Raw genomic sequence first — 1,153,433 nt, 5'->3', positions numbered from 1 at the left:
ATGGCTCCTCCACCAGGCAAAACCCCCTTCCCAAATCCCATACCCTAAAAAGAAAGCAAATGGTCCACCAAGGTCAGCCTTGTATTTTTTCAGAAAGAAAACTTTTCTTAATTAATTATCAGATCCAAATGTGACTGCCAAAAATTTCCACAGGTGAAAATGTTGTATAATCTTCATGATAAAAAAATGACTTGCCAGAAATTACCTTCTGTGTTTATGACTGGACAAGAGACATTAGACATCATTCCTGTCCTGATCATAGTCAGATAAGTTAAGCACTTGCAGATGGGAGAATAAAGCATTTAAGAGATATTTAGATTATGCAAAATCAACATTAAAATCATGTGTAAGACATGAGAAATTTACCAAAGATAACAGGAGAGGACACTGGTGGGACATATTGGGATTGGGTAGAAAAAGGTGCTAATAGTTTTAAATACCTCCTATGCATCACACACTGTGTTAGGTTATTTAACTCCTTTTAACAAATACCTCCTATGCATCACACACTGTGTTAGGTTATTTAACTCCTTTTAACAAATACCTACTATGCATCACACACTGTGTTAGGTTATTTAACTCCATTAACTCCTTTTAACAAATGAGGAAGCTGATGCTTAGTGATTAAACAACTTGTCCTAATATCTATCTCATATGGATGTTGTAAAGATTAAATGAAATGATGCAAGTAAGTCTTTGGAACTCTTGTTATAATTCCCAACATATATTTCACCATTGCTTAGGTTTTCTCCCCCTTGAAAAGACTGCAACCGTTCCTGTTAGCTCAGTGGATATTCGTCATTGAGAGAGACCTCATGGGACAGTCAAGATGGCAGCCTACCGATGGGAACTAGACTCCATAGCCCATTACTCCCTCAAGCATGGTTTTATTTGTTTATATCTGTCCTCGTTCTTTGCAATATTATTAGATGGGTCACAGGGAACAAATGTACATTTAAAACTCAAGATGAAGAAAAATAAGAGTATGTCAAGACAAGGCCAAGATCAAATATTTGGAGACCATAAGAGTCTGGGAAGCTGCTCTAGCTGAATCTCAATGTCCTGGGAACAGATTTTTCTGGGCACCAACACAGAAGGCGGCTGAATAGGTTACCCAGCTTTCCTTACTCAAGAGGAAGAAAATGTGCCCCTTCCTTAAAGGGAAGCAAAGTCTGTCCTTAAATTTATGCATCAAATAAATTTTTCACATGAAACTTCATGTTAGAAGCACTACATAGATAATGTCTTCAATAACAGAAAATGCAATCATAGTTTCAATAGGGCTCCTTCTTATAATATCTCTCAGTGAAAGCCAGCAGGATAACAAAACACAGTTCAGTGAACACAGCCTGCTGGAGGCCAACCTAGATGGCCCAAATGCATTTTTCCTACAATCTGCTTTGATCAAAGACTGAAGAACAGAATGTCTGAGGAAATGAAAAGAGTTTTCAACAATCCTCCATAGTGAGTACTTTTTTAATGGAAAGTGCTAGAACTGATAGTCATTGCTTGTCCTACTCTCCAACTTACCCCCTTCTAAAGAATCTACTCTACCAAGCCACCATGACCCCACTTGCACTAGACACAAGTTGCTAGAACGTGGCAGGCATTTCATCAGATGGCCAGAGACCTGTGCTGCCTGGCTTCAAAGATGAGCAGAGCTGATCAGATTCTTCCCCAGGAATTTTAATTTACAGCTCTAGTTTGAAGTAGGGGCCGCAGCTGAATGTTCTAAAGGGCAAAGGTGGGAGAGGCTATGATGGCCATGTGCTGAATTTAAGGGAGAAGGAAACAGAAGACACCAAATGTAATCAGAAAAAGCCTGCTGGCAAAGAGGGAGCCCAGAGCACATAGACACACACAGAGAGACACCGGGTAAGAGAGAGACCATGCGGTTCTTGATGGAGAGATGGTGATCATGCTCTCTCCCCATATACTGCTTCAGACCCAAAATACCTCCCATTTCCAGAACCGCCCATAATGAGAGCCTTCTTTTTGGATTCCCAGGAGAAACCTGGATCCTTAAAATAAACTCCAATTTTCTTGGGTGAAGTTGAGTGAGCATTCAGTGTAACCAAGTGATCCTAAAACATGGGCTTTTAGTAAGAGTTGGGCAACAGACAGTACAAAGTTCTAGTCTCTAGACTGCAGGCATTTGTGTTGTCAAGTGAGGGCCGATTGAATACATAAGAGATCAAAACAGATGGTATAATACACATCAACTTGGATGAATCTTAAAGGCATTATGCTGAGTGAAAGAAGCCAGTCTCAGAAAGTTACACACTGTATGATACCATTTTGACAACATTCTTGAAAAGACAAAATGATAGTGATGAAGAGATTAGCAGCTCCCCAGGGCAGGGGTAGGGGAAGAGTATGACTGTAAAAGGACAGTGGAAAGGAGTTTTGGGGAGTGGTAGTACTGCAATGTGGTCCTCCCTCCCTTCCTCTATTTGCCTCTTTCTGCTCACTTGCTACATTTTTATTACTTGCTGTGTGCTATATGGCAGACCACTGTGATCAGCACAAGGCATACAAGCACATCAAGACATCACTGTTAGAAATAAAACACTGGGGTAAAATTTTGACAGTATTATCATGCCATTTGGCTAGGAACACAGAAATGTCTATTCTCTGTGCTGCCCCAGCTAATATTGTGATTGTAGTGGTGGTTACACAAATCTATACCTATACTTACAGTTATAGAACTACAAGTAGAAAAAATAAAAATATGGAGAGAGAGAGAGAGAGAGAAAGAGAGAGAGAGAGAGAGAGAGAGAGAAAGAGAGAGAGAGAGAGAGAGAGAGAGAGAGAGAGAGAGAGAGAGAGAGAGAGACGAACTCTGGAGTTAGAAAGGTCACTGATCAGAATTTCAGCCAAACCAAGAGGGTCAACTCTAGGCAAAATTGTCTTGGCCTAAGGCACTCCTTTCTACTCTTAGCCTTATCTTTTTAGTTCTCAATACCTCCTTCTCTTCTCCTGGCTGGCATTGCCAGAGGTGAGTGATGTTGAGGGATATTTTAATAGCTGGGATCAGAAGGTCTTGCTATCCCTTCTAAAATCACACTGTAAATACAAACAATCTGTTCTACCTACAGATGGTCTTGGTATGGGAAGAAACAAGATGGCTTTGAAGTATCACTAAAATTCCTCAGAGATACAGAAAGAAAAATCTCTAAGCAGGAAACATGCTGAATACCAGAGTAGAATGAATTATGGTAAAAGTAGCTTTTACTCTAATTATAATGATTATGTCCAGGATTTGGGGTTGGATTTAGGTAGGAAGGAAAGGTCTTTGGCAGAAGGGGTCTTGGGTCTACCTGGTGAGGCGAGAAGGGGCCCCCAACATGGTGCAGGTTCCTGGTCTCAGCCAACAGTGACATCTTGCTTTGCATTACTCTGTTCTCCACGCAGGCATTTCCTTTAGGAATCCTGCAGGAAAGCATGGCTGGGGCAGCACAGAGAACAGACATTTCTGTGTTCCTAGCGAAATGGCATGATAATACTGTCAAAATTTTACCCCAGTGTTTTATTTGACAGTGATGTCTTGATGTGCTTGTATGCCTTGTGCTGATCACAGTGGTTTGCCATATAGCACACAGCAAGTAATAAAAATGTAGCGAGTGAGCAGAGAGAGGCAAATAGAGGAAGGGAGGGAGGACCACATGCAGTGTATGGCTCCCTTCCTCAGGGAATGTGATCTGACCTTGGTAGTCACTCTCTTGGCAGTTAGTCATTGACTGTTGGCTTGAGAGCCTCCTTTCACCTCTGCATATCCACTTTCCATCCTCGTCCACCCTGCTTGTACCTCAGATATCCAACTAAAGAGACTGCATGAACAGGGCACCCTTGTCCCCTGGCATCCAGTCAGGTACAGTCACCAGTAGGAGATAAAAGGAGGGAGAAGAGTTAGACTGGAGAATTTACCCCTCACCTCCAGCTCCCTCTCTAAAGGGTTGCCATGGGCAGGCTGCAGCCCTTCCATAAAGTGGCCCTCTGTGTCCCTGGGTTACAGAAACTTCAACCTTCAGACTTGGGGTGATAATGACTCTCCACAGTCACTAACTTGCGGTGCAGCACCATACCTTCTGGTCTGATACATCCTGCCTATGCCTTTGTAAACAATCATTATGGAAAACTTTGAATTACCTCTATTTGACTATACTATTTGCTTTCTGCCAGAACTCTATTGATGCAAGTGCCACTTATGTGCCAGGGACTACACTAATCTCTGGGGCTCCAAATACAGATTAGACACAGCTCCTCTAGGAGCTTACATTGTAGTAGGTGACAGGTGCGTAACAGCAAATTCTTACGCAGGCTGGTGTGTGCAGTGAGGGAGCTATGCACAGGCTAGTGCTACTGAAAGCCAGTTTCTGAAAATTAGGCTAGAATTTTCTTCTCAGCAAAGCAGTGGAGAGCTCTGTGCACTGCAGAAAATCCAGAGATAATGCCCACAGAGCTCACCTTGCTCAGTTTTTTACTGGTCCCTAGAAGAGCAAGGCTTATTTGAGACTTCCAATTTGCAGTTGCAGAAACAGAAGCAAGTTCCACATGAAATCTAGCTATTCAACTAACTACATTCTTTAGATTCTCCCACTAGCTCATGGCAGCCTTTTTAATTACAGTTTTTTGCTTCTATTCATTCTATCCCTGTTTGCTAATTTCTTAATTTTTTTGACTTAAGAAATATTCCAGTATTTTTTTTCACACAAGGAGAGATCTATTTTTCTTATGTGACCAAGAAGGTTAGAGATAGGCTATTGCTGCTGTTGTTTTAGCTGCTCATAAGTGTTATCAAGACCTAGTTTCTTTCTATATTTCTGCTCCACCAACTTCAATGTGTTAGCTTTTTGTCTTTGTGCTTGCCACCTCATGATCACAAGATGACAGCCACACCCCAGGTATCATGGGCAAGTGCAAGGAAAGAAGAAGGAGTTAGATAAGTTCTCCCCTGCTCATACCTTTTCTCAGGAGAGCAGAGATTTTCAGATACTCCTAGTGGACCTACTCTTATATACTATTGGCTAGAAGAACAGAAGCAGTTCATGTGTTTACCTCCAGCTACAAGCAATGCTGGCAAATTTATTGGGTTTTCACTTTTGTGTCTGGTTGCCCTCTTTTCCTGCTGTTATAGAGTTTCTCTTCTTTTCTCTTTTTTCACCTAGAATAATCTCGTTGTACCTGTTCAGCTCACTAAAGCGATATTTTATATTTTTCCTGAACATAGGACCTAGAGGGCTTCCTTCAGTTGTCACGCAACTTTCTCTTTATTGGGAGATACTAGTATGTGCTGGATGACAGCACAAGCTTTAGCCATAACAACTCAGTGTAAAATAAAAGGATATCTATGCTAATGTATAAAATACTAGCAATACACAGTTTGCAATAAACAGTAGCAATAGAGTTTGGAGTATCTAAACTGTAACTTGAATGGATCCTCAGATAAGTAGAAACAAAAGACTGTTAACATTTTTTTAAAACTTGGTAGAGAGTAAGTGAGGTAAGATTCAGAAATAATGAGCAAAGGAGAATGAGAAGACCATGTACACCAGAACTGGCTGCCCACTCACTGGTCTTCTGCCTTCTTACATGGTCACTGTCCTCTCAGCCACTGACATGCATAGGAGGTGGTATGGAGCTACCACCCTGAGCCACACCTTGGAGCTACCATTTTCTAGTTTCATGATCTTTGGCGAGTTCCTTGGGCAAGGTTCCTCAGCTTCCTCATCTATTTTGGAGATCATAATAGTAACTGCTTCACAGATTGTGAAGATTTAATGAAACACGCGTACAAGCACTTTAAGCTGTGTCCGACTCACAAAAAGCATTCAATAAATATTGTAAATAGCAGTTGCTATTGCTGTAGTAGTTTTTGTTGTTGTTGTTATTGTTATTATAATTTGGAGCTTAAAGCAGCTTCAACAAGAGTGGTACTGAGAGGCCACTATGGAAGAGTGAGAGTTAATGGCCAGGTTGCAGTTCCTTTTCGCCCACTGACAAACTAAGTGAATCTAAGTGAAGTCATTTTTCCTTCTCAGGGTTCAGCTATCCATGCTGGTACTAGATACGTTGGAGTTCTAAAATTCTAAAATCCTATCTTCAAAGTTTAACCCCTGATATTTCTTTTGAAGTATTCATCCAAATAAGCCACCTAGCTCGTACTACTCAGATCCTATTGACTACAGAACAGGGAAAAGTTTACCATAAATGAGGAAACTCAGAGTACAGAATCTACCCCTGGAGGTAAACTAGACAACTGCCAAGGCTCTGTTTGGTTCCCTTTAACATAAATGTACAACTTCGATGTCCACTTCACCTATTTCACTCGCAGGAAAATTACTCTCTATTAGTCCCTGACTATTCATAACAGCTCTTATTTATGAGCACCTGTAATGTGCCAAGAACTTTGTATTTATTATTGATAATATTTTCAACATCATTGCAAAAAAGCTATTATTGTCTTTATTTCACTGATTGTTACACTATAAATGAAATTTAAGACAAGATTTCTAAGATCATACAGCAAAATTCATAGGGCTGGTTTTTCAAATAAGGTTTGCTTTTTGTCTAAAAACCAAATTGTCTTACAACCTCTGTTCTTTCTAGAGTCCCTGAAATCATGATCTACACATGCCTCACTCCCATCCCTACCCTGCCAGCTGGCTTAAGTGAGCACTCATGTATAGATTCAGCATTACCCCATGCTCCAAAACCAGTCCTGTTCCCAGACTTGATGAATTCAAGAAATCTTAAAGACAAATGTGTAAAGCTCAGCATCTAAACAACTCAGTCTCTGGTCTCTTTCTGACTACATATTCTAATTTTACTTACATGTCACTTACCTTGTTACCAACACCAACACCTTCCTGGTACCTTAGCCTCAGGACTGGGTCCCTATATCTACTATTCAAGAGTCCAGGTATAATATTGCTCAGAAATCCCATTGTTTCCTCTCTCCACAAATGGCTGCCATCTTCCAGATGTCTGCCCTCAACTAACTGCAAGCTCTCCTGCTTCTTTCTCTATTCATTTACTTATTTATGGAGCCCTGGTATGAGCCAGCCCCATCCTTCTCCACAGCCTCTTCACACATCCCTGTCTGCCACCTAACCATAGCTAACCCACCTCTGAGTGTTGACTACTTAATACAAATTAACAAGGCAATTATTTACCATTAAAATATTTTTAACATCCCATATTAGGTTACATTTGCCAAATAAAACTTATTTATCCCTTCTAGCCACAGATGAAGTGTGGCTTATTAGATCCTAAACACCACGATAGACTATCCATCTTAAAGGGTGCCTGATGATTCCTTCAAGGTATATGTTTTGTGAAGGATGGAGTATCATACTGGAGAAGAGCTGAGCCAATAAACCGAAGAAGGAAATGATCAACACTAAGTAATTTTAGAGCCAAAGGATTAACTATGGATTTAGGCAGGCCTGGATTTGAATCCTGTCCTCACCTCTCACTAGCCCACTAGTATGACAATTTACAAACGTCCTCCCATCCCCCAACTTCTGAATATACATCCAAAAAACTAAACTCAGAAACCTGAAGACATATCTTCATTCCCATGTCCCTGCAGCATTAGTCCCAATAGCCAAGATATGGAAACAACCTAAATGTCCATTGACAGATTAATGGATAAAGAAAATGTGGTATATACATACAATGGAATATTATTCCATCTTTTATTTTTTAATTTAATTTAATTTTTTAAGACAGGGTTCTGCTATGCTGCCCAGGCTGGTCTCAAAACTCCTGGACTCAAACAGTTCTCTCACTTTTGTCTCCCAAAGTGCTGGGATTATGGGCATGAGCATCTATGCCCAACCTTATTCATCTATGCCCATAAATAGTAGATAAATCTACTGTTTATGACAAAATGGGTAAGCTTGGAGGATATTATGCTAAGTGAAATAGGCCAGACATAGAAGGACAAATACTACATGATTCCGCTTTTATGAAGTATTTAAGAGTCACACTCAGAAGCAGAGAGTAGAAAGTAGTTGCCAGGGAATTAGGGGAGGGAGAAATGGGAGTTGTTCAATGAGCATAAAGCTTTAGTTGTGTAAGATGAGAAAGTTCCAGAGATCCTCTGTACAACCTAGTATCTATAATTAACTAATTTTTATAATCAAGGTACACTGAGTAATTTTCTCTTGCCAAAGCAGATCTGTAACCTGCCTGAAGTACCAATTATGTTCCAATTTATACAGGAAACAATATACACTATCTATAGTTAACAATACTGTATTGTGTGCTTCAAAAATTTATTAAGAATGTTGCAGTGAGCCAAGATCATGCCACTGCATTCCAGTATAGGTGACAGAGAGTGATTCTGTCTCAAAAAAAAAAATTTATTAAGAGGGTAGATCTCTTGCTAAATGTTCTTAACACAAAAATGAGGGAACACAAGAAAACTTCTGGAGGCGATGAATATGTTTATTAACTTAAATGTAGTGATAGTGTCATGGGTTTTTTCATATTTACAAACTTATAAAATTGTATATATTAAGTATGTGCAGAATTTTGTAACAGATAAAAATGTGGCTCCAAAATTCTTTGACATTCTTCCCATCAAAAGGTGGATATACATTCGGGACTGTTTAATCAAAGGAATACAGCAAAAGTGAAGCTATGCCAATTTTCAGGCCCAGGCTTTAAGAAACTATCTTCTACTTTCTTCTCTTAAGATGCTTATATTGGAGCCCAGCCACCATGCTGTGAGGAAGCCCAAGATACCCCATAGTGAGGTCCACATAGAAACCAAGAGCTTGCATGCATCCACTTGCCAGCTGTGTGAATAATCCTTGCTGAAGTTAGATCATCCAATTCCGGTGGAGCTGTTCCAGCTTATACCCATAGAGTTGAGCTGGCCCCACCAAAGTCTATCCAAATTACAGATGTATGAACAAAATAAATGATTGTTATTGTTTCAAGCTATTAAGTTTGGGGATTTTTTAATGCAGCAATAGATAACTGGAATACTGGTGGCCAATTCCCTTGACCCTTTGAGGGTAATATTCTCATGTATAAAATGAGGGAAATAATGATATTTAACATGTAAAGTTTATCACAAAGATTGAGACAGTGGACACAAACTTAACATAGAGTTTATTATGAATATTTAATGAGATAGCGGACTTGAGTCTCAGATCACATCCCCTAGCAGCCAACCCTGACACAAAGATTCATGTACATGTGATTCATTAAGTGCTCCCAGGAAGTCCCATTAAGAGCATGGGGAAAACAGATATGAAAGGGGGCTGAAGCCAAGCAAAGGTGCAATTTTGGGTCAAGTTCATAGAAAGAGGCTTCAGCTTGATTCTACAGGGGAATTCTGGAGGGCAAGTTACATCTGTGCCAAGGGCATGCAGCCTTCATTCTACTGAACCCATCAGTTATTGGTTAAGGGCCACCCCTTGGGAGCATAAATGCCCAGGCACCTCTGCCTCTCTGTGTGGCAAAGCAGGCTCCAGCAGCCTGAAGAAAGTAGCCTGACAGTAATACCCAAAAAAAGGGCTGTAGGTTCTGGCTGTTGAAAGTGAAAGCACACCAAAGTTCAGGTTGCTATACCTTTTGTGCCCCTTATACACACATGCACACAAACACAAAGACAAACATACCACCACCACCATTACAAAGTTATTCAAGGTTATCTGGGTGAAGCACTGATACTGTCCACTACATAGTGGCACTCAAATAATGCTGGCTTTCATGAGGATGTATTTTGCCCCAGCTTCTCATGAGGAAAGTCAAAATTGAATGAATTAGTAGACATTCTCCATGAGAAGACTTATACCAGAAAGACAGGAAGCAGTAAATAAAAGCAACAGATTAGTGCAATATTACTAAATCCCATCATTTAGATTCCCACATGGCAGATTTAATAAATGAGATCTATCTCTTCCTGGTGGATGCACTAGTATAAGTACCATCTAAATCAGGCCTGCAGAGAAACAAGTGACTGGATAGATACCTATCTTTTAGCTCAATAGCAGTAATGCATGGAAGATTTGGAAGGATCAGTGCCAGAAATCAGAGGATGCAATGTTTGTCTTGAATTAAATAATTTTTATAATCAATGTATGGTGAGTGATATTCTCTTGCCAAAGTAGATTTGTGACCTGCCTGAAGTACTAATTATGTTCCAATTTATATGGTAAATCTATTTGGTAATGTGAGGCATTGCAGCAATTTTAACATATCAGTAAAGATGGAAATCAATCGATTTTCCTTAGCATTTGGCAATAAAGTCTATTAATAAAACAAGGAAATATGTTTTTTTCCAGGGTCAGATCTGCCTTTTCTTCATCCTTGTCTATTGCATGGCTGCTGGCTGAGGGCAGTATTTGTTTCCCTGGAGATTTGACTCTGACACAAGCCCAGACCAGCTCCCTCTAGGCAACTAACCCTCTTGAATTGCTGAGAAATGCTGAGGTTTTCTTCAGGGCAGTCCTGTTGCTGGGTTGATAGGCTGGAACTGAGTTTTAAAAGTGTGTCAGGCATTGCACACATTATTTCATCTGGCAAAGTAGGTTGGGCAGATATCAGCTTTCCTACTTTACAAATAAGAAAACTGAGACCCAGAAATGGCAAGTGACTTGCCAAGAATAGAGCTGAGAGTAAAATTCTAGGTCTTCTGACCGTAAGTCCTGACTTCTGGCTATGAAACCATGAAGTAACTTAATGATTTAATCTCTCTGTAAATCTTCAGATGTTCTGAGAAGCTGAGAACACCAGGTCACAGGAATTAAGGCAGGTCGGGGACTGCCAAGTTGAGGAAATGGGAGGAACAACATATGCAAAGCCAGGAAGGCTTGAGTACGTGGTGAGACTTCTGGTTTCTGCTTGAGATGGAGAAAACTGCAGTGGGGATCACTCCCACACTTACAGGAAAAATAATAGCCAGATCGGCAGCACATCTAAAACTTTTCTTGAAGCCATCAGAGAGTGCTGAGGGAACAGAAACAACTTTCTAAGGACAGACAGGTGCCTGCAAGAAGAGATGCATCATGAGCGCTTGCCAATGCTGTCAAACAAGAAGAATTCAGCCAAAATTGTTAACAAATGGGGAAAGGCCAAGTGTGAGCAAGTAAGAGAATATAGGACCCCGAAGGGAAAGCAGATCTAAATCCAAACCCACTTGCAAGCCATTCTTCATGAACCTCCCTGGGATCCCTTCAGGCACTACAGCTGAGGTAATTAAACAGACGAGTCCTCTATCTTGGGGACAGGGCAAGAATGACCCCTAGGAGAGGAAACAAAAGCACTGAGTACACCACAACCTTGAGATCCAGGACACGGTACCTGTCTAAGGCTGTCTAGTTAGAATGACATGACTGGATCCGACTTCCAAGATGGCCGCCTAAGAACAGCTCAGGACTTCAGCTCCCAGTGAAAGTGCAGAGGGTGAGTGGACGCCGCATTTCCAGACGAACTCTTATTGCCCACAGACCAGGAGATACCCAGGCAGAGGGGTCGCCAGCGTCGCAGTCCCAGCCGGTGCGGCTGTTTTGGCCCCCGCGGGGCTGATTCCGCCCGCGCGGCTGCTGTGACCACTCCCTGTTGCTGCGGTTCTCCGTACAAAAGCCACTGGTCTGGGAGCCCTCTTAGCTGGCGAGCAGAGCCTTGAGACGGCAGAATAGCCCATTCATCTGAAATAGCGAGCCAGGCCAGGAGATTCCTAGGCAAAAAATCCGCCAGGAGCCGGTGCCGCGGTCCGAGCCGACTCCGTGAGTCGCAGCACGGGAGATCCCGGCGCCTTTTCAACAAGCGACCGGAACGCGGGGTCGTTCAACTTAAAAGAAAAGACTCTGAGTCAGGGAGCCAGGTGATCAGGCTCGGTTGGTCCCACCCCTCCACCCCCAACAACAACGAAAACAAAAACAGTAATTGGAAACCCTCTGGGTTGAGCCCTTCAAACCAAGCACAGCTGAACCGGGACGGTCCGGCTCCGTGGGGGAGGGGCTTCCGCCATTACTGAGACTCTCCACCGCTACGGAGGCAGGCTGCCGTTGCCAAGGCAACCCGCCGTTGCCGAGGCAACCTGCCACAACAGAGAGAGTCCGCCATAACAGAGGCGGGGCCACCATTGCCCAGACAGTTCTAACTACGCCCATATAAAAAGGACTACAGGGAAGAGCTCAGGGCAGCTGGGCGGAGCCCACAGCAGCTCAGCAAAGCCCCTGCGGGCAGGCAGAGGCTAGGCGTGCTGCTAGCTGGGCCGGTCCGACCTGAAAAAAAAAAAAAAATCAAAAAAGGCAGTAGTGCAACGGAAACTCATAAAGCTCCAACTCCCTGGGACAGAGACAGACAACAGGTGGATAAACCCACAAAAATGGGTAGAAACCAGCGTAAAAAGGATGAAAACTCCCGAAACCAGAACACCTCTCCTCCTAAAAGTGATCACAACTCCTCACCAGCAAGGGAACCAGACCGGATGGAGAAGGAGGGTGATGAAATGACAGAATCAGACTTCAGAAGATGGGTAGTAAGAAACTACAATGAGCTAAAAGAACATGTTCTAACCCATCGCAAAGAAAATAGGAACCTTGAAAAAAGATTGGACGAACTGCTGACGAGAATGGACAGCATAGAGAGGAGAATAAGTGAATTGATGGAGCTGAAAAACGCAACACGAGAACTTCGTGAAGCATGCACAAGCTTCAACAGCCGAATTGACCAAGCAGAAGAAAGGATATCAGAGGTCGAAGACCAACTCAATGAAATAAAAAGAGAAGGCAAGAACAGAGAAAAAAGCGCAAAAAGGAATGAACAAAATCTTCAAGAAATGTGGGACTATGTGAAAAGACCTAATCTACGTCTGATAGGTGTACCTGAATGTGATGAAGAGAATGAATCCAAGCTGGAAAATACTCTTCAGGATATTATCCAGGAAAACTTCCCCAACCTAGCAAGGCAGACCAATATTCAAATCCAGGAAATACAGAGAACACCACAGAGATATTCCTCAAGAAGAGCAACTCCAAGGCACATAATCGTCAGATTCACCAGGGTTGAAATGAAAGAGAAAATGCTAAGGGCAGCCAGAGAGAAAGGTCAGGTTACCCACAAAGGGAAGCCCATTAGACTCACAGCAGATCTCTCAGCAGAAACCCTACAAGCCAGAAGAGACTGGGGGCCAATATTCAACATCCTTAAAGAAAAGAACTTTCAACCCAGAATCTCCTATCCAGCCAAACTCAGCTTCATAAGTGAAGGAAAAATAAAATCCTTTGTGAACAAGCAAGCACTCAGAGATTTCATCACCACCAAACCTGCTCTACAAGAACTCCTGAAAGAGGCTCTACACATATAAAGGAACAACCAGTACCAGCCACTCCAAAAACACACCAAATGGTAAAAGAGCATCAACACAATCAAGAATCTGCATCAACTAACCAACAAAACAGCCAGGTAGCATCAAAATGACAGCATCAAATTCACACATAACAATACTATCCCTAAATGTCAATGGACTAAATGCCCCAATCAAAAGACACAGACTGGCAAATTGGATAAAAAGCCAAAACCCATCAGTGTGCTGTATCCAGGAAACCCATCTTACATGCAAGGATACACAAAGGCTCAAAATAAAGGGATGGAGGAAGATCTACCAAGCAAATGGAGAGCAAAAAAAGGCAGGAGTTGCAATTCTCATCTCTGATAAAATAGACTTTAAAGCAACAAAGATCAAAAGAGACAAAGAAGGACATTACATAATGGTAAAAGGATCACTGCAACAAGAAGAGCTAACGATCCTAAATATATATGCACCCAATACAGGAGCACCCAGATACATAAGGCAAGTTCTTAATGACTTACAAAGAGACTTAGACTCCCACACAATAATAGTGGGAGACTTTAACACCCCATTGTCAATATTAGACAGATCAACCAGACAGAAAATCAACAAGGATATCCAGGACCTGAACACAGACCTGGAACGAGCAAACCTAATAGACATTTACAGAACTCTCCACCCCAAATCCACAGAATATACATTCTTCTCAGCACCACATCACACCTACTCTAAAATTGACCACATAATTGGCAATAAATCACTCCTCAGCAAATGCAAAAGAACAGAAATCATAACAAACAGTCTCTCAGACCACAGTGCAATCGAGTTAGAACTCAGAATGCAGAAACTAACTCAGAACCGCACAGCTTCATGGAAACTGAACAACTTGCTCTTGAATGTTGACTGGATAAACAATGAAATGAAGGCAGAAATAAAGATGTTCTTCGAAACCAATGAGAACGAAGACACAACATACCAGAATCTCTGGGACACATTTAAAGCAGTCTCTAGAGGAAAATATATAGCAATGAGTGCCCACATGAGAAGAAAGGAGAGATCTAAAATTGACACCCTATCATCAAAATTGAAAGAGCTAGAGGAGCAAGATCAAAAAAACTCAAAACCTAGCAGAAGACAGGAAATAACTAAGATCAGAGCAGAACTGAAGGAAATAGAGACACAAAAAACTCTTCAAAAAATCAATAAATCCAGGAGCTGGTTTTTTGAAAAGATCAACAAAATAGACAGACCACTAGCCAGATTAATAAAAAAGAAAAGAGAGAATAACCAAATTGATGCAATAAAAAACGATAAAGGGGATATCACCACAGATTCCACAGAAATCCAAACCATCATCAGAGATTATTACAAACAACTCTATGCACATAAACTAGTAAACCTGGAAGAAATGGATAAATTCCTGGACACCTGCAACCTCCCAAGCCTAAACCTGGAAGAAGCCGAAACCCTGAATAGACCAATAACATGGTCTGAAGTCGAGGCAGCAATAAAGAGCCTACCACCCAAAAAAAGCCCAGGTCCAGATGGGTTCACAGCTGAATTCTACCAGACATACAAGGAGGAGCTGATACCATTCCTTCTGAAACTATTCCAGACAATCCAAAAAGAGGGAATCCTTCCCAAATCATTTTACGAGACAAACATCATCCTGATACCAAAACCCGGCAGAGACTCAACAAGAAAAGAAAATTTCAGGCCAATATCCATGATGAACATAGATGCAAAAATCTTCAATAAAATACTGGCAAACCGATTGCAACAGCATATCAAAAAGCTCATCCACCATGATCAAGTAGGATTCATCCCGGGGATGCAAGGCTGGTTCAACATACGCAAGTCCATAAACGTAATTCACCACATAAACAGAACCAAAGACAAAAACCACATGATTATCTCGATTGATGCAGAAAAGGCTTTTGACAAAATTCAACAACCCTTTATGCTAAAAACCCTCAATAAACTAGGTATTGAGGGAACGTATCTCAAAACAATAAAAGCTATTTACGACAAACCAACAGCCAATATCATACTGAATGGGCAAAAACTGGAAGCATTCCCTTTGAAATCAGGCACTAGACAAGGATGCCCTCTCTCACCACTCCTATTCAATATAGTACTGGAAGTTCTAGCCAGAGCAATCAGGCAAGAAAAAGAAATAAAGGGTATCCAAATTGGAAAGGAGGAAATCAAATTGTCTCTATTTGCAGATGACATGATTGTATATCTGGAAGACCCCATCATCTCAGCCCAAAATCTCCTGAAACTGATAAACAACTTCAGCAAAGTCTCAGGATACAAAATCAACGTGCAAAAATCACAAGCATTCCTATACACCAGTAATAGACTTCAAGAGAGCCAAATCAAGAACGAACTGCCATTCACAATTGCTACAAAGAGAATAAAGTACCTAGGAATACAACTAACAAGGAACGTAAAGGACCTCTTCAAGGAGAACTACAAGCCATTGCTCAACGAAATAAGAGAGGATACAAACAGATGGAGAAACATTCCATGTTCATGGTTAGGAAGAATCAACATCGTGAAAATGGCCATACTGCCCAAAGTAATTTACAGATTCAACGCTATTCCCGTCAAGCTACCAATGACCTTCTTCACAGAACTGGAAAAAAACACCTTAAACTTCATATGGAACCAAAAGAGAGCCCGCATAGCCAAGTCAATTCTAAGCAAAAAGAACAAAGCGGGAGGCATCACACTACCGGACTTCAAACTATACTACAAGGCTACAGTAATCAAAACAGCATGGTACTGGTACCAAAACAGAGATATAGACCAATGGAACAGAACAGAGGCCTCACAGGAAATACAACATACCCACAACCATCTGATCTTCGACAAACCTGACAAAAACAAGCAATGGGGAAAGGACTCCCTGTTTAATAAATGGTGTTGGGAAAACTGGCTAGCCATGTGCAGAAAGCAGAAACAGGACCCCTTCCTGACACCTTACACCAAAATTAACTCCAGATGGATTAAAGACTTAAACATCAGACCTAATACCATAAAAACCTTAGAAGAAAATCTAGGCAAAACCATTCAGGACATAGGTGTAGGCAAGGACTTCATGACCAAAACGCCAAAAGCAATGGCAACAAAAGCCAAAATAGACAAATGGGACCTAATCAAACTCCACAGCTTCTGCACGGCAAAAGAAACAGTCAGTAGAGTGAATCGGCAACCAACAGAATGGGAAAAAATTTTTGCAGTCTACCCATCTGACAAGGGGCTGATATCCAGAATTTACAAAGAACTAAAGCAGATCTACAAGAAAAAAACAAACAAGCCCATTCAAAAATGGGCAAAGGATATGAACAGATACTTTACAAAAGAAGACATACAGGAGGCCAACAAACATATGAAAAAATGCTCATCATCACTGGTCATCAGAGAAATGCAAATTAAAACCACACTGAGATACCATCTCACACCAGTTAGAATGGCGACCATTAAAAAATCGGGAAACAACAGATGCTGGAGAGGATGTGGAGAAATAGGAACACTTTTACACTGTTGGTGGGAATGTAAATTAATTCAACCATTGTGGAAGACAGTGTGGCGATTCCTCAAGGACCTAAAAATAGAAATCCCATTTGACCCAGCAATCCCATTACTGGGTATATATCCAAAGGATTATAAATCATTCTACTACAAGGACACGTGCACACGAATGTTCATTGCAGCACTGTTTACAATAGCAAAGACCTGGAACCAACCCAAATGCCCAACGATGATAGACTGGATAGGGAAAATGTGGTACATATACACCATGGAATATTATGCAGCCATCAAAAACGATGAGTTCACGTCCTTTATAGGGACATGGATGAACCTGGAAACCATCATTCTCAGCAAACTGACACAAGAGCAGAAAATCAAACACCGTATATTCTCGCTCATAGGCGGGTGTTGAACAATGAGAACACATGGACACAGGGAGGGGAGCACTACACACTGGGGTCTGTTGGGGGGAAATGGGGGAGGGGTGGGGGGTGGGGAGGTGGGAAGAGATAGCATGGGGAGAAATGACAGATACAGGTGAGGGGACGGAAGGCAGCAAAGCACACTGCCATGTGTGTACCTATGCAACAATCTTGCATGTTCATCACATGTACCCCAAAACCTAAAATGCAATAAAAAAAAAAAGAAAAAAAAAAAAAAAAAAAAAAAAAAAAAAAAAAAAAAAAAAAAAAAAAAGAATGACATGACTGACAATGTCTCTCCACTACTCCCCCACTTCCCATCATCAGGAGGGCAAGCAGCAAGTAACAACTCACAACAGAATATTGCTGAGAGGGCACAAGAGCATGCAGAGAGACTCTCTCTGAGGCACAACTCAAAGAGAAGACCCAAAACTGAGGATGGAGAAGACATTAATAAAGCCCTTTGATAAACCAGCTCCTACCCTAAACACAAGGCAAAACTAGAGAAGTTTTAAGTCTTCCATGCACTGAGGCTTTAAATTATAACAACAAATTCAAAACCTAGTTTACTAAAATCCTAGCAGAAAGAAAAGTGTGCCCTTTCCAGGCCATAAAAGCTATTTACAGTTACTGCTATCCTATACAGGATGTCTATCTTTAAAAAAAAATTATAAGTCATATGAAAAAGCAAGAAGACAATATTGTCAAGAGACAAAAGAAAACAAAAACCTGCTAGGCATAACATATTAAAACTGCTGAATACATAAGACAAGTAAAAAAAAAAGAAACAAATAACTTTAACAGAGCAAAGAAAAAAATACATTACATATAAGGAAACAAAGATAGGAATTATACGAGGTTTCTTGTCAGAAACTAAGCAAACCAGAAGACAATAAAGTGAATATTTAAAGGGCAAAAAGAAAAAAAAAACTGGAATTCTATAACCAGGAAAAATATCTGTCAAAAATTAAGGACAAACACTTTCTCAGACAAACAAAAACTGAGAGAGTATTTCCAGAAGACCTGAACTACAAGAAGTATTAAAGATTTTTTTTAGGCAAAAGCAGTATGATACCAGACAGAAATTTGGATCCACACAAAGAAACGGCAAACATTTGAAATAGAATAAATGATGGTAAAAACAATTTATTTATTTATTTATTATTGTTATTATTATTATTTATTTTCCGAGATGGAGTGTCACTCTGTCACCCAGGCTGAGTGCAGTGGTGCGATCCTGGCTTACTGCAACCTCCGCCTCCCAGGTTCAAGTGATTCTCCTGCCTCAGTCTCATGAGTAGCTGGGATTACAGATGTGTGCTACCATGCCCAGCTAATTTTTGTATTTTTCGTAGAGCCAGGGATTCACCATGTTAGCCAGGATGGTCTCGATCTCCTGACCTCATGATCTACCCACCTCAGCCTCCTGAAGTCCTGGGATTACAGGCATAAGCCACTGGGCCTGGCCTATTTTTTATTATTTTTAATGATTCTAAAAAATAACTGATTATCTAAAGCAAAAAACATTTGCAATATAGTATGTATTTGTATTATACACAAAAGTAAAATATGTAACAACAATTACACAAAGAATTAAAGAATTGGGAATATACTAGTAAGGTTGTAAGGTCATAAAACTACACACAAAGAAGTATATGATTTGAAGATGGACTCTGATTAATTACAAATACACAAATTCATATACTATAAAACTATGGGCAAATGCTAACACATTAAAAAAGAAAAAGGTATAAAAAATATGCAAATGGTGGCAATAAAATAGATCATAGGACATACTTAGTTATTCTAACAAAGCAGAAAAACAGGAAAAAGTTAAAAAATGGATGGAAAAATAGAAAACAGCTATCGAGATGGTAGATTTTAAAGCCACCATATTAAAAACCACACTAATTATAGATGGTCTAAAGTCAGCAATTAAAATATAGAGATTGCTCAATTGTATTAAAAAAAAGACTAACTTTAAGTAAAAACTAATCAAATTAAAAGGAAGAGCAGACAAATTAACAATTAAAATTGGAGGTGTTGGTACTCCTCAATCAGTAGAACAAGAAGACAGAAAAAATCAGTATGGAGGAACACTATCAACCAATTTAAGCTAACTGACATGACAGGCTATCTCGCTGAACAAAAGTAGAAAACACATTTTTCTGTTCTTCGAAACCAATGAGAATGAAGACACAACGCAAAATCTCTGGGACACATTTAAAGCAGTGTCTAGAGGGAAATTTATAGCAATAAATGCCCACATGAGAAGTGAGGAAAGACCTAAAACCAACACCCTATCATCGAAATTGAAAGAGCTAGAGGAGCAAGATCAAAAAAACTCAAAAGCTAGCAGAAGACAAGAAATAACTGAGGTCAGAGCAGAACTGAAGGAGATAGAGACACAAAACACCCTTCAAAAAATCAGTAAATCCAGGAGTTGGTTTTTTGAAAAGATCAACAAAATAGATGGTTAGCCAGATTAATAAAAGAGAAAAGAGAGAAGAATCAAATAGATGCAATAAAACAAGATAAAGGGGATATCATCACTGATTCCACAGAAATACAAACTACTATCAGAGATTACTACAAACAACTTTATGCACATAAACCAGTAAATCTGGAAGAAATGGATAAATTATTGGTCATTTGCACCTTACCAAGACTAAACCAGGAAGAAGTTGAAACACTGAATAGACCAATAACAAGGTCTGAAGTTGAAGCAGCAATTAATAGCCTACCAACCAAAAAAGTCCACATCCAGACGGGTTCATAGCCGAATTCTACCAGATGTACAAAGAGGAGCTGGTACCATTCCTTCTGAAACTATTTCAAACAATATAAAAAGAGGGAATCCTTCCCAAATCATTTTATGAGACCAACATCATCCTGATACCAAAACCTGGCAGAGACACAACTAAAAAAGAAAACTTCAGGCCAATATCCATGATAAGCAATGATGCAAAAATCTTCAATAAAATACTGGCAAACCAAATGCAACAGATCATCAAAAACTTATCCATCACGATCAAGTAGGCTTCATTCTGGGGATGTAAGGCTGGTTCAACATACACAAATCTACCAACATAACCCATCACATAAACAGAACCAAAGACAAAAACCAGTTGATTATCTCAACAGATGCATAGGAAGCCTTTGACAAAATTCAACAGCCTTTTATGCTAAAAACCCTCAATAAACTAGGTACTGATGGAACCTAACAGAAAATAATAAAAGCTATTTATGACAAACCCACAGCCAATATCATACTGAATGGGCAAAAACTGGAAAAATTTCCTTTGAAAACTGGCACTAGACAAGGATGCCATCTTTCACCACTCCTATTCAATATAGTACTGGAAGTTCTAGCCAGAGCAATCGGGCAAGAAAAAGAAACAAAGGGTATTCAATTAGGAAAAGAGAAAGTCAAGTTGTCTCTATTTGCAGATGGCATGACTGTATATTTAGAAGACTCCATCATCTCAGCCCAAAATCTCCTTAAACTGATAAACAACTTCAGCAAAGTCTCAGGATACAAAATCAATGTGCAGAAATCACAAGCATTCCTATACACAAACAACAGACAAACAGAAAGCCACATCATGAGTGAGCTCCCATTCACAATTGCTACAAAGAGAAATACCTAGGAATACAAGTAACAAAGGATGTAAAGGACCTCTTCAAGGAGAACTACAAGCTCTAAGAAATAAGAGAGGACACAAACAGATGGAAAAACATTCCATGTCGATGGTTAGGAAGAATCAGTATCATGAAAATGGCCATACTACCCAAAGTAATTTATAGATTCAATGCTATCCCCATCGAGCTACCATTGAACTTCTTCACAGAACTGAAAAAAAAAAAACAAACCACTTTAAACTTTATATGGAACCAAAAGAGAGCCTGCATAGCCAAAACAATTCTAAGCAAAAAGAACAAAGCTGGAGGCATCATGCTACCTGACTTCAAACTACACTACAAGGCTACAGTAATCAAAACAGCATGGTTCTGGTACCAAAACAGAGATATAGACCAGTAGAACAGAACAGAGGCCACAGAAGCAATGCCACACATCTACAACCATCTGATCTTTGACAAACCTGATCAAAACAAGCAATGTGGAAAGGATTCCCTGTTTAATAAATGGTGTTGGGAAGACTGGCTAGCCATGTGCAGAAAGCTGAAACTGGACCCCTTCCTTACACCTTACACTAAAATTAACTCCAGATGGATTAAAGATTTAAATGTAAGACCCAACACCATAAAAACCCTAGAATAAAACCTAGACAATATCATTCAGGACATAGGCATAGGCAAGGACTTCATGACTAAAACACCAAAAGCAATGGCAACAAAAGCCAAAACAGACAAATGGAATCTAATTAAATTTAAGAGTTTCTGCACAGCAAAAGAAACAATCATTAGAGTGAACTGGCAACCAACAGAATGGGAAAAATTTTTTGCAATCTACCCATCTGACAAAGGGCTAATTTATCCAGAATCTACAAATAACTAAAGCAGATTTACAAGAAATAAACAAATCCATTCAAAAGTGGGCAAAAGATATGGACACTTTTCAAAAGAATTTATGAAGGCAACAAACATATGAAAAAATGCTCGTCATCAATGGTCATTAGAGAAATGCAAATCAAAACCAAACTGAGATACCATCTCACACCAGTTAGAATGGCAATCACTAAAAAATCTGGAGACAACAGATGCTAGAGAGGATGTGGAGAAATAGGAACACTTTTACACTGTTGGTGGGAGTGTAAATTAGTTTAACCATTGTGGAAGACAGTGTGGCGATTCCTCAGGGATCTAGAACTAGAAATACCATTTGATGCAGCAATTCCATTACTGGGTATATACCCAAAGGATTATAAATCGTTTTATTATAAAGACACATGCAGACATATGTTCACTGTGGCAGTGTTTACAATAGCAAAGACCTGGAACCAACCCAAATGTCCATCAATGATAGACTGGACAAAGAAAATGTGGCATGTATACACCATGGAATACTATGCAGCCATAAAAAATGATGAGTTTGTATTCTTTGTAGGGACATGGATGAATCTGGAAACCATCATTCTCAGCAGACTGACACAAGAACAGAAAACCAAATACTGCATGTTCTCACTCATAGGCAGATGTCAAACAATGAGAACACATGGGCACAGAGAGGGAAACATCATACACTGGGGTCTGTTGGGGGCGGGGGGCTAGGGGAGGGACAGTGGAGGGTGGGGAGGTTGGGGAGGGATAACACTGGGAGAAGTGCCTGATGGAGGTGATGGGGGGATGGAGACAGCAAACCACCATGGCATGTGGGTACCTATGCAACAATCCTGCAAGATCTACACTAGTACCCCAGAACTTGAAGTACAATAAATTAAAAAAAGAAGAAAAAAGAAAACACATTCTTCTGAAATGAATATAGATCATTCAGTAAGACAGACCATGTCCTGGACCATAGAAGAAAACCTTAACAAACCTAAAAGAATAGAAGTTAGGAGTCTCTCACCATAGTAGAATTTCTTAAAGAGGGATCCAAGTAGAGTTTATTAGAAACCTTAGGATGCCAGGCTGGAAAAGGAGTCTAATGGCCTTCTATGACTATGCTAGTCTCAAAGCATGTGTTGCACATACAGATAAAGGCAGGCAAAAAGTTTTATGATTCATGCTAAAGCTAAAACAGATAGTAGGAAACATATTTCCAGTTGTCACATTTCATCTCATCTAGCAGGAAATACACATGCTTTCTCTTGACTTGAGATGTATAGACAGAAAAGGCTGTGAAACATTGATGTCTGGAGATGTAAATCCATGGCCTTCTGCTCATCAGACCCTGCTCTTTCCTTTCCTCAATCAGATCGCACAGTGCAAACAATTCTGTATGATGATTCAGCCCTCAGGCCTTGAGAATCTAGAGTGCTAGGCTCAGATCCTTGCTCCACTGCTCACTAGCATATCGTATGTGCATATATTTAATCTTTCTAAACTGCATTTGATCATCTGTCTAATGAGATAGTAACTGTATCTATCTCAAATAGTTTTATGAGAATTAATGGAGATGATGGATGAGAGTACTCAATAGAAGATATATAGACTATAGTAAATACTCAATAAAGATAGTTACCACCATTATTATCCATTATTATTATTCCTGGAAGGAAAGTCTCCAGGTAAGCTCTTCATAAGGCTAAAATACTTGTGCTGTTTAAAGGCTATATATTTAAATTTGGAACCTGGCAAGAGGCCTGAAATTTATAAAGAGGAAAAAATTAAATCTGCCATTGTTTCCCCTCTCCTCCATAGGAAGGTCAGGAGAATAACACAAAGATAAAACATACAGTTTTGCTTACACAGGCTTTCTCATGGGGAAGACTCAGTCCCATTCCAAACCCCTAAGTTGTTTTCCCTACCTAATTTCCCTACCTAATGACATTGTTTGTTTCTAGTTAAAGGAATCCCAATCTTCATTGCTTGGGATTCCTTTAACTAGAATCAAACAATGTCATTCCACAACAGAAATATGGCTTAATATACATATTTTTTGTATATAGTTTTGGGATGAGTGATACAGCGTATTACATATCAAAGTAGAAAAGGAGATTTTATATAAGCCCTGGTTACATGAAGAGTAGGGAATTAGGAGGTCCTCACTGAAAGGGGAGACACTGCCTTCTAAAAGCCCCTTGAATCCAAAGACAAGAGGAAATGAATAAAACTAGAAAGAGCATGGATGGCATACAGACTAGAGGTCTACAAACACCAGACCTCAGAACAATTCATTAGAATCATCTAAAGAGTTTATTAAAAATACGGACTCCAAGGCTTTACCCTAGACCTATTGAGTCTGAACCACTTATGGTGGGATGATAGGATTTTAACAAGCAGGAGGAGCCAGATGTTGGAATTAGGCATCATTACCAACTTTTGACTTTACAGAGGAGGAAACTGAACCCATGATAATGAAGGAACTTTGCCCAGGGTAATTTCACAACTGTCTTCAATAAGCTTGGCTTAGCTGTGATTGTGGGAGGTGAGCAGGCAATTCTGGTCACTGCCTAACTTGCCTTTTTTGGTTTATTGCCTTAGTCCATTTTTTGCTGCTGTAACCGAATACCACACACTGGGGAATTTAGAAAGAAAAGAAATCTATTTCTCACAGTTCTCAAGGCTGGGAAGTCCAATATCAAGTGCCAGCAATTGACAAAGGTGGAAAGCGGAAGGGCAAGCAAGTGCAAGAAGAGGAAAAGAGGTCTGAACTCCCGCAATAACAGATCTACTCCCATGATAATGGCATTAATCACCTCTTAAAGGTTCCACTTTTAATGCTGTCACAATGGCAATTACCTTTCCACATAAATTTTGGAGGGGACATTCAAACCATAGCATCCACTGAAGTATTTAACAAGAGTGGACAATGTAGCAGTGTAGCTTTCTTTTTCTTTTTTTTTCTTTTCTTTTCTTTTCTTTTTTTTTTTTTTTTTCCTGAGACAGTCTCACTCTGTCGCCCAGGCCGGAGTACAGTGACTGAAATCTCTGCTCACTAGAAACTCCAACTCTTCGGCTCAAACGATTCTCCCACTCCAGCCTCCTGAATAACTAACTGGGACTATAGGCGCACACCACTGTGCCTGGCTAATTTTTGTATTTTTTGTACAGACAGGGTTTCGCCAAGTGGCCAGGCAGATCTTGAACTCCTGACCTCAAGTAATCCACCTGCCTGGGCCTCCCAAAGTGCTTGGATTACAGGCATGAGCCATCATGCCCACCTGACAGTGTAGCTTTCTGTGACTCTAATCCAGGTGTCCCCAAACTTTTTACACAGGGGGCCAGTTCACTGTCCCTCAGACCGTTGGAGGGCTGCCACATACTGTGCTCCTCTCACTGACCACCAATGAAAGAGGTGCCCCTTCCTGAAGTGTGGCGGGGGGCCGGATAAATGGCCTCAGGGGGCCGCATGCGGCCTGTGGGCCGTAGTTTGGGAACGCCTGCTCTAATCTCTCTATGCTACTCAAGGTGACACCTATCTCAGGATAGCTGAGCTAAGCCATCTTTTCTAAGTTCAACATCTTGAATGTACCCTCAGCTTTTCTCCAAACAATAAAACTATCACAGGTGGAAATGTCACATTTGGTCAATAGCTGGCAGTCATGACTGGAGCAGCACACACCAACAAGAGGAATTATCAAAGGGCCAAAAATGAATCTAAGGAGAACAAGGTGACCTCTAACCAACAAGAAAACACAGCCCAATCAACCAAGAAAATCAATGGGGTGAAAATGTTCTGCTCAGGAAAATCAATAGGGTACAAATCAGTTGCACACAAGCCCTGAAGCCTTGCACCTCTCTACCCGCAAAGCTGAACTACAGCATTCCTGCTTCTCAAAGACAGTACCTGACCCCAACTTTAACCTCCTACCCACAGCATCTGCCTATTTATCCAAATGCATATTCTGATCCCAAAATGCCTTAAAACATGACACCACATGAAAATGTCCTTTCCTCCATAGCCACCACTTATCATTTCACATCTAGATTATTTCCAAAAATTGTTCCCTCTAACTCTGCCTGTACTTTGTACACTTGGACGCAAAGCTCAGAATAACTTGCCTCGTTGTCTCCCATTACTCCTTTATATGAATCCTCTGTCAATCAGGCAGGTCTCTTCATTATCCCTCCCTGAAATGCAAAGTTTTTGTTCAAGCTGTTCCTTAGAATGCCTGTTCTCTTCTACTTCTGCATGTTCTGATCGTCCAACCACTCTAGGTTAAGTTAAAGTGCCCTCTTCTTTATGCTGGTGTTTCTCCTTGGAACACCAGCACCCTCCGAAGGTCTATCGGCACCTATGGAAATTCTCATCTGGAACCTCCATTCCTTGCTAGGTGTTTGTGGGTGAGGGGTGGCATCCTTAACAATATTCTAAACTCCTGAAGGAAGGCGGCATACAGTGCATTAGGATGAGAGTTCTTGATTCCTGTCCAGACCCTGTCTCTAAGTACTGTGAGTCTTTGGGCAACTGATTGAACCTCGCAGGGCTTTATTCTGTAAAATGAGATTGTAGTATGCAAGAGCTCTAAGATTCTTTGTCATTCTAACATTCTAGATTTCTAAGGTAAGGTCTGTTATCTTTTTAGTATTTCCCATAACACTTAGCAATTCCCCCTCACTTTTCTTTAGCCTCTTAAGATTCTCTTTCCTCTTCGCTCAAACCCAGGAGGTAGCAGTTGCAGTGAGCTGAGATCACGCCATTGCACTCCAGCTTGGGCAACAAGAGCGAAACTCTGTCTCAAAAAAAAAAAGAAAAGAAAAGATCCTCTTTCGTCATTCATTAAATGGGATTGATAATAGGCTGGGTATGGTGGCTCATGCCTGTAAATCCTAGCACTTTGGGAGGGTAAGGCAGGCAGATTCCTTGAAGTCAGGAGTTCAAGACTAGCCTGGGCAATATGGTGAAACACCATCTCTACTAAAAATACAAAAATTAGCCAGAAATCGCTTGAACCCAGGATACAGTGGTTGCAGTGAGCCTAAATTGTGTCACTGCACTCCAGCCCGGGTGACAGAAAAAGACTTCGCCTCAAAAAAAAATGGAATTGATAATAATTCCCTCCTCAAAGAATTTTTAAGAGGCTCAAAAAAAAAAAAAAAAAAAGGATGTCTGGTAAAATAACAGTCCAGGCACAAAGTAAGAGCTTCATAATTTTTTATTGTTAAAAAAAATAGGAGAAGCATATTAAGTATCTGCTGAATGGATTAATAAATAGAACCTTTCAAAAGTGACAATTGAAGCAAAAACAAAAAAAAAAAAAACAAAAAAAAAAAAAACCCAACCTCAAGTGATGCTGCTTTTTAAATAATAAGGCATGTTATCTTTCCTTTAAAAAATAGAAAGTATTTTCCTTTTCTTTCCCTCAGCTAGAAATTCTCACTTACAAATGCCCTTTTGCATCTGTGTTGAAAGCAGAATTTCCGAGCTGTGTCAGCAGCGGGCCATGCTGGCCAGTGAAGCTCAGGGAGCTCAGGTAAGGGTGCCCTTGCATACCCAAGATGGTGTTCCTGAAAATCAAGTCCTCAAGACCAAATATTCCTTTTAAAGAGGGTACAGTCCAGGCACGGTGGCTCACGCCTGTAATTCTAGCACTTAGGGAGGCCAAGGCGGGCGGATCACCTAAGGTCAGGAGTTCAAGTCCTGCCTGGTCAACACGGTGAAACCCCGTCTCTAGAAAAACACAAAAATTAACCAAGCATGATGGCGGGTGCCTGTAATCCCAGCTACTCGGGAGGCTGGGTGGAAGAAACGCTTGAGGCCGGGAGGTGGAGGTTGCAGAGAGCCAAGATCATGCTGTTGCATTCTGGCCAGGCGACAGAGAAAGACTCCATTAAAAAGAAGAAGAAGAAGCTACAGTCACTTTAACCTGAGACAAGAAGAGGGCATTCCTTGAGAATAAAATGAGGCGAAGGCTGCAGTTCAGAGGCCCCTGGTCCCTGGCTGATAAGGTGTCAAAACGTCAGTGTGCTCACTGAGGGAATCCATTTCCTTCTCAAAGCACACTACTTGATGTGCTTCTCTCAGAGTCAGAAGATAGAGAAATCTCACTCAGTTGGTAGTCATTTACTCAGACAGCTAAATCCAAAGCAGAGGAAGCATGCCCTGAGGCAGGCCTCTGGGGATAAGATCACACCCTTAGCTAACCAGCCAGGGTGGAAGAGAACAGCCCCAGCTCAAAGATTGGAGAGTTTCAACAGGAACCATGACAAGGCCAGCTGTCACTGTGACTAAAGGGGGAGACAGTCTTGCCATACAAAAGTACTCAAGGCAACAGAGTTCAGCTACCTGGAACAGATTAGCAAGCCAGAATACATAACATTCCAGAATTTAATCAACCAACTAGCTTTAGAGACAGTGACAACTTCCTCCTCAGAAATACATCAACTTATTAAGCCCATAGAAGAAAGTACTTTATACAATAATTTTTTTTTTTACTGCTGCTAATGATTGCAGACTTTTTAAAGTATTGCTTCAACTTACACACACACACACACACACACACACACACACCCCAAAAAAAACAAAAAGCAAAAACCCAACATGAGATGCCTCACTTCTGATGGAATTCCACTGGGGCTGAAAGGCAGATATGAGTAAAAAATGTACAGAGTAATTTAAAAAGAAACAAACACTTTGAAAAACGCATTACTCTGTAACTAGTAACAGGTGAACAAGTAGGAAAAACCAATCTATAAAGGAACTGTCACAGGATTCTATAATCTTACAAATGCTCAGTATACACCCCTCATTTCACAGGACACACACCACTTCTGATGTCTAATTCATTCCAGACCCTTTGTAGGTCCATGGCAGTCATTATGCCCTCATTCGTTTACTTAGGGCCACAGGGAAGGTGGTATAACCACCTTCTAGCAAGTCTCCTTGCTAGAAGTTAGACAATGTGCTATCTGTGTATGAGGTTAACAGCTATTCAATTGTTTTTGAATTACCTCATGTAATTACCTCATGTAACTGCTGTTCGACTGTTTTTGAATTACTTCATGTAATAATTCTGGTCAAGTTTCCATATGTGCTTGATATGTTTGATATCATACACATACCCTTTATATCAAACATATCAAGCACATATGGAAACTTGACCAAAATTATTTGGTGAAAAGGCAGAGAATGCAGAACAAGTGGGAAAGAGGCGATAATGTTATTTTTTAAAAAGTCACATAGTATAAAAAGTATTAAATCTAGGGTCAACAGAATGAAACATGTCACTGCTGTGCCTCTTACCAATAGTAGGACCTTGCAGAAGTCCTTCCTAAGGGCCGGGCGCGGTGGCTCAAGCCTGTAATCCCAGCACTTTGGGAGGCCGAGGCGGGTGGATCACGAGGTCAGGAGATCGAGACCATCCTGTTCAACATGGTGAAACCCCATCTTTACTAAAAATACAAAAAAAAAAAAAAATTAGCTGGGCATGGTGGCACGTGCCTGTAATCCCAGCTACTCAGGAGGCTGAGGCAGGAGAATTGCCTAAACCCAGGAGGCGGAGGTTGCGGTGAGCCGAGATCACGCCATTGCCCTCCAGCCTGGGTAACACGAGCGAAACTCGGTCTCAAAAAAAAAAAAAAGAAGAAGTCCTTCCTATTCTCTAAGTCTCAGCTTCATCAACTATAAAATGGAGAAAATAGTAGTAAGCTGTGCCTTGTGAAATCAAAATTATTGTTTTCTTCATTCAGGATTTCAGGGAGAAAAGTAAAGATAAATCAGTGATAGATACAGAATTCTGATATTTAACAGATTTCTTAACTATTTTGAAGATCTATTGTTTATATTAGTATTTTCTGGTCTCAGGGTGGCCTGTGTGATCTTGGGCATGAAATAGTCAACTCCCAAGTCCCTGAATCAGAAAGGTCCCACAGTGTAGTGAGAATCCAACACAGAATTTCTGCCATGGAGCTGGGACTGAACACATGGGGACTCACATCTTTTCACCTGCTCTGGCTATTAAGAGAAAGTGGCAAGAACTTATTTTCATATAGAAAGCCTTCTGGGTGTCCTGGTCTCCTGAATATTTATCACATCTCAAAGGAGGAAAATTAATTAAATAGGTTGGTCTTCATGACAGAGACACCATGACTCTGCTATATTGTGTTCCTCCAGGCTCTCTGAGTGCACACACACACAAGCACACACTGAAGGCATGTCAACTGCAGTGGAAGTGCCCTAGGTCTAGAAGACCACCCACTCTCTAAAGCAGTGAAAACCAAAGCAACAAGCTCAACCCTTGTCCCTAATTTATGCCTATGGGAATTTCCTTCCTGACCCATAGTGATGGTCTCTGAGTCTGTCTTGGAAGTGGTTTCAGCAAGCCTGGTTTCCCTCCCTTCCCTTCCCCTCAGTGTCCAGTTCCCATGTTGTGCCAAGGTTGACAGGCAAAGGACCAATTAGTGTCAACGGTGATGTCAACACTTGCCTGCCGAGTCCTGCATCCAGCCACATCTTCCTAATGAAGCTCTGAACGATTTAATTAGAAGTTGCTCTGACCATTCTGACTTTCTCACATCAGCAATAGATCGGAACCTAAGGGAGAAAATTTCCATTGAACCCATGCCACCGCATTTGCTCTGTAAATTGAGATGAGTGAAATGCATTCACTTTGCTAATGCATGGGAGTAAGAGGTAGTGTGGTTTTCATCTTATGTAGTGGGAAGATATAATAACACAGCCATGAATCAAACAAAGGACTTTTTGTTTGCTATTTGCTAACTATCTCTGCCTTTTGAGGAATACTTGTACTGTCTTTAAGGGAGATACCTTTAGAGTAAGAAGAACCTGAGTTTGGATTTTTGCTCTGACCTTTATGAATTGCTTGACTTGAGGCTAAATAATTAACTTTTCCAAGACTCGGGTTTCTCACCTGTTAAATGGATATAATCATGCCTACCTCTAAGGTTGTCATATAATTAAAACAAACAAAATGAATATGAAGCACCACATGTAAGAACTAAATACTCATTAAAGAATTGTTCTTATTACTGTTACATATCAATGTCCTATGTTCTAAACTAAAAGATAAATTCCACACTGTGGTAAGTATAACACTGTCTTCTACTGACTTCTACGTCTCCCTTATTTGTTACTCTTGCCCAGGCGTCCCCAAACTTTTTACACAGGGGGCCAAAGTTCACTGTCCCTCAGACTGTTGGAGGGCCACCACATACTGTGCTCCTCTCACTGACCACCAAGGAAAGAGGTGCCCCTTCCTGAAGTGCAGTGGGGGGCCGGATAAATGGCCTCAGGGGGCCACATGTGGCCCACGGGCCATAGTTTGGGGATGCCTGGTCTAGCCCCTTCTCTTTTCCAATGTAGTTACTTCACCAGTTCTCACATATGTAGGTTTCATCTACCTTATCCCTTTAATTGTCCTGCATAAATTTCAGTTTGTAGATTATTTCTAAAACGTGTGACCTTGAAGTCTGAATGCCAAGCTCACTATGACAAAGCACAATGGAACTTCATTTCTCTTGAACTGTATAACTTGTTTGCTAATTCAGTCTTGGATTCCATTAACTTTTCAACAGTCATTCACATGGAGATGGAAAAGGGCCCTTCTAGCTTAAGGGCCAAGAAAGGGTGATTTATTTGGAAGAAACCACCTAACTCCACCCATTTATGTTATTATTAAATGGAGAGAAAATGAGCTCTTGAATGATATAATTCATTTGTGATTATTTCATTCTTTGAAAAGGTTAAGGTGCTTATCACAAAATATAAAACAGTAATCTACATCTCTATTGTTGAAATTTTGGAAAGGGGATTTGGAAGTTTTGGAGGGTCACTATTCTGCTAGTCTTGAGAGACAAGTAAGCAAAATATTAGGATAAAGTCTGACAATCAAGGAAAATAAAGACAAAGAGTAAAACTGATCCATAATTTCACTAGTTTCACCCTTCCAGTTCAGAAGAAAACAAAAGAAAATGTAGGTCTTTTCAAAAGGTAAATTTACTTTTAAAAAAGAAGGTATTATAGGACAGTATCCCTTTCTTTTTCTAAAGATGATCTTTTTAAACACTGCCCTTTTGCCCTGTATACCACCACTTCTCCTCCCTGAAGATGCCCAACAAGGGAAGTTTCAGCAAAGAGTCTTGCAATTACTAAATGTGATAATAGCATGAGCGAAGATTGCCTGGGAGCAGGATCCCATTTGAGTTTTCTGTTTCTCATTCTATTTGCATCCCAGATAAAGAATAATACTTTTAAAAATCTGGCAACGATTTCCACACTCCATGCCATCCCAATGGGTGGGCAGCCTCTTGCAGCTGGCACATCTGCAAAGCCATTTCTTCTTTGCAGGGCCACGCAGAGAAGGAAGATGGCTTCACCGGGCAGTTTTGTGAGAGTAAGAATAACGTGGTAAAAACAGATTATGATAAGGATGGGAAGTCAAAATTCTTACGTACAAAGGAGCATTTTCATTGACAGCCAGGAAAATTTGGTTATCAGTGAACCATGTTCTGATTTTGGAAAGGCATCCAAAGCAGAAACCATCCAAAGGCAGAACCAAGACAGAAAGTAAAATCATCTGTCCCTCAACTTGACCATGGAACCAGAAATAGAGGTTCAAGTGCTCTAAGTCAGGGGCTCTCTTTGGGATATGTAATAGTCAGACAGAGAATGAATGATACAGACAGACAAAGAGCCTGAAGGAGCCCAGACAGAGAAATGAGGCAGAGAGGATATGATACAGGGAAGAAGAGGGAAGCAAGAGATGAACAGACAGAAACGCAAGAGGCCCAAAGTGAAGGGGAAAGTGGTAAAGGGAAAATAAGACGCAGAATGAAAGTTAGAGGAAAGGCATTTGATGGACAGGTCAAAGCAAGCAAAAAGGAATGAAAAAATAATAGGAATGAAAATGAAAGAGAAAGTAGAAATTAATTAAAGGATGCTGGGTGGACTACAGAGACTCTGAGAACCTGATGAAGCACCAAGGCATTGCTCTTCATGCAAGTCTTCAGAGGACATGGCAATTGCAAAGTACTGTCTAAGATTACTAACATTTACTTTTCATGGAGTTTGGGGTCAGGTGGATCCTGATTCAGATGCTCTGGGAAGGTACTTAATCTTGAGTTTTAGTTTGCACATCTGTAAAACGGGGATAATAATCTGCTTCACTGGATTGTTGTGATGACTAAATATGATAACCTATATAAAATCACACCAAAATATCTAACATATAATGTACGCTCAGTAAATATTAGTTTTCCCTCTTTCTCCAAATTAGTTATTCTACTCTGGCCTTTTCAGTCATTAATAATTCTTTTTACAGCCTCATCCACCCCATCACAAACCCTGGCTTTCAACTGTAAACTCCTTATGGGCAGAACCTGGCTTCAGAGAATCTTCAGTGCCTTACACAGTGCTTCGCACAAGGCCAACATTCAATAACTAAATGTAAAAATAAACATTTGTTGAATGAATAAATATATAAGTGAATGAATGAACAGACAAATGAACTAATTAAGAACAACAAGCTTCCTGGCCGGGCATGATGACTCACACCTGTAATCCCAGCATTCTGGGAGGCTGAGGTGGGCGAATCACAAGGTCAGGAGTTCGAGACCAGCCTGGCTAACATGGTAAAACCTCGTCTGTACTAAAAATACAAATATTAGCTGGGCATAGTGGCAGGCACTTGTAATCCCAGCTACTGGAGAAGTTGAGACAGAATTGTTTGGATCCAGAAGGCAGAGGGTGCAGTGAGCTGAGATTGTACCACTGCATTCTAGCCTGGGTAACACAGCAAGACTTTATGTAAAAAAAAACAAAAACAAAACAAAACAAAAAAAAACCTCTTTATGGGGAATTTAGATACTGTATATGTGGGTTGAATGCAGAAAACAGAACCTATTCCAGAGAGTTCAAGTATGGAGCTTAATGTTGGGTATTAGAGCTTAAGAACATACTGAGAAGACTGGAAGAGGACTGGTCAGGGAGCTGCCCTTCAACTATAGATTTCAAGGTTACTCCACTATGACTCCCTCAAGGAAAGATTATGGTTTATTATTTCATGTATTCATTTGTTCTTCATTCATTCATGTGTTTAGTCATTTAACAAATGTTTATCTGTCCATTTAGTTACCCAAAGATAAGGAAGGTGCTGCTTTGACTATGGCCACAACTTCCTTCCATATTCACAAAGCTGGTGACTAGACAGGGCTTCCATCACCTCAACTCTTCCAACATTCACATGTCATGACCCAGCTTCCCGGCAACAACAGCCATAGGAAAATGGCACCTGCCTCCTTTCTTCGAAATCTTAGCCCAAGTGCACCTAATTGGCAGAACGAAATTTGTATCCATGAACCTGAGACATGTAGTTTTTACAGCTTTTTAAATTACCTAACTAGAAAGATGGTGAAGATCAAAAAGCCAATCCATGTTGGGAAATTCTTTCTGTCTAACAAGAAAACTGGCTTCAGTCATGAGAGAGGACAAAGCAACAGAAGAAACAAAAAGGGCTAAGAAATAAATATGACTACTTTGTGGCCTTGATTTTCTAGGATTTTTCCAATTTCAAATACTTGAGCCCATCATCAGTCCTTATATATCTTTTGGGGTTTGTAAAACTTGCTCACATCAGGTACGGAAGAAAAAAATGTACTCCATTCCTGAAATATCATTTCTTCTATGACTTCATCTGTATAGAAGGCTATCAGCATTCTGGAAAGAAATTATGGTAATTGAGACTGGTATCTGTCCTACCAAATGTTTGCTCAGAATCTTGAAAACATTCCCATCTGTTACATAAAGGAGGCATGTTTTCCAAACCAACTTCTGAATGAATCACAAGCTGTGGTGGTTATGAGAACATGCCACACAGACTTCCAACTGCAGGTAGTCTAATTGACCAAGGGCCCCAAGCTGCTGCTGGGCTCTGACATTCACCGAAATCCATCACTGCTATGGCACCAAGGCTACTTGTCCCACAGGCTGCTCCTAGGCAATAACTAGGCATAGCATGGACTTTAAGGCAGGCCCTTTCTTGAGAGACAGAAGACACCACTGGTGGGTGACACTGTCTTCAGGACTCCCTAAGAGGCTTGCCAAACTTTTCTTAGGACTTTCCTTAGCTTGCTAAGTGTAAGAATCTTTATACCCAATCTTTCCTTCCTCTTTCCTTCACTCAGGGTCAGACTTGCATCACGATCTGACAGTTTCCCCTCTCTCAACTCCCTTCCCATTTTATCAGACAATTTTCCTAAGAAAATCCTGTCTTGGTATCCGCTTCCTGGAGAACTGAGGCTAACACGTGAGTCATGTTGGGGATGCCTTATGGCTGATCTTTAATGTCCCAGACCCAAGCATGTCAGTGGGATAGGGAGGGAGATGGAGAAAAATCGTTTGAGACTATCCAGAGTATGTTCCATTCCTGGACAACGGAACCATGTTTTACATATACTTGTATCTAGCAAGAGAATAGCTTTCATTTATAGGAGGAGGAAGCCAGAGAAGATTCAGGAATGGCTAAGAGATAAATGTGACTCCTTTATGACCTTGAGTTTCCAGGACTATTCCAATTTAGATATTCAGGCCCATCACCAGACCTCATTTATCTTTGGGGGTCTGTAAAACCAGTCCATATCAGATACAGAAGAATAAAATTCACCTCAATTCCTAAACATCATATATGTGTATACATATATACACATTAGTGTATGTGTGTATGTGTTCATACAAGAGCAGTAACTATTAAAGGAAGGATATTGTGTATTGTTAATCCTTGTCAAGAAAATAATCTCCATTCCTGAAGAGATAAAGGAATTAAAACATCTTAAAGTTTTCTTCTCCTACCTGTATTCAGGTAAAATTTTCTTTCTTTTTGATGAGTATTTATTGTTAAGAGCTTAGTGCTTTTACTTAAACTGTCATTGAATTGGAACTTTGCTTGATTATTTTATTTATGAGCATAATCCTTGTTAGAATAGATAGATAGATACATAGATAGATAGATAGATAGATAGATGGATAGAGCAAGCCATCCAACTATTCCAAGATTCTAGAATTCTAGTCTGTAATCTCCACGTCTAGTCCAACATCATAACCTCAGCTCCTAGCACAATACAAACAGGCTGCAGTTATAGTGTTAGACTAGACAGAAATGGAGATCAGCACATTTCAAAGGTTGTTGATTAAGCCTTGACTTTAATCCTCAAGAAAGTAGATTTGGTAAGTTAGAACTCACAGAATACACTTTTTTCATGTGTTTTCTAGTATTAGCTAATCCCTTAAATAAGAACACATCTAGAAGAAATTGAATTTATGGTACAGAACATCTGAAGTAGAGAAAAGGATGGCCATATGGCAACAGAGAACTTCAGTGTTACCAACTAACCCTAAACATAGTCTGATGTGGTTTGGACATTAGCCTTCCCCAAATCTCATATTGAAATGTAAACCCCAATGTTGGAGGTGGGGCCTGGTGGGAGGTGTTTGGGCCATGGGAGTGGATCCCCATGGCTTGATTCTGTCCTCACTAGAATGAGCTCTCATGAAAGCTGGTTGTTTAGAAATGTGTGGCACCTCCCCATCCCTTGCTCCTGCTCTCGCCATGTGACATGCTTGCTCCTGCTTCACTCTCCTCCATGAGAAAACTCCCTGAGGTCTCCCCAGAAACCAAGCAGATGCTGGTGCCATACTTGTACAGCCTGCAGAAATGTGAGCCAATTAAAACCCTTTTTCTTTGTAAATTACTCAGCCTCAGGTACTTTTTTTGTATCAATGCCAAAAGAGCCTATCACAGAATCCATCTAAATACTGTTCTTCAATCCCAAATTCAACCATCCTGGGAGATCATCATGATCTGAATGGTGAATGATATGAAATGTTGAGGGATACCCAGCACTCTATGAGCAGTCTGCGGGGTTCTGGGATTGCTTCTACACTATTGGGTCAACTCAGGAAGATAAACATGGAAATAGACATGCTTTCTGCCCAGTTGAGATTCAAATTTATTGAGCTCACATACCCAGGGCTTCCTTGGTCAAAAGGATTGAACATTATATGAAATAACAATGTGGTGTCTGGCCAAAATAGTCCTATAACCTAATTATTGATACCTTTCTAGGGTAACTTTGATTATACAGGTTTATTAGACACTGCTGATAAAAACATACCTGCGACTAGGCAATTTACAAAACAAAGAGGTTTTTGGACTTACAGTTCCACGTGGATGGGAAGGCCTCACAATCATGGTGGAAGGTGAAAGTCATGTATCACATGGCAGCAGACAAGAAAGAGAGCTTGTCCAGGGAAATTCCCTTTTATAAAACCATCAGATCTCATGAGACTCATTCACTATCACAAGAACAGCACTGGAAAGTCCCGCCTGCATAATTCAATTACCTCCCACCAGGTTACTCCCAGGACATGTGGGAATTTTGGGAGTTACAAGTCAAGGTGAGATTTGGGTGGGGACACAGACAAACCATACCAACAGATAAAGAATGCCATTTTTTTAGTAGGCTAGAATATGATCATGGAGGATAAGACTTTATAAATAACAAAGATAAAACTATTGATGTGATAAGTTTGTGCTTTTTGTTGTAATTTTTTTTATTTCCCCCTCCTACCTTTTTTCTATCATTCTGGATTCTGCCTCAACTCAACCAGACACAGTTATGGAGCAGGAAAATCCAGCCTCTCATAAGTTCAAAAATGCTTATTGAACACACACTTTATTCCAGTCCTGAAGTTATGTTCTATGGAGATCACGATGAGCAAAACTGGCACATTTTCTACCATGACTGGGACTTCAGGTTTGGGAGGGAGATTGTCAGCGATAAAATAATCTCACAAATCAGTATCTAATTATAAATTGAGAGATGTGCTATGAAGAGCAGGATGCTGTGAAGCACTCAGAGGAAATAATAAGTTGAGCTGAATTCTGAAGCATGAGTAGCAGGCAATTAGGCAAAGGGCATTGAGAAGAACAGGGGCAGGGTTGGGGGACTGGTTCTAGGCAGGTGGATCAGCATGTAGAAAAGCAGAAACAATTGCAGAGCATCTCAAGAATGGGAAGAAGGCCAGGATGGTTGATCCCCAAGCATGATGGGGAGTAGTGAGATGAGGCCACAGAAGAAGGCCACAGCCATGGCAGCTGGCCCTTGGACATGTGCTGGGGTCCTGAGGATTTTCTCTTCTTGGCTTTTCTTTATCCCCTTACCTAGTATCCTAAGAGCTCCCCAAAGCTTGCATCCAACTCAGCTTTGCACACTCTCTTCATGAATTTCAAAATCCTCACTCACTCCTCCTCCTCCCCATGAAAACATCCAGGCTCTCATCCCAGGCTAGCTTGGGGCAACACTATTTACAAGCCCCTGTCCCTTCCTACTATCAGTTCTGCCTCCTTGGCCTTGCTGCTTTTTCAGCATGGAGTGTTTTGCTACTTTTTTCTCCTTCTTGGTTCAAATTTATTCTCAGATCCTCCTTTTGATGATGTATAAATGCTTGGTTAGCGCTTCCTGTGTAATCCTTCCCAAGGACATTGGATATTGAAAGCAAGGCTTCTCTGATTTTACAAAAAGGAATCCCCATCCAAGGTTTCCAGAAAAGGTATCTTTCAGAGAGGAGAGATATTTGTACACTGACATTCCTGGTGCTTTTAAAATCTGCTGTGTAAGCATCTGCCATTTTTCCCAAAGCTAAACTTGTTTAGCTCCTAGCAGAAATAGATGAGATCATCGCAGCTGCATTCAATAAACCAGTGGTTCTCAAGTGAGGGGAGAAGATTTTTCCCCCAGGGGACTTAAGGTAATATCTGGAGACACTGTTGGTTTTCACACTGGAATAAGATGGTGATGCTATTGGCAGCTAAAGTAGAAGCCAGGGATGCTGCTAACATCCTAAACATCTTCAATGCACAAGACAGTCCCCTAAACAAAGAAAAATCTCTTTCTTATCCAGCCCAAATTGTTAATAGTGCTGAGGTTGAAAAACTCTGCAATAAGTCCTTCCAACTTGGAAGTGGCAGTTCAAGGTCTACCCTCCTCATCCCTGATTAATATTATTCAGTTGCTAACCACCCACACAATGCACTCACATAATTACTGCATGTATTTGTAAGTATTTTTGTTGATTATAGGTTTCTCCTTCTTGTCTCGCCAACTTAGACATTTAAGGTCTTCAAGGAAATAAAATATCCTTTATATATACTTAGTAGCCCAGTAAGACCTGGTTGAGCAGCTGGCATCTGGCAGTCTTACTGTGTGTTGATAGGGATTATCTAGACTGCTGAAAAGTACCAGGTCTCCCTTTGGCTTTGCACATTCTCTTTGTACAGGAGATGGGATTGCTGCAATGGACCCCAGGACTTCCCTGTGTATGAAGGGACAAGGGAATTAAATAGTAATGATAGAACTGATCATTCTGTGGTGACAACAATCCCAAAATCTCAGTGACTTTAAAACTACAAAACTTTATTGCTTACCCACATAGCTACTGAAGACTAGAAAGGAGTTCTGATCCTCCTAGTTATTCAGCGACTTAGGCTCTGTCATGTCAAGATAGGGCTTTGGGGTTTACCTCAGAAGAGAAAGAGACTTTGGAGAATCAGGCCTCACCCCAGAATTGATACAAGCCACTTCTGCTCATGGCCAACAGGCCAGAAATAGCCACACGGCTTCATCATCTAGCCTAGAAATAACAGCAAGCAGGACTAGGAGATGGGTAGGCTTGGAGCTTACACCCTCTGAAGCCACAGCCCAAGGTCTATGTTGGCCCCTTTCAGCCACAGCTAGAGTGGCTGGGATGTGGTACACCAAGTCACCATGCTGCACACAGCACTGGGACTCTGAGCCCAATCCACAAAACCATTTTCTCATAGGCCTCTGGGCCTGTGATGGGAGGGGCTGCCGTGAAGACCTCTGACATACCCTAGACACATATCCACCATTGTCTTGAGGATTAACATTTGGCTCCTCATTTCTTATGCAAATTTCTGCAACTTGCTTGAATTTCTCCTCACAAAATGAGTTTTTCTTTTCTATCATATTGTCAGGCTACAAATTTTCCAAACTTTTATTTTCTGCTTCCTTTATAAAACTGAATGCCTTTAGCAGCACCCAAGTTACCTCTTGAATGCTTTGCTGCTTAGAAATTTCTTCTGCCAGATACGCCAAATCATCTCTCTCAAGTTCAACGTTCCATAAATCTCTAGGGCAGGGGCAAAATGCTGCCAGTCTCTTTGCTAAAACATAATAAGAGTCACCTTCGCTCTAGTTCTTAACAAGTTTCTCATCTCCATCTGAAACCACCTTAGCCTGGATTTCATTGTCCATATGATTATCAGCATTTTGGTCAAAGCATTCAACAAGTCTCTAGAGAGTTCCAAACTTTTCCACATTTTCCTGTCTTCTTCTGAGCCCTCCAAACTGTTCCAACCTCTGTCTGTTACCCAGTTCCAAAGTTGCTCCACATTTTCAGGTATCTTTTCAGCTGTGTCCACTCTACTGGTACCAATTTACTGTATTAGTTCATTTTCATGCTGCTGATAAAGACATACCTGAGACTGGACAATTTACAAAAGATAGAGGTTTACTGGACTTACAGTTCCATGTGTCTGGGGATGCCTCACAATCATGAAAGAAGGCAAGGAAGAGCAAGTCACATCTTACATGGATGGCAGCAGGCAACGAGAGAGCTTGTACAAGGAAACTCCCATTTTTAAAACCATCATATTTTGTGAGACTCATTCAACATCACAAGAACAGTGCAGGAAACACCTGCCCCCATAATTCAATCACCTCCCACTGGGTTCCTCCCATGACACATGGGAATTGTGGGAATTACAATTCAAGATGAGATTTGGGTGGTAACACAGCTAAACCATATCAATGGCAAAACCCTGTCTCTACTAAAAATACAAAAAAAATTAGCTGGGATGGTAGAGTGCACCTGTAGTCCCAGCTACCCAGGAGGCTGAGATGGGAGTATCACCTGAGCTCAGGTGGTTAAGGCTGCAGTAAATTGTGACTGTATTACTGCACTACAGACTGAGTGACAGAGTGAGACCCTGTCAACAAAAACAAAACAGAACAAGAAAGAGAGAGAAAGAAAAGAAAAAAGAGAAGTATCTGAAAATGTTTAAGTTGTTAGAATTGACAAGATGTGATAACTGATTGGACAGTGGTATGACTTAGGTAACTGAGTAGGGAATAACACTATGAATTGGGTGGAGAGAAAGCAGTATATAGGGGAAAGACAAAGAGTTCATTATTTAACTGCTGATTTTTAGTTTCCTAGGGGACCTACCAGCAGAAAAATTAAGCATATAGTAGGTATACAGACTGGCTCAGGAAAGAAATCTAGGCTGGCAATACAGATTTGGGAATTGTCAGCATGGATAGAGGCTAGCTAAGAATGTGAAGGTTGATGAAGTCATCAATGGAAAGTAAGCAGAACGAAAAGGAGAAGTGGCCAAAATCTAAACCCTAGAAAATGTCATTTAAAGAGTGGGTGGAATAAGCATTACTCAGAAAGGTGCTTGAGAATAAGAACTAGGAAGGGAATTGAAAAATCAAGAGCATTTGAGGTCACTAATGCCAGGATTTCAGGAAAGGCTCTATCAGCAGAGTCAAACGACACCAAAACATTCACTATGTGTATTTAAAAATGGATTCGCATGCAGATATCATGAGTGACCTCCATCGGAACAGTTGTAGCATGGGGAAGACAGAGAAGCCACACTGGCAGTGTAACATGAGGAAGAGGAGGCATTGAGTAAATTAACCCTTTAAATTTCTTGACTGGGCAGGAAATGATAAGGGAAAAGTAGAAGCTAGAAGGAACTCATAAGCAAATCAAGAATTTGGTTTTGTTCAGGTAAAAGACTTTATGCACATTTATATGTGAAGGGGCATGTGCCAGTTAATAGGTAAGTTGAAAATAGAATATAGGAAACTTAAGGCCTAAAGTTCCCAAGGAATCAGGGGTGTGCAATCCAGGGTTCAGGAAGAAGAAATAACATCAGGCATAAGAATCTTCTGCATAAACAGATTATGTCCCTGAAGTCAAACAAAGTCAAAATGCTTAGACTCTTCCTCTGCTGTCCCTACAAGCTCTGGACTAAATTCTTCACATTATCACTTCTGCTTTACTGGGGACTTTTGCCCTGCTCAGTTATCTCCCTCTTTTTCAAGACAAACACATTTTTCCAGGTTGGGCTACTATTAACTACACATCTGGGACTTAGTACAACAGTACAACTCCTAGCACCTAGTAGGTTCATTAAATACTGACTCAGTAAATCAACCCAGGGGTAGAGCCTTAGCCTGTTCAGTCTGCACTTCCCCATAGTCACCAGAAAATGGACCATATGGATAGTCAGGTGAAAAGAACAGGCAGACGCACATGCAGGGAAACTCTCTAGGAAAGATTCATTATTCATTCCACAAACATTTACTGAGTGTATGGTGCTGCCTTCAACTATAGAACAGATGGCCCAAGGCAACTGATATACAAGGCCTCCTCCGAACTGGAGGATTCCCTGTTCCCCGCAAATGACAAATCAGTGGCTTCTGCACGTACCCATCTGCCGTGATCTGGATCCCAAATATTCTCTCTGAATCCCAGGCATGAGAAAGCAGATCACTACCAATTTTTCTTTCTGTCAACAGGAGTTGAGGAATAATTATGCCCAATTGACATAAGCAGTTCCAATTGCCTTCAGAACTTGGCCTGAAGCCCAATTATATTTTTCTAGCTTGTGCCACAGTACATGAAAAGTACAATTTGTCTCATTTCCTTTTCTTACTTTTTAGAATATTCAAAAAAATCTGGCTTAGTGAAACCGACCAAGCATGTTCTTTAAGAATAATTTTGAACAAGATCCATAAGCCAAATTAACATGATATATATTTTAAGAGAAATTCAGTTGAAAGAACCTAGATGATTATTTTTAAATTATATGCTCATGAGTAAAGTATATTGCATACAAATAATTTTAAAATGCTGTTGCTAGGTTGAATATATATCAAAGTGGTAAATATGTTCATGCACACACACACATAAGGTCCTACATTTGCCAATGTGTTATTTCATAAAAATTATTTTCTAGGCTAGTTGTTTGAAATTTAGATTGTATGTTTCCAGAAGTAATGCATAAATGGTGGGCAGCTTCCCAAGGTCATCCTTCCAAAACCAACTTCACTTATAATTCAGATGAACTTAGTAGGACTGATTTGGTTTCCAGGGGCAATAAAGTATGTATTCAGAAGGAGAGAAAAAGAGGATAGAGGAGCATAGGATTAAACAAACAAACAAACAAACAAAAACAGCTCCAAGTAAAAACTTAGTGGGTGGTGGTCTTTGCATCCTCCCCTTTCCAAGACTCCCATGCTTCTTTAAGTCTCATATTCTGGAATCATTTCCCCATCCAAGATCCCCACTTGATACCAAAGGCTCCATATACCAGCTGTGCTTATTCCTTGTCCATGACTAAAATCCACATGCCCGCAGAAATGCAAATCCCACTCCATGGCACTGCCTGTGGGTCTGCCCTAAGGAGCAGGTCCCAGGCTAGACCACATTGGTGAGGACCAGAACAAGGGAAAGTTTGTTTGGCTCATATAGTGTCAGCTTGCTCAGTTTTATTTTCTTTCTTTCCCAAACAGATTTGGTTGCTAATACTCTAAAAAGCAGAGCAGATATTATGAGTGCTCACCAACGTCCACTTAATCTCTTCTGGGCACACCTCTCAGTCCCTCATTAGTAGGTGGAGCCATATGACTGCCCTGGCCAACAAACCATGAGCAGAAATGACATGTGTCCTTGAGGCCGAGGCAGGGAAAAGCTCCTCTGTGATGACCCAGCCTATCTGTTTCTTGGTGTCCTCATTTCCTAGGGCTGCTATAACAAAGTACCACAAACTGAGTGGCTTTCATAACAGAAATTTGTTGTCTCACACTTCTAGAGGCTAGAAGCTTGAACTCAAGGTGCTGGCAGGGTCGTGTTCCCTGTAAGAGGACCAGGGAAGGCTCTGTTCCAGGTCTCTATCTGAGGTCCTGGTGGTTCCTTGGCTTGTGGCAGCATCACTCCAATCTTCATGTGACATTTTTCCCATGTACATGTCTCTCCCTGTGTCCAAAATTCCCCCTTTTTGTAAGAACAGCAGTTCTATTGGGTAGGGCCCACTTGATGATATTGTTTTAACTTGCTCACCTCCATAAAATCATGATTCTAAATAAGGTGACATTCTGAGGTACTGCGGGTTAAGCCTCAAACATATCTTTTTTGGGAGGATGCAATTCAACCCATAACATGTGGCCACTGGGAACATGGAGACCTGATATTGAGATGGTGGGGCTGGGATGGCTGAGTTGATGCAGAAAGGGAAGCTGTCCTGGAGAGTTACCCAGATTCCCTGAGTACTTCAATGAGGGAATAAATAAGCTTTTGTTAAGACACTGTCATTTGTAGAGCCCTTGGTTATCACAGCATAGCCTGGCCTAGCCACATAATGATACAAGAATATTTTACCTAAAAATCTGTATTTCTTCTTTGGATGATCTAGCTTGCTGGGCATGTGTCTCTACGTGGCAACCATCAGCAGGAAATTGAAGAGCAACAATTTCTAGACTGAATCAAATTCTGCTTCCACTTCCCCCATGCACTACAATCCCTGCTACTCCCTATCATTACCCCCAACGATTGTATCAATGACTGTCTTTCCTGTATCTCTGCTCCTCTTCTTCTTACTTTTATCTGCTTTGTTTACATTACCTGTCTGGCCTCTTTAAGTCTGTGAGAATGCCAACTCTGCTTTAAACTGGCCCTGTTATTTATAGCTGCCTCCTTATTTCCCTTTCTGAACCTTTAAATTATAACCTTTGTTTGTGCTCTCAATAGTTCCCCAGGTAGCTGCAGGTTATAATGGAGGAGTAAGTCCCTTTGAGCTTAGGGTTCATAATAATGTGTTTTTCCTGTTCACTTTAAATGTGGAGGCATAAACATATTTCGGGGGGAAATTTCAAATATATGTTGAAAAATCACCATAATATTGCAAATAAACTTTATACCTATTTTCAAAGCATTTTATACTCATAATAATTTTATTGGTTAATAGAAGTATTATTATCTCTTTATCGATGAAGAAAGAAATTAGATGATATGCCCACCACCCCAGAACTGTCAGGGTGGAGACAGATGAAGCTTGTAGCCCTCGGGACTCTAAGGGCAATGTTCTTCTCAGCCTTAAGATCTCTGTTTTCTTACAGAACAAATGAAGTTATTTCACAAGGAGTAGGTACTCTGACATCAGCAAGATGGCCGACTACAGGCCCTACCACTTGTTCCCTGCTCCCAACAAAGACAGATAAAACTAAACATAAATAGCGACATTTAAATAATAATTAAACACATTTAAATCTGCTTACTACGCTTAAATGAAAATAACTTAAAAAGAGCATCCGAGTACATTAAAGAAGTCACAGCAACCCTGGGGGGCACAGAATCTGAGGATAGCCACAGAAAGAAAGAAATGGACCATTTCATCCCCAAGCCGAGATCAGCTGGGAGTCAGGAGAAACTTCCTCCTGTAGAGGTCAGCAAGAGGATCCCAGTGCCCTTATCAACACCCTGAACACCTACAGACCTCACCACTGGGGGCCTTGGCAGTTCTCACAGGCACTAGGCCCAGCTGAGGGAGCTGCTGGTGATCCACAAAGCTGTGCCCCTCTCAGAGAAGGAGTGACACTATGCCTTGCCCCTTGTGGTCCACGCAGCTACTATGGTATGTTGACTTGGAACTAGGACTATTACTGGAGTCTATCTTGCTCTGGGGACAAGTGGCCATGGTACCCTTTCATCCCTGAGGCTAAGCTTCTATAGAACCACCCATACCTGATGGCCCAAACATCCCCAAACTGAGCTGAAACCAGCTGTTTCACCTTTTTCCATGGGGACAAGTAGTGGTGAAGCCACTACACCCACCCCTCCAAGTCAAGGTTACACCCAGCCCCCATGGGCTGGAGCTGAAGTAGAATACTCCTTCCCTGGGAAATAGCATCTTGGCAGAGCAACTCTATCTACCTCTCCTGGTAGCTGCTGCACCCTGCCCCAAGGGGCCTAAGCTGACGCTGTATACTGTCTTTCACGAAAACATTACCTTAATGGAGCCACTTCATCCACTTCTCCACATTGCTCTCAGGGCAAAGCTAAAGCTGCATACCCTCTCCAGGGAAACAGTGCTTTGGCGGAGCTGCTTCATCTACCCTTCCCACTTGCTGCTGCACCTGTCCCAAGGTACTCAAGCTGAAGCTATGTACTGCTTCCCAGGGAAATGGTGCTTTCATGGAGCTGTGCCATGTACTCCTCCCAGTTGATGCTGCACCCTGCCACCTGTGCTTCAGATATGCTGAAGCAATATCTGGCATCCTGGGATATGAAGCCTTGACTACCCAGAGCTGTCATGCTCTCTTGTGCCTGAGTTGAAGTGATACCCTGCCTCCTGGGAAAGTTGTACTTTGGCTGCCCAGATAGCCATGCCTATCTTGAAGCAGTGCCTAAGTTGAAGCAGTACCCTGCCTCCAAGGAACCTGAGTCTTCATCCCCCACAGTAGTCATGTACACAAGTACCTAAGTGGAAGCAACATCATGCATTTTAGGGAAATGGTATCTGGGCTGCCCCAAGTAGTTACCCTCACTGAGCCTGAGCTGAAGCAGTGGGAACTGGGGAACTGGGGCCTTGGAAGAGCTGAGCAGCTGAGCATTCCAGTGCTGATCTGATATAATATCCCATGTTCCAGGGAAACAGAGCAGTGGCTGAACTGAAACACTCTGCCCTATGGGCCAAACAACTCTTATGTCCTACTTCCCTGGTACTAGACTGGCCTTGTAGAGACTGAGCTTCTGAGACACTCCTCTCCTTGGGTAATGGGAGTCATTACTGTGCTGCTTCCAACCCCCAGGGTCCCAATGACAGCTACACTCTGCTCATCTTGGGTCCTTTCTGCCAATGCACCTGGCCTCACAGAGTCTAGAGTCTAGAGTCCCAGAGTCTAGAGTCACTGCTACAAAGGGCCTCATCCCCTGGGACCTGAGTTACCACCGAGCTCTGTTGACTCTGGTTATTGAATTGCAGCCATGCACTGTTACCTAAGCCCAAACCTCAACAGCACTACTTCTTTCCTGGAGCTGGGCCAAGAACTGTGCCTTGCCCACCAGGGTCAGAATAACAGTTACCACCCAGCCCCTGGGTCCCCTGTTAGGTAGTGCCTCAGAGTCACAGAAGCTGGCTCTGTGAATAGTGTATATAAAACTTTTCCACAGCGAGTGAACCTATACCCCAAGACCCAGATACCATAATAGATTCATAAGACCTGAGCTTAGAACCCTGGCTCTACAACCCCATCAATCATCTGCACTTGGAACCCAACACAACTGAAGGTGTCAATAAGGTTATGTCAGGCCCATCATCAAGAGGGACCTCCTCAACTGAGTCTCCCCATTGTGGGGAAAATGAGAATAAAATGACCCCAAAAGCCATTGCCACTGAGGACTTTAACAACCTACCTTGCTATCTTAGCTGCCACAAACTTCTACAGCCTGAGTCACTGAGGCACCCACAGTTATTGCTGACATTGATCACAGCTGAAGAAGCAGAATGAAGACAATACTACTGCATCTACTCAAAATCTGAGTCACTATACCCTGTCCAAACTACCACATTAAGACCCAATTACAGGTGAAAGTCTTTCTCTACAAAATCTACTCTAGAAAGGTCAGAAGAGGAAAATTTTCCACCAGATGCACAGACATAAATGCAGGAACATAAGAAACATGAAAAAGGAAGAAAATATGACACCATCAAAGGAACACACTAACTTTCTGGTAAAAGACACCAAGGAAAAGGAAATCTATGAATTCCAAGAACAGGAATTCAAAATCATGATATTAAAGAAACACAGTGAGATATAAGAAAAGACAGATAGACAACTCAATAAAACCAGGAAAGCAGTTTACAATATGAATGAAAAATTTTTACAAAGAGTTAGATATATTAAAAAAAAACCACAGAGATCCTGCAGCTGAAGTATGCAATGAATGAAATAAAATACACAATCAAGAACTTCAACAGCAGCCTTGATTAAGCAGAAGCAAGAATCCCTGAACTTGAGATAATTTGCCTGAAATTACTCAGTCTGAGGAAAAATAGAAAGTTGAATGAAAAAGAGTGAAGAAAGCCAATAAAACCTGAAACAGCATTAAGGAAATAAATATTTATACTGTGGCGTTCCAGAAGAAAAGAAGAAAGGGTTAAAAAAATTTTCATGGGATAATAGCTAAAAACAACCCAAGTCTTGGAATAAATATGGACATCTAGATCCAGGAAGCTCAGATATCCAAATATGTTCACCTCTAAAAGGTATTCCTCAAGGCACATTATAGACAAATTGCTAAATGTCAAAGATAAAAAGAGAATTCTAAAAATATCAGGAGAAAAACATCAAGATAGGTATAAAAGGATCCCTATTAGTCTAATATCATATTTCTCAGCAGAAACCTTATGAACTAGGAGAGAATGAAATAATATTTTCCAAAGTGATGAAAAAAAATTTTCAGCCAAAAATTTTATACCCAGCAAAGCTATTCTATCCTATAGAAATGAAGAAGAGTTTTTCTCAGATAAGTTTTTCTCAGATAAGTAAAAAGAACTAGACAGGCATCACAAGAAATGCTCAACGGAGTCCTACATCTTGAAGGAAAAGGAAAATTACGAAAATATGCACAAGTATAAAACTTATTGGTAGAGAACATAAGAACAAAGAAAAGCATCAAACCTTATCACTACCATAATTATAAACAATGAAAGAGGAAGAAAGGAACAAAGAATATGCAAAACAACCAGAAAACAATTAACAAAATGACAGGAGTAAGTCCCTATCTAGCAATGATAACCTTGAATGTAGATCAAAAGATATAAACTGGCTGAATGGGTTAAGAAAAAAAAAAAAGACTCGATACATGCTGCCTGTAAGAAATATTTTTCCTTTTAAAAACACATGAAGACTAAAAAGTAAAGGGTCAAAAAATATTTCATGCAAATAGTGGCCAAAAGAGAGCAGTAGTACTATACTTATATCAAATAAAACAGACTATAAGTGAAAAATTATAAAAAGAAACAAGGAAGGTCACCAAATAATGAAAAAGGGATAGTTCAGCATGAGAATATAACAATTGTGCATATATATGCACCCAATACCAGGGCATTCATATATATAAAATGAATAGTACTGTATCTAAAAGGAGAGATAGACCCCAATACAATAATAGTTGGGAACTTCAACTCCCTACTGTCAGCATTGGAGAGATCATCTAGACAGCAAATCAACAGGGAAGCACTGAATTTAAACTGCACTTTCAACCAACTGGATCTAACAGACATTTACAGAACACTTTATCCAACAGTTGCATAATAAACATTTTTCTCATTAGCACATAGAAAATTCTCCAAGATAGACCATATGTTAGGCCACAAAATAAATCTCAACAAATTTTTAGAAACTGAAATTCTGTTAAGCACCTTTTCTGACCAAAATGCAGTAAAACTAGAAATCAGTAACAAAAGGAACTTTTGAAACTATAAATACATAGAAATTAAACAACATGCTTCACCATAATCATTCACCATGATCAAGCATATTTATCCCAGAGATACAAGGATGGCTTAACATGCAAATCAATAAATATATATCATATCAAGTGAATGAAACTCAACAACCACATAATTATAACAATAGATGCAGAAGAAGCATTTTATAAAATTCAACAGCACTTCATGATAAAAAGTCAAAAAATTAGGTATAAAGGAACATATCTCAACACAATAAAGGCCCAATGTTACAAACCCACAGCTAACAACATACTCTGCTTTTCCTCTAAGACCTGGGAAAGACAAGGATGCCCACTCTCACCGCTCTTATTCATCATAGTAATATTTGAGGTTCTAGCCATAGCAAATAGTCAAGAAAAAGAAATAAAGGGCATCCAAATTGAAGAGGGGGAAATCAAATTGTCCTTGTTTTCAAATTACATTATCTTATGTACAGAAAACTCTAAAAGTCATATCAAAAAACTGTTAGAACTTATTAACATATTCAACAAAGTTGGAAAATATAAAATCAATATACAAAATCTATAGGGTTTCTATACAGCAACAATGAATTAGCTAAAAAAGAAATCAAGGGCTGGGCGTGGTGGCTCATGCCTGTAATACCAGCACTTTGGGAGGCTGAGACAGGTGGATCACAAGTTCAGGAGTCCAAGACCAGCCTGGCCAATATGGTGAAACCCTGTCTATAAAAGAAAAAAAAAATTTTTAAAGAAATCAAAAAAGTAATTCCATTTATAATAGCTAATAAAATATATACCTAGGAACAAATTTAACAAAGGAAGTGACAAATCTCTACAAGGAAAACTATAAAACATTGATGAAGGAAATATAAGACACACAAACACACACACATACACAAGTAAAGACATTTCATGTTCATGGATTGCCAGAATGAATGTTGTTAAAATGAACATACTACCAAAAGTGATCTACAGGTTCAATGCAATTCCCATCAAAATACCAATGATATTCTTCACAGAAATAGAAAAAAAAAATTTATGTGGAACTACAAAAGATCCCAAATGGCCAAAGCTATTCAGAATAACAATAAAAACCAAAGCTGGAAGCATCACATTATTTGTCTTCAAAATATACTACAAAGCTGTAGTAACCAGAACAGCATGGTGCTTGCACAAAAACAGATACATAGACCAACGGATCAGAATAAAGAACCCAGAAGTAAATCCATGTATAGTCAATTGATTTTTGACAAAAACACCAAAAAATCACTAGGGGAGGGAGTCTCTTCAATAAATGGTGTTGGGAGAACTCAATATACATATGGAAAAAATAAAACTAAACCCCCACCTCTCACCATATACAAAAATCAAATAAAAATGGATTTGAGACCTAAACTTAAGACCTGAACCTATTAAACTACCAGAAGAAAACATGGGGAAAACTTCAGGACATCGGACTGGGCAAAGATTTTATGGAGAAGACCTCAAAAAGCACAAAAAATAAACACATGGGATTATATTTTAAAATATAGGCAACAAAAGCAAAAATAAACAAATGAGATTATATTAAACCAGAAAGCTTCTGCACAGTAAAGGAAACAATCAACAGAGCAAAGAGACAACCTGGAGAGTGGAAGAAAATATTTGTAAATTATTCATCCACCAAGGGACTAATATCTATAATATACAAGGAACTCAACAGCAAAAAAGAAAACAGATTTTAAAATGGGCAAATGAGCTGAATAGATCTCTCAAAAGAAGACATACAAATGGCCAATGGGTATATGAAAAAATGCTCAACATCACTAATCGTCAGGGAAATGCAAATCAAAACCACAATGAGATATCATCTCAGCCTCGTCAGAATGGTTATTATCAAATAAGACAAAAGATAACAAATGCTGGCAAGCATGTGGAGAAAAGGGAACTCTCATAACACTGTTGGTGGGATTGTAAATAATACAGCCATTATATACAACAACCATTATAGAAAATGGTATAGGGGCTCCTTACAAAAAGTAAATATTGAGGTAGCATATGATCCAGTCATCCAACTACTGAGTATATATCCAAAGGAAAGGAAATAAGTATGTTGAAGCTATATCTGTACTTTCATGTTTATTGTAGCACTAGTCACAACAGCCAAGATGTGGAATCAACCTAGATGTCCATCAGCAGATAAATGGATAAAGAAAATGTGGTGCATGTACACAATGGAGTACTATACAGCCATAAAAAGAATGAAATCCTGTCATTTACAGCAACATGGATGAGCCTGGAGGACATGTTAAATGAAATAAACTAGGCACAATAAGATAAATGCTGTATGTTCTCAATCATATGTGGGAGCTAAAAAACGTTGCTCTCATAGTAGAATAGTGGTTGCTGGAGGCTGGGAAGGATGGAGGGAGGTACAAATGATGAGAGGTTGATTAGCAGGCATATAATTACAGCTAGACAAGAGGAATAAGTTCCAGAGAATGTTTCCAACACAAAGAAATGATTCATGTTTAAGGTGATAGATATGCTATTTATCCTGATGTGATCATTACACATTGTATACATATATCAAAATATTTCACTGTACTCCATAAATATGCACAATTATTATGTGTCAACTAAAAATGATAAAGCAAAAAAAGGAGTAGGATTTTCTGAATTTACATTTAGCTGTGAAAATCTTATACTAGCCCAAGCTCATGTGGAATAGCCAATAGCGCAGCTCTGGCAGAAGTAAAGGTAGGCTTCAGAGTCAGGTAAGCAACGTTTTGATACTGGCCACTGTTTTGATGAAGGAACACTTTGACCTGAGAGAAGATATAATCCATTAAACTTTTACCTTAAAAATTTACCAATTTTCAGCCAGATATGATGGCATGGCTACTCGGGAGGCTGAGTTGGGAGGATCATCTGAGCCTGGGAGACAGAGGTTGTAGTGAGCTGAGCTCACACCACTGCACTCTAACCTGGGTGACCAAGTGAGACCCTGTCTCCAAAAAGAAATAATAATGATAATAACAATTCTTTTTTAATTATCTAATGTAGTAGATTGAATAATAGCTCCTCTCCCCCACAAAAAATATTTTAACCTCTTCCTATTCCTAGAACCTCTGAATATTACCTTAGGTGGTAAATAAGTGAATGTTACCTTATTTAGAAAATGAAAATTTGCAGATAAAATGAAAGTTAAGAATTTGGAGATGAGGAGATGATCCTGAATTATCTGGGTGGGCTCTAAACCCAATGACATTGTCCTTACAGAAGACCAAAGAGAGAAGGCACAGGCTCAGGTCATGTGAAAACAGAAGAAGAGGCTGGTTTTACACAGTCACAAGCCAAGGTATCCCTTGTATACCTGGTATAAGGGAAGTCATGTACACCTGGAGCAACCAGAAGCTGAAAGAGGCAAGAAAATATCTGTCCTTAGAGCCTTCTGAGGAAGCACAGCCCTGATAGCACCTTGATTTGGACTTATGGCCCCCAGAAGTGTGAGAGAATAAATTTCTGTTGTTTAAGCTACCAAGTGTGTGCTTGTTACAGCAGCGACAAGAATCTCATACACCAAGTAACATGAAAATCCAATAAGCCCACCCTGTACCTGAGCATTACTGCACTGCCAACACCATTTCAGGATGAAAAATCAAGGAAGAGGTCAAGTTGAAGTATGCAGCAAGGGTGGGATGAGATTCAGAGATGGAGTGAGGTCCAAAAATTTTCCAAGGCTTTATTTATGCTTTGGCTGGCCCACATCTTAAATTAAATCTCATTCATCCATCAGAGTTAAAGATACTATGAATATGGATATTTAGCCTCTTGTTCTCAGCTCCAGACTGCACAGGAAATTGCAAATTACATTTCTAGTAGTTCTCTCAGAACTTTTGGTAATACACATTTTCATTTCATAATACCTTATGCAATGCTGGTTTGGGGAGATAAGCCTGATACTCCTAAGACTCTATCCCAGTTTAATCAGACTTCTAAGAAAAATCTTTAATATTATTTCCAAAAGTAATAAATACGTATAAAAATTCAAACAATAGATAAGTGAATAAAATAGAAAATGAAAATCACCGTAACAGGGGTAGAGGTTGGAGTAGACTAAGAATTAAGGGTAGCTATAGCATACATTATTGATGATAAGGACCAGTGATTTTACTAGTTTATAGGATTATTTTGTGCAGCCATGCCATGACAAAATACCTGCATTAAAATGACAGCCAAGATGAAACTTGCATCAAGATAGCCATGTCAAAGCGCTCTGCTTTGCCTGGAGAACTGTCCAATGTTCCTGACCTTACAACACCCAGGAAATCCTTTAAGAGACTCTGAGTAACTCCTAAGAAATCTTTGACCACAGTTTAAAAAGTGTTGAGTGAGACATTCTTAAAATGCCTCTCAGCTGTGACATTCAATAAATGTATGTGGATATGGATGTGTTCAACAGACAGCCATAAAAAAACACAAAGCAATATAAAGCTACTGAAATGATACCCATAAACCAGTTAATGCCTGTCAACAATCAGGAAACTAGTAGCTTCTGCCTCTATTTATACTTACAGTTGCAACTTAACGATGTTTTTACTTAACTGATGGCAGCTGTCTCCATGAAAAGCTATTAGCACATTAGGTCTTTATTGAAACTGACAAAGTAATAAATAATGTTTGTGACTTCTCTTTTGTTCACAAGGTTAATTGTTGTTTAATAATATTCTTGTGATGTGTTACAAGCTCCCAAGGAATTATACATGCAAACCATTAGACTGAAAAAGGAAGCCTCAACAATCTACTCATTTACAAACTGTTGATAGGTCTAAAACATAAAGGTAGTAAAGTACTAGGTAATACGATTTTTACCTAAGATTTTGCATTATTTCTAATTTTTAATTTAAATCAACAGATGCTTATTTATCAAAATACTAAGACAGAAACTCTGAGAGGTACAAAGATTTTTAATAAAAGGTATTACTTCTGTTCTTAGGAAATGTTCAATGTTGTTGAGAGAAGGTACACATATTAGTGAATTATTTAATGAGCCATATTCAGAGGATGCAAAAACAAAACTACCTCTACTTGGTTGTAATATGTAATCTTTTTTACATACTGCTAGATTTGGTTTGTCAAAATTTGTTGAGGATTTTTTAAAGCCTATGTTATTTGTTTAAGCCACTGTTTCTTAGTTACTTTGCTACTTGCTGCCAAACGCACCCTAACTTACCTACCCGTGGTTGTTTAGGAACCACTTCATTTAAAGTGAAACAGGACCTGAGAGATCACCAATTTCAGCCTCTCTGTCCTACCAGAGAGGAGGGTGGAGCCCAGAGAGATGAAGGAATTGGTCCAAACCACATGGCAGCAGCAAAGCCTGGACCAGGGCTCAGTTCCCCCAATTGTTCAATTCTTTGAGTCCTCACAAGTTGGTTTCAGTTGTGCCAATACTGTCTTTTATAGTTTTCCCAGTTTGCACACAATACTTAAAATCCCAACACACAGATAAAACATAGAATATAGATAGAAGGGGGAAAATGATGATGATGATGATGATGATGATGATGATGATGGTGGTTGTGGTAGTAGCAGTGGTGATGAAGAAGGAAGAGGGGTTGGCAAGAGAAGAAGAAGAAGAAGAAAGCTCAAATTAGTCCATTTAAAATGGACCAGGCACTTTGCAAATACATCTATTGTAATCTTTGCAGCATTCATGTGAGGTAGGTACTAAAATTACTGTAACTTTACAAATGAAAAAACAGTGACATTAGATGTCTGAGGTCACCTGGTAAGTGGCTGCTAGTAAACGTGAATTCCAAGACTGGTCTAACTTCAGAGCCTGGATTCTAAACAGCAAAACTACAGGCTATGCCACTCCTGGTAAACCCTACCCAGCCTGCAGGTCTGCGGGAGCTGGACAGGGGAATGGGGAAGTCCTTGCTGATGGAGTCTGAGAAAGCCCTAAGGAAGATTCAGATTTACTACAGCAGCCCCAAATAGCATTTTTAGTTTTCGCTCTCTGTGGTGCATTCAGTTACCAAGACAATCATCTCAAATAAGAATTCCAGTGAAGCTCAGAGCAAATTAATTAGCCGTGCTGCAGACACATTAAAGCTCTGCAAGCAGTTACTATAGTAGGTAACTTTGCATGTTTTACAAAGTGTGGCGTTTTCATTTCAGCTCATGTTGAATAATGAATAATTTTTCCTGCCCCCTGCTAAACAGTGAATGATGAGAAGCCCTTTGGTAATTCAGTGATGTTGAATTAATCTGTTGATAGATTATCCATATTTTCTCCAAAGCCACCATCCCCTTATTCTAGGTCTCTCCCACTTCCTGCCCCTCCCTCCCCCACAAATGCTATCATACACCTGGAAAGGAGATGGCACTCCACTCCTGAATACAGATCCAGCATCTGACAGCAATGCCAGGAGCAGGAACTTCCAGTGGGGGAATGTAGAGGGGAGTGGTGTGAGAGGCCATCTGCTATTCCAGGCAATCCAGATATGGTAGTACTGCCCGGCAGCCTCAGCACCCACCCTGAGTCCACCTGGCCATGAGGTGACACATGGCATTGCCTCCCAAGGAAAACAATCCCAACACTCCCTGTTGCTCTCAAGCCCCATGACCTCCTTTATTTGCTTTCAGAATATATATATATATATATATATATATATATATATATATATATACACATACACATATATATATAATATATTCTATATATATGAGATATATTCTTCAGTATTATTTCCCTCCACCACTAAGTGTAAATGCTATGCTAGCAGAAACTTTGTTTTGTTCATGGCTATCTCTCTAGCACCTAGAACAATGCCTGGCATGTAAAGGTACAAATAATATTTGCTGAATAGATAAACTCCAAATGCATTTGTCAGTAATGTCAACTTTACTGAGGATTTCCTTGGGAGGTGGAAGACAGAAGGAAATTATATCACGTGGCAAGATTTCAACCAGTCTCCCACCACATGTCTGTTCTCTGATCTAACTCCTCTCCTTTGTCCACCCAGCCTTCACAAATGCCCCTCAGCTGTCCCAACCATCCAGGAGATACATGCCCTACCATCAGAACAAAACCCAGCATCACTGCACCTTCTCCTCACCTCCACCTTAGAAATCATTTCAGCCAAAGACAAAACCACCCTAACATCAACAGGGAACTAAATAAATTATAATGCATTCAAAAAATGAATATTATACAGTTATCACAAAGAATTAGGTTGATAATAGACAGAGTTGATAACAATGATGAAGACATATTTTTTAATGAAAAAAGCAAGGCATTATACCACATGTATACTATGCTTATATATGATTATGTGTGTAAACATATATGCATGTGTGTGTGTATGTGTGTGTGTAGAGAGAGAAAGAAAGAAACATATATTAATATCTGCTTTGTAGATCTCTGAAAAGACATATAAGGAACTGTTAACTGTAGCTGCCTTGAGGGAACAGTATGAGGAAAATGGGTCAATTTTGGAAAGATACACTTTTTGGGGTTTAGGTTTTTTCGGTACTGTTTGAAGTTACAGTTTTTTAGAGTTTTTAATTTGATGTGTTTGTGCTTTTACTAAAAAATTCAATAAATATAATTATATACAAAATAACAAAGAGTATAGAGGAACAGGCAGTCAAATAGCCAACAAAGCCATTGATTAATTCACCATGCCTCTGAAATAACTCACCGAACCAAATAGGAATTTCGTGCCCTGGAGTGTCTGCTGATAACATAAGACTTATTCTATCCTTTTTAAAAATAGGAATTGAATCTCTATGCTTCCATTCTCTGTGAGAGTGAAACCTCAAAGTATATAATGGCACCCTCCTGTTGTATCCCAAGGCCAAAGAAACTCAGTGAGCTGGTAATCAATTTAAAAAGGCATTTGCTCCAGAGAAGCTATTTAGATTAACTTTGGAGTTGGTCTCCCTAGAATTTTTAGTTCCTCCAGCCATTATTTTCATGGGAAGTATTTTTTAATCAGAATAAATTAGCTTTTGTGATAACAATACAATGTAATGAGTATTTGTAAATATGTTACATTTATCAAGAGCTCTCCAATCATGTCAATTGGTTTTCTGGAATATATTTCTCACTGAATTATTTATTATCTGCTTATCCTGTTTCCTATATTCACCACTTGCTAATGTGTCCTATAAAGTTGTTAGGTCAATTGTTAGAATAAGAGAGAGAGCAAGAGCAAGTATTTTCTGTTTTTGTGTTAACCCCAGAGGAGGAACGCTACCTGTTCCCTGAAGGGTTCTCTGAACTATCTTGGGAGATGAGGGTGTTAGTTTTTTGCCAGGAGGTACCCTGGAAGCTGACAGCCACCTTTAGTGGCTGACTGAGCCATGTTTCAGTCAATGAGGGACAGCAAGGAGTTAAGTCAGTATCCAAAAAATGTCCCATTAAGGCCATCCTCACCTCCCACAGGTTCTGCCAGGCCCCTCACCTACACCTACACCAACACCTAACCTGTACCAAGATCTCTATACCCTGTCTCTCTGACTGAGTTAGTCAAAAAACTGAGGGAGATTGAGCATAGACAAGAGAAAGGGAAGGCTGGTGAATTTCACGTGAAAGAAGTAAGGAAGGCCGGGTGCAGGGGCTCAAGCCTGTTATCCCAGCATTTTGGGAGGCCAAGGCGGGTGGACTACCTGAGGTCAGGAGTTCAAGACCAGCCTGGCCAACATGGTGAAACCCCATCTCTACTAAAAATACAAAAAATTAGCTGGGCATGGTGGTGGGTGCCTGTACTCCCAGCTACTTAAGAGGCCAATGCAGGGAGGCGGAGGTTGCAGTGAACCAAGATCATGCCATTGCACTTCAGCCAGGGCAACAAAAGCAAAACTCTGTCTCAAAAAAAAAAAAAAAAAAAAAAGTAGGGAAAGTCCTTCCCTTAAAGTGATTCCATGATATTTGGTGCCAACAAGGAGACCATGGTGGAAAGATGAGTACCTTTCTTATTGCCAAGAATAAAATAGGTTGGATTTTATGCTTTCAAGCTAGCAGAAAAGAGAAGGGGCTGCAGTAAAGACTGGATAGCACGTCCTGTACTATCTGATTCTGGGTAAGTCAGATGGAAACTACCAGAACAGATGTAGATGAGTCAAGCACTGCAAACAAGTGTAGGCTCATATCTCCATAACTTTCTATTTGGCATCTTCTTGAAATTAAAGAAAAATTGTTAATGTAATCAGCAAATTCCTAGATCATTTACAATTACAGAGAATAAATTAATAATGTGGCATTTTAATTTAGTGTCTGATTAGCTAATAAAAGAGGTGCCATTTAGAGCTGAATGATCCCCTACTTCTAACCTTATAGCTTTGTTCCTGTAATTTAAGGCCTTGGCAATCACTTGCAAATCATTAAAGTCAGAGCCCACTTTAAACTCTTATCAGTCATTTACACCTAAGTGTGAATTAATATGTATTACATCCCACCTCTCCCCACCAAAAAATAACTTTCATGGTGAGGAAGAGGAAGAGAACATGGTCCTGAGTGTTTGAGGGAGTTGGAAAAGAAATGCCACCACAGAGTGGGGTAACTAGGAAAAAAAGATGGGAGCACAAAACAGGCATCGAAGACAAATTTCACCATTTTTCTTGGGGAGCAGGCTTAAGGGCAGCAGAGAGCTTTGGCCACCTGAGGTGTTTCTGTGCTCTTTTTAGTGGCAGAGAGCATGGCATTTTCTGATTCATATAACCACGTGATCTTTAGAGGAGCTTCATTCAAGGGTATCTACTAACTGCCCAAGCTGCAGTTGTTCATGGCCCATTCCTCTAGCAGCACAGAACCTCACTCTAAAGTTTTGCAGGACTCATTCTCTGCTTTGGAATGTTACCTCCATCTAGCCACTTCCCCTTCTCTTAACTACAGTGATATGCACCTTGAATACTATACTATAAATATCGAATTCACAATGGTTTACAAATTCATCTGCATGGCCTATTATTGGCAACTTCTTGAAAAATCACCCCTAATGCTAACTGTGACTTCATGAATGAAACTAGTATTAGACTAGATTCCAGCTGGCTTCCATAGCTAGAGTTCTGACATTTAAGCAAACTGAATCTCACTGTTATGGGCTAAATTGTGTCCCACGAAAATTCATATGTTGAGGTCCTAACCCCTAGTACCACAGAATATGACCTTATATAGACATATGCTCTTTGTAAATGATCAAATTAAGATGGTTCCTTTAGGGCAGGCCCTAATCTATGTCCTTATTAAAAGGAGGAATGTGGAGAGACACACACACACACACACACACACACGCACACGCACACACACGGAGACTGCCACATGAACATAAAAGCAGAAATCGGGGTGATGTATCTGCAAACCAAAGAATTGTCAGCAAACCATCAGAAACTGGGAAAGAGGCATGGAACTGTTAACTCTCAATAGCCCTTAGAAGAAACCAAGCCTGACAACACCTTGGGCTTAAACTTCTAGTCTCCAGACTGTGGAAATTACTATCAAACTGTTGTTGAAGCTTCTCCGTTCATAGCACTTTGTTACAGTAAACCCAGAAAACTAATACACCCACCTTCAAGGCTTTGGCTCAAAAGCTGTTGCCTTAAACCCTAATATGCAAAAATATTCCTCTCTCTACTTTGCCCAACCATTTCAGGAATCAGTCTTTAGTAAAATATCTCCAGTTATGAGTCTTGAGTTTCCACTGGAGAAAGAGAAACTTGGGTTTAAGTTCTGGTTAACTAATTGTGAGAACCTGAACAAGTGGTCTCATATCCCTGTGCCACAGTTTCCTGATTATAAAATAGGAAGGCTGAATAAAATGCATCTCTTGTGACTATTCCAACTGATTTGTAGTGGCAACCTAGAGTACTACCATTCTAGGTGGACCAGATACCTAAATCCCACTGGCTCTCCTCACTTCATCAGGTAAGAATAAGGTAATTTAATGAGTAATGTTGATTGTTCTTACACACACTTTCAACAGATGGGACTCCTCACATTCCCACGAGAGTAAGCATTCAGCTCTGGGATCACTCTTTGAACTGGCATGCAGATGTCCTGACTGAGCAGAAAGAGACAATGATTGATTAGCAATGTCTGCCTCTCACACAAGATAGAAATTGCCTCACATGACCTGTGTATTTGCCATCCTGGACTGAATGATCTCTGAGCCTTTCCAAATGTAAAAACCATACAATTTCTTCCTCCACCGATCCAGGGGCTTCTTGTTGTTGCCTTCGTTACTACTTTCAAATTTTGCTGCTTTATGCCATTCTCTCATGAACCATCTTTCTTATTTCTCTTTCTCTCTCTTTCCTCTTCTCCTACCTTTTCTTGCTCTTGTCCTATGCTTCCTGGCTCTGGTTGCTAGCAGAGTTGTCTATTATAGTTGTCATTAGCCAATGAAAATTAATTTTTCTTTCTTGATTGGTAAAATGATTAGTCATAGGGCACTGTCTGCTATTTTCCACAGAGCTTGGCTATTTTCCACAGAGCTTATACTAGTCTTTTTAAAGTTTCCTACAGGCTTGTCATAGTCCTGGGTAACTATGAGTGCTGGATGTTGTTGTGATACCACACAGAGCCTTTCCAACACTTGCTGATTGACAGGAGGTAAAGCCACAGTCACGATTTCCCAAAATGAGGTGATTATATTATAGTAAACAAAGTCCTATATTATCTAGAGCCTTCCATACATTATTATCCTGTTTGATCTTCTTAACAATCTTGTGATACAAGGCAGGACAAAAACTATGCTAGTCTCACTTTATATTTAAGGATCAGAATCAGAGAAACTAAGTGAGTCAACTACACAAAATTAATACATTTCAAAGCTGTGTCATCCTGCCAATCATCCAACCAATTATTTAATCTCACTCATGGAAGTATTATCATGTATGAATAGAGAATCTTTAATAACCATCAACACACACACACACACACACACACACACACACACACACACGCATGGAGACTGTCACATGAACATAAAGCAGAAATCGGGGTGATGTATCTGCAAACCAAAGAACTGTCAGCAATTCTTAAACTATAACCAAACAGCTTTTCTTCAAAGCATCAGAATGGTTTCTATCTAAAGAACTGTCTTTGAGGCCAGGCACGATGGCTCATACCTGTAATCCCAGCATTTTGGGAGGCCAAGGTGGGTGGATCACTTGAGGTCAGGAGTTTGAGACCAGTCTGGCCAACATGGTGAAACCCTGTCTCTACTAAAAATACAAAAATTAGCTGGATGTAGTGGTGCATGCCTGTAACTACAGCTACTCAGAAGGCTGAGGCAGAAGAATCACTTGAACCTGGGAAATGAAGCTTGCAGTGAGCCAACGTCATGCCACTGCACTCCAGCCTGGGCGACAGAGTAAGACTGTCTCAAAAAAAAAAACAAAAAAAGAAAGAAAGAAAGAAAGAAAGAAAGAAAGAAAGAAAGAAAGAAAGAAAGAAACTGTCTTTGAGTGAACCAGTTTGCTCTAATTCTTCAAATAAGTCATAGGTTCTGCTTGCCTCATCAGGCATGAATAGATAAATTTAAATAAATAAATACATTCATTTTACACACGGTTCCGAGTCAATAGGTTCAGAGAGAAGGCCTATGTTTTACCCCACATTTATTGCAGAAAGGCAGTGAGCTTTGGGATCACTATCTTCCTTGCTTTGCAGATGCCCTTTTCACTACACTCTAGATACCATCAGTGTACCCAGTAGTCAAACTCACCATAAAAATACAAATGTATTGCCAGCATCTGCACAGAGAAACAACAATTCTTTAAGGTTTTCTAGGAAAATAATGAAACCATAGTAAGATATATGCTGCATATTACTGCCACTTTTTTCAATCCCTATCACTGGACTTTTCTGAAATATTGGCAAAAATAATAATAGGTTTTTTAGTCTAAATTTTCTTCTGTACCAAGGACTTAAAAAAACACCCAGCTATACCGAGAGCTCAAAATAGTAAAAGCATGCCGTAGAAAAGCACACCTCTCTGGGATGAGAAATTAGCATTTCCTCTGCCTCATGATTCTGGTGAAGTGTCGAGCTGGAGTTCTGCGGGGGTGAGCAATGAAAGCTCACCTCAGGAGGTACAGCCATGCTCAGGTTGAGAACAGTGAAGAACTACGGGTTTTCTCCCTTAAGAGCTGGTATTAGGGAAAAGTGGGAACACCACTATCTTTCTTTGTTCATGACAGGCATTACCCAAATCATTTGCCAAAAGGACAGGGCACATGTTTCAAATAAGTCTTTCAGGTTGAGATGGCACAGAACTCATTATCAGATTAGAGATTAAAGGCCACCAGGGTGATTGCTGCTGGGCAGACCTCCCACAGCCCTGAATCACTCTTCCTGAGGCTGTCCACCCACACTACTGCACAAGCATGGTCATCTGTCAAGTGGCTATAATATGTTTGTGAGGCTCAAATACTCAGATACCTTTTAGGCCCTATTTTGTCAGACTTTTCACCACATAAATCATATTTCATCATTCCCTACCTCTTTAAGTCCTCTTTTTTATCTGCTTCTATGACACCAAAATCTCATTCTGACAACCCTTTCTCAGTGTTTCACTGATACCTTTTCCTCTAACTTCTAAAAGTTGGATTTCCTAAAAGAGCTTTCAGTTTGTATTATTTTTCTATCCAAATTTTCTCTTTAGGTAATATTCATTTTCATCATTTTAAATATTATCTATATATCACTGATAAAAAAAAATTTTCTCCACAGAGATCCCTCTTCCAATTTCTAGCTTTGTTTATCCAACTACTTTCCTATGAAGACAGCCTTAGATGTCTCAAAAGCTACTCAATTCAACAAAAGCAAAATTGAAATCTTTATCTGATTTCTTGCATACATTTGTTCAATAAAAACAGGCTGCCAACTATTTTAGGAGAATCACTTTTGGTAATGGTAGACTAGATAAGTCAGACCAACTGTTCTCCCGAGAACAACTAGAAAAGCTAGTGGGAAAGTTCTAAATCTGTTTGAGGGCACAAGAAAACTAATAGGGTGGTGAATAATTATGAGACCAAGACATTATAAAAGGAGACCTAGAGACAACTTTCAACTTATATAGAGATGGTGGAGAGGCAGAGAAACTGAGCAGAGCTTTCAATAAACTTATAAGGTAATAGGACGAAAGTTAGAATTTAGGGCCTCTTAACAAAGGGAACCCTAGTAAATTCCTAGGCTTTGCTTTGAAACCCTGTATTAGGGGGTGTGTGTGTATGCATGTGTGTGGAGAGAGAGAGAAAGAGAAAGAGAGAGAGAGAGAGAGAGAAAGAGAGAGACATTCTGAGATTTATTTTAAGGAATTGGTTCAGGTGATTGCAAAGACAGGCAAGTCTAAAATCTGCAGGACAGGTCAGCAATCTAGAAATACAGGGAAGAGTTGGTTTGTAGCTCAAAGTCCAAAGGCAGTCTGGAGGCAGAATTCCTTCTTCCTCAGGGGAACCTCAGTTTTTTTTCTTAAGGCCTTCAACTGACTGGATGAGGGCCACTCACATTATGGAAAATAATCTGCTTTACTCAAAGCCGACTCATTTAAACGTTAATTATATCTTCAAAAAATACCTTCACAGCAATATCTATACTGGTGTTTGGCCAAATATCTAGGTGCAGTGGCCAAGCCAAGTTAATGTATAAAATTAATTATCACAGACCAGAAGGGCCTACACCCTAAAAGGAAAGGTGAAGAAGAAAAAGGTTGCCCTTACAGACTCTGAAGCCAAATTAGCTCAATCCTAGAATAGTATAAGGTAATCAAGAATTACTAGTGCCTAATGTCTTTTATAAGCAAGCATGTCCCTTTCTTCAAAGGGAGACAATAATATCCCGAGCCTCAAATAATTGTTATAAATTTTTATATGTCATATTTGGAATACACTCAAAGATAAGTAGGCATATAAAGAAAGAAGACAATATGAGCAAAAACTAAGCAAAACAACAAATAATAGAAACACACTTTAATATGTTAAATATGGGTAAGGAAATAATATAAAAATTAATCTTGGCAGAAGCTGAAAACTTAAAAAAAACAAAAATTTCAGAGCTGATATTACAATATCTGAAATTAAGAACCTAATGAATAGGTTTATTAGCTGATTGCATATGGCAAAAAGAAAAATCAGTAAATTAATGGATTGATCAGTAGAATAGTAGGGTGTCTTCAAAATGAAACACATAAAACAAGTCTGTGAAAAGGCCTAATGTATATGTAAATCAGAGTCCTAAAAGGAGAAAAGTTAGACTAAGAGTGAAAAGCAATATTTGAAGAGATTCTGGACAGAAATCTTAAAAATCGTTAAATTTGCTTATATTTTATGATGTAGCTTCCAAATATATAAAGCAAAAAATACAGAAGAAGAATGTTCAGATCCACAATTATAATGGAAAACACGCCTGTCTTATAGCTAGAACAGTCAAAAAAATCAAGAAGGGTACAGAAGATCTAAACAACACAATTAATTTTCCATGATTAACATATATAAAGAACACTGCACTTAATAACTGCAGAATACATATTTTTTTCCAAAAACACACAAAATATTTACTGAAATTGCCATATTTGAAGCCATAAAGCAAATATCAACATAGTTTTTAAAAATCAAAATTATATCAGAGTATGTTCTTTGGCTTCAGTGGAATTAAGCTGAATTACAATCCCTATGTTTGTATATTAAGAAGTAAACTTCTAAAATCCTAATGGGTCAAAGAAGAAATCACAGAAGAAACTATACAACCAATGTTAACCAAATGATAATATATTTGGGTGTGTATATGTATATATGTATGTGTGTATACATGTGTGTGTTTTTATATATATGCACACACATATATATATTTGTGTGTGTGTGTGTGTGTACATCTTCAAACTGCACAGGTAGAAACTTATAGCCCTAAATGCACACAATAGAAAAAAGGAAGGCTTAAAATCAATGCACTAAATATCGACTTCAAGAAGTTAGAAAAATAACAGAAAGTTGAGCCCGAAGAAATGAGAAAGAAGGAAATAATAAAAATCTGAGCATATGTTAATGAAAAAATAGACAGACAGAAAATAGAGGGGACCAGCAAAGAAAACAGATTTATCAAAAAGACTAATATGGTGATAAACTCCTTAAACAGAAGACAAAAATAATCAATATCAGAAATGAAAAGGGGGGCATCACTATAGATCCATAAACACTGAAAGGATAATGAGAAGATATTTAAAAAAAATGCTACATGCCATAAGACATACACACAACTTACCAAAACTAAAATTAAAGATGAATTTACTGTTTAAAACCTTCCCGCAAAGAAAATTTTAAGCCCTGATGGTTTCCTTGTGAATTCTAAAAATTATTTCAAGAAAAAACAATACCATGACTGTTCTCTGTTTCATCTCTGTCTATCCTAGAGTCTGGTAAACAGTATAGCATTCAATAAATGATTGTTGAAATAATGAGTTAATGAATAAATGAATGAATATGTGAATGCTTCATATATTCCAAGTACACTAAAAGTATGCACAGCTTTTTTAGTACATTCCTTCCTATGTGCTTTTTTTTTTTTTTTTTTTTCTGAGACAGAGTTTCGCTCTTGTTACCCAGGCTGGAGTGCAATGGTGCGATCTCGGCTCACCGCAACCTCCGCCTCCTGGATTCAGGCAATTCTCCTGCCTCAGCCTCCTGAGTAGCTGGGATTACAGGCATGAGCCACCATGCCCAGCTAATTTTTTGTATTTTTAGTAGAGACGGGGTTTCACCATGTTGACCAGGATGGTCTCGATCTCTTGACCTCGTGATCCACCTGCCTTGGCCTCCCAAAGTGCTGGGATTACAGGCGTGAGTCACTGCACCCGGACCCTATATGCATATTTTAAACAACAGGTATAAAAGCAACCAAAGGCAATATATCAAGAGTTAAAAGCTTTTATTCAGCTACAAATACAGTTTCCTAGCTAAACACACTTCAAAGTCAAGTTAAAAGCCTCCCTTTTCAATGGTAAGCAAATAATGTTCCTGAAATAAAACAAAATTTGCAACTAGTGATATTTATTTACAAATGCCCTATGACCATCTTCTAAGAAATGCTAAATGATGACAGAACTTCAGAAAGCACCAGCACAACCAACACAATGTTTCTGTTTAAAATATTATCTTCGTATGATGATCCCAGCAAAACGATCTGTATTAGTCTTACAACTAATCTCTAACTTCAGAGTGATAACAAAATTAATTTGGTTATGCCCTTGTACCTTGTTTATTTTCTACCTTCAAAGATATCTACTGCTATATGAACACAATTTATAGAGATCCCATTTCCTTGATACAATTTACTGATGAGATCAACTCCCTCATTATCCCATAAAGAGTGGAAATAAATAGTTTCTGTTTCTTTAAAGCTTGAAAGACATGCCCAGACTTTGTACTAAGATTGGAATCAGATCAAAGCCAACGCTCTTTTTAGGATTAAACCAAAATCAAAGTTATCAACGGATAATCTGATACACAAAGGTTAAGTAGTCTGGTAGGTAGGAGAGAAGCAGCATCCACTGCCTGTGTCCTTACTTGAAGAAAACAAGAAAGAGTCTAAATAAATATCAGGACACTTAAGAGTTCTAGAAGCAATCAGAACTGGTAAGGGCAACAAGGATTTTATACTCTCATGGTCTTGAGTTCAAATTCCAGCTCTGCAACATTCAAGCTGTGTGACCCTAGCAAGTCTCCAGAGCTCGCTCAGCTTCAATTTCTTCATCTGTAGAAGGAAGGCACCATTCCCACCTCAAAAGTTTCCTGTGAGAAATTACAGATTATCTATAGAAATTACCTGGCACACAGTAGGAGCTCAATAAATATTAGTTATTCAGGGTAATAGAAATTGGTGGCCTTTCTTCTATTCCTCCTTCGTAAAAATGAATTTTAAAGCAGAGAATGAGAACTAGCAAAGGGCATTTCTTAGATACTAATGTTCCTCCTGGGCATGTTTAACATGACACCTAACCAGGACACCTAACACCCATCAAAAAAGAAACACGAGCTAGATAGAAACATGACTTTGTTATCTCTCATTCCCAGATTAGCATTATCTAATAAAACAAGTGATATCAGAATAATTACACAGATTAATTACTACATAGCATAATTTTTGGAACCACATGGGAAAGAAATAGGAGGAGAGAGAGAGGGAGGAGAAGAGAGAAGAAGAGAAGAAAGGGGAGAGGAAGGGAAGACATAGGAAGATAGGGAAAACCTAACCAACTGCATCTGGATTAAAATTTGCTTAAGGAAAACAATATGGGACTATTTTCTCCTTTCAGATGTATTTCTTATAAAGGCAAAGATCATGTCGGCTATGCTCACTTTTGCACGCCCAGCAGCTAGTATGGTATCTGGAACATCACAGATAGTAAATAATTGTTGAATGTGGAAATGAGTAAATGAGTGCGTGCAGCATTTATTTCTAGTCATAAACGTTCACTCTGCAACCAGTAATTCAACAACACAAGGACTAATTTTATTTAATAACTCAGTACTTGAAACTGGAATTCTGGCTGTCACTTAACCATCTCTCTGGCCCCACAAAAATGCCTTTTCAAATAAATGATTTGAGAGTACTGAAGGACCGTCTCAGTTTCAGCTCTCACTCTGCCAGTGTTCTCAGTTTCCTTATAACACAATTTCTGGTGAGAGATATTAAAATGCAAAAAATCTGTTTAGATACTCTAAGGTGCATGTAACAAAACAAAGATAGAGCTGAGCAGTTAGCAATCAGTCAATATAGTGTCTGCTCTCATTATTGAGAAATGCCTAATTCCATTATTTAGTTTCAGTTGAACATGGGAGGCATGTAGCAAAACTCAATATGGACTGTATATATATATAAAATGGAGAGAGAGAGAGAGAGAGAGAGAGAGAGAGCGCAATAACCCTACCTATCAGTCTATCTATCTAGGGTTAGGATAAGTTAGCAACAAATAGGGTAATGTTGCAATAATCAATTTCAACACAAGTTTACCTAACAATAATTATGACTAATCAAAACATTATAAGAATATCTATTTTTGGTATATGAATTATTAGCATTTTTAATCTATGAAAAACATGCCAAATGCCCTTTTAAATATAGAAAGGCTACAGAAATTTCCTCTGATTGAGTTTTGGGATGTTAACATAAACCACTAGATTTATGTGTGGGGATATTTTAAAGAATGAATTGCATAAACCCACTGCTACCAAAACATAGACTTATAGGATGAAACTTAACTATATATGTAAAAAGGTTTTGCAAACATTTGAACCTATATATAATGACATTATTTTTCCTTTCTTACCCAGTTTTTGTGTAGCATATAATAAAATCAACTTTCTATCCTTACCTGCCTTTCTAATAGAGGCAAGATTTTTTTTTCTCTTTTCTTCTTAAACTAATGAAAATGTGAAAAGCAATCTCATTGCATCAGAAGCCACCATATTTCAGAAATGAAGTGATTGATGGGTGGTAATTACATTACAAAAAGTTTATACATCATTTGGGCATCATTTTGGAAAAAAGGTATAGTATGTTACTGCTGTTATTAAACCCCAAAGACTCATTTATCAGAATATAAAGATCAACCACTTGTTTTGTTATGTAATTAACTTACTGTTCCTCATAGCTCTCTCGAAGCCTTAGAATGATCCCATTTCTCACTGGCAAAAAGACTCCCCAACAAGATATTGAAAAAGGCTACTGAAAGGTAATGTCAATTAACTCCCAAAAGTAATTGTCATTTTGTAATCACATTAATATCTAATTTGCTGCCACTAGATTGTTAAAGTGTCAATTACACACCTCTGCCTTAATGTATTCATAAAAAAGCAATCATGCATTTATTGCCTTTATAATTCCTGAGATAATTATACAACAGTGTGAAGGTATATTTCTTCTGTGATTCAGCAGACTTAGCAACCACACTGACAGCTCCAATGATTAGGAAATTAACATACCAGAACTGACTCATTAGAGCTAAAACTAAATATTCTCAGATACTTTATATGAAGTGCCACAGGGCCATTCCATGGAATGAAATTGTGAGAAAGTGAGAGTTTGCCTCTGCAAGAAAGTTTATTCCCTCTTTTTCTTTTCTTTTCCAGGTAGGAGTATAGAAAATATTATTTAGGAACAAGGTGATTTCCAGGTTATTTATAGGTCACATGTTCTTCAGTGGGCATGTGGTCCCAGAAAGGCTGCATTTCTAGGCTACCAATGAATCTGTTTCATGTTTGTTTTTTTGTTTTTAGATGGAGTTTCACTCTTGTTGCCCAGGCTTGAGTGTAATGGTGCGATCTCAGCTCACCACAACGTCCGCCTCCCAGGTTCAAGCAATTCTCCTGCCTCAGCCTCCCGTGTAGATGGATCAACAGGCATGTGCCACCACACCCAGCAAATTTTGTATTTTTTTTAGTAGAGACAAGGTTTCTCCATGTTGGTCAGAGGGGGTATCAAACTCCCAACCTCAAGTGATCCACTCGCCTTAGCCTCCCAAAGTGCTGGGATTACAGGCATGAGCCACCACCACACCCAGCCCTGTTTTATCGTAAGTAAGTTGCATCCCTGCTTGAGGAGAAGTTGAAGAAGCATGAAGAAAAAATCTAGAAGGGCTGAAGTTGCAATCTGGACATAATGTTTTTAGAGTATAGTTTCACTGTAGTGCTTGAAACTATACTCTAAAAACATTAAGAAAAGATCTTAAGTCTTTTCTTTACTATCTACTCAACAGATAAATAGAAATGATTTAAGGAATCTCTTGAATTTTTTGTCCTCTATACTTTGTATATAAATAAATGGGTTTCAACTTGGGGAAGTTTCCTTTCTTATCACTAAAGCTATGGCCTTGCATGTGTTCTTGTCCTTTTTTCTCCGTGTTTGTCCCCATTAAGACTGAAGTGGTAGTGTTAAGTGAACCTTGGTACCTCACGTATAGCAGGAGAAAGATACTCCAGTATACTGCAGTATTCATTCTCTTCTCTCATGTAGGATTCTGCACAAATTGCTTCTTTGCTATCACAGTTCCACTCATATTTCTTGATTCTTCACATTGTTCTAGTGTGGAGGTTGGCAAACTACAGCCCATTGGCCAATGCGACCCACCTCTCCTTTTTGTAAATAGTTTTATTAGAACACAGCTGTATTAGTTTGTTCTCATGATACTATGAAGAAATACTGGAGACTGGGTAATTTACAAAGGAAAGAGATTTAACTGACTCACAGTTCCACATTGCTAGGGAAACCTCAGGAAACTTACAATCATGGTGGAAGGCAAAGGAGAGGCAGGCATTCTTCACAGGGTGGCAGGATGAAGTGAGTGCAAACCGGGGAAATGCCAGATGCTTATATAACCATCAGATCTCCTGAGAACTCACTATCAAGAGAACAGCATAAGGGAAATTGCCCCGATGACCCAATTACCTCCACCTGTCCCGCCCTTGATATGTGGGGATTATGGGGATTCAGGGTGAGTTATGGATGGGGACACAGAGCCAAACCACATCAACAGCCATGCCCATTTCTTTTGTCTTCCTTCACCCTACGACAGCAGAGTTGAGTGAGTTGCAACAAAGACAATATGGACCACAAAGCCTAAAATATTTACTGTCTGGCCCCTTTCAGAAAAACTTTGCCAATTCCTGCTCTAGTGTGGTTTTCTTCATCTGAATTACTGCAAAGTATTCTTCTCTACAAATAATAGCCTTTATTTTTAACTTGCTTAATGTTTTCCTTTTCTTCCCTCTGATTGTTCTTTCTAAATTATAGCCTCTTCTTTAACTTATGAAATTTAACTCACTGCAACGTTTCATTCACACACCCACCCTGTGACTTGAGAAAAGTGCCCCCATGAAAATTTTATCACAAAGCACTTGATAATATTTTCTTTTGGTTTATAGCCTGATAAGGAATTACCTTTTGAGTGGATCTGAAAAGTTGATTGATCCCATCATGTAATAGACATTTTAAAAAGGTTTGTGCTATGTGTCAAGCCTTGCTCTAGGTACTAAGATACAGAGATTAATTTAAAAAGATGCAATATTTCCCCACCCAAAAATTTATAGTCTGGCAGGAAAGATCTCACATGCTTCAGACTACTGTTATTGTTGCAATTGTTCAACAAACATCTTTATCGTTACATGACAAAACCTGTTTTAAGAGCTTCAGGTGCATTAACTTATTTAACCTTCACAGCAACCCTATGAGTTAGATGCTCTTTTTAACCGCACTTTAGATAAAGGAGCTGAGGTGTGAATAACAGAATATCAAAGTAAGGCATGACTATAGCAGAAGTTTAGTAACTTGTCCAAAATCAAACATTTATACATTAGCAGATTTGGGACTTAAACCCAGCTCTGGAACTATCCAGTTCCGAACTCTTAACTATTTTTTCACTACTGGCTTTTAGTTTCATTTCCTGTAACCTGAGAGTAAACACTTCTCCCACATGAGTCATCCCTGAATTCCCATCACGCAGTATGTGGAGTGTCTGAGTTATGCTGTGCACACTCACACTCACTTCCCAACTGCAGCCTGCTTTGCTTTGCAGGGAGGAAGACAGGTGGGCTCTCAGTGTAAGGTCTCGTGATCTGGAGATATTCTGATTTCCCAGATAATGACTCTTTTATCAGACTAAGAGCTCTTTAAAATTAAAAAAAAAAAAAGATGTTTGTAACTCCCCTGTAGGGAGGTGCTGGGGAGTATTACATTTTAGAAAAACTGATGGCAGTTACTTCTGACTGAAAGTGAAAGGCCAGAAAAAGATATTTCATGCAACTGGTAACCAAAAGAAAGCAAGGATGGCCAGACTTATATCAGATAAAATAGACTTTAAGTTAAAAAGAGGCAAAGGACATTATACAATGATAAAAGGGTCAATTCATCTGGAATATATAGCAATTATAATTATATATGCACCAAACATCAGAACACCCAAATATATAAAGCAAACATTGACAAAACTGAAGGGAGAAATAAAATAGTGGCATCATAATATAGTAAAGGATTCAATACTTGCTCTCAAAAATGAATAGAACATTCAGACAGGAGATCAATAAGAAAACAGAGGATTTGAATACTACTGTTGGCCAAACAGATCTAACAGACATATACAAACTCTTCACCCAACAGCAGCAGAATATACATTCTTCTCAAGCCTACATGGAACACTCTCCATATATGGAACTTATAGATCATACGTTAGGTCACAAAACAAGTCAACAAATTTAATAAGATTGAAATCATAACAAGTACATTTTCTAAATGGAATGGAATGGAACTAAAATTTAATGGCTGAAGAAAATATGAAAAAATCACAAATATGTAGAAATTAAAGAACATACATTTTAATAACCAATTGGTCAAAGAAAAAATCAAATGGAAAATTTGAAAATATCTAGAGGCAAATGAAAATTAAAATACAACATACCAAAACTTATGGGATACAGCAAAAACAGCATTAAAAGAAAATTTTATAGTTATAAACACCTGTGTTAGAAAAGAAAAATGATCTCAAACAAGCAATCTAATCTTGCACCTCAAGTAAAAAGATAAAGAAAAAACTAAGCCTAAAGGTAAGTGAAGAAAGGAAATAATAAGATTAAAGTAAAAGAAATAGAGAATAGAATATCAATTTTTAAAAATCTGTAAAACTAAGAGTTGGCTTTTTGAAAAAGTCTCCAAAACTGATAAACCATTAACTAGATTAACCATAAAAAAGAGAGAAGACTTAAGTAAATAAAATTAGAAAAGAAGGAAGAGACATTATAATTTATGCCACAGAAATAAAGAACAATTATATGCCAACAAATGGACAACCTATAAATGTTAAATAATTTCCTAGAAATATAAACCTTGTACTTCCTGATTTCAGAACATATTACAAAAGCTACAGTAATCAAAATAATATGGTACTGGCATAGAGGCGGACATTTAAACCAATGGAACAGAATAGAAAGACCAGAAAGAAACCCACATATATTCAGCCAAATGATCTTTGATGGGGTACCAAGACTACACAATGAGGTAAGAATAGTCTCTTCAATAAACTGTGTTTGGAAAACTATATAACTACATGAAAAAGAATAAAATTTGACCCTTATCTTATACCATACACAAAAATCAACTTGAATGAAAGTCTTAAACATAAGAGCTGAAACTATAAAACTCCTCGAAGAAAAAGTAGAGGGAAAAGCTCCTTAACATTGGTCTTGGCAATGATTTCTTGGATATGATACCAAAAGCACAGACAACCAAATCGAAAATAGAAAAAAGGGATTATAAACAGCTTTTGCATCTCAAAGGAAACAACAGAGTAAAGAGACAATTTACGGAATGGGAAAAAATATTTGGAAACCATATATCTGATAATGGATTCATATTCAAAATATAGCTAGAGGCAGAGCAAGATGGTGGAGAAGGACTCTACAGCAAGCATTCCCTCAAAGAAACATTAATTTGAAGAATTATCCATGCACAAAAACATCTTCAAAAGAGCTAACATAAAAGTTGCATTGAAGTGGGTAGAAAGGTCAGTTTTACATTACACACATAACCCCTCTCCAACAGCACAGCATGGAAAGAATATCATCCACTTGGAGAAAAGTGAAAGAAGTAAGCACAAAACATTGCCTTGGACCTCAACACTAGGCCCATTGCAGTAAAAACCCAACACTGGGCAGACCCCCATGGCCTTATACTCTAGGCCAGTATCCATGGAGTGAACTTCTTCATCCAGCCCCTCACTAAGCAGGACCACACAGTCCCAGGCTTTAGTTTTGCAGACTAAATTTCTGACCTGCATGACTCTGGTCTCCACACAGTCCTCAGCAACAGGCAGCCCTCATAGGTCTCAGACTTCTGGCATGCCTCAACACTATGCCAGCCACACCCGCCCTGGACTTCTGGTGCACCCCCGCACCACCACACTTGCCACAGGGAATTCCCAAACAAAGCCAATCTCTAAAGACTGGAATAAGTACCTACTTCAACCACACACACATTAATGCACAACTGCAATGATTGAGAACATTCAGGGAAACATGACATCAATAAAGGGACAAAATAAGGTACCAGTGAATGACCCTAAAGAAATGCAGATGTGTGAACTGCCTGACAAAGAAACCAAAATAACTGTTTTAAGGAAGCTCAGGAAACTTCAAGAATATACAGAGAAACAACTCAACGAAATGAGAAAAACATTAGATGACAAGAATCAGAAACAACATACCAAAACTTAAGGATACAGCAAAAAGAATTCTAAGGAGGAATTTTATATCAATAAATGCCTACATCAGAAAAGAAGAAAGATCTCAAATTTAAAAATCTAATATTATACCTGAAGGAACCAGAAAAACAAGAATGAACTAAGTCCAAAGTTAGTAGAAGGAAGGAAATAATTTAGAATCAATCTAAGTGCCCATCAGTGGATGAACAGATAAATACAATGTGGCATATACACACAATGGAAGACTATTCAACCATCAAAGATGAAAATTTTGTCATTTATGACTACACTGATAAACCTGGAGGACATTATGTTAAATGAAATAAGCTAAGTACAGAAAAACAAATACTGCATGCTCTTATTCATATGTGCAATCTAAAAATTCTTGATCTCACAGAAGTAGGGAATAGAATGGCGGTTACCAAGGCTGGGGTGGTTGGGAGCAGAAGATCTGTGGAGATGTGGGTCAAAGTATACAACATTTCAGTTAGAAAAAAGAGATAAGTTTAAGAGATCTAGTATACAATATGGTAACAATGTTAAAAACATATTGTATTCTTAAAAAATGCTAAGAGAATGAATGTATTCTTACTAAAAAAATGATAATTATGTGAGATAATGTATATGTTAATTGGCTAGATGTTAGTCATTTCACAATGTATATATACTTGAAAACATCGTGTTGTACACGGTAAATAAATATAATTTAATCTGTCAATTTAAATATATACCTACATATATGTATATACACACACACACACACACATGCACACACACACAAACACACAGATGGTTCCTGACTTAGGATGGTTTGACTGATGATTTTTTGACTTTATGATGGTGCCAAAGTGATATGCATTCAGTAGAAGCTATACTTTAAGTACCTACCCATCCATTCTGTTTTTCACTCTCAGTACAATATTCAATAAATTATATGAAATAGTCAACACTTCATTATAAAATGGGCTCTGTATAAGATGATTTTGCCTAACTGTAAGCTAACATAAGTGTTCTGAGTGTGTTTAAGGTAGGGTAGGCTATGGTATGATGTTCTGTAGGTTAAGTGCATTAAATGCATTTTTTACCTATGATATTTCCAACTTACGATGGGTTTATTGGGACATAACTCCATTGTAAGTAAAGAAGTGTGTGTGTGTGTGTGTGTGTGTGTGTGTGTGTGTGTGTGTGTGTATGTGTGTGCATGTGTGCATGTAAATTCAATAGCAAGTAAATAACCCAATTTAAAAATGGGTGAAAGACTTAAATAGACATTTCTCCAAAGAATACATATGAATGGCTAAAAGGTCTAAGAAAAGATGCTTAAAATCATTTAATCATCAGGGAAAGGCAAATCAAAACCATAATTCAGTACCATCCAGTAATGGATGGCCATTATTAACAAAAAACAAACAAACAAACAAATTAACAGGTGTTGTTGAGGATGTGGAGAAATTAGAACCCTTATGACTTGCTAGTGGTAACGTAAAATAGTGCAACCACTGTGGTAAACAGTATAGAGGTTCTTTAAAGAATAAAAAATAGAACTACCATATGATTTAGCAGTTCCACTTCTGGGTATTTATCCAAAAGAACTGAAATCAGGATCTTGAAGAGACATTTGAACTCTCATGTTCACTGCAGTATTATTCACAATAGGCAAGAGGTAGAAACAGTCTAAATCTCCACCAGCGGATGAATGGAAAAGAAAAATGTGTTATATATTACGGAATAGATAACATATGTGAAATAATGTGTATGTTACATTGTATATGTTATGTTATATAGTCCATGTATGAAATATTAATATTATTCCATATTACACAGATGTAATATTCCATATTATAATGGAATATTATTCAGCCATGAGAAATAATAAAATTCTGTCACATGCTACAACATTGATGAGCCTTGAGGACATTATTGTAAGTGAAATAAGCTCGTCACAGAAGGATAAAGATTGCATGATTCCACTCACATGAAGTTTCTAAAATAGTCAAACTCACAGAATCAGAAATTCTTGAAAATTATATTTAGTTTCTAAGGCATTGATATCTGAAGTACTGCACCAATAAGCAATGTCATATACATGAGGAAGTTTCACACAGTTCTGATTGAAAAGAAAGGGAAAAAAGCTTCCAAAAAGATGCTATGGGCAGATTTTTTTCTTTTTTTGTTGTTTGCTTTTCAGAGTAGCAGGAGTTTAAAGGAGGTATATGTAGAGTTCCCTGGCTGCAGAAGAGTCTTTAATCTCATAAGACTAGGAAGGTGCTCAGAAAGAACAAGCTGAGAGTGTACCTGGGACCAGAGAACCACCCCTGGCTAGGAGTCATCTCAGGAAAGTGGACAGAAGGGCATAGCCCTGGACAGGTCATGAGGTCAGGAAGGAGGAATGACTTGGGCAGAATCTGCCCCTCCTCACCCATTTCCATTGTCTTTCTTGCAGTTGATTCATGGATACTGCAGGCCACACAATTGATGGATACTGCAGGCCACCTGCATAAGACTATTCAGAGCACCTTTCTGTGATACTGCTGGTAACTTGAGCAAATAGGGGTGATATAAGTGTCCTTTCCAGTTCTATTCCGTGACCCTCCAGTTTTGTTCTCTTTGCACTAGAATTTATTATCTAAAACATTATCTTAAGCCTGTTTACATGTTAGGGAATGCCATGTTTAACAAAATGTGTTTTCTCTGGTTTCTGTGTGGACCCTAATGTCAAGCAACCTGACCTCCCTTGCCCTCCCAATAAAGTTAGTAAGTCCCCACTGAGATGGTCTTTGCCAATGCAGGGACTGCATAAATGGCAGCTCCCTGGCAGAGAAAAGAACAAAACACCAGGCAAGTGGTTAGATTTGGCAGGCAGCAGGGCTCCCCCTGCTCAATAACATTTCCCACACACTTTCCGCCTGGCGGAAATTGACCTTTTCCAACAGCAAGCTCTTCTCTATTGAGGAAGAGCTTTGGTTATTGGCTGCCGTCACCTCTCTGACATTTGTTCTCATTTGATCACCAGCTGATTAAACAGTCTCTGGGTTTAGGCCTGAGAAGCCAGAAAGAGAAGAAAAGGAGACAACAAGAAAGAAATAAGCACCTGAACAGGTAAAAATTGCTACTAAACTTATGAGATCAGTCAGGGACTGATGGGGCTTGAGATTTCGTTCTTCTTAAATGTGTGGACATTGAAGGAAGGACAAGTTAGGGAGTCAGGATAGCAAACAGTAGTCAGCAGGGCAGAGGTAGAAAATAGGGATAACCCTTGGGAGACCTGAGAAGCATCCCTATTGGAAAAACCCAACCCTCTACTCCACTACCACCCAGAGCACAGGCTGGAGGCCTCTCTCCCTGTAAAGGAACTAAAAAAGAGGCAGCTCAACAGCAGAGCATCAGAATCCACAGTCCCAACTATAGAAAAAGGTTATCAGCTACTCCTGCCTCATCAACAGGAAAGAGCAACTCTCCCCACGGGCAGCCAGCAGCACCGGCTCTTATCTTTAGCTCAACTAGAAAAACAGTGAGATCCATTCCTCCAGCTTCTTCTTTCCTAGAGGATAACTCCTCCCACCATAAGACAGAAGAAGGAGGGATCTACCATACAGGTTCTAGCCCCATGAGTTTGGACATCTCCAAAAACTAACTCGCGTTGATGTTGCAGGCTTTTGGCTCCAGTTCTGAAATCAGATAATGCTGAGTTCAAACCTCTCCTCTTCTTCTAACATGTAAATTACCCTCTCTATTAGCCTCAAAAACTTCTAAAAGGAGTTCTCAGGTAAGCATACAGATGTATGGATTTGGAATTTAGAGGTCTAGGCAGAAAATAAAAAGTTAAAAGTAGGCTATTATTGGAGGTAATTGAAGCTATGGTTTAGGTGAAATACCGCAGAAAGAGCACAGAATGGTTGGACAGCCCAGGTCTGTCAGGAAAAAATGTCAAAATCTTGGAAATGAGCAACAGAAATTACCGAGAGTTCTGGGCTCCGTCTAGCAGAACTTACAGGAGTAAGTTTGATTCTTTTAAGCTGGGCACCACAGATTGTCTTCCTATTGGCTAGGCTATTTTACTACTCTCTAGGGGTAGAAGTTAATCTGTAGAAAACTAATGGAAATGCAGATTATTGTTGTCCATAGCACTGTGAATTAATTTTGTCCCCATAGAGATACAATTTATTTTTACATTGGGGTGAAAAAGATGACCCTGACCCCAAGCATTACATTTTATTTTTCTACGAGATACTAACAATTTTGCATCTATGAGCAAATTCGTTTCTGCATTCCTAAGTATACTTATATGTGCCTTCAAGTTTTCCTTTGACCTGATTTTTCCGTATCGGTTTCTTCACTAATTAATCAGTTACATAAAGCCTTTGATATATTCCTTTTGTATTCGTGTGAGAGTCTTGATTTTACCTTCTTGAAAATCATACTTTAGCAGGATCAAGGCCTTGAGGACGGTCAACAGAATTGTCAGAGGAAAGCATGACCTTACAAAGGAGATGAGGCAAAAGCAGACAGAAAAGCAGGGCAAGAAGCAGGAGTGTTTGGGCACAAATGTCAAGGTAGGTCAAGTGTTTTGAAAAACGAGAGTGACTAACTAAATCCAAAATGCATTTGATTAATTTTTCATCCTACCTGACCACACAACTGCAACAACAACAGCCCTCTGTGCTGCTCTGCACCACCAATTCCTCCTACAAGATAAGAGGCAACCTTTTAAACTACTCAAAGCGCAGGATGTCCTGTTACACCTTTCTCCTGGGAGCAGGCTTACTCGTCTGACATTTACATAACCAAGGTAGCCTACTCAAGCCTTCTTTGAGATACAAGGAACATTTACTAGATTCTAGGTGATTTTCTTTTCTCAACCTGATTGAAGCAAATGGTACTTAAAAAACAGAAGAAGAAAAACCCATTGAATTTAATCGAATTTAATGAAAAGTTGGTGTGCCCCTTTTAATAGAGTATACATACCCTGCTACACTAACAACCTTAGAGATTTTCTCACTGAATTAACATCCATGAAGACAATCAGTTGGCAAATTTGATCATTCCCTTCGTTTCTAGCTCACAGATGGGACAACTGAAAAGAATTGTGCAGCTGTGTCTGAAAATATGTAAATTATTCAGCTCCCTCAAACTTGTTCTTGCTATTAAAGCAAGCTTAAATCTGGATAAGCCCAACTTCCCCCTCTTTTTCCCATGTTCTGACCACCAGATAGATTGCGTATATCATAGCGATCACCTTCTCCTGTCATTTTACAACTTTTATAACCCGTAGAAAGCAGGAGCAGAATGTGGAAAAAAAAATCATTAAAATCTGGCAAAAAAATTAAAAAAAAACAAATCCTCTAGGTGTTCTCTAACTTTAAAATACATAAGCCAGAGGACTGTGCTTGAAGATGCTTTTTTTTTTTTTTCATTCCCATTTGTCCAGGCTAAAGTAAAATTCCCCAACCACTAACAGGCATCATTAATTTTAATTTGCTGAGCACCCAATGGATGAATCAGCTTCTTGAATTGGGTGCTCTACTACACCACCTGCTATAATCTCTCCAGGTGTATCCGCAAATGACACTTGAGCTAACAAGCCTGAAGTTTTTCTTCTCATCAGAAGGGCACTTTAAGAAATTACCCATTTGCCTAGAACTGTAGGTTACTGCAGTCACTGGTATCCCAGATGGTGCTACTTTTTAGCATTATAAACTCTAGAAGAACCTGGCAGTACAAGAGCTCTCACCCCAGCATCTACCTTCTCACTTGCTTCCCAAAGGCAAGATGTCAAAGATTCCCTCGTGGTCATTTGCAAGCTTTAGAGCTTTTGGTGCCTATCAGAGAATAAGTGCAGCCCAAATACAGATGCCATTTGTGAGCACATGACAAAAATACCTTTCCTAAATTCCAACAGAAGCGATTCTTAAACTTGATGAAATATTAGTGTAATTCTAAAGAATTGCCACAAGATGGCAGGCTTTAACTTCCTAAAGGAGCCCCAAAGCCGCCTTTTTTTTTGTCTTTTTTCTTTTTCCTTTTTTTTTTTTTTTTTTTTTTTTTTTTTGTCTTTGCTGCCTGCAGGGTTGGGGGACACTGAAATGACAAGCTGTGGGCAGAGGCGTCTCCTTGTTTATTAATATTACTAGTCACAGCTTGAGAAGATCTCACATCACTTTAGGGAGCTGATTTGTTTTGGCATTTGGTTGAAGAAGAATTGTTCCCTAATCATTTGTCAGGTGAGATGCTTTTAAATTTTAGCTCTTGCCCTCACAGAAAACAATGTCTGCCTGAAAGATTCATGGCAGGGAGATGTGTATATGTGCAGAATATTCACTGCCGATGTGTTAACAACACAGCAATGTTGTTTTCCAGGGGTTTCAGAGAATAAAAAATTTATCCACTGACAAAATAAATGTTAATATGCATAACTGAAACACACATATACAATCAGGGGGGAAATCCTATTAATAATAGCTCACAAATACTATTTCCAGTTCCAACTATGTTTATAATGTTCACCATCAATCCTGCTTTCTCTTTCTTACTTCTAATGACTCACCTACTAAGAAAGTTAAGAAAATAAAGAAGCAAAAGCCTGTATTTTAAGGTGTCCAGTCGTATCTTCAAAAAGCAGAAAACAAAATCTGTTCCAACTTGTTTAGAAAGAGAATTATGCACTTGTACCCATGGAGAATCTACCAGGTAGGGAGGGGACCAGCTGAGGCTGGAAACAAATGAGAACAGGGACCCACACTGGGGATGATGATTATACAAACAGAAATAATCTAGGATCTCTTGCACAAAATGAAGAAGTAATTTGGTTGCATTTGGATCAAGCAGATTTCAGAGCAATAAGAATCAGGTAAGGGCAACAGAGAGAGTTAATAGGGGGCATTTTAGACTCACAATTAACATATAATTTCCTAAGGACCTTGCAAATAACAATAGCTTTCAGAAGATCATTAGCACGAAGACTTGGAGATTACTTCAGCCCATCATGTTCATAAAGACACACTCATGGGTCCACCCGACAAGAGCCAGTAATTAGATTCTACCATTCCCTGTCCCAAGCAGTCTTGCACAGTGACCATTAACCTCGGCCCCAGAGGTGGGAGAAGTGATCCAAGAATGCTGTCTGCACAGGTCAGGGCTCATAAAGGCAGCAGCAATTAACCTCCCTCCAAGTGTGTGTCTGCCTGGGAGGGGTGGGGGAGTGCACTTGGCACATTAAAAAGCATTTATAAACAGTAAGTTAAAAGAGCTCAAATGAAGAAGAACCTTATAATGAGTGACGGTTATTAATGACCATTATTATCCTTGTCCTGACCCAAGAACTATTTCTTAGAATGTTTACTTAGTATGCAAACTCAAACATAAGAGGCTCTGAAACTCTGCTGTTAATCTGCTAGTTTTATAGAGATAGGAAATAGCTCCATGAGTGAAGTTCCCTTCCTAAAAGTTAATATATATATAAATGAAAATGTTAGAGCCCCCACATTCCACCAGAAGAGAAACAGATCGATTCTCTGTGTGGTGAGTCCCATAATGGAGGGCATTAGGGCAGGTTTAACATGAATAAGATATTGATTTCCTCTTGTTACTTGATTCAACTTTATTCCTTTTGGATTGCCAGAGGCCTCTGTGACAACATACGCTGTGGTCTGGAGGGCTATTGGGAGCTGTATTTTCTGGTCCTTTATTTATTCATTAAAGTTTTACGCTAACAATATCTCAGTGAAAAAGAGAGAATTCAGTGAAAGCCCACAAGTATGCCTGATCCTTTTTGGACCTAAAGAGAATAAACAGATTATTTTAGAGGCATTGAGAAAGGAACAGGCAGGCCATTCTTAGTATGGTTTATGTTATTTGTTGGGGGTTGGTTTATTTATTTTTTTACTTGTTAAAATTTTATCATTTATAAACACTGTCCTGATAATATCTTATATACTACAAAATGATTTTTAGGAAAAAGGGAACATCTCCTCTAATATAGCTTCCTCTCTCTCCTAATCCATGTGTCCCCTGCTGGTAGCACCAATAACTAAGATATACATCCAGGATTCTCTGTCCTTTTGCATCCATACACACAGAGTTTTTATGAAAATAGAATTATGCCATTCATGCTATTGTAGAACGCAACATGTCTTGGATCTTTCTATGTCAGGATAGAGAGTGTCCTCACACTTTTTAACAGCTGCATAGTATTCCACAATAAGGATACTCTCTCACCTATGCAATCATTCTCCCACTGATGGATTTTCAGAATGTTTTCAGTTTCCAATTGCTATAGTGATGCCTCGGGGTTCACATATCTTGGCCTCACAGAGAGTCCCTGGACATGTGGGCAGCCAGAGAAGAGGCAGAGTGGTGGTGGAATGGGTCTGGGATGGCAAAGTTATGTCCTGGAATTACTACTTCCCTGCCCTGGCAGCCTGTGGCCCCAGAGACAGGCTCAGGATAACATCTGCAAAGTTTCCCCACTCCTGCCTAATCCCACCCCATGGCCACAACACTCAAGACAAGACAGGTGCAGGTGAGGCTGAGAATCAGCTGGAAGACCTGGGGAAGCCTCATATGTAAGATGAGAGTGTTGATGCTGAGTAAATTGATTGGACCCGGTGACGTGAAGCCAGGGAAAGTGCAAGGAGTGGACACTTCAGCAATAGACACAGAGTGTTTAGAGCCAGCACAGCAAAAAGAAACAGACACATAGCAGCAGAATCCACAAAGTAAAGACAGCTCTGCCTAGGACCACAGCCAGGAAGTAAGGACAGAAGAGAAGAGGCAAGTCTGAATTGCCTGAGTATTCTAAAGAGACTGAATTCAATAGAAGACTCTCAAATGTGCTTTGAATTGGCAAGATCAAGTTTAAGACCATCAGTGAAAAAGAATTAAGTATTGCATTAGCTTTCTAGGGCCACCATAACAAAGTACCACAAACTGGGCAGCTTGAGCCACAGAAATATATCACCTCAGAGTTCTGTAAACTAGAATTTGGAGATCAAGGTGTCAACAGGGTTGGTTCTTTCTGAGTGCAGGGAAGGATAGATTCTCTTCTATGCCTGGCCTCTAACTTCCGGTGGTTCAGTGGCAGTCTTTGGCATTCCTTAGATTCTAGAAGCATCACTTTCATCCCCGCCTTCATCTCCAACTTGAAGTTCTCCCTGTGTCCATGTCTGTGTTCATTTCCTCTTCTTATAAGGATACCTTCATATTGAATTAGGACACACCGTAATGTTCTCATTTTAACTTGATTGCCTCTGTCAAGACCCTATCTCCAAGTAAGTACCTCTGGGTGCTAGAGGTTAAGATTTCCATCTATCTTTTTCGAGGGGGCACGATTCAACTCATAGTAAGTGTCAAATTTGGGGAAAAGAAATAAAATTCTACTTTTACATAACTGAATTATGTAGACTGGAATTTGTACCCCAAAAACTATTTTGCTTGCATCATAGGAAAACTAATAAAGAGCTCTGCCCTTGAAGATGCTTGAACTATAGCCTGAAAATAAATGTGTTTCCATATAACACTGTCTCTAAATTTAGCAGAATTTCCAAATAATCCCTTGAATTTCACTGCCTTAGCTCTGCAGAAATAAGACCCTTGAGGCTCCAGGAGAGACTCCACTGGCCACCAAGTCCAACATAGAAGAGGCCCTGGGGAGGCGGTAGGATAAGTTATGAGGTGGCAAGTGCTTCATTTCAAAGGTATCAGAGGAGACATCTAGGACCAGCCAAGGCGACTTCTTGGGGTGCCTGGGCAGAGCATAGATTCCTGAGGGCAGGGAGCAGGACAGGAGCCAGGAAGCTCAGCTGATCAATCTTTTTGAGAGGCGGCCTTCCCAGGACCCAACACCTATTCATGATTTACTTTCCTGTTCATCCCAGAAAGAGCTAGACAGTGACCTCAAGGCATGGTCTCCAAGTGACAACCCCAAGGGTCAATCCCGGTCTCCACAATAGCACTTTGAATGGCCATATAGAAAGCAGGCAAAGTTCATGCCACACTCAGAGAGAAAGAAACTTGTCAGAGCCAATTTGCTTTCAACTAGTTAATATCTGAAATGAGGTCAGCAACTCAGTAGCAGGAGGCATTTTGTGAAGCTTACGAAGGACTGTAGTACCTGCCATTCTCTCTTGGTAGTTTCAGTAAGACTCATCCACTGACAGAGACGGTTATGCAGCTTTGTTCAAGGCTGTTGTTGTCTTTGTATGTGTCAGAAGCCAACAGGTCCTTGGAGGGTGGGTTTCTCAGTACCACCAGTAGATCAACTGTTGGAGATTACTGCAGTACATTTCTTTTATTTTTTCTTCTTTTTAATTTTACTTTAAGTTCTGGGATACATGTGCAGAATGTGCAGGTTTGTTACATAGGTATACTTGTGCCATGGTGGTTTGCTGCACCTATCAATCTGTTATCTAGGTTTTAAGCCCCACATGCATTAGGAATTTGTCCTAATGTTCTCCTTCCTCTTGTCTCCTAACCCCCAACAGGCCCCAGTGTGTCGTTCCCCTCCCTGTGTCCATGTGTTCTCATTGTTAAACTCCCACTTATGAGTTAGAGCACGTACTGTTTGGTTTTCTGTTCCTGTGTTAGTTTACTGCAGTACATTTCTACCTGAGCAGAGCTCAAAAAACGTCTTGTGTCAAAATTAACAAAAATCAGAGAGAGATGCCACAGGGAGCTGGTGAGTATCTCACATCTAACTGTTAGATAGAGTTTTACTTCATAAAGCAAAAATTGCGTATCATGTGCATGTATCTAGCAGACTGCTTGACTGATAGAATGTGGTAAATAAACACCCTGGCTCTCTCACTCTCACTAGGATGGCTTTGGGCATCTTTTTCTATACTGACAGAGAGTTTCCCAGGGGCAGAAGCTCTGGTTGCCCAAGTGGTGACCTGCTTGATAACACCCTTTCCTTTCTTGTCTTAGTTCCCCCTTCTTCTACTGGTGTTTCCTGGCATCACTTCCCAGATGAACTACTGGCATCCAGATCCTTGTCTCAGGGAGTAGCCAACCTGGGACAACCACTTGCTGTTTCACCAAGGTAGAGACCACGGTCTGAACACGGATTTGCAAAGAAACTGACACTTTACTCAGCATTGTGCAGGCTGGAGGAGAACACAAAGTGAGCAGAAGACAACCTTGAGACAGGCAGCGAGTGAGGACTGTGGATGAAGGTGGGGAGATAAGTAGGTTTCACTGAGAAAGAGAGGGTGGGTGTAGAGGAGCTATTTTCTCCCCCTGTTCCTGCATCAGACCTTAAAATAAGAACATGTGCCCTCTTGGTATACTGGGGAGAAAGTCCTCCCACTCTCCCCCCATCGTCTCCATTCCCTCTGTGTCCCATCTGCTGGTGCAGGGAAGTGTCCTGAGCATGTGGCTAGCTCTCACTGGCTCTCTTTTGGACATGGTCTGCCTACAACCCTCAGGTGATTTCCTTCGCACTCCAGATTTTTCCACGCTGTAAAAGTCTACCTTTCAGCTCTGTGGAATCTAGCTTCCCTGCTTGTGACGAGGTTATAAGTTCAATTCAGAGGGGGAAGACTATGAAGTCCATATTGCCCTGGACTCTGAGCCACATTCCCCCGGGACTGGACTAAGATAGATACACATAGCCCTTTTGGATTCCTATGCCTAGTCCTCAACTGGTTCAGGATTCAGAGGGCAGATGGCATGATTAATCGACACTTTTAAACAACAACTGTTACCAAATATGCTACTTTCATGGTGGCACAGTGGGAAGAGGACTCTCTCCCTTGCTTTGTTGGCAGGAGTGTTTCATGGCTTTATTTTGCAGACAAAAGATCTCATGGTCGACCCAGAAACAAACTGGCAGCAGCAGGTAGCAGGAATCATGCAGCCCAACTCTAGATGCAAACATCTGGCTTCTCTCTGATTTATTTAATGAAGATTAGTTCCCGTCACGTCTCCAAACCAGCTGCTCTAGAAAGCAGACCCACCTGAGTTGCAGCATGAGCAAGGGAATTACCTGCGCATTCTTAGCCAAGTCACTTCCCTTCTCAGGGCCAGAGAAAACCTACCTCTTGTCTCTTGCCTTCTCCTTTCCCAGATCCACATTGCTATATCCCTATGAAGAAATGCCTTTTTCTCTGTCAGGCCTTTGACTTCCAATTCACTCTGTGCTGCAGCCAGACCCCAAAATATCTCATAACCCAAACTCATCTCCATTTGCATAGGTAATCCTAAGCCTCTTCCAGCTTTAGGACTCTATGATACCGTGTGTCCAGAATTCCCCATGCATAGAACATCTTAACACTTCAATTCCCCTGAGCCTGAGAGTCACTGCCCCCAACACCACCTGGAAGTTGTATCAGTGTAAATAATCCCCTGAAAATCCACTGCCCCACCTCTGCATAGGCAAGACCATCAAGGCTCTAGGAAAGACCACACTGGCCACCCAGTTCATCAAAGCAGCAGCCCTGGGTGGCAGCACGGTAATTTACCCATGTGGTGGGTTGTATACTGCAAAAGACAGAGAACATGTGCTGCATCACTCAAGACTGGACAGACAGGCAGAGGTAGACAGACAAACCAGACCTTCCCCCACCCAGGTAGACCCTGCTCCCTCTGGACTCATCAGAAACTCATTTCTATGACAAAGATTGGTGGTGGGAGAGAGATAATGTTTGTCACAGTGAGATCATGTGGAACAACTATTTCTATGCCCCAGACACTGGCCTATGTAACTCAAGTGGGACTGATCTGGATTAACACCAAGGGAGTTTACACAGTGGTGGGGAGTTCACTATAATGGGATTTGACCAGAAGGATATTTTCCTCCTCTTGGGAACTTTTATTCTCCACAACTTGACATTTCAGGAGAGTTGCCAGGCTTCCCACTGGAGTGGAGCATGAGAGACAAGCCTCAGCCCCAGTAGAAAAGTCAATACAACCTGAGCAATTCTGAGCTAGGAGAAAAGAAACAAACCAATTTTCTGTTCTCTGTGAAATGGGCACAATTCAGATTCAAAACAGATGTTTTATCTCCAGGGTAAACATCTGAAATGTCACTTAGGATCTCCAACACAAATGCCCTTTGACAGTGTAGCAGAAGGTCCCTGGCCTGGGGTCTTTGCTTGAGCCACCCTTACATCCAGGTTAGACAATGAGGACTGGTACTAGTCTAAGAATACCTCAATGTAGTTATTTGTGTTCATATCTTACCTCTGTCCTAGCAACAATGATCCTGGATTGGGAGTTAGGAACCCTAGGTTTGGTCTTGGCTCAGCACTAAAAAGCTAGAAATCATGAGGAAATCTTTCACCTATCCTTAAACCCACTTCTCTATTTCAAAAACTAAATGGATACACCAGGACATCTCTAAGGTTCCTTCCATCTCCTAAAGCTATCTCTACTTTTATTCATTTTAAAGATACACAATGGTTTCATTGCTTGCATATGCCATATTCAGGAAAAAGGGTAAAAACGGCAGATAATGAAGAATAATATCTTTTTCAAGACATCACTAAAAAATAATTTATATTTCAAGATTTCCTTTCTGTTCTTCTTGGAAAAGCTGAAAGAAATTCTTTCTTTTTTTCTGGTTGCCAGACAACCTTTCTATTGAGGCTTTTATTTCCCTTTTCAGAAAAGGAATAGAAAAATCTGGCTTTGGATACCTGGTTAGAAGCAAAAGCTGACTTTGGGTGTCCCTTCGGAAGAACATGAATTACAATTGTCCATCAGTAGTTTGACTGATACTGAAAGAATTTAAGGAGAACACTTCAAGATGGCTGAGGAAACTGAAAATGGCTAGCAGAGACTGGAGGCTAGAGGAAGCTATCAAAAGAATTGATAATTAAATTGTGCATTGTATTTAATAATTCTCTATTTTGCAAAGATGTCTTCCCAAATAGTGTTTCATCCTCATAATAGCCATTTGAGGAAAAAGGAACAGATAATCCTTTTTACCTGATGAGTAAATTACATCCAAAAGGATAAAAAACTTGTCATTTTCATGTCTGAATAATGACAGAAGTTTAAACCTTTTGCAGGGAATGAATTCAGTGACCTCTGAGGTATCTTCCAATTCAGAGATTCTCTGGAGCACAGGTTTCCAGCCTCTCTAGCTTGGTGCGTGGCTTCTGGGTAAACATCTACAGAAGACAAGGTTATTTTCATCAGTCAGCTTCCCCTAGATCAGCAGCCCCACAAGGGCCAGTACAGAAAAAGATGGGAAGATACAGAGGCAGATTAGGAAAGTGTCACTCTAAGCATAAAAGTCCAGGGTTACTTTTGTAGGGGGCCAGGAGAATTACATTTCCCTTGGCTCAAGCCCCCTGCCCTAGGAGAGTATTTTTTCCTGGGCAACCAGGGCACTTTGACTTAGTTAGGGCTCAGTGCAATGTTTTAGAAAGAAACAGAAAGAATCTCAACTGTTGGGACCCTTAAATTAGGATACAGTCAAACTCAGCAGAGTAAATTATTTGGGACCTAACACCATCCTGCTAGTTGTAGGACCAAAGACCACTTGTCATATTGTAACTTGTTTGTTTATATGTCTATCTTCGCATTACACTGTAAATCCACCAAGGGCAAAAACTGATGAAGCATTCAGGTAGACTTAAAACTAGCAGGGGGAAACCACATCCACTTAAGCTGTAATCTTCCATGTCTGCTTTATTTGGCCAAGAATGCCAGAAGCAGCAGGGAAGCCACCTGGAGCTGAATCAGAGGAGCAATTCTCAGCACAGCTTTCCTTAGTGTCCAGAACACCCTGAGAAGCTGGGCATTGTTTTCCAGGCCTAATCCTTTTATACCCATATTCACATCACTATTTAAGAATATGTACATACGATCCATGCCTTTAATAGGAAATACTTCAAGCTAGCCATCATCCTTGTGGTTTTTGAGCCAAACCCAGTATGAGCAAGGCCACATTCAGAGAGGGAAGTGGGATAAGACAGAAGGGCAGAACGTGGAAGCAAGTACCCAGCTATTCCTGGACAATATCTCTGCCTCCCTGTGCCCAGCAGGCTGAGAATTCCAATTTCCTGCCATTTCTTATTCCTGTTTTCCCAGTGTTTATACAATGTCTATTCCATGCTTTGCACTTTGCACCATGAGAAATGCACTTTATATGCATTTTCAGAAGGACTACTCCAGTAGACTCTTAGCTGAGTTCCCATCTCAACACAATGCAATACCTTTTTGCTCCCTTCCACCAACCACTGTGGACTTATCAGTAAGAGATCTGCATGTCAGAGGACAGAAAATAAATCAAACTAAAATTCATTTCTAGCTCAGTGAAGTGTCTAGGGGTCCAGTGGTGTTGGGCCTGCTGAGATATCCTTCCTGAGTGAACAGTAAGTTGTTGTATCTGGCCCCTCCTATAACCAAGAAAGAGGCACAAAGCCTACCAGACCTATTTGGATTCCAGAGGCAACAAATTCCTTCTTTGGGTGTGTTACTCTATCCCATTTATAAAGTGATTTTTTAAAAAACCTGCTAGTTTTGAGTGGAGCCTAGGACAGGAAAAGACTGCAATAGGTCCAGGCTACTATGCAAGCTGTTCTGCCACTTCGATCTTATGACCCAACAGATCCAATAGTGCTGGAGGTGTCAGTGGCAGACAGGGATCTATCTGGAGCCTTTGGTGGGCCCTCATGGGTGAATCACAATGGAAGCCTTTAGGATTTTGGAGCAAGGCCCTGCCATCATCCACAGATAAATACTCTCCTTTTGAGATAGCTCTTGGCCTGCTACTGGGCCTTGGTAGAAACAGAATGCTTGACTATGAGCCATCAAGTTACCATGTGATCTGAGCTGCCTATCATAAACTAGGTGTTAGCTGACCCACTAAGCCATAAAGTTGTGTGTGCACAGCAGCACTCTATTATCAAATGGAAATGGTATATATATGATCAGGCCGAAACAGGTCCTGAAGGAACAAGTAAGTTATATGAAGAAGTGTCTCAAATGCCCATAATTCCTACTCCTGCTTTACTGCCTTCTCTCTCTCAGCCTGCACCTAGGACCTTGTGAGGAGTACCTAATGATCAGTTCACAGAAGAAGAGAAGATCAGGCCTGGTTTACAAATGGTACCGCATGATATGCAGGCATAACCCAAAGGTGGACAGCTGCAGCACTACAGTTTCTTTCTGGGACATCCTTGAAGAATAGTGGTGAAGGGAATTCTTCCTGATGGGCAGAACTTTGGGCAGTGTGCCTGTTTGTGCACTTTGCTTGGAAGGGGACACAGAATGGCCAGATATATGATTATACATTGATTCATGGGCTGTAGCCAATGGTTTGGCTGGATGGTCAGGGACTTGGAAGGAACATGATTGGAAAGTTGGTGACAAAGAAATTTGGGGAAGAGGTATGTAGATAGACTTCTCTAAGTGGGCAAAAGATATGAAGATATTTGTGTTCCATGTGAATCCTCAACAAAGGGTAACCTCAGCAGAGGAAGATTCAAATAATCAAGTAGACAGAATAGCCCATTCTGTGGACACCAGTGAGACTCTTTCTCAGCCACCGCATCATCACGCCATGGGCTCATGAACAAAGTGGCCATGGTGACAGGGATAGAGGCTATGCGTGGAGTTAGCAACATGGACTCCCACTCACCAAGGTTGACCTTGCTACAGGCATCACTGTGTGCCTAATCTGCCAGTAGCAGAGACCAACATGGAGCCCCACATATGGCACCATTTTCCAGGGTGATCAGCAAACTAACCTGGAGGCAGGTTGATTACACTGGACTGCTTCCATCATGGAAGGGGCAAAATTTTGTTCTTAGTGATATAGACACTTTGAATATGGATTTGCCGTCCCTGCATACAATGCTTATGCCAAAACTCCCACCTGTGGACTTAAGGAATGCCTTAGCCACCACTATGGTATTACTCCCAGCATTGCTCCTCATTTCACAGCCAGAGAAGTGTGATGGATTATTTTCATGGAATTCACTGATCTTGTTGTGTTCCCCATCATCCTGAAGCAGCTGGCTTGATAGAATGGTGGAATGGATGGCCTTTTGAAGTTGCAGTTACAGCACCAACTAGGTGAAAATACTTTACATGGCTGGAGCAAGGTTCTCCAGAAGGCTGTATATGCCCTGAACCAGCACCCAATATATGGTACTGTTTCTCCCTGAGCCAGGAATCAAGGGGTGAAAATAAGAGTACCTTTATTACTCTGAGTAATCCACTAGCAAAATTTTGCTTTTTGTTCCCACAACATCACGTTCTGTTAGCCTAGAGGTCTTAGTTCTGGAGAGAAGAATGCTTCTACCAGGAGATATAACAATGATTCCATCAAACTGAACTTAAGGATGCTGCCTAGTCACTTTAGGTTCCTCATGCCTCTAGGTCAACAAGTTAAGAAGGGAGTTATGGTGTTGATTAGGACAATTAACCTGGACTACTAAGAGGAAATTGGACTACTACCTCACAGTGGAGGTGAGGAAGAATGTATTAGTCCATTTCCACACTGCTATAAAAAACTACTTGAGACTTGGTAATTTATGAAAAGAGGTTTAATTGACTCACAGTTCTGCAGGCTTAACAGGAAGAATGACTGGGAGGCCTCAGGAAACTTACAATCATGGTGGAAGGCAAAGGGGAAGCAAGCACCTTCTTCATGGTGGCAGGAGAGACAGAGAACGAGGGGGGAAGTGCCACACATTTTTAAATCATAAGATCTTTTGGAAACTCACTTACTATCATGAGAACAGCATGTGGGAAATCTGGCCCCATGATCCAATCACCTCCCACCAGGACCCTCCCTCTACACTGGGAATTATAATTCAACATGAGAGTTGGATGGGGACACAGCCAAACCATATCAAAGAGTATGTCTGAAATAAAGGAGACTGCTTAGTATTATCATACTCTGTGATTAAGTAATTGGGAATCTCCAACAACCCAATCCAGGTAGGACTCTGAATGGCCCAGACCCTTCAGGAATAAACATTTGGGTCACCCAACCAGGTTAAGAACCATGACAAGCTGAAGTGTTTGGTGAAAGCAAAGGGAATGCAGAATGGATAGCATAAGATGGCAGTTATAAATACCAGTTATCACCACCTGTCCAGTTACAGAAATGGGAACCATAATTAGCATATTTCCTCCCCACTTGTTAAGAATATATTTGTGTATATATACACATATATTAAGCAAATATCTTTGTTTTCCTTCCTCTCTTGTTCCTTTATCATGTAACTTCAGGCTTATTGACTTTATACCAGTATTTAAGTACTGCTCATTTTTTATTTAACAAAATAATTGTGTTATTGTTCTTCATGGTATCTAAGTTATAGGATACCAGAAGAAGAGTAAACATCACTCAAGGACTTTACCTTCTCTTCTGGGGATGGTATTAGTGTGTTCCTCATTGTGCAAAGGATTGTTGTATCATTTTAGGTGGAATTATGATCTTGTTATTGTCTTTGACTGGAAATTATAATTTAACAAGATGCATATAGATGCCAAGTTGGCAAGGGTGGACTATATTTAACTATCATTAATTTGAGATGTCAACCTGACTGGATTGAGGGATGCTTTCATGGCTAGTTAAACACTGTTTCTAGATGTGTCTGTGAAGGTGTTTCCAGTGAACTGAAAGAAGAATATCTGCCCTCAATATGGGCAGGCACAATCCAATTGGCTGGGGACCCAGCTAGAACAAAATAAGAAGAGAACTGGCTTTCTCTACTCTTTCTCTTCCTTAGGAAGCAGGATGCTTTTTCTCTTCCTGCCTTTGGACATCCAACTCCAGCTTCTTCAGCTATTGGACTCTGAAACTTGCAGCAGTGGCCTCTTGAGTCTGACTAGGGGCTACACTGTTGGCTTCCCTGGTTCAGGGGCTTCAGACTTGGACTGAGACATACTAACAGCTTCTCTAGTTCTCCAGTTTGCAGTTGGCCTATCTGCCTTTATGATTGTGTAAGCCAACTCCCCCTAATAAATCCTCTCCCATATATCCCATTGGTTCTGTCTTTCTGGAGAACCCTGACTAATATACATCTCAATATATTTTTTGTTCCTATCCAAACTATGCAAATCTGAGCTCTCAAGACATTAAGTAACTTGAATGCTGACCCAGCAAGATAATCCCATAACCCAGGTCTTCAAGCATTAATTCAATTGTCTTCTCTATCATACCATACAACCCTTCTCTTTCTAAAAAACCCATAGTGGTTCACTGTGGCTTAGCACATCAGATTTAGATGTTGCTGCTCAGTCTTTTCATCCTCCTGTCTCTCCATCATTTTTAGCATTGACTAAAGGTTCTCTTTGTTCTTCAAGCATACCTGATGGTCATCTCTTCATTCCTTTCTTTTTATGTCACAGCATATAAATGTTCTCCTGCCTCCTTCTACATATTCATATCTCTTCTCCTTCCTTGGAAAATCAAGTCAGACCTCACCTCCTCCAGGAAGCCCACCCAAACCAGTACCACACCACTGGTCCCACTCTGGCCATTCTCTCCTCAGTATTTCAGCAGTGTTTATATCCTCTTTGTGTAGTGCCAGGTTTACACTGACAGATGCATAGTGGGCACTGAATAAAGATTTGTTGAGTGATGTATAAATGAGTAAGTAGATTCTGTGCATTCAGTCTTTGAACCTTCTCTCAAATGTGTCCTTCCTCCCAGTACTCACTGTCATGGCCCTGGATAAGAATCTTATCATTTCTCCCATGGACCATCAACATAGTATCCTATAAGCCTCCTTTCCCTTCCATGGTCCCTCCATTCAGATTCCACAGGGCCACCTGAGTGAACTTTCTGAAAGGAATCTGATCGTGTCTTCTATTCTTCATGAGTCTTCAGTGCCTTGGAGATAAAAGTCAAAACTCTTAGCATGACATTCAAGGCTCTTCACAATTAAGTCTCAAACACTTTTCTGTCTCCATTACTTTCCACTACTGATATATTCATGTTTGAGTTAACTTTTGAAGTACAGGGTGTTTGCTTGCACTTGAGCCTTGTTAATGTTGCTGCTTTTGCCAGGGGCATCCTCCCATCTTCTCTACCTGATGAACTTTTGCTTATGTTTTGGGGCCTTCTGTAAATATTATCACCACAACCTGGATGGCTACCCTGGCCAACCTCAGAGCTAGCCCTGCCCTCCTCCGGAATTGCCTTGGCTCTAGTCAGCCCACACTGAGCAGAGTGCATTGTAACTGCTAGTTGGTCACTCTTGCTTCTCACTCTGCAAGCCTCCTGAAAGAAGGACAAAGTGTTCCTGTCTTTTACATCCACAGCCCCATTCGAGTACTTAGCTCCTAAGATGCCCTCGATGTTGCTGAATGTGTGAACAAAGCATCTTGTTCACACCATGTTAATTTGCATCCACTTGGAATCATGCTCTTTTAGAACAGAAAGAGATATTAGAAAATATCTTTCCTAGCTCACTTCTTTGGAAAATGAAAAAGCTTTAACCTACAAGAATTTAAGTGACTTGGGAGGGGCAATGACGCCTGGTTATCTGATTCATACCATCTTTTGCTTTCTCATCCACAGAAAGTCATGATTCAAAAGGATAGAGTAAGTACCTTAAGGGTTAAAAAAAGAGTCTCTTCTTTCTTTTGCATTGTCCTGTACTAGGGGCTGGATGCCCTCATTTGAATTCAACAAGTGTGGCAGACTGGATGACATTGACAGACCTGCTGCTTTGCGTTGCAATTGTGCAGTTGCCTCTTGATATGATTTTGAAGTGCATTATAGTGAGCCAATTCAGTTGGCTTGAAATTTAAAAAATTCCTGAGATCCCTTGATGTTCTCAAAACTTCTCTTAGGATTGTGTACCTGGAAAGAGTTAGGTTAAATAATTAAGGACACTGGCTTCTAACATCCAAGATCAAATTACAAAGTTCCTCACTTATGCAGTTAACCTAGACAAACATCAACATCCAGCGCTTCCATTCAGACTTTCGTCCCACAATATAATGCCAAGGATAATTTGTACTTCTTAGATAAAAGTCAAAGACAGATGATAATAGTGATCATCATAGTAATAGCAGACTGACAGAGATGCAAAGGAACTGACACCATCAGTCAATGGGAAAACAGGACACTCAGATTCTTCTATTTTTAAATCTTCCACAACAATCTGACACAAAAGAAAAAGCTCCTTTTCGGGGGGAAAAGAATGGATGAGCTCCTACTTTACTCTTGACTTTGAAGGCGACATGCCCTTTGAATTCATCACTCCTTCCTGTCTGATGCAACCATCAGTATCAATTCACATTCTTCTAAAACAGAAAGTGTACCTGGAAAAGTTCCAGAAATTTGGTTCAAGAAAATACACAACAAAGATTTTTCAATCATTTGCCAAAGAAAGGGAAATGACCACTTTAGAGAGATTTAGTGGCTTTTAACAGTACATTCATGCACTAATGTATGCACAGCCTGTAACGGAGAAGGTTATCTTTATGCCGCTGCTACTATACTCCATTTCCACTCCTTTATCCCGCTTATAGTTAAAACAGAATTCGGTAGTCACATTACTGTCATTTTGTGCTATCTGAAAGTTAAATCATAATGAGCTTTGAGATTGTTAGTTGTTTCTCTCTTGTTTCTGCAGAAATTCAGGCTTCTTTTTCGTTTTGGAGAATGTGAGCCTCCAGGTTTCTATGATTGCCTCTCACGCCTTCTCTCTTCTTTTATTCTCTTCTCTTCTTTGGCTCAAAAAGCAAACTCATTACCAAACCAAATGTATAAGCCTCCCACACAGAATCTGGGGGAAAAAGACATCCCATTTAATTCAGAAGAGCCATTTCAGAGGCTAGCAGTGGTCCACAATTTCACTGGCCTGTGGAACACATCAAGTGTAACCCAAATAAATACAGGACTCTCTTCAGGTACGGCTCTGTCATTGAACAACGTTACTGATATGGAAAAGCAGCAACTTCTAGGGGGGCCATAACGTATCCCACTCACCATTTATGATTTAAAAGTTAAAATTAAGATACTGATAATGATAATAACACTTATATAAGTAGGTCATCTGTGCCAGGCACTTGGCAAAGCACCTTACATGTATTACCTTATTTAATCCTCACAATAACCACATGAAGTTGGTGCATCATTCTCCTTATTTTACAGATGAGGAAAGTGAGGCTCAGAAAAGTTAGTAATCTGCCCAAGATCACACAGCTAACAAGTGGCAGATGCAGACTAAATTTCAAATACTCCTGGTTCCATTTTCTGTTCTTTACTACCACCATGCTATGCTGCTTCAAATTAAAGAACAAACATCTTAATATTCCTCTTGACAAAAGTATCATAGAATATATCTTGAAATGCAGAATCTTAAAACAGATGAGAGTCTACCTATTGATAAAGTCCAAACTCCCTAATATCTTAGGGAGGACCTTACTTAAGGCCCTTCACAATCTTATGTCAACCAACCTTCTTTACTAGTCTCTCAACACCATCACAACCTACCCATCACACATCACCCAACACACACACACACACACACACACACACACACACACACACTGTAAATTACACTGCTGTCATGGAGATTTTGCAAACACTGTTCTCTCTGCAGGCAATCCTCTTTTCTAAACTTTCTGTTTTGTAAACACCTATACAAAGTTTGAAGTCTTCATCTGCTTACCCAGGCAGAATTTGTTGCTGCTTCTTAGGACTCCCATGTTACTTTATAGTGTTATCATATTGTATTGCCATTTCTTGTCAGACTATAAATTCTGGCAGCAACTTTTTCTTAAATTTCTTTGTATTTCTATAGCCTAACCTCATGCCTGCTTCATACTAAAGGTTCAACAACTAAAAGTTGAATTAAATTGAACTTCTCTTACACAACCACTGACCCTATTGATCTAGTTCTTTCCTACTGAAAGTGGGAACCAATAGTGGACTCTATGTGACTACAATTTGGAAATTGCTTTAAATGAATCTCTCTCTGTTTAGTGATCATTTGCAATAACTGGGAATTTATTTTTCTTTCTCATCAAACTAATACAACTATCAATCTTCTAAAATATGGGACTTCACAGAAATGCAAAATTTTGCAATCAGGTATTTCTTTAGGCTTGCCCAACACAGAGAGAACTACATTAATGTAAATTCTCTCCTCTCAGTATAAAACAAAATTTCATGGAAAATCAGAGTCAGATTGAAGAGGATAAAGCAAAAACTAAAAGCTGTTTTTAAACAATTACAATAGAAATATAAATACTTCAAGTTAAAAGTTTAGCCTTGGAATTCCAAGTAAATTAATACATGCATAAAAAATATACAGAGCATATTTCCTTATCAGTTTCCAGACACTGAAGATGAATAGCAGAAAGAGTTGATAGTGTTCCACATTTAGAGCTGCTAAGGACCTAAAAACATTTTTTAATTAGTTTTTCTTCCCAATCTGAGTGGTAGGACCATATGGCTACCCATTTATTTTTAAAATGAAGAGAATAAGGCACAGAGGGTTAAATGATTTGCTGAAATTACCCAAACTACCACCTTCTGGTAGTAAAAATAGTAGTAATCATTTATACAGGACTTCCTGTATGTCAGACAAAATGCTATCCATTTATATGAATTATCTCAATTAGTCCACATTTGCACCACGAGGTAGATGCTATCCTGTTTTCTCAATTAAAACATGCTAATATTTTAACATTTTAACATCTCTAATATTGGTGAGTTTTACAATCAATGTCATTTAATTGGCAATATTTTTTTCTTCCTTAGTTGTACATAAAATAATGGTGGCACTCCAGATTCAAGAAATACAATATAAACCACATTTTTTTCAGATGAGGAAAGTGCAGGTTGACAATGTAAACTACCTGTCTAAGGTCATACATTTGGTGAGTGTAAGAGCCCCAGGATTTGAACTCAGTCTTGGCCAGGTACAGTGGCTCACACTTGGGAGGCAGAGGTGGGGAGATCAGGAGTTCGAGACCTGCCTGGCCAACATGGTGAAACCCCGTCTCTACTAAAAATACAAAAATTAGCCAGGCATGGTGGTGGGTACCTATAATCCCAGCTACTTGGGAGGCTGAAGCAGCAGAATTCCTTGAACCTGGGAGGCAGAGGTTGCAGTGAGCTGAGATTATGCCACTGCACTCCAGCATGGGCAACAGAGCAAGACTCCATTTCAAAAAAAAAAAAAGTCTCTTTAATTGTCAGGAAGAGTGACGAATGACGAATGAATGAAGAAAAGAGTTTCTCTTAACAGGTGGCCTTTGACATCTTTATAGATGTCAGTAATAGAAAGTGTCTGTGAGTAGGAGAGGCATATGGGCAGTGCTTGTTCCTTAGGCTTAGGTTGGGTAACAATGTCTTCCAGGAGGTGCCACAGAGTCACACCCTCAATTTCATCCCCTAATTCTGTATGTCCCTCTTGCAAAGGCAGCCAAGTAAGAATCCACCTTTGATTAGATCATCACCTTCTGTGAAAGTCCTCCATTTCCTAACATAGAGCTAGACTTATCTCTAAACTGTGAAAACCCTTCTAAGATCACAATAAAGTTCCTGTTATTGGTTGTTTTAGAAAATAAACTTGTCAAGGCTTAAAGATATGGCTATAACAAAATGGATATATATTTTTCTATTAACAGAGTCAGAATGCAGTTGTATATAGGAATTGGAATGTGTTAACCGCTAGGAAAGAGAAGCCGTTGATTCCTGCAGCACTGTGACTAATTAGGTTTTCTTTTGTGAAGGAATTAGTTTGTATTGATTCATTTATGTCTGATGTAACTCAGCAGTTCTCCCCCTGCCCGGGAAGCCTGCCCAGACTGGTAAGTGATAAGAAGCTGGCAGAAGCTCAGCCAGCTCAGTGGGGCTATACAAACCTCTTGGCGGAATAAGTGTGCAGGGTTAGGGTGCTGATATCATCCTGGCTGGTCTCCATTCCCTTATCAAACATAGGTCATCCATATGAACTATCTCTGCTGGCTGGATTTGAAAGCCTTAACATGAGAATTGCTCTGAAAAATCACTAGAAAGAGCTTAGATACGTGTATGGGAAGGTTATAGACCAACTTCCAGTGGGGAGCTTCAGCCTATGGAAGATGAGTTTGCTCTTTGGCCTTTGGCAGCCTGCAACACAAGTATCCTTAAGTACACATGGTACAGAGAGAGGCTCAGACACTGGCAGTCTTGGGCTATGAGATGGAAAGCCGATGTGTCCCTGGTTTAATAAACTAAACCAAACAGAGACTCATCCTATTCCTTACCTGGGAAAACCTCACTCTCCCTGTGCGTGTGGCCCTTTGCTGTCATATCCCCAGTGACAGAACTTGGCACTAGAATTAATGCATCAAAAAAGCCATGTAGACATATTATCCAAGGCAACTTTTAGCATGGATAGTGCTTTTCAGAGATTGCATTGGGAATTAGCAGGGCTGAATTTCAGATATGGTTTTGTAACTAATTAGCTGTATCTCTGTGGTCAAGTGACTAAACTTCTCTGTACTTCCTTATTCATGACATCTCATATGTGAAGATAACACCAGTAAATTTATAATCTGTAGACTCCAGGCAAAGTCGTTTTTCTCAGAGACTGATGGTTTTGCACTGAGTTCTCCACTCTCTTTTGCCCAGAAACATTTGTCTTCAATACACATGAATATCGACATACGGACAGCAGTCTGAAGTTCTGCAGCCATGTGGTATTTATTTTTGTATTAGACAATCTCAAGGTGATTTAGTTATTGGTCCCAAGTTATCCATAAATAGTGGAGGGGAGATGCTAGCTGAGGTCTATTCCAATCCCAGACTCACCCCTTTACCACCACTGTACTCCCTGGGGGCTATGCATCTGGGAGGGAGAAATTGCTGAAACGGTGAATCCCCTGGAAAGGATAATGGAAGCCCTATGTAAACATGCCAGAGAATTTCTAGAGGAGCCAGGAGACATCTGGAGAAACTACTAGCAACAGGAAACATTAAGTTTTTGGTGCCAAAGCAGATGGTGGACTGAAAGCAGAACAGTGGCCTAGCAATGAAATGTCCAAAGAAGGCCAACCCAAGGTCAAAGTAACCAGGAGGGCAGAGCACAGGAAAAGCTGCCAGTCCAGGTTCAAGTGACAACAAATGAACAGTTTCATTCCAACACTCAGTGGACAGTCTTAGGACTCAAAAACAGAAAGGGCTTCATCATCCCAGTGACCACGACCCTACCCTTAGGCAGTTATAATTTCATATAAGTAAGGATCCGTATTGATTAAGATTCTTTGGTTGCAAACAACAGACTCTGACTCTAGCTAATTTGAACAATAAAAATTACATTTTGGGAAGGACACAGGGCACTTCACAAATACTAAAGAAAAGTTGAACCTTAGATCTTACAGCAGTCAGAAATAAGGGCAGCTTGGGCCATCTCAACAGCAGAACTACTGGTCAGTCAGTCAGGTCACTCCTCCAAACACTCTGTATCCTAGGGTCAATCTGCTTGAAATTTAAATTCCCAAAGAGAGTATCTGATGGCCCTGGGTAGTGGGGTGTGTGTGTGTGTGTGTGTGTGTGTGTGTGTGTGTGCTTGTGTGTGCATCAAGAAAGGACATAATAATTCAATAGAAGTCTCACTAACAGTTGCTTACAATGTGGGAGGAGTAGTTGTTACTAGCAGGAGGGAAGGATTCAAGGCAGACAAAAACAGTAGGCATTCACTATAGAGTCCCCAACCAAGAGTTCTACAACAGGAGTACTAGTGCAGAGCCCATGCCTTTTCAGGAGCTACACCTGGGAAGTTCCTGGGTTCTAGAGGCTATTCTGCACTGGAAGAAAAATCCATATGAGCAAGTAAGTACTCAGGAATGGGAGAGATTCAGAAATTAGACATTCAGAGTAGAACTGGAAGACAAGACTGGAACGGTGTGACAAAATTTCACCTTAGCCAGAATCATCTTAAATATCTTTTGCTGTTGTGGCAGCCTATCTACAACCTGGTTCAGCCAGCCTTATTCCTCCAAAGAGAGAAAGTGGGATGTGAGCTGCGTAGGAGTTGGGTAATGAAAAATAATAGCAAGTCTTGCCAATGACGAGAAAGAGAAAGCTAAAACAATTAGCTCTACCTCTGGAGAACAGGTGGGCACGTGGCCAAACAGGGCAGGAAATATCCTTGGGAACCTCTGTCAGTGCACCAGTGCATGTGCACACAGCGCGCATGCACACGCGCACGCGCGCGCGCACACACACACACGCTACCCTGGGGTAAAACCAGGGTATAGGTGCTATTATCTTCAGTTTCTCCCTACCTCATTTCAAGGATTGTTTAGAGTCCCTGTCTTTCAAATTCTCCTCCCCCACAATTCTTTTACACATTCACAAACTGATTCACATGTATTATGCTTTTGCATTTTGAGACCTATTATTTTTTGTGCCAACTGTGTAATAACTTTTTTTTTGCCAAACACAGTGAAAAGAGCATTTTATTTGATGTCAGGAGACTTGGGTTTATAAATCTAGGCTGGATATTCACCTCTGGGCTGGTCCCCTTCTCACTGTTCACTACCACAGGGTGACATACGTAGTTAAGGAGCTGATGTTCATGCATCACTCCCACTCCTTGGCCATTCTTCTCCCCTAGGTCCAATGCTCTTCCCAAGATGCTCTTCTTTACAGCTGAATTGCACTCATCTTTCAGGTCCATCCCAAAAGCAGTGTGGCATAGAGGAAAGTTGTTTAAGTTCAAATCCCAGCTCTACCGCTGATGAAATGCAAAGGCTTAGACAAATTATTCAATTTCTCTGAGTCTCTGTTTCATTATCTGTAAAATGAAGATAATTATACCTCTCTTTCAAATTGATGTAGAAATGCCCACAGTAGGTACCTGATAGCTATTCTCATCTTTTCCACAAAGCCCTCTCTGATCAGCACTTTTCACAGTGATCTCTTCTTTCACTCCCTTCCTTTCGTGCAAATTCTCTGTATTATTTAAGTCAGCATCATATACTCTGGGCTACCAAAATGTTACCCTTCTTCTAATACCTATGTCAAAACATTTCATGAATGTGTATTTTAAAAGTTGATTTGACAATGTATGACCTGGGGTGCTCCTTTTCCAGAAAATGTCCTGCAAACTAAACTCCCCAATCATCACTAAGCCCTAGCAGCATGAGTAAGATGTTCAAAAAGGTCATTTTGAGTAAGAGGTTTATAACTCTACCCTAAGAACTCTGAATCTTTGCTCTTTTTCCTTTTCAAGTTGGCCCAGAAATATTCTTCATTCAGATTTTCTTTTCATTAATGAACCTTGGAATAAGCACTTATTTCCTTAACTGCATAGTGAGTTGCCTCTCTTTCCTGCTTGCACCATCCACAGCCTGGAAGTCTTGTGCTCTACTTGTACATTTCATTCTCCATGTTTCAAGTTATGCTCAGCATTAGGATTTGTTAACTGGGAAAAGCAAAGAAGTGGCTGAAAATAAAAGCCCGGTTTTATAAGAAATCCTGCCCACTTTTCCCTTTTCATACCTCCTAGGGCACCACAGCCCTCTAAGGAATTACTGAAGGAGACATTTCATCAAAGGTCCAGCAACAGCTGCTTCATTTGAGTAAAAAAGCAGAGACAGTGAGGACATTTAGAACCCTAACATCAATCCACTGAGTTCAAGCCAGAGACACAATCTGGCTTTCATGAAGGAGATGAAAGGGTATAGTTGACGGCTTCCCTGGGTGGGAGGGAAGTGAAGTCTGAAGGCTGTTTCTGCTGAGTGTGCTTATTGTCAGGTGTCTGGAAACAAATCCCTAAAAATTGAACAAGATCAAAGGACTCATCAAAGGACCATTCATCAAAGCTGGAACACCATGCAGTGTCTGCTAGAATTTATGTCCCCTATCCCCACCCAGAAGAATCTGCACAGGTGGAGATAGACTTCATCCCTGCTTATTGGTGTAAATCAAATAATAGGCAAAGGGGAGAGGGGAAAAAAAGACAAAAGTCAGAAAAATCAAGGTCTCTGATAGGTTTCAGGCCTTCTGAGACTCATAAGAAAAATGCGTACCTCCTTCTTCCTTCTTTTCCTAGGAAGGCTCTAGCTAGCACCAAAATAGGCTTGTGGTTCTTACTATTTATAGAAGATAGCACCTTGAATGTTAGCAATAATATTGTACAATGTGCAATTAGATCCAGTCTCTATTCTGTGAGTTCACATTCAGAAGCAATAAACCACTGAGATATAAATGAAAGACACAAATGCCCTCAGGACTGAAAACGTGCTAGTCATTTTGCATATGTTTTCTCATCTAACACTTTCTCCCACTGAGCTATAGAAGGGTGGTGCGCTTTGCATCCAACAGGGTACCATGAGTGGAATAGGTACTCCAAGAATTGGAAGAAGAGAAGTTTGGCTTCAGTGATTGTCAGATGAAAATAGAGGAAGCTTGCCCTGCTCACAGATGATCGGCAGATAGGCAGAAAAATGCCAGAGACTGTATCTTCCCATGATGAAGGACAAAATCATGACTGGCAGACAAACTTTCCACTGTATTTTCTCGAGAAGCAGAATGTATGCTATGAAGGTTCAGGTTGGCTACAGATTCACAGCTAACTTTGTATTGGAATTATCAATTCATAATCTTTCTCTACATGGTCTCCAAGGCCAAGTGGAAGAGGAACAATGGATGAAATGTTTCTCTCAAGAAAGCACTTGGTGAGACAAAGATGATGATTTTTATAGACTCAAGGTTATGAGTTCAGATACATTTTTCAACAAAGACAGAAAAATAGAAGGTAAAATTGGACATTGTCAAATGTTGTGATGCCTTTGCGAGACAAATATTGTCTTAATTTTAAAAGCATTTGAGAAATGTGGTAAGCACCTCTACAGTAGTTTCCTGGTATTTTTCATAAAACAAAATCAAATGTAGAATTTGAAAGAATCAAAAGCCATACAGTCTAATTAAATTTTCAAGTGAGAACTGAGTTCTCTCAATTGAAATCTTTTCATTAAGAAACTGGATCCTCATTTCTTACAATATTAGGGTCTTGGATACAATTAGTCTTACTTTTCCTAATTGGTTTCAGGCAGTTTTCCAGGAAGTAACAACTGAATGCAAAATTAGGATGAGATCTTGTTGGGAAGGCAGTCATACCAGGAAGACTGTACCAGGGAGTAATCCCTCCAGAAAATAAATCCACACACTTCAGTGACACCATCAGAAATGTTCTCAACAGACTTGCTACACAGCCACTAACAGGGGTGGGGTAGGGGATTGTCACTGCCTGTCAGACACACAGCTTTTACTTTGGTTTCTTAGGAAAATAGTACATGCCCTTTCTGCTTCCTACTGAGAGTGAATTATTCTTGCCTGAGCTCAAGCAGAGAGAGCCTGACTGGGTTGGGAGCACTCAGCTACAGCCTATTAAACTGCAGTTGCCTTTAAAGTTGGTTAACGACAAGAAAAGCCTTGTGTTTCCATCTATCTATATAGCTAAATTATGATATAGGAAAAAGTTTGTGCAGAAAAATGCTTTCATTTTACAAATTTCAATATTTTCCCAACCTGTCACCTATAGATGCTTCAAAACATGAGATAAAAGTAAAAATCTGACTTGAAAAATTAATAAATCTATATTCTATATTAGTTTAAGCACATGTACACATGTTCACATACCCACAAACAAAATGACTTTCCTGGAGGTCAAACTGTAGGCAGCACTCTTAGGCAAAGGAGGCAACATACCTTTCCCTCCACTCTACATCATTATCATTGGCTTTAGCATTTGCATAGCACTGCACTTTTGGCTGTTCTTTAGAACCATACCTATCATCTGGCCCTCAGAAATAATTTGCTTTTGGAGGTCAAACCTGAGAACGTCAGTTTGCAAATGAGACACATAGACGTTAGGTTATTTGCCAAACATCTCAAATCAAGAAACAATATATGAATACATACCTTTTAAGCAAGAACTGAGAATACATTATGTAACCATCATATTCCCAGCCCCAGTTGTTAACCAGTTAGGTCTTATCTCCTAGAAAATTTTTCTGGTCAATTCTATAGCAATTTCATTACTAATTATTTAGCTTTTTCTTTATTCACTATTATAATTAGCTCTAGGTGCTTCTAACATTAATTTTCTTATATGAAATAATATTGATATGAAAGACTACATACTTAGAATTATCCCTGTATTGGTCATATGAAGCCTAATTTTTTTGGTTTATTTGTTTTAATATTCAAAGGCCATAGCCACAGCTTAATTGTCTAAGTCAACTGACCTTATTATAATGTGTCATATTTTTAATGTTTGTTTAATTATTTTCAACAAGAGTTAATAATTCTATATGTCCTTGTCACACAGTTTTAAAACAGACAAAGGAGCAATTTCAACTTCTAATAATTTATTGTTGGCCTTTAATGGAACAGTAAAGAAAAAGAAAAGCAATCTCAATATCATGTGCCATGATTTGTCAACTGTAAAGCACATATAAATGTATGTTTTTGTTGATGATGAGGTAATGATAACAATGATGATGAAGAAGAAGAGAAGAAGAAACAGTTGTCATATCTACAGAGAAGCACCAAGCTTCACTGTGGTCTTTAATGTTTAATTACATAGACTATTAGTCTTGACTAATCTCAAATTGGTTTTGAAAATGTTAGAGGTATAACATGTCTGGCTGCCTGGGCTGGAAGTCTAAGCTCCTAACTGAATAGACACTGACCACATAGCATGTACTTTATTGCAATGACAGGAACTCAGTCATTTACCTATTCTTTGATCCTGGAACTTACCGAATGGCAGAAAGACTCAGAGTGTCATGAACTCTAACTTGAAATAACCTGGGACTACTTGTTTTTTTTTTGTTTGTTTGTTTGTTTGTTTTTGCATAGGATGGTGAAAGCCCCTGGTTCCTTTTCAAAATTAGAATAGCCAATAACCTGCAGTGATTTAACCTGGTATAAAATGTGAGCATTTTGAACTCAGATTTAATTCATCAAAGATTTCCTATCTGAAATTCTACAGCAATCAAGAAAGTAAGTACTAATTTATGTCCCTCAAACCTAGACAATCAGGTACAAACTAAACAATAAGTTACAAGTAGTTAACTCTGGTTTCTTTGTGCTATTCCCATGAATATCTGTACAGCTACCCTAAGTTGTCCCATAAGCAGCATACAAAGAGTACTTTCACCCCATTCTGATGTCTTCCTTTCTGGTGCAACACCCATCCCACCATTGCCTTCAAGTATTTGTTTCCTTAACTCAGGCTGTTGCCTCCCACTCCACCACCCGCCATGTGCTCCATCTTTTGCCTAGCTCAAGTCAGTGATTCTGAATAATTGGCTGACCAACTAATCAATCAGCCAGTCCTAGACATGAGTAAGGCTGTGCAGTGTGGTGAAAGGGTCACAGACTCTGGAGCCAGACTCTGCAGGGGTTAAAATCTCAGCTTTGCCAGTTTCCAGCTACTTGATTTCAGATGAGTTACTTAAACTCTCTTTGTCTCAGCTTCTTATTGCGTAAAACAGACATAATAAAATTGCCTTCTCATAAGACTGTTGTAAGGGTTGAATTTGTGAATATATGTAAAGTGTGTGGAGTGGAGTAGTACCTAAAATATACAGTATGCATTGTACAAGCTGAAGATCTTTTCATTAATAAGGGCAAGGGTTGAAAACCCTTACTAATGTCCCGTTTTCTGAAAAAATTCCTGCATCCATTTGGATAGGCAGGCAGCTCTCTAGATACCCTGTAACCCCTGATAACTCTCTGGCTCTCCTTACACACTACAGCTAGGACCACAGCCACCAGACCCTCTAGTCCCTGGACTCTGTCCTTTTAGCTATCACTCACATACCTACCAATGAATCCCTTTGTCCAACACCACTCACAAGTGTCCCTAGAACAGATAAAGATTTGAATACAATTTTTTGGGGCAGTGAAGAAGAATGCTAATATTGGTAGAGAACTAAAGCAAGTCCTCTTGTCCATCTCCTGTCTGAATATTCCAGAGAAGAAATATCCTCGACTCAGTCTTTGTCCAGAAATGCTTTCCCTTCCGCATCATCTGTCGTGTTATTTTGCACAGATGTTCTGCCCCTCTCCTCCTCCTTGGCAGAAATACCCATCCAACTCTTCTCTCGCCAAACTCTGTGGCTTACTTAGAGGATGGGTCCTGACTATCCCCATTAAGGCTTTTTACTTCTCTGAAAAGCCCGAAACAAGACCACTTTCCCCCTAACATTTCCCACAGGTAGAAATTTAAAGCCCTATAGAATTCGGGAGCATCAGAGGCCAGCAGAGAAATAATCCTGGGCAAGCTGGGTTCATCTTTCACCACAAAGGCATCCCTCTCTCCTTAAACTTCTGATCAGCCTGTTTCTGAAGATGTGCCAACACATTTGCTGCTTATGCTCTTTTCATAGAAGATAACAGAAAGAAGATGGTGGCCAGGAACAATAAATATGACAGGCCCAGTTTGAAAACTAACTTTAGGGTAACACTTTTAAAAAAATAGCAAAGATCAGAGAGCAGACACCAGCATGCAAAGTGTCTGTCATTTCCCAGTTTAAAAAGTTTAATAAGGCAGGGTGCAGTGGCTCACGCCTGTAATCCCAGCACTTTGGGAGGTTAAGGTGGGCGGATCACCTGAGGTCAGGAGTTCGAGACCAGCTAGGCCAACATGGTGAAATCCCACCTCTACTAAAAATACAGAAATTAGCAGGAGTGGTGGTGGGTGCCTGTAATCCCAGCTACTAGGGAGCTGATGCAGGAGAATCATTTGAATCCAGGAGGCACAGGTTGCTGTGAGCTGAGATCACGCCATTACACTCCAGTCTGGGCGACAAGAGTGAAACTCCATCTCAAAAAGAAAAAGCTTAATAACAGGTCATAAGGCCTCATATTGTACCAACTACCTATCCTAAAATATGTGTGTTTCACCATGAGGAGGAAATAGAAAATACGTATATTTGAAAAGGAGATCTTGAGACCCTTCAGGATCCACAAAGTGTCTCATTACATGTATTTTTTTTAATTTTGTGACTTTGTAGCAATTATAGCTTTAAAAATAATATAAACATATCTGGATCACTGTCTTCTAAAATCTTAAAATCCACTAAAGACTGAGAATAAAAACAGTTCCTTCTTTAACAAAAAGTATGGAAAAATATATAAAATAAACTCTAGGCTAACAGATGCAGATAAGCAAATGGAAGCCAAAATAGAAGTATCTTTGAATTTGTTCTCTCAAAATTTTTATGAAAATTCTCCATTTTTTTTTTTTTAGACAATGTAACTTTCCTAAGCCTTATTCAGAATTTTATGGGAAAGACATTGTCCCCAACTCACACCCAATTTAGGTGATTCTCATAAGAGCAATTTCTGAGGTACCATCTCTTTGTCTCATTAGACTTAACTGAGTCAGGCAACCCAGGGTTCAACAGGCACCTCTAATTGACCTTGTAATTTCTCTGAGATTCCATTTTCCACTTGTAATATGGAGATGATGATTCAAAATAAACCTTTATAAACTCTAAAGTAATACTTTCTTTCTAAGACAATTTACTGTTCCGAGGGGCATATACAGCCTGAAAAGGTTACAGAGACAAATACTCAACTAACTATTTGTATTTACTCCTTCAAACTATTTTCTTAAAATAAGCATCCCTCTCTTCTGCTTGAATTCTTAGAAATAATGGTAGGTTCTCACTGCTGTGTGTGGGGAGGGGAACAGCTACTCCCACACAAGCATTTTGTAGAGCTAAAAAGGCCAATAGAAGACGGACTTCTGGGTTATAAACGAAATTAAGATTCAGAACAAACAAGAAGATGTTCATTTCTTTCACCACAACCTCCATCATAAATGTCTTCTCCACTCATGAATTGACTCTACTGTTTGTTCAATTAACATTGATGATCTCAGGCATTGTTCTTGGCCCCAGACATTCAGAAGTGACAAAACCAATGCCCTCTCATGGAGCTTAAGTTTTAGTTGTGGGAGGGGGTGGAAAGAGACAATAAATAAACATGTCAAGAGGTGCTAAGTCTTACAAAGAAAAATAAAGCAGGCATTGGGAGTAGAGCAGGATGAAGGTGGGGGAGGCTGCTATGTTAGACAGCGTGGTTGTTAGGCCCTTTCTCATTAGGCAACGTTTCAGCTGATGCTTGAACAGAGAGAGGCAGCAAGTCAGTCAGATATGTGGGGGCAGCATATCCTAAGCAGAGGGAACAGTAATACAGTCTTGGAGGCTAGAAGGTGCTTGGTATGTTCTGGGAAAAGCCTAGAGGTCAGTGTGCCTGAAGCAGGCATAGCAAGTGGGACAGTGATGGCCATGATGCCAGGGCAGTGGCAGACAGCCAGATGGTGTGGAGTCCTGCAGGACACGGTAAGAATGTGTGGGTTTTGCATTTTACTCAGAGTGAAAAGAGAAGAGATTACAGATTTTTGTGTGAAGAAGCAACATGATCTGATTTATATTTTTAAAAAATTTCTCTGTGGAGTATATACTGAAGGAAGGGAGCAGGGACAGAAGCAGGGAGAACCTATTAGGAGGCTATTATACTAGTCCAGTGAGGGATGATGATGGCTGGAATTACCATGGCAGCAGTGAGGGTGGCAGAAGTGAGATTTCTGATTAAATTGTAAAGATGCTGTCTCTGGGGTTTGCTAGTGGACTGGGAGTACAGTAAGAGAGAAAAGAAGGGACAACGAGAACTACATCAACTAGGAGGAAGAGAATGGTGATGTCATTCCCAAGAAAGGGAAGCCTCCAAGAGGAGTGAGTTTGGCAGAAGGGAAAAGAATCAAGATTTGTTCTAGACATGGTAAGTTTGACTGGCCAGTTAGAAACCTAAGTGGAGATGTTGAGGTAATGTAATATGTAAAATTCAATTTCCCTACCTGTAAGAAGTTCAAGAGAAAGATTTGGGCTGGAGATAGAAATCTGCACATCATTAGGGAAAAGGCTGAATGTGCAAGGTTGCCGGACCTAGCAAATAAAAATAAAGGACTAAAAAATTACTGGTTGTTTATCTGAAATTCAGATTTAGCCGGGAGTCGGGAGTCCTGTAGTTTATCTGTCAGTCCCTTGGGTGGGGCTGGATGAGATCACATAGAAAGTTAGTGTGGATAGAGGCCCCAGGAATTGAACCCTGGGGCACTACGATGTTAAAAGATCAGAAGGAGGAGGACCCAGAAAAGGGAAATCAGAAACCACAGCTTTCTAGGAACCAAGAGAAGAAAGTGCTATAAGAAGGAAGGGAGTGATCAACTATGCCAGATTCAACTAACAGCTCTATAGATTTGATAAAATGGGGATGGCAGGGGAGAAGAAAAGTTTGATTGGAATAGGTTCGAGAAAAAAATGGAAAGAGAGAAACTAGCTAGAACAAGGACAAACACGGCAATTTTAGAGTTTTACTCTAATAGGCGGCACATTTATAGGGCAGTAGCTGGAGGGTGATTTGGGGTCAAAATAGGTGCCGCTTTTTGCGATAGTGGTAAGCAGCTGGAGCAGGTAACTTAAATGGTGTCCTGTCCCCACAATGGTCATGCACCAAGAGGCTGGTACTCTTCTGGTACACAAACACAGAGCTTCAGCATCCAGGTTAAGTGTGGAAGAGCCACAGTGAGTCCTGGACCAAGAGTATCCAAGATGTGCACAGTACAACATCAAGTTTGACTTTATCCCCTGGAAAGCACCACTGCCTCTGGAGTGTAAAGTGCTTCTGCATAGGTCCCTTGCCTGAGGATATCTGGTGAATCCTCTATGCCTAAGCCCAAAGGTTGCTATTTCCTGTGACTCTCAACAAATCAGAGAAATCTGAAACAATGGTTTCTTCCTTTTTAGCAATCAGAGACTTTGTTTCACAAGTGTTGTCCTTGAGTAACTGAAGCTGGGGGATGTGCAGAATCCAGTATACAAGTTGAGGCACAGGTATAGTTCACCCACTGCAACACAGTGGAGGCTGATTTGTGGATACAGATGCAGCTAGATTATGGGTTCTGGTGGTGAGAGCATGTGAAATTTCTCTTCTGATTGCTTGTAAACTCTTAGAGAAATAAGAAATTAGGTCATGAGGCAAGAGTGAAGAGTAGGGAGGGATGTTAGAGGTTGGAGGGAAGAGAAGACAATATGAGCTGTTGGTCTAGGAGGGAGGGAGGGTATGAATTGTCTGGGGAGATGCTGTAAGATTGCCTGGCCGTATGATCCATCTGAATTTGTGGCAACGAACTCAGAATAGGATGATGGGAATAGAAAGGAGCAAGGGCATTGAAAATGTATGCAAAAAAATTACCCTGATAATGGGCTATAGGGTCTAAGCTTGTGCTATGGTCTGAATGTCTGTGTCCCACGAGAATTCATGTTGATACCTGATCCCGAATGTGCTGGTATTAAGTGGGGCTTTTGGAAGGTGACTAGGTCATGAGGGTGGAGTCCCCATGTTTGGGATTAATGCCTTTATAAAAGAGGCCCAAGGGAACTTAGTTGCCCCTCACAGAGAGAGCCCTCTGAGTCTGCCAGCACCTCCAGCCTCCAGAGCTGTGAGGAATACATTTCTGTTGGCTATAAATTACCTAGACTAAGGTATTTTGTGATAGCAGCCTGAATAGAATAAGATAGCCTATTAAGGAGGGAAGTAAAGACAGGAGGGGAGGAAATGGAAAAATGGGAGATGGTGGTAGAAAATCTGGATGTTTTAAATTGATATAATATGGGGTAGGGGCATTTTCATAAACACTTTCATGACTTGCCATTATTTCTAAGGCGGAATAAAAATCATTTGGATTTTGCCTAAGAATCCTGCACAAATGCTGATGAGTGTGGTTCAAAAATCTCTGCCCCCCTCCTTCCCTTCCTTTCTCTCCCCCTTTTTCTTCCCAACCCCTATATGGCCCTCATTCCATTGAGCCTTTTCCTCTCTCTGTTTCTCTCTCCTTTCTCTCTTATAATTTTGAAAAGGAATATAACTGCTTAAATTTGAGTTTAACTGAAACAGACAGAAACCAATGCCTGATGAAAGAGCATCTCTCCATAGCACTGAAGATGTAGAAAAAAACATAAAAACAGCATGTTGCTGATAGAAGCTGAGAGAAAGAACACAAGAAATAGTTGTCTCTGACATTTAAGCAAGCCTGATGCTGGGTGTTTTTAGATTTATGTGACTAATAAATAATACAAGATTCCCTGTAGAGGACAAATCCAAGTGAAAAATAACCAATGAGAAGAGACGTATGTGGTTAGTAATCTCAACAGGAAAGCTGAGCTATCCTGAATTCAAGATATAAAATGTCTATTTTTCACCTAGAATATTATACCCCTGGCAATTAAATTGTTTTCCAATTGCCTCATCTCACTTTCTCTGAAAAGTTAATAATGGATTTAAATTTCTATCCAGGTAATCTGAGGTCCTACCTACTAGGGAAGAAAACTTTGATTCATTTTTTAGAAGGGGTTAATCCTGGAATATTCCTTCATTTAGAAAATTCTTCTGCTTTTCAAAACCTTTCTATTTTCCTTTGCATTCAAACATTTCAGCAAAATTCCTCTCCACATCTGGCATTTCCAAGCAGGGGAATATTTCTCAGAGAAGGAGTGTGGAGATTGCTGTGCTTTTCCCCCAAGAGTGATCTGATTTCAAAAGTGAAAAAGAAAACAAAAAACACCATTCATTTTTTTCTTTTCTTTTTTTTTTTAAATGAGGAAGAACACAAAGGAATCATCAGGTGAGACAATCTAGAGACTTGAAGCTGCCTGAAACATCTGGGGCACTGCAAAAAAGAAAAAATTTCTTTCCAACTTTTAGGTTCAGAGAGTACACGTGCATGTTTCTTACATGGATAAACTCAATGTTGAGGGTGTCTGGTGCACACTATTTCATTGCCATGTAATCTTTACAGGGAAATGCAAATTCAAACATGATACCATTTTCTACCCATCAGATTGACATATATATATATAGGTAACATCAAGTGCTGGTACGGATGTGGGCAAATAAACATTCATATATTCACGCATATATTGTTGCAGCATTTTTTGAAGGTATTCTTGCAGTATGTGCTAAAATTTAAAGTACATAAAATTTCTGCACCACATTTCACTTTGAGTACTCTAACCTACAAGAATAAAAGCATCAGTAGAAAAGGCTATACATGAAAGTGTAGCATTGTTTGTGGTGATGACAAAACTGGAAATAAATGTCTATTGCAGGAGCTACAGTTGAATAAATTAGGTTATATTCATATTATGGAATAGTATTCAGCTACTGTATGAATTCAGTCTGTATCTTTTGATCCAGAGAAAGTTGCAGTACTGTGTACAATACAATCTCACTTCTTTTTTTTTTTTTTTGGTGAAATTTTTTAGCCTATTTGACAGTTACCTGAGGAAGCAGGATACAACAGAAGAGACAATTACCTTCTATATATATTTATAAATTGTTTGACTTTTTATATAAGCTCATATTGCCTGTACAATTTAAACATCTAATTAAGTTAAAAATAATTATAAATGTGAACATAATAACCAGCCTAGAAAATATGTTTTAGATCTTCAGCTTCACATGGAAAATTATATGAATAATATAGCTTTTCAAATCAAGTGGGAAAGACTAGATTTATATTTATAGATACCTCTTACACACAGGCATTGCAACTTCTGGGTTTTCAGCAATTACAGAATAAACACTAATTTTCTTTAATGGGCATTTCTGGAAACAGAAAGCAAGAAGAAATAATTTGTTCATTCTCTGTCTAATAATGTAACTAGCCGATGGAGAGTAATACCACTTTTAATATCAGTGTATGCTCTATAATCTCTGTGTCTATTCCCTCCATTTCACACTCAAGTATAGAGAGAAGCCATGTTCAGGTGGAAAGTGGAGGGGCTGGTGGTGTTGAAAGGTTTAAGTAAACCCTCCTTTGATAAAAGGGGGATTACATACACATTTCTCTGGCTTTAAGTCCCTCCTTCTACGTTCTACATTTGCGTAAGGCTCCAAGGGATAAAGCTGAAACCTGAACTAGTGGCTGAAAATGTTGAGGCGTGCAGCAGGGGTTACAAACAGAAGACTGCCAGCCTCATTTGATTTCTGGTTTTGTTAACCACAGGCCCTTCCTAGTCTGGTGAAATTTAAAGTGTTGCTGCCATCTTCAGGAGTTCCCCATTGTCATATTTAAGTACAGTTACAAGTAAGCTGTTTACAGCCTTATAACCCTCTGTGGAAGTTCAGAACCTCAGCTAGAAAACAGAGACTCCAGGTGACTGCTAAAATGAGGATAGCTTAAGATCGTTACCTGTAAGGCAGCTTTTAGTGTATGTGTTTAATGTTATGAAATGGTATGTTTCCCTCTTTGAGATGTAATATAATTAAGATTTAGGGTCCAAAGAAGGACACGACGGAGAAGTGAGCCAGGACCTTAAAAAATGATGGCGAAGGAAGGTTACGTTATAACACTATAACATTTTGGATGCACCTATTGGCTTTGAAGCCCTATTGAGTCAATCTCCCTGAGGACCAAATGTTTGATTTTTATGGCCAACACTAAGCTTAGAGAACATTTGGTAAAAAGGAATCTGTGAGTGCCCATTTTTATCTTATTTACTGAGTGGTTTGTTTAATTCTGAGCCTGTCTACCTTCTCAGATTGTTTGAGTTACAGATAATTGATAGGAAAGGCCAAATTGTGTAACAGTATTCTCAGCATGAAGCTGTACTTCCTTCCCAGAAATAATTTGACTTCATCACTCAGTGAAGAAAACTTAATGAAGTCCTAAGATAAAAACAGGGCCCTCACACTATTTTTCTTCATGGTGGTTAGAGATGCTGATATCCACAAATGACTGGGGAGGTCCATGAGAATGTACATATCCCTGGTGGCACTCAGGGAGGCAGTTGTCTGATCTTCAGTGATACTACAGTGTCATCAGCAAATGCTCTTTTGAGACACTGAAGTTTTCATATAGCCCATTTCACATTATTCTTTTTTGTTTACTCACGATTTTAAGCAATCAGGTTTTCATAGCAAGTTGGAACGCACCTTATAAAGCCCATTTTTGCTGCTGGTTTACATTATTAAAGCAAAGAGTAAAATTCCTTTAAAGTCACCTTTAGAAGAAGTTCACATCATTTTAGGAGATATACAAGTTTCCTTTAATCACAAATCTAATAATTAAAAAGTGGATACGGAATGAGAGGATTATAAGATATATCATCAGCATGGAACTTGAGAAACTTTGCTGTATATAGAATACTGTTCATGTCTTCTGAAAACTTCCCTTGGAGTTATTCGTTGCTTCAACAAAGACTCTCTAAGGGTCTTTTAGTATACTAGGTATTCTGCTAGGCACTTCTTTTATGTTATGTCTGCATTCTTTATGATGATTCTATAAAGATCATACTCTCCCATCTAGCAGATAAGGAAACTGAGATACAGCTAATGTGATAGGCACATGGTCACATAGAATTGGAACTCAAGTGTGCCTTGCTCTTGTGTCTATACTGACTGCACAATAGCACCACCAAAGATAAGGAAGAGTTTTCTGCATGAGCTCTTTCCTGTTTGCTATGATTATGAAACAGTCATTCAATGAATATTTGACTCTTTGCTACAGTCAAGGCATTGTGAATTTTATTAATACAACACTTAGAGAGGAAAAAATAAGTCAAGCCTAAAATTAGACTATAAAACAAGCAGTAGTTATAAAAATGGAAAGTATGACTCAAAGCATATTGAGCTATTTGTGCTCACTGCCACTGGGGGCATTGCTGACTTATATGTGGAAGAACAGGTGAATAGATTGCACCCTGGAGAAATTCCATAATGTGAATATAATTTTGAACCCATCGACACTACCACATAGGGAAAAAAAATAGGTAAAAACCTAAGACATACAAAAATGCATTTAGCCACAATATGGCAGGGGGCAAGCTATAGATTAGGATTTTTATTTTTTATTTTTTATTTTTTTGAGACGGAGTTTCGCTCTTGTTACCCGGGCTGGAGTGCAATGGCGCGATCTCGGCTCACCGCAACCTCCGCCTCCTGGGTTCAGGCAATTCTCCTGCCTCAGCCTCCTGAGTAGCTGGGATTACAGGCACGTGCCACCATGCCCAGCTAATTTTTTGTATTTTTAGTAGAGACGGGGTTTCACCATGTTGACCAGGATGGTCTTGATCTCTCGACCTCGTGATCCACCCGCCTCGGCCTTCCAAAGTGCTGGGATTACAGGCTTGAGCCACCGCGCCCGGCCAGGATTTTTATTTTTACACTCCTTTGTATCCCTATTACATCTGACCACTCAAACTTTGAAATGGATAAACAAATGAGCCTTTGCAAAATTTACCCCATCTTGTTTTAAGTGTAATGTGATTAGTACTTCTGGCTTTCGGAGCCTACAACCTTAATTCAATGTTAGGGCAAATCTGGCCATGTTCAATTTCATTGCACTTGCTACTCTGTCTGTTCATCCTATAAAAAATGGTCCCAGAATCAGAAGTTAAACAGTGAAGCCACCATGCCTTCAGAAGTCTCTGGTGCCACTACACAGCTGCTTACAGCTTAATGAACCACTCTTGAGTATGCTGCTAAATGAGGTTGCAAAGAACGAACCATTTCTAATGGCATCAGCCTTTCACTTGAGGAAAGGAATGCTTTTCATCACTTACCAGACTTCACCTGAAGGATAAAAACACACTAAGACTTTCACATTTGGGTAAACCAGCAACTCTTCAGGGAACAGATCTATGTCTTTGCATGCTGATCTGATTTTCTGCTCTAGTGGTCATCATTAATATTAATGCCAAATTGGAAGGTGAGACATTGGGTCCTCAGGCAGAAAGCAGAAAAGACTGAATGTGAATAAGCTAGGATGGATGGGCTAGACTTAGTACTACTAATGATAAAAACTGTACATTGCTCAAACACTACCCAGACTCAAACTAAAAGCAGTGATATCAGCAATCCTATAATAACCTTACATATACAAAAATGAAAAGTGGGGGAAATCATTTGGATTTTTGCTAAGGGATAGACTCCATACTCAAAGGGTCCCTCTACCCTAGAACTGCTAAGGACATTAGTCTAGGACTCATGCTGGAAACTCTCCCAGACATTATAAATGTTCATTTTTTTTCTATTACCTCAATATTCTATCAACATGCATAGAATAAAAGATCATCTGTGGCATCCCCAGTCACATGCTCCTTAGCTCACTTGATTATATCTCAATTATTCCAATGTCTCCAGCTTCAAACAGTAGGATCTTCCTACCCGTCCCCTTGGCCTCTACATTCAGGGTCATCAGGTCTTCCTCAGTGAGGTCCATCTCATCATCCTTCCACCTGCCTTTCCCCTTGTCCAGACTCTCATAGTTGAACTTCTGATCCTACACTTACTTGACCCTTAACCTGTCTCCTGGCATACTTCACCTGTATAGCACAAGTTAACTTTCCTAATGTGCCACACTATCCCATTCAAATCCCATCTGTGGTTTCTAAGTCTTCAGAGTAAAGTTTTGACTTAGCCTGATATTTAAAGGCTGCCAGGATCATCTTAGTGCAGGACTTCAACTATAATACATCCACCTATACTGACACTGCTTAATGCAGACCAGCCTCTCCTCCTGTCCCTAGCATGGGCTACATGCACTTCTGTCTTTGCACTATGATTCAGGCTGTTCTCCCTGTCTCTTCTCTTATGTAAATTCTTCTTCTTTAAAAAAATTCAGCTTACATGAACGACCACCACCCTCCCAGTAACCCTCCCAAGTTCATCCTTTTCTGTTCTTTTCTTCTAAACACTATTTCTTTATTTTAGTATTGCCCAAAGAATTTACAGCTGACTCCTACAGAAATTAGTAAATGTGCCACTCATTTACTACTTTTCATAATAATAGTAGCTAACACATATAGTTCTTACTATGCTCTGTATACTATTTTTATATATTAACCTATTTTAAACTCACAGCAACCCTGTGAGGCAGATACTATTATTATCTCCCTTTCACAAATAAGGATTGAAAGTTTATGCAACTTGCCCAAGGTTACCCAGCTAGGGAAATGCAGACCCAGGATTTTGACCCAGTCAGTCAGCTGTAGAAACTGTGTTCTTTATAGATAATCTTGTATTACTCATTAACTTTTTATGTCTACTCCTATCTTCCCAATCAGATTCTTTAAGAGTAGTTATGACATCTCCTGTCTCATTTTATCCCTTCCTGTACCCCCTATAAAGTTTTATACATGGTTATTTATTTACTGTTTGCTGTCCATGTCTGCCTTAAAGTTGTTTAAATTCTTTCCGGGGAAAAAGGTGAAATATAAACACTCAAGGAGCTATGGAGGTTTCGTGCACATTGGTCTCCCTGAAAATCTATGACCAGATCTTACAAAGACTTTTGTCAACTTCCTTGAATCAGATGGTCTGGAAAACCTAACTTTACAAAATGAATAAATTTAAGTAATAAAGGCTAAAAAGTGAATTCCATGCTCCCGTTTCACATACACCAAGTTGCAGCATATGAAAAATTGTTTTCACAGGGGAAACATTCTGAAGAAAATAATTCTCAAATGCATTAAATACAAAATTATTGTTGCAGAAGGTTTGGGGAAGGTAATCAGACTTTGGAAATGCTAGTTTGCAATGTTATCCTAAAAGAACTTTTTGAAACATTTCAATTTGTAGAATGTATTATTCTAAATGTCAGGAACATTTAGAATGAGGTCAGGAACCTTGTCTGTTATTACATTTATATTGTTCAGAGCACCTAGCCTAGTGATAGACACATATTAGTTCTTTAAAATTTCTCTGAATTGATTTCCCCAAATTATCTTGCCATCACTGCTTTTCCCAGAATATATTAATTTCTTCCAAGCCTAGACTCCCCTCCTGAAGCCTGCCAGCTCCTGCCAGCTTTGTTCTCTTTGTTCATCTTTTTCTGGGCCATTGCACTGTCTACTCAAGTTAGCCTGTAATATCATATTTGCCAGCAGGTGCTGCCATTTGCCACAGGATTTGTCAGTTTTCAAAATTCCCTAAATTTGAGACTCCAGATTGTGTAAAATAGTACAATGTCTAATTTATCAACTTGGCAGGTGTGAAGTGCTATAAAATCAGTTACTTAAAATGAGTGATACTTGTAATGTGCTGCATAATTTTAATGAGCAGAGCTCCACTGCTCTATTAAGACAACAGGGGACCACACTGAGAAAACAAGCAGCAAGAATGTGAGGTTAAAAGAATAGCAGGAAAACCCAGTGGGGACAACATGTTCAATAAACAACTGACTTTCTCATTGACTCATCTTAGTGTTTTTCCTATCTCTCCTTCCTCTCCATTTTCACACAAAGTCAGCTCTTTATTATCTCATATGAAAATTACTCCAGACTCTGTAGGTCTTTCTCCCTGTCCCCAGGGTCATCCCACTCCCAGCCATCTTGTGCATTGCTGGAATAATCTTCCTAGCATGACACTAAAAACCTTCAATGATGTCCAAACGCCACCATCAAGGTAATCCTCTACAGCATGGCACACCAGGCCCAATAATCCAGTCTCAAGTTACCTGTCCAACCTTACTTTCAATCGGTCCCAGATTCTCCACTTTCACAAGGAAGGGGATTGTATTCTTCCCTGAAGAAAGCTCATTTCCATCTTAGTACCTTTGTGTCTTCTAATCTACCATCTGTAACACCTTCCTCCTTCTCTTAACTCCTTAGTCACTGCTATTGCTATATTAATTTCCTAGGAGTAACTAAAAGCATGGAATATTGCTTGTTCATATAATCCCTTCTCCCAGTACCCCTGGGAACATCTGGTATACAGGACAAGCACTCTACAAGAAGACAATATTAATGAAATACACCATTCTATAAAATTTATATAATGAATCAAATAAGCAGACAACATGTAGATAACACCTGGGAGACACTGGTCAGTACAAGTCCTTCTATGTGCCCACAGTCATTTTTGCATTACCAGCTGAAATGTGATTTTGAAGCAGTTTCACCTTCTTAGCACTTGTCTTGACTGCATGGTGGTATCTCAGAGGTAGCTGGCAAATCCTCTGCTCCATGTAAGGCACCATCCTTCCTCTCTGCAGCCCAACCTACAGTTTCCTAATCTCTTGCCTTCCTGAAAATCACAGGCTACACTATGTTGTCTGCTCCGCTGCTCTGGACCTAAGGCATGGAAATCATAGCATCCACTGGTATCACCAGAGGAAGGCTGCTCCTGAAATGTTCCCTCTTCTATGTTTTCATAAGCTGACCAGACTCACTTTCAATTCCAGTTAGTCCTCTAAAGGTCTTCCTGCCCTTTTAGTCAGCCAGCCCCTCTCTGTCTCTTCTATGAAACACCACTAATTTCCTATTTTTGGATGAGATATGGTCTATTTAGAATGAGAAACCAAAAGGTTTATATTCAAGTTCTAGCTCTGCCGCTTCCTAGCTGATTTGAACCTATGCTTCCTCAGAGGCAAAATGAAAATGATAATTTCTACAAATTTGAGAAGTGAGCTCAAAAAGGAGTAATGCATGAGAGGTACATTGAAAACTATAAAGTGCCATACGCAAGTAAGATGACATGTGTTTCTGCACTCAGTAGCAGACACAAATGTATAGTACACGTCCTGAGGCAGAGACATTGTAAACAAAGCTAAAACCCTGGTAGGAAGGAGGAACTACCTAGACATATTTTTCTTAACCTCAGGAGGTTACTGAACTAATACTTCATCCACCAGCTCTATCGAAATGCCATCTAGTGGACCCAAAGTTTTCGTGAGAAGTAATGTAGATACAAGTGATGATTCATAAGGCATTAGCCTCTGTCAGTATTACCAATACACAAAGTAAGCTTTCACCTTAGCGGGACACCTATGAGGTTCAATATAAAGAATTACAGGGATGGTCCTGATTTGTGATTCTCACCCCAGCCTCCATAACACCCATAACTTCATCATCTAAGGGTCATTTTTTTCCGAGCATCAGGGAGTTTTAACTCTTTCAGTGTATTTTATAAAAATTAAAAGGCCCATGGACGAACAAGCTCTTAGATCTTTCATCTTACACCTCAGCAGAGTTTAGCTGAAGGTAAAGGAAGAGCAAGATCTTACAGAAATAGAAATCAAGAAGGGCAGGGAAAAGTGGAGGACCTTGGAGAGATATGAAAGGGTCAAATAGACCAGGGAAACCAAAGACAAACTCCATACTCTTCCTTGTTTTGCTTTCACCAGGCCTTTTTAATCTAATGTTGTTTGGCTGACTTTAATTCTCTTTGCATCCTGCAGCTTACAATTAGCCTTGATGGCTGATGAAGGCCATATTCAAGCAAAAGTGGAAAGAATGAATTTTTTTTTTAAGTTTTAAATTTATCTCTGAAGCCATCTCAGCATATACAGGGGCTGTGGGCAGGGAGTAGTCAGTGGTGGTAGAGGGGACTGCTTTGTGATTTGCATCCGAAGTCAGTGGGGCTTCCCACTAGCAGCCTTAGCTTAGCAGCATGGCACTGGAGGCATGCTCCTTTGGAAATGTGTCGGAGTCCTGCTTAGCTGTGTCTGCTCCTCCTCAATGTGCTTCCTTTTCTATCTACAGTATTTAGAAAGATGAGAGACAATGCTGCAAAGAACACAAAGGCTTTTAGAAACGGTCTCTAGCTTCATATTCAAAGCTGTTGCTATCAGGGTTGGATTTAGCAACTTGGCATTCACTTGGTAGGACCACCCCTGTTGGCAGCCATCTGGAGTCTTTTGGAGAATTTTTAAAGAGGCACAGCTTGGAGAGCATTTTGTAGTGGAAAAGCATTGGTGTTCAATTCAGGAAGCCTCGGTTTGAGCCCACCACCAGTAGCTAAAGTCACCTTGAGTGATCCACTGCCTCCTCTTTGAACCTCTGGTTTGTTTTGTTTTAATAAGTCAAATGATTTGTCAATTTCCTGCAAGATCCAATAGTCTAGGGCAGAGGTTCTCCAAATGTGGTTACAGGGCCAGCAGCATCAATATCACCTGGGAACTTAATTAGAAATGTACATTCTCAGTCCCTACCTTAGTCTCCTGAACCAGACACTCTGGGGGTAGGACCCAGCAATCTGTGTGGAAGAAACTCTCCAGTAACTCATATACACAGTCACTTTTGAGAATCACTGCTATAAGGTTTTATTATTCTCCTTCTGCTATTTCTTCTTTGGGTGTACCTTGGCAACACTATTTGCAATTGGTCAAAGGTGTGTTGGAAGCCAAGGCAGGCATTCACTTGCAAAAGTCAGCTGATCAGATAACCAGAGAGATCCAAATCAGAGAGTGGATATGGATCCTGAGGGAGAACCCTCTATCACTTTCCTAGGCCCTTCCATGGCCAAAGTTCCAGAAAGCCCTGACTGCCCAAAATATAGACATCTTCTTGGCTGTGTTCTTGCAGCACATTTTACAATGTCAGAAGTAGCAAGAGCAAAAATGTTTTTTTTTGTTAATGATGCCAACCTCTCTTTTGACTATTTTTGTCTCTAATCCCCATAGGTACTTGCCATTTGGTGCTGGGCAAGGAAAATTACTTTCTTCATTTTAGCTTTTTGTTTTGTTTACCTTTTTTGACAGCTCTTCAGTTCCTCTAAGTTATCAGGGACAACCTGCAAGTGTGGTGCTGGGTTTCACAAGGGAACCATGGTTTCCTAGCAACAGCCAGAGACTGCTGGGCAATTCTCTGAGTCACTAGCTCCGGGCAGCTCTTGATAAGCAGCCTTTCTTGCAGAGAAAACCTCTGTGGACCCCACAAAGGAGGCTGCATGCACATGCCTCCTTCGAAGGGCTACAGGATCTATAGAGAATAGATCAGCAATAGGTTGTAAAGAATGATGTAAATAGGTGAGCTTTATTCTAAGCTAAATGGATTTTGCTTCTTGGTTATTCTTTGCGGTGTTGGAGAAGGAAAAGAATAATGAAGAAAAATGAAAGCAGAAGGAAAAAGAAAGGAAGGGAGGGAGGAAAGAAGAATTTTTTTCAACAAACATCCCCTAAGCATCTACCATTGTATCCTTTAGCCAGATTCTAGGATGAAAAAATCACGTAAGACATGGTTCTGGCCCTCAGGATGCTAATAGTTTAACAGGGGAAACGGTTCAGTATATTCAATTTGCATTTCATCATGACAGATGTCATATAGGAGAATTACTGGTACCATGACAGAGTATAACTGCAGGGCCTCATGAACCATAATGAAGCCTTTTTAATTTTTTTAACTTTACTATAAAATTATCTGTTTTGTTGAGATTTTCAAGTGTACTAAGTAATACATAGTATAGCCTAATAATATTTTTGATCTCAATATCTGTGATTATATTACTGTTCTTATTCTTAATGTTGTGCATCTGGATATTTTTGTCACTTTTTTTATAATAAGATTTTCCAAGAGTTTGTGTCTTTTATTGATCTTTTTGAAACAGGTCATTGGTAAATTTATCAATTCTACTATTTGTTTACATGTATTGATTTCTGTTTTTATTTTTATTCATTTCTTTCTCTTGCATTCCTAAAATTATATAGGTTTTTTTATGTTCTCTTGAATTGAGGCCGCAATTGAATCCATTTATTTTCATTTTTCTTATGTATTAATAAAAGCACTTAAAGTTGTGAATATTTCTGATTTTAGGTTTGGCTGCTGCCATATGTCTTACTATGAACCATTATTGAATATTCTTATTAACTTTTGTTGGCTTGTCTACCAAAGAGATCAAAGTCACTCTCTATGATTATGGTTTTTGTGAATTTCTCTTTGTATTTCTATACAAAAGGTATTTTTCTATTTCTATAAAAGAGGTGTTCATATACGATGCCATACTACTTAGCACCTAGAGTTTCAATGATTTATCTGTCTTTGTTATGAACTGTACCTGTTAGCAATAAAAAGAGGAAGGAAGAAAAGAAGAAAGGGAGGGAGGAAGGGAGGGAGGAAGGGAGGGAGGAAAGGAGGGAAGGAGGGAGGGAGGGAGGGAGAAAACCCTTTCTCCTCTCATTTAATGGCCTGATCCTTGAATGCTACATCATCATCTGATACTAATTTTGTCATTCCTGATTTACTTTTATTGCCCATACTTTCCTTTATTTAGATAGAAGAGTATTTTGTGTTTTGACTCAAAATGCTTGGTTCAGAACCTGTTTGCTCTCTCTATTTTTTGTCAGTCTTGCTCAGTTCTGCATCACAGTGGGGCCCCTGCAGACTGTTAGCTTGCTTTCAACTGGGTTTGGCCAATAGAAAAAACAGTAGGACAAAGGGATAAGCCAGGCTGTTTTTCTCTTCCTGCCTCTCATGTGTTGTTCCCTGCAATAGCTACAGCTTCTCCCTGGCTCCAGCTCCAGATGGACGGGTCTGTTCTGGTTCCAGATTCTGCCAGGTGACCCTAGTCATTCTGCCTTCTCTCTTCTACTTTCTGCAAATTGCAGGTAGTGGCTTCCTGAGGCTGGAAACCTTAGGCTACCTCATTGTCTCCTGTTTAGCTTCTCTACTCTTCTATCCCTCATGTAGCCAATTTCCTGCATTAAATTCCCTTTGTTTTAAATACTCAGAGTAGTTTCTGTTTTCCTGAATGAACCTTGATATACCCACTCCTTTTACTTTCGTATGAAAATTTAACCTACTCACTTTTGCAGCAAATATTGTGGGTTGGTTTACTTAGCACCCATTCCAAATTCTTTTTTTTCCCCTTTCTTCCTTTCCTCTAGTATAAAGGCTGCAAAGCCAAAAACTCTTTTGCAGCAAGCAAGGCCATGTGGTACAATGAGACCTAAGTAGAAGTCTATCAAGGATTTCTGGAAAAGTCTTTTTTTTTCTAAATATAGATACTGCCCTTTCCTTTTCCAGCCCTTGTTTCTTTCTGTTTGGACCCTGCACTTGATGGCTAGAGCTTCAACAGCCATTGTGAGCCTATGAGGGAAAAGAAAATAAAAACAGTGAACTGGGCCCTGACCTCCCTGAGACAGTGAGCTAATGCCAAATTCTTTTTTAGAGACGATCACTATCATGAATTTGCAGTATCTCCTTCTAGTTCTTGTTTCTTACTGTTATTAACTTTAGACTTCCTGTTATATAAGGAAAAGAAATTGCTTATGTGTTTAAGCCACTAGTAGGATTTCCTGTTATCCTTAACAGAATGTGATTCCTTTTTTTTTTTTTTTTTTTTTTTTTAAGACAGTTGCACCCTGTCACCCAAGCTGGACTGCAGTGGTGTGACCTCAGCTCACTGCAACCTCCAACTCCTAGGTTCAAGCAATTCTCATGCCTCAGCCTCCTGGGTAGCTGGGATTACAGGCATGCACCACTGCACCCAGCTAAATTTTTTTTGTAATTTTAGTAGAGATGGGGTTTTGTTATGTTGCCCAGACCAGTCTCAAACACCTGGCCTCAAATGATCAAATGATCCACCACCTCAGCTTCCCAAAGTGTTGGGATTACAAGTGTGAGCCACCATGCGCAGCCTCAATTTCTAAATCACTTTTTTTTTCAAAGGAATGTAACAGACATTTGGGCCTTGTCAATATTTTATTTTATGGGAGCACACTTGCAAATTGCAGGATATTTAGCATCTCTGACCTCAGATGTTAAATACCAGAAATACCATTCAACTATTGTGCAAATCAAAATCAAAATCAAAATTTGTAAACAGATATACAAATGCCTTTAAAAAGGATAGAGTTTTACCCTCTCCAAAAAGCAATGGTCATACAAAGCACACATAATTTTATTGCTGTTGTTTTTAGTATCATTTCAGCAGTTACAGGGAGTCACTCTCTTCTCTCCAGAAACCCATCAGCTAATCTTCTAAAGGACATAAGCTTAGATATTGATTATACTTCTGGGAAAGTATGAAAGTTTTTAAAAATAAAAAAGTATAATAATAATAAAATAAATACCCATATATCTACTGTTCAGAATTAATAAATACTAACATTCTGTCTCTTTGTCTGAAATTTTTTTAAATAAAGGAAGTAAAGCATTATAGATAAAACTGAAGTCCTTTGTTGCAATCCACAGTCTCAAAATTCTTTGCCCTTTTTTAGAGATGACCACTATCATACTATCATGAATTTGCAATACCTCTTTCTAGTTCTTGTTTCTTACTGTTCTTATTTAGCTAAGCAGGCGAATGCAGTTCATAGTAATGCATATATGACTTTGAGGGCTTGTTAACTCTTCATGAATATTAGCATGTTATACACACCATCCTGCAATTTGCTCTTCTCATAGTAACTTTGTTTTTAATATTCAGTTGAAATACAAACGCTATTCACTAATTTTAACTGATGTATATTATGAATTAACCACTGTTCATTTATCTACCCCTTTTACGGACACTTACATTGTTTCCATTTCTTCACTATTATAAACTATATGTAGTGAACATCCTTGGAGGAGTTCGTGTGCAGAACATTTTTAAGTTTCTTTGGAGTATACTGCTGAATCATAGAGTATGCACATCTTCAACTTTGCTTGATATTTCCAAATTCTCCAAATATTCGGTACTAATTTAAAGTCTCACCAATAGTGATCTGGCTTGGCTCTCTGTCCCCACCCAAATCTCATCTCAAATTGTGTTGATTTGAGATGAGATTTGGGAGGGATCCAGTGGATATGACTGGATCATGGGGGCAGTTTCCCCCAGGCTTTTCTAATAAAAGTGAGTTTTCATGAGAGCTGATGGTTTTTACAAGGGGTTCTTCCCCCTTTAGTCACCCTTAGACCTGCTGCCATGTAAGATGTGCCTGCTTCCCCTTCCACCATAATTTTAAGTTTTCTGATGCCTCCCCAGCCATATGGAATTGAGTCAATTAAACCTCTTTTTATTTTATAAATTACCCAGTCTTGGGCATTTCTTTATAGCAGTGTGAGAACAGACTAATACAAACAGACTGAGTTTCTATTTCCCCATATACTCACCACTTGATACTGTGAGCCATATTGATCTTTAATAATCAAATCAATAATGGAAATTAGTGTATCTCTGTTAATTTAATTTGCATTTTTCTGATTACTAATTAGGTTAAACATTTTTCCTTTTTTTTCATTTTTTTAGTCATTTGCCCTTTCTTCAAATTGCCTATAGTGTTTTTGTTCATTTTTCTATTAAATTGTCTTTTGATTATTGATTCATAGGAATCTTTCCTGTTAATTGATTACAGAAATTTAGCAGACTTTTAATTCATTCATTAAGCACTTATTATGTACTAGGCACAGTTCCAAACCTGGGGCTAAAGTAGTAAACAAATTAGACAAAATTTATGTCTAATTTTGTCTGATTTATGTCTAATATTTTCTAATAGTAAACAAATTAGACAAAATTTATGTCTTTGCAGAGCCTCTGTTCATGTCTTCCCTCTACTCTACACTCCTAAGTTTTTATCAAAATAAACTATCGTCTTAGATCCAGATGATCATTTTAATATTTTTTTGCTGAATTTCACAATGTTAACAATTATACAAGTATATGTATACTACCGAAATTTGACTGGTTCATTCCTCGCAAATAGTTTTGGGATGCTCTGGCTTCCTTCAATTTGAATTATTTATTTTGATTTCCTTCTTGAATTGCTATAGGACTTCTTCAAAAAATTTTTCTCAGAAAGAACACTTTATGGTCTTTTGGGTATTTGAGAATAGATTTTCTATTGCCCTCATCCAAAAGCTGTAGAAGATATTCTTGGATAATAATCTTTTCCCTCAAAATTCTGTGTATACTATTTCTTATGTTCCTATAATTCATGTGATAAAAAAGCAGTATGCTGAAACATCTATTTTTTCCTCTTTCTAATCTCTTTTGTTTGTTTTTGGTTTTGCTTGAATGCAGGAAGAAGACTGCATTAGGCTATAGCTTAGTGTGAGAGTCTAAACACTAAATTTTACTGGATACCTAGTAGGTAGCTGAAGACTCAAGTATTTCTTTAAGTTTAGGACCTTTTTTCTATTTGTTTATTGTTACCTTTTCTCTAGCTGCCCTCTCCTTTTGATATTTTTATTATGCCAATATTAGATCTGCTGGATTTTTCCTCTGTACATTTTTCTTTACACTCATATGGTTATGCTTGCATATTTTCCTCTGTGTTCTGGGAGAATTCTCAACCTAATCATCTAATTTACCAACTCAATTTATTGCAGTATTCAATATTCTCTCTGATGCCTTTATTTAAAACTTTTAATTTAAGGATTATACTTCTGATCTTATGGCAATATTTCCTAGCCTCAAATTATTCTGTTTTTATAAATACAGTGTCCTCTCTAACCTTGTATTAAAATAATAAAAAGAATTGGTGACTGACCTAAGTTTTTTCTTTTTCTGATTTTTTTTAATAAGTCCACTTCAAAGGGTCATTTCCTCTGATTGCCCTAACTGGCCTCCTTAATTTCAGTCATTTGAGTAATAATTTAAAAATTTCACAGGTCCAGTGGCTTGTCCCTATTCACTCATTCTTGCAGCTCCTTGACTGTACCATGTACTCTTTCTGTCTTGCCTTCTGATATTTGCATATGATGTTACCTCTGAATAAAACTCCCATCCTAATATAACAACTAGTATAACACTACTAACAAATAGTAGTGCTCAATTAAAATTTCAGTTTAAAGAGTGAATGTCTGCATTTTTCCTGTTTTGGAATTTAAAAAGTGGCTTATCCAAAACTATATGGATCTCTAGTCAAACTATTTAGTTTTAGACAAAGAATGAAAATTTTCAAATTTTTGTAGTTTCAGTCTTACAAGATTAGCAGTTGAATTTTTACCCTGAAGCTAGGAGAGAGCATATGTGAGAAAGTTTACTCCTGTGCTTAGTGGATGTTTTTGTGTGTTTGTTGCAGTCCTTTGTGCCAGCCCCTTCTCTGAGGGTCAGAGCTTTCCTCAATAGGAACCCATGGAAATGATGCCTCTGTTTCATCTGACATAGTAGATCATAGCAACGGTAGAGTGTCTGGCCAGTTGCTCTGTATGTAGTCAGGATCCAACTTCCCAAGGTCATTTGTAGGGTTCAGATTTGTTTTAAACTGGCTTGAGCTCCAGTAACTCTGAGCTTGAAGATTATCTGGGTCTCTGCTAAGGGGATCCATCCACTGTGTCCAAATGAATATTTCCTTTACGTCTTGAACTGCAGCTGGGTCAGTACTCCCTTGAATACATGTTTTAAAGTTTTTAGTAAAGCTCATATTGGTTTCCTAGGCTCCGTAAGAAATTTATAATCTGGGTGACTTAAAACAACTGAAGCTTATTCTCCTGTAGTTTTGGAGGCTAGAAGTCCAAAAGCAAGGTGTGGACAGAATCATGTTCCCTCTGAAGGCTCTAGGAAAGAATCCTTCCCTGCTTCTCTCGAGTTTCTGGTGGGGCCGAACAATCCTTGACATTCCTTGTTTTTCAGCTATGCCACTCCAATGTCTGCCTCCATTATCACATGGTTTTCTTTCCTGTGTGTTTATGTCCAGATTTGTCACTTCTTATAAAAGCACCAGTGACTGGCTTATGGCCCACTTTAGTAAGACCTCAGTTTGACTTGATTGCATCTGCAAAGGCCCTATTTCCAAAAAAGGCCACATTCATAGGTATGTAAGGACTCAAACATATCCTTCAGAGAGAGACAATTCAAAACATAACAAAGTTTTAACAAAAATTTATAAAATAAGAGTACTATGGTTTGGATGTGGCTTGTCCCTGTCAAAATTCATGTTAACATTTGATCTCCAATATTGTAATATTGGGAGATGGGGCCTAGTGCAAAGTGAATTCCTCATAGATAGATGAATGCCTTTCTCTCTCCTATGGATTAGGGCATCTCTCTCTTTTCTTTATAAATTATCCAGCCTCGGCCGGGCGCGGTGGCTCAAGCCTGTAATCCCAGCACTTTGGGAGGCCGAGGCGGGTGGATCACGAGGTCAAGAGATCGAGACTATCCTGGTCAACATGGTGAAACCCCGTCTCTACTAAAAATACAAAAAATTAGCTGGGCATGGTGGCACGTGCCTATAATCCCAGCTACTCAGGAGGCTGAGGCATGAGAATTGCCTGAACCCAGGAGGCGGAGGTTGCGGTGAGCCGAGATCATGCCATTGCACTCCAGCCTGGGTAACAAGTGCAAAACTCCGTCTCAAAAAAAAAAAAAAAAAAAAGATAAATTATCCAGCCTCAGGCATTCTGTTATGGTAACACAAAGCAGACTAAGACAAAGAATAGGTTGGAATGGATTAGTTCAGAAGAGAGCAGGTTATTAAAAAGCATCTGGCTTCCTCGGTTTCTTTCTCTTGCTTCCCCCCACCACCCCACCATGTAATCTTTCTGCACATGCCCACTCCTCTTCTACTTTTCATTATGAATGGAAACAGCATGAGGCTCTCACCAGAAGTCATGCCAGATACATGCTTCCTACACTTCCTAGCTTACAGAACTGAAAGCTAAATAAGCCTCTTTCTTCACAAATTACCCAGCCTCGGATATTCTGTCATAGCAACACAAAACAGGCTAAAAGAGTTTCTCTTACTAAACAGTAAGACTCTAAATCCAGTTTTTTGTAAACTGTACCTTACACAAATTTCTGAAAGTTTCTAGCCTGATGATAACAGTGTTTTCTATTCTCTAACTCTGCTGCAGATGTTGTTGTAATTTCTGTGGCTGTCTTTAATGGAATTTCAGTGGAAGGAAGGAGAGAGTTAAGCATGTGCATCAAAATCACCATCTTAGAGTGAAATAATGTTATATCACAGTCTTCATTAACATTTTACTTACTGAAAAATGTTAAATAGAATTGATAATGAGCACTAGAAGAGAATAATGTTGCCATGGCTGTCAGCTATTAAGGAAATACAAATAAAACGACCAATGGTGTCAAAAATCTCTGCCCTGAGTCATCTCTGCAACAGCTCAAGGCACATTCTTTCCCTCCACTGAAGAGCAATCCTGCTTGAGAGAACTTGCCTAGGTGTCTAGCTCAGAAAATATCTAAGACAATTCAAAAAGTATTTAATGTCAGTAAAAATTGAAAGATAATGTGCAGTGACATTTTCTAATTCTGCTTGTTGATGGGAGAAGGAAAGTCTTGAGGCACAGGTCGAACTTAGGGAACGTCATAGAGTCAGCAGCATGGATGAGGCAGAAGGCCTGGATGTGAGGAGAGATAAGGCATACTGTCTGTGCCCACCCATTACCAGGCACTGTACCGGCTCATTTATCTTCACACAAGCCTGCAAGGTCCGTGCCCACCCATTACCAGGCACTGTACCGGCTAATTTATCTTCACACAAGCCTGCAAGGTCCATGGCATTAATTCTGTTTTTACAAATAAGGAATCAGCTCAAAAGGGTTAATTTTAAGTGGCAGAAGTACAGGAGAGGAGATGAGTTTCTAATGTAGAAGTAAGTACTAGGCTGAGCAATGAGTTAAGACTCACACACCTTAGATTCAGCTTTGGAGTAAGACACATTTCTTCCAATCTGGCCTCTGCCAAGTGGAAAACTACAGAGCAACTTTGAGCAAATCACTTATGTTCTCTGAGTCTCAGTGAACTCATCTGCAAAATGGGTACAATGATACCAACTTTAATGGGGTTAAATGAGGTAAAATATGCAATACCTGCTTTGAAGCACATTAGTTCTACCGCTTTCCCCACACTAGAAGGAGAAATGCCCCTGACGGAATTTGGGCTTGTTTAGTTTTATTTTACTGGCAATAACTTTTCTTTCTCAAGATACTTACACATGCATTATCCCAGTCAACCTGGTTAGGAAAGTCCCAGCACCTACCCCATCACTCTGGCAGGTGAAGGAATAATCTCAGGGCTCTTAAAAATCCTCCCAAGGTCACAGGGCTCCAGCTGAAGCTGGGCTCCAGATCATCTGACTTCTGGTTACAGATGCATCTAATGGAGTAGTCCCTTGGCACCACATTTGCTGAATTACAAAGTAGTGTAGTTGTACATCAAAGCCAAAAGCTGTAACAAGCTGCTCTGACAGCAGTTTCAGGTTGAGTTTCTATTGACCTGTTAGTTGTCCACTCCTGACAGGGGCATCAACTATCCTACCCTTTCTGTATATAATGTGGAGTTTCAATAAAGAGCCAGGAAGGGACCATCCATCAGTGTCACCTGGTGTGTCTTGGGGCTCTCTTGGAGAGAGGAATAGGAGAAAAGCAACATGGCCCACAAACTATGAGCTGGGAGGCAGACTCATGTAAGATTTGAATTGCCACTCCACAAGGACTCAGCTACCTAACTTCCAATGATCAGAAATTATTACAAATAATGTGGAATAAATCAAAATTATCAAAAATTATGTGAAGGAAATAACATTTATATAAGGTTTACTATCTATTATTATTTAATCTTCCATACTCAGATCTCTACATCTATTACTTACTCTTTCTTTCTCTTCCTCTCTTTCTCTCACGCACACACATACATGCACACACACACATGTATACACACACACACAGAGTCTACATCAGGTTCAGGTTTGCTGGTATAAATTTTTCTTGGCTTTCACATAAAGCAAGGCAAATGTTAAATCCTTCTCCCCATTTGAATCCAAATCGATAATTTTCAAGAGCCTTAATACTAAGAGACAAGCTTCAGAATAATGCTCAGTTAAAAGGCTGCACAACCAGCCTCATTTCCATTGCAATATCTTAAGCCTCGGATTGTTAAACCTTCTGTAGTGGGAATCCTTTGCTTATTATTCCCCTCATGTGCAGGCTGCATGATCAGCATCTCAAATGTGAGCTATGCTTTATGCCAAGGTGATCTCAGGCTATTGCACACATTACACAGATTTTGCATATAAGAGGAATAAATCTCAATGACCCTAAAATCTTTCCCTCATAATCAGTTTCTTTACCATAACTGTATCTCTCCAAGGACTGTCTGGGGCTTTACTACAACAAATGAGTTAATGCAGAAGCGAAAACAGATGGATTTGATTGCATTTTGGGGTTTTTATAAAGCAACTCATTTTGCGAAGTATTAAATGAGGTTTTGTCTAGAAATTCCCCAACAGAATGAATGAAGAAGGGGACTTTGGGTCCCAAAATAGCATGGAAGGGCAATAATTAAGGTTCTAGCAAACAAGTAGCCTAAGAATCTAATCAGTGGCAATAAGATTCCAAATGCCAATTTTATGATGGTCACCAACTCGCTTTACGATCTGTACATTTCAGTTAACAGCTCCACGTTGGGTTGGAATTTTCATATGCCTCACAGATTTGATGTAAGAAATGTCTATTAAAAGTGAATATGTTACTTTTACTAGCCACTAGAAAGTTTTGTGCCTTGTCCTAAAGAAAAGTTCAAGGTTCCGTTCAATTTAAAAATCAGAAACTGTCATCAGCTAACCACTTTCATGATTTAAAACTATTTTAAATCTCAATATACTAGGGATGAGATCGAGTTTATACAGGAAGGGAGAAATCCAAAATACCCAGATCCCTTCTCTAAGAACTGTTACATAATGGGCCTTTGCATACATGAGTGTTTTCATGACCACTCTACTTCCATGTCCCACTGCTCACCCCCATACTGAGCTATATTGAACAGAGTATATATCTTACCCAAAGAGAATCCCAAATTGATTTTGATTGAGATGGGGAAACCAGACTCTGTCTCCCAGAAATTTGAAATTAAAATTCAATGGGCCTTCATCATACATTGCTGGTGAGAATGTAAAAACTTATAGCCATTATGAAAAACAGTATGGCAGTTCCTCAAAAAGTTAAACATAGAATTAACATATGACTCAGCAATTCCATTTCTAAATATAACTCCAAGAGACTTGGAAAGATATGTTCCACCAAAACTTGTAAATAGAGTTCATATCATATCCTGATATCAAAGCTAGAAAAGGAATACTACAAAAAAAGAAAATTACAGGCCAATATTCCTGATGAAGACAAATGATGCAAAGACTCTCAATGAAATGCCAGCAAACCTAATTCAACAGCAAATTAAAAGGATCACTCATCCTGATCAAGTGAGATTTATCCCTGGATACAAGAATATTTCAATACATGCAAATCAATATGATACACCACATTAACAGAATGAAGGACTGAAGCCATGTGATAATCTCAATAGATGCAGAAAAGGCATTTGACAAAATTCACATGCTTTTATGACTGTAAATGATTAATCCTTTCATGATTAAAACTTCTTGACAAATTAGGTATAGAAAGAATGTGCCTCAACACAATAAAGGCCATATATCACAGACCTACAGCTAACATCACACTCATCAATGAAAAGTTGAAAGGCCTTCCCTCTAAGATGAGGAACAAAACAAAGATGCCCACTGTCACCATGTTTATTCAACATAGTACTAGATGTCCTAGCCAGAGAAATTCGGCAAGAGAAAGAAATAAAAGGCATCCAAATTGGAAAGGAAGAAGATAAACAGTCTCTGTTTACAGACAAGATGATGTTCTGTATAGAAAACTCTAAAGACTTTATCAAAAAACTGTTAGAACTAATCAACAAATTCAGTAAAGTTGCAGGATACCAAATCAACACATAAAAATAAGTAAGTAGCATTTCTATACATTAACAATGAACTATTCAGAAAAGAAACCAAGAAAATAATCTCATTTATGACAGCATAGAAAAACATTTACAAATAAGTTTAATCAAGGAAATGAAAGATATGTACACTTATAAGTATAAAACATTGATTAAAGAAGTTTTAGAATATACAAATAAATGGAAAGATAGCCCATGTTCATAGGTTGGAATAATTAATATCATTAAAATGTCTATACTATCTAAAGTGATCTATAGATAGAATGCAATCCTTAACAAAATTTCAGTGTCATTTTTCATAGACAGAGAAAACACAATCCTAAAATTTATATGGGAAAACAAAAAATTCTGAATTGTCAGGCAATCTTGAGCAAAAAAAACAAAGCTGGAGGCATCATACTATCTGATCTCAAAATCTACTACAAAGCTATCATAATCCAAACAGCATGGTACTGGCACAAAAACAGACCTATAGACCAATGGAATAGAATAGAGAGGCCATAAGTAAGTCCACACATTTATGGTCAACTGACCTTTGACAAAAGTGACAAAATCATACAAATGGCAAGAAGACAGTCTCTTCAATAAGTAGTGTTAGGAAAACTGGATACGCACAAGTAGAAAATGAAATTGGACCCCATCTCACCTCATAGGCAAAAATAAACTCAAAATAATTAGACTTAAAGGTAAGACCTGAAACTATAAAACTAGAAAGAAAAAAACAGAAAAGTTTCTTGATGTTGTTCTTGGCAAAGATTTATCAGATAGGACCCAAATCACAGGCAACAACGGCAAAACTAGACAAATGGAACTGCATCAAACTAAAATGTTCCACATAGCTAAGGAAGCAATCAGTAAAATGAAGAGACAACCTATAGAATGGAAGAAAATAGTTCCAAACCACACATCTGATAAGGGGTTAATATCCAAAAATACACAAGCAACACAAACAACTCAATAGCAAGAAAATAACTTGATCAAAAAATAAACAAAGGACCCGAGTAGACATTTATCAAAAGAAGACACAAGTGGCCAACAGTTATATAAATATCACTAATCATCAGGGAAAAAATCAATGAGGTATCATCTCACACCTGTTAAAATTACTATTATCAAAAAGATGAAAGATAATAACTGTAAACAAGAATGTAGAGAAAAGGCAACTGTGTTACATTGTTGGTGGGAATGTATATTGGCACAACCATTATAGAAAACAGTATACAAGAATGTAGAAAAAAGGCAACTGTGTTACATTGTTGGTGGGAATGTAGACTGGCACACCATTATAGAAAACAGTATAGAGATTCCTCAAAAAATCAAAAGTAGATCTAGCACATGATCTAGCAATTTCACTTCAGGGTATAAATCCAAAGGGAATGAAATCAGTATGTCAAAGAGATATCTATACCCCCATGTTCCTTGCAGCATTATTCACAATAGCCAATACATAGAATCAACCTAAGTGTCCATCAGTGAATGAATGAATAGATAAAGAAAAAGAAAATGTGGTGTGTGTGTATAGATACACAGACACACAATGGAATACTAATTGGCCTCAAGAAAGAAAATCCTGTCATTTGAGACAATGTGGATGAATCTGGAGGAAGATTATGCTAAGTGAAATAAGAGAAATTTCTAATTTTCCAATTTCTCTCAGTACAGGAAGATCACTACTGCATGATCTTACTCACATGTAGAATCTTAAAATATCAAACTCATGTAGCAGAGAGTAGAATGATGGTTACCAGGAGCTGGAGGAAGAAGGGTGAGAAATAAGGAAATGTTGATTTAAGAAATACAAAGTTTCTTTTAGATAGGAGGTGTAAGTTCCAGCGATCTATTGTATAGCACAGTGACCATAAAAATAATAATGTAAATTATTATTATTGATTATAACAATATAAATTATTGTTTTGTTGTTGTAATAATTAAAATTGCTAAGTCCATAGATTTTCAATGTTTTCAACACAGAGATAAGTATGCAAGGTAATGGACATATTAATTAGCATGATTTAATCATGCCACAATGTATAACATATATCAAAATATCACATTGTACACATAAATGTCATTTTTTATTATAAATAAATAATCATTTTTTAAAAACAATGTTCATAGCAACATTATTGTTAAAAACCACAAAGTGGAAACAGGTCAAACGTTCATCAGCTGATGAATGAATACACAAAATGTGGCATATCCATTAATGGACTATTATAATATTTAGCTATAAAAAGTAATAAAGTACTGTCACATACTACAACACAGATGATCCTTGAAAACGTTATGCTAAGTGAAATCAGTGAGACACACAAGGCCATATATTGTATTACACCATTTATATGAAATGTCCAGAGGAGGCAAATTCATGGAGACAGAAATTATATAAGAGGTTGCACAGGATAAGTGGTGGGGAAGTCATTGGGATTAGCTGCTAATAGATATGGAATTTCTTTCTGGGGTGATGGAAATATTCTGGAATTAGGTAGTGGTGATAACTGGACAACATACTGAATATGCTAGAAAGCAATGAAGCATACACATTCAAATGGTGAATCTTATGTTATATAAAGTATATTTCAATTGTTTAAAGTGCTATACTTTTTAAAAAGCAAAGAGATTAAGTCAGGTAGCTATGGAGTCTAGAGAAGGAATATCTCATAATTTAGAGAATGAAGGTACCATTTGAGGCCATTCATGATGAGCCATATACAAGCTAAGCAGAGAAAGTTTTCCTTGGAAACAGAGTAGGAGCAGATACTCAAGACAGCAGCAGAGACAAGACAACTAGCAGATCCTAGGAGGATAAAGATCTCTAAGTCCTAGTATGGATCCTGTGAGATCCAGCTGAACATCCTGCCCCTGAGTACATACACCCATACCTACTTAATAGATAACTTATTTTTACTTAAACTTGTAAATTTCAACTTTGGAAATTTCTCAGAGAACTAAGATTAGAACTACCATTCAAACCACCAATCTCATTACTTTTCCTTTACATATCCTAAAGGATTTATTTCATTTATATATCCAAAGGAAAATAAATAATTCTACCAAAAAGATACCTACACTTGTATGTTCATCACAGCAGTATTTATAATAGTAAAGATATGGAATCAACTTAGGTACGCATCAACAGTGTATTGAATAAAGAAAATGTGATATGTTAACACCAAGGAATACTATGCAGTCAAAAAAAGAATAAAATCATGTCCTTTTTTGCAGCAACATGGATGTAGCTAGAGGGCATTATTCTAAGCAAATGAGTGAAGGAGAAAGAGAAAACCAAATATCATATGTTCACTTATAAGTGCAAGATAAACTTTGGGTACAAATGGACATACATTTTGGAACAATAGACCATGGAGGCTCCAAAAGAAAGCAAGAAGGGAAAGGGGCAAGGGCTGAAATACTTCCTGTTGGGTACTATGTTCACTATATGGGTGATGAGATCCTCAGCATCACAAAATATACCATTGTAACAAACCTGCACTAGTACCCCCAATCTAAAATTTCTTAAAATATAAATGAATAAAAAATACAAATGGCAAAAGATGAAAAAACAGAGTTTTTCTCTCAAAGTATAAAGTAATGTGATATATAAAAAGAGACAGGCTTGGTGAACACCCTCCTTAATAGCATCCATGAAAATTAACTTTAATTGATTTGCTATTAAAATTCTACATCCATAACTACTTTGTATAATGATTTACTTAGTAAGGCTGACTTTGCGTCATGAGCTGGCAGGTGCTTAGGTACATTTATAGAAGACAGCATAATCCTTTTAAGAATGCTAGGGGAGACCTAAACTCAGCATCACTATTCATCACAAGGTTCCTAAAGACGGTAATCTCTACATCTTTGAGAGAAATGGTTTATGGAAACTAGTACTTGCAAAATCAGAATGTTGCCTGTGAGGTCATTGGACCTTGGCCTAAATCTAATTTGAATAATTACATTTCATTCCACCCTGAGTCAGTAGAGGCTCCTGTTTTTAATAATCAGCATTTGCTACATGCCAGTGAAGTGTTTGCTGCTATAAATAGACAGAGTTAACAATCTAATTAACTATAGGAACTGGCAAGATGAGCACTCAATTCAGAGAGAAAGATGGATGACAATATTTTTAAGGTCTCTGAACACTGAGATGTCCCTGACCCTAATCCATTAGCAGTTATTGTCAAAGGTTACTCTGTTAATACTCATTTAAAAAAATCTCCTCCAAAAGCTGCTACTTTTTCTTCCTGGGGATAGACAATTTAGCAATAAATACTCTATAATGATACTACAGCACCTTGAGGCCCCTAAGGATAAAGCATTACTGGAAAAGCATGTGTCACTGTCATTCTAACACTTCCACTGACTGATAGTGTACAGCCCTCAGATGTCCCATCTTCTGTGACCAAGTGCCCTAACTCTAGAGGCCAGGCAGGAAAAATTCTGCCATTGCCTTTTTCATAACCGTGCTAGTTTCTCATGGAATTTCTTTGGTAATTTCTTCTACCCAATTGTAAAGAAATAAAACCCAGTATAGGGCAGGCCTCTGTGGGCAGAAAGTCTGTTCTATTAAATGATTTATAACCTAAAGTTCACATTCTAATTTCAATCTGAGAGTATCTGAATTTGGTCTATTACTGAACTGAAATAAACATTTTGACTACAGTAGGATTTTCATTCTTTTTTATCTTTCGTATTTCATTTACAAAATGTGTCTCCTTCCCTTGCTCTCCAGCAGAGGATACCTGAGCCCTAGAGTACCAAGCCAGCTAAGTTGTAACTTCGCTGTTTAGTCAAGTCTCTGGCCATTACAGAGCATCTTAAAGATAGGATATTTGTTGTTCACACATTACCTAAATGCATACAGTATCCCAGTGGCTGTGAGCCCAGATCCTGGGATCCACCTCTATATTTGGCCTTAGACTATACATTTTTCTCCTTTCTTACTGCCAAGCCTCTCCACTGAGTAATCCATGTATGTTGCTTGGGCCTCTGCCTTCAATGCTGTGTCAAATGCCATCAATGTTGTTCTAATGACAAAACTTTATTTCCATGGCTTTATTGAAGTATCTGCCACCACCGAACACCTTTTGTAGTCTTGAAATTCTTCCTTCTCTTGGTTCAATATCATTTTTTTTGTTGTTTTCCTTAACCTTGATTCTAGAGTTGCCAGATTTAGCAAACAAAACTGTAGGATGCCCAGTTAAATTTGATTCTGTATAAATATGTATTTTATATTAAAATTTTTTTTTTATCTGAAATTCAAATTTAACTGGGTGTCCTGTATTTCATCTGGCAACCTTACTCGATGATGATGTATCTCTACCTCTTTTCCTCCAGGCTTTGGTCTTTGTTACTATTGTTTACTTTATTCTCATTTGTCCCTCTCTGAATTTATCTTTTCTGCCAGATTCATATCACTTCTAGATCACCTTTCTTTTTCCTCTAAACTCCTTAAACACATTCATATATGTTTCCTTGTCACATATATTTTCTTCTATTGTCTTAAATTATTATTTGAATCTTTCATGTGTTTATTAGTTGTCACTGACACTTGATTTTACATTCCTCGGGGTCAGAATTCTTCTTTATATCTCAAAACCTATAGCATGGCTTCCATGTGTGGACTGTCAACAAATGTATATAATTCCCATCTTTGTTCTCTACTCATCGAAGTAATCGCTCACATTTTTATACAATGCTGCCTGGATATCCTACTACTACATTTCCTTAGTCTATTCACCCTCCCATTCTCCTGAGTGTCACACTTCTTTCCCTCCTCACTCTTAGCTGATGACCTTGCTTCCTACATTGCTGGGAAAACTGAACCAATCAGAGAAAACTTCCACGAGCTCTCACTTGTATAACAAACAACCCACCAGTGTCTGCACCCATGTATTCTACCTTCCTTACTGTGACAATGGATCACGGTGGAAGTGTGTGCCTTTCTAAGGCTGACTGACTCCTCCCTTTGTTCACTGGATATGTTCTCCCTCACTGGCTCAAGGATATTACCATAGCAGTTCTGTCTGTTTCCTTATGGAATCATTTTTCTTCTTTCTATAAGACCATCACCATTAGCATGCTTTAGTATTTCTGTTTTAATGAGCAAACAAACCAACCTCCTTCTTCCTTAACATCAAATTACCCTCCAGTTACACTATTTTTCTGCCCTTTTATAACAAAACTCCTCCAAAGGGTATGTACTTTGACTCCACTTTCTTTCTTGCCATCTTCTCTTGAACCTACTGCCATCTTTTCCCACTCACACCTGAACTGTGTGTCTCAAGGTTACTTATTAATTATATCCAAATTGCCATAGTAAACAGAAACTACTTAAACCTCACCTAACTGAATCAGTCAGCAGTATGTCAATTGAGATCATTGCTTTAGCAATCATCCCTCTCTCTCCTGTGTAATAAATTTTGAAACATTCTTGAAATGGCATCTTTCCTCAGCTTCTACATCACCACTCCCTTTTGGTTTTCCTTCTTCTTCATTAGCTGTTCCTTCTCAGTCTCTTAAGCCCATTACTTTTCATATTCTTGATCCTCAAAAGGAGAAATGCTTCAGGGTTCAAACCCTGAACCTATTTTAAAAATCTATACTCATACCCTGCTGATCTCATCCAATCTAATGGATTTAAATACTTTCTATTTGCTAATGACTCCCAAGATTTTATCCCTATCGTGGGCCTTTTCCTTGAACTCCAGACTCATATTTCCATTTGTATACACAACATCTCTACTTGGAAGTCTATGATTAATCTCAAGTTGAAATGTCCAAAACTAAACTGGTTTCCCTACCCTTATCCCAAACCTGCTTCTCCCACAGAATTCACTACCTTAATAACTCTTAAATATGTTATATTGATAGCTGCACATATCAAAAACCTCGGGACCACTCTTGACACATTTTCTCTCACACCCCACATCCAAATTAATCATAAAATCCTGTCAAGTCTACCCTCAAAATGTATTCAGAATCTGACCATCCTTACTAACTTCATCTCTTGCCTACATTAGTATAACAACCTTTGTGAACTTCCATCCTTTTCCCTCTCCCATCTATTCTCCACACTGTAACCATAATGATCCTTTTAAAACACAACAGGTCATTCCTCTGTGTAAAACCCTCCAATGGCTTCCCAACTTATAGTAAAAAACAAAAGTCCTGTTGCCATTGGTCTAAAGGGTCCATGTGGTTGGGCCTCCTTAACTTTCTGACCTCCAATCCACCTCTCTTCTCCACTGGCTTCCTTGCTGTTTTTTGAAAGTCTCAAAAAAAACTTTCACATTTTTTATTTGCTATTTCCTTCGCCTGAAATAATCTTCCCCTAGATACCCATCACTTCCTTCATAGCTCTACTCAAAAGTCACCTTTTCACAGAGGCCTTTCCTGACTACACTATAACATCCTTCTTCCCCTCCCCCACCCTATAAATCCCATCCCTACTATTCTGCTTAATTTTCTCCTTGGCAATTCCATGTCAAGATAGAAGTTTGTTTATTTACTATCTATTTCTCCCACTAGAATGTAAGCTCTGCCTGAACAGGGACTTGGTCTGTTTTGTCACTGCTGTAAGTCTACACCTAGACCCATGATTAGCCCCTGGCAAGTATTCAATAAATATTTTTGTGTACATAAATAATTGGAATTGTATACTGAATACATTAATCTTTCAGCTGAAGTGATCTAAAAGATTTACATGCTTAAGTAACAGAAAACAAAGATTCATTCATCCCTCTATTCATTCAACAAATACATACTGAACATTTACAATGGACCAAGTGTTTTCTAATTTTTTTTTTTTTTTTTTTTGAGATGGAGTTTCACTCTTGTTACCCAGGCTAGAGTGCAATGGCGCGATCTCGGCTCACCGCAACCTCCGCCTCCTGGGTGCAGGCAATTCTCCTGCCTCAGCCTCCTGAGTAGCTGGGATTACAGGCACGTGCCACCATGCCCAGCTAATTTTTTGTATTTTTTGTATTTTTAGTAGAGATGGGGTTTCACCATGTTGACCAGGATGGTCTCGATGTCTTGACCTCGTGATCCACCCACCTCGGCCTCCCAAAGTGCTGGGATTACAGGCTTGAGCCACCGCGCCCGGCCCCAAGTGTTTTCTTAAGCACTATACAGTGGAGTAAGTTAAGTGGAAAACAGAGAAGTCTTGTCTCTAATATTTACCAGCTGTGTTGTCTCTGGCAAACAAACATCTTCTCTAAATTTTGCATTGATCAGCAACATTTGATCAAGAAAACTATCCACCTTGTAGGGTTTTTGGGAAGAACAAATAAGATAGTGATTTTACCTGAATGTGATTTGTAAACATTCAAGTGCTTCATATATGTAAATTACTACCGATTCTTATAACAACCTTATGCTGCAAACAAGGCAATATTTTTTGAATCGTCTCATTTTTTTATTTAAAAAAAAAAAAACAACTCAGGAAGGATGAATGATTTGTCCCCGAGTCATAGAGCTAGGAAGCAGCAGAGGCAGAGCTGCATCTGAGGTCTTTAGGCCAGCATCCTAGCCCTATTTCCATGGTACATACCCTTTAAATAGTTCAATTTATGTCTTATGAATTAATAAAATTATGCTTATGAAGTCCTTTTAACATTGTTGGCAAAAGATCCAGAGAAGAATTTGCATTTGTTTCACAGGGCTGCCATAACTAAGTACCATAAATTGGGTGGCATAAAAACATAGCAATTTTTTCTCTCAGTCTGATATCAAGGTGTCAGCAGGACCATGCTCCCTCTGAAAGTTCTAGGGAAGAATGGTTTTTTGCTTACTTCTAGCTTCTGGTATTTGCCCACAGTCCTTCGCATTCCTTTGCTTATACATGAACCACTCTAATATCCACCTCCATCATCACATGGCGTTCTTCGTGTGTCTGCATGTTTGTGTGTAAATTACCTCTCTTTCAGGAAACGAGCTATTATATTAGGGCCCACTCTACTCCAGTATGACTTCATTATAGCTTGATTACATCTTCAAAGACCCTATTTGCAAATTAAGGTCATTTTCACAAGTACCGGGGTTTACGACTTAAATATCTCTTTTGGAGGGACACAATTCAACTCACAACCGCATCTCAAATGTCTAAAACATATACCAAAGAATAAGCCAGCAGAAGTTCACATTGTTGGAAAATATGGAGGTCCAAAGACAGTCCAGCTGTGCATGGAACAGACATAAGCCAGAGTTTCCCTTGCAACTGACAAGTAAAAAGAAAATCAGCCTAAAGGCATGGAATTATCATTTTGGTGAAAAAGAGTTTGGCAGAATGCCCTGATTTCCCTGAGAGGCAAACTGATTCATAAAGTAATCTACCTTAATCGGCATTATATAATCCCGCTAAAGGACGTGCAATGAAAGCAGTGATGCAAGCAGGGTAGAGCTCAGGGAGGAATCTTGCCCTACATTGTTATGCAGCACTACTGCGCAGCTGGCACACCTTTCCACTTGCGCTGCCTCTAGCACCTCACCCAGCAACTAACCCAGTTTAGTCAGACCTTCCAACATTAAGGGAGGTTCTATATTTAGACAATGTTCCCTGGCTGAGGATGAACTGTACTGGCTGCAGTGTCACACCTTAGCATAGCACTGTTCCTAACCCTTGTTTGTTGGGGGAAACCAGCAGCCTTCTCTGGCACATGAACTTATGATATTTTTAGAGGTAGAGAGACCCCAGAAGCTCATCTAATTCAACTCCTTTTTACAGGATCCAACTGCAGACATTGGAGCCACTGCCTGAATTTGAACCATAGTCCCAACACTTTCTAGTTCTGGGACCATGGTTCTAACCAAAGAATGCCTTTGGACTAGTTCCTTAACCTCTCTCTGCTTCATTTTTCTCATCTCTAAAATGCAGACGATAGTAGTATTTACCTCAAAGGGCATTTGAAATGATGAGTAGGTCTATGCAAAGCACTAGAACAGTGCCTGGCACATAGTAAATTCAAAAGAAACTTTAGACATTACTATTGTTATTGTTTCAGATGTACGCACTCAGAGACAAGATATGAGTGCCCAGGCTAAGCAGCAATTTAGTACACACTCAGACCTGGAATTGGTCTGCTGAAGAACTACCCTCTTATTTGGTCTATAGTTAGCACACTTAGGTAGGTAGCTCTTTTGAGATAGATAAGAAAGGTAGGAGCCATGCCTCACCGGTTCTATCACTCTAGCTTTAATTTGTTTCCCAGACTGTCTAATTGTCACTATGACATTTTGGGGATGGTCCTGGGAGGGTAAGATAATAAGAATAACGACAAGTTAGATTGGAGCGGTGTGAGATGAAAGTCAAGAAAACCACTTAGTGGCCATTACAGTATTCCAGCTGACAAATAAGATGAGAAGGGAAGAAAGATTGAGGAAATTAAGTGTATTAAAAAATCATAATAAATGAAGGTGGCTTATTACTAGCAAAAGCACAAGGCCAGCCAAAATATAAGTGCCTTTCCTGATAAGAGCATGAAGGAGGACTGTAGGCATGCATGACTGGTTTGGTGAAAGCATGTGATTACTTCAACAAGTTAGAAGTTAGAAGTAAAGTAAACTACTGAGATATCTAAGTTGAATCATGTGAGATTTCAGCAACTATTTAAATCACACGAGGAATGTGAGGTGGGGGAGGGGGGCTGTAGGAGGATTTACCCTTTCATTTTGCATCCATGCAAAAGGGTGGTAACAACTGAGGGTTGACAAGCCCAAGAAAGCACCCTGATCTACACAGCACAGAAGAGCCTTGTGTGGCACCAAATAGCAGGAATATCTTGGGGGAAAGGATGAGATGAATTTTCCTCAGGAAAAGAAAGAAAACTAATATTTTAAAAATATCTCTCTGCTCCAGGCATGTCAGTTTATCTAATCAAATTCTTGGGCCTCATGCCAGACCTCAAATTATAAAGGAGTTTATAAAGAAGAAGAAGTATTGATAGAAACTGGTAGGTGATTGAATGTGGGATAAAAGGAAATGAGTCCTTAAGGATGATGCACCAACTTCTGATGAGCAGTTTGGAGGATAGAGGCATTTCCCAGTGTTTGGAATTAGCAAAAAGCATTCCATGATCACTTCTGGTTCCTTTAAAATACCTGAATAGACTAGTAATCACAATAGCAAATATTTATGTTCATGCTCACTTTCTTATTTAGTCCTCAAAACATCTCTAGTAGGTAAATTTATTCTTATCTTTATTTTACAGATAAAAGAATCAAGATTCAGAGAGATTACAGAACTCTGGTTTCCTGACACCACATTACCAGCACTTCAGGTCTATTGGGGTCATGGCAACAAGTCTTGAGGGGAAAGAGAGGCAAATACAGCAGTAACCAAGGAAGCCACACCAAGGGGAGCTCTAGTCTAGAGTCCAAATGGGACCCTTTGCTTCAAAATGCCACATCCAACTGGTAGGATAAGGAAAAAGTTCCAGCTTCATTTTGTTCATAGTTTGTCTATGTTTGGCACCCTTAGAATGTGGACCTTTGGCAAAATATGAAGTCAACCTAATTGTCCATCAACAGATGAATAGACAAAGAAAATGTGATATATATGTGTGTGTGTGTGTGTGTGTGTGTGTGTGTATACAATGGAATAGTATATCTTTTAAAAAAGAAGGAAATTCTGTAATTTGCCACAACATGGATGAACCTGGAGGCATTATGTTCAGTGAAAGATGTGCAGAAATACTACTTGCTCTCATGTCTCTGTGAAATCCAAAAAAGTCAAATCCATAGAAGTAGAGAGTAAAATGGTGATTACCAGGTGGTATGGAGTGGGGAATGGGAGATATTGATCAAAGAGTACAAAGTTTCAGTTAGACGGTAGGGAAGGTTTTCAAAATCTATTGCTTAGCATGGTGAACATGGTTAGTAATAATAATAATGTATTGTGTATTTTTAAATTGCTAAAAGAGTAGATTTTCAATGTTCTCACCACAAAAATGTTAAGTATGTAAGGTGATAGATATGTTCATTAGTTTGATATAATCATTCCACAGTGTGTGTATATATATATATATATATATATATATATATATATATATCACATTGTACCCCATAAATACATATGATTATTATTTGTCAATTAAAAATAAAACTTTGAAAAAAATAATCTGGGCCTTTGGAATATCCTAAAGCAAATTCATTCATTCATTCCCACATATTTTTTAGTGCATTCTACTGCCAGGCTGGCCCTGTTCTAAAGGCAGGTGATACAGCCTAGGACAACACAGACAAGGTCCCAATGCTTCAGTGTTTACAGAAGGAAACAGACAATAAACAAGTAAACAAGTAAGATACTTTCAGACAGTGATATTCTACAAATAAAGTAAATATGAGGCAACTGGTACAGGGAATGTGAGAGTATTCAGCGTCACGAGGAGGATGGGTCTGAGAATACACTTTTATCTACACAGTTCAGGAGATTCTTGTGTGGGGAAAGAAGTGAGCTTTGCTAAGATCTGGGTAGAGCACTTTCCAGGGAAAGAGAAGAGCAGATACAAGACCCTGAGGGTCAGCCAAGTCAGAGCCTGTGGAAGAACAGCAGAATATAATGCTGGAGAGATAGACAGGGACCAGTTTATGTAGGTTTTAGCATGCTAAGAGGTTTAGATTTTATTCTAAATTCAAAAGAAAACCAGTGCAGGGGTTTAGGTGCAAGAGTTATTTTATTTATGTTTTTAAAAGATTCCTGTAGCTGCCACATGGAGAATGGATTGCTGGGAGCCCAAATGATAGCCAGGAGAATAGTTAGGAAGAGCAATTTATTAGACAGGGAGAGAGAAAGAAGATAGCCCCCACACTTCTGTGGGAGGGGAACCCAGAGCGGGAAATCCCAGTTAGGAGACTATTCTATAGCCTAAAATGAGGCATGTTAGTGGCTTCGATAAGGGCAAAAGTAGTGGAAATGGAAGGAAGTAGATGGAAGTAGATGAATACAACATATCCCATATTTTGGGCAGATAGCTAATTGACTAGATGTGGAGAGAAGCAGAAAAAGGGAGCTTATAAATGGAGTCATGTTCCAATATATTTGCATTTATCATCTGCTAGATCAGCATCTTCTAGAATATATATATTTTAAACATGACCTATAGTAAAAACTGCATCATGACCCAGGATACAATATGTAATAGAAACAAACCTTCATGAAACAGCACTGATTTTTATTCAGAGTGGTACACTCTGAACAGATCCTATTCCTTGCCCCACCATCACCACTATCACCTTTTTTTTTTCAATTCCAATCACAACTGATTAACCTGATTTCATGACCTATCAGTGGGTCATGAATCACAGTTTGAAAATCTATGTTGGGCCACAGAGGCCCATGCCTATAATTCCAAACTTTGGCAGGCTGAGGAGGGCAGATCTCTTGAGCTCAGGAGTTTGAGACCAGTATGAGCAACATGGTGAAATCCAGTTTCTAAAAAAATCGTAATTTAAAAAAAATAGCTGGGTGTGAGTGGCATGAACCTGTAATCCCATCCACTCAAGAAGCTTAGGTGGGAGGATCACTTGAACCCAGAATGTTGAGGCTTCAATAAGCTGAGATCACGCCACTGCACCCCAGGTGACAGAGTGAGAGCCTGTCTCAAAAAAGAAAAGAAAAAGAAAATCTATGCTGGAAGATCACCGAAGATTGTTTTATAGGTCTGAGCATATGTTTTCCTAAACCTCCTTTCTCAGAAAGTTTATGTTTCTCTAGCCTCACTTTATGTGGTTTGCTATGATTTACATGCATTTGAATTCTCCACATCTGTATAAGGCATTCATTGCTTGTAGTTTCTCAAAGGATGCTTTTAACTCAAATGTTAGTCCATCTGTTAAGACCTATTTATTGCTTTTTAAGAGAAAAAAATTAAAAGCAAATTAGGGATTCTAGGCTCACACTAACCAGGATTTTTTTTTTTTTCCTTTTGTAAAAGCCTTCCATCTGTTTGCCCTCTTTTGGACATAACTCAAATAGGAGCACACATCTCATCAAATCAAATGTGGGCGCTGTCAAAAAGTCTGCCAAAATATCATGCTGTTTGCTTTTTTAAAAAAATAAAAAAAAGGAGAAGAATAAAAATCAGATTTAACATAATGAGTTGTTTTGTTGCTTTTCTTTCCATCCATTACAGAAACATAGACCTCAGTTTACTACATGTAGGTTTATACAGTAGCCTTCTAGGGATATTCCCAAAGTACCCTAACATAAACTGGATAGCACAGTTTTGCTAGGGCAAAAATTAGCAGTAGAGAAACAAACCATTGCAGGAGGACAGAGAGAATCAAGAAAGATCTCTAGCTCTGAAATGCATAAGACAGAAACCCCAGGGTGAGGGCAATTACCCCAACTGGCTTGTTTTTCTTTCTCTTGCAGAGCTTAGCCCAGAGGAGTTTGCTTAATACCCAGAGAAGTCATTTAATCTTTGACTAGTTCTCATTCTTGACCTAACCTTGTGATATAAAACAATAGCTAACTACTCTTCCAAAAATCTTCTGGGAATAATCAGGAATTAAAGAGTCACATATAAGAAGATAAAGGAACCTAACAGCTACTGCCTAGTTATCAGACAACAAGGCCTGAAGTCTCTTGGACAGCCTACCTGGCAAAGATGGGTGATCTCATAGTCTCAGGATTATGACTCCCATACAGCCAAGGATGTTATAGCCTTAAAAACCTGCAGTAGTAGCAGGTGCTATGCAATGGTTAAGAGCAAAGATTCTGGTCAAGTAGACCCTGGTATTAAAATTCTGGCTCTACCATTTAGTTCTGTTTGACCTTGAATAAATCACATAATGTCTCTAAACCTCAGTTTTCTCATTAGGATGCTCGGAGATTAAATGAGAATAAATCATACAGAGCACTTGGCAAACCCCCTAGGAAAAAAGAAACTCACAAATGGCAGATGCTATTGTTATTGTTACTGCAGTTATTATTATGAAAGAAAATTACTCAAGTATGTTATAAGAGTAGAGCACTCAAAATGTGAAGTCTATAAAAAAGGAAAGAGGTGTGCTTAAGATAAATATAATGATAAAAACCATATGCTTATAATTGAAAAGCAATGACACAATACAAAACAAGAGACTGGTGAAGCTTAAAAAAGTGAAGCTGAAAACTACTTTAAATGGAGTATTTAGTAAGCAATACTTTCCCGAATCAGTTTAATGTCTTAATGGTTGGGTCCTGTGAAATCACATATACATATCTTGTTATCTATTACATATCTTGTTATCTAATCATGGGGCGTATTAAAGCAGAAGCTTATTTTTCCATTTTGCTTCACATCATTTTAATCTCTTCATAATATTTTCTCATTCGATGGAATCCTCTTCAGAAACCTAATTTTTGTTTACTCAAAATATGCTTGTTACGGACTCTATCACATCTTCACTAATCCCTTACTACTGTTTTGTGATGCTAAATCCATCTATGGTTCTAGTTACTGTGCCCCTTCAGTAGTACTTGGATATTCTATGTATAATATCTGAAATAGAAGTAATTAAAGGGGAAAAGGGACAAGAAATCTTCAAGTGTGACGATCCTGATAGGGATAAAAATAACTGTTACAACACTTTGAGTGGGGTTTCAGCAGCATCTCTTTATCCATGGAATTTAGCATAACCTATTTACCTGGCCTCCTCATTTCAAAAGTAACAATCTTGTCTCCAGTTTTCAGTTCAGTTCAGTGATTCTCTTAATGACATTCGACAAGGTTCCTTCTAATGCAGAACTTCTAAAATACATCTCGTAACTGCCAAGGAAGAATATCTTTCCAGCCCAAATCAATCCACTTCTAGGATACATGTATTTATGGAAGAGAAAATATATTTAGTTGTACTTTCCCAGAGATTTATTTTATTATTTGATCATTTTTTTCATCTTCATTTCTGATTGATCGGCATTTGGCAGTTGTTCCCCAGGCTCCCCACTGAGTGACTAATGACCAATAAACAAAATATGCCAAGGAAACTATAATTTAAAGAAATGATGCAAGTTAAGAAAACTGGTTTGTGAAGTAAGTATAATTTTATAATGTGAATAACAGGTTCCTAACTTATCTAGGTTTATATTTAGATTTCTGCAGAACACTTTTCTTAAAGCATAACCTCAAGGCTGCACCATAAAGGAAAAGCAAGTCCATATTAAAGCCCTACTTTCACTACTTAATTGTATTGCACTTTAATTATGCTTCACAAATAGTATTTTTCACAAACTGAAGGTTTGTGGCAGCCTTGTGTCAATTAAGTTCATATTTCCAATAGCATATGCTCATTTTGTATCTCTATGTACATATTGGCAATTCCTGTAATACTTCAAACTTTTTCAGTATTATTACATCTGTTATGGTGATCTGTGATCACTGATCTTCCATGTTACTATTAGAACTGTTTTGAGGCACCACAAATCATGCCAAAACAAGATATAAACGTAATCAGTAAATGTGTGTGTGTTCTGACTGCTCCACTGACTGGTCATTCCCTTGTCTCTGTCCATCTTTTTGGGCCTACCTATTCCCTGAGACACAACAATATTGAAATAAGGTCAATTAATAACCTTAGAGAAAGGAAGAGTCACACATCTCTCACATGAACTCAAAAGCTAGAAATGATTAAGCTTAGTGAGGAAGGCACGCCAAAAGCTGACAAACGCCAAAAGCTAATCCTCCTGTGCCAAAGTTAGTCAACTTGTAAATGCAAAGGAAAAGTTACTGAAGAAAATTAAAAGTGCTGCTCCAGTGAACATAAGAACAATATGAAAGTCAAACAGCTGTATTTCTGATATGGAGAAAGTAGGAGCCATGCTATGAGGAAGCAAAGGCATAAGAATAATATAATAGACTATGGGGGCTTAACAGGGAAGGTTGGTGGGAGAGGAGTGAGGGATAAAAGACTATATATTGGGTACAGTGTACACTACTCAGGTAATGGGTGTATCAAAATCTCAGAAATCACTATTAAAGAACTAGTCAATTTAATCAAAAACAACCTGTACTTCAAAAAGTATTGAAATAAAAAAAATTGACCAAAAAAGAGAAGGCTGACTCAGAAGTTAGGGGCTAATGCAGCTGGTGACTTTAAGTTGAAGCCAATATTTATTTCTCATTCCAAAAATACTAGGATCCAAGGGATAATGGTATATCTACTCTGCTTGTGTTCTATAAATGGAATAAAGAAGCCTGAATGACAGCCAATCTTTACAGCATGATATACTACATATTTTAAGCCTACTGTTGAGACCTACTGCCCAGAAAAAAAAAAAAGCTTATTTTCCTATTGTAACTGCTCATCAACACACTTGGTCATCTAAGAGTTCTGATGGAGATGTATAAGTAGATTAATAATGTTTTCACGCCTGTTAACACACATTCATTCTGCAGACCGTGGATCAAGAAGTAATTTTGACTCCGTATTCTTATTATTTAAGAAATGCATTTTGTAAGGCTATAGCTTCCCATAGATAGTGATTCCTCTGATAGATTTGGGCAAAGTAAACTGAAAACCTTCTGGAAAGAATTCACTATTCTTGATGCTGTTCATAACATTCATGATTCATGGAAGGATGTCAAAATATCAACATTAACAGTATTTTGAAAGAAGTTGATTCTACCCCTCATGGTTGACTTTGAGGGGTTCAAGATTTCAATGAAGGATGTACATGCAGATGTGGTAGAAAGAGCAAGGAAAGCAGAATTAAAGATGGAGCCTGAAGATGTGACTGAATTGCTGCAATCTCTTGATAAAACTTTCACAAGTTAGGAGGTGCTTCTTAGGGATGAGCAAAGAAAGTAGTTTCTTGAGATGAAATCTACTCTTGGTGAAGATGCTGTTAACATTGTTGAAATAACAAGAAAAGATTTAAACATTACATAAACAGAGTTGATAAAGCAGTAACAGGGTTTGAGAGGATTAACTACAAATTTGAAAGTTCTACTGTGGGTTAAATGCTACCAAACAGCATCAAATGCTATGGAGAAATCTTTTGTGAAAGGAAGAGTCAATCAATATGTCAAACTTCATTTTTGTCTTTCTTTATTTAATTGCCACAGCCACCACCAACTTGATCAATCAGCAGCCATCAAATTCTGAGGGAAGACACTCCACTAACAAAAACATTATGACTCACAGAAAGCTCAGATGATTATTAGCATTTTTTAAAATAAAGGATTTTTAATTATGTACATTATTTTTAGACATAATGCTATCATACATTTTTAACAGATTATACTATAGTAAGAACACAACTTTTATATGCACCAGAAAGCCAACAAATCAGTGTGAGTGACTTTATTGTGATATTCCTTTTATTGTGGTGGTCAAAACCACACCTGCAATATCTCTAAGGTATGCCTATATATGTTATTGGCATATATACCAAATGCAGTGACACTGTAACACAGTCACTTACTGCCTCAGTTTGCTTGAGAATTGGGGGTTTTCAAGAATGTGGGACTTTCTATGCTAAAACCAGAAAGTCCTAGACAAATTGGGACAAGTTGTTCACCCTCTTCTGAAGCTACCTTAGTTATGATTTCCTTCTGCTCTTTTTCTGCTTAGAAAGGCAATCATCTCACTTTTGAGCAGGTAGTTAGCTATCAGTATAAACTATAAAAAGAAGGTGATCATAAAAACTACTTTCAGGTACCATTCCTACCCAACTTTACATTTAAACATTATGCTATACAATGTAAGAAGCACATAACAATACAGGAAAAATGATTTATTGCTAACAGCCAGATTTTGTTTCTTTCTTTGAGCTTATTCCTATAGTTTAATTCTTCTGTAATTCTTAGCTATTATTTATGCTTTTAAAAAATCACCCTGTAGAGATCAGCACCAAGATGGCTGAGAGGAGGCAACACTGGAATGCAGCTCCTAGTGAATAAGACGCAGAAGGCTAGAGGACTTCACAATTCCAAGCAAAGTGCCAGGTTCATTTCAGTGGGACTGGTAGGACACTAAAAATTTAGCCCAGGGAAGGCCAGCCCAAGCAGCATGAGAGCCACCCAGAAAGGGTGAACCAAGACAGGGCAAGGTGCGTCCCCACCTAGAACGTGTAGCTTGCTCGGAGGGTTGGGGACTTCACCCCCTCAGTGCTCTGATTTGGATTCTGTGCTTTCCTCATCCCTCATGCAACCCACAGTCCAGGAGAGCCCCGCTGGACTGAGGGGCACCATGGGTTGTTGATGCAAATCTGAGTGATGGCTCCTGTCTGGTGCCGCAAGTTGTGGCATGGACCTGGGCAGAAGTTTGGACTAACTTCCCGTCCCACAGAAAGAGGCAGAGTGAAAAGCTGGGAAACAGGCCATAAAGCTTGGCATGTCTACCCCCACAAAACTCAAACTGAAGCCTGTGTGACAGAGAGCTTCACAGTGAATATACCAGTTTGACTCTAACAGGGAAGATTGAGCTCGAGGAAGGAGAGACACCACTGGGAAGGTGGGGCTAATCTCACCTGCATAAATCCAGGGGAAGACCACCCAACCAGCAGCTGGACTGAATCCAAGGCACCCAACAGCCCCTCTACAGGCCAAAAAAGATATAGCTCCAACCTCAACAGAAAGGATGTCTGTTCAGAAATTCCTTCCGAAATCACCAACTTCAAAGATCAAAGAGAGATAAATACACACAGATGGGAAGAAACCAGCACAAAACGGTTGAAATCATCAAAGACCAGAATGCCTCTTCTCTCAGGGATTACAACTCCTCACCATCAAGGGAACAAAACAAGACAGAGAATGAGTTTGATGAACTGACAGAAGCAGACTTCAGAACGTGGGTAATAACAAACTTCCCTGAGCTAAAGTAACATGTTCTAACCCAATTCAAATAAACCAAAAACCTTGAAAAAAGGATACACAAATGCTAACTAGAATAATCAGCTAAAAGAAGAACATAAATGACTTGATAAACTGAAAAACACAGCACGAGAACTTCGTGAGGCATACACAAGTTTCAACAGCCAAATTGATCAAGCAGAAGAAAGGATATCAGAGACTGAAGATCAAATCAATGAAATAAAATGAGAAAAGAAAAGAGAAAAAAAGTAAAAAGAAATGAACAAAGCCTCCAAGAAATATGGGATTATGTGAAACGATCTAATCTATGCTTGATCAGCATAACTGAAGGTGAGGGAAAGAATGTTTACAAGCTGGAAAACACTCTTCAGGATATTATCAAAGAGAACTTCCCCAACCTAACAAGGCAGGTCAACATTCAAATACAGGAAATACAGAGAACACCACAAAGATACTCCTCAAGAAGAGCAACCTCAAGGCACATAATCATCAGAATTACCAGGGTTGAAATGAAGGAAAAAATCCTAAGGGCAGGCAGAGAGAAAGGCCGAGTAAACTACAAAGGAAAGACCATCAGACTCACAGCAGATCTCTTGGCAGAAACTCTACAAGCTAGAAGGGAGGGGGACCAATATTCAACATCTTTAAAGAAAATAACTTGCAACCCAGAATTTCATATCTGGCCAAACTAAGCTTCATAAGTGAAGGAAAAATAAAATCCTTTATGGACAAGCAATTGCTGAGAGATGCCATCACTACAAGACTTGCCTTACAAGAGCTCCTGAACGAAGTACTAAACATGGAAAGGAACAACCAGTACCAGCCACTGCAAAAATGTACCAAATGGTAAAGAACAATGATGTAATGAGGAAACTGTGTCAACTAATGGGCAAAACGACCAGCCATTAGTAAAATGGCAGGATCAAATTCAAACATAACAATATTAATGTTGAATGTAAACGGCCTAAATGCCCCAATCAAAAGACACAGACTGGCAAACTGGATAAAAAGTCAAGACTCATCAGTGTGCTGTATTCAAGAGACACATCTGATATTCAAAGACTCATATAGACTCAGAATAAAGAGATGGAAGAAGATTTACCAAGCAAATGGAGAGCAAAAAAAAAAAAAAAAAAGCAGTGGTAGCAATCCTAGTCTCTGATAAAATGGACTTTATACCAACAAAGATCAAAAGAGACAAAGAAGGGCATTACATAATGGTAAAAGGATCAATGCAACAAGAAGAGCTAACTATCCTAAATATATATGCACCCAATGCAGAAGCACCCAGATACAGAAAGCAAGTTCCTAACGACCTACAAAAAGACAGACTCCTGCACAATAATAGTGGGAGAATTTAACACTCAACTGACAATATTGGACAGATCAACGAGAAAGAAAGTCAACAAGGATATCCAGGACTTGAATATAGATCTAGACCAAGTGACACAAATCCACAATATACACATTCCTCTCAGCACCACATTGCACTTACTCTAAAATCAACCACATAATTGGAAGTAAATCACTCCTCAGTAAATGCAAAAGAACAGAAATCATACAAACAGTCTATCAGACCACAGTAAAATCAAATTAGAACTCAGGATTAAGAAAAGCATTCAAAACTGTACAATCACATGGAAACCAAACAACTTGCTCCTGAATGACAAGTGGATAAAAAATGAAATGAAGACAGAAATAAAAATGTTCTTTGAAACCAACAAGAATGAAGATACAACATACCAGAATCTATGGGACACATTTAAAGCAGTCTCTAGAGGGAAATATATAGCAATACATGTCCACATGAGAAAGAAGCAAAGATCTAAAATCGACACCCTATTGTCAAAATTGAAAGAACTAGAGGAACAAGAACAAAAAAAACTCAAAAGCTAGCAGAAGACAAGAAATAAGTAAGATCAGAGTAGAACTTAAAGAGATAGAGATGCAAAACACCTTTCAAAAAATTAACAAATCCAGGAGCTGGTTTCTTGATAAGATCAACAAAATAGACAGATTGCTAGCTAGACTAATAAAAAAGAAAAGAGAGAAGGATCAAATAGATTCAGTAAAAAACGTAAAAGGGAGATCACCACCAATTGATTGGAAATACAAACTACCATCAGAGATCACTACAAACAACTCTATGCACATAAACCAGTAAACACGGAAGAAATGGATAAATTCCTGGACACTTGCACACGGCCGAGACTAAGCCAGGAAGAAGTTGAAACCTTGAATAGACCAATAATAAGGGCTGAAGTTCAGGTAGCAATTAATAGCCTACTAACCAAAAAAAAGTCCAGGTCCAGATGGGTTCACGCCAAATTCTACCAGATGTACAAAGAGGAGTTGGTACCATTTCTTCTGAAACTATTCCAAACAATATAAAAAGAGGGAATCCTTCCCAAATCATTTTATGAGACCAACATCATCCTGATACCAAAACCTGGCAGAGACAAAACTAAAAAATAAAACTACAGGCCAATATCCACGATGAACATAGATGCAAATATCTTCAATAAAATACTGGCAAACCACATTCAACAGCACATCAAAAAGCTTATCCACCATGATCAAGCAGGCTTCATCCCAGGGATGCAGGGCTTGTTCAACATATGCAAATCTATAAACATAATTCACCACATAAACAAAACCAAAGACAAAAACCATATCATTACCTTAAAAGATGCAGAAAAGGCCTTTGACAAAATTCAACAGCACTTTATGCTAATAACTGTTAATAAACTAGGTATTGATGGAACGTATCTTGAAATAATAAAAGCTATTTATGACAAACCCACAGCCAATATTATACTGAATGGGCAAAAACTGGAAGCATTCCCTTTAAAAACTGTCACTAGACAAGGATGCCCTCTCTTACCACTCCTATTCAATATATTATTGAAAGTTCTAGCCAGAGCAATCAGGCAAGAAAAAGAAATAAAGGGCATTCAATTAGGAGAAGTCAAATTGTCCCTATTAGCAGATGACATGATCATATATTTAGAAGACCCCAGCATCTCAGCCCAAAACCTCCTTAAGCTGATAAGCAACTTCAGCAAAGTCTCAGGATACCAAATTAATGTGGAGAAATCACAGGCATTCCTATACACCAACAACAAACAGAGAGTCAAATCATGAGTGAACTCCCATTTACAATTGCTACAAAGAGAATAAAATACCTAGGAATACAAGTAACAAAGATTGTAAAAGATCTCTTCACAGAGAACTACAGACCACTGTTTAAGAAAATAAGAGAGGACACAAACGGATGAAAAAACATTCCATGCTCATGGTTAGGAAGAATCAATATTGTGAAAATGGCCATACTGCCCAAAGTAATTTATAGATTCAATGCTATCCCCATCAAGATACCATTGACCTTCTTCACAGAACTGGAAAAAAAAATACTTTAAACATCATACAGAATCAAAAGAGAGCCTGCATAGCCAACACAATCCTAAGCAAAAAGAACAAAGCTGGAGGCATCACGCTACTTGACTTCAAACTACACTACAAGGCTACAGTAATGAAAACAGCATGGTACTGGTACCAAAACACTCATATAGACCAATGGAACAGAACACAGGCCTCGGAAGCAACGCCACACATCTAGAAACATCTGATCTTTGACAAACCTGACAAAAACAAGCAGTGGGGAAATGATTCCCTGTTTAATAAATGGTGTTGGGAAAATCGGCTAGCCATATGCAGGAAGCTGAAACTGGACTCCTTCCTCACACCTTATATAAAAATTAACTCCAGATGGATTAAAGATTTAAACATAAGACCTAACACCATAAAAACCCTAGAAGAAAATAGGCAACAGCATTCAGGACATAGGCACAGGCAGGGACTTCATGACTAAAACACCAAAAGCAATGGCAACAAAAGCCAAAATAGACAAATGGGATCTAATTAAACTTAAGAGTTTCTGCACAGCAAAAGAAACAATCATTAGAATGAACTGGCAACCAACAGAATGGGTAAAAAATTTTTCAATCTACTCATCTGATAAAGGGCTAATATCCAGAATCTACAAAGAAGTAAAGCATATTTACAAGAAAAAAACAAACCCATTCAAAAGTGGGCAAAGAATATGAACACACACTTTCAGAAGAAGACATTTACGCAGCCAACAAACATTGAAAATTTGCTCATTATCAGTGGTCATTAGAGAAATGCAAATCAAAACCACATTGAGATACCATCTCATGCCAGTTAGAATGGTGATCTTTAAAATATCTAGAGACAACAGATGCTGGAGAGGATGTGGAGAAATAGGAACACTTTTACATTGTTGGTGGGAGTGTAAGTTAGTTCAACCATTATGGAAGACAGTGTGGGGATTTCTCAAGGATCTAGAAATAGAAATACCATTTGACTCAGCAATCCCATGACTGGCTATATACCCAAAGGATTGTAAATCATTCTATTATACAGACACATGCACGTGTATGTTCATTGCAGCATTGCTTATGATAGCAAAGACTTGGAACCAACCCAAATGCCCATCAATGATAGACTGGACAAAAAAAATGTGGCACATATACACCATGGAATACTATGCAGCAATAAAAAATAATGAGTTTGTGTCCTTTGTAGAGACATGGATGAATCTAGAAACCACCTTTCTCAGCAAACTGACACAAGAACAGAAAACCAAACACCACATGTTTTCACTCACAGGTGGGTGATGAACAATGAGAACACTTGGGCACAGGGAAGGGAACAACAATCACTGGGCTAGGTGGGTGGGTGGAGGGAAAGGGAGGGGAGGGACAGCAGGGGGCAGGGAGGATGGGGAGGGATAACACCAGGAGAAATGCCTGATGTAGGCGATGTTGGGAGGGGGTTGGAGACAGCAAACCACCATGGCATGTATGTACCCAACAATCCGGCAGGATGTAGGATGTGCACATGTACCCCAGAGCCCAATGTACAATAAAAAAAAAATTAAAAAAAAATCAGGAGACACCAGATGCTGGAGAGGATGTGGAGAAATAGAAAAGCTTTTACACTGTTGATGGGAGGGAGTGTAAATTAGTTCAACCATTGTGGAAGACAGTGTGGCAATTCCTCAAGGATCTAGAATAGAAATACCATTTGACCCAGGAATCCCATCACTGGGTATATACTCAAACAATGATAAATCATTATTATAAAGGGAAAAAAATTCACCCTGTTACTTATGATCCAGCAATTCTACTCTTAGGTATATAACCAAAGGAACTGAAAACAGGGACTGAAACAGATACTTGTCCACCAATGTTCATTGCAGCATTATTGACAATAGTCAAAAAGTAGAAATAATTCACATGTCTCTCAACAGACGGACAGATAAGCAAGACTTATTATACACATACAATGGAATGTTATTCAGTCATAAAAGGGAATGAAATTCTAATATATGCTACAAAATGGATGGACCTTGATGACATTATGCTAAATAAGCCAAATGCAAAAGGATGAATATATGATTCCATTTATATGAAGTATCTAGAATAGGCAAATTCATAGACAAAGAAAGCAAACTGGTGTTTACTAGGGGCAAGGGAGAGGGTGAATGGGGAGTTACTGCTTAATGGTTATGGAGTTTCTATTTGGAGTAATGAAGAAGTTTTGGAAATAGTAGTAATGACTACACAACATTGTGAATGTAATTACAGTCATGTGCCATATAACCATCTTTTAGTCAATGAGGAGCCAAATATACAATGGTACTCCCATAAGATGATAATGGAGTGGAAAAATTCCTATCACCTAGTGATGTCATAGCTATGGTAACTTCATAGTGTAATACATTACCTTTTGTATGATTAGAAAGGTTTAGCTATGGAAATACCATTGTGTTACAATTGCCTACAGTATCTATTCATAGTAAATATATAGTAATACACTATATACCTATATAGTAATACACTATACAGATTTGTACCCTGAAAGCAATAAGCTATACCACATAGCCTAGGCATGTAGTAGACTATACCATCTAAATTTGTATAAGTACACTCTATGACATTTACACAATGATAAAATAGCTTAATCATGCATTTCTTAGAATGTATCCCTGTTATTGACATATACTAATATGACTGAATTGCACACTTTAAAATGTTTAATACATTTTATGTTATATATATCTTACTACAATATAAACATACCAAAAATCACATCTAAGGAATGGAAAATGTCAACAAGAAAAATGTAGGCAAAGTACTCAAGTTAATGCCTAATTCAGTAATAACCATTAAACAAGTTGGGTGTGCTAAACTCAGAATTATACCCAGTGAAATATGAAGTGGATCTCTCTTTTATGCCTTCAACATATCTCCCTTTTCTATACTTATATCTCTAGTCAAAGGTTAACCATTTTCCACATGTGTTCTCTATTAGAAATACCTTAGATATATGTAGGTGAGATTAGCTTCTTAAGTACCAGAGGAGAAGTGGCTCTTCAACTGAAACTAATGAGTAACAACACCCTGTGTACTTAATAACACCAGACTTCAGAAACATAAGTCATTTCAGACTTGAGGTACCGAAAAATGTGCTTCAGAGTTGAAATGTAACAGGAAGAGGCCTCTTCCAGGCTTCATCCTACAACGCTCCATAAACTCTAAATCTTGTTTCCAATTATCCATTCCTACATAACTCTCTCCCAAATTGTACTTGAAGGGCTCTTTTTGCATATCTTAATAGATATCCAATTTTTCTGGCATATCTGTTGAAAAGACTATATTTTCTAACTGAATCACCTTGGTACCTTTGTCAAGAATCAGTTGACTATATATAGAGAGGTCTAATTTTAGACCCTCTATTCTTTTTTTAAAATAATTTCAACTTTCATTTTAGATTCAGGGGTACATATGCAGGTTTGTTACCTGGGTATATTGTGTGATGCTGAGGTTTGGGGTACAATTGATCCCATCATCCAGGTACTGAGCATAGTAAACAGTAGTTTTTCAACTTTGGTCCCCATTCCTCTCTCCCTCCTCTAGTAGTCCCCAGTGTCTATTGTTGCCACCCTTATGTTCATGAATACCCATTGTTTAGCTTCCACTTATAAGAACATGCAAAGATCCTCTGTCTTATTGTTTATCTATATTACTATCTTTATCCCAAAATCAAAGCACCATGCATATGATTTTAAAATACTATAATTCTTCCAACTGTTCTTTATTTTCAAAATTTGTCTATGATAATTTTTTTGTTTCTATATAAATTTTAGAATGAAAATCTGTCAATTTCTACCAAGAAAATCCTGCTAAGATTTTGACATCTTAACAGTATTGAGTTATTCAATTCATGAGCATGGTATAGCTCTCCATTTGTTTAGACCTTCTTAAATATTTTGTAGTGTTAAGAGTACAAGAATAGTGCATATATTACTAAATATATTCCTAAATATTACACAGTTTTAATACTATTACTAATGTTATTGATTTAATTGAAATTTCTAATTGTTTATTTCAAGTACAGTAAATTATCATTATTCACAGTAGTTATGTTCTATAAAGTCTCTGCAAACACTGAATTAGCAAATACTAAACCACTGCACCTAAGGAAAATGTAGGATAAGGTTCGAGCAAGTCTCTGGTAATGTTATCAACAGATCAGTACATAACCTTGTTTTATGCATATTTCTGTTTAAAGACATGTTATTTCTTATATATTGTTGACTCATTAACACTGAGTCACATAGCCAACAACATTGTAACTCATGCCTGAACAAAACATATTTGACACACACGTTTTTTTTTCTAAGGCACATCATAAACTTCTTGCACTTAAGAACACTAGATAGCACTTCAGTACTATGATTGGGGGCCATTTTAAACAGCAAAACCACCCCTGAAAAAACACAATGATGCAAAAAGTAGCATTAAATAGAGCACAAAAAAGGCACTGGTTTATAGTATGAAAGATGAAATAAGAAGACAGAACATCATCTTGTTCAGCATCAGCAGGAAATATGAACATCAGGTGACTTAAATTTTTCACTGCTCTGCACACGTCCACAAGTCAGCGTGAGAGTGCCAGGTGTATACATTTGGGGTTTAAAATAAATTAACATTGCCTAAAGCTATAGATAAATTTTAAAGTACAGAATCAACTAAAATGAGGATGGTATATACAAATAGATTTCATTTTCCAGTTGTTTACACAGTTCATATTGACCGTGTATGCTGTGACTTTGCTGAACTCACAAGTTTTAGTCATTTTTTGGAGAGGCCTTAGGATTTTCCAAATAGATTATTTTGTAATCTGTAAACTCATCTATACTCTTACTGATTCTCTGTATACATCTCCCATCAATTATTGAGAAAGGAATGTTGAAGTCTCCAACTATAATTATGGATTTCTATTTGTCACTTGAGTTATATGAGCTTTTGTACATGCATTCTGAATCTCCGATATTCTGCACATCCATATTTGTAATTGTTATGTCCTTTTCATTAATTGACCAATTTATCATCTCTAATAATATTCCCTGTTCTGAAATCTACTTTATATAATATTAATATAATCACTCTAGCTTAAAGTGGTATATGCACATTATGTCTTTATTTTTAATTTGTCTGTCTTTAGCATTAAAGTTGCTTGCTTAGAAACAGTATATAGCTGGGACTTGATTTTTAATTCAATAAGTCAATCTCTACCTTTTAGCTGGATTACTTATTTAGTGTGAATATTGATATGGTTGGCTTTATATATCTAGCATCTTATTATTTATTTTCTATTCGTTCCAATTCTCCTTTGTTTCTTTTTTCCATTTTCCTGCTTTCTTCTGGAGTAACTGAATATTTTTATGATTTCACTTTATTTTCATCATGGTCTTTTAGTTATATCTCTTTATTTGACTATTGCTCTAGGATTTGTTGAGAGATAATAAGACCACCATTCAATACCTCAAATAAAAAAAATAAGAGACAGGAAGAGCCATGATGACTAGAAAGACACAGTATCTCAGAACAGAGTGGATAGCTCATTATATATTTATTTAGGGGAAGTGTGGAGCTCAGGGATTGGCAGACCTTAAGAGGAATAGTAGATTGAGATTGACATTATCTGTAGAAGTATAGTTACTGATATCCACAGAGATCATAGCATATCACCTGTAGAGATCATCTTGATCAACTGACTTGAGCAGTGAGGAGCTGAAACTGAAGTGACTTGCTGAAATTAACAGGTATACAACCAGTTCTGGTAGCTGTTGATTACCATTGTTAAACTTTTATCTAAATTTGTATAAACTTTTTAAAACTTCTCAGGTTTTAAACACATCTCTCAAATTTATAACATCTACCTTCAAATAATATTTTACCACTTTATGTATATCATAGGAATCTTAACACAGTACACTTCCATTTTTCCCATTCTTTCCTTCATACTATTATGATGTTATTTCTGTCTACGTTATTCACAAAACATATTGTTCTTATTTTTAAGTAATCATCTTTTAAAGAGTTTTTAAATGATAAAAATGTTCTTTATATTTACCTACATATCTGTTATTTTCAGTTCTTCTTATGTCTTCACATAGATTCATATTTCCATCTAGTCTAATTTTCATTCTGCTTAAAGAATTGTTTTAAATTCTTGCAGTGTAGTCTGCTGCTGATGAATTGCTCTTTTTTTTTTTTTAATGCGAATGTCTTTTCTTTTTGCCTTTATTTATTTTAATTGTACTTTCTTTAACTTCTGGGTTACATGGGAAGATCTTGCAGCACTGTTGCATAGGTACCCACATGCCATGGTGATTTGCTGTCTCCATCCCACCCCCCGTCACCTACATCAGGCATTTCTCCCAGTGTTATTCCTCCCCAACCTCCCCACCACGTGATGTCCCTCCCCTAGTCCCCCACCCCCAACAAATACCAGTGTGTGATGTTCCCCTCCCTGTGCCCATATGTTTCCCTCCCTGTGACCATGTGTTTCCCTCCCTGTGTCCATATGTTCATTGTTCAACACCTGCCTATGAGTGAGAACATGTGGTGTTCGGCTTTCTGTTCTTGTGTCAGTTTGCTGAGAAAGATGGTTTCTAGATTCATCCATGTCTCTACAAAGAACATGAACTCATCTTTTTTATGGCTGCATACTATTCCATAGTGAATATGTGCCACATTTTCTTTGTCCAGTCTATCACTGATGGGCATTTGAGTTGGTTCCAAGTCTTTGCTATTATAAACAGTGCTGCAACAAACATATGTGTGCATGGTCTTTATAACAGAATGATTTATAATCCTTTTGGTACATACCCAGTAATGGGATTGCTGGGTCAAATAGAATTTATATTTCTAGATCCTAGAGGAATTGCCACACTATCTTCCACAATGCTTCAACTAATTTACACTCCTACCAACAGTGTAAAAGTGTTCCTATTTCTCCACATCCTCTCCAGCATTTGTCTCCAGATTTTTTTAATGATTACCATTCTAACTGGCATGAGATGGTATCTCAATGTGGTTTTGATTTGCATTTCTTTAATGACCAGTGATGATGAGCACTTTTTCATGTTTTTTGGCCACATAAATGTCTTCTTCTGAAAGTGTGTGTTCATATTCTTTGCCCACTTTTGAATGGGTTTGTTTTTTTCTTGTAAATATGCTTTACTTCTTTGTAGATTCTGAGTATTAGCCCTTTGTCAGATGAGTAGATTGCAAAATTTTTACCCATTCTGTTGGTTGCCAATTCACTCTAATTATTGTTTCTTTTGCTATGCAGAAACTCTTAAGTTTAATTAGATCTAATTTGTCTATTTTGGCTTTTGCTGCTATTGCTTTTGGTGTTTTAGTCATGAAGTCCTTGCCTATGCCTATTTCCTGAATGTTTTGCTAGATTTTCATCTGGGGTTTTTATGGTGTTAGGTCTTATGTTTAAATCTTTAACCCACCTGGAGTTAATTTTAGTGTCAGGTATAAGGAAGGGGTCCAGTTTCTGCTTTCTGCACATGGTGGCACATTGCTACCTGAACTTCAGCCCTTTTGAAGGGTGTTTTGTGTCTCTATTTCTTTCAGTTCTGCTCTGCTCTTAGTTATTTCTTGTCTTCTGCTAGCTTTTGAGTGTTTTTTTGTTCTTGTTCCTCTAGCTCTTTCAATTTTGACAATAGGGTGTCGATTTTAGATCTTTCCTCACTTCTCATATGGGCATTTATTACTATAAATTTCCCTCTAGACACTGCTTTAAATGTGTCCCATAGATTCTGCTATGTTGTGTCTTCACTCTCACTGGTTTTGAAGAACATTTTTATTTCTACTTTCATTTCATTGTTTATCCAGTCATCATTCCGGAGCCCGTTCTTCAGTTGCCATGTAGTTTTGTGGTTTTGAGTGAGTTTCTTAATCCTGAGTTCTAATTTGATTGCACTGTGGTATGAAAGACTTTTTGTTATGATTTCCAATTTTTGCATTTGCTGAGGAGTGATTTACTACCAATTACGTGGTCAATTTTAGAGTAAGTGCAATTTGGTGCTGAGAAGAATGTATATTCTGTGGATTTGGAGTGGAGAGTTCTGTAGATGTCTATTAGGTCTGCTTGGTCCAGATCTGCATTCAAGTCCTAGTTATCCTTGTTGATTTTCTGTCTCATTGATCTAATGACAGTGGAGTGTTAAAGTCTCCCACTATTATTGTGTGGGAGTCCTAAGACTCTTTGTAGGTTGTTAAGAACTTGCTTTATGTATCTGGGTGCTCCTGTATTGGTTGCATATATATTTAGGATACTTAGCTTTTCTTGTTGCATTGATCCTTTTACCGTTATGTAATGCCCTTCTTTGTCTTTTTTGGTCTTTGTTGGTTTAACATCCATTTTATCAGAGACTAGGATTACAACCCCTGCTTTTTTTTCTTTTTTCTTTTTCTTTTATTGCTCTCCATTTGCTTGGTAAATCTTCTTCCATCCCTTTATTTTGAGTCTATGTGTGTCTTTGCACATGAGATGAGTCTCCTAAAGACAGCACACCAATGGGTCTTGACTTTTTATCCAGTTTGCCAGTTTGTGTCTTTTGACTGGGGCATTTAGGCCATTTACATTCAACGTTAATAACGTTATGTGTATTTGATCCTGCCATTTTGTTACTGGCGTTTTGTCCATTAGTTAATGCAGTTTCTTCATTGCATCATTGTTATTTACCATTTGGTATGCTTTTGCAGTGGCTGGTGCTGGTTGTTCCTTTCCATGTTTCGTACTTCCTTCAGGAGCTCTTGCAAGGCAGATCTTGCAGCAATGGAATCTCTCAGCAATTGCTTGTCCATAAAGGATTTTATTTCTCCTTCACTTATGAAGCTTAGTTTGTCTGCATATTTAATTTTAGGTTGAAAGTTCTTTTCTTTAAAGGTGTTAAATATTGACCCCCACTCTCATCTGGCTTGTTGGGTTTGTGCCAAGAGATCCACTGTGAGTCTGATGGGCTTCCTTTTGTGGGTGACCCAACCTTTGTCTCTGGCTGCTCTTAGGATTTTTTCCTTCATTTCAACCCTGGTGAATCTGATGATTATGCACTTTGAAGTTGCTCTTATTGAGAAGTATCTTTGCGGCATTCTATATATTTCCCGTATTTGGCCTGCCTTGCTACATTGGGGAAGTTCTCTTTGATAATATCCTGAAGAGTGTTTTCCAGCTTGGATTCATTCTCCCCATCACCTTCAGGTACACCGATCAAGTGTGGATTAGGTCTTTTCACATAATCCCATGTTTCTTGGAGGCTTTTTTCATTTGTTTTCACTTTTTTCTCTTTTCTTGCCTTCTCATTTTATTTCATTGAGTTGATCTTCAATCTCTGATATCCTTTCTTCTGCTTGTTTGATTCAGCTATTGATATTTGTGTATGCTTCATGAAGTTCTTGTGCTGTGTTTTTTGGTTTCATCAAGTCATTTATGTTCTTCTCTAAGTTGGTTATTCTAGTTAGCATTTTCGGTAACGTTTTTTCAACATTTTTAGTATCTTTGCATTGGGTTAGAACATGTTCCTTTAGCTCAGAGAAGTTTGTTTTTACCCACCTTCTGAAGCCTGCTTCTGTCAATTCATTGAACTCATTCTCTGTTTTGTTTTTTTCTCTTGCTGGTGAGTTGTGATCCCTTAAAGTAGAAGAGGCATTCTGGTCTTTGATGATTTCAACCTTTTGTGCTGGCTTCTTCCCATCTTTGTGGTTTTATCTACCTTTGATCTTTGAAGTTGGTGGTTTCGGATGGTGTCTCTGAGTGGATGTCCTTTCTGCTGATGTTGAAGCTATTTCTTTTTGTTTTTTAATTTTCCTTCCAACAGTCAGGCCCCTCTGCTGTATGGGGCTTTTTTGTTTTGTTTATACAAGGGTCAGGAAGCCACTTGAGGAGACAGTGTGTCCCTTATCTGCCTGCAGAAGTGCTGCTGGGCTGCCTTGGTCTCAGCCCAGCTGCTGTGTAGGCTTTCTTTGGCTTTTGTTAAACAAGTCAGATCAGACCCGCCTTTGCAATGGCAGATGCCCTTCCCCACACTGAGCTTGAGGGTTCCAGGTCAAGCGCACACTGATGTGCTGGCTACAAAAGTCTGAAGCAAGAGGGCTTCAGTTTGCTGGTCTTTGTGGATGTGGGATCTGCCAAGTTGTATCACCTGTCTCCCTGCTTTCAGCTCTCCCTCTCTCTGGGGGGTGGGTAGATCCATCCCGCAGGCATTCTCAGTGCTAGCCAAAACTGCTGCCCAGTTCTGTGCCAACCAACTCGCAGCACTGGGCCAGCTGGAGCTGTTGCTTAGATCTGCGCTGGCAACTTACAGCGCTTCTCAGCCCGGTGGTGTACTCCCAGACTGTGGATTGAGAAGGGCATGGGAGGGGCACAGTATGTGAACTGGAGTGCGAAGGGGGTAAAGTTCCCGATCCTCTAGTCAGCTGCACTTCCCGGGTGGGGCAGTACCCCACCCTGCCTCAGTTTGTCCTCCCTAGGCTACACCACTGTCGAACCAGTTCCATTGAAATGAACTTGGTATCTTGGTTGGAAATACAGAGATCACTTGTCTTCTGCATCTCTCTTGCTGGGAGCTGCACTCCGGAGCTGTTCCTATTCAGCCAACTTGGCAGAAGTCTCTTTGCCTTTATTTTTTGAAAGTTATTTTTGTTGGGTATAAAATCCTAGGTTGACAGATTTTTTTTCCCCTTCTTCCATACTATAAAGATACTATTCCATTAGCTTCTGATTGCATGGTTTTTAACAAGAAATATCCTATCTTTTATATATTTATCCCTCTTCATGTAATATATGTCTAGCTGCTTTAAGATTCTGTCTTCATCACTGGACTTCAGAAGTTTCTGCAGTGGTTTTCTTCTGTTTCTTATAGTTGGAATACATGAAACTTCTTGGTTATATGGACTTACAGAGCTTGTCATATTTTGACTTTTTTTTAGTGTTATTTCTGCAAGTATGTATATTTCCCTCCTTGTTTTCTCCTTCTACTACAACTATACATATAGTAATTCACCTAATAGCGTTCTGTGAATCACTGATTTTCTTGTTACAGACATTTTTTTCTCTATATATTTTATTGTGGTAAGGTCATATTGTGATGTCTTTATAAACGCTAATTTTTCCTTCTGCTAAATTCTAATTACCCATTAATATGATCTGTCATTTCTGACATTGTATTTTTTATTTCCAGAAGTTCATTTGGAGTCTTTTTTATATCTTGCCTTTCTTTCATCATTTGTATGCTTTCCTCTCCCTTCTCAAACATATGGAGAGAGATGTTTTCATGTTCTTGTCAGAAAATTCCATTATTTTTGTAGTTTCTGGATATGCTTCTACTGATTTTTCTCCTGCTTATGGATCATATTTTTCTTCTTTAGATATCTGGTAATTTTTGCTCAATGTAGACATTTTGAGGTTTTTGTTGTTGGGTAATATGTTTGTCATATTTCTTTATTGCTAATATTTTTGGGATTAAATTACTTGGAATCATTTTGATCACCTTAAGTTTTGCTCTTAAGCTTTGTTAGTGTGGATTCTAAGCAATTTTTAATCTACGGTTAATTTGGCCTCATGATTAAGGCTATACCCTCCAAGGATTCCACTTTAGGCTGTTTATATTAGGAGGTCTTACTACTCTGGCTACTGAAAATACCAACTGTTTCCTGGCCTGTACAATCTATCTATTCCTTTCCAGGGTTCTTTACATGACTTCGGGCAATTTTCTTACATACATAAGCAGATAACTTATCATCCAAAGACTCAAGGGTCCTTTTTGGGGATACCAGAAGATCTTTCTCTGTGCAGGTCTCACCTCTCTCATATTTTCCCCTGCAAATTCTAGCCACGTTGGTCTGCCTAAACTCCAAACTCTGCTTTTTAAACTTAGCCTGTTTGTCTCTGGGTGGATTACCCTTCCCTGTGCTACTTTTTGGAAACTCTTTCTAGGTAATGAACTGTTAGAATTGTAGGGTCACCTCATGTGTTTTCTTAATACCTGAAACCTACTGTTTCATCTACTTTGTTAAGTTTTATAGCTGCTTAAGAAAGGTGAATTAATATGGTTCTTGTTATCCCATCATGGCCAGAAGTTCCCCGAGGGGTTCTTTTTCATATAAGATTTCTTTTTACACAGGTGAAAAGATTAATTGAAATGTCAAACACACAAAATAAATATAGAGAGATCCAAGATGGCTGATCACTAGCAGCTCGGGATTGTAGCTCCTACTGAAAACGCAAAGAACGAGAGGACGCCACACCTTCACATGAATTCTGGTTGCTCACGTACCAGGAGATTCCCAGCGGAGGAGCCCCACAGGTCGCCAGCGCGACTCCTGTGACCGGCGAGGCGGTTTTGCCGGCGCCTCGGAGCGTCGGTTCTTGGTGCAGAGTCAGAAAGGCACCATCCATCTTAACGCCGCTGATTTGGTCGGTGCAGTGGGTTGCTCAGATTTCGGCGCTGAGAATCAATAAGTTGGACGTCCACTCAGAAACCCAATTACAAAGACGGTAATTATAAAGACCACAAATGGATAAATCTACAACGAAGGGAAGAAAACAGCCAAAAAAGGCTGAGAATACCCAAGATCAGAACGCCTCTCCCTCAGCAGGGGATCCCAGTTCCTCATCAGCAATGAAACAAGGCTTGATGGAGAACGAGTGGGTTCCAATTACAGAAGCAGGCTTCAAAACGTGGATAATAAGAAACTTCTGTGAATTAAAAGAACTTGTGCTAACACAATCTAAAGAAACTAAGAACTTTGAAAAAAGGTTTGACGAAATGTCAACAAGAATACAAAATTTAGAGAGGAAAATAAGTGAATTGATGGAACTGAAAAACACAATACGAGAACTACGTGAAGTATGCACAAGTTTTAACAGCCGAATTGATCAAGCAGAAGAAAGGATATCAGAGGTCGAAGACCAACTCAATGAAATAAAACTAGAAGACAAGATTAGAGAAAAAAGGATAAAAAGGAACGAGCAAAGTCTCCAAGAAATATGGGACTATGTGAAAAGACCTAATCTACGCTTGATAGGTGTACCCGAATGTGACGAAGAGAATGAATCCAAGCTGGAAAATATGCTTCAGGATGTTATTCAGGAAAATTTTCCCAACTTAGTAAGGCAGGATAATATTCAGCTCCAGGTAATACAGAGAACACCACAAAGATATTCCTCAAGAAGAGCAACTCCAAGGCACATAATCGTCAGATTCACCAGGGTTGAAATGAAGGAGAAAATACTAAGGGCAGCCAGAGAGAAGGTCAGGTTACCCACAAAGGGAAGCCTATCAGACTCACAGCAGATCTCTCAGCAGAAACCCTACAAGCCAGAAGAGAGTGGGGACCAATATTCAACATCCTTAAAGAAAAGAACTTTCAACCAAGAATTTCACATCCAGCCAAACTAAGCTTCCTAAGTGAAGGAAAAATAAAATTTTTTGTGAACAAGCAAGCACTCAGAGATTTCATCACCACCAGGCCTGCTTTACAAGAGCTTCTGAAAGAACCACTACACATAGAAAGGAACAAACAGTATCAGCCTTTCTAAAAAATACCAAAAAGTAAAAAATATCAATATAATGAAGAATTTACATCAACTAATGGGCAAAATAGCCAGCTAACATTAAATGACAGTATTAAACTCACACATATCATTATTAATTCTAAATTTAAATTGACTGAATTCCTCAATTCAAAGACAGGCAATTTGGACAAAAAACTAAAACTGTATGCTGCATCCAGACCCATCTCACATGCAAGGATACACAAAGACTCAAAACAAAGGATGGAGAGAGACTTACCAACCAACTAGAGAGCAAAAATAAATAAATAAAAAGCAGAAGTTACAATTTTTGCCTCTGATAAAATAGTATTTAAAGCAACAAAGATCAAAAGAAGCAAAGAAGGACATTATATAATGATAAAAGAATCAATGCAACAACAAGAAGAGTTAAAGGTCCTAAATATACACGCACCCAATACAGGAATACCCAGACATACAAGACTTATAAAGAGACTTAGACTCCCACACAATAATAGGGGGAGACTTCAACATTAATATTAGACAGATCAATGAGACAGAAAATTAATAACGATATCCAGGACTTGAACTCAGATCTGGAACAAGTAAACGTAATTAATATTTATAGAACTCTCCACTTAACACAGAATATACACTCTTATCAGTACCACATCATATCAACTTGGAAGTTTAAACGAAATGTTGGTTGGCTCCTTGTTTGTTGCTCTCTTCCCTCATTTTCTTTCATGTCTCCATTATTGGGGACAATTGTAGGCATACCCATATTTGGACTGCATTCTAGCCCGGGCAGCAAAGCAATACCCCCATTCTCTCTCCCTCTTCCTTTTTCTCTTTCTTCCTCTTCTTTGTTCTTTTTCTTATTATTCTTTTTCAAAAAAAAAAAAAAAAAAAAAAAGAAATGTCACACACACACACACGCACACACACACACACACACACACACACGAATATTATTCAACCTCAAAAAAGAAGGAAATCGTGCCATTTGCAACCACATGAATGAACCCAGAGGACATTATGCTAAGTGAAATAAGCCAGACATGGAAGACCAAATACTACATGATACCACTTGTTATGAGAAATTGAAAACAGTCAAACTCATAGAAAAAGAGTAGAATTATGGTTACCAGGGACTGGAGTGAGGAGGAAATGGTAAAGTATTAGTCAAAGGATACAAGTTTCAGTTACACAAAATGAGTTAGTCTTAGAGATCTACTATGTAGTGTAGTGTCTACATTTAAGAGTACTGTATGGAATATTTCAAAATTTGTTGAGAGGGTAGATCTTACGTTAAGTGTTCTTATCATCATCATAATAATAACAATACATAAAGAAGCCAGGAGGAAACATTTGTGATGGATATGTTTATGGCACAGATTGTGATAATGGTCTCATAGGTGTATACTTATCTTCAAACGCATTAAGTTGTATGCATTAAGTATGTGTAGCTTTTTGTATGTTAATCATACCTACATAATAATCAATCATACATAATACAGCAATTAAAAAAAATTTAACCATTTTAAAAAGACAGGTGTTTTGCTTTGTTTTTTGGTTTAATAATTAATACTTAATGTTTAATCATGCATAGTAGTTAAGTGCATGGACACTAGAATGAGGCTATCTCAATCTCGGTCCTACCATTTACGAACTATATGAGACTGGTTCATGTTCTCATTACCTCTTTGCACCTGCTTCCTCACCTGTAAAATCAAAGTGATAATAATATCGATTCTATAGGGCTATCTTGAACATTAAATGAGCTATATGTATATAAAGAACTATATCCATTATCTATTGCTCCATAACAAGCCTGTATTACAAAATAATCCAAACCTTATTTGCTTAAAACAAGAACCATTTATTTAGCTCACAATTGGGTAGGTCACAATTTGGGTTGCGCTTCTCTGGGAGTTTCTTCCCCTGGTCTCAATGCAGCTTACTCCAGTGTATATAGTCTGTCATTGGCCAGCTATTCATCCTGCTTCTGGAGTTTAACTCATTTTTGGCTCTAGTGATGGAAGTAAGTAGACCTTGTGCCCTAATCCTCCAACAGAGTGGCCTGGGCTTGTTCACAGGACTGGTCAGGCATCTAAGAGCAGCAACAGAGCAACTCCACTAGTCAAGCGCTTTTAAAATCCATCTGTGTTGCATTTGGTATTTTCTCATTTACCAATACAAGTCATATTGCCTAGCCCAGAGTTAGTATAGGAAGGCACCATCAGTGTATACATATGGAGAGGGGACAAATTTGTAGACATTTTAAAAATATACCATAGAACATAGCAAAACTGTAACTAATACATGTTAGTTATTTTTTTCTTACCTTATGGTAATATAGCATAAGCATAATAAGCATATAGTAGTTATTATTTACAAATAATAGGCAGCAATAAAAATCATGGAGCCAAGGCATTATTTATTAAATCCATCAAATCAGTGCACTGCTATGGCTAAAATAAATGTCTTTGTCTTGGTCCAACTGATCTTTTCACTCTGCCTCTATGCAATTATTAGAACTTCAGGGAACATCTCTTGACTCCAGTTCTACAGTCACGTTCTGCTGCAAAATCTTCTTTCTGCATTCTTTAGTGAGAACAGTTGTATAAATCACCCAGAATGTTGGCAAGAAAAGAGCTACTCCTGGGCTGAGTGCTTTTTGGAAAAAAAAATCATTCCTGCTACCCAGAAGTCATTTACATAGGTTAATTCCTAGGGGTTAAAATTAATGGCACCCCTTTTGCTGCTGCAGCTGTGGCAGAAACTGTCTTTCTGCAGCATCAAAGAGGGATTACTGCTTAAGCATTTTATGCACACTTACATGCAGGCACTCCTGACATCAGAAATACTGTTTATTGGCCCTGCACATTTAGGTCTGAATAGCCCTCCCTCCCTGGATTTGTTATTCTCCTGACACCAAATGTCATATTTATTGCACCAATGAAGTATTGCCTGAATCCTCCTGGATCAAGCACTCATCTGCAAATCATTGCTCAATCATTCTCTGGTCCTACATTCCCAAACTTGATTTAATCATAGATAGTGTGTTCATAGCCCACAAGTCTTCACTGAACCTTAATAACCTACAAGTCACCTACTTCTCTGTGGCAGGATGATTCATTGAGATATTAATTTTACTTTGTTCTTGCTGCAGTAGGAAAATATAAAGAATAAAAGGAAACTTCTCATCCTACCTCCCTTCCAAGAAGAATAATCATGTCACTGTGATGAGTCTCCCTTGATCTCTGGGAACAACTGTAGTAGCTTGTTTTCCAGAAGAGACCCTTGAAGGCAACACCCTTGCAACTACCCCAACCTCATTCCAGATCTTTGGGAAGAAGCTGGTACTTGGGAAACAGGAATAAACAGCCTGAATGCTGGAGAGAGGGTAAAAAAAGAGAGATTCCTACACAGTGAAAGCGTTTTTGGAAGGGAGGGGAATATTGTTTTTTTCAGGTACAGATAGAAGACTTGAATCCCTTTTCCATGCAGTGGCCCACAAGTGATAAGACTTCTGATGTGGTAACACATGGGTAGCATGTGCTAGGGCCTTTGGAACCATGGCCAACATTTTGTAAGGGAGTGTTCATATTCAAATGGGACAAGTACAATTGAGCAATGAACATCTTAGCAGCAACGGTGATAGAATAAAGACTTGAGTACCTTTTTTCAAGTTTTCTACATTGTATGCACCTAGTAAGGAAGTAGTAAGGAAATAGCTCTGTCCAGCCTACTCTGTCCCATATGCCTACAATTAGATTTCCTCCTAGCCCTAGTGTGATCATGCCAGAAAACAAGACTATGTATTACCTTTCTCACACCTTAGTCAAGGTGCAAAATTATAGTGATATGCCCAAAAATAAAATCTTCATCAAGTTTCTAGGAACCGGTTTTCTAAGCTATTTTCCATCCTCGTAGTTTTTGGTTTCAGGCTAGTCACCAGAAATCCAAGGATAAGAGAAGATACACAGTAGTAGCCAGGAGTTGGTGGAAGCCTAATATGTCAAGTGCTAAAATCTCATCTAGATCTCATACACAATAGCTAGCTTACTGGCACCAGTAGGTCTGTTAGCAGGTGTGAGATAAAGAGGATTCGGATCCTACCATGGCTCAAAAAGCAATTACACAGAAATGTTGCTTCAGGACTTAACATTAAAACCTCTCCATCAGTTCTAGTTGGCTTTCTCCACCAGTCCAAAGGCAATTTTCATCCAAACTTTAAGCATTATAGATTCCCTCTTTCCCCTCAAACCTGAAAATCCAGCTGTGTTCTCTCGTCTCTGACATCAGCATCACTGGCTTTGATACAGCCAACCATCTGGTTGATGAGGCATGAGGCAGAATGGAATCCAGCTCACTGTTCCCTGCTGTTTCCACATGAACATTACAAAATCCATTGGCATCAGCATGGATGGGGAGCTGTGATCCAGACTTACAAGGAATTAGCACATTAAATGACTCTGGGTCATAATTTCTGATGACCATCAAGAACCTTTTCAGCTTGAGATGAAGGTGACTCTTGTGATAACCTGGAACTTTGGGAAACTTTTTAGTCAGATGGTCTTTACAGGAAGTTCACCAGATGATATGACATCTTCAGTGTAAGTGGTAAAGTAGAGGAATCTAGACTACTGAGAAAAGGAGTTAAAGGTTTTTAGCTATTTCCTTGTTTCAGGTATGAAATGTATCTGTTCATTTACTGTTTGAATTCACATTTCAGCATAAACTGCTTTTAATTTTTCCTACTCTTTTTCAACATAGTCTCTGTTAAGTGGAAAATTTCTACCCATCAGTGTAAAGCACTTTTTCACCTCCCACCCCCAGCCTCACTCCTCCAGCTTTTCTGTCATTTCTGACTTTGGAAATTATAAAGGGAGAGGAGAGACAATAACAACAACAACAAAAACAGAAGGAGTATGAATAAGAAGGGTAATAAGATTTTGTAATTAGAGAACCTGGATTTAATCTGTTCTGCTACTCACAAAATGAATTAGTCTTTGTGTACCATCATTTGAACTCTGTACCTCACATTCTCAATCTGTAAAATAGGGAAAATAATAGTAAACGATGAAATGAGTGGTCTGTGTAAACTAGAAAGCCCTTAGAGATATTATTTATTTATTAAAGGAAAATTGAGAAAAGAATTTTAAACTTCATATCACACCAAAAGTAGAGGAAATAAAATTAAAGCTGATAAGGAAAACTATTTTCTTCTTTTCACTTTTCTCATGAGCCTTGAAGTAGGCTCTATACCTGTATAATTTACTGCTTTCATTATGGAGATGAATTATCTGAGTATGTTTTCCCCAGCACAAGGAGAGTTCTCTCTCTCTCTTTCTCCCCAACCCCCAGCTTTCTCCATTTTCCCTTTCTGCAGGGAATAGAAATTTGGGATTCAGGAAGCAGCATCAGTTCTCTACTCATTAACCTGCCAGTGTTGCCTGGACTGTCCAGTTGCCCTTCTCTAGTTCTCCTTTGAAACTAAAATATAAAAAGAAAAAGGCTATCCACAGCATTGTTCAATGTGACCATGCAAACCTATTTTATTGTTACTTTGTATTCAGGACACATGCACTCCTCCTCCTGTAGTATTTGCTGATATACTTTGCACTCCAGCTGCTGCAATATTTAAATCAGTGATTCAGTACACAGACCACACAAGGTGCCACTACACTCCAACAGGCAAGGTCTGTGTCTCCATGGGGACAGAGGATTTAAGCATCTGTCATTCTCCTCCCATCGCTTATAATTAACCACACACCCGTTTATACATATAAATATTTATGTGCAAAAATAAAATTCCCTTGTGCTTTAAGCCAATCGCTCTTCTCCTCAGTGAGCTTTGAAAGTTGCCAAAATGAATTTTTTACTTAATTCAAGACTGTAAGAAACTCTTTAGTGTTAAGAACTTATATAATTATTTTCTGAGAAAATAATTTCAAACCTCAGATTTCTAGAATGTAAGCTCCATGCAGGAAGAATCTTTGTCTATGTCAATGATATATCCCTTGTTTTAGAAGAGTCTCTGGGATATAGTGTGAGCTCAATAAATATCTTTTAAATGAAGGATGAAATGTACAAGAACCCCAATTACAAAACATGATACTGTTGTTTAGGATGAAGAATTTAAGGCCGGGCGCGGTGGCTCAAGCCTGTAATCCCAGCACTTTGGGAGGCCGAGGCGGGTGGATCACGAGGTCAAGAGATCGAGACCATCCTGGTCAACATGGTGAAACACTGTCTCTACTAAAAATACAAAAAATTAGCTGGGCATGGTGGCACGTGCCTGTAATCCCAGCTACTCAGGAGGCTGAGGCAGGAGAATTGCCTGAACCCAGGAGGCGGAGCTTGCGGTGAGCCGAGATCGCGCCATTGCACTCCAGCCTGGGTAACAAGAGCGAAACTCCGTCTCAAAAAAAAAAAAAAAAAGAATTTAAGACTAATATTCTAGGCAAACATTGCAGAACCTGAAAATAACAAAGTATTAAATGAGAACAAGCCAGAGTGAAATAATCATGAGACATCAAGTTTGCCTATTTATTTACTCAACAAATCATAGCCGGGCGCGGTGGCTCAAGCCTGTAATCCCAGCACTTTGGGAGGCCGAGGCGGGTGGATCACGAGGTCAAGAGATCGAGACCATCCTGGTCAACATGGTGAAACCCCGTCTCTACTAAAAATACAAAAAATTAGCTGGGCATGGTGGCACATGCCTGTAATCCCAGCTGCTCAGGAGGCAGAGGCAGGAGAATTGCCTGAACCCAGGAGGCGGAGGTTGCGGTGAGCCGAGATCGCGCCATTGCACTCCAGCCTGGGTAACAAGAGTGAAACTCCGTCTCAAAAAAAAAAAAAAAAAAAAAAAAAAACAAAAAACAAATCATTATTAACTATTGCCAAACATCATCACATAAGATCCTGAAGCAATTATAAAAAATAATTGTCCTTACCCTCAAGGAACTCTTGTGTGATTTGCAAAGGATGGTCGATGGATTGCCTATCAGCATTTGTTAAAAGTACAGATTCTCAGTTCTCATCCCAAGCTTATTGAACCAGAATCACTGAGGATGGTCCTTGGAATCTGTATTTTTAATTTGTTAGCCAGGGAAAACTTATGAACACTAACACTTGAGAAGGTGGTCTAGTGGAACTCAAGTTATTTGACTGTTTCTCAGGAATTATGTGGTCTCTGCTACCATTCACGTGAGGTTTACATTGTCAAGCCCAAACATCTCTTAGGAAATGGGTAAAACGTAACGATACTAAAATAATATGATCATTTTAGATTAACAGTTCAGTATTGGAGCATACAAAACAGTCCTCTTTTAAACTAATCCTTACTGGGACTGGTGATTTAAGATGAAGAAATAAAAAGACAAACATACAGCACATACTTGTAAACTTTCAGAAACAGACCTAAATCAAATGTCTTACATGTTCTCAAGCTTCTAGACTTCTTAAAGTAAGTGTCTGAAACTTGCCTCAGGCCTCATCAATTTCAAATATTCCAGTGTATCCATTAACCTGTCCAGCTAAGCACTAACTTCAGAATTGACTGACACCTGCATACCTTCTTGCAAAGACTAATTAGATCCTCAGTGCCCATAGTACAGTCAGAATCAACTACCATCTGGCTCAGAATGGTGCTGCCTAACAGTCTGAATGCTTAGCTTTAATTATGTGTTTGTGTAATTTAATGCAATTTTTGACATACTACTGACATAGAACATCTTTAAACAACTTTAATGACCCCCTGTGCATTGGAAAATCCATCTCCAAGTCATTCTTATATCATTTGAATTTCTCCTTGGACCTGGATTCAGCAGGAGGAGCCTTTTCCATCCTTCATTTCTCTAATGTCTTGTTCACTTCTTCTCTTCTAGTTTTACACATCCTTCAACTCTGTAAGTTCTACTGGCTCGTGAATCTTGTCCTGTATAGCTCCTGATGTCTTTAATAGCCATTTTCTTCATTTTAACATTCTTGCTAATCCTCCTCTAACTCTTCACTAATTCTTCTTGAAATGATTTGTAAACATTTAATATTAATTTATTTTCCTTGCTCTGTACCTCAGCATTTACCATGCTATTTACTCTTTCACTAAGTAAAGAATTAGTAAATTCTTTACTAATTACAGTAATTCTTTACTAAAGAATTAGTTTAATTACAACATAATATTGGTTATTATTTATATGTTATATTATGCTTTCATGCTTTGTGGGAAAAGCATATGAAATTTAATGCCAGCCAGGAAAAATGAAAATTGCACTTTTTTGGGGAATTGCAAATGTTGGTCACTGAACTAGCCACAAACACCTCCTTAATATTTTGAAAAATAACACATTAATAATAATTTGAGATAACACCATTTAATGTCTTAATGTTAAACTGTGTATATTTGCTGTTAATCAAAACAATTTTTTAAACTCAAAGTGATGGCACTTAATGTTCTTTTAATTATGCAAGGAGCTAATCAATTTGTCTCTTAAACGGATGTTCAACTGATTAAGAGAAGCTAATCATCAGTTATGAAATCCATAAGGCACAGATAAGTCAGGTTTAAAACGCCTTTTTGCTAACTTGGGACCAATAATTCTGTCTCCTTATATTACCTCTTATTTCAGTTGGGATAAGTTATTTTCTTTCCTTAAATATGTAAATATTATACCCTTACCTACAGAAATTAAAGCCTAGTTTAGCCTATAGTTAGGAATCAAATCAAGAATGGTGCTGTAAGGGTTCAGTTTCTTATTTTACTCCTAAAGGACAATAATTAAGCAAGGGAATTATGATTCAGCATTAAGAATAGGTTGCTACAAATTAAATAAGACAGTTTAGATGTCTGACTCTCTTTGATACTGTAAAGAGGATTTAGGCATGTTAATTGTTCAATACTCTAAAAAAATTATTTCATCAGATAACATTCATTTGCTCAACAGTTATTTATTAAACATCTATTATGTGCCAGGTACTGTGCCATATACCAAAAGTATAAGGGCACTTAAGGCATAGTTCCTGACCTTAAAGGTCAACTAAGAAACAAAAAGCAACATCATGAAGGATAATTAGATGCATTTTTTTACCTGTTAAGAGTCACTTAAAAAAAATTGAGCCGGGCGCGGTGGCTCAAGCCTGTAATCCCAGCACTTTGGGAGGCCGAGGCGGGTGGATCACAAGGTCAAGAGATAGAGACCATCCTGGTCAACATGGTGAAACCCCGTCTCTACTAAAAATACAAAAAATTAGCTGGGCATGGTGGCTCGTGCCTGTAATCCCAGCTACTCAGGAGGCTGAGGCAGGAGAATTGCCTGAACCCAGGAGGCAGAAGTTGCGGTGAGCCGAGATCGTGCCATTGCACTCCAGCCTGGGTAACAAGAGTGAAACTCCGTCTCAAAAAAAAAAAAAAAAAAAAAAAAAATTGAAACAAGAAAAAGAGGTAGATTCACATAACAATGTGTTATATAATAGCTTACACATTAAAGATTAACAGGTGGACAAAAGCTACCTATGTCAGAAAATAAAGTACAATTCAATGACTCTGAATTCAATGGACTGGCATCAGGATGTGCTTGCCTTCTAATTCTAGGTTGATGCTACCACTAATCTGCTTGACTTTGAGAGTATTTCAATCCTCTTTCTATTTCAACTTTCCCATCTGCAAAAGGATCAGAACTTTCCGTCATGTAGCAGAGGTCAATTTCAAATCATTTTGAAGGAAACCAGGCCATCTTCAAGGGCTTCTGCACTTGGAATCCAAATGTAAAGCGCATTAGTCAATCAATCATTCAGTCAGTAAGTAAATATTGATTATCTACTGAGTGCTTTCCAGGGTGCCAGCCCCTGATGGGGACACATAGGAGAGGAAAGAAAATGGTCACTTTCTTCATTTAGCTGCCACCCTTCTTGAGAAGAAAACAATCCATATGCAACAACAATAAAGAACAACTGAATAAATGAAAATTAATTGGGTGACACTATATGCCAGACACTGTTACGCTTCTTAGATTGTAAGGCTCTTTCAGACATTATTTAAGAATGGTCAAGTGTCTATAATTAAAAGCTAGGCTATGTAGTCTTTTCATAGCTACAGAAAGTTGGAGGAGAGAAATATCAATTAGGCTACATTCAGAGATGGCTGTGTTGAAGTTAGAGGATTTGAGCCAAGATGTTGAGCTATTGTCGAGCAGGTGAAGTTGAGCAGAAATAAGCACACTCCAGAGGAAAGAGATCGGATGCAAAGAAGTCAAGAAGCATAAAAAGCTGATCACAACGTCTTTACTGACATAGGATTTCACCGGAAGAGAGCTTATAGACGGAAGGTGGGAAACTAGAGGTAGACTTTACAAGACCAATTAAACATTTGGAGGAATGTCAGTTTAAAAGAAAATGTGTAGGAAGAAAAAAAAAAACTGGAAATAGGGAGAGGGTGAAATATCTAGAGTAGAGAACTGACGTGACAAAAAGAAATTTAGGGGATATTGATTTCATAGTGGCATTATAACGACATTTTAGGGTACAGCAGTTAGACCATCAGGATATTGGCTCTTCTGTAATTTGGGTGCTGCAGAAATTAGAACTATGGGGTCTAATATCTAACAGATATTGCTCTTATCATTCACTTAGAATTTTACATTTGCTATTTGATTTACTGAACCTACAGTGACAGATGGCTTAATGCAATATAAAGTGCTAATCCTACTTACCCAATTTGAGAACTGTCATGCAAAGATTTTCTCAAAAACAGAAGAGTTGTTTATTTGCCCAGTCTTTACTTATTCACTGTCTTCCTAACCTTTGATTCAGGGTTAATTTAAAACAGAGTCAGCAAAATGATACCATTAGTTCTTTTCCTTCCTTCAATTTCTAGGCACAGTGAGGGCCTGGTAGAGATAGAATAAGGTTAGGAGTCCTGTAGGATCCTCAAAGCCTTCCCTGGAATTAGAAGCTGGAGGTCAAAGACAAAAAGAATCAAGATGAGAGCTGCCACAGCAACTTCCCTCTCTGCACACCTGCTGAAGGGAGTTGGGAAGGAAGGGAAAAGCAGTAAGTAGAAGTAAAGTAGAAATAAAGTTGGCTCTATGGTCTGCAATCTCTGCTTAATAGAACTCAAACTATTTTCAAGTTTAGGAGAGGAACATGGGCCAAGTCAAGGCACAAACTCAGTTCTGCAACTGCTCCATACATCTAAGAAGATTCCTAGAAAACAGCCCCAGCAGAAGCATTTATCTTCTCAATTGTCTCCCTTTCTATATACTTGTATGCCAAATCCCCTCCCTTGCCGCACCCACTTCAATTTTTATCCACACCCACTTCAATTTTTCAAAGGAGAAAGAAAGGGAGTTCTTTAGACTACACACAGGAGGGGCTAACATTTGATTTTTCATGGGGAGCACATTTTATAAGTCATGCTTCATTACGTAAACCAGATTTCCTTTTATAAACAGGGTCATGGGGCATCTTGATTTCCAAGCCTATCTGGAATATTCACAAATGGGCTTTACTGCCATATTTTGTCCTTCCCTTCTTTTTCCCATCCCTTCCTCCTTGGCTTTACTCTCCTCACTACATTTCTTCTCTCATTCATGTCAGAAGAAAACGCATGAAACAAGGAAAACTACGGTCACTTCTCTGAAGAAATACTGATGAGAGAGTTACTTTCTGGAAAAGGTGAACTGCACAGGGAACCCTCAAATAAGAGACTCTTATTTCCTCATTATTTTTGTCCGTAGCTAAAGGACTTGTCTCTTTTCTACATTGGTGGATCTGAAATTGGGTCACTTTAACCAAGGCACTGTTCATCTAAGAATCATTGCTCCTTTCTTGCCTCTTACCAGAACCCCAGTGGAAATGAGGTAACTCATTTCTACCAGAGCATCTTTATCATCAGCCATGGGCCTCTGGGCACAGCACAGAAATGCTGAGATGTCCCTTTGTGTTGGATAGTTAGAGAAAATCATTTGGAGTCTGAATCAAGCTTTCTGAACACTTTCAAGATTTTATTTTTTGATTTCTGAAGTCAGGCATACTCCCCTCATTTCTAATGTTTTATTCCTCTTTCCTTCTCTCTCTGCCTCTCTCTATCTCTGCCTGCCTCTCTTTTCTCTCTCATATGTATTCTTTCCCACACATGAACACACATACACACTCCCCCTCTTTACTCAATTTTATAGCAAAGAAGTCTTATTCTACCTAGTTCCTTTTATTTTCCTCCATTTTAAATGCATGTAAAAACATTAGCAATGCTTCTAAAGCCATCAAGTTTATGTTTTGGAAATGTTGTATTTTAATTATGTAATAGCACATGGAGAATCTATATAGGGTTTCAGACCAAGTTATGATTATTGTACCTCAACAGTGCTCTAAACTCACTCTGTGGTCCTTCAATATTGTAATAGAAAATGGTAAGTTTTACTAATTATTATTCAAGTTCAGCCACTCAGAATTGGTCTTCAGATGACTTTGAGTCCCTAACTTTTCAATCAAAGGTTCTCTTGAAATAACAATTCTCATTAATCAACAATAATTCTTCATTAACCAATCAATTAACTTCCTTGTAAGAACTTTGACATATATTGGAGTATTAAAATAGATGAATTAGATAAAGAAGAGAAACAAAGACTGACTTTTATTCATATGCTATACACAATATCAGAAACTCACAAGTTTTAATCTTAACCTCATTGTGATTATTTGAAAGCAGAGTAGGACACTTATGGCCAACACTTAATGGTTTTTAAAGATATGGCTCTATTTGTTCTGCAAGTCAGATGAAGACGTATTTCCAAGATTTTTATTCTAATGCAGTAATATAGCATTTTACCTGTTTTATTAAATAATCTTATGCCTTTTAGCCTATTTAAAGTTCATTTTTAAAATTAAAATACTTTATATCTTCTTGTCTCAGAATGTTTCAGACACATGCTTGCTACATCAGACACATTTTACACCCACATTAATCAAAGCACAGAGAAATGATTACTAAAGACGTGAGATTGATAACACTGTCTCTTTAGACATCTAGAGAAAATGCTATACTGCACAGAAGATAATATTCAACCCACACCCCTACCTGCCCTCCTCCCACTTCTCAAAAGATCCCTGCTAAAACTTTTTACTTACAAGCCAAAAAAGCCATCATTCAAGATGAGAGAATCTGTTGAAATCCTCTTTATAACCAATCTATTTTTGAGTGTTTATTGAGTAAAACAAACAAAAAGAATAATCAGTGACAAATGTGGTTCCAAAACTCTGCCCAGATGAACAGAAGCCTTTTTTCCCCAGAAAGCCATTTCTTTTCAGTAGCAGAAATGGTCATTTACTTTTACAAAGTTTATTCATATTAATGCTCAATTTTCTATTGAAAGTTTATTCATTCTTAATTCAAGAAATATTTATTTGGCATCTATTATGTATCAAACAAATTCAGACTGAGGATATAAAATTCCCCTTTCTCTGGAGCTTATATTTTACAGCAGCAATGAATAGTAGGATTTACTGCAATGCACAAAAATGTTCTACATCTATGCTGCTTGTTATGGTAGTCACTAGCCACAAGCAGCTACTGAGCACTTGAAAGTGTGGCTATTACAGCTTGGAAACTATACTCTAAATTGTTATTTAATTTTAATGAATGTAAATTTCTATTTAAATCACTACATCTGGCTACTGGCTACCCTTTTGGACAGTGTAAGTACAGTCAATGCACAAGGATGTGCTGTGTGTGAATGTGTATACTGAGGGAACAGTAACAGACTCCATAAATATGTAAATGAATAAGAAATGCCAGATTGTAGTAAGTGCAAAGTAGACAATTAAAATAGAGTGATGTGTGAGAGAGTGTTTGGTAGGCTACTTTTGAATGGGTTGTTGAAAAAAGTCTCTCTTTAGGCTAGATGTGAATGACAAGAGGGATCTATGAAAAAGATCCAGGAATGGGTTTGCCAAATAGAGGGAATAGCTAGTACAAAAATCCTAAGATGAGAACAAGCTCAGTGTTCCAACACCAGGGACAGGGAAAACAGTGTAACTGAAGGGTAGAGAGAAAAGGAAAGGACAAAAGAGTTGAAGCTGGAGTGTTACAAATGCACTTTTGTTTGTTTCTTAAAGCTGTTGTAACAAAACACCATAAACTTGGTAGCTTAAAACAACGTAAGTATATTCTCTCACAGTTCTGGAGACTAGAAGTCTAAAATCAAAGTGTCAGCAAGGTCCACTGCCTCCAAAGGCTCTAGGCTCTAGAAGAGAATCTTTGTCTTTTCCTAGATTCTGGTGACTCTTGGCAGTCTTTGGTGTTCCTTATCTTATAGCTGCATCACCTAAATCATTGCCTTCCCTTTCACATGGCCTATTCTATATTTCCTCTGACTCTGTGTGTTCTCTTCTCTCATCGAAAGGAGAACTCATTTGATTAGATACATCTAATCCAATATGGCTTTATCTTAATTACATCTGTAAAATTGTATTCCCACCTTCTGGGGCATGAATTTGGGTAAGACACTCTTCAACTCACTGCAGCACCCAATTTTGTAGGACTTTGAAAGCCAGATTAAAGAGTTTGGTTTTTATTTGAATCATGATGAAATGCCATTGGGGGATTTAGAATAAGAGAATGACTAAAAAAATTAATGCTTTACAAAAATCATTCTGGCTGCAGGGATACTAGATTTTAGACAAGAGTGATAGAACAGGGACCAGTAAAGCAATCATTGCAGGAGCCCAGACATTAGATGACATGGCTTAGATAAGGCAGTGCTGGTGGGAGTGGGCAGATTTTTTTTTTTTGAGACGGAGTTTTGCTCTCGTTACCCAGGCTGGAGTGCAATGGCGCGATCTCGGCTCACCGCAACCTCCGCCTCCTGGGTTGAGGCAATTCTCCTGCCTCAGCCTCCTGAGTAGCTGGGATTACAGGCACGCGCCACCATGCTCAGCTAATTTTTTGTATTTTTAGTAGAGACGGGGTTTCACCATGTTGACCAGGATGGTCTCGATCTCTCGACCTCGTGATCCACCCGCCTCGGCCTCCCAAAGTGCTGGGATTACAAGCTTGAGCCACCGCGCCCGGCCCGGGAGTGGGCAGATTTGAGATTTGTTTTAGAGGTAAAAGAAATAAGATTCACTGATGTATTGGGTGAGGGAGTGAAAGAAAGAAGAATCAAAGACAACTCCCAAATTTTTGGTTTGAGTAAAGGGTGGGTGATGTGACCATTTATGTGACAAGAAAGAGTAGGAATGAGACAGGCTGTATTTGGCAATGTTAAGTTTGAGAGACCTATTAGGCCACCAAGTTGGGATACCAACTAGGTACAAATTTACAGGTCTGAGAAGTAGTAAGACCTACAGGTCTGAGGAGATACAAGTTTTGCAATTGGGATAAAGAAACTAAGAAACAGAGAGAGGCTAAGAAACTCTCCCCTGATCACACAGGTAGTAAATGGCAGAGCTGGGATTGGAACCTGGGTAGTCTGGCTCCAGAATCTATGCATTTAACTACTGTCCTATATTCACTGGAACTTAAAAGGAGCTGAGAATTTTGAAGAAGAAGGGAGAAAGTAGCAATGGGAAAAAGAAGGACATCGGTTCCAGTTGATTAGCGTACAAATATAATCCTCATTTATTCAAGTGTTTTTGAGTAACTCTTCAATATAAATGTATATTTATCTTCAGTCATTTTAAAGGTAGAGACAGTGTTATGGGTGTATTTTTGACAGAATATGATGACTTGGACAAGGTTAGGTATTTATTAAGGTTAAACTTTTTTTTGTACTATGTAGAAATAAAAAATCAAAACCTATGCAGTGGGATTTAACCCAGGGATGCAAGGATGGCTCAACGTATGCAAATCAAACAAGGTGATACATCATATGAACAGAGTGAAGCACAAAAACCATGATTATGTCAATTGATGCTGAAAAACACTTGAAAAAAACACCTCTCCTTTATTTAAAAAAAAACCCTAAAAAGCTGGCTATTGAAAGAACATACCTCAACATATGAAAAGCCATCTATGACAGACCGATAGCTGGTATCATACTGAAAGGGGGAAAACTGAAAGGTTTTCCTCTAAGATGTAAAACAATACAAAGATACCTACTTTCACCACTGTTATACAACATAGTACTAGAAGTCCTGGCTACAGTAATCAGGCAAGAGAAATAAAAAAAGGGCATCCAAACTGGAAAGGAAGAAGTTGAATTATCCTTGTCTGCAGATGATATAATCTTATATTTGTTTTAAAAAAAAACAACCTCTATTTGTAAAGACTCCACCAATAAACTATTAGAATTCAGAAACAAATTCAGTAAAGTTGTAGGATATAAAATCAAAATATAAAAATCAGTAACATTTTTAATTGCCAATAGTGAACAATTTGAAAAGGAATTTAAGAAAGTAATCCCATTAACAATACCTATAAATAAAATAAAATACTTGAGAATAAACCAAAGAAGTGAAAGATTACAATAAAAACTATAAAACATTGATGAAAGACATTGAAGAGGACACCAAAAAATGGAAAGATATTCCATGTTCATAAACTGGAATAATCAAAATTGTTAAAATGTCCATATACTCAAAGCAATCTATAGATTCAATGTAATCCCTATCAAAATACCAATGACATTATTTACAGAAATATAAAAAATAATCCTAAAATTTATATGAAACCACAAAGTATTCAGGATAATCAAAGCTATCTTGAGCAAAAAGAACAAAACTGGATGAATCACATCATCTGACTTCAAATTATACTACAGGTCTATCATAACCAAAACAACATGACATAAAAACAGACACAGAGACCAATGGAACAGAATGGAGAACTGAGAAACAAATCCACACATCAACAGTGAACCCATTTTCAACAAAGGTGCCAAGAATATACATTGGGGAAAGGACAGTCTCTTCAATAAATGGTGCTGGCAAAACTGGATATTCACATGCAAATGATTAAAACTAGATACCTATCTCTTGTCATATACAAAATTCAAATCAAAATGGATTAAAAACTCAAATCTAAGACTTAAAACTATAAAACTACTAAAAGAAAACATTGGGGAAACTCCTCAGGACATTGGACTGGGTAAAGATTTCTTGAGTGATGCCCCACAAGTATAGGCAACCAATGAAAACATGGACAAATTACAATCACATGAAGTTAAAAAGCTTCTTCACAGCAAAGGAAACAATCAAGAAAGTGAAAAGACAATCCAAGAAATGGGAGAAAATATCTGCAAACTATATATCTGAGAAGGGATTAATAACCAGACTATATAAACAACTCCATAGGAAAAAATATATAATAATCTGATTTTAAAATGGGCAAAAGATCTGTGTGATGGCAAATACTGAGTGACTGAAAGATGGAAAATATTAATCCTGGGCACGTCTGAGAGGGAACTGCCAAAGGAGATTAACATTTGAGTCAATTGGCTGGGGAAGGCAGACCCACCCTTAATCTGGTGGGCACAATCTAATCAGCTGCCAGTGAATATAAAGCAGGCAGAAAAATGTGAAAAGGTGAGACTGGCCTAGCCTCCCAGCCTACATCTTTCTCCCATGCTAGATGCTTCCTGCCCTCAAACATCGAACTCCAAGTTCTTCAGTTTTGAGACTTGGGCTGGCTCTTGTTGCTCCTCAAGCTAGCAAATGGCATATTGTGGGACCTTGTGATCATGTAAGTTAATACTTAATAAACTCCCATATATATGTGTGTGTATATATATGTATATGTATATATATATGTGTGTGTGTATATATATATCCTATTAGTTCATACATATATACATATTATATTAGTTCTGTCCCTCTAGGGAACCCTGAGTAATATAATTTGAATAGACATTTCTCAAAAGAACACATACAAAAGGCAAACCAATATATGAAAACATGCTTAATATAATTGATCATTAGAGAAATGCAAATCACAACTACAATGAGATATCATCTCACAGTTAAAATGGTTCTTATCCAAAAAAACAGGCAATCACACATGCTGGCAAGTGTGGAGAAAAAGAAATCCTAGTATACTGTTGGTGGGAATGTAAATTAGTACAACCACAGGAATGATCGTTTGAAGGTTTCCCTCCAAAATAAAAATAGAACTGCCATATAATCCAGCAATCATACTATAAGGTATGGGACCAATAGAAATGAAATCATGATATTGAAGAGATACCTGCACTCCCATATTTATTGTGGCACTATTCCCAATAGTCAAGATTTGAAAGCAATCCAAGTGTTCTTGAACAAACTAATAGATAAAGAAAATGTGGTACATATACACAATGGAGTACTATTCAGCCATAAAAAATAATAAGATCCTGTCATTTGCAACAACATGGATGGAACTGGAGGTGATTATTATGTTAACTGAATAAGCCAGGCACAGAAAGACTAACTTCACATGTTCTCACTTATTTGTGGGAGCTAAATAAAAAAAAACAAAAAACATTACAACAATTGAACTCATGGAGATAGTAAAATGATGGTTACAGAGGCTGCAAAGGGTAATGGGGCAGGGAGTGAGGGCAGAAATGGGTATAGTTAATGTGTACAAACATACAGTCAGATAAGATCTAGTATTTTATAGCACAACAAGGGAACTACAATTAACATTAATTTATTGCATATTTCAAAATAACTAAAAGAATATAAATGAATTATTTGTAAGACAAGGAAGGATAAATGTTTGAGATGATGCATAACCCATTTACCCTGATGTGATTATTATTTTTTTCGTTTTTCTTTATTGCATTTTAGGTTTGGGGTACCTGTGAAGGACATGCAAGATTGTTGCTTGATGTGATTATTAAGCATTATATGCCTGTATCAAAATATCTCATATATCCCACAAATAGAGACACCTACTATGTAGCCACAAAAAAATTGTTTTAAAAAAATCTATGCAGCATTACTTCCTAGAAAGGACAGTTCCACAATCTTCCCTGTGGTGTCTGATTGACTTGAAGACTAATCAAACTATAAAGAATTTAGGCCGGGCACGGTGGCTCAAGCCTGTAATCCCAGCACTTTGGGAGGCCGAGGCGGGTGGATCACGAGGTCACGAGATCGAGACCATCCTGGTCAACATGGTGAAACCCCGTCTCTACTAAAAATACAAAGAATTAGCTGGGCATGGTGGCGCATGCCTGTAATCCCAGCTACTCAGGAGGCTGAGGCAGGAGAATTGCCTGAACCCAGGAGGCAGAGGTTGCCGTGAGCTGAGATTGCGCCATTGCACTCCAGCCTGGGTAACAAGAGCGAAACTCCATCTCAAAAAAAAAAAAAAAAAAAAAAAGAATTTATCCAGTGAGAATTCAGAAATGTCCTTACAAAGTACAATCACATAAAAGTAATGATTTACTTATACCAACTATCAGAATTAATTCAACTGTAGCAACAGTTGATGTGGCACCTTATAATTAATATAGATAAATTTTTAGTGACATTCATAATTGGTGGCAAGTAGTAAAATACTTAAGGTTATATAGTCATTGTATTTACTAGCAACAGAGAATATGGCATTGGCAGAAAAATAAAACTTTTAAAAAACAGAAAAATAGAAGATTTTAGAAGGATATCATGTGCACTATAGCCTCTTATATTATAAGGCTTTCCTAGTTTTTCTGCCTACGCAGCCCAGTGTGTTGGATGGCAGGAAGCAATGTACAGGTGTTAAGAGTACAGGTGGCTCTGGGCTCTGCCATATACAGTACTAGATGTGAGACCTTGGGAAAGTTGTTTAGTTTTTCTTGCTTCCCTCCATTCCTCACCCACTTCTTTGAGTTGAGTTACGGTAAAATGAAAGTGAAATGAGACATGAAAAGTGCTTAAAGCATTGCTTGACACATGATAAATACCCCAAGAAATGTTAACCATTTTTAGATTTCCTCACTCTACCCAACTTTCTTGCCTTAGTTTAAAATAATTATTAAAGTATAAGGTTGAAAATACAAAATGTTTCCAATGTCTAATTCATATTTCTAAGCTGCATAGACTAGATTCTCTCCAGAAGCTCCCCGAGTATGAAAAAGTCTACCTTACTGCCTCTAATCTCATCCAACTCTCTGCTTTTGTGAGCTAAATGTTTTTCCAAGAAATTTTTCAAAATCCCCATTGTCAACCAAAAATTTCCACTCCTAGGCTTTTATCCTAAGAAAGAATTAAGAATTTATGCTCACACTTAGCTGCAATGGTGTTAATAGTGAGGAAATGATTTAGAAAAACTTAGTGAACAACAATAGAGGATTCATGGTTACATTGTGGAGCAATACATGTACAATATAATTGTAAGAAACTCTAAAAAGAACTTTGTATAAAAATAATAGTGAAAAGGGAAGTTCATTATATATTTTTTTAAAATTTTTGAATAGCAGACTATGATGCAGGATGTGCCATATGGTACTATTTTTTTAAGTGTATAGGTAAATGTAGGCATAGAAAATGTCTGGAAGGCTTTACAGTGACTAAAATGTAGTGTATTACCCACTCACTCCTCCCGCTAATGCTGGAATGGTCTACTAGCAAGACTAGGTAACTGGCCATTCTTTGTGTAATTTCAGTCTAAATCCTTCCTCGATAAACAGAGACTGGGAAAATAAAGAGGGCACACTGGTTAGAAGCTAGAAGGTGATAGTCTGCACCTCTCTAATTCTCTCCCTTATACTTCTCAGTTATGAAGTTTGTGTCCTTGAAGTCTCTCATGTGGCAGTGTTCACAAATAGTAAAGGTGTCATGCATGATGTCAGAAGCAAAGTATTCCATTTCCTGTGTAAAATTTTGCCCGTGGTCATTACCTCTGGGGGTCCTTCAAATGACTGTAAGCATTACTGACAATATTTTTAAAAACAAATATAAATCTACTTTATTATTACACTTCTAATTATAAAGTAAATGATATTACCATTTTTTAAACCATAATAGGGAAGGCTTATTTAAACATCAGAAGTGAAAGGGACTGCTGTGTATTAAGGCAATCAATATTTAAGACCATTAAGAGTTCTTACAATACATTCAGATGGTCATTCCACAGCCTCTGGTAGGAAATTTGTGATTAAGCATAAAATTTAGCAGTAAAGGTGTCAGGCTCACATATTTTAATGAAGGTGTTATAATATTTGTTGTGATTTCTGAGATCACTTTTCAGTTCCTGGCACTTGGAAGCAAAAAAGAATCCTTTTAATGAGCGTTAAAGTGTATTTTCTCCAAGTTGTAATGTTTCCAACATGAAAAACTGAAGGCACACACTAGCCAGTAATTTATAAACTAAGACCAAACCAAATAAAATTGCTAATTTTTGACCTACAAAAAATAGCAATTTCATCTGGTTCAATCAAATATGATAATAAAAGTACATAAATGATTTTTTAAATAAAGCTTCCTGAAAGTATTTTTACCCAGATATATTTGTTACATACAACATTTTGTTTGTCTGTTTTATTATACTTTAAGTTCTGGGGTACATGTGTAGAACGTGCAGGTTTGTTATATATGCATACACGTGCCATGGTGGTTTGTTACATCCATCACTCCGTCATCTACATTAGGTATTTCTCCTAATGCTATCCCTCCCCATCTCCCATCCCCCTTCTATTCCTCCCCTAGCTCCCCACCCCCCAAAAAGCCCCAGTGTGTGATGTTCCCCTCCCAGTGTTCATGTGCTTTCATTATTAAACACCCACTTATGAGTGAGAACAAGAACATGCCGTGTTTGGTTTTCTGTTCTTGTGTCAGTTTGCTGAGAATGATGGTGTTTTAATGTGGTATTATCAAGAGTTTTATAATCACTCTGGTTTGGCCTCACTATAGTCTAAGGGAATAAGTTATGTAACTTGCTCTTGGAAGTAAATGGGTTAAATGGGCAACTAGGGAAAGAGCTCTAGTGTAGAAATAATCTTATTATTCATTCAAAAAATATATCTTGAACACCTACTCTGTGTCAGACACTATACCAAGTACTAAGAACACATCAATGACTGGTTTCTGTTTAAAAAGTGTAGCCTAGGCCGGGAGGCTCACGCCTATAATCCAGGCACTTTGAGAGGCCAAGGTGGGCAGATCACTTGAGGTCCGGAGTTCAAGACCAGCCTGAGCAAGTTGGTGAAACCCTGTCTCTACTAAAAATATAAAAATTAGCTGGGCATCTTGGCACACACCTGTAGTCCCAACTACTCAGGAGGCTGAGGCACAAGAATCACTTGAACTCAGGAGGCAGAGGCTGCAGTGAGCTGAGATTGTGCCACTGCACTCCAGCCTGGGCAACAGAGCAAGACCCTATCTCAAAAAGAAAAAAAAAAAAAAAAAGAATTGTGGTCTATCTTTTTATTTAATTCTATGTAAATATTCTCATGAGTTTATTTCTTATTTATATCCTATGGGGCATGTAGCTTCTGGTTATGTTTTTTTCTCATACTAATAAAATGTGATGATTATTTATTGTCATATCTGATTATGACATCAAAAATATTGTTTTGCAATTTATAAATTTATATTCTTTCTTATGTACCAGTATCAGTCACTCTGCTGCATTTTTTTATTGTAACAAAATACAGGTAACATAAAATGTACTTCTTTAACCACTCTCATTAAATATTTCTTGTTATGAAGTATGTAAGAAAGTGCATCTATGTGCATTCCATCTAGTTGCTGTTAACATTGTAGATATACATACATTGGACACTACACATCCATCTAACATGTAACAAAAGTTCGAAACGTAGAAAACCAAATCAAAAAGATTAGTATCTCTTTTGAGAAACTGACAATCAAATCCTGGTATCAATTTGGCAGCAACAAGTTCTAGATCAGTATTCACAACAATGTTTGCCCTCGAAATCCATTATAAAGTAATGATGAAAGATCAATATGAATCCATGAAATATAATAGGCATTTAGATTAAAGTAAACAGTAGAAACAGTGTCAAGGAAACCACCTTAAAACAATCAAAATTTTTATCTATATCACAAATATGCATGAGAAAGTCTAAAGATCACTGAATAGTTGACATACATTAAAGTTTAGAATAAGTTGATAAAATGGTAAAACCTGACTCTGCATTGACTAACAAATTGATCACTGGTCATTTGGCCTTCAGGTAACATATGCAACTTCTTTTCCTCTTAAGATTGCCCACCATTCCTTAAATATAAACTTTTACATAATAAGAACAAAAGAAATGTGCTTAGTATTTTTCTTACATTTATATTTTTAATGCACTTTGAAGAAAATATTGCTAACACCAGGTTTTTAGTTTTGGTTTACTGAACCTATTAATATCTTAGGACAGTTTGGGAACATTGTTCCATATGCCAGGCAAAACTATAAAGTATTAATAAAAAGGGCTTTGGCCATGTGTAGTGTATCCTCTTATTTTTAAAAAAGCTTTTATGAACACTGAAAATGTCTTCTAGTTTTTGTGGTTGTGAGTGATCTCATTCACTTCTTTATCAGATTGTGGCATTAGATAGACAGCTAAGATGACCAGTTAATTAATTAAGGAATTCCTCCTTTAGGCTATAGACTCCAAGAACAAGACAACCAACAGCTCCTTGTTTATATCCCTAATCAGCTATTTATGTATACACTTAAAGCACCTAACACAGTACTTTGCCTACAGTATACGTTTAATTAACATCTGTGGAAAAGAGGCAGTGTGGCTTAGTCAGTCACATCTGGATTCAAATCCTAACTCTACCTCTTATCAGCTGAGCAGCCACAGGCAACTTGTTAATCTCAGAATTCATTCATCCTGTACTGTATCATGCTGATAACTTATTCCACAGTTGCTATGAAAATTAAGAGAGATAATAAAGATAATGCGTCCAGTACAAAGTGTGGGCATACAGTTAGATCTCTTCCCTTACTTTATATATTCTTCACACCAGAGTCAACCCTAAAGAAAAATGATGAAGTGAAGACCCCTTCCACTTTCCCTTTCTTACCCTTCTCCCCACACACAGTCCTCTCCATCTTGCACTGTTGTTCATCACCATTGGTACATAACTGAGATATGGCATGGTGGTCAGGAGACCTGAATTCTTTTTTTTTTTTGGTGAAGTCTCATGCTGTCGCCTAGGCTTAGAGTACAATAGTGGGATCTTGGCTCACTGCAACCTCCGCCTTCCAGGTTCAAACAATTCTCCTGTCTCAGCCTCTGGAGTAGCTGGGATTACAGGTACCTACCATCATGCCTGGCTAATTTTTGTATTTTTAGTAGAGATGGGGTTTTATCATGTTGGCCAGGCTGGTCTCGAACTCCTGACCTCAGGTAATCCATCTACTTTGGCCTTCCCAAGTGCTGGGATTACAGGCATGAGCCACCGTGCTAGGCCCTGAATTCTTACTCTGTCTTGGCCCTTACTAGCTAAATGTCTTGGCCAAGCCATTTGACATATCATGGGTAGGGCTTTAGACAGTTGTATTTAGAGATTGGTGAGTTGGATGTAGTAATTTAAAGTCTTTTTATAGTAAAACAAACATTGTTATATTGAATCAATACAAATTTTATGTAAAGTTTTAAGATAAACCAAGAGATTTCAAATATATCCCCATTTGTGGTGGGTTACTTTGGGCTAAGTTCCCAGATTCCTGCAGATTCAAGTTCCCTCTATTATCATGGGAGTTAATTTGTTGAAAAAGTTGGTGACCTTTGAGGTTTCTTTCAGCTCATCCTTCTCCCACTTCTCCCCACCAAATTTCAACTTAACCTGATAAACTAGGCATCAGGGAAAAGCTACTGCATATTGCCTAAGGCTTCCAGAGGCAATTTTCTGGGCACAAGCAATTAGCTGCCCTAGGCAAAACCGAACAGTAGGCAAAGACTGCCTCCCCCCGTCTCCTGCAGTCTCCACCCCCACAAACTGCAGACTTCTTCAACTGCCTTCAGCTTGCCAGAGCACTCACTTCCACCTACAATTCTGACTTTCACCCAAGCCCTAAACTCTTAAATTTCCCCCCCATCCTCCCCCATGTAATTTTCTATTCCCTCTCTGGGGTTAGTCTCAGCTAAGTTATACAAGGTGATCTGATTTGAATTTTTCTGATTGACATCCACATTTTAAAGAAGAATATGTTAGCATTAATAGCGAAATATTTATGGGAAATATTTCTGAACCTTGAGCCATAAAGAAGCCCTTTGCTCACTCTAGGTGATGAGATATTACTCTACCAGTCTTTATCTCTTCAAAAGAAGAGAGGTCATTTCTTGTACCCATACCTCTGAAGTATTGCCAATCCCTATGATAAATTATTCAAAGCCAATAGAGTTCTCTTAAGTAACATGCAAGTCATGATTACTTTTTTTTTTCATATTGCTCCTTCAGTTGGAAATAACTTACCATCTTTCCTCCATCTATTTAAATCAGGGATCTTAAGCTGGTAGCCAAGGATTTTTATATGGCTCTAGATACATTTTGTTTGGCCATTACATTGGGCCTATAGCAAGTAATGAGGTACATACTATTTTAACCCAGTTAACAAAAGAAGCTAGGCTCCTACTGCATTGTATCTAGTCTACTTCATATGTTTATGTTAATTGCACACGGTACTTAACTTTTTGACCTCTACTCATCCTTCAAGATCTCATCTAAAAGTCATCTTTTCTATAAGGTTTGAGAATCAATCAGTACTTACAGCAAGTTAGTTGCTAGTTGCATTAATCATAAGCACCTAGCTGTTATGCAGCAGCTCCTTAGTCTTATGCAGGGACTCTGAATAGAATAATTAACTGCAAATGAAATTTAATGAAGTTGGTCTGATGGTGGAGATAGCAAATTATGGCACTGAGGAAGCAGAAGCCATGTTGAGGCTGATCAGACTTTCATGTACCCTTAAATTGCTCAGTGTAGGATGCTGACTCTTATATCTCGGAGTATTTAGTACCGTCTAGTACCTACTAGTTACTCTGAAGGCAGTATATATCCTTATATGCTATATAGTGCAAAAGGAAAATATCTTGGGCCCCTAAAATCACTTAAGCTAAAGGGAAAAGTCAAGTGTTTAACTGCTTAGGGCAAACCTGCCTCCCATTCTATTCAAAGTCACCCCTCCATACAGGGGATAAATGCACATCTGATTGCCTCCTTTGGAGAGGCTAATCGGAAACTCAAAAGAATGCAATCATTTATCTCTTGTCTACCTATGACCTGGAAGTCCCCTCCCCACTTGGAGTTGTCCTGCCTTTCCAGATTGAAACAATGTTCATCTTACATATGCTGATTGATGTCTCATGTCTCCCTAAAATGTATAAAACCAAACTGTGCTCTGCTCTGCCCACCTTGGACACACGTCATCAGCTCTCATAAGGCTGTCATGGGCACACAACCTCAATTTTAGCAAAATAAACTTTCTAAATTAACAGACCTGTCTCAGATTTTGGGTGTTCACATTTTAATAATCACTGAGTGATTCTGAGTGGAGATGCTCCTGACCTTTGACAAATCTCCTGTAAGTGCTTGGTACCAGCATGAGCTAACATTATGGCTCAAACCAGTAGGAAAATTTGCTGAGATCCGGGAGCATCCTCTCCAACCAAATCCCTGATCTCCCAAAATTTGGTTGAGATCTAAAGTTTATTTTGCTGTACAACTCCCTTTTTATGGAATTTTACTTGCTTCCAACAAGGAAGACAAGTTTTCCTGCTTCCATGACAATGAAAGGCAGGTAACTCCTTTATGGAGTTTGAAGTCACTTTCAACAGGGAAGTTGAGGTTATTTTTCCTGGTTCTAGGATGGTAGAACCAGGAACCATCTTCAGCTTGAAATCCATCTCTAGGTAAGTAGCTGAACTGGGGTTTTGTCTTGGCTAAAGGTTAACAACCAGCTGGTCTTAATTTTTCCTTACTGTCAGGTCTCCATATGCAAGCCTGGAGCCTGCAAGTCTGAAGTCCTGCCTGCCCAGGCTTATGTGTCCCAACTGCTGCCTGTGTTTGCCATTGTCCCCGATCACTTCTGTGACAAGCTCCTCACCCAACCCTGCCATCTATCTTAACTGTTCTTATGATAATGTAAATACTCCTCACCCAACCCCGCCATTGTAACTCAACTTGTGCTCATGTATACTCCTTTGCCCCTACCCCTCACCATTGTAACTGATCTTACTCTGCAACACTCCTGCCCCCTAAAAAACTACCCAAACCTATAAAACCAACTCCTAGCCCACCTGCATCCAGGTGAATAAACAGCCATGTTGTTCACACAAAGCCTGTTTGGAAGGTCTCTTCATTCAAAGCGCACATTTTTTCAACACACTATTAGAGCACTCAGTAATCATGTAAGTTGTGCGATCATTTGTTTTGCTTAACTGTTTTTTGTTGTTTCCGTTTTTGTTGTTGTTTTCGTCTTTTTCCCACTGGGTTTGATCAATTCTATCTGACTTGATCAAATCCAAAGTAAGTTATAAATTATGGGCAACAAGACCTCTGAAGTGGCTAAATTTCCACATACACACACAAAAAGGTGGTGTGGTAGGGGGAGAAAAATAACCAGCAAAAGGGAAAAAAGAAGAGAAAATATTTTTTATTTTGACTACTAAGTGGCTTTATTTACAGAACAATGGCACCTTTTTGTTAGCCAGACCAAACTGAAAGAGCAATGGCTATACTTCTGAAACAGTAGCAATTTGTCCTAGCTGAAATATAGCAATGAGATTTAAAAATATATTTTTAAAGGGGCTCAATGGTTAAAAGTCAGCTTAATTAAAAGCTAAAATCCAAAATGTGTGTATGTGTGCCTATGTGTGTGTTTGTGCGCATGTGTGTATGTTTGTATTTAACACACTTTCACGGTTTTCTCCCAGGAATTTGTCTTTTATTTATTTATTTATTTATTTATTTATTTATTTATTTATTTATTTTTGAGCCAAAGTGTTATCTCAATTGACTAAATTCTGTTTTCTTCATTTACTTCTGCTGTCTCTCCTTTCTTTTGCACCCTCTGCTGCAGGCAGAGCCTATGATAGTTTATAGCCTGGGGTTCCTTAAGGAAAATGAAGAAGGCATCAGACTCTCTTTGGGTGAGAAAACTTTCTTCCTCTTGGAATCCCAAGAATGTGAACAGATAAGTTTGTCTCAGTTCTTAAACTGCTTACTTTTGTATTGTGTTACCTTTTTTAAATTTTGACTAAAATAATTATTGCAACAGAGGTTACTCTTCGGTATTTAAGGAAGAGTGTGATTTGGACAGTTAGAAATATCTTTGTTTAAAAAAATTTTTTTTAAGTGCACTGTAAAAGCATTATATGTTCCAATGTCATAATAATTCTCATCTTTTGGAGACCGAGGATTCAGTGTGGCTTCTTCCCAGAGCTCAGAGATCCAGATTAAAAAAAAAGGTAGTCCCTATCTAAATAAAATAGGTCTCCTTATACAATCGTATGATCAATTTCTACAATTTTATGTTTGATTTGGCATCCATCTTTAATCTCCCTCTAGCATCACTAAGCTTTTTTTCTATGTACCTTAAGATGTAAATTTTGCTATATGATTTACATCTGAGTTGTTTCCTTTAATATGCAAATTTAAGGCTATTTAGCTGACAACTGCCTAGAGTTGTGAAACAGGTTATCAAGAATCTGAAAGTAAATCTATAAGATGTACTTCGGTTAGGATGCCTAATATGTCTATGTATTTATGTATTGTGTACACAATATTTCACTACTGAAAATATATAAAAGAGCTATAATTAATTGGCTTTAAAAAAGTGCTTGAATCAAACATTTTATCAGGAAAAAACACGACTAGTCAAATGAGTTTTCAAGTTTATATAATTTAAGTAAAATCTTTAATAAATAAGCTAGCAGGCTGGGTGTGGTGGCTCACATCTGTAATCCCAGCACTTTGGGAGGCCGAGGTGGGTGGATCACGAGGTCAAGAGATCTGAAACCCCATCTCTACTAAAAATACAAAAAATTAGCTGGGTGTGGTGGCGCGTGCCTGTAATCCCAGCTACTTAGGAGGCTGAGGCAGGAGAACTACCTGAACTCAGGAGGTGGAGGTTGCGGTGAGCCGAGATCGCGACATCGCACTCTAGCCTGGGTAACAAGAGCGAAACTCCGTCTCAAAAATAAATAAATAAATAAATAAATAAACAAACAAATAAATAAATAAATAAGCTAGCTTTAAAATTACTGGTAAAGTAATATCAGAAATGTCTTAAGAAATGCTGGCATACAGTTTTTTTTGCAATTATTAATCAAACAATTTCATACTTATCCCTGACAAATACATAAGGTGTAAAAATTTGGCATAGTAGTTACAAAACTATAAACCCAGCCCAAGACAGAATGATCTTTGTTTGTGTAATCTTTAATAAGTAAGACATTGATATCGGTTTAATAAAAATAGCTACATCTTGAATTTAGTGAGATTACCATAACTTCTCATCTTGTGGCTCTAGGTGGTATAGTCCACGGGCAGTAAGGTTTGTTTTGGGAAAGGACTGTTATCGTTTCTGTTTCAAAGTTAAACTATAAACTAAGTTCCTCCCAAAGTTAGTTTGGCCTATGCCCAGGAATAAACAAGGACAGCTTGGAGGTTAGAAGCAAGATGGAGTCAGTTAGGTCAAATCTGTTTCACTGGGTCAGTTATAATTTTCAATGGCAGTTCCATAACTTTAAATAAAGACAATTGCAATATTTTATAAATAATCTAGATAAACTATTAAAATAAATAAAATAATTAGGTAAATGTAATAGGATAAATACTTGCAGATAAACTCATCATAATTTAGAATCTAAGGTTATATTAAATTACAGATATTTCATTGGGTATTTTCCAATAAACATATAGTTGTAGGAAAACATTAAAAAAAGGTGAACACAATAGCAAAGACTTGGAACCCCAAATGCCCATCAAGGATAGACTGGATAAAGAAATTGTGGCACATATATACCATGGAATACCATGCAGCCATAAAAAAAGATGAGTTCATGTTCCTTGCAGGACATAGATAAAACTGGAAACCATCATTCTTAGCAAACTAAAACAAGAACAGAAAACCAAACACCTCATGTTCTCACTCCTCATAAGTGGGAGTTGAACAATGAGAACATATAGACACAGAGAGGGAAACATCACACACCAGGGCCTATCAGGGATTGGAGGGCTAAGGGAGGGATGGCATTAGGAGAAATACCTAAGGTAGATGATGGGTTGATGGGTGCAGCAAACCACCACGGCACATGTATATCTATGTAACAAACCTGTACGTTCTGCACATGTATCCCAGAACTTAAAGTATAATTAAAAACTAAAAATTAAGAAAAATGGTGAAAATTTTTTGTCTAATTTAAAGCGTAAAGGTCATGTATAAAACAAGGTAAAAGGAACCAAGAAGTAAAAGAGATGTAAAGACAGTTAAAAAAAATTAAAAATTTTTTTTTGTTGTTTTGGTAAGAAAGCTTAAAAGGAAATAATTTTATATGAGAAAGAATCTTGTATGGTAAGTTTAGTCCTAGAGTAAAATGACTGGTTGTTTAAGAAAGAGGGATGTTCAGGACAAACCAGAATGTCCAAGCATGTCATGAACAGTGAGGATTTATTTAAAAAAAACCTTTTAAATCAAGTTGTCATATTATTATTTAAGTTTTTTTTTTTTTTTTACTTAGGTAAAAACTCAGATTACCTTTTTTTAAATTAAAGTTATTACATCTGTGTATCTCTCTACACACACCTTCAAAGTACTTGTGACACTGAGTTACAGGGCTTTGACTTCTGAGTCTAAAAAGAAAACCAAGTCCTTCTAAATTTGAAACACCAAAAGCAATTAAAGCCCTATCTCATGCCTTGCAGATGTTGATCAAAATAAACTGCATTCCTAAGACACAGGGCCAGAAATTAAAGGTATTTCAACTCAAGGCCCAGGGACTATTAAAGAAGAGATTGTAAGGGCCGATTTTGAAAGATAAAATAAGTTCAGTCTCTCTATAAATTAATCATTGATATTAAAGGCACACTGATGCAAGACCAGCATATAGGCCCTTGTGTCAAATTAACAAAGTTTTCTTGAAGCATTAACTGACTTCTTCATAAAGGCTATAAAGTTATAAAAGTCTTATGGAAGTTGTATGTTATGGTCAAGATTAAAATTTTATAGATTGTTTATAAAATTTTGAAAAACACATTTAATTGGCTTCATGCTGTTTTTATTAGGGCTTGTTGTTTGGAACATTAAGTCTCCTCTCTCAAAGAATAAAGATTTTTGCCTTTTTTGAAATCTTTGAGTTATCACTTTGGTCAAATGAATGATTCTGTTTTATGAGATCAAGAGTTTTAAACCTTTGATATTTGACCAACTTTCCAAAATCAAATTATAAATTGTCATTTTCTAACCTAATTTATCCTTTAAGGTATTAGGTTCCCTAAAGTCCAAAAATGATATAGTTTGGCTTATTTGGCATAAACATTACATAGGAAACATTGTCAAATATGAAATGGTGTTTAGTTTTCTTTAGGCTGTATTTGTAAAAATATGTTATTGGTATATGCTCTAAAATCATGGGAAACTCCTGTAATTCTGATGTGACTTAGTGTACGTTATCAGGAAAAATTATAATTGTTATGTTAAATTATTGTGTGCCAAAGAGATAACAAATTTCCTTGTCAATTGTGTCTTTGACTATGGCTGCTCTAAAACCTTCTGTCATCCATGGACAACTGTCGTCTTGTTTTGGTCCTCCTTAGAAGGTGGTTTTATGCTCGGCTATAAAACTCTAACAGGTGTTCTTAAATGCAGGTTTCTGAGAACTTTGGAAATTGTGACATTAGAATAGAGGAAAAAACTTCCAGGACTCTCATGGAGAGCTGAAATGCTCATGAATATCAAGCAGAACAGAAGTTAACAGTGTACACTGAACTGATAGAAGACTAAAGTAATATCTTTGACATTTTGCTTTAAACATTGCTGATCTTTTTTTTTTTTCAGTGTCAAGGAAACTTCTTTTGAGCTACTGACAGCTTTTAACAGTTTTGTATACTCCTATGAACCAAATTTGGAGCACATTTGTTTCTCTCTACCTGATTTCTCCAGAATTTGAAAACTATTTGTGAGTATTCTTCACTTACGGCAATACAGTTATTTTCAGTAAGAATCAATTTTCATTTTACAACAGGACACAAGTGGAGAACCTGGTTATTCTACCAAGTCTTTGACTGAAATGGTGTGCTTTTCTTTAAGAAATCAAACTTCATATGGAGTCAATGAAGCCCCTTGGGGAAACTGGCCTCATAACTTTCCTGTACAGGGTTCATGACCTGTGGTGAGTAAAGAATGTCACTTTCTGGCAGGCCCAAGAGCTCCAAGTTTACCTTGGCACCTCAAAAAGAAAGAATCACCTAACTCATAGGTATCTGATGGCACAAATCCATCACTGGACTTGACTTTAAAAAAGTCTTATCTGAGATTCCTTCTGTGGAACAAATTTCCATCAAAGCCAATTTAAAAGCCTATGTAAAAAATAATTATTCTTGCTTCACTATATATAAATAATTAGACCAAGTAAAATGAAGTATCAAAAATGGGAAACTGGAGAGATAAAAATAATGTTTTGAAAACATAATACACCTATTGTTAGCTTCTAGTCTTGTCTAATGTTTTTCAATTTTATTATTTTGTACAGTTTGGACCAAATTCAAATTTTTACTTGGCTACAAGTTTTCAAAATAATGTTTTCAATTTTTTTCCAATTTTTTTTCTAATTTGGAGTCACTGAAAACTAAGCTACGCTTTCATAAAGCTCTGAGAATTGAAGCTAGACAATGTAAACTTCAGAAGAAAATAACAGCAACCTATTTACATACATAAATCACTTTCATACCTGCCTACTGATATGCGGACTTCAGAGTAATGTGGCCTATATAGATCTTCAAGGATTGTTCTTTTTGGTGGTGGTGTTGTTTTTCTCTTTCTCCCCCTATTTTCTCTTTATAGGACATGAGACTTCATAACCTTCTAAAAAATAGTTTCCTAGTAACTTGGGACTTAGCTGTCTATGAACAAATCATCCTTGCCATGAGAGATCAGACAAAACCTGAGACCAGAGGCTCATTTTCTTTTAAAATGCTTTCTCCAAAAGATATTACAAAACATGGGGGACAAATTTGAAAAGAAAATATCTTGGGCCCCCAAAATCACTAAGTTAAAGGGAAAGTCAAGCTGGTACTGCTTGGAGCAAACCCACCTCCCATTCTATTCAAAGTCAACCCTCTGTTCACTGAGATAAATGCGTATCTGATTTATCCATATTGCCTGCATTGGAGAGGCTAGTCAGAAACTCCAAAGAATGCAACCATTTATCTTTCATGATCCAGAAGGCTCCTCCCTTCTTCGAGTTGTCCCACCTTTCCAGATTGAACCAATGTTCGTCTTGCATATGTTAACTGATGTCTCATGTCTCCCTAAAAGGTATAAAACCAAACTGTGCTCTGATCACCTTGGGCACATATCATCAGGACCTCCTAAGGCTATGTCATAAGCACGTGTCCTCAACCTTGGCAAAATAAACTTTCTAAATTAACTGAGACCTGATCTCAAATTTGGGGGTTTCACAATGGTGTCAATATTTATATAAATTTCATTTATATTATGCAACATCTTTGCATCTTTTGCCCCCTTTCATATATAAACTGAGCTATTTGGACCATTTAGACCTCAGTTAGGACCCTCTCTTGCATTGCCTTTTTCCTCATTGAAACAAAATAAGCAAAAACAGAACATCCTGCCCTCAATTCCGTCCATTTCCATGCCTCTCCCAAACATAATAATGACACTAATCATCATTAAAAAATAATAGCATAAATCATTAATAAAAAATAGCATAAAAAATAATAGCATAATAGGAGCTTTGTTGTGTCCTATCAAATAAGAATCAAAATACCATTCTGCTAGTATTTGGTAACTGAACATCCTTGGACTGGAGGTTGAAAGGAGCTAATATTATTCTATCTAAATGTTATACTTTTGCATACAGAGTAATGACAAAATTCCAGCATAATAATACTGGACATTTACACAATGCCTTTTATCACAGGCATTCATAGTGCTTTGCAAAATTTCCTATGCATTTTCTCAGTATTAGATAACAAGAGAAGGGAGATTTTTTTTCTTTTTCTTTATATATATATATGGCACTTTAGGTTCTGGGGTACATGTGCAGAACATCCAGGATTATTGCATAGGTACATACATGGCAACGTGGTTTACTGCCTCCATCTCCCATCACCTATATCTGGCATTTCATTTCTCCCCATGGAGAAAAGAGATTATTGATTCTAGATGGAGAAAGAGGGATAGGAAAGCCTGAATTCAAAAAAAGTAAAATGAAGCATGAGGCAGAAAGTGTAAGAGTGGACTCCTGATTCTGAACCTAATGTTCTTTCTGCTATCCTGAAGGCAAATGCTTTTTTCTTTTCTTGGGTCTGCTATTCAACAGCACTTAATGAATATTGAAAAGCAAAAGGAGAATGGCTCTTGGAATTGAACACTAGTAAGAGCCATGTTTAGAGGGGAAGATTTATTAAAAATGGCTTCCAGATAAGCCTATTTTAAAAAATTAAGACACCAAAAACAAGTAAAAATTAGGGGAAAATATGAAACATCTACAAAACAAGCTGTATCGTTGTATACCCTAATGATAGATGGCATGGATAATTGTTAGATTAAAAGAAGACAAGACTATCCTCAAATAACCTACAAGTAAATAGTAATAAGTAATAATTCATCTGATAAGTTTCTCAAAACCAAAACACATTCAGCCTGGACTCACTAAGGATTTTTCAAAATTCTAGATTTATAAAAAAAAAAATATTTGAAATTGAAAGTGGGGGTAATACATAGTAATTAAAGTTTGAATCTGATTTTTTTTTCCAGTAAAAGGAACTAGTGATGCAATAGTCCCAGGGATTTAAAAGAGTTTCTTCAAATATATCTGGGGCTAAGAAACACTGAAGAGAAAATAGGCCCATTAATAAATGACAAATGAGATGAAATGAGGTTTTGAAATAGTTGGGCTACATAACTGATTTTTTAAATAGATCTTTTAACAAGAAAAACAAAAAAGGGTTAAGATCAGAGAAGGAACAAGAGTTGCCAGCAGAATGCTGATAAATAACAAGCAAGGGAATTGAGTTCCTGCAAAAATAAGGATTTTCCAAATCAGCAAACTTGGGGGATATGCCTTCCCACTGGGAAGAAGGAACTGAGTAATTCATATACTGAAACACATTTTCTCCTACGTCTTCATTCAGACAGAATGATCAAACCATATTATAAACCTCAGGAACTGCTTTAACTTCATGCACAACACCTGGCTTGCATTCTCACTCTTAAATCCTCAGATAATCGCACATGCTTTTAACAAACACATTTAATTATCTACAAATGCCAAGCACTCTACTAGGTACTACAAATACAAAGAAGCATTAGCACCTTTCCCAAATCATTCCACTCACCTTGGAATTCCACTCACGTTGGAAATTATTACACGCATCTTGGAACATTCACGCAGTTTTGACCCAGGACCCCATCTGCCCTTCAAAGTGCATGTGTGCATGCATGTGTGTGTGCGCGTGCGTCATTTACCTACAAGCATACAAATTAATACAGTTTCCTCTAATATAACATTTACCTATCTTCATTCTCAAATTGAGGACCTAGAAACTAAATTCCCATGACCCTGAACAAGCCAATCATACTCCCAAAGCACCCCACAAGGCCACGAAGCCATTCTTCAACACACACATACACACATACACACACACACACACACACACACACATACACACACACACACACACACACACACACACACACACACACACATTATTAACAAGAGTTTTGGCCAGGCATGATGGCTTACACTTGTAATTCCAGCACTTTGGAGGCTGAGGCAGGTGGATCACTTGAAGTCAGGAATTGGAGACCAGCCTGGCCATTGCAGCAAAACCCTGTCTCTATTGAAAATACAAAAATTACCTGGTAGTGGTGTTGGGTGCCTGTAATCCCAGCTACTGGGGAGGCTGAGGCAGGAGAATCGCTTGAACCCAGGAGGTGGAGGTTGAAGTGAGCCAAGATCATGCCACTGCACTCCAGCTTGGGTGACAGAGCAGGACTCCATCTCAAAATAATAAATAAATAAGTAAATAAATAAAAGTTTTAACTGAAAAAGTGATGTGTATGGTTAACATTTCAGACTTTCAAAAGACACCTTGGTTGTTCTAGAGCCGTAGTTATACGGCTCCAGAAATCTGACCAATTTTCTCTCATGACCTGAAAAGTCCTTGTTAGAGCAATGGTTGTCAACTTTTTTTTCCCTTTTGCAAAACAGGTCAGATGACACTGTCATATTGAACACATACCCATGGTACACTGAGGGTTGAGACATCTCTAACTCCAGTTCTTTCTTTCTAAATTAAGAAAGCAAATCTAATGAGTGTAATGTTATCATAAAGAAACCCTTGACTGTACTTTGATCTATATTTGAAAACTGATTAATTCACAAACTTTGGCTGTCCTAAGCAGGCTCATTCCTTGGTCAGGGCAAATAGAGTAGCTGCCCTGGGACTCATACTTAAGGCAGGGCTGTGTAGATGTTGTACCTCATTTCTCTTTTCTGAATGTAATTAAAATCCCTTTCAAAATTTCATCTATAATGATATCCAAAGAGGCTTATAACAGTTGCTGGCAGTGCAGCCTTCTTTCAAGTGAGATTATCTGGGGCAGGCAAGATAGACTTGAGTTGCCAGGTTCCAACACTCATCTGGGGATGACCTTGCTCTTCAACTTTTTTCAGGATCAAATTACAAATAATCTCACTTGAAAGAAAGCTGCACTGTCTTTCATCTTAAATAGGCCCTTTTACCTTGAAATTAAAACTATGGGTCAAAAGAAAGAATGATGGCTAATGACATTTATTCATTCATTAGCCAATTTATTTAAACACTATGCGCAGGCACTATTCAAAGTTCTAGGGATTCACCAGTGAATGAAGACAGACAAGATTGATCTCTATTTTCATGAGGCTCATTCTAATGAGTAGAGAGAGATATTAACCAGGAAACAAAATTGGAAGCATTACGGTTCATTTGCTCCCTCATTCAGTTCACTCATTTAGCTAACATGAACTGAAAATATCTAACATGTGTTAGGCATTCTAGGTGCTTTCATATAAATTATCTCATTTAGGTTTTGCAACAAAACTTGCAAAACTGCCTCCTTTTTGGTTCATAAATAACATAGTTCATTTTAATAGTAAAAGATAGAAAGCAATCAATATGTCCAGTATAGGAGAACTTGTTAAATAAATTATAGTAATTCATACAAAATATTATGTAGCTATTACAAAGACCTTCATGTGCTGATATGGAAAGCTGCCCAAGGTAGTGTTAACTTTAAAAAAAAATGCAAAATGCAGAATAGATTATAAAATCAGCTCAATTTCTGTATACCAGCAGGCAAGCAGAGACACAAATCACAAATGAACTCCCAATCACAACTGCTACACAAAGAATTAAATACCTAGGAATACAGCAAACAAGGGAATTAAAGGACCTCTTCAAGGAGAACTACAATCAATCTACTGCTCAAAGAAATCAGAGAGGACACAAATGGAAAAACATTCCATGCTCATCAATAGGAAGAATCAATGTAGTGAAAATGGCCATACTACTGAAAGTAATTTATAGATACAATGCTATTCCCTTTAAACTACGATTGATATTTTTCACAGACTTAGAAAAAACTATATTAAAATTCATATGGAACAACCAAGGTCTTAAGTTTGGGGATCATAATATAACTGAAGTAAACTGGGTTGATCTTCACTTAACTCACTCTCAGTACACTCTTATATTCAAAGACACACATCTGAGGAGTCACAAAGTATTTATTAGTACAACCCTGTCTTCACTTTTCATATTTTGACTTAGTTTCTTGAGAACTCCAAAGAGAAGAGTACATTCTATACACAGCAAGAATCACTTGAGTCCTTTTCCTGTTACTGTCCCTATCAGTAGGTTTCATGTAGATGGTAGCTTCTCCTGAAAACATTCACTCTCATTCCTCAACTCCTTCAATACTCTATCCAACAGCCAGTCAAGGAATCTATCCCTCTTATCATCTACCTCCTTGACATCATTGTTATTCAGTCCTCTTTGTTCTTTATTCAGAGGGTGTGTGCTTTGGGAGCATGGTTTTCCTTTCTAGACTTCAGCGCTGATGGAGACAGACACCTTTTATTGTCAGAATTACCTCCATGTCACTTGAAGGATTTTTGTTCCTGTGTTTTAATTTTTATATATTTTTTGAAATATAGGTGTTTACATATGTTGTTCCTTTTTTACTGTACTTTCTACTTTTAAAATTAACATGTATTGACTTTGTAATAAGAAAATATTTTTAACTTAAAAAGATTATATATGCTCATTAGAAAAAACTTGGAAAACTCAGAAAAATCGAGGAATAATATAATCATGAAGAACTTTTCTATTTTAATGCATTTTCTTCATCTTCTAAACACACACACACACACACACACACACACACACACTATACTGTTCCATACTGTGTGACACTGTACTTTGCATATTTTCTCTTTTTATTAAGTATCCTTCCAAATATTATTTTAATAACTCTATTGCTTTCCATTATATGGATATATCACACATTTCCCTGTTGTTAGAAATTTAGATCGTTTCCAATTTTCACAGCTCTATAATGTTCACTAATCTTTTCATCTATACTATTTCCTTAAAATGAATCACAAAAAACTTAGAATTCCTGAGTCAAATATTATCAATATTTCTTTAAATTTTGTGAAAAATTTAACTGTTTTCCAAGATATAGACTAATATAATGAAATCCCTTATACAAATCATCCCACAATCAATATAACAAAATTTTGCAAAATCTTTAAGGTTCCTGATATGCAGTACACTGTCTAATTGCTTTCCAGAAATTTCCCAATTTTCATTCTCACTAGCACTGTAAAGCTCCCACAAGAACTCTTAACTAGTACTGAGTGTCTCTAATATCTGATCATTGTTGGCAAATATGGTTAGCTATTTCAAACATAAGTTGTCAGAATCTTGTCGTACATTGATGAGTCTAGTCTAGATCCTTTAAGAATTCATTCCATTTCACAATGCAGTTTCTATCTTTTTTTTTTTTTTTTTTTGAGACCGAGTTTTGCTCTTGTTACCCATGCTGGAGTGCAATGGCGTGATCTCGGCTCACTGCAACCTCTGCCTCCTGGGTTCAGGCAATTCTCCTGCCTCAGCCTCCTGAGTAGCTGGGATTACAGGCACACCCCACCATGCCCAGCTAATTTTTTGTATTTTTAATAGAGATGGGGTTTCACCATGTTGACCAGGATGGTCTCAATCTCTTGACCTCGTGATCCGCCTGTCTTGGCCTCCCAAAGTGCTGGGATTACAGGCTTGAGCCACCGCACCTGGCCTCCAGTTTCTATCTTTCAAGACTGTCTATCTTCATTTCAGTAGAGGAGCTCAGACCTTCTGCTGACAGTCCTTCAGCCTTTGGAGAATGGATGTGGGCAGCAGATCCTCCTGTGTACAAATATCTTTGGTGTACTTGGGGGACCCAAGCTTAATTCTGATCATGCAGTTACTTATTGGGACCTACTGTGAGTAATGATAATTGCAGGTTGTTGGCAGTTTGCAGTCTCATGCTAAGTTTCCATATATCAGGCTTCTTCAAGGTCTGTATCTTTGCTGAATAGACCAACCTTACGATATAAAATTAAATGTTACATGCATCATCAAAACGAGTCTAGTCTATTATACAGAAATTATTTGCTAACTTACTATTTTGATTTGAAGATAGATGTTGGCACTCAAATAATAATTATTATAAAAATAATATAATGGCTATGTGTTATACTGAAAAGATCACCCAAATGGGAATAAAGAGTCAAATTCTAGACTCAGCTCTGCTATTAATTAGTTTATATAACGTTAGGTTAGTTTTTAAATCACCCAGTATTTAATTTTGCTCTTTTTAAATTTACTAAAGTGTCCTCTAGTTTTAAAATTCCACAAATTAAAAATATCTTGATATAACTTATTATCCATTTAGCATTAAGAATGCACTTTAGGGCCAGGCGCGGTGGCTCAAGCCTGTAATCCCAGCACTTTGGGAGGCCGAGGCTGGTGGATCACGAGGTCACGAGATTGAGACCATCCTGGTCAACATGGTGAAACCCCGTCACTACTAAAAATACAAAAATTAGCTGGGCATGGTGGCCCGTGCCTGTAATCCCAGCTATTCAGGAGGCTGAGGCAGGAGAACTGCCTGAACCCAGGAGGCGGAGGTTGCGGTGAGCCGAGATCGTGCCATTGCACTCCAGCCTGGGTAACAAGAGCAAAACTCTGTCTCAAACAAAAAAAAAAAAAAAGAATGCACTTTAAAAGATGATAGCTAGCAAAGCAGTTGCTATGACATTATCTGTAGGAGTTAATGTAAGTCACCTAGTGGTGTGATGCGGATAAATGTTTAACAAGCAGTTCTCTAGTGAAAAATGCCTGGATATGTATCTTTGGCTTAGTTCCAGAGTGTAACTATTCACCACAATGATTTAAAGTCACTGAATGCGGAATTGGAAATTGGCACAATCATCTCACAAGCCAGTGTGAACTGGCTCTGGCACAACACTGGCCCTGCATTTATATGGTATTCCAGGTAAAATACATTCAGCTGCAAGTAAGAAACAATTTAGCTATCAGTGGTCTAATCAATTAAAAATGTATTTTTTTCCTGTAAAAAGTCTGGACATAGTGATTCAAAGGTTGTTTCAGCAGTTCTACCATCTCAGGGTGTTGGGTCAGTTTCTTCATAATTCTCTTGGCCTTCTACCTTATTGTTACAAAATAGCCAGAGTAGCTCCACACTTCCTGTCCTTTAGGACCATATCCAAAGTAGAAAAGAAATTGTAGAGAAAATATACTTTTTACTTGTCATTGCTTTCCTTTTTTAACTAAAGAGAAAAAAATATTGCCCAGACATCCCAGAAGGATTCCTCTCGTGTTTCACTGGCCAGAACTGAATCCCATGTCCATTCTCATACCTGTCACTGTGAAAGAGGATCTGAATTGCCACAATTGGTTCAGATCAGTTGTGATTTTAACCCAGGGACTGGACACATGGACAAAAGAGGAAGTGACATTGATGTAGGCAAATAATAGTGTCGGTTATATGTAAAAAAAGTTTCAAGCTGAAAAATGCTGATACTTAACAACTACCAACTCCAATCCAATCTGGTAATTATTGAGTCTATTCAATGGGCAAGACAAAATAATGTATCTGTCTCCCTTTTGTCATAATCACATGCCCAAGAGTGGATTTATAAAGGAAGTCCCAGCATAGTCATTAAGACACTTAACCTTTTTTAACTTCTTTATGAAATTGGGACAGTTATATTTAAAATGTTAATCTATATTTAACTTACAAAAATTTTTACTTAATTAACACCTTAAATCAAGCTTTTGACCATTTGCACACAGGAATAACTAGTCTTGAATGAATTAAAAAATTTGGAGTTACTATCCTAATTCAGGACTTTATTGTCATTATATATTACTATGTAATATCTTTCATTTTAGTTTTTAGTAAATGCTGCTTGGGTTATAGATTAGTTTATAATACATGTACTCAAGTAATAAAATTTCATTTATTTGAAGTGATTTTGTGGTTCATAAACAGTATTTCATTTGATACCTCATTTTATAACATTCAGAAAGTTTACCACAGTGCATCCAAACTGAAATTGGAAAAGGAGTCTGATTTGGTATATTAAATCTCAGAATAAAATTTTTTTACATGGAGAAAGAGCAACGTATAAAGCTAGAAGATTCTCAGAGTTGTCACCTACACAGCCTTAAAAAATATATACAATACCTGTTCAGACTCTGCTTCCTTATATTTTCCTAATTATCATTTATTTATATACCATTTTTTATTTGCAATTGCTTCCATATAGGAAAAAAAGGCCTACTATGACAAATGTCATTATTGAAGCAGTATAGGGGGCAAGGGTACATAATTTGGTTTTTATTTTGAAGCGCCTTATAGATGGTTATTGTTAAATTAAGAAAATTGTATCAGCGCATACTTTAGGTTGTCCGATCATTTCAGTAGAGGTGGTGTATGAGCCTATATGAATAGCTAACACAGAATTACAGAATTTTCGCTCAGTTTAGACTATGGAGACTACATTTATTTTGTTGTGGAATATGACCAGATTATCTAATTTGAGGGGTATCATATAACCCAGTCCTTTACAAATTTTATATTTTATCTGTTAGTACTTTCCTATATCCCCTACAATGCTTAATCAAAGGTGTCAAGAATATTTGTTGTTTTGGGTTTTCTCATTTTATTTTAAAAGTGTTACTTCCATCATTCACTCTCTAACACACTGAATCTAAATCTATCCAATTAGGTAATAAGATCAAATTGGCATTTCATATAATTTAAGCAAAACATCCTTGAATTATCTGGATTTAAATGCCTTCGTTAACAATAATTATTTCATTGCAAAAAAAAAAAAAGAAAAAAGAAAAAAGAAAAACTTAGCACGGAAAAAAACTGGTTGATTTACATTGACTTGAGTATTCAAAATGGCAGCCTGAAGGCCAGGTACAGCCTCAAAGCATGTATTTACTCTACACAATATTTAAAAGTCAAAAGTCACAAAAAATTCACATTTCCAGCTTTTCTTAAAAATCATCAAGAACTGTCAGGATTGAGTCTCTACATTTTCTGCTGGAGCTGATTCTCCATCCACACACCCCACTGCAGACAAGGTCTCTGCTCTCCTCTAACCCTTTACAGTCCCTGCTGCATTGGACTCTGTGCTTGCACTTAGCACTCCCACTTTGCCAGTTTCTCTCATTTGAGGCATCCTGTGGGCATGTGGTTCTGCAAGTGGTTCCCTGAGAAGGACACTCTCACTAAGAAGGAAGTGGGGGTTTCCTTCATCAAGGAAGGAAGATATCCCCTCCAAGTCCCCTCATGAGAAGCCTTGGGAAAATCATTTCCTAATTTTGCCTAGAGGGGATATCTTTTCCTAATTTATAAAAAAAAAAGACTAGCAGCCCTCACAGAATTCTAATCTAAGCCTGAAAAGTTCTAAAAGCAAGAATTTTGTCTTATTTGTCTCATTTGGCTTTGTAATCTTGGGGCTAGGCAGGTCAAGAACATATAATAGGATTCAAAAATGTAGGACAAGTAAATGATTCAGCTTCTACTCACTACCAAAAATTATTTTGAAAGAGTCTTAAAAGATTTAAGGTGTATTTGGAGGAATATTGGCACCTTGATGGTCACCAGCCCATAGGATCTGAACCTCCTTTAAAAGGAATTCTGTGGACTAGGAAACCCTATTTACTTAGATTGCTCCACATTAATAGATTCTATTTCCTTTTCTTATTTGCTATATACTACTGTTCTCCGATGGAACTGAAGCCTTGGCATCCAGCTATTCCCCAAGTCTGTCTAGTCTATCCCACATCCCTTTACCCAGATGTGTACCTAAAACCCCAATATGCCTTATAGCTGAGTACACTCAAAATATAGTGAATTTCAGGGCCGGGCGCGGTGGCTCAAGCCTGTAATCCCAGCACTTTGGGAGGCCGAGGCGGGTGGATCATGAGGTCGAGAGATCGAGACCATCCTGGTCAACATGGTGAAACCCCGTCTCTACTAAAAACATAAAAAATTAGCTGGGCATGGTGGCGCTTGCCTGTAATCCCAGCTACTCAGGAGGCTGAGGCAGGAGAATTGCTTGAACCCAGGAGGCGGAGGTTGCAGTGAGCTGAGATCGTGCCATTGCACTCCAGCCTGAGTAACAAGAGCGAAACTCCGTCTCAAAAAAAAAAAAAAAAATAGTGAATTTCAAAAATCTACTCTACTCCCAGAAGCAAAGCAAACTTCCTTTGCAGACACACACACACACACACACACACACACACACACACACACACACACGCTAGGTAAAGTAGAATATACTTCGTTCTAATCTATTGTATTCTATACATCCTAAAAATATATACAGAGAATTATTTTACAGTGGTCTTTTGCTCATTTGTTTATGTATTTTATACTTTTTTACAAAGGATTGGGGAGGTTTATGAAAATAAGAAAAAAAAACTGATTAAAAATCAGGTGCAAGAAAATATTAATTAGAATAGAATATCATAAACAGGGATTGGGACTCACACGTCTGGTCACGAAATTGCTCTGAGATTCTCTGCATACCAAAAGAAAATAAAAACAAAACCAGTTTACTGATTTGTTCCTAAGGAAAAATACATGCCAATATTTTCCCAAAGAAGCAACACTTTCTTTAGAATCTAATCTGAAAGAAATTTATGACAAGTGGACAGCAGTGGGAGTTGGGGAGAGCTGGTCATGGAAAGACATCTTAGATAATTTTCTTTAGAAATGCAGGAATGACTTCATAAAACTTACTCAGGGTATCCCAAATGAAAGTTGAAGGTGTAACCTAAAATGTGACTCAGAGGAGGCAGTTCTACAGATGCCCCCACTCCTACTCAAAAAAACAAAAACAATTCAAGTAAGCAGCTTTTTTTCTGATACATTGTGATCAGAGAAGAAACCTTGAGGCAATAATTCTCAGTCATAACTCCACAGATCCCACCTCAGAACCACCAGCAATTAGGGAGTGCTTGTTAAAACCTCACATTCTCCATATCTACATAGTAGAGATCTCTGGGGGATAAGTCCAAAGAGCTGCAGCTTTTCCAAGCTCCCTAGGTGATTCTTAAATCCCATCAGAAAGAGAACCTCTGTCCCACAGCAGTGGTCTTCAGACTTTTTTGGCTTGTGTGTTATAAAATAATTTTGAAAAACTAAGTATGGTGTCACATGTTTTTTAAGTAACCATCTCAATTTTTTTATTCTAATTTTAAATAACTGCAAAACATATAATTTCTGGTGTATTGGAATACTGACATTTTGAAATAAGTCTTATCTTTCACCTTAAAATTTATTCAGTGAATCTTAAATACTCATATTCAATGAAATGTATATGAAAAACTCTTCTACAATAGCCAAAAATTTTACAAAATTTTTGTAACTCTTCTACAATAGCCAAAAATTTTCTCCTTGAACTCATGTTTCCATTACACTTTCCCCATAGAAATGTATGCTAATGCAATGTATTTTATGCTTGAAAGTCTTTTTTAACAGCCCATCATACTTCTCTGCAAAATATGTATGTACGTTGAAATTTTGTTGCTTTATTTTTTGTGACCTTAAGACTGTGGTAACATTTCTTCAGAACTAAGTTAGCATTATAATTGTTATTAGTACACAACTAACATAAATATACATACCATATATATATATATAAAACTAATTTTTAAGCATAACAATTTTTTTGGAGGTAATTCTATTAATTTGATGGATAGGCTGTTTTGTCTCCTAGTTAGTTCATGTATTCTTTGGTGAATATTACTTATTACTAGAATAGGACAAGCTTAAACATCAATTTTTTTCATATTCTTTGCTTTACGTATAATACTCATGGGTGTTTCTACAAAGAAGGAGACGGGAATAGAAAGTGTTTTGTTATGGCAATGTCACTCAAATCTTTGAACTTCTTCTGAATTAGAAACCCAAAATCATAGATAATTTATCATCAAAATTTAATTTTTACTAGGTTTAATCTGACAGTTTTATTAGGTCTTCCTTCAATTTTGTTAGTAGCAAAGAATTGGAAATCACCTAACCTGCAAAATAATTTGTAATCCAGTCATTAACAGCCATTTACTCTCTTTAACCCCAGCACCAACATTTTAAAATATGACGAGTTCAATGCTCTAAATGTATAAAAGGGATGTGTAAAAACCTCTAGGACATTAAACTAAGCCCAAGTAAGATTCCAGACGGTTGAAAGGTATTCCATTCTTTTATTAAGGCGGTGAAGGGTGATTGGAAAAGGGGAGTTGGGCAAAGAGGCCAACGGACATCTTCAGGCAGATTCATTTTAGTAAAGAGTATTTGTGAAAATTGAGAATCTCAGAAAAGCTTTTCTACAAACTACTCTTGCTTCCCCATTTCTCAAAGAGTCTTGGGGAAAGTTCATGTACCTCAGTTTGAAGACCATTGTGAAATGTACCTGAACACACTGAGATAATGAATTACTTTCAAAAAGAACTCATTGATATTACAGAGAATTAAAGAGTCCCAACATTGATCTCAATCTTCTCAACTACCTGTATTCAATCTAAATGTAGGTATAGCCTGACTTGAGATAGCTATAGCAAGGGTTAAGGAGAAGGAGCCAATAAAATGTTCATAACAAACAGCAAAATGTGGGAGATCTTTAAGAGCCAACAAGCCTTGCTGTTAGGATCTTGCCAGTCCTTCTCTCCTTATTTTAGTTAATGAAATTATTATAATTCCCCCAAGGGTTAAACTGGCTCTGGATCAGACAGGACCAGAAGGTCCTCATGTTTTCTCCTTGAGGAATTCTCTAATTTTGTTGCCACAACCAAAGCTGAGGATACAAAAGCATCTCCTTTTATGTTTTGTTTTGTTTAATATAAAAATAATTGCCTCTACTCTTGGAGACCTGGCTTAATTACACTAATCTGATTTTCCACTGGCAAAACTGGCAAAAATACTAAATGGTATTGCTCCAAGTTCTCTAATTATAGAGCAATCACATGTTTTCTCAACAGATACTAAAAAGTCAAATGCTATAATGTTGGATGAGGTCATTGTGACTAGCTTATTATAAGACCTATTTTAAGAGACCACATGAATTTCAGTGAATATTATGCAGTGACTGGAAGCAACAGATAGAAAGTTTACTGCAGAAAAAAACTATGAACTGTTACTATAATTTATCTAAACAGTGATGAGTTTCCACAAGTTATTTCATAAGAACTATGTCACTTGACCATAACCTTTGTTCTTCCACCCCCACACTCCAAAATAACAGACCCCGGTCTGGTTTCCCCTCTCTTAACCATCCCCTTCCTTTTCTTTACTGCTTAGCTTGAACACTTTAATCAGTCTTTTGATGGATACTCTTACCAGCACTCTCAGTGCTCCCTTGAACTTCTGCTTATCTATTCTGCCAAGTCCCAGCTCAGAGTCAAACAACCATCTGGTTCTCTCTACTATTGCTTCTAGTTTGCCAAGTACTGCTGCAGAAAACTGTGTAACTGCTGATTCATGCCATGCCAAATCTGCAATTTCTGAATTCACCTTGACCCTTTGCACTACTTGAAAATCCTTTTACTCTTGGCTTGTTGGCTTCCTTTTCCAGTGCTCAGGTGCTGTTCCAAATCTCGTGTCATCACTCTTCTGAGGTCTCTTGCCACACCTCCTCAATCAAGAGATGACCTAACCCTCTACATCAGCAAAAATCTGTGTTCAGTTTCCCTTTCCTCCACTTTCAATGGTCATCTACACCTTAATCTGCTCTCCCCACTGTTGCATGGGACATTATCATGCATCAGTTATCCCCTCTTAATACTGTTCATTGGTTTATAAGCTCTTCGCTACAACCTCTATATACATTATTACAAAGCAATTTTTTTTGGAATTAATATTGCAAGTTAATAAATGAGCATTGGAATGTCAGGAAATAAAAGGTGCTGATTGGCTACAGAAAAGAGCACATCAAAATAGCAAGTGTTGGCCAAGCATGGTGGCTCATGCCTGTAATCCCAGCACTTTGGGAGGCCAAGGCAGGTGGGTCATGAGATCAGGAGATTGAGAAAATCCTGGCTAACAAGGTGTAACCCCATCTCTACCAAAAATTAGCCAGGTGTGGTCGCACACGGCTGTAGTCCCAGCTACTCGGGAGGCTGAGGCAAGAGAATCACTTGAGGCTGGGCGTGGTGGCTCACGCCTGTAATCCAAGCACTTTGGGGGCCAAGGTGGGCGGATCAGCTGAGGTCACTTGAAACTGGGAGGCAGAGGTTGCAATGAGCCAAGATTGCACCATGACACTCCAGCCTAGGCAACAAGAACAAAACTCCATTTCAAAAAAAATAAAATAGGGGCCCAGGCGCAGTGGCTCACGCCTGTAATCCCAGCACTTTGGGAGGCCGAGGTGGGTGGATCACAAGGTCAAGAGATCAAGACCATCCTGGTCAACATGGTGAAACCCCATCTCTACTAAAAATACAAAAAATTAGCTGGGCATGGTGGTACATGCCTGTAATCCCAGCTACTCAGGAGGCTGAGGCAGGAGAATTGCCTGAATCCAGGAGGCAGAGGTTGTGGTGAGCAGAGATCACGCCATTGCACTCCAGCCTGGGAAAAAAGAGTGAAACTCCTTCTCAAAAATAAATAAATGGCCGGGCGCGGTGGCTCACGCCTATGATCCCAGCACTTTGGGAGGCCGAGACGGGTGGATCATGAAGTCAAGAGATCGAGACCATCTTGGTCAACAAGGTGAAACCCTATCTCTACTAAAAATACAAAAATTAGCTGGGCGTGGTGGTGCACGCCTGTAGTCCCAGCTACTCAGGAGGCTGAGGCAGGAGAACTGCTTGAACCCAGGAGGCGGAGGTTGCAGTGAGCCGAGATTGTGCCATTGCACTCCAGCCTGGGCAACAACAGCGAAACCTCATCTCAAATAAATAAATAAATAAATAAATAAAATAAAAAATATATATCAAGTGTTCGTCCTCTCTGAATCATTCATAAGCAAAAACAGAAATGAAAGTGGGTTGGGATGTCACCTGCCCCTTAAATGTTTTAAAATTCTATCAGACACATAGTTCTGCCAACCAAGTGTCACAATATGAAATTTAGAGAGGCAATACTTCAGTGATCAATGCCATTTTTTCCTCTACTATTTGTTACCACCTGTCACGTATGCAGTTCCTTTTTTTTTTTTTTTAACTGTGAGGAGTTTTCTCACCCTCATTCAATCCAAACTTTTCATGGGAATTCCTAGGGCAACCAATGTGAATTACATATTATGGCTATCCTAATTTAACATCATATTACATAAGGTATCATACAAAACTTACAAATGACCTATGTATGTTGTAGAAAAAGTATTCGTAGGCCAGGCAGAGTGGCTCTTGCCTATAATTCCAGCATTTTGGGAGGCCGAGGCAGGTGGATTATTTGAGGTCAGGAGTTCAAGACTAGCCTGGCTAACATGGTGAAACCCCATTTCTATTAAAAATACAAAATTTAGCTGGGTGTCATGGTGCACACCTGTAATCCCAGCTATTTGGGAGGCTGAGACACAAGAATCGCTTGAACTGGGTTGGTGGAGGTTGCAGTGAGCCGAGATTGGACTGCTGCACTCCAGCCTGGGCAACAGAGCATTACTCTTCCTCAAAATAGAGACTTCTAAAGAAGTTTTGATGTAGATGATACTTAGGAGAGCTATGTATCCTATCTAACTAGAAGAAGATCTTTGTTTTGTGGGCCCCTAAAACATATATAATTTGGAGAGCTCTCTTTCCAAAAAAGAATACAAAATGAGGTTCAGGGCCTTTGGAAGAGGTCTGTGAAAATGAAGGTCTCTAAAGTTTAAGTTTCATCAGCCTCATATAAATCAGTCTTTTGTATCTGACCACTTAACTGAGGCGTTAAGCAATCCTAAAACCCACACCTAATAAACATGAACTTATTAAAACGAGAACACCTAACATGAACAAAGCTCTTTACATAATATTACATTTTATGCTCACAACGAACTTATCTGGTTCAATATTACCCTTCTCTTTTACAAAAGCAGAAACTGACACTCAGAAAATTTAGTAACTTGCTCACAAACAGCTCACTACGCACATTAAAGCTGAGATACAAACCAAAGTCTGACAAACTAAATCTTGTGTTATTTCCATTATAATACTCTGCCTTTAATTTTTCCCACAAGATAAAGGGTTTAAGTTACTTTGGAGAATACCCTTAGAAAATAGCTGAAAATGTTCAGTTAATACTTGACGTTTACATGACTTAACTCATTTTGAGATCTTTACTAAAAATACTGCTCTAAAACTGTATTTAAACGGCATGAAAAAACAAATGTATCACTGGGTTATCTTCCAATAAGTGACACAGATGAAGACAGGAGATCCTAAGGTCCAAAAGAAATGTGATTCTAATAAAGAAGAAAATAGAAGCAGAACCAGAAAATCTTGAAAGGAGGCTAGAATTATTATACAACCTTTCAGAAAAGAGTATGGTTATGGAAGAACATACTGACTATATGATCTTTCACAAATTAAATCCTCTTGCTACATGTCTAATATTCTTTTACCTTGCCATTATAATAATATCAAGTTTTAAAGACTGAAAAATAATGACAGTGGCTCATATATTATTCTATTATATCTATACCCTGGTATTAGCCAGTTTGACCTCTTTTTTTTTTTTTTAAAAAGTCTCTTAGAAGTAGCCTCTCTTCCACCTAAGGCCCCCAAAAGGTAGATGCTGTGTCTTCATCTGTTCTTCACTTGCAGAATAAGTTACCATGCTCTACAGATAGTGGCATTTCACAGAGGTTTGTTTCCATGAAAGATGGTGTTGATCCCATTTGTGACAGTCCAACAGTTTCTAACACAAAAGGAATTTCATAATATAGATATGATGTGATTCTATCCTATTCATTCAAAGACTTTAGAATAAAACTTTGTCCTTTGGCTAGATATAAGGCAAGACCTGATCAGATGTAGTTAGTATTTCCAGTCAACAAACTGCCATTATTGTTGAAATTACTTAAAAGACCTGTTGATTATGTGGTATTAGAGCCATTGTGACCTCACTGTAGCTAAGATCAGTCCACTGCAGCAGGGGTTTCAAGAAGAACAGCACAAAAATGATGACTTAACTGGAGGGGGAAAAAGGCACATATTTTCAGGAAGGCCTCTTTATTCTCAGAAGTTACCCTTCAAGATGACAAGTGGTGCAAACTCTTCAGGATCTTACTTGCCCTCAAAAAGAAGGTGAGTCTTTGATGGAAGATGCTAAATTGTAACTATCTAAGAGGGAAAAGAGGGTCTCTCTATCTCTTAACTCAGGCTAAAGGCAGATATTATTATGTCTCTTCCCACAGAAGTTCTCAAACAGATGACAATTACTTGAAGGAACTGAATGAGGACTTGAAGCTAAGGAAACAAGAACTGCTAGAGATGCTCAAACCTCTAGAAGATAACAACAACCTCTTATTCCAAAAATTAATGTCTAACTTGGAGGAAAAACAAAGGAGGTACGAGCTCTTACTCTGGGTTCCTAGAAGTAAAAAAGCTGGAGAACTTAATCTCCATAGGATTGTCAATGATTATTTACAATTTTTGTTAATTAATAAAAGGTTTGACATTTGGCTGTAGAAGGCCAATAATTTTTAACTACAAAGTCAAGATGACAACAAATCCTTTATTTTCTTATGACTCACCCCTCATTTCATGGGCTACAGTTATAATTCTTACTTCCCAGGCTGTCCACCCAAGAAATAGTGAAACATCTTTAATAGCATTAGTTTACCACGGTCCCACAGATGCTTTCTTGTGCATGTTTGTGGATCACTTTAGAATAAATGACTCTGTTCTTTCTATGTCAAGCAGTGGAATGGCAGTATTTTCTAAGCTTAGGAGCCCTCTGAATTAGGGGCATCTCTAAATATACCACGTAGCCTGAAGTCTTAACTCCTTATCAGAGCACTCACTGTACCTGGAACCCACAAACTCTGTTTCCTTTCTAGTCTCAGAACATCTCACCTCAGTGAGTCTACCTTTATTCTAAACCCTTATCATAAGCATCTCAAAGGACTCGTATTTTTGAAGAACAAAACCCAGGCAGAAAGTCATGGTCAAGCACCAACTGCTTACAACTCAGCAACATAGACTTCTTTCGGGCCAAGAAAACACAAAGGCTTAGAATTGTGTTCTCTGCTTAGAACTGGCGAGAAAAAAGTACAAGAACACAAACATAAAATAACATATGCCTTTAAGAAATATCCTCTCTCACAAAGACTTTTGATTCAGATTTTATTAGCACTTCTTAATGGCATGCATTCTCTGGGGCTATGAAAGGATATCAGTGACTTCCTCAATAGACTCAAATGTCCTTATATGAAGAAGCAAGTAGGTGGGAGAAAGTGGACAGAGATGTGTAGAAAATAACTCTGGGATTTATCCTAGAAGATAGCAGGTTCTTCCTCCGATTCTTATAAAGGAGACAGAACTACCCCTTCTTCTCCCAAGTCACACGTGGCAGCATTCTTCTGAGGGGGTGGAAAGAACTTTCCCTGACTGTTGGAGACCTAAGCATTAAAGAGCACAGAATTCATTCTAGAACACATAGATAGGCAAATGTCAATTAGAAATTGAAACATCCTATTATAGAGATCTTCTATGACCAGAAGGGCTTCCATAACTCCTGAGGTTTCAGTCCCCATCTAACTTTCATGGTAGAGTACTTTCTGACTGGTTGCAGAATACCAGTATTACCCTTAAGGAGGTATATATGTTTTATGATTCCTCTTTTTCTTCTAGTCTTGAGATCATGAGGCAGATCATGGCAGGGAAGAGGTGTGAGGAATCCTCAGTCATGGAGCTCCTTAAGGAGGCAGAGGAGATGAAACAGAACCTGGTAAGAAGCTGGAGGTACTCCAGGAACAGCCTCCTGAATAGGGCTCAAATCCACTGCAGTGTCAGATGTAGAGGGAAAGACAAAATACTCATTTCTAGCATCTGATGCTCCAACACTCATATCGACTTGATCTACGAAGTTGAGGGTGACCCAAAGGGAGTCAGATGGAATGTTGGGAAGAATAGGACTAGCTAGCAAAAATTATATTCTTTGACTTTTTAAAAGCTTTTTATCTAGGGAGTAAATGACTATAACCATATTAACCCTTAACGTTTCAGAAAGAATAGTAAAATATTTACTATAAAGAATAGAAAATACTTATCAAAATAAATAAAAGAAAATAGTTTGCTCTGTAGGATTCTTATAAGATTTTATTTTAATCAGCAATATAAAGGATCTTAAAAATTAAAAATTAGTGGTCTAAGCCCCTAAGAAATGGCCATATGATAAGAATATCTTCAGCGTTAGGAACTCATTTCTATACTGTCTCATAACTATTATAATTAAAGTTATTACTTAAAATAACTTGGCTTTTTTTAAACATCATCCTCATCATCAAACATCTCTTATGCTCCTGGATTTGGGGCTAGGCCCATTCATTGCCTTCCTCTGTGGTTTACTATGTTCCTGAATCCTTTTCCTACTATTACTCAGTAACTTCTTCCAAACTCGCTTCAACGGCTAGACAAATATATTCTTCTGTTTGTTTGGTTCTTCCCCCTCCAACAGGAAAGGAAAAACAAGATGCTTCGGAAGGAAATGGAGATGCTATGGAACAAGGTGTGCCTCTAAGGATCTACTGAAGCTATTGTCCTACAGATCACAGTGCAAAAAAACTCCCGTTTCTCTAGCCCCCGTCCTCATTTTTTCATGGCCTTGCTTCCACCCATGCCTTATTCCAATCCATTCTCTACACAGCAGCCAAACTGATCTTTTAAAAACAATCAAAGCATGTCACTCTTCTTATGAAAAACCTTTACAGCCACTCATTGTGGCATAATCTAGCTTTTGCCCACTCTGCAGTTTCCTCTCATAGATGTCCTTCCCTTGCTTTCTATGCAATCATGCCACTGGCCTCTTGCGGTTTCTCAGACACACCAAGCCCTTTCCTATCTCAAGCACTTTGCTCTTGCCTTCTCCACTACCTGTAATGCTGTTTTATCATGGTTGGTTCATTCTCATCCTTCAGGTCTCAGCTTAAATGTCATCTCCTTTAGAGAGGCTGTCCTTGTTTGCTCCATCTAAAGCAGGGCATCCTCTTCCTCCTTTCTGTTATATAACTATGTTCACGTGTTCGATAGCACTGTTTATAATACAAAATTATTGTATAATTATGACTTTTTGACTTGTTTCTTGTTTACTTGCCTCCTTCAGTATATTCCTAGCTCCTTCAGTATGTTGATTGCTTTGTACGAATTTATAGCTACTAGCACAATTCTTGGAACATAGTAGAGATCAATAAATGTAAGTTGAAGAAACAAATGAATACCTAATTCTAATTCACCTATAATTTTACAACAATCACTGCATTGTTTAAGATAACAATATCAGGGCCTTTTGCTGGGAATCCAGAGCCAGGAGTCAGGGGAAGGGGACAAGGAATTCCTTTGTCCCTTGTCCAAGACTAATCCCTTGGAACCCAAGTGCTTCTTCACAGACTATGCAACTAGAAGAGTAGATTGTATTTTGTGATATAAACAGTTATACAGTGTGATCTCTGTCTGCTTTTTTTTCTCATCTCACCTTTCCACAAATAATCAGAATACCTTCAAGCCCTGCATCTTGTATTAAGATCTACTCCAGGTTCTCATTGGCAGTTACAAATTAGTTCTATGAATTGTCAGAAGTTTTAGTTCCTGGGTTCTTGCGTCCTTGTAATAGGAAATGTGCCAGAACAATTCCTCTATCTAAATCCAGCTTCTACAGAGCTCTCAAAAGACTTTTTTAAAATAAAGGACATCCATACACTTAAGTTGTGATCAACTTTCCCTACTCATATTTCAGTAAGGAGAAATGGAAAAAAGCAGCATGCCTAAGGGTCAAAAACAGAGTCTTCAGAATCAGAAAGATCTGGTTCAAATTTCAACTCTGTACTTTCCTAGCTGTGTGACCCTAAACAAATAACCTCTCCAAGTCTCAATTTTCTCATCTACGGAAATAAAAATAGTCCTCAAAGAGCTGTGAGGATTAAATGAGAATGTCTGTAATATAGTACAGTAAGGAAAGTAAGTAGAATAATACAGTAAGTAGCTTAGAGTAGTGACTGGCTAAGGGTCCAGCTAATCATTTTCATTCCTTTAAGGTACACTCAAGTAACCAAATGAAAGGAAGGGGTCACAACATTCTGAATTCCCTTTGGTAGTACATGTTTCATGTCAGGTCCTGAGAACCTGCTGACTGGCAGGAACCAAAGCCTTGACCCATATTGGTTTTCCACTTCTTTCTTTAATTTCCATTAATTTAAAGCTTTGCAAAAATGTCTTTCCACAGACATTTGAGGCAGAAGAACTCAGTGATCATCAAAGAGCACCAGAGATAAAAAACAAGGCGGACTTGCAGGATGGAAATGCAAGTGGACTGCAGGTACTTAGAATTTCAAGACTGTTGATGTCACACAGCTGGAAACAGTCTGTTGACAATCAGGGCTAATCTGGGTAGACAGATAGGTAGGATCTGGGTTTTTAGAGTATTAGATTTATGGCCTGCTGAGACATTGCATTTCTTTCCTGGGACCTCCTATTCCTTTAGCTCTCTTTTCTCATCCCAGGCTCCCAAATCCCCCTCGTCACCTAGGAAGACCAAGAGTGAACTGGAGAAATCACTTGCAGAGAAAGTGAAGGAGATAAGGAAAGCAGTACAGCCATTCTGAATGGTAGTGGCTTTTAGAGCTAATAAATTAGAAATCTTTAATGTTGCAGTAATTTGCCTAAGCTTTGGTGTGTTCTTGAACCAATGCAAATTTTTATAGATTTGGTTCCCTTGTGTTACTATATTTGAGTAAGAGTAATATCACAAGTTTCTGGGAAATCATATTAGGAAAAAGTCAGAGAAGCTATACCAGCAATGATAACTCTGCAACAGCTACATGATGTCAGAACTCCTGTTAATTTGTCTTTGAAAATATATTCAGTGGTATTATGCTTATATCTCATCTTCCCATAACCAACTCACCAACATAAAATAACCCTATTCATTTAGCTTTTATAAGGTGGTTTGTACAGGTGAGGCCAATTAAGAGAATTGTGCAGTTAAAACCAATTTAATTGTAAATCTGTGCCACCATAATTTTGCTACTGGGCTTTTGCAGTATATTGAGAAAACTGATTTCTGATCTCAATTTACTTTGTCAACCAGAGGCTCTTTCTTCCACCAGGAAAAGCAACAGAGGAAAACGGAATGGGTCAAGTATCAGGAACAAAACAACATCCTTCAGGTACTCAGGTCTTCTAAGGCTCGATACAGGATGTAATTTTATTCATATAATACAAAGGCTTTTAGCTGCATATTGTGAAGCCCAATCCCCACAACCTAGATAACCAATAGTCCTGCTAAAATAAATGTAGAGAGATGGCTGAAGGGACCTATCTCTGGCTTCACCCTAGGCAACTTGGAATAAATAGTATTTCTTCCTATGCTCTTGATTTTATTCTATTCTAAATGGGGGGGGGGGGGGGGGAAGCACAAATACTTTCTACTCTACTTTTAAAGCCTGAGCACGATGAAATTACTTTTTAACTTCTGAATAAAGAGGATTCAGAAAAGCCAATACTAAATATGTAGTTTTTGAAAATGTTCCCTTTCAGAATGATTTTCGTGGCAAAGTGATTGAGCTGAGAATTGAAGCCTTGAAGAAGTACCAGAAGGCCAATGACCTGAAATTATCACTGTATTTGCAGCAGAATTTTGAGCCAATGCAAGCATTTTTAAATCTCCCTGGATCCCAAGGTAGGTAGAATATCCCAGGTACACAGTTTGAGGTTTTGTTTTGTTTTGTTTTACATTGGAGATCCTTTTACTTGAAAAGTAATACAATGACTATAATAAATAAAAGTACAGTAATACATTTTTCATTATCATTATTATTATGACTCAGAAGCTCCTGTACAAAGGCAAAGATTCTCTCTGGAAGAATAGTTTTCCTTTGTAAAGATAAAGTAACGTATTATATATTTAGCATATGTAGCTGACATATAATTAGCACAATAAAATATGTTTCCTTTCTACCCCATCCCCTTTTCTAGGAATTAGAATTATTTAATTTTATTAATCTTGCTGGAATAGACTCTGCTACTTCAAAGCAGAAGGCCAAGGAGACATCTGACAATGGTTGTGAATTTCATCAATCCAGTTGTCCCTCTAAGAGTTTCAGCGACTTCCTCCACAGAATTTATGGCAATATTAGAGAAAATGATATAGTTCATTAAAAAATAGAATACAGAGATGGCTCGGAGGACAGGGAAAATGGTTCTTAAATTTTCAAGTATCTACGGATATGAACTCCATTTTTATAAAGGGACAGGCAATGGGAAATCACGGCCAAGGAATGACAATGTTCTATCAGCATCAGTATGTATGTTTCTCATTTCTTAGTCTTACTTCATAAAGGGTTTGAACAGCTTATAAAAATCACACTCAACACATGGGTTAAATAAACATATAAGTAAATCAAAGAAAAAGGAAAATAAGCTGAAGCCAGGTAAATACACAAGAATGCATAATGGGAGTACTACACAGCTGGCAGAGGTAGGCTACAAATTTGACTCCGAATTTTCCAGTAAAAAGAAACATTGATTAGTGAAATTCATGAAGAAACAAAGTTTTTCCTGGTATTGAAATCTGAGAGAAATTTTTCATCCAGGTCCCTATGATGGGGACAGGACATTGCTTGTGTGATGATAGTAGCCAGTGTCTTCAACAATATTTCAAAATAAATTCAGAATCTAAATTTCCTAGGCTGTTTCTCCTCTGTTCTTTGGCATAATCTAATAAAAACATATTAATCTAATTCTTTTAAAGTGATGAATTGACTCAAGATGATTCAGGTACATAAAACTCTACTGGTCTGGCTTAATCCATAGGTAAATTTTAGAAAACTAGAAGACTACTGACTATCTTTCAGGCAGTATTACATGCATATTTTTCTATCAACTTATGTTCTAATAAGAATAGGACAAGGCCAGGCGCAGTGGCTCAAGCCTGTAATCCCAGCACTTTGGGAGGCCGAGGCGGGTGGATCATGAGGTCGAGAGATCGAGACCATCCTGGTCAACATGGTGAAACCCCGTGTCTACTAAAAATACAAAAAATTAGCTGGTTATGGTGGCACGTGCCTGTAATCCCAGCTACTCAGGAGGCTGAGGCAGAAGAATTGCCTGAACCCAGGAGGCGGAGGTTGCAGTGAGCCGAGATCGCACCATTGCACTCCAGCCTGGGTAACAAGAGTGAAACTCCATCTCAAAAACAAACAAACAAACAAACAAACAATAGGACAAAACTGGGAAGAAACCTGGAATGCAACCACAAGCAGTATTAAATCATTAAAATACAAATTTAAAATTGGAGAAAAAAGTTATAAGGAAGAGAGACAGGTCCCTGTTTTACTTCATCCAAAATTAGCTGAAGGTCATCTTGAGGGATCTATAGGATTAAAGAGCCAAAAGATTTTTAGTTCCAGAATCAAATTAAGTCTAAATTAGCAAATAGTGAAGGGTTCCATTCAACTTGATTGCCTCAGGGGATACTTTTTCCCCTTGCATGTAAAACATTGAATCAACTTTAAATTGGAATAGCCACAGATGCACACTTTTTCTCTTCTTTCCTCTTATGCTTCTGGAGAATTAAATGATAGTGTCCTATACTGCTCTGTTACCACAAATTAATGTAGCCACAGGCAATCGATCAGTGTGTTATACTGATTCTGCATTCATTTAACACTAATTATGGGTCAGTTTCATTTTCTAACACATGTATTCAAACTCTACAGGTTTGAGCCCAAGTGGATTGGAAATCTAATGGATTCCTAAATTTTGGTTATATGGCCTATTTTTTCACTTCTACTATTTGATTATTGAAAAGAAAACAAATATCCTCATAATGAACGATTTTAAAAGTAATTATGTAAAGAGGGTTATTATCAGCAGTAATAATTTCTTAATGGTGGATGTTGCAGTGTTTTCCAACTTTATGTATCATCTGGACTATTATCTATTCAATATTTGCTGTTAGGTTGACTTCTTTAATTTCTTAAATGTGTTCCTTGAGAATAAAATTTGTATTATTTGTATTACTATTTTAAATGAAGAATTGCTATAGTTTTCCATAATAGAAGGTAAACAATAATACACAAAAAAACAAGATTTTAATGTTCTAGAAAATTGTATAAATCTGAGATCTATTTTATCTGTATTAGGAAGTGAGATTAGAAAGACAGAGAGAATTTTAAAGAAAGTCAGCACCAAACTGCAACTTTCTTCTTGGTGTTATCAAGTTTGAAATAATTGAAAATAATTTTCTCACTGTGACTTATACTATTTAATTCTGTGTTCCAACACCCAAATTTATCCCAATTGCCAATTAAAATTATCTCACCATCAAATTTTGGAAAATTATAATTTAAGTGAAAAAGCACTGAATTTAGACTCAGATACATGATTTCTAGGCCTTCCTCTGAGGCTCACCAGTTATATGACTTGGGAAAGTCATTTAATTTCAGTTTTTAAACATACAAACAACATTAACACGGAGCATGTTGATAACATAATACCTTGTGTAACCCTTACAATGACTCTATAAAAGGTACTATAGAACAAGAAACAAGCACAGAGAAGCCAGGCTTCTGGCTCCATATTCAATCTTTATTCCCTAGACTATGCTACAAAATGAATGTGTAAAAGTATGTGACTTTTCATGCCTCTTCTAGATCTAAAGGCTGTAATTTGAATCCAAATTTATTTTCTGTTTAACATATAATCTTCCCAGTGAAAGGTTAATTTGTTCAGCAAGAGATTGGTAATTCTGCATCTAGCCCAGTAGGTGGCACCAACCACATTCAGGCTTCAAGTCCACAGAGTGGTAATTCAGGAGCTGTGAAATGCTGTGGGAGAGATGGGCCTTCCATTACTCTTAGGACAAAAGGTGCCACATTTATATATCAGATGAAAAAAGAAAAAAATGTCTTGATGTTTTATGACATCCTCTTTTGGCACCAAATTGTATTACTGGCAGCCTTGATTGGATCATGTTAAACTCAGTGTTTCTGTTGCATAATTTTTACCTAGTATTCTACTCCCTGGACCACAGTTCTCTCCATTTCAAAAAACAGTCACTGCCCACTTCCTCCACAATCCTTGTAGAATAGTGTTCCCTTCTACCACAGATAAATCAGGCGATTGGGGTTCTAAAATAAAAAATGGGTTGGGCAATTGCACAAGATGGTGCTTATTTGAAGTCTGTATATTTAATAGTGTTACAGGGACAGTGTTCCTTTTTCTCTAGTTTCAAAAGAATTGAATTTCGCAAACCTGTCTTAGACAAAGCATGTGGTATAATTTTGGACACACCTCCCAGTAAATCAAGGGTACAGGCTCTTCTGTTCCAACCATTTCCAATTAGAGGAAGGGTTTACCTCTCTACTCAGCCAAGAATTTCTCCTCCTACTGTCCTATGTGCTGGTTGGCTGAGTTGCAGTGGTATGATCTGTGTAGCTGGCAAAATACCATCTTGTGTTTGTTAATATTATTTTGTTACACTTCAACAAATCCCTACTTGTGAATTCCCTTGACACACAGGAAGTAGCATTACCATTGTCTATGTTATCTCTTTGGCATACTGCATCACTTAGTTTGTTTACACCTAGAGTGAAGTCTTTACTTTTGATCTTTCTGGAGATGAGTAACGTTTGAAAGGATTTACTTTCCCACCAGTATAAAATTATAATTTGACTCAGGGTGTATCGTAGGTCCTCCCTAACTTCTACAGAGTCCAGAGAGCAAGTTTGTGGACTTTGGCAGTCACCTATCTTAGAGAGCACAGACACTAAGCAATCTCTAAATTCAACTGAATTTCCCATCATATCTGCTGGTGTTTAAAGAAGAGATTTGTCAAATACAAAAAATCACCTGGGCATGGTGGCGCGTGCCTGTAATCCCAGCTATTCAGGAGGCTGAGGCAGGAGAATTGCCTGAACCCAGGAGGCGGAGGTTGCGGTGAGCCGAGATCGCGCCATTACACTCCAGCCTGGGTAACAAGAGCGAAACTCCATCTCAAAAAAAAAAAGAAGAAGAAGAGGTTTATCTTCAGCAATAATATAACTTTGTTAAGACATTTGATTTTGACAGTCTTGCTTTTCTCTCCTACCTCAACCCCCACCAACTCTTAGCATTTCCTTGAGCTCTTTTGAGAAAAACCTGAAGGTTGGATGTGAGTATTATGCTACATTTATAAATTCAGATGAAAGCCCAGTGAGGTGGGAAATGTATACTCTTGAGACCTTATTTACTCTCTAACTCCTTCTGTTTTGAAAGCAAGTCATTCTTCCCAGCTTTAACCTTTACATCACTTTTGTACTATTCTTCCTGATGGCTGAACTACATTTCAGCAGGTGCTGCTGAAGGGAAAATAGTAGTGTTAAGCTAAAATGCTGAAAGGCAGAGGCGGAAAACCACAGCTAGCTCAAATCTGGGTACTTGATAAGTAGTACTGTATTGCTTTCAGGTATAGGCTTTTTTAAGCTTTGAGGCAACCTGAACCTTCTGAATGTCAAAGTTAGGTTTATGGTATTAGCAGGTTATAAAGTTAATTTCTAAACTAAGTCATGCTTCTACTTCCTTAAGACCTCACAGAAGCTCAGGGGGAGAATAAATACTTTTTTTCCTAAATATAAATTTTGAAGCTTGACAAAATAACTGTATCCTTATTAATACTATTTTAATGGGTAACAACAGATTCCATAATTTGTGGGCACACACACTCAGGAGTGAAGCAGGATGTCTAGGGAAGGGTTATCATATTTAGCAAATAAAAAAAGGATACTCTATTAAATCTAAATTTCAGATAAACATCAAATAATTTTTAGTATAAGTGTATCCCAAATATTTCATGAGATATAGGAAACATTATTTGGTATTTATATTGAAATTCAAATTTAACTGGGAGTCCCATATTTTAGTCTGGCAATTTTAATTTGAACAGACTCACTACGGTCCTATTTAGCACCCTACAATTCTCCCTTTTTATCCTTTTCTTTCTTTTTTTTTTTTTAAATTTTTTTTTTGAGACAGAGTTTCGCTCTTGTTACCCAGGCTGGAGTGCAATGGCGCGATCTCGGCTCACCGCAACCTCCGCCTCCTGGGTTGAGGCAATTCTCCTGCCTCAGCCTCCTGAGTAGCTGGGATTACAGGCACGCACCACCACGCCCAGCTAATTTTTTGTATTTTTAGTAGAGACGGGGTTTCACTGTGTTGACCAGGATGGTCTCGACCTCGTGATCCACCCACCTCAGCCTCCCAAAGTGCTGGGATTACAGGCTTGAGCCACCGCACCCGGCCCCTTTTTATCCTTTTCATTGCCTCTCTTCCCCTTCTCACCCTCTGCCTGCCATTCTCTCTGCTTCCTCATTCTCTTCCCCATCTTCACCTTTATCTTTTATTCTCCACTATCTACAATTGACCATTTTTTGTGAAACATATCTATCTGGGTTATCTGAGAGTATGTATATATAAACATAACTTATTATTCCACTTCTTTAATTGCATATAATTCTCAAATTATTTTCCCCCTGTGGGATATGAGCTCTAAATAGAAAAACAGTCTGTCACTCCAACTTCTGAAATATTGTTTGACAAAGTTATTAAAAAAAAAAAAAAAAGAAAACAGAAAATTCACATCAATGCTAATACTCACAGTGATAGAAAACAAACAAAGCTAGTTTCCACACCCCTTAAAAGAAGCTCTCATTTTCCTGTTTCCCCTTAGGTACTATGGGCACTACAACTATGGACAGAGTGACTACTGGCAGAAACGAACATCATGTGGTGAGAACTACTTTCTTCAAACAAACAAAAAAAATCGTTTTAAGGGGTTGAATAGATAGTGGGTACAGATTTTTGGAATGCATTTCTTAACATATATTCTAATTTAATATTGTAGTGATTTGCAAAGTGGGTGCTAGGGTATTCAATATTTTAGCTGTCCTTTTTCCTCTGTTTTTTTTTTTTTTTTTTTCCTGCCTTAGAGAATTCTGGGATCAAAGATCTACACAGAACAACAAGGAGCTAAAGGAAGTCAGCTTGATGATGCAGGAGGGAGGCTCTTTTTTCTGAGGTCACTGACGGATGAAGCACTGAAGAATTAGGCGGCTTTCACTCCATTTGCTTTGGACAGATTTAAAGACTAGGCACAGCCATTTGTGCTAATTAAAATCTCTCAAACCTTTGTTTTAGTGCTGTTTTCCCTCTATCCCACCACCAATCTGGGTGGAAATGTTGGATGTTTGGCCTTAAACATGTATGGAATGCAGTCATTTAGGGATTGTAAACAGGCTTTGATTATTTTGATAGCTTTTGGATTTGAAATGACCACATTATATAATATGTTTTTACTAAGCCCATAAAAAGGAGCTCCTCTCCACCTCTGAAGTACATAATTGTGGACAGATCCACCACTGGAAAATGAGAAAAAGTAGGTACAAAATAAGTAAAATTATATGCCAAAGACTTCTCTTACGCTCTCACCAAAAACGTCAAACTGCCCTGTTGATTCCGCCCCCTTGTTATCTATTCCTTGAATTTCATCCACCTTCCTAGTATCACTTTTTTTTTTTTTTTCCAGGCCCTCCTTCCTGCCTGGATTACCAAAACTTCTTCACTGGTTTCCCTGCTTCTAGTCCCTCTAATTCATCTTCCATAGTACCACTGAAGCTATCTTTTATAAGAGATAAATGAGATCATGTCACTCCCCTACTGGTTTCTTGCTGAAGTCTAAGCTCCTTCACAGACCATAAATGATCTGTCTCCTGCCTAGCTTCTCAGTCTCATCTTTCACTATGTCCCCCTTCTCTCATATATCCCACATTGGACTCCACAGAGAACAGAACTATTAATATTTACAGTTCTCCCGATGTATCATGAGTTCTATTAGCCTCATGTACAAAGTGGGAAGATACTTCTCTCCTGTATCCCTGACCATTGCCTGTTTGTCTTAAGACTAAATTTGCTACCTTTCTATCCCACTGATTCTCAATCATAGTTGTGTATTGGAATCCCCTTAAGAGCTTTGAAAAACAGCATTCTACTGGGTCCACCCCAGATAACTTAAATCATGGTAACCGAGTGATAAGGCAAAAGTATCATATTTTTAAAAAGTTCTTCAGGAAATTCTTTTTTTTTTTTTATTTTTTTATTGCATTTTAGGTTTGGGGGTACATGTGATGAACATGCAAGATTGTTGCATAGGTACACACATGGCAGTGTGGTTTGCTGCCTTCTGTCCCCTCACCTGTATCTGTCATTTCTCCTCATGCTATCTCTTCCCACCTCCCCACACCCCCGCCCCTCCCCCATTTTTTTTTTTTTCTCATTAATGAGTCTTTTTATTGTCTTTTTTTTTTTTTTTAATCGAAGGTCCCTTAGTGATCCTGCTTCCATGAGTAGCAGTGACCAGGGGAAAAGGGACAGGAACCAGCCGGCACAGGGAGGGGTCATCTCCACAACATTCCATTTATACACAGAACTAAACAGACAAGCACAGAGTCACTATTTCGGTTAGAAGTTGGCAGCATGGGAAGGGGGAGGAACAAGTGGGGATTGGGGATGTTGTTAAAAAAAAAATACAGGCTCCCCCGACAACTGGGAGGCCTCAGGGGAACTTGGTCTGCTTCAACCCAAGAGGAATCAGAAGATCAAAAGCAGTTTGGGAAGGCCAGAACCGTCAGGGATGGAGGGAGGAGGAAAATCCAGGGGGTGGGGGGTCTGTTTGGCAACTGGGGTGAAGGGATTGCCCTCCCCCTGCTGGGATCCCCCCAGCCCCTCCGGTCTGGCAGGAAGGGGGCAGACTGCAACCCCCCAGGGCAGGTGTGGGGCTGCCAGATGCTCCAGGCAGGGGGCCAGAAGGGGCTATGTGTAATCAGGTTTGAGACTCACTGCGAGGCTCTCTTACTTCTGTCACAGCAGTAAGGGAACTCTATCACGATTACTGGTTTATTTAGCTACCTTTCTCACCAGATGGTGAGCTCTTTGAGGCCCAGGATTCTATCTTGTTATCTTTTTATTTTGACTGCAAACACAGTGCCTAGCTTTTTATAGAGGCTCCATAATTGATATGCGTAAGGCCACAGAAGGTTAATTTCCAGGTCTCTTGATGTCCTGCCTTGTGTACATTACCAGTGGATTAGATTGTAGTTCCTGAGATCTTCAGATATTGTCTTTTACTCTAAGTTGTCAGTAATTTCCTATCGCATGTCAGTATAGAAGAGTTGATTTGTCATAAAACACGTCATAATCCGTAGGAATCCCTTATACTTTCTGGTAATAAGCAAAGTGAAGGAACCAATTCAAAATCATCTTTCTCTCAAGGTTAATTTAAATATTTAAAGATGCATTTTAAAGATGAATTTTTAAAAATGTACTTTTGCATTTGAGAAGGTTTACAAGAAATCACAGAATTTTGGCATTAGAAGAAACTTTAAATAAGTATAAAGTTTCCCTTCACTTTACAAAACAGGAAACTGGAGTTCAGATACATAGAAAAGGTGTCTAAATTCCTACAGTTAATTGGGGCCAGAGCTGGTTACCACAGCCTAGGTATTAATACTGCCAGTTCATATTCCAATCTAACTCATATCTTTCCTCTCCTAACCACAAAAATAATGGGCTCTAAAACGCTGAGATGATTAGTTTCATATTCTACCAACTGAGTTAGTACAGTATATAATTTACATTGTTTCAAGAAAGCCACCACTGTACTTATTTAGTCCCTGAGAGATTTTGGCAGTCCTGAGAGATTTTCCGTCAATTGGATTAGACAGAGCAATGAGAACAAAAGATAGAAATATAAAATCTGAATGTACTACTGATTAACTTGAACAGTCATTTAACCTCAGGGCTTTAGATTCCCAATTTTAAAATTGGATTAAAAGAGCATCATTTGAAGGTTTTTAAAGTATGGGATTTTGTTTTTTTAAATCACTACAGTGAGTTCAGATTATTATATGACCTTTTCCCTCCTCCTTCATTTTTTTTTTTGTTAACTACAACATGGAATAAAGTAGTTTACTTGGTAGCTGAGGTTGTAACTTCTTAAAAAGTGAATTATTTGCCATTGCCAAAGTATTTACATTTTATGCTCATTATCAGTCAGGCTTAACAACTTTCCCTCAAATGTTCCAAAGTTTTCAATTTTTTCAAAATGCAAAACTGGGATAGCCTGTTATCCTACTTTGTTTTTAAGACTTCATATTGGCCGGGCGCGGTGGCTCAAGCCTGTAATCCCAGCACTTTGGGAGGCCGAGGTGGGTGGATCACAAGGTCGAGAGATCGAGACCATCCTGGTCAACAAGGTGAAACCCCAGCTCTACTAAAAATACAAAAAATTAGCTGGGCATGGTGGTGTGTGCCTGTAATCCCAGCTACTCAAGAGGCTGAGGCAGGAGAATTGCTCGAATCCAGGAGGCGGAGGTTGCGGTGAGCTGAGATCGCGCCATTGCACTCCAGCCTGGGTAACAAGAGCGAAACTCTGTCTCCAAAAAAAAAAAAAAAAGACTTCATATTGGATGGGCAGTATAAAGTTTCAGTTAGATTGGATGGCTCCTCATGAGTGTCTGCATTTTGGTGAATCCAGGAAATGGATCTCAGCTTTGTGAATACAGACAAATTTATATGGTCAACTTATTCAAAAGGTCAGAGACTTATTCAAGCTACTCAAACTCCCAAGAGATTAGCTGATAAACCCAGTACTAAACTACAAAGAGGGCTATACCTTATAGTTTGGTGGGAATATGTCTATGTTTAGGGTATTTCTACCTCCAAATTAAATTATAGGAAACTGAATTAGTAATCAAAAGGTATTTGGGATTGAAATATCATTATTATAGTTTTATTTGTGCTCATAATATTCCAATTACGTTCATCTGAGAATAAAATCTCTGATAACCTTGACCATATGCGGGCGATACTTTTCAATTTCAAGGTCAGTTGAGGAAAAACCTGTCCCATCAGCAATATATTTATAAATCATAACTTTGGGTAGCCTATTTTTGTAGCTTATCTCATTTATTTTATCTTGACTTTTCAGCTACGCAGAGGATATCTGCTAACATTTCACCCCCAAAAATTGCCTTTTTGCTTTGCCAGAAAGTGATTAGTAATGTTTGTAACACTTCTTTCCTAAATGAAATGAGGGTAACAATGGCCTGATAATTTCATCTTTAGTCTAGAATTGCAATAATCAAAGAGGGAACTGACAATGCACATTCTGCCTTACACTTGCAGATGCAGGCAGATAATCTAGTTTTAGTGTTGTTAACAATGGCCACCTTAGGCGGTATCTCCTTTTATTGGCAGAGGCTTCTGTAATCTGTTGCACGAATTGCTTGCCAAGTAAAATCTCCTTTTGGTCCCTCTGGCACCTTGGGAGGAGCCTGCATTGCTAACAACTCAAAGTCCCTATTGCTTCATATGTTTTGCATTTAGTCAACAAATATTAGGAAATGAGAAGAGCACAGGGTTCTGTGCTGGAAAGGGAGGCTTGCTTTACAACCAATCAATTTCACAGCAGGAGATACACATGCAGATATAAATGAAATGTAATTATTACATGGTAAAACTGAGAATTTTCAGGACAACTAAAAAATCCATCTTCTCTACTTCTTTCACAAATTCACTTATAATTCCTAACACGAAAAGTTACCTAAGGTTCATTTTAAGTGTAAAACATGATACAAACATTCCTAGAAACCATACTTCCTTCAATTATTAGTCAACCTGAGGAAAACGAGATTACTTAGGATAACAAAATAATTTTTGTTTTGTACATGCTTTTTTTTTTTGAGACGGAGTTTCGCTCTTGTTACCCAGGCTGGAGTGCAATGGCTCGATCTCGGCTCACCGCAACCTCCGCCTCCTGGGCTCAGGCAATTCTCCTGCCTCAGCCTCCTAAGTAGCTGGGATGACAGGCACGCGCCACCACGCCCAGCTAGTTTTTTGTATTTTTAGTAGAGACGGGGTTTCACCATGTTGACCAGGATGGTCTCGATCTCTCAACCTCGTGATCCACCCGCCTCGGCCTCCCAAAGTGCTGGGATTACAGGCTTGAGCCACCGCGCCCGGCCGTTGTACATGCTTTTTAAGGAAAAATATTTTTTCTGGGGATGCTGAGCTTTAAGACAAATTTTAGTTACATGGAAACCAGTTAACAACAGTAGAAAAGCATGATGCTTTTGATTTTTTAAAAGGTCCGCTTAAACTCAATCCATGACTGTTTTTAAGCTTGGAGTTATCTTTTCATCACATATATATTAAAGCCTACAAACTGAAGGCATTGCAAACAGAGCCGTTTTAAGAAATCAAATAGTTTCTAGGGCACTTAATATTACTTTCCCATTTAGCAAATCTCATTTTCCTTTCCCATATCTAATAATGCCCTCCTCTTCTATTCTACTATTCTATGTTCTACTTTTTTTTTTTTTTTTTTGAGGGAGAAAAATTAGTGCTTTCTTTAGAAATCAAACTTTTTTTGTTCTTGGTTTTCTTCTTTTATCAGATATACAACCACATAAATGGAGACCTCCTACATTTGTAAATTGTCAGAACACACCTGGGAAGAACTTCTCTACCTTCTGAATATTAATATGTGACTGTGTAGGTGGAATTAAAGGTTTAAACTGGAGCCCTCAGGAAAGAATAACTTCTATAGTATAATGAAGAGAGAAAGGGGTTGGTTTGTAATTAGAGTTGAACTAACTGCGAAGCTATTGAGGCCTTACCATTAGATAAGATACCCAAATCCATCCTCCCTCAATCTCAGTCCATTTGGTAAAGGTGTAGCTGATCCCCATCCTTTGGACAAGTATGTGAGTAAGGCCTAATCAAACAGAAAATGCCACCCCCTTGCCTTATAAGTGCTTTGGGGATTGGCACATGACATAAATCTATGATTCTCAGTTTTGGTTCTCCAAACCCTTTACGTTCTTAAAAATTGAGGACTTTATAGAGCTTTTGCTTATGGAGATAATATGGTTTGGCTCTGTATCCCCACCCAAATCTCATCTTGAATTGTACTCCCATAATTCCCAGGTGTTGTGGGTGGGACTCAATAAGAGCTAGTTGAATCATGGGGGTGGTTTGCTCCATACTATTCTCATGGTAGTGAATAAGTCTCATGAGATCTGATGGTTTTATTAGGAATTTCAGCTTTTACATTTTCCTCATTCTCTTTTTGCCTGCTGTCATCCACGTAAGATGTGACTTGCTCCTCCTTGCCTTCCACCATGACTGTGAGGCTTCCCCAGCCACGTGGAACTGTGAGTTCTCCATTAAACCTCCTTCTATTGTAAATTGCCCAGTCTTAAGTATGTCTTTATGAGCAGGTGTGAAAACAAACTAATACAGTAGGTTACATATATTCACATTTACCATATTAAAAAATTTTATATATGAAAAATGTTTACTATAATGGGGTACTGATCTAAATTATACCCTAGAGCCAGATGCTGTAGCTCATACCTGTAAACGCAGCTACTTGGGAGGCTGAAGCAGGAGAATATCTTGAGACAAGGAGTTTGATACCAGCTTCGGCAACACAGAGAGACTCTGTCTCTCTCTTAAAAAAAAGTATGTATATATATTTGTGTGTGTATACACACACACACACACACACACACACACAAAACCTAGAGAAGCCAATGCCATCTTTGTTGCTATGTAGGAAGAGTCAAGGCGAGAATGAAGTCAACAAAGAAGAAAGCACAGCTGAAAGTGACATCTTGATGACACAGTTTCAGACCCTGAATCTAGTCAATCCTGAAGCTATGCAAGTCCAGACTTGTTAGCTGCATAAGCCAATGAATTTCTTTTGGCTTCAACTCGAATCAGTTGCTTGCAACCAAATATGTCATCAGATTTCTGTGTTTCCAATTGTGGACTTCAGGGATAGAGTAACTGAAACCAAGAAAAGCAAAACTGCAGATAAGGGAGGACTACTGAATACTTCACGCTACTGAATTGTACACTTTTAGATGGTTAAAATGGTAAATTTTATGTATGTGTATTTTACCATTTAAAAAATGGTACACTTTAAAAGCATTAAAAGCTTTGTTGCTTTTATATATATTTTTCCCCCAAAGAAAGCTATACTATGGTCAAGATGAACTTTAAACTGGCTGAATTAGGCACTGTTTTGTTTTTTTTTTCCCTAGGATTGGTGTAACTAATTTTGGTCTGAAAATAGGTGAGTACAATACAATAGGATATTTTAAGACGGAGGGGGGTGGGGAGAGAGAGAGAAAGAGAGAGAGAGAGAGAGAGAAAGAGACCACATAACTTTTATTACATAAAGTTATAGTAACATAACTTTTATTACAGAACATTGTTATAATTGTTCTATTTTATTATCAGTTATTGCCATCATCAATCTCTTACTGTGACTATTATATAAATTAAACTTTATCATAGATACGTACATGTAGGAAAAAACATAGAGGAGAGTCTGGACCCAGAAAAGCCCAATGAGATTTTGCCTTGCTTATACTGAAATTGTTATTAACCACAGAAATAATAAGAGTTAACTGGTGGGCTAAGTGTAAATATACCGGTACTGGAAAAAAAACTAACTTCAGGCTAGGCGGTGCGGTGGCTCAAGTCTGTAATCCCAGCACTTCAGGAGGCTGAGGCTGGTGGATTACCTGAGGTCAGAAGTTCAAGACCAGCCTGGCCAACATGGTAAAACACTGCTTCTACTAAAAATACAAAAATTAGCCGGGCATGGTAGCACATGCCTATAATCCCAGCTATTCAGGAAGCTGAGGCAGGAGAATTGCTTGAGCCCAGGAGACTGAGGTTGCAGTGAGCCAAGACTATGCTACTACACCGCAGCGTGGCTGACAGAGCAAGATTCTGTCTCAAAAAACAAACACAAAACAAAAAAACTAACTTCCTTTCTACTAAAATATAAAGTTTCAACTCCATCATTATCATAATGAAAGCCAGATGCTTACCTATTTTTTATGTTGTCTCAGAGGGTTAATAGAAATTCTTGCAGTTTTCATGCTGAAAACCCTAAGAATGGAAAGAATACATTCCTGGGCACTTCTAATTATTTACAAACAAACTCCCACCCCAAATGTCATCACACCCCACATCCCATGTTTCCTAAGGCATTTATCAATACTGGAAAATGGTACTCTCTCCTACCTTTCAGAAACTTTTCTTTGGCATAACATTTGATTCCAGGATGAATTCTGAAGAAATGCCACACTGTAACAAGAGTAATGGTGTGTATATATTGTAATATTCATTCAATAACCAGCAGTAAAAGGTCACTCTAGACAGTAAAGTCACTGTGTCTTTCCTGTGTAAATTTTCTCTGTAAAAGGCTGCTGAATTTGAGAACGATAAATACACTTAAGAAAAACTGTTGAAAGACAAGCATCTATTATAATTTGGTTCTATTATTTCTTAGAAATTTTAATATTTAGCAAAATATGATGAATATTAATAAACCTCCATATACTTTAGAACAGGGGTCCCCAAACCCTGGGACGAAGACAGGTACCCGTCTATAGCCTGTTAGCAACCCTGCCACACAGCAGCGAGCAACCATTACAACCTGAGCTCTGCGTCCTGTCAGATCAGTGGCCATATTAGATTGTCATAGGAGCCTGAATCCTATCATGAACTGCAGATGCGTGGGATCAATATCTGACGATCTGGGGTGTTCTAGAAGAGTTTCATCCTGAAACCATCATCCCTCCCCATCCCCATCCATGGAAAAACTGTCTTCCACAAAACAGATCCCTGGTGCCAAAAAGGTTGGGGACTGCTTGCTGCTTTAGAAAGTTTAATTCATATCCACTCTTCCCACTTAAGTTTTCATGAATTTAACCATCACCCCTTTTGTGAATGCAAAGTTAGTCTCTTCTTCTCCATTATTGACTTGTGAAACGAAGTGCCAGTTTTCCTCCATGAATAATTATAGAATATTCTAATTAAAGGAGTGCTTACTCAAATCTACCACTGTAAAAAAGGCCCCAATTTGTTTAAGATCACAACCTGTTAGTGGACAGATTTAGACCTTATCTCTTTAAAAGCTCAAGATATTTTCTTTTTTTTTTTTCTTTTTTGAGACAGAGTCTCAGAGTCACAGTCTGTCGCTAGGCTGGAGTGCAGTGGCGCAATCTCGGCTCACTATAACCTCCGCCTCCTGGGTTCAAACAATTCTCCTGCCTCAGCCTCCCACGTAGCTGGAACTACAGGCGTGCATCACCACGCCTGGCTAATTTTCTTGTATTTTAATAGAGACGGAGTTTCACCATGTTGGCCAGGATGGTCTCGATTTTCTGACCTCGTGATTCACCGATTCACCTGCTTCGGCCTCCCAAACCGCTGGGATTACAGGTGCGAGCCACCATGCCCGGCCAAGCTCAAGATATTTTCTAATCATTTAGAGTGTATTGCAAAGAAAAGATAGGTTAGAAAGATAACAATATAACCAACTATTTGCTCTTCATGTTTAATTTGAAAAAAAGGAAATAATTCTCTTGGAAATACTTTCTCATCTTTATCTCCCATTGAAACTAGTTAACAACCTGTTGGCCACCAGGATCTAAGGTGACACTGATGGGAAATGAGTTCATGACCTGGCTTAAATTTTTAATCACTGTCAAAAATACTAGCAACACACATACTAAAAAAAACAAAAGCAAAAAAAATCCCCACCAATTTATTTTACTCACTTCGATTCCATCCATCATCTACTTTGAGTAGGCCTTATTATTTAAAATGAAATACATAAGCACATGAATCTTCAGGGGATGAGTAATTTCATGTCCCAATGGAACAATAAAAAAATCACAACTGGCTGAGTGCGGTGGCTCACGCCTGTAATCCCAGCATTTTGGGAGGCTGAGGCAGACGGATCACAAGGTCAAGAGATCGAGACCAACCAGGCCAACATGAAGAAACCCGTCTCTACTAAAAATACAAAAAATCAGCTTGGTGTGGTGGCGCGCGCCTGTAATCCCAGCTACTCCGGAGGCTGAGGCAGGAGAATCGCAGGAGAATCGCTTGAACCGGATAGGTGGAGGTTGCAGTGAGCCAAGATTGCGCCACTGTATTCCAGCCTGGCGACAAAACAAAAACAAAAAATTCATAACCAACCATCAAAGTGACTGAGATTTCTGTATAAACACTGATATCACACATTTTTTAAATACTTTGCTTTTCACTTTTATGCCTCCAGGTTTACTGCAGCTAAGAAAAAAATATACATATATATGGGTGTGCGCGCACACACACACACACACACACACGCATGTAACTTTCTAAAATTCAGAATCTGAAAGGTCCAGATAGCCACTAAGAAACCAACGTAGAATAGCCAAAGGTGATTAAAATCATGTTTTATGAAAGGCACATGGAAATAAATGGCAACAAAATCTGTTTTCATGGTAATCTCACATTCCACGAATACCGAAATGAAAATCAACGCGTGAACGGACTGTGGTTCAGGTGGAACGTATTCTCGTTTGCTAAGGAGATAGATGCTTTTCCTCTAAAAGCAGCGCTCAGGACGAGGGGGCTTAAGGCCACAAAACGGTGGGACAGCAGGAGGGAGAAAAGCCAGGAATCTCCACTCCAGCTGCCCTCCCTCAGACTCCTAAGCTTCGCTTGTGAGGATCCTTTTGCAGGCTATGACTGGAGATGGAATCCTAAAGCACAGGTGAGGCGGAAATCCTCCCTCAAGGAGAGCCGACTGAGGAAGCCAGCGGCTAAGAATTGGCGGGACTGGATACCTGCCTCTTCGCCCACGGCGGGCTCTCATAGTAGCCGCCGTTCTGCCACCCACGCAGCTTTCTAAGCCACCTCTAGGTTCCCCAGCGCCTTCAGTGGGGCGGTCGGCCGCTCCCGAGGGCTGCAAGAGGAGACTCGGGAGTGCTGAGCCAGCCTCGCTCCCGCCGCGGTCCGCTCTTGGAAGGCCTGCCCGCCGGCGAGAGCCAGCCCAAGGCGCAGACAACCAACGAGGCGCCGGGCTCGGCAGGGGATTGCTTTTGTCTGGGGCCCGGCCGAGGTTACGTCCGTGCCTCGCGCGCACCCGCTCCGCGTTCACTCAGCCAATCCGGCGCTACTCGCGCGCCCAAGAGCGGTCCGTGGTCCTACTCAGGCAGGGCCGGCTCCTTCCCGCTCCCAGTACTCAGCACCCGAGTTCTGACTCCTCCCCTCACTCTCCACGAGTTCCACGCCTCTGGGTGTAGCTCCGCCCCTGTCCCCGAGTCCGCCCCCGCAACCTCCAGAGCGTGTGCTCTCCTTTCCTCTCAGTCCTGCCATCTAGCTGCCTTGGGTCTCCCACTCCGCAGAACGGCCCGACTCTCTCCTGCTTCGTTCCGCCGCCTCCGCGCGCTCTCCCCGTGAGGCCACCGCGCCCCCCATTCCCAACTTGCCTCCTTCTCGCTGGACTGAGGGTCGCGTGTCTTGACTCCGCCCCCTCCCGCGGACCCGCGCAGTCCCGGCGCGGCCTCTCCCCCACGCAGGCCACCAAACACTCTGCGGCCTCCCCCTCCTTCCCCGCTCTCCTCGCGCTCTCCTCGGCGAGCGCGCTCCCGGCCCGCGCGCTCCGGGCTCCGGTTTCTCCCGGCTCCTGCCAGTGCGGTGACTGCGCTGGGAAACATGGCGACCGAGGGAATGATCCTCACTAACCACGACCATCAAATCCGCGTCGGAGTCCTCACAGGTAACCGGGGGAGGTGGTTCGGGACCGCCGAGGCTGTTGTCCCTGACTTGCCGTAGGCTCTTCGCCTGTGGTGGCCCTTCCCTGCGGCCTCGGGAGGAGGGAAGGCTGAAGACGGGAACCGCGGAGGTGCATTTTACAACCGCTGAGATTGTGGGTGTTCCCGCGGGTCCCCCTCCCAGCCCCCCAGGAGCCTAGGTCGACTCCGTGGGATGTCAGGCCCCAGCGCCTTCGCAGACGAAGTCCCTGGCCCCCGGAGACCGAGGGGCCGGTGCGGAGGGCGCTGCGGGGCTCCGCGCTCTCGGTGCAGGCGGCGGGATCCCGGCTCCGCAGTCTGAAGCACGCCGCTCTCGGCTGGCCGGGGCGCCTCCTCCGCTAATGCTCTTTTGGCAGAGGGGGGAATCCCATCTCCACCCCCTTCCTCCCCTTCCCCCCACCCGGGCGGCCCCACACCGCTAGCTGTGCTTGCCCGGACGCGACTCAGGTGTTAATCAGATGAAACTGCTCCTCCTCGGGTTGTCCCTCGCGGGCCGGGCATCCCCTCAGCCACCCTTGGGGCACCCTTCGCCTCCCTCTGGAGATTGGGGATCAGCTTGCGTCCGGACGTCGGAAAGTGTCTGCATTCTGTCTTTCCGAGCAAAGGGGCCCTCTGTCTGCCTCGTCGTTTCCTTAGCGAAGACTGGCTGCAGCCTGCGGCCGGGGATCCAGCTCTTTTTACTTGAGAGGGAAGGATTCCCCTACTCGGGCTTCTCTCCCCCTCTCTTCTGGGAACCCCCACCCCGTTGGAGCGTCCCGAGGCTGCTGAGGAGCGCACCTTTCCCGGGTCGCCTTTCCCTCCCTCGCGGAAGCCGTGTGTGCTCTGCATGTCTGATTCTGTTGCGCTGAATTTGGTTAATATCCGTCACTTCGGCGATCGGCAGTTGCTGCAGGGCATGACTTCCAAGATGAACAGCGAGCCGATTTGTAGGGGTTTCAGCTGTGGTTCTGTTGGTGGCAAGGTTTATGTGTAATTGAGTGGCGAGGCGGGGGTTAAAGAACTATATTTGGAATCCGAGGGCTTACTTTGGAGTGAAGGAAATCCAAGACTCAGTGATGTGATTTCGGAAAAAGAAGCAATGTGGACGGGAATCCTAGTGTTTCCCTTACTTCTTTTTTTTAATTTTTTTTAACTGTCAAATTCTGACAGGTTGAGACGGTGCTCGAGAAGGGACTAAATTCATTAAGACTTGCTTTTATTATTAGGCAGGAAAAAATGTCTGAGACTGCCGGTAGATACTGAGTGAAAAGCTTAATTTAGCTGCTGAATTTTATGAAAAGGGGATATCCAATGGCCCCTTTTCTCTTTTTTAAGTAAAGGATTGCCTTTCCCCGGTATTCTTTCGGTATGTCGATGGCGATTAATTGAATTTTCCTAATCGAAAGACCCTGAGATAGAGAAACTAGTCTAAACCAGTTGCAGAAAAGGGAACCCCCAAATCCGAAGATGCGCTGTTCTCTTCTTTTGGTCCTGAAACTGTTTGGTTATGTGAAGATTCAGTTGTATTTTAGAATTTCTGGAGCTGATAGTGCCAATTTTCGAATAATCTGATGGCGGGATGTGAAAGAGTATATCCTTTATCTACCCTCAACTTGCACTTTAAATTCTAGCCTTTTTTTTTTTTTTTTTTTTTTTTGACAATTAATAGAGTAGTGAGAAACCAAAATATGTCACCTGTCTGTGGAAATAAAAAAGGCCATAGATGTTTAAAAGTTAAACCGTAGAAATATTTTCTAAATGAACTTTTTTTACTTAAGCTTTCACATTAAATATTAGCTTCATTTAATGAATCATCTTACCTTTGTGAAGTGACATAGCAGGTAGGTGTTGTAAAGACTGCTTTGAAAGATGCAGTCCTTATCTGGTATCCTTACTGTCTAATGTGGGTAACATTGATATGCAAACAAGTGAAGAAACATTGTATGTAATTATTGTATAAAGATTTTCTAAATACGTTACCTATGAGTTTGGGGCTAACTGCAAAAGAAATTCCATATTTAGATGGATTAGGGGCAAATATGACTACCTGAAGGTAAGATTCAGTACATTTATTAGAGTCAAGAAGAAACTAGCAATTTTAAGGGGAGTTGAAAGCCAGCATCCACCTTATACATAAATATGTATTTGATGATGAGGCTCCTGAGCATAATAAAAACGCAATGTAAAGGCCTTGAAAAGCTCAGGTGGAATAGGTAGGTGGCATAGGTAAAATGTCAGAGAGAAGATAATAATTAACATTGACAGTGGAATTAAAGGCAATCAGGGGAAGCTATCTTATGAGAATGAGGTATAGTTGTCTAGGGCGAAAAATCTAGGGCCAGGAACAAGGTTGTAGCTGAAGGAATGAAAAGGCAGCTGCAGATTTGGAAAAAGTGATCATAGTGGAAAATAGGTTTTGATGATAACATGAATATTTGAAGTCAGAAATAACTCAGACTTTTTCTTGAAAAATTATTGATACAGATGTTGTTTACTATGATGGAGAGGAAATAACATTGATTTTTCTCAGTCTGTAACTAGTGAGTTTCATTATCAACAGCTTAATTTCTGTGGTCTTGCCTGATACACCATATGATTTGGGGGAAAGAACTTACAAAAATGAAGCTGTATTATACAGTTTTGTGTATTCTAGAACTTCAAGTATTATGGTTTTAATCATGTAGAATTATTCTTTACTGAACTCAAGTACTGTGATTTCATACTAAAGAAAGTTGTGTTGAATTGTAGTTTTCATAAATTATAACTTGTGACTCTCTTAAAAGGTGGAGGGCCTCTTTTTAAAAATCTCCTTGGCATGCTTCATAATACTACTCTGAAGTATTTTATCTACATCTACAGTATTTTACAAAGATAGTGGAAAGTGTGATCTACCCACACACACATTTTTACAATATGTTACTTAGTATTTTGTGAAGTCATATTGTCATTTCTAAAGTTTTTAATTGACTTCTTTGTGACATTTTTTATTACCCGTTGAAAAATACCTGTACTTTGAAACTTTTTGTCCTTTAGGTAATTTTGTTACTTTGAAACTTTTCATCCTTTAGATGTTTTTGTTATCTTCATTTCAGTTATGAATTTGCCAAATTTACCACAGTCTGTTGAGACTTCCTATCAAATGAATTAACTGTATTAGTTTTATGAAAGAATAGTGGTAGAAAGGGAAATATTTAGCAGAAGCATTTTTTTTACTTCATTATTTTGATATTTTTTTTTTTTTTCGAGAGGGCATCTCACTACAAGGCTGTAGAGCAGTGTCTCAATCTCGGCTCACTGCAATCTCTGCCTCCTGGGTTCAAGAAATTCTGCTGCCTCAGCCTCCCAGGCAGCTGGGACTACAGGCGTACACTACCACGCCCAGCTAATTCTTTTGTGGTTTTAGTAGAGACAGGGTTTCACCATGTTGGCCAGGATGGTCTCTATCTCCTGACCTGGTGATCCACCCACCTTGGCTTCCCAAACTGCTGGGATTACACAAGTGAGCCACCGTGCCTGGCTTCATTATTTTGAATTATTAAGCACTTGAAAATGAGATTATGATAATTAATGTAACATGAATATTCTACTTAAACTAATTTTTTAAATCAGGAAAATGAGAACATATATGTATATAAAATAGGCTGTATATGGAGACATTTTTATTTTGAATATTATTTTCCATCTTTAAGAATAATATCTTTGTTTGAAACTGTCTTATGTTGTCTTAACAGAAATGAAAGTTACATGGTGTTTGGTGACCTAAGGTATACTTTGAAATATTTGTGTGTCTAATGTTCTGTACTTCTATTACTATTTATAGCAGAGACTAATGGTAATGTGCTTAATGAGTAACGTGAAACAAATAAACAAGTATCTGCTACTTTAAAATTAGAAACAAGATGAGGGGGAGATGTAGAATTAATTTTTTTCTTTTGGGGGATGGAGTCTCACTCTGTTGCCCAGGCTGGAGTGCAGTGGGGCAATCTTTGCTCACTGCAACCTCCGCCTCCCAGGTTCAAGTGATTCTCCTGCCTCAGCCTACCAGGTAGCTGGGACTACAGGCGCACTGCACCACACCCAGTTTTGTGTGTGTGTGTGTGTGTGTGTGTGTGTGTGTGTGTGTGTTTTAGTAGAGATGGGGTTTTACTATATTGGCCAGGCTGGTCTTGAACTCCTGAACCCACGATCCACCCACCTAGGCTTCCCAAAGTGCTGGGATTATAGGAGTAAGCGACCGTGCCCAGCCTATACTTAAAGTCAGTATCTTGAATGTGTCACTCTTCACATAGTTTTTTCTATTTTGAAAGAAGCTGTTTATCAAAGCACCATACTAGTTTTACCACTGTAAAAGCTCTGCAGAAACATTACTAGGAAAATAATGACTACATGTATGCATGTAATGTAGAATCTATTCCATCGGCTACTTAGTATCATATTAGTTAGCTACAGCTAATGTTTGATGCCAAGTTACTTAGCTAAAGATGATAATCCATTACCTAAATTGTCATGAATAGTGGCATGAGCGAGAAAAAGATACAAATTTTTGGGAAAGGGCATTTTTAAAAATCATATTTTTGCTGTAGTTATATACATTTTAATTGCACTAACCTGTTGATTTGAAATCAGTAAGCAATACTGGAACAAATAGAAGACTAGGTACTACTGATTATGTAAAAGACTAATTGTAAATTAGAACACCAAAAATATTATAGTAACACGTAGGGAGTATTTCAGTTATTCATAAATGAAGTCATTCAAAGTATTAAAAAAACAAGTTCTAAGCCAAGCAGATGCTATTCTTATAACACTGCAATTGTTTAAGCATTTACTTTTTTACATTCTTAAAACCTATTCTTATATATTATGTGTCAATATTATTTTCTGAAAAGCCCATTTATTGATAAGGATATATACATATTATATCTGTTTTGAGAATAGATATCATTAAGTAGGCAAATTATATTACATCTTGCTAAGTGGAATTGTGTGTTCTGGCAAACTTACCTGTTGTTTTCAATATGTGTTTTTAATACTGATCTATATGACTGTTGAAAGGAAGCCTGTTTGTTGAACTAGATTGTTCCTTTGTGAATTTTTTGTTGGAAGCAATGTATTAGAGAATTAAATGTTATGTCAAAGTAGGAAAATGTTAAATTAATTTCTAATGAATATACTTAGTACTCTCATCATTGGTCAAAGACTTGAAAAAGTGTTAGTTGCTACACAGTAAGAATTTTAACTATATTAAAAACACATGGGCCGGGCGCGGTGGCTCACGCCTGTAATCCCAGCACTTTGGGAGGCTGAGGTGGCTGGATCACAAGGTCAAGAGATCGAGATCATCCTGGTCAACATGGTGAAACCCCGTCTCTACTAAAAATACAAAGAATTAGCTGGGCATGGTGGCACGTGCCTGTAATCCCAGCTGCTCAGGAGGCTGAGTCAGGAGAATTGCCTGAACCCAGAAGGCGGAGGTTGCAGTGAGCCAAGATTGCGCCATTGCACTCCATCCTGGGTAAGAAGAGCGTAACTCTGTCTCCAAAAAAAAAAAAAAAAAACCACACATGACTGACTTCAAAGTGAATATACTTAATACTGTCATCGCCATATTAGTGATATTAGTTGCTATACAGTAAGAGTTTTAAATATATTAAAAATACATGTGACTGTTTGACTTCAAACAGGCATATAGTAGAAAATCAACGGTATGTTTTTAGGGAGAAAGTGATGAATAAGAGTCTATTTTTACTCTTACTGGTGATACATTCCTGGCTAAGTTGAACACGATGTTTTTAAAAACAGTCAGTGAAATAGATAAAATTTATTACTCTGTTTTGTAAATAGAATTGAAGAACAATGAAGTGTATTTGGAATTTGAAATGTTAAAAAAAAAAAAAAGATCCTGAAAAAGAAAGTAGTGAAACCACAAAGGATTTCTTCCTTCGCATCTGGGCTGAGAAGATAAATACCAAGGAAGAAGAAAAGATTGTTTAACCTGCTTAGAAGTAATTGGGACTGTAGTCAATATGAATGGCATATTATCTTACTTTCATTAAAAAATTATTTTGAGTGACATCTCAAGAAGGAAATGTCTAGTGAAGTATTGCTAAGTAGAAGCTCTATCCAGGTTCTTTAGTGAATTTATAAACTAAATTGTAATCAATTAATTTTAACTAAGTAGAGCTGGAAAATTTTGTGTTTGAACAGCCCCAGCAACTTTAACAGTAGCTTTGTCAGTATTTATACATTTATAAAGAGTATGATTAAATTTACCATGCTTTAAAAAGAATTCTAAATTTGAGAAATAAAGGAGCAAGGAAAAATAAAGGAGCAAGTATATGGTGAAAGTGTTGTTACCATAATTTGGGGCATGCTTCTTAAACTGAGGTACATGACATTGTGTCAATGGATACCATAAGATTTAGAATCTAAGCTGTGGGAACAAACAAAATTTTTTAAGTACCAATTTTACTTGATGGTATTAATTTAAATATCTTTAATATTAAGGTAAGCATGAGTAAATTGGAAAAAAGTTTAGAAGTCATGTGAGGTTTTAAGATGAAACCATAAACTTCATAGAAATTTCAAGTGAACCCATATATTTCAAGTGAGCTCCAGATCTCATCATTCTTCTGTTACTGGCAGTTTGGCAAAAAAAAATTAAGGAGCACTGGATCATAGAAAGAACACTGAAAAAACAATGTTCTCATACTATTCTGGCTAGTAAAGTTTTATAACTTTAAGTATATTATATAACCCTTTCTCAGGTTTTCTTACCACTAAAATGAAGAAATCACTCTTTAAGATCACTTCAAGGTTCTCATGGCAATATATATTTCTATCTTTTAGCATTCTGACCAGCAGGAAAGAGAAATATAGGATATTAGACCTAGTTAACTTATTTCTATCTTTATAATGGGAATGATTATAGAGGGGGGTAGGTTATACATAAAAATGCAAGAGAATAAGAAATATAAGAATGATCAAAGAAGGAAATTTAGTGTTTTTATTCAGAAATTTTTGTGACATTAATCTTTTTATTATTAGCAGTCTTAGGTTCAGACAGCTCAGGACTTACTTTGTCAATAAAATCTTTTCTTGAAATTCTCTTCAATGATGCCTTTCTTTATTTTCCTTACAATGTTTGTAAATGTTGTCTATACCCTATAATCATCTGCATATGGGAGGCTGCATGGTGTAGCTTAAAAAGGAAAGAACTTTGGAGTCAGTTAGACTTGGATTTCAGACCCTCATTTGCCCTTTATTTTGGGAAGTCATTTAACCTCTCTGAATTTCAGTTTTCTTCTCCAAAATGAAAATGGCGATATCTACTTACAGAGTTTACAGAACTAACAGAGGTAATGCATGTGGAAATGCCTAGCATTTTCATTTGAGATACTCAGTCATTTTTGGTTCCTTCCTCTTTGTATGTCGCTTTGGAGCAATATGCTGCTGTTTCATGTATTCAAAGTCTTACTCAAAGTAGATTTTAAAGTTCTTGAGACATATGGTTGTGTTCTTTACTTCTTTTGTGCCTTTCTGTCATAGCATCTGTTAATTAAGTAATTGAATCGAAGGTGTTTAATAAAAAAATTGGGTGGTATGAAATTTATATAGTACCTTAGGAAACACTTAAGTAAACCAGAACTTTGCTATTATTACTAAAATGACATTTCAGGGTAGATGAAGTAGGGTTGAATAGTTTTTAAAAAGTATATTTAAAAGGTATATTTTTCTGGTAACAGGATAATATTTATAATGACGTGTTTTTGAGATGTTTTATAGTATTAAATTTTGTATATTGCTTTAGTTTTGTATCATTTGTATGATTATTCTAATGAAATTTGATACCTTAAAAATTTGAAATTATAGGTAAAAAAATTCTAAAAATGCTCTTATGTGTGAAAGTTGATTATGCCAATCAAGACACTAATAGGAGTCAAAAGTTATACCTCTTCTCCCATTTTTTTTTTTTTTTGAGACGGAGTTTCGCTCTTGTTACCCAGGCTGGAGTGCAATGGCGCGATCTCGGCTCACCGTAACCTCTGCCTCCTGGGCTCAGGCAATTCTCCTGCCTCAGCCTCCTAAGTAGCTGGGATTACAGGCACGCACCACCATGCCCAGCTAACTTTTTTGTATTTTTAGTAGAGACGGGGTTTCACCTTGTTGACCAGGATGGTCTCGATCTCTCGACCTCGTGATCCACCCGCCTCGGCCTCCCGAAGTGCTGGGATTACAGGCTTGAGCCACCGCGCCCGGCCCCACTTTCAAGATAATAACATTTTACTACAGTTTCCTTACCTTTAAATGGGGGTATGTTTACATTGTTGGGTTAATGTGAGAAATGAAATATATTAAATATTCAACACCTACTACGTACCAAAGCTCTATACTAAGTGAGGGATACAATAGTGATTAAGACAATTCAATCTTTCTTGTTTTGGAGCATATATTCTAGCACTACCATGAAAACATTATTCATTAAAGTTGGATATTGACGATTTAAAGGAATAAAGTGCTTTTATATTTTATTTTTTAAGTAGATAACAAGTACAAGTACCAAAACTGTTTTTATGTCAAGCCGGGTTTTTTTTTAATAGAAATTATTATTTTTTTGAGATGGAGTCTCACTCTGTTGCCCAGGCTGGGGTGCAGTGGTACAATCTCAGCTTGCTGCAACGTCCACCTCCCAGGTTCAAGTAATTCTCCTGCCTCAGTCTCCTGAGTAGCTGGGATTACAGGCGCCTACCACCATGCCTGGTTCTGCGCGTGTGTGTGTGTGTGTGTGTGTGTGTGTGTGTGTGTGTGTGTGTGTTTAATAGAGACAGGGTTTCACTATGTTCGCCAGGCTGGTTTTGAACTCCTGACCTCAAATGTTCCATCTGCCTTGACCTCCCAAAGTGCTAGGACTACAGGCATGAGCTACTGTGCCTGGCCCTTTGATATAAATTTTTAAACTACAACATATTTCCTGCTTTCTAAGATAGAAGATATTAAACATAATTTTTTTTGTTGCTGTTTAATCAGGTTTAAATAATTTTAGCTAATGTTTATTAGTCAGTTATATGTTTTATTTATGTTAAGCACTTTGGATATGTTATTTAAACTTTACAATTTTTATTAAGTACCGTCTTACTCTTATATTGACTGAGCAGTAGAGAGGTTAAGTAACTTTGTAAAGAGTACATCAATGGCAGTGGTAGTGGCAGAATTCAAGCACAAATATGACTGTGCTTTGCAATTATAGTTTTGTTTGTTTGTTTTCTGAGATGGAGTCTCATTTACTCTCATGCAGGCTGGAATGCAGTGGCGTGATCTTGTCTCACTGCAAACCTCCACCTCCCAGGTTCAAACGATTCTCCTGCCTCAGCCTCCCGAGTAGCTGGGACCACAGGCGTGTGCTACCATGCCTGGCTCATTTTTGTATTTTTAGTAGAAGCGAGGTTTTATCATGTTGGCCAGGCTGATCTTGAACTCCTGACCTCAAGTGATCCACCTGCCTCGGCCTCCCAAAGTGCTGCGATAGCCACCATGCCTGGCCAGCAATTATATTTCTTTTTTCTTTTCTTTTTTTTTTTTTAATGAGATGGAATTTCGCTCTTGTTACCCAGGCTGGAGTGCAATGGCGCGATCTCGGCTCACTGCAACCTCCACCTCTTGGGTTCAGGCAATTCTCCTGCCTCAGCCTCCTGAGTAGCTGGGATTACAGGCACATGCCACCATGCACAGCTAATTTTTTGTATTTTTTGTAGAGGCAGGGTTTTACCATGTTGACCAGGATGGTCTCATTCTCTTGACTTTGTGATCCACCTGCCTTGGCCTCCCAAAGTGCTGGGATTATAGGCTCGAGTCACTGTGCCCGGCCTATATTTCTACATTCTATTTTCAGTTTCTGTTACTGGGAAGTGATAGTATATTTCCGTAATATTTTTGCTTTTCAGGTTTTACCCATTTGCCCTTCCTCTTCTGGTTTCTAATCTATATCCTTGGGAACTACATAAACTTGCTAAGAATTGTTTGTGATATTACATCCAGTTAGACGTGAAGTGAGGGTTTAAAAGCAGATATTTTTCACTTTATTTTCAGAGTATCAGAAAATGAGTAGGTATTACTATAATAAATAGCTTTATTTCTTTGTATAGTACCTCGTGATGTTAGGATCATGGCTGAATGTGTCTGCCCGATGCCGCAAATGTTAATAAAAATGCAGAAACTTATGAGTGAAAGAGATTAAGTGCAATCTGAATGCTAAGTGAAAATGACATGTTTCCTTTATTGTTCTTTTGAAAAACACATTAAAGTGCACTCGAAATTAACAATCTTTAAAGTCTAATTAATGGTTAAGAACTGTTGGATATCTTGTACATATGAAACTGAATAGAGTAAAAATACTACTTTTGGTTGGGTGCGGTGGCTGATGTCTATAATCTCAGCATTTTGGGAGGCCAAGGTGGGTGGATCACCTGAGGTCAGGAGTTTGAGACCAGCCTGGGCAACATGGCGAAACCCTGTCTCTACTAAAAATACAAAAATTGGCTGGGTGCAGTGTTGCGTGCCTGTAATCCCAGCTACTCGGGAGGCAGAGGCAGTTGAATCACTTGAGCCCAGGAGGTAGAGGTTATAGTGAGCCAAGATTGTGCCAGGTTATAGTGAGCCAAGACTGTGCCGTTGCACACCAGCCTGGATGACAGAGCGAGACTCTGTCTCAAAAAACAAAACACTACTTTCAGATGTAAAAAGATGAAGAGACATTTACACAGTGGTGCTCCCTTCTTTACTTTCACCTAAGAGTCAGTACAGGACATTTTGATTATAGTGCAAACTTTAAAAATAATGTTTTCATAAAATTAATATCCATATTGTAGAAGTTAAGTTTGAATTAAACTGCAAGTAGGTACTACCCAAAGCAACCTACAGATTCAGTGCAGTACTATCAGTGACATTCCATACCAATGACATTCTTCACAGAAATAGAAAAAAAAAAAAAAAGTTAAAATTTGTATGGAACCATAAAAGACCTGGAATAGCCAAAGTAATCCTGAACAAAAAGAACAAAGTTGGGAGACATTGTGCTATCAGACTTTAAAATATACTACAAAGTGATAGTAACCAGAACGGCATGATACTGGTGTAAAAACAGACACATAGACCAAAAGAACAGAATAGAGAACCCAGAAATTAATCTTCATATCTACAGCCAACTGAGTTTTGACAAAGTTGCCAGGAACACTTGCTGAGGAAAGGACATTATCTTCAAGAAATGTTTCTGGGGAAAAGGATATCCATATGCAGAAGAATGAAACTAGAGCCCTACCTCTTATTCTGTACAAAAATTAACTCAAAATGAATCAAAGACCTACATGTAAGACAGGAAACTATAGAACTGCTAGAAGAAAACATAGGGAAATGTTTCAGGACATTGGTCTGGGAAAAGATTTTATAAATAGGACCTCAAAAGTAATGAAAGCAAAAATAAACAAGTAGATTATAGCAAACTAAAAAGCTTATGCACAGCAAAGGAACTAATCAACAGAATGAAAGGCAGCCTATAGAATGGGAGAAAATATTTGTAAACTGTTCATCTGACAGGGGATTAATACTTAGGATATACAAGGAACCCAAATATCTCAACAGCAAACAAACAAAACTGCAGAAAACTCAATCTGATTAAAAAAAATGGGACATTTCTCAAAAGTTACACAAATGGCAAAAAATATATCAAACAATGTTCAGCATCATTAATCATCAGGAAAATGAAAATCAAAACCACAGTAAGGTATTATCTCACCCCAGTTAGGATCACTATTATCAAAATGGCAAAGAAGAACAAGTGCTGCCAAGGATGTAGAGAAAAGGGACCTCTTATATACTGTTGGAAGGAATGTAAACAAGAACAGCCACTATGGAGAACGATATTGAGGTTCTTTAAAGGACTGCAGATAGAACTACCATATGATCCAGCAATTTCACCACTGGGCATTTACCCAAAGAAAAGGAAAGCAGTATATGGAAGAGACATCTGTACCATATTTATTATAGCAGCACTATTGATGATAGCCAAGATATAGACTCAATCTAAGTGTCCAACAGAAGATGAATGGACAAAGAAAATGTGGTATATATACATAATGGAATACTATTCAGCCATAAAGAATGAAATCCTGTTATTCATGACAACCCGGATGGAACTGGAGAGCATTATATTAAATGAAATAAGCCAGGAATGGAAAGTTAAACACTGCATGTGCTCTTATGTGGAAGCTAAAAAAAAGTTGGTTTCACAGAAGTAAAGTAGAACAGAGGATACTAGAGGCTGGGAAGATTCAGGGGAAGGGGATATCCGAAGAAATTTGTTAAAGGATACAAAATTACAGCTAGACTGTATTAATAAATTCTAGTCTTCTGTAGTACTGCAGGGTGACTATAGTTAACAGTAATATATAGTTTCAAATAGCTAGAAGCAGGATATTGAATGTTCCCAATACCAAGAAATGATAAATGTTTGAGATGATAGATATATTAATTATTCTGCTCTGATCACTATACATTATATGTATTGAAACATCACTATGTGCCTCATAAATATGTACAATTATTGTATGTCAATATAAAATATAAAAGAAAATTTAAAAAATTTGCCAGTGAGAAAGCTCCTAAATTATGTTATGCTTTTAATTAGTTAAATTTGTTAAAGTATATTTGTGTGTTATCATGTAATAACACAGAAAGGTAAAATGCAAAATTAAGCCTCATTACATTACTTCTCTAGTTTCTCTCCAGTGTTAAGCACTTAAAAAAATCTTTTTGTTTATTCTTTTGTATACAATCAGATATTTGATATATTTGAATATGTGTTTGTGGATCATACATCAGAATTTACAAATTGATGGACCACTGGCCATAATTGACTACTATGCATGTTTCATTAGTCCCTACTGTATTTTAGAAAACATATTTGTTTCTAATGCTTAAAAAAAGATATTTCATATTAAATCCCTATTTTTTTTACTCTTTTTTTTTTTTTTTTTTTGAGACAGTTTTGTTCGTGTTGCCCAGGCTGGAGTGCAATGGTGCAATCTTGGCTCACTGCAACCTCCGCTTCCTGGGTTCAAGTGATTCTCTTGCCTGTCTCTTGAATAGCTGGGATTATAGGTATGCACTACTATGCCTGGCTAATTTTTTTGTTTTTAGTAGAGACAGGATTTCACCATGTTGGTCAGGCTGGTCTTGAACTCCTGACCTTGTGATCTGCCTGCCTTGGCCTCCTCCCAAAGTGCTGGGATTATAAGTGTGAGCCACCACACCCAGCCTTTTTGCCTCAAGATTCAGCAACACACAACATGTTTCTCATATGATAATAGTTGTTTAGATTTACTGTCCAGTTTCTATTTAATATATGTTGGTTGCCTGACCTTGGTAGACATTTGTGATTGTGATTCTTGCTCATACATAGTATTTTGCACTTTTTTCATTCCCTAACTCTGTAGCATATTTTGGACATCTTTGCATATTAGTGAAAATAATGGTAGTTAACTTTATTGAGAGCCTATGAAGTATAAAATACCTTTTAGAGCCCTTTACAGAGCCTATTAATTCATTTAATCCTCATAATAATATGTTAGTATTCTCACCATTTTACAGTTGAGGAAATTATTGCAGAGAAAGATTAAGTAACTTGCTCAAGTTATTGCATTAAATGAACAGGCTATAAGTTAAATTCATGTAGTCTGTCCATAGAGTGTAAGCTCTTTACTACATTACACTCCTTCTTGGCATGTCAAAATTATTTCGTAGAAATCTTCAAAGATGTTTATATACATCTTTCACTTTAATGGATCTCTCTTATTGCATTGTAGGTTATGCTATATTTAATCAGTCCCTAATTGATGGACATCGAGATTTCTAATTTTTCACTGAGACAAATGTTGTAGGTAGTAATACTGTACATTTATCATTATATGTTTGTAAGTTTTTTATAATGTAAGATTAATTACTACATGTAGAATTTGGGGATCAAGGGTATATGAACTTAACAATTTTAATACATAATTTACTTTCCAACAAATATATACTAATTAATATTTCCAAATTCATTGGGTATTAGCTTTTTAACTTTACAATATATTTTTATATTTTAAATATAAAAATATATTTTTTATATTTACAACTTACAGTATATTTTTATGTTTTAAATATATCTTTTGAGTTACCCAGAACATTTTTATTAGGATTCTTTATTGCAAATGAGAGTTACTAAGCTCAAAATAAGCTTAAGTTAAAAGGGAAACTTACATAGCCACAGATTACAGAAGAGCTGATTTAAGGGACTTAAATAATGTGATCAGGAAGCAATGTAATCATGGACTCTTACTCTCCGTTTTAGTGCCCTGTTTTCTGAGTATGTTGCAGGCTGACTTTCTTCTTAGTCAGAATTGTGGAGTTATAATGGAGGAATAGATTGAGAAGTTATAGTAATAAAGCGTTTCATGTTTTGCCCTTCCCAACTGGTGAGCCCAGAGGAAATATTTTCTTTTTTTTAAAATTTTTTAATTTTTGTTTTAGGCTCAAGGGTACATGTGCAGGTTTGTTATATAGGTAAACTTGTGTCAAAGGGGTTTGTTGTACAGATTATTTCATCACCCAGGTACTAAGCCTGGTACACAATAGTTATTTTTCCTGCTTATCCCTCCTCCCACCCTCTACCCTCAAGTAGGCCCCAGTGTAGTGTCTATCATTCCCTTCTTTGTGCCCATGAGTTCTTTTAACTTCTACTTATAAGTGAGAACATCTGGTATTTGGTTTTCTGTTTCTGCATTAGTTTGCTGAAGATAATGGCCTCCAGCTCCATCCCATGTTCCCACAAAAGACATGATCTCATTGTTTTTTATGGCTGCATAGTATTTCAGGATGCCTACATACCACATTTTCTTTATCCAGTTTGCCATTGATGGGCATTTAGGTTGATTCCATGTCTTTGCTATTGTGAAGAGTGCTGCAGTGAACATTCATGTATATTTGTCTTTATGGTAGAATGATTTCTTTTTTTTTGAGACGGAGTTTCACTCTCGTTACCCAGGCTGGAGTGCAATGGCGCGATCTCGGCTCACCACAACCTCCGCCTCCTGGGTTCAGGCAATTCTCATGCCTCAGCCTCCTGAGTAGCTGGGATTACAGGCACGTGCCACCATGCCCAGCTAATTTTTTGTATTTTTAGTAGAGACGGGGTTTCACTGTGTTGACCAGGATGGTCTCGATCTCTCGACCTCGTGATCCACCCGCCTCGGCCTCCCAAAGTGCTGGGATTACAGGCTTGAGCCACCGCGCCCGGCCAGCAGAATGATTTCTATTCCTCAGGGTATATACCCAGGAATGGAACTGCTGGGTTAAATGGTAGAGGAATTTTTTTTTTTTCTCTCATGTCATTTGTATATAAACTTCCAAGATGCTCCTTTACCTGGCATGACTCACATGTCTATTTTGGAGCTCATCATTGTAACTAGAAGTTTGAGGACTGATTGGCCAGGTCTGTATCACAAGTCCTTGGGAGTAGGGATACTAAATAGGTAACCTCACCAGAATCACATAGAGAGGATATCTTAGTCTGGGCTGCTATAACAAAATACCTTAGACCAGGTAATCCATAAACAACAGAAATTTGTTTCTTACAGTTCTGGAGGCTGGGAAGTCAAAGATCAAGGCACTAGCAGATCTGGTCTGGTGAGGGCTTATTCCTCAGAGATAATGCCTTAGATGTGGCTTTCTTGCTTTGTCTACATATGTTGGAAGGGCAAGCGGACTCCCTGACGCCTCTTTTCTGACAGAACGAATCCCATTCATGATGGTGGAACCCTCGTGACATAATCCCCTCCAAAGGCTCTATGTCTGAAAGACCCTTACAGGGTGGAGTATGGGGTGAGGTTTCAACATGTGAGTTTGGTGGGACATACATTCAGACCACAGCAGAGGGAAGAAAAGGAAGTCGTTAAAGGAGAGGAGTTTCTGTCACTAAAAGGAGAAAAGTATGCTGAGCATACAACTTATTTTTTAGAGATTCCCTGAAGCCTTGATGCCTTTTTGCTTTATTCTTTTTTCCCTAAGAATGTAATTCATTATATCAGACACTCTTTCCTGTTTCTCCTGCTTCTGCCATGAAAATGCTCCTCTGGCAGATAGTTTTAAATTAGAATTGGAGTATGTTAGGGTGTGACAATCAGCAGCTTAAACACAGGTCCCTGTGATGTCAAGGGTGTTTAATTTATATCAGGAGAACTCACAATGATTGACTTCTACTTTTTCATACTCTCTATATAAAGAATGGTTCTCTGAGGATGTTTTAGAATAGTAATATACACATAATTGAAAGATTTTTACCCACTTTTTAAAGAGCCTTTTATGTTGCTTTATTTTGAATTTATGATCACCTATGGGTCTTTTTTCCACAAATGGTGCCTCCCAGTGTTTCCTAAATTTTGTTCTAGCAACACTTGTCTGGGAGATGTTAGAGTATTTATTATATGAAAATGCTTTTACATGATCAAATAAATGTGGAAAGTGCTACATAATGTATCCCTCCTTTTCGAGATTCACAGTATATGGAAGCATATTAAAGATGTCAGTAATAATGGTGGAACCTGACTGGGTGTGGTGGCTCATACTTGCAATCCCAGCACTCTGGGAGGCTAAGGTGGACGGTTCACCTGAGATCGGGAGTTCAAGACCAGCCTGGCCAACTTGGTGAAATCCCGTCTTTACAAAAAAAAAAAAAAAAAAAAAAAACAAGAAAAAAAAAAAACCCCACAAAAATTAGCTAGGCATGGTAGTGCATGCCTGTAATCCCAGCTACTTGGGAGTCCAAGGCAGGAGAATGGCTTGAACCCAGGAGGCAGAGGCTGCAGTGAGCCGAGATTGGGCCAGTACACTCCAGCCTGGCAACAGAGTAAGACTCTGTCTCACAATAAAAAAAGAAAAAGAGAAATTTGGAATTTCTTAACCTTTATTTAGTCTAATGCATCCAAACTTATTTGAAAATTGAACACTTTTTCAAGATAAACAAAAATTCTGTTTAACACCTCTGTAGGAAATGGTAGTATTTCCCCTGCAGATGATCTCTTGGAAATCTGTGTATGATTTATATATATATTATTTTATTTTTTTGCTGTAGAATTAATTTTTTTATAATCTCTATTGTGAAAATTATTTTATCCTGGATTTACCTTTTATATATATATATATGTGTGTATATATAATTTATATATACACACATATATATTTTCCTAATCACCAGCTCTTTTTTCTTTGTCCTTTTTTTTCATGTTTAAATGTTGACTGAATATATTCTTAATTGTATTCCAAAAATCTATGATAGCAAAGACTAGAAACTGACCAGTCTTGGTTCTGTTCCTCCTGTGTGGGAAAAGAACACTGGATGAAGTTCAGTTTTGCATTTTTCCAGTGGGAATTTAGTATCCTTATATGTAAAATGGAAAGTTGACTAGATGGTCTCTGAAATCTCCTTCAGCTCTAAAATTTTATTAATCCCAAATCTGAGGAACGTACTTCATGTTTACCATTTCATAATTGTTGAAATCTGTTAGTGACTATAAAATTTTTTATCTGAAGTGTTTTCCTTCAAACAGGAAATATTGCTAGAAAAAGACACAGACATTCATAATAAGTATAAAGGAAAATAAATGTTACTTCCACTGCACAATATGTGCAATTTTATTTCATTCAATATTACATGCTACAGAGGTTCAAATTGCTAAATACATAGACCTTTGGAAAAATTACATGAACTTAAATGTAATGACTGATTCTCAGAATCAAGGTTAGAAGAATAATAGTGATTTAAGGGTATTCGAGGTATTACCTTTTTTTTTTTTTTTTTTTTTTTGAGACAGAGTTTCGCTCTTGTTACCCAGGCTGGAGTGCAATGGCGTGATCTCGGCTCACCGCAACCTCCGCCTCCTGGGTTCAGGCAATTCTCCTGCCTCAGCCTCCTGAATAGGTAGGATTACAGGAACGCGCCACCATGCCCAGCTAATTTTTGTATTTTTAGTAGAGACGGGGTTTCACCAGGTTGACCAGGATGGTCTCAATCTCTTGACCTCGTGATCCACCCGCCTTGGCCTCCCAAAGTACTGGGATTATAGGCTTGAGCCACCGCGCCCGGCTGGTACCTTTTTTTTAAAGTTTAAAATGTTTCACTGCACTAGAGATCTAGAAAACAAATAATTAGAACTCCCTCCAAAATCGTTATTTTGCTATTGTATATTTAAAATAAAACTGTTGTAAAATAAGACATATGTCTTTGATGAACAATATTATGTTTTAGGTTCACACAGATACTCAGAATAGTAGATGGGCTCTGAATTAGACTACCTGGATTTATATCTAAGTGCAGTGAGGTTTTTAGAGTTATTTCACTTCTCTAAGCTTTAGTTTCTTCATCTGTAAAGTGGAAAATAATACTAATATGCTTGCCTTAGAGGGTTGTTGTGATAAGTGAGATAAAAAGTAAGCATTTAATGGATGTGTTCACATACTAAATAGTCATTAAATGTTTGTTGTTGTGTATTATAATAAATTTGAATATAATTACCTTTATAAACATAGCACCAGAAGCCATCCGTACAACTGTTGGATATCTGACCTCAATCTTGATGTATCCCTTAATCTTTTGCCACTATTTTATCTTATTTTAGGAACATCATTACTGTTCAGTACTGAACTGGGGTTCTGCTTGATCTAAATTCTTGTTTTCCAGCTTAAGATTTGGGCAGTTAGAGTTAGAAGATGCGAGTTGTTGTGTAGTACCTAAAAGCAAGACTTTGAGCTTTTTGAGATACAGGTTTAAAGTAAAGTATGTACAGAAAACTGTCTCTGATAGTCTCTAAGGCTTCTAAAGACCTGTGGAGAAAATTCACATACATATATGTGAGTACTATGGTTATGGAATACTGAGTACTCTAGTTAAGAAGGTGTTTTGAAAGTTTGAGGCCGGGCGCGGTGGCTCAAGCCTGTAATCCCAGCACTTTGGGAGGCCGAGGCGGGTGGATCACGAGGTCGAGAGATCGAGACCATCCTGGTCAACATAGTGAAACCCCGTCTCTACTAAAAATACAAAAAATTAGCTGGGCATGGTGGCACGTGCCTGTAATCCCAGCTACTCGGGAGGCTGAGGCATGAGAATTGCCTGAACCCAGGAGGCAGAGGTTGCGGTGAGCCGAGATCACGCCATTGCACTCCAGCCTGGGTAACAAGAGCGAAACTCTGTCTCAAAAAAAAAAAAAAAAAGTTTGAAATGTTATGCAAATGGGGCAGTATTGCAGGGTGGTAAAGTGACAGTAAAATAAAATGATATAGATGGTTGTTGATTTGTAATAGAGGAACTTTAAATTGATAGATGAGGACCTTATGTGTTTGAGGTTAAATAGACAATGATTTGGGGCATTAGGGAAATAAATACTATGTATAAAAAGGAAAACTTTTAGAACTATCAGATGCCAAAAGAGAATCTATCAAATTTAGAGCATTGCCAAAAATAATTTTTGGTAGAAAAGTTTGGGAATCATTAATTTTATTTTTATTTTTATTTTTATTTTTTGAGACAGAGTCTCTCTCTGTTGCCCAGACTGGAGGGCAGTGGCATGATCTCAGCTCACTGTGGCCTCCATCTCCTGGGTTCAAGCAATTCTTCTGCCTCAGTCTCCCGAATAGCTGGGATTACAGGCACCTGCTACCATGCCTGGCTAATTTTTGTACTTTTAGTAGAGACAGGGTTTTGTCATGTTGACCAGGCTGGTCTTGAACTCCTGACCTCAGGTAATTTGCTTGTCTTGGCCTCCCAAAGTGCTGGGATTACAGGCATGAGCCACCGTGCTCAGCCTAATTTAGGTTTATACTGGACTTGGATTTTCATATTTTCTTCTGTAGATGGGTTTGTGAAGTGTTAATTTAAAACACTTTCGGGTGGCTAACGCAGGAGAATCGCTTGAAACTGGGAGGCGGAGGTTGCGGTGAGCCGAGATTGCGCCATTGTACTCCAGGTTGGGCGACAAGAGCAAAATTCCACCTCAAAACAAACAAACAAAATTGTTCATTCATTTATTTCTGATTTTTAGTGCCATTCAGGAGTAGGTCAATAATACATGACAGACTCACAGATGAATAATGCATACTCCCCAAATAGCAGAAACTTTTAAGCAGCTAAATAATAATGGATCTGGTTTTGTTATTTTATTGTTTTTCTGTCTGTGAGTAATGTATTGGTCTGACCATAGTCTGACTTGTTAACCAACAATACACCTCAACTAAGTGTGTACAATATCATGTACTTTGCATGGTGTTAGGCTAAAACTACTAAGTATTTATAATGTTATGCTTTAAGTACGATTAGTTGATTGTAAAATTGTTTATATTTTAAGGTATTTTTATATTGACGTACTTGCCAAGTATTACATGACAGGGTTTGCAAAGCTTTTTTAGTAAAAGACTAGATAGTGAATTTTTAGGCTTTGTGAGCTGTATATGATTTCTCTCACAGCTATTCAGCTCTGCCCTTGTAGCATGAAAACAGATGTAGGCAGCATATAAATGAATGAGCATTATGGTGTCCCACTGAAACGTTTAAGAAATGGCAGGCCAGAATTGGTCTGAGGGCTGTAGTTTGCCAACCCCTTCTTGAAGATGTAGTCTGTTGTAAGGAAAATATAATTCCAAGTTGCCTGCAGGTGAATTGAACTTTTATATTAGTTAAAATTTGTATTACAAAACATCGCAAAACTTAGTTACTTGAAACTGTGATTTAGTATTTTTCACATTTCTGTGAACTAACTTGGTGGTTCTGCTTCAGGTGGCATTTGTTGGGGTTCTGATACAGCTGTGATCATCTGGAGGCTCAACTGGGACTGCTGGCCAGGGCTTTGGTTCTCCTGTATATGGGTCTTTCTATATGGCTGATTTGTTAGCCTGATGGTGTGATAGTTGGGTTCTAAGAAGTATTCTAAGAGCAAGCATTGTGAGACAGAGGAAGCAGAACATGCCAGGCTAATTAAGGGATAGGCCTCAACCTTTCACAGCTTTACTTCTGCCATTTTGCTGTTGGTCAAAATAGTCACAGGCTCAGCCCAGAGTCTTTGTGGGAAGAGGCTACCCAAGGGTGTGAATGCTGGGAAGCATGGTTAATTGAGGATATTCAAAGTATCCTCAGAATATCATGAGATTGTTTTGGTTGCAAGTTGCAATTCAGATTGCACTAGCTTTAGTAAAAGGGAACGCTTTTTGTAAGAATATTGAGGTGTCTATCTCACAAAACCCAAACACAGGATTGGGTCCGAGGAATGTTAGACCTAGGGTTTAAGATTCCCAAGGACTGTTTCTCATCTTTGCTCTACCCTATAAGTAGTCTTCATTTTCTCTCACAGATCTGCCTTTTCCACTTTGGGAAAAACAGTGTCAACAGCTCCCTAATTATTTACATATTACCATTTCAGCCATTCAGAGGACTGACTTTATTTTTGCAATGTTTCTAAAATGTTTGAGAAAGCACGCTGATTGTCCTAGATCAGTCACCTGTGATCAGTGGATAGCACTTAGGTTCTACAAACCACGTTGGCAGGAACAGGATCAGTTAACAGAAAAGGAATGCTGAATGTGTAACCCCCAAATAGTCCACTTGTCTTCTCCTTAGGCATCAATTTATTAACAAATTTGTTGATTAATTTAATAAATGATTTTTCCTCATTACAGGCCTAATTTACTTCTTTATTCAGCTGTCTGCCTATGTCTATTTCATTGTTCTACTGGTGTATAAGCTAAAATAAGGACTGAAACTACTTGAATATTCATTGTAATCTCTTCCTGCTTTGAGTAGAGGACAGGAGCTTTTAGTATGTACTATTTCACTTTGCCGCCATCAACATAGAATCATATGTAAAGATGAACTTACTGTGTTTTCACCATTGATTTCCAGCGTTGACTTAGCTCATCTGGGTGGCTGAATGGTTATATCCTTCCTTCGGAAAGGGCCCACGTGCATACATGAAAGCAAGTAGCTAAAATACAGAATGAAATAAAAGCTGTAATAGAAGTACAAGCAACATGCTGTGGGTGCACAGAGGAAGGAACAATTAATTTTGACTGAATGGCTGTAGGAGGGATGGCATTTTAAAGAGGTAGTGTTTCAGTAAGGCCTGGAAGAACACATCTTTAGAAAAGAAAGGAAAGATAATCTGGCTGTCAGGTTTCTTGTCTGCTGAAACAATGGTACCAGAGTGTCTAGGCTAAAGTAGATGAACTTAAATATAGGTATAGGACATTCAGGATAAAGAGCAGCATGCAGTTATCTGATTTTAACCACTTATTAAATTAGATTACAGGAGTGAACACAGTTTGGTTAAATTTACACCTGTTATCTGATTTTAACCACTTATTAAATTAGATTACAGGAGTGAACACAGTTTTGTTAAATTTACACCTTAGGTGACTATCTGTTAATTTGAAATTTGAGAATTCAGTTTTATAAATTAAATGGTTTATTTCAAATACTCAGATTTTTTGGAGGTAGGAAAAACTTTAAGGAGTATCTATACTAACCTACTCTAGTAGGTAAAAGAAACTAAGACCCAGTTAGATGATGTGCTTAAGGTTACATATCTAAATGACAGATTTGGGGCTGAAATACCTTTCTCCTGGTCTTGGATATTTTTGAAGAATTATCCAGTATATCCTTTATAATAAGATTTTTCCCACTATACATCCATATGAGTTGTTTGCTGTAGTAGCAGTTTTTAAATTTGAGATATAACATGCATACAGTAAAATGTACAAATGTTAATTATATAGCATGGTGTGTTTTTTATGTGTACAAACTCTTACAAGTAACACTCAAATCAAGATGTCTCCAGCATTCCAGAAGCCTCTCCTTCATGTTTTTCACAAGTTAATAATTATCCACTTCTGTCATTCCCAAGTAATTATTATTGTGATTTTTGTCATCACAGATTAGTCTTGCATGTTCTTGCACTCATATAAAAGGAATGACTTCTGGGCTGGGCGCAGTGGCTCACGCCTGTAATCCCAGCACTTTGGGAGGCCGAGGTGGGTGGATCACGAGGTCAAAAGATCGAGACCATCCTGGTCAACATGGTGAAACCCCTTTTCTACTAAAAATACAAAAAATTAGCTGGGCATGGTGGCATGTGCCTGTAATCCCAGCTACTCAGGAGGCTGAGGCAGGAGAATTGCCTGAACCCAGGAGGCGGAGGTTGCGGTGAGCCGAGATCGCGCCATTGCATTCCAGCCTGGGTAACAAGAGCGAAACTCCATCTCAAAAAAAAAAAAAAAAAGGAATGACTTCTTTCATTTATTATGGTTATGATATTCATCCATGATGTTGGTGTACCTTGGTTCTTTTATTGCTATCTAGTATTTCATTGAATGAATGGATCATTAGTCTTCTGTTAATGGACATTTGAATTGTTTCTAATTTTTGACTTAAAAAGGAAACCTGCTATGAATATTCTTGTATGTGTCTTTTGATGAAAATATTGTTTCATTTTTAAGAGTAAAACTGCTGGATGATTGTTTTCCAAAGTGGTTGTACCATTTTACATCCCCACCAGCAATGGAGAAGAGTTTGAGTAATTCTTCATTTTCGTCAATATTGGGTATTGTCAGTCTTTTTAATTGTAGTCATTCTGGTCAGTGTGCACTGGCTTCTGTTTTTCATTTCCCAGGCAAATGATGATGGCGAACACCTTTTAATAATTTTTGATGTATCTTAAAATTAGGTTGTCTTTGTTTTATGGATTTATAAGAATTCCTTATATGAATATGAGATCTCTGCATGGCAAATTGCTTCTCCCAGTCTGTGGCTAGTCTTTTCACCATAATAGTGTCTTATAGTAAAGAAAAATTTTCAATTTTAATGGACCTCAACTTATCAAGTTTGCTTTTTATGGTTTAGTTGATTTTAAATGTTTTGTTTAAGAAATCTTTGCCTATTACAGGATCATGAAAATATTCTCCAAAGTTTTCTTTTAGAAATTGTATTACTTTCTCTTTTTCTCAAAGCTCTATGATGCATTTCAAATTAACTTATATGAATAATGTGAGGTAAAAATCAAGAATTTTTTATAAAACATAGGATATTCACTTGATCCAGCCCCACTTTCTGAAAAAAATAATTGCCCTTTCCCTACTGGATTATAGAATACTTTTGATATAAATCAGGTGAATCTGTTACTAGAGTGCATATGCTTTTCCACTGGTCTATTAAGTACAAATAATACCCTGCCTTAATTGCTGTAGCTCTATACTAAATCTTGATATCTGGTAGTGTAAGTTCTCTCAATTTTTTTCTTCTTCAACGTATTTTTTGGGGGGTCCTTTGTGTTTCCATATACATTTAGAATCATGTTTCAGTTAAAACAAAACTGTTGGTATTATGATTGGGATTGCATTGAAACTGTAGGGCAGGCGTCCCCAAACTTTTTACACAGGGGGCCATGTACTGTGCTCCTCTCACTGACCACCAATGAAAGAGGTGCCCCTTCCTGAAGTGCGGCGGGGGGCTGGATAAATGGCCTCAGGGGGCCGCAGTTTGGGGACGCCTGCTGTAGGGCAATGTGGGAAGAATTTGCGACTAAACAATATAGAGTTTTCCAGTCCATGAACATGTATTATCTATTCATTTACTTGGGTCTTTAAGTTCTTTTGGCAGTATTTTATGGTTTACAATGTAGAGGTCTTGCATATCATTTGTTAGAGTTATGGCTAGGTATTTAATGTTTTGAAAGTGCTACAATAGTAAATGGTATTGGTTATTTAAATTTCATTTTTGAGTTGTTTCATACTAATATGTAGAAATAGAATTCTTGTATTTTTATCTTATAACCTGCAACCCTACTAAATTTGCTTATTTTAATATTTAATATTTTATAGCTTTTTTTGTATTTTCTATGCAAAGATGCATATCATCTGAGAATAACTACTTATTTCTTTCCAGAGTTTATAATTGTGTGTTTTCCCTTATTGCAGTAGCCAAGGCCTCTAGAACAATGTTTAATTGAAATAGTCTCACTCCTTAACTTAGGGGAAAATGTTCAATATTTACCAGTTATGATGTTGTAGGTTTTGTAGGTACCTTTTATCAGATTAAAGAAGTTCTTACCTATTCTATATTTACTTTTCTTTCCCTCCCTCCCTTCCTCCCTCCCCCTCCCCTCCTCCCCCTTCCCTTCCCTTCCCCCTCTCCCCCTCCATTCCCCTTCTCCCCCTCCCCTTTCTCCCCTCCCACTCCTCTCCCCTCCTCTCTCTTCTTTTCTCTTTTCTTTCTCTTTCTTGAGGGCCTTGCTCTGTTGCCCAGACTGGCCTTGAATTCTTGGCTCAAATTATATTTCCACCTTGGTCTCCCAAAGTGCTGGGATTCCAGGTGTGAGCCACTGCACACAGTCTGAGAGTTTTCTAAATTATGAATAGGTGGCAAACTTTGTCAAGTTTTTTGCTTTTGTTGAGATAAATCATATGGTTGTGTCCTTAATTCTGTGATGTGTTGAATTACATTGATTGATTTTTAAATGTTAAACCAACTTTATACTCCTAGGATAAACCTTATTTTTAGATTTAACTTGTTAATATTCTCTTTAGAATTTTTACATCTACTCATGAAAGATGTTGGCCTGTAATGGTCCTTTCTTATAATATTTTTGTCAGATTTTGTTATTATCAATATTTCTTAGACTCTTAAAAAGAATTAAGAAGTCTTTCTTTTTTATTCTTTGAAAACATTTGTAATAACTTGATACATTTCATGTGTCCTTGAGTTAGGAAGTCTCTTATTCTCTGAAAGCATTTGTGATAGATTGATACATTTCATGTGTACCTGGATGTTTATTCTGCAGTTGTTGGTGTTAGTGTTCTCTGTCAATAAGGTCAGATTGGTTAATCATGTTATTCAAATCTACAAATGACTGGTTTCTTTTTTCTTGTTCTTTCAGTTTTGAGAGTAGGGTCTTAAAATTATCAACTGTAACCATAGTTTTGTCGATATTTCCTCTTAGTTCTTTCAGTTTTCCCCTCCTGTAGTTTGAAGCTCTTATTAGGTGAATTAAAACTTGGCATTGTTATTTTATGGTCGAAATGACCCTTTTGTCATTATGAAATGACCTTCTTTATCGCTGGCAATATTTCTTGCCTTCAAGTCTACTTTGAACTTCTATATTGCCTTCAAGTCTACTTTGAACTTCTTTTTTTTTTTTTTTTTTTTTTTTTTTTTTTGAGACGGAGTTTCGCTCTTGTTACCCAGGCTGGAGTGCAATGGCGCGATCTCGGCTCACCACAATCTCCGCCTCCTGGGCTCAGGCAATTCTCCTGCCTCAGCCTCCTGAGTAGCTGGGATTACAGGCACGTGCCACCATGCCCAGCTAATTTTTTTTGCACTTTTAGTAGAGACGGGGTTTCACCATGTTGACCAGGATGGTCTCGATCTCTCGACCTCGTGATCCACCCGCCTCGGCCTCCCAAAGTGCTGGGATTACAGGCTTGAGCCACCGCGCCCGGCTTTGAACTTCTATTAATATAGTGACTCTTTCTTTTTGTTAATATTTCCATGGCATGATATTTTCTTCTTTTTAGTTCAGCCAATCTGTATTCTTGTATTTACAGTATATGTCTTCGAAATGTCATATAGTCAGGTCATGTTTGTGTTTCTAGTTTGACAATCTTTGTGCTAAAGGTAATATTCTATTTACATTTAATGTGGTTACGCGTATAGTTGGGTATAAATCTTTTTCACTATTTCTTTTCTATTAATCCCCTCTATTCTTTGGGTGTTTAAATTTCTCCTTTTCAGGCTATATTATTTGTTGGGTTTTGTAAACTCCATTTTGGCTCATCAACTTTTCAGTTATACATTCTTCTATGGCTTTTATTTTTATTTTTATATTTTATTATTTATTTTGTTTTTATTTTTATTTATATTTTTAATAGAGATGGGGTTTCACCATGTTGGCCAGGCCGGTCTCAAACTCCTGACCTCAAGTTATCTACCCACTTCGGTCTCCCAAAGCTCTGGGATTACAGGTGTGAGCCACCGCGCCCAGCCCTCTTCTATGGTTATTTTTTAGTTATCCTAGAGATTTTAATAAACCTCTTGATTTTTTTAGTGTATCCTAATGTTTTACCACTTCCCAAACAATGCAAACTTAGGACAGTTTAACTTTGTTTATTCCCTCCTGCCCTTTTCACTAATTTTTCATATTTTATTTCAACATATGATATAAACTACATAGTTTTTTTGTAAACAGTTAATATTCTTTTATATTTATCCACATGTGTAACCTTTTAATGGTCATTATTCATTTTTATATTTCTTTGATACTGAGAGAAATTTGCCTTTTCCTTTAATATTTCTTGTAGTGTCACTCTGTTGGAGGCAGATTTTCTCAGCTTTTGTTTGTCTGAAATGCCTTTGTTTTGACTTCTTTTTTGAAGGAAAAACTTACTAGTACAGAATTATAGGCTGGCATCTGTTGTTGTTTTGAGACAGGGTCTTGCTCTGTTACTGAGGCTAGAGCATAGTGGTGTGATTATAGCTCACTGCAGCCTCTAACTCTTAGGCTCAAGTGATCCTCCTGCCTCATCCTCCCAAGTAGGTGATAGTACAGGTGGCATCGCCATGGCCAACTAATTTTTTTGTTTTGTTTTAGGTTTTGTAGAAACAGGGTCTTACGATATTGACCAGGCTGGTCTGAAATTCCTGGCCTTATTAAGCTATCTTTCTGCCCTGGCCTCTCAAATTGTTGGGATTGCAGATGTGAGCTGCCAGGTCAAGCCTGAATCTTTTATTCTTTTAGCAGTTAAGATATGTAATTCCTTTTTTTTTGTTTATTATTGCTTCTTTAAAAGTGTGTGTTTTGACTGCTTTTAAGATTTTTATTTTTGTCTTTATTTCATAATAAGTTATGTGGTGTTGAGGCATTAATTTCTTTGTATTTATCATGTTTGGGTTTTGCTGGGTTAATTTATTTTTTATCAACTTTGGAAATAATTGTATTTTATATCTTTATATTTTGTTTCTACCCCAATTTCTCTCTCCTCTAAACCGTGTTAGATGTTTTGACTGTTCCATATGTCTCATGTAGTTGTTCTGTCTTTTCTCTCTGTGGTTCAATTATGTATTTTCTGTTGAGCTATTTTTTAAACTTAAAAGTTCTCTCCTCTTCTGTGCCAGGTTTAATAACCTGTCTAATAAGTTTTAGTATTTTATATTCTCAGCTCTAGGAAGTTTTACTATTTTAAATATGTTTCTTTTTTTGTTGATTATCTCCATCCTCTTTAATCGTTAGGCCAATTTAATTAGAGTTTTATTAGGGTCAGTCTGGATGGCAGTTTTAGTAAGATTTAGTTATCTCTGATTTGTCTCCCTTGACATACTCAGATTTTTGACTGCAGGAGATCTAATTCTGTTCTTGAGAGGTTTTGAGATAAGCCCAGCAATCTCTGGCTTTATTTACAGTGCTTTAAATTATGCAAATGTAGGAAGTCTGTCATGTGTTGTTTGTAGTTAGTCTCCCATTTCTAGGAAGACATTTTTCTGCTGAGCACTGTGATAGTGAAGGAGATTTCACTCTACCCTTCTAACATTTCTCCCATCCTCTTTCATTACTTAGAATTCAGCAAATGTTCCTATCAGCCTTGAATTTGGGGCTTTCTAGTTTTTAGACTACTGCATGAAGAAGCTCAGCTGCTTTCTACTTTCACCAGTAGAGTCTTTCTGTCTGGGCCAATCTCAGTTCTCAATCTGTGCCCAGAATTTTTAAATGCTCACAGGAAATAAAATGGCAGGTGATTATCTGCTCACCTAGGAAGGGCTCTTCTCTTTCTGGAATTTTAGTTCATCTACTTCTTGTTCTTTCATAAACAATCTGGTGCCTTAAAAATTGTATTGAAATTCATCTTTTTCTAGTTGTTGAAGCATTAAAATAACTGCTGTCCTTAAAGGTTGAAATAGCAAAATCTATTTGTTTTTCTGATTATAAAAGTAATACACAATGTATTAACTTTTGCTAAGTTATGCTGCATAACAAATGACCTAAATATTTCAGCAGCTCACAACAATTGCTTATTTTTGCTCTTGCTACATGTTGGCTGAAGGTTGGCAGTGGCTTTGCTCGTGCTCCACATATCTTCTAATTCTGAGATCCAGGCTGGAGAACAACTCCTATTTGGGCCATGCTGTTCTTGTAACAGAGGGAAAAAAGGAAACGATTTGGCAGAAATACACAGTGGCTCTTAAAACTTCTGCTTGGATGTTTGTTTATGTACCATTGGCCAAAGCAAACCAATGGCTAAAGCCAAAATGAGTGGAGCAGGGATATTACTCTTTTGGAGTACCGTCAATTACATAGTAACAGGTGTGGATGATGATCCTTTTGAAGGAAGGTGGAGTGAATAATTACAAATTGTAATAAAATCCACCACACATGCTAATTGAAAATAAATTAAACAGAGATAGATAATGTTTGTAGTAGAATTCTTCCTTCAGCCTTCCATGATAATCAGTATGGTACTTTGGTGTAAGTTCAGGATTGAAGCCTTATTGTGCTAACTTGATGGTGTCTTTAAAAATACTAGTCTTGACATAAATTATGAATAAGACTTGCTTTTTTAGCCATTTACTCATAAGAACAGTAGAGTTCTCCAGCTGGCTACACTTAGTTCTTGTTTTGTCAGATAGTCCTATGCTTACTATAATTCAATTTAGAGTTCTAAGTATAAAATATTTTTACTTGTTTATTTATTATTTGAGACAGCGTCTTGCTCTGTCACCCAGCCCGGAGTACCGTGGCATGATCCTGGCTCACTGCAGCCTCTGCGCCCTGGGTAGCTGGGATTACAGGTATGAACCATGGTGCCTGGCTATTTTGTTTGTTTGTTTGTTTTCTTCTTTTTTGAGACGGAGTCTTTCACTGTTGCCCAGGCTGGAGTGCAGTGGCACAATCTTGGCTCACTGCAAACTCTGCCTCCCAGGTTCAAGTGATTCTCGTGCCTCAGCCTCCTGAGTAGCTGGGATCACAGGTGTGAGCCATCAAGCCCAGCTAATTTTTGTATTTTTAATAAAAATGGGGTTTCTCTATGTTGGCCAGCCTGGGCTCAAATTCTTGGCTTCAAACAATACACTCGCCTTGGCCTCCCAAAGTTTTGGGATTGCAGGCATGAGCCACCACACCTGGCCTAAAATATATTTAACAAAAGTTTGGGTCTGATCCATGGCGTGTTAGTGTCATCACTTTTTCGTTCTCTGAGAGAAAGATTAAAAAAATGAGAATTCTAAGATTTTGTAAAGGATAAAAATTTTTAAGGGAGAGGGTGCCAGAAATAGTAAAAGTCAGGAACAAAAAGTTCTTCATTTAAGTCAATTATTTTGACCTAATATATTTCACAGTAGAGGTTAAAGTGGGTTAACTAGACTCCCTGAAAATACCCATGAAGAGGGTTAAGTTTATATAGTCATTAATATATATAAATATTTTTCTATTTAGAGCATTTCTTAGTGGTTCAGATTTTTATGAAGGAGATCAATTTGTAGGGAAATGTGAAAGTGATTTTGTACATATTGTGGGGTAGGGCAAGATTCAGTATCATTTGGGAGTTTGGACACTGAAAGGCTCTGAACATTGGACACTGAGGTAGAAGGAGGTACACAAGGCCTGGTAAAATAGGCTAACTTGTAATTTTGCATTAGGTTCATCCTTTTGGAGGTTAGTACGCCAATGAAAAACAAATTTGCAAGACAGCTTAGTGCTGTCAGTACCATGGACAGAATGATGTGAATGTGGCATATCTGGATTCAGCTTCTGTTCCATTTGTCATTCAAACACTGTGTGATTTAGACAACTTAATTAAGTCTTATTTATGACACAGAGGTAATAATTAGCTTGTTGATCCTAGCATCTTTTACGTATTCTTCTGTTCCTTGAATCATCACTTCTTTTATCCAACTTAAATTTTATAGTATTTAAAATGGTTCGCATTCTCAACTTACTTGCATATACCTTCAGCTTTCTTGTCTTACTCTCACTTGATCATAATCACTTGGAAAAACTACAGTCCAGCTTAAATCCAACCATTTTTCAACTCGAAGTTAGTATCTGTTAGTATTTAAGTTAGTAGCTATATATGTCTAGAGGAAAATACAGAATCATGCTTACTAGTTTTACTTAAATTCATGGTCAAAAATACAAATACCAAGTGAGTCCTTAATGCTACCTGGGGTTCGCATTATATTATACTAGATTGTTTATTCTTCAATTTTCATAGATGACTTATTTCATGTTTTCTCTCATCAGACCTTCCAACCTCTCATCCTCAATCTCTCAGCTGATGATTTTGGGGGGTTCCTACCTTACTGAGAAAATTGAAGCATTCAGAGCAGAACTTGCCCTATTTAACTGTCTACCACCATACTGTCTTTCTACATATTATTCTTTACTTTTATATAACCATTGTCTTTGTTTATGCATTAGAATCTATTTCCTTATGCCTACTCAGAAACATGCTCCAGCAGTTCTCCACTGTCAGTCCTATGTCATAAAGTTTTTTCATACTGCATCACTACCATATGAAGACAAACCTCCTTCTAGCTCTGTCTTTAAACTATATTTTACTTGACCTTACTTCCCTTACTAGATAAGTTATTTGCTTCCCAGTTACAACAAACTTCTTGAAAGGATTATCTATGCTCACTGTCTCTAATTTCTTTCTTCCTGTTTCCCCTGAAATCTAATATAATTAGGCTTCTGCCATTATCACTTGTGTTAGTCCATTGTCGAATTGCTATAAAGAAATATCTGAGACTGGGTAATTTATAAAGAAAAGAAGTTTAACTGGGCTCAGGATTCTGCAGGCCATATGGAAGCATAGTGGCTGAGGCCTCAGGAAACTTGCGATCAGGGCAGAAGGCAAAGGGGAAAAAGGCACATCCTACATGGCCAAAGCAGGAGGAAGAGAGAGAGTGGACGTAGATGGTAGACACTTAAACAACCGGATCTCTGAGAACTCTGCCACTATACAGTACCCAGGGGGGAATGGTGCTAAAATTAATTAATGAGAACTACACCACTATGATCAAATCACTTCCTACCAGGCCTCACCCCCAGCTTTGGGGAATACATTTCTTTTTTTTTTTTTTTTTTTGAGACGGAGCTTCGCTCTTGTTACCCAGGCTGGAGTGTAATGGCGTGATCTCGGCTCACCACAACCTCCGCCTCCTGGGTTCAGGCAATTCTCCTGCCTCAGCCTCCTGAGTAGCTGGGTTTACAGGCACACGCCACCATGCCCAGCTAATTTTTTTTTTTTTTTTGTATTTTAGTAGAGACGGGGTTTCACCATGTTGACCAGGATGGTGTCGATCTCTTGATCTCGTGATCCACCCGCCTTGGCCTCCCAAAGTGCTGGGATTACAGGCTTGAGCCACTGCACCCAGCCTGGGGATTACATTTCAACATGATATTTGGGTGGGGAGACAGATCCAAACCGTATCATCGAATTGAAACTACTCTTGATAAGGTCACCAGTGATCTTTATGTTGTTAAATTTCAAGTTAATTTCCCAATAGTCATCATTTCCCTTCTCTTGGCAACATTTGATGTAGATGTTCATTCCTTCTTATACATACCTTTTTCACATGACTTCTGGGATGTTATACTTAAAAAAATCTTTTGCACTCACTCTCTTGATCACGACTGTAAATACCAACTACGTGCTTACAACTCCTAAATTTATATACCTGTTTAAGAACTCATTCCTTAATTATACACATATATACACCTATATCTATACCTACTTTACATTACCATTTGGGTGTCTGATTGACTTAATTAATATATTCCAAATACTGATTCCTTGCCTAACACTTGCTCTTCCTAGAGTATTTGTCAGCTTAGTAAATGTCTACTCTATTTTTCTAGTTGGTGCTATTATTGAGACTTCTCTTGCTTTCTTCCACAACCAACTTATCATCAAAATCTTGTTAAACTCTACCTTCAAAACATGGAAGCGTATCCCAGATGTGTTAGTTCCCTACTGTCTTCACTGCCACTACCCTTTATCTATCACCTGGATTACTATAGTAACCTCCTAACTTGTCTCTCAGTTACCCTTTTACACATCCTTTTGCAGTCTTTTCCAAACACAGCCTGAGTGATCCCTTCAAAAAGTGAGTAACATGTTTTCCTACTTTGCTGAGGACTTTCCAGTGGCTCCTCATTTCACTCAATTTAAAAGCTAATGGCCTAAAAGGGCCTACAAGATCTGACCACCTGTTAGTTTTTTCTTGTGTTACCTTTCTGCTTTTATTCTTTCCCTTAGTTTTTCCACTTTAGCCACACTGGCCTCATTGCTGTTCCTGGTACATGTAGATGGGCGTTTTTCACCTTAGGATTTGTGCACTGATGATTCTCTGCCTAGAATACTCTTTCCCTAGGAGTCACATGACCAAATTCCCTGAAATGTTACCTTCTCAAAACACTGTAATTAAAATTACAACCTCTTCAGTTTTTCACATATACCCTTTCCCTGTATTTTCCTAATCCTCTTTACCAGCCCTCTTTTTTTCCTATAGCATTTATTGCTGTTTAAGATCATTCTTAATTTATGTATTGTGTTAACATTTGTCTTTCTCCTCTTGTTTGAATAAGTTCCACTTGTTAGAAAGGCAGGATCTTCATCTGTTAAGTTCGTTTACTGATATATTTCAAGTACCTAAAATAGTGCCTTGCACATTGTAAGTTCTCAATGAATATTTGTTGAATGAAAGAATAATGCCTGCCTTTCAAGACTGAATAGATATTAAATGTGACAGTGTACTTGTATGGGCCTCAAACAATGTCCGGCATTTTGTACATACTCAGTAAATTTGCTCTTTTTCTTTCTCGATTTCTTAGTTACTTGGGATATCTGGAAGTGTATGGAGTGCTGTAGATTTCCAGATACTTGTTTTATCCTATTGTCCTTGGTGGAGCCTTTGCAGCCGAATCCCATCTTTCCTTCATGCTTCTTTTTGCTCTCTTCTTCTATCCAACAGAGAAGGTGAGAAGAATTAGAATTAAAGCAGGAGGAAGGGAAAAGAAATCTCAGCTTTTGGTAGATGGGTGAAAAATTGGTTGGACTTCAGCTCTTAATGGTGTTTCAGTTTAGTAGGTTTCTTATTTTTTACCATATGTCATTTTCTTGTTCACAGTTCCTGATATATAGTTGATGCTCAACAAATTTTTGGATGATTGTTTTCCTTTTGTTTAGTGGAATCGATCTTTCCAAAAATAGAAGTTATTTTCTATTAATTAAAAGAAGTAAAGGAGTCTGAAAACTAGAGATGTAGTCCAGAATGCTGACTAAAATCTAGTATTGTCCTATGACGCATAGGCTGAGGGGAGAAAATAAAGTTACACAGTGAATCAGAAATAGACAGGTTCTGGGAAGGACAAGGTATTTAAAAAGTACAGCCCTTTAGGTTTTATAAGGCATTTTTTTGGTTGTTTTATTCTTATAAAACTATTTTGTTATACCAGTATTATAATAAATGGGGAAACTGATGCTCAGTGTGGCTTATATAACTGAGGCTTATATACATCCTATATAAGGCCAAACAGTAAATATCAGTTCCTCTTGCAAACAGATTTCATGTTAATTCTAGTAAGACAAGGAAACCAAGAATAACAACAACAACAATAATAACAACAGACAGTGTTCCGCATTTATCCTGGGTTCATGTACTGGCTGTGCATGCCATGCATTATATCCACTCTTGATCCTGATAACCTTTCACAGGGTGATGGGTATGAGACTGAAAAATGAGATAATAAATGTAAGAGAGCCATAAAATGTTGTGTTGTTGTTGTTATTATTCCATCATAGGGTAGCAAGTAATAATACAGGCATACCTGTTTCATTCTACCTCATGGATATTACATATTTCACAAACTGAAGGTTTGTGGCAATCCTTAGTCCAGCAGGCTTGTTGGTGTCATTTTTTTAAATAGCATGTGCTCATTTCATATCTCTGTCACATTTTCATAATTCTCCTAATAGTTCAACCTTTTTCATTACCATATCTGTTATGGTGATCTGTGATCAGTGATCTTTAGTTACTACTGTATTTTTTTTTTTTTTTTTTTTTTTTTTTGAGATGGAGTCTCGCTCTGTCACCCAGGCCGGAGTGCAATGGTGCAATGTCGCCTCACTGCAACCTCTACCTCCCATGTTCAAGCAGTTCTCCTGCCTCAGCCTCTGGGGTTTATGGGCGCCCACCACTGCACCTGGTTAATTTTTGTAGTTTTAGTAGTAACGGGGTTTCGCCACATTGGCCAGGCTAGGTTCGAACTCCAGACCTCAGGTGATCCACCCTCCTTGGCCTTCCAAAGTGCTGGGATTATAGGCATGAGCCACCATGTCCGGCCTACTATTGTAATTGTTTTGGGGAGCCATGAACCGTGTCCATATAATATGGTGAACATAATGTGTGAATTCTGACCACTGACAGTTCCCCCATGTCTCTCAATCTCTCCTTAGGCTTCCCTATTCCCTGAGATACAACAGTATTGACATCAGGCCAAATGATAATCCTTCAGTGGCCTCTAGGTGTTCAAGATCTAGAGATCCTGATTTAATGTGAGACACATCTCTCACATTCAGTCAAAAGCTAGAATTGGTTAAGCTTAGTGAGGAAGGAATGCCAAAAACTGAGACAAGTGGAAAGGTAGGCCTCTTGTGCCAAGCAGCCAAGTTGTGAATACAAAGGTAAAATTCTTAAAAAAAAAAAAAAAAAGTAGCAGAGAACATTTATTCTGGGAGATTTGTATATTGTACTTTTGAGGATCTAAGAGAAAATGACAAATTTTCTTTTTCTTTTTTTTTGAGACAGAATATCACTCTGTTGCCAGGCTGGAGTACAGTGGTACAATCTGAGCTCACTGCAACCTCCGCCTCCTAGGTTTAAGCAATTCTCCTGCCTCAGCCTCTCGAGTAGCTGGGACTATAGGTGCATGCCACCACACCCAGCTAATTTTTATATTTTTAGTAGAAATGAAGTTTCACCATGTTGACCAGGCTGGTCTTGAACCCCTGACCTTGTGATCTGCCTGCCTCAGCCTCCCAAAGTGCTAGGATTACAGGCGTAATCCACAGGGCCCAGCCTACAAATTTTCATATTTCATTAGATTTATGAAAATACAAATGGTAGCATCTGTATTCCTACCATTTCTGACTTTTCACATGTTCCCTACACTCATTTTATTGGTTTCCCTTTTATGCTATATCGCTAAGGATAATGTGTCTCAATATATGTATTATGTGTTAATTTATATGTAAATAAAGGTTATGTATTTCCATGGTATGATTATAGAGAAAAATCTTTATATCAGAATGTATTTAACGTTTTTTTCTTAATTTTTGTTTTAGTTTCAGGGTACACGTACAGATTTGTCATATAGATAATTTGTGTGTCACAGAGGTTTGGTGTACAGATTATTTTGTCACCTGGAAAAATACTTGAAGGAAATATGAAGTGCTACTCCAGTGAACACACAAATGATAAGAAAGCAAAACAGCCAGCCTGGTGCTGTGGCTCATGCCTGTAATCCCAGCACTTTGGGAGGCTCAGATGGGTAGATCATGAGGTCAGAAGTTCAAGACCAGCCTGACTGTCTCAAAAAAAAAAAAAAAAAAAAAAAAAGAAAACAAAACAACTGTATCACATATGAAGAAAGTTTGAGTAGCCTGGATAGACAATCAAACAAGCCACAATGTTTTGTTATGCCAAAGCTTAATCCAGAGCAAGGTTCTAACTCTCTTCAATTCTGTGAAGGCCAAGTAAGGTATCAAAATTGCAGGAGAAACACTGGAAGCTAGCAGAGGTTGTTTCATGATGTATAAGAAAAGAAGCCATTTCCATTACATGAAATGCAAAGTGAAGCAGAAAGTGTTGATGTGGTACCTGCAGAAAATTATATAGAAAATCTAGTTAAGATCATTGATTAAAGTGTCTACAAGAAACAACAGATTTTCAGTGTAGATAAAGCAGCCTTATATATTGAAAGAAGATGCTGTTTAGGGCCTTCATAGCTAGACAGGAACAAAAGCTTCAAAGGACAGGCTGAGTCTCTCTTTAGGGGTTAATGCAGCTAGTGACTTTAAGTTGAAACCAGTGCTTATTTCCTATTCTAAAATACTGTGTCCTTAAAAATGATGCTAAATCTATTCTGCCTGTGCTGTGTAAATGGAACAACAAAGCCTGAATGACAGCATGTTTGTTTACAGCATGGTTCACTAAGTATTTTAAGCCTACTATTGAGACCTACTGCTCAGAAAAAAGCTTTATTTCAAAATATTACTACTTACTGATAAAGTACCTAGTTACCCAAGAGCTCCGATAGAGATATACAATGAGATTCATGTTTTCATGCCAGCTAACACAACATCCATTTTGCAGCCCATGGATCAAGGAGTAATTTCAACTTTCAATTCATACTAAGAAATAAATTTTGAAAGGCTATATAGCTACCATAGATAGTAATTTTTTTGATGGATCTGAGCGAAGTAAGTGAAAAACCTTCTGGAAAGAATTAACCATTCTTGATAACATTCAGAACAATCATGATTCATGTGAAGACAAAATGTTAACATTGACATTAGTTTGGAATAAGTTAATTCCACCCATCAAGACTTCAGTGATGGATGTGATGGAAATAGCAAGAGAACTAGAATTAGAGATGGTGCCTGAAGATGTGACTGAATTACTGCAGTCTCATGATAAAACTGGTATGGATGAGGAGTTGCTTCTTATGGATGAGTAAAGAAAGTGGTTTCTTGAGATGGAATCTACTCCTGGTGATAATGCTACAAACATTGAAATGACAACAAAGGATTTAAATTATTACATGAACTTCATTAATAAAGCAGTAGCAGGGTTTGAGAGGATTGACAGTGGTTTTGAAAGAAGTTCTTCTGTGGGTAAAGGCTATCAAACAGCATTGTATGCTACAGATGAATATTTTGTAAAAAGAAGAGTCAACTGATGTAGCAGCTTCATTGTTGTCTTATTTTAAGAAATTGCCACAGCCACCCCAGCCTTCAGCAACCACCATCCTGACCAGTCAGCAGCTGTCTGCATTGAGGCAAGACCCTCCACCAGCAAAAAGATTATGATTCACTGATGGCTTGGATGATGGTTAGCATTTTTTAGCAGTAAGGCATTTTTAAATTAATATATGTGCATTGTGTTTTAGATTAAATGCTTTTGCACTCTTAATAGAGTACAGTATTGTGTAAAAAAACATTTATATGCACTGGGAAAGCAACCAGTTCTTTTTTAAAATTCCTTTACCCTTTCAGTAACACTACTCGTTCCTTGTTTATCACTGATTTGGTGGCCACTTATTCTCTAAAGAGTTTTTCTTCCTCTCTATGGTCTTAAATATCTGTGTTTTTTGTAGTTTATCCGTGGTTCTTAGCCCATTTTACTCTACATATCATTTTGGGGTAACCTTTCCTATACTTTTTACCACCTGCTATATATAAGTCTTGAGCTAGAAAGTTTGTTGCCCTTCAGATATTCATGTTATGTTCCTCATTCGCTTTTTGACTTGCTTATTCTTGAGACAACTGTATTAGTCCATTCTGTCACTACTATAAAGAAATACTTGGGACTGGGTGATTGATAAAGAAAAGAGGTTTAATTGGCTCACTGTTCCACAGGCTATGCAGGAAGCATGGCTGGTGAGGCTTCATAACTTTCAATCATGGCAAAGGGCAAAGGGGAAGCAGGCATGTCTTAACATGGCCAAAACAAGAGGAAGAGAGAGGAGGAGGAGGTGCTACACAATTTTAAACAACCAGATCTTGTAAGAACTCACTAAGTATCACTAGAACAGCAAGGGCAAATCTATCTCCACGATCCAATCACCTCCCACCAGACCACTCCTCCAACATTGGGGATTACAATTCTACATGAAATTTGGGAAGGAATACAAATCAAAACCATTTCAGCACCCCTTCATGCCACAAAAAAACCCAACCTTTATCTTTGAAACCTTGTCACTGAAGCACCCAGCCTGGTTAAAAGGGAGTTCTAACTCTATAATCCAAAAAACATGAAATCGTCTTAGACACCTCCCTTTTATTTTTCCTTACATCATTAATATCTGGCTCCCTTTTATGCCTAGAAATCTGTTTACTTTCCTGTTTTTTATTGTCTACAACCACTATCATGAGCAAGTTAAGAACATTTCCATCTCATCAGCAAATTATTTCACACCAACACTTTCTACTTCACTGTTTCCATCTCATTTTCTAACTCATCCTGCTTCCAGCTTCCAATTTCCGATGTAAGACCTTACAACTAAATAATTGCATTTACTCACCCCATAGTGTGATTTTTAAATCATATTCAAAACTTTTATATACATTATAAACCCCACTTTACAGTGTTATATTTTGTTTTAAACAGTTATTTGAGTTTTAAGTGAATTATGAGAAAGAAAACAGTCTTTGTATTTACCAATTTATTTACCATTTCTGAAGCTCTTTTTTCCTTTCCGTAAGTCTACGTATCCATTTGATAGCATTTCTCTTTGGTCTTAAGAACATTCTTGAGCATTTCTTACAGTGTAGATTGAATGGTAAGCATTCTCTCAGCTTTCGTTTAGCTAGAAATGTATTTCACACTCATTTCTGAAAGATATTATTGATGAATATAAAATTCTAGGTCAATAGCCTTCACCCCCCAAGTACTTTAAAGATATCATTTTACTATTTTCTGACCTCCAGTGAGAAGTTGATGATAATTCTTGTTTCTCCCATATATGATGTCTCCCCACCTCCCTTTCTTTTTGTACCTTTTCTGGATGCTTTCAAGGTTTTTTCTTACTTTTGTTTTTAGTCAATTGATTGAAATTGTATTGATTATAATGTATCTCAGTGTGGTTCTCTTTATATTTATCCTGTTTGGGATTGGCTAAACTTCTTTCTTTTGAGACATAGTTTCACTGTTGTTACCCAGGCTGGGGTGCAGTGGCATGATCTCGGCTCACTGCAACCTCCGCCTCCCGGGTTCAAGTGATTCCCTGCCTCAGCCTCTCAAGTAGCTGGGACTTCAGGTGACTGCCACCATGCCCAGCTATTTTTTTCTATTTTTAGTAGAGACAGGATTTCACCATGTTGGCCAGGCTGGTCTGGAACTTCTGACCTCAGGTGATCTTCCTGCCTCGGCCTCCGAACGTGCTAGGATTATAGGCATGACCCACTGTGCCCAGCCCTAAACTTCTTAAAAGTTGGTGTTTTTCATATTTGAGAACTTTTTGGTCGCTATTTTAAAAATATTTATTCTGCCCCAGTCTTACTCTTTTATCCTCTAGGATCACAATTACATATATTTCAGATAATCTGAAATTGTCCCACAGGCCTCTGAAGCTTCATTTATTTCTCTTCCATCTTTTATCTGTCTATAAGTTTAGAGAATTTTGATTGATTTGCCTTCAACTTCACTTTTTCTGCTATCAATATATTGTTAATCCTCTCCAATAAGGTTTTAATTTCAATTATTGTACTCTTAAGCTCTACAATTTCCATTTACTTCCTCTTTGTGGTTTCCATATTATTAATTTCTCAGTTAATCCAAATTATTGATTTTTAATGTGATAGTTTCTTTGACTCTTTATCTTCTCTTAATTTCATCATAAATCCTCTTATGAAATGATACTAGATACAATTTAATATAATTTAGCAATATTTGGCTGCTTGTCTGAAAGTTTGTATTTTGGATTTTTTTTTTTAACTTTTCTGAACCTTCTGTGGATTTTTATGCTTGAAAATAGCATGGACTTACTTATACCAGGATGTATATATGATCAAGGGAAGAGATGGGGATACAAATAAAATTAAGGTTAGGTTCTATAGAACAGCCAGTGTGACAAGTGGGACTGTGGCTTCAATAAAGTCTTAAATTGAGTATAAGTTGCAGTATATTATTAGATTTCACCTATGTTTTGCTCTTATATTGTTGTATTAGCCCATTCTCACACTGCTATAAAAGATGCTACCTGACACTGGGTAATTTATAAAGAAAAGAGGTTTAATTGACTCACAATTGCACATGGCTGGGGAGGTCTCAGGAAACATAATCATGGCAGAAGGCAAAGAGGAAGCAAGGACCTTCTTCACATGGTGGCAGGAGAGAGTGAAGTGAGAACACAGGAAAAACTATCATTTATAAAACCATCAGCTCTCATAAGAATTCATACACTGTCACACGAACAGCATGGAGGAATCACCCTCATAATCCAATCACTTCCCACCAGTTTCCTCCCTTAGCACCTGGGGATTACAATTCAAGATGAGACCTGGGTGAGGATACAAAACTAAACCATATCAGCTGTTAGTTACATAGTCAGGGAATCACAGACTTTTAATACTTGTACAAACTTTAGAAATGATTTTCTAACAACCTCATTTTCATTCTGTTAACATGTGTGTGCTAGGCTTTCATACATGCTGGGTTGAATGGATAGGTGATAGATGCTTCCGATGCAGACTGTTAGGTCAAGAATGTTACATTATGAAGGACATTTTAAATTAGAATGTGTAGCAGATGCTTGAAGTAGAAGCCTTTGTATATTCTAGCACCCAAAGATAATTTGACAGTTGCCATGAAGGAATCCTGTAAAGCTCTCAGCCAATATATGGCAGATTATATTAATGTATAGCTTTAGAATATTGGAACAAAAGTAGATTCATGATGTGCCGGATAAATAGGTCACCAGTTTAAAAACAGAAAACCCCATGAAAAACAAAAGAAGCATAAGCATTTAATGTTTCTTTATTGCGTCACAGAAAAAAAATCTGTAGCTTCTGAACATATGGTAGATTACATAGATGGTATATTATGCGTATGGTATATCAAATATATATTTAACGTACACATTTACTTATGCACACATAGTTGCCTAAATTGCATGAAGTTCTATAATAACAGAGTGATGATTTTTCTCCTTTTCTGTATTGACACAGGATCTGTAATGCTTATCAATAGGCAAATGAAGTGAATATTTTTCAAATGTCTATAGTTTATTACTCTATTTCCTGCACATCTATCATGATGTATGGCATATGGTAGGTGCTTAATAAATATTTGTTGACTGAGTTAATGAATGTGTCCTATGATAACATCCCCCACTCACCCACTCTGCCTTTTAAAAGACTCATTGTTTTGAAAGAATACGTAGAAAGATGGATTTCATTTTTATACTGATTGTGCTACCAAATATGTTATCATTGTAGAGTTTAGAGATAAGACAAAAAAAATTCCTGTGAAATAGATCTGTTATCCACCAACCTTTAGGTTTGTCTTAGTGTTCGGGATTTCTCGCAAGTCATCTTAGGTGAATGCTAACTTATCTGTTAGTAAACAAGGGATAACTAAAGCATTTTTAAGTGATGATTAACAAAAATTATAAGAATTTTTAAAATCTCCACTTTAATGGTTTTATTTTGGTAATCATTTTCTACCTTGTATTGTTTATTATTTAAGTGTATCATGTGCAGTCATTGCTTAGCAATGGGATGTGTTCTGAGAAATACATAATTTGGCAATTTCATCATTCTTTGAACATCATAGAATATACTTACTCAAACCTAGTTGATACAGCCTACTACACACCGAGGCTATATGCTGTAGCCTATTGCTCTTAGACTACAAACCTGCATAGGATGTTACTGTACTGAATACTGTAGGCAGTTGCAACACAGTAGTATTTGTGTATCTAAGGATTTCTACATACAGATAAGGTACAGTAAAAATATGGTGTTAAAATGTTATGAGACTGGGAATGCTGGGAAGATGGCCGCCTAAGAACAGCTCAGGACTTCAGCTCCCAGTGAAAGTGCAGAGGGTGAGTGGACGCCGCATTTCCAGACGAACTCTTATTGCCCACAGACCAGGAGATACCCAGGCAGAGGGGTCGCCAGCGTCGCAGTCCCAGCCTGTGCGGCTGTTTTGGCCCCCGCGGGGCTGATTCCGCCCGCGCGGCTGCTGTGACCACTCCCTGTTGCTGCGGTTCTCCATACAAAAGCCACTGGTCTGGGAGCCCTCTTAGCTGGCGAGCAGAGCCCTGAGAATGCAGAATAGCCCATTCATCTGAAATAGCGAGTCAGGCCAGGAGATTCCTAGGCAAAAAATCCGCCAGGAGCCGGCGCCGCGGTTCGAGCCGACTCCGTGAGTCGCAGCACGGGAGATCCCGGCGCCTTTTCAACAAGCGACCAGAACGCGGGGTCTTTCAACTTAAAAGACTCTGAGTCAGGGAGCCAGGTGATCAGGCTCGGTTGGTCCCACCCCTCCACCCCCAACAACAACCAAAACAAAAACAGTAATTGGAAACCCTCTGGGTTAAGCCCTTCAAACCAAGCACAGCTGAACCGGGACAGTCCGGCTCCGTGGGGGAGGGGCTTCCGCCATTACTGAGACTCTCCACCGCTACGGAGGCAGGCTGCGGTTGCCGAGGCAACCCGCCGTTGCCGATGCAACCTGCCACAACAGAGAGAGTCCACCATAACAGAGGCGGGGCCACCATTGCCGAGACAGTTCTAACTACACCCATATAAAAAGGACTACAGGGAAGAGCTCAGGGCAGCTGGGCGGAGCCCACAGCAGCTCAGCAAAGTCCCTGCGGGCAGGCAGAGGCTAGGCCTGCTGCTAGCTGGGCAGGTCCGACCTGAAAGAAAAATCAAAAAAGGCAGTAGTGCAACGGAAACTCATAAAGCTCCAACTCCCTGGGACAGAGACAGACAACAGGTGGATAAACCCACAAAAATGGGAAGAAACCAGCGTTAAAAGGATGAAAACTCCCGAAACCAGAACACCTCTCCTCCTAAAAGGGATCACAACTCCTCACCAGCAAGGGAACCAGACCGGATGGAGAAGGAGGGTGATGAAATGACAGAATCGGACTTCAGAAGGTGGGTAGTAAGAAACTACAATGAGCTAAAAGAACATGTTCTAACCCATCGCAAAGAAAATAGGAACCTTGAAAAAAGATTGGACGAACTGCTGACGAGAATGAACAGCATAGAGAGGAGTATAAGTGAATTGATGGAGCTGAAAAACGCAACACGAGAACTTCGTGAAGCATGCACAAGCTTCAACAGCCGAATTGACCAAGCAGAAGAAAGGATATCAGAGGTCGAAGATCAACTCAATGAAATAAAAAGAGAAGGCAAGAAGAGAGAAAAAAGCGCAAAAAGGAATGAACAAAATCTTCAAGAAATGTGGGACTATGTGAAAAGACCTAATCTACGTCTGATAGGTGTACCTGAATGTGATGAAGAGAATGAATCCAAGCTGGAAAATACTCTTCAGGATATTATCCAGGAAAACTTCCCTAACCTAGCAAGGCAGACCAATATTCAAATCCAGGAAATACAGAGAACACCACAAAGATATTCCTCAAGAAGAGCAACGCCAAGGCACATAATCGTCAGATTCACCAGGGTTGAAATGAAAGAGAAAATGCTAAGGGCAGGCAGAGAGAAAGGTCGGGTTACCCACAAAGGGAAGCCCATTAGACTCACAGCAGATCTCTCAGCAGAAACCCTACAAGCCAGAAGAGACTGGGGGCCAATATTCAACATCCTTAAAGAAAAGAACTTTCAACCCAGAATCTCCTATCCAGCCAAACTAAGCTTCATAAGTGAAGGAAAAATAAAATCCTTTGTGAACAAGCAAGCACTCAGAGATTTCATCACCACCAAACCTGCTCTACAAGAACTCCTGAAAGAGGCTCTACACGTATAAAGGAACAACCAGTACCAGCCACTCCAAAAACACACCAAATGGTAAAAAAGCAGCAACACAATCAAGAATCTGCATCAACTAACCAACAAAACAGCCAGGTAGCATCAAAATGACAGCATCAAATTCACACATAACAATACTATCCCTAAATGTCAATGGACTAAATGCCCCAATCAAAAGACACAGACTGGCAAATTGGATAAAAAGCCAAAACCCATCAGTGTGCTGTATCCAGGAAACCCATCTTACATGCAAGGATACACAAAGGCTCAAAATAAAGGGATGGAGGAAGATCTACCAAGCAAATGGAGAGCAAAAAAAGGCAGGAGTTGCAATTCTCATCTCTGATAAAATAGACTTTAAAGCAACAAAGATCAAAAGAGACAAAGAAGGACATTACATAATGGTAAAAGGATCACTGCAACAAGAAGAGCTAACGATCCTAAATATATATGCACCCAATACAGGAGCACCCAGATACATAAGGCAAGTTCTTAATGACCTACAAAGAGACTTAGACTCCCACACAATAATAGTGGGAGACTTTAACACCCCATTGTCAATATTAGACAGATCAACCAGACAGAAAATCAACAAGGATATCCAGGACCTGAATACAGACCTGGAACAAGCAAACCTAATAGACATTTACAGAACTCTCCACCCCAAATCCACAGAATATACATTCTTCTCAGCACCACATCACACCTACTCTAAAATTGACCACATAATTGGCAATAAATCACTCCTCAGCAAATGCAAAAGAACAGAAATCATAACAAACAGTCTCTCAGACCACAGTGCAATCGAGTTAGAACTCAGAATGCAGAAACTAACTCAGAACCGCACAGCTTCATGGAAACTGAACAACTTGCTCTTGAATGTTGACTGGATAAACAATGAAATGAAGGCAGAAATAAAGATGTTCTTCGAAACCAATGAGAACGAAGACACAACATACCAGAATCTCTGGGACACATTTAAAGCAGTCTCTAGAGGAAAATATATAGCAATGAGTGCCCACATGAGAAGAAAGGAGAGATCTAAAATTGACACCCTATCATCAAAATTGAAAGAGCTAGAGGAGCAAGATCAAAAAAACTCAAAACCTAGCAGAAGACAGGAAATAACTAAGATCAGAGCAGAACTGAAGGAAATAGAGACACAAAAAACTCTTCAAAAAATCAATAAATCCAGGAGCTGGTTCTTTGAAAAGATCAACAAAATAGACAGACCACTAGCCAGATTAATAAAAAAGAAAAGAGAGATTAACCAAATTGATGCAATAAAAAACGATAAAGGGGATATCACCACAGATTCCACAGAAATCCAAACCATCATCAGAGATTATTACAAACAACTCTATGCACATAAACTAGTAAACCTGGAAGAAATGGATAAATTCCTGGACACCTGCAACCTCCCAAGCCTAAACCTGGAAGAAGCCAAAACCCTGAATAGACCAATAACATGGTCTGAAGTCGAGGCAGCAATAAAGAGCCTACCACCCAAAAAAAGCCCAGGTCCAGATGGGTTCACAGCTGAATTCTACCAGACATACAAGGAGGAGCTGATACCATTCCTTCTGAAACTATTCCAGACAATCCAAAAAGAGGGAATCCTTCCCAAATCATTTTACGAGACAAACATCATCCTGATACCAAAACCCGGCAGAGACTCAACAAGAAAAGAAAATTTCAGGCCAATATCCATGATGAACATAGATGCAAAAATCTTCAATAAAATACTGGCAAACCGATTGCAACAGCATATCAAAAAGCTCATCCACCATGATCAAGTAGGATTCATCCCGGGGATGCAAGGCTGGTTCAACATACGCAAGTCTATAAACGTCATTCACCACATAAACAGAACCAAAGACAAAAACCACATGATTATCTCGATTGATGCAGAGAAGGCTTTTGACAAAATTCAACAACCCTTTATGCTAAAAACCCTCAATAAACTAGGTATTGACAGAACGTATCTCAAAACAATAAAAGCTATTTACGACAAACCAACAGCCAATATCATACTGAATGGGCAAAAACTGGAAGCATTCCCTTTGAAATCTGGCACTAGACAAGGATGCCCTCTCTCACCACTCCTATTCAATATAGTACTGGAAGTTCTAGCCAGAGCAATCAGGCAAGAAAAAGAAATAAAGGGTATCCAAATTGGAAAGGAGGAAATCAAATTGTCTCTATTTGCAGATGACATGATTGTATATCTGGAAGACCCCATCATCTCAGCCCAAAATCTCCTGAAACTGATAAACAACTTCAGCAAAGTCTCAGGATACAAAATCAACGTGCAAAAATCACAAGCATTCCTATACACCAGTAATAGACTTCAAGAGTGCCAAATCAAGAACGAACTGCCATTCACAATTGCTACAAAGAGAATAAAGTACCTAGGAATACAACTAACAAGGAACGTAAAGGACCTCTTCAAGGAGAACTACAAGCCATTGCTCAACGAAATAAGAGAGGATACAAACAGATGGAGAAACATTCCATGTTCATGGTTAGGAAGAATCAACATCGTGAAAATGGCCATACTGCCCAAAGTAATTTACAGATTCAACACTATTCCCATCAAGCTACCAATGACCTTCTTCACAGAACTGGAAAAAAACACCTTAAACTTCATATGGAACCAAAAGAGAGCCCGCATAGCCAAGTCAATTCTAAGCAAAAAGAACAAAGCAGGAGGCATCACACTACCGGACTTCAAACTATACTACAAGGCTACAGTAATCAAAACAGCATGGTACTGGTACCAAAACAGAGATATAGACCAATGGAACAGAACAGAGGCCTCAGAGGAAATACAACATACCCACAACCATCTGATCTTCGACAAACCTGACAAAAACAAGCAATGGGGAAAGGACTCCCTGTTTAATAAATGGTGTTGGGAAAACTGGCTAGCCATGTGCAGAAAGCAGAAACAGGACCCCTTCCTGACACCTTACACCAAAATTAACTCCAGATGGATTAAAGACTTAAACATCAGACCTAATACCATAAAAACCTTAGAAGAAAATCTAGGCAAAACCATTCAGGACATAGGTGTAGGCAAGGACTTCATGACCAAAACGCCAAAAGCAATGGCAACAAAAGCCAAAATAGACAAATGGGACCTAATCAAACTCCACAGCTTCTGCACGGCAAAAGAAACAGTCAGTAGAGTGAATCGGCAACCAACAGAATGGGAAAAAATTTTTGCAGTCTACCCATCTGACAAGGGGCTGATATCCAGAATTTACAAAGAACTAAAGCAGATCTACAAGAAAAAAACAAACAAGCCCGTTCAAAAATGGGCGAAGGATATGAACAGATACTTTACAAAAGAAGACATACAGGAGGCCAACAAACATATGAAAAAATGCTCATCATCACTGGTCATCAGAGAAATGCAAATCAAAACCACATTGAGATACCATCTCACACCAGTTAGAATGGCGATCATTAAAAAATTGGGAAACGACAGATGCTGGAAAGGATGTGGAGAAATAGGAACACTTTTACACTGTTGGTGGGAATGTAAATTAATTCAACCATTGTGGAAGACAGTGTGGCGATTCCTCAAGGACCTAAAAATAGAAATCCCATTTGACCCAGCAATCCCATTACTGGGTATATATCCAAAGGATTATAAATCATTCTACTACAAGGACACGTGCACACAAATGTTCATTGCAGCACTGTTTACAATAGCAAAGACCTGGAACCAACCCAAATGCCCAACGATGATAGTATGGATAGGGAAAATGTGGTACATATACACCATGGAATATTATGCAGCCATCAAAAACGATGAGTTCACGTCCTTTGTTAGGGACATGGATGAACCTGGAAACCATCATTCTCAGCAAACTGACACAAGAGCAGAAAATCAAACACCGTATATTCTCGCTCATAGGCGGGTGTTGAACAATGAGAACACATGGACACAGGGAGGGGAGCACTACACACGGGTCCATTGGGGGGAAATGGGGGAGGGGCGGGGGGTGGGGAGGTGGGAAGAGATAGCATGGGGAGAAATGACAGATACAGGTGAGGGGACGGAAGGCAGCAAAGCACACTGCCATGTGTGTACCTATGCAACAATCTTGCATGTTCATCACATGTACCCCAAAACCTAAAATGCAGTAAAAAAAAAATAAATAAATATAAAAAAAAAATCTTATGAGACCACCATCATATATATGTGGTCCATCATTGACCAGTATGTTGTTATGTGGTACATGACTGTATATGAATATTGTTTAACTAGATGGCATACTTTTTAAATATAAAGACCCTCTTTTACACAGTTGTTTGCCATATAGCATAGTGTTATTCATGTAGTTGATGCAATACGTATAAAGTGATTTAAAAGGTGGTTGCAGAACACAACTATTATCCTTGAAACTCTGTTCATCTTTAAGCTTTGAATCTAAAGAGATGTTGTTAATGGTTTTTCCACCCAGTTATCTTTCTAAGGGAAATAACTTCCATACTCTTGGCTCCTGCCAAAGAGGTGTGCCCAAAAAACTAGGGTAATGGAAATGAAAATGACTAGGAATATCCAAATCATCCTGCTCATCCTGCTAGGTATTTATTTTTAGATACATGTTCTGATCTATAAAATGAAATGAAACTGTTATATTCACATTAGCGAATTTTGAGAAATTATTGTAAGTAGTATAGAGCCAAAACTTTTGGTCCCATAATTATTTATGCTTATATTTAAGAACTAGTTTCAAAAATATGTTTATATAATTTTATGTTAAATATATATACCATTGAATTGAGGATTTACAGAAGTACTTTATACTGAGTTATGTTTTATTTTGTTATGATTTTAAATTGGAGTTCTTTCATAGCATCTGTTAGAGTATCTTTGAGTCCTAGAATATATAGAGGCTTCTACAAATGCTACTGTGTAGCATTTGCTACACATACTAATTTAAAAAAAAAAAAAAACGTAATAGACTGAGTGCAGTAGCCCTCCTGTAAGTCCTAAACCTTGGGAGTCAAGACTGGAGGGTAGCTGAGCCTAGGAGTTCAAAATCATCCTGGCCAAGGTGACGAGACCTTGTCTGTACAAAAATAAAAAATAAAATTTGCTGGGCATGATAGCGTGTACATGTAGTCCCAGTTACTCAGGAGGCTGAGGCTGGAGGATTCCTGAAGCCCAGGAGTTTGAGGTGGTAGTAAGCTAAGATTGGGCCACTGCACTCCAGCCTGGGCAACAAAGCACAACCCTGTCTGAAATAAATAGATACATAAAATTAACTTAATGAGTGCTAAGATATGAAAGTATGTTCCTAAACTTTGTTGAAAATATAATAATAAAATGATGGTTTAATACAGAGGAACTTATAATTTAAATCAAAGACCAGTCATACTAATTTAAGTAAAAACTCATTGAGATACTTTGTACTTAAAAGTAGAATGTTTTTTGAATAACCTTCAGAAATCATATCTTTAGGAATTTGTCTTCAGTTATATTGGAAGAATTCTAACGATTTTTAAAAATTTCCTTTTGAGGGAAAAGATGTTACTTTTTGTGTTAAATTCATAACTTAGAACATATTACGTGATCATTAAAGGTATATATAACTTTTCTTTCTCAGAGCCTTTATACTTTCTCATGAATAAGACCAAAATGTTAAGCGACAAGAAAGGTAGTTGAGAGCTATCAAATTATCTCTGTGTTCCCCTCTGAATTCTGGGTAAATGTGGTTCAACAAGGCTGCCATCAAAAATCACCTTGATTTTTAAAAGTGTGTTCAACTTCAGAATTATGCATGCAATAAATTTCTTAAAAATATTTATCACTTATGAGTTATTAACATAATCTAGTAGTTGTAGAATTGTAAATAGTGATAACCTTCTTGCTCTTGAGTCTCACTTTTGTTTGAGAATGTTTCTTTGACCTGGCTGCAATTTGTAATATGGTGCGAATTACTATTCACTTGAGACAACATTTGATATTCTTAAATCTATAATCATTATTTTAGGAGCAGTTCAGTAGCTTTTTTGAAAAGTTACAAAAACCTTCTCAATGAAAATATTTTCTCTTTAAGAATCTGAGAAAATGATTTTTTTCCTAAAACAAAACTCCCAAACCACAGTGGGATGGGTTTCCAGTTGGTTGTCTCTACCATAGTAAGCTAGTAAGAGTCAGTGTATAATACACTGCATAAGTTTATAGCTTCCTGAGAAACTACAGCATCATGATAGTATATACTCCCACTCAGAATTTATTTTCAGGAATGACATAAATACCTTGTTACAACTGATATTTTGTACAAAGAGTGCTGAAATACAGTGAGGAAAATACATAAGTAGACAGCACTCATTTCTAAAGATCAAAATACTTTTCTATGAAATTCTGTAATCTGAACAAAGAGGCAAGGTGCAGAAAGTGAAAAATAATCTGATTTTACTATCTGTATCTTATATAATGATACTCATCAGACCCATATATATATATTTTTATGTTACAGAGCTTCCACTCAATAAGTCTATAGTATGCTCTTGGTCTTGATATGTAATCCTATTTGACTTTTAATTGCTCATGCCATTTAATACAGAGTTCATTCTGTAAATGTAATTAGGTAATGCTATTCTCATTAATATTAATCTTGAATTCACAGCTTTTCTATATTCTGTCAAATTCTGAGGTTTCTTGAGTCTGAGGTAGCATTGACTATAATTGCCATTTTATTTCATAACAGTTTCCTTATAGATTTCATTTTACATATAAGGAAATTGGCATCCAAATGTTGAAGAAATAGTTTACCCAAGTTTATGCAAATATTTAGCTATCAGACTGTAATCAGAATATAGTTTATCTTATTTTATATCTAGAATTTTCATCTGTATATGTATTATTTCTAGAATTAGGCTGAGTAAATTGACATTAATAATTTATAAAACTAAAGTACTATGTTAGTTTTCTATTGTTGTTATAACAATGTTACCATAAATTTTGTGCCTTAATAAAAATTTGTTATTATATAGTTCTGAAGATCAGAGGTCCAATACAGGTCTCACTGAGCTAAAATCAAGGTGTCAACAGGGTTGCATTTCTTTCTGGAGGCTCTTAGGGAGAATCCATTTCCTTGCCATGTCCACCTTCTAGAGCAGGCGTCCCCATACTACGGCCCGGCCCGTGGGCTACATGTGGCCCCCTGAGGCCATTTATCCGGCCCCCCGCCACACTTCAGGAAGGGGCACCTCTTTCATTGGTGGTCAGTGAGAGGAGCACAGTATGTGGCGGCCCTTCAATGGTCTGAGGGACAGTAAACTGGCCCCCTGTGTAAAAAGTTTGGGGACACCTGTTCTAGAGGCTGCCTGCATGCTTTGGTTCATGGCCTCTTTCTTCCATCAGCGCCAACAATGATGGGTTGAGTCCTTCTCACACTGCCATTTGCCCTATTCTCTTTCTTTGAAAACAAAAAATGTTCTTTTAAGGACTCATGTGATGAGATTGGGCTCACACAGATAATCCAGGATAATCTTCCCATCTCAAAATCCCTAGTATTAATTGTATTTGCAAAGTCCCGTTTGTTACATGAAGGGGAGGAAAATGTCCCCCCCCCCGCGCCAATCCTCTTAAGTTCTTTCTCTGGGGTCCTGTAAATTAGACTGATAAGAGACAGATTAAGTTTCAATTAGACAGATGAATAAATTTTGTGGCTCTATATCAGCATGATGACTATTGTATTGTATACATCAAAATTGCTCAGACAGTATGTTTTAAATGTGTTTACCGTAAAAAATAAGTTTGTGAGGTGATGAATACATTAATTAGCTTGATTGAATCATTTTTACAATATTACATATATCAAAACATGACATTGTGCACTGTAAATGTATATAATTTTTACTTGTCAGTTATACCATAATAAAATTTGGGTGGAGGAGACAGATAAAATGAAACAAATTTATTAACATGTGGATTGTTTATACATAGGAGAGTACTCGATGAGTAACTCAAAAAGGTTGTTGAAATTTGGGCTTATATGTCATTTTAACCAAAGAATAATAAATTTATAGAGGAATGACAGGACAAAGGAAAGGGACTTTGAGCTACTAAGAACAGCAAATTGCAGGATAGTAAATATATGGGGAAATTAATGAAAGATAAGGGATAGTAAGGTTTGTTAAGTAGATTCCTCTAGTGCTATCTTTTGGTTGATATGGGTCTAGAATTGTCTTTCATGGTGAAGAATCAACTAAGAATCCAGTAGTCCTGCCCTTTCTAGTAGAGAGGAGGAGGGCAGAGGATTTTTTGTACACATGGGTTTGTGTGTGTGCGTGCACACCCTTGTCTTTTCTCAGTTGACTTAGCTCAAAATAATCCTTATGCCAAAGCGGCATATTCTGGGGTGGCATACTCTGAATTTCTTCATGTGTAAGATAACATTCACAAGTTCTAGAGATTAGGACATCAACATCTTTGGTGGGGAGATATTCTGCATACAGACTATGCATTTAAAATCCATTTTCTTCTTTAAGGGATTTTATTGATATCAATATATAATCTATACAGCACTTCTTATAAGTTTCAAAGCTCTAGACCTCTCAAATAATAACTTTTAATTATGAGACTAATAAACATAGTTCCTTGAATTCTAGAAATATGATTTTTAAGAGTAATATGGAGTATAACATCTCATGTCACTAAGTTTTTGCACAGTGTATTATGATGTAATTTAAGCTGCATACTACATGTGTAGTGGTTGCTACATGGTGGGTTTGCTATATATGTGCCTGATTCTTTTTTGATAGGCCTAGTGTTTCAAAGGCAGGAATGAAAAGTTTCTTCTGTATTATTTTTGAATACTAGATTTCATCTTAATGACTTCACTCCTTTTTCTTTTAGTTCTCTAAATTTTTCTTGCGGGGCCGTTTAATGCTTATTTGAGCATTCACATATTCATTCAGCCAGAGCTTAATTTAGGACCAATCCTTTCTCTAAAGGAAATGTAAGCAATCCTAAACGAGTAACTAAGCTGGTTGTAATAGTCTCATTTTATATCACAATTCTAATGTCTTTTCTTATTTCTTGTGACAAAACCTTTTTCTAGTAGTTTATTTTCAATATTCTGTCTGATTTACTACCGTATCTTTGTATGGAAAAAATTGCTCCTAAAACTTAGGCCTCATGGCTGGTTTTTGATTTTTTTTTTTTTTTTTTTTTGGCCAGCTTAATCTTGCTAATTCTGATGGCTTGCATTTCCATTCACTGGATGCTTATCATTCTCTTAAATGTTGGCAATTTCTAGTCTGGCTTTTCTTGCTTACTGACAACCCTTGGTTCTGATATTCAGTGTTTAATTCATAGAGCATAGCAAGTTTTTATCTTACTGTTTTGCATTGTTATTATGGTAAGTACATAGTAAGTGTTTGATGAATAATTTCATGTTTCATTTAAAACATTCGGAGGGCATGAACATATATGACTTCCTAATGATTTCTGAAGTTTCTATTCATCCATCTGGGGAATTTATAACTGTCTCTATGTAAATGTGATTCCTTATTATATTATAGGAAGTTAAGTTCAAAAAAAAATAGCTGTCCTTATCATCTACCTTGGTAGTTCTTAGATTTTTGAATTTTATGGACTAGAAAAATGTATTTAAAAATTTGGAGGATGGACAAAAGAAGTATAACTTTGTATTTTTCTAAATAAGATCATAGTAAAATTAAACTCTCACCATTATATCTGAGCGAAGATTTGAATATCAAAGTTGGAAAGACAAAGTTACTGAATCAAAATGTTTTATAAATTCAGTAAATTTAATTTACACAAAAACTCAATACATTATCTTTTACTTTTCTATTTTTACTTAGAATGACTAAAACTTGTTTTTAAAAAAAGGGTCTTGGGTTATGCTAATATAGTCATCCCTTTTATTTAAGTAGGGCCTGAGACTTTCCTAAATCTTAAAACTTAGCCAGTGGTTGAAAGCAAGGAGTAGAAGGTATTTAAAGTATAGTCTTTTGCTTAGGATGATTTCCTTTGACCACAAATCCAACATTTTGATATATGTAGCAAATAGTTATTTATCATTTCTGCCTCCTTTATTTTCTATTTCCTACAAAAATAACAGTGCTTCCAGCCCAGTGTGAGGTAGGTATAGTAAGATTTGGGGTGTGTGTGCATGTGCATGCCTGTGTTCATGTGTTTGGTGGTATGAATAAAAGTGGATGTGTGTGCATGCATATTTCAGTGTGTTGTACACGTTCTCCTGTCAAGTAATATTTTCATTAAACCTCAATTTTAGGCAGGCGTTATGAACCTGGGTCTTGAGAATATGTTCTTTACACGTCTTCTTGTCCTTCTTCCAGTCTTAATGCTGGGACTAGCATGTGTTCGTATTACTCCCCAAGAAGTAGAGTTATCTCTGTCCACATGTTTTTCTCTCTTAGCTTCCACCCAGCTATGATACTGATGTTCTTCCCCTTAAAAATAAAGGATTTTAGCCGGGCGCGGTGGCTCAAGCCTGTAATCCCAGCACTTTGGGAGGCCGAGGCGGGTGGATCACGAGGTCGAGAGATCGAGACCATCCTGGTCAACATGGTGAAACCCCGTCTCTACTAAAAGTGCAAAAAATTAGCTGGGCATGGTGGCACGTGCCTGTAATCCCAGCTACTCAGGAGGCTGAGGCAGGAGAATTGCCTGAACCCAGGAGGCGGAGGTTGCGGTGAGCCGAGATCGCGCCATTGCACTCCAGCCTGGGTAACAAGGGCGAAACTCCGTCTCAAAAAAAAATAAAATAAAATAAAAAAATAAAGGATTTTGTCACTTACAGGACATAGGCCAGATGGGTCTTGGCAGCATTTCTCACTTAGTTTCAATGGTACTGCACTAGTGCCCTGAAGGTTAAGGATTTTGTTTTGTAGAAGAGATAGACCAGATGGTTTTAAGTGGCTTTTCAACAGTGGCTACTATTCTCCTTTAGCCCATGGTGAGGAACTTACTCAGAATTCTCCCCTATCTTCCCTGTGTGGTTTTTTATTGTTTGTCTGTTTTTGTTTTTTTGAAGCAAGGTCTCACTCTGTCACCCAGGCTGTAGTATGTGGCTTGATCACAGCTTATTGGCAGCTTCAGCCTCCCAAGTAGCCAGGACTACAGGCATGCACCACTACATTCAGCGAATTTTGTAACGTTTTTTGTAGAGACAGGGTCTTGCTTTGTTACCCAAACTGGTCTTGAACTCTTGGGCTCAAGTGATCTTCCTGCTTTGGCCTCTTAAAGTGCTGGAATTAGAGGTGTGAGCCACCATGCCTGGCCTTTATATATACTTTGATTGCGAACTTATTGACCACATGTGATTGTTAGGACTAAAATAATCAATGTAAAAGGATGATATTATAAAGTGTTAATGATCATTACTGTTCTAATCACAGTTATTATGGTTCCAACTTTTAAAAATCAAGAAAGTAGTAGCAAAAGATACTATGTAATATATGAGTGAACTAACAGATATTGATTTACTTTTTGCAATTTTAATTTCATCTTTGTCATTTCACCACACTTAACATAAATAATCTGATATTTAAAATAGATAAGTATGTACTGGAGACAGAGTTTCAGATTTGAAAATTCTTTTAAGACTTTCAGAAAAAAGAAGCAATATAGGAGCAAAATGAAAGTAAAAGTAAAAGGAAAATTCATCTTCTTGCTTTCTATCTATTCATTTTGAGATCTTCTGTTTCTTATACTATCAGTTTATCAATCCTAAAGATTCTTCTTATCTTCATCAAGAGTGATAGTAATTTTAGTATTTACTGAACTCATCATTTCATGTCAGTTTTCAAAAAGTCTCCTTCCATCCTCCTACTGTTACCTTTTATATTACTAGGAATTTAGTTAATTGATCTTATTGCCTTGAAGAATGTTAAACTTAAAGCATCTTTGATGTTTATCTAAAGCCTACTTTAAAAAATCTAAAGAAAGAAATACCACCATTTTGCTGTAATCCATTGAGGTGTTTAACAACCCTAATTAAAGAAATGTTTCCACTTAATCAAACAGGCTTACAAGAAACATAAATTCTAGGCGTTGAGATTTTTAAAAAACTTTTGCAGCTGACATCAGAGGACAGCTGTGTTATTTTATGAAGGAATAAAAATACTAAGGAATTGTATTGACAGGGTTTTTAACACAAAGGCAGTTGGTAAGTACTTTATTGTCTACATTTTTCATAGTCTGAGTTCTGTGCTTTCCCTGCACTGTGGTAACTTACTGTGTCTTGAGGCTCCATGAGGGACAGAATTTTTTCTTCTTCTTCTGTTCTTTAATTACACCTAGCACTGAGAGGCAATTATTTAATTTTTTTGTTGTTGGTTTTTTGAACTGGTGTTATTTTGCATTTTAGTGACTTAAGAGTGTCTGTATACAACTAAATATTTTGTGGAATAGAGCAGAGAACATCAGAGTTTGGGGCAAATGACTAGATTTCTGTTGGCAACACATAGCTGTTGAGATTTAAGGAGCTTAGGACTTAGAGTTAGCTTCTTTAGAGCTCTTTGGGACTTTGGAGTATAGATTTGACTGTAGATGCTGACTGTATAAATTAAGCTGAAAATGTAAAAGAGTAACCAAAAGATGTGGCAGGTTAGGTTGTCTTTGAAACAGTGTTGTTGGCACTACGTTTCAAATGAGCTAGCACCACTAAGGTAGGCAGGGCATATCAGGAAATTAATCTTTTGGAGAAGGAATTATCATCTTGCAGCATAATTCTGCCATTTAACGTATTTCTGGGGCATGGATGGCTTCCAGACCCTAAAAAAAGGATGAGTAAGAAAACAGAGAAGCAGGTACCAGAGCCAAATCCATCCCTGGAATTTTGTGCGTATAGGGTTGGAGAAAGTGGAGACTCCAGAGCAACATTAGATCTTAGACGCGTTATCAGTCTTAGGTCTTTTTAGCAGCGTAGGGGACTTTGGATGGTGGCGTAGTTTTGGCAGTAGTGGCTATAATGCTAGACCGTACAAGTAGATAAGGTAATTTAATACTCAATTACTTTCATTTGAAGTCTTCCAGGGGTCTGATCATTCTGTCCAGATGTAGAATAAGACAGTGTTAGATCTAGGATTGTCTTGATGCTCTTTAAAATTCACTAGGGATTTGTTTGGATCTGGGATTGTAAAACCATAGAGTACATTGTGGATTCTCAGTAAATCCTTCGAATCAATGAATAAATGACCATAGGATCTTTTATGGCCAGTAATGCAACCTGATTTATTTGTGAATTATTTCCTTTGGGAATGATAATCTAATAACTTTACTCAGATATAAAATCTGCACGTTAAATTACCAGTCTGGGATATAGGTTTTATTGGTATTGTTTTTGTTGCTTTTGTTTACTGATGTATGTCCACTCAGTAAATAATTGTTTAATACATTTTGTCATAGAATATTATGTTTAGTGATTAACTTTGTTTTGTACCTTTGTTAACTAGGTGTTTTTTGAGGATATAATGGGTATACTCATGTACCAAGTGCTGCAAGATCTATAAAAAGTATAAGATGTATTCCCTGCCATTAAGGAGCTTAAGTTAGGGTAGCTAACTCATAGAAAGTTAGGTAACTATGCCAGTCAGTAAATGACGATGGTTAAGAAGAAAATATTTATAAGTGTGCATTCAAAACTGGATGATGTCAGCCTAGTATTTTGAAAACATTCTCAAATATTCTATTTTTAATAAGGTACTGTTAAAAATTAGGAAGACTGTTATTTCACATTTTAATTAGATGAGAATTACCAATTTAGTTTTCATTAGTGGTGGTATTAGATCATTAATTTTCCAAAAGAAAGTTTGTAGAATGCTAATGAAGCTTCAGTAGGAAAGAAATAAATGTTCTGTAAATATTCACCATATTTAATATTTGATTGGCTTAGAACATTAATACAAATGTTCAGAATATTGTTTTATATTTTTGGTAAGAGCACATTAGTGTTCTTGGTTAGGCCTGTGTGCCTTGTTTCCTGTTATGGCATTTTAGGCCAGATTATTAGCTCTATTTTGATTTAATGGGAGCAGTGCCATCTACTGAGTCATCAACATGATATACTATATATATTTCCAGAGAAAAAAAGAAGAGAAAATATATGGTTATTCACTTATTTTTGTTTTTTATTTTATTTTTAAATTTGATTGCTGCTTTATTCAGTCTCAAACGAAATTTTAATGAAAAAGTATGAGTAAGCAGGTGTTTTGATGCTAAAAATTTCCTTGGTCGGAAATAGCAATTGAACTTTAAATACATTCTCTTTCTAGTACATTAAACAGATTGAATTCTATCAAAAGCCTACTTGAACTACTTATAGTATATCTCACTTTATGCATCATAATCCCGTGTTTTCCTCCTTTTTATATTGTCCATTCCTCAAGCATATCTTTTCTGCTTCCTAGGTCAAAGCATTTTAAATAGATTAAATAATAAATGATATATTTGAATTTTTATATTTTCAACTCAGTGGGATAATTAAGTTAATTATGGAAATTATTTTGATAGTTCATCATTTCTTAAGTTCATAGCATGTTTATAAATGCATGAATACATTTTCTTCTGAAAAGATGTTGGAGAAAAGATACATTTCCAAGAATGAGGAAATGAGTAAAATTTATTGTGTTGTATACTGTAACTAAATTTAAATCATATTAAGCACATGAAATAGTATGTAATTTATTTTTATATTTGTGGTTCTTAATTTATTGCTACTGAGAGATGGCCTGTGTTTAAATGCCCTGTTTATAGTTACAGACCTTCACTAATGAAAAATCTGTTCTTCCTCAAGAAGTTACCAAATCTGTTTTCCATGCAACCATAAATCTGTTCGTGTTCTAAGGACTGGATTATATACAACTGAAAGGGAAAACTGTCACTATCATTGTGAAGCCGAATTAAAATATAGTTAATATTATTTTTTGTAGTCCAGCAACTTTTCCTATTTGTTAACAGATACCCTTCCTCTTTAACACACACCATTGTGCTTTCTAAAAAAATTAGGCCAGGTGTGGTGGCCCATGCCTGTAATCCCAGCACTTTGGAAGGCTTAGGCTGGTGGATCACCTGAGGTCAGGGGTTTGAGAGCAGCCTAACAAACATGGTGAGACCCGACTTCTACTAAAAATATAAATATTAGCTGAGTGTGGTGGTGGGCACCTGTAATCCCAACTACTCTGGAGGCTGAGACAGAAGAATCACTTGAACCAGGAAGGTGGGGGTTACAGTGAGCCAAGATCATGTCATTGCATGCCAGCCTGGGTGACGGAGTGAGACTCCATCTCAAAAGAAAAAAAAATTAAATTTTTTTTTGACAAATTTGTATATATTTATAGTATACAGCATGTTTTGTTTTATATATATATATATGAATGAATGTCTAAATGGAGCTAATAATGTATGCATTACCTCAGATATTTGTTATGGAAACAGTTAAAAATCTATTAGCAATTTGAAGTATATAATATATTGTTATTAATTATAGTCACCATGATATATAATAGAACTCTTGAGCTTATTCTTCCTTTCAGCAGAAAGACCAACGTCTCCTCAATCTCACCCTCCATCCCTAGGCTCTGAAAACCACTATTCTCTGCTTCTTTGAGATTCACTTTTTTAGATTCTCCATGAGTGAGAAATCATATGGTATGGACAAATAGATTGATTCCAAGTCTTGCCTATTGTGAATAATGCCAAAATAAAACATGGGAGTGCAGGTATCTTTTTGACATGCTGTTTTATATACTTTTGATATATACCCGGAAGTGGGGTTATTGGCTCAAAGGGTTGTTCTATTTTTAATTTTTTAGGAAACCCCTTACTGTTTTCATTATGACTGTACTAATTTACATTCCCACCAACAGTGTGAAAGGATTTCATTTTCTTCTCATTTACACTTATTTTCCATCTTTTTGGTACTACCCATTCCAACAGGTGTGAGGTGACATCTTATTGTGGTTGTAATTTGCATTTCCCTGGTAGTTAATGACGTTGAGAATTTTTTTCATATAACTGTTGGCCATTTATTTGTCCTTCTTTGAGAAATGTCTTTTTCAGATCTTTAGCCTGTTTTTAAATCTGGTTGTTTTCTTGCTCTTTAGTACTTTGAGTTCCGTATATGTTCTGGATATTAAGCTCTTACCAAATATATGGTGTATTAGTTTTTCACACTGCTGTAAAGAAATACTCAAGATTGGATAATTTATAAAGGAAAGAGGCTTAATTGCCTCACAGTTCCATGTGACTGGGGAGGTTTCAGGAAAATTACAATCATGGCAGAAGATGAAGGGGCAGCAAGGACCTTTTTCACATGGTGACAGGAAAGAGAAGCAGAGAGCGAAGTGGGAAAAGCCCTTTGTAAAACCATCAGAGCTTGTGAGAACTCACTCACTATTATGAGAACAGCATGGGGGGAACTGCCCTCATGATCCAGTCACCTCCTACCAGGTCCCTCCCTTGACACATGGGGGATTACAATTCGAGATGAGATTTGGGTGGGGACACAGAACCAAACCATTATCATATGATTTGAAAATATTTTCTCTCATTCTGTAGACTGTATCTTCACTCTGTTTGTTGACCATGTACTTCACTGGACAGAAGGCTTTTAGTTTGCTGTAATCTCATTTGTCTATTTTTGCTTTTGTTTCCTGTGCTTTTGGGATCATATTCAAAATGCCATTCCCTCCTTTGGGAGGCCAAGGCAGGTGAATCACTTAGATAAGGAGTTTGAGACGAGCCTGGCCAACATGGATGGTGAAACCCCGTCTCTACTAAAAATATAAAAATTAGCCAGCCGTGGTGGGGGGCATCTCTAATCCCAGCTGCTCAAGAGGCTGAGGCAAGAGAATCCTTTCAACCTGGGAAGTGGAGGTTGCAGTGAGCCAAGATTGCACCACTGCAGTCTAATCTGGCAACAGAGCGAGACTTCGTCCCAAAAACAAAAACAAAAAACAAACAAAATACCATTCCCTGGTAATGCTAGTAAGCTTTTCTCCTAGGAATTGCTCCAGTGGTTTCACAGTTTCGGGTTGTATGTTTAAGTCTTTAAGCCATTTTGAGTTAACTTGTATATGGTGTAAGATAAAAGTCCAAATTTATTCTACTACATGCGGTTATCCAGTTTTCCCACTGTCATTTGTTGAAAGGACTGTCCTTTCTTTATTGTGCATTCTTGACATCTTTTTTCAAAATTGGTTTCTTATTTCCGATTTCTATTCTGTTTTATTGGTCTACGTGCCTGTTTTTGTGCCAGTACCATGTTGATTACTGTAGCCTTGTAGTAGATTTTCAAATCAGGCATTATGATGCATCTAGCTTTGTGCTTTTTGCTCAGTATTGTTTTTCTATTTGAGGAATTTTGTGGTTCCATGTGAATTTTAGGATTTTCTATACCTATGAAAAATGGCATTGGAATTTTGACAGTGGTTACATTGAATCTGTAGATCACTTTGGGTAGTATGGACATTTTACCAAAATTAATTTTTACAATTCGTGAATATTGGGTATCTTTCAATTTTTTTGTGTCTCAAATTTCTTTTGTGAATTTTTCAGATTTTTCAATTTCTTGGTTAAATTTATTCCTCTCTCTCTCTCTTTCTCTCTCTCTCTCTCTCTCTCTCTCTGTGTGTGTGTGTGTGTGTGTGTGTAGCTATTGTAAATGGTATTGTTTTTGATTTTTTTCAGATATTTTGTTGCTAGTGTGTAGAAATGCTACTGATATTTATACATGGTTTTGTATCTTTTTTTTTTTTTTTGAGACAGAGTTTCGCTCTTGTTACCCAGGCTGGAGTGCAATGGCATGATCTCGGCTCATTGCAACCTCCGCCTCCTGGGTTCAGGCAATTCTCCTGCCTCAGCCTCCTGAGTAGCTGGGATTACAGGCACGAGCCACCATGCCCAGCTAATATTTTGTATTTTTAGTAGAGACGGGGTTTCACCATGTTGACTAGGATGGTCTCGATCTCTTGACCTCATGATCCACCCGCCTCAGCCTCCCAAAATGCTGGGATTACAGGCTTGAGCCATCGCACCTGGCTCACTGAATTCTTTGGTTAGTTTTAACAGGTTTTTTTTTTTTTTTTTCCCTGTGGATTCTAGGGTTTTCTATACATAAGATCCTGTCAGCAAACAAGCACAGTATAACTTTCTTCTTTCCAATTTTGATGGTTTATTTTTTAATTTTTTTGCCTAATTTCTCTAACAAAGACTTCTATTAACTATGTTGAATGGAAGTCATGAGAGTGGATGTTCTTGTCTAGTTCCTGATCATAGAAGAAAAGCTTTCAACTTTTCTACTGTCGAGTATGATGTTAGCTGTGGGCTTTTCTTATATGGTCTTTATTGTGTTATGGTACATCCTTTTATTTATTAGTATTTTTTTTCATTTATTCTATTTTTTTATTTTCATTTTTTCATTTTTAATTTTTATGAGTACATAGTAGATGCATATATTTATGGAGTACATGAGATATTATTTCAGTACAGGCATACAATGCCTAATAATTACATCAGGATAAATGAGGTATCCATTACCTCAAGCATTTATCATTTGTGTTACAAACATTTTGATTATACTCTTTTAGCTACTGTAAAGTATAGTAAGTTATTGTTGACTATAGTCACCCTGTTGTGCTATCAAAAACTAGAACTTATTCATTCTACCTATTATTTTGTGCCCATTAACCATTCCACTTCTCCCCCAACACCCATCACAACTACCCTTCCCAGCCTCTATCTATTCAGCTCTTTTGTCTAATTTTTAAAAAATTTATTTATTTTACTTTAGGTGCATAGTGTATCTGGCCTTTCTCCCCATGTATGCCTCCCCATCCCCCACTGTCTCTCTCCTACCCCCTACAACTGCCCTCAGTATGTGATGTTCCTCTCCCTGAGTCCATGTATTCTCGTTGTTCAACACTCGTCTATGAGTGAGAACGTAATGGTGTTTAGCTTTGTGTTCTTGTGTCAGTTTGCTCAGAATGATGGTTTCTGGATTCATCCAGGTCCCTACAAAGGAAATGAACTTACTGTATTTTATGGCTATGTAGTATTCCATGGCATCTATGTACCACATTTTCTTTGTCCAGTCTATTATTGATGGGCATTTGGGTTGGTTCCAGGTCTTTGCTGTTGTACACAGGGCTGCGATGAACATACGTGTGCATGTGTCTTTATAGTAGAACAATTTATAGTTCTTTGGGTATATACCCAGTAATGGGATTGCTGGATCAAATGAAATTTCTATTTTTAGATCCTTGAGAAATCGCCACACTGTCTTCGACAGTGGTTGAACTAATTTACACTCCCACCAACTGTGTAAGTGTTCCTATTTCTCTACATCCTCTCCAGCATCTGTTGTCTCCAGATTTTTTTAATGATCACTATTCTAACTGGCATGAGATGATATCTCAGTGTGGTTTTGATTTTCATTTCTCTAATGACCAGTGATGATGAGCATTTTTTCATATGTTTCTTGGTCTCATATATGTCTTCTTTTGAAAAGTGTCTGTTCATATCCTTCGCCCACTTTTGAATGGGTTTGTTTGTTTTTTTCTTGTAAATCTGTTTTAGTTCCTTGTAGATTCTGGATATTATGCCTTTGTCAGATAGGTAGACTGCAAAAATTTTTTTCCATTCTGTTGGTTGCCGATTCACTCTAATGATAGTTTCTTTTGCTGTACAGAAGCTCTGGAGTTTAATTAGATCCCATTTGTCTACCTTGGCTTTTATTGCCATTTCTTTTGGTTTAGTCATGAAGTCCTTGCCTATGCTTATGTCCTGGATGGTTTTGCCTACATTTTCTTCTAGTGTTTTTATGGTGTTAGGTTTTATGTTTAAATCGTTGATCCATCTGGAGTTAATATTTGTGTAAGGTGAAAGGTAGGGGTTCAGTTTCTGCTTTCTGCACATGGCTAGCCAGTTTTTTCAACACCATTCATTAAACATGGAGTCCTTTCCATATTGCTTGTTTTTGCTAGGTTTGTCAAATATCAGATGGTTGTAGATGTGTGGTGTTTCTTCTGGGGTCTCTGTTCTGTTCCATTGGTCTATATCTCTGTTTTGGTACCAGTACCATGCTGTTTTGATTACTGTAGCCTTGTAGTATAGTTTGAAGTCTGGCAGTGTGATGCCTCTGGTTTTGTTCTTTTTGCTTAGGATTGTCTTGACTATGCAGGGTCTTTTGTGATTCCATATGAAGTTTAAAGTGTTTTTTTCCACTTCTCTGAAGAAGGTCATTGGTAGCTTGATGGGGATAGCATTTAATCTGTAGATTACTTTGGGCAGTATGACCATTTTCACGATATTGATTCTTCCTAACCATGAACATGGAATGTTTCTCCATCTGTTTGTGTCCTCTCTTATTTCGTTGAGCATTGGTTTGTAGTTCTCCTTGAAGAGGTCTTTTATATCCTTTGTTAGTTGTGTTCCTAGGTATTTTATTCTCTTTGTAGCAATTGTAAATGGGAGTTCACTCTTGATTTGGCTCTCTGTTTGTCTGCTATTGGTGCATAGGAATGCTTGTGATTTCTGCACACTGATTTTGTATCCTGAGACTTTGCTGAAGTTGCTTATCAGTTTAAGGAGATTTTGGGCTGAGACAATGGGGTCTTCTACATATATAATCAGGTCATCTGCAAATAGAGACAATTTGGCTTCCTCCTTTCTTAATTGAATACCCTTTATTTCTTTTTCCTGCCTGATTGCTGTGGCTAGAACTTCCAATACGATGTCGAATAGGAGTAGTGAGAGAGGGCATCCTTATCTAGTGCCTGATTTCAAAGGGAATTCTTCCAGCTTTTGCCCGTTCAGTATGATATTGGCTGTAGGTTTGTTATATATAGCTTTTATTGTTTTATGATGTGTTCTGTCAATACCTATTTTATTGAGAGTTTTTAGCATGAAGGGCTGTTTAATTTTATTGAAGGCCTTCTCTGCATCTGTTGAGATAATCATGTGGTTTTTGTCTTTGGTTCCATTTATGTGATGGATTACATTTATGGATTTGCATATGTTGAACAAGCCTTGCATCCCCAGGATGAGGCCTCCTTGGTTGTGATGTATAAGCTTCTTGATGTGCTGTTGCAATCAGTTTGCCAGCATTTTATTGAAGATTTTTGTATCGATGTTTACCATGGATATTGACCTGAAGTTTTCTTTTTTAGTTGAGTCTCTGCCTGATTTTGGTATCAGGATGATGTTGGTCTCATAAAATGAGTTAAGGAGGATTCCCCTTTTTTGTATTGTTTGATACAGTTTCTGAAGGAATGGAACCAGCTCCTCTTTGTATGTCTGGTAGAATTCTGCTTTGAACCTGTCTGGACCTGGACTTTTTTTGGTTGGTAGGCTATTGACTGCTGCCTCTACTTCAGCCCTTGTTATTGGTCTATTCAGGGTTTCAGCTTCCTCCTGGTTTAGTTTTGGTAGAGTACAATTGTCTAGGAATTTATCCAATTCTTCCGGGTTTACTGTTTTATGTGAGTAGAGCTGTTTGTAGTAATCTCTGATGGTAGTTTGTATATCTTTGGGATCAGTAGCGATATCCCCTTTATCATTTTTTATTGCATGTATTTGATTCTTCTCCCCTTTCTTTTTTGTTAGTCTGGCTAGCGGTCTATTTTGTTGATCTTTTAAAAAAAAAAACCAGCTCCTGGATTTATTGATTTTTTTGGAGGATTTTTTTGTGTCTCTATCTCCTTTAGTTTGGCTCTGATCTTAGTTATTTCTTGTCTTCTGCTAGCTTTTGAGTATTTTTGATCTTGCTCCTCTGGCTCTTTCAATTTTGATGATAGGGTGTCTATTTTAGATCTTTCTTCTCTTTGCTGGTGGGCATTTATTGCTATAAACTCCCTCTTGACTCTACTTTAAAGGTGTCCCAGAGATTCTGGTAAGCTGTGTCTTCATTCTGGTTGGTTTCGAAGAACATCTTTATTTCTTCCTTCATTTCATTGTTTTATACTTTCATATGTTTACATGTTGCTGGTTAGCATCATTTACTTATAACCAGATTTCTCTTTAGCATTTCTTGTAAGGCAGGTATGGTGGATAATTTTAGGTGTTTTTCTCACTGGTTAAGGAATACATAGAATATTGGTAAAGCATTGTTTTAGGACATATCCATGAGGATGCTCTAGTGATTTATGTGTGAGTCTAAATGGACTAAGTGGGGAAAGTCTGCCTTCAGTGTGGGCAGGCATCATCCTATTGACCATGGGCCTGTAGAGAAAAAAAATGGAAAAGACAGCTTGGTCTCTGTCTCTCTCCTGGATTTGGGTATACTCTCCTGTTCTTGAACATTAGTACTCCAGCCTTTGTACTTCAAGAGTTACACGCCTTCTCTGCCCTAGGTTTTCAAGTTGTTGGACTTATGAGTCAGCCATGTTACCAGCACACAGAGTCTGTAGCTTGCAGATGACCTGTTGTAGCATTTTTCAGCCTCCATAATTACATCAGCCAATTCCCTTAATAAATCTTTTCTTGTATTTCTGTATTTATATCTGTCTGTATCTCCTGTTGATTCTGTCTCTGTAGAGCACCTTGACTAATACAGTGAGCCTGGTAATTATGAACTTTCAAAGCTTTTGTTTGTTTGGGAAGATCTTTATCTTTCCTTTATTTCTGAAGGACAGCCTTACTGAGTATACTATTCTTGGTTGACAAATTTATTTTTTCTCTCCCTTTCAGCATTTTGAATATTCTCACATAGCTTTAAGGTTTCTGCTGAGAAATTCACTGGTAGTCTTATAATGTTTCCACTTGTATGTGGTAATGCATTTTTTTCTTACAGCATAAAAACATTTCTTTTTGTCTTTGCCATTTGAGAATTTAATTTTAATGTATCTCAATTATTTTGAATTGTCAGGTGGTTTGTAAATACAAATTTTTAAGAGTCATTTAGTAGTACATTATTTTCCCAGTTTTTATAGACAGGCTTTGACAGAAGAAGCTCTTTATCAGCCAGCCTGTCCAGTGTTTCTGGGTAGGCTTGCTATTAGAATTTGTGGGCAGGATGACTTAGTGCTTGTGTCAGAAGCTTGTTAGGCCTGGTGACTGAGCTCATAGGAGCTTGCCTGGTGCCCAGACATAACCAGGAGTTTATGTCTGCTGGGGTAGGCCTGGATCCTGGGTGCATGGAGGCTGGCTTGGCATCAGAGTCCACTGAAATGGGCCTGCTAAATGGATTTGTAGGGGCATGAAATCTGTGTCTATGGGGGCTGGCCTGTCACTGGGATCTACTGTGGTGGGCCTGATGCCTGGGTACATAGGGGTGATCCTAGAAGGCTGGGTCCCAGGGATAGGTCTGGAGTCTGAATCCATGGGAGCTGGGGGGGACACTGGGACAGGCCTGGAACTTGAATCTGCAGGAGTGGCCCTTGGGAGACAGACTGAAGTGTTGGTCTACAGGTATGGTCTTGGAGCCTGAGCCTGTTGGAGTGGTCCCAGCACTGAGATCTACTAGGCAGGCCTAGAGGTTGGGTCTGCTGGACTCTGCCTAGTGCTGGGGTTATCCTTGAGCCTTGGGTTGCAGGCAGCAGTTTGGAGCCCGAAGCTGTGGATGCTGGCCTGGTGCCTTGGGTCATATGGGCCAGTTTGGAGTCTTATTCCATTGACATGGGCTTGGATCCTGCATCTGTGCTGGCTAGCATGGAGGCTGGGGCCACAGGGGCTGGCCTGGTACTGGTCTTGTGTTACTTTTTAAAGGAAGTGTAATTCTTTTATAACAGAAATGTTTGGCTCTTTTAGCTCTTTCAACATAAATCTGAACTTTTTTTTTTTTCAAGAGGGAAACAGTAGGGCATAATGGAAGGAGAAAGGGACTCAGAGTCAGCCTGATACGAATCATGTCTGAGCCACTTGTTAGTTTAAAGATCTTCATCAATTTACTAACCTTCTGTGTACCTGTTTTTTTTTTTCTTTTTAAATCTTGGAAAAGTGTATAACAATGCCAATCATATCTTTAATAAGAGGAGCTTCAGGATTGCAATCTGCTCAGAAGAGTAGGAGGCTAACATATTTATCTTAAAAATTTATTGCAAACATATTTTCTATGTACAGTCTAAGTTTTTTTGGGGGAGTTGGTGGGGTGGGAAATTTAGGTGGAAATACTAGGAAGAAAATATCTTCACGTCAGTCCCTTAGTGCTACCAGCAGAATAGCATGTTTATATAATTAAGACTAGTATATTTTTAATGAATGCTGGCTATGTTCTGTATTTAATTACTGAAAGAGATGAACTGTTTTAAAATCCTCTCTTTCTTTCTAGAATAAATTCCAACCATTTAAACTATTCATAATTTGAAATAAGATTATTCAGTTTGTTCTTATGTTATTCAGATATTTATGGGACATGAATTGCCATGTTTCCCTTTTCTCAAATAAATGTCTGTGTTATTTAATACACTTTTATTTTTCTTCTGATAAGCAAGTGGACATTGATGTTATAATGGGAAAGAAATAGTCTATAGCAGTGCATCTCTAATTTTCATTTCAGTTTAATTGCCTAGGAATCTTGTTGACTGATGATTCTGATTTAGAAGGTCTAAAGGTGGGACCTGAGATTCTGCATTTCTAACAAACTCCCAGATGCTGCTGTTACTAGTCTATAGACCACACTTAAAAGTGGCATGGGACTTAAAATAGGGTAGGTTACCACAGAATTTCAAAGGTCGGAGGAACAGTACAATGTTGGTAATTCTTAAAAACATACATACCGTCTGTCCTGGTTTCAGGATGAAGACACTAAAACTTAGAGAATCTGAGGGTCAGCAATAAGGTCACGATAGCTAGCAGTAGAGCCATAGGAAATTCAACTTATCCTATAGTTTCTATGTGCTTTCCACTGCACTAGTGCTTCTTAAATTTCAGTTATTTACATATATTATGTAGGTTCCTCGGATAAAGCTATACAGGGTAGGTGAAATCCCTGGAATGTGCTGTGTTACAATTAATCCCTCTTCAAGTAACTGAAGATACTAAATTATGGCAAGGTTTCTCAACCAAAGTCTCAGTGATATCTATACACTTCCATTAAAGGAAAATGAATACATAGACAATCCCATGTCAAAATTTTTCGAATTTTGATCTTTACTGTTTTGATAAGTCTCTTCCAAATGTGTTTTAGAGACTAATTTATCAATTTGATTACTAAGTAAACCAAGGAAAGAACTAAAGGAATTTCGCATGGGGAGAAGACCAATGAGATTTCACTATGAACAGAATAGTGACTAAATTTTACCATGTGGCCTACAATGTCTGTCTCAGTCAAGGTTATATACAACCCCTCTTTACTCTTCTGTCTCCCAGTATCATATCTGGAACCAAGACACTTGGACAAATAAAGAATCCTGCTTTTAGACGGGAGACTGAAAGTAGTAAATGTAAATATTGTTAAGACATTGCATAAGGAACAAAGGAAGAGTGGCTCTCTTTGACTCATTTCTACTCAAATTACTATTTTGTTGTGCTTTATGAAAATGAACAGTCTGAACAAGAGAAGGAAGTTAGTTTAATTTTGGAAGATCTTAAATTGCATATCAGTTCTCCAATGTTGGCCATTTTTAATCAACTCAATTTTTAAACAAAATCTTACAAATGTGACTGAACCGAAGATTGCTATAGAGAGCTTCAATGTAAGGCTTGACCAAGCAGAAGAAAGGATCACTAAACTCATAGACAGGTTATTAAAAATTACCCAGTTCAGAGGAACAAAAAGAGTAAAGGAATGAAAAAGAGTGAGAAAGGCTATGAGAATTATGGGGCAATGAAGCAAACTAATCTTTGCATTGTAGGGTTCCAGAAGGAACAGAGAATGAGAAAGGAGTACTGAATGTATTTAAGGAAATAATGACAGAAAACTTCTACAAACTAGGGACAGATATAAATATCTACACATAAGAAGCTTGAAGATCTCCAGTTAGGTTCAGTTGAAACAAGGCTAAAATAAGACATAGTAAAACTCTCAGAAGCATTAAGACAAAGAGAGGATCCTGAAAGCAGCAAGAGAAAAGAAGCATATCTCATAAAAGAGAACTCCAATATGGCTGTCATTAGATTTCTCAGCAGTAACCTTGCAGATCAGGGTAGAATGCAATGCTATATTAAAGAAAAACAACAACAAAACCCAAGCAAACAAAAATTTCTTGCCCCTCCTCCAAAAAAAAACTAGCAACCATAAAGTTGTCCCTCAGAAATGAAGAAGAGATAAGGGCTTTCCCAGATGAATAAGAGCTGAGGAAGTTCACTAGGCTTGCTGTATAAGAAATGCAAAAGGGAATTCTTCAAGCTAAAAGAAAAGGATGGTAATTGGTAATATGAAAACATGAAAATGTATAAAAGTCACTTGTGAAAGTAAGTACATAGTCAAATTTAAAATGCTGTGATGCTATAATGGTGGTGTGTAAAGCAGTTGTATCTTTAGTGAGGTTTAAATGTAAAGCTGTTAAAATAGGCATATTTACAATAATTTTTAAAATGATATACAATATATAAAATATGTAAATTATGATCAATAACAATTTGTTGGGGGCAATAAAATTGTAGAGTTTCTGTATGTTATTGAAATTATCAGCTTAAAAATAGCCTGTTATAACCATAATATGTTTTATATAAGCCTCATGGTAACCACAAATAAGAGAACTATAGTGGATACAGGAGATAAGTAAGAAATCAAAGCATACCATAACAGAGAATCATTAAATTGCAAAGGAAGACAGTGGAAGAAAGGAACAAAGGACTTGCAAAGATACCAAAAAACAATGAATACAATGGCAGTAGTATCTCTTTATCTATGAGATAAGTAGTTTAAGTGTCAGTGGATTAAATTCTCCCAACCAAAAGACACAGAGCCACTGAATGGATTTTTAAAAAAATCCAAACCATATGCTATTAAGAAGAGACTTGTTTCATCTTTAAGGACACAAATAGACTGAAAGTGAAGAAATGGGAAAAGATAGTCTATGAAAATTGAAACCAAAAAAGAGCAGAGCTACCTATACTTAGATGAAATAGACATTAAATAAAAAATTGTGAAAAGAGGCACAGATTATTATATAATGATAAAAAGGGTCGGTTCATCAAGAAGATACAACAGTTGTAAACAGATATGCTCTCAACATCAGAACACCTAAGTACATAAAGCAAATATTAATAGATTCTGAAGGAATAAAGAAGACTGTGAGACAATAATGGTATAGGACTCCAATATTTCACATTCATCAATAAATAGATCATCCACTTAGAAAATCAGTATGGAATTTGATTTACAATTTGATGTGTGGACTTCAGTCATACAATAGATCAACTATACCTAGCAAACATATATCAGAATAGTTTATCCAACAACAGCAGAACACACATCCTTCTTAAGCATATGCTAAACATTCTCCAGGGTAGACCATATGTTAGTCCAGAAAACAAATCATAATACACTTAAGTGGATTTAAATGATATCAAGGATATTTTTTGACCACAATTGTGTGAAATTATAAATCAATAATAGGAATAATTTCAAAAAATTACAAATATATGGAAATTAAATAACATGCTTCACAATCAGTGGGTCAAAGATGAAATTAAAACGACAATAAAAAAGTATCTTGAGACTAGTGAAAGTAGACATTCAACATATCAATTTGTATAGGATGCAGCAAAATCAGTTCTAAGAGAGAAGTTTATAGCACTAGATGCCTACACATAAAACAAGAAAAATCTGGAACAATCTGGTGTTACACTTCAAGGAACTAGAAAAATGACAGCCTAAGCCCAGAGTTAGTTGAATGTATGAAATAGTAAACATCAGAGCAGAAATAAATGAAATAGAAATTATGGAAACAATAGAAGAGATCAACAAACCTAACAGTTGCTTTTTTTAAAAGATAAAATTGACAAACCTTTAGCTAAGCTGAAAAAATAGTGAAGAGTTAAATAAAATCAGAAATGAAAGAGGATACATTACAACTTATATGTAACAGGAATATGAAGAATCATAAGAGACAACTATTAGCAGTCATATGCCAACAAGTTAGATAACCTAGAAGGAATGTATAAATTCCTAGAAACATACATCCTACCAAGACTGAATCATGAAGAAGTTGAAAATCTGTATAATAATAAGTAAGGAGGTTGAATCAGAAATCATAAACCTCTTTACCAACAACCCAGGACGTGATGCCTTTACTAGTGAATTCTACTTAATATTTAAAGAATAAACACCAGTGTTTCTCAGGATCTCTCAAAAAATTGATTTGATGAGAGAAAACTTCCAAACTCATTTTAAGAGGCCATTTTTACCATGATACCAAAGTCAAAGACACTACAAGGAAAAAAAAAAGGCAGGCCAATATTGTTTATTAAGATAGATGCAGAAATTCTCAACAAAATACTAGTTAACCAATATATTAAAAGCGGCATACACCATGCTCAAGCAGGATTTATTCTTCGGATGCATTTATGTCTATGGCTCAACATTTATGAGTGAAAAATATCATAAATAACATTAATAGAATAAAGTGATTATCTTAATAAATGCAGAAAAAGCATTAGACAAATTTAACATTTGTTATAAAAACCCTAAGCAAGTTAGGTATAGAGGGAATGTACCTGAACCTAATAAAGGTCATATATGTTAAGCACACAATTAACAATAGGAAGGTGAAGATGTAAAAAAAAAAAAAAAAAAAGTAAATTATTACATCAAATCTTAAAATATTGTTTGAGGATAGAATAACAGTGTAGAGTTACTTAATGCAATCAAACTGAAGTTGTTACCAGCTTAAAATACTCTAACTATAAGATGTTTCATGTAAATCTTTGGTCACTACAAAGGAAAAAAAATCTATGCTAGATACACTTAAGATAAAAAGTAAGGAACCAAAGCATAGTGCTAGAGAAAATCATTTGACCATAAAGGAAGACAGCAAGAGAAGAAGAAAGGAAGAAAGAATTACAAAAGAACCAGAAAAATGAGCAAAACAGCAAGAGGAAATCCTTATCTATGAATAATTACCTCGAATGTTAATAGATTAAATTCTTCAATGAAAAGATAAAGAGTGGCTAAATCAATCAGAAAACAAGACCCAAGTATATTCTACCTACCAGAAAATCACCCTCACTTTTAAGGGCACACATAGATTGAATGTGACAGGATAGAAATAGATAATCCATGCTGGTGGAAACCAAAAGAGAGTAGGAGTAGCTGTGCTTATATCAGATGTAATAGAATTTAGAATATTTTAAAAAGAGACACAGAAAAGGACTTTATGTAATGTAAACTGGCCAGTTTGTGAAGAGGATATAACAGTTGTAAATATATCTGCATCCAACATTCGAGTAGCTAAATATGTAAAGTAAATATTAATAAATCTGAAGAATGAGATAGACTGCAGTATAGTGGTAGTAAAGACTTTAATATTCCTCTTTAAATAATGAACAGATCATCCAGACAGAAAACGATATAGGACTTTAACTACATCTTACATCAAATGTAACAGACATACATAGAGCATTTCAGCATTCTATCCAACAGTAGCAGAATCCACATTTTTGTTGAGCACTCTTGGGAAACATCTCCAGGATAGATCATATGTCAGACCAGAAAATAAAACTTAACAAATTTAAGAAGATTCAAAATATACCAAGTATCATCTCCAGTCACAATGGTATGAAAATAGAATTCATAACAGAAGGAATAGTGCAGCATTTATAAATTTGTACAAATTTACATGGCCCTAAACAACCAAGAGTAAAATTGAAATGGGAAGTTAGAGGAAAATTAAAAATAGCTTGAGATGAATGAAAATACTACATAACAAAACTTACGGGATGCAACAAAAGCATTTCTAAGAAAAGTTTATAGCAATAAACATACAGTTAAAAATAAGAAGGATCCCACTAAAACAATCTAATGCTGTACCTCAAAGGACTAGAAAAAAGAACAATCTAAACCCCTGGTTTATAGTAGCAGAGAAAAAATGAAGGTCGGAACAGAAATGAAATAGAGACTGTACAACAGTAGAAAAGATGAACAACACAATTTTTTAAAAAGATAGTTGACAGACTTTTAACTGACAAAAATGAGAGATGACTGAAATAAATGAAATAAAAAATGAAAGAGTAGACAATACAGGAGATACAGAAATACAGAGGACAAGAGACTGCTGTGAACAAGTGTACACCAACAAATTAGATATGATAGGATCTTATGGATAAGATCCTAGAAATGTACAACCTACCAAGACTGAATCGTGAAGAAATAGAAAAACTTAACATAATGATAACAAGTAAGAAGATTAAATCAATAAGAAAAAATAGCTCTTATTAGAAAAAGTTCAGGCCTCGATGGTTTCACATCTGAACTTTACAAACATTTAAAGAAGAAGTAATACCAACCATTCTGAAATTCTTCCAAAAAATTGAGGAGTAGATAAAGCTTTCAAACTCATTTTAAAAGGCCTGTATTACGCTGATGCCGCAGGCAGACAAGTACATTGTAAGAAAAAAATACAGACCAATATTCCTAACGAATATAGATACAGGCATTCTCAATAAAATACTAGCAAACCAAGTTCAGTAACACATTGTAAGGATCTGTTATCACGATCAAGGTGGATTTATTTCTAGGATGCAAATTTGGCCCAACTTATGCAAATCAGTAGAGGTCATACACTGCATTAACAAAAAGAAGGACAAAAATATGGTTATCTCATGATGCAGAAGAGACATTTGACAAAATCTAAAATGTTAAGTATAAAAGATTGTATTAGTCCATTCTCACATTGATATAAAGAACTGCCTGACAGCAACCCTAGTCAGGGGCTTACAGATAAAACTGCCTTCTCCCTTGGACAGAGCACCTTGGGGAAGGGGCGGCTGCGGGCACAGCTTCTGCAGACTTAAACGTTCCTGCCTGCTGGCTCTGAAAAGAACAGTGGATCTCCCAGCACAGCACTCAAGCTCTGCTAAGGGACAGACTGCCTCCTCAAGTGGGTTCTTGACCCCCATGCCTCCTGACTGGGAGACACCTCCCAGCAGGAGTTGACAGACACTTTATACAGGAGAGCATCATCTGGCAACTGGTGGGTGCTCCTCTGGGAAAAAGCTTCCAGAGGAAGGAAAAGGCTGCAGTGTTTGCTGTTTGCAGCCTCCACTGGTGATACCCAGGCAAACAGGGTCTGGAGTGGACCTCAAGCAAACTCCAGCAGACCTGCAGCAGAGGGACCTGTTAAAAGGAAAACTACTGAAGAGAAGAATAGCATCAACATCAGCAAAAAGGACGTCTAAACAAAACCCCATCTGCAGGTTACTGGCATCAAAGGCAAAAGGTAAATAAATCCATGAAGATGAGGAAAAACCAGTGCTAAAAGGCTGAAAATTCCAAAATCCAGAACGTGACTTCTCCAAAGGATCACAACTACTACCAGCAAGGGAACAAAACTAGAAAGAGAATGAGTTTGGTAAATTGACAGAAGTAGGCTTCAAAAGGTGGGTAATGACAAACTAATCTGAGCTAAAGAAGCATATTCTAACCCAATACAAGAAAGCTAAGAATCTTGGAAAAAAGTTAGAGGAATTGCGAACTAGAATAACCAGTTTAGAGAAGAACCTAAATGAACTGATGGAGCTGAAAAACGTAGCATAAGAACTTTGTGAAGCACGTACAATTATCAATAGCCGAATCCATAACGTGGAAGAAAGGATATCAGAGATTGAAGATCAGCTTAATGAAATAAAGCTTGAAGACAAGATAGGAAAAAAAAAAAGAATGAAAAGAAACGAAACTCCATGGCACTAAGAAATATAGGACTATGTGAAAAGACCAAACCTATATTTGATCAGTGTGTCTGAAAGTGATAGGGAGAATGAAACCAAGTTGGAATACGCTTTTCAGTATATTATCTAGGAGAACTTCTCCAACCTAGCAACACAGGCCAGCATTCAAATTCAGGAAATGCAGAGAACACCACATAGATACTCCTTGAGAAGAGCAACCCCAGGACACATATTGTCAGATTCACCAAGGTTGAAATGAGAAAAAAAAGATGTTAAGGGCAGCCAGAGAGAAAGGTTGGGTTACCCACAAAATGAAGCCTATCAAACTAACAGTAGATCTCTCTGCAGAAACCCTACAAGCTAGAAGATGTGGGGGCCAATATTCAACATTCTGTAGAAAAGAATTTTCAACCCAGAATTTCGTATTTTGCCAAACTGAGCTTTATAAGTGAAGGAAAAATAAAATCCTTTCCAGATAAGCAGATGCTTCAACAGTTTGTCACTACCAGGCCTACCTTACAAGAACTCCTTAAGGAAGCAGTAAATATAGAAAGGAAAAACCAGTATCAGCCTACAAAAACATACCAAATTGTAAAGACCATTGACACTATGAAGAAACTATATCAACTAACGGGTAAAATAACCAACTAGCATTATAATGACAGGATCAGATACACACATAACAATATTAACCTTAAATATAAACGGGCTAAATGTCCCAATTAAAAGACACAGACTGGCAAATTGGATAAAAAGTCAAGATCCATAGGTGTGCTGTATTCAGGAAACTCATCTCACCTGCAGAGACACACATAGGCTCAAAATAAAGGGATGAAGGAATATTTACCAAGCAAATAGAAAGCCAAAAAGAAAAAAAGAAGGAGTTGTATTCCAAAGGGATGAAGGAATATTTACCAAGCAAATAGAAAGCCAAAAAGAAAAAAAGGAGTTGTATTCCTACTCTCTAATAAAACAGACTTTAAACCAGCAAAGATTAAAAAAAAAAAAAAAAAAAAAAAAGACAAAGGCATTACATAATGGTAAAGGGATCATTGCAACAAGAAGAGCTATCCTATACACACACACACACACACACACACACCCCAATACAGAAGCACCCACATTCATAAAACAAGTTTTTAGAGACCTACAAAGAGACTTAGACTCCCACAATAATGGTGTGAAACTTTAACACCACACTGTCAATATTAGACAGATCAACAAGAAATTTAACAAGGCTATTCAAGTCGGACTTGAACTCAGCTTTGGACCAAGTGGACCTAATAGACTTCTAGAGAACTCTCTATCCGAAATCAACAGAATATACATTCTTCTCAGCACCACATCACACTTATTCTAAAATTGACCACATAATTTGAAGTAAAACACTCCTCAGCAAATGCAAAAGAACAGAAATCATAACAATCTCTCAGACCACAGTGCAATCAAATTAGAACTCAGGATTAAGAAACTCATGCAAAACCGCACATCTACATGCAAAGTGAACAACCTGCTCTTGAATGACTACTGGATAAAAATGAAATTAAAGCAGAAATAAATAAGTTATTTGAAACCAATGAGAACAAAGACACAAGGTACCAGAATCTCTGGGACATGGCTAAAGCAGTGTTAAGAGGGAAATTTATACCACTAAATACTCACAGGAGAAAGCAGGAAAGATCTAAAATCGACAACATAATATCACAATTAAAAGAATTGGAGAAACAAGAGCAAACAAATTCAAAAGTTAGCAGAGGACAGGAAATAACTGATATCAGAGCAGAACTGAAGGAGACAGAAACACAAAAAACCCTTCAAAAACTCTGTGAATCCGGGAACTTTTTTTTTTTTAAAGATTAACAAAATAGACCCCTATCCAGACTAACAGAAAAGAATCAAAGAGCCACGATCAAAAACTAAAAAGGGATATCACCACTGATCTCACAGAAATACAAACTATCATCAGAGAATACTATAAACATCTCTATGCGAAAAAAACTAGAAAATCTAGAAGAAATGGATAAATTCCTGGACACATACACTCTTCCAAGACCAAACCAGGAAGAAGTAAAATACCTGAATAGACAAAAAACAAGTGTTGAAATTGAGGCAGTAATTAGTAACCCACCAACCAAAAAAAACCACAGGACCAGACAGATTCACAGCTGAATTCTACCAGAGGCAGAAAGAGGAGCTGGTACCATTCCTTCTGAAACTATTCCAAATAGAAAAAGTGGGACTCTTTTTGAATTCATTTTATGAGGCCAGCATTATCCTGATACCAAAACCTGGCAGAGATGCAACAAAAAAAGCAAATTTCAGACCAATATTCCTGATGAATATGGATGTAAAAACTCTCAATAAAATATGGCAAACCAAACCCAGAAGCATATCCAAAAGCTTATCCACCATGATCAAGTCAGCTTCTTCCCTGGGATGCAAGCCTAGTTCAACATATGCAAATCAATAAACATAATCCATAACATAAACAGAACCAATGGCAAAAACCACATGATTATCTCAATAGATGCAGAAAAGGCCTTTGATAAAATGTAACAGCCCTTCATTCTAAAAACTCTCAGTAAGCTAGGTATTGATGGAACATAGAATAGTAAGAGCTGTTTATGACAAACCCACAGCCAATATCATACTAAATGGGCAAAAACTGGAAGCATTCCCTCCGAAAACCAGCAGCAGACAAGGATGCCGTCTCTCACCACTCCTATTAAACATAGTATTGGAAGTAGTGACCAGGGCAATCAAGCAAGAGAAAGAAATAAAAGATATTCAAAAAGAAAGACAGGAAGTCAAATTGTCTCTGTTTGCAGATGACATAATTGTATATTTAGAAACCCTATCGTCTCAGCGCAAAATCTCTTTAAGCTGATAACCAACTTCAGCAAACTCTCAGGATACAAAATCAATGTGTAAAAATCAGAAGCATTCCTATACACCAATAACAGACAGAAAGCCAAATCATGAGTGAAATCCCATTCACAGTTGCTACAAAGAGAATAAAATACCTAGGAATACAACTTACAAGGAATTTGAAGGACCTCTTCAAGGAGAACTACAAACCACTGCTCAAGAAAATAAGAGAGGACACAAACAAATGGAAAAACATCCCATGCTTATGGATAGGAAAATGGCCATATGGATCGTGAAAATGGCCATAATGCCCAAAGTAATTTATGGATTCAGTGCTATCCCCACCAAGCTGCTACTGGCTTTCGTCACTGGCTTCAAACTTGTACTACAAGGCTACAGTAACCAAAGCAGCATGGTAGTGGTACAAAAACAGATATATACACCAATGGAACAGAAAAGAGGCCTCAGAAATAATGCCACATATCTATAACTATCTGGTCTGTGACAAACCTGACAAAAACAAACAATGGGTAAGGATTCCCTATTTAATAAATAGTGTTGGGAAAACTGATTAGCCCTATACAGAAAACTGAAACTGGACCCCTTCCTTACATTTTATACAAAAATTAACTCAAGACGGATTAAAAACTTAAACATAAGAACTAAAACCATAAAAACCCTAGAGGAAAACCTAGGCAATACCATTCAGGGCATAGGCATGGGCAAAGACTTCATGATTAAAACACCAAAAGCAATGGCAGCAAAGGCCAAAATTGACAAATGGAACCTGTAAAGAGCTTCTATACAACACAGTAAACTATTATCAGAGTCAAAAGGCAACCTACAGAATGGGAGAAAGTTTTTCAATCTGTCCATCTGACAAAGGAGTAATATCCGAATCTACAAGGAATTTATGCAAATCAATAAAATTTATAAGAAAAGAACAACCCCATCAAAAAGTAGGCAAAGGATATGAACAGACACTTCTCAAAAGAAGACATTTATGTGGCCAACAAACATGAAAAAAATCTCATCATCACTAGTCATTAGAGAGATGCAAGTCAAATCCACAGTGAGATACCATCTCATGCCAGTTAGATACCATCTCACGCCAATTAGAATGACCATCATTAAAAAGTCCAGAAACAGCAGATGCTGGAGAGGATGTGGAGAAATAGGATTGCTTTTACACTTGGTGGGAGTGTTAATCAGTTCAACTGTTGTAGAAGACAGTGTGACGATTCCTCAAGGATCTAGAACCAGAAATATCCTTTCACCCAGCAATCGCATTAGTGGATATATACCCAAAGAAGTATAAATCATTCTGCTATAAAGACACATGCACACAAATATTTACTGCAGCACTAGTCACAATAGCAAAGACTTGAATCCATTGAAATGCCCATAAATGATAGACTGGATAAAGAAATTGTGGTACATGTACACCATGGAATACTAACTATGCAGCCATAAAAAAGGATGAGTTCATGGTTTTTGCAGGGACATAGATGAAGCTGGAAATCATCATTCTCAGTAAACTAACACAGGAACAGAAAACCAAACACCACTTGTTCTCACTTGTAAGTGGGAGTTGAACAATAACACATGGACACATGGAGGGGAACATCACACACTGGGGCCTGTTGGGGATGGGGGGCTAGAGGAAGGATAGCATTAAGAGAAATACCTAATGTAGATGATGGGTTTATGAGTGCAGTAAACCACCATGGCATGTGTATACCTATGTAACAAACCTGCATGTTCTGCACATGTATCCGTGAATATAAACTATATAAAAAATAACTGCCTGAGACTGGGTAATTTATTTAAAAAATTAAAAAAGTTTAGTTGACTCACATTTCTGTGTCCCTGGGAAGGCCTCAGGAAACTTAGAATCATGGCAGAAGGGGAAGCAGGCATGTCTTAGATGGTGTCAGGCAAGAGAGCATGTAATGGAAGCAAAGGGGGAATAGCCCCTTATAAAACCCACTATCATGAGAACAGTGAGAACTCACTATCATGAGAACAGCATAGGGGAAACCACCCCTATGATCTAATCATTGCCCGTCAGATCTCTTTCTCAACATCCAGGGATTACAGGGATTACAATTTGAGATGAGATTTGGGCAGAGACACAGAGCCTAACCATATCAAAGATGGATGTACATCTAACCACAGTAAAGACAAATATACAAGCCCATAGTGAATATTATAATCAACACTGCAATGTTCAAGGCTTTTTTCCTAAGATCCAATACAAGACATGGATGGTCACTCTCACCACTTTTGTTCAACACAGTACTGAAAGTACTAACCAGAGCAATTAAGCAAGTAAAAAAATGAAAAGGATTCAAATTGGAAAGGGCTAAGTAAAATTGTCTTTCCTTGTAGTGGATGTAACCTTATATATAGAAAAGCTTAAAGGCACCACCAAAAACCTGTTAGAATTGATGAACAAATTCCATAAAGTTGTAGATTACAAATCAACATATAAAAGTTAGTAGCATTTTTATACAGTTACAACAAATTACCTCAAAAGGAAATTAAGAACACAGTTCTATTTACAGTAGCTATAAAAATAATAACTAGGTATAAATTTACCCAAAGAGAAGACTCTGTAAGCAGAAAACTATAAACCTTTTATGAAAGAATTTTAGGGAGATAAAATAAGTGGAAAGAATCCCATATTTGTGAATTGAAAGGAGTAGCATTGTTAAAGTGTCACTACTGCCCAAAGTTATCTATAGATTTTATGCAATACCCATCAAAAACTCCAATGACATTTTCCCCAGAAAAGAAAAAAAAAATTCTAAAATTCGTATGGAACCACAAATATCTCAAAATAGTGAAAATAATCTTGAGTAAAAAGGACAAGCTGGAGGCCTCACAGCACCTGATTTGAAAATCTACTATAAAGCTATGGTAATCCAAACAGCATGGTACAGGTATAAAAACAGACACACAGACTTAAGGGACAGAATGGAAAAGCTGGAAAAAATCCACACATTTGTGGTCAATTGATTGTTTATAAAAATGCCAACAGTACACAATGGGGGATGGGCAGTCTCTTCAGTAACTGGTTGTTGGGAAACTGGGTGTTCACATGCAGATAATAATATGCTCTCCTCTGACATCATATGTAAAAATAATCTCAAAATAGATTAAATACTTAAATGTAAGACCTAAAACTGTAAAAGTAGTAAAGAAGTCATAGGAGAAAAGCCCTTTGTCATTGGTATGATCACAGATCCTTTGGATATAACACCCAAAGCACAGACAACAAAAGTATAAATAAACAACTAGGATAACATCAGACTAAAAAGCTTCTGCACAGCAAAGGAGACAGAATTAAGAATAGGAGAAAAATATGTGAAACTGTATGTCTGATAAGGGTTAATATCGAGAATATATGAGGAACTTATAAGTAAGAAAACAAATAATCTGATAGAAAAATGTGCAAAGGACCTATACAAACATTTCTGAAAATAAGACATATTATTGGCAAACAGGTTTATAAAGAAAAGATGATTACTAATCATCAGGAAAATGCAAATTTTAACTCTAATGAGATATTACCTTATGGCTGTTAGAATGGCTACTTTAAAAAAGACCGAAGATAAGTATTAGCAAGGTTGTGGAGAAAAGAGAACCCTTGAAGGCTATTGGTTGGAGTGTAAATTAGTATTACAGCCATAATCGAAAATAGTGTAGAGGTTCCTAAAAAAATTAAAAGTAGAACTATCATGTCATCCAGCAATTTTACTATTTAGTATATGTCCAAAGGAAATCATATTAGTATGTCAAAAAGATACTTTCACTTCCTTCACAGTATCCTTGGAGTGTCACTTTTCCAGCTAGGAACCTCTGTGGCTGGTGGTGCTATTGCCTGAATTTTTCTTTGGTCTCCTTGGCTTGTTCTGCCCATTCTGCCTGGCAGGATACAATCTGCTTATGCTACCAGCCTGGATTCCATGCCTGCCAAGGGTGAGGGGTGTGTGAGTGAGTGAGTATGGGGTCTGGCCCCTGGCATAGCCAGGCGTGCTGGTTGTGGTAGGGTGGACAGCTCCAGGTGCCAGAACAGGCACTGGCACCCTGCAAGGCTGCAGCTCAACCAGGCATACTGCAAGCAGCTTCCACAGTTGGCACCAGGGAAGGCAGTGGTGCCTGGAAGCTTGAGGAACTGTAGAGCCCCATTGAGGGTGTCACAGCTGTGACTTGAGGAGCTCTTAAGTCTGAGAGCCCCAAAGGATTCCAGCTCTTCCCTCCTTGTCACCTGCAACATGGTAAGCAAGGGGCATTTTTCAGGTCTGTGGGTGTTATTGCTCTTTCAGTCCTGCCATCGGACAGATTGCAAGTTCTTGTCCTTTGTGCAGGAAGAATGAGTTATGTGGACAAGTGGAGGGTGAACAAGGTGAAGAGATCCTTTATTGAGTGACACAGCAGCTTAAAGGAGACCCACAGTGGGTAGCTCCTCTCTGCAGGTAAGGCATCCCAACAAGTGTTCAGTTCTCAGCAGAGAGGAGACCCATAGTGGGTAGCTCCTTGTCGCAGGCAGATTGTCCCATCATCTGCTCAGCTGTCAGCAGAAAGAAGACCCACAGTGGGTGGCTTCTTTCTGCGGGAAGGTTGTCCTGTCATCTGCCTGAGTCTGGCTGAGTCTAGGGTTTCTATGGGCTTCAGAGGGAAGCAAATGCATGCTGATTGGTCCACGAGAAGCCATGGGCAGGCCCAGAAAAAGCATCAGAAGTTCTCCCTCCAGTCCATGGTACTGGCAGTCCAGCCCCTAGGCCTCAGGCTATCACTGACCTGAAGGTGAGGTTTCACCAGCTATCTGCCCCTTTCTGTCCAGGATCCTGTCTGCCTCCTGCTGCTGTTAACCTGCTAACCACAGTGCCTATGTTGCTCAGGCTACTCATGCCTGCAGACTTGCACCAAGCCACCCTCAGCGCCCAGTCAGCCTCCCTCCTATGCTCATTGGTACCCAAAGTCTGGAAGGGGCCAAGGCAGGAGGGGGCTGGTATGTCAGAGCTGACCTGAGTGTGTGCATACCTGGCTGGTTCATGACAGTGCCCAGGCTTGGCCACAGCTATGCTTTGAAGTTGGAGCAGGTGCCAGGAGTGGGTGCTTGGAGTAGGGAGAGGCTAGGCAGTGGGAGCAGGCACTTCCAAGCCTGTGGGTGAGCGGGGCTTCCTTGGTCCCCAAGAGTGTAGAGATGCCCTGGTCTGCAGCCATGGCTGGACAACTACAACTGCATCCCTCCTTAACTTGGAATGGGCAGTGGGGTTCCGCCTGTTCTTGGTTCCTGCTGGCTCTGTGGAGTGCGCAGCCCCAGCTGTGCCCTTCTCACTGCAGCTGGCATCACTGATAATGCCAGAGATTGATCGACATTGCTCCAGAACGGCTGCTGCTGCCATTAATCCCTGCTCTAAAGAGGTACATCTACTGCTGTTAAGATAGGGACAGTGACTGCTCTTAACTGCTTCATGCTGACAGGGAACATTGTTTATGGGGAAAGTGACAATTGTATCTTATCTTAGAGGCCTATCTAAGGGTCCCCAGTAAAAGGGAGCCATCAGCCAAGGTTCCATTTGCATGACTATTTGGGGTTTAATGACCAGAAGTTGAGATGAGACAAACCTGGTTATTAGAAGACATGGATCAAAACGAAACAAAGGGATAAGGACAGCTTAAAAATCCTGACATGTTCAAAATTAGAATATTGATCCAGATTTTTACATTACCCATCCCTTTTGTTTCTTCTGAGCTGCAGTCAGAGATCACTGGCTGGTTTACAGGAGCAAGCAGGGTTAGTCTAAAATGCAGACCAAAACTTAAAAACAACTAATGAGCATTTGTCAAAGTTCTGTGAACCCAGAAAATCTGAGACAGGTCTCACTTAATTTAGAAAATTGATTTTGCCAAGGTTGAGGACATGTCTGTGACACTGCCTCAGGAAGTCCTGGCAACATGTGCCCAAGGTGGTCAGGGCACAGCTTGGTTTTATACATTTTAGGGAGACGTGAGACATCAACCAATATATATAAGAAGTACATTAGTTCCATCAGAAAAGCAGAGACAACTCAAAGCAAGCCTCCCCTCCTCCATGGGCTTCGAGGTCACAGATAGCTGAGAGACAAATGGTTGCATTCTTTTGAGTTTCTGTTAAGTCTTTCCAAAGGAGGCAATCAGAATATGCATCTATCTCTGTGAGCAGAGAGATGACTTGGAATAGAATGGGAGGCAGACTTGCCCTGAGTGTTTCCCAGCTTCAAGATACCCAAGATATTTTCCTTTCACAGTTCTAAAGCTGATTATAAATCATCCTTTGAAGAGGGTCAAATGAAGGCAACACTTGTCTGTGAGTGACAAAATGTCTTAGGGTGATCACAGTCATCATAACCGTAATTATGATTGATAGCAAATACTCAGACATTTGATTTTTAGAAGTCTCCTACAATTTTGGAACATAATATTATTCACTAAAACATAACCTGAAGTAGATTAAGCCTTCTTTTTTACTTTGACAGTCCCATGTAATTGAACATGTCAGATAATCCTGTTTACATCTATTTTGGTTGTTCTAGGAGCACTCTGTAGTATCCCAAAGTTAGGGGTCAGAAAAGACAATTTTGAAGCTGAAATTTGATTTTGTGAAGGCTATCAAATACATTAAAGGTTTAAAACGGTTGATATTATGAAATAGCAGATCAGTGCCTTAAGAAACTCTTATTGTGCTTTTGATTCCAATGTTCAGTTTACAAACAAACCAAGTAATACCCCTTGAGTTTAGTCAGTATGTTCACACACAAAATTTCTTTTACAAAATTAATTTTACAAACCTTCCACACCTTATTTAAACCTTTAGCTTCGTCTTACCTAATTTGAAACAATCCTTTAACCTTCTAGTCTAGGCAAAAATTTATACTCCCGGCCTTCTTATGTTTTACTAATGACACATTTTACTTTCCTTACATACCTTGCATGTAAATCTATTTTAGTAGTCTCAATTACATGTTATAATGGTAATTCTTAGCAGTTTTAAATTTTGGTGTAAAACCTGATAAGTTATTTTTCTTATGTACTAGGTTTAGATAAGGTCTGACTCTTTCCAGCATAGTTAGGGGTGTGGTTAACTCCATGTGTCCCTAGGCCTCAGGCTGTTCCTGGCCTGAAGGTGGGGTTTCACCTGGGGACCTGCCGGTTTCTGCCTAGGAGTCTGTCTGCCTCTTGTTGCCATTAACCTGTTGTCCATGATGCCCACAGTGCCTAGGCTATGTGTTTGAGGGGTGCCTGCAGGCCCATGCCACGTTGCCCTTCGCCCTCCTTTGGCCTCCCTCCCATGCTTATTGTTGCCCAAAGTGTGGAGCGGGCTGAGGCAGCAGGGGGCTGATGTGTCAGCACTGCCCCAAGAGAGCACACACCCAGCCATGTTGTGACAGTGCTCAGGCTGGACCACAACTTTACTCTAAAATTGGAGTGGGTGCCAGGAGTGGGGAGAGGCCAGACAGTGGGAGCAGACTTCCAAGACTGCAGGGGTTCTTCCCAGGCCCCTGAGAGTACACAGATGCCTGGGTCTGCAGCTATGTCTGGGTGGCTGCAGCTGTACCCAGGAGGGTAGGGCTTCTGTCCCTTCAGCTTGGAACAGGGCAGGGCTACCACCTGTTTCTGGCTCTTGCTGGCTTTGTGGAGTCTACAGCTCCAGCCATACCTCCCACACTGCAGCTGGCATCATGGCAGTGGCTGCTCCATACGCCCTATTGCTGCCGTCACTTCCATGCTAGTGAACATTATTTCCGATAGCCAAGATATGGAATTAATCTAAGTGTTTATTAATGGATGAATGGATGAAGAAAACATGTTATATATAAACAATGAAATACCAGCCTTAACAAAAGAAGGAAATCCTGTCATTCTCAACATCATGTATCAACCTGCACGACATGTTAAGTGAAATAAGTCAGGCAGAGAAAGACAAATACTCAATACTTCCTTATATGTGTAGTATAAAAATGTTGACCTTGTAGAAACAGAGTGAAATGTTGATTATCAGAGGCTAGGGTGTAGGAGGAATTAGGGAAATGTTGGCCAAAAGACAGAAAAATTTATTTAAAGTGAAGGAGTAAGTTGAAAGACTATTGTAAGTCATGGTGACTACGGTTAATAACAATATGTTGTATATTTGAAAATTGCTAAGACAATAGATTTTAAGTGTTCTTACCAGAAGAAATGATAAATATGTGAGGTAATGCATATGTTAAATAGCTTGACTTAGCCGTTATACAGATATCAAAGCATCATGTTGTATATTATAAATATATATAATTTTAATCTGTCAGTTTAAAGTACTGAGACTCTGAGAAAGACATTAATCAATTTTTCCATGGTTATATATTTAGTGCACCCAATGGTCTTAATTCAGATGTGTGTTCTTAACCAGAAGATTCAGTTGCTTTTTCTTCCATTTCCATCCCTAAAAACTGAAAAGCGAAAAAAAGAAATGGAAAGAAATTCAGGAGCCATTTAATTCAAACTTGCAGTTGATGCAGTCTTTAGCTAAGCACTGGGATAGTTTGGGAGGGAAGGCCGTTAGTACTATTTTTTATATATTGTACATAAGAGGCTTTTAAGTCATGGATGTTTGATAATTTCTTTATTTTCAGTAGTAACATATCCTAGGCTAATTTTACGCATTTTTTTCCATACGTGAAAAAAACTTTTTATTAATGTGGTATTAATGGAGCATAATCTGGTAGGAGTCTTCATTACTACTGTTGTATTACTGTTTTCAAGCTTTTTCTATGCATAGAGTAGGAAATACACATTTTTGGAGAGAAAAACATAAATTCCAAATGTATCCACATTCCAATTTTAAGATAAAGATTTTAATGGATTTTTATTCAGCACTTTGGTCTTACTCTTTTTATGTATCTTCTTTTTTTATTGTTCTTTTACCTCTGTATGCTGATTTTACATTTTGTTTTTTGTTTTTGTTTTTGTTTTTTGTTTTTGCTAGATGCAGGCCTAGGTATTTTATTTTATTTTATTTTTCATTACAGTCATAGAGTCTTCTCAATTCTTTTAATTAATAGGGTTTTTTTTGGGTGGTGGGAGGAGAAAACATTAAGTTGTCTGTTTCTTATTTATTTTACATATTGCTTATAATTCTCTTGTGAATTATTATAGGGTTTTTATTGGTTGTTTTTGTCTTCCTGATATAAAAATTATATTGCTTGCAAATAAAAATCGCTTTACTTCTTTTCCTTCCATTTTTGGCCTCTAATGTTTTGTCTTCTCTAATTGTGTTGTTCATTACCACCAAAATATATTAAATAGTAGAAGAGATAGTGGACATCCTTGTCTTATTCCTTATTTTAATGAGAAAGTATCTAACACTTCCAATTAAATAAGTTGCTGGCTAGTTGGGCAAGTACACCTCACATGTGTGTACATTCAGGCTAACAAAATATCTCTTAATTTCTATGTAAACTTTAAAATTTTTGTTTCGGTAATCCTGAATGATGTTGAATTATATCCCTTGGGTTTTCAGTGGGTATGAAGATGAATATGTAATCTTTCCTTTGTTAATATAATGGATTTTATTAATGCATTTTTTAATATTAAAAATCCTTGAATTTCCTAAATATACCCCACTTTTTAATTTTTTTTTAGTGTTTTGGATTATTTTGCATATTATCTTAACATTTTTACATCATAATCTTCAGTGTGTTTGATTTGTACAGTTTTCTGTGCAGTTTTGTGAAGTTTTGTTACCAATGTTACATAACTGTTTTATAAAAATAATTTGGAAATTTTCTTCCTTTTTAAAATCTCGTCCTTGTTTTTATTCTGTTCAGGCACTGTTTTAACATGTTCAAGTACCTTCCATGTGCTATTAAATACAATAAAATTGTAATGGTAGTTAATAGATCTGTAGCTCTTATGTATTTGTCAGTATTCCGAGTACAGTTGATTCTCACTACTTGAAGTAGATTTGTTCTGTCAAATTGCAGTGAACATTCTTATTGGAATTACAATGTTAGGTTCATGTAAGCCTCTGTCACAACAATTTTTGTCCAGCTATCAATATATAACTTTTAAAAAATCTGTGTTCCTGTTTAAAGATATCTTGTTTAACACATATATATAGTAGATTCATTAATATTGAACTCATGTCCCACAGTAGTATGACTCACGCCTGAAGGAAGCTTTTGTAACACATACATTTTCTCTTTAAAGCATATCACAGACCTCTTGTGCTTAGGAACACTAGATAGCACTTCAGCACGAAGTTGGGCATTCTTAATAGCCAAATCAACAACAAAAAGCACAAAAATGAGAACATTGTTCCATTTAATAGACTGTGAAAAGAATATTCCTTTACATTATGAGAACAGAAACAAAGCAGAGCATTACTTTGTTTGACTTCAGCTGATAAGGATGCACATCAGCTGACTCAAAATTTTCCCCCTCTGCACATATCCACAAATTATTGCCAAAGTGCTACAAATATTGATGTTGGGGTTACATGTAAATTTTATTGAGTAGGTAAATTGACATATATGGAATCTGTGAATGATGATTAATTGTATTTCTAAGTATTTAATATGTGTTCATTTATTGGTCACAGCAATCCGACGAGGTAGGTATTATTATAACACATACTGTACAACAAAGAGGTTAAGTTCCTTGCACAGTATTACACAATCAGTGAGTGTTTGAGGACACCATTAAAGTAGTGTAACTGATGTCAAGACATATTTTTTGCCCTTAGGAGCTATTTCCATCTAAACGGGTTAAAGGTATTTTGCTCAAATAACGAAATTTAAGGTAGTTTGAGGTAGGTAGCATAGGGTAGTGCCACCAAGATGTAATGGATATTCATAGGACAGATTATTGAGGAGATCATGGAAGGGCTTTATGTTATGGTTTCTAAATGGAGGCTTTTAGAGTCAGTAAGATCTCAATAAGTTGGCTTATGAGGATGGAAGAGATGAACTTTTTGAAAAGGTACTCCTTTTTTAAATGGAATACCTTCAATGGTTCTAGTCTTTTTGGCATAGGAAAGTGGTAGTGAAGGGGCAACCTCTTTAGTTTTCAGTTTTCAGGATTCATATACTTACTGTATGACCATTTTTTCTATTACTATTTAAAAATTTATTCTGCTTTTGTAATACTGGGAATTAAAGCAATTCCACCATTATTTGGAAGACTTAAAGATGAGCAAGACAGAGTTTCAGCGTAAATGTATGAATTTCTTATTATGGAAGAAGAAAAGCCAGCAATAAATTGACAGTTGTGTAATAGGACTGCAAATAGTGGGTGTTTTATCGGAGAGTTAAAAATCCAAGTAAATATTAAAAATTGTGAAATACAAAGATTTTCTCCTATATACAATATTTTTGTAATATACTTACATGTTTTTCAGTGCATCTCATTAACCATACCTCTTAACTGCGTTGTAAAAATGAAAAAATTAAGAGGGACTATTTAAAATCAAATTTTCTAATTTTAATATGCAAGATAGTGATTTTCATTTTATATCTGGTGCCCATGAAATTGGGCTGATTTATTGTAGGTGGTAGATGTATAAACCTACCTGTGTGTGATCTTGTTGAGGGCAAGAATTGTGGCTTTTCATTTTTTGCATTTCTAATACACAGCAAAGTTTCTCTCACATAGAAAGCTCTCAGGAAATATTATGGCCTAACTAAATGAATATGCCAAAACCCTTTGTGACTGATAATTCCTATGTAAATATTGTAGATTGTGTTGATCAATGTTCTTGCATTCTATATATTGTTTCATTTAGTTTATTTTCAGTGCAACACTATGAGAGTGATTAAAGTACAAAAAAATCTGTCCCTATGTTTAGCTTTATAATCAGAAAACACCATACTAATTCTTAATTCTTTTCTCACCGTTGCCTGTTTTTCTTTTTATTGTTCGTTTTTTTTTATTGTCAGAAAATATTAGGTAATTTTCCAGCATAACTTTCTCAAGAATATGTTTCTTCATTACCACAGTGAATACCTCAGTGATGTGAAATTAGAAGATGGACTATTCTGTTTCAGTACCAGTGCGTTGACACTTATAACTTGAAATGTAAATATGAATTTTGTTTCTTCATGGTGAAGGATTCAATTTTTCATCAGTTATTTTGATCATCATAAAATCTGAAGTTAGGAAGGAACTTTACTGGTTATTAAGTCCGATTCCATTTTAACGCCTGCAGTAGTAAATGTTTATTTGTGATAAAACTCTGATTAGGTAATAGGGAAAATTCTAGGTCAAAAGTACAAATTTCTATCAAACTGAAGAAATAATATTTTAGTATGACTTGCAAGCTTCTTGAATTCATATATATTAAGGAGGGGGGTAGAAGATGATAGTTTTAAGAATCACACAGAGTTCAATTAAAAGCCAATTAAAAAGTCATGTCTGTGCCAAGAGTTATTGAACATTTTGGAATAAAAATATTTCAATATTTGCTTTTGGTCAACTTCCCCTCTTCTCCCACCAGAAAATGTTTTTTGATCCAGTGTTCAATTTTGGTTCTCTCCGTCATACATATGAAGCTTACAAGGGTAAGATGGGGGTCACTGAGCCTGTATTTTATCAAACACAATTGAAAAATTATGTTCTTAAACGTGGTATCACATTTGGAGTTGTAGTGTCTATGAAATCCTCCTGGTATGAAATTTATATTTGGGTAAAAACTAAAACAGTAGGATTTTGAAATCTTTTAACTTTTAGATTACAAAAGAATATGGGAAATGTGGAAACACACAAGAAGAAATTTTTAAAATCCCTGTAATACCTCTATCCAGAAATAATATTTTCATATATACATTTCCAGGTTTTTTGTGTGTATGCACAGGCATCTATACTATTTTACAAACTTTGAATCGTACTGTAGGAACACTTTTGTTCCTTGCTTTTTTCAACTTTATGAACATTTTCCTATGCCACCAAAAATTTAGTTCAAAGTAATTTAAAATGATTATATAATTTTCTGCTAAATGCCTGTATGATCTCCAACAGTTGGACATTGTATAGATATATCCAGTTTTTAATAATGAACAGTGCTATGCTAAGTATTTTTATTTAGCTTTTTATACACAATTGCTATTTTTGTATGATGAAGGGAATGGGATTTTAAATCTTATATTGCAACTATGCTTCTATTTTGTCTTAAATATTATCAAATAACATATTTAAATATCTGGGTAAATAAATACTTGATAAATCATGTCACTTTTGTCAAAAATGAAATTTGTAAATTTTCTATTTCTACATAGGTTAGTTGTAGTTGTAATAAAGGAATTATGTTTCCTCAAATTAAAAATTATGAAGATGGAAACTGATATTTCTTCACATCTAACAATCTGATTATACATCTTCTGATTAATGTTAATATTTTCTGAGACAAATATTTCACTGTCCTCTATGTGTAGTTCTTTATGTACATTGTCCACTATGACAAAATGTGTTTCTTAATTTAGGCTATTGTGGCCTTGGGGAATGAGCACTTGTTTTTTAATATTAGCTTATCAGACTAAGCACTTTAATTGGATTAGCTTATTTAATTCTCACAACATTACATGAACTGTAGATAGCATTTAATCCTATTTTATACATGACGAATTCTGAGTCATAACATTCTCATGTATCAGAGTCCTTTGTAGGGCTGCAAAGTATAGGTGTTAGTACAGGTAATAGTATCATGATTGGTTTATAGAAACTCTGGTACTGTCATCTGCATTTGTAAACATATACAGCAGGAATGTATGCAATTTAATATTTGTGTTCTTTTTCTTCTATTCTCATTGAAGATTATTTTCCAAAGTTATTCTTTTGTGGATTATCTCTGTTTCTCCAAATTTGAAAAATGTGCTATGTAGAATATGTATATATATATTTGTATGCATATGCATGTGTATGCATTCAAGGGTGAATAGAAACCCACAAACCTAACTGAATATTCAAATTTTAGTACTAGAAATATTAAAATAGTTGCTTTGCAGACACTAGGTTATGGAACAATATTCATTGAGTGAAATACTTTTTCTGGCTATAGTTGGAGTATAATTAAAATATAAACTTTAAGTTCCTCTTTTTAAAAAGATATTTTGGAAAAACAGATTTTACTCTTTTCATCAGAAAAGCATTTCAATATGTAAGTGTACATATACCCAGAAATGCATATGTGTGATTGAAAATGTTTTATTCTTTAGTTTTAAGCCTATATACATTTTTTTTTTAAAAAAAATAATTTCTTATTTTAGATTCGTGGGTACATGTACAGACTTGTTGCATAGGTATATTGAATGATACTGAAGTTGAGGATATAGATGATCCTGTCACCCAGGTACTGAGCATAATGCCTGATAAGTAATTTTTCATCCCATTTCCTCTTTCCTCCTCCCTCCCTCCTTAGTCATCTGCAAGCTCTATTGTTCTCATCTTTATGTCTATATGTATTTGGTTACTTAGTTCACACTTATAAGTGAGGATATACGGTATTTGGTTTTCTGTTTCTTTGTTAATTCACTTAAGATAATGGCCTCCAGCTACATCCATGTTGCTGCAAAGGACACATTTCAGTCTTTTTATGACTGCAAAGTATCTCATGGTATATTTGTGTTACATTTGCTTTATCGAATCTACGGTAGATGGGCACCTAGGTTGATTCCATCTCTTTTCAATTGTGAATGGTGATGCAGTGAACCTATAAGTTCATATGTCTTTTTTGTAGGATAATTTATTTGCCTTTAGGTACTTACTTAGTAATGGGATGGATGGGTCAAATGGTAGTCCTCAGTTTTTTGAGAAATCTCCCAACTGCTTTCCACAGCGGATGAACTAACTTACATTCCCACCAAGAGTGTATATGTGTTCCCTTTTCTCCCCGGGCTGGTCAGCATTTATTATTTTTAAATTTTTAAATAATCACCATTCTGACTGATGTGAGATGGTATATTGTTGTAGTTTTGATTTGCCTTTCTCTGATTAGTGATGATGAACATTTTTTTATTTGTTTCTTGGCCACTTATAATGTCTTCTTTTGCTAAGTGTCTGTTTATATTCTTTATTTTTCCTTTTTTCTTTTTCTGAGATGGAATCTCTTTCTGTCACCCAGGCTGGAGTGCAGTGGCATGATCCATTTTTTAAAAGGAATTATTGGCCGGGCGCAGTGGCTCACGCCTATAATCCCAGCACTTTGGGAGGCCGAGACAGGTGGATCACGAGGTCAAGAGATTGAGACCATCCTGGTCAACATGGTGAAACCCCGTCTCTACTAAAAATACAAAAATTAGCTGAGCATGGTGGTGCATGCCTGTAGTCCCAGCTACTTGGGAGGCTGAGGCAGGAGAATTGCTTGAACCCAGGAGATGGAGGTTGTGGTGAGCCGAGATTGCGCTATTGCACCCCAGCCTGGGCAACAAGAGTGAAACTCCGTCTCAAAGAAAAAAAAAAAAAAAAAAAAAAGGAGTTATTTGTTTTTTGCTTGTTGATTTGCTTGTTGAAGTTCCTTATAGATTCTGGATATTACACCTTTGTTGGATGCACAGTTTGTGTATATTTTCTCCCCTTCTGGAGACTGTTTACTGTTGATAATTTATTTTGCTGTACAGAGCTCTTTATTTTAATTAGGTCCCACTTGTCAATTTTTTTTTGCAATTTCCTTTGGGGACCTACTCATAAATTATTTGCCAAAGCTGATGTCAAGAAGTGTATTTCTTAAGTTTTCTTTTAGGATTTTTGTAGTTTGGGGTCTTCATTTAAATCTTTGATTTGTCTTGAGTTTTTGTATGTAGCGAAAGGTAGGAGACTAGTTTCATTCTTCTTCATGTGGCTAGACAGTTATACCAGCACCATTTATTGAATGGGAGTCCTGTCCTCATTGCTTCTTTTGTCTAAAATCAGATGGTTATGGGTATACGGCTTCATTTCTGGGTTCTTTATCCTGTTTCATTGGTCTGTGTGTCTGCTTTTGTACCAGACCCATGCTGTACTTTGGTTACTATAACCTTATTGTATAGTTTGAAGTCAGGTAATGTGATGCCTCTAGCTTGTTCTTTTTGCTTAGTATTGCTTTGGTTATTTGGGTTCTGCTTTTTTTACATGTGAATATTAGAGTAGCTTTTTTTAAATTCTACAAAAAATGATATTGGTAGTTTGATAGAAATAGTATTGAATTTATAAATTGCTTTGTCCATATGGCCATTTTAACAATATTGATTCTTCCAATTCATAAGCATGGAATATATTTTCATTTATTTGTGCCATCTCTCATTTTTTTCAGCAGTGTTTTGTAGTTCTTGTAGAGGTCTTTCACCTCTTTGGTTAGATGTATGAATAGGTATTTAATTTTTGTTGTTGGATATTGGTGTGTGTTCTTGGTTTGGCTCTCAGGTAGAATGTTTTTGGTGTACAGAAGTGCTACTGATTTTTGTACATTGATTTTGTATCCTGAAACTTATCAGTTCCAGGAGACTTTTGGCAGCATCTTTAGTATTTTTTAGGTGTGGAATCACATCATAAGTGAAAAGAGGTAATTTTACTTCCTTTCCTATTGGAATGCATTTTCTTTCGCCTGATTATTCTGAGTAGCACTTTGAGTACTATGTTGAATAGGAGTGTTGAGAGTGGGCATTCTTGTCTCTTTCTAGTTCTCAAGGAGGATGATTCCAGCTTTTCCCATTTCAGTATGATGTTCACTCTGGGTTTGTCATCAGTGGCTCTTTTTATTGTGAGGTATGTTCCTTGGAAGCCTAGTATGTTGAGGGATTTTATCATAAAGAGATGTTGAATTTTGTAGAAAGCTTTTTCTGTGTCTTTGGAGATGATCATATGCTTTTTGTTTTGAGTCTATTTATGTGGTAAATCACATTTATTGATATGCATATGTTGAAGCAACCAACCTTGTATCCCATGAATGAAGCCTGCTTGATTATGGAGAATTAACTGTCTAACTTGCTGCTGGATTCATTTTGCTATTTTTTTTCTTTTTAGTGTTTTTTTTGTGTGTGTTCATTTGGGATATTGGCTTTCTTTTTTGTTGTGTCTTTGCCAGATTTTGGTATCAGGGTAATTCTGGCCTTGTAGAATGAGTTAGGGAGGAGGGGGAGCCCCTCCTACTCATTTTTTTAAAATAGTTTCGATAGGAATGGTACCAGTTCTTATTTGTATGTCTAGTAGAATTCAGCTTGAATCCTTCTAGTCCATGGCTTGTTGTTGTTGTTGTTGGTAGATTTTTCATTACTGACTCAAATTTGGAACTTGTTATTGGTCTGTTCAGGTTTTCACTTTCTTCCTGGTTCAATCCTTTGGAGGTTGTGTGTTCCCATAAATTTATTTCCTCTAGATTTCTAGTTTGTGCTCATAGAGATACTCATAATAGTCTCTGAGAATCTTTTGTATTTCTGCGAGATCTGTTGTATTGTCAGCTTTGTTGTTTCTGTTTGTACTTATTTGTATCTTCCCTTTTTCTCCTTTGTTACTCTAATAAACAGTCTGTCAATCGTTTTTATTCTTCCTATAAACCTACCCTTTTTTTCATTGATCTTTTATATGGATTTTATGTCTTATTTTAATTCACTTCTGATCTTAGTTATTTCTTTTGTTAGTTTTGTGTTGTTTTTTTTTTCCTGGTTCCTCTAGGTACAAGGTTAGATTGTTAATTTGAGATCTTTACTTTTTTGATGAATGCATTTGGCGCTGTAAACTTTCCTCTTAACATGGTTTAGCTCTTTCCCAAAGATTTGTTAATATGTGATTCTATTTTTGTGAATTTTGAAGCAGTCTTTGGTTTTTGCCCTATTTTATTGTTTACCCAAGACTTACTTAGGAGCAAGTTGCTTCATTTTTATGTGTATGTGTAGTTTTGAGAGATCTTGGTGTTGGTTTCTGTTTTTAGTGCAGGATGGCATGAGAATGTGCTCAACATGATTTTAATTTTTTAAATTTATTGAGGCTTACTTTATGAACAAAGCATTTCATTGATCTGAGAATATGTTTCTTGTGCAGATGAGAAAAATGTAGATTCTGTGATTTTGGGTGGAGTATGCTATAGATGTCTATTAGATCCCATTGGTCAACTGTCGAGATTAAGTCTGGAATTTCTTCTTTAGTTTTCTTCCTCAGTGATCTGTCTAATCCTGTCAGTGGGGAGTTGACATTTTCCATTATTATTATATGGCTGTTGAGGTCTTTTTCTAGGTCAAGAAGAATTTGTTTTATGATTCTGGGTGCTCTAATGTTGGGTGTGTATAGACTTAAGATAGTTAAGTCTTCTTGTTGAATTGAACCCTTTGTCACTATGTAATATCCTTGTTTGCCCTTCTTAATTGTTTTCAGTTTAAAGTCTGGTTTATCTGATATTAGAATTAATTAGAACTGCTGCTCTTTATTGTTTTTCATTTTTATGGCATTTCTTATCCTTTTAATTTGAGGCTGTGGGTTTTGTTGCATGTGAGATGAGTCTTCCTAAAGACAGCAGACAGTAGGATATTGTCTTTTTGTCCAGCTTGCCATCCTGTGCCTTTTAAGTGGGTCTTTATTCTATTCACATTCTGGATTGGCACTCATATATGAAGTTTTGATCCTGAAATTGTTTTAGCTGGTTGTTTTGTAGAGCTGTTTATATAGCTGCTTTATAGTGTCTATGGGCTATGTGCTTAATTGTGTTTTTGTGGTATGAGATACTGTTCTTTTGCTTCCAAGTTTAGCACTCCCTTATGGACTTTTTGTAAGGCTGGTCTAGTGGTTACAAATTCCCTTAGCATTTGAAGCTTAGTTTGGTGGGATATGAAATTCTTCATTGGAATTTATTCTTTTTAAGGCTGCTGAAAATTGGTTTCCGATCTCTTCTGGCTTGCAAGTTTTTGCTGAGCAGCCCGCTACTATCCTGATGGGGTTTCCTTTGTAAGTGACCTGACCCATCTCTCTAAGCTGCCTTTAAGAGTTTTTTCTTTAACATCGGCCTTGGTGAATCTGATATCTGTGTGTCTAAATGATGGTTATTTTGTATGGTATGTCAAGGGTTTTCTGTATTTCTTGAATTTGCATGTTGATATCTCTAGTAAGATTGGGGCATTTTTCATGGACTGTATCTTCAAATATGTTTTCAAAGTTGTTTTCTCTCTCAGAAATGCCAGGGAGTCCTAGATTTGGTCTCTGTATAATCCCATATTTTTCAGAAGTTTTTTTTTTTATTTTTTAAATATTTTTTTCTTATTTTTGTCTAAGTTGATTTGAAAAACTGGTCTTCAAGCTCTGAGCGTCTTTTCTTGACTTAGTCTATTCTGCTGAAAATTCTTCTGATTGTACTACGAAATTCTTGTAGTGAATTTTTCAATTTTAGAAGTTCAGTTTGGTTCTTTTTTTAAATGACTATTTTGTCTTTCAGCTCTTGGATAGCTTTACTGGATTCCTTTGATTTCTTGGACTGGGTTTCAACTTTCTCCTAAAGCCATTGAACTTCCTATAGAGATTCTGAATTGTCTGTCATTTCAGTCATTTCAATTGGTCAAGATCTGCTGGGGAGCTTGTGCCCTCTTGTGGAAATAAGAGGACAGTGACTTTTTGAATTGTCAGTTACTTTGTTGATTCTTTTTCATCTGAGTGGGCTGGTATTCCTTTATCGGTGGTATAAGTTGAGTATACATCAAATGGCTTCTTTTCTAAGCGTTTTCAGAGAGCTTACATTCTGTACAGAATTTTTATTTGTGAATGGATTCTTGCCCTGGGTTTCACAGGTGATGTATATGGGCAGAGTATTTTTGGTGGTGTAATTTGGTCAGCCAACCAGTAGATGGTGCTTAAGTATAATGGGCAATAGATAGACTTCGCCTGACATGTTGCTGTTTTTTATTTCAGCATGTTAAGAGCCCTTCTGTCTTCTCTAGGAGCCATTCAATGGCAGGAACTAGTCCTCACATTTGGAAATCCCACACAGGGTTGCCATTTTCCTTTCTCTTCAGCCTCAGTGTCTGTGTTGCCTTTTAACTCTTGGTGTTTCCTCTCTGAAGATCTGTTCAAACTATGTTGGTTTATTTGATATTTTGATCTCTTTTTGTAGCATAGGCACTTCCTGGCTGTGTCTAGTCAGCCATCTTGTCCTCTCTGCCCTCTCAAATCCTTTTTCAAGCCTGTATTTTTGTTATTGCCATTGAAATAGTCAATAATTGTCCTAATGTTAAGGAAAAATTTGTTCAATGATACTTGTTAAAGTACACTTAAGAAGACTTTATTTAGGGGCATTGAGACGTATGTAAGGACCACTGACATGGGGTTTTACAGTGAGGGAGAGAGACTCCCAATACACATGAGCAAGTGAGAATTTATAGCCAATGAGGGGATGGAGAGTTACTGGATAGAAAATTACTAAAAGGAAATATCAGAGTTAAAAGGTGATTCTGGCTAAACTCATCTAGAAGGATTGTTTTTGAAGACAGGCCAAGATCATCAGACTTTTGGGGATGATGGAAAATGAAGAATGCCATTAGGTATCCAGGGTGATCAGTTATCAAGGTTTTTGCTGTACTGAATTAGCAGAGTTTTTTGCTAAAACTGAATTTTACAAGAAAGTACACAGATGGGCCTAGGAGAAGGCTTAGGAACCTTGCTAACATTTGGTCAAGCAAATAATCTTTATCACTTATAAAGCCCTTCAAATAATAAAAGTGGCTTTAATAATTGTGAATTTAACCTTGGGTAGAAATTTTTCAAGTAATAAACTAATACACTTCAAGAATATGCAAGGTGATTTTTTTTTTTTTTGCTAGTAATTTAGTTGTAGGTTTCCCCTTTTTTATTTGCTAAAAGTTACGTGAGGGCAGTTGTGACTTCTGTTCACTAAGGTTAATTCCATTGAGTACAAAGCATTAATTTCATGGCCAAGGCCATTGGTAGTGGTGGTAGGGGCTGGAACAAAGAAACTTATTAGATAAGATACCCTTAACACTAATATAGGTCCATTTTGTTTTAACAGCATTTCTGTAGTCATGAAAAAGAATAGAAAATATACTCATTGCTATTTGGAGTACTTTGTGGTAAATCTAGAATCTGTGCTTTTGCTTTTATAGTATTTCCATAACAAGGTTATTTTTAAAACATCATCCAAAACCGAAATTTCAACATTAATTGGATTGACACTTCTAGTTGTAAATCAACGCTTCCAGTCATAAATCTTGAGGAAATTGGCATCAGACCTCATGATAGTCTGTTTTCAGTAGGTTGGTTTTCTCTGTATTATTTTGTGCTAAAAGGAAAAGAATCTCTGTGTTTTAAACCTTTTCAAAGCTATGTAACTGGATGTTTGCTCTTTTAAAATCTTAGCCATCAAATACCAGCTCTACTGCATGTGTCCTTGACTATCCCTTCTCCCTGTCATTGTCCTGATAGGGCATCATTGTCAGTTAGAGAGTTATTGCTTCCATACTGTGCTTCACTGCTAGACGAGAGTTTCTAAAGTTTAGCTCTTATCCTGTAATTCCAAACTTGAATATGTAGAATAATTCCCCATTGCCTAATGTGTTTTCTGTGGCCTAAGATTTCTGTCATTTTTGTGTGATCTCATCCCCCATCTGTCTACTTTTTTAGTTTTATATTCCATTGTTCTTTTTTCTTCACCTAATGCTTAAACCAAACTGTTCTCTAAAGAGCCCAACATCAATATTTGTGTTTATCATTTTCTTTACATTGTTTTATTTCTCTGAAATGGCCTTTCTTCAGTTTTGCATGCTCAAACTACACCAAATAAGCCCAGTTGTAATGACTTTTCCATGAAGACCTTCAAACCAAGTTATCACTTGTTTTTCTTTGCTTTTATTATTTTTTTAATTATTAACATTTTTTCTTCTAACTTCTTATTTTTTAATATTTATTTATTGCCCTCATTCTCCTGTCCAATTATTTTTTTTTTATAAAGCTCATCTCTCCTTCCCTCCCACATAGTTGCTCTGCATACTTGCTACTCCTCTTATTTAATATTTTGTTTTGGAAAATGTAGGTAATATACAAAATAAACACAATGAAGTTTACAGCATGATGTATCACCACGTACCCATCACTCTGTTATTATTTATGACATTATTTCATTTTTGCCTTCCTCCACTTTTTGCCGTCTACTCAGCTATTGTTAATTCTTTGAGATAAAATTTACATACATATTAAATTCACATATCTAAGCTGGACAATTTTGACAATTAAGTACACACATGAAACCCAATCCCCTTTCAAAGTATAGATAGAATGTTTCTGTCTCTCCAGAAACTTTCTATTCCCTCTTTCCAGTCAGTCTTCCCACCCTTATGAGGACTGTTTTAACTTTTCTTCACCTTGTATTTGTTTTGCCTTTCTTATTCTTTCCATGTAAATGAACTTTAATACTGTTTGTGTAAGTCTTCCTTTGCTCAATGTGTTTCTGAGGTTTACCTCTTATTATTGCTTGGAACAATAGTCCATTCCATTTTATTGCTTAGTACTATTCCATTCTGTGACTGTTTTATAATTTATGTATCCATTTGGTTTATGGACTTTTCGATTGTTTTCAGGTTTTGGCTATTGTGAGTCAAGCTGCTTTGAATATGTGCATGTAAGCCTTTTTGTGGATATTACTGATTCTCATTATTCTCTCTAGTTATGTTCTGTGAAGTCACCATGGACACTGAATTTTTGAATACTGGACCATTCCTTCTAGGGGAAATATAGGGTTAGGTTCTTGTGATCCTCTGGTCACAACATTTTTGTGAACTGATCAACATATAATTTTGTTTTATGTGTGTTTTTGTTTAAAGACACCTTATTTAATATATATTGTTGCTTCATTAATGTTGAATTCACAGTTAACAGCACTAGAACTGATACCTGAATAAAGTTTATCTAAAATGTATTTTCTCCTTAAGGCACACCACAGCCTTCTTGCACTCAGGACTCACAGCACTTCAGTACTCTTCATGGCACCATTCTACACAGCAAAATTGCCAACAAAAAGCATCACAACTTGAAAACCATGGCACAAAATAGACCATGAAAAGGACGCTAATTTACAGTATAATTGCCAAAACAAGAGAGAGTATCAGTATGTTCCACATCAGCTGAGAATGTACCTGTCTGGTGACTCAAAGTTTGCTGCTCTGTACATGTCTATAAATTACTGTGAAAGTGCTTCAAGTATTGATTTTGGGGTTACCAACAAATTTTAGTGAAGAAGTGAATTCACAAATGTGGAATCTGTGAATAATGAAGATTATATATATTCTTACTGTTCTTGGATAACTATTAATATAGTTGATGGGTTAAATAGTATCTGTACTTTATATGATACTGCCAAGGCTTTTTTCCAATGTAGTTGTATAATTTTAAATTATCATTAGCAATCCATAAGAGTTCTAGTTGTTTCATATAATCATCAGCATTTGATATTATCAGTCATTAATTTTAATCATTGTAGCACTCATTTGATTTTTTGTTGCTATAGTTATGTGTTTATATCTTATCTCTCCCAGCTGGAATATTTTTGGAGGTAGTATATCATTCATATTTGTATTTGCCAAACCAATAGTTTGAAAAGATGCTATACCCTTGTTGTTATGTGCGCAAACTTTGGAGCCAGAATGCGTATGGTCAGCTCTCAACTCTCCCACTTACAAATTTTGAGGCTATAGACAATGAAAATAATATAACAGTAAACTGACTTTTCATAACTACATTAATTTGAGTGTCTCAACAACAATTATTATTAATAGTTTGTAAATCAAGCCTTTTTGAGGTTAGATAGCTTGTCCCTGATCAATCAAGTAAGAGGTACCAAAACAAGATTTAAAATTCAGGTCTAACTTACTCCAAAGCCATTCCTCTTAACTACTGAACAAAATAGTATTGCTGCCTAAATCCCACTTTAAAAACCCACCAAATGTCATTAAATTAATGCTCACCATCCACTATTAAGATGTAAATGATATTGAATTAATTTAAAACTAATTTACTTATTATAATCATATACTTTTTGCTTTTCTACATGCAAAATGATATTTGATATTAATAGTAGTTATATTCTTTCATTCCAAAACTTTAGCTTTTATTTAACTTTTTTTTGCCTTATTGTGATGTCTAGCACCACCAGTTCAAATTTGAAAGAAATGATAATAGTGCATATTTTTGTCTCATTTCTAATTTAAAAGGGAAAGTTTTTAATATTTCATGCTTAAGCTTCAAGATTTTTTATATGTTCTTTTTTATGATTTTTTTCTTTATTTCTTCTAAAAGAAATGGTATTCATATGCAGAACCTGCAGATTTGTTTCTTAGGTATACGTGTGTCATGGTAGTTTGCTACACCCATTGACCTGTCCTCTTAAGTTCTTCCCCTAATCCCGTGTCACCCAACAGGCCCTGGTGTGTGTTGTTCTCCTCTCTGGGTCTATGTGTTCTCATTGTTCATCTTCCACTTATGAGTGAGAACATGCAGTATTTGGTTTCTGTTGATATGTTAGTTTGCTGAGGATGATGACTTCCAGCTTCATCCATGTCCCTGCAAAGGACATGATGTCATTCCCTTTTATGGCTGCATAGTATTCCATGGTGTATATGTACCACATTTTCTTTATCCAGTCTATCATTGGCATTTGGGTTGATTCCATGTCTTTGCTATTGTAAATAGTGCTACAATAAACATACACATGCATGTGTCTTTATAGTAGAATGTTTTATAATCCTTTGGGTATATACCCAGTGATGGGATTGCTGAGTCAAATGGTATTTCTGGTTCTAGATCCTTGAGAAATAGCCATACTGCCTTCTACAATGGTTGAACTAATTTACATTCCCACCAACATTGTAAAACCATTCCTATTTCTCCATAACCTCGCCAGCATCTGTTTGCCATTCTGACTAGCATGAGATGATATTTCATTGTGGTTTTGATTTGCATTTCTCTGATGGTCAGTGATGTTGAGCTTTTTTTACTCATACGTTTCTTGTCTGCCTAAATGTGTTCTTTTGAGAAGTGTCTGTTCATATCTTTTGCCCACTTTTTGTTGGCATTGTTTTTTTCTTGTAAATTTGTTTAAGTTCCTTATAGACTCTGGATATTGTGCCTTTGTCAGATGTGTAGAGTGCAGAAATTTTCTCCCATTCTATAGGGTGCATGTTCATTCTGATGATAGTTTCTTTTGCTCCGCAGACACTCTTTAGTTTAATTATATCCCATTTATCAGTTTTGTTTTTTGTTGCAATTGCTTGTGTCGTTTTCATCATGAAGTCTTTGCTCATGCCTGTGTCCTGAATGATATTGCCTAGGTTTTCTTCTAGGGTTTTTATGGTTTTGGATTTTACATTTCAGTCTTTAGTCCCTCTTTAGTTAATTTTATTTAATTTTTGTATAAGGTGTAAGGAAGGGGTCCAGTTTTAGATTTCTGCATATGGCTAGTCAGTTTTCCCAGCATCATTTATTGAATAGGGAATCCTCTCCCCATTGCTTGTTTTTGTCAGGTTTGTCGAAGATCAGATGTTTGTAGATGTGTGGTGTTATTTCTGAGGTCCCTGTTCTGTTCCATTGGCCTAAATGCCTATTTTGGTGTCAGTCCCATGCTGTTTTGGTTACTGTAGCTATGTAGTATAGTGTGAAGTCAAGTAGCATGATGCCTTCAGCTTTGTTCTTTTTGCTTAGGATTGTCTTGGCTATCCAGGGTCATCTTTGATTCTATATGAAATTTAAAGTAGTTTTTTCTAATTCTTTGAAGAATGTCAGTGGTAGTTTGATGGGAATAGCATTAAATCTGTAAATAACTTTGGGTGGTATGGGCATTTTCACGATACTGATTCTTCCTATCCATCAGGATGGAATGTTTTTCCATTTGCTTGCATCCTCTCATTTCTTTGAGTGGTTTGTAGTTCTCCTTGAAGAGGTCCTTCACATCCCTTGTTAGCTGTATTCTTAGGTATTTTATTCTCTTTGTGACAACTCTGAATAGAAGTTCATTCATGATTTGGCTCTCTGCTAGACTAATGTTGGTGTATAGGCATGCTTGTGATTTTTGCACACTGATTTTATATCCTGAGACTTCGCTGAAGTATCTTATCTGTTTAAGGGTTTTTTGGGCTAAGACACTGGGGTTTTCTAAATATAATGTTATCTACAAACAGAGACAATTTTACTTCCTCTATTCTTATTTGAATGCCCTTTATTTCTTTCTCTTGTCTGATTGTCCTGGCCAGAACTTCCAATACTGTATTGAATAAGATTGGTGAGAGAGGGCATCCTTGTCTTGTACTGGTTTACAAAACGAATGCTTCCAGCTTTTGCCCATTCAGTATGATTTTGGCTGTAGGTTTGTCATAAATAACTCTTACTATTTTGAGATATGTTCCATCAATACCTAGTTTACTGAGAGATTTTGACAGGAAGGGCTGTTGAATTTTATCAAAGACCTTTTCTGCATCTATTCAGATAATCACATGGTTTCTGTCTTTGGTTCTGTTTATGTTATGGATTATGTTTATTGATTTGCATTTGTTGAACCAGCCTTGCATCTAGGGATGAAGCCTACTTGATGATAGTGGATAAGTGTTTTGATGTGCTGCTGGATTTGGTTTGCCAGCATTTTATTGAGTATTTTCACATCAATATTCACCAAGGATATTGACCTGAAGTTTTTTTTGTTGTGTCTCTTCCCACTTTTGGTATCAGGATAATACTGGCTTCACAAAATGAGTTAGTGAGAAGCCCTTCCTTTTCAGTTGTTTGGAATAGTTTCAGGAGGAATGGTACCAGCTCCTCTTTGTACTTCTGGTAGAATACAGCTTTGAAACTGTCTGGTCCTGGGCTTTTTTGATGGTAGGCTATTAATTATGGCTTCACTTTCAGAACTTGGTGTTGGTCTATTCTTCCTGGTTTAGACTTGGAGGGTGTATGTGTCCAGGAATTTATCTTTTTTTTCCCTAGATTTTCTAGTTTATTTGCATGTAGGATTCTCTCATGGTAGTTTGTATTTCTGTGGGGTCCGTGGTGAGATCCCCTTTATCATTTTTTATTGTGGCTATTGATTCTTTTCTCTTTTCTTCTCTGTTAGTCTACCTAATAGTCTATTGTGTTAATTTTTTCAGAAAATCAGCTCCTGGATTCATTGATTTTTTTTTTTTTTTTTTTTTTTTGGAGAAGTTTTTGTGTCTTGTATCTTCTTCAGTTCTGCTCAGAACGTAGTTATTCCTTGTCTTCTGCTAGCTTTTGGATTAGTTTGCTCTTGCCTCTAGCTCTTTTAATTGTGATTTTAGGGCAGGCGTCCCCAAACTATGGCCCGCAGGCCGCATGTGGCCCGCTGAGGCCATTTATCCGGCCCCCCGCTGCACTTCAGGAAGGGGCACCTCTTTCATTGGTGGTCAGTAAGAGGAGCACAGTATGTGGCGGCCCTCCAACGATTTGAGGGACAGTGAACTGGCCCCCTGTGTAAAAAGTCTGGGGATGCCTGTTGTAGGTTGTCAATTTGAGATCTTTCTAGCTTTCTGATGTGGGCATTTAGTGCTATAAATTTTCTTTTTAACACTGCTTTAGCTGTGTCCCAGAGATTATGGTATGTTGTCTCTTTATTCTCACTGGATTCAAAGAATTTGATTTCTGCTTTAATTGCATTATTTTCCCAGGAGTCATTTGGGAACAGATTGTTCAATTTCCATATAATTGTATGGTTTTGAGTGAGTTTCTTAATCCTGAGTTCTAATTTGATTACCTTGTGGTCTGAGAGAATGTTTGTCATGATTTCTGTTCTTTTGCATTTGCTGAGGAGTGTTTTACTCCTAACTATGTGGTTGATTTTAGAGTAAGTGCCATGTGGCACCAAGATAAATGTGTATTCTGTTTATTTGGGGTGGAGAGTTCTACAGATGTCTATTAGGTCCACTTGATCCAGAGCTGAGTTCATGTCCTGAATATCCTTGTTAATTTTCTCTGTCTTTGATCTGTGCAGTGTTTACAGTGAGGTGGTAAATTCTCCCACTATTATTGTGTGGGAGGCTAAGTCTCTTTGATTTGTGCAGTGTTTACAGTGAGGAGGTAAATTCTCCCACTATTATTGTGTGGGAGGTAGGTCTCTAAGAATTTGTTTTATGAATTTGGGTTGATCTTTTCATGGAGTATCTTAGTGGTGTTCTCTGTATTTCCTGAATTTTATTGTTGGCCTGTTTTGTTATGTTGGGGAAGTTCTCCTGGATAATATCCTTAAGTGTGTTTTCTAGCTTGTTTCTATTCTCACTGTCACCTTCAGGTACTCCAGTCAGTCATAGATTTGGTCTTTCTATGAAGTCTGATACTTCTTGGAGGTTTTGTTCATTCCTTTTCACTGTTTTTTCTTTACTCTTGTCTGCATGCCTTATTTTTGCAAGGTGGTTTTCAGACTCTGATATCCTTCCCTCCACTTTGTTGATTTGGTTGTCGATACTTGTGTATGCTTTATGAAGTTCTCGTTCTGTGTTTTTCCTCTTTATCAGGTCATTTATTTTCCTCTCTAAAGTGGTTATTGTAGATAGCAGCTCCTCTAACCTTTTATCAAGGTTCTTAACTTCTTTGCATTGAGTCAAAACATGTTCCTTTAGCTCAGTGTAGTTCTTGTTATCCGTCTTCTGAGTCCTACTTCCATCAATTCATCTGTCTCATCCTCTGTCTAGTTCTGTGCCCTTGCTGGAGAGATGTTGCAGTTATTTGAAGGAGAAGTAGCACACTGTCCTTTTGGGTTTTCAGCATTTTTTTGTCAATTCTTGCTCATGTTTGTGATTTTGTCCAGTTTTGATGCTCTGAAATTTAGATGGCGGTTCTCAAACCTCAGTTCTTAACTTCTGTGTACTAGCAGGCTAGTGAAAGTTGCCTGGGCTTGTGGCTTGAACCCTCTGAAGGCATGGCCTGAGCTTATGTTGGCCTCTTTTAATCATAGCTAAAGTGGCTGGGATGTAGGACACCATGTTTCTGGACTCTACACAACACAAGGACCCTTGGCCTGGCCGACAAAACCATATTTTCCTGCTAGGCCTTTAAGCCTGTGATGGGAGGGGCTGCCATGAAGACCTGTAACGTGTCCTGGAGACATTTTCCCCATTGTCTTGGGGATTAACATTCAGCTCCTCATTACTTATGCAAATTTTTGCATCTGGCTTGAAGTTCTCCTCAGAAAGTGGGATTTTCTTTTCTATTAAATTGTCAGGCTACACATTTTCCAAACTTGTATGCTCTTGTTTCCCTCGTAAAACTGAACGCCTGTAACAGCACCCCGGTTACTTCTTGAATGCTCTGCTGCTTAGAAATTTCTTCCACCAGTACCCTAAAACAACTCTCTCAAGTTCAGAGTTCCACACATCTCTAGGGTAGGGGCAAAATTCTGCTAGTCTCTTTGCTAAAACATAACAAGAGTCACTTTTGCTCCAGTTTCCAACAAGTTCCTCATCTCCATCTGAGACCACCTCAACCTGGACATTTTTGTTCAGTCACTATCAACATTTTTGTCAAAGCCATTCAACAAGTCTCTAGGAAGTTCCAAACCTATCCAGATTTTTTTTTCTTCTTTTGAGCCCTCCAGACTGTTCCAACCTCTGCCTGTTACCTAGTTCCAAAGTCTCTTCCACATTTTCATGTGCCTTTTCAACAGCACCCCATTCTGCTGGTACCAGTTTTCTTCATTAGTCAATTTTCATGCTGCTGATAAAGACATACCCAAGACTGGGTAATTCACAAAAGAAAGAGGTTTAGTGGGCTTACAGTTCCTCATGACTGGGGAGTCCTTACAATTATGGCAGAAGGCAGAGGAACAAGTCACCTCTTACATGGATGGTAGCAGTCAAAGAGAGAACTTGTGCAGGGAAACTCCCATTTTTAAAAGCATGAGATGTCATAAGATTCATTCACTATCATGAGAACAGTGCAGGAAAGACCTGCCTACATAATTCAATCACCTCCCACTGGGTTCCTCCCAGAACACGTGGGAATTATAGGAGTTACAATTCAAGATGAGATTTGAGTTGGAACACAACTAAACCATATCAGCTAACAACCTTGGAAGTTAGTTTGCTTGATCATGTGACTGGCTGCTCAAAGCTGAAAGCAAATACAAAAATTAGCTGAGTGTGGTGGTATGCACCTACAGTCCCAGGTACTCGGGAGGCTGAGGCAAGAGAATCTCTTGAAATGGGAGATGGAAGTTGCAGTGAGCTGAGATTGTGCCACTGCACTCCAGCGTTCTTGCTGGAGTGAGACTCTGTCAAAAAAAAAAAAAAAAAAAGCAAAGCCATGCTTATTGGTGTGTGTGCTACTTTCTCAGTTTGTGTTCTCTTATTCTGCCATTCCCCCTTTATCCTGACATCAGCTGCCTGAAGGAGAGAACTAAGCCCCCTTGGTAAATTTTAAAGGAAAGGAGGGACCCAAACTTTCCTGGCTTTGTAGGATGCAAATTACCAGGTCATCATACTTGGTCCCATGTGAGAAGGGAAAGCTGAACCCAGGGCTTGTCAAAAGGGCTGAAGATGAAGGGGAAGAGCTACAGTAATATTTCACCTCCCTGAGCGAGGTTGCTTTCCAAATATCAGAAGCTACATGAGGGAGGAAACAACTCCAGGTTTGGACACCAGCCCTAAAGTGAGCAGCCAAAAGAGAAAAAACCTACATTGTTCCTCGTGTTTTTACTATCCTTTTCTGCTCTCCCAGTACTCTCTACTCCCAACAGTTTTCCTGTATGACTGGAGATATCACAGTCATTTTGTGGCCATTGTAAGCTGTCACATACTAAAACTCTGTAGATTGTCAAATTTATGAATGTACCATTTCATAATTTCTGGAAACATATGTTTTAGTACAGTTCATTAATGTGGCATAAGACGTGTTTACTGGCAGACTCAAATATCTTTGGTTCCTCTGTAATAAGAACTAAATTACTATAGCCCTTGACATGTGCCTATGAGACACCTTGGTCCATGTTTTAGTACAGGAAAATCTATATGAATTCAACTGATAAGATTTGAATAAAGTTTTACTGTGTGAAATGATGTTAAAATGACCTTGTGGGTGAAGCCCTTGGACTGATTTCATGTACAGAGGTTACTCTATTAAATAAATATTTCGGCCTGGTTCCCTGATTGCTTAAGTGAAAAGCTAATGGTGTCCACTGGGTGGCAGCCACCCTCCAGCTCCAAGGACAGTTTAAAAGATTAACTGGTAGGGGCTGATCCACCACAATGAGCTGAATAAAAGCCATTTTCTTGGACAAAGGGTTGGGAGACTTCATTCTGTGTGCCAAATTTGGATACAGTCTGTCTTTCTACTGCTCTTAGTTTGGAAGGATTTTTACATTTTTTAAAGCATGGGCAGGGGGTGGGGAAAGAATACACACTCGAGACTGTATGGCATTTACAAAGCCCAAACTATTTACTATCTGCTCTTTTCAGAAAACAGTTTGTTAACTCCTACATTAGACAATATTCCTAAATATTAAGTTATGATTTCTTTTTTCTGAGTGTTGGGCTATTGCCAGTTACTTCACTTGGGTAATAATAGTAGATTGCTTTACTTTCCTATGATTGATGATTATATCATTAGACATTTTATTTTAGAAAACTTGTATAAAATATGCAGTAGTAAGTTTATTTCAAAGAATATACTCTCCTGGACAATTAAATAATTTAGCGTATCGTATGCTCCTTGTTGTAAGTGGCTACCAAGCTTTTCACACGACTGCATACTCAGATTCTCATGTTCTCAGGTTTTTATTTTTAACTCTAGTGACAGAACAGGCTGGTCATTCCAATCTGCAATGTCCAAAGAAAAAAGAGAAGGTTGGAAGTCTTCTAAAAAGGAGAAATATAGCATATTTTTTGCAGGAAAGTTCATTAGCAATAGTAAAGTTTAGGGGAGCTGGCAAGCCCTGATTGCTGAATGAGAGAAGTGGGTAAAACTAGTCTCAGAGTTGCAAAAGGTTGCTTCAGTTGCTGCTAGATAATACTGGTTTCAAGTTACTAACAGCAGTTTCAGCAACCAGGGCTTACAGAGAATTGAAAAATGAAGAACTTTGTAATCCTACAAATTAGAAAAACAGTGCAGTTATCATTTAGATTTTAGATTTTGACTGCCAGATATTTGCTTTATTGGGAATGCCTATATTTCAATGTTAGAATTATTATAATTGACTTTATAGATCTTTTATATAAATTTTTCTCATTTGGGACACTAGAGGATAGATAGCGATATATGAATCTTATCTTAAAATTGGCTTAAATATAATGAATACCCATATAATTACCACTGAACTTAAGGAATAAAACATTACAGATAAAATGGAAGTATCTGTGAATCTCTTACCTATATCATTCACCTTTATTATTCTCTTCCCAGAAGTAACACTTATTCTGAATTTGGTGTTTTATATTTCCTTCTTGTTTCACAATTTTATCCTTTTCCTCATGTCCAGAATAAATGTAGTCTTGTTTTGCCTCTCTTAAACTATATTTGAATAGTATCATACTGCAACATGATATTTTTCCCTCAACATTGTTTCTGAGATACATTCATTGATAGATCTAGTTCTTCATTTCAACTGTTGAAGAGTATTTCATTGCACTAATATATCATAATTTATTATTCTTCTATTGCTTATTTCATAATTTTTACTATTGTGAACAGTATTTCAAAGAATCATAAATAGGTGAATATTTCCTTGAGGTATATAGCTAGGTATAGAATTGCCAGCATATAGTATATAAACTTTCAAATTTTGGGGGGTTGTTTTTTTTCTTTTTTGGGGGGGAAAAAAAGTATCACTCTGTCGCCCAGGCTGGAGTGCAGTGGCGCAGTATCAGCTCACTGCAACCTCCGCCTCCTAGGTTCAAGTGATTCTCTTGCCTCAGCCTCCCAATTAGCTGGGACTATAGGCGTGTGCCACCACGCCCAGATAATTTTTGTATTTTCTTAGTAGAGATGGGATTTCACCATATTGGCCAGGCTGGTCTCAAAGTGACCTTGTGATCCACCCGCTTTGGCCTCCCAAAGTACTGGGATTACAGTTTACTCTCTCATGAGAAATGTATGAGGTTCACAAAGACTTGATATTGTTAGACTTAAAGTACTGATAATCTGATGTGTGTAGATTGTATTACATTGAATTATTTTGCATTTTTTGGTATTAAGAAATTTTTTGAATGAAGAGCAAATTCTTTGTTCTCTCTTTGTCTGTTTTCACTAATAATGGTGTGCTTCTGATTACCTAGTCTGTTTTCCCATTAGTTCATTTTTTTATTAAATATTCTCTCTTCTACCTACTGTTAAGTGCACCACCCCATTATATAAAGTTCATTTGGTAAGTTTATTTTGTGCTGAGAAACTAAATCAAAAATGGAATGTTTTTTGTTGTCTTTTTGTGCTCTAAAGAGTCAGCTCTTTACCTACATCAGGTGTTTCTCCCAGTGTTTTTCCTTCCCAGTCCCCACCTCTATCCCTCCCCTAGCTCCCCACCCCACAACCTACCCCAATGTGTGGTGTTCCCCTCCATGTGCCCACATGTTCTCATTATTCAGCACCCACCTATGAGTGAGAACTTGAGGTGTTTGATTTTCTGTTCTTGTGTCAGTTTGCTGAGAATGATGGTTTCCAGATTCATCCATGTCCCTAAAAAGGACACAAACTCATCGTTTTTTATGGCTGCATAGTATTCCATGTTGTATATGTGCCACATTTTCTTTGTCCAGTCTATCATTGATGGGCATTTGGGTTGGTTCCAGGATGGAGACTGCAAACCACCATGGCATGTGTGTACCTATGCAACAACCCTGTGGGATGTGCACATGTACCCCATAGCTTAAAAAACAATTAAAAAAAAAAAAGAGCTCTTCGTAGAGGAAAGAATTGAGCCTGTTGTCTAGGTGATAATAGTAGAATAATACAGTGAGGGAGTGAAAATTCCGGGATCTAAGTTGTAGAAAATTCAGTTACTAACAGCAACTAATTGGATAAAGAAAATGCAAACATAAAAAACATCAACATTTTGATTATGTTATCCTTATAGAATATATTCATTCATTGCTCAATGATGGATATGTGTTCTGAGAAATGCATCGTTAGGCAGTTTTGTCATTTCACAAACATCGTGGAGTGTACTCACACAAACCTAGGTGATACAGCCTCCTATCCACCTAGGCTGTATGGTATAGGCTGTTGTTCTTAGGTTACAGACTATACAGCACGTTACTGTACTGAATGAATATTGTAGGCAGTTGTAACACAGTGGCAACTATTTATATATCTAAACATAGAAAAATGCAGTAAAAATGTGGTATAAAAGATAAAAAGTGATATAGGGGACTTAGCATGAATGGAGCTTGCAGGACTGGAGGTTGCTTCCGGTGAGTGAGTGAATGGTGAAGACCTAGGACTTGACTGTACACCAGTGCAGAGTTTTTTAAATACTGTATTCTTAACTACCCTAAATGTATTAAAAGATATTTTTCTTTCTTCAATAATAAATTTACCTTAGCTTACTTTAACTTTTTTAGTTTATAAACTTCTTGACTCTTTTGTAATAATTCTTAACTTAAAACACAAACACGTTGTACAGTTGTACAAAAATACTTTATTTCTGGCAAGCATGTGGCTCGTCACCTGTGATCCCACCACTTTGGGAAACTGAAGCAGGAGGATTGCTTAAGCCCAGGAGTTTAAAACCAGTGGACCACACCCTATCTTTACAAAAAATAATTTTAAAATTGAGCAAGCTGTGTTGGTGCACCCCTATAGTCCCAGCTACTCAGGAGGCTAAGGAGGAAAAATTGTTCGAGCCCAGGACTTTCAGGCTAAGTGAACTATGAACTCACCACTGTGCTCAATCCAGCCTGGCAGACAGAGTGAGAACTCATCTCAAAAAAACATTTTACACACAGACACACGTGCACACACACACACACACACACACACACACCCATACACACCTATCTAGGCCTACACAGGGTCAGAATGATCAGTACCACTGTCTTCCACCTCTGTATCTTTTCTCACTAGATAATACCCATGGAGCTGTCATCTTCTATGATAACGACACCTTTTTCTGAAATACCATCTGAAGGAACTGTCTGAGGCTGTTTTACAGTCAACTTTTTTTTTTAATAAGCAGGAGTACACCCTAAAATGATAAAAACCATAGTATAGTAAATGCAACATAATCATATGTAGTAACATAATCATTTATTATCACTATCAAGTATTATGTAGTGTACATAATTGTATGTGCTATACTTTTATGTGATCGCCATTGTGGTAGGTTTGTTTATATCAGCATCACCTCAATCATGTAGAAATGCCTTTTATTACTACTTTAAGATGGCTACGAAATCACTAGGTGATAGGAATTTTTCAGCTCCATTATAATTTTATGGAATCACCATCATATATGCAGTTCATTATTGATTGAAACATCATTTATGCAGTGCATGACTGTAATTATACTCTATTATTTCCCTTCTACGTCCTGATTTTTAAGGTAATTTGTAATTATTTTTTCTGCCTTTCTGTGTTACTAATTGAATTACTTCCTCAGAAGATTAAGTAAGAGTTACCTACATTGACTTTACCCTGGATATTAACTGTAACATTAGCATGTTATTAAATTGGTTTATTAAATATAATGACATACTTAAATATTGAAGGAGGAAGGGAGTAGTCTATATTACTTCCAGAGGAGGGATTGGTTCTAATGGAACTCATTGGACAGCTAGATGAGGAAGATGAAAATCTAAGGAATGGGGAAGAGAAGAAAGGGACAAGATAAGAGATGCTGAACAAAAATAAAAAGAAAAAATAAAGAGATGCTGATAGATATTCTTAATAGACTTAAGTATTTTACCTAGGTTATGCTCTTTTCTGTAATTTTAATTGGCTTATTAAAAGTAGAAAAGTTTGTAAGTAAAGAATTTAGTAGAAGAAACACAAGTAATTTTGTTGAGATGTGTGGAGTCAGCTCCACACACACAGATTCTGAAATAAAAAGAATCTGATCATATTTCCTTAGTGACTTGAAATATAAAAACACTAAGAGAGACAGAAATAAAGGTTGGAAGCAGAAACTGGAAAAAATAAAGAATGGTGAGTTTAATGTTGGTGATTGGTCATCAGAATCCTATTTTAACTTATATCTGTATATTTTCTTGTCATACTAGTTAATTACATAGTCTGTTTCTGGGTTTTTCTATGTTGACTTGATCATAGCTGTGACTAACAAATACTTTTATTTATAACCTATTTAATGTGTTAACTTTTTTCTTATATTTTATGGAGTGTTTACATGATCCCCTCTTAACTTGAGTGGACTGTCAGGATTATTGTCCTTTGCCTCTTGTGCTTGTAGTTTTTCTTTAATTGCAGTCTTTCTTTTTAACAATGTTTATTTTAGCTCAAAATATATGTGTTTATTATCCTTGAGTTTTCTTTTTTATTGCTGAATAACTTCTTGTAATTTTTGTTTTTTCCTCACTGGGTCTCTCTTTGCAAATAATTACTTTTAGATAAGTTTGTATGAGTCTTAAAAAGCTCTTGAATAATTGAAACAAGATAGCACCTTCATTTTGGGTATGTACATAGTTCTATCTCACAGATGCAAAGCTAGCTTGTGTTTGCAGAAGGCCATATTGACAGAGTGAAGTAATTTTAAAACAAAATTTGACAACAAGTAGAGTAGGTCTGTAGGAGGATATCTTACTGTATAAGGCTTATACTGTGCTAAGCATAATATTTTTTAGTTTATAATAAATTAATTATATTAGAAATTAATCTTGGTTTGTAGTTCTACTTTATGTATTTTCTATATTAGAGAAATTTCCCACTAAAGAATCATTGTTAACATTTTTCTCCCAAGTGATTTCTGCAGGTTTCTAACCCTGATCAGTTTCCTATCTCATTGACTTCTAAACGTTCATCTTTTTCTTTTTAAATCTTGCTATTGCCTCAAATTCAGGTTGTTTGAACTCTTTATTATTCTTTTCTGCTTCCTTGCTCCCAATCCGACTATGTCACCCAATTTCCTAATTATATCATTGGTATCATTATTTTTCTGATCATTAAAATAAATGTTTATTGAAATTTAGATTTTAATCCTGCTAGCTCTGAGATTTTTGGGAAATAAGTTAACCTCTTCAAGTTTCATTATCTTGTCTGTAAAGAGGGGAGAGCAATGTTTCATGATATGAGATTGGTAAAATGATTAGATTAAATGAGATAATATAAGTGATGCATTTGGTACAGTGCTTGTCTCTTAGCAAATGATAGTTGCCCTGTAGGTATGTAGGAGTGAAAGCTCATAGTTGTTTTTGATACTTTTCTTCTCTAAACCCTCTGTATTGGTTTTTTTCACCAAATTTTGATAATCTCAGCTTTATAATGTTCACATATATTTGATTTTATTGTATTCCCTTAGCTGAAATCTTGATCCAGGTGCTGATTTTCTGTATGATAATGTAAAGGTTGTCTTCCTTACAGACTTGTCTCCATACTTTCCCTCCTTATAATGCATCCTGCATATTCTAGTCAGATGACTTTTTCTAACATTCCACATTTATTATGCCACATAACTGCTAAGAAAGAACAACAACAACAAAAGGAATTGTTCCTTATTTTCTTATTTCGCTTAATAGAACCATGCGTTGCATCCAGTTTGTTTTACTTACTCAAAGGCTGTTACTATTCTTTCTGTGACCTTGCTCAGGCCAGGCCTTCTTCACAGCTTCATTCAAAATATACAATGTTTCTTGTACTTATTTCCAATTTAGTTATATACTGCCTTGTGTAGTTCTTTTATTACTGTTTTCTGTCAATATTAAATTTAATCATATACTCTCACATGATAATTTTTATTTTCTGTTGTAATTTAACTTCCTGATTAGACCATTTTCTTTTCTAAGCTATGAATTCTCTTATACTTTTTTTCTTTGAATTCATTTGATTATTCTGTTTATGTACTTTAATTTCTTATAAGAAAAATAGCACAATTTGATTTTGAAATTTATTTTTAAAATTTTAATTAATGAACATAGTACTTTATTAAGGAATCAACAGAAAATATTTTATTCAACTGGCAGGTAAACATTTTCTTTCCTATTCCCATAACTAGTTTTATGAATCTTTAACCTTACATAAATGGAATTTTGCATTATATTGTAGACACTTTGTGTTTGACTTCATTTTGGTTTTTGAGATTCATCTATGTTTTGCTGTATATAAATACTCCATTCTTTTTTATTGCTGAATACTGTTCTAGTGTATGAGGATTTTACAGTTTTATACATTTTCAGTTTAAGGGGCAGTTGAATTTTTAATGATTTTTTGCTGTTATTAATAAGGCTGCAGTGAATATTCCTGTACAAATATTTTTGGGTATCTGTGTTTTCATTTCTTTTGAGTAAATAACTAAGTGTAACTTGCTGGATTATATGTAAATTAAATATCTTTGTCCAGACTGTCACAAAGGTGATGCTGTATTCTTCCCATTGTATCCCATCAGATTGCTTATTATTTTGGGTTTCTCTCATTACTAATGATGTTCAAAGATTTAAATGTAAGACTTGAGACTGTCAAACTACTAAAAGAAAACATTGCAGGATGCTTTAAGACATTGGTCTGGGAAAAGATTTAGTTTCCGGATTTCCTTTTTTAAAAAATAAATAAATAAATAAATATCTCTGTTTAATTTCTCTTTCAGGTCATGAATTGTTTTCCTGGTTTTAAAATTATTTATATGCGTTCTTTTGTATCTTGCAGAGTTTCCTCAAGATCATTATTATAAACTTATTTTCAGGCATTTTAAATATTTTCTTTTCTTTGGGGTTTGTTACTGGAGAATTAGCATGTTCCTTTGGAGGTGTCATGTTTCCCTGCCTTTTCATATTTCTTGTTCCCTTACATTGATATTTGCACATCTAGTGTAACTGTCACTTCTTCTAATTTTATGGAGTAACTTCTGTAAGAAAGACTTTTTCCTGTAGATTTATCTATAACGTTTGTTGGGCAGGATGCTTCTATATTGGTTCTAGGTGATTGCAGTGATGTAGTTTTTGTATGATTGTGTCATCTGTAATCATAGCTGCATTGCAGTGTCTGTGATTTCCTTAGCGGCTTAGGCTGCAGTTGTTTGTGAATATTGTGTGAAAATTTGGTGGTCATCAGGCAGACTGATCCTCAGGCCTCTAGTTTTCACGTGGGGGGCACCAGCAGTGGTGGCTGTGTGCCCTGGGTGAGCCAGTCTTCAGGTCCTAGGTGGGGAGCCAGTGGTAGCAGTGTCAGGCCTTTCCTGGTTGGCCCTCACATCCCTAGGCCAGGCTGCAAAGATTCTGGTAGGGGCACTGGTGGATCAGTCTTCAGGTGCCCAGGTATCAGTGTGTGTTAGCTACTGGGCAGTCTGACTGGTCCCCAAGCTCCTGGATGAGGCACACAGGAGCCAGCTATTGGATTGCTTTTCCCCCCCCAATTAAATATTAAGATCCTTTCTTAAGCTATGTGGTGTGGCCTTCTTCACTACTTCTGCTGATTCACCACCATTGTTTATTAGATTGTGACAAGTTCACTAACTGCTATTAGATATGTATCCCGTTTTTACTATATGTTGCTGTGTAACAATGTTGGCTTAAAACAGCAATAGTTGCTTATCTCTTTCAGTTATGTAGGTGGACTGGATGTAGGCTGATAGATTTGTATCCATTTCTCATGTGGTGTCTGCTGGATAGCTGGGGCATCCAAAATGGCCTTACTCACATGGTTAGCAGTTGGTGCTTGTTGCCAACAAGAACTCAGCTGGAGCTGTTGACAATGTTCATATGTTCTCTTGCATATAGACTCTATTTGACCGTTTGGTCTGTCTCACTGCATGGGACCTAGATTCTAAACAGAAGTATTGTGGGTGACCAATTGGTAACTGCATTTTTCTTAAGACAAATCCGCTTCTTAAGACAAATCCTCAGGTTATACTGCCACATTCCATTGGTCAAAATAGGTCATAGAGCCAATTCAGATTTAACAGGTGTGGGAAAATCATGCTGAAAAAGAACATATGGGATGAGATAATATTGTGACCTTTTTAAGAAATGTAATTTCCTTAATTTGAAATATCCTGTGAAATTTTGAAACTTACTTTGAAACTTTGAAAGATTATTAGCAATTTTCCAACTAGTTTAACTTTGTTAGTAACCATATCCAAACTTCACAGAAGCCAGTACAAAGGGAAATAAAATCCAGATTTAAATGATGAGTTTATATATCATTGTTTAACTGGCTCTCTGAGTGATCCTGCATGACTGATAATCTACACCACTCTCTCTCTAGACAGAAGACAGATCAGTAAGAAAGTGTTTTAAGTGGGTATAATTCTGATATCTGCCATTACAAAACAAAACAAAACAAAACAAAAAACAGCAAATACTTCTTATCAGTGAAAGAAAGAAATGAAGCATGCTGGTATTTCTAGCACCGTGATACTCAAAATGTCAGTTTTTAAGGCTTTTGTGTTTTAGGCAGATACTCAAGATAAAATTTTTGTGAGTTTTTAGGCTGTTTACTTACATTTTTAAGAAAAAAAGTGATTTTAGATCTTTTCAAAGACTTGTTTAGTGTGTATTTGTTCATATTTTAATTTTTTTTTTTTTTTTTTTTTTTTTTTTTTTTTTTGAGGTGGAGTCTCGCTCTGTAGCTCAGGCTGGAGTGCAGTGGTGTGATCTCAGCTTACTGCAACCTCTGCCTCCTGGGTGCCAGTTCAAGCTATTCTTCTATCTTAGTCTCCAAAGTAGTTGGGATTACAGGCACAAGCCACCATGCCCAGCTAATTTTTGTACTTTTTAGTAGAGATGGGGTTTCACCACATTGGCCAGTCTGGTCTTGAACTCCTGACCTTATGACCCACCGTCCTCGGCCTTCCAAAGTGTCGTATTTTAATTTTTAAATGTACTTTCTAACTGGTAAATTTTCCTTAAAATGTAAATTGAGCCCTAGATATTTGTTCATTCTTCTGCAAAGTACAAAGCCCCATTAGAATCTCATTTAATAAATACTAAGTACAATATTGAGACCCATTATTGGCTTATATAGATCATATCAACAGGTGGCTACTTACGTAATTCCATTATTTTAGCTGCCAGAAAGAAGCCTGCCATGGCTTTTTTTAATGTCTTTGGATTCCCCATCTTACCTGCCAGCTCTAGTATCTATTATTGGTAGCCATAAAAAAAAAAACTGACAATATAGATCAGATTGAATTTTCTTTTTCTTTTTTTTTTTTTTTGAGACGGAGTTTCACTCTTGTTACCCAGGCTGGAGTGCAATGGCACGATCTCGGCTCACCGCAACCTCCGCCTCCTGGGTTCAAGCGATTCTCCTGCCTCAGCCTCCTGAGTAGCTGGGATTACAGGCACACACCACCATGCCTAGCTAATTTTTTGTATTTTTAGTAGAGACGGGGTTTCACCATGTTGACCAGGATGGTCTCTATCTCTCGACCTCGTGATCCACCCGCCTCGGCCTCCCAAAGTGCTGGGATTACAGACTTGAGCCACCGCGCCCGGCCTCAGATTGAATTTTCTTAAATTTATCACATAGCTATACCATATGACTTAAAAAGTTAATGTAATTACAAAGATAGCTAATTCATACTCAGTCAGCAGATTCCTTTGTTTGTCTGTGTCTCCAAGATAAATTAAAAATAAAATAATAAAAACTAAACTTAGTTAAGTTATAATATTTTACTGACTGAAATTTATCTTCAGCCAAGCTTTTAAAAATTACACAGTTTATATCAGTACATCTTTATTTTATGCTTTATACATGGCTCCATGATAATTGTTCAATATGGATTTCAGAGGTTCCCAAAATCATACACACACATACACAATATTGTATTTAAAAGATTGTTAAGGACCCTGTAGTAATCAGGATGCTTTCAACATGGATTTCAGCAGTTTCTGAAAAGATAATTAACAAGCAGGCTGGTTTATAGAATATGTAATACGGCTTTAAAAACACAATTGGGTTTTAACATGGCAGGTTGATTTAGCCCAACTAGTAAATAATCTGGATTTTTTTCTGTCTTGATTTTTAACTATTTTGATTCAGGTGTTTCTTTGTAATTAAGGTTTTGGCAAATAAAAATTTCAAAACAGTACACTTAGAATGGTATATAGGATTCTCCTCAATGAAACCTGGACTCCTTTGTCAGATCTAACTGTAGTTGTAAGTATTTGCCTTGCTTATGTTGATAATGCAGTCCTTGGTAAGTATGGTTTTCAAAGAATTGACCAGTAGGTTTAATAATCTTATCACTTTGTCTAGCTTGGTTCTTCAGTTCATTGGATATTGATATTAAGATTTTGGTCTTCAGAATATAGGGTGTCATTTGACTTAATAGGTTATACATGGCCATACTCAAATCTCTAATGATATGTCACTGCACTTTGGGTAAAATACAAAATCTTTGCAGTTATGTAACCCAGAATTTTAAATTGCAAGTCAGTTACCTTTACAAATGGTTATATCTTTCTACCTTATAACAAACATGAAACATTTTCTTAAGAAGATAAGATTAAAATTTTATCTCATCAGAAAATATAATTTTAGGGTACTAACCAGTAGGATATCAATAAGGAATGAGAACCTATATAGATAAGCTTTACCTGATTTATTAAGTCTAACCCGTACTAGACACTTTTTTATTCTTTGAGTTTCAGGAAGTTAAGTTAGTTCCTGTATCTCGTAAAAGAGTATCATGGTTTATGAGAAAGTTCTAATTTAACTAACACTTTAAAGGACTATCATGTTTAAGGCGTTTTCCTAAGTTCCAGAAATATAGTCTAGCTGAAAAATCAAAGTCAAAATGTATATTACATACTATCAATATGTATAATACAATGTAATGGGTGGAATAATAGAAGAATGTAAAAAATACAGTGGAGAAACTGGTAAGTATGAGGTTAATTTTGCTTATGGCTCTCTGACAAAAACCTTTGAAAGTTAGTGGCCTTTAGCCCTGAGTACAACACCAAGGTCCATTGGATTCTGTTTTAGTTGTGAGTTTCTGGTTTTGAGCAATTCTGAGAATTTATAAGGGTTGGTATTTTATGACTTTTGTTCTTTTCTAGAAGTCTTTCAAAGAGCAGAAAAAAAATTGACGATTTCTGTATATAATTTTAAAAATTATTTTAAATTATCGTTTAGATCTATTGGGCTTTTAAATAAATCTGTGATATATTTTTGTAGCATAAGGTTCTTATATTTCCTCTATCTTGAAACATTTTGCTGTTTTATTATTAGAATTATTTCATCATTACTTGGCTATTTTCAACTGTCCTTAAATGGGAGGCTGAGACAGGCAGATCACTTAAGTTCAGGAATTCAAGACCAGCCTTACCAACATAGTGAAACCCTGTCTCTACTAAAAATACAAAAATTAGCTTGGTGTGGTGGCACAAGCCTGTAATCCTAGCTACTAAGGAGGCTGAGGCAGAAGAAATGCTTGAACCAGGAGGCAGAGGTTGCAGTGAGCTGAGATCACACCATTGTAATCCAGCCTGGGGGACAAGAGCAAAACTCCATCTCAAAAATAAATAAATAAATAAATAAATAATAAAACAAAATAATAGGAAAATGGGAGAATGTTGAAATCATCTATAAGGATAATGCAGTCGTTGAATAAATGGTCACTATTGCTTCATCCTTTAGTTTTATCAAGTTGCCCAAAATATTGCGTGATCTTTCATGAATATATAAATAAAAGAAGATCAGAGACCCCAATTTTGTGGTCTGCTTTTACCTCTCATTGAACACAGTTGAGACTTCAGAATTTTTAATTTTCTTTTTTTTCAGAACTTTTTTTTGGGGGGGGGGGATCTTTAAATTTTCCCTTTAATTTTTCTTTTCCATAATGACAAAGATAAGAAAATTGACAAAAGAAGACTTTAATTATTTACTAGTCAAATCAGATAGCAGAACTCTAATGTGAGTGGTAAAACTGATCCTAGAAGCAGATTCTCATACTGAGTCATCAGATGACACCATCCAAGATGCATTTCTTCACACAGTTATCAAAGTGTGAATAAAGTATTTCCCAGAACAAAAAGCAGATAATAGTATTCACATTCAGTTAGTCAAGAACAGGAAGGGCTGGGCTCATGCCTGTAATCCCAGTACTTTGGGAGGTCTAGGTGGGTGGATCACGAGGTCGAGAGTTTGAGACCAGCCTGACCAACATGGTGAAATCCCATCTCTACTAAAAATACAAAGATTAGCTGGGCATGGTGGTGCGTGCCTGTAATCCCAGCTAGTCAGGAGGCCGAGGCAGGATAATTGCTTGAACCTGGGAGGAGGCGAGTGCAGTGAGCCAAGATTGTGCCACTGCACTCCAGCCTGGGCAACAGAGCCAGACTCCGTATTGGGTTGGGGGGAACAGGAAGGACTCGATCACAGAATATTTTGTAGCAAGAACCTGGACCATCCCATTTTGCTAAAAAGATAGGCAATACATTCTTTAATCTTTTATGATTTTGTTCTCAGGTTTATTTTATATGGTTCATAAGTGGATAGTGAAGGTAAATATATATATGCATAGTTGACTAGAAGGAAATGCATAATGTAGAAATGAAAAAAATTAATTGGTAATTTTAAGTGGTGTTATAGTGTACAAATGAAACGATTTTGCAATTATGGAACAAAGAAGATGGCCACTTTCTCTTCATCAAAACTGTGAGCTATGGTTTAAAAAAAATTAATCAATTGTGCTGCATTTTGATGATGTCAGTTCAAGAACCAGAATAATGATAAGTTAGATCCAGTGGATTTATTTCATGCATGACAATTGATGAAACTTTAGTTGCATTTAGAAGACATTGAATACATATACATTCAAAACCAACATTTTCTAATGAAATTTCACTGCCCCTTTATTTTTACTTCTGCAGTGTAAAATGATGTCAATATAAAAATAAAATTACGTGGTCCAGCTGGTGAATGGTGATGACTATGTTTTTGGCATTTGGAAAATTAAGCTAGACTTTGAAGCGTGTATTAAAGTTTGGCAAATAAAAGGCACAGGCAAGAGAATAGCTGGAAATATATATGTATGTGTGTGTGTGTATGTGTATGCACCCTTACCCTGATCTCTCAAATTCCTAATCTCTTGATCTACATTTAATATATTCTCTCACCTAACCTCCAATAAATACCCAGAGTTACTTTCTAAACACAAATATGATAAGCACTACTTACATTTATTTATAAAATTTCCCAATGGTAAGTTTTAGTTTTAGGTAAAATTTCATATGTATATATCTGTTAAAATTTGTAAATGTAAAAACTTGTAAATCGATTTAGATATGTAAACTTTATAAACTATGATCTATAATATATGTATATAGATCTATAAATGCACATATATGTGTATGTGTGTGGGAGGGGTTTCACCATGTTGGCCAGGGTGGTCTCAAATTCCTGATCTCATGATCCACCCGCCTAGGTCTCCCAAAGTGCTGGGATTACAGGGGTGAGCTTCCGCACCCAGCCCCCTTTGAGGTTTTAAAAGTGTACCACTACCTTATTGTTATACTGTGAAATGTCCAATACTTGTATTTGAGGCAAAGATTATTCAGAGACTAAGTTTGACCTTGAACATCACCTTGGATTTAATATAGGCTTTAAAGTAAATATTTAATTATAGGAAAAGCTATGTGTTGAGACTTTCCTTCCAAGTAGAATGGAGTAGCTGGTAGCAAATTAGTACTTCTGCTTAGAACAATGAGATAATCAAGGTAACATATACATATCACCATTCTGTAGCAGAGTTGACCTTGGGGACATATTTCAAGCCTCAGTTGCATCTGTAGTAAAGCTTATTCTTCCTCTGTTTTGTCCTAATTATATTTGTAATCACATTCAATATAAATGGACTAATTATTACAGTTGAATCACTAAGCTTCTCAGGCTGTGTAAAACAAGCAAAACCCAATTACATGCAACATTCAAGAGCCACATCTTAAATTAAAAGGGAGGATGCAACTAAAAGGATGAACAGATACACCATACTTATACAAAAGGCAAACTAGTGTAGCTATACTGATGTCCAATAAAGTAGACTAGAAGATAAAGACTATAGGTGGTCCACAGCATATAATGATTCAACTTACAATTGTTTGACCTTACAATGGTGCAAAAATGATACACATTCAATAGAAGCCATGCTTTGAATTTTGATCTTTCTCTAGGCTAGTGATATGTAATAGAATACAGTCTTGTAGTGTTGGGGAATGGCAGCAAGCTGCAGCTCCCACTCAGCCAAGCAATCATATGGGTCAATAACCAATACTCTCCAGTGTATGAAATGTATTTTTGACTTAAGAATATTTTTTACTTGCAGTGGGTTTCTCAGGATACAACCTCATCATAAAGTTAGTAGAATTTGTATAAAAGATGAATGTTTTATAATAATAAAAGGGTCGTTGTATCAGGAAGTTTTCACAATCCTGAATCTGCATGCACATAGTCGGAGAGTATATATAAATCAAAAATTGAAAGAAGCAAAAGAGCTGGACAAATCCCCCAAAATACTGGGAGAATTTATGATGCTATCAGTAGTACCATCCATCAGTAGCTGATAAAACAAGCAGATGACCAAAAAAAAAATGAGAAAGCACATTTTCACAGCAAGAGTAATAAGTGACTTCATTGACAACTGTAGAACATTTCACTGGATAATATGAGAGTACACATTCTTTTGAAGTTCATATGAAACATTAACCATAATTAGCCAAATAGGGGATGTAGATCAATAGCTATAAAGATTCAGTGCAATCCAAATGTCAAATAGGTTTTCGGTTCTTTTAAGCAAAAATTTATGGTCTCTTCTAAAATTTGTTTAGAAATTTAAAGGATCAGGGATAGTCAAGGCAATCTTAAGGAATAACAAAATAACTGGAAGACAAAGTACCAACTATCATCATTTTCAATAACACAATACTAGAGTTATTAAAAACAATGGTATTGGTGCAAGAATAGGCTAGTGTAACAGAAGAGAGTATCCACATGTTAGTGTGTGGTAGACAGATTAATGGCCTTCAAAGATATCCAACCCTAATTCGTGATACCTGTGAATATGTCACATTATAAGGCAAAAGGAACTTTGCAAATACAGTTAAGGTTATAGACAGTTAAGATAGAAAAATGATCTGGATTATCTGGATGGGCCCAGTCTAATCACATGAACTATTTTTTTTTTTTTTTTTTTTGAGACGGAGTTTTGCTCTTGTTACCCAGGCTGGAGTGCAATGGCGCGATCTCGGCTCACCGCAACCTCCGCCTCCTGGGTTCAGGCAATTCTCCTGCCTCAGCCTCCTGAGTAGCTCGGATTACAGGCATGTGCCATCACGCCCAGCTACTTTTTTGTATTTTTAGTAGAGACGGGGTTTCACCATGTTGACCAGGATGGTCTCGATCTCTTGACCTCGTGATTAACCTACCTTGGCCTCCCAAAGTGCTGGGATTACAGGCTTCAGCCACCACGCCCGGCCTTCACATGAACTCTTAAGAGCAGAGAAGTTTTTCCAGCCAAAAGCAGAATAGAGATGCAGCAGAAGGGAGAGTCATCAATTCAAAGCATGAGAAAGATTCTATGCACTATTATTGATGAGATTTAAGGGCCTATGTAAAAGACTAGAGAGAGGCCTCTTGTTGCAAAACATGGCCTCTAGCTTACAGTCAGCAAGGAAAGTGGGACATCAATCCTGTAACTGAAGGAACTGGACACTGTGAAGTAGAGTCTTCACTCTACTTCTGAGTAAGAGCTCAGCAGGCAGACATTTTGATTTTTGTTTTTTTGAAACTGGAAGTAGAAAAACTAGCTAAACTAAACTGGACTTTTGACTTGTAAATTGTGAATAGTAAATTTGTGTTGTTTTGAGCTGCAGAGTTTGTGCTAATTTGTTACAGAAGTAAAAGCAAACTATTACATCCAGGAACAGATCTGCACATATGCTACTCTCTGATTTATGACTGATTTTTTTTTTTTTTTTTTTTTTTGAGACAGAGTTTTGCTCTTCTTACCCAGGCTGGAGTGCAATGGCGCGATCTTGGCTCACCGCAACCTCCGCCTCCTGGGTTCAGCCACTTCTCCTGTCTCAGCCTCCTGAGTAGCTGGGATTAGAGGCACACGCCACCATGCCCAGCTAATTTTTTGTATTTTTCGTAGAGACGGGGTTTCACCATGTTGACCAGGCTGGTCTCGATCTCTTGACCTCGTGATCCACCCGCCTCGGCCTCCCAAAGTGCTGGGATTACAGGCTTGAGCCACCGCGCCCGGCTGATTTTTTCCCATATAGTGGAGAAAAGAATTTTATTTGCATTCAATATCCTTATAAAAATATGATTATTGACATACATAAAAATCTATTTTAGGGTACATCATAGATCCAATTATGAAAGATTTAGAAAATAAAGCTTTTAGATGGAAACATGGGAGAATATCTTCATGATCTTGAGTTAGGCAGGGATTTCTTAAATAATAATAGGAAAAATTGATAAATTAGATCATATTAAAAACAAGAACTTTAGAAAAAATAATCTTAAAACAGAAAGGTAAATCGTAGAATAAAAGAAGATATTTGCAATACATATATCCAAGAAAGGACTCAGATTCAATAACCCAATTTTAAAAATGAATAAAAGACTTGAAAAGGCACTTCACAAGTAGTGTATGGCCAATATGAACATGAAAAGATACTCAACATAAAAAATCATTAAGGAAATGGGAACTAAAACCATAACAAAATATTTCTACACACTAACCAGAGTGACTAAATAAAAAAGATACCATTTCCAAGTGTTCATAAGGAAGTTGTATAGTTAGATATCTGATACACAAATTGATACTCCCACTTTGGGAAGTTAGCAGTGTTTACTAAATCTGAACATACATGTTATCTGTGACCCAGGAATTTCAGTTGTAGGTATATATCAGGAAAGTTTGTTTAAGTTTACCAAAGGACATGTGCAGGAATATTGATAGTAATACTATTTGCGATGGACTAAACTGGAAACAATCCAAACGTCTACTTATAGTAGAATGAATAGCTAAATGATAGTATATTCATAGCATGGCATACTGTACAATGAGAACAAATAGTATACAATTAAACATAGGTGAATCTCATAAACTTAATGTTCTGCAAAAGTATCAGATGCAAAAGGATTGCCCATGGTATGATTCATTTTTATAAAGTTCAGAAACAGACAAAATTAATTTATAACATTAGAGTCAGCATTTCCTTCTGTTGTGGGTAGATCAATGACTGGGAGAAAGTATGAATCAAGTTTATTTTTTTTAAAAAAACAAAGATTTAGACACTGCTTTAAAGCCGTATTTGTATTTGAGGAATTGGTGTTTTCACTCTTTTTATTATTTTTCTTATGTAGATAATAACTATAGTTAATTTCCTGTTTTACTTCAATCAGTTTAATAATACTGATTACACACACATTTACTTGAGTCTTGTCCCTCTGACAACCAAGTAGGTAGTAAAAGTACATGCAAAATCAAAGGCAACCAACTGAAATTTATTTACAAGTGATGACTTAATTCTTTGGGGGCTTTATGTTACGTCTTTCAATTAATTAGTTTTTTACTTTCTTATCTATTCATTGGAGTTTACTTCTAAAGCTGTCTGTCCTTTGTTGACATTTGGATTTCTCCATTTAATTATTTAGATTCGGGATTACTTCTGTGAAATTCACCGAACACCTTGTGTTAAACTTGAGTTTGGGAACAAGTAATTACAAGTATATTTTAAGATTATAAACAGTCTGTATACTGCAGACATCCTCCTTCTCAAATTTCTCTAAGTCTGTCTAAATTACAATGTGAACTAGTGGTTTAGTATACTTTTTTAGATACTGATGATGCTTTCTAAGACTAATTTTATTCTCTACCCACATTAGTATCTCTTCTGATTGCCTTGATGAAATTAGATAAACCTTTAATTTTGCCACCCACCACCAAAGATGTTTTACTTTTGCTTTTATCCTTTTAAGGGAATTTATCACAAAGTCAAAGTAGGAATAATAGTAATAAACATAGTTTTAGAAATAATAGCAAATGGTTACAACATGTCAATCCGTATTTTAAGCACTTCATATTTATTGACTTATTTAATGTATGAAACAACTCTGAGAGAGGTGTGATTTTTAGCTTCATTTTAAACATGAGAAAGAAAGTCTCAGACCAGAGGTTAACTTACTTGCTTCAGGTCACACATCTATTAAATGTGTGTGCGAGAATTAAATCCAGATTGTCTGGTCTTTGTCCTTAACCACTGTGCCAGTAAAAGATAGATAAGGAGATTTTCAAAATTAAAATTCAGTCATTAAGTAAACAAATGTAGAATTTTTGTAAGTTTTTCAAAGTTTTGAAGAAGCTAATTATTATGTTTAAATAGTAATAATTTTTAAGTAAAATTGTTTTATAATTGTATATTTAAAATACTAATTTAAATTTTGTAGTAAGGCATGTAAATATTGTTTGCCATACTATTTCATATTTGGAAGTCTGTTTATATTTATCTTTTCTTTCCCGAAATATAGGGAAAGGTAATTCATGGGCCATTCTACGGGAATGTGGCAGATTGTTCTATAGCTTTTTGCAGTAGTATATTAGTATGTAATGAAGTGCATTTTTAAATTGCACTTGGAAATTTTTAATTGCTCCTTGGAAATTTCTGATATTTAGAAACTTCATAAAAGTATTCTGGAAGCAAGCATTACCTGGAAAACATGGTACTTAAAAACCTATCAAGCAAATGAAAAATATAAAAGAATGTTGGTAAGAATTATAAGAATGGAAATAATCTGACAGATATTTATCTAATTATATTTATCCAGATGAATTTTTCTGTTTTGCTTATAATACATCACAATAACATCTCAGCCTGTCTCCAGGTTGGTAGGTATATCTTTATTTAAAATTTTGGGCTGGGTGTGGTGGCAATGTCTGTAATCCTAGCATTTTGGGAGGCTGAGGGGAGTAGATCACCTGAGGTTGGGAGTTCAAGACTAGCCTGATCAACATGGTGAAACCCTGTCTCTACTGAAACTACAAAAAATTAACTGAACGTGGTGGCAGACGCCTGTAATCCTAGTTACTTGGGAAGCTGAGGCAGGAGAATTGCATGAACCCGGATGGCGAAGGTTGCAGTGAACCAAGATCATGCCATTGCACTGCAGCCTGGGTGACAGAGCGAGACTCTGTCTCAAAAATGGAAGAAAAAAAATTTTTTTGAAAGCTATTTAAACTGATTTTGTATGCAGCATTTATTTATAACAATTTCATTTTATAATGTTTTACAATTGTATGTCTCATTTGATACTCAGACCAATCCTCTGATAGGGGAGATATAATTGTCCCATTGTATTTACGAGGGGCCTGAAGATCAAAGAGGTTTAAATGTATGTACAGAGTCACTCTACAAATATGCCATATAATTATCATTTGAAACCACATTGTTCTCTGATATAATGCTTTTCCCATTGCTCCAGGATTACTTCTCATATGATTTAAAAACCAACCAACCAACAACTTTACCTATCTTTAAATCCCATCATTTAAAGAGTAATAACTTAGTTACAAAAGATTAAAAACAATTTAACAACAACAAAAAACTAGATTTAAATTGGACAGGAACTGGAATAGATGTTTATATTATGCAAAGAAGATTTATATTATGGCCAGGAAGTATATGAAAAGATGCTCAACGTCTCTAATCATTAGGCAAATGCAAATTAAAACCACAGTGAGATATTACCTCACACACATAAGAATGGCTGCTGTAAAAAAAAAAAAAAGAAAACAAAACAAGAAGAATCCTGAAATAACAAGCGTTGGTGAGGATATAGAGAAATTGGAACTCTTGTGTATTGTTGGTGGGGATGTAAAATCGTATGTCCACTATGGAAAACAGTATAATGATTCCTCAAAAAGTTAAAAATAGAATTAAAATATAATTCTACAGTTTCAAGAATTGAAGGTAGGGTCTCATAGGGATATTGATATGCCCGTGTTCATAGCAGCATTATTCAGAATAGCCAAAAGGTGGAAGGGATGATAAAAATACACACACACACACACACACACACACACACACACACACACACAGAGGATTATTATTCAACCTTAAAAAAGAATTCCTGACCTGTGCTACAACATGGATGTATTATAACCATAACCTGAGGGCATTATGCTAAATGAAATAAGCCAGCCAGAAGAAGACAAGTATTGTACAATTCCACTTGCATGAGATATTTATTGTTGTCAAACTTATAAAAACAAGATGTAGAATGGTGGTTGCCAGGGGTTCAGTGGAGGAAAAAATAGGAAGTTGTTGTTTAATGGGTATAGAGTATCAGTTTTACAAGATGGTATTAGATTGCACAACAAGGTAATTATATTTAACAGTATTGATCTATATTCTTAAGAGGGATTAAGGTGGTTAATTTTATTTTGTGTGTATTTTACCACAATTATTATTTTTTACATTTTATTTTTACAGAGACAAGGTCTCACTCTGCCACCCAGGCTGGAGTGCAGTGGCTCTATCATGGCTCACTGTATCCTTAACCTCCCAGGCTCAAGAAATCTTCCTTCCTCAGCCTCCCAAGCAACTGGGACCACAGGCACATGCCACCATACCTTGCTAATTTTTTTTGTAGTATTTTCTTTAAAGTTAGGGTCTCAATATATTGCCCAGGCTCGTCTTGAATTCCTGTTCTCAGGTCATCTTCCCTCCTTGCCCCCTCAGAGTTCTGGGATTATAGGCATAAGCCACCACACCAAGCCACATTTTTAAAAATTTTAAAAATAAACTAAATTGTATAGGTAGAATTAAAAATACATAAATCAGATCATGCCAGCCCTTTAAAGCCATCTAGTGTGCTTAAGATAAAATTTAAAATCCTTTTAAAAAAAGATTTTAAAATGTACAGTAAATGCCCACATGATTCTCACAGTTAGGTGTGCTGCTTTCATTGTATTAAGGACGTGTCAATTTTATAAGACTAAATATCAGTGAGTTGTTCATTATTGATTATATAGCAACTCAAAATACAATAGTCCCTTCTTTTCTGCAGGAGATTTGTTCCAAGAACCCTAGTCGATCCCTGAAATCACAGATGTTACTGAACCCTATACATACATTCTTTTTTCATTTTGATACGTACCTATGATAAAATTTAACTTATAAGTAAGGCACAGTATGTGATTAACAATAACTAATAATAAAGTAGAATAATTATTGTAATATAAAAGTTATGGGACTGTGCTCTCTTTCTCTCTCTCTCATAATATTATATTGTACTGTACTCACCTGTTTTGGGGCCTCAGTAGACCTTAAGTAACTGAAACTCTGTAAAGAGAAATCACAGATAAGGGAGACTACTGTATTTTATGAAATATTTATGTGCATATGAAGTGGAAAATAAATGAAGTGTTTTAAAAAATATTCAAATATTAAAACATATTGCTAGACTGATTTAAAGATCCACTGGCAAATGCAATGTATTACCTGTATTTTCTCAGTTATACCACAGTGGAGCTATTTATAATGTGGTATCAGAAAGCTAGGAATTACAGTTGAATGTTATGTATATAAATCAATTGATTTTTTTAATCAGATAACTAAATTGTGTTTTGAAGAGAGGTTGTATGATTGTAAGTAATTGGAAATGACTATTTTGTGGAGCAAAGGGTTTTTAACTATGTTCACTTGGAGATTTTCTGTAGTGCTTTAACTCTAGTTTATGAAATGCAAAATGAATGAGGGGAGTAGACTTTTTTTGGAGAAAATCTAGGATTTGTGTGATTCATAGTTATTTACCTTAAAGGAATCTTTACTGATGACCATTCTTCATGTTAGGAGACATAGTTTTTAGAGACAGAGTCTTGCTCTGTAGCCCTGGCTGGAGTGAAATGGCTGATCATACCTCACTGCAGCTTTGAACTCCTGGGCTCAAGCGATCCTCTCACCTCAGCCTCCTAAGTAGCTGGGATTATAGGCAAAAGCTACTGTGACCAGCGGGGTGGGTGTTTTTTTCTTAAAGACACATAATCAGGAAAAAAATTTTATAAGATGATAATATTTGCTCTTGAAAATATGAAATAATGTTAGTCAAAGAAATCCTGAATATTACTAGAAATTATTGTACATATATGAGTCCTTATGGATTTCTTTGCACTAGTAAAAATATAGTTATGCATTTTATTTATATAAAGTTTTTGTTTCTGCTGCTATAAGAAAATACTACCAATGGTAATTTACAGTCATACGCTGCATGTTTCAACCAGTGACAGACCACATGTACAAAGGTGGTTGTATAAGATTATAATACAGTATATTTACTGTATTTTTCTATATTTAGATACACAGATAATCACCACTGTGTTACAGTTGCATACAGTAACATCTTCTACAGGTTTGTAGCCTGGGATCAGTAGGCTATACCATATAGCCTAGGTGTGTAGTAGGCTATACTATTTAGATTTGTGTAAGATTTAGACTGTGATGTTCATACAAGGATCAAATTGCCTAGTGTCACATTTCTGAGAACACATCCCTGTTAAGCAATGCACTGTATAGGAAACACTCAAAAAATAAGTAATACAAGGTAGAAGGTGATTAAATACCAAAATAAATGAAATCCATTAAAGTGGGGCTTAAAAACAAAGTCTCATGATTTTAGTTACTCATCACATAAAAATGCTTTAATGTTGCCTGTTACCTAACTGATAAGTTAATGTTCACCAATAGAGACTCAGGAGAAATTCCAAATACTAAGACAAACCCAGAGATTGAGGGATAACTGTTCTGATTTAGAGGGTTTTGTTTGATCTTATCAAACAAACTTACTTTACAATATACTTACTTACTTTATAGCTACTTACTTTACTTCACAAACAAAACTTTACAATGATAATATATTTGGTAATACAGTTAATAAAAAAATCAGTGGTCCCCAACCCCCAGACCATGGACGAGTAGCAGTCTGTGGCCTGTCAAAAACTGGGCTGCACAGTAAGAGGTGAGTGGCAGATGAGCAGGTGAAGCTTCATCTGTATTTATAGCCACTCCCCATTGCTCACATTACCACCTGAGCTCTGCCTCCTGTTAGATCAGCAGCAGCAGCATTAGATTCTCATTAGATCATGAACCCTATTGTGAACTGCACACATGTGAGAGATCTAGGTTGTACATTTCTTATGAGAACGTAATGCCTGATGATCTGAAGTGGAGCTGAGGCAATGATACTAGTACTTGGGAGCAGCTGCAAATACAGATTAACATTAGCAGAGAGGTTTGACTGTACAGAGACCATAATAAATCAGTTGCTTGCAGACTGATTTCATAACCCAATCAGTGAGTGGCGGGTGACAAGCTGCATCTGATGTCAGGCTTCATAGTGGCAAGTGACAAGACGAGCTTCAATTGTACAGCTGCATATGGTGGTAGGCTTTAAGTGATAATCTGACACTTATTTTAGTTCATGTGTGACCTCTTATTTTATTTACCACTTTCATCTGCTCCTCATTCCTGCACTACACATTTGTCTCAGTCACAGTTTTGGTAAATCCACAAGCTAACCCTACCCAAAATGAGTGAAAAACAAACATCACTGGAGAGCTTCTTTGAAAAGGGAGAAAGACCCAATGATGAGACAGCAGAAGACTCTAAGACTGCCAACGAAAAAGAAAGCTGCATTTAAAAGAAAATACTGAGAGTCCCAAATAAGTTATGGGTTCATTGGCAATAGGTGATTCACATTCTCTGAGCCTGCTTTGTATAATATGTGGTGACTGGCTATCCAAAGCTATGAAACCTTCAAAACTGCTTCGGCGCATGGAGACCACACACTCTGCATTAAAAGACAAGACTTTGGAGTTTCTGTATGTATGTTTTTTGTTTTTTAAAAGAACATGAACATGAAGAACAGAAGCAATTAGTAAACACCACTACTTCATCAGATGTGTCTCCACTGAGACCATCATTCTTAGGGGCTAACTGCATTGCTAAAGCTAAGAAGCCCTTTATGTGAAGAGTTGGTCCTGCCTGCTGCTGAGGACATATTTCATGAACTTTTAGGAGAGGCTGCAATTCAAAAGGTGACATACGTTCCCCTTTCAGCTAGTACCCTAACTAGACGAATCAATGAAATAGCAGAGGACATGGAGGCAAAAGTGTTAGGATTAATGAGTCACTATGGTATGCAATTCAGGTTGATGGGTCTACCAGTGTTGACAACAGCAAGGCATTTGTTTTTGTGTGATATGTTTTTCAGGAGGATGTACATGAGGATATGTTATGTGCACTTTTGTTGCCAACCAACACCACAGCTGCAGAGCTATTCAAGTCTTTGAATGATTATATATCAGGAAAACTGAATTGGTCATTTTCTGTCAGCATATGCACAGATGGAGCAGCTACCATTACTTGACAACTTTTTGGTTTCACTACTCAAGTCAAAGAGGTCACTTCTGAATGTGAGTCTACACGCTGTGTCATCCATGGAGAAATGCTGGCAGGCTGAAAAATGTCACCTGAACTTAGCAGTATTTTACAGGATGTGCTTAAAATTATCAACCACATAAAAATACATGCCCTTAACTCACATCTGTTTGCACAGCTCTGTGAGGAGATGGATGCAGAGCACACACATCTTCTCTAATACACAGGAGTGAGATGGCTTTCTAATGGTAGATCACTGACCAGAATTTGAGGTTCACGAGCCGTTTCAGAGATTTCTTCTAGGAGAAAAATTCTTTTCTTTTAGAAAAACAATCACCACTGGCAGCACATTTCAGTGACACAGAATGGGTCCCAAAACTTGCTTACTTGTGTGACCTATTCATCTGCTCAAAGAACTTGATCTGTCACTTCAGGGGAGAACAACAACTGTGTTCAAGTTGGCAAATAAAGTAGCTGCATTCAAAACCAAAACTGGAATGATGTGGGCAATGAATGAATATTGGGATTTCTGATATGTTTCAAACATTAGCAGAGATTTTGAGAGACTGAGCCAGGACTGCCTTTCTCCCAGCTAGTTTATGATCACCTATCTCAGCTTTGAAAAGAGTATTACCTTGCAACCACAAAAGACCCCTGAACTAGAAGGAACGGATCCGTGACCGATTTCTGAATAAGCCAGATGAATTGCCTTTGTCTTTGCTAGAATAGGATCAACTGCTTGAGATTGCAAAGTGTGGTGACTTTAAAAGTATGTTTGAGACAACTTCAAATTTCCATATGCTCTAGATTAAAGTCAAGGTGGAATATCCTGAGATTGCCACAAAAGCACTAATAAGCCTGCTTCTATTTCCAACATCCTGTTTTTGTGAAGCAGGGCTTCCTGCAGTGACAGCAACCAAAATGAGATTGCGGAGCGGATTATAAGCAACACACTTTGGGTGTCACTGTCTCCCATCACCACCAGATGGGACCATCTAGTTGCAGGAAAACAAGCTTAGGGATCTCACTGATTCTACCTTATGGTGAGTTGTATAATTATTTTATAATATAATAGAAATAAAGTACACAATAAATATAATGTGCTTGAATAATTCTGAAACCACTCCCCCACCCCTGGTTCATGGAAATATTGTCTTACACGAAACTAGTTCCTAGTGCCAAAAAGGTTGGAGAATGCTGAAAAATGAAATCCATCTTTATTTGCATTCTTTCAAAAGAATGAGTCTTTCAAAATATAGAGAGGGGCCTATAATGGGATACATTTGTTAACTCTTTCAACAAATATTTATTAAATGCCTATCATATGACAGACATTGTGGTTGATACTAGGGAGATAAAGTGATGAACAGTAAAGACATTTGAAAAATATTCACTTCATTTCCCTATTGAGAAGCGTTTATGCATCTTGTGTCAACATAGAAAAGGAGGAAAATTATTATTCAGTAAAATTGTAGAACTTAATGCAATTTAAGCAAATGTGTGTACAAATATATGTGTATGTCATATATATATTTGATATGATATTCCATGTATGTAATATATCATGCTGTGTCATCTACCACATGTTCAGAATCTGCTAAAGAAATGTTTTTCTGTGACACAATAAAGAAACATTAAGTGCTAATGCTTCTTTTGTTTTTTGTGGGTTGTTTTTTCTGTTTTTAAACTAGGGATTTGGTTATCCTGCAAATTATGAATTTACTTTTGTTTTAATATTCTAAAGCTATACATTAATATTACTTGCCACATACTGACTGAGACCTATTCATTCCTGTATAGTTTAACATTCTTGGCCTAACAGTCTGCATTTCCCAGGCTTCCAGCAAAGTAATTAGGAAGGGCAGTTGTGGTCATGCAGGGGCCTTGTGAGGGGCTGGCAGACAGAGGAGCACACAGACAGATCAGACTCCTATCCTGCAAAACAGGCAGCCCTCCTTTCTCCCAGAGCCACTCAGAGCTATAGGAAGAGTCTGTGGGGATGGGTGCCTATGGTTATATTTTGCTGCAGCTGCCCCATACTCAAAACCTTCTGTATTCCATGAAGGCTTGACCTTTGCCTCTGCCTATTCTCTGGGCAGTTCTCCCTGTCAATTCAGATGTCTGTGGGGGTCATGGAGTCCCAGAGGTAGCTAGGACCCACTGTGTTTCTCTGCAGTTCCTTCACTCACACCTTTCTTAAGAACTGTTTAGGGCTGGGAGCTTGTCCTGGTGCTCGACAACATTATGCAGGGTTCCCAGCACCCCCCCTCTTCTACATCAGTGTCTGTGGTACCTTTCTACCAACTTTCAGTGTTTTCTCTAAAAGGAAAGTGTGATGGTTTACTGGATATTTCAGGTTCCAGTAAAGTAGGAGAGGCACTTTCTGGTTGCATTTAGTCAGCCATCTTGTTCCATAGTCATTGGAATTATCTTTCTAAATTTTATTTTCCGATTGTTTGTTCCTGGTATATAAAAATATAATTAATTTTTAAATTAAACCTTTTAGATAGTTGTAGAATTACATGTAGTGAAAAGATTTTCAAAAGAGAGATCCTCTATACCCTTTATCCAGTTTCCTTAAATGGTATTATTTTATAAAGCAGTACACTGTCACAGTTAGGAGTTCAATATTGACCCAGTGAAGATATAGGACATTTCCATCAACACAGGATCCCTCATTTTGTGTATTTTTAAAATACCCACTTCCCTTTCACTGTATCCCTCCTGGACTCCTTGTAAACACTGATTTGTTCTTCATTTCTATAATATTGTATCAAAAACTTAGATAAGTTGGAAATCTAACACCACATGTAATTTCTGTCAGCATAATTATCTAGAGATTCATCCATATTGTATATCAGGTATTGGCCACATTGTATGACAGAGAAGTATTCCATGCTATGGATGTGCCGCAGTCTGTCTTAACATTCACTGATTAAGGGAAATCTAGGTTGCTTCCAATTGTGGGTAAATACAAAACTACTGTAAACCTCTGTATAGGTTTTGGTTGTTAACACAGTTTTCTTTTCTCTGGGATAAATGTCCAGGGGTGCAGTAGCAGAGTTGCATGGTAATTGCCTATTTAATTTTTAAAATAATTGCTAAAATGTATGCAACATGACTATAAAAGTATGCATTCTAACCAGCAAAGTATGAATGATCCATTTGTTTCCAACTTCACCAGCATTTTTAGTCACTTTTTTAAAAAAAATTAGCTATTGTTATAGATGTGTGATGATATCTCATTACGATTTTTTTGTTTGTTTTTGTTTTTTTGAGACAGTCTTTCTCTGTCACCCAGGCTGGAGTGCAACGGTGCGTGTGAGGCAGGCTTTCAAGTAGGAGGGATTACAGGTGTGCACCACCATACCCATCTAATTTTTTTATTTTTAGTAGAGATGAGGTTTCAGTATCTCTGGTCTCAAACTCCTGGTCTAAAGTGATCTACCTGCCTCAGCCTCCCAAAGTGCTGGAATTAACAGGCATTAGCCACTGCCCCTGTTCTTATTATGCTTTTAATTTACATTTTTCTAATGCCTAAGATGTTGAATGTATTTTCCGTCTGCAAATCCCCTTGAATGAAATGTCTCTTTGTGCCTTTTGCTCATTTTCTGCTTTTTTTTTTTTTTTGGTGGTGGTGGTGGTTGCTTTTGAGGGTTTTGTATATTTTCTGCCTGCCAGTATTTTCTTGGACACATTGTTTGCAAAATGTTGTTGTTTCACAACTTCTTCTTTCACTTTCTTACCGAGGTTTTTCACACAGTGAAAGTTTTAAATTTTGATGAAGTACAGTTTTCCTTTTATGGATGGTCCTTTTTGTGTCAGATATAAAAATTCTTTGTCTAGCACTACTCCAGAAGATTTTCTCCTATTTTTCCTAAAACATTTGTAGTTTTATACTTCATATTTAAGTCCAGTGTCCATTTTGAGCTGTTTTTTATATAAGGCATGAGATAGGTCAAAGTTAATATATATATATTTTTTTGGCCTATCGATGTGCACTTGCTCCAGCACCATTTGCTGAGTTGCTTTTCTACTTATATGTAAAATCAGTTGGGCATATTTGTGTGGGGTCTATTCCTGTCTTCTCAGTTCTGTTTCACTGACTTATGTGTTTATCTTTCTGGCTAATACCACACAGTCTTAATTATTGTGTCTGTATATGTCTTGAAATTGAGAAGACTGATACTTCACACTTAATTCTTTTTCAAAATTGTTTTAGCTATTATAAGTTATTTGCCTTTCCATGTAAGTTATAGAATACTATTGTCTATGTATACTAAAAAATCTCACTGTGATTTTGATGGGTAACAAGCTAAGCTTTTGTTATTAATTTGAGGAGAATTAATATTTTTATAATGTTAAGTCTAACAATCTGTTAATTCTGTATGTTTATTTATTAGATCTTTGATACCGTTCACCAACATTTTGTAGTTTTCAGCATGCAGGCCCTACACATGTTTTGTAGATGTACACCTACCTGTTTTATTTTATTTTCAGCAATGATAAATGGCATTGTATTTTAATTTAAAGATTTATGCGTTCATGGCTAATACATTAAAATATAATTGATTTTTGTATATCAATCTTAAATCCTGTGACCTTGAAGAACACCCTTATTCTAGGAGTTTTTTCTAGGTTCCTTGGGATTTTCTATGTTGACAAATGTGCCATATGCAAATAGGGACAGTTTATCTCCTTTCCAGTCTGTATGCTTCTTATTTCCTTTTATTGTCTTACTGTACTTGCTAAATATTCTTTTACCTCATTGAATGAGAGTAGTGAGGGCATATATCTTTTTTGTTTGCTTGTTTCTGGTCTTTGGGGAAAGCATTCAGTCTTTTTTACCATTAAGAATGATATTAGTAGAAGATTTTTAAACAATGCTGTATGTTACCAAGTTGAGGAATTTCCTTTGTCTTCTCATCTTTTTGAGAATTTTTATCATAAATGGGTTGAATTTTGTGAAATGTTTTCCCACTTAGATTCTATAATCAAGTGATTATGTTTCTTCAAACTGTTAATATGGCATTTCACATTGATTGATTTTCAAATATTGAACCAGCCTTTAATATGTGAAATCAGCACCATTTAGTTATGATGTATAGTTATTTTTATATGTAATCCTGAATTCTTTTCTTAATATTTTGTTAAGGACCTTTTGGATATATATTCACATAAGAAATATTTGTCTGTGGGTTTTGTTTTATTATACTCTCTGTTTGCTTTTTGCATCTGGGTAATATTGCCTTCATAATATCCATTTGGACTTTCCCTCCTTTTATTTTCTAATAGAGATGGTTTAGAATTGGTGTAAATTTTGTAAATATTTGTTGGGAATTTTCCAGTGAAACAATTTTTGCCTAGACGTTTTTGGAAGAGTTTTTAAATTACAAATTCAATTCTCTTAATAATTGTAGTTCTATTCAAATTATCAGTTTCAGATTGGATGAGTTTGGGTAGTCTGTTGTTCTTTTGAGGAATTGCATATGTCTTTTAGGTTAACAAACTGATGTGTATAAAGTGGTTTGCAGTACTTCCTTACTATTCATTTGATTCCTACAAAGTCTGTAGTGATAGCTCTCCTGTTTCTTTCCTGATATTGGAGCCACTGTACTTTGTTTTATTGGGCTTTACATTTTTGCTCTACTCAAAGATTGTATTTTTTACATATCAAAGGTTTATGGCAATCCGGCATCAAGCAAGTCTGTCAGTGCCATTTTTTCAACAGCATGTTTTCATTTTGTCTCTGGGTCACATTTTGGTAATTCTTACAAATTTTAAACTTTTAAATAATGACTGTATCTGTTATGGTGATCTCTAATCAGTGATGTTTGAGGTTACTCATATACTTGTTTTGGCCTGCCATGAACCACATTCATGTAAGATGGTGAAGTTCATCAATAAATATTGTGTGTGTTCTGTTTGTTCCACCTAAAGACCATTTCCCCATCTCTTTTTCTCTCCATGCGTTTCCTTATTCACAATTAGGTCAAATAATTACTCTACAATGCGCTCTAAGTGTTCAAGTGAAAGGAAGAGCTACATATCTCTCACTTTAAGTGAAAAGCTAGAAATGAGGAAATTTACTGAGAAAGGCATGTCACAAGCCAAAATAGGTGAAAAGCTAGGCCTCTTGCACCAAACAGTTAGCCAAGGTATGAATGGAAGGTAAAAGTTTTTGAGAAATGATAAAAGTCCTGTTTCAGATAACACATGAATGATAAGAAAGTGAAACAGCTTAATTGCCAATAAGGAGATAATTTTAGCAGTCTGGCTAGATCGGACTAGCCACAAAATTTCCTTAAGCCAAAACCTAATCCAGAAGAAGGTCTTAATTCTCTTCAGTCCTTTGAAGGCTAAGTAAGGTGCAGAAGTTGCACAAGAAAAGTTGGAAGTTAGCAGAAGTTGCTTCATGAGATTTGAGGAAATAAGTGATCTCTATGACATAAAAGTACAAGGTAAAGCAGCAAGTGGGGATTTAAAAACTGCAGCAAGACATCCATAATCTAGCTAAAATCATTGATGAATCTTTAGTGGCTACACTAAACAACAGATTATCAGTATAGATGAAATAGCCTGTTGGAAGAAGATGCCATCTAGGACTTTCATAGCTAGAGATAAGATGTCAATGTCTGGTTTCAAAGATTTAAAGGACAGGCTGACTCATAAGTTAGGGGCTAATGCAGCTGGTAACTTTAAATTGAAGTCATTGCACATTTAGCATTTTGAAAATCATAGATCCCTTGAGAATTATGCTCAGTTTACTCTGCCTATACTCTATAAATGGAACAAAAAAGCTAAATCACAATACATCTGTTTACAGCATGATTTACTAAATTCTTTAAGTCCACTGTTGAGACCTACTACTCAGAAAAAGAGATTAAAAAAGAAATTACCGCTCGCTGACAGTGCCCCTGGTCAGCAAAGAGCTCTGATGAACATGTATAAAGAGAATAATGTTATCATGGCTGCTAACCCAACATCCATTCTATAGCCTATGGATTAAGGAGTAATTTTGAGTTTCAAGTCTTACTATTTAAGAAATATATTTTGTAAGACGATAGCTGCCATAGATAGTGATTGCTGTGATAGACCTGGGCACAGTTATTTGAAAACATTTTGGAAAGGACTCATCATTTTAGATCCCATTCAAAACATTCATGATTCATGGAGAGAATTCAAAATATCAGCATTAATAAAACTGATTTGACCCTTTATGGATCAGCTTGTGGGGTTCATGACTTCAGTGGTAGAAGGTAGCTACAGATGTTGCAAAAATAGCAAGGAAACTAGAATTAGAAGGAGAGCCTGAAGATGTGACTGAATTGCTGCAATCTCATGATAAAATCTTCACAGATGAGAAGTTTTTCCTTGTGAATAATCAAAGAAAGGAGTTTCTTGAGGTGGAATTTACTTGTGGTAAAGATGCTATGAACATTATTAGAATGACAATAAAGGATTTAAAATATGACATAAATTTACTTGATAAAACAATGGCAGGGTCTATGAGGAATGACTCTGCCAATTTTGAAAAAAAAATTATACTGTGAGTAAAATACTATTAAATAGTATTGCATGCTACTGAGAAATATTTCATGAAAGGAAGAGTCAGTCTATGCATCAACTTCATTATTGTCCTTCTGTGGCAACCACCACCATGATCAGTCAGCAGCCATCAGCATCAAAGTAGGACCCTCCACTAACAAAAACTTTATATCTGGTTTAGATGGTTATTGGCATTTTTTGCAATAAGATCTTTTTAAATTAAGGTATATACATTTTTAAAACATAATGCTATTGCACATTTAATAGACTATAGTATAATATAAACATAACTTTTATATGCACTAGAAAACCAAAAAGTTGTGTGACTGACTTTGTTGCAATATTCACTGTGTTGTGGTGGCCTGGTACTAAACCTGCAGTATCTCCAAGGTGTGCTTGTAATTTGTTTCTTTTCTATTCTTCTCTTTGTCAGTCTTGTTAGAGGCTTGTCAATCTTATTGATCTGTTTAAAGATCCAGCTCTTTGTTTCATTGTTTTATTATTTTACTGGTTTTAATGTTATTGATTTGTGCTCTTTATTATTTCCTTCTTTCTGCTTGATTTAGTTTTATTATGCTTGTCAATTTCTAGGTTTTGTGCTTATATTATTGAGTTGAGACTTTTACTATTTTGAAAAAGATGCATTAATGCTGTTTTTCTTATATCACTACTTTTCCTCTATTCCAAAATTTTTGATATGTCTCATTTTCATATTTTTTTTCGGTTCTCTCTCTGCGTGTGTGTGTGTGTGTGTGTGTGTGTGTGTGTGTGATTAATTTCTCTTGAGATGTCCTTTTTGTTTCATGGATTATTTAGAACTCTCTTGTTAGATTCCAAATCTTTGAGTTTTCTGGTATGTTTCTGTTGTTTCCATTCTGGCCAAAGAATACATTGTATATTATTTCAATTATTTTAAACTCATTGATTTTTTTTTAAGGTATAGATTATGGTCCATCTTGGAATAAGTTGTATAAGCATGTATTTCCTGGTTTTGGCTGGAGTGTTCTTTAAATGTCAGTTATGTCCTGGTGGTTGATATTGTTGAATTCTTTGTATTTTTGTTGATTATAAATCTAGTTCTTTCTATGTTTGTGAGGGTTGTTGATGTCTCTGTTTATGGCTTTTCTTTCATTTTTTCAGTTATTTAAGTTTTGCATCACTTATTTTGCAGCTTTGTTATTTGGCATATATACCTTTAGTATTGTTTTGTCTTCCTGATGGATTAATTCTTTTATCATTATGTATTGTGCATCTCTGTTTCTGGTAATTTCTTATCTTCTGAAGTCTACTTTACTTAATTTTAATACAGCCACTCCTGCTTTCCTGTGTCTACTTGGTAGATCTTTCTCCATCTTTTTATAGTCAACATTCTTGTATCTTTGTATTTTTAGTGAGTTTCAGATGGAGAGCATATATTTGGGTCTGCCTTTAAATTTACTGTAATAATCTATGCCTGTTAGTTGGTTTATTTATACCATTTACATTTATATAATTAATTAACTGTAGGAGCCTAAGTTTCCCACTGTATTTCTTGTTTTGTGTTTGTACTCACTTCTCTTTTTTCTTTTTCCTTTCCTCCTGGGGGTTATTTGAATATTTTTAGGAATTTCATTTTTATTTATAAATATTTTTAATGATATCTCTTTTTATCGTGGTTGTTTAATGGTTACTCTAGGTATTACATTTTGTGTGTGTATGTGTATAAAATTTTATTGATTCATGTGAAGTGTGGGAAACTTAGCTTCATTTATGTCTCATTACCCTCTCAATACAATTGCCTGAAATATTTCTCATACATACATATAGATTCACAGTAGACAGTGAGTTTATGAGAGTCTGTGATACAATTGCCTAAAATATTTTTATACATGCATATATACTCACATTAGACAGTGTTAGAGTTTTTGCTTCAGCATTCAAACATAAAACCCAAGATGAGAATTTTGTCTTTTGCATTTACTTATATATTTGCCTACTATTATAATTTTTTCTTCCCGATGTCCCAAGATTTCTTATTTATTTATTTTTGCTTGGTTTATGTTTAGAGAATTTTCATTAACCATTATATTAGGTTAGGTATGCTGGTAACAAGTTTTCTTAGTTTTTCCTCATCAAAGTATGCCTTAAGTTTTTTCTTCGTGTCTGAAGAGTATTTTTACTGGATATAGGATGTGGGTTCAGAGTTCTTTTATTTGAGCGCTTCAGAAAGTGCTTCAAATGGGACATCAAGATGGCCAACTAAAAGCAGCTATGGTGTGCGGCTCTCACAGAGAGGAACCAAAGGGACGAGTAAATGTGGCACCTTTAACTGAACCATCCAGGTACTTGCATTGGAACTGATCAGGGAAACAACTCAACCCACAGAGAATGGAGAGGAGCAGGCAGGGCAACAGCTTACCTGGGAGCAACATGGATACAATAGAACCTACCCTGCCCAGGGAAACAGTGAGTAAATATGAGACCCTGGGAAACCACACCCCTCCCATGCCATGAATCTTTGCAAGTCAGGTCAGAAGATCCTCTTGTGAACCCATTCCACCAGGTCCTTCAGTCTAACACACAGACCTGTGTATAGTCTCAACAGAAAAGCTGCTCAGGCATGCATGGAGACCCAAGAACTTTATATACTCTGGCTCCAGTATCCCTGACAAAGGTGATTGCAATTCAGGCAGGGCAGGAAGTTGGCCTTCCATACTTACCCCTAGGAAGGGATCTGAATCCAGGGGTCTGAGCAGCATTGGTCTGTGGGCCCTACTTCCATAGCTCCTCACAAGATAAGACCCACTGGCTTGGAATTTCAGGTAGGCCCTAGCAACAGGGTTGCACCTACCTGGGACAAAACAGAGTTCCCGAGGGGAGAGGTAGACTGCCGTCTTTGCTGCTTGGATGACTCAGCCTTTCCAACCTGTAGATTTAGGTGAATTCAAACTGATTGGGCATGGAAGGGATCCCCTAGCAGAGCACAGCTGCTCTACTAAAATGTGGCGAGACTGCTTCTTTAAAAGGAACCCTCAATTCAGTTCCTCATCTTGGGCAGGACCTCCCAACTGGGGTCTCCAACCACCACCATCCATATTCTCTGACTGACAGGGTTTTGATTTCCCCTTGGGACTTAGTGCCCCAGAGGAGGGACAGGCCACCATCTCCAAAGTTTGAGCACCTCAGCCATTTCAGCCTGTGGACTTTGGAGAGTCCAAACTGACTAGGGGAGAAGGGATACCCCAACACGGCACAGCTTCTCTAACACAACATGGCCGACTACTTCTTCCAGCAGGATCTTGATCAGTTCTTCATCTCTGGGCAGGATCTCCTGACTGGACCCTCCAGCTACCCCCACTTGTATTCTCTGGTTCAACAGTTTTGATTTCTCCCTTGGACTGAGTTCCCAGGGGGAGGGGCGGGTTGCTATCATTGCTGTTCAGACAGCTCAATGTTCTATTCCTGTGGGCTTTGGACAGCCCAAGCCTACCAGGTCAGAAGCAATACCCCAGTACGGCACAGCTGCTCTACAAAACCGTGGTCAGCCCACTTCCATAACTAGTCCATGATCTATTCCTCTTTACAGGACAGGACTTTCCAACTGGGGCCTCCAGTGACTCCCATGGATGTTCTGTGGCTAAGAGATTTGAAAACTTCCTGAGATAGAGCTCCTAGAGGGAAGGGTGGGCCACCATTTTTGCTGGCTTGGTAACTTCCCTGTTCCAGCTTACAAACTTTGGAGAGCCCAAGCTAACTGGGGCCAGAAGTGATGCACCTAGCAGAGCACAGCTGCTTTATAAAAGTGTGGCTAGACTGCTTCTTTAAGTGGATCCCTGATCCCATTCTGCTTGACTGGGTGAGACCTCTTAACCAGTGTCTCCAGCCACCACCTACAGGTGTGTTTAGACTGGCAGCAGGTCTGTACTTTCCTGGGACAGAGCTCCCAGAAGAAGGGGCAGGCTGCCATCTTTGCAATTTTGCAGCCTTCACTGGTGATAACTCCAGGTATTGGAAAACCTGAGGCAACTAGGGACTGGAACAGATACTCAGCAGGCCACAGCAGCCCTATGGAAAAGTGGCCAGACTGTAAAAAGGAAAAAAACAAAAACAAAAAACAAATCCAAAGGTTAGCCTCAAAGATTGAAGGCAGATGAGCCTACAAAGATGAGAAAGAATCAGTACAAGAATGCTGAAAATTCAAAAAGCCACAGTATCTTCTTCTGTCCAGATGACCGCATCACCTATTCAGCAAGGGTTTCGAACTAGGCAGAGGCTGAGATGGCTGAAATGATGGAAACCAACTTCAGAATGTGGGTAAAATTGATCTTCACTAAGCTATAGATGTACCTTCTAACTCAATGCAAGGAAGCTAAAAATTATGATAAAACGTTTCAGCAGCTGACAAGATAAAATAGCCAGTATGGAGAATAACATAACCAACCTGATAGAGCTGAAAAACACAATACAAGAAGTTCATAATATAATTTCAAGTATCAACAGGAGAATAGACCAAGTAGAGGAAATAATCCCAGAGCTTAAAGACTGTCTTTCTGAAATAAGACACACATACAGGAATAGAGAAGAAAGAATGAAAAAGAATGAACAAAATCTCTGAGAAATACGAGATTATGTAAAGAGAGTGAATCTATCACTGATTGGTATACCTCAAAGAGATAAGAGTAGAACCAACTTGGAAAATTTATCTCAGGATATCATCCACGAGGACTTCCTCAACCTAGCTAGACAGACCAACATTCATTTCAGAAAATGGGAGAAACTCTGTAAGATACTCCACAAGAAGATCATCCCCAAGACACATAATCAGATTCTGCAAGGTCAAAATGAAATAAAAAATGTTAAGGACAGCCAGAGAGAAAAATGTTAAGGGCATCCAGACAACTTACAAAGGGAAGCCGATCCAACTAACAGTGGATCTCTCAGTAGAAACCCTACATGCCAGAAGAGATTGGGGACCAATATTCAACATTCTGAAAAAAGAAAGAAATTCCAACCCAGAATTTCATATCTGGCCAATCTAAGCTTCATAAGCAAAGGAGAAATAAGATACTTTCCAGACATGCAAATGCTGAGGGAATTTGTTACCACCACACCTGCCTTGCAATAGCTCCTGAAAGAAGCATTAAATATGGAAAGGAAAAACCATTGCCAACCACTACAAAAGCACACTGGAGTACCCAGACCGATGACACTATAAAGCAACTGCAAATTATTTTAAACAAGTCTGCAAAATAACCAGCTAGCATCATAATGACAGGATCAAACCCGCACATAACAATATTAACCTTAAATGTAAATGGGATAAATACCCCAATTACAAGGCACAAAGAGACCAGTTGGATAAAGAAAGAAGACTCAATGGTCTACTGTCCTCAAGAGACCCATCTTACATGCAGTGGCACACATAGGTTCAAAATAAAGGGAAGGAGGAAAATTTACATAGCAAAATGGAAAACAGAAAAAAACAGGGATTGCAATCCTGGTTTGTGACAAAACAGACTAACCAGCAAAGATCAAAAAAGACAAAGAAGGGTATTACATAATGGTAAATGGTTCAATTCAACAAGAAGAACTATCAAAAATATATATGTACCCAACACTAGAGCACCCAGATTCATAAAGCAACTTATTGGAGATTTAGACTCCCACACAATAATAGTGGGAGACTTTAACATTCCACTGACCATATTAGACAGATCAAAGCAGAAAATTAACAAAGATATTCAGGATCTGAACTCAGCTCTGGATTAAATGTACCTGATAGATATCTATTGAACTTTCCATTCAAAAACAAGACTCTACATTCTTCTCATCACCACATAGCAGTTACTCTAAAAAAGATCACATAAGCAGAAGTAAAACACTGCTCAGCAAATACAAAAGAACTGAAATCATAACAAACTGTCTCTTGGACCAGAACACAATCAAATTAGAACTCAAGTCTGAAAAAATTCACTAAAAACCATACAATTACATGAATATTAAATAACCTGCCCCTGAATGACTTTGGGGTAGATAATGAAATTAAGATGGAAATCAAGTTCTTTCAAACTAATGAGAACAAAGATACAATGTACCTGATTCTCTGGGACACAGCTAAGACAGAGTTAAGATGGAAATTTATAGCAGTAAATGCCCACATCAAAAAACTAGCAAGATCTCAAGTTAACAACCTAATGTCATAACAAAAAGAACTAGAGAACCAAGAGCAAGCAAATCCCAGAGCTAGCAGAAGACAAGAAATAACCACAATCAGAGCTGAACTGCAGGAGATAGAGACAAGAGAAACCATTAAAAACATCAGTGAGGCCAGTTGCAGTAGCTCACGCCTATAATCCCAGCACTTTGGGAGGCCAAGGTGGGTGGATCATGAAGTCCAGAGATCAAAATCATCCTGGTCAACATGGTGAAACCCCGTCTCTACTAAAAATACAAAAATTAGCTGGGCTTGGTGGTGCGCACTTGTAGTCCCAGCTACCTGGGAGGCTGAGGCAGGAGAATTGCTTGAACCCAGGAGGCAGAGGTTGCGCTGAGCTGAGATCATGTCATTACACTCCAGCCTGGGTAACAAGAGTGAAACTCCGTTTCAAGAGAAAAAAAAAAAAATCAGTGAATCCAGGAGTTGGTTTTTTGAAAAGATTAATAAAATAGACCACTAGATAGACTAATAAAGAAGAAAAGAGAGATTCAAATAAACACAATCAGAAATGATAAGGGGAATGTTACCACTGACCCCACAGAAATACAACCATCAGAGAATATTATAAACTCCTCTATCCACATCAACTAGAAAATATAGAATAAATGGATAACTTCCTAGATACATACACCCTACCACAAGTGAACCAGGAAGAAATTGAATCCCTGAACAGACCAATAATAAGCTCTGAAATTGAGACAGCAATTAATAGCCTACCAACCAAAATAAAAGCCCAGGACCAGACAGCTTCACAGCTGAATTCTACCAAATGTACAAAGAAGAGCTGGTACCAGTCCTGTTGAAAGTATTCCAACAAATTGAGAAGGAGGAACTTGAACTCCTCCCTAACTCATTCTATGAGGCCAGCATCATTCAAAACTTCACAGACATAAAACAACAAAAGAAAACTTCAGGCCAATATCCTTGATGAACATTGATGCAAAAATTCTCTGCAAAATACTAGCAAACTGAATCCAGCAACACATTGAAAAGCTTACCCACTGAAATTAAATAGGTTTTATCCCTGGGATGCAAGCGTGGTTCATCACCAAAAATCAATAAATGTGATTCATCACATAAACAGAACTAAAGACCAAAACCACATGATTATCTCAATATATTCAGAAAAGATTTTTGATAAAATTCAACATCCCTTTATTTTACAAACTCTGAATAAGCTAGGTATTGAAGGCATATACCTCAAACTAATAAGAGCCATGTAAACTCACAGCCAACATCATACTGAATGGGTAAAAGCTGGAAGCATTTTCCTTGAGAACCAGCACAAGACAAGGATGCCCTCTCTCACCACTCCTGTTCAACATTGTATTGGAGTTTCTGGCCAGAACAATTAGGCAAGAGAAAGAAATAAAGGGCATTTAAATAGAAAGAGAGGAATTCAACCTATCCCTGTTTCCAGATGGCAGGATTCTATATCTAGAAAACCCCAGTCATCTCTGCCCAACAGCTTCGTAAGCTGATAAGCAACTTTAGCAAAGTCTCAGGATACAAAATCAATGTGCAAAAATCTCTGGCATTCCTATACATGAACAACACTTGAGATGAGAGCAAGATCAAAAGTACTCACCTTTTCAGTTGCTACAAAAAGAATAAGATACCTAGGAATATAACTAACAACAAAGTGAAAGACCTCTACAAGGAGAACTACAAATCACTGCTCAAAGAAATCAGAGATTACACAAACAAATGGAAAAACATTCCATGCTCATGGATAGGAAGAATCACTATCGGTAAAATGGTCATATGCCCAAAGCAATTTATAAATTCAATGCTATTCTCATTAAACTACCATTGACATCTAGTTTTGTAAACTGCCATTCACAGAACTAGAGAAAACTATTTAAAAACTTATGCTAAACCAAGAAAGAGCCCAAATAGCCAAGGCAATTCTAAGCAAAAAGAATAAAGCTTGAGGCATCACACTACCCAACTACAAACTATACTATGGGGTTACAGTGAGCAAAACAACATAGTAGTGGTATAAGAATAGACACATAACTGAAGGAACAGAATAGAGAATCCAGAAATAAGACCACACATGTAGAACTATCTGATCTTCAGGAAACATGACAAAAACAAGTAAAGGGGAAAGGATTCCCTATTTAATAAATGGTGCTGGGATAACTGGCTAGCCATAGGCTGAAAATTGAAACTGAACCCTCCTTACACCATATACAAAAATTAAAGTACATTAAAGACTTAAATGTAAAACCCCAAACTATAAAAACCCTGGAAGACAGTCTAGACAACACCATTCAGGACATAGGCATGGGCAAAGGTTTCATGACAAAGATGTCAAAAGCAATTGTAACCAAAGCAAATTTGACAAATTCGATCTAAGTAAATTGAAGAGCTTCTGCACAGCAAAAGAAACTATCATCAGAGTGAATAGACAACCTACACAATGGCAGAAAACTTTTGCAAACTATGCATCTGACAAAGGTCTAATTCTAGCATCTATAAGGAACTTAAATAATTTAGAAGAAAAAACAAACCACCCCATTAAAAAGTGTGCAGAGGGCATGGATACTTTTAAAAAGAAGACATACATGCAGCCAACAAGCATATATGAAAAAGCTCAGTGTCACTGATCATTAGAGAAATGCAAATCAAAACCACAATGAGATATCATATTCTACTGGTCCGAACGACTACTGTTATTAAAAAGCTGAAAAATAACAGATACTTGTGAGGTTGTGGATAAAAAGAAAGGCTTATACAATGTTGGTGGGAATGTAAATTAGTTCAACCATTGTGGAAGATAGTGTGGTGATTCCTCAAAGACCTAAAGTCAGAAATACCATTTGACCCAGCAATTCCATTACTGGGTATAAACCTAAAGGAACATAAATCGTTTTGTTATAAAGACACAAGCACACATATGTTTATTGCAGTACTATTGTCAATAGCAAAGATATGGAATCAACCCAAGTGTCCATTAGTGATAGACTGGATTAAAAAATGTGGTACAAATACACCATAGAATATAATGCAGCCACAAAAAACAATGAAGATATATTCTTTGCAGGGACTAGAGGGAACAGAGCTAGAGGTTATTATGCTTAACAAACTAATGCAAGAACAGAAAACCAAATACTACATGTTCTAACTTAGAAATGGGAGCTGAATGGTGAGAATACAGGACATATACGGAGAAAGAACACACCGGGGCCTACTTGAGGGTAGAAGGTGGGAGGAGGGACAGTATCAGGAAGAATAACTAATGGATACTAGGCTTAATACCTGGGTAATCAAATAATTGTTACAACAAACTGCTATGACACACATTCAACTGTGTAACCTGCACTTCCTGCACATGTACCCCTGCACTTAAAAAAAGAAAAAGTACTTCCTTTTAGCCTTCCTGGTTTGTGGCTATTGTCATTTGACTTGCCTTTTCCACTCTCCTGCTCTTTTTAACATATTTCCTTTGTCTTTAGTTTTCAAATATTTGGTCATCATAAATCTTGGTGTGGATTTTATTAACTATACCCTCTTTCAGGTCTCTTAAACTCTTGACTCTGGATGTTTTGTCCTTTGCCAAATTTGGGAAGTTTTTGAGTTATTTTTTTAATATGCATCCTGTCTTTTTATTCCTCTTCCTTGATACTCAGATTATAATAACTTTAGTTCTTTTGTTACTGTTTCACAATTCTTGGGGATTATTTTTTCAAACTATTTTCTTCTTTTCCAGATTGGATAACTTTCAGTGTTTTATCTCCTAGCTTAATGATTTTTTTCGCATGTATCCTTTATTCTAGTATTGAACACATCTGTTGAGTTTTATATTTCAGTTATTGTGTTTTTGAGGTATAAAATTTCTATTTGATTTTCCTGTGTATCTCCTACTTCTTGGCTAAGATTCCTTTTCTTTGTTTATAAAATTCGTTTCATATGTTTTGATAATTCTTTATGAATAACTTTTATCATGATAAGATTATAATATTTTTCAGGCAACTCTAGCATCTCTGCTGTCTTGGTCTTGGCACTTGTCAGTTGCCTTTTTTCATTCAGTTTGTGATCTTCCTGGTTGTTTGTATTACAACTTATTTTTAAATAAATCTTGGACATTTTGGATCTTATGATAATGTCTTCTTTATTTAAATTATCTTTTGTAGCTGTCTCATTCTGACACTTCCTCTGAGAGTAGTACCTCTACCTCTTTGCTCCAAGGTCGAGGTGGAAGTCAGGTGTTTTAATTGGCCTCCCTGGTAGGTGAGAAGGAAGGTTTTCCGTATTACTGCTGTCTAGGGATGTTAGTTTTGGCTCCCTAGCAGGTCTCCAGTGAACCCCACTTTGGCTAGGATTGGAAGGAGAATCTTTGTGGGGTTGGTTGAAGATGTTTGGAAGATTTCATAAAGAATTTGTGTTTTAATATGCTTTCACCAGAAATATAAAGCAGTAGAGGAGATCGTAAATCAATTTGCATCTTCTCTGAAAAGTCATAGGCATATGCTATATTAATGCATGTGTCAGAAATTACAATATTAACTGGTTCTCTATAATGCCTCATGGTTTTACTGGTTCCTGCCAAAAAGTGCTTAGTAAACTTCTTCTATAAAAGGCTATATGGTGGCCAGGCACACTGGCTCATACCTGTAATCCCAGCACTTTGGAAAGCCAAGGTGGGTGGATTGCTTGAGCTCTGATGTTCAAACCAGCCTGAGCAACAGTCAAACCCTATTTTAGCAAAGATACAAAAAAAATTATCTGGGCATGATGGTGAACACCTATGGTTCAGCTACTTGGGAGGCTGAGGCAGGAGGATTACTTGAGCCTGGGAGGTGGAGGTTGCAGTGAGCCAAGGTTGCACCACTAAACTCTAGCCTGGGCAACAGAACAAGACCTTGTCTCAAAAAAAAAAAAAAAGGCCGTATATTAAACATTTCAGGTTCTATGAGCCAAGACACAAAATTGAGAATTGTACCTTAGGTACTTACATGATAAAAAAGAAAACAAATTTTCTTAGATTTATTTAATTTATGAAATAAAAATTTTCTAATAGTAATGGAGTGCAATATTTATAATTCGTGTTTACTAATTTAAAGAATGAAAGATGCTGGAGATGATAACAGTTTAGAGTTTATAGTTAGTAGGGTTTGTAGTTTGTGTTCCCTCTCATCAAAATTGGTTGCACATGTTCACCTTTTAATGCCAATCTGTATGGAGTATTTTATCCTTGCAAATGTCTTTTCATGGAAATTGTTACTGGCACATACTAATCTCAATCCATTATCATGATTTAACTTGAGCATATTAATCATTTGGAATGCATTTTTAGAATTCTGTTAAGAGTTTCCTGCCTTTGAGCATGTCATTACATTGCAGATTAATCACTTGTAATGAAGACAAGAGGTGGAAAGTTGTAGAGTTAAATAGACTTTTATGGAAATTTCCTTTCAATTTGCATTAGGTCCAAACCCTTTGGCTGGAAATGTAATTTGAAACTAGAAAATTTATCTGCTGCCCGTTTGTCAGGAAAGGAGATTTTGCTTCTTTAATTTTTGTCAGAATATGTTAACTTTCGACAGCATAAAATGGCTTGAAAGTACTTAGAATTCAAACAATGTTTGTAGTTGTTAAATGACTATCATAGTATAAGTTTTGCATATTATCATTGTTTTGGCTTATAATTTTAGGTTGATTACATTAAAAACATTATGAAATCTCCTTTACATCAGTTTCTCTTTTTGAATTTTTAAATATCTATTTAAAGGCTTTGCTAATTATTGATTCAAACTGTCTATTTCTTCTTTTGTTAACTTTGGTAGATTGTGTCTTTAAGGAATTGGTTCATTTCATAAAGATTATCAAATTCTGGATCCATGTCTTGTTGATAACATTCCTTTATTATCCCTTTAATGTCTATGACATCTGTAGTGATATTTCTTCTTTGTTTCTGATATTAGTGATTTGTGTTTTCAGTGAACTTGGCGAGAAGTCTATTGGTTTTATCAAAGAATTATCTTTTGATTTCATTCAGTTTTCTCTTTAGATTTCATATTTTCAGTTGCATTGATTTCTGCTCAAATTTTTATTATTTCTTTGCTCCTGATTAATTTGTAATTTGCTCTCATATTTCTAGTTTGCTAAGGTGGAGGCTTAGATTATTGATTTTAAATCTTTCTTCTTTTCTAAAACAGGCATTCAATATTATGAATTTTCCTCTAAGTACCACTTTTACTGCCTCTCTTAAATTTGATAAATTGTGGTATCATTATTTACATAAAATATTTCTAAATATATTTTGATATTTATTTTTGATATGTTTTTTAGAAGTGTGTTGTTTAGTCTATAGGTATTTGGGGATACTTCTGTTATTCTTCTGTTACTGATTTCTAGTTTAATTCCACTATGGTCTGAGAGCCAGCACTGTATAATTTTGTGGTAAGGTGTGAACGTGGTCAATTTTGGTGAATGTTCCATATTAGTTTGAGAAAAATGTGTATTCTGGTCTTACTGGATGAAATCATCAATAGATGAGAGTATATCAAGTTGGTGATTGGTGCTGTTGAGTGCACCTATATCCTTATTGATTTTTTTCTTTGTGATTTGTTCATTTATGATAGAGGATTGTTTGTTTCCAACTATAAAAGGGGTTTCATCTATTACTTGTTGCACTTCTATCACTTTTTGCCTCATGTATTTTAATTTTCTGTTGTTATGTATATATACATGCTAAGGACTGTTACGTATTCTTGAAAAAATTATTTCTTTATCATAATATATTGCCCCTTTATTCCTGATAACTTTTATTTCTTTGATATCTGCTCTGTCTGAAATTAATACAGCTACTCTCACTTTCTTTTTTTTTTTTCTTTCTTTTTTTTTTTTTTGAGACTGAGTTTCGCTCGTTACCCAGGCTGGAGTGCAATGGCGCGATCTCGGCTCACCGCAACCTCCGCCTCCTGGGTTGAGGCAATTCTCCTGCCTCAGCCTCCTGAGTAGCTGGGATTACAGGCACTCACCACCATGCCCAGCTAATTTTTTGTATTTTTAGTAGAGACGGGGTTTCACTATGTTGACCAGGATGGTCTCGATCTCTTGACCTCATGATCCACCTACCTCAGCCTCCCAAAGTGCTGGGATTACAGGCTTGAGCCATCGAGCCCGGCACTTTCTTTTAATTAGTGTTAGCATGGCGTTTCTTTCTTTACGCTTCCACTTTTATCTGTAAGTATTTTTATATTTGAAGTGGATTTTTTAGTAGAAAACATACAGTTGGACCTTATTTTTTTAATCTGCTCTGACAATCTGTTTTTTAATTGGTGCATTCAGACCATTGACATTCAACATCATTATTGATGTAATTGAATTAACATTTACCATATTTTTAAACTTTTTAATGTGTTGCCTTTGGTCTTTGTTCTTATTTTGTCTCTCACTCTTCTACCTTTTGTGTTTCTAATTGAACAACTTATATAATTTGAGTTTCTCTTTTGTCATAATATATCAGTTATGCCTCTGTTTTTTTTTTTTTTAATTTTTACTTTTTTTTTTTTGAGATGGAGTCTTGCTCTGTTGCCCAGGCTTGAGTACAGTGGCGCGATCTTGGCTCACCACAACGTTTGCCTCCTGGGTTCAAGTGATTCTCCTGCCTCAGCCTCCCAAGTAGCTGGGACTATAGGCATGTGTCACCATGCCCAGCTAATTTTTGTATTTTTAGTAGAGATGGTGTTTCACCGTGTTATCCAGGATGGTCTCGATCTCCTGATCTCATGTTCTGTCCTCCTTAGCCTCCCAAAGTGCTGGGCTTACGGACATGAGCCACTGCACCTAGCCTGTTTTTATTTTTTAATGGTCATCTTAGAGTAGAGTTTTTAATAAACATATCAACTAAATGAAGTCCAATAACACTATATTCAAAAGTAATGTGAGAAAATAATCCTAATTCCCCTCTTGCATCCAGTGTATACTTACTGAAATTCATTTAACTTTATAAAAGCATGCAGAAGAATATATATATATATATATATATATATATATATATATATATAAAAGCCTACATAATCATATATATTGTTGCTATATTATTTTGAACAAACTATTATGTTAGATAAATTAGGAAAAACAAAAGTTTTTACTTTACCTTTTATTTCTTCTGAAACATTATTTAAGAAGATCTTAGTTTCTGACTGATAATCATTTTTTTTCTTTCTGAAAAACTTTTAACATTTCTTGTATGTCAGGGCTACTGGCAACAAATTAGACAATCTTTTTTTTCTGCCCAAGAAAGTCTTTATTTCACCTTCACATTTTTTCTTTTATTTTTAGTTGACATGTAATAACTGTACATATTTATGGGATACAGATTGATATTTTAATACATTTACACAATGTGTAATTATTGAATCAGGGTATTTAGCATATCCATAATCTCTAATACTTATCATTTCTTTTTACTGTGAACATTCAAAACCTTCTCTTCTAGTTTTTTGAAAATATACAATAAATTCTAGTCAACCATATTTATATTACAGTGCTATAAAGACTAGAACTTACTCCCGTTATCAAGCTTTAAGTTTGTGTTCATTAGCCAGCCTCTTCCCATCCTTCCCTACCCACACCTCTTCTAAGCCTCTAGCAACCACAATTCTACTCTCTACTTCTATGACATCTTTTTTTTTAATGGATACTAAGTATGCATGAGAACAGGCCATATTTGGCGTTCTTACTTATTTCACATAACATAATGTCCTCCAGGCTGATACATGTTGCTGCCTGTCACTGGATTTAATTCTCTCTCTTTTTTTATGCCTGAATAGCAATCAATTATGTATATATACCACATCATTCTCTTTATCCATTCATCTGTTTATGGATGTTTACTTTGATTCCATTTCTTGGGTGTTGTGAATCATGCTGCAGTAAACATGAGAGTAGAAATATCTCTTTCACATACTTGATTTCCTTGCTTTTTGATAAATACCCGTTAGTGTGATTGCTGGATCAGTTGGTAAATTTTTACTTTTTTCAGGAACATTCATATTGTTTTTCATAATGGCTGTGCTAATTTACATTCCCACAAACAGTACATAAGTTCCCATTTCTCTTCATCCTCACTAGCGTTTGTTGTTTTTGGTCTTTTTGATAATAGTCATTCTCACTAGGATGAAATGATATCTCATTGCAGTTTTGATATTATGTTTTCCTGATAACTAGGGATGTTGAGCATTCATTCATATGTTTGTTGGCTATTTGTGTGTCTTCTTTTGAGACGTCTATTCAGATTCTTTTCCAGTTTTTAATAAGATTTTTTGATGTCAGGTTGTGTGAGTTCCATATATATTCAGGACATTATTCCCTTGTCAGGTAAATAATTTGAATATTTTCTTTCATTCAACAGACTATATTTCTTTACTCTGTAAATCTTCCTTTTTTTGCTCTGCAGAAGCTTTTTAGTTTGGTATAGTCCCATTTGTTTTAGTTTTTGTCGCCTGTGCCTTTGAAATCTTTAAAATCTTTGCCTAGACAGATGTCCTGAAGCATTTCTAATATGTTTTCTTGTCGTTGTTTTGTAATTTCAGGTCTCAGGTTTAAATTTTTAATTCATTTTGAGTTTATTTTTGTGGTGAGATATAGGGATCTACTTTGATTCCTCTGCATGTAAATATCCAGTTTTCCAACACCTTTTAGGTATTTTATTCTTTTTGGCAGGTATTGATTGCAAATGGGATTGCTTTCCTGACTTTTTTTTTCAGCTAGTTCATTGCTCTATAAAAACATCACTGATTTTTGCATGTTGATTTTGTATCCTTGTAGCTTGTCTGAATTTGTTTAGCAGTTCTAAGATATTTTATCTTTTTATAAATTCAGGAGGTATATATGCAGATTTGTTACATTTATATATATTGCATAGTGATGGGATTTGGGTTTATAGTTTACTCATCATCTGACTAGTGAATATTGTACCCAATAGGTAATTTTTCAACCCCAACTTCCCCTCTTTTGGAATCCCCAGTTTCTATTATTTTTCTTCCTAGAGGTTTTTTGAGGAGTCTTTAGATTTTTTATATTTAAGATTATGCCATCTGCAAAGAGGGACAATTTGCCTTTCTCTTTGCTAATTTAGATACACTTTATTTCCTTTTGTGGCCTAATTATTTTGGTGAGAAATTCCAGTTCTATCTTAAAGAAAAGTGATCAAAGTATACATTATTTTCTTGTTCTAGTTCTTAATGAAAGGCTTTTAGGTTTTCTCCATTCAGTGTGATTTGGGCTGGGGCATTTTCATATATGGCCTTTATTGTATTTAGCCGTAATCTTTCTATATTTAATTTTTTTATGAGTTTTTATTATGAAGGGAGTTGAATTTTATCAGATGCTTTCTTTGGATTTGAGATGATCATGTGAGTTGCTTTTCATCTATCATTCTGTTGATATGATGTAGCACATTTATTGATTTTTCATATGTTGAACCATCCTTTCATACCTGAGATAAATTCCACTTGATCATAGTGTATTATTTTCTTGATGTACCATTGGATTCAGATTCCTAGTATTTGTTGAGGATTTTTGCATCTATGCTAATCATGGATATTGACTTCTAGTTTTGTGATTGTTGTTACATCCTTGCTAACACAATAATCAGTAGGAGTTTTTTTGTTTGTTTCAGTACCTTGCTTAAATCGTCCTTTTCTCTCTTGGCCTATAATGGTTCTGCTCAGAAATCTGCTGTAAGTCTATAGGGGATTCCCTTACATGTAACTTGATGCCTTTAGCTGTTTTACAATAGTTTCTTTGTCTTTGACTCTTGGCAGTCTTAAGTGATAGGCGTCTCAGAGATGACATTTTTGGGTTGAGTATTTTGGGGACATTTGACCTTTCTGTATCTTGATGTCTATTTCTCTTGTAAGATTTGGGAGGTTGTCAACTATTACATTATTAAGTAAGTTTTCTATGCCTTGTCTACACTGATTTCTTTTTATAATTCACAAAATGTGATTATGAATTTACTTGATGGTTTCCCATGTCATAAAGCTTTATTCATTCCTTTTTAAAAATCTTTTTTTTCCTTTTGTCTGACTAGGTTATTTAAAAACAAACAAACAAACAAACAAAAAACCTGTCTTCAAGTACTAAAATTATCTCCTGCTTGGTCTTGTCAGTTGTTGAAGGTTTCAATTTTTTAAATTTTAAACATTGAATTCTTCAGTTCTAGGATTTCTGTTGAGCTTTTTTTTATGACACTCTATTTGTTTAATTTCTCATTTAGATAACCAATTTTTTTCTTATTTATGTATATTTTCTATCTGTGTTCTTTTGTATCTACTGAGTTTTTATAAAGATTATTATCTAACTTTTTTTTAGGTATTTCATGGATTTTCTTTTGGGAGCTCTGCTATTGGAGAATTCTTGTGTTTCTACGGAGGTGTTATGTTTTCTTTTTCACATGTCTTGCATCCCTACATTGATAACTGTGTATATGGTTAGCAGTTTTTTCTTTCAATTTTCTGAATTAGCTTTTTTAGGTAAACTTTTCTGTAGACATATCTGTAGTGTCATTTGGGTAGAGTGTATTGGCTTTGGTTCAGGTGGTTGCATTAGGGTATCTCTATATGATTACTTTGGCTGTAAATAATGTTAGCAGTGTCTGCAATTTCCCAAGAGACTTCAGGTGAGGTTGTTCACGGAGTCAGTGACAGGACTTTTCTGGGGACAGGGATATTTGATGGGCTTGTCCTTCGGCTCCTGGGGCTTGTGCATAGGCACTGGCAGTGTTAGCAGTGAGCTGGTTCTTGGGCCCCTGGGTGGTGATTGAAGGCACATGGTTGCCTTACCACTGGAGTTCATGAGGTCATCATTTGTAGTGGTTCCTGGGTGGGCCAGTCCTCTGGCCCCAGACTCCCTGTTTTGTACCCCTTTCTATACCTTGTAATTTTTATTGTATACCAAATATTATTTATAATAGAGTACCAGAAATTGACCTAAACATTATTTTTCTTCAATTCTGTATTAGAAAGATAAGATCAAGTGCTAATCACCTCAAATCCACTATGAATCTTACTGCATAGAGTCTGGGTGGTAGTTTTAGATACACTTAGAATGCCTACGATAGAATGCCTTTGCTTTTAAATGTCCTAATGACAATAACTGTTACGTTGCAGACTGATGACTTTGTATTTATATACTATAAAATTGTTGGAGATTTTATTCTACCTTTCTGGTCCTGCTCCCTTTACTCATTTCCTCTTGCTCCCCACCTGCTAAGGGGATTTTTTTGGTTGAGAGCAAATGTCTTGTGGGAAGACCTACTGAAATTTTATCCTCACGGTGATAGGCTCCATCTATTCTAGTGTGACTTTGACTTCTAATCACCACAACTCTACAGGGATTCTTATTTGACCTATTCTCACGAGTCCTGCCCCAAATTCTCTTATGTAGTTTTAGCACTCAGCAAATTTTTCAGGGAGAAAAATTACAGATGAAAAAAAAGAGATAAACTACGAAAGAGATGAAAAAATTACAGATGAAAAAAAGAGATAAACTGCAAAATCTGTCATGACAAACTGGATAACAGATTGTAATTTTGGGCTTCATCAGATTCCAGCTTGTCATGCCAGCTTACAAATTATTAAGTGCTGTGCTGGTTTTTCTTTTCCTTAGCAGTGTGCTTCTTTCTTATTTAGCCTGTGTTTAAATGACAAATTCTTCCAGAAATTAAAATAATAAGCAGGATTAGCTAACTTAAGAGATATTAAGCTTCAATCATTCTGCAAATTGTTTATCTGTTTATTTCCATTGCTTGCCTATATTTTTAAAAATACGATTTTTTAGTTTATCTCTTTTTTCCTAGTTGTGACTTCCTACTGTGTACTAGTAAATTGATCTTGTAAAGATAAGAACAAAATTTAGACCCACACATTTATTGTTTTATATAATTATTTATATAGGGTTGGTGTGTTTAAATTAGTGGATTGTTACTGAAATGTTGGCTTATTTAGATTATTAACATTTGCTGCTAAATTTACCAGGTCTGTAAATAAATCAATATTAATGTTTGGGGAAAAATTATTTAAAAAGCCATTTTTCATTTCAAAATGTGTTCTGGTCAGCAATAGCTTAAATGAAATGTAAACAAATTTAATTTGATTTTCTTTTTCTCATTTCTATTTAGTGAGTGATAGTTGCTTCAGGAATCTTGCGGAAGATCGCAGTGGGATAAATCTCAAAGATCTCGTACAAGATCCTTCTTTGTGAGTATTTTGTTTTCTGTATTAAGTATAAATTAAAACTTTATTATTAGTGTTCTTTTTTTCAAAAGAGTTCGGTCTGAAAACTTATTTGAGGTACAACAATTTTTTTTCTAATATGTTTTACATATATTGAGATCTGACAGAACAGTTACTTTTTAGAAATAGAATAGATTTTAGAAGGAATGGTGTTATGATTAATGATTGATTTTCAAAGAGGAATATTAATGGCTGATGATATCTTGCCAATGTGGTAGTAAGTTTTAACCAGGGAAGATGATTAGTAGTTGATTTGCTTGAGAAACAGAGATTGAATTTGTTTGTAACAATTTGAAGTTTTTTGAATATATTATTTATATTATTTGTAATTATAATTAGATATATAAAGTAGTTATTTGTAATATATACTTCAATATATTAGATATATTTCTGATGTTTTACATATGGCACAGCAATTTTGGAGAGCTTTATAGATTTCAGGGGTTTTTTTGCTCATCATTTACATTCCTTATCAGCATATACTCTACAATAATGTCACTTTCTAGTTTATATATTTTTTATACTTTTATATTTGCTGGTATATATGTGTATTATCTTCTATATTAACATACCTTCCCAATAATATCACTATTTATTCGAAAAATAAATAATTAAAATTAGTTAAGCCTGTGCAGTAAAGAAACTTGAGTTCTGCCAGGTGCTTTCTTTAATGATGTATATAATGTATACCATAAAATATGTCATAATAGGAGATCCGTCTTCCAGATTACATGTAATCTACCTTCCCACAGGATTCACTAACAAATTGTTGAGAATTTTGTGAGGAATAAACACCAGGCTATCTTGAACTTGAAGATGACTGATTCTTTTCTTTTTTTATGATTGATTCTTTAATGATTGACTAGTCATGTTAAAAAATGTTATTGCAAGAGTGCTGAAAATGTATTGAATATTGAAGTTTATATATAATATAGTGAATTCAGAATGCATTTCCAAACCTATCTGTCCATTTTTTTCTTTTCTCAATCTTTCTTTTTCTAACTCAAAAGGTTTGCAAATATTCTTACTCTTTGATTTTTATCCCTATGAAGATTGACAGTTGTCCTTTGAGTCCTGTGAAAATTTAACCAACAATGTAATTATTCTGTTTGGATGTAAATATACCTAGTGAATAATACTTAATTGCATTAAGAGTTCTACTTTCCTTTTGGATATGAGTGGAAACTTTATAATTTCCTCAAAAGACTTTGCTTATTTGAATGAATAAAATAAATTATTATTATATTATTTGTAAGATATATTTTAGTAAAATAAGAATGTATATCTGTTTAATACAGCAATATGATGAAAATATGCATATATGAACTTCAATTATATAAAAGATTTGAAGAATTATAGTTGAATAATGGATTGTAATAATTAATTGTCATGTTTTGAGGAAATTCATTGCTTCTTCCTAGAATGTAGAATAACGTTTATCATTCAATCTACCACTACATTCTATATTTAATTTTAGTATTCTAGAAAGTTCATCTCAGACCACTTCACTGGATGGACAGAGTAATTCTCAGAGTACCTATATTAAAACAGCCGGAAAAATCTTAATATAACATCATTCTCTTAACTTGCCATTATCCTTTTGGGTTACTCTTGTATATAAGAATGTTAACATTGATGGAGAATGAGTTTGTTTTTGCTCCTGCCTACTTGGATTTCTAAGGAATTTTTTTCTTTATTAAGAACTGTCAAGATATACTACTGATGATTTGAATTCATATTTTAAAGAGATGTTTCTCATTAGGTAAAATCTTCTAGAGAAAGAAATGCCCAGTGTGGAAAAAGATATACATATACATATATTTGTTGTTATAATGGGAAATATTTTATTCTGAGTTTCTTTATGATTGCAGTATTCATTTAGTATATACATTGTAGGTGAGGATCTTTTTGATCTTTTTTTTTTTAAGCTAGGTGCCTCTTTTCTGTCTCAAACTCTTTACATAAATGTTCATACTTTTCATTGATTCAGGTATACTTGATAGTTCTATATGGAGTTCAGTTGTTTATGTTGCAACATTGAATAGGAAGTATAGCAGAAATAATTTTTTATTTTACAAGAATCTCCTCAAAAGATCACTGTCATTTGATAACTACTTCAGACTAGTCTGATGGTTATTAAAATTGTATATGTATGTCATTTTAATACATGTTCCAAATAAAAATTGTTAGAGTAAGGTGTATGTTGAGTGAACGCTTTGTATGTTAATGTGCCTGGGAGATTTGAATTATAATTCACCCACTTGAGTTGCTGATACTGAAAGGAATTCATTGTAAAGAAGAATTAAGAATTTTAGCCCCAATACTGTTAGAAAGGAAGACAAAACAATAGAGCAAGAAAAATTAGGCTAAGGAAAACCCAGGCTTATCTAGTCAATATTGATACTGAGAGTAGTGTATTCTATGTCTTAATTAGATAAATGAGCAGGTACAGAATTTCTGTTGGTAAAGTACAGAAATAAAACTTTAATGAGTTTTATTAAGAATATATAATATTTTAAAAATTTAAAGAAAGATAAAAAGAAAAAAAGAATATATAATGTAAAACAATGTTTAAACCAAGAGTAGTCAGAGCTAGATGAGGGGCTTATTGCATCAGAAATTCAAAATGTGGACCTTAAACTGACTAACACATACTTTAAATCTGTGTTAAGCTAATGGAACAATGATGGATACCCTGTAATTTACTTATTGTATAGCACATATTCCAAGGTTTTACTGCCGTTATAGTAAAACTTGTTACTGGGCTTGAATGAACTGAGTGAGCTATTATATGAAGATGACAGAGGGATGCCATGGGAGAAAAAAAAATATGAAAAAGTTATGAATCTCTAAGCAAGACTTTCTGGTCTTGCTACTAACTTTTCATCTGTTGTAGTAATAGGAGCTGAGTGTGACTTGTGGCAAGATTGAGGTTAAGGGAATATCTGACAAGCTGTTTTCTTTGGGCAGTTATAAGAAGTCTTGTTTCTATCATGGTCCTATGGGTGTTGAGTATAAACGAAAGTAGAAAACCTTGACATTCACTTTTTACTGATTGATGTGCCTAAGGGTTTGTTTGAATTAGTAATTTGCATGCATGCTAAATTTTAAAATAATCAATTAACTGTTTTAGTAGTTCATCTTCTATTTATGGTTATAAATATTTTGAGGTTAATTTCCTCTGCTGTATATGTAATTTGTCAATCTGAGTTGTGTTATAAGAACTCTTTTTATATAGTTATGCTCTCAATAGCACATTGAAAAGTGTTACCAAGTGTAACTTGATGTTATCACTGTATTAGAAACCTATCTAACGTGCTACATAATTTTCATGCTTACAAGAAATTATTCTTAGTGTGATATTTTTAAGTTGAGAAATACATACTATGTAAGTTATTAAATCATTTGTGTTTCTTCTGGAGAGATGACTATTAAGTACAAAAGAGATACTCTATATAAAGTACATTATTTTGAATTGTATTCATTTGTATCTCTATAGAGGTAATTCTTAAACATACTTTCAAATTTCCATTTACTGTGTGCTGCAGAAGAGATATATTACCATACTTATGCTTTAGATTTCTTATTGCTTATTTACAAGGTAGCATAATTATTTGAACTCAGACTCATTTATAAATATTATTAAAAGTTAAGAATCACAAAAAAGAAAAAGTTAGAAAAAAAAAGAAAGCATAAGAATGACAACTAGATAAATCTGTTTTTTCTATTTATGATGATACCGCTGATTGTGTACGTGTGGAACATGTCTCATTTAATTTGCAACGGCTCTTAAAAATTTAGGACTATTTTAGATATATGCTATGTAAGATGGCCAGAGGAAGAATTGTTTAATGAATTCTTCATAGAAGAATTGGCCATCTCTGAATGCTGGAAATATTCAGAATGCAGGGTGTTAGTAATTTTCCTTATAGTCAAATAGGACACATTTTTCATTGTAAGTATAGACCAAATTTTGTTTATCCATTCATCCATCAGTGAACACTTGGGTTACTTCCCCTTTTTGACTGCTGTGAGCAGTGATCTTATGAACATGAGTGTACAAATACCTTTTTGGATCCTGATTTCAATTCTTTTGGATATATACCCAGAAGTGGAATTACTGGATCATAGAGTAATTCTATTTTCATTTTTTTGAAGGACCACCATATTGTTTTCTGTAGCAGCTACACCATTGTACAGCTCCACTGGCAGTGTTTCAGGCTTTCAATTTCTCAACATCTTCACCAATACTTAATTTTTAAAACTGTAGTTATCCTAATGGGCATGAAGTGGTATGTTCTTGATGTTTCTAATTGAACTTTGCTTGGTTCTTCACATCTTGTCTTTAATAATGACTTCCATGGCCAGGTGTGGTGACTCACGCCTGTAACCTCTGCACTTTGGTAGGCCAAGGCGGGTGGATCACCTGAGGTCAGAAGTTCGAGACCAGCCTGGCCAACACAGTGAAAATCCATCTCTACTAAAACAATAAAAAGTTAGCTGGGTGTGATGGTAGGTGCCTGTAATCCCAGCTACTTGAGAGGCTGACACAGAAGAATCACTTGAATCTGGGAGGTGGAGGTTGCAGTGAGCCAAGATTGCACCACTGCACTCCAGCCTGGGCAACATTTGTGAAACTCTGTCTTAACAAGGAAAAAAAAAAAAAAAAAAAAAAAAAAAAAACTTTCATATAAGTAATCAAGAGAGTAAAGAAAAAAAGGTGTTTTATACATTTGACTATTATGATAATGTATGTTGTGTAGTAAACTGTATAAAACTGTGTTACTTATAGTAACTGTTTACATAAACTAGAAATTATCTTCACTGTGATTACAAAGGCTATAAAGCACAAATAAGTTTATTATAATTTTGTAACTGTAGAATTTTAATTAATTCATCTTTCCTATTTGTACTGTTTGACTTGCATTGCTACTGCTCTTGTTATTACTCATTGTAAAAGATTGCTTTGTGAAAAAAAAATTTTTTTTAATTGAAAGTCATCAGTTTGGAAATAATGTAGCTCACTGGTTAAAAAATCACCACCACCTTCTAGTTGAAATATTATTTTGTCACTATAGATCATTTATACTTAATTATGGCATTTTATGTTTAAGAACAAAGATAAAATTGGACAATGTTGTTTTATCTACTTGTAAATTTTGTAGACATGAAAATTTTATTCACCTTTATGTACGTCTTTACTTATTTTATTACCTATAGTAGAATCTTTAATTTTTTGTTGGTTCTGAAACCCAGCCTCATCTCTCTAAGTGCTGTTGTCTTCACACTACAGTCTTATTAAATGATATTTTGGTCCCTTGGATTATGCCATTAAATATGAAGAAAAGTCAGGATTGCTGTCTGGAAAGCAGTCATCTCCAAATATATCCTGTATTTATCTTCTAGTTTTAAGACAGGTTGCTATGGTGAATTGAATTTCTTTAAAATGCCAGTCAGCAAAGGATAAACAATGGTTTCTGAAGTGGTTATTTTCTGTAGCATTGTACATTTTCATATTGCATTCTCAGATAGATGAATTTAGTTATTGCTTTTTGTGGACTATTTATAAAGTTTCAATATTAAGGTATTTTTGAGAATTTTATATTTATTAAACAAAAGAGAGGAGTTTTTATACTATATGTATTTCCCTTTTAAGAAACAGGGTAATTTAGGCCTGCACTACTCAAATATATATATCTATGTCTAGTAAAGAAGAGGTCTCACTTTTTTGCCCAGGCTGGTCTTGAACTCCTGGTTGCAAATGATCCTCCCACCTCAGCCTCTCAAAGTGTTGGGATTACAGGCATGAGACACAGCATGCCTGGCTATAATATTTTAACCCTGTCAAAATTATGCTCTGAAGGTTATTCTCTATGTGAGTTGTTCAGAAAATACATTGAAAATGCTTTCAGTGTCCTGCTTGATTTAATTAGGAAAGAAATCCTGTCTTGACTGTTATCTGTTTTGGGTATTCTGACCAGCAAGTGCTAATAGATTTAAAATACCATAGAGACGAATGAGGCTATCATTTCCTTTTACTTTTGGAGTTAGGGTTCTCATTATTTCATATGCACTGACAAAGATATTATATGTAGACTGGTGAAGGGAATCAATGTTGATCAATTTTAAATGCAGCCATTAGGTACGCAGAGAATACCTTTTTGTATTGAGAACCAACAAAGTGCTAAATAGTAGAATAAAATTGCCTGAAGAATAGGGAAAAGGCAAGTTTTGCCACTATGTATTCTCTATACTTAGGGTCTGTTACTCCCTTACTCTCTCCATTACCCATTCTTTCATTTAGTCACTAAATCATTCGTTTATACATTCATTCCTCCATCTAGTTAAGGAATATTTTTGATGTTCTTAAACACTATGGTAAGTGGTAGTGATAGAACAAAAAGCATGAACACTGTTTCTGTCCTTATGGTGGTTATAATCTATTGAGAAATATAGACAGTACCTAGACAATTATAATATTCTGTGAAAAGCTATGATGTGTGCTTAGAAAACACATACGAGGAGCACACGGGAGATCTTTAGGAAAAACCCTAGCTCAATCGGCTCAACCAGCCATTTCTGAATGGATTGCCTTAAATTTACAAGTCAGGCTCCCCTCTAAACTTAATTCACATTTAATTTCTCTCAGACAGAAGAAAATATTAGTAATTACCATTTAATATACTGTCTAGATAACAACAGGGGCTGCTGCCCAATAGTGTAATATGGAAATTTTCCAGTTGAATAGAGGTAATTTACTTGTTTATAATCTCTCAAAGAACAGTATTTTTAAAATTTTAAACTCTATTGCTCTTAGGCTACAAATCTGTGTAACATGTTACTCTACTGAATATGGTAGTTGTAACACAATGGTATTTGTTTTTTTTTTTTTTTTTTTTGAGACGGAGTTTCACTCTTGTTACCCAGGCTGGAGTGCAATGGCGCGATCTCGGCTCACCGCAACCTCCGCCTCCTGGGTTCAGGCAATTCTCCTGCCTCAGCCTCCTGAGTAGCTGGGATTACAGGCACGTGCCACCATGCCCAGCTAATTTTTTGTATTTTTAGTAGAGACGGGGTTTCACCATGTTGACCAGGATGGTCTCGATCTCTCGACCTCGTGATCCACCCGCCTTAGCCTCCCAAAGTGCTGGGATTACAGGCTTGAGCCACCGCGCCCGGCTGGTATTTGTATATCTAAATATAGAAAAGATACAGTATTAAAAATAAAAAATGGTGCACCTTTATAGGGCATTTATTATGAATGGAGGTTATAGGACAGGAAGTTGCTCTGGGTGAGCAGTGAGTGACTGGTCAGTGAAGGTTCAGGACATTATCGTATACTACTGTTAAACACTGTACACTTAGCTTACACTAGGTTTATAAAAAATAATTATGCTACAGTGTTAGGACGGCTGTGGTGTCACTAGATGATAGGAATTTTGTAGCTCCATTATAATCTTATGAGACCACTGTTATATATGTGGCCTATCGTTGTCCAAAACTTTATATGGTGCATGATTGTAATTTTAAAAGTAGGTTTTGAATATGGTGTTTTTCTTTTCTTTCTCTAAAGTTTTATCTTTCCCTTTTTTATGGATTAGCTCGAGAAAATATATTGCAGAGTGTGGTATGAGCTCACCTTTGTATTATGGTGAGAGTTTCGCTTAGTCATCTGGTATGGAGTACAAATTTTTACAGTCCAATTAGACTGGAAAACATGATTAACACTTTTTGGGCACAAATGGATGAAATACAATTTTAAAATATCTAATTTAATTTTTTTCTCTTCTGTCACTAAGTCATGAATTTAGGAGCACTTTAAAAAGTCAGGGAATATTTATTGAGTACTTATTATGTGTCAATATGGTAGGGCCTGTAAAATAGTGGTGAATAATTTAGGCATTGTCCCTGGTATAATTTTAGGGCGAGGTAAGTAAAATGGAATACAGAATATTATTCTTTTTTTTTTTTTTTTTTTTTTGAGACGGAGTTTCGCTCTTGTTACCCAGGCTGGAGTGCAATGGCACGATCTCGGCTCACCGCAACCTCCGCCTCCTGGGTTCAAGCAATTCTCCTGCCTCGGCCTCCTGAGTAGCTGGGACTACAGGCACGCGCCACCATGCCCAGCTAATTTTTTGTATTTTTAGTAGAGATGGGTTTCACCATGTTGACCAGGATGGTCTCGATCTCTTAACCTCGTGATCCACCCACCTCAGCCTCCCAAAATGCTGGGATTGCAGGCGTGAGCCACCGCGCCCGGCCAGAATACTATTCTTGCTTTGTGGATAGCTCTGTGAAGACCAATAACTTGGAAAAGTGGTAGTTATTTCTAGTAAGATATGATCCAACAATCATTTGTACATTCTGGTAAAGTATATTACATCTAAAAATGGTTAATTTTTTTTTTTTGAGACAGAGTCTCACCCTGTCACCCAGACTGGAGTGCAGTGGCACAATCTTGCCTCACTGCAGCCTCCACCTCCCGGGCAATTCTCTGCCTCAGCCTCCCGAGTAGCTGGGATTACAGGCGCTTGCCACCACACCCGTCTAATTTTTGTATTTTTAGTAGAGATGGGGTTTCACAATCTTGAACAGGCTGGTCTTGAACTCCTGACCTTGTGATCCACCTGCCTCATGCTCCCAAAGTGCTGGGATTACAGGCATGAACCACCGCACCCGGCCTAAATAATTTTCATATACATTATTTATAACTTAAATTTAGTTATTTCCCTGATTTATACAGATCAATGACCCAGTCAAGATAATGGGATTCAAGAAAGCTTCTCCAAATAGACTGTAATTCATCACTTCTTCTCTTAAAATATGATAGCAAGACCTGAACATAGTGTTTTAAGTATGACCTGGCTGTCACTGAGTGGATGGAGACTTTTGCTGAAATTATGTTTGTTGTACTGCTTCTCATTTATGAATTGCCTTTTTTTCTTTTGGTATGTGGTGAGCCTAGTCAGCTGCACTACATTTCTTTCCATTTAGAGTTTACCGTTAGGTGGTTTTTAGTGTATTCAGAGTTGTGTAATCATCACCACTATAAATTTTAAAATATTTTCATCTCTATAAAAAGAAACTCTAAATAGCAGACACTTCCCATTTTTCCCCAACCTCCTTCCCATAGGCAACCATTAATTTACTTTCTGTTTCTGTATATTTACTTATTTTGGACATTTTGCATAAATAAAATAATAGAAATTTGGTACTTGGGGATCGACTTCTTTCACTAGCATAGTAATTTCAAGAGCCATCCATGTTGTAGCACATGGGAGGGCTTCATTTATTTTCATTGCTGTATAGTATTTATTCCATTGTATGGATATAACATATTTTGTTTATCACTTCATGGGAATTGTTTTAAAACTTTTTGGCTATTATGACTAATGATGCTATGAACATTTGCGTCCACATTTTTATGCAGAAATATGTTTTCTTGTCTTGTGTGTATATATCTGTATTAGGAAAAACTCTTCAGACCGTGTTTTCCCTCTGCTCTCATACCACCCCAACCATCATCAATACAGAAGACTTCTGTGGCCAAATGTGTGGTGGGATTTTCCCCCACATACCAAGCAGTGGACACCCACTGGGTATCCTCTAATTCAATTTTGACATTGTTTATTTCGAGATAGTGTCCGATCCTACAGATTGGGGGCTCAGTCCCCAAGACTGCCTTCAGACACCATTCACAGGTCTGAGTCTCTGGACTTCTGATTGATTGCCTTCAAGTTGGAGTTCCCACAAACTCCTCTTTGAGTTTGGTTAATTTTCGGGAGCAGCTCACTAAATACTTACTTACATTTACCAGTTTATTATAAAGAATGTTAGACATCAGGCGAGGTATGGCAAAAGGGTATGGAGCTTTCATGGCCTTCCTGGGTGCCACTCCCCAAGAATCTTCACCTGTTTAGCTATCTGAAAGGATGCTCCTTGAACCCAGTCCTCTTAGGTTTTTTAGGAAGCTTCTTGATGCCAGCATTCCTTCCCTCAATAGGGTAGGACCCACAATCAGAAAGGTGGGGGAAGGTTAGTAGTGTCCTGCATTGGGCAGGTGAAAGGAAGCTGGGATAGATACTCTGTTTCCTGTGGCCTAACACCCTCAACATTATAACAAAAGACAGTAACTAGGGCTATGAGAGTTATGAACCAGGAACCATAGCAAAAACCAATATATATCATATACAATATCTTTTAGTGGAATTACTTGGTTATATGGTAACTTCATGTTTAACATGTTGAGAAAGTGCTAATGTTTGCCAAAGAAGCTGATCTTTTTTTCCTAGTGTTTTTTTCCCATATCAAATATACATACCTAAGTTTTACCATCTTAGCCATTTTGAAGTGTACAGTTCAGTGGCATCAGGTACATTCATATCATTATGCAACCATCATCACCTCCTATTTCCAGAATTTTGTCATCTTTGCAAACTGGAACTCTATGCATTAAACACCATCTCTCTCCCCAGTCCCCTGGCAACCACCATTCTGCTTTCTGTCTCTATGAATTTGACTATTGTAGGAACCACATAGAAGTGAAATCATACAGTATTTCTCCTTTCTTGATTGACTTATTTCATTTAATAGCTTCAAAGATTCAACATTTATCTGTGTTGTCACATGTGTCAATATTTTTTTTTTCCTTTTAAAGGCTGAATAAGATTCCATTGTGTAGATGTACCACATTTTTGTTCATCCATTCATCCATTGATGGACACCTAGGTTGGTTTCACCTTTTGGCTACAGTTTTTAATGTTGCTGCAACGTGGGTATACAACTGTTAGTTAGAGTTTCTGCTTTCATTTGTTTTGATTATATACTGAAAAGTAGCATTGCTCGATCATAGGGTAATTCTATTCTTATTTATTTATTTATTTATTCTGAGACAGAGTCTTACTCTGTTGCCCAGGCTGGAGTGCAATGGCATGATCTTGGCTCTCTGCAACCTCTGCCTCCCAAGTTCAAGTGATTCTCATGCCTCGGTAACCTGAGTGGCTAGGATTACAGGTGTATGCCACCATTCCCAGCTAATTTTTCTATATTTAGTAGAGATGGGATCTTGCCATGTTGGTTAAGCTAGTTCCAAACTCCTGACCTCAAGTGATTTGCTTGCCTCAGCCTCTCAAAGTTCTGGGATTACCGGCCTGAGCCACCACACCAAACTCCATCTTTATTGTTAAAGAAATTATCATGCCATTTTCTACAGTAGCTATACCATTTACACTTCCACCAGGAATATATGAGGGTTTCAGTTTCTCCTCATGCTCAGCAAAACCTGTTACTTTCCTTCTTCCATCTCTCCCTCCCTCCCTCCTTGTTACTCTCCCTCCTTTCCTTCCTTCTTCCTTTCTTTCTTCTGCCATCCAAATTGGAGTGAAGTGGTATCTCATTGCTCTTTTGATTTGCATTTCCCTAGTGACTGCTTGCCCCTCTCTCTGATCAGGATGTCTGCTTTAGAGCTGGTGGCAAGTAGAGTTGCTCACTTTTTTTTTTTTTTTTTTTTTTTGGAAGTGGCATACTTGCTTTATGATGTTGAGCATCTTGTCATGTGCTTGCTGACCACTAAAGTATATCTTCTTTGGACTTCATTCAAGTCTTCTGCATATATATATATATATATATATATTTTTTTTTTTTTTTTTTTTTTTTTTTTTTTTTGAGGCAGAGTCTTGCTCTGTTGCTAGGCTGGAATGCAGTGGCACAATCTCGGCTCACTGCAACCTCTGCCTCCTGGGTTCAAGTGATTCTTCCACCTCAGCCTCCCGAGTAGCTGGGACCACAGGTACCATCCACCACACTCAGTTAATTTTTGTAGTTTTAGTAGAAACAGGGTTTCACCATGTTGGCCAGGATGGTCTTGATCTTGTGACCTCGTGATCCACCCACCTTGGCCTCCCAAAGTGCTAGGATTACAGGCATGAGCCACCGCACTCTGCCAAGTCTTTTGCCTATTTTTATTCAGGTTGTTTGTGTTTTGTTTTTGAGTTATAGGAATTCCTGATACATATTGTGCATATCAACCCCTTATGAGATATATGATTTGTAAATATTTACTCTCATTCTGTGAGTTACCTTTTACCCTGTTGATAGTGTCCTTTGATGCACCAAATATTTTTAATTTAGATGCAGTCCAATTTATTATTTTTTTCCTTTGTTGCTTGTGATTTTAGTTTCATATCCCAGAAATCATTGTCACATCCAATTCCATGAAGCTTTTCGCCTAGACTTTCTTCTAAGAGTTTTATACTTTTAGCTCTTATGTTTGGGTTTTTTTTTTTCCCATTTTGAGTTTTTGTATAAGTTGTAAGGAAAGGATCCAGATCATTCTTTTGCATGCTGATATCCAGTTTTCCCAGTAGTGTAACATTTTGATTCCTTTGACATTTTTTCTTTATATTTTTGATTGTTTTCTTATTGCTTGCACTAGGGGTTACAAAAATATCTTAGTTACCAGAATCTACTTCATATTTATTTTAATTCAGTGAGGTATAGAAATATAACTCCTATTTAGTGCTATTCCTTTTCCTCTCTTTTTGCACAATTATTATTATACATATTACTTTTATGTTTGTTGCAAATCCAACAGTACATACATTGTTATAATTATAGGTTGTATGATTTTCAAGAAGCTAAATGAAAAAAGTATATGTATACATCAGTGTATGTGTATGTATATGCTTATTTATACATACTATATATAAATATGTATTATGTGTAAATATACAACATACACACACACATTCTTAATAACCAAAAATGGCAAATAAGAAGATTTAATACAGTAAGTAATGCTTTATATATTTTAGTGTGTATATGCATTGTGCTTTCTTCATTTGTCCCTATGGATTCTAGTTACCATCTATTGTTATTTCCTAATTCATTACAGCGTTCTCCTTCCCACCTTCTTTGTGCTGTTTTAAATCCATTTCATTTTTAATGTGTTATAGGCCCAACAAGGTTATACACCCACCCACACCTCCCCCCAGACATGAGTACATTTTCTTTTTAAATCAGTTAAGAAAAGAGAGAAACAGAAAGATGCAATTATACTATCTTTAATAATTACTCAAATAATTAACTTTGTTCTTCATTGTATGTGTGTATATATTTGAATTTGAATTACTGTCTGATGTCACTTCCTCTCAGCCTTGAAAACAAGTATGTCTTGTAAGGTGTACCTGACTGACTTGTCTGTGACTATCTTTGCTTTCATGTTTGAAATACTGTTTTGCTGGATATAAGATTCTTGTTTGACAGGCTTTTTCTTCTTTCTGCATTTTGACTGTGTCATGCCACCTAATGCCTTTGTAGCCTCCATTGTTTCTGATGAAGAATCAGTTGTTAATCTTCTTAGAGTTTCATTGTATGTCATCTTATTTTTCTTTTCTTACTTTTCAGATTTTTTTATTGTCTTTGTCTTTCAACATTTTTACTTTGATGTGTCTATGTGTGGATCTCTTTATGTTTATTTAATTGGAGTTGGTTGAGATTTTGGGTATGCAGGCCAATTTTTTTTATCAGATTTTAGACAGTTTTAGCTTATTTTTTTGGCACTTTTTACTGCTCCTTTCCACCTTTCTTTCTGATGTTTCCATAATGCATATGCTGGTGTACTTAATGGTGTTTCACATTTCTTTGAAGCACTGTCCTTTTTTTTTTTATTCTCTTTCCCTTTGTTCTTTGGTTTATATAATGTCCATTATATCTTCAAATTCCTTGATTCTTTCTTCTGCCAGTTCAATTTACTGTTGCATTCTTCTAGTTGATTTTTTGTTTCAGTTTTATGTTTTCTATCTCCAAAATTTTTATTGGGTTTCTGTATTATAATTTATATTTTTATTGTTATTCTCTATTTCATGAGAAATTATCATTATATTTTCCTTAACATCTTTCTACGGTTTCAGTTGTCTTAACATATTTATAAATATTTGAAATCTGTCTGCTACATCTGACTTATGGGACTTTTCATAGGCAATTTCTATTGCTTGATTTTTTTCTTGTTTATGGTTCTCAAACTTTTCTGGTTTTTTTGCATGTCTCATAATTTTTTGCTAAAACTGGACTGTAACAATTGTTATAATTTTAGCAATTTTGGATACAGCTTCTCTGCCCTGCCTTGCAGTGGTGGTGGTATTGGTTATTGCTTTTTAAAATATTTCTTAGTGACTTGGCTTTGCTATTTCAGTGAATCTATTTCCCCAGAAATGTGTGGCCTCTAATGTTCCTTAGAGGGTATATGCACAGTCATCCTGGGATAATAGTGGTTTTATCAAGCTTACTTTGAGTGTCTCTTTCCTTAAATCTATTAACTATATACCTGGTCATTTTTTATTGGGATTGCACTCACTAGTTGTTGGTTGTTGCCTGTTGCCTGATTGCTCTATTTTTACCAACAATGCCAAAGGATGTAAATTGGTCCACAGTTTGAGACAATTAAATTCAGGTCTATTTGCGGAAATTGTTCTTAATATTGATCTGTGAGTCTTCTTTTGACTTAAGGTGGTCTATTCTTAACTATCTTTTTCCCTGATTGTTTCTGTCAAATTTCTGTGTCACCTAAGGTTCAATATGTTACTATTCTGGAGTTGCTAACCCCATCTTAATTGTGTACTATTAGAGTCTTCATTGTTTAATACAGCAGTATTAGGCTTCAACTCCCACATGCTTTCCTCCAGATCAAGTCAGTCTTGTTAGGGAGAACTACTGAGTTCTTTATTTCTCATGGCTTGCCCCTCTATCTGATCAGAATGTCTGCTTTAGAACTGGTGGCAAGTACAGTTGCTCACTTTTATTTTTTATTTTTTGGAAATGACATCCTTGCCTTATGAAAGGGCCCTGGGGGGAAGTGGTAGTCCCTTGTGTTCTCAGCTTACTTCTCCTCACTTTGAACCTGCACCCTGTGATTGAGTAGGGATAAGGGGAATAGAAACCTAGTATTCAGGTCTGTTCCACATTGAGTAGAGACTTTTCTATGAATGGAGTAGTATAAATGATAGAAGGGAACCCAGATCTCATCTGTTTTCCTTCCTGGAACAGTACTTCTCTAGTGAGCTGAGGAAAATAGAAATGATGGTGGCCTGTCCCTTCCAGGGCTATACTGTAGCCCTAGACTGGGATATATGGGGGACAGGAGAGCCCTATATTCTTATCTGTGTTCACAGGAGTAGAACTTTCATCTCTCAGTTTGAAGCAGAAGGCAATTTGGAGGAGTTGATCTTGGTTCAAGTGTCACAAACTGTCACTGTTCTTGTGGAGATTTAGGTTTTCTTCAATAATTGCTTCTCCAGTTTTTTTGTTTGTTTGTTTTTGTTTTTGTTTTTTTCTGAGTATAATTGTCAATGAATTTAAATGGTGGTTCTTTTCTTTTTTTCGGTAAGTTGCGCCATTTATGGTTAGAGAAAGAATTTGTGGAGCTTCTCATGCCACATTCCTAGTCAGTCTCTCCCTCTCCTTTCCTCTCTCCCTTCCTCTATCTCTCTTCTTCTCTCTCACTTCCTCCTCCTCTTCTGCTCTTTGTCTCCCTTTCACTTCTTCTTTTTCTCCTCTTCTCTCTTAGGAATTTTGACTTCATCTTAAAACCTTCCAGTTCTTTCACATAGTTGCTGATGGTTAATACAAGTCTTTGCCATTGTTATCTATGCAGTTTGTTTTGGTACCTATAGGCTGAATCTTGGGTTTTTGTTTGTTTGTTTTTTAATGTCATTGTGTTGTAATTAGCCCCAACAGGCTGGACCCTGTCTTTTTTGGGATTCTGCTTCTGCCATGCACTGTGTTAGCTAAGTTTGTTAGTGTAGTCAGCAAGTCAGCAATTGCTTCCTCTAAGTCATTAATAAAAATGTTGAACAGGACAAGTAGAAAGCATTATATATCTTCCAGATTATCCATCCTTCCGACAGCTCTGAACAAGCCACACCTTAACTTCAAAGGGATATTTGAGATACTTATCTTTTTCTCATGCCTTCATCTTCTAGTCTCCCAATCAAGAGCTTTCTTTCCAGCTGAGGTTCCACGTATCTCCATCATTTTCCTTTACCTTCTTGTTCTACCTAACCTGTATTTCCTTCCAAAAGGTCTTCTTCACTCCTTTATTCCTTCTCTTAGTCTTTAAACCTTGGACTTTTAACAATTTTTATACTTTTCTTCATATTAATTTACCTTTATATGTTTTTCAGTCCTTAGACAGCAAATTCTTTGAGAACAACTCATCATCTTTCCATTCTCTATTGTACAGAATTTAATTGAAATGAATTCTTGGGAAATAGTCTTAATGAATTTGTATAAGAGAATCTGAATCAGTATTAAATGATTCATCCATTTGTTCTGTCAAAGGATATTTATTGAATATCTACTATTTACCAAATGTTATGCCAGGCATTGAAAATAAAGCAAGGATCATTATGTGAGATTTTCTTACTCAGATTTCTGAAGTTACAAGGTTGTATAGATAAGCAAGTAATCCTAACAAGCTTTACTGCTACACTGACAGTTTATAAAATAATTTCCAAAACAATTCTCTCCAGTTAATTTACTGCCTATAGCATCAATTTATTTAACTGTTGTTGTTGATTTTCAAATGTCCACTCCACCTCATTATACACTGGAAAGCACTTGCAAAGTGAAATTAAGTCTTGCAATAGAAGCAAGATTTCATGAATATGTGAGGGTTACCGACCAATTTCAGTCACATACAAAGTCTTTGATAAATGGGGATTTAGCTACATTCTACTATTTGCAACTAACAAAGAAAAACATCATTAAGTTTTTCTTAGGGGCCTCAAAATATAATTATCTGTGTATAAATCAGTTAGATAGGTATTTTTAGAGAAATATCAGCAATTCTGAATATACTTTGCAAAAGAAACAAAACCCCCAATACTTTTTTCTGTACTATTCCGTCATGCTATTTAAAAAAATTTTTAGATAAATTATACAAAAACTTTTCAAGCTTATTTAATGTTGTTATAAGAATTAATTCATATTTAGAATTATAACCTGAAAATGTTTTAAAGGTAAAATACTTTCATTAATTTTCAGTTTCATTCTTTAAGCTGATGTAAATTAAACTATATGTTTGCTACAAACACGTATATAAGCTATATACTTATCAAGAATCCTTTTACGTGAACCCTGCCTTCCCTAAGCAGAAGCTGTTGTTACCTTCCAAGCTTCTCATTCGACTCTTGCTCTGCTCTTTAATTTAAGCTTTTCCAATAAGATGCATCCATGTAAGTAAGGCTTCAGTTTGGAAGACAGCAATAAAAGGAAGGAGACATGTGATAGTTAATACTGAGTGTCAACTTGATTGAATTGAAGAAAACAAAATATTGATCCTTGGTGTGTCTGTGAGGGTATTGCCAAAGGAGATTAACATTTGAGTCAGTGGACTGGGAAAGGCTGACCTGCCCTTAATCTGGGTGGACACAATCTAATCAGCTGTCATAAGCAGGCAAAAAAATGTGAAAGGAGAGATTGGCCTAGCCTACCAGCCTCCCAGCCTCCATCATTCTCCTTTGCTGGATGCTTCCTGCCGTTAAACATCAGACTCCAAATTCTTCAATTTTGGAACTTGGTCTGGCTTTCCTTTCTCTTCGTCCTGCAGATGGCCTAGTTTGGGAGTTTGTGATTCTATGAGTTAATACTTAATAAACTCTCTCTCTCTCTCTCTCTCTATATATATATATATATTTAGAGAGAGAGAGAGAGAGAGAGAGAGAGAGAGAGAGAGAGACACTAAAGTCATTGTGGGCCCCAAGAGGTGAACTCGTGAGTGTGACCCATGAGGAGGTGTGCTACACTTAAAACTGCTTGCGTTTTCTAATTTATATAAACAGAAATCTGGAAAACAAGCAGGGAATGGAGATATATAGAGATATACACACACACACACACACACACACACATCCATTTATATATATTATATATATATATCTTAATTCTTAAGTAAATTAATTAATAAGTATATATATATCTTAGTGTGTGTGTGTGTATATATATATATATATATATATATATATATATATATATATATCTTAATTCCATTAGTTTTGTCCCTCTAGAGAACCCTGGCTAATACAGATGTTGGTACCAGAAGTAGTTCCAGAGGAACAGAGTATTAGCAATGGAGTTCTTTCATTGGTTTTGGGGTTTCTTCTGGAATTGGCTGCTTAATATGAATGGATCAAAAAATGCTAAGGACTCTACTTCTAATAGTATGAAGAACACTGATAGTCCTTGCCATGAACTGTTTAAAGAGTTATGCAAAATGAATCCATTTGACATGAGCTGTTTAGAGAGTTATGCAAAGTAAATGCATTTGACAGTCCTGATTCATCATTTATGAGAAGCAAGGAGGTTAGTGACTCTATACTTAATACATTTGACCATATGTGGATAACTAAGGAACATGATGAAGCTGGTTGTTTGCTTCTACGTTCAGTGAACAAAGTGATGAAAGAAAATGATGAAGTCAGGGATTTTTTCTCCTGGCTTCAGAGCAGTTACTGAGCCTCAAATCTGCTAAGATTTCCCTGAGTGAGAATCTTATTGCCTGTAGAAAAAGAGCTGAAATTGTGGAAAAACAGACACAAACTCTTATCTTGGAAGTGGCTCACAAGGTGGTGTGTGCACAGCCTTGCTAAATGTCTACTGTTAAAGTAAGGGCATTGATTGGAAAGGAATAGGACCCTGCAACTTGGAATGGGAACGATGTGTGGGAGGACCCTGATGAAGCTGTGGACACTGAATTTGTAAAATGCGATGAATTTTTGTGCCAGAAGAAGCAGCTTTCCCATCCCCAGTAGTGGAAACATCCCTTCCTTGACCCATGCTGCCATCAGCCTTTCTATCTTTGTCTGAGGAGATAAACCCCGCACTGCCTGAGGCAACAGTGATGGCCTCCCCTGAGGCAGTTGCCAGGCAAAATAATGTTGATTCTTCTCAGGAGCCACCCCTGCCCCTGTTTGCTTCTAGAGACATATAACTAGCCTAAAGGTCCTGGTAGGCTCCTAGAGGTGAAGTTGAGATGTGACCCATGAGGAGGTGAGCTACACTCAAAAAGAACTGCTTGAGTTTTCTAATTTATATGAACAGAAATCTGGAAAACAGAGAATGGATATTAAGGGTGTGTGATAATGATGGAAGGAACATAGAGTTGGATTAGGCTGAATTTATTGATTTGAGCCCACTGAGTAGGTACTCTGCATTTAATATTGCAGCTTGGGGAGTTAAAAAAAGGTTTTAATAGTTTATTTGCTTGGTTAGCTGAAATATGGATTCACTGTGAATGAGCTGGAAGTGCCTGATCTTCCTTGGTTTAATGAAGATGGAGGGATCCAAAGGCTTCAGGAGATTGGGATGGTCGAGTGAATTAGTCACTTTAGACCTACTATACCAGCTGAGAGGGTCCAGAAGATATACCACTTGACCAATGCCTCCTAAAATAGATTTGTGAAGGCAACACCTGCATCTTTCAAGAGCACTGTAGTTGCTCTTCTCTGTATGTCAGATCTAACAGTGGAAACTGCAGTCACTCAACTACAGAATTTAAATATGTTGGGGATAACTGGATCCTGAGGTGGCAAGGGCCAAGTGGTGGCACTCAACCATCAAAGACAAGGTGGGCATAGCTACCATAATAGATAGCAAAGGCAAAGCGGCAATCAGAATAGTCTGACTCCTCTAGAGCTCTAGCATTGGCTAATTAATCATGGTTTTCCTAGAAGTGAAATTGAGAGGAAGCCTACTTTATTCCTATTTAACTTATACAAGCAGAAAACTTCTAGATTGAATAGACAAAAGACTAATTTGAATTATGAAGCAGAGAATCACAGCCCCTCAATCAATTTCCACATGAGCTAGTTTACAAACTCAGAACCCATTAAATGAAGGGGAGGCTGGGTCTCCTTGAGGAAGGACCCCACCACATTACCAACAATGTATGCAGTGAATCTTTCCCCATCCTTCTTCAAGGAGACCTCTGGCCTTTACTAGGGTAACTGTGCATTGGGAACAGAGAAATGATCAGACATTTCGGGGACTACTGGACACTGACTCTGAGCTGACATTGATTCCAGGGTACCCAAAACATCACTGTGATCCTCCAGTTAAAGTAGGGGCTTAGGAAGGTCAGGTAGTTAGTGGAGTTTGAGCTCAGGTCTGGCTTACAGTGAGTCCAGTGGGTCACCAGACTCATCTTGTGGTCCTTTCCCCAGTGCCAGAATGCATAATTGGCATAGACATACTTAGCAGCTGGCAGAACCCCCACATTGGCTCCCTGACTGGTAGAGTGAGGGCTACTATGGTAGGGAAGGCAAAATGGAAGCCATTAGAGCTGCCTCTACCTAGAAAAACAGTATCAAATAGTATCAAAATGTGCATCAAAAGCAATATCACATCCCTGGAGGGATTTCAGAGATTAGTGTCACCATTAAGGACTTGAAAGATGCAGGAGTGGTGATTTTCATCACATCCCCATTCAACTCTCCCATTTAGCCGGTGCAGTAGATGATGGATCTTGAAGAGTGACTGTAGATTATCGTAAGTTTAACCAAGTGGTGACTCCAGTTGCAACTGCTGTACCAGATGTGGTTTTATTGCTTGAGCAAACTAACACATCTCCTCATACCTGGTATGCAGCCATTGACTTGGCAAATGCCTTTTTCTCCATTCCTGTCCATAAGGCCCACCAGAAGCAATTTGCCTTCAGCTGGCAAGGCCAGCAGTATGCTTTTACTGTCCTATCTCAGGGGTATATCAACTCTCTGGCTTTGTGTCATAATCTTATTTGGAGAGATCTTAATGGCTTTTCACTTCTGCAAGATATCACACTGGTCCATTACATTGATGACATTATACTGATTGGATCTAGTGAGCCAGAAGTAGCAAACACACTGGACTTACAAGTAAGACATTTGCATGCCAGAGGATGGGAAATAAATCTGACTAAAATTCAAGAGACCTACCTCAGTAAAATTTCTAGGGGTCCAGTGGTATGGGGCCTGTTGAGCTATTCCTTCTAAGGGGAAGGATAAATTGCTGCACTTGGCCCCTCCTACAACCAAGAAAGAGGCACAATACTTAGTGGGCCTATTTGGATTTTGAAAGCAATGCATTCCTCATTTGAGTGTGTTACTCTGGCCCATTTATCAAGTGACCCAAAAGACTGCCAGTTTTGATTGGGATCCAGAAGAAGACAAGGCTGTGCAAGTTGATCTGCCACTTGATCCATATAATCCAGCAGATCCAATGGTGCTTGAGGTGTCAGTGGTAGATAGGGATGCTCTTTGGAGCCTTTGGCAGGTCCCCATCGGTGAATCACAGTGGAGGCCTCTAAGATTTTGGAGCAAGGCCCTGCTTGCTTCTGCAGATAACTACTCTCCTTTTGAGAGAGTGCTCTTGGCCTGTTACTGGGCTTTGGTGACTGAACGTTTGACTGTGGGTCAAGTCACGATGCGACCTGAACTGCCTATCATGAACTGCGTGCTTTCTGACCCATCTAGTCATAAAGTGGGTCATGGACAGCAGCATGCCATCATCAAATGGAAGTGGTATATATGTGATTGGGCTTGAGCAGGTCCTGAAGGCACAAGTAAGTTAAATGTCTCTAATGCCCATAGTCTCCACTCCTGCCACCCTGCCTTCTCTCCTGCAGCCTGCACTGATGGAGTTCCCTATGATCAGTTGACAGAGGAAGAGAAAACTAGGGCCTCATTCACAGATGGTTCTGCACAACATGTAGATACCACCCAAAAGTGGACAGCTGCAACCCCTTTCTGGGACATCCCTGATGGACAATTGTGAAGGGAAATTTTCCCAGTGGACAGAACTTTGAGCAATGCACCTGGTTGTGCACTCTGCATGGAAGGAGAAATGGCCAGATGTGCAATTTTGCATACTGATTCATGGGCTCTAGCCATGGTTCGGCTGGATGATCAAGGACTTGGGAGAAGCATGATTGGAAAATTGGTGACAAAAATATTTGGGGAAGAGTTATGTGGATGGACCTCTCTGAGTGGTCAAAATCTGTGAAGATATTTATATTCCATGTGAATACTCACCAACAGGTGACCCAGCAGAGGAGGATCTTAATAATCAAGTGGAGAGGATGACCTCTTCTGTGAACACCACTTAGCCTCTTTCCCAAGTTCCCTGTCATTGCCCAGTGGGTCCATGAAAAAAGTGGCCATGGTGGCAGGGATGGAGGCTATGCATGGGCTCAGCAACCGTGGACTTTCACTCATCAAGGCTGACCTGGCTAGGGTCATTTGCCAGCAGCAGAGACCAACATGGAGCCCTTGATATGGCTCCATTCCTTGGGGTGATCAGCCAGCTACCTGGTGGCAGGTTCATTATGTTGGACCTCTCCCATCATGGAAAGGACAGAGGTTTGTCCTTTCTGGTTAATATGGATATGGATTTCCTATCCTGCATGCAATGTTTCTGCCAAAACTACCATCTGTGGACTCAGCGGAATGCCTTATCACCATCGTGGTATTCCACACAGCATTGTCTCTGACCAAGGCACTCATTTTACAGCTAAAGAAGTGCAGCAGTGGGCTCATGCTTATAGAATTCACTGGGCTTACTATGTTTCCCATCATCCTGAAGCAGCTGGATTGAGAAATAGTGGAATGGCCTTTTGAAGTCACAGCTACAATGCCAATTAGGTGACAGTACTCTGCAGGGCTGGGGCAAAGTTCTCCAGAAGGTCATGTATGCTCTGAGTCAGTATCCAGTATATGGTACTGTTTCTCCCATAGCCAGGATTCATGGGTTCAGGAATCAAGGGGTGGAAATGAAATGATCTATTAGCAAAATTTTTGCTTCCTGTTCCTGCAAAATTACATTCTGCGGGCAAAGAGGTCTTAGTTCCAGAGGGAGGAACACTGCCATCAGGAGACAAAACACTTATTCTATTAAATTGGAAGTTAAGATTGCCACCTGGGCACTGTGGGTTCCTCCTACCTTTAAGTCAACAGGCCAAGAAGGGAGTTACAGTGTTGTCTGGGGTTATTCACCCAGACTGTTGAGATGAAATCGGTCTACTACTCCACCATCAGAGGTAAGAAAGAGTATGCATGGAATACAGGAGTTCCATTAGGCTGTCTCTTAGTATTACCATGCCCTATGATTCAGGTCAATGGGAAACTACAACAACTCAATCCAGGCAGGACTACGAATGACCTAGACCCTTCAGGAATGAAGGTTTGGGTCACTCCATCAGGAAAAAAAATGTGGTTTGCTGAGGTGCTTGCTGAAGGCAAAGGGAATGGGTAGTAGAAGAAGGTAGTCATCAGTACCAGCCATGACCACGTGATCAACTATAGAAATGAGGACTGTAATTATCATGAGTATTTTCTCCTTTTGTTAAAAATATGTTTGTGCTTGTATACACTTGTACTATGAAAATATCTTCATTTTGTTTATCATGTGACATAAGATTTATTGACTTCACATTGGCATTTAAGTATTAAACTTTATGTAATAGTATTTGGGTTGGGGATTGGTGTATTTCTGTTTGTACCAAGGACAGTTGTATTATGTTAGGCATAATTATAACCTTATTATTATCTTTATTTGAAGATTATGTCTGATCTCAGGAGATGTCTATGGGTTCAGATTGACAAGGGGTAAACTTGTGATGGTTAATACTGAGTGTCAACTTGATTGGATTGAAGCATACAAAATATCGATCCTGGATGTGTCTGTGAGGGTGTTGCTAAAGGAGATTAACATTTGAGTTGGTGAACTAGGAAAGGCTGATACACACTGAATTTGGGCAGGCACAATCTAATCAGCTGCCAGCCTGACTAAAATATAAGCAGGCAGAAAAATGTGAAAAGAGAGACTGGCCTGGCTTCCCAGGCTACATCTTTCTCCCATGCTGGTTGCTTTCTGCCTTTGAATGTTGGACTCCAACTTCTTCAGTTTTAGAACTGAGACTGGCTCTCCTTGCTCCTCAGCCTGCTGATGGCCTATTGTGGGACCTTGTGATTGCATTAGTTAATACTTAATAAACTCCCATATATATGTTATTTTTCAACAAAACAAAAATAATTTCAACAAAACAAAAATAATAGTGGAAATGAGAAAATGACCAACTAGTCCCAGATAGTTTAGACAGATTAAATAAACACTCAAAAGTGTACAATATATTAAATAACCCAAATTTATTGATAAATGTATTGAGGTGAATTACAGTGAAGTGAGGCAGAGGGATAAATTTGATAGGGAACATAGGAAGGTAAAGTGGTCCCACCTGCTACACAGTAGTTATTGCATACAAATAGTGTGTTTACTAGAACTGAGTTTTTTGAGTATATATTTTGGTCTGTGAAGTATACTGGTTTTAAAATAATTTTTAAAATATTTGGCTTAGACTTGTTATTTACTATTCTAGAAAAAATTATTTTTGTGAACTTTATGTTACCTCTTTATAAGAGTGCATAAATTCACAGATGTCATCTCTCTCGTTCGGGAAAACTTTTCCCTAATTCCATGATAAGTTAATTTTAAGCTATCTCCTTCCATTGGAATGGAGGTTCAAAGAAAATTACTTTGAAATAAAGCAGCAAAAACAAAACAACAACAACAACAACAACAACAAAAAAAAAACTACTTTATCATCTCTTCATTCCAAAACTGACATTGTGATCTTTGAAAAAGGTCTCTGGAAAGGAATAGAGGGTCTCTTAATTAAAGACCCTGTGCTTTAAAATTTTCAGTTTGGCCAGGTGCGGTGGCTCACGCCTGTAATCCCAGCACTTTGGAAGACTGAGGCGGGCGGATCATGAGGTCAAGAGATCGAGACCAACCATCCTGGCCAACATGGTGAAACCCCATCTCTACTAAAAATACAAAAAATAGGCATGGTGGCATATGCCTGTGGTCCCAGGTACTCAGGAGGCTGAGGCGAAAGAATCACTTGAACCCAGGAGGCGGAGGTTGGAGTGAGCCGAGATTGCACCACTGCACTCCAGCCTGGCATTAGAGCAAGACTCCGTCTCAGAAAAAAAAAAAAAAAAAAAAAAATTCAGTTTTGAACAAAATCTTAGTATTCAGGATTTTTTTTTTTTTTTTTTAGGCAATCCTGTTTTCCAAGTGTTATTCAAAATTATTTTCATTGTTATCCAGAAAATATATAAAATATATATTCAAGGCCCCAGAATTCTCTTTTAATAAAAGAAAAATATTATCAATATTCAAATAACTAATATTGAGATATTTTGGGGTATGTCCATCATAGCAACTGTAAATTGAAAAGCAAAGCTTTTCTAGGCCATTTTAAATAACATTTGTTTTTTACAAATGCTTTTTTATAAAACATTTGAGTTTTACCCAGAACCTCCTGTTACTCCATTTTTCTCATCAATATATAAAATTCAGATCTCTGATTTGAAGTGGGAATGCAGATTTTATAGCCTTAACAGTTTTGTGTTTATGTAGTCTATGGGTTCATTAGTTTGATAGGGCTGCCATAACAAAATACCACAGACTGTGTAATTTATACAACAGAAATTTATTTTCTCACAGTTCTGGAGACTAGAAGTCTTTAAGATCAAAGTATCAGCAGGTTTGCTTTCTTTTTAGGCCTCTGTTGTTGGCTTGCAGATGACCTCCTCCTTGCTGTGAGTTCACAAAGTCATCTTTCTGTGCATGTACATGTCTGTTGTATCTCTGTGTCCTAATCTCCTTAATAATCACCCACTTATGAGTGAGAACATGTTAGGATGAGAATAATAACTCATTGTGGTTTTGATTTGCATTTCCCTATTGATTAGTGATATTGAGGATTTTTTCATATACTTGTTTTTCGTATACTTGTTTCATATGTTTTTTTCATATACATCTTATGAGAGATGTCTTCAACTCATTTTACCATTTTTTAATTGGATTACTTGCTTTTTGCTGTTTAGTTGTTGAGTTTCTTGTATATTCTCTATATTAATCCCTTGTCAAATGAATCGTTTAGAATATTATCTCCCATTTTGTAGGTTGTCTGTTTACTCTGTTGATTATTTCCTTTGCATATACTTTTGAGGTTTTCTTCATAAAATCTTTTCCCACACCAATGTCTGAAGCATTTCCTCTGTGTTCTGTTTTACTAGTTTCATAGTTTTGGTCTTATGTGCAAGTCTTTAATCCATTTTTAGTTGATTTTTATATATGGTGATAGATAGGGGTCTAATTTCAATTTTCTGCATATGAATATCCAGCACCATTTAGTGAAGAGACTGTCCCTTCCCTAGTGAATATTCTTGGCACTTTTATCAAAAGTCAGTGGCTGTGAATAGACTGGTTTATTTATGGGTTTTCTGTTCTGTTCCGTTTGTCTGTTTTTATGTCAGTAACATGCTGCTTTATTTACTACAGCTTTGTAGTATATTTTAAAGTATGATGCTTCCAACTTTGTTCTTTTTGCTCAGGATTGGTTTGGTTATTCAGTGTCTTTTATGGTTTCATACCAATTTTAGGATTACTTTTTCTGTCATTGGTATTTTGATAGAGATTGTATTGAATCTATAGATCACTTTTGGAAACGTTCATTTTTACAATATTATTTCTTTTTTTTTTTTTTTGAGACGGAGTTTCGCTCTCGTTACCCAGGCTGGAGTGCAATGGCGCAATCTCGGCTCACCGCAACCTCCGCCTCCTGGGTTCAGGCAATTCTCCTGCCTCAGCCTCCTGAGTAGCTGGGATTACAGGCACAAGCCACCATGCCCAGCTAATTTTTTGTGTTTTTAGTAGAGACGGGGTTTCACCATGTTGACCAGGATGGTCTCGATCTCTCGACCTCGTGATCCACCCACCTCGGCCTCCCAAAGTGCTGGGATTACAGGCTTGAGCCACCGTGCCCGGCTTATTTCTTAAAATTTATGAACATAGAATGTTCATTTGTTTGTGTCCTCTTCAATTTCTTTCATCAGTTTTTTAGTTTTCTGTGTAGAGATCTTTCACCCTCTTGGTTAAATTTACTGCTAGGTACAGTTGATACTTGAACTGTATAAGTGGTGTGTTGCTCCTGCATGCAATTGAAAATTTATGTGTAACTTTTGATTTGCTGAAAACTTAATTACTAACTAATAAGCTACTGTTGACTGGAAGCCTTAGCAATGACATGAACTGTTGACTAACACATTATTTTACATATGTATTGCGTACTGTATTCTTGAAATAAAGGTGACTAAAGAAAAGAAAGTGTTATTAGGAAATTTAATAACAAAATTATTTAAGAAAAAATACTATTCACTAAGTCAGAGTAGATTAACACATAGGTCTTTATCTTTTTCATCTTCACATTGAATTGGCTGATGAGGAGGAGGAAGAAGAGTAAGAGGAGTTGGTTTTGCTGTCTCAGGAGTGGTAGAGGCAGAGAAATTTTAAGGGAGGTAGGAGAGGCAGGCACACTCAGTGTAACATTTATTGAAAAAAGTCTGCATACATCTAAGTAGACCCATGCAGTTCAAGCCTGTATTGTTCAGGGGTCCAACTGAATTTTATTTTTCTGTGTAGCTGTTATAAAAAGAATTGCTTTTTCAGTTTCTTTTTCCACTAGTTTATTGCTCATGTTTAGAAATAGTACTTATTTTTTATATTGATTTTTCTTCAAAAGTACTAAACTTGTTTATCGTTCTAAGAGTTTTTGAGCTGAGCCTTTAATGTTTCTTATATGTCATGTACAATATGGGAGATGAACAGGAACAAATTTGGATAGTCATTTCCAATTCGGATGTCCTTTAATTCTTTCTCTTGCCTAATTGCTATGACTAGTACATCTAGTACTGTGTTGAATGAAAGTGGTGAAAGGGAGCATCTTTCTTTTGTTCCAGATCTTAGAGGAAAAGCTTTTAACTTTTCCTCAGTCAGTATGATGTTAGCTGTGGGTTTGCTATACATAGCCTTTATTGTGTTGAATTACATTCCTTCTATGTGTAACTTGGTAAGAGTTTTTATCATGAAGGGATGTTGAATTTTATTACATGTTTTTTCTGTGTTTATTGAAATGATCATATGATTTTTGTCTTTCATTTTATTGATGTGATGTGTCATTTGTTAATTTGCATATCCTAAACCATCCCATTTATCTTACCCATTTATGCCTGGATTAAATCCTACTTGATGATGGTGAATTATCTTTTTAATATGCTTCTGAATTCTGTTTGCTAGTATTTTGTTGACAATTTTTGCTTCTATATTCATTAGGAATGTTGGTCTCTAGTTTTTCTTCTCTTGTTACCGAGCCCTTGGTCTAGTTTTGGTATCAGGATAATGCTGACCTCTTAGAATCAGTTTTGAAGAATTACCTCCTTCTCAATTTTCTGGAAGAGTTTTAGAAAGATTTATTTTAATTCTGCTTTAAATATTTGACAGAATTCAGCAATGAAGCCATAGAGTCTTGGGCTTTTTTAAAATTGCAAATTTAGTCACATTACTTTTCAATTGGTATATAGTGGTTTTTCATTTCTTCTTGACTTATTTGTGGTAGGGTGTTTGTGTCCAGAAGTTTATCCTTTTCTGCTAGGTTTTCTAAACTGTTGGTGTATAGTTGTTCATAGTAGTCTTAACGATTTTTATTTATGTGGTGTCACTTTTTTGTCTAATTTTTCCTTTCTGATTTTATTTTTTTGAGTCTTTTCTCTTTTTGTCTTTGTTAGTCTCACTATTAGTTGGGCAATTTTATTTATCTTTTCATAAAACCAACTTTTTGAGAGTTTTTTGATATGTTGTTTTCTTTCTCAATTTTGTTTATTTTAGCTCTGATATTTTTTTTTTTCTATCAATTGTTATGGTTTGTTCTTGATTTTCTTGTTCCTTTTGACCCATGTTCATTGGGGAGCATGTTCTTTAGTTCCCTATATTTGCAGTTTTATCAGTTTCCTTTGTTGATTTCTAGTTTTATTTCATTTTGATTAGAAAAGATATTTAATATGACTTTAGTTCTTTTAAATTCGTTGAGCCTTTTTTGTGACCTAATATGTGGTCTGTTGTGGAGAATATTCCATGTGCTGATGAAAAGTATCTGCATTCTGCAGCAATTGGGTGATACTTTCTTTAAATGTTTATTAGGTTTATTTGGTCTGAAGAGCAGTTTAAATTCAAAGTTGCTTTTTAAATTGACTAGATGATCTGTCACATGCTGAGAGTGGAGTGTTGAAGTCCCCATCTATTATTGTATCAGAATTTTTCTTTCCTTTACATCTAACAATATTTGCTTTCATATATCTTGGTACTGCAATGTTGGCTGCGTATTATATTTACAGTTGTTATCTCCTTTACTGAATTAATCTCTTTATCATTACATAATGATCTTCTTTGTTTGTTTTTAGTTGTTTTTTGTTTTTATTTTTGTTTTGAGACATAGTCTCACTCCCTGGGTTTGTGTAAGTATATTCTGTGAAGGTCACATAAGGATGAAATCACCTAAGGATGCATGTCTCAGAATGTATCCCTGTGGTTCAGTGACATTTGACTGTAATGAGTGGCAAAGCAGTAAACTTTGGTCTGTATTACTCAAACTCCTGTATGCTGACCCACTCACTTATTTCAGTGAAAACTCAAAGATTTTTATTTAGTGTTGAAGGCCTAAAGCTCATTTAAAATTAAATATAGTCTGGGTGCAGTGGCTCACACCTGTAATTCCAGCACTTTGGGAAGCTGAGCTGGGAGGATCAGTTGAGACCAGTAATTCGAGACCAGCTTAGGCAACATAGTGGAAACTGTCTCTACCAAAATTTTTTTTTTTTTTTTTTTTTTTTTTTTTTTTTTTGAGATGGAGTCTTACTCTGTCACCAGGCTGGAGTGCAGTGGCACAGTCTTGGCTCACTGCAACCTCCACGTCCCGGGTTCAAGCAATTCTCCTGCCTCAGCCTTCTGAGTAGCTGGGACTACCACTATGCCCAGCTAGTTTTTGTATTTTTAGTAGAAGCAGAGTTTCACCATGTTGGCCAGGATGGTCTTGATCTCTTGACCTTGTGATCTGCTTACCTCAGCCTCCCAAAGGGCTAGGATTACAGGCGTGAGCCAACACATCCGGCCTTTTTTTTTTTTTTTTTTAATTAGCCAGGCATGGTAATACATGTCTGTGGTCCCAGCTACACTTGAAGCCTAAGGTGGGAGGATTGCCTGAGCCCAGAGGTTGAGACCACATTGAGCCATGATTGTACCACTATGCTGCACTTACATGTCAGTGTCTATAAATAGTTTTATTAGGGAACACAAACATGCATAATATTTACCTACTATTCATGGATGCTTTTGAATTATAATAGCAGAGTTGATCAGTTGTAACAAAGATTATTTGACCCATTGAGCTGAAAAGGTTTACTAACCAGTCACTTACAGAAAAATGTTGTAGAAAATTGGATGTAGAGGATAGACTACAAAGCAACCAAATTAATTTATCAGTATTCTGTTCAAGATAGTGTACCCTGGGAAATTTTCAGAACTTTCCCTGATTGACATAGAATGGAAGCCAAAATTAAGATATAGGGTCTGCAGAAAACAAAACTAAACAAACAGCAAAACTGTCCAATACCTTGGTTAGCAGCCTGTAAGCCGAAGAAGACATAATAAAAGCTAGATAGCAGTGTTTCTTTTTCTATGTTTTACAAGAAAATGAAATTCAGAATTGTCCATAAAACTCCTGAATTTTTATGTAAAACATATTTGTGAGTAAATGCTTGTTTTTCTGGGGAGAAAGTCCATAGTTTTCCTTTGATTTTCTGTGGGGTTTACAGATGCAGATAGTTGAGTTACTAATATACAAAGTTAACTCCCAAAGAAAAAGGTTTGAATATATCTTTATTTTACCTGCTAACCTCCTTTTAGTCCTGGGTGCTTTCTGTTACTTACCTTAGGACTGTAAGACATGCAACTTTTATTTGCCGTTTTCTGGCACACTTCATGGTCATGTGCTCTGATCATTAGGTGTGAATTTACATGGAAGGAATGAAGAGTATGATGAGGTATTAATATTTATTGACTGCCTGCTAGGAACTAAACAGGTGCTTTATGCCTAGTTTTTAATCTAATGTTTCATAATTCTATTAGACATACTGAGTAATTTGAAATTTGGAGAAGTTGCATATCTGTGGATACACTGTCTATAGATTATCTAGTAGTAGGCCTGGGACTTGAACCTGCATCTCTATGATAAATACTAAATTATCCTGTCTCCTCTATACATCCTGGAGAGAGAACACAGAAAGCAAGTAGGGAACACAGATGCCTGCCTTTTTTTCTTATTTAACACTTTTCTGTAGGGTTTGCTATTTCTAATTATCATTTTTATGTGAGCATTGGTGCATATAAACTATATGACATTTTGGTCTCTGTCAGCACTAAAGGATGATAACATTGTATTAGATTGCTTAAATTGAATGGCTTGTATTGTTGCTATGAAATACAATGAAATCTTTACAATATTTGGAATGAAACTATTACCAAGGAAGTAACCCTGAATTGAAGCTAATATAGAGCACTTGTTTGAATGATAGTGTTATATTTCTTATGTTTATTCATACTAGCTAGTAAATCTCCATTATGATTTCATAGCTTCATTGCACTTTAAAAAATTATAAGCATGCCAGAGAACTTCTGTTTATGTGGGTTACATCTATTGATACTTACTATCTTAAAGAATAAAATTATTGGCCGGGCGCGGTGGCTCAAGCCTGTAATCCCAGCACTTTGGGAGGCCGAGGCGGGTGGATCACGAGGTCGAGAGATCGAGACCATCCTGGTCAACATGGTGAAACCCCGTCTCTACTGAAAATACAAAAAATTAGCTGGGCGTGGTGGCATGTGCCTGTAATCCCAGCTACTCAGGAGGCTGAGGCAGGAGAATTGCCTGAACCCAGGAGGCGGAGGTTGCAGTGAGCCGAGATCGCGCCATTGCACTCCAGCCTGGGTAACAAGAGCGAAACTCCATCTCAAAAAAAAAAAGAATAAAATTATTTAACTCACATAAAGAATAAATAAACCCATTACCTAGTAAAATAAATAATATAATGAAAAATTGCTGTATGTTTTACAACCCCTAAAATAGTCAAAATATTAACAATTTTTTTACATTTTGTAAATCTCTATAATCTCTGGCTTAATAAAAGATAGCTAAATTGTCAATTATCTGTTTCTACATTTAATCTGTTGTAATATGTTTTTGTTGAAATTTGTGAGGAAAATTACGTTTGAAGCAATTATGTAATTAAAAAAGATGGAGTATTTTAATAAACATTTCTAATAAATATAGATATTATTTGTTTTGGTATTTTGCCCAAACTAGACAATAATGATAGTTTCTTAAAGGTAAGTGTAGTAGTCAGAGTTCTCCAGGAAACAGAATGAATGGTTGATTGATTGATAGAAAAATAGATAGATAGATACATGCATACACACATATGTACATACATACATACGTACAGAGGGGATTTATTAAAAGAATTGACTCATGCAGTTACAGAGGCTGAGGACTTTCCTGACTTGCCACCTGCATGCTGGAATTCTGATGTCTTAGGGTAAGAGAAATTTATACCCCAGCTCCAAGACAGAGAGGAAATAACCTATTTGCTCCATTTGGGTCCCCTGCTAATTAGGTGGGTCTGCTCACATTGAGGGCAGATCTTATTTACTCAGCCTGTGGACTCAATTGTGAATCTCCTTTAGAAACATTCTCACAAGCATACACAGAAATAGTGGTTTACCAATTCTCTAGATAATCCTTACACCAGTCAAGATGACACCAAAAATTAATCATCATAATAAGTAACAATGTGGAATCCAAAGCCATATTAAGGACATTTTCATAATACTCTTAAGTTAAATTATATTGGTCTACCAGAATAGCCAATACAATATTGAAGAATAAGAAAAAAGTTGGAGAACCTGACACTATACAACTTCAAGATTTATTATAAAGCTATGGTGATGGAGCAGTATGCAAAGATAGTCTTTTTAACAAATAGTGCTGGCACACCTGGACATCCACATGCTAAAAATTGAATCTGGACACAGACCTTACACCCTTAAAAAATTAACTCAAAGTGGATCAAAGGACTAAATATAAAACACAAAACTATAAAAACGGCCAGACAATAATATAGGAGAAAGCCTAGGTAACCTTGGGTATGGCAGTGATTTTTAGATCCAGTTCCAAAGGTACAATCCACAAAAGAAAATAATGGTAAACTGGATTTCGTTAAAAACTCTGCTCTGCCAAATACAATGCCATGAAATGAAAAGACAAGCCACAGACTGGGAGAAAATATTTTCCAAAGACACTTCTTATAATGTACCATTATTTAAAAATACACAAGAACTCCCAAAACTCAACAGTAAGAAAATGAACAACCCTAAACTAGGCATGCATGCAGTGGTTCATGCCTATAATCCCAGCACTTTGGGAGGCTAAGGCAGGTGGATCACTTCATGTCAGGAGTTAGTGACCAGCCTGATCAACATGGTGAAACCCTGTCTCTACCAAAAATACAAAACTTAGCCAGGCAGGGTGGTGTGAGACTGTACTTGGGAGGCTGAGGCAGAAGAATCCCTTGAACCCAGGAGGCATAGGTTGCAATGAGCCAAGATCTCGCCACTGCACTCCAGCCTTGGTAACAGAGTCAGACTCTTCTTTTAAACACACACACACACACACACACACACACACACACACACACACACGGCTATTGAAAAATGGACCAAAGACCTTAGCAAACACCTCACCAAAGAAGATATACAGATGTCAAATAAGTATATGAAAAGATGTTCTACGTTTTATATCATCAGGGAAATGCAAATTAAAGCAACAGTGAAATATTACTACATATTTATTAGAATGGTCAAAATCTGGAATACTAACAACACTAAGTGCTGTTTAGGATGTGGAGCAAGGAACTCTCGTTAATTGCTGGTGGGAATACAAGACGGCATAACCACTTTGGAGACCAGTTCAGTGGTTTCTTAATTTGCATTCCAGCAATTATGCACCTTGGTATATATCCAAACAAGTTGAAAGTGTATAACCACACAAAAATCTCTGCATAGATTTTTATAGAAACTTTAATAATAGATGCCAAAACTTGGAAGCAACCAAGATAACCTTCAGTGGGTGAATGGATAAGTAAACTGTGGTACATCCAGATAATGGAATATTATTCAGTATCAAAAAGAAATGTGCTATCAAACCATGAGGAGGAAACTTAAATGCCTATTACTACATCAAAGAAGCCAATCTGCAAAGGCTGCACACTGTAATTATCCAACTATATGATATTCTGGTAGGGCAAAACTATGGAGATAGTAAAAGAATCAGTGCTTGCCAGAGGTTAGAGAGAAGGAAGGGATGAACAGGCAGAGCACAGAGGGGTTTTAGGGCAGTAAAACTACTGTGAATGATACCATAATGAAGGAATCATGTTATGATACATTGTCTAAACCCATAGAATATACAATGCTGAAAGTGAACTTTAAACTGTGGACTTTGGGTGATAATGATGTGTCAGTGGAGGTTCATCAGTGGTAACAAATGGCCCACTTGGTTGGGATATGTTGATAATGGGAGAAGCTATGCATATTGCAGGTATAAGGGATATATGGAAAATTATCTTTTCTGCCCAATTTTGCTATAAACCTAAAACAAATCTAAAAATGTAAAGTTTTTTTTTTTAATTTAGTATCCATTAGTCTGGAGTCTTCCAATTCTGGAAAGATCGAGTAAATATACTTTTCTCTATTTCTCATGCTAAGTACAACTGAAATCCTAATAAATAATGTGGTGGTGTGTTGTTCTTGTTTGTGTGTGTTTGTACCTCATATATTTCATACTTGGAGGTTAAGCAGTTGACAACCTAGAAATATCAAAAAGCACTGACCAATAAATAAATATATAGCCTCGACAAAATCGTTGTCTGTTTAGGCAACGAGTGTAGAAAGCATAGCAAGTCAGAAAACTTACACCATAACCACCCTATTCCTGCCAAACACTACAGAAAAACTGTGGTCCTACACCAACCCATGTCAACAAAGGTCGAGTGGGGAGCCTGGATTTTCACCCTTGTTAGACTGTGATGAAGTGCCCCAATCTTGTGGTCCCCTGAAGGGTCTCAGAGCCTCAGGGATTCACAGATCACAGCTTTGAGACTTTAAGCTTTCCTACTAAATGGGTTAAATTTCTTACTTTTTAAAGATGCTATGTAGTCCCTCCCCCCGCCACCTCCAGGACTACACCTGGGGTTACACGTGGCTACTTTTGAAAATTATTATTTATTGTAGAGAAAGGGTCTCTCCACATTGCCAAGGTTGGTCGTGAACTTCTGGGCTTAAGAGATCCTCCTGCCTCAGCCTTCCAAAGTGCTGGGATTATAGGAGTCAGCCACTGGTACCCAGCCTGCTGGTACCCAGCCTGCTACCAGCTTTTATAAATAATATTTTCATCTTATAAAATTTCATAACATGACCCATTCCAAATCACCTTTGAAAACTGTGAAATAAGTATTTATTAAATGAATAATTTTAAGTATCATCACTAATAGTTATTTAAATAACAATACATTATATAGAAAATATATGGATTTGGCCGGAAATTTCATTACAACTTAAAAAATACATTTTGAAAAGGGATATCATGAATTTTGCTAATGGTAGTCTTTAAACAGAATCATTCTTCTTGAGCATTTCAAAATGGTAAAAAAGGTTGAATACTTACTGAATGAGATTTGACTTCTGATTTGGTTCTGCTCTGTCACTATTTTGCAGAAAACCTGAAATCTCTGTGAAATTGCAGAATTCATAGATTAAAAAGGGGATGTAATATTTTTGGAGAAAATTGAGCTATACATTCAGTGAATGTAAACGCTTGTTACTAATGTTGTCATATTTTAAAAGTAGCAGATACATGGAACTAATTATTCAAGTTTTATTCTGAATCAGAGAAATCCAGTGTTTATGTTTACTCAATAAAACTGCTGTTTCAAAAGATTTATTTTTATCCTTGAATAGATAATGATACATGAAAATTAACGTTTTGTTAGAACACAGTCTTACTCATTCACCTATGTATTAACTATGGGTGATTTCACTGTACCACAGCAGAGTTAAGTCGTTTGATATGTTGCTTAAAGTCAGAAATACAGTCATCCCTTGGTATATATGTTGGGGGTTGTTCCAGGACCCCTGCATATACTAAAATCTACATATACTCAGTCCCTCATTCAGCTCTTGGGAACCTGCATATATACAAAACATTGGCCCTCCATATGTGCAGGTTTTACATTTTGTTAATTTGACCTATGTTTGGTTGAAAGAAATCTTCAGATAAATGGACCAAGCAGTTCAATCTTGTGTTGTTCAAGAGTCAACTGCATTTTGACTCTGACTCTTTACAGAAAAAGTTTACTGACCTTTGGTGTAGATAAGAAATCCTTATGACCTGGACTAAGAATGTAGGAATCCTTAGTCAGTCAACTAACTCCTTTAAGGTAATGAAAAGAGTATTGGGCTATGATTTAAACTTTCTACAGATAAAAATCTAGCATATTCCAATTACCAGCAGTGTAGCATGATAAATAAATTATTTGACCTTTCAGAATCTTAGTTTTCTCGATTGTTAAATGAACATACTGATACCATTCTGCTCACTTCACACTGTTTAAAGAAAATAATTTAAAAATAATGAGTGATGACACTATTTTAAATAGGAATGCTGGATTATTTAATCACAGAATGCTAAAAAGTGTGACTCAATGTTAATTTCATAAGCTTTTCAGTATGTCTTTTGAGTATATAGTTCAATATAGTTGTTATAAGAAGTTGTTGTTGAATAATTTCAGGAGTGTAGAAGAAAATTTCTGATATTTTAAAGTATTCTGTTTTAGAATAAAATCCAGCTTTTTAATAGAGCATGCAAGACCAGTAATGATCCATTTACTTCCTGGCTCTTTAACCTTACCTCTCACTATTTGCTGTTTTTATACTATTTGCATAAATGATGGAACTAAAGAGGGAAAGGCTGAGATAATAGGAGTGAAAGAAACATCTATGCTAGACAGAAGTAAACTGTGGCTGTGTTTGCCATGATTTGTTTTTACAATGTGGTTGTTTACAGAAACAAAGCAGCAAAAACTAAATATGAAATTAAATAATAAGCTATGCTGAAGGTTGTTTAAAATTGGAAAAAACAACTTCATAAGAACCTCTATGTTTTCTTACAACGGAGTAACTACTATTTTTAAAAATTAATCTTTATTTAAGAGACTCTAAAAAGAGAGCAATTACATATAAGAACTTTTCTTTCTTGAAAAAAATTAAAATTGTGTGTCTTATACAGGCTCTTCAAAATGATAAAAATGTAGAAAATCTACTTGCAGAAAAATTTCTGAGTCTACAGTGTTAAACATTTTCTATTTCCATAGAGGATATTCAAAGAAAAATTGGTATCAGTAAAATGTACAATCACACAAAACCCTATTTGTTTTTAGGGGAGGAAGTGAGAGAATGAGGTGAGATTATACATTTTCAAAGAGAGAGGCACTTAGCTACTAGAAATTTAACTAATATTTTATTTTTGCCACAAATACTGGAATTTCCAAACTTTGAGAAATTTCCAAACTTGTGAGAGAAGTAACATAATTTTACTGTTAAAATTCTATGAAAGGAATAGATTTGTGATTTAGATTTGGAGGGAATATCTAACAGTAATACATGTAGGCATGTTGGCTATTGCTATTTTGAATTTACTTCTCTAAGAGAGAGATCTGATTTAAATTTGTGTTTTTTTACTTGGTAAATTATTGGTCTGGGACAACTCATGAATTCTTGCTGGTCTGAAGGTTTTTACTTCTCTAAATGAGCACTTCTGCTGTTGCCTTTGCGTTTATTATTCATTCTAGAATAGACTGCATTTATTATTCATTCTAGAATAGAAAAAATGCCCAATTAAAGATCTTTATCATTTTTCAAATATTTCTATTTCAGTTATATCAAAAGTATTTGGAATTTGCTTATGAAGCTACCAAAGGGTACAGGCGAAAGAAGGAAACCCTATGCTTGCCCTGCCCTGCCATTCAGTTTTCCTTCCTAAAAGCAACCTCTGTTACAGAGGTTATCTGTGCATGTGCACACACACATGCGCGCGCGCGCACACGCACACACACACAAATATGAATGTACAGATACATATGTATATATGCATTTGTTACATACACATGTAAGTATAATACATATATATTACACATTTGAATAAAAATACGTCTTACACAAATGTATACTGTTGTGCATCTTTCCTTATTTACAATATCTCAAATATTTTTCTTATTTGCATAAACAGACATCACTTTTTAATAGCTGCATAGCATCTTGTTTATATATAATTGACACATAAGTGTACATTTGGGTATGGCCATGATGGCGACTAGAAACAGTGGCAATTGGAGGCTCCCACTGAAAAGAACCATAATAAGTTTGTGAAACCTTCACTAGCAACCAAGTTATCCAGGTTCTCTAATCAGAAATAACTAGGTGGCTGGCATGATCCACAGAAAGGAAGGAAAAGCAGTGTGATGTCACAGCCCACTTGAGAGCCACACGGGACAGGGGAGCCCCCACCCCCCAGCCAAGGGAAGGCAGTACGCTTGCTATCCAGCAAAGAAATCATGCTTTTTCCATGAAACGGTGCCACCCATGGATCAGAAGATGACACTCTTGAACTCACACTACCAAGGCCTAATGTGGAGCCATGCAGATTCTCAGTATCCCCTCAGCTGGAATCTGCTTAAGCTTATGGAGCTCTAGGTGGGGAAGGCAGGGGGTGGGGCAAGGGACTAGCACCATAGCTGCAGCTGCCTACTGTCTAAGCCATTTAAGCTTTTTGGGGTAGGGGTAGCAGCCAGCACTGGGACTGACAACTGTCCAGCATGCTAAGCTCCCTGGTAGCAGAAGGGTAGTATCCATCTCTGCAGTTCCAGGCCTCACTTTTCCCCTGCTGGAGCTAGGGCTGCTGAATGTCTTGGTCCGAAGACCTGTACACCACAGTCCAACACACCCCAGCTGTGGCAGACGGCAGCCAGAGTCCCTCTTCAGGCCTGATGTGACTCATCCTTCCTCACTGGGTGGGGTTTCCCAGCAAGAACTCCAAAAACTCCAGCCAGAAGCTCAGGGACAGAAACCAGATCTCCTTGGGCTTGAACCCCTAGGGGAAGGGGTGGCTGCTGTCTCTGTGGACCAGCAGACTTAGCCTTTCCTCCTGGTAGTTCTGGGGAATACAGGCAGCCCAGACAAGCTGGAAAACGCACTTCAAGATAATATCAAGGAGAACATCCCCAACCTAGCAACCCAGGCCAACGTGCAAATTCAGGAAATACAGAGAACACCACTAAGATACTTCACAAAAAGATCAACCCAAAACACAAAATTATCAAATTCTCCAAAGACAAAATGAAGAAAAAAGTGTAAGGGCAGCCAGAGAGAAAGGCCAGGCAACCTACAAAGGGAAACCCATCAGACTAATAACATAACTCTCAGAAGAAACTCTACAAGCCAGAAGAGATTGGGGGCCAATATTCAACATTCTTTTTTTTTAAGACAGAGTCTCATTCTGTCACTAGGCATCAGGCTGGAGTGCAGTGGTGGGATCTCGGCTCACTACAACCTCTGCCTCCCAGTTTCAAGCAATTCTCCTGCCTTAGCCTCCCAAGTAGCTGGGACTATAGGCACATGCCACCACGCCCAGCTAATTTTTGTGTTTTTAGTAGAGATGGGGTTTCACCATGTTGGCCAGGATGGTCTTGATCTCTTGACCTCGTGATCCGCCCACATCGGCCTCCCAAAGTGCTGGGATTACAGGCGTAAGCCACCATGCCCAGCCCCAACATTCTTAAAGAAAAGAATTTTAAACCCAGATTTCATATCCAGCCAAACTAAGCTTCATAAGCACAGGAGAAATGAAATCCTTTCCAGACAAGCAAATACTGAGGGATTTCGTTACCACCAGGCCTGCCTTGCAAGAACTCCTAAAAGAAGCACTAAATATGGAAAGGAAAAACTGTTACCAGCCACTGCAAAAACACAGCAAAATATAAAGACTAATGACACTATGAAGAAACTGCCTCAACTAGTGTGCAAAATAACCACATAGCATCATGATGACAGGATCAAATTTATGCATAATAATACTGACCTTAAATGTAAGTGGCCCGAATGCCCCAATTAAAAACACAAATTGGATAAAGAGTCAAGACCCATTGGTGTGCTGTATTCAGTAGACCCATCTCACATGCAAAGTGAGATGTGCTGTATTCAGTAGACCCATCTCACGTGCAAAGTGGTTGGTCTAGCCTTAATTAAAAGGGGAAAAATGTAACATGAAAATATTATAAACTATTTTCACAATATTCAATGAAACATCCTTTTAGACTCAGCTTTTTTTGTGTTATGTCGTATCTCTCAAAATAAAACAGAACAAAATGTTGTACATCTTACTACAAACCACCTTCTATAAAGTCAGAGGAATTGGGTCCTCTCTATTCCATTAATAAATTAGAAGCCTGACTTCAGGGACTCTTCTGACCCTTAAAGATAGAGAAAGTGCATTAATTGGCAACACAATTGTAGAGCTTTGCAGTAAGAGTTAATGATGGCTCTCTATTCATTTGCTGGTATATGAAGAAAACCGATAGACATTACTTAAGGATAGGAAACTTTATGTACATGCACCATAAACCAAACAACAGCCAGTAAATATAAATTAGGTACTCTCATCTCTCGCTGCTGTCTTTTAATAGATAAATAACTAATTAATTAAACGATAGTTATGATGGCAAATGATAAAGCAATCAGATGGCAAAACTCTAAAGAAAATGAAAAATACAATTTAATACACACAGGGTATGCTATAGTTTTCCATTGAAACACATTTTTTTCACTCTACGATCACCCCTGTTTTTATGATAATCAAAGTAAGGTTAATTTGTGTAGAAAGTTAATCTTATTAAACTTGGCCTGACTCCTTACATATGTGCAAAAAAATAGTGATTGACCATGTAGGGTGTTTTTTTGTTTGCTTTGCTGGAACTTTTCATAAGCAATCTCAGATTAGACTTTTAAAAACTTCCTGAGGCTAGGAAGCTAAACTGAGAACTCATCATCGGCTCTTATCTTCTGTACCTATAGATTCAACTGATATCTTTTCTTCTTGAGGTCTGCAAGTTATCTTGAGGTTCCTGGGCCTACTTCGTGAGTAAAGAAGTCACTTCCTGGACACTAAGCCAAGAGTCTAAGCCAAGTAACAGACCAGTTTTTCCAAGGGGGCTTTATTAGCATTCATCTGTTAAAGTTAACCTTAGTTCCTTAAAGCTGACTGTCATATCTAATTTTACACATCATTTTCATAAAAGTACTCACTAATGGTTTCCAAGTTCTGGAGGGATCAAGTAGGGAGAAAAGGTAATTATGTTGATTGTATTTATAAATGTATTATCTAGGCTAGGCATGGTGGGTCATGCCTGTAATCTCAGCATTTTGAGATTCCAAGGCAAGAGGATAGCTTGAGCCTCAGATTTCAAGTCTCCAGTGAGCTGTGCTCACACTACTGCACTCTTGACTTACTGACGGAGAGAGACGTATCTTTGCAAAAAAGGAAGAAGAGTATAACCTATTACATTGCTGTAAGCTGTAAATAGCTTGAGAGAAAATGGTTTCTTAAATATGTAAGCCAAAGCACTAAAGAGCCAGTAAAATTTCAAAGAAAAGGTTATTAAATAATTATAATTACCTTATTCAGTTTATTTAGTCTGAATTTATATTATTAATTCTTATTCTGCTGTATCTTGGCTTGGCAATTTTATGAGCTCATCAGTTGCTTCATTAGAGTTCTAGAAATTCTTACCTAGTCCAATGGTATGATCTTAAAGTTTTCAGAAACCTTTATTCTGTAGCACTTTTCAGAGCCTTTTCCCTTAAACACTTTGGCCTATTGAAATTATAAATGCTTTGAGAGAAGAATCAAAGTAAAACAATAAATTGAGCATGACAAAAGGCTTAATATCACCGTAGTTAAAGATCTGATGAGAGTTCATTTGCTAAGGAAATTTAGTTATTGCTATGGCTAGTGATATTTTAACATAATAACTGGAATTGTGACTGATAACATTATGCCAAATCTATTCTGAATAACAAACATATTGACAAATTTCTATAAACTTTATGTGACTCCTGAAATATTAATAACATATATTCATGTAAATATAACCTAAAGAAGAGTTAGCATCACTTCTTATTTGATAGTACTTCCTCTGTAATTTCACAAATCAAACGACTTAACATCTCTGTTTTACAAGATGAGAGATAAATCCTTTGATAGTTTCCAGGAAACTCTGTGTTAATTTGCAGTCAAAAATACTTTATGTAGAATTTAATTTGGGTGGCACAGCGGCTCATACCTGTAATCCCAGCGCTTTGGAAGGCTGAGTTGGGCGGATCACCTGAGGTCAGGAGTTCAAGACCAGCCTGGCCAACATGGTGAAACCTCGTTTCTACTAAAAATACAAAAATTATCTAGGTATGGTAGTGTGGGCCTGTAATCCTAGCTACTCGGGAGGCTGAGGCGTGAGAATTGCTTGAACCTGGCAGGCAAAGATTACAGTGAGCTGAGATGACATCATTGCTTCTCAGCCTGGACAATAAGTGAAACTCCATCTCAAAAAAGAGAATTTGATTTGGGAAAGTTTTTCAAAAATGTCAAAGATTTTAAACGCTTACTAGGATCACACATCATTATAAAGCAATACTTATCTATTTAAACAAATTAAGAATAGAATATTTTATAAGCAAATACAGGAGTTCCATAGTTGTAAATAAAACTGAGTACTTCTAACATTGAGAGCATTGTACTTTTTTAGTCAAAAGAACTGATCAAAGTAACATGAAATTGTTCTAACACACAAAAGTTTGATTTTCTAGGCAGATTATTTATAAAGTGGGGAAAAATCCTATCATATAGCTTATGAAGAGTAGACCAGTAGTCCAAGAAACATTTGTCATTTTTACAGAGGACACAAACTTCTAGTATGGCATGTTAATACTAAAGCTGTTAACATCTATTCATACTAAAGCTTTTTTTTTCTTTTTAAGAGACAAGGTCTCACTCTCACTTGTTGCCCAGGCTGGAGTTCAGTGGAGCTATCATAGCTCTTTTGCAGGAAATCAGGGAACCGGAGAGACGAATGAGATTACAGGAGGATTTATTTAAGATGTGTACTGGCTCAGTGGATTCACATCCAGAAATTCTGAGCACTGGACAAAGATGGCAAGTGCCTATGCATCTTAATGGCTGGAAAACATGAAACAGGAAGCAGGCTTACAAAAGCGAGAACAAAAGCAGTTAATCAAGACAGTGACAGACTTACATATAATTCTTGGGATATGGGCCAGGTGTCCCTTATCTTGAACTCATGCTGGTTCAGACAGTCTCGCATGATTTTATCTTTTGGTCTTTGCCCTGGTGTCTTGGTTTCTGCAGTTCTGGCCTGCTTAGGCATTTCTCATGGCCTCCATTATATTGCTTAGATGGAAAACAGACTACCTGAAGTTACATAGGAGACAGGTACCTCTAAATTCCTAAGCTTAGGGTATAAGGAAAATTTGTGTTTCCCTCTGTATGTTGAGGGAGTGCTGGAAAAGTCTAAAGAGTACATTTCTCAGAGCGCTGGATTCTAAGATAAGGTTATTAAGGTTTTTCCTGGACCTGGGCTTCGCATGTTAACTGCCTCCAGCCTACTACAGAGAACTTTTTTTTTTTCTCTTTTTAATTTTTCTTTCTTATTTTCCCTACTCAGCTCACTGCAGCCTCAAACACCTGAGCTCAAGTGATCCTCCCACCTCATCCTTTTGAGTGCAAGGACTGTAGGGATGTACCACCATGCCTGGCTAATTTAACTGTTTTCTGTGGAGATGGAGTCTCATTGTGTTGCCCAAGCTGGCTTGAATGCCTAGCTTCAGGCTGTCCTCCCACCTTGACTGCTAAAAGTGCTGGGATTGCAATAGTGAGCCACCATCCCTGGCCACTACAGCTCATCAAACAACAAGAACTTTTGTTTAGATCTATTCAATCGTAGCCAACTCTGTCACACAAAATAAGATTCCGTTTCCAAGATTACTTTTTCACAAACCTGTATTTTTAAAAAATGTATTCTGTTTCTGTCTTGTTCTTTTTTTCTTTCTCTTTAGATCAACCAGTTATTTTTACTTTAGGAGAAAATGACTCTGTTTTTCCCTTAACAAAACCACATTCTTTATTCTTTTCCTCATCAAAGAAACATATTCTACTTCCCTTGAATACTTTGTATATAGGGTTTTTGCCTGATTAGATTTGAGTGTATATTTGACGGGATCTCACTGTCGCCCAGGCTTGATTGCAGTGGCACAATCATAGATCACTGTAACCTTGCACTCCTAGGCTTAGGACACCTCCACAACCAACTGATTTTTTGTTTTTTTGTAAAGACGAGGTCTCTTTATGTTGCCCGGACTGGTCTTTAACTCCTTGCCTCAAGAAATACTCCAGCCTTAGCCTCCCAAGTTGCTGGGATTACAGGTGTGAGAATTGTGCCTACCCTAGCTTTAGTAGTTTACTTAAATATACTAATTAGCATTTTTAACATTTAGTAGCCTTAATTCCAGTGAAAACTAGGAAGTAAGCCATTGTAAGCTGTCACATAACCAACGCTCTGTATTGTCAGATTTATGAATGTACTCTTTCATAATTTCTGGGAACATATGTGTTCTCTTAGTACAGTTCATTAATGCAGCATATGACATGTTTACTGACAGACTCAAATATCTTTAGTTTCTCTGTAATAAATCAAATTAGGTAAGCTTAAACTTATGTTCAGCATTTAATGTTTTAGTATTTTATCTTAATTGGAAATGATCTGGATAGTCAATGAATGTTACTTAGTTCAACTTAATATAATTTCAGAGGTATGCATTATCAAAGAGATTTGGGAAACTGCTTTTAAGTAGATATATTATAAAACATAGTTATTGAAAAAGTTTATTTATTAAAAGTTTAATTATAAACTTTTAACCCGCTTTCATCTATTTAATTGACTTGCTTTTATCAACAATGCTTGGATTACTCATGAAAATTTCATGAGACACTACTCAAAGGTAGATATTCTTTTAAATTTTGTTGTTGATAAATCAGGCAAGTATCTAAAAATCACAGAGGCAAAAATCCTAACAAGAAAAAACCTAGTTTTTGCCTTTTTAAAGTATATACATCATTTATTTTTATTGTATATTTGGTTCTTAGGTTGCATTTATAGTTTTATTCTCATAAATGTCTAGTAGAGATAAAATAAGCTTGTTTGATGAGGAAACCTAAGTAGAAAACAATTATATGTCATATTATATTTAATGCTGACAACATTGCTGTTTTTATTTTACCAACAATGTTTAAACCAGTCTTATTTACCAAGGATTATTACAGATCACATGAACCTAAAATAATTAGGTTAGTTTTATATTTTTGAGAGTTTTAGGAATACTTAGTTTATACAAGCACTTATTTTCTTTACATCAGTTAAATGGAGCTCTTTTAAGGGATTTTGTATATTAATTTGGTAATTCCATCTGGAGACAGAAAAATACCACAAAGCTATGTCAGGCATATATATGTATATACACATATATATATATACACATATATATATACACATATATATATATACACATATATATATATATATATATATATATGGCAAATAAAGATCTTACAGGTTTCATTCAAAAATTTCTGCAGAGTCAATAAAACATAGTAATATGAACTCACCAATTTATATAAAATAGTTCTTGTCTTTTCTTCACCTTATACTGTTTATTCAATTTGTATTTCTGACAAATGGGACAAATTGAGGTTAGCTACTCGATATGAGGACTAATGCTTTTTACCAGTATTTTGGGAAGGTTTTTGTTTGTTTCTTTGTTTTTATTTGCCTTTCTGTTAAGTAATCTTTTTTAACTTTATTTTTATTTTTCCACAATACATTTAGATCTTTCAGTCATAAGTAATGTAATTGCAGCTGTGGATGAAATTTTAGGCACGTGACTAAGGAGACATCTAGCAGCTGTTTGGTTTTCTCCAAACTCTGTCTGAGAAAATACAATACTGAATTTATTTCCAATTAGCCTTTTTAATTTTTCAGTAGACCCCCTGAAGTCCTTGAGAACAGAGGTTCCTAAAGTTCAACTTACTGAGGGGCTAGAGTGGGAAGAGAAAATGTCTAGCAGGGGTGAATAGAGTAATGGAAAAGGTAGGGGCTTAGAGAGAATATCAAGGATTCAAGGGATGTGCCTTTCCTTCAAGTATAGGTAGGGTACCTCTCACATGAGAGTCTTCAAATCTGCTTCAGGGGAATGTTATGAAGTCTTTCCTACACTTGTCATTTCTTACATGCCTTCAGCTTAGAATATTCAGTATACCAACATGCCATATTTTGTGATAGCATGTACCAAACTCTTCATTAGTTAAAAGTTGCTAAAGTTTAAGGAAGAGAGCATTTAATTCTCACCCTATCATATTAAAAATTGTACTTTAATACCCTTTACAGAGAAAAAGCTGGGCCTAGAACTAAAATAATTTCAGGGTACCTGATATTGGTACATTGAACTGAATTGTGTTTTCCCCAAATTTATATGTTGATGCCCTGATTGCTAGTGTGACTTTATCTAGTCTTTAGTGGTAATTAAGGTTACAGAAGATCATAAAAGGTGTGGCTCTTCTTATAGGGCCTCAGTATTAATGCAATAGAACTGCGCCTTATAACAAGAATATAAACTCACCTCTGTCTCTTCCTCATGACAACACAGCAAGAAGATGGCTCTCTGTGAGCCAGGAATAAAAGCCCTCATCTAAACCTGGTCGTGGTGGCACCCTGATAATGGACTTTTCTTATTTAATCTACCTAGTATACATATTTTATTAAAGCAGCCCTACCTGTTTAACACATCTGCCAAGCTGAAATGTTGTACAGTGTCAAGTTTAAGGGGGTACGTAATTGCTTTCTCCAGTCTTGATTTAGATAGGTCTTTCTTTAATTCTAATCTTTTCATTCCTTCATATTTATTGCCTTCACTGGAAAACAGTACGCTTTATGTAGCAGTAAGAGCCATGTAAATAATGTTTTTTAAGTGAGGACAGGACAGATAGTTTTAGTTGCCACTTTCCTATGAAAATACAAAATACTGAACCCAGTTTTTATATATTCAATAAAAATTCCACTAATGCTTCAGCTTTTTTATGAAGAAAATATTTCTGTTTTTAATGTTTAACATGGAAGCACAAGATGGTTATGTATGCATGCCTGGTATTGAAGAAATCAGTGAAAAACTGACAATTTACTGATTATCCAAATTGTTACTATACTTTGATGTTTATAATGCACTGTGATGATGAATCTGGTCCCTAGCATAGTAATTGTTATTATTTTCATTATCTCTAAATCAGCTTCTTCTGAGTTCTGAGATCTAAAAAGATGAGACAAAGACTAATTGTGTGTGGAGTGAAGAAACATAAGTGACAGCTACTGCTACCACATTTTAAAATTAGAATGCATAAATTAACAAATAGTGCCACAAAGTAAACATTTTTTTGTAAGACAAATCATATGCATTATCTACTCCCTGTTAAATTAATCAAAATACTCTATTTATAAACATGTACTACTGTACTTCTCTTTTAGCTTTATTTCAGAAAACCATGGAATAATTTACACTTCCACTTCTCAAGATGCTGCTAGCAGTAGCATAATGGCAAAAGCAGAGGCATTTAGAAATTTTAAGAAGGCAGAACTTAATTAAATTTATAACAAATTAAAATTAAAATATAGTGGTATTATAAAGATATGTTCTGAAAAAATCTAGTATATTTCATACTATTTTAAGAAGCAAATTAACCCACATATGAATCCTTTTAATATTTTTCTGTATTTAATTGCATTTGCTAGAGCAGTCTTCTTCTAGGGATGTTATGGGATTCCTTTATTATTATTAGCCAGAAAATGGATAATGAGAGTGCTGATTATTGATATGATTATTTTAGACTATTGTTATTTTGTATTTACATAGCATATTGCCTCATATGAGGTCAAATATTTCATAAAAGTAGTTATCAGAATAACAGAAAGTCCATATTTGCTCAGAAGTATTACAAAAAATTTAAGGATCTACAAGTTGAGCATCCCTCATCTGAAATTCTCTAAAATCCAAAATTTTATGAGTGCTAGCCTGATACCACACGTGAAAAATTCCATACCTGACCTCATGTAATGGCTTGTAGTCAAAACTTTATTTCAAGCACAAAATTATTTCAAAATATTATATAAAATTACCTTTATGCTATGTATGTAAGGTATATATGAAACAGAAATGGATTTTGTGTTTAGACTTGGGTCTTATCTTGACATGGTCTGACTGTGTCCCCCTCAAATCTCATCTTGAATTGTAACTCCCACAATTCCCACATGTCATGGGAGGAACCTGGTGGAGGATAATTAAATCATGATGGTGGGTCTTTCATGTGCTGTTTTAGTGTTAGTGAATAAGTCTCACACGATCTGTTGGTTTTAAAAATGGGAATTTCCATGCACAAGCTCACTTTTTGACTGCTGCCATCTTTGTAAGATGTGACTTGCTCCTCCTTGCCTTCCACCATGATTGTGAGGCCTCCCCAGCCATGTGGAACTCTAAGTCCATTAAATCTCTTTCTTTGTAATAACCCAGCCTCAGGTATGTCTTTATCAACAGCATGAAAACGACCTAATGCAGTAAATTGGTACCAGTAGCATAGGGTGCTGCTGAAAAAATACCCAAAAATGTGAAAGCAACTTTGGAACTGGGTAACAGGCAGAGGTTGGAACAGTCTGGTGGGCTCAGGGGAAGACAGGAAAATATGGGAAAGTTTGGAAGTCCCTAGAGACTTGTTGAATGGCTTTGACCAATATGCTGATAGTGATAATGGACAAGGAAATCCGGACTGCGGTGGTTTGAGATGGAGATGAAATACTTGTAGGGAACTGGAGCAAAGGTGATACTTGTTATATTTTATTATTATTATTACTTTTATACTTTAAGTTCTCGGGTACATGTGCAGATCATGCAGTATTGTTACATAGGTATACACATGCCATGGTGGTTTGCTGCATCCATCCCCCCGTCAACTACATTAGGTATTTCTCTTAATGTTATCATTCCCCAATCCCCCCACCCGCGGCTATCCCTCCCCAACTCCCCTCACCCCCATCAGGCCCCGGTGTGTGATGTTCACCTCCTTATTTCCATGTATTCTCATTGTTCAGTACCCACTTATGAGTGAGAACATGCACTGTTTGGTTTTCTGTTCTTGTGTCAGTTTGCTGAGAATGATGGTTTCCAGACTCATCTATGTTTCTACAAAGGACATAAATTCATCCTTTTTTTATGGCTGCCTAGTATTCCACGGTGTATATGTGCCACATTTTCTTTATCCAGTCTATCATTGATGGGCATTTGGGTTGGTTCCAAGTCATTGCCATTGTGAACAGTGCCACAATAAACATACATGTGCATTTGTCTTTATAATCCTTTGGGTGTATACTCAGTAATGGGATTGCTGGGGCAAATGGTATTTCTATTTCTAGATCCTTGAGGAATCACCACACTGTCTTCCACAGTGGTTGAACTAATTTACACTCCCACCAACAGTGTAAAAGCGTTCCTCTTTTTCCACATCCTTTCCAGCATCTGTTGTCTCCACATTTTTTAATGATTGCCATTCTAACTGGCATGAGATGGTATCGCAATGTGGTTTTGAATTGCATTTCTCTAATGACCAGTGATGATTAGCATTTTTTCATATGTTGTTCAGCTGCATAAATGTCTTCTTTTGAGAAGTGTCTGTTCATATCCTTTGCCCACCTTTTGATGGTGTTTTTTTTTTCCTTGTAAATTTGTTTAAGTTCTTTGTAGATTCTGGATATTAGCCCGTTGTCAGTTGTGTAGATTGCAAACATGCTTTCCCATTCTGTTGGTTGCCGGTTCACTCTAATAATTGTTTCTTTTGCTGTGCAGAAGCTCTTAAGTTTAATTAGATCCCATTTGTCTATTTTGGCTTTTATTTCCATTGCTTTTGGTATTTTAGTCACGAATTCCTTGCCTATGCATATGTCCTGAATGGTTTTGCCTAGGTTTTCTTCTAGGGTTTGTATGGTGTTAGGTCTTATGTTTAAATCTTTAATCCACCTGGAGTTAATTTTAGTGTAAGGTGTCAGGAAGGGGTCCAGTTTCAGCTTTCTGCACATGGCTAGTCAGTTTTTCCAGCACCATTTATTAAACAGGGAATCCTTTTCCCATTGCTGGTTTTTGTCAGGTTTGTCAAATACCAGATGGTTGTAGATGTGTGGCATTGCCTCCAAGGCCTCTGTTCTGTTCCATTGTTAATTATTTCTGTTTTGATACCAGACCATGCTGTTTCGATTACTGTAGCCTTGTAATATAGTTTGAAGTGAGGTAGTGTGATGCCTCCAGCTTTGTTTTTGGGTTTTTTTTGCTTAGGATTGTCTTGGCCATGCAGGCTTTTTTTGGTTCCTATCAAGTTTAAGGTGTTTTTTTCCAGTTCTGTGAAGAAGGTTGATGGTATCCTGATGGGGATAGCATTGAATCTATAAATTACTTTGGGCACTATGGCCATTTTCACAGTGTTGATTCTTCCAAACCATGAGCATGGAATATTTTTCCATCTGTTTTTGTCCTCTCTTATTTCCTTGAACAGTGGTTTGTAGTCCTCCTTAAAGAGGTCCTTCACATCCCTTGTTAGTTTTATTCCTAGGTATTTTATTCTCTTTGTAGCAATTGTGAATGGAAGTTCACTTATGATTTGGCTGTTACTGGTTTATAGGAATGCTTGTGATTTTTTGCACATTGATTTTGTATCCTGAGACTTTGCTGAAGTTACTTATCAGCTTAAGGAGATTTTGGACTGAGATGATGGGTTCTTTTAAATATATAATCGTATCATCTGCAAATAGAGACTATTTGACTTGCTCTTTTCCTAACTGAATACCCTTTATTTCTTTGTCTTGCCTGATTGCTCTGGCCAGAACTTCCGATGCTATGTTAAATAGGAGTAGTGAGAAAGGGCACCCTTATCTAGTGCCAGTTTTCAAAAGGAATGTGTCCAGTTTTTGCCCATTCAGTATGATATTGACTGTGAGGGTTTGTCATAAATAGCTTTTATTATTTTGAGATACATTCCGTCAATACCTAGTTTATTGAGAGTTTTTGGCATATAGGGCTGTTGAATTTTGTTAAATGCCTTCTCCGCATCTATTCAGATAATCATGTGGTTTTTGTCTTTGGTTCTGTTTATGGGATGAATTACATTTATAGATTTATGTATATTGAACCAGCCTTGCATTCCTGGGATGAAGCCAACTTGATTGTGATTGATAAGCTTTTTGATGTGGTATTGGATTTGGTTTGCCAGTATTTTATGGAAGATTTTTGCATCAGTGTTCATCATGGATATTGGCCTGAAATTTTCTTTTTTAGTTGTGACTCTGCCAGGTTTTGGTATCAGGATGATGTTTGTCTCATAAGATGAGTTAGGGATGATTCCTTCTTTTTGTATCATTTGGAATAGTTTCAGAAGTAATGGTGCCAGCTCCTTTTTGTACGTCTGGTAGAATACAGCTGTGAACCTGCCTGGTCCTGGACTTTTTTTTGTTGATAGGATATTAATTGCTGCCTCAACTTCAGACCTTGTTATTGGTCTATTCGGAGATTCAAGTTCTTCCTGGTTTAGTCTTGGGTGGGTGTAGGGGGCCCTTGTTATGTTTTAGCAAAGAGACTGGTGGCATTTTGCCCCTGCCGTATAGATTTGTGGAACTCTGAAGTTGAGAAAGATGATTTGGGGTATCTTGCAGTAGAGATTTCTAAGCAGTAAAGCATTCAAGAGGCCGGGCGCGGTGGCTCAAGCTTGTAATCCCAGCACTTTGGGAGGCCGAGGCGGGCGGATCACGAGGTCGAGAGATCTAGACCATCCTGGTCAACATGGTGAAACGCCGTCTCTACTAAAAATACAAAAAATTAGCTGGGCATGGTGGCTCGTGCCTGTAATCCCAGCTACTCAGGAGGCTGAGGCAGGAGAATTGCCTGAACCCAGGAGGCGGAGGTTGTGGTGAGCCGAGATCGCGCCATTGCACTCCAGCCTGGGTAACAAGAGCAAAACTCCGTCTCAAAAAAAAAAAAAAAAAAGCATTCAAGAGGTGACTGTGATGCTGGTAAAGGCATTCTTTTTTAAAAGGGAAACAGCATAAATGTTTGGAAAATTTGCAGCCTGACAATGTGATAGAAAAGAAAATCCTATTTTCTGAGGAGAAATTGAAGCTGGCTGCAGATATTTGCATAAGTGACAAGGAGCCTAATGTTAATCCCCAAGACAATGGGGGAAATTTAACCAGGGCATGTCAGAGGTCTTCAAAGCAGGTCCTCCCATCACAGGCCCAGAGGCATAGGAGGAAAAACTGGTTTCGTGGTCTTGTCCAGGGTCCCTATGTTGTGTGCAGTCTAGGGACTTGGTGCCCTGCACTCCACCACTTTAGCGATGACCAAAAGGGGCCAAGGTACAGCTCAGGTTGTGGTTTCTGAGGGTGCAAGCCCCAAGCCTTGGCAGCTTCCACGTGATGTTGAGCCTGCGAGTGCACAGAAGTCAAGAACTGAGGTTTGGGAACCTCTGCCTAGGTTTCAGAGGATGGATGGAAACACCAGGCAGAAGTTTGCTGCAGGTGTGGAGCTCTCATGGAGAACCTGTGCTAGGGCAGTGCAGAAGGGAAATGCTGGGTTGGAGCCTCCACACAGAGTCCCTATTGTGACACCACCTAGTGGAGCTATAAGAAGAAGGCCACTGTCCTCCAGACTTTAGAATGCTAGATCCATTGACAGCTTGTACCATGCTCCTGGAAAAGCTGCACACGCTCAACGCCAGTCCATGACAGCAGCCAGGAGGGAGGCTGTACCCTGCAAAGCCACATAGGCAGAGCTGCCCAAGACCATAGGAACCCACCTCTTGGGTCAGCGTGACCTGGATGTGAGACCTGGAGTCAAAGGTGATCATTTTGGAGTTTTAATATTTGACTGCCCTGCTGGATTTCAGACTTACTTAGGGTTGTTAGCCCCTTTGTTTTGGCCAATTTGGAATGGCTGTATTTACCCAATACCTGTATCCCAGTTGTATCTAGGAAGTAACTACGTTGCTTTCGATTTTTCTGGCTCGTAGGTGGAAAGGACTTGTGTTGTCTCAGATGAGACTTTGTGCTGTGGACTTTTGAGTTAATGCTGAAATGAGTTAAGACTTTGCGGGGGCTGTTGGGAAGGCATTACTGGTTTTGAAATGTGAGGACATGAGATTTCAGAGGGCCATGGGTGAAATGATATGTTTTGGCTGTGTCATCAACCAAATTTCATCTTGAATTGTAACTCTCTCATTTTCCACATATCATGGGAGGAACCTGGTGGGAGGTAATTGAATCATGGGTGTGAGCCTTTCCCATGTTGTTGTTGTTCTCATGATAGTGAATAAGCCTCAGGAGATCTGTTGCTTTTAAAAACAGGAGTTATTCTGCACAAGCTCTCTGTTTGCCTGCTCCAATCTATGTATAAGATGTGGCTTGCTCCTCCTTGCCTACCACCACGATTCTGAGGCCTCCCCAGCCACATCAGTCTGTAAGCCCATTAAACCTCTTTCTTTTGTAAATTGCTCAGGCTTTTATATCTTTATCAGCAGCCTGAAAATGGACTAATAGTATCCCCAAGATATCTCATTATATATATGCATATATTCCAATATCCAAAAAAGTTGGAATTCTAAAACTTCTAGTCCAAAGTATTTCAATTAAGGGATGCTCAGCCTCTATCTCTCCAAAAGTCATGTTTGAATATCTGGTTTGTGTGTAGAAAGTTGCAGTTTCACCCTAAAATCTAAAACAAGCTGGATAAATCATAATTCAAAGATTATATAATCAAATTTTGGTGATAGAAATCTACAAGTAGTTGCCTGAGGTAGAGGGAATTTACTAGAAAGGCGAATGTTTGATGTGAGATAATAGAAATAGTCTATATGTTGCTTGGGTGGCAATTTCACAGTTATATAAAATTGTAAAAATCTATCAAACATAACATCAGAGATTATTTTTTGTATATATGTTAACTTCATATGAAAATTTGAATAGAAGTTTAATATGATTCAATTTGCATTTAATCTAAAATAGATTAATTTAGCAACAGTATCAACAGTGCAGGTGAAATACATTGAAAATAAAGATGATGACTTTTGTGGGCACTGATAATCAATGGGTTGTCAGAAAGAAGAATAGTAATTTCCATTTTTTTGTGTGGAACCATGGATCCTGGTAGAAAAATTTTTTAAATGCACTAGTTCTTACCTAATCTCCCACCAAGATTATATAAAGTAGTGAAAACTCATTCAATATTTTGCCAGGACTTTCATTTATCAAAGTCTACATGCACTTATAATCAGGTTAGCCATATACTTTGTCTACTCTTAGTTAAATTAATGGAAACAACAACAACTTTATATAATATGGTAAAAATATACTGTATTGTAGTAGTCAAAGTTAGATTTATTTAGCTTGCTGCACCAAGGAAGGCTATGCAAGGAGCTAAGGTATTTTGATAAAAGAAGTTACTAGAAATTCATCATAGGATCTAGGCTTGTGCTAAAATGTGGTTTCTGTAGATGCAGTGTCCTTTGAGTTTGCTATATGCTCCACCTGGGTTCTCCCTTTTGTGCCAGACTTCTGGAATCTCACTCAAGCCTTTGAAAATCAGGCTCACTTCTGTCTCTCCAGAATCACTATCTTTACTCTTGAGCTTTATCATTTGAATACCAAACTGTTGAGAGAGATATGTATTTTTTCTCTGACTTTTTTTTAGGTGTTTTAGAAAATAGGGAAAATTCAGTATCTTTATTCCATCTTGGTCAGGAAAAAAAGTTATGGAAATTTTTTTTTATTAATGTTGAGGTAGAGTGATATGTAGATAGACAAAAAAGTTAATATGCCAGTGCTTAATTGTAAAACATGAAGGTCCACGAAGCTCAAATTAAGAAAAGTAGTATTAAAATAGTTGTAAGTAGTTTTTAAAAAACTAATATCAAGGCATCTTGATCTGTGGGCAGATGCATTTTAGCTAAGTTTTACTAAATAGTACTGATTCAAATATATAAATAATAATACTTAGCAACTAATTGAAAGCTCCTTGAGAGGAATATTTAATGGTTTAATTTTGAGCGCACTACATATTTTCTTTTAGGTATTGAATATTCAGTAAATACATGTGGAATACATGTTTTCAGAGTCAGATACTGATATGGTTTGACTCTGCACCTCCACCCAAATCTTACCTCAAATTGTAATCCCCATGCATCAAGGGAGGGTCCTGTAATTTTCATGTGTCAAGGGAAGGAGGTGATTGGATCATGGGGGTGGTTTCCCCTATGCTGTTCTCATGATATTCATTTCTCATGAGATCTGATGGTTTGATAAGGCAGTTTTCCCTGCTCTTGCTGGCTCTCTTTAGCCTGCTGCTGTGTAAGACAAGCCTGCTTCCCCTTTTGCCATGATTTTAAGTTTCTTCAGGCCTCCCCAGCCACACAAACATGTGAGTCAGTTAAACCTGTTTTCTATATAAATTACTCATCTCAGACAGTTCTTTTTTTTTTTTTTTGAGACGGAGTCTTGCTTTGTCACCAGGCTGGAGTGCATTGGTGTGATCTTGGCTCACTGCGACCTCCGCCTCCCAGTTCAAGCGATTCCCCTGCCTCAGCCTCCCAAGTAGCTGAGACTATAAGCCCATGCCACGAAGCTTGGCTAAGTCTTTGTATTTTTAGTAGAGATGAGGTTTCACCATGTTGGCCAGGGTGGTCTCAATCTCCTGACCTTGTGATTCACCCACCTCAGCCTCCCAAAGTGCTGGGATTACAGGTGTGAGCCACCATGCCCTGCCCGTCAGACAGTTCTTTATAGCAGTGTGAGAACAGACAAATACAGTAAACTGATAACATGAAGAATGGTTGTGACTTTGGAACCGAGTACCAGGCAGAGATTGGAATCATTTGGAGGACTCAAAAAAAGACAGGAAAATGTAAGAAACTTTGGAACTTCCTGGAGACTTGTTGATTGGTTTTTACTAAAATGCAGTGAAGTAGACAGTGAAGTCCAGGCTGAGGTGATCTTAGAGGGAGATGAGGAACTTCTTGGGAACTGGGGCAAAGGCCACTCTTGCTATGCTTTAGCAGAGACTAGTGGCATTTTGTTCCTGCCCTAGAAATCTGTGGAACTTTGAACTTGAGATGGATGATCTGAAATTGGAACTCATGTTTGAAAGGGAAGCAGAGCATAAGAGTTTGGAAAATTTGTAGCCTGACAATGTGATAGAAAAGAAAAGGCTATTTTGTGAGGAGAAATTCAAGCCTGTTGCTGAAATTTTCCTGACTAATGAGGAGCTTAATGTTAGTAGCCAAGACGATGGGGAAAATGTCACCAGGACATTTAAGAGATCTTGGTGGTCACCCCTCTCATCACAGGCCCAGAGGACTAGGAAGGAAAAATGATTTTGTGGGCTGGGGCCCCTGCTCTGTGCAGCATGGGGACTAGGTTCCAGTGTTCTCGTTGCTTTAGCTTCAGCCATGGCTAAAAGGGGCCAAGGTACAGTTTGGGCCATTGCTTCAGAGTGTGTAAGCCCTCCCTGGTGGCTTCCGTGTGGTGTTGGGCCTGTGGGTGCACAGAAGTCAAGAACTGAGTTTTAGGAACCTCCGCCTAGATTTCATAGGATGTATGGAAATACCTGGATGTCCAGGTAGAAGTCTGCTATAGGGGCAGAGCCATCATGGAGAACTTCTACAAGGGCAATGCAGAAAGGAAATGTGATTTTGGAGCCTCCACACAGAGTCCCCACTGGGACTGCCTAGCAGAGCTATGGGAGATGAGGACTACCATCCTCCAGACCTCAGAATGATAGAACACTGACAACTTGTACCATGATACTGGAAAAGCACAGGTACTCAATGTCAGCCCATTTCCTGGAGCTGTCCAAGGCCATGGGAGCCCACCCCATGCATCAGCATGCCCTGGATCTGAGATTTGGAGTCAAATGAGATCATTTTGGAGCTTTCAGGTTGAATGACTGCCTTGATAGATTTGGAACTTGGATGGGCCTGTAGCTCCTTTGTTTTGGCCACTTTCTCCCATTTGAAATTGGTGTATTTACCCAATGCCTGTACCGCCATTGTAGCTTAAAAGCAACTACCTTGTTTGTTTTCAGATCGAGTCTTGCTCTGTTGCCCAGGCTGGAGTGCAGAGGCATGATCTCAGCTTACTGCCAACTCCACCTCCCTGGTTCAAGCAATTTTCCTGCTTCAGCCTCCCGAGTAGCTGGGACTACAGGCACATGCCACCATGCCCAGCTAATTTTTGTATTTTTAGTAGAGACAGGGTTTTACTACATTGGCCAGGCTGGTATTGAACTCCTGCCCTTGTGATCTGCTCACCTTAGCCTCCCAAAGGGCTGGGATTATAGGTGTGAACCACTGTGCTAGTTTTTTATTTTACCGTTTCATAGGCAGAAGGGACTTGATGACTCTTTGGACTGTAGACTTTTTAGTTAATGCTGAAATGAGTTAAGACTTTGGGGGACTGTTGGGAAGGCATGATTCATTTTGAAATGCCAAAAGACATGGGGTTTGGGAGGGGCCAGAGGCAGAATGATACAGCTTGGCTCTGTGTCTCTACCCAAATCTCATGTCGAATCGTGATCCCCATGAGTCAAGGGAGGGACCGTAATCTCCACATGTCGAGGGAGGGAGGTGATTGGATCATGGGGGCAGTTTCCCTCATGCTATTCTTATGATAGTGAGTGAATTCTCATGAGATCTGATGGTTTAAGGCAGTTTTCCCTGTTTGTGCTGGGTCTCTGTTGCCTGTCGGTATGTAAGACTTGTCTGCCACCCCTACCATGATTGTACATTTCTTGAGGCTTCCCCAGTCATGCAGAAATATGAGTCAATTAAATTTCTTTTTTTTTGGTAAATTACCTTGTCTCGAATATGTGTTTATAGCCATGTGAAAAGAGACTAATACAAATGCTTGGCATTTCTTATTAGAATTCATAATATATATTCCTTCCCTCAGCTTAAGAGCCATTTTCAGGTAAGATAAGAATCAATATCTATTTATATAAATCCAATAAAATATATTAATATTGATTCCAAATGCTAATTTTCACTCAATTTTAAACTTCCATTTCTTATGCTAGTTTCTCTTCATTATGTTGCTATTGATCTACTGATTATCCACTTTGTCTTTCTAAATATTCCTTTATTTACTGATAGACTAAAATTTTTGAACACTTATGTTATTGATCAAAGACTAACATAAGTCCTGATCGGTTGGGGTTTATAGTCTAGTGGGGAAGGGACATATCTATCAAATAAGCATTCTAATTTCTATATAATTAAGGCTGAAGTAACTATACCAGAAATAAAGGTAAAGTTTTGTGAAGACTGAAATAATCTATTAATTCTCATACACAGAACAGACATAGTTTAGAAAGTATTTTGGATGAAAATTGCCAAAGATAGTGTAGCTGAATCCCAAAACGGGGAAATATTTCTGGGTTTTTGGTCTTTTTCTTTTACCACCACCACCACCACCTACACCACCCGCCCTTCAGTCTAGTCCATTACTAAATCCCATTAACTCCTCCTCCAAAATAATATCAAATCCAACTATATTATCTGTTCCACCATCACCCTGGTTTAGACCAACATCATCTCTAACTTGAACTGTTGCAGTACTTCTAAATACCTGTTTCCACTCCTGTCATCCTCTAATCCATTCTCAATACAGCAGCCAGAGAAACCTTTTGTTAATAGTAAATCAGATCATAGCATTTCTCTTCTTAAAACCTTAGTGGCTATCTTATGAAATTCAGAATGAAATCCAGTTTATCTACTAGACCCTGATTCCTGACCTTCTCTTCAGTCTCATCTCATTATCTTTTTCCCCCCTTACTCTCTTTATACAAGCTATGTAGGAAACTATGCCTTTTTTATTGCAAGAATAAACCGAGCTCCCTACGATTTTGGTGCCTTTCAGTTATTGCTGTCCTCTACCTGCAATGTTTTTCTCTAATTTTTTACTGGTTTGGCTCATGGATGTTAAAATCCCTATCACTACCTTGTTGACCTAAAGTTATTGTATTAACTTATTTCCTCCTTTATTTAATTTGCGTCTCCCTAAGTTCTCTAAAAGCTGTGAATTCATTCTTTTTTATCTTTGTTGGCCGTTAGGTGCTTAGTTAAAGTATTTTTTATGTGGATATTTCCCTAGTATTCTGGGTAAAATCTGAACTGTAATGCAGGGTCTTAGTCATAGCAAACATTAACACATATAATTAGCCTCCATATAAATTAACAAATGATAATTGATTTCTGAAAACCATAATTCATATTGACTCAGTAAGTATTTTATATTATAGCTGAAAATAACTTAGTTTTGAAGGTATAATGTAAAGAATAAGGACTCATACACACTTATAAAGTCTGAAGTTGTTAATTCAGCTCAACAGTTATTTATGTTTAAGATTGAAATTTACTATATACTATGTTCAGTATTGTGTTAGGCAAGCTGTCTAGCTGAAGGGACACTAATGTTCAACATGAATTCTAAATGTGACAAGTGATTGGAGATCTGGTATAGAAATTGAGTGAAACACATTATTAAAATCTATGAAAACCAACAAGTCTTAGTAGCTATTTTCTACAAAAGCCTTAATTAAGACCCACACTTCCCAGACTGTGCACCAGGGTGCACCAGTATGCCATAGAAAACTCTTAGGGATACCACAGGATATTTTAAAATATTCAGAGAAACCAGCAACATCCGTCAGATACTATATAAACTACTATCTCAAGGTAGTTCAGTTTCAGCATTAGATTGTACCTTTGATGATGTCATATCTTTATGAAGCTGGGTTTTCCACAGTTAACTGTGAGAAAAAGCAAGAACTACAAGAAAATTAATGTGGGAAAGGAATTGAGGGCAGCAGTATCCAATACAATTCAAAGGTTTTATAGTATGTACAGGGCCCGATAGTTGTACCCATCCCTTTAGTAAGTAATTACAGTTACGATTAACAGTTATTTAAAATTAAAATATTTTTACTTTCAATTTTTATCTAACAGCTACTAATTTGTTAGGATATAAACTTAAGTTGTTTGGACCTAACTACTTAATAAACAGAACTATTAGATACTTCTTTTACCAGGTGCCATGAAAAAATTGAGACACTCAGAGCACCTTGAACTGAGAAAATCTGAGAACCTCTGATACAGCCAAATTTTATATTTATTCAAATGTGATTTTGTCATTATAGCCTACATCTGGTCTTCAACAGACTCTCTAGAAGAAATGTAAGTTTATGATAAATGGCAGAGAGTGTACTATGGAAGCATAGAGAAAGAGAAGTAATATTTTCTACGTACCTGCTGTGTTACAGACATTCCTTTTATGTCTTGTTTAATACTTATAGCAATCTTAAAATATATGATAATGATCTTCCCATTTTATAGACAAGGAACTAAAGGTCAACAAAATTTGATACTTTGCTAAAGGTTACACACAGCTAACTGGATGGTGCCTGAAGAAGCTAATGGCTTTTTATGGCAATGGTTAAGGTATTATTTTCAACTTAAGAAAGTTAGAGGCCGGGCGCGGTGGCTCAAGCCTGTAATCCCAGCACTTTGGGAGGCCGAGGCGGGTGGATCACGAGGTCGAGAGATCGAGACCATCCTGGTCAACATGGTGAAACCCCGTCTCTACTAAAAATACAAAAAATTAGCTGGGCATGGTGGCTCGTGCCTGTAATCCCAGCTACTCAGGAGGCTGAGGCAGGAGAATTGCCTGAACCCAGGAGGCGGAGGTTGTGGTGAGCCGAGATCGCGCCATTGCACTGCAGCCTGGGTAAAAACAGCGAGACTCCGTCTCAAAAAAAAAAAGAAAAAAAGAAAGTTAGTTGGATGGAGTATCAGTGGAACAAAGATCTACTATATGCTGGATTTTGTGACTGTAAATGAACACTAAAGATTACATTTTTGTTTTGTTAATTCTTAGTCCCTGTTGTTCATGCAAGTTTTTCATGTCATTTGTTGCATTATTAAATTTGAGTGCATTTGGCCACCTTATTTCCATAATAGAGAATCATTGAAGATTGTTTTAGTGTTTCACATAGTTAAAATTTTATTTTGGTCACCTACAATTTGTTTTCTTTCTTTTTTTTTTTTTTTGAGACGGAGTTTCGCTCTTGTTACCCAGGCTGGAGTGCAATGGCGCAATCTCGGCTCACCGCAACCTCCGCCTCCTGGGCTCAGGCAATTCTCCTGCCTCAGCCTCCTAAGTAGCTGGGATTACAGGCACGCGCCACCACGCCCAGCTAGTTTTTTGTATTTTTAGTAGAGACAGGGTTTCACTATGTTGACCAGGATGGTCTCGATCTCTCGACCTCGTGATCCACCTGCCTCGGCCTCCCAAAGTGCTGGGATTACAGGCTTGAGCCACCGCGCCCGGCCTACAATTTGTTAATCTATAGAAGTTAAGTACTACAGAGTTAGATTTTCATTGCGAATTTTTTGTTTTGACTATCTTTTTGCCTGTGTGCTTTCTAATTAGAAAGAAATTTCTGGAGCCCAAAATTTGGAGCCCCTATTTTCTGTTTGTACTTCATTTTCTGTGTTATCCTCTTCTGGAAGTTCTACAGTGTTTTGAATTATCTCAACCATTCTCCACATCGCTTAACCTCTATTTATTTTCTTTCTTTTTAACTCTCTTTGCTGAATTCTGTGTCACTTCTTTAGACTTGTCTTCCATTTATGAATTTTCCTTTCATCTGTGTCTGATCTCCTACAGTCTTCTAAGATTGTTGCCCCAGTCCTAAAATTATTATGTTTTATTCATGGGAACCACAGTTGGTTATTTTCAAATCTGCCTAGTAAGTTATCTTGTATTTTGTACTTTTCTAGGGATATTTAACATATTAATGTTTTCTAATAATTCTAATACTTAAGTATTTTTAGGTCTGGTTCTGTAGTTTCTCCATAGACTTTTGGTTGTAGTATCCCCTTTCCTTTCCCCTTCCTCTTCCCTCTCTCCCTTCCCCTTTCTTTCCTCCCCTCTCCAGGCTTTTTGAATGAATGGAGTTTATTCATTCACAGAGAAATCTGATTCTCCCATGCACATGGCATACTGTCAGTATGGAACCACTTTCAGTTTTGGGGTGATGTGGATTCAGGCCATAACCCTGCACAAGTATGGGTTTGTGGTTACTAAATCTCAGGGGATTCCCTCCGTTTTTCTTTCTTTCTTTTTTTATTTTCATGTTCTACCCAATCCAAAGTAGACAGGCATGTATCTCTTTTAGCTCCCTTTTTGGAATTTTAATTGTTTTTTCTTAGTTTATCCTTTTGGGTGTTCTCAACTATATCTGAATTTTATATGATATGACTTCACATCCAGATTGAACTCTGAATTCCTGGCTTTTAAGCACTGGGCTCTTTCACACCAAGGCTGTAGGCTGTACATCAGCAGATACCACCAGAGTCCAGCATATACTGGCCCCAGAACTCTTTTCCTTTCTGGATTTATGATTCTTTTTTACTGACAGCCTTCATAAATTCTTGTAGTTTCCAACCAGCCAACAATGTGCTAAAGCAAGTATTTTAAAATGTGTGTTATATTCAGACTTTTTAGATGTGGTATGGTAGAAATGACCTTAACTGAATATGTTGATCTACCATAGTACAAAAAAGCAAATCATTAAATTTTTTGGATGACAGCACAGTATTCTGTACTGACTCAAGTCAGAACAAGTCACAAACTTTAGAACTCTTCTCTGAATTTGCTGTTACTTTACCCCAAAGTATAATTAGAACTCTTTGGCTGCCCTCACTGGAGCCAAATGACTCATAATCCTCTAGGGAACATGTAAAATAGTGAAATTTGCCTATAAAATAGAGCTGACTCTCATAAGGCTACAGAAAATTTTGAAAGGTACATTGGTGCAGTAGTGGTGATAGGAAACCAGACATTAGGTTTTCTACATTCTTGAACATTACCCCAAAAGAGTAACCTAAAATTCAAGTTAGAAATTAAAACTGTTAATTTAAAACTGCCTTTTCTGTTTTAGTTTAAAATGTTAAACCAAAACAGACTTTCGTCCTAACCCAAAATAGTTACGTAAGAACAGTCTGTTGTCACAGAAGTCATTCTATTATAAAGTTACTTTATTATAAAGGGTATAGTCTCTATTTAAAATGTTAAGCTACACATATTTATCCTTTTGAGCCATCTGTACTGCTAAATACCCGTTAAGTATTTTAAACTAAATCGGAAAAGTGAAAATACTTAAAAACCTTTGCGTTGTTGATTCTTAATTTTTTTTTATAGCATGTGTCTTGCTTTCAGCAGAAGTAGATTGACGCAGAAAGCTTACTTGTAAAAGATTATGTTACTGTCATTTAAAAAAATATATTTTTAAACCCTCTGATGGAAAGGGCCATCTTTAGATGAAATAATTTCATTAAAGTATCCAATTCAGAATCTAAGTAAATAAAGATAAATATATAAAAATTCTTTACTCAATATATTTATTCCCATAGTAAATATGTGAGTTTCTTAATTTTAGAGTCCTATTAGGTGAATTTACTTATTATTTTCAATCATTACCTTAATTAACCAAGAAAGTTTCTATTGAGAATGTTTGCTTCCTACTTTCTCCTAATGAAATCATTTTAATACTGTCTTTATAATGGCAGGAAATTGATTAATATCATTAATTGATCGTTATTATGAATATATGTTTTATTGAATTGCTTATTTCATATTTCCTTTTTGATTGCATTCTATTGAAATATATGAGAAAGTATTAGTCACTCTTCTATTCTGCTTACCCCCATCTCCATATAAACTCCCATTTCCAGAAGACTGTAAACTGAAAAGAAGGATTCCTCAGGGCTGAATATGACAGGGGCTTAAGAAAGGTACCTCAGAAACTGTAACCAAAAACTGAACCTAGAATGAATTTGTAATTCAAATTCACATTATCTGGTCGGTATTGAAAATTTTACATTTTTTATTGTTTTTTTTTTTTTTTAACAAAACCATCAATGGAAGGAAAAACACTTTAAGTATATTAATTTAAAGTAGTCTATGATTGATAGTGCATTTGGACTCCTGACCTAAACAAATGCAAGGAAATTCTCTCATGAATTCACTTTGTCCTAAAATTCAAAGAAATACCACACATTATCTACCATTGAATATGAAAAACTACAAGGAAATGACGTACTATGAGTAAGAATCATCAGAAACACTAGACAACAGAATCAACCCTACATAGACTTTAAATATTGGAATAATTGGATATAGAGTAAAAAAAACTATGCTCATTTAATATGTTAAACAAAATAAAACTAAAAAACAAAAGCCTGAAAAAAATCAGCAGGGAACAGCACACTATAAAAATGTCCTAGCAGGCCGAGCACGTTGGCTCAAGCCTGTAATCCCAGCACTTTGGGAGGCCGAGGCAGGCGGATCACAAGGTCAAGAGATCGAGACCATCCTGGCCAACATGGTGAAACCCCCTCTCTACTAAAAATACAAAAAATTAGCTGGGCGTGGTGGCGTGCACCTGTAGTCCCAGCTACTTGGGAGGCTGAGGCAAGAGAATTGCATGAACCCAGGAGGTGGAGGTTGCAGTGAGCCGAGATTGTGCCACTGCACTCCAGCCTAGTGCCTGGTGACAGAGTGAGACTCGTGTCTCAAAAAAAAAAAAAAAAAAAAAAAGTCCTAGCAAATTTGGAAAGTAACCAATTAGAAATTCTAGAATTGAAAACAAATAATGTAAATTTAAAATCACATGAAGTATAACAGCAGAACAGATACAACTGAAGAGAGAAATAGCAAAGTGAATAAGTTAAAAGAAATTATTGAGAATTCTTCACAAAGAGAAAAAATTAAAAATGTGAAAGGTTGAGAAGTTACACACACTGGTGTATTTAAAATATATCTCAGAAAAAAGTCTAAAATATAATAAACTGTATGGTCAAACATGCCCATTCTTCTTCAGAGCTTTCTGTATGAAGAAAACAAAGAAAAAACATTGTCTAACAGTAGAGGAAGGATCAGAGAGTTATAGTTCATCCATTACAAATTATGTTACTATAAATACTTAATGTCATGAGGGAAATATTTACCTTAAGAGTATTACATTTATATATTGATCTCAAATTCAAAGAGTAGTAAGATATTCATTTAATGATACATATAAAAAGAATAAAGAGAAAGTCTTAATAGTAAAGCTTACTTCTGAATACTAGGGATACAGGTACTTTAAATTTTCTTTGTAGGGTCTTCATATTTCCCAGTTGTTTTAAATGAAGTATTTAGTACTTTAAAAAAAAAAACAAAACAAACAAAAAACAGAAAGCTGCTAATAAGAATTAACAAGTGTTACCTAATGGTACATTCTAGAACTTTTCTGTTCTATATCTGTGCTTTTCCTATGGTAGGTGCTTATCATATTTTTTAAAAGACTGATTTTTGGCTCTTACAGGTTCTTAATGTATATTTAAATGAAGTGGATGAATAATAAAAGTTAGTGGCAAATTTATAAAGAGGCCTTGAATAATTGCAGCATGCTAAACTGTTGATTACTGGGTATTTAGGCTGAGAATCTTAATTTAGTTGCAATTTAGTAAGTGTCTTAGTTCCTTTTGTGCTGCTATAACAGAATACCAGAGACTAGGTAATTTATAAAGAACAAATTTATTTCTTACAGTTATGGAAAGCTGGGAAGTCCAATATCAAGGTGCCAGCATCTGGTGAGGGCCTTCTTGTGGTGTCTCATGGCAGAAGGAAGAAGTGCAAGAGATTGTGTGTGTGAGAGGGGAAGAGATTAAACTTGCAGCTGCAAGCCCTTTTATAACTGATATTAATTCATTCATGAAGGTGTAGTCCTAATGTCCTAAACACATCCCATCAGGTCCCAGCTCTCAACATTGGGGATTCAGTTTCCAACACATGCTTGTTGGGGAATGCATTCAAACCATAGCAGTAAGCAACTTTGAAGGCATTCTTTATTAGCTTATTCAATAATGTGTGTAAGATCTTGCAATATTTACAAGACAAATATACAAATAATTTTGTTTTATTCATATGATAAATATTTACTGAATGTCTTTTGTGTGCTACACATTGTACTAGATTTTGGAGATGACTTGTGAAACCATATACAATCTTTGATCAGATGGAATTTAGAGCATGGTAGAGGATATATATATGTATGTATGTCACATACATATATGATTTATTCAGTAGTTTAAGGCAATTAAGTATTAGGAAGTCCATTAATATAAAAGGTTGGGGGAAATATGGAGAGTAACACCAGAGACAAACAGTTATAAGAGAAATGTAAGTTGTTGTCTTCGGGCGGAATCATTATAAAATGATGGTTAGATAGGTTGGATGTTACATTGTTATAAATATTTTATCACTTTCTTATTTTTTCAAGTTTGTGCATATGTTACTTTACTAAAAATAAAAGTTAATTTTCTAGCTTACATCAAATTATTTCTTACTTTCAAGTTCTCTGTAGCTCCTGTCACCAGCATAATATCCCATAGCTTCCTTCTAATATCTCCTCATCCTGGCAGCCTCTGCGACAAGGATAAAGTCCTTTGAGTTGGCTTTGGCTCAGTTACCTTCAGTATTGGCCAATTGGTTCATGGTAAAAACTGTAAGTCTTTACAATGCTAAATGACCAAAGTGTAATTTCTACCTTTACTGTCCTTTCTCCTTGCCCTGCTATCTTCATTGGTTCCAGCAAGTGTTTCTTTTTTAGTCCTTTCAAGCAAAAACAAGCTTTTCCAATGGATACATATCACTCTCAGAATGGTTTATTGAATATTCTTCCTTGACACCGTCCCCTTACTGTGGGTAGTAGAAAATGTCAAAACACTCTAACAATATTTTTCCAAAAGGAACTCTTTGCCTTGTTAAATTTCAACATTTTTATATCTGCCAAGGTGGTGTCACAAGTGTCAAAAACAATTTTGAGTCTCATTCTTTACCGTTACATCCTAGACAATCCAGGACCTCACTTTGGCCTTAACATTCTGGTACATGTTAATTGTTGCACTGTTTTTTTGTTTTTTTTTTTTTTTTAAATTGCATTTTAGGTTTTGGGGTACATGTGATGAACATGCAAGATTGTTGCATAGGTACACACATGGCAGTGTGCTTTGCTGCCTTCTGTCCCCTCACCTGTATCTGTCATTTCTCCCCATGCTATCTCTTCCCACCTCCCCACCCCCCGCCCCTCCCCCATTTCCCCCCAACGGACCCCAGTGTGTAGTGCTCCCCTCCCTGTGTCCATGTGTTCTCATTGTTCAACACCCGCCTGTGAGCGAGAATATATGGTGTTTGATTTTCTGCTCTTGTGTCAGTTTGCTGAGAATGATGGTTTCCAGGTTCATCCATGTCCCTACAAAGGACGTGAACTCATCGTTTTTGATGGCTGCATAATATTCCATGGTGTATATGTACCACATTTTCCCTATCCAGTCTATCATTGTTGGGCATTTGGGTTGGTTCCAGGTCTTTGCTATTATAAACAGTGCTGCAATGAACATTCGTGTGCACGTGTCCTTGTAGTAGAATGATTTATAATCCTTTGGATATATATCCAGTAATGGGATTGCTGGGTCAAATGGGATTTCTATTTTTAGGTCCTTGAGGAATCGCCACACTGTCTTCCACAATGGTTGAATTAATTTACATTCCCACCAACAGTGTAAAAGTGTTCCTATTTCTCCACATCCTCTCCAGCATCTGTTGTTTCCTGATTTTTTAATGATCGCCATTCTAACTAGTGTGAGATGGTATCTCAATGTGGTTTTGATTTGCATTTCTCTGATGACCAGTGATGATGAGCATTTTTTCATATGTTTGTTGGCCTCCTGTATGTCTTCTTTTGTAAAGTATCTGTTCATATCCTTCGCCCATTTTTGAATGGGCTTGTTTGTTTTTTTCTTGTAGATCTGCTTTAGTTCTTTGTAAATTCTGGATATCAGCCCCTTGTCAGATGGGTAGACTGCAAAAATTTTTTCCCATTCTGTTGGTTGCCGATTCACTCTACTGACTGTTTCTTTTGCCGTGCAGAAGCTGTGGAGTTTGATTAGGTCCCATTTGTCTATTTTGGCTTTTGTTGCCATTGCTTTTGGCGTTTTGGTCATGAAGTCCTTGCCTACACCTATGTCCTGAATGGTTTTGCCTAGATTTTCTTCTAAGGTTTTTATGGTATTAGGTCTGATGTTTAAGTCTTTAATCCATCTGGAGTTAATTTTGGTGTAAGGTGTCAGGAAGGGGTCCTGTTTCTGCTTTCTGCACATGGCTAGCCAGTTTTCCCAACACCATTTATTAAACAGGGAGTCCTTTCCCCATTGCTTGTTTTTGTCAGGTTTGTCGAAGATCAGATGGTTGTGGGTATGTTGTATTTCCTCTGAGGCCTCTGTTCTGTTCCATTGGTCTATATCTCTGTTTTGGTACCAGTACCATGCTGTTTTGATTACTGTAGCCTTGTAGTATAGTTTGAAGTCCGGTAGTGTGATGCCTCCTGCTTTGTTCTTTTTGCTTAGAATTGACTTGGCTATGCGGGCTCTCTTTTGGATCTATATGAAGTTTAAGGTGTTTTTTTCCAGTTCTGTGAAGAAGGTCATTGGTAGCTTGATGGGAATAGTGTTGAATCTGTAAATTACTTTGGGCAGTATGGCCATTTTCACGATGTTGATTCTTCCTAACCATGAACATGGAATGTTTCTCCATCTGTTTGTATCCTCTCTTATTTCGTTGAGCAATGGCTTGTAGTTCTCCTTGAAGAGGTCCTTTACGTTCCTTGTTAGTTGTATTCCTAGGTACTTTATTCTCTTTGTAGCAATTGTGAATGGCAGTTCGTTCTTCATTTGGCTCTCTTGAAGTCTAATACTGGTGTATAGGAATGCTTGTGATTTTTGCACGTTGATTTTGTATCCTGAGACTTTGCTGAAGTTGTTTATCAGTTTCAGGAGATTTGGGGCTGAGATGATGGGGTCTTCCAGATATACAATCATGTCATCTGCAAATAGAGACAATTTGATTTCCTCCTTTCCAATTTGGATACCCTTTATTTCTTTTTCTTGCCTGATTGCTCTGGCTAGAACTTCCAGTACTATATTGAATAGGAGTGGTGAGAGAGGGCATCCTTGTCTAGTGCCAGATTTCAAAGGGAATGCTTCCAGTTTTTGCCCATTCAGTATGATATTGGCTGTTGGTTTGTCGTAAATAGCTTTTATTGTTTTGAGATACGTTCCGTCAATACCTAGTTTATTAAGGGTTTTTAGCATAAAGGGTTGTTGAATTTTGTCAAAAGCCTTCTCTGCATCAATCGAGATAATCATGTGGTTTTTGTCTTTGGTTCTGTTTATGTGGTGAATTACGTTTATGGACTTGCGTATGTTGAACCAGCCTTGCATCCCCGGGATGAATCCTACTTGATCATGGTGGATGAGCTTTTTGATATGCTGTTGCAATCGGTTTGCCAGTATTTTATTGAAGATTTTTGCATCTATGTTCATCATGGATATTGGCCTGAAATTTTCTTTTCTTGTTGAGTCTCTGCCGGGTTTTGGTATCAGGATGATGTTTGTCTCGTAAAATGATTTGGGAAGGATTCCCTCTTTTTGGATTGTCTGGAATAGTTTCAGAAGGAATGGTATCAGCTCCTCCTTGTATGTCTGGTAGAATTCAGCTGTGAACCCATCTGGACCTGGGCTTTTTTTGGGTGGTAGGCTCTTTATTGCTGCCTCGACTTCAGACCATGTTATTGGTCTATTCAGGGTTTTGGCTTCTTCCAGGTTTAGGCTTGGGAGGTTGCAGGTGTCCAGGAATTTATCCATTTCTTCCAGGTTTACTAGTTTATGTGCATAGAGTTGTTTGTAATAATCTCTGATGATGGTTTGGATTTCTGTGGAATCTGTGGTGATATCCCCTTTATCGTTTTTTATTGCATCAATTTGGTTAATCTCTCTTTTCTTTTTTATTAATCTGGCTAGTGGTCTGTCTATTTTGTTGATCTTTTCAAAGAACCAGCTCCTGGATTTATTGATTTTTTGAAGAGTTTTTTGTGTCTCTATTTCCTTCAGTTCTGCTCTGATCTTAGTTATTTCCTGTCTTCTGCTAGGTTTTGAGTTTTTTTGATCTTGCTCCTCTAGCTCTTTCAATTTTGATGATAGGGTGTCAATTTTAGATCTCTCCTTTCTTCTCATGTGGGCACTCATTGCTATATATTTTCCTCTAGAGACTGCTTTAAATGTGTCCCAGAGATTCTGGTATGTTGTGTCTTCGTTCTCATTGGTTTCGAAGAACATCTTTATTTCTGCCTTCATTTCATTGTTTATCCAGTCAACATTCAAGAGCAAGTTGTTCAGTTTCCATGAAGCTGTGCGGTTCTGAGTTAGTTTCTGCATTCTGAGTTCTAACTCGATTGCACTGTGGTCTGAGAGACTGTTTGTTATGATTTCTGTTCTTTTGCATTTGCTGAGGAGTGATTTATTGCCAATTATGTGGTCAATTTTAGAGTAGGTGTGATGTGGTGCTGAGAAGAATGTATATTCTGTGGATTTGGGGTGGAGAGTTCTGTAAATGTCTATTAGGTTTGCTTGTTCCAGGTCTGTATTCAGGTCCTGGATATCCTTGTTGATTTTCTGTCTGGTTGATCTGTCTAATATTGACAATGGGGTGTTAAAGTCTCCCACTATTATTGTGTGGGAGTCTAAGTCTCTTTGTAAGTCATTGAGAACTTGCCTTATGTATCTGGGTGCTCCTGTATTGGGTGCATATATATTTAGGATCGTTAGCTCTTCTTGTTGCAGTGATCCTTTTACCATTATGTAATGTCCTTCTTTGTCTCTTTTGATCTTTGTTGCTTTAAAGTCTATTTTATCAGAGATGAGAATTGCAACTCCTGCCTTTTTTTGCTCTCCATTTGCTTGGTAGATCTTCCTCCATCCCTTTATTTTGAGCCTTTGTGTATCCTTGCATGTAAGATGGGTTTCCTGGATACAGCACACTGATGGGTTTTGGCTTTTTATCCAATTTGCCAGTCTGTGTCTTTTGATTGGGGCATTTAGTCCATTGACATTTAGGGATAGTATTGTTATGTGTGAATTTGATGCTGTCATTTTGATGCTACCTGGCTGTTTTGTTGGTTAGTTGATGCAGATTCTTGATTGTGTTGCTGCTTTTTTACCATTTGGTGTGTTTTTGGAGTGGCTGGTACTGGTTGTTCCTTTACATGTGTAGAACCTCTTTCAGGAGTTCTTGTAGAGCAGGTTTGGTGGTGATGAAATCTCTGAGTGCTTGCTTGTTCACAAAGGATTTTATTTTTCCTTCACTTATGAAGCTTAGTTTGGCTGGATAGGAGATTCTGGGTTGAAAGTTCTTTTCTTTAAGGATGTTGAATATTGGCCCCCAATCTCTTCTGGCTTGTAGGGTTTCTGCTGAGAGATCTGCTGTGAGTCTAATGGGCTTCCCTTTGTGGGTAACCCGACCTTTCTCTCTGGCTGCCCTTAGCATTTTCTCTTTCATTTCAACCCTGGTGAATCTGACGATTATGTGCCTTGGGGTTGCTCTTCTTGAGGAATATCTTTGTGGTGTTCTCTGTATTTCCTGGATTTGAATATTGGTCTGCCTTGCTAGGTTAGGGAAGTTTTCCTGGATAATATCCTGAAGAGTATTTTCCAGCTTGGATTCATTCTCTTCATCACATTCAGGTACACCTATCAGACGTAGATTAGGTCTTTTCACATAGTCCCACATTTCTTGAAGATTTTGTTCATTCCTTTTTGCGCTTTTTTCTCTCTTCTTGCCTTCTCTTTTTATTTCATTGAGTTGATCTTCGACCTCTGATATCCTTTCTTCTGCTTGGTCAATTCGGCTGTTGAAGCTTGTGCATGCTTCACGAAGTTCTCGTGTTGCGTTTTTCAGCTCCATCAATTCACTTATACTCCTCTCTATGCTGTCCATTCTCGTCAGCAGTTCGTCCAATCTTTTTTCAAGGTTCCTATTTTCTTTGCGATGGGTTAGAACATGTTCTTTTAGCTCATTGTAGTTTCTTACTACCCACCTTCTGAAGTCCGATTCTGTCATTTCATCACCCTCCTTCTCCATCCGGTCTGGTTCCCTTGCTGGTGAGGAGTTGTGATCCCTTTTAGGAGGAGAGGTGTTCTGGTTTCGGGAGTTTTCATCCTTTTTACGCTGGTTTCTTCCCATTTTTGTGGGTTTATCCACCTGTTGTCTGTCTCTGTCCCAGGGAGTTGGAGCTTTATGAGTTTCCGTTGCACTACTGCCTTTTTTGATTTTTCTTTCAGGTGGGACCCACCCAGCTAGCAGCAGGCCTAGCCTCTGCCTGCCCCCAGGGGCTTTGCTGACCTGCTGTGGGCTCCGCCCAGCTGCCCTGAGCTCTTCCCTGTAGTCCTTTTTATATGGGTGTAGTTAGAACTGTCTCCGCAATGGTGGCCCCGCCTCTGTTATGGTGGACTCTCTCTGTTGTGGCAGGTTGCCTCGGCAACGGCGGGTTGCCTCGGCAACGGCAGCCTGCCTCCGTAGTGGTGGAGAGTCTCAGTAATGGCGGAAGCCCCTCCCCCACGGAGCCGGACCGTCCCGGTTCAGCTGTGCTTGGTTTGAAGGGCTCAACCCAGAGGGTTTCCAATTACTGTTTTTGTTTTCGTTGTTGTTGGGGGTGGAGGGGTGGGACCAACTGAGCCTGATCACCTGGCCCCCTGACTCAGTCTTTTCTTTTAAGTTGAACGACCCCGCGTTCTCCCATGCTGCGACTCACGGAGTCGGCTCGAACCGCGGCGCCGGCTCCTGGCGGATTTTTTGCCTAGGAATCTCCTGGCCTGACTCGCTATTTCAGATGAATGGGCAACTCTGCCGTCTCAGGGCTCTGCTCGCCAGCTAAGAGGGCTCCCAGACCAGTGGCTTTTGTACGGAGAACCGCAGCAACAGGGAGTGGTCACAGCAGCCGCGCGGGCGGAATCAGCCCCGCGGGGGCCAAAACAGCCGCACAGGCTGGGACTGCGACGCTGGCGACCCCTCTGCCTGGGTATCTCCTGGTCTGTGGGCAATAAGAGTTCGTCTGGAAATGCGGCGTCCACTCACCCTCTGCACTTTCACTGGGAGCTGAAGTCCTGAGCTGTTCTTAGGCGGCCATCTTCCCAGCATTCCCCCTGTTGCACTGTTTTATCCATTATAAAGCATACCACAAATTAGAAACTAAAGGAAATTAGATTTTATATATATATATAAATATATATAAACATATATATGTAAAGTTTGTGATATCATTTAGTGTATAATTATGCACATTCCTGGTATGTGTGTAGTTTGATTTGGAGACCACTGTATTGAGGATTCCATCCTATTTGGGCAGGACTGGATATGCCCTTGAGTCTGTATAACTCTTGTTAAGAAATTTATTGTTTTGATTGTTTTTTTTTACTGTTCAATATACCACTCCTATATTAGAATTGATTTTTAGAAGAAATGGTGACAATATTCAGCAGCCATGATGGTGGTTTAAGATTGGAGAAACATGTCATGTATTGTTAGAGTCCAAGCCATGCTAGTCTACTAAAATACTATTTTTCTTCCTGCTTCTTTTGAAGTTGATTTTATTTTTGCTTATTTTCTAAGCCTGAATTTCTGGCTTTCATATGTTTTTTTTAAGCTCCTATTACTTTATTCTTTTTCTTGCTTAAGAAAGTTGGAGTTAGGACTTTCATTTGTTCACAACAAATTGACACCACTACCTTAATATTTTAGAGACACTGTATTGTTTCAGTTGTTTGCTCATCCAGGGTGAACTTGCCTCCCTTAGATCTGAGGGCCCTGAATAAATTTCCCTGTGTAGAGAGGAGTAGTTTTTTTTTTTTTTTTTTAAATCCAGTTTATACTTCTGGTGGATTTTTGATCTTTTTTTTTCCTCTTTAAAGTCCCAGTATGCTCCACTATAAATTTAAGCATTCATTATGCTCTAGTCTCTATCTGCAAACTTAGAGAAAATTAATTACTTTTCTCAGTTATATATTGAATTTTATTTTCCTTTTTTTTAGCTTACTCCAGTATATTCATAAACTATTACACTGCGTCCAAACTGGTCTTGTTGCTGGTTCTAATTTCCTTCAGTAGAGCATCCAGAAAAGCTTACTTGCCTTTCCATATGAAAGCTCTTTAATGACTTTAAAACATCTAACAAAGTCTTAATTCCTTCATCTTGTGGTATTTTTCTTATATTACCTTGGCAAAGTAAAAAATTAGGGGATTTGATGTTTGCCAAGTCACCATATGTATAAATTACCACTAGTAAAGAATAAACAATATTCATATTATGTTACTTTTAATGAAATGATTAATTTCATCATTACCCTCAGAATTAAACCTGTTATTTACACTACTACTTCTTATCCTTTCTTCTAATAGGTTCCAAGCTTTCTTCTTTTTCATCTTTTATCCATCCCAATAAAAACATAACTTCCCACGCCTTTAATCCCAGCACTTTGGGAGGCCAAGGCGGGCTGATCACAAGGTCAAGAGATCGAGACCATGGTGAAACCCTGTCTCTACTAAAAAATACAAAAATTAGCTGGGTGTGGTGGTGCATGCCTGTGGTCCCAGCTACTTGGGAGGCTGAGACAGGAGAATTGCTTGAACCCGGGAAGCGGAGGTTGCAGTGAGCTGAGTTCACACCACTGCACTCCAGCCTGGCGCCTGGCAACAGAGCGAGACTCTATCTAAAAAAATAAAATAAAATAACTTCTAATTTTCATTAGAACAGCTATATATAATAGATTGACCAACTGTGTATGTTCTGTAGCCTTCTACCCATAACCTGCTTTTAAAATTGCTTTAAGTAAAGTAAGGTACTGCCTATTCTGAGTTACTCTATTACACAAAATTTAATTTTATTACTCCACTTTCTTTTCCATATTCTTTTCCTTCTATCCTCTTCTAATTCGTTGCCTCATTGATCTCTCTTATTAAGCCCTTTCTCAGGGAAAGATCTGATCAGCCAATTCACTCCAAGATTTAAGTTTCTAGTAGTTCAAAATATGTTTCTCTTCTCTATTACCTGGAATTTAAACAAGGAATTAAGTTGTGTTGTTTTTGGTGAGGCACAATGTGTGTGTGTATATATGAGAATGAGTTCTTTAGAGCACCCATTCAGTGACACAAGGCTACCTACTTCTAAGTCTAATATTTAGAAGAAACAATGAATTATCTAATACATTTTGCATTTCTTACACCTTGAAAGAATCTACATAAATTTCCTTACACAAGAAGCCTGGTCTGATGTTAGACAAATAGTGAATACTCAGTTTTATTAATTAGTTGACTGCATTTTCAGGATACTAAAAGATTAGAAATTGTGATTGACAGATTTTGTTAAGATGTTATTACAGACAAATACACAAAAATTCTGGCTCTCTGGATTGGATTCTTTGTAGACTGATTTCATCTATAAAGGCCACCTCATCTTTGACAGTAGATATTTTTAGTCACTATTTCTTGTTGGAGATTCTATATAACAATGAAAAAATTTTTAATTTACTTATAAGGAATTATACCAAGTAGTAGTTGGCATTTGGATTAAATCCTGAGGGGTAGGGAAGATTCATCCCTGTGGTAGAAGTTTATGATGCCTGAAGTCTAATGACTTACACTTTAGTTAGAAGACCAATTAAGACAAAGATACCTTAAAAGATCAAGTTTTTCAATGTAAAAATTCTACATCTCAACATACGTCACGAATACTACATTAAGTTCATTTGATTATAAATTCATTATTTTCACCTTTTGTTGTTGCTGTATGTCAACTCTCATTTTTATAACTTTTTGTTTTGAAAACTTTTAAATTTTAAAAAAAGTTGGGAGAACAGTATAATGAACAGCCGCACTCTGCACACCTAGATTCTCTTGATTGTTAGTATTTTATAATACATGCTCTATCCATTCATATCTCTGTCTTGCCTTCTTTCTCTCTTTTTCTATATAATACATGCTCTATCCATTCATATCTCTGTCTTGCCTTCTTTCTCTCTTTTTCTATATAATACATGCTCTATCCATTCATATCTCTGTCTTGCCTTCTTTCTCTCTTTTTCTATATAACTTAAAAAATGTTTCAGACATACTGCAGCTTTACCCTTGAATACTTCAGCATGTTTCCATAAAAATAAGGACATCGGTCACCATACTCTTATCATATACTGGAAAATGTAACATTGAGAAAATAATATCAAAAAATATAACATCTATTTTTATATTTCTCCAATTATCTCAAAATATTATTTATAGATTTTTTGATTCAGTACTCTTTTAAGGATTGTAAGTGGTCATTTGATAATATATTATCTTTACCATTTTCTTATATATCATTAGAAATTTGATATAGAATAATTCCATATATTAGCAACTGTGAAAAGTGTTGCCAATTACAAAAAAATAAATTTAGATAATTTAGAAAAAGTCCACTTTTATAATATAGTTAATTTTATTAAAGTAATTTGAATTCCTTGAAAGTTTACTTATGAATAGAGTGTTCATAATGCCCTAATTGAATTTTTATCTTTTTAAAATTTAATTTTTAAAAATAATACAGCAAAAAAATACCCTTTGTGATCTTTCTTTATAGTCATCTTCATATCATTCTACCCTTCCAGTGACCGATGTTTTCCATCACTGTAGTTTGTATCTTTAAGAATGTCACATAAATGGAATCAGAAAGTATGACCAGCTTCTCTCAGAGTAAAGTCTCTGAGATTTATCCAAATTGTGTGTATCAATAATTTATTCATTTTTACTGGAAAATGGTATTCTATTACACATATATATCAGTTTGTTTATCTACTAACACATTGAAAGACATTAGGGTTGCTTCCAGCAACCTATACAAAACTTATACACATATATTAACAGTAGATTTATTTGGCTATCACAAATAAATCTACTGTTAATATATGTGTATAAGTTTTGGTGTGAACATAAGTTTTCATTTCTCTCTAAATACCCAGACATAAAATTGCTGGCTCATATGATAAATGTATACGTAACAGTGTAAAAATCCACCAAACTGTTTTCCAACATTTACATCATTTCAATATTAGACTCAGTCAATTGTCTTATCCCATGTGAGTTTGTATTATTTCATAAGACCGTGAGTCTTATTTAGGTCCTGTGGAAAATACTGATATTTTTGTTTTGGCCTTCTGTGGATTGTGTGATTCTAACCTAGGTCTATTTTACAAGACTTGGCTGTGCTATTTGAATCTGTCATGAATGTGTACACCCTAGTGGTCACTCTGGGACCAGCCTGTAGATCTATTCTTAGCTAAGGCCTTTAAATCTTTGATATGCTAATTATGTCAAATCCATAAATGGGTAGATCTAGGGTGAGTAAAAGTTCAAAACAACATTATGGAGTTACTTTCCTAATTATCCCTTCCCAGTTATCTTCCAAGTACTTTCTGCTTCCCTGGGGGCTGGGTTTTTTTGTTGTTGTTCTTCAAGGAAGAAATTGTTCCTTTCTGCAGTTTTACCACATCCTCCCACCACTTAGCACTGGTGGTAAAATGCCACTAAGGCTAAGTGGTGCAAAGACAGGGACACAGGGAAAAAATCCTACAGGGTTTGGTCCTGCCCTTTAGGCATTGTTGCTTCTCTGAAATGTAGGTTCACCTCCCTCAGAGTTTTGGCTCCCGCCATCTCTCATTTCTGTCCTCTTTTATCTTATCTGCCATAGAAGTGTTCAGTTTGGGGCATAGAAAAATGAGAAAGAGGAGAGGGGGAAACAAAATAACCTGGAAATTTCCCCTACTCTTTCTCTGCACTGTAAATATTCAGAAATTTTCTCCTGGACCTCACTCACACCACACAGTGCCCAGTTCTGGGTTTCTGGCTTTAGAGGTAGTGGAAGAAAAGAAATGTTAAGCTTACCACTAGTATTCTTCCCTCATCTGCCTACTAGTGTTTACTTTTCAGAGTTTTCAAGTAAGTCTCTATCCAGGTTTTATAGTTGAATTAGTGTGTGTTAAAGCGAGTATGGTCTTATTTCATCTTACTGGAATCAGGACCCCTAACTGATTTTTTAATGGTGTTGATGATATAATTGTCAGACTATTTATTTTAGTATTTCACTAAGTAACTAATAAACTTTGAAAGAAGCAAACATAAAGTAAACATCATATATTTTTGTTCTTGTTATTTGTATCTTTGAAATGAGATAAAGTTTGTGGACGATTTAATGAGAACATCATAAGAAGTTGACTATAAATGAGATGTTAATTCATTAATTTATTCATTCCACAAAAATTTAACAAATACTGATTCTTGGCCTGGAATTGCAGATATGATAATAAACAAGATAGGTAGAGCCCCTTCCCAGAACGGGGTAACAGGTTTGAGACAGTCATTTATATACGTTGTAAAAAAATACTGTGTTCCAGAGTGTAACTTTTAAAATTGTTTTATTATTTGTTCCTTATGATAAAACTTTTAAGGGGTCAGAACTTTGATAACATTGAATGTATATTAATGCATTTATGTATAGATGTAGCTGAGGATTTTGTTAAAATGCACTTAAATAAGCAATTTGTCCAGCAGGTTAAAAGGAAGATATTTCATATTTTTGTAAATGAACCCATAAAATCTTTTCCCTTAAGATTTTAAATGCCAAATTATTTACTTAGATAGTGAACTATAATGTTAACATTAAATAAAAAGATCTCCACATATCTACTCCTATTTCTATATTAATAAACTGTGATGATATATCATTCAGTAGGAGCATGTACCACTAGGACTTGAAATAATGGAATGTGGGAACTCCTACAGCTAATTTTGTCATTTAGCCAAAAATATTAATTATTTAATATCAATGTTCAAGCTGTCACCTTTGAGAAATACTGATTTAACAATAAAGTTTACACTATTTATGAGAAAAATAATTTTAAAGTCAAGCAAACCATAGGTTAGTATCCCCATTATTTGAGGATACAAAATAACAATACTTTTACTATAGTGCCTAATATAATAAACTCATTTTTTAATTTAAGTTGCAAAAGCTATCACAGGCTTTCTATGGTATATGGAATTGTAATAACATACTTTTAATTGATGTTTGTTGGAATTCACAGCATTTGAGGAATTTTTAAATAGACTATTTTTTGGCAGTTTTAGGATGACAGCAAAATTGAACAGATATATACACACACACACACACACACACACACACACACACACACACACACCTGCACCCTTACATGCATAGCCTCCCCCATTTCTTTTTATCAACATTCCTTACCAGAGTGGTGTATTTGTTGCTATGAACCTACATTGATGCATCTTTATCACCCAAAGTCCATAGTTTATAATAGGGTTCACTCTTGGTGTTGTATATTCTATGAGTGTTGACAGATGTATTATGACACCATTATACAGGTTGAATATCCCTTCTCCAAAATGTTTGAGACCAAATTGTTTCTGATTTTGGATATTGAAATATGTGCATATATGTAGTGAGAGATCTTGGGGATGGGACCCAAATCTAAACATTAATTTTAATTATGTTTCATTTACACACGGCCTCAAGGTAATTTTATACAATACTTTAAACAATTTTATGCATGAAGCAAAGTATATATAAAATAAACTATAAGAAGGCAAAAATGTCAAGTATGGAATTTTCTGCTTGTCGTGTCATAATGGTGCTTAAAGTTTTTTAGGTTTTGGAACATTTCAGATTTCATATTTTTAGCTTCAGAATGTTCTATATTGTAGTATAGAGTGGTTCCACTTTCCTAAAAATCCTCTGTATTCTTTCTACCTGTTCATCCCTTTCTCCCCACAAGCTGCCAGTAACCACTGATATTTTTACTGTCTCTATAGTTTTGCCTTTTCCAAAATGTCATATAATTAGATTCTTATGGTGTGTATCCATTTCAGATAGGCTTTTTAAACTTAGTAATAGGTGTTTAAGTTTCCTCCATGTCTTTCCATGGTTTGATAGCTCATTTCTTTTACTGCTGAGCAAAAAGAATTGAGTGATTTATCCACTCACCTACTGAAGGACATCTTGATTGTTTACAAGTTTTGGCAGTTATGAATAAAGCCTCTGTAAGTATCCACATACAGGTTTTTGTGTGGACATAAGTTTTCAACTCCTTACAGTAAATACCTTGGATTGTGATCACTGGGATCATGGGGTACAGTATGTTTAGTTTTGTAAGAAACCACCAGGCCGTCTTCCTAAGTAGCTATACCATTTTGCATTTTCACCAGCAATAAATGAGACTTCCTGTTGCTTCACATCCTTGCCAGCATTTGGTATTGTCAGTGTTCTGAATTTTGAACATTCTAATAGGATTATAGCCATATCTCCTTGTTTTATTAGTTTGCATTTTACCGATGATGTATGACATGGAGTATCTTTTCATATTATTTTTGCCATCTGTGTATCTTCTTCGGTGACATATTTGTTAAGGTCTTTGGCTCATTTTTCAATAGGGTTGTTCATTTTCTTATTGTTGAGTTTTTAAATTTCTTTGTATATTTTGGATGACAATTCTTTATCAGATTTGTTTTTTAAAAATATTTTCTTCCAGTGTATGGCTTGTCTTTTTGTTGCCTTAGTGCTAAAGTACCTTTTACAAAGCAGAGTTTTTTTAATTTTTCATTTTTGTGGGCATATAGTAGGTCTGTGTATTTATAGGATTCGTGAGATATTTTGATATAGGCATACAGTGCATAATTATCATATCAGGGTAAATGAAGTATCCATCATCTCATGCATTTATCCTTTCTTTGGCTTACAAACTATATATACTCCTGGTTATTTTTATATGTACAATAAATTATTGTTGACTGTAGTCACATAGTTATGCTGTCAACAGGGTTTTTAATTTTAATGAAATCCAACCTGTTGTTTCTTTCTTCCTAGGATGTTGTCTTTGCTGTTATATCTAAAAATTTATTATCAACCCAAGGTCATCTAAATATTCTTCTGTTATCTTCTAGGAGTTTTATATTTTTATGTTTTACATTTAGGTCTGATTGATTTTGAATTAATTTATGTAAAGGGTTTCAGGTCTGTGTTTAGAATCCTTTCTTTTTTTTTTTTTTTTTTTTGCACATCATCTCTTTAAGATTCTGAGCTCTTTCAGAAGACATTCCTTGGCTGGGATTCTAATTTTTGCTCTGCAAGGACATATCATCATGACCCTGATACTAAAATCAGACTTATAATGATAGTGCACTGTTTTCCAAGTCTGGAAATAAGGAAAGGACTAGTGTAACCAGATTTTTTCTTGGATGCCAGTGATCGATGTGGATTCTTGGCCTCCAACCTCTTAAAGAATAAGCAGTGGAGCCGTTCAGCTGCACTGTATACTTGCAAAGTGAATATCGGACCCAAAAAAGTGTTGCAGAAAGGTGATTTTATTTAGGTAGAGAAAAGAGAAGGAATGGAGAAGAGAAAGGCTTCCACAAAGAGTGTGGAAGGGGATTCCAGAGGGGAAAATCCCACAGGGAGCTCCCACTGTGTGGGAGGGGATTCCGGAAAGCTGGAAAATCCGGTGCAGGTGAGTGAGCACAGACTTTTATCCTCGGAGAAACCCCCACTTCTCCAGGACCCTATGCCAATGAAAGGAGTTCCTTAGAACTTCTGCTGTAGTGATTGACTTTTAGTTTCTTCCCACACCCGCTAAATTCAAACATAAACCATTGAATCTCCTGGATGGACAGAGATGGGAGGGGGCATGGTGCTGGGAGATTCTTGTGCTTAAAGCTACGCCCCCTCATGGACCCGGAAAGAGAACACATTCCCTCACTAGGACTCCCATAGTAGCCATGGTCTTACGGCTCCAAAAAGGAGGACTGTAGAGAGGAAAATACATTAACTTGGTGGAGGTGAGGGAGGAAGATGACCTCAGTGCCCCCTCTCCATTTTTAAGCAGAGGTAAAGTTGATTCATAATAAATGTCAACTTATACCTCTTTAATTTTTTGGTGGCAGGAAAAAGGTAAATTAAAACTTACCAATGTTCTGTAAAATTCTAAATATCACTTGGCCCTCTTGTATTTTATCAATGCCGAAATTTGATGTTTGAATCCAAAGACAAATGAAATCAAGGTTTGATTAAACCTGTTTTAAGACTTCATTACTTTGCTACTTCTGACTCATTGCCTCATATTACTGTTATTCCTAATTGTGCTAGGTTGCTTTGGTTTGGTTTCCAACAAACGAGGTAAGTTGGAACAATTGACCTAAAAATAAAGTTTTTGTACTGCTGGGATATCATTTGGCTGGTTTTCTAATTTTGTTGGGCTTGGATCGGAATTAATTATGTGTTATTTTTGTATCAACGTCAGGTCTGTATTTATAGTATTCTTTTTTTAGAAGTCACAGAATTTTTTAAAGTAGCAGAAGAACAGTAAATGATATTGAAAATTTTTAGCAGTTACATTTTGGTCATGATCTTCTAAAGCCCCCGAAAAGAAACATTGCTCTGATGAATAGTGCTGCAGTAAACATACACATTCATATGTCTTTATAATAGAATAATTTATATTTTGGGGGGATATACCCAGTAATGGGATTGCTGGGTCGAATGGTATTTCTGTCTCTACATCTTTGTGGACTCACCACACTGTCTCTAACAATGGTTTAACTAATTATACTCCCACCATATAAGCATTCCATTTTTTTCTGCAACCTCACCAGCATCTGTTGTTTTTTGACTTTTTTTTTTTTTTTTTTTTTTTTGAGACGGAGTTTCGCTCTTGTTACCCAAGCTGGAGTGCAATGGCGCGATCTCGGCTCACCGCAACCTCCGCCTCCCGGGTTCAGGCAATTCTCCTGCCTCAGCCTCCTGAGTAGCTGGGATTACAGGCACGCGCCACCATGCCCAGCTAATTTTTTGTATTTTTAGTAGAGACGGGGTTTCACCATGTTGACCAGGATGGTCTTGATCTCTTGACCTCGTGATCCACCCGCCTTGGCCTCCCAAAGTGCTGGGATTACAGGCTTGAGCCACCGCACCCGGCCGTTTTTTGACTTTTTAATAATATCCTTTCTGATGGTGGTGAGATGATATTTTATTGTGGTTTTTATTTGCATTTCTCTAATGAGCAGTGATGTTGAGCTTTTGTTTATATACTTGTTGGCTGCATGTATGTCTTCTTTTGAGAAGTGTCTCTTTATGTCCTTTGCCCACTTATTAATGAGGTTGTTTGGATTTTCCTTGTAAATTTGTTTACGTTCCTTGTAGATACTAGATACTAGACTTTTGTCAGATGCATAGTTTGGAAAATTTTTCTCCCGTTCTGTAGGTTGTCTGTTTACTCTGTTGATAGCATCTTTTGCTATGCAGAAGTTCTTTACTCTAATTAGATCCCATTTGTAAATTTTTGCTTTTGTCATAATTGCTTTTAGCATCTTTGTCAGGAAATCTTTGCCTTTGCCTATGTATTAAATGAAATTGCCTAGGTTGTCTTCCAGGGTGTTTATAGTTTTGGGTTTTACATTTAAGTTTTTAATCCATCTTGAGTCTATTTTTTTATGTGGTATAAGGAAGGGTTCCAGTTTCAGTTTTCTTCATATGGCTAGCCAGTTGTCCCAGCACCATTATTGAATAGGAAGTCCTTTCCTCATTGCTTGTTTTTTTCAGGTTTGTTGAAGATCAGATGGTTGTAGGTGTGCAATCTTATTTCCAGGTTCTCTATTCTGTTCCATTGGTCTATGTGTCTGTTCAGTACCATGCTATTTTATGCACATCAATGATAGACTGGATAAAGAAACTGTGGTAAATGTACATCATGGAATACTGTATAGCCATAAAAGGGAATGAGATCATGTCCTTGGAAGGGACATGAATGGAGCTAGAGGTCATTATCCTTTGTAAAACTGATGCAGGAGCAGAAAACCAAATACCACATGTTCTCTTATAAATGGGAGCTAAATGATGAAAACACAAGGACACAGAGAGTGGTACAACAAACACTGGGGCCTACCAGAGGGTAGAAAGGGGGAGGAGGAAGAGGATCAGGAAAAATAACTAATGGATACTAGGCTTAATACCTGGCAAATCCAATAGTATGTACAACAAACACCCTGAACACACATTTACCTATGTAACAAACCTGCACATCTGTATATATACCCCTAAACTTAAAAATTAAGAATAAAAGAAGCATTGTTCTATAATACATTGGTCTTAGGACATTTATCCTTGTTGTTTTTTTTTTTTTTTTTGTACCAGAAATAAACTCTGGTTGGAGGAGAGATTAAGATATTGCACCCCTTTTAGCAAATTGATGGGTATTTATGAATCACAAAGTGAGAACCAGAGGTTCCACAGCAGCGTTTTTCCAAGTATTGTCTGTGGAACACCTACATCAGTATCACCTAGAGTGTTTATTCATTGGTCTTGGAAGTGGGTTGCATGAATCCCAGACTTTAAATCTTTTTATGACATTTTAAGAATTCTGTGGCAGAGACTGTGATGTATCCACCAAAGTTCATCTTTCCCTTCTTTCATAGCATGGAACCAGACTGTATATCCTAATCCTTCCTTGAAATTAGGTATGACAATGTCCTGGCTTCTAACCTATGAAAATGTGAGCTTAAGTTGTATGTTTGCCACTTCTCTGGTCTGGCCCATGTAAACTTCTATGCACATTCCTTCACGTTCTTCCTTCCTCTGTCTAAGTAGAGTTGAGATGATCGTGATAAGCTTGGGTTCCAAGCTGAAAATAGGAGAGCATTTTCAGCTTGAGTAACTGCATGGAGCGGAACCATGAAGGCATACTGCACTGGATGCCCTTGACCTAAACTGTTATATGAAAAACAAGTTTTCTTTAAGCCACTGAATTTTGGGGGAGCTATCACAGCATCTTAGCCTACCAACCCTGTCAAATATGGAAATATTTGAGGGTGGTAAAACATATTTATTTTCATGTGAAACTCTAGAAAAATATAAACTTTAATCCATGTTTAATATGGAGAATGACACCGGCATGAATGTATATAGTACAGTGAAATATCCCAGGGGAAGAGGAAATTCCATGATATAAAGGGATTGACAGTGATTCCGTCACTTGGTTATTTATTTGCTTGTAATTTATAGGCACCCAGGTTAAGTGGATTTATATATTCTATTACATAGTTCAAATTATGTTAATGCTTATAAAATGAGTAAGTCACTTTAAATGATTCCTACATATGTACCATATATTATAGACAATATTAATAATAACAAAGTGGCATAGCTGACTCTTGTACTTTTGGGAGGACTTTTTTTACAGCTACATTATGAAATTTAAAAAATGATGCCTTTAAAATAAAATGTAATCAAAGATCAGCCCCCAAAATCCTGTTATAATTAAGAATACCATTATAAATATGGATTTATATTCACTTTCTTGAACAATAAACTACTTCACCCTGGAAATATTTTATATGTTGAGATATTATTTAGTAATAACAAAAGAACATAATTTATACATAAATATACATACTCTGGGGGGGGGGTGCTAAAAACTTTTTTTTTTGAGATGGAGTCTCACTGTGTCACCCAGGCTGGAGTGCAGTGGCACAATCTCTACTCACTGCAACCTCTGCCTCCCGGGTTCAAGCGATTCTCCTGCCTCACCCTCCTGAGTAGTTGGGACTACAGGCACACTCCACCACGCCCAGCTAATTTTTGTATTTTCAGTAGAGATGGGGTTTCACCATGTTGGCCAGACTGGTCTTGAACTCCTGACTTCAGGCAATCTGCCTGCCTCGGCCCTCCAAAGTGTGGGATTACAGGCATGAGCCACTATGCCCAGCCAAAAACTGTTATAAATTGGATGCTTTATCAAAAAATTTGGGGAAACATTAAACTAGATCTAACTGTTCAGTGTGGGAGTCACTTGCCACATGTTGCTGATGAGCACTTGGAAGGTGGCTAGTCCAGATTGGGATGTAAATAGAAAACACACATTAGATTTTGAAGACTTACATGAAAAAAAGGATGTAAAATACCTTGTTAATAATTTTTTACATTGATTACATGTAATTATTTTCCTCGATTACATTAATAATTATTTACATTGATTCCATGGGATATATATTTGGTTATACTTGGTTGAATAAAATATATTCAAACTAGTTTCGCCTGTTTCTTATTACCTTTGTAAAAATCTAGTTACAGCTGGGCACAGGGGCTCATGCCTGTAATTCTAGCGCTTTGCAAAGGCAAGGTAGTCAGATTGCTTGAGCCCAGGAGTTCCAGACCAGCCTGTGCAACATGGGAAAAATCCCATCTTTACAAAAAAAAAAAAAAAAAAAAAAAATTAGCTAGGCATGGTGGTGCACCCCTGTAGTCCTAGCTATGTAGGAGACTGAGGTAGGGGGATCTCTTGAGCCCCAGCCATTAAGGCTGCAGTAAGCTGTGATCACACCACTGCATTCCAGCCTGGGTGACAGAGTGAGACTTTGTCTCAAAAAAAAAAAAAAAAATTAAAAAAATTAAAAATTAAAAAGAAGTGGTTACTAGAAAAATACAATTACAGTGTAACTGGCTTAATGTAACTGGCTTTAGATTTCCATTGCACTGCACTGCTCTAGAGGTTATAAATACTGACTTGGAAATTAGAAGCTGTCAATTTCCCACACAGTTCTTCTAATTCTTTATTCCTTTATTCATCTGAATAATGAAGATGGCACATATGCTATTTATAAACAGTATTTACCTGAAGTCTGAACTGATGATTTTCAGGTCATTGGAGAATTAACATATATTAATGAGGACATAAGTGTTGATTTTTGGAGCTCGCTAAGAGAGTTTTGTGTTACTGAACTTACATATATCTATATTTTATCTGTGGGTGTAACTGCAAAATGATTATAAGCCAAGTTGATCTTAAATCTAGATTTTTGCTAAACACTTGTGATATTATCAGCAAAAAGTTTTAGGGAATTACTTAGTACCTGAGTAATTCTTACTGTAAAACATCCATAAATAATTGCTTATTTGTAAATTATGGTTAGAACAGTTTAATGAGATTTTTGAAAACAGTCTTTGTCTAAATTTAACACCATGTATCACTGTTTTGAAGTATCTGTTCATGAGATTTATGGATTTTTTGCAAAGTTAGGTTAATTTATATAAAAATAGTTACTTTTTAACTTGCATATAAACACAGCTTAATTTCTTTTTAAACGATTTAAAAAATTTACTGTCTTCATGCTTTACATCTTCAAGTCTTTTAGTGGCTACGTTTTAATTTTATGTCAAAATCATACATTTTAAAGTAATCTTGAATAAGCCTACTAAAAATAGACGTCCTATTGTCTATTCAAGGTATGGCCAGTAGCTTGGTCCAGCAGCGTTGGCGTCACCTAGAACCTTGTAATCAGTGCCAAATTTCAGGTCCCACATCAGATCTACCCCATTAGAATTCATCTTGAAGTTTTAAGTGTTTACCTGGACATACAGGTTGTCAACTCGAACTCTAGAATATTCTGCTGAGACTGCCATCTAGTGACAGGTTTATAAAATTTCTGCAGTTCCTACATTGTGCTCTATAATGTTGCTAAGAATGCTAAGAAACCCGTATTTGGTTTCTATTTTCTTATCAAAGTAGTAAAATAATTTATACAGAAGAGAAGAACTTACATTTAAAAGGAAAGTTCTACTTTTGTCACATGCAATCCAATACGAGCTCCCTAGGGACAGTCAACTTTTATTCTTCCTGATTTTAATTTTTCTAGTATTTACTTTCATAATTTAAAACGATAGTACCATTTGTTTCTAAATCTATGAAATTTTGAATATTTATGGACTTCCTGTATAAAAAGTGAGGAATTGATTCACACCATCCCTCTTTTCTTTGTTTGCCCTTCCTTTTTGGTGATTATATTGACTAGTTCTTTAATGGATTTGCCTTTTTATTTTACATACTGTTCATTGATTTCTTATAACATTAAGTCTAAATATCTTCACCTCCCTCTGTGTAAGTGGAGGAATCAGTATCTCCACTACTTAAAAAAAATATTCTGGGTAGAGGGATCCAAGATGGCTGAGCAGGAGTAGCTCTGGATTGCAGCTCCCAGTGAGAGCGTGGAGGGTGAGTGGTCGCCACATTTCCAGGTGGATTTTTATTGCCCACAGACCAGGAGATTCCCAGGCAGAGGAGCGCTACAGGTCTTTAACACAGCTGTTTCGGCTGGCACTCAGGTCTTTGCACAAAAACTCACACAGGTCCAGGCACCCTTTCAGCTGGCAACTGGAGCGCCTGGGAGACAGTCACCCATTCAACTGATAAAAAGGGGACTGAAATAGGGAGCCAGGCCAGGAGATTCCTGGGCGGAAATGCGCCACAAGTCTCCAGCACAGCTGTTTCAGCTGGCACAGTAGATCTCCACACAAAAACTCACACGAATTCGGGCATCTTTTCAACAGGGGACTGGAAGGCCTGGGAGACAGAGCCGCCCATTCAACTGATAAAAAGGGGACTGAGGCCAGGTGTGGTGGCTCACACCTGTAATACCAGCACTTTGGGAGTGCCAGGTAGGCAGATCAAGAGGTGAAACCTATCTCTAGTAAACCAACATAGTGAAACCCTATCTCTACTAAAAATACACAAATTAGCCAGGTGTGGTTGCATGTGCCTGTGGTCCCAGCTACTCGGGAGGCTGAGGTGGAAGAATCGCTTGAACCCAGGAGGTGGAGGTTGCAGTGAGCTGAGATTGTGCCACTGCACTCCAGCCTGGCAAAAGAGCAAGACTCCATCTCAAAAAAAAAAAAAAAGTTGGGATTAGGGGGCTGAAACAGGGAGCCAGGCCAGGAGATTCCTGGGTGGAAAAGCACCACAAGTCTCCAGCGCTGCTGTTTCCGCGGGTCGCCGCACAAAAACTCACACAAATCCAGGTGTCTTTTAAATTATATATCCTAATGGAAAGAAAAAAGTATACAGCATTAAAATTAGTATAGATTACCAGAAGATTACAGAGAAAATAATCTCTCTTCTAAGTTATTGAAAACATAAAATTGATTTTTAAAACTTTTGTTTTGTACCTACTTTATTCTAAACACTAAGCCAAGTTTTGAAATACAGAAATGAATAGCTGAAACTATTCTTGACTTTTCACTTTTCTGTAGTAAAAGAGATATATGAGCAGTGAGTTTGAAAGCAGGACTTTTTATAATGATAAAAGGATCAATGCATTAGGGATACGTGACAGTTACAAACATGCATGTGCCTAACAACAGAGTTCCAAAATATATTAAGCAAAAACTGGTAGAATTAGAGAGACAAACAGACAATTAAACAATAATAGTTGGGGGCTTCAGTTCCCCACTTTCACTAATGGATATAACAACTTTGCAGAACAACAAGACAGTACACTCCAGAGTTATACAGTAAAACCATATAAATAGGTATGCAGTAAAGGTAGAATGTAAGAGTTTATTTCTATTATTTCTAAGTATTCATGGGATAAAGAATGCATTGAGAGAATAGAAGATGAATGTTTGAAACAACTCCTCAAGGTAATTGACTAGTCATCTGTGCTTTAAAAGATAGATAGATAGATAGATATACTTGTCTGCTAGGATCATTAGAGAAGAGCATTTTAGACAGTGTATAGGAAGATGCGGATATGTGTAAAAGTTTGTATCTTTGGGCAGCTGTTTGTGCCTTTGAATTGTTGAAACTTTAATGTATATTGAAGTGGAATAAGGGATGATTGTAATATTGGGACATGAAGTTGAAGAGGTACAGTTCTGTTGCAAGGCAGTGACGTCTATAGATAATGCTAGAGTACCTGTAATAATTACCCATCATCTATGAAATGTACCAAATTTTAATTACTACTATTCTTTAATTTCTTAAAGTGTATGTTAGTCATGATCTTTTCTGGTATAGGTTTTAAAAATAAATTTAAATATTTGATCCTATCTAGAGTTTTAAAAAATTATGTTACTTTTTTTAACTTTTATTTTATGTTCAAGGGTACACGTGCAGACTTGTTATATAGGTAAACTCATGTCATAGGGGTTTGTTGTACAGATTGTTTTGTCATCTGGTATTAAGCCTAGTACCCTTAGTTATTTTTCCCGATCTTCTCCCTCCTCTTAACCTCCAACCTCACATAGACCCCAGTGTCTGTTGTTCCCCTCTATGTGTCCATGTGTTCTCATCATTTAGCTCCTGCTTATGAATGAGAACTTGTGGTATTTGGTTTTCTGTTCCTGCATTAGTTCACTTAGGATAATGGCCTCCAATTCCATCCATGTCCCTGCAAGGGACATTATCTTGTTCTTTATTGTGGCTGCATAGTATTCCATGCTATATATGTACATTTTCCTTATCCATTCTACCATTGATGGGCATTTAGGTTTATTCTGTGTTTTTGCTATTGTGAACGGTGCTGTGATTAATATACATATTACATGTGTCTTTATGATATAATGATTTATATTTCTTTGGGCATATACCCAGTAGTGGGATTGCTACATCAAATGAGAGTTATGTTTCAGCTCTTTGAGGAATTGCCACTCTGCTTTCCCACAATGGTTGAACTTATTTACACTCCTACCAACAGTGTTTAAGTGTTCCTTTTTTTCTACAACCTCACCAGCATGTTATTTTTTGACTTTTTGATAATAGCCATTCTGATGGGTGTGAGATGGTATCTCATTGTGGTTTTGATTTGCATCTCTCTAATAATCAGTGATGTTGAGCTTTTTTTCATGATTGTTGGCTGTATGTATGTCTTCTTTTGAAAAGTGTCTGTTTATATCCTTTGCCCACTTTTTAATCTGGTTGTTCATTTTCTTTTTGTACATTTGTTTAAGTTCCTTATAGATGCTGGATATTAGACCTTTGTCAGATACATAGCTTGCAAAAATTTTCTCCCATTCTGTAAGTTGCCTGTTTACTCTCTTTATAGTTTATTTTGCTGTGCAGAATTTTTTTAGTTTAATTAGATCCCATTGGCTTTTGTTGCAATTTCTTTTGGAATCTTTGTCATGAACTGTTTGCCCATTCCTGTGTCCAGAATGGTATAGCCTAAGTTGTCTTCCAGAGTTTCTATAGTTTTGGGTTTTACTATAATGGTACCTTTAATATTAATGAAACTTATAAATGGTGAAAATGACTATAGAAAATTGTAACAAAAATCAATTTCAACTCTTCTATTGTGTAGTATATTATATACACTTATCACAGGTTTTTACCTTTAGTAGTAACTAAAATATGCATGTTTATTGATTCTGCATTTTCCATACTATGTTCCATGAAACACTGGTATTCCAAAAATATTATTACCATAGTAGTCCCCCCTCATCCACAGTTTCCTTTTCTGTAGTTTCATTTACATGCAGTCAGCTGCCATCCAAAAATATTGATATTGAGAGAAAGAGACCACATTTATATAACTTATATTACAGTATATTGTTAGAGTTGTTCTATTTATTATTGTTGTTAATCTATTACTGTTTATAATTTAAAAGTTAAACTTTGTCATAGATATGTGGGTAGGAAAGAACAGTATGTAGAGAGTTAAGTACTATTTGCAGTTTCAGGCATCCAGTAGAGATCTTGGAACACATCCCCCACAGATAAAAAGGGACTACTGGAAAGATTCAAATAGGATGAATAAAAGGATTCTCAAGCCTCTCAGTTCTTTCACCAGCTTTCCCCTAATGATGTCCTTCATTCTTCCTAAGCCACTAGCTCCAGTGGTCACACCCCACCTCCTTTCATTACTAATAACTATCACTCCTCTATAATTTTCATTTTGGTTAGCACTCTCGTCAGTTGCCACTTCTTTCTATGTAACTCCCTTTAGTAACTCAACTGCAATAAATCTTTGTTCACCTTGGACCTCTAATTCTTTTTGATTGGCTCCTTCTTTCTTTTTTTTTTTTTTGAGATGGAGTTTCGCTCTTGTTACCCAGGCTGGAGTGCAATGGCGCGATCTTGGCTCACCGCAACCTCCACCTCCTGGGTTCAAGCAATTCTCCTGCCTCAGCCTCCTGAGTAGCTGGGATTACAGACACACGCCACCATGCCCAGCTAATTTTTTTGTATTTTTAGTAGAGACGGTGTTTCACCATGTTGACCAGGATGGTCTTGATCTCTCGACCTCGTGATCCACCCGCCTCTGCCTCCCAAAGTGCTGGGATTACAGGCTTGAGCCACCGCGCCTGGCCGGCTCCTTCTTTCATTTCCCTCCTTACCCAGTTTACATTATATAGTCAGTCTAATACTCTGTTAAACATACTTTTAACTTTCATGTCCTTCTCTTGTCATATTGTCTTTTCTTGGGTTAATAGTAGCCACACATAGATAAACACATCCTAATCCTTAGAACTTTTAATGTTACCTTGTAATGAAAACAGATATTTTACAAATGTGATTTAGTTAAAGATCTCGAGATACTATTCTGGATTATTAAGGTTGGGCTGAAATGCAATCACAAGTGTCCTTGTAAGAGAGAAGCAGAGGAAGATTTCATATAGACAGAAAACAAGAAGACACACACAGGAAAAGGTGATAGGAACAGAAAGCAGAGATTAGAGTAATGTGACCACAATGAAGGAATACTGGCAGCCAACAGAAGCTTCAGTAGGCCAGGAGAAGATTCTTCACTAGAGCCTCTGGAGGGAGTGTAGACCTGCTAACATTTTGATTTCCACAGTCAAGTATCTCGAATCCGTGATACTGATTATAGACTTCTGGCCCCAGGACAGTAAGAGAATGAGTTTTTATTGTTTTGAGCCACCAAATTTGTAGGGACTTACTACAGCAGCCACAGGAAACTAATACACTTGCTGCCTAATTCATAAAACTGGTTAAATCCCAAGTCTCTGTCTATTTTGGACCTACTTCCTTGCAGCTGAACTTAACTGGAGAAAACCATATAACCATACTGACTGATTCATCCTTAAATTTATTACCACTAACTTTTTATTAGTCCATTTAATGCAGCACTTATTTTATTTCTCTAGTCCAGGGATTGGCAGATGTTTTCTATAAAAGGCCAGTGGTAAAAATCTTAAACTGTGATGTACTCTATAAGGTCTCTGTCACAGTTCTGCTAGGGCCAGATTTTTGTCAGTCCCTGCTGTAGTCCATTTTTTCTCCCATTATATTACATGACTGTCATACCTGCCTCTGTCTTCTCAAACCTCCAACACCTTCTCCCCAATTCTTACTTCTTAGCTAGTCACCTTGCTTTCCATGTGATGGAGAAAAGTTATCAAAAGAGTGCGTCCCTTTGTTTTACTACATCTTCCTACTTTCCTTCATCCGTCCAAATGCTTTGCCCTCTGTCCTGTTTCTAATGATAAATATGCATGGAAGAACCATGGAGGCCTCTAACAAAGGTCAAGCCATCCATTTGTGCACATTATCCCACACCTTCTCATCTACCCAGAGACATAGGTCCAGCAATTGTTCTAGCTCCTGAATCTTTAATGTTCTCTTTCTACTTTATTTTTCTCATCAGCATACAAATATGATTTTATTGTTCTACCCTTTAAAAACCATATCTGACCTCCTTTCTCCTTCCAGTTACTGTCCCACCTTTTTCCCTTTATAGTAAAACTTCTCTTTATAGAGTAGTATAAAAAGTGTCTATACCTTCTGTCTACAATTCCTCTCCTCCCATTCTTTTTATCTTCTTTTAAAAACTTACCATGTAAAATTTCAAACGTATATAAAAGTAGGAAAAATAGTTTAATTAAAGTTGCTATGTGCTAGTTACATAGTTTCAACAATTCATGGCCAAACTTGTTTCATCTCTACTCTCACTCTGTAAATATACTACTGTATTATTTTCAAACAAATTCCTGTCATGTATTTTATCCACAAATATTTTCATATGAAAAGATGACACCTCTTTAATTTTAAAATATAACCACAATACCATTATCATACCTTTAAAAAATAACAGTTTCAAAATATCATTAAATACCCAACTAATGTTCTGATTTTCCTGATTTTTATCATAATCCTTTTTTATTTTGACTACTGATTTGTTATAATCAGGATCTAAACAAAATTGTTTTGACTAGATATTTTTTTTTTTTTTTAGATGGAGTCTTCCTCTGTTGCCAGGCTGGACTGCAGTGGTGCAATCTCGGCTCACTGCAACCTCCAATTCCCTGGTTCAAGCGATTCTCCTGCCTCAGCCTCCCATGTAGCTGGGATTACAGGCATGCACCACCACACCCAGCTAATTTTTGTATCTTTAGTAGAGATACGGTTTCACCATGTTGACCAGGATGGCCTTGATCTCCTAACCTCGTGATCCACCCTCCTAAAGCTCCCAAAGTGCTGGGATTACAGGTGTGAGCCACCGTGCCTCGCCGACTAGATATGTTTTTTAAGTATTTTTGGATCTACAAGTTCCATTTTTTTATGCCCATTTTTTTTTTTCAGGGAACTTATTTGTTGAAAACACTGGGGCATTTTTGTTTTTTATCTGCAGTGTCGCATTCTGGAAGCTGGTGATTGCAAGGATATGCAGTACTCTCCCTGTTTGTTTCCTGCACACTTGATCCCATTTCTCTTTATTGTTTGTTTGTTTGTAAGCAAGAATATTTCATAGGTGATGTATATAGGTCTATCTGGAGGCATATGTATTTGTCTTTCTTTTCGTGATATTAGCAGCTATTGATGATCATTTCCTGGTTTGACATTCGTTTAGGGGGTTGCCCATGTTTTCTTGCACTCTCTCTAATCAGGGTTTAATTCCTACCATTCCAACAAAACTATCTTCTTGAATTACTAGTTGACTTATAAGCAGTATTTGACATACTTGCTCACTCCTGTCCTTGGCTTTCAGGTCTTTCCTCGCTTAATGTAAAGGTCATCGTTTTCCTAGAATTCTACTATTCTTCCTATCTCACTTGCTGTTTCTTCGTCTCTTTTTCAGGTGCTTCTTAGTATTCAAGTAACTTAGGCCTCCTTTCTTAGACCACTTTTTTTTTTTTTAACCTATGTTCCCTTGGTGATTTCATACAAACTCATATTATTTAATATATGAGCACATTAGAAAAATTAATGTCATGCCCTTGAAATCACAGAATGTTTTTTCCCTTGCCTTCTTCATTCCTTTACTTCCTTCATTGCTGTTTAATCCAGACCACTTCCTGGTCAGCAATAATGCATATATTTTACCTTATTTATTAAACTTGTAGTGCTTCCCAACATATTTCGTCTTGAGGTTGGACGTTTTTATAATACTAATTTATTTAGCATTTTTGTACCTGTGCATATTTTTTTTCTCTCAAAAAGTCTTATATTCCACTTATGTTGTTTAATGAGCAGTTTAGTCAGTGTGTGATTCTCGGTTGAGAACTTTCAAAGTGATTGAACATAATTTTTCTCTAACCCAACTTTTATTCCTGTTTGATTTTATATATGATTTCCATAATTATATTATTGTTCAAATAGAGCAAACCAGAGGTTATTCCTTTGTACTGTTAACATGTGTCCACTTTTCAACTATTTTTTTCTCTGTTAAAACATTTAAAAAATATAACTACATTTGGAAATGATACAAAAGTATACTTTATTTAGAATACTGTATGAAAATTTCAAATGTTGTTGTCTTTTATTTTATTTTATTGAAATGGAGTCTCGTTGTAACCAGGGTGGAGTGCAATGGTGCAATCTCGGCACACCACAATCTCCGCCTCCTGGGTTCACATGATTTTTCTGCCTCAGCCTCCTGAGTAGCTGGGACTACAGGCGCTCGCCACCACACCCAGCTAATTTTTGTATTTTTAGTAAAGATGGGATTTCACCATGTTGGCCAGGATGGTCTTGATCTCTTGACCTTGTGATCTACCTGTGTTGGCCTCCCAAAGTGTTGGGACTACAGGCGTGAGCCACTGCTCCCAGCCGTCTTTTGTAAAATTCTAACTCCAGCTCTGCTCAGATACTATACCTTTGCTTTAAAACATGCCTTTTCTCTGAATGCTACTGAAATTGTGAGATATAAGCCTATACATTCTTTTTTTCTTTTTCCGACTTTTGTTTTAGTTCAGGGTGTATATTTGCAGGTTTGTTACATGGGCACATGTCACAAGGGTTTGGTGTACAGATTATTTTGTCACCCAGGTAATAAGCATAGTTTTTGATTCTCACTCTCTACCCTCAAATAGGCCCTGGTGTCTGTTTAAAACCTATAAATGCTTAACTTCTCCCAAGGGAATAAAATTTAGAGAACAGTTGATTTATAGACTTTTTCTCCAAGAGATCGTATTTTGAAAGATTGATGCATATATTAACATTTTATGTTATGTGTGACAGATTATGGTTTGACCTAAACATTGCTCAATAATTTCTTTTTGAAGGGAGGTTTTGTTTTTGTTTTTGTATTGTGTTATTTTGTATTAACATTACAAAAAAAATTATGTCATTTGTTTGAGATACATGTTGATTTTATAATACCCAGTAAGTCCTTTAATAAGTCAAAAGGTACTCTGAGAAATAAATAATTGTTGAATGAATCATTAAAATAATCAGTAACAGATATATCATTAAATTAGATATTCTTTGTTTCTTGATTTTATAATTTTACAATTTGTTTTCTTAATATTGCAAATTTTAAAATAAACCAGTGATAAATTACATTAGTAGGAGATGTAATTTCTTAGAACAATGTTAGATTTTTAATATTAAAAATGGAACCTACGGCTTTATCTTCTACCACAGAACCTTAAGCATAGAAAGAACTGCAAATAATCATTTACAGAATTAGTTGATTGTATGTGCATGTTAAGTAAGGCTAGAAGTTTCGACTTTGTATTTAATAGACTTTCCAATGATATTGAAAACTTTGGCATCATTCAGACAACAGGCTCTTCCTGGGAAGATAAAATAGGAATAATGCTACTTAATCTTAGTTAAAATGATTTTTGATAACTTTTATAAATGGCAGGAATAAGCGAAATACAGTGATATTTTTAGAACACTCTGTTCTAAGCAAGACTAATTCATTAAGGTTTAATGTATAAATCAATATTTTGGCTTCATTTAGAAATCACTAAACACATGCTTGCTTCTCCAGTCAAAGTGAAAGCTTTAAGACTATAACACTGCCCAAAGATATCTAGGAATTATTTTATTTTAAAAAAATCATGGTGTATCATGTTGTTTATGACAAAAATTTGGGAGAAACATTATTAAAATAAACATACCATTTTTTGTAGACAAAGGATTTGCTGAAGATCTTGATAAAAATTCTCATGTTTAGCTCCTTTGACATCATTCATTAATATACCAAAAATTTGTTAATTTGCCAAGCTTTGACTACTCATTATGTGCTAGAAATGCAAAGGTGACTAAAATATTATAGGTACCTTTGTAATCTAATGGAGGATATTGATCTCTAAATAAATATTGCAATAATGGGACAAATGCTGTAATTTAGATATTAGTAAGGCACTATTCAGTCAGCAGAGGAAGTGCTCATCTCTGCTTCCAGAGCTCAGATAAGTCTTCTGAAGTTATATTGAATCTTGAAAGATGATTAGGAGTTTCTGGGCTGGAGAAGAACATTCAGGACAAAGGTCATATGAAGACACAAGGGTACGAAATTGATGCATTTACGAAACTACTGATAATTAACCATTGCAAGAACATAGAGGGAATATGAAATAATGGGATGAGAAATGGAACCAGGAATGAGGTTTATAATGGAAATTTAACTTGTTAAGGTATTACACATTACTTAAAGGTGTGACATGATGAAAAGTTGCATTTTAGAAGGATCAGACTTAAGCATCTGTGATAAGGATATTATTAAAATGTATTTTCAGATAAGCAAAGGCAAGTAGAAATATGACTTAGTCACTAATTGCTGTAGGAAATGAGAAAGAAGAATGCATCCAAGATTTCTATATTTTTGACATGAGCTACTGAATTAATTGATATTTACCATAACAAAAATTGGGGAAAAGCAGATTTGAGTGGGGGCAGAAAATGAAAATATTTCTGAGCCACCCTGAATTACTTTTAAACATTACTATTCTTAAATGAACATGGGCCAAGTATTTTTTCCTGGAATAGTTTCTTAATTGCAATAATCACTACCTACATATTTATTAATTTTGATAATTATGATATTTCATTCAGAAAAGTAATAAAATTAAAAATATATTAAAGGAACTTATAACATTTAATACAGTAAGTTAGGAGAGCCACATGTAGTCTTGTTTTATTTTACAATTGCTGATAATACACAAAAGGCATAGAACATTGTACAGGATAAATGGTAATATTAGGCCACAGAAAATATATTTCAAAATACATTTTAAACGTTTGAAATCTTACAAAGTGTGGTCTCTGACCAGAAGAGAATAAAGCTAAAACTCAACCATATATATATATATATACACACACACACACATATATATACACACACAGACACACACATATACATATATATATACACACACACACAGATATATATGTATACACACACACATACATACAGACATACATATAGACATACATACATACATACAGGCCAGGCGTGGTTGCTTATGCCTATAAGCCCAGCACTTTGGGAGGCCAAGGCAGGCGAATCACGAGGTTAGGAGTTTGAGACCAACCTGACCAACAAGGTGAAACCCCACTCTCCATTAAAAATACAAAAATTAGTCGGGAATGGTGGTGCATGCCTGTAATCCCCACTGCTCAGGAGGCTACAGCAGGAGAATCGCTTCAACCTGGGAGGCAGAGGTTGCAGTGGACAAAGATCATGCCATTACACTTCAGTCTGGGTGACAGAGCAAGACTCCATCTCAAAAAAAACACAACAACTAGAAAATTTACAATATGGAGAAATTAAACTCTTAAATAAATCACGGTTTAAAGAAGAAATCACAAGTATAATTCAAAAATACCTTGGGGCAAATGAAAACAAAAACAGAACATATGAGAACTTACTGGGTGTGGTGAAAGCAGTGCTGAGAGGGAAATTAATACCTAGAAATGTTTACATTAAAAAGGAAGAAGCATCTCAATTACCTTAACCTGATACCTTGATGAACTGGAAAATGAAGACAAAACAAACCCAAATCTAGCAGATGGAGCTATGTAGGAGCTGGGATATTTTATGATATTGCAGTTAAGTTGGTATCAACTCAAACTAGATTGTTATAAATCTAGAATGTTAAATATATTTCTTCCCCAGGGTAATCACAAAGAAAGTATCTAAAAGTTATAGACTAAAGGAAATGAGAAGGGAGTGAAAATGATTCACTGCAAGAAAACAGAAAAGAAAATAGCTAAACACAGTAGAAGGCAATAATGAAACAAAAGAAGGCAGTAAAGATTAGAGTGGAAATAATGAAATACAGAATCAAAAAACAATAAAGAGCAACAGAAATCAAAACTTGGTTCTTTGAAAAGATCATCAGCCGGGCATGGTGGCTCATGCCTGTAGTCCCAGCACGTTGGGAGGCCAAGGTGGATGGATCACCTGAGGTCCAGAGTTCGAGGCCACTGTGGCCAACATGGTGAAACCCCATCTCTACTAAAAATGCAAAAATGAGCCAGGCATGGTGGCAGGCACCTGTAATCCCAGCTACTCAGAAGGCTGAGGCAGGAGAATTGCTTGAACCTGGGAGGCAGTGGTTGCAGTGAGCTGAGATCGCACCACTGCACTCCAGCATGGGTGACAGAAGGAGACTCTGTCTCAAAAAAAAGAAAGAGAGAGAGAGAGAGAGAGAGAGAGAGAGAGAGACTGAAAGAAAGAAAGAAAGAAAAGATCATCAGAAGTGACAAACTGTTAGCTAGATTGACTTAGGGAAAAATTGAGAAGATGCAAACACTAAAATCAGAAATGAAAGTGGGAACATTACTAACCTTACAGAAATAAAAAGGATTGTAAGAGAATACTATGTAAACAATTGTGTGCCAACAAATTAGATAATTTAGATGAAGTGGACAAATTATTAGAAACCAATGAATTATGTAAAATAATTAAACACTAGTCTATGTTAAACTCTTCTGAAACATAGAAGAAAACAATTTCTCATTCTGTGAGGCCAGCATTACTTTGCTACCAAAGCCAGAGTAAGACATCACAAGAAAGGAAAATTACATGTCAGTATCCCTTGTGAATATGGAAGTGAAAACACTAGCAACTGAATCCAATAGCATATTAGGATTATATACTATGACCAAGTAGGAATATACCAGGAATGCAAGAGTGGTTCAACATAAGAAGTTAGTTACTGTTGTATACTATGTCAATAGAATGAATGAAAACAAACAAGAAAGATCATCTTATTTGACAAACAAAAACAAAAATCCAGCAACACACTTCTATGGTAAAAACATGCAGAACACCAAGAAAAGAAGGGAATTTCCTTAACATGATAAAAGGGCATCTATGAAAAACCCACAGCTAACATCATCATACTCAGTGATGAAAAACTAAAGGTTTTCTCCTTATATCAGGAACAAGGCAGATATTCCTGTTTTCACTACTGCTGTTCACCATTGTACTGCAAGTTCTAGCCAGAACAGGCAGGCAAACAAAAAACGGCATCTACATTGAAAAGGAAGAAGTAAAGCTATGTCTGTTCACAGATAACATGTTGCTACATATAAAACTTTCCCTAATTATTAGAAAGCTATTAGAGACAATGAATGAATTCAGCAAAATTGCAGGATACAAGCTGACCACACAAAAATAATTTGTGTTTCTATATACCAGCAATAAACAATCCAAAATGGAAATAAAAACAATTTCATTTCAAATTACATCTGAAAATTCCTAGGAATAAATTTAACCAAGGAGATGAAAGACATTGAAAATTATAAAATACTGCTGAAGGAAATTAAAGAAGGCCTAAATAAGTGGAAAAGCATCCCATGTTTATGGAATGAAATATTTTTTAAAATGTCAGTACTACCCAAAGTTATCTGCAGATTCAATATAATTCCTATCAGTATTCTAGTGGTCATTTTTATTTTGCAGAAATAAAAAAGCCAGACCTAAAATTTATGACATTTCAAGGGTCCCAAGTAGTCAAGACAGTCTTAAGAAAGAACAATATTGGAAGACTCACACTTCCTAACTTCAAAATTTACTACAAAGCTTAGAGTAATCAAGACGGTGTGGTATTGACATAAAAATATACCTGTAGGCTGGGCACAGTGGCTCACACCTGTAATCCCAGCACTTTGAAAGGCCAAGGTGGGCAGATCACAAGGTCAAGAGATTGAGACTATCCTGGCTAACATGGTGAATCCCTGTCTCTACTAAAAATACAAAAAAAAAAAAAAAATAGCCAGGAGTGGTTGCATGCACTTGTAATCCCAGCTACTTAGGAGGCTGAGGCAGGAGAATCACTTAAACCCAGGAGGCTGAGGTTTCAGTGAGCCAATATCACACCACTGCATTTCAGTCTGAGTGACAAAGTGAGACTCCATCTCAAAAAACAAAACATAAAACAAAAGAATACACCTGTAGACCAATGGAATAGAACTGAAGATATAGAAATGAACCCATGCATCTATGGCCAATTGATTTTTGACAAGGGTGCCATGTTAAAGCTGCAACAGTGGCTTTGAGAAAGGAGTTTCCTCAACAACCAGTTTTTCACATGCAAAATAAATGAACCATACCTCACACCATATAGAAAAATGAAATCAAAATGGATTAATGACCTAAATACAGGAGCTAAAACCATAACGCTCTGAAGAAAACAGGGATGAATCTTCATTGCCTTGGGTTTGGCAGTGGATTTTTTATATACGACCCCAATAATATAAGCAACAGAAGAAAAAAATAGATGAATTAGACTTCATCAAAATTTAAGTTTTGTGCATCAAACAACATTATCAAGAAAGTGAAAAGACAACCTATAGAATAGGAAAATATTTTTAAGCCGTATATCTGATGAGGGTTTAAAATCCAGAATATGTTAAGAAATTGTACAACTCAACAACTACAAGAAAACAACCTAATTTTAAATGTGCAGAGGACTTGAATTTCTCCAAATATATACAAATGGCCAATAAGACATAAAAAGATCCTCAGCATCACTAATCAGTAGAGAAATGCAAATTGAAGCCACAGTGAGAGGCTACGTCATACCCACTAGGATGGCCATTAAAAAATAATGAAAATAATAACTTTGACAAAGATGTGGAGAAATTGGACCCTCATGTATTGCTCATGGGAATGTATAATACAGCCACTGTAAAAAACAGCTTGGTAGTTACTCCGAAAGCTAGGCATAGAATGACCAAGAAATTCTACCTCCTAGGTATATACCTAAAAAAATTAAAAAGAGGGACTCAAACAGACATTTAAGTGCCAGTGTTCAACATAACATTGTTCACAGTAGCCAAAAGATGGAAACAATTGGAACATCTATCAACAGATGAATTAATAAATAAAATGTGGTATGCATATGTAATGAAGTATTATTCAGCCATAAAAGGGAATAAAGTTCCACTATATGTTACAACATGAAAGAATTTTGAAAACTTAATGCTGAGTGATATAAACCAGACACAAGAAAACAAATATTGTATGATTCCACTTACATGATATCTTTTGAACAGACATATTCACAGAAGCAGAAAGTAGATTACAGGTTACCAGGAGCTGAGGTGAGAGGTAAATGGAGAATTACTGCTTAATGTTTACAATTTCTGTTTCGATTGATGCAAATGTTTTGGAAATAGTAATGATACACAATATCGTGAATATATTTAATGCCACTGAATTGCATACTTTAAAATGGTCGAAAGGCAAGTTTGTTAAATATAGTTTGCAATAATAAGATTAAAAAGAAAGCCAAAGTAGTTATCTATGAATGTGAAATTTATTTCTGGTCTTTGTTGTATTCTATTTTATATGTCTACCCTATGCGAGTACTACATTGTCTTGATTGCTATAAGCTTTGTAGTAACATTAAATCAGGAAGTGAGAATGATTCAACTTTATTTTCTGAAGTTTGTCTAACTATTCTGTGTCCCTTGAATTTCCATATTAATTTTAGAATCCTCTTGTCAATTTGTAGAACTGCATTCTTAAGCCCAGCTCTACCACTCGTAATTGTGGGATTTTTGAAAACCTACTTGTCTGATTTTTTTCATAATCATTTGTATAGGTTATAAGAATTAAATGAGAAAATACATGTAAAGTATAACATAATGCCTGGCACATAGTAAGTGCTAAATATACTACTTGTAGAAGTATTTCAACTATTACTGCCACTATCACTGCCAATGTAATACTATTTTTATATATTGACTATAGTAAAATAGAACTATATTTTACCCCAGAGTGAATTCTTTCTTCAACAATGAGAAGGACAGTGCAATGTAATAGAACATGAAATTTGGAGTGAGTTATTATCTAGGCCTGAATGCAGTAGCTGAAATAGTGATAGCATATTGAACTATCTGTGTTTAATGAAGTCATGAAAACAGAAATGTCATTTTCAGAAATCAGTTCAAAGGTCAAAACTACTAGTTGGTGAAGTTATTATTTTGGTTATAGTCATTTAATAGGAAGAAATGATGGGCTGAAGTAGGTTTATTAGTGAACAGGTGTTTTTAGTAATGTAGATGACTCTTGTTTCTAATAGTTTTTTTCTAGATTATTTCTGGTTTCTGGGATTTTTTTTCTGGTGTTTATATCAACTTTTATCTCCTTTCTCATTTCTATGTTTAGCATAATATGGAAGCCCTCCAAGTTTATTCTATTTTTTAGCCACTTGATTATATAGCTATCTTAGAATGATCTTGTTTACTACATCACTGATATACCTTATGTAAAGTCAATTAAGTTAAAATTTATTTGTTTCCACTATTCAATCATGGTATTTTAAGTCTAAGAAATAGTTCTTGGGGAGCAGGGGAAAAAATAAAATAAATAAGAAATAATTCTCAAATCAATATTTGAACACTAGTTTTGTAGTAAGAATAAATGGTAATAAATATTAAAGCATCTTAATGCATATTTAATAAAAATCATTTGGTTGGATTTTTTTAAAAAGTAGAAACAAGAATGGTATTTATTATTTTACATTTGGGAGAGGAGATATCCTAAAGGATCTAGAATACATAAGTCTCTTACATATGATACTCTTTTTTCTGTTACTGAGGTGTACTTATAAGCTCAAATAAGTATTCAGAAGGTTCCTTTGTAAGCATTGAATTGGAACAAAAGCAGTTAAGTAATTTGGAGTTTAATAACCTAGAGCACCTGATAGAGATGTGATGGGACCCACAAATACCCTGTATGTAATTTTAAAGTTTCTAAGTAGCCACATTTTAAAAAGTAAAAATAAACAGATGAAATTAACTTTAATAATATATTTAACCCAACATATCTAAAATATTATTATAACATGTGTTCAATACATTAAAATTATTCTTTAATACTAAGTATTCAAAATCTAGTGTGTATTTTACATTTGCATACATCTCAATTCATTCATTTCTTCAGTTGCTTATGAATTGCTGAATGTCTCTATGTCTCAATTTCCCAATTTTTATAATAGAGATAATTACAAGGATTAAATCAGATAATATACATGATACACACCTGAACCATGATTTTATATAAAGCTTAGTTGCTTTCTAATAAATATTTCAAACAGGTAAATATGACATATAATGGCATCACAGTCTCAAAGCAAAGAACGTTTTAAGGATTAAATTATCTGTAACTCCCAAATTCTCATCTCTTTCCCTTGGACAGTGCTGGGCACACACATCTCTCTGACTCCCTGTTCAAATTACTTTAAAAAAGAAGCAAAATCAATGTTGTTTCCACAGTTGTTGCAAATGTACCACACTAATGCAAGATGTTAGTATCAGGAAAACAGGGTTGTGGGGAAGGAAGGGAGGGAATATGTGAATGCTCTAATTTCTGCTCAATTTTTTTGAAATCTAAAACTACTATAAGAAGTAAAAGCTATGATTTCTTTTTTTAAAAAAAGCAAGCATCATGTTTGCCATCAGTTCCTCATGCATGTTAGCTGTGACAGAAGACAGCGGTAAAAGTGACAGTTTCAGCTTATTAATGACATCAGTAAGAGGAGTGTAGTTATGGTTAAAAATCTAACTTAACATTTTCAGTAGTCATTCATTACCTACCTCTTTTAAACTAATAAATGGAAAACGTGTGCACAAAATGGTTGTTTTTCCTCCATGGTCGTTGGGGTGAATACTGGGAATTATTGTTAGCATTCTCATGGTAATGGCAGAAATCTTCCATATTTTTTAAGCACTATTACTGGTTTTGAGAATATTTTCTTCTCCTAATTTCAGGTTGGGTGGGACTATATCAGCATACAAGATAGTACCAGACGAAATAGAAGAAATCAAGGTATAGTATGACATTTTTCACCTTCACAAAGACTTAGCATCTTGGTAAGGATTGGGGAAGAATTGATTTTTCTTTCTTTTTCTTTTTTCTTCTTTTTTTTTAAATTATACTTTAAGTTCTGGGGTACATGTGCAGATCTTGCAGGATTGTTACATAGGTATACACATGCCATGGTGGTTTACTGCCTCTATCACCCATTCACCTACGTTAGATATTTCTCCTAATGTTATCCTTCCCCAACCTCTCCACCCACTGCTAACACTCTCCTAGTCCCCTACCCCTCAACAAACCCCAGTGTGTGATATTCCCCTCCCTGTGGTTGATGTGTTCTAATTGTTCAACACCCACTTACGAATGAGAACATGTAGTGTTTGGTGTTCTGTCCTTGTGTCAGTTTGCTGAGAATGATGGTTTCCAGATTCATCCATGTCCCTGCAAAGGACATGAACTCATCCTTTTTTATGGCTGCATAGTATTCCATGCTGTATATGTGCCACATTTTCTTTATCTAGTCTATCCTTGATGGGCATTTGGGTTGGTTCCAACCATTTGCTATTGTAAACAGTGCTGCAGTGAACATAGCTGCACATGTGTCTTCATAACAGAACGATTTGTAATCCTTTAGGTATATTCCCAGTAATGGGATTGCTGGGTCAAATGGTATTTCTATTTCTAGATCCTTGAGGAACCATGACACTGTCTTCAACAATGGTTGCACTAAGTTACACTCCCACCAACAGTGTAAAAGCATTCCTATTTCTCCATATCCTTTCCAGCATCTGTTGTCTACCAATTTTTTAATGATTGCCATTCTAACTGGCATGTGATGGTATCTCAATGTGATTTTGATTTACATTTCTCTAATGACCAGTGATGATAAAGCTGGAGGCATCACGCTATCTGACTTAAAACTATACTATAAGGCAGCAGTAATCAAAACAGCATGGTGCTGGTACCAAAACAGACCATTGGAGATACAGACCATTGGAACAGAACAGAGGCCTTGGAAGTAATGCCACACATCTACAACCATCTGATCTTTGACAAATCTGACAAAAACAAACAATGGGGAAAGGGTTCCCTGTTTAATAAATGGTGTTGGGAAAACTGCCTAGCCATGTGTAGAAAGCTGAAACCGGACCCCTTCCTTACACCTTATATAAAAATTAACTCCAGATGGATTAAAGATGTAAACATAAGACCTAACACCATAAAAACGCTAAAAGAAAAGTTAGGCAATACCATTCAAGACATAGGCATAGGCAAGCACGAAAACACCAAAAGCAATGGCAACAAAAGCCAAAATAGACAAATGGGATCTAATTAAACTCCAGAGCTTCTGCACAGGAAAAGAAACAATCATTAGAGTGAACTGGCAACCAACAGGATGGGAAAAAATTTTGCAAGCTGTCCATCTGACAAAGGGCTAAATATCCAGAATCTACAGAGAACTTAAACAAATTTATAAGAAAAAAAAACCCATCAGAAAGTAGGCAAAGGATATTAACAGGCACTTTTCAAAAGAAGACGTTTATGCAGCCAACAAATATAATAATTACTTTTTCAAATGCCATTGAATCTTTGGGTATGTTAGAATATTATTTAATTCTTGGTTATCGTAGTTGAATTAAAAATTTATATGTATCAGATAATCAGCATCAGATTTATCTGCCATTTGCAATGCATTTCTGAGAAAAATATTAGAAGAATCAAAAAGGAACTGTTTCCTGTGCTGTTCATTAAAAATCTACGTAAGAAAACACTGTATATAAGCATTGGTATACATAATGGATTATCTTTTTATCTTGTTGCAATTTCTTTTCGCTATAAGCCTTCCCCAATTTTAAATATCAGTCTTTTAGTAGATATTTTTCTGGGTTCCTTTGAAAATACAATATACCAATTTTAATTAAAAATATATATCAAAATAATGAAAAATTGACTTACTCTTTAAAAATCAGAGCATTACTGCATTCTAACGTTTTACTAAGTCTTATGGAATATTAATCTTCTAACATAATATATTGTTCTTTTTCAAAAGCAATTTATCATCTATTGATAACTGAATATTCATGAGTAAGATTTAATAATTGGGTAGTAATAGTGAAGGATAGACAATACTGGTTAAGTTGTTAACAATGACATGTAAAGATCACAACAAATCATTAAGCTTGATGTGATTAAACTTTTCAATATCAAGTTCAATAAATTTCAAATCTTTCAATAAATTCAAATTCAAGATAATGATTTAATTCTATGACTCAATGGGCTTTTTTTTTTTCTTTGGAGACAGAGTATCTCTCTGTTGCCTAAGCTGGAGTACAGTGCAGTGGCATGATTTAAGCTCACAGCAATCTCCAGCTCCCTGGTTCAAGTTATTTTCCTGCCTTAGCAGTATACAGTGTTCCATTTTCTTCACATCCTGACTACTACCTGTCCTTTGGATAAAAGCCATTTTACATGGGATGAGATGAGATTGTAGTTTTGATTTTCATTTATCTGATGGTTAATTATGTTGAGCAGCCACACATAAAAATAAATATCTAGGAATTAATTCAACTAAAGAGCAAAAGATCTTAATGAAAGATTAATTAAAACTACAATACACTAATAAAAGTAACTAAAGAGATAAAAAAATGATTCTATGTTCATGGATTAGAAGAACAAATACTGTTAAAATGTTCATAGTACCCAAAGCAATTTATAGATTCAATACAATCCCTATCAAAATACTAATGGCACTCTACACAGAAATGGAAAAAATTATCCTAAAATTTATATGGAACCATAAAAGACCTAGAATAGCCAAAGCTATCCTAGGAAAAAAAAGCAAAACTGGAAGAAATCATATTACCTGACTTCAAATTATATTACAAAGCTATAATAACCAAAACATCATGGTACTGGCATAAAAACAATCACATAGACTAATGGAACAGAATAGAGATCCCAGAAACAAATCCACATACCTACAGTGAACTCTTTTTCAACAATGATGTCAAGAACTTACACTGGGAAAAAGTCTCTCTTCAATGTATGGTGCTGAGAAAACTAAATATCCATATGCTAAAAAATGAAACTAGATCTCTATCTCTCACCATATAAAAACAAATAAAAATGCATTAAAAAATTAAATGTAAGACCTCAAAACATGAAACTACAAGAAAATATTGGGGAAACTCTCCAGGACATTGATCTGGGCAATAATTTCTTAAGTTAACACTCCACAAGCAGAGGTAACCAAAGCAAAAATGAACAAATAGGAGTATATCACATTAAAAGTCTTTTGCACAGCAAAGATGAATCAACAGAGTGAAGAAATAACCCACAGAATGGGAGAAAATAATTGCAGGCTGCCCATCTGACAAGGAATTAATGACCAGAATATTAAAGAAGTTCAAATAACTTGATAGGAAAAAAAAAATCTAATAATACAATTTAAAAATAGGTGAAAGATTTCAATTTGCATTTCCTACAATTCCTAGGTATTTACTTTTATGTGTGGCTATTGCCAATGGAATTATATTTTATTTCTTTTTCAGATTGTTCACTGTTGGTAAATAAAAATGGTACTGATTTTTGTATGTTGATTTTGTATCCTGTAACTTTCTGAATTTATCAGTGCTAATAGTTTTCTTGGGGAGTCTTTACATTTTTCCAGATATAATATCATATCATATGCAAATAAGGATAATTTTACTACTTCCCTTTCAATTTGGATTTTCTTTTTGCCCATCTGATTGTTCTATCTAGATCATGCAATACTATAATGAGTAATACTGATTACTGTGGTCATACTGGTCTTCTTCCAGATCTCAGAGGAAGGGCTTTCAGTTTTTCCCCATTAATTATTATATTTGCTGTGGATCTGTCATATATGGTTTCTGTATTTCAACTCAGTTATATTTAGTCTATTCCCAGTTTTTTAATGGCTTTTAGCCAAAGCAATGCTGGATTTTATCAAATGCTTTGAAATTATCATATGATTTTTCCCCTTCGTTCTGTTGATAGGATGTATTACAGTGATTGATTTGCATATGTTAAACGATCCTTGAATCCCAGGGATAAATCCCACTTCAGCATGATGAATGATCTTTCTTTTTTTTTTAGTTTTTATTCTGAAAGCTCTGATTAGCCATTGAAGGATTTTTTTTTTTTTTTTTTTTTTTTTTTTTTTGAGACGGAGTCTTACTCTGTCACCCAGGCTGGAGTGCAGTAGCGTTATCTCAGCTCACTGCAACTTCCACCTCCCTGCTTTAAGTAGTTCTCTTGCCTCATCTTCCTGAGTACCTGGGATTACAGGTGCACGACACACACCCAGCTTTTTTTTGTGTGTGTGTGTTTTTAGTAGAGAGAGAGTTTCACCATGTTGGCCAGACTGATCTCAAACTCCTGACCTCAGGCAATCCAGTCACCTCCACCTCCCAAAGTGCTGGGATTATAGGTATGAGCCACTGCACCTGGCCTAGCCATTGAAGGATTTTTTTTTAAATTATCATACTTCAAGTTCTGGGGTACCGGTGTAGAATGTGCAAGTTTGTTACATAGGTATACATATGTTATGGTGGTTTGCTGCATCCATCACCCCATCATCTACATTAGGTATTTCTCCTAATATCAGAGATTGAAGATCAACGCAATGAAATAAAGTGAGAAGGCAATATTAGAGAAAAAAGAGGTAAAAGAAATTAACAAAGTCTCCAAGAAATAGGGGATTATGTGAAAAGACCAAATTTATGTTTGATTGGTGTACCTGAAAGTGAATGGGGAGAAAGAAACCAAGTTGGTTTCTTTTTCAGGATATTATCCAGGAGAACTTCTTCAACCTAGCAAGGCAGGCCAACATTCAAATTCAGGAAATACAGAGAACACCACAAAGATAATCCTTAAGAATAGCAACCCCAAGACTCAATTTCAACCAGAGTTGAAATGAAGGAAAAAATTCTAAGGGCAGCCAGAGAGAAAGGTTGGGTTACCAACAAAGGAAAGCCCATCAGACTCACAGCAGATCTCTTGGCAGAAACCCTACAAGCCAGAAGAGAGTGGGGGCCAATATTAAATATCCTTAAAGAAAAGAATTTTCAACCCAGAATTTCATACACAGCCAAACTAAGCTTCATAAGTGTAGAAGAAATAAAATCCTTTATAGACAAGCAACGGCCAAGAGATTTCATCACCACCAGGCCTGCCTTATAAGAGCTCCTAAAGGAAGCACTAAACATAGAAAGGAACAACCAGTACCAGCCACTGCAAAAACATACCAAATGGTAAAGACCATCGACACAATGAAGAAAATGTGTCAACAAATGGGCAAAACATCCAGCTAGCATCAAAATGGCAGGATCAAATTCACATATAACAATATTAACCTCAAATGTAAATGGCCTAAATGCCCCAATCAAAAGACACAGGCTGGCAAATTGGATGAAATGTCAAAACCCATCAGTATGCTGTATTCAGGAGACCAATCTCATTTTCAAAGACACACATAGGCTCAAAATAAAGGGATGGAGGAAGATTTATGAAGCAAATGGAAAGAAAAAAAAATCAAGGGTTACAATCCTAGTCTCTTATAAAACAGACTTTAAATCAACAAAGATCCAAAGAGACAAAGAAGGGCATTACATAATGGTAAAGGGATCAATGCGACAAGAAGAGCTAACTATCCTGAATATATATGCAACCAATACAAGAGCACCTAGATACATAAAGCAAGTTCTTAATGACCTACAAAGAAACTTAGACTCCCACACAATAATAGTTGGAGACTTTAACACCCAATTATCAATATTAGATCAATGCAACAGAAAATTAACAAGGATATTTAGGACTTGAACTCAGATCTGGACCAAGCAAACCTAATAGACATCTACAGAACTCTCCATCCTAAATCCACAGAATATACATTCTTCTTAGCACCACATCACACTTATTCTAAAACTGACCACATAATTGGAAGTAAAACACTCCTCAGCAAATACAAAAGAACGGAAATCATAACAGTCTCTCAGACCACAGTGCAATCAAATTAGAACTCAGGATTAAGGAACTCACAACCACACACTTCATGGAAACTGAGCAACCTGCTCCTGAATAGCTGCTGGATAAGTAATGAAATGAAGGCAGAAATAAAGATATTCTTTGAAACCAATGAGAATGAAGGCACAACGTACCAGAATCTCTGGGACACATTTAAAGCAGTGTCTAGAGGGAAATTTATAGCACTAAATGCCCACAAGAGAAAGGAGGAAAGTTCTAAAATCAACACCCTAACGTCATGATTAAAAGAACTAAAGGAGCAAGATGAAACAAACTCAGAAGCTAGCAGAAGACAAGAAATAACTAAGATCAGAGCAGAACTGAAGGAGATAGAGACACAAAAATCTCAAAAAAATCAATAAATTCAGGAGCAATTTTTTTGAAAAGATCAACAAAATAGATAGATTGCAAGCTAGATTAATAAAGAAGAAAGAGAAAAATCAAATAGATGCAATAAAAAATGATAAAGGGGATATCAACATCAATCCCGCAGAAATACAGACTACCATCAGAGATTACTACAAACACCTCTGTACAAATATACTAGTAAATCTAGAAGAAATGGATAAATTCCTGGACACTTATACTCTCCCAAGACTAAACTAGGAAGAAGTAGAATCCCTGAATAGACCAATAACAAGATCTGAAATTGAGGCAGCAATTAATAGCCTACCAACCAAAAAAAGTCCAGGACCAGATGGGTTCACAGCCAAATTCTACCAGAGGTACAAAGAGGAGCTGTCATCATTACTTCTGAAACGATTCCAAACAATACAAAAAGAGGAAATCCTCCCTAAATCATTTTATGAGACTGACATCATTCTGATACCAAAACCTCACAGAGACACAACCAAAAAAGAAAATTTCAGGCCAATATCCATGATAAACATTGATGGAATGGTCTTTCTAATGTATTACTGAATTAATTTTGATAGCATTTCATTGAGGAGTTTGGCATCAATATTTATAAGAGATATTGGCCTATAGTTTTCTTTATTTGAGTGTCTTTGGTTTTAGTATCAGGGTAATATTAGCCTTATACAATGAGCTTGGAAGTATTCCCTTCTTCTGTGTTTTTCAGAGTAGTTGGAATAGAATTGGTATTAATTCTTCTTAAAATGTTTGGTAGAAAGAAGGGAAGCCATTGTGTTCTGGACTTCTCTTTACTGGGAGATATTTTATTCCAGCTTCAATCTCATTACTTGTAATTGCTCTATTCAGGTTTTGCATTTCTTCATGGTTCAGTCTTATTAGGTTGTACATAACTAGGAATTTGTGTATGTCTTCTAAATTTTCCAATTTATTTGTGTATAGTTGCAAATAGTAGCCACTAATGATCCTTTGAATTTCTGCAGTATCAATTATAATGTCACCTTTTTAAAAAAAAATTGTATTTATTTGGATATTCTCCCTTTTTTTTTTTAGTTAATCTGGCTAAAGGTTTGTCAATCTTATTTAACTTAAAAAAAAAAAGTTTGTTTCATTGATCTTTGGTATTTTTTTCTTCATTCCAATTTTATTTATTTCTTCTCTGATCTTTCTTTTCTTCTACTACTTTTGGGTTTGATTTTCCCTTGATTTTGTAGTTTTTTAAGATGCATTATTAGATTGCTTACTTGAAGTTTTTCTTTGTTTTGTTTTGTTTTTTGATGTTGGCCCTTATGACTATAAACTTCCTCTTAATACTGCTTTTGCTGTATCCTATAGGTTTTGCTATGTTTTGTTTCTGTTATCATTTGTTTCAAGAAAGTTTTCAATTTTCTTCTTAATTTCTTCATTGACCCTCTGATATTCAGGAGCATATCATTTAATTTCTGTATATTTTTATAGTTTCCAAAATTTGTCTTGTTTTTGATTTCTAGTTTTATTTTCATTGTGGTCAGAGAAGATTCTTGATATTATTTCATTTTTAAAATGTTGTAATACATGTTTTGTGAACTAACATGGTCTGTCTTTGAGAATGTTCCCTGTGCTGAGGAGAAGAATGTGTACTCTTCAGCCACTGGATGAAATGATTTGTAAATATCTATTGATCTATTGTGTCTGTAATGCAGACTAAATCTGATGTTTCCTTGTTGATTTTCTTTCTGGAAGATCTTTCCAATGCTTTAAGTGGGAATTGAAGTCTCCAGCTACTGTTGTGTTGGGGCCTGTCTTTAGCTGTAGTAATATTTGCATAATCTATCTGAGTCCTCCAGTATTGGGTGCATGCATATTTAAAATTTTATGTCCTCTTGCTGAATTGACTTGTTTATCATTATATAGTGACCTTCTTAGTCTCTTCTAATAGTTTTGGTCTTGAAATCTATTTTGTCTTCTGCAAGTATAGCAACTCTTGCCTTTTTTTGTTTTAATTATCATGGAATATCTTTATTTATTTATTTATTTACAGTCTTCGGTGTCTTTGTAGGTGAAGCGTGCTTCTTATAGGCAACAGATCATTGGGTCTTTGATCAATGGGTTGTTTTTTTCATGCATTCTGCCAGTCTATGTTTTTTAATGGAAGTATTTGGTCTATTTACATTCAAACTTATTTTCGATAAGTAAGGATTTTACTCCTGACATTTTATTATTTGTTCTCTGGTTGTTTTGTGGTCTTTTCTTTCTTCTTTCTTTTCTTCCAGTCTTTCTTTAGTGAAGGTGATTTTTCTCTGGTGATATGATTTAGTTTCTTGGTTTTTATTTTTTTGTCTCTATTTTATGTTTTTTTATTTGATGTTACCATGAGGCTTGCAAATACTATCTTATAACATATTATTTTGACCTAATAACAACTTAACACTTTTTGCATAAACAAACAAGCAAGCCACAGACTGATAATAGTCTACACTTTAACATTATCCCTCCACTTTTTAACTTTTTGTATTTTCTATTTATATTTTATTGTATGGACCATGTCTTCAAAAGTATTTCTATTTGGTTTATTATTTATTCTTTCTACTTAAGATTAGAATAATCTACGCACCATGGTTACAATATTGTAATATTCTACATTTTTCTGTGTACTTTCTAGTGTGTTTTATACCTTCAGGTGATTACTTACTGCTTTTTTTCTGATTGAATTACTCTCTTTCGCATATATTATAGGACAGATCTGGTGTTGATAACATCCCTCAGCTTTTGTTTAGAAAGTCTTTATTTCTTGTTCATGCTTGAAAAATATACTATTTTAGGGTAAAACATATTTCTTTCACAATGTAAATATGTCATGCCACTCTCTCTTGGCCTATAAAGTTTCCAGTGAAAAATCTGCTGCCAAAAGTATAGGAGCTGTATTGTCTGTTATTTCTTTTCTCATGCTGCTTTTAGGATCCTTTCTTTATCTTTGATTTTTGGGAATTTAAATACTAAATACCTTGAGATATTAAGTAATGTTTGGGTTAAATCTGCTTGGTGTTTTATACCATTCTTCTACAATGGATATTGGTATCTTTCTCTAGGTTTGGGAAGTTCTCTGTTACTATCCCTTTGAATAAATATTCTACGCATATCTTTTTCTCTATCTCCTCATTTTAAGGCCTATAACTCTTCAATTTGCCTTTTTGAGACCTGTTCTCTTGATCCTAGAGACATGTTTTTTATTCGTTTTTCTTGTGTCTCATCTGTGTAGTTTCAAACAGCCTGTATTCAAGCTCATTAATTATTTCTTCTGCTTAATCATTTCTGCTGTTACAGGACTTTGATGCACTCTTGAGTATGCCAATTACATTTTTAAGCTTTATAATTTCTTGTTGATTCTTTTTTAGTTACTTAACTCTCTTTGTTAAATTTATCAAATAGAAGTCTGAATTTCTTCTCTGTGTTACCTTAAATTTCATTGAGTCTCTTCAACACAGCTCTTTTGTATTCTCTGTCTGAGTAGCCACATAGCTCTGTTTCTCCAGGTTTGGACCCAGATGCCTTATTTAGTTCATGTGGTGAGATCATGTTTTCCTGGGTTGTCTTGATACTTGCAGATACTCATCTGTGGGCATTAAAGACTGAGATATTTATTGTAGTCTTTGCAGTCTGTGCTCATTTGTACTCATCCTTCTTGGGAAGGCTTTCCAAATACTTGAAAGGACATGGGTGTTGTGAGCTTTAGGGGGCACTCCAAGCCAAGTAACACTGAGGTTTGTGCAAACTTGTAAAGGTACCACTTTGATAATCTTATACAAGATCCTAAAGAATTCTCTGAATTATCAAGCAGAGACTATCGTTGTCTTCCGTTCCTTTCTCCGAAGGAAAAGGAGTCAGTCTCTCTCTCTCTCTCTCTCTCTCTCTCTCTCTCTCTCTCTCTCTCTCTCTCTCTCTTCTTTGAGCTACCTGGAGCTGGTGGTAGAGTAACATAAGCACCCATGTGGTCACCACCTCTAGGACTGCAATGGATTAGGCCTGAAGCCAGCAGAGCATTAAGTCTTGCTCAAGTCCTGCTGTAACCACTTCTGGCTACCATCAGTGTTCACTCAAAACCCTGCAGCTCTACAGTCAGCAAGTTACAAAGCCAGCAGTGCTATGTTCTTTCTGTCAGGGCAGCGAGTTCCCCCAGGCCCTAGGCAAGTCCGTAGGTGTCATCCAGGAATCAGGGACTAGAGTAAAAATCCTTAGATGTCTACCTAGTGTTCTATTGTAGTATGGCTGAGCTTGCCCTCAAACCACATGACATAGTCCTTCCCATCTTCCCTCCACATTTTAAAAGCAGAGGTCTAACCCCACAGCCACCACCATCCCAGGCTTAGAGAGAGTACTGCTATTCTACCTCAGATATTTCCTTAAGGTTCAAGGGCTCTTCTCTCAGTCTGTGGTGAATGCCACCTGTTCTGAAACTCACCCTTCAGGGGAGTGGTGCCCCCTCTGGCCCAGGGCAGGTCTCAGAATGTCATCCAAGAGGCAATTCTTGGAAATCCCAAGAGCCCATTTGATGCTCAACATTCTGTGGCCAAGATGGTACCCGAGGTGCAAGACAAAGTCCCTTTCACTTTTCCCTCTGCTTTTCTCAAGCAGAAGATGTCTCACATAGCCACCACAGAATTTACTGAATCTCACCTGAAGCCAGCAAGTCTCAGCATCTCACCCAAGGCCCTTGATACCTGGGTATCACTGCTCATTATTCAGGGCCCAAGGGCTCTTTAGTTCACAGTTTGCCAGGACTACATCTCTCCCTACAAGGCTATGGGTTCCCTTCTGGCCCAGGGTATATCTAGAAATGTCCAGTAGCTAGGGCCTAGAAAGGGAACCGCATAACTCTGATGAGTGCCCTATTCTACTCTAGCTAAGCTGGTATCCAAGCTGCAAGAAAAAGTCTTCCCCACTCTGGGTCTCCGCTCTTCAAGTGGAAGGAAGGGTCTCTTTTGGAGCCACAAGCTCTGCAGCCTGGGGTTATAGGAGGGGTGATGTCAGTATTCCCTCAGTAGGTCATTTCCCTCCCTACCCCCAGTCCACTGTCAGAGGACCCTGTTCAGCCCTAGGACTCACCTAATTGTTGGAGTCCTTGTGGCCTCAACTGCCTTTCAAGTTTATCTGCTGTCCCAGAGCCCTTTAATGTCAGATAGTGAGGCTTGTAGAAACTCAAGTTCTGATTGCTGGAATCAGCAATTCCCCTATGGCTAGGGATGGTCAGCTGAGTTTTATTGGGTTTTTCTTTCTGCTATAACAAGAATAGCACTGAGTTAAAATGCCTCACAATTACAATTACCTGCTCGCCTTCTCGCCAGAGCACAGAAACACTATCTGTACCATACCTCCACCGCCACGGGATAGGATAAGGGTCCTGCTGACTATTCACAACTTTTCCTATGTCTTCAGTGCCTCTTTCAGCAACATGAAGTTAAAGTCAGGTACTGTGAGTACTCACCTGAGTTTTGGGTTTTACGAGGATTAAGGGTCCTGTTGACTGTTCAAAACTTTTTCTACGTCTTCAGTGCCTCTTTCAGCAATATAAAGTTAAAGTCAGGTACTGCGAGTGCTCACCTGAGTTTTGGATTTTACGAGGATAAGGATCCTGTTGACTATTCAAAACTTTTTCTACATCTTAAGTGCCTCTTTCAGCAATATGAAGTTAAACTCAGGTGCTGTGAGTGCTCACCTGAGTTTTGGGTTTTATGAAGATGCTTTTTTTGTGTCTAAGTAGTTGTAACATTGGTTTCCTTGCAGTGAGGGCAGAGGCAGTGATTAGTGGAGCCTTCTGTTCCACCATCTCCACCTCTCTCTTCAGTGATTGCCTTTTTATTTATATCTTTCATAAATTTGAGGAAATTTTTCAACATCATTTTTGGCTGTTGCTTCTTCCTATTTTGTCTTCTTTTTCTGGAATCCAATTGTACTATACTTTTGAGTGTGTCCCACGTTTTGTGGCTTTTTATATTTTTCCTCTTTTCTTTTTTCTTGTTTACTTTCTCTGGATCAGTTTGTGGAGTTTTTTTCATTGCTGTTGATCTGTCTTTGAGTTTAGTATTCCTGTGTTCTGTAGTGTTTTTTTCCTTTTTACCTATGTTAGCATTATTTAACCCTGATGAACCTTGTAATTTCCCTTCTAGTATGTCCATTAAACTTTTTTAGATTCCAATTCTCTGGTTATTTTCTGTACCATTTTATCCATTTTGTTTATTTTTCTTCTATTGTCTTGAACATATTAATCATAGTTTACTTGAAAGTTCTTGGCTAGGCCGGGCACGGTGGCTCAAGGCTGTAATCCCAGCACTTTGGGATGCCAAGGTGGGCAGATCACAAGGCCAGGAGTTTGAGACCAGCCAGGCCAACATGGTGAAACACTGTCTCTACCCAAAAAATACAAAAATTAGTTGAGCATGGTGGTGTGCACCTGTAATCCCAGCTACTCGGGAGGCTGAGGCAGGAGAGTTGCTTGAACCTGGGAGGCAGAGGTTGTAGTGAGTCAAGATGCGCCACTGCCCTCCAGCTTGGTTGACAGAGCAATACTCTGTCTCAAAAAAAAGAAAGTTCTTGGCTGTAAACTTTCAGTGCATCTCTTTTGGAGGGGTTTTTGGTCTGTTTTTTCCTCCTAATTTCTAGCAAATCAAGTACTTTTTAATAAATTTGTTATATTTAAGACTCATATTGGCCACAAATGACTTCATTCCTCTTTCTACTATAGGCAGCAAGTGTGAGAAACCAATTAGTACAGTACTGTCAGTAATTGAACAGGATTACAGTTGGTCTAAGAACATGGTGGGTTTTCCATCCCCTCAGTTGTGAAAGACAATAGGTTTACCTCTGATATTCACAGGCTGCAGCCCAGCTCTCTTATCTCTAGCCTAAACAATATAGCCTCAAAAACTAACAAATACTTTGATGGGAAATAGGCACTATACTTTGGTCAGGCTTACTTCCCTAACAAGTCTTTGTTTTCCAAATACTATGAAGAATACAAAAGATTTCATTCTGCCTTTCATAAGCTTTTTGTCTAGCTTTGCAGGCTTCTATATACCACCAGAATCTACAGTTGTTCCAAAACATTCATGAATTTGGGTTTATTCGAGTTTCCAAGCGTTAAATGTTTTAAGAAGTTTCTGGCTAATTCTTCCTAAGCAGGGGTTGTCTGCCCAGTAAAATTAATAGACAGTCCTATGTCCAAAATCAACAAATACCCTCAATGGGGGTGGGTTGATAAGAAAAGGTGGATATTACCAGTTTTACTCAGTAAAGTTTCCCCCTCTTTGGAATTTTACTTCACTTAATCATTATTGTTTCTGTCACTCTCTGATGTCTTTAAAAGCAGCATTTGTATGATTATATTATTTTTCTCCACTTGTTACAGTGAAAGTATTATCCTGCTGTGATATTTTGCAGCCTATCCAGAAACAGAACTTCTGTATTGTATTTTTTAACTTATTTTTGCTAGGATGAAGAAAAAAAGATACTTCTGTTTAAATCTCTTTGATTCTGGTTTGTGTAATGCTCTGTCAGGCACTGTTGTGATTGCTTTAAAAATACTCATTTTAATTATCTGTATTAGTTCATTTCATGCTGCTGATAAAGACATACATGAGACTGGGCAATTTACAAATGAAAGAAGTTTATTGGACTTACAGTTCCACATGGCTGGGGAGGTGGCATCACAATCATGGTGGAAGGCAAGAAGGATCAAGTCACATCTTAGGTGGATGACAGCAGGCAAAGAGAAAGCTTATGCAGGGAAACCCCTTTTTAAAGCCATCAGATCTCATCAGACTTTTTCACTGTCATGAGAATAGCATGAGAAAAACCTGCCCCCATGATTCAGTTACCTCCTACCAGGTCCCTCCCACAACATATGGGAATTCAAGATGAGATTTGGATGGGGACACACCCAAGCCATATAATTCCATTCCTGGCCCTTCCCAAATCTCATGTCCTCACATTTCAAAACCAATAATGCCTTCCCAACAGTCCCTCAGTCTTAACTCATTTCAACATTAACTCCAAAGTCCACAGTCCAAAGTCTCATCCAAGACAAGACAAGTCCCTTCTGCCTATGAATCTGTTAAGTCAGAAACAAGTTAGTTACCTCCTAGATGCAATGGGGGTACAGGTATTGGGTAAATATACACATTTCAAGTGGGGGAAATTGGCCAAAACAAAGGTACTACATGCCCCGTGCAAGTCCAAAATCAAGCGAGGCAGTCAAATCTTAAAGCTGCAGAATGATCTTCTTTGACTCCGTGTCTGACAACCAGGTCACACTGATGCAAGAAGTATGTTTCCATTGTCTTGGGCAGCTCCAGTCCTGTGGCTTTGCAGCGTACAGCCTCCTTCCCAGATGCTTTCACAGGCTGGCATTGGGTGTCTGTGGCTTTTCCAGGTGCACTGTACAAGGTATTGCTGGTGGATCTATCATTCTGGGGTCTTCGGGGCAGCGACCCTCTTCTCATAGCTCTACTAGGCAGTACCCCAGTAGGGACCCTGTGGAGGGTCCAACCCCACATTTCCCTTCTGCACTGCCCTAGCAGAGGTTGTCCATGAGGTCCCCACCCTTACAGCAAACTTCTGCCTGGGCATCCAGGTATTTTCATACATCGGAAATCTAGACAGAGGTTCCTAAACCTCAGTTCTTGACTTCTGTGCACTCGCAGGCTCAGCACCATGTGGAAGCTGCCAAAGCTTGAGGCTTCCACCCTTTGAGGCCACAGCCTGAGCTCTATGTTGTCCCCTACAGCCACTGCTGGAGCACCTAAGATGTAGGGCACCAAGTCCCTAGGCTACACATAGCACAGGAACCTTGGACCCAGCTCATGAATTCTCTTTTTCCTCTTAGTCCTCCAGGTCTGTGATGGGAGGGGCTGCCTCAAAGGTCTGACATACCTGGAGACATTTTCCCCATTGTCTTGGGGATTAACATTCAACTTCTCATTACTCATTCATGGATGTACTGCATCCAGCTTAAATTTCTCTTTAGCAAATGGGATTTTATTTTCTATTGCATTGTCAGGCTGCAAATTTTCCAAATTTTTATGCTCTGCTTCCCTTATAAAACTGAATGCCTTTAATAGCACCCAAGTTACATCTTGAATGCTTTGTTGCTTAGAAATCTCTTCTGCCAGGTATCCTAAATCCTCTCTCTAGTTCAAAGTTCCACAAGTCTCCAGGAAGGGGCAAAATGCTGCCAGTCTCTTGTAAAAACATGGCAAGTGTCACCTGTGCTCCAGTTTCCAAAAATTCCTCATTTCCACCTGAGACCACCTCAGCCTGGACTTTATTGTCCATATTTCTATCAGCATTTTGGGCAAAGCCATTCCCCAAGTCTCTAGGAAGCTACAAACCTTCCCACATATTTCTGTCTTCTGCTGAGTCCTCCAAACTGTCCTAACTCCTTCCTACCTTCTACCCAGTTCCAAAGTTGCTTCCACGTTTTCAGGTATCTACAGTAGCAACTGGCACCAATTTACTGAACTGGTCTGTTTTATTCTGCTGATGACATACCTGAGACTAGGTAATTTACCAAAAAGAGAGGTTTATTGAACTTACAGTTTCACATGGCTGGGAGGCCTCACAATCATGGTAGAAGGCAAAGAATAGCAGGTCATATCTTATTTATATGGCAGCAGGTACAAAGAGAGCTTGTGCCAGGAAACTCCTCTTATTTAAAACCATCAGATCTTATGAGACTTATTCACTATCATGAGAATAGCATAGGCAAAACGTGCCCCCATGATTCAGTTACCTCCCACCAGGTCCCTCCCACAACATGTGGGACATCAAGATGAGATTTGAGTGGGGACACAGCCAAACCATATCATCCTCATCACAAACATATGCAGTGGACATTATTATTGTCCCTATTTCATAAGTGAGAAAAATTAGACACAGAAAGTTAAATGACTTGCTAAAGGTCACACAGCAAGCAGTTGTGTAGCAGATTCAAACCTAAAGTCTGGGTTCTTCTGTAATACTGAGAGTTAATAGTAGATTAAACACAAAAGCATCATTCAGTAGATCATTTGGCATGAATGCTATAAACTCATTAAAAATCATTTACATAAATATGTGTTACTTTCCAATACTCTTTTTCTCTTAGTTAGAATATTGTTTCTGTATTTGCTGATTACTGTACCTTCCCTTCTCCCAAAGGTAATCACTATCCTGATTTCTAGCAATATGAATTATCTTTACCTCTTTTGAGCTTTATTTCAAGAATTTTTGTGTCCTATGTTTCATTAAATGTACAAAAATTGAGTTATCCATTCTTCTGTTGAAGGACAATTAAGCTGTTTTCACTTTCCGGGTATTATCAATAATCCTTCAGTGAGCAGTCTTGTACATGTCTTTTGGTGCACATATGTATGCATTCCTATTAGATTTCCACCTAATGGACAGGACAGACGTGACTTAGAACTACTGAGTCATGGAGTTTGCAAATGAATTCTGCATACTAGAATCTGCAGCTTTCTCAAATAGGTGTTTCAATTTATCTGCTCTTCAACATTTTATGAGAACTCTAATTTAGTTCACATTCTAACAGTATTGTCAGTCTTTTTCCATTTTAGTCATTTTGGAATGTAAATAGTGACAGTAAAATATGACTTTAATTTTTTCACCAGTGACAGGTGTTATTAAACAACTTTTTATGTCTTTATTGGACAATGGGATCTCTCTTTTTGTGAAGGACCTGTTTAGTTCTTTTCTACTTTTTAAGAATTAGGTTACTTGTCTTTTTCTTATTTATTTATTAGTAGGTATTTCTTTTAAATCTAGATATGAATCCTTTGATACATGTATTGCCCATTTATTCTCCTCCTCAGTTGTTTGCCTTTTTATTCTCTTAAAAGTGTCTTTGCAGAATAGAGATTTCTAATTTTAATGTATTGGCTTGCCAATCTTTAAGTTACAGTAAGTATTTGTTGAGTGACCTTGAAGGAGTTCAGTGTCGGTTGCAAGAGATAATTATTGTTAACATAAATTCTATATCAGATGTATGTATAAAATATTTTTAGATATGTACAAAATATTTTGGAACACATAGGAAACAGTGACTAATTCCAACCATAGGGTCAAGGAATTCTTCATGGAGAATATGATGGGAAGGATTTCTAAAGCAAAAGAAATATGAACAAATATACTAAATGTAAATAAGCACTGTAGTTTTCAGAAGTTCAAGTGTGGCTAATGTCAAGGGATTGATTATTCTATTTGCAGGAAATAAGAATGGTAAATTAGGTTGGAGTCACATTGTGAAGGAGTTATATGTTTTGATCAAGGGCATAGTTTTTAAAGATGTTGAACCAAAGGAAAGAAATTTTCAGATTTATTTCAGGGTATATACTGTTCTTATTAAAATGCATTGGAAGGAGACAGCAACAGACCACTTAGTGTCTTTATAGGAATCTAGGTGAATAATGATAAAGATAAGGCTTATGCCTGTGGCAACAGGAATGGAAACATTGGAGGGTATATCACAGTGGTTAATAAAACAGGCTCTTCACCTTAATAGGATTATGACCTCATGTTTATCTTAACCATTCTTAGTTATCCAAAATAACAATAATAAAACCTACCTTTGTTGGATAATAAAACTTGTTGTCATTATGAATATTAAATATTTGTAAAGTACTTAGCAAAATACTTACATAGTAATGGAAAATAATATTTTTCAAATAGACTTCAGAAGAAAGAAATAAAAATAAAGATTAATTCAGGGTTTTCACTTAGACAACTTCATGAGAGTCCAAGTCCCTGAGTTAAGAAATTCAAAAAAAGCAACATATTTTAGGGGAATAATGACTATTAGGAATCTTTCGGGCATACAAGTAACAGCATACAACTGGAAATCTATTTGCTCCTCCAATTAGATAGTGTAGCCCGTATTTCTTGTTTGTTCAGTGTTAATTATTTTCATCACTTTTGTTTTCTCTTCTGGTACTATTCACTTAACTGAGGCTACTCTTTACTATGTTATTCTCAGAGTAATAGCATCCCAGAGGAATGGTGGAAGAAATGCGATACTTGCAAGCATAAAATATCAAATAGACAGGTTTTCTCTCAACTGTATTTGATCAACTAGTCCCTTATTTTTTTAAAGCAGAACTTAGTATTACCATAACATAATGTCGAATTATACCATAGTATAATGTCAAATAGGTAATTTTCTTCTCAAATTAAAACATTCTGATCTGGTAAAGAAAAGAATTCTTGGCTCCCTTTGAAAAGATAAATTAAACCTACCTGTCTTTTGGCTATTTTTTGCTGCCTATAGATAGATCAGTGTTCTATTGTTCCTCTTACTGATTATTATATAATATTTTTACACAGAAGTCTTGGTGAAAATTCCATCAGATTATTATACTTCTGTAACCTTACTAAAATGAATTTCCTTCACTATTCTTTATATATAAATACACAGAGGAAACATATAAAGTCTATAGTAACATCTTACCCCTATTTCTTGACTACTGGAAAACTAAACCACAGTGACAGTCATTGTAATTAAAAATTATTTGAAAACCAGACCTCCATATTCTACATAGGGCTGAATGTTAGTGAACTAAATAGTAAAACTGTTTCCAGGTTTTTTTTGTTGCTGTTGTTAAAGGTTTTAAAAGTATTGATAGAATTAAATCAACTACATAAAATATGTTATCCATACCCAGTTATTTGTCTAGCTATATTTATCATGGAATAAAATGTTCAAAGGACAAGTAACATTATATATGAAACTTTGTCAAAATATGTCACTGATGTTTGAGAGAAGGTGATATAACTATGACAGGAATTCTTTTTCTTACTAATATATAATAATAATATGAAGATGTATTCTCACATCAAATTTTGGTATATACAGAAGTCAGCAGTAATATGGTTTGGCCAAATACCTTTGCTTTCTTCATAGTTTTATAATCTTTGTGTGTGTGTATGCGTACATACAAAGAGTCACTTAATTTTTTAGTTCCTATTACGTACCTAGATTTATATCAGATGCTTTCTGTTCTCATTTGGTTTCATTCTCCTAATGGTGGTCCAAGTTTCAGTAACTTGCCGATGGGCACAAAGCTATTAAGTAGACTAAAACTAGAATGGGTACCCAAGTCTGTCTACCCCCAAACTTACTCCTTTTCTGTTACCTCTGCTTTGACTCCCCTGCCTGACAGTCAGAAAATTTATAAAGGTAAACAGTGTTGTTTGTAGATGTGAAAACTAAAAGTACTTTTTAACGTATACAGAATATTGTACAGATGTAAAATTGTAGTCAACTACATTTATTAATATGGATTGATTATGACATCAAATTAAAATTGAAAATTAAAACATCCATGTGTAGAAACAACAAACACTGGGGATTTAAAAAGCAGGGAGAAGCAGAGTGTGAGCAAGGGTTGCCTATTGGGTAATATGTTCACTACTGGGGCGATGAGATCATTAGAAGCCCAAACCTCAGCATTGTGCAATATACGCATGTAACAAATCTGCACATGTACTCCTCAATCTAAAAGTAAAACATAAAAAAAGAAAAGATTCGTCATTCTCGGAAGGACAGAAAAAAATTCATGTGTGTGTATTTTTTTATGTATTAAAATATTTTGGAAGTATGGTCAACAAAGGTTTTTAATTGGTTATCTAATAAAATGTTAGTGAGTTTTAAATTTCCTTATGCTTTTTTGTCAGTTGAATTATTTTTGGTCTTTTTAATAAGCATGTAGTGTCAGAATCATAAAAATCACTTAAGACTATTCTTAACATTAGGAAAAAAAAAAACACCAAAATATAAGGACAGGTTAAAATGTATAAAATTTATTTTTTATCAGCGGTCATTTCTAGAACCTAGTTTACGACTGTATAACAGATGATACGTTTAATTAAATCTCTTACACATCGTCATTCATTTTTTGCATATTGCATATTCTAGAGAAGTGAGTAAAATGGCTTGAAATACCAAACTCATGGAGTTGATACTACATTTTGTTGACAAATAATAGGTATTTAAGCTACTTTGAGAGAAAGCTTTGTTTTTTGTATAGTTGAATAGCTCCTATCAGAGCTCCTATGTGTATCACAAGTTACTACTATAAACTCTAAACTAAACAAAGAAACAAAAACTATTGGAAAGCATTGGAGAGTGATTTGTAAAGCAGGCAGATTCTAACACTTGGAAGAAAGCACTGATTTTAGCCTCAGAGTAGGCCCCAGTCTGTCCTAAAATCTAACTAAAATCTAAAATCTAAAACATGCTGGCTTATTGGCTATAAGAACAGTTTGGAAAAACCATAGTTGCATTAAAGTAAGAAGGGAAGTCCTAGAAAGGAGTGAGCCAAAGAGGAGAACCTGAAATTCTGTAAATAAACTCCCTAGATTTCTGACTGATCTCTGACTCATGAATGAGCTGGGTGACTACAAACAGCACAGCAAGAGCTAAAGAAATTGAACTGAAATTTGAATTGCCATCCCCTGCATAGCAGAGTTTGCAGTTAAGTCTGCCAAAGTCATTGCTTACTAAAATTTTTTAAAATCAACATTCTTCAGAGTATTATAATAAAATCCAGTGTCTCTTCAATATAACATTTACAATGTCCAGCATATAGTCTGAAATTATTTTACAAAGAAACAAGTAAACATGACCCATTCTTGAGAGAAAAGATAAATCAATTGAGACTAATGCCAAGATGACACACCTATTGGAATTAACAGAAGAAAATTCTGAAGCAGCGTCTATAGTCATGGTCAAGCCATAAAGAAACACATGCTTGTAATGAATGAAGAGATGGGAAATCTCAGAAGAAAAAAATTGAAACTATTAAAAAGAACCAAATAGAAATTTAAGCAGTGAAAAATAAAGTAGCCGAAAAGTGTTTCTAGATATCTTTCTATCTTTAAATGTAAGTCTCCATCTGAACCAGTGAACTCATTTAATAAACATATAGCATCATGAAATACAGCTATCTAATTGAGCTCTATAAAGCAAGCTGGATTGTTTTTAAAACCAACAAAATTCATCCCTACTTATTTGTGTTTGAAAGTTATTATATTATTTACCAGTGGAACATATTGATGTATCCATGCATGTTGAAATTGTATGTAGAATAAAAGAAAAATTAGAAAATATTCAAGGTGTTAATCTGGAAACTTATGACTGCAAGAGAGAAACTGCACTAAAGATCGTTCAATATTTTAGCTTAGCATTTTTATGGGTTGTATAGTATGGAATTTTATTTATTTTAATTTTTTATTTATATATATATATATTTTATTGTACTTTAGGTTTTGGGGTACATGTGTAGATCATGCAGGATTGTTGCATAGGTACATATATGGCAATGTGGTTTGCTGCCTCCATCCCCCCATCACCTATATCTGGCATTTCTCTCCATGTTATCCCCCACCAACCTTCCTACCCCTCGCTGTCTTTCCCCTAGTCACCACCAAAAGATCCCAGTGTGTGATGCTCCCCTCCCGGTGTCCATGTGTTCTCATTGTTCAACACCTGCCTATGAGTGAGAACACGCAGTGTTTGATTTTCTCTTGTTGTGTCAGTTGGCCGAGAATGATGGTTTCCAGATTCATCCATGTCCTTACAAAGGACATGAACTCATCCTTTTTTATGGCTACATTGTATTCCATGGTATATATGGACCATGTTTTCCTTGCCCAGTCTATCATCAATGGGCATTTGGGTTGGCTCTAGTTCTTTGCTATTGTAAACAGTGCCATGGTAAACATACGTGTGCATGTGTCTTTATAATAGAATTATTTATAATCCTTTGAGTATATACCCAGTAATGATATTGCTGGGTCAAATGGAATTTCTGTTTCTAGATCCTTGAGGAATCACCACACTGTCTTCCACAATGGTTGAACTAATTTATACTCCCACCAACAGTGTAAAAGTGTTCCTATTTCTCCACATCCTCTCCAGCATCTGTTGTCTCCAGATTTTTTAATGATCACCATTCTAACTGGCATGATATGGTATCTCAATGTGGTTTTGATTTGCATTTCTCTGATGACAAGTGATGATAAGCATTTTTCCATATGTTTGTTGTCCTCATATATGTCTTCTTTTGAAAAGTCTGTTAACGTCCTTCACCCATTTTTTATGAGTTTGTTTGTTTTTTTCTTGTAAATCTGTTTTAGTTATTTGTAGATTCTGGATATCAGCCTTTTGTCAGATGGGTAGATTGTAAAAATTTTTTCCCATTCTGTTGGTTGCTGATTCACTCTAATGATTGTTTGTTTTGCTGTACAGAAGCTCTGGAGTTTAATTAGATACCATTTGTCTATTTTGGCTTTTGTTGCCAATACTTTTGGTGTTTTAGTCATGAAGTCCTTGCCTATGCCTATGTCCTGAATGGTTTTGCCTAGGTTTTCTCCTAGGGTTTTTGTGGTGTTAGTTCTTATGTTTAAGTCTTTAATCCCCTCCAGATGGGGATCTGGAGTTAATTTTAGTGTAAGGTGTCAGGAAGGGGTCCAGTTTCTGCTTTCTGCACATGGCTAGCCAGTTATTCCAGCACCATTTATTAAACAGGGAATCCTTTCCCCATTCCTTGTTTTTGTGAGGTTTGTCAAATATCAGATGGTTGTAGATGTGTGGCGTTGCCTCCAAGGCCTCTGTTCTGTTCCACTGGTCTGTATCTCTGTTTTGGTACCAGTACCATGCTGTTTTGATTTCTGTAGCCTTGTAGTATAGTTTCAAGTCAGGTAGGATGATGCCTCCAGCTTTGTTCTTTTTGCTTAGGTCTTGGCTCTCTTTTGGTTCCATATGAAGTTTAAGGTGGTTATTTCCAGTTGTGTGAAAAGGGTCATAGAAAACTTGATGGGGATAGCATTGCATCTGTAAAATACTTTTCACAATATTGATTCTGCCTAACCATGAGCATGGAATGTTTTTCCATCAGTTTGTGTCCTCTCTTATTTCCTTGACCAGTGGTTCGTAGTGATCCTTTACATCTTTTGTTAGTTGTATTCCTAGGTATTTTATTATCTTTGTAGCAATTGTGAATGGGAGTTTACTCTTGATTTGGCTTTCTTTTTGTCTGCTATTTCTGATAGGAATGCTTCTGATTTTTGCACATTGATTTTGTATCCTGAGACTTTGCTGAAATTGCTTATCAGTTTCGGGAGATTTTTGGGCTGAGACCATGGGGTCTTCTAGATACACAATCATGTCGTCTGCAAATAGAGACAATTTGATTTCCTCCTTTCCTATTTGAATACCCTTTATTTCTTTTTCTTGCCTGATTGCTCTGACTAGAACTTCCAGTACTATATTGAATAGGAGTCGTGAGAGAGGGCATCCTTGTCTAGTGCCAGATTTCAAAGGGAATGCTTCCAGTCTTTGCCCATTCAGTATGATATTGGCTGTGGGTTTGTGGTAAATAGCTTTTATTATTTTGAGATACATTCCGACGATACCTAGTTTATTGAGAGGTTTTAGCATGAAGTACTGTTGAATTTTGTGGAAGGCCTTCTCTGCATCTATCGAGATAATCATGTGGTTTTTGTCTTTGGTTCTGTTTATGTAGTGAATTACATTTATAGACTTGCATATGTTTAACCAGCCTTGCACCCCCGGGATGAAGCCTGCTTGATCATGATGGATAAGCTTTTTGATGTGCTGTTGCAATGGGTTTTCCAGTATTTTATTGAAGATTTTTGCATCTCTGTTCATCATGGATATTCGCCTGAAGTTTTCTTTTTTTGTTGAGTCTCTGCCAGGTTTTGGTAACAGGATGATGTTGGTCTCATAAAATGATTTGGGAAGGATTCCCTCTTTTCCGATTGTTTAGAATAGTTTCAGAAGGAGTGGTACCAGCTCCTCTTTGTACATCTGGTAGAATTCAGCTGTGAACCCATCTGGACCTGGGCTTTTTTTGGTTGGTAAGCTATTAATTGCTACCTCAAATTCAGCCCTTGTTAGTGGTCTATTCAGGGTTTTGATTTCTTCCTGGGTTAGGCTTGGGAGGGTGTAAGTGTACAGAAATCCATTTTTTTCCAGGTTTACTGGTATATGTGCATAGAGTTCTTTGTAGTAATCTCTGATGGTAGTTTGTATTTCTGTGGAATCAGCAGTGACATTCCCTTTATTGTTTTTTGTTGCATTATTTGACTATTCTCTCTTTTATATTTTATTTATCTGGCTAGTGGTCTATTTTGTTGATCTTTTCAAAAAAACAGCTCCTAGATTTGTTGATTTTTTGAAGGGTTTTTTGCATCTCTGTCTCCTTCAGTTCTGCTCTGATTGTAATTATTTTTTGTCTTCTGCTAGCTTTTGGGTTTTTTTTCTTGTTCCTCTAGCTCTTTCAATTTTGATGATAGGGTGTCAATTTTAGATCTTTCCTTGCTTCTCACGTGGGCATTTATTTCTATAAATTTCCCTTTAGACATTGCTTTAAATGTGTCCCAGAGATTCTGGTACATTGTGTATTTGTTCTCATTCGTTTCGAAGAATATCTTTATTTCTGCCTTCATTTCAGTGTTTATCCAGTTGACGTTTAGGAGCCAGTTGTTCAGTTTCCATGAAGTTGTGTGGTTCTGAGTTAGTTTCTGAATCCTGAGTTCTAATTTGATGGCACTGTGGTCTGAGAGACTGTTTGTTATGATTTCTGTTCTTTTGCATTTGCCAAGGAGTGATTTACTTCCGATTATGTGGTCAGTTTTACAGTAGGTTTGATGTGGTTCTCAGAAGAACGTATATTCTGTGGATTTGGGGTGGGGAGTTCTATAGTTGTTTATAGGCTTGCTTGGTCCAGATCTGAGTTCAAGTCCTGGATATCCTTGTTAATTTTGTGTCTTGTTTATTTTTCTAATATTGACAGTGGAGTGTTAATGTCTCCCACTGTTATTGCGTGGGAGTCTAAGTCTCTTTGTAGGTCATTAGCAACCTGCTTTATGTATCTGGGTGCTCCTGTAATGGGTGCTTATATATTTAGGATCCTTAGCTCTTCTTATTGCATTGATCCCTTTACCATTATGTAATGCCCTTCTTTGTGTCTTTTTATCTTTGTTGGTTTAAAGTCCATTTTATCAGAGACTAGGATTGCAACACCTGCTTTTTTTGTTTTGCTCTCCATTTGCTTGATAAATCTTCCTCCATACCTTTATTTTGAGCCTATGTGTTTCCTGACATGTGAGATGGGTTTCCAGAATACAGCACACCTGTGCGTCTTGACTCTTTATCCAATTTGCCAGTCTGTTTCTTTTCATTGAGGCATTTAGCCCATTTACATTTAAGGTTAATATTGATATGTGTGAGTTTGATCCTGCCATTTTGATGCTAGCTGGTTGTTTTGCCCGTTAGTTGATGCAGTTTCTTCATTGTGTCAATGGTCTTTACCATTTGGTACGTTTTTGGAATGGCTGGTACTGGTTGTTCCTTTCTTTGTTTAGTTATTCTTTCAGGAGCTCTTGTAAGGCAGGCCTGGTGGTGATGAAATCTCTCAGCAATTGCTTGTTCATAATGGATTTTATTTCTCCATTGTTTATGAAGCTTAGTTTGGTTGGATATGAAGTTCTAGGTTAAAAGTTCTTTTCTTTAAGGATGTTGAATATTGGCCTCCGCTGTCTTCTGGCTTGTAGGGTTTCTGCCAGGAGATCCGCTGTGCATCTGATGGGCTTTCCTTTGTGGGTAACCCCACCTTTCTCTCTGGCTCCCCTTAGCTTTTTTCCTTCATTTCAACCCTGGTGAATCTGACAATTATGTGCCTTGGGGTTCCTCTTCTTGAGGAATGTCTTTGTGGTGTTCTTTGTGTTTCCTGGACTTGAATGTTGGCTTACCTTGCTAGGTTGGGGAAGTCCTCCTGGATAATACCCTGAAGTGTGTTTTCCAGCTTGGATTCTTCCTCCCTGTCACATTCAGGTACACTGATCAAGCATAGATTAGGTCTTTTCACATAATCCTATATTTCTTGGAGGCCTTATTAATTTCTTTTCTCTCTTTTTTCTCTAATCTAGCCTTCTCATTTTATTTCATTGAGTTGATCTTGAATCTCTGATATCCTTTCTTCTGCTTGGTCAATTTGGCTATTGACATTTGTGTATGCTTCGCGAAGTTCTCATGTTGTGTTTTTCAGCTCCATCAAGACGTTTATATTCTTCTTTAAGCTGTTTATTCTCATTAGCATTTCGTCTAACCTTTTTTCAAGGTTCTTAGTTTCTTTGCGTTGGGTTAGAACATGTTCTTTTAGCTCAGAGAAGTTTCTTATTACCCACCTTCTCAAGCCTGTTTCTGTCAATTCATCAGACTCATTCTCTAACCAGCTTTGTTCCCTTGCTGGTGAGGAGTTATGATCCCTTGGAGGAGGGGAAGCATTCTGGTTCTTGGTGTTTTCCTCCTTTTTGCACTGGTTTCTACCCATCTTTGTGTATTTATCTACCTGTGGTCTTTGAAGTTGATGACTTTCAGATGGGGACTCTGAGTGGACATCTTTTTTATTGATGTTGATGTTATTTATTTCTGTTTTTTAGTTTTCGTTCTAAAAGTCAGGGCCCTCTGCTGTAGGGCTGCTGTAGGTCCACTCCAGACCCTGCTTGCCTGCAGATCACTTGCAGTGGCTGCAGAACAGTAAGGGTTGCTGCCAGTTTCTTCTTCTGTTATCTTCGTCCCAGAAAAGTACCTGTCAGATGTCTTACTCAGCTGTCCTTTATGAGGTGTCTCTTTGGATATTCGGGGGTCAGGGAGCCACTTGAGGAGACAGTCTGTCCCATATAGGAGCTTAAATGCTGAGCTGGGAGCGCTGTGGTTTTGTTCAGAGATGCTGGGCAGGTACATGTAAGTCTGCTGTGGTGGAACTCATAACTACCTTTTTTCCCATGTCCTCTCTCCTGGGAAGTTGGGGCTTTATTTATAAGTTTGTGACGTGCTGCTGTCTATTTTCAGAGTTGCCCTGCCTAGCAAGGAGGTAGTCTAGTCACAGTCTGTCTGCAGAGGTGTTTCTGAGCTGTCGTGGGCTCTGCCCGTGCTGCTGTATGAACTTTGTTGCAGTTTTGTTTACAGAGGTACAGTTATAACTGCCTCAGTAATGGTGGTCTGCCTCAGTAATGGCGGACTGCCTCGGTAGTTGTGGACTGCCTTTATAATCACTGATGCCCTTCCCCCCACCGAGCTGGACCTTCCTGGGTCCAGCTGCACTTGCTGTGAAACTCTCAATCTAGAGCGTTTCAGATTGCTGGTCTTTGTGGGGGTGGGATCCACTAAGCCATATTGCCTGGCTCCCTGTTTCAGCCCCCGTGTCTCCAGTTGAATGGGTGGCTCTGTATCCCAGGCATTCCAGGCCCCAGTTAAAAAGGCTGCCCAGATTTGTTTGAGTTTTTGTGTGGAGACCCATGGCACTGGCTGAAACAGCCATGTTGGAAATTCATGGCACTTTTCAGCCCTGGAATCTCGTGATCTGTGGGCAGTAAATACTCATTTGGAAATGCTATGATCACTCACCCTCTGCGTTGTTCTTGCTGGGAACTGCACTCCAGAACTGTTACTATTCAGCCATCTTGGGATTACTCCAGTATCAATTTAATGACAGATAGTAAAATAGCTATTTTAAGAGTTCTATAAACTATCTTCCCTGACAGTCTGTTTCCTTTATAAAAAATTTTCTTACTGAAGTCAATGTTATAATATTAGGGAGAAGTGCCATTTCTAATCAAGTATTTATACCACATTTAATTTTGTATGTTTGTTTTGCTAGCCTGTTATAAACTCAAATCAATAACTTTTATAATTCTTTTATAATTTAATTCAAACAATGGCAACAAAAACACTAAAAGAATGATTTGCAGGGGTGAGGGCAAGATGGCTGACTAGATAGAGACAAGTAGAACAGCTCCTATGGAAGTACTGGGAAAACAGGCTTGCTTTTAACAGATCTTTATAGGGAAGGCGTCAAGAGGTGACTAAGAGAAGTCACAGAAGGTGGGCTAAAGGAAGAGAAAGCTGGGAATGATGCATGGGCTATTGTGCACCAGGATTTATTTTTGAACCAAAACAGCTCCAGGAGCATGGGTGAGTTGAACTGACAAGGTGTAACCTGCTCTCACCATGGGCCTCTGGAACCCAAGCAGGAGGAGACCTCTCAACCACCACAGATACATGAGGTGGCAGGGAGAGCTGCTTAGAGAAGTGGTAAAGGCAGCAAGCTAGCTGATGTGGGGCTCAGAGGGTTTGGTACAGAAGTGTCTGTAGTGGAGTATGGTCAGGGACAGCCATTCTCCTAGGCTTGACTTGCTCCCATAAGTGACTTTAATCCTAGGAACTTTTGAATCTGATTTGTGTAGGGTTGTCTTACACATAAGATAGGGCTGGTCTGACCTGAGCACCCCTTAGTCTTCCGGCCTCTCCTGGGGCCACAGCAAGGCCATGCCTTCCTGCAGGAAGTAAGTCTGCTGTGGTGTGTGCAGGGCAGTGTTGAGGTCCCTAGGTACACACACCATCACTTCAGCACTGATGAACCATACCTGACCAGTAGAGAGCTTCAACAAGGCATGCCCTATGGCTACACCCCAGCCTCCATGCTCCCTCTCCAGCCCATGCAGCCTGTTCCAGGCCCATGGTGCTCCCCACATCACTTTGCTAATGCACGTCTTCACAGGTGGCTTTTGCTTTATTTGCCAAGCCAGCATGCAGGAGTGCAGTCTTCCCCACTCCCTTGCTGACCACCATTGCATACACCCTTGGCAAGCAAAGAGCCAGCAAGTCTCGCTCCTGCCAGTACCCTGCCCTTGCACTAACACTGCACAGAGAACAGCAGATCATCCTACACCCTGAACAATCACTCTTACTTGAGGGGCACAGAGAAGGCATCCAGATCTGTGCTGGTCAGCACCCCTCCCCCAAGCCAACACCACCTCCAGTGCAACAGCATACTCTCTGGCAGGCCTCCCTGTATCCCCCCACTAGCTGTGTTGCCTCCTCCACTGTGGTGAACACCTGCAGGGAGGCAGGCACCCCTGCATCTATTAGCACTCTCCTCCAGCTGCTGCACCACAGAACCCTCAGCACAATTGACCCAACTTCAAAGAGGTCAAAATTGGGGCCCAATATAAATTTCCCAGAGTTAGAGCACACAGTCAAGAAGTTGGGAGCTGAGCATTGGCTTCCTAAAATCTTCCAGAAAAAAAGATCATAATCTTCCAGTCAGCTAATCCATCTTATACCATAATCAAACTCTCAAGGTTATCAAGTAGGATAAAAGAAAAAAATATCTGAAGATCAGCAGCCTCAAAGAGTGAAGAAAGATAAGCCCACAAAGATGAGAAAAAATCTATGCAAGAATGCTGAAATCTCAAAAAGCTAGAGTGCCTTCTTTCTTCTGGATGACCACATCACCTCTCCAGCAAGGGTTCAGAACAAGGCTGAGATGGATGAAATAACAGAAACAGAATTCAGAATTGGGATAGAAACAAAGATCATTGAGCTACAGAAGTATGTTGAAACCCAGTGCAAAGACGGTAAAAATCATGATAAAACATGGCAGGAGCTGACCGACAAAATAGCTCATACAGAAAAGAATATAACCAATCTTATAGAGCTGAATTCGTAGCAGAACAGACCAAACTGAGGAAAGAATCTTAGAGCTTAAAGGCTGGCTTATTGAAATAAGACAGGCAGACAAGAACAGAAAAAAAAAAGAAGCATGAAAAGGAATGAACAAAACTGCTAAGAAATATAGGAGTATGTAAAGAGATTGAATCTACGACTGTTTGGTGTCTCTGAAAGAGATGGGAATAATGGATCCAACTTGGAAAACATATTTCAGGTATCATCCATGAGACTTCCCCGACCTAGCTACAGGGGCGAACATTCAAATTCAGGAAATGCACAGAACACCAGTAAGATACTTCACACAAAGATAATCCCCACGACAGGTTATCATCAGATTCTCCCAAGTCAAAATGAAAGAAAACATGTTAAAGGCAGCTAGAGAGAAAGGTTAGGTAACCTACAAAGGAAAGCCCATCCAGCTAACAGCAGATGTCTCAGCTGAAACCCTACAAGCTCGAAAAGACTGGGGCCCAATATTCAGTATTCGTAAAAGAAATTCCAATCCAGAATTTTTTATCCAGCCAAACTGTGCTTCATAAGCAAAGGAGGAATAAGATCCTTTTTAGGCAAGCAAATGCTGAGGAAGTTTTTACTACCAGACCTATCTTGCAAGAGCTCCTGAAGGAAGCACTAAATGTGGAAAGGAAAGACCATTAACAGCCACTACAAAAACATACTGAAGTGCACAGGTCAGTGACACTAGAAAGCAACCACATACATCTGCAAAGTTACCAGCTAACATCATGATTACAGGGTTAAATCCACACATATCAATACTAAACTTAAATATAAATGGGCTATATTCCCCAATTAAAAACATGGAGTGGCAAGCTGGATAAAGAACCAAGACCCATTGATATGCTGTTGTCTTCAAGAGATCCATCTTACATACAATGGCATGTATTGGTTCAAAATTAAAGGATAGAGACAAATATACCAAGCAAATAGAAAACAGAAAAAGATAAGGGTTGCAATTCTACTTTCTGACAAAACAGACTTTAAACCAACAAAGATCAAAAAAGACAAAGAAGGGCATTACACAATTGGAAAGGGTTCAAATCAATGAGAAGATCTAACAATCCTAAATATATAGGCATCCAACACTGGAGCACCCAAATTCATAAAGCAGGTTTTTAGGGACCTTCAAAGACACTTAGACTCCCACACAGTAATAGTGGAAATCTTTAACACCCCAATGACAATTTCAGACATATCATAGAGAAAAAATTTAAAGACATACTGGACTAGAATGCAGCCATGGATCAAATGGACCTGATAGATATTTATAGAACTCTGCACACAAAAAGAACAGAATATACATTTTTCTTATTGTCACACGAAAAATACTCTAAAATTGATCACATCATCAGAAGTAAAACACTCCTGAGGAAATACAAAAGAATGAAATTATAACAATCGTTAGGACCACAGTCCAATCAAATTAGAAATAGAGACTGAGGAATTTACTCAAAACTGTACAATTACATAGAAATTGAAAAACCTGCTCCTGAATGACTGGTAAATAATGAAATTAAGGCAGAAATAATTAAGTTCTTTAAAACTAATGAGAACAAAGATACAACATACCAGAATCTGTACGACACGGTTAAGGCAGTGTTAAGAGGGAAATTTATAGTACTAAATGTTCACATCAAACAGTGAGAAAGATTTCAAGTTAACATGTTCACATCAGTGAGAAAGATTTCAAGTTAACAATCTAGCATCACAATTTAAAATACTAGTGAACCAAAAACAAATCTCAAAGCTAGCAGAAGACAAGAAATAACCAAAATCGGAGCCGAACTTAAAAAGATTGAGACAGAAAAAATGCAGAGAAAAGAAAAATGCCTATTATAATGGGTAAGTATAAGACTCCAGATAGATACAGAGAATGATGACTTATCTAAAATTACTCTCTCTTAGCTCTGTTATTGCCTCCATTTTTCTCTTTGATGAGTTGTTTACTCTTTGCCAACAATAATTTTGCTAAAAATTTCTATCATGTTTTTAATTATTGTTAAATAATGTAAGTGTAAAGAGAACATTTTATATTTATAAATACATGTAGTATTTCTGAAACAGTTTTTTAAAGAAGTATATACCCTCTCTAATAACACTAACCATAATATATTGATCTACCATGTTGTTTCTATCTCTGATGTCTGTCACATCAAGCACATTTGTCATGCCTTTTAAAATGTATATACATACATATTTTGTGTGTGTGTGTGTGTGTGTGTATGTGTGTGTGTGTGTGTGTATATATATATATATATATATATATATATATATATATATATATATATATTTCTGGCACATGCTAGGCATATTCTTGGCCCATACTAGGTATTTGCATGTTTCTTAAACTGAAAATTAACTTATATAATCCTATTCTTAAGACTTTATGCTAATATATTTAAATATAACACATGAATCTTACCTTTAGAACTATTCTGAAGCTTAGTGTAAAAGATAAACTTATCACTAATGAAATATAAATTGGATATAGAAAAAGAATTTGCTAAAATATTAACTGTGAAAGTAGTTGTTTTTGTATTCTATTGTTACATTAAAAACCACCATAAAAATTTGGTGGCTTTAACACAGAGTGATTATTTCTCACAAGTCTGTGGGCATTCTGAGTGGGAATATCTTCTTCTAGTCTTGTTATTTCAGCCACATGAGTAGGGTCACTCATGTGGCTGAAATAATGTCAGTTTAGTTGGGTCTGGAGAATCTAAGATAGCCTCACTCAGATGTGTGGGACCTTGGTGCTGGCTATTCCACTAGACCAGCCATCCCCAAACTTTTTACACAGGGGCCAGTTCACTGTCCCTCAGACCGTTGGAGGGCCGCCACATACTGTGCTCCTCTCACTGACCACCAATGAAAGAGGTGCCCCTTCCTGAAGTGCAGTGGGGGGCCAGATAAATGGCCTCAGGGGGCCGCAGTTTGGGGATGCCTGCACTAGACCTTTCTCTCCAAATGGTCACCCATTGTTCCATTGTCTAGCCCAGCCTTCCTGATGTAGTCATAGAAGTTTACCAAAGAGTGAAGACAGAAAAATGGAAACCTTTTGAAACCTAGGCTTCAGAACTGCCACAACATGACTTATTGCCCCATTTCATTGATCAAATCAAGTCCAGCCCAATTGCAAGCATTGTGCAAGTAGACCCCACCTCATGACAGGAGGATTTACAAAGAATGTATGACCATATTTAATCTTCCCCAGTAGGATATGCATAATTATTAAGTGCAAAATTTGTTTCTAGACTTACAGACTGTAAGTACTAAGTATCAGAATGAAGAATGAATAAATATGTATAATCCTTTTTTTAACTTTAAGTTGAAGTTTAGGGGTACATGTGTAGAATGTACAGGTTTGTTACATAGGTAAACATATGTCATGAGGGTTGGTTGTACAGATTATTTCATCACCCAGGTATTAAGCCTAGTACACATTAGTTACATTTCCTGCTTCTCTCCCTCCTGTCACCCTCTCCCATTCCATATGCTGCAGTGTATGTTGTTCCTTCATGTGTTCCCATCATTTAGCTTCCACTTCTAAATCAGAACATGTGGTATTGGTTTTCCCTCTTCCTGCATTAGTTTGCTAAGGATAATGGGATCCAGCTCCATCCATGTTCCTGCAAAGAACATGAGTTCATTCTTTTTTGTGGCTGCATAGTATTTCATGGTGTATAGGTACCACATTTTCTTTGTTCAGTCTGTCATTGATGGGCATTTAGGTTGATTCCATGTCTTTGCTATTGTAAATAGTGCTGCAATAAAGGTACATGTGCATATGACTTTATAATATAATGATTTATCCTTTGGATATATACCCAGTAATGAATGGGATTTCTGATTCGAATTGTATTTCTCTCTGTAGGTCTTTTAGGAATCACAACACTGTCTCCCACAATGGTTGAACTAATTTATACTCCCACCAGCAGTGTAAAAGTGTCCCTTTCTCTCCACAACCTTGCCAGTATCTGTTATTATTTGACTTTTTAGTAATAGTCATTCTGACTTGCGTGAGATAATAGCTCATTGTTGTTTTGATTTGCATTTTGCTAATGATCAGTGATGTTGAGCTTTTGTTCATATGCTTATAGGACACATGTATGTCTTTTGAGAAGTGTCTGTTCATGTCATTTGCCCAGTTTTTAATAGGGTTGTTTGGGGTTTTTTCTTGTAAATTTGTATAAATTCCTTGCAGATGCTGGATATTAGACGTATGTCAAATGCATAGTTTGCAAAAAGTTTTCTCCCATTCTGTAGGTTGTTTACTCTTTTGATAGTTTATTTTGCTGTGCAGAAGTTCTTTAGTTTAATTCATCCCATTTGTCAATTTTTACTTTCGTTGCAATTGCTTTTAATGTCTTTGTCATAAAATCTTTGCCCATGCATATATCCTAAATGGTATTACCTAGCTTGTCTTCTAGGGTATTTATAGTTTTGGGTTTTATATTTAAGTCTTTAATCCATCTTCAGGTAATTTTTGTATATGGCGCAAAGTAGTGGTCCAGACTCAGTTGTTCACATATGGCCAGCCAGTTCTCCTGGCACCCTTTATTGAATAGGTTATTGATTGTTTTTGTCAAGTTTGTTAAAGATCAGACAGTTTTAGATGTGCAGTCTTATTTCTGGGTTCTCTGTTCTGTCTCCATTGCTTGTTTTTATCAGGTTTGTCAAAGATCACACAGTTGTAGGTGTGCGGTCTCATTTCTGGGTTCTCTATTCTGTTCCATGGGTCGTGTGTATTTTTGTACCAATACCACTTGTGACCACAAAGTCCAATGGCCTTGTCAATTGAGGCTGAAATAAGAAATAATACAGAATGTCTCAAAGTTAAGTAAGTGCCACGGGGGTTGATCATTTCTTCCTCTTTTCATCATCTTCCAGGAGGCCCTCCAGAAGTGTATTTGTGGTTCATGGGGGTCGCCATGATGTCCATGGTTAGACCTTATAGTTTTGTTTTTTGATTTTTTGAGATGGAGTCTCACTCTGTCACCCAGGCTGGAGTGCAGTGGCATAATCTCAGCTCACTGCAACCTCCGCCTCCCAGGTTCAAATGATTCTCCTGCCTCAGTCTCCTGAAGCTGGCACTACAGGCGTGTGCCACCATGCCTGGCTAATTTTTGTACTTTTAGTAGAGATAGGATTTCGCCACGTTGGCCAGGCTGATCTCGAACTCCTGACCTTAGGTTATCCACCCACCTCAGACTCCCAAAGTGCTTGGATTACAGGCGTGAGCCACTACACCCGATTGTTGTTTTTATATGCCAGAAATAATAGAGAACTATTTAGAAGAGTGAGTATTTAAGCTTTTCTACTTTTTATAAAGAAGCACAGACAATTGAAGTTTTAACTTTGGTTTATGAAACCACTTTATAAGCACCTTTATTATAATCGTTGATTTTTTTTAGGGGCTATCTTCAGAACAAAATAATAACTACATCAAGAATTGAAATTCATTAGGTGAGCTCTCAGTAATGTATAATTTAAATTTTTAAAAATAGTTTGTTATCATTAATTAATCATTGCACAGAAAAATTCCCTTCATTTGGAGCTCTGAGCTCTGTATTTCTGTGATACCAGAATAAAACACAAATCTGCAAAGAAGGGGAAAAAATCATTTTTAGATCTTGGATTTATTCCAACTAATCCTACATTTTATGTCCACTGATGAATTTGAGAACTGAGGGGATTGTATTGTACATGTCAGTATCAGCCTGCTATTTGTATTTCACACCAGTTAGCAATTAAATGATGAAATTATATTTTTAAATTTTTTCTCTGAATTGTAAAAACATAATGAAACAATATAATACCAATGCAAGTGTATGATTTTAATTTAATAAGCACTTAACTGCCCTTTTCAACAAATAGCTAAAATGTAGAATGGGTTAATAGAATTAGCAAGAATGGGAAAAAAAAACAGCAGATGGAGATCCTAGTTTCACTTTGTTACAAACTAGCTGTGTAACTTTGCAAATTATTTAAGCAGATTGCACTTCAGTTGTCTCAGAAAATAAAGAGGCAAATCTGCTAATGGCCCTGCCAGCTCCAAAATCTTATGACATATAATTCTAATCTCTATAACTGTCATAGTAGTGTATTTTGAATGGCCGAAAAGAACTTCCAATAAGCCATTAATTATAAACTTTATTTATGGTTTTTCTTGTGTTTTATTTACTTTCACGAATTTAATACTTGCATCCTCATTTTCTGTAATTAACAAAATAAATACTCAAAATTTCAGTGCTTTTTGATCAAGAGTAAAAATGTTCCATGAATTGTGCTTCAAAATTTTCTTTCTGATTATTGAAAAGAATCTGTGTTTCCTTGTTTTATACAAAGTGTCTGAGGAATGGGATGTTTTGAGCAAGCAGGCAAGTTCTTCTGCTCATGACTATACTTCTGTTTTCTTTCAGGAAACCCTGATAGATTGGTGTGATGAAAAGGAACTGAATTTAATATTAACAACTGGAGGAACCGGGTTTGCACCACGAGATGTCACTCCAGAGGTGAGATAGTACATGCCTTTTCATATTCAAAGGATTAAACTAATAATATTTTTAAATCCTTTTTACTATTTTTATATTGTTTTTATAATTTTGCTAGGCAGGACAAGTGACTTGTGGTTCTGATGTGAAAATTTTGCTGTGGATGAGTTATGAAAATGTTTCTTGACTTTTTTTCTTTGGGCTTAAACTAGAAATTACACAATATGAGGAAGATTGAACTGGTCCAGAGGGAATCTGTCATTGTCTTGATGTCAGCATAATTTCAGGCACATTTCCAAAGGAGATGATAGCAGAGTTCTGATGGTTAGCATGGCATCTGGTCTGATGTGGTTTGTCAGTACAGTTCTTTTCTTAAGGTACCCTTGTCATTTGTCTAAAATTACAGTAAGATGACTGCAATAGAATATACTGATTTTACAGTACTATTGTTGAAAAGGGATATATTTTCTACGGTTATAAATGTGAATAGCATTTAAATGCAGAATGTAATGAGGCCAAAAGTAGAATTAATATCTAGGCTTAAGACCACAAGAATCACCTTCAACTTCTGTATATACAGGAAGAAAAATTAGGGAAAGAATAAAGGATAAGCACTGTTAAATAACATGGGGAGGAAGTATTTTCTCAAGAAAGCCATAAACCTCAGTTGTCACCTCAGAGTCATACATAAAATTACATTACCACTTGTGACATTGTTTCCTTTACCTCCCCAAACCCCAAAAGTGTTTCTTGCCTCAGTTTCAACTTAATATTTACTATGTCTTTCTATTTCAAATCAGTATACTATTGTATATACTACCTTATTAACATATCATCAACGTACTTTTGCTCTGCATCTACTAAATAATTACTGGCTTTCTTATAATAGCACAATGGTTTTCAAACTTTAGCCTGCATCAGAATCAACCAGAGGGCTTATTGAAACACAGATTGCTTGACCCCACCCCTAGAGTTTCTGATTCAGTAAAGCTGCAATGGGTCTTGAGAATCTGTATTTCTAACAAGGCCCCAGGTGATACAGATACTGTTGTTGGATAGTAGACTATGCTTTCAGACTTTGAGAACTGCTGCTATACTATATGAAAATGCAATTTTAAAAAGTAATTTTTTTCTATTCTTCTATATAAAAACAATGAACTTTTGATGTTATCATAATTAGGGTTATAAATAAAATAGTTTTGGCTTTTAAAACAATCAAAATTGAGTTGCATTGAGAGGATAACTTCAGCAGAAATAAAGTCATCCTTACACAATTTATTTAACTTCTGGTTTCTATAGGGCAATGATTCTTTAGCCAAGTTTTATATTTCTTTTATGCTATGACTAACTGAAAACATACAATTGCGAAGGAAGCCATCTCCTACAGAGGTGTGCTTGTGTTTTGCTTTCTTTGTAAGAACATTGACTACATATGTTAAGATATGGATTTTTAGAGTTTGGGTGCTGTGTTAAAGTGTTTGAATAAATCACTTTGGGTTTATGTATCCCTATATTTTGTGTGATGGTTTGATATTTTCATATTTTGTCGTAACAGAAAAGTAGAAAAAATTCACTAGAAAATTCATTCGTAACCAAATAACAGTATTGTTTTTAATTCCTTGGATAATTTGTTGTGGGGAAATAATTTACATCACAAAATGTTTTGTATCCTATAGGGCTTCAAGTTAATACAAAATTCTAGGTTAAAAATTCAAACCTTTGAATTCTGGCACTGGTACTTATCAATACAGTGACCAAAGATAGAGTTTTTTTAGTCACCCTTCTGATGCTGTGTGGGGCTTTTTACTCACACCGATCAATTCTCCAACTCTTCAGATACCCAATGTCCTTTTTATTTCAATTGAATTCTGACACTACCTACCAGGAATTAGCACCAGACTCCACAGATTTAGGGGCTCAGTCCACAAGATTGCCTTCACATCATATGCCAGTCCCAAGTACCAAATCCCCAGGCTACTCAAAATTCTGTCCTACTTGACTACAAAATCAGTTGGTTCCAATAACTCCCCCCATTTTCAGATTCACTAATTTGCTACAATAGGTCAAAAACCTCTTGGAAACGCTTTACTATAAAGATACAATTTAGGAATTGTACCAATTTACTATAAAGCTTACCAGTTGACTATAAAGATACAATTTAGGAATAGCCAAATGCAAGAGATGCATAGGGCAAGGCATAGAGGGAAGGGGGTTCCATCTCCTCTTGGTATTTAACACCCTTCCAGCACCTTGTTGTGTTCACCACCCTGGAAGATCTCTGAATCCCATTGTTTAAGAGATATTATGGAGCTCAATCTCCAGCCCCACCCTTCAGTGGGTGGGACTGAAAATTCCAATGCTCTAATCACTTAGTTTTTTCAGTCACCAGACCAGCCCCATCTTGAGGCTATCTTGGCACTCATCCTAAATCACCTCATTAGCATAAACTCAGATCTGAAAAAATTTGGGCCAGGCATACTTGTTCATGCCTGTAATCCCAGCACTTTGGGAGGCCCAGACAGGTGGATCACTTGAGGCCAGGAGTTCAAGACAAGCCTGGCCAACAAAGTGAGACCATGTCTTTACTAAAAATACAAAAAAATTAGCTGGGCATGGTTACGCCTGTAACCCTAGCTACTTAGTTGAGGCATGAGAATCGCTTGAACCTTGGAGTGAAGGTTGCCTCAAGTAGAGATCGCACCATTGCACTTCAGTCTGTGTGACAGAGGAAGACCCTGTCTCAAAAAAAAAAAAAAAGGATGGGATGTCGGGGCACGGCAGGGGGTGGTGTTTGTTAGGAATAACAAAAGTCACTTTCCTATCACTCCGGAAATTTCCAAGGGTTTTAGGAGTTCTATAATAAGTTAACAACCAAGAACAAAGACCAAATGTACTTTTGTCTTATACCTCAATAAGTCAGTGATTTAACCACTCTGTGCCTTAGTTTTCTATGAAGTGAGGGAAATGGAAGCACCTATTTACCAAGGTGGCTGTGAGTATTCAGTGAGAACTATTTCCTGGTATTTTACATAAGAGTTAATTTGTAAGAATTAAATATTATTTTATTTGTTGCTATGTAACTTACGTAACTACCAAATGAACACATTCGATAGTTTTTCTTTTTTGCATGTAGCCAACAAATAGCTGTTTTTACAGTTTAAAGTATGTCAATGAAATCTTTAGAATCTTGTTAAATTATTTCTTAATTTTGATAGGGTAAACTTCGTATTTGATCTTTCCCATCTCTATATTCCATAAATCAGAAACCGTGAATTTCTGCTATTCTATTATCGGTTTTGTTGTTTTTTGTTTTCTTTTTTAGTACTACCAGTTGACAAGTGACTGTTTCCATGACCTTATATATTTGTTTATTCAAAAATTGAGCAGCATTTTATTCTTAAAGTTTTTTAGTTACTTGAAAACTACTGAAGTGCTCTTATATTAATATATACCTATAGCAGCTACATAGGTAAAATTATATTAGGGGTTTCTTAAATGGTTTTAAAATATATATAAATATGTTTTCTCTAATATCTATTTTTGGAAAGAAACAATTTACCTGATTGTGAATAACTTGATTTTTAATAGGTTCACCTCATATTTTATATGTATATATAAATACATATGATATGAATAGGGCAAAAGTGTTGTAGCACTTGTGGGCTATTAAATAATACTAATGAAATAAATAATAAGTAAGCAAACATAAAATCAATATACGCCCACTGAAAAGTAATTCTACTGATTTCCCTTTTACTTTACACCCTAGAGTATTTGCAGTTCTCTTAATAGTTAAAATGTAACATTGATGTGTCAGATAGGAATTTAGAAATATAATTCTGGACCTAAATTATATAGTAATTTGTCAGTCTTTCATAGTTGTACCTAAAGAAAAGAAGCTGTTTCTAGACACATTTACCTGTGTTATATACATCAAGATTGCTAATATTTTTAAATGAGGTCAGAAGTTATTGGTAAAAAGCACAAATACTAATTTGATGAAAGTAAAATAATGTAAAACTTCTCTCTTAAAATCCTAATGTCTTATAGTCAATAATTAGCGTAATCTGCAAAACACAAAGGAAAATTGTTTGTGGGATGTGTGTGTTGTAAGAAAAAAAATGAAGAATGAAAATTATGAATAGGATGAATGAAAAACAACAAAGATTTTATCAATGGGTATGAGCTCTAGATAAAATGAAAAATTAAATCAACAGATTTATTTCCAGTTTTATTAAAAAGAAAAAGAGAATATCATGTATAGTAAAGTTTATCTTCTTTATGTATTTTATAGGAATAGGGCTAACAGAATTGGTTTTTCTAAATTATAAATTTGTTTATATTTTTAGGCCCTGTGTTATAAAATATGGTTCATCTGATACTTGCATGCCTTCTAGCCTTCTCCATGCCTCTAAATATGAGATGCTAACAAAGCTTACATAATAAAAGCCTAGTAATTCTTGCTAATCAACTTTTTAGAATTTTGTTTTGATATTAAAAACTATTTTTTAATAATAGATTGCATATATCCTTTTCTTTTTCTTTTTTTTTGAGATAGAGTTTCACTCCATTACCCAGACTGGAGTGCAGTGGTGTGATCTCAGCTCACTGCAACCTCCATCTTCCAGGTTCAAGCAATTCTCGTGCCTCAGCCTCCCAAGTAGCTGGAATTACAGGTGTGCATCACCAATCCCAGCTAATTTCTCTATTTTTAGTAGAGACAGGGTTTCGTCACATTGGCCAGAATGGTCTTAAACTGATGACCTCAAGTTATCTGCCCACCCTGGCCTCCTAGAGTGCTGGGATTACAGGTATGAACCACAGCACCTGGCCAGACTGCATTTTCTTCTGCTCTGATAAATGTTGGATAATTCCCTAGTGAAATGTTAGTAATTATAATGTTCCACAGAACATAAAACTCATTTATATACAAAATATTATCCCTTTATGTCCCATTATTACTTAAAAGCAGCCTATGTCCATAAAAGGAATTATTACATAAAGGAATCTTTTATCATTCTTAAAAAATATAAGGTTAGTTATAGACGTATAAGCAAGGTAAAGTGAGGACCCTTTAGACATAAATGCATAAATTCTAGAAGAGACTAAAAGATTAAGAAATAATAACTAAAGAATATCTCTGTAAATATTTTAAAAGTGATAATATAGTAAATTAGAAAATGTTAAACTGTTAAGTATTTAAAAGGCACAAAATAACTTTTAGTACTTTTAGAGCACTAAGCTATATCAAAGTAAGGGTATGCTAACATATTATTTTGATCACAAGTAAAAGAGTTAAGTAAAAGCCTAACACATTTATGTCTCATTCACTCATTCATTTATGAAGCTTTTGTTTTTAATCCTCAATATGTGTTCAGTGTTATGCTTGGTACTGAAGTTAAAAAATGAGTGAGGCTTTCATAGGGTTAAGCAAACTGGCCCACAAGCCAAATCCAGCTGTCACCTTTTTTTGGCATGTCCAGTGAGCTAATAATAGATTTTATATTTTTAAATGGCTGAAAAAAAATTTAAAAGTAATATTTGTGATGTGAAAATTATTTGGAACTTGAATTTTAGGGTCTATAAATGAAGTGTTACTGGAACAAAGCTACAATCATTTATATGTTGTCTATGGCTAAAACAGCAGAGTTGAGTAGTTGTAAACAAGACCATATAGACTATAAAGCCTGACATATTTATCATCTGATGCTGTGCAGAAAAAGTTTTTCCACTTCTGGCCTGTTAGATGACAAGTAATCTTTACTCACATTTTTTTTTTCACTTTTACTTTTGGTTCCTTAGTAATCTGAGTAATGCTAGGTTTCCTTTTTTATATTTTTAATTTTAGATGGAGCAAAGAAAAAATACTTTTCTGCAGTAATAAAGTATATTGCCACATTGTCTCAATAGAAATATAGCATAACAAAAATAAAATATCCCTTATTCTAAATATTATATAAAATTCTGCACTTTAAAAATTGATAAAATGAATTTGTTGTACATTAAGTAAAATCTCAAAAATAATTTTAAACTGACATTCTTAGGAATGCCTCATAATAAAAGTATGCTAATATAATTGATGATTATGAAATAAACAAAAGAAATTTAAAAAATCAGGAAACTCTAAATTTGACATAAAGAATATTTATTTAAAAGGGTCCTTAAAACTGTTTTATTATGGTAGTGAAGAGACACCAGACAAAATGGCCAAGGGTGAAATAGGGAAAATACTATAAAATGGTGCCAAAGAAACCTGACTTAGGAAAAGACTATCAATTTTAGAAGCTATATTGTGTTTATAGACTACTTTTAGGTTTCTTTGGGACAGATTAATATCTAAGCTTTTCTACAAATATTTTTCACTTAGGTTATTAGATTTTTTTCATGAAAATGTTAATTTTCTAGTACAAATTAAAGTTGTTTTGTAAACATTGTTTTATAATCAATTTGTTGAAATGCATGTATTTCATAATTTCGAGTGTGTGTGTACTGTAAAACAGGTATTAGTTTATGCAGTCATTAGTCATTTTTCTTTCTTATTTTGTAATGCTTCAAAAATGAGAATACTGTATAAGCACTGGGAAGAATAAAAAATTGATCTAAGTTACTAACAACATGGTAATGATTTTCAGTTTGTTACTCTTGTGAAAGGTAGTGAAAAGTTACATTTAATAACTCACCTAAAAGTTAATATAGGCCATTTTAACAATCAGAAACCACTCTCCTACATTTTAACAGAAGCATAGCAAAAAAATACCATATTTAATCATTTGTTTTTGATAGAAAATTTGATCACTTACATAGGTTATTTAAATCATACAGCAGTTTTCAACTACAGAGAATATTTTTGATATTCTCTAGGAAATATTGATTATTTTACTGGCAAAAAAATGTCATTTTTAATACTCTAGAATATTTATTGTATACTCTACGAATATTTCTTTTCTGGTTCAAAGATTGTTTTGAGTAAAGTAAAATACCTATTATACATGATAAAGCTAAAATTAATTGTATGGAAGTAGAATTTTGACTATCTTAAAATTGTTCTATACAAATAGGATAATTCAACAATATTAAATTGTTTACAAAGCAGAATACTAGAAACCCTTATACTTGAAGTATTTAAAACTAAATTTAATAAAATGTCCATTCCTCTGTGCTCAGATTTGACAGTTATATTTGATGCCATTTTAAGGAGCTCATTCTAATTTTATGAAATAGTTCCCGTGTCATGTCTTTGTCTAAACATGTTGGCATGAAATATGGTTTAGTGGGAAAAGCTTACACTATAGAGTCAGACAGACCTGAATTTAAATATTAGTGCTACCAATTACTATGAAACTTAAGGCAAGTTGACCTATCCACATCTGTCTTCTCATCTGCTAAATTAGCTAATTTTTCACATCTGCTAAATTAGCTGATAGACCTACCTCTCAAAATTGTTGATTCTAATAATAAAAATAGTCAATAACAAAAACTAATGCATATAGCAATTACTATATGCAAGGAACTGTTTTAAGCATATGTTAACTCATTTAGTCTTCAAAACAACCATATAAGGCCAGGTATGGTGGTTCATGCCCATAATCCCAGTACTTTGGGAGCCCAAACAGGGCAGATCATTGAGGTCAGGAATTTGAGACCAGCCTGGCCAACATGGTGAAACCCTGTGTCTATTAAAAATACAAAAAATTAGCTGGGCATCTTGTTGCATACCTGTGGTCCCAGCTACTCAGGAGATTGGAGCATGAGAGTCTCTTAAACCCAGGAGGCAAATGTTGCAGTGAGTCAAGATGGAGCCACTGCATTGCAGCCTGGGTGACAGAGTGAGACACTGTCTCAAAAAAAAATATATATATATATATATATACATATATATATATATAAAAGCCAGGTACTATTTATTGTTATCTCTGCCTTACAGATTGAGAAACTGTGATACAGATTGATTAATTGACTTCCTCAATATTTTTCAAGTAGTAAATAGCAATAAATGCATGTAAAAGGATCTAACATAATGCCCGTAATCTTTGTAGATGCTCAGTATTTGTTCTTTTTCTTCCTTGTTTAATTAACAGTACTACCTATTGTCTCTAATTAGATATGGTAGCCCCAAATACTTTTGCAACTAAAAGTATTTCTGATAGCTATTGTTAACTACAAATATAACTGGTAGATAAGTCTTAAAAATAAGAATTTGGCTCGCAACAGGTAGATATGTGAAGAAGTAACTTTTTAGTAATAGCCCACTTTATATCTGGGTTTATAATTATTTTTGTATTGTCCATTGAAAGCAGTATTTTTTTTTTCAGATCATAGGCACATTTAGGACCTTCCTGTTTGATAAGAACAGCATTCATTGTCTTTCTTCAATGTAGCAAATATTTATGAAGCACGTTGGGCTTTATTGAAGCTAAAGCTAAAGTACATATACTCCTAAAATTGTCACGTGACAATTCAAGACAGTATAAACTTGGTACCAGAAATATTCAGCCAATTCAGGCGAAAAGATTTATTCAAAGAGAAAGATTAAGAGAGAGCTTGAATAATCAGTGAAATTTTTATAAAATTTAAGCTAAAATATATATGATTCAAGTTTTGAAAGAGGATGACATTACTGGTGGAAGTAAAGGAGGAAAATATATGAGCAAGGCACAGAGAAATAGAGACATAAAATCTTTCTAACTGGAGCAGAAAATTCACTTGACATAGAAGGATAGATACATGAGACCTACATTATCTTATTTCTTTCATGTACTGGCTAGAGAGATCCCAAATATAGAAATGAGAAACTTACTGTATTAGGCTGTTCTCATGCCGCTAATAAAGACATACCCAGGACTGGATAATTTATAAAAGAAAGAAGTTTAATTGACTCATGGTTCAGCAGGGCTGGAGAGGCCTTAGAAAAATGACAGTCATGGTCAAAATTGAAGCAAACATATTCTTCACATGGCAGCAGCAAGGAGAAGTGCAAATCAACAGTGGGGAAAGCCCCTTATAAAACCATCAGATCTCAGAAGAACTCACTCATTATCATGAGAGCAGCATGAGGATAACTGCCCCCACGATTAAATTATTAATACCTCCAACTGAGTCCCTCTCATTACACATGGGGATTACGGGAATTACAATTCAAGATAAGATTTGGATGGAAGGACACAGCGAAACCGTATCACTCTCCTTATTCAGAGATTCCTTGGAAATTTAGATCATAAGTCTACTATCAGCCAGTATAGACAGTAAAATCATACTTTCAGAACTTTCTTAGACTTTTTTGAATCAGCATTTATTCAAATGCACATGAATACATTCCTCAGGAGGACTAACTTTATTCTTTTTGAAGGTTTTTTTTATGCCCTGGTTTTAAAAAAAAGAAATTCTTGATTTAATCTGTAAACCTAGTAACCATTATATGTTTATTTGTGTATGAAATTTTAAACACTGAGAGGCACCAAGTTCCAATTTTGTTGATTTGTTGTTTGAAAACCTTTTCAATCAATTCTTCCCTTAGAATCAAGAATCAAGACAATCAAGGAATATGTTATCATAGATTTTTTCAGTACTGTATCTCTTGTTAGCATTTTGTACAAAATTACAAACTTTATTATAGTAGAGAAATCATAGTATCTCAGAATTTGAAGAGAACAAAGACCAACACGTTCAAAGCCCTAGCATGTCCTTCTCTTTGCCTGAACATTTCAGTCATCACTTCTTTTATCCAAGATTTCATTGTTTAGACAACTCTACTTGTTTGAAAGTCTAAACATATCAAACTGAAATCTGTCACCTTATAATTTCTAATTTTGCTCTTGGCAGTGCACAAAAGAAGGTTACTTCCTCTTTTACATGACATTTCTGATATTTGAAAAGAAATATTACATTTTCTCCTTAAGTCCACTACTTTTGTATTATTTTTGCATTTATATTTTCCACCAGGCAAGGCTTTCCCAAAACTTACATTCTCTATTTTTCTGTGCATGAAAAAAGAAAAGCTCCATAGTAAAATGGTGCCAGCATAAAAATTACAGGTATAAAATTACACCATTTAGCTAATTAGAGCAATAACTGACTTTGCATTCAAACTGTTAAGTTGAACGGCTCCTTTACCATATAGTAGCATTAAAGAGGGAAGAATACACTGTTCCTTGAGGTCAGAATTTTTGCAATTTTGAGTATAAGGCAAAAACAAAAATTTTATATAAGAAGAACCCACAAATAAAAATTATATATTAAATTTGCTTTCAATATATGTCCTAATTGTATACCTACTCTGTGCTGTCAGTTTTCACTGAGCCCTATGAATAAGAGAGATCATATGTTAAATAAACATACAAGTAAGTATAGATACAAGTGATGGTAAGTTATGTTTCTAATTACACTTCTGACTAGAAAAATAGTGTTGCCCATATAACCTTTTATGGAGCAACATAACATTATGGTTAATTCTGCTCTGTAATGGGACATAAAAACAGTAATAATAAAAATAGCATCATGGTTAAGAGCACAGATTATTTGGGCTTGAATCTCAGATCCACCTCTTATTAGTATGCAACCCTATACAATTAACTTTAAAAACCTGTTTTATTATATGTCAAATGAAGATAGTAAGAGTACTTGCCTCATAGGGTAGTTATATTATGTAAGTAATATAAGCAAGGCACTTAAAACAGTATTTACTTGCTATATACATCTTTGCTATTATTATCTAGAATATATTTAGAAAGAGGTTTAGCTTTAAAAATAAGTAGCTAGCCGGGCGCGGTGGCTCAAGCCTGTAATCCCAGCACTTTGGGAGGCCGAGGCGGGTGGATCACAAGGTCGAGAGTTCGAGACCATCCTGGTCGACATGGTGAAACCCCGTCTCTACTAAAAATACAAAAAATCAGCTGGGCATGGTGACGTGTGCCTGTAATCCCAGCTACTCAGGAGGCTGAGGCAGGGGAATTGCCTAAACCCAGGAGGCGGAGGTTGCGGTGAGCCGAGATCGCGCCATTGCACTCCAGCCTGGGTAACAAGAGCGAAACTCCGTCTCAAAAAAAAAAAAAAAAAAAAAAAAAAAAAAAAAAAAAATAAGTAGCTGATGGTTGAATGAATATTGTAAGAATTCTTCTCTGGAGAAAAAAAAATCAAACAGGATATGACCTAGAGTACACAATAGTATAGTTGTGGAAAAGGAAAAAGAAATATCAAAGAGGACATGTTAAATCCTTATTTTAGCTTGAATTTATCAGAGTGATAGTACCTTGAAATAACCTTTCTAATTCACCCTTACGAGTCTACTCTTGTAAAAATGAAGAAAGGCTAGCATACCAGAATACTTTGCTCTTACAAAACATGTGCTAAGACATTAACAACAAAATATAAATAAATCTTTTACAGATATATTAGTAAAATGCTAAAAGTATGTTTATCTAGAGACATAGTCTCAGGAATGAAGATTTCAGGATATTCCTTTCTTTATTGCTGTCTGGAATCAGGAATATGAATTTCTCTCTAGTATATTAGATACCTATCTATAAAATGGACTTACTGTTGTTTTTCAGATGAAATGTAATAAGATGACAACAAATGAGTACTTTATATCTGTCAAATACTGTGAACTTCTGAGAATAATATCACTGTATTAGAAGGGCAGAATATTTGTAACTTTGTTGTTGCTGCCTGTCATAAAAGGCATCTAATAGGGACTCAGAAAGTAGATTCAGACAACAAAGTAAATAATTTTAATTATTCTAATAATTTTACCAGTATTACTTTCTTATATTGGAACTTGAAACTGCTGCTAAAGTATGAAGGACAAATGTTCCCTGGAGGTAGTAACCTTTTCAGATAATTATTTTATTATTATTATTATTGTTATTGTTATTGTTATTGTTATTGTTATTATTTTGAGATGGAGTCTTGCTCTGTCACCCAGGCTGGAGTGCAGTGGTGCAATCTCTGCTTATCGCATCCTCTGCCTTCCAGGTTCAAGCAATTCTCATGCCTCAGCCTCCTGAGCAGCTGGGACTACAGGTGTGCACCACCATGCCCAGCTACTTTTTGTATTTTTAGTAGAGATAGGGTTTCACCATGTTGGTCAGGCTGAACTCAAACTCCTGACCTTGTGATCTACCTGCTTCGGCCTTCCAAAGTGCTGGAATTATAATCATAAGTCACTGCACCCAGCCTCAGATAATTATTAGTGGCACACAGATGAGAATTAGCAAAAAGGATCCAAGTTCCTTCAAAAAATGCTGAGAAGAAAGAAGTAGTAAACCTCTTGGAAGTACAGTTTGAAGATGATGGTTGTCAGTTTCACTGAGTGAGCAAGACCAATGGCCAAAAGCAACAATGTAGAAGAAGCAATCTGTCATGCTGGAAGGACTGACTAATTGATATACAAAGAAATAAATTACACTCCTCTATGAAGAATGAAGATAACATTGTAGGCAGCAGTGCCACTGGGATAATTTAAGTGTCTTCCCCTCAGCTTCTTCACTCCATTCTTTAAGTTTGATTGCAGCAAATAACATAATATCCTTGCATGGAATAATCCTCAGGCTGAAGCTTTACAGAAAGAAAAGCTAGGTTAATTTTGATTAGGAGGTACTTGTGAATGTGATTTTACAAAATTTTTTAAATATTCTTTTTTACAAAATAGAGATATTTGAACCAGAGAGAATATAATTGTTAGTTTTGAATATTGTGTAACTATAATGCAGTATTATTATAATGTGTCAATTGCCTGCTGTGATTCAAGATTACATTGTATAGCCTACCTCATTATAATGAGTTCACTTTTTTAATAATAACCCCATTGATGAGATTCAAAAGAAATTCATATCATGCTGATTTCCAACTATTGTTAGGGTATGTGTTTAGAAGTTTAGTTAGTTGTGTGATACTATGATATAAGTTCTATTTATGGGCCCTATTTATTTCCTCTTTCATTCTCTCCCATTTTGCCATTTTCAAGACTTACTGGTACTGTACTTTGTCCCTCAAGATGGGGCTGCTCTGTGGGGTAGATCAATGAATGAATATCACCCTCTGAAATAAAGAATATTTAGAGGAATGAGAGACTACTTGTATATAATATTGAAAGCAGGCTGTGTGCAGTGGCTCACACCTGTAGTCCCAGCACTTTGGGAGGTTGAAGTGAGCGGATCACCTGAGGTCAGGAGTTCAAGACCAGCTGGGCCAACATGGTGAAACCTTGTCTCTACTAAAAATACAAAAATTAACCAGGTGTGGTGGTGAGCCCCTATAACCCAGCTTCTTGGAGGCTGAGGCAAGAGAATCACTTGAACCTGGGAGGTGGAGGTTGCAGTGAGCCAAGATGGCATCATTGCACTCCAGCCTGGGTGCAGAGCAAGACTCTGCTAAATATAAAATACCATAGGACAGGGGTCAGCAAACTTATTATTTAAAAGGACCAGATGGTAAATTTTTTTAGATTTTGTAGGGCATATGGTATCTGTCAAAACTACCCAACTCTGCCAGACCTGTACCACACAGGCAGCCATAGATGATATAAATCAATGAGCCTGGCTGTGCTCTAATGAAACTTTATTATGGACACTGAATTTGGATCTCATATATTTCCACGTGTCATTAAATACTGTTCTTCTTTTGATTATCTCTTGAATCATTAAAAATGCAAAATCATTTATAGATTGCAGGTCATACAAATGGGCAGGATTTGGCCCTTGGGCTATAGTTTGCCACCCCGTTTCAGAACATTTCTATTCTATAGTGCACTAGCATCTGCCCTGTTAATCTAAAAGCTCATAGTATGTGAACTTTTGGAAAAATATTCTGAAAATTTGAGATTGAGAGAGGAAGCCCCATAAGAAGTTTCGTGGACTCAAATATGTACTTTAAGCCTACTAGATATACATATACTTATGTGTATACATATATGCCAGGCACTGTTTAAGATGATGAGATAGAGCAATGAGCTAAGTAGTCATTACATTTTAGTGAGAGGATACAAACTTTAAAAAAACAAGTAAAATGTATAGTACCGGAGATGTTAAGTGCTATGAATAAAGATAAACCAGGGAGGGAAGATGGGTAGCCCAGGCAGGAAAGAGGGTTATAATTTTAAATAGGGTCATTCATTAAGGAAGGCCTCATTGATAAGGTGCATTTGATCAAAGACCTAAAGGAGAAGAGGGAGGAAGCCATGGATCATGTGGAACCTATATGCCACCCTTAATGTAATAGAGGAGAGGCATGGCATGAACTGACATATTTTAATGGGGAAACAAGTTAGGAGACTATTAAAATAATCCAGGTGAAAAATGGCAGTGGTATAGACCAGTGATAGAGATGGAAGTAGTGAGAAGTAGGTTATTGATATATTTTGAAGGGAGGTAACGGATGGAATAAGAGAAATAAGTCAGGTATAAGACCCAAGATTTGCCTTGGGAATTAGAAGGATGGAGTTTCCATTTACTGAAATGGAGAAGACTGTGGGAAGAGTAGGTTTGAAGGGCAAGATCAGGAATTTTACTTTGGTTATAGAAAATTGAACTTCCTTTAGATATCCAAGTAAAGATATTGAATTGCAATTAGATATTAGGTATATGAGGCTGAGGCGGGCAGATCACCTGAGGTCAGGAGTTCAAAATGAGCCTCAACAACAGGGTGAAACTTTGTCTCTACTTTAAAAAAAAAATTAAAAAAAAAAAAAAAAAAAAAAAACACAAAATTCAGCTGGGCATGGTGGTCCACGCCTGTAATCCCAGCTACTCAGGAGGCTGAGACAGGAGAATTGCTTGAACCCAGGATGCAGAGGTTGCAGTAATCTGAGATCACACCACTGCACTCCAGCCTGAGCGACGGAGCGAGACTCCTTCCTTCACCCCCCATTCAAAAAGTAGATATTAGGTATATGCATCTAGACTTTATTAGGAAAATCTGAGCTAGAAATACTATTTTTTGGAGTCATCAACATATAAATGGAATTAAAGTCCATGACAGTTAATGAGATCACCAAGATATTTACTGGTATTAATATCCATTGATTGAATTACTGCCCTTGATTCTTTCTCATCCACTTTCAAAGAGGTAGGTAGTTTCTAGTAATTTGTCCCCCTGCTCATTCACAAAGAGTGGATGGGATCCCTCTGAATCAGAAACTCTACCTATACAGGAAGTACCATTAGTTGACCATCTTCCCATTTTGCCATGGTGTAAACATAGGAGTGAATTTTTCCAAGTACCTCCTTGCTGGAAACTGTTTGCACTGGAGGTAAGTGTGAGAGGGGAGGTTGTGGGGAATGATGGGGTGAGGGCTTCCTAAACCTTTCCCATAACTCAGAAATGGTTTCATTCTGAGGAAGGGAGAAGGTTCAGGCTGGTTCTTATTTCCTTGAACCAGTTCATATAGCCCTAAATTTGACCTGCTTTCCTCAAACTGGGAGTCAGAAATCCCTTTTCTCTTCTGTTTTTCTGCTGCAGAAATTCCCAACATTCCCATTTTGTGGGCTCCAGAAAGGGGTAAGCGAAGACTTCAATCCCAGCCAATCATTTTCAGATTAATAATTTTTAGTGTTTGGTTTATTTTATCATCATAAAAAATGCTTGGACCCATTTTTCGCATCTGTTTAATTTTCTTGTGGATTGTTATGTATCTATATGTTCTAGGGTCATTCTGTTTCCCTGGGCAATAGAGTTCAGATCCATCTGCTATTTCCATTTGTGTGCTGTTCTCTTGTGGATTCTCATATGCAGTTTATTGATTACTGTATCCTAGATGGAAGACACCCAATTCAGGGGACTGCTTCACTCTCAATGTCATCTTTTCCTGAATGGTGTTTTATTCCTCTGCTGGGAGCTTGTTATTCCCCTACCCAACTGCTTCTGATGATCTGTCATTGTTTCTCTACTGTTCTGTCTACCTGCTTGATTGCCTTTGGTTTTTGTCTCTACTTTTTGCCTAACTTCACTCATCTGCTGAATGATTTGCATTCTTCACTCACTGGTGCTTTGTCCATCAGCAAATGGCCTGGTACTGCCATATCCATCAGCTGTTTTAGCATTTTAGACTGCCCAACATTATCTATCTGCTCCCCTACAATTCCTCTATACTATGGCCTAACAAGTGCTACGCCATCTGCCTGCCTGATCTTGCCCTGCCCAATCTATGCCTGTAACACTGTAAGTAGGTGAGATTGTTTAGCATTTCTGCTATCATCTACACTTGCCTTGTGCCAGTGAGTTAGACTGCTGACTGAGTTTGCTCGACTGTTGCCTTCTCTATCTATTTGTTGCCTGTGGCTGCCCCATTAATTTATTTGAAACAATTGCAATCATCTCCTGTGTACTGGCAACTTACCGATTGGCCCGTGATGCCTCGTTTATAGTTTGCTGCATTTAAAAAATCACTGGCATTGCTCCTCTGTGTCTTGTAACCCTGATCATATTTTATTTCCAATAAAAGTTTTGCCTACATATTGTCCAAATTGTCCAAACATAACTTAGAAATAGGAAAATGCTTTGCTGTTTAACAGCCCAGTCCAGTTTGCTCCTAAACTGACTTTTTAAATAAACTCACTACCACCTCTCTGCTTTTTTTAAATACAACTCCACATTCTTCTCCTTACGTAGGAATGTAATTTTTTATAAATCATCATCTTAAGTTTTCTTTTCACATCATATATTGTGTACATTTATTTCTTGTGTATGGGATCTTTCAATAATTTTCCATATACTAAAATTATTTCTTAATTTATTTTTCCTGAATTTTCCAGGGTTTTATAAGGACAAGTTACTCCTATTAATTTTATTCTTTTTAGTAACACCAGAAGAATTTTTTTGCAACTTTAAAGTGCCATCTCTAAAAATAATAAATTTAATTATCTTATAGTTCTTTGTAGTTCAGATTAAAGTAGCTTTCTGCTGTGCTCTATTTTTCCCTTTGAGAATATCATTTCTCAGCTTCCTCATAGTTTACGTAATACCAGTTCTTTAGAGATCCTTTTGATGTATTTATCTTCCCTCCTTTTAAACTTTTTTCTTGCATGTTGGGTAAACCTTTGAAATTGATGTTTTCGCATTATTGTATTTACAAAGTACTTGGCATCTAAAAATAACTTGCAACATAATATTATCTGCACTGTAAACCTTATAGCCTTGTTTGCTTATATTTAAATGAAAGCTCAAATACAAGAGCCAAAGGAGAATTTTGGTGAAATTTGTAAGAATATAAGGAGGAGATTTAAACTGGGGTGTGTATGTATGCATATACATAGATTTGAAATGTTTTATGTGTGTATCTATAACATCATTGTGCTCGAAGTATGGAAAATGCTGAGTATCCATATTAAATTTTATTTTTACAAAAAAGGAAAAAAATCTAAAGAGGCGATACATTTAGGGATATGGAAAAAAGTATGAGTGGTTTTTTAAATTTTCTTTTAATAATAGAGATAAAATTTGTGAGTGTGAAGAAAAAGGATGCTCTAATGAAGAAAATCATTTCGGTAGCTTTTTAAAATTGTGATAAAATGAAATGTTTAATTTTAACCAATTTTAAGTGTACAATTCAGTGATATTAGCACATTCACAGTTTGTGCAACCATCACCACTGTTTCTAAAACTTCTTTTTAATCATCCCATATAGAAACTCTGTACCCACTAAAGCTCCATTCTTCCCTCCCCCACCCATGGTAAACTCTAATCTACTTTCTGTCTTTATAAATTTGCCTATTCTAGATACCTCATATAAGTAGAATCATACAAGTTTTGTCTTTCACTGTCTAGCTTATTTCACATAGCCAAATGTTTTCAAGGTTCATTCATACTGTATCATGTATCAGAATTTAATTCCTTTTTAACACTAATATTCCACTGTATGTATATAACACAATTTGTTTATCAGTTCACCTGTTGGTGGACACTGGATTGTTTTTGGCTTTTAGATTTTATAAATAATGCTCCTACAAACATTGGCGTTCAAGTGTCTGTTTTTCTTTTGGTTATAGAACTAGAAATGGATTCAATAGCACTTAATACTTTTGTCTAAGAAGAAATTAGATTAATAGCAAAGAAATCGGGGAAACCACATAATTAACATGAAAGATTAATATGTTCAAGATATTATATTAGGAGCAGAAGAATTATAAACTTTTAGAAGGGTTACAGAAGGCCAAATGATAAAATTTAGAAGACTATGTTCTATGAATAAAAGGGAGAATTAAGTTAAAATAACACAGATCGTGGATGATGGTAAGATAACAAAAATGATTTTGAAGAAAGTTAAATTGTTTTAAAATAACCAATTTAAGGGCAGTATGATGGCATGTCTTTGAAATGGAATAATGTGGGCTTAAAGAGGAGAGTGGTAGGCATTTGAAAGGCAAGGTTTAAATGAAGATGACTAAGATGAAAGAACCAGGTCATGTTTAGAGGAACCAACAATAGGAATAGAAATTCATTTCAATTCAAAGATCCTTCATCCTGTATACTCAGCCTTCTACCACTCATAGATATTTTTCTAAAAAGATTCCTAGCTTCAAACCCCGGAGATTCTGATTCACTAGGTTAGGAATATGGTTTAGGTAATGTGCACATTCATGCATGTCTCTGTGTGTATGTGTGTGTGTGTGTGTGTGTGTGTGTGTATGTGTGTGTGTGTGTGTGTACCCGTGCACATGTCTATGTTTTAATCCACTGATGAAACATGTTGTGAGTTAAATTGAACTCTGTACCATAGTGTCCTATACCTTATAAGGATTAAAGAAGTTAAATAGAATTAATTCTTGTCTTCAAGCAGTTGAAAACTGCAGTAGTTAAAATGATGGACTTAGGAAAGAAGACTTTCAGTCTGTCAGGCTATATGTTCTCATTTATTAATTCAACAGTTTTGCAGGGGGGTGATTTTTATACACTCTTTATATCCTTTCTCAACTGAGGTTCCTCATCTAAACTATCAAACACAGAAAATTGTTTGACTATTTGACTGTCTTCTCGGTTCTCCTAAGGGTGGTACACAACTAGTACCATTCTGTATGGGTAAGAGAGAAATCAATTTACTAGATTCAAAAATTCTCTCAGAACCTTCTAAAAAAGGCTGGGTAATCTGCAGTCTGCTAGGAATATTATGTGACACGGGACATAAAACCTTGCTCTTAAGGGTCTCACATTTAACAAAAAAAAAAAGTGTTTCTAATATCAACGGCAAAATTTTGTGCTTTTCATCTAATGATTTGAGGAAAATGTTCAAAGTCGGAGTGGCTGTATATAAGGAAATCCCTTCACCTCTTCTAATCATTATTGATTCAAGAACAAGAATGTAATAAGAATGGTAAATTCTGTATTACAGCTTATCACAACTGAAGGATGCTGGCAGTAGCTTAAATGCTGATAGGAATCTCTTTGATTTTAAAGCCTAGAGCATTCACTGATGGGTTAGTGATTTCATTGGTAGCTATTAATAAACAACAGTAACTAAAACCAGGCTTACTAGTTTTATAGTGAAGAATAGAAAATGGCTATAGATAAGTAGATAAATAATGTCCAGGAGGCTGTTCTTGAATGTAATTGCAAGCACAATGAGAGATTTTTGTCCCCTGAAGTACAACTCTTACACCAATACTGAAAACATTCAGGAATTTAATTTGTCCTCGTTGTCAACTAAAACTCACTAAAATTCCTGGTGTCAGAAGATTCAGTCGTATTCATTAGTTTTTCTTACGGATTTGGTTAATTATTCCTGAACTATAAATGTATTTGTCCTCCCTATACTGATGTATGCATTTAAGCCTGAAAGCAATTATCTTTCATTCCTATTACTACTTCACACTCATTCCTTTAGGATAAATTTTACCAACACATTTTTCCTTCCTCCTTCTAATTTCTTACTAAAATTTATTTTAACAGCACAGCTATGGGAAGATAAAGGTTCTGATGTCAAGAGAGAAGCACTACAATATAAATTATGACCAGATTTAGCTTGTTTCTTAGCAATAATGAATAATTTTAAAAGATTTTGCTTTGCCTGTATTCATTCTGAAAAACATTTCAAAGCAGAAAAGGTAGATTATACAGCTATTTTAATGATGTGGAATAAAGGAAAATATAAGAGTAACATAATTTTCTTAAACTTAATAATAAATATTTTTTTAATGATCTCTAAACTCCTATTTTATTTTGAGGAAGCTGAGTTTACATACACAGGAAGCTGAGTTCTGCAACCTCTGCCTCCTGGGTTCCAGCAATTCTCCTGCCTCAGCCACTCAAGTAGCTGGGATTACAGGCATGCGCCACCATACCCAGCTAATTTTGTATTTTTAGTAGAGATGGGGTTTCTCCATGTTGGTTAGGCTGGTCTCAAACTCCCAACCTCAGTTGCTCTGCCTGCCTCAGCCTCCCAAAGTGCTGGGATTACAGGCATGAGCCCCTGCCCCCGGCCTATTTTAGCCATTGTTAAGTGTAAAATTTATTGGTATTAATTATATTCACAGTGTTGCACAATCATCACCGCTATCTATTTTCAAAACTTTTTCATCACCCCAGAAACCTGTAATCTTTAAGCAATAACTCCCCATTTCTTCCTTCCCATAAACCTTGGTAATTTCTAAAAGTACTTTCTATCTTTATAAATTTTCCTATTATAAATATTTCATGTAAATGCAGTCACACAATAATTATCCTTTTGTGAATGGCTTTTTTCATGTAGCCTAATGTCTTCTCAGTTCGTGTATGTCGTAGTGTATATCAGAACTTTATTCCTTTTTATGGCTGAATATTATGTATGTAATACCATAATTCATTTATCCATTCATCTTTGGATGGACACTTGGGTTGTTTTCATCTTTTGGCTATTGGGAATAATGCTGTTGTGAATATTGACATACAAGTGTATGTTCAAGTTCTTGCTTTCATTTCCATTGGTTATGTATTAGGAATGGAAGTGTGGGGTCATATGGTAATTCTGTGTTTCACATCTTAAGAAATTAAACTGTTTAAGAGTTTTATAGTTTTAGTTATTATATTATAGATAAAAAACTATAGTTCTGTATGCTATAGATCTATTTTGAGTTAATTTTAGTATGTGGTATGAGGTACAAGTTTATTCTTACTTAATTATGAATACATGGAATTTAAATTTTTTCTATTTAAAGATATTACTCGAAATGATATTCCCAGTCTCAAGTACCCATTTGCCTAACATTAGTACACTTTCCATTTTCTTTTATCTTGTAAAGACATCCTAACATTCACAACATTACCACATACAATATTGCTTTTTATTAATCATTTCTGATATGCATCCTCCATATCCAAACAACACTAGTATTGATGAAGAGATCTTTTAGGCTTGCGGGCCTTCATCAAACAGTACTTTTTGATAGAATAAAATAAAGAGAATACAGTATAATATGCAAGGCCTTATAAGAGTTCAAATGTAAGACAACTAATTAACTGTTCTTTGCTGATGAGTAACTTTGGTTTAAAAAAATAACTTCCCTTATGGAAGTTAAGATATGGGAACATGGGTTTGATTTTGTGCTATTCAGGCATATTGGAGGTGATCTCAACTCTGGCTAGTTAAAACAATTTATAATTCCAGCTGAAAATAAACTTTAGAATTTGTAGAAAATGCAAATGCCAATGTTGCAGCCTGAAATTATTGATTATTTGTCTTCAAATTAAAGTGAAAAGAGATTCAATACAGAAGCACCTTGATTCCCAGTATCTGTCAGTTAATGAAGTAGCTACTGCAGAATTCTATAAAAGTGAGAAGGAAGAGTGAGATGGTAGAAAGAAGAGTAGGGTTTATGGGTTCAGTTAAAACTTTAAAGAACAGGTAATTCCTGCCTCTTTCCTCATTATGTAAATTGTCTCTAAGCACAGGATGAAGAAAATATCTGAATTCAATCTATTAAGATAACAAAACCTTCATACCAAAGTGGAATAAAAATAACAAGGAGACTATAGACCTAATCATATGTGAAAATATATGTAGAAATATTAAAATAATATACACAAACTTGATATAGCAACAAGTTTTTCTAAATGTGCACCTCTTCTAAGCAAAATTTATTTTAAGAATTCAAGGATAGTAAGTTTTAGACATCCTTTAATTCCATTTTTATGATTTTTAGGTAAATCACAAAAGATTATATGGTCATCTTAATGTATGCCAAAAAGACATAAAATTAAGCGTATTTTTTTCTGTTAAGGGTACATAGTAAACTAGAATTAAAATTTGTTTTTCACAAAAACTAGCAAATACAATAAAGCTGAACCACTGGATAAATTCTTACTAAAGTCAGAAAAAAGAGATAGTCACTGTCACCATTATTTGTTCTAGAAAGTCTAACCACAAACAGTTTGTGCAGTCAGTAATATGTATCAAAAATTTTAATATAATGACATAATTACATAGATTATATGATGGAAATGTGAGAGAAGATATGGAGAATGAAATGAGAAGGTCCAAAGTACGTTACATCAGAGCCCCAAAAGGAAAAAAATAGAACAGAGAGATGGCAATGATCAAAGAGATAATGACTGTAAAGTTTACAAAACTAATGAAAAAACACAAATCTAGAAATCCTAATGGTATAGTATATCTCAAGAAGGATAAATAAAAGAAATCTATTTCTGAACACATGGGAATGAAACGTCAGAACTAAAGTAAGAGAACTATTGAAAGTAACCAGAGAGAAACAGTAGATCACTTACAGAGAAATTATAGCAGGCTTTTCAACAACATTGGAATGAAACACACAATAGAATATATAAAGCATTAAAGAAAATAATGAGAATTGTTTATTAAGCAAAATATCGCTCAAGAATAAAGAGGGTGTTAAGCAATGTGGCCAAATAAAAGGCTCCACCAGTGATACCACAAACAGGAACACCAAACTTAACAACTATCTATACAAGAAAAGCACCTTCATCAAAACCAAAAAACAGATGAGTAGTTGTAGTACCTGGTTTTAACTTCATGTTGCTGAAAGAGACCCTGAAAGGGATAGGAAACACAGTCTTGAATTGCCAATGCCACCCCTCCCCAATCATACCCCAGCAGCAACTGGCAGCATGGTATGGAGAGAGAATCTTTGCATAGGGAGAGGAAGCGTGCAGTGATTGTGAGACATATCACTGAACACAGTGCTGCCCTGTCACAGCAGAAAGCACCACAGGCTTATGATACAGGCTTAACTCGACTGAATACTACCCATAGAGGGAGCATTTGGACCAGCCATAGGCAGAAGGGAACTGCTCATCCCTGAGATTAGAATGTGAGTTTTGGCAAGCCTTATTATCACAGGCTAAAGTCCTTTGAGGCCCAAAATAAACTTGAGATGCAGTCTGGGCCACAAGAACTGCAATTCTTGGTCAAGGCTCAGATCCAGTGGGACATGGGGGCACATGACCTACTAAGACACCAGCAAGGGCAGCTAAAGGAGTGCTTCCATCATCCCTCCCACAGCCCCAGACAACATAGCTCACAGCTCCAAAAGAGACCCAATGCTTCTGCTTGAGGCAAGGGAACAGTAAAGGGGACTTTTGTCTTGCATTTGGAAACCAGCTCAGCCACAGTAGGATAGGACACCAGGCAGAGTCATGAGGCCCCTTTCCAGGCCTTAGCTCCCGGACAATATTTCTAAATCACACCCTGGGCCAGAAGGGAACCTGTTGCCTTGAAGGGAAGGACCCAGTACTGGCAAGATGCATCAACTGTTGACTAAAGAGACTATGGACCCTCCAGGGTCCAGCAGTGATATTCATATAGTATGCCATGTACCTTAGGTGAGCCTCTGAGACATGCTCCCTTTAGGTGAGACCCAGCACATTCCTAGATGTGATAGCTACAGTGAGAGATTCTTTCTGCTTGAGAAAAGCAGAGAAAAAGTAAAGGGGACTTTGTCTTGCACCTTAAGGGAGTAGAGCAGTTAGTGGGCTCTTGGGGACATGATTCCAGGCCTTCGACCTAGGACAACATTTCTGAACCTGCCCTGGGCCACAGAGAAGTCCACTGCCCTGAAGAGTGAGTCCCATGCCTAGCAGCATTCACCGCAAGCTGACTATAGAGCCCGTGGGCCTAAAGGGAACATCACTGGTAGCCTGACAATATTCCCCGTGAGTCTGTTGTGGTGGGTAGCCATAGGGTGAGGCTCTTCTGCCTGGGGAAAATAGAGGGAAGAATGGGAATGACTGTGTCTCATGATTTAAGTGCCAACTCAGCTTCAGGAAAATAGAACACCAAATAAATTTCTAATGTTTTTTATTCCAGTCCCTCGCTTCCAGACAGCATGTCTGGAACTACCCTTAGTTGGGATAACTCAGTACCCTAAAGGAAAGGGCATAAGCCTGTGTGGCTTCACCACCTGTTGATTCTACAGCCCCAGTGCCTTGATTGAATATACACAGCAACCAGGTAGTGGCTACAGTGGGCCTTGGGTAAGACCCAGTGCTGTGCTGGCTTCAGGTCTGACCCAGCACTGCCCTAGTGGTGGTGGCCACAGGGGTGTTTCTGTCAACCCACTGTCCCCAGCTCCAGAAGCATAGCACAGAGAGACTCCATTTGTTTGGGAGAAAATAAGGGAAGAGAACAAGAGTCTCTGGTAGTACAGAGAATTTTTCTGGACCTTAACCCAGACCACCAAAGTGGTATCTCTGCAAGTCTGCAAGAACTATAGCATTATTGGGCTTGGGGCCCAAGTCCCTTCAAATAACTGGAAGCCTTTCCGAGAGAGACAGGCACCAACAAGCCCGGATTGCAAAGGCTACAATAAATACCTAACTCTTCAATGCCCAGGCACACTGACAAACATCTATAAGTATTAAGATCACCCAGGAAAACATGACCTCATGCAACAAACTAAATACAGCACTGGGGACTAAGCCTGAAGAAACAGAGATATGTAATCTTTCAGATAGAGAATACAAAATAGATATTCAAAATAGATAAATTCAAGATAACAGAAGGAATTCAGAATTCTATCAGATAAACTTAGCAAAGAGATTGAGATGATAATTTAAAAGAATCAAGCAGAAATTCTAGACATGGAAAATACAACTGATATACCCAAGAATACATCAGAGTCTCTTAATAACAGAATTGATCAATCAGAAGAAAGAATTAGTAAGTTTGAAGAAAGACTATTTGACAGTATACAGGTAGGGAGACAAGAGAATAAAAAAGGATGAGTGACACCTGCAAGATCTAGAAAATAGCCTCAAAAGTGCAAATATAAGAGTATTTACCTTAAAGAGGAGGTAAAGAAAGAGATAGGAGTAGCACGTTTATTCAAAGGGATAATATGAGAGAACTTCCCAAACTTTGAGAAAAATATCAACATTGTGCAAGAAGGTTCTAGATAACACTAAGCAGATTTAACTCAAAAGGGCTACCTCAAGGCACATAAATAATCAAACTCCCACAGTCAAAGATAAAGAATCCTAAAAGCACCAAGAGAAAAGAAGCAAATGACATAACAGAGCTCTACTACATCTGGCAACAGAGGTTTCAGTGGAAAACTTACAGGCCATAAGAGACTGGCATGACATATTAAAAGTACTGAAGGAAAAATCTTTTACTCTAGAATAGCGTATCTGGTGAAAATATCCTTCAAGCATGAAGGAAAAATAAAGACTCAGATAAAAGCTTAAGAGAGTTCATCAACACCATATATATCCTACAGGAAATACTAAAGGGAGTTCTTCAGTCTAAAAGAAAAGGACGCTAATGAGCAACAAGAAATCATCTGAAGGTGCAACTCTGGTAATAGTGAGCACATAGAAAAACATACACTACTATAAGACTGTAATTGTGGTGTGTAAACTACTCATGTAAAGCAGAAAGACTAAGCAATAAACCAATCAAAGACAATAATTGAAACAACTTTTCAAGACATAAAGAGACATAACAAAAAGTTAAAAAGCAGGGGGAAGCTGGGCGCGGTGGCTCACGCCTATAATCCCAGCACTTTGGGAGGCCGAGGCAGGTGGATCATGAGGTCAAGAGATCGAGACCATCTTGGTCAACAAGGTGAAACCCCGTCTCTACTAAAAATACAAAAATTAGCCGGGCGTGGTGGTGCACGCCTGTAGTCCCAGCTACTCGGGAGGCTGAGGCAGGAGAATTGCTGAGGCAGAGAACAACCCAGGAGGCGGAGGTTGTGGTGAGTCGAGATTGTGCCATTGCAGCCTGGGTAACAACAGCGAAACTCCGTCTCAAAAAAAAAAAAAAAAAGCAGGGGGAAACAGCAAAAGTGTAGCGTTTTTACTCATTTTCTTTTTGCTTATTTCTTTGTTTCTGTATGCAATCGGTGTTGGCATCAGTTTAAAATGATGTGTTATAAGATAGTATTTGCAAGCCTCATGGTAACTTCCAATCCAAAAAGGCTACGTAGCTACAAAAATATATATAAAGCAAAAAAATTAAAACATACCACCAGAGCAAATCACTTCCACAAAAAGGAATATAGGAAGGAAGAAAAGCAGGAAGAGAAGACCACAAAACAATTAGAAAACAAATAACAAAATGGCAGGTGTAAACTCTTACTTATAAATAATAACATTGAATTGGCCAGGCATGGTGGCTCATGCCTGTAATCCCAGTACTTTAGGAGGCCGAGGCAGGCAGATCATCAGGTCAAGAGATTGAGACCATCCTGGCCAACATGGTGAAACCCCATGTCTACTAAAAATGCACAAAATTAGCCAGGTATGATGGTTCTCGCCTGTAGTCTCAGCTAATCGGGAGGCTGAGGCAGGGTAATTGCTTGAACCTGGGAAGTGGAGGTTGCAGTGAGCTGAGATCGTGCCACTGTACTCCATCCTGGCAACAGAGCAAGACTCCGTCTAAAACATATAAATAAATAAATAATAACATTGAATTATACATGAACTAAACTCTCAAATCAAAAGATAGAGTGGCTGAATGGATGAAAAAACAAGACTCAGTCATCTGCTGCCTAAGAGAAATGCGGTTCACCTGTGAAGACAAACATAGACTGAAAATAAAGAGATGGAAAAAGATATTCCATGGTAGTAGAAACCAAAAAAGAGCAGAAATAGCAGTTTTCTAAACAAAAACTGTAAGATGAGACAAAGTCATTGTATAATAATAAAGGGTGAATTCAGCAATGGACCCAATGCTGGAGCACACAGGTATATAAAGAAAATATTATTAGAGCCTAAGAGAGAGATAGATTCCAATACAATAATAGCTGGAGACTTCAACATCCTACTTTCAACATTAGGCAGATCATGCAGAAAGTCAACAAGGAAACATCAGACTTAATCTGCACTATAGAACAAATGGACCTAATAGATATTTATATAACATTTTATCCAATGGTGGCAGAATACACATTATTCTCCTCAAAACAGTGATAATTCTAAAAGATAGACCATATGTTAGGTCACAAAGCAAGTCTCAGTACATTCAAAACAAATTAAAATGATATCAAGCATCTTTTCTGACCACAATGGAATAAAAATAGAAATCAATAATGAGGAATGTTGGAAACTACAAACAAATGGAAGTCAAACAATATGCTCCTGAATGATCAATGAGTCAATGAAGGAATTAAGAAGGAAACTGAAATTTTTCTTGAAACAAATGACAATGGAAACAAAACATACCAAAACATATGGGACACAGCAAAAGCAGTACTGAGGAAATTTTAAAGCTCTGAGTACCTACATCAAAAAAGGAAACATTGAAATAAAGAACCTAATGATGTGTCTTAGAGAACTAGAAAAGCAAGAGCAAACAAAACCCAAAAGTAGTAGAGGAAAAGAAAGAATAAAAATCAGAACAGAGATACATGAATCTGAAACAAAGAAAATAAAAGAGATCAACAAAATGGAAAGCTTGTTTTTGAAAAGTTAAACAAGATTGACAAACTTTTAGCCAGAATAAGAAAAAAGGAGAGAAGATACAAATAAATAAAATAAAAAATGAAAAAGGAGTCATAACAATTGATACTACATAAAGTCAAAGGATCATTAGTGGCTACCAGGAGCAATTAACTATATACCAAAAAGTCAGAAACCCTAGAAGAAATGGGTAAGTACCTAGACACATACAACCTATCAAGTTTGAACCACAAAGAAATCCAAAACCTGAACAGACCAATTAACAAGTATCGAGATTGAAGTTGCAAAAAAAGTATCCCAATAAAGAAAAGCCTGATACTCAATTCCCTGCTAATTCTATAAAACATATAAAGAAGAACTAATACCAATCTTACTCAAACTATTCTGAAATAAAGAAGAAGAGGAAATACATCCCAACTTTTTCTGTGAGACCCGTGTTACCCTAATACCAAGACCAAGCAAAGAAACATCAAAAAAAAAAAAAAAAGAAAGAAAGAAAGAAAAAGAAAATTACAGGCCAATATCTCTGATGATTAGTGATGCAAAAGTCCTCAGCAAATACTAACAAACCAAATTCAGCAATGCATTAAGAAGATCATTCTCATAACCAAAAGGGATTTATGGCAAGCATGCAAGGATGGTTCCACATACATGATACATCATATCAACAGAATAAAGGGCAAAAATTATATGATCATTTTTCTTGATGCTGAAAGAGAAAGGAAGAAGTCAAATTATTCTTGTTTGCAGATGATATGATGTTGTATCTGGCAAAAAACTAAAGACTCCACCAAAAAAATACTATTAGAATTGATAAGCAAATTCAGTAAAGTAGCAGGATACAAAATCAACATACAAAATTCAGTAGCATTTCTACATGCCAACAGTGAACAATCTGAAAAAGAAAGAAAAAAGTAGTCTCATTTACAATAGCCACATACAAAATTAAATACCCAGGAATTCACTTAAAGAAGTAAAAGATTTCTATAATGAAAACTGTAAAGCTGATGAAAGAAACTGAAGAGGACACCAAAAAATGGAAAGTTATTCCATGTTCATGGGTTGGAAAATCAATATTGTTAAAATGTCTATACTATGCAAAGGAATCTACAGATTCAATGCAATCCCTATCAAAACACCAATAACAGTCTTCACAGAAATAGAAAAAAATAATAATAAAATTTATCTGGAACCACAAAAGACCCAGAATAACAAAAGCTATCCTAAGCAAAAAGAACAAAACTGGAGTTCAAAGTATATTACTGAGTTCAGAGTACATTACAGAGCTATAGTAATACAGCATGGTACTGGCATAAAAACAGACACATAGACCAAAGGAAGAGAATAGAGAACCTAGAAATAAATCTGTATGCCTACAGTGAACTTGTTTTTGACAAAGATGTCAAGAACGTGCATTCTGGAAAAGACAGTCTCTTTAATAAATGGTGCTGGGGAAACTGGATATTTATATGCAGAAGAATGAAACTAGACCCCTATCTTTTGCTGTACAAAAATCAAATCACAATGGGTTAAAAACTTTAATCTAGGACCTCAAACCTATGAAACCCTTACAATGATAACATTGAGAAACTCTCCAGGACATTGGTCTATGCAAACATTTCTTGAGTAATATCTCATAAGCACAAGCAACCAAAGCAAAAATGGACAAATGGGATTACAAATTTAAAAGTTTTTGCACAGCCAAGGAACAATCAACAAAGTGAAGAGACAACTCGCAGAATAGCAGAAAATATTTGCAAACTACCCATCTGACAAGGAATTCATAACCAGAATATAGAAGAAGCTCAACAACTCTATGGGAAAAAGATCTGATAATCCAATTTAAAATGGGCAAAAGATCTCAGTAGACATTTCTCAAAAGAAGACATACAAATGGCAAACAGGACTATGAAAAGATACTCAGCATCATTGATAATCAGAGAACAGGAAATCAAAACTACGATGAGATATCATTTCACCCCAATTAAAATGAGGATTATCCAAAAGACAGGGCATTAACAGATGCCAGTGAGGATTAGAGAAAAAGGAACCTGCCTACACTGTTGGTAGGAATGTTAACTTAGTAAACCACCATGGAGAACAGTTTGGAGGTTTCTCAGAAAACTAAAAATGGAGCTACCATATGATCCAGCAATCCCACTGCTGGGTATGTGCCCAAAAGAATAGAAATCAGGGCCAGATGTGGTGGCTCACGCCTGTAATCTCAACACTTTGGGAGGCCAACGCTGATGGATTACCTGAGGTCAGGAGTTCAAGACCATCCTGGCCAACATGGTGAAGCCCTGTCTCTACTAAAAATATAAAAATTAACCAGGCATAGTGGCATACACCTGTAATCCCAGCTACTTGGGAGGCTGAGGCAGGAGACTCACTGTTACCCAGGAGGTGGAGGCTGCAGTGAGCCAAGATTGGGCCACTGCATTCCAACACGGGCAACAGAGCAAGACTCCATCTCTAAATAAATAAATAAATAAATAAATAAATAAATAAATAAATAAATAACATACACACGGATATTCATTGCAGCACTGTTTACAATAGCAAAGACTTGGAACCAACCCAAATGCCCATTGATGATAGACTGGACAGGGAAAATGTGGCACATATACACCATGCAATACTATGCAGCCATAAAAATTGATGAGTTTGTGTCATTTGTAGGGACATGGATGAACCTGGAAACCATCATTCTCAGCAAACTGACACAAGAACAGAAAATCAAACACTGCATGTTCTCACTCATAGGCAGGTGTTGAACAATGAGACCACATGGACACAGGGAGGGGAGCATCACACACTGGGGTCTGTTGGGGGTGGGGAGTTGGGGAGGGATAACATGGGGAGAAATGCCAGATATAGGTGATGGGGAGGAAGGCAGCAAACCTCATTGCCATGTATGTACCTATGCAACAGTCTTGTATGTTCTTCACATGTACCCCAAAACCTAAAACACAATTTTATACACACACACACACACACACACACACATATATATAAAATAAATAAGAGTGGAAATCAGTATTTCCAAGGGATATCTGCACTACTCATGTCTTGCACCACTGTTCACAGTAGCCAAGATTTGGAATCAACCTAAGTGTCTATCAGCAGATGAATGGATAAAGAAAATGTGATACATCTATACAATGGAGTTCTATTTGGCTATAAAAAAGAATGAGAACCTGTTATTTCCAACAACATGGGTGGAACTAGAGATCATTGTTTGTGAAGCCAGGCGTAGAAAGACAAACTTCACATGTTCTCACTCATTTGTGTGAGCTAAGAATGAAAACAACTGAACTCATGGAGATAGATAGTAGAAAGATGATTACCAGTGGCTGAGGGTGGTAGTCAGGGAGTAAGGGGGCTAAATACAAAAAGTAATTAGGGCTGGGCTTGGTGACTCATACCTGTAATCCCAGCACTTTGGGAGACCAAGGTGGGTAGATCATGAGGTCAGGAGATCGAGACCATCCTGGCCAGCATGGTGAAACCCTGTCTCTACTAAAATACAAAAAATTAGCCAGGCATGGCGCCTGTGCCTGTAGTCCCAGCTACTTGGGAGGCTGAGGCAGGGAAATCACTTGAACCTGGGAGGCGGAGGTTTCAGTGAGCTGAGATCACGTCACTGCTCGACTCCAGCCTCGGCAACAGAGTAAGACTCCGTCTCAAAACAAAACAAAACAAATGTAGTTAGAAAAAAATTAATAAAACCTGGTATTTGATGGCACAACAGGGTGACTGTAGTCAATAATAATTTAATTATATTTTTTTAAATAACAAAAAGTATAATTGAATTACTTGTAACACAAAGGGTAAATGCTTTTTTCAAGGGACAGATACTCCATATTCCATGATGTGATTATTATGCATTGCATGCCTTTGTCAAAGTATCTCATGTACCCCCAAATTTATATTCCTACTACATACCCAGGAAAATTTAAAATTTTTCAAAATGTTCAAAGTAAATTATTTCAAGAAGATTACAAAAAGTCTGATAGTCTCTAGGTAACTTGTGTTAATATTAATACAAAAATTAATAACAGGAAAGAAAACTGAGAGATCAGGTCATAACATACTCTTCATAGAGATATGAAGCATTTCTTTGTTTTCTGTCCTTTCTTAGAGGCAAACCTGATTAGGTATAGAAGAAACCTGTCCTTATTACAGTGTTAAGTAAAATGTCGGTTTCCATCTGCCCCACATATTGTTTCTAAAATGGATGCGCTCTTCCCTTGGATACTTAATTTTTATTATGTGAAAAGAAATGAAAGAGAGGATCTGAGTTTAGTCTATTCATAATCATCTCAATATAAAACAGTATTGTCTGCTTACAAAATCTTTAAGTTTATTTTGTAAGCATAAATTTTTTACATTCTTTGTTAATTCTTAAATTTGGTTTGCCTCTTTTATAACCTGAGACATTCTTATGTATATAACTTTAAGAGCATAGCATTGGGTTAAAATGAACATCAAGGTACCATCAAAGGAGGAAATTCTATAAATGAGCAGTCTCAGTAGAGAGTGTGTTTACGTATGTGCGTGTGTTAGTAGGGGTTGTCATTTCCACCCATCTGACTAGGTAATGAAATGTGGTTGGTGCCAGTAGATACAACCAGTTTCTTCTACCCGATTCCCACCAGCTGCCCTATTTTCAGTTGCCTATTGTTCAAACCTGAAAGTCCCAATCCTAGAATGTATGTGTATGTATACATACATAACATACACATATATCTCTTTTCTCAATTTTTGTAACTTCAAGAATGGACTCTATTGTGACTTACCAGTATCAAATCTGAACGCAAAGCTAGATAGGCCTTATTTGGATGGTAAACTACCTCATTCTAAGCACTGTAGCCTGGATGGTTTGAAAGAGCCAAAATTCTACCAAAAAAAAAAAAAAATGCAAATGTATACACACAATATTTTTAAGCTTCCAAATTAGAGTGTATATAGAGCCTAAGTTTTTAAAGAATATTTTTATTTTTAAGTTTTTTTTTTTTTTTGCACTCCTGCAGTTTTAACTTTTTTCAGTAGCAAAGTTGTTTTTTTTTTTTTTTTTTTTTTTTTTTTTTTTTTCTGGTAGAGACAAGGTCTCAATATTTTGTTTAGGCTGTTCCTGAACTCCTGGACTGAAACGATCCTCCTGCCTCAGCCTCTCAAAGTGCATTTCTTTTTAGAACAGTTTTTAAAAAGTAGGCTTCTGATTATTTTTAACTCCCCTGTTAAGATATTTCTCTCAACATCATATCCATTTTACTTAATAAATAATTCATTCTTTTTTTATGTTTCTCTCTAGTTGTAATTTACCATTTTTAAAATCTATTCCTGTAAACATTCTTAAAAGCTGTGTTTTTCTACTATGAGTTATAATGGTGGCTGATTTAAAATGACAATTATAAGACCTCTTTCTTTAGTATCAGCACAGCAACATTCATTTGAGGTATGTAGAGTGTTGCCTCTTTGCGTTCCCATGTTTAACACTGCACTGAGCCTCATACCCATTCTGACAAGAAAAAAGCAATAGGCTGCTGTTTATACAGCTATAATTTTTAGTGTATGGTTTGTTAAGGAAATTTTAAAAATTGATGTAAACTTACTTGGCTTACTAATTTGCACAATATTTACCACAAGCAGTTATGGACACCTGCTTGTGTATTTTCATCTTTGCTTAGATACATAATTACATTGCTGTTTTCCGTTAGACTTAAGGTGAAAGCTGAAATCCAGGAGGTGTTGTTAGTTCTTTTTATCTTTACAAGATATTTTCAAACTTCCCACATTTTTTTCCCAGTCTGCCTTTTCAGAAGTTTTATGGTAATGTCCCAGGCTATATTCATGATAATTGATATCTCCAAAAGTCTGCTACTTCTTGATAAATCTTGGTTAAGTTTTCAAAGTCATTGCTGGTATATTGCCTTCCCTCAGAAATATTCTTATAAATATTTATATACATTCATAAACAGACATAGTCATAGCTTCTATTATACAATGTTTCTGATAGAACTACTCAATTTTCATAATTGCCTTATACAGTTCATAACACCAGCCTCTACAACATAGATGATTTTGGATTTATGTTTTAGTACAAATTAGAGTATTCAACATTTGTTGAGCTGTGTTAGGGATGATACTGAGCATTTTTACATATTCTATCACATTTAAGCAGAGCACAAAGATCTTTCCTATGTCTAAATAGGATGTAGTACCTCATGAGCTAAAAAGCACATAATATTAGATTAATTTCAGAATTGGAGTCCATAGGTTACCTTTTGTAATACTCTGTTGATTTAACCTGTGCCTTTGGATTAGTCAAATAAATTATTGGTATGTCTTATTTCTTCACTTACAAAAAATAATAAATTATGTTTCTTCTGTATTATGTAATTCAGGAATATGTTAAACTATTTAAATAGAGAATGTCTATAGGTTTTTTGTTAATTAAAAATTATTAAACCCCCTTATAAACCCAGTCTATAGGTGTTTTTTAAGAAAGACACCATAAATAAAAACTTCTGATATATTTTATTATTGAATTATGTGACTAAATAGTAGTATTCATGTTTAGCTTCCCAATAGAGTGAAAAAGAGAAATAAGAACACTTTTATGCATAAGTTTATGTGTTATATAATGTTATACTAACATTTTAAAAATTGTGATATTCTTTTTAGTTAACCAAAAATGCTTTGTAGCATAATAATTTAGATTTATAAGAAGTATAATAAAGATTATTAGTCCCTTTTTACAAAAGGTAAACTAAAACATAAATTTCTAGAGGCATAAAAACAAAAGCCGATATTCATATAATATGTGAATAATAAGGGACTCTGGGCTACAAATGAGGAATTAAAAGCATGATCACAAAGTGAGAGATTAGTAACATTAAAATCAATCTTTAGATGAGGAAGCATATAAAGAGCAAGTTACTTAATTCAAACTACAGTTTGCTGTGGCCTCCAAATATATATGTGTATATAATTTTTCTCTTATCTCTCTATTGGAATTTCTACTTAGGCTTATCTCAAGGCAGTGGAAATGCTGATTTTTATTTGCTTTGAGGATATGCTGTACTGGTTTTCCTCTTTCCCAACTGGCCCTTATTTTTGTACTACTGAGGTTTGTATGAGATGACAAAGTGTAACACCTGACAATAATAATTAAAAAGGGAGTGTTTTTGTTTTTTCTGCCTTCTAAGGAGTTATTTTGCTTACTCTACTGCCTTTACCTCACCTATGTCCTGTTCCTCACTTTATCACATGTGTCTATTTTGGTGAGAATCCAGTTAAGAAGAAAGGAAACTGTAGACATGATAATTACATGTTTCAAATGTAGATGCTTTCATTAAAAGGCCAGCAATGAGAAGTATCACGTGTCAAGGCCAAAGAACAAACTTTTAGACTTTTAAATAAATTGACAGTGAGCCATTTGCAAATAGTACTTAGAAGCCTAAAGTAGGACTTTGTTTCTTTTAAATTCTGTTAAGATGTTTAAGCATATCCTAAAGTCATGTTATTAAGTAAACATTAAAAACGTGCATTGGTTGGCACAGTGGCTCATATGATAGTGGCCTATAATCCTGCTTTGGGAGAACAAGGTAGGAGGATCCAGATCAGGCTGCTCAACATAGTGATACCCATCTCTACAACATTTTTTTTAAATTAGCCAGATGCAGTGTGCATGCCTGTAGTCCTAACCTCTGAGGAGTTTGAGGTAGGAGGATCACTTGAGCCCAGGAGTTTGAGGTTGCAGTAAGCTGTGAATGCTCTACTGCACTCCAGTCTGAGTGACAGACTAAGACTTTATCTCCTTAATAAAGAAAGCAAAACAAAAACTAGCACTGCTTTAAGTAAACGACTAATTATGTGATCATTAATATAGTGGAAATCCAATGTAATTTTTTAGGGCAGCCATTACATTTTTGTTTATATTAAACACCACTAACTGATTAACAAAACAAAACCCCAGTGGGTCCAGAGCATTAAAGGTAGATTATGTCATTAAACAGTTCACTGATTAGACAGCCTTTTAATACAGTTTCAAAATGAATTATCTTTCAGCCTCATATTTTTCCCAGCTTCGTAGAAGTAAAATTGACTGTAGAAGTAAAATTGATTGACAAAGTAAAATTGTATATAGAGTATGCAATATGATGTTTTGATTGTTTTAATATATGTAAAATGATTACCACTTCAAGCTGATTAACATATCCATCAACTCTCATAATTATCTTTTCTGGGAGTATATGGTGAGAACATTTGAGACCTACTTTCTTGACAAATTTTAAGTATACAAATAATAGTATTAACTATAGTCAACATGTTTTGTATTAGATTTCCAGAACTTTTTTCTCCCATATCTACCTATCAACTTTTGAAGAACAGGAATGAGTAACTTTTTTTTTTAACATAGGTTGAAAGACATACATGGGTAACATTCTAGCATTATGGACAACTCTGTTGTTTTTATATAATACCAAATATGAATACATGCATATTCCATATATAAAAATGCTAATAATCCATAGGAATATCAATATTCTTTCATATTTTCCTGGTATGAGATATAAAGTAGTACTGTTTATGTAAGTGGAATATGAAGCTAAGTATTCTCATGAAAATCTCTTATGAAAAGTGATGTGTTCACCTGAGTTCCTAAGTTCTATGATTTGATAATTATCAAATTAATGTTTAGATAAAAATTATTGAAAAATAATATGTAAAGAGAAAAGGTGTTACGCTAAGGAGGAGTATTCACTGCTGTGTACTTGAGTTGGTTCTTGAGCAAGGATTGGGATCTAAATGTTGACAAATACAGTAGGATTTTTCATAAAGTGAAAAAACTTGAAAACCTTTTAAACAGCCACCATGTATTATACAAAGACATACTAATCTCAGTAAGCCCAATAACCAGTTTTTACCCCAGCATTGAAATAAATTCTTTGGTTAAACCAAGTAAATTGGTTGGCATGCTTTATAAAGAGGAATAATTACCTTTAAATGCTAGAACCTTACCTGGCACAACGATTCATTAACCACTGGAGCTGAGATGAACTGTGAAAACTACGAACTCAGACATCATTTCATGCTCACTGCAAAGTATATGTTCATTGACTGGAATGGAAGATGAAATGCCTACAGTATTTAAATCTGTACTCTTTTCTTCTTGTGTCCTCCCTACCATGGTATACTGTCTCCTTTGACCTTTCATCACAACCAGATCTTGTTTAAATATCATACAACTTGAACTGAAAACAGAAAAAAAGCAGCATCTTCTCTTCACATGAAAAGTTATGTGCTTCTCCTAGGAATGGAATAAAATGTAAATATTTAAGAAGATTAAAACCCCAGGAAAAGATGTTCATTAGAAATAAGATAATATCTCCCAAGTAAAAGTGAGATACATTTTACAAATTAACTTGATTTCCTGATTGCGTCTTCTCCGTCTTTGTAGCAGTAGTCTTTGACCATTTAGCCATATTATTATAAGTTGATATGGTTATAATTGGTTGAAAGTTGTTTGTTAACTAAAATGAAAATAAAATCTGCAAATGAATGATTTTAATTAATTACACTAAATTCAAGACTGCTCTTATAATGTGACTCTTACTGCCATTCTGCTCTGTTTCTTGAATGAGAAAATAGTAGATTTATAACAGGTGCTCCTTTTGAACATCTTTGGGAGTTTGTCATGGATGTAAACTTTATCTACTATGTGATGTCCCAAGAAATATATTTTAAAGATACCTAGTTTGTACCATAGAATACTTATAGGAGCAGCCTCAGAATTGTTAGTTTATTATAACCCTTTTTAAAAATGTAAAATGAAATTAACGTGTCTTTTAATAAGCAGAAGTCAGGAAAATGTAACTGGCTGGCATTAAACTGCCTATTTTTACCTAATTTATCTCCTCACTAAATCTGTATTCTGTTCTGATGGATTCTTACATTTATGTCAATCTACAAAGTTGAACATAAAGTGATTATAAAGATAAGACCAAATGGTACATATTGTCATTAATCTACATCATTCCTTCCATCAGCAGTATGTTTTTTAAAGTGTGATCTTCTTACCAGTATCACAAGCATCATCTGGAAACTTGTTAGAAATGTAAATTTTTACCTGGAAACTTGTTAGAACTGTAAGGTTTGAGGCACCTAGACATTCTGAATTACGATCTCTGGAAGGGATCCCAGCAATTTGTGTTTTAACAAGGTCTATAGAAGATTCTGATACACACTAAAGTTTGAGAATCACTACTCTAACTACATCTCACCTTGATAAAGTTTTTGTTTTGTTTGGTTTGTTTTTTTGGTGTGGCTTTTTTTTTTTTTTTTTTTTTTTTTTTTTTTTTGAGATGCAGTCTTGCTCTGTCACCTAAGCTGGAGTGCAGTGGCACAATCTCGGCTCCCTGCAACCTCCAATTCCCGGATTTAAGCGACTTTCTGCCGCAGCCTCCTGTGTAGCTGAGATTACAGGCGCGCGCCACCAAGCACGGCTATCTTTTGTGTTTTTAGTAGAGATGGGGTTTCACCATGTTGGTCAGGCTGGTCTCCAACTCCTGACCGTGTGATCCGCCCACCTCGGCCTCCCAAAGTGCTGGGATTACAGGCATGAGTCACTGTGCCTGGCCCAAAGTTATTTTTTAAAGTAGTCATTAGCTGGTATTTCAAAGATAGTCTTTGTTATTTAACATTATTTAATCAGCAAAGGGCACTGCAGTAATTATGAGTAGAAAATTTTATTAAATCTACCTACTCAGGTTGCAAACACGTGAGTATTAATATATAAGTTTTTCTGCTGTGTTAATAAAAGCATTTCTGTAAAAATAAGTGAAAGCACTAGACTAAGTGATTTTTCACAAAGTATATTTAGATGTTTCTGTTATGTGTTCTATATATTTTTTGTATTATATATTCTGCACATTTAGATGTATCTATTATATGTTCTATACTTTTTTTTTTTTTCAAGATAGAGTCTTGCTCTGTCACCTAGGCTGGAGTGCAGTGGCATGTCTTCGGCTCACTGCAGCCTCTGCCCCCAGGGTTCAAGTAATTCTCCTGCCTCAGGTTCCCCAGTTGCTGGAACTACAGGTGCATGCCACCACACCTGGCTAATTTTTGTATTTTTTAGTAGAAATGGGGTTTCAACCTGTTGGCCAGGCTGGTCTCAAACTCCTGACCTCAAGTTATCCGCCCATCTCAGCTTCCCAAAGTGCTGGAATTATAGACATGAGCCACCATGCCCAGCCATATATTTTGTATGCTTCTAAACATCATTGCCTGTTAGTAATATCTTTGTTTAAGGTCATTTTTCCTATGAAGTTAAAATATGAACAATTTCATCAACAAGATACCTGAATTATTGTACCATTGTTTATAACACTGTTTTTACAACTTAGCAGTCTTTGAAGGGTCTTTCTGACTGTAGTGTTAACCTCAATGTATCAAGAGAAAAAGGAAACGATCACAATTATTTTATTTTTTCACAGAAGGTTGCAACTTTCACAGTGGACAAATATTTAGACGTTAAAGATAAATATCTTGTTTAAAAAGAATAAATCCAATTAAACTTTTATATTTTAGACCTAGTTTAGAAACACTGATAGCTGCAGTAAGACTATAAGTTTCTACCATCTTTTAAGGAATAAAAGAATTTGATAACCAAGTTAATAATGTATAAGAAAGAGGGAAACAGAACTTTAAGCTAGTTGAGGAAAAAATGGTTTCAAGCTTTTTTTTAATGGCATATTTTTGCCATTGATAATGAATAGTCTGTTGATAATGAATTCGTTATCTAATCATTAAGAGATGCAGATAACCTTTATTTGTCTGCACTGTACTAGTATATGTAATTGAAAGTGATAAAGCTACATTCTTAAAACCATTTTTCTGTTTAGATTTTCTAATAAACAGATATCTTTCTCTTGTTATATTTGTAATTAAGTTTTATTCTCTTATTCTTTGTTTTCTAGTTGAATCTCCCCATTTATGGTTTACAGATATTTATACTCAGCTCTTGCTCTCTTGTCCATCTTCCAGTCCCCACCTCATTCAGCTGCTTGCTCCCTAATTGAGATCCCTAATTTTAGCATTCTACTTCCTACCTGGCATTTGCCAATGTTCTTGCATCTGGGTTCTTGCTCTCCATTCTCTTTTTCTTAGTCTTTGGTTCGCTACTATTGTTTTCAGGTAGTTGCTGGATTTTTGTATTATTTCTGTTCTCTGATATGTGCAGAACTGTAAGGATATAAGAATTGGAAAGTAGAAACATAGAACTAACATGTACTGAATACCTACTTTGTTAAGTAATTTATCATTTAGTTTTCATAGCCCTCTTATCAGGTGTAGGTATATTTTATTATTACCTATTTAAGTACTCTGGAAACTTAGAGAGGTTAAATATTTTCTTCTAATTCACAGAGCATCTACGTAGTAAAGCCAAGTTTCAAATCTAGATTGGTTCATTTACTCCTCCAACTTCTTTATTCAACAAATATTTGTTGAGCATACACTGTATGTTAGGCTCTGTATTAGATGCTGAAATAGATCCGACTTCTCTTGTTATTGACCTTAACTGTGTAGTGGCATTGTCTGACTTCATAAATGATGATCTTTTGCTATACCAAACAGCTTAACAGGAAGAGAAAATAAAAGGGAAATAGAAAGGTTCTAATGTTTTATGAAAATGTTTGCTATAGATGTGAGAAAGACTGTATTTGTGCATTATTTAGGAATACCCTATTGAAAATATCAGTTTGTATCTAGTACAGAGAGTCTAACATCCACCTGCCCCAACCAACTCACTACCATCAGCACTAGTGCCTTTCAGTGGCATTACCATGATATATTTTTTCTTTTATGTTCTAAAATATATAAAGTTTGGTCTATATGCCCAAATTATTTAGAACATTATCAGAAAGAATTACTTGTCCTGCCTGAATTATGTTTAGAGAAGGATGGAGAACTTTGTAAAGAACACAGTCAGCCCTGCAGAACCCCTAAATACTGTATTTTCAACCCTCAGTTGGTTGAATCCACAGATCTGGAACCAGCAATATGGAGAGCAACTGTACCTCATTTGATCCATCCATCTATATATTTATTTATATCCTGAAAAATATTTTAGATGGCTTACCCAAATACATAAATACAGCAGAATTTTTTAAAAGATAAATGTGAAGAATAGGACAGAGAAAAATCAGATGAAACTAAAGTTGTATTAATTAAGCCTACTCAAAAGTATCCACAAATTTTTCTCTGTTCTCAAGGATAACTTGATTCACAAGCATTGTAATTTAAAAACAACTGGTAACATAGAAGAGTACCCATTCCTAGTTATGATACTTGAGAGGAAATTTCTCCTCTAGGTCCTTCTAAAGACCACAATGTAATGTGGTGAACAATTCATATACTTCCCAATGTAAATAAGAGTTTGGACCATTTTATTGAATCTAATTTCATACCACAAAAGCAAAGCCCAATAAAACAATGCTATAAAAAGTGAAATGAGACATTCAGAATAGATCCTCTCCAGTGATCTGGCCAAATCCAATGGTGTGTTTTAGAGGATTTAGAAAAATTAATGAACCACATCTCTTTTAGGCAATTCTCATGTATCATTTGTCAATTGAGTTTTTCATGTACTGGGTAACAGTGAACTTATACACTCTGTGAGGTTTGTTTTATTCACTACGGCAACATCAGTACCTCAGATACTACCTAATATATAGTAGATGCTTAATGAAATATTTGTTATTAAATGGATAAATGTCGTGCTTTGAAGTATCAATTTTAAGGGAAATCCTCCCTCTCAGCTATCTGTTGATATGTCCCTTCATGTCCCTAAATAACGTATGCTACTGTACTTTGGGATGTATCGTCTATATGTGAAGCCCCAAATTCATTAAATGTCAGCCATTGCTTATATAACCTTTTCAAGCAAGTAAAGAAATAAATATTAATTCTATCCAAGAAGTTCATTTAATATTGTTATCAATGACATCCCCTTGCTTGATTTTTAGGCCTCCAATTTTAACATCCCGGAGAAGTTGTAAACTTTACTAAAGCAATTTATAACATAGAAGTAGTGTTTCCTCTCAGTAAGTCTCAAAATGATAACAGATAGATTAACTTTTGAAAAAAAGTAATAAATACTGGATAATGACGTAGATGAAGCTAGAAACCATTATTCTCAACAACTGACACAGGAACGGATAATGAAACACTGCATGTTCTCACTCATAGGTGGGAGTTGAACAATGGACACAGGGAGGAAAACAACACATACGGGAGCCTGTCGGGGGTTGCGGGGGAAGAGGAGGGGGAGAGCATTAGACAAATACCTAATGCATGCAGGGCTTAAAACCTAGATGACAGGTTGATAGGTGCAGCAGACCCATTGCACATGCATACCTATGTAACAAACCTACACATTCTGCACATATATCCCAGAGCTTAAAGAAAAAAATTTTTTTTTTAATTTATAAATTTTTAGGCCAGGCGCAGTGGCTCACGCCACTGTAATTCCAGTACTTTGGGAGGCCGAAACATGCTATCACCTGAGGTCAGGAGTTCAAGACCACCCTGGCCAACATGGTGAAACCCCATCTCTACTAAAAATACAAAAATTAGCCAGGCATAGTGATGGTTGTCTGTAATCCCAGCTACTCAGGAGGCTGAGGCTGAAGAATCTTGTGAACCCGGGAAGCGGAACTTGCAGTGAGCCAAGATCCTGCCACTGCACTTCAGCCTGGACATCAGAGAGAGACTCCGCCTCAAAAAAAAATTAAAAAATTTTTTAAAAGATTAAATAATGCTAGCAGAATTATTATATTTTTGTTAGTTTTTCTTTAAAATGTCTGCCATTGTTAAATAGCGCATTATGCTAGGATTCACTGTACCAGTAAATTGCATCAATTCTGGTAATCCTGTATTCTCTATAATTGGAAGGGATTAACTAATTTGTATGCATTCTAAACTTTATTTATAACATCAATTAGTATGTAATACATACCTGATCCATTTTAACTGCTTTTGCCCAGAGGTACCATCTTATTGAAGACTATCATGCTACTTTCAAAGAAATACTGAAATACCAACCTTTCTCTACCTTCATAATTTACTTTTTATTTGCCTTTCTACTTATTTACTGTAACACTTCATTTTGCAAAGTTCATTTTTGTATTGCTCCCAAGTATTATAACGCTTAAATTTTGGAAACAGAGGACTGTAAATGGATTAAGTCATGTATTTCACTCCCAACTTTTAGCCTAAAATGTATCTTACAGTCAGATATATACCAATTTTGATTGACTGTTCGAAAATGAAATTTTCCTTTCTTGAGTACTCATTAGTGTATTCCAGGCTTAACTATACTTATCTTAAGAATGCCCTATCTTCCGGGCATGGTAGCTCACGCCTGTAATACCAACACTTTGGGATGCCAAGGTAGGCGGATCACCTGAGGTCAGGAGTTCCAGACCAGCTTGGTCAACATGGTTAAGCCCCATCTCTACTAAAAATACAAAATTAGCCAGGCCTGGTGGTCCACACCTGTAATCCCAGCTACTCAACAGGCTGAGGCAGGAGAATCACTTGAACCCTAGAGGCAGAGTTTGCAGTGAGCAGAGGTCGTACCACTGAACTCCAGCCTGGGCAAAAATAGCAAAACTTTGTCTCCAAAAAAAAAAAAGAAATGCCCTATCCTAAAACTCCTACTATAAAGGTGAAGCCCTTCACTTCTTTTTATTAAAAAAAGACAGTTAGTATATATTAAAGTTTCAGAACATGGTAAATGTAGAATTTTTCCTCTAGCCAGTACATCGGGAAAGTTGACATGATGAGTTCTTGAGATCCTTTTAAAAGCACACTGCTAAGAGAGAGATGGATGATGTCAGGTTTTCAGGGACTAATTATTTCAAGAGTAATAGACAAAGGAAAATACCCAGATTACGTACCCTGTGAAAAATGTACTAAGTTGTTACAGCAATCTGAGGCCTCACTTTTGGAATTTAGGTTACTAGTGAGATGAGATTTCTATCAAATACTTCTTAGCTATAAGAAATATGAAAGGACTGCTAATATAAAAATTTTCTTTATTTTCTTGGTCCTCAGCTTTTATTCAGTGGTCCTTGAGAATTGAGTCTGGATGTCTCAAAAAGATAAATGTTTTGGAAATTAAAATATTATTGAAAGCCTGGTTTATAATCATTTTTAAGTGGGTTTTACTACTCTGACTTCATTCTTTTTTGGCTAATTTCACTCAGTCTGCTATTTAATCTTTAATTACAGGCCACAAAAGAAGTAATAGAACGGGAAGCGCCAGGGATGGCCCTGGCAATGCTGATGGGATCACTTAATGTTACACCTCTGGGCATGCTCTCTAGGTAAGAAAGTCACCAACATGTTGCAAAGAAAGTTAATTCCATACCACTAATCAATACACTATATTGATAAACCTAAGAAACTTTAGTCTTAACACTTAAGTTTGCCCTTTTTTCCAGAGTTAAGAGTTTTGGTAATCTGTCAGCCACAATTTTCCCACTTCACTTTTTTTCTTTTTTTTTTTTTTTGGCTTGTTAAGTTAACCTTTTCAGAGACTGTTATATTACTACTTCTAAAAAGTTGTCAATCTCTAACCCAGAGAATCCAGTTTATTACTATGTAAAGTTATTGTTTTTTTATTGTTTATAATCATCAGTTGATATCCATTAATTGTAGGTAAATATTAATTTAATAAAACTAAACTGCAGTTTATTAAAATAACTTGTTTTTACAAGTTATTTTACCTAAAACTATGCCTTTGTTGACATAGATGTCAATATCCATCCTTGATTTAATGGTAATTATTTGCTACTATTTTAGCAACTCTTAAATTTAGATCCCCTAAATGAGGACAATTACATCACTTAAGTTAAAGATGGATGTGTCAACTTAGTCAGAATCTGTTGATTTAATGAGCATTAATTAATAGACAGTTGATCTCAGAGCAACCTAAAAATACATAGCAACTGTATAGTTTCAGGGTTTCATAATTTATAGCCATTTATGTATCCTGTGTACAATATGAATATAAAATTAAATATATCCATTTACTAGTATGGAATATGAGTTGTAATGTCCTTTCTGTTACGTAAACAAAGTTTATATCCCATCAGTGGCAGCCACTTGAAGCACAGATACAGGAGATTATGAATGGGTCATTAGTTACTATATTCTCTTTGCTGGCATATGTACTATAACATTTAATATTAGTAAAAGCAAATAAAGAATTAACGTAGCATGATAGAGACTTTAAAGTTAACAGTCCATGCTGGCCTTTAAGGAACTCCAGTTGATTCATTTATAGTGTTCTTTTTTTAGCCACTACTTATATTACCAACACAAATGAGGTCAGGGGATCCCTTTTATCCTACAGAATTAAGTACTAGTTTTCTAACATAAAAAAGCTCTTTCTGGTATACAAGCAATAATATCAAGAAAGAATTAAACTTCATCTGTTGCTAATTCTTTTGTAATAAAATTTTAATTCAGTAAACATAATAATATGCTTTTTTGCCAAGCCCCATATTAAGCCTAAGGGATTCTAATAATAGAAAGAAAAATAAGACATGGTCCTCCCTTAAGGATCCCACAGTTTAAATGGAGAAATTATTCTTTGCAACTGTTAAGGTAACTCTTCAAATCGAATATAGCTTTCTTGATCCAGTATAGAAATATCACATTCTGTTATATTGAAAGGTTTTTCTGAATTAATTTTTTTCTTCCTTTTGTATCCTCTTAATTACTGAGCACTAGACTGCTGAGTGAGTGGAACATTAATTAGCAGGAGCTGATTCTAATTACTTTGGAATGAGTCCTTCATCTTTATCTGAAGGCTTTGAAAATTAATACACATAAACAGCATGGGAGCACCTTCTGGCTTTTCTGACTCTGCAGTGCTGATTTAACTGAAAGTATATTTACAAATTTTGGAAAAGACATAGTAGTTTACATTAGTTACAGAAAAGGGGGTATCTCCCTGAATGTTCTTTTTTTGTGCTTCTCAAAGACTTCATTAAAATTATTATTTTTATAATAGCCATGATTAGATTGGTGCCTCCTTTCTACAGCCTTTCTATTTTGTATGCACTTTTGGCTTTGTACATGTTTCTGCTATAGAACATGTCATGCTATGTTATAATTATTTATTTGCTTGTCTGTATTACCTAGTTTGTAGAAAATTTTTAAGGACAGGAGCTTTATCTTATTCTTTTTTACATCCTGAGCCCCTAAAACAAATTCTGACCCATAGTAAGTACTTAAAAAATGTTTGTTGTTATGGTTACTATGGATAAATAGTGTTTTACCATAGTTCTATAGCATGCTTTTCTCAGGTAAATTAATGCATCAAGTTGGTGCCTTACCTTCCTATTTTTGTGTCTAGAGAGCAGCATTAAATAAAAATAAATGTTTAAAGCATTATATCTGTTTGAAATGATTTCCTACTATTTGGACAACTTAATATCCTCCAGATTTTTTATATAACTAAGTTGGGAGATATTATGAAGTAATGATTAAGAGCATCATCTCTGAACCCAGATTGCTTATGTTCTACTATGGCACAGTCAGTTAATAGCTATTTAATGCCTTTTGTTTTTGTTTTTGTTTTCTTATCTGTATAATAAGGATGTTAATAGTACCAAATTTCTTGGATAAAGAATTAATCCATCTAAAGCACTTAAAACAACTGACTCATAGTAACTCTTAAGTGATGATCATTCTTGTTTTGTTTGAGTTTTTAGAGCAGGTTTGCTGGCAAAACATTTTCTTAGCTTTTCTTCCTTAGGAAATATCTTTATCTCCCTATTACTCCTGAAGAATATTTCACTAGATACAGAAATCTGGGTTGACTGTTCTTTTCTTTCAGCATTAAAAAAAAAAAGAAAAAAAAAAAATCTTAATTATACTATCATTTGCTCCATGGTTTCTGAAAAGAAATCGGCAGTCATTCGAGTTGCTATTTCTTTATGTGTAATGGCAATTTTCTCTGGCTGCTTTGAAGATATTTTTTCTTCAGCTTTGGTTTCAGCAATTTGATTATGATGTATCTGAGTGTAGTTTTCTTTTAGATTATCCTTCTGGGTTCAGTGAGCTTTATGATTCTATAAATTTGTCTTTAGCCAATTTGGAAAATTTACTTTTCTCTGCTACTCCTATGACATGAATTTCAGATCTTTAGGTAATGTCACACAAATCCCTGAGGCTCTGATAATTTTTAAAGTCTTTGTTTCTCTGTTATTATTTTTAGGTTATTTCTATGATCTATCTTCAAATTAACTGACTTTTCCCCTCTTTCATCTTCATTCTGCCTTTGAGCATACCTAGTGGTTTTTATTTCAGATGTATTTTTAGTTCTAAATTCTCCATTTTGTTTTTTTGTTAATGGTTTCCATTTCTCTGTTAAGAACCTGTATTTTTATTTTTATTTCAAAAATATTGCCCTTTATGTAATGGAGAATAGTTATAATAACTGCTTAAAATTATTAATCTGACAATTTCAACATCTGGCTCACGTTGGGTTTGACATTGGTTGATTCCAATGAGAACTGGTCAAATTTTCCTTGTTCTTTCTATGTTGAGAAATTTTGGATTATATTCTGGACATTTGGAATACTACATTATAAGTAAATTATTTAACTCCTGTTAAAATCCTCTGGGTTATTTTAATTAGCTGTTTTTAGCAATTGATCTGATTGGGTTCAGATTATAAATTCTGTCTCACTTTCTGCGGATAATCGCTCAGCCTTTGCTATATTGTTAGTGTCTGCCCAGTACATGAACCATTTAGGAGTTAGTTTGAGGCTTGGGCGGCAGTATATACTATTTTTATGTTTCAAAAGCTTTTCTTGTACTTCTTTAGACTGTCCCATGTATTCATAGCTCAGGGGTGACCCTGGAACTTGTGTCAATTCATATACAAAATTAGGGGATCCACCTTCTTTAGCTCTCTTCTTTCCAGGAATTTTCCCCCACTCTCCAGCTTCCAGTGGACCCTATTCCTAGTTATTCTGGCCAGAGAGGTTTCTTACACAGCATTAACTTTCTTTGCAATTATGTAGTTGTACACTATGTAATTGCACACTATGTAGTTGTACGTAGTTATACACTACATAATTGCAAAGGGACAAAGAAGCAAAAGAAAAAGGAGAGAAAGAGATTCCTCTTACCTCCGTTCTTTAGACAATATGGGCTCCTTTTTTTTGTTTCCATTAGCCAAAGAGATACATCTTTCCTCTGGGCTTCAGTTGCTAACCCTGTTGTCATTATGGTATAGCAACTCCACAACAAGGCCTAGCCGCATTAAGGCTGTTACTCAGGTTATGACTTCAGTCCCAAATCTGCCTGCTATTATTTACATTCAAAGTCATCGGGTAATCACTGTGTACTCCATCAACAATCAGTAGGAGAGAGAAGCTATGGTTACCTTCTCCATCTTAGCTGACACCAAAAAAGCAAGTGTTCTGACTTTAATATCAAATCCCTGACTTTACATTTACTAGCATTTACTAGCAGTGTTACCTCATTATTTTACAAGGTTTAGCACATCTTGTTCCAGTGGTTAACTGCCACAAAATAGTAGTGTTAACCTCCCTACATTTATAATTTATTTCCTACTTGTTTTTTTGTTTTTTTTTTTTTTTTTTTTTTTTGAGACAGAGTCTCACTGTGTTGCCAGGTTGGAGCGCAGTGGCACAATCCTGGCTCACTGCAGCCTCTGCCTCCCAGGTTCAAGCAATTCTTCTGCCTCAGCCTCCCAAGTAGCTGAGGCTACAGGCATGTACCACCATGCCCTGCTTATTTTTGTATTTTTAGTAGAGATGGGGTTGCACCATGCTGGCCAGGAACTACTTGTTCTTTTTAAAAGATCAAATACTCTTTTTTTCTCCTAAATTTCATTAAACATAACAGAGTAACTGCTGTGGTTATACATGGAGGAATGATTTGTCATGGATTTTATTCTCAGTTTTGTCATTAATTTGATTTATGATGTCTACTTAGTTTTGTAGGGATATTACATAGCTCATAGAAATGTTATGAGGTCCTTTAAATATTTACTCACACATGTGTGTGTATATATATGTAATAAGAAATATCTAATTCATAAAAAGAGAAATTGATTGACAGTTTTCCACTTTTGTAAAAAGAAATTTACCACTGTAATCTTCAATAACTCATCTTTCAATTCTATAACTGTAATAAACACTTGCACTGCTTTTGCGGAGGAGATAATATTTTCCATTTGCTGCCAAAAATGGTTTTATAACTAATATTGGTTAAAAGAAAAATTTTAGTTAATAAAAACATAAAACTTAATTTTTTATAGATATGAATCAAATTATTCTTAGTATTATATAGATAATATTAAAGTAACATGGGAAATTTAAAATAACAGTACTATCATCTTGAAGAGTTTCTATTTTTTTAACCCAACATCAAATACACTTAGCTTATAAAAGTCTATAGGGGAGCAGAAGATGACAGAGTAGTAGGTATCAGGAATCTGTTTCTTCACCTGGACTGCAATTGAACTGGCAGACTCTTTCTGATATAACTCTTTTGGAACTTTGTAGTCTATTCAAAGGCTTACAGCTTACTGGAAAAGGCTTGACTGGTAGATTGTGGTTAATTTGGGTCACTTTTACTCTAGTGTGCTACTAACCAACCATTCTCCAGTGCTCCAGCTAGCATGTACTATGTTTTCTAGGACAGCTTGTAGGAGCCAGAATGGGCAGTTAAGGACCTTATCATACAAATTTGGGGATCCAGGTTCTGTTTGTAGATTACCACTTTGGGTTGTAGAAGTGCAGAGTCAAAGACAGGCTGCCATTGTTGCAACCCCAACTGACTGAAGGGTCTTCAAGGGATTTATAAGGACAGTACCTACGTTTTCCCCTATGTTTTTCTTCTCTTTTGGGAGCCAAAAATTATAGGATTAGAACATCCAGAAGCAGCCATATAAATGGGGGAATTTAGAAAGTCACTATGCATGCCCAGAGAAAAAGACAGGCTGAGAAAGAGAAAGGCTTTAAGTTTATACCTCAGGCTTATCTCTTACACAGAACACCTTATAACAATTTAAAAAAAAAAAAAAAAAAAACCCTAGAGAAGGGAGAGAAGATGATTTCCAGAATTATCATATTATAAGATTCTAATATTCAGGGTTCAACAAGGAAAATGACAAGGCAAAGAAAAAGTATGATTCATTCAAATGAAAACAATAAGTTGACAAAAATCCATAAAAAAGAAGAGATGATGGATGACCTTACTAAACAAAGGCTTTAAAACAACTGTCTTGAAGATTCTCAAAAAACTAAAGAAAGATATTGACAATGTAAAGATAATGATGTGTGAGCAAAGGTAAATATCAATAAATGTATAGAAAACATAAAAAGAATAAATCAGGCAGTTAAAATGGCTTCTCAGTTTAATGTCATCTTTCAACGCCATGATGGGAACATCTGTAGTCAGCTTTCTCTCCACTGTGCGCAGGAGGAAGTGGCAGCTATTAACAGCCCTCCCTTTTTGTAGCATTAGACAGCAGCAGGCCACCCTGAGATTATTTACAGAGGACAGCTATGAAAACACTTCCAAATATATTTACTCCGGGCTAGAAAATACTTTTCCCCTATTAGCGTGAAGATTCATATTGTATGCTAGTAAATCTCTCCACACATGTTCCTCATGACAGTATACTAAGAAAGGAGTTCTAAGTCGTGAGGAGCATCCTGCAGCAGTTCTAGTGAATCACTGATGAAAAACATGTATCCTTTTAAAAAAGAAGAAAAAAAAAATGAAGAAATGAGCTGACAAGTATAGTCACTGAAAGAAAAAAATTCAGTAGAGGGATTCAAAAGCAGATTTTAGCAGGCAGAAAAAAGAATCAGCAAACCTAAAGACAGAACACTTGAAATTCACAAATCTGAGGAACAGAAACAAAATTTAAGATGGAAGAAAACTTGGTGGCTAACACCTGTAATCCCAGCACTTTGGGAGGCCGAGGTGGGAGGATCACCTGAAGTCAGGAGTTTGATACCAGCCTGGCCAACATGGTGAAACCCATCTTTACCCAAAATACAAAAATTAGCCAGGCATGGTAGCACATGCCTTCAATCCCAGATTCTTGGAAGGCTGAGGCAAGAGAGTCACCCAAACTTGGGAGATGGAGGTTGCAGTGAGCCAAGATGACACCATTGTACTCCAGCCTGGGCAACAAGAGCTAAATTCTGTCTCAAAAAAAAAAAAAAAGAAAAAGAAAAAGAAAACTGAACAGAGCCTAAGAGATCTATGGAACATCATTAAGCAGACCAACATACACGTTATGGGGATTCAAAATGGATGAGTGAGAGAAAAAGAGGCTTACCAGAGCAAAGACTCTCGAACAGTAACAAGCACGGGAAACTGTCAGAGTAGGCAAACCTAAACAGTAATTGACATGTTGCTAGAAGTTCAGTGTAGACAAGTATGAGAGTTAAAAACATTGGGGAAATTCAGTCATAAGGGAGCCTCTACACTTTTGTGAAAACTGAATGGAACCTAAGGTACCTGTGGAACAGGTCCTTCAGAACTACCAGGTTCTCACAGCAAATATTAGAGGAAAATTCCCTCATATTTCAGCAGAGAAGGGGAAAGGGAACTATTGTGAAATACACCAGAGTACTCTGTTTTTCTTAATGAGTCTTAATCCCAGGAGAAACTACTTAACATCAGCCCACACTGCTTAAGTGTAATCAAATAGTGACTTACCTAGAGGAGGGGAAATACTTCACTGTAGCCATCCTCTCCCATATAAGAGGGGAGGAAAAATTGAGAAACACTGGTGAAGTTCACTAAAAGACTGAGACCTGGCTGGACGAGGTGGCTCACGCCTGTAATTCCAGCACTTTGGGAGGCTGAGGTGGGCAGATTACTTGAGGCCAGGAATTCGAGAACAGCCTGGCCAACATGGAAAAACCCCATCTCTTCTTGTTGAGTCTCTGCCGGGTTTTGGTATCAGGATGATGGTCTCATAAAATGATTTGGGAAAGATTCCCTCTTTTTGGATTATTTGGAATAGTTTCAGAAGGAATGGTACCAGCTCCTCTTTGTATGTCTGGTAGAATTCGGCTGTGAACCCATCTGGACCTGGGCTTTCTTAGGGTGGTAGGCTCTTAATTGCTGCCTCAACTTCAGCCCTTGTTATGGGTCTGTTCAGGGTTTCAGCTTCTTCCTGTTTTAGGCTTGGGAGGAGGCAAGTGTCCAGGAATTTATCCATTTCTTCCAGGTTTACTAGTTTATGTGCATAGAGTTGTTTGTAATAATCTCTGATGATGGTTTGAATTTCTGTGGAATCTCTGGTGATATCCCCTTTGTCATTTTTTATTGCATCAATTTGATTATTCTCTCTTTTCTTTTTTATTAATCTGTCCATTTTGTTGATCTTTTAAAAAAACCAGCTCCTGGATTTATTGATTTTTTGAAGGGTTTTTTTGTGTCTCTGTCTCCTTCAGTTCTGCTCAGATCTTAGCTATTTCTTGTCTTCTGCTAGGTTTTGAGTTTTTTTGATCTTGCTCCTCTAGCTCTTTCAATTTTGACAATAGGGTGTCAATTTTAGATCTCTCCCTGCTTCTCATGTGGGCACTTATTGCTATATATTTTCCTCTAGAGACTGCTTTAAATGTGTCCCAGAGATTCTGGTATGTCATGTCTTCATTCTCATTGGTTTCGAAGAACATCTTTATTTCTGCCGTCATTTCATTGTTTATCCAGTCAACATTTCAAGAGCAAGTTCTTCAGTTTCCATGAAGCTGTGCGGTTCTGAGTTAGTTTTTGAATTCTGAGTTCTAACTTGATTGCACTGTGGTCTGAGAGACTGTTTGTTATGATTTCCGTTCTTTTGCATTTGCTGAGGAGTGATTTACTTCTAATTATGTGGTCAATTTTAGAGTATGTGTGATGTGGTGTTGAGAAGAATGTATATTCTGTGGAAAACTTCAGGCCAATATCCATGATGATCATAGATGCAAAAATCTTCAATAAAATACTGGCAAGCCAATTGCAACAGCACATCAAAAAGCTTATCCACCATGATCAAGTAGGCTTCATCCCGAGGATGCAAGGCTGGTTCAACATACGCAAGTCTATAAACATAATTCACCACATAAACAGAACCAAAGACAAAAACCACATGATTATCTCAATTGATGCAGAGAAGGCCTTTGACAAAATTCAACAGCCCTTTATGCTAAAAACCCTCAATAAACTAGGTATTGACGGAACATATCTCAAAATAATAAAAGCTATTTATGACAAACTTACAGCCCATATCTTACTGAATGGGCAAAAACTGGAAGCATTCCCTTTGAAATCTGGCACTGGACAAGGATGCCCTCTCTCACCACTCCTATTCAATATAATACTGGAAGTTCTAGCCAGAGCAATCAGGCAAGAAAAAGAAATAAAGGAGGAAGTCAAATTGTCTCTATTTGCAGACAACATGATTCTATATCTAGAAGACCCCATCGTCTCAGTCCAAAATCTCCTGAAACTGATAAGCAACTTCAGCAAAGTCTCAGTATACAAAATCAGTGTGCAAAAATCACAAGCATTCCTATACACCAATAACAGACTTAAAGAGAGCCAAATCAAGAACAAACTGCCATTCACAATTGCTACAAAGAGAATAAAATATCTAGGAATACAACTAACAAGGAATGTAAAGGACCTCTTCAAGGAGAACTACAAGCCACTGCTCAATGAAATAAGAGAGGACAGAAACAGATGGAGAAACATTCCATGTTCATGGTTAGGAAGAATCGATATCGTGAAAATGGCCGTACTGCCCAAAGTAATTTACAGATTCAACGCTATCCCCATCAAGCTACCAATGACCTTCATCACAGAACTGGAAAAAAAACACCTTAAACTTCATATGGAACCCAAAGAGAGCCCGCAGAGCCAAGTTCATTCTAAGCAAAAAGAACAAAGCAGGAGGCATCACACTACCGAACTTCAAACTATACTACAAGGCTACAGTAATCAAAACAGCATGGTACTGGTACCAAAACAGAGATATAGACCAATGGAACTGAACAGAGGCCTTGGAGGCAACACAACATATCTACAACCATCTGATCTTTGACAAACCTGACAAAAACAAGCAATGGGGGAAAGGATTCCCTGTTTAATAAAAGGTGTTGGGAAAACTGGCTAGCCATGTGCAGAAAGCAGAAACTGGACCCCTTCCTGACGCCTTACAATAAAATTAACTCCAGATAGATTAAAGACTTAAACATAAGATTTAACACCATAAAAACCCTAGAAGAAAATCTAGGCAAAACCATTCAGGACATAGGCATAGGAAAGGACTTCATGACTGAAACACCGAAAGCATTGGCAACAAAAGCCAAAATAGACAAAATGGACCTAATCAAACTCCACAGCTTCTGCACAGCAAAAGAAACAGTCATTAGAGTGAATTGGCAACCAAAAGAATGGGAAAAAATTTTGGTAGTTTACCCATCTGACCAAGGGCTGATATCCAGAATTTACAAAGAACTAAAACAGGTTTACAAGAAAAAAAACAAACAAGCCCATTCAAAAGTGGGCAAAGGATATGAAAAGATACTTTACAAAAGAAGACATACATGAGGCCAACAACCATATGAAAAAATGCTCATCATCACTGGTCATCAGAGAAATGCAAATCAAAACTACATTGAGATACCATCTCACACCAGTTAGAATGGCGATCATTAAAAAATCTGGAGACAACAGATGCTGGAGAGGATGTGGAGAAATAGAAACACTTTTACATTGTTGGTGGGAGTGTAAATTAGTTCAACCACTGTGGAAGACAGTGTGGTGATTCCTCCAGAACCTAGAAATAGAAATTCCATTTTACCCAGCAATCCCATTACTGGGTATATATTCAAAGGATTATAAATCGTTCTACTATAAGGACACATGCACACGAATGTTCACTGCAGCACTGTTTACAATGGCAAAGACCTGGAACCAACCCAAATTCCCATTGATGATAGACTGGACAGGGAAAATGTGGCACATATATATACACCATGGATACTATGAAGCCTTAAAAAATGATGAGTTTGTGTCCTTTGTAGGGACATGGGTGAACCTGGAAACCATCATTCTCAGCAAACTGACACAGGAGCAGAAAATCAAACACCGCGTGTTCTCACTCATAGGCGGGTGTTGAAAAATGAGAACATATGGACACAGGGAGGGGAGCACTACACACTGAGGTCTGTTGGGGGAAAATAGGGGAGGGACAGCAGGGTGTGGGGAGTTGGGAAGAGATAGCATGGGGAGAAATGCCAGATAGAGGTGATGGGGAAGAAGGCAGCAAATCACACTGCCAGGTGTGTACCTATGCAACCATCTTGCATGTTCTTCACATGTACCCCAAAACCTAAAATGTAATAAAATAAAATAAAAAAATAAAGAAAAACCCCATCTCTACTAAAAATACTAAATTAGCTGGTCATGTGGTCTATGCCTGTAATCCCAGCTACTCAGGAGACAGGCAGTAGAATCGCTTGAACCTGGGAAGTGAAGGTTGCAGTGAGCTGTGATTGTGCCATTTGCACTCCAGTGTAGGCAACAAGAGTGAAATGCCATCTCAAAAAAGAAAGAAAGAAAAAGAAGACTGAGACCTAATCATAGGACTGTAGAATACCTTCCCTCCCTTCAACATCCCCACCACATTACTAGAGGCCTGTCTACAGCAGTTCCTTCTACCTGGTATATCGTGTTTGGCTATGAAGAAAAATTACAAGGCATATCAAATGGCAAAAAAAAAAAAAAAAAAAAAAAAAAAATGCAATTTGAAGAGACAAACCAAGCATAATGGCAGGAATGTTGGAATTATCAGACTGGGAATTTAAAATAATTGTGACTAATATGCTGAGTGCTCTAATGGATAAAGTAGATACCATGCAAGAACAGATAGGTAATGTGTAAGCAAAGAGATGAAACTCCTAAGAACCAAAAATAAATACCAGAGATCAAGAACACGATAACAGACATAAATAGTGCCTTTGATGGGCTTATTAGTAGACTGGACACAGCTAAGGAAAAAAGACTCTGAGCATGAGGATCTCTCACTGCATACCTCCAAAACTGAAAAGCAAAGAGAACAAGGGCTGAAAAAACAAAAAGCAGAACAGAATATCAAAGAATTTTGATACAACTCTAAAAAGTATAACATCTACATAATGCAAATACCCAAAAGAAGAAAGAGAGGAAGAAACAGAGTATTTGAAACAATGACAGAATTTTCCAAAATTAATGTTAGCTGCCACAAAAACAGCTATACCTGGACATACCATTTTCAAACTAAAGAAAATCAAAAATAAAGAAAAAATCATGACAGAGTCAGGGGGTAAAAGACACCTTATCTATAGAGGAAGAAAGATAATAATTACATTCACCTTGTCCTCAGACATGCATTAAAAAAAATCAGTCTATGATTTGAGGCATACAGTATATAAAGATGTAATTTATGACATCAAAAACTGAAAGGGGTGAGGACAGAGCAGTATAAAAGCAGAGCTTTTGTATGCTATTGAAATTAAGCTGGTTTAAATTCAAATTATTTCTTTAGGATGTGAAATGTAATCTTAATAGTGACAACAAGGAAAGTAGATATAGGATGTACACAAAATAAAATGAGAAAGGAGTTAAAATATTTCACTAAAAAATTAAGTACAAAAGAAGACAGTAATGCAGGAAATGAGGGTAAAAAAGCTATGAGGCATATGGAAAACCCTTAACAAAATGGTAGAATTCCCTTTTTGTCAGTAATTACTTTAAGTGTAAATGGATTAAACTTTCCAATCAAGAGACAGAAATTAATAGACTGGATAGGGAAGCACAATCTAGCTATATACTATCTACATGAGACTCATTTTAGATCCAAAGACATAAATAAGTTAAAAGTGAAGGGATAGAAATAGATAGGCAAACGTAACCAAAAGAGAACCATGCTGGCTACAATAATATCAAATAAATTTTATTTTTTATTTTTATTTTTTTAATTGCATTTTAGGTTTTGATCAAATTTTAAATCAAAGATGTTAAAATATCTTATGCAAGAGACAAAGAATATCTGTTACTACAAGGTTTAATTCTGCACAGTAATATTATACTTATAAACATTTATGTACATAATAATAGACTATCAAAATAGATGAAGCAAAAATTGACAGAATTGAAGAGTAAAATAGACAGTTATGCCAGACTAGTTGAAGAATTCAATACCCCACATTCAGTAATGGATAGAACAGCCACACAAAAGGTAAGTAAAGAAATGTAAGAACTTGAAAAACACAATAAACCAACTACTTGGAACCCACATATATAAAATACTTACCCCAATAACAGCATACACTTTCTGAAGTACACATGGAACATTCTCCAAGGTAGATCATATGTTAGGTCACAAAATAAGTTTCAATAGGCTTTTTAAAAATAGATGTCATAAAAAATAGTATCTTCTTCAAAGCATGTTCTCAAAAAAAAAAGGATGAAATTTGACATCAGTAACAGAAGGAAAACTAGAAAGTTCACAAATATGTGAAAACTAAACACACTCAGACAACCAATGAGTTAAAGAAGAAATCATAAGGGAAGTTAAAAATAATTTTTAAATGAATTAAAACAAAAATGGAACATACCAAAACTTAATAGTATGCACAAAAAGCAGCACTGATAATAGCTGTAAACATTATATATATATTATATATATATAAAATATTATTAAAAATCTCAAAAATAGCAGTCTCATTTTATAACTTTATAAGTTAAGAAACTAGAAAAAGTTAACAACCCAATCCCAAAGCTGCTAAAAGGAAGGAAATAATAAAAATTAGAGCAGAGATAAATGAAATAGAAAATTTAAAAAAATAGAGAAAATCAACTACGCCAAAGTTGGTTCTTCCAAAAGATCAACAAAATCACAGAACTTTAGCTAGACAGACTAAAAAAATAAAATAAAATAAACTCAAACTACTAAAAATAGTCATGAAAATGGTGTCATTAGTACCAATTCCACAGAAATAAAAAGGACTGGAAGTAAGGCTGAATAACCCAGGTAAAGTGGATAAACTCCTAGAAACATGAAACCTACTAAGACTGAATCACACATAAATAGAAAATCTGAATAGACCTATACCTAGGAAGGAGATTGACTCAGAAATTAACCACCTCTCAGCTGTGTGTGGTGACCACGCCTGTAATCCCAACACTTCGGGAGACTGAGGCAAGCAGATCACTTGAGCACAGGAGTTCAAGACTAGCCTAGGCAACGTGGTGAAACCCAATCTCTACTAAAAATTTGAAAAATTAGCCAGGTGTGCTGACACCTACCTGTAGTCCCAGCTTACTTGGGGGTCTGAGGCAGGAGGATCACTTGAGCCCAGGAGGTAGAGGCCACACAGTGAGCCCTGATCATGCCACTGCACTTCAGCCTGGGCAACAGAGTGAGACCGTGTCTCAAACAAACAAACAACAAAACTCTCTATTTACAAAATACCCGAACCAGTTGGCTTCACTGATGAATTCTACTAAGTATTTAGAGAAGAACTGACACTGGTTGTTTCCAAAATCTTCCCCCAAAATTGAAGAGAAGACAACACTTTCTAACTAATTTTATGAAGGCAGCTTTGGTCTCATGCCAAAGACAGGAAAAACAAAACAAAAAACTGCAGGCCAACATCCCTTAATGAACGTTGATGCAAAAATGCTTAAAAAAAAAAAATGTTAACAGATTTCAAACAGATTTCAGCACCATTTTAAAAGTGAGTATACAATATGACCCTAGAATACAAGGATGGGTCAACATATGAAAATAAATCATTGAATCATTGTAATATACCACAGTAGCAGAATGGAAGGCAAAAAAAGTTTTAAAAACCACCCATGTGATCATTCGATGATGGGTTTTCAGCATCAATGGATGCTGAAAAAAAAATTGGGAAAAATTCAAGTTTCATGATAAAAACACTCAACAAACTAGGAAAAAAAAGAAAGTACCTTAACGTGATGAAGGCCTTATGTGAAAAACCCGCAGCTCACATTATATTCAGTGGGGAAAGACAGAAAGCTTTTCCTTTAAAATCAGGAACAAGATGGGGATGCCCACTTTCTTCACTTCCATTCAACATAGTATTGGAACTTCTGGCCAGAACAATTAGTAAATAAAAAGAAATAAAATGTATCCAAAATGGAAAGGAAAAAGTAAACCTATCTTTTTTTTTTTTTTTTTTTTTTTTTTTTTGTGGACATGATTATATATGTAGAGAAACCTTAAAGATTCCACACACAAAGCTATTAGAGCTAATAAATGAATTCAGCAAAGTTGAAGATTACAAAATCAGACTGTAAAAATTAGTTGTATTTTTATACAATGACAATAACTATCCAAAATAAAATCAAGAAAATGGAATAGAATTGAGAGCCCAGAAATTAGCCCTTGCATATAGGAGCTAGTAATTTTCAACAAGGGTGTCAATTGAATGGGGAAAGAATAGTCTTTTCAACAAACAGTGTTGGGAAAATTGTATATCCACTTGCAAAAGAACTAAGTTGGTCCTTTGCCTACTATATATAAAAATTAACTCAAAATGGATCAAAGACCTATACACAAGAGCTAAATCTATAAAACTCTTAGAAAAAAACATAGAGGGACAATTTCATGACATTAGATTTGGCAGTCATTTCTTGGATATGACACTAAAAGCATAGGCAGCAAACAAAAAACTAGAAATTTGGACTTTATTGATGTTGTACATGTTTGTACATTGAACAAAGTAAAAGGCCAACCATATAATCAAGAAAAATTCACAATCACCTATCTGGCAAGGTATTATATATGTATGTGTATGTGTGTGTGTGTGTGTGTGTGTGTGTGTGTGTGTGTGTGTGTGTATATATATATATATTTTAATTCCTACAATTCAACAAAAAAAAAATGCTCTTTTAAAACAGGCAGAAGACTTGGATAGATATTTCCCCAAAGATACGCAAATGACTGATAAGCACATGAAAAGATCCTCAACATCAATAGTCATTAGGGAAATGCAAATCAGAACCACAATGATATACAACTTCACACCCATTAGGTTGGCTGTTATGAAAAATAGTAAATAAATAAGTGGTGGCAGAATGTTTAGAAACATTGTGCATTGCTGGTGAGAATGTAAAACAGTGCAAGTGCTATGGAAAACATTATGGCATATCCTCAAGAAATTAAGCATAGAGTTATAGACCCAGCAACTCCACTTTTGAGTACATCTCCAAAAGAATTGAAAGCAGGGGCTGGATGTGGTGGCTTACACCTGTAATCTCAACATTTTGGGAGGCTGAGACAAGAGGATCACTCGAGGCCAAGAGTTTGAGACCAACCTCAGCAAAATAATGAGACTCTGTCTCTACAAAACTTGTTTTAAAAAATTAGCCAGGCCTGGTGGCACATATCTATAATCCTAGCTACTCAGGAGGATGAGTATCACTTGCACCCAGGAATTCAAGGTCACAGTGAGCTGTGATCATGCCACTGCATTCCAGTCTGGGCAACAGAGTGAGACTCTGTCTCTTAAAGAATTGAAAGCAGGAACTGTAATAGATATTTGCATGCCAGTATTCATAACATCATTATTCACCTTAGCGAAAAGGTGGAAGCAACACAGATGTCCGTTGATTCATCAATGTATAAACAAAATGGGTTAAATACATGCAATGAAATATTATTAAGCCTTAAAAATTACTGTAATTCTGACGCTTGCTACAACATAGATGAACCTTGAAAACATTGTGCTAAGTGAAATAAGGCAGATTATTTAAGGGCAAATGTGTGATTCCACATACATGAAGTATCTAGAATAACCAAATGCATAAAGAAAATAGAACACTGATGATGAGCGGACAGGAAGGAGAGAATGAAGAGTTTTTGTTTGGAATAATGAAAAAGGTCTGGAGATGGACAGTGGTGACAATTGTACAATACTGTGAATACACGGAATTGTATACTTAAAATTAGTTATAATAATAAAGTTTATGTTACGTATATTTTACCAGAGTTCCTTTTATAGCTATATGACAGGAAATGCAGCTTAAAACGTACATTCTTTTGAAACATTTCTGCAGTGTTTCAGACACAACTTCCAGACTCCAGTATGACAGAAGATATACTGGGTTGCAAAGACAAGTGAGACAGATGGCATGAGAACCACCTCAGCACAGGAGAGCTGCGGCCTTTTTCCTCCTCTCACCCAGCTTTTATATTTTTCTAAATTTCATAGCTTTGTAAGAGATTTGTGATAGCTGGGTCTTATTCATTATAACTCATAAAATAAACAATCTGAATAACATAGTTCTGGTTCCTCATGTTATCTTCAGATCTTGACAAGGAGCCTAAAAACTGTAGGGATAGCTTTAGTTCAGTACATAGATCGTAGCACTTAGGTCACAGAATCAGTTCAGTGCATTTTTTGTGTAAACGATTTTGACCCAGAGTTAAATCTTTAGGTGTCTTTAGCTCTGGAGGGGAGTTTGAATCCAATTGTTATCCCCTCCATGTCGTAGCCACATGATGACTTAAGATTTGCCCAAATGTGGAGTCTGACAAACATCAAGCAAAGGAGAATTCAATTTAAAGTAACGCTGGGTGTTGAGCAGTGGACAAAAGTAAATCCTTTCTGGAAGAATTCTACTTAATCTCATCCTCAAATATTTCTCAGAGATAAAGTTCTAAGAGAGTTAGCATGTCATGGGGTCGGGAAGGTAAGGAAAAGCAGCAAAATACACAGGAATTAAGGGACCAGAAAGAATAAGAGATTATAGTTGGACCCTGAAAGACTTAAAATCCCAGTATTATCAAACCATTTTAAAAGTAAATGTAATATATTTACAGAGCTTAAAAAAAAAAGCTTATGAATTATATTGAGGGATCAAACCAATTCGAAAAAGAACTAAACTTTCATTTGCATATGTAAAATATAATAATGAAAATTTTTAAACTTAATGGATAGATTCAACTGCAGATTATAACCAATTCAAGAGAGAATTATGCAGCTAGATGAAACTATTGGAAGAAACCATCCATTCAGAATTCAGCTTAGATTGAAAAGAAGCAAAAAGGCCTGGGTACGGTGGTTCACACCTGTCATCCCAGCACTTTGGGAGGCGGAGGCGGGCAGATCATGAGGTCAGGAAGACAAGACCAGCCTGGCCAGCATGGTGAAACCCTGTCTCTACTAAAAATACAAAAAAAAAAAAAAAAAAAAATTAACTGGGCATGGTGGCACATGCCTGTAATCCTAGCTACTCAGGAGGCTGAGGCAGGAGAATTGATTGAACCCAGGAAGCAGAGGTTGTATTCAGCTGAAATCGTGTCACCGCACTCCAGCCCGGGCAACAGAGTGAGTCTTCATCTCAGAAAAAAAAAAAAAAAGAAACAAAAAAAAGGAGAAGTTAAAAAGCATGGAGTATAGAGTGAGAAAATATAAAATATAGTCAAATTGGAATTCAGAAGGAGGTAATACAGAATGAGGAAAAGCAGTTTAAAGACAGAATGACCAAAAAAAAAAAACTTACCATTCTCAAAAGACGTCTTCAGATTCATGAATCCAAACAAATCCCTAGGAAGGTAAATAAAAAGAAATCTATACCTAGTCACATGATACAGTAATAACAGTATAAAATATATTTAAAAAGATCTTGCAAACTACTAGAAAATGAATTACATGGTGTGTTAATTATACTTCAATAAAGATTCAAAAAATAAATATATTTTGTATCTTGATGTTATAATTTTGATATTTTTCCTAGTTGATAAGAAATAGATTGTATATTGTTATTGGCATGTGTTCTTTGCTTAATAACAAGATCAACCTTTTTACATGTTTTTGGCTGTTTCTGTTTTTTCATTTGTAAGTTGAATATTCATATTTATGAATATTTAAATTGGCATGCTTATTGATTTTAAGATTTTAAACTTGTAGTGTTCTTTCTAATTAGTTATATGCCTTTTATTTTTATTTATACTATTTGACAAATGTAAATTTTACAGTTTTAGGAAGATAAATCTTAAAATATTGGAGAGAGAGAAAACAATATCTAAAGTTAAACAACAATTTGACTGATTGGTTAAACTCTCAATAACAATGCTTGAAACAAGATAACTGGACTAATAATTTCAATGTGCTGAAAGAAAATAACATTTAATCAAGAATTTTACACTCAGCAAAGTTACCATTCAAGAATGGGGGAGGATGAAATGTCATTTTTCTACAAACAAAAATGGGAAGATTTTATCACCAAAGAACCTCACTTAAGGAGTTTTTAAGATAAATACTCTGACAGAATAAAAATCATCTCAGATTGAGAGTTGAGGATACAAGAGGGAAAAGAGAGCAAAGATAATGGTAAATATCTGAACAAATCTTTTGACTATTGTCTTGGTCCATTCTGCTGTTACAACAAAATACCTTAGACTGGGTAATTTATAAACAACAGAAATTTATTGCTTACAGTTCTGGAGGCTGGGAAATCTACAATCAAGGTGCCTGCAGATTCAGCATCTGGTGAATGCTTGCTCTCTGCTTCAAAAATGGCCCCTTGTTGCTGCATCTTCACGTGGTACAAGGGGCAAACTAGCTCCTGAAGGCCTCTTTTATGAGGGCACTAATACCATTCATTAGGACAGAGCTAATCACCTCCCAAAGGCCTCACCGCTTTATGCTATTGCACTGGTGGTTAGATATCAGCATATGAATTTGGGATAAACAAAAACATTTAGACTGGCAACTAGTAAGACAATAAAAATAATGTCTCAATTATGGGGATTAAAAATATGCCAGAATTCTTGAAAACAACAGCATGTAATTTGAGATACTGTGATTATAGTTAAGTATTCGAAGGGACCAGGCACGGAGACTTAACCCTGTAGTCCTAGCACTTTGAGAGGCTGAGGTGGGTAGATCATCACTGGAGTCCAGAAATTTGAGACAAACCTGGGCAATATGGCAAAACTTTGTCTCTACAAAAAGATTCAGAAATTAGACCGGCATGGTGGCATGTACTAGCTGAGGTGAAAGAATCGCCTAAGCCTGGGAGGTCAAGGCTGCAGTGAGCCATGATTGTACCACTGTGTTCACCTGGGTGACAGAGTGAGCGCCTATCTAAAAATAAAAATTAAAAAAAAAAAATTCTAAAAGTCCTGTTTTCTAGCAAGATATTAAAGATTTATTAACTACAGTTTTTTTAAGTATACATATTAAACTTACTAGAGTAATCACTAAAAGGATGGACAGAGTATATAACTTCCAGAAATAGAAGGAAGAAATTAGAAAAATACTTAAAATTAGACAAGAAAAGAGGGAGAAAATAAGAAACAGAAAAACCAAAGACAAGTAGAAAGCTTATAAGTTGATTAAAAAAAAGTTTTTAATACAAACTCCCAGAACATCTTCCACTTAAAATTTTTCTCATAGAACACTGCTTAGCTTCTCATATTCAAACTTGATAAATATGTATACCTTCATGTTTATCTGGAAAAACAGGTTCACCTGATACATACGAAAATTTTATATTTATATCTGAAAACTTAGTAAATTTTCAAAAAAATGTATTAAACTTTTAAAATTGTAATATCATTGTAGGTTAACATGCAATTGTAAGAAATGATACAGAGAAGTCCTATGTACCCTTTACCAGTTTTTTCAAGTGGTAACATCTTAAAAAACTACAGTAGAAAATTACAATCAGATGTTAATATTGATACCATTGAGACAGAACAATTTGTTCATTCTTTCATTTCTTCATGGGTATTTCGGTTGACTCCATGTTTTGCCTATTGTGAATAGTGCTGCACTAAATGTGGGAGTGCAGATGTCTTTGTGATATATTGATTTCGTTTCTTTTGGATATATAAGCAGTAGTGCAATTCCTGGATCACATGGGAATTCAGTTTCTAGTTTTGTGAGGAAATTCCACACAGCTCTACACAGTGGCTGTACTCTTGCCCTTTTATTGCCATATCACCTCTCTGTCACCCAGACCTCCTTTCCTAAACTCTGGCAGCCACTACTGTGTTCTCTAGTTCAATATTTAGTCATTTCAAGAATGAGTATAATTAGAACCATACAGTATGTAGCCTTTTGGTATTGACTTTTTCCATTTAGCATAATTTCTTGGAGATTCGACTAAATTGTTACATGGATCAGTAATTCCTTGCATTTTACTGTTGAGTAGTATTCTGTACTATATATGAACCACAGTTTGTTCAACCATTTTCTGTTGAAGGACATCTAGGTTGTTTACAGTTTGTGGTAACGATGAATATTGCAATGAATGATGCAGTATCTAGGTTCTGGGGCAGTTGCAGCTTTCCTGTTTAAATAAACTCTCAAATTATTATCCAGAGTAACTGCATCATTTTACAATTACACCAGCAATAAATGAGTGTCTCCACATCCTTGCCAGTATTTGGAGTTGTCAGTATTTTTATTTTAGCCATTTTGATAGTTTTGTAAATAGTTTTAATTTGCATTTCCCTAATGACTAATAATTTTGAGCATCTGTTGAGGTCTTTTGCCCATTTTCTGACTGTATTGTTTTATTCTTTGTGATTTTCTGTATAAAAAATCTCGTCATCTGAAAATAGGGGAAGTTTTATTTCTTTCTTTGTGATCTATATGCCTTTTATTCTATTTCTTGCCTGTTGCCCTAGCTAAAACTTCCAGTACTATTTTGAATAGCCATGATGAAAATGGAAATCCTTGCTTTTTTGCTGATCTTGGAGAGAAAGCATTCAATATTTCACCATTAAGTGTGTTGTACATTTTTCATAAAAGCTCTTTTTCAAATTAAAGAAGTCCATCCCCCAATTTCTATTTTTTTTTGAGAGTTTTTATCATGGATCAGTGTTCAGTGTTGCCAGTGAATTTTCTGCATTAATTAATATGATTGCATGATCTACTTTTTCTTCTTAGATTACTAATATGTTTATGTTCAAATAGTGAGCTGGTTTTGAATTTTCGGAGTAAACCCATTTGGACCTAATATATACTTTTTTAACTTATTACTGACTTCTAGGTTCTAATTTTTAGTTAAGGATTTTAATATCTATATTCATAAGAGATACTGCTCTATGTTTTTCTTCTTTATACTATTTTCATGTGATTTTGGTATCAAGTTAATACTGCCTTCATAAAATGAGTTGTGAAGTATTCTGTCCACTTTTACTCTCTGGAAGAGTTTATGTAAAATGTACGTTTTTATTTAAACGTTTTATAGAAATTACTAGTGAAACCATCAGTCCTAGAGCTTTATTTTTCTAGAGTTTTTTTCACTGTAAATTGAGTTTTCATAAAAGTAACAGGGCTATTTATCTGTTTTCTATTTGGTTAATGTGGTATTTTGTGCTTATTGAGAAATTTGTCCATCTCATCAACAAAGCAGGAGGCATCACACTACCGGACTTCAAACTATACTACAAGGCTACAGTAATCAAAACAGCATGGTACTGGTACCAAAACAGAGATATAGACCAATGGAACAGAACAGAGGCCTCAGGAAATACAACATACCCACAACCATCTGATCTTCGACAAACCTGACAAAAACAAGCAATGGGGAAAGGACTCCCTGTTTAATAAATGGTGTTGGGAAAACTGGCTAGCCATGTGCAGAAAGCAGAAACAGGACCCCTTCCTGACACCTTACACCAAAATTAACTCCAGATGGATTAAAGACTTAAACATCAGACCTAATACCATAAAAACCTTAGAAGAAAATCTAGGCAAAACCATTCAGGACATAGGTGTAGGCAAGGACTTCATGACCAAAACGCCAAAAGCAATGGCAACAAAAGCCAAAATAGACAAATGGGACCTAATCAAACTCCACAGCTTCTGCACGGCAAAAGAAACAGTCAGTAGAGTGAATCGGCAACCAACAGAATGGGAAAAAATTTTTGCAGCCTACCCATCTGACAAGGGGCTGATATCCAGAATTTACAAAGAACTAAAGCAGATCTACAAGAAAAAAACAAACAAGCCCATTCAAAAATGGGCGAAGGATATGAACAGATACTTTACAAAAGAAGACATACAGGAGGCCAACAAACATATGAAAAAATGCTCATCATCACTGGTCATCAGAGAAATGCAAATGAAAACCACATTGAGATACCATCTCACACCAATTAGAATGGCGATCATTAAAAAATCAGGAAACAACAGATGCTGGAGAGGATGTGGAGAAATAGGAACACTTTTACACTGTTGGTGGGAATGTAAATTAATTCAACCATTGTGGAAGACAGTGTGGCGATTCCTCAAGGACCTAAAAATAGAAATCCCATTTGACCCAGCAATCCCATTACTGGGTATATATCCAAAGGATTATAAATCATTCTACTACAAGGACACGTGCACACGAATGTTCATTGCAGCACTGTTTACAATAGCAAAGACCTGGAACCAACCCAAATGCCCAACGATGATAGACTGGATAGGGAAAATGTGGTACATATACACCATGGAATATTACACAGCCATCAAAAACGATGAGTTCACGTCCTTTGTAGGGACATGGATGAACCTGGAAACCATCATTCTCAGCAAACTGACACAAGAGCAGAAAATCAAACACCGTATATTCTCACTCATAGGCGGGTGTTGAACAATGAGAACACATGGACACAGGGAGGGGAGCACTACACACCGGGGTCCGTCGGGGGGAAATGGGGGAGGGGCGGGGGGGTGGGGAGGTGGGAAGAGATAGCATGGGGAGAAATGACAGATACAGGTGAGAGGACGGAAGGCAGCAAAGCACACTGCCATGTGTGTACCTATGCAACAATCTTGCATGTTCATCACATGTACCCCAAAACCTAAAATGCAATTAAAAAAAAAAGTTGTCTAATTTATGTATACAGAATTACTCCTAGTATTCTCTTATTATGTTCTTATCTTCAGGATCTGTATTAATATGCCTGTTTCATTCCTTATATTGGCAATTTCCATCTTTTTTTCAGTCTTTGCTTAAGATATTTACATTTTATCTATCTTTTAAAAGAGCTACCTTTTTGCTTCATTGACTTTTTCTATTTTTCTACTCTAAATTTCATTGTTTTCTGTTCTTTATTATTTCATCTTATCTGTTTGTTTGGGGTTCACTTTGCTCTTTGTCTAGTTCTTGAGGTGGGAGCTTGTTACTGATTTGAGACTTTTCTAATGTCAACTTTAGGAGCACTGATTTTGGTGCATTTCTATTCATCATAATGTATCCTATTTTTGAGATTTTTCCTTCTTTTTCTTTTAATCTATCTACCACTAGGTCTTATTTCTTCTATCAAACCTTAAATGTACCTTTTAATCAACTTCTCATCTTTCCTTCCTCCCGCTACCCTTCCTGGCCCCTGGTAACACCCAATCTATTATCTATGCTCATGAGATTCACTTGTTTAGCCCCACATTGTGAAAGCACATGAGTGACATTTGTCTTTCTGCTCTTACCTTATTTCACTTAACACACTGACTTTCAGTTTCATCCATGTTCCTGCAAATGACAGGATTTCATTTTTTAATCAATGAAAAATGTTGCATTGTGTACAGATACTGCATTTTCTTTATCCATTTATTTGTTCACTGGTACTTAGGTTGAATCCATATTTTGGCCATTGTGAGTAGTGCTGCAGTAATTGTGGGAGTGCAGATGTCTTTTCGATATATTGGTTTCCTTTCTTTTGGATATACCCAGTAGTGCAATTGCTGGGATGTATGATAATTCTGTTTCTGGTTTTATGAGGAAATTCCATACTGCTTTCCATAATGTCTATACTAATTTACTTTTCCACCAACAGCATGCAAACATTTCCTGTTTTCCAAATCCTTACCAGCAGGTGTTACTGCCTGACTTTTTGATAAAAAAAAAAAAAACTATTTTAACTGAGTAAAATGATAGCTTATTGTAGTTTTGGTTTCCATCTATCTGATGATTAATGGTGTTGGGCATTCGAATGTCTTCTTTTGAGAAATGTCTATTCATGTATTTTGCTTATTTTTAAATAAAATTCTTTGTTGTTTTTTGTTGGTGTTTTTTGTTTGACTTTTGTTCTTGTTTTTGTTTTCTATTGCTATCAAGCTATCTGAGCTCCTTAGATATTCTAGTTATTAATGCATTATCAGATACGTAGTTTGAACATATTTTTTACAGGTTGTCTCTTTGTTTTGCTGATTGTGTCCTTTGCTGTGCAGAAGCTTTTCTGTTTTATATAATCTCATTGTCTGTTTTTGCTTTTGTTACTTGTGGTTTTGAAGTGTTAGTCAACAATCTTTGCCTGGACAAATGTCCTGGAGCATTTCCTCTCTGTTTTCTTCTAGTAGTTTCATAGTTTGAGGTCTTGGATTTAAGTCTTTATTTTCATTTGATTTTTTTCCCTTAATATATATTTTATTGCATTTTAGGTTTGGGGGTACATTTGAAGAACATGCAAGATTGTTGCATTGGTACATACATGGCAATGTGGTTTGCTGCATTCCTCCCCATCACCTATATCTGACATTTCTCCCCATGTTATCCCTCCACAACTCCCTACCCCCACTGTCCCTCCCCTGCTTCCCCCTGACAGACCCCAGTGTGTGATGCTTCCCTCCCTATGTCCATGTGTTATTGTTCAACACCAGCCTATGACTGAGAACATGTGTTTGATTTTCTGTTCTTGTGTCAGTTTGCTGAGAATGTTAGCTTTTGGGTTCATCCATGTCCCTACAAAGGACACAAACTCATCCTTTTTTATGGCTGCATAGTATTCCATGGTGTATATGTGCCGCATGTTCCCTGTCCAGTCTATCATCAATGGGCGTTTGGGTTGGTTCCAAGTCTTTGCTATTGTAAACAGTACTGCAGTGAACATTCGTGTGCATGTGTCCTTATAGTAGAATGATTTATAATACTTTGGATATATACCCAGTAATGGGATTGCTGGGTCAAATGGAATTTCTATTTCTAGGTCCTTGAAGAATCGCTACACTGTCTTCCACAATGATTGAATTAATTTACACTCCCACCAACAGTGTAAAAGTGTTCCTATTTCTCCACATCCTCTCCAGCATCTGTTGTCTACGGATTTTTTAATGATCGCCATTCTAACTAGTGTGAAATGGTATCCCAATGTGGTTTTGATTTGCGTTTCTCTAATGATCAGTGATGATGAGCATTTTTTCATATGTTTGTTGGCTGCATAAATGCCTTCTTTTGAAAAGTGTCTGTTTATATCATTTGCCCACTTTTTGATAGGGTTGTTTGTTTTTTTCTTGTAAACCTGTTTTAGTTCTTTGTAGATTCTGGATATTAGCCCTTTGTCAGATGGGTAGATTGCAAAAATTTTTTCCCATTCTGTTGGTTGCCAATTCACTGTAATGATTGTTTCTTTTCCTATGCAGAAGCTGTGGAGTTTAATTAGGTCCCTTTTGTCTATTTTGGCTTTTGTTGCCAATGCTTTTGGTGTTTAAGTCATAAAGTTCTTGCCTATGCCTGTGTCCTGAATGGTTTTGCCTAGGTTTTCTTCTAGGGTTTTTATGGTGTTAGGTTTTATGTTTAAGTCTTTAATCTATTTGGAGTTAATTTTAGTGTAAGGTATCAGGAAGGGGTCCAGTTTCTGCTTTCTGCACATGGCTAGCCAGTTATTCCAACATCATTTATTAAACAGGGAATTGTTTCCCCATTGCTTGTTTTTGTCAGGTTTGTCAAAGATCAGATGGTTGTACATGTGTGGCGTTGCCTCTTAGGCCCCTGTTCTGTTCCATTGGTCTATATCTCTGTTTTGGTACCAGTACCATGCTGTTTTAATTACTGTAGCCTTTTAGTATAGTTTGAAGTCAGATAGCGTGATGCCTCCAGCTTTGTTCTTTTTGCTTAGAATGAACTTGGCTCTGTGGGCTCTCTTTTGGTTCCATATGAAGTTTAAGGTGTTTTTTTTTCCGGTTCTGTGAAGGTCATTGGTAGCTTCATGGGGATAGCATTGAATCTGTAAATTACTTTGGGCAGTATGGCCATTTTCATGATATTGATTCTTCCTAACCATGAACATGGAATGTTTCTCCATCTGTTTCTGTCCTCTCTTATTTCATTGAGCAGTGGCTTGTAGTTCTCCTTGAAGAGGTCCTTACATTCCTTATTAATTGTATTCCTAGATATTTTATTCTCTTTGTAGCAATTGTGAATGGCAGTTTGTTCTTGATTTGGCTCTCTTTAAGTCTGTTATTGGTGTATAGGAATGCTTGTGATTTTTGCACATTGATTTTGTATACTGAGACTTTGCTGAAGTTGCTTATCAGTTTCAGGAGATTTTGGACTGAGACGATGGGGTCTTCTAGATATAGAATCATGTTGTCTGCAAATAAAGACAATTTGACTTCCTCCTTTCCTATTTGAATGCCCTTTATTTCTTTTTCTTGCCTGATTGCTCTGGCTAGAAATTCCAGTACTATATTGAATAAGAGTGGTGAGAGAGGGCATCCTTGTCCAGTACCAGATTTTAAATGGAATGCTCCCAGTTTTTAACCATACAGTATGATACTGGCTGAGGATTTGTCATAAATAGCTTTTATTATTTTGAGATATGTTCCATCAATACCTAGTTTATTGAGAGTTTTTAGCATAAGGGGCTGTTGAATTTTCTGAGGACTTCTCTGCATCTATTGAGATAATCATGTGGTTTTTGTCTTTGGTTCTGTTTATGAGGTGAATTACATTTATAGACTTGCGTATGTTGAACCAGCCTTGCATCCCCGGGGTGAAACCTATTTGATCGTGATGGTTAAGCTTTTTGATGTGCTGTTGCAATTGGCTTGCCAGTATTTTATTGAAGATTTTCACATCTATGTTCATCATGGATATTGGCCTGAAGTTTTCTTTTCTTTTTGAGTATTTGCCGGGTTTTGGTATCAGGATGATGTTTGTCTCATACAATGATTTGGGAAGGATTCCCTCTTTTTGGACTTTTTGGAATAGTTTCAGAATGAGTGGCACCAGCTCCTCTTTGTATGTCTGGTCGAATTTGACTGTGATCCCATGTGGACTTGGGCTTTTTTTGGCCAGTAGGCTATTAATTGCTGCCTCAACTTCAGCCCTTGTTATTGACCTATTCAGAGTTTTTACTTCTTCCTGGTTTAGGCTTGGAAGGATTTAAGTGTCCAGGATTTCATCCGTTTCTTCTAGGTTTACTAGTTTATGTGCATAGAGTTGTTTGTAGTAATCTCTGATGGTGGTTTGTATTTCTGTGGAATCTATAGTGATATCCCCTTTATCATTTTTTATTGCATCTATTTGATTCTTCTCTTTTTTAGTTTTTATTAATCTGGCTAGTGTTCTATTTTGTTGATCTTTTCATAAAACCAGCTCCTGGAATTATTGATTTTTTGAAGGGTTTTTTGTGTCTCTATTTCCTTCAGTTCTGTTCTGATCATAGTTATTTCTTGCCTTCTGCTAGCTTTTGAGTTTTTTTGATCTTGCTCCTCTAGCTCTTTCAATTTTGATGATAAGGTGTGGATTTTAGATCTTTCATTGCTTCTCATGTGAGCATTTATTGCTATATATTTTCCTCTAGACACTGCTTTAAATGTGTCCCAGAGATTCTGGTATGCTGTGTCTTCATTCTCATTGGTTTTGAAGAACATCTTGATTTCTGCCTTCATTTCATTGTTTATCCAGTCAACATTCAAGAGCCAGTTGTTCAGTTTCCATAAAGCTGTGCAGTGGTGAGTTAATTTCTGAATTCTGAGTTCTAACTTGATTGCACTGTGGTCTCAAAGACTGTTTATTATGATTTCTGTTCTTTTGCATTTGCTGAGGAGTGATTTACTTCGAATTACATGGTCAATTTTATTTTAGGTATGATGTGCTGAGAAGAATGTATATTCCGTGGATTTAGGGTAGAGAGTTCTCTACATGTCTGTTTGGTTTGCTTGGTCTAGGTCTGAGTTCAAGTCCTGGATATCCTTGTTAATTTTTTGTCTCGTTGCTATTTCTAATATTGACAGTGGAGTGTTAAAGTCTCCCACTATTATTGTATGGGAGTCTAAGTCTCTTTGTATGTCATTAAGAACTTACTTTATGTATCTGGGTGCTCCTGTATTGGGTGTGTCTATATTTAGGATCATTAGTTCTTCTTGTTGCATTGATCCTTTTACCATTACATAATGTCCATCTTTGTCTCTTTAGATCTTAGTTGGTTTAAAGTCTTATTAACAGAGACTAGTATTGCAACCTCTGCTCTTTTTTGCTCTCCATTTGCTTGGTAAATCTTCCTCCATCCCTTTATTTTTAACCTTTGTGTATCCTTGCATGTGAGATGAGTTTCCTGGATACAGCACACCAATGGATTTTTACTTTTTATCCAATTTGCCAGTCTGTGTCTTTTGATTGGGGCGTTTAGCCCATTTACATTTAAGGTTAATATTGTTATGTGTGAATTTGATACTGCCATTTTGATGCTAGCTCGTTGCTTTGCCCAGACCCATGTGAGTTTTTTGAGCTGAGAGCCACCGTGCCTTCCAAAACAGCCATGCTGGAGACCCATAGCACTCCTCTGCCTGGGAATCTCCTGGGCTGTGGGTAATAAAAGTCTGTCTGGAAATGCGGCAACCACTCACCTTCTACAAGCTCACTGGGAGCTGCAATCCAGAGCTGCTCCTACTCTGCCATCTTGGATCCCCAGCTCATTCGATTTTTGTATATGGTAAAAGATAGGGGAAGGTAGGTGTCTAATTTTATTCCTCTGCAAGTGGATATCCAGTTTTCTCAGCATCATTAGTTGAAGAGACAGGACTTTCCCCATTGTGTGTTTTTGGCACTTTTCTGAAACATGACTTTGTGATAAATACATGAATGTTTATGTGGGTTCCTTATCATCTTTCATTGGTCTGGTGTATCTGTTTGATGCTGTTACCATGCTGATTTGGTTACTATAGCTTTGTACTATATTCTTGAGTCGGGTCATGTGATGTGGTACCTCTAGCTTTGCTTTTTTGCTCAGGATTGCTTTGGCTGTTAGGCTCTTTTGTGGTTCCATATGACTTTTAGGATTGTTTTTCATGTTTCTGTGGAAAATATCATTGATATTTTGATCGAGATTTCATTGAATGTCTAGAGTACATTGGTTAGTATGGTCATTTTAACAATATTTTTCCTATCATTAGCATAGAATATCTTAACATTTTTTAGTCCTCTTCAGTTTTTTTCATAAATATTTTATGGGTTTTTTTGTATAGATCTTTCACTTATTTGGTTGAATTGATTGCTAGTAATTTTGTATCTTTGGAGCTATTATAAATGGTATTGCTTTCTTCATATTTTTTTCAGATTGTTCACTATTGGTATATGGAAATGCTACTGATTTTGATATGTTGATTTTGTAACCTATAAATATACTGAATTTGTTTATTAGTTCTAACAGTTTTTGGTAGGGTCTCTAGATTTTTCTAACTCTAAGATCATATCATCTGCAAAGAAGGCTACTTTCACTTCTTTGTTTCCAATTTGAATGCCCTTTGTTTCTTTCTCCTGCCTAATTGCTCTGGCGGGGACTTCCAGTACTATATTGAATAAAAGTGGTGACAGTGAGTATCCTTGTTTTGTTCCAGATTTTAGAGGAAAGGCCTTCATTTTTTTTTTTCCTGTTCAGTATCCTAGTAGCTGTGGGTTTGTTTCATATGGATTTTATTATTTTGCATTACATTCCTTCTAAACTCAGTTTGATGAGGGTTTTTATCATAAAAGCATGTTGAATTTTATTGAATGCTTTTTCAACATACTGAATTAATCATAGGGTTTTTATTCTTTGCTCTATTAATGTAGCATATCACATTTATTGATTTGCATATGTTGAACCATCCGTGGGACAAATCCCACCTGATCATGGTGAATGATCTGTTCAATGTGTTATTGAACTTGGTGTACTAATATTTTGTTGAGAACATTTGCATCTATATTCATTGAAGAGTGTAGACTGGGTATCTTTTTTGTTGTATCTTTTTTGGTTTTGGTGTCAGTGATGCTGGCCTCATAGAATTACTTTGAAAGTATCCCCTCCTCTTCATTTTTTTTTTTAAAGTTTGATCAGGATTTGTATTATTTCTTCTTTAAATTTTTTATAGAATTCAGCATTTAAAAAGTCAGGCTCTGCGGTTTTCTTTGATGGGAGAGTTTTTATTATAGCTTTGATATTGTTACCTGTTTTATTTTTTCTATTTCTTCTAGGTTCAATCTTGGTAGTTTGTGTGTGTCCAGGAATTTATTCTTTTCTTCTGGGTTTTACAGTTTGTTGGTTCGTAATAGTCTCTAATGATTCTGTACATTTCTGTGGTGTCAGTTGGTTATGATTCCTTTTTTGTTTTCTTAGTCCAGCCAAACGTTTGTTGATTTTATCTTTTTTGAAAAAAAAAAAAAAAAAGTTTTTTTGTTGATATTCTCTAGTGATTTTTTAAGTCTTAATTTAATTTATTTATGGTCTGATCTTTCTTATTTCTTTTCTTCTACCAATTTGGGTTTTTGTTTATGCTTTTCTAGTTCTTTTCTGTTCACCATTACGACGTTTATTTGGGATCTTTCTATTTTCTATACAGCTTTATTGCTATAAACTTCTTTCTTAGTACTGATTTGGCCGTATCCCGTAAATTTTGGTATGTTGTGTTTCCATTTTCCATTTGTTTTAATAATTTTTAAAATTTCCTTTTTACTTTCTTTCATTCGGGAGTGTGTTGTTTGATTTCCATATATTTCTGTACTTTCGCAATTTCTTGTTATTGATTTCTAGTTTTATTCCGTTGTGGCCAGAAATGATACTAGATATGATTTTTGCTTTCTTAAATTTGTTTCAACTTGTTTTGTGTTTTCAAATATTGTCTATTCTGAAGAATGTTCTATAAACTGAAAGAATGTGTATTCTGCAGCAGTTGGGTTAAATGATTTGTAAGTGTCAGTTAAGCATATTAGGTCTAGTGTATAGTTTAATTTGGATGTTTCTTTCTTGATTTTCTGTTTAGGTGATCTGTCCACTACTGAGAGTGGAATGTTAAAGTCTTCTGCTATTATTTTATTGCAGTCTATCTCTCCCATAAGATCTATTAATGTTCACTTTCTATACTTGGCAGCTCCAGTGGTCAGTGGATAGATATTTATAATTGTTATATCATTTTGCTGATTTGACCCCTTTATCATTATGTAATGTCCTCCTTTGTCTATTTTTACAGTTGTTGATTTGTTGTCCATTTTATTTTTTTATTTTTATTTTTATTTTTTTTATTTTTTTGAGACAGAGTTTTGCTCTTGTTACCCAGGCTGGAGTGCAATGGCGTGATCTCGGCTCACCGCAACCTCCGCCTCCTGGGTTCAGGCAATTCTCCTCCCTCAGCCTCCTGAGTAGCTGGGACTACAGGCACACGCCACCATGCCCAGCTAATTTTTTGTATTTTTAGTAAAGACAGGGTTTCACCATGTTGACCAGGATGCTCTCGATCTGTTGACCTCGTGATCCACCCGCCTCAGCCTCCCAAAGTTCTGGGATTACAGGCTTGAGCCACCGCGCCCGGCCTGTCCATTTTATTTAAGTATAACTACTCCTGTTCTGTTTTGGCCCCCAGTTCCTTGGGAATATCATTTTTCACCCCTTCACTTTCAGTCTGTATGTGTCTTTAGAAGTGAAGTGGGTTTCCTGTAGGTAACATATAGTTGAGTCTTGTTTCTTTATCCATTCAGGCACTCTGTGTCTTTTTCTTGGATAAGTGAGTTAATTTATATTAAATGTTATTACTGATAAATAAGACATTCCTGCCATTTGCCATTTGTTTTCTGGCTGTTTTGTAACTCCTTTCTTCATTTGTGGTTTAAGTGATTTTCCTTGGTAGTATCTTTTAATTTGTTGCTTTTTATTTTTAGTTAATTTATTGTAAGTATTTGCATTGTGGTTACCATGAGGCTTATAAAAAATATCTTATATTTTTTATAAGATATTTATAAGATGTTTATAAGATATAACAAGCTATTTTAAAAAGATGACAGCTTATCTTAGATTACAGAAAATAATAGAAACTGAAAAGATAAAAAAATCTTTTATACTTTAATTCCATCTTCCCCACATTTAGCCTCTTGATTGTCTAAATTTGCATATTTTATATTACCTGTCTCTTAACAGGTTGTTGTAGTTCTTATTGTTTTTTATCGATTTGTCTATTGGGCTTCATACTAGAATTATGATTGGATAATACCATGCCACAATTATAGTATTAGAGTATTCTGGGTTTGTCTATGTACTTGATTTTGATGTGGGTTTTATACCTTTATTTTTTTTTCCTTTTTTTTTTTTTTTTTTTTTTGCATTTAAGTCTTGTTTATTCAGATTGAAGAACTCTGTTTAGCATTTCAGGATGGATCTGGTTGTGATCAATTCTCTTAGCTTATGTTTGTCTGGGAAAGATTTTATCTCTCTTTCATATTTGCAAGGTAACTTTGCTAGATACGGTATTCTTTGATGGTCTTTTTTGTTTGTTTGTCTTGTTTTTTGAGCACTTTGAAAATATTGTTCTGCTCCCTCTTGGCCTATGCGGTTTCTATGGAGAAGTTTGTTGACAAACAAGTTAGAGCTCCTTTATATGTTGCTTGCTTCTTTTCTCTTGTTGCTTTTAGGATTCTCTATTCATTACCTTTGATTGTCTGATTATTGTATGCCTCGGAGTAGTCTTATTTGGGTCATATCTGTTTGGTGTTCTCTAACCTTCCTATACCTGGATATTGATATCCTTTTCAAGATTTGGAAAGTTTTATTATTTCTTTGAATAAGCTTTCTACCCCTTGTTCTTTCTCAATTCCCTCTTCAACATCAATAAAATAATTTCTACATTTGCTGTTTTGAAGTAATTTTTTTACATCTTACAGGTGATATTCATTACTCTTCCTGCTTTTTGCTTTTTTGTTCTCTGTGTATTTTCCAGTAGCCTATCTTTGAGCTCACTGATTCTTTCCTCTGCTTGATCCATTCTACTATTGAGAGCCTCTAATGAATTTTTCAGTTGAACAAATATATATCTCAGTTCCAAGGTAAATGTTTGGTTTTAATTATTTCAATCTCTTTGTTAAACTTCTATGATAAATTCCTGAATTACTTTTCTGTATTCTCTTGGAGATCACTGAGTTTTCTGAAAACCACTATTTTGAGTTCTCTATCAGGGAGTTTACATATTGGTGTTTCATTAGGGGTGGTTACTGTTTCCTTTCTTTATCCACTTGGGAAGAGATCATGGTTTCCTGTTTACTATTGTTTCTTTTGGATGTACGTACATATCTTTGCATTGGAGGATTAGTTATATTCATTCCAGTGTTTTGTCTGGCTTGTTTTGCTTTTTTTGTATTTGTTTTTTTTTAATAATCTCAACTTTTAGATTCAAGGGTACATGTACAGGTTGTTACATGGGTATATCACATGATGCTGAGGTTTGTGCTACAAATGATCTCATCACCTAGGTAATGAGCATAGTACACAAAAGGTTGTTTTTCAGTCCTTGCCCTGCTCCCTGTCTTGTACCTTAGTAGTCCCCAGTGTCTATTGTTTGCATCTTTATGTCCATGTGTACCAAATGTTTAGCTCCCACTTATAAGTAAGAACATGCAGTATGTGGTTTTCTGTTCCTGCACTAATATGTCTATGATAATGGCCTCCAGATACATCTGTGTTGCTGCAGAGGACATGGTTTAATTCTTTTTATAGCTGTGTAGTATTCCATGGTATAATAGAGGTTTTTTTGTTTTTTAACCACTTCCTCATTTTTAGCTCTAGGTGACACATTATCCCCAGGTTCACCTCAGCTCTAGTAAATGATCAGAATGCTACCCTTCTCAGATGAGGGAGGTGAAACAGGGTATATCCTTCCAGTGTAGGAAGGCTGGGCCAGCGTTTTATGCCCAGGGAACCTGTGGGATGCACCTCCTACAGTGTGGTGCTGCTGAACAGGTGTCATGAAGTAGCATCTCCTTTGGCTAAGATTAAGAGCAGAATTTCGAGGGTCAAGGACAGTAATCTAACCTCCTCTCTTTGTCTCTGCCTGTCCTCAGGTGTATGTGTCCCTTCAGGCACTTGTGATGCTTCCCATGGGTTAAGGCAGGGACTGATCTACTGCTAGGGAATGCAAAATGATAAGGGAGCTGGCTGTTCACCTTGATCTCACTTTTTCCAGTTTTAAAATAGTAAGTTGGAGGAAAATTTTCTACATGTGTGGTGCAAGGTGGGATGGAGAAGAGGTACATCATGGATGTGGAAGTCTGATACTCTTACTGTCTGTTTGGTGTTTATTAAATTCTCTGTGGCCTCAGGGCCACATCTCATCTTTATATTTGAGTTTTGGGATATTTTTAGCAATAATCTCTGTGCTGTTCATTTGCTTTGGTGTCCTGTTGAGAGGAGTGAAGCCAGCCTTCTTGCACATTGCAGGAGTCTCTAGTTTCTTGAGGTTTCCTTTTTGATCCATAGATTATTCAGAAGTTTATGGCTTAACTTCCAATGTATAGGAATTTTCCTGTTATCTTTCTGTTATTGATTTCAACTTTTGCTTCCATTGTAGTAAGAGAAGATACTTTGTAGTTTCAGTTCTTTTACATTTGTTTAGGTTTATTTTATAGTCCCAGATATAGTCTATGTTGGTTAAAAAAAATGTGCATTATTCTGTCAGGTGGAGTGTTCTACAAATATCAAATAGATCCTGTTGATTTGTGTTGTTGAGTTCTCTATATCCTTCTTAGTTTTCTGTCTAGTTATTCTATCTTATACCATATACCATAAAAGTGACTTGTATCCAAAATATACAGAGAACTACTAGATGTTTACCCAATTTATGTGAAAACTTACATCCACACAAAAATCTACATGCGAATATTTATAACAGCCTTACTCATAATTGCCAAAAGTTGGAATCAACCAAGTTGCACTTCAATAGGTAAATAGATAAGCAAATTGTAGTGTGTCCATACAATGGGCTTTTATTCAATAATAAAAGAATATGAGCCATCAAGCTGCCAAAAAAGATATCCTCACATGCGTATTGCTAAGTAAAAGAACCAGTGTGAAAATAATACATACTATATGGTTCTAAGTTTATCACAATGTAGTAAAAGTAAAATTATAAAAACAGTAAAATGATCAGCGGTTACCCAGTTTTTGAAAAGAAAGAAATGGGTGAATGGATAAAGCCCAGCAGATTTTTTTTTTTTTTTTTTTTTTTTTGAGACAGAGTCTCGCTCTTGTCTCCTAGGCTTGAGTGCATTGGCATGATCTGATGTAACCTCTGCCTCCCAGGTTCAAGTGATTCTCCTGCCTCAGCCCTCCAAGTAGCTGGGATTACAAGCGTGTACCACCACGTCCAGCTAATTTTTGTGTTTTTAATAGAGACAGGATTTCGCCATGTTGGCCAGGCTGGTCTCAAACTCCTGACCTCAGGTTATCCGCCTGCCTCAGCCTCCCAAAGTGCTGGGATTACAGGCGTGAGCCACTGCGTCCAGCCAAGCCCAGCAGATTTTTTAAAGCAGTAACACTATTTGATATGATACTCTAGTAGTAGAAATACGGAAACATGGCATTATATATTTGTCAGAACTCATAGAAATTTATCACAAAGAATGCTTAATAAATGCAAATTGCATTTGATGGATCCCAGAAATCAACAAGAACTCTACCAAGAGAATTTAAATGTGTTACAAAATAAATGAAACATCCTCATAGAAGCAGATGGAAGGGAAAGGTACTGACCTAAATAACTTTGGATATGAGTGGAGTAAGACTAAAGGTAAAAGCAACTGCACATAAGCACTTTCGTTGATAAAGTTGTATCCCATGATACAACTTTATACAGAGTTGTATGGGTTAACAACTCTGATTTTAATATATATGTATACTGGAACTGAATAGTTAATAAATGGATGACAGGTAATGAGAGACAGGTATCTCACTGTTGGATTGGGAAATTACATATGTACAATCAAGAGGAAGAGGCTAGAATGATCCATGTAATCTTAGGTAAAAAATTAGAATTGGAGACATCAGTATGAATTCATTATCTACCTTTAACATAGATACAAATGGTTACATGCCAAATATGTATATTATGTATATATACACAGGTTAGTTTACACACATATTTCTTTGCTGTGTCAGCAGAGAGGGTCTAAAAGAAATGACATACCAGTATGAAATGACATAACTAATGCTGAAGTCTTAGTTTTTGTTACCATTTGCCAGTAAAAGGAGCCTGGGTTCCTTGGGGAAATGGCTGATTTTAGGACCAAGGCAGGAAATATGCAAGATGAGCCTGTATATCTCATAGTGCTTAAAAGTAAGGACACGCTTAAGAAAACAAACTACAACAAAAACACACATTGGCAAGTGTATATTAAGGAGGCATAAGAGTCAATTGACATCTCCGAATGGCCAAACATGTAAAAATTTGAATGACACAATAAGAATTATTTTATTATAATCCAAAGTATAAAATAAATATCCATGAGTTCATGCTTATACAAATAACTTCTTGCATAAATTAATTCATGAGAGAGAAGAGACTAATCTCCTGTGCATAAGATTTCCAAATAATTTATATAGATGCTCTACCCTCAAGGAATGGACACATAACTTCTCAATTCTCAGGTGTGGACTGCACACAGTGTCTTCCTTCCAAAGAGTACAGAATAGGGGGCAGATTGGGGATGAGTAACTTTGCTGTGGGGAGATCTGACAAATACCTCAGCTAAGAGATCAAGATCAATGTCACCATTGATTAGTCAGATTGATAGCATATACCTGTAATATGAAATAATTAAAATTACTCTATACCTCTATAATCTTCTTCCAAAAATCCCATAACCCTAGTCTTATCAGAAAATATCAGACAAAAACCAGAAGTGGGCATTTTACAAAAAAAACTGACCGGCACTTATCAAAGCTGTCAAGGTCATCAAAAACATGGAAAGCCTGAGCATCTGTCACTGCCAAGAGAGCATAAGGAGACATGACAGCTAAATATAATTTAGTAATCTGGCTGGGATCCTGAAACAGAAAAAGGGTATTAAGAACAAAGTAAGAAGCATGAATAAACTATGGGCTTTAGTTAATAATAATGTGCCAATATTGCCTCATTAATTCCAGCAAATGTTCCATAATAATAGAGGATGTTAAATGTAGGGGAAACATGGTACAGAGTATCTGGGAACTCTCTATATACTATCTTAGACATTTTTCTGTAAATCCAAAACTGTTCTTAAAAATACTTCATTTTTAAATAAAAGTTGCCAGGAAAAGAAAAAAGAAAAAAAGAACAACAAAAAATTGAAGTCTATTTAATCAAATAATAATGAGATATTCTATACAATTGTCAAGGAACAAATTATTTCAATACTATTTAAATTGTTCCTGAGAGTAGTAAAAAGTAAACATTTCCCAATTCATGTTGTGAGTCTGGAATAATCTTATTACAAAACTAGAAAATCATAGTAGAAAAATGTAGGTTAATATTTACTGTGAACATAGACGTGAAAACTTCAAAAATAAGATACTACCATATCAAATCTAAAAGTATATTTTTTTAAATATACATCAAGATAAAAATGGATTTATCTCAAGGACACAAAGATGGTTAATAGATTAACATAAATCACCACATTAACAGATTAAGGGAGAAAAGTCATATGACCTTCTCAATTGATGCAGAAAATGCATTTGATAAAATTCCACACCTTTTTACAAATAACAGCTCTTCACAAGCAATGATTAGAAGGTAACCTCTTTAATTTGACAAAGCAAATATAGTTAATAATTAGATATTCTTAGTATCCTCTTTAAAGTTAGGAATAAGACACAGTCCAAGTATAATTCCGTCCAGTATTGTACAAATTAAAAGAAATAAATGATGCAAGCTTTGAAAAGGACAAAACAGAACTTCATGATTACTACATGGGGTCTATTAAAAAATCAGTAGTCTTTTAGAAGTAATGGTAGAGTTCATCAAGTTTGTTAGATACAAGATCAAGATACATCAGTTGCTGTCCTGTAAACCCAAGGTATATTTTTTTTAAATGGACCAAATTTCAGGGTTTATTTGATATTTACTCTTTATTTCATGATGGAGAGATTGTAACTGTAGCACAAGTAGATGAGCATTCCTCGTTTGATCAAAATGGATTTTTAACTGTCTAAATGGTCAAGATACTGTATTAGGTGCTATACAGTAGTACAGAATTGACCCTGTAGAAGCTTATAATTTGGGGGCACCCTGTACTAAGAGATGGAAATACACCAACCGTACAAGAATAATAAGCCAATACATAAATGATCAATAAAGTGTTTAGATTTAAGTTTAAAATTACAATTAAAGAGACAACTTTAGTTCAGGTGTGGTGGCTCACGCATGTATTCCCAGCACTTTGGGAGGCCGAGATGGGTGGATCAGAAGGTCAGGAGTTTGAGACCAGGCTAGCCAAGATGGTGAAACTCTGTCTCTACTAAAAATACAAAAATTAGCCAGGCATGGTAGCAGGTGCCTATAATACCAGCTACTCGGGAGGCTGAGGCAGGAGAATCACTTGAACCCAGAAGGCGGAAGTTGCAGTGAGCAGAGATCGCACAACTACAGTTTAACCTGGGCAACAGAGCAAGACTCCATCTCAAAAAAAAAAAAAGACAACTTTATCTCAACCTTTTTATTATGAAAAATTTTAAACATATATCAAATTGAAAGAATTTTACATAAATACTTTAAAGAGTCTACTTAGATTCTACTATTAAACATTTTGTTATAGTTGCTTTATCACTTACCTGTCATCTATTTGGTCAAAAGACATTAAAAAAGAAAAACCCTGACATCTAGCATTGTCAGGAGAGGCAGCAACAGTGTGTTGATGTCAATGTAAATTGGTACAAACACTATGGAAAATGACTTCCTCTTATACAGTAAAACTGCACATGTGCTTATTCCTGTGACTCATAAAATGTACTTCTAGCTATATACCCTAGAACAGTAGCTATCAAATATTTTTGACCATATGCCGCAGTAAGAAATGTACTTCACATTGTAATTCAGTACCCACACACATATGTATATATATGTCTCTATGTATGTGGGTATGTATATATGCATATATATGTACATAAACATAGGTGTGCACATACATATACAAAAGGCACAAACTTTTATGAATCAAACTTTTCCATGGATTACGGTCAACTAGAGAACTTGTTAAGATACAGATTACTGGAACACACCCTCATAGTTTCTTATCCAGTAGATCAGCAAGAGAGAGGAGGGGTAGGGGTAAGATGGGAAATGTTGCCTTTCTAACAAGTTCTTATGTGATGTATATGTTTCTGGTCCAGAGACCACAAATTGAAAAATACTGATTTATCAGACAGCTACATCTTTGCACTGGTCCTTACCTCATATTACTCCCCTATAAGTAAGCAAGTAGTTACTTGCCGGGTGGGAGACAGTACATTCAAAATGCACTTGATGCTTTTTTATAACTCTGTGCTTTTGCATTATTTTTTCCCCTTCTCCTAAACAGACCTTTTTTTTTTTTTTTTTTTTTTTTCCCGGTGAGACGAAGTGTCCGTCTTCTCACCCAGGCTAGAGTGCAATGGTGCAATCTCAGCTCACTACATCCTCCACCTCCTAAGTTCAAGCAATTCTTCTACCTCAGCCTCCCGAGCAGCTGGGATTGCAGATGCCTGCCACCACACCCAGCTAATTTTTGTATTTTTAGTAGAGATGGGATTTCACCATGTTGTCCAGGCTGCTCTCAAACTCCTGACCTCAGGCAAACCGCCCACCTCAGCCTTCCAAAGTACTGGGATTACAGGAGTCAGCCACCATGCCTGACCAAACTGCCCTCTTTTTCTTACCCTTCCCCCTACTCTTTCTTATCTGTTGAAATGTTTTTCTTTATAAAGCCACTCAAATGATTCATTTTCTATAAAGCCTTACCTCACGCCCTCAACTAGAAATGTACTGCTTTTTTTTAACCCATGGTGCTTTATATCGATTTACTATCTTGTGTTGTAGTTGTTTATATGCTTTAATGTTCCATATTTTACAGTTATAAACTTCTTAAGGATTTGAGTTGCATTTATTCAGTAATACTTAGCACAGATCTTTAACTGTTTGATAAATATTAGAATATGCCAAAACTTTGGTGCATATAGTTTTTAAATTACTGAATGATATAATGTTTGTAAAAATACTTTATTAATCATAAGCATTATATAGAGGTGAAGTACTTTCTTGCAGTGACTGGACATTCTATAGGTGGAAAAGTATATATCAAAATTTAAACACTTCAAAGAGATCAGGAAAATGACAAAGAATAAAAAAATCTCTGATCTAATGTTTTGCCAAAATAAAAGGCAAAAAAATTGATGGGAAAAAAAAACAAATGCAATCTCCTGGCTATATTTCAAAACCTTTAATTATATCACATATGCATACATACACACACACAGAAAAATAGTGGTCTATATATAACTGTTGGTTATATTAGCACTGCTACTAGGGTATCAACCTAGAGCAAGTGAAGTATTATTGGAGATATAAAAAGCCTGGTTTTGATGTCAAAAATTGGAATAAAAATAATTAACTAAGTTTCACTTGCCACTAACCTTCTGATGGAGGGAGTTACAACTTTCTTGGAAAATAAAATCCAACACATTTCACAATATGAGATAAAATTGTCACAATGATATGACAGTAAGGATAAGGTCATGGACATTAATAAACACAAGATGAAATAAACTTACTGTATAAAATTACAAAGATCCCAGAGGCGTGTATCAGTCAAATTCTTTGTAGTTCAAATTATTTTTCCATATTTTGTAGGTAACTGTATTTATCCTTCCTTCATAGAAAAGTTGGGAGGATAATATGCAGTAACTGTTATGGTAATATTTCTAGTTTTTAGGAGGAAAGGTACTACAAACTTCCTGATGTAGCTAATATTGTATTCTGTGAGGGATTATTGTGCTCTTAGTTAAAATTTTAGATTTATTCAATAAATTGCTAGATCTACTTATATGAGAATGAAGAACTTAATATTAATGACATTCCAATCATATTACTGGTAATGTTATAATTAGCTATCATATTGACAAAAAGCTACAATTTTAGTTTGGAAAGAAAAACAAGATTCCTAAGTAAATATGAACATATTAAGAACTATATAATTACCCAGTGCCATTTTGTCACCAACGTACTTTTTCCAATTCTGAATGCCAAAACTAAAACAGATTTTGAAGAAATGCCATTAAGATTAAAGGTTAGAAAGTAGACTTAAAGTTTTTAATGAAACAATGAATAGTTTTTCTAGTAAGAAGAAGGCCAGCAGTTGATTCAGTAAACATTTTCAGATATATGGAAAGTTGTAAATAAATGGCAACCTTCTCTTTCAGATTGTAAATAGGACCAGAAGAAAAAGTAATAAAATACAAGACAGTTTTAGGTTACTTCAGAGAATAAGAGGGGTTAAAGGAAAATTCAATCATAAGACATTTGGGGAAGAATATTCTTACATTACTTTAAATTTGAAACATAGCATAATCTCTTTGTTTTCAAATGATGAAAATGAGATAATGTTACCAAATCAAAGTAACACAACCAATTAGTGACAGCATAATTCCAGCTCTCATATGAAAATCTAGGCCTTTGATTCTTGACACCAGTCTTCCACTGCTTTTTCATTTTTTATTTCTTAAGAAACTAGTTAGTTTAAATATGGCCTGGAAATTGACAATTATCTCTGAAAGACCTTTCTAGCTTAAAATGCCTGCAATTATCAATGGGTCTATTAATGAATGAGCTCTCCAACCTCTTTCCTTCTGCCATTCACTTGTGAAAAATGTTGTTTTACTTTAAAGCTTACAGACTTCTTGAGAAGCAAGAGCTCAGATATAAATCTTAAGTGCTTTTTGTGTTAGACTTTTGAACATAAATATCAGTAGGCATTTTTAATGCACTATCTCAAACTCTTACAATTGTATAAAGTATAATTTTATATATTTTCTAACTTCAGAAGCTGAAGTTAAACAAAATAGGTAATTAGCCTTTGTCAGATTCCTCAACAGTAGGTAATTTATTCTGATTCCACATTCAGTACATTTTTTCCAATTTGCCATACTAACCATAATATAAAAATTTCAACCAGAATGCCTAACTTGTATAGCAAGCAGTGGATGTCTTAAGATAACAATTTTATTCCTAAAACACTTGTTCATGTAAAGTAAAATGATTGTTCTTTGTTGTTAATGTATTTAAATTGGGCATTCATTGCAATTTAGTATTCATCTGCTTTCTCTTTTCTTTCAGGCCTGTATGTGGAATCAGAGGGAAAACGCTCATAATTAACCTGCCAGGTAGCAAGAAAGGATCTCAGGTAAATCACCTGTACATATGAATGGTTTAGTATAAGAACTTTTGATCAGCTGTGAAAGTTAGCCAGCCAAAAAGTTGGAGCACTCCACAAAACTGCCCTCACTTCTAATACCAATTGCAGGATTCCCAAAGTCAGTCTCAGGTTCAATAATTAAGTGGAAAGACATATAACTGAATAAAAACTATTTTACTTACAGTTATGGTTTATTATGGGGAAAGGATACAGATTAAAATCAGCCAAGAGAAGAAGTGCATTAGACAAAGTCCAGGAATACTACCAAACACAGAGCTTCTGTTGTCCTCTCCCTGTAGAGTCATGAATACTTTACTCTCCTGGCATCCATGAATGATAATATACTTGCAATACTGCCAATCAGAGAAGCTCACCTGAATTTTTGATGTCCAGATTTTTTTGCAGTTTATTATATTTTGCCCATGTGAATGAACGTTAGTCTTTAGCACTTCCCAGAGATTGGACTGATACTGATACTCTGCTATCTTCCAGAACTGACACCACGTGGCCCAAAGTCCCCATTATAAGTCATATAGTTAGACTGTCTAGTGGCCAAAGCCATCAGGTAAACAAAGACTCTCCTGTCACACATGACATTCTGAGGACCTAGAGATCTCCAGTTAGTTAAGGCAACTACTTTTACCCTCAGACTCTCTTTGGATACTGTTAATTCTTCACTCTACGTACAAGCTACCTTCTGGCCTTTGACCAAGGCTTTTTTTTTTTTTTTTTTTTTTTTGGATAGCAATACAGTCATGTTTGTCTGGGCATCTGTATTTACTATGGCATTTATGTGACAGACACAGCAGTAGTATTAGTGTGAATATACCTAAGACTTGGCCAAGGCAGTGTAGGGTATGAATAGATTTAGAGAAATAACTAATCCACTAAAGCCATTACACACATTTTCATAATTTTGTATTAATTTACTAATTTATCACCTTGATCTGCCACTGTTGATTTGTTTGTGTATCATAGAAATTAGCTGATAGTGGCAGGTTTGGTGGCTCACACCTGTAATCTCAGTACTTTGGGAGGCTGAGGTGAGCAGATCATCAGAGGTCGGGAGTTTGAGACCAGTCTGGCCAACATGGAGAACCCGCATCTCTACTAAAAATAAAAAATTAGCTGGGCATGGTGGCACATGCCTGTAATTCCAGCTACTCAGGAGGCTGAGGTAGGAGAATCACTTGAACCTGGGAAGTGGAGGTTGCAGTGAGCCAAGATTGTGCCGTTGTACTCCAGCCTGGACAATAAGAGTGAAACTCCCTCTCACAAAATAAAAAACAACAAAAAAAAGAAATTAGCTTATGGTTTCCTAAGTTCAGTTCTTCCTCAGGCCAATTATTTTCTATTGACATTATATCCTGAGAAGGCTTTAAATCAGTTTCCCAATACACTTGGCCATAACCTAAAAAATAAAAGTCAAAAGATACTGGCACATTATTAGTCTGTCTCTGACATTAACAATTAGCTCGTTCGTCATCATATGACCAGAATGCCTTCCAGAATGATGCTACTCAGGTTTGCAGGCTTGTTGGATTCCAAAAATAGGAGTGATCTCAGCAATGTATGACTTCATCCTTTCATGCATCTGTTACAGTTGAGCTAAGAAACAATGTCATCTCTTGTTCTGAACCTCTTTGGAGATACCACTGCAGTATTATTTCCCTTACTACATAACCTATTCATTCATTCCTTTACCCTCAGCTACCATTCCTCCTTCTATTTATACCCAAACTTTTCTACCTTTTAAAGAGTTGTAAGGTTTGGCCTCTGTGCTGATTTGGATTGCCATTGCTAATACTAGTTTAGCAAGTTCCTCCGGTGTAGTCTATTCCTATTCATACAGAGTAGGACTGTATAAGTAAAAAACCAGTAGACTGTCTTAACCCACTAGGTAATACAACTGCATTCACTGTCAACCCTGATTTGGCCAGATAAGGTAAAGGGAAGGTCTACCCCATCAGGTCTTTAGGAATTCTAAAGCCACAGTTATAGTTTCTTGCTTAGAAATCACCTCTGCTTCTGGTACCCACAATTGCAGCACTGGTCCTAAGACTACTGCATCTGGTAGGGAAAAAAAAAGAAAGAAAGAAAGTTGAAATTATGTGAGGGGAAAAGAGAAAGTACAGTCATAAAGAAAAAAGTCAAATCAAATCAGCACATTTTCCCAACCCCTTCTTTCCTAGAAAAGTGAAGTTATCTATCTAGTAGGGACCTTTCTTTGACTTTCCCCCATGTTGAATGTGATCACACAATCATGAAGGCATGTAAGCCAGCCCTTCATGCCTTTATCTCTTCCAACTTCAGACAACAAATATTTCAAGCACCCATTCTACTGTCTATCAAGTTATTACACTTAGGATGAAAATGTGTTCTTCAGTCAGAAGAAATGTGACTCAGGAATCCAAATTGGTCCAGTATCTTCTGTTCTGGTCCTTTTATACTACTCTGAGCATTTGCATCTACCACCAGCTGAGCCAAACCCAGTTCAGAGTAAACGTCTATTTCTGTTAGGACCCACTAGGAGCCTCTAGAAGCTACCAGCATCAGTCTGACTTACTAGCTATGTACAGAGTCTTTCCTCTTTGGAATCTGCCCCATAGCCCTCTGCGGTGTCTGTCTGTCTTGTTGGCAGACAGAAAGCTAGAATAGGCATTTTATGCCTCAGAGGGTACAAGATGAATATATCTGGATTCAGCCCATCTTGGCATGCTGCAGTGCCCTGGTGTCTACTGATCTCATGGGATCAAGTGCCCACATCAAGCAAGCATACTGGGATGTCTACCTCCCGGGTCTAATCAATTTCCAACCCTGGAAGGGAATTCTTCCAATGAACATCAACATATGCTACTTTACTCCACCCACTTAAACTCCCAGAGTGATTTCCATAGGGCCACACCCCATATGGGCATTTCTTTCATAGGTCGGTTTTCTATTCAGCTTCTGCCTCACTATATGGATAGGCTATTAGACACTGCTCATGAGTTAGTAAAAACCCAAACATAAGGGCACACTTCATGCAATTCAGCCCATCAAGTTGATATGTTTTTACTTTCTTCAGTCAAAGTAGCAGCCTTCCAAACAGGATGCTGTTTGTTTACTTTGGACTGCCCTCTATAAACTAGGCAGATCTTTCTTGGTCAGTGGAGAGCTGAGCTATTTACAGGGCATCAGTCAAGTGACCCAAGTGGTCATAGGAACCAGCCTCAGATGGTTATAAATTCAGCCGTAGGGAAAAGTGGCTACATACTTGTGAGTACCTCCCCTATGTTTCTCTGATAGCATAATCCTATATGCACTATTTCAATTTTATAATAGAGCTCTTCTGGGCACTACCTTCCCCTTTAGAGCATTTCTCTGATTATCCAAGACATTAATGGGTATTGCAAGTTTAAAGGTTATTTTATGTCCTTTAGTCATAAAGACAGTCTCAAATTTTCATAGTAGACAGTCTCAAATTTTAATAGTAAGCTAGTAAATGTCTCTCAGTTTGGAAATTTTCTGGCCCCAAATTCCAGCAGTCATCACTGGGTGGCAAACACAGGTTTTTGCCATGAACCCCACTCTGTACGCCACAGAGGGCTACAGTACAGCAAATTCAGGTCTGTGTTGGCTTAGTCAATTATATTGATTCCTATTTAGCATGTTTCATCACTATTGGTAGAAGGATGATTTACATGTCTTCTGTTTTACAGCACTAAGGGAACCGTGCCCCAATCAAACACAGTATTCATCCCCATAATATATCTAGGTAAAGAAGACTCAACTACTTCATATAAAGTTGACTGTTAAAATATTCTAATTTTCTTTCAAACTTTCACCTTAATTAATTAATTGCTATTTCCTTCTAATCTGACTATGCCCTTCCATTGGGACTTCAACAGGTTTTAGATTCACAGTTGACTCCCATGTCAGGAATTCCTAGAAAAGTCTCTTCTCTGCCCCCTGATCATTTTACCCGTACATGTGCATATGGTCCTGGAACTCCAGCCCTGGCTTGGGCCAAGAGCCTCAGACCTTTTTATCAGACCTTATCTTGATTAGATTGTGGAACAGTCACCTCAGGCAATTCAAGATCAGGTTTCTTATAGTTATCTTTGCCTTCTCATTTTAAAAATTCCTTTAAACTAAATAGAGAAGATTTGTTTAGGACTTTTGAATGGCAAATGTTTGGAGACAAGCAGGCGCTCCCAGCTGTTCATCCAGCCTACAACAATGCAAAAGTAAGTAAGACCTTTGTTTTACCTCCATCAGTGGTCACTGTATTTATCAGTTTCTTAATAACCATTTCAATATTTCTATCCTGCTAGGACAAGTCCCTTGAATCTCACTCTTTCCCATTCTCTTCTGAATCAATCTAAGTTATTCGTTGTTTATTGTTTCAATAAAATTTTTTTTTGTAAGTGACTCTGTGACTAGCAGCTATACATCAGATTACACAGAATCCAAGCTTGGCCCAACCTTATGATCCACCCCAACATGTCTTCCTTACTTTCATTTTAGATAGCATAGGTAACAATAACCAAGAGATTGTGTGGTTAGCTTCTTTCTTTATATTTTGCATCTCCTTATGCATCCAGACAACTTCTTGGGAACTATCTCCATTAAGCAATTCAATACTGTGATTGACCCTGTCTCCACTCGGGGATCAAAGGTTGATCATCCCACACCCTCTCTTCACTTCCCAAGCCATGTATATCAGTGAGTCAGGGTTTTTCTAGAAAATCCCATTTTTGACACCAACTGTGAGGAGTTTTAGCCAACTGCAAAAAATAACTACCTACAAATGTGGAGTACTCCACAAAATTGCCCTCCCTTCTGACCCTAATTGCAAATTCAGGGGATTCTAAAAGGACCTTCAGGTTTAATAATTCACTAGCATTCATGGAACTCACAGAAAGCTGTTATACTTGTGATTATTATTCATTGCAATAAAAAAGGAAAGAATATGGATTAAAGTCAGCCAAGGAAGAAAGTACATAGAGTACCTCTGCAGAGTCTAGCAGAGGTAACAAACAAGGAATTTGTGTTGTCGTCTCTCTTTGGGGACATGGACATGTTGCCCTTCTTGCATCAGTCTGTGATACCAGCTGGAGTAATGACAGCTGGGGATGCTCACCTGAGCCTTTGGTATCCACAGCTTTTACTAAGACTCAAACACATACTGCCAGCTGGCTGACCTGTAATCTTTAATCCTAAACTAAAGTAGAGAGAAGCAATTGGGGGCCTTCCATATAGAAAGTGGGATCAGAAGGTCAAGAAAGGGAATATGAATATGTATATATCCAAGTCACTCAGGAACTTTTATGCAGGTGCAAAAAACTTATGTGTAAGTGGCCACAAGATTGTTTAATAGACAGATGAGTGAAACTCCATGTTTACTTTTAGACACCAAAGCTTTGTGTGAAATCTTGAATTAATGGGGAGGGATGAAGGGTAGGCCATGCCAGTCTGTTTTTTTCCTGATACCTTCCCCTCACTCCTGAACTGTAGTCTAACAATATTAGACTGTCTCTGGTGGCCAAAGTCCATAAGCAAACAAAGACATTACTATTAGGCATTGTTAAAAACACGCGCTTTGAATGAAGAGACCCCCCCCTCAAACAGGTTTTGTGTGAGCAACATGGCTGTTTATTCACCTGGGTGCAGGTGGGCTAAGGCCGAAAAGGGCATTAGTAAAGGGCAGTGGGATAGGAGTTGGTTTTATAGGTTTGTGGTGGGTAGTGCAAAGTTTCAGAGTAAGATTAGTTACAGTGGTGGGGGTGGGGGCAAGGAGTATACATTACCTTGAGTTCAGTTACAGTGGCGGGTGGGATAAGAGTAGTTAAGATGGTAAGGTGGGGTGAGGAGTATTCACATTATTATGATAACAGTTAAGATGGCAGGGTGGGGTGAGGGGGCAGGAGTGATCAGCCTAGGCAGGCAGGAAGGCAGGACTTTAGACTTTCTGGGTCCTGGCTTGCACATGGAACCCTGACAGGTATGAAATTCCACGGACATAGAGCTTACTCCCAGAAGCTGAGTGTACAAGCCAGACGTCTCCTCAGTCAAGGTTAAATTCTTTACTACACCGTCTTTAAACAGTGAACTGATTGAGCCATACAGAGATAGGTCAGGAGATTAGACATCTTTCCAGGTGTTACGTAACCCTCTAAAAATTTTTAAGATTTTGTTTACATCTTAGATTTTAAGCTAATACTTCAAATGTGAAAGAAAAAGACCTCCACCTATTCTGCAAATATATCTGGACTTATGTTCTGGTTTTTAAGTTCTCACCTATTCTGTTTTGGTTATATATTATAGGTAATAGGGAGCACCTCAGCAGCAGGTTATATTGACTTTATGCAGTGCTCTTTACAAGCATATTTTATATTTTACATGCTGTACGATGTTGCCTCACTATACTTTATGATGGCAGTTAGAACTTTAGCTCTTTGGACAAAATAATCTTGTTCTCACATGGTTGTTAGTTTTAGTGCCCTGCTCTAGCTAAAAATATAAAACCTCTTTTCTGCTTCTTTTAAAACAATTTCAGTACCAATAAATCTTTGTTTATTCATTGAATTTCTCCAAGAATAGGAGAAGGGAAGGGAAAACAGTCAGCATGTGTGATAAAAATTGATTAGACTATGGGAAAAGAAGTAGCCAGTATAGCAAAATCAACCATCAATTAATATACCCCAGTTGTGGGGTCAACAAAGCCCAAAGGGGCTCAATCTCCAGCAGTTCAAGAATGAGGAGATGGGATCAGGAAAGTAACAGACAGGTACAGGCTACCTTCCCTCCCCATAAATTCAGGATTTCACACAAAGGTTTGGTGTCTAGCAGTAAACATATAGTTTCATTTGCCTGTCTATTAAACAATCTTTTGGCCACTTTGATGTAAGATTCTTGCACCTGTGTAAAAGTTCCTACGTGACTTGGATATAAATATTTATATTTCTTTACTTAGCCTCATGAGACCACTTTCTGCATGGAAGACCCTCACTTCCTTCTCTCTACTTTTGGATTAAAGATTAAGTAGATTTGACCCATTCAAAATATAGCAGTGTCTTAAGTGTTTGACATGAATCACATCAAGAAATGGTCTTGACTCAGGAGGCTGGGAACAAGGGATGGAATGTTCCTAGTTTATTCAGGAATTTTCTATAAATCAGTTAAGAGCTATGGAAATAACCCAATAATTAAATATGTATGTGTGTTGGTATGTAGGTTTTCTCTTGGGGAGGAAGGGAAGGAAAAGAGGGTAGTATACATGTTTCTAGCATGTATGTATTTATTTAGTTTTTAGAGACAGAGTCTCACTATGTCACCCCAGCTGGTATGCAGTTAAACAATCATAGCTCACTGCAGCCTCAAACTCTTGGGCTTCTTTCCTATCTTTCCTGACTTTCTCATAATGCATCTTTAAACTACCAAATTGTATACACAAATTTTACTTTTAAAAAAATGCAGTGCATGTTTTTTTTTTTTTTAAGAGAATCTGATTCTGACCATCATGCCTGTCCTCAATCTTTTTATTTTTCCATAAGTTATTGGGGTACAGACAGTATTTGGGTGCATGAGTAAGTTCTTTCGTGGTGATTTGTGAGATTCTGGTGCACCCACCAACCAAGCAGTATACACTGCACCGTATTTGTTGTCTTTTATCCCTTGCCCACCTCCCACTCTTTCCCGCAAGTCCCCAAAGTCCATTGTATCATTCCTACCCCTTTGCATCCTCATAACTTAGCTCCCACATATCAGTGAAATATACAGTGTTTGGCTTTCCATTCTTGAGTTACTTCACTTAGAATAATAATCTCTAATCTCATCCAGGTCATTGCAGATGCTGTTAATTCATTCTTTTTTATGGCTGAGTAGTATTCCATCACACACATATATATATATATATATATATATATATATATATATATATATGGTGTATATATACATGTATATATGATGTATATGTAATATATTCATATATATGATGCATATATATACATATATGTATATATATTAGCAATCAATGAGTAGATTAAAAAATCATATATATATATTAATAGGCATTTGGGTTGGTTCCATGATTTTGCAGTTATGAATTATGCTGCTACAAAGGTGTATGCAAGCATTGTTTTGAACAATGATTTCTTTTCTCTGGGTAGATACCCAGTAGTTGGATTGCTGGATCAAATGTTAGTTCTACTTTTAGTTTTTTAAGGTAACTCCACACTGTTTTCCATGGTGGTAGTACTAGTTTACATTCCCACCAGCAGTATAGTTTTCCATGATCACTGCATCCACACCAACATCTACTGTTTTTTTATTCTTTGATTATGATCATTCTTGCAGGAGTAAGGTGGTATCGCATTGCAGTTTTGATTTGCATTTCTCTGATCATTAGTGATGTTGAGCATTTTTTCATAAATTTGTTAGCCATTTGTATATCTTCTTTTGAGAACTATTAATGTCATTAGCCCACTTTTTGATGGGATTGTTTTTTTTCTTATGGATTTGTTTGAGTTCGTTGTAGATTCAGGATAGTAGTCCTTTGTCAGATGTATAGTTTGTGAAGATTACAAAACATTGCGGAAAGAAATCATAGATGACAGAAACAAATGTAAACACATCCCATGCTCATGGATTTGTAGAAGCAATATTGTGAAAATGACCATACTGCCAAAAGTAGTCTACAAATTCAGTGCAATCCCCATCAAAATACTGCCATCATTCTTCACAGAGTTAGGAAAAACAATTCTAAAATTCATATGGAATCAAAAAAGAGCCTGCATAGCCAAAGCAAGACTAAGCAAAAAGAACATATCTGAAGGCAACATACTACCTGATTCCAGACTACACTGTAAGGCCTTAGTCACCAAAACAGTGTAGTACTGGTATGAAAACAGGCACACAGATCAATGGAACAGAATAGAGAACCCAGAAATAAAACCAAACACACCCATCTGATCTTCAACAAAGCAAACAAAAACATAAGGTAGGGAAAGGACAACCATTTTAACAAATGTTGCTGGGATAATTGGCAGGCCATTTAGCCCTGTAGGAGAATGAAACTGGATCCTCAGCTCTCACTTTACATAAAAATTAACTCAAGATAGATTAAGAACCTAAACCTAAGACCTGAAACTATAAAAATTCTAGAAGATAACATTGGAGAAACCCTTCTAGACATTGGCTTAGACAAGAATTTTATGACCAAAAACCCAAAAGCAACTGCAATAAAAACAAAGATAAATAGCTGGGGCCTAATTAAACTAAGCAGCTTTTACACGGCAAAAGGAACAGTCAGCAGAGAATATATGCTTTTATACCACTGTTGTTCCTTAACTTATACAGACTACTGTAATTTATGTTATGCGTATTTCATGGCATATTGCTAAGACAATGTTTTACATATGATGAATTCTTGAGATTGATGGAGGGAAATGCAGATCCAAAATCACAAATCAGTTTGATTGCCACCATCTTGTATAACTACAAAAGTGCTCCATCTTAATTTTTTTCTTTCTCTGGCATACAGGAATGCTTTCAATTCATACTGCCAGCTCTACCTCATGCCATTGACCTTCTACGTGATGCCATTGTAAAAGTAAAGGAGGTGCATGATGAACTTGAAGATTTGCCTTCCCCACCACCTCCTCTTTCCCCTCCTCCTACAACCAGTCCCCATAAACAGACAGAAGATAAAGGGGTTCAATGTGAGGAAGAGGAAGAAGAGAAAAAAGACAGTGGTGTTGCTTCAACAGAAGATAGTTCCTCATCACATATAACTGCAGCAGCCATTGCTGCCAAGGTAAGCCTGATGAAAGACACTCAGAGGTCTAAAGGACCCACAGGTAAATGTACTGGTTTTATCTGTTTTCCATCCTATCCCTCCATACGTTTAATACTTTTTCAGAGAACCCTAAAAAAATAACTGGGATGGGCTGGGCATGATGGCTTATGCCTATAATCCCAGCATTTTGGGAGGCTGAGGTGGCTGATCACAAGGTCAGGCGTTCAAGACCAGCCTGGCCAGTATGGTGAAACCACATCTCTACTAAAAATACAAAAGTTAGCTGGGCATGGTGGTGGGCACCTATAGTCCCAGCTACTTGGGAAGCTGAGACAGGAGAATCGCTTGAACCTGGGAGGTGGAGGTTGCAGTGATCCAAGATTGTGCCAGTGCACTCCAGCCTGGGCAACAGAGCGAGACTCTATCTCAAACAAACAAACAAATAAATAAATAAATAAATAGGATGTCCATGACACTCCACTACTATGTTTCCTTCTTGATATAGATTCCTTAAGGGCACTGAAGTTTATTCTGAGCCCTGAGGCATTACTGATGAGCTGTTACCTATTGAAGTAGTAACTACGATGATAAACAATGTGACGTTTCAGAACTCTTTGGAGAAGTCATTTTTGTGGACATATTAAATATATAATGTTTATATTTTCAGAATATCAAAACTTCACACATTCTTAAAGGAACAGCAAACTGAAAGTAAAAGATCTTAGATGATTCAACAAAGAGTTGGGAAATATTAATAAGGATTTTTATAAAGACAAAGCTTTTCAGCAATTGTTGAATGTTTCTTAACTAATAACTTATTCAAATATTACTTGACACAAATTACCCTAGTGGTATAGATAAGAAATAGATATATTTGCATGTTTAATTTAATTAAGTAATAAATATTATTAGGACAATACCAAAGTATTACAAATTCTCTTTGGGCAACTCCAGGGGTAAATATACTGCCATGAGTTACTTGAGTAAATTCAGCTGTCTTAAAGTTATAGAAAATGATTTATTCTTCATACCTACTAAAGTCCACTTAGTATGCCTTAATATCTTCAGAAAGTAGCATATCAATTCTAGAAATCATAATTTTTCATTAAGAGCATAAACATTAAAAATTTAATTGCTATATGAAATAATTCCCAGAGTTTCATGGATCATCCAGATATTTTGGCTATCAGCATAGTGAGGTGTTTTTTTAAATAATGTATAGATTAGAATCACCAAGAAATCTTTTCGAAGTGTCCTTTCAGTAATCCAGTAAGTGGTTACTTAAGGCTAGTAAGTATTTAAGTTGTGTGTGGTTTTTTTATGAAACTAATTGGTGAAATAGGTGCATTTTTAAATCATTATATTTTCTTTTTCTTTTACTCTTTAAAAGAGTAAGAAGTGCCATAAATTTCAATCTTAAGAGAAGTTTTGGCATTTAAAATCTAAGCTGGTTCTGTCATTCTACATTTGGAAAATGTTAGCATTTCATTTTTTCATTTGTTTTTACCTTTTTTCCTTTTTAGTCATTTTGCTTGTGTAGTTTCATGTTTTCCTGTAACTATATTCATAGTTGTTATGTGTTGTGCATTAGAAGCATCCATTCTACACCAGTCCTGCTGTTGTCATGGCACACGGTGAGCAGCCCATCCCTGGTCTCATCAATTATTCCCATCATTCAACAGATGAACGGGTAAGACAAGAAGCTTTTGCATTAATGATTTTGCAAATATGCATTCTACTTCTTCTCCTTGGAGATAGGCTGTAACATATGGAAGATGTGTTGTTTTATGCTGATGGATTTTCAGCATTGCTTTCTTGCGAAAGTATAAGTGCCACTGAGTATATCCATCAAGGAATTAAATAGAGTTTCTCCTGTGACTAACGTACTCTGCTATCATTAAGATTCTGTCATTTGTGACAATGAACTTTTATCAAATGACTTGCAAGAAATTCATTTCTCAGAAGTTATTTTTGTCTTACCAATTTCATCAGATAGCTTTTAAATAAATTGCTGGACTTAAGATTACCTATTAAGAGAATCACTTTGAGTCTTAAAATCTAGACAGATTGGTCAAGCAAATAGTTGATATGTATTAACCCTCGTGTTTTTTCTCATTATTTTGCATCTCATTTTTTTTTCATTCACTAGGCTCTCATTACAACCATTTGCAGAGTTGACTTTGATATAAATTCTATGGTTCCTCATCATAAGTAAACTTTTTAGGCTGCATGTTTGTTTATTCAGTCACTGGCTGAATGGTACCTTGGGGGGAAAATGCCAGATTGTAAAAGATTAAATTGATAAATATAAATCTTTAAACAGTGATAATTTAGACACTGGATTAAAAAAAAAATGATCTAAATCCCAAATATGGATACAAAATGAGAGGGGTAGAGAAGAAAAACAAATAATAGAGTGAAATTTGGGTTTTAAATACTTAGGAAGCAAAACATCCAAAATTTGGAGAAGAAAAAACCAAGTTAGCTTCCATAGTATCTTAGAAGATATTACCAAATGAAGACTTTTTTTAATTTTAATTTTGTGGGGTACATAGTAGTGGATATATTTATGGGGGCATGTGAGATATTTTGATACAGGCATACAATGGGTAATAATCATATGAGGGTAAATGGGTATCCATCACCTCAAGCATTCATCATTTCTTTATGTTACAAACATCCAATTGTATTCCCTAATTTATTCTAAAATATGCAACAAATTATTGCTAATCATAATCACCCTGTTGTGCCATTGAGATGTTATCCATTGTATCTAACTATATTTTGGGTACCCATTAAGCATTCCCATTTCCCACTCCCCCTCCCCACCCTCTCCACCCTCTGTAACCATCATTCTACCATCTTTATCTGCAGGAATTCAATTGTTTTAAATTTTAGCTCCCACAAGTAAGTGAGAACATGCAAAGTTTGTCTTTCTGTGCCTGACTTATTTCATTTAACAATGTCTTCCATTTCCATCCATTTTGTTGCAAATGACAATATTTCATTATTTTTTATAGCTAATCAGTACTCCATTGTTTATATGTACCACATTTTCTTTTTTTCTTTTTTTTTTTTTTTTTTTTGAGATGGAGTTTTGCTCTTGTTACCCAGGCTGGAATGCAATGGCGCAATCTCGGCTCACTGCAACCTCCGCCTCCTGGGTTCAGGCAATTCTCCTGCCTCAGCCTCCTGAGTAGCTGGGATTACAGACATGCGCCACCATGCCCAGCTAATTTTTTGTATTTTTAGTAGAGACGGGGTTTCACCATGTTGACCAGGATGGTCTCGATCTCTCGACCTAGTGATCCACCCGCCTTGGCCTCCCGAAGTGCTGGAATTACAGGCTTGAGCCACCGCGCCCGGCTGCCACATTTTCTTTATTTATCTGCTAATGGACACTCAGATTGATAGTGCTGCAATACACATGGAAGTGCAGATATCTCTTCAATATACTGATTTCCTTTATTTTGTATATATACCTACCAGGGGGATTGCTGGATCATATGTAGTTCTGTCTTTAGTTTTTTGAGGAATCTCTATACTATTCTGCATGGTGGCTATACCAATCTACATTCCCACAAGTAGTGTACAAGTGTTCCCCTTTCTCCACATACTCACTGACATTCATTATTCCCTGTCTTTTGGATTAAAGCTGTATTAACTGAGAGGAGATGATATCTCATTATAGTTTTGATTTGCATTTCTCTGATGATCAATGCTGATGAACACCTTTTCATATACTTGTTTACCATTTCTATGTCTTCTTTTGAGAAACATCTATTCAGGTCTTTTGCCCATTTTTAAGTTGGATTGTTATATATTTTTTCCTATAGAATTATTTATATAGTCTGGCTACTAATCCCTTCTCAGATGCATAGTTTGCAAATATTTTCTTTCATTCCTTGGATTGTCTCCTCACTTTATTGATTGTTTCCTTTGCTATGATGAAGCTTTTTAACTTGATGTGATCCCATTTGTCCATTTTTTTCAGGGTTGCCTGTATTTGTGGGGTATCACTCAAGAAATCTTTGCCCAGTCCAATGTCCTGGAGAGTTTTCTGAGAGTTTTCTTTTAGTAGTTTCATAGTTTCAAGTCTTAGATTTAAGTCTTTAATCATTTTTATTTGATTTTTATATATGGCAAGAAATAGGTGTCTAGTTTTAATAATCTGCATATGGATATCCAGTTTTCCCAGCAGCCTTTATTAAAGAGACTGTCCTTTCCCCAGTGTATGTTCTTGACTCCCTTTGTCAAAATGAACTCACTGTACATATATGGATTTGTTTCTATGTTCTCTATTCTATTCCATTGGCATTGTATTTGTTTTTATGCCAGTACTGCGGTGTATTAGCTACTATAGCTCTATAGTATAATTTGAAGTCAGGTAATGATTCCTCCAGTTTTGTTTTTATTTTTTCTCAGGATAGCTTTCATTATTCTGGGTCTTTTGTGGTTCTGTGTAAATGTTATGATTAGTTTTTCTATTTATATGAAGGTATTGCATTGAGTCCATAGATTGCTTTGGGAAGTATGGACATTTTAACAATATTGGTTCTTCCAATCCATGAACATGGAATGTCTTTTCATTTTTTGTGTGTGTCCACTTCAATATCTTGCAAAAATGTTTTATGCTTCTCATTTTAGAAATCTTTTACTTCTTTGGTTAAATTTCTTCCTATGTGTTTTATTTGTAACTATTATAAACAGGATTACTTTCTTAATTCCTTTTTCATATTGTTCACTGTTGGCATATAGAAATGCTACTAATTGAGGGGGCATAGTGGCTCACACGTCTCATCCCAGAACTTTGGGAAGCCAAGGCAGTTGAATCACCTGAGGTCAGGTGTTTAAGACCAGCCTCACCAACAAGGTGAAACCCGTTTCTACTAAAAATACAAAAAATTAGCTGGACATGGTGGCAGGTGCCTGTAGTACCAGCTAGTCAAGAGGCTGAGACGGGGAATTGCTTGATCCTGGGAGGCAGAGGTTGCAGTAAGCTGAGATCACGCCATTGCACTCCAGCCTGGGTGATGGAATGAGACTCTATCTTTAAAAAAAAAAAAAAAAAAGAAAGAAAGAAAGAAATGCTACAAATTTTTGTATGTTGATTTTGTATCCTGCCACTTTACTGAATTTGTGTATCAGTTCTAATAGTTTTTTATTGGAGTCTTTAGGTTTTTCCACATGTTGTATCATCTGCAGACTATGGTGTAATTTGATCTCTTCCTTTCCAGTTTGGGTACTCTTTAATCTTTCTCTTGTCTGACTACTCTAGTTAGCACTTCCAATGCTGTGTTGAATAACAGTGGTAAAAGTGAGCATCTTTGTCATGTTCCAAATATTAGAGGAAAGGCTTTCAGTTTTTCTCCATTCAGTATGATACTAGATGTGGGTTTGTTGCATATAGCTTTTATTATGTTGAGGGTTGTTCCTTCTGTACCCAGTTTTTTGAGGGTTTTTATCATGAAGCAATTGAATTTTGTCAAAAGCTTTCTCAGCATCAAGTAAAATGATCATATGGCTTTTGTCATTCATTCTGTAGATTGATTGATTTGCATATGTTGAACCATCCTCCCATCCCTGGGATGAATCCCACTTGGTCATAATGAATGATGTTTTTAATGTGTTGTTGAATTTGGTGCACTAGCATTTTGTTGAGGATTTTTATGTCAGTGTTAATCAGATAGTGACCTGTAGTTTTCTTTTCTTTTCTTTTTTTTTTAATGTCTCTTTTTCTGGTTTTAGTAACAGAGTAATACTGACCTTGTAGAATTAACATAAAAGCGTTCCTTCCTTCTCTACTTTTCAGACTAGTTTGAGTAAGATTGGTGGTATCATAGTATTTCACAGACTTCAGCAGTGAAGGTATTGGTTCTTTTCTTTTCTGAGAGACTTTTTATTATGACTTAAATCTCATTGCTTATTATTACTGTATTCAGGTTTTGGATTTCTTCATGGTTCCATCTTGGTAGGTTTTATGCATTGAGGAATTTATCCATTACTCATATGTTTTCCTAGAAGTATTGGCATATAGTTGCTCATAGCAGTCTGTAATAATCCTTTGAATTTTTGTGGTATAATTGTAATGTCTCCTTTTTCATCTCTGATTTTATTTATTTGGGTAATCTCTCTTTTTTCCTTAGTCTGGCTAAAGGTTAGGCAATTTCGTTTATCTTTCAAAAAGAAAACTTTATTTTGTTGATTTTTTGTTTGTTTCAACTTCATTTATCTTTGCTCTGATCTTTATTATTTCTTTTCTTCTACTGATGTTGGGCTTGATTTGCTCTTGCTTTTCTAGTTCTTTATCATGTGTCATTAGGTTGCTTAGTTGTAGTTTTTCTACTTTTTTGATGTAGGTGCTTATTGGTATAAACTTTCCTCTTAAATAGTTTTTTCCTATCCCATAGGTGTTGGTGTTTTTTGTTTCCATATTCGTTTGCTTCAAGAAATGTTTGATTTCCTTCTTAATGTCTTCAGTGGCCCACTTGTCTTTCAGGAGCATATTGTTTAATTTCCATGTGTTTGTATCAATTCCAAAGTTTTTTTAATTGATTTCTAGTTTTATTCTATTGTGGGTTAGAGAAGATATATATGATTTCAGTTTTTTTGAAATTATAAAGACTTTTTTTGTGGCCTAACATATACATATTATCTGTCCTTGAGAATGATTCATGTGCTGAGGAGAAAAATGTGTATTCTGCAGCCATTAGATGAAATATTTTATAAAGATCTGTTAGAGTTATTTAATCTGTAATGGAGATTAAGTCTATTTTTTTTTTTTTTAAGACAGAGTCTTGCTTTGTTCCCAACCTAGAGTACAGTGGGGTGTTCTCAGCTCACTGCAACCTCTGCCTACCAGGTTCAAGTGATTCTCCTGCCTCAGCTTCCTGAGTATCTGTGATTACAGGCACATGCTATCATACCCAGCTAATTTTTGTAATTTTAGTAGAGACGGGGTTTCACCATGTTGGCCAGGCTCGTCTCAAACTCCTAACCTCAGGTGATCCAGCTGCCTCGGCCTCCAAAAGTGCTGGGATTACAGGCTTGAGCTACCACGCCCGGCCTCAATATTTCTTTATTAATTTTCTGTAGGGACAATCTGTGCAATGTTTAAAGTTGGTTGATGAAGTCTCCAGCTATTGATATATTAGGGTCTCTCTCTTTAATAATAATCGTTTCATATATCTGGATGCACTCGTGTTGGTTGCAAATATATTTACAGTTGTCATATCCTCTTGATGAATTGATCCCTTTGTCATTATATAATGGCCTTCCTTGTCTCTTTTTATAGTGTTTATCTTAAATCTATTTTTTTTTTTTTTTTTTTTTTTTTTTTTTTTGCTGTAAATGTAGATACTGCTATTCTTTTCTGGTTTCCACTTGCATGGGTTATCTTTTTCCATCCTTTTATTCTCAGTCTGTATGTGTTTTTATAGGTGAAGTGTATTTCGTGTAAACAACAGATTGTTCGATCTTGTTTTTGAATCCATTCAGCCACTCTGTGTCTTTTGATTGGAGAGTTAAGTTCATTTACATTTAGTGTTATTATTGATAAGTAAGGACTTACTACTGCTTTATTATTTTGTTTTGTTTTGTTTTCTGGTTCTTTATGGTCTTTTCTTCTTTTCTGTCTTTCTTTTTGTGAAAGTGATTTTCTCTGATGGTATGTTTTAATTTCTTGCTTTATATTTTTTGTGAAACTGTTATAGGTTTTTTTGGTTTAAGGTTACCATGAGCCTGGCAAATACTATCTTACAACCCATTATTTTAAACCAATGACAACTCAGATTGCTAAAACAAACAAAGAAGCAAAGAGACAACTGATGAAAACTCTACACTTAAATTCATCCCCCCACTTTTAAACCTTTTTTCTTCCTATGTATATTTTATAATATTATGTCTCAAAAAGTTGTAGTTTGGGTTTGGTTTTTTTGTTTTATTTTGTTTTGTTTTGAGATAGGATCTCACTGTGTTGCCCAGGCTGGAGTGTAATTGTACAATCACGGCTCAGTGCAGCGTTGACCTCCTGGGCAAATCAATCCTCCCATCTTAATCTCCTGAGTAGCCAGGACTACAGGTACACAACATCATGCCCAACTAATTTTTCTATCTTTTGTAAAGACAGAGTTTCACTATTTTGCCCAGGCTGGTCTCAAACTACTGGGCTCAAGTGTTCCATCCACTTTGGCCTCTCTAGCTGCTGGATCACAGGCATGAGCCACCATGCCTGTAGTTACCATTTTTTAGATCATCTTTTAGTCGTTCTCCTCAAGATATGAGATGAGTTGTTTATACATCACACTGTGTTATAATATTCTGTATTTGTCTCTGTATTTACTGCTACCGGTGAGTTTTGGGCCTTCAGATCATTTCTTATTTCTGTTTAATATTCTTTTCTTTCAGATTGAAGAACTCCCTTTAGCATTTCTTGTAAAACAGGTATAGTGTTGATGAAATCCCTGAGCTTTTGTTTATCTGGGAAGGTCTTTATTTATCCTTCATGTTTGAAGGATATTTTCACTGGATATAATTTTGTAAGATAAAAGGTTTTTTCCTTCAGCAGTTTAAAATTTACCATACCCACTCTCTCTTAGCCTTTAAGGTTTCCACTTAGAAATCCGCTGCCAGACATATTCGAGCTCCTTTATATGTTATTTGTTGTTATTGTCTTGCTGCTTTTAGGAGTCTTTCTTTATCCTTGACCTTTGAGAGCTTGATTATTAAATGTTTTGAGGTGGTCTTCTTTGGGTTAAATCAGCTTAGAGTTCTGTAGTCTTCTTGTACTTGAATGTTGATATCTTTCTCTGTGTTTTGAAAGTTCTTAATATCTCTTTGAATAAGCTTTCTACCCTGATATCTCTCTCTCTCTTCCCCCCTCCACCCGCCCTTTTCTTTAAGACCAGTTAACTCTTATATTTGCCCTTTGAGGCTATTTTCTAGATTCTGTAGGCATGCTTAATTATTTTTAATTCTTTTTCTTTTGATTCCTCTGACTGTATTTTCAAATAGGCTGTCTTCGAGCTTACTAATTTTTTTTTTCCGCTTGATCAGTTACATGGTTGAAAGACCGGTGTATTCTTCAGTTTGTCAATCCAATTTTCAGCTGTAGAGTTTCTGCTTGATTGTTTTTAATTATTTCACTCTCTTTGTTAAATTTATCTGATACGATCTGAATTCATTTTCTGTGTTATCTTACATTTTATTGAGCTTCCTCAAAACAACTATTTCAAATTCTCTGTCTAAAAGGTCACATATCTCTGTCACTACAGACTTGGTCACTGGTATCTTATCTGGTTCATTTAGCAAAGCCATGTTTTTGTGGATGGTCTTCATGCTTGTGGATGTTCATCAATATCGAGTATTTATTCTAATCTTTGAAGTCTGGGCTTTTTGTATTCATCCTTCTTGGGAAGGCTTTCCAAGTACTCAAAGGGAATTAAATGTTGTGATCCAAGTCTGGTCACTGAATCCATATGTATTAGGGGATACCCCAAGCCTGGTAATGCTGTGACTCTTATAGAGCTACTGCCATGGCGGTCTTAATAAGATTCAGGAGAATTCCCTAGATTACCAAGCAGAGTCTCTTGTTCTTTTCTCTTACTTTCCCCCAAACAAACCAAGTCTCCCTCTTCGTGATGAACTGCCTGAAGTTGGGGAAGAGCTAATCCAAGCAGTCTTGTGGCCACCACCGCTGGTGCTGTGTTGGGTCACTCCTAAAACCAGCATAGTACTGGGTCTTGCCCAAGGCCTGTGGCAACTATTTTCTGGCTGCTGCTGATATTTATTAAAAGACCAAGGGGCCCGGGCATGGTGGCTCACGCCTGTAATCCCAGAACTTTGGGAGGCCGAGGCAGGCAGATCGTAAGGTGAAGAGATCGAGATCATCCTGACCAACATGGTGAAACCCCATCTCTACTAAAAAATACAAAAGTTAGCCGGGCATGTTGGTGCGTGCTTGTAGTCGTAGCTACTACTCAGGAGGCTGAAGCGGAAGAATCACTTGAACCAGGAGGCAGAGGTTGCAGTGAGCCAAGATCTCATCACTGCACTCCAGCCTGATGTCAGAGCAAGACTCTTATCTCCATCTCAAAAAAAAAAAAAATACCAAGGGATTTTTAATCAGCAGATGAGGAATTCTGCCAAGACTGGGTCTTTTTTTTTTCTTTCAGTGCAGCAGGTCCACTTCTGGCCCAAGGTGGGTTTAGAAATGCCATCCAAGAGCTAGGGCCTGGAATTGGAGGCTTTAGGAATCTGCTTGGTGTTTATTTTACTAGGTTGCAAGACAAAGTCCTCTTTACTTTTCCTTCTCCTTTCCTCAAGCAGAAGTCTCTCCCTGTGGTCATCACCACTCTAGGCTCATGGCAGCTACTGCTTGGCTGCCACTGATGTTTATTCAAGGCCTAAGGGCTTTTTAGTCAGCACTGGTGAGCCCTACCATCTGGATTTCTCCCTTCAGGATAGTAAATGCCCTTCTGGCCTGAGGCAAGTCTAGAAATGCCCTCCAGGAACTAAGGCTAAGTTTAGTACACCAAAAATTATTTGAGTGACTCATTTTTCAGTTCTCCCAAGGACTGTACATAACTAGTACCATTCTAGATGCTCAGGAGATAAGCTAATTATTAGGGTTTAATTCTTTGGCGGAACTAGTTGAGAATGATTGTAAAACTGTTCTAACTGGATGTTCTCATATAGCACCAACAAAGACTTTCTCATTGATTAACTATTAGCTGATATTTAAGAGTCTTTTGTAAATAGTAACTGGTCTTTTGACAGAGTTCAGGTTTTTAAGTAGACTCACATGTTTGTGTTTCCTGTGACAAATGACATTTAGCAATACATCAAAGAGTATACTGTTGTTCTTCAGATGGGGCATCTATACAATAGAATGAAAAGGAAGAAATAGGCAACAGAAAATAATGAAAAGAAAGGCCTTGATGCTTCTAAAGAAGCTATATTAATTTTGAATGCCTATCTAGCACTAACTTTTTTAATGAGCCCCACTGGTTCTGAATGACCTGTGTTGTCAGTGTGTCAGAAGACCTCTTTGTGAGAACAGTCATTTGGAATACCTATATATACTATTTGGCTTACTATTACAAATTTTACTGATGTTAAAGTAATATTGAAAGGGAGCACCTGATTACCTATTGAGGCGAAAATTGCAATTTCCCTCAGCTGGTCACATTCTGAGGCATGTGAAACAATTTGGAATAATGTAAAAATCTCAAAAACAGAAAACCTGGATATAAGCCCTGACCACGCCACTTAATTATTGGGACAAGTTACTTCAGATTTAAGCTTCAGTTTCTCACCTGTAAAATGGAAATAATAATTATCCTGTATCTCACAACAGATTGTTATTTGTAGTACAGGAAATGACATATATAGGGAAATTTTTGTCAACTTTGTATATTAAGAATTAAATATTTGCAGAATTATTTCAAGATACCAAGCACGTGCTCAGTGCTCAGAATACAAATATAAACAGGTTGTTCCAGCCCATAAAGAGTTTATAGTCTAGGGCCTGGGTGCAGTGGCTTATACCTGTATACCAGCACTTTGGGAGGCTGAAGCAGGCTGTTGAGCCCAGGAGTTTCAGACCAGCCTGAGCAACATGGCAAAACCCCATCTCTACTAAAAAATACAAAAATTAGCCAGACATTGTGGCACATGCCTGTAGTCCCAGCTATTTGGGAGGCTAAGGCAGAAGAATCGCTTGAGCCCAGGAGATCGAGGCTACAGTGAGCCATGATCTTGCCACTGCACTTCAGTGTAGACTCTGTCTCAAAAAAAAAAAAAAAAAAAGAGTTCACAGTCTAGCTGAAGAGTTGCTTTTTAAATATTACTTCTTTACCTTCCTGACTCAATTATCTGCTTCTAGTAATCAAAAAATGAAACTTGCGCCGGGCGCGGTGGCTCAAGCCTGTAATCCCAGCACTTTGGGAGGCCGAGGCGGGTGGATCACGAGGTCGAGAGATCGAGACCATCCTGGTCAACATGGTGAAACCCCGTCTCTACTAAAAACACAAAAAAGTAGCTGGGCATGGTGGCGCGTGCCTGTAATCCCAGCTACTCAGGAGGCTGAGGCAGGAGAATTGCTTGAACCCAGGAGGCGGAGGTTGCGGTGAGCCGAGATCGCGCCATTGCACTCCAGCCTGGGTAACAAGAGCGAAACTCCGTCTCAAAAAAAAAAAAAAAAATGAAACTTGCTTAAATACTGTTCAGTAGTTACTAATGAGCTCATTCATTGCTACTTATTGCAAAATTAATCAGCTTGCTATTTCAAGAGATACAGAGACTTGAGAAATGCCTCTTGTAATTGACATTTGTTCATTGTCTCTCCAGCAGTCATTTTTCATTCCCTCTTTCTAGCACTATACAACGTTTCCCAATCATGTCGTTTGGGTGGAACTGACTAAACCTCCAGGGTAGATTGGCTTCGTACTATATAATCAGCGTATCCATTTCATCTAGACAGTCATTAGTTCACGAATCATGTAATTGAAGCCAGTCAGAGCCAATGGAATTCATCCCTTAGATTTTATTTTAACTACTGGGGGACACAGGTTCTCTGTTTTCTGCTGGACGCGAATGAGGAAATATATATACGATCATGAACAGAATGCCTGCCTTGATAGAACCAACAATAAAGAAACAATCATGAGAAACTGAAGTTTAAAAAAGATACTGAGTCCCAGTAACATTTTTGTGAACCACTCATTCAAGCACTTCTTGAACTGTACAGACTGCATGACTATTTGGTTACATGAGTCAATAAGCTAGTTAGAGATTACTGCCTAAAAAGCATCTTAACTATCATAATATACCTTAATATATACTACATCATCAAAGAAATAAGAGGTCTTCCTAATAATGACTAAAGTGTATGAAATAGGAATCCTTGAAGTTTCATATTTGGGTGTAAAACTTGATTCAAGAAGACAGAGGGTTGGAAAATATGGCTTAAAGGAGAAAGAGAATGAAAATAAATCGTGCTCCTCTTTGTTTATAAAATAAATGAAGATATTTTCAAAGAGACTGGATCCAAATCCGAAGGTGACAACTTATGCTTTGTAGCCTTAAGGCAACTGATAGGTTGAAAATGGGCAAAGAAAGAATTTAAGACCAAGAGGGAAGATACCCTTGGAGATTTGTAATAGGATATCTCATCTCACTGACAAATTAAATCCAAAACAATAATGATGCTCCCTAAGCTGTATTCTATGAAATAACCGGTTTTCTATATATAGAAAACTGTATTGTATATGCAGAAAACTGTATTGTATGAAAGAATCTACTGATTGCCCTGGGAAGAAAAAGAGTTGGTGATTCCTCTTGGCAAATGATATGGAGAAAACAGTATATATGCATGTGTTTATGTATGCATATACATGTATACTGTTTATGTACAGTTTTATTGTGTTATTGTTTCTTTTTATCCATGAGGATTTTAATTATATTAATTGAATATCAATCATTCTTCTAAACATTTTATATATAAACTCTGCATACATCCTCATTTTGCTTGTAAGAAATCTGAAGCTCAAAGTAGTTAAGAATATGGAACTAACTGATATTCAAGTCTAGGCAGTCTGGGATTCTAAGATGGCAATTCTTGACTACTCTGCAATGGCACCTTCACAAAAGAAAAAGTAAAAGAATACGTTTTGGGAAGTGACAAACTAATTACAAACTTGCCTTAAAAATGAGAATTGGGGACCGGGTACGTGGCTCACACCTGCAATTTCAGCACTTCGGGATGCCAAGTGGGCGAATCACCTGAGGTCCGGATTCCAGACCTGTCTGGCCAACATGGCGAAACCTCATCTCTACTAAAAATACAAAAATTAGCTGAGTGTGGTGGCAGATGCCTGTAATCCCAGCTATTCAGAAGGCTGAGGCAGGAGAATCGCTTGAACCTGGGAGGCGAAGGTTGCATTAAGCCAAGATCGTGCCATTGCACTCTAGCCTTGGTGACAAGAAACTCCATCTCAAAAAAAAAAAAAAAAAAAGAGAGAGAGAGAGAGAGAGAGAGAGAATTGGGATTTTTGTACCATGGTCTGAAATACTTCGGTGATAAGATGCACTGCCCAATGTAAAAATTGTAAACAATAGAATGTGTTTACAATTCTAGAAGTTTACTGATCCAAGCAAACTAGCTATAAGTATCTGTGGAGTAAGAAAAATATATAGATAAATCAATATAATGAAATACTTTGGAGAATACAGTATGATATGTGTTAAATGACAGTTTTATAAAGGTTGAGTTATAACAGTAGTATAAAATAAATATGTGGAAAGATTTTATTTAACTTATTAATCAGTGAGAGAACTAGTAAGCTGTTATACCAATTCAAACAAGAATGGAAAGAACACAGACATATGTCAACAGTCATGAGGCTGAAATTAATTTATAAATAGATAGAAAATTTGTGCAAGATACACAGCCAGGGATTAGTTGCTCCTGATCAGGACTAACCGTATTTGCATTTCTATGGGCAGGAATAATTATTTACATTATTATTAGTTTTCTACAACTGGAAAAGTTGTAAAATCGTGTAAAAGAATGAAAAGTACATATAACTCAGAAGAGTATACAAGTCAAGGCATTCTAGTAATCTTTGTAATCTCAAAGATAATTTTTTTTTTCTCAGACGGGATCTTGCTGTCACCCAGGTTGGAGTTCAGTGGCACAATCACAGCTTACTGCAGCCTCTCTAACTTCCAGGCTCAAGCAGTTCTCCTGCTTCAGCTGCCCAAGTAGCTGGTAGCTGGGAACTACAGGCACACAGCACCATGCCCTGCTAATTTTTGTATTTTTTGTAAAGATGGGTTTTCATCATGTTGCCCAGGATGGTCTCAAACTTCTGGATTCAAGCAATCTGCCCTCCTCCACCTCCCAAAGTGCTAGCATTACAGTCATGAGCCACCAAGCCTGGTCTCAAAGATATTTTTTTTTAACCACAAAAAATTGTTTGTTCTTGTTAGGTTTGGGATGATTCATTACATAACTGCAGCAAGATTATTAATTAACCAGATAGACTCCTTAAGTTTGTTTTATAAATATTAAGACCAAAAAATTAATTTTTGTCTAGAATTTTTCTTAGGGAATCTTGATTCTAATAGGGTAGTACAAGAGTACTTGCAATTTTTGCCATTACTTAATACTTTTAAAGATCTCTATTTTTGCCAACCTAAGAGAAGTAAGCTATGCCAAGAAATTTCACCATATTTTATCTGCATTAATTGTCATCATTTTGGTAAGTTCCTCTCTTCTCCAAGTCACCAAATTTTTTTCCCACACGTAAGTGATCTCTTCCTTACCACATATAAGGCTGAAACCTTCTGCCCCAGGTACTAAGTTAGTTTTTCTGGAAGGGCTTTGTCAGCAGTGGCTTCAGGAGTACAGTCAATAGTTTATCCTTCAAAGTGGTAGTGATATTTGATTAGATAAGCACCATTCGCAAATATACCTCCACGTAAGGCCTTGGTTCCACAATCAGTTTGTACAATTATATCCTGTTTAAAAGGAAGACATTCTTATTAAGAATGCAAATAACTACACTATCAAGAAAAGTTAGTAAATTACGAAGAGTTTCTGAATTCTGAGGAAGTTAATCAAATATCATTTAGAAATGTTTTGTATTAGTTTAAGAAATCAGGGTCTACTAAATTGTGTGGGTTACATATAGCTTAAAAAGAAAGAAAAAGAGCTTCCTCATATATCTAGAAAATAGAACATTTAAAACAACCATCATCCATAATATTCCAAACAAAAAGCCAGAAAAAGAAATTTCCTTCTGTACTCCTTTTTCCATCCTGTGTTGATTCAGCCCTGTGATAGTTATTCAAATAAGCCTTGGCTTAGCAGTCTGCTTTCATGTAACTTTCTGCTTCTGTCCTGAAAGAGTTTTAAAAATTCTAACTCAGTCCACTGTTTAGATCTAAAAGTTGTCTAAGCAGTGTTATGTCAGAAGTCTACTCATGAGTCTATTCTTTAAAGCATTAATGCTTTGAAGTGTTTGGTACAATTCTTCCTATGAGGCTTTTGAAACTATCTTTGTTGAACACACAAACTCTGGCCCTTCAGGTAAGCATCAAAATTTGTTCATAGATGACAGACAGTGGTTATTAATTGTAACCAATAATATCAAAATGGAAGAGGTTAAAATTCTCTCAACTGGGAGAATAACTATTTCCAAAGAGTTTTGATCAGTAGCCCATTAAAGTAAAAACATTATAGACAAAACTCCCGCAAATATAGTCAAATGATTTTTGACAAGGATATCAAGACCATTCAGTGGGGAAGATAGTCTTTTCAAAAAATGATCCTGGGAAAAGTGGATATTCACATGCAAAAGAATTAAGTTGAACTTTTATCTAACACCATATACAAAAATTAATTCAAAATGGATCAAAGACCTAAAGCTAAGACCCCCAATACAACTCTTAGAAGAAAATATGAGTCAAAACTTTATGACATTGTATTTGGCATTGATTTTCTTGGACACGACACCAAAGGTACTAGGCAACAAGAGCAAAAAGCAGACAAATTAGACTGCGTGGACATTTAAAATCTTTACATACCAAAATATTCTGTCAACAGAAAAAAAGGCAGCCCACAGAATGGAAGAAAATATTTGCAAATTGTATATCTGGTAAGGGATTAATATCCAGAATATACAGAGAACTCCTAAAACTCAACAGAAAAACATCCTGATTCAAAAATGGGCAAAGGTATTGTTACAGAATGAAAAACAGGTTCTTGTCACAGGACGAGGATAATTTAGGCACACAGATACATTGTAGGGTGAGTACGGCCAGATTTACTGGGTGAAAAGGAGTAAAAAAAGGGAAACAGAAATCCCTGGCAAAGTGAGTCCTGCTAGCAGTTTTCCTGCCTCATAGATTTAATTGCAGGCCACCACACACACAAGCTGAAAATCCCAGGCTCCTCCCTGCTGAAAATGGTATGAACTTCCAAACTTCCTGTGGCTCCACCCCATGCTCTCAGTGTGCAGGCCAGTCAGAGATTCTCCAGGGACTCTCCACCTTAATCTGCAACCTGCATCTATCATTCCCCACCTGAAGAAGTACATTTAACTGCTGTTAAAATAAGGATAAGGATGAAGATTAATCTTAACTACTTCCTGTTGATAGAGGGAACTGTTTTGGTAAACAGCAGTCAGATCTCCCTCAGAGGCCTATCTAAGGGTCCCCAGCAAAAGGGACAATTGGCCAAGGCTCCAGTTGCATGATCCTTTGAAGGTTGATGGCCTGAAGGTGACAAGAAACAAACCAGGATACTAGAAAACATGTATCAAAATGAAACAAGGGGCAGATGAGGACAGCTCAAAAATCTTGTGGCCTTTGACCAGTTTGTACAGATAGAAGGGGACCAAAAGCTCGACTGGTGAGAAAAACTTTTACCCTTTTGCTAGCATATCAGGCTTCTGGATTCCTTTTCCCTGAGCTCAATCTTAAGCCAATCAGTTTAAGGTTTGGGAAATTAACTTTTATCACTTTGGAAGATGCATCCAAAGGAAGTGTCCTGTAGTATGAAGACACAATTCTGTGAAGAGAGGACAGAGGAGGAAAGGGGAAAAAAAAAAAAAAAAAAAATGTTTTGTTTTTTTCAGAGGAGTCCCAGGGGTTCAGGGTGCATTCAGAAGGGATACAGACTGATAATGAATGACCACTCATCTAGAAGGAGAGGAGCAGGTGTCCCTGGTTCCTTTTTCTTCCTAGCAAATACCCAGGGTACATGACGGAGGAAAAGTGAGATGTTCCTCTTTCTTTCCTCCATCCTGGTATCCCAGAAACTGCAACAGGGTGCCACTCATGGGTTTTAAAGTGGCTTTCACCCATGTTAACAGGGGAGTCTAGGGAATGGGAGTATCCACTTTTAACCACATACGTCCTGACAGCACATCCCCTGCTGTCAGTAGCCTTGAATTCCCTAGACCTCATTTATGTCATGGATGCTATTGTGACCTTTATCCATGAAACAGGAAGCTTGGCTTAACTGGCAGAAATCAGTCATGCTCACCTGCATTGTGCCTTTTAACTTGGTTGCCATCTGCTTCTGGATCCCTCAGATCTAGTTTTCTTTCCTAGGGCTTTGACCAGTAGCTTGAAATTGAGTTTGAGACAAAAATGTGTCTCAGGGTGGGGAGGGGTTGCATGGATTCTTTATCATAAGCTGAATGCTGCTATGGAATTGAGTCCTCTTCTAACAAACGAGAGAAAAGGATGTCTTGTGACACCCAGGTATCTGGTGGCTATATTTATGCTTGCTGAGATTTGAGTGCATGGTGTTTGGCTCTGGTTAGCTCCCTTGGTCTTACCGTCCCAAAAAGGAAACCTCCAGGTGATGGGCATCTTATTCCCATCACCTGGCAGGATTTGCAGGATAATTGCTCAGAACTAGAATATTGATCCAGATTTCTACATTACCCATCCCTTTTGTTCTTTCTGAGCTGCAGCCAGAAATTGCTGGTTGGTTCACAGGAATAAGCAGGGTTAGTCTAAAATTTAGGTAAAAATTTGAAAACAGCTAGTGAGTTTAAATTTTAATGACAAATGTGTAAGTTGTGAAACATAATTTCTCTCTCTCCAATTTTTTATTTTTGTTAAAAATACAAATTGTGATAGGACTGAGTTGTTTGCAAAACAGACTGTAGTCTTATATTTGGCCTAATTATTTGCATAAAATGCAGCAAGAATAACTATTTCCTAATAGGCCTTTTAGACTGGCTTTGATGGAACTCTGTTCCACAAGGAATCTCAGGTAAGACCTTTTAAAGCCAAGCCCAGCCACGGGTTTGTCCTCAGATACCTGTGAGTTGGGTGATCCTCTCCTCTTAAGTTCCCAGGGTAAACTTGGGGGCCTTGGGCCTGTTAGAAAGAGATATTGTTTACTGACCACAGGTCAGGAACCCTGTACAGGAACTGTGTAGACAAGGATATGAGGCCAGTTTTCTCAAGGGGCTTTTATCAGCTTTGCAAGTCAAGCTTGACTCCTAAAAGGGAAGCATACCCTTCCAGTCCAAGCCTTGGTAAAACAACCAGTTTCTCTAATTTCATCCCGTTGAAAAAGAAAATGGACTTTCATTGTACTGATCCAAACAACTATATTGCCGTAAGTTAAGAATACTCACAAATACTTTCCTAATTCTAGAGGAACCAGGCAGAAAGAAACAAACATACTCCAAATTTTGTTCACAGTATACCTTACTTAATTATTAAGAGCTGTAAATAGTTCAAACTAAGTTTCCATGAACCTGAAGAATAAAACAAGGATCAGCAATATTCCAAAAAAGCCAAAAAGATTGCTTCAGTTTTCTGGATTTAGTCTATTTAGTTAACTCTGTTGATACTTGTTTGTTTGTTTTGAGATGGAGTTTTGCTCTTGTCACCCAAGTACAATGGTGTGATCTCAGCTCACTGCAACCTCCACCTCCCATGTTCAAGTGATTCTCCTGAGTAGCTGGGATTACAGGCTCCTGCCACCACACCCAGCTAATTTTTGTATTTTTAGTAAAGACAGTTTCACCATGTTGGCCAGGCTGGTCTTGGACTCCTGACCTCAGATGAGTAGGGCAGGGTTTATTGTGTGGGGAAAAAAAGGGAAACAGGAACCCTCAGCAAAGCAAGAATGAGTCCTGCTAGCAGGTTTCCCTCCTCACAGATTGACTTGCAGGCTACCGCACATGTGACCTGAAGAGCCCAGGCTCCATCCCCCTAAAAATGGTGCAAAATTCCGAACTTCCCATGGCTTTACCCCATCCTCCCAGTGCTCAGGCCAGTTAGAGATTCTCTGGGGACCCTTTGCCTTATCTGCCTCCTGCATCTATCAATATGAGGTTGCAAAAGTGTAAGAATCATGGACTTATAGGGAACTGGGGGAAAGTGTGTGTGGGGGGGTGAGTGATAAAAGACTATACACACTATGTACAATGTATACTACTCGGGTGATGGGTGCACCAGAATCTCAGAAATCACTACTAAAGAACTTATTTATGTAACAAACACTGCCTCTTCCCCTCAGAACCTATTGAAATTAAAAATAAATAAATAAAAACAAAAATGAGCAAAAGACTTGAATAGACATTTACCAGAGAAGATTTACAAATGGCAAATCTTGATTACCACAATTTATAAAAGGAAAAAGAAAGCAATGTGGACAGGGAGAGCATTAACATTTCTCCAGAGACTTTACACAAAGCATACAATTTTTAATATGTTTACACTAATAAAATTTTGCCTATATAAGTATAACCTAGGGAAGACTAGGCTTCTCTTTTGATATTACAGCTCTTTATCTGTGCAAAAAACAAACTTTCGTGATTTCTAATGGCTTTCCTGGAAATTTCAAAGATAGTTTTCTTTCTTTCTTTTTTTTTTTTTTTCTGGGACTCTGGACTTCGTAGGTAAGTACAAAATAGTTTTAGGTCCCCTGACATTTTTAAAACATTTACTGTATGTTCAGGATCAAATTTTAAGTTATCAGAGAAAACTTGCACATGTGATTTAAATAGACCATGGATACTTGAGAAATAATTTTTGGTTGTCTAATCAAAATGATAATGAATTTTTTTAAAAAAAAGAATAAAAGGTAATACAGTTAAAAAGTATAAAAGGAATTAACTCTTTTATAAGTAAGGAACTTTTGTGCTTTGAATTTTTTCCTTAAATACCCAAATACATAATAAAGTTAACATATAGCACAGAAAATTATTCTGGTAAGGCACAGAATCTCTATGTTAAGCATAGGTAAAGGCATTAATCACCAAACTATGCAAGAAAGCCTAATGAACTTTGTTGATATGTTAACACATTTTTTTTTTTTTCTTGGAGACAGGGTCTCAGTCTTTTTGCCCAGGCTGGAGTGCAGTGCACAATCTTGGCTTACTGCAACCTCCACCTCTCAGGTTCAAGCGATTTTCCTGCCTCAGTCTCCCAAGTAGCTGGGATCACAGGCACACACTACCACGCCCAGCTAATTTTTGTATTTTTAATAGAGACAGGATTTCACCTTTTGACCAGGCCAGTCTCAAACTCCTAACCTCAAGTAATCCACCCACCTCGGCCTCCCAAAGTGCTGGGATTACAGGTGTGAGCAACCACACTTGACCTCTTAACACATTTTATAATGAATATGGTCAGGCTTTGTGTCCTCACCCAAATCTCATCTTGAGTTGTAATCTCCCTAAGTCTTATAATCCCCACTTGTCAAGGGAATTAATTGAATCACGAGGGCAGTTCCCCCATTCCATAGTGAGTGATTTTTCACAAGATCTGATGGTTTTTATAAGGGGATCTTCCCTCTTCACTTGGCAGTTCACCTTCCTGCTACCTTGTGAAGAAGGTACTTCCCTTTTGCCTTATGCCATGATTCTAAGTTTTCTGAGGCCTCTCCAGCCATGCTGAACTGTGAGTCAGTCAAACGTCTTTTCTTTATAAATTACTGAGTCTGGGGTATTTCTTTATAGCATTGTGAAAATGGACTAATAAAGTAACTTATCTTCTGAGTCAGGTATTATAAGTCAATAGAAATGAACTTCACTTTCTAAGTTTTATTCCTCACAATGTTCTTTCAAATATTCTGGAACAAACTGACACACAATTTTAGGACTACAGTTTTTTTCTCAGCAGTCCATGAGATGAAGCTATCTTTATGACAATATTATCATGTAATTTATGTTTTACATTGACTCACCAAATATTTCTTTCTGACACTAATACATATATACCATTCTGCTAGATGCTCTGTGTTTTTAAGTGGTTAGATATGACCTAGGCCCTGTCTTTAAGGAAGTCACAATGTAATATAAGAAAAAAATATATTCCTAAATGAACCAGTTTTATGAGTGTATTATTATAAGTGTTAGTATTTTCATAGATAAAAGACTAGTCTGCTACTCTAGATGCCATTTTAGGAAATCCCGTGAGACTTATTGATGACTCTTTTGGATTCACTTGTCATTATAAATTCCCAGGGAACAACTTGATCTAATCAATGCCTCATCTTTCGTCCTTCACCTTGATTATTTCAGTGGCTGGTCTCATCAGTTCCACCCTTGCCTCTCTTCAATTCAGTCTTCACAGCCAGAGTCAACTTTTTAAAATAAAGTAAATCATGTCACTTCTCTGCTTGAACCCTTCAATGGATTCTCATCACATTCATTGTTACCAAACTCCTTGGCATGTTCTGCTAGATTCTGCATGATCTGGCTCCTCCCTGCCTTCTAGGCTCTTCTCTTACCGTTTCTCTCTTGCGCTTTATTCCTTAGTAAGCTCCATATAGCTTTTTCTTTCCACAGGGAATATGCTGTCCTCACTACTTAAAATATTCTTAAACTCACTCTTTGCCTGGCTAACTCCTATGCATTCTTTCTGTTCTGGTTTATCTATTTCTCACAGAAAGAATTCATTGAACCACAGTGCCCACCTAAATTATACCTGCAGTTATTCTCTATCACACCTTGTTATTTTCCTTTATAGCACTTACAGTTACAATTATGTACTTATTCATGTGTTTATTTAATTTCTCTGTAGAACTGTAGGTGAGAAGATTCATGAGGATACGAGTTATGTCTCTTTTATTTATATGGTCTATCCAGCACCTAGCACAGGTTGGCACATAGTATAGTCTGTATAAATTTTGGTAAATATATTCCATGAAAAGATAAGGTACATCATTCATCTTGATGGAATCAATGTCTGTTAATTAAAAAGGCTGACATTTTAAAAAGAGATATATTTAGCCATGCCCATGATGTATAAGAATTGTTCCATGGCCAGGCACAATTGTTCCATGGCTTATACCTTAATGTCAGCCACTTGGGAGGCTGAGGTGGTGGGATTGTGTGAGGAGTTCAAAACCAGCCTGAGCAACATAGTGAGACCCCATCTCTACAAAAAGTAAATTTAGCTGGGTATGGTGGTATATACCTGTTATCCTAGCTACTTGGGAGGCTGAGGTGGGAAAATTGTGTGAGCCCAGGAATTTGAGACTGCAGTGAGCTGTGATCACACCACTGCACTCCAACCTGGATGACAGAGCAAGGCCCATCTCGCAAAAAGGAAAAAAGAATCTTTCATGAAATATACAAGTAGTCACCATATTCTTTTTCTATAATAAGTAAATATATTAAGTGGCTATAGTTACAATGATAATAGAGGATCATTTTTGAATGTTAACCATAAAATAGACATTCTTCTAAGCTTATAAGTGCCATAGGAAATTAATACTGGAATGCAGGTTTAAGCAATATTATACCTTTTTATTTTCCTGAAAGGCAATTACATAATAATAAGGATGGATTGCTACCATTAAGAGCAACAAAAAATGAAATTTTTAAAGCAACGAAAGAATAATTTTTGTAAGTATAAATATTTCTTGTAAAAACAAGCTTATATGAATATTTAAATTTTAAGTTTATAAAAAAACTTAGTCATACTTCATATGTTTGCCATGTAAGTGGTTTTTCATTATAAATATGAATTATAAATTCTTGTAGATTTTTGTATTATTAATTTTAGTCTAAATTTAGGTATTCACATTTTTTGTTAAATTTCATTTTGTTGGATTCAGCCCATCTGTCTACTAAGAGATCTTTTTAAAATCTGTATCAGCTGTCCAGTATATTACTTGTCTTTGTAGCTTCTGTCACAGGCAAATATGTTAAGCATGCTTTCATTCAAGAAACCCTTTTGATTGTAATTGCTTAACTAACATATTTCTAGTTCAGTACATCAAAACCTACAGACCCACTTTCTCTATCTTATCCACAAGTCATTTGAGTGACTTATCAAATACCTTAATGAACTCAAGATACATTGGATTGACAAGTTTTGAGGAATTTTTTTTGTTTAGATAGGATCTCACTCTAAAGCTAAGGTGCAATGGCACAATCACTGTGGCCTCCACCTCCTGGACTCAAGCAATCATTCTGCCTCAGCATCCCAAGTAGCTAGGACCACAGGGACAGTTTTTCTTTAATAAAACTTTGTAACATATAATTATAACCTCTGAAGGATCGTTATTAGAAGCTCTGAGAAGATGTATATTTATATTTTCTGAAATAACTCATTTATGTATTCATGTGTAATCAATCTTCTTTTTTTTACCTGAGATGGAGTCTTTCTCTGTTGCCCAGGTGGGAGTACAGTGGCACAGTCTTGGCTCATTGCAACCTCCACCTCCTGGGTTGAAGCAATTCTCTTGCATTAACCTCCTGAGTAGCTGGGAGTACAGACACATGCCACCACACCCGCCTAATTTTTGTATTTTTGGTAGAGACAGGCTTTCACCATGTTGCTTAGGCTGGTCTTCGAGCTGGCTGGTCTCAAATTCCTGAACTCATGATCCACCCACCCCCTCCTCCCAAAGTGCTGGAATTAACAGGCATGAGCCACCGTGCCCAGCCTGAAGTTTTTATTGTTAGTTCATATGCTGTGTCACACACCTGAATGTCAAATAGGATTTCTGGAAAGCGCAGCATAGTTTAATGATCTCTAAAGAGAGAAATTGGAAGGAAAATGTGCACATTTTGGAGTTGGCCACCAAGCTGGTCAAGGGATCCAAAAACCTCCACCATAAAGAGTGACAAATTGTGGCTGTTGAAGCTGTACTCCTTTGTACATGGTTGCTTTGGGAGACTCGCTTCAATTATTTTACGTTTGCTCACTAACTACCCAACATTAAAATCAAATAACAGAATTTCTATTGTACGGCCTTGCAACTTTAAATATTTCTTCAAAACAAAATTTTAAGTGGCAAAAATAATTATTAGAAGAGAAAATGTGTGCTCATTTATGAATTTTCTTTGCCTCAAAGGTAAATTTGTATGTTTACTTTATTGGCATTTATACTGGCATTTCAAAGGACTACAGAGTTGAAAAGGGGAAAAAATATTTTGGCTATGTATTCTGATTTTTATAATATAACTCTCCATTTCTTCTTTTATAAGTTTCTGCCCAACCAGTGAAATTAGCTTTAGGACAGAAAAACAAACAACTTGGATAAAAAAAAATCAGCGTAGGTCCTAGGAAAGTTATTTGTTCCCATTACAGTTTTCCTTAATGAGGAAAATTCTACAGTTTAATAATTTACTGTCAAAATTACATTGCATATCTAAAAAAAGTTTGAGATCATCTGGGGCAAATTGTTTTCTCCATGCTATGAGTTGGATAAGATAGTAGAGTTACAGATTAGTTCTTTAAAAGTAGGAATGTTATTTCTTTTGTGAGTGATTTGGCATGTTTCCTTCTCGTTTGCGCTGATTTAACTCACTACGAATTCTACTTACTCTAGGTAGATCCTCACTACTCCATGGCAAGCCTTTGATTCATCTCTCTTATGACTGCCTTACATACATTGCCAAATTGCAATTTTCAAACCTTTGTTCTCGACTCAGTTTCCCCTATTTTCTTCCCTTGTTATATTAAAAGCCATGAGAGCTAAATAATTTTCCTTTCTATTTAAAACAATTTTTCTGAATTAATACTTTGTTCTGTTCTATTTCAAAAAACTGCTTGTAATTCTCAGTTAGTGACTGCTTCTGCTTCCTTATTATTAGATATTATCTATGTACAAGACATTGTATTAATTCTTTATTTCTCCCTACTTGTTGACTATGTTGGCTGTTTATTTTCTGAAACAGTCCCCCATTCATTACTGAAATGTTTTAATTAGGCAACTAACATATGAACACACACTCATTAAAAAAAGAACATGAAACATAGATATGATGAATATCCTTTTTGAACCACCTCATCCATTTTCATTTAACTTCACACTTCCCCAGAAGTAAACATTTTGATCATTTTAAAGGGTATCCTTCAAAAGTTTTCTGTACAAACATAGGAACTACAGAGTTTCGCTCTTGTTTCCCAGGCTGAAGTGCAGTAACACAGTCTTGGCTCACTGCAACCTCCACCTCCCAGGTTCAAGCAACTCTCCTGCCTCAGCCTCACAAGTAGCTGGGATTACAGGTGCCCGCCACCACGCCTGACTAATTTTTTGTATTTTTTTATAGAGACAGGGTTTCATCATGTTGGCCAGGCTGGTCTCAGACTCCTGACCTCAGATGATCCACCCACCTTGGCCTCCCAAAGTGCAGTTTTTAAGTGGCATATGTGTGTTTAATTAAGAAAAGGATAAAGAAACTTGCAAGCTGCTTGTAAAATTTATATAGATAGAATTGCAAAGGGCAACCAAGATAGTGTTGAACAAGTAAAAGAGCAAAGTGATGGTCATTTCGGTTGTATGTACTTTTTGATTATTAAAATAATGGTGTTATGCGTATTCATGTATGTTTTTATTTGAACACTTGTTTTCAGTTCTCTTGAATATACACTTAGGAGTAGAATTTGTTGTCATATGATAATTCTCTGTTAACTTTTTAAGGAAGTGCCAAACTATTATCCACAGAGCTGTGTAAATTTACATACCTAACAGCAATGTATGAGGGTTCTAGTTTGTCTCTATTCCTGCAAACATTTGCTATTATTCTTTTCTTTCTTTTTTTTTTTTTTGAGACAGGGTCTTACACTGTTGCCCGGGCTGGTGTGTAGTGACACAATCTTGGCTCGCTGAACCTCTGCCTCCTGGGATTCTCCTGCCTCAGCCTCCCGAGTAGCTCAGATTACAGGTGCCCGCCACCACACCCGGCCTAATTTTTATATTTTTAATAGAGACTAGGTTTCACTCTGTTGGCCAGGCTGGTCTTGAGCTCCTGACTTTGTGATCCACCCGCCTTGGCCGAAAGTGCTGGGATTACAGGTGTGAACCGCCAAATACAGCCTTCTTTTTTTCTTATTTCTTATCACCATCACCTGAATGGGTGTGAAATGGCATCTCATTGTGGTTTTGATTTGCATTTCCCTAATGACTAAGGATACTGAACATCTTTTCATATACTTGTTGATGATTTGGGTGTTTTCTTTGGAAAAATGTTTATTCAAGTATTCTGCCCATTTCCAATTTGCTCCTTTGTCTTTTTATTATTGACTTGTAAGAGTTCTTTATATATGTTCTGGATACTGGCCTCTATCAGAGATACTATTTGCAAATTAATTTTAATTAATTAAATTTAATTAAAATTTCCTTCCTTTTATCTCTTCAATGTCTTTATAATGTCTTTTGAACAAAAGTTTTTAAGTTTAATGAAGTCTAGTTAATCTAATTTTTTTGTTGTTGCTTGTACTTTTGGTGTCATATCTAAAAATCCATCATAAAAGTCATGAAGATTTACCTTTATGTTTTCTTCTTAGAATTTTACAGTAGAGCTCTTATTATACAAGTAGGTATTTTTTTCCATTTTGACTTAATTTTTGTTTATGATGTAAGGCAAGGCTTCAACTTCATGTTTTTGCATATGGATATGCAATTGTTCTAGCATATTTTATTGAAAGACTATTTTTCCCCATTAATTTCCTTGGCATTCTTGTCTCAAAGCAGTTAAGTATAAAGGTAAGTCTCAAATCAGTTAAGTATAAAGGTAAGAGTGCTCATCTCTAGACCCTCAATTGTATTCCATTGACCTATGTTTGTATAAAGGTAAGTCTCAAATCAGTTAAGTATAAAGGTAAGAGTGCTCATCTCTAGACCCTCAATTGTATTCCATTGACCTATGTTTGCCCTACCCCGATACCACACTGTTTTGATTACATAGCTTTGAAGTAACTTTAGAAAGCAGGAATTGACCAGGCACAGTGACTCACACCTTTAATCCCAGCACTTTGGGAGGCCAAGGCAGGCGGATCAGGAGTTTGAGGTCACGCTGAGGTTGGGAGTTTGAGACAATCCTGTCCAAAATGGTGAAACCCTGTTTCTACTAAAAATAGAAAAAAAAATAACCAGAGATTTTGGTGGGTGTCTTTAATCACAGCTACTTGGGAGGCTGAGGCAGGAGAATCACTTGAACCCAGGAGGCGAGGGTTGCAGTGACCTAAGATCATGCCATTGCACTCTGGCCTAGGCAGCAAGAGCAAAACTCCATCTCAAAAAAAAAAAAAGAAAGAAAGAAAACAGGAATTATGAATCCTCCAACTTTCTTTGTTTTTTCAAGATTGTTTTAGCTATTAGGTTCCCTTGAGACTCCATATGAATTTCAAGATAGGTTTTTCTATTTCTGTAAAACACACCAGTGGGATTTGGCAGGGATTGCATTGAATCTGTAGATAGCTTTGGACAATATTACCCCATCTTAGGAATATTAAATACTGTATTCTATTAACATATATGTCTTTCTGTTTATTTCATCTTTAATTTTTTTTCAGCAATGTTTTGTAATTTTTGATATACAGGTTTTATACCTCCTTGGTTAAATTTACTCTGCATATTTTGTGTTCTTTAATGCTATTGTAAATGGAATTGTTTTCTTAATTTTATTTTTGAATGGTTTCTGTATTGGTATATAGAAATACAAGTGATTTTTATATGTTCTTCATGTATTCTACAACTTGGTTAAATTTATTAGCTCTACTTGTTCTTTTTGTGGATGTTTTGGAAATATATATATAAGATATTCCTAAATAATATATAATATTATATATAATATATATATTCATATCATCTGGTAATATAGTTCTACCTCTTTTCCAATTTGAAGCCTTTTATTTCTATTTCTTGCCTAACTACCCTGTCTAGAACTTTCAGTACAATGTTGAGTAGAATTGGCCTGAGCAGACATCCTTTTTCCTGAACTTAGGGATAAGTTTTCAGTCTCTCATTGTTAAGGAGGATGTTATCTATGGGTTTTTTATAAATCCCTCTATCAAATTCAGTAAGTTGCCTCATATTCGTAGTTTTCTGAGTGTTGTATCATGAAAGGGTATTTCATCAAATGTTTGTTCAACAGTAATGGACATGATCATTTGTGAGGTTTCTTTTCCTCTCTATTCTGTTAACATGGTGTATTTCATTGATTTATTATCTTATATTGAGCCACTCTTAAATTTTTGGAATAAATATTACCTAGTCTTAATGTATAATTCTTTTAGTATACTATTTGCTTTTGTTTTCTAGTATTTTTTTAAGGATTGTTGCATCTATATTCATAAAGGCCTGTATTTTTTTGTTGTTGTTGTTCTTATGATTTTATTGTCGTGAGTGTCAGGGTAATACTGGCCACTTAAAATGAGTTAGGAAGTATTCCCTCCTCTTGTATTTTGTGGAAGAGTTGGTAAAGAATTTTTTTAAATTCTTCTTAAACACTTAATAGAACTCCTTAATGAGACCATCTGGTCCTGGGCTTTTCCTTGTTGAAAGTATTTTTATGTACTCATTCAACCTTTTTAGTACTTCTATTCAGATTTTCTGTTTTTTCTGGAGTTGGTTTTGGTAGCATCTTTGTTTCTAAATATTTTTGTGTCTTATCTAAGTCATGCAGTTTGTTTTCATATAGTTCATAGAATTTAATGATTATAAAATAATCATCTGATCATTTAATTTCTGTAAGATCACTAGCAATGTTCCTATTGTCATTCCTGGTTTTAGTAATTTGAATCTTTTCCTCTTTTTGTCAGCCTACTTAAAGATTCATTAATTTTGCTAATATTTAAAGGACCAACTCTGGTTTTGTTGATTCTTTCAATGTTTTTGTGTTCTCTATTTTGTTTATGTGCACTATAATTCTTATTACTTTCTTTTGTTTGCTTTGGGTTTAGTTTATACTTTATGTTATAGTTTCCTAAGGTGGAAGATTAGTGTATTGATATGAAATATTTCATCTTTTTAAAAGCCAATGTTAACAGCTATAAATTTCCCTCTGAGCACTGTTTGTCTGCATCCATGAATTTTCATATTATGTTTTCATTTTCATTTAACTCAAATTATTGTCTTATTTCACTTGTGATTTCTTCTTTCACTGGTTATTTTAAAATATGTTTAATTTCCACATATTTGTAAATTACCCAAATTTATTTATTTTCTTTTTTCTTTTTTTCCTTTTTATTTTTATTTTTTTTTTTTTTTTTGTGTTGGAGATAACTCTGTCTCCTAGGCTGGAGTGCAGTGGCACCATCTTGGCTCACTGCAACCTGTGCCTCCCAGGTTCAAACAATTCTCCTACTTTAGTCTCTGGAGTAGCTGGGGTTAGAATATTTTGTAGGGCAGATCCACTAGCAATAAACTCACTCAGCTTTTTTTTTTTTTTAAATTCTGGGAATATCGTAATTTTTCTTCATTTGAAGTATAGTTTTTATCAGATATAGAATTTTTGGTTGACAGATTTTTCATCTTTCAACATTTTGACCATGTCATTCCGCTGCTTTCTGACTGTCATGGTTTCTATTGAGAAATCAGCTGTAAGTCTTAATGAGGATCAGATTTTTTTCTTTGTCTTTGTCACTTTCAACAGTTTGGTTATGGTGTTAGTCTTTTTTAGTTTATCTTGCTTGCGAGTATTGAACTTCTTGTGTGCATTCATGTCTTTCATCAAATTTGTGAAGTTTTCAGGAATCGTTTCCTCAAATTATCTTTTGCTTCTTTTTCTCCTCTCCTTCTGGGACCACCATCAATCATATCTCAGTACACTTGATGATATTCCACAGGTTGCTTAGGCCATGCTTTTTTTTCCCCTTCATTTATTTTCTCTCTGATCCTCATACTAGATCATCTCAATCACCTTATTTTCAACTTCACTAATTCTTTCATCCACCTGCTGAAATCTGCTGTTGAGTCCCACTAGTGAATTTTTCATTTCCATTGTAATTTTCAATATTAGAATTTCTACTTTGTTTCTTATTATGATATTCATCTTTTTGTTGATATTCCCTGTTAATGAGGCATCATTCTTGTGCTTTCTTTAGTTTTTTGTTTATAGTTTCCTTTAGCTCTTTGAGCTAAACTTTATTAAAATAGCTAATTTTAAATCTTTGTTTAGTCAGCTCAGTGTCTGAGCTTTCTCAGAGACGGTTTCTGTTTATTTCTTTTTTCTTTTTTTTTTTTTTTTTCCTGTGTACAGGTTATACTTTCTTATTTCTTTACATGCTTCATAATCTTTTGTTGAAGAATTGAATTTAAATATTATAAGTGGTGACTCTGGAAATTAATTATCCCCACTTCCTGGGGCTTTTTGTTGTGACTTGTTCAGCAGCAGCAGTTGTTTGTTTAGTTCATTTTTTGAAATAACTTTGTCAAGCTTGTATTTCCTTTGCTGTGCATAACCTCTGAAGTTTCTGTTGTTTCATTAGTTGTCAACTAGTGATTTGACAGGTATTTCCTTAAATGCCTGGAACCAAAAAATTAACAGTAATAAAAACAAAACAAAAAATCAGAGAAAATCTCCCATTTTTTGCAGATGAGCTCTTTGTGTATATTAGGTCACACTTCAACACTCAGCCAGGCAATTTACAACTCTTCATTAGCTTTCATTTCCTGCTTATATAGAGCCTCAGGTCTTTTCTGAGGATGTGTCCAGCCCTCGAAAAACCTCACCTTTTAAGTCCAAAGAATATATGAGAGCTTTTCAGAGTCTTTATGCCTGGAAGTACCTCATTTCATAGCCTTCACTCCCAGGTTTTCCACTTTATCTGCTGTTTGTCCTGTTTTCCCATGCCCAGATGACAGTGGCTAATGCATTTACTTTTTAATAATTGGACAAACACTACCCAAGGAGTAGCTGCCTCAACCCTGGGAGTATTCTGAGTTAAGTGAAATAAAGGCAAGCCCTTTGAATGTGTCCTTCAGTAAGTCATAAGATATTTCAAAACAAAAAAAAAATGCAATTCTTTTCAAATAAGGTTTGTTTTCCCTCTGGTACTACAGATGTGTATTGGGAATATGGGCTGTTGTCTTCAAGGCCACCTTTTTGGTTTGTTTTTCTTGATTAACTGTTCACCTGGTTGTAAACATTTTATTCATTTTCAGAGTTCTGGTAAAGTTCATTCTGGCTGTTTTTGCCAATTTATTTTCTGCTTTAGTAGAGTGATGGGATTTTGGATTTCTCTACTCTGCTGTTTTCACTGATGTCACTCAGGAAGGATTCCTTATAAGATATAAAAACCACTAACTATAAAGGAAAATATTGATATATTTAGCTATATTAAAATTAAACATTTCGTTCATCAATAAACATGATTAAGGTAAAAGACAAGCTACAGAGTAGGAATAGATACACTATATACAACTGACAAAAGACTAGTTATCCAGAATAAATACTGAAATCTAACAATTTAGTAAGAAAAGAACAATGAAATTAGGGGAAAATATGGGCAGAAGATTTGAACGGCGACTTCACAAAAGAGAAAACCTAAATGGCTAACAAATACATGAAAAGGTGCTCACTCTCACTAAGAATCGGAGAAAGGAAAGATAAAACTACAGTGCCATATTGTTACACACCCACCAAATGTTTTAAAATGAATAATGCCAACTGTGCTAGGTAGAATTAAGCTGTAGAATAAGAGAAACTGTTACTATTCTTTGGGGATAGATGTATAGATTGCTTACCCAACTTAGAAATTTTTAAAAGAAGGTATTCATACCCTATAATCAACAGTTCTATTCCTGAATGCGAATGTGTGTATGTGTGTGTATATATATATATATATATATATATCTCCCAGAATTTTACTCACATGGGCATCATAACACCCATAGTTTCCTAGTGGCATTTTTCATAATGTCTTCAAAATGAAAACAATGCAGTTGTCTTCAACAGAGTAATCTATATTCACTGACTCCTTTTCCTTACCTCCAGTTTTTTTCTTGATCCCTTGTAATCAGGTTCTGTCTTTATCAAATAATGAAATAGAATTCTCTCAGGTAACTAATTACTACCGTCTTGTTCTTCAGTGTCTAATTCTTCCCCCTTTTTCTAGTTTCTGTCTTGACATATTGTTCTTATATGGTCTTCATCTTTAGGATCTCATTTATTATTGTAACTTCAACAACTATATCTCAGCAATAATTTCAAAGTCTGTATCTCTAGCATAGGCAGTTGTTTTTGTTTTTTTCTTAAGATTGGGGGTGAGGATTTGTTTCCAAACTATGTAAATGAAATTGCAAACTTATGTTTACTGGTATTAACTGGATTCACAATAGTAATTGAAAATTCCTTTGCCTTGTCCTTCATTTTCATTCATCAATGCATTTTTTAAAGAATTTTGCCATTCTCCTAAAGCTATCTTTACCACTTTTACTCCCCTTATTCTCATTAGTAAGCCTCTCCTGCAAGCATCAAAAAAAAAAGACAGATATTTATCTGTCTCTTTTACTCACAATTTACTTTGCTTTATCATACCTACTCAATTCCTCAATTTATATCTACCATTTTTGCTTTCTTTACTAGCAATTTCTTGATTAACTAGATGTAATGGCTTCTTTTCATCTCTCTCTCTATTCCTATTTTCTCTCATATTTGATTTTTCCCCCTATTCCTTTGATATCCACCCATCTCGATTTTCCTCTTTTTCAATAGTTTCTTATGATAGGAACACCAAATAATTATCTTCCAAACCAGAATGCTTTTGAAAATGAAAAGAGGTGCTGTTTGATAATTAAGCCAGCATAATAGGCATAAACCCAGATTGTTCAAGGAAAAATAGGATATGTGGTTGCCCCATTTAGACATCTTATCTTCTTTCCGTTCATTTTCTTTTGTTAACCCCTTAATATGAATGTTACCTCAAATTTTCAACCATCGTCTTTTGTTCTTTCACATATTCTCCATAGGTGATCTGACACACTTGAATGACTCAAATTACTACCTCCATTGGTAATTCCCAAATTATATGTCCTAATTTTTTCCTGAGTTCCAGACCCATATACCTCATCAAGCAGCTCAAGATCAGTAGCCCGAAAGTACCTAACCACAAAATTTAAACTTATCTTTTCCCTCAAATATCCTGATTTTAATTTACATTTATGTATATATACATAGAGATATATAGTGTATATATGCAGTTATGTGTATAAGTCTGAAGATACATATCACACATAGACATTATTTGTGCAGTTGGCTTCACTAGATGCTGGACGTACAATAGTAGCACAACAGAGTTCCATCATGACAGTGTATTTTAATGTTGGAGATAGACATTGATCAAAGTATCACACATATAAATGTTGTGATACTCTCTATAAGTGTGGTCGTTGCTGTGAAGGAGAGGATTATGATGTCAATGAAGTATAATATGAGTATTTGACCTTTCAGTATATGGCCTTTTAAATTAGTTAAGTGAGAACAAATAGCTCTTCAAAATTAGACTTCATTTCTTGGAAATACTGATCAGAATTCAGTACTCAAATATGCTAGCAATGGAATTGTCTTGCTTCTGAGAATTCCTGTTGCTTTTAGTACTACTTATGGCTATATCGCTTATAAAATCATATAAAATTTCAACCACTGAAATAGTAGCAGTATCATTGGAATTAAGGATGTTGGTATAGAAACTAAATAAAGGAGCCTCTATGGAAATAGTGTTAGTTTTGTGAGGAAGAAATGATGCATAATATTAGGAATACCTTTTAGTCACAAAGTCTGGCTGCTTCTCTCTTCACATAGTAAGTGATATTTGTTGATTAAATGTTAATTGCTCATTCTTTTGTCATGTTTCGTCTTATGCACAAAATTTGGAAGTTTTCATGTTCCCATTCTTAGAAGACCTGTGCCTATTACTAGTATCCCAGAACATGAACTAAATTATGCAAAGCCTAAAGTAACAAATTTATAATCAACATGTATTAATAATGTTAAAAATAATCTACAGTATTAGTCTTTATGTTTATATACTTTTAGAATAGTGATACTCAATTACATCAGTCTTTACTATGTTGATAACTATAATAATAACCAACATTTACTAAATATTTACTACTTGAAAGTGCTAGATAATTTACATGCATTATCTTACTTAGCCCTTACAGTAATCCAGTGAGGCATATTCTATTTTTATCATCAATTTTCAGGTAAAGGAAGTGGCAATTCAAAAGGTATATCTATCAGGATGCTAGCAGAAGTCAGATATCATGCTTAAATATATAATTGAGGAGAGTTGAATAAGAATCTATAGGATGAGCTAGGCACAGTGGCTCACACCTGTAATCCCAGCACTTTGGGAGGCCGAGGTGGGCAGATCACAAGATCAGGAGATCAAGACCATCCTGGCTAACATGGTGAAACCCGATCTCTAATAAAAATGCAAAAAATTAACTAGGCTTGGTGGTGTGTGCCTGTAGTCCCAGCTACTCGGGGAGGCTGAGACAGGAGAATCACATGAACCTGGAGGCTGACGTTGCAGTGAGCCGAGATTATGCCACTGCATTCCAGCCTGGGCAACAGAGTAAGACTCCATCTCAAAAACAAACAAACTAAAAGAACTTACAGGATGTACAAAGGTTTGGACAGAATTTAGGTAAAGACATTATGGAATGCCTGGAACTAGTAACAGTGGGAACCATTCATACTCCTACCTAATGGAGCCAAGGGGAAGAGTGCTATTAGAATCTAGAGAAACAGCTGTAAGCAAGAAGGGCAATCTGACGTGAGCTGTGATCTTGAGTTGAGTGACACAGCCAACTTATGATGACCTGGTAGAGAGGGAGCTAGGAGAATAAATGCTAGACCTTTCTCTTCCCAACTCAGTCTTCTGCCAGTGTCTTCCGCTGGCTGAACCCAACTGGAAGCCGGGGCAGAAAATAATTTGTTGATGCTATCCATACAGGTCAGTTCAGAGCAGAGAGGGTGAAAAGGGTTGGAGACTGATCTGAAAAGGAAATGGAAAATATCTAGGAATTTAAAAACTTACTCAATATTTCAAACTATTAAAGGGCTGACCAAGTATATGAATGAATGACAAATCCCTTATTCCTAACTACAATACTATACTGCCTCTCATATTAAAAAGTTTTATGAAATGGTACTTGCCAGGAGAAATACTTGAAATCTGAAAGTTTCTATTCTATCTCAAACTGTTGGATGCATTTATATATAACAGTAAGTGACAGTAAATATGTCAGAGCTGAGCAGCAAAGAATGCTAAAAAAAAGGGGGGGAGGTTCTTGATTCTACATATCATTGGCATTTTCAGAACATTAAACCATAGTTGTTCCCCTTGTTCAGATTCCAGACTCCATCATTTCTCGTGGTGTTCAGGTGCTCCCACGAGACACAGCCTCCCTCAGCACTACTCCTTCAGAATCGCCTCGTGCTCAGGCTACATCTCGCCTCTCTACAGCTTCCTGCCCAACACCAAAAGTAAGTACAGTTCCTTCGCACCTTACACCTGCTCTTCTATAGAAATCTGGGAAAACTAACCAATATTTCCTTCTGCTTGTCAAGGTTGGATTGCATGCAAGATTACATTATGAGAAACGAATAAAGTATAAGATAGTTCTCACCCATTGTGTCACAAATTGTCATATTAGGCCAGTAGTAGGACAATACAGATTTCATTCAAAATATCTTACTCATACATCACAGCTAAGGCTATTACTTTCTGTAGCTCCTGTTTCTTTGTTGTAAATTTGTTATTTTTTAGTATACCCATCATTATAGATGTAAGGTTATTTGTTTACACTGAGGATTAATGTATTTTGGCCAGTAAACAGCAAGATTAACAAAATTATGTTACCAAAGGGATTTCTTTAAACTTGTCCAGGCTGGGGTAGCTCCCTGCTCTAGTATCATTCCAAATTTTTTCAAACATATTCATCTTGGAATGTTGCTGCCTAATATTTGCAAACAAATCTAAATTTATTAGAAAGAAAGTTTTAATGCCAACCTTTGGGGGAGAGAAGAAGTTTCTTAGTCTTTTTTTTTTTTTTTTTTTTTTCAATAATCTGTCACTGAATTGTGTAGGGTAGGGAAAGAATGAGACACTTACATACTGCTCACATCTTTGTATATATGATAAATTAACTAGCAGACATTATTACTGCTGTGACTACTTTCTCCCAGAATGCTCCTTTCCTGATTAAGTCAGTCATTTGTGCTTTCAGGTTCTCAATGTGATGGATGCAATATTGGTCTCAAAAGATTAACAGTAACATTCCTTATTATTTAATAAAACATGATGTTAGACACCAAATTTGTTCTAGGGAATCTGACAGTTAATTTTTCAAATTATAGTTTTTTCTCTGTCATCAAATTTAAGTACCTATATAGCTGTCTTCCTCAATTCCATCTTTTCTATTAGTTTTATGAATGTTATAATTTTATTTGACTAGAAGGGATCTCAGTTTCTGATGTGAATAGTGCAGTTTGTTTTACATTACATGTTATAATCTTCTCAGCACTGTTTCCAGTGTTTCTGTTGTATATCATTATTTTAGATATATGTCAAAAATAACTGATACTAATTTTATTATTTAATAAAACCGAGGCCCTAAATCTTCAATGAAAATAAACCGTAAGAATATTGTAGGCGTTAAGTATATGCTAATGCCATTTGGGTGCCAATAAGCTATATTTTCAAATGAAATGAAAGCAAGGAATTCTTAAAACCTGAATTAGATGGAAAAAGCTCATCTATGTATTTTAAATTATTAAAACAAAATAACTTAACAGTTTGACTGCATTAAAATCCAGTTGTACCAGCTAAACTCACTTGTAAAGTCTGGAAAATATTTAAAACTAAAAGTTAAGTTCACCGTAAGGTGTTTTGTTCACTGAATATTAACATCTAAATGTTGGGAATCCAGAACTATTCAAGGCACAATCTCTTTTTTTCTTAATAATATACTGAAACCATAAGCATTTTTTAAAAAATATTTTATGCTAAATTTAATTATAGTTATTCTTGAGTCTTTTTAAAAAAAACTTGGTAATTATATTTTAGTTACACAGAGGATATAATATACAATTTTAAAAATCACTTGGTACTTCCAAATTCACCAAAGTAAAATTCTAAAAACTAATAATGTAATAATGTTAATATTCATTAAATTAATTCGCTTATTGCAGAACTTTAAGAGAGCAAGTGGCTTGTCTTGATATTTTCTCCTTAGTTAACACTTAGAGGTTCAAATTGACAGTGAATTCAAAAAAGCATTATATCTTTGTCTAGGAATAAGATTATGTTTCTTTTGGATAATTTTTATCAACACTAAAATGTATACCTCAAAGATAAAATTGTCACTTTGGTGTAATTTTTAATATAAATTTTAAATGCTGAATTAGAATATTAATATAAAAGAAACTGGTTTGAATATTGATATTTTAAAAAGAGTTGATCTATTCCAATTAGGAATCTGGAAATAAAATTTTAAAAATAAAGGAGGAAAGAAAGTGAACTTAATCTTTCTAATAAGAAAGGTCTCATAAATCATAAGACTGCTTAAGAGAATCTAAACTAGGTGCTCTTATAAGTGCTAATATCAGTGACAGATGTACTGTCTGTCTTCATGGAGTTTACAATTTAGTTGTATATTCCAGGCTGAGTATCCCTAATCCAAATGCTTGGGACCAGAAGTGTTTCAAATTTCAGATTTTTTTCAGATTTTGAAATATTTGTAGATACTTAAGCAGGTTGAATGTCCCTAATCTGAAATCCAGACTACTCCAATGAGCAGTTTATTTGTGCTCAAAAAGTTTCAGATTTCATATTTTCAGATAGGGATGCTCAACGTGTAAAATAAACAAATAGACAATAACTTTAATAATTATAATTTCACATTAATTTAATAATTATAATTGAAATGCAATACCTGCTAAGAAGAAATGAAAATGTTACGTTGGCAGAAAATAATAGCAGGGAACTTCATTTAGGTAGGGTGAGTAGAGAAAGCCTAACATTTCACCAGAGGCAATGAAGAATTAAAGAAAACCAAATATGATCTTTTGTGCTGTGTGGAGGTTTTAGGAATTATACTGATCAGTAATGCCCACTTTGAAGGCAGGTGTCACACCAATCAAGAACTCTTACACTAAAACTTTTCATTAGTACGTGAATACTCTAATTCAGTGACGTTAGCAGCCAATTTCAAATATCTGTTATTTTTAATTTAAAATAATGAATTTTTTGCCTTTCGCCACTGAGTTGAATATCAAGGCCATAGATTTTAACACTTAGCTCTGTTCTAGGTGAATTATTTACTGTAATTTTTAGCATAAAAATTTGGGACAGAGAGATCCAAAAGCAATTTTGGGGTTTCTAATTTGAGATATTAGGTAGATGATAATGTTGTTAACTATATTAAGGAATAAAAGAGAAATGGCAAGTCTTGAGGATAAAAGAAAAGAGGGTAATGCATCTTGATTGAGAATGTGTTTAATCTGAGGCATATGTGAGACAACCAAAGAGCGATATCCAGCATAAAATTGGAAATACAATTTGAGTTTTAAATTCTTGTTTTTACTTCATCTTGATTATGATATTTATAAGTTAATACATATTAATTAGTGTTAGCCAAATCCCATAGAAATCTCCTTTCTACATTTCTTTTTTTTTTTTTTTTGAGATGGAGTTTCGCTCTTGTTATGCAATGGCGTGATCTCGGCTCACCGCAACCCCCGCCTCCTGGGTTCAAGCAATTCTCCTGCCTCAGCCTCCCAAGTAGCTGGGACTACAGGCACATGCCACCATGCACAGCTAATTTTTGTATTTTTAGTAAAGACGGGATTTCACCATATTGACCAGGATGGTCTCAACCTCTTGATCTCGTGATCCACCCACCTTGGCCTCCCAAAGTGCTGGGGTTATAGACCTGAGCCACCGCGCCCGACCTCTACATTTCAAATTAGGCATGCACAGCTTGTCACGCACAGAAATGTATGTGTAAACATATTTTTTCTACAACAGAAATACAATAGTTTTGAATGATCAGTAATAGAAAGAACACTTGACTTAATAATAGGAGACCTAGATGGAAATTCTTTTTTCTCTGCCTCATAACCACACTAAATTAAGCAAGTTACTTAACTTTACTGAGTTTTGTGTCTATTATTTGACTGACCATCCTTGTCTCTACAACAGTGTTTATTACTCATTAAATAAGTCTTTGCCTTGTAGTAGAATAACAACAATGAGCAAGTAGACATTGTTCCACCTTTTACAAATAGGTAAATTAGACAATTAAAAGTTAAAATAAAGTATAATAAGTGCTAGAATTGATTAGCAAGAATACATAGTATTATGGAAATAGCTATCAGAAGCACTTAACCAAGTCTTTGTGAAAACACAAAGGGTTAAATAACCAAGTTGTGATTCAGAACTAACAGTTCCAGTCTTTCTCTCTATGGCTTTTTATCATTGAGCCATATGTAAGCTGAAACACTTCCTGTCCATCTGCATGTGTTAATCCATTTATTTAGGTCAACAACCATAATAGTATTGCATTATACCTATATTGTAATATCCTGGATTATTCATTGATCCTTTAAGATTCTTTAGCAATAATGAGAACAAAATCTGTAAAACTATTGCAGGTCGTGGTTGTTTTTTTTTTTTTTTTTTTCTTGTACCTCATCACAACCTAATAAAGATAACCATGTATTATCCTTTGTAAATAATTCTTCATATCTTACATTTTATTCAGCAAATTTATTTGCTAAAATATTTTATTATATATAGGGAAAAGTCATTTCTCTCATATATTTTCTTTTAATGAAATCTGACTGAAATGAGGAATGATTTTCACTCCTCTTGCTTTATGGCAGTGAAGTATCTTTCAAGAACAAAGTTGGAATATTTACTTTCATTGTCCTAAGTAAAATAGTACCTAAGTCAAATAGTATGTAAATTCTATTTAAAGAAGTGTAGATAATATCTAGACACAAGTTCTAAAATAATGGTAGTCTTCTAAAAACAATTTGCTGAAAGAATAATTCATAGTTGATAAATTATCTTTTAAAGTTAGCATGATTTACAACTTAGATGAGTACTGATTTTCAGTTATGAAGGTCAGCAGCATCTCTATTTAGAAATGAAATCAAGGCCAGGTGCAGTGGCTCATACCTATAACCCTAGCACTTTGGGAGGCTAAGGCCAGTGGATTGCTTGAGGACAGGAGTTCAAGACCAGCTTGGCCATCATGGCAAAACTCTATCTCTACTAAGATACAAAACCTTAGCCAGGCTTGGTGGTGCATGCATATCATCCCAGCGTCTTGGGAGGCTGAGGTGCGAGAATTGCTTTAACCTGGGAAGCAGAGGTTGCAGTGAGCTGAGATCAGGAAGGAAGGAAGGAAGGGAGGAAGAAAGGGAGGGAGGGAGGGAGGGAATCAAGAAGCTTAAGGTAGAAAATAGTGTTCAGAGCATAGGAAAGGAAGGAAGGAGGGAAGGAGGAGGGAGGGAGGGACGGGAGGAGAGAGGGAAGGACAGAGGGAGGAAAGAAAGAGAAGGGAGGAGAGGGGAAGGAAGGAGGGAGGGAGGGAGGAAAGGAAGGAAGGAAGGAAGGAATCAAGAAGCTTAAGGTAGAAAATAGTGATCAGAGCAAAAAATAAAAATGTTTCAAATTTTAATTTACCATCAATTTACCATTCCTTTTAGGTTTTATTAAAATAGAGAACATTTTTAAAGAGTACTTTCATTATCCTTTTATTCCCTAAACATCTGAAGTTTGATTCTGAGTTTAGTCTTTAGTCACATATTTCCCTGTATCTTAAAAGTTAGCAAAGAATTTTGTGCTTAGACTAACCAGCAAGTTGTGGTTTTTTGCTCTTAGGAAGAAAATATAAATACTATCAATATCTAACTGAACTGAAGTTTATACAACAATTAAAACATACATGTATTGAAATATCTTTATATAAAGGGTATAGTCCTTTAATGTGCTAATGTCTAATACTATATTCAAACAAAATATGTGATTATTACTTTTTTGTAGGTTTCTCTTGTTGTCCTTTGAGCAAAAGAATGTAGATTGCTGTGAATAAGCTATATTCTTAACTCAAGTTTTCTAATGTGTGAGTCTGAAACGCAATGTGAGTTCCTTTACCTATAAAATTGATACTGTTGATTTGATATCAGCATAATATTTTCTCTGGGGTGTTTTCTTCGTTTTTACAAACTATTGCATATTGTCACAATTTTCCTTTGTGAACATCAGAGTGATTATTTGATATGGCTAGGTCATTCATTAAACCTGAGTTCCCAAGTCTCTGGAGAAGCTCATGAAATGGCTGTAATTTCAGCCTAAATTAAGTCACTAACTGGTGACTACAAATTTTTTTCTCCTATTTTTAAGAGCCTAAATAAAATCAATAAGACTATACTAGACATAAGTTCCTTTGCTTTTGCTGAAATTATATCAACATTGGTATGTCAATCTTTTCAGCTGTTAATGACATTATAGAAATAGATTCTACATGTACATTCAACATACAACAAAAAGATTGGAAACCAATGAATTAGTGAGAGCAAAAATACATTCTCTGAGCAAAATACATGTTTTCTTTTGTGAAAGTTTACCTCATCTAGGGGGTGTTGAACAATAATATACTCAGCATTATTAGTTAGATCCAGCAGTTCTCAAACGTACTAGTCTCAGGACCCCAAATTACTTCTGTTTATGTGGGTGAATTAAAACTGAGATGTTTTTGAATATTTACTTATTTATTTGTTTAAAATAATAATAGTAAAGCCTTTACATGTTAACATAAACAACATATTTTTAGGAAAAAATATATTTTCTAAAACAAAAAATCTGAAAATAACAGCATTGTTTTACATTTTTTAAATATATATTATCTCACTTAATAGAAACTAGCTGGATTCTCACATTTGCTTTTGTATTAAGTCTGTTGTAATATGTTGTTTTGGTTGAAGTATATGAATAAATAAATCAAGCTTCCTACAGATGTATAGTTAGAAAAAAAGGACTATTTTGTTCACATTTTTTTATAATTGAGAATATTCTTTGAGACCATACCAAAAATTTACAACTGTTAGTTTAATAAAGGTGAATTGAAATGTGGAATCTAAAACCCTGGCTAGGACCCCTCCATACTCATACCTTATAATCCATTGTCTGTCTTGCACTTTGAATGGATCTTTTACCCAGGCATGATTTTGGAACATATATATTGGTCATTTGGAAAGTATAAATTCTTCCAAAAGTTGACATATTTTGTTATATCAAAAAATTGCCAAGTTCATCTAAAACATCTGTGATGTATTAGAAGCACTTAAGCTCATAGTGACACATAGACATTTTCTACAGTTCTAATTTATGCTTAGAAGCTAGAAATTGGGCCAGGGACAGTGGCTCACACCTGTAATTGCAGCACTTTGGGAGGCCAAAGTAGACAGGTCACTTGAGGTCAGAAGTTTGAGACCAGCATCGCCAACATAGGAAAACCCTGTCTCTACTAAAAATGCAAAAATAGCTGGGTGTGGTGATATGTGCCTGTAGTCCCAACTATTTGGGAGGCTGAGGCATGAGAATCACTTGAACCTGGAAGGTAGAGGTTGTAGTGAGCCAAAATTGTGCCACTGCACTCCAGCCTGGGCGACAAAAAAAAAAAAAGAAAAAGAAAAGAAGCTAGAAATAGTATCCCTGGCAAAAAAGCAGCAAATAGTTTTTCTTGAATTGAAGCGGCTTAATTTTTTAGAAAATGTATACCAAACATCTAAGTGTGAATAATAATTTATTAGTTATTTCATTCTTTCAAGTAAAAATGGCATTCTGTTTAAAAACTAGCTATTCAGCTTACAACTCAACAATTCCGTAAGTAAGTGCTTTTCTTTGAGACAACCACCATCCTTTGGTATGCAGAAGCATTTTATTAGTACTTCCCATTTTGTCACATTTAAGGGCCAAGTTTTAATTAATTTATTTTTTAATATTAAATAGTAAATTTGGCCGGACGTGGTGGCTCACACCTGTAATCCCAGCACTTTGGGAGACCGAGGCGGGTGGATCACGAGGTCAAGAGATCGAGACCATCCTGGTCAACATGGTGAAACACCGTCTCTACTAAAAATACCAAAAAATTAGCTGGGCTTGGTGGTGCGTGCCTGTAATCCCAGCTACTCAGGAGGCTGAGGCAGGAGAATTGCCTGAACCCAGGAGGCGGAGGTTGCGGTGAGCCGAGATCGCGCCATTGCACTCCAGCCTGGGTAGCAAGAGCGAAACTCCATCTCAAAAAAAAAAAAATTTAACATGTATTAATAATATTGTCATGTAATATTATAATTAATCATGTAAATTCAAATATTACATTGAGGACATAGTAAATATTAAATTTACTACGTCACTGAGGACAGTATATGAAACTAGCTTTTTGAAAAAGAAAAATAGTACATGGCAGAGAATAGAACAGTGATTGTTCATACTACTTGGATCTACTGCCTTGATTTATACTAAGATGTCAATCCACCATTGATTTTTGTACCATCAGTGCAAATGTCCACATAGCAAAAAAAGACAAATAATGTCTTAGTACTATTAGCAAAATAAATTGACTTTGTGGAGCCCCGAAAGGGTTTCCAGGACCCTCATGGGTTTGTGGACCACACTTAAAGAACCATTGATAAAATCAAATGAGCAAACTGGCCTCTGTTTCTTGAAAATATTCTGGGTCAAAATGATCACTATTGAATCCTTTAACATATATTTTCCATAGAAGCAGTATTACAGTGGTATTCACAGTCTAAGAGATCTGATCCTTTATGTAAATGACTACCAGTACCTTCCTCTGTGATCTAGGTTAATCCTGGGGCAGGGAACACTTACACCTCTCTCATTCCAAATGAGAGGCTTCATGAAATCTTTCAAAGATTTCAGACCAGATATTATAATTCCAAACTAACTTTATTCACTTTCAGTGTGGTATTAATTCTGCACTTGGATAACAACTGATTTTCCCCAGGATGTTATGTCTACTAATAGGTAACATACAAACCCCTCTTTTAAGAAATAACCTAGTTGTTGGCAGATAATCTTTTGAGTATATAATTGAGGATAGCTCATTTTTGAAATCAGTTTGGAACACTTAGAATGTGGGAAAGTTCAAATAAAAATACACATTGTCAGTATTTTCTAAAAAGTCAGATCAACATTGCCTGCCCACTATTGACATAATACAGTGTATCAATACTCAGCTAATATTCTTTAGACCCTCCAGACTATTTAACTCACTTATATTAAATGCCTGGGTCCAGTGGACATTTGAGTAACTGGTTTCTGCCCTAATTCACTATCTAATTTCTCTTCCTTTATAACATATTTGTTTGGGGATTTATTCTCATTTGTTAGCAAACCAGAATTTTGAGACTTCATATAAAAAATGATTCTCTTGCACCCTTTTCTAATGAGAAAGGTACCACCCAGTATGGGAAATAATTAAATATTTTGATGAAACTAAAATTATATAATAATGCATTTTAGCATTTTTGGTCTATAACTTATTTTCAGTTGTTTTCCTGTGATGTTCTGCTGGGTATGTAGGATTTTACATCAGTTTCTCTTTTTTCATTATAAGTATCATTATAATGATAACTGAAAATGTAATTTCCCTATCTCTTTCTAATTATTTAATGGTCACAGAACTATGTTTATTACTGAAGCTAAATGTAACAACTATGAAATGTATAATTGCCACTCTGAAGTCTAAACTTGCAAATGAAATTTGATACCTGAGAAGATAGAGCAAATCAAAAATTGCTAGCTATAGAATTAACATTTTATAGCTAAGGCAGACTGTAAGTGGTATAGTTTTGGTATAGTTTCTTTTTGTTTAAAAAAATATACATATTCATTTGGAAAAAATTTTAAAACTCACATAAAAAGTTCTTATAAAATGCCCTTTATAAATAACCACTGTTAAAATTTTGCTACATATCATTCTCTTATGTTTTTCTCTGCATTTAAATATCTTGTAACAAGAAGGCAGTGATTAAGAGCTGAGTTTCTGGAGTCTGACAGGCCTGGTGATGAATCACTTAATAGATGTGTGGCTTTCTAAAAGTTACTTCACCTCTGTAACCTTAACTATCTCATCTATAAAATGAAAAATCATGATACTATTTGCTTCATAGGGTTGTCTTAAGAATTTAAGTTTAAAATCTATATAAATCACTTAGCACAATGATTGAAATATAAGTAATCATTAAATATTAGCCACTATTATTAAATTGTCTATAGCATTTTAACCTATCTTGTTTACTTAGTAATATGAGCATCTTTCTATGTCATGAACATCTTTACATGTTGTAAGTTATCTTCTACAACATTAATTGGATTTTTTGATATTCTAATTGATAGATGGGACAGTTTTTTCACCAACCACTATTTCAGGTGTTTTTCTTGTTTCTTATTTTTTAATTTTAAAAGCAATGCTATAGATAATCTTTCAGAAGTTTAAGGTTTTGGAGTCATCTCTTAATCAAACTCAGTAACTTCTGTTGTCTCTACTTTTATTGAAAGTATATGCAGAACTTTTAGGCTTATTATTTCTATATTTTACATGGGTACCAGGAATAGATCATTTTGCATCTTCGTGTATTTAATGATATATTGGAAGAAGCAGTTTTTAGCATTTGCATTTGACTGATTTACTGGCAGACACTTAAAAACTATAAACCCAAAGTCTTTTGAAAAGCTAACAAGCTTGAGCCGGTAAAAGTATTACACTACAAGGCACAAAGTATTGAGTACCAACCCTAGTCTCCCATATTATAACTTTATGAAGGCCGGGCACAGTAGCTGATGCCTATAATCCCAGTACTTTGGGAGGCCAAGGTGGGAGAATCACTTGAGCCCAGGAGTTCAGGACCAGCCTGAGCAACACAGTGAGACCCCATCTCTACAGAAAAAAATGTTTTAGTTAGCTGGGCGTGGTGGTATATGCCTGTAGTATCAGCTACTCAGGAGAATCACTTGAGCCCAGGAGGTTAAGGCTGCAGTGAGCTGTGATGATGCCACTGCACTCCAGCCTGGGTGACAAAGCAAGACTGTGTCTCAAAAATAATAAATAAATAAATGAAACTATGAGGACTAGTTGACCTCAGTTTCTGTTATTTGTGACATCAAGGTATTTAATAACCTCTAAAGTCTCTTATAAGCTTACAATTCTGTTCTTTTGAAATAGTTCCAATATCAACTAAAAAATATTCTTTTAAGCCCTTCTCCTTCTGACATTTTATTAATCTCCATTTAATATAGAATAATTTACATTTACTTATTTTAAGTCCGTCTACCTCTGATATTTTATTAATCTCTAATTTAGAATAATTTACATTTACTTTTACATTCTGATCTAGTGTATAAAATGAGATTATTAACTGAAAATGTTCTAATTTCACTTAAGATCTTTTACATTTAGGTAAAGCTTGTCTCTGTTAATTGAAATATTGATTTATCTTGCTATCCCCTCTAGTTTTGTTTAAGTTATAAGAAGATAGGAGAGTGAAATGTTGAAATACAAGAAATTGTGAAATTAAGAATACTAGTTTTCAATGTAATTAAATAGCTTTGATTCAACTGTTTTTTGTTTGGGAAGTATTTTGTGTAAAACAGCCCAAAAAATATAAGCGGTCCCATCATTATTTCAGCAACAGAATTTATTAGACATCGGCATGATTTAGATATATTTAATATCCCATTTCGACTTTAATAAAGAGTATGTAGAGATTCTTCATATGTTAAAATGATACATATTCTAAAATTAGATATTTTCTGACTTAAAATTTCAGGATTATCTGTTCTCCCTACTCATTCTACTTTTGTTAAAACACAGTGAATATTTCACTGAATATTTTTTAATACATATTATGTGTGAAATACTGTATTAGCTATTGGGGTTACAGCAATGAATAGACTTTTTAACCCTGTTCTTAAAGACCTTATAGTGGCAATTACGTGAACGTAAAATATTTACAAGAAATCTACCAGATCAGGATTGACAACCTCAAAGAATTATTCTAATCCAGTAGGGGGGAAAAAAAGGATGAGTAAAAGGCAAGCATAGTCATTTATTAAATAAATACATGCAGCACAGAAATATGTTGAGGGGAAGTACACACTCACTAGAAATTTACTAAAAATTTAAAACACAGATTTTGCAATCAAATTGGTAACTATTTTAAAATTATAATCATTAGTACTGTAATGACCAATAACATGAGTATTTCTGTTCACACTAATAGGAATATAACCTTTCAAGGCAATAAATTTGTATAACCTTTCATACATGTGTCACATACATGTGTTGTTTGCTTATAAAGTATATACAGAAATGTATGCACTGTATAGCATACGTATGTATATACAGAGAGAGGCAGGACCTTCAAATGTGACGTTTTGGCTGGACACAGTGGCTCACGCCTGTAATCCCAACACTTCAGGAGGCCGAGGTGGAAGATCAGCTGAGGTCAGGAGTTCGAGACCAGCCCAGCCAACCTGGTGAAACCTCCATCTCTACTAAAAATACAAAAAGTAGCCGGGTGTGGTGGCAGGCACCTGTAATCCCAGCTGCTTGGGAGGCTGAAGCAGGAGAATCGCTTGAACCCAGGAGGTGGAAGTTGCAGTGAGCCAAGATTGAGCCTTGCACTCCAACCTGGGCAGCAGAGCAAGACTCCCATCTAAAAAAAAAAAAAAAAAAAGTTATGTTTTAACCAATCATCTTGTCTCTAGAAATGTATCCAAAGTTAATATTAAAGAGGCCATCTCAGACTCTGTACAGGAATTTTTATTATAGCATTATTCACATTAGTGAAAAATTAGAAATAATTTTAATGTGTATGAAAAGTAACTTGTATTAATAGTACACACATATATGTTATTCTATAACCTTAAAAATAATCTCATTAACAATATTTAATGACATGAGAAAATGCTAAAACTACAATGTGTAGTTAAAAGAATCAGTAAACAGAACAGTGTAGGAATAGAATTGTAAGTTATTTCACAATATACATTATTTCTAAAACCAGGAAAATAAACATATCTGTTTGATTTTGTTTGTGTATTTTTTTAGATAAGATCTGGTAATTACACAGATGACCTTGGGTCAATTTTTCAAATTTGTAGCAAAACTTAATAAAGCCAACTAGAGTTGTTTATACATATATTTGCAGGCATACCTTGGAGATATTGCAGGTTCAGTTCCAGACCACCACAATAAAGCAAACATTGCAATAAAGTGAGTCACACAAATTTTTCGGTATCCCTATCCTGTAATCTATTAAATGTGAAAATCATTATGTCTAAAAAAACCCCTAAACATATCTTAATTTAAAAATCCTTTAGTTCTAAACAATTATTACAATCATCTGAGCCTTCAGGAAATCATAGTCTTTTTCTGGTAGAGGGTCTGGCCTCAATACTGATGGCTATTGGATCTGGTTAGTGGTTGCTAAAGGCTGGTGTGGCTGTGGCAATTTCTTAAAATCATACAAGTTTGCCACATCGATTGACCCTTCCTTTCACAGAATATTTTGCCATAGAATGCAATGTTCGAACTCAATTTTTCTACAGCAGAACTTCCTTCAAAATTGGAGTCTGTCCTCTCAAACCCTGCTGCTGCTTAATCAAGTTTATTTATGCAATATTCTAAATCCTTTGTTGTAATTCCAACAATGTTCACAGCGTCTTTACCAGAAATAGTTTTCATCTAAAGGAACCCCTTTCTTTGCTTATTCATAAAAAGCAACTTGTCATCAGTGAAAGTTTTACCATGAGTATCACAATAATTCAGTCATATCTTCAGGCTCCCCTTCTAATTCGAATTCTTTTGCTATTTCTACCACATCTGCAGTTATTTCTCCTCCACTGAGGTCTTCAACTCCTAAACATCCATATGAATCAGCTTCTTCCCATATTAATGTTGATATTCTGGCCATCCGTGCACCAAAACTGTTCTAAATGGCATCTAGAATGATGAATTCTTTCTAGATGGCTTTCAATTTACTTTGCCCAGATCAATTATAGGAATTACTATATGGCAACTGTGTAGTGTCTTATGAAATCTATTTTTTAAATAACACTTGAATATTGAAACTACTGTTTGATCTATAGGCTACAGTGTGGATGTTGTGTTAGCAGGCATGAAAACGACATTATCTCCTTGTACATCCCAATCAGAACTCTTGGATGATTAGGTACAATGTCAGTGAATACTTACTTATATTTTGAAAGGAATCTTTTTGTGTAAGCAGTAGGCCTCAACAGTGGATTTAACACATTCAATAAACCATGCTGCAAAAAGATGTGCTGTCATCCAAGCTTTTTGTTCCATTTGTAGAGCATAGGCAGGGTAGATTTTTCATAATTCTTAAAGGCCGTAGGATTTCCAGAATGGTCAGTAATCATCAGCTTCCACTTAAAGTCAGCAGCTGCATTATTCCCTATCAAGAGAGTCAGCCTATCCTTTGAAGCTATAAAGCCAAGCATTAACTTCACTTTCCTAGCAATGAAAGTCCTAGATGTTTAAGGCTGTTTTATCTACATTGGCTGTTTTATCTGCATTGAAAAGCTGTTGTTTAGTGTAGCTTTCATCAGGATTTTAGCTAGATTTTCTGGATAACTCACTGCAGCTTCTAACATCAGCACTTGCTGCTTCACCTTGTTCTTATGTCATGGAGACAACTTTTCTTAGACCTCATGAGCCAACCTCTGCTAGCTTTCAACTTTTCTTTTGCAGTTTCCTCATCTTACTCAGCCTTCACAGAATTGAAGAAAGAGCCTTGCTCTGGATTTGGTTTTGTCATAAAGGGCAGTTGTGGCTGGTTTGGTCTAGCCAATCCACTCACACTTTCTCCATATTAGCAATAAGACTGTTTCACTTTCTTCTCATGCATATGTTCACTGGTGTACCACTTTAAATTTCCTTCTAGAACTTTTCCTCTGCGTTTACAACTCAGCTGTTTGACACAAGTAGCCTAGCTTTCTGGTTGTGTCCACGTTCCGCATGCCTTCCTCACTAACCTTAGTCATTTCTTGCTTTTGATTTAAAGTGATAGACATGTGACTCTTTCTTCTACTTGAACACTTAGAGGCCATTGCAGGTTTATTAACTGGCCTAATTTCAATATTGTTATGTCTCAGGGAATAGAGAAGTCAGCCTGCAGAGAGGGAGAAAGGCAAGGAATGGTCAGTCTGTGGAGCAGTCAGGGCACACACAACATTTATCAATTAAGTTCACCATCTTTCATGGCACTGTTTGTGGTACCTGAAAACAATTACAAAAGTAACATCAAAGATCACTGGTCATAGATAACCATAACAAATATAATCATAGTAAAAAGTTTGAAATATTGTAAGAATTATCAAAATGTGACACAGAGATAGGAAGTGAGCGCTTGCTGTTGGAAAATTGGTGACAATAGACTTAATTGACACAGGGTTTCCACAAACAAACCTTGAACTTGTAAAAAACACAATTATCTGTGAAGCACAATAAAATGGTATGCCTGTATACCACAGCAATTTTACATCTAGGATAAGCCATTCTATTCTTAAGCCTGCTGGATAGAAAATTATATCTTGTTTCAATGATAGTTCAAAGATAAATTTTTTTTGGTCTCATGTACAAATAATAAAAAATTACTAAGAACGTATAATTTGATGCTTAAAGGGTATTTATTTTAACCTATGTAATAACTCTTTTATTAAAGATGGGTTTTATAATTTCTTTTTAGATAAGAAATTGGTAAAAAATAAACCAAACCTTTAAAAAAGATGATTTCCTAAGGATAAAAATATGGCAGAGGGGTTTGGAGGATAAACTTGCCACCTTGATTCTAATTTTTGACTTCTCACTTCTTCCTTACTCTTTGCAAATTTTCCTAGATCTTTTTTTATCCTTTTATTAGTTTAGTTTTATAATCGTATTTCCTTTCCTCCAGAAACACATTAGTGATTATTTTTCTTTGACACACTTGTGTATTAACTGCCTCTCTTATTTCATTTATTTCTTCCTTCCTTTTTCCTTATCTTAATAAATCACAAATTAAACAATGTTTTGTGATGAGGCACCAGTTCTATTGAAATGGCTGAATAATATAATATTATAGCAAAGTAAAGTATTAACCAAATCCCAAAAGTACTTTGTTATTTATAGGAATTTGTTTAAATGTTGAGCTCTTAAGCAAAACTTTTTTTAAAAAATCTCTTCCTCCAAATCATAGCTCCCAGAAACAATCTATATCTGCACCACTATATACTAAGTGATACTGGTTGGAAGATAATTTCTAATAAAAATGTTTTATTTCTTGTCATTGATAGTCATACTTTTTTAAAAAGACATGATATGGTATAATAAGGTTAAAAATATTAGTCTCAGAATAGTTCTGAAGATATAATGAGATCTAAAAATAAAGTGGCCAACTCCTTAGGACAAACAAACAGAAATCTTAGTTTAATCCATGTAATTTTAATCTAACCTGATATAAAATATATTATAGAGAGAAGGGGAGAAGGTCTACATTCGTCATTCCATGGGTGAGAGACTAAATTAATTAAAAAACCTGAGTCAGAATATAATACCAGCTGTACTTTCATATTATTATTCATGTGTTCAGAAAGCCACTGAACCTTCCCAGACCTTGGTTCCCACATCAGTAAAAGAAACATGCAAAATATACATTTTCTAAAAAAATTTTTACCAAACATCTTGTAACTAAAGAGAAATATAAATGTATACATCCAGTGATATGTGAGTCCACCTTAATGCAGTTATCACAAGCCTAAAATTTCTTTGAAGTTTTGTATTTTATTTTAAAAGTTAATATTAAGTTGATTTTTAAACTATGAAATATATGTTTGGTTTAATAAAAATATTACATTTATGATTACTTATTTTTGACAAGAGAAGTGAGGGTGGGGCTAGAGAGTTCTCTACCTTTTAAATGGTAGAAATAGTTTTACGGTGAGCTCAGTTTTAGAAAATTGAGCTAAATCAAAGGGAATTAACGCCACATATTAGTTTAGGATCCAGGCAATTTCTTTTGTTGCATGATATTATTAGAATCTGAATTCTTGGAAAAAGGTAAATACAAATGTCAGAGTCATTTTACTACAGGCCAAGGCCTGGTAATTAATCCCTGAGGATAGTTTCCCCAGTAATTAATCCCTGAGGAAAGATTTCCAGAATGTTGCAAAAGAGGTAATACAGTGCCACATTTTCAGACTGTTTCTAAGAAATACTTTGTTAAATACATTTTAGTTAAGAGACTGAATAGAAGATTGAAGTGTTTTGGATCCCATGTATAATATCTTTTAAAATCTCAATAAAATAGTTATCAAAAGATTTCTTCATGATTAATGATGACTTTTTTTGTTTTGCTACTAAATTTTAATTGTCTGTGTAAGTAAATGAATAATCTCAATTTACTCCATGATCTTCACAATTATTTACATTCAATTCTCAAACTTCTTTGATATTGCTCTGATAGTACAAGCAATATAAACATTTACAGTTTAACCTCTCTTGGCTACTGAGAGTGTTTTGCCTTCAGAAAAGTGTTAATAAAAGTAGCTAATGATGTGAGGCTCTTATGATTATCATGAAGAGTAAAGTCGTTCATCTTATCTGAATGCTAATCTTTTGTGATTTATTTTACATTCTTATCCAAAATATAATAATCAAGCATTTGACCAGGTGCGGTGGCTACCGCCTGTAATCTCAGCAGTTTGGGAAGCAGAGGCAGGTGGATCACCTGAGGTCAGGAGGTCGAAACCAGCCTGGGCAACATAGTGAAACCTGTCTCTACTAAAAATACAAAAATTAGCCAGGTTCAGTGGAGCACACCTGTAATCTCAGCTATTTGGGAGGCTGAGGCAGAAGAATCACTTGAACCCAGGAGGCAGAGGTTGCAGTGAGCCGAGACTGTGCTACTGTACTCCAGCCTGGGCAACAGAGCCAGACACCAACTAAAAAAAAAAAAAAAAAATTAATAATAATAATAAGCATTTGAATTAGCTGTGAATCTCTTTTATCTTTACCACCCCACTATAACTGATGATTAAGGGAGGACTAAAATAAATAAGAACATTACATTTTAAATCTACTGATTTCACTTTTCTCTATTTCTTAAATTCTAGTGTATATAGTCATCTCTTTCAAATTATTTTGAAGTTTTTCAATATTAGGTATTATTGTTTCAGAAGCTACAAAAAATAAAAAACACCTCACATGGAACTTGAATTTTGGTCATTTCTGACTTCAAACACCTTGGCTTTCTAAGGTTTTTGACTTATGATGGTTTCAAAGACAGGTTTATTTATAGATATTTGATAACAAGCTTAGATAAGCTATTTACTCCCAAAGTCTCTATTTAAATCAGTCTTAGAATTTGTTTTTTACATTCAGAGTTTAGTGGTAACTGTCTTTTTTTCTTCTTGTAATTCATTCTTTAAGTTTCTATACTTGCATTTGGAACTGAAACTATACAGGAAAAATGTCTTCCATATATATATATATATAGTAATGTAAAATTTCTTCCGCAGATGGAGAGAGACAGACAGACATAGTTACATATACATTCTCTTATGAGCATCAGTTTTTTTCCAACCCATATATTTTTAGGCATGCTAAGGGAATGCTACTTTAAACTGGAAATTAGGGACTGTTGATTTTGTTCCTAGAGTTGTCATCAACTTCCAGTGTAACCTTGAAAAAGATACCTAATGTTGCTGGGCTTAATGTAATGTTAAGCCTTCTAGAAATAAAAGACACTATAGAAAATGGTTTTCACATGTTACTGTGTAAATTCAGAACATCTTCACAGTTTCTGAAAATTTTCAGAAAGCAACATGAGGCATCAGGCTATATTTTTATAGGAATCTACCAACTCTACCTTTATAATCTAGATACTATGAATCTGCATTTAAGATAGAAAGCAGCTTTTGATACTAAGACCTCAGAAATCAAAGAAAACAGCACAAGAGGATGAGCAGATATTATGAACTCACTCTGAATTCACTTCATGGGAAGCCCCTCTGTTACAAGTGCTGATGTTCTAATTAGTATCCACTGTTTCTAAATTTGACAATTCTGTTCTACTAAGAAGAGTTAGAATTGGTGAGATTATCTTTTGTCCATAACATTTAGTTAATGCTGAATAATTAGTAGAACCTCTTTATCAAGTAGCGCCAAAAGTTGATGCAACTCTTATCTACCAAGATGCTTTTATTCAAAATGAAAATTCAATTATCTCAGTATTTAATTATTCCTCAGCAATCTCCATATGCTATCAGAGTTCTTTTTAAAGGGATAAGACAATATGTATCCTACTTCCAGGAAATAAAATGTTGTAGGATGTTCAAGTTTCTATTATTTCCTGAAGACTTTAACTGGGAACTTTTGGCATAATACTGATATTTCTACTATCTCCTAAAACAAGAAGGAACATTACAGCTAGCTTTACCTCTGCTGGTCTGAATTGAGACCTCATTCTGCAAGTACAGAATCCATAGTGTAAAACCACTTTGTCTGAAGCTTCCTGTCCCCTTTGCTCTTCACTCTGCCCTTTTTGTTTTGTTTTGTTTTGTTTTGTTTTTTGATTGCCTCCCTCTTTATCCAAAACATTACTTCTTATTAGAACTTTATTTTAAAAGTACCTCCTCTAATAAAAATACTTTGTGTTTAGAAACTTCCCCTTACTTATTTACGTAGTAATATGCAATGACTTATTTCAAAAAGCAGTTTTACTTTTCATTTCCCTGTCTTACCCAAGATAGGAAATTTTCCAAGAGGAAAATTCAACTAAAATAACAGAAAGCTCTGAGGTAGTAAGTATATCTAACATTGGTCTGGCATTAAAATTTTCTGGATGGGCAGCACAATTGTTTAATTGGGAATCTCAGTGACAGCTGAACACCCTCAGTGCTTGGGTCAGCAAGCAGAGGCGCTTCATTCTGTCACCTATCAAGAATGATGCTTGTCAAGACTGATCTTTCCACCTACAGAACATTCATGTTTCTAGTCATACCATTTATGTGTTCTGATATTACAGTGGGATAGACAGTAAAACACTAAGAGAGAAAAGTACGTAGGTATATTTGTAATTCTTTGTTTTTTGTAAGCCAAATGCAAATGTAACACTACTCCAGATACTGCTTCATCAGACGTCCCCAAGATAACCAAAAGTAAGTGCCAATTTCCTCATCTCAGGGATAGTGCCATAACAAAGACTGAATTTTAGGGACCAGCCTATTTGCAGAGCATATCATACAGCCTCTGGGTTAGTTAACTCCTTGGCCTCCTAAGAGCTACCACAGAGTCAGTTGATGTTTTTGCATGTATTACTTACTAATGTATAGAAAATTTTTTAAGTTCACTTTTTCTTTATTCTGTCTTTTTTACCCACCTTCCCTCATTGTAGCAAATTAGACGGCCGGATGAAAGCAAAGGAGTTGCTAGTAGAGTTGGATCCCTCAAAGTAAATATGTTTCTAACATTTTTTGGCAAGATTTCGTCTATAGCCTACACTTCTTCCTTTTTGGAGGGTGGTGGGAGGAAGGGGGCTTTTTCCATTTTTCACCATCCCATTTTTTTAATTTTAATATTTTTATTGGCTGTTGGGTCATTTTTTTGTTGTTGTTTTGGCTACACATAGAGCAACCAGCTGAAGGCAAGCTGCCAAATAATTAGCTTTGAATGGCACCACAAACAACAGAAAGGGCAACTGCCTCATTACAGGTGCCTATAATTTGGGGTTATAGAATAAACCGTTCCTCTGATTGATGTCACTGACTGTGTGTTAAGTTCCTGTTATACAGAGAACTAACATTTATTTTCAAAATATTATCTCCCCTTTAACTTTAAAAAAATAATTTGAATGTTATTTTAGTATCATTACCATTTGTAGTTCATTTCAGAGAAAAGTTATTATGAGTTAATAATGTGTATTCAATACACATAATCTTAAGGATTAGAAAGGAATTTTATGTCATGTAGTATAATGGGCTCACATACAGCTGATAGTAGTTATGCCCTCTTAATCTCCTCTGTTTTATTTTTTTAAAGTTCAAAAAACTGATACAACAATCAACAGAACCAGATACATACCTAATTGTTTGCCCATTTGTATATATAATCTGCTAATATACAATTGAAAGATTACTAATTTGATCATCTTGTTTGCTAGTTGCTAAATATTTATTTGTTCAATATGCCTTGGGTACTCAGTACTCAAACCTTTAATCATAATGAAAAGGTAAATTAGTTATCGCTCTTAAGAAACACCAACTGATCACTTTTAATGCTGCCACCTTAAATGCAAGTTAGAAAATTTGCTGAATTCTAATAATATGCAGAAAAATCACCTCACAAAATTCATCATTTTCTTATCTCAATCCCATTTGCCCTTACAGTAATAGTAACTGTTAAATTAATCAAAATGCTAGATAATTCAGTACACTGGGATGTCCTAAAATTTAATGACTTCCTTGAGGCCTAATATTGAATCATTTCAAAATTTTGCACACCTCCAATTTGTTTCCATTTAATAATTTATGAAATACTAATTTCTGCACTCTTTCCTCTCCTTGCCTCTTCTGCCTTCTTAACTTTACCCTTTTGTTGTTGTTTATTTATTTGTCTGTACGCATGCACATGAGTGCACATGGATGAAGGTGTGTTTGTATGTTTGTGTCCTTTATTCCAGAAAAGCCATCCTCTCTGTTCTTTTAACACTGCTTTATAGTGGGTAGCTATTTTATTAAAATGTTATTTCACCAAGGATAAGCAGAGGGGATGGGAAGTGTTAATTATATGCCTATTTCAAAACGTAAGCAATTTAAGATTACTCAGTCAGAAAAATGTGAGTTTATGTATCCTGATGATATATCAGTAGCATTCCTCACTGTCTATCTGTGAGGTATCATTTTACCTTTGTCTGTAAAGGAAGATAAATCCATTATGGTTTAAACTATGGATTATCACTCAAATTCAAGTGAGAAGGTACAGAATGACGTGACTGAAAATTACTGAAGGTGAAATAAAAATAAACATGGCATCCATAACTGTAGCACTGTGTACTGTAAACTGGATTGTATGTGCGAGTGCGTGTGCGTGCAGTTATCTCCAAGTTCGGCTTCTGGATATATAGAACTTCAAGTTATAAATGCATGTTTATTGATTTTAAGGGTTATACAATATGAGTATATATAAAAATATATGTTGAAGAACAAAAGATACATTTTATAGTTCAATCAGTTTATATTAATATGGATGCAGTCTTAAAAAGTGTGTTTGGGAAAGCCAAATTTCATAATCTTTAAATATCTTTATGACATATTTCTACAAAATAGAAAATATCAAAGTGAATCTCTAGGGGATTATAAGGATGGTTATAGTTTATATTTTCTCTAATGCTTTGGGAAGAAGAGATGCTGTAATTAAACAAAATAAAATGTTGACTTCCTAGTCACGGGTTTGTTGAGCATGCATTCCTACATTGTAGAAAGACCTTTGAAGTTTTGAAATGTTTGCCAAAGGCAGTGAGAAATGTATAATGCTGTGATCTTGTATTTAAAAGGAAAAAGGAAAACCGAAAAGAGAACAAGTTGCTTTTTCAATTCATTTTCTGATGTTTACATGTAGCTCCATCGAAAGCTGGAGGAGCTCAGAGATCACCTAGAAGGCAATGTGAAAGAATACTCTCTCAGAGTAAATGTACGATTTCACTTGATGATTTTTTTTTCCCCTAAACTTCTGCTGACTGGTAATTCCAAATCTGATTGGTTTGTCCTCTCATCTCCATCTTTTTCCTTTCTATGTCTTTTCCCCCTCTTTCTTTCTTTTCTAGCTGCAGCTTCATACTCACATTTATGAAATAAAGATTAAATTAGCAGGGTGGAGAACCCAAAAGCCACACTAACATTGCTGTTGACTTAATACTTTGGCCCCAGTGCAAAATGAAATCTTTCTTTTCAAAATGACTATTTCTTATATAGTTGTGTAGTTTTCTGAGGATCTTTTAATGAGACTTCATTTGGAGATTTTTCTATTGGTCATGTCTTCTAACCCTTGTTAGTTATGTTAGCAGAATAATAAATTATGAGCTGGATATGAGGGGTATTTCCTTGATGACTCAATTTCAATGTTCAAGGAAAATAATCAATGTTAGAGTATCATAGGTGATCTGGCAAGTAGGCACATTTGTTCTGAGTTAATAGACTTAACTCAGACTCTTTTAGAATAATTGTATGTAAGTTTGTTTAAAAATAAGAACATAAGCAGTAAGCACCTGCACCAGGAACACTTTCATGTAGCATCTTACAAATACCTGAGCTAAAGGCCAGTGTACCCAAGAGAACCATTGAAGGAGAACAGTACCTTGTATCCACTCAATCCTGTCTATACATCATATAGTCAGAACTCATGCTAGTATTTTTTGTGACAAATAGTTCAGGCTATCAAGATTTTTAAGGAAAAAAATCTCTAAATTGGTATATGATATAAGTGTAGCAGAGGAAAAACTAAATTACTACACCAATTTATAGCTGTATCCTAAATTTCATTCCTGGGGTTTCTAAAAAAGTTTCTGTGAATCCTGACTCCTGATTTACTTTTCCCAAGATTATTACCATTCATTTAATTCCTACAGCTTTAATAGTTTTATTATAAAATCTAGAATAAAAATTACAGATATGTTAATTATCTGATTTTTTAGCTTGTTTTCAATTATATGACACACATAGGCATGTATATCTCTACATTAAATTTCTGATTATTGAAATACAAAATGTTTTTTATTAATACCAGTTATTAAATTCTAATAACTAAAAAGAGAAGGAATAATGCACTTGTTTCATATCTCTGCTTCTTCCTTTGAGCTAGTCTGTCTTTTCTACACATATTCTTAGAGAATTTTGAAAAACATCCATAATCACTTCCCAGAATCTATTCCATTGTTTTTTTAAAAAATGATTGATGTGGATTTTATAATTAAATCAGTCTGAACATTCCTAATTATTCTAGAAACCCATAAAAACATTTTAATATATGTATTTTAGTCTATTGCTATTTGCTACCCAATCATGAGAAGTGATTTTTTTTCCAATCAAACTGAGACCAAAGAGTTGAGACTTGCTATATGGTAATAATTTAGTAAGAGTTTAACATCAAATTAAAAGTTTGATGCTTTAAAAATTAGGTTATCTCATGCCACTCTTTAATTTCTTTTTTCAACATCTATACTACTGTATGATTAATCTCAGCATCTTCATATTATGTTTTATTTCACTGAGAAACACTTTTTCTGATTACCTTGTTTCTAAAAATATTCAGTGTGAGGTTTATCAGGGTAAGGATTCTGTTAACTGTCTGATACAGGGAAAAAAACTATCAAAAGGCAAGTAGTAACCTCTCTAGAGAGTTCAGCTAAGGAAGCATGCAAATCAATTGCTTAGCTAAATTTTCAGTTTCTCTCTCCTTACCCTTTAATTCTTACTACCCAAGTATACCTTAAAATGCCTTGAATATTAGAAATTGATGCTAAAAAGAAAAAATTATTCTCAGAAGCATAGACTGTATTAGACAGGTTTAGTTTATAAAATGAAGTAAATTGGCATTTGGTGATGGTTTTGTTTCATGAAAATTTATTGTAGGTGTACACAAACAAGAACAAGTGTATTAGTCCATTTTCACACTGCCATAAAGATACTACCTGAGACTGCATAATTTATAAAGAAAAATGGCCATTTGACTCTCAGTTCCACATGGCTGGAGAGGCTTCAGGAAACTTACAATCGTAGCAGAGGTGAAGGGGAAGCAAGGTACATTGTACATGGCAGCAGGAAGGGAGAGAGCACAGGGGAAACTGCCACTTTTAAAACTGTCAGATCGGCCGGGCACGCTGGCTCAAGCCTGTAATCCCAGCACTTTGGGAGGCCAAGGCGGGTGGATCACGAGATCAAGAGATCAAGACCATCCTGGTCAACATGGTGAAACCCCGTCTCTACTAAAAATACAAAAAAATTAGCTGGGCATGGTGGCGCATGCCTGTCATCCCAGCTACTCAGGAGGCTGAGGAAGGAGAATCGCCTGAATCCAGGAGGCGGAGGTTGCTGTGAGCCGAGATCGTGCCATTGCACTCCAGCCTGGGTAACAAGAGTGAAACTCCGTCTCAAAAAAAAAAAAAAAAAAAAAAAAAAAAACTGTCAGATCTAGTGAGAACTCCCTCACTATCATGAGAGCAGCATGGAAGAAACCGCCACCATGATCCTATCACCTCCCACCAGGTTCCTCCCTTGACATGTGAAGATTACATTTTGAGATAAGATTTGGAGACACAGAGCCAAACCATATCAACAAGTATATGAAGTGTCTTTTACTTCATTAAAATACTGATGAATATTTCTTTTTTTAGTTTTTTTATTTTTATTTATTTATTTATTTATTTTATTGCATTGCATTTTAGGTTTTGGGGTACATGTGATGAACATGCAAGATTGTTGCATAGGTACACACATGGCAGTGTGGTTTGCTGCCTTCCGTCCCCTCACCTGTATCTGTCATTTCTCCCCATGCTATCTCTTCCCACCTCCCCACCCGCCCGCCCCTCCCCCATTTCCCCCCAACGGACCCCAGTGTGTAGTGCTCCCCTCCCTGTGTCCATGTGTTCTCATTGTTCAACACCCGCCTATGAGTGAGAATATACGGTGTTTGATTTTCTGCTCTTGTGTCAGTTTGCTGAGAATGATGGTTTCCAGGTTCATCCATGATTTATTTTGAGACAAAGTCTCACTCTGTCACCAGGCACTAGGCTGGAGTGCAGTGGCACAATCTCGGCTCACTGCAACCTCCGCCTCCTGGGTTCAAGCAATTCTCTTGCCTCAGCCTCCCAAGTAGCTGGGACTACAGGCGCACGCCGCCATGCCCAGCTATTTTTTTTTTTTTTTTTTTGTATTTTTAGTAGAGACGAGGTTTCACCATGTTGGCCAGGATGGTCTCGATCTCTTGACCCTGTGATCCACCTGCCTCAGCCTCCCAAAGTGCTGGGATTACAGGCTTGAGCCACCGCGCCAGGACTGATGAATATTTCAATTAGATGAGTCATACAATTGTATGTTTTTTATACAATTATTTAATTTTCTGAGGATCTTTTCGTGAGACTCCATTTGGAGATTTTTCTATTGGTCATGTCTTCTACCCCTTGTTAGTTATGTCAGCATGATTACAGATTATGAGCTGGATCTGAGGGGTATAGCCTTGATGATTCTATTTCAATTTTCAAGGAAATTAATCACTGTTAAAGTATCATCATAGGTAATCTGGCAACTAGGCACATTTGTTTTGAGTTAACAGACCTAGACTCTTATGTACATAACCTACAGTTACTTTTACTTAACAGCAGAGTTGAATAGTTAAAACAGATTATCTGGCCCGTAAAGTCTAATAATTTTATTTAATAGTTAAATAAAAATTAAATATTAAAAAATTAAATTGAATATTTTATTTAATGGAGAAGGTAAGACATCATTCAGAAGTGCAGGATGAAGATTTAATTTGCTAATAGTTTAATTTGCTAATATTAAAAATAAAATATTTTAAAATTAAATATTTTATATACTAGAGAAATTGAGACATCATTGAGAAGTGTGAGATAGGATTTAATTAAATCATTAATGCTTGAATTGGATGATGCAGACAATATGTTATTTTTTAGAAACGGAAGAGCCTGTACCATAATTCATTAAGGGTAATCTAGTCAACAATGTAAAACAGAATATTCTGAGATATAATGTTTTGAATAATTTTATTTATTTTAAAATGTATTATTTATTAAACATTGACTCATAGTAAAAAAAAATAGAACATATTAGATTCATGATTTCTAACTTAAAATGCATCTTTTTCTCTATATTGTTCAAAGCAGAATATTTTGAACTTTAAGTGGGTTTTTAGTAATAATAAAATCATCATCTTGTACCTGAGCAGAATTTTCCTACCTTAATGACTATGAAAGTTACTACAAATCTTTTTTTTTTTTTTATTGCATTTTAGGTTTTGGGGTATATGTGAAGAACACGCAAGATTGTTGCATAGGTACACACATGGCAGTGTGGTTTGCTGCCTTCCTTCCCCTCACCTGTATCTGTCATTTCTCCCCATGCTGTCTCTTCCCACCTCCCCAACTACAAATCTTTAGATTGGTGATGTGCTGGGAATAATGACTGAAGAATAAAACCACATAGAGAAAAAATTAATTTTCCATGTAATCAAATGCATAAATCTAGTAAAAAGAATGTTAAAAGTAATGTACAAGATTGAAGACCAGTACAGACAATGTTGAGAATTGAAAAACACAGGATAAGGATAAGGCAGGGAGCGGTGGCTCACACCTATGATCCCAGCACTTTGGGAGAACTCACTGAGAAACACTTTGTTCTAATTACCTTGTTTCTAAAAATATTAAATATTAGGTAATCAGTCTAAAGATCTTATTAACTGTCTGATATAGCAAAAAGATGTTAAAAGGCAGGTAGTACCTTCTGTATTTGTGGGCAGATTACTTGAGGCCAAGGGAAAAAAACCTTTCTACTAAAAAATAAAAAAAATTTAAAAATTACCCAGGTGTATGGTGGCATATGCATGTCATCTCAGCTACTTGGAAGACTGAGGCACAAGAATCTTCTGAACCCAGGAGGTGGAGATTGCAGTGAGCTGAGATTGTTCTACTGCACTCCAGCCTGGGCAACAAAATAAGACTCTGTCAGGAAGAAAGAGAGAAAGAGAAGGAGAAAGAGAGAAAGAAGAAGGAAGGAAGGAAGGAAAGAGGGAGGGAGGGAGGGAAGGAGGGAAGGAGGGAAAAGAAAAACATGACAAGATAATGCAAACTAATACTATCTTTTTTTTTTTTTTTTTTTTTTTTGAGACGGAGTCTTGCTCTGTCTTTCAGGCTGGAGTGCAATGGTGCAATATCAGCTCACTGCAACCTCCACCTCCCAGGTTCAAGCTATTCTGCTGCCTCAGCCTCCCAAGTAGCTGGGATTACAGGCACCTGCCACTGCGTCCAGCTAATTTTTATATTTTTTAGCAGAGATGGAGTTTCGCCATGTTGGCCAGGCTGGTCTCAAACTCCTGACCTCAGGGGATCCACTCGCCTCAGCCACCCAAAGTTGAGGGATTACAGGCGTGCGCCACCACACCTGGCCCTTTCTTTGCATAATATAAATCAAGGTAAATTTACAAAGAATTGAATTAGTAGAGGAGCAGTCGGGCCAAGGAGAGGCTGAATATTAAGATATTCAGGAAAAACACAGGTAAATGCTCATGAAATAAACATAGGTAGAAAAAAGAAAAGAAAGGAAAGGTATGAAAATACACTCATATGACACAATTTTGTATTTTTATCTAGGTACTCAGTTTATGTATTATATTAAATTTCTACTCAGCCACACATAGGTATAGATAGGTTTTAAATATGGTGATTTTTTTAAAGACTGATAAACAAAAGGGAATATGGTTAATGAAGACAGATTATTGGCATATAAGTGAAACTAAGATGGAAAGTGATGAAATGGAATGACAATTATTTGTAAGTACTTACTATACTAACACAAATAAAAGGATGATATTTAAAGTGGAAAAAGCTAGTCAAAGGAGGAGTTATCACCCAAAATAAGACTACATTTTTAATAAGTGTTAAGAAAAATACTTGAATCAAATCAGAAAGTAATCATCCTTCGAACCATGATTTTTAAATGTTTAACAGTTAATTTCCTGAATGCCAAATGGGGTAGTATAAAATAGGGCTAATATAATTAATGAATTTTGGTGATTGTGATTGTGTAAATGTTTTAAGATGAGTATTTTCATTCCATCCTTAGCTCTAAACTACTTTCTTACACTTTTGGTAAATAGATACCTATTGTCTTTGGGGATTTCGTACATTTATTTTTATTGAGTTACTGTGATAACTCAGAGATCAGCAAATCCTGTTCTTTTATAGGCCCACAAGCTAAGAATTAATTTTGCATTTATAAACCGTGGGAAAACATCAGAAGAATAACATTTTATGGCATATGAAAATTATATGAGATTCAGATTTCAGTGTTTAAAAATAACATTTTATTAAATTATAACCATGCTTATTTATTTGCACATAACCTACAGTTACGTTTATGCAACAGCAGAGTTGAATAGTTGAAACACAGATTATATGTCTCATACAGCCTAAAATATTTACTCTCTGACTGTTTAAACAGAAAATGTTTGCTTAGTCCTGCTATAACTGGCTAGTGTGTCAAGATGACGTTGGCATAGGAATGGTTATAATGGAATTTGAAATTATCTTTATTTTAGAACTTGAGAAAAGAAGGCTGCTCATTTTTTTGTGGATGGTTTCGGATTATTCTACAAGGAAGCATATGTTTGGAAGGCTGATCTCCTCAGATTGTCTACCTTCACATTTTTATTCTCTTCTTTTTTATTGTCTTCTCCAGCTACTCTCTCTCTTCACATAGATTTCACCCTCTACACACACACATACACACAAACTCTTCAAATATGGAACTCTATTGTGGAAAGAATATAGATTATAAATGCCTCTTTTATTGAACACTCCTTTCTGGGTATTCACAGTACAAAGATAAATCTCATTATTGCTGTCTTAAATGTTATATAAAATATGTTTTTAGAGTATTTTTGTTGCACACATTACATTTTTCTGTTTATTACTTCATTACATCTTCACAAAGATATTTCCCCTGAAGACCATGATCAACTTTTGATTTTTGCTAAATTCCCCGTTTGGCCTCACCTAAAATCATATACTTTCTTTGGGAAACTTTATACAACTGGAAAAGATACCCTGAAATGATCGAGTAATACATCATACCTTAAAAATCTAAATGGTATTTGCATTGAATCAGCTAACTTTGAGTGGGGAAGAATAGCTGGAACATCAGTTCTTAGATGAGTAAACATTTATTAGTCCTTAGTTACACCAACAGTTTGTAAACTCTACTTTCTATAGGCAAATTTGAGTGTCTCTTGGTTCTTTTACGTAGAACATTATTTGAGCCTTCCTTGTTTGGCATTTTGGCATTTGCTTATATTAATAATATTTATTTACTATTTCATTTATAATAATTATGTAACATCCTGAGTATCTTGGTAGATGATGTCTTATAAATGTGACCAGACTACAATAATTATGAAGGTAACAGTGAGTCAATTTTAGGATTATGTCTTTGGACTGATTTTGACTAATCTGACTACTTTTCAGTTTATTATTATTCTCTTAATGTAGTTAATTCAATTCTAAGGTTCCAGTTATAACAATAAGAAAAATCCGTCTTATTCTGTGCTTTGAGCAAAAAAATCTCATGATATTAATAAAATAACCTACAGTGGCCTAATGCATCGTTTAGAATGGAAGTGACATGTTTCTGAGATGTTTAATATGCACCATAGAATTGCCCGCCTCTGAATAGACTTTAATTCAAAGAGAAAGTACTAACAAAATATCTCAAGTAAATTTTCCTAGCAGTAGAAAATAGAGAACTGAGTAAATTTTAAGAATGACAAGACTCTCAAACTGTTTTTAAAGATAATGTATTTCAATTTTATGGGCATAGATATAGACACAGAGCAAACATACACAGAAAGATTTTCTTAGAACTAACATTTTGTTAAAGAAAGTCAGAAGTATGTATGGTTCAAAAATGGGTTACTTCTGAATATGTATAGAATTTACCATATTTTCAAATGTACCTCAGAGTAATAAGTGGCTATGATACTTTTTACCACAAATCTTTGTGGTAGTAAGCTTTAAAAATTCGGAGCATTCTTTCATCAGTTCAGTTTTTTAAGGATAGAAGAAAAAGGGTTTGTATATTCATTTATTAAATAAATATACATTGAGTACCTAATACGTTCTGCTGAGCTTGATGCTATAAATACAGTTAAAGAACAAATCTGATAATAAGTACATTTTTGATTCTTCTATTGTCACCTTCTCCGGTACTTTCATTTCCCCATCCTATCTTTTTATTTTGGAACTTCCTGCAGTATTTGTAACTAGAGAATTCATACTTAACAATTTCATCTTTCATGGCATTGTGAGACAACCCAATGAGAAAAGAGGACACCGAATTGAACATGGCAGTGTGACAACATAGAAAGTAAGAACAGGGAAAAACATTATCAATTCAGCATCATAAAGATTAAACATGGTTTTAAGTACAAAATAGCTATTTTAAAAAATCAATGATAAAATAGCTATTGAAAAAATTCTGTGAATCATTTTGATAAAAGCTGTCTGCAGAAGAGTTGTGTATTTAAGTTTTTACATTTTTATAGTGTTGCTATTGCCGTTATATTTTAGAAAGTACCTCAAAGCAATAAGTGGCAATGATACTTTTTTCCACAAATCTTTGTAATAATAAGCTTTAAAATTACTGAATGTTATTTCATAAGTTCAGTTTTTTAAAGAATAGAAGAAAAGGGATTTGTATGCTTATTCATTAAATAAACATTTATTGAGCACCTGCTACATTCTGCTGTGCGTGGCACTGGAAATACAATTAAAGAACAAATCTGATAATAAGTGCATTTCTGATTCTTCTACTGTCATCTTTATCCAGTTTCAGTAATACCAAAAACCGAATATTTGGAACAGAAAATCAGAACCAGAATATGGTCTTTGGTACCCTCTTTAATGATAACTGTGAGCATGTATGGTAGAGTTATCCTATAAACAACCTCACATGTAGTTTTCTAGTGTTAAGCCAGCAAAGATCAATGCCGGACCATAAAAAAAAAAAATTGTCCAGCATTCTGCTTTGTCCCTCTCAGCAAGATCATACCAGATTTTGAGCAGAGGGAGTCATCTCCATCATGATTTTTTTTTTTTTTAGCAAGGTTTTTTTTTTTTTTTTTTTTTTTTGGTCACGAAGTTTTCCTTCAAATAACTTGAGTCTTGAGATGTTTTCAAACTCAAGTGTCTGCTCATAAAGCTGTTTGATTATCTGGCAAGTGTGTTGGTGATGGAGCCATCTAACCCCTCTGTGACCCTGACTATGCTATCCTTTCCTCTTTAACAGTGTTTTCTTTTCCCCACTGCAAAACCAGGCTCGGCTTCCCTCGTGCTCATCTACCTATAGTGTATCTGAGGTATATTTTGCACGTGTTTTCTTACATGGTCAATAACATGCTCGCCCTCAACATTTTTCTCATTTTATTTTCCTTTTGCCTTAATTTATTTTGCCTTGCACTTTGCACTTGCCTGAAATGGATGAAAATACCAAAGGGGAAAATCATCTGTAAGGGGGAAATTTTTATATTTTTATGATGCTCTGTTGTCTGAATAACTTTTTTTGGCAGTCACTATATCACATTGAAATAGCTAAAGCCCAGATAGCCAACTTGATTGCTCTGACTACCTTAATTTCATAATGACTCTTTTGAATCAGATAATTTATTATTAAACTCATATCGGCTAAAGGCAAGATTCCTTTGTATATCTATATGTGTCTGTATCTGATAGCTGAAGACTTGTGTTCATTTAGTGATCATTCTATCTCATTAACCACAGACATAGGAAAACATCCAAAATTTAATATTTAAAAATAGGAATAAATCTTTTATATAAAATAGATTTATTCCTATTTTTAAATCTCACTGGGTAACTTTAATAATTTTTTGCTGCTTGTATTTTCCTAAGATTCTTGTAATCTAAAAGAGATTAATGGTCATGAGATTCATTTTCTTTTAGTAAAATATTTTACTTGAAATTTGGCCTATGTAATTAATTGTCTTTTAGGAGATTTAATTTCTTGTTCTTATTGTGTTAAACTATAGGAAAAATGGGTTTTCTTATTTTTAAAAAACAGATTTATTGAAGTATTATTAACAGACTTTGAATATCAATTAAGTTTCCTTTCAAAGCAGAGGTACTGTTTGAGTAGCTAAGAAAAAAGAGTATATATATCTCAAAATGTGACAGGTAAATAAAAGGACTTCAGGCTGGGTGCGGTGGCTCACACCTGTAATCCCGGCACTTTGGGAGGCCGAGATGGGTGGATCATAAAGGTCTGGAGTTTGATATGAGCCTGACCAACATGGTGAAACCCCGTCTTTACTAAAAATACAAAAAATTAGCCAGGAGTGGTGGCACATACCTGTAATCCCAGCTACTTGGGAGCCTAAGGCAGGAGAATCACTTGAACCTGGGAGGCAGAGATTGCAGTGAGTCAAGATTGTGCAGTTGCACTGCAGCCTGGGCAACAGAGAGAGACTTTTGTCTCATTTTAAAAAAAAAAGAAAAGAAAAAGGACTTCAATAGTGTATGAATTTTAAGACCTTAGCTCTTTTCTTTACAACATAATTTCTACATGTACTTACTTTGTACAGACCACTATAGCTACCATATTAAGGCCAGTATTATCAGCTTAGAATTAGAATTAGATTGCAGAAATATTATCTCAGAATATCATGCCAAAGAAAACCCTTGAAAGTTGGCACTATCTAAAATACCAGGTAGTATATGCAGAACCTGAGGGAGGATACCATCTGCAGACCTCAAATTTTAAGAAAAAAGCTTTGAAAGAAATGGCATGATGAACCCATAGCTTCACAAAGTTTAATTTATTGAATCAATAGAATTACAGCCATCTTCTTCAATTTTTAACTTTGCAAGTTACAACTGTCAGATTTTTTTTTCTCTTAAAACTGGTTTCCTGGAGAATTAACTTCTTGAAACATCAGTAGAGAGAAGCAAAGAAAAGAAAGGCAAATGAACTATTTGTAATAGCAGCTGAGACATTTGAAAGAGAAGATTGGCATTATCTCATCACCACATTTTCTTTAAGTCTTTTCTTAATTCCCCAAGATTATGAGTCTTAGTGTAAAATATATATATAACCCATTTCTTTTTGCCACTTCATCCAGGCAATTCTCCATTTCCCATGAGAATGTATAAGAAGTCTACCATTGGCATCATCTCCAATCACAGCCTACTGCATTCATCAGGGTATTACTTTCTCTATGACAGCATGTGTGCAGGAGGGCTCTCATTTTGGAATGTGGAACTGGCTTCTTGGGGGGATTATGTATGCTGTGGCATTTGCTCCATGGCACTCAGCTCTTAAATGAACTCTGGCTTCATCTAGGTTTGTTTCTTTCATTGTGACACATGGGCTTTCTTTATTTTTCATGAAGTGTGTATCTTTTTCTGTCATTTGTGGTAGGGTTTCTCTCTTTCACTCAATGCCACATCTCTGTGGTCTCCATAGGTGCTGTTTATGTTGAATTTATGATGCTATAAAGACCAGTAAAATGAAGAACTCCATAAAGAATCTAATATTCATGATAATCCTCTGCCTAGAAATAATCGTTTCTATTTAGTCTTAAATTGGTAAATATTTCACAGAATTTTAGACTGTAAACCTTAATAATTATAATTTCAAGGAATATTCTTAGCTTTCAATTTTTCATATGGAAACTTCTTGACAGGATCATTGGTAACATACAGTATTTATTTTATAGCATCACTGTAGAGGTAGCCAAACCTTCCATGGCTCGATCTCCTGTTTCCTTTACATTTACATCATCATGTTCATTTACCTCCACTATTGAAGAAATAAAGTCTCCAGCCCCTAATGTAGAACATTGGTTTACCGATTACATATCACTATTCTGTGTCATTCATTAGATGAAAAACTAAGCCTTGCTCAAAAATGGATCTATCCATGTGTTGTATAGGAACAAGACTTATAACCTCAACTGGCTGATACTAGTCAGCAAATATTTCTCTATGTAGTTATGACCCCTTTGTAAAAAAATTTAAAAATACAGTTATCTTACTTGTGATTAGCTTTGCTTTTGATATCTCATCAATTAATCTTCATAACAGCTTTGTTTGGGGTAGATATTAATGTCATCCTCATTTTAAAGATGAGGAAACTGATACGCAAAGAGGTTAACTGTCTTGCCGGTCATAAAGTTAGCAAGTGAGTGGCAGGAAATTGTCTTTTCTTAAATACCTTGCTTTCTTCTGTTAAGAAGTTGTTAAAAGTCATTAGCTCTGTGACTAGCATATAGTAGTCTTGCATTTTCACTTTATCCATTTACTTTGTTCAGGTTGATTATATAGTCAGGAGTATATATTATGAGAAGATGTACCTATAATATACAAAACTTTAATTCAAGAAAATGTTAGAAAGACCTCTAACATTTATGATAATATAATTTATTGTTATTTATTTTATTGTTATTTTTCTTAGTCATTTGATCAATATTTATTGAGCCACCTACTATGCCTGTTTTTGGTTTTTGGTTTTTTTTTTTGAGAAAGAGTCTCGCTCTGTTGCCAGGCACCAGGCTGGAATGCAATGGCACAATCTCGGGTCATTGCAACCTCTGCCTCCTGGGTTCAAAAAGCTCTCCTGCCTCAGCCTCCCAAGTAGCTGAGACTAGAGGTGCGTGCCACCACACCCAGCTAATTTTTGTATTTTAGTAGAGATGGGGTCTCACCATGTTGGCCAGTATGGTCTCCATCTTTTGACCTCACGATCCACCTGCCTCAGCCTCTCAAAGTGCTGGAATTACAGGCGTGAGCCACTGCACCTGGCCTACTGTGGCTTTTTAAAATATAATTATAATCCACCAGTTATTTCTTGACCTTTGGAATTGGTTTTACATTTGGAAAACATAAAATATTATGAATGTAATGAGATCAGTGTCTCAGTTGTATACTGTTTTTCATCCCTTCAAGCAAAGTGGGGAAAAAAAAGATCTATTTCATGTTTCTGATTTTCAACTTTGTTCCAGCAGTGTTCTAAAAGAGTTTCTTTTAAAAATCATTTAAAAATATTGCTTCAGAATTCCCTTAGTGTAAACCAAAGCCAGAATTAATACTTGCTTTTGCTAGAAATTAAATTCCTTCTGACTTATTTGAGAAGCTGGAATATATACTAGATATGAATTTATTATAATTTGTAACACAGTATCTAAACCAAAAAATAATAAACATCCAAGTTGTCATGGTTTTACTCATCCAAATTGAACCCTTTTGAGTTTTATCTTTAATGTCTTAGATTTCCCAATATCGAGGTTGACTTAGATAATTTGACATTTAGAAGCTAAATCATTTATTTCCTGTTGAGTAGACAAGGACTGAAAATTATATTTTTATTTAATAATTAAGAACTTCTAGCTACCTAAACGGAAGATGGTATTTTAAAGTTGTAACATGCAAAACAGTTGCCCTTTGAACTCTGAGATGCTATTAGGACACCAATTCTGATCTAAACAAACTTGGACTAACAGTTTTGGAGCTTTTGCAAACAGAAGTTTCAGTAGAATTGCAGATAGTAGGTCTACATATTCAAGAAAGGAAGGGAAAGAAGAAAAAAGGAAGAGAAGAAAGATAAATGGACTTCAAAAACCATACTATTTCCTATTTCAAAAGAAAAAAATAGGAACAATTTTTAAACACTGTAGGACCACAAACTGTTTAAACTGTAAGAAACTGTAGGCAAAAAAATAATGATTCTATACTGTGAGGTAATCACCTAAGATGTTCTACTTTATAAAATCTCATTTAGAAAATCTTTAATAATTGCTTTATTACTTATTTCAATATGTTTATCTACAATGTTCCATCCCTTCATTCATGTGTATTATTTTTATGCTATTTGTATGCTATAGTTAGAAAACTGGACATAGTGTGAAGAAATCTTGGAATAGTATCTTTTGAAAACACTACCTCTGCTGCTATTAAAATTATTGATTCTAACTCACAAACTTTTAGAGATGAATCAGAGTACATAAATTGTTTCATGAAAAGTAAAATTAGTTTGTCTCTCTGTGACATCCAAATTAGTAGCTAAACCATAGAGATAATGGGAAAACACATGACTTTCTCTTTGATGGGGATATTTGATAAATCCATCTAATTAAAGCATTCTTTAAAAAGAATTGAGAAGAGGCTGTGTGTGGTGGCTCACACCTGTAATCCCAGCACTTTGGGAGGCCAAGGCGGGTGGATTGCCTTAGCTCAGGAGTTTGAGACTAGCCTGGGCAATATGATGAACCCTGTCTCTACTAAAATAAGAAAAATTAGCCGGGCGTGGTGGTGTGCACCTGTAGTTCCAGCTACTCGGGAGACTAAGGCAGAAGAATTGCAAGAACCCAGGAGGTGGAGGTTGCAGTCGAGATTGTGCCACTGCCCTCCAGCCTGGGCAGCAGAGTGAGACTCCATCTCAGAAAAAAAAAAAAAAAAGAATTGAGAAGATTTCTCACTGTCTACTTGGGCATACGTTTTTAAGTTTCCATAATAAAAATATTTTTAAAAACACACTATAGTTGGCACTAGTGAATTTCTGCTTATCTTTCTATATTGCCTCATATAATGATCATTTACAATATAAAAGGGGTCATCAGTGAAAAGAGGGAAAGAAAAATTTAAAGTTTAAGATGAGGGATTATTAATGGATGTGTAACAAGTTTAGAAAGTTCTTGAACTGTCTTAAGACTAATATATAAACTATATGTATCTTTGAGGGAGATAGAAAGGAGATATGTATATCCTTTCCTTCATATATCTGTATATATGATGATTAGCTTATCATTATGATGTTCTATATTTTCTTTCCTATGTTCTAGAAAATTTATAAATAAAATAGATTAGAGATATAGCTAGTTAGTCCCCAAATAAATGATGGCGCATTATAATATGATATGTTATAATGTAATATTACAGTGTGATAGCAATAAAATGGCATAGCTCACATGCATTTATACTTACATTTCCAGCTCCTGTTTGAATGTCTTTTTGTGGTCTTAATATGTTCAGCTCTGCTTTCTAAATACTTCTGTCAGTGGCATGTTCTTAAAGTTTCCCTGCATAGAAATCTTCTAGTTATCTTTTACTGTTTTTTGTTTTTTATCTTTGACATTTAGTGTGTCATTAAATTTTGTCATTTTTGTTATTTCTTCCTTTGAATTATCTCCTAATCCTTACTTCTGATACATAAATGAACTTTGTAGCCACATCTACTTTCAAATCCTGGCTTTGGCCAAAGGGGAAAAAAAAAAATAATGAAAATGGCAGCTTTATTCTATAAATTACAGAGGCTTGAAAAATGTGAACCAGCTCATGGTCATATCTTGCTGTGGTTCATATCCATGGATTTAGACAGATTTGGTTTACTACCAATCCTAGTGTAGTTTTTAAAGATTCAGATAAGTATCTTCCTGACCAGCAACAAGGTAAATTTTCTTTTGCTCCTTTTGGGTTTTACTCCTAAACATGCATTTGGGTACATGAAATGTATACCCTAGACTTCAGCAAGTAGAATTTACCAGTTTTCCCTGGTCACTGTTTTTCCCTTTCAAAGCATTTCCTTCTCAACTGTTTTCTTCATCTAAGCCATAGAACACAGGAAATAATATGTGTGGCTGTTTTTGTAAGATCCTGTGAAGATATATATTCAAAAAACAAAAGTTAATTCATTACACTCAATGAATATAAGTTAAAGGCTTAATTCTCTCCCATAATTGAGAAAGATATAGTAACCCCTTCTTTTAAGTAGCTCAGTACTTCTTGAAGTCATTTGTTATTTAAAGACACACTTGAAATTTCATGTTTGGCTATTCTTCATGTTGCCTTTTTCTTTGGATGCCTGAAGTCTCTAAATAGCTGTGCTTACCGTATGAATTTAGGACTTGAGATCATAAGGTATATTTTTATTTTTTAATAACCTCTTTATTTTTCTGAAAGAATCAAGTTTAATCAGCATCTCACCATATTCTAAAAATGCTCATGTTTGGCAGTTATTAATATTTTGCTGGTTTTCTTGTAGTGTTGACGTAGACTTACTGAAGATCAATTTAACATAGTGTTTAAAGTTTGGGGCTAGGTTTGAATCCTAACCCTGGATTTGAAATCGAACCCTGTCCCTTATTAACTTTGTGACCTAACAATGTAAAGAATTTACTTTAACAATGTAAAGTAAAGAAGCAAGTTTACTTCTCTGCACCTCATATTGTATAAAATCAGAATGATACCACCTTTTGGGGTATCTTAAGGATTTAACAGCTTAATACAACTTGGTGTAGTGCCTGATATGCATAAGTACTCAATAAATATTAATCATTATTATTATCAATATTGTTATGTTAAAAGTCCAAAGGTAAAGTTATTTTTTGTTTGAACTAACTCTTTCAGATACATTATCTGCTATGGTTGTCATACAGTAAAATATGTTTTATGTATAGTGATTAGCCACAACCTGACTGAAACAAGTATTAGCTCCACTGTCAACTTAACCTGACATCAGCACTTGTACCATTCCTCCCTTGCTTCTTTTTCCTAGTAATTTTAAAGTGTATAGAATATGAAATACATAAAAGTTTAATGTCTTTCTTTTCATTCTGCCAGGTGACTGTCTTCTCCAGTTTTTCAATTGTCTTTTTCTCCAAAATCACTTTCTCATTTAGTGTCTGGATTGCTAATGCACATAAACACACCCCAAAGATAATGACTATAGAAATAGTGCTTTTTTGTTACAAATATTATATCGTCCTTGTATTCTATTATATGTCATATCCTACAAGCAATAACCAGTTTATAAGTGGGCAAAGCAGTTACTCACAAAAAATGACTTTATAAATAGTGACCAGATTTCTAGGCTAGTGTTCATATAACTCTTAATTAGCTGATATTACACTTATTAGTAACTGAATTGAGATTTAAATTGACATATATGGATTAATGTAGGAATCTATCTACTAATTATAACATTATTTCTTAGGAAAATGCATTTATCTTCTAACAGAATCCAGCCTACTTCAAGGCATTTTACCTGACAAATTCTGAGTGGCAGTGGGATCTACATCCTGTTTTCTTTCTTTGACAGTTCAACCTTCCTTATTATACTCATTGTAGTGGAAGGTAAAGGGAGAAGGAAACTCTTGAAATTGGGACAAGGACTTCTCCACAGCATCATTAATCAATGTTTGTTGAAGGAATGTATGAATTGGATTTTTATATGAAAGTTTTATGCCAATAATGTTAAATTTCAGTAAACTTTCTATAGTGTGATATTATTAGTCCTAGGTTACTTCTTGCTGCCTCTTCCTAGTAAATGATTATTTTTCTGAATGATTCTTTATTCATTTATTAAGTGCCACTTATTAAATACCCTCTGTATCCTTCATATCTTGAAAACAAGATATAGATCTTTGAGTCAGCAGAGCAAAGTTAGACAAATACATGACTGACTGTGAGTTAAAAGAAGTAATGATTTCTACTTCCAGGTCTGTGCCTGATTTAATCACATGTGGTCAGCTATAATTGCATTTCTCTTTGCCCCAGTTTACCTATCTCTGAAATTTGAATAAACCAGACATTTATGTTCCTCAGAAGGGATGTTTTAGTAAAATTTCAGAAAATGGAAGGGATTCATGACAAAGCTAATTCATCATGAATGTAAAAACAGAATTTTGCAGGTATGAGAGGAATTATATCTTGTTATCCTGTGTGTATTTTGCTTTTTACATGAAAATTCAGTCAGGCATCAAAATGTATATTGAAAACATGCTCTGAGCTTAAAAGACCATGATGGTTTGGATGTGTTGTATGAGTGTAAAACTTGAAATTGATCTTTTGTTATTTTCCCTTGATTATTTATACTTTTGGTTTTGCTGAAACTACCAGTAGGTCATAGTAAGTCAGCAAGCATTTATTTAACATCTATGCATGCTATAGAGTAGATATTGCCATATTAAGCATATAGAGAATGTTACAAAAATTAAATATGCGCCCTTAAGGATTTTACAAATTGAAATATTGTCTATTTTTTTTAAAAATCATAATCTATGAATTCAGGCTGTGTTGTTCTAAAATATTACTATAGAAAATGTCTTTGGCTTTGAAAACTAAAGCTCCTTACTAATGGGGCCAAAAAACATCTGTAGGAAAATCACTATTCTTGTGTCCTTTGTTCCCAGAATAGTCATGAGGGAGTTATTTTAAATTTCACCAAATAATTGTTAGGTCACAAAAAAGAATTTGCTAAAGGCAAATTTTTCTAGAATAGACTTGAGTTTTTGGAGCCTTATTATATAACCTGAAAAATGCCGTAATACCTCTTTAGACCACATTTTTCTCTATCAGAGATGTTGTCAATTTTACTAAGGTTGGTAGTAAGGCTTATTTAATTAATTTGTCAAGTTCAGACATCTTGGAAAGGAGAGATAAAGGCAAGGCATGGGCCGGGCGCGGTGGCTCAAGCCTGTAATCCCAGCACTTTGGGAGGCCGAGGCAGGTGGATCACAAGGTCGAGAGATCGAGACCAACCTGGTCAACATGGTGAAACCCCGTCTCTACTAAAAATACAAAAAATTAGCTGGGCATGGTGGCGCGTGCCTGTAATCCCAGCTACTCAGGAGGCTGAGGCAGGAGAATTGCCTGAACCCAGGAGGCGGAGGTTGCGGTGAGCCGAGATCGCGCCATTGCACTCCAGCCTGGGTGACAAGAGCGAAACTCCGTCTCAAAAAAAAAAAAAAAAAAAGGCAAGGCATGACATTACTCTTTATAAACATGACTTAATGGAGGAAAATGCAAATTTTCATCCTTTAATCTTTTAGTTGGCTTTACTGAGTTACCTAATATATTTGGGTGGTATAAGGAACCCTGAAAGAAAGAGGAGTCCAAGCATTATAGGTCAGAAGGATTAGCATTTGCACAGCAAAAGTAGTTTGTGGAAGGAAATCTGGTCTTTTTTTTTTTTTTTTTTTTTTTAATTAAGTTGAATTTAAGGGCATATTTTGAGTCTTATAGAATCCATTTTAAACATAGTGATAGTATTTCCCATGCATTTTAGCCACTCAATTGTATGAATAAATGCTTGCTACCCTTTACAGTTGGAGCTGTCATTCTCCAGAGTAGATTTATCCATAATATTTACAGTCTTAATAATCCTAAGTCTATCATACCTATTAAAATTTTTTAGTATTCTCTCACCTTTTGGCAGCATCTCCTTAAGAAAGGATTTACATTTTTATTCTAATTTTTAACAAGAATTTAAAGTTAAGCTTTATAGAGAACTTGAGGGCTTTTTCTACTGTGTACTCCATCATCAGAAATAGGGTAGATTAGAAATAGAAATGGAGGATATATGGTGATGTCCTTTCCATCAGCTTTTAAAAATTCAACTTGTATAGTTACATGTATATGATGTCAGAGTATTTTATAAGTATGCCTGATTTATCATACTGACTTGCTTCTTTTTAACTTAAATATTTTGGGCACAGACTTATGTTTCATTTTTCAGTGAGTTATTTTGTATCTGTGAATAAGTATCAATGCATTGTTTGGTAAGTTGAAATCACCTACACCCTTTGAAATACATGTGCTTGCATCACTTTTGAATCTACCTTTTAAAGTGAATTTGACTTGATTTCCATGTGACTTTTATTACTAGAAGAAGTAAATAATTATGAAAAACAGTAAGGGTTATTATATAAAATAACCTTATTTTACAATAAAACAGTTGGATGTAGATTTTACCTAGAAAGACTAATGTTATTATATATGCCTTAGAATTTACATGGGAGAAAAAATAGGTATATTGGTACTCAAATGTTTTGTATTTTAAGAAGAAAAAAAAAAGAATGAAAAGGGGGAGTGAAAAAAGAGAAGGGAAGGAAGGAGAAAATTTTAAAAAGAAAGGAAGGAAACGATCATAGTTTTTTATTTCTTTTTTGACTTCAGTATTTAAATAATAGGTCACTTGTTCTCACTTTCCCATTTTAAATAGTTGCAGAGCATAAGCAGCAGCTTATAGAATAAAGGTGAATTCAGAAAGACCTTAAAGATATTTTTGGATTAATGTTTCATGAAACCCTGAATGGAATTCAGATTCATATTGTCTTTTTATAGCTATAGTTTTCAATTATATTAGCAATTTTCCATGTCCTATTTCTGTCTGCCCCAGGATACGAAAAAAATGGTCTATTTTTGAAATTTTGTTCATGCCATTCTGCACCCAGTATTGCCTGGAGTCATGAAAATCCAGCTTGCTGCTATTTTTTCTCTTTGGCAACTTGCTGCTATACCAACACACAGTAATTAAATATAATTCTGTTGGGGCTACCATGATTAAATCTTCTTGTTGAGAAGCATTGCATGAACTAATGCATGGCTCTGAGAAGGCAGCTGTATGCGTCTGCACTGAAAGAAAAATTCCGTAGCAGTCTAGCCCCTTTGGATTTAATATTGAAGCTGTAGATTAATAGTGAACTTCAGTACAATGCTTGACAAAGAAGGGAGTTCCCTAAACATGAAAGTGGGAACTGAGATAGAAATGGTCTTCTCCAGCCTGACCAGCATGGTGTAACCCCGCCTCTACTAAAACTACAAAAAGTTAGCCAGGCATGGTTGCACACACCCGTAATCCCAGCTACTCAGGAGGCTGAGGCAGGAGAACCGCTTGCACCCAGGAGGCAGAGGTTGCAGTGAGCTGAGATCGCACCATTGCACTCCAGCCTGAGTGACAGAGTGAGACTCTGTCCCCCACCCAATAAAAGGAGGGAGGGTGGTCTTCTGCAGTCAGATGCTGCTAAATTAATCACTAGTAATCATGAGTTGTGGAGGTTAGGAGTCCCTTCAAAGAATGCATTTGGGTGGGAGAGTAGGAAAGAGAAAAAAGGATGCCAGTGACACCTGAAAGAGATAATATGAGGAAATGTTGAGTTAATCTTCATTTGTGTGCTGTCTCAAACATTTGGCTCAGCATCTGAAAGATTCTGGGTCAAATTAAGACTGATTTTAATTGTCTTTCTATACAATTTCACAGCCTAACATTCAGTATAAAATATATCAAAAATAACTTAACTCCCTCATATCCATGACAATTCCAAACTGTTTCTTAATAAACTTTTTAATTGCCTCCAGTATTTTAAATGTTTATCAGAAACACAGGTTGTATGTTCAAACAATCAGCATTCTTCATTAGTTCCATTAAGCATTCATCTTATTTTAATGTATACAATTTTTATTTGGTAGAAAATAAACCAGATATTATTTTTCCAAGTGGGAAAAAATCTTTTTTTCCTTTTATATTATAGTTTCACCTTAAAAATATAGAAAGCAAATGAATGGTTCCAAAATTTTGCATTTATTTTTCTAAATCATGTTTCTGGGCTATGAGTTACTAAATTTTGCTTAATTTATTAATGTAAATATAGTAATTGAACCACACAACTGTCAGTTCCTACAGCCTTTGATATGTTGGCTGATGAAATGTAAACAAACAAAAAATGTGTGACCAACAGCTCTAGATCATCTAAATGACCTCCTTTGTTTCATTTCCCTTTCCACATAGTAAGTTTATCTATAACTTCACCAATTTATTAGTTTTAGAGCCATGTAGCACAGTTCAAGCCTTCAAAAACAAAGTTAAAATAATCTGGGGTTATTCATTCAACCTCAACTGCTACCATATGGCAAGGGTCTCTATAGCCATTCTTACTATTACAGGTCAATGATAGTAGCATTTTTAAAGTGCTCTTGTGCTGCATATAAGTACCACTCTTTCAGTCAACCTATGTCACCATGCTTTCATTTGAAATTATCCAACTTTCAGACATAACTGTGGTTCAAGGCTCTGATCTGAAATGTTCCCCAGCTCAAGTTATCTACCTGGGCTTGGCTTTATAGAGTCATATGTCCTGGTAGCTGCAAATTAATGAATGAAAAAGAGGTGGGGGGATAGCAGAAAGAGAAAGAAGGGAGGGATGAAGAAAATTAAAAGGGAGGAAGGAAACTAGACATAGTTTTTCATTCCTTTTTCTACTTCGGTATTTAAAGAGTAGGTCACTTGTTCTAACTTTCCCATTTTAAGTAGTTACAGAGCATAAGCAAAGTTTATAGAACAAAGTGAGGTAGTAAAGGCAGTCATACTATTTATGTCCTAGAGGGAGTCATACGATATCATTTGCTTTAAGCTGTGTCTGAAATCACTTTGGCTTCCTTTTCAATATACCACTTGCAAGGGGGGAATATTTGCAACTGCTCTTAAAATTAGTCATGATGTGGGTCAAAATACCTGTCTTTTCTCTTAAACCCACATCTTTCTTTCTCTCTCTGTCTTTTCTTTTCTTTCTGACAGGGTTTCTCTCTGTCACCCAGCCTGGAGTGCAGTGGCACAGTCTTAGCTCACTGCGACCTCCATCATCTCCCAGGCTCAAGCAATCCTCCCACTTCAGCCTCCCAGGTAGCCGGGACCACAAGTGCATGGCCCCATGCCCAGCTAATTTTTTGTGCTTTTAGTAGACACAAGGTTTCACCATGTTGCCCAGGCTAGTCTTGAACTTCTGGGCTCAAGTGATCCTCTCACCTCAACCTTCCAAAGTGCTGGGATTACAGGTGTTTGCTACTGCATCCAGCTCTTTTTAAATTTTATAAGCTATACCTTTTGATTACTGCCTATTGACTTAAAAGACATCCAGATCAGGGATTATATTTGTGCTTTTACAGTCTGCTTTATGTTTTGAAGGTTGAAGTAAGAAATGTGAAAAGAAAAAAAAAATCAAGAGAAGAATAATCTAAGAATGCCTGTTCTGTTATTTATTACCTTATTTACATTAACCCACTTTCTCACTGCAGTTTTCCTATACTTTTTCTTGTGCTTCTTTTCCCTTTCCTTATGTATTTGTTTTTTCATTAGAAATTACCTGTTTTCTTTATTTCTAGCTATTTCTTTTCCTTTCCCTTTTCAATGAATAACCCATTTCTGCCACTGAGAAAGAATACAAACCTTACTAATTGTTACTAATTTTTATGTTTCAGTGTGCTTCAAAGGAAAAACATGGGATGGGCATAGCTGCTTTTATGTTCTGGTACACTGAGCCTAAATTCTAGACAAGTAACAGGAATATAGGAGTGGTAATCTGAATGAAACTAACATAAATAAAATACAATATTTCTAGCTGTAAAAATTCTATGCATTGCATAATGACCCTGTCAAAAGACTGTTAGCAAATAGAATATTGATGCCTTTTTCACCTTGAGTTAAAACATCATATTAATGGATCTAGGTTTACAGGCTTGTGAATCTAGTTAGCTTCATAGCTGTTCTATGATGGGCCATAAACTGATCCCAAATGTCTTATTGTAGATGTATATGCAGGGGAAGGACTAAGGAACAATATCAGGTCTGACCAGCAGACTTGGCTGAGTGACGGATGGAAAACATGCACTGACACAAGCTTGACAGTCAGCATGACCAAGGGACCTCTGCCAAAGTCAGCAGCCCCCATAAGCTGTGGCCTTTGCACTTATTTAGCACAGATTAAGTGATAGAGGTCTCAAGGAAACACCATTAGAGGGTAATTAACATTGCTTCTGTCCGTGAATGTTCAAAGGTTAGTCTTAGTACCACATGAGTAAACAAGCTATTTAGATAAACTCTTCTACATTCCCTTGTTATCTGCTCTGTGCTATTAGCTCAAGGTAAGAGGGTTAGGCTGCTTTCAGCCATAACCTTCTTCCAAGGCTTTTGCAAAATCTTCCAGCCTTCCAAAAAGGTTTGCATCTTTCTATAAGTTTTCCACCACCATGATTGATCTATAGAACAATCCATTGTAGCTCAAAATAAATCTATGAACAATTAAAACTAATTTGAACAAATAGTAAAATGGTCTGTCTATATTATACTAAAAGGTTTGAATTTTACAATTTAATCAAATGTTTGGCATTTTCAGTAAGAGTTTCTGTTTTTCTTCTAAATAACTTTTGTATTGTTTTTATATGTTCAGTAAAGAATATAGAAAAGCAAAGAGAAAATTAAAATTACTCTTGAGCTCCTCCCATGTTAACTGCTATTAACTTTTATCAGAAGGAAATAAGGATGGCAAATTGAAGAAACAAGGGGAAGTAGGGAGTCCTATAGAGAATGTAGGGAAAATCACAAATAAAGAAACATGAAACAAAGAATTATTTTAAAATTTTCTACATGGAAAAAATTTAAAACACGGGATATAAGAGTTGGAAAGCTCTGATGGATGAGTCTCTGCAGAGTTTGATATAATTGTATTGCCATGTGATAACAGCAATGGAAGGCACAGCAGAGCCACCTGAAGCCAGCTGCAGAAAGGAAGCAAATTGGTCAATGGTGAAACTGCCTAGGACTGTGGTTCAAATTTAACAGCATACTCAGTTCAATAAATACTTAGTGAAGGAAAAAATAATGAAAAAAATATATGAGTTAAAAACATTGGCATTATTTGTTCTTAGGATAAAGAGTGCAAGTGAGTATTTAGATTATCTCAAATTCTAAATCTGAGGAATCCAAGCTAAAGTGTGTTGAGGTATTGACAGCCTAATGTAAATGTCCTTTGGAGATTTCAGGGTTTTCTTGGTAGTTCCCATTATTTAATGAAATATTTCAAGTATTGTATATAGTAAACAACAGATAATATAACAGACACCTTTCTGCTAACCATCTAGATTTAGCAAATTTTAATGTTTTACTATGATTTATTCAGATCTTTTGATACGTTTTTAAGAAACTAAACAATTGTGACAAAATTCAAATTTCCTTTGCATATAATTCTCATATAACAACAAAACATGATAGAAATTAAGGACCTAGCACAGTGGTTCATGCCTGTAATCCCAACACTTTGGTGGGCCAAGGCAGGAGGATCACTTGAGCCCAAGAGTCTGAGACCAGCCTGAACAACATAGGGAGACCCCTCCTCTACAAAAAAAGAAAAAAGAAAATTAGCTCAGCATGATGTCACATGCTTGTGGTCCCAGCTACTCAGGAGGCTGAGGTGGGAGGATCACTTGAGCCTGGGAGGTCGAGGCTGCAGTGAGCTATGATGGTACCACTGCATTGTAGTCTGGGCAATAGAGTGAGACCCTGTCTCCAAAAAAAAAAAAAAAAAAGAAAAGAAAATTAGGATTGTGTTATTTTCACATATATGGCATATGTGGAGCCAGCATTTGAATAATGCTATATTTCCCAGGATCCTTCTTGCTCCTATTTCTCTGTTTCTGCTTATATTTGTTTTTAAATAACCTACTGGTTTATAGTATAACGTTAATGATTTTCAGTATGTACTACAAAGATAGAATACACAGACCCACTAAATATGTGTGTGTGTTTTATATATATATATATATATATTTGATCACTTTCCTGTTTGTTGTGCTCAGATTATAATCAAGTTAACATATCAGAAGCAGGCAAGATGTCTCAAAACTACTCTGGCTAATCCTAACCAAACCACTGTGTCATAGATCTATACTAGAAAAATATAGGAAATCAAAAGGAACAAACCAGAATGCAAATAAAACAAAAAGCACTAACACTGAACCAGGTGCTTTACCACCTGGCATGATTAATAACATTGTTCTGTCTCAAATGAAACTTCATGTACATTGGACATGGGTGTTTCCTCTAGTTTGATGGTTATTACATCCCATGTGATGCATCTTTCTATAAATTTTGAGAATACTCAACACTTAAGTTCAGATCTAACTGTCTAGAGAATACTAAGAAGTGTAGTAGCTATCATGGATCAATAGCATTATGATATCATAGCTATAATGCAGAAATTTCTTTATAGTAAAACTTCAATAAACAATAAAAATTGTATTATGTCTTTTAACAGATGCCTTCATTGATTTTCATTAAATAACAGATTTTTTTCCAAAAGATACTTCTATATTCCACTTTGCTGTAACCCTAAGTCTGAACACCTGTGTGTCTTTTCATTACCAATCTTTGGCCCTTCTGACCAATTAGAACAGTTTTCTTTGATGTAGAAGAGGTTTCAAATAGTTTCAGGCTAGGAGGGATTGAGGAGAGTAATTTCAGTCTGGATTTTGGTAGTTTGTATCATAGTCATTATAACCATTATTATTGCCACTTTCATTATTAGCAGAATAACATGTATTAGCTTATTTTATTCTCACAATAATCCTATGAGGTGGAAACTCAACAAAACATTTGAGCCTTTGCACACTGCTAGCTGTTCTCTCAGCCTGGAAAGTTCTTCCCCATGATCTTCATCTGGCTATCTCAAATCTTAACTAAAATGTTACTTATTCAGAGAAGTTTTCCTTGCTTACTGTGTCTAAAATAGCTATACCCTATCACTACTTATTTTTTATCCCATTACTGAATTTTATTTTCTTTACAGCACTAAGTGTTTTCTGAAACTGTCTTATTTATGTACTTATTAGTTTAGGTGCTTATCATCTGTCTACTACTATTAAAATGTAAATTACAAGATAGCAAGGTACTTGTCAATCCTGTTTATGTTTTACCCCCTGCACCTAGATAAGAGCCTGGCATTGGCTCTGGACGACAGAGCTTAGCTCAACACATTATTATTATTATTATTATTATTATTGTTGTTGTTGTTGTTGTTAATTTCTGTTCCACATATTTGTTCAATAAATAAATAGTATTATCTTGATTTTTGTCGATGTGGAAACTAATACTTGAAATAATTTAATCAAGGTCATTTAGCTAGCCTTTCTGTCTTTTGTCTGCTTAAAAGCAGATTCACTCCATACACAAGTCTCTAGCTTTAGCAGATCTAATTAGTGTATATCTCTGGACGTACAGGTTCAGGGCTTATGTTAAGAAAAAAATTTACATTCATCTGAAATAATCTGACCTATATTGCTCATCCTTAAAATGAGTTATATATTATGTTATTAAACTATATTTGTTAACTATTACTTGGTTAGATCATGAGAGGCTTGATTAGCAACATAATGTGTGCTATACATAGCTGTAATACTAGGAATCAGAATACCTAGTTCTTATCTATTTCTCTAAGAAACTTTTCTACACACTTTCTAAGCTATTGCTATTTTACTAATACAACGTAGACATATATTTGTACATCTTTCATGTGCCTTATGAATGCTAATTAAGCATTTAGAAAAATAAAAGTCTCAATTTTTTCAACCAATACTAAAATACGATTTAGAATGGAAAATAATATAGTCACACTTAAATGAGTAAAACATTAGGTTTTTTAAATGAACAAATAGTGACAGGACATGACATTTAAGAGTGAAAACTAAGAATATAAAATCTAATTTAAAAGTCAGTATTTCAAACTTCATGGTTAAACAAATGTGACTTTCTTCCAGAAGTACCAGAAATGCGTAATAATTACAAATACTCAGTAATTCAAGTTTTTATATTGTTGACTATCTACTCCTTGGCCTCTGTTTTTTCAGAATTAATCAATATTTTCTGAAAACTTTCTATTCAAATATTCACCTAAATTTATCTTACTTGATCTTACCTGTGAAAACTGTCAAAAATCACACTCATGCAAAACAAAAAAAGTGAACATTTCTTATTACAGGTTCTAGAATATCATCCAAACAAAAGGATGACAGTAGGAACAACAATATAGTAATAGCTAACACTATGTACTGTTAACTCTGGGCTAAATACTCCCTAAGGAAGCACTTTACATGTATCTCTAAGTAAGCACTTTGCATATGCTCTTATTTTCTTTACAAATATCCTATGAGATAGATGTTGTTATTATCTTCATTTTATATGTAAGGTTATGACTTGCACACTGTTATATGACTAATAATGATAGAGACAAAATTCAAGTCTAGACAGTTTGATTCCAGAATGCTACTCTGCAACTTCCTTTTATTATACTATTCCCCCTCTCTTTCATTCAAATCCCTATTCTCAGTGGTTCCCACTGCTAAGAGAAGTAAGAGCAAAGAGGCAATGAAAATTCAGGGTGTGATTATGAATGCAATGATTGTCACTGGTAGGTTAGAAAGGTGGAGTGATTGATAGTATACAAATAATTAAGTTTTGAAGTCAAGAGAACCCAGTTCTATTACTACTTTACTGTATGACCTAAAGCCAGTAATAATTCTTGCCTTCTAACCTTTAGAATGAAGAGTAATTATTCTGTAAAATAATCAGTTATTCATCTTAAGATTGGGAAATTGTATCATGAATAATCTGAAATTCCTCTCAGCCAAAAATACTTTATTTAGCTTTATAATATATAATTTGAGAAATAATTTTTCTTTATGATCAACATTAAAATTTTCAGAGCAAGCACCAAACCAAAACTATTGTTGGTACCAGGAGAAGACCAGCCTGGTATTTGCAAATTTCCCAGAGGTCACTGAGCATGGTTCAACTTGGAATTAAAGCTTTATACGGGAAATACATTAAGAATATTCACCATCAATGATTAAATTCGTATTTCCTTGAGTCATGGTGATAACCAGTTCTAAAGAATAGTAAGTGTGTTCTACATATTATAGTATTTCATTTAAGAACAAATAAGGAACTCACCAAGTAAAGGAGCATAAACAAGCTTTGATTTTCAATGGTAATTAATAATACATTTCACCAGCTATATAACCTGACACACTTCCAACTTCTTTTAGAATGAGTCAGTACTGAAAAGGAAGTATTTTCCACATTAACCTAGAACTTAGGAAAGCTCAGTGGAATTTAACAATGAAAATTTATATAACAGTGAGAAAACATTTAGGAATTGTTCCCTGGAAAGATTTATAAAATTAATTTGCTTATAAATAGTTTATTTGCCTGCATAGTCTTACGTTATACGTAGATTTTTTTTTATTACGATTATTAAATAGCAGGCTTGGCGCTGTGGTTCATGCCTATAATCCCAGCACCTTGAGAGAGGACTAGGCAGGTGGATCACAAGGTCAGGAGTTCAAGACCAGCATGGCTAACATGGTGAAACCCCATCTCTACTAAAAATACAAAAATTAGCCAGATTTGGTGCCAGGCATTGCTTGAACCCGAGAGACAGAGGTTGCAGGGAGCCGAGATCGTGCCACTGGCACTCCAGCCTCGGTGACAGCAAACTCCGTTGGGGCATGGGGGGTGGGGAGAAATACCACTGCTACTCTCTATTGGTGAGCAAAATATGACTGAAAATTCAAATAAATGGTTATGGATACATACACACATGTGTGTCTGTTTTTATGTGTGTATGTGTGTGTATGGAAGTTCACCTTTGATTAGAGGATTTTAAATGTGATTACTATTAAATGATTATTCCATGTAATTAATCATCTGAACCAATGGGAAAAGCACAAGTGAAGCAGAATTTTTTTTTAACCCTGAGGCTTTAATAACTTTTTAAAACAGCAATGTTTCTTTTTTGTTTGTTGTTTTGATCTATTAAATGGGCATTTGTTTAATTCAGTGACCAATTTTATATAATTTTCATTTAAAAAAGGATTCTTTTTATATATGATTTGATAAAAGACAGCAAATAGAAATGGGAAAGGTTTCTTAGTGCTACAATATGCTGCAGATAAAAGGAGGCTTGGAAATTATTTGGCTCAGAGGCTTTTAACCTTTTTTCTGCCTTGGACCCATTTGGTACTTGGTCAAAGCCTTCAGATATTTTTTTTCATAAAAATATTTTTAAGTATGAAATAAAATATATAACATGAGAAAACCAATTCAAATCATGATCAAAATTACTTTGAAAACAAATTTAAATATAATAATTCTTATTTTTAAATGCATTAAATAAACTCTAGGAGCAGGTCTAATAACTACTGTAATTTGAAATGATAAACATAAGATATTCATAACAATTTGAAGAGGTTCTGTTAATATTACTGTATTTTTTGCCTAAGCTCATAAAGAAAGAAGACAATACATATTAATTAGATTTTTTAATATAAAGATTGTAATTTCATTTCTCTGTCTCAGTGAGTGGTCCTCTGTCTTTTACCCACAGGATGCTCTCAAAGGACCGTTAACCTGAGTTAAAACCCCTAGAAACATCTACATTTTGCAGATAAGAAAACCAAGACCCATAGATATGAGATAACTTTACTAAAATCATAAACACAGAATTAGATTAATTAGATTAATCCTAGCAGAGTTAATCTCAGACCTTTACTCAGGCTTTTTCTGTAGCTTTAGTCTAGAAGTTGGCAATTAGTCTATTATTTGTCACTGACTCTTAGCATGATTTATAGCAAATTCTGTATTCACATTGTGCCTCAGATTCTACCTGTATAAACTATGTGTGAATTAAAATATGCATAAAGATAATAACAACTTAGATTTCTATTGTTATTTCTACTTAAAATAGTTTTCACTTTCACAAACAGTATCCTACTTAATTTTCCCCGTTTTATGGATAAGGAAATTAAATCTCCAAATGGCAAATGTCACATCCAAGGTTACACAGCTAGGAAGAGAAAAATCTAGTATTAGAAATCATACCATGGGACTCCAAAGGAGATCCTCTTTATTGTGCTCCCTTTCGTGTCATAAATAAGCCAACACTCCTAGAGTTCTTCCGTTGAACATGTGCAGTGACATCATAAATCTAATTAAACACATAAGAGTTACCATTAAACTCAAATGAGCCAAATACTTGCATCCTAATTTATTCCAATAAAGTGATGCATGAATGGAACCATGGAATAAAACTTTTCTAGAACAATTATTCATTTGTGTTTAAGAAGTAAGAAGAGAAAGAAATAGAATGTAAGAGCCTAAGGTTGTAGAGTTACTGGCTTAATGTTATTTAAATCAAACTTTTTCTTCTGTTTCTGGGTAGGCTAAAGAGGCAAGTAATCTGAGTAAATGGTCCCTTTTTCTCTCTCTTCTTAATCTTATGAGTAGATGGTACTCAAAGAAGTTCATTCTTTCAGATATTGATTACTCTTAAATAAGTTTAGTAAGGTAGAAAAACTAAAGTCAAAATGAGCCTTGATGCATCAAAAACTGTCATCTCTGTAATTCTAGTGACCCGACCATGTAAGATACAAAACATCCTGCTGTCTTAGAAAATAAGGAATCTTCTTAACCTAACCTGAAACCTTTGGTATAGAAAACCTTTATTGTACTCCAAATGTCACTATTTGATTAACCTTAAATAATATTTCTAAATTCTTGAGGTCATTCTATAGGATACTCAGGTATCTCTTAGCTATAATCCACATGCTTCTCGTATTATCTCTTAATACTGTCAGACCCAAATAAGTAAAAATTGTTTTTAAGCTGATAAAACAGGTACAGGGATGGCTATGATCATACTTAATGCTATTAAAAATAAATTTTAGTCTGCTGAGATTGAGAAGGAAAATAATTACTACATGATAAACATTCAGATTTAGCAAATGTTTACTCTGTACGAAGCACTATGTTTAATGTAGTAGGATTAAAGTCATGATCCTTTTCCTCTAAGAACCGACAGTCTGTTTGGGGACTCATATCAGTAATTGGAATATGGATAATGATGAACTCATATTCTATATTCTAAACTTTGATAAGTCCTGTAATAGAAGTTCAAATAAGATGCCTTAAGAATTTAGGGAAATCTAAACCTAGATTGTAGTGATAGTTGCACAACCATATAACTTTATTAAAAGTCATCAAACTTTTAATACCTTTTTACTTAAAATGAATGAGTTTTATGGTAGGTAAATTATATCACAGCACTGCTAAATGTGTTTAGAGAAAGAAGAAATTATTTCTGATTGAGGAACTTGGGAATTTTTTTTTAATGGCTAGTGTAATCTAAGTTGGTCTTAAAAGACAGTAGTATTTGGATCAGAAAATAAGCAGCAGTATATTCCAGAGAAAGGCAACAGCTTAAGGTCTAAAAGCTCAATAATACAAAGCATTTTCCAGAGGAACTGGTTGAGACTTTGCTCCATGCCTTAGATTATATGGCTTGCATGCCTACTGTGCCTATGGCCATATGGCTATGACATTTCTAAAACGTTCTGGCCTATTCCTACTGGGAAACGTATAACTGTACACAGAATTTTTCCCCCTTTGGATTAAAAACAAGAGCTTGCATACATTATAATGAAGAGGGTGTGTAATCATGGAGTTATTTTTACAGCTGTCAGTAGCACCACTGATCATAACAACTACTGACATCTATAGGCCAGGCGTGCATGACTCCTGCCTGTAATCCCAGCACTTTGGGAAGCTGAGGCAGGTGGATCACCTGAGGTTAGGAGTTCGAGACAACTAATGACATTTATTTTTATTTTTATTTTTATTTTTATATCTTAAAATCACGGATACATGCATTATCTCCTTTGAGCCACCAACAATCTATTTTTTCTATGAGGAAACTGAGATTATGTGAGGGCCCAGAGCCTAAAATACCAAAGCCACATTAAAGGGAAGGTCTGCTAAGAATAAAAGGAGGAAGAGAAAATGAGTACATGATCATTGAAGAGTTTACACATCTGCTTAACTAAATTGGGATGTCACACCTGAATCAAAGTTCATCTCACACAAAAAAGAATAAAATGGATAAAGTTAACTACTGTCACCAATAATATGAAAGCAAAGTTGAAATTGTTTCACAGGAATAGTCCTTGTTAATTAACTTGTATTGCTAGTAGACAAGAGTACTTAGGAAACAGTTTCTAAATAGATAGCTTTTTTGTTGTTTGCTTTTTCGTTGTTTGCTTTTTCAACAATGTAAAAAGATTAAAATTTTCATTGTGTCTTTCCAAAACAGAGGACTTCTCAAATTATATAAGTAAACATAAATAGAAACTTAATTTCTAATTTAAAAGGTGATTAGTGGCCAGTAAAGTCATGTTTAAAATGGAATGATAGTTTTCTTAATGTCCATCAAAGAAGATGACTGTTTAGTTCTTGACTTTGACCCTATCTGACCAAGTGCTCAGAATTTTTTTAGTATGAGCAAACTGTATAGCATTTATGAGAAAAAGAATACAAATTAGCCTGGTGAGCAGCAAAATAGGCAATTTTTTGAAACCTGATTTGTGTTAACCTGCAATCAAATGTAATTTCCATTTTAATACGTATATATTCTTACATTGTTATGAACCTATCCTTAACATGGGTTTTATTTTCTTTGTTTCTCTCTTCCCTCACTTCTGTGAAATGCAGAAGGGAAAAGATGCTTGTTATTCACACATTTGTACCCCCACTAACTGGTATTATGGTACATCTGGCTTCCACTGGAGAGCCCCTGACATCGCAGGGAACGGTGATCAAAATTCCACACACTAGCTTCAAGCTGGGGGCTCGTAGCTACTGCAGCATTGAAAGGGAATCTTTTCCTGGCTTCTTTAAAATAAGCATGGTGATGGGATGGTTTAAGGGAAGAACACCTCTCAAATCACATGACCACTGCTGTGCTTTCGTGTGTCCTGCTTTTTCATATCAGCTTGGCACTACATTCTTTCCCTGTATCTTAGTGGGCTTGTATGTGTACAAGCTGGATGGAGGGTGGGGAGGGGAGGTAAATGGATGGTTATACATTATGCATGCATCTTTCACTGTTAAAGCAATGTGCCTTCCCTTATATGTCACAAAATATGGTCACAGATTAAATCTTCTGTGTCCTGAGAGATTGGGTCGTCTCTCTCTTTTTGGTGTGAGGTTCATGTGTTTGGGTGTGTTTTGATGTTTACACCCTCAGTTGTTCTTCATGTTGCATTTGACATAAGTTGAAATGTTCTCACATAAGAGTTAGCTTTTCATGTTGGGCTGAAAAAGTCTTCATTTCTATGTAGCAATTCATGTTATTATAACCTATGGCTTTCAATTGTACCTCCCATAATGAAGAGCTGACTTTAAACACTGTGCTATTCTTGTTATGACCTAAGCATAAGGTAAGTGATTTCTCTAACTGTATCTAAAGATCATGGTTGTTTGTTAAAATTTTTTCAGCTTTTTATAAGACATTTTCACTTTTGTTCCTTACATTTATTATGTGCTCTCCTTTCTGTTTTCTGTTTCACATCTTAAGATTTCCTAACGGATGATGTGATCTTCAGCAAAAATTATGTTACACATGTAAACACATGTTGAAATGAATTACTTGATGTCTCAAAACAATCTTGATAAGTAAATGAATACCCTATGTTTTCATTGAGACCTTCATACTTTTTATTTTCTCCATTGACTTTAATATAATATGCTGTTTCTACATGTTATCTTAGTTTTGATTCTGGTTGAAAAGAGAATTATTTGTCAGTACTGTAAAATCAGATTTTAACTGAAGTAAAATAACATGACCCAATGGAATAAAGTAAAAGGTAATCGAATACCATACCTTTTATTTCTAATCCCTGACTAATTTAATATTAGGCCAAAATCTATTTTATTTTGCTTTCCAGGCTTTCCTTTTTTCCCCATTGAGTAAAGCCAGGGTAACATAAAGAAAAAAACAAAAAGCCATAAAATTTGAGACAGACCTGTGTTACCTTCTTTATAGTCCATATGTGTAAGAACAATAGTTGTTTCCCAAGTTTACCATTTCAAGTTATGCCATTACATTGTGAGTTACGTAGAATTTTCACCTTGAAATTGTATAAAATTAAGTAAATATTATAAAGACTATCAGTTTCTTAGTGCAAGAGGAAACGTTATTTGCTCCAAGCATAAAAAGCAGTGTTTTTAAATTTTTGTTTCCTTCAGTGATAGAAAGATAGACACACACATACTCAAGATCACTAAAGAAATTCTTATAATTCTTGATATTAAATTAATTCCCCCCAAATCTGGTTCAAATAGCCAATGTAATATAAATGAGAAAGCATTGATTATACCGCTGTTGGCAATTTATGAACCTTGATAAATGCTCAGATTCAGGGAATTGAACTGTTTTACTCATACAAATTTATCCACCAAAGCTGTTTGAAATATATAGTTCTAAACTGAGGTGCCACAAAGCAATACTTGGGTTTCTTTATTCAATTCATGTTATGAATGATTTTGTTGTTGTTAATTTTTTAAGTCACCTAGGGAATGGGAGAGGGTATTTTGTTGGTTTGGTTTGGTTTGGGTTTTTTTGGTAAAGCCAACTAATTCTTCACCACCATTTCCATTATATACATTATAAAATGTATATAAGAGACATTAAATAACTCTGTTGGAACATTTTATGAGACAATTTGAACTACTCATCTGAACTGCTCTGTTCATTGTAAATCTCTTGTTTCTATCCATACACTAGCTCCACTCTAGATTGGAAGGGCTTAAAGATGAACTCTGGAGGAATAGAGGCTACGACTTAAGAGTAACTATTACTGATCAAAGGAGCTGCTTTCCATTCGCAAACATTGCTTTGCGCTATGGGTTTGGGCTCCTTCTGTTTCTACATCTTGTTGAAGACTTTCTTGACTTCCATTTGACTTCTTTGAACTCTGTTTTTGTCTTTTAACATTTCCCCCTTTCTTTTCCTTTTCTCTCCCAGACTTTTCTCTCTGTATTCTAGCTTTCTCTTGTGTTCTCTGAATCACTTTTAAAATGTAGTTTCTCTCTTTATTAAGCTTGTCTATTAATTTGTCTGTTAGTGTGTGTTTCTTTTCTTCTTTAAGGCTGTAGTGGTATAGTTATACTTATGTTCATTCCATAGTATAGCAACTTGCTTATTTATTTTGCAGCAAGTTCATTAGTCATTTTTACCCTCTTGGTATGAATTTTTAATGAGAAATAGCAGAACATTCTGCATTTACATATTGTCCCCTTCTGTAATTCCATACTTTCTTTTCCATTGCTTAGATTTACACCCTCAAACCTCTCTCTCTTACTTTTCTTTTCCTCATCCTTGTGTCTTCTGCTCTGTATTATTTACTTTAAGCAGTCATTGATTTCTTTCCCATTTGGTCCAGAATTGTTCTTAAATAAGACTCCTGAGTAAAAGAACGTAAGAGTATTATCTTCACATTAGCTTTTTCCTTCTAGTATGTTTAAAACTAGTTGAACAATCTGGGCCAAAAGATAATAACTAACATTTGGAATTATTTTTTTTCTTTTCTTTTTTTTTTTTGTTTTGTTTTTTCATGTGTGTGTATTTTTTTTTCTTATATGTATGTTTGTGAATTTTTATTGTCATTTTTTTTTAAACATTAACAATTGTTTTTTTCAGGGAAGGACAATCATAACTCACCCTAAGTTGCAACATTCTTTTCATAAGTTATTTCATTATGGCAGTAGATTGTGTTAAACTATAGAAATTAATTTGTTGTGTATATATCCATTTGAGGCAAGCTGCTGTGGAATGGGAAGAAGAGGTGTGGAGCTTAAATACAGTTTCCTTTGAAATTAACGTGTTAATGACATGTACCATGCTCCTTGAATGTAGCAGTTTTGTAACATTTAAAAGAATGTTTCACTTTGATCTAAAAATTTGAGTCAAAGCATAGGGTTCCTAATTGATAAATTATACATGTACCTAAGAATTGGTAAATAAATTTGTTCAATTTTATTGAGTTTCAATGGAAGCATATTTCATAATCAATATAACTATGATAAATTATTAAATTTATAATTATAATAAAGATTTTCAAAATCAAATGTAAATATTATATAAGGATTTCTCTATTTTCCTCCCATTTATATACATACTAAAAATTACTACTTAGTTACAACTTTTTTACTTGAATTTTATTATTATTCTAGTCAAGAGATAAACTAAATACCTTAATATTAAGGACCAATATTTACAACCAAATATGCAGTAACAAATCTGTTTCCAAATACTGATTTCAAATACAAATGGATAAAAAATTCGCCTTTGTTTTATCTCTGTATGATGTATAATACTGTGCCTCCAATTTTTTTTGGAAGTCAGTTCTTTCTTCAAAGTAGTAAAGGATAAATAAAAATGGTGAAAGAAGTGTAACATTTTTACTAACATGTTATGACATCTGAAATACTAATATATAAAGCCTTTGATCCCAGACCTCAGGAGCTTGCCCATTAAATATGTCTATCTGCCTATTCATGCTATGAGCCCTAAATTACTGAGTTTATGCTCTTTCTACAGGTCCAGTCCAGGTGCAGCAGCAAGGAGAACATTCTTAGAGCCAGTAAGTATTTTATCATTTCCAGTGGGCTGCTGAACTAGAGCTTATAAAACTAAAAATGATATTTTGGTGGAAAAAAAGAAAAGAAAAGCAATGGGAAACATTTATATGAAGAATATGAGTATCAGGGCTTTTACCTTCTTAAAATATTGCCAAAATCAATACATTAATAAATAGTTTCCTTAATCCAATTGTTTTTGCAAGCTGACACCAGAACTTTGATACACTACCAGGAGGTAGGAACAAGCTCCTCTGTGACTCTGAAACTCTCTTTAGTTGTTCCACTGCCAAAAGTTATTTGAAAACAGACTAACTGACAATAATAATAATGTAAATTACTGAAGAGAAGCTAATTTAAAAAAAAAAGAATATGTGGCTTCCAAGAGGGTATATCATCATTTTGTTAATATGAATTCCTGGCATATCTTAACTTCACAGGTAGCATGTTTTAGAACATAGAACCCTGAACCAATAGTAAAGAATCCTCAATTCTTTTTTTTGGTTTGATCACTGATAGTGTTAATTGGAAATCATTTAACTTTGTATATCATTCATGTTTCCACCTTATTAAAAGGAACTATAGTGTTTTCTTATCTGGGTACTTGAAACGATGTCACATTGAAAATTGTGTCTTAAAAGATTTGGGAACCTGACCAGGTGTGGCGGCCCACACCTGTAATCCCAGCACTTTGTGAGGCCAAAGCGGGTGGATCACAAGGTCAGGAGTTTGAGACCAGCCTGACCAATATGGGAAATCCTGTCTCTACTAAAAATACAAAAATTAGCAGGGCATAGTGATGGGAACATGTAATCTCAGCTACTTGGGAGGCTGAGGCAGGAGAATGGCTTAAACCTGGGAGGCAGAGGTTGCAGTGAGCCGAGACTGTGTAATTGCACTCGAGCCTGCATCATTGCACTCAAGCCTGCGTGACAGACTGAGACTCCATCTCAAAAAAAAAATGAAAAGATTTGGGATCCTAAGAAAAAAGTGCTGTATAAATGCTAATTGTTTTATTATTGTTCTCTGTAACCTAATAGCTTAATGACATAATCCCTTCTTCTTCCTGACCTTTATCGAGAAGTACAAGGGAATCATACCAAAATGTGTCTACTAATACTCATACCACTGGGAGTTTTAGCAAACTGAATGATTTCTCTTTCTAGCAGAATGTCAGCATTATTTTTGTTTTATATTTCTGGTTATGGTTTATTACAGTGAAAGGATACAGATTAACATCAGCAAAGGCAAAAAGATACATAGGGCAGAGTCCAGGAGAGACCAGGTGCAAGTTTCTAGTTGTCCTCTCCCAGTGGAGTCATGTGGACATTGCTTATTTCTCCCAGCCACAATGTATGACAGCATGTATCGAGTATTGCCAACCAGGGAAGCTCACTGAGCCTTAATGTCCAGGGTTTTTACTGGGGTTGGGTCATCTGGCCATGGAATACTCATGTGGCTGAACTTTATTTCCCATCAAAAAATAGAGACCATCACAAATGTAGAAATCTATGGAATTTTTTTGTGTAAATTTTTTCCATTTTTGTTTTGTAAATTTGTTATCTTAGCTCCAAAGCTAAGCACAGTTATTGCTTGTCCAAGACCATTATATTGGCCAGGCACAGTGGCTCACACCTCTAATCTCAACACTTTGGGAGGCCAAGGAAGGAGGAATAAACTCAGCTTTGTTATCTTGATGTGATTTGATCAACAGACATTCTTAATTCAATAGCTTGAGTCCATGAGGTTGAGGCTGAAGTGAGCCATGATTGCCCTACTATACGCTAGCCTGAGGGACAGAGTGAGACCCTGTCTCAAAAAAACCAATTCTTCTGAGCCCTTTTGAACCTCCTGCTTAGAGCTTTGGGAGTTTCTCCAGTTGTTACAGTGAGATAAGTCTCACATTCTATTGAATTCTGATTTCTTTTCTTTGAGTTCTCCAATTGCTAACTTTATTTTGTCTCGTAGGAGTAGGGAATCCTTTTTAGGACTCATTTGATAATTCTAACTAAATTTAAAAATGCATTTATCCTTGGTGAAAATCTGTCATATTACCAATAACACTACTATTTGTCTCTGTCTATCCTTGTCATTTTTTGTTAGATCTCTGTTAGGGGTAGAGATTTTGTTATATCTCTATTAAGGAAAAACATAGACACAGGCATCAGTAAGTATTTTGCAAGCTGGCCCTGTAAACCAAGTTTCAGGTTTCTTGCAGGACTAATGTCCTTTAGGTAAACTTTGCTCTGGGTCATTGATCAACATATAAGAGCCCTCCTGGTTCTTATTCTGTTTTGTTAGTGAGAATCTTGCTATGGAAGAATTATAAAAGGCACCCTGGGGAATTTTTTATATGAACAAATTGTTTATTTAAAAGGAGCCTGAGAATAAAAAAGGAAACAAAATTGCAGCCAACTAATGAGCTGGAGTTTTTGATTGGTTTGAGAAAATATCCCAAAATAAATTCGGATTCTAAAAGTACTTCCTTAAGAAATTCCTTGGCCAAGGCAAAATAAAATGTAATAAATTTAAGATAATGCCTTTTTTACATCCCTCAAAACTATATCTTGACCCTAATTCAGAAGATACCTGGCTCTCACTGGCTGTTGCAGGCAATGAGTTCCCAACTTTTCTGAAATTCCCATGTGTTATATGACAACCAAGTCCTTAGAAAGTGAACCTCTTCCATGGGCACCAAATGTGAACAGGCTCTCACAACCCCTTGCCTTGCTATATCCGTCAATCCTACATGATTATATCATGATCTTTATCCAATTTTAATTAAGCTCCTACATTTAAAAATCCGCTTTGGACCAAACTTTAAAATCTCATAAATATCCTAACTTTCCTTTCTGTGACTGACTCTTAAGACTAAGTCTTCGTTGAAGTGACATTTTTCCTTTCTAGAGTCAAACTTCCTATGTTAAAATCTTGATTTCTCTACTTATTAGCTGTGTGAACTTGGAGAAGTGCTCAGTCTCTGTATACCACACTTTCCTGATCTGTAAAATGTGGTAATAACTTGTTCACAAAGGGCAGAAATTATAAAGAATAAAATAAATTTTAAAATATGAAATAAGATTATCTACCTTATAGATTGTTACAAGGATTAAATAGTATAATGCTAGGTACATAGTAATTACTCAGTAAATGTTAGCTGATATTATTGTTACTACTACTAATACTAATTAACATCATTTTCTTGATAATGATGATAATAATAAAATAAGTTACTTTTTATTGAATGTTACTGTGTTTCAAATACTTTTCTACATGGTTCATCCTACTTAATCCTCACAGACAACAACAAATCCTGTGAGTAAAATTTTGTTAATTTCTGCATTAAAGAGATAAGGAAATTAAAGATTCCAAAGTTAAATAAGTTGCTTGTGGATATAGTAAATGGTTTAAGCCAATATTTCAGACCTTGATTTTATAGCCCACATTTTTAACCAACATGCTGTGTTACTTAATTAATTTCAATAAGGACTTCAAAACCCAATTCATTATTATGCAAAAAAATCTAATAGGTAAAAATAGAGATTGATATTTGGCTCATCCATGGGTACTTTTAAACAAATATCTTATTATCAGTGCCAAAATTGTTTTATTACCACATATGCTATCAAGATGATATGACAGTAGTTATTAATTGTCTTATATCATCTTTCCACCTATAATTCATTTCCTTCTGTCAACCAGTTTCTTTTTAATAAAGCAAAATTTTGTTATTTTTATGAATAACTGGTTTTATGCAAGAAAACAAGTAAAATAAAAAAATTTTACAGATTAGAAATGCCATATGTGAACTTAACATTTTAGCACTGCAGGACAGCATTTTAATTGCTTTCTTCCCTTCCCCTTCCCCCCTTCCCCTGCCGCCCCCACTGAATCTTGCTCTGTCACCTAGGCTGGAATACAGTGGCACGATCTTGGATCACTGGAACCTCCACCTCCCAGGTTCAAGTGATTCTTCTGCCTCAGCCTCCCGAGTAGTTGGGATTACAGGTGTGCACCACCATGTCTGGCTAATTTTTGTATTTTCGGAGCCAAGCTGGTCTTGAACTCCTGACCTCATGATCTGCTCGCCTTGACCTCCCAAAGTGCTGAGATTACAGGCCTGAGCCACCGAGCCCAGCCTTAATTGCTTTCTTAATGTACTTCGTTCAGCCTGTGTTTTATAAGGCATGTGATTCATTTTCCTGGAATTAACTTTTCTAGATTTTTTAGTATATTTTAATGGAGTTCAGAATTTTTTATTGATACATAATATTTGTACTTATTTATGGAGTCCATGTAATATTTTGATACACACATAGAATTTGTAATGATCAATTCAGAGTATTAGTGATATCCATCACCTCTTGAGCATTTATCATTTCTTCATGTTGGGAACATTTCATATCATATCTTCTAGCTATTTTGAAATATGCAATACATTGTTTTTAACTGTAGTCACCCTATTGTACTATTGAACATTAGAACTTATTCATTCTATGTAACTGTATGTTTGTACCTTTTAGCCAACATTTTTTTTTTTTTTTTTTTTTTGAGACAGAGTTTCGCTCTTGTTACCCAGGCTGGAGTGCAATGGTGTGATCTCGGCTCACTGCAACCTCCGCCTCCTGGGTTCAGGCAATTCTCCTGCCTCAGCCTCCTGAGTAGCTGGGATTACAGGCACACGCCACCATGCCCAGCTAATTTTTTGTATTTTTAGTAGAGACGTGGTTCCACCATGTTGACCAGGATGGTCTCGATCTCTTGACCTTGTGATCCACCTGCCTTGGCCTCCCAAAGTGCTGGGATTACAGGCTTGAGCCACCGCGCCCGGCTCCTTTTAGCCAACTTCTATTCATCCCTCACCCCATCTTTCCTAGCCTCTGATAACTATCATTCTATTCACTGCCTCCGTGAGGTCAGCTTTTTTAGCTCCCACAGATAATAAGGACTTGCAATATCTGTCATTCTGTGCTTGTCTTACTTCACTTAACATGCCTTTTAGTTCCATCTGAGTTGCTGCAATTGACAGAATTTTTGCTATTTTAAATAGTAATCCAGTATGTGTATATACCACATTTTCTTTATCCAGTTATTTATTGATGGACACAGGTTAATTCTGTATCTCGGCTCTTGTGGAACAGTGCTTCAGTAAACTTGGGGGTACAGGCATCTCTTTGATATACTGATTTTCTTTCCTTTGGATATATAACCAATAGCAGAATTGCTCGATTATATGGTAGTTCTATTTCTAGTTTTCTGAGGAGCTCCATAGTGTTTTTTATAATGGCTTACTAATTTACATTCCCACCAACAGTGTATAAGAGACCCCTTTTCTCCACATCCTCACCAGTATTTGTTACTTTTTGTCTTTTTTACAGTAGCCATTCTAACTGGAGCCAGATGATATTTCATTATGGTTTTGATTTGTATTTCTCTGATTAGTGATGTTGGTCATTTTTTTCATATACCTGTTGGCCATTCATGCATCCTCTTTTGAGAGATATCTGTTCAGCTCATATGACTGCTTCTTAATGGAATTATTTGGGTTTTTGCTGTTGAATTGCTTGAATTCCTTGTATGTTGTGGATATTAGTCCTTTGTCAGAGGAGTAGTTTGAAAATGGTTTCTCTCATACTGCAGGTTGATTCTACTTTATTGTTTCTTTTGCTGTGCAGAAGATTTTTAGTTTGATACAGTCTCATTTGTCTGTTTTTCTTTTGTTGCTTGTGCTTTTGAAGTCTTAGCAAAAAAAAATTTGCCTATATCAATGTCTTAAAGTGTTTCCTCTATGTTTTCTTCTAGCAGTTTTATAGTTTTTGGGTCTTATGTGTAAGTCTTTAATCAATTTTGATGTGATTTTTTTATGTAGTAAAAGACAGGCATCTAGTTTCATTCTTCTGCATACGGCTATCCAGTTTTCCCAGCACCATTTACTGAGGAAGATACCTTTTCTCGAATGCACTTTCTTGATGCCTTTGTCAAAAGTTAGTTGGTTGCCTGTTCTGTTTCATTGATTTGTATGTCTGGCTTTATACAAATTCCATGCTGTTTTGCTTTCTACAGCTTTGTAGCTGCTATTGCTTTGATTATTACTAGTACTACTATTGTTACTATTATTAGTAGACTGGTGGTACTTCTAGTATTATCGTTTTTCTTTTTCTTTTCTTTTTTCCTTCCTTCCTTTCTTTCCTTTTTTTTTTTTTTTTTTTTTTTTTTTTTTTTTTTTTTTTTGAGGCAGAGTTTTGCTCTTGTCACCCAGGCTGGAGTGCAACAGCGCAGTCTTAGCTCACTGCAACCTCCGCTTCCTGGGTTCAAGCAATTCTCCTGCCTTAGCCTCCCAAGCAGCTGGAATTACAGGCATGCACCACCACGCCCAGCTAATTTTGTATTTTTAGTAGAGATGGGGTTTCACTATGTTAGCCAGGCTGGTGATCCGCCTCAGGTGAACCACCTACCTCGGTCTTCCAAAGTACTGGGATTACAGGTGTGAGCCACCATGTCTGGCCAAAGATCTACTATTTTAAAGAACATAAGTTAACTGGTTGGAGTAACAAACTTTAAAATCCACTAGTCTTACATAAATTTATCAGATAATTTGGCAGCCACCTCTGAGAGCAGTGTTTTAAGAAAATGGGTATATTTAGGACTATGATTAGGGTATAAGAGGAAGGGGAAACCTAAAGGAAGGCAGGGCAAGCTTGGGTACCTTTGTAAATCACTCCCTCCTTAATGAAGTAATTATCTTTTTGGCACGTCTATCTCCTAGTGTTTCTTTTAAACTGTCTGTTTATATTTTCTTCAGCTTCCTTGGTGCTCTTTTTTTTTTTTTTTTTTTTTTTTTTAGTGAGGGGGCAGTCATTAAATCATTATGATTCAGACATCTCTATATCATGCATGAGCAAGGCCATCTATTAAGGCTTTCAAGTAAACCAAATCTATAACTCTAATCCATATCTTCTCTGTAAACTTCAGATTGATTTTTCCAATTGTCTGTTGTAGATCTCTTCTTGAATATTACACAAGTATCTCATACTCAGCATGAATAAAACTAAATTTATAATCTTAATCTACACTTCTTCCCATATTTCAAGGAATAACATCACTAGCCCCTGATCTGTCCAAACCAAAAATCTTTAGTGTTTTTTATATCTCATTCTACATGCATTTTTATCATTCTAAAATACAAATCTAAACCTGTCATATTCCTTTAGTAATTTTAACCCTTTAATGGCTCCTTGTTCTTGTGTATAGGCCCAACTCCTTAAAATTGCTTACCAGTGGTTTCTGCTTATCTCTAATTTTACCTGGAATTCCATGCACCAGCCATATGAACATTTCAATTTGCAGATAGTTTCATCTTTCCCAATATGCTGATTTCTCATCTCTTCCAAAACCTGAATAACTCCTACTTATCCTACAGTTCTTTCAGGAAGCTTTCTACTACCTCTCAAATCTGAGCAAAGTGCCCCTCCTCAGTTCTTCTCTAGTATACTGTAGTTTCCCTACTTTATTACAAGCCTATTTACAGTGTAGTACTTTTCTGTCTTCTCCACTGTCCCCTCTACTCCACCCTAAGCATCTTGCAAGACCTCATCTATCTTGTTCCCTTATACTATTACCAGAATCTATCACCATGACTGTCAATAAGAGTTGATTGGATGACTACATAAATAAATGAGAGGACAACCTTGAGAAGACAGAGGAAGCAAAAGATAGGAGAATATCCTAAATAAGAAACCAGAATGGTAACAGAGAAGGAAAACAATGAACATTAGCCAAAACTCTAATGTGTTTATTGAAAATATTGTTTGTTTGTTTTTAACTGCTCTTTCCCTTCAAATTATCTCATGTATTCACTTTGGCCCTTATCCCTTTATTCATTCTCACTACTACTGGCACCCAGGTTCTGGACTTATTACTACCTCTTTCCTGGAATATAAATCAGACTTTTCAGATTTATACCCTTTAATTTATCATAGATGGGTAGGTCTTCCAGTTAATTTTCTTGAACCTTACCATTAACAAACATGAATTTTTATCTTTTTTATTATTCCCAGGAAAGAGGATTTTGAAATAATCCTTGGAGAAGTATGTTCTTTTGCCTCCTATTTTCAGAAAAAAATTTCTAATTATCTCTTGCTGCAACCTAATCCCTTATTATCTTGACTGGCATTCACTGGATCAGACAATAGCTGCTTACCATCACTTAGGTTATCTTTCTTTATATAACTAAAGATGATTAGCAATTGACTTCCATAAATATTTATTGAGGTACCATTTATAAGCACTGTCTCTCTTGACTTTTCATCTAATCTAAATAAAACAACTTTATTCTATTTTCTTTACTATATCCTCATGTAGTTTATTACTGGAGTCTCAAAATTTAAAAAGAAAAAAAAAATTTAGAGACTGGGTTTTACTATGTTGCCCAGACTGGATTTGAAGTCCTGGGCTCAAGCAATCCTCCTGCCCCAATCTCCTGAGCAGCCATCAGGCCTGGCTCTCAAGTATTATCTTTTTATTTGTGAAACCTAAATTTCTTAAGTAGTATTTGCTATTCAATTTAAATTTTGTCTCATTTTTCTTATTTTTCTCAATTACCTAACCTTTTTATTTTATATGAAAAGTTACATCATTCATTACTTTGAGTCAGTCTTTTTACCTTCCTCATTGTCAATATTGTAGTTGATATAGCAAAGAAACATTAAGTTAATAGATAGGAAGCCCTAACCCTCATATCCTCACAGAGACACCAGCTTAACAGCAATATATGGTCATAATAGCTTCATGAGAACTCCAGAAAACAGGTAGTTGCATTACCCCCAAGCTGGCACAAAGCCAAGAATAGCCACATTGAAGTGGATAGCAACTGTTTTACTTTACCTGTGATAATCCTTCCGCCAAGTCAGCATAGCTTAGCATGATAAGGAGGAAACGCCCAACTCATGGTTTCTTTCTGTGGGGGAAGAGTGGAACATATATCCAACATTCTAGCTTTTCAGAGGGCTGCCCATATAATCACTTTCTGTCTCACTGCTTGGACGGAACTACTGCAGTTTGAATGCCTGAGGGCTGCTGAAAGCAAGGGAGAGTGGAGGCAGCTTACTGCAATACCACAGGGCCTACAGTGCCACACATAGGCACCAGCACCTCTCAGTGCAATATGGAGAAAGTGCTCAACTCTTGGCTTTTCCCTCAGGAGGAAGAGGGAAGAGTGGAACATGCATTAGATGTTCTGACTTTTTGGAGGGCTGCCAAGGGAATGGTTTCTCTCTTGCCTCACTAGGGTGGTAACAGAGAGCTGGCATACTTTGGATGTCTGGGGGCCACTGAGAATAAGGAACAGTGACGGCTTGCCACAGCAGCACCACAGAGCCTACAATGCAATGGACAAACAACTGAGAGCAAGAGATTACAAGCTCCTGATAAAGAAACCTGCAAACCTCTCTAATTGGGAAATTACATACACATGCCCAAAGAAGTCCCAATCTCCCCTCTTTCCAAAAGGTTTCAGAAGCCCCCTCAGAATCTCTAGCCAGGTTGATTGGTGAGAGTGTCCCCTATACAACGTGAGTCTGTAAAGACCTGGAGACATGGCTGTTTCTCAAATCACTAAAACTCATCAAAAATCACAAGGCACACCAAGAAATCAGGACACATGGCCCAATCAAAAGACAAAGTAATTCTCTAGAAACCAACCTGAAAGAAACAGAGATCTATGATTGCCTGGCAAATAATTCAAGATAATCACCTTTAAAAAGGTCACTGATCTAAAAGAGAACACAAATGGACAACTAAACAAAATTAGGAAACCAATGAATGGACAAAATGAAGATATCAACAAAAAGTTCAAAACTACTAAAAAAGAACCAAAGAGAGATTCTAGAGCCAAAGGATACAAAAACAGAATTGAAAAATTCACTAGAGGGGTTCAACCACAGACTCGATCAGTCAGAAGACAGAACCAGCAAAATTGAAGACAGGCCATTTGAAATTATTGTTAGAGGAGCAAAAAGGAAAAAACAGAACAGAAAAAGTAAAGAAAGCCAAAGAGTTCAGGAGTGGTGGTTCACACCTGTAATCCTAGCACTTTGGGAGAGCAAGGAGGGCAGATCACTTGAGTCCAGGGGCTCAAGACCAGCCTGGCCAACATGTTGAAACCCCATAGCTACTAAAAATACAAAAATTAGCCAGACCTGGTGGCACATACTCAGCTACTCATACTCAGAAGGCTGAGGCAAAAAAATTGCTTGAACCCACCAGGTGGAAGTTTCAGTAAGCCAAGATTGCATCACTGTACTCTATCCTGGGCAACAGATTGAGGCCCTGCCTCAAAAAAGAAAAGAAAAATAAAGAATGCCAAAGAGATTTATAGAATGCCATTATGTAGACCAGTGTATACATTATGAGAGGTACAGGAGAATAGGGACATAGAATAATGGTCAAAAACTTTCCATGTTTGAGGAAAGAAATGTATATCCAGACACTTGAAGTTCAAAGGGTACAACTAAGATGAATCCAAAGAGGCCCACACTAAGACATGTTTTAATCAAACTGTCAAAAATCAAGGGCAAAGAGAAAATTTGAAAGGAGCAAGAGAAAAGTGACTCATCATGTACAGTGAAGTTCCCATAAGCATGTCATTGGATAAACTTTGTAGGTCAGAAGGGAGCAGTATAGTATATTCAAAGTGCTGGAAGAACAAAATCTGCCAGGGATACTGTATCCAGCAAAACTATCCTTTCAAAAATGAGAACAATAAAGAATTTCCCAAGCAAATAAAATCTAAGGGAGTTGTTTATCACAACTAGACCTGGCTTGCAAGAAATTCTAAGGAGAGTCTTGCAAGTTGAAATGAAAGGACCCTAGACAACAATGTGAAAGTTTATGAAAAATACAAAGCTCACTGGTAAAGGGGGGAAAAAAAAAAAATATATATATATATATAGATAGATAGATAGATAGATAGATATAAAATTCAGAATACTATTGTACTGTAATAGTAGCATGTAAAGCACATGTAATTCTGGATAGAATTTAACAGACGAAAACCTAAGGTATAGCTACAAATGACTGTTAATGGATAAGTGATATCTACTATGTAATTTGTGACATCTAAAACACAGTGGGAATGGGAAATAAAAGAGTAGACTTTTATGTATGATTGATGTAACTACATTTTATGTAAGTCTCATGGTAATTACAAAAAAAAATACAGAAAATACAGAAAAGAAAATGAGAAAGTAATCAAAGCATATCAGTAACACAAAGGAAGACAGCAAGAGAGAAAAAGAGGAACTAAATAGGTACAGGATAGACAGAAAACAACATGTACCAATAAGGCCTTTAAATGTAATTGGATTAAACTCTGCCATAAGACAGAGTGAGTGAATGGATTAAAGAAACAGGGTGCAATTCCATTCTGTCTACAAGAGACTCATGTTAGATGTAAAGACACATATAGGCTGAAAATGAAAGGACAGAAAAAGATATTACTTCATGCAAATTATAACCAAAAGAGAGCAGGGGTGGCCATACAAAATACAGACTTTGGGTTAAAAACTGTCACAAGAGACAAAGAAGAATATTATATTGATAAAAAGAACAGGAATATATAACAATTATAAATAAAAGTGCAGCTAACATTAGAGTACCCAAATATAAGAAGTAAACATTGACAGGATTCAAGAGAGAATAGACAATAACACAATTACAGTAGGAGATTTTAATATTCTATTTTGGATAATGGATAGAACAACCAAAAAGATTAATAAGGAAACAGAGAACTTAAACACTTTTGACCAATTAGATCTAAAAGAATATTCCACCCAACAGCAGTAAAATACACATTATTTCCTAGCATACATGGAACATTCTGTAGAATAGACCACATGTTAGACTAAAAAATCGTAACAAAGTTAAGAAGTTTGAAACTTGTCAGATATCTTTTACAATCTTAGTGGACTGAAACTCGACAACAGTAGTAGTAGGAAAACTGGAAAATACACAAATATCTGAAAATTAAATAGACACTCTTGAACAACCAGTAGATCAAAGAAAAAATCGTGAGAGAAGTTAGAAATATCTTGAGACAAAAGCACAACACACCAAAGGTTATGAATTGCAGCAAAAGCAGTACTAAGACAGAAGTTTATATTAGTAACATTTACTTTAATGAGGAGGAAAGACCTCAAAGCAACAACCTAACCTTTTACCTCAAGGAACCAGAAAAAGAATAAACTAAATTCTAAGTTAGCAGAAAGAAGGAAATAATAAAAATCAGAGCAGAAATAAACAAAATAGAGAATTAAAATGCTAGGAAAAAAAAAACAATGAAACTAAGAGTTGGGTTTTCTAAAATATCAACAAAATTGACAAACCCTTAGATAGACAGAAAAAAAAAGACTCAAAATAACTAAAATCAGAAATAAAAGAGGAGTCATTGCAACTGATGCTTCAGAAATACAGATTATAAGAGACTACTGTTTATAATTATATGCCAACAAATTGAATAACCTAGAAGAAGTGGATGAATTCCTAGAAACACAACCTTGGTGTACAGTCACAGTCTTAATGATTGAATTATTAAGAAATAGAAAATCTAAACATATCTATAACCATTAAGGATATTGAATCAGTAATCAAAAATCTCCCAATAAAGAAATGCCCATGACCAGATGGCTTCACTAGAGAATTATACCAAACATTTAAAGAAATATTAGTACCAGTTCTTCTCAAAATCTTTCAAAAACTTGAAGAATGACTGCTTCCAAAATAATTTTATTAGGCAACCCCTGATACCAAACCCAGAAAAAAAATACTACTATAAAAAGATAACTGATTTAAAAAAATGTGCAAAAATCCTCAACAAAATACTAGCAAACCAAGTTGGATTATACACTTCAGCCATGTGGGATTTGTCCCTGGAATGCAAGGTTCATTCAATGTATGAAAATCAATAACTTTAATATACCACATTAACAGAACATGGAATGAAAATCACATCATCTCAAATGATGCAGAAAAATGCATTTTAGAAAATTCAGCAACCTTTCATGATATAACAATCAGCAAACTAGCAACAGAAGGAAATTACCTCAACATAATAAAGGTCATTTATGAAAAGCTCATAACTAAGATCATACTAAATGGCGAAAACTGGAACCTTTTTCTTTAAGATCAAGAACAAAGCAAAGATGCTCATTTTTGCCACTTTTCTTCAATATAATACTGAATACTGGAAGTTCTAACCAAAGCAATTAGGCAATAAAAAGAAAAAAAATGAATTCCAAATGGAAAGAAAGAAGTAAAATTATTTCTGTTTCCAGATGACATGACCTTATGTAGAAAACCCATAGCTTCCACTAGTATACATACAGAGAGAGAGAGAGAGAGAGAAGGAGAGAAAAAGAAAGAAAGACAAACTAATTTTGTGTTTGTTAAAGCTAATACAAGAAGCCAGTAAAATTGCAGGGTACAAAATCAACAATAAAAAATTAGTTGCATTTTTATACACTAACAGTGAATTATTAACAATCTGAAAAAGAAATTAAGAAAACCCAATTACAATAGCATCAGAAAAGATAAAATATTTAGGAATAAACTTAAGAAAATGAAAGACTTGTTCAGTGAAAACCACAAATCATTGCTGAATAAAGTTAAAGACACAGTAAATGGAAAGATACCTGGATTCATGCATTGAAAGACACAATATTGTTAAAATATTCATAGTACCCAAAGGAATCTACAAATTCAGTGCAATTCCTATCAAAATCCCAATGACATTTTTAATAGAAATAGAAAGTACCACCCTAAAATTTATATAGAGTGTCAGAGGTCATGGAACAACCAAAACAATCGAATAAGAAGAAAAAAACTGGAAGTCTCATACCTCTTGATTTCAAAACATATTACAAAATTGCAGTAATCAAAAAAGTTTGTTACTGGCATAAAGACAGACATGTAGATCAATGTAAGAGAATATAAAGCCCAGAAATACATGTCCATGTATATGGTCAAATGGCACCAAGACCATTCAATGGGGAAAGGACAGTCTCTTCAATAAATGTCGCTGGGAAAATAGTTATCCTTTTTACAAAAGAATGAAGATGGGCCCTTATATTATACCACGCACAAAAATTACCTTAGAATGGATTAAAGGCCTAATAGTTAAGTCTAATAGGTAAGACCTGAAACTATGAAACTCATAGAAGGAAATATGCAGAAAAGCTTTATGACATTGGAATGAGAAATGGTCTCTTGGATATGATGCCAAAAGCACAGACAACTAATATAGACAAATGGGACTACATCAAATTTAAATATTTTATGCATCAAAGATCACAATCAACAGAGTAAAATAGCAACTACAGAATAGGAAAAAGTTGCAAATCATATGTCTGATGAGGGGTTAATATCCAGAATGTATAAAGAACCCCCACAACTCAGCAACAAAAAAATCAAATAACCCAATTTAAAAATGAAGAAACGACTTGAATAGACATTCCTCAAAGAAGATATATAAATGGCCAACACACATATGAAAAGGTGCTCAATGTCACTAATCAGCAGGGAAATACAAAACAAAATCACAGTGTGGTATTATCTAACACTCATTAGGATGACTATCAAAAAAAAGCGCAGAAAATAATAAGTATTGGTGAGAATACAGAGACATTGGAACTCTTGTGCACCATTGGTAGGTTTGTGAAATGTTGGAACTGCTATGGAAAATAATATGGCATTTCTTAAAAAAAATTAAAAATAGAACTTTCCTATGATCTGTCAATGCCATTTCTGAGTGTATATCCAAAAGAATTGAAAATAGGATCTCAGAAAGATATTTGCACACTTCTGTTCATCATAGCATTATCTACAATAGCCAAGATACAGAAGTAATCTAAATGTTCATTAGCAGATGAGTGGATAGGCAAAATATGGTCTTTTTATACAATGGAATATTATTGAGCCTTTAAACAGAAAAGGAAATCCTGTCATATGCTACAACATGAATGAACCTTCAGGACATAATGCTAAGTGAAATAAACCAATCACAAAAAAACCTAATACTTTGTGGTTCTACTTAATATGAGACATCTAAAGTAATTACACTCATAGAAAGTAAAATGGTGGTTGCCAGAGGCTGGGAGGAGAGGGAAATAGTGAATTGCCCAATGGATATAGAACTTCATCCATGCAAAATAAGAAAGTTCTAGAGATTTGTTGTACAATATGCATATATTGTTAATTCTGTTAAACTTTTTAACATAATATAAATACTTAAAATTCTTGAAGAGGGCTATAAAATGTATATGGAGTAAGCATCTAGAAAATATATTAAAAAGTTAATGATTGATGATAGAATTATCCTGGAATGGACATATATTGTCCTTCAGTGTCTCTTTTTTAAAGATGTGTATATGTTACTGTTCTATGTGTAACAAGTGAATTACTGATTCTCATTATTAGATTCACTACCTACATACTAATGGCTTTCTAATTTAAGCCTGACTTCTCTTCCAAGCTCCAGACTCTCCTTGCTGTTGCATACTGGAATCACCCTTTGATGTCCTGCTGGCATCTCACATTTCTTTCGTCAGAAACCAGATTTAGAATCCTTTCCACCAAATTGTTCCTGTATTGTTATTTTATACAATTACACTCCCACTTACTCTAATAACTAAATTTGAAATCTCCTCATGATATTTACCATCTCTTTCCCAAGGAGGTCTTCTAACTATCCTTTTTCCCATTCCTGTTGTCATAGTTCAGGCCTTCATCATTCACCTTGAGGATTGCAGCAGCATAAGAATTGCTTTTCCTGTCTTCAGTCTCTTGCTCCCTTACAATCTTCCACCAGTCAAGTATTGCATTTTAAAGTACATACTACTTCTCTACTGGAAATCTTGAATGGTTCTTTATTTTCCATAGTACTAAGCCTCCAAACTTTGTCCTAAACGGAATTGAGCAGCCTTATACCTTATGTTTCATCCTCTTCACCTCCAGCCTCCAGCCTCATTGGGCAATTTCTCCTTATCTAAAAGTACTTTCACAAAACAGATTTTGTTCAAATTTGCTCTAGTTTCATGTGTTCTTCCACTTTTCCTTATTGTTTAAAAGCCCATCTTAATTGTCTCCTCCTCTGTAAAGCCTTATAGTTTGTCCCATCAGAATTATTTCTTCCTTTTTGCTATCTTCTATGGCATTTTCTTTGTACCTTAAAACATAAGCTTACACATAGTCTGTTATATTTTCCTAAAAACACAGCCTGATTTGTGTGTTTCTTGAAAGACTGGAAGATAGGAATCTCATTTATTTCAACATACTGCCAGGCCAGGTGCAGTGGCTCATGCCTATAATCCCAGCACTTTGGGAGGTCAAGGCAGGAAGATCACTTGAGCCCGGGAGTTCAAGACCAGCCTGGACAGTAGAGTAAGATCTTGTCTCTACCAAAAATTTAAAAATTAGTTGGGCATGGTGACACTGCTATAGTGTCAGCCTCTCAGAAGGCTAAGATGGGAGGAATCCTTGAGTCTGGGAGGTGGAGTTACAACAGAGAAAGACCTGTCTCAAAACAAAAATGAAAAAAACCTCACTCCCTATGCTTAACAAAGTACCCTATATGGAAGATATTCTATTCATATTCATATTTACTACAGGAAGTTGAAGGGGAAAAAGTCCTCCAAGTGTAGTACAGGAGAAAATCAGAAGACCTCAGACCAAAAATCATGAGATCTGGCCTTTTAATCTTGACCTGCAATTTTATCTACTATCAAATAGTCTATTGTTTAATCTTGACCTACTATTTAGAGATGTGATTTTTGAGCAGATATTTTAACCTTTCTATGGTAGTATATGTTGTCTACAAGAAATCTTTATGGGTATCACTCTCATGCTTAAAAGTTATTTACCATTGGCTTACATAATAAAGTTCAAACTCCAAAAGCCTAGCACTCAGTAGCCTCCATGATCTGATTTTAGTCACTTTTCTAGCCTCAACTCCCACTGATCCCTAGTAAGAACCTTGTGTTCTAACCTGATCTCTATATTTCTCTCTAAACATACTGTGTCTATTCTCACTTAGCTGTTGTACCACTTAGGGTCCTGGCAGGAGATAGATAATACACTGAAACAGGATAATGGAGGGGAATTTAATGAAGGAACTAGTTTCTATTAAGAAAAACAGGAGAAGGTGAAGGACTTTTGGAGCTAGCAACAGCAAAGAATTGTTACTATCTCTAAGCATCAAGAAGCCAGGAAAGGGGGCAGTTACCTGAAAAGATTCATAGCTTTTAGAATGCTGTCTGAGAATCAGTGGGCTTCAGTAGAGGAACATAATTACTATTACTGCCAACCAGCAGACAGAGGGCCAAAGGAATAAATACCTTGTTGGTACTCTTCTGCTTTATATTCTCCTGCCAATGCCTCACTTTGGCAGAACTCAAGCAGAAACCTCAGGAAGAAGGATACTGTTGATCCTATCCATGAATGCTAGCCTTTTATGACACAGAGCAGGGTAGAGTGTAGCATGATGCGGAAGATAAAAATAGAGAATATCCAGCATGGCTGTTTAATTCAGACTGTTGTCTCCACCTGAACTTAAGCTTATTTATCTTAGATTAAGGCAGTAATTGAAAATAATATTAATGTAATTAAAAATATATTTGAGAGCTTACCATGCTCCAGGCATTATAACACAAAGATGGGGATGAGGTGGGACAGCTGGAGGAGGAAGAAGAAGGGAATAGGGAATGAAGAAGCTGGAGAAAGTTAACAGATCTTGACCTCCAATTGGCCATATCATTTTTGCAGATAAACTCCCAAGTACCATGCTAATGGCTTTAAAGTTTACTATAAAGGCCAGTAAAGGAATTTAAATATAAAAATGAGATCAAATTTGAACTTTTAGAAAACATTTACTACTTAATGGAGAATGAATTGAGTCTGAGCAAGATCAGAAGCAGAAATCTGACAAGAGCCTGATTTAAGCTGAAGCAATAGAAGTAGAAAAGTAAGAGAGGATTTTTGAAATATTAAGAAACCATAGCCGGGCGCAGTGGCTCAAGCCTGTAATCCCAGCACTTTGGGAGGCTGAGGCGGGTGGATCACGAGGTCAAGAGATCAAGACCATCCTGGTCAACATGGTGGAAACCCGTCTCTACTAAAAATACAAAAAATTAGCTGGGCATGGTGGCGTGTGCCTGTAATCCCAGCTACTCAGGAGGCTGAGGCAGGAGAACTGCTTGAATCCAAGAAGCGGAGGTTGCGGTGAGCCAAGATCGTGCCATTGCACTCCAGCCTGGGTAACAAGAGCGAAACTCCGTCTCAAAAAAAAAAAGAAACCATAACTGACCGAAGTAAGAACTAGATGTGGAAGGTAAGGGGGTCAAGGAAGTCCTGTAGAAGTTAGGAATCTCATCTTATTTGCTGGGGTTATAGGCATGAACCACTGCACTTGGCCTGGGAGTAACATTGAAATAAATACAGCTTCTAACTTGGGCAACTGTATGAATTACAGTATCTTTTACCTTGCCTTCATAGTCTTGAAAAATCAGCAAGTATTTGCTAGTTAGGCTGGAAGGGAAAGGGCGTTGAGACAGAGGTATAAAGAAAATCATACTATGTACTAGAAATTATTAAGTGTGCTGTTAAGCTTACTTAGTAAGGGTATGTGTAGAAAGCAAAGGATGTTGAAGAGAAAGGCCAGATTATAAAAGATATCACTTTAGGCCAGGAGTATCCAATCTTTTGGCTTCTCTGGGCCACAGTGAAGGAAGAATTGTCTTGGGCTACACAGCCCAGCGATAGCCAATGAACTCAAAAAAAAAAAAAAAAAAAAAAATTCCATCCATAAATCTCATAATGTTTTAAGAAAGTTCATGAGCCATGGTGGGTCATGCCTGTAATCCCAGCACTTTGGAAGGCCAAGGCCGGCAGATCACAAGGTCAGGAGTTCAAGACCAGCCTGACCAACATCGTGAAACCCCATCTCTACTAAAAATACAAAAATTAGCCAGGCATGGTGACACGCACCTGTAATCCCAGCTACTCGAGGCTAAGACAGGAGAATCTCTTGAACCTGAGAGGCAGAGGTTGTAATGAGCCAAGATCAGGCCACTGCACTCCAGCCTGGGCAACAGGGTGAGACTCCATCTTAAAAAAAAAAAAAAAAAAAAAAAAGAAAGAAATTTCATGAATTTGTATTGGGCCACATTCAAAACCATTCTGGGTCCATGCAGCCCACGGGCCAAGGGTTGGACAGACTTGCTCTGGGCAATCTGAACTTTATCCCTAGAGCAGCAGTAGGAAGTTTTTGATGATTAAAAGCACAATTAAACCAGATGCTGTTGAGAAATTGCCCTGGACCCCCAGAATTTGGACCATGACTTTGGAAGATATTATCTGAGATTGACTAAAAAGATAATTATTTCTAATCAAAAGCATATATTGATTTTTTAAATATTTTTACTTTTTTAGAGACAGGGTCTTTCTCTGTTGCAAAGCCTGAAGTAGAGTGGTACAATCACAGCTTACTTTAGCCTCAAACTCTGGCCTCAAGTGACCCTCCCTTTGTAAGAATATTAGCACTTGACTCCTATTTATAGATTTAAAATTTTTTAGCCTTTTTAGTGTTTTTTAGCAAATTTATTTTTTATCATTTAATTTTCTAGTAGCATTTTAATTTTTACTTGATTTTTTTCCATGTTCTCCAAGATAATTTTAATATGTCTACTTTTAATACCATACTTTAGCTTAACTATATGTTACAAATTTAAAAGCAAAAGGAAGACAGCTATAAAGACAGTTTACACAAGATCATGGGAACTGAATTAACATTTTTCTTCTGACCCTAAAATTTTTCTATAAATAAGTCTCCTGAACTCAAAAATAACCTGTAAGAATTTGCTTACAGTGTTGCATACAGTGTTATGATGTAATCTTTAGGTAGTAAAAACATTAAGCAAAGCTAATTTTTCCTCATTACCTGACCTTAGATAAAAGTTATTATTATCATATTTCCTTATTTTCCCTTTTTCTCTTACCTAGTAAACTGACTCCTCACTACTACTTAGCAGAAGGATAGGGAAAGGAGAAGAAAAACCTAGTTTTCAATCTATCATTAACATGTTTCAATCTGTCATTAACATGTACAATTGTTTTTTAAAAGTGGACAATTTTAGTAAAAAGAACATTCAAATTATTGACCAGAATAAGGTTTGAAGTTGTAAGTAGTGTTTGTTTCTCTATACAACCCTTCCGCTTTGTCATTCTATATAATCTGGACTGGACTGTATGCATAATATCTTTGGACCTTGATGTTAAGACCTTTTTTTTCTTCCTCAAAGAGCTGATAATCTAGTTAAGAAAACAGACATGTATATAAATAAGTGTAATTACTGTGAGATGTATGGTTAATATAATATGCAATTAAAAATCCTAAAATACACCTGTAATCTCAGCACTTTGGGAGGCTGAGGTGGGCAGATCACAAGGTCAGGAGTTCGAGACCATGCTGGCTAACACTGTGAAACCCTGTCTCTACTAAAAATACAAAAAAATAGCTGGGTGTGGTGGCATAGCCTGTAGTTCCAGCTACTTGGGAAGCTGAGGCAGGAGAATCATTTGAACCCGGGAGGCAGAGGTTGCAGTGAGCCGTGATCACGCCAGTGCACCACTGCACTCCAGCCTGGGCAACAGAGAGAGACTCCAAAAAAAAAAAAAAAATCCTAATATAGAGTATTTTATAGTACCTAAGTGAAAAAAAAAAAGAAAGAGAGAGTCATACATGCATTGTTTCGGAAAGGAGAGACTATTGATAAAAGTGATTTTTGAAATTTTGAAATAATTTCAAACTTTAGAAATGTTACAAGAATAGTGTAGAGAATTTCTGTTTAGCTTTCATCTAGACTCCCCCAAATGTTAACATTTTGTCACATTTCCTTTATCATTTCTCTCTATATGGTAGTATACATATTTTCCTAAACTACTTGTGAGTAAATTGCAGACATGATGCCTCTTTACCCCTGAATAATTTAATGTGTATTTCCTTCAAAAAAATCTGGGGGGTGGTAAATAAAAAAGGCTTTCTCTTATAACTACAGTACAATTATGAAAATTAAGAAGTGAACATTGCCACAATACTATTATGCAATCTTATCTAAGTTACATTTTGACAGTTTTTCTAACAATGTTCTTTGTAACAAAGGAGACAGCATTCTTTTCTTCTGATCCGGGATTCAATCCAGAATCATGTATTATATTTAGTTATCCTGTCTCTTTAGACTCCTTTAATATGGAACAAGTCTTCAACTTTGCCTTTGTCTTTCATTACCTTTATATTTTTTAAGCAAATAGGTCAGTTATTTTGTACCATGTCCCTCAAATTTATATTTTTCTGAGGTTTCCTAATGGTTCAATTCTGGTTATACATTTGGTCAGGAATATCTCAAATGTGATGTTGTCTCTTTCTCAGTGCATCTTATCAGGGGGCTCATGTCAGTTTATCCTATTACTGGTGATGATAACTTTGATTACTTGGCTAAAAGGGTGTCTGCCAAATTTTACCACTGTAGTTAATAAGTACAGTTAATAAGTGTCTTGTAGCACTATACTTTGAGACCAGATAAATGTGTTATTTTGTTTTTCTTGAGGCTTTTACCTTCTAGTCTTAGCATCAACTGATGATTTTTCCCTGAACCAATTATTACTAGATGGTTGCCAAGCGGTGATTTTCTGATTTCAATATTTCCTCATGTGACAGTTGACCTTCTGTTATAAGGAAGAATTTATTCTCAGGCCAGCATATTTTCAAAGTAGGAAGGGCATCATAGCTCTACCCTGGGTCTTATTAATATTTTCCCAAAATAGAAACACTTTCTAAAAAATAATAATTTACTCACTTAATATTTCCAGAAACCATGCCTTGGCCTGTGTGTGTTTGCTTGTTTTGTTTTGTTTGTATTTTTTTCTTTTTCTTACTTCTTTTCAGGTGAAGTAGAATTCACCAATTTTTGAGAAGACATATGTTTTCTCCAGGACATGTTAGCTAGTGTTTTCTTCTTTTTTTTTTTTTTTTGAGACAGAGTTTCGCTCTTGTCACCCAGGCTGGAGTGCAATGGTGTGATCTCGGCTCACCGCAACCTCCGCCTCCTGGGTTCAGGCAATTCTCCTGCCTCAGCCTCCTGACTAGCTGGGATTACAGGCACGTGCCACCACGCCCAGCTAATTTTTTGTAGTTTTAGTAGAGACGGGGTTTCACCATGTTGACCGGGATGGTCTCGATCTCTTGACCTCGTGATCCACCCGCCTTGGCCTCCCAAAGTGCTGGGATTACAGGCGTGAGCCACCGCGCCTGGCCAGCTAGTGTTTTCTTCTGCTGTTAACTAGCACTTTTCTGAATCTCTTAAGGTATAGTGAGAGCCAGTTGATGTAAACTGTATGTAATAACATCTTATTTTCTAGAAATTTATGAATGCTGCTACTGCTGCTGTTGTTGTTGTTATTTTAAAAGGATACCCCAGCCCCTGTTTATGGCATCAAACATATTACAAAATATGTGTAATTATTTCTTGAGTATCTCCTTACTCCTCTCTGTCTCTCTCTCTCTCTCTCTCTCTCTCTGTCTGTCTCTCTCCCTCTTTCTCTTTTTCCCTCCCTCTCTTTGATTCTCTCTCCCTCCCTCTCTTTCTTTTTAAAATAAGCGCAGGTAAATCTAAACTATTTCCAAGGCCTGAATTCTTAACTTTAGAAACCCCAGCTTTCGTCTCCATACAGAATCCTGTACAGAACTGGCAAGGTGATTTCTAGACTTGGATATCTCCTAATATTACATATTAATAAAGACCAAACCCTAAAATCTGGATTTGCTTTTCCCTTGACGCAGCTGTGACGCAGACTTACTGTCTTGATAAATCGTACCACTGTTCACCTAGGATGCTGGGAGGGTTCTCTCAATCTGTATCTCCCCACGTCCTAAAGGACCCGTGACTGAGCCCTTTCCGTTTTGTCTCAAATATGTATCTACAAACACTTCTCTCCATTTCCACAACTACCCACGGCCCCTTGTGGAACAACTGGCTCTTAGAAAAACATCCAGGAAGTTGTTCCAGCTTTTTGCTATGAGGCCTAAGCCTGAGACCTAAGACCCTCTCTGTCTATCTCTCTGTGTCTCTGTTTGTATCTCTCTGTCTCCCTTTCTCCATCTCTATCTCTGTCTCTCTTTCTCTCTGTCTCTCTCTCTCTTTCTTTCTCTGTGTTTGTCTCCCCTCATGTGTCTCTCTCTGTCTCTCTCTATCTCTCCCTCTCTCTGTCTCTCTTTCTCTGTGTCTCTGTCTTTCTGTCTCCGTCTGTCTGTCTCTCTCCATCTGTCCATCTCTTTTTGTCTCTGTCTCTCTCTGTGTGTCTCTCTGTCTCTGTATTTCTGTCTGTCTCTGTCTCTCTGTCTCTCTGTGTCTGTGTGTGTGTGTCTCTCTCTCTCTCTTTTTTTCTCTCTCTCTCTCCCCCTCCCTCCCTCCCTCTCTTTCTTTTTAAAATAAGCTCAGGTAGATCTAATCCATTTCCAAGGTCTGAATTCTTAACTTTAGAAACTTTAGATTTCATCTCCATATGGAATCTTGTACAGAACTGGCAAATTGATTTCTGGACTTGGATACCTCATCGATACTACATATTAATAAAGATTTAACCCTAAAATCTGGGTTTGCTTCTCCCTTGACTCAGACTTACTATCTCAATTTAAAAAAAGATTTAAATCATTTTTATATTTAGTACATGTTCATAGATTCTTATTTTATTAAATAGATTAAAGTCTGTTACTATTCTAATTTAATGATAAGCTTGTATCTGGTTTACCCAAAGGGAGCTCTTCAATCTTGTTCCAAGATCCTTTTGACATGTTCCTATCATTATTTGAGCACTTTCTTACTGAAAAAACTTATAAAGGAAGAGTTGTAATTTCCCTGGAAAATAAAAGGATGAGAGAAAAGTTAGACAGAAACAGCATAATATGCTATGGCAGAGAACTGTGAAATAGTACACTGTATTCTGTTATCTATAATATTATTGATTTTCTGAGTGATGGAATAATAAGAGATGAAGCTGAAAAGGAAGCAAAGAAGGGTTTTATATACTGTTCTAAGGAAATGAAACTTTATCCTGTGAGTGATAATCAACTACTGGTATAAATTATGAAGCTAACATTTTTGTGACAGCAATGCCTATTTTATCATCTCTATGTACAGAAATACCAGGAGAATTTACATATTTTTTATTCAGCCCTAGTAAATAATAATTCTTTAAGCTATACGTTTTAGGGTTTGTCAGAAATGCTATGAGACTCATTGTTTAAATAAGCAAGTAGAAAAACTTGAAAAACTATTAGACTGAGGACAATATGAAAATTATTTTTGGCCATAAAAAAAAAAAAAAAGAAAATTATTTTCAGATGTACAAAGTGCCCTATAGTCCTGAGCCTACAAACTCTACCATTGCCAGTGTTTCCCTAAAACTTTGGAACCACTTTCTCCAAATTGGAGAGATTTACATGAAAGTCTGAATGCTTTGCATATCTGAGCCATGCATTCTTTGAATTACCAAGGACCCTAACTATTTAAGCTGACCATATTACTATCATCTGTCTTTGCTCTTTACATTTCCTAGGAAAGCTATTTATTATCTTAGGTGGTTTGCTCTTCAGAAAGATCCAAGAAATAGAAATACGAGGAATTCAAGCTGTAAATACTGTCTGAAATAGAGGCAGTTATATTAATAAGAACAGAACAAGTCTCTTGGTATTTGTAATATATCCAAAGATGAATAATGATTTATACTTTATGTAGTTTAGGGAGATTTTCTACTGCTCGTTTTGAAAAATAAAGTTTCTTCTTGAGGTTCTGAATTTAATCAAGAAGAACCTACATGAACATCTTGTTTCTGCTATGTTCTCTTTTATGATCAAAGACAGCTTTTCTTCATTTACTTTATTTTATTTTATGAGACAGACTCTTGCTCTGTCACTCAGGCTTAAGTACACTGGTATAATCTTGGTTCACTGCAACCTCTGCCTCCAGGTTCAAGCAATTCTCATGCCTCAGCCTTCAGAGTAGCTGGGCCTACAGGCTCCTGCTGGCTAATTTTTTGTATTTTAATCGAGATGGGGTTTCACCATGTTGCCCAGGGAGATCTCAAACTCCTTTGAGTTCAGGTAATCCACCCATCTCAGCCTCTCAAAGTGTTAGGATTACAGGCATGATTCACTGCACCCAGCCCATTTACTTTTAATTTTTAAAATAGATTTTCAGGGAAGGCCAAGCATGGTGGCTCACACCTGTAATCCTAACATTTTGGGAGGCTGAGAGTTTAAGACCAGCCTGAACAACATAGGGAGACCCCATTTGTGCAAAACATTAAAAAAATTAGCCAGGTATGGTGGCATGCATCTGTGGTCCCAGCTATTTGATAGGGTGAGACAGGAGGATCACTTAAGCCAGCAGGTCAAGGTTGCAGAGAGCCATGATCACACAACTGCACTCCAGCATGGGCAACAAAGCCAGACCCTGTCTCAATAATAGGATGAATCATTATATATTAAGAACTGACTGCTTTAAAGGGATGCATTTTAACTGAAAAAAATAATTTTATTAGTATAAATAGCTCCATTTCAAGATGACCATGCCACAACAAAAGGTTACTGCTACATAGCAAAGATCCATATTGTTACTCTGCTCAGTAAAAAGGAATCCATTCCATTTGTACTTTCTGTGACCTTTTGGAGGCTTTCTACATCATAGTGTCATTAGTATTTAACCATGTCTTTGATGATGGCAGTCCTGAGTGAACCCCTACTCATTTTGCACTAAGTTCTTATTATAGTCTTTTCAGTGATTGTAACTGCCTCAAAGGAGATAGGAAATCTCAGTAACATTATTATTTTCCCTGCAAAAATTCTGAACTAAAATATAGTCAACCCCCATCTCTGGACTGAACTAGAAAATATAAGAGAGAAGTTGTACTTATGGAAATGTAGGCTTATTAGAGAAACCTGTAGCATCAATTCATACCCACTTAAGGATAGCTTCCATTCTATAAATCTACTTAAAAGTAAACTCATTGCAGAGGAATGCTATCAGTTTAGATGTTATAATAATTCAGTCTGTCGCTCTTAGCCATGTAGCTCAGTTCAGACAGCTAGAGTGGGGAAGATGTCTAGACTCACTCCCCTACCTCTGCCCCAGCTCTCAAATAAAACTATTATGTCCTAAAGTACTTTGTGGTTTATTTTTACCAAACTAGCTAATGTGCCTACAAATTAACAGTAACAATGATATCATCAGATGATTCTACTATTGTAAATTAAAATGACTATTTCCTTGAACACTATGATCTCCTCAGTGGGGCATGTATCTTCATGTATTTGTTAAGTTTTGTAATACATATGAGTTTAATAAAGCCAGTGCCCTCACAGATTCTCTTTGTGACCATTGGTAATCATTTTTAAGGTAGCTGTCAGAATATATTTGTGGCCATGAAATAGTTTTGCTTTATAGGAAACTATTTTCTCTATCCAAAAATAAAACTTCTTTTTCTTTATAACCTTCTTACCTTTTTAAAAAAATTTCATTCCTTCCTTTTCTATGTCTGCCTAAATGGATTTTATGGGCTTCTGGCTGCTAGGCAATAATTCACCTGGCCTTCAAGAGGAAAAAGTGCATACTTTTTTGTCAGTTTTTTTCTTCTATCAGACTTCTGTTCCACAATCACAATAAGCAAGAGAAACAATCAACATTTTTTTTTTTTGGTCCTTTTTCCTGCTGATTGAGTTTTCTAATGGCCCAAGGAAATACGAAGAACTTTGGGTTTGTAATTCACAAAATAAGAGATGTCTGTGACAACTGTTCTTAAATGTCTGAAGCTTTAATTTTGAAGCTCTTTGTAAATCACTAGTATCAACTTCAGAAAATAGTTGAAATTGTATTTCTTTTAAAAATGGAAACAAAAAAAAGAAGAAAGGAAACAACTATTTGCTTACCAGATTTACTTTGGAAATGTATGACTTGTAAAACTATATAGGGGAGGGAGTCTAGACATCTTCCTCACTGTAGCTATCTGAAATGAGCTAGGAGTGACAGGCCAAATTATTATAACATCGAAACTGACAGCAGTCATCTGCAATTGGTTCACTTTTCTTAAGTAGATTGTTAGTATTAAAGCCATTCTAAAGCTTTAATTTCAGCCCTTGGGAGGCCTCTGTAAGACTATACATTTGCATGCTATGCATTCTTAGCCTAGGCCACCAGATGCTAGCCTGGATATGTACCTGGTACTGGCCAGGGAGCATCGTTTATCCACTTTTGATTTGAAAATGAGAACAATGGATCACCTAGATCAATGGTTTTCAAAGTTATTTTTAGCTACAATCTCTTGCTAAATAGAATCATATGGACACATAATTGTCCTGCATGTGGTAAGAGATAACACAGAACTGGGTGTATTACTGATAACATGTAGTTTCTCCTTTTACTTAAAAAGAGTAACTGTTATTTCTTTCATTCATTTTATTATTTTGTAGAGAAAGTGAGTGATAAACACTCTTTTTCTCCTTTTTACAGGACCAAGTTAACCCTTTTTAATAGGTGAAATAGCTATTGGTGAAGTGGGTTTTTTTGTTTTTGTTTTTGTTTTGAGATGGAGTTTCGCTCTTGATGCCCAGGCTGGAGTGCAATGGTGCGATCTCGGTTCACCGCAACATCCGCCTCCCGGGTTCAAGCGATTCTCCTGCCTCAGCCTCCTGAGTAGCTGGGATTACAGGTATGCGCCACCACACCTGGCTAATTTTGTATTTTTAGTAGAGATGGGGTTTCTCCATGTTGGTCAGGCTGGTCTCAAACTCCCAACCTCAGGTGATCCACCCACCTTGGCCTCCCAAAGTGCTGGGATTACAGACATGAGCCACCATGCCCAGCCAAAGCAGGTTTTTTTATTGGGGAGGTAGCTAATTAATGTATAATTTGGGGTGAGTACTGAGTGGGAAGAAGCCTCATGGCACATAAAAAGGTGCTCAATTAATATTTGTTGAAAACACGCACACACACATGCATGCACACACATCCCTGCCTGCTGATGTACCAGAGAATTACAATACTCCTCCTTTGAGACATTCCTTTTAGTTAATGTATTATATATCCAGAGGCCCCTGTGTTCACATGCAAATAGTTTAACCAAGGACATTTATTAATCCAATAGCACCAAAGTATGTTAATTTCTTCAATTTAGTTACTCCACAGCATATACGTATCTCAGAACATCATGATATACACCATGCATATATAAAATTTTTGACAAAAATAAATTTTAAAGTAAATAAAATGTTTATACTATAGGTCCATAAAAATGTAGGAATTATTTTTCCAGGGAGGTAGTCAGTTTGTGACAAAGACTTTATAAATATTCAGTTGCTTAAAGAAGTAAAAAGATAGCAGAAAGCACCACTTTGCTTTTTCCATCCCAACTTTGGACTTTGTTTAAAACATTTGTCATTCATTAAATACCCCAAGTATTTACTGAGTATCTACTGTAAGGAAGGTGCTATTCTAAAAGTGGCAGAGAACACAAAGATTAATAATACATAGGCTTTGCCATCTAGTAGCAGAGGTAAGGCAAATATTTAAATATCTATAGCATAAGATGGAGAGTGATAGCTACCAAAAGACAAATATAAACAAAGTATAACATTACTTTAGAGATGGAAGAGATTATGCAATTTCCAAACAACAAGAAGAAAGAAAGAAAACAAGGAGAAGCCAAGATGGCCATCTAAAAACAGCTATGATTGGCAGCTGCCACCAGGAAGAATGAAAACAGCAAGTAATTCCTGCACCAACAACTGAGGTATCCAGGTTCTCTCACTGGGACTGACTAGGCAGTTGGCACAACCCATGATGAGTGAGGAAAAGCAGGATGGAATGACAGCCAACCCAGGGTCCACACAGGAGAAACAGAATTCGCATTCCCAGCCAAGGGAGGTAGTGAGTGATTGTGCTACCCCACTTGGGGAACCATGCTTTTTCCATGTATCTGTGCAACTCACAGATAGGGAGATCCCCTCATCAGCCCGCACCACCAGGGCATTGGTTCCCAAGCACAAAACTGCAGATTTTTGGCGCCACTCAGATGCAGACTGCCTAAGACTACCAAGTTCCCAGGGGGAGGGGCAGCTGCCATCACTTTGACTGCCTGTTGCTTAAGACAGCTGAGTTCTTGGGGGGAGAGACTGCTGCCATTGCTCAGCTCCAGTCTGCTAGTTTAGCGAGGAAAATAAATGGCCTGATGGACCTGGAAAACACAACACAAGAACTTTATAATGCAACCACAAGTATCAATAGCTAGATAGACCAAGGGGAGAAAAGAACTTCAAAGCTTGAAGACTATCTTGCTGCAATAAGACAGACAGACAAGATTAGAAAAAAAAGAATGAAAAGGAATGAATAAAACCTATGAGAATTATGGTATTATGTAAAAAAGCCAAACCTACAACTAATTGGGGCACCTGAAAGAGATGGGAGAATGGAACCAAGTTAGAAATGGACATCAGGATATCATCCAGGAGAACTTCTTTAACCTAGCAAGATAGGCAAACTCTCAGATTCAGGAAATCCAGAGAACCGTAGTAAGATACTCCATGAGAAGAAAGATCATCCCCAAGATACATAATCACAGATTCTCCAAGGTCAAAATGAAGGAAAAGGTGTTAATGGCAGCCAGAGACAAAGACCTGGTCACCTATAAAGGGAAGTCCATCAGACTAACAGTGGACCTCTCTCTCAGCAGAAACCCTACAAGCCAGAAGAGATTGGGGGCCAATATTCAATATTCTTAAAGAAAGTAATTTCCAACCCAGAATTTCATAACCAGCCAAACTAAACTTCATAAGCAAAGGAGAAATAAAAACCTTTTCAGAAAAGCAAATGCTGAGGGAATTTGTCACTAGTAGGTCTGCCTTGCAAGAGCTGCTGAAGGAAGCACTAAATAGGGAAAGAAAAAACCATTACCAACCACTACAAAAACACACTAAAGTACACAAACCAATGACACTATGAAGTAACTACATCAAAAACTTTGCAAAATAGCCAGCTAGCATCATGATAACAGGATCAAATTTCACATATATATTAACCTTAAATGCAAATGGGCTAAATGCCCCCAATTGAAAGACATAGAATGGTAAGCTGGATAAAGTGTCAAGACCCATCAGTGTGCTGTATTCAAGAGACCCATCTCATGTGCAAAGACACACATAGGCTCAAAATAAAGAGATGGAGGAAAATTTACCAAGCAAATGGAAAGCAGAAAAAAACAGGGGTTGTAATCCTAGTGTTAAAGTCTTACAAAACAGCCATTAAACCAAAAAACATATATCAAAAAAGACAAGGGATTACATAATGGTAAAAGGCTTAATTCAACAAGAAGTGCTAACTATCCTAAATATGCAAGAGGACCTAGATTCATAAAACAAGTTCTTAGAGACCTATAAAAGGACTTAGACTCCCACACAATAATAGTGGGAGGCTTTAATACTGCACTGTCAACATTAGATTATCTAGACAGAAAATTAACAAAGATATTCAGGACCTGAACTGAACTCTGGATCAAGTGGACCTGACATATATCTACAGAACTCTCCACCCAAAAACAACAGAATATATATTCTTTTTTGTGCCACATGGCACTTACTCCTAAAACAATCACATAATTGGAAGTAAAACACTTCTAGCAAATGCCAAACTGAAATTATAAAAAACGGTCTCTCAGACCACAGTGCAATTAAATTAGGACTCGAGGTTAAGAAACTCACTCAAAACCACACAACCATGTGGAAATTAAACAACCTACCCCTGAATGACTCCTGGGTAAATAATGAAATCAAGGCAGAAATCAAGAAGTTCTTTGAAACCAATGAGAATAAAGAGACATCATACCAGAACCTCTGGGATACAGCTTAAGCAATGTTAAGAGGGAAGATTATAGCACTAAATGCCCACATCAGAAAGCTAAAAAGATGTCAGATTGACATCCTAATATCACAACTAAAAGAACTAGAGAACCAAGAGGAAAAAAACAAAAAAAAAACAAAGCTAGCAAAAGACAAGAAATAACCAAGATCAGAGCAGAACTGAAGGAGATGAAGATACGAAGAACCTTTCAAAAAAAAAAAATCAATGACTCCAGGAGATGTTTTTGTTTTTGTTTTGAAAAAAATTAATAAAATAGACCACTAGCCAGATTAATAAAGAAGGAAGGAGAGAAGAATCAAATAGACACAATAAAAAATGATAAAAGGACTATCACCACTGACCCCACAGAACTATGAACAACCATCAGAGAATACTATAAACACCTCAGATAAACTGGAAAATCTAGAAGAAATGGATAAATTCCTGGACACACACACCCTCCCAAGACTGAACCAGAAAGAAGTTGAATCCCTGAATAGACAATAACAAGTTCTGAAATTGAGGCAGTAATAAATAGCCTACCAACCAAAAAAAACCCAGGACCAGACAGATTTACAGCTGAATTCTACCAGAGATACAAAGAGGAGCTGGTACTATTCCTTCTGAAACTATTCCAAACAATTGAAAAGGCCAGCGACATCCTGATACCAAAACCTGGCAGAGGTACAACAAAAAAGAAAAGCTCAGGCCAATATCCCTGATGAACACTGATGCAAAAAATCCTCAATAAAATACTGACAAACTGAATTCAGCAGCACATCAAAAAGCTGATCCACCATGATCAAGATGACTTCATCCCCAAGATGCAAAGCTGGTTCAACATATGCAAATCAATAAACATGATTCATCACATAAACAGAACAAAAGACAAAAACCACATGATTATCTCAACAGACACAGAAAAGGCCTTTAATAAAATTCAACTTCCCCTCATGTTAAAAACTTTGAATAAACTAGGTCTTAGTGGAACATACTAATAGTGGAACAAAATAATAGGAGCCATTTATGACAGTATCATAGCCAGTATCATACTGAATGGAAAAAGCTTGAAGCATTTCCCTTGAAAATTAGCACAAGACAAGGATGCCTTCTCTCACCACTCCTGTTCAACATAGTATTGGAAGTTCTGGCCAGGGCAATCAGGCAAGATAAATAAATAAAATATTCATATAGAAAGAGAGGAAGTCAAGCTGTCTCTGTTTGCAGATGACATACTCCTGTATTTGAAAACCTCATCATGTCAGCCCAAAAGCTTCTTAAGCTTATAAGCACCTTCAGCAAAGTACAAAATCAGTGTGCAAAAATCACAAGCATACCTATACACCAGCAGTCGACAAGCAGAAACCAAATCATGAATGAATTCCCATTCACAATTGCTACAAAGAGAATAAAGTACCTAGGAATACAGCTAACAAGAGAAGTGAAGGACCTCTTCAAGGAGAACTACGAATCACTGCTCAAGGAAATCAGACTGTACACAAACAAATGGAAAAACATTTCATGCTCATGGATGGGAAAAATCAATATCATGAAAATGGCTATACTGCCCAAAGTAATTTATAGATTCAATGCTATTCCCATTAAACTACCCTTGACATTCTTCACAGAATTAGAAAAAACTACTTTAAAATTCATATGGAACCAAAAAAGAGCCATGTAGTGAAGACAATCCTAAGCAAAAAGAACAAAGCTGAAGGCATCACGCTACCCAACTTCAGACTCAACTACAAGGCTATGGTAACCAAAACATCATGGTAGTAGTACAAAAACAGACACATAAACCAATGGAACTGAGTATAGAACTCAAAAATAAGACTGCACATCTACAGCCATGTGATGTTCAACAAACCTGACAAAAACAAGCAATGGTGAAAGGATTTGCTGTTTAATAAATGGTCTGGGGAGAACCGGCTAGCCATATGCAGAAAATTGAAACTGAACACCTTTCTTACACCTTAAACAAAAGTTAACCTAAGATGAATTAAAGACTTAAATGTAAAACCCAAAACTAGAAAAACCCTAGAAGAAAATCTAGGCAATACCATTCAGGACATTGACATGGACAAAGATTTTATGACAAAATGTTAAAAGCAATTTAACAACAGCAAAAATTGACAAATGGGACCTAATTAAACTAAAGAGCTTCTGCATAGCAAAAGAAACTGTCATAAGAGTGAACAGACAAACTCAGAATGGCAGAAAATTTTTGAAATCTGTCCATCAGACAAAGGTCTGATACCCAGAATCTACAAGGAACTTCAACAAATTTAAAAGAAAAAAAATAACCCAATTTATAAGTGAGCAAAGGATGTGAACAGATACTTCTCAAACAAAGGCATGCATGCAGCCAACAAACATATGAAAAAAGCTCAACATCCCTGGTCATTAGAGAAATGTAAATCAAAACCACAATGAGATACCATCTCATGCCAATCAGAATGGTAATTATTAAAAGGTCAAGAAACAACAGATGCTGGCAAGGCTGTGGAGAAATAGGAACACTTTTACACTGTTGGTGGTTCAACCATTGTGGAAGACAGTGTGGTGATTCCTCAAAGACCTAGAACCAGAATTACCAGTTGATCCACCAATCCCAATACTGGGTATAAACCCAAAGGAATATAAATCATTATATTATAAAGATACATACACACATATGCTCACTGCAATACTATTTACAATAGCAAAGATGTGGAATCAACCCAGATGTCTATCAATGACAGACTGGATACACCATGAAATACTAAGCAACCATAAAAAGGAATGAGATCCTGTCTTTTGCAGTGACATGGAGGGAGTTGGAAGCCATTATCCTCAGTAAACTAACACAGGAACAGAAAACCAAACACTGTGTTCTCACTTATGTGGAAGCTGAACAATGAGAACACATGGACACATCGTGGGGGGCAACAGCACACACTGGGCCCTGTCAGGGGTTTTCAGGGAAGGAGAGCATCAGAAAGAATAGCTGGGCTTAATACCTAGGTAATGCGTTGATCTGTGCAGCAAACCACTATGACACAAGTTTTCCTGTGTAACAAACCTGCACATCCTGCACATGTATCCTGGAACATAGGATAGGACAGGACAGGACAACCAATCTGCAACTACCCTTTCTTTCTTCTTTTCTTCCTTCCTTTTTCTCTTTCTCTTTCTCTCCTTTCTCATAGGCTGTAATATTCTTCATAGCAGAGTATATTTTACTCTCAGTATCCCAAGTTCCTAAGTGTTCCTGGTTCATAAAGTGCACTCAGTAAATATTTGTTGAATGGATATGTGTATCACTGATCATCAGACTTGCTGTTTAATAAGAAAATGCCTATTACAAAGCACCATATTCAACAGATAAAATCTGTATAACTAAAAAATAGAATTTTCTTCTCAGAAACTAAACATATTTTTAAAAAACAGCTTTTGTAAGATTATATCCAATTCACACCTTAAAGTGCAGCTTATCACCAAAAAAAAAAAAAAAATCCGATCTGAGACTCATAAAGCTGAATAAAAAGCAGAAGCAGCAATCTCTGTCATTCTGCCTAGTTACACTGGTTGTGACAATGATTTATATATATATATTTGAATGACTAGGTCAATACCTCAATGAAAGTGAGTTATAAATAAATTTATATTTCAATTGTAAGTGAATGGTGAATCACATATAATCCTTTTTTAAGTGTTCACCCACAATTTGAATAGAAAATTCTATGTAGCACTAAATAATCTCCAAGGCTTGTCAAACTTTGAAAATTTTGTTATTTTGATTGACCATGAGAAGAAATGGCATATTAATAGTATAAGGAGCTTTATCTTTTTCTTAGGTGCCTATGACACTCATTAGTCTTGGAATGAAAACCCTTTGGGGTTGTGCCTTTAAGTCAATTCATTGAACATGTCTGGAGCAGCCACTGGGATTGGAGTAAAAGTGCTAAATTTAATAAGTTGCAATGACCAGAAACTCCCAATCTTCTGAAGGATACATGTAATCATTATAAAGTGGTTTAAAGAAATGTGAGCTTCTGTATCTCACATACTGAAGTCAGGAGGCAGGCATTCTAGGGTTTTTACAGCAGCTCTACATTGTCATCAGGGACTTGGACTCTTTTTCTTCTCATCTTTCTATACTTACTGTATGGGCTTGCATCTTCATAGTTCAAAAGTGGCTACAGCACCTCCCAGTCCCCAGTGTCAGCCCAGCTCTGCTGTAGCCATGTTCTAGGTAGAAAAAAGGTAGATGGGTAAAAGCATTTTTCTCTTAAGACTTTATCTTTTTATTTGTAAGAGGAAGCCTGCCCCAGGGACTTCTTCCTACCCCTGATTGGCCAGAATTATATCATACGGCCACTCCTACCCTCTTAAAGAGGGGATTGTGGATAGCAGTTAGGACAGCCAAGCAGCAGTATTTGCAGTTACTACTTTCTGTTAACTCTTTGGGATATAGACTTTTATGGCACCAAGGAAAAGGCCAAGTTATTTACATACAAAGACATAATACTCCAAGAAGTTCCTTCTTGTCATTAAATTATGCATTTTTTTATGTGCAGCTCCCACTCGGACAAATTATGCATTTGTTCAACAAATATTTATTTTTTGTTGGCTAAAATGTATCAGATACTGTTCTAGGTATTGGGGACAAAAACAGTAAACAAGAGAAAGTTGCTGTTCTCATAGAGCTTTATATTCTATTGAGAAGAGGAAGGCAATAAACATAAATATATACGTTTATATTTACATATTATATATGGTTATGAATATCCATATTATGGATGTACATGGGTATGTGTATAGCTATGAAGAAAAGAAAAGTAGGGTAAGGGAAATAAAGAGTGATGGTAGATATTATTCCGTATAGAGTGTTCAACAAAGTTCTCTCTTATGAAGTGATATTTGAACAGAGACCTGAAAGAAGTGATGGATAGATGGAGAAATGAGGGACTATCTGGGGAAGAATGGTTCAAGCAGAGGAAGCACAAAGTAAAAGACCCTGAGGAGAGATGAATTTGGCATGATCAAGTAAAAGAAAGGAACCAGTGTGACTAGAGCGCAGTAAACAAAGAGGGAATATTAGGAGGACAATGTGAGCTATGATATGTTGGGCCTTATAGGCTATAGAAGAGATTTTATTGTTAGGGATATGGAAAGTCATTAGAGGGCTATGAGCAGAGATTAGCACAATTCAGTGATTCAAGAATCATTTTAACTGCTGTGTGTAGAATAAATTGAAGTAGGACAAGGATAGAAGCAAAGAGACCAGTTAGGATGCTATTCAATTTTTCAGGAAATTAATGGTGGTTCCAACTATTGTAATAGTACTGGAAGTGATGAGTAATGAGCAGTTGCAAGATATATTTCAAAGACTGTTTAAATATACACAAGAATCAAGGATCCTGCAAGGTTCTAGCTTAATAACTGGAAGAATGGAGTTGCTATTTACTGAAATAGAAACTGCAAGAGAATAAGACATTGTATGGGTGGAATTGGAGGATGGGGAATTAAGAGTTTGTTTCTGGACATTTTAGGTTTGAGTTGCTGGTTACACATCCAAATGCATGTTGGATGATATAAAAATGTAGAATTAAGGGTAGAGTTGAGATTGGAGATATAAAATTGGTAGTTTTAATGTATGCATTATTTGAATGCTTTGGGACTAAGTATGGTCACCTGTGGAGTCAATAGCTAAATAATAATCTTTCTCCATGACTTTTTTCAGAGGAGAGAAAATTTCCTATAATATCCTAAATAAATTGATGTTTGGGATCTTCATTTTACTAACTGATGCAATAAGTATTCAAAGTTTAGGATAGTGGTTGATGACATGAATTCTGAAGCCAAAACCTACCTAGGATTGAATCTTAGCTCTTCTGTTACTAGCTCTGTGATTTAGGAAATGATACATAATTTCTCTAAGCCTCTCTTTACTCGTCTATAAATAAGAATAATTATGGTGCCTCACCATAAGGTTGTTGTGAGTATTAATTAGTTAATTTAGTACAGTGTCTTGACACATAGGAAGCTCTCAAAAAAGATTCGCCAATGTCATCATTAAATTTCACTAAGTTTTGACACATGATATAACATTGATAACTTGATTTAATGTTCAACAGAGCAGGCTATATTTTGGATGCAGGAGAAACAGTTTCTCACCTGCTAATCTTCATTTGGGGACATTTAAAATTTGGAATTGTGATATTTATAAGTCATTGCCACTTTTCAATCAGTGTTACAGCATCATATTCTCAGTTGATTATCTTACTGTTTAGGTCACAGTGCTGTCGATATCACCAAGGTGGCTAGAAGACATCGCATGTCTCCTTTTCCTCTGACATCTATGGACAAAGCCTTTATCACAGTCCTGGAGATGACCCCGGTGCTTGGGACAGAAATCATCAATTACCGAGGTACTATTATGTTTGACCATTGCCCTTTCTTTTCTTCATTTTTTTCCAAATAAGATTAATGTAACATTAATGCACAGTTTCCCTGAAAAAGAAGGATTATTAACCATTATCACAGTTATCATCATTCTTTTGCTTATTTCTACTCAATAAGAAAATGGCTAAAGACCATAAAATTGCCTTTTCATTTAAAAATGGAAGAAAATCAGCTGTGTTTCTGCTGTCTATCAAAATATCAATACTGCAAACTAAAGAAAGGGTTCTCACTGAGTGGGGGAAATAGTTAACTCTGAGTCTATCTGATGTATTTTCTGTCAGATATGGGAGACAACTAATGTGTCTTGTAATCATCTTTTCTGTTTGGAAAACATGTGTTTAAATTTAAAAAAAAAAAAGAAATTAATTTATCCATGCATTACTAAGAAAATAGAAAGGTAGCATTTCCCAGTATTTCGTTTTTTGATGACTTTCATTTCTAAAAATTCAGCACAGGAGTTGTATCTAGGCATCCAGTCCCAGAAGACCAGGATACTGAGAACTTCTAGCCAATAAAGCTTGTGGTTTCTTCGCAACATCAAGAAAAGAAGTTATGCTTAGTGCAATCTGAATAAAATATAGTTTCTTAATTTGTTATGTAGAAAGAAACAACACAACAGAATTAATTTTATAAATAAAAAACTTTATAGAACCATAAAACATTCAAACTACAATGAACAGTAGAGAGCAAAAACACCCTAATTTTTCTGCAAGGAAACTCAAACTCAGAATAGCAGAAAAAGAAGAGGATTAAAGTCTCAAGATTTACATTCTTCCTCTTACTACATAATTGTGCTCTTCTTCCAGCATTAAGTTATAAAAAAATAATGGCGGCTAACATAATGGTGCCAGATTTTAGTTCTTTTGTCTGTGTTCCCACGTAGACAAGAATTGTTTTTATACAGTTTGCCCTTATTCTACATCTTAGCCTCACATTATTTTAGATATGCATATCGTTAGGCTTAAACCATGTGTTTTTGTTTTACTCCTCATTAAAGGAAAGACTAGAAAACTCACTAGAGGAGGGGATTAGTCCGGAATTAACTGATTTCAGAAAAATTTTAATGGAGTCATTTTGTTCATTATTAAATGTATAATATTGAGATATTTCTTGACATCAGCAGAAACCAAGACATTTACAGAAAATATGAATGTAAGCCTAAGTTATAAAAATTAATACTTTACCTATTATAAAAATAAATTAATCATCCCTGATTTTTCATAATTTCAGAGGAGCTCCCTTAACATTAGTCCTTAGAAAAATCTCACCACATATTCCAAGTCACATTTAGAGAGACATTCTAGTTTAAAAAAAAAAAAAAAAAACATTTTGGAAATTGCCATTTCATTTTCCCTCTAGGAAAAAATGCCGTCAGATGTATTCTCTTTTCCCTTCATGTGCTTGTTTCCCCTTCATTTATTCATCAAATTAGTTGTCACTTGTAAGTGAGCAGATTCTTCATAGATGGTAACTTTTTGTCAAGTGTTTACACCTATGATGATGAAAAGTAATAATGAGGTTTGCATTGAACCTTTGAGTTGGATCAAATTCAATTTTTTATGTAAAAGGGTATTATAATTAGACCCCTATATATTTTGATTTGGTGTTTAGAAAACATCATGTATAGAAACATAATTTACTTTGTTCAACAAATATTTATTAAACATCAGCTAAATGTTAGATACTATGTTAAGTCCTGTATATGCAAAGATGAATAAAAATAAAACTCCTGCCCCATGGATTTCATAGCCTAGTGTAGAAGAGATAGGTAAATTCATGTGGTACTTGTCTCCTTTAATTGGTTCCTTTACAGGCTTGCCTTCCTTTGTCAAATCCTTGAAAAGCTTTCTTTCAGTTTTTTTTCTTTGGCTCTTTCCATATTTTGTCCATTGACTTCAGATGGCCTCATGCAGGCTAGTAGTTTCAGATAGCATCTGTAAAGTGAATTTTAAATCTGTTTCATTGCCAGCACTTGTCCAAGCTCCAAACTCATATCATATTCTTTTTTTTTTTTTTTTTTTTTGAGACAGAGTCTCACTCTGTCACCAAGCTAGAGTACAGTGGCGTGATCTCGGCTCACTGCAACCTCCTCCTCTTGGGTTCAAGTGATTATCTTGCCTCAGCCTTCTGAGTAGCTGGGACTACAGGTGTGTGCCACCATGCCCGACTATTTTTTGTATTTTTAGTAGAGACGGGGTTTCACCATGTTGGCCAGATGGTCTCTATCTCTTGACTTTGTGATCCACCCACCTTAGCCTCCCAAAGTGCTGGGATTATAGGCCTGAGCCACCGCACCTGGCCCCAAACGCATATTCTAAATGTATTATGTATCTGCTACTAGTAAATGTAACATAACAAATACTAAACTTACTTTCTCTACCTCTGCAATACTTGTTTTTCTACATCCTCTTAACTCTGTCCCTTGTTCTGCATTCCTTCTGTTATTGTTTTAGTTTAGATCTTTATTATTAAGTTCCTGAACTATTCTAACAGGCTCTCCTCCCCCTATTCAAATCTTCCAATCCATTCTCCAATTTGATGCCAAAGTAATCTGTTATTAACACTTCCTATATACAACTCTTCAGCAATTTTCCCATAACCTCAAGATAAAATTCAAACTCCTTGACATGTCATAAAAGGCCCTTTATAATCTGATTTCTTCTAATTTTTTTGTTTCTTATCTTACCTCCTTATCATCAGAACTTGCTTCTCCCTAAACCTAACATGACAATTCTTACTTCTTATTCTCTCTTACTCTAAGCCTTTCATATATATCTTTTTTTTTTTTAAGAGATTAGGTCTCACTATGTTGCCCAGACTGGGCTTGAACTCTCGGTCTCAAGCGATCCTCTTGCCTTGGTCTCCCAAAGTACTAGTATTACAGGTATAAGCCACCATGCCTGGCCCCTTTGTTTATATAGTTTTTGCTTGGAAAAACTTTATCTTACTTCTCTATATATTAACTACTGCTAACTACCACATATTCTTTAAGATCAAGCTTAAGATGCTTCTCTTTTATAAAGTATTTTCTGATGTCTGCTTCTCCCTTTTCCCTTGCTGGGTTAAACATGTCCTTTCTTTGTGTTTCCATAGCACCTTGTTCATATGTTTTATGAGACAACTGAGTGACATATTTGTTCACTGTTAATTTTAAATGCCCTAATAAATAACATGGACATAAAAAAAGCAGAGTGCTGTAATTGTGAGTCATCGTAAATTGAATTGCCATAAGTCAAATAAGGCCTAGAAAAAAGAAGAGAAGTTCATTCTTACTATGCTTTAGAATATTTTCTTTGCCAAGTACATTTGCGTTTTACTGAGCAAACCCTCATAGTTGGTTTTGATTTGAGCTAGATGCCCCTCTAAACTATTTAATTTCATTCATTAATCACTGAGTAGGAAAAGGTATTCGGGGGGAACCAAAAGGCCTTCACATTCTATGAAATTACAAATATTTTGCCTCTGCAAACACTCACACCTACAATTGTAGAAGCCCTTAGAGGAAAGCCAATGTTTAGTAACGAAAGTCTAGGACCAACTGAATCTAAGAATGTATATGAAGCTGTGACATCTCTCAAATGACTTTTTGTATGTCTAAGAAGGTTCAAAAATAATCCCAGAAAACTAAAGACTTAATGTGTAGATAAAATGCTTAAAGTGATTGTTGTGAAGGTCACAGACCATAGTGAAATCTATGAAGGAATTTCAGAGTATATAGTACATGAAATACTTTGTATATGATAGTAAGAGGGTAACTTGTGATCAAACAGTCTCTCTTATTTAAAAAGAGAAGTATTATACCAAAGAGGTATAATAAGAGAAATAGTTATTGTTACAACTACTAGAACCCAGGATCCTTAACTCCCAGTCTGGTATTCATTTCACTATAGCATACTACATCTCAAATCAATGTAAAAATTATTCTTACAAAGCAAGTGCCTAGAAGCATTTGCATATATAAGGTGTTTTCTATTTGTTTATCTATTTTGACTACAGATGAATTTTCTATTGTCTCTGATCTGTCTTTTAGCATATTACTATTTTCAGCTCCTATCTGCCAGCAAGGCTTTTAAGGAACAAGTATTCCACTGATAGCCATTCTTGGCATAACCATGGATGATAACATTTGTAAGACTACGATTTGTGATTCATTTTCTTTATTTGTAAAATGCATGATATGAATAAATTACAGCTTCACACTTGGTACAGTATCAACTGCTATAAGGCAGATTAAAATATTCTGGCACCTTTCCCTGAAATTCCCAGTCTTTTTCAGTACACAATGGAAAAACTAGATTTTTTTTTTTAATAGAAAGGATTTTGCTCTCTTGGGAATTTTATTTTAGAGTATAAGCTCTACGCTTTTTTAAGATTATATGATTAAAGACTTCAGTGTCGACCTAGGTTTTTTGTTTTTCCACTTTAGCAGTTCTAGTCAAGAAACCTTTAAGCTTTGCTGTTGGAATTAAGTTTGGAACAGTGAAGTATCTCTTTTAGAATACTGCCCACAGCACAAAGGCACATGTTCCCGTCTATGACTTCTAGCTAGTTAGCTGCCTGAACCTAGGCAGTTATCTTAAGCTGAGATTCACTGCCCTTTAGAAGAAATTCTGAAGCTCTTGATTCCAAGCAGTAGGAAGTCCTTACCAAGGTCATACTGGGAGTTCATTAACTCTTCCTGATGGTTCAGAGGCTGTCAGAGAATAAGGAAAAAGGAAATAAGATATACTAGAAGGAACTTTATCATCAAACACTCTTTGGCTCTTTTACTTGCTCTACCTTGTACTAGCCAAGTGACCCTGGACAAGCTACTTAACCTTTCTGGGTCTTATCTCCCTCCTATGCAAAATGTAAATAATGTCTACCCAATATAGGGTTATTGTAGGAAACTATTAAAGGATATAATATACATATAAGTAATTTCATTTTCACTAGCCTGCTTTTTTTGGAATTTAGCAACTGATTCGCATTCCTCTGTTCTCCCAACATGAGGATTCTAAGGTTATAGCCCTGAGATAAGCACTTGTAAATTACAGAGTCAAAGCTAAAATTGGCTCAGCTCCATTTGTTGGCCCATATCTGGATCCTGTATGCATTTTGATATAATCAAATTTCAGTTCCACCCACCCAGGTCATTCAGTAATACATCGCTTTCCATTAGAAAATTTAATTAAACAGAAGTTTTTATGTTATTTTTTATTTTTGCTCTTCTCTGATTGAGCTGTACAAAATTGAAGCAAAGAATTGAGATAGCTCTTCAGATATTTCAAGAGAAAGCATATATTTTTATTATCCAAATTACTGCCTTCATTTTCTACCTTCAGTCTAGTAAGGTCTTCACCTAGAATGATTCTACTTGCAAAGGGATATTGGTCTGTACTGGCATTTGCTGTCTATTTTTTAATTTTTCCATGAATGTGGCCTCTTCAACTCATTCATAATTCCCTTCAGGTATTCATATCTCTTTAGACTCATCATTCCATGAACTTCATTACACTGCTAAATTATGCACATCTCATTATATTCTTCTACTTCTGCATCTTATTACATCATTACCTTTATACTCCCTTCATTCTTCAAAATGTACATTTTACTAAATTCCTCAATATATTTTTGTGACGCGTGTGTGTGTGTGTGTGTGTGTGTGTATGTGTGTGTATAATCACAACTTGTAAGTAATCATGGTATTGTTATATTCAAAAATTATATTACCAGTCAGCATTCTGTACGTGTGCTTTCAGGTGCTTTTTTTCCCCGGTATTGAGGGTCCCACTTGTGTGCTTTTACCACAGTACTTATTAAGCCTTCTTGTTTAGGAGAGTTATTTTTATAATGATGTAATTGAATAAAATTACTTATTCACACAGAAATCAGGCCTATAACTTTGGCCTAATTGCCTTATGTTGCAATCGGGTGGACTAATTTTCCTTTTTCACACTTCCTTCAGTGCATACCACTATATATGTCCCTGTATGTTATTTTACTTTTAAAAAAAGTATATTATAAATTAAAAAGTAGAAAAATAAAATTTAAAATTAAAGCATATTACAAATGTATCTCTTTCAGCAATTTTAGTAGAAAATAATACTTAATCCAAAAAATAAGGGGGTTTAATTTTTTCAATAGGATTTTTAAAGTTAATTTACACAGCTTTTATTGACTATATCTGTGGTTAAAATAGGGTACAGTCTTTAGATGTCATTCTTAATATTTCCATTATTTTCCCATAATATTGAAAATATTAATATTTCCATTATTTTTCCATTGGAGCACCTAGTGCTGCAAGAATTACCTTTTGACTGTTTTCTCAAGTAAAGACTTTGCAACTCTTACCAGGCCCTTATGTTTTCACATTTTCTATATACGTGTCTTATTTGCTATAGTTATTAAGCAATTTTAAAATTCTGTATCTGTTTTGAAGTTCTTTAGTCTATAGAATTACATAGAGATTCAGAATGTATGCAGTGGAAAAAAAAAGTTTCAGTTAAAATGGAAAGAAAATAGAAATTTTGTCAGAAGGAATGATATAAAAATACCTTATTCCAGTAAAGAAGGGTCCCCAGTTTGTTTAGAAATTGTAACTCATCCCTGTCTATTCCTAGGGTTTTATTGGTGGAATTATGAAAATTGCTGAAAGTGATAAGAGATAAACTTAAGTGACCATAAGGATTTGCCAGTACCAGCAGGGTCATTTTTTAGTTTGAATTGATTCACTTTTCTATTAATGCACCCAGTGTTGCAAGAATTACCTTTTTAACTGTTTTCTCAAGCAAAGACTTTGCAACTCTTAGCAGGCCATTAGCTCACCCCAAGCAGCAGTGGATAAGTATCAGGGAACCCCAGTTCTTTCCTTTATTTATGAAACAAAAACGTAAGAAGAAAATCAGAGACACAAAGATTCGAATCAATAATACTGTTTGTTATGTGTCTGAATGTGTATAAGAATGTAACTTATTTGCAATAAGTTTTTAAACTTTAACTCAATTTTTCCCAAAATGGAATTTATTGACTATTGTCTACAATCTTGTTTTCAGTTTCTATAAACTTCTCTTCAGCAGAATCCCAGTCTCCTTGGTTAACTTCCTAAAAACAAAAAATATGAACCATTAGTATATTATCATTTGGATGTAACAGTGAATGATTTGGTAATACTGTTGCAACCCTGTGACTATAATGCCTTGCTAATTTCCTTACTTTGATTTTAGCAATATGGAAAAAAGCCACCAGTATTTCTTCAAAGTCAGTATCATAGTTGGCATATTGGTATGTATTTCTTCTTACATCCCAACTAGGAACTTTGTTTCTTCATACATTTTATTTTATTTTTTATTTTATAAAATATTTCCTACATGTAAACTTTGTTTTTTTTTTTTTTTGTTTGTTAATGGCAACAGTAATATCCTAACACAGGACCAATCATTGTTGGAAAAGTTAGGAATTATTTTTAGAATACTAAGATCCATGGTTTACAAAGAAAGGGAATATGGTTCAAAATTATAGAAACTATGGCAAGAAAATATTTTTTTCCTGTGGAGCCTGTGGCTAGTAGGACAATGACTGAGAGATTACCATTAAAGAAGAATTTAAATTATTCAAACTACAGAGTTAACATTTTCTTTGTTTGCACAAAATTCTGACCAACAAATTTACCCACTGAATTTAAGTGCTACCCACTTATCAGTGACATCCTACTCATTTGACCAGGGTGTGGCAAAGTTTTCATCATTAAGTACTGAAAAGAGTGGGCACTTGCTCTCAATTGAAGCATTTTCTGTGACCTCAAGGACATTTTAGATACTTTTAAAAATTATCTTCCCTAAAAAAAAAAAAAACCTTTTTCATTTTAATTAGGTTAAATGCTTTTTATATTTACACAGTTATTTTAAAAGCTTAATATTTTATACATAGAAATGAATATGTGTAACACAGATGGAAGTTATAGTGATAAAATAAACATGAAACACCAACCCAACTTAATAACTAATTCATTACCAATTCCATTGCATGTTTTTTTTAACTATTAAATCATGGCTTAATCGTTTCTAGTAATCATAACATTTGTATTTATTCCAAACTCTATAACCTTACATAAAGCTTATTTTATTTTATGACATAAGAACTGTAATGGTTTCCCTTACTCATCACATTGCCAGATAATGAGCATCCTTAGATGGAAAAAAGTGCACAATGTTTTTGAAAGTGCACCACACAATAGCACTTCGAAGAAGCTATGTATTTTATAAGCATAGGAATTTTAGTATATTATTCCATTAACCCAACTTCTGGAATAACTAGATTAATGAATGTACTGGTTTTCAACAAAGGAGATCCTAACCCCTAAATCATTCAGTCTTTTTCACTCTATAGATATATAAAGCCTGTAATACATAAGCATGACCTATAGTACACCTAAATTTTGTCTAGGTGGTCTTTCAAATAAAGATGTGAGGAATAAATTATACTGGAACATCCTTGAGGGCACTCTCCATGTTAAATGTTTATTTTAGTTTCTCATAAATAGCCATGAAACTTTATGAATGTTATATAAGCATATCTCACATTATTGACTTTGCAGATACTCCTTTTTTTCTTTTTAAACAAATTGAAGGTTTGTGGCAGTCCTACATTGAGCAAGTCTCTTGGCACCATTTTTCAAACAACATGTATTTCTTCATGTCTCTTGTCACATTTTAGTAATTCTCACAATATTTCACACTTCGTTATTTTTGTATCTCTTATGGTGATCTGTAGTCAGTGATCTTTGTTTTTACTACTGTCATTATTCAGGGGCACCACAAATCTCACCCATATAAGACAGCAGACTTAATTGATAATTGATAAATCTGTTAATTCTGACTGTTCTACCAATCAGCTGTTCCCCTTTCTCCCTATCCTTGGACCTCCCTATTCTTTGAGACACAACAATATTGAAAGTAGGCCATTTAATAACTCTACAACGGCCTCTTAAGTATTCAAGTGAAAGGAAAAGTTGCTTGTCTCCCACTTTAAATCAAAAGCTGGAAATTATTAAGCTCAGAGAGGAAGGCATGTCAAAAGCCAAGAGAGCCAGAAACCTAGGCTGCTGGTGTTACAGCAAAGTTGTCAATGCAAAGGAAAAGGTCTTTAAGGAAATTAAAAGTTCAGTAGACTAACATTCCCTTAAACCAAAGCCTAACCCAGAACCAGGCCCTAACTCTCTTCAATTCTATGAAGGTTGAGAGAGGTGAAATTCTATGGGAAAAAGGTTTGAAGCTAGCAGAGACTGGCTTATGAACTTTAAGGAAAGAATACATCTCCATAATATAAAAATGGAAGGTGAAGCAGCAAGTGCTCATGTAGAAGCAGCAGCAAGTTTTCCAGATCTGTCTAAGATCATTGATGAAGGTGACTATACTAAGCAACATATTTTCAATGTAGATGAAACAGTCTTATATATTAGAAGAAGATGCCCTCTAGGACTTTCATTGCTAGAGAGGAAAAGTTAATTCCTGTCTTCAGAACTTTATAGGACAGGCTGATTCTCTTGATAAGGGCTAAGTTGAAGCCAGTACTTATTGACCATTCTGAAAATCCTACGACCTTTAAGAATTACACTAAATCTTCCCTTCCTATGTTCTATAAGGACAAAGTTTGGATGATAGTACATCTTTTTGCAGCATGGTTTACTGAATATGTTAAGTATATTGAGACATATTATTCAGACAAAAAGATTTTTTTCAAAATATAACTGTTATAACTAGTCATCCAAGTGCTCTGATTGGGATGTACAAGGAAATTAATGTTGTTTTCATGTCTGCTAATACAACATCCACTCTGTAGTCCATAGATCAAGGAGTAATTTCAACATTCAGGTATTATTTAAGACATACATTTTGTAAGGCTACATTTGCCATAGATAGTGGATAATGGATCTGGGCAAAGTAATTGAAACCTTCTGGAAAGGATTCACCATTCTAGATGTCATTAAGACCATTTGTGATTCATGGAAGAAGGTCAAAATATCAACATGGACAGGAGTTGAGAAGTTGATTCCAACCTTCATGGATGACTTTAAGGAGTTCAACGCTTCAGTGGAGTAGGTAACTGCAGATGTCGTCAAAATAGCATGAGAACTAGAATTAGAGATGGAGACTGAAGATGTAACTGAATTGCTGCAATCTCATGATGAAACTTGAACAGATGAGTAATTACTTTCTATGGATGAGTAAAGAAAGGGGCTTCTTAAGATGGAATCTACTGATAAAAATGCCATGGACATTGTTAGAATGACAATAGAGGATTTAGAATATTACATAAACTTAGTTGATAAAGTAGCAGCAGGGTTCGAGAGGATTGACTCCAGTTTTCAAAGAAGTTCTACTGTGGATTAAATGCTGTCAAACAGCATTGCATGCTACAGAGATATCTTTCATGAAGGAAAGAGTCAATCAGCATAGCAAACTTCATTATTGTCTTATTTTAAGAAATTGCCAGAGCCACCCCAGCCACAAACAACCATCACCCAGATCAGTCAGCAGCCATCAACATGGAGGCAAGACCCTCCACCAGCAAAAACATTACAACTTGCTGAAGACTCAGATAATTATTAGCAATTTTTTTTAGCAATAAAGTATTTTTTAAATTAAGGTATATACATTGTTATTTTCACATAATACTATTGTACACTTAATAGACTACAGAATAGTGTACAAATAACTCTTATATGCACTGGGAAACCAAAAAATTTGTGTGAATCACTATATTGCAATACCCAGCTTATTGCAGTAGTCTTGAACTAACCCTGCAATATCTCTAAAGTATCCCTTAATTCACTTTAAAGTTTTTTTAATGATTTAAAGACTCAAATCTGCACGTGCTTCACCTTTCTGAGTAACTCTCTTAATCCCTTGGCCTTAGTTAGTATTGTTCCTACTGATGGTCATTTAAGCGGAGTATTTTAAGATTGCCTTTTCAATTCTTTTGGTGAGCACAGTGAATAGTTGATGTGTGAAAAAAGATCTTTCAATAACCTCTCACGTGGATTAATTATAATGGTGGCCTTTAAATATTACAGCATCAATGCTGTTACAATGGGCATGAGTAAACCTTTGAGGAATTTATAATCAATAACAGATGGATTTATGTCCACATTTTGTATTTGGAATTCTTCAGTAGTATCTTTTCCTTTCAACATTCTACTATCTACCACACTCTTTCTCTACTCTTCGTTCATACAAATGATAGATAGTGGCTAGCCAAAGTGATTACAAGCAATCAATTTCCTGGGCCACTGAACTTAAAGCTCTCCCTTAACTTTCTAAAATGCCTCTTAGAGCTAACTACATGGGAACTTTATAACTGTGGGATTATTTTGATAAGTGACTTTGAGAAATCAGAATGCTTTCTACTCCTATATCCATCTTAACTTAGAAAGAAGGGAGTATAGACAGTCCCTGACTTATGATGGTTTGACTTATGGTTTTCCAACAACTTAGACAGCAAGAGGAGAGTATAGAAAGTCCCTGACTTATAATAGTTGGACTTATGGTTTTTTGACTTACAATTGTGTAAAACCACAATTTCAACATACTTCAAATTTACATTTTGATATTTTTCTGGGCTGTTGATATGTAGTACTTGACATAGTCAACACTTTATAAAATAGGCGATTCTGTCCAACTGGATGTTAATGTAAGCATTTTGAGCACATGTAAGGTAGGCAAAGCTAAGCTATGATGTTCACTATGTTAGTTGTATTTGAGTGCATTTTGTAGTTGCCATGTTTTCAACTTAACATGGGTGCATCAGGATATAACCTCATTGTAAATCAAGAAACATCTGTATTATCTGTGTCAGAATAAATGCCCAGCCAAACAAATTAACTTTTTAACTTTCCCCTTTAGATAATATATTTGAGCCCAATGCTCACAAATCATACTAAACTTTAGACATAGTTCCCTTTCTTTATTTTTCTTGTGTGTATGTCCATTGTCAGACATTTGAATCGGTAAAGACTTTTTCTGAAGATACCTGTAGGCCAGTCATCTCAGTTTTAAAAAGCTACTATTCCAATTAGTGGGGAATTCATTAATCACTCTTACCATATGGAAAACTTAATTTTATATGTATCCTACTAACAACATAAAAAGACGATCTTTTTTGATCCAACCAGGCTGCCACTATTCTCATAGCACAAGTAAGCCTGACACACAAAACAATGTATCAGCCAGTCCTTTTCCACTTCCTGTCTACCGCTGGAGATCACTTAATTGTATATATGGTGCAGGGTGCCCAGTGATACATAGCCTTGCCTTTAAGATTTCTGATACTCTGTATAATCCAGAAATATGCATATTTCAAATATTTGTTTATGGTCTTCATCCAATTGAAGACATTATTTTACAGAATTTATACAATACAGTGTGTGGAGGAAAGTAGAACAGAATGAACATTATTAACTCAGACCATGAAAGCAGGACCATAGCTTCTTGGCACAAAGCCTAACCTTCAGCAAAATGAAATGCTAACAGCAGTCTGTGAAAAGCTGCAAACTCCTACCGTCAAATGTTCCTAAGCAAGCCTATTAGGTATATTAATCATCTATTGGGAAAACCATCTTTTGCTTGTTATAATGGGGCTCTTCCTGGAATGGGGCAACTGGTAAAAGGAAATTTTGATCATGTTTTTCTGAAATTACATTTTTCAGTAAGTCCTTTGGCTCCCATTGCTTCAGCTGCTCACTGCTATTTCTCTACCAAATGTTAAAACATTATCATAATATCCAAGTGAGAAGTTACTGCTTCCTTGTTCCCATTTAAGTTTGAAGACTTAGGATACCTTTCTAAAATCACAAGCACAAGGTTTATCCAACACTAATGCTTAGGTTCTATCTATGCACAAAGGGAAGGAATGGATTAACATCTACCTAAGTATCTATACATATGCAAGAGAGACAGTCCCATGTGGTAAAGTAATTTGCAGCACTATTATATACTCTTTATATTCCATATGGATCATCTGATCTAACATTGAATGAACTCTAATATTGACAGGTTAGAAAAACTAGAAAATTGTTTAGGCCTAAACTCTAATAAGAGATGTGGATGTAGCCGCTTATATAGCAGAGAGGTATATCTGGCATTTATTCCTTATTCCTTCAGTTCTTTTGTATCTGCTGCTGACTAGGAGCCCTTATTAGTTTCCACTTGATTGCCTATTTCTCTCCAGATTTTTTTTTTCCCTTCCCTTAAGCTCTCATGCCAAAATGTGAGGTCATGCATGCTTTTCTCTTTGGAGAGACTTTAATCTTTGCTGACAAGTTAACTTTATACCAACTCCCAATTCAAGACTAATCCAGTAGGGATCTGATTTACCTTAAATATAGCAACCCCTGTATATAGTATGAATTCAAAATAAAAAGCTGGCCAGTTATATATATTGTAAATTTCATGTTAATAATATTAACAAAAGACCAGATGGTATGTATATGTGTGCTATAAATATGACTTTTCTAAATATAATCACTTACAGAGATGAAATATTCTTCTTTAAGAAAACTCTTATACTTAGAACAGAAAATCAAACACCACATGTTCTCACTCATAGGCAGGTGTTGAACGATGAGAACACATGGACACAGAGAGGGGAGCATCACACACTTGGTCTGTTATGGGGGAATAGGGGAGGTTGGGAGGGATAACATGGGGAGAAATGCCAGATATAGGATGGAGGCAGCAAACCACATTGCCATATAGGTACCTATGCAACAATCCTGCATGTTCTGCACATGTACCCTAGAACCTAAAGTGCAATTTTATATATATATATATATAGATAGATAGATATATAAACTCTTGTACTTGCCTTTTAAAAAACTTTATCAAGATATAATTCAATAATTCATATATTATACAATTCAAAGTGTTTATTGCTTTTGGAATATTCAGACATGTGTAGCCATCACTACAATTTTAGAGCTTTTTCATTAACTCAGAAAGAATGCCTATCCCTTTTAGCAATCATCCGCCTATCCCCTCATCTCCACATCCAGGCCTAAATAACTCACTAGTCTACTTAGAATCATATAATACATGGTCTTTTGTAACTGGCATCTTCCACTTAGCTTAATATTTTCAAGATTCATCCATGTTATAGCATGTATCAGTAATTCATTCTTTTTTTGTTGTCGTGGTAAAAACACAACAACAAAATGTATCATCTTAACTGTTTTTAAGTTCAGTAATAGTAAGTATATTCATATTGTTGTGAAACAGATCTTCAGAATTTTTTCTACTTGCAAATTCAAAACTCTGTATCTGTTAAATAACTCTTCTTTTACACCTCCCTCTAGCACCTGATGACTATCATTCTACTTTTTTTCTACTAATTTGACTACTTTAATTGTTTATTCATTCATCTATTGAACATTTGAGTTGCTTCCACATCTTGTCTATTGTGAATATGGTTTCTATGAACATGGGTGTGCAAATATCTCTTCGAGACCTGCATTTAATTATTTTGAATACATATTCAGAAGTGGGGTTGCTGAAATCATATGGTAGTTCTATTTTTAATTTTTTGAGGAACTTTCATACTATTTTACAAGTGATTACACCATTTTATAACCCCACCAGCAGTGTGCAAGGGTTTCAGTTTCCCTTATTTATACCAAAACTTTTCTGGGTTTTTTGATGGTAGTGTAAGGTGATGTTGTCATTGTGATTTTCACTTTCATTTTTCTGACAATTATTGATGTTGAGCATCTTTTTATATTCTTGTTGGCTATTTGTATAGCATCTTTGGGAAAATGACTATTCAAGTCTTTTTTTAATTTTAAATTCATGTGATTTGATTTTTGTTGAGTCGTAAGAGCTCATTATGTATTATTATATTATTATTATATATTTTCACAGATTATTAGGGAACAGGTGGTGCTTGGTTATATGAGTAAGTTCTTTAGTGGTGATTTGTGAGATTTTGGTGCACCCATAGCCCAAGTAGTATACACTGTACTCAATTTGTATTCTTTCATCCCTCACCCCCTCCCACCGTTTTCCTCCAAGACCCCAAAGTCCATTGTATCATTCTTATGCCTTTGCCTCTTCATGGCTTAGCTCTCACTTATAAATGAGAACATACAATGTTTGGTTTTCCATTCCTGAGTTACTTTACTTAAAATAATGGTCTCCAATTCCATCCAGGTTGCTGCAAATGCCATTATTTTGTTCCTTTTATGGCTGAATAGTATTCCATGTTGTATATACCACAATTTCTTTGTCTACTCATTGATTGCTGGGCATTTGGGCTGATGGTGCCCATATTTTTGCAATATTTTTGCAGTCACAAATTATGCTACTATAAACATGCATGTGCAGGTATTTTTTGTGTACACGGACTTCTTTTCCTCTGCTTAGACATCCAGTAGTGGGACTGCTGGATCAAATAGTAGTTCTGCTTTTAGTTCTTTAAGGAACCTGCACCCTGTATTCCATAGTGGTTGTACAGGTTTACATTCCCACCAGCAGCGTAAAAGTGTTCCCTTTTCACTACATCCTCACCAACATCTATTATTTTTTTATTTTTTGATTATGGCCGTTCTTGCAAGAGTAAGGTGGTATGACATTGCGGTTTTGATTTGCATATCCCTAATCATTGGTGATGTTGAGCATTTTTTCATGTTTGTTGGCTGTTTGTATATTTTCTTTTGAGAATTGTCTATTCATGTCCTTAGCCCATTTTTTGATGGGATTATTTGTTTTTTCTTGCTAATTTGCTTGAGTTCCTTGTAGATTCTGGATATTAGTCCTTAGTCAGCTGTGTAAACTGTGAAGATTTTCTCCCACTCTATGGGTTGTCTGTTTACTCTGCTGATTGTTTCTTTTGCTGTGCAGAAACTTTTTAGATTAATTAAGTCCCACCTATTTATCAATGTTTTTGTTGCATTTGCTTTTGGGTTCTTGGTCATGAAGTCTTTGCCTAAGCCAATGTCTAGAAGGGTTTTTCCAATGTTATCTTCTAGAATTTTTATAGTTTCAGTTCTTACACTTAAGTCCTTGATTCATCTTGAGTTGATTTTTGTGTAAGGTGAGAGATGAGGATCCAGTTTCATTCTACATGTGACTTGCAAATTATCCCAACAGTATTTGTTGAATAGGGTGTCCTTTCCCCACTTTATGTTTTTGTTTGATTTGTCAAAGATCAGTTGGCTGTAAGTATTTGGGTTTATTTCTCAGTTCTCTATTCTCTTCCATTGGTCTGTGTGCCTGTTTTTATACCAGTACCATGTTGTTTTAGTGACTATGGCCTTATAGTGTAGTTTGAAGTCAAACTATATAGTATGATGCCTCCAGATATGTTCTTTTTGCTTAGTCTTCCTTTGGCTATGTGGGCTCATTGTTGGTTTCATATGAACTTTAGGATTGTCTTTTCTAGTTCTCTGAAGAATGATGGTAGTATTTTTATGTAAATTACATTGAATTTATAGATTTCTTTTGGCAGTGTGGTCATTTTCACAATATTGATTCTACCCATCCGTGAGCATGGGATGTGTTTCTATTTGTTTGTGTCCTGTTATTTATTTCAGTAGTGTTTTGTAGTTTTCCTTGTAGAGGTATATAGCGTAATTATAAGGGTCCAATTTTATTCATTTGCATTTGGGTATCTGATTTTCCAGCAACATTTGTTGAAGAGACTGTCCTTTCCCCATTAAGTGGTCTTGGCACCCTTATCAAACACCATTTGACTGTACACATAAGGTTTTATTTCTAAGTTCTCTATTCTATTCCATTATCTATATATCTGTTTATGCCAATACCATACTGTTTTGAATACTATGGCTTCATAATATGTTTTCAAATCAGGAAATATGATTCCTCCAACTTCGTTCTTTTCCACAGTTGTTTTAGCTATTTGGAGTCCCTTGAGATTCCATATGAATTTTGGGGTGAGCTTTTCTATTTTTATAAAAAATGTCCTTGAGATTTTGATAGGGATTGTACTGAATTCGTAGATTGCTTTGGGTAGTGTGGACATTAACAATATGAACATAGGCTGTCTTTCCATTTACTTGTCTCTGTTATTTCTTTCAGCAATGTTTAGTAGTTTTCAGAAATATATCATTTCTTTTTATGGCTATGTAATCTTTCATTGTATAGATATGCTTCAGTTTGTTCATTCGTCAGTTGATGGATATTTTGGTTTCCATCTTCTGGCTATTATGAAAAATGCTGTTAAAAATAATTATGTTCAAGGTTTTGTGTGGCATTTGTTTTCACTTCTTTTCAATTTGCCCTTGCTTTTTAAGAAGAATTGAATTTAAATAAAAGTAAAGACTGCTCTGGAAGTCCAAGATAGAAAAACACATTTTGAGTAAGATATGTATTTGTTGCTTTGAGTAGACAGAAAGGAAATAAAAAGTGCAATTCTTTTCCAAAGCTTGAGGAACCACACACACCAACATAACTCTTACACATCAATTTTGCAAACAGATGCTAACTGATTGATGGTATTTGGATCTGTGCCCCCCGCCTCCAAATCTCATGTTGAAATGTAGCTCCCAGTGCTAGAGGTGGGGCCTGGTGGGAGATTACTGGAACATGCGTGTGGTTTCTCCTGGTTTCTTTTCTTTTCTTTTTTTTTTTTTTTTTTTTTAAACTTTCTCTTAAGAAAAAAAAACTTGCCGGGCGCGGTGGCTCAAGCCTGTAATCCCAGCACTTTGGGAGGCCGAGGCGGGTGGATCACGAGGTCGAGAGATCGAGACCATCCTGGTCAACATGGTGAAACCCCGTCTCTACTAAAAGTGCAAAAAACTAGCTGGGCATGGTGGCACGTGCCTGTAATCCCAGCTACTCAGGAGACTGAGGCAGGAGAATTGCCTGAGCCCAGGAGGCGGAGGTTGCTGTGAGCCGAGATCGCACCATTGCACTCCAGCCTGGGTAACAAGGGCGAAACTCCGTCTCAAAAAAAAAAAAAAAGAAAAAAGAAAAAAAAAAAAACTTTAGGATTAAAAAATGATGCGTTAATTGTAGAAAACATAGAAATTTTTGGAAAGTGGAGCAAAGGGAATAAAAATTATAAATCTAACATTCTTAAGTAATAAATGCTTTATATTTTCATGTATGGTTTTTTTCTTCTTTTTCTGTTGATATGTACACATATATCTTAATATAGTTAAGACTATATACTGCATGTTTGACTTTGCATGTTGTAAAAATATATATCATAGGAATTTTCCTATGTCAATGAATAGTCTTTATAAATATTTAGCCTGCATAATATTTCATCTTAAGAATATATCATTTTTATTTAAATACCTATATTGTTGATAGTTTGGTTTCTTTCCATTTTTTTCTGTTGTATGCAACTCTGAAATAAACATGTACAGAAACATTTATCCATTTTCCTAGGATAGATTTGTAGAAGTGAAACTACTAGATGAATGGGTATGAAAATGTTTAAAGTTGGCTTTCCTTTGGGTTATTAAAGGATTAGTGACATATTAACTGAACACATCTTTGATTACTGTTTAGCACCTCATATTCAGATAATCTCTGCAAGCACTGCTGTGAATTGACTGGATGTAATCTTTTATTTCAGGCACCAGAATGCTTCTCTTCTTTCTATCTCCTATTTCTTGGGACAGAAATCAGGAGGTCTGACTGATTTCTGTGTCAGACAAGTACTCATGCCCATCTTGTTTATGACTGCCTGCTTACCCTATTGCTCTCGGTATTTACATTTTCTTTCTTTTGTCTTCCTTCAGATGGAATGGGACGAGTCCTTGCTCAAGATGTATATGCAAAAGACAATTTACCCCCCTTCCCAGCATCAGTAAAAGATGGCTATGCTGTCCGAGGTAAATATTTTGGTTGTCTTAAACATAATCAGACTCACAGTATATTTTTTTTTCAGATTTTTGGCGCAGCCCAAGCACCCAGTAACAGTTAGATTTGTTTTCCCATGGTTGTCAGAATAACTTCATTCACAGGTAACCATGTTAATCTGCACCTGTATATTTTCTGGTACAATCTTGATTAAAAGTTTTCAGTTAAAGAAAAGTTACATAAAAACTTTTTAAATTTTTTTATTTTTAATATTTGTGGATACATGGTATATATATTTATAGGAGTGCATGAAATATTTAGATACAGGCATATAACGCATAATAATCATATCAGGTTAAATTTGGAATCCATTACATTAAGTGTTTATCCTTTGTGTTACTGAAATTCTTGCTAACAAATATACATGTAGGAATAAAATGAAAACACTGTACTTCAGTTTATTCTTTCAGTTCCTACATGTGCCAGACAGCATACATTCTTGATCTGGAAGTTTTCCAAATGATTTCTAGTTGAAACATCTATATGGTCTAAGAAAAAAGAGCAGATTCCCAACACAAGGATAAAGTTGAGATGGTCTGTTCTGCTTTCAACTCAAACATCGGTATAGGGCTTCATGAAAAGCAGAAATAAGGGAAACCTCTAATTCTCTGGAAGATGCCATATTTCAAAGTTCTGGAGCCCCAACAGCTCACTAGTATTTAAAAGCAAATACTTAATAGCATGTTTCTGCCTAAATTCCAATCTAAGAACCCAAAATGAAAATTCAACTGAATTGCTCAGAAACTGTTGTTGATTTTTTTGGTTTTGTTTTGTTTTTCCACGTACAGAATGATGTTTTAAAATATGTAGTATACATTGTAGAATGGCTCAGTTTAGCTAATTAACACATACGTTACCTCACATACTTATTTTTGTGGTGAGACTTAAAATCTACTCTTAGTGATTTTCAAACTATGATACATTGTTATTATGATATTAGTTATTAATTCAAGGTTGATATCATTGAAGAAACATGTTTAAAAAACATTTTTGGCTGGGCACAGTGGCTCACACCTGTAATCCCAGCACTTTGGGAGGCCGAAGTGGGCGGATCATAAGGTCAGGAGTTCAAAACCAGTCTGACCAATACGGTGAAACCCTGTCTCTACTAAAAATACAAAAATTAGCCAGGCATGGTGGCGTGTGCCTGTAGTCCCAGCTACTTGAGAGGCTGAGGCAGGAGAATCGTTTGAACCTAGGAGGCAGAGGTTGCAATGAGCCAAGATGACATCACTGTACTCCAGCCTAGACGACAGAGCGAGATTCCATCTCAAAAAAAAAAAAAATTGTCCAGTTTATCAGAGCTGTTAAGCATGCCAATTCCTTTTTAATGGTCAGTTACGAAGTCTCTTACTTGGTTTCGGTTTTGGTTTTTTTAAACTACATTTAGCCATGAAAATACAGGTTAGGTATCCCTAATTCAAATATCCAGAATTTGAAGTACTCCAAAATCTGAAATTTTTTGCATGTTGACATGGCACCACAAGTAGAGAATTTCATATTTGACCTTATGGGAAGAATCACAGTAAAAACACACTCAAAGTTTTGTCTAGAAAAATTAGTTAAAACATTGTATAAAATTACCTACCTTTTGGCTATGTGTATAGGATATATATGAAACATAAATTAATTTGTGTTTAGACTTGGGTCTCATCCTTAAGATATCTTATTATGTATATGCAGATATTCCAAAATCTGAAAAACATCAAGATCCAAAATACTTCTGGTCCCAAGCATTTCATATAAGGGATGATCAACCTGTAATTTTCTTTTTCTTATAATTAAATATATCATTAATCTCCCCTGTGTGCCATCATCATCTCTTAGTAGTTATCTTTTTATGTTGAAGACAGCATAGCAAATGGTTAAGGTTACAGGCTTTGAGCAAAGTTCTCGTGATAAGTGTTTTAGTACCAGTTCCATCTGTAACTTTGAGCAAATCACTTAAATTTTTGAGCCTCAGTTTTCTTATCTTTAAAATTATGATAATTACAACAATACTTACTCCAGCAGGTTGTTGAAAGGATTAGATGAGGTTGTAGAAAGCCTTAGTAAAGTACCTGGCACACATTAAAAAAAAAAAAGAAAAAGAAAAAGAACACCTGATAATTGTTGTTTAAAATATTTAATGATAGTAACTATTGTTATCACTATTATTATTATTATGAACACATTTTCTTAAACCATCTCTGAAAAAGGGATAACATTTGAATTGGTACTCTGATTTTCTGTATAAATAAAATGTTAGAGAGATTGAGCTTATGTTGTTTTTTTTTTTCACTTCTGCTAGTGTATTCTTTCTCATGACAATTATCTTGGATTCAGCTCATTCAGCTTGATCTCACTAGATTAGAATACTTCTGAAATTGTCAAAGCCAGAATATAAATACCAAATTCCCAAAGGTTCCTATGGTTTTTCCATTCAAGTTGATTTCTTCTACAGTGTTGATTAGAATAAATATTGTCCAGACAGAAAATTATTCTATTCTTGTGATAGCTTCACTGGCTCTTCTAGATTCTGGTTTTCTTCTTTTCCAACACCGTTGTCTTGAAATAGTGTCTTATTGCCCATATAAAAAGTAAATTGTTTTGATCTAATAATTTGTAGTCATACAAGATGACTATAAAATAACAAAGAATTCTTACTTCGAGAGTAGAGCAAACATCTACAGCAGATGAAATACCAGAAACAAAGAAATCTGTTTTTTATAATCTTTTTAATATAAAGTGGGAGAGGGTGAGGAAATAAATTAAGGCAGAATTATTCCCAAACAGAATATTGTTCTATGATTTTTACATGAGCTGCAGAAGCTCAATTAAAAAAAAAAAAAGGTGGGGGGTTGCTGTTAGCTTTTCTTGTTGCCAAAGAGAGCAAAGCCCCTTTGAACTTTGCTGACACTGTACAACCAATCAAAAAATTTTTATGTAAAATTATCATTTAGTATCCTATTTATGCTTTTGTTTTGGAGTTGTTTGTTTTCTTTGTTGTTGTTGTTGTTGTTGTTACTTCACAAAAAAAAAAAAAATGTAAAATGGCATCTCAGACTGTAAACAGTCCAAGACATTATCTACCATGCAACTGATTCACATTGTTTCTTTCTTGCCAAAGGTTGCTAGTTCTTCAAGTTACGTAGCATCTGAGAGAGACATAAGAGATAGCCATCATGTAGATGGTTAAATCTCGAAATAGGAATGGTTAATATGTCTGTGTGTACCATATGAACATCATAATTAAAGAAGCAAAAGTCTCCTGTAGACAAGTGGCATAGTCTTATAACTATGCCAGATTTTCCTGTTGATACCTCCTCACCTTTGTCTGTAATTTAGGAAGGTACACTCTACGAATCCTAAAAGTTACTTTTACCATATTTAGTAATTAAAGTGATTTTCATTTCTTTAAAGGTAAATGTATTCATTAGTCTCTTTTATGTTATAAATACCACCCTCAGGCAGTGTTTTGGTAAAGAATATCCTTGAGGCCAATTATTGTGGCTCTCTGCCACTCTCCTTTGAGTACCTCCTTCTCTCTACCCCTGTCTTCTTTACTCTGGTTCCTTTCTCCCTGCTCCCTTGATTCTCCCCATTTTCTTCTCCTCTGCCTTTGCCTTAGGCCTTCCAGTAATAACCAGTGGCACTCGTGAGCATTGCTAACCCTCTAGGTGTAAAGATGTTGCTAACTTGCTCTGGATCACTAAGCATTAGCCAGTATCCTTCAGAAATATGTGGGATGAAACTCCAAACCAGTTGGAGGATCACTTGCTTTAAGGTATGTGAGTTCAAAAATCAAGACAGTAATAAAATGACTAAGGAAATAAATAGAAACAGCTCAAAATAAAACATTAAGAAAGAACAGAATGTAAAGAAGGCAGGAATCAAGTGATGACAATATAAAATAATAGGAAGACCTGTAAATCTAAAACTGCATTAAGGTGGGAGTGAATTTGAAACATAAAAGTAGATAAAAGAAAAGTCAAAGTGGCATATTTACAATTTGAATCAATATAGTATTTTTATTCTTTCATTTTTGGAGTTTGTTTCTCCCTTCGCACTGATAAAGCGAATCATCCTCTTGATGCATTCACACCCTCCTATTTAGATGTGAGTGCCTGTTGTCTCACAGTTTCTTTGTGGATATTAATAAAGGCAAAAATATCTCAGAACTACAAATTCAGCCTTCTTGGAAAAAGTTCATTTGAAAGGTTTATTCTTTCAGAACTTATTTTGAGATCATTTGGAAAAAAAGGAATATTTTGAACAAACCAGGAATTATTTTCAGAGCCATGGTAACATACAGTTCTGAAAAGATATATTAAGAGAAAGCTTTGCCATTTGGTACAGAGAATTCTTAAAGTTTTTTTTTTCTTGTTTATATTCTGATTAAAATTATGTATGGAAAATGCAAAAATAATCAAACAGGACATTTTAAAATTGCCCATTAACTTACTCCCTGGCCCCTATTAACATTTCATGAATTTACCCCACATACAGTGAGTTAGAGTACACTAAAATTCAATATAGACAATCCATAGCCATTGTAATTTAGAAGTAGTTCTTATTCTTTCAACAGTACTCACATTTCAGGGCTTTTTTGTATCCATTTCAATCCACTTTGGCTACAACTGGTTCTGCAATTCATTTGACAGCCTATTTTGTTCCTTACTACAGGTTACTTTCAATGAAAAAGAAGGCTTTATAATACAGGAGTAATACTCACATGAACAGATAGATAATTTGGAATGATTAAGTTTAGCTAATTCAAGAAGAAAATATTTAAGAAAATAATACCTCCTTTCCCAATACTAACAATTAATAGGCATTTTCCCTGGAAGATAATGGTAAAGAATGCATGATGATGACTTCTTACTCATGTATCCTATGCCCACTTCCATGCTTTCCATAAGAAAGGGTAGCCAGTTATAATTCCAAACGATTTGTCTAATTTAATACTTGAGTGTAATTGCAGCAAGTATGAATCCTCTTGTCACCTTCTCTTGTTACCTTTCCCTAGCAACCCCTCCTGTAATCTTAATATATTTATAAATATTATTCTCATGCCTTTCTTGCAGTCTCAGACAGTGTAGTTCTATTAGTAGAGTAGACAAATTACTATTTCTTCTGCCTTATTCCTCTATCACCTATTTCCCAGAACCTCTGAAAGTTATGCCATCTCTATGTGCTCTAATTTGTTCAGCCTTAAAGTGGAAATGATGATACTCTTTGTTATTGAAAATAAATGAATAGCTCTACAGTATTTCAAGAGACTTAAAGAGAGATCACTGTGGCTGGAACATTAAGATGAAGGACAATTCCATGGCAGATAATTTGAGGATGATTGTTTTCTATATACACCATGAGTAGTTATCTAGTGGTATCAATTTCATATCATATAAATAACCAGAACTCTTCAAATAAATGGGTGAACAAAACTAAAAGTATTTTCTGGACATTAGAAAAAGCAGGACTAAGAGGGAACAGCTTCAGAGTCTTGCATTAAACATGAATTGTTTACGTAATGCATATGCCATTAGGGTTTGGTTTATATTGCTTTTACCACTTCCTTCTAAATTCTACAGCTGCAAAGCAAAAAAACTCATTAACAGATATATCAGAATTACAAAAGAAACAACTCTATAGAAATCCTTCAAATCCATCCATCTATTCTAATGACATACTGTGGCCTACTTTCTTTTTTTCTTTCCAAGCTCTAGGTTCATGTGCCATCATGCCTCCACTTCTGCCCTCTCCTACCTAAACTTGTATAATTCATCTGGAAAAACTGCAACTTTTTTTAACCTGTCTCCTTTATAGATATTCTTAAATAAATATAGTCATGCACCACATTAATATTTGGGTCAGCAACAGACTCTTACATGATGGTAGTCCCATAAGATTATAATGCAGCTGAAAAATTTCTATTGCCTACTGATGTTGTAGCCATTGTAAGGTCACATAGTACAACACATTACCTTTCCTATGGTTAGATATGTTTAAATACACAAATACTTAACATTGTGTTACAGTTACCTATACAGTATTCAGTACTGTAACATGCTATATAAGTTTGTAGCCCAAGGGCAATAGGCTATACCATATAGCCTAGGTATATAATAGGCTATGCATCTAGGTTTGTGTTAGTACACTCTATGATGATATTCACACAACAAAATTGCCTAACAATGCATTCCTCAGAATATATCCCCGTTGTTAAGTGACTCATGTCTGTTCAACAAATTAGATAGATTGATAACTATTTTTCTGTCTTTATAAGACAAACCTTGGTGTTAATGTAAAATTCAGACTCCTGTAGTTCACTGGTTTTTTATTCCTTAAATTTTCTTAGTCTGAATTTGTCTATATTCAGTTCAATCTTATAGTGCTATGCTTCTTAAAAAGGGTAATCCATACACTGGCAGCCTCAGCATCAGCATGTTAGAATGTAGAATCTCAGGTCTTGTCCCAGCCCTACTAAATTCGAATCTGTATATTCACAAGATTGATTTGCATATATATTAAATATTGAGAAATAAGGGAAACAATAAAAATGACTCCTCTGTTGGTACCAAGAAACTTCTTTGTAGTTGGTTGACTGATTCTTCCTTAGCCAGCAACTGGAAAGATTCAGGGTAAAGTGGAGAACATAGTGCAAGTGAGCACATATTCTTTCCACAACTGGTATACTTTCCCTGATAACAAAGACCTTGCTCCTTGGAATCACTTCAGAGCCCTTTCGCATATGGACCTCCCAGAGACTCCATACTAGGCTTGCCCCAGATGACCTCCAGGTCCTCATTATTCAGTTTATTTAGAGGATTGTGCAGAACATTGATATGAGTATTTTGAGGATATGTGCATGTGTGGGAAAACAGGAGAAAAGAGAAATACTTCCCACCTAAAACTTTATGAGAATGCCAAATTTCTTTATTATTTTAACAAATATTTGTTATCAACAATGAGCTAGGCACTATGCTAGACAGAATAATGACATAATCTAAGTTATACAGAATTAATCAAAGCAGTCTCTTTTTTTGTTTTTTTTTTTTTTTTGAGACAGGATCTCACTATGTTGCTCCAGCTGGAGTGCAGTGATACAATCTCAGCTCACTACAGCCTCCACTCCCTACCTCCCACCCAGTGCTCAAGCCATCTGTGTGCCTCAACCTCTCAAGTAGCTAGGACTACAAGCACACACCACCACACCTGCTAATTTTTGTATTTTTTGTAGAGACGGGGTTTTGCCATGTTGCCCAGGTTGGTCTCAAACTCCTGAGCTTAAGTGATCTGCCCAGCTGAAACAGTCTTTATAAATATTCTTAAGATGTTGACTCAAATTTTGAAGGAAACAATATACATGGATCAGCAAAAAGTATATGTAACAAATATAGAACTTTGTGTTAGAAAATATTGCTTATTTGTTCATTCATGCATGAATCATCTAAGAACATTTTTGGAGCCACATTCATTCATCCACCGACCATTTTGAATACTTAACATATTTAACATTTATTTAACACCTATTGTACAGCAAGTGCCAGGGATTTGCAAATACTGTAAATACATTTAGAAGCCATAATTAATTTCAGGATACATTGGCGAAACAAAAGAGTATGGAGCCAACTTTTGAGGGGAGAGGAGTCAGATATGACTTCATAGAGAAGATGACACTTGAGCTCAGTCTTAACAGCTAAAACAACCTTTAATCAGAAGGCAAGAATACGAAAAGAACACTTTAAATAGCAGAAGTAGCATATGTCATGGAGCTGATATATGAGTTATCTTGGTACTCTCAGTGAACTATAGTACTAGCAGTTGAGAACAGCTGGAGTATAAAGTATAAGGAAGACATGAACCAAGGCCTTTGCACGTAATGTTCTCTTTGTGCACAATGATGGGGCACTTCCACTTTATGTCTTTTTCTCTCTCTCCCTCTGCTCCCTTCCCTTTCTGTCTCCCTCCTTTCCTCTCTCTCTCTGCTCCCTACTCTCTCACACACATACACACCCCTCCTTAGCGCTTACTCATTCTTCATATTAAAATCAGAAATCTTTTTATCATGCTTTCCCTGACTCCCCAGTGTAGCTCAGGTACTTTAATTGTATACTCTCATAAAACCGTGTTTCTTTGCTTTGGAGTGATTTTCTTAATTTGTATTTATATATTCATTAATGTGATTATTTATTTGATTAATATCTGCCTCTCCTGATGCATCAGTGGCTTTAAGAGTTTTATTTTAACCACACCCATGGGAAGAAATACATTAAATATATATTACAAGCCAATGATATACACACACATATGTAACATATACAGTATATATAAATATACATACATATATACATACAAGCAAAAATAAGTTTCATGAAATAAGAGTCACCCTTACCATGTGTGCTGAAATATATTTTCTATCCTTTTCATTTAAAAATTATTTACAAGTTGATTTTAAAGCCCACCTCCATTTGTCATCCAGAATTTGAAAAACCTTATGACAGATTAGCACTGCACTAAAACAGAAACAGTGTCTAGGTTTACCCCCAACTCTCTCTCCAGCTCCTGATATAACACTTGGGGCTTGAAAGACACTCAGAAATTTACTGAATGAATAAAAGGAATGAAGAGCTTCAAAGGTATTAATTTAAAACTGTGATTATACGCATTTTTTCCAAAAAGAAAACTGAAGGTTAGAGAGGTTTAGTAATTTTGCTGAGAGTCCCTGAAGCTAACAGTAAACAGAACCAGGATTACATTCAACTTTTTTTTTTTTTAATTCCAAAACAATACTAATTTCCCCCTTGTGCAGGAAGTAAAAAAAGGCAAAATGGAGCAGGCCTGGTGGCTCAGGCCTGTAATCCTAGCACTTTGGGAGGCAGAGGTGGGTGGATCACCTGAGGTCAGGTGTAAGAGACCAGTCTGACCAATGTGATGAAAACTCTTCTCTACAAAAAAAAAAAAAAAAAAAAAAAAAAAGAAAAATTAGCCAGGCATGGTGGCATGCTACCCGGGAGGCTGAAATTGCAGCATCCTGAACTCAGGAGGCAGAGGTTGCAGTGGGCCAAGATCACACAATTGCACTCCAGCCTGGGGAACAAGAGCAGAAATTCCATCTCAAAAAAAAGAGAAAAGGTCTAGGTTGCTATAGGAGGTAACAAGCTGATAATTATTTCTCTACTAGAGAAATAATTTAAAATAAGTTTATTCATGTTTGAGGTACAGTTAGTGTGTAACTCTAAAGGATAACTCATGTTTTAATTCTCTACAGTAAAAAAATTATCATTTTCTCTGACAGATAGCAAAAATAAGTCGGGGGATAGAAGAAACAAGATTGGTCTGGAACGCAGTGGTGCAATCTTGGCTTACCCCAACCTCTGCCTCCCATGTTCAAGCAATTCTCCTACCTCAGCCTCCCAAGTAGCTGGAATTACAGGCATATGCCACCACACCCAGCTAATTTTTGTATTTTTAGTAGAGATGGGGTTTCACCATGTTGGCCAGGCTGGTCTTGAACTCCTGACCTCAGGTGATATGCCCTCTTCGGCCTTCCAAAGTGCTGGGATTACAGGTGTGAGCCACTGCACCCTGCCTGTTGTAAAAACTTTTTAAACCTTTTTAAAAAATAGCCCATGAAAGTGGCTTAAGAAAATAACATTGCAGAAAAACTCTTCTATAATAGTTTTTACAAGTAAAAACTGAAAAATACAATCTGATTCCAAAAAAACACAAGAAAGGCAAGAGTTTATTAACTGACATAATATCTATAAAACATAAAATGCAACATCTCGTGACAAAAGGAACCCAGTGTTAATTTTTGTCCCTCTCCACATCAGGCTAACCAAAACCATTTATGCAAAAAAGGGATGACTTCATTATAAACAGTGTTTTATATAAGCCTTTAGAAAAAATACCACTTTGTAGCTATATCAACAAGCAATTAATCTAATGTCCTTTTAAAAGGGGAAAATATTATTATTTATCTGTATGATTGCAAATGTAATCTAAATATTTATAAAGTATATATTTTCTATATATATGCCCCCAGAACTCTGCTGATAACATGGAGGTAATGGTCATGCTCATAAAACTTGCTAGATTGGCATTTTTGCCCAGTAGTGTTGGTCTGAAAGCCACATCATATGTTAAGAAAACACTTTTGAACTTCCAAGAATGTTTATGCAGCGAGCCATTGTTATGCTACATATATATTTTTTTAAATAAATTTTTTCCATCCTAATTCTGGGATTTTTTTATATTTAAAAATAAATCGCCAATGAAAAATGTGATGTAGTACTGCCTATGTATTTTAATTCATAAACAGAATTTTGATACATTATTAAAAAATACTGTGCTACAATTATGAGACTGGATTTTAGTCCTAGCTCTACCATTAACCAGAAATTACTCAAAGTACTTTACCTTTTCTACCTGAATTCTTTCTATAATTCATTTCCTTCAGCTGTCAAGTGAAGAAAGGAATGTTCTTCCTATTTCACATTATGAAGTCCAGACTGGGAGATAAAAAAGAAAACAGTATGAAGTGGTTAAAATTTTATAGAAAAATGGAGACATATGGATATATATACCAATAGTGATAAATCCATATATATATATGTCCATAAGTGTGCACACGCACACACACACACACGCACACATCCATACACATGGATAAGGTGGTATTTATTTCGGAAGATGAGCTAGAAGAACTTATTAGAAAAGCACAAGGGTTGAAATTATGGGGTGACAGGAAGACCATCTCCAGTGACACCATGGCACAATTTGGCACCCGTGGTACAATGAGGACCACTTCCTGTCAATGCATGTGAGTTGCAGATACCGAATATTAAACCAGCAGTAACAAACCCATTGTCACGCCTAGGAGGTCAGAAAAATATTACACTTCTCTAAGGCTTATCAAATAATATGAATCAAATTTTAGAATTCCAGTATTGGGTTCTTATTCCATGCTATAGGTCCATACTGATGTTTGTTCTTGGCTCTGTTCCATCTCACAGCTGCTGATGGCCCAGGAGATCGTTTCATCATTGGGGAATCCCAAGCTGGTGAACAGGTGAGATTGATAGACCTGAAAGACACTGAATCTAATGCTAAACTTCTCCTATCAATGTAGTCAGAAGGTTATCAAAGGGTTGAAAGTATAGTTCCCATGAGAACCAAAAGAATTATTTCTTAATTGAAAATATCCACATCTATTAAAATATGGCATAGTATTATTAGTATGTCTCACAGACATGCCTTACAAGCATTTTCCAGCCCTGTGATAGGGTATTCTTTTTTCCCTGGGGGAAAAAAAAAAAAATGTTCTGAATAGAACAACAATTTCTAGGTAGTCTTCTCAGACTTTTCCCCAACTTATGTTACAAATAGGGAAATTTAGAAGAAGTAGACTCTGGCTAATTATTAAATTTTTCTCACTTGGGATCTAGCCAGGGAACAGGTATACATATATTAAGAAATGAAGCAGCCGGGCATGGTGGCTCACGCCTGTAATCCCAGCACTTTGGAAGGCTGAGGCGGGTGGATCACTTGAGGCCATGAGTTCAAGACCAGCCTGGCCAACATGGTGAAAGCCTGTCTCTACTAAAAAAGAAAAACTAGAAAAAAATAGCCAGATGTGGTAGTGCATGCCTTTAATCTCAGCTACATGGGAGACTGAGGCATGAGAATGCTTGAACCTAGGAGGCATAGGTTGCTTGCTGTGAGCCAAGATCACACCACTGCACTTTAGCCTGGGCAACAGAGTGAGACCCTATCTCAAAAAAAAAAAAAAAAAAAAAAAAAAAAAAAAAAAGAAGCAGTAATGGGCCACAATGGAAACAAAAGTCCATTTGACACTTTGAGACCAAAAATTGGCCACTTAATTGAAAAAAATCAGTTAAAGTGGGAAATTTTTTTATACCTTTAAAATAAATATAAATTTAACTTAAATAAATATTAGTCAATAATTTGATGAAGAGCCAAGGCCCTTCTTTTAAATAAGTATGCTATTTTAATTTCTTTCAGGTCTTTCTTAACATAAACCACACAAAAGGCAATGTCTATGATTTCCATTTTGCTTTATTTCAAGTGAAAAAAAAAAACTGAAAGATACTTGCAATACATAGAAGAGCAGAATCCTTTTAGATTTTTATTACATTTTACACTCTTTTACAGTTTCCTCACTCACACCTAATTTCACAGCATTTCTTTTTAGCAGCATTTTTAATGAATGTTTCCAAAAGGTTTTACTTAATTTTTTTTTAGTATAAGAAAAAATGTCTATTATTTATTACACTGAACGATTCTGACCACCAGCAACCAATAGGGGGCAGGAGAGAAAAACATCTTGCTTCTCAAAAAACTTTTCTGCCTTCCTCTAACATTTTTTGGGATTCTTTCCCAGACGTATCACACCTGTATTATGACAGTTACAAATTTTTCAACTCTGCCACTCCTTCCAGTGAATTATTTTTAGTATCTTCATTAAAGGGGCAAAAGAAAAAAGATCCTCTACCTGTAATAACAAACCAATGTTGGAAACAGTCATTAAAATAGGACAAGTGAAAAAAAGATCTGTTCACAGACTTTCAGGACTATAAATGTAGGAAGTACACAAAAAAATTAAAAATTTATTATACTCCATAGAATACATTAAATATGTACAGTTTTTTGTATGTCAGTCATACCTAAGTCGTTTTAAAAACAAATGATCCAACCCGTACCACCAACTAATATGAGTCATGCAAAAGAAAAATCATACATTTTGGTTTACTCCTACTTTGAATTAAGAACACTAACAATAATTTGCATGCAATGAATATGGTTCCCTAAATACAACAGATGAATTATTTTATATATACATCTTATTTTTATTTATGGAGAACTGGTTAATAAACACATTTTAAGTTCAATATATCGTGTATTTATGAGTGGGAAGCAACTTCAAACATTTTAAACACCAGAAATATAGAAAACAATTAGAAGTTAAATAATACAAAGTGCCTTGTGTATTGATCCTGGAGTCAAACCATAGAAATCTCAGGTTATTAAGAGAACTTTGAAAAATATTGTTTTGAATATTAAAAATCATGTGTTTAGGAGAGGGAGAGAATTAACAGCCTTCCTTTGCCTTAAAATACTTTACATTTTATGAAATTGCAATTGGAATGATGCAGCTCCTAAAGTAGTCAGTGTTCAGAGGAGGGAAAAATTGAGCATAGGAGCAAACTGTTGTTTTTCTCAACTCCTTCACAATGCTCAGCTGAAGAAGTTCACACTTAAAAGAGCTGCTGAAGGCCAGGCTCCATGGCTCATCCCTGTAATCCCAGCATTTTGGGAGGCTGAGGTGGGTGGTTCACTCGAGGCCAGGAGTTTGAGACCAGCCTGGTCAACATGGTGAAACCTCCTCTCTAATAAAAAAAAATACAAAAAAATTGGCTGAGTATGGTGGTGGGTGCCTGTAATCCCAGCTACTCAGGAGTCTGAGACAGCAGAATCACTTGAACCCAGGAGGCAGAGATTGCACTGAACTGAGATTGCACCACTGCACTCCAGCCTGGGCAACAGAGCAAGACACTGTCTCAAAAAAACAAAAAAGCTGCTGACATCATTTATGTTTTAGAAAGGTAGTATAAATGAGTTTTTCTACATATTAATTACAATTTATCATAATTTGTGAAATGTTTTTCCGTTTTTAAATGTAAGAGTCTATATCTGTCTCTACTCACAAAGCAACAGGCAATGCTATGGGTCTTAGACTAACATCTGCCACCCCACCAGTCTGCATGGCCCATAAATAGGTGTGGAGAGGACCAGAGTTCACCTGTCAGCAACACCACAGAATCGGACTCTCCAGTCTTTCTGCCATTAATTCCCATAGATGTGGGCTTTTCCCTGGTACTCTATTTCCATTGGAGGCTTTTTATTAAGACCTTGTTCCTGTGAACACATTTGGGGCACAACATATTGTCTTCAAGGTGTTGGGGTGGAAAATTGGAGGCACTCACTCTCCCTTCTTGCTTCTCTGGAACCCAGGCTTGACCAGCATGAAACTGCAGGTGAACCCAAACATCTGTGTCTGCAGGGAGACGTTTTCCCTAGACCACACACCACCACCTGAACACCACAGGCCTCTTGTGGAGATTCCACTGTCTCTGGCATCCTTGCCCTGGCTGAAATTCTCGCCCAGGAGGCCAGCAAAGCCTCTGGGGCAGAAGTTGTCATCACAACTGTATTAGCTCCCTCAAGGAGAGCAGTGGACTTTTCCAGGGCAGGCAGCCCCTCCTCAGGGAGAAGACCCACTTCAGGAGGATGTGTCTCAGAACTTTGCAGGGACGTTTCCCCTTTTTCCACCATTAATTTTTTTTTTCAATGATTTCTGGATTTTGGCCTTTTTTGCTGTGGTAGGAAAATCCTTTTGATTTGGGTAGGCAAAGGTACACAGGTACCAGGCTGCAGAATGCCCCGATGAATCACATTAACAGGTGGCAGTTTAGAGGGTAATGGAGGGATTGGTATCTTCTGAGGTCTGGGGTTATCACTGTACTCTGCCTTCTTAGGGCAGAGCACTTTGTCACCCTTGACAGATATTTTTCCTTTGGTTCCCTTTGCTGATGTTCCTGACAAAGCAATTGTGTTTGGTTGATTAGAAGCCTGCTGATCTGTCGCCGGGCGCGGTGGCTCAAGCCTGTAATCCCAGCACTTTGGGAGGCCGAGGCGGGTGGATCACGAGGTCAAGAGATCGAGACCAGCCTGGTCAACATGGTGAAACCCCGTCTCTACTAAAAATACAAAAAAAATCAGCTGGGCATGGTGGCGCGTGCCTGTAATCCCAGCTACTCAGGAGGCTGAGGCAGGAGAATTGCCTGAACCCAGGAGGCGGAGGTTGTGGTGAGCCGAGATCGCGCCATTGCACTCCAGCCTGGGTAACAAGAGCAAAAACTCCGTCTCGAAAAAAAAAAAAAGAAGCCTGCTGATCCTTTTCCCTCAACTTCTCTGTGGAGGTCTACTCCTTTTCTTTTGCCTTCTCCATACTCAGAGAACCAGCAGAACTTGGCAAGATGCTTCCAGAATGGCCTCTGGTCCAAGATTCTACTTTTTTATAGAAAAAAATAACTTTCACACTCATGTATCATTGGTTTATGTAATATTCATTTAAATAACCTAATTCGGTTAAAACTATTGTCACAGACTGGCACAAACAAGTTTGGGAACAAACTCAATTGATTCTTGGAGTGGCAGCTTACAGGTATACAAGAGAAGGGTCAAACAGCTTCAAACTTAAAGTATGCTGTGACCATTGTTATGTTTAAGAGGAAGTAGAGTGCATCTGTCAATCCAGTGAGTTAGGAAGGTTGGTTGATAGAGCTCCTACGTTATTTAATAGAACTAAAAGAAAACCAAAGAACTTTTTCCTTTCCCCTCTGCTCCCCTTCAAAGTTTCCTCTTCCTAAGATGGAATACTCAACTGCTGCTACCAATCAATATATAAAAATAAAAGTGGCAAGAAATACATAAATAATAATTTTCGAGATGAAGGCAGCAGTTTGCCAAACACTATGTTCCATGCCTTTCTTCCTTGGCTTAGCATGGACTAACAGTAGAAATGAGTTAAATAAATATGTAGGAGAAGGATGGTGCCAATGGTGTTGACCCTAGCTTCCTTATTTCAGCATTCAAAAATGAAGAAGATTCACATACAGCTCCCTGAAGCTAAGCTGGCACAGTAGTGGTACATATTTTTGTCCATGCTGCACCAAGCTGGCTTTCATCCCCATGACCATTTTTCTGACAAAAAGAAGAGCTAGGCTTGATTTTTTAAATAAATGACTTATATTATTTTGTTTGTTTATTTGGGTTTTTTGGGGGGAGGGAGGTTGTTCTTGTTTTTTGGTTTTTGATTTGTTTTTTCTTGAGACAGAGTCTTGCTCTGTTGCCCAACATGATTTCAGCTCAATGCAACCTTCATTCCAATAGGGACTCTGTGTGAGGGCTCCAAACACACTGAGTTCTCTATTCTGTTCCATTGGTTAATGTGTCTGTTTTGATGTCCAGACCATGCTATTTCAGTTATTATAGCTTTATAGTATATATTGATTTCTGACAGTGTGATGCCTCCAGTTTTCTTCTTTTTGTTCAGGATAGCTTTGGCTATTTTGGGGTTTCTTATGGTTTCATACAAATTTTAGGATTTTGTATTTCTGTGAGGAATGTCACTGGTATTTTCATAGGAATTGCATTGAATCTGTAGATCACTTTTGGTAATGTGGTCATTTTCACAATATTAATTCTTCCAATGACATGGGATACTGTTTCTTTCTTTCTTTCTTTCTTTCTTTTTGTGGACTCTTCAGTCTGTTTCATCAGTATTTTATAGTTGTCCTTATAGAGATTTTTCACCTCTTGGCTAAATTTATTCTTAGATTTTCTTTGGTAGTTATTATACATGGGATTGTTTTCTCATTTTCTTTCTCTGCTAGTTTGTTGTTGGTGTATAGAAATGCTAATCATTTTTGTATATTGATGATACATCATTTTGTATGTTGGTGTATAGAAATGCTACTCATTTTTGTATGTTGATATGTCATTTTTGTATCCTGCAGCTGTACTATATCAGTTTTAAGAGTTTTTTGGTGTAGCTTTTAGGATTTTCTATATGTAAGATCATGTCATCTGCAAACAGGGACAAATTGACTTCCTCCTTTCCCCCTTTGGACGCCTTTTATTTCTTTCTATTGCCTCACAGTACTGTCTGGGACTTGCAGTACTATGTTGAATAAAAGTGTTGAAAGTGGGCATCCTAGTCTTGGCCCAGATCTCAGAGGAAAAGCCTTCAGCTCTTCCTTGTTCAGTATGATGTTGGCTGTGGGTTTGTCATCTAGGGCCTTCATTGTGTACATTTATTATTTTTATACCTAAGTTGTTGAGAGTTTTAATCATGAATGATTGTTGAATTTTATCAAATGTTTTCCTAAGTCTGTTGAGATGATCACATGGTTTTTGTCCTTCATTCTGTTGGTGTGATGTTGGTATCATGTTTATTGATTGGCGTATATTGAACCACCCTTGCATCCCCAGGGTAAATCCCACTTGAATATGGTAAATGATCTTTTTAATCTGCTGCTGGGTTCAGTTGCAAGTGTTTTATTGAGCATTTTTGCATATAGGGATTTTGCATATAAGGATATAACATTTTGCATCAGGGAAATTGGCCTATAGTTTTCCTTTTTTGTGTTATGTCATTTTCTGGTTTGGGTATCAGAATAATGCTGACCTCATAGATTGAGTTTTGTAAGAATTCCTTCCTCTTCAGTTTTACAGAAGAGTTTGAGAAGAATTAGTGTGAGTTCTTTAAATGTTTGTTAGGATTAAGCTGTGAAGTCATCAGGTCTTGAGCATTTCTTTGATAGGAAACTTTATTACAGATTCAATCTCATTATTATTCATAATCGATCTGTTCAGGTTTTCTATTTCTTTTTGGCTCAAGCTTGGTAGATTGTATGTATTGAGGAATTTACCCATTTTCACTAGGTTTTCTAATTTTTTGGCATATAGTTCTTCATAGTAGTCTCTGATGACCCTTTGTATTTCTGTAATATCAGTTTTAATGCCTCCTTTTTCATTTCTGATTTTGTCTATTTGGGTCTTTTTTTTATTAGCCTAGCTAATGCTTTGTCAATTTTGTTTATCTTTTCATAAAGTCAACTTTAATTTCATTCATCCTTTGTGTTTTCTTTAGTCTCAATTTCAGTTATTTCTCTGATCTTTATTATTTCTTCCTTCTTCTGATTTTTGATCTGGCTTGTTCTTGCTTTTCTAATTCCTCAAGATACATCACCATGTTGTTTCTTTGAAATCTTTCCACTGTTTTGATATAGGTGTTTATTGCTATAAACTTCCCTTTTCATGCTGTTTTTGCTGTATACCATAGGTTTTTGTCTGTGGTGTTTCTATTTTCATTTGTTTTGGGAAACCTGTTTATTTCTCTCTTAATATCTTTATTGATCCATTGATTGCTCAGGAGCATGTTATGTAATTTCTACTTGTTTGTACAATTTTGAACGTTCCTCTTGTATTGATTTATAGTTTTAGTCCATTGTGGTTGGAAAAAAATATTCGATAGCATTTTAGTTCTTTTAAATTTGTTGAGACTTGTTTTACGGCCTCACATGGTGTATCTGGAGAATATTCCATGTGATAGTGAAAAAAATATGTGTATTATACAGCTCTTAGATGAAATGTATCTGTTAGGTCCATTTGGTCTAAAATGTAATTTAAATCCAGCATTTCTATGTTTATTTTCTATCTAAATGACTTGTCCAATACAAAGAGTAGGGTGTCAAACTCTCCATATTATTGTATTGGAATCTGTCTCTCCTTTTAGATAAATAATGCTTGCTTTCTAGTGGGTGATCCCATGTTCAGTGCACGTATAGTTATGATTCTTGTATCCTTGTGGTAAATTGAACCCTTTATAATTATAGAATGACCTTCCTTGTTATTTTTTTTTACGGTTTCTGACTTAAAATCTGGGGGGTTTTTTGTTTGTTTGTTTGTTTTTGTTTTTTGAGTTGGAGTCTCGCTCTGTCACTCAGGCTGGAGTACAGTGACACAATCTTGGCTCACTGCAACTTCCACCTCCCAAGTCCAAGCTATTCTCTTGCCTCTGCCTCCCAAGTTGCTGGGATTACAGGTGCACACCACCATGCCCAGCTAGTTTTTGTATTTTTAGTAGAGACAGGGTTTCACCGTGTTGGTCAGGCTGGTCTCGAACTCCTGACATTATGATCTGTCTGCCTCAGCCTCCCCAAATGCTAGGATTACAGGCATGAGCCACCGCGCCAGGCCAAAGTCTGTTTTATCTGATTTAAATGTAGCTACTCTTGCCTGATTTTGGTTTCCATTTGCATCAAACATCTTGATTCATTTCTTTACTTTCAGTCTATATGTGTCTTTATAGGTGAAGTGAGTTTCATGTAGGCAGCAAATAGTTGGGTTTTTTATTTTTAATCCATTCAGCTAGTCTGTATCTTTTAACTAGAGAATTTCATCTATTTACATTTAAGGTTATTACTGATAGGTATGGACTCCCATCATTTCAATGTTTTCTGGTTTTGCTACCTCTTACTCCTTCCTTCTGTTATTATTTATCATTGCAGTTGGGTGGTTTTCTATATTGATATGGTTTTATTCTTTTCTCTTTCTCTTTGGTTAATCTGCTCTACCAGTGAGTTTTATGCTTGTGTATGTTTTTATGCTAGTGACTATTGTCTTTTGCTTCCAGATAAAGAACTCCCTTGAGAATTTGTTAGACCAGTGTAGTGGTAATGAATTCTCTCCATTTTTACTTGTCTGGGAAAGACTTTATTTCTTCCTCATTTCCAAAGGATAGCTTTGCTGCATGTAGTATTCATGGTTAGAATTTTTTTTCTTTTAGCACTTTGAAGATAACAGCCCCTTCCTTTCCAGCCTGTAAGGTTTCTGCATAGAAAACTACTATTATTCTAATGTGTATTTCCTTATATGTGACTTGATTTGGAGACATATGGATTTCTTGGGCCTGGATATTCATACTTTTCCCCAGACTTGGGGATTTTTCAGCTATTATTTTATTAAATAAGTTTCTTATGCCTTTTCCTTTCTTTTTTTCTGAAACTCCAATAATATGAATATTTGATCTTGTATGGTGTCCCTACACGCTTTCTTCACTCTTTTTCATTCCTCTCTCTCTCTCTCTCTCTCTCCCTCTTTCTCTCTTTCTCTTTCTCTCTCTCTCCCTCTTTCTCTCTTTCTCTCTCTCTTTCTCTCTTTCTCTCTCTCTCTCACTCTGCCTAACCCCCTGGGTATTTCAAATGACCTTTCTTCAAGTTCAAAATTCTTTCTTCTGCTTTATCAAGCCTGCTGTTGAAGCTCTCTGTTGTCATTTTGTATTTCATTCTTTGAATTATTCAGCTGCAGGATTTCTGTTTGGTTCTGTTTTATGATTTCTATGTATTTGTTGAATTTCTCATTCTTATGAATTGTTTTGCTGATTTTGTTGAATTATCGACATGTGTTTTTTTGTATCTAATTGAGTTTCCTTAAGATCATTATTTGGCAATTTCTTTTCCAGTAGTTCATTGATTTCCTTTTCATTGGAGTCTGTTACTAGAGATGTGTTCCTTTAGTAGTGTCATATTTCCTTGCTTTTTCATGTTTCTTGCATCCCCATGTTGATCTGTGAGCCTGGTGGAACTACTGCTTCTTTCAGACTTTCTAGGGTGGTTTTGTAGAGAAAGACTTTCACCTGTAGTTGGGTTTTGATGTGCTGCTTGCAAAGAGTGTGGTGAGTTTCTGGACAGGTGCAATGGTGTAGTCTCTATGCAGCTTTTTCAGTTGCATTCAATGTCAGCAATAACTGTGAGTACCTCAGTGGCCTAATCCATAGAAGTTTGTGTCAGTGGTAGCATTGGCATAGGTTATTAATATCCTTGGTGTCAAGGGATTTTGGATTCCTCCTATTCTTATTTTCCACACAGTAGGGAAGAGTCAGCTGAAGGGATCCATCTTGGTGTCAGGTCTGACATGTCCTCCAAGCAGCTACAATGGCACTGGGCTCAAAATATGGTGCTTGGAATGACTGTAGGGCTGGAATCCAAGGTCTTATGAATCCATTGTGGCACCTGGTTCTTGGGGTTCAGGTTCACTCTCTGTGGCAGAGTTGGGTGTAGGTTATCCAAAGAACCAAGTTTTTTGACTCTGAGGCACTCCCTAGCAGCTTGGATCCAGGTGCCCTGGTTGTACCTGTGATTTTATACCTGCTGGGTATGGTGTAGCACTGACCAAACTCCAAAGAAAAAGATTTTGGCCAAGGAAGCAGGATATGGCTGCAGCTCAGGAACCTGAGCCAGTGGGTCTCAGCGGCAACTGATAAGGTACTGTGTAGTAGTGACTCTAGACCCATGGATGGTAGGGCTACACAGATCCTTGCCTCATACTCTGAGGCCAGGTGCAGCAGCAGCAAATACCTTTAGAATGGCAGAGCACAGCTGTGGTTTGATCCCCAGGAGGATAGCATTCAACACAGAAATTACTCAACTCCCCAGAAATAGGGTTATCTCAGCAGCTCAGACTCTAAGGGGCTATAGCCTAGCTCCAGAAAAGCAGAGTAGTAGAGTTATTTGGCCTGTAGGTCAGGGTATCTTGGCTCAACCAGTGCTCTGTTTCCCTAGGACATGAGCAACTACATCAGCTCAGCCCTGGGATGCATAGGTGCTCAGCTTGGCAAAGTGTATGCCAGATACTTTCTAGCCCTTGCCATAACAGAGCAATAAGTCTGGGAAAAGGATGATTAAAGAAGATTAAAACAGAGGCTATCTCTAATGTCTGGATGGAGTTAAGGCAAACCAACAAAGGTATCTGCAGCACCCAGATGCTAACAACAGCGAGATTTCCTTACTGCCTCTTAGTCTGAAGGAGCAAAGAAAGACGATGGTACCCAAACTTGGGAAGATTGATAGCTATGGGAGAGGACTGCGCAACAGCAGCCGTTGCCGTCAGTAGTAGAGATGTCCTAACCACCACCAAACTGTACCCCAGGAGGAAAAGAACAAGGGGCATGAAAACCCTACTTTTCTGTCTCTCTTCTACCCTCTAATTTCTTACTGGTCCCTCTCTTTGGCTGAGGCTCAACAGAAGCCAAAGTGATGAGAACCTGGTTAAAATAGTCCATTAGAGGTCAGCCTCTGGGCCACAGCACAGAGTAGAAAATAATGATGTGATCCGGAGAGGCAAACAGAAAATGAAACAAATAATTTGCCTTTGTAAGGCTTATATTCTAGAATATATAATGCACTTAACACTCTACCTAGCATAGATTGTGGGTTCAATAAGTATTAGTTATTGGTAGTATTGTTTGCAGTAATAATATTATGAAGAGAAGATTTTTAAGACTTTTCTAATAAATAAATTTACTTTGATTGTACTTTCAGTAGTAGAGTATTTTTTCTTAACCATTCCCTAAGCTGTGTGTATATGGTTTATTTTACTTTATCTTATTTTGGTGGTTAAAATAACAACAATGACAAAACATACACACACACATAACATTAAATATACCATCTTAACAGTTTTTAAGCTTATAGCTTGGTAGTGGTAAGTATATTCACATTGTAGATACCCAAGATTTTAAATAGAGTTATGAGTCACTTAACCAAGATATATTCTGAGAAATACATTGTTGGGCAATTTCTTATTGTCTGACCATCGTAGAGTGTACTTACACAAACCTAGATAGTTTAGCCAACTACGCACCTAGCCTACATGGTGTTACTGTATGGAATACTGTATGCAATTATAATGGTAAGTATTTGTTTATCAAAACAGAAAAAGTACAGTTAAAAATATGGTAATCTTAATGGGACACCATCATATATGCAGTCCAACATTGATCAAACTATCCTTATGCAGCACATGACTATACTTATGAGGCAGACATCTTTAGAAAGAAATCTTTTGGCAGGGGTAGAGGATTAATATTGTCTCAGGATGTTTTCTTAGGGGGAATTTGAAGCATTCCTTTTCCAGACTCCAAGCTAAATCATTGCCCCTGATAAGTGACTTTCCTGAGATCAGATCAAATCTATCAGATTAATCTTACAGAAAAGTGCTTTTCACCAAGTTGTAAGAAGTTAGTAGGGCAGGTTCTATCTCTTATACCATCAGTATGAGAACACAAAACAATGAAAATCTTGTTTTTCATTTTCAAAAGTAGTATTTAACCTAGGTAATTACAGACACTAATCATTTTTAAATGATTTAGTTATATTTGCTCAACTTCTATTATTAATTCATTAGTAAGCTAATATGTTTTTGAATATTTTCTTTTTTTTTTTTTTTTTTTTTTTTTTTTTTTGAGATGGAGTTTCGCTCTTGTTACCCAGGCTGGAGTGCAATGGTGAGATCTCGGCTCACTGCAACCTCCACCTCCTGGGTTCAGGCAATTCTCCTGTCTCAGCCTCTTAAGTAGCTGAGATTACAGGCACACGCCACCATGCCCAGCTAATTTTTTTTTATTTTAGTTTTAGTTTAGAAACAGGGTTTCACCATGTTGACCAGGATGGTCTTAATCTCTTGACCTCGTGATCCACCCACCTCGGCCTCCCAAAGTCCTGGGATTACAGGCTTGAGCCACCGCGCCCAGCTGTTTTTGAATATTTTCAAAAGCAATAATTAAAATATTTCTGGCTTGCCTTTATTTAACCAAAAAGTTTAGTTAATAAAGTACTGCATTTCTCAAACATCAGAACTTCAATAAATTATAAAGGTGCTGGATTTTTTTTGTAATTGTTATTTATAATTTATATCCTACCATTTTTTTTTCTTACAGACCCTCAAATCACTTTACATATATTAGGAAAATTCACATTATTTGAGGGGGCAAAAGTGGCAAATGTAAATGGCAGTTCTTCTAAAGTAAAGCAGAGCACCAAGAAAGACACCTAATAAATAGTCATTACCTTAAAGTACCTATGCAATCAGCTTAAATGAACTAAAGACTCTGGTGTGAGTGCACCTGTTTGTGGACAGCCTTTATTACACTGGCCCAAAAAAGAAAGTAAAACTTCCTTTTATGGTTTATTTATTTAAAATATTAAAGAAATTAACATCCTTTGCAGACTTTTCCTTTGCAGCAGCAAAGTACATCAACTGGCTTTTTCATGTTTATTTCCAGCCAACTCAGACAGTAATGCCAGGACAAGTCATGCGGGTTACAACAGGTGCTCCAATACCCTGCGGTGCTGATGCAGTAGTACAAGTGGAAGATACCGAACTTATCAGGGAATCAGACGACGTACGTCATCATCAAGTCCTATTGTGCTGTTGTTCCTATGGCAGTATTATGTCAAAACCATTTTCTGCAATGTTTGTGGGATTAACCCAGTTATTCTGGCTTATGGTGGGATCTTATATTGTAGTATTTGAGTCTCCAGTAAATAAGAAATTTCCTTAATCTTGAAAATCTGTTACTACAGGACAGCTTTCTATGATCATTGCTGTTATGGCAAAATTTGAACCATATTTAACCCAAGCAGTTTCACATGCAAACAAAACAAAGTACCTCAAGAAAGCAGAGATAATGGTTGACATACTTCCCAGAGCAGAGACATTAATAATTGGCATACCTTCCAGCTGAGAAATTTGCCATTGAGACTAGCTTCTGATAAAATGTCAAGGAGTTCATGAAATTAGAATTTACTAAAGAAGAATTTAACAAAAAACACTTGGGCAAGTTCTTGAATATTACACTAAGCCAAGTATTTGAATCAAATGACCCTTTCACCTCTGGTTTTCTGTAATTCAGGAAAAAGCAGTGCCACCAAATGACAGCCTAGAAATACTAAGTGTATGTCAGTTTTCCCTCCATTGCCTCAAATAAAAGATGCTGGGATCTTTTTGGACCTAAGCAAGCCTGTATTACACTGAAAATAGTGGCAAGTTATTGAAACCAAAGTATAAGCCAGTAATAAAAGTAGAATAAATTCAACTGAGGTTTTAATAATAAGCTTACTTGTTTTGTGAAGAAGGTTTAAAGATATATTTTAAAAGCTAAGGTTAAAAGATATATTTTAAAAGCTAAGCTTAAAATAAAAATATATTCTCCCAAGCTGAGAAGATAGTAAAATTTGGCCATGCCAAGAGACAGACACTTTCCTTGATCTGGAGATTTTCTTTTTAATCACCTTTCCACATACAAGGCTTATAAAATTCAACTGTTGGCAAACGGACCACATTGCCTGCTGTTAAAACTGTCTAAGCAGATTTATTGGCATCAGGGAAGCCAGCAGAGCTTTGAAATCCGGAACACATGCATCCATAGACTCTGCCAGATGACAAGACACAGTTCCAGTGTCACAATATTATTCATAGCCCATAAATGTAAAATTGATTATTGCCATTAATGTACAGGAATCTACTACCAGGCAAACTGTAAGTCCTTTACTGAAATTTCTGCAGGTATTTGGTAACCTTGGCATGGTATTGAACTCATGATTCATGGGAAGAGAAGAAAGATATTATTTCCACACACACTTTGTTAGGGTAGCCATCTATATCCATCTACATATATGTAATATATAAATATATAAAGTATATATATAATGTACTAGTTCAAATATTAAATCTTGCTTTACAGTTGGTACATTTTTTAAAAACATAAAAATTAGACCAAAAAAATTGTATTTATTGGCACCAAACCTTCTAATTTTTCAGGAACCTGTGTTAGAAATTCAGTGTTTTCGAAAGGTATAGCAAATAGTTTTGGGTTTCTCTATATTTGTATATATCCTAGGCCTATCTGATGGTAAAAGTATCTGAGTAGCCAAATTCTACTGCCCAGAAATTCTGTTTGAAATTACATAACCTGCTCTTATTATAGGGCACTGAAGAACTTGAAGTGCGAATTCTGGTGCAAGCTCGGCCAGGCCAAGATATCAGGTAACTTCAAAACACATACAATATATAGCCCACTTTTATTTCTTTTCTTTTTTTTTTTTTCCTCACCCATCTCTCTTTAGTCATTTTTTTTAGCCCACTTTTGTTTCTACATGATCATTTACTCAGGAAACCCTGGGTACTATAAATCTGTAGCCACATCAATTGGCCATTAATTTTCAGGGCTTTAACAAGAAGAAAAATGAATTGTTTCACATCTCTGCCTTCCTACTTTTTAATGAAGGACAGTAAAGGCAAGTTAGTCAAAAGCAAGATGAGAAAGAGGGAAATATTCTACATACGAGCCTACATATTCTACAGTTAATTCTACTCCTAGATAATCCAGAATTACCGAATCCCATCCCTAAGTAATCCAGAATGTGGGTATTTACACAATTAAATTATAGCATATGCTCTACTAAGCACCAATAATAAGGGAATAATCTGCTCCTCTTTATATACAAAGATGAGGCTACTGTCCTATAATAAATAGTGTGTATACCTTAAATTATTTTTCTTACAATGGAATATGTTTACCTTGATTCCATTAATACTAATTTGCTGAACATCCCTTTGTAATGAAACTATACTTCTCCCATCCTTATGGCAGCACGCCAAGGTGAATGTACCTCTGTGGCCACAGATCAGGACAGACCTAAGTGAAAATTACCTCTATGACCATAACCTCATTAGCATTATTCTCCTTGCCACAAAGCTAGCCAGCTGTGGACCTCTTATCATCAATGCTGCTAGATATTTTGATACAGATTCTTGCCTTATCAAAGAAAAGTTTGCAATTGGCAGTTTTGCTATAATGTAGCACAAAACAATTTGTAATTTTCTTCACAGGTACTCAAGAAAACAAAATTTCAAATATGAAGTAACAGGTTCTTCTTTAGTAGTAATATAATCCAATCCTATTTCTGTTTTCTGTTGTGTGATTTAACTTTTAAAATTAAAAAAGCATAGAATTTTTAGAATCCCTTCATTTCGTTATTTTTCTACTACTTTGGTTCTTGACTTTTTTCTCCTCTTGAATGTCCTCCTTCTTTGACACTTAAGTTTCCCTCATGAGTTGAGAAAATGTTGTTCTTAATCACACTGTTTATGGTTCTGCTTTGACTTTCAGACCCATCGGCCATGACATTAAAAGAGGGGAATGTGTTTTGGCCAAAGGAACCCACATGGGCCCCTCAGAGATTGGTCTTCTAGCAACCGTAGGTGTCACAGAGGTTGAAGTTAACAAGTTTCCAGTGGTTGCAGTCATGTCAACGGGGAATGAGGTATTAAAAATAAAAGTGGGGAGAGGGCCTGTAAGATAAAGGTATTTCTGACATCTGTTTTGCGTTGTAAATAGAATGTTGTATATTATATATCATACCAATGGGTGCACATTCTTATAACAAGGAAACCATAAATTGACCTTAGGATAGTTTCAAGCTCAGAATATGAAGAACAAGGAAGAACCAGTAAAAAACATATGTATTATGAAATGTTCTCTTCTATTTACTAGAATGAAATATTATAACCAATGGCCTTTCCACATATTCAACATTTATAAACAAAGAATTTTAGCTGCTAGCTATAGCTATTAAACTATGCAAACTCAGTATTTAGTCCATTAAGACAATGAATTGTGGCCATCCTGCTGTTGAAATGATAGGCCACTTCTGTGTGGTAAGTATCAATGAATCAGGACATCATGGCTAGCACTTCTTGTGAAAAGTTCCATGTAATCTTTAATCACCAAGAGGGACTTGATAACCAGGTTTTTTTTTTTTTTCTCTCTCTCTCTCTCTCCAGCATCTCTAGTGGCATGGTATTCAGAATGGGTCGAAATGTCATTTCATTCCTGATTTAGAAAAGAGAATTCAATCCATCTCTTTCTGAGAACTCTTGAAAAACTTCCTATTGCCTATTTTGCTTAGGTTGTGCAAAACTTCAGTCAGAAACGCTAAGGTCAAATGGAGAATATTAAAAAGTGAATCTGCTGGAAACTCAAAACCTTATAGAAGAATCAGAAACTATTGAGATTTTTAAAGTATTAATAATTCCTCTGACCTTACTATTACAGAAAAATTAATGGCATTTAAAAAAATTTCTTTGTTCTGAAAATAAACCCATCATTATTTTTAATTTCTTGAAGTCTTGGAAATGAAAATTTTCAAAGGTCGTTTTAGGACCTTATAGTTCTTTTTTTTTTTTTGAGACAGAGTTTCGCTCTTGTTACCCAGGCTGGAGTGAAATGGCGCGATCTCGGCTCACCGCAACCTCCGCCTCCTGGGTTCAGGCAATTCTCCTGCCTCAGCCTCCCGAGTAGCTGGGATTACAGGCACGCGCCACCATGCCCAGCTAATTTTTGTATTTTTAGTAGAGATGGGGTTTCACCATGTTGACCAGGATGGTCTCGATCTCTTCACCTCGTGATCCACCCACCTTGGCCTCCCAAAGTGCTGGGATTACAGGCGTGAGCCACCGCACCCGGCCCTTAGGACCTTATAGTTGTTTTGGTTAGAGCAAAAGAATAGACTATTTTATTTTGCTAATGGAGAGCTAAATCAGCATTCCAGATGTGCTTACTTCCAAGGATACAGGTACTAGTCATTTCTCAAAATTATCAGTTGACAGAAAACAAGCATTCTTTTTAATTTTATCTACATAGTGATGATTTTAATATCCTTAGGACCAAATAACACTATATTTAGCATCAGAAATAAATTTCTGTTAAACTGGCTGACTCATTGAACCATTCTCTTTTACTTACATGCTTTGTGCATCAAGTACGTTCATGGAGTTTGAGAAAGCAAAACAGAATTAGCACACTCATGGCCCAGGCATGGTGCCTTATACCTGTAATTCCAACACTTAGGGAGGATCAGTTGAGACTAGGAGTTCAAGACCAGCCTGGGCAACATAGTGGGACCCTACCTTTACTGAAAAATTAAAAATAGCTGTGCATGGTAGCACATGCCTATAGTCCTAGCTACTGGGGAGGCTGAGGAGGAAAGATCACTTGAACCCAGGAATTCAAGGCTGCAGTAAGCTATGATGGCACCACTGCACTCCAGCCTGGGTGAAAGAGTAAGACCCTTTCTCAAAATAAAGTAAAATAATAATTAACACACGCATAAATAACTATTTAGTTAATAGGAAACTTTGTGCTATATGGCTCATATTTCTCTCTCATGAGACCAGCTTTTGTAGGGCTGGAGTCATTCTCTCAATTACCCCACAGAGCATATTGTTAGTTGTTTTTTTTTTAAGCCACCCTTTACACTCAATTAAAACTATTTACTGGAAGTAGGCTAAGGTGATGGTATGAGAATAGAGATGGTACTTGTATCATGAAATCTAGGGAAGAGTTTGTAATCTTACTTCCCTGCCCCCATAGAGCTTACTATTCTTGAAGAGTCTTTGACTAGTTCTGTATGACTCATTCCCCTACTTAAACAGGCCTGTTATATTAAAGTATACCACAGTTTTCCAAGGGAATAATGCTTCTAAATTCTATAATCTCTGGTCCCATATAGCTCAACATTCCTCCCTTTTTCCCATTCAGTTAGTTTTTATTATGACTCTGTAGGTTAGTTTTGTTCAACAGATAATTGGGTACCTCTGTGCCAGACATTATAGTGTAAATTCATGATAAAAGAGATAAATAAAGCATATTATCTCTCCTGAAGGCTTGAGATTCACAAACACCCAGAAAACAATAGCAAAAAAAAAAAATCATTTATTTTCAGAAAGGGCAAAAGAAATTGCACTTAATGTGGCAAGGCCATAATTTACCCAATCACAGTACAAACTTCCCTTAAGTATTGGTTTTAGTTTCCTTTGATACATATGGTTTCTGGCCAGGCAAGGTGGCTCACACCTGTAATCCCAGCATTCTGGGAGGCCGAGGCAGGCAGATCACTTGAGATCAAGAGTTTGAGACAAGCATCGCAAACATGGCAAAACACTGTCTCTACTAAAAATATAAAAAATTTAGCTGTATATGGTGGGTATGCCTGTAGTCCCAACTACTTGGGAGGCTGAGGCAGGAGAATTTCATGAACCCAGGAAGCAGAAGTTTCAGTGAGCTGAGATCATGCCACTGCACTCCAGCCTGGGTGACAGAGCGAGACTCCCTCTCAAAAAAAAAAAAAAAAAAAAAGATATATATGCTTTCACATATGTCCACTTCTTGATCTCATATGACATATTGGTAGGCAGGACAGTTGCCTTGGCAACCCAAAGAATGCCGTACAAGATGTCTATGTATACTTCTTAAAATCTGCCCAGTATTTTGTTGCTGTATGAGCTTGTTAAAGACCAGGAAATTTTCAAAATTGGGGATATATTTATCAACTATAGCTAATATGGAATAGCTGGTTTACATATTTGTTGATTTCAACAAACTGTGCATATTAAAATTTAGATATGCAACCTGTGGTGGTTCATGCCTGTAATCCTGACACTTTGGGAGGCTGAGATGGTTGGATCACTTGGAAGCTAGGAGATTAAGACCAGCCTGGACAACATGGCAAAACCCTGTCTCTAGAAAAAAATACAACAATAAGCCAGACGCAATGGTATGCCCCTGTAGTGTCTGCTACTCAAGAGGCTGAGACAGAGATTGCAGTGAGCAATGACCATACCACTACACTACAGCCTGGGAGACAAAGCAGGACCCTGTCTCAAAAAAAAAAAAAGAAAAAAGAAAAAAAAAAAGAGAAGAAGAAAGGGTTGGGGGAGAGAGAGAGAGTGAGAAAGAGAGAAAAAGGAAGGAAGGAGAGAGAGAGAAAAATAAAAATAGCAGTGTATACTGCTCAGGAGATGGGTACACCAAAATCTCACTAATCACCACTAAAGAACTTATTCATGTAACCAAATACCACCTATTCCCCAAAAAGCTATTGAAATAATTTTTTTTTAAAAGGAAAACTCGTTCAGAATAAAAAAAGAAAGAAAGAGTCTTGCCATTTTGCCCAAGCTGGCCTTAAACTTCTAGGCGCAAGTGATCCTCCCACCCCAACTTCCCAAGCAGCTGACACTACAGGCTCATGCTACCGTAGCTGCTTCACAGGACAGTTTTAAGCCAAAATTATTAAACCAGTCAAATCTGTCCAGTCATCTTAATGGAAATATTATGTTAATTATTTTCTAATATAATTTGTAAACCTCTGTTTTTCCAAAACAAATTCTTAAAGACTCCTTAAATTATGTTTAAAAGCTCTGAATGTTTCTCTTCCCTTCTTATCTTATAACCTAGTAAGCAAGGCAATTAGCTTAACTCTCAGTTAAACCTCTTTTTTCCCCCCAGAGTTTTATTAAAAGCTATTTGGAGCAGCAACATGCTTCATCAGAGCTCATTGACTTTTCTCCCTCTTTTTGTGTTAGACCTATTTATCTGAACTATCTGGTATTCTAAGGTATGTCCATAATAGCCAGAATTGAATTTTGATCAATTAAAACGTTAAGCTTCCAGAAGACAGAGAAAGAAAGTGAAATGATTACCACAGATATGTAAAGATCTGACCACTATAAATGTCTAATCATCTTCTCTTTGAAAAGAAGGGAAAAGTCTTAAATGCAAGCAAACCCATTTCAATACATGAGAAAGAAAGGGAGAGTCATTACAACCAGTTCAAACAATGTCTTAGGCCCTTGATAATTCCCTCAAGACTATCAGATTAATTAAGTCTCCAAAAGTACTTTTAAGTGAATAATTATAGTTATATCAAAAGTACTTCAAAATGGCCGCTGCAATTCCAAGTTGTCCTTGATGAAATTATGCCTTTTAGAAAGATCAATTTGTGAAAGAAAAAACAGAGACCAGAGTTATGCCTGGAGATAGTGCAAGTTTATTATTAAATGAACCTATGAATTCATTAGCTAATGGTCATTCAAAAGGGAAAAATAAAGGTTGGACCCCTGACAGCTAACTCTAAAAATCAACAAGCTAGAATTGGTAGAGAGGAAATTTCTTCCAAAGCCAGTTTCTCATAGGCAAAACTAAGAGAAGTTCTTATAGGCACACAACAATATGGCCAATTGACAGATAGGATGGCCAGTTTCAAATCAACACTTTAGCAGACCTTTAATAAGAAAAACAAAAATTAGTATACATGGAATCAGATAACCAAATAGTTCTGGAAACCTTATATTTATAACAAAATCAATGTCAGCTGTCTTTTGGAGTTCAACAAAAAAGGATCAGACCTCAAAACAAGGGCTGAAATTATCTAAGCATCATAGACAAGGAATCCGCCAACCAAAAAGGCTCAAAAGACCTCACTGAAATACAGTATAACCAATAATAAAACTGGTGGCAAGGTTTCCTGCCCATGTCTTGATAGGATTTTCGTAATACCAAAATCCTAATACAAAGACCACCAGGGAACCCTGTTAATCATACAAAATGGTTATATTAAAGTTTCTGAGCAAAAGAAAACATCACCTTGACAATGTTGGGGAGGAAAAAATAATATTTCCTCTACCCTTAAGAGTTCTTACCTGTGACCTCTATAAAAGACATACTAACAATAACAACAACTACAAAAAAAAAAAAAAACACAGAAGTTATTTAACATGTATGTGTGACATTTTAAGTAATTTCAGTGCATTTTAAGTAATTTCAAAAAAATACAGAATTAAATGGAAGAGTATAAGGCTAAATATACTAGAATAAACTCACAATTTTCCCTTTTAAAACTGAATTTTATTTTCTGTTATACTTCCAGTTTTCTTGGGAATGATGTGACATCTTGGGAATAATCATCTCCCACGTATACATGGGGGGAGATACCCAAAGGAAAATTAGTAACTCCTGAAGTGATGGCTGAGAAGTCTGGCTTAAATAACATCTTCAAAATTAAAAAACAACAAAACAAAACAAAAATAGCATCTTCAGCAAAGAAATAATACATTCTTGGAGAAGTGATGAGACACACAAAAAAGTAAAAGGACCTTGAGTCTCTAGGGCCGGCAATTTGTGGGAAAGCAAATATATGGGAAACTAATGATAGATTAAAGGCTAGTTAATAAAGTTTGATATATAAATTCCTCTGGTGCCATCTGCAGGCTAAGTGTCCAAAGATTTATCCCTCTTGGGGGTCGGGGAAGATAGGTTTGTTAACTTATGTCCTACTTTTAGGCAAATAGGAGAAAGGCAGAGACCTTTTCTTATATTTTTCTTCTTGGCACCTTCAGCTCAAAAATAATTGTTATGCCAAAGTGGCATATTTGGGGATGGCATATTCTGCTACCCTTCAACAGAGGCTCAGTGATGTTTCACAACTGGGAAGTCATAAAATTTTATGAGGGTGTTTATAGGATTTTGAGGACTAGGGTTGATCATGGAGTAGTTTTAAGGTAGAAGTTATTAAGCAAGGTCTAGGCAGAGACTGGTCAGAATCTGTAAGATAGGCAAATCAATACTTTAGCAGACCTTTAGTAAGAAAAACAAAAAATAGTATACATCCAATCAGATAACCAAACAATTCTGGAATTGGTGGATCACAATCCGTCTTATCTTCAGAGCATATGAGTCCATGTGGAGTTACTGTTAAAACAAGTTGTCCATGAGCTTATCTTAAAGTATATAGATCTGAACAAGCTTGTATTAAAAGCAATTTAACTTAGGTAGTTCAAGTTACATATCTCAGTTTAGTACAGTTTAGCTGTTATGCAAATAATGGTATAGTTTTGCAAGTTGAGGTTTCTGTTTTATTTCTCAGAAGGAAATAGTTTATAGGCAAGGCAGCCAGTTATAAGGCTTTCACAGAAATTTAGGCATAGTATAATGAATGCTTAGAATTGTTTTGGAAGTTGGTAAGAGAGTGAATGAAAATGTAGGGCCTAGGAAGAGATGGATTAAAATATTCTTAATGATTGAGGCCTTTGGAAAGAGTGGCCTGCAAAGGAGAAAAAGAGAATTAAATGTTTAAAAAGTGGAAAGATAGTGGCTGGGTGTGGTGGCTCACACCTCTAATCCAAGCACTTTGGGAGGCTGAGGCAGGTGGATAACCTGAGGTCAGGAGTTCAAGACCAGTCTGGCCAACATGGCAAAACCCTGTCTATACTAAAAATGCAAAAATTAGCTGGGTGTGGTGGCATGCACCTGTAGTCCCAGATACTCGGGAGGCTGAGGCAGGAGGATTGCTTGAACCCAGAAGGCAGAGGTTGCAGTGAGCTGAGAATGCACCACTGCACTCCAGCCTGTGTGACAGAGTAAGACTCAATCTCAAAAAAAAAAAAAAAAAAAAGGTGGGAAGATAGTGGCACCATTGATAGTACCAAAAATAGGAAATTGAACTTGGTGACTTGATATGGAGATGATGGGTTATGTTTTGTTTTACTTTGTTTTTCTTTTGAAACTCTAATAAATTTCAGACATCATTCCCAAGATGACTGGAAGTATAACAGAAAATAAGATTCAGTTTTAAAAGGGATAGTTGTGAGTTTATTCTAGTATATTTAGTCTCATACTCTTCTATTTAATTCTGTATTGTTTTCTTTGAAATTACTTAAAATGTACTGTAAATCCTACACCATCATTTAACTAGCTATTATTTCATTATGTCAATTTTACAGACAAATAACTGGTTCTCCAGTAATCCCTACTTATCTGTTATTCTGGAACTGTTTGCAGCAAAATAACAGAGAAAAACATGAATAGTAAAGAAAACACCCTGATAACAGAGGAATCTTACTTAGTTAATAGTCAGCACCCTGCTTTGAAAAAAAATGATATAACCAGTTTTCTTTCTAAAGCAACTGGGTTGATTAATGGAGTTAAAGAGCTGCAAGCCTTGCCCCTTATAAAATGATAATCACTTGAATAACTGTGTATTAATTAAGATCAGAAAAGTTCATCTATATTAGCATTGCAATAGCAATTTTCTAAGCACTGCCAGTGAGTAAGAATGAAAGTGGGTTGCAATGTCACATGGCATCTGATTAAGTTAAATTAGTACAGTATTTGAAGGGAAGACTCCCTTGTGACACTGAATAAGATGGTCAGAGTTTTCCTGTAGTGTATTGGAAGGGGACAGTTGGTTGCAAAACTACTACTTTTCCAATATAAAGTCAAAAGTTTGGCCACATAATATCAGTAATGAGTTTGAAGGAAGATTAGGGACTTGTGGTTACTGTTTGGGAGAATTCATATATGAAGCTCTGGTGTTGGCCATATTAGTATCTTAAACATTTTAAATGTTCAGGCTTGCCTTTAACCTTCTAAATTAGTAGTCCCGGTTTTCTCACTTCAAATAAGTACTTTTTTTTAACTTTATAATTTCTGAAATCAAAGCATATCTTAAAACTGTTACATAAATTGCTGTAAGAATGTGTGTGCGCTAAGGACCCCTTACTCTTAGGCATTTTATAATTTAACAGTCTTTGTTCACATTATAAACTAGTTTCATCTGTACTAGCATATAGGGGTAACAATATGAGAACAATTGGGAGGAAAGTAGGTGTTCTTTCAACATCATATGTCATGAAAAGGAAAAGGAAAGGAAAGAGAATCACATTTATTGTACATTTATCTGCATAAATTGAGTGTTCATTATCTCAATGCTAACAATTACCTTGCAAAGTAGTTATTATTACTATATTTTATAAATGAGAAAATTAAGACAAAGAATTTTGTAAGCTTGAATTTGAACCATGTTTTAACCCAAAGCTCTTCCAACTGTACAATCTGACTACCTCATTGGAACATCCTAAGATAAAATAAGCTGCTTTAATTTTCTTCATAGACATAGTAGGTATTAAATCTCTAAAGGTTAATTCAGTTCAGAATAATGGAATTGTGTGTACATGTAGCTAAGTATTAAGTTTGCTAGTATCAGAGACAAAACATCTGTCGTCTTCTCCTTCATGTAAGCTTAACTTCTTTGATACTGTTGACCCCACTTCAGGAAATAGACCAAAAAGTTTGAAAGAAAGGATAAACAATTATTCTGTTCAAACTTAAGGATATCATGTCACACAATGTATACCTTAAATATTCCCAATGAAAGACAAATTGAAAAATAATATTGGGAGAAAAAAAGATAATTGTTTTATTTAGTTTGGCCCAGTATCTCCAGAGCATTATTGTCCAATTGGAGCGAAACCTGGTAGGATATTTGGCCTGCAGTTCCATCACCAGTGAAATTTCTGAGTGTTTTTTGACTTCTTTGAACATTTTCTCATCCACCTATAATTTCGATATTTATTTAACTGACACAAGAACAGAAAATTAAACACTGCATGGTATCATTCATAGGCGAGTGTTGAACAATTAGAACACGTGGACACAGGGAGGTGAGCATCACACACTGCAGTCAGTTGTCAGGGACTAGGGGAGGGACAGCAGGGGGTGGGGAGGGATAACATGGGGAGAAATACCAGATATAGGTGATGGGGGTAGGAAGGCAGCAAACCACTTTGCCATGTATGTACCTATGCAACAATCCTGCATGATCTGTACATGTACCCCAGAACCTAAAGTGCAATTAAAAAAAAAAAAAGATCCTTTGGGCATTCACCTTCAAAATGCCAGATACTATTGTAGGTGTTAGATGTGCTACACTCTGTTTAGTAGATCTTTTTTTATTGGAAATATGCGACATTATCTTAATAGAATAATTTGTGGTGGTTTTTTTGGCTTTGTAGCTGCTAAATCCTGAAGATGACCTTTTACCAGGGAAGATTCGAGACAGCAATCGTTCAACTCTTCTAGCAACAATTCAGGAACACGGTTACCCCACAATCAACTTAGGTATTGTAGGAGACAAGTAAGTGTTGGATGTTATTCTGGAAAGTTTTTATTGTACTAATACGAGTTTTTGGAGTACTCAATACATGGAGTTCCTGCTAAAGAGAGAGAAACTTAATGTCATAATTTTCACTTACCTCATTCTTCAGAACCCAAAGAATTATGGAGGTATCTGTGTCCTTTAGAGATAAAGATTTCTTGGAATGCCTCTGAAAACAAGAGAAATACTTTACTTTCCTATAGGTGTGTTAGATTTCATAGGACTTTTTTGTAATAGTGTTGGCTTTATCCCATTGGAGCTGATGGTGATGGCATTATTCTGATTCACATTTTTACCTCTTTCAAGAAAGACAAGAAAAACATAGGTAAGAAGAGAAAATAAGATTGTCAAAATTAGCACTACTTAATTATTTGAAGTTTAAGTACAATTTTTTCTATGACTTCTGTATTGGTTTTTGTATCTTTATGTAACCTGTTTCTCCTGGCTTCACCTACTTGAAAGTGCAAAGGGAAGTACATTGACTATAATTACTCATCTTTAAGAGCATATTACTCCCATCTACTGAATTAACTCAGCTCTCTGCTACATTTTCTGTGAATCTCCAGTGCTGTCTCACATGTGATCAAAAGCAAGTCTAAGCTTTCTGAACATCATGCAACATCTGAACAGTATCATGCAACACTGTTACCTGGCTATCTTTCAGACTCTTTCCAGTTCAATAGAGCTACACCTGCTTTTAGTAATACTCAAACATCAACCCAGTGGAGACAAGGCTAAGAGACAGATCTGAGTGATAAATACCCATGATGTATCCATCACCCATAATCCCCTTTCTCTCTTATCACTACCTCATCACTGAGTAGACCTCATTAAGCATGGATCTTTCTTCCCTTATGATGAGTACCTTCCCAAAACTCAAATGTGCTTCTGAAGAGTTTCTGACCTACCATTCATAAGGTATGCTTTGACAAGGCATGCTATGAACTTTATCTTAGGCTCAAACTGGACACAGTCTAAAACTAAGCTTGTCCAGGCCAGGCGCAGTGGCTCATGCCTATAATCCCAACACTTTGGTAGGCCAAGGTGGACAGATTGCTTGAGACCAGCCTGACTAACATGGAAAAACCCCATCTCTACTAAAAATTTAAAAAATTAGCTGGTGTGATGGATCATGCCTGTAATCCCAGCTACTTGGGAAGCTGAAACATAAGAATCACTTGAGCCTGGGAGGTGGAGGCTGAAGTGAGCTGATACCGCAACACTGCACCCCAGCCTGGGCAACAGTGAGACTCTGTCTCAAAAAATAAATAAATAAACAAATAAACTAAGCTTCTCCAACCCTTGGCCCATGGGCCACATACAACCCAGAACAGCTTTGAATGTGGCTGAACACAAATATGTAAACATTCTTTTTTTTTTTAATATGTAAACATTCTTAAAACATTATTAGATTTTTGTTTGTTTGTTTGTTTGTTTGTTTTTAGCTCATGAGCTATCATTAGTGTATTTTATGTGTGGCCCAAGACAATTCTTCTTCTTCTAATTTGGCCCAGGGAAGCCAAAAGATTGGACACCCCTGGTCTAAACCTTGGACACAGCACCTTCCCAGTAACCTGAAAGGTAGTGGCTTTTATGTCATGTAACCTTTTGAAGTTCTCTTCTTTCCTTCTGATTTTTTTTTTCTTTCTCTGAGGTCACTGGAGTAGAAGTTGATGCATTTTCAAATGTAAATACAAATTAAAATCTTCACCATTCGTATTTACATGGATGTTTAGTTCTAAAGAAGTTTGGCTGGAAGTGGTGGCTCACGCCTGTAATCCCAGCGCTTTGGGAAGCCAAGGCAGGCAGATCACTTGAGGTCAGGAATTCAAGACCAGTCTGGTCAACATAGTAAAACCCGTCTCTACTAAAAATACAAAAGTTAGCTGCCAGGAGGCAGAGGTTGCAGTGAGCTCAGATTACACCATTGCACTGCAGCCTGACTAACAGAGTAAGATTCCATCTCAAAAAAAAAAAAAAAAAGTTCATCAGTAAGTAACCAGCCAACTTAGAGCCCATGCTAGTAGAGCTAGCATACAGGTTACCTAGCATCACCCTCTCCAGGGTCCCTAGTCCTAGGAAGGAAATAGAAATAACCTACTTTAGAAAAAAAAAAAAGGAAGGAAAGGGAAAAACATAGCCAGTTATTTGAATTTGGGCCTGAGCAGTAACCTATCCTTTCAGATACAAGTACCTAAAAACTATCCTATGCAGATATAGCTTTTTCAAAGACCAAAATCAGCCTCTCAGAAGAGATGGGATAAATCCAAGAGTTTGAAAACACAAAGATAAGGCAAGCAGGCCTGAAACTTCCTGGAACAAACACCAGATTCTTAGGGTTATTTCCCTCCTACCAATGGCTCTGGTCCTACCTCTAAGTGCATTAATGAGCTCTAAGAAATATCAAAAGGGAAAAGGGAACTTTTAAATTATTTTTACTCTAAGTTGTTTGGGACTATAAGTCTGTCCATTCTCCCTCTTACTGTTACACTTTTATATTTTTTAAAAAAAAAGGTTACTTAATATGCTATGTATATTGCCATTATCTTGAAGCACTCTAAAGGCCAAAACATCTTTGAAAGACTAACATGTTGGTATGCTGATATTTGTCTAGGGTCCACAATGTTAATTTATGGTAAATATTTCCTAATAATGTTGGTATAACATTTAACTCCAAAATATACTTTGAAAAAAGTATAAAGAACAACAAAACTATAAACAGGTTAAGGCAATTCAGTGAATGTACAAATCTCTAGTGTATTCCCTTTTCTTTGATAGTAATACCTTATGTCAACCTGAGAACAATTAAAAAAAAAAAAAATGGATGCAAATCTAGGCTTTCTTAGTCTTAGAGTGCCATATTGAAGAGGTCCAGAGTAAATAGTGTAGAATGCAGAGGTGGAATGTGAGAGGAAAGAATTCATAATTGTTCTAATGGAAATCTGTGCTGGAAATTTAGCAAAGAAAACAAGGTATTTAATCTACAATCTATTGATACTCTATGAAGGCTGCCCTCCTTCATTTCTTCTATTTAGCCTTTTGCTAAAGAAAGCAAATATTGTTACACAGAAGCATCTGGGTAAAGCTCTCCAAGGAAACAAGCAGAATCATGGGACAAACTGTACCTGAGGTTTAAAGCAGTGAGAGAATAGCTAAAGAATGTCAGTAAGGGCTGGGCACAGTGGCTCATGCCTATAATCCCAGCACTTTGGGTGACCGAGATGGGTGGATCACCTGAGATCAAGAGTTGAAGACCAGCCTGGTTAACATGGTAAAACCCTGTCTCTACTAAAAATACAAAAATTAGCTAGGTATGGTGGTGCACATCTATAATCCCAGATGCTGGGGAAGCTGAGGCAGGAGAATTGCTTGAACCTGGGAGGCGGAGGTTGCAGTGAGCTGAGATTGGGCCACAGCACTCCAGCCTGGGCAACAAAAGCAAAACTCCATCTCAAAAAAAAAAAAAAAAAAAAGAATGTCAATAAGCACAGAACCGTACTCAATTATGACAGATAAAGGTAGAAAGTGACAGCTCTATTTTTGTCATTAAAACGGATTTGAGTCTGGTTTTTTGGGGGTTTTCTTGTTTGTTTTTGAGATGGAGTCTCACTCTGTACCCAGGCTGGAGTGCAGTGGCACAATCTCGGCTCACTGCAGCCTCCGCCTCTGGGGTTCAAGCCATTCTCCTGCCTCAGCCTCCCAAGTAGCTAGGACTAAAGTTGCATGCCACTATGCCCAGCTAATTTTTGTGTTTCTTAGTAGAGACGGGGTTTCACCATGTTGCCAGGATGGTCTCGATCTCTTGACCTCATGATCCACCCGCCTCGGCCTCCCAAAGTGCTGGGATTACAGACATGAGTCATCGCTCCCAGCCCTGGTTTTCAAATTCTATATGATTCTGTTTCTCAGTTCTTAATTATTTTCCCCTCCCTTAATTTTGACAATCAATGTAAATAGAAGAGTAAGATTTTGTAACTCTTTGAAGTGAGTTGGACTTTGCTTACTATACCTGTTATTTAAAAAGAGTTTAATTTAATAGTACTATGAAGATTACAAGAGGGATGATTCAAATACCTGAAAATTAACAGCTATATTTGAAAATCATTAATTTATAAATATTATATATATATTAAAATACATTTCCTAAGATATGTTTTCTCACACTGTTTGGAACACAGTACTATTGGAGTTCTTACAGTCTTTTACTTTAGAAAGACAGATTTTGAAACCCAGAGATGTTAAGTAACTTGCTCAGCATTATACTACTAGTAGCAGAGATAAAAACTGAATCTAAATTTCCTGAGATTGGCAATCCATAATTCTCTACTATCATTATAAAGACAAGGTATTGTATACCTGTGTACTACTATGGGCTGTATTGATCAGAGAGAGTTTTATGAATCTCTAGTTTCAATCTAGAACTTAAAGAATGAGTATGATTTAGATAGGCAAAGAGAGTGTGTTAATCCAAGTAGGAAACAGAATGAACAAAAGTAGAGATATAGAAACAAATACTGTCTAGAGAATGAGAAATGAACAGCTACTCAGGTTAGTCCAGACTGATTAGAAAAAGAGGTTCAGGTAGAAGGATAAGACAGGTAAATTGTGTAGAAATTTGAAGCCAGATTTTGAAAGGCTTTGCAATTTAGGCAGAACTACCCAATTTAGTTATTTGAAGTTTGGGTGTGTTTTGGTTTTTCTGGGTATCTTTTTGCAGAATTGACATTAAAAAACTATTATTTTTATTATTTTTTATTTATTATACTTTAAATTTTGTGGTACACATGCAGAATGGGCAGGTTTGTTACTTAGGTATACACGTGCCATGGTGGTTTGTTGCATCCATCACCCTGTCATCTACATTAGATATTTCTCCTAATGCCATCCCTCATCCCGATCCCCCACCCCCTGCTATCCCTCTCCTGGCTCCCAACCCCCTAAAAGGCCCCAGCGTGTGATGTTCCCCTTCCTGTGTCCATGTGTTCTCATTGTTCAACACCCACTTATGAGTGAGAACATGTGCTGTTTGGTTTTCTGTTCTTGTCTCAGTTTGCTGAGAATGATGGTTTCCAACTTCATCCATGCCCCTGCAAAGGACATAAACTTACCCATTTTTATGGCTGAATAGTATTCCATGGTGCGTATGTGCCACATTTTCTTTATCCAGTCTATCATTGATGGGCATTTAGGTTGGTTCCAGGTCTTTGCTATTGTAAACAGTGCTGCAGTAAACGTACATGTGCATGTGTCTTTATAATAGAATGATTGATAATCCTTTGGGTATATAGCCAGTAATGGGATTGCCGAGTCAAATGGTATTTCTATTTCTAGATCCTTGAGGAATCGCCACACTGTCTTCCACAACAGTTAAACTAATTTGCACTCCCAACAGTGTAAAAACATTCCTATTTCTCCACATCCACTCCACGTTCAGTCTGGCCTAACCTGAGTAGCTGTTCATTTCTCATTCTCTAGACACTATTTGTTTCTACATTTCTACTTTTGTTCATTCTGCTTCCTGCTTGGATTAACACACACTCTTTTCCTATGTAAATCCTACTCATTCTTTAAGTTCTAGCTAGAAACTAGAGATTTATAAAACTCTTTCTGACCAATCCAGCCCATAGTAATACACAGGTATACGATACCTGGTTTTTTAATGATCGCCATTCTAACTGGTGTGAGATGGTATCTTAGTGTGGTTTTGATTTGCATTTCTCTAATGACCAGTGATGATGAGCTTTTTTCATATGTTTGCTGGCTGCATAAATGTCTTCTTTTGAAAAGTGTCTGTTCATATCTTTTGCCCACTTTTTGATGGGGTTGTTTTTTTCCTGTAAATTTGTTTAAGTTCTTTGTAGATTCTGGATATTAGTCCTTTGTCAGATGAGTAAATTGAAAAAATTTTTTCCCATTCTTTTGGTTGCCAGTTCACTCTGATTATAGTTTCTTTTGCTGTTCAGAAGCTCTTAAGTTTAATTAGATTCTATTTGTCTATTTTGGCTCTTGTTGCCATTGCTTTTGGTGTTTTAGTCATGAAGTCCTTGCCTATACCAATGCCCTGAATGGTGTTGCTTAGATTTTTTCTAGGTTAGGTCTTACGTTTAAATCTTGAATCCATCTGGAGTTAATTTTTGTATAAGGTGTAAGGAAGGGATCCAGTTTTACCTTTCTGCATATGGCTACTCAGTTTTCCCAATACCATTTATTAAATTGGGAATCCTTTACCCATTGCTTGAAAAATGATTATTTTCAAAAGATCAATTGACCTAGATTTATCATATAAGTTAATGACGGAGACTGGAAATAAGGAGAACAATACAATTTGTTTGTTCATTGATTAGTCAGTCACCAGGAAGTATTGATTGTTTACCTGTGGATCATCTGGAAATCTTATTGAAAATGTTGATTATACTTCAACAAATCTGGGGTGGGCTGAGATTTTGCATATCTAACAAGCTCCAAAATGATACCAGACTGCAGGTCTGTGGATCACAGGAAGTATTAAGGATATAGTAAGATCAGTCATGCTTCTCCTATGAATTTTAAGCCAAAGGCTATTGAAGATACAAAATTGAAACAGATGTGGATCTTGCTTTTGAGGAATTACAGATTCCTAGTAGTAAAAATATTTTAGAAGTTTCCAGAATGTAAACTCAAATTTGGAACTAGAATTACAAAGAAAGAGATTAAATAAAGAGAAATATTGAAGATTATTTATTACATAGAAGAGAGCAGTGTCACTGCTGAATTATCTTTGGATTACAAAGCCTCAAAATGGTATGTGTATATAAACACAAAATACCTAGAAAACCAAGCTGTTAGGCCTTTTTACCACCGTTTTATATTCCTGAGTAGCAACAAACTATTTCCATATCTTCACATCCTCCACTCAAAATCTATTCTTTCTTAGCTTTTATAGCTCTTTTTCCTATGCTCGTTCCCTAAATATAGGTCTTCCCATGGCTTACCCTTGGCTTTCTGTCCTTTGCATTCCATATGCTAATGAATAACTACCAAATCTGATATCCCCAGCTCAAATATGAAACTAGTAAAGCCTAGATATTCTGAATTGACACAAATTATGTGAGTTTATATACTTTTAAGCAGAATCCTATTTCTACTTTTTTCCCAATACATTTTATTTGAAAAAAGCAAGTTGCAGAATAATATATTTAATTTTATCTCACATTGAATAGCAACTGAACAAATATGTATTTATAAGTACGGTATATGCATGGAATAATATTTATACATAGAAATACCATATATATCCAACTGTTATTTCTGATAGTAAGATTTTGCATATTCGGTAGAAGTAAGAGACTTAAAAGTGGTGATGAGGGCCAGGCATGGTGGCTCATGCCTGTAATCCCAGCACTTTGGAAGGTAGAGGAGGATGGATCATGAGGGCAGGAGTTCAAGACCAGCCTGGCCAACATAGTCAAACCTGTCTTTACTAAAAATACAAAAATTAGCTGGGTGTGGTGGTGGGCACCTGTAGTCCCAGCTGTTCAGGAGGCTGAGGCAGGAGAATCACTTGACCCTGGGAGGCAGAGGTTTTAGTGAGCCAAGATCACGCCACTGCACTCCAGCCTGGCAACAGATCAAGACTTTGTCTAAAAAAAAAAAAAAGAAAGAAAGAAAGAAAGAAACGAAAGAAAGAAGTCTTAAAAAAGAAGCAAACAGAAATCAGGTGGATCACCCGAGATTAGGAGTTTGAGACCAGCCTGACCAACATTGTGAAATCCCATCTCTACTAAAGAAATAAAAAATTGGGCCGGGCGCGGTGGCTCAAGCCTGTAATCCCAGCACTTTGGGAGGCTGAGGTGGGTGGATCACGAGGTCAAGAGATCGAGACCAACCTGGTCAACATGGTGAAACCCCGTCTCTACTAAAAATACAAAAAATTAGCTGGGCATGGTGGCGCGTGCCTGTAATCCCAGCTACTCAGGAGGCTGAGGCAGGAGAATTGCCTGAACCCAGGAGGCGGAGGTTGCGGTGAGCCGAGATCGCGCCATTGCACTCCAGCCTGGGTAACAAGAGCGAAACTCCATCTCAAAAAAAAAAAAAAAAAAAGAAATAAATAAAAAATTGGCCACGCACAGTGGCTGTAATCCTGCCTTGGTTGTGCAGTGCCTTTCTATTCCTTATACTCAAATGCATTCTTTATATATTTACATATTTTTGACTTTTAAAATTTTAGATGCAGGAGGTGATGTGCAAGTTTTTTACATGGGTATATTGTGTGATGCTGTTTTGGGTATTAATGGTTACCTCACCCAGGTACTGAGCATAGTACCCAATAGTTAGGTTTTAAGCCCCTTACCCTCTTTTCTCTTTCCCTCCTCTGGTAGTTCCCAGTGTCTATTGTTGCCATCTTTATGTTCATGAGTACCCAGTGTTTAGCTTCCACTTATAAGTAAGAATATGCCGTATTTGGGTTTTTGTTCCTGCCTTAATTCACTTAAGATAATGGCCTCCAGCTGCATTCATGTTATTGCAGAGGACACGATTTCATTCTTTTCTATGGCTATGTAGTATTCCATTATGTATATGCACCACATTTTCTTTATCCAATCCACCATTGAAGAGCATTCTGTGTCTCTGCTATTGTGAATAATGCTGCAATGAACATAAGGGTGATTGTGTCTTTTTGGTATGACAATATGTTTTCTTCTGGATATATACCCAGTGCTGGGATTGCTGGGTTGATTGGTAGTTCTCATTGTTTGAGAAATCTCCGAACTGCTTTCCACAGTAGCTGAACCAGTTTACACTCCCACCAACAGTCTGTAAGCATTCTCTTTTCTCTGCAGCCTCACCAGCATCTATTATTTATTTGCTTTTTAATAATAGCTATTTGGACTGGTATGAGATGGTCTCTCACTGTGGTTTTGATTTGTATTTCTCTATGTATATGTTGAATGACCATATCCCTAAACATATGTTCATAATGTTTGTTGGCTGCTTGTATGTCTTCTTTTGAGAAGTGTCTATTCAGGTTGTTGCCATTTTTAATGGATCTAACTTAAATATGGGACAGTAGATGTCCTAGTTTCCTTTTCCCCATGGCCGGTTCAGTAACCTGTTAGCCTCCTTTTGTCCACCTAGACAGCGTGAGCTACTGCAGGGGAAGAGTTGAAGACAAAGAAACTGTAGATAGTTGATAAGTACTGAGTGCTGTATGTGCTAGCCAAGCCAGTTGCGGCCAGAATTTAGTTACTAAGATATTGGTCATTCGTACACATGTATTCTTCTCTGTTAATGCTTTTTTCTTTTCCCTCAGTTTCCTGATAAAATTGCTTTGAGAAGTTGTCGTCTTGTAAGGCTTAACTGAGTCAGGGTTGTTTTCTTTCCCACCAGATAAGCTCCATGAATACTAAGACAAAGTCTAAGTTGGTAAACACTATATCCATAGCACTTAGTGGGAATACATTAGACAGCCCTGCCATCTTTTCCCACAACATTCTGTCTTTCCATGAAAACTAGAAACTTACAATTACAAAATAGTCCAGAAGAATCTTACAGGGCCCCTTCAAAGTAAATCCAAAAGCCTTGACCATAGGAGCAGACTAGTAAGTGTGGTACTGACAGTGGAGTTGCATTCCTAAAGCATATCCCCAAAAAATACACAGTGTAAAGCTGTGTGGCTGGGTGGTTCATTTTATATTTCTGAAGAAAATCTTCTTGGGAGAGATGCCAAACAGAGCTTTTAATTTAGCAAGCTTTTAATTTAAAAAATTGAGGAGCTGCTCTCTCAGGCTTGAAAAGATCTTACAAATTTACTTCTTGAATGTAACAAACTGTAATCATTACCCAAATAGGTAAAATCCATTTGGGGAATTTTTTTTTTAAATAAAGTTCAGCATTAATTGAGTTTATACAATTCCTCAAACTGATTTTAACTATTGAATAAGTATTCAACTTTATGACAGCTCAGCAATATAGCTTCTGAACTGCAAACTTAGACCTTCTAGCCTTTCAAGGCCTGAAGTATAGGCTGTGAAATTCCCATCATTAAGAAGCATTCCCTCTTCTGGAAAACTGCCATCACAGAAGCCTGCTCCACTCAAATCCTGGGCTTGCTTGACTGTGTCATAGATTGGTGTTTTGTATTTATTTCAACTGCCTGCTCTTGCTGCCCTGAATTTGTGAAGCTACCTCTTTATATTAAAGCAAGAAGCAGATGAAGGACAAGTACTGAGATAGAAAATTGGATTCTTAGAAAACTGGCACATTTAGCCGGAATTATCAAGATAGACTTAACAGAACAGTGATTATTTGGGCAAAGCTCAGTGCCTTAGAACCCCCAATTTGTGAACCAAACACATCCTAATTTTTCATCGCTTACCTAATGTTCTTAAAGTAGGAGTTTTCTAATCATCAAGGATAATTTAGATCTTAATTTAATTGGTTCTTGTCATTTTTATAAACTGCCTGCTTTCCTTATGGTAAGAACCTCCTTTTCTGCTTAAAATACAAAGTTTTCATTTTTGAGTCAACATAATAGATACATATTTTTTTCTTTTACTCCTGGCAAGCTGGGACAGACTTATTCTCTGATCATTTTTCAGCAGAGGTTTCTCATTTTCTATTGATTAATAAAGAACATTCTTTCTACCTTAACAAATGTATTTAATGACAAGAGGTTCTTTCCACTCTCAGTGCTAGACTTTTTATGTAGCTGTTATAGTTGCCTTCCTTTATCTTTAAGCATTGCTATTGCAATAGACATTTCTGTTTCTTCTATGAATAACCTCTAGGTATTACTGTAGATTTAGACATTGTTTTCCTACCCCAAACTCATTAAAAAGTAATGTCTTTCAGAAAGCCTGTCCTAATTATCTCAAACCAGTTCTGATAATTCTATCCCACTCACCCTTTTTATCATTTCTTTATATTATATATAAATATTTGATATGTATTTTTTCATTTTAATTATTTGCATTCAACAGATGATATTAATGTCATTGCTTATTTCACTCATTTTTCTAATTTTTTTCATATGTTTTCTGCACTAGCTTATCAACCTAAAGGCAGGAACCATGCTTTCTTCTTTCTTTACATGACTCTATAGTGCCAGAACACCAGTGAGACAGGAAAAGAATGAAATGATGGCTATATGTGTAGTATATAGTTTGATTCCATACATGAAGTAGATACGCAGAATAGATTTGTAGTTAATGAATTTATCTTTAACCTCTGAAGAAACTAGGATATGATTAACATATGTACTCAGCTATTTTTTGATATCCTGGTATGATTAACTGCCAATATTCTTTAATCTACACATTGTAGAACTTTTTCTGTCTGTCATCTTCACTCATATTATAATGATGCAGCCTGCAGTTGATATAACCCATGAAACAGGAAACTAATTAGCAGCTGTTGTCCATCTGTGTGTTTATATTAAATATTAAATATTTTTAAATAAAAATGTATTTGCATTCTGAATAGTCTTTCTGAAATTCATAAATGCTAAACTTCGGTAAATGCCATAAAATTCAAAACCAAGATGGAGCTTTTACCATTTACCTTCATGAGAAAGCAAAAATAATCTTATGCCAGAATCAGGATTATAGTAATTTAAGGAAGATGTAAATTTTAAAAAGAAAAAAAAAAAAATCTTTTTTTTTTTTTTTTTGAGACGGAGTTTCGCTCTTGTTACCCAGGCTGGAGTGCAATGGCGCGATCTCGGCTCACCGCAACCTCCGCCTCCTGGGCTCAGGCAATTCTCTTGCCTCAGCCTCCTAAGTAGCTGGGATTACAGGCACGCACCACCACCCCCAGCTAGTTTTTTGTATTTTTAGTAGAGACGGGGTTTCACCATGTTGACCAGGATGGTCTCGATCTCTCCACCTCGTGATCCACCCACCTCGGCCTCCCAAAGTGCTGGGATTACAGGCTTGAGCCACCGCGCCCGGCCGAAAAAATAATCTTAACTTTTTTACGTTGCTTTGGAATTGAGCCCCCAAAGCAGTCAGATTGAAATCTGAAAAGATGCAGTGTTCAAAAGATGTCATACCCTCTGAATATATTCTTTCATTACAGAAACTGATAAGTACATATAGTTTTGAGAAAGCTATGTTCATTCTCTGACATATTTATTTTGAAACATGCTTCTCCTTTCTCTTTTTCTACCTTTCCATTAAGTTCGTGGTTCTCTGACATGTGATCCAGTTAGAACTCTATAGAATGCTATTATATTGGTAGCCATCTTCCAAGTTGAAAATGAATGTCATGGCTTTAGGAAGAAAAGATATTTTTATTCATTTCACTCAAGTCAAATAAGCAAATGTTCCATAAGGAACATTTCAATAATGAAAGAGAGAAGAGTATTATCTACAAGATGAGTATCAAATTGCAGTGCTCAAGTTGGTTTTTCCCTCTGCGCCTCAGTTGATAGCTGAAGAGAAAATAGTCATTGTGTTTATGTAACTTTCAGTATTTCCATAGAATCACAGTATCTTATTAAAGGAAACTTATGATGTTAGCTAGTCCAAACTTTTACCCAATGGAGGTATTAAGAAAAAACTGCAACAACTTAGCCATTAGGTTTTGGTTTGAATTCTTTTAGTGAGAAAGACCTCTTACTGCCTCTTGAAGTAGCACATTCTATTGTTCGATGGTTGTTAAAGTAAGAATATTTTTCCATTACAATGAGCCAGTCATTCTTCCTGTTTCTTTTATCTGTTAGCCCTAATTCTGCCCTCCAAGCAATGCCAAATAAGTTGGCTCCCTCTTTTACATGATATTTGAATACACAATTGTTACATCTTAATCCTTTCTCAAAGTACTTTATGTTTAGCAGTATCTTTTTTTCATCCCCAGACAATATTATTAGCCTATAATATTATAATTGTAGTAACTAAGCATTATGTATGCCTAAAGCTGCTGTGGATAGACTGACCTGAAATCAGGTTTCATTCAGCTCATTTACTGAGTGCCAACAGTGTGCAAGAATTTGGTGGGGCAATCACAAAGCGTGGATGAAATGAGACCCTGTTTTGTGAGACAGTGGTATATTGCTGTATCATCTTTACAGAGTTTTCTTTTATCACAATTTGTTGCCTCTATACTTTTAACATCAAATCCCCTTTTGACATTAATATTACTACCCCTGCTTTTTTGCTTATTTATATTTGCCTAGTGATTATTTGTTGTTGTTCTTGAGACTGAGTCTTCCTCTCTCTCGCAAGGCTGGAGTGCAGTGGCATGATCTGGGCTCACTGCATCCTCTGCCTCCCAGGTTCACTCGATTCTCCTGCCTCAGCCTCCCTAATAGCTGGGACTACTGGCGTGTGCCACCACGCCCAGCTATTTTTGTACTTTCAGTAGAGACGGGATTTCACCATGTTGGCCAGAATGGTCTCGATCTCTTGACCTTGTGATCTGCCCACCTTGGTCTCCCAAAGTGCTGGGATTACACGCGTGAGCCACCGCAACCGGCCCTCTTTCTTTTTTCTTTTCTTTCTTTCTTTTCTTTTTGCTTCCTTATTTCCTTCCTTCCTCCTTCTCTTTCTTCTTTCTCCCTTTTTCTGTATTCCCTTGTCTTTCTTTCTTCTCTTTTTCCTGACAGAGTCTCATTCTGTCACCCAGGCTGGATTGTAATGGCACATGCAATCTCAGCTCACTGCACCCTCCACCTCCCGGGTTCAAGTGATCCTCCTGCCTTGGCCTCCCAAGTGGTATTACAACTGGGATTACAGGCACTTGCCACTACACCCAGCTAATTTTTACATTTTTAGTAGACACAGGGTTTCACCATGTTGGCCAGGCTGGTCTTGAACTCCTGACCTCAAGTGATCCTCCTGTCTCGGCCTCCCAAAGTGCTGGGTGATAGGTGTGAGCCACTGCACCCAAACTAGATTTGGCTATGTTTTTTATAAAGGGAGGGGTGTGTGCGTGTGCATGTGCGTGTGTGTGTCACTACTGTTTCCTCCCCTCCAGTTTTTTCTACCTTGAAGTCTATGTTCTGAATCATTTTTTCATTTACAGTCATTTTCCCAGAACGTTGCTTGCTGATTTTTCATCTGGATTTTTGCATTTTAACAAGTATCATTCTTCTATTTTGATTGGTGAATGATTGGATGTAGGATTTGAAGGTTGTATGGCGTTTCTCTCAGATATTGTAAGGGTCGTTGCTGAGTTTAAAATGAGGAAATTGAGGCCAGAATAAGAAAATTAAATGCCAGTTTATTCAGCTCCCAGGTGAGGTTCTATGGTCACAGGGAAAGGGGCCAGAGAAATCGTGCTGACTTCCTGAGGTGCAGGGTTTTTATAGCTATAGAGAGCGAGGAGGAGCAGGGTGCTCTGATTGGTTATGGGGGAACAGGACGTGAACGGGTCAAGCTGCTATTGGTAGGTAGATTGTTGGGATTTCCCTAATGCAAGATCCCGCTTGGGTTACATTAGCTGGATCCTTCCAGGAGAGTGTGTGCTCCTGAGGTAGGTTCTGGGCGCAGAGGTGTGACGTAGGTTTCCGGCGCAGAGATGGGTGGGTGTGTCCGAGCTCCTGGTGAGGCAACCGGCCTTACGTTCCAACCCTTTTGATGATATAGGATGCTGCTGCTTTCTGGCTCCTCACTCTGCTAATAGGGGCAGAGTGAGGGGGAGGGGCCAGTTGGCTGGTGCCTCGGTTGGGAGTTGGACATAGGGGTGAAGCAGCATCTGGTTTATGGCCACCCTGGAGATTTCCCTCATGCAGGCCTGTAAAAACCTGAGGAAAAAAGAGGCTAGCATTAGCAGAAGACAAATTACGATAATGGGAGTGATAATAGGGGTCAGCCAGGTCAGCATGGGGGATTGCCACCAGTTGAGAGGCAAGACTGGTGCGTTCTGTTTTTTTCGGAGGTCTTCTTGGAGGCGATAGAGAGCATTGACGGTCTCTTCTACAAGGCCTGTTTCATTGATATAGTAGCAACACTGTTCCTGAGGAAACAGACAGGTACTTCCTTTTTCTGCCATTAGCAGGTCAAGGACCCATCAGTTCTGGAGACTTACGTGTGCCAGCGACGTGATATGTCGCTGGAGGGAGGCCAGGGAGGTGGCTGACGCTTCAGTGGCCACAAGGAGCTTGTCCTCTAGTTGAGTGGCCGAAGTGGCACTGTAGCCTAGGGCACCGCTTCCTAGCCTGGCCACCTCTAGAGATGATGCTAGAGAGAGGCCAGTGACCATTGGGAGGAAGACTGCTCATCTGTTTCGATGATTAGGGGAAGGTGGAAGGAGGATAGGAGTTCGGCCTGTCTGTATATTTCTAACTGCGGGACCAAAGTGACAGGCACACAAGGGAAGGGGAAGGAGGCATTAATAACTTTGGTTAAGGTTCTATTACAGCAGAAGTATCCTCCTGGAGGCGCGTAAAGGGAGGATTTTACTTTTACTGTGGTGTTGCAGTTGGGGCTGAAGCTCCTGGCCGTCCCATAGCAGAGAGAGATTTTGAGAGTGTGCTTTGAACAAGGGGATACCCATTAAGGTGGTGCCAGGCCCCATAGGTGATTGTGACAGATTGAACCCGGACCAGAGGGGAACTGCGGCTAAGGGGGGGTTGCTGAGAGAGGCACATAATAAGCAGTGGTGAAATTTTGGTTAAATTTAACATGTTAGCTCCCTGCTGTACTAGAGTTAGCCAGGAGAAAGGTCGGGAAGTGCTATCTGAGGGTTTGAATTGGTTAGTCAGGGTGGCTTCATTCTGTAGGATGGTATGGCCTACCGAGCTGAGTTGTTCTGTTACTTTAGGGACAGTGCGGGTATAGGACTGGAATATTAGCCATGTTCCCCAAGGGTGGCTCCAGGTATAATCTTCATAGACTTTTCCAGACACTCCTGCATCCCAACGACTGTGCCAGGGGTCACGGGTGTTGCGGGCTAAGGAACCATTGCCAAAGCAAATGAGCATGCAATTGGGACAGCTTGGAGGCTGTGGCTTGTGAATAACACACAAGAGCTGTATGGGCACCCCCTGTAGGTGGTGTTCCACCAATGACAGTAGTCCTTGGTTTGGTCATATAGAAAACACAGCCCCTGCCGAAAGTGAAACCCATGATCGCGACCAAATACGGTGCTTTTACCATGTGGGATACGGATGGAGACAGCAGACTGACAGCCGCCTGTTTGGCAGTTTGCCTGTGCAAGATAATGGGTCCTGGTGGTGGGGCCCTCAGTCCAGGATTCCTGGGCTACAAAGATCCTGGTTTGAGCTCTCAAACCAGGTTGGAGAGGCGTCGTTGGGTGGGGGTCTTCCAGTCCTGGAACAACAGGGAGGGTATGGTCCACGTGCTCCCTAAGCAGGTGGCAGAGGAGAGAGAGGAAGGGAAGGTAGGAATCCAGCGGGGGCTGTTTTACAGGGCGATCGTGAGAAACCAGGGAAGGCTGGCCGTACAGCAATTTGAAGGGGCTAAGGCCCGTTGGCCCCCATGGGGCGACCCGGGCCAGGGCAAGAGGTAGGAATGTGGGCCAAGAGAGTTTTACCTCAATAGCAAGTTTGGCCAAATGGTCTTTGAAGATGCCGTGGACCCGTTCAACTTTACCCGATGACTGAGAATGGTAAGGGATGTGCAGTTTCCAGGAGATGTTGAGGGACTTGGCGACTAGCTGGACTACTTGGCCATAAATGCTGGACTATTGTTCAACTGGATGGTGGCAGGTAGGCCAAAGCAAGGGATGATTTCTTGAGTAAAGAGGGAGGCCACCATGTCTGCCATCTCCTGGGAGGTGGGGAAGGCTTCAATCCAACCTGAAAAGGTATCTACAAAAGTTAGGAGGTAGCAGAGCTTTTGTGAGTGGGCATATGAGTGCAGTCAATTTGCCAGTCTTGGGCTGGCAGGTTGCCATGCATTTGGTGAGTAGGAAACTGTGGCCTAAGCCTCCCTGAGGTGAGACCTTAGAGCAAGTAACGAATGCCTTGTGTACCTGCTTAATTGTTTGTTGCAGACCTGGTGAGAAAAAGAGGGGCTGTACAAAGCGGTGTAACACCTTAGGCCATATATGTAAGGATTGGTGGATTTTAGCAATAATTTTAGGGGCCTGTTCCCGGGCAAGGGTGCTTCTGTTATTTAGGAAGATCCAGACCTGATTAGATTCTGTTCCCCCTTTTAGTATGAGGACCTGTTTTCCTGATGGTGAGTATACAGGCTGTGTGGCCATGGTAAGGAAGAGAATAGGGGTAGGGGTCAACTTGGCATTAGTTAAAGATCTTGCTGCTGTATTTGCCCACGCATTCCCCAGGGAGACGGCATCATGCTGGGCCCAGTGTCCTCAGCAGTGTATGACTGCAGCTTCCCTGGGCAATGATAAGGCCTGTAAAAGGTTGGAGATCTGTGTAGCATTGATTATGGGGCACCCCTTTGTGGTAAGGAATCCCCACTCTCTCCAGAGGGCAGAGTGGCAATGGGTAATAAGAAAAGCATATTTTGAGTTGGTATAGATATTTGCCCACTTTCCCTGTACTAGTGTAAGAGCTCAGGTTAGGGCAATGAGCTCTGCCTTTTGCGATGTGATTAATGAGTAGTTCCTGGGCTAGCAGGTGGGTGATGATAGGCTTCAGGCCTTGACAGTGGGTTTTCAAGATGGGGAGCTGAGGACGTGAAGGAAAGTGGGTAGGGCCTTTGAGAAGTATTTTAACCGGGTTAGGATGTTTGGCTACTACAGACTTGGAGGTATCCCATACCAGGGGATTAACTATGTCAGGAGGGATGGGGATTGGGGCGAGGAGTTAAGACAGGGCGTGGTGTCAGTTAGGAGTGGCAGTAGGAGGTGGGCGGATGATGCGCTTGAGTGTGGGGTGCCAGTGAGTTGGAGAATCACCCCCACAGTCTGGAGAATGTCTCGTCCTAAAAGGGGGACTGGGCATGAGGGTATGATTAAAAAGGAGTGGGAAAAGTGGTGTCCCTCGAGGACACAGGCTAAGGATGGGTTTGATTAGGATAGGAAGGCTTACCATCAATTCCCATGACTGAAACCTGGGAAGGTATGCTAGGTCCCGAGTAGGAAGGCAATACAGAATGGGTAGCCCGCATGTCCACTTAAGAAGGAAATTGACTTATCTGCTACCTGCAGCGTTACCCTGGGCTCGGCGAGGGTGATGGGGGTTCTTGAGTTCGGGCCTCGTCAGTCGTCCAGCAAGCCAAGAAGTTCCAGCGACAGGACCACCTCCTGCAGACCAGCCTGTCCGCCGCATAGAGGTGGGGGTGGTGAGCCTGTAGTCCAGGATGGGCAGTCAACCTTCCAGTGTCCAGTCTGTTTGCAGCTTGGGCAGGGTCTGGGAGGTGGACAAGGACAGGGGCACTGTCGTGCCCAGTGTCCCTCTTGGCCACATTTGAAGCAGGGCCCGGGTGGGACCCTTGAAGAATTTTGGGAGGGTTTTGATGGACCCCCTCCACCAGACGCTTGGTGGACTGCCAGCCTCAGGGCTGCTACAAGAGCTTGGGTTTGGAGGCTCACCTTTTGCTGTAGACGGGCCTGCTGGGTGGCCTCAGCCTTCTCCTCTCGGCCATTAAAAACTTTAAATGCCGGCCGGGCACGGTGATTCAAGCCTGTAATCCCAGCACTTTGGGAGGCCGAGGCGGGAGGATCACGAGGTCGAGAGATCGAGACCATCCTGGTCAACATGGTGAAACCCCGTCTCTACTAAAAATACAAAAAACTAGCTGGACGTGGTGGCGCGTGCCTGTAATCCCAGCTACTTAGGAGGCTGAGGCAGGAGAATTGCCTGAGCCCAGGAGGCGTAGGTTGCGGTGAGCCGAGATCACGCCATTGTACTCCAGCCTGGGTAACCAGAGCGAAACTCTGTCTCAAAAAAAAAAAAAAAAAATTTAAATGCCGTGTTTACCAGGTCTCATATGGGGAGTTTGGGGGCCCTCCTCAGTCTTTTAAGTTTCTTTCTAATGTCAGCCACTGACTGAGAGATGAAATGGGTGGCTAGAACTGTAGCCCCTGCTAAAGAGGCCAGGTCCAGCCGGGTATGAAGAATCATAGCATTAGTTAATCGGTCAAGGAAGGCGGTTGGGTTTTAGTAGGACCCTGAGTTATTTCCCTTAACTTATCATAATTAACTACCTTTTTGGCTGCACTTCGCATGCCCGCTAGGAGGCACTGTAGCATTTGGTCTCGGCGGCGGCCATCTTAACCAGTTTGATAGTTCCAGTTAGGGTCAGCCTCAGGGACTGCTGCTGCCCCCACCGGCATTTGGTTGTTGGTTAGATGTACCTGATTAGCGTGTGCCCAGGCTGCTGTAAGGATTCGGTCCAACTCATATGGGGTGAGGGTGGAGGACAGGATTACAGACATGTTTTGCCAGGTTAGGTCATATGCCTGGGTAAGATAGAGGAACTCTTTGGTGTAGGCAGTCGGGTTAGTGGAGAAAGACTCCAAGCACTTCTCGTTAGCTGATAGGTCAAAGAGAGAAAACGGAACGTGCACTCGTACAACTCCCTCGGCCCTGGCTACTTCACGCAAAGGGCAGAGGAGTGGGAGGTCGTGAGAGCGGGTACGAGCACTAACAGGGGAAGTCATATTAGGGCTTTGGGGAGGAGAAGGAGAAGAGGGAGGAGGGACTTGGGGCCCTGCATAAGGAGGAGGGTTGGTAAAGCGGGCAGGGCAGGACAGGTCTTCCGGGTTTTCGGAGAGCACAGAGCCAGGCAGGGCTGAGGGTAAAGGCGGGGTTTTGGCTAACAGGACCTGGGCAGAGGAACAAGAGGAGCAGAAGGCAGGTCGGGAGTGCAGATACCAAAAGGCCTGGACATAGGGGACCTCCGACCACTTGCCGTTTCTTTGGCAAAAGTTATCTAAATCTGTCAGGACACTGAGGTCGAGTGTGCCCTCTGGAGGCCACTTAGACTGGTTGTCCAAGGAGTACTGTGGCCAGGCCATGGTGGAGAGGAAGAGCAGCCTTTTCTTTTTTATGGAAAGGCCCAGTTTGGGTAAATTTTGGACTAGACATCCCAATGGTGACTTGGGGTCTAGGTGGGACTCCTGATTACCCATAGTTCACTCTCTGTTGTGGGGTAGTCAGGGGTGAGGAAGGGTTATAAAAAGATATTATATCCAACACGGGCAGAAATACTCCTGTCCCAGATGGGGTGGCTGAGAGAACCTACAGGCTACAATGATTATAGTAAGAAAGAAAATAAAAAGACAGGCTAGGGCTATTTGCCACATGGCAGAATTAGAGGAAGTGAGGCCTCAGTAATAGAAGAAGAAGAGGAGAAGGAAAGAGAACAGAGTTACTTTTAGGGGCATAAATTCAGTAAAGGTTCCCTGCAGTCAGTGATCTGTTATCCACTGGAGGAGATCCTCCACTTTAAGGGAAACCAGCTTGCTTCACGCTATGTTGGCTAATAAGAGTTGGACAAATTGGGTAAACTGACAGGTGAGACAGAACCCCATAGACGGTTGACGGACAAAAGGGATGGGGAGTTCCCCAGATGGGAGACCAACCTGATGCCTTCCCAGCCACATCCCTGAGGGGATGTTTCAGGGCATCTTAGCTAAGGTGTACCCATATAACCCCCGGGCCTGGGCACCTTCAGGTTTCTGAGGTGAATCACCATTATGCCTTATGACGTCCCCATGGAACCACGGGTTGAGGCCCACACAAGCCGCATAGCCATTAGGCCGTGGGACTACACATAAACTCACTCAATCACTTGTGCCAAGGTTAGGAGGAGAAACTGAAAGTAGTTACTTAATTAACGGGAGTTTATATGCCAAGGGCTGGTTTGAGATAGACGTTTTAGTGGCGTAAGCCGGGGGTTTGGTACTGCTGTTGGGCCGGGCTTGGGTTTGCAGACGGGGCTTCTGATTACCCAAACCTCGGCCGCTGCTGCGGGGATGATCAGAAGGGCAGCTCAGCGTCCCAGACCACACTACCAAACACCAGAGGCTGCAAGAGGGATCAGGAAGGTGGGAACATCTCCTTCAGATTCCTGACCCTGGGAAAACTCCTTACAGGGAGAAGACAAGAGTGTAGGGATGTTTCCTCTAAGCTCAGGTCCTCGAGACGAGGCTGGGGCCTAAGCCCACAGCGAGAGACGAGTAGGACTCCCCAACACGGCCGTGATTACGAGCAGGGAGTCCATGAGGCAAGCAGTAGGGGAGGCTATGGGTAACAGAAGTCTCACTTAATGGCAGAGTAGCTCCCTGGTCCAGCTTTGGGTGGAGGAGTCAGTTTCCCCCAGGAGGGGTCTTACAATTCCTCCCAGGTTTCAACACCACTTGTAAGGGTCATCCCCTAGTTTAAAATGAGGAAACTGAGACCAGTATAAGAATATTAAATGCCAATTTATTCAGCTCCCAGATGAGGTCCTATGGTCCCAGGGAAAGGGGCCAGAGAAGTCACACTGACTTCCTGAGGCATAGGGTTTTTATAGTATAGCAAGTGAGGAGGAGCAGGGTGCTCTGATTGGTTATGGGGGAGTGGGACGTGGACAGGGCAAGCTGCTATTGGTAGGTAGACTGTTGGGTGAGATTTCCATGATGCAAGATCCTGCTCGGGTTACATTAGTCGGATCCTTCCAGGAGAGCATGTGCTTCTGAGGTATGTTCCGGGCGCAGAGAGGTGAGGTGGGTTGCGGGTGCAGAGATGTGACATAGGTTTTGGGCGCAGAGATGGGTGGGTGTGTCCGAGCTCCTGGCAAGGCAACTGGCCTTACAGATATGTTGATATTAATTTACTATTTTCTAGTTTTTGGTATTGTAGGTAAGAAGTCTAAAGCTAATATTACTTGTCCCTTGACAGTATCCCAATCTTACTGTTAAATATTTGGCAGCTTGTAAGATTCTCTGTATATCTTTGAAATTCCAAAACTGTACGAGGACATAATTATATTTATGGTTGGTTTGTTTGTTTTCACCTGTACATGTCAAGGAATGCTTTGCTTTTTTTAAATCACTCTTGCCTGAAATTCAGTAAACCTTTTCAATCTCCAAGTCCAACTCTTCTCAAATAAATGAAATTTTCCTCTTTTCCCCTTCTATCTCTTCTTTTATTTCCTTATGGAATTCCTATTGGCAATATGTCAGTCTCTTGCTGTCTTATTTTCTGCATGAATTCCATCTTTTGTACTTTTGTACAGTCCTTGGAGAAGTTTCTGCCACTTGATCTTCCAAGCAACTAATTGCATTTTTGACAGGGACTATACTTACCTTCATCTATTAAATCTTAAAAAAAAAAAAAAAAAAAAAAAAAAAATCAGGGGCTTTTGGCAAGATGGCCGAATAGGAACATCTCTGGAGTGCAGTTCCCAGTGAGAGCAACACAGAGGGTGAGTACTGCATTTCCAAATGAGGTACCAGGTGCTCAGTGGGACTGTGGCACAATGGGTGTAGCCCAAGAAAGGCAAACCAAGGCAGGGTAGGGCACTGCCTCACCTGGAAAGGGCAATCCCCGGAGGACCCCCCTCCCTACCCAACAGAGGCCACTGGGGACTTTTCCATCCACTCCAGCACTCCAGTTCAGATACTGCACTTCTCTGGCAGTTTTTACCGCCCACAGACCAGGAGATTCCCAGGCCAAAAAGCACCAGGAGTTTCCAGCATGGCAGTTTCAGCCGGCGCCGCAGTTTCCACACAGAAACTCACACAAATCTGGGCAGCCATTTCAACTGGTGCCTGGGATGCCTGGGAGACAGAGCTGCCCAATCAACTGGAAAAGAGAGGGCTGAAAGCAGGGAGCCAGGGGATCTGGCTCGGCGGGTCCCACTCCCACAAAGACCAGCAATCTGAAATGCTCTGGACTGAAAGCTTTGCAGCAAATGCAGCTTGACCTGGGACGGTCCAGCTCTGTGGGGGAAAGGGTGTCCGCCATTACCGGGGCAGTCCACCACTACCAAGGCAGTCTGCCATCACTGAGGCAGTCTGCCATTACTGAGGCAGTCCACCATTACCGAGGCAGTCCTCCATTACTGAGGCAGTCCATTACTGAGGCAGTCCACCATTACTGTGGCAGACTGCCATTGCCAAGGCAGTTCTAACTGTACCTCTGTAAACAAACCACAAGGAAGTTTACATGGCAGCTGGGCAGAGCCCATGGCAGCTCAGCAATGCCTCTGCTGGCAGACTGAATAGAATACCTCCTTGCTGGGCACAGTATCCCTGAAAAAAGGCAGCAGCATATCAGGAACTTATAAATAAAGCCCCACCTTCCCAGGACACAGCACCTGGGAAAAGAGGCGGTTATGAGTTCTGCTGCATCAGACTTAAACGCACCTGCCCAGCATCTCTGAACTGAACAACAGAGCTCCCAGCACAGCACTTGAGCTCTGATAAGGGACAGACTGTCCTCAAGTGGCACCCTGACCTCAGTATATCCAAAGAGGCACCTCATACAGAAGAGCTCTGGCTGACATCCGGTAGGTACCCTTCTGGGACGAAGATAACAAAAAAAGAAACTGGCAGCAACCTTTACTGTTCTGCAGCCCCCACGGGTGATTCCCAGGCAAGCAGGGCCTGGAGTGGACCTCCAGCAGTCCTACAGCAGAGGGGCCTGACTGGACTGTTAGAAGTAAAACTAAAAAACAGAAATAGCTTCAGCATCAGCAAAAAGGATGTCCACTCAGAGATCCCATCCAAAAGTCATCAACTACAAAGAACACAGGTAGATAAGTCCACAAAGATGGGAAGAAACCAGTGCATAAAAGATGAAAACACCCAAAACCAGAACGCCTCTCCTCCTCCAAGGGATCACAGCTCCTCACCAGTAAGAGAACAAAGATGGATGGAGAATGAGTCTGATAAATTGACAGAAGCAGGCTTCAGAAGGTGGGTAATAACAAACTTCTCTGAGCTAAAAGAATATGTTGTAACCCAATGCAAAGAAACTAAAAACCTTGAAAAAAGTTTAGATGAAATGCTAACTAGAATAACCAGCTTAGAGAAGAACATAAACAACTTGATGGAGCTAAAAAACACAGCATGAGAACTTCACAAGCCATACGCAAGTTTCAATAGCTGAATCAACCAAGCAGAAGAAAGGATATCAGAGACTGAAGATCAACTCAATGAAATAAAATGAGAAGGCAAGATTAGAGAAAAAAGTGTGAAAAGAAATTAACAAAGCCTCCAAGAAATACAGGATTGTGTGAAAAGACCTAATCTATGTTTGATCAGTGTACCTGAATGTGATGGGGAGAATGAATCCAAGCTGGAAAACACTCTTCAGGATATTATCCAGGAGAACTTCCCCAACCTAGCAAGGCAGGCTCATACTCAAATTCAGGAAATACAGAGAACACCACAAAGATATTCCTCAAGAAGAGCAACCCCAGGGCACATAATCATCAGATTCACTAGGGTTGAATGAAGGAAAAAATGCTAAGGGCAGCCAGAGAGAAAGGTCAAGTTACCCACAAAGGGAAACCCATCAAACTCAGCAGAAACCTTACAAGCCAGAAGAGAGTGGTGGCCAATATTCAACATCCTTAAAGAAAAGAACCTTCAACCTAGAATTTCATGTCCAGCCAAACTAAGCTTCATAAGCAAAGGAGAAATAACTCCTTTATGGACAAGCAATGGCTGAGACATTTCGTCACCACCAGGCCTGCCTTACAAGAGCTCCTGAAAGAAGCATTAAACATGGAAAGGAACAGCCAGTACCAGCCACTCCAAAAACGTACCAAATGGGACAGATCATTGACACAAGAAACTGCATCAACTAACGGGCAAAACAACCAGCCAGTAACAAAATGGCAAGATCAAATTCACACATAACAATATTAACCTTAAATGTAAATGGGCTAAGTGCCGCAATCAAAAGGCACAGACTGGCAAATTGTATAAAAAGTCCAAGACCCATTGGTGTGCTGTATTCAGGAAACCCATCTCACGTGCAAGGACACACATAGACTCAAAATAAAGGGATGGAGGAAGACTTACCAAGTAAATGGAGAGCAAAAAAAAAAAAGGAGTTGCAATCCTAGTCTCTGATAAAATGACCTTTAAACCAACAAAGATCAAAAAGAGACAAAGAAGGGCATTACATAATGGTAAAAGGATCAAGAAGAGTTAAGATCCTAAATATATACACACCCAATACAGGAGCACTCAGATATATAAAGCAAGTTCTTAACGACCTACAAAGAGACTTAGATTCCCACACAATAATAGTGGGAAACTTTAACACTTTACTGTCAATATTAGACAGATGAAAAAGACAAAATTAACAAGGATATCCAGGACTTGAACTCAGATCTGGACCAAGCAGACCTAATATACATCTCCACCCCAAATCCACAGAATATACATTCTTCTCAGCACCACATCATACCTAGTCTAAATTTGACCGCATAATTGGAAGTAAATCACTCCTCAGCAAATACAAAAGAATAGAAATCATAACAAACAGTCTCTCAGACCACAGAGCAATCAAATTAGAAGTTAGGATTCAGAAACTAACTGAGAACCGCACAACCTCATGGAAACTGAACAACTAGCTCCTAAATCTCGACTGGCTAAATGGTGAAATGAAGGCAGAAATAAAGATATTCTTCAAAACCAACGAGAATGAAGATACAACGTACCAGAATCTGTGGGACACATGTAAAGCAATGTTTAGAGGGAAATTTATAGCAAAAAATGCCTACATGAGAAGCAAGGAAAGATCTAAAATCGACACCCTATTGTCAAAATTGAAAGACCTGGAGGAGCAAGATCGAAACTCAAAAGGTAGCAGAAGACAAGAAATAACTAAGATCAGAGCAGAGCTGAAGGAGATAGAGACACAAAAAAAGCCTTCAAAAAATCAATAAATCCCAGAGCCGTTTTTTTTTTTTTAAAAAAAAAGATCAACAAAATAGACAACTGGCCAGATTAATAAAAAAGAAAAGAAAAAATAATCAGATGCAATAAAAAATGATAAAGAGGATATCACCACTGATTCCACAAAAATATAAACTACCATCAGAGATTACTACAAACAACTCTATGCACATAAACCAGTAAACCTGAAAGAAATGGATAAATTCCTGGACACTTGCACCCTCCCACCTAAACCAGGGAGAAGTTTAAACCCTGAATAGACCAATAACAAGGGCTGAAATTGAGGTAGCAATTAATAGCTTACCAACCAAAAAAAGTCCAGGTCCAGGTGGGTTCACAGCCGAATTCTACCAGACATACAAAGAGAAGCTGGTACCACTCCTTCTGATACTAATCCCAAAAGACAGAATCCTTCCCACATTACTTTATAAGACCAACATCATCCTGATACCAAAACCCAGCAGAGACTCAACAAATAAAAGAAAACTTCAGGCCAATATCTATGATGAACACAGATGCAAAAATCTTTAATAAAATACTGGCAAACAGATGGCAACAGCACATATAAAAGTTTATCCATCATGATCAAGTAGGTTTCATCCCAGGGATGCAAAGCTGGTTCAACATACACAAGTCTATAAACATAATCTGCCACATAAACAGAACCAAAGACAAAAACCACATGATTATCTCAATAGATGCAGAGAAGGCCTTCAACAAAATTCAACAGCCCTTTCTGCTAAAAACTCTCAATAAACTAGGTATTGATGGAACGTATCTCAAAATAATAAAAGCTATTTAGGACAAACCCACAGCCAGTATCATACTGAATGAGCAAAAACTGGAAGCATTCCTTTGAAATCTGGCACTAGATAAGGATGCCCTCTCTCACCACTCCTATTCAATATAGTATTGGAAATTCTTGCCAGAGCAATCAGGCAAGAAAAAGAAAGGATATTCAGGTAGGAAAGGAGGAAGTCAAATTGTCTCTATTTGCAGATGACATGATTGTCTATTTAGAAGACCCTATCATCTCAGCCCAAAATCTCCTTAAACTGATAAGCAACTTCAGCAAAGTCTAAGGTTACAAAATTAATGTGCAGAAATCACAAAAAAAAAAAAAAAAAACAAAAAGAAATCACAAGCATTCCTATACCCCAGTAACAGACTAACAGAGAGCCAAATCAAGAGATAACTCCCATTCACAATTGCTACAAAGGGAATAAAATACTTAGAAATACAACTAACAAAGGATATAAAGGACCTTTTCAAGGAGGACTACAAACCACTGCTCAAGGAAATAAGAGAGGACACAGACTGATGGAAAAACATTTCATGCTTATGGTTAGGAAGAATCAGTGTTGTAAAAACAGCCATACTGCCCAAAGTAATTTATAGATTCAATGCCATCCCCATCAAGCTACCAATGACTTTCTTCACAGAACTGGAGAACTTCACTTTAAACTTCATATGAAATCACAAGAGAGCCCACATAGCCAAGACAATCCTAACCAAAAAGAACAAAGCTGGAGGCATCACCCTACCTGACTTCAAACTATACTACAAGGCTACAGTAATCAAAACAGCATGGTACTGGTACCAAAACAGAGATATAGACCAATGGAACAGAACAGAGGCCTCGGAGGCAATGCCACACATCTACAACCATCTGATCTTTGACAAACCTGACAAAAGCAATGGGGAAAGTTGCTAAATAATAATAATAAATGGTGTCAGGGAAACTGGCTAGCCATGTGCGAAAACAGAAGCTGCACCCCTTCTTGACACCCTACACTAAAATTAACTCCAGATGGATTAAAGACTTAAACATTAGACCTAACACCATAAATACCCTAGAAGAAAACCTAGGCAAAACCATTGAGGACATAGGCATAGGCAAGGACTTCATGACTAAACACCAAAAGCATTGGCAACAAAAGCCAAAATAGGCAAATGGGATCTAATTAAACTCCAGAGCTTCTGTATGGCAAAATAAACAATCATTAGAATGAACTGGCAACCAATAGAATGGGGAAAATTTTTTGCAATCTACCATCTGACAAAGGGCTAATATCCATAATCTACAAAGAACTAAAACAGATTTACAAGAAAAAAAAACAAACAACCCCATTAATAAGTGGGCAAATTATATAAACAGACACTTTTCAAAAGAAGCCATTTATTCGGCCAACAAACATATGACAAAATGCTCATCATCACTGGTCATTAGAGCAATGCAAATCAAAACCACATCGAGATATCATCTCACGCCAGTTAGAATGGCAATCATTTAAAAATCTGGAGACAACAGATGCTAGAGAGGATGCAAAGAAATAGGAACACTCTTACACAGTTGGTGGGAGTGCAAATTAGTTCAACCACTGTGGAAGACAGTGTGGCAATTTCTCAAGGATCTAGAAATAGAAATTCCATTTGATCCAGCAATCCCATTACTGGGCATATACCCAAAGAACTAAATCATTATACTATAAAGATACATGCACACATATGTTCATTGCAGCCCTGTGTACAATAGCAAAGACCTGGAACCAACCCAAATGCCCATCAATGATAGACTGGACAAGGAAAATGTGGCACTATGCAGCCATAAAAAACAATGAGTTGGCAGGGCGTGGTGGATCACGCCTGTAATCCCAGCACTTTGGGAGGCCGAGGCGGGCGGATCACCTGAGGTCAGGAGTTGGAGACCAGCCTGGCCAACATGGTGAAAACCCACCTCTATTTAAAGAAAAAAATGATGAGTTTGTGTCCTTTCTAGGGACATGGATGAACCTGGAAACCATCATCCTCAGCAAACTGACACAATAACAGAAAATCAAGCACTGAATGTTCTCACTCAGAGGCGGGTGTTGAACAACGAGAACACATGGACACAGAGAGGGAAGCATCACACACTGGGGTCTGTTGTGGGCAGCTAGGGGAAGAACAGCAGGGTGTGGGGAGGTTGGGGAGGGATCACACGGAGAGGAAATGCCAGATATAGGTGATGGGGGGATGGAGGCAGCAAACCACCTTGCCACCTATGTACCTATGCAACAGTCCTGCATGATCTGCACATGTACCCCAGAACCTAAAGTACAACTAAAAAAAAAATTGAAAATCACATTTTGTTCTTTTGTTCCAGAACACAGTTTTAATATCATAATTGAATATGTATTAGTGTTTTGTTTTGTTTTGTTTTGTTTTGAGACAGAGTCTCACTCTGTCCCCAGGCTGGAGTGCAGTGGTATAATCTCAGCTCACTGCAACTTCCACCTCCTGGGTTCAAGCAATTCTCTGCCTCAGCCTCCCAGGTAGCTGGGATTACAGGTGCCCACCACCACACCCAGCTAATTTTTGCATTTTTAGTAGAGAGGGGGTTTCACCATGCTGGCCAAGCTGGTCTTGAACTCTTGACCTTGTGATCCACCTGCCTTGGCCTCCCAAAAATGTTGGGATTTACAGGCGCAAGCCACCGTGCCCAGCCCACCACGCCCAGCTAATTTTTGTATTTTTAGAAGAGACAGGGTTTCACCGTGTTGCCAGGATGGTCTCTAACTCTTGACCTTGTGATCCGCCCACCTCAGCCTCCCAAAGTGCTGAGATTACAGGCATGAGCCACTGTACCTGGCATTATTATTTTTATTATTAAAATTATCTATTGTCCCAGAAGTTTTATTTCTCTAAGGGATATCCTAAATATGGTGCTCATTCTTCCACTCTCCAGTTGGTTGCTACTTAGATTGCTGGTACTTTCCTTTGCCTACTGAAAATTCTGTTCACCCTCAGGGTACTTTGGGCCTGATGAAAATGGAATTACAATGGAAAAGAGGATCATGAGTGGCAAAAGGAACAGAGGTGTCAGTTCCTGAATTAGCAAAGCACTAAATGGCAAGCTGCTAGTCTTCTATTAAAGTACCAAAAATAAACAGTCCATGCCTCTGTGTTTCCTGGACAGTTTTGTTGTAAAGGGTGGACTTTCCCAGCATTTAAAGGATAGGGCAGTCTTAGTATTTTTTTTTTAAAGACGGGGTTTCACCATGTTGGTCAGGCTGGTCTTAAACTCTCGACCTCAGGTGATCAACCCGCCTTGGCCTCCAAAGTGCTTGGATTATAGGCGTGAGTCTTAGTATTTTTTTAAGCAGACTTCTGACTTCTGGATCAACCTAAAAAAAATTATAGCTTTGCCCTTGATCTGGTTCCCTACCAACCACAAATTCTTAGACTGTGCCAGAACCTTTATCCCCAAAGATTAATACCATGATGGTGTGTATCTCACTGCTGCTTCATTTACAGTAGCTTTACAATAATTCTGTAGAATCAACACGTTGTAAGTTACATATTACAAGGTTTATAAAATTAGCTAATTTCTTTTTGTACTAACATAAAATTGTATTTTGTTGATAGTATTCATTATCCAGTCAGTATTTTGAACCAAATTCCATGTGATACTGCATTTGGGATGTTTTTTCCATTTACTCCATAGTAAATAGGAAACCATTGGCTTAGTGTAATGATAATATGATCCAGCAAGGCAAGGAGCCCAGAACTCTGAGCATCAGGAACACATCACATGCATATTGTATAGTATTTCGGTACAACAGAATAATTTGCTTTCTTCCTAAATCAAAATGAAAAGTATTGATGAGAAATCTGTTCAAAATATGTAAGTCAAAAATACTTTAAGTACACACATTATTCAAAATAATTCTGAGATGTTTGCCCAACTAGTTTAACTTTGAAATTTGTCAGAGTTTTTTTTTTTTTTTTAAGTCTTTAATGTTTTACACATAGAGTCTACCTTCAGTTAATGCCTGGGTACTTTTTTGGTTGCCTGTGCAATGACTGACTGAATGACTTTAAAGGGTCTCTATGTTGATAGGCTGACCTTACATGAGCCATTTTTTAAACTTTTCCTTTTGACCCTTTCACCTTGGGAGCTCGCATTCCAGAGCCAGAGCACATGGGCAGGCCAGTGCTAGAGGAAAAGGATAATTTTACCCAGACCTTGTAAGAGAACCTCATAGTAAATGAAGCTGTTCAGATTGGAACCAGGCCTACCTTGTCATGTGGACCTTTCATATGTAGCTCTGTGAATGTATTTAAGTACCAGTCTATGATTTTCTTCTGTGTTAGTCATGAGTATTTTCCAGAATAAAAACTACCAAGCATGCTAAAATTGAACTTTGCCAGATGTTAGGTATGTTTGTATAATTAACTTGTTAGCATAGCAGCAATAGTAATGACAATGACTTTCTTGAAACCTTAGTTTGTTCCAGGTATTATTCCAAGTGCTTTATATGTATAAATAGTGTCATTTAATCCTCATAACAACCCTGTTATGGCTGCTTTACAGATGAAAAACTAAGGCAAATAGAAGTTAAACAACTTGTGCATGGTTAAACATCTAGCAAGTAGTGTTGCTAAGATATTAGCTCAGGCAGTCCGACTCCAGAGTTCACATTCTAAATCTCTATGTTATGCCACTTCCTGACTAACTTATCTCTTATAGAGTCTGTGAAGGTTGTGTCTCTGGTAGGTCTCAAGTTCTTCCTACCTCTGTCACACCTGGATAAAAATAGAATTTATATCCCAGATGCTATCTTGAGTCACTAACTTTCCTTCTTCCTCCCTCATTAAATAGTGCATTAAGGTAAGGGGGCATGAATAAACTTCACTGTCATGAGATATTTGTGAGAACATTTGATGTCTCATTGAGAGATCATCTGGTTTCAAGTTAACAAAAACCTGCTAAAGCTAGCTTAAGCAAAGGAGATATTATGGAAGGATACAAGGTTATCTCAGAAAACCCAAGAGCAAGAATACAGCTAGGCCTCAAGGGGAATGAAAGGCAGGAAGTGGAAAATCAGAAGCCAGGGTTATTCCCTTTTAGTTGTTTTCATTAGATGTCCATAGAGGAGAAAGGGAAAGGAAAAGTCAGGTGGTATAAATAGGTAACAATTTTTCAGAAAACAAGGGTGTGGCTAGATATGTACTCCTCAAAAAGTGTATTTTCTGTTCTGCATCAATTGAAGGGAAATGCCAATTACAGGTCACGTTGCCCAGTAGATTTGTATGGATTTAAAGTATAGTAACTAAACAATCCCTTTCAGCTACTCCCAATCATCCTGTCCCTCCATAAATCTTGATTCTTGGCATTTTGTTTATTCTCAGTTGATCAGTCTCCAGTTAGGCCTTTTCAACCATTCTGACATCCAAAGGATAAGACCCTTGTTTTCATCTCTTCTCCCCAGGCCTTTGACCTGTACCATCAAAGGGCCTGTTGCACTTACCTTTTCAAGTGACAGTCAGGAACCTGCCTAGTTTCCATCCCTAATATTTATCCTGTATTCACACCCTATATGAGTAGTTCATACCATCTCTGTTTTCCTTGTCTTTTTTTCTCTACCTTTTCTAGTCACAATATCATGAATACCTACTGGCTTTTCCTATTTCTAGGGATTCTAGATTCCTGCTCCATTTTCTATTAAACTCTAAATTCTTCAGCTTGAGGGTTCTTCAAAATCATGTCCCATCCTACCTATCCCAGTCATTCCACTGAAGTCTTTCACTCTAAGCAGGCCATTTTCCACAATGACCTAGAAACAGCACAGGTTTAACCATTATTCCAAGCCTTTGCTAGTACAGATCCTCTTGCTTATGAAGCTCTTTCCCATTCCTTTCCTTTTCCCTCTCAGAATCCATCTCATTTATCAGAGCTTCACTTAAGACATTACCTCTAAAGAGTCCTATATGATCTTTCCAATACCTCAGGTAACCAATTGTCCTGGAGCACCTTGGATTCCTAGGACATCTGACATTAGTACTAAAACAAGAATATTCCTAGGCAAACCAGGACAGTTACACATCCTCCAACACCTCATTGTCTCCCTCCATTATACTGGCTTGTTAGAACAAAAAGCCTTGTCAAATTGCCAGTAGCCACTACTTCAGCATGTACAATGTCCTTTCTTCATAATAAAACTTACTGCTCCTGTTAGGCAGAGACCCTTTTGATTCCCACTTCATTCAGAATATAGTGCTGTACTCATGTTAATGCCTATTAGTGAATAAGGTGGTTTAGTTTTAAGTTGGCACTATATCTAAAATCTTTTCCTTGTGTGTTAATTTGTGTCTTTATTTTTTTCCAGCCCAGATGACTTACTCAATGCCTTGAATGAGGGTATCAGTCGTGCTGATGTCATCATCACATCGGGGGGTGTATCCATGGGGGAAAAGGTATGAAAGATAGGGCTCATAAAAATTTATCTACTACAATGTTCTTGCATATGGTTGATTAACTGTGGCCGGTAGGCATCTGGTATTCAAAGCCAGGCTCCCACAGAGCTGAAAAGCTGTGGAGCTTCAGAAATTACTGGTTTCTCTAAAAGGGATACAATGTGGGTAGGTCAGGGAGCTTACCCTCAGGAGCAACTTGGAGAATTCCACAACTTGTTGAATGGTTTTTGCTATTCCCCTGGAGACCTGATCTGTTCCTCACTCTATTGTACTAAATTAGGACATCCTTTATACATGATATTTACTACCAGGGTAAAGCTCTAAGATCCTTCCTTCTGCTCAAATTAAAACATGATTCACTCCACCCCCAGAACAACCAGTTCACCCACCATATATTCCAAATCTACCAAGAATGCTTAGCTCTCCTTCCCCACAAGGAAGAAAGGGAGGATTAGGCATTCCTTTTGCTCCTCTTTACAAAATAATAATAAAAATGAAAATATGGCCAGGCAGTGTCTCATGCCTGTAATTCTAGTACTTTGGGAGGCTGAGGCAGGCAGGTTGCTTGAGCCCAGGAGTTCAAGACCACCTGGGCAACATGGTGAAACCCCATCACTACAAAAAATACAAAATTGGCTGGGCGCGGTGGCTCAAGCCTGTAATCCCAGCACTTTGGGAGGCCGAGGCGGGTGGATCACAAGGTCAAGAGATCAAGACCATCCTGGTCAACATGGTGAAACCCCGTCTCTACTAAAAAAATACAAAAACTTAGCTGGGCATGGTGGTGCATGCCTGTAATCCCAGCTACTCAGGAGGCTGAGGCAGGAGAATTGCCTGAACCCAGGAGGCGGAGGTTGTGATGAGCCGAGATCGTGCCATTGCACTCCAGCCTGGGTAACAAGAGCAAAAACTCCGTCTCAAAAAAAAAAAAATACAAAATTTAGCTGGGCATGGTAGCACATGCCTGTAGTTCCAGCTACTTGGGGGCTGAGGTGGGAGGATCACTTGAGCCTGGGTGGTCAAGGCTGCAGTGAGCCGAGATTGCACCTCTGCACTCCAGCCTGGGCAACAGAGCAAGACATTGTCTAAAAAAAAATACACACACACACACACACACACACACACACACACACACTACACACACTAGTTTATAGGACTAAGTATATTTGTACATGGTATATATTTATTCCTATAAAGACAATTTGAACATTTCAGTAACACTAAGTTTATATTTCTTAATGAAATGTGTTAGTGGACAATGACCATTGGGTCCATTGAATAATGTTATAAAAGTAAACTATTCTTTACTAAATAACCAACATTAATTTTGGGCTCAAAGATATTTCAGCATACAATGTTTTGCCAGCTGATAATCCTTTTCCATATTTTCTCTCACATTAATGACTAAACTGAAAAATTACAAAAATATCACAATAGCAATTTTTACTAAAATTCATATTTTCTAATAGTTTGATTTATTTTAAGCTACATCTTTTATATATGATTGTTCTTGATCCCTGTCCTTTTGTAACTATAAAAGTGCCTAAATTTATAACCAGACTCTTTGGATAGTGAACTGTATTGGCTCTGAGAACAAATGTCAGAATTTAGCAACCTAAACAGAAGAATGCCTGCCTTCCCTTCACAAACTTTAGTGTTATAGTCTTTCAGAATAGCACTGCAGATGCTAAAAACTATAGAAGAAAACAATCTCACATTACATCCAGGAGTGAAAATATTGAAGTGTGGGTAGGTGTTCTTATAGCAGACAGTAGCTGGGTTAGTGTTCTCTCAAAGTCTCTTTAGCCCCAGGTAGAGCAAATTGCTGCAGACCTCTCCTGAGATCACAAAGGCGAAAAGGCTGAGACTTACACTGTAGTACAGCTGAAAGAAATAATTTGCAACAAGTCTGTTTTCATTGCCATCAAACTGCCTGTGGTACTCTCAATATTACAAGAGCAAACCATGAAGTCAGGTCTATTTAAATGTTAAATTTGTTATTTTTCCAGAAGTTGTTTCATATATAATTTCTCTTAGTTTCTAAACAGCCTAATTGTGGGACAATACCTATTTGGCAGAACTAACGTTTATCTTTTCTAGTACTTCCAGAGAGGTGACAAGCTTATATCATATGTAGACTTGGCAGTTGTGGCTCAGTTGTGATAAAGACAGAACACTCAGCCTAACCTTCATTAGTGCTAACAAAGATGTCATTTATGCCAAGGATTTGCTCACCAGTAAACAAAGCCAATATAGTTACACATATTGGTTTATTTATTTTACTCTCTGTGTGATAAGATACTTACACTAAATCCTTAATTTACTAGGAAAGATTTTAGGAACTGGGCATCCCACAGTATTCCTTAGGAGGTGCTAACTGTCCTTTTCTACCTCCTTGAGTGGGAATGAGATGATAGAGGAACCAGAAAGAGATAAAATATACATGCAGCAAACTCCTGCCAGCCAACAAGTTTTAATTTCGAAAAGAATTTCAGGATATCTCCATAGCAAAAATAAAAGAATAAAAGAGAGGAACACTTGCTTCAGCCCAGGAGCTAAGCCTGAAAAACAGTTACTAAAAGACAGAGAAATCAAGGAAAAATTCAGAAGCATTATGTAGCAGGCATGAATATTAAGTGCAGAACCTCAGGTATGCAAGAAATGTATTTTATTCCATTTAAATTGTACTCTAAGTGCCTATGCCACAGGACTGATGGGAAATTTTATTAAGCCACAACTGGAGCTTACTATCTCAAAGAATTATGCTAAGGAACCTGAAGGTACTTAAGCAGCACCAAAGCATCAGGGAGACACACCTGGTCACTAGTCTGCACTGGATACATCTAAAGTATTCTTGTAGTACCATTATATCTCAGGTCTTTGTTCCTTTGGGCCATGCTATGAGCACTAGAATCAAGTGGAGGCTGGAAACCTCAGAGCAGCTATCTTCCTTGGGTGTGTTTCACAGCCATCCGTTCTAAATTCTGACTGCTTCCCCAGCATACTGCCTGCTAGACAGCAGGGAGGGGGCCCCTGCTTCTTTTAAGACTCAGACCAGTACCTTCTTCCCAACCAAGGAGAAATGATTCTTCCACAGTTATTTCCCTAAAGATCTCTCCCCTCCTTCACCTCACCCTGCCCTACCATAGCCTTTTCAAAGAGTTTCATTTTTACAAAACACTGAAAGTGGTTAAATAGTTAAACAGTATCTGCCTTTTGCCCTGAAAACTAAAGAATCGTATACTTTAATGTAAGTTTTCCTCAACCTACAAAATTATTCAATAGCTCAAAGAAAATGAAAGGTGGCAGTAACCCAGAAGGATGTACTAAACTGGACACCAATGACCTTTTTTGCCCATTTCAAAGTCTCTTAATTTTTGCTGACAGAGTCTCCACCACTCCCTATGATCAAAGTAATCATAAAGATGATAACTGATCACAAAAAAGGCTAGATTCACAAGATTTGCCCTGATTATTTAGCAACAAGAGTGTTAATTAACCATGTAAGTCCCCTTGATTTATTTTGTGAGTCTAGAGCCACATAGCCTTAGAATACTTAAAACTAACTGGCTGGGCACATTGGCTCACACCTGTAATCCCAGCACTTTGGGAGCCCAGGGTAGGCAGATTGCTTGAGGCCACTAGTTCAAGACCAGCCTGGCCAACATGGCAAAACCCCATCTCTACTAAAAATACAAAAATTAGCTGGGCATGGTGACACATGCCTGTACTCCCAGCTTCTTGAGAGGTTGAGGCACAAGAGCTGCCTGAACGTGGGCGGTGGAGGTTCCAGTGAGCCAAGATCATGCCACTGCACTCCAGCATGGGCAACAGAACAAGGCTCTGTCTCAGAAAAACAAAACAAAACAAAAACTAATCAACCAAATTCCAAATAAACACAAAAAAACTTTTCTTTAATATTTCACTAGTCCTATATCATTCTTGTTCTGCTAAATGTTGAGTTAGCAGTCTGCTTTCCTGAAGCCATCTGCCTCCATACTAAAGAATCCTGGAATTCCTGATTCAGTACCCCAGTACTATATAAAAGTTAGCTAAGCTGTATCACCTCAGAAGCCTGTACTCAAGAGGTTATTGTTTGATATGTCAGTATCAATACTAAAGTGTATATTATACTCCTTTTCCCTAATGCTCTGAATCTGTCTCTGTTGCAGGCATAAACTATTGACTATAGCTTGTAGCAGAGCTTTCAGGCAAGCATCAGAGTAAAAAAAAAAAAAAAGGAAATTCCCTATGAATGACAAATATTTTAGAGCTGTGCTTAATTTACTTCTATAACCAATAAGATCAGAATAGAAGATAAGTAAAATTCTCTTTTGGGGTACATATGTAACTATTTCACAGGAGGTTTTTTTGTTTTGGTTTTTGTTTTGTTTTTTTGAGACAAAGTCTCACTCTATCACCCAGGGTGGAGTACAGTAGCGCCATCAGAGTTCACTGCAGCCTTGAATTCTGGGGCTCAAGCAATTGTCCTCCTAAACTGCTGGGATTATAGGTGTGAGCCACCATGCCAACCTAGAAGTTTTAATCAGTATTTCCTCTTAGGTTAAAATAGCAAGAGCATTGTCAGATTTCCAGGAACTTCTTGTAAAGCAAACAACTTCTGAAATATTTATATATATTCATAACAATTTGCCTATAAGAATCTAACCTAGGACAGACTATCTCTTCTCAGATATGGCAGCTCCTCTTATGAAATTTCAAATGAATCTAATTATTCCCAGCATTTCCTTTTATAAGATGAAAACAAATAATGGGGTTTTCTAGAGGCCCTCTAGGAAATTTTAAAGATAATTTTTTGTAAGAAAAGAACATTTTTTCCTAAGTTTAGATTTGATCTTTAAAAGGGAAAGTCGAAAGAATTATCAAAAAAGCACTTGATAAAGACCTGAGAAACAGTTCTTGATTATCTAATTTTTCAAAGCAACAATAAAATATTTGAAAATGAACATAGAAAGTGACATGATTATAAATAACCTTGACTCGCTCATAAACGAGGAGCCTTTGTTCTTTGCTTTTTTATCGATTTAAATAAAGAAAATAAACAGGAAGCACAAAAAAGCATTTACACAAAAAGAATAACCTTTCTTATTGTAGCACTGGCATTAACCAGTGCCAAAGAAATAAGGACATCAAAACTTAGCAAACTCACTAAAATTTTAATATGTTTCTCAGCTTCACTTCAAATGCAGTTATTAGAAACCAAGGCAAATGCAATCTCATAAAACTTTGTCCTTTATTATGCTCTTTTATATTCTGGAACAAACTGATACTTTAGAACAAAGAGCAGTCTTCACACCTGTAATGGTCTTTGAGACTTTTTAAGTGGACCCGCAAGGTCAACACTATTTTCATAATAATATTAAGACTTTGTCTTTTTTATTCTACTTAACCCATTCTCTTTCCTTTTTTCTTGAGTGTATCACTGATTTCTTCCAGCTCTCATGAGATTGAATGAAGCAGATATGAGAATCTGACTTGTGGTAATTCAGAAGTTAAAGAGATTTTCAAAATTAGTAAAACAATGCATCGAAAATAAGTTACTTGGCTGGGTGTGGTGCCTCATGCCTGTAATCCCAGCACTGTGGGAGGCCAAGGTGGGTGGATCACCTGAGGTCAGGAGTTCAAGATCAGCCTGGCTAACATGGCAAAACCCCATCTCTACTAAAAATATAAAAATTAGCTGCACATGGTGGCAGGTGCCTGTAATCCCAGTTACTCAGGAGGCTGAGGGAGGAGAATCACTTTAATCCAGGAGGCAGAGGTTGCAGTGACCCAAGATTTTGCCATTGCACTCCTGCCTGGGCAACAAGAGGGAGTCTCAAAAAAAAAAAAAAAAAAAAAGAAAGAAAAGAAGTTACTTATGTTAATGTGAAGTGGTTTCATTGTTGCTATTTTCAATGAACCAAATATTTTTTAATTTCTTAGTTTTAATTTCTAATACAGTAAATATCAATAGGTATAACTCACATAAACAAAAGCTCTTAGGGATCCTTAATGAATTTTAATTTAAGAATGTATAAAGGGGTCTTGAGACCAAAAATTCTGAGAACCGGGCTTTAAGAAAAAAAAATGTTATTTTTCCTTGAAGAACACATATAGTTATACTTCTCTGTCATTATTGCTCCTTATATAATTGCAACTACCCGTATTAATTCTGATATTTACAAAATAACTAATTTCTATGTCATAGAGAAAATTAGGGAGCTTAGCTAATTGAGAAATAATATGTAACCATTTTAGCAGACTAGCAAACCTCATAAACACAAAGAACACAACTTTCTACTGCCACGCATGTCCCTTTTACACCTTCTTAATGTAGCAAAGATGAATCAACACATTTATTAACATGACCCAAAGATATAACCTCTCTATAGCAAAGTATATTCACCTTAAAAAAATACAGTTATTAACTATATAATTTTAATTTCTATATAGTTAATAACTATAATTTTACAAAAGTTAACTTAAAATGATGCTTAATAATAAATGCTCTAATATTCTATCTTAGACATCATCTAGGTATCTGATGATTTATTCAATTTAATATCAGCTCAAGACTTTAAATAAAAATCTCAAGTTATTTTGAAACTGACATACTATAAAACATAATAACTATTAAAATTATAAGGTTTCCAGAATAATTATTTGATTTCATTGATCTCAGTTTTATACTTTTTTATCATCTTAAATATTATATAGGAAGAATGTGAGCTTATTTGACAAATAAGCCTATAGAATTTTAGGAAAAACTAAAGTGAAATAAAATGTATACTTTTGTTATACTTAAGATTGATGTAAATAAGAGAAAGAACATGGCTGGGTTTTTTTGACTGTTCTTATTTAAGTTTGGGGCTTTTTTTTTTCTTGTTTATATGTACATTTTGAGACAGGGTCTCAATATTTAGCTCAAGCTGGTCTCTAACATCTGGGCTTAAGCAATAATCCTCCTGCTTCAGCTTCCCAAGTAGCTAGCATTACACATACATGTCAACACACCTGACTTTTGGATTTTCTTAATAACTAAAATTATTAGGTTAGTCTCATTTGCTAAAAATTTATCCTAATTATATGAACTCAGATTCTCAATATATTAAATAGAATATTTTCAGTGCAGCATATTTAAAATATTATAAGTTAAATTATTTAGAAATTTTAGAAATATTTTATATAAGCACTTATTATTTCTCTAAGCAATTTAGAACAGGGCACCTTTAAAAGACAGTGTAAGAGAAACCCAGTAGTGCCTCCATAGGCAGACAAGCAACCTCATCAAGCAGCTCCCTGACAACACAGCCAGGTAAACCCACAAAGATGGAAAAAAAACAGCGCAAAAAAGATGAAACCATTGAAGACCAGAACAGCTCTTTTCCTTCAAGGGATCACAACTCCTGAACAACACAGGATCACATCATGACTGAGAAGGAGTGCGACGAATTGACAGAAACAGGCTTCAGAAATTGGATAATAACAAACTTTTCTGAGCTAAAGGAACACATTCTAACTCAATGCAAAGAAATCAAAAACCTTGAATAAAGGTTAGATGAAATACTAACTAGAATAACCAGCTTAGAGGAGAACATAAACAACTTGATGGAGTCGAAAAACACAGCACAAGAACTACGTGAAGCAAACACAAGTTTTAATAGCTGAATCGATCAAGCAGAAGAAAGGATATCAGAGATTGAAGATCAAGTCAATGAAATAAAAAGAGAAGGCAAGACAAGAGAAAAAAGAGTGAAAAGAAATGAACAAAGCCTCCAAGAAATATAGGATTATGTGAAAAGACCTAACCTATGCTTGATCGGTGTACCTGAATATGATGGGGAGAATGAATCCAAGCGGGAAAACATGCTCCAGGATATTATCCAGGAGAACTTCCCAAGCCTAGCAAGGCAGTCCAAATTTCAAATTCAAGAAATACAGAGAACTCCACAAGGATATTCCTCAGGAAGAGCTACCCAAGGCATGTAATCGTCAGATTCACCAGGGTTGAAATGAAGGGAAAAATGCTAAGGGCAGCCAGAGAGAAAAGTCAGGTCACTCACAGAGGGAAGCTAGTAAGACTCAGCAGATCTCTCTGCAGAAACCCTACAAGCCAGAAGAGAGTGGAAAACAACATTCAACATCCTTGAAGAAAAGAACTTTCAACCCAGAATCTCATATCCACCCAAACTAAGCTTCATAAGTGAAGGAGAAATAAAATCCTTTATGGACAAGCAATTACTGAGAGATTTTGTCACCACCAGACCTGCCCTGCAAGAGCTCCTGAAAGAAACACTAAGCACAGAAAGGAACAAGTACCAGTCACTGAAAAAGCAAACCAGTGGGCAAAGACCAAAAATGCAATGAAGAAAATGAGTAAACTAATGGGAAAGAAAACCAGCCAGTAACAAAATGGCAGGATTAATTCACACATAACAATATAACATTGAATGTAAATGGCTTAAATGCCCCAATCAAAAGACACAGACTGGCAAACTGGATAAAAAGTCAAAACCCATCAGTGTGCTGTATTTAGGAAACCCATCTCACATACAAAGACACACATAGACTCAAAATAAAGGGATGGAAGAAGATTTACCAAGCAAATAGAGAACAAAAAAAAGCAGGGGTTACAATCCTAGTCTCTGATAAAATGGACTTCAAACCAACAAAGATCAAAAGAGACAAAGAAGGACACTACATAATGGTAAAAGGATCAATCCAACAAGAAGAGCTAACTATCCTAAATATATACACCCCCAACACAGGAGCACCCAGATACATAAAGCAAGTTCTTAACGACCTAAAATGGGATTTAGACTCCCACACAATAATAGTGGGAGACTTCAACACTCCACTATCAATATTAGACAGAGTAATGAGACAAAAATTAACAAGGATATCCAAGACTTGAATGCAGCTTCCCAAGTAGCTAGCATTACACATACATGTCAACACACCTGACTTTTGGATTTTCTTAATAACTAAAATTATTAGGTTAGTCTCATTTGCTAAAAATTTATCCTAATTATATGAACTCAGATTCTCAATATATTAAGTAGAATATTTTCTACTTAACTGGACCAAGCGGACCTAATAAACATATACAGAACACTCCACCCCAAATCCACAGAATATACATTTTTCTCAGCACCACATTTCACTTACTCTAAAATTGGCCACATCATTGGAAGCAAGTCACTCCTCAGCAAATGCAAAAGAACGGAAATCATAACAAATATTTTATCAGACCACAGCGCAATCAGACTAGAACTCAGGATTAAGAAACACACTCAAACCTGCACAACCACTTGGAAACTAAACAACTTGCTACTGAGTGTCAACTGGATAAACAAGGAAATGAAGGCAGAAACAAAGATGTTCTTTGAAACCAATCAGACTGAAGACACAACTTACCAGAATCTCTGGGACACCTTTAAAGCAGTGTCGAGAGGGGAATTTATAGCAATAAATGCCCACCAGAGAAGAGAGGAAAGATCTAAAATCGACACCCTATCATCAAAATTGAAAGAGCTAGAAGAGCAAGATAAAAAAAAAAAAAAAAAACTCAAAAGCTAGCAGAAGACAAGAAATAACTAAGATCAGAGCCAAACTAAAGGAGATAGAGACACAGAAATCCTTCAGAAAATCAGTAAATCCAGGAGATGGTTTTTTGAAAAGATCAACAAAATAGACCACTAGCCAGATTAATAAAAAAAGAAAAGGGAGAAGAATCAAATAGATGCAATGAAAAATGATAAAGGTCAACACTGATCCCATAGAAATACAAACTACCATCAGAGATTACTACAAATAGCTCTATGCAAATAAACCATAAACCAGGAAGAAATGGATAAATTCCTAGACATTTGTACTCTACCAAGACTAAACCAGGAGGAAGTTGAACCCCTGAATAGACCAATAACCAGGGCTGAAGTAGAGACAGCAGTCAATAGCCTACCAACCAAAAAAAGTCCAGGTCCAGACGGGTTCACAGCTGAATTCTACCAGACATACAAAGAGGAGCTGGTTCCATTCCTTCTGAAACTGTATCAAACAATACAAAAAGAGGGAATCCTCCCTAACTCATTTTATGAGACAACATCATCCTGATACCAAAAACCAGGCAGAGACTCAACAAAAAAAAGAAAATGTCAGGCCAATATCTATGATGAACATCGATGCAAAAATCTTCAATAAAATACTGGCAAACAGATTGCAACAGCACATCAAAAAGCTTATCCATCACAATCAAGTAGGCTTCATCCCAGGGATGCAAGCCTGGTTCAACATACACAAATCCATAAATGTAATCCATCACATAAACAGAACCAAAGACAAAAACCACATGATTATCTCAATAGTTGCAGAGAAGGCCTTTGACAAAATTCAACAGCCCTTCATGCTAAAAACTCTCAATAAAATAGGTATTGATGGAACGTATCATGAAATGATAAAAGCTATGTATGACAAACCTACAGCCAATATACTGAACAGGGAAAAGCTGGAAGAATTCCCTTTAAAATCAAGCACTAGACAAGGATGCCCTCTCTCACCACTCCTATTCAATGTAGTATTGGAAGTTCTAGCCACAGCAATCAGGCAAGAAAAAGAAATAAAGGGTATTCAATTAGGAAAGGAGGAAGTCAAACTGTCTCTATTTGCAGATGACATGATTGTATATCTAGAAGACCCCATCGTCTCAGCCTAAAGTCTTCTCAAACTGATAAGCAACTTCAGCAAAGTCTCAGATACAAAATCAATGTGCAGAAATCACAAGCATTCCTATACACCAATAGCAGACAAACAGAGAGCCAAATCAAGAGCAGACTACCATTCACAATTGCTACGAAGAGAATAAAATACCTAGGAATACAACTAACAAAGGATGTAAAGGACCTCTTCAAGGAGAACTACAAACCACTGCTCAATGAAATAATAGAGGTCACAAACAGATGGAAAAACATTCCATGCTCATGGTTAGGAAGAATTAATATTGTGAAAATGGCCATACTGCCCAAAGTAATCTACAGATTCAATGCTATCCCCATCAAGCTACCAATGACCTTCTTCACAGAACTGGAGAACTTCACTTTAAACTTCATATGGAATCACAAGAGAGCCCACATAGCCAAGACAATCCTAAGCAAAAAAACAAGGCTGGAAGAATCATGTTACCTGACTTCAAACTATACTACAAGGCTACAGTAATCAAAACAGCATGGTACTGGTACTGAAACAGAGACAGAAACCAATGGAATATACCAGAGGCCCCAGAAGAAACACCACACATCTACAACCATCTGATATTTGACAAGCCCAGCAAAAATAAGCAATGGGGAAAGGACTCCATGTTTAATAAATGGTGTTGGGAAAACTGGCTAGCAATGTGCAGAAAGCAGAAACTGGACCCCTACCTGTCACCCTATACTAATATTAACTCCAGATGGATTAAAAGATTTAAACATAAAACCTAACACCATAAAAACACTAGAAGAAAATGTAGGCAGAACCATCCAGGACATAGGCATAGGCAAGGACTTCATGACTAAAACACCAAAAGCAATGGCAACAAAAACCAAGATAGACATATGGGATCTAATTAAACTCCAGAGCTTCTGTACAGCAAAAGAAACCATCATTAGAGCCAATCAGCAACCAACAGAATGGGAAAGAATTTTTGCAATCTACCCATCCGACAAAGGCCTAATAACCAGAACCTACAAAGAACTAAAATAGATATACAAGAAAAAACAACCCCATCAAAAAGTGGGCAAATGATATAAACAGACACTTTTCAAAAGAAGACATATATGAGGTCAACAAACATGAAAAAATGCTCATTACAACTGGTCGTTAGAGAAATGCAAATCAAAACCACATCGAGATATCATCTCATGCCAGTTAGAATGGCAATCATTAAAAAATCTGGAGACAACAGTTGCTGGAGAGGATGTAGAGAAATAGAAACACTCTTACACAGTTGGTGGGAGTGCAAATTAGTTCAACCACTGTGGAAGACAGTGTGGCGATTTCTCAAGAATCTAGAAATAGAAATTCCATTTGACCCAGCAATCCCATTACTGGGCATATACCCAAAGAACTATAAATCGTTATACTATAAAGGCACATGCACACGTATGTTCACTGCAGCCCTGTGTACAATAGCAAAGACCTGGAACCAACCCAAATGCCCATCAATGATAGACTAGACAAAGAAAATGTGGTAAATATACACCATGGAATACTATGCAGCCATAAAAAATGATGAGTTCGTGTCCTTTGTAGGGACTAGGATGAATCTGAAAACCATCATTCTCAGCAAACTGACACAAGAACAGAAAGCCAAACACCACATGTTCTCACTTATAGGTGGGTGTTGAACAATGAGAACATGTGGACTCAGTGAGAGGAGCATCACACACTGGGGGCAGTTGGCTGGTGGTAGGGGAGAGACAACAGGGGGTGGGGAGGGAGGGGAGGGTGGGAGGGATAACATGAGGAGAAATGTCAGATATAGTATACACCTAAAGTTAAATTAATAAATTTTTTTAAAAAGAAAAAGACAATGTAATTTATGAATACCTTACAGAAATAGGAAGGAAAACACTTTACACTCACAAAATGAAGTAAATGCTTTTCTGTATTACACACACATGGACACAGAATTAAGAAATACAGTAGCTTCAGTTCTACTTACAACTTGAGCTGGAAGTCAAGAGTAAATACAGAACCATAAAAATTCATCAGTCCACTAATAAAGAGCTATTTTCTTTCCTAGAGGGTACAAAAATCTTCATTGATTTGGTTTCAGAATGGACAATAAGAGGAATAAACAAGAAAGACTAGTAAGCCAGATTATCTGTCTTCTCTTACCCAAACAAAATAGATACTATCATCCTTTTACAGAGATCACCAAATGATTAGACCATAAAACCAAATTCCTAATCATTCCAGCCACAAGGGGCAATACCTTATTGGCTGCATGCAGAAGCAAAAACAGAACCAAAATGAATAGAGGCTAAAATAGAGAAACCAAAAATTACCAAATTTATAGTTTTATTGCTGCTTGGAATTCATTCCAGGAACCAAGGAAAGATATACCCAGGGGTTTTTTTGTTTGCTTTTGTTTTTTGTTTATTTGAGAATAGTGTCTTGCTCTGTCACCCAGGCTGGAGCACAGTGGTGTGATCACAGTGGTGTGGTTCACTGCAACCTCTGCCTCCTGGATTCAAGCAATTCTCGTGCCTCGGCCTCCCAAGTAGCTGGAATTACAGTTGTGTGCCACCATGCCTGGCTAATTTTTGTATTTTTAGGAGAGATGGGGTTTACCCATGTTGGCCAAGCTGGTCTCGAACTCCTGTCCTCAAGGGATCCACACACCTCAGCCTCCCAAAGTGCTGGGATTTCAGACTTGAGCCACCATGTCTGGCCTGTACCCAGGTTTAAGCCACTCATAAAGTGTACTTCTCTGGCAATAAGGTTTAACTGGCTCTGTCCAATGAATCAGTGGAGCATCTCAGTGGAGCCTCTGGAATTGTTAAAGTCTAATTTTTTATATATAAAATCATTAATCTTGATTCTGTCTCCTTTCTTGGCTTACTTACTGTACCTTTTGTAAATAAAGTTAGTTGTTTCTTAAGTGCTCATAGTATGTATAACTTTTATAATCTACCTAGAAGTGATACTATTACTTCACATTATAGTATAAGAATCTTACAATGAAATACTTCCATTTTTCCCCCTCAACATCTGTGCCACACTTGCCATAAATTTCATATTTACATATATTCTAGAACCTTCACTATATCATGATTTTTCTTTAAATGATCAATTACTTTTAGCAAATGTTATATTTAAAAATCTTGGCCGGGCGCGGTGGCTCAAGCCTGTAATCCCAGCACTTTGGGAGGCCAAGGTGGGTGGATCATGAGGTCAAGAGATCGAGACCATCCTGGTCAACATGGTGAAACCCCATCTCTACTAAAAATACAAAAAATTAGCTTAGCATGGTGGCACATGCCTGTAATCCCAGCTACTCAGGAGGCTGAGGCAGGAGAATTGCCTGAACCCAGGAGGCGGAGGTTGCAGTGAGCCGAGATCGCACCATTGCACTCCAGCCTGGGTAACAAGAGCGAAACTCCGTCTCAAAAAAAAAAAAAAAAAAAAAAAAAAAAACTTACATATTTGCCTATGCAAAAAAAATTATGAATCCCATAAATATATAAAATGAACATGTTTCAAATATTTAACTCAACAATGAGCAAATAAATAAGATAGTCTGACCTATTCAAAGAAGAATTCAAAGAATACACCCATATAAGTAATCAAGAATGCTGAAATAATTTAATAATAGATACAAAATTGATCTATACCCACCTAACCTAATCAATTACCTCTCCACTGGACAGAATCCATTTGCATTTCTTTAGATAAAAATTATGTTCACTGTCTTAGCTTAGGCAGCTATTAAAAACACCAGAGGCCAGGTGCGGTGGCTCACACCTGTAATCCCAGCACTTTGAGAGGCCAGGTTGGGCAGATCACTTAAGCTCAAGAGTTCTAGACCAGCCTGGGCAATATGGCAAAACCCCCTTTCTACAAATATATAAAAATTAGCTGGGCACAGTGTGAGCACCAGCAATCCCAGCTAGTCAGGAAGCTGAGGTGAGAGTTCAAGGCTGCAGTAAGCTGTGTTCACACCACTGCACTCCAGCATAGGCAACAAAATGAGACCTTGTCTCGAAAAAAAACAAAAAATACCACAAACTGGGTAGCTTAAACATTTATTTCTCATAGTTCTGAAGGTTGGGATATCTAAGATCAGGTTGACAGCATGGATGGGTTCTGGTGAGGGCCCTCTTCCAGGCTGCAGACAGCTGACTTCTCCTTTTACCCTCATATGGCCTCTTCTTATAATGGCATTAATTCTACTCATGAGACCTCCATCCTCATCACCTAATTACTTCCCAAAGCCCCACCATCACACTGAGATTGGAATTTCAACATATGAATTTGGGGGTAGGGAGGAACACATTCAGTCCATTGCATTTCCTATCAGTTTTATTCAGTTTTGTTGCTGTAAAATAGCTGAAAAATACAAATAACTAGAAATTAGATGTTGCACTGGGCACCCAGTATTCTTTTCTGCCCATTTCAAAGTCTTGCACAATTTTTCTGACCACTGGTGTTTCTCCTTAACTGAACTGGGGAAGAGACTTATTCCTTCATCCATTCATTTTTCTTCCCATCTGACTCTGGGTTTCAGAATATCAGACAAAGATCCTGCTGCTTCACTAGGCAAACAAAAATATAAGAACAATGGTAATTCTCAACCTTTATCACTATGTCTGGTACAAGTTTTCTGCCTTTGTCACAAGGAACATGAAACACTCCTTCATGTTCAAAAAGAATGAAAAGGGCTATTTTTAAAAACAATTGTTTGCAAAAAAAAATAAAATACTTTCATTCATTTGGTAAATATATAAGCATCTGCTTTCCAAACTCCGCATCATAACCTTTAAGGCCCTGCAGCTCTGGCCTCTGCCTGTCTCTTCACATTCAGCTTACACCTCTCTCCTGCCCATTCAGTACCATCCATTGCTTTTTCAGTTCTATACACGCTTTGCCACTTTGGAAGCTTTCATTTGTCTGTCCCTTTCTCTGGAATTCTCTTCCCTCTACGCTTCACATGCTTGAATCCTTCTTATCCTTCAAGGCTTAGCTAATATATCACTACCTCTTCTAAAATGATCTTTCCTGTTCTCCACCCCACCCCATCATTTTCTATCCCAGCACCTGCTTATTTCTTTCATAGCACGTACCACAAAGTATAATTATTTTATTTGTTAATTTATGTATTTTTGGCTATTTCCCTCCAGTAAAATATAACAGGATATGTTTGTGTCAGGGACAATGTTTCTTTTTTACCATTAAATGCCCAGCACATATGGAATTCCTAATACATAATAAGCATTCAAAAATATTTGGTGCACTAACAAATGAGTGAAAGGTGTATACTATTCCTTAAGGATTCATTGTTTAAGTATAAATGCACATATATAAAAGAAGGTTCCTGTTCTCAATAACTTAATAGTTTAACAAAGGATACAATATCAGCTATCAAAGCAATTGCTCTATAATCTAAGTGCATGCTGCTAGAAGCATTTAGTACTATAAGAGCATATAAGAAAGATCTGAAGATTTCTGCTTCTGCTATGAAAGAATAGCATATTTGGACCAATCTTCCCACCAAGAACATCTATAAAAGCTATATAAAAATTTTTTAAGAAAAGAAAAAGCAGATGTCTGCAGAAAATAACTAAGACAGCCAGGCACTAAGATCCTAAAGAAAAGTAAATCACACAGAAGTAAAACTGGAATTCTTCACTATATTTTTCCTCAAAGCATTTACTAATTCCTAAGCCAGGAGTGAGGTGGGATGAGAGCTATAATGGTACAGGAAGCAAAGAAGCCAAGCATTAAAAAAGGGGTAGCTAAAATGTTAATGAAATATGCAAAATTTTCATCAGTTTTGTGAGTTTAGGACCTGTTATAGAGGAGGGGTCCTGGTAAGTAACTCAGGCTTTCAGCTTAAACCCTTGAATGGCTGTACTGTAGGAATAAAGATAAACTGGAGATAAACTAGCCTTCAGAGAGACTGAAATCCAGCATCAAACTATCTCAGTCCTTGATTAGATCAAGATGATTTGAGTTTTCTTTAACTGCCAAAAGGCCTCAAATTCTTTTTGGAGGAATATATCATTGTCCAAAGCCTTTCCATCTTTTCATACCTAACATTTGGGCTTCAATTTGAAAAGTTATCAGACATGCCAGAGGTAGAGCAAAATGACTAAAAATTAAGATAGGAAACAATTGATGAGGTAGACCTAAAAATGATGCTGATATTTACATTGTCTCACATGGCCTTTAAATAATGATTATATGTTTAAGAAAAAGGGATGAGAAAATGGGGGATTTCATTAGAAAACTGAATCTATTCATAAGAATCAAGTGGAAATTTTAGAAAAGGGATAGAAAATATGGAAAAGGGCATAAAAGACACGTGAGATATGGCAAAAGGGCAAACATATGTAAATGAAGTCTAAGAAGAAGAGGGGAGAGAAGGAGTGAGCAGAAACAATATTTAAAATATTGGTGGAGAGATTTTCAAAATCAGTAAAAGACATCAAGCCAGTGGTGGCTCACACCTGTAATCCCAGCATTTTGGAAGGCCAAAACAGGTGGATCACGAGATCAGGAGGTTGAGACCAGCCTGGCCAATATGGTCAGGTAAAACCCCGTCTCTACTAAAAATACAAAAACTAACCAGTCATGATGGTACACACCTGTAGTCCCAGCTGTTCAGGAGGCTGAGGCAGAAGAGTCACTTGAATCTGGGAGACGGAGGTTGTGGTGAGCCGAGATCATGCCAGTGTACTCTAGTCTGGGCGACAGAGTGAGACACCATAAAAAAAAAAAAAAAAAAAAAAAAAAAGACATCAAGCCAGAAATTCTAGGAGCTCTACTAATCTCGAGCTGGATAAATAAAAGAAACCATACCTAGATAATCAGCAACACTACTGAAAACCAAAGACAAAGAGAAAATTTTACCGGAAGGATGTATTAGCATCAAAGGACCAATAATAAAACTAACAAATGATTTATATGGAAATGATGGAACCTAGAAAGCAATGGACTGGGATTTGTAAAGTGCAGGAAAAAAAAAATACTGCCAGTAGGGAACTGTATAGACATCAAAAATTTACTTCGAAAATGAAGGTGGAATAAAGACAATTTCAGCCAAACAGAAACTGTGCAGACCTAGACTAAATCGTTTTTTAAGGTAGAAGGACTATGGAAGCATGGAAATGCAGAAAGAACTAAAGAGGGTTCACATGTCAGCAAATGTAAATGAGTATTGATTGTGTAAAATAATAATGTCTTGTGAGGTTTAAAATATAATTACTATGCAGTGAATTTGTCAAGTATATATTATCAATATAATATGTATAGAAAATATATACAATAAATCAAATACATATACTTAAAATATACACATATACATGGACATACGTATATGCTTAAAGTGGATATAAAATATATACACACAATAGCATAAAAAGTAGAAAGACATAAATTGAGTTGATATGTTTTAAGGTTCTTGTATTGTCTGGGAAGTGATTTTTAAAAACCCAATTCTGAGTAGATTGTAATAAGTCAACGATGTATACTGTAATCTCTAAAATAAGTACTAAAATAATAATAAAAGAATATGTAACTAATAAGCTAATAGAGGGGGAAAATGTTAAATAAAAAATATTTCATGAATCCTAAGGGAGGTATGGAAGAAGAAAAAAGGAAACAAAACAGAAGTGACAAATAGAACAGTGGTAGTTTTAAAACCAAATATAGCAGTAACCATACTACATGTAGGCCAGGTGCGGTGGCTTATACTCGTAACCCCAGCACTTTAGGAGGCTGAGGCAGGCTGACCACTTGAGGCCAGGAGTTCGAGACCAGCCTCATGAATGCGATGAAACCCATCTCTGTACAAAAATTACCTGGGTGTGATGGCATGTGCCGGTAGTTCCAGCTACTTAGGAGGCTGAGGCACGCAACTGTTTGAACCCAGGAGATGGAGGTTGCAGTGAGCTGAGGTGGCACCACTGCCCTCCAGCCTGGGCAACAGAGTGAGACGCTGTCTCAAAAAAAAAAAGAAAAGAAAAGAAAAGAAAAATTATACTAAATATAAATAGACTGAATCCTTCAGTTAAAAATTGTCATTCTGGATTTTTTAAAAAACAGCTAATCATATGCTGCTTATAAGAGATATATTTTAAATATAAAGACATAGAAAACTGAAAGTAAAAGATTCAAAAAAGTTATAATGAAATCTAGCTGTTGTAGCTATATTGATATCAGATATTTTCTTTCTTTTTTTATGATACATGTTTTGTAATCCCAACTTTTTTCTTTTTTTTTTTTTTTTTTTTTTTTTTTTTGAGACAGAGTTTCACTCTTATTGCCCAGGCTGGAGGGCAATGGCATGATCTTGGCTCACCGCAACCTCCGCCTCCTGGGTTCAAGCAATTCTCCTGCCTCAGTCTCCTGAGTAGCTGGAATTACAGGCGTGTGCCTCCATGCCCGGGTAATTTTGTGTTTTTAGTAGAGATGGGGTTTCTCCATGTTGGTTAGACTGGTCTCGAACTACCAGCCTCAGGTGATCCACCCACCTCGGCCTCCCAAAGTGCTGGGATTACAGGCATGAGCCACTGTGCCTGTCTTTATAATACATTTTTATGTGGACAAATAGAGAAAACTAAAATAAAAAGGATTACGAGATATTAGGAGGGACATTTTATGATTTTAAATGAGTTAATTCATCAGGAATATGTAACCTTTACAAATTTATTATATCTAATAACCTAAAATATATATATATATATATACACATATATATGTGTGTGTGTGTGTGTGTGTGTGTGTGTATGTGTGTGTGTATAATCAGTTTTTCATTTAGTTCCCCAGTCTTGGGAGTTCAGAGGAGGCTGAGAAGATGACTGAGACCAAGATAAGGGTGTGATAGACTGCGGGGTAGAAAGAGAATTCAAGGCAGAAAGAAGAACATTTTCAAAGACTAGAGCCAAGAGCTTAAAAAACTGGGCAGATTCAGTAGTTCATGCCTGTAATCCCAACACTTTGAGAGGCCAAGGCAAGTAAAATAGAAACCCTGTCTCCTAAAAATACAAAAATTAGCTGGGCATGGAGGCACACATCTGTAATCCCAGCTACTTGGGAGGCTGAGGCACAAGAATTGCTTGAACCTGGGAGGCAAAGGTTGCAGTGAGCCGAGATCATACCACTGCACTCCAACCTGGGCAACAGAGTGAGACTCTGCCAAAAAAAAAAAAAAAAAAGAAAGAAAAGAAAGAAAGAAGGAAGGAAGGAAAGGGAGGGAGGGAGAACAGTGTAGTCTGATGATGTAAGATTATGTGACTGGATGGAAAGAAGGTTGTTGTATGAGAACAATGATTGGGGGCTAGAAAATACAGGAATCTTTGATATTTAAAAGATGACACTTTTTCCTAAAAACCAGCAAGTTATTAAAGTGTTATATAGTCACTTGATCAAATTTGTCTCAGAGGATCTCTCTTAATACTGTGGGAGGAATGAATTGGAGGAGGGTGGCACTACTAGCAAGGAGACCTATTTCAGTAATCTCAGTGAGATGATGTTGGCTGAGACTGTAGAGATAGAAGAGAACACATTTGTAAAATAAAAGTATCTCATAGCTTGTGAAATATTTAAAATGTAGGCAGGTTACTGGACTTACTCTTAGATTACCAAACCAAAAAAAAAAAAAAAAAAAAAAAAGTAATAGACCTAGATTTGTATTATTTAAGAGAAATGTTAAGGACCATAATTTTTTTTTTCTTTTTGTCTACAATACCAGCTGCAGGGCCGTGTTACATTCCATTTCCAAAGATCAGATTTTGTAATATCACTGTGGGTTGGTCATAGCCACAGGTTAGTTTTAATACTAGAATATAAAGTTGGAGCAGTTAAACTCCTTTGACTTTCTGTTTTAGAGTTTCCTCCCTGTTTTTCATTTTAGTAGAGCTATTTAGATTTGACAGATCTAAACACTCTGTGGGCATATGTTTAACTCTCTCTTCAAGGAATGCATATGGCTTTAAGATCATTAAGCCAAATGATGTAGGACACATATATGTAGTTTCCTTGCCCAGGCACAACTTAAGACATATTTGTTAACATCCTTTCTCAGACATAAAATTCTCTCTTAGAAGAGAGACAATAACTCATCAGCTAATGATATTACACATTAATGTAGTTGTTTTGTTTTTGTCTAACTTCCCCTACCAGAATGTACTTTTCAGTGAGGACAGGGACGTTGTCTCTTTTGTTCAAGGTTGTATCCCCCTGCACCTAGATTGGTACTCATCATATATACCAGGTGTTAAGCAACTATTTATTGAAAGAATGAATGAGGAATGAAGGAATATTTGTGTTAAGCAAATCAACTTGACTAAAATAAGTCGGATGTTTCTTTTCATTTCAATTTTATAAATTAATTTAATGTTCACTTAAAGTGTTGAAAGTCTAATATTAAAATGTTTGAAAGTAAAGTGATTATTTTTAATGTTTGCAGGACTATCTCAAGCAGGTGCTGGACATTGATCTTCATGCTCAGATCCATTTTGGCAGGGTTTTTATGAAACCAGGGTATGAAAATAATCTTGTTATCTCATATATGGGGTTGGTTTGGCTTGCTTTAACTAACAAACTTTTAAATGCCTTCTTTTTACGTTTTCTACTATGAATTAACTATGCCAAAAAAAGAAATATAGTATTAGAATCCTTTGCATAAGTGCAGCTCCTAATGAAATAGGCATTCATCTTCTTTATGAGTCAGTGAGTTTGGTCCAAACAAAACACAGCAACTTTCTAAACTTTTTCTCCTTTTTAATTCCCATGCCTAGTTCCTTATTCCTCTTTTTTTCTCCCCAATCTGCTTCTTTATTTTAAAAAATAATTAATATGAGAACTCTCAAATATACACAAAAGTAGGGAGTACAACAAACCCCCACCCCATGTATGCATCACCTAGCTTCAGTAACTATCAACATTTTTCTATTATTCTTTTTATCAATACACCTACCCCACCCTGCCTTTTAGTGGAGAGGGAGGGCTGGATTGTTTAAAAGCAAATTCTAGGCATGTCATTTTGGCGTACCTCTGAAATAATAATACTAACAACAACATTCTCTTACATAATCACAATGTTATTTTCTCATCTAACAAAATAAATAATATTTTCATATCATCTAATATCCTGATCATATTCTAATTTCCCCCACATATCAAGAGAAAGAATGCCTTTTTATAACTTTTGTTTGATAAGGATTCCATTAAGGTCCGCTGAGTGTATTTGTTTAAGTCTCTATTAAATGAGAACATTTTCTGCCCCCACTCTTTTTGTTGTTGGGCCACTGACTTGCTAGAGAAAATGGATCATGTGTCCTGATGAATGTATTCGTTTATTACTTCCTTAGGTATGTTCCTCTGTCACTGATACATGCTATAGATTGAAAGATATAAAGGCTTGATTAAATTCAGGTTTAATTTTTTTCCCTTTGCAAGAATGTTTTATTAAGTAGGCTTTCACACTGCATCCTACTGTCTCCCAGGAGGAAAGAAAAATAACCATGATTTTTCACATCTCTTAAAGACTAATAACCCCTAAAGAAGATGGAGATTTTGAAGTCAGTTATAAATCCTCAAAGGCTGCCAAATTTTGATGTTGGTGAAACATTATGGCCATATCTTTAAGAAACAGTCTATCTGTTTAGACCTTTGCTACTCTATGAACCTATGATTTCTTGTTCAAAGACCTCAACTGTATGGCTGAGAATTCCAGCACACCTCCATGCTGTCAGGGACAACACTAATGATGCTTTACTGCTAATGCTAGGAGGGAATGGAGTAGGGGCTTCCCAATTGTTGTAAGTGAGCTATGGGAACCATCAATAAATTTCAAAAGCCTTTAAAGTGTCAAGCTAGCCCTCATTAAAGTCAGTTCTAGGACAGAGATCAGGCTTTACCTCCATGATTTGGCCATTTTTATTATAGAACTAAGATTATCCCTAAAGCTTTGTCCACAATTTGATAAAATTTTTGGCAATATATTTCTGTAGTTTCCTGTTGAGCATGCCCCAATATGGCTGCTGCTGACAGGGCCTTTTTATTATTGAAACTGTTGGATTTGGGCAGGATGGCCCATCCCTGTAATCCCCATCACTTTGGGAGGCCAATGCAGGTGGATTGCTTTGAACTCAGGAGTTACAGACTAGCCTGGGCAACATCGTGAAACCCCGTCTTTATAAAAAGTACAAAAATTAGCCAAGCATTGGTGGCTCGTGCCATTAGTCCCAGCTACATGGGTGACTGAGGCTGGAGAATCACTTGAGCCTGGGAAACAGAGGTTACAGTGAGCTGAGATTACGCCACTCACTCCAGCCTGGGTAGCAGAGTGAGACCCTGTCTCAAAAAATAAAAAAAGAGAGAAAGAAAAGAAAAACTATTGGATCTAGATCATTCTTATCAATAATATTTTGAGGCTGGGCACGGTGGCTCACATCTGTAATCCCAGCACTTTGGGTGGCCGAGACGGGCAGATCATAGGTCAGGAGTTCAATACCAGCCTGGCCAATATGATAAAACCCAATCTCTACTAAAAATACAAAAATTAGCCAGGCGTAGTGGTATGCGCCTGTAGTCCCAGCTACTAAAGAGTCTGAGGCAGAAAAATCACTTGAACCTGGGGGGCGAAGGTTGCAGTGAGCTGAGATCACACCACTGTACTCCAGCCTGGGTGACAGCAAGACTCGATCTCAAAAAAAAAAAAAAAGTATAATATTTTATCTTATGCAAATATTATTATGCTATTGGGTATACCTGCTTTGTTTTCTGAGCCAATGGGCATTACTAATTTGATTAGAATACAGAGGATACCAAAAGCATAACAGTGTGCTTCTCAAAACCTCACAAATTGCATTCGGCTGAGTGCAGTGGCTCACACATATAATCCCAGCACTTTGGGAGGCCATGGGGCTTCAGCCCAGAAGTTGGAGACCAACCTGGACAACATGGCAAAACCCCATCTCTACAAAAAATACAAAAATTAGTCCCAGCTACTTGGGAGGCTAAGGTGGGAGGATCACCTGAGCCCAGGAGATGGAGGTGGCAATGAGCCATGATAGTGCCACTGCACTCCAGCCTGGGCAGCAGAGTGAGACCCTGCATTAAAAAAATAATAATTAATAATTGATGATTCATTTGCAGAGGGAAAGAAGCAGACAACTTGCCCTCACCTCTAGAGAAGAGTTATTGTATAGTATCTATTATTTAAAATATTCTCAGTGCCTGTGATGATAATGTTTATTCTCTTTTTTTTAATGTTATTTACCACTCACTTCAACTTTAGCAGTTCATCAATTCCTAATGTTTAATTTTCTCCCTTAAAATCAGAACACTCTGTGACCTCAGCCATTGTGTAAATGCTGTTACATTCTGATCTCAAGTGGAAAACTGAATAATAGGTTGAGTTCCAAGGAAATGGCTTCCAGAGCTTAAACAGAAAATTCAGTTTAGCAATAGGACATTTATGATAGCAATGCGTAATAACAAAATATTTTTTGTAATGGAATCCTAATCCTTTTAAAAATGAATACCTTTACAGAAATTACATTACCTACCTGCAAGATGCAAAAGATTGCTTAAATTGGCCCTATGATTTAAATGGACTTTAAATACAGTGAAAGGAAGAAACTGTTATACATTCTCTCCTCGTTCTTATTATCTGTGGGTTTGCTAAAATAAAGTAGTTTCAGAGTTTGAATGGGCTTCTTTTAGTTCACCAGAATTTTATACTTGTCTAAAGGTAATAACTTTAAGGTCGGCCGGACGTGGTGGCTCACGCCTGTAATCCAAGCACTTTGGAGGCCAAGGCGGGCGGATCACCTGAGGTCAGAATTCAAGACCAGCCTGACCAACATGGTGAAACCCTGTCTTTAAAAGAAAATAAAAAATAAATAAAAATAAATAATTAAAAAAAGAACTTTAAGGTAATTGCTACTTAATATTAGAACAAAAATAAATACAAACCAAACAAATACAATTTGGCTTTGCTATTTCCACATAACAGTGCTTTCAGAATGCAATTAAGCTCTTTCATTTTAGAGACAAAGATATTCAGAAAAGCCTCTGGAGTATTAGCAACCAGACCTACCAATTACGATTTTTATTGGGTCATCTACAGTGAGCATAGCTGTTATTAAGAACAAATCTTCGAAATTATTTTCATCACACATAACTAATAATTGTCAAATAACCTATCCATAAATCAGTATCAAAATCTAATCTCAGCCAGGTGTGGTAACTCATGCCTGTAATCCCAGCACTTTGGGAGGCTGAGGTAGGTGGATCATCTGAAGTCAGGAGTTCAAAACCAGCCTGGCCAACATGGTAAAACCCTGTCTCTGCTAAAAATATAAACAAAACAAGCAAAAAATCTAATCTCATTTTTCTAAAACACAGCAAAGAATCAAGAAGTATGCAAAAACAAACAAACAAACAAAAATAGCCTCAGAGTAGCCAAAATAGGTGTCCAAAGATCATATACTACAACTACATAAGCATCCTGTCAGATCTTTATCCAAATATAAGCTTAAATTAGAACCACCTTAGTTCAAATCTGTTCCCCCACTTAGTAGCTGAGTGACTTGGACCACATTGCTTAATCTCTCTGAATCTCAGTTTCCTCATATATAAAGTGGGATAATAATTGTTAATTTATAAGCTTGTTGTGAGACTTAAATGAAATAATGAATGTGATGCATAGATGTTACTTTAAAAATAGATATTTTAGTCAGCACCAGTGGCCCACACATGTAATCTCAGCACTTTGAGAGGCTGAGACGGGAGGATCGCTTGAGCTCAGAAGTTCAAGGCCAGCGTGGCAACATAGCGAGACCTCATCTCTAACAAAAATTTAAAAATCAGCTGAGCATGGTGGTGCATGCCTTTAGTCCTAGCTACCTGGAAGGCTGAGGCTGGAGGATTGCTTGAACCCAGGAGATTGAGACTGCAGTGAGCCATGGCCGAGCCACTACACTGCAGCCTGGGTGACAGAGCCAGACCTTGTCTCAAAAACGAACTAAATAAAAACATATACTTTTATTGTTACTGTACATTATTTTCATCCTAACAATATAACTATTGCTACTATTCTTTGGTTCTCAAACCTAAAACTACCTTTAATGGTCAAGATTATAGCAGTCTGGTATTACAGGATTCCACAGGAAAAAAAAATTTGGGAAGGATTGAAAAACAGAAACAAGAACAAGAACTATAGAAACATAATAATGTGGGTTTATGGCTTCTGGGGGAAAACAATGTATAGTATTCTTGTGACCTAACATCATTGTACTACAGCAGAGTAGAACACATTAATAATGATGGCTATAAATCATCAAAAAGAGTCAATGTCACCATATTATTGCAAAAGGTAATAAGTGATCTATTTTTGAAAGCTCAACCTGCAAAAAAGTAAAAATAAAAACAATTTGAGTGCTTAAAAGGTTAATATTTCATCTGTGTGAAAATTTCAGTATTCCCTAACAATTCCACATTGCTTAAGTTTCACTAATACAATGAGATTTTTTGCTAAAATTCTATATAAAGGGTAATTAATAGGGAAAAAAAACACTATTCTCAACTGCCACTCATATTCTCTATGCCACTCATTCCTCCCATCCCACTTCCCATGATAAGAGTTCATGTCAAAATCTTGAGGAAGTATAATTTGAGAATATTTAAAAATTACTATTAATTTCATTCTAGTCATATTTAACATTTCAGAAATAATGTCCTGATAAGAAGTGTTTATATGCTAAGGATAGTTTTTAAAGGCTAATACAGAAGGAGCAGGATTGAAAGAAAAAAGTTAAGGAATACTCATCTTGAACAAAGGCAAATATCTAATAGACATTATCAGTTAGTCTTCTGCTTTTAAGAATGATTGTTGTAAATCGCCAGCAAAAGTAGAATAAACATTATTAACTAGAGGGGTGGGAAAACTTGGAAACTCCAAGATTTGGAGTCCATTTCTATGGCACTGACAAGAAGAAAAAAAGCAGGATGATTTTCTTTAAGCCAGAAAGTGTGGCTACTTGAAAACAGAAAATGCTAAAAACAAACCTATTTAAATGTCTGTGAAATACTGCAAAGTATAAAGATGTAAAGGCGAGTCAACAGAAAGGTGTTTTTTATATAAGTGTATAGATTACAAGAAAACTATAGTACTTAACGTATTCATCATAATGCTTAGCAATCACTAACAAGTGACTATTTTTTTTCTAGCTTGCCAACAACCTTTGCAACTTTGGATATTGATGGTGTAAGAAAAATAATCTTTGCACTACCTGGTAAGAATAACAGATTGTTTCCTTTGCTTTTTCTGGAAAAATAGCCAAAACTTTTTTAACTTCTCATGTGACCAGTACCCTATTAGATCGCTTGGTTTGAAATATGAAAGACCTGGGCTCTAGTCTCAGCTTTTCTAAATGACCAATCACTTAACTTCTCTGAGGAGTTTTCTTCACCTATAAAATAAGACTAATATCTACTTCATAGGGTTGGTGTGAAAGTCAGATTAGATAATATATATCAAAGCACATTCCAAATCCTAAGATGATAATTAAGTGTTAGCTGTCACTAGATCTTTCTGGGGCACCTGCTTTTTCCTTATAGGAAATTGGTCGAAGTTAGCAGCCTAATAACCTCTCATAACCAGAAATACTGTGCTCTAGAGAGCAAAGGGCCTTGAGTCACCCATGCAAATACCAAATCAAAAAATACAAAGCTGCCTCTGGTCCTTGCCAGATTTGGGGTGGTTGAGGGGAGAGGGAAGAGGAAAGGCCAGGCTACTAGAACTACTGCTTTTCAGCCAAATCCACTCATCATCAGTCTACAACTTCCCCATTCCCACCCTTGCCCCAAATGAGCAGAAACTCACATGTTCAGATTATAGAAAAAGCAAAGTGGTTGAGTTAATGAGGATTTTTAAAATCAAATTTTTAGTCATTTGGGGTTATACATCTAAAGTCATGATGAATCTTGATAAATTTTAAGAGTTTAAAAATTTTGTGCATCTATTTGGGTTTTTTTAACCTTTAAATTATCCTCTGATCATTCTATTCAGTTCTCTGTTTTTTGGCACAGATTCCTTTAGAAAATAGCCTACTTATGTCTGGGCGCAGTGACTCATGCCTGTAATCCCCGCACTTTGGGAGGCCGAGGTGGGTGGATCACCTGAGGTTTGGAGTTCGAGACCAGCCTGGCCAAACATGATGAAACCCCATCTCTACTAAAATCACAAAATTAGCCGGGTATGGTGGGGCATGCCTGTAATCCCAGCTACTGGGGAGGCTGAGGCAGGAGAATCCCTTGAACCTAGGAGATGGAAGTTGCAGTGAGCCGAGATCACGGCATTGTAGTCCAGCCTAGGCAACAAGAGCGAAACTCCGTCTCAAAAAAAGAGAAAAGAACCTACTTATTTCTTTGAGATTTACAAATCTCATGGCTTTAGGTTATTTATTTGCTTTTTATGTCAAGTAAATCTCAAAAGGGAGATGCAAAGAAAGGGAAGCAGGCAGAAAAATGTTAAACTTTAAAAACATTTCAAGCCCCTACATAAGCATAAAAGAGATTCTATTTCTATCATATAGACAATTTTAAGAGAGAGGACATTTAAGTAAAATAGTCCTCAGATGGTATCTGTGACATGAAACTCCTTAGGACCTTTCATAATTCCTTGGATGCTCTGATCGCCATTATATAAAGAAATGTGCTCCTTTTCCTGGCTTCATTTTGCCTGAAAGAGACTCTTTTGTATACAGAAGATACGATTTAAACTTCAGACCACCAGTGATAGTATAACAAAGAATATTATTGTGGAAATCTGTTTCACCATTATGCAAAAATGTTATAAAATTAAAACCTATTTTCAAATTCATACTTTTAATTTGAAACCTTAGCCGCTCAGCCTGAGTGAACCAACAGAGGGCAGCAGAAACTCACATGTTCAGATTGTAGAATGTGCAGAGGTTCAGTTTACAAAGATTTTTTTTTTTTGAGACAAAGTCTAGCTCTGTCACCCAGGCTGGAGTGCAATAGCACAATCTCAGCTCACTGCAACCTCTGCCTCATAGGCTCAAGTCATTCTCCCACCTCAGCCTACCAGGTAGCTGGGACTACAGGCTCTTGCTACGACCCCTGGCTAACTTTTATATTTTCTATAGAGAAGGGGTTTCATCATATTGCCCATGCTGGTCTCAACTTCTGAGCTCAAGCGATCCACCCACTTTGAACTCCCAAAGTTTTGGGATTACAGGCATGAGCCACTGTGCCCAGCCTTACAAGGATTTTCAATTTCAAAAGTGTATTTCTGCTTTCCTTAAGGCCATGCATTTAAAGCCATCCCTAATCTCAACAAGTTTTAAATCAAAGTTTTATATATTTACTTGCTTTTTCTTTTGACATTTTAACACTGCTCAAGTGACACATGCTCACTATTTTAAAAATTAGAAAATATAGATAAGCATAAAAAAATGTTAACCATAACCTCCCAACACACAGATAACAACTATTACAAGTTTTTGGTACCAATGCTTCCACTCCTTTTTCATATATAGCAAGACCCTGCTTCTAAAATAATTAGAGCAATTCATTTTTATACAATAATTTTATAAAGTAATAGTATTATAAAGAGTTTATAATCATTGATGAACAATGGCTTTTTTATTTGTTTGTTTGGGTTTTTTATTTAGCTTTTCCAGGAAAAATAATTCTATCTGCTTGTATTTTGAGGCAAGGGAAAGTAATTGATTTTTCCATTGAAATTATTAGTATCACTTATCACTTTTTGGACCTTAAAAATCTTATACTTTTTTTTTTTTTTACTCTTTTTAATACAAGCAACCTGCATAAAGTTTATGTAAATAAAAATATCTTGGCCAGGCATGGTGGCTCATACCTGTATCCCAGCTCTTTGCGAAGCTGAGGAGGGTGGATCATGAGGTCAAGAGTTTGAGATCAGCCTGGAAAATATGGTGAAACTACTAAAAATATAAAAATTAGCTGGGCATGGTGGCACATGCCTGTAGTCCCAGCTACTTGGGAGGCTGTGGCAGAAGAATCACTTGAACCCAGGAAGCAGAGGTTGCAGTGAGCCAGGATCACACCACTGCACTTAAGCCTGGGCAACAGTGTGAGACTGTGTCTCAAAACAAACAAACAAAAAAATCTATTCTTAACTGCTTTTGTGGGTAAGAGAGAATTGTATATTTGATTCAAGCTAATAATAGGCTAAACTGACCATTGCCTTTTAACTTGACGATGCAATAAACAGTATTTAGCCATGCCAAGGAAACCTAAAAATCTAGTATCCCATTTCCCACTCCAGGATATACACATTCATACTTACATAGAACTGTATAAAAGTATGAAAACAATTGGAATTTTAGAACCAGAAAAGATCTTGAGACTTATGTAGTCCAGCCTTTCATTTCATAGATAAGTTAGAATCAAAAAAAACTCTGCAACTTGCCAAGATCACACAGCTTGCTTAGATAACAATGCCACACAAGAAATCAAATCTGTTATATACAGCCCAGTGGTTGCTTGTTTCTTCACAGCCCACCCTTCCTCTTTTGAAGTGTATGACACACCTAGACTTCTTGGAAAGATATAGTGGAATTCCTCAAATTCTTCTCATAGCTTTAAAAGAATTTGGTATTTGTATTAGTCTGTTCAGGCTGCCATGACAGAATGCCACAGACTGGGTAGCTTAAACAACAGAAACTTATTTTCTCACAGTTGGGAGGATGAAATTCCAAAATCAAGGTACCAGCAAGGTTGGCTTCTAGTGAGGCCTCTTCCTGGCTTGTAGACAGCAACATTTTTGTGAAAACTCCTGGTGTCTCTTTCTCTTTTGATAAGGATACCAGTCCTATTGGACTGTGGCCACACCCTTATGACCTCATTTACCTTAATTACCTCCATAAAGACCCTATCTCCAAATGTAGTCAATCATATTGGAGTTACAGCTTTATTATATGAATTCAATCCATAACAGTATTCATCTCCGGGTTCTTACGACACATTTTAAATCATTTGGCTTTACTTTTTTTTAATTTAAAGAAATACCTAGGCAGAGAAGATTATAAATAAGTTTCCTTATGCTTACTTATATTTTTTCATTTTTGATACCAAGCTTGTAATATTATAATTTTTTAATGCTTAAAAAATAGCAAGTAGATATATAAAACTTTTAAATGGCTTTAAGACAAGATTAGTAATGGCTTTCAACTGGCTCTGAGGAAGGCAGAAACAAATGGTGTTAAACAGCTTCTGGGCATCAGAAATCTCCATTTTACTGAAAGACCCAAATGTTTACACCCACTGTGGCATTTAGTTAACTATATATACCTCTGTTCAGGTTGGATTCAAGGTGATTCAGAAGAGGGAAAATAGTGCCTAGTCACTTCTGTCACATTCTAATGCCAGAAGATATAGACAAACATAATTATTTGGCAAATTCTTACACACTGTATTATAAATAACTGCTTGGTTGACTTTCAGGAAATCCTGTATCAGCTGTGGTCACCTGCAATCTCTTTGTTGTGCCTGCACTGAGAAAGATGCAGGGCATCTTGGATCCTCGGCCAACCATCATCAAAGCAAGGGTAATGTTTTCTAATGGCCAGAAACCAAAATTGAAGCCTGATAACAGTTAGGGATATGATTTCCTAACTGCCCAAAATAAATGTCTAGAGTGTTATGTTAGTTTTGATGAAAAATATGATTATATTCTTCTCCCCTGTGTACTAGAAAATGCAGAGGAAAGGGTCCCTTTTAGTCTCTTTCAGGACATCTAAAGTGAATAATTGTTTTTTATTTATTTATTTGTTTAGAGACGGAGTTTTGCTCTTATTGCCAAGACTAGAGTGCAGTGGTGCGATCTCTGCCCACTGCAACCTCCACCTCCTGGATTCAAGCAATTCTGCCTCGACCCCCGGATTAGCTGGGATTCCAGGCACCCACCACCATGCCCAACTAATTTTTTGTATTTTTTAAGTAGAGATGGGGTTTCACCATGTTGGCCAGGCTGGTCTTAAACTCTGACCTCAGGTGATCCGCCCACCTCAGCCTCCCAAAGTGCTGGGATTACAGGCATGAGCCACCATGCCCAGCCTAAAGTGAATAATTTTCTCCAGATAGAAATCCATATACGAATCCAGCAAGTACAGCTTAAAAACTTGAGTGATACCTAAGGACAAAATAGTCAGTAGGATTTATCTGACATTACCCTAACACTAGACCTGTGTAGAACAAGCGAAAACTCCCTTTTTCCCATGCAAACTCAAAGGGACAACAATTAACCTGCTCACTTTTTATGTGACTTTAATGATAAACTTTTAAAAATTCAGAAGACAAAGGACTAGAGAGACACCCTGATGATTCAGCAGTGAAAAGGTAACCATATTATTTAGAAGAGGATTGCTAAGGCTGAGAAATACTAGACTATGGTAAAAGTCTCTTGGAAATTAGGTCTCCTTCTCTGTCAACACTAACTTCAATGTGATTTACTACTACTCAATTAATTATGTTATACACTTTCTATGTGACTAATGAATAATGTTCTTAGCAATATAAACTACAGTACCAAACCATTACTTTCCAAGAGTTCCAAAATAAAATCAAATATGGCAGAATGCAATGATTAGTTGATAGGAAGAACAAAAAACATAGAAGATACCATTTTAGGCCGCGGGCAGTGGGTCTTACCTGTAATCCCAGCACTTTGGGAGGCCGAGGCAGGTGGATCACCTGAGGAGGTCAGGAGTTGAAGACCAACTTGGCAAACATGGTGAAACCCCATCTCTACTAAAAATAGAAAAAATTAGCTGGGCATGGTGGTGGGCACCTGTAATCCCAACTATTCGGAAGGCTGAGACAGCTGAATTGCTTGAACCCAGGAGGCAGAGGTTAGAGTGAGCTGAGATAGTGCCATTACACTCCAGCCTGGGAAACGAGCAACTTCGTCTCAAAATAAAAAGATAAAATATTGCTGTGAGAATGAAAACATTAAGAAAATCTAGGCTTTCAATAGTCTTAACATTGACTTTTTATATACTAAGAACTTATGGACTAGAATATGGAACAATCTCCTTTTCTTAAAATTTCATGAAAAATTTAACTATTTTTTCAATAAACAGAATGGTAATCAAATTGGAAATTAAGTAGAAAAAGAAATGAACACCATCTATGAATAAAAAGTATTCTGAGCCGGGCACTGTGGCTCACACCTGTAATCCCAGCACTTTGGGAGGCCAAGGTGGGTAGATCAAGAGGTCAGGAGTTCGAGACGTGCCTGACCAACGTGGTAAAACCCCAACTCTACTAAAAATGCAAAAATTAGCCAGGCGTGGTGGCACACACCTGTAATCCCAGCTACTCAGAAGGCTGAGGCAGGAGAAAAACAAAGTATTCTGATCAAGTAAGAAGTCAGAGTCATAAAGCTTAGATTTACACAGTCAAACCAGTAATACTGAATTTACTATCTTCGTATTTACTAAATTAAGGAAATAAAAATCCACATTATTATAGGAGAGAGAGAGAAATAAGGCTTCCCTTAGACTTTGAGGATCTCTTTTGAATCCTTTCATTTATTTCTCATTTTAACTTTCACCATCTCTTCTTTAAAACAGACACTGTGGCAGCCATCTATTCTGACCACAAAGATGAGATGGTAGTCTGTAATCAGACTCATGCTTGATATGTTGTTCCTGATGCTGCCCATTTCCTGTCAGCAAAGGATATTAAAAAGTCATACCAAAAAAATCAGTCAAATGCCTTTCTCCCACAGCAGTGTCACTGGAACTGCCAGTATGGGTCATTAGTATGCTTGGCTATGTGTTTCCTTTGTTTCTTAGCTCCCCAAATCACCCCCACATCATTTCTGACACAACTGCCACTTTAAAGCATAAACCTGTATACTTCCTTGAAACATGACAAATCTTTTCTCTATGTTCTGATCATAAAAGATGCAGCTTACACACACCACTTATTACTTGTTCTGCAAAATAGATGCCATAGTCATTGCCTTTACCAATGCTAGCTGCTTTCAGGAAGTGGGAGTTGGTGTTAAATGCTGCAGTTGGTAAATCATACTGTTGGACTCTGATGTGGCTGTTCTATGTCTCAGTGCAGAAAATGTCATCCTTGCTAGGCACAGTGGCACACTCCTGTAATCCCTGCTACTCAGGAGGCTCAGATGGGAGGATTGCATGAGGCCAAGTGTTTGAGACCAGCCTGGGCAACATAGCAAGACCCTGCCTCTAAAAAAAAATTAACAAAAAGAAAATATCATCCTTTTGTATCAAAGCATTCATAAGAACATCAGTTTAGAACAAACATTTCCCTTATATCCTTGGTTACTTATGGTTGGTGGTGAAATCATTGTTATTTTCAGTACACAATAAGAAACACTTCCAAAGCATCTGATAAAAAAAAAAAAAAGAAATAAAAAAAAGAAAGGAACACAAGCCTAGCAATTCATCAAATAGAATTATTGACCCCGTGTTTCCACACAAGGACATCCTATCATGTGTTTCCTTAATATCCGATCAAAGCATTCTGTACCACCCTTGTTCTCAACTTTTTTCACTAGAAACATACCTAGAGTAACTCCCATTAGTATTAACAACTTATGTTAGGCAGTGATTAAGAGATGGAAAAGGGGGAAAGTGTGTTCTAGAAGATAACCAACTGTAAGTCCCTTGTGCCCATCCCCCTCACAAACACAGCCAGAACAATGAATAAATAACCACATTTTAATGAAAATAACTGAAGAAGAGCAGTGGAGTCTATCCATGGAGTAACAGAAACCCTGGTGAACACAGAAACCCAGGATGGTCACATAGAGAACAGAAGGAAACACCAGGCCTCCACCATCACATCCCCCAGCCAGATCAGATCAGCGGGGAACCAAGAAGAACCTCCTATGGCAAGGAGTTAAGCAGAGGATCCCAGCAACCCCCATCAACACTTTAGATACCTTCAGACCTCCCAGTGTGGTACCCTGCAGTCCTCATAAGCATGAAGCCCAGCTGAAGGAATTGCCTGGAGTCCACAGAGCTATGCTCTCCATAGAAAAGGAGCCAACACTGTGCTCCAACCTCTGTGGCCTGTGCAGTTACTGAACTATGCCATGTTGGAACTGGAACTATGGCTGGAGTGTATCTTGCTCTGAGAGTGAGTAGCCACAGCACTCCTTCATCCCCAGTGTTACCCCAACACTGCATCCTGACATCCACATGCTGAAATGCAAGCAGCTGTTACAACTTTCCCAGTGGAGCCAAATAGAGGTAAAGCTACTCCACCTACCCCTTCTCCATCCCCCTCAGTCAGAGCTGAAGCCATATACTGCCTCCTAGGAAAACAGTATCTTGGCTGCTTAGAGCAGTCATGCCTCCCTAAGTTCAGTCATGCGGTAGCCTAAGTTGAAGCAGCACCCAGCATCCCAGGAAATGATGCTTTTGATGCCCAAAGTAATCATGTGCTCTAGTACCTAAGCTAAAGCAACACCCTTTATCCCAGAGAAAAGGTGCCAGAGCCACCCAGAACAATCATGTCCCCAAGGCCTGAGCTGAAGCAGCACATCACCCCCTAGGAAACTGGCGCCCTGGCTGAACTGAGCAGCTGGACATCCAGAGCTATGCCAATGTAGTACCCACAACCCAGGGAAACAGAGCAGTAGCTGAGCTAAGACACCCCATCATACAGGCCAAACAACTTCATACTCTCCTTTCCTGAAGCTAAACTAGCCCCCAGTGTCTGAGCAGCTGAGAAACACTCTTCCTAGAAGTACAGTCCTAGCTATGCTATTTACTGCCCCCACCCTAGGCCCAAATGACAGCTGTGCTCCACCAGTCTGGGTTACTTACTGCTGCTGCACCTAGACGGACAAAATCTGGGATTCTGCCAAGCCCCACCAGCACAGGGTCTAGAGTCACTACTACACGATGCCTCATCCCCTGGGACCTAGGTTGCCACTAAGCCCTATTGGCTCAGGTTCCTGGATGGCAACCATAGCCTGCTCCCCAGGCCCAAACGTCAAGGGCATGCCTTATTCTCTGGAGTCAGGCTAGAGCTGTGCCCTGCCCCTCTGGGGCAGGATCATAGCTACAACTCAGCTATCTGAACCCCAGCTGCTAAGGAGTACCTTGGCTCTATGGACAACCCACACCCAACCCTACCACAGAGAAACAAGCACCCCAAGATCCAGGTGCCGCAGTAGGTTCGCAAGACCCTAAGCCTAGACCCTGGCCCCACATCCACTCTAAACACCTGTACCAGGGAACCCAGTGCTGCAGTAGGCCTTCTTATAGGCCATGTCTGATTTGATACCAAGAGGGATCCCCCTAGGCTATGTCTTCCCATTGTGGAAAAAAGAAGAATGAGGAAGACACCAAAAGCCCTTGACACTGAATATTAGCAACCTGTGCCACCACCACCACTACTTCCATAAACTTCTATGGACTAGGTACTGAGGTACCCAGAGTTACCGCTCACCCTGAATGTGCCTGAAGATGCTGCATGGAAACTGTACATCATCCTTGCTAGGCACAGTGGCACCCTCCTGTAATCCCTGCTACTCAGGAGGCTCACTATACCTATTGAAAAAGTCACCACATGCTTCCCAACTAGCAGACTAAAACCCAATTGCAAATGAAAGTATTTCTCTATGGAAACCAGGAAGATTGGAAGAAATAATAGTTCCACCAAATGCACAAATTAATTCAGGCTCACAAGAAACACAAAAAAGCAAGCAAATATAACACCACCAAAGGAATATAATGGGTCTCTAGCAACAGACCCAAATGAAAAGAAAATCAATGATGTGCTGGAAAAGAAATGCAAAATAATTATCTGAAGGAAATTCAGTGAGAAATAAAAAATATACATATAGCCGGGCGCAGTGGCTCAAGCCTGTAATCCCAGCACTTTGGGAGGCCGAGGCGGGTGGATCACAAGGTTGAGAGATCGAGACCATCCTGGTCAACATGGTGAAACCCCGTCTCTACTAAAAGTGCAAAAAATTAGCTGGGCATGGTGGCACGTGCCTGTAATCCCAGCTACTCAGGAGGCTGAGGCAGGAGAATTGCCTGAGCCCAGGAGGCGGAGGTTGCGGTGAGCCGAGATCGCGCCATTGAACTCCAGCCTGGGTAACAAGGGCGAAACTCCATCTCAAAAAAAAAAAAAAAATATATATATATATATATATATATATATATATATATATATATATACACATATAGACAATTCAACAGAATCAGGAAAACAATTCATGATTTAAATGAGAAATTCAACAGAGATAGGAATCATAAAAAAAAAAAAACAACAAAAACAACCAGAAATCCTACAGCTATTGAATTCAATGAATGAAATAAAAAATACAATAGAGAGCTTCAACATCAGACTTTGTCAAGCAGAAGACTTACTGAACTTGAAGGTAGGTCATTTGAAATTACCCACTCAGCGCTGGGTGCAGTGCCTCATGCCTGTAATCCCAGCATTTTGGGAGGCTGAGGCAGGTGAATCACCTGAGGTTGGGAGTTCAAGACCAGCCTGACCAACATGGAGAAATCCCATCTCTATTAAAAATACAAATTAGCTGGCCGTGGTGGCACAAGCCTGTAATCCCAGCTATTGGGAGACTGAGGCAGGAGAATCACTTGAGCCTGGGAGGCGGAAGTTGCAGTGAGCTGAGATTGTGCCACTACACTCCAGCCTAGGCAACAAGAGCAAAACTCTGTCTCCAAAAAAAAAAAAAAAAAAAAAAAAAAAAAAAAAAAAAAATATATATATATATATATATATATATATATATATATATCTCCCACTCAGAAGGGGGAAAAAAGAAATAACAATGAAAAAGAATGAAGAAAGCCTGTAAGATTTATGGGACATCATTAAATCAACAAATATTTTTACCATCAGAGTCCAGAAGAAGAGGAGAAGGGAAAGAGGATAGAAAACTTATTTAACAAAATATAGCTGAAAATGTCCTAAATCTGTGGAGAGATAAAGACATCCAGATCCAGGAAATTCAAAGGTCTCCAAATATCTCCAACTCAAAAGATCCTTCCTAATTTGTCAAAAGTTAAAGACAAAGAATTAAAATAACAGCAAAACAAAAGCATCAAGTCAGATAAAAGGAAGTTCACATTAGACTAACAGCAGATTTCTCTGCAGAAACCTTACAGGCCAGGTAAGAAGGGAATGATATATTTAAAGTGCTGAAAGAAAAAAAAAATGCCAACCAAAAACACCACATGCAGCAAAGCTATCCTTCAAGAATGAGGGAGAAATAAAGCCTTTTCCAGACAAACAGAAGCTGAACACCAGCTTCTTAGCCTTCTTTTATTTTTTCACCAGAGCAATCCAACCCCTGGACTTCCTGTATTAAGAATATAAGGTGGCTGGGCATGGTGGCTCATGCCTATAATCCCAGCACTCTGGGAGGCCAAGGCTGGAGGATTGCTTGAGCCCAGGAGTTCAAAACCAGCCTGAGAAACATAGCAAGGTGCCATCTCTGCAAAAAAAGTAAATTAGCTAGGTGTGGTGGCACATGCATGTGGTCCCAGCTACTCAGGAGGCCAAGGCAGGAGGATCACTTGAGCCCAGGAGGTCAAGGCTACAGTGAGCCATGGTCATGCCACTGCACTCCAGCCTGGGTGACAGACTGAGACCTTGTGTCAAAAGAAAAAATACATTTTTAAATTTTATTTAAAAGGAAAAGAACATAAATTGGCAGTGATAGCGACAACAGAATACCAAGGATAGTCTCCATGTCCACTGTATTCTTTGCAGAACCCCTACCATCTTATAGTTTTCTGAGATGATCAGGTGACGAAGTTTGTTATTGTTTTTTTTATTATTATTCTGTAGTTATCATGTGATGTAAAACTGGATCCTCGTCCAGAATACCATCGGTGTATACTAACTTGGCATCACCAAGAACCACTGCCTTGGGCACAGAGTACAGGTTAGTCATTCATATCTACAAATATTCCTAGGTACCTATCCTGTTAAAACACAAATTTATATATAATCTTCCTTGGTTATAACTGATTTTATAATTATTATACATTTTCCTTTTTGAAAAGTTAGATGAGTTAAATTATTCCTAAACAGTATGACAAAAGTTAAAAAAATACTTATTAGAAGTTTACTTATTTTATTGAGCTGTATTTTCTAGATAAACATTTAGAATGTCCACATATCATTGATTAATATCCTGTAATCTAGAAATACAGAAGATTTGATGTGTTTCTTCAACCCATAAGTTCTGAGTATAACTTTGTAGGAAAAGGAGGAGATTCTAGCTATACCATCCTGAAATGTGAGGTGAAAGCCTAATTTATAATATGATTCTCTGTAGCCTCTACTATACCCTAGTTACTGGTAAATTTGAAGGGCAGAGAAATCAATATTGATAATTCAGAGTTCTATAGTTACCTCTACTAGACTTACACTGTTATTCCCAACTTTTCTAGTTATATTTTGCCTAACTTATGATGTGACTCCAGAAGAACTGGAGTACTCTTAAACAAAGATCCTACCAAGTGAAAACATCAACTAACAGTGAGAAAATTCATGCCATCAGAGAGACCTGCATTCAGATTGGCCACCAACATAGTTAGCAGGATCCTAGGCAAGTTACCTAAGACTTCTTTGAGTTTCGTGAGTCAAATAACGTGCTTAAGTAAACTGCCTAATGCTTCGGTAGTTAGTAAAGAAATGGTAGCTGCTACTGTTATTGTCATTATTTTAATAGGTTTTTTAAAGCCTCCCTTTTCAGACATGCCTAACATTTCAGCCTAAATTGAGAAATTCTGTGGCATTTTGCATAATGCTATAAAATCCTGGTTTTACTCTTTCAAGCAAGAATGTCTAATGTTTATTTTTAAAGTCTGAATGAGCAGGTGGTAGGATATAATAGCATGGCCACCTGAAAAGGGTAATGGAAAGTCTGATCATCTCTTCTCCTCTTGAAGACCTGCATTTCTGTCCGCTTTCATTTTGAAAAGGTCTACAAGGCCCCAAATGTATACGCCATGATGCTTGTGCTGCTGTAGTAAGAGTATTTCTTTCTAGGTAATCAAATGAGCAGCCGTCTGATGAGCATGCGCAGTGCCAATGGATTGTTGATGCTACCTCCAAAGACAGAACAGTACGTGGAGCTCCACAAAGGTGAAGTGGTGGATGTCATGGTCATTGGACGGCTATGATGGTCACCAGCAGGAGAAAGCTGTGATGCATGTCCACATATCATTGACTGTATCCTGTAATATGCAACGGCACAGCTAGTTTTCCTGATTTGGATAAAAGTTGATCTGTATAGTCAACATCTGGAACTATATTTCAAATGAATTTAATTATCTTTTAAAAGAAAAAAACACCTAAAAATAAATCTTAACAGACAATTCTATTCTGATTATATCAAGGCAAATTTTTCCTTTCTTGCAAATTGCTTTGTGTGTTCAATGCTAGGTCTGATAGCGATAGCTTTTAGTAGACAGCGGTAGGTGCCTGCAGAACTTGTGTTTTTCTCATCTTTAAAATACAACTACTTATGCTCTTAAATCAAGGCTGTCTGCTTATTTATACTAGCGTAGGCAACACTTGGATTTCCCTTCTTAGTATGCTTCATAACTGCTTTACAGAGAGCTTTTGCTTGTTCTTTCTCATGTATCTCGTGTTTATGTGCACAGTGCCAAAAGAAGACTGACTGGGTGGAGGCTCTGCCTTGCCTCAAGAACCATCCCCTGCAGAGCATCCAGGGAGGTTTCTCGCCCCAATAGCCTCATGGCACAGTACTCTTGGGCAGTAACTGGATACCTTTTATTTGAACAAACAAACTGAAGAAAAATGCTTCCTTAAGTGCTGACAGCCTTTTTAACCAATACATTTAAAATTGTACAGAACAAAAAAATAAAATCAAAGACTGATCTTGTACAGATATTAGTGTTACCAGCATTCACGTGGAAATCAAGAGCAAAGACAAAATAATGTTAAACAACTCTGTACCATAACATTTTCTGTAATGATACTGAAACTTAATGAATAAAAAAAATTCCTTGATCATTATTTAAAAATGTATTGTATTGGCCTCATTATTAAAAAAGAGAGGAATGTCATGCCATTTTGATAAGGTTCTGCCTGGATAAAAGAAATAGCCTGGATAAAAGGAATAGTTAAGATGGCCTACCAAGGAGATTTAAAATATGGTATATTATAACTCTGTATCTTATTACAATGTTTGGGAAAAAAATGTGATCATAGCATTGTGATCTATAGATGTGAAAATACAGATGAGAAGGTAGGAGAACCTGAAACTGGTCTGGTGCTTCCAGTCATAGCTGGAGAACAGCAAGCAAATCTAGAGGAAGGATATTAATGACTTAGAAAAAAAAATTATTTTAGATGCCATAAAAGCCAATTTTAAACATCGATACAGTTCTTTGAAATGGAGAAAAAAATAAATAGTGAACCAAAAAAATTGCAGATGAGCACCTTGAAATTTTTTTTTTTTTTGAGAGGGAGTCTCTCTCTGTCGCCAGGCTGGAGTGCAGTGGTGCAATCTCAGCTCACTGCAACCTCCGCCTCCCAGGTTCAAGTGATTCTCCTACCTCAGCTTCCCAAGTAGCTGGACTACAGGCATGCACCACCACACTCAGCTAATTTTTGTATTTTTTTTTTAGTAGAGACGAGGTTTCACCGTGTTGACCAGGATGGTCTCAATCTCTTGACCTTGTGATGCACATGCCTTGGCCTCCCAAAGTGCTGGGATTACAGGTGTGAGCCACTGTGCCCAGCCATACCTTGAAAATTTTTAACCATGTTAGAAAGGAAGTGAGAAATGGAGGGGAAAAAAATCTGTGCTGACCATAGAAAATACATTAAGTAAAATACACTCTATCCACAATGGCTCCTTTAATAAAAAATTAGGGGCCCTTTACAAATGGTGGTAACAGGAGGATGTTAAATATACTGTAAAATGTGCTCAGGAAACTAAGCTACAAAAATTGGCCTACTAGTAAACAAAATGTTAGGGGATGGTAAATAAAGGCAAAATAATAAACAGATATTTGATACTGATATGTGATATTTTCATTTTATATTTACAGTTGAAGAATGTAAGGTTAGTTAATAGAGGTCAAATGGAAGAGTATGCAAAGAATCCCTTTATCTACATTCAGGAAATATTTGTTAAGCATCTACTCTGTACTTGGGTACAAAGTACATCATGCTACTATTTACAAACATGAATAGGGAAGAGATATTATACTTCATTAGGGAGATAACAAAAATGTATGCAAATAACCAGAATAATTTAATATATTTGATAATATAGAGTGTATAGAATGTGATAAATACCATACAGTTTTTAAGGGTTGGAGGAATTCAGATGAGATGTCAAGGCGTGAGATGGCATATTAGTGGGTCTTTTTATTTTTAGAGGCAGGGTCTCGCTCTACTGCCCAGGCTGGAGTGCAGCATCATGGTCATAGTGCACTGCAGCCTCGAACTCCTGGCCTCAAGTGATCTTCCTGCATTGGACTCCCAAAGTGTTGGAATTATAGATGTGAGCCACTATGCCCAGCTGACATTAGTGGTTCTTGAAGGAAGGGTAGAATTTTGAAGACGATAGCATAGGAAACAGGGTATTCCAAAAACAAAGAATTAATAATAATTGTTTTATTATAGAATATACAGTATATATATATATATATAGAGAGAGAGAGAGAGAGAGAGAGACGGAGTCTAACTCTATCACCAGTCTGGAGCACAATGGCTCGATCTTGGCTCACTGCAACCTCCAACTCCCTTGTTCCAGCAATTCTCCTGCCTCAGCCTCCCAAGCAGCTGGGATTACAGAAACACACCCCCCTATGCCCTGCCAGTTTTTGTATTTTTAGTAGAGACGGAGTTCACCATGTTGGCCAGGATGGTCTCTGATCTCGATCTCCTGACCTCGTGATCCACCCACCTCAGCCTGCCAAAGTGCTGGGATTTACAGGTGTGAGCTACCATGCCTGACCTATATATTTTTTTCTTTTTTTGAGATAAGGTTTTACTCTGTCTCCCAGGCTGGAGTGCTGATCCGAGCTCACTGCAGCCTTGACCTCCCTGGGCTCAAGTGATCCTTCCATCTCAGCCTCCTGAGTAGCTGGGACTATGCACACCCTTTGTTTTGTTTGGTTTGGTTTGGTTTGGTTTGGTTTGGTTTGGTTTGGTTTTTTGTCTTTTGCAGAGATAGGCTGGTCTCAAACTCCTGGGCTTACATGATCCACCCATCTCAGCCTCCCCCAGTGCTGGAATTACAGGCATGAACCACCAACCTCAGACTACAGTCTATCTTCTTAAACTCTTAAGTTATAGAAACAAAATAGGTATATGATGTTTGTAAGACTGAAAAGGTACTGATTTAAGGCCCAAACTATAAAGTTCTGAAATAAGAGTCTAGATTTATTCTAAGGGCAATAAAACCATTAGAGATTCTTGATTAGGGAAGTATCATGATCAGAGACATCCTTTTAGGGAAAATGCTTTGGCAGCCTTGAGTCAGATAGACAGCAATGGAGAGAAACAAGTGAGAGACACCAGTTAAGAAGTCATAGCAATTGTGCAGGTGAAGGGTAGAAGTGATGCTGATAGGATGGTCTGGACAGATGGATAAATCTCTGGAGTTGAAAGAATGGAAAGAATTTTATGGCTGATTTCAGGTTTTGGAAAGGAAGTTAGAGAAGGGTGAGATGATTCAAACTCTCCCCTCTCGGCTGACTGAGAAAATGTTAAACATTAACAAAAAGTAAGAAAAATTAGTTTTATGGAGGAGTTGATGAGTTTGAGCATGTGTTTGAGATGCCAGGAGTGCTAAGACAGACATGTCCCAATGGCATTTGAATCTACAGGTTAGGAGTTCACAAAAGAGTTACTGACTGGATAAAGCTTGGAAATCATTCACATAAAGGTGATATCTGAAATGCAAGGGTGGATGGAAAAGATTATCAAGAAAAGGCTTGCCAAGAGAAGAAGACAGGCCTTGGGGTGTTGGAGGAAAAAGCCATGAATGGAATGAGGGGAAAATAATTTGGAGAAGAGAAGAGAAGGGAGTGCAGGGTCCCACAAACCAAGGAGGAAGGTCTCAAGCAGGAAGGATAATCAACTGTAAATGCAAAAGAAATACCAAAAAGGATGAAAGCTCCAAAAGTCTTAATTGATTAGGCTATTATTTGTAAACTGTTAGAGTACAATTTTAGTAGTGGCTTAAGAGCAAAAGCCAGATGGCAAAATAGAAACTGAACATGAATTCTTCAGAATCTGTGTGAAAAAAGACACAAAATAGTAGCATGAGCTGATAACAAGGTAGAGGGAAGATTTAGTTTGTGTGTTTTGAAAAAGAAACGAGTGGTGGGCATATTAACAATGAAAGAAGGGCTGGATTTAAGAACCCTGGTGGCCCAATTCAGCTGGGAAAAAAAGGGACATTTTTCCTTCTGAGTTAGAAAAGGGAGAAGATATGAACACGTTTGAAGTGGATACAAAGGAAATGTCATTTAAATGTTAAAGTTCAACAAAATATCTCTACTTGGCACAGTGAACATCAATTTCATCTAATCTATTTGCATTCATTTCACTAAAATTAAGAATTAAGCATATATGACATATTACAAGTCTTTTTTATCTTAGTAGTTGATACTTACCTAAAAGCTATAGAAGATGTTTTCAGGTTTTGATTTGTAGCTGTGTAAAAGTTAAGCAGTTCCTTTTTAACCAGATTTTTTGGTTCTATGGTTTGATTGTTTCAAATCATATCACACAATGAAAAAAGAACATATGCAGGTGAAGTTTATCAAGTAAATGCTTGGTGATGTTGCATGTTTCAGCAGATGGATTCTTTTGGATGGCTTTCATATTTAAAATTATTTGCTAACCAACAAAATTTTAAAGATCTAACCTGTTGGCTTCATGAAACCCTAACAAGTCATTATTTCCAATTATAGAAAATGGGGTAGGGGGTTATTTAAGTACAGAATTCAAAGTAAATAAACTGTATATCTTGTTATTCTAGTAATGATGGGGCTACATTAAATAATGCATTCTAACATGTTTATAAGAAACATTATGCTTGACTCTCTGAGTTATATTGTTAGAGAATTTATCAATAAGTTGGCCTGCAACCAAAAAGTTAAAGACTTGCTCAATCCTGTCCATTTTGTATGGCCAGTTACCAGTATTTCTCCTGCAGTCTTTTGAAATAATTCATTTTATTTAACAAGCATTTATTAAACTCCTACAGTATGCCAGGCTCCATGTTAGGCACTGAGAATACCATGATGAATGAGACAGTCTCTGATATCTAAGTGAAGGAGAGAGATTATGAGAAAGGAAAACAATTTAAATGCAGGTTGGGAAAAGTATACAAAGAACATTCAGTGACATGTTGGACAGTGACTGAGTGGAGGCCTAAATCAAATTCAGTGGTTGTGTCAGGATCCAGCCATTTAAAAAGAAGCAGAAATTACACTAAGTATTTGAATAGAGAGGCTTCAATGCAGGAGTATGTTAAATAGGTGTGGGAAGCCTAGAAAAAAAGCACAAAGGAAACAGATACCAGAGACAACTAGAGGACACAATTACCCTAGGGCTGGGGAGTTGGGAGGGAAAGGTTAGGGGAATCAGAACCTAGAAGCTCAGATGTCAGACCCTTTGGAGCTAGGATTCAGCCCTCTTAAGGAGAGGGCACTGCCCAGTTGCTGATTCTGAGAACTCCAAAAACAAAACAACCAAAATGCAGGCTAGAACCAGTTGCTGTTGCCCGCATGATACTGACAGAAACAGCAGGCCAACTAGAAAAAACACGATTCCCTTCTTTCCTCCTATTTTCCAAACTCCTCTGTTCTAATGCAATCTATTGTTGAACTTAACAGAAAGCCAGCTGGAGAGAGAAATGTAGTTTGCAGAGCCCCAGTGAGTCAATGCAGAGTATGCTGAGGTGCATTTGCAGCTGAGAGACAATCAGTGACTGACTGATTTAGAAACAGCTCTCTAAACAGGTGACATCTGAGCTGGGTTCTGAAAAACAAAAATAAGCCCACATGTGAAGAGCTGGGACATGAGCATTTCAGACAGGAAACAGCTTAATGAATGCAACATCAGGAAGGAGGAAGAAGTATGATAAGGGAGTGGTGTAAGTGGTCTGAAATATAGTTGGAGAGAACTGAAGCTAGGATGGAGCCAGATCATGCTCACAAATACATAGGCTGTTGAGTTTAATACTAAATATATACACACACCTTATGATACATGTCACATATTCTAAAAGCATTAGGAAGGCACTGAAATTTTTAAAAAGAAAAACATTTACTAAACACCAGTTGAATATGAGGCACCATGCTAACCAAGGGTTCCTGCAAACAAGCGCCTCATTCTTTCTGCCTCCTACACCTGTTCCTCTGCCTATAGTTTTGTTTCCTAGTTAATGGCACCACCATTCACCCAGCTTCCCAAACCTCTGAGTCACCTTACTTTTCACTCCCCACATCCAGTGAGTAAACCAAATTCTATGGACTCTACTAATAGTTCCCAAGTCAACCCCCTCCTTTCCATTGACACTGCCAGTGCCACTGCCTTGGCTTCTCCATCTCCAGCATTGCCCTTCCCAAATCTATCCTTCACTCTGCTCTCAGAATGAGCAATTTAGAACATAAATCTCTGAATCTCCAGCACCTAGTTATGGCTTTCAAACCCCTCCATGATCTAGGCCCTTCCTCCATAAGCTTCATTTTTTTCTACCCTCCAACTTTATGTAACACCAGACCATTTGTAGTTACCCCTCATACCTTGTCATTTTATGCCTCTGTGCCTTTGCTTAGGCTAATCTTTCAGGATTTAGCTTGGACATTAGGTCCTCCAAGAAGCCTTCCTTAAATCCCCCAATTGGACTAAGTGCCCTTCATCTGTGCTCCTAGAAACTCCTGTAGCCCTCTATCTTATCACTACATCACACTGAAATAATCCATTTACATGACCCCTTCTCCACTTGATGGCAAACTTCTTGAGTTCAGAAACTGTTCATCTTTGTGATGCAGCATGGCATGGTGCCCAGGAAATAGTAAATACTCATCACTGAGCTCACAAAAAAAATGTACCTTGCATTGCACTCACCAGGGACCCAGGGACCAAACATGGCAGGAAACCTTCACATTCCAAGCTTAAGACATGAAGCTGAGAGGATCCCATGTAGGCATGAACAGGCAGGCCCATCTCATGAGAGACAAAGAGGTTTAACTGCTCACGAACCTCACTGACAAAGTGCCACGAATTCAGACTTACAATCTCCAAATCAAGTTATACAATTTTATATTCTGTGCGTCTTTAAAAGCATTTTAAAGATGCTTTTGAAGATAAATATTTAAAATGTACCATTATTTGTATTTTGTTCTTTTGGTATTTCTTCTGTTTTTAATGTATCAGTAGCCTCAAAATATGAAAGTGAAATAATACCAAAGTTTAATCAAGGTACCGCAGAATTAAACTGGTATCATCAACAGTGAAGAGATCAGATCTATGCAAAAATATTTCCTGGCCCTTGGGCAGGAAGAACAGGAGCATGGCAAATTGTGATCATGCAATAAATATGCTGAATGAAGAAATCTTACTTAATGGAACTAGGTATGACCAGAGGAAGAATCTGTCCATCCAAAAGGTGGTAAGATGGCACTCAGCATAGAATAAGGGAAATGGAGCATCTGAGACAAGAATAATAGGGAAACCCCTCGGAATGTGCAGAAAGAGACTGAGCCAATCACATGCATTGAACCACCACCAGGGCCTGATATCATTAAATATTTATACATCCAGTCCTCAACTGCCTTCCTCCCTCCTTTTTTTCCTTTCTATACAGATGAGGTCTCACTATTTTGCCCAAGTTGATCTCAAACTCCTGGGCTTAAACAATCCTCCTGCCTCCACCATTCTTTTGAAGCTTTTGTTCACAGACGCTCAAGGTGCCTTAAATATGTTTAAGTCTCTGAAACTTAGGATATAGGGAAATTGAATGATAAATTATTGTAGGGGGTACATTGCAACATATTAAAACATATATAAGGCATATGAGGCTGGGACATGAAAATTACTGAGGCACTGTGTATGTTATTTGTGCATGGGAATGAAACTCCTTGACCCTGAAAACAGGACAGGGAGTGGAGTGTGTGGTGTGATAAGGAACGCTGAAAACAGCCTCCTGAGAATGCAGCTTGAATGTTGTGCAAGGTCACAAATGCCTCAGCAACCTATCTCAAATGACCATCTAGTGGTTGTTTGTAGTTAATACAAGCCCTTTCAATAAATACTTGGTGGACTGATGCTGGGACAGACTCTCTTGGAAGAGCTATCCCCATCCCCGCTCAGCTGGAACTGTCTGAGTACTTCATTCTTGGCCTTAACTGCAAGCTATAAGCTCTGCAAGTGATGACCCCAATGGGATCACCTTGAATTTATGCATGAAGGAGAAGAGCTCATCAATTTAAGGGGAATCTCAGAAAGGACAGTCCTGACTCCCATCAGGAGGATGGGACACATGGATAAAATTTCAGGAGCTAGGTTATCATGGGTCAAGAAATGACCAAAGAGCAGAAAGTATTTTTTAAAACAGTGCAACAGCCACTTAAGGCTATCCAGTGCACTGTAGAGCCTGGAGCTCTTCACAAGCTTATGCTCTTAATTCGGCAGGAATGCCATTGGTTTCCTAATCAAGGAACCTTAGATTTAGAGTTATGGGAGCAGGTAGGTTGCTGCCTCAAAAGAGGATATAAGCAAGGTCATTTTTCTACTGCTACTGTTTTGACCACCTGGGCACTGGTATGCTCTGCATCGTATCCTTTTATCTACCAGATTGCGGTGAGTCAGACTGCCCATCTTCTCCATCTGAAGGGAATTCAGGAGATTAAAAGGAGAAGGAAAAACAGAAACCAGAACAACGAGGAGAGACTTTTCTCCCTGCTTCATTCCCTTCCATGGAGAATAAGGAAGAGGCTTTTTCTAGTGAGGATAAGGACTGACTGGAGCCTTTTCCTCCCGCAGTAGAAAAGCTATTGGCCTCTTTTCCTCTATCCTTAAAGGGACCTCAATCTGCTGGCCACGTTCAGGCAACAGAACCTCCCATCCCGCTTGAGGAGTTTGGAGGCCGCCAAGGGATGGTTCTTAGATAAGACCCCTGGTCAGTGAACATCTATATGATCGGGTGGCCACGTCTCCTTAACAAACATCCCTGCTGGAGGAGTGCCTCCAGCAAGGAAGGAAAGTGGCTAATTATGATTGTCTTCCTAATACGCAAGTTCTCACTTCCTACTTCCAGCATCAACCTTTCTGGCCTTGTCTTTTTTCTGTTTCCCTGGAGTATAAGGTGAAGTTGCATGCTGCCTCCAGGTTTTATCCCAGATAGCTCTGGCTTTCTTGCTGCCCACAGAGACCTGGGGCAGGAGAGTTAAGATGCCATGCAGTGCCCATTTAGTCAGTGGCAGTCTAGGCAAGTTGCCTCTTTCTGGGTTTGTGGTGATGGAGGGGAGGCCAAGAGGCACAGACCGAGTCCCAAGGTGGCTGCAGGCAGCTCCAGCATGGTTCCGAGGATCTTCCTCACCATGGTCACCTGCCTTAGTATTTGTGCCAGAAAGTGGCCTGCTGCTTGCTGTACTGCTGCTTTTCCCACTTCTGCCCTTCTCTGCTACCCCTCAGACGTCTCAGTTGACAAGCAATTCCTTGTCTTCCCTAGCTCCCTACGGAAAGGGATAAGAAACAGTCCATGTGCACCCCCGACTTTACTAGCCTAAGGTGAGCAGAAGAGTATACAGTGGTGCAACAGCTACTTAAGGCTATCTAGTGCACTGTAGAGCCTGGAGCTCTACACAAGCTTTTGCTCTTAATTCGGCAGGAATGCCCTTGGTTTCCTGACCAAGGAACCTTAAATTTAACAGAGCTCTGGGGGAGAAGCCTGCTAATAAGGGGTACTCTCCCATAGCCATATGTTAAATGCTAACCAGACTGAGGTGGATGATTTCTGCCAGCTGCTGTCATCTTCAGAAGATAAACTCAGCAGTAAGGAATGTTTATTTTGCCTTTTTTGTAAACTGTTTAAAAGCACTGTGGCTAGGAAACTTCAAAGAAGACCCTGTGCTGCATGTCTGCCCCTCCCCTGAGCCTGTCTGCTTGTGGGTAAAAATAATAAAAAGCCCAGTACATTTTCAGTACCTTACCTAACAGGGTTGGCTCCAAGCATAGGTGACCTGGAGGATGAGCGGAGTCGTCTTCTCCCAGCCTGTTACCTCGCCTCCTGCCTCTGCACTTACACACGCACCTTACCACCTGGTCATTCTCTAGCCTCCTAACTACCACTTGTAGTCTTCCTTCCTTCCTTCCTTCCTTCCTTTCAGGGTAAGGGCAGCAACAGGTGGCAGACTATTAAAAAAAAAAAAAAAAAAAAAAAGGCTGCCTAAAGAGCCTGAAACGAATTTAAAAAAAACACCTGCCACAGCCCTGCTTTCCCAAGCTCACTTCTAAAACATTACAGCTAAAGGATAATGCAGGAAAAGGGCCAGCAGCTAAAAACATTTTTTAAAGTTTTTTTCTTTTTTTTCCTTTTTTTACACACTTAAGCTAACTCAATGCAGGTTTATTATCCTGGCAACTTGTAGTCTCATTCCAATGACTTTCAAGAGCCAAAATACAGTAAAAATTACATAAAATATCGGTCCTTTCCGTGCCTTAGTTTAGCAAGTAAGCTTTATCTTTTGCCATTTCCATATTTTATGGGCTGTTTACCCATCTCATAATCCCTCTAAACATATACAAAAGACCACAGATTTAATAGTTTCCCTTATAAAGGGGCACCGGCGTTGTGTCCAGTGATCAGGATATGATTCTGCTACTCTTTTCCTACTGGTAAGCAAGGAAAAATTTCATACTCTTAGCTTGTGATCTTGATTGGCAAGTAGCAACGGCTGACTTTATTGGTAATATCAGCTTCCATTTACCAGCCTCTGAGCTCCTGAACTTTTTACAAACTGTGCCTGTTAAATTTGTATCTATTGTTTTCTCTGAGCTTTTGTTTCACGCCACTACTGTCTTTACAGATGTTTCAGGAAAAAACAAGTAAAAGCAGTTATAGTGTGGCATGATGCTGTGCAAAACTGGCAACACAAAATCCAGGAACATTTTAGAACTACGCAATAGGCAGAGTTGGGTGCCCTAATACTGGCTTTACAAACTTTTCCTCTCCACAATATAAATATAGTTAGTGTTACTGCTTATGCTGTGTATAGTATTGCTCATTTAGATCTTGCACATGTGAAAGGTAATACTAATGAACCTCTGTTAGCTTTGTTTCTTGCAGCACAAGAGCTCCTCTGTGCCCATCGTCACCATCTTTATATCAACCATATTCACTCTCATTCTAGGTTACCTGGTCCCTTATCAGAAGGGAATGCTCGAGCCCATACTCTATTATGACCACAAATGTGGTTTGTAGACTTTCCTCCTTTTTTGCAAGCTGAAGCTAATCATGCCTTTTTTTCATCAAAATGCTCACAGTGTTAAACAATAATTTCATTTAACACTTGCTCAAGCTCACATAATTATTAAAACTGGTCCTAATTGCCAATGGTATTCTCTGCCTCCTTTTTCCTTAGGACTTGGTGCCAACCCACAAGGTCTGGTGCCTAATGCTATCTGGCAAAGTGATGTTACTCAGTATCCACCCTTTGGACATTTTAAATTTCTCCACGTTACCATGGACACTTATACAGGCTTAATACATGCTACCCCAAAGACCACAGAAAAAACTAGAGATGCAATTGCTCATTTGTTTGAATCCATTATGACTTTAGGCCTTCCACAAACTATAGAAACCAATAATGGACCTTACTATCTTAGTGCTCAATTTACATATGCATTGCAACTTTAACACATACAACACAAGACTAGTATTTTCTCACAACTCAACTGGTTAGGTTGTTGTTGAACAAGCACATTAAACTCTTAAAGTATATCTTAATAAACAAAAAAGGGGGAATATGGGGCTCTCTCCTTGAGAGCAGGACCTGTCATTGGAGAATCAACCCGCAGTGATGGTAGTAATTTGGAAGGCATCTGACATTACCTAAGAACAGCTAAAGAAATTGGATCAACAAGCAACTATCTGGCTTGCTGCCATGGAAGCCCCTACAACTGCAGAGAACCAGTTTCTTATGTATCTGATAGTAATTGGAGAAACTTCTGAGAAAGTAAGACAGACATGGATGTTAGGGTGGCTGGTAATTCTTGTTCTTTGCCAAGTGGGATGAGCTCAATAACATGTTTATTGGAGGCATGTTCTATATCCCCCTGTTTTTAATGTTATTACATGGTAGAATGCTGACCTGCCTTTGTCATCTAATGATACTTCTTAGGAGGTCAATAGATGCCCGTCTTACTCCTTAACGAAAATGTGAGACGGATTAAACTTAATGACTCCTTGACTTTACTGTCTAGTAATCCCTCTTTGTTTTTCCACAATAGCACATGGTAAGTGTGTTACTTTCATTCCTCAGGAGTATCTTTACTATCAGCCTAAAAGGGATGCTTAAGCTTGCAACTTTGACCTTTAGTTCTGCTGTTGCTACTAATCTTACTGAGGTCTCTAATGAAGCTACACAAGTGCCTCATATTCCTATATGCCGTCTGAGTAGGGACTGGTGATATGTTTGAGGCTGTCCAGTGGTCTCTATGCAGACACCCTGCGCTGCATTAAGGACCTCTGTTTGACAATGACATTTTACTTGATTGGGGGTCCCATGGTTAGCTTATGTCTGCAAATCAGACTATTGGATTTGGGAGTCCCTCCAATAGTTCTATCACCTGGTCAGAGTATGGGCTTTCAGGACCAATATTACAACTAAAAGGGAAAGACGCTTTAAGCACTGCTCATATCCAGATTTGGAGATTAGGTCTTCCTTTTCTGAACAGGTCCTTTCACATGGTGAGTACATTAATAGTGATGGCAACTATACCCTCTTTTTGCACAATAATGTTACCGATACAGCCCTGATTTATACTACACAGCCTTATATACTTCTGTTTGGGCAAGGTGTTCCTAACATAGAACAGAATCAATCCTTTTATATATTAAAGTCTCTTCCAGTAGTTGGTATGCTACATACTTGTCTCGTTGAAATGTTACACAATTAAATATAACCTGTGTCATGATTTTAAAACAGTATGCAGAACTGTGGCTGCCTGTACATTTAACCTGGAATTAGGAAGGAGAGTCCACCTTGCAGTTGTTTAGAAAAGCACATCTGCAAGGAGATTATCATGACCATTTGTCTTCTCAAATTTCCACTCTTCAGTGTGAATTAAAGAAACAACTTGAAGAATAGTCGCAGTAATTACAAACAAGTACCCTTCAGCAATTACAAGAAGGCTTTCAATGGTTAAACCTGAACACTTGGTTGTCTAGATTAAACAGACACATTTGGGTGATGGCCGCTATACTTATTCTTTTTTGTATCTGTTTGCTAGGCATCTGCAGGTGGCTCTGTGCTGCCACCCAAGGCATCTATGACCAGGGAAGAATGATAGTTGCTTACCTTGCATTGGATGACCATTATGCTCTAGGAATTAAAGAAGGGGGAGACGAAGGGAGTGCATGGCAACTTATTAAAACTTATGTATAAGGCATATGAGGTTGGGGCATGAAAATTACTGAGGTACTGTGTATGTTATTTGTGCATGGGAATGAAACCTTGACCCTGAAAACAGGACAAGGAGTGGAGTGTGTGGTGTGATAAGGAACGCTGAAAGCAGCCTCCTGAGAATGCAGCTTGAATGTTGTGCAAGGTCACAAGTGCCTCAGCAACCTATCTCAAATGACCATCTAGTGGTTGTTTGTAGTTAATACAAGCCCTCTCAATAAATATTTGGTGGATGGATGCTGGGGCGGACTCGTGGAAGAGCTACCCTCTATCCCCACTAAGCTGGAACTGCCTGAGCACTTCATTCTTGGCATTCACTGCAAGCTATACGCTCTGCAATTACCATTTACATCATATTTACATCATTGATCAATGATGTAAATTGACATTGATCAATTTTCTCTCCAAGAAATCCTCTGAAAACTTCACTCCACCATCTAAATGCCCACTCCCAAGTTGTTGGGGCTCCATGGGAAAGCTGACCACACTTTCTCTCAGAGGTGGACCTGCAGGGCAGCTCCTCCCACGTGCTTTTCTTATCTTACTTCAGAGATGATGTCAGCACATTATGATTGTGATGTAGCAGCAATAAAACAATGCCCAGAGCAGCCTGGCCTGTGCTGCTTTTACTAAGTGATTAGTTGCCTGCCAGGTAGACATAAACACCTGCTAAAGAAATGTGAAAAGAGTGAAAACGTGCTATTTGGAGATTATTCTCCTAGTCGACATCCAGGAGATATCTAGAGATCTATTTCAGCCCCACCTTTTGGTAAGTGACTGTCTTGTTACTGCAACTTAGGTTTGAAACTGAGGGAGAAGGAAATGAATAGTTCAGTTAATTCTGGTAATTCAAGGGGAGAATGTCTTTTTTTCTTTTCCATCATCCCCTTCTCCTTCTAGTTTCATTTATTCAACCTCAACCTGAACAAGAAGAAAAGCTGAGAGATTTAACACCTGGTGACTGAATTTCTTTTCCTTAGAAATAATTTCACTGAGAGTTTGAGTTTGAAATAAAACCATGTTTTCTGTATTGTTTTAAAAAAAATTTTTTTTAGATGGAGTTTCACTCTGTCACCCAGACTGGAGTGCAATAGCACAATCTCAGCTCACTGCAACCTCCACCTCCCAGGTTCAAGTGATTCTCCTGCCTCAGCATCCAAAGTAGCTGTGATTACAGGCACCAGCCATCATGTCCAGCTAATTTTTTGTGTGTATTTGTGTAGAGACAGGGTTTGACCATGTCGTTTCAGTGAATAATGATTAATAAAAATGTAGATTAAATAAACTATATTTATTACAACCAAAGGTGTTAACTATACCAAAGATGCTGTTAAAAGAATAGCTGAACAATTAAGATCCACTAGTCAAAGAGCCTAAGAGAATATGATAGCTTTAGAAATGAAATTGGCAGAGAAAGGTGGTGTTTGTGTTATGATCAAAACTCAGTCTTGCACCTTTATCCCAAACAACACTGCTCCCAATAAGAGTGTAACAAAAGCTCTCCAAAGACCTACTGCCTTGTCAAATGAGTTAGCAAAAAATTATGGCATTAACAACCCTGTTTCAAATTGGCTTGAGAAACAGTTCAGTCAATAGAAAGAGACCATAACCCCAATTCTTACTTCTTTAGCAACTGTAATAAGTATATTCCTTCTTGTTAAGTGCTGTATTATACCATGCATCCGAAGGCTAGTACAAAGACTAGTGAACACAGCTCTTACTAAGATCTGCCCAAACCCTCCCCCACCTTATTCAGAAAAGTTACTTCTCTTAAAAAGTCAAACAGAACAGTTAAGTCAAGATATGTTAAACAAGTTTAAAGAGGAACTATAAAGTAAAAGAAGAAGAAATTGTGGGCAGTAGAAAAGTTACTCTTCAAAATTTCCTTACTTTAAAGAATAATCATAATTATTAGAAACAATAGTTTGTCTTAAACACTTTCTCCAAAGCTTTCTTGCTTTTTGCTAGTAGCTTTTTGTGAAGCCCTATTCTGTGTAGCTGTTAGATATAAAATAATAAGTACATTCTATGTCCTTCTGCTTTAACCAAAATATTTGTGTTAGACATGCTCACAGGCATATAGTACATTCTATGTCCTTGTATTTTAACCAAGCATTTTATGTTATTACTCTTCTAAGTCCTTTCCTAGCAACTTCCTGTCCCTTTCTTATTTGGACTTCCTCTTTTCCTTTTGTTTTCCATTGCTTTTGCCTGTTTAGAAAAGTTTGAAGTTGTTAGCCAATCAGGTTTTAGTTTAAATTGTGAGGTCTGGCTCTAACCAATGGAGATCAGACACAGCAGTAAGGATGACCCCAAATGCATAAAGGATAAATATGTCTGCTTTTCCTTTGTTCATTGTATTCTCATGGCAAGATGGCTAACAGGAGCACTCTTTCTGCAGAAAGTAAAATCGCCTTGCTGAGAAATCCTTTGTCTCAGTGCTATATTTTTTTTTTTTTGAGATGGAGTTTCACTCTTATTACCCAGGCTGGAGTGCAATGGCGCGATCTCGACTCACCACAACCTCCACCTTCTGGGTTCAGGCAATTCTCCTGCCTCAGCCTCCTGAGTAGCTGGGATTACAGGCATGCGCCACCATGCCCAGCTAATTTTTTGTATTTTTAGTAGAGACGGGGTTTCACCATGTTGACCAGGATGGTCTCGATCTCTTGACCTCGTGATCCACCCGCCTCGGCCTCCCAAAGTGCTGGGATTACAGGTGTGAGCCACTGTGCCCGGCCCAGTGCTAATTTTCTAATTTTTCTTTGTGGTACCAAGCATATGTTTCTAACATGGAGTTTTGCTCTTGTTGCCCAGGCTGGAGTGCAATGGTGCGATTTCAACTCATTACAACCTCTGCCTCCTGGGTTCAAGTGATTCTCCTGCCTCCACTCCCAAGTAGCTGGGATTACAAGCATGCACCACCATGCTCAACTAATTTTGTATTAATTTTAGTAGAGACAAGAGTTTCTCCATGTTGGTCAGGCTGGTCTGAAACTCCTGACCTCAGGTGGTCTGCCCGCCTCGGCCTCCCAAAGTGCTGTATTTCAACATGTATTTTTGAGTCACCAAAATTAATAATGATATCTTAGTAAGGTAATTGGATCAGAAGGTGGGGGCTGAACTGATTGTCAGGCTGCTCTTCTGTGCCTGCACACCAAGAAGACAAAGCAGAGTACAAGCAGCTTGTCAGAAAGAGAACTCAGAAACCATCTCTTTCTTTTTAAAAGAAAATCATTTCTTAAGCTTCAGTTTAACCACTGGCTACAATTATTTTTGACACTTCTTTTTTCTTTTTTTTTTTTTGAGACGGAGTTTCGCTCTTGTTACCCAGGCTGGAGTGCAATGGCACGATCTCGGCTCACCGCAACCTCCGCCTCCTGGGCTCAGGCAATTCTCCTGCCTCAGCCTCCTGAGTAGCTGGGATTACAGGCACGTGCCACCATGCCCAGCTAATTATTTTTGTATTTTTAGTAGAGACGGGGTTTCATCATGTTGATCTGGATGGTCTCGATCTCTTGACCTCGTGATCCACCCGCCTCGGCCTCCCAAAGTGCTGGGATTACAGGCTTGAGCCACCGTACCCGGCCTTTTGACACTTCTTTACAAGAGATTGTCATGTTCCAAATAGCTTGACACCATGATTGATAACTGCTGTTTTTAAAACAATTTAATGTTATGGGTATATATGATTACATATATTTTAACACACATTACTTATGTGTGTGTGTGTGTGTGTGTATGTGCATACATATGTGTGTGTGTGTGTGTATATATATATATATATATATGTGTGTATATATATATAAAGAAATTAAGTAGGCCAAGCACAGTGGCTCATGCCTGTAATCCAAGCACTTTGGGAAGCCAAAGTAGGTGGATCACTTGAGCCCAGGAGTTTGAGACCAACCTGGGCAACACAGGAAGAGCCAATTTCAAAAAAAAAAAAAAAAAAAAAAAAAGTAAAAATTAGCTGGGCGTGGTTGCATGTACCTGTAATACCAACTACCCAGGAAGCTGATGTGGGAGGATCATTTGGAATGGGGAGATTGAGGCTGCAGTGAGCCATGATTACAACACTGCACTCCAACCTGTGTGACAGAGACCTTATCTCAAAAAAAAAGACTCCAAAAATAAACAAAAAAAAAATGAAAGAAGAAAGAAGCGCTCTTTTCTGTGGTGCCCCAAAGGCATATAGCTGCTTCAAGATGAAGCTGAACATCTCCTTCCCAGCCACTGGCTGCCAGAAACTCATTGAAGTGGACAATAAACGCAAACTTCGTACTTTATATGAGAAGCGTATGGCGACAGATGTTGCTGCTGACACTCTGGGTAAAGAATGGAAGGGTTATGTGGTCCGAATGACAAACAAAGTTTCCCCATGAAGTAGGGTGTCTTGACCCATGGCCAGGCCCACCTGCTACTAAGGGGCATTCCTGTTACAGACCAAGGAGAACAGGAGAAAGAAAGAGAAAATCAGTTCATGGTTGCATTGTGGATGCTAATCTGAGCATTCTCAACTTGATTATTGTTAAAAAAAAAAAAAAAAAAAAAAAAAAAAAAAAAGGAGAGAAGGATATTTCTGGACTAACTGATACCACCGTGCCTCATTGCCTCGGGCCCAAAAGAGCTAGCAGAATCCGAAAACTTTTCAATCTCTCTAAAGAAGATGATGTCCGCCAGTACATTGTAAGAAAGCCCTTAAACAAAGAAGGTAAGAAACCTAGTACTAAAGCACCCAAGATTCAGCATCTTGTTACTCCATGTGCCCTGCAGCACAAACAGCAGTGTATTGCTCTGAAGAAGCAGCGTACTAAGAAAAATAAGGAAGAGGCTGCAGAATATGCTAAACTTTTGGCCAAGAGAATGAAGGAGGCTAAAGAGAAGCCCAGGAACAAATTCCGAAGAGACACAGACTTCTGTCTTTGCGAGCTTCTACTTCTAAGTCTGAATCCAGTCAGAAATAAGATTTTTTGAGTAACAAATAAATAAGATCAGACTTGGCTGGGCACGGTGGCTCAAGCCTGTAATCCCAGCACTTTGGGAGGCCGAGGTGGGTGGATCACGAGGTCAAGAGATCGAGACCATCCTGGTCAACATGGTGAAACCCCGTCTCTACTAAAAATAAAATAAATTTAAAAAATTAGCTGGGCATGGTGGCACGTGCCTGTAATCTCAGCTACTCAGGAGGCTGAGACAGGAGAATAGCCTGAACCCAGGAGGCAGAGGTTGCAGTGAGCCAAGATGGTGCCATTGCACTCCAGCCTGGGTAACAAGAGCAAAACTCTGTCTCAAAAAAAAAATATATCAGACTCAAAAAAAAAAAGAAAGAAGGAAGGAAAGAGAGAAAGAGAAAGAAAGAAAGAAAGGAAAAGAAAGAGAAAGAAGGAAGGAAAGAGGGAGAGAGAGAAAGAAGAAGAAAGAAAGGAGGGAGGGAGGGAGGGAGGCAGGGAAGGAAGGAAGGAAGGAAAGAAGGAAGGAAGGAACTGTAAAGACATATACCAAAACTTAAATACTGTCTCCAGCTATTCAGAGTGAACCTAAGGCCAGGCACAGTGGCTCACACCTATAATCCTAGCACTTTGAGAGGCCGAGGTGGGCAGATTGATTAAGCTCAGGAGTTTGAGACCCACCTGGGCAACATGGTGAAATCCCAACTCTACAAAAAATACAAAAATTAGCCAGGCATGATGGTGCACGCCTGTGGTCCCAGCTACTCAGGAGGTTGAGGTGGGAGGATCACTTGAGCCCAGGAAGTTGAGGCTGCAGTGAGCCAAGATCACATCACTCCACTGCATTCCAGCCTGGGTGACAGAGCAAGACCCTGTAGAGGAAAAAAAAGTGAAATTAGTAAATAATTTACTTTGCCATTGGTAAAATATACGATGGTGGGTGTGTATGTGTGTGTGTGTGTAGGGGTGTGTGTGTGCGTGTGTGTGTGTGTGGTGGTGGTGGTCAAAATGATGACTTCGCAGAACCATCCCTCTGTTTTAAGAGCCTGGACTAATGTTTCTCCCCCTAAAGATGAAATCTTGCTCTGTTACCCAGGCTAGAGTGCAGTGGCACAATCTTGGCTCACTGCAACCTCTGCCTCTGAGTTCAAGCGATCCTTCTGCCTCAGCCTCCCAAGTAGCTGGGATTACAGGCATGCATCACCAGACCTGGTTAGTTTTTGTATATTTAGTAGAGATGTTAGAGGGGTGAGGAGTGTAGTGTGCAGATATCTCAAATTACAGTTACAACAAAACTAGTCAAAATTTAGCATACACTTACCAGCTATACACATAATCCAAAAGTGTAAAAATAATTTCAGAACAAATGTTTAGAACATCACAGCAAAGTTGATAAAAGAGCCTGTTAACACTTTTTGCTCCTCAGCTAACCTCAACTTTGTTCAAAAAGGACATCAAAGGTGAGACCCAGTTGTGGCTGCAAATATCTCTGAATTCCTTCCTTACCTCTCACTTCCTCCTCCCTGTCTGTGTCCTGAATCCACAGCTACACCTGTTCCCCTGGGAGATCATCCACTGTTTGCTCTCTGGGAGGAGAATTCTCAGATGCAATGAATTCTGGTGATCTCATAAATGACAGCACTGGAAAGGGCCTTTCCCTAGTCCCAGCAGCCATGTGGCATCTCCTGATTAGCAAGTGTCTGCAAACAGTAGACAGACTTTCCAGAATTTCATTTTCTCAGAGTGAATTGTTTTTCCAAAATGTGCACTCTTTCACTTAACTCTGTATGAACAAGAGTGGACTGCTGTGTCTCCTCAAATCTAAGATCGACTAATTATAATATATACCATTATTGGCCGGGCGCAGTGGCTCACACCTGTAATCCCAGCACTCTGGGAGGCCGAGGCAGGTGGATCATGAAGTGGGTGGATCACTGGCCAACATGGTTAAATGCCATCTCTACTAAAAATACAAAAATTAGCTGGGCGTGGTGGCCTGTGCCTCTAATCCTAGCTACTTGGGAGGCTGAGGCAGGAGAATCACTTAAACCAGGGAGTCAGTGGTTGCAGTGAGCCGAGATCATGCCACTGCAGTCCAGCCTGGATGACAGAGAGAGACTCTGTCTCAAAAAAACAAAAAGATATTTTATGTGCCACTAAGAAAGAAAACATGCTGCTAATTATATAACTTAATGCTTTCTTTTGTTTTTTTGTTTGTTTGGGGTGTGTGTATGTGTTGTGTATGTGTGTGTTTGAGACAGAGTCTTGCTTGGTCACCCAGGCTGGAGTGCAGTGGCATGATCTTAGCTCACTGCAAGCTCCGCCTCCAGGTTCAAGCAATCCTCCTGCCTTAGCCTCCTAAGTGGGCATATCTTGAGAGATCTCCTAGAGAGGCCTTTAGGAGAAGCTGGTAGTATAGATGCATGCTACCACGCCTGGTTAAGTTTTGTATTTTTTAGTAGAGATAGGGTTTCACCATGTTGGCCAGGCTGTTCTCAAACTCCTGACCTCAGGTGATCTGCCCACCTCAGCCTTCTAAATAATGCTTTCTTACTGGAATTTTCCCACAGCTGTTGGTCCTGTGCCATCATCCTCTGTGTATTTCTTAAAGGGCTCCACTCTAGTCTTTAGGACCTTCTTCCAAGCCTCTCACACACACTCTACAAGTTTCATATAGGAGCTTTCTTTTTTTTTTCCTTTTTTTTTTTTTTTTTTTTTTTTTTGAGACAGAGTTTTGCTCTTGTTATCCAGGCTGGAGTGCAATGGCACAGTCTCTACTCACTGCAATCTCCACCTCCCAGGTTCAAACAATTCTCCTGCCTCAGTCTCCCAAGTAGGTGGGATTACAGGTATCTACCACCACATCCAGCTAATTTTTGTATTTGTAGTAGGGACGGTGTTTCACCATATTAGCCAGGCTGGTCTCATACTCCTGACCTCAAGTGATCTGCCCACCTTGGCCTCCCAAAGTGCTGGGATTATAGGCGTGAGCCACCGCTCCTGACCAGGAGCTTTCTTAATCTTACTAGAAGATGACAACAAAAGGTTTTCAGGTAATCATTAAGGAGTACATTTTAAATAGCAATTAAATGCAACCCCAGTAATATAATCTGTACTGCTTCCTTTGCCACATTATCAAATATCCTCATTGGCCATAGGAGCCCAGGATTTCACTGTTTAGCAGTTTCAGGCCAATTATGAGCTATGGACTCATGACTTTCTAGTTCCACCAAAAGACCATGGTGAGGATCATTGACAACAGCTCAGCTCAGACATAGACAGCAGCCTTGGACTTCGCTTCACCTATCCAGTATACTTAGAAGAACTTTAACTCTTTCTAAGGCATTGACCTCACACTTGAAATAACAGTAAGGTTTAGAATTGAAATTAGTTTCTTATGTATACAAATTAGTGCTTTTTTTTTTTTTTTTTTTTGAGACAGGGTCTTACTCTGTTGCCCAGACTGGAGTGCAGTTGCAAGATCATAGCTCACTGTAACCTCAACCTACCAGGCTCAGGTAATCCTCCCGCATCAACCTCCCAAGTAGCTGGAACTACAGGCACATACCACACAACCAGCTAATTTCTGTATTTTTTGTAGAGACAAGATCTTGCTATGTTGCCTAGGCTGGTCTCAAACTCCTGGGCTCAAGTGATGGGCTTGCCTTGAACTTCCTAAGTGCTGGGATTACAGGTGTGAGCCATTGTGTACAGCCTGTATACATTTGATTTTCTATTTTTGTTTCTTTTACAAAAGCTTTCATCATGAAAAGGAGGAAGCTCAAACTGAAGTGACTTTAAAAACTTCATCTCCTAGAGAGGATTGTGGCTTGGCCTGAGTTGAGGTGAGATTTGATGGTTCTTATAGACAAACCATGTTGGCTGCATGGCCACACCCTCTCCTGCCCTTTTCTCTTTTCCTTCCTTTCCCTCTTCCTTCTTCTTCCACTTGCTTTACTTTCCAAGATTTATTTTCTTCCTTCTCTCTCCTGGGGACTCAATGTACTTAAGATGCTGCCTACAGCAGTGGTCCTCTTGGCAGCAGGGACCAGTTTTGTGGAAGACAATTTTTCCATGGACTTGGTCTCATAAGGAGCATGCAACTAAGAGCTAAGGCTCAGTTATGGGTGAATAGTCTGGAAAAGTGTTCTCAGTTTAGTACAGCTTTGACACCCTACTTCCAAAAAGGGATTGGAGAATGCTGCATGATGGAGAGAGTACCATTAATTTGGAAGACAGAAAATAATGGTCTGTGGGGGAATATATTGAGAGACCTCCTAGGGAGCCCATTCCTTAATACCCTAATAAGTGTCTCCGGCCCCAGATCCCAGTCACTTTTTATTATATGTATCTGTTTTCAAGTCTTGATAGTCCCTATCATCCAACATCTTGTTTGAGTTTCTTTTGGCTTGCTTACTACCTGTCTCCCCATAAAGTGTAAGCTCAGGAGGGCACGGATCTTACAGTCCTGTTGAGACATATGTATTAATACAAGTGCCTGGTGCAGTGTCAAGCATATCACAGATATTAATAAAGTGTGCTGAATAAATAGATGAAGCAACTTAATTCTGACATTAAATTCTCTCTGTATCCATTAATTGTATTTCTGTTCCCTCAGTGTTTTTTTTTTATATGCAAGTGCAATGAAGAAGAACACCAGCAAACCTACCATGAGGATCAATAAGCAAGATGCTCTCTGCACCCCACACTCCCATGATCCAGGACATCTTCAAAATATGTTGGATGGAGGAGAGTATGCCCCTTTTGTATCTCCTCCCATGTTAGAGAGCAATTTTATCCAGGTAAATCATATTCAAGACCTGAGTTAAGTTCCAATAACTTCAGTAATTAATTTTCTCAAAGAAAACTGAAAAGGATGGGAGGAGAATTGTTTTAAATGTACCAAGGGAATGTGTGATACTACTAAAGAGAACAGTTTGGGAACTTTTAAAAACCTGAAATAATTATAATGTTAAAGGACATTCATTTCAAATGTCCCCAACAAACTCTTGTGAAGGACTTCTGTCTTAACTCTACCATAATTGTCATTCTATCATAATCTTCCCAAAATTACATGAAGCCATTTTTGGTATTTCCTGCCACGGGGAAACATACAGGTAACTTCTTTCTTAGGCATAGAAGACATTCTAAAGAACATCTCTGACACAGATAGGGGTTACAATGAATCTTAACTCTTAATTCTGAAGGTAAAATATACTTGTCAGACGGTGTTGGGAAGAAAAGCTTCCTTCTCATAAGAAGGTACCTACATTATGAATGAAACTGCATTTCTGTGCATTTGGGAGCAATGATAACTTTCTATAAACATTCAACATTAAAATATTCAGACAAAGAAATGGTGAAATGAGTTCAATGATAGGGGTCATAGCTTTAAAACTCCTAGAAATGCTGCATCAAAGTCTAACACTAAACACTGAGCTATTATGTCTAACTCTTAACACATTTGAGCAGCTGCTCAGCTGATTTCACAGAGGGGTGACAAGGGAGGACAACAGACTCTTCAAAAGGTAAGGAAACTTCATCTTCCATAAACACATTGTCTGCACCAATACTTGAGTACTAGTGTGAGCACTTCACCTCCCAAAACATCTAATGTTTTAGTGATGTCCCTAGAATGTGTGTGACAAGTCATGATTTGATGTACTTTACCTTCTACATACTTCTTTCCTACTAATAATGTCTTTATTTCTTCACCTTTCATCCTGTGCCCTTTCCAAGTTCGTTACCTTTTGTGCACTCTAATGAAATTACATAGTACTTTTCCAACATTAGGGTAGTCAGTAGTTGATAGGTCAGACATAGCCCCCTATCATAATTTGATAAGTCATACCCTTCAAGATGCACAACCCCTGGTTAACATGTCTTTGACAGCATGTTATCAAGATTCCTGACTGAACAGGTTTAAATGAAAAAAGAAAAACAATTAGGCTGGATACAGTGGCTTATGCCTGTAATCCCAGGACTTTGGAAGGCCAAGGTGCGAGGATTGCTTGAGGTCAGAAGTTCAAGACTGGGCTGGGTAACAAGTGAGACCCCCATCTCTAAAAGTATTTTTTTTTAATTAGCAAGGTGCAGTGCTGCACACCTATATTCCTAGCCACACGAGAGGCTGAGGAAGGAGCATTGCTTGAGCCCAGGAGCTCCAGGCTGCAGTGAGCTAGGATGGGGCTACTGCACTCCAGCCTGGAAGTTAAGAGGAGACTTTGTAAAAACAAACAAACAAATAAATACTTTTTAAAAAATTAAAAAGGAAACAATTATCTCAAATAGAGTGAATGAACCCCAGAATTTCAGCTCACTCCGTAGAGGACCCAGTTTTTTCTTTTTGCTTCATCACCTTGAAGCTAGTTCCCCTCAGGGCACCACATCCAAACAGGACAACTGCCAGAAGTAGAAGACATTCATCTCATCCTGGTGGCTCTGTCTCCTGGTGGCTCTGAGAAATGTTTTTCAGGGTTGTAGGAGAGCCCCTCTATGTCTCACTGGTCACAGCCCCTGCTGAAACCAGTCACTGGCAAGAGGTAGAATAGGACCACCACTACCCACTTAGGTTAATCTGGATTTAATCCCTCAGCTAGGTCATTATCCCTGAGCCATGATGTTGGACAAAACCAGGATTCTGTTAATCAGGAAGAAGAGGGGCACAGTTTGGAAAAGGTTATCGACAGTGTGAGCTACAACCTCTTTCTTTCAAGTGATGTGTTTTTTAATTGAACCAGTTATCGTACAGTGGAGAAACCACAGTGTAGCTCCTCTCTGCCTTCCTTCACCTTCCTGCCTGCCCATCCTCCAGTCTCTTCTACCAAGTGGCAGAGATTTTATTGGCCAAGTTTCTTGGACTTTGAGATTTTTACACATGCTGTTCCTCTGCCTGCAAACCTCTCCTCTCCACCCAGCCAGTTTATCGCCCACTTGGTTTAGATATCAGCTACAAGTTTCTTTCTCAGGGGAGACTTCCATGACCCCATATCCAGGGGTGTGCTTGAACTGGTCGACTGGTAAGTATTCAGGAAATGTGTAAGTCAGTTCTTAAACACAGCCATTATTAAAAATTAAATTATAGGCCAGGTGCAGTGGCTCACTCCTGTAATCCTAGTACTTTGGGAGGCCAAGGTGGGCCTCCTGAGGTCAGGAGTTCAAGACCAGCCCAGCCAACATGGTGAAACCCCATCTATCATAAAAATAGAAATATTATCCAGGCTTGGTAGCACATGCCTGTAATCCCAGCTACTCAGGAGGCTGAGGCAAGAGAATCACTTGAACCTGGGAGGCAGAGGTTGTAGTGAGCTGAGATCATGCCACGGCACTCCAGCCTAGGTGACAGAATGAGACTGTCTCAAAAAAAAAAATTAAATTCTTAAAAAATAAATTTTATAAACTTACAATTATATCTAAAATAAGGGCAATAAATATTCAAAACTCTTCATTCCTAATCTTTTACTACATTTTACTATTGTCTATATTTCCGAGGTTATAAATATAAGAAGAGTTTGGCAAGAGTTTGTGGAATTTATTAATTGGCTCTATGGAATTTAAACTAAAGACTAAAGAATATTGCATATAATTTGTACATTTGTGCTACTTGTTTTTTATGTCAGTAACATTTTAAATAAACTTATGTGTAAATGTCTGTACCTTCTAAGACCTAGCTGTTACCAGAACATCACTGCCTATCTCCCTACTCTAAGTCAAGTCCTGTGTTACATATTCCCATAACATCCTGAACTTGTACTTGGTAAAACTTCTTACAGTAATAATTAGTTACAGACTTAAATTGTTTAATGTTTGTCCCTGGTAGATCCCCACGGGTCAGGGACTGTGCCTGCTCCCTGTGGTACCTCCAAGAATTAGCATGACCAAGTGAAGGAATAGATACACCATGGTTCATGTCTCCTTTATTTCCTACCCTCTCTTACACTTCTCAGGCAAGCAAGGTTGTCAAAGCCACACATTTCATCAGATAACGCCTTTTCCTGTTTTCTGCACTCAGGTCAACAGGAGAGGTGAATCCATTTACCTTCATAACCGAGCCAACTGGGTGACTGTAGGCATCTGTTCTTCCAGCTCCACCCACAAAATCCCCAATGTGATGCTACTGGCACATCTGACACCTGGTGCTCAAAAAGACACAGAACCCCTGTTTAAAAGTCTCCTGACATCTCCTCCTGCAGAGAAACTGGTGCTCACCAGGTGAGTTGTAAAGAGAAGAGGTTAAAGATCCCTCAGAAAATGTGCGTTACCCTTGTGGATCTGAAAATGGAAACACTGATGACGATTGTGCTAAAGGAGCATCTCACTCACACTCCCTGCTGCAAATGACAAAGAGGAGCATCCTTAAAGATAGGGGGAATCATGTATGATAAAGCATGTCAAACAGGCAGTTAATTTTTTTTAAATTAAACCTAATTAACAGGAACTGAAGACTCATAATAAACTGCCTTTCTAGAACATGCCTCCTCTTCCCCAGCATCCCAGCTTCCAACAGAATTAACTCTGGTCTTGTCTCAGCCACTAACTTGCTCTATGATCTTGAGCAAATTGCTTAACTTTAAGTCTCAACTTTGAAGGATGAATTTAAATGGACACTTTCTAATGGTAAATAGTTGGCATTCTGATGTGTTTTATTTGTTTTGTTTTGTTTTTGAGATGAAGTCTCACTCTGTCACCCCCAGGCTGGAGTGCAGTAGCATGATCTGGGCTCACTGCAACCTCCACCTCCCAAGTTTGAGCAATTCTCCTGTCTCAGCCTCCCAAGAAGCTGTGACTACAGGCCCATGTCACCACACTTGGCTAATTTTTGTATTTTTAGTAGAGACAGGGTTTCACCATATTGATATTGTGAAGGTACAGACATTTACACAGAAGTATTGAACTTCTGACCTCAGGTGATCCACTAGCCTTGACCTCCCAAAGTGCTGGGGTTACAGGCATGATCCATCGTGCCCAGTCCACTCTGTTTTTATACATCAGAGCCTTTGTCATATGATTAAGATGAGATGGTCCTCAGAAGCCCCTACCCAGACCTATCTGGGAGACAAGTCTGGTGTCTTGAGTCTCATTCTTCAACTACTATAAAAAAATAAGAAAGAAGCTGGGTATGGTGGCTCTTACCTGTAATCCCAGCACTTTGGGAAGCCAAGGCAGGTATATTGCTTGAGCCCAGGCATTCAAGACCAGCCTGGGCAATATGGTGAACCTTGTTTCTACAAAAAATACAAAACTACCTTGTACGACTTGTCTCTACAAGAAATACAAAAACTAGCCAGGCATGGTGGTGCAAACCTATTGTCCCAGCTATTCAGGAGGATAAGGTGGGAGAATCAGCTGGGCCTGGGAAGTCGAGGCTGCAGTGAACCATGATCGTACCACCACTGCACTCCAGCCTAGGTAACAGAGTGATACCTTGTCTCAAAACAAACAACCAAAAACCAAAAACTATATATATTTAGGCCTACAATCAGGTCTCCAGATGATGTTACATGTGTGCTTGTTTGCAGGTTTCTCCCTCTGCAGTTTGTGACTCTTTCTGTGCATGATGCTGAGAACATGCGCCTGAAAGTAAAGCTGGTGAGTGGTCGAGCCTACTACTTACAGCTCTGCACCTCTGCATGTAAACAGGACACCTTATTTTCTCAGTGGGTGGCCCTCATCTCCCTCTTGAATCAGGAGAAAGCCAAAGTTTCCAAAGTGTCAGAGATTTCAAGTCTCTCAGGAATTACGAATAGCACGGACATCACAGGCTCCTTGGACGTGATGGATATCACAGCGTTCACAGCCATCCCGACCCCATATGTGCAGGCAGTTACAGACCCTGTACATGTCAGGGACAGCATAGATTTCTCGGAATTCACAGACATCACCGACATCACAGATGTCACAGATCTTCCAGAAAATGAGGTCCCAGAGGTCCCAGATGTAAGAATTGTCACAGAAGTCACAGAAGTCAGAGAAGCCACAGAAGTTACAGACAACTTGGATGTTACAAAATGCTCAGGAGTCACAGTCGTGTTTGAAAATGATGACTTAATCAGGGCCAAGCAAGAGGAGGAGGTACGTGTCACCGAAGACTTTCATGCCTTAATAATCGAGAACCAGAGTAATTACCAAGATCACAGTTCTTGGTTAGCTGACATTGATGATCAAAATGCTATGGAACTGTAACCTAATTTTAATAGTGAGATTTGATCTCTGAATCCTTGTGTAAAGGAGTTGTAAGATGTTTCCTGAAATAGGCAATGATCACCCTTAACATCAATCTTAGCCCAGTATCAGAAATGAAAATAACTTTGGAATCAGAATCAGAAGACCCAAGTTAGACTCAACCTGCGACATATTACTAGTGTGACTTTGCCCAAGTCACAGAATCCATGAGCCTCAGTTTTCTCACTTCTAAAATGAGGATATTAATACAATGAAACGGTTATTTTCCAGTTTAAAAACATATAGCGGTATCCAGTATCTTGAAGGATGGGATGGAACTTCGATGGGTAAACATAAGGATGGAAATAGGATAATAAAAAACAAATTGAGTGGCTTTAGAAAAGACCAGAGAGTCATGCCCAAAAATGTTTTGTTAGTTGGGCTGGAGGATAATATAGGTGGAGAATAGTAGAATATAGGATTGGAAAGTTGCTTAAAAACCTTGAGAGTCAAATTTAAAAGTGAGAACTTCACTATTTGAGCAAACCTTAGTGACCAAAGTCTCCTGTGTAAGGGAATGAAAAAGCTGTATTTTTTAAAGATTAAGCAAATGCAGGATGGAACATAGGCAAAGAGATCTGAAGACTACTGCTGAAAAACTTCCTCTAGGTCTACAATAGAAAAAAGGCCAGTGCAGTGGCTCACACCTGTAATCCCGGCACTTTGGGAGGCTGAGACAGGTGGATTGCTTGAGTCTGGGAGTTCAAGACCAGCCTAGGAATCATGGTGAAACCCCATCTCTACTAAAAATACAAAAATTAGCTAGGCATGGTAGTATGTGCCTGTAGTCCCAGCTACTAGGGAGGCTGAGGGAGGACGATTGCTTGAGCTTTGGAGACAGAGGTTGCAGTGAGCCGAGATCGTGCCACTGCTCTCCAGCTTGGGTGACAGAGTCACACCCTGTCTCAAAAAAAAAAGAAAAGAAAAATGGATGGCAGGGCTGGGCATGGTGGCTCATGCCTGTAATCCCAGCACTTTGGGAGACTGAGGCAGATGGATCACCTGAGGTCAGGAGTTCAAGACCAGCCTGGCCAGCATGGCAAAATCCTATCTCTACAAAACACAAAAATTAGCCAGCGTGTTAGTGGGGGCCTGTAATCCCAGCTACCTAGGAGGCGGAGGCAGGAGAATTGCTTGAACCTGGGAGGCAAAGATTGCAGTGAGCTGAGATTGTACCATTGCACTCCAGCCTGGGTGGCAGAGTGAGACCCTGTCTCAAAAAACAAAAACAAAACAAAACAAAAACACTAATTTTTAATTAGGAAAAATTCAAATAGTTCTACACAATTTTTAATAACAGGAGGAAAATGCTTACAATAAAATGTTAAGTGAAAAAGGAAATGGAACTTCAAGATGATCTCAAAGTAGACATAAACAAAATAAATAGACAAAAAGATGAGAGTAAAATGTGCATAGGAGTAGTTGTTTCTGGGCAGTGGCATTATACAAGCAATAATTTATTATTATTATTTTGAGACAGTTTTACTCCATTGCCCAGGCTGGAGTGCAGTGGCAAGAGCTCAGCTCACTGCAATCTCTGCCTCTCAGGTTCAAGTGATTCTCATACCTCAGCCTTCTGAGTAGCTGGGATTACACGTGCCCACCACTATGCCCAGCTCATTTTTGTATTTTTAGTAGAGATGGGATTTCTCCATGTTGCCCAGGCTGGTCTCAAACTGCTGGCCTCAAGTGATCCGCCCACCTTGGCAAGCAGTAATATACTATCTTTATCATTATTCCTTATATGATTTTCCAAATATGCTATAATAAATATATATCACTTTTATTGTCAGGAGTTTTATCTTTAAGGAAGAAAATTATTGCATTATTTCCAAGGAAATGTAATAGAGGTGTATTAGGCCATTCTTGGATTACTATAAAGAAATATCTGAGGCTGAGCGATCAATAAAGAAAGGAGGGTTAATTGGCTCATGGGTCTGTAGGTGGTAAAGGAAGCACAATGCTGGCATCTGCTCTGGTGAGGGCCTCAGGGAACTTACAATCATGGCAGAAAGGAAGGGGAGCCAGCACATCACATGGCAAGAGAGGGAGCAAAACAAAGAGGAAAGAGGTGCTAGCCTCTTTTAAACACCAGATCTCACATCAACTCAGAGTGAGAACTCATTATGGGGAGGACAGCACCAAGCCATTCACAAGGGATCTGCCCCCAAGACCTAAACACCCCCTACTAGCCCTACCTCCAACATTGGAGGTCACATTTCAACATGAGATTTTCAAGGGACAAAACCGTATCAAGAAGTAATGGACTAGGCAGGGGCAGTGGAAGAAGAAGGTGCAGACATGAAGAACATTAGAGAGCCAGCTTTAGGGCCTGCTAACCCTCACTGGCCTTGAGGCTTCAGTGATTCTGAGGGAATCAGAGAGCAGCTGGTAGAGGTGGTACATTAACAGAAACTGGGAAATTAGGAGGGAAGGGGTTAGAGTATTAAGTTTTAAATACAAGTTCTAAGTCATTTTAAAAAAATCTTTTTTATATTATAAGCCCCCAACCCCTGTCACCTATTAGATGCTCTCATTAAGAGCAAACTCAGACTGGGGAATCAGTGGCATTTCTAGGAAACCTTTGTTGCACTGACAATTCACAGAGAAATACTGTAATTAGAAGCCAAGTGTCTTCTGTGAGGTGACAACGTGAGCTTGGGAACATGTGTCAGGCTGCAGTGGGGCAGGCCCTGGCTCCCACACAGCCTGCTGCCAGCACACCCTGGGCGCTCCCCATCGTTATACCACTCTAAGCCTCACTCCCTCCTTACTACTTACAGGGGCTCAGTGACAATGAATGAAATGGTGCCTGTATTAGATGCTGCTCCACAAACATCTATTAGCTGATGTTCTTCTGTTACCTGATTTGCTGCTGCTTTTTATTTTTAAAGGAAAAAATAAAAGACATTCTGAAGCCTGGGTGTCTACAAGATACAAAAAGTAAGAGTGAGTTGAAAGAATCCCCAAAACATGTCACCATCTCAAACATAACTGTGACTTTTGAAGGTAAAGGATATTTTCAAACTACCTTGACTCCAGTAGAAAGTGAGGCAAATACATCCAAGGAGATGGAGGATAAGACCTCTGAAGAAAAGACACCTGATTTTAAGAGCACGGCTCTCAAGCCTGAAGAATCCAGGTATGTGAGGCAGGAAAATGCCAAAGGAATTCTAAGACATGAAATATTAGTAAAGAGGTGTGTGCTTTAGTCTTTCAACTCAGGAATCTGCCACTGAAGATTCTCAGAGACAGATGCAGTGTAACTGCATGACAATATAGTCAGCTCTGAATGACCCACATTTGGTTCAGCCTTGGCTAATTTTTATTTTCATGCCAACTTCTCATGTTACTCAGTTGGCATTCTGGGCTGTCTACCTGAAGTCAATTGTATGTGCTTCAGAAAATATAACAGAGGCCGGGTGCGGTGACTCACGCTTGTAATCCCAGCACTTTGGTAGGCTAAGGCAGGCGGATCACCTGAGGTCAGAAGTTCAAACCAGCCTGGCAAACATGGCAAAACCCCGACTCTACTTAAAAAATTAGCCAGGCATAGTGACAGGCACCCGTAATCCTAGTTATTTGGGAGGCTGAGATACGAGACTCACTTGAACCCGTGAGGTGGAGGTTGCAGTAAGCTGAGATCATGCCACTGCACTCCAGCCTGGGTGAAAGAGCAAGACTCTGTCTCAAAAGAAAAAAGAAAGAAAATATAATAGAATCACAGTGTTCACATATTTTGGAGTTGAGGCATTGACTTCAATAGTGATTATGAGTACTTTTTATTTTATTAAACATACATCTTTATACTTCTTTATATTTTCTTCTATACATATTCTTACCTTTCTCTACACTTCCAACTAATAACTTTTCTTTTTCTTTTCTTTTTTTTTTTTTTTTCTTTTTTTTTTTGAGACGGAGTTTCGCTCTTGTTACCCAGGCTGGAGTGCAATGGCACCATCTCGGCTCACCGCAACCTCCGCCTCCTGGGTTCAGGCAATCCTCCTGCCTCAGCCTCCTGAGTAGCTGGGATTACAGGCACGCACCACCATACCCAGCTAATTTTTTGTATTTTTGGTAGAGATGGGGTTTCACCATATTGACCAGGATGGTCTCGATCTCTTGACCTCGTGATCCACCCACCTCAGCCTCCCAAAGTGCTGGGATTACAGGCATGAGCCACCGCGCCCAGCTTCTTTTTCTTTTTTAAAGACTAGTCAAGTGCAGTAGTGAGAAAAGGAAAATGTTAATCCTGCTTGTAACAATAATGCTAAAGTCTTATAATCATAGCAGGGAAAATATAGTAAACTTAGTATAAAATTAGGGAAACATTTAATATTAATCATTATTAAAATATAGAAGTATAGAAAAACCATGATACTGTAAATACATTTGATGATGTTTGATATTCTTGATCACAGAAAAGATCTACATAGTAGTGAGTTTTCTTTTAGCACAATAAAGAATATTTACCACAAACCAGAGCTTATATTATTTTTAATGAGGAAATTTAGAATTGTTCTATTTAGAACTTAGAACACAGCATGGTGAAATCCCATCTCTACAAAAAATACAAAAATTAGCTGGGAGTGGTGGTGGATTCCTGTAGTCCCAGCTATTTGGAAGGCTGAGGTGGGAGGATTGCTTGAACCAGAGAGGTCAAGGCTGCAGTGAGTCAAGATCATGCCACTGTACTCCAAGCTGGGTGACAGAGTGAGACCCTGTCTCAAACAAACAAAAAAAAAACCTTAGAACAAATTAGGAATGTTCCCATTAACATTTCTATGTAATATAAAAGTTTCTAGCAAGCTAATAGGACTAAGAAGTACAAAGAAAATTATAATAAATCTTTAAAATCACTTTTCAAATAGAAATTCATATTTGGAAAATTTGAGAATCAACAAAATTTTAGTTTCTTTAGGAAGGTTATAGATTATAAGATAAATGCAAAAAAAATAGTTTTAATTTACATGCCAAAAATATATTGAAAAAAGGGTGTATTTTTCAATAGCAACAACAAAAACCAAATATTTAGTGAGACTGATAAGAGATCTATATAAATGGAATTATAAAAACTTTAATGGCAGAAATAAAAGACAACTTGAATAAGGAAAACTAAATTCTCCCTCTGCATAAGTAGATTTAAATGCAATACCAATTAACATCTCAATAGGATATCTCATAGAAATAATAAAATTGCATAGAAAAAAAGGATGTGAAAAAGATAGGGGTAAATATCTCAAGGAAACAGGGTAAGAGGGGAGTGAGAGGTAAAACAATATACACTGAGTACAGCTGTACACTGCTCAGGTGATACGTGTACCAAAATCTCAGAAATCACTACTGAAGAACTTATTCCTGTAACAACAAAAATCAGAAACTGGATCAATAGGTTCACATTTAAAACTTGTAAAAAATTAACTGTCCAGTTGAGTGCTTAGCACTGCACTAAGTATAACCATCTCCCTGGCTTGTTGAGGATAAAATGTCAGTCTCCCTCTTCTGGGCCAGTGCTGACAGACGATCATGCATTTGGAAAGAAATTGTTGTTTCTGGCTCACCTACTGCAGGCTCTTAGCTGCTTTCTCTGTTTCATTTGTTATATATTTGATTTTTATAAGCTGCCTATCATTGGTTTGTACCAATGATAGCATAAAGCTAGGATGATGGCAGTATATTCCCTAGTTCTTTCACTTAACAGTTTTTATCTTCCCAACTGGATTATAAACACCTTGCAGGTAGGGAGCACTCTTCTTTGTATGGTATCCTTCACACCTCTTAGAACACATGCTGGACACAGAGAAGGGCTCAAAGCTGGCTTGGTGAATTAAAAGAACAATGGTAATATGTTACTAAAATTTTGGGAACTATTTTGTACATGGTGAAAATATTTTCATTAGAAACTTGGGACTTAGAAAAACTGGCTAATATAAAGGAAAGCATAAATGCTAGGATCATTGTTTTGCATTGTCAAAAATATTCTATTGTGCATTCAAAAAAAGTTTTCCAATTCCTATACTATTCTAATTTAGTGTGTTTGATTTTCCATATTAAAAGTTAAAGAAAAAAATCTCAAGAAAACAATTGGAATGAAAAGTGTCAACAGTCTACTCAGTCCTATAAAATCTTAAGCCATGTTATAATAAATGCCCACCAGAACTACCAGTACAAAGATTAGAATATAGAAATAAAGATATAACCAGGCACAATGGCTCATGCTTATAATGCCAGCACTTTGGGAGCCTGAGGTGGGAGGATCATCCTGAGCAACTTACCAATACCCTGTCACTACAAAAATAATTTTAAAGTAGCCAGGTGTGATGGCATGTGACTACAGTCTTAGCTGCAGGAAAGGCTGAGGCAGGAGGATCTTTTGAGCCCAGGAGTTCAAGGTTACAGTAAGCTCCGAACACATCACTGTACCCCAGCCTGTCTCAAAAAAAAAAAAAAAAGATGCAAAAATAGATCCAAACTGATATGAATTCAAAATCATGGAAAAAGCAAAATTCTAGGAAAATGTTGGTCAAAGATTTATGAAATACCATTAAAAAATTAAAATAAGAAAAGAGTAAATTATTTCAAAACTAACTATAATGAGCCAGAAGAAAATGGGATGGTATCATTGCCTCATTTACAGAGGAAAGATCATTTATTGTCTACTGACACAATAATAGTAATTTTCAATGGCAGAATTTGCATCATTCACTCAAAAATATTTATGAGCACTTCCTGTGCACTAGGCACTGGGGATACAGCAGCAAAAATGATCAAGTCCCTATCTCATGAAATGTTTTATTCTAGTGGGGGACACAGACAATACATGTTATGCCAGCTGGAATGTGCTGTGATGAAAATAAAAAGAGATAATATAGAATGAAAGTGATTAGAGGAAGGTGGAGAGACATTTTATACAGGTGGTCAAGGCCATTTGAGCAGAGACCTGATGAAGTATGAACCTCTGGGGGAAAAGAGTTCCAAGTTGGTTGACTGCATAACAATTACAAATATCTGCCAAATAAATCATTTTTTTAAAATAAATACATTTCCAACACAAATACCCATCAATGATAGACTGGATAAAGAAAATGTGGCACATATACACCATGGAATACTATGCAACCATAAAAAAGGATGAGTTAATGTCCTTTGCAGGGACATGGATGAAGCCAGAAACCATCATTCTCAGCAAACTGACACAAGAACAGAAAACCAAACACTACATGTGCTCACTCATAAGTAGGTGTTGATCAATGAGAACACATGGACATAGGGAGGGGAACATCACACACTAGGGCCTGTTGTGGGGGTGGAAGGATAGGGCAGGGATAGCAAGGGGTGGTGGGGTGGGTAGGGGAGGGATAGCAGGGGGCAGGGTGATGGGGAGATATAGCATTAGGAGAAATACCTAATGTAGATGACAGGGTGATGGATGCAGCAAACAACCATGGCACATATATACCTATATAATACACCTGCACATTCTGCACATGTACCCCAGAACTTAAAGTATAATAACAAATAAATAAATACATTCATAAATGTATGACAACAGAGAAGAGAAAGCATAATAGATTACCTTTATATACAAGTAGCTGGTAGGAATTTGTAAGGGATACAGTAACAAATAATTTAAGGACATAAATAGAAAATTTACTCCAGAAGACAACTATTTGAGAAGGAATCAATCCTACTAATAATCAAAGAAATACAAGTTAAGCAATTACCAGTTAGCTTTTCATTAGGTGTCAACAACATTCATGGTGTCCCTGTAAATGGTTGTCAATTCACACCCCAAATGTTTGTACTCCTTTACTTATAGTAATATATGTCAAAGAAATAATTCAAAGGGGAAAATAACTTATCTGAACACAGCATTTCATAATGAAAACCTCTAAGTAATCCAAATGCTCACTGGTAGGAAAATGGCTAACCAGGAAATAGTACGTCAATTCAGTGAAACAACAGAGCCCCATTTTTTAAAAAGCCATAGGTAGAATTTAAATGAAAAGAGCTATGGCTGGCATGGTGGCTCCTGCCTGTAATCCCAGCATTTTGGGAGGCTGAGGCAGGAGGCTTGCTTGAGCCCAAGAGTAAGGGATACAATTAACAAATGTTAATTTGAGCCCGGAGTTCAAAACCCACCTGGGCAACATAGGGAGACCCTGTCTCTATTTAAAAAAGAAAAAAAAAAGCAGAAGAAGAAGAAAGAAAAAAGAGCTACATGACTAATAAGGAATTATAAGCTGGAAAAGCAAAAACTTGCAACAAATGTAAATACAATGGTATTTTATTTCTATCATCTGGGAAGAAACCACACTTTGGGCATAGTTGATGATTAATGGAATAAATATTTGTTGTAGCTATTGATAGATGCTTCTATTAAACTTTTATTATATAATTAATTACACATATAATTTAAAAAGTAAATTGGGCTGGGTGTAGTGGCTCATGTCTGTAATTGCAGCACTTTGGGAGGCCCATGAGGGCGGATCACGAGGTCAGCAGTTTAAGACCAGCCTGGCCAATATGGTGAATCCTCATCTCTACTGAAAATACAAAAACTAGCCAGGCATGGTGGCATTCACCTGTAATCCCAGCTACTTGGGAGGCTAAGGCAGGAGAATCACTTGAACCCAGGAGGCAGAGCTTGCAGTGAGCCAAGATTGTGCCACTGTACTCCAGCCTGAACAACAGAGAGAGACTATCTCAAAAACAAACAAAAAAAAAAGTAAATTGAATCTAGGATTCATTCATTGGGAAATAGTTTAACACAGCCAATAGTGATTGAGCTTTGCCACTGGTCATGGTGGCTCAGACCTGTAATCTCAGCACTTAGGGAGGCCAAGGCAGGCAGATTGCTTAAGTCCAGGAGTTCGAGACCAGCCTAGGCCATATGGTGAAACCCTCTCTCTACAAAAATTAGTTGGATGTGGTAGCATGTGACTGTAGTCCCAGCTACTTGGAAGGCTGAGGTGGGAGGATCATCTGAACCTGGGAGATGGAGGTTGCAGTGAGCCAAGATCGCACCACTGCACTCCAGCATGAGTGACAGAGGGAGACCTTGCCTTCAAAAAAGAAAAAAGAAAAAACAAAAGAGAGAAAAAACTTTGCAGTCAGATCTCTGGGTTCAAATCCTGGCTTCTCTATCTTACTAGCTCTATGATCTTGGGCAAGTTACTTAACTTCAAGTCTGTTTCCTCATTTGTAAACTAGGAATAATATCCACCCTGTAGAATTGCTATAAGAATTAAATAGCTGATATTAAAATGCTCACAATGCCAGGTACATGGTAACTTTTCAAAGTATATCTAGGTATACATATGGATAAAATATAGGGTGGAAGAAAGAAGGAAAGAGGGAGGAAGATAGGTTCAAGCAAAGATTAAACTCAATCAAAAAACTTAATGTAGATTTGACTCACATTTAATACAGTACAAACATGATTCTCTATGACACAGGATGTCTGAAGTAATCTTTCCACTATACTACCCAATAAACTGAACCTAGAGAAGAACTGGGAAAAAGAGCACAAAACTGATTAAATATTGTAAAAAAAAAAAAAAAAAAATTGAGGTGATAGGAGAATGTTAATAGGTGACAATGACCATATTCAAATGTATGAGGAATATGTTCACAGAAAGCTACCTATATTTTAAAAGTAGATTTAAAGTAAAAATTATTTTACCAGAGAGGAAAATTTTATTATTAGGTAATATAGCAATCAATTTAAAAAATAACCTGGGCAAAGTGGCTCACAATCCTGTAATCCCATCAACTCAGGAAGCTACAGCAGGAGTACCATCCTGGGCAACTTAGCAAGACCTTGTCACTAAAACAAAAGTGGGAGGGTGGCTTGAGCCCAGGACCCTGAAGCTGTGGTGAGCATGATTAAGCCACTGCACTCCAGCTGGGGTGATGGAGCAAGACACTGACTCTTAAATAAATTTTTTAAGAAGACTTATTTATTATATATTGAAAAACAACAGAACCAGTTTCTGTAGGTTCTGTAGATTGTGAAGTCAGTCCCTGCAAAACTTCTCAAAACTGAACACTAAGCCATTTGTTCTGGATAGACTTTAAGCATTCTCCTGCCAGGAGTCTAGACACTTTCATGTTTCTTATAATGTAATCTTTTTTTTTTTTTTTTTTTTGAGACGGAGTTTCGCCCTTGTTACCCAGGCTGGAGTGCAATGGCGCGATCTCGGCTCACCGCAACCTCGGCCTCCTGGGCTCAGGCAATTCTCCTGCCTCAGCCTCCTGAGTAGCTGGGATTACAGGCACGTGCCACCATGCCCAGCTAATTTTTTGCACTTTTAGTAGAGATGGGGTTTCACCATGTTGACCAGGATGGTCTCGATCTCTCGACCTCGTGATCCACCCGCCTCGGTCTCCCAAAGTGCTGGGATTACAGGCTTGAGCCACCACGCCCGGCCTTATAATGTAATCTTAATCACTGTGACAATCTGCGAAAATGAATAATGGAATGCATGCTAAAGTCTAATATAAGAGTGCTCTAGGGTATTCCTTAGAAGAGTGTAATGAAATGAAAACAGTAGACACACTAGGTACATTGTAAGGTTCTAAGAAGCAGAGTGATGAAAGTACACAGAGGGCTTGGGAAATATTAGTTGCTCAGTAAATGAATTATTATTATCACTAATAATTCATTTTCAATCGTGGAGATTAAAGAAAAAATGTGTCTTCTTTACAATGGCTCCTCTGACAAAAAATGTATCATAGGGCCAGGCTCAGTGGTTCACACCTGCAATCCCAGTACTTTGAGAGGTTAAAGTGGGCAGATCGCTCAAGCCAAGGAGTTTGAGACCAGCCTGGGAAACATGGCAAAACCCCGTCTCTACAAAAAAAAAATACAAAAATTTAGCAAAGCATGGTGGCATGCACCTGTAGTCCTAGCTACTAGGGAGCCTGAAGTGGAAGCTACAGCAGGAGTACCATCCTGGTTAGGTTAACATCTAACCCTGGAGAGGTTGAAGCTGCAGTGAGCCATAATAGAACTACTGTACTCCAGCCTGGAGGACAAAACAAGATCCTGTTGCAAAAAAATAATAATTATTATTATTATATATGTGTGTATATATATATATATACACACACATATATATATAAAAATATATGTGTATATATATATATACCCACACATACATATATATGTATATATAGTACGCAAAAATAGTCAGCTGAGGATTAACTACTCAAAGCTGTTTTCTCTAAAAAGTCTTCTTTCCTAGCAAAGTATAAGCCAAGGGAAACAAAGGAATATGGGTGATCCTTGGGAGAGCCACAAACCTTGAAATCGGAGTAGTTTGTTTTAGCTGCTTGAGCACATTTTTCATAATCCCAGAGCCTCTAGATCCAAGTGCCAAGGCACTGAAAGTATTGGCTCTTGACTGCTCAAGCAAAGTATTGTTAAATATCTAAGGTTCCTATACCAGTTGTTCTCAAAGTGATGACACTGGACCAGCAGCATTGCCTGGGAACTGGTTAAAGCCATAAATTCTCAGGTCCCACCCCATCCTACTGAATCATAAGCTTGGGGATGGGGCATAGAATTCTGTGTTTTAATAACTTCCAAGTGATTCTAATGCACACTCAGGTTTGAGAACCACTTCCTTAGGAGAAGTCAGTCCTATATACCCAGCAAAGTTTCTTCTCTCACAGTGGCTTCTCCTGAAGCCCTAGAGTCAAAATAAAAACTCTGCTTTATAGCTGTGGAAAGAAACATAGGCTCAAGCTCCAGGGAGCTTTCTACCAGGAATCTTCCAGGGAGCTTTCTTCCAGGACTAGGAGCTCAAAAAGATAAAAAATACGGTTCAGCGTGGGAATTGCTGTTATCACCCACAGACATTTTCCTATTTTTACCAAGGGCACAGAAGTCACTGAAATAAATTTCTCCCCAGAACACTGATCTATTTTTTTTTTATGGTAACCACTGAGTTATTTCAGTGTAAGTAAACAATGACAAGGACAACTTGTAAGTCTGATGTGTTAGAAGAGAAAGTACAAAGATTTAAAGAGTAAAGTAGGAAGAGAAAAACAGAAGCCATTAGAAATAGGAAAGGGATACAGGAATATAATTTGCAGAAGGACAGATACAGGTGCTGCTCAGTAGAAAATGTACCTTTCACTAAAATACCTGAGCAAGGCTTTATTAGAATGCCCAAGATTTCTTTTAAAAAATGAGATTAAATTAATCCATCCCACTTAGGAATTTGTCCTAAATAATCATTGATTATGTCTGGTCACTCTGATGTCTTCCTTATGTTTTATTTCATTCTTATGTCTCAAATCCAGTGCCCCCACCCCTTGTCTGACACTTCAAAACATACCACAAATCAAAATCTCACGAAGTTAAGTGAAATCATTTCAGCTACTTCTCTCCTTGCCCAAAACAAATGCCCTAGACCATTAGATTCACTTTAAATGCCTTTTTAAAAAATTTATGAAAAATGATTAATAAATTTCATTTTTGTGTGCAGTTTTAGATTTACAAAATAACCAAGTAAATAGTGCATAGAGTTCCACACATGCATCCCACTGCACCCTCCTAACAATCCCCCATGGTCTCTTCTATTAACATCTTACACGTGGTACATTTGTTACAGTCAATGAGCAAATATTAATACATTGTTATTAACTATAGTCCATAGTTTACATTATGGTTTACTCCTTGTGTTGTACAGTTCTATGGGTTTTGTTGAGGATTTTATTATCTATATTCATCTGGGATACTGACCTATAGTCTCCCTTTTTTGTCATGTCCTTGTCTGGTTTTGGTATCAGAGCAATGCTGGCCTCATAGAATTAATCATGTTTTCCCAGCACTTTGGGAGGCCGAGGCGGGTGGATCACGAGGTCAAGAGATCGAGACCATCCTGGTCAACATGGTGAAACCCCGTCTCTACTAAAAATACAAAAAATTAGCTGGGCATGGTGGCGCGTGCCTGTAATCCCAGCTACTCAGGAGGCTGAGGCAGGAGAATTGCCTGAACCCAGGAGGCGGAGGTTGCGGTGAGCCGAGATTGCGCCATTGCACTCCAGCCTGGGTAACAAGAGTGAAACTCCATCTCAAAAAAAAAAAAAAAAAAAAAGAATTAATCATATTTTGTAATTATTTGGGTTTTTTTTTCAGTCTCCATATCATTTATTTCTGCTCTTTTATTATTTCTTTCCTTCTACTAATTTTGAGTTTGGATTATTCTTGCTTTTCTAGCTCCTTGAGGTGTATCATTAGGTTATTTATTTGACATCTTTCTGGTTTTTTGATGCAGGTATTTATTACTATAAACTTGCTTCTTAATACTGCTTTTGCTGTGCCTCCATACGTTTTTGTATATTCTATTTTTATTTCCATTTGTATCAGTAAATTTTAAATAGCAGCCTTCATTTCTTCCTTCACCCATTGGTCATTTAGGAGCATGTTGTTTAATTTTTATGTATTGCATACTTTTGAATGTTCCTATTGTTACTGTTTTCTAGTTTTATTCCATTATGTTCAGATAAAATACTTGATAAGATTTTGATTTTTAAAAATCGTTGGATAAACTTTTTGAGATTTGTTTTGTGTCCTAACATAGAGTCAATCCTGGGGAACATTTCATATGCTGATGAAAAGAATGTGTACTGTGCAGCTGTTCTATAAATATCTGCTAAGTCATTTGGTCTGTGATGCAGTTTAAATTCCATGTTTCTTTGATGATATTCTGTCTAGATGATTTGTCCAATGCTAAGAGTGGGTGTTGAAGTCCCCAGCTGTTATTGTATTGGGATCTATATTTGCCTTTATATCTAATATTTGCTTTATAGATCTGGGTGCTCCAGTGTACATGTATATTTAAAATTGTTATATCCTCATGTTAAATTGATTCCTTTATAGTTATAGAATTACTTTCTTCATCTTTTTTTTACAGTTTCTGATTTAAAGTCTGTTTTATCTGATATAAATATGGCTACTCTTGCCAGATTTTGGTTTCCACTTGCATCAGATATCTTGTTTCATTTCTTCACTTTCAGTCTATATGTATCTTTACAGGTGAGGTAAGTTTCATATAGGCAACATATAGCTGGGTCATTTTTTAAAAAATACATTCAGTCAGTCTATATATTTTAAGTAGGAAATTTAATCCATTTATATTTAAGGTTATTAGTGATAGGTGAAGACTTACTCCTGTCATGTTTTCTGGTTATATATATATATATAACCAGAGGAAGTAAGGAACAAATATATATATGTATATATATATTTGTTCCTTGCTTCCTCTCTTATTGTTTATTTTGCAGTTGAATGATTTTCTGTAGTGATAAGGTTTTATTCCTTTCTCTTTCTCCTTTGTGTATCAGCTCTACCTTTGAGTTTTATAGTTTTACATGTTTGCAGGATGGTGGCTACCATCTTTTCATTTCTATGTATAAGTCCCTTAATCATTTTGTGTAAGGCTAATCTAGTGATGATAAATTTCCTTAGTTTTTGTTTATCCGTGAAAGATTTTTTTTTTTTTTTTTTTTTTTTTTTGAGACAGAGTTTCGCTCTTGTTACCCAGGTTGGAGTGCAATGGCGTGATCTCGGCTCACCGCAACCTCCGCCTCCTGGGTTCAGGCGATTCTCCTGCCTCAGCCTCCTGAGTAGCTGGGATTACAGGCACGGGCCACCATGCCCAGCTAATTTTTTTGTATTTTTATTAGAGACGGGGTTTCACCATGTTGACCAGGATGGTCTCAATCTCTTGACCTCGTGATCCACCTGCCTCAGCCTCCCAAAGTGCTGGGATTACAGGCTTGAGCCACCGTGCCCGGTGAAAGATTTTAATCTTAAGGGTTTCTTTTTTTTTCTTTTTTCTTTTTTAACTTTTTTTTCATGCATGATCCATACTGAGACTCAAAAGATTTTCTTAAGATTATTTTAAATTCTTTTTCTGACATTTCATATATTTTCTTACTGGTGTCTGTTACTGGAGAATTATCATTATTATTATTATTTTTTGAGACGGAGTTTCGCTCTTGTTACCCAGGCTGGAGTGCAATGGCACCATCTCGGCTCACCGCAACCTCCGCCTCCTGGGTTCAGGCAATTCTCCTGCCTCAGCCTCCTGAGTAGCTGGGATTACAGGCACGCGCCACCATGCCCAGCTAATTTTTTGTATTTTTAGTAGAGACGGGGTTTCACCATGTTGACCAGGATGGTCTCGATCTCTTGACCTCGTGATCCACCCGCCTCGGCCTCCCAAAGTGCTGGGATTACACGCTTGAGCCACCGCGCCCAGCCGAGAATTATTGTTTTCCTTTGGAAGTGTCACGTTTTCTATGGTCCTACGTTAAGTTCTATGCATCTAGTGGAAAAAATGCCTCTTCCAATATTATGGAGTAGTGTCACAGGGAAAGACTTATTTGTATGAATGGGTCTTGGCATGTCAGTTCAGTAAGTTGTGTTGGCTTTGGTTCTAAATGGATACAGTAGTGTAATCTCCATGTAGTTTCTTAAGCATTTGCAAGTTTCTCAGTAGCCTAGGCTTAGAGAGTTTGTGGCATCAGTGGTACAGCTTTGCCAAGGGTGGGCTCACCAGGCTGTGTCTCAGGTCAGGGACAGGCACATGCACACAGTGGGTTGGCCAACCTGGGTCTGGCTTGCTGAGTTTGGGGCCATGGAGCTGTTACTTTGGACAGGAGCATGATCACACAGTTGTTGTCTATGAGTAGCAGCCCACAGAGATGTTTCTCAGGCCTGGGATGTGGATGCACAGCTGCTTGGGTGTGGGTGATCTGGGGGCATGATTACTGGGGGTGGCCCAAGAGCTGTTTCTCAATATGGAACAGCAATGCAAGTCTGCTAGGCCAACTCAGGGACATGCCCACAGGGGGAAGTGGAAGCCTGTGGGCTATTTCTGAGGGTTGATATGTGGGTACAGGGCTACTTGGTAGCCTGGAGCATGTCCACCTGGGGTGGCTTATAAGACTGTTTCTCTGGTCCTGGACATGGGTTCTTGCCTGCTTGGCTGGCCTGGGGGCATGCCTGTCAGGAACAACCTGCAGGACTGTGTCTCAGGCCCTGATTTTGGGTGCAGGGTCATTGGGCAGGCCAGGAACATGTCTGTAAGGGATGGAGGCACTGTGGAACTGTTTCTTCATGTCCTAAGCATAGGCACATAGCCGTTCTCCTTGACTGGGGCTGTATCAACTGTTCAGAGGCTCAGGGGTCTCTCTTACTTGAGGGTGTGTATGCAGCATTTGGCTGGCTCAAGGGTGGGTTCTCCATGGATAAGACTGCCATACTCTCCCAATGGCTAGAAGTGCAACCGTGAGGGTTGGTTTCCCTGCTGTGTAAAACGAAAGCCACAGCAGATCCTGGCCCAGGTTCTGCACAGGTGGTGTGGTGTTCAGCCACCGGTGTGGGCTTGGTGGGATGAAGACGGAGCCCTAGGGCTAGAGAGATGCAGTGGCCAGTGGCCCCCCAGAGCAGGGTACTCTCAAGAGATGGCTCTGGTCTCAAGCAGTAGCTTTGCTCACAGGTGGTGACTGGGGATTAGGAGTGCATACCTTGTGCTCTTAACCTGAGGCATTGCAGCTGTGTGAATTCCCAGCAACTCTCCAAACTAGGCTCAGGGCTTGTGAGGACTATGGATTCTCCTGTTATAAGAACTTTAGGTGTTTTTGGTAGCAACAGGGGCTGCTGGGGCTTTTCTGCTTATCTTTTCCTGCTATGAGAAGTCTCCCCTGACTCTGGGCAGATCCAATCCACATGAGTGATATAGGTGCCTCCACACTGCCCTCCTGGACTTTCCATCACCACAGACATGTCTCTTCTCCATCACCACAGACATGTCAGCTGCACTCTAGTGACCTCCCTTTGACACCCCAGTCACATCTTAACAGTTTGTTCACTGCCTCTGTTCTTTCTTGTGGGGAAGGATGAATGCCGGACATCTCTAATCATCTATCTTGCTGACATCACTCTCTGAGAATTTTTCTATACTAGCCCCTATTGCTTTTCAAAATATTAAAAATTATAAGAATAACTTTGTTAGGATGAAAAATGCTCAGCAGGTACTGTTTCATTAGCCTCACTATTATGATCATTATTAGAAACAATGAAAAAATGAATCCCTAAATAAATAGCAAAAATCATGGAATTTCAAAGATATAAAAGATCTTAAGAATTAACAAATCTCAGCCATGCACGGTGGCTCACGCCTGTAATCCCAGCACTTTGGGAGGCCAAGGCGGGTGGATCACGAGGTCAAGAGATCGAGACCATCCTGGTCAACATGGTGAAACACCGTCTCTACTAAAAATACAAAAAATTAGCTGGGCATGGTGGCGCGTGCTGTAATCCCAGCTACTCAGGAGGCTGAGGCAGGAGAATTGCCTGAACCCAGGAGGCGGAGGTTGCGGTGAGCCGAGATGGTGCCATTGCACTCCAGCCTGGGTAACAAGAGCGAAACTGTCTAAAAAAAAAAAAAAAATTAACAAATTTCAAATTCTTCAAGGTCTCACCCCTCCCTTCTCAGCTCCTTGTGTCATTTATCAGCAGACTCTACTGGAGAGAAATAAATAGATGAAGAAAAAGAAAATAAAACAAATTTTGGTTATAAGTAATCCTCTTAAGCCCAATTTAATAAAGCATGGATTTCTTTGTATTGCCTATTTGCATCAGGAATATAACTACTAGCTAGAGTCTAATTTGAGAATGTTATTATGAATGAAAGATGTAATATTCTAAGAAAGAATGGAATTCACTACGGCTGTATTGCAGATATTTGTAGGATTTAGTCATGCTCGTGAGATTGATAAATAAGTTATATATATTATTTTTCTTTTCCAAGACCATGGATTTCAGTAACACTTTATAACTGTGTACTTTGGAACACTGATAAAAAACTAGGTTGGGTACAGTGGCTCATGCCTGTAATTCCAATACTTTGAGAGACCTAGGCAGGAGGATTGCTTGGGCTCAGGAGCTTAAGACCACCCTGGGAAATATGGCAAGACCCTGTCCCTACAAAAAAAGAAAAAGAAAAAAATTATTTGGGCATGGTAGTGTACCTGAGGTCCCAGTTACTCAGGAGGCTGAGGCAGAGGGATTGCTTGAGCCGGGAGGTCAATGCTGCAGAGAGCCATGATAGAGCAGAGCCACTGTACTCTAGCCTGGGTAACAGAGGGAGACCTTGTCTCAGAAAAACAAAACAAAACAAAACAAAACAAAACAAAACAATAACCTTGTTGAATATTCTGCTAGTCTTTAAAATGTAAATTGAGCATCTTAAATCTAGATGCGTGAAAAATGTTGGAGACTTAAACTTATCTATACTGTCACTTTAGGTCCTTAGAAATGAAGAATTTACTTATAAAACATTTGTATTTCTTCCCATATCTTGACAGTAGTGCCACCGTGGCTCTTTCCTTTGTTTTAAAGAGGATAATGGCAGGCTTTATTTTAATTTGCATCTATTTTTCAAGGTACATTTACTTGATATTTCTCAGCCTCTTGAAAATTTTTATCATCAAGCTTAACCTTCACTTAAGTAATCAGATCTATTTGATAAAGACTATATGAATATTTATTTGTGAACTCTATAGAAAATTACCATTTTAACATTTACTTTCTGAAAGATCCATTGTAGAACCTGAACTGGGTGAATTTGCCAGACCCCTTAAAATGGATCACAATTATGTCTTTGCACATTTATTTTGGAGGATAATAGCTAAGATAATTATTCTTCCTGAACTATTTGTTTTATTCAATACTTCCAAAATATTTATTGAAAATGTGTCAAGAAATAAGAATTTGGTGAAAATTATGTGACTTAAGTTTACATTTTAGTATGCCAATGAGGTTAAGAAAATAAGTATTTTAATTATTGTTATCAATTTTAAAAATTAGGAGCACAGAAAATAAGCTTCTTTATCCAAAGACATTTCTGAAAGTGAAACTTCTAAAAAAAAAACTGCTAGTCTCCTATTTTATCCAATAAACCATAAGAAATGTTATTAAATGTAAATAAGGTACTTTATTTACCTGTAATATTCCCAAGCATGACCACCCCCAGTAAGGCCACAGACTTGGTGATAAAGAAGCTACCAGAAGTTGGTGATTTCTCCTAACCGACCATTTCAGAATTTATCCTCAGTTCTCTTTGAAACCTTCTATTCCCAACATAATTGACCTTATTTATTTGTAGGCTCAGCAGCAGCAGTTAACTTCTCTCAGCCTGATAAGAGAAGGACAGGGAGGCAGCAGTGTTGGGGATGCCAGCGGCCCTATGGAGTGACTGGCCATAGACGTAATAAAAATAGATTACAGCCGGGCGCGGTGGCTCAAGCCTGTAATCCCAGCACTTTGGGAGGCCGAGGCGGGTGGATCACGAGGTCAAGAGATCGAGACCATCCTGGTCAACATGGTGAAACCCCGTCTCTACTAAAAATACAAAAAATTAGCTGGGCGTGGTGGCACGTGCCTGTAATCCCAGCTACTCAGGAGGCTGAGGCAGGAGAATTGCCTGAACCCAGGAGGCGGAGGTTGCGGTGAGCCGAGATCACGCCATTGCACTCCAGCCTGGGTAACAAGAGCGAAACTCTGTCTCAAAAAAAAAAAAATAAAAAATAAAATAAATAAAAAATAAAAAAATAAAAAAAAATAAAAATAAAAATAGATTACATATTATTACATACAATAAACTTTTATGGCTTTTACTGATTGAATAGCCCACATGTTGCAGAAGTTTTAGATAATTTTACTCTCATATGTTCTATAATCAGTAATGACCTAGGCTTGCTAAACATGTTTCATCACTACCCACAAAGCATTTAAAGAATGACCAGTTATTTTATATCTAGTAAGTGTTTTCTAAATATTTGTGGTTATGCTGGCAAATTTTTGAAATGTGCTATTTATTTTTACAGGAGCTTGAGAACAGAATCAAACACTTCAGGTATGGAACAAATTCCACTACATGTTTTATCATGATCCCTGGTATCCAGTAGCCATCTCTAGTTCCTGGAAGAGTAGGGTGGTTAAGAGCAAAGGAATTCAACTAGACTTTCTGATACATTTTCTTTCTTCAATGTGCTCCATTCTGAGAATACTACATTGAAGAAACTCTTTCTCAAAGCCGATCCTCGGGCAATCTTTCAAGTGGAAGGCATTACGGTACTTTACTACTTCACTTTTCTTTTTCTGCACTGGTAGAGTTTAGTTTCCCAATTCCCTGGATGTAAATCATCAGGCATAAACCACACCAAGGCTAGTCCTGCAGGCAGAATCCAAAATACAGCAATCATAAGATCTGTGATCCTTTCTGATATTCAAGGGCAATGGTCTACAAGTAAATTTTTGGTAAATATAAAATTATCCAGCTTCCCTTTTTTCCTCCTACATCTTTAGCCTCTACCAGGTGATACTATTTAATGTTTTTGTTTGTTTGTTGTTGTTTTTGTGTGAGGCAGAGTCTCGCTCTGTCACCAAGGCTGGAGGGCAGTGGCACGATCTTTGCTCACTGCAATCTCTGCCTCCTGGATTCAAGCGATTCTCTTGCCTCAGCCTCCCAAGTAGCTGGGATTACAGGCATTCACTACCATGCCTGGCTAATTTTTGTATTGTTCGTATAGACGGGTTATACCATGTTGGCCAGGCTGGTCTCAAACTCCTAACGTCCAGTGATCTGCCTGCCTGGGCCTCCCAAAGTGCTGGGATTCCAGGAATGAGCCACCACCCTGGCCCTATTTAATGTTTGTTTTTGTTTATGGTGGGGGATTGGGGGGCGGGGAGGCAGTGATGTTCTTTCTTTCTTTCTTTTTTTTTTTTTGAGACAGAGTTTCGCTCTTATTACCCAGGCTGGAGTGCAATGGCATGATCTTGGCCCACCGCAACCTCTACCTCCTGGGTTCAGGCAATTCTCCTGCCTCAGCCTCCTGAGTAGCTGGGATTACAGGTACGCGCCACCATGCCCAGCTAATTTTTTGTATTTTTAGTAGAGACGGGGTTTCACCATGTTGACCAGGATGGTCTCGATCTCTTGACCTCATGATCCACCCGCCTCGGCCTCCCAAAGTGCTGGGATTACAGGCATCAGCCACCACGCCCAGCCCGATGTTCTTTCTTTATATATTGCTATGTCTAAGAATCTTTAGCCTGTAATGAACTTTTAATGTGGAGGTTGTCTTATAGGCACCTGTGAAATCTCTCTCTTGGCTGAGTGTTGAACCAGCTTTAAGTTACTTTCTAATCTGAGAGATGGAACAAGCCTCAGCTTCAGTCATGCACATAAAAGAATACTATGGAAGGAACATTTAGGTTGGCTTAAGTGCAGAGAAAAAAAAATACTACTTCAAAAAGCAAGAAATACTTGAAGGCAGTTTAAGTCATATGTACAAGTCATATGTACTCCCACAAAAAAAGGAAATTATTATTGGATAGGTTTTTATACAAATGGGAATTGTCTTTGGGCCTTCCTATTGGGCTTTTTTTTTTTTTTTTTTTTTTTTTTTTTTGAGATGGGGTCTTGCTCTTTCGCCCAGGCCAGAGTGCAGTGGTACCATCTCGGCTCACTGTAACCTCCGCGTCCCGGGTTCAAGTGATTCTCCTGCCTCAGCCTCCCAAGTAGCTGGGATTACAGGCACCTGCCACTACACCTGGCTAATTTTTGCATTTTTAGTAGAGACAGGGTTTCACCATGTTGGCCAGGCTAGTTGAACTCTGGAACTCAAGTGATCTGCCCACCTTGGCCTCCCAAAGTGCTGGGATTACAGGCATGAGCCACTGCAGCTAGCCCCCATTGGGCTTTAGTGTCTATAAGTACCAGATGAGCTTCATATAATGTGGTTTGACCTATATTCCAATTGCTACTATTGAACCTGAAAACATTATAAGGAAATGCTATCATAGCTTATGAGAAAAGTGCAAAATCTCCTTTGCAGTACAGAATTTTCATCTATTAACTTCTGCTCTAAACTGTATTTCATAAAGAAATCACACTAAATTTGTAGAAATTTCAGTGATATGTAGTAGATGCAAATATTTTCCTCTGAGTTGCTAAAAGGAAGGGCAAATCTACTAGCAGCCTTACTGCTATTAAAAATATTGCATGCAATAAGTACACTCTGTGTACATTCTGATACAGTCATGTGATTAGCCATGGGAGTTTCAAATTAATGTAAAACATTCACACTGTTCTCTTTATCCTATATGTGACTAATTATTTTACCTGTTTTCTAGCACATACAGTATTTGATTCCTACATATCATATAGGCAGCACTGTGTAGGCTGTGGGAGGGATTAAAAAGAACTGGACATAGTCTTGCATAGTAGTGTGTGCCTATAGTCTCAGCTACTTGGGATGCTGAGGTGGGAGGATGGCTTGAGCCTGGGAGTTTAAGGCTGTAGTGACCTGTGGTCACACCACTGCACTCCAGCCTACGCAACACAGTGAGAATGCTGTCTCAAAAAAACAAAAACAAAACACAGTAAAATAACAGGATATGTTACCTGGCCTTAGGACACGTGCCCAAATAATATAAACCAGAATGTAGGTTAGTTAGGTGTACTTTATTTATTTATTTATTTATTTATTTTATTTATTTTTTTTTGAAATGGAGTTTCGCTCTTGTTACCCAGGCTGGAGTGCAATGGTGCGATCTCGGCTCACCGCAACCTTCACCTCCTGGGTTCAGGCAATTCTCCTGCCTCAGTCTCCTGAGAGGTGTACTTTAAAAGAAAAGTCCAGAACTTATTTTTAGCTTAGGAAAGGAAATAAGGAAACTGTATGAAAAAGGCAGTCTTTGAGTTAGGAAAGGGGAAAACAAGGATAGCCTGAATATAGGGAACAGGTGAGCAAAATCAAACAAATGGGAAAGTGTTGGGCATGTTCAATTTAGGAGTAGTGACAGATGTGGCTGAAAAGCAAAGCAAGAGCCGAATTATGGAAATAATGGATCATGCTAAGAAGTTAGGTAGCTAAAGAGGAGCCACTGAAAGACAGGGAAATGACGACAGTAATGTTATATTTTAGAATGATTACTCTGACTGCAGTCTCTAAGAGAAGCTGGAGGAAGCTAGAGGTAGGGAGACCAGTTAGGAAGCTACTCTAAAAGTCAGGTGAAGTGTGCCAAAGTCTTGAACCACGTGAGAAGCAATCACAGTGGAAACAAGGACATGAATCCACAGTCAATAAGAGTTATTAACTAACTGCCTGCAGGTACCAGAGTTAAAAAACTGGGTATGTCAGTTTGGGAGACACCGTGACTAGGTGATAGTAAGTTCATGAAACAAGCTGGGGAAAAGAATTGGAAAAATTTTGAAAGGGAAAGATTAAGAAATCAACTCTGAATCACTGAAGTTAGAATCAAATGACCTAGCTTTTAGTTCTAACTACACATTCTGTATTACATAGCCATTAATCTCTCTGGGCCTCAATTTCTTCAGCTATTTAAGAAATCAACTCTGAATCACTGAAGTTAGAATCAAATGACCTAGCTTTTAGTTCTAACTACACATTCTGTATTACATAGCCATTAATCTCTCTGGGCCTCAATTTCTTCAGCTATAAAAAGTGTGTGCAACTGGCTGGGTGAGGGGAGGGGGAGGGCATGATTAGCTGTCTCAAGACCCTTTTGGCAATTAAGATTCTATGAGCTGCCATGTTTGTAGTCCCAGGCCTCATATTTAACAACCTAGCAGGCAGATTGAAATGGGGCTTTGGAAATCAGAAGCTAAGCAAAGATACAGTAAATGAGGAGCAAAATTCCACTGTGGGCTTGTTAAATTACAAGGGTGGTACAACATACAAAATGGGCATGCAGTTTTCCTCAAAGTATTAATTATTTTCCCTGTTTGTTTTCTCTTATGTATTTCTTACTTCTTTCTGTCTTTTTCTCCCATGTTTTCCCCACTTTTTTCTTACTTAGGCTTGTATTGTTTTTCGGTTTTTCCCCTGATTAGCATTTCTTTCCCCATTTTCACGCTCCTCTAAATCACCTGTTCCCACTTTTACTCTCACTTTTAATACCCTGGAAGAAAAGCAAAGACTTGTCAAATCTTAATCCTTCATTTTATTAAATGTAATTGGAGTATAAATTAAAAATGAGTCTGTAATTCTAATTTATATTCTAGGTAGAAATCAAAATAATAACTGCTCCCCACAGTAGCAAAACAAATTCCTGGCATTATTAAGTTCATCTGATTCACACTCACCCAGCTCCTGGACAATGCTAGTTTGGGACCATGATCTCAAATTCATCTCTCAAACTCTCAGCAGTTTGAGAAAATTATATTTTTTTCTCCTTTCTGCATAAGGTTTTGGGATAAAGTGGCACTTTAAATGTACTTTTTAACAAACTCAGGTTATACATGATATAGGGCCCAGGTTAAATTTGTCTCTCTGAATCTGAGTTCATTTCTCTCCTCTCTTGAGTTTAAGTTTTTACCTTTCTAGGCTTTATTCTCCTTAACTTTTTAATTTTTTTTTTACAGTCAGCCAAAATTATAGGTTTATTTCTAATCCTTTGATATTTTTTCCAAGATGAAAAGAAATGAGACAAAGGATATTCAAGAAAAGACGAGAAAGGAAAATCACATAAAATATGAGAAATTTCCTTCCCACCCTTACCCATCTTTCTTTTCCATGTTCTTCTTAAATATTACAAATCAAATTCCTTGGAATCCCAAGCAGCCAGGTTCATTCTTTGTTTATAAAACCCAGGCTTAATAAAAAAGTATGGAGCCCTCTGAAAGGGAACCTGCTTGTGAAATTCAACAATAAGCTCCATTGCAAAACAAACTCCATTTTTGATGTGGTTAGAACATAACCTGAATTTAAGATTCAAAGTAAGTTTGTTCTCCTTCTGTGTCTTTTTTTTTTTCTCCTGCTTTTGGTTTTCTTTTTCTTTCTTTCTCATTTCCTCTCTAATGATCTCTCTCCTGCTTTCCCTACTCTTTTTCTTTTTTCCCTCTGGTTCTCTCCCCTCATATCAAATCTTCTTCTAATTTTCTCAAGCTTGTGCCTCATCTGTCTCCCCTTTTCTCAAGGGAATGAATGTGAGGAAAGAAAAGTAAAATAGAAAAAGACAAAATTGATGAAAAAACATGTAAGACAACCTAAAGGTAACTTTTTAATTATAAGTCTCTATAGGAATACATGATAGCTATAGTTTCACACACAAAAGTTGTTAATAGTGGGACCTCTTTTTTTTTTTCCTTTTTGAGACGGAGTCTTACCCTGTTACCCAGTCTGGAGTGCAGTGGCACAATCTCAGCTCACTGCAACCTCTGCCTCCTGAGTTCAGGCAGTTCTCCTGCCTCAGCCTCCTGAGTAGCTAGCATTATATGCATATACAACCATGCCCAGCTAATTTTTGTATTTTTAGTAGAGATGGTGTTTCACCATGTGGGTCAGGCTGGTCTTGAACTCCTGACCTCATAATCTGATTGCCTTGGCCTCCCAAAGTGCTGGGATTACAGGCATGAGCCACCGTGCCTGGCAATAAGTGGGATTTTTTTTTTTTTTTTTTTTTTTTTTTTTTTTTTTTTTTTTTGAGACAGAGTTTCGCTCCTGTTACCCAGGCTGGAGTGCAATGGCGCAATCTTGGCTCACTGCAACCTCCGCCTCTTGAGTTCAGGCAATTCTCCTACCTCAGCCTCCTGAGTAGCTGGGATTACAGGCACGCGCCACCATGCCAAGCTAATTTTTTGTATTTTTAGTAGAGACGGGGTTTCACCATGTTGACCAGGATGGTCTCGATCTCTTGACCTTTTGATCCACCCGCCTCGGCCTCCCAAAGTGCTGGGATTACAGGCGTGAGCCACCGTGCCCGGCAATAAGTGGGATCTTTCAACATTAAATCTTATTCTACTGCAGTAACAATATAAGTGGAATGAAATGTTAAGGGTTTGTTGTGGTTTCTGCTCTAGAATCCATCATGGGTCAAAAGATAACATCAGCACAGGAAAGAGGGGAGGGAACTTCAGGTGAGGCACCAGAAGAGAATTATGTGCTGTGCTACCATAGTGATTCCTCTCATTCCCACTCTTCTTTGCAACCTTATCATGCTCTTTCCCAACCTACTTTTTAGATCAGCCAGTACAATCAAGACCTCTTTTTTCATAGCAAAATGATACAGATATTCATAGAGTGCCTGCAGGACTATCAAGCACAGTTATGTAGCTTGTACACACCATCCACGTTGTAGTTCATGTGCAATTCATAATCTGCACAGCTGTTTGGGGTGGCCCTGGCCTACTGTATCCTGAGTTTCTTTGAAACACCAGCTCTGCAGTGCATTGCTATAGAATGAAACTTCTCTCAGCCATGATAACAACACCCAGTAGCACAGAAAGAGTTGAATGCAACTTTAAGGCCATTGTGTCTTCTGTTGCCTCCTTCATAAAGCTAATGCTGTGTGTGTGTGTGTGTGTGTGTGTGTGTGTGTGTGTGTGCGCGCGCGCGCGCACGCACTGAGTATCACAGGTGGCCTGGGGCCTTGCTGATAGAATTGAGGTGCCCACTCTTCTGTCCACCCTTCTCTTACTCTGCTACCAAAGCCAGCTTAGCCCTTGAGCATTCTGTTTATTTACTTTTTTTTTCTTCTGTTTTTTTGTTTTTTTTTTTTTTTTTTTTTTTGAGACAGAATCTCGCTCTGTTGCCCAGACTGGAGTGCAGTGGCACAATCTCGGCTCACGGCAACCTCCATCTCCTGGGTTTGAGTGATTTTCATGCCTCAGCCTCCTGGGTGGCTGGGATTATAGATAAGCACCACCATAGCCAGCTAATTTTTGTATTTTTAGTAGATACAGGGTTTCACCATGTTGTCCAGGCTGATCTTGAACTCCTGATATCAAGTCATCCACCCGCCTCGGCCTCCCAAAGTGCTGGGATTATAGGTGTCAGCCACCATGCCTAGCTGAGCATTTTGTTTACTAACAGGGCCCTACCAAGATGCACACTATAGGTGTAAGGTAATGCATCAGAGGAGAACAGTGTGGCTGAAAAGCAACAAATTTCCACACTCAATAATTCCCAGGCCTCCACGTACATTTCCTGATCTGTACCTGTTTTCTTGTCACTTCTTTCTCCCTTAAGAATGTTCCCAATATTCCCCTTAACTTGTATAATGTGGAGACAGTGACCGGTAGATATGTGCTGCCTCCTACATCCATCTAGATAGAGTCCCAAGCTCTGCCATTTCTCAATACAGCATAGAACTTAAAGAAATTTATTTCAAGATAACTCAGTATTTTACAATAATTTCGATCCCTTGATGGCTATATTCAGCAACAAAATTTCAAATATTAGGGTCTCATTAAGATAGAGCTTCAAATGCAAAGAATGACAAAAAATTATATATATACCATACTTAAATTTTGACTTCTTAAATTGAAAAAGTTGCTCCCAAATACTTATATTTTAAATTGCTGACATATGGAAAAAGGTATATATATTTTTAACAGTAGGAAAATTTTGTTACTAATACAGACTTCATGTTACTACAAATTATGTGAAAGATTTCATCTTATTACACCTGAAGTAATGTGAAAGTTAATTGGACTCTTATTTACTATAGCATATTATGATGTATGTAGGTCTTACGACCAAATCTTAGGATTCAGTATAGCACAGATTAAAAACTTGCAAATAAACCAATAGCAGGTATAGAATTTTTATTTTATTTTTTGTTTGTTTTAAATTTTGTCAGAAATTTAAGAGAGTAAGACCAGATGCTGTGGCTCACGCCTGTTATCCCAGCACTTTGGGAGGCCAAGGCCAGCAGATCACCAGATCCAGGGGTTTGAGACCAGCCTGATCAACATGGTGAAACCTCATCTCTACTAAAAATACAAAAATTAGCCAGGCATGGTGGCATGTGCCTGTAATCCCAGCTCTACTTGGGAGACTGAGGCAGGAGAATCTCTTGAACCTAGGAGGTGGAGGTTGCAGTGATCCGAGATCTTGCCATTGCACTCCAACCTGGGCAACAGATAGAGACTCAGTCCCCCCACAAAAAAAAGAAATTTAAAAGAGTAAAAGCCCATAATCTTAATGTTAACATCCTGAATGGATAGGTTTTTGCTTGGGCAGAAACAGCTTTTAAAAACAAGAATTTTAAGAAATTATGTTTCTTTTAATAATGTTTTAATCACTAGATTTTAAAAAAAGATATCTTATTCACCCAAAATATCTTTTTTTTTATATCAAGAAGAAAAGTTGTGGTATAAATATAATTTTATTTATTTCAATTATTATTTTATCTATATTTAGTTTCTCTTAACAGTAATAACATAAAAAATATTCTGTATTTCAGACGTTTGATTAAATGGACTGACTTCTCCACCTTTTTAAAAAAATCAGATACAAACTGCTGAATGAAAAAGCAAACACGGCTCAGGAACAGACAATCAGTGCAAGAGGAAAACCAAGCAGTGTCTTCTATGTGGCAGAAATAAAGCCTACTGCTAATCATTAAGAATTCAAATCCATGTCAACCTAATTTCATAAATCTTAACTAATTTAATTGTGGATATTTACTTTAAAGGAAGCTAGAGGACTATGCAAAACTACAAGATTTCCAATTCATAAACTCAGTTTTTACCTATGGGATTTCTTTTCTTTGGGATTGATGGAAAATTTTGTTATTTTCTTGTTTTTGCTTTTCTCATTTGTACATTAGTCCAACATTGTTTTGTTTCTAACACTAGGCAATGTGAGGTGATTGAAGGTGGGGACTGTGTTCATCTTTTGTTCTAGCTGACTACCTGGTGCTGAGAGACAGTTGATTTATTGAATCGATGTGTAATTTTTAAACAGGTTAAAAAAAATGTACTTTTAAAAATAAAAAAGAAACTACAGACAGTCTCCATCCAGAGAGTGGTTTGACTTTTATTTTTATTTTTTGATACAGAGTCACGCTCTGTCACCAAGCTGGTGTGTAATGGCATGATCTCAGCTCACTGCAACCTCCGCCTCCCAAGTTCAAGTGATTCTCCTGCCTCAGCCTCCCATAAAGCTATAGGCACACACCACCATACCCATCTAATTTTTGTATTTTTAGTAGGGATGGGGTTTCACCATGTTGAGATGGTCTTGATCTCTTGACCTCGTGATCCGCCTGCCTCGCAAAGTGCTAAGATTAAAGGCATGAGCCACTGCGCCCAGCCAGCTTGACTTTATAAAAGCCATCACTTGTTTTCTAAAAGCTGTTAATCATTCTACAACATGTTTTTTATGTATTATCTCACTTAATCTTCACAATAATATGAGGGACACTATTATTTTCCCTGTTTTTAGATGGTAAAAGTGAAGCTTAGAGGTTAAAGTTACTTGTCGAAGTCACACAGCTAGAAAATGGTGGAGATGGCCTTTGAACCCAAGAAGCCCAACAGCCAAGCTAAACACAAAGGGGACGATTCACATTAGAACTCATATTTTAAATTCAGAATAAGGTAGTTAGGTTTTTAAAAAGCGATAGAAATCTATTTAAGTCAAATCTCACACAAACAGTACTGGTTTTTCTACTGCAAACTGAGAATATCTCTTATCTCCATCTTTCTTTTCCTGTCCCACAGGCAACTTTCTAGAACTGCACAGTCCCATACGGTGGCCACTAGGCATATATGGCTATTGAGCACCTGCAATGTAGCTAGTGTGACTGAAAAACTGAATTTTAGATTCTTTTTAATAAATCTAAATTCTAATTTTAAAACTAGAACAATGTACAATATTTTTCCATAAACACAACTTTATTGTTTTGGTAGGGCTACCTTGCTCACTTCAACTGTTGAAAATCTAGTGTCTAAAGTAAGATACACTGTAAGTGTAAAATATATGCTATATTTAGAAGTCTTTGAGAAAAGAAGAATGCAAAATATTACATTAATAAGTATTATAAGCCATGCGCGGTGGCTCATACCTGTAATCCCAGCACTTTGGGAGGCTGAGGTGGGCGGATCATGATGTCAGGAGTTAGAGACCAGCCTGACCAACATGGTGAAACCCCATCTCTACTTAAGAAATACTAAATTAGCTGGACGTGGTGGCATAATTCTGTAATCCCAGATACTTAGCAGGCTGAACCAAGAGAATTGCTTGAGCCTGGGAGGTGGAGGTTGCAGTAGGCTAAGATCGCACCACTGCACTCCAGCCTGGGTGACAGAGCAAGACTCCATCTCAAAAAAAAAAAAAAAAGTGTTATATTGTTTATATGTTTAAATAATATTTGAAAATATTGGTTAAATAAAAATATTTAAGGATTAATTTCATGTTTCTTTTTACTTTTTTGATGTGCCTACTAAGCAATGTGTCACAAAATTACATATGTGAAAAAAAATGTGATTCATGATAGATTTCCATTAGACAGCACTTCTCTAGAGAAAAACCATCTACCCAATTTCTTCACCCACAGCCCAGGGAATTCCCCTCCTCCTCTCCCTGCTGTTCCAAAGATAGAAGGAGTTTCTTTCCAACCTTCACAATTAGGAGTAAAAGCAGAGGTTCCATGAAACCGAAAGGAGACTAATGTTTTTAAGTTAGGTATATACATAAACTAACAGTTTATAATTTGGAGATGACTATATCATCATAGAAACTTTTTTCATGATACAGATTATCTGTAACTTCTACTTTTGTTCATTTGGAGGGAAAAAGATTATCTAACAAAATGATTTTCATAGAAAGAAAGTTATAACTATGAGTGATTATTTCTTTCTAGCAGCATAATCCTTCAAAGGGCAACATACACTATAGCTGGTGTACAATCACCTTGGAAAACAGTTTGGAAAATTAAGACATGTGATCAGCTGGACATGGTTGCTCATTCCTATATTCCCAGCACTTTGGGAGGCTGAGGCAGGAGGATCGCTTGGGCCCAGGAGTTTGAGAACAGCCTGGGCAACAAAGTGAGGCCCTGTCTCTACAAAAAATTAGCTGGGATGGCCCATATCTAAGGTCCCAACTACTCAGGTGACTGAGAATGGATGATTGCTTGAGCTTGGGAGGTCAAGGCTGCAGTGACCCATCCCACTGTGCTGCAGCCTGGGTGACAGAGCAAGACTCTCTCTCTCTCAAAAAAAAAAAAAAAGACATACGATCAAACAATTATATTCCTAGGTATTTTTAAAAAACTAAAAACATGTTCACATATATTTAAAATAAGACAGATATTCAAAATAAGACGCATATACAAATAGTCATAGTTTTGTTCATAATAGCAAAAAACGAAACACCCAAAAGCCTATCAACAGGTGAATGATTAAACTGTGTTATGGTCATAACAGTGATACTACTTAGCAACAAAAAGAAACTTAACTATGGAATACAAAAGTCCCCCCTTATCCACAGTCTTGCTTTCCACAGTTTGTTACCTGTGGTCAAAAAATATTAAATAGTTCCAGAAATAAATAATTCATAGGTTTTAAATTACATGTGATTCTGAGTAGCATGATGAAATCTCACACCATCCCACCTGGAACAGGAACCATCCCCTTGCAGCTATCCAGGCTGTATAAGTTACCTGTTCCTTAGTCAGTAGCCTTCTCGATGATCAGATTGAAAAAAACAGTGTATACAGGATTTCACCATCCAAGGTTTCAGGCATCCACAAGGGGTCTTGGAAGTTATCCCCTGCAGATGGAAGGTGGATGGGCTATTGTAGATGCAACAACATGTGGGTGAACCTTATAAATATGTTGGGTAATGCTATATAATTCTATTTATATGAAGATTTAGGAGACAAAACTATAAAGACAAATCAGATTAGTGGTTGCCTGGGGTTGGGGGTAACCAGGAGGATACTGACTGCAAAGTAGTTCGAGGAAACTTTTTGAGGTGATGGAAATTTTTTTTTTTTTTTTTTTTTTTAGAGACAGGGTCTTTTTCTGAAGTTTAGTAGCACTGTAACCTCATATTCCTGGGCTCAAGTGATCCTCCCACTTCAGCCTGCAAAGTAGCTTGAACTACAGGCATACACCACCATATGCAGCTAATTTTTAAAATTTTTTTGTAGAGACAGGGTCTTGCTATGTTGCCCAGACTGGTCTCAATCTCCTGGCCTCTAGTGATTTTCTCACCTCAGCCTCTCAAAGTGCAGGGATTACAGGCCTGAGCCACTAGGTCTGGCTTGATGGAAACATTCTATCTCCTGATTGCAGCAGTAGTTACATTAGAGTGTACATTTATCCAACTAAATACTTTAAGATAGGTGCCTTTTTTTGCATACAAATTATACCTCAATAAGTCGAACTCAGTGGTTCATGCCACTTTGGGAGGCCGAGGTGGATGGATCACTTGAGGTCAGAGTTGGAAACCAACCTGGCCAACATGGTGAAACCCTGTCTCTACTAAATATACAAAAAAGTTAACTGGGCATGGTGGTGGGCACCTATAATCCCAGGTAGGAAGGCTGGGGTAGAAGAATCACTTGAACCTGGGAGGCAGAGGTTGCAGTGAGTCCAGATCATGCCACTGTATTCCAGCCTGGGTGACAGAGTGAGACTGTGTCTTAAAAAAAAAAAAATTAACATGATAATGTGTGTCTATAGTACTTATCATATATTAGATTATCTGCTGGTTTTAAAAATATGTCTACTAATGCTTTATTCTCCTCCCTTCAAGGGATGGAGCCTATTTCCCTTCCTTTGGGTGAAGATGGGATTTAGCAACTTGCTTGTAGCCAATAAGGTGGCAGTGGTGATGTGTGGTTTTTGGAGATTAGGTCATAAAACAGCCCTATGGTTTCTGTTTTTGTTGCTCTCTCTCTTTCTTTTTTTTTCCTGTGAGACGGAGTTTCGCTCCTGTTGCCAGTGCTAGAGTGCAATGGTGCGATCTTGGCTCATTGCAACCTCTGCCTACCAGGTCCAAGTGATTCTCCTGCCTCAGCCTCCCAAGTAGCTGGGATTACAGGCATGCGCCACCACGCCTGGCCTGCTGCTCTCTCTTAAGCCAGCTGTCACATCCTTAGATTATTTGCCCTTGGGGAAACCAGCTGTTCCTTATGAGAAAGAACAAAGACCAACTCTTACGACAAGGAACAAAGCCAAATGACAAGGAACAGAGAGAGACCTCTAGCTAACAGACATTTGAGTGAGACTTCTAGAAGCAGATCCTTTAGTCCTAGTCATGCCTTCAGGTGACTGCAGTCCCAGCCAACACCCTGCTTGTAACCTCAGGAGACACCCTGAACCAGAGCCACCCAGCTAAGCTGCTTCTGGCTTCCTGAGCTGCAGCATGGGAGAAATCACATTTGCAGGTAATTTTGGATTACAAAATCACATTTATCTCTAATTCTACTATTAGAAAAAAGAACTTGTCCTTCTGTGTATATTTTAGATGAGAACTTCCAAATGTTTTATGAAATACTGACTAAAGTGCTGGGCACCCTTTGAAATCACTCCATTTTCTTTATTAAAGTGAATTCTCACATTTTACCAAGATCCTAAGTATATTCACAGCCTATATCCAGTCTAAACTTAAAAGGAAAAAAAAAAAACAGTGCATTTTTATGCCTGTTGCCAAATTGTTCTGAGTTCTCCAGTGCCCTGGGCTTAGATAACACGGGTTGGGAGACTTGTTAGCTCTTCTGCCTTCCTGCATTTGCTTGAAGTGTTACCCAGAGGCCAGAGGCCTGAAAGCTTTCAGTCTAAGTACTTGGTTAGTCACATCCTGACACAAGCTACACATTGTTCACATTTACTTGATTTAAAACCATTTATATTTCCAAATATGGTTTTAAAAAATTCTCCTAAAAATTATTCTGGAAAATAGAAAAAAAAAAAGAAAATAGTATCTGTTTTCTCTGAGAGCCCTAAAGGGTTCTACTGTGCTGTTCCCATGTCCCCCATTCCACCAACGCAATTTTATTCTTTTGGAAAGAGAGTCTTACTCTGTCACTCAGGCTGGGGTACAGTGATGCAATCTCAGCTTACTACAACCTCTACCTCTCAGGTTCAAGCGATTCTCCTGCCTCAGCCTCCAGAGTCACTGGAACTACAGGCGTGTACCACCACGCCTGGCTAATTTTTGTATTTTTAGTAGAGATGGAGCTTTTACCATGTTTTACCATATTGCCCAAGCTGGCCATAAATTCCTGATTTCAAGCAATCCACCCACCTTGGCCTCCCAACACATTTTTAAAAACCTGGTGAAAGATCAAATACCTATTCCAATTCTGCCATAGTCTATCACATGAGAAGGTAGGGCTTTTCCATGAGAAACAAATTTGCAGTCTCAGATCTCTGCTGCTACTGACAGTTTTTACAAGTTGCTAGTTAGCATTACTTCCTATGTCTGAACTGTAATTTCCATCTGAAACTCCCTTCCTCTGGCTGACGTCCCACAGTCTGTCTCAGACAGGTGGGAAGAAGGCTAGAGCAATAATCCGAGCAAAAGATGATGATGGTTTAGAGTAGGATGTTAGCAATGAGGATGGGGAGAAGTGAAGATAGATAAACAGGATTTCCTGATGGGTTGAAAGTACCATGTGAAAGAACACCTGAATAACTGGAAACTGGGTTAAAATCAATAGTTCTGCCATGTAAAATGTACAATACTCAGAAATTTAAATGAAGATTTCAGCTGATAGTTAAATGCAGGATTCTGGAATTTAGGGCAGAAGTTCAGTCTAAAGATAAATTTGGAATGAACAGTATATAGATGGAATTTGAAGCCGTGAGACCAGATGAAAGAACGTAGGGAGTAACAAAGAACACATGATAAAAATAAAGACAAAAAGTTAATTCATACTGTGTCCAGCACTGTTCTAAGCACTTTCATATATAAATTCACTTTGTCTTCACAAGCACTGTAGGAGGTAGCTGCTTTTATTATACTCATTTTATGAATAAGGAAGTAAATTTCAGAGAAATTAAGTGGCATTCTTCTAATCAGACAGCTAGCAAGTAATAGAGCTAGATTTAAACCCAGGCAGAGAGAGAAGTAAAATATTCCATTTTAGAGCTCTGGGACACTCCAAATGTTAGCATACAAGGAGATAAATAAGAACTAGCAAAGGATTCTAAGGAGGAAGTTCCAGTGAGATGGGAGGGGAAATAAGAATGGTGTTTCAGGAGCCCAGAGAAGCAAATGGAGAAAATTATCAGCTCCATCAGATACTGCAGACCGGTCACATAAGATGAGTGAAAACTGACTTTTGCATTTAACAAAGTGGCTGAAATCAGTGACTACATGTCAAGTGGAATGAGTTCAAGAGATAATAGGAGAAGAGGCATTAGCGTTCCACTCTTTAAAGTTCAGGCAGATGTAGTGGCTCATGCCGGTAATCTCAGCACTTTGGGAGGCCAAGACAGGTGGATCATCTGAGGTCAGGAGTTTGAGACCACCCTGGCCAACATGGTGAAATCCCACCTCTACTAAAATACAAAAAATTTGCTGAGTGTGGTGGCATACACCTGTAATCCTAGCTACTCAGGAGGCTGAGACAGGAGAATTGCTTGAACCCAGGAGGCAGAGTTTGCAGTGAGCTGAGATCACGTTACTGCATTTCAGCCTGGGCGACAAGAGTAAAACTCCATCTCAAAAAAAAAAAAAAAAAAATAGTTCAGGCCAGATACCACCTAGATCCAGTGACAGGTATTTACATGTAAATATTAATTAAAGTAGCACTGAAATTTTTCACACAAAACAGAAGTGTGATTGGAAGCTTGGTGGGGAAAAAATACAGGTAATTTTATATCCCTTTTCAAGGAGAACAAACTTCATTTCCTCTTTCTTGACATTTGGTCTTGATCTTTACTTCATTAGAAAATTTTCCAAGTCTTAAATTTACCTACCTCCTCTCTTGGAAATAAAATTTCTTATGAACTCTGTTTTATTTCTTGACACATCTCCAGACTGGCACAGGACCACCCTAATGGGTACAAATAAAAGAGTGATAAATGACTGACATTCTAAATATTGAATATCTTACCCTGAGGCTTTTGTTGACTCTTGTTTCCGTATTAAGCTTATGCTTCTTTTCTATGTTTATTTCACTCAGTCATTCACGTTTAGAAAAAGTTTTATGTGTATCTTTTTAAAATTTTTAAATTAAATTGATAAAAATAGGTATATTTATGACATAAACATAGTATTTTAAAATAAATATTTTACACTGTGGAATGGCTAAATCAAGCTAATTAACATGACCTCCCATACCATTTGTTTTGTGGTAAGAACATTTAAAATCTAGTCTCTTAAGTATACTAAAGTATACTATACATTGTTATCAATGATAAAATCACCATGTTGCACAAATAGATCTCTTGAACTTATTCCTCCTAACTGAAATTTTGTATCCTTTGACCAACATCTCCCGACTCCTCCCTGCAACTCATGCCTAGATTTTTAAAGCCATGTATAAGATCTTGATTTTCCTATTATTATGAGTACTTTCAGAGCAGTTTATTCACTCTTCCCACCCTTTACTACATAGTAAAGCTTGTCCTGGTATAAGACCTTTTCTTTCTTTGAGTCTAGAGCACTTACTTTAATTCACCATGCTGTTCCTTGTATTTTATTTCTTATCGTGTCCTTTTTCCTACTGTTCCTCCAGGATAAGGACTGTCACACAAATTTCAGTGCCTACAGTATAATGTTCAGCCCATTAAATAAGTAATCATTTGTTAAAGTCAATTAAGTTGAATAATACTGACGTGTACTGAATTACACTGATGCAGATAGTGGGACCTTCCATTCCATAACAACTGTATAATGTTCTTAGCTTAGGGATATACTATATTTAGCTAGATTTATGGAAGTTTAAATTCTGTTATAAAACATCAAAATAAAAATGATAACAAACCCAATTAAATTAGAAAAGTTCATGGTCTGTTGGTTTGCTTTTTAAAATTTTTTTATTTTAGATATTTGGCCAGGTATGGTGGCTCATGCTGGTAATCCTAACACTTTGGGAGGCCGAGGCGGGTGAAATCATTTGAGGTCAGGGGTTTGAGACTAGTCTGGTCAAGATGGTAGTCTCGAACATGGCCCGTCTCTACTAAAAATTCAAAAAATATTAGCCAGGTGTGGTGGCAGGTGCCTGTAATCCCAGCTACTGAGATGCTGAGGCAGGAGAATCACTTGAACCTGGGAGGCAGAGGTTGCAGTGAGCACCACTGCACTCCAGCCTGGGCGACTGAGCGAGACTCTGTCTCAAAAAAAAAAAAAAAAAGATATTTATTTACTAGTACTGGTATTAGTAGGTGATTTTTGTTTCACAACTTCTCTTTTATCTGAGTCAGTGAGTATTTTGCTTTTATTATACATTTCTCTGATCATCTGGTTCATACAGTTATAAGTGATTAGGCTAATAATTCATCTATGAAAATTCTAATTCTTTTTTTTTTAAGATGGGGTTTCACCATGATGGCCAGGCTGGTCTTGAACTCCTGACCTCAGGTGATCCAGCCACCTCGGCCTCCCAAAGTGCTAGGATTACAGGTGTGAGCCACCATGCCTGGCCGAAAATTCTAAGTGCTAATTCACTTATGCACTAGTGAAAGCCAGGTTATAAAAACTATACTAGTGAATACCTGGGTTTCACTAGTACAAAGAGGAGATATAATAGCCTTAGTTAAGGCTAGATTTCATATATAATAGGGAATAATGAATATTGAAAACCAAAATTTCAGATCTTTTTACAAGTCGCTGAAGTGCAACATGAATATATTTCCCTCCAAACTTTTTTTTTTTTTTTTTTTTTAATTTTTAGAGAAGGGGGTTTTGCTGTGTTTCCCAGGTTGGACTTGAACTCCTGGGCTCAAAAGATCCTCCCAGTTTAGCCCCCTTATTAGCTGGGCCTATAGACACATATCGCCATGCCTGGCTTCCCAAAACTTTTAATGAAATAAAATAGCATGGCATCTTATTACATAAACATGTAATCAGGGATATTGATAAACAATGGGTTAAGCAGATGACAAGATGAAGAAGAAGGGAGGGTATTTACTATGGTAACTATCTACCTTACACCTGGTTTTACAGTTAGGCTTTCACTACTCACCCATAATATTTAGTTACAAATTTGTTAGAGTGACTCAGCAGGTGAACTGCCTCCTGACAAGGATGAACAGCCCTTCCGACAGGGGGTTTAAACCACAGATTACTCATTTCATTCTATTTTGGGATGAATATTATCTTCTCTTAACCTCCTCTCCTATCTATGTTAGACTCTATATGCAGAGGATACCAGAATCCTAAAACTAGGGGGAAAAAGTAGTTAACTCCTTTATATTACAGATCAGAAAATTTAGACCCAGGAAGTTTGTCACACATCTAAATCACAGAACTAGTTAGCAGCAAAGCTAAAATTCAAATCTACTCACCATGGCGCCAATTTCTATACCATTCCCTCTTTCAGCTACTCTTCACTTTTTACATATATGCCAGTAATTTGTATGACTTGGAGATTCTTGGATTGACTCAATTGACCAGAAAAATAGATTTTTTTTCTTTCTTTTTTTTTTTTTTTTTTTGAGACACGGTCTTCCTCTGTTATCCAGCCTGGAGAGCAGTGGCATAATCACAGCTCACTAGACCTCCTGGGCTCAAGGGATCCTCCTATTTCAGCCTCCCAAGAAGCTAGTACTACAAGTGTGCACCACCACACCCAGCAAATTTCCAAATTTTTTTTGTAGAGTTGGGTTCTCCCTATGTTGCCCAGGCTGGTTTCAATTCTTGGGCTCAAGCAATCCTACAGCCTTGGCCTCCCAAAGTGTTGGGATCACAGGCATGAGTCACTGCACCTGACCCACTAGAGAATAGATTTGTTATTTGCTGTAGGATCTGCCTTCTTTTAAAATGAAAATATCTGTAGGAGGTAAAATAATAACTTTTTTTTTGAGACAGGGTCTCACTCTATTGCCCAGGCTGGAGTGCAGTGGTGTGATCTCAGCTCACTGCAGCTTCGACACCCTAGGCTTAGATGATCCTCCTGCCTAAGCCTCCCAAGTAGTGGGACTACAGGAACACACCATCATGCCCAGCTAATTTTGTATCTTTTGTAGAGATGGCTTTTTGCCATGTTGCAAAGGCTGGTCTTGAACTCCTGTGCTCAAGGGATCCACACACCTTGGCCTCCCAAAATGCTGGGATTACAGGTGTAAGCCACCATGCCAGACCATAACTAACATTTTTATAGCACATCTTTTCCTGAAAAAATGCCCTTCTGAATTGCCATAGCCCTTTATAAAGGAATTTTCACATATTTTCAGTAGCTGCTCTGTTATCTCACACTCATATTAATAATCATTTTATTAGGGTAGGGTCCTATAACAGGAATCTAGGCCAGGTGCGGTGGCTCAAGCCTGTAATCCCAGCACTTTGGGAGGCCGAGGCGGGTGGATCACGAGGTCAAGAGATCGAGACCATCCTGGTCAACATGGTGAAACCCCGTCTCTACTAAAAATACAAAAAACTAGCTGGGCATGGTGGCGCGTGCCTGTAATCCCAGCTACTTAGGAGGCTGAGGCAGGAGAATTGCCTGAGCCCAGGAGGCGGAGGTTGCGGTGAGCCGAGATCACGCCATTGCACTCCAGCCTGGGTAACAAGAGCGAAACTCCATCTCAAAAAAAAAAAAAAAAAACAGGAATCTAAGCAGCTGAAGAATCAAGGCTAGTTACTTGGAGTGTTCATTTGGGTGGAGGCTTTGTGTGTGTGTGTTTTCTTGTTGCTTTGCAAAACCGCCTGGGGCTAAGAGACTGGAAGTTAGATAAAGATATACTATCTTTCCAAAGAGGTCCTTTCTTTGAACAGCTAGATCTGCAGTCCTTACCTTGGAGGTGATTTTGCCCATCTCTCCCCATGACCTTCAGTAATGACATTTTTGATTGTCACATTGGGGAGGGTGGTGCTACTGGCACCTAGTACGTAGAGGCTGGGGATGCTCCTAAACATCCTATGATGCACAGGACAGTCCCCACAAGAATTATCCAGCCCAAATGTCAATAGTGCCAAAAATGGGAAATTATAAGCTAGAGAAAGAAGAATTTACTGAAGGAAGCTTCGTGAATTATTATTTATGTTATATATTTAAGAACTTAAGAGGCTGGGCATGGTGGCTCATGCCTGTAATCCTAGCACTTTGGGAGGCTGAAAAGGGTGGATCACCTGAGATCAGGAGTTACAAGACTGGCTTGTCCAATGTGGTGAAACCCTGTCTCTACTAACAATACAAAAACTAGCTGAGTGTGGTGGTGGGCACTTGTAATCCAAGTTATTCGGGAGGCTGAGGCAGGAGAATCACTTGAACCCAGGAGTCAGACGTTGCAGTGAGCCTGGGTGACAAAAGTAAAACTCCATCTCAAACAAAAACAAACAAACAAAAGAACTTAGAAAACAAAGTAAGTCATACACACTAACCGTTTTTTTCTTTTGGGGTATGGCTAATGGTTTCTAGGAATCCTGGAGATAGACTTTATCTGGATTTCAGTTGGGCATTTCACCAGTTCTCACGGCATCTTTGTGGAGGAATACGGGCCAAGAAGACATTTTGGTTGTGCCGTCCATCTGTACTCAAAGCCTACTGAGAAATTTTTGAAGGCAGGAGCATTAAGGTCTTTAGAGGCATGTAGCAGAGTTCTGTCCTCGGCCCTTTCTTACTAAACACTTGGACAGAATGCTGATCAGATTTGAGAAGGATAACAAATCTGGGAAGGGTAGGCGTCCCGAAGATCTTCACCACCAGGAGCAATGGTTTGCTTCGTTCAGGGCATCACTGTGTCCCTAAGGAGGGACACTAACAACCTACAGGCTGTCCAGAAGAGCCTAATGGGGAAGAATGTGAAATAACTTGAAAGTCAGGATCTGGGGAGATTGCAAGGTGGAAAAACACGGTGGGGCAAAATGAGGAAAATCGTGAGAAAGAGCATATCCGCAGGCTTTGAGGGAGGGCTGTGCCCCTGGGCTGGAGTCAGAGGCAGACTTTGGCCTCATAGAAGGAGAGGTCCATTAACAAACCTTGCAAGTGTTCAAAGGCGGGATGGGGTTCCTAGGAAGGGACTATCAAGGCAGAGACCAACCGAGGGCTTTATTGCAAGTGTCAAGACACATCTGCTGGTATTTCTCCTTAGAACGTCCTCCAATCTGTTCTGACTTCCTCCTGAACCCGCCTGAGTCCTGCCCGTTTCAAGGGGGGCACATTCGGGTCCCGAGGGCGCCAGCCGTGCCCCGGGCATGGGCTGGCCTGCGAAACTCTCTGTCTCTTCAGCAGACCTCTGGGAGATAGCTCCAGCCCTTGCCATCCTTGCTTTCTGGTTTTCAGAAGTCAGTGCAGCTGCTGGCTTTCCGGAGTCTTCTGCGGGACACTGCACACAACCAGGTGTTTACGTCATTTTTTTTTTTTTTTTTTTTTTAACAAATGTTAGATTGTGTGACTAACATGACAGGACACGAGGAATACCTTCAAGAGGAATCGTATTTTCTTCAGAAACCGTCATCCAGAGGCAGAAGAGCCAAGGGCTGTACAGCTCCAGGGAAGCTTCAGCGTCTCCGCACCACAGAGTCCGCCCGCCAAACCCCGAAGCTGCTCCACAGGGCCAGCCAGCCCCGAGCAGTTCGCGTTTTAGACTTGGAGGCGCGCGAGTGCGCGCACCCGGCGGGAGCTGAGGAGACGACCAATGAACGGGCGCTCTCTCCGCACGGGCTAGGGATTGGGCGAGCCGCTACAGCCTCTCACGGGCGGGGTGGGACTGGGACCCGCGTGCCCGCTGAGCCAGAGTCCCGGGGGCGCGTGCGCGGTCTCGCGGCGGCCGCAGGGGCCGGTCTCGCGCGGTCTAGAGGTGGAGTTGCTGGCGGCTGCGGCGGCGACGGCGGAGGCTGGCTGTGGGGTGGGGACTAAGGATTCTGAGGTGAGGAGTCGGGAGTTTCTGGATTCTTTATCCGGTATTTTAAGGGCCGCCGGAGGGCTGTCGCTTCTGCAGTGCTTAAGAGCGTCCGGGGCGGGAGGCTCGCGGAGCCGGGGCGCGGAGGTAAGAGGCGGATTGGCGGCGGCTGGGCTGTGGCGATCTTAATCAACAGGTCTCCGGGAGCGCGGCGGGGGAGGGGCTGCCGGGCTCCCCCTCCCCCACACGTCGCGCAAACTCCGGCGGGCTGGGGACCCCCGGCCGCCAGGCTGGCTTCTTCAGGCGCGGGAGCCGCGGCCGTGGAGGCTGTGAACCCACCCTTTGTCCCTCGGAGCAACGCTGCCTGCGCGGTGCCCGCTTCTCCTTGGCCGAGCATGCACCTCGGCGCGGGCCACAGCCGGCCCGGCCGGAGGTGCGGGGCGCGCGGCGGGCAGTGGTCTTCCCTCCCTGCGCCCCCGCCCCGAGGTCGCTACAGGCGGGACTCTCCCGGCCGGGTGGGGGAAATCGACTAGGGAACGCTTTCCTTTAGAAGTCAGAAAGTAGTCAGCGTCCCTCTGCCTGACTCAGCTGCTGGTATTCTGCTACTCATTGCGTTCTTAAACACGCAAACAGTTCCTGCTTCCTTGTGACCACTTTTAAATAAAAGCCTAATATTGTTAATGGTTTCTGATAATTTAAGTTTGCAAGTTGAACTTTGAAGCCTGTAAATTGTAACCTACGTTTAATGAAGGTTGGTTTAAACGATCTTTGTAGTAAATTATGTAACTTTCTAAAGATAATAACTCACCTTCTAAAAAAAAATAATAACTCACCTTCTGTTTACTTGATTGATATACAGTAATGTGTTTGGAATGTAGGTTTCGGTCGAAAGGGTTTTCTTGACAGTTTATGCTAAAATTGAAATCTGATGGCTAGGAAGTTTTTAGATGTAGTATGTAGTGTGTGTTTTGTTTCCATACTCGTTTACAGTAGAAAGAATTTAGATTTGGAAAGTCAGTTGAACAAAAATTTTGAAATTTTGATTTGACTGACACAGGGAAAGGTGTGAATATTTCTGATTTTAAAAATATGTTTTAATGATAGCTTACTAATTATGCTTTTGGATTATACAGGAGGTTAATTACCTGTTAAATTCTGCAGTAGGAACAAATGACCTGTTGGTTATTGGTGTCTTTGAAGTATTGGTGGTAATGAAAGTTATTAAATAAGCTTCCTTGAATTATGAACTACCGATTTTTTTTTACTAGATCCCCGTGGACATAGTGTATTGTGGATAGGTTTTATAGGCTTTCGATTTGCAGCAGGGTGAGCTATTAAATTATAATGTAAGAGATTTATAGATGAAAAAGGCAAAAATAGAAAAAGCAATTCATTATTTTATCTTTATAAATCTAGTAAATTTGGCTCGGCGCCGTGTCTGACACCTGTAATCCCAGCACTTTGGGAGGCCGATGCGGGCGGATTATATGAAGTCCGGAGTTCGAGACCAGCCTGGTCAACATAGCAAAACCCCATCTCTACTAAAAATACCAAAAATTTAGCTGGCTGTGGTGGTATAGGCCTGTAATTACAGCTACTCTCGAGTGGCTGAGGCAGGAGAATTGCTTGAACCCAGGAGATGGAGGTTGCAGTGAGCTGAGATCACCCCACTGCACTCAAGCCTGGGCAACAGAACGAGACTCTGTCTCACAAAAAAAAAAAAAAAAAAAAAAAAAAAAAATCCATTAAGTTTTACCAGGTCTCTGAACGATTTTTGGCTAGACAGACTTGAACTCGACAAGTGAAGGTGGATTGATTAAATTGTTTTAGAATGTTAAAACGGGAGAGAACGTGTAAGTTCTACCTGAGGGTGACCCAAGTCAGTACCGTGGGTTTAGTTTTTATATGATCTAGAATTATAATCTTGATTAAAAATCTCATCACAGGGGCACATGTTCTCAGGATCTCCTGAGGGCTATGTTATGAAAAAGATTTAAATAAAATTTTATCAGACATTCCAAGAAATTTGATTAATTATATATAATACTGAGATTCCCTATTTCTCTGATATTTTCTGATTTCAGGGTGTTTAGAAAAAATAGTATCTTGACATATGTGCTTTAGAATACAATTTTCTTTTCTCTTTGTGAGACAGTCTTGCTCTGTTGCCCAGGCTGGATTGCAGTGGTGTGATTTGGGCTCACCGCAGTCTTCACTTCCCGGGTTCAAACGATTCTCCTGCCTCAGCCTCCTGAGTAGCTGGGACTACAGGCCCTGGTCACCACACCCTGCTCATTTTTGTATTTTCATTGGAGACAGGGTTTGGTTGGCCATGTTGGCCAGGCTGGCCTCAAACTCCTGACCTCAGGTGATCCACCCACCTTGGCCTCCCAAAGTTCTGGGATTACAGGTATGAGCCACTGCTAGAATATAATTTTTTATCATATTCTTACTGAATCATAGGATCATTGAGTTGGAAGTAATCTTAGTAGTTATATAGTCTAACGTCTTCTATGAAAAAGAGAGCCTTGCAGGAGTTATGTAATCCATAGTCTGATTGCTAGTAAGTGGCAGACTTGGAGCTACATGCATATACTAAAATGCTTGTTTCCATATTCTAAGTTCAGTGCACTTCTCAGGATGTCTTAGTGTTAAATAAACCAGTAAGTTGTCTTCTCCAAATCACTTAATGGGCAGGGTTGATTCTTTCTCTCATGCATTTTTTCCCTTTTCTTTTTTAGTAACCACTAACCGAAATTCATTCCCCTACTGAAGAGTTTTCAGTTTTCTAATATTTCAGACAATGTTTAATAAATATCTTTGTGCATGTTTTCTTGAGCACATGTGTGGAGGCTTTCCTAGAATGTATGTATACCTACCTGAATGTATGAGCTACAGTGGCTTCACATCCTTGCCTACAGTTGGCATTGTAAAATTTAAACATTTTTGCTAATCTGATGGATGAGAAATATTAACTCTAATTTACATGAAATGAAATTAACTATTTTCATTGTACAATTCAAACTCAGTGTAACTACCAAGCAACACTTAGTTCCATCACCTATCCATTAACCTGTTGAAGGACATTTGAGTTGTTTTCAGGTTTTTGTGACTTAATAAAGTTGCTGTAAATCTTTGCAATTAGGTTTTGTGTCAACCTAAGTCTTCGTTTCTCTTAAGTACCTGTAAATGGAATATGGCAGGTTTAGCCTAATTTTATTGAAAGACCTGTCTGTGGTAGACCTAATAAAGGTTTTCAAAGATATCTTAATTGCTGGAACCTATGACTGGGTTTGGTTACATGGCAAAGCGAATTAAGGTTGCTAATCAGAACAACTTTAAAATAGGGGGATTATTTTGAATTATTCAGGTGGTCCCACTGTATCACAAGAATCTTGGAAAGAGACAAAAGAGCAGGGTCAAAAAAAAATAACAATGAAAGCAGGGTCAGAGAGGTGCAGGATTGCTGACTTTGAAGATGGAGGCGAGCAGGCCACAAAATAAGGAATGTGAGTGGTCTCTAGAATCTGGAAGAGGCTAGGAAATGGATTACTCTTTAGATCCTCTGGAAAAGAAAGCAACCCTGCGAGTAATTTTAGCCTAGGGAGGCATATGCCAGACTTCTAACCTATAGAACTGTAAAATTATATATGTTATTTTAAACCACTAAATTTGTGGCAATTCGTTACATTGTCATAGGAAACTAATACAATGGTGAAGCTGTGTTTGAAGTGGCTGAACCACTTTGCATTTCCACCAGCAATATATGAGAGGTCCAGTTGCTTTACATTCTCATCAGCACTTGGTATGGTCAGTCTTTAGATTTAGCCATTCTAATAGCGTCTCACTGTGATTTTTCTTTGCATTTCCCCCAGGACTAAGGATGTTGAGCATTTTTTCATGTGCTTATTTGCTGTCTGTATATCTTTGGTAAAGTGTTCGACCCTTTTGCCCATTTTTAAATTGGATTTTCTAATTGCTGAGTTTATTATTATTAGACATGGGGTCTCACTATGTTTCCCAGGCTGGTCTCGGAACTCCTGGCTCTTCAAAGGCCTTGAATCTGAAAAACAATTAAAAAAAAAAAGAAAGAAAAAAAAATAACTCCTGGGCTCAAGTGATTGTCTTGCCTCAGCCTCCCAAAGTGTTGGGATTATAGGCATGAGCCACTGCCCCCAAAATTCTTTATAGTCCTTTATCTTTTGTCAGATAAGTGATTTACAAAGGTTTTCTTCCAATCTGGCTTGCCTTTTCATCCTCATAACTTCTATACTTCATTACTTTTGAAGTATAGAAGTTTTAAATTTTGAGAAAGACCAAATTATTTTTAAAATTTGGATATTCTATCTAAGAACTCTTTGTTCAACCCAGGGTCAGAGAGATTGTTCTATTTTGTTTTCCAAGTTTTATATTTTAATTTTATTTTTAGATCTATGTTCCATTTTGAGTTTATTTTTGTATAAAATGAGAGAAGTTGAGGTTTATTTATTTCTTTGAGATTTATTTCTTTGTCGAGTTGTTCTATGACTATCTGTTGAAATCACGTGATCTTTTTCTTATTTGAATTGTCCTTGTCTCTTTGTTAAAAACTGTTTGACTACATTTGTGTGGGTTTGTTTATGGACTGTTCAGTTGATCTATTTTGTCTATCCTTTTTATTTTTATTTTTTTTTATTTAGAGACAGGGTCTCTGTCACTCAGGCTGGAATGCAGTGGTGCGATCTCTGCTTGCTAAAGCCTTGACCTCCCAGGTTCAAGTAATCCTCCCAAGTATCTGGGACCATAGGCACCACCACACCTGACTAATCTTTAACATTATTTGTAGAGATGAGGTCTTGCTATGTTGCCCAGGCTGTATTATTAAAAAAAAAAAAAAAAAACTTAAGACAGGGTCTCACTGTGTCACACAGGCTGGAGTACAGTGGTGTGAATATGGCTCACTGCAGCCTCAGCATCACCGGCTCAAGCCATCCTCCCACTCTCCCCAGTGGCTGGTACTATAGGTGCATGCCGCCACATCAGGCCAATTTTTAAAATTTTTTGTAGAGATAGGATCTCCCTATGTTGCTCAAGCTGGTTTCGAGCCTCAGAGCACAAGAAATCCTCCCACCTCAGCCTCCCAAAGTGCTAGGATTATAGATGTTAGCTACTGTGCCTGGACTACTATAGCTTTAAAATAAGTCTTCACATCAGGTAATGTGACTCTTCCAACTGTATTATTTTTCAAAATTGTTATGGCTATTTTTAGTTTCTTTGCCTTTCTTCAGGATATCTTTAGAAATATTTAGAATATCTTTCTAAATATTCTTATAATATTTAGAAATATATCGAAATAGCTTGTTGATAATTCATATATTCTGTTGGGATTTTTTATTTTATTTTATTTTATTTCAATATGGGGTTTCACCATGTTGGTCAGGCTGGTGGTCTTGAACTCCCGACCTCAAGTGATCTGCTCGCCTTGGCCTCCAAAGTGTCTGTTGGGATTTTGATTGAGATCGTGTTTAACTTAGATATCAACCTGAAGTTAATTGACTCTTAACAATTTGAGTCTTCTGCTCTGTGAACATGCTATTTCTGTCCACTTAGGTGAGTGTTGTAGTTTTCAATATGCACATCTTACAAATACTTTATTAAGTCTATACCTAAGTAATTTTTTGGTCCTATTGTAAATGGTAATTTCAAAAAATCAGATTCCAATTGATCACTGATAGTATATAGAAATTAATTTTTGTATATTAACTTATCCTAACCTTTTGCTAAACTCATTTATTAGCTGTAGGAGTTTTTCTTTTTTTAATAATTTTTTTGGGAATTTGTTAAGTAGACAGTCATGTTAAAACTTTTCTTTCTAGTCTGTATGCCTTTTATTTCTTTTCCCTAACTTATCATATTGGCTTGGCTAGGACTTCCACTGAGAATGTCGAATAGGAAAGATGAGAAGTAGCGTCTTTATCTGGTTTACTTTTTTTTTTTTTTTTTTTAAATAGGGTCTCATTTTGTCCCCAGGCTAAAGTGCAGTGGTGCAACACGGCTTATGGCAACCTCAACTTTCTGGGCTCAGGTGATTCTCCCATCCCAGCCTCTTGAGTAGCTGGGACCCCAGATGGGTGACACCATTGCCAGCTAATTTTTTGTATTTTTAGTAGAGACAGGGCTTTGCCATGTTGCCAAGGCTGGTCTTGAACTCCTGGGCTCAAGCGTTTTAGGTCTTAGGAGGATTTAAATTTTCTTGATTTATTCTACAGTTTGTTATTGAAGGACTCTTATTTAAAATTACTAAATGAGAGCCAGGTGTGGTGGTGCATACTGTATGTAGTTCCAGCTACTCAGGAGGCTGAAATGAGAGAAATGCTTGAACCCAGGTGGCTGCAGTGCCCTAGGATCACACCTTTGAATAGCCACTGCACTGCAGCCTGGGCAACACAGTGAGACCTGGTCCCTAAAAAAATTTTTTTTTTTAAATTACCAATTGAATAAAGAAAATACTATTTGTGTCACTGTAACCAAACGTTCTTCATGTTTGGTAGTTTAGATAAGTTGTTCAAATGGACTTGGAGAAGCTAGGCATGGTGTTTTATGCCTGTAATCCCAGCTACTCAGGAGGCTGAGGCAGGAGGATTGCTTGAGCTCAGTTCAAGACTGGCCTGGGTGACAGAGCAAGACCTCTGTCTCAAGTGAATGAATAAACGGACCTGGATAATGAATTGTATTTTGAATGAAGATAAAATGATATGATTTAGAGGTTTTTACTTAGAATGAAAACCATGGAAGTTTTAAAATAAAAGCAAACTCCTTCTTCATACCAGAAAATCAAATATAGACTCTTGGTTAATCACATAAATGTTCAGCTTAGTTAGAGTACAGAGTAGAATCATTTCAGTATTTTTTTTTTTTTTTTTTTTTTTTTTTTTTTTTTTAAATAGGTAAGATCTCACTTGTGTTACCTAGGGTGGACTTGAACTCCTGGGCAGAAGTGATCCTCCTGCCTTAGCCGCCTCACTAACTGGCACTATAGATGTATGCCACCACACCTGACTCAATAAATACATTAAATCAAAAAGTGCGAAGTGAAAAATAAAATGCTAGTAAGAAAAAGCCATGCGCCATTTTGTTTTGAACTGAGTATGTTCCTTCATAAGAAGTGTGGATGCATGACACATTCTCATTAAATGTATTTTAAATTATGAGATTTTTTCCTTCATCAGTTCAAGCTACAGAAGACAGTTCATTTTTATTTTATTTAGAGATGGGATCTTGCCCTGTCACCCAGACTGGAGTACAGTGGTGTGATCATAACTCACCATAGCCTCGAACTCCTAGGCTCAAGTGACTCTCCTTCTTCAGCCTCCCAAGTCATTGGGATTCCTGGTGTATCACTGAATCCCGCCAGATAACAGTTTAATTATGAAACAGTAACTTCCTAACTCAAGCTTTTTAGTATAAATTTGGGCTAATCATAATATAACGTGAAAATTGAAACAATTTGGCTTTCTGTCTCATACAATTTTATGGTTTCTTCTTCAGTTAATAGTCTTAAATACCCTAAACGTTGAAGTTTTTAGGCCTCTAAGATTCTTGGCGTTTTTTGCTCCTTTAAGGCGAGTTTGACAACTTTCTGTAAATATTTTAGTTCTGTAGTTTTTGTAGGCCGTATTATCTCTGTTGCAAGTACTCAGTTCTGTTGTTAGAGTGCAGAGGTAGCCAAACAAACGAGCATGACTGTTTTCCAATAAAACTTACAAAAATAAAATGTGCCTGATTTGACCTCTGGTCTTAGTTTACATACCAACGTTTGTATTTTATTTTTTTGAAATACAGATGGGGTCTCACTGTGTTGCCCAGGCTGGTCTCAAACTCCTTGACTCGAGTGATCCTCCTACCTTGGCCTCCCAACGTGCTGAAATTATAGGCATAAGCCACTATGCCTGGCCTGCTTACCAACTTTTTTTTTTTTTGAAACAGAGTTTCACTCTGTTTCCTGGGCAGGAGTGTAATGGCACAATCGTGGCTCACTGCAACCTCAGCCTTCTGGGTTCAAGTGATTCTCCTGCCTCAGCCTCTCGAGTAGCTGGGATTATGGGCACCTGCCATCATGCCCAGCTGATTTTTGTATTTTTGTGGAGACAAGTTTTCACCATGTTGGCTGGCTGGTCTTGAACTCCTGACCTTAGGTGATCTGACCGCCTCAGCCTCCCAAAGTACGGGGATTACAGGAGTGAGCCGCCATGCCCAGCCTCATACCAATATTTTAAGGCAAAAAATCAGTAGGAGAAATGACAGTAATTGTAGTCATGTAGTAGAAGGAGCTTTGGGGTATTTATGCTGTAATTCTAGGCCAGGCCTCATTTTTCTCACCTAAGACATGTAACCACCTTGAAAGATGATTGAAAAAATTAAGATATGGAAAGCACCCAGCACAATGTCTGACACATACTTAAAAACTCACTTATTCACTCTTTGTTTCAAGAGTGCACAGTGCTTTGTCACAAACCAACAGATGTGAAATAATTAAGGAGAGTCAGGTTTTTTACAGTTTGTAGTATAGCTAATAAGTTCATATATTAGAAATTTTAATTATATGTTTATAGGTGTCTTGAATTATGCTTTTTTGATATAATTCCTTGGCTTCACAATATTATGAGAAACTTGACACAAAAATTGAGAATTTTGTGTCAAAATATAATTTTATATTTTGAGAGTTTTACATTGTCACAGAAAAGATTTGAGAATGTTACTTAAAATACATTGTTTTGTTGTCAGAAGTAGGCATTCTGTATTTTGCTTGTGTGTTTTAGAAGTGCCTTTAAGACTCCATTCATTTAACATGATTGACTGCTTCCTACGAATGTAGTGAACTAGGTGCTCTGCTGGGTCTTGGTTGTACTTAAAAGAGTATCCGTATTTAGATACTAATTTTTGTTTTATGTTTGAAATATAAGTAAAGCTTCAGAAAGTTGTTTCTTCTGAGTTTCCATCAAGATAAAGCTGTTCTATTTTGTTTTGTTTTGTTTTGTTTTGTTTGAAGTTGGTTGAGATTCACTAGAGCCATCTTATGGCACACAAATGGGTCACATCCTACAATTTGAAAACCACTGATGTAAATAGACCTTTTTCCATGAGACTGTTCATCATTTCATTTAAAATTCAGCTTGTCCACCTAACTCTTCCTTCCTCTAGGAACGTTCAGTACCCTCCTATTGGCAATTATTTTAGTTCTTAAAATTTTAGAAAAGTATGCATTATTATTTTTTGTAACTCAATCTGTAATTGAGGGCTGTGACTATCATTTGATGTTCATTTATGCTCTGAAGTACTAGACACTCAAATATTTGTGGACCAGAAAGATCTGGAAGAAAATAAGTTATGCGTTAAACAGTGGTTCTTCTTTCTTAGTATTAGAAATCACATTGTCTCACATTGAAAACTGTATAAACTCCAGTTTATGTATACTGGACATGCAAATTTAACTATCTAATATTAAACAAAAAATTATAGTAGGCCGGGCATGGTGGCTCAAGCCTGTAATCCCAGCACTTTGGGAGGCCGAGGCGGGTGGATCACGAGGTCAAGAGATCGAGACCATCCTGGTCAACATGGTGAAACCCCATCTCTACCAAAAATACAAAAAATTAGCTGGGCATGGTAGTGCATGCCTGTAATCCCAGCTACTCAGGAGGCTGAGGCAGGAGAATTGCCTGAACCCAGGAGACGGAGGTTGCGGTGAGCCGAGATCGTGCCATTGCACTCCAGCCTGGGTAACAAGAGCGAAACTCTGTCTCAAAAAAAAAAAAAAAAAAAATTATAGTATTAAACAGGTTGTTTTGTGACTGATAGTCATCTAGGTCCTTCCCCTGAAACACACATACCGTTCATACAATATGCAGAGATTCATGGAAATTAGGTCATGAACCTCAGATACAAACCACTGATCCAGGTGATTCATCGACTATATAAATGACCTGCAAATGTTTTTCACAATAATGATTTGCATAAGGGTAATCAGTACATACTTAATGAAAATAAGTTTTATAATTTTTGTAGGCATCTTAAAGGAATCTTATCCTTCTGTATTTTTTACCTTATCCTTTTATACTTAAAATTTATAGCAGGATTGATAATTTGTTTGACCAAATCACAATACTTTCTGCTTTTCCCTCTTACCCAGAGTTGTATCCCTTGCTGTGTCTGTTAATGTGTTATGCAGTATGCTGTATCCTTTGTATATATTTCTTTAATATTAACAGTACATTTTAAGTTCATTGTCAACATTCTTTTTACATATAAGGAAATTGAGGCTCAGAGAGATTAAATATTTTATCCATAGTTCTATTATAAGTGATAGAAGGGATTTGAATTCATTTTATGTGATCCCAAAGCCCTTGACTTTTTTGCTTTATGTATAAGATAGCCTGCCTTAAGACTTATTTTAACATTGTCTTTTTTTTTTTTTTTTTTGGAGACGGAGTTTTGCTCTTGTTACCCAGACTGGAGTGCAATGGCGTGATCTCGGCTCACCGCAACCTCCGCCTCCTGGGTTCAGGCAATTCTCCTGCCTCAACCTCCCGAGTAGCTGGGATTACAGGCAGGCGCCACCACGCCCAGCTAATTTTTGTATTTTTAGTAGAGACGGAGTTTCACCATGTTGACCAGGATGGTCTCGATCTCTTGACCTTGTGATCCACCCGCCTCGGCCTCCCAGTGTGCTGGGATTACAGGCGTGAGCCACCGCGCCCGGCCCTTAACATTGTCTTTTTGGTAAGATTAGAAACTTTTTGATGAAAGCCATTTTCCACTTAACCTAGTGTTTTAAAAATGTGCATGAGGCTGGGCTCAGTGGCTCATGCCTGAAATCTCAATGCCTTGGGAGGGCGAGGAAGGAGGACTGCTTGAGCCAACCTGGGCAACATAGTGGGACCCCATCTCTACAAAAATTACAAAAATTAGCTGGATACGATGGTGTGCGCCTGAAGTCCCAGCTACTTGGGAAGCTAAGGTGAGAGGATTGCTTGAGCCTGGAAGGTAGAGGCTGCAGTGAACGATGATGGCACCATTGTACTCCAGCCTGGGCAACAGAATGAGAACCTGTCTCAAAAAAAAAAGTATTTGAATTAAAGTGAAGAACTTTGAGCCTGTAAATTGTAAGTAAGCTCCTTAAGGGTAGGATAGGGGTTGTAGTTTTTTTGTCTTAGCATCTTAGCACTTAATATGGCTGTGATAAAATAAGAAATATATATTTGGTCTTTGTCCCTAGCAACTGACCTGGAGCTTCTGAATCTCTTGGAATTTCCTTAAGCATAGAAGTGAAAAGAGTCTTTTGTTTGAATGAGGGTGATAAGAGCATCTTTTAATTTTTTTTTGAAAAGGCTGTGTACGTGTATGTATGGTGTATGCACACACGCATATACTCTGTCATATTTGTTGGGAATCATTTTCCAATATTTCTATTTGTCTCTTAATTATATTTGTGGTAGCTTTTATTATAGAAGTTGTTAACCCTCTTTTCTATTTTCTTTCTTTCTTTTTTTCTGGGACAGAGTCTGGCCCTGTTGCCCAGGTTGGAGTACAGTGCTGCAACCTCTGCCTCCCAGGTTCAAACGATTCTCCTGTCTCAGCCTCCTGAGTAGCTGGGATTACAGGCACCTGCCACTATGCCAAGCTAATTTTTGTGTTTTTAGTAGAGACGGGGTTTCACTATGTTGGCCAGGCTGGTCTCGAACTCCTGACCTTGTGATCTGCCTGCCTGGGCTTCCCAAAGTGCTGGGATTACAAATGTGAGCCACTGCGCCCAGCCAAGAGCGTCTTTTGTTTAAATGAATCCACTCTTGGCAGGCCCCTAGATAGCTTCAGCTTAGGGGGCTGGTTGCCAGAAAGACCAAGGCATGGGGCCCTACCTCCAACCTCCGGGAAGGCAAAGGGGCTAGAGATAGCTAGTCACCAATGGCCAGTAATTTAATCATGCCTATCTGATGAAACTTCCATAAAAGATGCTAAATAACAGTGTTTGGAGAGATTCTGAATTGGTGAATATTTCAAGGTGCTGGGAGGCTGGTTTGACATGGAAGCTCCACCACATCCCTCTAAACCTTGCTCTTTGCATCTCTTTCATTTGGCTATTCCTGAGTTGTATCCTTTATAATAAACCGGTAATAGTAAGTAAAGTGGCTTTCTGAGTTCTGGGGCTGTTCAAGCAAATTATTTTATTTTTGTTTCTTTAGAGACAGGGTCTTGCTCTATCACCCAGGCTGGATTATGGCAGCATGATTATAGGTCACTGCAGCCTTCAACTCTTGGGCTCAAATAGGCGTGCACCACCATACCTAGCTAATTTTATTTTTATTTCTTGTAGAGATGAGGTCTTACTGTGCTGCCCAAGTTGGTCTTCAACTCCTGGCCTACAGCGATCCTCCACCCTTGGCCTCCCAAAGTGCTGGGATTACAGGAGTTAGCCACTGTGCTAACTCTCAGTTTGACTCAAGAATTACTCTGAGGTGTTTTTCAGTAGGTCATTTACACAACACATTTTAAAGTAGGCTTTAAAAATGATATAACTAGGCCAGGTGAAGTGGCTTATGCCTGTAATCTCAGCAATTTGGGAGACTGAGGCAAGAGGACTGCTTGAACCCAGGATTTCCAGACCCTCCTGGATAACATAGTGGGACCCTGTACCTACAAAAAATACAAAAAATTAACTGGATGTGCATTCCTGTAGTCCCAGCTACTTGAGAGGCTGAGGTGGGAGGATTACCTAAGCCCAGGAAGTGGAGGCTGTGGTGAGCCATGATTGTGCTGCTGCTCTCCAGTCAGGGCAACAAAGACCCTGTCAGGAAAAAAAAAAAAAAAGACATAGTTTACAGTGTTCAGTTACATTATGGTGATTAAAAATCTTATGTTTGGATAAAGCATTTGTTTAATTTTACTGATGTCAGTGTGTTTGTGTTAATATTTTGTTTCCTTCTCCCCCCACGCCCGCCCCGGCCATTTTGAGTAATGGATGTCTTTTGTGTCTTTCTTGGGTCTTGTATTCTTTTCCCGCCTTTACAAGTTTTCTTAGGATGCTTTTCCTCTACAAGTAACTCCCGTGACATTTTCTACAGTTTTAGTATGGCATTTACCAAATAGCACTGTATTGGTTTTTTCTTTTTTTGTTCTTTGAGATGGAGTTTTGCTCTTGTTGCCTAAACTGGAGTGCAATGGCATGGTTTCAGCTCACTGCAACCTCCGCCTCCTGGGTTCAAGTGATTCTCCTGTCTCGGCCTCTTGAGTAGCTGGAATTACAGGTGCCCACCACCATGCCCAGCTAAATTTTTTATTTTTAGTAGAGGTGGGGTTTCACCGTGTTGGCCAGGCTGGTCTTGAACTCCTGACTTCAGGCGATCTACCTGCCTTGGCCTCCCAAAGTTCTGGGTACAGGTGTGAGCCACCGTGCCCAGCTTGTATTGTTTTTAAATTTATTTACTTATCTGATATCTATACTAGATTTTAAGTTTTTTTGTTTTGTTTTTTGTTTTTGAGACGGAGTTTTGCACTTGTTGCCCAGGCTGGAGTGCAATGGCACGATCCTGGCTCACTGAAACCTCCACCTCCCAGGTTGAAGTGATTCATCTGCCTCAGCCTTCCAAGTACACCTGCCTCAGCCTTTCAGGTAGCTGGGATTATAGGCATGTGCCACAATGCCTGGCTAATTTTGCATTTTTAGTAGAGATGGGGTTTCTCCATGTTGGTCAGGCTGGTCTCAAACTCCCAACCTCAGGTGATCTACCCACCTCAGCCTCACAAAGTGCTGAGATTACAGGCGTGAGCCACTATGCCTGGCAATTTTAAGTTTCTTTAAAAATAAGCATTCTGCCTCAGCAGCCTTTTTCTTGACAATGACCTTCAAAGTTTTTTTGTACCAAGTGGGTACTTACATTGTTGCATGAAAAGGTAGTTTTAGCTTAGTTAACTCTTCTTCCTGTTAGATTTTATAGTATAGTAGTCATATAGATTGACCTTTTATTCTTATTTTTTGTTTATAAGAATATCTTCATATGCTTTCCTCCCCTGTAAGACTGTTCAAAATCAGAACGTTACTCATACCCTCAGTCAGCAATACTACAATAATAAAAGTTAATTGTACTCTAAACCTGTTGACATTGGTGTTCTTCTTAGCCTTCCTTTCTTATCAGATTTTTCTTTTTCCCTTTTCTACTGATAGTCTCACTTGTGGTCCTGAAATATCCTCAGTTTTCACTGCTTCAGTTTAATTTATAGATAGCACCAGATATGAGTCCTTATTAGTTCTGATAACTCTGAAATGGTTGTTTGGTGTTTCTTCAGTTACAAGCAAACTATCTCCCCAATTTAATTGCCAGTGTTTTTGATTTGCATACCAATGAGCCATCTAGGTAAAGGTAATTATCTACTAATTTGCTAACCTTTGGAACATACTTTTTTCTCTAGTAAGCTGTAAATCACTTGAAGTTAGAAGTTGGAATCTCTTATAATGCTTTTTTAGAGGCCTGACACTTCAGATGCCTGTTTCTGGGAAGGTAATTGATTAAAGGGAATAGAGAAACTCTACATGGAGTACTTGGAGAGCAAAGCAATAGCCACGTTAGTTTAGTGATTGGGATTCTTTAAGAGTTTGTCATTGTGAGTTATTAACATGAAGAAAGAATAAATGCAATTAATTCAAGAAAGATGTTCAGGAAAGAAGAAGAAGAAAAAAAATAGAATAAATGCAATCAGAATCATGAACCTGACATTATGTTTTAAAGTATTAGAGGTCCCTTTTGGAATTTTTCACATAATCATTTATTCCTTTGGTAAACTGCTTTCTTACATATTAAAATAAAAATGTAATATATTTCTATTTGTGTGGTATAGAAATGTAATATATTTCTATTTGTGTGGTAGAGGAATTCCTAAAGAGTCATGACCCTAATGATCGCATAAGTGATTTATTTAGAAATTCTTATTTTATTGTTGCACTGCTTATGAAATTGTTTAGGGCTTGAGAGATAACACTTCGATTACTTTTCTTTGTTTAAAGGTTCCAGAACTCTCGAAAGGGTTTTGTTCCTGCTATTTTGTTTTGTTTTGTTTTTTTGAGACAGAGTCTCGCTCTGTTGCCCAGGCTGTAGTGCAACAGCACAATTTCGGCTAACTTCAACCTCTGCCCACCGCATTCAAACGATTCTCCTGCCTCAGCCTCCCTAGTAGCTGGGATTACAGGTGCCTGCCACCATGCCTGGCTAATTTTGTATTTTTAGTAGAGATGGGATTTCACCATGTTGGCCAGGCTGGTCTGGAACTCTTGACCTCAAGTGATCCATCCGCCTTCGCCTCCCAAAGTGCTGGGATTACAGATAGGTGTTAGCCTCTGCACTGGCCAACTGCTGCTATTTTCTACAGACTTTAAGAAGTAATTATAAAGTTTCTATATTTGTTTGTTTCCAGAAAAGCAATATTTTTGTGTTTTTTCCTCAAATTATAAATGTAACACATACTTTTTCTGTGTGAATATTTTGTAAGGTATACAAATAGTACAGAAGTGGAAAGCAGGAACTATTATCCTCATTTTTCAGAGATTAGTTGAAAACAATATTGTCTATATTTTTCTGAATATTTTAATAACTTTATAAACATCTATGTATATTCATAAAAATGGGATGGTATATAAACACTGCTCTGAAGCTTTTTTTCAGTTTTCATGTTAGTTCATAAAGAGTTTCATGTTCTAGTAGCCCCATTTAAAAGTAAAAAGACCAGTCTATTTAAAAAAAAAAAAAAAGGTAAAAAGAAACAGTGAAATTATTTTAACAGTGCATTTTATTTAATACAATAAAGGTATATGAAAATTATTACCATTTCAACATGTGGTAAATATAAAATTTAAAAAATGAGATACTTTCTTTTTTTTTTCTTTCCTTCTTATTTTGGAGATGGGGTCTCTCTCTGTTGCCCAGGCTAGAGTGCGGTGGTGCTATCTTGGCTCATTGCAACCTCTGCCTCCCAGATTAAAGAGATTCTGAGACATGCCTCAGCCTCCCAGATAGCTGGAATTATAGGCATGCGCTACCACACCTGGCTAATTTTTGTATTTTAGTAGAGATGGGATTTTAACCATGTTTGCCAAGCTGGTCTCGAACTCCTGACCTCAAATGATCTGCCTGCTTCGGCCACCCAAAATGCTGGGATTAAGGATGTGAGCCACCAGCTTCGCCTACATCTTTTTAAAAACACTGAATCTTTGAAATTCATTGTATATTTTATACTCATAGCATGTCTCAATTAGAAGGATAAATTTTCATTAGAAATACTTGAACTGTATTTAGGTTTTATTAAGTTCACAGCTGAAAAAGTAGTTTCACATACCCACATTGTTCCAGAAATATGTAAAAGTTTCCTAATAATTGATCAAGTATGTTTTAAAATTTGTTAATTAAAATTAAACTTAAAATTCAGTCACTGTAGCCACATTTCAAGTACTCACTATGCACATGTGGCTACTACTTGTTTGACGGTGTAGCTTTAACAGCTCCACAGTATTCCATTGTATGGATTTTACTATAATTTATTCAGCTTTTCTACTGATGGGCATTTAAGCACCTATTCTACTTTTGGTGTTTAGAGCGTTCTGAATTTTAAATATTTTGATCGGGGATCAAATAATGTGACAGTGGACATCCTTAGAGAAATATATTGTATAGGATAAATTTCTGGAAGAGGAATAGATAAATCAAAGGTGTATTTATTTATTTATTTATTTATTTAGATACAGAGTCTTGCTGTTACCAACCCAGGCTGGAGTGCAATGGCACGATTTCGGCTCACTGCACCTGCCGCCTCCCAGGTTCCAGCAATTCTCCTGCTTCAGCCTCCCGAGTAGCTGAGATTACAGGGGCCTACCACCATGCCTGGCTAATTTTTGTATTTTTAGTAGAGACGGGGTTCCACCATGTTGACCAGGCTGGTCTCGAACGCCTGACCTCAGGTGATCCATCCACATTGGCCTTCCAGAGTGTTGGGATTACAGGCGTGAGCCACTGAACCCAGCCCGAAGATTTATTTTTAAATTTCGGTAGATAATGCAAAATTACCCTTCAGAAACACTGTACAGTTTTATAGAGTCAGCAATATACAATGTTTCGTTTTCTATGTTGTTCCCAACACTGGACATCATTGTTGACTCACACAGATACACAAAACCTTATACCAAAAAAACGAAAAATCCCTATACCAAAGTAGTGATTTCTACATATTTATGCTATGGTGATTTTTCCCCTACTCTATACTAGAAGAAAAGGGTCCCTCTTACTGTAAATATTTCCTTGGGGAGAACAATAAAAAGGCAGAACCAGAAGTCATTAGAAGCTGTGAGACATTCAGGTTGGATTCAAGGAAGCAAAAGAATATGTGATCCTCGGCTGGGCGCAGTGGCTCATGCCTGTAATCCCAGCACTTTGGGAGGCTGAGGCGGGTGGATCATGAGGTCAGGAGTTCTAGACCAGCCTGACCAACATGGTGAAACCCCATCTCTACTAAAAATAGAAAAATTAGCCAAGTGTGGTGGCGAATGCCTGTGATCCCAGCTACGTGGGCAGGAGAATCACTTGAACCTGTGCGGTGGAGGTTGAGGTGAACCAAGATTGCACCATTGCACTCCAGCCTGGGCAACAAAAGCAAAACTCTGTCTTAAAAAAACAAAAACAGTATGTGATCCTCAAAGAGGATATTATCTGCCCTGGTGCCAAGTAAATCAAGGTATCAAAAAATTTGCCTCAGTGTACCCTTTCTCAGGAAGCTATTGGAGAGCCCCCAGCAAGAGGGGAGTAGATGGAGAAAGAGAAGAGAGGTGAGGGGAATTTCCCAGGGGGAGGATGAAGGAATGATGATGGCCCTAAGTGCTACACATTTATAGGAGTTTAGTCGGAACATGGTTCTGTCAGATTCCATGCAGGAAACAGTAGTGAAATCAACCCCAGTAATGGAAGAGAATTTAATGAAAGGCCTGCTCTCAAGGATATGTCCAGAGATAAGTGAATAAACAAGGATGGTAAAGCACCCCCAGGCTTAACAGCAAGAAGCCTTCTAAACCTAGGACTGAAGGTGCGAGGGAGGGAGTTGATACTGGAATTTACCAGAGCTATACTGTATAAGTGGGGCCATGTGATGTGAATTGTGGCCTTAGAGGAACATAACCTATGCTAAACAATAGAAGCTGAAAGAATACTGAACCCATCCAATCTTTCCTTCTTCCCCAGTGGTTAATTTGCATTGACTGGAAGACAGAGGACAAGAAAAATACAGGTAATGCAGTCTGTAGAGTCAGCCTTCTTGGACCTGGAACAGATGGAGAAGGGTGATGAGTGGATATGGGCAGAAAGAAAAAAATTGAACATAGAGTAAGAGGACATAGGGCTCCAGAAACAATGGGGAGACACACACACACACACACACACACACACACACTTGAAACTAATATGTTACTTGATTTGTTTGAATGTATACATTTAAAAATATGTTGAGTCTTCTACCAGGGAATGTGGGGATTGTGAAGCCAAAATGTCTGAGATAGGTCTCAGTCAATTTAGAAACTTTATTTTGCCAAGACTAAGGACGTGCCTGTAACACAGCCTTAGGAGGTCCTGACAACAGGTGCCCAAGGTGATTGGGGTACAGCTTGCTTTTTATACATTTTAGGGAGACAGGAGATATTAGTATGTACATTGGTTTGATCCAGTAAGGTGGAACAACTTGAGGTGGGCACTTCCAGTTGATAAGAGTTAGTGGGGGGAGGGGGGTTGGAGGTTGGAGGGGGTCATAAGTGGATAAGAGACAAATGGTTTCATTCTTTTCAGTCCTTGGTCAGTCTTCTGCTGAATACAGAATTTAGTCTGGCCCAGTGAATCTGCATTTTTACATAAACAATAGGACAGAGCAAGCAATCAGATATGCATTTGTCTCAGGTGAACCTCAGAGGGATGACTGAGTTCTGTCTGTCCTTTACCCACAAGGAATTCCCTTGTGGGCAAATGGTGAGGGAGCTATGTAGCTTTTTATCCTTGTAGCTGTCTTATTTAGGAAAAAACTGGGAGACAGGTTTGATTAACATAGTTCCCAGCCTTGCTTTTCCCTTGGCTTAGTGATTTTGGAGTCCTGATACTTAACGTACTTTTCATAGGATGTATTAGTGATTCAACTAAAAAGTTAGACACAACTTGTCGGAGAGGGAAATGTACTATGACAGAGAGCTAAATACTCATCTTCCGAAGAAACGGTCAGCAGATAACTGGAAAAAAACCCCAAGAAATGGCATGTATGTATATATAGTACATACACACATATTTTGTAAATACAGCCTTTTTCTGTACATGTTACTAGAAATACGAAGGTAAGTTGAAGAAGAAACAACTGAAAGAGTTAAAAGTGGAGGCCGGGCGCGGTGGCTCAAACCTGTAGTCCCAGCACTTTGGGAGGCCAAGGCGGGTGGATCATAAGGTCAAGAGATCGAGACCAACCTGGTCAATATGGTGAAACCCCGTCTCTACTAAAAATACAAGAATTATCTGGGCATGGTGGCATGTGCCTGTAATCCCAGCTACTCAGGAGGCTGAGGCAGGAGAATTGCCTGAACCCAGGAGGCAGAGGTTGCGATGAGCCGAGATCGCGCCATTGCACTCAAGCCTGGGTAACAAGAGCAAAACTCCGTCTCAAAAAAAAAAAAAAAAGTTAAAAGTGGTCTCTTTTGGAGGCCAAGGTGGGCCGATCACCTGAGGTTGGGAGTTCAAGACCAGCCTGACCAACATGGTGAAACCCCATCTTAAAAATAAAGAAAAAAATAAATAAAGGAAAAAAAAAAGTGGTCTCTAGGCAGAACTCAGGTGGAGGAAATAGAACATTGAATTATTCTTCATAGTAGGTTTTATGGAACTATTTGCTTTTTTAAAAAAAATTTATATTTATACACACATAATTTTGTGTTACACTACTATACATACAATACATATGCAACACAAAAGTTGTATATCAGGGGCCCATTATACAGAGTGTGTAAAAACATTGCTGTCTCCAAGGTAGTGATTATTTGCGTCATTTCTTTTGTTTTTGTTTTTGAGACGGAGTCTCACTCTGTCACCCAGACAGGAATGCAGTGGCATGATCTTGGCTCACTGCAATCTCTGCCTCCCGGATTCAAGCAATTCCCTGCCTCAGCCTCCTGAGTAGCTGGGATTACAGGTGCCCATCACCATGCCTGGCTAATTTTTTGTATTTTTAGTAGAGACCAGGTTTCACCATCTTGGCCAGGCTGGTCTTAACCTGCTGACCTCATGATCCACCTGCCTTGGTCTCCCAAAGTGCTGGGATTACAGGTGTGAGCTACCGTGCCCGGCCTATTTGCATCAGTTCTTAACTACTTCATTCTGATTGTCATTAGAGAATTTGGGAAAAATCTCTCTTGAGCTATTAAATGTTTGGCAGTAGGTATGGGACAGTAGGTGTGGTTTTTCTCTTCCCATCATATCTGGTATTTAAATATTCAAATTTGCTGCAGCATGTATTGAGTTTCTAATATGAGCATACATTGATAGCAATGTGCAGGGTTCTCAGAGCCATTACTAGTAGATTGGAGTTCTGTAGAATATTTGCAATCTAGTCGGGAAGATAAGCTAGTCATCCATAAAAATTTGATAATAGGCTAGGTGCAGTGGCTCACTCCTGTAATTCTAGCACTTTGGGAGCCCAAGGTGGGTGGATTTTGTGAGCTCAGGAGTTTGAAACTAGTCTGGGCAACGTGGTGAAACCCTGTCTCTAACACACATATAAAAATTTAGCTGGCTGTGGTGGCGGGCACCTATAGTTCCAGCTACTTGTGGGGATTGAGGCAGAAGGATTGCTTAAACCTGGGAGGTCAAGGCTACAGTGAGCCACGATTGTGCCACTGCACTCCAACCTGGGTAACAAAGTGAGAACTTGTCTCAAAAAAACAAAATAATGTAGCAGGTATTGAGTTTCTGATGTGAACATACATAGCACTGTACAGGGCCCTCAGAGTCATTACCAGTATATTGGAGTTCTATAGAATATTTGCAGTCTAGTTGGGAAGATAAGGTACTCATATTAATACATAAAAATTTGATAAAAGGCCAGGCCTGGTGGCTCATGCCTGAAAGTCCAGCACTTTGGGAGACTGCGGCGGGAGGATCACTTGAGCCCATGAGTTCCTGAGACCAGCCTGGGCAACATGGTGAAATCCCGTATCTACAAAAATAAAAAAATTAGCCAGGCATGATGGCGCTTGCCTGTAGTCCCAGCTACTTGGGAGGGCTAAACATGGGAGAATTGCTTGAGCCTGAACAAGTTGAGGTTGCATTGAGCTGAAATTGCACCACTGCACTCTAATCTGGGCCACAGAGTCAGACCCTATCTGAAAAAAAAAAAAAAAAAAAATTGATAATATATGGCAGTGCTGGATATGACAGATTAATGGCAAAATAAGCAGTACAGAAAATAAGTGCTTTAAGAGTTGATTATGGGCTGAGTATAGTGGATCATGCCTGGAAACTCAGTACTTTGGGAGGCTAAGGTGGGTGGAATGCCTGTGCTCAGGAGTTTGAGACCAGCCTGGGCAACATGACAAAACATCTCTTAAAAAAAAAAAAAGTTGATGAAGTTAGAGCCATCAGTATATCCTTCTGGGGCTTGAGCCGTTTGTTCATAACTATATGGAAAAGATTTTGATGAGGATAGGTAGGAGGCTAGGCATGGAACCTTAAATTTGCATGGTTTGTTTCAGATTGCCATTATATTTGTATTTTGTTTTATGTTTTTGTATTTTGAGACAGGGTTTCACTCTTTTGCCCAGGCTGTAGTGTAGTGGTGTGACAGCTTACTGCAGCCTTGACGTCCCCAGGCTCAGGTGATCCTTTTGCCTCACCCTCCCAAGTAGCTGGGACTATAGGCACATGCCACCACAGTTGGCTGTATTTCGTACTTTATGTAGAGATGGGATCTCACTATATTGCCAAGGCTGTTCTCTAACTCCTGGACTCAAGTGATCCACCTACCTTAGCCTCCCAACGTGCTGGGATTAAAGGCATGAACTACCATGCCTAACCTTCAGACAGCCTTGATACCATTAACTCCTTAATAACAAAATAATAGTTCTTAATAAGTTATTCTATTATGGATAATTTGCTTTAATCATTTTTTTAAGGAAGTATGTTTGGATGATTTTAACCTTTTTTTTTTTTTTTTTTTTTTTTTTGGGAGACAGAGTCTTGCTCTGTCACAAGGCTGGAGTGTAGTGGTGTGATCTTGACTCACTGCAGTCTCCACCTCTTGGGTTTAAGCAATTCTCCTGCCTCAGCCTCCCCAGTAGCTGGGACTACAGGTGTGTACCACCTTGCCCAGCTACTTTTTGTATTTTTAGTAGAGACAGGGTTTCGTTTTGTTGGCCCAGACAGTCTTAATCTCTTGACCTCGTGATCCGCCTGCCTTAGCCTCCCAAAAAGTGCTGGAATTACAGGCATGAGCCACTGCGCCTAGCCTGATTTTCACCCTTTTTTGAAATGGAGTCTTGCTCTGTTTCCCGGGGTGGAGTACAGTGGCATGATCTCTGCTCACTGCAACCTCCCACTTCTCGGGTTCAAGCAGTTTTCCTGCTTCAGTCTCCTGAGTAGCTAGGACTACAGGCGCATGTCACCATGCCTGACTAATTTTTGTATTTTTAGTAGAGACAGGTTTTTACTATGTTTGTCAGGCTGGTCTCAAACTCCTGGCCTCAAGTGATCTGCCTGCCTCAGCCTCCCAAAGTGCCGGGATTACAGGTGTGAGCCACTGCGCCTGGCTGATTTTAATTTTTAGCATTGTCATAAATGGTACTTTGAATGTTTTATGTATGTATATATAGCATATACACATGCCCTATTTCTGTGTATGTGTACTCTGTTTCTCTTTGCTATATTTTTTTACTTTAGCACAAAGTAAATGAAAGTAAAAAATAATGGACTACTTTTAAATAAGTAGGGCCAGGCTTGGGGCAGTGGCTCACACCTATAATCCCAGCACTTTGGGAGGCCAAAGTGGGCAGATCACTTGAGATCAGGAGTTTGAGACCAGCCTGGCCAATATGGTGAAACCCTGTCTCTACTAAAAGTACAAAAAATTGGCTGGGCGCGGTGGCTCATGCCTGTAATCCGAGCACTTTGGAGGCCAAGGTGGGCGGATCACCTGAGGTCAGGAGTTCAAGACCAGCCTGACCAACATGGTGAAACCCCCCGTCTTTATAAAAAAAAAAAAAAAAAAATATTAGCCCGATGTGGTACTGGGTGCCTGTAGTCCCAGTTACTCAGGAGGCTAAGGCAGGAGAATTGCTTGAATCCAGGAGGCAGAGGTTGCAGTGAGCTGAGATCAAGCCACTGCACTCCAGCTTGGGCAACAGAGCAATACTATAAATAAATTAATGAATGCCTGCATACATGTCAGCTCATGCCTGCAATCCCAGTGCCCTGAGAGGCTGAGGCAGGAAGATCCCTTTGCCCAGGAATTTGAGACAAGCCTTGGCAACATAGGAAGACTCTATGCAGACAATAAAATAAAACTAGGCATGGTGGCATGCACCTGTAGTCCCAGCTACTTGGGAGGCTGAAGCAGAAGGATTGCTTGAGCCCAGGAATTTTGAGACTGCAATGAGTTAATTGTGCTACTGCTCTTCAGCCTGGGTGATAGGTAGACCCCCATCTCAAAAAAAAAAAAAAAAAAATCCGTATTTTGTAAATATATTTGTCTTAAGGTTCTTCTACTTTATCTTTCTGTTTATTATTTCTTCATTCTATCAGAATTTATAGTTTTTCCAGTCTTGGGAACATTGTCCCAAGGAGAGCGATTTAAACAGAAAGTATTAATTTAATAGAAGAATGACCGGAACCCAGCCTCATATGCATCTCTCTGATAAATGATACTCTGTTCTTAGAATGAATTTTAGGTTTAAGTGCCAGCCCTCCATTTTCCAGCAACCCATATCGATTTAACTGTATTGGTAAAATTTATGAATGAGAACTTTCCTCTATGGCCATACCACCCTGACTGTGCCTGATCTCGTCTGATCTTGGAAGCTAAGCAGGATCAGGCCTGGTTAGTACTTGGATGAGAGCACATTCATGGAAGGCACAACTCTCCTCTCTCCTAGTAAGTAGTTCTTTGATTAAAAAGATTTTCATTCAAAAAAATATGTGTATATAGCACAATATAGCAAAATATATTTTATATATTATGAACTCATCAAATATGAGTTACAAACTCTGCCTCCGGGGTCTTGCAATTAATAAACATTCTGATTTCAAGGTAGAAAATAAATGCTACAGTGAAGGCATGGATTAAGTACCCTAGAAGGGTAGTTTGTAGGGGAGGGAGAGGACAGGCAAAATTAAGGAAGGTTTCATAGAATTCTTGATGAAAGAAGAAAATCTTAGATAAAAAATTGAAGAGAAGGTGTTTTCTGGGTATAAGAAACAGTATGTCAAAGTTTAATGACAAAATAAAAACAGTACACAAAATACGTGCTGTAAGAGTTGACTATTAATAAACTTCCCTTAGGAATGTGGACCCTTCCCAAAGGAGGTGGGAAATCGTGGGCCTTATATGGGAAATAGCAAGTAGTTTGATTCAGAAGTTGGGAGGGAAGAAAGAAATTAGAAAAAGTATTCTAGGACTAAGGCAAGGGGAGCCATATGAATGTCAGGCTAAGGTGTTCTATAGAATAGTTGTTAAAATGCTCTGGAGTCAAACGGACTCTAGGCCCTAGCTGTGCCATTTAATTTTCAACATTGGACAAGTTACTTATTTCGCTAAGTTAAAGTACACAATTGAACAAGGAGTCTGTTGTGAGGGTTAAATGTGATAATGTATGTCAGGTGCTTAGTAGTGAATTAATGGTACATAGTAAATTCTCAGTAAAGAGTAGCTTAAATAAAAGACAACAAAAACTTGAAAATGGACTCTATTGTGATGATAGGAGTGCTTCAGGAAAGTTAATCTGACAATACTCTGTAAAATGGCAACTAGAAAGACTGAGGTTAGAGAGAAGCTCATAGAAAAGTTAAGAAGCTCATAGAAAAACCCATGCAAGAGATAATGTATGTATGATTTAATATATATTCGATTGTGCTGAAGTGCAGTAGCACAGTCATAGCTCACTGCAGCCTCAAACTCCTGGGCTTAAGCAATCCTCCTGCTTCAGCCTTCCAAGTAGCTGGGACGACAGCTGCATGCCACCATGCCTGGCTAATTTTATTTTATTGTATTTTCTGTGTAGATGGAGTCTTCCTGTGTTGCCCAGGCTGGTCTCAAATTCCTAGGCAAAAGGATCCTCCTGTCTCAGTCTCTCAGAGCGCTGGAATTGCAGGCATGAGCTGGCATGCATGCATGAGAAGGGAGAAGCTAGGAGTGTATGTAAGATGCAGAGGGAGAATTGATGGGAGGTGGTATAATTAATTCTAAATATGTTTAGGGATATTATAGTTACGATTTTTAAAATACTTAAATTTGACCCCAGGGAGATAGCTAAATTGTCTAACAGGAGTTAGACTGTTGTGTTTTTAGGATATTCATTTTTAAGCTACAAGTTAATATTAAAAAACAGTTGTCAAGTTATGATATGTGGCTCACTTTGGCACTACATACTGAAATTGGAGCAATGCAGAATAGAGAATAAAATTTTTTATAATGTAGGAAACTGGCATGTTGGTAACCTAGTATCACTTTACATATATAGTAGGAAAATTCACACATATCTACCATTTCTCTACTTGATTGCCTTTGTTGCATGATAAGCTGAATTTTTTTAGGTACTTTGAACAGTAGATGTTTTGTCACTAGAATCAGGTACTAAAATAAATAAACTTGTAGTCTGTTAGCATATGTGACAGTGAAATTAATGATTGTGTTAAAATTTATTTTATGAAGCAGTCAGTTGAAGAGAAAAGATAAATTTTCTCTGATCCTATTTTAAAGGCAAAAGAATGATGTGATTTTGAAGGAAGCATGTAGTCAGCATGGTATCTTATAAACGTGTAACTAACAGCACTGTGGATGCACATTAGGATTCACCTGTCTGAATTTTAATTCATGTTCTATTGCTTCTAGCTATATGACTTAACTTTCAGTGCCTACATATGTGGAAAACAGATATCTGAGCTGTCTATCTTTCAGGGCAATTGTAGAGATCAAATGAAATAATATACTTGAAATTGGCTATAAAAATAACGCTTTACAAATGTAAGATATGAATATGTAAATTATTTATAAATTTGGCCTTCTGGCCTATCCCTTTTGTGTCCTATCTAGCAGTTAACCTGCTAAAACTCAAAATTTAAATGCAATAATTAAAAAATAGAATTTATCGTCTCTTTTCCGATTCTTATCCCTGTCCCCACCTCGCATCCAGAGACCTTACTCTATGCATTATCCTATTTTAAGGTTCTGTAATTCTCCTAGATTCAATTGTCATACTCAGTATTTTAGGATTATATTTGTCTCCTGGTGTTCAAATCATGTGAAATCATCCTTTATAATAACCATTGTTTGAAGTGATCGCTTTTCATTCCATCTGCTACTTCTCTTTATACCTATGTGTAAAGTATTAAAACATTATCTTTATTGGCCACTCCACTTAACATTTTCCCCTAGTCAACTCTGGTTACAGTATAGAGCAGATACAGCTTTCAGAAAAGCTATTTTATTGTTTTTTTTTCAGACTCAGAAACCTTTAAGCTCCCATTAACTTGCAGGAGAAGATTCAAACAATTTAGCTTAGCATTCAGAGTCAACTCTGTCTTTATCTTCTATCTCTTACGGTGGCTCTGTTTCTTATCTAGACTGGTCATGTTCTCCAACTAGGCCATATATATTCTTCATTGTTAGCCATATACAGGAAAAGCATATTGCAGGTAATTTTAAACCATATCTTTGAAAACCCATTCCTAGCCAGTTTGAAAATGTTATGAATTACCTTTTATTTTAGTGCCTTTAAAAAGCTTTGCTAGCCTTTCAGATACATTTAGTCTTTTATTACTAAGGAGTTGAAGGTGATAATAGAGCAGTTCAAGTAACCAAACATTTGATATCCTTGATACTCTTTGGCTTCTAACCAGTTTCTGCCATGAGTGTGTGGTTTTGAATATTTCCAAAGGCCTTCAATTTTGTGTTTAATAGAAGCAAATAGTGAATTTTCATTGATGAAAAGTGCAACATTTTTTACTTGAAAAGTTACACATAATATATAGGGAGCCTAAATTATCTGATTGAAAAGAAGAGAATCATGATGATCTCTTGTTCCCCTCCCACCCTTCTTTACATTGCAAGGTGAACAGTGATACTAAGATTTGTAAAGGACAATGGTGAAGGAGGACCTGGGATGCAGTCCCCTTGTGCCCTGGGAATATTTAAGGTCAGATCTCAACTTTAGGCATAAAAAAGTAAGAAGTGACTATTAAATATTTGAATCTGCAAATGTGCTTATCGTAGAATTTCCTTGTTTAAAAGAGAATCTCTATAGGCAGATAAAGGAATATCTTAGGAAGGTACCCTTCAAAACGCTAAACTAAGAATTAATCTTAAAAGATTTTCCTTCTCTTCTCTTAGTGTAGGGTAAGACTGAAGAAAAATAATGGCAAGAGTTAAGAGCTTCTGTTCTGAAGTCATACAGACTCGGTCCGAGTTTTAGCTCTACCGCTTGGATTTCTTACCTTGAAAAACAACTACACCTCTCCCTACTTCTTTTTCTCATCTGTTAATTGATGATAACTTTGAGGAGTTGGAAAGATTGAGAAGATATATGGGAAATTCTTGGTACTATGCCTAGCAAGTAGTGTTGCTGCTGTTACTTCTACTGTAACCTCCTCCATCACTGCTTACTCAACCATTTAAATAATTGTTTTGCTCCTGTCTTCTATAAAATAGAGATAGTAATTCCTTTTATATGTTTAGAGATGAGGTCTCACTGTGTTGCCCAGGCAGGAGTACGCTGTTCACAGGCATGATCATAGCCCCACTATAGCCAACTGTTGAGCTTAAGTGATCCTCCCACCTCAGGCTCCCATGCAAGCAGCTGGGAATACAGGTGCATGCCATGGCGCCCGGCAGTAATTCCTTTAAATGAACATACAACTATGGTGTAAGGATTAGATGATGTCATGGACATGCAAAAAATATGTGCAAGAGTACCCATTATAACCGTAGAAAATTTAAAGTGTTTGTCAGGCCACATACTGTTTTTTAAAATCTGTCTCCTCATTTGTCATTGGGGATGATAGTATTTAAATTTGTAGGATAGTTTGAAGCTTAAGTGTATTTAATATATATAGCACAGTGTTAAGTACATAATGAGAATCAGTAAATATTAATAGTATTAGCTATGATTATTAAATATGTTTTGGCTGTCTTTTTTTAGTCTTGCTGTATTTGGACCACTCTTGATGTAACTGTTTATCTTTTTTTTTTTCTTTTCGAGATGGAGTTTCGCTCTTGTTGCCCAGGCTGGAGTGCAGTGGTGCAATCTCGGCTCACCACAACCTCCACCTCCTGGGTTCAAGCGATTCTCCTGCCTCCACCTCTTGAGTGCTGGGATTACAGGCATGCACCACCTTGCCCGGCTAATTTTGTATTTTTAGTAGAGATGGGGCTTCTCCATGTTGGTTAGGCTGGCCTCGAACTCCCAACCCCAGGTGATCCACCCACCTTTGCCTCCCAAAGTGTGGGGATTACAGGCGTGAGCCACTGGCACCTGGTCAATACTGTATGTTTTTAAATTTAGAAATTGACAGTTTAGGTTCGTTGCACGCCACCCCCAGCTCCGAGTAGAACGCTGTCTGCAGCTTGTGCATTTTGCAGCCGCCGACTCGCCACTGTTCTCAACGCCACTTCAACTCACCGACACTGACACCAGCATGAACGGGCAGCTTGGCGGCTTCCACGAAGCATTCATCAAGGAGGGCATGTTCCTCTTTACCTAAGAGTTGGTAGGGGAAGGCCACCCAGATAAGATTTGTGACCAGATCAGTGATGCTGTCCTTGATGCCCACCTTCAACAGGATCCTGATGCCAAAGTAGCTTGTGAAACTGTTGCTAAAACTGGAATGATCCTTCTTGCTCGAGAAATTACATCCAGAACTGCTGTTGACTACCAGAAAGTGGTTCGTGAAGCTGTTAAACACATTGGATATGATGATTCTTCCAAAGGGTTTGACTACAAAACTTGTACTGGTAGCCTTGGAGCAACAGTCACCAGATATTGCTCAAGGTGTTCATCTTGACAGAAATAAAGAAGACATTGGTGCTGGAAACCAGGTCTTTATGTTTGGCTATGCCACTGATGAAACTGAGGAGTGTGTGCCTTTAACCATTGTCTTGGCACAGAAGCTTAATGCCAAACTGGCAGAACTACACTGTAATGGCACTTTGCCTTGGTTACGCCATGATTCTAAAACTCAGGTTACTGTGCAGTAGATGCAGGATCGAGGTGATGTGCTTCCCATAGAGTCCACACAATATATCTGTTCAGCATATCAAGAGGTTTGTCTTTATGAGATGAGGGATGCCCTAAAGGAGAAGGTCATCAAAGCCGTTGTGCCTGCAAAATACCTTGATGAGGATACAATCTACCACCTACAGCCAAGTGACAGATTTGTTATTGGTGGGCCTCAGGGTGATGCTGGTTTGACTGGACAGAAAATCATTGTGGACACTTACGGCAGTTGGAGTGCTCATGGAGGAGGTGCCTTTTCAGGAAAGGATTATACCCAGGTCGACTGTTTAGCTGCTGATGCTGCTCATTGGGTGGCAAAATCCCCATTAAAGGAGGTCTGTTCTGGAGGGTTCTTGTTCAGGTCTCTTACGTTATTGGTGTTTCTCATCCATTATCTATCTCCATTTTTCCATTATGGTACCTCTCAGAAGAGTGAGAGAGAGCTATTAGAGATTGTGAAGAAGAATTTCGATCTCTGCCTTCGGGTCATTTTCAGGGATCTGGAAAAGCCAATTTATCAGAGGACTGCGGCCTGTGGCCACTTTGGTAGGGACAGCTTCCCAAAGGAAGTGCCCAAAAAGCTTAAATATTGAAAGTGTTAGCCTTTTTCCCCCAGACTTCTTGGCGTAGGCTACAGAGAAGCCTTCAAGCTCTGAGGGAAAGGGCCGTCCTTCCTAAATTTTTCTGTCCTCTTTCAGCTCCTGATCAGTTGCAGTCACTCTAGTCAATGACATGAATTTTAGCTTTTGTGGGGGACTGTAAGTTGGGCTTGCTATTCTGTCCCTAGGTGTTTTGTTCACCATTATAATGAGTTTAGTGAGCATAGGTGATCCATGGAACTGCCTAGAAACAGCATTGTAGTAAATAATGCTTTGAAATTGAACCTATCACCCAACGCTCCAAAGTCCTAATTGCATTGACTTTCCCACTAGATGGTGAAAATGTCCTTGTAATGTGACCAGACATACAAAGAGGAGCTGGTACCACTCCTTCAGAAACGATTCCAAACAATCAAAAAGAAGGAATCCTTCCCATTTCATTTTATGAGACCAACATCTTCCTGATAACAAAACCCAGCAGTGACTCAACAAAAAAAGAAAACTTGAGGCCAATATCCACGATGAACAGAGATGCAAAAATCTTCAATAAAATACTGGCAAACCGATTGCAACAGCACATCAAAAAGCTTATTCATCACAGTCACATAGGCCTCATCCCGGGAATGCAAGGCTGGTTCAACATACCCAAGTCTGTAAACATAATCCACCACATAAACAGAACCAAAGACAAAAAGCACGTAATTATCTCAATAGATGCAGAGAAGGCCTTCAACAAAATTCAACATCCCTTTATGCTAAAAATTCTCAGTAAACTAGGTATCAACGGAACGTATCTCAAAATAATAAAAGCTATTTACGACAAACCCACAGCCAATAGCATATTGAATGGGCAAAAACTGGAAGCATTCCCTTTAAACTCTGGCACTAGTCAAGGATGCCCTCTCTCACCACTCCTATTCAATGTAGTATTGGAAGTTCTAGCCAGAGCAATCAGGCAAGAAAAATAAATAAAAGATACTCAGGAAACGAGGAAGTCAGATTGTCTCTATTTGCAGATGACATGATTGTCTATTTAGAAGACCCCATCATCTCAGCCCCAAATCTCCTTAAACTGATAAGCAACTTCAGCAAAGTCTGAGGATACAAAATCAATGGATGGAAATCACAAATATTCCTATAGACCAATAACAGACTTAAAGAGAGCCAAATCAAGAATGAACTGCTATTCACAATTGCTACAAAGAAAAAAATACCTAGGAATACAACTAACAAAGGATGTAAAAGACCTCTTCAAGGAGAACTACAAACCACTGCTCAAGGAAATAAGAGAGGACACAAACAGATGGAAAAACATTTAATGCTCATGGTTAGGAAGAATCAGTATGGTGAAATGGCCATACTGCCCAAAGTAATTTATAGATTCAACGCTATCCCCATCAAGCTACCTATGACCCTCTTCACAGAACTAGAAAAAAACAAAGTTCGTATGGAACTAAAAGAGAGCCCACATAACCAAGACAATTCAGAGCAAAAAGAAAAAAGCTGGAGGTATTACCACCCTACCTGACTTCAAACTATACTACAAGGCTACAGTAATCAAAACAGCATGGTACTGGTACCAAAACAGAAATACAGACCAATGGAACAGAACAAAGGCCTTGGAGGCAACGCCACACATCTATGACCATCTGATCTTTGACAAACCTGACAAAAACAAGCAATGGGGAAAGGATTCCCTATTTAATAAATGGTGTTGGGATAACTGGCTAGCCATGTGCAGGAAACAGAAACCAGACCCCTTCCTGACACCTTACACCAAAATTAACTCCAGATGAATTAAAGACTTAAACATAAGACCTAACACTGTAAAAACCCTAGAAGAAAACCTAGGCAAAACCATTCAGGACATAGGCATAGGCAAGGACTTCATGACTAAAACACCAAAAGCATTGGCAACAAAAGCCAAAATAGACAAATGAAATCTAATTAAACTCCGGAGCTTCTGTACAGCAAAAGAAACGATCATTAGAATGAACTGGCAACCAAGAGAATGGGGAAAAAAATTTTTGCAATCTACCATCTGACAAAGGGCTAATATCCAGAATCTACAAAGAACTAAAACATACTTAGAAGAAAAAATCAAACCTGTTCAAAAGTGAGCAAAGGGCATGAACAGACACTTTTCAAAAGAAGACATATCTGAGGTCAACAAACATAGGAAAAATGCTAATCATCACTGGTCATTAGAGAAATGCAAATCAAAACCACTTTGAGATACCACCTCACGCCAGTTAGAGTGGCAATCATTAAAAAATCTGGAGACTACAGATGGTGGAGAGGATGTGGAGAAAAAGGAACACTTTTACACTGTTGGTGGGAGTGTAAATTAGTTCAACCATTGTGGAAGACAATGTGGTGATTCCTCAAGGACCTAGAAATAGAAATTCCATTTTACCCAGCAATCCCATTACTGGGTATAAATCATTCTGTTATAAAGACACATGCACATGTATGTTTATTGTGGCACTGTTTACAATAGCATAGACCTGGACTCAACCCAAATGCCCATTGATGATAGACTGGACAAGGAAAATGTGGCACACATACACCATGAAATACTATACAGCCATTAAAAAAAAAAACAATGAGTTTGTGTCCTTTGTAGTGACATGGATTAATCTGGAAACCATCATTCTCAGCAAACTGACAGAAGAACAGAAGAACACCGCATGTTCTCACTCATAGGTAGATGTTGAACAGTGAGAACACATGAACACAGGGAGGGGAGCATCAAACACTGGGGTCTGTTGGGGGCGGGGAATATGGGAGGGACAGTGGGGGATAGGGAGGTTGGGGAGGGATAACATGGGGAGAAATGCCAGATGTAGGTGACAGGGGGATGGAGGCAGCAAACTGTATTGCGCTGTGTGTACCTATGCAACAATCCTGCATAATCTGCACATCTACCCCAGAAGCTAAAGTGCAATAAAATATATATATTTTAAAAAGAAATTGACAGTTCATAATATATAATTATATATTATATATAAATGGAAATGGAATAATTAAGTCAGGCTAGTTAACATATTACCTTAATTATTGGACTTTTTTTGTGTGTGTGGTAAGAATTTTTGAAGGGTACTCTTTCAGCAATTTTGAAATGTATAGTATCCCATTATTAACTATATTCACCATGCTATGCAGCAGGTCTCAAAAAACAAACATATTCCTGTCTAATTGAGATTTTGTATCATCTTCCCATTCCATACCCCAGGCTCTGTAAAAACCATTCTGCCCACTGCTTCTGTGAGTTAAATTGTTTTAGATTCCTCATACATGAAAATATGCAGTATTTATCTTTCTGTGTCTGACTTATTTTACTTAGAATAATGTTTTTCAGTTCCATTCATGTTGTTGCAAATGATGGATTTTCTTCTTTATAAAGGCTAAATAGTATTCCATTATGTATCTGTGAATATACATGTACTCTCTACATTTTCTTTATCCAGTCATCTGTTGATGGACACAAGTTGATTTCATGATTTGACTGTTGTGAACAGTGCTACAGTTAACGTGAGAATACAGACATCTCTTCAACAAACTGATTCAAATCTTTTGGGTAAATACCAAGAAGTGAGATTGCTGGATCACATAATTGTACTTTTAATTTTGTTTTTCTCTCCTATTTATTGTTTATTAAGTTCTGGAGTACATGTGCAGGATGTACAGATTTGTTACATAGGTAAATGTGTGCAGTTGTGGTTTGCTGCACCTATTTTTTTTGAGGAACCTCCATACAGTTTTCCATATGGGTATACTAATTTATATTCCCATCAACATTGTACAGGGAATACCCTTTTTCTCTTTTCTCCATACTCTTGCCAACATGTCTTTTTGATAGTAGCCATTCTGATAGATGTGAGATGATATCGTGTTTTTAATTTGCATTTCCCTAATGATGAGTGATGTTGAACATTTTTTCATGTATGTATCAGCCATTTGCATATCTTAAAAAATTTTTTTTTCATGACATAGCCTCAGCAGGTCCTGAGAACATGTGCCCCCATGTGTATATCTTTTGAAAAATGCTCTCTCAGTTCTCTTACCTATTTTTAAATTGAGTTTTTTGTTTTCTTGCCATTGAATTGTTTGAGTTCCATTTATACTTCATATCTGTGGGCTTGGAAATCCATGGATTCAACCAACCATGGAGTGAAAATATTAGGGGAAAAAAACTACAAAAATAAAGTCATATAAATTTTTGAAATATAGCGTAACAGCTGTTTATTTGCATAGCATTTATATTAGGTATTATAAATCTAGAGATGATTTAAAGTATATGGGAGAATGTGGATAGGTTATATGCTAATACTTTGCCATTTTTAATAAGGGACTTGAGCATCTGCAAATATTGATATGCATCAGAGTCCTGGAACCAATTCCCCTGTGGATGCTGGCAGGATGACTGTATTTTAGATATTGACCCCTTATCAGAAGTATGGCTGGGCTTGCAGATACTTACTCCTAATCCATAGGTTGTCTTAGCACACTTTTTTTGTTTTTTTGTTTTTTTGTTTTTGAGAAGGGGTCTTATTCTGTCACCCAGGTTGGAGTGCATTGGCATGATCTCCGCTCACTGCAACCTCCATCTCCCAGGCTCAAGCAGTCCTCCTGCTTCCACTTCTTGAATCGGTGAGACCACAGGTATGTGCCACCACACCTGGCTAATTTTCTGTATTTTTGGTGTATAATAGGGTTTTGCCATGTTGGCTAGGCTGGGCTTGAACTCCTGAACTCAGGTGATCCACCCACCTCGGCCTCCCAAAGTGCCTTGATTACAGGCATGAGCCACCATCCTCAGCCTAGCATACTGTTAATTGTTTCTTTTGTTGTGCAGGAGCTTTTTAGTTTAAAATAGTCTCATTTGTCTGTTTTTTGCCTTTATTGCCAGTGCTCTTTTGGTGTCAGATTAAAAAGAAAATCATTGCCCAAATCCATGTTGTGTTATTTTTTCATGTTGTAGTTTTACAGTTTCTGATCTCATGTTTAAGTCTTTGAATCCATCTTGAGTTAATTTTTGTATCGTAACTGGTATGAGTAAAGGTCCATTTTCATTGTTCTGCATGTAAATAACCAGTTTGGAAATAAATTTTTAATAAAATTTTGTAACTGAATGTTTTAGGATACAGATGGTTAGTAAATTGTAAATACAGCAGTATTTTTTTCCAGCTATTTTGTCCATGTTACCTTGTTTTAATTTTTATCTCAAAGCCATTATACGGCCTAGAATCATGGGGTGAGAATAGGAGCTTATAAACTAAATCTTTCATTTACAGATATGTTATATATATGCTTTTTGCCAGAAATGCAAAAGCTGTTAAGTCTCTTCAAGTTTACATCTGAGAAAGATTGTGTCTTCTAAGCAAATGATACTGCCTTATTGATATCCAACAGAATTGAGTGTCAGGAATCATGTTATTCTTTTTCTGTCCATGAGGGAGGATGATTTATGTGGCTTTAAGTTATAATATAGGTTACCCTTTATTCCCATTTGAAATCTTACTGAGTTTTTCCTTTTAAGATTTTTTAAATTGGGATTTTGCTTCCATTCCTTACAAATTTTGTCTGGTACAGTATATTGTAAATATAGTTTAAGCTATATGAAAATAGCAGTGGTGCTGGGCATGGTGGCTCACACCTGTAATCCTAGCACTTGGGGAGGCTGAAGCGGGTGGATCACCTGAGGTCAGAAGTTTGAGACCAGCCTGGCCAACATGGCAAAACACCATCTCTACTAAAAATACAAAAATTATCCGCGTGTGGTGGCACACACCTGTAGTCCCAGCTACTCTGGAGGCTAAGGCAGGAAAATCGCTGGAACCTGGAAGTTGGAGATTGCAGTGAGCCAAGATTGCACCACTGCACTCCAGCCTGGGTGACAGAGCGAGATTCCGTCTAAAAAAAAAAAAAAAAAAAAAAAAAACTTAAAAAAATAAAAAAGGCAATGATTTCTTTGGAATGCAATTATCTGGGTGACAAATGAAGGTACTTCTATCAGCAACCTAAACCATGAACTTTGTGGAATTTTAGAAATGCCCTTTATTATAGGACGTGTCAGGGTGTTCTACTAAACAGTAAACCCAGAGCCTGGGCATGGTGACTCATGCCTGTAATCTCACTGATTCGGGAGGCCAAGTGGGAAGGACTCTTGAGCCAAGACCAGACTGGGCAACATACTGAGCAACATATGGGCAACATGTCCCTAAAAAAAAACAAAAAGTAGCTGGGCATGGTGATGTGTGCCTGTAGTCCCAGCTACATAGGAGGCTGAGGTGGGAGGATTGCATGAGCCAGGAGTTTAAAGCTGTAGTGAGGTATGGTTATGCCATTGCACTCCAGCCTGGGCAACAGAGTGAGGCCCTATCTCTATTTAAAAGAAAAGTAAAAAGGCCAGGAGCCGTGGCTCACACCTGTAATCCCAGCACATTGGGAGGGCAAGGCGGGTATATCACCTGTGGTTACAAGTTCAAGACCAGCCGGGCCTATGTGGTAATACCCCATCTCTACTAAAAATACAAAAATTAGCTGGGTGCAGTGGCACAAATCCCACATCCCAAATCCTGGTTGCTTTGGAGGCTGAGGCATAAGAATCGCTTGAACCTGGGTGGTGGAGGTTGCTGTGAGCCAAGATTGTGCCACTAACCCAGGGCATTTGCACTTGGGCTTGTAATTTAAAGGACTTTATCTGTCCATTTCTTAAAACTTTTTTTAATCCGTTAAAAAGATTTATTTTTTTTGTAGAGACAGGGTTTCACTATGTTGCTAAGGCTGGTCTCAAACTCCTGGTCTCAGTGATCCTCCTGTCTGCTTCCCAAAGTGTTGGGATTACAGGTGTAAACCAGCATCCCTGGTGTAAAAACTTTTTATATTGTGCCAGTTGAGTTAAACAAGTTCAATTTACTTCAAATACATGTTTAAAATTAAAAAAAAATATTTAGTTCTTTTTACTTCTGTAATTTAAGAACTCATTTTTCTATTAGATCTTGGGGACTTTGTTTTTGTTTAACTTGTGCCTTTTTTACTGAATAATTTCAGCGCTAATCCACTGCATGAGGAACCCAAATATTTCAATTTTTTTTGAGAAGGAGTCTCACTCTATTGTTGAGGCTGATGTGCAGTGGTGTGATCTCAGCTCACTGCAATCTTTGCCTCCTAGGTTCAAGCAATTCTCATGCCTCAGCCTCCCAAGTAGCTGGGATTACAAGCATCTGCCACCACACCTGGCTAATTTTTGTATTTTTAATAGAGATAGGGTTTCACCATGTTGGCCAGGCTAGTCTCAAAATGCTAAGTTTCTTCTGTGAAGATAGTCATTCATTGTTGGAAACTTAAATTTATGCAAGGAGTTAAACAGTTATCAAGTAAATAGAGTCTTTTATGTGATGTCAGTATATGACTTGTTTTTGGACTATATAATTATCGTTGAAAAAACTTGGTTTCTTGGCCAGGCACAGTGGTTCATGCCTATAATCCCAGCACTTTGGGAGGCCAAGGTGGACAGATTGCATGAGCCCAGGAGTTCAACACCAGCCTGGGCAACATGGTGAAACCTTGTCGCTACTAAAAATACAAAAATTAGCCAGGTGTGGTGGGTGATGCCTGACTGTATTTCCACCTACTCAGGTGGCTCAAGTGGGAGGATCACTTGAGGCTGGGGAGGCAGAGGTTGCAGTGAGTCAAGATTGTGCCACTCTACTCCAGTGTGGCTCACAGAGCAAGACCCTATCTCAAATAAATAAATATAAAAATTAAAAACTTGGTTTCTTTGAGATATAATTTACATGCAACAAGATGACATTTTAAGTGTATAATTTGAGGTTTGGTTTTCTTTTAAAATCAGCAGAATGGGTATAACTTCAGTTAAAATTCAGGCTTTTTTTTTTTTTTTTTTTTTTTTTTCCAGACAGTTTCATTCTTGACACCCAGGCTGGAGTGCAGTGGTGCAATCTTGGCTCACCACAACTTATGCCTCTCAGGTTCAAGCAAATCTCCTGCCTCAGCCTCTCGAGTAGCTTGGATTATAGGCATGCACCACCACACCTGGTTAATATTTGTATTATTAGTAGAGATGGGGTTTCACCATGTTGGCTAGGCTGGTCCCAAATTCCTGACCTCACGTGAGCCACCTGCCTCAGCCTCCCAAAGTGTTGGAATTACAGGCGTGAGCCACTGCGCCCAGCAAAATTCAGTAATTTTAAGTGTTCAATTTAATGAGTTTTTAAAACAGCTTTATTGAGGTATAATTTATATAAGAGTTAGGTTTTATGGGGACAGTTTAAGTTTTAGTAAGTTTATGTAGTCATGCAGACTATCACTGAAATATGATACTAGGACACTTTTATAACATGCAAACGTTCCCTCCTTGCTTTTTTGCAGTCAGAATCTGCTTCCAACTTCAGGAAACCATGAAACTGCTTTTTCTAGTAATACAGTTTTGTGTTTTCTAGAAATTTTGTACAGGTGGAATTATACTCTTTTGTCTGACATTGTGTTTTTGAGACTGTGCATGTTGTTGGATATATCAGTAGTTTGCTCTTATTGCTGAATTCCATTTTGTTTATCTATTCCTAGCTGAAGGATAGCATATGGTTTTAGACTATTATTATTAATGCTTCTATGCATACTCATTACAAATCTTTCTTTGTGAATTTTACAGATAAAAATATGTTTCTTTCTCTTGTGCGAAATGGCTCAGCCATATGGTAACTATGTGTTTAACTTCTTAAGAAATACCAGACTCTACAGTTTCACATTCTCATCAGCATTGTATAGGGGTTCCCGTTCCTTCACATTCTCTCCAGTGCTTAATATTGTTACTTTTTAATATTAGCCATCTTATTGTTTGTGGTGGTATTTCATTGTATATTTTTTTAACAGCAGTATTGAGATAGAAGTCTCATACTCTGCAATTTATCTGGTAACAGAAAGGGGTCCTGATCCAGACCCCAGAGAGGGTTCTTGGATCTTGCATGAGAAGGAATTTGGGGCGAATCCATAGAGTAAAGTGAAAGAAAGTTTATTAGGACAGTAAAAGAATGAAAGAGTGGCTAATCCATAGGCAGAACATCACACCGGCATGTTACTTCTTGATTATATGCTGAACAAGGGGTGGATTATTCATGAGTTTTCTGGGAAAAGGGTGGCCAATTCGCAGAACTGAGGGTTCCTTCCCTTTTTAGACCACAGAAGGTAACTTCCTGATGTGGCCCTGACATTTGTAAGCTGTCATGGCACTGGCAGGAGTGTCTTTTAGCATGCTAACATATAATGAGCAGTGAGCACCACCACGAGTCACTTTCGTCGCCATCTTGGTTTTGGTGGGATTTGGCTGGCTTCTTTACCCTAATCTGTTTTGTCAGCAGAGCCTTTGTTGCCTGACTTTGTGCTGACCTCCTTTCTTATCCTGTGGCTTAGAATACCTAACCTCCTGGGAATGCAGCCCAGTAGGTCTCAGCCTTATTTTACACAGCCTCTATTCAAGATGGAGTTGCCCTTGTTCAAATGCGTCTGACACATCCATTTCAAGTGTGCAAATTCAAAGGGTTTTAGTATATTTAGAGTTGTACAACCATCACCACAATTAATTTCCATCATCCCTCAAGAGAAACTTGCATGCCTTGGCCATAATACTCCCACCCATTCACCCCCAGTTTTAGGCAACCACTGATATACTTTCCATCTGTATTTGCCTCTTCTGGATATTTCATAAATAGTATACAGTATGTGGCCCTTTGCTGCTGACTTCTTTAAATCCTGTTTGCACGGTTAATATATGTTGTAGCATGCATCACTGCTTGTTTCATATAGGATTATACAACTTTTAATAAATTCATCAGTTGAACATTTGGATTTTTTCTACTTTTTTTGCTATTATGAATGCAGTTGCTATGAATATTTTTGTGCAAGTTGTGTGTGTGTGTGTTTGTAGATGTATGGTTTTATTTTTCTTGGTGTATACCTAGGAGTAGAATTGCTGATACGATAACTCTATGTTTAGCCTTTTGAGGAATTGCCATACTGTTTACGTTGTTATTGGAATGTTTCCATTTGGCATTCCTAACCTCACTAATATGCAACAACATAGTTGTTTTTTTTTTTTTTTTTTTTTTTTGGACAGAGTCTCTCCCTGTGTCCCAGGCTGGATTTTAGTGTCGCGATCTTGGCTCACTGCAATCTCCGCCTCCCAGGTTTAAGCGATTCTCCTGTCTCAGCCTCCTGAGTAGCTGGGATTACAGGTGTGCACTACCACACTCAGCTAATTTTTATATTTTTAGTAGAGATGGGGTTTTACGATGTTGGCCAGGATGGTCTCCATCTCCTGACCTTGTGATACACCAAATTGATATCTAGTAGATGCAGGGGTCATGGTGCATTTTTATGATTTCTTACTAAGAAATCCTAGTTATCTGTAGACAGAATTGGTTATCATACTGAATTGGTCTTCCTCCTTTACCCCCTCAGAAACACTGCAGACATTTACATTTGATCAATTGTCTCATTTTTCTTTTTTATAGAATAAGAAAGTTAGCCTGAGTTTTGTGAAAAACCAGAGAAGAGAAACTAAAAGGACAGTAGACAAGAGTTTTCCAGTTTGCATAATGTAAGTTCTTTTCACTTTTCTTGGCTTGAATCTTGTGTTAGCTGACAAAGCCGTTTCTATGGAAACAGATAGTTTAACCTCTTAGAATGTCAGAGGAATGCTGATCACTTAAAATGAGACTTCCCAGCTGCTGGTCAAAGGGCATTACTGACTGGAGAAAGAGGGGATGAATGAATTCAAAAAATTCTAGAGTTCTGGACACTAGTGTAGGCTGAACATGTTTATGCATATGAAGTATATCTCTTCCATTTTCCTCTGCCTAAAAATTAAGATGCTGATAATATAGGAAATTGGATTTCTGCTGACCTATCTTGATTCTCAGCTCTTACACAGATAGTTCTATTTGTTGGTACCCTTTTCAGTGAGCCTGTACCCCTTAGGCCATCTCAGTCTCTACAGTCTCAGTCATTTGCACTTGTTGTGAAGCTTATTTAGCTTCCTTTTGCCCCTTTCTCCAGCAACTAAAACCCTTTCTCCCCAGTTTGAGGTTAGCATTGAAACAGCTTTGGCATGCCAGTCTGGAAATTTTTCTTACTTTGTGTACTATGTATGTAAAGCAATTTTTGTATTTGTTTTCTAGCAGGGATGGGAACAGGGATTCTGATGAGGATTTGAAATGTAATTCTTTGAAGCTTTTTTTTTTTCTTCCAAACTTATAATGGGAGAGTTGAGAAGAAAAGAATTAGGGCCTGTATCTGGTAACTCTGCTGTCTTCATTACCAGCTTCTGAATTGTCAAAGGACTTTTTTAATTTTATTATTTTTTTTTTAGAGAGGGAGAGTGCAGTTGCTTTGGACTGGGAGGACTCTTAATTTTATGATATGTGTAGAGTACATGTATAAGCTAGCATATTCATGGAGTGCTTGCTTAAAAATTATAATGATCTTAATGCTAAAACTATAGGATACAGCATAATGTTTCTTTAATTCTGGAAGAAGTTTAGGGTCTTTCATGGCCCTCATTAAATTAACTTGTGAGCATTATAGAGTCTTGTTGGAGTATTAACTGATGAAGTAATTATTTAACAAGGTAGTCTGGAAAGGATTTGAAGAATTAGGGACTTGAGGGAGGTCTTGAAGGTAGAAATCAATGGAAAAGTAGTTAGCAAGTCATTTGGCCAGAAAGAAAAAAGATATGGGATAGATAAAAATGAGGAAGGTAAATTAGAAGGCTCATGCAGTTGAGTAGTAAAAGGTATAGCTAGAAAGCTTGGATTTATCTTGTGAGTTTGGACCTTATGCTCTAGGGTGAAAGCCATCAAAAGTGAGGAGTGGTTTGCTCATATACTTAATTAAGCATATCACTTACCAGGTGTCATGGCTATAGAGGCGAACAAGACAGATCCTTGCCAATTAGATAATTTACCTGTGTGATCTATAGTCATCTTGAAATTAATGTGTCTAAACCCATTTTCCTTTAATTTCCCTCTATCTGATTCTCCATCATAGTTAGTATGACATTGTCGTCTACCTAGTAAGCCAAGGATAGTACTTAAGAGTGATGGTTCTGGACTCACACTGCCCGCGGGCAATACTACGGATCCAGAGATGGGTCAGCCTGGTTCTTAACTTCAAGGAGCTTCTAGTCTGATGAGATAGAAAGGCAGAGATATAAATAGCTGCAGTCCGGCTTGATCAAGAATGTGACAGGGATTGTAGGATTCCAGAGGAAAATGTATTTGAGCTCAGACTTAAAAGGAAAGTAGGCAAAGATTAGATCTGATGCAGTCTGATTCTGGAGGCTGTTCTCTTGAAAATGTTGTCTTGAGTGACTGGATGGCTATAGTAACATTGGTTAGAACTGAAAACAGGGGGAGAGGATTACAAGAGAACAGGAGCAGATTAAAGGGAAGTAAGAGTTTAATTTTGGCCATATTAATTTCTAGATTCTTATGGGAAATTCTGATAGAATAATGGTCAGGGATCTTGTCTCAATAACCGTAGTATCTAGCCAGGGGTAAATAATTAAATTTATGTGCTCACTTTGGCAGCACATATACTAAAATTGGAATGATACAGAGATTAGCATGGCCCCTGCGCAAGGATGACACGCAAATTCGTGAAGCGTTCCATATTACTATTTTTTTAATTTAAAAAAAAATTAAATTTATGTACATATTATACCTCTATTTAATTTATTTATTTTTGTTTTGAGACGGAGTTTTGCTCTCGTTGCCCAGGCTGGAGTATAATGACGTGATCTCAGCTCACCACATCCTCTGCCTGCTGGGTTCAAGCGATTGTCCTGCTTCAGCCTCCTGAGTAACTGAGATTACAGGCATGCATCACCACAACCGGCTAATTTTGTATTTTTAGTAGAGACAGGGTTTCTCCATGTTGGTCAGGCTGATCTCGAACTCCTGACCTCAGGTGATCCACCTGCCTCCCAAAGTGCTGGGATTATAGGCATGAGCCACTGTGCCTGGCCACTCCTCTTTTTTAAATCTTTGATGATTCTCTTTTTCCACAGAATTAAGGACTTATATTTAAGACTTTTCATAAGATGGACCCAATCAGACTTTCTAGTCATATCTTCCACTACCCTATTTTAGTTCAACTAGCCTTATTTGTACTTTCCCCTCACACCTTTCATCTTCCCACCTTTGGTTCATATGGCTCCTTTCTTATTTCTCCATCTTGTCTTGAAGGTCTACTTCAAACCTCGTTTCTTAACTACAAAATGGGCATAGTTGGATCTACTTCTGAAGTTGTAATAAGGAATAAATGAGTAAATACTGTGTGAAGTGCTTGCAGTATTGGCTGGCACATAAAGAAGTGCTTAGTAAATGTTAGCTATAGTTATTGTAGTTGTCACTATACTACTACTACTAATCCTACTCCTACTACTTCTTCCTCCTCCTTTACCTTTCTCTTACTCACTTTTTGCTCTCCTATATGAAATAAACACTAAGTTCTACTGATTCTGTAACCTTTCTTTCTTTCTCTCTGTCGCTTTTCTTTCTTTTCCCTCCCTCCCTTCCTCCCTCTCAGGCTGGAGTGCAGTGGCATGATCTTGGCTCACTACAACCCCTGCCTCCTGGGTTCAAGTGATTCTCATGCCTCAGCCTCCCAAATAGCTGGGACTACAGGAACAAGCTGCCATACCTGGGTAATTTTTTTATGTTTTTGCATTTTTTCATAGAGATGGGATTTCACCACATTGCCCAGGCTAATCTCAAACTCCTGGTCTTAAGTGATCCACTGTCTCAGCCTCCCAAAATGCTGGTATTACAGGTGTGAGCTACTGTGCCTGGTCTATAACCTATGTATTTCTTGAATGTAACTTACTCATTCTCACTATCTGACTTGAGCACCCTATTTCTGATATGTGCTTTGAGTCTGGTCTCATTGCCACCCTTCAGTGAGCCCTCTATCCTTCAGTAGTAGTGATATTTCTATAAAAATGAATGTGATTACGTCATCCCCTGCTTAAAATCTTTTAATTATTCTTACTATTTTTAGGGTAAAGATCTAAAACCCTTCTCAGTATGGCCTCCTGCTTGCCTTTCCAGTTTTATCATTATTGATGTACAGCATATTCCCATTGTCCCATCCAGTTTATTGTATTCTGTTTTCTGAAAGTGCCATTCTGTCATACTCTTCCTTCCTAGAGGTCATGTGAGCCTGTCTGCCTGGAGTAGACCTTTCTGCTAGCTGGCTAATTTTTAGTTGCCCTTTGATATACAGCTCAAAGAAATGTATCCTTAGGTTTTGAGTGTTTCCTATCGCCTTTTACCACAGACCAAGTTTTATAGTTCATTGTCTGTGACGTTCCAAGTTGAGTTGAACAGATATTTATTGGGCATTTCTTATGATATGTATTAGGCTAAGCACTGGAGCTGTGAAAGTAAGACATGATCCCTGACTCTAACAAATTTAGAATCTTGTGAGGAGATTGGGGAAAAATAATCATTTATTTTCTTTGCTTTCACTCCCAGTAGACTGAACATTCTTGGGGAGATAACCAAAATGAAATTTAAAGCAGATTACTACCAGGTTGACATGATCCCTGACTCTTAACAAATTTAGAATCTGGTGAGGAGATTGGGGAAAAATAATCATTTATTTTCTTTGCTTTCTCTCCCAGTAGACTGAACGTTCTTGGGGAGATAACCAAAATGAAATTTAAAGCAGATTACTACCAGGTTGCAGAAATTTTTCTGAGAGCAAAGATTGTATCCAGATATACAAGTGTGATAATAAATAGTCCAAGCATGAGAATTTTGACCTGCCCTGGTCTGTCTTGCATGACCTTTAATTTTCCCCATAGTATAATGAATATGGACACAGATGTAGACCTTTTAAGCCGAATTTTATATTTCAGATTATAATTTATATGTATATCAGTTTAAAATGCGTCATTTATTATTAAATTTGATTTTTAATATCCAGTAATTGTTACAGAGAGGGTTGATTTTCTGAAAATATGTACACTCCTTGATTTTTAAAATTAAGCATAGCACTGCAGTAACTCCTACATAATTTTCTGCTTACTTGTAAGGAAAAACATTTAAAAAGCTGAATTTGCATTTGCATATAGTCAGTGCCTAACATAAGAATTGTCTAACATAAATCAAATAGCTGGCATGTTAATGAAAAAGAAGGCACTCTAATGGTAAATAAGGTACTTATGTGTGTAGATCACATTTAGAAAGAAAGAAGCCAAAAGTTGGATGAAAGACAGAAAACTCTACCAAAATGTTTGTGCAAATGTAGTTTTAATAATGGCTCATGTAACTGACATCCATTTTCCTGATTGTTGGATTAGTGGCTTTCCTGATAGCCTAGTTGAGTTTGTACTAAGCATTTTATCTTCTGTCCCTATTTGCACTATGACCCAAGATATTTGAGAGAAGATTGGCTGGCATTATGAATATTGTCTGAAAACCTGGCTTTTGCTCAGTTGACATTGTGCTCTAACCACCTGTTTACTAAAGTGATGCCCAACTCAAGGAGGTAGTAGGTTTATTATTGTAAATATTATTGCTCTTGAGCGAGAGAGGGAAAAGAAAGGCTAATTAGATTTAAAGTGCGGGTTTACACATATGTAAACAATCTGCCTATTTATGCCTGAGAAATAGCTTGATGAAAAGCCAGAGTTATCTGGTAAAATATTTTTATTTTCTAAAATATGTTGAAAGATTTTTAAAATATGAGAATCAAGTTAATACTGGTAATTAATGTAAGTATACATTATCTTTCGTGAAACTCAGAGCAGTCAATCCTATGAATAAAGTTTGCAAGTGAATCTTGGTCAAAGAGAGAAAATGGTCTTAAAGCATAAAGCTAGAAGATTAAAAATACAGTTACCTTCCTGTTTACTGTGATCTTTTTGCTGTACAGTATGACTCTCAAAAGTTTTTGAGTGGTAACAGATACTACTGTTTTCTGTAACTGAATCCTTGTAGAGATAACCCTAATTCTTTTTTTTTTTTTTTTTTTTTTTTTTTTTAAGATGGAATCTCACTCTGTCACTCAGGCTGGAGTGTAGTGGTATGATCTCAGCTCACTGCAGCCTCCACCTCTACCTCCCAAGTTCAAGCAATTTTCCTGCCTCAGCCTTCTGAGTAGCTGGGATTATAGGTGCCTGACACCACAACTGGCCAATTTTTGTATTTTTTAAATAGAGACAGGGTTTCGCCATGTTGCCAGGCTGGTCTTGAACTCCTGACTTCAGGTGATCCACCTGCCTTGGCCTCCCAAAGTGCTGGGATTACAGGTATGAGCCACCGCACCCAGCCTGATCCTTTTTTTTACTTAAATGGGACCAGTTATAAAGACTGATAACCCGTGTATTCCTTGTCTCAATGTAGTTTTGTCTTGTAGCTGCCTCAGCTGCTAATTGAAGTTTGGGCATGTTCTTCACCTCAAAAACTCCTAAACATGAATGAATTATCCTCCAGAATACTGCTTGTATTTCAAATGAGGTACAGACATGGCTGATATATGCCAAATCAGTTGATCATTCATCAATTTCTTTAGTGGTTAACTAGTAAGTTATTTCAATCCCATGTTGACTGTTGAGCATAAGGTGCTGTGTTGAGACAACTACTAAAAGATGATTAAAGCACCTTTTTATGTTTTAAGCAAGCAACCTGTTCCCTACCAAACTAATACTGCAGACTTTTTATCTTCCCACTTTGCTAAACTTACCAGTACTATATATCATTTTTCTTAGCTTTAAAATTGAATAGTATGTTTCACGTTCTTGGAAGGGGACTTTTTGGGGGAGAAGGGGATCTTGATTTCCTCACCATTATCTGTAAAAATGAAAGTACTTAATCTACATAGCAAAATAATATTATATACTTATTATTTTCTATGTTGTATGGAGATTAGAAGTAGGCTATGTAAAAACCTGCTTTTATATTGTAATTCTTATACTTTTTTCCCCCCCATCTTTCCCCTTAGATTTCCTTCATGGATACTTTTTCATAGCATTATTATGTGATGTGAGAAGTTTTTTTTTTTGTTTTTTTTTTCCAAGTAACATGGATTTTATACTACAGAATCAAGAGAATTGGCCTTTAGGAAAAATTGATTTGTAAAAAGTGGTACAGGTTTTTATAGATAACCATGACAACATCCCATATGAATGGGCATGTTACAGAGGAGTCAGACAGCGAAGTAAAAAATGTTGATCTTGCATCACCAGAGGAACATCAGAAACACCGAGAGATGGCTGTTGACTGCCCCGGAGATTTGGGCACCAGGATGATGCCAATACGTCGAAGTGCACAGTTGGAGCGTATTCGGCAACAACAGGAAGACATGAGACGTAGGAGAGAAGAAGAAGGGAAAAAGCAAGAACTTGACCTTAATTCTTCCATGAGACTTAAGAAGCTAGCCCAAATTCCTCCAAAGACCGGAATAGATAACCCTATGTTTGATACAGAGGAAGGAATTGTCTTAGAAAGTCCTCATTATGCTGTGAAAGTACTAGGTAAGTAAAAATAGAGGGATAATAGAAAACGTTTTGCTTTAATTATCTATGCCTTATAATGTATATGGGAAGGAAGCGGGTTTAAGAGAATGTGAGTAATGTCAGTTTGAATTTCAGACCAACATCTTTTGTTTTCTTGGAAACGCCATGTAACTATTGTTTATTGTTAGCAACATAGAGCTAAAAGCATGTGACTTAAATGTTCAGGCACTGTAACATGTTTTTTAGATATTAAAGAGTTCTACATGTGGCCTTAATATTTAAAGCCTCAAAATTTACCTTTTATATAAAACTCACAAACTTTATGCAAAATACTAAAAAACAATTTTTCAGATTTTGAATTTCTGATTTCCTTAAAGATTGTAAAATTGTAATGAAAATAATAACTAATAGTTTAAATTCTTTGATTTTTAAAATTAATGATTGTCAATAAAAAGAACTGTTATTATTTATATAGCATCATAAACATAAAAATGGTATTTTCTATATATCCCCAAATTCTGTTCTGTGGGGGAAAAAAAAAAGTCCTATGAGATATAAATAGTCACAACCAAACCAAAAAAATTCTGTGACCAAATGCATTTTGAGAACTCTGGGCTAAATAAGCTAAATAACTTCTGATTACAGGACTTCTCATAGCTGTTAGAATGTTACTAGGCATTGTGAATCTACAAGGGAGGTTGGTGTCAAACTTAGAATATATTTAATCATTGAATTTACTGCCTACCCTTCTTGCACGTGCACATACACCTAAGGGCTCACTGAACTAGTGTTAGGAATGCATTTTATTTTTTGGTGGTTTGCTGTTTTTTAGGTGTGAAAAAAAGAGTTTTGGCCGGGCGCGGTGGCTCAAGCCTGTAATCCCAGCACTTTGGGAGGCCGAGGCGGGTGGATCACGAGGTCAAGAGATCAAGACCATCCTGGTCAACATGGTGAAACCCCGTCTCTACTAAAAATACAAAAAGTTAGCTGGGCATGGTGGCACGTGCCTGTAATCCCAGCTACTCGGGAGGCTAAGGCAGGAGAATTGCCTGAACCAGGAGGCGGAGGTTGTGGTGAGCCAAGATCGCGCCATTGCACTCCAGCCTGGGTAACAAGAGCAAAACTCGCATCTCAAAAAAAAAAAAAAGTTTTACTTTTTTGTAGAAAGAGAGTTTTTATTGTCGGTGTCATTTTGCCATTCATTTAAGGGTCTGTTGAGTCTTAAGTGTTTTAGCAAACATTGTTTCATGTAATAAAATAATCTTGTTAACAGTACTCTCTAATCTCCATTTTGGAGATAAAGAAATTTAACCTTAGTAAAACAACTTTTTAAAGACATCAGTGGCAGAGCCAAGTTTGAATTTGCCAGATCTGATGTTGATGTACTGCACAAAGTGAAAGGTTTGCGTGGAAACCAATACCCAGCCAGCACTTCAATCACCAGGCCAGAGCTGTGGCTACCCAGAATAGAGCACCTTTTTCTAATTTGCCTAGAGGTACCATGTATATGCTAGATTTGTTCCTCAGTAAGTCTCTTTATTCCAAGTTTGGAGCAGTTTCTACTACATCACCTCATCTGCTTTTCTTTGTTATAAATTTTTATTGAGGATCCACATTTCATATGTACATGCTTCTCTGTGTTTTAAGAAATCATAGATATGTGTTTGGTCATAGTAAAGTCTGCTAAATGCCTTCAGATATTATAATTACAGTGAAAGCTAAAAACATTACGTATTTTTCTAATACATTTATGTGAAGGAATTTTATGTTCTTTTTTCCTGAGGATTTTGTTAGAGTAAAAATACGTCATTCCTGATTACTTCTTGCTAGCCTTCATTTCCTACCACTCTATTATTATTTATTAAAATATTCTGAATATATTCCATTGTAGAAAGTTTGTCACATCCAGTGCAAACCTGGATTGATTCTTCTGTTTTTCTGTTTACATTCCCTTAAGATTAATGTATTGTCCATGTCCATTAGGTTTACTTGGAATCAGGCATTAAGTGTCCATCTGATAGGTAATATTCATGTAATCACAGTAAAGAAACAAGTATAGCTTTAGCCAGATTCACTTAGTAGGGGAAAAGTTATGGGTTTATGGTTTTATTTTGCCTAAGCACAGAAAATTGGATTATCATTTCTCTTATTTATTATTTTTTTTTCTGTGGGGCTTTTTCCTTTTTCTGTTTGTATTGCTGACTTTTCTACAAATTCAGATTAAATGATACCTCTATTCCAATGTGTAATCCGCTGTCATTTTAAAAAATACGTTTGTGTGGTTCTTGAATTTAAGGCAGTTTTATATATTTTATTGTAAGGTAATTTGAAATGTCATACCAGGTATTTGTAATTCATTTCTTGGACAGGAGAATGTGTTTTGAGAAATAAATGATAGACTTTATGTTAATATATTCAACACAAATCTCTGTTATGTAAGAATGAGAAATTAGCATAAAGTATCGTTTGTTATTGTCAGTCATAGCCTCAGGTTTTTAAGTTTTTGTTAAAAATGAAGTGTAAAAGCTTTTTACCAAACTTTTTTTTTCTTGTTCATAATCTGCTAACACATCAAACTGTAAGAGAAGTACTCCCTGAACATTGTGTCTCCTTGCTAGTATTTGGTTAATACCCATATGACAGGAGACAACTGCTCAGCTTTTTTCACATCCAGAAACAGCAACTTTGTTTTAAATGAGGGAAGATTGGGCAACTGATTTATTTCTTTGAGAGGAAGCCTTCAGTTTCTAAACAATACATCATCTTTTATCCGTGAGTAGACAAAGTATTCTTTTAAGAATTGAAAATATGATTGGCAAGATTAATGGTCTGGGTGGCTTTTAATGAAAAGTATTTGTAAATTTGGCAATGTATGATAATAAAATTACAGGGATGGAATTGATAGACAAGATTCAGAAAGGATGAACTTAATTTTCCTGTTTAAAAGCAGAATTTTTTTGAAAGATAAAAAATAGTGATAATGGAAACTAGATTTCAAATGAATGATTAATATGAGTATTATAAGTGGTAAAAATTTTTATATTCTGCATGTAGGCAAGCATGGAAAGAAAAAAAACTTTGATATTAGGGAGGCTTTCTTTAAAATTGGCGTTAGTTTTTAAAGCTTGCTTTGCTACAAATATTATTCTCTTTGTTCTTTTTCATAATCAGAACAAACTAGTTTGGGAGAGAAATCCTCAGAAAAGTAAAGAATGCAGGTTGGAGTGGATTGAGCTAGAGTAGTGTAATTTTCAGATATTTCTGTATTACAGATTTCACTGTTTTTGTGTTCTCAGATAACTAATTTTGGGCCAGGGATGTGGACAAGGAAATATAGTAGATAGAATACTTAAAGGAAATAAACCAAGGAAGACTGCTATCTATCATATATGTGACTATAAAATTGTTAAACCTTTGAAGCAGTGTCAGAAAGGGGCACACAGACACACTTAGGTGTATCCGTGGTGAGCTGTTTAGTGGTTAATAAAAAGACTTGAAATTTGTAATTATGGACTTTCTAATCTGCTAGGAGATACTATTAGAGTGAAGAAGGAAAAAAAAACAGGGAAGAAAACTGGGAAAATAAAGCTAAAGAACAAAATATTTTCAAGGAATTAATAGCGTGTTTTAGTCATAATTAATGCCTGCATATTTTTTGCCAGTTGTCTCTGGATATTCAAACTCTTAAGTCAAAAGATTGTTGACATTTTAAAGTAAAATAGCTCTCTAACATTTCTTTCTGACATTTAACTGACTTTTGATTGACCATGGGGCATACTGGAATTTTGTGTGATCTCAATAAACTTTTTTAAAGGTTGGCTTTAAGGTAAAATGTATTTAAAGCCAGCAGACAAAATCCTGGTGCCAGAAAATCTTGAGTTTTAGTTTGTCCCTGCCTCTGAGAAATTAATTATTTTTATTATCAAATTTTTGTTTATTATAGATATTTCCAAATAAATGTTATTAGCCATTCCTTTAGGGAATTATTTTACCCTCATGGAAGTGAAATAATTAAATCTGTTGTCACTAGATTTAATGTATGAAGTGTTGGGATTATTTGAGAATTCTGTGTTAGTCAAGTTGCTAAAATTAGAGCTAAAGATTTAAAAATTCATTAGAGTATATGTATAGTCATGTAAATTTTGTTTATTAAGTACACATAATTCTATAGAAAAATAACTGCTACATCATTCAGTCTTTGACACAATGCATTAAAATTTCATTCCACCTATTAAGTAGTAGTAGGTTTTAAAACTTAGTTCCTCCTGCAAAGATTTGCTTCATTGTCTTATGGCACATTCAGAAACGTATGATGTAGTTGCATATTGGAAAGTGCATGGATATTAGAGTCAGAACTGAATTTCAGTACTTTTTAATGTCACTGAATTGCCATTGACCTTGGACATGTTACTTAATTTTTCTGAGCCTTGGTTTCATGATTTTCTTGAGAACCAAATGAAAAAAGGTGTTTGAGTAAATGGCAGTTTGAATGAAATTTAATTTTTGTGAGAACCGGAAGCTACCAGAGAGATCATCTGACCCTGTAGTCCATAAAATTAATTTGTGGATGTTAACCACTAATTTTTTTTACTTCATTTTAAAAATAACAGCTTTATTAAGATATTCACATGCCATAAAATTTCATCTTTTAAACTATAGAATTCATTAATTTTAAGTATACTCACAAGGTTGTGCAGGCAGGCATAGTAGTTCACGCCTGTAATACCAGCACTTTTGGAGGCCAAGGTGGGAGTATCTCTTGAGCCCAGGAGTTTGAGACCAGCTTGGGCAACATAGTGAGACCCTGTCTTCTAAAAAAAAAAAAGTCAGCTGGGCATGGTGGCACACTTCTGTAGTCCCAGCTACTAGGGAGACTGAAGCAGGAGGATTTTTTGAGCCCAGGAGACCAAGGCTACAGTGCTTAAAAAAAACAAACCAAAACCAAGGTTGTGTAACCATCACTACTGTATAATTCCAAAATATGTTGTACCCATTAATGGTCACTCTCTATTCTCTCTTCCACCTGGCCCCTGACAACCATGAATATACTTTCTGTCTTTTTGGATTTGCTTATTCTAGACATTTCATATGAATGAAATTACATAACATAGGCTCTTTTGTGACTTAGCCTCTTTTCATTTACTGTTATGTTTTCAGGATTCATCCATATTATAGCGTGAATCAGTACTTAATTCCTTTTTATGGATGAATTAATATTCCACTGTACAAATATACCACATCTTGTTTTTCCATTCATCTAGGTTAAAAAATTTGTTTTTTAATTTTTATTTTTTGTAGAGATGGAGTCTCACTATGTTGCCCAGGCTGGTCTTGACCTCCTGGCCTCAAGTGATCCTCCCACCTTGGACTCCCAAAGTGCTGGGGTTACAGGCATGAGCCACTGCAATTTTGATTCCACAGGTAGATATACTGGAAACTGATATAATTTCCTCATACTTAGTAATATTAAGTTCCCTGTCTTAGTATCATATTAGACCCTACAGTTTAGGGGAAAAGAAATCTTAAAAGTTTCAGAAAAAAGTCATGAAATTGGTTGGAATTGAAATTTCTGAGGACAGGTTAAAAGAATCAGAATTATTTATACAATGAAATGGAGAATCTCAATACTGGTATAAGTCTCCAGAAGCTATCTGTTTTCATATGGGGCAAATGAGAGTAATACATAAAAATAAATGATGAGGCCAAAGTGGGCAGTTCACCTGAGGTCAGGAGTTTGAGACCAGCCTGGCCAATATGGTGAAACCCTGTCTCTATTAAAAATACCAAAAAAATTAGCCGGGCATGGTGGCGCATGCCTGTAATCCCAGCTACTTGGAAAGCTGAGGCAGGAGAATCACTTGAACCCAGAGTTGGAGGTTGCAGTGAGCCTAGATTGTGCCACTGCACTCCAGCCTGGAAACAGAGCAGGACTCTACCTCAATCAATCAGAAAATCAATAAAGCCAATCCAGATGGAGATTCCTTAGGTAAAAGATTTTTTGCCCTTATAACCAAAAAATCTTTCCACATGGCTACCCAGAGTTCTAGACATTTGAAGGCAGGATTTCCTGATGAAGTATAACTGGGAGATTGCTTTCTGTTTCCTGTTTTAGAGTCTTCATTCTTTTACATTTTAGACTGCCAGGAGAGGGCAAGGAGGGAGGACAGTTTAGGAGGGTAGACTTGTTGACCAATGTGTATGTTTGTATTTATTTGATTAGTTATATCCCAAAGCCAAATGTAAGTGATCTTTCTTACTTTAGAATAATATATTCTGTCTTTTAAATAACCAAGAGTTAAGTGTTGCATGAAATATTAGAGAAGATGGAAACTTAATTTCTACTGAAAAATCAGGTAAGAGGAAATAGGTCCAACTACAGGGCAAAGAGTTTAAACTACACATAAAGAAATTCCTTGTAAAAAAATGTGTTACAGACTAGAATTTATTACCAAAGCCAGATTTGCTATGCCTGCCTCTACCTTCTCCTGGGCAGAGTGCCTCCATCCTGCCTTAGTACTTAACGTCTTGAACCACTCCCAACCTAGCACATATGTCAGTCTTTCCTCATTAGCCTTGTGATTCTTCATTTCTCTCTTTATTTCTCTGGCCATGTGGTTTTTTCTTGTGTCTATTGTCTGTCTGTATGGGATTGGGGAAGGGAATTTCTTCTCTCTGTCCTCTGTCCTCTTTGTTGTCTCTGTGTCTTCGTCTTTATTATGAAAGTTATTTGACAGGACTGATTTAGTTATATCTGAATGGATTTTTAAAATTTCCTGTGGAATTGTATAGAATGTTGAAAAACTTGGGTGGATTTTTGTTTGTTTTAAGTAACAGATATATCCCTCAAAGAATGGAACATTTCTTTGAGTGTGTGGAAAGAACAGAAAATTAACTGTTCTTTGCTGGGTGGAGTGGCTTATGCCTGTAATCCCAGCATTTTGGGAGGCTGAGGTGGGTGGATCGCTTGAGCTCAGGAGTTATAGATCAGCTTGGGCAACCAGGCAAAACTCCATCTCTACTAAAAAGTACAAAAATAGCCAGATGTGGTGGAATGCACCTTTGGTCCTGGCTACTTGGGAGGCAGAGGTGGAAGGATCGCTAAAACCTGAGAAGTTAAGGCTGCAATGAGCTGTGATTGTGCCACTACACTACAGCCTGGGTGACAGAGTGAGACCAGGTCTGAAAAAAAAAGAAAGAAAAGTAACTGTTGGCTGGGCGTGGTGGCTCAAGCCTGTAATCCCAGCACTTTGGGAGGCCGAGGCGGGTGGATCACGAGGTCAAGAGATCGAGACCATCCTGGTCAATATGGTGAAACCCCGTCTCTACTAAAAATACAAAAAATTAGCTGGGCACGGTGGTGCGTGCCTGTAATCCCAGCTACTTAGGAGGCTGAGGCAGGAGAATTGCCTGAACCCAGGAGGCGGAGGTTGTGGTGAGCCGAGATGGCGCCATTGCACTCCAGCCTGGGTAATAAGAGCGAAACTCTGTCTCAAAAAAAGAAAAAAGAAAAGTAACTGTTGTTGAATAATACATATATGTGAAGTGCTTTTAAAAATGTACCATTTATGGCTGGGCATGATGGCTCACGCCTGTAATCTCAGCACTTTGGGAGGCCAAGGTGGGTGAATCACTTGAGTCTGGAAGTTCAAGACCAACTTGGGCGACAAAAAAATACAAAAAATTGGTCGGGTGTAGTGTAGTCCCTGAAGTCCCAGTCCCAGCTACTGGGGTGGCTGAAGTGGGAAGGATCACATGAGTCCGGGAGCTCAAGGCTGCAATGAGCTGTGTTCGCACTACTGAACTCTAGCCAGGGTAACAGAGCAAGACCTTATCTCAAAAAAAAAAAAAAAAAAAAAAAGACCCTGGAGATTCTGCTTATGATTGAATTAGAACTCTGGAAAAATAGGCCTTCTAGATTTCCTTAGTGTTTTCTCATAAGTATATTGGATTAAAAGCCATTGTTCTGATGTAACAAGAAAGGATGAAATTATATTTAGTATGTTCTAGTTAAGACTTCAGGAATATCAGTTTAATTCTAGTTATTAAAAAGCACTCTAGTAGGAAAATGGGCAGAAGAGAAACAAAGTGGATGAAAGAAGAAATTCAAATGGCTATAACTTGTAAAAATATGTTCAGTTGTACCAGACAGATCACCAAAAATTAAAAGATTGGTAACTCTTAATTGGATTTGTGTTTGTGGAAATAGGTATTCATGTGCATTACTGGCAGGGGTGTGACTTGGTACAAATCCAGAAGGCAGCTTGGCAGTATGTATCAAAGTGTTAAATGGTTTTTATTATGTGATTAATAATTTTATCCTAGGAATTCCAAGGAATTGAAAAATAGGTTGCAAAACAACATTTACAGTGTCATCTCTGTGGTTAGACCAGCATTTTAAAAGTTAGAAAGGCTGCATAGCATAACAAAATAATACCAGTAGTTATAACTGAAAGGTAGAAGTACAGATAATTTTCAAAATAATGTCAGTATTTTAGTGTCCTTGTGAGTGGCTTTGGTACATAGAAGAGATTATGCAGAAACTCTTGGCCTTAAAAAAATTTTAATTCACCTGAGGTTGAAGACACCCGAAAGGGATAACCTTCTGGGCTCCCTAAGGCTGCTTGTTGATTTCAGTCAGCAGTGAGATCTGAGGCTCTCAATTTTTCAAAATACCCTAACAGCCAGTGTAGTGGTGCAGTCTCGGCTTACTTCAACATGGGGTTCAAGCGATTCTCTTGCCTCAGCCTCGTGAGTAGCTGGAATTATAGGCATGCGCTACCATACCCGGCTAATTTTGTATTTTTAGTAGAGATTGGGTTTCTCCGTGTTGATCAGGCTGGGTCTCAAACTCCTGACCTCAGGTGATCCGCCTGCCTCAGCCTCCCAAAGTGCTGGGATTACAGGTGGGAGCCACTGTGCCTGGCAATGAGGCCCTTTTAATAATTACTAAAGGCCTTGCAAGGTGTGGCTCACACCTATCATCCTGGCACTTTGGGAGGCCGAAGCAGGAAGATTGCTTGAGGCCAGGAGTTATAGACTCAATTTCTACCAAAAAAAAAAAAAAAAAAAAAAATTGTTTCAATTAAATAGTAATTTAATTATCTTCTCAGAGAATTCTAGGCCTCATGAGATCGTAGCTTCTATGAAGCTTAACTGCTTTGTTGCTTTTGTAATTTCTTTTTAAGATATTTAAATGTTTTCATGTTTCACTTTTAAGATACTTTAAGGCTTTTGAATTCTTTAATCTCTTAGGGAATTATTTGCACTGTTAAGAAATTCTTTGGTAACCTCATTGTATGTGATGGAATCTGACATTTTCTATTCTTCCTGTCTATTCTTACTATTAGCTTATGGTTAAATTCTGGCTATCTCTCAGCTTTTATCTAGCTCTGGGCCACAGCTTCGTAGGTCATTCTAATGACAATTTTGACTTTTAAATGTTTTCCCCAATTTTTCTTCATTTTAAACTATTGATGACCACACATATATGTGTGTGTTTAGAGAATAATGACAAGGAAAAAAGTAGCCCACCCACCCTCCCTCCTTCTCTCCCTCCCTCCCTTCCTCCCTTCCTTCTTCCTTTCTTCTCTTTTTTTTAAATTTCCTTTTCTTTTTTTTCTTTCACAGGGTCTCACTCTGTCACCCAGGCTAGAGTACAGTGGTGTGATATTGGGTCACTGCAACCTCTGCCTCTCGAGTTCAAGTAATTGTCCTGCCTCAACCTCCCAAGTAGCTGGGACTACAGGAGCATACCACCATACCTGGCTAATTTTTGTATTTTTTGGTAGAGATAGGGTTTTACCATGTTGGCCAGTCTGGTCTCAAACTCCTGACTTGACGTGATTCACCTGCCTCGGCCTCCCAAAGTGCTGGGATTATAGGCATGAGTCACCACTATGTCTGGCTGACTTTTAAGTCTTATAAGTCTTTATAAAAATATTTTTCCTTGTCATTATTCTCTAAATAGTACAATGTAACAGCTATTTACATTAAGTGTTATAAGTAATCTAGAGCTGATTTTAGGTAACTGGAGGATGTGTATACCTTATATGCAAATACTGCACCATTTTATATAAGGGATTTACACATCTGCAAATTTTGGTATCTGTGATAGGTCTTGGAATCAATCTCCCACTGATACCAAGGGACAACTATATATATAAACTAAGGAAGACAAATATGTATATATATTTAAAAGGAAGAATAAAGTTCTATTGATTTTGGGCAGGAAAGAGAGGGAACCTCAAGAATCAACAGAAGAACTGTTAGAATCTATTTAAAACTTTAACTGCTGTTCAAATTGTGGCATACAAGATAATTAAGAGTCGGTTGTGTTTCTGCAGGCCTTTTAAGAAGAAAGCTGACAGCAAGGCATATTAGGAAGATATTTTCCAATGTCTTTTGTATACTATGTCTTTGATTGTATAAGTCCTAGTATGTGCTCTAAGTTTTTCTTAGACACATTTACAGGTTTAATTTTAGTCTAAATCTCAATAGGACTTTTCTTTCTGGAAGACTAGAAAAGAAGGAATGGGAGGTAACTTGAAAAAAAGTGACTTACAACTAATTTACAATAGTCAAGAAATTTATAAAGATCAGGTACTTGTCATGTTAATATGAACAAACATTATAATGCTACTATAATAAGACAATATAGTTCTGATAGACCAGTGAAATAAAGACATTCTAATATGTGTAAGAATTTGGTGGCATTATAAATCTGTGGAAAAGGAATGATTATTTTTTGACGAGGTTTCACTCAGTTGCTCAGGCTGGTAATGCAGTGGTGTGATAATAGCCTCAGTGAATTCTCCTACCTCACCCTCATGAATAGCTAGGGCCTAAGGCGCATGCCACAATGCCTGGCTAATGTTTTGTATTTTTAAAAATTCTTATTTTTAAAAGAGGCAGGATTTCACCATGTTGCCCAGGCTGGTCTCGACCTCTTGGACTTAAGCAATCCACCCACCTTAGCCTCCCAAAGTGCCGAGCTTACAGGCGTGAGCCACTGCACCTGGCCAGGAATGATTATTTAATAAATGGCACTGGAATCATTGGTTATTTTGAAGAAGAATAAAGTTAAAATTTTTCAGATCTATGCTGAAATAAATTCCAAATGGATTAAAATTAAACAAGTTAAATATTTAAGTAGAAATTATAAGACGCTAGAAGAAATCTAGATTTTTTTAATGACTTACAAGAAGCTTATAAGCATAGAAACAGTTAAATAAATCACACAGGAAAAGAAAGGGGTCATTCTTAACATATAAGAGTTAACCACTTCTGGCTGGGTGTGGTGGCTCACACCTGTAATCCCAGCACTTTCAGAGGCCAAGGCAGGCGGATCATGAGGTCAGGGGTTCAAGACCATCCTGGCCAAAATGGTGAAACCCCATCTCTACTAAAAATACAAAAATTAGCTGGGCATGGTGGTGGATGCCTGGAATCCCCTGTACTCAGGAGGCTGAGGCAGAGAATTGCTTGAACTCGGGAGGCGGAGGTTGCAGTGAGCCGAGATCGTGCCACTGCTCTATAGCCTGGGTGACAGAGCAAGACTCTGTCTCAAAAAAAAAAAAAAAAAAAAGAAAAAGTTGAAAATTTCTATAATGAAATTAATAAAAGCAACTACAAATAAAGAGACAAATAGTAATACTGGAAAACGATTCCCAACAAATACGACAGAGTATATGCACACATATGTGCACGCAGCCTGTTTGGGAGCAGGGAAGAGACTACCAGTGCTTCTTAACCGTTTTGGAATAATGTTTTCCAGAAAAATGCTTGTGCTAGGCATGCACACTAACAGGCAGATACAGTACACGTACACGTGCCCACAACTTTCAGTACAACTTTAGGAGACTCACATATTCATTAGAGTTTTATAGACTGCAAAACAAGTGCCTGGTAAATATGAATAAACCTCAGCTTACCTATTAATAGGTCAAATAGAAGATTTTTTAAAAATGATCTCTAATTGGTGAAAATATTGCTAATGGAATGCAAATTAGTAAAGCCTCCCTTGAAAGCTGTTTGACTTTTAAAAAATGTCAGAATCTTATCTAAAAGTTCTACTTCTGGGAATTACTTTATGAAGAATCTGAGACAAATTTATCTGTAGCACTGATTACTATGTACTGGAATGCTTGTTTTTATGGTAGCAAAAAATTGGAGGCAATCTAAATTTCAACTTTAGTTTAATGGTTACTATAAATTATGGTTTAGCCATGTAGTAGAATATCATGAAATCCTTATATATAATTTTTTTTGTTTTTTGAGATGGAGTCTTGCTCTGTAGCCCAGGCTGGAGTGCAGCGGCACAATCTCGGCTCACTACAGCCTCTGCCTCCCTACAGCCTCCGCCTCCCTGGCTCAAGCAATTCTCTGTCTCAGCCACCCGAGTAGCTAGGATTACAGGCACTTGCCACCACAGCCGGTTAATTTTTTTGTCTTTTTAATAAAGATGTGGTTTCACCATCTTGGCCAGGCTGATCTTGAACTCCTGACCTCGTGATCCGCCCACCTCAGCCTCCCAAAGTGCTGGGTTGACAGGTGTGAGTCACTGCACCCGGCCTATATATAAGTGTTTTAAAAGACTAGTGATACGGGCCGGGCGCGGTGGCTCAAGCCTGTAATCCCAGCACTTTGGGAGGCCGAGGCGGGTGGATCACGAGGTCGAGAGATCGAGACCATCCTGGTCAACGTGGTGAAACCCCGTCTCTACTAAAAATACAAAACATTAGCTGGGCGTGGTGGTGCGTGCCTGTAGTCCCAGCTACTCAGGAGGCTGAGGCAGGAGAATTGCTTGAACCCAGGAGGCGGAGGTTGCGGTGAGCCGAGATCGCGCCATTGCACTCCAGCCTGGGTAAACAAGAGCGACACTCTGTCTCAAAAAAAAAAAAAAAAAAAAAAGACTAGTGATACGGGAAATCCTAAAAAGGAAATAAGATGTTAAGAAAAAAATATTTCTAGGTGATGGGATTATTGGTAGTTTTAAATTTCTTTATTAATTTTTGTATTCCTTCCTCACTTGTTTCTATAGTGAACATGTATTAGTTTTATAATTAAAACACCTTGTTAAAAATGCAGGTTATTCTGTTGTGTGATTTTTTTTTTAGAATGTTTTACTTAAAAATCTATGAAATGACCACGATTGACACTCAATAATATATGCAGATTTTGGTATTTTTCTGAAAACTTAAATTGCCACTGATTCAAATAAATTTTCTCTTGAAATGCGTGTTGAATTAATACCGAAACAATTAATGTTTGGATTCCTTTTTCTTCTCCTACTAGAAATAGAAGACTTATTTTCTTCACTTAAACATATCCAACATACTTTGGTAGATTCTCAGAGCCAGGACGATATTTTACTGCTTTTACAACTTGTTCAAAATAAGGATTTCCAGAATGCATTTAAGATACACAATGCCATCACAGTACACATGAACAAGGCCAGTCCTCCATTTCCTCTTATCTCCAATGCACAAGATCTTGCTCAAGAGGTATGTATTCTAAACTGTTGATGTCTACAAGGTCATTAGTAGTGGCAGGAGGACAGGATTATTAGAAAATACTAATGTGACTATAAGATTTGTTTGAATTAATTATTGCTAATCACATGTTAATAATGTATTGTGACAGAAAAGTTTACTACATGCATTTTATCCTGAAAAAAAAAATCACCTCAGGGTCAGAACTCTGTTTCATGAAGAGTTGATTTTATATGTAAAATTATAAATTTGGATAGTAACAAGTATTTGAATTACTAGAGAGCAATTTTTTAATGTTTTTAGCGTAGTTTTATGAATTTTAAGCATTATACATTATAAACTGAAATAGTGAATACTGATGAGATAAAATTATAACTGACAGGTATTATATAACTCATAAGATTTATTATATCTAGGTATTTTGAAGTTTTCCTCCTGTAAAAACTGTAGACATATCAAATTCTTAAATCTTAATGTACTATGAGAGTTTTTATTGTTAACATGATAGCATAAATTATTGTTTCTGATGCTCACCAGTGTTCAGTGTTTAATCTGCTCCGCAAACATCTTTTAAATTTAAGATTTAAAAAGGATATAAATAAACTCTCCTGTTTTGAGGAGTAGACAGTCTCTCATTATTCTAGCATTTTAAGTTATTTTGGTATTATTAAAATGAATAATTATGGAATCTCATCAAGTGAATGTGTATTTCATTGAATGCCAGCAGGAGACAGAAAATGGGCTATTGGCGAAGGAGGACATCTAGAGCTACAGACCTATAAAATAGGTTTGGAGGTACTTTGTAGATTAGCACACAATTGTCCCCAAGGAATATATTTTTCTCACTTGTCATATTTACTTACAATGGTTTAAATGGTTTTCTGAAATTTCTAAAAGTTACTTCTCTTACAGAGATTGAAATAACATTACGTCAATCTTATACTATTCACATACATAGTATAATTTTTATAGTGTGCGTTTGGGAAGAATACAAAATAAATTATCATAATCAATCCTGTCCCTCTTAGGAGGAAGGTTTGTCCAGCTGGCCACTGGGTCCTTGTTTTGCTAAATAGAGCAATGGGTGAAGAAGAGAGTGAGAGAAGCAAGAAAGATCAGAATTGTTCCAGTTGAAAAAAGCTGACACACATAATGGAAAGGTGGAAAGAAGGGAGAAAAGAAACAACTTAGCTTAAAGGGTTTTAGGAGTTGAGAAAAGCAAAGAACTAGAAGTGGCTGAGAGAGTAAATGCGCTGGGGAGAAAGAAGTGGTTAAAAAGGACTTTTTAAAAATTATTAGTTTTAGGATAGTTCACATATTCACATATGTGAATATAGTATAGTTCACAATTTTAAAAGTACTGTATAAAGGAGATTTTCTGAAAGTCTGCTTTCACATCCTTACAGTATCTACAGTGTCTTCAGTGGTAGAACATGAATGGTTTTCCCTCGAGCATGCATGACTGTGAAGTTGCCTTTTCTGTATGTTATACTTGTGAAAAAAGCACGTAGTCAGAACTCATCAAAGAGAGGAGTGTTAAATCTGGTAACAAAATTTTAGAGGTTAAATGGACCCATTGCCTTTATTTTACAGCTGAAAAACCTATTAGCAATCATCAGTTCAACTCGCCTGTTTTCATTCTGAATATTGAGAGCTAGTGAGGTTAAGTTAAAAAAAAAATCTCAAGGAATTTAGTGAAATATTTAGAAGTATTTTTGTTTATATAGCTTAAAATATCAGTTAAACACTAGATAATAAAACCTATGAAAACCTCAAATTTTAAGGTCTGTATTAAACTTTGATGATCTAGGATATTTACTAATAAACACAAACCCAAATGTCTTGGATATTAATAGAACTTTTATAAAGAAAAGGTTGAGAACTTGGACTTCATTAGGTGAACTTATAAATACCTTTAAAAGTAAAAATGAAAGAAAACACACTGGGAAATGGTATTTGATTTTGAGATATTGAAGTATATATGTGTATGTGTGTTTCTATAAATACATATATGACAAAAATTTGTCTATAGAATATATAAAGAACTCTTGTTGGCCAGGCACGGTCTGTAATCCCAGTACTTTGGGAGGCTCACACCTGTAATCCCAGCATTTTGGGAGGCCTAAGTGGGTGGATCATTTGCGGTCAGGAGTTCAAGACCACCCTGGCCAACGTGGTGAAACCCTGTCTCTACTAAAAAAAAAAACCCAAAAACAAAAACAAACAAAAAATATTAGCCGGCTGTAATGGTGTGCACCTGTTCCCAGCTGCTTGGGAGGCTCAGGCAGGAGAATCACTTGAACCCAGGGGGAGAAGGTCACATTGAGTTGATACTGTGCCACTGTACTCCAGTCTGGGCAACAGAATGAGAACCTGTCTCAAACAAAAACAAAAAACAACAACTCTTGCAAATTAATAAGAAAAAAGACTACTTGGTTAAAAAAAGAATTTTGACAAAGAACAGTCACTTCACAAAAAAGAGGAAATCCAAATGGCCAGTAGCAATGAAAAGATATAGGCATCATTAGCCAACAGAGAAATACAAATTAAAACAAAGTGAGATACTGCTGCACTGACACCAGAATGACTATGATTACAGTTTAAAAGACTGTTAGTATTGTTTGTGAACTTATGGAACAACAAATTCTCATACATCTCTGGTGGAGTATAAATTGGTACTATCGCTTTGGAAAAATGTTTGGCAGTATCTGTTAAAGCTAATGCACCTATATACTGTGACCCAGCAATTTCACTCCTAGGTATATACCCAAGAGAAATGAAAATGTATCCATAGAAAAACAAAAACAGATGTTCATAGCAACCAGATAATAGAAACTAGAAACAACCTAGATGTCCATCAACCTGTGAACGTTGAATTACACTTTCACTTTGGAGGAACAATGAGTAAACAATTACAGTCTAATAAGAAGTGCTATGATGGCAGTATGAGAAAAGTGCCAGCAGCACCAGGATATGCCTGATTCCGTGTTGGGGGAATGGGGAGGATGAGGGGAGTGACAGGAAGTAGGAAGAAACGTAGAAGGAAATTTAATTTGCCGAGTCTTGAGGGGTGACTGGGAATTTACCAGGAAGTGTAAGAAAGAGGAAAAGGCATTCCATTGTCTCAGGGTTGAGAGAGAAAGCCTGGCATGTTTCTTGAACGCTAAGTAAAGAGTAGAACATAATCTTAAAAGATGGTGTCTGGATCCTGAAGGCCATTAATAAATTTAAATTTATCTTATGATGGATTACTTTTATAAATATTTTTAAATGATTAACTTATATGAATAGGTAAAAGGAGAAAACCATATGATCTTTGTTTTGAGACAGAGTCTCGTTCTGTCACCCAGGCTGCTGTGCAGTGGCGTGACTATGGCTCATTGCAACCTCAACCTCTTGGGCTCAAGCAGTCCTCCCACCTCAGCCTCCTGAGTAGCTGGGACTACAGATGTGCACCTCCATGTCTGGCTAATTTCTTTCTCACTCTCTCTCTCTCTCTCTTTTTTTTTTTAAGAGACAGGATCTTACTATGTTGCCCAGGCTGATCTCAAACTCTGGGGCTCAAACAGTTCTTCCATCTCAGCCTCCCAAAGTATGGGATTATAGGTGTGAGCTACAGCATCTGGCCCCCTATGATCATTTTGATACTGAGAAGACATATGAAAAAAATTCAATACTTTGATGATAAAAATTCTTAGAAAGCCAGGCACATTGTTTTAACTTGATAGAAATAATACCAGATGGTGTGACAAAGCACTCTGGGAGAAAAAGGGGAAAAGAAAGAAAAAGAATAATACTAGGAACCAATAGCATCATCCCTAATGGTGGAACACCCACACATTGCCGTGTAAGTCTTGAATAAGTCCAGGTACATTGTTTTAATTAGATAGTCAGAAAAAATACCAGATGTGTGACAAAGCACTTTGGGAAAAGGGGAAAAAAAGATAATAATACCAGAAACCAATTGTCCCTAATGGTGAAACACCCACACATGGCCATTGAAGTCTTGAATAACATAAACTCCAGATGCCTACCACTAGTATTCAACATTTTTTTGACAGTACCAGACAGTGCAATAAAACATGAAGAAGTAATGTATTATGAAGTTGTATAGGAACAGGGAAATATGAATTAATTTGTACAAATGCACACACATATTTAAACATGTAAGAGGTTTTGGAAGAATTAATAAACTCTTAAAAAGACTATCTCTGGGCCGGACATGGTGGCTCACACCTGTAATCCCAGCACTTTGGGAGGCTGAGGCAGGCAGATCACCTGAAGTCAGGAATTCAAGACCAGCTCGGCCAACATGGTGAAACCTGTCTCAAAAAAAAAAAGCTATCTCTGGGTATTAGATAAGTAGGTAATTTTCTTAGTTTTTTTTTGTGTGTGTGTGTGTTTCTCAAATTTAACAGGAAAAGGTCACTTTATAAAAAATTTAAAGCAAGAAATTTATTCTAGAAATAATTTGTGAATCTGTTGAATTTTTAACAGATATATATTTAAACAGGCTTCTAATTTAAAGCATTACTTTGATAACATTTTGGAAAGTCAATGGAAACATAGAGTTATATGGAGGCTGTTGTCATTGTCCAGATGTAAGATTTTGAATTGTAGTTGCACATATATAGAAATATTTACATAGAAAATTAATAGGACATAGTGTCTCTATGTGGGTAATAAAGACAAAGGAGACATCAAGGATGACTTCCTACCCTCTCTTCCTTTCATTGAATTCATTAAATATTTCAGTGTTGTTTGCCAGGCATTCTGCCAGTAGCCAAATATGAAGTTGAATAAAATACAGGTTCTATCTTCATTGAGCTTAGTGTAGTGGGGAAACAGTCCTATTGATAATTTTAAATCAAATATGTTCAGTTTTATGAGTACATATTATCTAGGCAAGTAGAATAAGGCAATTTAGGTAGCTGGGACAGCTACTATAATCGTAGTCGTTATTGGGGGACAGCATGGTTTGTGCAGGGAGCAAGCAGCTTGATGCTGAACCAGAAAGATAAAAGGAATGCCAGGAGATAGGGCTGGAAAAGATGAAAGAATCAGATGGTGACAGTCCTTAGATTTTTTTTTTTTTTTGAGATGGAGTCTTGCTCTGTCACCAGGCTGGAATGTAGTGGCGCCATATTGGTTCACTGCAACCTCCGCCTCCTATGTTCAAGCATTTCTCCTGCCTCAGCTTCCTGAGTAGCTGGAACTACAGGCGCATGCCACCACGCCTAGCTAATTTTTGTACTTTTAGTGGAGATGAGGTTTCACCATGTTGTTCAGGATGGTCTTGATCTCTTGACCTTATGATTCCCCCCCCCCAGGCCTCCCAATGTGCTGGAATTACAGACATGAGCCACTACAGCCAGCCCACAGCCAGATTTAATACTAAGGAGCTTAGTCTTAATCTTGTAAGTGACAGCTACTCAGAACTAGAATGGTCATATTTCTGTTGTAGAGTTAAAAAGGATATTTAATGACATAGAAAAATATTTTAGTTATTTATTAGTATCAGGTCCAAATAGTTATAAAATACTATTATAGGGGCTGAGCACAGTGGCTCACACCTATAATCCCAGCACTTTGGGAGGCTGAGGTGGGTAGACCACCTGAGGTCAGGAGTTCAAGACCATCCTGGCCAACATGGTGAAACCCCATCTCTACTAAAAATACAAAAAATTGGCACTGGGTGTGGTGGCGGGTTCCTGTAGTCCCAGCTACTCAGGAAGCTGAGGCAGGAGAATGGCTTGAACTCAGGAGGTGAAGATTGCAGTGAGCCAAGATCATGTGGTTGCACTCCAGCCTGGACAATAAAAGTGAAAAAAAAAAAGTAAAGAATAAAGAAGGGATATATACATAGACATTTTCTCAAAGTTTAGATGTTGAAGGTACATTTTTGGGGTAACCGACTTTATTGAGATACAATTTACATGCACTAAAAATGAGTGTGTGTTCTTATATAGTTCAGTGTATTTTGACAATCATGTACATCTGTAAAATGTACGACTGTCGTCAAATTATAGAAGCATCCATCACTCCACAGAGCTTCTCTCCCATGACCCTTTGCAGACAGTAACCACCTCTTTTCAACCCTCAGGCCCTATAGCTATCCACTGATTTGCTTTCTGTTTTACAAATTCGTCATTTGTGGACATTTTATGTAAATGTAGTAAGACAATAGTCTTTTCTATCAGACTTCTTTTGTTTAGTATAATGTTTTTGAGATCCATGTTGTTCTTTTATCAGTAGTTTGTAAATTGCTGACTTATTATTTCATTCTTTGATTATCCCATAATTTGACTACTCACCTATTGATATATATTTGGGTTGTTTCTTGTTTATGATTCTAGTAGGTAAGTAATGGTATATTGTTTTGATTTGCATTACATAGTGAGCATTCTATTTTTTTATTGATTATTTATCTTTTGTGAAATACCCAGTCAGATCTCTTTTCCATTTTATTCATCTTGAGTTGTAAGAGTTTTTAATATATTCTGGCTACATGTTCTTTGTCAGATACATATATCAAGGTGAATGTTTTGGTAAAGACAAATAGAAAAATGCAGGAAGGTTATATACCAAGGTGATTATCCCTCAGTACAATAAAAGTCCATCTGTTTACTTCCTTCCTTTTGGTTATTGATTTTCTGATTTTTTGCATTTAATATATATATATCATTTTTATAATTAAAAAATTAGTTTTAAAATGCAAAAGATCTTGCCTCTGAAGGAAAACAGGGAAAAGTGATATAGCTGAGGAAGAGGGCAAACAAGGTCAGGAAAGGATATTTTTAAAGATAAGAGATGAGAGCATTTTTATAGGCCAATGAAAAGGAGTGGTAGGATAAAAGAATAGCCTTCGTAGAAGTAGTTGTTGTTATGTGTTGACACTAGAATAAGCAACATATAGCTTAGTAGGGCACTGGGTAAACACAGTAGTTGTAAATTTCTTTAGAAGGGAAGATCTCAGAGATGTTTAGGAACTGACTTAAAAGTGAGAATAGGAAAGAGTCTCTAATACAGAAAATTATTATGGAATTGACTCAGTATATTTTGTACACCCTTGGTGCATTTTTAATTCAGAATTATCTTCCCATACTCACAGTTTCTTCAGCTATCAAAAGGTGTATGATCAAGACTACGAATTTCATTTAAAATTAATGTAGACTTGATAAACCTTAAAAAGGAAACAACCCTCTTTTAAAAACAACTTTGATTTACTCAGTCTTAAATCATGGACCTTGTCCCTTGTAAGATTTTAGTTGAGTTCTTGAAGAATATAACATTTTCTCTGCCATCCTGTTTATAAATATAGAACTCTACAATTAGAAATATAATTTTCTGGGTACCAAAACCACAGGACAGACTGATTTTGGTACTGTCATTGCTTTGATCCACTTGCTGTGGTAAAATTAATTAATCCCAAAATTACCATCTCTTAGGTTTCATATGGACATTACTGATAAAATGATTTAAAATAGTCCATTATAAGTTACCTTTTTTTTTTTTTTTTGAGACAGTTTCATTCTGTTATCCAGGCTAGAGTACAGTGGCGCCATGTCAGGTCACTGGAACCTCTACCTCCTGGGTTCAAGCCATTCTCCTGCCTCAGCCTCCTGAGTAGGTGGAATTACAGGCACACGCCACCACACCTGGCTAATTTTTGTATTTTTAGTAGACAGTGTTTTGCCATGTTGGCCAGGCTGGTCTCGAACTCCTGACCCCAAATGATCTGCCTGCTTTGGCCTCCCAAAGTGCTGGGATTATAGGTGTGAGTTATTGTATCTAGCCTGTTTTAAGATTTTCTTAATCATTCTTTGAAGCACCATAAATAGTAGGTACCATTCTACAGATAAAGAAACAAGCTAAAAAAAATTAATAACCAAGGGGAGTTTATCCTAGGAAGACAAAGATTTCTTGACTGTGGGAAATATTATGGTGATTGTTCCATTACACTCATATAAAATAATCTTGCTAGACTGTCACTCCTTTTTTTAAAATCATATTAAAAAAAATTATAAAATAGAGACGAGGTCTCACTCTGTTGCCCAGGCTGGTCTCAAATTCCTGGGCTCAAGCAATCCGCTCACCTCAGCCTCCCAAAGTGTAGGGATTACAAGTGTGAGCCACCGTGCCCAGCCTAGACTGTAACTCTTTAAGTTGTTATCTCTGATTTTAAGTAGTCACATAAATTATTTTAAAACTGTAAATAAATTTTAAACTTGTAAAATAGCAAGGTAACTGTTGGGACAATTTTTCTTTTGTGATTATTATTAATGAATTTTATGGTATGTTGGGAGAAACTTTCAAGATGGAAGTATTTTGTCTATCGGCATAAGTACCAAAATCTTATTTGGTGTTTTTTAATAAGAAATACTGTTATCCATAATAACAAAATTGAAAACTGTCATAATTCTCTTTAGTGATTTTTCCTTACAAGTATTTTTTATTTTAATTTGTACTTTAAAAAATATGACCATGCATATAGGTGCTTCTGATACTTCTATAATCTAGGAAGAATAATCTTTATTTTTGTTTCTTAGGTGCAAACTGTTTTGAAGCCAGTTCATCATAAGGAAGGACAAGAACTAACTACTTTGCTGAATACTCCACATATTCAGGTAGAAGATGGACAGATGATTGTATATATGGTTTTTCCAGTATTCTTTTATTTTATAATTTCTTTTTTTTCCCCCTTTTTTTAATCACAGGAGAAGGATTTAATCTTTTATTTTTTTAAATCAAAGACTCCAGGGCTGAAAGAGATGTCAAATATTATCTAGCCTTACAACCCCGTCTATAACATAATAATTATTCTTGGGTTATATATTTTCAGATTTAAAAATGAACTAAATTATTAAAAATTAGGCAAAAATTCTTCCCCCTTTTGGTTATCTTTTCCATAAGTTTTAATTATCTAGGGTGTTTAGGCCTTTACATTGATGTTGTTTTATGAAGTTTAATAAGTATTTTAGACTTTCATAACCCATTCCAGAGTATGCCCTTAGTACACTTAACACATCTTTATTTATTATTAGCTCTAGTTAATTATAGCACTTTTAAAGATATAATGGTCAGAATACTTTGTACATAGTGAGGTTAAAAATCACTCTGCAGAAATAAATTGTGCTATTAATTAAAATGCCATGGATTTCTTTGAAACAGGCACTTTTACTGGCCCATGATAAGGTTGCTGAGCAGGAAATGCAGCTAGAGCCCATTACAGATGAGAGAGTTTATGAAAGTATTGGCCAGTATGGAGGAGAAACTGTAAAAATAGTTCGTATAGAAAAGGCTCGTGATATTCCATTGGTAAGTATCCTACATACTGTTGTTAAGCAAGCGCATTTTTCTTCTGTTTGCATGCTTCAAAAGTCTGGTTAATTTCAGAGTTCTAATGAATAGAGTATTTCTCAAGTGGAAAATGTGGGGGAAAATGATGAAACCTTTAAATCTAATTACAATTACTGTAGCTGTGTAAGTAAATTTTTTCTTAAGATAACTGAAGGTTAGTATTGTTGAGTAGAAAACAAATAGAATTTAAAAATAAATGCTTAACAAAAAATTGTATTATTTTTAAATTAGGTAATTTTTTTCTAGGGTGCTACAGTTCGTAATGAAATGGACTCTGTCATCATTAGCCGTATAGTAAAAGGGGGTGCTGCAGAGAAAAGTGGTCTATTACATGAAGGAGATGAAGTTCTAGAGATTAATGGCATTGAAATTCGGGGGAAAGATGTCAATGAGGTTTTTGACTTGTTGGTAAGTTGACACAGCTAAAAGAATAATTTTATTTTTCTGCAATCAGTAGTAATATAACTCATTAATACACTCAGTACATATTTATTGAGTGCCTAATATGCACTAGCCATTTGGGAAATAGTAACAAAACAAAGTCTGTGTCCTCATGATTTTTTGCGTTATTTTATTTATTTATTTATTTTTGCTGCTCCAGTCAACCAAAGGGACACTTTATTGAGGCTCCAGGGCCATGGGGCCTGGGCAGAAGGCTGCCCTTCCAGGAAGGAAGAGGCTTATTTGACCTTCTTCTTGGGGCGCAGGTTGTTAGTGTGGCCATACTTCCTCTTGCAGCAGTTGACAGCACGGGGGTGCAGGCGAGCGTAGCACTTGCGGCAGATCATCTTGTCCCAGCTGTATTTCTGGGCAAGCTGGTGGAGGGAAGGCTCAATAATGCCACCTCGCAGGTGCAGCACCAGGTGCAGGGTGGACTCTTTCTGGATGTTGTTGTCTGAGAGCGTGCGGCCATCCTCCAGCTGTTTGCCGGCAAATATCAGACGCTGCTGGTCAGGTGGGATACCCTTCTTGTCTTGAATTTTGGCTTTGACATTCTCAATGGTGTCACTGGGCTCGACCTCAAGGGTGATGGTCTTGCCTGTGAGGGTCTTCACAAAGATCTGCATCTCTGCGTCTGCTTAGCCTGGCACGAACTCCCCACGACCGCCGCCAGCAACCAACTTGGCCGCCTCGCTCTATTTTATTTATTATCTGTAATTGATTGTTGTTTTTCTAATAATATTAGACAATAACAGTGCTATAGATCTGCAGTGTCCAGTATAATAGTCACTAGCTGCATGTAGCTATTTCTGTTTAAATTAAGTAAAATTTAAAATTCAGTTCTTTATTCACACTAGCTACATTTCAAGTGCTCAAAAGCAGTATGTAGTTAACGGCTACCATATTAAGATACAGAAGTAGCACAATTCCATCTTGGAGAAAGTTCTATTAGATAGTACTGGTATAATCAGGAAATCATTTATAGACATCTTTTGAGGGAAATTTATGATCAATTTGTACACACCCACAGACCAGATTTATGGTTTTAGTTACCCAGCATCTGTTATTACAGTGGACTCTCCACTATCTGCTTATGCTGTTCTAAAATCTATAAAACATCTTCACACACATATTTTCACCCAGCCCCATTCATTGGTTTGGTAGAGCAAAGTGCCACTGGTCATCATGTAAGTCTGTGGAGGGGTTCTGAAATACTCCAGTTTAGGGAATATACATCATAAAATCATGGAATGGTTTTCATAAATACAAATTTAAAAAATAACCTGATCTTTCTATTACAGTCTGATATGCATGGTACTTTAACATTTGTTCTGATTCCCAGTCAACAAATCAAGCCGCCTCCTGCCAAGGAAACAGTAGTAAGTGATTTTTAAATGTTCATTATTTATTTGTTCCATGGCTGCTGTTTACTTCTGTTATTGTTTACTGTTACAGAAATGTCACTGAGTATTTCTTGTACTCAAATACAGGTAGATTCAGTCATTTTTATTTAAATAAATATGAAATACCAATTTTTTAAATTAGTAAACTCTGTACCATTTTTTGGTGGGGTTGGGGGTGGAGATGCTGTCTCCAACTGTTGCCCAGGCTAGAGTGCAGTGATGTGATCTTCGCTCACTGCAACCTACGCCTTCTCGGTTCAAATAATTCTCCCACCTCAACCTCTTGAGTAGCTGAGATTATAGGCTTATGCCACCATGCCTGGCTAATTTTTGTATTTTTAGTAGAGATGGGGTTTTGCCATGTTGGCCAGGCTTGTCTTGAACTCCCTGGCTTCATGTCATCTGCCTGCCTTGGCCTCCCAAAATGCTGGGATTATAGGTAAGAGTCATTGCATCTGGCCAAGTCTGCACCTTTTTAAAATAAAGTGTTTCAGAATTTTTTATTTTGCAGTTATAGTGCATTTACTTAACTTAATACGGGGTAGAGTAAGTGCTTTTAAAAAGTTTGTGCAACCCTTATTTTAGAGTATATTGTTCTGTTAAACATTTACTCAGCTAACTCTATTAAAAGTTCGGCTTCATTACCCTATGATCAAGCAATTGCATTCCAAAGTATATATCCAAGAGGACTAAAACATATATTCACATAAGAATGTCTACATTAATGTTCATAGCAGCAGCATTCATAGTAGCTAGAAAGTAGTAACAACGCAAATATCTGTCAAGTGATGCATAAAAGACAAAATATGTATATATGATGGGATATTATTTGATAATTTATAAAGACTAAGGTACTGATATATGCCACAATATAGGATGAACCTTGAAGAAATTATGCGAAATGAAAAAGCCACTCACAAAAGGCCATGTATTGGTTCATTTATATAAAATGTCTAGAATAGGTAAATCTGTTGGAGAGAAAGTAGATTAGTAGTTCCTTAGATGTGGAGATGAGGAGTTATGAGGAAGTGGTAATTGCTAATCAGTACCAAGTTTCTTTTTGAGGGGTTAAAAATGTTCTGAAATTATTTGTGGTGATAGTTGTACAAATCTGTGAATATACTAAAACCATCCAGTTGTTTACATGGGTGAATTGTATATGAATTATAGTCCAATAAAACTATTTAAAAATGATAAACTTTAAAGTGTTGAATTAACATGGAAGCTTGTTGTATTGCATCTGTTATTCTTTAAAGCACAGCAGTTTGAGAAAGAACACATTTCATTTTTTTCTCAGTATTTCATCACAGGTATGTTTTATATTTTTGCTATCGTTCCATGTTTTCCCTTTATGTTTTACGAAACATGCTGAAGTTGATATTGTATCTGAAACCTACTTTATGTTTACAGTGTTTTGTAGGAAGAGAAATGAGGGAATACCGTTTCTCTTTGAATTCAAACAGCTTGATTTTCTGTGCATTGTGTTTTTCCCTATTTATCTCCTGTGAATAAGCCCCAAACTTCAAAAGTAGCTTTGCAAACTGAGGAGACAACAGAGGAGGGTTGGAATATGCTCCTACTTAATTATCTACAATAATCCATCTCTCCTGAGCAAATACTTTTGTCTTTTGAGAATGAATGTCAGAAGTTGTCATTTTTTTGGTTTGTTTTGTTTGAGATGGGATCTGGCTCTGTTGCCCAGGCTGGAGTGCAGATTACAACTCACTGCAACCTCCTAACTCAGCTTCTCTAGTAGCTGGAACCACAGATGCATACCATCACATTCGGCTAATTTTTGGTACCTTTGGTAGAGATGGGGTTTCACTATGTTGCCCAGGCTGGTCTCAAACTCCTGAGCTTAAGTGATCCACCCGCCTGAGCCTCCCAAGGTGCTGGGATTACAGGCGTGAGCCAGCATGCCCAGCCAAGACATGTTTTCTCAACATTTTTTTTTTTCCTTCTCTTCATGTAGAGTCTGTAATTCTGTAAAAGAAAAGCTATTTTTTCATGGATAAAATTAATCGAGGTGTTACATTGATACTTGTTGATTCTCATTGTATGCAGAACAGAATGTCAAAGTAATTAACTTACACAGATTGTTTCCACCTAACAATGAAATAACTTACTTATCCTTTAGTGGTTATTTAACCCCCACTGTTCATTATTGATTAAGAATAAAAGGCTGGTTTAATCTGAAAACCAAAGGAATATATGTTCATGGTGAACAATCTCAGGAACTACCTAACTGGAAAATGAAGTTGCTTAAAAAGGAAGAAAGTGGGAAAAAGGAACCAGATGCCAGGTCCATCCTATTTAAAATGCAGCTTATTTTTTTTTCTTTTTAGTTGGAGTTTTGCTCTGTCACCGAGGCTGGAGTACAGTGGCACGATCTGGGCTCACTGCAACCTCCACCTCCCATGATTTTCACATGATTTTCCTGCTTCAGCCTCCCAAGTAGCTGGGACTACAGGTGCACACTACCACACCTGGCTTATTTTTGTATTTTTAGTAGAGAAGGGGTTTGACCTTTTTGGCCAGGCTCATCTCAAACTCTTGATCTCTGGCAATTCGCCCGCCTTGGCCTCCCAAGGTGCTGGGATTATAGCTGTGAACCACCATGTCCGGCCCCTACTTTTCTCTTTTTATTATGAATAACTCTCAATTGCAATATAGCTTGCCAAGTTTTATCAAACCTAACTGGCATAAAATGAATTACTATTATTAAAGCTCATTGAGGCTGTCCAGAAAGGAAATAATAATAGGAAATCATAATCTTGGTTGACATGTGGAGAATAATTATTTATGGAATTGAAGATCTAAAGAAATTAGAACCAGTTATTGAGTATTCATTTTAGTGCAGGTCAGCATCTGTTGAGAGCTGCAGCAGATCTTTCTGATTTATGTTCTGTGATATTAGAAACGTGTTTAAGACAGATACACAAAATAGGTGTTTTCTGAAACTCCTGTATAATCCCTTGTTGAACTATAATGTCATGTATGGCAACAGTAAGCTGTGTCAGGAGAAGTATTCTCTGAGTTCTTAAAATTTCTTTTGTACCACACATAGCAACCAGTGGCTGCTCTTTCAGTAGCAGGGGGCAAGAGTCTTGCCACCTTTGTATTTCACTTCCTGGGTAACCGACACATTTGACCTATGAAACATATACATTATTCAAACTGTGCAGTTTCCTTCTTGCCTTTAAAAAAAAAAAGGAAGGGTTGAATTTCCCAGACTAGTTTGTAAAACTTTAGATTATTCAATAATATGTAGGGAGGACATAATAGACTTTTATCTAAATGGGATTTTTTTCATTTAGTCTAATGCCATAATCTAACAAGGAATGTATTGAAATGAAGCAGTATCACACTGCTTATTAGTTACAGAATATGTACCAGATAATTAACAGATTATTGATTGTTTTAGATATATAAGCTATTATTATGATTATGTACTCTGTGCCAGGCACTACAGAGATAACTGTTGTAAGGAAAAGTTGAGAACCATTGCTATCAAATGCATTGCTTTCCCTTTATAGGTATAAAATGTATTAATAAAGATACTTATTAGTACATGGTGGATAGGGGAAGAGGAGGCATCCTAGAGTTGTGGGGAGATACCGAAAAACTTGCTTGATGCTGTAAAGGCTTTCCTTGACTCCCTTTCACTATTTTCCCTTCTATAATGAACTTTAAGAGTTAAAGATAAATCTACGATAGTAAGAAATGCAGAAATAAAAAGTACAAAGAAAAATATTTTGATAGCAGAGATGTGGAATCAACCTAAATACCCATCAGTGGTAGAATGGATAAAGAAAATGTGGTATATATACACCATGCAGCCATAAAAAAAATTAAATCATATCCTTTGCAGGGATGTGGATGGAGTTGGAGGCCATTGTCCTTAGCAAACTAACGCAGAAACAGAAAACCAAATACCACATGTTCTCTTATAAGTGGGAGCTAAATGAAGAGAACATACGGACACACAGAGGGAAACAACACACACTGGGGTCTTTTGGAGGATAGAGGGTTGGGGGAGGGAGAGGATCAGGAAAAATAACTAATTGGTACTAGGCTTAATTAATACCTAGGCGATGAAGTAATATGTACAACAAACCCCCAAGACGCAAGTTTGCCTATTTAAAAGTTAAAAAAAATATTTAGTATAAAAAATATAAAAGCCAACCAAGTACTTAGACATAACAGAAAAGGGAAAAACCAAATTTCCTTTTTTTTCCCCCCTCTTTTTGATTTTGAGGGAGTCACCAATGTGATAGCCTTTCCTTCATGGATACTAACTTGTCCATTAAGCTAATCCCAAAGTTGTCTCCGAGGTACACTGTTCAGGTGATTGTAGCAAATTTATACTTTTCCAAAGGAGTTCATTCCGTTGAACAAGTGGAATACAACATCCTGAGTTTCTATATCAGTACTCTCCAAACATACATACATACATATATATTATATATGTATATATATATATATATATATTTTTTTTTTTTTTTGAGACAGTTTTACTTTGTCGCCCAGGCTGGAATATAGTGGCATGATCTTAGCTCACTGCAATCTCCACCTCCTGGGTTCAAGCAACCCTCCCACCTCAGCCTCCTAAGTAGCTGGGACTACAGCTACCATGTACATGTACCATCTACTGTGCCACCGGCTAATTTTGTTTTTGTATTTTTAGTAGAGATGGGGTTTTGCCACATTGGCCAGGCTGGTCTTGAACTCTCGACTTCAGGCGATCCACCGGCCTCTGCCTCCCAAAGTGCTGGGATTATAGGTGTGAGCCACCATGCCCAGCCTACTCTCCAAAAGTTTTATTACACACCTTTATCAATTAAAAAACATTGAACATGCCGCCTCCCAAATTTTATATATGTACTGCTATACTTACTATCCTAAATTACAATATAGGACAAATTTTATTGTTATTAATAAGTAATTCAAATAGCTTTCTTGATTGGTTGAAAAAAATATTTTGGAACATTGAATCCCTAAAAAACATGTACATAAACTGATGAATCATTATCCCTGTATCCTATCCCCATTTTATCATTAAGACTTCAATTATGAACAACTTAACAGATACAGAAAAAAAGGAAAAAGAAAATATTGGGCTGGAAGATAATTGTGTCCAAACAGTTCTGTAATTTGAAATGTAAATAGAAGATTTTGTTCTGTTTAGAAGCTGAATACTGTTTTGATCAGATACACTGTACTGATTGTTATTATAGTATTATGAGGCCCTGGGCCTTTCCTATGAGAGTCAGCTTATCGCCTTCATTTTAAAGTGGTTTTGTTTTTTGTTGTATGAGAAACAAAATAATTTAGCCACTAACAGGAAAGATTGGTGGAGATAGCTTCTAGAACTTATAAGAATTAATCAGTGGAATATATGGATCGAAATCATATAGTATATGTTAAGGCAATACCCAGACTTTAACTCATTCCAGTTGTTAATTTTTCTGATGTGAAATAAATTTTCCTTAGAAAAAATAAAAAGCTTTTTTCTCTTAATTTCAGGAAAGTAAGAATTGCTTCTCTGAATTTTAGGGTATATTTTAGATGGAACTAGATAAACTTGTCACATAAGTAAAGCATGTTCTCTTCCCAGCCTACACAAAGAGGGGCCCTATTCCAAGCCAGTGAAGTTAGAATAGTTAAGGGATGAAAACTACATAGGCAAGAGTACATGGAAAAGTACTTCTGGGTGATTTTATTGGCCTGGCAATGGTCATAAATGTAGATATTCCCTCCTCACTGCTCTTCTTAATTTCTCTCACGGTAGTAGTTCTCTAAGATATCTGTACCTAGTAATTACCCAAGGAACCTGATTAAAATTCAGAGTCTGAGAGTCTGAGGTGTGGCCTGAGAATTCAGCATTTTAATAAACATCCTAGGCAGGTGATCTGAGCAAAAACACTTTGAAAAACAACAAAAGCTGGATATCCTTTCAGAAAGTGATTCGATAAAATTATCAATCAGGTTGACAAGTACTCTGATTTTATCTTTGAAAAATTTGGTAAAATTGATCTCCTCTACCTCAAGTGATGCCTAAAATTCTATTTTAGATTCTCAAGGTTTTTGGGTTGTTGTTTTTTTTTTTTTTTTGGCAAAAAAGGCAACTCAAACAGATGCTAGAAGTAGTATTAATTGATAGGATAATAAGCACAGATTTTTTTTAAAAAAACATATTTCTAGATAATACTATATATAAAATTTTTTCCTCATACCAACTATTTTTTGCTCCATCTCTCAACTGTGTTTTTATTCACTGCTATCCTACACAACTTTCTAAAATTAATTTTTAGTGTTGACTGACAGATTTCAAGATTTTAATAAAAACTTTTTTCACATCTAGAACAAGGCTCTTTAGGGCATTTTCCATTTAGGATGCAGCATAGCACTTTGAAATTTGGTGTAGAATCTTAACTATATTTGATACAAGACTATGTACTATTCTTTTCCATTTATATGAGTTAAGATACAGAGGAAACTAATCAGTATTTCTAGAAATCAGGATGATAATTATCCTTGGAGGTGATGGGATGGGTAGTCACTGAAAGAGACCAGCTGGGGCTTCTGAGGTGCTGGTAATATTCTGGTTTTTTATTTGGATGCTAGTTACACAAGACTGTTTAGTTTTTGAAAATTCACTGTGCTGTACACTTACGATTATGTGTATGTCTTGTACCTGTGTAGTGCATCAAAAGTTATCCCCAAAAGGCATAATAACATTGAAGTTTTACTTGTAGCCATTTAACTTTTTTATCTTTATATTTTTAACTAGATCATTTTTTTAACCTTAGTTTCAGTTTGTATATTAGGACTCAGCTTTATTTCCTATTTACAGACGTTAGTAAACTATTTCTTTAAAATGAAAAAATATTCTTTAATGACAAGCCAAAGATTTTTTTTTTTAATAGTGCTGTTACTGGGCTGGGCGTGTTAGCTCATGCCTGTAATCCCAGCATTTTGGGAGGCCAAAACGGGCAAATTACCTGAGGTCAGGAGTTCGAGACAGCCTGACTAACATTGAAAAACCCCGTCTCTATTAAAAATACACAGTTAGCTGGGCATGGTGGCTCATGCTTGTAATCCCAGCTACTCGGCAGGCTGAAGCAGGAAATTGCTTGAACCCGAGAGGCAGAGGTTGCTGTGAGCCGAGATCACGCCATCGCACTCCAGCCTGGGCAACAAGAGCGAAACTCTGTTTCCAGAAAAAAAAAAAGCCTCTGTCTGTCTGTCTGTCTGTTTACCTATCTATCTATATTTATCCAACTTTATCACTTAGAAAGCATTTTTTCAAATTTCCTATAGTCTATCATCGACAGTACTCAATTTAGTCAGTGTCTCAAGCACTTGAAGAGGATACTGTAGTCTTTAAAATAATTTTTAGGGAAGACTAGTATTATCTTGATTACATATAACCTCGATTATGGTGAGAGTAAAACACTTAAAGCCAAGGCTAGGTGCAGTGGCTCACGTCTGTAATACCAGCTCTTTGGGAGGCCTAGGTGAGTGGATCACCTGAGATCGGGAGTTTGAGACAAGCCTGACCAACATGGAGAAACCCCATCTCTACTAAAAATACACAATTAGCCAGTCACGGTTGCTCATTCCTGTAATTCCAGCTACTCAGTAGGCTTTAGCAGGAGAATTGCTTCAACCCAAGAGGCAGAGGTTGCGGTGAGCTGAGATCGTGCCATTGCATTCCAGCCTGGGCAACAATAGCAAAACTCCGTCTCAAAAAAAAAACAACAAAAAACAAAAAAACAAAAAAAGGCCTCCATCCATCCATTTATCTAACTTTATCACTTACAAAGCATTTTATCAAATTTCACATAGTCTGTCATCAGCAGTACTCAGTTTAGTCAGTGTCTCAAGTGCTTAAAGAGGATATCATCTTTAAAATAATTTTTGGGGCAGACTGGTATTATCTTTATTACATATAACCTCAATTATGATGAGAGTAAAACACTTAAAGCCATGGCTGGACGCAGTGGCTCGCATATGTAATCCCAGCACATTGGGAGGCCAAGTCGGATGGATCATAAGGTCAAGAGATTCAGACCATCCTGGCCAACATGGTGAAACCCCGTCTCTACTAAAAATACAAAATTAGCCAGGTGTGGTGGTGGGCGCCTATAGTCCCAGCTACTTGGGAGGCTGAGGCAGGAGAATCGCTTGAACCTGGGAGGCGGAGGTTGTAGTGAGCCAAGATCACACCACTGCACTCCAGCCCAGGGACAGAGTGGGACTCCATCTCAAAAAACAACAAAAACAAGTTAGCTGGGCATGGTGGTGAGTGCCTGTAATCGCAGCTACTTGGGAGGCTGAGATAGGAAAATCGCTTGGACCCGGTAGGTGGAGGTTACAGTGTGCCAAGATTGTGGCACTGCACTCCAGCCTGGACGACAGAGTGTGACTGCATCTTAAAAAAAACAGAGAGAGAGAGAGAGAGAGAGAGAGAGAGAGAGAGAGCGCGCGAGAGAGAGCGCCAAATAACATTTGGATAGAAATGGATCTTTAATTCCTTGGCTGTTCATCTATTGCGTGGTTCACTGAACCTGAACTTGGAATTTAACGTATGTGGGACAGAAATGCTCATTACAAATATGTGTGATATTTCATTGGATGAATTAGGTTTCTTACAGATTTTGGAAGTGTCACATGCAACTTGCCCAGGTTAGGTAAAAATTAGACATGGAGAAGTTAAAGAGATTAGTATTTTTATAACTTCTTAGAAGTAAGAATAGTCTGCCATATCTTACAGAGGCATATTGGAAGAAATGGCATATGAAGTAGCTTTCTATAAGTTCATGAGAGTTCCTATCTACCCTTAATGCTAAGTAGAATAGCACAATTCTTTGATTTATTTGGAGTTTCAAGGACACATTATTAGCAAAAATCATAACTTGTACCATTAATAATATGTTTATAGCATACAAATAGGAATTGATTATAAACTTGATTTAGATAATTTTAGTCATTTGTAGTGTGCTTGTTTCATGAACATATCCTTTAGAAGAAACACCGAGAGAGTGTAAGGCACAGTTGGACTGACAATGGAGTCAAGAGACAATGACAGCCCCAGGGAAGATGATATTCACCTGCTTCAATGATGAATTGTGGTGTGGTAAAGTGTACCTTTTCTGGTAGTAGTGATTTAGAAATTGCATACCTTATAGCAGAGACATTGTTTTTCATAGGTCAGGATTCTATTCTATTTCTGCTTCTCTCAAGCTTTTGAGGCACCTTGGACCTCAGCCTGTAGCTGCTATCAATGTTGTGGATGTCCTTGTACCTATTTGCAAGTCAACAGAGAAGACAACAGATCAGCCTGAGAAAATACTGCCGCAAAACACTTTTACTTAACACCCTTCTTCCAACTACAGTTTCTTTGCACTAATGAAAAATTGTGTCCAAAGTGCAGTGGCTCACACCTATAATCCTACCACTTTGGGAGGCTGAGGGAGGAGGATTGCTTGAGGCTAGAAATTTGAGATCATCTTGGGCAACATACTGAGATACTGTGTCTATTAATTTTTTTTTAAATTAAAAACATTTGTAGCATTTATATTCTTACAAAACATTTTATATTGCCATTTATCGTTGTTTTTATTTTTGCCCTTTTTATCTTTTAGATCCATGTAAAAGCTCATTTTGACTATGACCCCTCAGATGACCCTTATGTTCCATGTCGAGAATTAGGTCTGTCTTTTCAAAAAGGTGATATACTTCATGTGATCAGTCAAGAAGATCCAAACTGGTGGCAGGCCTACAGGGAAGGGGATGAAGATAATCAACCTCTAGCTGGGCTTGTTCCAGGTAAGAGACAATATGGTAGAAAGTACACAGTATTAAAAGAATGTACAAAATGCAAGTCTTCACAAAGAAAAACTTTTTCATGCCTCTTAAAAAAATCTTGCAGTTACTTTTTCGTATAGTTGGGTTTTTATGTTGTCCCTGTAACGTAAGTGTCTTAAATAGAATGTGGCTAATTCTTTGGCCTTTAGAATGGAATTATGTATAACTTCAGCCAATCCCATATTGTACTACATTCTCTGTATACATATTAAGATGACCCCATTATCAAGGCAACACAACTTGTTTTATGCTACATACTATACTATGACATTAATCAGTGCATCACCACGATTTATGAGAAGGAAAGATGCATCACTTTAAGGAATCAGGAAAAGTAACATCATAGAATGTATTATACCAAATGTGATCTTAGGGCAGAAATAGGCTGCTCCAATTTTTTTTTTAGACAGAGTTTTGCTCTTATTGCCCAGGCTGGGGTATAATGGCATGATCTCAGCTGACCGCAACCTCTAGCTCCCAGGTTGAAGCAAAGTATAGACAAGGTTTCTCCGTGTTGGTCAGGCTGGTCTCAAACTCCCTACCTCAGGTGATCCACCTCAGCCTCCCAAAGTGCTGGAATTAAAGGTGTGAGCCACCACGTCCAGCTCCAAATTTTTTGTTGATGAAACTATCCCTAATTTAGATTAAACTGTAACTTTAGCTTACTTTATAGATGAAGATTATTAAGGGGACATGTTTCTGAGAAAGAGTTAAGATGATACAAAATAGAACAAATTATAGTCATGCATTGCTTAACAACAGGGATATGTTCTGAGAAATGTACTGTTAGGTGATTTCATTGTTGTGAAAACAGAGTGAGTGTATTTACACAAACCTAGATGGTATGGCTTGTTGTACACCTAGGCTATGTGATAATAGCCTATTGTTCCAGCCACCATCATATATGTGGTTTATTGTTGGCTGAAATGTTGTTATGCAGTACATGACTGTATGTGGATATAATTTTTTTCTACAAATGGCTCCTATAGTTCCCAGAATGGGAGTAGAATGGAGAAAGGAGAGCAGAACCAAGGGAAGTATAATAAGCTATTAAAGAAGGCAAAGGAATACATACAGGATGATAAAAATAGGGACATAGGGTAAAGGGATAATCACCTATTTGTTAGTAAGTGTTGTTATGTCTGCACCATATAAGGCATTTGCATGGTGCTGAGATAAACTTCGCTTCCATGCTTGACTTGAAAGCATATCCATTAATACTTTCGTGTATTTTTTTTCTGTGTCCCCCACTTTATAATACTTTCATGATATTGTCTCTGTTACAGTTCTTTCTACCATATACTCTCAGTTTGTAAACTTGAGGTCAAAACTGGGTCTTAATTTATTTTAAATCAGACAATTTATGTTAAATTAATAAACAAAAGGTGATTTTAAAAAATAGTTCTCAAACAAAAAACATAAAAAAAAAAAAAGTTTGCCAGGCGCGATGGCTTACGCCTGTAATCCCAGCACTTTGGGAGGCCAAGGCGGGCGGATAACGAGGTCAAGAGATCAAGACCATCCTGGCCAACATGGTGAAACCCTGTCTCTACTAAAAGGACAAAAAATGAGCCGGGCGTGGTGATGCGTGCCTGTAGTCGCAGCTACTCGGGAGGCTGAGGCAGGAGAATTGCTTGAAACCAGAACACGGAAGTTGCAGTGAGCCAGGATCGCGCCACTGCACTCCAGCCTGGTGATAAGAGTGAGACTCTCTCTTAAAAAAAAAAAAAAAAAAAAAAAAAAAAGTTCTGCCAGAACTGCTGTTTCTGAATTAGACCTTTCACTGCTTCTCTGTAACATTTTCTGCCCTTATATTTTACCAACATTTTTTTTAGTGATCATCCCTCCTACTGATACCTGAAGATCTTAAGTGTAAAGCCATACACTGCATTTGACTACAAGCAGTAGTTTAGGGGAAAAGAGGAAAAGGAGGGCATGAAAAAAAGACTTAAGAAATATTGGCTATCAGATAATGTAGGAGGAACATAGGAAGTTGTCCAAAGATTTTAGAACAGGTTAAAAGGAATCTCTTTTATTTCTCTAAGTAACCCAAAGACACTTTTCTGGGTAACAAGAGATTTCAACATAATATTTACATTTACTCTTTTTGAGTATAAGGTCACAGAAAACTTCAAGTTTCTCACTTTAAAACTCAAAATCTAGAAACAGATTTTGTCTATATCAGTCATATTTTAAGGAAGGAGAAATGGACTTATTACATTTATTTTAGAGGATGATGCTACAACCCTTGATTCTTCAGAGTTAACAATACAGGACATTTCTCTAGAATCTTGGAGTGTTGGGCAGCCATTGTGGGTCCGCCTCAGGCTTGTGCCAAATATCAGTATGGTATCTTCTTACCATGCCAAACTTTAGCCCATTAATGTTTAGAACTAGGGTTTGTTGTTAGGTTGATTTTCTGAATGTATATAGATTCCAGTGATAACACTTTTAATAAGATTAAAGATCTACCTTAGAGTTTGACAATGGCTTTCCATCAGAATTTGACGAATTTTTTAAGAGGTCATTATGACACTGGCTGTGGTTTCTCACACTTGTAATCCCAGCACTTTGGGAGGCTGAGGCGGGAGGATCACTTGAGTCCAGGAGTTTGAGACCAGCCTGGGCCACATAGTGGCATAGCTATAATAGTGAGACCCTGTCTCTACAAACAATTTTAAAATTAGCTGAGCATGGTGGTACGTACCTGTAGTCCCAGCTACTCAAGAGGCTAAGGTGGGAGGATTGCATGAGCCTGGAAGGTTGAGGCTTCAGTGAGCTGTGACCATGCTGATCTACTCCAGCCTGGACAACAGAGCGATACCCTGTCTCAGGGAGAGAAGAAAAAATCATTTCCATCTCATTAATTTCTGCCTCTATTTCAGAATAGCCTGTAGTTCATACTATAAAAACATGCCACAGAAGTACCTCACTGTAATGTTTTAAATTTTTAGTCTGTAAACTATTAAAATTGCTTTGTTCTTGATTTTTAAAAATCAACTATTTTTTTTAATTTTAATCATCTTAAAATTTTCCTTCTAGTAATAGTTACTTGTTTTATTAAGAATATAGGCTGGATGTGGTGGCCCATGCCTGTAATCCCAGCACTTTGGGAGGCCAAGGTGGGTGGAACACAAAATCAGGAGATCAAGACCATCCTGACCAACGTGCTGAAACCCCATCTCTACTAAAAATACAAAAAAATTAGCTGTGCATGGTGGTGCGTGCCTATAGTCCCACCTACTCAGGCGTCTGAAGCAGGAGAATCGGTTGAAACTGGAAAACGGAAGTTGCAGTGAGCCAGGATCACGCCGTGCATTCCAGCCTGGCAATAGAGAGAGACTCTGTTACAAAAAAACGAATATAGTCTTGGCCTTACACAGTGGCTCATGCCTCTAATTACAGCATTTTGGGAGACCAAGGCAAGAGGATGACCTGAGGTCAGGAGTTCAAGACCAGCCTGGCCAACATGGTGAAATCCTGTCTCTACTAAAAAATACGAAAATTAGCTGGGTGTAGTGGTGTGCACCTGTAATCCCAGCTACTTGGGAAGCTGACATGTGAGAATCACTTGAACCCGGGAGGTGGAGGTTGCAGTGAGCCAAGATCGTGCCACTGCACTCCAGCTTGGGCGACAGAGCAAGACTTCATCTCAAAAGAACCAGGCTTCCTTTAATGCTTTTTATGTGTGTCGAACTCAGTATTAACCTTTTTCTTAGTACGCTTACGAAATGCACTAAATTCTACAGATTATCCCAACCTATATAGAATTTACTTACTGATTTTTAAGAATCTCTTGCTTTATACTGAAAGAATTAGATTTAAAAATTAAATACAAAAGTGGAACTTCAATGTAATTCAGCATTTTCTAATAGGAAAAGACATATTTGACTTTAAGATAGAGGTCTGAAAAGAAGACCTCTTTCAAGGTCAGAAAGCTTGAAAGCCTTCTATATTAAAATACTAATTTTATAAGGAAAAGCATGTTTCCCATTTATATAATTAGTAACTTAAAGGTGGAAATAAAAAGTTCCTAATATGTGTACATACACATAAGAAGAAGAATTGAGAATAATGCATGCAAGGGAATATATTGAATGGTTTCTTGGAACTGAATATGTAATTGAATATGTGATGAATACCCACATGTTGTTTTGGAAAAGTTAACTCCTAGAATCGATATGCTTAATTAGAGGTAATTCTAAAGGGCTAGAACCATTGTAAGATTCAGGATAGTAATTTTCCACAAAGTAAATGCTCAATGAAACCTTTTTAAAAGTTGAACTATTAAATTTTTAAATATTTATTCTAATAGATGATATATAGTCCAATAATACATATAGGATTGATTGAGCAGAGTTAATTTAAAAATTTGGAGACTTCACATCATACTGACAAAGGATGGCAGAAGGATTTGGAAGGAAATATAAATGAAGAGATAACGTCGAGTGCTTTTCCTTCTTGATTTAAAAGGAAAAAAATCTTATCCTTTTATCTTAAATATTTTACCCTTCTTTTTCTTTCTGTTATTAAGGGAAGAGCTTTCAGCAGCAAAGGGAAGCCATGAAGCAAACCATAGAAGAAGATAAGGAGCCAGAAAAATCAGGTTAGACACTTATATTTGACATTATTAAGAGGTTTCTTGGGTCTTCATCTGGAGCCATGGGTACATTTGCATATTGGAATGGTGAGAAAGAAGTACTCATGGAAAGAGTGATACAAGAGGCAAAACCAATTATCTTAGAACTGTAAAGAAAGGATAAGATTTAACTATTAAAGATTATATGCCTATACTGTATAGTTAATGGAAAATTATAAATACTTTCCTGAAAAATAGTCTTTCTACAGTGTAATAAGTATTTATAAAAGTAAATTAAAAAGAAGCTGGATGCAGTGGTTGGCACCTGTAATCCTAGCACTTCGGGAGGCTGAGGTGGGAGGATTGAGACCAGGAGTCTTGAGGCCAGGAGTTTGAGACCAGCCTGGCCAACATAGCAAGACCTTGTCTCTGCAAACAAAATTTAAAGAATGAATCAATGTATAAGTAGAGTTCTTCAATTTGAGTTATGTGGCTTTGTTCAGGGGAAAACATTTATAGTTATGTTTATGATTGCTCAACAGGAAAACTATGGTGTGCAAAGAAGAATAAAAAGAAGAGGAAAAAGGTTTTATATAATGCCAATAAAAATGATGGTAAGTTCTACTCTCAGGGATACGTGGAATTATATCTGAAAGGAACCTAAATCTAGTCCTGTTTTAGACCATAATGTTAAATTAGTGCTTGAGAAAATCATTTAGTAGAAAGTATTTTCTTTTGGAATCCTCTGAGTAAGGCAGTATTTTGAATTCTGGGGAAAATTGATATAAAAATTCAAGTACTATTTAGCATGTGTTGTATTAAATAGTTTCCTATAGTTTTTTTCTACTTAAACTCTTTGCAAAATTAATATTCCTAACAAATTCTTACAGAACATTTGAAGTAAAAAGTATTTCCTCTGCAATAGCTCGTGTCACAGAACATTTGAAGTAAAAAGTATTTCCTCTGCAATAGCTCGTGTCACAGAACATTTGAAGTAAAAAGTATTTCCTCTGCAATAGCTCGTGTCACAGAAGCAACTCATTTCTGAGAGCCTACTACCTGCTGGCTAAGTCAGACACACGAGAGGGTTTTTGTTTTATTTTGATTGATTGCTAAGTTTAAAAAGCTCAAAAGTTGTAGCTTCTCTTAAAATAAAAAACACAACGAGGTTTAAACTATGACAGGTGGGCTAGTATTCCCAGGTGACAACAGTCTGCTGGACCTGAGTGATGACTATTGCCCCTATATTGAGCACAGGTGTCTAGCTTAACAATCTCTATCACTCCCAATGTTTTAATGAACCTGGTCTACTGATTTTATTACCTTCTTGGTTGGTTTTTATGGGCATTTGAGTTTGCTACTTCTGTTTGGTTCACATTAGAAGCAAACCAAATAATAAAGCAAAGGCATTCCTTCGTACGCATTTTACAAGGCTTATTCTCTCAAGAATTTGAAATATTTTGAGGCAACATAGATTAAACTAATACAGATAAAACATTATAGATTATTATACTACATAAAAGCTAAATGAGATGTGATCAACTTTATAAATTTTTTAAAAATATTCTTTAATGCTAATTGACAGATTACGTAACTAAAAAGATTTAATGAGTTTTAAATTTTAGCCTCTATATTTGTGATTAACATCTTTAATTTTTTTTTGAAACAGACTAAAGTTAAGAAGTCCAGCTCTAAGAGCTACTGTACTGTGGAAAACTTGGCAAATATGAACCCTATGAATACATATGCTGTCTGTAAATCAAAATGCTACCATTGTCTTCATTATACATATTAGAAGGAACTCAGATTTTTCAGAGAAAATCATTTGAGAGGAGAAGGAATTAATATTTGCTGTTTATGATGGTGTCATTGTGAATATTTAAAAATAACTATAGTTCATAATTGCTGTATTCCAGGGTAGTAACTATATGATTTTGTTCTCACAAATGAGGTTACAGAGTAATAGATTCAAGTGTAGATAGTAAAGTGATTTGCTGAAATTCTTAACAGCTAATATATGATTGGTTGAGCTGGAATTTAAACAAATATAGTTTGAGCTCCTGCTCTGTGCCAGGCTCCATACTGAGCATTGACAAGCCTAAGATGGTCCCCTAACCTCATGGAAATGGAGCTGAGGGAGTCTGACTTCACATCTGATGCTCCTTCTCAGTCAGGAGAAGTAATAGGAGTGAGGACATGGCAGGCTACTAGCTGTCTGCTTTTGTTCGTACCACTTGACAGCTCTGGTTTCATCTGAGTTATGGGCTTTAGGAATGTTACCCCACCTGTCATAATTTAAACCTCATTGTGAGTCATGACTCTGGGTTAGCATTCCAGAGTAAAGTCAACATAAATGCAGAAAGAGTAGATAGCATGGGTATGGCCTGTTGGCAAATTACACAACTAACTATAGCAGGGGTGTCCAATCTTTTGACTTCCCTGGGCTGCATTGGAAAAAGAATTGTCTTAGGCTACATGTAAAATATACTAACACTAGAGATAGCTGATGAGCTAAAAAAATAAAAAATAAATTTGCAAAAAATCTCATAATGTTTTAAGAAATTTTACAAATTTAAATTGGGCCACATTCAAAGCCATCTTGGGCCTCATGTGGCTCATGGGCCACAGGTTGGACAAGCTGGAACTACAGGAAAGTATTCCAGCTTTCTCTGATAACACTAGTTGTAGCCACTATATGTAAATGTTGGTCTTTGCCAGCTATTGTATTCTACATATTATGTCCAATTCTTAAAACAACCTTCTTAAGTACCTTCTTAAGTAGAGTATTAATAACTGCATTTTACAAAATTGACAGATACTACTCCTACTGGTTTGTCCCCTGGTACCCCATCTTCATTCAAAGTATTGACTGCAAACTAACTATTTAAAGATCCGTATGATATATTGTATTAGATATTCAAGAACAGTATGAAAGAGTATTAATAGAAGGAGTAATACATTGTTGTCTGATTTTCGTGGTATCCTAGCAAGGATGTAATGGCAATAAATTGTGATTCTTTCTAATTTGGGGGAAAAATCTATGAGTATTTATATTTTTATTACATGGCAATAATTTTGTCTGAAGAGCTTAACTTTTTTTTCCTCAAAGATTATGACAACGAGGAGATCTTAACTTATGAGGAAATGTCACTTTATCATCAGCCAGCAAATAGGAAAAGACCTATCATCTTGATTGGTCCACAGAACTGTGGCCAGAATGAGTTGCGTCAAAGGCTCATGAACAAAGAAAAGGACCGCTTTGCATCTGCAGTTCCTCGTAAGTTTGAATGCATTCCCATTTTCCTGTGCTTTTCAATTTAGCGGCTCAGAACCTAGGGAAATATTTTATTCATTTTATTAAAACAGTGTTATCAATGAAAGAGGAACTTTGTTTAACCAAATATTTTGACAATTTTTAAATTAAAAATAGTCATTAAGAAGTTTTAAATTTGTTTTCCGAGTATGTACTAATTGTTTTCTAAACAAATTTCTGTTTGGGCCCCTTACAATTTCCTGTTCCATAGGGAATCAGCTCCTGCTTCTTTAAAGTGATACTGAAGATAGAAACTTTGGCATAATCTGAAAACAGAAGTTCTAAGATTATATAGTACCTAATTTTATGGAAATAAACTTTAGGAGAAGATTAGTAGTAGTGTTTTAAATGCAGGATGAAGTAACTTGAAGTATAAGCATGAAATATATTAAGATAATTAAATACAGCTATTACTGAGATACTGCAAACACATTTTTGTTCATTTTTCAACCTGCAAAATATAAAAACAATGTTAAACACGTAGGCTGTTAGCATTTCCTCAGTTTTATTATTTCATATTCTGTGTTGCAAAATAAAAATTCTTTCTGACTAGCAGAATTATTCTCCCATCCTCACTGTAAGCTATGCCCATTATTTTTATCTGATTTTGTTTGCCTAGATACAACTCGGAATAGGCGAGACCAAGAAGTAGCTGGTAGAGATTATCACTTTGTTTCACGGCAAGCATTCGAGGCAGATATAGCAGCTGGAAAGTTCATTGAGCATGGTGAATTTGAGAAGAATTTGTATGGAACTAGCATAGATTCTGTACGGCAAGTGATCAACTCTGGCAAAATATGTCTTTTAAGTCTTCGTACACAGGTAAAGCTAGAGTTTTGTTTTAGGGTTTGAACTTAGAGGGCGTGTCATACAAAGTAATCCAGTGGAAACTATATTTTGGTCCGGGAACAGTGTGACCTGATTAAGTTTTCATATGGTTTTTCCCACTGATTTGCTATGTGAAATCACAGTTTGCTAAATCTCTTTCAGGTTCCTCGGAGGGGAAAACATATACAGGCTTACATATACAGGTTGACTATCTCTTGTTCAAAATGCTTGAGAGCAGAGTGTTTTGAATTTCAGAATTTCTTGAATTTTAGAATATTTGCATATATATAATGAGCTATCTTGAGGATAGGACCCAAGTCTGAAATTAATTTCATTTATGTTTCATATATTCTTTATTTACTTAGTCTGAAGGTAATTTTATTTTTCCTGGAGATGTTGAATAAAGCTGTCTGCTCCTGCGTTTTGACAATGACCCATCACATTAGGCCAGGAGTGGCATTTTCCACTTATGCCATCATGTCACTGATCAGAAAGTTTCAGATTTTAGATTTCAGATTTTTGGATTAGAGATGTTCACCTTGTGTATATATATTTGTACATATGTTCTTAAACTTAAAATACAGTGAATATAGTACTGGTCATACTTTAATTTTAGAGTCTATAAAAGAATTTCCTTTTCTGATTCTGATATGAGAAAAATTAGAAAATTTCTAGATTATTTTTATGGTTTAAATGCCATTGTTCAAATATTAACAAATATCACAATGTGTGCTTGGTTGTATGAAAATTATGAAACCTCAGTTTCAGTTATTTGGCAGACTAAGCAAAAGTATAAAATTACTAACTAGTGCCTCTTAGCCTTCTATTGAAAATGATAATTTTAGGAGGCCAGTGCAGGTAGATCATTTGAGCTCAGGAGTTCCAGACCAGCCTGGGTAACATGGCAAAACCCCATCTCTACCAAAATTTAAAAAATTAGCCTGGCATGGTGGCGTGCACCGGTAGTCCCAGTTACTTGGGAGGTTGGGGTGGGAGAATAGCCTGAGCCAGGGAGGTGGAGGTCGCAGTGAGCTGCACTGCACTCCAGCCTGGGTGACAGAGTAAGTAGAGTGAGACCCTGTCTTAAAACAAAAAAACAAAACTAATTGTAGAAATTTGGAGTTTTTAAGAAACTCCAAATGTTAGGGAAAATTGTTTTAATTTTTGTAGACCATACAGTTTTAGCATACAACTTTCCTTAATGTGGTAGAATCTGCTGCTCATGTCAAGTCAACCAACATAGTCAGTGGTCATTAAAAAGATACACATAAAGGAGAATTGACCCTAAAATGGCTATTCTAAAATAGTAGTTAGGGATTTTTGTTGTATGCACTTAGGCTCTACTATTTCAATTATAAATTTTTGATTTAAGATTTTTGATTTAATACATGTTTTTACTAAACTTCTTTAGAATTATTTACTTGGGCTAACAGGTTTTAAAAATTCTTATTTCTCCAAGAAAAAGGGCTAAAAGATTTTAACAGAGAACTTGGCATCTTGTTTTAATCATCTTAATGTTTTTAGATAGAAATGACGTGTTCCTATAATCTCCATTTTGACAGAACACTTCAGTTTGAGGATACACAGTCATGCATCGGTAATAAAGTGAAAACTGCAGTCTCCAACTTCAAACACAGTCTACTTTTTCTTAGATGTGCTTTTCTTGAATTGTCTTTTGCACATGTATATGAAGTTATTTTCTATGATTTTGCTTATATTTAGTATCTGGCACATAGTAAGGCAACTTGTATGATTCTAATTCCTCCAAAATGGTTTTTTAATATGGTTATTGTAATCTGTGTGTGATCTTACTAGCAAGGTATTTTAATATCACATAGTTATCATCCTTCATTATCCTTCACTTATATATATATATTTTTTGCATCTCAGTTGATCCAAGAGATATTATTCACTTATATTTCATTACATAAAACAGCAAGCTAAAATAATATATATGTACATATAATTATAGCTTCACAGTGTATTCTTACAGTGAATGGTAGGATCTTAAAAATATTGTGAATTGGGCCAAGTGCAGTGGCTCATGCCTGTAATCCCAGGAATTTGGGAGACCGAGGCAGGAGCATTGCTTGAGACCAGGAATTCAAGACCAGCCTGGGTAACAAAGCAAAATCCTGTCTGTACAAAAAAATAAAAAGTTAGCCAGACATGGTGGTGCATGCCCATAGTTCTAGCTACTCGAGATGCTGAGGTGAGAGGATCATTTGAGTGCAGGAGTTTGAGGTTGCAGTGAGCTGTGATCATGCCACTGCACTCCATCCTAGGTGACAGAGCAAGTCCTTTAATCTATATATATGTACATTCAATACTGGGAAGTAATTAAATAATGCAAATTATTTTAAAAATCCAAATATCTCTTCTTTACAGTCATTGAAGACTCTCCGAAATTCGGATTTGAAACCATATATTATCTTCATTGCACCCCCTTCACAAGAAAGACTTCGGGCATTATTGGCCAAAGAAGGCAAGAATCCAAAGGTAAAGTTTTCACACTGTTGTACTATCCCAATGAAGGTAAACATGAAACAGTCCTGGTCTAATTTGTCCTGGTGCTTAAAAGCTACATTAGCTTGAGCTTTCAAACTGATTATTCTTTCTGTAATATTATTTGCCCCCAAAATTGCCATGGTTGCCACAGGGTTGGACTATGACAGCTTTCCGAAGTTGGTTGCATGGTAACCTTTGAGCTTCTTCACATGGGTCTGAGACATTTCTAGGGAGATGTGACTGCCACCAAAGTTATTAGCCAACTCTTTAGGATTACTGGCTTTTCTCTGTAGATACTCCACATTTTCTGGGAGACAAATTTGAGTGCCCTTGCTTTTTTCTTCTTTTAATCCCACTGAAACTTTATGTTCTGCTTTTCTTCTCCCTTTGGTCTTCTTACATGGTTTGGAACAGAAAATTTTTTAAAAAATTATTTTAGATCTATACTAGATACGATTGAGGTAGTCCATGTCATACTAAACATTATTAATAATTAAGTGACTGATAATATGTGTTAATAAGAAGGCACTGACTTATTAAAAAATGTAAGATGATAACTGTCAAGTGACTTACTATATAATAGTAACATGTTCTTGTTTTTTTGCTCATTGTTTATTAAATATCTATTTTAGAGACGGCTCCTTCATATTGCCTCATTTTATTGACTGTGCCTTTAAATCTTCCTAAAGATAATCATTAAAAGCCCATTTACACTCCTTTCCCTTGATTCTGTTCTTTTTTTTCTTTTTTGCCGCTGTTGTCTTGAGGTAGGATCTCTGTTGCCCAGGCTGGAGTGTAGTGGCATGATCATGGCTCACTGCCATCTCAGACTCAAGCGATCCTCTCACCCCAGCCTGTCCAAATGGCTGGGACTATAGCCATGCACCACCATACCTGGCTAATTTTTTATGTACTTTGTAGAGACAGGGTCTTGCTATGTTGCCAGGCTGGTATCAAACTTCTGGCCTCAAGAAATCCTCCTGCCTCGGCCTCCCAAAGTGCTTAGATTGCAAGTGTAAGCCACCACACCCAGCCTTCCTTTCATTCTTGGCTGTCTACCACAACACATTAACCCTTCTTCTTCCTCCTCACCCTCCAAAATATTTTTTTTCACTCTATGTCTACTTAACATTTCTTATTCAATCTATATGTGAGGTAGTAATTTTTAGTGTTTTAGGCTACAAACATCAGGGGCTTTCCCATCCTGGTTGCTTTGTCTAGGCTAAGTAGGCCAGCTGGGTAAAGTAGTGCTGCACCCCTTTTTCATTTCTGCCATATACCTACAAATTCATAACTAACTGGGGGTCAGAGTATTTGTTGTCCATTGCACTTGGAATGATACAAAGGAAATAAGCAGCATGGTCATCTGCTGTTCTTGAGGATCACAATATAACAAGAGAAACAAGATTAATACTGTTTAAAATTTAGTGTCCAGAAACTACTTTGTTAGAACAGAAACAACTTAGTTGTTTCAAGGAGCAGGATGCAAACTAAGGACCAGAGTGTACTCCATTCTTCCTGTTCAGCCTAATTTTCCATTTCCTAACATGCACACTTACTTCTTCTTAGGCTCTTTTTTTCCAACAAGGATTCAGTGTTATATGAAGGGCCATAGACCATTCCAAAATATGTTAAGCATCTTTCTTTTGGTTGGTCTCTGGCAGTGTTCCGATGGAATTTTTATCTACTTTACTTTGAATTGGCCATCCTAAATTTTCAGTTTAGTTCAGTTTAGATGTTATATTTTTTTTGAGAGGTGGTTCTATGTCACCCAAACTAGAGTACTGTGGCATGACGATAGCTCACTACAAGCCCTGAACTCCTGGACTAAAGTGACCCTCCCATCTCAGTCCTATAAGCTGTGACTATAGGCATATGTCACAGGTCTTAGATTATACATGTTTTTAAAGCAGGAAGTTGTTTTAACAGTACACAATATATTTGATTTTCTAATTACAAATTTTTGATTCTTTTACTTGCTGAAGTACATTTTACATACAATAAATACTTGTCTTTTAATTTTATAATTCAGCAAGTTTTGGAAATGTACACCTGTGTAACCACCAACCACAATGCCAATCAAGATTTAGAACATTTCTGTCACTCTAGATAGTTCACTTATGCCCCTTTCAAGTTAATACCCCTCCATTCTTTCTTTCTGGCAACCACTAATCTGCTTTCTGTCACTATAGATTTCTTTGATCTGTTCTAGAAGTTCACCTAAATAGAAGCATACAGTTTGTTAAAAGTTTTGCATGGCTTTTGATCATCTTTTTGAGATTGATCTGTGTTGCATCTAAGAGTAGTTCATTCCATTCTTAATGCTGAGTAATATACCATGATATTAATACATCACAACTTATCCATTCTCCAATTTAAAAAAATATTTGGATAAAATTTTGAGCTAGTATGACTAAAGCTGCTCTAAATATTCATATAGTCTTTTTGTGGACATATGTTTTCATTTCTCTTCGAGACCACCTGGGAATAGAATTGCTGGATCAAATGAGATCAATGTTTGTTTTAACTATATAAAACACTGCTAAACTGTTTTATTCAATTGATATGGAAGGCGAGGCTCAGTGGCTCATGCCTATAATCCCAGCATTTTGGGAGGCCAAGTTGGATGGATCAGTTGAGGCCAGGAGTTCAAGACCAGCCTGGGCAACATAGTGAAATCCTGTCTTTACTAAAAACACAAAAAAATTAGTCGGGTATGGTGGTGCACACCTGTGGTACTGGCTACTCAAGAGGCTAAGTTTGTGCCACTGAACTCCAGCCTGGCAACACAGCAAGACTTGGTCTCAAAATAAAAATAAAAATTAGGGCCGGGCGCAGTGGCTCAAGTCTGTAATCCCAGCACTTTGGGAGGCTGAGGCGGGTAAATCACGAGGTCAAGAGATCGAGACCATCCTGGTCAACAAGGTGGAACTCTGTCTCTACTAATAAAGTACAAAAATTAGCTGGGCATGGTGGCACGTGCCTGTAATCCCAGCTACTCAGGAGGCTGAGGCAGGAGAATTGCCTGAACCCAGGAGGCGGAGGTTGCAGTGAGCCAAGATCGCGCCATTGCACTCCAGCCTGGGTAACAAGAGAGAAACTCCGTCTCAAAAAAAAAAAAATAAGTAAAATAAGTAAAAATTAAAATTAAAATTAAAATTTAAAAATTGATATAGAAAGTAAGAAAATGATGGTGTTACTCACTGGATGCAAAATGTAACCAATCTGATTGTACCCTGAATCTCTGAACTCTTTTGCCAGTATTGTGAAAGAATGGGTATTGGCATAAAGATGTGATTTTTCATGTATGTATTATTAAAGTCACAGAAAATCATCTATATTGTGGTAAGAGAGTATATGCCAAGTAAATGCTTTGCTGTCTGTTAAACTCACCCCAAATCACCCCTGCCAATGAAAACAACTAATTAAACTCAAGACAAAATGTCTCAGATCTAAAAGTCACACACAGTACAAAACAATTTATCATTCAACTGTTTGAACTTCTGTAACAGTTAGAAAACATAAAAATATGACAACTCTGGCTTGTCCTCAGGCAGTTCAATAACCATGCAATATGGTTCTCTCATTCTGGAATATTGTACATCTGAATATGACCCGACTAATTTTTTTTCCTATTTTTAGTAAAAACAGGATTTCACTATGTTGCCTAGGCTGGCCTCGAATGCCTGGCCTCAAGTGATGCATCCACCTAGGCCTCTCAAAATGCTGGGATTATAGGTGTGAGCCACTGTGCCCAGCCTTCAATATCAGTTTAGTAAACTAAAAACAGTTCAGCAGTGTTTTATACAGTTAAAACATATATTTATATCTTGATTCAGCAGTTCTACACCTAGGGGTTTATCCAAGAGGAAATAAAGAGAATATTGGTGTTTATCCAAGAGAAATAAGAGGCTATCCAAGAGAAAGAGGAATAAAGACACAATCTGGAACTAGGAAAGATATAGTAATTATTATTATTAAAAGGAATAATCAAACTCTTTATAAAAAGAAGTAAGTTGGAGGGCATTTGTTGTTATTTTCTTTATTGTCTGTCTGCTATTTAATTCATTTCTATTGTTTATCTTTTCTTTGACTATAATTTGCACTTGCTCTAGTTTCTTAAGATGAATACTAAGGTAGTTTTTAAACTTTTCTTCTTTTCAAATATAGGCATTTGAAGTTATAAATTTCCCTCTAAACAATTGTTTAGTTGCATCCCGTAAGTTTTGGCATTATATTTTTGTTACTATTTTGTTAGAAATATTTTCTGATTTCCTTTTTATTTCTGTAACCCATTGGTTATTTAGAAGTGTGTTATTTAAGTTCCACCTCTTTGGAGATGTAAAAAAAAAAAAAATCTTAACTGATTATAATTCAAGGTGGAGTTAAAAATCAGTTAAGTTTTTTTACATCTAGAAAGAGGTGGAAATTACAGGTGGTCAGATCCTGAAAAATGTCAGTCTTTTGAAATTTATTGAACCTTACTTTATAAATCAAAGATTTTTTTAATAAATCAGTTAAGAATTTTTTTTTTCAGATGGTCAGATCGTGAAAACTGTCAGTCTTTTGAAATTTGTTGAGCCTTATGGCCCAACATCTGTTTTTCCTTAGTAAATATTCTGTGCACACGGTCAGAATGTGTATTCCACAGTTTTTGGTAGATGATGTTGTATCTGATTGTATTTCTTCCACTTATGTTTCATTTTTTTTCTCCTTTCCTTTCTTTTTTTTTTTTTTTTTGGAGACAGAGTTTCTTGCTCTGTGGTCCAGGCTGGAGTGCAGTGGCACTATCTTGGCTCACTGCAGCCTCCATTTCCTGGCTTTAAGTGATTCTTGTGCCTCAGCTTCCCAAGTATTTGAGATTACAGATGTGCACCATCATGCCCAGCTAATTTTTGTATTTTTAATAGAGATGGGATTTCACCATGTTGGCCAAACTGGTCTGAAACTCCTGGCCTCATGTGATCTGCTTGCCTCGGCCTCCCAAAGTGCTGTGATTACATGGGGGAGCCCCTGCGCCTGGCTCTCCTTTGGTATTTCCAATAGTGCTTTATTACTCAGTGATAGAAATGCTGAAGTAAAACCAAATTTTCAATTTTAGCTCTATAAAATTGTGCTAGCTAAGAAAATGATGGTGTTACTCACTGGATGCAAAATGTAACCAACCAGTTTTCTGATTGTACTCTGAGTCTCTGAATCTGTTCTGCTAGTTTGGAGGCTTAAGAGTTGTTATCTGACAGTATGAACTTAGTTTTGCTTAGTTCAGCTAAAAATTTTGAATGAAAACATTTTGTTTCATCTTAGTCATGGATTGTAATTTGAAAGAGAACTTCAGACATAAAGTACTAAATAAGTGACATAAGCCATTTTGGCATAAAATGAAATAATAATGCCTTAAATTTTATAAAAACTAGGTAGATTGGGGGTTTAGCATTTTAATTTGAACTCCAACACCACAAAGTTTCAGTTCTCTTTGGAGTCTTAGAATGTTTTTTCAATAATCTTGAGCTTTGGATAGACATAAATTTTGGCAAAAATGTCACAGTGTATTCATTTACAGTGGTGAAATAGATTCCCTGCTGGGAACAAAGGGTTCTGTGTGCCGTATTCAGATGTACAACATTCCGTAATGAGAATTAGAGAATCATGCAAGAAATTGCCTCAGGACAAGCCAGAGTTGTCATATTTGTAGTATGTTTTCTTACTATTGCAGAAGTTCAAACAGTTGAATGATATAAATTGTTTTGTACTGTGTGTGATTTTTATATCTGAGACATTTTGTCTTGAGTTTAATTAGTTGTCTTCATTGGCAGGGGTGATTTGCGGGTGAGTTTCACTTTCTCGAACACATGTGCCTGATAATTTAGCGTTCAGGATAAGTTTTGCACATAGCCTTGCTGCCTGCTTTTCTTTGTAAAATAGCCCTTTCCTTCAGTCAGTATTTTAAAGTAGGCTGCTCTCTATAGTTTCCCAAACTGTTAGGACACTTTTAACTCTCTGCAACAGACAATAAAGTGTAAGGGCTCTTTACTAGAGCCAAAAGTAGACGGCATTTTAGGTCCTTGCTCCAACCAGGACCTAACATGTTCACTCCATGTTACAGAAGATGTTACTATTAAGAAGAGGTTATGGTGTCCTAGAATGTTTGAAAACAAATGTTTGACTGGGTGCGGTGACTAACGCCTGTAATCCCAGCACTTTGGGAGGTGAAGGCGAGTGGATCATTTGAGGTCAAGAGTTCAAGACTAGCCTGGCCAACATGATGAAACCCTGTCTCTACTAAAAATTAAAAAAAAATTAGCTGGGCATGGTGGCACACACCTGTATTCCCAGCTACTTGGGAGGTTGAGGCAGGAGAATTGCTTGAACCCAGGAGGTGGAGGTTGCAGTGAGCCAAGATCATGCCACTGCACTCTAGCCTGGCAACAGAGCAAGACTGTGTCTCAAAAAGAGAAAAAGAAAACAAATGTTTGTAGGGAATTCAAAGTAACAGTCTGTGTTCTTGAAGCCTGTAGTCTTGTTGGTGAGATTAAAAAAAAATATGTGAAAACCTAAATAGTGGTATAAAGCAGGATATATTGCATCCCAAATGGTTCATAGTGTGAGTCCTGAAGACACCAAAGCAAAGGAAACCATTGTGGCCATGACAGAGTTGGAAAGGAGCTCCTGAGGTTGGGAGAGACAGAAGGAAAGCAATGAAGGTCACTCATTGTTCTTTGCCTTTTCTGACTCATCCTATATTATTTGGTTAGGATAGGAATTATCTCACAGTTTTTATCTTCTCTTTGCAGCCTGAAGAGTTGAGAGAAATCATTGAGAAGACAAGAGAGATGGAGCAGAACAATGGCCACTACTTTGACACGGCAATTGTGAATTCAGATCTTGATAAAGCCTATCAGGAATTGCTTAGGTTAATTAACAAACTTGATACTGAACCTCAGTGGGTACCGTCCACTTGGCTGAGGTGAAGGAAACATCCCCGTGGTATGTTGGACTTGATCTGGCAAAAACTGCCAATAGTAAGATTGCCCGACATTGCAGCAAAATTGAGGATAAGGTGGAAGGCAGCAGTATAAGCTGTGTAGACCTGTTCTTAGATCTCTCAAATTAGTGAGAGGCCAATTCCCTTAGGCAGTTTGTGCACAGCATCCTTTATTCTCTATACATGGTTTTAGCGGTTCTTGTCTCATTTTGGGATTCTAAATGGAAGCTTTCAACAGACCATTCCATTTTGTCCTGTTAAAACCTTTTGTTTTCATGTAAACCCTTTCTGCTTAGTTGTATCTCTGAACATACACAAGTGTCCATGTCTCACACAAATATTGATGTGTAAATATTAACACTTAAATGACTTCATTGGGAATTTGAGCAGAGGAACTGTGCTTCTATGCACTGGGCAAGGCAGTATTTGCTTAGGAGATTAATTTAGTCATCAGAGATACTTTACTAAAAAGAAAAAACATGGTGCCACTTGGGTCTAGAGCTACTTTATTAGACTTGAATTCATTTGTATGTCTTTTGATTCTTAAAAAAACAAAAACATTCCATTAGAAGCACCAGGTTTTTTGCTCAGACTTTGTGGATCAGACTGTACACTCAACACACTCTAATAATCTACTTAAGATATATAAAATATGCTTATTTTAAAAAATTATTCTCTGAATTTTTTTCTGAAGTTGTCTCAACTGATTTGCTAACCTTGCTTCCTTTCATCTGCATCGTATAATAGAATGTATGTTACATTTTTATGAATGGCAGGTGTTCATTATAATCTGTATTGACTGTTAAAAAGTTTCTTCCTCATGATGCAAATAGTTTTTTATATACATGGAAGGACAGCACATTTGACAGTTTTTGCATTTTTATGTATGAGCACAGTATTCTATGACTGTGCTACATATATAGGTAATAAACTGGAATTCTGTTGATGAATATAGCTGCTGTACTGTACATTAATATTTAATAGATCAACAAATGGTCATTGATAACACTTGTCCAGCATTCGAATAAAATTATGTATGTCCTTGGGAAATACTATGACAATTGACTTTAAGATCAAAAGGTAAGGAAGACCTGAAAGTCATTTGAACATTTTAGGAAAAGAATATTGGAGAGAAAAAGATATTAAGTATATAGAAATAGGTTTTTAACCTAACAAGGTCTGCCTCTTATGACCAGTATGCAACAGCTTGCTAAATCATAAAAGGAACATTTAAGCTAATGGGATTTTTGTACTGTCTCTTTAAGTTGTAGCTTTAAAATTCGACATCTATAATTGGCATGGAAAGTTAATTTGTAGTCTTTTCAAGCCTTTAGGATAGTGTGATGTGTGACCTCAAATGTGAATGCCTTGATTTTATTTTTATGGTGATTTTAGCTACAGCATTTCCTATTCCCAGAGCTAAACACTGGAATAATACTGACATCATTTAACATAAGCAATTGTGTTTAAGGAGTAATTTGTCTTGGTGTCATGTATATGTTTGATTTTTTCCTCTTATACATAATTTTATTTGAACAAATATAGTTTATATGTTGCCTTTTTCTGTTCAAATTTCCATGGCCTATTAAGTTGGCTGGAGAGTGTGTTTTATGTGGAAATATTTTCAAGGTAATTTTCCTTAGGAAGAAAATAACATTCTTGGGTTGAGGGAAGGAATGCCATACATACTGTCTCTTCAAATCTGAAATACTCCAGTTTAACGCCAGGAAAATTCACAGGTCACATCGATTTTTTTAGCATTAAAAACTGAGGAATATACTCAGCACTTAATCTTTTCAGTTTTCCAGTTTACTTCTCAGGAATGAAGGGTAGTCTATGGTCAACAATGGAGTTTTGTGATCTGCTTATTGTAACTGACAACTGTTTTTAACTCCAAGAGCTAAACTATTGGCAGTTCAAGTTAAGTTAGAGTGAGGGTGTCAGTAGTGTCAGTGAGTGGCTCTTGTGCCCTCTGTAGACATTAGGCCTACACTAGGGCCATATGCTGTCAAGATTCAGGCACATGGCTTTTAACAAGCAAATCTTGTACCAAGGCACAGGCCATGCCATGCCATACTTTCAGGAAGTCTGAGGTGATAAATATTTCAAGGTCAGTGAAGTCCTATCATTCTCCTTCATCAGTAGTGGTAGATAGACATGTCCCAAACTTTCTAAATCCCAGTGATAAGGATGTGCTAATATTTAACAATCTTTAAAGTGAATTGTTGCTGACCCCCACAAAAGAACATGGAAAAAAGCATTGCTGTAGGCCTAGTTGTATAGCCACTCTGGCCAATTCCATTTCCTGTCCCTCTGTGGTTCTGACTGGAAACCCGTGTGGGGGGAGGTCTTAACCAATTAACATAGAAATGATATCAACAGCTAATGCAATGTACTTGGAAAATCCAAATGAGGAACTGCATATCTTTATTTCTCAAATTTTCTTAAGTCAGAACAAACAGAAAGAGAATTATTATTTAGACTAATCCAGATTTGCTTTCTATGAAAATCTAATGTCTGGATTTTCCTTTTCTCATGGCCTAAGAAATAAGTATTGATAAGGAATGATTTGAATGTACTTTTGTGAATGTGTGGAAAATATAAAGCAGGGATGTAGCCTTTATAAAGGTAACCTTCTGACATCTGTTGTTAATCCCCCTTTGTACTCTTATCCTGTATCTGCACTCTGTTATTTTGAGATGTCATACTATACACTGTATTGTAAAAAGTAAAATTATATTTCGAATTTTAAAAGCCACTGAGCAATTTCTCTTGCTGGTGTGTTAATATCCTCTGCCACTCAACGTTTCTACACATGTAAAGACCACCCTCCTCTTCAAGTTTTTGCCAAAAGCAAGACCACTGGAACCTCTGGGTGCAACACAAAATACCTTTTGATTTTCTTTACAGAGGGGTAGTGCCCCCTATTGGCACAGATATAGGTAGGTCCTGTTTCCTTAATTATTTAAACCAACAACTTAAGTGTATTAAAGATGGACAACTCAAGGCTGTGAACTTGAAAGTTTTCTGAAGAAGGAGGTATGTAATACTCAGGCAAATGGACCTTATGTGCAGCCTAGGATTTGAGGACACTGAGGCAGCATGTGAGTTGTTGGTAAATATATAACATACTTTGTTTTTCCATTCTTCATTTTCTGCTATTCATCTCCCAAAAGTCATAAATCCTTTTTTCTTCTATACATCTCCCAAAGGTCATAAGTCATATACCAACAAAAAGTTTCTTACTTATATACACCTGTCACCACAGTTCAGCTTTCTATTCCTGTTCTTGACCTATTTTCTTCCCCTATGAATCGGGTAACTCTGACTCCACACAACAAATTATGTGTCCATTGTTTTCTCGATTTCTTGTTAACAAATGCTAAACTATAAAATCTTACGCACTTTCATAAGCATTTTAACCAAGGCCAATACATTCCAGGGCTTTAAGAAGCCACAGGAGAAATCTAGGGTCCTTTGGCTTGTTGCTTTAAAGTGAATATTGAAGTTACCTAAATGTGGAAAACCACTAATCTGGCTCCCTACTTCAAATTAATTTCTGCCTCTTAGAAAGGCAATACATAATGCTTAACATTTAAAGACCAAATGAAATCAAATTATACTTGACCTGCATTCCAGCTATTCTCTTTGACTTGTCAAAGCCTCGATTTCCTCATCTGCAAAGTGGAGATGGTAGAATTTACAGTTCAGCAGAATGTTGGGAAGACAAGATGTTAAAGTAGTTTTGAACTGAGTTGTTGGTTTTCTAGTCATTATCGAATTTACACTGAACCTAAGATTTTATTCTGTGTGCAGCAACCAGAGTTCCTAAATACCAGTTTCTCCAGAACAGTTCCAATGTCTTTAGATACCCAAAGTCTGAAACGTAGACGAAACAGAAAGGAAAAGTTAGGGTGTAAAAACTCTGAAGGTAGACTGCTTAGACTTAAATTCTGGATTTGCTACTTTCTAGCTTTTTCACTTAGGACTACTCAAGTTCCCTGTCTCTCCAATTTTTCCTCTGTAAAATAGATGGTTAAAATAGTATATGCCCTCTCACGGTTATTGTAATGAATGAAGTAATATGAACAAAATACTTAAAAACAGCGCCTGGCACATAACTAAGACCTGCTATTTTAAAGGAGATGTTAAATGTTTGCAAAATCATTTAATACTTTAAAACTGTCTAGACTGGCTGGGCATGGTGGGCTCAAGCCTATAATCCCAGCACTCTGGGAGGCTGAGACAGGCAGAGCACTTAAGGTCAGGAGTTTGAGACCAGCGTGGCCAACATGATGAAACCCCATCTCTACTAAAAATATAAAAATTAGCCGGGAATGGTGGCACACACCTGTAATCCCAGCTCTACTCGGGAGACTGAGGCAGGAGAATCTCTTGAACTCAGGATGCGGGCATTGCAGTGAACCAAAATTAGCCGGGAATAGTGGCACATACCTGTAATCCCAGCTCTACTCGGGAGACTGTCTTGAACTCAGGATGCGGGCATTGCAGTGAACCAACATCGCTGTCACTGTACTCTAGCCTGGGCGACAGAATGTGTGAGACTTTGTCTCAAAAGCAAACAAAAAAACTGCCTAGACTGTCACTTGATTAGAATACAATATTAATAAAGATAGTGTTACAATTTGAGAACTAAACATTATTCCGTGGCCAATCATGTCAAAAATGCCTGGAATTGGTTGCAAGAAAGAATGAGTAATCATGGATGTTTATGCCAAATCAAACAGTACTAAAAACCTTAGTCACCTGATGCGGCCACTCAAATGCCTCATCTTCATATATGAAAGCACATTTTTATCACTTATAAATAGTAAAAAGTTACCTTATTTCTTCAAAATGGGAACTAGTTCTTTTTCTTAGATTAGCAAATAAGGAAGTATTATAATGCCCTCATAACTCATCGGCAGTCATTTATTAATACCCCAAAATGCAACAGTTGTCTCAAAGTAAGCCTTTTTGTAAAACTCTAATATATGCAGGGGGAAAAATGGCTACCCACTTCCCACATGTCTGCTGGGAAAGCTCTGGCTGATCTGAGCATGAGAACATGACTTAATAGTAAATTAATAAAAAAGGAATGACTTACTTTTAAATCATTTTACTCTGTTTATACCACAGTCACATTTAAATTTGACAGAACTGTTCCCATCACAGACAAGACAGGGACCTGTCATGCAAGGAAAAGTAAGTGCAGGTTTTCATAAAGCTGGAGAAGTACCATGGTAACACAAGAATGGCTGCAGCAGTCTCAGAAAACAGCGCCAAGGTTTGCAACTGGGTAGGAATGAAAGCTGCTCCACAGTAATTGGCCTGAGACCACTAATGCTTCCTAAGAGGTATTTCCTAATATGCCTGTTAAGCAGATCACGTGTAACACGGATGTAAATGGAGTATGATAACACTTCTGCAGAGTAAATTCTGTAAGTTCCTGGGCAGGTTTTACAGATCTCTTTCATCTAAGATGAATGGTTGCTAAATTATGATTCTGCAAAAGTAATCCCATAAATAAGATATCCAGGTAAATTTTATAGCCAGTGAAATTCTTAGGGCAAAAGATAAATAGCCCACAAATCAAATCTACACCCTGTGAATTAAAATGAAGCCAGTGTTAGGGTTTCTGAAAGAACCAGAACAGGAAGGATTATTCAAACAGAAGATCCTCGTCCTTCTCTTCAGCCAGAAGATTAGCAGGCTCCAACACTTCTCCAGCTGCTCTCCTTTGTTCCAAATCCTTCTCAGATTTTTCCTTTAGAATCTTTTTCTTCTCCTGTATTTTCTTTAACCTATAAAATAAAGGTGTGGGTGGATTTTTTAAACACTGTTTCCATAATAAGTAGATTTGATTTTTAGTTCTGTAACAAGGATAATAAACACCTATACCTGGAAAAAAAAAAACTTGGTACTTTTATTAATTTCATTGTCAGTAATTTATTTGTAACCCTTTTTTAAAAATAACAATTTTAAGCTAAAAATACATAATCTTAAACTGATAACTAGTTTAAGCTAATGACTGGTTTAACCTGAGATAGAAGCCTTTATTAGGTTATATTTTGAAATCCATTTTCTAATGGAACAGATTTTGATCATTCAGGCATTTTTTTAAATTTTTGGGTCAACACAACCCTGAATATTACAGAAGAACAGAAACTAAATAACTAACATTTGATAATTAAGATTATAAACCATAATTAGATGCTAACTCCAGGTTAGCATCTAATTATGGTTTAGACCCCTATGTCTTTCCTAAATACTCCTGCCTTCACCTACCTCCTATTTCTCTGAACTGGGTATACAGACCCCTGTACACCACCAGTTTAATATTTATCCCTGTTGACTCTAAATGTTCATAACCAATTCATGGACATGCATACTTTCTCTCCAAGTGCTATGCTAATTCTCTAATGGCGTCATTTATGTACTGTTTGGTAACGCCTCCTCCAAGTGCTTTATACCTTCTGAACATACTCAACCTGAAATACATATTTGTTGAATAACAGCTGAATTCTAGTTTCTTCTCTCAGTTTTTATGTAGCTGACACCCAATCTAAATCATTTCATTTTAAATAATAATCGAGGGCCAGGCACGGTGGCTCACACCTGAAATCCCAGCACTTTGGGAGGCCGAGGCGGGTGGACTGCTTGAGGCCAGGAGTTTGAGACCAGCCTGGCCAACATGGTGAAACCCATCTCTACTAAAAGTACTAAAAAATTAGCCAGGCATGGTGGTGCATAAGCTGAGACTGCACCATTGCACTCCAGCCTCGGTGACAGAGCAAGACTGTCTCAAAAAATAATAATAATAAAAATAATTGAGTCGACTAGTCCAAAGGTAGTGAGTTGTCTCTACTATTCACAGTCAGTTACAGATCAATCTCCTTGTTCTAATATTTTTCCCACTTTTCACTACTGCATTTGACTAACATACATTTTTTTAAAAAAAAAATCAAGTCTAAATAGTTTCTCCGAAAGGCCTAACTTGTTGGAAATGCCATGTTATAGGTACACGTAAAACTTGACAGATTTGTTTCCACAACTTTGGTAATATTTCTTGCTTCTTATTTATCAGAATGAAACACAAGCTGTGCTAATTCTAAAGAACATAAACCAACAAGTCATTCAGCAAATTGAGCTTTTGGAATATGGAAAACAAAAAATGATCAATAACTGCCAATTTCAACAGACCTGTAGAACTCTTCTCTCTCTCTCTCATCCAGCTCTGTGATGATATAAGCAAGAGTACGTTCAATCCGGGGAATGATGACTAGAGTTAAAAAAATATATATATATATATGTGTGAGAACTTCAAATCCCTTTTTTCAAATTATCAGTGCTCATTTGTATGAGTTATTTTTTCCTAATTGTAAAATTAATGTACATTTAATGCAGAGAACTTGGAAAATAAAAACACAAAGGAAAAAAAAGGAAAATGGAGCGTAACTGGACCATCCAAAAGAGTTAAGTACTGTAAATACAATGATATATACCCCTCTAGTGTCTTTTCTATGCACAGATAACATATTGGACCATAACAGATACAACACTGAATGTGCTGAATTCTACGAATATATAACATTGAAGCACAGATGTTATTTTAAATATAGTACCAATTACCTGTTAAAAAATCAAGCAGACAGAATGCTTGATTTTGAGTTTATATCAGTCATTAGGCTCAACTAAATAGAATTCATTCTGCTTCTAGAATGTGAACTCTGAGGGTGAGAACTACAAACTGTCCATTTTTGTTTTGCTCCCACTTTCATGTACAAGGCCTGGCACTAGCAAGCAGTCGAAAAAGTTTTAATGAGATAACTTGCCTGTAATCCCAGCACTTTGGGAGACTGAGGCGGGTGGATCACGAGGTCAGGAGATTGAGACCATCCTGGCTAACAGTGAAACCCGTCTTTACTAAAAATACAAAAAAATTAGCCAGGCATGGTGGCATGTGCCTGTAGTCCCAGCTACTCAGGAGGCTGAGGCAGGAGAATCGCTGGAACCCAAGAGGTGGAAGCTGCAGTGAGCTGAGATCACGCCACTGCACTCCAGCCTGGGTGACAGACTAAGACTCCGTTTAAAAAAAAAAAAGATAACTTTCTCACTAACACTAATATGGCCCCAAGCAAAGGAATTTCTTTGCTTCAGATTTTGCTTTCTTACCTGAAATTGAGTGTTTCTTTAATGAAAACTAAGTTTATTGAGAAAAAAGCACTGTCAACACTAAGCAATCATATTTTTAGAACAGTGAAATAAAAGGGATGGAAAATAAGTACATCAAATGGGAAAATTTTTTAGACATCAAGGAGAATGGCCCATAGGGATTTAAAATTACATATTTAATATACTCAAAAAGTTACACCATTCAACCATTAGAAAGAACTAAAGAAAACACCAAGGATCTACCATTAAATAACTGCATGAATAACTGGAAATGAATAAAACATTCCTTAATTTTTAAATCACCACTTTCTTTTGTGTGTAACTCCCCCAGATCATACAAATACTTCTATCAGAATGCTTCATAACACTTTTTTGCACTATGGACACACTTCTCTCTTTTCATAGTGGGCAGAGGCAGCTTCTTATTCACCTTTCAGTCTTCAGTACAGTGCCTGAATCATAGCAGTTTCATGACAAGTTGGGAGGTTTGGACAAGTGACAAAGCAATTCACAGTACCTGATACTCACCATGTTCAATGGCATTTACACGCCTGTTGGTTATCTTAATAGCTTCATCCAAAGTAACAAAGGAAGTCTAAAATAAGAACAAATTGATACTGTAAGCCTCATTCTTACATAAGCAAAGTCTTTCTAATCATTCCCTGATCACTTGACTCCACTAAGACTGCACTTGTAGAAAACATTTGGGAACCAAGACAACTTCTTTTCAGCATGCTTAAAAAACAAAATTCTTAGGCTGGGCGCATGGCTCATGCCTATAACCCCAACATTTCTGAAGGCTGAGGTGGGAGAATCACTTGAAGCTGGGAGTTCAAGACCAGCCTGGACAATATGATGAGACCTTGCCTCTATAAGGAACAAATCTTAAAAATTAGCTAGTCATAGTAGTATGAACCTGTAGTCCCTGCTACTTGGTAGTCTGTGGTGGAGGATCATTTGAGGGTACAGTGTCACTGTACTCCAGGCTGGGTGACAGAGTAAGTCCCTATCTCTTCACAACAAAACAAAAAATTCTTGTGAGATTTCCATTGGGCTAACACTATTTTCATGCTATTGATAACCTACATGTCACATTTGGAAGGTTTCCAAATCAACCTGCCTGGGCAGGTCGAGGGATCTTATGATTCATGGTTTCCATCCTGTCCCTGAGTAAGGAAATCTTAAGTTTCTCAGATGTTGACATACTGATTAATATGCAACCTACTGATGCTGAAAAATACACTGATTTGTTTCTGAATCATGAAGTTTTACTTCATTTACTTGCATATAGAATGTTTTAGCTTGTATTTGTAATCTGTAGCCAATGATTGTGACCTCTGTACTGTACTCTCCAATGAAAAGGACAACTCGGGAATGAGGAGTCCTCCCTTGTCCTAAACTTTGCCATAAAAGCTTTCCAACTTGTAGCAAACTCTAGAACACACCCAAATTTGTTAGTGTCTTCCCCAGGTAAATCCTCACATTTGGCTTTCAGTAAACCTGTATCAAATCATTTCTGCCTCAACGGCCTTTACCTGAGTTGACACTATTAGAATTTGTTTACTACAGACTCACCTAACTAACGTTAAGACAGAATCAAGCACTAATAACCTAGATACATACTAACTGGACAAGTAGGGGGAAAAAAGGTCTTCTGTGCACAAAACATGTTTATTTGCATTTACATTTAAATCTAGTATCAACTTGCTTTTCTCACTTAGCAAAGAGTGAAGCTGGGCTCACACTTTCACAGTTCACAAGGGTGAGGTGGTTCACACTTGTAATCCCAGCACTTTGGGAGGCTAAGATGGCAAGATTTGAGGCCAGAAGTTTGCAACCAGCATGAACAACATAGCCAGACCTCATCTCAATTTAAAAATTCCAAAATATTAGCCAGGCAATGTGGCACAAACTTATTGTCCCAACTACTTGGGAGGCTACGGCAGGAGGACTACTTAAGCTCAGGAGATTCAGGCTGCAGTTAGCCAAGATCGGACCACTGCACTCTAGCCTGAGCAACAGAGCAAGACTCTGTCTCAGAGAAAAACAAACAAAAAACAACAGCGTAACACAGCACATACATTTTGCTAACAATAAAAAGTAGGGGCTGGGCATGGTGGCTCATGCCTATAATCCCAGCACTTTGGGAAGCCGAGCTGGGTTGATCACCTGAGCCCAGGAGTTCAAGACCAGCCTGGGCAACATGGTGAAATCCCATCTCTACGGAAAATACAAAAAATTAGCCGGGCATGATGGCACATGCCTATAGTCCCAGCTACTCAGGAGGCTGAGGTGGGCCCAGGAGGTTGAGGCTGCAGTGAGCCGAAACTGTGCCACTGCACTCTAGCCTGGGTGACAGAGTGAGACATCTATCTCGAAAAATAAATAATTTTTTTTAATTAAAAGGGGCCAGGCACAGTGGCTCATCCCTGTAATCCCAGCACTTTGGGAGGCTGAGGTGGGTGGATCACCTGAGGTCAGGAGTTCGAGACCAGCCTGATCAAGATGGTAAAACCCCATCTCTACTAAAAATGCAAAAATTAGGTGTGACGGCACATGCCTGTAATCCAAGCTACTTGGGAGGCTGAGGCAGGAGAATCACTTGAACCAGGGAGGCAAAGGTTGCAGTGAGCCAACGTAGTGCCATCGCACTCTAGCCTGTGCGAAAACAGTGAAACTCCGTCTCAAAAAAATAAAAAATAAAAAAAATTTTTAAAGTAGAGACAATGGTACAAAAACCATCACTTCAGAAATCAAAATATTATGCTTGTTTTACATAAGATCATGGGAACAGTTGAAAGTACAAAGCACAGTATATGCTGACTCAAGACCTGACTCTCCTCCACTCAACTGTGAGAAATCAAACTACAGGAGTTCTTCAGGTCTTTTGCTACTTACTTGCAGCGAAGCTAGTTCCACCAGTAGTTCCACTGCTTTGGCATAATTCCTCTTTAATTTAGCCAATTGTTCCCCACCTCTGGCTAAACCAGTCAGTTCATAACCTGAAAGAACCAGTCAGACAACATTTGTAATTAGAGAGTACATCATCTTCCCTATAAAATTCCCCAAAAGGAGACAATTCAGAATAACAACAAATATGGAAAGATAAACTCACTAATCTTCGTTAAATGTAAACATGAACTGCCTGTCTTACTCCCCAAACACTATAGAAGCATGCTACTCAATACAGTTTTCCGTAAGGATACTATGCTAAATACAACTAGAAGAGAAGCTTTTAACCAACCTTCACTTAACTAGCTTGATGCCCCTTATTCCCTTTGAAAATCATACTGCCTGATGCCCAGAGTATAATGACCAGGTGACTCTCTAGAATGCTCAGGCTGGTCTCAAACTCCTGAACTCCAGTGATTTGCCTGCCTCTACTTCTTCATATGAAATGTACTTAATATTCTACATGATTTAATTAAATATTACATGAAACAAGGAAATGAGTGCCAAAAGAAAGAATATTATTTCTTTCTTTTTTTATTGAGATGGGGGTCTCACCCTGCCACCCAGGCTGGAGTGCAGTGGTGCGATCTCAGCTCACTGTAAGCTCCACTTCTTAGGCTCAACAATCCTCCTACCTCAGCATATTTCTGATAAAATATTGAAATATTTTAAGATATGTATAAGGCTTTATGACTTCCTAGCATAAAACTGGTTTTTTTTTTTTTTTTTTTTTGAGACAAGGTTTTGCTCTGTCGCCCAGGGTGGAGTGCAGTGGCGTGATCAGAACTCACTACAACTACCTCCCCAGCTGGAGCAATCCTCCCGCCTCAGCCCCACAAGTAGCTGAAACTACGGTCATGTGCCACCACACCCTGGTGATTTTTTATATTTTTTGTAAATATGGGGTTTTACCATGTTGCTCACTGCAATCTTTGCCTCCCAGGTTCAAGTGATTCTCCTGCCTCAGCCTCCCAAGTAGCTTGGATTACAGGCATGTGCCGTCACGCCTAATTTTTGCATTTTTAGTAGAGATGGGGTTTTGCCATCTTGGTCAGGCTGGTCTTGAACTCCTGACCTCAGGTGATCCACCCACCTCAGCCTCCCAAAGTGCCAAGAGGCATGAGCCACTATGCCCAACCATAAGACCTTTTGATTAACTGATCAACTACTGTCCTGACTATATTAGATAAGAGGATTTCTAACTCAGGCATCTCTCATCATCTAGCACCATTTTCCAGAACTTAGTTCATTTAAAGAGGAAATAGGAAATCCCAAAGATACAAAGTAATATAAAAAGATTCATACTTACTGTCAGTTCCTTCATGGTAATGTTCAAATACGGGCAAAGTAACACCTATAAACATAGAAGCATATATGGATTCACAAACCTTTAAGTTCTGTTCCTTAATCACAGTTTTCTGTGTTTCTTTTTCATTGAACTCAAAAATCAAGAAGTGAAGTCTGAAATTGTAATTGGTTTAGGTTAATGAATTTAGGAACTGCCTTCTTTTTTTGAGACACAGTCTCATTCTGTCACCCAGGCTGCAGTGCAGTGGTGTGGTCTTCAGCTCATTGCAACCACTGCCTCCTGGGGTCAAGTGATTCTCCCATCTTAGCCTCCTGAGTAGCTGGGACTACAGATACTCATCACACCCAGCTATTTATTTATTTATTTATTTTTTGAGATGGAGTTTTGCTCTTGTTGCCCAGGCTGCAGTGCAATGGCGCAATCTCAGCTCACTACAACCTCCCAGGTTGAAGCGATTCTCCTGCCTCAGCCTCCTAAGTAGCTGGGATTATAGGCATGTGTCACCAAGCTAATTTTGTATTTTTAGTAGAGACCAGGTTTCTCCATGTTGGTCAGGCTGGTCTCAAACTCCTGACCTCGGGTGATCCGCCTATCTTGGCCTCCCAAGGTGCTGGGATTACAGGCATAAGCCACTGCACCCAGCCTAATTTTTGTATTTTTGGTAGAAATCGGATTTCACCATATTGGCCAAGCTGTTCTCAAACTCCCAACCTCAAGTGATCCACTGGTCTCAGCCTCCCAAAGTGCTGGGAGTACAGGTGTGAGCCACCATGCCCAGTGAAACCTGCCTTCTTAAGTGTTCATTTCTATTCAAAAGTCAAATTATCCTGAGTAATAAGAAACCTGATTGTTAACGATTTTAACATGTAAAGCCAATCGACTTGTTCTAAGTAGAATGAAGAAACTACGGTGTTAAGATGTTAGTGTACAAACAGGTTAATTTTAAAATGTCACCTCTTTTCTTCCCAAAGGTTTCTAAAAGGTTGAAAAGTTACCTGCTACATTATCTTTCTTCGCTCGAATCTTCACTTGGGCTTTATTTACATTTTGGATAACTGTAGTACTGCAGAGAAAAAGAGAAAGCCTTTATTTAGCAGACTCTTTAGAAATAAACCTACAGACCCACTGGATAGTTTTAACATTAAATGAGACCAGACCCACCGGAAAGTTTTAACATTAAATGAGACCAAGAGTGAGGTGTCACAATTAAGTACGTTTTGATAACTGTCCTTTCTCCAGAAAAGAAGAAAAATCGTTACTGCCAGAGGAGGGCCTCTGAAAGCAGAGAATGAACATTCAAAACATTAGCAGTAAGAAAACAACCAAGAATGATTTTAAAGTTTGTGGATTGCTTATGTGTTCAGTCAGAGGTGTGGTACACATGGATATAACTTTAACGGTTCTTCTTTTGCTGGTATAAGATGGCGAAAACTTCTTTCTAGGTTTGCTGTTGAATTGGTTTAAGCTGGCATTCAATTCCTTTACCCTGGAACCTATCTTCCATATGGCTTTGTGTGACTTTTCAAATATTAAGTGCCTTCCTGACCAGGTGCAATAGCTCATGCCTATAATCTCAGCACTTTGGGAGGCCAAGGCAGGATTGTTTGAGGCCAGGAGTTCAAGATCAGCCTGGGCAAGGTGGCAAAACCCAAAACTACAAAAATTAGCCAGTCTCATTACCCAGTCTCAAAACAAAACAAAAATAAATATTATAGAAGTGTCTTCCCCGTAACTACCCTAAATACTCACATACCATTTACACACTATTGATGTACTCCATCAGTCAGAAAATTCAATGCAAGCTATTACCTTACCAGCACTGGCAAAAATTAAAGGCTATCACTTCAAAGGGCCTCACGAAGACCCAAAAACAGTGAAAACTCCTAGATGATAGGCATCATGTCATTAGGAAAAGACTAAAATCACAATCTTTAAAAACAGCTTCTACCACTGTCCCTAATTAGCCAAGTGACCTCAGGAAGGCATTTAATTAAAACTGAGAACAACACTTGCCTTACCTATTTCATAGTGTTATTTGGAGAAGTACATAACATATGTAAATTGGCATTTATAAGCCATTTTGTATGCTTTGTAAAGGGTTTACTGATGTCACCAAAGCAATGAAGTTCATGAGTTCATGCCTTTTAAATAATTCAAGTCTTAAAAATTTATCCTAAGGAAGTAATTCAGTAGAAACAAAAATACATATGTGTTAAGATGTTCAATGCACTTTCCCCAGTATTCCAAAAACCTGACAATTAACCCAAATATCCAGTATTAGGAGAAAAAAAATATATCTTGAGAAAAATCACACAGCCATGTTGAAAATCAGGAAAAATGTTTATGATACAATGTTAAATGAAAATGGACTCTAAAATATTAAGTATCCTGTGCTTGCAACTATGTGCATGTGGAGGATGATACTGGAGTTACAGTCATGGGGTTAAAAGCATTCTTCCTTATTATTACTGTATCATTTGTCCTTAATGCTTATTTCTAAATTTAAAAAGGCTTTTTAAATGAAATTATGAACCTGAAATCACTTTGCTTTGTTTGAAAACACCCCATTTAGTCTTTTTTTTTTTTTTTTTTTTGAGACGGAGTTTCGTTCTTGTTACCCAGGCTGGAGTGCAATGGGCGTGATCTCAGCTCACTGCAACCTCCATTTCCTGGGTTCAAGCAATTCTCCTGCCTCAGCCTCCTGAGTAGCTGGGACTACAGGCGTGCGCCATCATGCCCAGCTAATTTTTGTATTTTTAGTAGAGATGGGGTTTCACCATGTTGACCAGGATGGTCTCGATCTCTTGACCTCGTGATCCACCCGTCTTGGCCTCCCAAAGTGCTGGGATTATAGGCGTGAACCACCGCGCCCGGCCCCCATTTAGTCTCTTTACCTGAAGTCCCCTGCTGTGAACTTGGCTTCAGCTAGTGAAAAGGCAGCTTCTCTCATCACTTCACCCATCAACATTTTAGTCTGGAAAAGCATAAACAAAAAGCAGATTCAACCAAGCCTTCTGCAAGGAAAAATCCTACTATAATAATGTCTCTTTCATAACCATCAGTATTTTATGCTGGCTGTACATGTAAATATTGGTTTGATAATGATAAAACAAATAGAAATTTCCAATTTTTAATAGTTTTGGTTATGATCACTAACAATAATACAAAACTATGTGAGTTTTATAATTCAATTTTATAATGAAAACAGAATAAATGCATTAAGAAACAGAAAACTGGCCAGGTGCAGACGCTCACGCTTGTAATTCCAGAATTTTGGGAGGCCAAGGCAGGTAGATCACAAGGTCAGGCGTTCGAGACCAGCCTGGCCAACATGGTGAAATCCCATCTCTACTAAAAATATAAAAATGAGGCCGGGCGAGGTGGCTCAAGCCTGTAATCCCAGCACTTTGGGAGGCCGAGGCGGGTGGATCACGAGGTCGAGAGATCGAGACCATCCTGGTCAACATGGTGAAACCCCGTCTCGACTAAAAATACAAAAAATTAGCTGGGTGTGGTGGTGCGTGCCTGTAATCCCAGCTACTCAGGAGGCTGAGGCAGGAGAATTGCCTGAACCCAGGAGGCAGAGGTTGCGGCGAGCGGAGATCGCGCCATTGCACTCCAGCCTGGGTAACAAGAGCGAAACTCCGTCTCAAAAAAAAAAAAAAAAAAAAAAAATATATATATATATATATATATATATATATATATATATATAAAATGAGCTGGTCATGGTGGAGGGGTGCCTGTAATCCCAGCTACTTGGGAGGCTAAGGCAGGAGAATCACTTGAACCCAAGAGGCAGAGGTTGCAGTGAGCTGAGACTGTGCCATTGCACTCCAGTCCAGCCTGGGCGACAGGGCAAGACTCAGTCTCAAAAGAAAAAAAAAACAAAAACAGAAAACCGAATCTTTACTGAAGGACCTATCTTATTCCTTGACTAAGTACATGCTGATTTACTCAAACTAATCTCTTAAATTCACTGCAGTTGCAGTCAAAACCCTAAAGGTGTAGTAATTTTAAAGTACCTCTGAAATATTTAATTTTTGAGAATATTCAATAATGTTTTAGAAAGAAGAAAAACTGGGTCAGCTGTGTAGAGAGTTGGTTTCCCAGGTATTAAAAAGGTACAGCCACAATAAGGAAATATTAATACAACTGGTATGGGACAGTTAAGTCAATGAAATAGTCTATAGGGTTCAGAAACAACCCCAGGTCTATATGGAAATTTAGCAGAGACCACTCAACTGTTTATACATTTACAAAATGATAAAGCTATCTACCTCTTATCATACCCCCCCCCAAATTCAGACATAATTAAGATAAAGGTTTAAAGAAAAAAACTATAAAGTAATTAAAGAAAATGTGATAGCATATTTTCCTAATCATTTTAGGTCTTTTCTAAGTCTTATATGTAACTCAGAAGCTATTTAAAGAAAAAGACTAACAGATTTGACCAATGGAAAAAAAAATTTTTATCTTTTTTCTTTCTATTTTTTGAGACAAGGTCTCACTTTGTTGCCTGGGCTAGAGTGCAGTGGTGTAATCATAGCTCACTGCATCTTCAAACTCCTAGGCTCAGACAATCCTCCTGCCTTAGCCTTCCAAATAGCTGAGACTACAGGTGCATGCCACCACGGTCGGCTAATTTTCTTATTTTCTTTTTTTTTGTAGAGACAAGGTCTCACTATGTTGCCCTGGCTGGTCTCAAACTCCTGGGCTCAAACCATCCTCCCACTTCAGTCTCCCAAAGTGTTGGTATCAGCCACCACACCTAGTATTAACTTTTTTTTTTAAGTTAAAAGATAGAAAATCTTTTTATCATTTTACGCATTAGGCAGAATACACATAGAACCTCTAAAAAAAAAAAAAAAGACATTTACCAAGAAAATCAAATTGCCAATAAGCATGAAAAGCTCCCAACTTCACAAATAATCAAAAGTAGTACAGGGCCAGGCATGGTGGCTAACACCTGTAATCCCAGTGCTTTGGGACAGTGAGGTGGGAGGACCATTTGAGCCCAGGTTTTTGAGACCACCCTGGGCAATAAAGCAAGATCCCATCTCTACAAAAAATAAAAAACAAAAATAGCATTCATAGAAAATACTTTTGTTAAGTACATACAGGATTAAAAATAAAACACAAAAACTATAAACTCAGCACTTTGGGAGGCCAAGATGTAAAGACTGTTTGAGCCCAAGAGTCAAAAAGACTAGCCTGGGCAACATAGTGAGACCCCGTCTCTACTAAAAATTTTAAAAATGAGCTGAGCACGGTAGCATGCACCTGTAGTCTGGGCTACTCGAGAGGCTGAGGTGGGAGGATCACCTGAGCCCACTTTGAGACTGTAGAGTAAGATCCTGTCTCAAAAAGAAAAAAAGAAAGAAAAGGAAAGAAAATGTCATGCCATGCAGTAGTACACACTATGACAAAATTAAAATAAGGAATTGTAGAGAAGCAAATACGGTGTTCACTCTACATTGGGGGATCAGGAATAGCCTGTTTTAAGAGACTAGAACACCAAAGAAGCCAGTAAGTTCTGGGGAAAGAGTATTTCAGGCAGGAAAAAGAGCTAATGAAAAGTACCTGGAGGACCTTAGGAAGAATGCTCAATTGAGGTAAGAAAGGCAGGCAGGGAGCCAATCAGATCAAGTAGAGCTTTGCAGGCAAGATTAAAGAGTTTGAATTTTACTAAATGAACTATTTGATATTTGATACTTGTTAAACTTATAATGATATTTTTACTTTTGAAAGAAAATTAATTAAAATAAGTTAGCAAAAAAATGCCAAGGGCCATGCTAGATTATCCTAAAATAAATACTAGTGTAAGAGAAGTTCAGTCTACCTCTATTATCTTCTTTAGGATCTGTCGAAATCGAAGAGTTAAGGCATCGGATTTTTTCTTCAGGAGGTTTCGACCTGTCTGTGCTCCCTTTAAACGAGCCTTCATGATTGTCTGTGCCCTATATAAGCATAAACAAAGTTAAAGACATTTATTTACATTGTTTAAAAGACAAAAAGACCTCCCCACCAGTGTTAAAATTATCCTTTATTCTTTGATATAATGAGAGTGAGAATGTATAGAGAACTTGTAGCCGATGGGTTTAACTGATGCTATGGTTTGAATATGTCCCTGAATATTGATGTGCTGAAAACAATCTCCAGTGCAACAATGTTGAGAGGTGGGACCATTAAAAGATCACTGGGTCAAATGGCACCTGCCCTCCCCCATGAATGGATTAATGTCAATATGGTAAGATTGGGTTCTTTATTGGAGGGGTGAGGTGGTTATAAATGTGAGTTCTGCTGGGCATGCCTATAGTCTCAGCTACAGGTTTAAGTGGGAGGATGCCTTAAGCCCTTGAGCCCAGGAGCTCAAGTACATCATGGGCAAGATAGTAGTCAGACTCTTTTTTTTTTTTTTTTTTTAGATAGAGCCTTGCTGTGAGGCCCAGGTTGGAGTGCAATGGCGAGATCTCGGCTCACTGCAACCTCCACCTCCCAGGTTCAATCGATTCTCCTGCCCCAGCCTCCCAAGTAGCTGGAATTACAGGTGTATGCCACTAAGCTCAGCTAATTTTTTTGTATTTTTAGTGGAGACAGGGTTTCACCATATTGGCCAGGCTAGTCTCAAACTCCTGACCTCAAGTGATCCACCCACCTCAACCTCCCAAAGTACTGGGATTACAGGTGTGAACCACCACGCCCAGCCCAACTCCTTTTTTTTTTTGAGACAGGGTCTTGCTCTGTCACCCAGGCTGGATTGCAGTGGTGTGATCATAGCTCACTGTGGCCTCTAACTCCTGGTCTCAAGCAATCTTCCAGCCTCAGCTTCCCAAAGTGCTGGGATTATGGGCATGAACCACTGCCCTGACACTGTCTCTTTAGGAAAAAAAAAAAAAAAAGCATGTTCAACCATTTCTTGCTTTCTCATTCACCTTCTTGCCTTCTGCCATGGGATGACACAGAGAGAAGACCCTCACCCTTCTCAGTCTCCAGAACCAGGAACCAATCTGAAGTATTGTTATAGTAGCAAAAAATGGACTAAGACAACTGGTTTCTCAATACTGTAGATTTCTACCATTAGTGTTCCATAAATGAAAAGTTCATTAACTTACAATAGAAACAATTTTTTACTTAATACCTGGAATATTTATTAAATCATAATAAATATTTAGAGGAGCCTTATTTTATGAAGCTAACACAGTTTAAATATTTATTTGATTTGTAAGTCAAAATATATCTATGTTTTAGTTTTCACTGGAGGTATATTGAGGATTTAAAACTCTATCCACTAATATATATCAAAAGTTTAAACACGGCCGGGCGCGGTGGCTCAAGCCTGTAATCCCAGCACTTTGGGAGGCCGAGGCGGGTGGATCACGAGGTCAAGAGATCGAGACCATCCTGGTCAACATGGTGAAACCCCGTCTCTACTAAAAATACAAAAAATTAGCTGGGCATGGTGGTGCGTGCCTGTAGTCCCAGCTACTCAGGAGGCTGAGGCAGGAGAATTGCCTAAACCCAGGAGGCAGAGGTTGCGGTGAGCCGAGATCGCGCCATTGCACTCCAGCCTGGGTAACAAGAGCGAAACTCCGTCTCAAAAAAAAAAAAAGTTTAAACGCAATTATTTTCAGGACCAACAATTCCACTTTGAGGAATTTATCCTATAGATTTATTCCCACATGTATACAAAAACATGTGCAAGGTTAACAAGATGTGTACTCCAGCCTTATGGTAACAGCAAAAGAGAGAAACACGCTAAATGCTAAATACATCATAGTTCACCTAGGATGGAATGATATGCAGTCATTAAAAAAGACGAAGGTATATCTGTCTGTGCTGTCTATATTACACCGTCTTACTTATGGAAAGAAAGTAAGGAATAAATGTGCTTATATAGACACAGAGAAAAGTTCTAGAAAGGATTCACAAAAACTGACAAGAGTTTCCTTTGCTAAATGGGACTGGATGAAAAATATTGATTTACTTTTTACTACTATATTCTTTCATATCTTTTGCATTTTATACCACAATAATTTATCACATTTTCAATTAAAAGTGTGATATTAACATATTTTGATATCATCAATCAAGATCCTAACACCAATCATTTTATTCATTTGCAAAAGACTCTAGGTAACAAAAGACATGCATAAGATTCCTGAGAAGTGACAAGCTAAACTTACACTGAAGTCTTCTCACTTCCTTATTTCCATTTTTTTCCCCATCAGAAGCCCCAATACCAAATCAAGCAGAAACTGGCATTTCTGTTCTCACTGCCATATGCCACGTAAAATTTAGTAACAAAAAGTGTGCTGGGTACAGTGGCTTATGCCTGTAATCAGCACTTTGAGAGGCTGAGATGGGTAGATTGCTTGAGTCCAGGAGTTCAAGACCAGCCTGGGCAAAATGGTGAAACCCCGTGTCTAAAAAAATTAGCTGGGCATGGTAGGGTGCACCTGTAGTCCCAGTCACATAGAAGGCTGAGATGAGAAGACTGATTGAGCCAAGAGGTCAAGGCTGTAGTGAACTGTGATCATGCCACTGCACTGCAGCCTGGACCACAAACCAAGGTTTGGTATCAAAAAAAAGTATTTGGGTAACAAAATTCAACAATGGATTGTATAATCTAGAAACAGCATAACCTAGACACAGTGATTTAAGGGGATATAATAACATATGCCTGGTGTTATAAAATCACATGTACTAATAAACCTTTTTCGGCCAGGTGCAGTGGCTCATGCTTGTAATAACAACACTATGGGAGGCCAAGGCAGGTAGGATAACTTGAGGTCAGGAGTTTAGGACCAACCTGGCCAACATAGTAAAACCTGTCTCTACCAAAAAATACAAAAATTAGCCAAGTGTGGTGGCACACGCCTGTGGTCCCAGCTACTCGGGAGTCTGAGGTACAAAAGTCACCTGATCCTGGCAGGTGGAGGTTGCAGTGAGTCAAGATTGGGTCACTGCACTCCAGTCTGGGTGACAGAGGGAGACTCTGTCTCAAACAAAAACAAACAAACAACAACAGAAACACCGTTTGGCCAAATTCTTAGATTATACTGGAATCTTTTACCATAAGGCTAAGATAACTAAGACAATTCTAAAGCTGAAAGGGACTTTAGACATTAAAGATTAGAAAAATGAGGCTTAGAAAAGTAAAACAACTTTCTCAAAGTTACGCACTGACTAAAAGGCAGTGCAGGAACTTGAACTAGACTTTTGATTCCAGTGACTTTCCCAATTCTCAAATGAAGGTTCCAACCTAGGTTCACTGTACCCCAACCATGTGGATTCCCTTAAAGACAATAATTATCACTGGCTGACTTTGCACTGATTGGCCTCACAAGAGCTCTTATCAAGTGAAGCTGGTTTAGTTTCCAGCCTGAGCAGGACTTATCCAGCCCAATGTGTGGATTTAACATACTGTATTGTTGACACTAAATACCAGAACTTGGATTCAAAGAGCTGGATCAAATTTAAATCAAATTGTAATACTGCATATTCCAGCCAGTTTATAGTATAAAGGTGAACTGGTTGATAAAACTGAATTTACCATGTTAATTTTAATTTCCTCCCAGGGAATGGCATCTCTGTGAAATGGGCAATTATAATTCCTGAAACTGTAAGAGCAACTTGCACACTGAACACTAATATATAGAACCTGGATTTAATGAACTTCTGTTGACTCCAATTCTTTCATGTGTCTTTTATTTCCACTCTAAAATTACCTTGCTTTCTCTGGTACGAAAGTGGGTGAAAGTAACATACCACAGAATAATACTGTTGAATGGAGCTGTCTGTGAAACAAGCTGCCAGTGTATTTTCTAGCCTAGGGCTTTTAAACCTGTTCCTTTACATGTTTTAGAGCTGCTCAGCCCTACTCAAAAAGTTTGACCTTTAGCTAGGATGATGACTTTTCTTCCAGCTGAATCAAAGACATCTGACTACATGACAAAAAGCCTGCTGCCAGGCATGGGGAAAATATTTAGAGATTATTTCCTGCACCTGATTTTCCTCTCAATCAACAAGCTGAGTGCTTTCAAATAGTAGTTTTCACCTTCATGAGCCTACCATTTTTATATTCTAAGCCCAAAGATATCTATTTTTGCCTCTTAGTCTCAAAGTAAAAGCTCCAAAGTAAAAACAAAAAAGTTACCATTCTGACTGCTGTCGAAGATAAACACAGCCAGACATTTGTTAAAGCAGTGAAAACAGATCTTATTCAGTAAACCACTGACAGTAGGGTAAAGAGCTGAGTTCAATTCTGGTTTGTGTAGAGGTGACTGGCCATTTAAAAAGAGAGTAAGGGAACGGCAGGGAGCCGGCCACAGGTAGTGTCAGAGAAGAGAAAATTTACAAAGGGTTGGTCGGTGTAAACACAATGTTCCCTGGCAATTAGTAAATTAGGATTCTATCCTCCTACACAGACTGGAAGACAAAGGTCCCATCCCTTCTGATAACATTTCAAAGAAATGGCCCTAAGGTACCTGAAGGAACATTCTGAGTTGGAAGAGCTACATATTCACAATTGTAAACCTGTTCCATAAACGCCACTGCACTCCAGCCTGGGAGACAGAATGAGACCCTGTCTCTTATTTCAAAATAAATAAATAAACAGGATGAGTAGAAAGGGAGCAAATTATAAGGCACATTTGAGAAAATTTTGTCAAAATTTTCTTTACAAACTAGCCAAACACCTACAGTAGTGATACGCTATTTACCTGACAAATAATTCAGGCCTCAAAAGAAAGGCAACCCGCAATGAGCATATTCCCAAGCATGGGTTCTTTCAAGAAATATTTCTTGTGGACCTTCTAGGGAATAAGACATTCTTTCAACTTGGAGAGAGCCCACAGTCTAGTGGGAAGAAAGATACATAAACAAATGTCTGCCTTACAATGTGATGAGTGGTATCAACACAGGTCTGAACAAGGTGCAGCGGTGAGAGCAAAAGCAGTGCCTCAGAAACACAGGGATATTCTCTCACAGCAGGTGACATTTGGCGGGATCTTGAAAAATGAGTAAGGGGATGGAAGATCGAATCCGAAGCCTGTGCTAGGGCGATTCGATTCCATCCCCACTTTGGCTTAGGGGCCTCTTCTATATCGTCAGTAAACTTCCCTTCTCAGAGCGATTATTAAATCTCCTGGGCCTTTCCAGACGAATGTCTGGCTACTAAACTGTGAGGGCAGAGGTGGCGACGGTTCGGTTATATAAATCCACCGCCAGGCGCAATAAAGGTATATGGAATGGATGAACCCATTAATGAATAAAGACAGCGGACCTCCACAAAAACCCGCCGGCCGGGATCGCTCCGTCAAGCCTGATTCACACAGGAGGAATGCGCTAAGAGGCCGTCAGGAAGCCTCGTCCCAGAATCACGAAAAGAACCTGGGAAACGTTCAGGATAGGCCCAGGAAACAAGGACCCTCACCGGTGGCCCAGGGTATGGAGGGACAGACAGCACTCCGGGTTCCTAAACCTGTGAGAGTGGCTCATCCCATTCCTTCACTTACATTCGCGAGGGAAAGATTTCAATTCGGTCTTTGCCCGACATTCTGATGACTGTTCGGCTCGGGTCCCGGCCGGGCAACTGATGCTGCAACAGCTTCAGAATTGGCCTCCACGGTGACTTCCTCTACAGGAGTCAGCTGGTTGTGTCACCTGACCCCTCTCGTTGCTAAGAGGCAGCCGGCACACCCATTTTCACTTCCGCTTCCGGTTGTCACAATCGAGGGAGGGGAAAGACAGAACAGAGGCGTTGCCCGGATGTCGAGGCGCGCGCAGCGCGGAACCACCGCTCAATTCCGGTTCGCCTCCCAACCCCTCACCGTCCAACTTCCCTGCGGCTGCGCAATACGCGGCATGCGCCAGGCCTAAGACTAGGAGCTAAGCGTTCACGTCTTGTCTTTCTCCATCTTTCGTATATGGTCAGAGCGCCATCTCACGGTTAGCTAAAACTTTGAGCGAGGATGCATTCTTCAGAGGCAAGGAATCAGAGTCCTATGTCGTTCTTGCGCCTTGAATGTTACTTAGCTAAAGCTAAGATAGCGAGAAACCGTACTTTTCAGGTCCTTCCACGATCTACATTCCTATTCGTTCTCGGAGGACCCAGACTCTATGGTTAATGATGAAGAGGGCCTCTATTCGTTTAGCGCTTGCGCTGTGCAAGGAGGGTTCGCATGCGCAGTGTGGGTGAGCGAAGCGCACGCTGAGGATCGGCAGAGGATCGGCAGCCGGTGCGGGAGCAGCAAGCCTGGTCTCTTCTGCTTGAAGAAGGCGGCGCTGGGTTCCCGTGCGGGAATCACACACATACCTCAGGTGACTAATCCCAAGCTCGGTTTCTCCAAGAACTCACTTTGGTTTGTGTCCAGTGACATGGGTGTTCGAGAGCGGGTAGGCCCCGGGCTAACACCTCCCTTTCCCGTCCCTGCGCGGGAAGTGGCTGGACAGCACCGCCGCCACCCGCGCTGTCGTGGGCCTCCTCGCTGGCTCCTTGTCGGTCGTCCTGTCGGTCATGCTCCAGAGGCATCGTTGTTCGAGCAGAGGAATCTCGTGAAGGAAAGTGGGCCGAGTGGATTATACAGCCTCTACAGTATGCCGAAAGCGAGAATGCCGTGATGATGGGGCGGCCTCGGGAGAACGCTGTGACACCCTAACTCTTACCCAGCTCAGGACGCTGAGCACTTTGCTTTTTCCGGGCCAGAGAATTTCATCTTTTCTTCTGCCCCAACAGTTCTACCAAAATTTCCCCTGCTTCTCGGTGGAAACCAAGTCGGACTCTAACCTGAGAAACCTGTGGGATGGGCACCGTGTTGGAAAGAGCTGGGTCTGAGTAGTTTTTCAACTGATAAATTCAATGAGTCACCCCTTGAATCAAATGAGACTATTGGGTTTATTACTGTTACTATCAGTTTGTCGATTTTTGGCGACAGTGAGAATAGAACTGGGTTAAGCATGTGCTGGGTTAACTATGTTAGTGAAGCATAACTAAAAGCCTAAGATAAGGAAATATTTTCGGATTAAATGCAGTCATCCTGAGATCTCTTTATCCTTAAAACTAAGGCTGTTTTAATTTTTATTAAGCAAAACACGTGGTTTCTTAGAGAAAAGGCATAGCAGAGAAATCTTTATTTTCTCTCAATTGAGTTGTTATTCAAGGAAAATTCTCTGTGTCAATAGTTTGGGGATGACTTTAGTGAGAATAGGCAGAACTTTACTGCCTATTCTCAGTTCATCTGGTGCCAAATGACAGCGATTCTCAAAAGATGTTGTCTTATGCACAGTAATGTTTGTATAGACTTGGTGATATTTTCTTATTCAACTATAATGATGAAATAAAAACTTTATTTACGTAGCACTCCTATACTAAGAACTAACATTCAGAGAGCATTCCTAATCCGTATTTGATCCAAATTAGAATTATCACTAGAGTTGTCCCCATCAGATATTTTGGAAAGGAATGTGAACTTCTATATCCGTTATGGCAATTTGAACATGCACTAAGAAGTCCTACCTACCATTTGTCCTGCAAAATAACTGACGATGCAGGGTATTTGAAATTAACCTGGAGTTTCGTTGATGTATTTTGAAAGGTGGCTGATATTTTTACATCAGAACACATAACAGTATTATAGTGTGATATTGAGGTTCTGTGGGTTAACGACATTCTGGAGCTCCTGCTCTGGTACTTGTTAAGCATTTGTCCTTAAGGAAGTATTATAATTCAGTATTTATGTTCCTCCTTTTCCTGTTCATTGCATCACTGTACTCCTTTCATAGTACTTTTATTGTAATTATTTGTTTGCTAGTTTGTTTCCCACTCTGCACTTAATTACTTAGATAAGAGTCTTTTTTTTTTCTCTTTTTTAGAGACAGAGTCTCTGTTGCCCAGGCTGGAGTGCAGTGGCACGATCTCAGCTCACTGCAGCCTCCGCCCCTGGGTTCGAGGGCTTTTCCTGCCTCAGCCACCAAGTAGTGGGATTACAGGTGCCCACCACCACACCCGGCTAATTTTTGCATTTTTAGTAGAAATGGGGTTTCACCATGTTGACCAGGCTGGTCTGGAACTCCTGGCCTCAAGTGATCCACCCACCTGGGCCTCCCAAAGTGCTGGGATTACAGGTGTGAGCCACCATGCCATGCCTGGTAAGAGTCTTTCTTGTTGTATCATTAGTGTTTAGTACGTAGTAGATACTGAAAAAAAAAAATTAACAAATTATATTACAAAATGAAAAATAATGCCTCCTTTGCTTTTTAATATTTTTTGTTTGACTAGCACATTATGGTTTTCAAAATGTATTTACACATACATGTCATACCCTCAGTTAACCTGTGATGTGCATGGCACAGATAAGAAACTACGGCTCAAAGGAGGTTACCTTTCCCAAGCAGCCACTTTAGTAAGTACCAGAGCAAGGACTGGAACCCAAGTCTAGAGCTGTTCCCTGAGTTTACTGTGTTAATTGCATGACTTGACACTTCTTGAGGACCAAATAAAATAAGTCAGAATGCTATGAAAAAGATAGAGCTGAATAAATACCTAGTGTGATTTTAATATTCCTGAATGATTTTTTTAAGTCAAAACAAATTTTTTTAACTTAAAGTTATTAGCATTTCATTGGGCAATATGTTCAAATTTTATCAACCAATATGTGGTTTTCATTTTATGGATTCTTTTTGTACTTACTCAACCACTTGGTGTCTTTACTATGAATAACATACTATCAACAGTATTCCTTTACTTACCCTTTATGTTGCAAAGAGACTTGGGCCTCCTGAAGAAACAGTATTCATAGTTATATCCCTTCAGGATTCTTTTACACGATTGCCTCAGGCTGGAGTGCAGTGGCCTGATCTTGGCTAACCACAACCTGTTTCTCAGGTTCAAGTGATTCTTCTGCCTCAGCCTCCCAAGTAGCTGGGATTACAGGCATGCGCCATCACACCCAGCTAATTTTGTATTATTAGTAGAGACGGGTGTCTCCATGTTGGCCAGGCTGGTCTTGAACTCCTGACCTCAGGTGATTCTCCCCCCTCAGCCTCCCAGAGTGTTGGGATTACAGGCCTGAGCCACCATACCTGGCTTACCTATGTTCCTTAACCATCAAATTAAGCTTTGCTTCCCCCAAAAGCATCACCTTTACTATTTGGAGAAACTTGGTAAGTAAATGCGGTTTTCATCTGTTAAATGTCTTAAAACTGTTCCACACATTTCTGTAACATAGTTAATTTTGATGCCCAATTTGAAACTTTTTTTAGCTCTCAAATTTGAGAACTTTACATACACATATTCAACAACAGGTTCCTCACCATCCCCACCCCCTTCACCGAAAAGCCCTGTTTAAAAATGAAACAACCAGTCAGCTGTTTCTTGGCAGTTAATTCTGGCCATTGAATGTCTACTTCTCTTTATTTGCTAAATCCCTGTTTTGTAGGGATTTTGTATTCTCTACAAAGAAATACATCTCTGCTACCATGATCAATATGCTGCTTTTTGTTGTCAAACAGATGAGTACTAATAGTTTGCACTTACTGGTGGTGTGTGCTCTAGCACTGAATATATATATTGTTCCTTTTTAAGCATAATGTTTCTAATCATATTTATGAATAGTTTTAAGAGAATATAGTCTGATTTATAAGAGCACAGACTGGATCTAAACTTCATGGATTCAAATCCTGACTCACCACCTGTTAGCAGTATGTGAAAGAACAAGTAACTTAACCTGTGCTTCCCCTTTTTAGTCTATAAAATGGGGAGAATTAGGGAGAGAGTTGCACCACAAGGAGATAGGCAGTGGCCAGTTCATGTAGGATTCTGTAGGCAGTGAAAACATAAGAAAGTCAGTAGGAAGCTACTGGGAAGATACATGCAGGTGCCAATTAATAAGTTATTAAATGAGTTTTCACAAGTTTTTCTTGGGCCTTTAAGTTCTGTTACTACCTATCTTTTGAGCAATGACAACAGTTAAGGTTAACAGAAAAACATGAAAATCATCAGCCATGATTAATTTGAGAGCTTCCTTTTAAAAATATGCTTCTACCCATGTTACAATTACACACTTGAGGATCTTGAAAGAGTGCGGAAAGTAGGTTGGGGATCAAAGGGAATGATTATAAATATCTTTAATGCTTAGAGGTTAACAGAAACTTTAACTTTGTGGTAATGGAGATTAAAGCTTTTCTCAAGATTAGGTATACCTATTCAACAAAAGGAAGGAATATTTGGGAGTAATGGGGATAGGAGAAGCTAGACATTGTGAATTAAAGGAAAACAATTGTTAAAGGTGGATGCATTTTAGTTTGTGATTAAAATTTTTTAATTTTTTGTTGCTTTGACATGTGACACTATTTTTGGCTATAATAAATGCTAGAATATATCATATGGTATATTGGTTAGGATTTGGGTAGAAAATTCTTTCCTTTATATAGTGAGTGGTAGCATATATAATCTTTGCTAACTTGGGCAAAGAGTAGCTTCAGTTTTGCTGGTTAGTTATAATAGTGATGCTTCCCATCATTTGATATACCTTAAAGTAGTATTTTACTCTTGAGGTATTCCTTTAATCCTTAGGTCTTGGAGTACTTTATAGATGGTCATTATTTTTTATGATTCCTCTGAAACTAATGGCAGAGAATCACCAAAGCATTACAGTAACGTTGAGTGAAATAAAGATTAAAGCTTGGTTCCTGAACATCATCTGTTTTCTGGTACCACTTAAGAAGTTTCAAGGGTTGAGAAGACTAATAACTTTTTTTTTCATCTTTCAGTGGCAAGAAGTAGAAAATTGATTTTTCTTAAATTTTAACCTTAACTGAACACTTATTTAATTCTTTTGTTTAAATTGCAGAATGCCGGGTCTAAGTTGTAGATTTTATCAACACAAATTTCCTGAGGTGGAAGATGTAGTGATGGTGAATGTAAGATCCATTGCTGAAATGGGTGCTTATGTCAGCTTGCTGGAATACAACAACATTGAAGGCATGATTCTTCTTAGTGAATTATCCAGAAGGCGTATCCGTTCTATAAACAAACTCATCCGAATTGGCAGGAATGAGTGTGTGGTTGTCATTAGGGTGGACAAAGAAAAAGGTAAGTGGGAAAAGTATCTGTAGTATAAATTTCTGATTTAAAATGGTTTATTTAAAAATAAATTTTTTGTAAATTGTATGCTGCAGCTTAAAAAGAAAAAAAGCTCGTTTTATACTTAAATTCTTTTACATACAAAGTTGTTAGAAAAGGATGCCAATTAGCTGTTTAAGCAAGATCTCTTAAGTTAGTAGTTTAATTAGTACATCTTAGGGTTTTATGGATCAAATAACTTGAATTTTATTTCTAGTGTTTATGAGGATCTTGGTAATTGACTCATGGTAACCAAGCATGAAAGAGATAAGTAAACCAGAGTTGTTAGTTTATTTACATTGGTAGGCCTGAATATGTTGGATGCCTTTTTCTTTATTTAAAGCTAAAATAGTGGTGAGATCATTGAGTAAGCATGAAAATGGGGCAAATGGGTTTTAGAATCTTTTACATAAGCTTTGAAAAAGCAGTATACTATGTGTGTACATACACACCTGAAATCCAGCATTGTATATCTCACTGGTAATTAGAATGTTTGTGTCTCTCAGATCCTGTGGTATCTTTCCGACAGTGTTGGATGACTATTCATTTTTTACTGATTGGATGCCTTCTCTGGGCTTCATGTAAATCATCATCTTAGTGAATACTGTTTTTTTAAAACATGGTGTGCAATACCATTAAGTAAGTTTTAGTTTCAGCCATCTTACTATATTTTGTTAGGTATTAGTTTTAGGCCATTAGTTTCAGGCCATGCCTGAAAGTTCAGTGAGTCACCTTGATTGAACTTATCCTTCTGAATCTCCTCAGCCATCTAGTTTACTGATACTTTCTCACTTCTACAAGTGATTAATTTTATACATACTGACATTTAAATTTTTTCGATTATAGCCTTAGATGATACATAGACTTTGAGGATGTCTTATGCCTTAGGTAGTGACTACTACTTTGAGACTGTTTGTTAAACTTATGTAAGTCTTCACATCACTGTCCTAGAAGTACCTAAAATATTATCTAATCTTGTACTTCCTATTTTTTTTTGAGTTGGGATCTTGCTCTGTCACCCAGGCCTCAGTGTAGTGCTGTGATCATAGGTTGCTGCAGCCTTGAACTCCTAGATTCAAGTGTTCCTCAAGTAGTCCTCCCAAATAACTAGAACTACAGGCATGTGCCACCATGTCCAGCTAATTAAAAAAAAAAACAAAATTTTTTTGTGGAGATGGGGTCTCTCTATGTTGAGACAGGCTAATTTTGCTCAAGCAATCCAGTTCAAGATTAGCCTTGCAAAGCAGGCCAAGGCTGTGCTCAGCCTTCTTTTTCTATTGTATAAAATATATACTAAAGGAGAAATCAAATATGTTTTTAGTTGCAATCAGAAAAAAATATGGAAAGGCATACTTATGTCTAGTACATACATGTAAAGATACTTCCATTTGTTTGTATGGCATTAACTAAAACCAGGAAATGACCAAAATGGGGACTGGTTAAATAAATCAGGACAAATGCATGCAATGCAATTTTATGCAGAATGAGATCTGAATATTCTGATATGGGAAGATCTCCAGGATAGGATAAGAAAAAGAGCAAAGTGCAAAAGAGCCTGTAGAGAGGATTCATTTTGATACTAGAGAATTAGGTCCTACTAGACAAGCTTTTTGACATACCTGCTGTAAACCCTGAACAAACATGAAAAATAACTACTACCTAAAGACGATGAGGAGCAGCCAAAAGCCGGCCAAAATTGAAGGTGAGTCAACACTTAGAAGAAAGGCTGTGTTTTCTGTTTTACACTTAGTACATGCTAAAGAGAGCTTCAAGCCGGGCAGCTAAGGTTCTAGTGGAAAACTTAGTCTTCACTGGCTTTAGAATTGGAGGCGAGAGTTCTAGACAACCATAGTAGATGGAAACTGGTGGCGGTTGTGGTGAGCATTAGAGAAAGAAGACAAAGGGAGAACCGCCAAGGCTGTATGTAGATTCCGCCCAGATCTCTGGCTTATCCCTGAACTACTGATACACAGGATGAACTCCAAGTAGCCCAATAAGGAAAAAATCTGAACAGATTTCAGTTACTTACCATCTATGGAGACAGAACTTGTAAGTTCAGATGTTGACTACCTTCTAAAACAAAAAATCTGTTTTTGTAAGAGGAACATACGGGAATCCAGAGTCTTTGCCACAGGTCCAGGATGCAATGCAAAATTGCTAACCATACAAATAAATGGGAAAATGTGACCCATACAGAAGAGAAAAGTAACCAGTGGAGACTGACCCAGAGATGATCCAGGTGTTGGGACTACCAGACATGAATTTTAAGGCAGATATTATAACAGCTCAAGCACATTAGGGAAATATGCTTGTAAGAAATGAACAAAGTAAAATCTCAGAAAATTTAGAAACTTTCACAAAGAACCATAGTCAAGTGTCCTTTAATGACAAGAATACATTCTGAGATAATGTATCTTTAGGCAGTTTTGTTATGTAAGATTCATAGAGCATACTTAACACAAACCTAGATGTGTAGCCTACTACACACCTAGGCTATATGGTATAGACCATTACTCCTAAGCTATAAACCTGTACAGCCTGTTACTGTATTGAATACTGTTGACAGTTGACACAATGGTATTTGTGTACCTAAACAGAAAGGGCATGGTAAAAATAGAGTAGAAAAGATAAAAAATGGTGTACCTATATAGGGCACGTACCATGAATGGAGCTTGCAGGACTGGAGGTTGTTCTGGGTTAGTCAGTGAGTGGTGAGTAGATGTGAAGGCCTAGGACATTACACTATTGTAGACTTTAGAAACAGTACGCTTGGCCGGGTGCAGTGACTCATGCCTATAATCCCAGCACTTTGGGAGGCCGAGGCTGGCAGATCACGAGGTTAGGAGTTTGAGACCAGCCTAACCAACGTGGTGAAGCCTCGTCTCTACTGAAAACACAAAAATTAGCTGGGCGTGGTGGCACCTCACCTGTAATGTCAGCTATTCAGGAGACTGAGGCAGGAGAATCATACAAACCTGGGAGGCAGAGGTTGCACTGAGCCAAGATCGGCACCACTGCACTCCAGCCTAGTCGTAAAAACTAAATGCGCTACATCACTAGGCAATAGGAATTTTGCAACTACATTATAGTCGTATGGAACCGCCATTGTATATGGAGTTCAGTGTTGACTAAAATATCATTATGCAGTGCCCAACTAAATATAAATTCTAAGGCCAGGTGCAGTGGCTTATGCTTGTAATCCCAGCACTTTGGGAGGCCGAGGCAGGCAGACACCTGAGGTCAGGAGTTCAAGACCAACCTGGCTGACATGGCAAAACCCTGTCTCTACCAAAAATACAAAAATTAGCTAGGCGTGGTGGCATGTGTCTATAATCCCAGCTACTTGGGAGGCTGAGGCAGTAGAATTAATTGCACCTGGGAGGCCGGAGGTTGTAGTGAGCCAAGATGGCGCCTCTGTATTTCAGCTTGAGCAACAGAGTAAGACTCTGTCTCAAATATATATATATATATATAATTCTAGAAATGAAAGAGGAGAGAGAACAGAAAATAGATTTGATTAAATAATGGCTAAAAGTTTCCCTTATTTGTTGGGGGAAAAAAAATTTACAAATTGAAGATGCTCCACAGCTCTTAAGCAGGATAAATGCTATTAAGATCATACCCAGGCACGTCAAACTGTTAATACTAAAGAAAAAAGGTAAAGAAAAATATTGAAAATAGCCCAAGGAGAAAGACATATTACCTACAGAATAACAGTGATACAAATTACTGTGGTGTTCATACTGGAAATAATGGAGGCCAGAGCATTGGATGATATCTTTAAAGCACTCAAACCAGAATTATGTATTTAAAGGTAATATTCAACAATAAAGGTCAAAATTAAGACTTTCTAGATAAATAGAAACTAAAGACATGGCCTGGCCTGGTGGCTCACACCTGTAATCCCCAACACTTTGGGAGGCTGAGGTGGACACATTGCCTGAACTCACAAATTCAAAACCAGCTGGGGCAATATGGCAAAACCTCGTCTCTAACAAAAAACACAAAAATTAGCTGGATGTGGTGGTGCTCACGGTAGTCCTAGCTACTCAGGAAGCTCAGGTAGGAGAAAGGCTTGAGCCCAGGAGGCGGAGGCTGCAGTGAACTGAGATGGCACCACTGCACTCTAGCCTGGGCAATAGAACCAGACCTTGTTTCCAAAACAGAAAAAGGTGGCAGGGGTGGTGAAATTAGTTCTTTAGGCTGAAGAGATGTGATGACCTGAAATGGAAAATACACAGGTAAATATAAAAGACATTTTTACCCTTCTTAGTTTCTTTAAATATATTTAACTGTCTCATTTGAGCTCGTGGAATTGTAAGGTACAGTATTACAATCCGAAAAATCCAGTGTTACACAGTATTGTAATCTTACAGCACTACTGCTATATATGCCGTCCATTGTGGACTGAAATGTTACGCAGTTCATGACTAATTTTATGAGGCCATCATAACCCTATAAGAAAACCCAACAAAGACATGTTTTTTTAAAACAAATTACTGACCCAATTTGTGATTAGCATAGATAAAACAATTCATAATAAAATAGTTTTTTAAATCCAACAATGTATAAAAAGGATAATAAAGCATGACCAAGTGGAGTGTATGGAATGCCAGTTTGGTTTAACAGTTATAACTTTATGTTGGCTGGGCATGGTGGCTCATGCCTGTAATCTCAGTGCTTTGGGAGGCCTAGGTGAGAGGGTCACTTGAGCCCAGGAGTTCAAGACCAGCCTGGGCAACATAGCAGGACCTTTATTTAAAAAAAAATTTTTTTGCCGGGCGCGGTGGCTCAAGCCTGTAATCCCAGCATTTTGGGAGGCTGAGGCGGGTGGATCACGAGGTCAAGAGATCGAGACCATCCTGGTCAACATGGTGAAACCCCGTCTCTACTAAAAATACAAAAAATTAGCTGGGCATGGTGGCGTGTGCCTGTAATCCCAGCTACTCAGGAGGCTGAGGCAGGAGAATTGCCTGAACCCAGGAGGCGGAGGTTGCGGTGAGCCGAGATCACGCCATTGTACTCCAGCCTGGGTAACGAGCGAAACTCCATCTCAAAAAAAAAAAAAAAAAAAAATTTTTATTAATGTGCGCTTTTATATGATCAGTTAATTAACAAAAGTATAAAGGCAGCTGATTAAAGAAAAAAAGTATCTTTTTAACAAATAGTGCTGAGACAACTGGATATCCATATGTAAAAAAGGACCTCAAGTCAGACACCACCTTATACAAAAGTTAAAATGAATCAGAGATGTAAAAGTCAAATCTAAACTTCGAAATACCTCTAGAAGAAAACATAGGAGTAAATATTTGATCTTGGATTAGGCAAAGATTTCTTAGGTAACAGTTCTAACTGCTCCACATTGCTCATGGGAATGCAGAGTGCCACATTCATTTTGGGAAACAGTTGGACAGTTAAAGTGAACATATACTTAATATATAACCCAACTGTGCCATTTTTAGGAAAATATATGTTCGCAAAAAAGCTTGTACCCAGTTTTTAGTGGCGTCGGGGTGATGGAACTTGATTTTGGTGATGTTTGGTTTAAATGACTGTATTCTTTTTTTAAAACTCAAAGAACTTAACACTGAAAGTGGTGAATTTTAGTGTATGCAAGTCATACCATTTTAATGAAAAAGAATGCTCAGAATATGAAATAAATTCAGTGTATGTGAACAGAGTTTAGGAGGAAAACGTAACCATTTTAATAGATGTGAAACAGCATTTGAGAAAATTTGTCATGCATTCATGATAAAACGTCAGCAAATAAGAACTAGAACAGAATTTTCTAATCTGAAAAAGAGTGTCTAGAAAAAAGCCACAGACGGCCGGGCGCGGTGGCTCAAGCCTGTAATCCCAGCACTTTGGGAGGCCAAGGCGGGTGGATCACTAGGTCAAGAGATCGAGACCATCCCGGTCAACATAGCGAAACCCCGTCTCTACTAAAAATACAAAAAATTAGCTGGGCATGGTGGCGCGTGCCTGTAATCCCAGCTACTCAGGAGGCTGAGGCAGGAGAATTGCCTGAACCCAGGAGGCGGAGGTTGCGGTGAGCCGAGATTGCGCCATTGCACTCCAACCTGGGTAACAAGAGCGAAACTCCGCCTCAAAAAAAAAAGAAAAGAAAAGAAAAAAAAGAAAAAGAAAAAAGCCACAGACATGCTGTCCTTCATCATTGAGAACAAGACATTCACTCTCATCACTGTTACTCAGCATTGTGCTAGAAGTCATTGCCAGGCACAGGTTAGTGGGTTTCAGCCATTTTTTGGCTATTTGACGTTGACAAGTTAGTTAACCTCTCTTGGGTTTTACTTTCTTCAGGTTAAAACAAAAAAAAAGAGTGGAGGGCTGTGAGAAAGGATGATAATCTATGGAGGATTGTTGTGAGGGTTCAGTGAGATGTTTAAGCACCTAACATAGTTACTTGGATATCATAGTCACGCAGTAGATGAGATAGTTTTAATTTGTTCTCTGTGTGTGTGTCTCTTCTGTGAGGACAGCCTCTTTCCTTAAAATGAACATCTTAGTGAATTCCTATTCTGCAGAAGGAAAAGGAAGAAACGGGAAAGACAGGCATTTGACTAGCTTTCCTTTGGATAATTGAAAATTATTCTCACCAATAAGGTAATGGAGAATATATAATCACCTGATAATAAAAATTTATTTCTGAAAACAACTCAGAATTTCTCATCATGTACAGATTGAGAATACCTTATCCCCTAATCCAAAAAATCCAAAATCTGAAACTTTTTGAGCATCAACATGATGCTCAAAGGAAATGCTAATTGGAGCATTTCAGATTTGGAATTTTCAGATTAGGGATGCTCTAACTAGTAAATACAATGCAAATATTCCAAAATTTTTTGGAATATTGCAAATATTCTAAAATCTGAAATCCGAAACACTTTTGGTCCCAAGCATTTCTGACGGGGAATACTCAGCCTGTACTACTTATGCAGTATTTTGTTGATAGGATTTTCATAGGGAATAATTGTAAGTACGCCAGTTGAACACTTAATTTGGTCTTAAAAACTGATGTTGGCACCTAGACAGAGATAATTTTTTCAAAATTTTTTTGTACAGGATATATAGATTTGTCAAAAAGAAGAGTTTCTCCAGAGGAAGCAATCAAATGTGAAGACAAATTCACAAAATCCAAAACTGTAAGTTGATCTTTGAGTCAAATTAGTCCACTATTTATGTGTTTAATAAATAATTTGAAATTTTCATTTCAAAAGAGTATGACTACGATAGGTTTTTTTAATCTCATAGTGCTACTACCTTAAAGTATTGCTTATGATCTAATATTCTCAAATCAGTACTAGAAGTGTTTTGAAGCCATCTTAGGTTAAATCAACTGTGGTTGACTTCAGCTGGTTTGACTTACTTCCAATTGGACTGCCTCATAAAATACAGTGGGGTTTTTTGTTTGTTTGTTTATATAGAAATGATCTTGCTGTTTTGTCCAGGTTGTTCTCAAACCCTGGGCCTCAACTGATCCTCGAGCCTCAGCCCCGCAAAGTGCTGGAATTATAGAAGAGAGCCAGTGCACTTAGCCAAAATACAGTTCTTGATTTTCAACCCTGGTTTGGGATAAGGATAACAGAGAGAACCAGCTGTTGTGTGTCAAGAATGAAAAAGGATTTGTGAAATGTTCATGAATCCAGGAAAGCAAGGCAGAGAGGCCTGTTAACTAGTTTTTTTGTTTTGTTTTGTTTTTCCATTTTTTTTTCCTCCACTAGCGTGTTAGGATTATTTCTTCTTACTTTTTTTCTTATTTTTGCTGTTACTTCATACTTTTGTCATCCACAGTAAGCACTGGTCAACAAAGATAGCCATTTCATCTCTTCACATTTCTTGTCAGTATTTCTGTTTTCTCAGGTCCTATTTAAGTTATCCTTCATTCTCTGCATCCTCACAGGGGGTGTGTGTGTGTGTGTGTGTGTGTGTCTTTTTCAAAGTCTTGTCCAGTCTTGCCCAGTCCTATTTAAGTTATCCTTCAATCTCTACATCCTCGGCATTGAGGGGGTCGGGGGGGGCCGGGTCAAAGTCTTGCCCAGGCCGGAGTGCAGTGGCGCAATCTAAGCTTACTTGTAACAACCTCCACCTGGGCTCAAGCGATCCATTTGCCTCTGCTTCCCAGAGTATTTGAGATTACAGGCGTAAGCCAGTGTTCCCAGCCCATCCTCAGTTCTTAATGGTACTGTTTTTATTGCTTCTATTTTCTTTGCCCTTCTCTGGTGTCTGTTCTTTTCTGCCATGAGTGTTTCTGTTCTCAAGACAAAATATCAAAGAAAAAAGTTTCAATGAAGAAAGATTTTAAAAATCTTGCTTAATCCCAGTAAAAGAGAAAGTAAAGGTCTGAAAGCCGTTAGTTACCAAATCTTTTTTTTTTTTTTTTTTGGTTTACTGATGTATTTACAGTTATGCAGTGTGGTTTACACATTTGAAAACACTGTTAGTAAAATCTCTTTTTAATAAACTCTAGGACCTTATCACTCAGAATGTAATCTCTCAATTAAGAGCACTGGCATCACCTGATTCTTTTTTAGAAATATCGACTCTCAGGTCCCACTAACTTTTGAGAAGTAGTTTTCTGGGAAAATTGCGTATTTTTTGTCTCCTTAGGATATTGTTAAAATGAGTATGCTAATAGATCTTATCGAGATGTTAAATGGAAGTTGTTCAATGTCAGTACCTTTTCTCAATTTTTTAAAATTTTTAAATTTTTTTGTTAATATTTCAAAACATTGAGCAGACTCACTCAATTTTTATGTGTGACTATGATGAAGACCTTTTAATACCTTTCCTCTACACCCTATATTAATTTTAGGAGATAAGAAAAAGTTTGGCAAGTGGGTAAGATTACAACAACAAAAAACTTTCAATCCTGATTCTGCCCTCATGGAGTAATAATAGCAACTTATATTCGTTTAATCGTTTTCCATTTATACTGTGTGGTTTCTATATATTTGATCTGTACAAGTACTCTCTGTAGTAAGGAAGAGAGATGCTAATATTTTCTTTTTCCAGAAGAGGAAACAAGTTCAGAGATACTGTTATTGTCAGGACTTGATCTAGGTCTTAGGACCTAAATTGTATACTGTCTCTACTTTTATACCCACTTGAGTTTATTATGGGAAACTGAGTATTTCCCTATGGAGAAAGAACTTGTATGGAGATTTTTTTATTGTTAAAGAATTATTGTCAAATTTTGTTGTCAACTAAAATATTAAAGTATTTTTTATAGATCTCTTCGAATTGTTGAGCTTTTCGTTTTATTTCTAGGTTTATAGCATTCTTCGTCATGTTGCTGAGGTGTTAGAATACACCAAGGATGAGCAGCTGGAAAGCCTATTCCAGAGGACTGCCTGGGTCTTTGATGACAAGTACAAGAGACCTGGATATGGTGCCTATGATGCATTTAAGCATGCAGTCTCGTAAGAATACCTTCCTGACTCGGTTTCTACCTTAATATTATAATTCTTAGCCTGATATTTAACAGCACAGCATCCATGTATAAAATCCTTGCTAAATTTAGATTAAAATATTCATATCATAGTTATGTAGATTCACAAACCATATGGTTTATCTCACACTACTCCCTTACACAGTTTCCATTCCTAGTTATTGTCCCAAGTGCCTATAGGGCTAAAGATACAGAGCGTATCTCATTGAAAATTATAACCTCTTGTTTTCTCTGCCTCTTTTGACTCTCCTTTGACTTTCAGCCCACACCACTTTAGCCAGTCTTCCATGTAGCCTTAGCCTGGCCCTTACTATTACCAGGATTTGCTCTGCAACTAAAATCTTTAATTCACACTTTCTGTTCTTTTGCCCCAGCCTCCTATCCATCTAGCTCCCAGTTGGTCCTACTCTTTGTCATCTTAATTGTGTGTATTAGGCTCTAATTCCAAACCTTTTTTCTCCCTGTCTTTTCACCATTTCCTGCCTTCTCTTTCTTATCCAACATAGGCACACCATGATCCATCATTTCAATGACTTTCTTGCCATTATCATGAGCTTTTGCCCTGTTTTTCCTTCTGATACATCCAGTCTTGGATTGATGTTCCTGCCTTTTCTGTACTTGTAGACTGCTGGATGCTGCTAGGAAAAAAATCACAGTCTTGCAGGTTCATCCACTGCATATTCATGGTCTCCAGCCTTAGCTGTTCCACATTCTCTCTGCTCTTGATCAGTTCTTCTTTCCATTTTTATAGTGGCTATTTTAGAGCTTTTCCATGTTCTTCCTCAGAAAACCACTCTACCCCTGTTCCCTGCCTCTTGGCTGCTATGCTCACTACCTGTTTTATTTTATAAAGAAAATAGAACCCATTGCAAAAGAACTACTTTTCCACTATCTCAGCAAACATATATCTCCGTCCTGCCTGTCACTTCTTGTGCTGCTGTCACTGGAATTTGTGTCTTTCTTGCTCTCAAACTAATTTTGCCACCTGTACCCAGCTGCTGCTCAGGGATCTCTATCAGTTACTCCTTCTCTTGGATCACCTTTCTCTTTATTGGTATTGTTCCATCAGCATAAATACCAATATTTATGGTTTCTTCCATTTATACTAAAAAACATACTTCTCAACTTTTCCTGTACTTTCTCTTGGAGCAAACTCTGTTCTCTGCTTTTAACAGCCACACTTGGCTGTACATCGTGACTCATGCCTATAATCCCAGCACTATAGGAGGCTGAGGTGGAGGATTGCTTGAGGCTGGGAGTTCGAGACTAGCCTGGGCAGCGTAGCAAGACCCCACCTCTTCAAAAAAAATTAAAAGTAGCCAGGTATGGTAGCATGTGCCTGTAGTCCCAGGAATTTGTACTTGTTTGAGGCTGAGGCAGGAGGATCACTTGAGTCCAGTGGTTTGAGGTTTCAGTGAGCTGTGGTTTATGATTATACCACTGCATTCTAGCATGGATGACAGAGTGACTCTTAAAAAAAAAAAAAAAAAAAAACCAGACTCTTTCAGTTCTCTGTACTTGTTGTCTCTTTACCTCCCACTCCTTCCTAAATGTTAAGAGGTAAAGGGGGAATAAGAAGAGAATGAGTAGACCCAGGACTGTTAAGAGTCCCCAGCAAACCAACTCATCTGGGGTTCAAAATCCCTTCAAGTTCATTCTCATGCGACTTTTACATATATGTGTGTGTGTGTGTGTGTGTGTGTGTGTGTGTATCATGTGGCAGAAAAGGTGGGAATAGTAATAATAGCTAACATTTATATAATTCTGACAATAGTATAAATGCTGTTGTTACCCTTTTTTTTTTATAGTTGAAGAAATTGAAGCTGAGATTAAATAATTTGTTCAAGGTCACACAGCTAACAAATCATAGAGCCAGGCAGTATTCAAACCCATGCATTCTGGCGTCATCCAGAGTTTGTACTAAGCCATTAAGCACCACTTTATATTTTTGTCTTGCAGTCCTCAGTACATTTCTTAACTTGTCTTAACTATCATCTGGCCCAAGTTACCTCTTTAACTTCTAGCTCCAGCATTCCCTCTGTCTTCTAGCCTTGGCATGTGTTATTCCCTTTCCCTTAGCACTCTTCTTGCTTCATTCATGTAGGGACTGTCCAGATTTAACTAATGCTAGTTCTTTTCATTTTTTTGAATTTCATGTAATTTCTGACATAGTTGGAAACAATGTTTTACCTTTTCACACTTATTTCCCTCACTTATCAGTGATAACCAGTATTCTGAAATTGTTTTTATGTCAATATCATTTATGTTTTTATTGTTTTACTACACATGTGTCTATAATCATTTTTTATTTAAAATGTAACCTATTGTATCTTTTTGTTGCTTGCACTTTTACATATAAGGCTGTTATTAAGCAGGATTCTTCCACATTGATAGATGTATATCTGATCCATACTAATCTCTGTATAGTATTTCATTGTGAGAATATGCTTTATCTGTTCCTCTCTTAAGAGTTGTTCAGGTAATTTTTCCCTTTTGTCCCTTTTGTCAAGCAGTGCTACAATGAATACTGTATGTCTCTATATGTACTTGTTTGAGAGTTTCTAATGTATATACCTAGGAGTGAAATTATTAGGTCATAGGTTTGATACAGGATTGATTATATATCTTTAAACTCACTTGGTTTCACCAAATTATTCTTAAAATTGATTCTACAATTTATATTCCCTCTAGCAATTGTATAAGTATTCCTGTTTCCCCTCATCCTTGCCACAATTTGGTATACATCCGATTTTTTTTCTTCTTTTTCTAGTCTAATGAATGCCCAGTAGTATCTTTTGATTTGCATATTCCTGATTATTGGAAGGGTCAACAGTTTTTCGTGTTTATTGACCATTTGTATTTCTTCTGTGAAACATCTGTTCACCTCATTTGCCTATTTTCTGTTTGTTTGTCATCTTGTTTCTTAGGCATTTATGTTGGTTTGTCTTCTTGTTTTTTTATATTAGCTGAGTAAAAGTTCCCTCCACCCAAATTATCTTGCCTTTTGCTCCTTAACTAGATCCCTTGCTTATTAAGCCTGACGCTTGCTCATACTATTCCTTTTTTATATGGCATAACTTTCTTTTTTTCTTTGTAATAGAGACGAAGTTCTTGCTCTGTTGCCTAGGCTGGTCTACAAACCCCCGGTCTCAAGCAATCCTCCTGCCTCAGCCTCCCGAAGTGCTGGGATTACAGGCATGAGCCACTGGTGGCCAGCGCTATGTATCTTAACTTACTTAAAATAGTTCTGCCTTTGCTTTTTACAGTGCTACTCCTCTTTTAGTCTTTATTTCATATTTTTGTTTGTTTACTCATTCAACAGGCATGCCAGTTAATAAGACCCTGGTCCATGTCCTGTGGCACTTAGATGAAATACTACTTTTTGCATGAAGCCCTTCCTTACCTCATTAGAAAGTAATACCTTCCTCTCCTGATGCCCACAGATACACTGTTAACATTTACAAATTCTTCCCGGTTTTTGTTCTTTTCAAGCTAGATTATGAACTCCTTGAGGCAGAGACAGCTAATTGCATGGAAGTAATCAATTATATTAGAATATCAGATGTGTTAGGACATACTAAATTCCTTGTTGTAGTCGGATCACTAAAATTTTGATTTCACTAATAATTAGTTGGGTGTAAGTACACAGCTAAGATTTGAACTCTTAATTATGACATTAAAGCCTGTGTTTTCTTTACTATTATATGCATTATTCTAGGGTGCTTGGTTTCACATTGATCAGTAATATAATCTTGACTTTTTGTTATTTTTTTTTTTTTTTAACCAGAGACCCATCTATTTTGGATAGTTTAGATTTGAATGAAGATGAACGGGAAGTACTCATTAATAATATTAATAGGCGCTTGACCCCACAGGCTGTCAAAATTCGAGCAGGTAAATGATTTTTTAAATGGTTTTTACAGTATTTTGCATGCATCAAAAAAGCTATTAAATAATGAGACTTACCAAAGAATATGTTGCTACATCAATGTCTATAATTTTTTCTAAATGTTTATTTTTTATAGTAAAAGCTTAATAAATTATTTTGGCTTTTGAATCATAAGATTTCTATATTAACACAAGTAGAAACAGTCATGTGAGTTCAACTAACCTAAAGTTAGCCCCTTTTTTAAAAAAAGGGGGTTTGATTATTTGGTTTTAGTGCATAGTTTAAAATACTCCAAATTTTTACAAATACTATTCAGGATTTTCTCTGTCTAGCCTTTTCTACCCAGTGTATCATAGGTACCCTTCCGTGCAGAACATAGGAATCTTTTCATCCTTTTTTATTCTGAGTAATGTTTCATAGCACAGATAAACCTTAACATAAACCAGTCCCCTCTTGATGAACATCTAGGTTGTGCCAGTTTTCTCACAGATACAAAAAAAAGCTACAAATTAGCACCCTTATATTATACATATTTACCCATTTACACAAATGTTCTTCAAGACAAATTCCTAAAAGTATAATTTCTGAGTCAAAGGATAATGTAGTTTCTAAACTGTTTTAGGTAAGTTGCACTTACTGCTATATTCCATCTTTACCACACTCCTCCTTACCTCCAGTTTATAAATAAGGAACTGCAGTGTAGAGGTTGGATTCAGGTTAAGTCTCTGAATACTAGTATATCTGCCAACTTTTAAATATTTTTTGCATTTTTTGGTGTCAGCTTCTGAATTTTGTAATTACAGATATTGAAGTGGCTTGTTATGGTTATGAAGGCATTGATGCTGTAAAAGAAGCCCTAAGAGCAGGTTTGAATTGTTCTACAGAAACCATGCCCATTAAGGTGAGTTGTCAGTTGTTTCCCTCCCTGCTGAAATACCCACCTCAACCAAATAAGATCTTTGATCTTTGTTTTGATTTTTTTTTAAATCATACTTTGTAACAAAAGTGGCTTTTTTACTCTTAAAATTAATCAGGGAGTCTCAGTAATATTTCTAGATGTTTGTGATTTATGTTTAGGCCTTTTTGGTTTCTGCTGCTACTATCACAGTGAATGGAGATTCCTATTCTTAGAAAGCCATTGATGTTAAACCTCCTTTACAATAAAGAGTTGCTGTGCCCAAAATACTGATAGCACTTTAAAAAGAGTACCACTTTCTCCCATCTATACATATGCAAATTTTATGAGGTTTGATCAGAATCTTTCATTAGTGATAAAATTAACTGAATGGCAATAACTCAGAATCTTGTAGAAGGATTCTTCAATCAGTTTGAGACAAATTATCCATTATACTGATGATAATTGCAGTTAATTGAGCTACCAAAGATACCCAGAAATTGTAATTGTTCTTATTCATTGTTACAGTGGACTGTTTATACTACTGCATTAGATTCCTGTATCGATTCACTTTTCTACATTAACAAATCACCCCAAAACATAATCGCCAATTCTGTAGGACCCTAAATTACTGTCCTATAGAATTGGCACATTTTGGGATGATTTGTTAATATAGCAGAGTAATAAAATCTCAAGCATCCTAATAGTTGGGGATTCTGTAGGTATGTTCATAATTGAATTTTTGTTTTTCTCTTTTAGATTAATCTAATAGCTCCTCCTCGGTATGTAATGACTACGACAACCCTGGAGAGAACAGAAGGCCTTTCTGTCCTTAGTCAAGCAATGGCTGTTATCAAAGAAAAGATTGAGGAAAAGAGGGGTGTGTTCAATGTTCAAATGGAGGTGAGATCAATAGATTCATTTTTAATAATGTCTCAGGAGGTTTCTAAAAGGGGTTTTTGTAGATAAATAAGAGCTGTTGGCCTTGAAATATCGTATTGTAGGAAGGTTATTCAAGCCTTTGACCATTAATGGTGTTGGGGGTCACCCTTACCACCCCACCCACCTCCTGGCCAGGGGGAAGAGAATAAGCAATATAAATCAGAAGTTTTTTATTGTTAGAGTTTTTGGATGTGGCATGTCTAAAATTTGATCTTAGAATTAGGAAAAAAGTCTCCTGTCTTTTCCTTTTCTCAACAAGAAAAAAAATGCGTGTGTGTGTGTGTATGTGTGTGTGCACACATGCGTGAGAGTTGGGGGTGGGGTTCCTTCAGTGGAAAGGACTAGTAAGCTAGTAAGTGGTAGTTTGAGCCTGGAAGATGTTTTTTTTTTTTTTAAACAGGACATTTTTTGTGGACTTGAAAGATATAGCCACTGGGGTTATTTCATGTTTTCAGTTTTAGCTTATAAAGATGACAAAAAACAAATTTCCATTTTAGTACATACATCTTTTTTCTATACTGTTGTTTTCATAAATTTCATCTGTTTATCTAATGGAATTTGTTATTGACAAGTCAGCCCTCTAAAGTGAACAGATATGACAGTTGTTAGAAAAGTGTTAAAGAGAGAAAACATGAGGCAGTAATTGTATTGAAATTAAATTTGTATAATGTTTACTACTTCAGTTTTAAATTATACCTCTGCTTCCACAGCCCAAAGTGGTCACAGATACAGATGAGACTGAACTTGCGAGGCAGATGGAGAGGCTTGAAAGAGAAAATGCCGAAGTGGATGGAGATGATGATGCAGAAGAAATGGAAGCCAAAGCTGAAGATTAACTTTGTGGGAAACAGAGTCCAATATAAGGAACACAGAGCAGCCCTTCCTGGCTGAAATTCTAGACTTGAAAGTTTTCCAGTATTGAAAACTTCAAAGCTGAATATTTTTTATTTCCAAGTATTTAAATGTTCTAACAGATCAGAACATGAAATGCCCTCCTAAATGTCAGCTGTTTTCACACAGTAGCTCTAACACTTTGAGCATTTTTAAGGGAGTGGCCTCATTTCACTAGAGACAAATCTTTAAGAATAGTTCTAAAATTGGGCTTGTGATTTCCATTTCTGATGTCTCCATATTGGCACCCCTTTCTAGTTCAATGCCTCTTGAGATTTACCAGGGGCATCCAAAGCAAACAATCCCAATCTTTCTACATAAAATGTATTCAAGCAAACATCAAATAAATTTCTGGGATATTTAACTATAGGCTTCTTCCTTCTTGTCACCAGTTAAAAGCATTCTGAGTACTAAGACCCTAATTCTATTATCTTCCATTTTAGTGTTGATGTGCAACTAAGAGCAGGTGAATAAAGGATCTCTATAACAGATCCTTTGAAAAGAGTTTAGAGAAAATAAACTTAACCTTAACCACAGTGAAAGTTGGCCCTTAGCGGGGACAAAGCCTTAAAATGCAATGAAAGAATTAGATTGGTTCTGTGCCTTTTATCTATTTGAGATTGATAACAACTTGTATGAGAGAATTTATCACACCACGTCCTTATTGGTATAATAAGCTACTTGCCTTGAGTTTATAATTCAGGGTGGTAAATATGTTTTTAAAATGTAAAAAGCAGCTGCATTTTTTATTTAGTCGGAGTATCATCCAGTTTTTTATTTTTGCTCCTCATAAAATACCCACTAGGTGCCACTTAGAGCTCTTGTTCTTTAAAACAAAACAGGGATCTGTTTGAACACTTACTGGTGTTTTGTTTTGTTTTGTTTTTTGTTTTTCCCATGTGTTTACTTCTGTCTTCAAGAACTAATTTGTACATAATAAGTTTCATAGGTAACACATTATTTAATCAGGTGTAGAAAATCTTGAGTTGCTTCAATCTGCTTGTCTTCATAAATTTATTCTCTTACGATACTTGAGGTACCAGTTGTATTTGATTTTATTCATTATCCCTAGATAGCTATTAAAATACTTAGATTAGACGTAACCCACCATAGTCAGTCCAAGATTAGACTTCACTCAATATTAAAAGGCCTGGAAAATAGAAGAGTGTGTTGGGCAGATAGTTTGTATCATTTATGAAGGTTTGTTCCTTTTGTTAAATACAGCAGTCTGTACTAGCTTTCGAAATCCAAAAGTTTAACTTATGAAGGCTGTTTCTAAGAGCCCTGATTGCCAGCCAGCATTTTGCATTAGGACTATGTAGAGGAAAACCTTGATGTACTTAAGATTGACACATAATTTTCACTTCTGTCTGTTGAAGCATCAAAAAAACAAGTTTATAAAGGTGGTAACATGAAGAATGCATTCAAAATATAACAGGTGCTCCTTTGTTGTACACAGAGGAATTTTTTTCTTTTGATTTTGTTTACTGAAATTTGTTATACTTCAAAAGCCATAACTTGAAAAATACTGGTGGATTCTATGGTAAGTGATTTTTATTCTTTGTGGGCCTTTTGCTTAGTTCCATGACAATTTTATAAATTGACCCTAGCTAGAGAACAGATCAATATTTCACTGATACCATGAGAAAAAGAACAAAACTTAAAGCATGCATACACCTTGCTAACCTAAAAGACAGCAGGGACAAGATACTTATGGGACAAGTTGCACACCCAGCTCTGAATAAGTTGAAGAATAGGCTTGGCAAAGAAGTGAACAGTTTATCCAAATCTTGAATCTCTGCCAGGTATGGTGGCTCATACCTGCAACCCCGGCACTTAAGGAGCCAAGGCAGGAGGATCACTTGAGGCCAAGAGGTTTAGACTGCAGTGAGCTGTGATCACTCCAGTGCACTCCAGCATGGGTGACAAGGCAAGACCCTGTCTCAAAAAAAAAAAAAAAAAACAAAAATCTTGAATCTCCCATCAAAGTTTGTTTAAAATACAATTTCGTCTATTCCCCACTCTACCTTTCATTGAGGTCAAATGGCTATCAACTCATAGCCGAAAATTATCGATAGTTTGGGTCTTGTTTGTGCATAAGTTAATTGAAAATCAATGGCCAGGAGGAAATTGAACATCAAAACCACTTTTTTTACTTTTTTTTTTTTTTTTTTTTTCCCTGGTAAATGGTGATGTTACATTGCCTGGGCAGGTCTTGAAATCCCGGGCTCAAGCTATCCTCCCACCTCTGCCTCCATGAGAGTGTGAGCCAGCATGCCCCGCCCAAATCATTTTTCATTATTAGTTTTAGAGCAAAACAAGACAAACCAGTTCTGAAGTGGATAATGTTCAAAGACGGACCCATAGAGACATGCTAAGCACTGCATCATGCTAAGCAGAACATTCCTCAGCTGCCATACTCCAGCTATTCTACTTTTACACCAAGAACAAAATAGCTAGAGAGTATTTAAAAATGTAGGTGCCAGTACCTTGCTGAGACTTGTTCATTGATTTGCCCTAAGGTAATGGTCATCTACTTCCCAAGCCATAGAGATCCTGATAGCTCTGATACAAAGTGAGGTACACTTGTGCCAATTTTGATGCAGGAAGTCATCGAGCCAAATGTTTAATTCAGATAAACACCTGTCAATATTCAAAAGGCAAAGCAAACTAATTCCAGGAACATTAGACCTTGGTGAAATGCCAAATGGAAAATGGTACTTTAAAAGGTAGTCTCTTACCATGTAAGGAATAAATAAAACATTAGCTTGGGATTTCTCATTCAGGTCAGTGTTTTAGACACAATTAACAAGAGACAGTTCAAACTAAGAGGGCAAATTTTTACTTAAGCACTTTGAAGTAATCCACTCCCCTTAAATGTAAGTTATGTATTTTATCTGTTGATTAAGGGGAGGTCCAAGCATTTGTACTTGGCAAGAATGCTGGCAATAGCTTGTGCCAGCTACTGTACAAACTTGAAAGTAATAAAAATGTTCTTTAAAAGTATTGTATGATACAGACTTTTCACTATAGATTAACCTCCCAACTGGTGAAATTTCTTGGTACCATTTGTCTCAGCTAATGTTCATTTTAAAACCAAAATTCAATGCCTTCATTTGTCTTCCCTATTTACATCTTTCTCTGTCCTTTCTCTGTCTTACTCTCCATCTCCAAATGCCCATTTTTCATGGAAAAGCTATGTATGTATTTTTTGTATATGTGATTAAGTTCTCTGACAGAGTGCATGACTTCTGTAATATATAATATTTATTCAGGCTTGTTTTCCAAAGCAAAACAATATTCTCTGAATGTTCAAAGTTTTGCCACCATCCCCACTTTAAGATGAAGTATATCTTAGGGACAGAGATGCTTCAAAACTATAAAACTTTGTATAGGATTCTGATAACCAGAAACAAAAGTCAGTTTTTACTAATTCCTAAGAAGTTAAGAGAGAACTGCATAAGAAGAGTTTTATTCAGCATTATGGCATGGCCAGTATAATTGTTCCAACAAAGAGAACCTATTTTCATGCCCAAGGGAATGGCTGTTTGTGATGCTGGGCAAAACTCAAGATGCTGACACCTAATGGCTGTTCTAGCCTTTCCAGGTTGGTAACGTGAAGATGGGGAAGGAAATGGTACCACTGCTGTTTGTAATCTGAGGAACTCTTCAGCATTCACCTTCCAAAGAAGTACAAAACGTACAAAGAAGTCAAAAGTCTTAACACACTCCCATTCTCCAGGAAATCCTGTCTGTGTCATCTGGTAGGAGGGAAGAATCCTGGTTCCCTCAGGTCCTTGTCATGTTAGTTTTTTGATAGCTTCAATCCATTCGACTCGCTCAACCTTGCTGCTGGCCTGAATGTAATAGTGTTTGTCATCCTTAGTAATCACTTTGAAGAGGTTTCCCTGGACATTCCCTTTAACCCCTAGGCAGAATAAAAGAAAAAAAAATCAGTGATTGAATAGGATGCCTGCTTTCACAATGAACCAGCAGAAAGTCATGAGACATGGACAAAACCATACAATGATGTATTTCTTAAATAAAAGGTATACAGTTAGAGAATCCCATCAGACGATATCCCCTTTCCTCCCATTTCCTGTCCCTCACCAGTGTCCTAAGGCCTGCCAATGGTTATGTCTGGATATTACTGCTAGCCCTTGCCTGCTCCTATGCTGAAGATGGTAGCATGCCATAGATCTACCACTTCATTTACACCAAAGAATCCAGTATGTTTATGTTAAAAGCAAGCACAGAATTTGGAGTTTGATTTTAAATTGTTTAACTTTTTGGAACCCCAATTCCACAGCCATAAGATGGGAATAATATCTTCTTACTATGGCTGGCTATTGTGAAATTAGTGTTATGATAGATATTAAAGGATGTTGTTAATCCTAAAGCACTGTGTAAGCCTCAGCTATTATTTTTAGGCAGAAGCTTGTGGGCCATCAGCACAGAAACTGAGGGCAAAGATTATTAACATAAGGATTACTTAACTGTATTCTTAAAAACACCAAGAACATATCCTTTGTTCAATTCTGAAATTCACTTCAAAACTCACACCACTCTGTCTCATTGAGAAAGCCCTGCTTAGCTCCCAAAGCTGTTGTTCCATCAGTAGGGCATTATTGAGGTGCAGGAGGGAGGCCCCTGAGATCTTCAGGCCGGGGATGAAGTTGCATCTTACCAGTGGGAACACCATTATCCTCCAGAGCAGACACAAGTGAACCACGCAGAGAAAACCCACCCACTGGCCTGTTCTCTTCCTGCAGAAGAAAGGAGACCCAGTTAGGAATCTGTGAGTGCACAAAAGGATAGAGCTGTACTCCCCCTACAACTCAGGCCAGCTAAAGAACTCAGCACAAATCATTTGTAACAAAAGATGAAGCCAAACTTGGACATCACATGGTCAAAGCTGCATGCATCAGTAAGGAAGCTTGGGCCTCTTCCTTTCACAGCCCGTAGCAGTAGTTCCCACCAATGTTGCAGTTACCAGTCTTGGAGACTTGCAAATCTGCTTTTCATTCCTGGAGATATCTCAAACAGAGCCTCTGATCCAACATGCTACCTGGAAAAGCATCCACTGGCTTCTTAACCCATGTGTGCATCTTACAAACCAATTAAAAATATATATTTATAGTAATTTTTTTTTTATTGTTTTGAGACGAAGCCTCACTCTGTCACTTAGGCTGGAGTGCAGTGGCACGATCTCAGCTTACTACAACCTCTGCCTCCCAGGGTCAAGCGATTCTCTCGCCTCAGCCTCCCGAGGAACTGAAATTACAAGCACATGCCACCACAGCTGGCTTTGTATTTTTAGTAGAGACGGGATTTCACCACGTTGGCCAGGCTGGTCTCGAACTCCTGACCTCAAGGGATCTGCCCTCCTCAGCTTCCCAAATTGCTGGGATTACAGGCATGAGCCACCACACCCAGCTATAGTAATCATTTCTGCAAAGTTGATAGATTCCTGCACATTGGACATTGTCAAACAGGTCTAGCATGTGCATAGCATGAAACTCTGTGATACAAAACAGTGATTTGTGGTATCCCTGGACCATTCAGAGCAATTTTACACAGCACATGCCTCAGGCCCCAGGAACCCTTCAATTAATCAATAATCAACTTCATACTGCATGTTGGGTCCAGCGAGAGGTAGGGCAAAAATAAAATGGTTAAATAAAATACTGGAAAGGCCGGGCGCAGTGGCTCAAGCCTGTAATCCCAGCACTTTGGGAGGTTGAGGCAAGTGGATCACGAGGTCAAGAAATCGAGACCATCCTGGTCAACATGGTGAAACCCCGTCTCTACTAAAAATACAAAAAAAATTAGCTGGGCATGGTGGCACGTGCCTGTAATCCCAGCTACTCAGGGAGGCTGAGGCAGGAGAATTGCCTGAACCCAGGAGGTGGAGGTTGCGGTGAGCCGAGATGGTGCCATTGCACTCCAGCCTGGGCAACAAGAACGAAACTCCGTCTCAAAAAAAAAAATAAAAATAAAAAAATTAAAATACCGGAAATATTTTTACTATTAAATGCCAACGGGAGGAAAGTTCAGAGAAGGAAGAGATCTGCCCCAGCCTGGAGGGTTCAAGGGCAGTCCCGGGGAGGACAGGAGGTGTGAATTCGGCCTGCATAGCACAGTAGGTCCCAGGGCAGGAGAGGGGCATTCAGCCCAAACAGCAGAAGGAATGGGAGTAAAGTGGGGAACAAATTAACTGCAGAATACTTTTGAGATGGTTCCTTATCTTGTACCTGCAGCCCTGAAATTTGACAATTCTTGTATTTCCTTTTCACGCCTGTCTTGAGTAATCTTTTCTGCACTGTTTCCATCTGCGTACATATGTGAGCATTTGTGCATGTGCACATATATATGTATATACATATATTTACACATATATGTACTTACAGATATGTGTACATAGGCACATATGTGTACATATATTTTCTCAGTTTCCTATTTTAAAAGCCGAGACAGCAGACTCATCAAGGGCACAAAGGAAGTAGATTAGGCTGGACTGTGTTAAGAGTTAAATACAAAACTAAAGTGTTTTTTAATTTCTTTTTTTTTTCTTGCTTCAAACAGGATTTGAGGTAGCCAGGAAGGAAGGAGTTTGAACTCCTGTAGCCAGGCCACCATGACCCATGGGAGAGGTCAACCCGAGCTTTCTGGAGGCTCCTCCTGCCACATCCCTCCCTGGCCCTGGGCCCCACTGTGGCCTGGAAGGGTCCTGGCAAGGTTCCTTCAGCTGCTCTCAGCTTAGGGTAGGAGTTCCTGACTGAAGCTCAGTGAGGAAAGAACTGCCCACTCTTCACTGTTTCGACAAAAACTACTGAAAGTCATGCATCTCCCAAGACAAGGCTGAACAGCTAACTAAAGGGCCATTTTTCTTTTCTTTTAACTGGAATTAGATCCACTCAGCATGTGTCAATACCTAGTATCAGAAACAGAAAAATATTTTTTTTAAACTTTGCCATCAAAGTTTTTTAAAAAGCAAATTAGCAAATTATGGCTTAAATATATGGTGAAAGAAACTTTTCAAAACATAGGTGGGGAAAAGTGGAGGGAGGCAGAATTAACGGGATCTTTGAATGGAAAGTGTGGAGAGGCTGGGAAGTGCCAGTAGGAGTCTCTGTCAGCCTACCTCATCCTTCCTATTCACAAAACAGGCTTTGGGGAAAATCAAGAAATGCTTTTCTTTGAAAATGATAAAGATGCCCTCTCATGGGAAGTGGGGGATTAGGCATAGAAGAAACCGTTTGAGAAGCAGGCACCTATGTGATGACAGGGCAGAGCAGCTTGGACAGTGGGAGGAAAGGCCTGGTCTGGTGCAGCACAAGTTATGCCGCGTGCCATGGGAAGGCAGCATGTCCAGCCAGCTGCCCGCTGTACCAGGAGAGGAGTGTCTGGGGGCATCACAACATGGGACCAGCATGGAGCCAGCATGCACACTCACTTTGGTAGGGTCGTAGTAATGCAGGAAAGCTGGATCCTTCCTCAGAACAAAGCGACGAACCTTCCAGTTTTTCCTCTTGTGCCCCTGAGGCAAAGAAAGGGTTCAAAGCTCATTGGTGATAGCTGTGTGTCCCTCTCTCCCACATCTATACATGTAATGCCAAACCCCCAGCAAGCCACCCCACTCTAATGGGACTACATTCTAAGACCAGTCAGCAGGAAACCCAAGGATAGCAATGACATGTCACAGACTTCTCTGCCAACACCCTCACTCAGTGACACTAGCAAAAATGCTATCACCTTAAGTCAAGTCAATAGAGCCAAAGAGAGTCCATGCAGAAGGAAAGGGGACACATACCGCTCAGGGCATAAAAGAGGACAGGGAGGCAGCAGGTATCAGCTGGGCTGGGAGCACACAGGCAAACTTGAACCCAGGGGCACCAGCTAAGAGCCAAGTCAGTCCAAAAACAAACCTGCAGCTGCATGTATATTTGTGCAGTCTGCATGTGCGCCCACACGTGCAGTAAAACCACTTTCACGTTGTGCATTAGGAAAAAAAGAAATGCTCAATTATATGATAAAATCTAAACGTGTAAGAAGCTGATGTGTGTGTGTGTGTGTGTGTGTGACTTTCTTCGGCCTCACTGACCAGGAGAACTAAGGTTACCTCATGAACCTTAGCCCTCCTAGTCAGGAACAACTTCAGAGTCCCTCCCACACCCTCCTCACACTCCCTCAGGAAGGACTCCCATCAGGCCCAGCAGAAACAGGGCCTTGGGGTAGACAGGCAGCGGTGGGGATGGTAAGAATCTAAGAGAAGATGAGGATCCTGATATGCAAGAAGCAGGTGACAGCAACAACACATGCTCCAAGCAACAGTGGGAGTGATGCTGAGCCGCGTACATGCCCTCTGTGCAGATACGCACAGTCACATGGTACACAACATGTGCACAAACACAAGGCCGTGCGAAATGTCTGCTACACTTCCTGTGCCAAGGAAAGGTGATTTTGTTCACTGAATACCCTTTTTGTTAGGCACAGGCAGGAATGCTGCAAGTCATGGCTTGCCTCCGGTTCAACACAGCTGCTCTCCCAAACATGGTTTAAGAGTAGTAGTCATGGCCAGGCTTTGAACCCTGGGCCTTACAGTGCAGAGTCTGATCTTCAACCTACTGACCTAGTGAAGAAAATTGTTTTTAGCTCAGAAAGTGTATCAAGGGGATGTGCAGGATCTCACAAGGGAAAGCAGAGACCCCAGAATGCCCCAAAGAACAGAAGGCCAGCACGTGCAAAACCTCAAACCAGTCAGCAAAGCCTCCAAGACAAATATGTGAAGACAGGCACTTCTGTAGAAGTTGTTTTTTGATGTTGTGATAATTCTGTGTGTACAGAGTACATTTTTCCCAAACAGCCCTTGTGTCTGGCACACGTGTGTGAGTGTGACATGTCCCCATTCTTTGACTTGCTTCTGTTGGCTGGTGCTAGGCTCCTGCCTTCGTAGATTCTGCTATAATTGGTGCCCTCCAGCAGCCTCAGCCCTTCCCTTCCTCTGGGCTCACTGCTGCCTCCCCTGAGCTTGAGAACTGTCCATCTTTCCTCCGTGCTCCAAAGCAGCCGTACCTGCTTGGCCAGGTAGCCTTGTTTCACCACTGTGCCACTTAACTCCACAGTGCTCAGGCTGATTTCTTCCTTGGGGCTTATCTTCTTTTTGTAGCTCTCAGCCTAGAGGGAAGGAGGGAGGGAGGACTCTGCTACAGAAAAGACCCAGGCCCAGGCTTTGGGGGCTGTCAGAGGGGAAAGGGAATTCCTCAGAACAGAATCCACATTCTGCATCAGGATGAAGTCATCTCCCAAGCCCAAGGCCTCCTCCAGTGACTGTGGACCCCAGGACCCCACTCTGTTGTGTATTCCTTAACTTTTGCCCTGGTGGCAAGAACCCACTCCCTAACTTACGAAAGTATACAGGGCTGTGGAGTCATCCAAGAACTGCTCGGCCAGATCCCCAGAGCGAATGGCTCCCATGCTCCGGGCACCCACCGGGCTGAGGAAGTTCTCCTCCATGAGCATGGAGGCCAGAGTCACCCCCTCCAGACGGCTGGCCGCAAAGCTGTTGGAGATGAGCCAGTCCACCAGGGAGGAACCTAGCCAAGAACAGCACCAGTCAGGTGGCAGGCAACGGACCAGCGTCCTTGGGGTGTGTGGCCAATGACCTCACTGACCTTGGCCCTCTGGGCAGACTCGTAGAGCTCTACCCAAGAGCAAACTGAAGGCCATACCTGCTGCATAGAGCCATGGCTGCACACCCACACGTGGCCATCTCAGGCAAGCACACAGCTGAGCCCTGCATCACCATGTCCCAGGTTGAGTGCCCAGCCCAGCCCTGGGGAACTGGCTCACCGAGGAAGGTCTTTTTGTAGGTGCTTCCCTGCTCCATGTTGGGGCTTGAACGGATCCCGCTGCTGCTGTTGTGCATCTTGTCCACAATTTGACTACATGGAAGGGAAGGCAAAGGAGAGGGAACCCTCATCATACTGGCAGGTACAAGGGAAGGTCCAAAGTCACTGCTAAGGGTATAAAGCAAGTGGCGAATGGTGTGACACACATCACAAAGAAAGGGGGTGTAGGAAAGCAGCCTTTTGCATGGAAAGAGTGATACCATCTTGAAGAGAAGCCACCATGATGACTGATTTTATGTTGTTTTTTGTTTGTTTGTTTTTTGAGACGGAGTTCTCACTCTGTCGTCCAGGCTGGGATGCAGTAGCATGATCTTGTCTCACTGCAACCTCCACCTCTTGGGCTCAAGTCATTCTCTTGCCTCAGCCTCCAAAGCAGCTGGGATTACAGGTTTGTGCCGCCATGCCCGGCTGATTTGTGTATTTTTAGTAGAGACAGGGTTTCACCATGTTGACCAGTCTGGTCTCAAACTTCCGACCTCAAGTGATCCACTCACCACTGTCTCCCAAAATGCTACAGGTGTGAGCCACTGTGCCCGGGCCGATGATGGATGTTTGACTCCTGCACACCACAGTATTCCCATAGCCTACATCACCCCTCATAAAATGTTTATCTAACCTCCCCAGTGGTCACAAGTTTCACAAGAAAGTCTGAAGCATGACTAACTGCACATTTTCCCAAAAAAGCTTGCTATAGAAAGGATATTTTCTGAAGGATGAGTGTGGTGATTCACTGTCCCTTGGCCAGCAGATATGTCACTTCTGTTTGTAATTCCCTATTAAATGCCTCTTTCTGAGAAACTGGATTTGTCAGCCCCTTTCTTCTGCCTCTCAGCTCCCTTGGTCTTTGTAGGTAGGTTTGTTTACACCTCCTCACCACAGAATGGGGTATTCAGTTATGCATCAACATTTGAGAGGCAGGATTTTTAGACATTTTTTCTTCTTGCTTCTCTAAACGTTCAAATATTTCTATGCCAGACACACACTGCTTTTGTAGTAAAACCAAAGAGGTGTGACTTTTAACTTACAAACAGGAGTGTATGCTGGGCACAGTGGCTCACACCTGTCATCCCAGTGCTTTGGGATACTGAGGTGGGAGGATCACTTGAGCCCGGGAGGTCAAGGCTGCAGTGAGCTATGATCTCTCCACTGCACTCTGGCCTGGGTGACAGAGTGAGACCCTGTCCTAAAAGAAGAAAAGCAAAAAACCCCAAGAGTACACATTAGCCCATATGATTCTCTGTGATCTCCTGCATTAAGTCCAACCCCTCACCAGCTACTTTTTGAACTATCTTTGAACCCACCTGCCTACCCACCCTTATCTGCAGCTGCTCCTCCCTGTACCCAACAGTGTTTAGCAGCTCTCTAGACTCATAGGAGGTATACAGTCAAGGTTTCAAAGACTCCCCTGGTAAGGAGGTTTTGTGAACCCAGAAATGGACTCATACATCTTTGATGGGTGTAACAGTTCTGTTGCCTGGGAGGTTGGTGGAGATTTACTGTGGTTTGAGTGTTTATCCCAAAACTCATGTTGAAAATCTCCAATGTGGCAATATTGAGAGGTGATGTCTTTAAGAGGTGATTGGGTCATGGGAGCTCTGCCCTTGTGAATGGATTAATCCATTCATGTGTTAATGGGTTAAATGAGTTAATGAATTATCATGGGAATGGGATTGGTGGCTTTATAGCAGGAAGAGGGACCGGAACAAGAATGTTAGCATGCTCAGCCCTCTCACTGTGTGATGCCCTGCACTGCCTCAGGACTCCACAGAGAGGTCCCACCAGCAAGAAGGCCCTCACTAGATGCAGCCTCTCAGCCTTAGACTTCTCAGCCTCTATAGTGATAAGAAATAAATTCCTCCTTATGAGTCACCCAATTTCAGGTATTCTGTTATAAAGTAACAGAAAACAGACTAAGAAGACTTTGGGGGAGCTGTGACACAGCCCTGAGCACCCTGGCTGAAATGGAATGGGGATCTTGTGTCATGGAGGTGTGCAGAGGTGGCAGGAACCTGGAGAGATTTCATAGGAATGGGGCAGGTAGGTAAGGCCACTTCCAAGCAGAGAAAACAATATGTACAGGACAGGGACGATGAAGCATGATGGTGGCATTAGCCAGGCTGTGCAGCAAGCACAGAGCCCCCACCCCACTCAAAGGGCCGGGTCCCCTGCCCACTGCACACAAGCAGGAAAGGCTGTGCAGAGCCTGGCAGGCGGGGAACTCACTGCAGGCTGATGTGCGGGGGCAGCTTGAAGGAGTTTCTCAGGCTGTGCAGCTGCTGGACCTTCCCCGGCTGCCCTGCATGAATAGCCCCGGTTATCTCAAAGGCCCAGGCATCCCGCTCCTCTCGAGAACTGGCCTCCAGGAAGTACTCTGTGGATGTTTGAGTCTTCAGCTTAATGAGGAGCTGTGGGAAGAGACAGCCAGTCAGGCCAGCACTCAGGCAGAGCAAGAGGATGCCGGGCAGCAAAAATGATGGGGCCCTTGGAGAATCTAGGAGATGGTGACTGCCAAATGCCCCGAGCCCTTGGCCACACAGCAGGTGGTCTTTAAGGATTCACTTGGACATCTCCAGTGACAGGAAGCTTATGGCCTCACATGGCCGCCTTCCCCTTGCGGAAAAGGTAGTGTAGGGACTGCTTCTTGGAGATGCTGGTTCTGTTCTCTCTCCTAGAACCACACAGATGAAGACTCACCTCCTAAGCAGCCCCTACGATGAAGAGGGAAATGCCCAGGCTTTAAAGTCAGACCTATCTGAACACAAACCCCAGCTCTGCCACTTGGCTGTGGACATCTGGCACATGAGGAAATGACAGGATATTAGTGCCTACCTCGAGTGGACTGCTAGTCATGCTCCCTTCCGTCTTCTCCTGTCTAAGCATCAAGTCCTTCACACATTTCTCATGGGATACAGTTTCAGCTTCTTCCTAGCCAGGTCACTTTGTTTTTTTGTTTTTGTTTGTTTGTTTGTTTCTGAAACAGAATCTCACTCTGTCACCCAGGCTGGAGTGCAGTGGCACAATCTCAGCTCATTGCAACCTCCACTTCCCAGGTTCAAGCGATTCTCTTGCCTCAGCCTCCCAAGTAGCTGGGATTACAGGAGTGTGCCACCACGCCTGGCTAATTTTTGTATTTTTTAGTAGAGACTAGGTTTCACCGTGTTGCCCAGGGTGGTCTTGAACTCCTGGGCATGATCCTGACCTCATGATCCGCCCACCTTGGCCTCCCAAAGTGCTGGGATTACAGGTGTGAGCCACCATCTTGGCCTCATTTTAGTCTTTCTAAGATCTTTCTAAGAGAGTTTTCTTTTTTTTGAGACAGAGTCTCACTCTGTCGCCCAGGCTCGAGTGCAATGGCGTGATATTGGCTCACTGCGACCTCCACCTCCTGGGTTCAATTTTCCTGCCTCAGCCTCTGGAGTAGCTGGGACTACAGGAGCCCACCACCACGCCCAGCTAATTTTTGTATTTTTAGTACAGAAGGGATTTCACCATGTTGGCCAGGCTGGTCTTGAACTCACGATCTCAAGTGATCTGCCCAACTCAGCCTCCCAAAGTCCTGGGATTATAGGCATGAGCCACTGCATCCGGTCTCTAAGAGAGTTTTCATCAGACCATTCTGTCACTCAAAATCTTCAATTGCTCTCCATTTACTTTCATCTGGCCCAAACCAAGCTCCTATCACTCCTTTAGTGAAGGTTTCCCGCTGACCGCACTGGAGGCCCTTTTCCCCAGAAGCCACACCCACCTCTCTCCAGGTATAGTCTTCTTACTTTTACTCAAGATATTCTACCTGTTCGAAATGACTGCCTCTCTCCTTGTTCCGTCTTTACCCACATCTCTATTCCTGAAGCTTTGCCTGACCCAGCCTGAAATATCTTTTTCCTCTTCAGGGATAAAGAGTTCTCTGCAGCTCTTGATAGCTGTGTCATCATTGGAATGCCAAATGTTTTTTAATTAACCACTTGCTTTCCCAACAAAACAAAGAAACAGTCTTACCATTTTCTTCCTCGATTTCTCCATGCCTTGCAAATTTCTTGGCACATAATGGGCCCTTGATAAATGATTCATTGTTAGACTTTTTTTTTTTTGAAACTAAGTCTTGTTCTGTCACCCAGGCTGGAGTGTAGTGGTGTGATCTTGGCTCACTGCAACCTCTGGATCCCAGGCCTCAAGCAATTTTCCTGCCTCAGCCTCCTGAGTAGCTGGGATTACAGGCCCCTGCCACGACATTCAGCTACTTTTTGTATTTTTAGTAGAGACATGGTTTCACCATGTTGGCCAGCCTGGTCTCAAATGCCTCACCTGGAGCAATCCACCCAGCTTGGCCTCCCAAAGTGTTGGGATTACAAGCGTGAGCCACCACGCCCAGCCTAGACTTTTTTAACGGTAGGGTTGAAGCCACCCCTTAGCTATGGAACGCAGACCCCTCAGGGGATGAAAGCCATCATAGTGAGCCCCAAGATAGCAGTAATTACTCAGATTTGTGTGGCACCTGCCTCCCAGCCCATACTGTGCTCTAATACACCATGACCTTCAAGGTCCTCACCATAAGCACATGAGACACTCAGGGGTAATTTTTTCATTCCATCTTACAGATGAGGAACAAAGGCTCAGAGAAGTTTAGCTACTTGTCCAAGCTCACATACCTGGTATGTGGTATAGCCAGGATTTGAATCCAAGTTTTCCAGTTCTAACTCTGAGCTCTTCCTCCTACCCATACCAGTTTCCCAAAGAAGCCAGAGGTGGGCAGGGTCTGGGGCAAGGAGGAACTGGAGAGCAGGGACCTTCACTTACTGGTCGGTTTTCATAGTCCAGGCAGGGGCAGGTGATGGTGCAGCCATCCAAGAGGATCCGGCCCTTAGGAGGGTTCACTCTCCGACCCCCCTCAAGCTTGTAGTACACCAGCGTGTTCTGCCGAAGAATGAACCATCTCGCCTTCCAGTTGTGGACAATGTGGCCCTATGGACAGACAAGAAAGCCCTGAGGTGAGGTAGCTGAGGGGAGGGGATGGTGTTCAGAGAGAGGTGTCCGGTGGCACAGGTAACCAGACTGTGCCATGGAAACAACTCTCCAACAAGGGAGACAGCAGGATTTGTGTCTGGATGTCTTCTGAGTATGTAGCAAAGACCTTTGGCACTGACCTTCTAGTTCCCATTTGGCCATTTCTCTGGTTATAAACCTTGAAAGAAACTATAAAGTAAAAAGAAGAGAAAAATCACTCACCTGTAATCCTACTTCTAGGAGATAGCCATTGCTAACATAATCTATTTCCTTCTAGTCTTTTTTACTTTTAGTTTTTGCATTCTTTTTTAAAAAATTACGATTATTTTACATATACTTTTATTTTCTGGTTTTCTGGTTTTGTTTTTAGACAGGGTCTCAAAAGAGACAGGTTGGAGTACAGTGGCATGACCTCAGCTCACTGCAGCCTGTGCCTCCTGGAGTCAAGGGATCCTCCCACCTCAACCTCCTAAGTGGCTGGGACTCCAGTTGTGTGCCACCACACCCGGTTTTTTGCAGAGACAAGGTCTCACTACATACCCCAGGCTGGTCTTAAACTCCTGGGCTTGTGAAATCCTCTCACCTTGGCCTCCCAAAGTGCTAGGATTACATGCATGAGCTACCATGCCCAGTCCCTGTTTCCTTTGGCTTTGCCGAGCATCTTCTCACAACATTAAATTTCTGTAAAACATATTTTTGGCCGGGCGCGGTGGCTCAAGCCTGTAATCCCAGCACTTTGGGAGGCCGAGGCCGGTGGATCACGAGGTCGAGAGATCAAGACCATCCTGGTCAACGTGGTGAAACCCCGTCTCTACTAAAAATACAAAAAATTAGCTGGGCATGGTGGCGCGTGCCTATAGTCCCAGCTACTCAGGAGGCTGAGGCAGGAGAATTGCTTGAACCCAGGAGGCGGAGGTTGCGGTGAGCCGAGATCGCGCCATTGCACTCCAGCCTGGGTAACAAGAGCGACACTCTGTCTCAAAAAAAAAAAAAACCAAAACAAAAACATATTTTTAATGACCATCATGTGGATACATAGTTTACTTGCCAAATTCTATTGTTTGTAACTGAGGTTGTTTCATATTTTTTTCACTATTCTGTAATGAATATCCTTGCACATAAATTTTGACCTGCATCTGTTTTTTTTTTTTTTTCCCTTTGGATACTTTCCTAGAAAGAATATTACTAGTCAAAGGATGAAGGCAGTATGAGGCCACTTATAGTCTCCCAGTGCTAAGGACTCTAATAGTCTTACCTAGCCAGGTGCGGCAGGCATAAAGACCTGGGTAGTTTGGGTGGTTCTCAGGTCGGTCATAGAGCCAATGGACAGAATAGCCAGGTGAACATGGAGAGCCTGACTATTTCTAGAACAGATCAGTGGATGAGGAAATGTCTGCTGAGGGATCAGAAACGAATGAGTTTAGTACACAATCACGAAAGCGCCTTCCTGGCATATTTCCAAAGCCTAACTTAGAGCTAGGTTCTAACCCAGAGAAGTGCTTTATCTGAATCAAAGTCAATTGCCCCAACTCACTCATTTCCTTGCCTAGCACTGATTCATATCAAAGGCCAATCTCTGGTGCTATGATTCTATTCTACATGCAGCACATACTGAGAACTGTTAGAAAACCAAAAGTTGTAGAAGGAATTGTCTGCACCAAAGTTATTTGTGCATATAACAGAGCTTTGTGAGCCCTGACCTGAGCCCAAATAGAATTTACTGTGACAACGAAATAAGACTTATAACACAGCTAATCTGACAAGAGTTTATTAACATGTCTCAGTGTTATTACACTACACGATGACCACTCTGTTCTTAGGAGAGGGCTCGTGCAGTCTAGTGGAATTGCACATTTTTGCTCTTTACTTTGTTCCTTACTTACATCCCCATGTAGTATGGCCATTGACAGTTTTACCTGAGACAAGCAGACATGCTCAAAGAAACAAAAAATATTTGTCTTTGACTTCTCAGCTATTGGGTTCTCTACTGCTCTGCACATAGCTCAGCTTCAGGTCCCTTTCCTATGACCCCTCCCAACTGTAGGGGTCCTAGGGCAGCACTAGCAGGACTGGTCTGGGGCATCTGGGTGCTACTGAATCCAAGGCAGTAAACTGCTGGCCCCCAAGGCTGTAGCTGGTAGGAAGAGGAGAATGCAATCTAAGTTCATGGTACGGGGACTGGTGGGAGGTGGAGGAGAGGAGCGGGCAAAAGAATCTTAGGGCTGAGCATGGTAGTTCATGCCTTTAATCCCAGCATTTTGGGAGGCCGAGGTGGGAGGATGACTTGAGGCCAGGAGTTTGAGACTATCCTGGGCAACACAGTGAAATGTCATCTCTACAAAAACATTTAAAAAGTAGCTGGGCATGGTGGCATATATTTGTAGTTCCAGTTACTTGGGAGGCTGAGGAGGGACAATCATTTAAAACCAGGAGTTTGAGGCCACAGCAGGCTATGACCACACAGCACTCCAACCTAGGTGACAGAATGAGACCTTCCCTCTTAAAAAAAAAAAAAAAAAAAAAAAGTAGTATGGGCTGAAATGTGTTCCAAAATTCATATGTTGAATGCCTAGCCCCAGTGCCTGAGACTAGGAATGTATTTGGAAATACATCCCCTTTAAAGAGGGAATTAAATTAAAAAGGGGTCATTAGGATGGGCTCTAATCCAATCTGACTAGCATCTTTATAAGAAGAGGATATTTAGACCGGGTGTGGTGGCCCATGCTTGTAATCCCAGCAAGTTGGGGGGCTGAGACAGAAGGATTGCTTGAGCCCAGGAGTTTGAGACCAGCCTGAGCAGCATAGTGAGACCCTGTGTCTATTAATAAAATAATAATAATAATAATAAATAAAAATTAGCCAGGCATGGTGGCACGTGCCTGTAGTCCTAGCTACTTAAGAGGCTGAGGTGGGAGAATTGCTTGGGCCCAGGAGGTTGAGGCTACAATGAACCATGATTATGCCACTACACTACAGCCTGGGCAACAGAGTGAGTCCCTGTCTCTAAAATAACAATAACAATAATTTTAAAAAGAACAAGAGATTTAGACACACAGAGCACTCACACAGATGAAAGACCAGTGAGGACACAGTGATTAGGTGCCATCTGCAAGCCAAGGAGAGAGAGGCCTCAGAAAAAACCAAAGGGCTGGTACCTTGATATCGGACGTCTAACATGCAGAACCATGAGAAATACATCTTAGTTGTTTAAGCCACCTATTCTGTGATATTTAGTTATAGCAGCTCTTGCAAACTAATATGATAGGGAAGGGAAGGAAACATGATATAAGAGGAGAAAAATGCAACCAACAGATATTGGGCAGAAAATACAAATACAGGCCGGGCACGGTGGCTCACACCTACAATCCCAACATTTTGAGAGGCCGAGGTGGGTGGATCACCTGAAATCAGGAGTTTGATACCAGTCTAGCCAACATGGTGAAACCCTGTCTCTACCAAAAATATAAAAATTAGCTGGGTGTGGTGGCATGCACCTGTAATCCCAGCTACTCAGGAGGCTGAGGCAAAAGAATCACTTCAACCCAGGAGTCAGAGGTTGCAGTGAGCCAAGATGATGGTGCCACTGCTCTCCAGCCTGGGTGACAGAGGGAAAAAACAACAACAGCAAAAACAAAAACAAATACAGAGATGTTATACTTTCCTGGATGAAATGTTACATTTCCCAGAGTCCCTTCCACTTAAGGAAATTTCTGTCAGTTCCATGCAAGGGGTATTGACGCATTTTTTTACTTTAAATGTTTTGTTTTTAATTTTTGTGGGTACATAGTAAGTATATGTATTTATGGGGTATTTGAGATGTTTTGATACAGGCATACATTGCATAATAACCACATTATGAAAAGTAAAAAAAAAAAAATCACATTACGGAGAATAGGGTATCCACCCCCTCAAGCCTTTACCCCTCAAGCCTTTGTCCTTTGAGTTTCAAACAATCCAATTCTACTTTGTTTTAGTTATTTTAAAATGTAAAATTATTATTGACGATAGTCACCCTGTTATGCTATCAAATAGTAGGTCTTATTCTTTCTAATTTTTTCCCATTAACCATTCCCACCTCCCTGCAGCCCCCCACCACCCTTCCCAGCCTCTGTTAATCAGCTTTCTACTCTTTGTGTCCATCAGTTCAATTGTTTTGATTTTTAGAGCCCCTAACTTTAAAGATAAGGAAACAGAGGCCCAGAAAGGTCTTGCCCAAGGCCGTATAACCCTGAGAAAAGGAGAGATGCTAACTGGGCCCAGTGGTGTGTACTTATAGTCCCAGTTACTTGGGAGGCTGAGGCAGGAAGTTCACTTGAGCACAAGAGCTCAACGTTGCAATACACTATGATCACCCCTGTGAATAGTCCCTGTGCTCCAGCCTGGATAACATAGTGAGACAGTATCTCCTGAAAAGAAAATTAAAAAGAAACAAAAGAAAGAAAGGAAAACAAAGATGGGATGATACTTGCTACAGGTTGAATTATATCCCCCTCAAAAAGATATGTCGAAGTGCTAAGGTCTGGACCTGCAAGTGTGTTGCTATTTGGAAATAGGGTCTTTGCAGATACGGTCAACTTAAGATGAAGTCACCCTAGTCTGGAGTGGGAACTAATCCAATATGACTAGTGTCTTCCTTACAGGAAGAGGAAAATTTGGACACTAAGAGACACATAGGGTGAGGATGGTTATATGATAACAGAGACAGTGATTGCAGTGATGTATTTAGAAGCCAGGGAATGCCAAGAGTTGCCAGCAAGCACCAGAAGCTAGAAGAGCAAGGAAGGATCCTCCTCCACAAGTTTCAGAGGCAGCGTGACCCTGGCAACACCTTGACTTTGCACTTCCAGCCTCCAGAACTCCTGGTCTTTTTCTTCTATGCATATTTTTTCTCATACATTTTATCATTTTACTCTTTGGATATTAATACTATAAACATTTTCAAAATCTGTATAACCATAATTTAATTAGTCATTTGGTGGGGACAGACAGGTAGTTTTCAGTTTGTTTTTTTTTTTTTTTTTTTTTTAACCACATAAATAAATGACTCTTTGTTGGCTGGGCACCTGTAATCTCAGCACTTAGAGAGGCCAAAGTGGGAGAATCGCTTGAGCCCAGGAGTTCAAGACCAGCCTGGGCAACATGGTGAGACCTTGTCTCTATAAAAAAAAAGAAAAAAAAATTTAAAGCAAAAAACAAAAAATTATCTGGGTGTGGTAACATGGACCTGTAGTTCCAGCTACTAGAGAGGCTGAGATGGGAGGATTGCTTGAGTCCAGGAGGTCAAGGCTGCAGTGAGCCCTGCTGGTGCCACTGTACTCCAACCTGGGCAACAGAGTGAGACCCTGTCTAAATAAAATAAATAAATAACGGTGGGATGTGGTGACTCACACCTCTAATCTCAGCAAGCTGGGAGGCCAAGGCTGAAGGATCACTTGAGCAAGGAGTTTGAAGGCAAACCCAAACAGCCTGGGCAACAGAGTGAGACCTCATCTCTACAAAAATATAAAATAAAATAAAATAAAAATAACTCTGTTATAAAGCTTTTATAGAGTTTTACAGCAAAGAAAAAGCCCTACACATACAATTTCTAGGCCGGAGCATGTTCACATTGCAATGCTATTCACAATATGAGCCGGGCAGGGACACCTGGCAGTGCTTCTGCCTCTTCTCCCAGAAAAAGCACTCCTGCCCATGGCTCATCCCCCACTTCCTTCCCCCAACTCCCCGGAGAGCCAAGCCCAATAAGCTCCCCGTATTTGCCTGGAGCTCTACTTTTTTCTTGTCTGAGCGGATTAAGAGCCAACTCCATCGTGTCCCTGCCTGTCTCTGGCTTCACCTTCACCAGTGATGACTGTTCTGCACTCCCGCTTCCAGCTCAGGCCCTGCCCCACTTCTGAGCTCTTAACTCTCCTAAAACTGTGGAACCCCCTGTCAAAGCCTGCAGCTTCTCCAGTGGACATAGGGACTACTGTTGCCACCCAAGAGGAAAGGGGTCATGGGCGGTTGAAAAAGTTGAGATTGCTCAGCAGGCTGGGACTTCAACGGGGGTTCTGGAGCCACATCCTCACCCTGCAGGGAGGGGTGTGGCTTCTGCCTCAGGGTCAGGCTCCAAATCCCAGTCCCTAGATTTGGCTGCAATGAGCTCTAGGTATTTCAGCCAAGCCCCATCTTTTCCAAGGGCTTATGGGGACCAGACCTGTTGACTACTCATTTTCTGTACTCTGGATTCCCTAACCAGGCCGCCCAAAAGAGAACTCCCATCCTTCTCCTGGAGATAACCTGGGAGCTCTGTGGCTCTGCCCTTAGCTCTCCTCTGACTCTCAGCATGGTGGGGGTGATAGGGAATGATGGAAGGTAACCCCCAGGAACAGGAGGAGGCCCCCCAAAACTTCCAAAGCCACATCAGAAAAATCAGTCTCCATGTTAACTCTATCCCTCCACAGCCTTACTGGGCCCAGCCATCAACCGTGCCAACCAAAAGCCCCATGCCCAGCTCTCCCTCTCCCTTCCACCTCCCAAGCTTCAGTTAAATGTGAGATTAGGATGACAGAAGCTCCCCATGTGTCGTCTCTCTGAGGTGCAGCCACCTCCACATGCTGTGAGAAACTGGCCTATCAGTTCAGCCACAGTGGCAAGAAGTGGGCGTGGCACTTTGTACTGCTCTACCCAGTCTGACCCTTGATCTGGCATCAGCCTCTACCCTCCTTGCTTACTGTTTCCAGCAAACAGCCACCGCTCTCCTCAAATAACATACAACACATGTGGACACATTTTGTGGGGAAAATGAAAGTGATCTGAGACTTTAGGGCTGATTCAGTCATCCAGGGAGGAGATGAAAGGAAGCGTCCCTCATCCCTCTTTGTTCCCCTTCCGCAGCTGAAAACTCAGTAGAGGAACCAGAAAGCTCAGTCCTGGATTTGTATGTCTGTTTGCTATGCCATCGTGGCAGTGGCAGTATAAATGGTTAGTGTTAATGTCATTGTTCAAATTTTGCTCTGTGTGGTGGCTCACGCCTGTTATCCCAGCACTTCGGGAGGCTAAGGTGAACAGACCACTTAAACCCGGGAGTTCAGACCTGCCTGGGAAACATGGTGAAACCCTCTCTCTACAAAAAAAATACAAAAATTAGCTGGGCATAATACTGGGCACCTATAGTCCCAGCTACTTGGGAAGCTGAGGTGAGATCACCTGAGCCTGGAAAGTTGAAGATGTGGTGAGCCAAGATTGTGCCACTGCACTCCAGCCCGGGTGACCCCATCTCAAAAAAAAAAGGTCAAATTAGGAAAAAAAATTTGAAATAACAAACTTCCTCTTGCAGTTGCTCTTTTTTGTTCATCTTCTACCTTAATCCCAGGTACCAAGTTTTTGTTTGCACTCTTGCTTGCCCTGGGCCACCTGGCATGGTGGGGAAGGACTGAGGAGGGATGGTCAGAACATGCAGTTCCAGTCCCAGCTATTACTGGCTCTGGAGCTCTCAGCAAGCTAGTTCATCTTTCTGATCCTGTTTCCCCATCTGTAATAGAGTGATGTCAATACCCACTCTGCACGGCACTCGGGAGGCAGGAAAAGTTTTGGGTCAACCTGAGTGGGTCTGATCCGGATCCTGCCTCCACCACCCTGAGCAAGTTCCCTAACTCCTCTGGGCTTCGTTTTCCGCCTTGATGAAAGGGGGCCATTGAGGTACCACTGACCCCGCGGGGCTGCTGGAAGGATAAAATGAGGCAATGTCCACGGCTGGCCAACAGTAGATGCTTAGGACACATAGCATTCCTCCTTCTTCACAGGTTGTAAATTACAGAGTACACCTATGTTATCTTAGTAAATCTTATTTAAATACCATACCATTGATAACATTTTAACAAGCTGTAATTAAGACCCCTGCTTCGGTACCCCGGCCCCGACTCCATACTGCGCTAACCAGGTGAGACTCTTGTCCTCGACTGCACGGCCCCTCTTTTCTGTCTAAAGCTTTCCTCCAGCTCCGGGCGGACGTCCAACCACTGCTCACCCCACGTCCTTTCAGACATGCAGCTCTGCATGGGTTGGGGATAGGGACCAGGGCAAGCCCGTCGCGGGGCGCGCGTCTGGCCCCACTTAAGGGAGCCGCACAGGCGTGGCCCCACCCGGGCAATGTCCCGAGGCTCGGACATGCACTCACCCTCTTGACCAGGAAGCCCTCCTTGAGCACTCCGTCCTCCATGTCGCCGCCCACGCGCCAGGGCCACCCCAGGTGCGCAGTGCCCGTGCCTCGCGCTTCTCGGCACCCGCGCAGCCCGCGCAGCCCGCGCCCAGGAAGCGGCTGCGATGCGGCCGGGCGACGCCTCCCTGGCGCGTGTCCAGAGCCTGAGGCTCCGGGGCAGGAAGTCAGACCAGGTCGGGATTTCTTACGTGACGTTTCCAACCGAAGGTGCTCCAGGGTCGGTGGTTGGTCGTCAAGGTACAGAGTCTACCAGCCCCGCCCCATCCAGGTGCGCCCCGCGCCCCTCACTGATCCAGTCTCCGCTCAGCGTCCTCGCCAGGTACTTCCCTGGCACTTAGCAGATTGCCCTCCAGGAACGCTTATCGAATTAACAAAAGCGAAAGGACTCCAGGATTTGGAGCCATTCCTGAGCTCATTGGAAGGAGGAGATGGGACAGTGGATGAGCCGGAACTGGGCTGGGAACTTTATCCTGGCCTCTGATGGGGGCAGAGAAGACCCCTCAGTAACAAGAAGGTCACAGTTTTAGGGAGGCAGGCACAGTCAGCAGGGCCCCCTGTCCCCAAGATTTTACCCTACTCCCTCAAAAAAGGTGAAGCCAAAAATTCCATCATTAAGGGCAAAATTTAAGGGGGCTCCAAGGAGTAATCTAGATACATTATATATACAAATAGATGTTAGGTTTTGTTTTTTGTTTTTTTGAGACAGGGTCTTTCTCTGCCACCCAGGCTGGAGTGTCGTTGTGTGATCATAGTTCACTGCAGCCTTAAACGCTAGGTCTTTTTTCTTTCTTTCTTTCTTTTTTTTTTTTTTTTTTGAGACAGAGTTTCGCTCTTGTTACCCAGGCTGGAGTGCAATGGCACCATCTCGGCTCACCGCAACCTCCGCCTCCTGGGTTCAGGCAATTCTCCTGCCTCAGCCTCCTGAGTAGCTGGGATTACAGGCACGAGCCACCATGCCCAGCTGATTTTTTGTATTTTTAGTAGAGACGGGGTTTCACCATGTTGACCAGGATGGTCTCGATCTCTCGACCTCGTGATCCACCCGCCTCGGCCTCCCAAAGTGCTGGGATTACAGGCTTGAGCCACCGCGCCCGGCTAAACGCTAGGTTTAAGATCCTCTTGCCTCAGCTTCCCAAGGAGCTAGGACTACAGGCAGGAACCACCATGCCTGGCTGGTTTATTTTTGTTGTTTGTAGAGATGGGGTGTTGCTATGTTGCCCAGGCTGGTCTTGACTCCTGGCCTCAATCAATCATCCTGCCTGGGCTTCCCAAAGTGCTGGGATTATAGGTACAAGACACCATGTAAGACCTAGAAAAATAATATTTTAATGCGATTTTTTTTTCTTTTTTTTTTTTTTTTTTTTGAGACAGAGTCTTGCTGTTGCCCAGGCTGGAGTGCAATGGCACGATCTCAGCTCACTACAACCTCCACCTACCGGGTTCAAGAAATTCTCTGCCTCAGCCTCCCTAGTAGCTGGGATTACAAGCGCCCGTCACCACGCCCAGCTAATTTTTGTATTTTTCTTTAGTACCAACAGGGTTTCACCATCTTAGCCAGGCTGGTCTTGAACTCCTGACCTCATGATCCACCCACCTCAACCTCCCAAAGTGCTGGAATTACAGGCATGAGCCACCACACCTGGCCAATATTTTAAAAAAATAAAAATTAATGTCAAAAAATCCACAATGAACAAAATGCTAACATTTTAAATAGCTAGGATCAACAACAATATTCTATCCAGCCCTATTGAACACCGGAATAGAAGGAAACATCAGTACAATAGTACTGATTCTGTCTAGCAATCCTTAAGACACAGTCACACATTTTTTAAAACATTTTCTATTTCTAGAGACAGGGTCTCACTATATTGCCCAAGCTGGTCCTGAACTCCTGGGCTCAGGCGGTCCTCCTGCCTCAGCCTCCAAAGTGCTGGGATTGCAGTGTGAGTCATGGGGCTGGCCTACATTCATTATTTGTGCTCCAGTTTGAAGGGCCCTGTCAGGACTCTTCACCAGGCATGGGAAAGGCCCTCAGAAGCCTGTAAGGGAAGAGAAGGCTCCAGAGAGGAAGAAGGTGAACCAGACTGTGGAAGGTGGGGGTGCCTTTCAGAACCAGACTGAAGCCGGCTCCCAGACCAGTCCCTGCCCTGGAGCTCTGGCCACAGCACCGCTTCTTCGTGTCTGTAGTAGACATGTTACTTCCCCTCAACTCCTGCTCCCACTCCCCAGCCCCAAGGAAAACTCATAGGGTCTGGGTCACTGTGTGCTAGCCCAACGGCCCACTCTAGGCTTCTGCACGAACTGGCCTTTAGACTTCCCAGGAAGCTCCAAAGCAGTGGAGCTTCCATTCTGATTCAGAACGAACATCGGCTCGGCACCTTTGAAGCCAGGCCCGTAGTAGTAGTAGGTGCTAGGTTTTATCTAACACACAGCAACCCCATGAGGTGAGTTTATGATCTCATTTCTCTGGTCAAGGAAACTGAAGCTCCACACAGTTAAATAACTTGCTCAAGGTTACACAGCTCCAGGGCATTGCAAATACTCTTGCTTCCTAAGGAATTGTCCCAGCTCTGAAACCTGGCTGGGCTGAAACCCAGGACTTGAGAGGTTGAGCTGGGAAGTTATAATCCTCTTTTGCTCTAACTGTCGTCTGTCCATCTCCTTCCTCAAAGAGTCTGTCTTAGCCCCACCCAGACACAATCTTCTGAGGCTTAGAAGAGGTGACATTTTCTTTGGCAAGAGGGGTTCTTGAATGAGTTCACAGAAATGGGAATGGGAGAAAGATGGGTGCCCTCTCCTGGCAGGGCCCTGCCAGAAAGAAGTTAAAGCACACCTAGAACGTGCTTCCTGTCCTAGGAAACCCCTGGTCCAGCCCACCCTGCCTGACTCACCGGAACTGGGGCATGAGTCATACCCCTTCCTTCCCTAGGCTGCGGTGGCTGAGCCACCAGCCCACCAGGGAACCATGATGACATAAGCCCAACTCACCCATAGGGAAGAGGATGGAGACAGAAGGAAGCAGACAGCAGTAAACAGCTGGGGGAGGGGGCAGGGACAAGAAAGAAGCTTACAGACAGACACTGCTCCTCCCTGGAGACTGATGTGGAAAGGTCCCTGACCCTCTTAGCTCCTCCTCTTTTTGTAGTGAAGGGGAAGGGACAGATAATGCCTAGGGTGCTGAGTTGTAGAAAACTATCAGGTCTGGGTTTGGGTATAGGTAATTCACAGCCTGATGTGAGAATCTGCCGTTAGAGAATCATTCCTCTAGCTTCAGATAAGAATCCCCTGTTTAAGAGACATACAGTGGAAAAGGGTAAATCATGGAAACTTATTCACAATGAATGCCTGGACCTCATGAGTTTATCAGAATCACAGAATCACAATCTAACCCCTAAAGATCATCTAATCCAGATGCTTCATTTTATAAATGAAGACCCTCAAAGTTCAGGGAAATAAAATGACATGTGCAAGGTCTTGTAGCCAGTTAGTGGCAAAACCAGGGTCAGAATACAGGCTAATGGAGCTAAGGCTGGCTCCTGGCAAATACAGGGCACTGCCCCCATCAGTGACCTGCATCAGAGCATCCTGTAGTAAGAGGGTGAAGGCTTGGAAGGGCTCTGGCTGCGGAACTGGAAAAGACTTCTATAAAAAATGCTGCTACATTTTTTTTTTCTGACCATAAAAGTAAATTTGTGCATATTAGAAAATTTAGAAAATACCAAAAGAGACAAAACCACCCCAAATCTATCACATAGATGATCAGTATGTTTATATGCACATAGTTTTTAAATTAAATTTTATTTAAAAATTTTGAACCCTGCCTTTTTTTTTTAACCAGGTCATTAAAAGTAATTCAAAAACAGAATTTAAATAACTGCATAGAATTTCATCATGACTGTATTTAATCATTCCCATGTAGGTTGAATTTCCTTTATCAC

The 1,153,433-nt window shown here is 37.5% G+C and overlaps 8 protein-coding genes, 1 long non-coding RNA gene, 1 other non-coding gene and 3 pseudogenes across 45 annotated transcripts; 8 read left to right on the top strand and 5 right to left on the bottom strand.

The window, feature by feature from the left end:
* Positions 1-222,748: 222,748 nt before the first annotated feature.
* On the top strand, positions 222,749-234,875 carry CCDC196 (coiled-coil domain containing 196). The gene is made up of 10 exons (XM_039469232.2): positions 222,749-222,798; positions 222,909-223,061; positions 224,347-224,443; positions 225,173-225,223; positions 226,934-227,011; positions 227,211-227,294; positions 227,817-227,876; positions 228,247-228,388; positions 234,416-234,474; positions 234,675-234,875. The coding sequence occupies exons 1-10, from the start codon at positions 222,749-222,751 to the stop codon at positions 234,792-234,794; spliced, it is 894 nt and encodes a 297-aa protein (XP_039325166.1). The 3' UTR covers positions 234,795-234,875.
* Positions 234,876-246,294: 11,419 nt separating this feature from the next.
* GPHN (gephyrin) lies at positions 246,295-910,693 on the top strand. 15 transcript variants are annotated; one of them, XM_010335168.3, is made up of 26 exons: positions 246,295-246,379; positions 409,286-409,364; positions 514,960-515,017; positions 551,432-551,524; positions 566,957-566,995; positions 595,652-595,746; positions 638,794-638,860; positions 648,399-648,671; positions 650,245-650,343; positions 684,734-684,868; positions 704,879-704,935; positions 742,495-742,557; positions 744,310-744,352; positions 781,612-781,749; positions 800,523-800,615; positions 811,644-811,699; positions 824,339-824,458; positions 826,043-826,101; positions 827,228-827,381; positions 836,746-836,867; positions 869,795-869,882; positions 891,058-891,131; positions 896,829-896,893; positions 901,110-901,213; positions 908,484-908,580; positions 909,693-910,693. In XM_010335168.3, exons 1-26 carry the CDS (start codon positions 246,316-246,318, stop codon positions 909,824-909,826), a joined length of 2,469 nt encoding a protein of 822 aa, XP_010333470.1. In that variant the 5' UTR covers positions 246,295-246,315; the 3' UTR covers positions 909,827-910,693. The 15 variants fall into 15 exon arrangements, with proteins under 15 accessions (XP_010333470.1, XP_074249208.1, XP_074249209.1 ...); XM_074393107.1 differs by lacking the exon at positions 742,495-742,557 and adding an exon at positions 707,101-707,172; XM_074393108.1 differs by lacking the exons at positions 566,957-566,995; positions 742,495-742,557 and adding an exon at positions 707,101-707,172.
* Positions 814,530-815,683, bottom strand: LOC104650780 (developmental pluripotency-associated protein 4-like; annotated as a pseudogene).
* A 16,584-nt stretch (positions 910,694-927,277) lies between the features above and the next one.
* LOC101036495 (small ribosomal subunit protein eS6-like) lies at positions 927,278-928,296 on the top strand (annotated as a pseudogene).
* Positions 928,297-932,040: 3,744 nt separating this feature from the next.
* Positions 932,041-967,344, top strand: GARIN2 (golgi associated RAB2 interactor family member 2). Of its 2 annotated transcripts, XM_074393106.1 has the most exons (7): positions 932,041-932,126; positions 932,900-933,083; positions 936,293-936,492; positions 937,800-938,352; positions 941,397-941,644; positions 958,414-958,442; positions 962,414-962,478. In XM_074393106.1, the coding sequence occupies exons 2-7, from the start codon at positions 932,925-932,927 to the stop codon at positions 962,476-962,478; spliced, it is 1,254 nt and encodes a 417-aa protein (XP_074249207.1). In that variant the 5' UTR covers positions 932,041-932,126; positions 932,900-932,924. The 2 variants fall into 2 exon arrangements, with proteins under 2 accessions (XP_074249207.1, XP_074249206.1); XM_074393105.1 differs by lacking the exons at positions 932,041-932,126; positions 932,900-933,083; positions 958,414-958,442; positions 962,414-962,478 and adding an exon at positions 966,803-967,344 and having other exon boundaries at positions 934,971-936,492.
* A 2,730-nt stretch (positions 967,345-970,074) lies between these two features.
* Positions 970,075-979,069, bottom strand: LOC141582597 (uncharacterized). The gene is made up of 3 exons (XR_012515472.1): positions 978,847-979,069; positions 974,280-974,356; positions 970,075-970,116 (listed from the first exon to the last, which is right to left on the bottom strand). It is a non-coding gene; the product is annotated as an uncharacterized LOC141582597 (long non-coding RNA).
* A 1,158-nt stretch (positions 979,070-980,227) lies between these two features.
* PALS1 (protein associated with LIN7 1, MAGUK p55 family member) lies at positions 980,228-1,081,686 on the top strand. 17 transcript variants are annotated; one of them, XM_074393091.1, is made up of 16 exons: positions 980,234-980,333; positions 1,014,982-1,015,079; positions 1,020,950-1,021,035; positions 1,027,446-1,027,977; positions 1,041,253-1,041,461; positions 1,049,999-1,050,076; positions 1,050,621-1,050,767; positions 1,051,056-1,051,217; positions 1,052,552-1,052,629; positions 1,062,304-1,062,487; positions 1,067,061-1,067,132; positions 1,067,648-1,067,719; positions 1,070,215-1,070,382; positions 1,071,038-1,071,240; positions 1,073,635-1,073,745; positions 1,080,546-1,081,686. In XM_074393091.1, exons 4-16 carry the CDS (start codon positions 1,027,611-1,027,613, stop codon positions 1,080,720-1,080,722), a joined length of 2,028 nt encoding a protein of 675 aa, XP_074249192.1. In that variant the 5' UTR covers positions 980,234-980,333; positions 1,014,982-1,015,079; positions 1,020,950-1,021,035; positions 1,027,446-1,027,610; the 3' UTR covers positions 1,080,723-1,081,686. The 17 variants fall into 17 exon arrangements, with proteins under 17 accessions (XP_010333481.1, XP_074249192.1, XP_010333485.1 ...); XM_074393092.1 differs by lacking the exon at positions 980,234-980,333 and adding an exon at positions 980,340-980,453; XM_074393098.1 differs by lacking the exons at positions 980,234-980,333; positions 1,014,982-1,015,079 and adding exons at positions 980,340-980,453; positions 998,555-998,600.
* LOC141583519 (S-adenosylmethionine synthase pseudogene) lies at positions 998,607-1,010,611 on the top strand (annotated as a pseudogene).
* LOC120364091 (U6 spliceosomal RNA) lies at positions 1,023,010-1,023,113 on the top strand. Its single transcript, XR_005579444.1, has one exon. It is a non-coding gene; the product is annotated as a U6 spliceosomal RNA (small nuclear RNA).
* Positions 1,051,430-1,051,926, bottom strand: LOC101035967 (ubiquitin-ribosomal protein eL40 fusion protein-like). Its single transcript, XM_010335178.3, has one exon. The coding sequence runs from the start codon at positions 1,051,874-1,051,876 to the stop codon at positions 1,051,490-1,051,492; it is 387 nt and encodes a 128-aa protein (XP_010333480.1). The 5' UTR covers positions 1,051,877-1,051,926; the 3' UTR covers positions 1,051,430-1,051,489.
* A 4,153-nt stretch (positions 1,081,687-1,085,839) lies between the features above and the next one.
* Positions 1,085,840-1,104,841, bottom strand: ATP6V1D (ATPase H+ transporting V1 subunit D). Its single transcript, XM_003924452.4, has 9 exons — positions 1,104,692-1,104,841; positions 1,099,015-1,099,132; positions 1,096,067-1,096,146; positions 1,094,168-1,094,235; positions 1,093,173-1,093,217; positions 1,091,810-1,091,913; positions 1,089,440-1,089,506; positions 1,087,940-1,088,018; positions 1,085,840-1,086,540 (listed from the first exon to the last, which is right to left on the bottom strand). The coding sequence occupies exons 1-9, from the start codon at positions 1,104,730-1,104,732 to the stop codon at positions 1,086,399-1,086,401; spliced, it is 744 nt and encodes a 247-aa protein (XP_003924501.1). The 5' UTR covers positions 1,104,733-1,104,841; the 3' UTR covers positions 1,085,840-1,086,398.
* Positions 1,104,842-1,105,350: 509 nt separating this feature from the next.
* EIF2S1 (eukaryotic translation initiation factor 2 subunit alpha) lies at positions 1,105,351-1,129,389 on the top strand. 5 transcript variants are annotated; one of them, XM_074393103.1, is made up of 9 exons: positions 1,105,351-1,105,496; positions 1,107,503-1,107,577; positions 1,110,026-1,110,267; positions 1,117,381-1,117,460; positions 1,119,586-1,119,737; positions 1,123,554-1,123,660; positions 1,124,459-1,124,556; positions 1,125,310-1,125,453; positions 1,126,203-1,129,389. In XM_074393103.1, the coding sequence occupies exons 3-9, from the start codon at positions 1,110,027-1,110,029 to the stop codon at positions 1,126,326-1,126,328; spliced, it is 948 nt and encodes a 315-aa protein (XP_074249204.1). In that variant the 5' UTR covers positions 1,105,351-1,105,496; positions 1,107,503-1,107,577; position 1,110,026; the 3' UTR covers positions 1,126,329-1,129,389. The 5 variants fall into 5 exon arrangements, with proteins under 5 accessions (XP_074249204.1, XP_003924500.1, XP_074249205.1 ...); XM_003924451.4 differs by lacking the exon at positions 1,107,503-1,107,577; XM_074393104.1 differs by lacking the exons at positions 1,105,351-1,105,496; positions 1,107,503-1,107,577 and adding an exon at positions 1,105,503-1,107,323.
* Positions 1,129,390-1,129,632: 243 nt separating this feature from the next.
* On the bottom strand, positions 1,129,633-1,149,652 carry PLEK2 (pleckstrin 2). Its single transcript, XM_003924450.4, has 9 exons — positions 1,149,454-1,149,652; positions 1,141,089-1,141,253; positions 1,138,518-1,138,699; positions 1,136,236-1,136,327; positions 1,135,792-1,135,979; positions 1,135,459-1,135,560; positions 1,133,840-1,133,923; positions 1,131,071-1,131,149; positions 1,129,633-1,130,311 (listed from the first exon to the last, which is right to left on the bottom strand). The coding sequence occupies exons 1-9, from the start codon at positions 1,149,493-1,149,495 to the stop codon at positions 1,130,184-1,130,186; spliced, it is 1,062 nt and encodes a 353-aa protein (XP_003924499.1). The 5' UTR covers positions 1,149,496-1,149,652; the 3' UTR covers positions 1,129,633-1,130,183.
* Positions 1,149,653-1,153,433: the final 3,781 nt, after the last annotated feature.

Source organism: Saimiri boliviensis, chromosome 2 (assembly GCF_048565385.1).
Source record: "Saimiri boliviensis isolate mSaiBol1 chromosome 2, mSaiBol1.pri, whole genome shotgun sequence".
Classification (NCBI taxonomy): Eukaryota; Metazoa; Chordata; class Mammalia; order Primates; family Cebidae; genus Saimiri; species Saimiri boliviensis.
The sequence above is the reverse complement of the archived record's forward strand: the minus strand, read 5'-3'. Positions and strand labels throughout refer to the sequence as shown.

Bases quoted from the DNA above. Each gene is read 5' to 3' on its own strand.
- CCDC196 (XM_039469232.2), top strand. From the start codon at position 222,749: ATGACAAGTGGTGCAAACTCTTCAGGATCTTACTTGCCCTCAAAAAGA. The intron at 223,062-224,346 runs GTACGAGCTCTT...TTTTTCTTCTAG, and splicing joins TTGGAGGAAAAACAAAGGAG to TCTTGAGATCATGAGGCAGA. The intron at 227,877-228,246 runs GTACTCAGGTCT...GTTCCCTTTCAG, and splicing joins AACAAAACAACATCCTTCAG to AATGATTTTCGTGGCAAAGT.
- GPHN (XM_074393107.1), top strand. From the start codon at position 246,316: ATGGCGACCGAGGGAATGATCCTCACTAACCACGACCATCAAATCCGC. The intron at 409,365-514,959 runs GTGAGTATTTTG...TCCTAATTTCAG, and splicing joins CTCGTACAAGATCCTTCTTT to GTTGGGTGGGACTATATCAG. The intron at 891,132-896,828 runs GTATGAAAATAA...TTTTTTTTCTAG, and splicing joins AGGGTTTTTATGAAACCAGG to CTTGCCAACAACCTTTGCAA.
- GARIN2 (XM_074393106.1), top strand. From the start codon at position 932,925: ATGAAGAAGAACACCAGCAAACCTACCATGAGGATCAATAAGCAAGAT. The intron at 941,645-958,413 runs GTATGTGAGGCA...TTATTTTTACAG, and splicing joins CTCAAGCCTGAAGAATCCAG to GAGCTTGAGAACAGAATCAA. The intron at 958,443-962,413 runs GTATGGAACAAA...TTTCTTACTTAG, and splicing joins AACAGAATCAAACACTTCAG to GCTTGTATTGTTTTTCGGTT.
- PALS1 (XM_010335179.3), top strand. From the start codon at position 1,027,611: ATGACAACATCCCATATGAATGGGCATGTTACAGAGGAGTCAGACAGC. The intron at 1,067,133-1,067,647 runs GTTAGACACTTA...ATTGCTCAACAG, and splicing joins TAAGGAGCCAGAAAAATCAG to GAAAACTATGGTGTGCAAAG. The intron at 1,067,720-1,070,214 runs GTAAGTTCTACT...TTTTCCTCAAAG, and splicing joins TAATGCCAATAAAAATGATG to ATTATGACAACGAGGAGATC.
- LOC101035967 (XM_010335178.3), bottom strand. From the start codon at position 1,051,876: ATGCAGATCTTTGTGAAGACCCTCACAGGCAAGACCATCACCCTTGAG.
- ATP6V1D (XM_003924452.4), bottom strand. From the start codon at position 1,104,732: ATGTCGGGCAAAGACCGAATTGAAATCTTTCCCTCGCGAAT. The intron at 1,093,218-1,094,167 runs GTAACTTTTCAA...CTATGTTTATAG, and splicing joins GAAGAAAGATAATGTAGCAG to GTGTTACTTTGCCCGTATTT. The intron at 1,086,541-1,087,939 runs GTCTGTTGAAAT...TTTATTTTATAG, and splicing joins GAGAGAGAAGAGTTCTACAG to GTTAAAGAAAATACAGGAGA.
- EIF2S1 (XM_003924451.4), top strand. From the start codon at position 1,110,027: ATGCCGGGTCTAAGTTGTAGATTTTATCAACACAAATTTCCTGAGGTG. The intron at 1,119,738-1,123,553 runs GTAAGAATACCT...TTTTTTAACCAG, and splicing joins GCATTTAAGCATGCAGTCTC to AGACCCATCTATTTTGGATA. The intron at 1,123,661-1,124,458 runs GTAAATGATTTT...TTGTAATTACAG, and splicing joins GGCTGTCAAAATTCGAGCAG to ATATTGAAGTGGCTTGTTAT.
- PLEK2 (XM_003924450.4), bottom strand. From the start codon at position 1,149,495: ATGGAGGACGGAGTGCTCAAGGAGGGCTTCCTGGTCAAGAGG. The intron at 1,133,924-1,135,458 runs GTACGGCTGCTT...TCTTTGCCTCAG, and splicing joins AAGGCTACCTGGCCAAGCAG to GGGCACAAGAGGAAAAACTG. The intron at 1,130,312-1,131,070 runs GTAAGATGCAAC...TATTCTGCCTAG, and splicing joins GGATAATGGTGTTCCCACTG to GGGTTAAAGGGAATGTCCAG.